Source organism: Schistocerca serialis, chromosome 5, assembly GCF_023864345.2.
Source record: "Schistocerca serialis cubense isolate TAMUIC-IGC-003099 chromosome 5, iqSchSeri2.2, whole genome shotgun sequence".
Classification (NCBI taxonomy): Eukaryota; Metazoa; Arthropoda; class Insecta; order Orthoptera; family Acrididae; genus Schistocerca; species Schistocerca serialis.
The window spans coordinates 358,016,648-359,170,080 of NC_064642.1; the positions used below are offsets into that span (position 1 = coordinate 358,016,648).

Below are 1,153,433 nucleotides of genomic sequence, written 5' to 3' on the forward strand. Positions count from 1 at the left end.
TAACGGCCTTCAGTCTAAGTCCTTAAAAAATGTGTAACCAGAATACATGGAGGATATTCCTTTGGTAACACGACGTCGTATGTACTTTCAGCACGACTTAGTTCATTCACATTCTTCACTGAAACGCATCGTGGGTAGTGGATCGGCCACCGTGGAGTCATTTCTTGGCCACAGAGATCACCCGATCTTACTCCATTATACTATTGCTTGTGCGGTTGGCGTAACTACGAAGTCTAGGGGCGTAGAGTGGACAGAAAGGAGAAACTCGTCGCACGTATTTTGCATAGTTGTGCTGTAGTAGAAGACCGTACGAATGAGCTCAGATCAGCGACACAGCAGCTGGTTACTAGAGCTGCAAAATGCATTACAGTTGCCAGTGCACTTTTACTACAACTTTTGTGAGGAAATTTATACAATTAAACAAAACCTTATAGCACAATGTTTCATTTACTATCACCTGAATTTGTCCTGTTAGCTATTGTTTTCTTAGTTTCCTCGGAAATTTTTAAGAACAGGACATACGTTTATATGAATTTTGTTCAGAATCACTAATACTATCACCCCTCACAGCGTGAAACTTTCCTTCAGACTCACCTGCTTCTATGTGTGGAGGTTCGGAAAAGAATGAAAGTTGCCACATTACATTCGTCGTATTCGTACGGGCGCAGCACCTGGCTTGATGACATGAGGAGTCACTGGGTACACAAGAGGGTCACATCTGGCTCGCATAACTGGCAATTTATACAGCAGGTGTTAAAGTGCTCACGTTTAAAGCCTGGTTGTTGTGTTCTACCGTGGAGGTGACCGTGACGTTATCTTTCGAAGGTAATGCAAGACGACATGTTTTGCGTGCTATCCTGACCTACCTCCACAAGCTGTTGCTGTTGCTGCATATTCTTCATATCTCCGACACACTGAAAACACCTTATCGTAGGTTGTCGAGAGTTTGACGCACCACCACTCGCCAGCCAGTACGACTGATGGACTATGCGTTTAGTTTAACCAGCATGGAACATAGAACCCATATGTGTTATCCAAGCACATTTCTGTTCAGTGACTAGTAGGGTTATAGCTACTGGTGCGGCCAGAGGTGGCATGTCTGCGTACGAAATTACGTCCACTATATAGTCCAAAATAATATCCAATGTAATCATGTATTGTATTTGTTATAGTGTACACCCACAATGCGAGCGGCGTAAATAAGTAGTGTAACACTTTTCTTTTTAAGCAGGTTGGTTTTATTCAGGATTCCAATACACCAAATTATTCCCCTCTTCTTTGGATGAAAATTCCTATTTTGCAACATAATCTCTGTTCACTGCGACGACCTTACCATATCTCACTGAAAGGGTCTTGGTCCCCAGGTGCTACCATTCTACTGTCGACATCTGAGCGCCGGCCGCTGTGGACGAGCGGTTCTAGGCGCTTCAGTCTGGAATCGCGCGACCGCTACGCAGGTTCGAATCCTGCCTCGGGCATGGATGTGCGTGATGTCCTTAGGTTAGTTAGGTTTAAGTAATTCTAAGTTCTAAGTGACTGATGACCTCATATGTTAAGTCCCGTAGTGCTCAGAGCCATTTGGATCATTTTTGGACATCGGAGCCAACATGTTGCTGATTAAATAAGTTCCCTGTCATCCACGTGTTGCTTCCCCCTGAATGTATCCTTCGTTTGTCAAAACAGACGGAAGTCAGTAGGTGCGAGATCCAGACTGCAGGACGGTTGAGGAAGACGCGTCCGATGAAATTTTGTGAGAGGATGCACAGACTTGGGCGGGGCCAAGCGTTGTCATGGACAAAGAGAAGCTCGTTTGCATTTTTGTGGCAACGAATACGATGAAGTCGTCCGCCTGCTTAGCTGGGTGATAACATGCTCGTCTCCCATGCAAGCGGGCCCGGGTTCGATTCCCGGCCGAGTTGGAGATTTTCTCCACTCGGGAACTGAGTGTTCTGTTGTCCTCCTCATCATTTCATCCTCATCTCTGGCGTCGACTGAAATAAGACTTGCACTTGGCGGCCGAACTTCCCCGGATGGGGACTCCCCTCCAACGATGCCATACGCTCATTTCATTTCACGCTGAAGTCATTTCTTCAGTTTCCTGAAGGAAGCACAATACACTTCTGAGGTAAACGTCGCACTGTGAAGTGGGACATCAAACAAACTGTCACCATGACTTTACTGGCTGATGGTGCGGCTTTCTTCAGTTCAATTCACGTATGGAATGTGGGAAGAAGAAGGGCTTAAACGCCTCCACATGCGATGTAATTACTCTTATCTTGTCCTCTTGAGGGAAAGCGCGATACGTAAGAGCTTGTAGTATACTCCTAGATTCATTAATTACACTTGGTTTTTAAAATTTAGCAAATAGTCTTTCACGAGATATTTATATTTCTTGACAAATCACAGTCTGAAATTTTGAAGTTTTTGCCTGAAATTCAACTTAAGTGTAATAGGTATAGATGTACTGTGTAAAGTGATACACGAAAATTTGTGCCGGACTGGGACTCGAACCCAGATTCCCCGCTTATCGCGACCGGTCGCCTTACTATTTAGCTTATCCGAGCACGTTCACCAAACTGACACAAACTTCCATAAGTTGCACACTCATATATTTATTCTCCTAGATTATTAATTCATGGACGAGAGTGCGTAAATTAATTAACAATCTATGAGAAGGAATAAGTATGTGTGTGACATGTGGAAGTTTTTGTCGGTTTGGGGAAAATGCTCAGATAGCCTAAGTGGTGAGCCGACTAGTTGCGATGAACGAGAAATCCGGTTCTAATCCCAGTACAGCAAAACTTTTCACGTGTAGCTTTAGGTAGGACACGTATACCTGCTACAGTTAAGCTGAGTTTCAGGAATAAAATTGACGATATATTTTGTGTCGATCTTTGAGCGGCGGGCAGTTCAAGTCTATCAGCCTCTTCACAACTCATTGCCGTGAGTCAAGCAAACCTGTGTCTTTTCGTGCTGGCCTACTTCGTATGCGTTCAGCACCTCCTGTTAGTCCTATATAGTATGGGTTCCACACATTTGAACAGTGTTCTAGGATGGGTCACGAAAGTGATTTGTAAGCAATCTCTTTTGTTGATTGCATTTCCGTAGTACTCTACCAATAAACGGAAATCTCCCAGGTGCTTTAACTATGTGATCGTTTCAACTCAACAGCAACAGCAACTTCAATAAAATGCACACACATACTGATGTTTGCCATCTTATGCGAGTTAAAAACTTGGAGAGACGCTCCCTCCACACGTCTCTGGTTTTACAGCCCTCCTGTTCCGTGCCCTCTTGTGATGTGATTACAGAGGAGTGCGACATTGACATGTGTGTGAATAAAATGGAAAAGGTTCTTCTAAGACAGTGCAGTTTATTAACACACTTCGTGTCGCCTGTACACTTTTATTGACCATTTTAAAAATGTACTTGTACAGAGACAACCTGTGACATATTCCTAGGCGTCTGGAGGCAGGCAACCCTTTCGGCACCTCTCTGATTCTGCATACCTGCCAGCAGGTGATAATGCAGCAGCGTAGAGTCACTGACTTGAAAGGTGTGAACCTGCCGGAGGTTCGAATCCTGCCTCGGGCATGGGTGTGTGTGTTGTTCTTAGCATAGGTTAGTTTACGTTAGTTTAAGTAGTGTGTAAGTCTAGGGACCTATGACCTTTGCAGTTTGATCCCTTAGGAACTCACACACATTTGAACATTTTTTTGTTCGCTGCCTGCAGGCACCTGGGAATTGATCAAGTGTTGTCTCTGTATAGGAACAGCTTTGATGTGCTTAGCAAAGATGAGCAGATTAGAGCTGGGAGGATCTCTGACGGACCCTTTGTCGGATTATTAATGCATATGTCAATGTCGCAGTTCTCTGTGATCACGACACACGAGGGCATGAAACTGGAGGTCTCAAAAAGCATAAAAACTCTTTGCTATTCCAGTTCCCGTTCAGATTTCGTCCAATGGTTTTGAAAGGTCCCTAGTGGTTCATAGCTGTAAAACAGAGCAAAGGTTGTGATAGTGCTACACTCCAAAGAGTTGTAATCGCATACAAAGGGACTACAGAGCCACGGTGTCCTTAGAGAAGCCTTGAATCGTCCATTGGGTTTCGCAGTGTCAAAGGTCGTCAAAAATGTCATCCTGTTGTTCATTATACTGCGCACTGAGTGGGAATCAACGCCCCAAAGGAAAGGGTCTTATTGGCGCCCTTTATGCCACGCCTCTGCGGTCTTTTCTTATCGATTCTGAGCGGCGGCCTGTCTGAAATAATTTCCTCTGTTACTCGTAAGAAAAAAGCGTGATCTCAATGCTGGGTATTACGGTTCTGACCTTTGTGATGGAAGCGGAAAAGAAGGGGCGAAATGTGAGTAAGTGGGGAAGTGGGGGGGGGGGGGGAGGGGGGGAAGAGAGGTGTAACGGCTTTCCCATCCAATGTGATATCATTAATCCATCTTACACCTCACGTGGAACTTATAGGCTCTGGCCTTTTTTCTCATGAGTTGACATATTGCTATTTGAAGAGTTGCCGAGCCTGAGGATGGCATATCAGCGCGCCACGTTTTTGCGCCATTACAGGGAAATGTTCCAGGCACCTTGGAGCCAAATTTCAAACTTCTCCGCCGCAATGGAAGACAATTACGGAGTTGCGAAAAAGTGACCCATTAACTGTGTTGCACACTGTAGGGAAGTGCATCATTTACGAAAAGTCTTAGTTGATTCTTAACATTGTCTGCCAGGTCACTCATATTCAACATGGATAGTTGGGGTCCTAATACATTTCCGTGGAACCCACCCAAAGTTACTTCTACATCTGTCGATGATTTCCCACCCAATATACGAGGGTTATATGGAAAGTAAGGTCAGATAGATTGCGAAACGGAAAAGAAAGTGAAAATCCGACGAAGCTTTGTACAAATGTGTTGGGAAGTGTCTCTAGTATAGCTGTCGATCGCCTTACGCCGCTCTTTTCAGTTCTGAGCACACAGTGAGCACGTAAAGATGCCTAGAACAATAGTCTCTCGCCAAGTATGGGCACCCACTGTAACGTTTCGCCTGATTTCAAGCAACCCTACATAACGTACCTGTCAAGCATTTCCTTCTTCATGAGAATTCTCTGCCACACAACCGCAGAGACAATGAGAACGCCCCTATAGCGTTTTAGATGGGAACTATTTCATTACCCACCATACAACTCGGATTTGGCTCCCTCTCATGTCCATCCCTGCTCACTTGAACCGCTGGATATGAAGACGCCACTTTCTGACAGACAACGAACTGCAGATCAGCGTAGAGAAGTGGTGGAAAACACAGGCGGATGCTTTCTATGAGAGAGCATTGAAAAGTTGGTACAACGCTAAATGTGTTGCATCACCGTGGTTCTAGGAGCTCCTGACCTTTTACGAGGGTCGGAACTTAAATAATGGCTACTATTTATTCACAACCCATACAAAAGAGTTACACGTTTGCACCTGTTACTGTTCTTCAGAGTAGTCACCAGCGTTGTGTAGAACTCGTCGCCAGCGATGTGGAAGGCATAGTATACCGTTAGCAGAGCCAGTTATGTTGATGGTGCGAATGTAGGTGTCTATTGCCTGTCGAATCTCTGGAACAGTTTTGAAGCGAATGCCACGAAGTGGTTCCTTCATCTTCGGAATCAAATCAAACTATGGTGGATGGTATGCTACTTCCAGTTCTATCGACTGAACAGAGCAGCCACAGCTTGCGCTGTATGCGCCCGCGCATTGTCGTGCAAAATGATGGATGGGTTGCGCAGAAAGTGCCGCCGCTTCTTTCGCAAAGCTGGTCACAGTTGATGCTCCAAAAACAAACAGTAATACTGTGCATTGACGGCCTGCCGTGGAGGAACGTAATGCGTTAGGATAACACCATCACAGTCGTATACGAGAATCACCATAACTTTAGACCGCGCCATTCGCACCCTCAACAGAACAAACTCTGCTAACGGTGTACTACGCCTTCCACACTGCTGGCAACAGGTTCTACACAACGCTGGTGACTACTTTAAGAACAGTAACAGGTGCAAACATGTGACTCTCTTGTATCGGTTGTGAATAAATAGTTACCACTATTTAAGTTCCAACCCTCGTACCAAAAAGTGAAATAGAGATATATAAAAACATTTAAGCTCTTCTTATTGCTCTTGAAAACAAAAAATCGCATGTTGTACAATAATAATCTAGATTACCTGAATTTGTGTTCCAAATGGTTGAAATGGCTCTGAGAACTATGGGACTTAACATCTGAGGTCATAAGTCCCTTAGAACTTAGAACTACTTAAACCTAACTAACCTAAGGACATCACACACATCCATGCCCGAGGCAGGATTCGAACCTGCGACCGTAGCGGTCGCCCGGTTCCAGACTGTAGCGCCTAGAACCGCTCGGCCACAACGGCCGGCCAATTTGTGTTCTAGATTGCAGCTTACACCAATATCTCTAATACCTAGCAACACCTCCTCTTTCACTGATGCGTCCCTGTATTCGTCGTGGCATACTGTCCACTACATCATCAAGGCACTGTTGGTCCAGATTGCCTCACTCCTAAACGGCGACTTGGAGTAGATCTCTGATTGGTTGGTGGGTCATCTCGTTCATAAACAGCCCTTTTCAGTGTATCCCAGGCATGTTCGATTGGGTTCATGTGTGGAGACGTGCTGGTTATTCTAACCATGCGATTTTGTTTTCATGGAGGAACCCATTCACAAGCTGTGCACCATGAGTGCTAGAATTATCGGTCATTAAGACGAATCCCTCTCTGAAATGCTGCCGATATGCTTGCTTGCACTATATGCGGGAGCATGCCATCCCTGTATTGTATAGCTGTTTGATTGACTTCAATGACCGCCAGTGCCGTACGTTAGCCCCAAATAATACCACCCCAAAACCTGAGGGAACTACCACCACGCTGCACTCGCTAGACAGTGTGCTTAAGAGGTTCTGCGTGACCAGACTGCCTCCAAAAACGTCTCTGTCTATTGTTTGGTTGAAGGAATATGCGAGTCTAATCTGGGAACAGAACTTGATGCCAGTTCTGACGGCCGGCCGGGGTGGCCGAGCGGTTCTAGACGCTACAGTCTTGAACCGCGCGACGGCTACGGTCGCAAGTTCTAATCCTGCCTCGGGCATGGATGTGTGTGATGTCTTTAAGTTAGTTAGGTCCAAGTAGTGCTACGTTCTAGGGGACTGATGATCTCAGAAGTTAAGTCCCATAGTGCTCAGAGCCATTTTGAACCAGTTCTGACGAGTACATTCAGCATGTTGTTGGGTCCATCTGTGCCGCGCTGCATGATGTCTAGGTGTCAAAGATGGACCTCGGCATGGACGTCGGGAGTGAAGTTGCACATCACGCAGCCAATTTCGTACAGTTTGCGCCGAAATCATTGTTCAGCATGGTGGCACTCCTCTCAGGGTTCCTCCGAGCTGAAATCCGTAAGTAGCGGTTATCATCTGCAGTAGTAGACCTTTGGACGGCCTGATGGAGGCAATTCATCGAGAGCTCTTTTATCTCTGCACCTCCTCCATATACGATCGACATTGCGTCGGATCACTTTGAGACGTCTGGACACTTCCCATGATGATAACCGTTCCGGACACAACGTAACAACGCGTGTACGATCAGACTTTGGAAATGAACTTCTAAGCATGGCGGAACTACAGACATCACGAGTGTTATGACTGGGACCGATTCGCTGCCTTACCCACTTCGTGGGAAAGGCAATGCGCATCCATGGTTGTTTACATCTTTGTGCGGGTTGACAGACATATGTGAACCATCTAAGAGACTGTGTTACCGATGTAATATACACATTGAACTCTCTTTCAGATTCTAAAAGTGGTAGGGTAAAACACAGGGAGCGAAAGGCTATTTACAATTTGTACAGAAACCAGAGGAAAGTTATAAGAGTCGAGGTGCATGAAAGGAAAGCAGTGGTTGGGAAAGGAGTGAGACAGGGTTGTAGCCTCTCCCCGATGTTATTCAATCTGTATATTGAGCAAGCAGTAAAGGAAACAAAAGAAAAAGTCGGAGTAGGTATTAAAATCCATGGAGAAGAAATAAAAACTTTGAGGTTCGCCGATGACATTGTAATTCTGTCAGAGACAGCAAAGGACTAGGAAGAGCAGTTGAACGGAATGGACAGTGTCATGAAAGGAGGGTATAAGATGAACATCAGCAAAAGCAAAACGAGGATAATGGAATGTAGTCGAATTAAGTCGGGTGATGCTGAGGGAATTAGATTAGGAAATGAGGCACTTAAAGTAGTAAAGGAGTTTTGCTATTTGGGGAGCAAAATAACTGATGACGGTCGAAGCAGAGAAGATATAAAATGTAGACTGACGATGGCAAGGAAAGCGTTTCTGAGGAAGAGAAATTTGTTAACATCGAGTATAGATTTAAGTGTCACGAAGTCGTTTCTGAAAGTATTTGCATGGAGTGTGGCCGTGTATGGAAGTGGAATGTGGACGATAAATAGTTGGACAAGAAGAGAATAGAAGCTTTCGAAATGTGGTGCTACAGAAAAATGCAGAAGATTAGATGGGTAGATCACATAACTAATCAGGAGGTATTAAATAGAATTGGGTAGAAGAGGAGTTTGTGGCACAGCTTGACTAAAAGAAGGGACTGGTTGGTAGGACATGTTCTGAGGCATCAAGGGATCACAAATTTAGCATTGGAGGGCAGCGTGGAGGGTAAAAATCGTAGAGGGACACCAAGAGATGAATACACTAAGCAGATTCAGAAGGATGTAGGCTGCAGTAAGTACTGGGAGATGAAGAAGCTTGCACAGGATAGAGTAGCATGGAGAGCTGCATCAAACCAGTCTCAGGACTGAAGACCATAACAACAACAACAACATACACAATCAAAGTCAATGATCGGGAGTGCTTGGAACCGTGGCGATGCAACACTTTTTTTGTTGTGTGTAAGTAGCCGGAAGATGTAACGAACTACTGTAGATAGAACATTTTGATTTTCACTGTGGTTTCCGTTTCGTGACCTATCGGGCCTCATTGTCCGTATAGCCCTCGCAGCATTCTGTGTCCTACCTACCGAGGGATCCTCAAGCAAGTCACGTGGTGAGGGAGTCCCTCCACGGAGTGGCATTGAGAGTGCATCCTCTGGACGGGGACGCCCGCCGGCGTGCGCGGCGCGGTGCGCAGGCGCCGCCTAGACCGGCGGAGTGTCGGCCCGAGCTGGCGCGGCCCGCCGCCGGAGTGGGCTCAGTCGCGATGCGGCAGCCACGCGCTTCGCACGCCACCGGCGCGGTCCGGCCGCTGCCGCTGCTGCTGCTCTTCCTGGCGGCGCTACTGGCCGCTGTCGGCGCCACGGCGCACGCGCTCCAGGACCCCGCCGGTGAGTCCCACTACCACTCTCACCTCTGCCGCGCGGCGCCTTATGATTCCAGCTCACCTGTTCACTCCTTAAATGCGGGACCCTCTGCAGTCCCACCTGTGCCTTCAGATATTATAGCAAAACTGTCATAAACAAGGCACCAACGTCATCTGTCGCCAAGCCATAGTACAGGTGATACACGAAAAACCGGGCCCGAGTACAGACCGCTCTCCAATTACGCACGAGCTGATACAACAACAAATAGATAAACACGTGATAATTAGGTAGTAAAGAAATAACAGATGAGCTAATGCAAGCAACAAATGACAATTGACTGGCAACAATAAGCAGTCTAGTAGTCGGGGCTGGTTTTCCTTGCGCCACCTTGGATGGAAATTGGTATAAAGGCACTCAGTGCCCTGTTGTATTACTGTTCTGCTAGTACTTTGTCCAACCTCTGTCATACCTAATTATCTCACAATTAATTAGCTCACAATTGGTTCACCTCTTACTTTAGCAACAGGCAGCAAAAGGTCATTATTCACAATGTTGATAACGGCTGTGATGTGGGATCTGAGTGGGGTCCTGTCAAGTAGGGGGTGCCCCAGGGATCAGTGTTGGGGCCACTCCCGTTCCTTATTTATATAAATGATATGCCCTTCAGTGATGCGGGTAACTCTAAAATATTTCTGTTTGCTGATGACACTAGCTTGATAGTAAAGGATGTTGTGTGCAACATTGGCTCGGTTTCAAATAGTGCAATACATGACATAAGTTCATGGATTGTAGAAAATAAACTAACGTTGAATCACAGTAAGACTGAGTTTTTACAGTTTCTAACGCACAACTGACCAAAACCTGACGTTTTAATTTCACAGAACAGGCATATGATTAGTGAAACTGAACAGTTCAAACTTCTAGGTGTTCAGATAGATAGTAAGCTGTAGCGGAAAGCCCACGTTCAGGATCTTCTTTAAATACTTAATACTGCCATTTTTACTATTCGAACGGTATCAGAAGTGGGTGATACTTGGTCTACTTTGCTTATTTTCATTCGCTTATGTCGTATGCTATTATATTTTGGGTAGCTCGTCCCAAACTACAAGGATATTTTTGGCTCAGAAACGGGCGGTTCGGGCAATAAGTGGCGTGAGCTCACGAACCTCTTGTCGACCTCTGTTCACGAGTCTGGGTATTTTGACATTGGCCTTTCAATATGTATATTCCTTATTGTCTTTTCTTGTTACCAATATTGGTTTATTTCCAAGAATAAGCAGCTTTCATTCGGTTAATTCTCGGCAGAAATCAAACCTGCATTTGGGTCGGACTTCCTTAACGCTAGTGCAAAAAGGTATGCAGTATACTGCTGCATCCATTTTCAATAAGCTGCCACTCGAATTCAAAAATCTTAGCAGTAATCCACGCGCTTTCAAATCGAAACTGAAGAGTTTCCCCATGGGTCACTCCTCCTATTCTGTCGAGGAGTTCCTTGAAAGTTTAACCTGATTCTTATTGTATTGCTGATAGTGTTTACTTAAACTTATGTACTGACTTTTTTCAGGTTCATGAACATTTATTTTTACCTGCTATTACTTTTGTGTTGTAATTTCATGTACTGACACGTTCCATGACCTTGAACATTTGCTCCTCAATTTGGTCCTACGGAACCTGACGTGTAAATAAAAAATAAATAAATAAAAAATCTCAAAAATTCTCTTAGGCATTGATTTTGTTGAGGCTTTTATTTCTTGCAGTAAATTTGTCGCCGACCCGTCTCACATCGCTCTTTTCAGCCCACATACGACCTCAAATTGCCTTTCATTGCGATGCTCACGCCTTGCAAGTATTCCCCTAAAGGTTTTCCGTGGGGTTCAAATCCAGGCTACGTGCCGTCCAGGGCGAGACATCGATATCTTTACCTTCAAACCACTTTTTGGTCGTACCAGAAAAATGAACAGATGCATCATCTTGTTGAAACATTACACTTTAGTCCCCTAGACAGTCATACGTTCTGATCAGTTCTGTCGCTAGCATTCTAGTTCAGCCAAGAAATGTGTGATATACCTTCAGTGCAGGAGGCTGCCCAAATGGTAACACTTCCACCACCAAAATTTCTGCCCATTCTTGCCTGCTACTCAGACCATGCCAGTAATACTGAAACGCATCCGGTGCATCTAAATTAAACTTATTCTCATGACTGAAGATCACTTTATCCCATTCTGAACTCAATGACATGTATTTTTCAGCATACTCAGCCCTAGCCTGTTATGTTCGGGTGCTAGAGCACTTTCCTGCAGTCGTTACTTGAGTGCAAGATGTTTGTCATTTGACAAAATTTGTTGTACACATCTGGCAGTAAATCAACAACAAGTTGAGAAGAACAACGGTTTGTCCCTCTTGCTTTACGCAAAAGTAACCGTTTAGATGTCTCATATAATTTTCTACTTTGCCCGTATTTTCCGTTCTGTCCATATCGTCCTCCCAATCTAACGAAACTATCGATCACTGTACTGGAACGGTTCAACTTCTTGGCAATTTCATGATCAGTGTGTCCCATTGCCTTGTACGAGCCGATTTTTGCTTTTTCATCACATGATAACTGTTTCCCGCGTGGTGTTGTCACAATAGTGGCATATGTATACAACACGAACTGTCATTAATAGTGTCTGTTTCCTACCCTTCATTAAACGCGCCCTAATCATACACTAACATTACACAGAGCCGTCTGTCTTTATGCCAAGTTCCACCCTCTACCATCTGAATCCGTGATGTTTTGTTATATGGTGTACCACTGACATCAAATGCGATACTGTTTGACTGTATTTGTCGGTATCTCATACAATTCCATATAAACTGTGCACAACTATTCCAACCGAAAATGTTAATTTTTCTGCAAATATCAATGCCTTTATAATGATGTCACTACATCAGTTCGGAGATTACGATGCACCAGTTGTCCAAATGTTTTACTTAATTTAAAAACACAAGATGTTCTGGAAAACGTGATGCTATTATCAAGATATTAAAACTTTCATGCCACTAGGCACAGTCAACAATAACCAAGCATAACAAGATACTATAATTTTTGGTAGGTAAATGGTAGGTCACTTCCTTAGTTATCAGAGCTCTGTGAGAGTTTTAATGCTAAGAGTAATTACGAACGATATACTATGATACGTAAATGGGGAATCTAATACAGGGTGTGCGGAATTTCCCATTACAAACTTCTAGGACTTATAGAGGGCAGTGGGTAAATAATACTTTCAACAGGAACTCATGTCCTGAAGCGTACCGCGTCCGTTCTACGGCAGTTTCAATTTAGATATTTAACTCATCCAATTCTGCTTAAAAAATTGTGTTAGAAGAGAGGTAGTACAATTATTAAATAACTGTTCAAAATGAAACAAAACGAAACGTTCTCTTATCACTTGAGCACACTTGTTTGTATAAACACTTAAGCGTTACGTTCTGTATGTACACTACGCTGGGTTGTTTTTTTTATTAATGTGAACACGTAACGTTTAAGCGTTAATATAAACGGATGTTCTTAAGTGATAAGTGGTCGTTTCGCTATGTTTCCTTTCGAATTATTACCCAATAACTGGACTGCGTCACGCCTAATTCAATTCCTCGAGCAGAAGTGAATAAGTTAAACATCTCAATTGAAACTGTACTAGAAAGGAAACGGTACGTTTTCGGAAATGTGTTCCTACCCAAAATATTATGCACTCACTCCCCTCTATAAATTCTAGAAGTTTGTAATAGGAATTTCGGAACACCGTGTATATTTGATAATGCATGTATACTGTGCATAATGGCAGAATAATCATGTCTTCCCGAAAAATGTTGCATTTTTAAATTAAATAAACCACACATTTGGACAACTGGTCCACCACATTCTCCTAACTGACAAGACACCTGTGTGTGACAAGGATTTTTCCATAGGGTGTTATGTCGAAAATCTTGATTGATACCTGACTGACAGGTTGTATTTATCATGCAGACAAGAATTTATTTTTAGCAGATGGAAGTGTAATGTAAAAAGAGTAGTGGTAAATTTCATGTCGCCACGCTAGACGTGCGCGTACTTCCCGTATCTTTAGAAAAAGTAAATAAAAGTCGGCTGATGATGACACGACTGTAATGAAACATCTTTGTGGTAGAACAAGCAAACAGTCTCTCCTTTTATGAATACAGATACTTTGTACTCGATGGATATTAGAAAGATAACGTCCAGCTTTATGAAACTGCAAATATTTGTCTCATTGTCAACATTTGCAGCAGTCCTTCCTCAGTTCTTCTTCAATTACGTTCAACGTGTAAATAAGAACAAATATCATCCATCGTTTGCAACTGAATGTTTATTTGGGTTTCTACATGCTAGACCAGCAGGGAAGACTATGTCCAATTAGATGCCTAATTGTGACATCCGACCAATCGGAAACTTATATCATGTTCACTGATAGTCTACTAAACAACGCCTTCCGTTACTGATATTTCCTTTTCTATACCCTGTGAGCACATCTACAGATGTATCTAGAGAGATACTTCAGTTTTCTTGCTCTGGAGCTATATGATGCTTCAGAGTAGTGCGCTCCAAATAATATTAATAGAACAATCGTAGGTATTATGTTTTTATGTAACACCGATAATTGTGTTACACACATCAGTTCGCTCCAGTCGCAAATGTTTGTTTATAGATAACATCCAGGAATACACTACTCAACTTAGAAATAACGCACTATTCTGAAGCAGCATCTCCCTCAAGAAGAGCAAAACAAGCGTAGCTATCTAGACACACCTGAAAATAAGCCCACAGGGCTTGAAATGCTAAGAGTAGGGTAAAAAAACAAAAATATTAGTGATTGAAGGCGGTATTTAATAGTTTATTCAGTACAATCACGTCCGCAGCCGCTAAACATGCCAATGGTCACGCGAAGATGGTGATGATGTTTGGTTTGGGGGGCGCTCAACTGCGCGGTTATCAGCGCCCGTACAAATTCCCAACCTTTTCTCACTCCAATCTCGCCACTTTCATGAATGTTGATGATATTATGAGAACAACGCAAACACCCAGTCGTCTCGAGGCAGGTGAAAATCCCTGACCCCGCCGGGAATCGGACCCAGGACCCCGTGCTCGGGAAGCGAGAATGCGACCGCGAGACCACGAGCTGCGAACGGCACACGAAGAAAATAGGAAAAATAAAAGTATGGGGTTATCGAAATTCAGGTGTACCCTTTATACAAACAACCATTCTTCTTAATGCCCATACATGTTTCAGCTCCTTTGCGCTATGATCATCGGGTACTTTTATTTATATCTGTAAAATGCAAACGTATTTCAAGTAATAATTATTTTGAAAAAATTTGGTCAAAATAAATTTTATGTTTTGTGATCATTATCATGTTTTCCACAATGTTGGGTTCTGCAGGAATTTCTTTACGGTATTATGTAGCTTGCCATCTACAACGAAATGATGGTAGTGCAGGTTTGATTGACAAGTTAACACGTCGCTTTATGTGTCGCACATGTATATTTCCACAACATGTAAACATAGAGACGAGAGCAGATATTACAGAAAGAATTCACAAAATATAGCCGCAAAATATTTTCGTGCAAAAAAATTAAGTTTATGAATAAAGTGATTTTTTAACCCACTAACCAAACATTTTAGAGAACTTAATGATGATGTCATGAGGAGCTGAAATATTTTTGGCCATTAAGAACAGTTGTTTGTATAACAGGCATTGTGAATATCCACAACACTTACTTTTGTGTGTCCCATTATTTTGGTGTACCCTGGCCATTGGTATTACGTAGGCACTCGCTGAACACGATGAATGTTTCCAGTTAACTGTGAGTCATAATCAGGCATTTCACTACACATGATCTCGCTTGCTATACTAATACAAACAACTGAAACATGTCTGGTTGAAAATAAAATATCCATTTAGTTGCTAACGACGAATAATATTTATTCAAAAAACTCGATAAATTGACTTAAGCAGCAAATCAGGAAGAGTCTTTGCAAACATTATCAATATGACTGACAAATATTTGTAATTTCATAAAGCTTTTACGTGATGTCTGTACAGAAGAGGAAGCAAATATTTTGGAGTTATTTTTGTAATATTGCTGAATACAGAACGACTGGCTTCGCTTAAGGACAGATTGTTCGCTTATTCTAGCATCAACATATATCACTGTCGTAGTGGCATCATCAGTTGATGCTACTCTGTTTCTCCTGAGCACACGGGGAGTATGTGAAAGTGTGACCTTTTGGCAAGAAAATTACTATTACTTTCCACATTACACGTACGTCAGTAAAATATCACCTTACTTTACATGTTGTATAAACAGGGACTGTCTAGTTTTGTCAATTTCAGGGCAGTTATACACGGAGCATGCCATCCACAAAGGTAATAACATTGGGTTTAAAACTTGTTTCGGCGACCGTTTCCTATCTTCACATACATCCATAGGCAGTAGCGTATTCTGGGTGCAGCACTGGATACAGTTTTCAACCACGAAAGGCTCGACTGCAAAATGAGCTATTTACTGGGAACATCACTTGAAAAATTAGGTTCGTAACTGATACCTGAGATACCAAATATTTTTCGAAACCAGCTGCAATCCAAGTTCCAATAGTGATTTCGACTGATTCATAATAGCATTTGTTTGCAATATCATCGGTCGGATTGAGTTTATGCTCCGTATTTCAAAAACTGAAACTAGAAACTGCTGAGTGTCATGCTTCGCTAAATACACTGTGGCACTAGCGGAGAAAAGAGTTATTCACAGATGCAATGCTGAACACAGTTGACAGTACTGAAATATAGACAAATATAGCAGTTTGGTTCAAATGGCTCTGAGCACTATGGGACTTAACTTCTGAGGTCATCAGTCCCCTAGAACTGAGAACTACTTAAACCTAACTAACCTAAGGACATCACACACATCCATGCCCGAGGCAGGATTCGAACCTGCGACCGTAGCGGTCGCGCGGTTCCAGACTGTAGCGCCTAGAACCGCTCGGCCAACCCGGCCAGCTATAGCAGTTTTCCACATATGAGTGAATAAGTTTATTGACATGATCATGCTGGAAATTTTTCTAATGACTCAATTTAAAATGCCCATTTACATGGCTACAATACTCGCTTTCTCTATTACGTTTAGTCTAGGGTGTGTTAAATTGCGTGCCTGTTAATAAGTAATTATACTCACATCATGTCATATTAGCTGTGACTTTAGTCAAAGATACAGAAGCGCACTTTTGTAACATTCATAAAACCTTTGAGCTCCTGAACACTCGCGTTGCAGCTACGAGCATGACTTGGTGTTCTCTGAGATTATACTCGATGTTAATGCCAATGTACTGAGGTTCCTTGCGGAACTTCCGCCACGTAGTTAATCAGCTACTTCCACGTACAGTTCTATGCTACAGATGTGCAACTGTACTGTATAGTTCCTCTTCTTGAGTTATCATAACTACGATAAGTTAATAGAATCTTTTTCCTCGTTTGACTTCATTCACTAAACAGTTTAGCTTGGCGGTGAAATAGTGAAATACTTGACGTGGAAAAAGGCTGGAGACCCGGTCTTTCTTAGCACAGTTATATCGTTCTACGAAATATCGAATATGACCTAATTGCACAGGCCATATACTTTGTTATACCCGACCACGAGGATTCTCTACCTCGATAAATAAAAGATCGAAGTATTCAGTTCATTCGTGAAATTGTTTTCAAAGCTCTGATTGATAAGCAAAAACATTTAAAGTAAAATTGACACTTGCGTGACTCGTATTTACTGTGTAACGACTTTCCAACTGTGAGATCCCTCAGCAGGTACCTCTGGGATCTTGCCAATAGTCACTTCAGCTACCAGGAAAGGAATTGATCTATGCTGTCAGTCCTTCTACGGTTAGCAACCCAGTCGGAGTATGCTCGAATACGGCAACGATTTCAAACCACCGGAATGTCTTCATAATTCTTAGGCAAAATATTAAGCAAAAAATCACGTCAGTTGCCAAATACAGCCACATGTACACCATCACACAATAATTTCACACTCTTACTAAGAATTTCGAACGCTGTACCACTTTCAAAAGACACTGAGGCATAAGGACATAATCCACATCGCTCTCGAGCTCATATTTAAGTGAATATCAGAGAAACTGGTGAGGTAGCTTTTCGTGAATGTTCATATCTACAATGTAGTACTAGAGTACAAATAAACCTGACTCACCATAGGATTAACAGATGTCACAAGCATGAATAAATGTTACAGTCACAATCGACGATGATGTACCATAGGTCCTTATGGTTCTCTGCGACTCATATTTAGTACATGGGTGCATTTTATGCATCCTCAGCAACCGTAGTTGTATATAATGAAGTAGTACCGTTCTTCAGAAGAAATTAAATTTCTTTTATGCAACTGGTTGCTTATTATTTCGTTATATACCTGGAGTGATGCAAGCAGTTGTATCCGTACGATCTTGTGCTACGCGGAAAGTCTGGTGAATTACAGATTCTTAAAAGCAGCCAACGGCACCTCCATAGAAGTGACAACTAAGTAAGCACTTGATACGGATGTCAGAATGTATTGATCGTCTACCAGGGTCCAGTGTAGTAAAACGTGTAATGTCGGCCCAGTGGAAGCACTGACGGTAACTCAGGCAGTAAAAAGACGTCTTGGAGTCCATAACATTGGTATGTTATTATGATGCCCCTCAACCTTTGCCGGCCGCAGTGGCCGTGCGGTTCTAGGCGCTGCAGTCTGGAACCGCGAGACCGCTACGGTCGCAGGTTCGAATCCTGCCTCGGGCATGGATGTGTGTGATGTCCTTAGATTAGTTAGGTTTAACTAGTTCTAAGTTCTAGGGAACTAATGACTTTAGAAGTTGAGTCCCATAGTGCTCAGAGCCATTTGAACCATTTTGAACCTCAGCCTTCATGATATAAATTATACCGACTGTAGAGCATCCCAAACTGAATACTTTGAGCGTAGAAACTAATGACCGGACATGAATTCTTGGTATTTTTAATTTTTTTATGAACATTACCTATAGTCGCGCACAGCAACTCTGACGACCGTCATTGTCTACGTATGCATTAGAGTGGGGAGCTCGTCTACTGTCCAAGCGCTCACGAAGATTGATATCAAAAGTGGACGGTGCACTGTCGTGTTGAAACTACATCCTGTCGTGGACTGTAAACAGGTAGTTTCTGTGGTAGCAAAAAATGTTCAAATGTGTATGAAAGCTTATTGGACTTAACTGCTAAGGTCATCAGTCTCTAAGCTTACACACTTTTAACCTAAATTATCCTAAGGACAAACACACACACCCATGCCCGAGGGAGGACTCGAACCTCCGCCGGGACCAGCCGCACAGTACATGACTGCAGCGCCCTAGACCGCTCGACTAATCCCGCGAGGCTCTGTGGTAGCATCTAGAAAGAACATCCAGTTCTTTCAGACGGGGTTGCACCAGGCAATGTTCCTTTAGTTGATTTTGCTCAAATCCAGTCCACAATTTGATAGAGATCCGTCACTGGTAGTCTGAGACAAGCGTGGCGAAGACGTTTTCCTCATTTGAGTCACACTTTTGTAGCAGATGAAAAAATCACGTTTGAACATCCGCGACCAGTACAAACTGAAGGAAATTTGTCACTGTAGATCTGCAATGGGCAACTCACTGATAGGACTGAACTGTTGGCTCCAAATCGATTGGTTCCATTGCTTGCACATGTTGTTTGTGTAAGGTGTAATTGTCGCTCCACCATTACTCTCCGCCGGCCGGAGTGGGCGAGCGGTTCTAGGCGCTACAGTCTGGAGCTGCGCGACCGCTTCGGTCGCAGGTTCGAATCCTGCCTCGGGCATGGACGTGTGTGATGTCCATACGTTAGTTAGGTTTAAGTAGTTCTACGTTCTAGGGGACTGATGACCTAAGAATTTAAGTCCCATAATGATCAGAGAGCCTGAGCCAGCCATTACTCTCCACACAGCATTCTCTGATGAGTCTTCTCCTTCATGATCCAACAACGTCTCGTAAAATTGTCCTGTGCAAACAATTCTTCGTCCGGCTTTATGGGCATCACAATCAGGCTGTACCGCACAGTAGAAGCATTTCTGCAAGTTTCTGTAACAAGTACTGCAGCATATCTAACAACCAGTCATCGCAGGGTAACAACCAGTAACAATGTTTGTGTATCGTAATTTTACAACTTTACCGTATTTTCGAGACATTCCGAGCTACTGTGCTCATCTTCGCACATCAAGTCATACAAAATACTCGGCGCCTAATTACGAACCAGCACGTTTCTATGTAGACAGGCATATGAAACTTCCTGGCAAATTAAAACTATGTGCAGGACCGAGACTCGAACTCGGGCCCTTTGCCTTTCGCGGATAAGTGCTCTACCACTGAGCTACCCAAGCATGACTCACGCCCCCTACTCACAGCTCTACTTCCACCAGTACCTCGTCTCCCACTTTCCAAACTTCACAGAAGCTCTCCTGTGAATCTTGCAGAACTAGCACTCCTGGAAGAAAGGATCCTGCGGAGAGCTTCTGTAAAGTTTGGGAAGTAGGAGACGAGGTACTGGCGGAAGTAAAGTTGTGAAGAGGGGGCCTATGTCGTGCTTGGGTAGCTCAGTGGTAGAGCCCGTGCCCGCGAAAGGCAAAGGTCCTGAGTTTGAGTCTCGGTCCGGAGTACAGTTTTAATCTGCCAGGAAGTTTCATATCAGCGCACACTCCGCTGCAGAGTGAAAATCTCATTCTAGACAGGCATATGATTTTAAACTAATTTAAAACATTGCAACTAGACAACAAACTAGGCATAACCAAGTTAAGAGTTTTCGTAATAGCGTTTAAGTATTTTATGTGCCTCCGTACCTGAACATGGGCATCAGTTGTGACGAACCTATAACTCTATTCATTACTTAAATGTCGTGTACTTTGATCGTTTCGTTACGAGTGGCTGGGAATGCTTGCTAAACTGCGTGACCTTGCTACAACCTTGAGTGGCTGTCGCAGCGTCTAACTATGAACTCGCAAAAATTAATAAAATTTACACGTCGAGAACTGTTTTTACATAAACTGAACTCTGTTATTAATGTCAGCCGCGTGTAAACCTTTTGAGTATTGTTAAAATTATAATTATAGTTTTGATAATCAGATTTTCCCATTAAAACACAGTGCCAGTATTGAGAACTGAGCCTGGAACCAGTACAGTTCACCGTGAGTATTTTCCCTCTGAAAATAAATAATTCTGTCTTTAAATTCGGTCGTCAGTCAGGAGGGGACAAATTACTAAAATAATTCTTTTATTGAACTTGAAATAGTTAGTGCATTTATCTTCAAATAAATGTAGCTTTAATTCTAGTGCCAGATTTAAACTGACAATGTATTTAACGTCCGTCTTGTTACATATCAAGTTTAAGGGAACTTTTCAAACAAGGTGACGCAATTGGAATGACAACGGTTCAAATCCGTATCTATCCATCTTCGTCTGACCTTCCCTAAATCACTCAAGGTATGTCCCGGGATAGTTCCTTTAAAAAAGGGCACGGCTGATTCTCTTCCCCATCCTTTCGTAATTCGAGATTAGGTTTCACCTCCCATTACCTGCTGTGGACGGGACGTCATACTCTAATTATCCTTCCTCCCTTTCTTCCTTCTTCCCTTTCCAAATAGAATTTCGGTTATTAATATTAGACTGAATTTAGTTTTACGTGAAATGTACTGCCCTTTCTCGAGTATTGACAACCATCAGCTGTATAGCGGAATGACGACAATGAAACTCTGTGCCTGTCCGGGATTCGAACCCAGGTTGCCCGCTTATCGCAAGCGGTCGTCGTACCATTGGCTATCCGAGCACGACTCGCAGCCAGACCCAAACTTCCATATGTCGTCACCCACGTATTTCATAACGCCTACAATCTCCAAAGTACCTGTTCCTGCATACCGTACTTCCGAACAAAACAGGCACTGTAATATCGATTTACTCCTGTAAAACTAAGCAAATTAATTTAACCAAGTACTGTTACAATACGACCCATAAAATTTCCATTTCTCCACTTCCTTGTGTAAATTAATTACACAAATTTTACGTTAACTGCAGTCCCTTTTCCAGTTAACCAATAATATTTTTATACCGAATTTAAGCAAACGCTACTACAAGGCACTTGCAAAAAGACTGTGACACTTTCGACAGTAAATTATTGCTATATTGTGATTCTTCAGTTTCTCCCGGCGTATTTCTTGCTCGAACAGTCCACGGGTGTACTGCTGGTCCAATAGTGTCCAATGGGCACAATATTTCGGCGATCAGACGTGTCACCATCGTCAGGTGCACTGACGAACTGAGTTCCTGTGGAATAATGTAGATAGAGAGGTACAAATTGACACACATGCTTGGAATGACATGGGATATTATTAGAACCAAAAAAATACAAAAGTTCAATAAATGTTCAACAGATGGCGCTTCATCCGATCAGAATAGCAATAATTAGTATAACAAAGTAAGACAAAGCAAAGATGATGTTCTTTACAGGAAATGTTCAATATCTCCACCATCATTCCTCAACAATAGCTGTAGTCGAGGAATAATGTTGTGAACAACACTGTAAAGCATGTTCGGAGTTATGGTGAGGCATTGGCGTCGGATGTTGTCTTTCAGCATCCCTAGAGATGTCGGTCGATCACGATACACTCTCGACTTGAAGTCGAGAAAAGCCAATAATAGCACGGACTGAGGCCTGGGGACCTGGGAGGCCAAGCATGACGAAAGTGGCGGCTGAGCACACGATCATCACCAAATGACGCGCGCAAGAGATCTGTCTGACATTTTGTGAACTTTTGTTTTTGGTTCTAATAAAACCCCATGTCATTCCAAGCATATGCGTCAATTTTTACTTCTCTATCTACATTATTCCGTGGTTTATTAAGTTTTCCAATTTATACTGACTAATTGATTACCCGGTATTCTGCATACCAACGTCAAGTCAATGGTCCTTTCGTTATGACGTCCCACAATGATTTTAGAAATTCCGATGGAATGTTATCTATCCCTTCTGCCTTGTTTGATCTTACGGGACTGAAGCGCCTAGAACCGCTCGGCCACAACGGCCGGCACATTTCAAGCACATATGTATTTTCAACAATCATAATTTTGAGTGTCTGTTGTTTTCAAGAAACAACTTATTGTAAAGAAAATGGTGACATTCAACTATCGGACCAGGGAAGCCATTATGCCTTTTAACTGTTGCTACCCTGTCGTTTGCGTTTGTGGAACGCCTCTTCTTTGGCAGAAATGTGAAGCTAACAGTGTCGTTGTATATTTGGGCGGCGGCCTTGTCTTTTCCATTTCTCGACGGTCCTTTTCTTTGACAGAAGTGGGCGGCAGACTGACTGCAGTGGAGGGAGTACCCAGGGAGCAGTGGTTGGGTAAGGTTCACGTTACAGTGCGCTCTGCGAGATTTTACTACTTTGTGCTGATAATGGTGCAGTTCATAGAAAAAGTCGATAATCAGCATTTCTTGCAGTAAGAGGTCGTCCCATGTAAATTGCAAGTGTGGATGAAAGATATTTCAGGCATAATACGGTGCTGCAAGAATTTCACCATTAGCACATCAAGCATGGTTTCAAAACATACAGAATAAGTAGTGTTTACTAACTGAATAACATTTGCACCATGTTCTCAACTCCTCTGCATCTGAAAAAGCAAGCTACTAACCATTTATTTCGAACTTAGTATTGTCACAGCAGAGACAGACCTTTTTTGAAAGTAAGGTTGGTGCTTGTTTGTTTGGGAGCAATATAGTAATACAGTCCACGGGTGTGCTGCCGGTCCATATTGTCCAACGCGCACAATATTTCGGCGATCAGACATGTCACCATCGTCAGGTGCACTGACGAACTGAGCTCCTGGGGGGGACATAAAAAGCAGGCTAGCATTGGCAAAAAGGACATTCCTGCCCAACAGAAGTCTATTGGTATTAAATATAGGCCTTAATTTAAAGAAGAAATTTCTGAGAGAGTACGTATGGAGCACAGCATTGGATGGTAGTGAAACATGATCTGTGTTAAAACCGGAACAGGAGAGAATTGAAGCATTAGAGATGTGGTGCTACAGAAGAATGTTGAAAATTAGGTGGTCTGGTAATGCAGGGACTGAGGAGGTTCTCCGCAGATTTGGCGAAGAAAGGAATATATGGAAAACACTGACAATAAGAAGGAACAGGATGATAGGCCACTGTTGAGACATTAGGGAATAATTTCCATGATACTAAAGTGAGCTGTAGAGCGTAAAAACTGTAGACGCAGACAGAGACTGGAATACATCCAACAAATTAAGAACGCAGGTTGAAAGTGCTACTCTGAGATGAAACGGTTGGCACAGGAGAGGAATTCGTTATGGGCCTTATCAAACCAGTTAGAAGACTGATGACAAAAAACTGTCTGATGTCCGTGAAAAAGTATGTCACTATGCATGGCGTCCACAAAAATGGTTGGCTGATGGGGCGACACGGAATGTAGCGACCTCCGCACAGCGTATAACTCACAACCAGGCCATGTCCGCGACAACTGCAAATGAATCTTTTTGTTCTATATTCATGGAAATGGCGGACTGTCATTTTCGGTACCAAATGATATTTATCAAGCAGGCATTATGACTGGTTCACATCTAACTGACGAACAAGTTCCAAACTATTCCCAGTGCGTGCCTTTTTCTCTCCGTCGCCAGTTCTGACAGCTGCGCTATACTTTGTATTTCATGCAAGAGGAAAGACTGCACCATGAAAACTTGATTCGTCAGTGCTTTATATTTACACGGGAACGCCAGCACGCGCATTTAGCGAAGGCTGGATAATAATACTTTTTCTTTCGTTTACTTCGATATGTTCACCAAATCATGCGCTATTCGGGACCTGATCGATCAGTTTACATACGCTCTTCTTCGTTTTTAAAACATTTGCAATGAAAGGAGACGTTTTCTATTTCTTAATATTGATGCTAACTTCGAGCGCGATCTGTGCTGGTTAGTTTTCACGCGGCGGTACTCTGCCATCTCACAGGAAAAACGGCAGAGATGTTTGTTTACAGATGCAGCGATGGAAGAGCTAGTTGTGATGACCTCTGCTGACCAGTCAAGCTCGTTATTCGCAGAAACGTAGCGTAGATTCCTTCCTTTTCTCCACGCATTATAGTTTAGTGAGAGCAAATGAAGGATTTCAGCTTTTCCAGAAAATGAAAGGAGAGACTATGCTTCACGAACGTCGATATATTTTGTTTGTTGATGCGCTGAGAGTCCCAAGAAGTGCTTACAACACTGTATTCTACGCCTTACATGGTTTTATGCGCACTTTTAAACGTGATAGAAGCTTATCTTTAACACTTACATTTTGTTTCAGCGTCGATTTCCTTCACTTTGAAAAGAGTCCTTAGAGACGTCACTGTAGTTTGCGTCACAGTGCGTAAAAATTAGTTACTAATGCGAATTACTTGCTAATACTGTTTCCGTGTTTGTTCTTGTGGCCTCCTTCTGCCTGTCATACACACGGATGAAGCTGAATGCCGGTAAACGTAGGGCCAGCAGCGACGCATATTCCTTGAATATGACTTTCACAAAGGAGAACACGACGTATGACATCAAATAACATAGCTTCCCTAAATATCTGCCACGTACTTTCCTGTATGGCTGATAAAACAGAGTAAAAGATATAAAATTAAAACACCATCATCCACCGATATAGGAAATGATGAAATGTTTACGCGAAGAGCCGTAACGTAGAAGCTACTCTATTGGACAACTAGTATTTACTATTGTAGTGGTCGTTTACGTAGGGGGAACACTTTTTGTGAAAATGGGACAGAGGAAGCAGTTTATTTCTAACAGTCCAATAAAAGGGCTTGTATCTCTGTATGTACAGTCGTACTATTATTTTCTAGCCACCCAACCTTGCTGACGTTTCTTAGTTGTTCACGCAAATGTAACTAACGTGCGGCCACTTGTTCTATAATATTAGGTAAGTGAACTGGAAGTGTACATTTTCGTCAAATGAAATTTTGTTTTTATTCTTTGAGCTTGGTATTGGTATACACAACACGTCAACATTTCCATCATTTTTATTTACTTCCCGGTAGCGACACGAACATTAACAGAAAATTAAAAATACACACCCACGCCAGAGGCGGGGCCGAACCCATGACACTTGCTGTTGAAGGCTGTGACTCCACCTCAACGCCATGAAGAAAGGCTTCATATCGCGGAAGTCGAAATCTAAATTAGTAAACATATTCTTCTTCTTCTTCTCGTTCTTTTTCTGCGATTCTACAACTCATAATGACTCTTGGCCTCTTCAGCTGTCTCCTCTTTATCTTGGCCCGTTGCTAGCATTTTTCTGTTCCTGTAGCCCAACTTCCGAAGGTCTTCTATGACTCCGTCCTCACATATAGTTTTCGGTCGAGCATATTCTCTCTGTCCACCTGGCTTTCCTTGCAAAATCTTTTCTGGTATTTCTGTATCATTCATCTGTGCCACGTGTCCAGTCCACCTTAGCCTTGATGACTTCACAATTCTTCTAACAGGATGGGCTTTGTAGAAGGCGTACAACTCATGCTTGTAGGTCCTCCTCCATACTTCCCTTTCCCAGAATGGGCCGATGGTTCTCCTGAGTAATCTTCTCTCGGATGGATCCAGCGATTCATCATTCTTTGCTGTCAGAGCCCAGGTTTCAGAGGCGTAAGTAAGCGCTGGTCTGATCAGTGTTTTATAAATGGTTATTTTGTGGTCCTGGACAGGAGCTTTGAAGATAGAAGCTTTGTTAAGCTGAAATAAGCTTTATTGGCTGCAATTAGTCTCTGCTTATTTCGTATGAGGTATCACTTAGGCTGGATACAATCGAACCCAAGTACTTGAAATGATATTCTCTTTAAAAAGTATAACTAACCATCGTTATTTCGACTGGCATGTTCTCCCTGTGCGCTTCCCCAGCAGCTAGATATTTAGTTTTCTGCTTTTTGATATTTAGTTCTTTATTCCTGCCGACCTGCTCAAGTTCAGTGAATGTCTCTTCCATTGCCGTCAGAGTTCTTGTTGCTATGTCTATGTCGTCCTCATAAGCCAGTATCTGCACAGATTTATGAAAAATAGTTCCCCTATTCAATATATCTGCTTCTCTCATCGCCTTCTCCAAGGCGGCATTGGATAGTAGGCATGCCAGAGCATCACCATGCCGCACTCCATTTTTAATTTCCAAAGTATTGGACAACATTCCTCCAGTTTTTACGCTACCTTGCGTTCCTCGCATTGCCATCCTTAGTACTGTTATCAGTTTTTTTGGAATACCCAACTCATCTAGAGCTTTATATAGCTGCTGTCTGTCTATACTATGACTCCACCTCAGCGCCATGATGAACGGCTTGATATCGTGGAAGGCGAGATCGAGAATAGTAAACACATCACTCTGCACAATATATATCTTCTTGATGGAATGAACGTAGCGTCTCGTCGATTCGTCTACATCGTGATCATTAGATTCGGAGCACTATTCGAGTTGAACAAGCATGAAGGTGTGCCTTGGCGGAACCTTCCTGCTATTCATCTGAAGCTATTAAGGATACTGACTGATAACCTATATCGGGATGGACTGCGGCTCTCACATATACAGGTATAATGTATCAACAATTTCACATGATGAATGGCTCTGAGCACTATGGGACTTAACATCTGAGGTTATCAGTCTCCTAGAACTTAGAACTACTTAAACCTAACTAACCTAAGGACATCACACACATCCATCCCCGAGGCAGGATTCGAACCTGCGACCGTAGCGGTCGCGCGGTTCCAGAACGGCTCGGCCACGACGGCCGGCTTCACATGAACTTAACCTTCTTCTTTCTTATAATTGTAGAATCTTTACACAATTATCAGTTGTTTGCACGGGCTTACGACGTTCCTGAAGCAACATTGATATCTTATGGGCTGAAGTAATCCTGTATTCCTGATTTGTCAAAATGGATCGAATTAACCAAATCCACCACGTTAACAAATTTTAATTATGCACAGGGCGGAAAAAACTACGTATGCATATTTTGATAGTGTTCAGAGGAGATAAAAGGAGAAACTTTTTTACATAACGAAAATGTCGTAAGTAGGCCGTTTCCCAGACAGTAATCCATGAAGGTTCTGATGCTATTGATGTTCATAGACGGTGTTGAAACTAGTATGCGATGAATATTGTTTTAGAGATGTTGCTGAAAATATCGCCTGTTTACATTAAAACACAACTGATATTTGCGCTTTAATGATTGTTTAATACGCTCAAAAGAACCATGTGTGTCCCAGATAATGACTGCAGCTTCAGCCAAACAGTAAACCAACTCTTCTGGAGTGTTATCGGTGTCTCGTGTCTCGTGCAACAAATGCTTCGCATGCCCCACAAAAATAATTCCTTAGGAATTAGGTGGGTCTAACACGATGGCTATGGTACTGGGACACCCCTTCCTATCGAATAAGAGTGGAAAACGTTGTTTACATGTCGTTCGATATCAACGGCGAAGTGACCCCGTCATGTTGGAACCATAATCGTAGCCTGACTACTAGCGAGAGATTCTCCAACATTTTCGGTAGCTTTGGATTGGTGCATAAGTTCGTTGCATTTTTCCATAAGTAGCACAACGAATACACGAAACAGATACTTCATTCATCGATAATATATTCTCCTTCACTATTTTCAACAGTCAATAGTCTGCCAACGAAGTGTTAACTTTCCGATTCCGTCACTGTAGAAATCACATGATTTTGAGGTGAAGAACTCGTCCAAAAACGTTCGGAGCGCATTTTCATCCGGAAAGGGAGTTCCTTGAAGGTTGTTCGATAGATAGAGGAAAAGGTGAAAATCTGAGGGCGCAAGATCAAGTGAATAAGTTGGGTGTGGAATGACTTCCTGAGACAACCCCTATATAGTGTTCCTCGTCAGTCTAGCAGAATTCGGACAGGCGTCAAGGTGGAGTAGCATCACTTCACCCGGCCTTCCTAGTCGTTGTTCCTGGATTGCGTCTGCAAACTGTTGACAGTAAATATCAGTACTGACGGTTACTTCTCGGGTAAGCAATTCGTAATATACCACACCGTCGCTGTTCCACCAGATGCTTAACCTTCTTTTTTGTGGATTTGCGCAGGTCTTTCTACGGGGAGTTGCAACTTTTCTTGGGTTCAACCATTCCTTTTTTCCCTTATGTTAGCATGAAGACACCATTTCTCGTCACCAGTTACGATACAGGACAGGAATGGTCTGTGTTGTTCGCGAACCAACTGATAATGAGCAAGCAGAGACAACCCCTATAAAGATGCACACACGACCACCTGCTGTTCTTGTGATTTTGGCTTATATCATTCGGTGCCCAAACATCGGTTTTTTGAACCTTCCCCACTGCATACAAATGTCGGACGATGGTGGTATGATCGCATTTCATCACATCTGCGTTATCGAGAAAACTGACATGAACCATTGTCACTTAATGCGTTTAAACGATCTTCATCAGATCCCGAAAGTCTTTCAGAACGTAGAGAGTCACTAATGTCAAAACAATCCTCCGTGTTCTGTCCAATGGCGCTATCCACGTACACGGCGCAAATGTTTGTGGCTTCCTCCACTGCTTTCAGCCCTCTAATGAACTCAACGTGAGAAACAAAAACGCTGCCAACTTGTGCTCCAACTTATTACTTCAATGAGAAAGATACGATAATTTCCTCGACTGAGCCTGTTAGGCAAAATGTACATCCCAAATGGCCAGAAGGATATTATCCCTGACATGTACTATAACTGTATGTTGAGAGTGTAACACACGAGCTGCCTTAGTATTTTCGAGAGCACAAATGGTTATTGTGGCTGAACGTTAGCCTCACGTAAGTCCAGCGCCGAATCCTTAAAAAAATTCCTAGCGCTGAAACGATGCAACTGTAGCATTTTTGTCACATAAAAATGTGCTTTTTTTTATCTCTTCTAAACAAGCTAAAATTTTGTATACGTAATTATTTGCACCCTGTATGTTGTGTGTGCTCCAAATGAAATAAGCTGCCACCCCCTCTTTCGCCTGAATGAATATGGAAATCCATCTAAACACCGTAATCGTGCTGTACGGTATACCAGAGCAACGTTCGTTAATCCACGACTCGGATTGGAACCATGTGGAGTTCACTCTGACGCGCCGATTGCTAGCGCTCAAAGCCCGGCAATACGCGAGCAGGTGATGCCATTTCATTCTGAGTGACAAATCCTCGCTTCGGCCCAACACACCTTGATCCGTTATCAGCGGATGGTCGCAAAGCGGCAGGCAGGCGTCAATTTTTTACCGCGGGCCACGACGGCGCGTGAATTGCCGCGACCTTGCGCCGTCATTGCGAGTGCTCGCGGGCTGCGGCTGCAGCGGCGCACGTGTTTGACACAGAAGCGGCGGGCGTCGCGATGCGCCCGTGACAGTGCGAAGTTATTTTGGCCGCCCTCATGTTTGCCAGGGGAGTCGCCCCCGTTGGCAGAGGTGGCTCCCCGCTAGCTGTCCGCCGCCTCACATTCAGAAATCTCTACGTTACGACGTGGAGCAGCACTAAAGGTCCTAAATTTGAAAAAAATACTGAAGCGCCAAAGAAACTGGTATAGGCATGCGTATTCAAATACAGAGACATGCAAACAGTCAGAATACGACGCTGCAGTCGGCAACACCCATATACTACAACAAAGGTCTGGTGCAGTTGTCAGTTCGCTTACTGCTCCTACAATGGCAGGTTATCAAGATTTAAGAGAATTTGAACGTGATGTTACAGTCGGCACACGAGCGATGGGAGACAGCATCTCCGATGTAGCGGTGAAGTGGGGCTTTTCCCGTACGTCCATTTCGCGACTGTACCGTGAATATCAGGAATCCGGTGAAACATCATATCTCCGACATCGCTCGGGCAGAAAAATGATTCTGCAAGAACGGGACCAACGACGACTGAAGAGAATCGTTCAACGTGAGAGAAGTGAAACCCTTCCACAAATTTCTGCAGTTCTATGCTGGACCAACGACAAGTGTCAGCGTGCGAACCATTGAACGAAACACCATCGATATGGGCGTTCGGAGCCGAAGGCCCACTCGTGTACCATTGATGACTGCACAAGTCTTTGCGCCACGCCTGGGCCCGTCAACACAGACATTGGACTGTTGATGATTGGAAACATGTTGCTTGGTCGGACGAGTCTCATTTAAAATTGTATCGAGCGGATGGACGTGTACAGGTATGGAGACAACCTCATGAATCCATGGATCCTGCATGTCAGCAGGGGACTGTTCAAGTTGGTGGAGGCTCCTTATAAGTATAGATAAATGTAAGATAATAGCTATAAAAAAATCACAAACCATCCTATTACAATATTAGTAGTGAACATCTTGAAGACGTTACATGGTATAAGTTGAAAGTTACCACTCCTTCTTGAACTAACCACAAATGTTCATACAGGAATATGACCACTTTTCATTCCCTGACATACACCATCATCATCGTGGGCCGTTGTGCCACTTCAGTGCGGGGTCGGCCCTATTACTATGGATTTGGTTGGCAATGTTAGTGTCAGAGTGTGGCCGGATGCCCTTCCAGTCTCCCCCCGTACCCCCCCCCCCCCCCTCCCCCTTCTCGCGTGGGACAGAAGTAGTGTACCCCAGCTGTCTGTGTCTAGTGTAAGCCTGTAAGCCACGAAATAGTGCGAACGTTTTCAAATGTCTGCGAGTCGTGTAAATGAGGCTGAACATTGGGACCAGAACGGTATTCACAACCTGACTGGCTGGCAGACCGGCCCTCGTCGTTATCCGCCAGGCGGATTCTATCTGGGGATTCCCTGACATATACCCTCGAACAGAAAACATGACTTATAACGCGATCCGAGTTTAGACTGGTAATATGAAGATGGTAAAGATCCCGCAACGTGTAACAGCCGCGGAAAGTTACTCGGTCGTAATACCATTTGAATTACAAATTTGTAGTGCGAACTGTAAACTCCACGCTATACAAGCTCAAAACATAGTAAGGTGCACGTTGTATGTCCAACTAGCTCCAGTAATGTACCTTACTAGCACTCATATATTGCACCTAATAAACTGAGTGTATAATTCCTACTGAAGAAAGTTATTAATTGCAAATTTGTCTTCTCCACCGTCCGATGACTTCGGAATCTTGCATCAGCATCAATCTTACCTTATATACTGAAAGCCACTCGCAAAAAACAAATCTAAGAGAACACACCTGTGCAGTGTAGCGCTTAAGCAACATGCAGCGTGTAATCTATAGGTACGTTGTCCCACGAGGCCAAGTACTCAAATTCCAACATGAATGTGGTTACACGTCGTAGAATCGGTAAATCAGGAAAAATGGTGTCAGACAAGAATTTCCATAGACAAATTAAACTGAAATTCCGCATAATTGACAGAGAAGTTAAATTTATAATTCATCCTTAGTGGCTGTGAACACACATTCGAAATGGACTATACTTAAATCCCTTCAGTGCCGTAGCTTAGAACCACACCATATAATTAACATTCCCTAGTCTGTAAAACGTAATTTCAAGTTGAACGATGAACTGACATTAGAGCGTAGGATATATGTAAAGGTACATGAAAGTAAGTGACAGCTTCCGTCAGAACAGAAGGTTATTACAAGAAATAGCAACACAGTAAAAAATAGCAGTATATGAAGCCTTAATGGCTGTGCCTACGTTCAATGGAAGTTAGTGTAATTCTTCATACAATGTCGCTCTCACCGTTGAGGAAACTGGGTAGAAAATCTACAAGGTTCAACACACCACAGCAATGCGTGCCAAACGTACTGTATAGAACTCACGTTGGGATACCGAGCTGGCCATTACACACGTTGCATCGGCTGCCGTTCGCGACTGTCTTTCTCATCATGTGGCTGAGCGTTGTCGTCTTGTGGATGATTTTATTTTGTACTGACACCGACTTAAGGTAATGTACCAATGATATTATTTCTAGAGACTTTCACAATAAAAGCCTGACGGCCTACACTGTCAGATCAAAAGTATCCAACCATGTCAGCAGCGATGCTGCTGACATGGTTGCTAAGAATTTCAAACCTCTTGAAGAATGGAAAGGTCGGTGGGAAGCAGTGACAGATGTGCACCTGCATAACATCTTCTCAGGTGCTAAACTTCCAAGTGGATTCGACTTACCACGCAAGACCTGGTCTACTCTCAACAGAATCCGTACCGGCCATGGGCGATGGAGCGATGCTCTCTTTAAGTGGAAGAAGCTGCCTGATCCAGCTTGTGACTGCGGGGCTCGATACCAGACTGTTCACCACATTGTCAGTGAATGCAGGATTCGAGCCTATCACGGCGCCAAAGAGGACTTCCTGGTAGCAACTCCAGATCCAGCGATCTGGATTGAAGGACTGGTTATTCAGTTGTAAAGACAAACTTAAGTTTCTTGTGTGTCAATATGTACATATGTATAGGTAATTTAATTTCATGATATGTCTGTATTAGCCATACGCTAAATAAATACTGCGGAATTCACCGTTAGATGAAGGAAACGGTGAGTATTGTGTTGTCAATAGAGTAGTAATAACAGCAGAACGGGTCTGTCAGGAGAGCTTACTGATTCCGGACGTGGACTAGTCGTTGGATGTCATCTGAGTAACATCCATCAGGGACCGTGCTGACTGTGACTGAGAAACGGAAAACTGAAGGAACAACCTCAGCTAAACCAAACCCAGGACAGGACAGGTACCGTCGAGAATCGCAGAGGATGACAGTAAAAAATTGCATAAAATCATCTGGAGGAATCACTTGCTAGTTTCGAGGTACTGGTAGCAATCCAGATATCACAACGACTCTAGAATTTTATCTGTTCATATTCCACACTTTTCAGTCTCTTAAAGGAATTTTTGACAATTCAGGTAATCAATAATCTGCTTCTTGTTTCACTTCCTAAAAGGATATTTTTTTTTACCCATTCGAATACTCCTTTTAACAAATATTCATAGAAAAATATATCATTTTTGAAAGTAGTACGACAACTGGTATTGAGAAAGGGAGAGAGGAAGGCACGGGCAACGAACTTAAGTCCAACTCTAGAGTCCAGCGCCCGACATCACTACCTTCTCTGATTCGGCTCTTTGGAGGATAATGGGCGTCATTCCTCCACAGAAATTCAGACACCTCGCTGGAAGCATCCCCAGAAGAGTTCAAGTCTTCATGAAGGCGAAAGGTGGACACATCCCATATTAATATCCAGTAATAAGTGTCCGATCAGACAGCTTAGCACCACGCACCTACGGACACCATGACGTCCGGCTGCATCCCTTTTATGTCTGTTTGACGGATGGTAACGGCTTCCAGCACGTTGTCAGATCATAATAATCGTGTTTTCACTTTCGAAAGTGAGTCTCATCTATGAAGAGAACGCTTTTCCATTGAGCTGCAATCCTCTGAACGGGTTTACGTGCCCACAACTCACGTTCATATTTGACAGTCAGTGGGCGGTACACACAAGGCTCATACACACCGCCTTCAGAGAGCTATCTGCACACAATACTGGGTGATATCACCCTTCCGCTGGCTGCAGCAAGAGGAGTCAGTGCTCTTCCTTCTCGTAAGTAACAGCTAATGTCGGTCAGTGGCATGTGACGTAGATACTGTTTGTGTTTCCCTTGCGCTTCCAGGTGCTCTGAAGAGCAAATCTTTAGTCACGTGACCACCTGAGTCTACGTTAGATGTGCCTGCAGGCAGTTCATCAGGTACGTGATGCCTCCAAGTTCATTGTAGGCATATATACTATAAAGCTACACCCATACTCGTCTATCAGCCCGACAGAGACATCAGTTATCACAAAGTGGCGTAAACATCGCTGTTCCATTTAAAGCGTCATTACCACTAACAGCTACGTATAGTTGCGTTTTGTGGCTATGCATCAAGAGATGATACACTTTTAGATGGCGTTGAGCACAATTAGGGCTAAGCATGGCACATGATTTTTGTACAACAAAACGAGGGAGATGTTCCCACACCCGTTATTGATGGATTTGAAAATGGACCATGTCCGAAACCATCGGCGCTGGAAATTTTGGAAATTTGTGGTAAGTTCTATGGGACCAAACTGCTAAGCTCATCGGTCCCTAGGCTTACACACTACCGAATCTAACTTAAACTAACTTACGCTAAGGGCAACACACACACCCATGCCCTAGGTAGGACTCGAACCTCCGACAGGGGGAGCCGCGCGGACCGCGGCAATGCGCCCTAGACCACGCGGCTACCCCGCGTGGCCATCGATGCTGTATAAAGTTAGTTTTTAAAATACAGCCCTTTGGAATAATGTATTTCCTCAAAGGTTTAAAATACTTTGGACGCCATTTCAGCAGAGCAGAGAAGCAGTGTCCAAACACTCTTGCTACCGGTCGTTGCGCTGCAGATAACGTTCTGCCACGGACGCAGGCAATACGACTTCGTCACGGTGTTTCCTTCTATTCGTTTGCCAAGTCATTCTGCATTTATAGTGGTTTTATCAAAATATTAACTATCGCACTGATGACTGCTCAGTTAAACTGACGTATGAACCGTCCCTTGTTTCATCAAAATAAACTATCCGCTAGACGTGTGGGCAGTAAAAGAATTCGTTGACATTTTTTTTAAATTTTCGTCATTTGTGCGGTTATAGCGTCCGTAGTTGCTGTGAAAATATTTGAAGTATTTCAAATTCGTCTTTCCATTTACCATTTAGGGCGGTTATAATAAGACGTTATCAAATATTAAGACAGGAAACCGTTACCATGTTACGATGGAACTGGAAATGCACTGAGGCGACAAAAGTCATGGGATACATCCTAATACAGTGCCGGAACTCCTTTTACCCGGCGTGGTGCAGCGAGTAGACGTGGTATGAACTTAACGAATCGTTGGAAGTCACAAGCAGAAATGTTGAGCCATGTTGTCTCTGTAGCCGTCCATAACTGCTAAAGCATTGCCAGTGCAGGATTGTTTGCGCGAACTTTCCTCTCGATTATGTCCCATAAATGTTCGATGGAAATCATGTCGCCCGATCTGGAAGGCAAATCATTCACTCGAGTTATCAAGAATGTTCTCCAAATCAACCGAGAACAATTGTGGCCTCATGACATAGAGCATTATCATCCACAACGCGAAGTCGATGACTAGCTGCAACGGGTCTCCAAGTACCCGAACATAACAATTTAGAGTCAATGATCGTTGTGTTGGACCAGGGGACCCAGTCCGTTCCTTGTTAACACGGCCCACACCATTTTGGAACCACCACCAGCATGCACAGTGTCTTGTAGATAACTTGGGTCCATGGCTCCGTGGCACAGGAGAGGCTTCCGCGTCGGTCATCTGTTGCCATACCCCATTAACACCACATTTCGCCGCACTGTCTTAACGGATACGTTCGTCATACCTCCCACATGCATTCTGCTGTTATTTCACGCGGTGTTGCATGTCTGTTAGCAGTGACAACTCTAAGCAAACGCCGCTGCTCTCGGTCGTTAAGTGAAGGCCGTCGACCACTGAGTTGTCCAAGCAAATGCCTGAAATTTGGCCTTCTCGGCACACTCTTGACACTGTGGATCTTAGAATACTGAATTCCCTCAAGATGTCCGAAACAGAAAGTCCCATACGTCTAGCTCCAGTTACCATTCCGCGTTCAAATTCTGTTATTCCCGTAGTGCAGCCATAAACACGTTGGAAACCTTATCACATCCATCACCTGAGTGCAAATGACACGTCCACCAATGCAATGACCTTTTATGCCTTGTGTGTGCGATACTACTGTCATCTGTATTTCATGCATACGGCTGACCCAAGACTTTTGTCACCTGAGTATACTTTGAAGTAACCAAGCGTTGTCTTGCAAACCATTAGCACAAAAAGGTCTAAAAATTTTGTGAAGTGTATTCCAAAGACAGAGCATTGCAAAGGACCTTAATTGCCAGAAAATGTTACGTAATATTATGCTGATATTTAGAGAATTCACCTAGACGCGAATAGTATGAAGAGTAAATCTACTTCGTTCCTTGCGTGTGCACTGGTCACCGTTTTTTTTCTTTCCTTTCGTTTCCCGAGACATTTTGCATTCATGGCAGTTTGATCTAAACATAACGTGTGACGCTGAAAACTGCTCAGGCAATATGACCCAGTTTCATAAGAATAAATCAAATGCCGGGATGGTTCCTTTCAAAGAGCACGGCCGACTTCCTTCCCCATCCTTCCCTAATCCGATGAGACCGTTGACCTAGCTGTCTGGTCTCCTTCCCCCAAAAAAACGACATAACAATAAATTATCTGTCAGACGAGTGGGTAGTGAAAAAATTCAACTGACCATATTTTTAATTTTAGCCATTTGTGTGGCCACAGCGTCCTTAGTTACTACAAGATTATTTAAGGTCTTTTAATTCCTTCTTTCCACCTACCATATAAGGCAATTACAAAGGTTGGAACTTTAATAGTGGCAACTATTTATTTACAGCTCGTACAAAATAGATACGTGTTTCAAAGTTTTACTGACCTTCAAAGTAGTCACCAGCATTGTGTAAAACCCGTTGCCAGCGATGTAAAAGTCGTAGGATACTCTTAGCAGTGCCAGTTGTGTTGGCAGTTCGAGCAGCGCGGTCTATTGTTCGACGAATTTGTAACAGTTTTGAAACGAATGTCGTGAAGTGTTTCCTTCGGTTTAGAAATCGAGTTGAGCTCACGAGGGCTTAAGTCAGGGGTGTGCAGTAGGTGGTATAGCTCTTAGCAGCCCCATCAGTCAAACAAATCAGTAACAGCTTGCACTGTACGTGTTTGAGCATTGTCCTGTATAATGATGATCAGGTCCTGCAGAAAGTATAATAACATGTCTCTAAGCTCGTGGTAGGTTGTGTTCCAAAAATAAACAGCATAGAGACAGAAGTGATGACACTTCCTGCAGGACCTGACCGTCATTTTGCAGGACAATGCTCAAGCACGTACAGTGCGATCTGTTACTGATTTGTTTGAGCCGCCGGTGTGGCCGAGCGGTTCCAGGCACTTCAGTCTGGAACCGCTCGGCCGCTACGGTCGCAGGTTCGAATCCTTCCTCGGGCATGGATGTGTGTGATGTCCTTAGGTTAGTTAGGTTTAAGTAGTTCTAAGTTCTAGGGGATTGATGACCTCAGATGTTAGGTCCCATAGTGCTCAGAGCCATTTGAACTATTTTTTGATTTGTTTGACTGATGGGACTGCTAAATGCTATACCACCTACTACAGTCCCCTGACTTAAGCCCTCGTAAGTGCAATTCGATTTCTAAACTGAAGCAAACACTTCACGGCATTCGCTTCAGAACTGCTACAAATTCGTCGGGCAATAGACCGCGCCGCTCGAACTGCCAACACAACTGGCATTGCTAAGAATATCCGACGACTTCCTCATCGCTGGCAACGGGTTATATACAAAGCTGGTGACTACCTTGAAGGTCAGTAAAACTTTGAAACACGTATCTATTTTGTACGAGCTGTAAATAAATCGTTGCCACTATTAAAGTTCCAACCCTCGTATACGACGCTATCAAAAATAAAAACCTGCACCGTGTTATGTTGCAATATAACGAAGAACTTTATTACACTAGGTGTTATAAAAGCGCGTTACTATGGTGTCACAATTTTTAACGAATTTATAAACAATTCGGAGAGCTCTTAGCATCCTGCAACAAATAGCGATCAAATAACTTTCAAAATCAGCTTTAGGACATCACACCGTCAACTTTCCTGCTTCAAAACCAGGTTTCGTCCAACTAATCTTCCGGTTAGTGGAGCGAGTGGCAGCGGCGTCGTGTTGTAAACGGAATTATGGGTCACGGGGTAACGCACTGCAATGTGGCCGGCTATTGTATGCAGACGGTTCGCTGCCCGCCAGCATTCTCGTGGCCATTCAGGAGCTCTTACTGTTCTCCGGCGCTCTCCCACGCTTGTCCTCCGAGCCTCGCCGCTACGCCGCTCGCGCCGGCCTTTTGACGGTTTGACGGCATTCAGTTTCTCCGCGTGGCGCCCGTAACAATAGACGCGACGTCGACCCAGAGAGTAAATTGTGCAGCGGCCGTCTTCAGTGTTTACGACTTCACAGTGATTGTAAACAAGGAGACTATCACGTCCACTCGGTGGCGTCCCCAGCTAGGATCGCAGATATGCGAGAATGAGGGCTCGGGAACTGAACTGTCCGTTTAGGAATGCCATGCATCAAACAGAACACCTCTTTAAGATGTCAGGCGCTATAGGAAGACGTTTCGTAACCGTGAATTACAATGTGACTATTACAGGTAATTTGCCCGCGAGAATATTTTTACATAGAGGAATAATTGGAGGGTGCCCTGAGTTTATAACCTGACATATATGTATGAAGATCGTATCTGTTCTTTCGGACATGACCGAAAGAACAGATACCATCTTCATATATATGTAGTTAAGGCTCACCGGCCATTTGACCATATTCTTCTGTGCGAATGCACGAACAGTGCCCGAACTCTTACGGGAACCGGCGGTAAAGCCGCGAGTAATGGGTGTAACGGGCAGGGGCACTATGAATATAGTGCGGGACAGTAAGTTGTGCATGTGGGTCCCACGGGAGACGTTCCAGTCCCTGCAGTCGCGCTATCCTCTGTGTCCTCGGTGGCTCAGATGGGGCCGGCACGGTAACTCAGCGTGTTCGGTCAGAGGGTTAGCTGCCCTCTGTAATAAATAAATAAATAAACAGTTAATGGATCAACGACGAACTGAGACGGGTGTCTTGCGACGTCCGCCCCGAGCAGATACAACGAACAAAAACGAACAAAATGAGATTAATGAAAAAAAAATGGATAGAGCGTCTGCCATGTAAGCAGCAGATCACGGGTTCGAGTTCCGATAGGGGCACACATTTTCAACTCTCCCCGTTGACTTACTTCAACGCTTGTATGCAGCTAGGGGTACTCATTTCATTGTAATTTAGAAACTGATTTTCTTGTCCCACCAAAACACAGCTAAGCAATAAGCCTCCACTGTCCTTAAATGATAACGGCGTGCTCACCGAACTTCACCTAAGATGTCATTGAACAGTAGTATTGATGCGCCACGTGGCCGACACACATTTTTCCCTGCCGTTAACGACAGCTTTCGAAACTGGAGCCGCTTCTGTTTTTTCAGGTAGCTGTTCAGTAGTTCTTCTTACGCTAAGGGAACCTCATTTCACTACTCTAATCAAATCGTAATATCTCTCTTTTTTTTTTTTTTTTTTTGAAACCAGGACCTACGTATGGCGCTCATGTAAGCTGACCACTCCGGTACGGAGGCCAATGCTTGTGATATTGGTGCAACGTTAGCGGGTTTCGTACAAACTGAGAACGATTTTATGTTGTCGTTGTGGCCTCCGTTCTGAAGACTAGTTGGGCGCAACCCACCTTGCTAGCCACACAGTAGAGTTTCACGTCCTCATTAATGTGGCCGTCTGTCAAAAACCTGAATTACCATCTTTTGCAGTGCAGACCTGCAGGAAGAATCTCAGTGAGGTTCTGGAAGTTACCGACATAGCTCCCATGCTACTCAAGTGCCGTGGCCAGGAACGCTAGGTTGAGGATTCAGGCGCGAACAGCCCGATCGATGTGGTCCCACAGATTCTCGATTCGGTTTAAATGAGGAATGTGGCGGCTAGGTTAGTACGGTAAATTCATCCTGGTGCTCTTCGAACAAGTGCACTGCGAGTTGTGTGATACGTTGCGTTATCCTGCTGGTAAGTGCTCATGTCCTTAGGTTGGTTAGGTTTAAGTAGTTCTAAGTTCTAGGGGACTGATGACCTCAGAAGTTAAGTCCCATTGTGTTCAGCCATTTGAACCATTTTGAGGAAAAATCAAATTGCATGTAGGGGTCGACATTGTCCCCAAGGATAGACGCATACTTGTGTTGATCCTTGAGCCTTCCAGAATGACGTGATCACCCAGTGAATGCCGCGAAACATTCCCCAAACCATAGTGTTCCTTCCTTAGGCTTGGACTCTCCAGACGATTGTTGTATGTTGTTTGCTTTCAGTCCGGTGAAGCATAGAACGTGATTCATCCGAAAAAATCTACATGTCCCACACTCGGTATACGTCAAGTCGCTGTATTGACATGCAAATTCCCGCCTTCAACGGCGATGAACAGCAGTCAACATGGGTACATGAACCAGTTGCCTGCTATCGAGGCCTATACGCAGCGTGGTTCGCTGAACAGTCGTTCGGGAGATATTGTTGGCAGCCCCTTTGTTCATCTGAGTGACTAGTAGCTCAACAGTTGCACGTCTACTTCTCTGCAGCCATCGTTCACCCTTGTTATCTGTGGCCTCTTTCTGCACCACACCCGGCCACTGTGACCGAGCAGTTCTAGGCGCTCTAGTCCAGAACCGCGCTGCTGCTACGGCCGCAGGTTCGAATCCTGCCTCGGGCGCGTGTGTATGATGTCCTTAGGTTAGTTAGGTTTAAGTAGTTCTAATGTAGGGGACTGATTACCTCAGATGCTAAGTGGGTAGGACGTCAAACGGGCCGACTTGGAGCAGGAGAGGCACCACAGGACATTTTAATTTCCACTGTCTATACTTTTACAAATAAATTCATAAAACTTTAACAGCATGACCAGCAAGGATTCAGGATTCATACTCATAGCAGTGGAAGCTCAAAAAGTAACAAAACACATTTTTTTACATGTGAAATTTCATCTTTTTTTCACTTACTACCGGCTGCATTTGTTGCTATAGGTACACTTTTCTTCCTAAGTAAGAGAGATTCTTCAATGACTTTTGCACAGCATACAAACCATACTTACAGATATATGAAACACTAGAAGTTATTTAATTTATGAAAAAATGATTGAACTGTTACATTTTAAACTTCATGTTTAGAAAAAATTCAAGTTTTATATTTAATTATCTCAATTTTTTCCACAGGTTTTTAATAGATTTGGAAAATTCTAGAGTTTCATACACCTGCAACTACTGTTTGTATGCTATGAAAAATTCATCGAAGAATCTCTCTCACTTAGGAAGAAAAGTGTACCTATAGCAACAAATGCAGCCAGTAGTAAGTGAAAAAAATGATGAAATTTCACATGTAAAAAAAAGTTTTGTTACTTTTTGAGCTTACACTGCTATGAGTATGAATCCTGAACCCTTTCTGGTCATTCTGTTAAAGTTTTATGAATTTATTTGTAAAAGTATAGACAGTGGAAATTAAAATGTCCCGTGGTGCCTCTCCTGCTCCAAGTCGGCCCGTTTGACATCCTACCCCCCATGAGGGAACCTCCCCATCGCACCCCCCTCAGATTTAGTTATAAGTTGGCACAGTGGATAGGCCTTGAAAAACTGAACACAGATCAATCGAAAAAACAGGAAGAAGTTGTGTGCAACTACGAAAAAAATAAGCAAAATATACAAACTGAGTACTCCATGCGCAAGATAGGCAACAACAAGGATACTGTGAACTCTGGAGCGCCGTGGTTCCGTGGTTAGCGTGAGCAGCTGCGGAGCGAGAGGTCCTTGGTTGAAGTCTTTCCCCGAGTGAAAAGTTTACTTTCTTTATTTTCGCAAAGTTATGATCTGTCCGTTCGTTCATTGACGTCTCTGTTCACTGTAATAAGTTTAGTGTCTGTGTTTTGCGACCGCACCGCAAACTTACAGTTCGGAAAATATTCGTTGACCTTGTTATTGAAGTCGCGAGCTATATTTGCTGGATTCATATTGCTCACGGAATAAATCTCGCGTATTTAATGCACTCTCGTCCAAAGTAGCGAACAGTCAGCTGCCAGCCAGGGAGCCTCGTTAGCAGGAATACTCTCTCTTCCGTGCGCTGTAGTTGACTGACGTCGTGTGTTTCGATGTTTGTTTAGGTGTAGCTTCCCCATACTACGGTGCAGTTACCTCGCATCGGACGGCCGGCCGGACAGATAATAATTGTCTGACAATAAAAAATCAAACTTTTCACTCGAGGGAAGACTCGAACCAAGGACCTCTCGTTCCGCAGCTGCCCACGCTAACCACGGGACCACAGCGTTCCTGAGCTCACACCTTCCTTGATGTTGACTATCTTGCGCATAGACTACTCAGTTTGTATATTTTGCTTATTTTTTTCATAGTTCCACACAACTTCTTCCTGTTTTCTCGGTTGATCTATGTTCAGTTTTTCAAGGCCTATCCACTGTGCCAACTTATAACTAATTCTGAAGGGGGTGCGATGGGGAGGTTCCCTTGTTAGAGCCATTTTGTGCACCGCAGCTGTCTCGGCGCCAGTTTTGCGCAGTGCCGTTTAACCATGGCGGAACCCGAAAAGCTTAAAATTCAGCCGTTTCGAAAATGCTTCTACCCTTAGCCCGAAAGCCAATGGTCACGCCCTTCTGGAGACATCAGATGAATCGCCCCATTTCCACGTTATGACAGCGACTGCATTGTGTTCCGCCCACTCTTCCCCATCCCCACCCGACATGCTTTATATGCCCTCCATTGCTAGTGCTGCCATCTGCCCCCTCTGAGTGGTTATTGCACTTTGATGTGAAACGTAGGTCGCGATGACATTAATATGACGGTACTCGTGTAATAGCTGTAGTTTCCCTTTACCTACGGCTGTGCTTTAGTACCATCATAGCAAACCCATGTTGGATAATGCTAAGAGGACCAAAATTGTATCGTTTTATTCTGTGAAAGTATCAGTGATAAGATTGTTCTAAATTAATTATTCAGCAAACCTGCATCTGACTGCGTCTGTGAACTTGTTTCTTGCACTCCTCCATTTTGCCAGAAATGCAACATGTATTTGACTCAGCAATCAAGTTTAAGAGAATAATGTCGTTTGTGCATATATATATATATATATATATATATATATATATATATATATTGTTAAAATTGTAAGTCATACACAAAACCTACCATTTATAACATTTTCATAGAAGGAATCACTCTTATCAAAAATTTTACAAAACGCTTACTGCGTCAAACCTAGGACATACAAATCCTAACTCTGAACATTATCTAACAAAAACCAATTTGAAATGATTATATATCTTCTCTAAAGTTTGGTGAGGGGCAGCGACCTACCTTAACGCTGTCACCACACGTCTGCTTCCTCCGGGCACCTAGCTGCGACTCTTACCTTAAAGCTGTCTGCACACGCCGCCGGTATTTTTTTTTTTTTTTTTTTTTTTTCTGTGCACGCCCGGCTCTCTTAACCATCAAAGATCCTCCTACTCAAAGATATTATACTCGTTCCACCTTGCGGTTGGCAACTACCGACTATTTTCTGGAGCTACCCTGATCAGACCTTAGTACATACCGTTCATAACCCCCTGGTCCACTGGACCAGAATTTTGTGGGGGGATCTGTGCAGTTAGCACAGATTTACCCACGAAATTCGTAAAAAAATACAGTGTAAGATACAATGCAAAGCATACACAGTATTCTAATTAAAAGAGTATTACACAGCAATAAAATTCACCAATAGAAACATAGAATGTGAAGTAAAATGCATGATATCATTAGATTGTCAAATTGCAGTGAATCAAAGAACATAAAAATGTACAAAACAGAAACACATAAATTTAGGGCAAAGACATCAGACGTTATGTTATTGATAGAAGTGTATCAAATACCATCAAAATTTACAAAACAGAGGAAAACAATGTGAGGTAAAATCGATAAGGTATTTAGATTTTCAATTGCCTCAAATAACATCAAAAGTTATAATACAAAAATGTAGAATATGGGGTAAAATGCAGAATATACTTAAATTTCGAAAGAGAAGTGTATCAAATAGTATTAAAAGTTACAAAATAGTATAAAAGATATAAAGACTCTATATAGAAGTATAGTAATGTGGGGTAAAATACCTCAAATAACATCAACTTTATCAAACAGAAATGTAGAACGTGAGGTAAAATATATAAAATAGTTGTACAGCCGCTAGAGGACGTATTAAAACTCTTATTCAGACATGACCTTCAAACGTTCGCCAGTTTTTACACCGACGCTTTATGAATCGAAATGCTTTCTGAAATTTCAGATCACAGAGAATAAATAGGTTAAAAGCGAGGCTAGATCCTGAACTATGAGGAGGTTGTAAAAAGTTTTGTAGTTCATTTTAAGCCGACTACTGTATGAAAATGGTCGAGAATTAATGGTAAGCATCATTGTGAAGTGGCCGATAGTCACACAGACACAGATCTCAGCGTTTTACGTGAATATTTTCAGCGAGGAGTACCAAAAGATGGTGCAATTATGGTCTGGAAAATGATGTTCGTGAAGGAATTTCATTTTGATAAGCCTTTCCAGGGTAATCAAAGAAACCGATCGAGATGGCACAACGGATAAGCTGCAAGAGCTAAATATCCTCATAAGACATCCAGAATCGTCTCTTAAAGGATCACTGCCGCTTCCTCTCCCTATTCTGATCAATTGCTCCTGCACTGCAACGAATTCGACATCGACGAGATTTTATTTCTAAGCTTTCTTCCTTCATTTTACAGCAATAGAAATGAGCATAACGATCATCTTGGAACTTCTTTGGTTCCGACATGAGCCGTGGTATTTAAATACCGCGCTTGCGTATTGGCTTGGGATGGTAATGGTGCTACCCGCTTTCATCATCGTAATTATGAAACTAACACAGGAATTCGCAACTACTTTCATCTACATCTACATACATACTCCGCAACCCACCGTACGGTGCGTGGTGGAGGGTACCCTGTACCACAACTAGTCGTTTCATTTCCTGTTCCACTCGCAGATAGAGCGAGGGTAAAACGCCTGTGTATATGTCTCCGTAGGAACCCTAATTTATCTTATCTTCGTGGCCCCTACACGAAATGTATGTTGGCGACAGTACGATCGTTCTGCAGTCAGCTTCAAACGCCGGTTCCCTAAACTTTCTCAGTAGTGTTCTTCGAAATGAATTTCTTCTTCCCTCCAGGAATTCCCATTAGATTCCCGAAGCATATCCGTAACACCTTTATTCTGATCGAACTGACCTGTAACATATCTAGCAGCTCGCCTCTGAATTACTTCGATTTATTCTTGCAATCTGACCTGGTGCGAATCGAGAACATTCGAGCAGTACTCAAGAATAGGTTGCACAAGCATACTATAATTGGTCTCCTTTACTCTTTCCTAAAACTCTCCCAATAAACTGAAGCCGACCATTCGCCTTCCCTACCACAATCCTCACATGTTCGATCCACTTCATGTCGCAACGTTACGCCCAGATATTTAAACGACGTGAGTGTGTCAATCAGGATACAACTAATGCCGTACCCGAACACTGCGGGTTTGTTTTTCCTACCCATCCGCATTAACTTACATTATTCTACGTTAATATCCTGCAGCCATTCATTACACCAACTAGAAATTTTATTTAGGTTACCTTATATAAATCTACAGTCACTTACCTTCGACACCTTCCTGTACTCCACAGCATCATCGGTGAACAACCACAAATTTCTGCCCACCCTGTCTGCCAGATCATTTATTTATTTGGAAAAAAGCAATGGTCCTATCACACTTTTCTGGGGCTCTCTTGATGTTACCCTATCTCCGATGAACACCCACCGTCGAGGACAACATACTTTGTTCTATTACTTAAGAAGTCTTCGAGCCAGTCACATGTCGAGGAGCCTGTTCTGTATGCAAGTACCTTCGATAACAATCTGCAGTGAGGTACCGTGTCGAATGCTTTTCCGAAAACTAGAAATATAGAATCTGCCTGTTGTCCTCCATTCATAGTTCGCAGTACATCACGCAATAAAACAGCAACCTGGGTTTCGCACGAGCGATGCTTTCTAAAGTCGTGCTGATTCGTGGACATGAGCTTTTCTGTCTCTAGGAAATTTATTATGTTCGAACTCAGAATATGCTCTAGAGTTCTGCGAAATACCAATTTTAAGGATATTGGCTTGTAATTTTGAAGGTCCGTTCTTTAACCCTACTTATATACAGGAGTCACCTGCGCTTTTTTTCGAGTCCCTCCCCACTTTGCGCTGGTTGAGAGATTCATGATAAGTGCAAACTAAGTAAGGGGCTAATGAAGTAGAGTATTCTTTGTAAAACCTAATTGGGATCCCATCCGGACCTGGTGACTTATTTGTTTCCAACTCTTTCAGTTGTTTCTCTACGCAGGGGTGCTTATTACTATGTCATTAATACGAGTCTCAGTGCGATGGTCAAACGACGGTACGATTCTCCTGCGTGTTTTGCTGTCCTCTACTGTCAAACCAGACTGGTCAACGAGTGACTGGATGGAAGCCTTAGACCCGCTTAGTGATTTCACACAGGACCTGAATTTTTTCGCGTTGCCGGCCGGGGTGGCCGAGCGGTTCTCGGCGCTACAGTCTGGAACCACGCGACCGCTACGGTCGCAGGTTCGAATCCTGCCTCGGGCATGGATGTGTGTGATGTCCTTAGGTTAGTTAGGTTTAAGTTAGGTCTAAGTTCTAGGCGACTGATGACCTCAGAAGTTAAGTCTCATAGTGCTCAGAGCCACTTGACCATTTTTTTCGGGTTCTGCGCCACATCTTTAGCCAAGGTAAGACGTTTGTAGCTGTTGTATGCTTTGCGCATAGATATTTTCAGACTCACAAATCTCTACTAATCCATGCCTGTCGTCCATTTACGCAGCCTCTGTTGAACCGAGGGTGCAACAGCCTTTGCTTCCTCAGCATTCTCCAAATTTCGTTATTAAACCGGGGTGGGTCTTCTCCGTCCTTAATCCATTTACAAGGCACATACTTATCCGGAGCACGATTCACAATCTGTTTAAACTTTGGTCATAATTCCTCTAGTTCCATCATTCTGAAACTAAAAAATGATTGCAGTTCGTTGTCTAAGTGATATGCTAATGACTGCTTATCTGCTCTTTCTAGTAGAAACACTCTCCTAGCCCTGTTGACAGATTCATTAACTTCCGTAACCACAGTCGCTATGATGACATCGTCATCACTAATCCCAGTCTCCATACTGACACCATCTATAAGGTTCGGCCTGTTTGTAGCTACGAGGTCCGAGATATTTCCGTTGCGTGTGGATTGCCGAACTAGCTGCTCAAGACAGGTTTTTGAGTTGGCAATTCTCATAAATAACGTACGAGGACATATCTCGTGTGTAAGCGAATATGAAAAGAGAGGACTCTACATCCACGAGGAGCGTTTATCTCTGCCGGTGTATTTAGCCTTCTTCATTGAGAACCACCTTCACTAACTGCAACTATACTGCTCATGATCTAGAATGCGACATTGGTCGTAGTAGTTGGTACAGGTTATTCACTTCACATCATCCCTACTCCAATATTTGGTGTTTTCGTGATGACTTTCTACAGAAGGAAGCAAAATTTCCAAGCCATTAAGTAACTCTACTTTTTACTGTTTACTTGTCATACTTAGCGCCAATGTTTATAGTCAAGTGCATCTCTCTCTCATCATTATATTGACATAATTATGTGGCACTCCCTCAGAAAAGAAAGAAAAATGATCTCGCTCTTTGTTCACTTGTCCTCGCACCTAACAATATTCTGCTCGTATCACGATGGCAATAGAGGCATCAAATATCATTGTTTATTCACTCTTCACTGTATGTAATTAAAGATCATACATTATACACCAATATTATAACTTACAGAAGCCATCAAATGAAGAGGCTCTGTGGATAATATAGTGGACTGGCACCCGGAAGGCCCTCAAAATTTTGACTTTCCGTGGTTCACAAAAGTCGCCTGAAATGAATTCTGGGATTTTTCCTTCGCCCCGTACGAGACTGGTCTCCATCTGTAATAGTCTTGTCGTTGACTGTAATCTGTCTCTCCCTCAATCAGAATTCCTCAGCTTGCGTGGTATCCCTCCACATATGTCCATATTCTATTCTAAAGATTTGTTAAGAGGGTCAGCCTCGCTCATCGAGCCTCGGATATGCTTTCCTTTTTTATCTGTTTATTATTATTGTGATGTGTGCAATAAGGCAAAGTGTCATACGCGCAGCACTTCGGTATCCAATCCAGAAGATCACAACATACTCACCAGCAAAAATTTGGCTCAAGCTCACTGCGCAGGTTGACAGTGAAACACTTTCGAAGGTACAAGCGTACAATAGCAGGAGTGAGAGACCTAGTACAAAAATAACATGCTGTGTTGAAGGTGAAGAAACCGTCGTTACTTGGCGAGGCGCTGTCGATTGCGTACTAGTGGACTCAAGGTTTTGTGTACGTTGACTTTATGGCTCGATGCACATGAGCGAGTAACAGCCGCACGTGAATCGCAGCGTCAGAAATCGTATCAGTGCACACACAGCGGCATCGCAGCAATAATCGCGCAGCGTACTAGACTGGGAGGCAACCAGTATGGACTTTGCCAGAAGAAAGCAAGTACTGTGGCTGCTATACAATAAAGCAGCGATGACATTGAATCGAAGTAAATAACAGAACATGTTTTAATTTCTTACTATTGATTGAAGACTTGTACGTTTAGATGAAAAGGTTTTCGCTAGAAAGCAAAGTATTTGCTCGTTAGAGCTATTTTAAGTCCCGAATAACTACATTCGATCAAAAACGCCATCATTAGAACATAAACAAAAATAGTTTAACTGTGTTACTTGCCCATACTGCTACTGATCCGGTTTCGCAGAAAACCCTCACAGGTCCCGGTGTAAAGAGTGTTTTGCACAACAGTCACCTGACGATGGCTGAATGGTTGTCAGCCGAAATATCGTGGCAAGAAGTCGACGTTATCCGGCTGAAATCCCGAAACTTCACGGAATACTGTCAAAGTACTTTTTATCATGAATCCCACAAGTGAGTAAAAGTACGCAGATGTCATAATTCAAATTCCGAATCTCTGAACGACGCCCAACACGAAAGTCGCGAAGTGACACTGCAGATCGTTCTTAATCCTTTTCTGGGATAGGAATAGTCTTTAGCAATGCAAGAAGAAAGTACCGGACGAGCTACGAGGGAGGGTCGCGGGTCGTACGTGGATAGTTCACTCAGTAAGAGCAGTGCCCGTTGGAAGCAAGTGCCGGCTTCGAGTCCCAGTCCAGCTATCTCAGATCTCACAGAAAGCGCAAAACAGTACACATTGAAATGTGGAGGGCGAGAAGTTCATTACGGAAAGTAAACAAAGCCTTGGGCTTGCTGCTTAAGATCCTTAAAGTAATTCTTTCAAGAGAACGTAAAATGTTAGACTTTGTAGATGATTTAATCATCTTACGATAACAAATGCTGGTTTCGCGGAAATTCTTTGAAAGAAACTATAAGCATTTTTTTAAAATGAAACTAGTGACCTGCCCTGGATTCTCACAGGTAGCAGTTAGTGTCTACGGCTGGATGACTTGCGTGACGTAGCGGTATTAAATTCTACGTGTTAACCTTCCTCGCGAATAAGTTTATCTATTACTGAAAATCGTATCAAGCAGACTAAAACAGATCTTGAGATTAGCCCTCATACGCAAACGTAAAAAAGTGTTGGGTAAATTAATATATAATATGTACAGGTGCTGTATGTATAGATATGAATGGATTCTGGTCAGGCCGGCCGAAGTGGCCGTGCGGTTAAAGGCGCTGAAGTCTGGAACCGCAAGACCGCTACGGTCGCAGGTTCGAATCCTGCCTCGGGCATGGATGTTTGTGATGTTCTTAGGTTAGTTAGGTTTAACTAGTTCTAATTTCTAGGGGACTAATGATCTCAGCAGTTGAGTCCCATAGTGCTCAGAGCCATTTGAACTATTTTTTGATTCTGGTCAAGCTTCATCGCTCTCCGTATTTGCGGTGCTGATTACATTACGGCTTTTCCCGCCAGGTACCGTCTCCTCTTGTAACGTCTCCTTGTTTGTCTTTGGCTTTTTTTTGATGTTGTCTTCTCTATGACGGCGCACTTACCTATGACATTCTCATTAGATTCAATGACGTCCAGAGAGATGAACTAGGCCGTGTTGAAAATTTTTATGTCTACGCGGGCCTAAGTTCGTCTCTCATACAAAATTAGTAAAAAGTTTCACTTGTTTGAGTAAAAAAAATTAAACAGCTTGTGGCATGTAAAGCTCTCTTGTAGCGCTATTTAAAATAAAAAAAGTAAGTTTGATTTACAGCTGTCGTTGTGATTTAATTAATATCGAAAGTCAGTATTCAATTTTGTAAGAACTTTTACCTTCTGTTTCCAAGGATCAGCAGCATTACTTCCCAACCGCAGATGAGATCACGAACAAACAGATATTTGAAAGATTTTTTTAGGCCTTCTACATCAACAGACGGCTGAGGAGGTGGTACCCTGAAGCTGGCCATATAATTGCTTCCGCGTTGCCACGAGATGTCATTCCAAACGCCAATTAAATGTATACACTCATCATTGTACACTCTTTAGAAAGATAAAAAAAATAGAGAGAGAGAGAGAGAGGAGAAAAAGCTTCACAATTTGTACAAGTTAATAAAGCGTTAGTCCACCTCTGGCCCTTATGCAATCAGTTATTCGGCTAAGCATTGATTGACATAATTGCTGGATGTCCTCCTCAGGGGTGACGTGCCTCCGGCCGCTGTGGCCGAGCGGTTCTAGGCGCTTCAGTCCGGAACCACGCTGCTACTACGGTCGTAGGTTCAAATCTGCCTCGGGCATGGATATGTGCAAAAAGGAAAAGTGTCATATGTCCTTAGGTTAGTTAGGTTTAAGTACAGGGTGATCAAAAAGTCAGTATAAATTTGAAAACTGAATAAATCAGAGAATAATGTAGATAGATGGGTACAAATTGACACACATGCTTGAATGACATGGGGTTTTATTACAACCAAAATAATATAAAAGCTCAAAAAACGTCCGACAGATGGCGCTTCATCTGATCAGAATAGCAATAATTAGCATAACAAAGTAAGACAAAGCAAAGATGATGTTCTTTACAGGAAATGCTCAATATGTCCACCATCATTCCTCAACAATAGCTGTAGTCGAGGAATAATGTTGTGAAAAGCACTGTAAAGCTTGTCCGGAGGCAATGGCGTCGGATGTTGTCTTTCAGCATCCCTAGAGATGTCGGTCGATCACGATACACTTACGACTTCAGGTAACCCCAAAGCCAATAATCGCGCGGACTGAGGTCTGGGGACCTGGGAGGCCACGCGTGACGAAAGTGGCGGTTGAGCACACGATCATCACCAAACGACGCGCGCAAGAGATCTTTCACGCGTCTAGCAATATGGGGTGGAGCGCCATCCTGCATAAACATCGTACGTTCCAGCAGGTGTTTGTCAGGCAGGCTGGGGATGATGCGATTCTGTAACATATCGGCGTACTCTCACCCGTCACGATAGCAGTTTTGCTGTCCAGCGCCATCCGTCGGACATTTTGTGAACTTCAATTTTTTTTTGTGCTACTGAAACCCCATGTCATTCCAAGCATGTGTGTCAATTTTTACCTCTCTATCTACATTATTCCATGGTTTATTAAATTTTCAAATTTATGCTGACTTTTTGATCACCCGGTAGTTCTAAGTCTAGGGGACTGATGACCTAGGATGTTAAGTCCCGTAGTGCTTAGAGCCATTTGGTGACGTGGACATATTTTCATGCTGGGTACTTAGAGTGTAAAATGCTCCAGTTGGGAAGAGGGAGAGATTCGGCGACCTTGCTAGCCAATGTAAGGTTTGACAAGCATGAAGGCTATCCGTAGGAACTAAGATTGTTGATAAAACAACGATGTATCGATATATCGATATTATTTCCATAAAATATCGGTTCATATCGGCGATAATTTTCCCACCGATATATAGATAACGAAATGTCAGTATCAGGTGTTAATATTTTTTTTATTTTACGTTATATTTCTTTCGTATTTTTCGTTAAATGTTTTAAATAATTGTTTAGATACTGTAGTACAACAGAGTTTTACCTTTACTGTGTGAAGGAGTCTTACTATTTTTGAGCTTTCGTCACGTCCAGTCTATGTGATGAAGTATAGGTGGCACAGAAAAGAAGTTACATTACACTGGAGGCTGGCGGAGTGAACAAAATAACAAGATTCCCAATGTGAAGAAATAGCACACTAGTTGCTTTAAAAAACAATTTTTAGCGCAACTAGCGTGCTATTTCTTCACGTCGGCAGTCTTCACAAACAGCTGTTGAAAAAAATGAACAAAAATCTAAATGACAAGCTCGGTCTTTCTGTGGGCGGAGACGTGTGAGGGGAAATTCTGACGTAATCGGCGTTCGGCGCTACCAACAGGAACTGCAGCATTTAACTTCACCACGCATTTTTGACACTAGGGAAGTCGACATGAATTGTTCCGGACAAATCCGATACGTGACGAAACCGAAAGACGGACCCATCGGACACGTTTTATTGTTCCACTTATATGCTGTTACCATCGCTGGCAAAGTGGTAGTCACCAAGCGTGAAGGTTTTTTTTTTCCTTGAGTGGGGAGGGGGGGGGGGAGAGGAGAGAGGGTTTTTAGGGCGCAAAATATCTAAGATCATAAGCGCCCAGTATAGAACCATAGAATGCTAGGACCACGAGGGTAAGAAACCGTTTCGAGGTCCAATACAGAAGAAAAAACAAATCTAAAACGTCAAAACGTTACGGAAGAGTATCTAAAAGATGTCTATAAGACACCGGAGTGACCAGGTAGAAATCAAATCTCTTTTGTCATATTACTGATTTTTAGAAAAACTTAAAACGCGGGCCTCAGCTCGCATTTCATCCACTAATATGTCCGGCAAAGCTGGCGGCAGCCCGACCCTGAGACGTAAGTGGCTAAAATAGGGGCACAGGATCATGAAATGTCTGTTAATGACTGGCTACAGAAAGGACAGCTGGGTGCAGGGTAGCCACTCAACAAGTGGCGGTGACTAAAGCGGCAGTGCACTATTCGCAAACGAGCTAACATTACTTTCTCAGGGCGAGACGGCCAGGAGGAAGTCGACCAGGCTGTTGGGAGAGTTTGACTCGTCTGAGTTTTTCCTATGATGGAAGCACCAATTGTCATGCCAAAGTGACATGATACGCCGAGAGAGAGAAAATTACCAATATCTTGCGAGGGAACAGAGTAAGGGGCGGGCCGACCGAGATGGGCTGTGGCCTTGGCTGCAGCAGCAGCAGCGTCATCCCCAGGCACACCAACATGGCCAGGAACCCACACGAACAGCACTTGGACTCCCCCATCCGAAAACAATTGGAGGCAGTCCTGGATCCGTCGAACGATGGGGTGGACTGGATTGGGATCATCCAGACTGGCACTGAGGGAGTCAGAACAAATCGCGCAGAGAGTGGGCTGGTGCCTCCGGACGTAGTAAACAGCCTGATAGAGGGCAAAAAGCTCCGCGGTAAAAATTGTGCACTGGTCGAGAAGCCGGTATTGAAACTTATCATTCCCGACAACAAAAGCACAGCCAATACCGTGGGCGGACTGGGAACCATCAGTGTATAAAAGTATGCTATCGGCAAGTTGTGAGCGAAGTTCGATAAATTTGCAGCGATAGGTCAGCTCGGGAGTTGAATTCTTCGGGAACAAACTGAGGTCAAAATTAAAACAAACCTGTGCCTGAAAGGTTGAACGTGCATTGTTTTACTTTCAGTTCTTGCCCTAAGGGGGATAAGAAGACTGCCAGCTTGTTGATGTACGGAATATCTAATAATAAATCGGCACTTAAATATACAGCTCTAAAACTGTCAGTATATTTACAATGTGCAGCTGAGTTATTGTAGGCTCGTAAGTCGATACCTTTTCCGTCGATATATCGTGAGCCGACAGTGATATTTTTCAAATAACTATGTATTTGACTCCCGTTATTTTTAAAAATATCAACAGTCCTAGTAGGATTTCTTCCGGTGTGCGGGCCGACATTATCTTGCTGAAAAGTAAGCGCAAGATGACTTGCGACGTTACGATCGTAGATTTCCACTGTGCTGTAAGGGTGTCACTTATGATAATACAGGAGTTCTGCTATAAAAATAAATGGCACCCCGCACCATCGCTCGTGGTAGTCGTGCCGTATGGCGGGCGAAAGTGATGTTGGTATCCCACTGCCGTCCAGGGCGCCTCCCTGCAATAGTTTCTGAGATTAGCCTTCATATAGGGACAGGAAACTTCAAGTTAGTAATGTGCTTCGATCCAGCCTCATGATTCGTTTCTTTTCTGGGTGGGTAACACTATTTCCTTCTTTCATCGAAGTATTACAGAGTACGTAGTTAAGGTACGATGAACGATCTGAAGTACAACATACAGCCGACATTTTTCCTTCGTACTCGCAGTGAGAGGTATCACTGCAGGTCGATCAGAACAGCACTGAAACAGTAGCCTCCGGTATGCTATTAGCAGTAATGCGTGGAGTACAGTTGAAGGCAAAAAGCTCCTGATCATATTTTTTTGCGACGTAAACAATGCAGAGTATTAAATCTCGTGGTGGGGACGGGTTATCGGTGAGCGCCGCGCAATGGGTGTCCGCCCAACTGTGGCGACAGCTAATTGACTCCGGCCCGCTCTCTGTTTATCGCTGGGACCGGCGCGCTCTTGTTCTTTTTGCACGTGAACTGCACCCCGGCCATCACGGCTGCAAATAGCTCACGCGGCCCAGCACTGCCGCCGCTGCTAGACGACTTTGATTAATGGCGAGCCAGCGCGGCTCTAGGCTGCGAACTCGCGTGTTCCCCGCTGAGGCTGTCTCAGCTTGGGGTAGGAACTCGGCTGCATTCGACAACGCTGGCCACCTCGAGTGCACGTCAAGGACAGCGTCATTATTCCTCCACACACCTCTCCCTCCCTTCCTCCTCCGAACAACATTCCTGTACGAATTCTTTCCACGCAATCCCATTAAAGTGCTTAGAGATAATCGGACAACCGAGTTAGCCCGCACTGCGGAAAGGCCAGTTAGCAGTTTGTACATATTTGGATATTCTACGAGAACCGGTCAGACAACGGTTCCGTGAGCTTCAAGTAGATCTCTCTGCCTCTGATTACGCAGTTGTCGACTGGGTGTTAAGAGTATCGTATCGTTTCGTATGTTAACCGGGGGCCCAGAAACGACGGAGTGGCTCCGTCCCCGCAGCAGCCGCAGTGGTCCACAACCCCACGACAACTACTGCAGTCCACTTCACTCCTCCGCCGCCCCAAACCGGACCCACGGTTATTGTGCGGTTCGGCCCCCTGTGGACCCCCAGTGAACGTCTCACACCAGACGAGTGTAACCCCTATGTTTGTGTGGTAGGGTAATGGTGGTGTACGCGTACGTGGAGAACTTGTTTGCGCAGCAATCGCCGACATGGTGTAACTGAGGCGGAATAAGGGGAACCAGCCCGCATTCGCCGAGGCAGATGGAAAACCGCCTAAAAACCATCCACAGACTGGCCGGTTCACCGGGGGTGTTAGTAATCTGACACATTCCTCTCTGTCCTACTCCTTTTCTTCATGTAAGGGTCCCGCGGTCTCTCCAGTGATTCGTTACAGGATAATAATGTCATTATGATCTAATCGTTTTGTTACCCAGTCACCTTTGTCTACGTGAAAATACCCTGCAACAGAGAAAAAACTAATATGAAAACACGAAAACGTGAAATACAAATACTGAGTAACGCGACATTACTGTGATGTTTACTTGCAGGGCGACAGCTATTGAACAATATGAAATAAAATCGCCATAACTTCTGAATTGTTTGCGTTAGGACGTTCAAATTGCGCGGTTGGCCGCGGGACATGATGAGAATTAATATGTGCTGTATGGCTGGGCTTAGCGGCCAAGCCCACTTTAATTTGGATACGTTCGACAATAAACAAAATTGGCGCTTTTGGGAAACTGGGAACCCGCTTTTCGCGATCGAGAAGTCTCTTCACCCTCAACGGGTGACTGGACTCGCATTCGGGAGGACGACGGTTCAATCTCGCGTCCGGCCATCCTGATTTAGGTTTTCCGTGATTTCCCTAAATCGCTGCAGGCAAATGCCGAGATGGTTCCTTTGAAAGGGCACGGCCGAGTTCCTTCCCCGTCCTTCCCTAATCCGATGGGACCGATGACCTCGCTGTTTGGTCCCCGCCCTCAAACAACCCAACCCCTCAACGGGTGACTGTATGGTATGCAATATCCTGTCAGGCATTAGCCGGTGCGATGTTCCTCGATGGCACGGTGACTACCGAATGGTAAGTGAAGGTTTGGAAAATTATTTCCTCCCCATTATCCAAAGCGACCCTGATTCCGACAAGATGTGGTTCACGTAAGACAGAGCTTGACCCCATCGAAGCAGGACAGTGTTTGATGTCCCGGAGGAGCAGTCTGGGGACCGCATTCTGGCTCTGCGGTAACCAGAGGCCACTGGCATGGGCCTCGATAGGCCACCATTTTCTCCGGATCTGAGCACATCCAACTCCTTTTTGTGGAGCTGTTAAGAAGACAATGGATACAGCAATAACACCAAAACCATTGCTGAGCTGAAAACAGGCATTCAGGAAGTCATCGACAGCATCTGTGTTCTGCATTCCAGCGGGTCATGCAGAATATTCGTCTGCGCCACATCACCGCCAATATGGCAAGCATGTCGAACCTTTCATAACCTAAATCGGAGTTGAATAAATTTACGTTTTTTTCTTATAGCTCAGTTTTTTTCCTGTATAATGTTATTGTATAGTGTGAGTTATGGAAATACGCTTTATACAATAACATTGTGTGTTTTACATGTCTGGACGGATTAAAGGTAGTTAGCTAGCCGTTAGTTTCATGTTCCGTAGATCCCGTTAACGATTCTTTTTATCTAAATGATGAGGAACATGTCAGTTTACAGGATGTGTATACATTATTAGTTTTAACATTAATAAAAACATTACCATTTTTAGTCCTACTCACGTAACTGCGAATAACCCTTTTTTTTCATTGGCTGCCAGTATTTAAGTGGAAACTCGTCGACAGAATAAAAGGAGTTGCCCGGGTGGAATGATTTTACATTAGATTTAAGAAACTCTGCTTCGTTACCTGTCAGAGTTTTATGTTAAATGGCAAATGATCAACAATTTTTGTTGCTGCATATTGAACTCCTTTCTGAGTCACTGACAGCTTTAACAATGCGTAATAAAGGTATTTTTCCCCCTAGTGTTGTTGGGACGGACAGCAGTGTCCTTCTCAAAATGCGATGGATTATTTATGACGAATTTCGTTAGCGAATATATGTATTGTGACGACGCAATTAAAATGTCTAGCTTCTTTAATAGGTACCTACACGACGTTCGTCGATGAATACCATACAGTATTCTGACTGTTCGCTTTTGTGCAAGCAAAACTTTCTTCCTAAGTGATGTGTTACCCCCCACCCCCATGGGATTTATTGTAACACTAGTATCATCTGCAAAAAGCACCAATTTTGCTTGCTGAGTGTTAAATGTGAGGTCGTTCACAGATGCTTACAGTTGGACCCACAATTGAACTCTCTTTGTGATTATGTTTTGTCCGAATTATCAAAGTTTTCTACTTTTTAGGCGTTGCCTAACTTATAATTATTACATGCCTCGAAGGATTAAAACGACGATCATATCGAATGTCCATCTATGGCGCTTATCACATAGTGTGTGTGTGTGTGTGTGTGTGTGTGTGTGTGTGTGTGTGTGCGAGAGAGAGAGAGAGAGAGAGAGAGAGAGAGCATTACGAGATGTGGACAAGTGTAAGGTATGGATGTTTGGGTTGGCCCTGGAGGTGTCCTCGCATAGCCAAAGTTCTTGAAGTGACCCCTCACTTTAAGCGGTAAATTCGGGTCCGAGTTCCAGTTAGCGCAAATTTTCGGACGTCTCCGATAAATAGTACAGCTGAAATCTATTCTGATTTGTAATTTGCAAATCAAATTTCGTAATGTGTACTGTAATGTGGCTGCCATCGCTGTGGGGTTGACTTGGCAAAGCGTCGTTGTGAACTCATACGCGCGGTACAAATCGACCAACTTATCGATAACTGACCTATTCACACTGCTGCGTATCAGTGTTAACGTAGAAATAAGACTGCCGGGAAAACAAATCCGGGACAGAACGAGCACTAATGAATGCAAAGTGGGCATAACTGCTGTCAAGAGCGTTACCGTGACTGAATGGAACAAGTTTTTTTTCCAAATAAGACAAGCGCAAACAGCCGATATTGCATTCTTGTGCAGATATTTTCAGATGCAAAGAAAGACTGGGGTAGGAAAGCAAAGCAAATGCACTTACTCTGTAATGGGCCTCCGGTGACCACGGATTTCTTGTCTCAGAGCACTCAGAAAATACATACTTGAACAATCTCCGAAATGTTGTCTGAGGAACTCCGAATCACCTTGTACTGCACAATGAGAACGAATTATATGTGCACTGGTGACTGAACTTACCACCTACACATTAGCAGTAGCTGTCTACTTCTTAGAGGAACGAAACTTCAAACACGTAGTGTTACTGGCGGCATAAGACCGATTTCACCATCAAGATTGTCATTAAATTAAAGAAATGCTGAGCGAATAATGTAAAGGCCCATTTCCGCTAGGGTTTCATGAATTTTCAGCAGCTTGTAGAGGAGAGTAGCTGCTAACTAATCAAGCTTAATTAGATGGCTCGTACCGGTCTTGTTTAAATTATTGAAATGTAGTAAATCTTCTGTTCTTTATTTATGAGGTTCTCCGATTAAGTGTCAGACTTCCTACTCTCTGACTGTGGCTGAAAACATAAAAAGACCTCGGCTGTTAATAACGGTTAACGAAAAGCTGGAGATTCGAGAAACTACACAGTAAACATCTAATAAAATATCATAAATTATACACTTCAGTTATATGCAATGTGATTTTTAGGGTTCCATACCTTAGTCGATAAAAATAGAATCCTTATAGGGTCATTTTGCATGTCCGTCTGTCTGTCTGCTGTCTGTCTGACTGTTAAAACACATTTTCCTCCGGAAACGGTATCTCAAACATTGAGGTACGGCGTCTTGTCACTGTCAAACATTTAAACTGCTAAGTCTATGCAAACAAAAGATACGGCCGTTCATGTCACATATTTTGATACTCGCAAACTCACTCATCAAAACCTACAGCCTACTACATGTTGACCCGGCATCATGAAATGTTTCGAGAATCAAGGTTTTACGCTGCAACTAAAGGAAAAATATCCTAAAATTGTCAAATTGTAATTGCATCACATAAAAAATGTCTTTTTACCATTGTAACTTACATTGCCATCATCATTCGTCGAAAGATTAATAGAAAAATATTGCTGCATGTAGACACAAAATTTAAGTTGCACTCATGTTTTAGTAAGTATGTAAAAATATTTGGTTAAATATTTTCTCTCTACATGTGTAAACTGAAGTTCCCTGCTTGCTTCTTTCTGTATGTCCGGGCTTGTCTCAGGAACTACCGTGGAGATTTCGATACGATATTGGAATTTCTGTGATCGATGTCATGCCAATATTGATATCGACAACAGGCAAAAGTCATAGAGATTCTCGATTTCTGGGATGGATGAATTACATTTGTACATAATTCAAACTTCCTGGCAGATTAAAACTGTGTGCCGGACCGAGACTTGCCTTTCGCGGGCAAGTGCTCTACCATCTGAGCTACCCAAGCATGACTCACGCCCCGTCCCCACAGCTTTAATTCCGCCAATTACCTCGTCTCCTACCTTCTAAACTTCACAGGAGCTCACCTGCGAACCTTGCAGAACTAGCACTCCTGGAAGAAAGGATATTGCGGAGACATGGCTTTGCTACAGCCATGGGGTTGTTTCTAGAATGAAATTTTCACTCTACAGCGGAGTGTGCGCTGATATGAAACTTCCTGGCAGGTTATAACTGTGTGCCGGACCGAGACTCGAACTCGGGACCCGAGTAGAGTGAAAATTTCATTCTGTACATAATTCAGTTTGTACCAAACCCTGACCGCACGAGTCCTACCTGCTGTTGGCCAATTCTTTTTTATGTATATTAGTCACTGTTTTCAAATATACCTGCAGTAGCGACATATCCTTAAAATGGTAACTTCTACCAAAACAATTATTCTTAAAAATACGTCAACGGATTTTATTGCCCACTGAGTGTACTTAACATGGTACGAATTGATTTACCACTGTTTACCTGCTTTGTGAATTAACGAAATATTACTGCGAAATTCTCAAACCAGAAATTTAAAATATCTAAATTGTTTCAGTTCTTTATACTAACACCTGTATTAACAACTTTTGCAATTATAGTGCGCCACAACCTCACAACTCACTCTGAGACTTAGCACAATATAAAATTAATTTTAGCGAACGCTTTCCTACAGCAAGTAAACAGACTTAAAGAGGCCCTTAACATTTACGCCATCACTTCGTCAAGTAAATTGACCTAAACTATTATAAGAGACACGATTAACTTTGCTGACTTGTTTAAATAAATATTCAAATGTACCTAAAAAGAACATCTTTTGAAGCGCATTCGCGTTCAGGGACATATTCACGACCTTTACCAGAGTCGTAATTATCCCCGCCATCCTCAGATTCGTACAAATCGTCCCTGGAAAGCATTCTCCTGACACAAACACCACACGCATTACTACTAGTGGCCGCCACGTTTTTGGCACTTAAACGCTGTTTATACGCTCACATCCTGAGAGAGCTTCCATTAGCAAGAATCTGAAATTAGAGTTAGTGCTACCATTTCTCGGTTTATCGTGGAACTACCAACAGAAATCAACAAAAGAACATCATGTAACATGTTTTAGTGCAATAACTCTGTTTCTCATTGACTTCCCCTTACTGTTGCTTATAGATGATGTCTTTAACTGTGGAAGTTCCCCTTGAATTGATATATTTTATATTTTAAGAGTGGTATCCATTCTGATAATACATCCTTAAATATTAGTTTAGTATCCTCGTCAAACACAATACTTCGGGTCAAGACTATGAAGCGGCGTATGTAAATGCCAATATTACATATTGGTATTCAATGTACATTAAATACAATCCTCAGCCAATTATTCCTGACTGAACAAAACTAGATAACGCAAATTGAACACGAGGTACAAATAATGTATTACTTTCAAGACACGAGAACTATAATTCGGCAGTACTACATAAAAGAACTGTGACATACTTGTGGAATCATCTGTAGAGGAATCATTCACCATACTATGCAACGATTGTCGAAATTACACCATAGGGGAGTACAGACGCAAATTTCTGCAGATTTCAATGCTGGGCCACAAACAAGTGTCAGCGTGCGAACCATTCAACGAAACATCGTCGAATTGGGGTTTCGGAGCCAAAGGTCCACTCGTGTAGTATTGGTGACTGCACGACATATAGCTTTACGTATCGCCTGGGCCCGTCAACACCGACATTAGGCTGATGATGACTCGGAACGTATTGCTGGTCGGATGACTCTGGTTTCAAATTGTATCAAGCGGGTGGACGTGTACGGCTATGGAGACAACCTCATGAATCCATCATGCAAAATTAATTGTTGGTAAGGTGGGTGCCAGGTTGAGATTCATTGGGAAAGTCCTTAGAAAATGCAGTCCATCAACAAAGGAGGTGGCTTACAAAACACTCGTTCGACCTATACTTGAGTATTGCTTATCAGTGTGGGATCCGTACCAGGTCGGGTTGACAGAGGAGATAGAGAGGATCCAAAGAAGAGCGGCGCGTTTCGTCACAGGGTTATTTGGTAAGCGTGATAGCGTTACGGAGATGTTTACCAAACTCAAGTGGCAGACTCTGCAAGAGAGGCGCTCTGCATCGCGGTGTAGCTTGCTGTCCAGGTTTCGAGAGGGTGCGTTTCTGGATGAAGTATCGAATATATTACTTCCCCCTGCTTATACCTCCCGAGGAGATCACGAATGTAAAATTAGAGAGATTCGAGCGCGCGCGGAGGCTTTCCGGCAGTCGTTCTTCCCGCGAACCATACGCGACTGGAACAGGAAAGGGAGGTAATGACAGTGGCACGTAAAGTGCCCTCCACCACACACCGCTGGGTGGCTTGCGGAGTATAAATGTAGATGTAGATGTAGACCCTGCATGTCAACAGAGAACTGTTCAAGCTGTTGCAGCTCTGTAATGGACAGGGGGAGGAAGGATGTGAAATTGGGTAGTACAGGTGTGGCACCCATGATACGTCTAGATGCAACTCTGACAGGTGACACGTACGTAAGCATCCTGTCTCATTACCTACATACATTCATGTCCATTGTGCATCCCGACGGACTTGGGCAATTACAGCAGGACAATGCGACACCTTACACGTCCAGAATTGCTACGGAACAGTCTTCTCAGTTTCAACACTTCCTCTGGCCACCAAACTCCGTAGACATGAACATTATTGAGCATATCTGGGATGCCTTGGATCGTGCTGTTCACAAGATATCTCCCCCCTCGTACTCTTACAGATTGGTCGACATCCCTGCTAGATTCACGGTCTCAGTTCCTTCCAGCACTACTTCAGACATCAGCCGAGTCCATGCCACATTGCGTTGCAGCACTTCTGCGTAGTCACGGAGTCCTACACGATATTAGGCAGGTGTAGCCTACCAGTTTCTTTGGCTCTTCAATGTACTGATAGTGCATATTCCAGTCCGTTGCCAAAGAGTCGTTCTGGGGGCTAGATTATACTTTTTACACCGTATTACATCCGGGGCTCAGTCTGCAAGATAAATCGACGCTCGTGGTGAACGCCCGCAGATGTTCGCTGTGCACGCCACTAACGCCGATGGCGCATCGGTGCGGCCTTATGGGTAGCCGGGGTCGAGGCGACCGCGGTAGGGTGCCATCTATTATGCAGCAGGGTCACCGGCCACCGGATACGGCGCCAAATGGCCAATTAATCCTGGCCGGCGCTCGGTTTTGCACGATAATCAGCGGCGCCGCCGCGGGCAGTTCGGGGGCGCCGGCTGCGAATTTACTGCGACACACCGCCGCAATTGATTCGGCTCGCCTACTTGCTTCCGACGACTACCGCGGTCTGCCCAGGGGGAACGCAGGCCGTCCACTCATAAATATCCACATAACCGATGCACCATTGCAAACGAGAAAATACACTACCCAACAAAAAAGTAAAACCGGCAGAAGACGTGGTCGAATGTCAAGAGTGACTGCGTACATGTTCACACCACCGGCGGCTATGTAAGTGCTTACGGTTTCAATTATCTATGATAAGTAGAACGGTCACCAGAGTGGGATTAGTGTTCTGCATGTTTAATGTAATTACCCGGCCTGGTAGGATACATAAGGGGCTCGAAATGAATCAAACACTGAGGCGACAAAAGCCGTGGGACACCTCCTAATATCGTGTCGGACCTTCGTTTTCTGGGCGTAGTGCAGCATCTCAACGTGGCATGGACTCAACAAGTCGTTGGATGTCCCCTGCAGAAATATTCAGCCATCCTGCCTCTATAGGCATTCGTAACTGCGAAACTGCTTTCGTTGCAGGATTCTGTGCACGAACTGGCCTCTCGATTGCGTCCCATAAATGTGATTCATGGTGGCCAAATCATTCGCTCGAACTGTCAAGAATGTTCTTCAAACCAGTCGCGAACAATAGTGGCCTGGTGACATGGCGTATTATCATCCATACGAATTTCATCGTTCTTTGGGAACACGAATCCATGAATGGTTGCAAATGATCTCCAAGTAGCAGAACATAACCGTTTCCAGTCAATGATCGGTTCAGTTGGACCAGAGGTCTCAGTACATTCAATGTAAACACAGCTTGCACAGTGCCTTGTTGATAGCCTGGGCCCATGGCTTCGTTGGGTCTGAGCTACACTCGAATCCTACATTCAGCTCTTACCAACTGAAATCGATACTCATCTGACCAGCTCCGGCTTTTCCAGTAGTCGCGATATGGTCACTAGATATGGTCACAAGACCAAGAGATGTCGTTACAAGACCAAGAGATTCGTTGCAGGCGATGGCGTGCTGTTAGCAAAAGCACTCGCTTCAGTGGTCTGCTGCCGTAACCCATTAACACCAGATTGTGCTGCACTGTCCTAGCTGATACGTTGGTCGTCATAGGTCTCACATTAATTTCTGCAGTTACTTCTCGCAGTGCTGCTTGCCTATGAGCATTGACAACTATACCCAATCGCCGCTGCTCTCGCTCGTTAAGAGAAGACCGTCGGCCACTGTGTTGTCTGTGGTGAGAGCTAATGCCTGAAACTTGGTATTCTCGGCTCATTCTTGAAACTGTGGATTTCGGTATACTGAATTCCCTAACGATTTCCAATAGGGAAGGTCCCTTGCTTCTAGCTCCAACGGTCATTCCAGATTCATAGTCTGTTAATTCCTGTCTCGCGGCCATAATGACGTCGCAAACCATTTCACACGAATCACCTGAGTACGAACGACAACTCCGCTAATGCACTGCACTTTATACCTTGTGTAGGCGATACTATCGCCATCTGTAGTACCCCATGACTTCTGGCAACTCGGTGTCTGTTGACTGTTCATTGTAAAGGACGCAGGGATGGGGATAATCGTGTGAGATAGAGTTATCAACACCAGCAGAGTATAGAAGACCTTTTATTGTGGGTCTTCTTTTGTCCAACTAATCGATCGTGTAATATCCAAATTTGTGAGGCTTTCGGATTTGACGGTGGCCCGATGTGGGACTACAAGGCAACTTGAGGGCAGGTATGCTTGTTGCTAAGGTCCCCGTCAACAATGTCTAAACACGACAGGTGACGTTCGCCGTATTGTGCACCAAGCAATAGTAAGCCCCTCACATCTGCGCTTGCCATCCCACGACCAGTATGGATTCCCTACAACAGTTTGTGTCACCCCGCACCATTGGTCAGAGACTAGCAGCTCCTCGGAGTAGCGAATTACTGTCTCATGAGTAGTGTGCTGTTAACACCACGATACAAACGGCTGCGTCTGGAGTTGTGCCGTGACCGGGAAGCAAGAACTGCTGATGAATGACGTCATATCGCGTAAGCAGATAAATCACTGTTCTGCGCTTCGCTGGATGACCGTCATCGGCGAGTATTACCCTTGGTATCACGGTGTGTGGGACTATCAGAAAAGACTTCAGGTTTTGTTTGGCAGTAATTGAGGGAACTTTGACCGTACAACAGGACATCATAGACTCGGCGTCACCCTTATGTTTTATTACCCATGTGACAGTATCTTGTTGTCATTTTTCAATAGGATAATGGTAGTCCACGCATAGCACGTGTGTCTATGAATTGCCTGTGTATGATGCTGAGGTACTCCCGTTCCTGGCAAGATCCTTAGATATGTCGCGATAGAACATGAATAGAGCCAAATCGGACGTTGAGTATATTCAAGTGCCAGTGTCCAGGATATCAAGTGTCAGTCACAACACTTGAGGGTCAGCTTGCCTCAGGAGAGTGTACAGCGGCTATGGCAGCCTTCCCAGCCGAATCGGCGCGTGCATCTTGGCCAGAAGGCCAGAAGGGACACAACATTATACTGATGGGAGGGTTTGTACTGCTAAGTTCTTTGTAAATTTGACTCGAATTTCTAATCACTGAAACAATGTCACATACTCTTTCTACCCATGAAGTTTTATTACGTTTCCTTCAATCCTTCGGGTTGATTTACTTTTCATTTCGGGCAATGTGTTGATGTTAACCCATTCCTCTCAATAGCCGAGATCGCTAACGCACGCCTGTGCGTTGTTGCTCGAATTGGTGTTAATTGGTTTGAATCCTAGGGGCGGAAGAGATTTTTATCCCCAGTATTTGCCCGTCCCGGGAGCGTGTGGAGGGTGGTAAAGTTGATGACTGTCAGGCTTTCGGCAAACTTTCTGGATTGCTCTCCAAAAATGTTCAAATATGTGTGAATTCCTAAGGGACCAAACTGCTTAGGTCATCGGTCCCTAGACTTACACACTACTTAAACTAACTTATGCTAAGAACAACACACACACCCATGCCCGAGGGAGGACTCGAACCTCCGGCGGGAGGGGCCATGCAGTCAATGACTTGACGCATCAAACCGCGCGGTCACTCCGCACGGCGCTCTCCAAACTCTCCACTGTTTATCTTGGAGTGAAAACATGTGACACGTTGACGATGATCCACCGGTCGTAAGGCGCAGTTAAGATCTATGGCCCTCTTTGTGTTAATTGAGAAAATAAGGTTTTGTTTCAACACTGAATTTCAGCGTTTCCCTTTTCTCGTCATCACACAACATAAACGTCTCACCACACTATATACTCATCCATATGTACAGTAACCTAAACGTAAAAGATGTATTTAATACATATATTTCATATACAGCGAAAAAAGGGGTCATTTTCCGCCGAGGGTGAAAAACCTTACATCTTGCTTCATTTACATAACTAGATTTCTTGTGGGACAATGCTACTAATTACTTTCCCCACACATACATCGTGACATTACCAAATGCTGGGCATCATCATCATCATCAGTTATCTGCTGTATTAGCAGGTCCTTTGCCTCTCCATTTTCTGCGATCCATCGATCCATTGCTTCCTTCTTAAGGCTGCTGTATGTTGTACCGTCCATCATGTCATCCAGTATCTGGAATCTCTTCCTTCCTCGCTTCCTTTTCCCTTCTACATAACCTTCTAAAACTGTTTTTATCAGTCCGTCATTCTTTCTTAATATATGCCCAATCCAATTTCTTTTTCTTCTCTTTATTACATCTAGTAACTGCCTTTTCTCTCCCACTCTTCTCAGTACCTCTTCATTTTTTACTCTGTCCATCCAACTTATTCCTTCCATCTTCCGCCATGTCCAGATCACAAAAGCCTCCAGCCTTTCTCTGTCTTTTTTCCTCATAGTCCATGTTTCAGCGCCATATAGAAGAACACTCCATACAAGACATTTTATGAGTCTCTTTCTGAGTTCCCTGTCCATACCGCTGCAGAAGATTCTCCTTTTCTTATAAAACGCCTCTTTTGCCATTGCTATCCTTGTTTTAATTTCTGTGGTGCACTTCCAGTCGGTGTCTATCCTGCTTCCAAGATACTTAAAATTTTGCACCTGTTCTAGTGTTTCTCCATTCAGCACAATTTTTATTTCCTTATTTCCTCCTATTGCCAATACTTTTGTTTTATTTGTGTTAATTTTCATTCCATATTTTTTTCCGTTAGTTGCAATGGTGTCCACCAAATCCTGTAATTCTTTTCCCCCTGTGGCTAGAAGGGCCATGTCATCAGCAAATCTCAAGCACCCTACTCTTCTTCCTCCAATTTCTACTCCTTTGTCATCTAATGAGCATTGGTCAATCATATTTTCCAAGTACAGGTTGAAAAGAGTAGGTGATAAACAGCATCCTTGTCTTACTCCTTTCCCTAGTCTGATCCAGTTTGTACTTTCTCCTCTCACTTTAACTGAAACTTTTTGATTAAGGTACAATGAGTTTATAAGTCTTCTGGTTTTCCAGTCCACTCTCTTTTCCCTCATAATAGTCGCCAGCTTGTCCCAAACCACATTGTCAAATGCCTTTTCTAAATCGATGAAGCACATATATAGGTCTCTTCCTTTTTCAATAAACCTTTCTCCCAAGATTCGTGGGAGCCCTATTGCATCTCTGGTGCCCGTATTCCGTCTAAAGCCAAACTGCTCCTCGCCGAGATTCTCCTCTATTACTTTTCCAAGTCTTTTATTAATTATTCTTAACATCACTTTGGCTGCATGTGAAATGAGGCTGATTGTCCTGTGCTCGCTGCATTTCTTGGTTCCTTGTTTTTTCGGCAATGGAATCATTACTGTTGTCAAAAAGTCCTCAGGCCATTCACCACTGTCATATATTTTATTACATAACCTCAATATTTCTCTTTTTCCATTGTGGTTCAAGCATTTTAGTATTTCTCCCGGTATTGTATCTGTACCAACTGCTTTGCCATTTTTCATTGCAGCAATGGCAGACTTTACTTCTTCCATTATGATGGTCGGTCCTTTCTCTTCATCACTTACACTGTTGTGTGATTCAAGTTCCAGAGTTTCTGGTTTGCTATTTGTGTCATATAGCTCTTTTATATATTCTTCCCATCTCTGGAGGACATCGTCACGATCTTTATACACTACCTCTTCGTCTTTACTCAAAATTTCCATAGTAGCACTTCCTGCTCTGTTTTGTTCCTATGTCATAGTCTTCACTCTGTTGTATAGTAAGTCGTATCTTCCTTTCCTGTCCAGTTCTTCAATTTCATCACATTCCTCTTTTAGCCATTTTTTCCTAGCCTGCTCTGTTTCTCTTCGCAGTTCGTTATTTAACCTTCGGTATATCTTTCTTGCATCTTCAGTGTTCTTGTTTTTCAATTGTCTTCTCTCCTCCATCTTGAAAATCATTTCTTGTGTGACCCATGGTTTTTTTGACCTTTTCCCTTTTACATATCCTATATTTTGCTGTCCTGCTTTAATGATTCCTTCTTTCAGCATATTCCAGTACTCGTTGGCATTATCAGGTTCTTCTTTGTCTCGTAATGTGTTTAGAAAGTCCCGAGACAGCATTTCTGTAATTTGTTCTTTGTTGGACCTTATCTTCTCTAGATCCCATTTCTTCACCATTGTCGCCTTTTTCAGTTTTTTCATTCTTATTTCTATTTCTGCCATAAGTAAGTTGTGGTCACTATTAATATCTGCACCTGGTAATGTGTGCACCTTCTTGATTCCATTCCTGTATCTTTCTTCTACCAGTATAAAATCGATTTGGTTTCTATATTTATCCCCTGGTGATTTCCAAGTGTAGAGCCTCCTCTTATGGTTCTTGAACCATGTGTTTGCCACTATCAGCTGCGTTTCCCTGCAGAAGTCAATTAACCATTCACCTCTGTCATTTCTCTTTCCAAGACCATGACTGCCTACTATGTTTCCCTCTTTCCCTCCTCCAACAATGGCGTTCCAGTCTCCCATTACTATTTTGCAGCATTTTTTATTTTCGTCCATTATTCTCTCTATTACATTGTACGTTTCCTCTACAATTTGGTCATCATGTTCTGAAGTTGGCATATACACCTGGACAATCAGTAAATCTTTTTGTGCTCCTTTCAGCCTTACACCAATAACCCGGTCATTTGCATAGTCTACATATTCCACACATTTAGCCAATTCCTTTGTCATAATCATTCCTACTCCATTAATTCCTTTTACTTCTCCTCCTGAGTAGTAGAATACATATTCATCTGACTGCAACTCTCCATGTCCATTCCATCTTACTTCAGCAACTCCTACGAGGTCCATATGATTCTTATCCATCTCTCTTTTAAGGTTTTCTAGTTTTCCTGCTTGTAGCAGAGTTCTGACATTCCAGGTACCAATTCTCGTTTTGATTTTTTGCCTCCTTTCAAGTTGTCCCCCCCGGAGATCCGAATGGGGGACTATTTTACCTCCGGGCACTGATTTAACATGAGAGGAAGCCATTTTTTTGTGCATAAAATGGAGACTGCATTATGCAGGGAAGATAATTTGCGGTGGTATTCCGTTGCCTTCCGCAGTTCTGGAGGCCGCCCCTAACATGGGATACAGACGCCTTTTGCAGCCGCCCGCTCCGGGTCAGACGCTGCATGAGAAGTATAGGTTGGAAAATGAAAGACCCCTAGCCCTCGAAACCTAATAGCGTCAGGGTCGGAAAAGAACAAGAGCTAGCCGAGGGTGGCCAGATAGGAAAGATAAGAGTGAGGAGCCTGGCATAAGTAAGTGGAAGCAATGCCAGGACTCAGCTCGGGGCCCCGTGGTCGGCAGCCACGTATCACTAGGTGTGACTCCCTGAGGTTAATGCTGGGCATAGAGGACTCAAAAGAGTTGGAACATTGTATAGTATTACAGCCCCCAGCGCTTATGACTTAGTTAAATCTTAGGATGCATGAAAATTTTCTGGCGTCAAAGGTCTTTTTACTTCATGTTTAGCTGTAATAGCGTGATGCTCTAGAAACAGAAACAGAAGTAAGTGAAGCTCCTTATTCATATCTACCATGTTGCTTATAGAACGCGTGCGCCAGCACAGTTCGTACCAGTGAAGTTTACTGCAGTCACATTCTCACGCAAATTCTTTAAGGGATGACCCAGTTTTGGCTGATAAGTCGTCTTCAGTAGTCCATAGAAACATCTCGGCCGATGCCTACGTCTGAACACGGGGGGATTCAATATTTACGTCAAGTTCCATCTAGGGGAGTCCCTACTGCTGTTTTCCAGACGTCCAGAATTCACCATAGGCTAAAAGAAATTTTCTTCTTCAATTCAAAACCCGTCGTTTATGTTTCATCTGTCTTTGACTCAACTGATCAGATTAAGCTGTGTACGCTGTCTTTGCCAGTGCTATGATTTCAAACCCAGTACTTTCTAACCGAAGCGCATTGTGTAGTTGGAACTGTCTACATGGTAGTACATTTCTTAAACATTTCGGGGGCAGAATGTATCAAGTTCAGAAGTGCTTGTAGGTAAGATGGGGAAGAGCACGTTCCTCATTATTGTAACAGAATCCCTTGTTTCTAATTGTTTTTGGGGTTTCAGCACTGGAAATATGAATAATAATATAGTTATATTAATTTCACTGCTAAAGAGCTCGATATAGCTCACTGATTTCTATACGATTCCAGATTCCAGATAAGTTGCTAGTTTTGACGTTGTGTTTTCTCTGACCACATACAGACGTCAATATATAGTATACCTCGCTGTAAATACAATGACTTTACAAAACGTTCGTACGATCCATCGTTAATGTTACTGAAATGTATATATACATAATATATATTTGAGACTTGTGAAGGTCGAACGATATAGTTCCACTTGTTTTAAAAATAAAAAAAGTTTTTCAGAGACAGTCACAAAATTTGCTTACACTCTTAAATTACTTAATGTAGCGACATGACCGAGCGAGGTAAAGGCAGTTCTTAGCACACTGGACTCGCATTCGTGAAGTCTATAGTTGAAATTCGCGTCCAGTCATCCAGATTTAGGTTTTCTGTGAGTTACCTAAATCGCTGCAGGTAATTGCCGAGATGGTCCCTTTGGACGGGCACGGTCGATTTCCTTCTTCATCCTTGAAACAATCAGAGCTTGTGATCCGTCCCTAAAGTCCTCGATGTCAGCGGGACGTTAAACCCTAACCATACTTTCCTTCTTTCTTCCATAGCAACATGTTTCCAGATATAAACAGCATCTTCAGGCTACAGTGGCAATGAAAGGCCATTTAACAAAAGTACACATAGTTGTTAAATTTGTTCTGTTAGTCTTCGCATATGTTGTGGTAATCTTTTTTCATATTGCCACTGTAGTCTGAAGATGAAGTTTATACCTCGAAACGTGTCGCTTCGTGGAGTAATTTAAATAAGTAAAGTAATTTTGTAACTGGTAGCGGTCTCTAAAAAACTTTTTCATATCCCGCAAAAGCCTATTTACCAAGGTGAGCTGCTTTACGTGACGAACCTTGGAACACACTGCAAACCCCAATGTACAGTTGTGAAGACAATACTAGACGAATTACAGCGCGCAGAGAGGCGTTTGAGCAAAATTTTTGTTCGTTTTGTGCTATTACGAAATAGGCATGTGAGTGTCACTGATATGACACGCGAGTTGGGGAGACAATAATTATAATAAAGGCGTTTTCGTATCAGCATGATTTTTTTCGCGAAATTTTTATCACCAATATTTTCCTCCAAACGAGAAAATAATTTTCTGGCGCTCACCTACATGTGTTGAAATGATCACTGTAATAAAATTTGAGACATTAGAGCTAAGGGAAATGGGAAAAACCCTAGTAAGTGTTCATATGGGAAGTACCACCTGCCATGCCCTTCACAGTGTTTTGTAGAGCATAGTTGTGAATGTAGATGTACACTGCTCCCGAACAAGTACGAGAGCCTTCTGAAAACTACTGCCTCAGGATGTATATGAAAACCCTTAAAGCTTCTCAAATAAAACAAACGTTATTGATATTTACACCTCTATTCTTTGTGCCTACGTGTCTGAAGTTATCCGCTGCCAGAAGGCATCGAATTGTCGAATTGTAGCGTATAACACGGCGGCGTGTAACGAACTACGTCGGTGCGTGAGCAACAGCTTACCGTTATAGTGTTTCGAATTCGAAAAGTTCGTCCATACATGGAGCTCCCTCTCCTTCAGCACCACAATGCAAGACGACACGCGACTACTGTGACTTCTGGAATAATCTGACTCTTTGGGTTCACTGTCTTCGATCGTCCTCCATACAGTCTCGACTTAGCTCCATCCGATTCTAATCTGTTTACAAAACTTAAAAACCACCTTTAGGACTTCAGCTTGAGACTGGTGAAGCTGTGCAAGCAGGGGTGAGATTGTAGCTCCGACAACGAAGTCAAACATTCTACAGTGACGGTATCAAAAAAGCCGATCTCTCATTGGGATTAATTTGTTTCTCGACAGGGGGCTTGTGTTGAGAAATAAACATGTAGACATAAATAATAAAGATGTAGAAAGTTGATAGCGTATGTTTTATTTAAAAGGCTGGAACAGTATACACATAAATATTCGGAGGTATTACTTTCCAAGAAGCTCTCGCATAAGACTGCTAAGCTGCAGTGGTTACATGCAGGACTTGTGATTGGAAGAGTGTGTTTTCATTCACTATCTAGCTTACTGAACTGTACAAATACGAAGTAGTGGTGTCTGTATTATTAAGAAGTATGAAGCACAATTTTCCTTGGGACATGCACGCACGTATTTATTCGCCAATATCAGGCCCTCGACTCTCAATAAATATAGCCTTCCAGGACTGGAATGTACGTACTGTACAGGATGTGAGACATAGACGATGACACACTGAAGTTTAGGTCTGGCCGTGATTCGTGCACTGATAGCCGAAGCGCATAAGGCGGCCGCTCGCGTAAAGCGGCAAATCTGGGCTCAAGTCACGCTCTGGCACAAATTTTCACTGTCGTCATTCCAGTATACAGCCGAAGGCGTTTCATATTCGCAATTAAAAAAGTATTTTCTTTACTGAACTATGCTCCAGTTATTTCTGTAACGCTTCGTTTAATATGTTATAATACGGGTGGTTAGAAACCATGTCACCCCTATTTCTAACGTTGAAACGCAATGGGCTAATGTAATTTAGGACACTACATCGCTCCGCAAGGCAGTGGAGAAGACAAGGGATCTCGACAGAATGGGGACGGGTGCACGAGGCGTTAGGAGAGAGAAGGGCGAGGTATGCATGTGGTGGTTGTGCCGGAGGTCGTCATATTGCGGGCCGTGAAGCGGCACTGGCGATCTCAGGCCCTGACGTAATGTTGGGCAGCGCTCTCTCGTTTGCACTCCGACGGTCCGCAAACACTTGTGACCGGCGGCCCTGGTCAGAGCGCAGTCTGCAAACAAATGAGCGGCGCCTGGCGGCCTTGCGCCTCCCACGTAGCACGTACGTCCGGCTGGCGATCGTCTTACGCGCACACGCTTGCACGCGGGCCAAGCGCGAAAGCGCAAGGCCCCGCAAACAAACACGCGGCCGTTTACAAAGGTGGCGTCTTACACACACCGTGGCGCCACCAGGCGCAGCGGACGGGCTATAACTGTCCGTCTGACAGACCGGTATGGGAAATTCTGACCTAGAAAACGGTTGCGTTCGCAGCACATTCTGGAGCGTGTATCTCTACCCAACATGAGAAGCACCCCAGGTGGGTGCCTGTAACAAATCATAAGTGGAAACGTTTTAGCAAAATCCGGCTACCGTCTTTTACAGCATTTTTATTATGCCTTGGTGCATTTGCCATTCACAGCGTGACCACCAGGACTTCACGTTTCATGTGATGACCCTGACTGTGAGGTAAAGACTTAACTGCAGTCTGAGAAATTGTGCTGGAATATACACTGCCTGATAAAAAAGTAATGGATCCAGAGGATGTGGTTGGCTGTCAGTGTAGTTTCTTACACACACACACACACACACACACACACACACACACACACACACACACACATCGCCGGCGAGTATCTAAATGATTACAGTTGCAGTTCCTGTGACAGGTGACAGGTAGAACGGCCATCAGGCTGTGTCTTGTAACCGGGCCTATATGGGTATATGAGGGACGTGACCAGCGTCATATATTATCTCTGAGAAGTACAATGAGATACCACATAGTCGTGTGAGACAACGTCCGGCAATCGACAGACTTTGAAGGGAGTCTCATTGTGTACTTGCTGATGAGTTCAAATGGTTCAAATGGCTCTGAGCACTATGGGACTTAACATCGGATGTCATCAGTCCCCTAGAACTTAGAACTGCTTAAACCTAACTAACTTAAGGACATCACACACATCCATGCCCGAGGCAGGATTAGAACCTGCGACCGGAGAGGTCGCGCGGATCCAGACTGTAGCGCCTAGAACCGCACGGTCACTACAGCCGCCTGCTGATGAGTATTCCGGGCTGTATGGCCGTGGACGAAGAAACTTTTCGGTTCCTGACGTTTCGTGCAGAGCTGCGCTGGACATCTCCGGAGGTGCTCCTGGTGACGCTGAGTCTTGCGGACTGACGAGTCGGACGTGGGTGAGCGAAATATGTACTGTGTAAAGTGGGCGTGGTCGAGTTTACTTTTGATCAGCAGATAAGTTTTATCTCTGACAAAGATTAATTATCCTTGCCGATGACGTGTAAACGTGATCACGCCACCTTTACATAGTACTTACACTGAAGAGCCAAAGAAATTGGTACATCTGCTTAGTATCGTGTATTGCTCCCGCAAGTACGCAGAAGTGCTGCAACGCGACGTGGAATGGCTCGACTAATGTCTGATGTAGTACTGGAGGGAACTGACACCATTAATCCTGCGGGCTGTCCATAAATCCGTAAGAGTACAACGGGGTGGAGATCTCTTCTTAACACGACGTTCAAGGCATCCCAGATATGGTCAATAATGTTCGTGTATGGGGAGTGTGGTGGGCAGCGGAAGTGTTTAAACTCAGAAGAGTGTTCCTGGAGCCACTCTGTAGCAATTTGGGACGTGTGGGCTGTCCCAATGTCCTGCTGGAACTGCTCAACTCTGGCGGAATGCACAATGGACCTGAATGCATACAGGTGATGAGACAGCATGCTTACATACGTGTCAACTGTCACAGTCGTGTCTAGACGTATCCGAGGGCCCATACCACTCCAACTGCACGCGCACCACACCATTACAGAGCCTCCACCAGTCCCCTGCTGCAACGCGGGGTCCATGGACTCATGATGTTGCCTCCATACCTGTACACGTCCATCCGTTCGATACAATCTGAAACGAGACTCGTCTGACCAGGCAACTTGTTTTCACTCCTTAACACTCCAATGTCGGTGTTGACGGGCCCAGGCGAGGTGTAAAGCTTTGTGTCGTGCAGCCATCAAGGGTACACGACTGCGCCTTCGGCTCCGAAAGCCCATATCGATGATGTTTCGTTGAATGATTCGCACGCTGACACTCGTTGATGGCCCAGCATTGAAATCTGCAGCAATTTGCGGAAGGGTTGCACTTCCGTCACTTTTAACGATTCTCTTCAGTCGTCGTTGGTCCCTTTCTTGCAGGATCTTTTTTCAGCCCCAGCGATGTCGGAGATTTGATGTTTTACCGGATCGTGATATTCACGGTTCACTTGTGAAATGGTTGTACGGGAAAATTCCCATTTCATCGCTACCTCAGAGATGCTATGTCCCGTCGCTCGTGCGCCGACTGCAACACCACGTTCAAACTCAGTTAAGTTTTGATAACCTGTTATTGTAGCAGCAGTAACCGTTCTAACAACTGCGCCAGACACCTGTTTTATATGTGCGTTGCCGACAGCAGCGCCGTATTCTGTTTACATGTATCTGCATTTGAATACGCATGCCTATACCAGTTTCTGTGGCGCTTCCGTGTATTTCGCTCTCCGATATCCGACTCTTCAGTCGACAAGATTCAGAGTCACCGGGAGAGTCTCCGAAGATGTCCAGAGCAGCAAATATGACATCCAGTCGTGAAAGTTTTCATTGTATGAGTCTTATTGTAGGTCTTCATTTGGCTGGCTGGTCGAATCGTATAATATTCAGATTTGTGAGGCATTCGAATGTGACAGTGGTCCGATGTGCCGGCCGAGCTGACCGAGCGGTTCTAGGCGCTACAGTCTGGACCCGCGCGACCGCTACGGTCGCAGGTTCGAATCCTGCCTCGGGCATAGATGTGTGTGATGTCCTTAGGTTAGTTAGGTTTAAGTACTTCTAAGATCTAGGGGATTGATGACCTTAGAAGTTAAGTCCCATAGTGCTCAGAGCCATTTGAACCATTTTGAACCAAGTGGTCCGATGGCAGACTGCATGGAAGCGTGAGGAAGAAATACTTGTCGTCAAATCTTTGATTACGACTGACCACCACAAGGGTGGAACGCCGTATTGTGTATCACGAACACACTAAGTCAGTAACATCTGCACCTGCCATCCGTGAACAAATAATATTTTCACCACAACATTCTGCATCTTCCCAAACCTCTGTTCGGAGAATAGCAGCCGCTGGGATATGGAATAACCATCCCATGCGAAGATTGTCGTTGAAACCACAAGACGAACAGCTGCGTCTGGAATGGTGCCGTGACCGGGAAACAGGCCGTTGATGAACGGCGTCGCACAGTCTTCAGCGATGACTCACGCTTCTCCACTATCATCAATGACCATCGTCGACTATTATGATGGTGATCTGGGAAGAGATTCCTTTCTCCCAATGTTTTGGTGGGACACAGCAGAGGGATAGAGCTGCGATCCACCAGGTACAACTACAGAAAATGGGTAACAGTATCTGTGGAACCTCTGACGACACAGCGCTACGTCACAGACATGTTGCGCCCTTGTGTGTTACCTATCACGCGATAGTATAGCGGTGCACGATTTTTACAGGACACTGTTCGTCCACACATGCCATGTGCCTGTGCGAAGGTGTATGCGTGATGTTGAGAAACTGTTGTGGGCAGCAAGATCCTCACATCTGTCCACAATAGAACATAATATGTGTGGAATCAGCTCGGCAGTCAATTACGTCCCAGTGTCAGTATCAGAGGCCGTTACAACAGTTTTGGGCCATCTTGTCTCAGGAAAGGATAAAACAGCTTTATGACACCTTTTCCACTCGAATGAGTGCTTTCATCCAGGCCATAAATGTTGCAAGTCATACTAATAAGTGGTAAATCTAGTCTTCCTTCCTTCTAATAAGTGGGCTAATACTGCCAAGTTCTTTACAAATTTGACTCAATATAGTAATCAATGAAATAACATAGCATACCCTTTCAACCAGAGAAGTTTTAATTTGTTTCCTCCTCCCTTTCTGGGTACTTCACTTTTTCTGTCAGGCAGTGCAGGCTGACTTACACATAAGGTAGATTTTTTTATTTATGGTATACTTGCAAACTTTATTTATTTATTTTGTATAAAACATTACAATGAAGTAATGCCTCATGTTCCACAAATTCAGTCTTCAATGATGACACCACAAGTTTCAAATATATGACGAACTGTCTGGACCTTATAGTACTAAAAAGATATAAATAAGTTAGATAAATGTAAATGTCGTGTGACTATGGCCTCCCGTCGGGTAGACAGTTCGCCGGGTGCAAGTCTTTCGAGATGACGCCACTTCGGGGACTTGCGCGTCGATGGGGATGAATTGATGATGATTAGGACGACACAACACCCAGTCCCTGAGCGGAGAAAATTTCGGATCCAGCCGGAAATCGAACCCGGGCCCTTAGGATTGACATTCTGTCGCTCTGACCTCTAAGCTACCGGGGGGCGGAAAATATGTTAGATGTAATATACTCAATGTTTAATCAATTTATTTACTTACATAGTCTTGAGAACTTGACAAGAAAATTATACCGTCGATTTCTGTCAATGTTTGTAATTAAACAGGAACATCTGTATTATGAGTTTAAAAAAAGATAAGTAAGTCGATTAACAAAGTGTGGCTGAATACTAGTATATGTAAGAATTTAATATCGAATATCATATGCAATTATTGTTACATAATACAAAAGATTGGACGAGTTTATTAATAGTGAAGTTATAGTGTAACCAGACTGGGTGCTTTGAGAGGGAGTGTGTGGTCGATTTTCGGGTTCGAATCTATAGACTGGAGATGGACGTGTCGCCCAGTATGCCATCGAGCCATTATAATATACAGACCGACGTTGCGCGAGTGTAATCCAGCAATTGTTTCCGAACAACAATAACGCGCATCCACTATCATCGGTAAGAACAACTGTTTGAAATAGGACTTCAGGGGAGTTTTATAAGATAACGCGTCACCGTGGAAGCCCTCGCACTTGTATCAGTACCCAATGTCTTAACACTCTTTTGTTTCCAAGTGTATTTTCAACACAGCGGAAACTGTTCCCGTTTTGTTATTTCATGGCTTATTCCTCGATATAGTTATTTGCTAGGACTATCGTTAGTAGTATGTTATTCAATCTGTATATTGAGCAAGCAGTAAAGGAAACAAAAGGAAAATTCGGAGTAGGAATTAAAATCCATGGAGGAGAAATTAAAACTTTGAGGTTCGCCGATGACATTGTAATTCTGTCAGAGACAGCACAGAACCTGGGAAGACAGCTGAACGGAATGGACAGTGTCTTGAAAGGAGGATATAAGATGAACATCAACAAAAGCAAAACGGTGATAATGGAATGTTGTCGAATTAAATCGAGTGATGCTGAGGATATTAGATTAGGAACTGAGACGCTTAAAATAGTAAATGAGTATTGCTATTTGGGGAGAAAAATAACTGAGGATGGTCGGAGTAGAGGAGGTATAAAATGTAGACTGGCAGTGGCAAGGAAAGCGTTTCGGAAGAAGAGAAATTTGTTAACATCGAGTACAGTTTTAAGTGTCAGGAAGTCATTTCTGAAAGTATTTGTATGGAGTGTAGCCATGTATGGAAGTGAAACGTGGACGATAAATAAGTTTAGACAAAAAGAGAATAGAAGCTTTCGAAATGTGGTGCTACAGAGGGATGCTAAAGATTAAAGGGGTAGATCGCATAACTAATGAGGAGGTATTGAATGGAATTAGGGAGAAGAGAAATTTGTGGCACAACTTGACTAGAAGAAGGGCTCGGTTGGTAGGACATGCTCTGAGGCATCAAGGGATCACCAATTTAGTATTGGAGGGCAGCGCGGATGGTAAAAATCGTAGAGGGAGACCAAGAGATGAATACACTAAACAGATTCAGAAGTATGTAGGTTGCAGTAGGTACTGGGAGATGAAGAAACTTGCACAGGATAGAGTAGCATGGAGAGCTGCATCAGCCGGCCGGAGTGGCCGTGCGGTTCTAGGCGCTATAGTCTGGAGCCGAGCGACCGCTACGGTCACATGTTCAAATCCTGCCTCGGGCATGGATGTGTGTGATGTCCTTAGGTTAGTTAGGTTTAATTAGTTCTAAGTTCTAGGCGACTGATGACCTCAGAAGTTAAGTCGCATAGTGCTCAGAGTCATTTGAACTTTTAGAGCTGCATCAAAACAGTCTCTGGACTGAAGACATCAACAACAACAACAACAACATCGTTAGTAGTATCTTGTATCTCTATATCTCTCTGGCAACGAGTCCCTTAGAGTCTCACGGCAATGAGTGGACACGGATCGAAACAGACCACTGATTTTCCCTCGCGAATTTGAAAATATTTTTTTACTCACTCCACTATTTACTCTGGTCAGATTGTGCTCTTTCTGCCATCAGACTAGACTCCTTACAGTTTACATTGTAGACATATTTATTTTTACGCGACAAGGACAACCACTTGCAGAAGTTGTGAGTTTGGTTGCTATCTTGAAGTGCATGAAATTATCTTCCGGACCAGTTTTGTTTTGACCACCCTGTACATCATAGTACGTAAATTATTTGAAATATAGCTATCTTACTGATTACAGTAACTGCAGTGCAGTCTGAACCCTAAAGACAAAAGGAACAACAAAGAGAACAAAAGAAAGGGGATGTGCTGAAAGAAGGCAAGAACTTAACATATGTTTAAGACCTGGTTAATTTAAGGTAACTGTGCCATTGGACACAGTGTGAAGTACAAGGAGAGCAACCCTTAATCCAAGATATCAGTCACTATATTTTTGAAATTAGCAAAGTTTGCACTTGTTCTGAATTTAAGGGGCAGATCACAACATAATCGAGTGCCCACAAGATAGAAAGACGTGTCTGAAAGCAGTTATGTCAGAAAGGAAAACATCAAGTTTAGTAGAATTCAAAGTTTGTGTGTATCGCGATTGTTGTTGAAGTAAGAATAGCACATTTGAGGACAGATATTTAGAGTCGTGGTCGTGAAGGACACAGTGAAGTAATCAGTTTCTTAAACGGCAATGAGACAGAAGTAAGTTGCCTGGCTGTGACATTTTTCACATCTCTTCACAGTAATCGATGAAGGGCAAGATTACCCCTTTATCACTTCTCTTTTGATATCTCTGAAAAAAAATCCCTTTATATATTTTGTGAAACATGAAGTGACAATTTTCATTAAGAGAAAGATGATTTAGTTTCATCCTGGCCACCATTAGTAAGGCTCTACTGCTTGCGGCTCAGAAAAGGAACTGTCGTGGGAGTGTTTATGTCGCTCTTCTTTTACGCGCGACCTCAGACAAGCCGAGGGGCCAGGTGGCCAGGTCATTTTTCGGGACGCCGAGACAGATAAACTGCCGCTACTTAGAAACATTTTCTACCCGTGTTCCAAAGGCGATGTCATAAGCGCTCCTCGCGGGTGTGGAACTATTCAAAGCTTTGCTCATGCGGTTGCCCTTTAATCTATCGACTTATGAAAAAAGCGGCAGCATAAAGTGACGTGACTCAACCACTAGGAACTTTATATGGTACTGAAGCTATGTAACGTGTTGTTTATTGCGAATGAACGTCCGATTAGTTTTCTTATTGATCATAAGTGTGGTACGATTACCGGAAGAACTGTTTTTGAAAAAACAAAAATAGTAAAATGTATTATAAAATTATTCTTCTAAAAACAAGAAACAAAATAGATTAGACAACCATATGATGTGCCTTCGAATGAAATCATGTGTAGCAAATGAGGATTTTATTTCTTACTTTTAGAAAAATAATTTGTTTTTCTTTATTTTCAACTTTTGTCCAGAAAGCATGAAATATAATATATTTAAATATCAGTGGTTGTTCTAAAATTTTTACGACTATGTAAGTCTATTGGAAGCAGAAAAGTTTCAGTTTATGCTGTAATTTAATATTTATTTTATATCTTTAATATGAAAGAACGAAATACACAATTACTATTCCAATGTAACTTTTTAGACGCAAAATAGCCCTTGAAGAGATGAAATTTTTGACATTTCATTTACATAGCTAGCAGCAGGTATTCATCATGCCGGCCATGGGAGTTCCTCATGCAGACAGTTCGTAGAGATACCTGTCACGCGTGGACGAGCGATGTCCTGTTGAAATATGGCACAATGAGAGGATAGTACATAAGGACACAGAATGTCTGTGGCGTGCTGATGTTCCATTAGAGTTCCGTCAGTCACTATCAGCCATGACGTCAAGTGCTACCAGGTGGCTAACCCACATCATGCCACCAGGAGCAACACCACTTTGCCTCTGCAAAACTGGAAGAGTAGGACCTCACTCCACGTCGCTGCAGTACACACTGACGATGATCGTCTAGGTAGTACAGAACCTCGATTCATCGCTGAACACAGTGCGACACCATTCGTCAGCTGTCCTTGCTTCGCGGTCACGACACCACTCCAAACGTGGCCTCTTGTGTTACGGTGTAAGTGAAGTACACTAAACCTGCATTCTCACCACAGTCTGGTAGAGTGCGCTCTGTCTCCGATCGTAGATGCAACAGCGTGACTTGTGTAGACTGTACGGAGGCACTTCAAGCTTAAACTGTGTGTACATTATCACTTCACTGTGAGGATTGTCAGCAAGGTAAGTTGTCCTCTGAACTGGCGTACGCTACAGCTACGTCATTCGAACATTCAGCCGCTATCATGAGACACAGATCATTAATGAACTGCTTCATAGTGGTCGTACGTTGTCAACAACGAAGAAAAAATCTCTGAGTCATCAGCTACTAGCTGAAAACCGCCACCTAACAATTATGGTTCGCAGGTAAACCAAGGACAACGCAACAGAACTGCACTCTTTCATTTTGGAGGCAACTGGTAGGGCTGTGTCAACGGTGACAGTCCACAAACCATCTCCATACGACCAATTTGGCCTCTAGGAGTCCATTACGAACAACAGAATAAATTGCCCTGCAACGAAGTGTGTCAAGAAGGTGGAATGGAACCAGGATCAGTGCCGTCGGGTGCCCGCAATCGACGAGGGCCAGGTTTCTCTGACGCCTGGTGACCGTCGTAAAAGAGGATGGAGGCGGCCAAGTACCAATTCTGGCCTCAGCACGTAATCTCACAGTTTCAGCGTGGTGGTGGATCAGTCACGTTTTTGGGCCGATATCAAGTAAGGATATCAGATACATATCATCGCTACTGAGGGTAATTTAAAAGTTGTGCAGTATTAGAATAGAACTACAGTCAAAGTTTCAAAGATGCATTTTTCTTTAAAACACGACAATATAGGACACCGTGTCCAATTCGTGAACACCTCCTTCCAGGAGGATGAATCCACCAAATGAAAATGTCTACGGTATTTGCTGTCATGAAACTGAATGAACATTACTACGACCTGTTTAGTTTTGCAGTGCATCGTCACAGAGAACCGCTTCACAAACTGAATAACCTCAAAAGAGCCGCCATCTAAGAGAGGCACAAGCTACTCCAGCATTGTGTGTACACCTTGCGTGGAACATCCCAAGGAGGATCCCAGGCTCGTGGTGGAGTAGTACCGTGCTGAAGAGCTACCCAGCAGCAGATTTTGGTTTCACGTATGTCCGAAGGAACTGCCTTTATTTTGTTCTTTTAGTTTTTGTGTCAGGATAATTATTTTTTATTGCATTGTGCCTATTGCCTTATTCGCTGCTCCACTGGAATGTTTTACCACACATGTTCACAGTTTTGCACGTGGTGAAAATCTTTTTGGAAGACTTTGTGATAAACTGTCCGTCTTCATAACCGACTGGTCAGCGCATCTAACTCTCATGTGGAAGACCCGGTTTCAACTCCCCGTGCTAACATGGAGTTTTTGTTGGTGTCAGGACTCAGTCTTGTGATGACAACGAAAGAGCTACTTGAACGAGAAGTAGCGGCTCCAAGGTCTGGGAAACTGTCAACGGCCGGGAGAGCGGTTTCATGGAGCATCTAGATAGCACCTAACATTCGCACTAAGCCCAATATTTCACGCGATGGCGACCGACTGCTGTATTATTGTTCGCCAGTGGCGTAGACCCTGTGGCTTGGCTCTCCCGGTCGTTGCTGTAGGCTTTTTCGAACTCCAGCCAGGACTTCTTCTTCAAGTAAATTCTCAGTTGACTTTACGAAGCTCACTCAACACGTTTAAGTCCTTCTAAGCAAGACAAAAGCGGTGGTAGGCCTGGGAATTGAACTAGTATTCAGGCACGCTGATCTGACTGTTGCCAAGGCGGGCAGTTCGGTTGCTCCTTAATTTAAATTAGGAGGAAAGAAATCACAAAAAATTAACAGCTTAAGAAAATACAGAGCAGTTTTGGAAAATCGAGTATATTGTGATGAAAAACGAAGGTTCATTGTTTGAGGAGCCTTCTGCTAGGATCCGATATAGCATTTAGTCCATTTGTGGTAGCAATTTATTGAGCTCACTGGCGTAAAAAGGACTGCAAGTGATTGGAAAAAAGCGTATTCATTTTCAAAAAGACTATACTATTTTTTCTAAACTCTTGGCCATCTGAAGCTCCCACTTCCGTCACTTTTATTTTTTGTTCAGCCCTGCTTAGACCATAAATTTGGTGTGTGTGTGTGTGTGTGTGTGTGTGTGTGTGTGTGTGTGTGTGTGTGTGTGTGTGTGTGTGTACTGAACAACAATTCATCAGTCTCTACTTCACTTTCATTTACAGACTAATAATTACAGCCATTACGAGTAGTATGTTATGGTTAGTACATCCAAGTACGCAAGGCACACGTATTACGTTAGTGTTTATTTTCTCCTGGGCATCACGTGAGGTATTGAGGTCTTAACACGTGGACGCAGAATGAGTAGTCCAAAGTGAAAGGTGTAGTCCTCTTCGTGGCGCACTTCCGACAGTGCACAAAGCATCAGGCAGTAAATTGTGACATTTTTGAGAGAAGACTGTTAGACACAAAAAAAAACAACTAACAGACTAAACTGGGGTGGGCTGATGTATAATTATGGAAAGATTTTTATGCTGGCGCGTTATGACCTTCTTGGAGAACGTAAATCTCCTTTACAGGAATCAACATGAGTTCTCTGCTATATAGTGAAACTCACAACGCTCTGTTAGTCCATGAGGTCTTGAGGCATAAGCTGATGCCGTCTTCTTTGACCTTCAGAACATATTCGATACAGTTCTGTACTGTCACTAACTAAACAAAATAGTTTATTGAATATCAGAGCAGCTTTGTGACTAGAGATAACTCCTACCAGAGCTACCTAGTAGATAGAGCTCGACGAGGCAAAATCGTCAGGTATACAAGATTCACTTTGAAAGTACCTGATGGGAGTATTAACGGGTGGTTAATATAGAGGATGTTACAAAACGATGCCGACAAACTTCAAGGGTTTCTAGAGGCTGTCTTGAGGAACACGTTGAGGATAGAAAGCCGCAACCGGAAACATCATCCAATGACGCCTCATAGCATAAAAGTCATAGTCGCCGGCACCTGGCGTTAGACCATCCCCCCCAGCAACAGACGTGAGTTTGTACAGTGTCGGGCCGCAGGCAGAATGTCTCTCAATGTTTTTTGTTATTCAGTGATCGCGACAGGTGGCACGGACCCTAGTGGAGAAGACGGAGCTAGCTTCGGAGTAGACACAACTCGTGTTCTACGAATAGGATTCTCTGTTGCCTCAGTGGATAATGTTTCCGGACACATGTTCCTATACTAAATTTGTTCTTCACGACACACTCTGAAACCTCTCGACGTTTGCAGCATCCTGTATACGATTTGATGGATAACGTGGGAAGCTCCACTACGAAATCCACATATGATACTTTTGTACGTAGGAAAGTTGCAACCTGAGAAAATCGTAGTCCGCAGCTCGTGGAAGTGCGGTAGCGTTCTCGCTTCCCGCGCCCGGGTTCCCAGGTTCGATTCCTGGCGGGGTGAGGGATTTTCTCTGCCTCGTGATGACTGGGTGTAGTGTGATGTCCTTAGGTTAGTTAGGTTTAAGTAGTTCTAAGTTCTAGGGGACTGATGACCATAGATGTTAAGTCCCATAGTGCTCAGAGCCATTTGAACCATCAGAAAATCGTAGACAAGTGCAGGAAGACCTGCCGAGAATCGACGTTCGGTGCAGGGGCTGGTAATGGACCATCTACGTTAACAACTGTAACTTCATGAGCGTAAATAAACAGAAATACCTTTCGCTGCACTATTACTCAATTGGGAAATTCCAAATAATTCTAGGAGCCTCAACCCAGAGCGACTAAATGTGGAGCGACCAGGTAAAACTAGTTGGAGGAAAAGTAGACCGCAGGCTGAGATTAAGCAGGGTGAGATTAACTGGAAGAATATTAAGGAAATAAAATTTATTTAGGAAAGTAGTGCATCACCTGATCAAAGGATTCCAGACACCACCTTGTAATGCAGAGCTGACTAGAAACGAGTGATCTGAAATGATGGAACACGGTACACCGTGTGGCAGGTTTTAGGTTTGGAAGGTTTTAGGTTTGGCGAATGTCTGGAGAACGTCACTTGCCATCACACGTAGCGCTAACAGTGAGGTACGGAGGAAGTGGTGTTACGGTATGGAGTGACTCTCTCTTCGGGTTAGGGAGTGGTCCCGTTATTGTTCTTAAGATAACTCTAAATGCGGAAAGATATGAACACATTTTATAGTATTCTGTAGAGGAATATTTTGCAGATGATGACAGATCCGATCAGCAGGGCTGTCATAAAGCGGGGAAATACATAAGCTTCCGATTCCATCCGTCTGCTTTGACCCATGACGTCAAAAATATGGCGGAAACGACCATACACTACGACTCCAATATGGCGCCTATGACGTCATTACGCAAACATGACCACAAACACGAAAATACATTGAAAAACCAACACACACACGTTCCACAAAAGACCTAATGAAACTAACGGGACAAGCGTGGGAAATTGGGGGTTTTTGGGTGGGGTCAAAGTAAATATAAACAAATTTAGACACACACCACCACACCAAAACACACAAAACGAGGAAAAAAACCAACAACACAAAACTCCCCAAATTCCACTAAACACAATATCCTCTAGAATCAGACACTTCCATTGACCTACATAGCTCAACAGCAGCTCCCGATCCCACAAATTGGACTCGAACACTTTCCTTGACCTATATAGCTCAACAGCAACTCCGGATACCGGAACACCCACAGCCACAACTACACATTGGAATCGAACGCTTCCCTTGACCTATATAGGTCAACAGAAACTACCAGTACTAAATCATAAAACCCAAAACTACAACCACGTCCAGAATCATCACTACCTCAAAAAACACAACAAACCAACAAAATTGGAATAGAACACTTCCCTTGACCTGTTATTCTTACGACATCTCCACATACGCCGTCCCTGGTCCGAGACGCCGGAATTTTAGTAAGCCTCATTTCTTCACGACACACTGAACACTTCACGACTTCATCCAAAAATCCGAATCGTTGAAGAAATTTTATTAGAGACAACGCACTGTCCCCCATCATCGCCGACAACCGAAAACTGTTGACCTAGTCAGTCATATCCATACCTACCAAAGACATTAAAAAAAACGCAGTTTACCAAAATTCACACACGACGAACAGAACAAACTACAATAACGTCGAAATAACAAAACTAAAATCGTTAACTCACTGAAAAATATTCCGCTGAAAGCACAGTCCCGATACCACACACGTGCAATGCCATCAGGCAAATGAATCCCATAACCACCGACCGCGACAATACGCCACCTATAAACATACCACACACGCAAACTAAACCAGAAACATCACATAACGCACCACCGATCACATCAAAACGACACCTACAAACACGCCACTCGCACAAACTAAATTCCACGCCGTCGTGACGTCACACACCACAACAGCCTTACGTCTCGGGTCAAAGCCGACGGGTGGGATCGGACGCTTCGGTCGACCCTAAAGCAGCATCTTGAGGCCATGGTTTGTAGGCAGTGATATTCCTGAAATGGTTTGGCCTGTCCAGAGTCCCGACGTGAACCCAACTGAACACCTTTGGGATGAGTTATGTCGTTGGCTTCGCTCCAGATCGCAGCGTCCAACATCACAGCCTTCTCTGGTTTCAGCTCTTGAGAAAAAATGGCTACTAATCCTCCGCAGACATTCAGAAGCCTCATTGAAAATGTCCCCAGCAGAACTCCAGCGGTCATAAAGGAGAAGGATGGACATGTCACAATATCAATATCCATTAATAGCTGTGCAGATCCTTCTGAGCTTACGATGTTGGTTACAAAATCCTCGTGTGACTGATCCTTGTGTACTGCTCAACAGTTGGGATTCAAACTAAGTAGTATTAACATGATGTAGAGGAAGTCGAAGGAAGAGCGTCAAGATGGTACTCAGCCAACTCCAGTTGCAGACGACTTGTACAGGGTGTCCGAAGAGTCTTTCCCTGATTACATAAATTGATAACTCAGGCTAGAAGTAAGATACAAATATGAAACTGGTGCCTAATTGTTTACAAACTAACAAAGTTTTTTTCACACATCAGTAAACTTCCACATGAGCACCCTTGGTAGCACGTCCAAAGGTGAATGTTTGGTGCGCGCTATTGCACGATCGAATTATGGGGCCATTCTTCTTCGCTGAGGCTACCATCACATCTGCAGTGTCACCCCGATGTCTTGTTTCAGTAAGACGGTGCACCGCCTCATTGGGGTTTGGACGTCCGTGCCTATCTCGATATGACCTTTCCTGGGCGATGGATTGGTCGTGATGGGCCAACGGTTTGGCCTCAACGCTCTCCTGTCATAACCCCATTAGACTTCTTTTTATGGGGTTATGTCAACACGTGTACCAGATCTTGAAACCCTGCGGCAACGGATAACCACAGTCGTTGAATCGGTCCCTCCAGTGATGTTGGCTAATGTGTGGACGGAAATTGAATATCGGCTAGTTTGTTAACAATTACACATCAGTTTCATATTTGTATCTTACTTCTAGCCTGAGTTATCAGTTTATGTAATCAGGGAAAGACTTTTCGGACACCCTGTATTTCGTTGATGTAAAGTAATTAGGACTGAGGAATGGTACTTATTTTTACCGTTTCATAATACCGCCGACTGCGATTAAAACTGCAAAATTTGGTTGCGGTAAATATGACTACTAACTCTGTCTCGCTCAGTGGACTGTAGTTCCAAAAAGTCGGTCACCCGTGCTGTCAACTACCCGTGTTCTCCGAAGAACAGCTGCCATTGTATTCATAACCTGGTGCGAGACACGCCACTGGCGTGCGTTAAGAAAGAGACAAACGAGTGTCGCACGAGTCAGCCTCACTGGCGGCGCCTTTGTTGTCGGAGCCGAGTGGGTGAGGCAACGCGGCGGAACCGGCCGGAGGCGCGCAGACAAAAGCGGCGCCAGGTTCCGCCTGTACAGTTAGTGCAGACAAATCTCCTCCGGTGTCACAAGCGCGGCGGCCGGGGGTCCGACTGGTCGGTGGCCGCGCGAGGCGTTCGCGGATTTTCGAGGCCCTGCGTCGCGCTGCGCTCCGCAGCGTCGTATTTATAGGCCGGGCGACGTCGGGGGACGCGGTCGCCAAGAATGCGGTCGAGCCGTCGCGGAGCAGCAGACTGGGACCTGCCGGCTGGCGGCGCGGGTCTTGCCCTGCCCTCAATGGCCACCGGCTCCCATTCACTCATACGACGCGTCCGTCCCAGACCGTTATCCCACCTCTCCACCTCCACATTTCGCTCTGCGCCTCAAATACTCAAGAAACCGACGTTTTCGGAATTCAAAATGCTACGAATTAATTATCAGGGCTAAGGGTCGCTACGATATATTGGAAATATCGATGTTTAGTAGGAATAATATCGATATACATACAACGATATTACACTATAAAATTATCGGTAGTATCAATACATTTTCTTAATACATCCAGTGTTGTGTACGACTTCGTAGACAACAATAAGGAGAAGTGGACTACAGAGTGGTGCAGCAACTGTCGTTGTGGGAAGCTGGACAGGAGCCGAAGTAATTAGCGAACAAGATAGTACAACAAACAGAAAATTTACTTAATTTGTACGTCTCCAAGTGCACAAAGACTCATTAGAAATAATACAGCAAGTAACAGAGTCCATCTGTCAATGTTAACAAGGAAGAGGCTATTCTACTAAACACTAACAGTGGTGTGGTGGCAAAGAGGCGACAAGTGCAAGTGAGATGAGTGTTTTTTTTTCTTTATTGTAATTTCATTCCCCTGCCCCATATGGGCAGGAGAGGCCTGACAGCGGCACGATCCGCCGCTCTCCAGCCGAGTGACATGACAAATAAAACAAGAATAAAATGTTACATATATAAGGCGATAAAAAAGGGGAACGTAATACAGAGTAAGGAGAGCAAATGGAGGTAAAACACTGACATGAAGATGTTCATGGGGGACAATTAAAAAAGCCACCAGAAAGTTAAAAAACACAGTTGGCGATTCATAGAACACAAAGAAGACACCGAATGCACATGCATAGGTTAAAAGCCAGCCACAGTATTAAAAACACTCCAGAACAACACACTTAAAACCCATTTGGAGCACACACAATGGAGAATAAAACTGCCAGGTGAGACCTACCGAAGGAAAGGTCAGAGAGGTGAAAAAGGAGGGGAGAGCAAGGGGCAGCAGGGGAGGCGGCAGGATGTAGAGAGTAGGGGCGTTAGCAGGTACATGAAGAGGCAGGAGACTGGTGGGGCAGGAGATGAAGAGGGAAGACAAGGCAGGAGGGAGTGCAGAGACACTGAAAGGGAGCACAAGAGAGGGAGGGAGAGTAGGAACGGGAAGCTGCTCAGGAGAAGGGAGGGGGAGGAGAGGGGGCCCTGAGGAGGAGGCAGGAAGATGGGGTTAGTGTTGGTAGGAAGGTTAGATGTCAGGGCGAAGCTCATCATCCGGGAGGGGTAGATGGTGGAAGTTGTGTTCGGAAAGGAGATGGAGGGTGTGGAGATGGAGAGAGGGTGGGACACAACGGTAAAGGCGCGGCAACGGGTTGGGGATGGAGAGGAAGGGAGACACCAGGGGGTGAGGGGGATCAAGGCAGCGGACAATATATAATGTGCGGATGTGTTCAAGGAAAAGGAGAAGGTGGGGGAAGGGGATGAGGTCGTAGAGGATGCACGTGGGAGACGGAAGGTGGACGCGGAAGGCAAGGTAGAGCGCGTGGCGTTGGGTTGAGTGGCTACCACCGCCCGTCTTATATCGTGACGGAAGAGAGCGCTTATGGAATGGATACACTGGGGGTGTGGACCAGCAGGCATGCACCATTGGGTCCACCAGATCCCTCACGACAGCTATCGCCGTCAGATGGAACCTTGCAATTCCACTGGCAACTTGAAGACTTCGGTAGAGTGGTATCAATACGTGATACCACATTGGGTTTTCATAATATTAATTTCTGTAGCATTTATCATTATTAACACCGAAAACTGACAAGGGTAAATGGTTACCATAACACACTATCTGACAAAAAAAGAGGCTCAGAATGGGAGCAGGAAACGAAACTTGACAAGATAAGAGGGTACATCACGTTATTTCAGAGATTACATCATCGTGTCAAATTTACAAAGACTTGACCATGATCCCACTTACCAGAATGACGTTGTGTCCCATTTGTCGAGGATGCATCCACAAATTCGTTAGGAAAGGGTGTGACAAATCAACTGTAACCTCTTCTGAGGCAAGATGGCCCACAGCCTTGATCTGGGTACCGACACTGGGACGAAGCTGAGTCTAAAATGGGCCGTAGGTGTCCCATCGGAGACAGATCTGGGAATCTTGATGGCCATGGAAGTACTTCAACATCACGTATACAGTTCATAGAGACACCTGCCATGTGCGGGCTAGGCTTGTCCTATTGAAATATGGCACCACAGTACTATCGCACGACAGATGACACATGAGGATGGAGGATGTCCATGACGTGCCTAGTAAGTTCACTCAGCCACTATTTGCTACCCACAACATAATGTTGCGATGTCAGAGTTCTCTTAATTACTAACAGCGACGACCTGAAGTCATACGCAATTGCTCACCACACCTCGGCATGAGGAGCAACACCGCCTTGCCTCTGCAAACCATTGGAAGAATGGGACTTCTCCCCAGGTCGCCTCCGTGCTCAGCAACGATTCTCATCCGTGGTTGTGCAGAACTGCGATCCATTGCCGAACACAGGGAGACGTGTTCATCTGCAGTCCATCCTTTCCGCTCACGGCAGCACTCCAAATGCAGCCGTTTGTGTTGTATTCTTAATGCCAGCTTACGTATCGGACAGAAATTCCCCAGGTCGAATGCCTCTAGTCTTCGACAAACGGTGCAGCTTGGCACAGAATGTTGCAAGGAGTCCATTATTCTTTCCCGGATACGCACAGATGTGAAGGGGTTGCGATGTGTTTGGTTCGCAGTACGGTGATCGTCTCTTATGGGGTCAGACGCGTTTACCGGGAAACCTGACGATAAGTATGCAGTCCAACATCGTACCACTGTCACACCCGAATGTCGCACAAATCTGGATACTGCACGATTCATCCAGCCGTCCAAATGGATGCCCACATTCAAGCCCATTTCAAACCCTGTCGGGTGCTAGAACTGCCGTCTCACACAAAAGGAATGGCTGTAGTCGTCGGCGCACGGACCGTGCATCCGAACGTTAAGCGTTCAGCGTGCCGAGTTTCTGACGTCATAGCGTGAAATAGCACGTTGGGGTCTCTTTCCCAATGTGCAGAACAATATCTAGCATGTCAGATACTCTGGACGTGCGTTTGAACGTTGATCAATGAGATGGCAGAACGCCACCTACATCATGTCCCTTCAGTTGTGAGGCGCCATATTGGCTCCAGTTGAAGCCCGTATGTTTATATGCCATTTCTGAGCACTAGCAAACTGGGGAGCTCTCAAAAACCCGCCGTTAATTGTATGATTCGTTGTAATATAGTGACGAGAAACGTCATTTTCGTGGTAAAAGAATTATTGTAACTAGCGTATTATGATAGAACGCCATTTGGAAGCAACGGCATGTTGAGGATACATTAAAACGCAATGTTATACTTACAGTTTGTTAAAATTAAATTTCAATTAGTAATATAGCTGAAATTAAAGCTTTTGGGACATTTTAACAAGCTACACATGGTAGTATAATATTTGCGGTCGTTGTAACGCAATGAGTGCCGGTGCGGTAGCTCAGCGTGTTCGGTCAGAAGGCCGATTGTCCTCTGTAATAAAAAAAAAGAAACTGAGTAAAACAATCAACGCTCAACATGAACGGATGTCATGTGACGTCCGCCCAGACCAAACGAACCTAACAATACTGAACAAAATTTTAAAAAAGCAAAATAAAATGAGAAGTGTCTTAGATAGCCAGAACAAATTTGACGTGTTGATGGTTCACGTACCAATGCATCCTAACCTTCGTGTTTTTAATAGGTACTGATACTTTAATGTAAGTATATGCTATAATATTCGATGTTATGTAAATATAAGATGGCTCGTTTTGAGGAGTGTCTGTTCAATTGGCAAAATCTACAGGAAAGCTTACGCTAATCGCAGTAAGATATTTTGCGCTTTAAGTTTTGTCATTAATATGTAGGGATTCTGCTACTGTGTAGCAACAGTGATCAAATAAGAATGATCTAAGGGTTTTACTAAAAAGTGAGAACGATGCAACAATTTTTATCTTATGTGTAGAACTGTTGTAGATTTGTATCGCAGTATTTGTAATGGAACGTTTATAAGCTGATGTCCTTACTGACTGGACATGGTGCTTTCCTTTCTGTCTTATAATATTTTCGCGGATAACGAACTTTTCATTTATGCGTACTGAAGACAGAGCATATCAACAAGGGAGAAAAGTTCGCTTTAATAGACATAGTATAGGAGTCTTACGCCCATCCAATTCGTAAACAGTGTGATTTACAAGCCAGATACACCCGACAACTGCCGCTTGAGCGCGTTGCGATCGCTTATACTACGTTGGGGCTCACGTACCCTATGCACATTTCGCATCGTTTCTGAGCGTTTAGCAGCACGTTGAAGTCAGCACGCTCAATGTTGACGTTCAACAGCACAGTCGCTGTGCCGACGGCTTTACGGAACTCTTATTCGACCGATCCTTGGGCATTGCTCTGGAGGCCCTACCAGTTTGGATTAATAAGAGAGACAGAGAAGGTACAATGAAGAGCAGCTCATGTCGGCACAAGTGTGAGGGCAACTCCTAAAAATACGTCGGTCGAATTCTGGATCACCCGGAACATACCCATACACCGTAAGAGACCTTGGTGGATGGTACTTTTGGAAGCACTGTCATTTCCCAGGTTCCTTGTTCCATCCGTAAATGATACGCGGGAAGACTGATTGTCTCCAAAACTTCGTATGAGGTTTACTTACACTGATTTTCTTGCAGTGATAATTTCGCGAGACATTTTTGGGAGGAAGTAATGATGATGAATTCTTCTTCTAACGGGAGCTAGCGGAATTTCAACAGTAGCCTCTCTATTATATACTAGGTCACTGAATGCAAGTTTGAGGGCAACGAGATAGGGAGGCTATTACTGTTGTGAAGAGCAAGCACTCTGAAACAGTAAAACCAGGACACATCGCGCGTGCCGTGGACGATTGCACTGTTGTAGGCCATTTTCAGTGAAATACAGATAAAAAGCTAACTGGGGAAATAAACCAAACGCAGTGCAAAAACTCTGTGACGAGCCACCGGAGACCGTGTCTCCCTCATACAAAAACACTTAGACGGTAACCCTGGACAACCTCTGAAAGTTTGTCGGTGAAGTACTGGTTCACTCTGAATATGAAGGTAAGCTTCAGTTTGTCTGTTTTCCCCGTCATAAATAAAACGCGGGATGTATGTCGAAGATACGCTGTCGGAAGGAAGATTTCGATTTAACGTCTATGAACCAAAAGTCGTTAGAAACGGACAATAACTTCGGATTGACTAAGGATGCATAAGGAAATCGGCCGTGTCATTTTCAAAGGAATTACCCCGGAATTTGTCCCACGAGACCTACGAAAACCACGCAAAATCTAAATTAGGGTATATGAAATGTATTCGCAGTTGCGAATACGAGCAGCCATCAGCTGTATAAAGGAATAACGACCATGAAAAGTCCCTTCTTAACAACACAGGGACTGCAGTGCCGTAGTTATCGGCGTGTGCCAGCTAGTGACTTTCAATTGAAATGTCCTCCCCTACACCGGTATCACATAATGTGTGCACGAGTACAGGTCGTGAGGCAGGAACGACGATATATGGGATTTTGGGTCTGGCTGTGAGTCATGCATGGATAGCCAAAGCGGTTAAGGCGGCCGCTCGCCTAAAGTGGTAATTGTGGGTTCGAGTCCCGGTCCGACACAAATTTTTACTGTCGTCGTTCCCTTGTACAGCTGATGGTCGTTCGTATTCGCGACTTCGAATATATTTCATTTATCAAACCGGGATCATTGGGCGGGCTTTGAACCATCGTTCGTCCAAAATCCAGTCCCGTATCTTAACACTGCGTCACCACGCCTTTTCTTCTGAGGGTGAGTGATTCCAAAACAAAGAAGTGATCAGTAATAACACTAGCAGTCAACTGAAATGTCTCCGAGCAGACACTTTTCGAATCCAATAATGCGTCAGACTGAGATTTCATTGCAACAAATTAAATTAAACATGTTTTCCAAGAAACTTGTTGAACTTCTTCCGTTCCTAGATACGTCACTAACCGCTACTTCATTTGAATCACCGGTCGAGGTGACGCATTGAAGACCGTACTCGTAGTCTTTGACGGTATGCATCAGATTGTCGTCCAGCCACCCTAATTTAGCCTTAAAATATTCAAGAGAGCATTTGCCTCATTCTCGTAGGATGTTGACCGAGGCGGTGACGCCGCTACACCAGGAACTTGAGAGTGAGTAAGCGAGCTGTTCTGCCGGAGGCTGGGCAGACTGATGGAGTCGTCAGGTGAGTACAGGAGACAGTGTGGGAGAATGGTAAACAAACGGCTGTAGGTTTTCGTGAAATACGGTCTCCCATGTTCGTTCATTAATGATGCTCCCACACCTGCTTTCGGAATGCCGTCGTCGGCTTTCGACGAGGAGAACGGTGTCTGTCCAGAACGGCTGCCCCTCTATTGCTGGATTAACTGGTCTAACAGGAAGCAATATAATATTTGTACACAGCACGTTTCTGTGCAGCGCTTGACAGAGGACGCCGTATCATTAGTACTAGCACCATTTTATGCTACATTCTCGAATTGATTGAGGGGAAAATGATATGCTCCTCCCCTTAATTTTTCTTGTGCAAAAGGCAGACAAATCGGTATACGTGCATCAGAAATACCTATAAGTTTGGCTACCATATATGATGGACTGTAAGACACACTTTTTTCTTCGAAAAATTGTCTCGAAATTCACGTGCATCTACACTAGAAATAAATACAAAAATACCCAGTGTTTGCTTTAAAATTCCAACGTCTTAAAAACCGCCATATGTTCGATGCTGAGGGAAATCTATCTCCGTCTGGCAACATTGGGTTCAACTGGCAGCAACAGTACACTGATGTGACGAACATGAGTTGTGCGTATTCAAAAACTTGATAACATTGTCTCTCTCTCCGCTCTGCCATCACAAACCCAGAACACTGTCTAGCCTATGATGCATCATTGCAGTCTATGGTGCCAGTGAACTTGAATTGACAGTGATTTATGTTACCGGGAGTACCTAGTAGTACCTAGTTTCGTAATGGAAAAAGATAAAAGGCATTCATATGATCCGGGCTATAAATTGAATGTAATAGCATATGCATAACATGGAAACAGAGTAGCTGAGTGGCATTTCGACCTTCCACCAACAGAAAATACCATTCGCGATTGGCGGACTAGTAAACAAGAACTGATCAAAATAAGGAAGACTAAATAGGCAAACAGAGGACTGAATGCAAAATGGCCAAAACTAGAAGATGACGCCGCGCGGGATTAGCCGAGCGGTCTCAGGCGTTGCAGTCAAGGACTGTGCGGCCGGTCCCGGCGGAGGTTCGAGTCCTCAAAAATGGTTCAAATGGCTCTGAGTACTATGGGACTTAACATCTATGGTCATTAGTCCCCTAGAACTTAGAACTACTTAAACCTAACTAACCTAAGGACAGCACACAACACCCAGCCATCACGAGGCAGAGAAAATCCCTGACCCCGCCGGGAATCGAACCCGGGAACCCGGGCGTGGGAAGCGAGAACGCTACCGCACGACCACGAGATGCGGGCTTCGAGTCCTCCCTCGGGCATGGGTGTGCGTGTTTGTCGTTAGGATAATTTAGTTTAAGTAGTGTGTAAGCTTAGGGACTGATGACCTTAGCAGTTAAGTCCCATAAGATTTCACACACATTTGAACATTTTTTTAGAAGATGACGTATTGAAATGGATTCAAGGACACCGTCAAACTGGCATTGGAATTAATGCAAAAATGTTTCAAATACACGCTCGTAAGCTAGCGCTGTAATGGAACTTCACAGACTTTAAGGATGGAGTTGATTGGTGCTACAGGTGAATGAAGCATCATGGACTTAGTATGCGAACCAGAACAAAAAATGTCAGAAAATGCCACAAGAATGTGAAGAGAAAATATTGTCTGTATATCGTTTTACTACTCAACATTGAAAGAAAATCCGTGTGGAACTAAGCCAAATAGCGAATATGGACGAAACTTCTCTGACATTTGATGTGCCGAGTAACAGAACTGTTTCCATGAAAGATACTACATCAGTAACTACAAAAACAAGTGCACATGAAAATACGTACTACATTATTGTCGTTTCATGTTGTGCTGACGGAACTAAGCTTAATCCAATGGCAAAACCTTCTGAAATACTGTCAGGCGTTGTTGTTCGCGTGCACAATAAGCGTGGAATGTACGAGGCTGGCATGACATTATGCATTAACAGAGTTTAAGAGAGAAGGAAAGGTGCTTTACTGAAGAAGAATTGTCTTCTTCTGCTAGATCAATTTAGTAGACATTTGAAGAGATTGTTAGGACAAGGAAATACAGAGCTTGCTGTTATTCCGGAGGATGTCTCGATAAATAAACCATCATTTAAAGAGTATAAGAGAGAGGAATGGAACAAATGTGTGATGGATGAAGCCTAACATGGATTCATGCTGAAGGGAACTTTAAAACGACCTGCAATGAAACAAGAGTGTCAGTGAATAAAACAGTCGTGGTCTAGAGTGAGAGAAGACATTATTGTTAAATGCCGGCCGGAGTGGCCGTGCGGTTCTATGCGCTACAGTCTGGAGCCGAGCGACTGCTACGGTCGCAGGTTCGAATCCTGCCTCGGGCATGGATGTGTGTGATGTCCTTAGGTTAGTTAGGTTTAATTAGTTCTAAGTTCTAGGCGACTGATGACCTCAGCAGTTAAGTCGCATAGTGCTCAGAGCCATTTGAACCATTTTTATTGTTAAATCCTGCAAGATGTGCGGCATAAGTAACTCTTTCGATGGCAGTGAAGACGATCTTATGCATGAAAAGCACAACGATGACGACGAAGAAGACGACGACGACGACGAAGAAGAAAAAGAAGAACATAATTCAGATGAGGGGATTTTAAAGGTCAGTTCGATTTTATAAAATAAGAGTACTTTTAGCTTAGATTTGCAATCTAACAATAAAAATAAAAAAATGATACTTTTTCAAAAAACTACTCAAAAACTAAGGTGTATCTTGTAGTCCGTGGTGTTTTATAATCCGCAAAATATGGCAAATGGTTCTGCGACAGCACATTCCAGTTACAGGTTCCTCAGTATTTCTCAACACTTACGCAAAGACTGAACCGTGTTGTTGCAGCCCAAACACCATGCCTCTACCTGGCTTGATTGTGATTTCAAAACTTTCTAATACTTCCTCAAGATACATAATCCATATTACTGAACTCCTGTGCCAATCGGTAATTCTGAAATCCAACGCTACTAAAGCTTTCTCCTGCCTACGCGCACTTCATTAACATTTATTGACCTTCAAGATAAGTTTTCATTAATCACCAAAGAGGAAATTTTCTCTAACAAGGGGAACTTACTGAATAAGCTTTCAGATTTTCTTCATACTTATAAAAAGTTTAGTGGCCATACATCACATCCTAAAGCAATACAGCTCAGTTCTCAAATAAACTCAAAAAATCCTCTTTGAAAAATAAGTTTCCGAATGCAGTTAAGTATAAAATATTTGTAGTTTGTTAAGGAATTCGTCGGTAGCTAGAAAACGCATAGCGTGCTGGGAGCGTAATAATAGAGTTCCTTAACTGCTTGTCATATTAAAGTAAATTAAAACTGGTACAGTGTGATATAATGAAGCTTAACAGGCATTTTCCACCTTCCGATACTGATGAATCTCGATATCTTCATTTATACATGACGAAGTTCATGTAAAACTTACGTTTTCTAAAATGCATTAATTCGTGCTAGACTGTTTACATTTTATGTGATTAAGATAAATTTGAAGTTTTAACTTGAATGTACATGCATTTAATTTCAATAAGTTCTCTTAAATGTATCAGTTGATTTAAATAAGATCTTTACCAGAGATGTAGATAATCAAGGTCTTTGCATCTTTAAGTAGTCTTTGCTCTCTCTCTCTCTCTCTCTCTCTCTCTCTCTCTCTCTCTCTCTCTCTCTCGCACTTGTGGCGGGAACAGTAGCTGTGAAAGAGTGTAGAGAATGGACAGCAGAAGCAGTCGGGCAGGTTTTGTGCAAACGTAACAAAAAGAACTTTGTAGCTCATATACAAATTGTATCATAATTAATGGCGTAAACGCATACAGTTTAAAGTACACTACAGTAGAAGCAAAAATGTCTAGTAAACGTGGGCTCTAAAATGCATACCTTAAAAGCTATAAGCAATTCTTCACTAGAAGAGATGTGTTTCACAATAGCGAAGATAAACAGCTGCTCATAGCTCTTGAGGGAAAGTTGTATGGAAAACATGAGCTCTAAAAGCATACCTTGTTTTATCCATTAGCTTCTTCCAGGATATGGAAAGCAAAGAGACTGCAGTACAAGAGTTACTTTTCACAGATTGAAGGTGAAGAAGTGCTCATACCTCTTGTGGTACCGAGCGAGGTGGCGCAGTGGTTAGACACTGGACTCGCATTCGGGAGGACGACGGTTCAATCCCGCGTCCGGCCATCCTGATTTAGGTTTTCCGTGATTTCCCTAAATCGCTCCAGGCAAATGCCGTGATGGTTCCTTTCAAAGGGCACGGCCGACTTCCTTCTCCGTCCTTCCCTAACACGATGAGACCGATGACCTCGCTGTCTGGTCTCCTTCCCCAAACCAACCAACCAACCAACCTCTTGTGGTACGGTATGCATTTTAGAGCACACTTTTACTACGCTTTTGTGCTTCTAGTATCGAGTACTTTCAGCTGTATGCGTTTGGAACAGTAATTATGTTACACCCTTTATTTTGTGGATCAATAAATTTCACAATTAAGAATACAGGAGATATAATGAAGAAACGGTTTTTTGCGTAGTTACTGAATTCTCTAACTTTTTCAAACCTGGAAATAGTATGATTTCTTCGTACAAGCAAGACCTGTAGATATTTTCATAACCCTGATAAGAGGCAACTGATACAACACAGAGACAATCAGCTAAGGAGAAATCTATTGGTGTAATAATGTATGCACGTCTTACCACTGTGAATTCAAAATAATTAACATCCGTACCGTGAAAAAGTTATTGTACGAATATTATTGAAAGAGACGTGTTATAACAGTCACACAAAATGCTATTATATTAAATTAAAACATGTTGGTATTAATAACACTGTTCAATCTCCACAAATAACAAAAGTATTTCATTTTCTATTTGATGTTTCGCATCCTTGTACCAAATTTTACTTTGTTGTGTGTACTTGCGTTTTCGTGTTATTTTTCAATAACATGATACCATATTTGATAATTTAGTTTTTCATATGTTAAAAATATGGAACTGAAAAAGTAAAAAATGTTGTTGGCAGCGCTCGGAAATATTCTTATCTTAAAGATAGTTTTATCGAATTTCTTTGAGAAATGCGTCGTACTGTTTAAGAAATTGATGCCCAGACAATGAATTACAGATCCCATAAGTTTGGAAAAACTCGAATTATTTCACTCCGTAAGATTCCCTAGTAAGCCATAAAAATTGAAGCTATTTCTTTCTGTCTGTCGTGGCTGAGGACAGCATGCGTCTTTCTTTAATTATTACTATTAGCCCGAATAAATAAAGCTAAGGTTAGTAATTGAGCTCCCTTTAATGTAATGATAAGCAAAGGATAACTCTTCTGGACCTATGTCTAATGAGAACAAGCAGACTAGAGGAGGGAGCGAATTTCTTTCTTTTTCCCATTACTAATTATTTGATTTTGCTATTGAATTTGATTGTTGTTAATTACTTTTGGATTCACTTAAGGGGAGCCGGAGGTGGTCAAATCCAAAAAAATACGATTTTTTTTTTTGCTACCGAAAATTAATTGGAACATTCCTCTTTAATGTAAACTTTGAATTATTGTTCTACTCGCCCTAGAAGTGGAGTTATTACCATTTTCCCCCACGCCTGCCGAGGAAATGGGCGGCCGCTGAATGCATCTAACACCCTCTCGTGACTTCCTGGCGAACTGCTTGGGATTTTCTCGGCCTGTTACGCATACAGCGCCTTACGTTACGCATACAGCGAGTGTGCAAGGGTTGGCTACAGTGTTTTCTGTGACAAATGAAGCGCTAAGAGCGCGGAATATCGTCTCTTTGCTGTTTACCGTTTCGAACCAGTTCAGTGTTGCGCCTGTTGTTGGTAGTATTATACTTATTGTGTAAAGCGTTGTTCTGGTTACGATGCCACGTTTTAGTAACTGTGTATATAAGAAGAGGAAGAACGTAGGGAAAAGAAAATTAACACTAATACCAAGTTGCGATACTACAATTACTGAAACAGTGCGTTCTTCTGCTAAGCAACACATGGCAGGCTATAGCCCTGTGACATCTTCTAGCAAGAAGCTGACTGGTAGAAGTGACAGATTTCGTGAATATGTTAGTGACAGTGATGATATTAGCAAGTACTGAATATTGGATTATTATCTTCTGTGCTGAAAGAAAGTGTTCTGTGCAAAATGTGTTCAAGTGTAGGAGTGGGACTAGAGATAACAAAGCACTTTGGTTTAGCCTGTGAGATGAAGATAATCTGTGCATGTTGCAAGTATCAAGTGACTTTCTACAATTCACATGCCAGTCTCTTTGGTGAAAATGGACGATCTAGAGTGTTTGATGTGAATGTTCGACTTGTGTATGGTCTTCGATCCATTGGAAAAGGGTCTGCTGCTGGTAAATTCTTTTGTGGTATTATGAACTTGCCATCCCCTCCAAGCAAATTTGGGTACTACTGTGAGCTGGTAGGATCCTCTGTTGAAGATGTGGCTTTGAAAAACCTTAAAGGAAGCAGTGGAGGAATCTGTAGAAATGAACGGTGGTTCTAGGGATTTGGTAGTGGCTTTAGATGGTTCCTGGCAAAAGAGGGGTCATAAATACCTGAATGGGGTTGTAACTGCTACTTGTGGTGATAGTGCAAAAGTGATAGATGTTGCAATATTATCAAAACATTGTAGGTGCAAAAATAAAATGAAAGGAGAGCACAGTGGAACCTGTGAGGCAAATTCTAGTGGATCAAGTAAAGCAATGGAAGTGGATGGAGTGAAACAAATTTTTGAACATTCAATTCCCAGATACAACGTTAGGTACAAATACTACCTTGGGGATGGTGACTCCAAAGGTTCAAGACTATAGAGGAACTGAAACCATATGAAAATGAATTTGTAGTTGAAAAGCTGGAACGCATTGGGCATGTGCAAAAGCGTATGGGTGCACGGCTTCGAAGGCTCAAACAAACTTTGGGTTCAAGTAAGTTCAGTGATGGAAAGACAATAGGAGGGAGAGGCAGGCTTACTGATGAGGTGATTGAACGTCTACAGAGATACTATGGGTATGCTACAAGGCAAAATACTAGTAATGTTAGTGACATGCGAAAAGCAGTGTAGGCATTGTTCCTTCATACTGCCTCTTCCAATGAATACCCTCAACACAGCCTGTGCCCAAAAGATTCCTGGTGCAAATATAATGCAAAAAAGGACTATGATCACAAACATGGTTTGCCAGCAGCTGTGATAAATGCAATAAAACCAATTTTTCATGACTTAGCACAGCCAGAAATGTTACACAAATGTCTACACGGAAAGACGCAGAATCCTAATGAGAGCGTAAACAATTTGATTTGGAAAGTGATTCCTAAAAGGGTGTTTGTAAGCATAAAAACACTGCACTTTGGCATTTATGATACAATAGCAACCTACAACCAAGGGAACAGTGTGAAGTGTGAAGTTCTGAAGGCATTAGGATTTACGGCTGGGGTGAACACTGTACGAGCACTATGAAATATTGACAGAGAAAGGATAAGAGGAGCAGAAAGAAGAGAAAGGCATACGAAGTATGATGGAACAACAGGCCAGAAAAGAAGACAGAAGAGGAAGCTTTTGGAGGATGAAGAAGAAGACCCTGATAATCCATCCTATAGTGCAGGAATGTATTGAGAAACTTTGATAGCCATTTCCCGTAAATTAGAATTTTTCGAATATAAGGAACATTTTCTCAAAATACACTCAAGCTAGAGAGATGAAATTTTTATACAGCACTCCTAGTGGTCAAACTTACATTGTAACACAGCCATTTGGCAATATGTTCAGTAGTTTCATTTCAGTTTAATTATAAAGCAATTATTTGTAAAAAAATTTGGGTCATTAATAAAAAAAAAAATTGGAAGGAAACTAGAAAAGGTACTCCAAAATCCCTCTGTCATAACTGCAATACTAAACCACTCTATATCTAAAAAAAATTCAAATTTTTCTATTTCGTAGTTTATTCATAAATGTTCCTCAAACTTAGTTATTTTAACATGGGCAGCATAGGCACCTCCGGCTCCCCTTAAGAGGAGATGGCGGGAGGCTATTGTCATCTCGAGAGCATTAGTGGAAATCATACAAGAAAACCATTTTTTTTTCAGTATAAAATTTAATTATCAGTCACAAATAAATTTAATTATGCTTTACCGATTCCAACAAATTAATTTGTCATCTTCAGAAACCTAGAAAATTAGGGATATCATAAATCCTTAGACCTTGGCTCCATGTGAAGTGTAAAAAGTATATTAATGTAACTTACTTAGTATTAGTTTAGCAGATGTCAGTATCTCCTCCATAGAAGTAAAATGGCATGGTATGTATGTCCAGAAATGTACGTATTGTATATGATTACTTTAAACACCTATTGACAATTTACAGTAACTGAATCACATCTACGTATCTGTTGTACTGGCAGCAAGAAACATACACACATATAAAAAAATTGGAAATTTGGAATAGAGATTCGGTCGGAGGATGGCATTCACGTATCGTACAGTCGCTACGCCGCCTTCCATGACCACCCGTGGCGTACGTCGGTCCCAAATAATGCTACCCCAAAACAGCAGGGAACCTCCACCTTGCTGCACTCGTTAGACAGTGTGTCTAAGGCGTTTAGCCTGACCGGGTTGCCTCCAAACACGTCTCCAACAATTGCTTGGTTGAGGGCATATGCGACACTCATCGGTGAAGAGAACGCGATGCCAATCCCGAGCGGTCCATTCGGCATGTTGTTGGGGCCATCTCTACCACGCTGCATTGTGTCGTGGATGCAAAGATGGACCTCGCCAAAGACGTCGGGAGTGAAGCTGCCATCATGCAACCTACTGCGCACAGTTTGAGTCGTGACACGACGTCCTGTGGCTGCACGAAAAGCATTATTCGACATGGTGGCGTTGCTCTCAGGGTTTTTCCAAGCCATAATCCGTAGGTAGCGGTCATTCACTGCAGTAGTAGTATGGCATTTATTTACGTTAAAACTGCTGATTTTAGCATTTATTTACGTTAAAACGTCTGATGACAGCTTTTATTTACGTTACTACAAATTTTGTTTCCTTCTGGGGAGTTTATGTGCTCTCCTACAACTACTGTAAGTGTGTCACACTGTTAGAAAATGGAGAAGGGTTTTAAAAAAATTGAATAGTGCTCGTTTCACTCAGCACTCATTAGCATGGAAAACACTCTTGACATTAACCACTATGATCTAAATATAAAGTTAGTGGCAGGATAGCCAACCAAGACCAGGAGATTGCCGTTCTGTTTGGTAGGTATTCTCACTACGTATCACCGGAGGGGCCTCTGTGAGGGCAGGAATTCATTCAAATTATTTTAATAAGGAGTTGAGTACTGTTTGATTTTATTGATTGTCACCGAAGGTGGAGATTACCGCAAAAATAGCCATTCGGCCACTCTCGTAATTCTTCAACAAAACCCACTAATTGGACTAACTGAAGTTATAAGCAAAATATTCTTCTTTCTTATCATCTCTACCATGATGTGCTATGACATGTATCTAACACAAAAATTAACGAGATCTACCTTGAGCTAGATAATTACCAAATCAGATCAATGTATGCAAACACTCAGAATTTAGCCACAGTATAATACCCAGTAGTAATCACATACCTAAGATCACGATTCTACTATTCACCATAAAACTGTCAATTCCTAAGCTTTTGTAGCGCGCACAAGGCATGCATAGCCACATGTGAGTGTGTTACCACTACTACTCACAAAGAACATATACAAAATAGTCATGATGAAACAAATCATTTTCACTAGCCTACTATTACCTGTCGCAACCGTTGTATGTCGATAAAGAAATGCGTTAATGATCAAGACCACTGTGAGGACTGGCTCTCGCACTTTGAACCGAAACACGCATCCCCACTACATACAAAGGAAACATGTCCCGAATTCAACAATTAATTCCAGAGAATGACCCCAGGTTAATTTAAAATCCGTTAAATAATTGAAGCAGTAGAGATTCTTGCTGGATCCCACCAACTTCAGAAGCTTAATGTTCGTTACCAGCAAGTGGTACGAACCGTTATGGAAGCTCAAGTTACAAGGAAAAACCCTTGAGATATCAAGACTGATCCCGTTAAGCTATTCAGATTATCTTTCCCACACATACACACGGGGCGATTACGGATCCAAAACATTGAGATTCAACATCTTAAGCCACGTAAAGAGTTTGGCGCCAAGTGTGTTCAACACTACCATACAAAGAAAGGTTCGTCAATTCCAACAAAAACTTCGTAACGCCGTACATGAAAACACACTATGTGATCAAAAGTATCCGGACACTCCCAGAAACAGACATTTTTCATATTAGGTGCATTATGCTGCCACCTATTGCCAGGTACTCCATATTAGCGACCTCAGTAGTCATTAGACGTCATGAGACAGCAGAATGGGGCGCTCCGCGGAGCTCACAGAGTTCAAAGGTGGTCAGGTGATTGGATGTCAATTGTGTCATACGTCTATACGCGAGGTTTCCACCTTCCAAAACATCCCTAGGTCCACTGTTTCCGATGCGATAGTGAAGTGGAAACGTGAAGTGACACGTACACCACAAAAGCCTACATAGCGACTTCGTCTGTTGACTGACAGAAACCGCCGACAGTTGAAGAGGGTCGTAATGTGCATTAGGCAGATATCTATCCAGATCACACCGGAATTCCAAACTGCATCAGGATCCACTGCAAGTACTATGACAGTTAGGCGGGAGGTGAGAAAACTCACGCCGGTAAATGCCAAACGACGCCTCACTTGGTGTAAGGAGCGTAAACATTGGACGATTGAACAGTGGAAAAAAGTTGTGGAGAGTGACGAATCACGGTACCACAACGTGGCGGTCCTATGGGAGGGTGTGGGTATGGCGAATGCCCGGTGAACATCTGCCAGCGTGTGTAGTGCCAACAGTAAAATTCGGAGGCGGTGGTGTTATGGTGTGGTCGTGTTTTTCTGGAGGGAGCTTGCACCCCTTGTTGTTTTGCTTGGCACTATCACATCACAGGCCTACATTGATGTTCTAAGCACCATCTTGTTTCCCACTGTTGAAGAGCAATTCGGGGATGGCGATTGCATCTTTCAACACAGTAGAACACCTGTTCATAATGCACGGTCTGTGGTGGAGTGTTTACACGACAATAACATCCCTGTAATGGACTGGCCTCCAGAGAGTCCTGACCTGAATGCTAGAGAACACCTTTGGGATGTTTTGGAACGCAGACTTCGTGCCAGACCTCACCGACCGACATCGATACCTCTACTTAGTGCAGCACTCCGTGAAGAATGGGCTGCCATTCCCCAAGAAACCTTCCAGCACCTGATTGAACGTATACCTGCGAGAGTGGAGGCTAAGGGTGGGCCAACACCATATAGAATTCCAGCATTACCGATGGAGAGCTCCACGAACTTGTAAGTCTTTTCAGCCAGGTGTCCGGATACTTTTGATCACATAGTGTAATTCATTTTGCGCGGTCTTCTTACTGAGAAACATTTAAATGAAGATTTCCTTAACGGAAAGGTGCCAGGCTGAAGGCCAGTATCAGTTTTAGTTGTACGCTTACTATGAGCTAATCAGTCAGAAGGGCAAAAACACTACATTATCAAGCGTTTCGCTGTCAAAGGTAACTTTAACTAGCAGGTTATGAACCTGATTAACGATGACGAATAAGTAGTTAATTTTGCTACCCAATTTTCTTACCAGTTGAAGACCTGACGTGAAGACATGTGCACCCTGGGCCCTCCGCCTGCACAGGGGCGCCCATGTCGAATCCCCGTACCAACGTCTCTTCGATTTGAATCACCGCGAAGAAGACGACTTCCATTGGATGAGCGAGCTCCCTCTCCCTGTACTATCGATACTTGGGGGAAGACCTTGCTACTCTGTTTCGTCAGCCTTTTCCACTGATCTTTCTTTGCAAACCACCACCTTCCAGATTGGTTAGTTTTTTGCTTTCTGCTGTCTTCACAAAGACAGTTTCAACCATTCATACATTTGAGAGGAATGGATAAAAGAAGTGTGAGTGGAAGAAAAAAACGCGGTTAATTAGCATTTCCATATCCCAGTGGCCATGGTGACGAGATTTTAACTTGTATCTTCTCATTCTTCCACCTTAATCTACTATAATCAGTACTATAATGACCCTCAAAGGCACAAATGGAGCGCATTATCAGAAACGCTTCATTGTTACTGTGTATTTAGAAACTTTTTAGTCTAACAGTATCCTCTGTTTGTAATTACTCTCTGCCAGAGCCTTATCGCATTTAAAATTCTGTTTGTTAAACGATTGCAAAGGCTTTGATGGTGAGTTATTCGACACCAGTAGCAGACACGTGGATGCGTTCTTTTCCGCTGAAGTCCTAGAATTGCTCGTGTAGGCGTAGCGGTATTCCAAGAAGTTGTGCGCTCGACTTTACAAGCCTGCCAAGAGACTCTTCCTGGCTCATAGCTTCTCTCTATGAGCAGCTCAAAGAGTTGCGTAGGCTCTACAGGAAATCTGTGCTGCAACGTTAAAAAATGTAACAACGCTGCTGAAAGGAAGTACGTATGCCTTACGTTTACTGGGAAATACTAGCTCCCTTTCACTTTACCAGCTACTCCTAGCTACACGTGTAAGAAACGTTGTTGCTAATGTTAGCTCTTCAGCCGTCTGACTCTCCGAAGCAATGCCTTAAATATCGCAGATTGTTGCATTTGTGTTGAAAACAATACCTGCTAATTAACTGCTGTCCATCATTGTACTAGAAGTACCTTTTCTGCCTTATTTCCCCTTAACTAAGTCTGAGAATAACAACATTCAATTTTGTGGATATCAGCAAATATCAGAAACATTTATCGTAGACACACAACTTTGGATGTGCTGCGTTACGAGCTACACGCATTTCATGACACCATTATAAATTTGTTGCGCATTAAATACCGAATTTCGTATGGCACTTCAGTTAAGAGTAGCTCGAGGACAAGAAATATCTGTTATCCAAACGGAAATGTTTCTCCTATCCACTGACAACGAAGTCTGTGAAGAATCTAGGATTTTTCTTAGATAACAAGATCAGGAATTGGATTCATTATTAACTGTGAGATCAAATGAGAATTTCTCTGAATAAATAAGGAGCTATACTGATATTCATGCAACTGAAAAGGGGCCAAGCGGATGGACTTGTTTGAGAAGGAGGGTAACATGTCTTATTTAAACCAATAAATGCCACCAATTTTTCACAATAAAACTACTATTACAACTGTAAAAGTTGTGACATACAAGAAGAAATTCATAAAAGTTATTTTTGGCAAGTGATTCTTTATTTTCTCCATTATCCTCTAAAAATAAAGGGTAATTTGAAGCAGTCTGTTGCTAAGATATCATAAGATATTATATACGTGGAAATGTATAGTGCAAAGGTTGCTCTGGTATTACCGCTCAAGGTCATGAACATTTAAATTACTATAAATAAAACTTTGTAGCTTAGTTTATCGTTTATTTCGTACAGAATTGCTGTAGTACTTCGCAGCGTATATTATTTCTTTAATTTACCAGGACAGATAGAAACTGACTGGTAATGTAACTTGATAGAAAGTTAGGAGAAATCTCTTATCGCAGCAGCTAATTAGAGCTATAATTCAGCTGCAAAGGCACTAGCATCCAGTGGTTTATGAAAATCCTGTTCTATCTAAATCTAGGCACCAAATAGTAATGTGAACCCTGGCTGTGGCGAATGAAAGCTGCGCCACATCACTCTACCATTTCAGGCACATCGCCAAACTGTGAACACGATCGTTGACGAGAGAAACCTGCCCAGATAGCGCATCGCATTAGACGCTTACTTTGGAGTCGTGGAGGCGAGCCAGAAATGCGAAGTATAGCCACCCTTCAGTCTGCACCACGCTTTTAGGTCGTTCACATACGCATTTCGTCGAAAACTACTTTCGTCACAAGGTCGACATTTTATCATGAACGTCTACAGACGACAGCTTAATCAACACAAACACAGATCGGGAAACGTGCCATATGAAGAGCATTCTGTCGTAAATGTCATCGCTAATTGCGTGATAAGTAAATATATATCAGAAACGTGACTAGCGAAAAAAAAGAACGAAGGGTACGGAGAGACGAAGCAATGAGAAGCAATACTTTTCCAAAGATAACAAAGCTTTGAGCCATGTTGTAGAGTCGTGTGCGTTGAATCAGTAGACAAATATCTGCTGCCTGGGGGATGTTTCCAGAATGAGATTTTCACTCTGCAGCGGAGTGTGCGCTGATATGAAACTTCCTGGCAGATTAAAACTGTGTGCCCGACCGAGACTCGAACTCGGGACCTATCTGCTCACGGCTGACTGAAAGATGTTACAGAAGACTTCGCAATCAATAACCACTAAACTCATTGAGAACTATTTCCGGTAGTAAGTGCAAACATTACTCCTACATCCACATATGTGCTATGCAGTGCACCACAGAAGATATTACCGCTTTTACATGCGTAGGAGTACTTTACGATCCTTTCACAGTAGCTCAGTCGCTGTTTTGATGAATCTCATTTCTTAGATTTGAGCTAATTTTGTCATCTAGGTCCTAGCATCACTCGTTCGTACGGCACAACAAGCTATTTCATGATTCATCACACCACGTCTGTTCCTCGTATTTTAAAAATAATTGTTGATGAAGACGTGGAGATGTTTCTTTGAGCTTTTGCCAGTTCAGGCTCACGTGGTCTGTCATACTACTGCAAAGACTAGAAAAGATCATAACGTTCAAATTTACATTTCTCTCTAAATTTTAGATATCCTGTTGTTATAATTTTGTTATTTCAAATAGGTAGACAAGATCTTCACTGATTGATTCAGTCAATACTAAATCGACCAGTTAGCTTTTTGACGATGACATGCTCTTTGACCATCCTGTATTGATAATTGTATCTTCCTTTACTTCTCAAAAAAAGTAAAACTCATCTGAAAATATTTTCTGAAAAAATAATGCCTTGGAGCAACAGTATCTCTAAATGAAATTTTGCGCATCTCCCAAAAATGTCACTAAAGTGCACTGGAATTTTATGTACTTCAAAGCAGCGCTTTAAAGCCCACGTCTCATTATTATTTGCACAAAATATCACGGATAGCTCCAAACACATTCAGACGCGAAGGCTGCATCCGAAATGTCCTTCATATGTGTAAAATGCACAAAATACGAACACAATTTTCGAATTACAGAAAATGGCCGTAAGAATAATAACCAAAAATAATAATCAGCCTCATTATAAAAATCTGTTCAAAAAATTCGAATTTTAACTATGCTATATGAGCACATTCAACAATCAATTACGCACATTAAAAAGAACCTTGTCAATTACTGTGCAAACAGCTCTGTCGCTGACTATGGAACAAAATTTCCACAGATCTGACATTTCCCCAGAAAAAATGAACATAAAATAGATTGCTAAAACAAACTTATTTAAAACGGTAGTTAAAGGGTACCTCTTCAGCAATTCGTTGTATGCAGTCAAGAATTACTTAGATGAGGGAGAAGAGAGGTCCAGTAAAAAATGTAGCGCAAGTTGATAATAATGAGGCAAATCTGTCATTTTACAACACATTCGGGATATAATTTTTTTTTCCTGGAAAACTTACATCAAACATTTGCAATAGACGATATTATCCTCTTATTCCATTTTTGAACACAACACTTCATTTATTATGGAGGGATAATGACTCATTTTTCATGCAGTCCAATGGGAAGTGGCGACATGCAAAATGGAAACAAAGAAATAGTCTCTAACGTTGTGACGTCAGATGATAGTGTGTGTAGTGTTCTTATGAAATTATGTTTGTATAGCATAAGCAGTATGTATACTGACCGGCACTGGGAAATGAATGAGAAATATAACATTAGCTTTTTACGTTGATAAGTAAGTCCGTTATGAGAACGTATAACACTTGTGATAAAACGAATAGGATTGTGCTGTTTTACTGACACTGTCCTTGTTTTGTGGAGGATGAATGCGGCATTCTTCGAGCGACGATCCTGAACTATGTTTCTCAATGTTTCCCCAAATTACGGCAGATAAATGTCGAGATGATTTACACTATAAAAATACAGCCACAGCTTACAACTTCACCAACTGTTTTTCAAAATAGACGTGTAAGTATGTAAATGTCTACATGTATGAATTATTATGGTTTTGTTCCTAAACGGTAATACCACATGTCAGTGATCCATGGAAAGGGGTTATCAGAATTTTAACAACTGTGCAAGTAAAAAATACATACATTTTTACAGCTCTAGGTAGCCAAGGGATTGAAACGGTGGCAGTCAGTGTACCTGAGACCACAGGCGGTTTTTAACGTAGTAAGACATGTCTGTGACTCCACCGCACAGTAGTTTCATGTAACTTGCACTGATGCACTGGCGCTACCCTGCAGACGCCAGCGGGGGCAGGTGTTACAATAATAGCTAGAAAGGTGACAACTGAGGGGAGGTAAACGTTTTGTGAAACAAAGCTCTGAACTAAAGGAAAAAAAGTTGAAGCACGGACCAGTTTTCTTTATTTCAACTAACGAAGTCACCACTACAATACTTTAGAAGATAATTAATTATACTAATTTGTATTTGTTAGATGTGTTTATCAGAAACAATTTACATGACGAATATTAGTTTTGAAAATGTGTGCGAACAGCCTAATATCCTACAGCTACTCAATGAAACGGCTTCTACACATGCATTCAGTATTGCGTAGAGTTCGAACAATCATATTATAAGAAATGACAATTTTAGATAGCTAACAAACTGAGAAATGTAATATAAGTTCGTAAGCTTCCTCGGCCAGAGTAACATTTCATAAACTACTTCAGGATTCTAGGCGTTATTTTTATGAAACTCTAAAACAGCTACACAACCCCTTTCCGACCTTCTTTGCAACCGTTCCTCCCGGAGTGTGAAACTGCCCTGAAAAGTATAGCTGCGAAGACGGTTATGTAGTTGTTTTAGTGTTTCATAATGACACGGCCTCACACCCAAATCAAACATGTAGCTTTCTTTATTCACGACGTGGCACCTGTGACAGATTGGGAATCCCTGCAGGGACGGCGATGTTCTTTCCGAAGAACGCTATTGAGAAAATTTAAGGAACCGCCATTTGAAGCTGACTGCAGAACGATCCTGCTGCCGCCAACATACATTTCCCGTACGGACCACGAAGACAACATACGAGAAATCAGGGCTCATGCAGAGGCATATAGATAGTCGTTTTTCCCTCGCTCTATCTGCGAGTGGAACAGGACGGGAAACGACTAATGTTGGTACAGGGTACCTTCCATCACGCACTGTACGGTGTCTTGCGGAGTATTTATGTACATGTAGATGTCGAGATAGACTGTATATCGACATGCATTGCAATACCAGCAGCTTCGATGAATATACGAAGGGCGTTCAGTAAGTAATGGAACATATTTTTCTTATAACAGGTGTGTTTTATTCACGATACCAGTACGCCAGATTACGCCCCACTCTTTTAGATACAAAACCCTAGTTTTCAATATAATCTCCGTTCAGTGTGATGGCCGACTTTACTGGGAGGGCCTGTAGTCCAGCGTGGTACCACTCTGCTTGTCGATGTCGAAACCAACGTCTTGCTGCTCCCCATCATCCACGTACTGCTTACCTGCGGAGTACAATTTTCATTGGGACAAACAGATGGAAGTCTGAAGGCGTAAAATCCAGGCTGAAGGGTGGACGAGGAAGAAGAGTTCAGAGAAGGTTTGTGAGCTCCCCTTCCGATGTGCTCACTTGTGTGAGGCCTTGCGTTTTCGTGGAGAAGGAGAAGTTCATTTGCATGTGTTGTCGAGACGAACACATTAAAGTCATTTCTTCAGTTTCCTGAGAGTAGCACAGTAGACTTCAGAGTTGATCGTTCTACCTTGAGGGAGGACGTCAAACAGAATAACCGCTTCAGAGTCCCAGGAGGCCGTCGCCATGACTCTACCTGCTGAGAGTGCGACACTGGACTTTTTTTCGGAGACGAGCTGTGTGGCGTCTCGCCTGTGGCGATGGTCAACAAAAAATTTTCATGATTACCCTCATAACACCCAAGCCGTTCAGAACAGACGGTCCTCCGTTGGTCTTTATGGTCTTCTGTAGGCAGCGAGGAACACATCGGTCACACATCTATGAGTAACCAACAGATGGACGAGTGTGTCAGCACTACCAACAGAGACGTACAGTTGAGCAGCGAGGTGTTTGATCGTGATCCGTCGATCACCTCGAACAAGGGTGTCCGGAAGTGCCAACATTGCAGGAGTCACAGCTTTGTGCTGCCAGACAGCACACGGGAGATCGAACAGCTTTGTCCGCCCTTGTTCTGATGATGACAGACTCCTCGCCCAACGACTCCCCGTGCTTTTGTTCCCTGCCAGGTCTCCGCAGACATTCTGAAAGTGCCTATGTATATCTACGATGGTCTGCTTTTCCGCCAAAAGAAACTCTGTAATAGCTTTCTGCTTGGAACGCAGCTGCGTTAGCGACGCCATTTTGAAGGCATATAGACAGCCACCTCTCGAAACTTCATGAAAGAATAGGGACTGATGCGGGAATGTTCTACGATGTCTCACAACAAATTCTGCTTTTTTTCAACCGAAATTGGCCGACAAAATATGCGTTACATTATTTATTGAACATCCCTCGCATGATTCTTGTTGAGACTTGATCATCTGACGAAGTCCTTCATAAAATATAAAAGATATATCTCCTACGGCGTTAACTGGATCCAAAGCTTTTCCTTGTTGACGGTGCCTGCTACAAAATCAAAAAGAATACTGCAGTCATGGTGATCGCAAGTAGTGTGCGAATTTGCTTTGAGGAGGATTTAGATAATTTAAAGCAAAAGATCGACATTCAAATTTAACGACAGTGAATGTGATCTTGAATTAACATAATGTTAAGGGGAGATGCTTTTATTTACTGTTTTCTTCGCAAATGAATAACAGCCAGCCAGGCAGCAGCGACCGCCCACGCAGGGAAGTAACCGATTTTATGACTATTACGAATTCGCAGCCAGGAGCGGCTTGTGTTATTTCATCTGTGTGCTTTGATAGTTTGGTTTCTTGAGTTTCTCCGTGTTTATTTAATATCTAATAGCCTCTTCGTTTGCACTGCAAAGTAAACCGATTTTGTGACATACTACAAGTTCCTAACCAGGGGCGAATTATTTAATTTCACCTCAGTGCTTCGGTAGTTAGGTTTTTGAATTTTTGCATATTAATCTAATTTATCAGAGACAGTTCCTGCATTTCGTCACGGTCTACAATAGAGTTCCACAGCACATGACGACAGTCCGTTTATCTCAGTAGTTCAGTTTTCCTCGGTCTTTAGTATGGATAGGGCCTGCGATTGTTGTGTGCGGATGCGAGCCGAGTTGGTTACACTTTGCTCTCAGCTCCAGACTGTGATGGCTTCAGTTACACAGCTTGAAGTTGCAGTGGACGGGCACGACTTCTATAGGCCGACTGTGGGGATCCAACGGACGTCCAGCACGTCAGAGTCCTCCGATCGGTCCTTATCGGTGTCCGGCCCAGTTACAGCTCGCACTCAGATTGACCCCTCACCTATGGTCGAGTGGGAGATGGCCCAGGGGCGTGCCAGGCGGTGAAAGACTTCTCAGGGGTTCAAATGGTTCAAATGGCTCTGAGCACTATGGGACTTAACATCTATGGTCATCAATCCCCTAGAACTTAGAACTACTTAAACCTAACTAACCTAAGGACATCACACAACACCCAGTCATCTCGAGGCAGAGAAAATCCCTGACCCCGCCGGGAATCGAACCCGGGAACCCGGGCGTGGGAAGCGAGAACGCTACCGCACGACCACGAGCTGCGGACACTTCGCAGGGGGCCGCATGTAAGGCCTCCCTGGTTAGCCTGACAAACAGGTTCCAGGTACTGTCTGTGGCTGATACTGTCGCTCAGCCAGATGCAGTCACCTGTCCTGTTTCAGAAGAAACCTCTCAGCCTGCAAGATCCGGGCAATCACACAGGGTGGGATTATCGATGGTTGGGAGCTCCATCGTTAGGCGCGTTTTTGGTCCCATTAAGGACATGGCTGCCGAGAAGGCGAAGTCATTCCAGACGTGGAACAGGTCCTTCCAGATACCATGAAGAGCACAGGGTGCAGTTAACTCCAGGTGGTGGCTCATTTAGGTACAAAATTCGAGTATCACTTTGGATCTGAATAAATTGTCTCTGCTTTCGAGCGGCTAACAGAAGTGGTACAGGCCTTGCTTGCAAGATGAAAGCAGAGCTGACCATTTGCAGCATAGTCGACAGGACCGATTGTAGACCTCTGCTACAGAGCCGAGTGGAGGGTCTGAATCAGAGGCTCAGACGGTTCTGCGGCCGTGTAGGTTGTAGATTCCTCGACTTGTGCCATAGGGTGGTTGGGTTTCGGGTTCTGCTCATTAGCTCAGGAGTCCACTACACGCCGGAGGCGGCTACACGGGTATCAGAGCTGTGTGGCGTGGACTGCGCTGTTGTTTAGGCTAGAGGGTCTCGGGAAAACGCAAAAGGGGCTTCAGTCACAAAAATGGTTCAAATGGCTCTGTGCACTATGGGACTTAACATCTGAGGTCATCAGTCCCCTAGAACTTAGAACTACTTAAACCTAATTAACCTAAAGACATCACACACATCCATGCCCGAGGCAGGATTCGAACCTGCGACCGTAGCGGTCGCGCGGTTCCAGACTGTAGCGTCTAGAACCGCTCGGCCACATCGGCCGGCTCGGTCACAAAAGTTGCAGCCGGAACACAGGAAGAATGTAGGCACCGAAAGCTGGCTAAAGCCGGATATAAGTTCGGCCGCAATTTTTGCGAAGAACCCAACGGTATTCCGAAAGGATAGGCTAAATACGGTTCGCAGTGGCGTGTTTGTTGCTGTCAGAAGCAGTTTATCTTGTCTCGAAATTGAAGTACATAGTTCCTATGAGTTAATATTGGCAGAGGTCATTCTTGGCAACCGGAGTAAGATAATAACTGGATCCTTCTACCGTCCCCCTAATTCAGATGATGCAGTTGCTGAAAGGTTCAAAGAAAACTTGAGTTTGATTTCGAACACGTACCCAGCTCCCATAATTGTAGTTGGTGGTGACTTTAATTTACCTTCGATGTGTTGGCGAAAATACATGTTTAATTTCGGAGGTACCTATAAAACACCATTCGAAATTGTCCTAGACGCATTTTAGTTCATGAGCCCACGCGAATAGTAACCGGTTGTGACAACACACTTGGCTCCTTAGCAAAAATAATCCTAAGTTAATAAGGAGCATCAAAATGGATACAGGCATTAGTGAAGATAGGGTTGTCGTAGTGAAACTGAACATTGTAACCCCCCAAATCCTCCAAAAATAAACGAATAATATGCCTATTCAAAAAACCAGATTAAAAACTCACTTGACGCCTTCCTGAGAGACAATCTCCACTCCTTCCAAATTAACAATGTAAGTGTAGACCATGTGGCTTGAATTCAAAAAAATAGTATCGGCAGCAATTGAGAGATTTATACCAAATAAATTAACGAACGACGGAGTTGATGCCCCTTGGTACACAAAACGGGTCAGAACACTGTTGCAGAAACAACGAAAAACATGCCAAATTTAAACAGGCGCAAAATTCCCAAGATTGACGATCTTTTGCAGAAGCTCGAAATTTAGTACGGACTTAAATGTGAAATTTTCCTAATAGTTTCCACAACAAAACTTTGTCTAGAAACCTGGCAGAAAATCCAAAGAGATTCTGGTAGTATCTGAAGTATGCTAGCGGCGAGACACAATCAATGCCTTTTCTGCACGATAGCAATGGAGATACTATCAAAGACAGTGCTGCCAAAGCAGGGTTACTAAACACAGCCTTCCGAAATTCCTTCCCGAAAGAAGACGTAGTAAATTTTCTAGAATTCGAATCAAGAACAGCTACCAAACATGAGTAATATAGAAGTAGATAACTTCAGAGTAGTGAAGCAACTTAAATTACTTAATAAAAGCAAGTCTTCTGGTCCAGACTGTATACCAGTTAGGTTTCTTTCTGAGTATGCTGATAAAATAGCTCCATACTTAACAATCGTATGCAACCGCTCACTCGACGAAAGATCCGTACCCAAAGTCTGGAAAGTTGCGCAGGTCACACCAAGATTCAAGAAGGGTAGTAGGAGTAATCCACTAAATTACAGGCCCATATCATAATCGCCGATAGGTATCAGGATTTTGGAACATGGGTTTCCGGAAGACTTTTGACACTGTACCAACAAGCGGCTTGTAGTGAAATTACGTGTTTATAGAATATCGTCTCAGTTATGTGACCGGGTTCATGATTTCCTGTCAGAGAGGTCACAGTTTGTGGTAATTGATGGATAGTCGTCGAGTAAAACAGAAGTGATTTCTGGCGTTCCCCATGTATGTGTTATAGACCCTTTTGTGTCCCTTATCGATATAAACGATTTGGGAGACAATCTGAGCAGCCGCCTTAGGTTGTTTGCAGATGATGCTGTTGTTTATCGACCAGTAGAGTCATCGGAAGATCAAGACAAATTGCAAAACAATTTAGAAAAAATATCTGAATGGTGCGATGATTGGCAATTGACCCTAAACGAAAAGTGTGAGGTCATCCATAAGAGTGCTATAACGAAAACGTTAAATTTCGGTTACACGTTGAATCAGTCAAATCCAAAGGCCGTAAATTCAGCTTAATAACTAAGAATTACAATTACGAACAACTTAAATTGGAAGGAACACATAGAAAATGTTGAGGTGAAGACTAATCATAGACTGTGTTTTATTATTGGGAGGATTCTTAGAAAATGTAGCGGATCTACTAAAGAGTCTGCCTACACTACACTTGCCAGTCCTCTTTTAGAATACTGATGCGCGGTGTGGGATCCTTACCAGATAGGATTTACGGAATACATCGAAAAAGTTCAAAGAAGGGCAGCATGTTTTGTATTATCGCGAAATAGAGGAGAGAGAGTCACTGAAATGATAGAGAATTGGGATGGACATCATTAGAACAGGGGCGCTTTTCGTTGCGGAGGAATCTCCTCACGAAATTCCAGTCACCAACTTTCTCCCCCGAATTCGAAAATATTTCGTTGACTCAGACCTACATAGGGAGAAACGATCACAATAATATATCACCATAATATATAATATAAGGGAAATCGGAGCTCGCACGGAAAGATATAGATGTTCGTTCTTCCGCGCTATACGAGATTAGAATAATAGAGAATTGTGAAGGTGGTTCTATGATCCCTCTGCCAGGAACTTAAATGTGATTTGCTGAGTATCCATGTAGATGCAGATGTGGATGTAGGATGCTATAAGTAGCTGCTCAGACTATCTCAGGTCTTCCTTACATAGCTTTGTGCATTTCGTCGAGCTCCCACGTAAAATGACAATCTAACTGTTTGTCCTGTGAATTCAAAATAAACTTGGAAATACCAGCAGACAGAAAAAAGGAATAGAGCTATTTCAGTTGACTAGTTTGACACTCTGTTAGTAAAAATAATTGTCACCAACGGTCTGATACTTCCGTCTGTGTTCAATTGAAAATGATACTATTACGTTTTAAAGGGAAAAAATATATCGTTAACTCTGTAGTATTTACATAAGACAAGGTCTAAAGAAGCATTTTATCTTGAATGTGATCTGTCCATAAGCTGTGTGTTAGACCATGTACTGTGGTAATACCTGTGAATGGACACCAGGTTTGGTAGCATATTACGTTCTTATGGTAAAAATAATTTGAGAGTCAGTGGAACGACTCACTCTCCTTGAGATACTACACGACGAGCAGAACTAAAAATGCGCTGAAGGCAAGCTCAGAAACTAGTTCTTTATGTCGAAGCCTGTTGTTACGCAGTCAAGGTCTTTGGCAGGAGTTTCAGAATGATGAATTTGATCCATGAGTGAAGCAAGCATAACATTCCGTTTTAAAAGTCGTTATCGGATCAGATGACGTCTGCCACATTGCGAAGCGGCTGCTACGGTTTACTCAAAAAAGACTGATAATTTTTCCACAAACTGGTGCAGCTTTGTTTTCGTTTTACTCCAAGCGATTGCTTGTGCAGCTCCGGTCAGAGCAAGCTAACACAAAATGAACGTTCTATTTGGAACGCCACCTTGTACTCCTTAGTTTGAAAAGATGCACGTCGCCACCAGCTGCAGTTAGATCCTCAGACACACAAACAAGCAGGGGATTTGTAACAAGCAGCAAGGACGTTTAAATGCGCAGTTACATCTCTGAGAGGGCATCTGTGTCTCGAGGTTTGCTGCTTTGTAGCGGACTGTTTAGTGATCTTCGGCAATAAACCAAAGGAGTGTGCTATTGTAATAATCTGCCTATAAATATTATCTTCTATGAGTTTCTAGCCCCGAAAATGTTATGACCATTAGCTGCAGTAAATTTACGATTCATCGATATTTTGAAGAATTTCGTTCGTTTTCTGTCAGAGGCTTTTATTTTATTTTCCTTTTTTTTCGCCTCACAGTAGCGTCAAAATCAACACACGTTTTTAGTCTGACAGATTAAGAACCTGTGCGTGTCCCTGATTTTCCAGTTCGTCAGCTTCTTCCCAGTTACTATATCCACCAGTTGTGTGCTGTAAGAGCTGTAACGGTTCGTATTCTACGTTAAACTGTAGCCCCCCCCCCCTCCCCCCTGCAACTACCAGGCTGAGCCAATTCTAGAACAGGTGAAATTCTAAGATACAGCATCAGCAACACACCATAGTTGACGATACACCGTGGTATCCAAACAAATCGTCAGCCTGATTGTAATTGGACTACAATTCGAAGAGGAGATTGTTTAGAGACGGGGCACAAGCTCGGATTACGGAAGGATGGAGAAGGAAATCGGCTGAGTTCTTTCAAAGGAACCATCCTAGCATTTTCCTTAAGCGGTTTAGGGAAGTCAAGAAAAATGTAAATCGGAATGCCTGGTCGCGAGTTTGAAGCTTCATCCCCCCCGAACGCGAATCCAGTGTTCTAGCCACTGCGGTACCTCGCTCGGCGCTGCCGTTGGAGAATAGCCCATTGAACAAGAAGTCGCTGTTACATCGACAAGTATGCTCATAAATGAAACAAATGAGTACTTATTAAAGTTTTATTTATTTATTTGTAGTTTTCAGTTCATTCCCCAAAGAGCCAAGTGGGCTGTTTGAAATCGGGTGTCTTAAGGAGTCGCTGTTCTCTTCAACTAAAATTCCAGCCTGCTGCGATTAAGGGAAGAGTGAATCCCAGCTGTAAATATTAGAGAGGCGAATACAGCTCCGACATTCACCTGATAATCAAGGGGACCCTCTCGGAAACCTTGGGTGGAACTGGGGATTGGTATTATGTTCATTTACTAATGGGACACTGTTACCAATTGTCTCAGAAAAATTTAAATTGAGTGTAGCTGACTGTGTGTGCGTGAGCGCGTGTGCGTGTATGTATGTGTAGGTGTACGTGTACGTGTACGTGTGTGTGTGTGTGTGTGTGTGTGTGTGTGTGTGTGTGTGTGTGTGTGTGCCAGTAATGCGAAAAAACATGTGCCTGCAGGATGGCTACCTAAATTGTCTGTTATTTGATTGTGATTGAACAGTCAACTTTTGCTTCTGGAAGCGACAGAACTACACCAACGTATTTCAGTGACAGAGAAGCAGGTTAGGAAAAATGGCCAGATCATTTTCTCAAACTGCAACGATGAGAGCCTACACTTTGTAAGGTTCCTGCAAGGTTTTAAAATATGGATTAACGTGAAAGTACATCAGAATATGCTCTCATCACCGGCCGCAGTGGCCCCGCGGTTCTAGGCGCTTCAGTCCGGAACCGCTCTGCTGCTACGGTCGCAGGTTCGAATCCTGCCTCGGGCATGGATGTGTGTGATGTCCTTAGGTTAGTTAGGTTTAAGTCTACGTTCTAGGGGACTGATGACCTCAGAAGTTAAGTCCCATAATTCTCAGAGCCATTTTATGCTCTCATCTGAAAAATATACCCTTTCATATGCAAACTATTCAGTCATGAATCAAATTCAGCAAAGCGATATGACTACAAGATTTTCAAGGAAATTACCTACGTAGTGAACACTTACTCTTTATAGCGTAACGATTTACAATTGGCCTCCGACACAAAGCACGTCTTCCTCCAACACGACAGAATAAAAGAGTGCGTGTTCAAATTTATGACCCAACGGTCTCCTCAAACGAGCCGTTACCTGGTTGGTCGGCTCTCCCGGAACCTCCTCGATGTCTTCCGGAACCTCCTCAATGTCTCAGACATTAACTTCAAAGACAATTAAGTTGTCTGTAGTCGAAATTTGACTCATACAAACTCGCAACTTTGGAGTAACTCAGTGACAAGTAGTAAGCGAAAATGATTGAATTGTAAAGTAAGAAATTAAATACTGGAAGTTGTAATTTAACAGCGTTTGGCAAGGTACCCCACTGAAGAGTGACGAAAGTACGAGCACACGGAATAGGTGACCAGATATCTGAGTGGTTCGAAGATTTCTTAAGTAATAGAACTCAGTACGTTGTCTTCGATGTCGAATGTTGTAGAATTATGGAACATGTTTTATGCTCAAGAATTATGACGTTCTTGGAACATGGACAGCTCCTCTATAAAAATCAACAGGGATTTTGCAAACAGAGATCCTGCGAAAGTCAGCTCGCTCTGTTCCTCCATGAGATCCACAGCGCAGTGGACAACGGCGCTCAGTCTGATGCCGTGATCCTTGACTTCAGTAAGGCATTCGACACCGTCCCGCAATCGGAGGAGACCTGCGATTGGATTCAAGACTTTCTTGCAGGTAGAACCCAACACGTCGCTCTTGACGGAACTAAATCGACAGATGTAAAGGTAATATTCGGAGTACCACAGGGAAGTGTGATAAGACCGTTGGTGTTCACAATATATATAAATGATCTAGTAGAAAGCGTCGGATGCTCTTTACGGCTATTCGCAGATGATGCAGTCGTTTATACCAATGTAGCAACGCCAGAAGATAGTAAAAATTTGCAGAACGAAACGCAGAGAATTGATGAATGGTGCAGACTCTGACAGTTGACCCTGAACGTAAGAAATGTAACATATTGCGCATACATAGGAAAAGAAATCCACTACTGTACAGCTACATTATTGATGACAAACAGCTGGAGACAGTGTCTGCCGTAAAATATCTAGGCGTAACTGCCCAGAGCGACCTTAACTGGAATGAGCATGTAAAACAAATAGTGTGAAAAGCAGACACAAACCTCAGAGTCATCAGAAGAATCTTAACGAAATGTAACCCATCCACGAAAGAGTGGCTAATAAGGCGCTTGTTCGCCCGATTCTTGAGTACTGTTCATCTATCTGGGATCCCTATCAAGTAAGACTGATAGAGGGATAGAGAAGACCCAACGAAGAGCGGCGCGTTTCGTCATGGGATCGTTTAGTTGGCGAGAGAGCGTTACGGAGATCCTAAACAAACTCCACTGGCAGACGTTACAAGAGAGACGCTGTGCATCACGGAGAGATTTACTACTGAAATTTCAGTACAGCACTTTTCAGGAGGAGTCAGAGAACATATTACTTCCCCTCACATACATCTCGCATATTGACCGGGAGGAGAAAATTGGAGAAATTAGAGCCAATAGAGGCTTACCGACAATCATTCTTCCCAGCTACTATTCGCGAGTGGAACAGGGTTGGGTGGATCAGATAGTGGTACCGTAAGTACCCTCCACCACACACCAATAAGTGACTTGCGGAGTATAATGTAGGTATAAATGTTCAACAGAGTGTAGGGTATCGCCAAAAGTGGCACATGGGAGTGTGATAGGGAAAAAAATGGCGCAGCACGAAGAAATTATATGAAACGGGCGTAAATCGGTAGATGTGACATACATGTACTGACAAATAAATGATTACAGTTTAAGAAAAATTGGACGATTTGTTCAAGGAAAAGAGCTTCACAAACTGAGCAAGTCGATAACGCCTTGGTCCACCTCTGGCACTTATGCAAGCAGTTATTCTGCTTGCAATTTATTGATATAGCTATCCGATGTCCACCTGAGGGATACCGTGCCAAATTCTGTCGAATTGAAGCGTCACATTGACAAAATTCCGGATAGGTTAGAGGGCTCTGCCAATAATGCTCCAAACTTTCTCAATTGGTGAGAGATCCAGCGATCTTGTTGGACAAGGTAGAGTTTGTCAAGCACGAAGACAAGCAATAGAAATTCTCACTGGCATGATATCGCTGCAATGTAAGCCCAGGATGGCTTGCCATGAAGGGCAACAAAACGGGGGGTAGAATATGATCAACGTACTGCTTTGCTACAAGGGTGCCGCGGTGGGCAACCAAAGAGGCGCTGTTATGAAAAGAAACGGCATCACATTGACTGGAGTAGAATTGTCTTCAGTGATGAGACTCGCCTCTAACTAAGCCGCGATGATCAGCAAAGAGGTCTGGGGTGCTGGTTTTTTTTTTTTTTTTTCATAGCAGGGCCCATTTCTTTGTCATCCGTGGCACTCTTACAGCATATCAGAACGTCAATGATATGCGATTTGCTGCCCTTCATGACAAGCCTTCCCGGGCCTACATTTCGGCAAGATAATGCCTACCCTCACAAAGCGAAAGTTGGGCTGCTTGACAGCTACGTCGGTTAAATATCTGAGCGTAATACTGGAAAGTTTTATGGAATGGGCTGGCCGGTGAGGCCGAGCGGTTCTAGGCGCTTCAGTCTGGAACCGCGCGACCGCTCCAGTCGCAGTATCGAATCCTGCCTCGGGCATAGATGTGTGTGATGTCCTTAGGTTAGTTAGGTTTAAGTAGTTCTAAGTTCTACGGGACTGATGACCTCAGATGTTAAGTCCCATAGTGCTCAGAGCCATTTGAAGCATTTTCTTATGGAATGGAACGACCATGTAAGTATTTTGGTAAGGAAGGCGAACGCTCGACTTCGGTTTATTAATAGAATTTTAGGAAAGTGCGGTTCATCTGTAAAAGAAACGCGTATAGAACACGAGTACGAGCCATCCTTGAGTACTGCTCGAGAGTTCGTGATCCCCACCAGGTCAGCTTATAGGAAAGCATGGGAGCGGTTCAAATACAGCCGCTAGATTCGTTGCCGGTAGATTCGATCAACATGCAAGTATTAAGGAGATGCTTTGTGAGTTCAAATGGGAATCACTGTAGGGAAGGCGATGTTCTTCTGGAGTAACACTGTTGAGGAAATATACAGAACCGGCATTTGAAGCCGACTGCAGAACCATTCTACTGCCGCCAACGCGCATTTAGCGTAAGGACCACGAAGATACGATTAGAGAAATTAGGTCTCGTACGGAGGCATACGAACAGTTTTTTCCTCTCGCTCTCTTTCCGAGTGGAACAAGAAAGGGAATGGCTGGGAGTGGTACATGGACCCTCCGCCACGCTCTATACTGTGGTTTGCGGAGTATGTATGTAGATGAGTATATAGACGTAGATCAGCCAACTTACAGTCTTTTCTGCTTTGTATCTACATCTAAATCTACATCGATACTCCGCAAGCCACCTGACGATGTGTGACGGAGGGTATCTTGAGTACCTCTATCGGTTCTCCCTTCTATTCCAGTCTCGTATTGTTCGTGGAAAGAAAGGTTGTCGGTATTCCTCTGTGTGGGGTCTAATCTCTCTGATTCTACAAAAAAAAAAAAAAAAAAAAAAAAATGGCTCTGAGAACTAAGGGACTTAACTTCTGAGGTCATCAGTCCCCTAGAACTTAGAACTACTTAAACCTAACTAACCTAAGGACATTACACACAACCATGCCCGAGGCAGGATTCGAACCTGCGACCGTAGCGGTCGCGCGGTTCCAGACTGTAGCGCCTAGAACCGCTCGGCCACCTCGGCCGGCTCTGATTTTATCCTCATGGTGTCTCCGCGAGACATACGTAGGAGGGAGCAATATACTGTTTGACTCCTCGGTGAAGGTATGTTCTCGAAACTTTAACAAAAGCCCGTACCAAAACTTTAACAAAAGCCCGTACCGAGCTACTGAGCGTCTCTCCTGCAGAATCTTCCACTGGAGTTTATCTATCATCTCCGTAACGCTTTCGCGATTACTAAATGATCCTGTAACGAAACGCGCTGCTCTCTAATGGGGCTTCTCTATCTCTTCTATCAACCCTATCTGGTACGGGTCCCACACTGGTAAGCAATATTCAAGCAGTGGGCGAACAAGTGTACTGTAACCAACTACCTTTGTTTTCGGATTGCATTTCCTTAGGATTCTTCCAATGAATCTCAATCTGGTAACTGATTTACCGACTATCAACTTTATACGTATGATCATTCAATTTTAAATCACTCCTAATGCCTACTCCCAGATAATTTATGGAATTAAATGCTTCCAGTTGCTGAACTGCTATTTTGTAGCTAAATGATAAGGGATCTTTCTTTCTATGTATTCGCAGCACATTACACTTGTCTACATTGAGATTCAATTGCCATTTCCTGCACCATGCGTCAATTTGCTGCAGATCCTTCTGCATTTCAGTACAATTTTCCATTGTTACAACCTCTAGATATACCACAGCATCATCCGCAAAAAGCCTCAGTGAACTTCCGATGTCATCCACAAGGTCATTTATGTATATTGTGAATAGCAACGGTCCTATGACACTCCCCTGCGGCACACCTGACATCACTCTTACTTCGGAAGACTTCTCTCCATTGAGAATGACATGCTGCGTTCTGTTATTTAGGAACTCTTCAATCCAATCACACAATTGGTCTGATAGTCCATATGCTCTTAGTTTGTTGATTAAACGACTGTGGGGAACAGTATCGAACGCCTTGCGGAAGTGAAGAAACATGGCATCTACCTGAGAACCCGTGTCTATGGCCCTCTGAGTCCATACTGATTCTTACAGAGTAGATTTGTAGTCTCCAGAAAAGTCATTATACTCGAACATAATACGTGTTCCAAAATTCTACAATGGTTAACACAGCTTGGCAGTAAGAAGTTACACAGATGGTTAGAGGAGGTAGCTCGGCGGTAGGTTAATCTATCCTCAGCCCAAGATTGTTAAATATTTCATATTTCAGTGCTTTACTAGACGTATTCCTATTGGAAGCAACTTATCATTGCCTTCCTCTGACTTTTGAACGGACTTGCCCGGCCAGTTATGGGGGAACTACAGTTACTATGGACTCCGAACCACGGCGCAATTTTGGCATTTGTAACACCCACAAATAACTTCCAGAAATGAAAGAGATGGTAAGTCAGTGAGAAATTACTAGGACCACCTGAGGGCTGAAAGCCGGGCCTTTACTCACTTAGTCACCGAGTCAAACTCGAATTTGAGTTTTCTTACAAGAACACATTAACTTCGGTCGCGTTATAAGACATTTTTTCTATTTCTTTGGCATTTCAATGACCACGCTAACACAGTGATCATCAACCGTATGCCTCTGTGTCATACAACTTCATTGTAACTATACGAACGCTGGCTTCATACGATGATGAATCGGGATCGAATATAACACTGACGCATTTGCTTGCAGTGATGTCAGTAGACATATATGTGGAATGTAGTTGATTTATTATCAAATATTTTGATTCCTGTTTACGATCAAACAGTTACCAAAGAGAGGTAAGCGACTGGTAAACTAGCTTACGACTTCACAGCGGCGTTTACCTCTTGTACTGGCGTAATGGTAAGGAAGCTGCTGTCTGCGTTCTTGATCATGATCTCCGAGCCACAGGCAGTGCAGTGTAATGGAGGATGTATTTTAAACCCAAGAGCTGTATCTGCGTGCTAGGCGCTCAAGAACCAGTTCTCCGCAAGATAGCACTCACCTGCAGTGGCCTACAGTTCATTCCACTTGTTTGTAGCGGCTAACTATACATACAGAAGTTACGGTCGCAACATGTCTCCGTCTTTGCCACTGATAAGTAGCTCTGATGCGTTGCACGACCTTCTGTGGTAGCTAATCGCCCTCAGTTTGTGAATGGATCGGCCCTTGCCGTGCCCTGCATGATTGTACGATGACCGTACGTGTACCTGGAAAACTAGGATTACAGAATCATTCTGTTGTTTCCCTTAAATTATTTAAAGGAGGATTGTGAACCCTATTCGCAACTGGTCGTCCATATCAATATGTGACACTACATTTTAAGGGGCACTCGAACGAAAACGAGAAAGGTCCAAAAAAGTAAGTAAACTGTATTATTTCAAAAGTATTCGCTGTAACTGTTGATACGTTTATTATACTGTGGGACATGACGGTCTATGTCTTCATGCGAAAATGTTTACGGTTGCATACGGATCCATGATTGTATACAGGAGTGTACATCTTCGACCGAAGCAAATCGACGACCACGAATATCTTCCTTCTGGGCTCCAAAAATATGGAACTCACATAGGAGAGATCGGGACTGTATGGAGGATGTGTAAGGGGTCCCCATTTATACTTCTACAGCATAGTCGAAACGGCATCATAATACCTGCCCAAACGTTGCCAGAGTCGTTTCAACTACCCCGTAGATCCCAACCTAGCAGACCTGGAGAGTTCCCTCGGAACGTGTTGGTAAGACAGACAGCTTTTGTAGAAAAGGTAGTTTAGACTGGCAATAGAAAATACTGCCTACACTGGTAGTCTGCTGTTCTTTTGCTGGCACCGAGGTTTTAGACAAAACTTAGCTGGGTCACCCAGCCTCCCTATCGCCGATGTCCATGAGCAGTCAACACGTGGCGCCATTGTCCATCATGCAGGACATCGTGGAAGTCCGCTAGCCACCGTCAGAACAACATAAAGAGATCTGACGGCCTACAACTTAGGAAACACGTCATCGTGCCTCACTGTCGTTGCTCCACTATAGATGCCCCACTGTCGTTCTCTCTCGCTCATTTCAACTTATACAGGCCTCATTGATTACAGTTATGGAACTGTATTTCTGTTGATGCTTGATCGGATGTTAAATTGATACTGAATACTAGTGCACTCTTTCCACCCGATTTCAGTGCTTAGTATTCGTTTTCCGTTGCTCCGTAAAGCTTGAATGCAAAATATATAGGTATCAACGAGTCGAATTTTGGCTTTCCCCTGTGCTTTGATTGTCAGATCTTCGTTCCTATTCACCAACATTGTCATGAATAGCTTCGATTAATCAATGTTGAAAGTGACCGTTTGATTCATATCTACAACTAGAATCGAGTCAGATACTCCATAGGCCACACGGTATGACGTCACCTTCATCGGGTTCCATTTGTTAACGGAAGAGGTGTCTCATATGGTAGGACAAAGACAACATTTAGCACTCTAGAGCAGAAGACTTTGGCTTTCACAATAATGGAGAAGAGAGCTACTGAAATAGTGGGAATGAAATTCTCTGGAATGGCTGGCTGCACCCTTAGAAACGAAATAAGAAAACGGAAACAATAGATAGGAATTAAGAGATATTTAACAAGACCGAAAAAGAACAAAAAAATTGTAATTGTTATGACAACCGTTTTACAAAAGGAAGACGAAAGGCCTCCGGAAAAGGTTTTGCTCTACAGAGCAACTGATTAGAGAGATGTTGGAAAGACGTAAGAGGATGGTCTTCAACTATCTTATGAACGGAACCGTGAAGATGCGGATGTTAAGCAGGATAAAGTATTTTCACGACTGTATTGGTATTCTGATGGAAAGACAGCATCAAGGAGAGGTGAACAAATTTCAGTCGGTCCATTGGCCAGCCGCCAGTAGGAACAGTAGCAACTGTAAGCACGCAGAAGGGTCAAATGAAAGAGGCCCACAAAAGGCTCATCAAACACCACTCCTAACATTATGCTACAGCTCTTCAACGTACTGATTAGAATTTTTTGCTGCAGAATTGTGCGTGTTCTGTGAGTTCACAAATCCTGAACAAATGAAAGACGGAGGAAGAAAGTACACCGAAACCTTTTCACATGGAAATCACCGGTAGCAATGAATTCGTGCATCTTTAAAACACGCATAACCAAAAAGTGTATGCATAATGAGGCAGATACCTTTCGATAATAATCTGACTCGTCGGTATTTTTAAACTTCTTGGCCAGATAATCGGCGTTATGACTTTGTAGAAGTTAACTGCAATTTCAGCAGTGTTTCAAAAATGGTTCAAATGGCTCTGAGCAATATGGGACTTAACAGCTATGGTCATCAGTCCCCTAGAACTTAGAACCACTTAAACCTAACTAACCTAAGGACATCACACACATCCATGCCTTAGGCAGGTTCTAACCTGCGACAGTAGCAGTCGCAAGGTTCTGGACGGAAGCGCCTAGAACCGCTCGGCCACAGAGGCCGGCTAGCAGTGTTTCCTGGTGGTTCAAAAATAGTGGGATAATTTTCTAATGATCTTGTTAGAGCGTTGTGCAAGTAATGTGGCGGGTTCAAGATTAGTTCAGCACAAAGAATGCATTATGTGATTAAAAGAATCCCGTCTTTATGACGGCTTGAACTCTGATTGCAACACTTTCAAAGAGGTGTCTGAATGTCTATCGAGGAATAACAGCCCAATCTTCCTCAAGAGCCGAAACTGGAGGAGGGAGTGATGTTGGATGCTGGAGTCTGGAACGAAGAGGCCCTCTAACTCATTCCAAAGGTGCTTCATCGGTTTCAGTATGCTGAAACTTTTTTGATGTTTAGTTGTAGTGCAGTTGTTGCAACATAATTTACACAACTACTGAAGTTCTACTCTTAGTTTCATGAATTATACTGCGTAACTGCGACCCACTTAATCACAATATGAAGACAAGACATTAAGTGAAAGTCAACAGAAAATCGCACCACTCCATGTTCTGAAGAAATCTTAAGGCTTACCAGTGTATCTGATTAACGACGTTATATTGCCTCCAGCAAAACACACACACACACACACACACACACACACACACACACACACACACACACACACTTGAAAGCGATACACTATGATCTCGTCTCTTGTTGAGACAGCTTGATTTCTGTACGCGGCCGTAGTCGGCAAAGGATAACATGTTTGCTGTGGCCGAGAGTTTGCTGCCTATTATGGCATCTCAATTCGCGAATGAGTAATACGCATTGTGCCCATTCCGTATAGTTTACAGAGCAGCAACTTCAAGAGATTAGCGTACCAGTTATAGGTTAGCGTCCTCGGAATTCAGATTTTTAGTGGGCTAAACATTTTTGAATGTGGGACACATTCGTAAAATGAGAAACGCATTGTCACTGTTTTGCAAATGTTTTCCAATAATGGTCTAGCGTTTCCCAGGAAACGTCAACCAAGCTTTACGCTTTTGTAATCGGGGACGGATGCTGTGATGACGGAGAAGTGTGTGCTGTCTCCCTACTGGGCGCCGTTGCAAGTCGTTGGCCACTTCGACATCAGTAGCAGGTGGGTACCTATATACTTTATAATACCGAGTGTACTGGTGTAGGTCGATGGCAAATTTGCTATATTGATTTCAGCTCAAAGTTGCGTTTTAATTAGTTTTTTTCCGAATAGTTAAGCCGTTACAGCAATGAACATGGAACGTAAAGGCTTCGAAATCAGAGACGACCATTCAGTGTTGATGTATTTGTGAGGTGTATATTTCAGATATAATGTTAGCCGTATTTCGCGTTGAAAGTACTCCCAACTCAAGAAATTAGTGACGCATTTATATTTTAAGCAAGTGTTTTCTAATATTTCTGATTTGTTCTGGAAATGGTCAAAATATTCGTCTTCTGTAACGACGACTTGGCACGAAATTTGTGTTTAAGTTCACTCCTCCTACCACAGTTTGTCTCTAGTTAGTATTCGTGGCAATGTTCTAGTTGACTAAAGATGCATTTCAATTTGTATTTGATGTATTCTTTTAAATTTCCAATGCTCTCTGCGTGCACGTTAATAGCTTCGCCATTATGGTCATCAACCAACAGAGATCTATTGTTGGATTTAGTGTTCTATAAAATTTGAAAGCCATCATCCCATAACGCAACTGGCTTTAGCTGTAATTTCAGAACATACACATGAACAGTAATTTAGCGTCAGTTCTTTCTTGAGCAAATGCTTAAGTAGGCCACAAAGAGAACGCTGCCCTGCAGTTGTGTACCAGCATGTCTGAACGTTGTATGTACGCTGATGAGCCAAGACATTATGACCACCTGCTTAATAGCTTGTTTGTCAGTCTCTGGAACGAAATACATCACTGATTCGGTGTATCTGTGGCCCGACAGTTTGTTGGTAGTTTTGTGGACGTATGTGGCATTAGATGTCGACGCACAGGTCATATAATTCGCTTAAATAGCGGGCCGCTGATTTGCGTACGCGCGATAGCGACCCTAATGGATTCCGTAGGAATCTGGTCGCCGAAACATCGACATCAGTTCACTATATTCCTCCTCAAACCACTGTAGCTCGGTTCTGGCTACGAGACACGGACAATACTACTGCTGAAAGATGACATCGCCATCGGAGAAGATACCAAGCATGAGGGGATGCAGGTGGTTCGCAGCTATCAGCGTGCCTTCGATTACTACCAAAGGTGGCATGCAAGCGCGGTAGAATGTCTCCCATGGCATACTACTGCTCCCACCAGCCTGCGTCCGTGGCGCGTTGTACGTTTCGAGCCAAAGTTCGCCACGATGACGGCGTCTGCGGAGACTGTCATCGATCTAGTCTAGCAAAAATGTGATTCACCCGAAGAATCGACAAGTAGCCATTGATCGTCAGTCGAATCCCGATGGTCCCGTGCCCGCTGCAATCGTAACTTACGACGTCTTTGAGTCAGCGTGTGAACACGTTTGGATGGTCTGCTGCGAAGCTCCATGTTCAACAATGTACAATAAACGGTGTGATAAGACAATAACGAAGTTTGACTATCAAAACAACGAAGACCTAAGCTATAAGTACTGTAGTCCTTCCGAAACTTCTAACTAAATTGTGGAGAATTAAATGTTACTGAATCCGTCTCTTGTCTCTTTCGGATTAATTATACTGACAATGCTATTGTTGTATTTGTTTAGCATAGAAAACACAGAAAATTAGTGCTAACATTCAGCTAAGCGTTTCGGGAGCCACGCTTTCGTCATCTCACTGTCTGTGTGTAAATTGCCAACCAGCAGTACTTCAATTTTTCGACTCAACTTTCATGATATGAATTTAACTCAATAAAAAGTCTTCATCTTTTTCCAAAATTTCCATCTTCCGTTCGCTCCCATCACACTATCACTCGTTGACCAGTGCACTACCATTTTTTTTTTTTAAGCGGTTTCCAATCGTGCTCACTTGTCACAACAGCTGATTTCTGCAACGTGCGATGGCACCATATAGTGGAACGGAAACTGGGAACCTTAAGAGAACTCGTTTCATCTAAATAACTTTATTGTATGAGAGCGAGTTTTAAAAATGCAAGTACTTCTGACTGATGACTTAAAACACGAACCGCAAAATGATTAGAGCGTGGCCGGCCGGTGTGGCCGAGCGGTTCTAGGCGCTTCAGTCTGGAACCGCGCGGCCGCTACGGTCGCAGGTTCGAATCCTGCCTCGGGCATGGATGTGTGTGATGTCCTTAGGTTAGTTAGGTTTAAGTAGTTCTAAGTTCTAGGGGCTCATGAGTTCAGATGGTAAGTCCCATAGTACTCAGAGCCATTTGAACCATTTTGATTAGAGCGGAAGTCTCGAATCACGTAGCTATACATCAACATTGTTTTACAATGTGTTGTGCGTTGAACAATAATAACAACTGATTTGACAAATTCTACATCAGTAAATTCCATAAGACGGATATTTTTAAAAATAAAGGAGTTCCATTTGGAAAAAAAACGAAGTTGATATCGATGTCTTTCAGCTTATTGTTATGAGGAGAGACTCTGGCTTGGCATGATTACATAATGGTGTTACGAGGGGACACTATGACTCGATATTCTTAGTTAATGTTGTCATGAGGGGAGCCTATGGCTTGGTATGACTGATATTCTTACGGTTCACATGGGTCAAAACAGAATTACGATATGTTAAATGCTTCCAGCAATAGCTTAGATTAGAGACCTTGTCTGTTATCCCTCAATACACACACAGACAGACACACACACACACACACACACACACACACACACACACACACACACACACACACACACACACAGAGAGAGAGAGAGAGAGAGAGAGCGAGAGAGAGAAAGGGGGGGGGGGGGGGGGGCAGGCATGAACAGCGATCTCTAATCAGGCTAGAATCGAACAATTTCATTGAGCAGCGTTCTCTTTCAGTTAACGGTCATTCTTGTCAGATATCGTCTTTTAAATTAAGTTTTGTTTAGCCGACAGAATAGTAAATTTCTCAAAACAGTACTATCTGTACTTTTTAGTGTTTCTTAGCTTTAATCGTTGCCTCATTTTTCGTTACAGTTTTCGTTAGTGACCAGTTCTCAAGCTACAAACTGTCATTACTGAAACTGACTCTCTAGCAGTGCCATTTGCCACACATTTTTCCATCACTATTAGGAGTGCTTACCTCTTTAGTCACCACACGTGAAGATAACTCTCATGTTTTAAGTTTTAAGTGAGTAAGATGCTAAAGTTTCAAAATAGCAGCAGTTTTAAAGTCATTTATATTGATTTTGATCTGATAATTCCAGTTAATTACTTCTTAACTTCCAAGCCAATTTTCACTTGTAACTCTTTGCACTTGACAAATAATACACCCACAATGGAGTAACACAGAATAAGTGAGGACAAACAGGGAAATCAAGCACGACAACAAAAATGTCAGTGAATATGAACACGAATTTAAAATTGATTAATATTGACGTAACTTTCTCGTCCCTTCATGGGATCCCACTCCATCGTCCCTTACTTCTAGTTTCAAAAAGCGTTTGGCGCCTGTGATAGGCGCTCTAAGCACGGCGTCACTTGCCTCCACGTAAATACGGTCGTGTTGCAGGAGTACCAACTGTCACTAGTACAACGTTTACAGGGTCGTATTAGCATTTACGCGCAGAGCATCAGAGTACAAGCGTGCAGTACCAGACACTTGTAGATGCCAGCGCCGTGTGGTGGTGGTGGACCTGGGCGGGTCGCCGCAGTTACAGCGCCGCCGTGTCCGCGTTGCCGCCGGCACTAGATTACGGCGGCACCACGCCGTGTAATCCCTCCTAAACCCGGTTTGCTTCGCCTGAGACGCGCCTCCTGCCTGCTGCTCTGATTAACGGCCTCTTTCTTACGCCGTCGCGGACCTGAGTCTGCAAACAGCCCCCTAATCCTGTACACGCCTCGCAAACCGCCGTGTGTCGTATTACGCTGCCGCCCAGCGACGGAGAAGTGAGGTACGCAAGGAGGTGTGGATTTGCGCTGCTGAAGGCTGTGTTTATTTCACCTATTTCATCCAAAGTGTATGTGACTTGACATCTATAGGCCGAAGCGGGTTCTTGCTGACATTTACCATTTAATTCTCAAAACACACAAAAACAGATTGACTCTTACACGTTCCAACTCAAATGACTAGTAGTTCAGACATCTTCATACACACCCACATGTAAGCTATCTGGTCAAAGTATCCGGACATCCTTTATCTATCCGATCAAAATATCCGGACACCTAGCGGTTCTAGGCGCTCAGTCCGGAGCCGCGCGACTGCTACGGTCGCAGGTTCGAATCCTGCCTCGGGCATGGATGTGTGCGATGTCCTTAGGTCAGTTAGGTTTAAGTAGTTCTAAGTTCTAGGGGACTGATGACCATAGATGTTAAGTCCCATAGTGCTCAGAGCCATTATCAGGACACCACTATATAATGCGGAATTGAACATTAGATCTCACGAGAGGCGAACCAGTCAGTATAAAAGTACACTGAAGAGCCAAAAAAACTGGTACGACTGTCTAATATCGTGTAGAGCCCACGCGAGCACGCAGCAGTGCCTCAACACGACGTGGCAAGGACTCGACTAATGTCTGTGATGTAGAAAATTGACACCATAAATCCTGCAGGGCTGTCCATAAATACGTAAGAGCACGAGGGCGTGGAGATCTCTTCTGAATAGCACGTTGCAAGGCATCCCAGATATGCAAAATGGTGTTCGTGTCTCGGGAGTCTGGTGGCAGGGGAAGTGTAGCAATTCTGGACGTGTTGGATGTCTCATTGTCCTGCTGGAATTTCCCAAGCGCGTCGGAATGCACAATGGACTTGAATGGATGGAGGAGATCAAAATAATTGCTGTAAGCACTATGGGACTTAACATCTGAGGTTATCAGTCCCCTGGACTTAGAACTACTTAAACCTAACTAACCTAAGGATATCATACACATCCATGTCCGAGGCAGGATCCGAACCTGCGACCGTAGCAGCAGCACGGTTCCGGACTGAAGCGTCTAGAACCGCTCGGCCACAACGCAGGTGATCAAACATGATGCTTACGTACATTTCTCCTATCAGAGTCGCATCTAGACGTATCAGGGGTCGCATATACTCCAACTGCACACGCCCTACACTATTACAGAGCCTCCACCAGCTCGAACGCCGGCCGGAGTGGTCGAGCGGTTCTAGGCGCTAATCGATGTGTGTGATGTCCTTAGGTTAGTTAGGTTTAAGTAGTACTAGATTCTAGGGAACTGATGACCTTATAAGTTGAGTCCCATAGTGCTCAGAGCCATTTTGAACCAGCTCGAACAATCCTCTGCTGACATGCAGTGTCCATGGATTCATGAGATTGTCTCCATACCCGTACACCTCCATCAGCTCGATACAATTTGAAACGAGATTCGTCCGACCTGGCAACATGTTTCCAATCATCAACAGTCAAATGTTGGTGTTGACGGGCCTAGCTTTGTGTCGTGCAGTCAGCAAAGTCACACGGGTGGGCCTTCGGCTCCGAAAGCCCATATCGATAATATTTCGTTAAATGTTTCGCACTCTGACACTTGTTAACGTTCCAGCATTGAAATGTGTAGCAATTTGCGGAAGGGTTGCACTTCCGTCACATTGAACGATTCTCTTGAGTCGTCGTTGGTCCCGTTCTTACAGAATCTTTTTCTGGCCGCAGCGATGTCGGAGATTTAATGTTTTACCGCATTCCTGATATTCACGGCACACTCCTATGGGAAAATCCCCACTTCATCGCTACCTCGGAGATGCTGTGTCCCATCGCTCGTGAGCCGACTGTAACAGCACGTTCAAACTCACTTAAATCTTAATAACCCGCCATTGTAGCAGCAGTAACCGATCTAACAACTGCGCCTGGCACTTGTCTTATGTAGACGTTGCCGACCGTAGCGCCGTACTCTGCCTGTTTACAGATTCTGTATTTGAATACGCATGCCTATACCAGTTTCTTTGGTTCTTCAGTATAGGTGGGGGTATTTTACTGCCAGTAGAGAACCAGTAACAGCAGGAGAGCTCAGGAACTACGAACGTGGAGTAGTGACTGGATGTCACCTGAGTAACAAATCCAGCACAGACATTTCAGTCCCTCTAAAGCTGCTCAATTTGGCTGTTGGTGCTGTGGCTGTGAAATGGAGATGCAAACGTACAACGACAGCTAAACCGAGCCCAGACAGATCTCATGTTTTAATCGACAGCGACCGTCCAGCACAACGAGAGGTTCTTGTAAAAAAATAGCTTGAAATCAGCAGAAGGAATCACTCGTGAGTTTCAAAGTGCTGCCACAGGACAGCTAGCACACTGACTGTGCCAGAGCGTTAAAAAGACTGTGATACAATAGTCTAGTGGATTGTCATAAGCTAAACGCATCTGTAGCCAGTGCTAAGCGACGCGCGTGGTGGTATAAACCGCTACACCATTGGACAGTGGATGACTGGATGGGTTTGGCGAAGGGTGGACACACCACATGTGAATGTCCAGTGACAGGAGTCCGAATAATTTTGATTAGATAGTTTATATCAACGTACATTTCTTCCACAGCTGTCAGTGAAGTAAGTTGCTGTTCCATTTGTTGCAACTTAACATAATCTTCGTTGCACTAGTATTAGGAAACCTAAATTTTGTGCCTTGCGAGAAGCCTTATCTTCACTCACTACAAATATTTATTGAATGGCGAAAATCCTGTCTTCAAACAAGGCTTACTTTCATTCACTATATATTGATTAAAAATAGGCCTCAATATTTCTCCTTTGCAAGTAATCTAGTTTCGTTAACCCATGCTTTCCCAGCTCAGTATATTCTGCATTCAGTCGGCTGTTAATTTATTTTTCTACCAGAAATGTCTTCATACGATAACGGTTCTTTAAACTGTCTATAAAAGTTAGCCCTTATATTATTTCTGGTAAGTCATAGGCAACGTCTGTACTTTTTACATAACTATGAAACGTTTATTAGTGTTACGAGAGCTATACAGTGTTACTCATATACTTTAAAATTTATAAAATTTAGGCATAGAGAACGAGATAAGTAGAAAGAAAAAAGTATAGTTATTTAACACGTAACTAGCTACTGTTCTGTGTGAGAATCATCAACAGTATAAATTCTTAACATTCATAATTAATGATGTGTAAAAAAGTGAAATAAAAAAGTAAAGCTGCCTCATACACAATGTTCTACGAGACACGGTCCGTTTGGAAGAGGTATGCCCTTGTCTCCGTTTAATCTTTGAACTGTTGTAAGAGGGCCTACAGTTTAACGCCGATTCTAAACCACGGTGAAACTAGCTGTGACCTAAGTTTGTTAAGAGAGATGAATTTTAGCTCTTTTGCGAGTGAGTCCATGGGATTTCGCAAGTCCCATATAAGGTGTTAAATTTTGAGGATGTTGGTGCAGTGCTACGCACGAATTTATTCTAGAAAAAGAAAAAAAAAAGAGACTTCCAATTCGAGCTGTACTTGCGGTCACTGATCACGGAATTACTGCTTATCGATTTCACATTTTTTGCACTCAGGTTCCTCTGGAAATGACTGCCAGCCTTAATGCGGTCGTAAAAATGTACTGCATGTAATATGGCGATGAGTGAAATTCGATTCGCCGTCCGTCGCAGTAATTTCACTTATACACGCTCCACGTCGCTCTGTAATTGACAGACGAAACGACGACAGACCACGAGTTTCAGAACTAGTTTTGCAAGCCCTTCGCCTGAAACTGAATCAGAAATAGCGCAATACGACGCGCTTTTTTATTTGTATTTGCAGTGCTATATTTTACGTTTTACCTTAAAGTGCAATAGTTCAGCATACTGCGCCGTACACTCACTTGTTAGCCTCCAGCTAGTTCTCTCCGCTCGCTAGATTGGTAGGGAGCCCTGCGGGTCACGCATAGGGTATCCGCATTGACCTTCAGAGCATCTTCATTGAACAGAAATTTTAATCATCGGTTACCCAAAATCGAATTCATCGCTGTCAACGCTAACGTAAATTACAAGTGCAAACACACTTCATTTTACCCTCTCTCCCTTATTAGGTTCAGTTCTACGCTGTGACAGCAGTACTAAACTACAAAAATCCTCTATTGACGCATGTGGCTAGTAGCACTGTAACTTAATGTCAGGGAATCATGTAACTAAATGGCTCTGAGCACTATGGGACTAAACATCTGAGGTGATGAGTCCCCTAGAACTTAGAACTACTTAAACCTAACTAACCTAAGGACATCACACACATCCATGCCCGAGGCAGGATTCGAACCTGCGACCGTAGCGGTCGCACCGCTCCAGACTGAAGCGCCTAGAACTGCTCGGCCACTCCGGCCAGACAATCGTGTAACTAGGGGTGGGACTTGGGTACCAGTCCAGTATTCACCTGGTGAGATGTAGGAAACCACATAAAATCACATCAAGGCTGGCCGGCATACCGACCCTTTTCGTTAATCCGCCGGGGGTTTCGATCCGGGTCGGCGAATATCCCCGTTCCGGAAGCCGCGTTTCATTGCGCACAGCTATCCGGACGGGCGTCGGTGTAATCATTATGACGCCACACAAGTAAGAGTTTTCCATAATTTAATGTACATGAGGCTGTTCGCTAAGCAAGCTCTCTCCCATCCTGCATTCTTGATGTGTGCGCAAAATTTAGTTCCGGGTAGGTCTATGGTGATAAATTGCTTATGGAGGAGAAATTATGTGGCATCCGCTGATGATAATTGCGTGTTCAAACAATGCAAAGTCCTATCAGCCGCTTCGAACTAACAAAGAGAGACATATGAAGAGCGGCTCTGAGCACTATGGGACTTAACATCCATGGTCATCAGTCCCCTAGAACTTAGAACTACTTAAACCTAACTAACCTAAGGACATCACACAACACCCAGTCATCACATATGAGGAGCGCAATAATTTTGATATCGCACGGGAAACTCCGCTAAAGAGCTTGTTACTTGCGACTGCACTACGATCAATCCAATCTGGACAAGGTCGCCAGGGGCGACCGAATGTTCAGAATTCTTAGTTAGCGCACTATAATTCTGTCTTACTCAGTACCTGAACGTTTTCGTAACGTAGCGCTAGCTATTTGCATTTAGGCATTGTCGCCGGATTTGGCCTGTTGCCAATACAAACAGGCGCCAATAAGTCATTCGTAATCTGGGCCTTGTGAAGCCCCTACCCCCTTCTTTTTTATCTATTTTTTTTTAATAATAATGTTCATTCAAGTTTTCACCTGTCGGGCAAGTGAACGAGGTCCCTTATATGAGATACGCAGGTGGCTGTAGATTTGAACGATGTGCCTAAACTAAACTGTTCACTGCATCCTACACTATAAATAACATTGTTCTAAAGACATAAGTCATTCAGTTTAAGCACAGTTTTCCTTCACACAGAGCAGCTTTATGTTCACTGATTAGCCTCTCTCAGGTCAACATCACACATCCTTCTTAGCCACATAAATCAGTTTGTTTCATTTATTTCCTGTCAAGAATATTTCAGTTTTTCAGTTACTTCACGGGAAATTCTGTAACATTTTATGAGGCAGTTACATTGCCATGTGCTACTAATGGCAACCGCACATGTCTAACTCCGCTGTCTTTAAACTGCTCATAATTCACTGTTCTTCAAGATTAGCTTCACTAGTTTCAATTTCTACCACGACTCAGATAATTCTTATTATCACATTCAGATTATTTATTCTTCAAAATTAATGTCTCGTCCGTACTTCTGGGTCGACGTCCCGAAAGCGCTCGCCGTCTGACCGAAAATGTCTGGACAGCTATTAATGGACACCAGTATGCGGTGTGTCCACTCTCCGCCTTTATCAACACTTGAAATCTGCTGGGGACATTTTTGCTGGGATATATGAACGTCTCTGGAGAAATGGCAGCCCAGTCTTCCTGAAGATCCGAAACCAGATAAGTTAGCGATCTTGGACGCTTCGCTCTAGAGCGAAATCGATATTCTGACTCCACCTAAAGGTGTTCCATTGCGTGCAATCTGAAACTCTGGGCAGGCCAGTCCGTTTCAGGAATATTTTTGTACACAAACGCCGTTGTGGCCGAGTGGTTCTAGGCGCTTCAGTCTGGAAACGCGCGACCGCTACGGTCGCAGGTTCGAATCCTGCCTCGGGCATGGATGTCTGTGATGTCCTTAGGTTAGTTAGGTTTATTTAGTTCTAAGTTTTAGGGGACTGATGACCTCAGATGAGAAGTCCCATAGTGCTCAGAGCCATTTGAACCGTTTTGTACACAAACCATGGCCCCACAGATGTTGTTTTATGGCAGTGTGCATTTTCATGCTGATACAATCATCACCTCGGAGCTGTTACCCTATAGTACGCAGTACACAATGCTATAATAAGTGTTCATATCCTTCCGTGTTTAGCGATTGCTTAAGCACCATAAGGGAACCACAATCTAACCATGAAAAGCACCACCATACCGTTACTTCACCTCCGCTGTCCTTCACTGTTCGCACTACTCATGATGGCAGATATTGACAAACTGCCTATTGACTTCTGTCTCGGGTTCTTCGGCCGACGTTCATCTAATGATTTTTCTGACGTTTCGCCAGCACGAGTGGCTGGCATTTTCAAAGCTTCACCCTCCATTGCCGGTGGTGAACTGGAGGCGAGCTCGCGGCCGCAGACTATATGTACCTGGCGCGACAACGTCCGAGGGCTTCTCCGCGGTCATTTCCGGTGCGGTTCTCCTCTTGCTACCTGCGACGGTCGTTCGCTGCAGTACGGGAAGCCAGGATCCGTTTACCTTAAGGCTTTCCTCTTTCTTGTTGAAACTGTTCGCGTGTGTTTGGATTTCTACAGCTTCTCTGAACAAGCGCGTGTGATAGTGCTTCTCTACAGCCAGAACTTCCGTGTCGGCGAATTTTATTACGTGGTCGGTCTCATTCAGTGCGTGCTCTGCCACGGCCGATTTCTCCACCTGCCCCAACCTGCAATGTCGCTTATGCTCTTTGATCCTGGTGTTAATGGATCGTCCAGTCATTCCGACATAAACTTTTCCGCATGTGCAAGGTATACGGTATATTCCCGACATTGCAAGTGGGTCTCTTTTCTCCTTCGCCGATCTAAGACACTCTTTGATCTTCCTCGTCGGTTTGAAAATCGTCTTTACGCCATGTTTGCGCGCTATACGTCCGATTCTGTCCGTCACTCTTGGAATGTATGGCAGAAAGGCCTACCCGACATTTCTTTTTCTGGTTCCTTACTTCGCCGAGTGTTTGGCTCTGTTACACTTCTAATGTACACTCCTGGAAATGGAAAAAAGAACACATTGACACCGGTGTGTCAGACCCACCATACTTGCTCCGGACACTGCGAGTGGGCTGTACAAGCAATGATCACACGCACGGCACAGCGGACACACCAGGAACCGCGGTGTTAGCCGTCGAATGGCGCTAGCTGCGCAGCATTTGTGCACCGCCGCCGTCAGTGTCAGCCAGTTTGCCGTGGCATACGGAGCTCCATCGCAGTCTTTAACACTGGTAGCATGCCGCGACAGCGTGGACGTGAACCGTATGTGCAGTTGACGGACTTTGAGCGAGGGCGTATAGTGGGCATGCGGGAGGCCGGGTGGACGTACCGCCGAATTGCTCAACACGTGGGGCGTGAGGTCTCCACAGTACATCGATGTTGTCGCCAGTGGTCGGCGGAAGGTGCACGTGCCCGTCGACCTGGGACCGGACCGCAGCGACGCACGGATGCACGCCAAGACCGTAGGATCCTACGCAGTGCCGTAGGGGACCGCACCGCCACTTCCCAGCAAATTACATCGTGCAGCCCGCCTCCAGTGGTGTCGCGACAGGCGTGAATGGAGGGACGAATGGAGACGTGTCGTCTTCAGCGATGAGAGTGGCTTCTGCCTTGGTGCCAATGATGGTCGTATGCGTGTTTGGCGCCGTGCAGGTGAGCGCCACAATCAGGACTGCATACGACCGAGGCACACAGGGCCAACACCCGGCATCATGGTGTGGGGAGCGATCTCCTACACTGGCCGTACACCACTGGTGATCGTCGAGGGGACACTGAATAGTGCACGGTACATCCAAACCGTCATCGAACCCATCGTTCTACCATTCCTAGACCGGCAAGGGAACTTGCTGTTCCAACAGGACAATGCACGTCCGCATGTATCCCGTGCCACCCAACGTGCTCTAGAAGGTGTAAGCCAACTACCCTGGCCAGCAAGATCTCCGGATCTGTCCCCCATTGAGCATGTTTGGGACTGGATGAAGCGTCGTCTCACGCGGTCTGCACGTCCAGCACGAACGCTGGTCCAACTGAGGCGCCAGGTGGAAATGGCATGGCAAGCCGTTCCACAGGACTACATCCAGCATCTCTACGATCGTCTCCATGGGAGAATAGCAGCCTGCATTGCTGCCAAAGGTGGATATACACTGTACTAGTGCCGACATTGTGTATGCTCTGTTGCCTGTGTCTATGTGCCTGTGGTTCTGTCAGTGTGATCATGTGATGTATCTGACCCCAGGAATGTGTCAATAAAGTTTCCCCTTCCTGGGACAATGAATTCACGGTGTTCTTATTTCAATTTCCAGGAGTGTAATTTGTGGAGTACCCATTGCTCCTCAGAACAGTTTCCAGGTGTTGCATTTCTCGTTTGAGGTGTTGAGGCTCACATATTCGTCCTGCTCTCGTTACGAGCGTACTAATCGTGCCTCTTTTCTGGCTCGGGTGGTGGTTTGACAGTTTGTGCAGGTATCGGTCCGCGTGTGTCGGTTTTCGATACACGCTGTGTCCCAGGTTTTCGCCGTCCCTTGTGACCAGCACATCTAGAAATGGCAGTTTCTTGTCCTTTTCTACTTCCATGGTAAATGTTATGTTGGCATGTAGGCTGTTCAAGTGTCTCAGGAATTCACCGAGCTGTTCTTCACCATGGCTCCACACCACGAAAGTATCATCGACGTACCTGTACCACACCTTAGGTTTGCAAGTCGCCGAGTCCAGTGCCTGTGCTTCGAATTGTTCCATGAAGAAGTTGGCCACCACTGGACTGAGAGGTCTATCCGTGGCGACGCCTTCCAGCTGTTCGTAGAAATCGCCATTCCACGTGAAATAACTCGTGGTTAGACATGCATGGAAGAGCTTTTTGATGTCTTGCGGGAACATGGAACCGATATGCTCCAGAGCCTCGCTGAGTGGCACTTTCGTAAATAACGAAACAACATCAAAACTGACCAGGATGTCGTTTGGCGCAAGTTTCAGTTTCTTCAGCTTCTCAATGAAATGTCCTGAGTCCTTAATGTATGTGTCGGTCTTTGCCACGTGTGGCTGGAGCAGAGAGGCCAAGTGTTTCGCCAGTTTATACGTTGGTGAGCCAGGAGCGCTAACGATCGGTCTCAGTGGAACGTTGTTCTTATGGATCTTGGGTAATCCATACAGCCGAGGTGGTAGGGCTTCTGTGTCGCGCAGGTTTCTCTGTATGTCCGCCGGCAGAGAAGACGCCTTGATTAATCGATTCGTATTCCGAGTGATACGCTGCGTCGGATCTGCGCTTAGTTTTCGGTACGTCATCGGATCTAATAGGTCATGGATCTTTTGCTCATAATCTTCGGTCTTCATTACGACGGTCGCATTCCCCTTATCGGCAGGCAGTACCAATATACTCTTGTCGGCGTTGAGATTCTTAATGGCTTGTACCTCTTCTTTCTTCAGGTTGCAAGCTGGTGGTTTTGCTCGGCGCAGTATCCTGGCTGTTTCAGTGCGTATTTCCTCTGCCCTTTCACAAGGAAGGGTCCGAATGGCTGCTTCGGAGTTGGCAATGATGTCCTCCATAGGTATAGTTCTCGGGATGATAGCAAAATTCCCTCCTTTTTGAAGAACAGACACTTCCTCTTCGGTCAATTGTCGTTCAGTGAGGTTGACCACTGTGTGTGACATCTCGAGAATCGCCTTGTCGGTCTGCTTCCGGCATCTTTCAAACTTTTTCTTTTGCCGCTCGGTGCAGCGCTCGAGTTCGTTCTGCATGCTCCTGTGAGTGATGCTGCCGATCTTGTCACAGTCGTCTCGATGCATTCTGCTACTTAGTTGATAGAAAATGTCCAGAAGCTCCTGATCCGTTCTTGTCAAGTCTCTCCGTGTTGTATGAATTCGCTCACGAAGAAAAGCTCGTTCCATTCTGTCGTAAATACGATGTACTTGGGCGGTGGTGAATAGCCGCTTGCATCTCAAGAACTTCGGTGCAGCGCATTCATCTCGGCACCGTGACAGAAAGGCGAGAGAGGACATCAGTAGCGCTTTCTTCTTCCGTCGTTGGTCAAGGCGTCGGTACAATCTGCAAATCTCCTCCCCGTAGAGGCGTAATACAAAATTGTTAAGGCTTTCGTGGCCACTTGTTGACAAACAGTCTATTGGCTTCTGTCTCGGGTTCTTCGGCCGACGTTCATCTAATGATTTTTCTGACGTTTCGCCAGCACGAGTGGCTGGCATTTTCAAAGCTTCACCCACCATTGCCGGTGGTGAACTGGAGGCGAGCTCGCGGCCACAGACTATATGTACCTGGCGCGGCAACGTCCGAGGGCTTTTCCGCGGTCATTTCCGGTGCGGTTCTCCTCTTGCTACCTGCGACGGTCGTTCGGTGCAGTACGGGAAGCCAGGATCCGTTTACCTTAAGGTTTTCCTCTTTCTTGTTGAAACTGTTCGCGTGTTTTTGGATTTCTACAGCTTCTCTGAACAAGCACGTGTGATAGTGCTTCTCTACAGCCAGAACTTCCGTGTCGGCGAATTTTATTACGTGGTCGGTCTCATTCAGTGCGTGCTCTGCCACGGCCGATTTCTCCACCTGCCCCAACCTGCAATGTCGCTTATGCTGGAAAGCGTCGCCATGGGTAGTCCTCTCAGTCCAGTGGTGGCCAACTTCTTCATGGAACAATTCGAAGCACAGGCACTGGACTCGGCGACTTGCAAACCTAAGGTGTGGTACAGGTACATCGATGATACTTTCGTGGTGTGGAGCCATGGTGAAGAACAGCTCGGTGAATTCCTGAAACACTTGAACAGCCTACATGCCAACATAACATTTACCATGGAAGTAGAAAAGGACAAGAAACTGCCATTTCTAGATGTGCTGGTCACAAGGGACGGTGAAAACCTGGGACACAGCGTGTATCGAAAACCGACACACGCCGACCGATACCTGCACAAACTGTCAAACCACCACCCGAGCCAGAAAAGAGGCACGATTAGTACGCTCGTAACGAGAGCAGGGCGAATATGTGAGCCTCAACACCTCAAACGAGAAATGCAACACCTGGAAACTGTTCTGAGGAGCAATGGGTACTCCACAAATTACATTAGAAGTGTAACAGAGCCAAACACTCGGCGAAGTAAGGAACCAAAAAAAGAAATGTCGGGTACGGCCTTTCCGCCATACATTCCCAGAGTGACGGATAGAATCGGCCGTATATTGCGCAAACATGGCGTAAAGACGATTTTCAAACCGACAAGGAAGATCAAAGAGTATCTTAGATCGGCGAAGGAGAAAAGAGACCCACTTGCAATGTCGGGAATATACCATATACCTTGCACATGCGGAAAAGTTTATGTCGGAATGACTGGACGATCCATTAACACCAGGATCAAAGAGCATAAGCGACATTGCAGGTTGGGGCAGGTGGAGAAATCGGCCGTGGCAGAGCACGCACTGAATGAGACCGACCACGTAATAAAATTCGCCGACACGGAAGTTCTGGCTGTAGAGAAGCACTATCACACGCGCTTGTTCAGAGAAGCTGTAGAAATACAAAAACACGCGAACAGTTTGAACAAGAAAGAGGAAAGCCTTAAGGTAAACGGATCCTGGCTTCCCGTACTGCAGCGAACGACCGTCGCAGGTAGCAAGAGGAGAACCGCACCGGAAATGACCGCGGAGAAGCCCTCCGACGTTGCCGCGCCAGGTACATATAGTCTGCGGCCGCGAGCTCGCCTCCAGTTCACCACCGGCAATGGAGGGTGAAGCTTTGAAAATGCCAGCCACTCGTGCTGGCGAAACGTCAGAAAAATCATTAGATGAACGTCGGCCGAAGAACCCGAGACAGAAGCCAATAGGCAGTTTGTCAACAAGTGGCCACGAAAGCCTTAACAATTTTGTATTGCAGATATTGTTGCTCAGGCACACCAAACCTAAACACTTCCATTGGATTGCCACACGGTATATCGTGGTTCATTACTCGTTTCCAGCCGTCCATTATCCGGCGCCACCTTTTACATCACCTCGAGTGTTGATAACACTGATTACGGAAATGTGCGGCTTATAATGAGCTGCTTGACCACTGTACCGCATTGTAACACTTTTTTTTCATACAGTAATTTTACCTGCTGGAATGCTGTTAGCTGGAACTCACGAGTTATTTCTTACGCTGATTTTATGCAATTTTTACAACCACCCTCCGTAACATCCAGCGGTCCCTGTTCTTCGGAACATGAGGTCTGCCTGGTCTTGGTTTAGCTGAGGTTGTTCCTTCTTGGTTCCACTTCACAACCAAATCGCCAACAGTTGATATGGGCAGCTTTAGAAGGGTTGAAATGCCCCTGATGGATTTGTTACTCGGGTGACACCCAACGACTAATTTGCGTTCGAAGTCACTGAGCTCTTCTGACCCACCCATTCCGCTGTAACTGCTTCACTCCTGACGACACAGTGTTCCGTCCGCAGCTCGTGCTCTAGTGGCTAACTTTGCTGCCTCTGGATCACGGGCCCCGGGTTCGAATCCCGGCCCGTTTGTGTGGATTTTCTGTGCCCAGGGACTGGGTGTTTGTGTTGCACTCATCATTTCATCGTCATCATTCGTGACAGTGGCTAGATTGGATTGTGAAAGAATTGGAATGTGTAAAAATTGGGACTTTGTACAGGCGCTGATGACCGCTCAGTTGAACGCCCCACAAACCAAACAGCATCAACACAGTGCTCCCTGCCTCCTTTTGTACTGGAGGGACAGCCTCTCGTGACGTATTAAAGTAGTCAATCCTGCGTTCGAGAGATGTGTTCTGATACTTTTGATCAGAAAGTTTAGATGGGATTTACCGACCGTAGGCGTAAAACGGTAACTTCCAGAACCTTCCAGCACATCAGTGACATCGCAGCCACCAGAAATGCGCTGCCAACAGTGATCTATCGTTAACAGCATCCACACGGCGTGGAGAGAAGTAAAAAGCGATGTGCGTAATGTCGCTACGTTTCTGCTAAATATTATTACTTTTGTGCTATGCGAATTGAATGCTATGAGAAGTGTGTTGGATCTATCGAGAATCTTTATGGCACACGTAACAGTTTTAATGGGGGACTGTTTTATTGTTACCAGATTAATCTGTGACTTCGGTCTAGAAACGTGTTAACTGACAACCGCAAGCAGTACTTGTAAACAGTGTTTTGGTACTAGATCGTTAAATATTCGACGTCAACTTCTACGGTAACACGAATTAGTAATACGATCTGACTATAATCGTGAGCCTGAACGTCTAAGGGAACTGTTATCATTTTCACATCTTCAGTGCAGTTCGTAAATTTCATTGAAGGTCTGTCAACACGAAGTCGATTGCATTTCTAAACTACTTACTTTATTTTACCTTCCGTGTCCGGGCGGGAAGCTGTAAACTGTCTTCCTCCAAACCCCTGCAGCTTTAATGGACTTGACCGAGCGAGGTGGCGCAGTGGTTAGACACTGAACTCGCATTCGGGAGGACGACGGTTCAATCCCGCGTCCGGCCATCCTGATTTAGGTTTTCCGTGATTTCCCTAAATCACTCCAGGCAAATGCCGGGATGGTTCCTCTGAAAGGGCACGGCCGACTTCCTTCCCAATCCTTCCCTAATCCGATGAGACCGATGACTACGCTGTCTGGTCTCCTTCCCCAAACCAACCAACCAACCAACCTTTAATGGACTTGTCATTGTCCAAAAGTTCATCTTCCGCTGTGCAAATAAACTCCATCCGTAGGTGGTCTATGTTTCTCCACATTTGCACTGGTCATCTCCAGAACAGTTGGTTTGTTGGTTGGGGGAAGAGACCAAACAGCGAGGTTATCGGTCTCTCCAGAGCAGTCCCACTTAACCGTGTTTAATGGTGCTTAGCATTCTGGGTTCAAATGGTTAAAAAATGGCTCAGATGGCTCTGAGCACTATGGGACTTAACATCTGTGGTCATCAGTCCCCTAGAAGTTAGAACTACTTAAACCTAACTAACCTAAGGACATCACACACATCCATGCCCGAGGCAGGATTCGAACCTGCATTCTGGGACTCCTGTTCTTAATCTATTCAGTTCTCTTCACGTACTGTACTGTAGTTGATGCTCTTGTCTGATTTCTGATTTGGGGTGCACGTTTGTATTTTGGAGAGAGTCCAAACATGAAGATAGGCGGCAGGTTTCAGGTTCGTCTTCTAACGGTACTGTCCGTTGGATAGAGCTCTTCCTTGATTTACGACGAGGTGAAGGTGTTTGTTGTTTATACATTAAGTGCCGAGGGTCGGTTTGTCATCTTCTTCCTCTATAGGATGAACATTAATAAAACCGACAAACTGCAGGGACACATTGTGACTAGAATCGGAGGAAAAAAAGGTGCTATGAACATGGACACAGTGCGTTCAACGACAACATGTTTTTCCGGAATATAGTACAGTGCGTCACAACAAAGTGGCCTCCACGGGATGCAATGCACTCGTTCACTCATCGCATCATGGACCGCTGTACTCTTTTGCACGTTACACTGTGTTGGCGAGATACTTGCCTGGAGCTTGTACGAAGGTTCGTCTCAATATTCTGTCGAACCCGGTCCTCCAAATCTGCTGCTCGCACAGTCTTCCGCCTCCCTGCACGTTAGTCTGTCTGAAAGAACCCATGGTCAGACAAACGCCTAAAAAGAGCTTGAAATGTTGTGTGATGTGGTTGGTGTCTGTGAGGGTACTTGTTTTGGAATGCCGGGCTGCCTCTCGACCGTTTCCATCTGCTTGGCAGTACACAGACACCATCTCGGCTTGTTCCCAACGTGAAGACCGGCCCATTCTGCTGCGTCGATCGCACAAGGAACACACTGCACGGGAGTCAGAGGAACTGGTATTTGTCAACGCCATCTACCCTGGCAGCGATGCATTTCCGGACACATGTTCATAGAACCTTATTAAGTTCACCCTGTATATTTCACCGACTGTCTGATATCTGGTATTGCTACGGCCGCAACTTCTTAGACAGATGTAGGCGTCAGACATCCGATGACAATCCTAATAGTCATCTAAGGCTACGTCTGCTTGTTTGGAATGACGAAGCGTCTCCAGTATTGACGCCGCTTATTTTAGTGCTGCAAAAAATGGCTCTGAGCACTATGGGACTCAACTGCTGAGGTCATTAGTCCCCTAGAACTTAGAACTAGTTAAACCTAACTAACCTAAGGACATCACAAACATCCATGCCCGAGGCAGGATTCGAACCTGCGACCGTAGCGGTCTTGCGGTTCCAGACTGCAGCGCCTTTAACCGCACGGCCACTTCGGCCGGCTTACTGCTGCAAAACAGATCTCATTGCTGATGATTGAAGGACTTCACGTTGCGCTACCCTTGCTGAACCACTCTCGTTTCTTGTAATACCGTTTCTTACACATGTTTTCCATTTTAGATCAGTGCGGTGCTTCTTAAATGACAGTGTAGGATCTAGGCTGACTCCCAAGTAGTTTGAGTTGCTGCAGTGTTGTATTCTAACCCCTCTCCATTCTGTTTCTGAACTTGTGGTACCTTATTCGATGGTCCCTACATTACCTGTGTGGTTAGCACATCCATCTGTGATTTGTTGTAGTGCTCACAGCAGCGTAGAAAAATGAGTGACTGATACAAACTGCGCCGGATTACGCTAAGGCAGTAACGTAGAAACATCCCATATAACTTTCAGTTCGTTCTGCGCCGTATGCAGGTATTAGCAACACGGTTGAATATTCTATCAGAGCAGCACCATCCCAACACGAAAGGCGCTTACAGATTTGCGAGCAGCACACTACCAGCAACTGCAGCCAAGCGCTTCGTCAGCCTTGGAATAACAATCCACTCGTAAAAACCCAAAGTACGGCAGTGTCGTTGTAGTTAGACAGTATACGGCGCGCGACTAAAGGTTTCATAAACGGTGAACTGGCTGTGGCGCAGTGCACAGCGGGCAGAGTCTGTGCACGTTGATAACGTACATGGTGGTCGCCTCTGACAGTACGAGGCTCAAGTTTAGAAGACTAGTTGACCAGGCACTGCACTGATAATACTGATAAGCCAGAACATCATGACCACAACGCAAAGCGTGGTGTGGTAAGAAAAGTGTATGAGCGAAGCAGTGACGAAACGGAATCATTCCAGCGAGGATACTGGCTGCAATGCGGAAATCCACTGGCAGAGGGGACTTTCGCAAACGACAGATGGTTATGGTGCGATTCCTGGAATCGACCAGCTCGGAAACGGTCAAACTAATCAGCTGTTCGCGTGGTACTGTCACGAACATCCATGGAAAGTGGTTGACGGACGGTGAAACCACAAGTACGCGAGTGTTCAGTTAACCAGGAACACCAAAATATCCTGAGGACGATCCCAGCAGAGGGGTCGAAACATCATATGTGTAAGAAGAAACTGAAGAGCAGCATGAAACCTAGAACATTTTACCTTCAATGACGACGGCAACGGAAGCCTGCAGACTTACAAAGACTACAATGTACTGAACTTCCACGCCTCTGTAAAGTGGTATAGACGGCGAGCTGTGGCATATCTGGTGCTGGCACAAGTGTTTCGTGTTTCGGAGCATACTGTTGAGAGCACATTTTGACCATCATGCCCTATGTCTCTCCCGACAGTGATAGTATTCTTCAGTGAGATAAGTGTCCGTGTCACAAGGCCAGAAGTGCTACGGTGAATTGAGGAGCATGACTGCAATTTCGCGTTAATGTCTCAGACATCAAATTCTTCTTATCTAAACCTGATGGACCACATCTGTGATGCTATGGGACTCACGCTCCACGCCCACAAAACACCGCCCCGTAATTCACGGAAGTTGTGTGAGCTGTCCGTAGGCATTGGCTGCCGCACACGTGTGAAAACCTACCAAGGATTTATCGATCCATTACACTCAGAATCGCTGCTGTATTGCGGTCCAACACGTTGTGAAGAAGGCTGTTGTAATGCTTCGGCTCATCAGTGTATGAACCCAGTAGAACAGTTCATGATAGGAGGGATGCTACGTGGTGCAATATATTCTCACTAAACAAAACTACAAAGTAACAGCGATTACTTCACAATAGGTGTTAAACAAAGCATAGGGCTATAGATGAGGAGATACTAAATGTGACGCGGTTGTCTGTCAGATGGGCAGTGGGAGAGACTTCAACACGTAATCTAGCAGCATCGTGTCAAAACACCTCTTACAAACCCCAAAGATATTCTTGTCATACTCAAAGAATGTCGTTGGCATCAAAGGTGCTGTCTAGACACTCTTGCATGACAGAGAAACTGAAATTGAAGGTAACGAAGCAAAAGCAGAAATCTTAAACCAAACTTTAAAATGTTCGTTTACAAAGCAAAATCCAGAACTGCTGCCCCAGATTAATTCTCTCGCCATTTCAAAACGCATAATACAGGTATTAGTGTCAGAGGCGTTGGCAAACGGTTTAAATCCCTAAAGCTGAACGTAAATCCAGCACCTAATGGGATCCCCATCAGATTCACTTCAGAATTTGCATCTAAGTAAATTCTTCTTTTAATCCCAACATGCTGTAGATTCCTCAAACAAGAAACTCTACACGGAAGTTGGCAGAAGCCACAGATCACAAACGTCTACAAGAAGGGTACCAGAAATGATCAGCAAAAAATTTTTTATTACGATCTCTTTTACATCCATCATCTGTTTTAAAATGATAGAATATATTCTGAACACAAACGAAATGTCGTATCTCTAATACAGTGACTCCTGCATGCTCGCTAGCACGCATTCCGAAAACATAGGTCATACGAAAGATATACCGGTTTCTCTCACATGACATCCTGGAAGCCGTGGATCTCGACAGTCAGTTGAGTATAGGAACATTCGATTTCAAAGCTCAATAGCTTCCAAACTCTCATATGTGCAAACATGATTAATAGAACCACAAACTCATCAAGTTTATATTTTGCACTGTATACATTTTCTATGAGTGCCTCTCTGGTCACACGACACACGTCCAAGCGACAGTCAAACTCGTTCCATACCTTACGTGGCAACATCCTGTAAATGGTCATGAAAGCAGCATTGATGCGTTATCTGAGCTGTGGGAGGATGCACATGCAGTCCTTAATGTACCCCCAAAGGAAAAACGAACAGAGTCGCACCATCTTCATCACTACGCCCAATCCAGCGCCTGGCATACTTGATCGTCCGGTACCTTTTGTTTAGAGAAACGATCAATGTCCCTAAACTGTCGATACCAACACCCAATGTTCTGTATATACGGCGGTTGTTTCCCACAATTTCTTCTGAACGCAAGCTGACTGCAACAAATAACCATCTCCCATGTTCCAACACATCAAACATCTTCCCTTGCTTCTTCGCCATTTTGTCAAGGCACTGCACTTGAAACGCCAACTGTCGAGCACAATGCAAACTGTACAGGTATTACTTTTGAAAATATATAACTCTGAAAACGAATGAATCATTTACAGTTACTCTCTTTTTACTGACTTCCAGAAAGCATTTGAATCAATACCACACCAGTGCCTGTTCAGAAAAGTTTGATGTTGCAGTTATGTATGATGAAGTACTGTCTGAACAAAATCTGCGCAAATATTCACTCAGATCTTGATAATATTTCGAAATAGTGTAAAGACTGGCAATTTGCTGTGGACATTCCAAAATGCAAAACTCTGCACTTCACAAAATGCAACAACCTAATACGAGGAGGTTCGTAAAAAAATCTAAATTATTTTCTAAAAGCTGTATATTTTGAAAATGATTATACACTGAAGAGCCAAAAAAACTGGCACGCCTGCCTAATATCATGTAGGACCCCCGCGAGCACGCAAAAGTGCCGCAACACGACGAAACATGGCCTCGACTAATGTCTGAAATGGTGCTGGAGGGAATTGACGCCATCGATCCTGCAAGGGCTGTCCATAAATCCCTAAGAGTACGAGAGGGTGGAGATCTCTTCTGAACAGCACGTTGCAAGGCATCCCCGATATGCTCAATAATGTTCATGTCTGGAGAGCTTGGTGGCCAGCGGAAGTGTTGAAGCTCAGGAGTGTTCCTGGAACCAACATGTAGCAATTCTGGACGTGTGGGGTGTCACATTGTCCTACTGGAATCACCCAAGTCCGTCGGAACGCGCAATGGACATTAATGCATGCAGGTGACCAGACAGGACGCTTACGTAAGTGTCACATGTCAGAGGCGTAATTAGACGTATCAGGGGTCCCATATCACTCCAACTTCACGCACTCCACACCATTGCAGAGCCTTTACCAGCTTGAACAGTCCCCTGTTGATATGGAGGGTCCATGGATACATGAGGCTGTCTCCATACCCGTACACGTCTACCCGCTTGATACAATTTGGAACGAGACTCGTCCGACCGGGCAACATGTTTCCAGTCATCAACAGTCCAATGTCGGTGTTGACAGGCCCAAGCCACGCGTAAAGCTTCTGTCGTGCAGCCATCAAGGGTACACGAATGGGTCTTCGGCTCCGAAAGCTCATATCAATGATGATGTTTCGTTGAATGGTTTGCACGCTGACACTTGATGGCTCAACACTGAAATAGGCAGCAATTTGCGGAAGGTTGCACTTCTATCACGTTGAACGATTCTCTTCAGTCGTCGTTGATCACATACTTGCAAGATCTTTTTCCGGCCACAGTGATGTCGGAGATCTGAGGTTTTATCGGATTCTCACTTTACCGCTATCTCGGAGATGCTGTGTCACATCGTTCATGCACCGACTATGACGCCACATTCAAACTCACTTAATTCTTGATAACCTGCCACTGTAGCAGCAGTAACCGATCTAAAAACTGCGCTAGACGTTTGTTGTTTTATATAGGCGTTGCAGTCCGCAGCACCGATTTGTGGCTGTTTACATCTCTCTGTATTTGAATATGCATGCGTATACCAGTTTCTTTGGCGCCTCAGCGTGGAACAACCTTATTCCCTTTAAAACACTCTCACTTGTCCCAACGGTGCTTCCATCATTCGAAACATTTTTTTAGTCATCTTTAGATATGGCTGACAGCTCCTACCTCGTTTTTTCTTGATTTCTTCAGTGTTTCAAATCTGTGTCCTCTAATGCCACTTTTTCAGTCACAAAAATAAAAAAAAAGTCGCACGGAGGCAAATCAGGTGAGTAAGGTGCGTGGAGCAGCAGAATCATGCTATTTTTGGCGAAAAACTGTCTAATAGAGATGGCTGTGTGTGCAGGTGGGTAGTGGTGGAAGAAGCAGTCTCCCTTCTACCACAAATCGGGTCTTCTTTGGCTGAACCGAGCTCCAAGATAACCCACTAATCCCTGACAGTTGATTACTTGTTTGTCGTCGGTCTGTGAGCAAAAGCTTTCGAATTTTTTCAATATTTTCGTTGATTCGGGTAGTTGATGGACGTCCAGATCACGGTATGTCACCAATCGACATGTAACCATTTTTAAATCGAACAAACCACTCGTAGGCCTACAAATGTGTTCTTCGCATTTTTTATTTTTTTTATATTTTTTTATTTTTATTTTTTTTATTTTTTGCGGGTGGTGGGGGGCCTCTCATATTGACTTGATTATCAATGAGTCACAATTTAGACGTAAGAGTAACCTTGCTTCATCCCTTCGTTCTTTTTTCACGCGTTGCATACTCATCTTCTCGTTGCACTATGGAAGCAATCTGGACTACGTAACGTTTGTTATGTCGTCGTTGCATACTCATCTTCTCGTTGCACTATGGAAGCAATGTCGACTACGTAAAGTTTGTTATGACGTCGTTGTTTTGTTGCCCGTCACTATTTTGATTGTATATTCACTAGTCTTGTGATCGTCGTACGGTCGTCATAAATTGTGCAATTCTTTAATTCCTCAGAACTTCTAACAATTAGATAGCAATCTTACGTAAGTATCAATGCGTGCTTTCTCATTTAGGAAGAACATGCAATTGCAAAAAATCGCAAAGTCCGTTGCCGAAGCACGATTACAACAATAGTCCTATCTGTGAATAGTTTAATTTTTCGTAGGTCTCATTCGGTTTCGTATCAAGTGGGATGGCAATTTGAAACTTTTAAATTGTTCAAATTCAATAGAAAACCACTATGGAATTGGAATGCATTTGAGACGCCAGATCTTTAATGCGTTGTGTACAAGATGTGGAGTATCGTCATATGTATTACCAGGAACATTTCTAAATTGAGAAAGAAAGTGAACAAAATTCGCTCTAGCTCCTTACAAGCTGAGTTTCAGGAACGATAAACTGTTTAACAAAAGTTAGAAGTTAGAATAACGTCAAAAGTCCTGAAAAAACGGCGGCTAATGTGAAAGCAGAAACAATAAATTACTTTGGCTGATGCTGATATATTTCTCCTGCCGACCGAATATGAAATCGAATCGTGCGTTCTAATACAGTTTCTTACGTCGCCGTTATATCTAGATGAATGCTTCCATTTATTACAATTGACTTGACATGGAGGTCATGAATCACAGGTGGAATGAAACTTTCTCACAATCCGCTTCAAGTTCTTTAATGATGCAGTGGGAGCGTTCGACTTCAACGCCGACCCACAGGGGAATTAATCATTACTATTTTTATTGCAGTTGAGTATACTGCCTTCCATTTCGCATCCGGTAAGAGGCATCCAGACAATGTAAATACAGTTCTGCTTCGCTAATAATTTACGAGTAATCACTCAGACCTATTACTGGCAACGTAAGCCAGTAACAATAACGCTCATACAGAGAAGTCGATTGCACAGTCCTAATAATGAGCGCTACATGACGTACATGACATATTTGACATTACTCGCGATTCTCATACAAGCGCTACGCTTACTGAGACACTGCAAGTGCCTAACTGTGGTGTTGTATGTATAAAGTTAACCACATACACTTATGGGAAACAATATATGCACATTGAATGGGGGACCGTTCTAGGACCGCGAATGCGGAAATTCACTGATGTAACCATCTTTGACAAAGGGCAGATTGCTAAGGAAGGAGCCTTGGAACGAGCATCACGGAATCGGACGTTCCAGCCTCGCCATAGAAAGTAGAGGTCGGAGACTCGCCTGTTCTATTAAGCATGACAGATGGTGATCTGTGGCGAATCTAAGGACAGAGTACGGTGCAGGTTTGGGCACAGTGTTGCGGAGTACACCCTTCAGCCAAGGTTATCGAACATAGGATTCCGCAGCAGACAGTCAGTCCGTGTTCTGATTTTGACCCAACATCGTAAAGTACGGCTGCAGTGGGCTCGAGATTATCGATATCGGATGGATCAATGGAAGCGTGTCGCCTGGCAGGATGAATCACGTTTCTTGTTACACCAGGTCTATAGCCGTGTCCCGATTCACCGTCATCCAGGTGAATGGATGCTCGAAACACGCAGCAAACCAAGGTCGCAAGTCGGTGGGGGCAGTACTGTTATGGAGAACATGCACCTAGTCTTCAATGGTGCCTGTCGTGTTAATCGAAGTCTCCGTGACAGCTAAGGGCTACGTGAACATTTCTGTGAACCATCTGCACCCTTTCACGGTTGAAGTCCTCCCTAACGCCATGGTATCTTTTAGCAGGATAACTATCCCTGCCACAAGAGCAGAACCGTTATACAGGGTTTAGAGAAGCAAGTAGTGAACTCACGTTGATATCTTGACCATCGACTTTGCTTGATCTGAATCCAATGGAACACATCACGCCTACTGGGCACCAGGTCCGCACCCACAGTCCAATGGTCCGTAACTTACGGGAATTTTGAGACATGTGTGCAGATTTATCTGGTGCATCATCCTTCCAGAAACCTATGAACGACTTGTCGAATCTACATCTACATCTACATCATACTCCGCAAGCCACCTGACGGTGTGTGGCGGAGACTACCTAGAGTACCTCTATCGGTTCTCCCTTCTATTCCAGTCTCGTATTGTTCGTGAAAAGAAAGATTGTCGGTATGCCTCTGTATGGGCTCTAATCTCTTTGATTTTATCCTCATGGTCTCTTCACGAGATATGCGTAGGAGGAACAATATACTCCTTGACTCCTCGGTGAAGATACGTTCTCGAAACTTCAACAAAAGCCCGTACCGAGCTACTGAGCGTCTCTTGCAGAGTCTTCCACTGGAGTTTATCTATCATCTCCGTAACGCTTTCGCGATTACTAAATGATGCTGTAACGAAGCGCGCTGCTCTCCGTTGGATCTTCTTTATCTCTTCTATCAACGCTATCTGGTACGTATCCCACACCGGTGAGCAGTATTCAAACAGTGGGCGAACAAGTGTACTGTAACCTACTTTCTTTGTTTTCGGATTGCATTTCCATAGGATTCTTCCAATGAATCTCAGTCTGGCATCTGCTTTACCGACGATCAACTTTATATGATCATTCCATTTTAAATCTCTCCTAATGCCTACTCCCAGATAATTTATGGAATTAACTGCTTCCAGTTGCTGACCAGCTATATTGTAGCTAAATGATAAAGAATCTTTCTTTCTATGTATTCACAGCACATTACACATGTCTACATTGAGATTCAGTTGCCATTCCCTGCACCATGCGTCAATTCGTTGCATATCCTCCTGCATTTCAGTACAATTTTACATTGTTACAAGCTCTTGATGTACTACAGCATCATCCGCAAAAAGCCTCAGTGAACTTCCAATGTTATCCATAAGCTCATATATATATTTTGTGAATAGCAACGGTCCTACGACACTCCCCTGCGGCACAGCTGAAATCACTCTTACTTCGGAAGACTTCTCTCTATTGAGAATGACATGCTGCGTTCTGCTATCTAGGAACTCTTCAATCCAATCACACAATTCGTCTGATAGTCGATTTGCTCTTACTTTCTTCATTAAACTACTGTGGGGAACTGTATCAAATGCCTTGCGGAAGTCAAGAAACACGTCATCTACCTGGGATCCGTGTCTATGCCCCCCTGAGTCTCTTGGACGAATAGCACGAGCTGGGTTTCACACGATCGTCTTTTTCGAAACCCATGCTGATTCCTACAGAGCATATCCATGTCACTTAAAGTCTTTTGCTTTGTTGTGTTCTAAAGTGGATCAACACGCTAAGCAGGTGGTCATAATTTTTTGGCTCATCGTTGTTAAGTCATCCAGCAGCTGATTGCTCTCAGTGGTTTGATTGTGCTCACTATTGTCGCCTTGAGCTGCGGTATCGCTATACAGCAACTTATTCCGAACCGAAGATAAACCTAAGTAAAAACTATACATATTAGATATTTACCATACTAACATGCACAATGGTGTTAGTCAAATATGGGCGCTGAGTGGAGTAGCGAAGGTGCATACCAAGCGACTGTACTTAATAGTCGTCCAAGTGCGGAAGTCATTATTCGTTTCCATTGTGTTATTGCAGAACCCGCAACCGACACAGGCAGTCGTTACACTTACGCGGAGATACAAAAGTGTTTTTTAATTACTGAGGTGGTGAAAGTCATAGGAAACATACTAACATCCAGTCGGACATTACTTTGTCCTGCGTACTGTAGCAACTCGACGTGTCTTGGGTTCAACAAATCGATGGAGATCCCCTGCAGAAATATGAAGCCATATTGCCTCTATAGCAATCCATAATTGCGAAACTGTTGCCGGTGCAGGATGTGCACGAACTGACCCCTCGTTTACGTCTCATAAATGTTGGACGGGATTCATGTCGACGCAAACAGTTATGGCCTGATGACATGATATTAGCATTTGGGATTATGAAGTCCACGAATGACTGCAAATGGTCTCCTTGTAGCCGAACATGAGCATTTCCGGTCAGTGATGGTCTCAATTGAACCAGTGGAACCAGCCCACTCCACGAAAACACAACCCACACCATTATGGAGCCACGACCAGCTTGTACAGTGCCCTGTTGACAACTTGGGTACGTGGCTTCGTGGGGTCTGCGCCATACTCGAACCCCACAATCAGCTCTTACCAATTTAAATCGGGACTCGTCTAATTAGGCCACGGTTGCAGTCGTCTAGGGTCCAACCAATATGGTCACGAACCCAGTAGAGGTGCTGCAGGCCATGCCGTGCTGGTAGCAATGGCACTCGCGTCGGTCGTCTGCTGCCAAAGTACGTTAACGAAAATTTCGCCGCACTGTCCTAAGGGATACGTTCATCGTATGTCCCGTATTGATTACTGCGGTTATTTCACACAGTCTTCGTTGTCTGTTAGCACTGACAATTTCACGCATACGCCGCTGCTCTCGTTCGTTAAGTGAAGGTCATCAGCTACTGCCTCGCCCGTTGTGAGCCGTAATGCCTGTAATTTGGTATTCTCGGCACATCTTTGACGCTACGGATCTCGGAATCTTTAATTCTCTATTTCCGAAGTAAAATGTCCCATCTGTCTAACTCCAACTACCCTTTTATACCATGTGTACGCAATACTACCGCAGTTTGTATATGTGCATATCGGTACCCCATGACTTTTGTCATCTCTGTATACATTGATAATGATTAACAGTCGTTTGAAATTATATCGACCTGAATTCGGTGAATGCGAGTAACTTGGCGTCAACTGTACTAGAGACAGATGTTCTGCCTGTTGGTGACACATAAAAATTCTTGCCGGGCCGCGATTCGAACCTGGATTTCCCGCTTATTGCGAGCGGTCGTCTTATCATTAGACCGTCCGTGCACATATCCCGGACCGATCTAAACTTCTCAGTACTCTGGGAATACAGAATTAAGCTGCGAACATGCAGTAATGAAAGTAAGGGACGATTGTATAGGGACGTAGTTTGCGTAGGATGGAAGTTTGGGTCGGTGAGCGAGGTGTGCACGGATGGCTTAATGGCAATGCAACCGCTCGCGATAAGTGTGAAATCAAGGTTCGAGTCCTATCTAGTAAAAATCATCATATATCACCAGCAGGTCGATCATCTGTACCTAGTACAACTGACCAACAGATGCCAAGTTATTCACATTCGGGAATTCATTTCGATTCAAGAACTGAATTGAAAATCTAAACAGGGAACCAAGATGAAGCGAAATTTGTCTCGAGCCGACGTCTGTAATGCCAGTTTCTAAGGCCGTGAACGTTAACAGAGCTCCGTGACGTTGTTCAGGTATGATGATGCCACGTTAGTGGGGGCTTCGTCAGTACACTGCAGGGCTTGCCGGCGTGCCGCCCCCAGGTATTTATCGCCTGTGTGTCGGACATCGGCTCTGACCGATCGAGGTGGCGTAATGGCAAGACACTGGACTCTTATTCGAGAGATTTATGTTTAACTTGTTTCCCTGAATCGCCTAAGGCGAATGCCCGACTGGTTCCTTCGAGATGGCAGGGCCGATTTGCCTTCCCATTTTGAGCTTGTGTCCCACCTCTAACGTCCTTTCTTCTTCTTTCATACTCGATACCGCTAATGTCTCTGCCATATCATCACAGTCCACTCTAGAGTTGCACGATACGAAACACAACGGCAGCGATTGCACTCGCGTTGCCTCAGCAATCCCATTTGATGTGATATGACACCCTACGCTCTCATTCTTGCATGTTTTTTATGCTGAGACGATTTTTTCACCTTTATATGAGACTGCTTCAAGTGCTACATGACTGCTACGCACAGCGCGTAAACGAAAATTCAGGGAAGTTTCAGCTTCTTGTGTATAAGTAGGATCATCTCACTATAAGGCAAAGGAAAATCAGATGTTTAAATTATCTTTTGTACACTCTTCTTCGGTTTCTCGTTACTCACAGGCCTGCTTATTCCCAGCACTGTGCATCCACACTCTTGGCCGAAGTCGCCAATGCACTCTCATTTGATCCACTATAAATGGTTCTGAAAGCCTGCGACTGTGAAAAAAATAGGTCTGTTTATAAATAATTCTTCTGCAACCAGTCACGATTTTCTTTATTTTGCTTTCAACACGACGCGTTTCGGGAAATGATTCCCATTTTCAAGTGCGTTTTTTTAATGTTTATTATGCCTTTTCTGTGTGATGTTGTCGATGTGTGAGAGTCTGCTTCATTTCGTTGACTTCACTGCAATACATAAGAAGCACGCGATTTTTAGTTGGTTGTCGATCTTTTTATGAAGTTAGTGGCGAAATTTAAAAGAATTTGTACTTACAGTTGACTTACGGTCCATTTGTGCAGTGTACAGCAAGTTGTGTGTGATGTTTAGTGTGTGTGAGACTGCACAAATGGACTATAAGAATACTGTAAGTACAAATTCTTCTAAATTTCGCCATTAACTTCACAAAAAGATCGACAACCAACTAAAAATCGCGTGTTTCTTATATATTGCAGTAAAGTCAACGAAATGAAGCATCACATAGGAAAGGCATAACAAACACACAAAAAAACGCGCTTGAAAATGGGAATCATTTCCCGAAACGCGTCGTGTGAAAAGTAAAATAAAGAAAATCGTGACTGGTAGCAGAAGAATTATTTATAAACAAACCTATCGCTAATGGACGCTAATCCAGTGACACTTACTCCAGAATTAGTCCATTCTGATCCTACTGATCTGGAGGTCACTTTTGCCATGTAATAGATCACTTTAAAATAATGAATAACACTATACCAGACACAATGTTCTTGGCAGGAGACCAAGTGTTGTCAGTTTCCATAGAAGATGTCCTTCAGTGTGGGCTGCACCTGACTGTGAAACACGAAATTGCGTATGGTTCATATTACCACATAAAAAAATAAAAAGTAAACAACATTGCATAAATTATACGTATAAAAATCAAAATAAAATAAAATGAGTAGAAACACAAAGCAAAATGAATCACACGCCCTTAAAATAAAACGACAATGAAGTACAAGTCTATCACGTGCTCGTCAGTTTCTATCATAAACAGTATTTGGTCAGGGAGGGGTAACATGTATTGACTGAATCAGTATTAGAATGCACCACCTCAATTTTCAGCAGAAGTCACAACAATCATCGGGATATTCCATCAAGAGTATATACCACGTGTTCCTTTGTAATATTCGCTTTGCACAAAGATTAATTAATACTTACGTTGGACTCCAGTACGAAATGCTCGTAGTACCTTAAATCAGCTTTTAAATCAGGCGAAATACTTCAAGCGTGTCAACCGTCAACGACAGCTGACAAGGAATCGCGTTCCACATTTTATGTGTATGGCAGAGGGGCTATTCTCGTTGTGACAGTGGTCGGAAAGATTCGTTTACATGTTTTTATGTTGCTGCGGTGGCTGTATTTTCATTATAATTGATTTCCGCTACACTATCGTAACGTCCAAAATAAACGTGAGGCTCATTTGTTTCGAGGCTTTGTTTATTCATTCCCGACGTGTAGTTTCAGCGGTCGTTGGCTGTGCCTGGACTTCAAGGAATAGCGCTGTCGTTCTCTCTCTCTCTCTCTCTCTCTCTCTCTCACTCTCTCTCTCTCTGCTCGCGAGTGTGTGTGTGTGTGTGTGTGTGTGTGTGTGTGTGTGTGTGTGTGTGGTGTGTGTAGGGGACGGCACAGAATCCGATAGACAACGCAAGAAATATCTCTAATTAAACGAAGTCTCCTTTAGTTGTGTGTGTGTGTGTGTGTGTGTGTGTGTGTGTGTGCGTCATTATTTCAACAGGGACCCGAACAGGAACAAGCTGTAGTATACTATGTTTTCCATCTTATTCCCCTTTTACTGCACGGTGTGATACAACTTAAATGCTCTGATCCTCTGGAATGACAATGCTCTAATGTGCTATGTTGTCTAGGCACTACACAAGACTCACGCTCACCGTTAAAATTAGCCCACGGAAACCATGTATCCGGGTTTGAGTCTCAGTTCAGTACAGAGTTTTAACCTATCGCCCTACTGTTTTCAATACAAGCTGATAGAGCAGTGAGACGATGCACCAAACCATTCATCAGTTTCATCTTTCATATACTACTATGAACTGCCCAGAGACAGCTAAAGGAAAGAAAGTAGCAAGATTCCACATGTAACACGCCTCCGGCTCTTTTCTTCTATATTGTTAGTGAACGAACACTGCTTATACAAAAAAAATGGCTCTGAGCACTATGGGACTTAACTTCTAAGGTCATCAGTCCCCTAGAACTTAGAACTACTTAAACATAACTAACCTAAGGACATCACACACATCCATGCCCGAGGCAGGATTCGAACCTGCGACCGTAGCGGTCACGCGGTTCTAGACTGTAGCGCCTAGAACCGCTCGGCCAACCCGGCCGGCACACTGCTTACACACTGAGGCGTTAAAAATCACGCTACGGTCGCAGGTTCGAATCCTGCCTCGGGCATGAACGTGTGTGATGTCCTTAGGTTAGTTAGGTTTAAGTAGTTCAAATGGTTCAAATGGCTCTGAGCACTATGGGACTCAACTGCTGAGGTCATTAGTCCCCTAGAACTTAGAACTAGTTAAACCTAACTAACCTAAGGACATCACAAACATCCATGCCCGAGGCAGGATTCGATCCTGTGACCGTAGAGGTCTTGCGGTTCCAGACTGCAGCGCCTTTAACCGCACGGCGGTTTAAGTAGTTCTAAGTTCTAGGGGACTGATAACCTCAGCTGTTAAGTCCCATAGTCCTCAGAGCCATTTGAACCATTTTTTTTTATTTTTGATAAAAATCATGGGATACCGATATGCACATGTATAGATGGCGGTAATATTGCGTACACAAGATATAAAGGGGCAGTGCATTGGCCCAGCTGTCATTTGTGCTCAGGTGATTCATGTGAAAAACTTTCCGAAGTGGTTATGGCCGCAGACAAGAATTGACAGACTTTGAACGCGGAATGGTAGTTGGAGCTAGACGCATGGGGACGTTTGCCTAAAGCTGTCAGTGCTAACAGACAAGTACCATTGCTTGGAATAACAGCAGAAATCCATATGGGACGTACGACGAACGTATCCTTTAGGACAGTGCAGTGAATTTTGGCGTTAATGGGATATGTTAGCAGACGACCGACGCGAATGGCTTTGCTAACAGCACAACGTCACCTGTAGCGCCTCTCATGGACTCGTGACCATATCGGTTGGACCCTAGACGACTGGAAAACCGCGCCAGATCAGATGACTTCTGATTTCAGTTGGTAAGGGCTGATGGTAGGTTTAGAGTGTGGCACAGACCCCACAAAACTATGAATTCAAGCTGTCAAGAATTCGCTTTGCAAGTTGACGGTGGCTTTACAATGGTGTGGGCTGTGTTTATATGGAATGGACTGGATCCTCTGGTCCAATTGAACCGATCAGTAACTGGAAATGGTTACGTTCGGTTACCTGGCGACAATTTGCGTCCATTCATGAGCTTCATGTCCTCAACCATTTATGGAAGTTTTATGGATCACAATGCGCCACGTCACCGGGCCACAGTTGTTTTCAATTTGTTTGAAGAACAATTCAAGCCAATCATTTGGCCACCCAGATCGCCCGACATGAATCCCATCGAGCATTTATGGAACATAATCGAGAGGTCAGTTCTTGCACAACACTTCTGCACGTTCGCTGTTATGGGCGGCAATAGAGACACCATGGCTCAGTATTGAATGGTGGGCTCCATGTAGTTCCCAAGTAAGGGAGTCCCAACGACTTCTTGAGATAATTCCTCGTCGAGTTGCTGCACGACGCCGGGCAAAAGGAGGTCCAACACGATGTAAGTGTAAACTTGAAGCTATTCCATATCACACAGACGACACATAATCGAACGGTATGAATAATGTAATATTCTGACAGTGAACAAGAGATGTATTACTAGGAAAATTAAGCAAAGATGCAAAAGAAAATTCGATGTTTATGGGTAAGGCCAATATCCGCAATGGATGTTTTGGGGTAGTCGTTCAGTTGCAAATGTCCATTATAGATCGAACATTGTTACTGGAAAGTTCTTGATATTTAACATGGGTGTACATGAGGATATAAAAAGATTCCTTTCAGCGCTACTTTTGCAACAAGTGAGTGGCTGCGTTAGAGACTAGAATAAAGATTACGTTGGTACAGGAAATGAAATTCGCGCACGAATGAGTAATTTCATTGGTAAGTGTGTGACAGTGGCGATTCTATGAGAAGTAAACAAGAGAAGATAAAGAAGAGCTTGGCGACCAGCGGAAATGTTTGAAAACAGAAGAGTGTTCCTGGAGCCACTCTGTAGCAATTCTGGACGTGTGGGGTGTCACATAGTCCTGCTGGAATTTATCAAGTCCATCGGAATGAACAATGGACATGATTGGATGCAAGTGATCAGACAGGATGCTTACGTACGTGTCACCTGTCAGAGTCGTATCTAGACGTATCAGGGGTCTCATTTCGTTCCAACTGCACACGCTCCACAGCATTACAGATCCTCCACCAGCTTGAACAGACCCTTGCTGACATGCAGAGTCCATGGATACATGACATTGTCTCCATACCCGTACACGTCTATCCGCTCGATATAATTTGAAACAAGACTCACCCGACCAGGCAACGTGTTTCTAGTCATCAACAGTCCAATGTCGGTGTTGACGGACCCACGCGAGGCGTAAAGCTTTGTGTCGTGCAGTCATCAATGGTACACGAGTTGGCCTTCGGCTCCGAAAGCCCACATCGATGATGCTTCGTTGAATGTTTCGCACACTTTCACTTGTTTATGGCCCAGCTTTGAAATGTGCAGAAATTTGCTGAAGGGTTGCACTTATTTCACGTTTAACGATTCTCTTCAGTCGTTGATGTCCCGTTCTTGCAGCATCTTTTCCCGGCCGCGACGATGTCGGAGATTTGATGTTTTACCGGATTCCTGATATTCACGATACACTCGTGAAATGGTCGTACGCTAAAATCTCCTACTTCATTGCTCCCTCGGAGATGCTGTGGCCCATCGCTAGTGCGCCGTCTATAATACCACGTTCAAACTCACTTAAATCTTGGTAACCTGCCATTGTAGCAGCAGTAACCGAGCCAACAACTGCACCAGAAACTTTTTGCCTTATATAGGCGTTGAAGACCTCGGCGGCGTCCTCTGCCTGCCTACAAATCCCCATATTTGAATAAGCATGCCTATACCCGTTTCTCCCTTTCTCTCTAAGCCTGATCTTTCGTGGGAATCCGAAATGGCGAGTAAGGGATTGATAACGCTATGCCAGTAGTCTGTGACAGGCTGGGAATTTTGGTCGGATGGGAAGCGTGCTCGGATGGCCGAAGCGGTTAAGGCGGCTGCTTTCATTGAGCGGGCGATCCGAGTTCGGGTCACGGCCCGGCAAAAATTTTCACCTATATCCATTGATACATTTTAGTGCTTGAATGCGGAGAATGTTTTTGAAAAATGTGAATAAGGAGGCCCAAAACGTGATACGAAAGAGACCCCCAAAATGTAACGCAACCTTCGCCGACATCAACTACACCCTCCACGCGCTGCAGGTTAAACGCCTCATACGGCAGTCAGTGCTCTCGCCGCTCAGCGTAGCTTGAAAAGAGGTGAAGCAGCGGCTCTTCAGACCACTCTCCACACCTCCAATATGCTACTGTCTCCTTGAAGATGTGAAGCCTGCTGTGCCGCTTTGAGCAATAGCCTTTTGTGTGATACCGGGCCGCAAATATCCATTGTATGCAACTACGTTATCAATATTTGTTCGAAAGCTTTTTGAGACGGTCCTGCATTCATTACTATCATCCCCAACCCATGTCGGTTAGCATCTTTTTTACTAGCACTGTCTTCACGTTGTGTTAATGAGCTATGACTGGTACACCAATCTTTGTGGACACGTTGCATAGAACACGTTTATACCACGTGAAATCTGTCAACTTCATGGATAGTGTGGTCATAGACACGTCCAAACACGATATCTACTCTCTGCCATTCCACCACGTCTACATCTACATCTATAAATCACTTTACGGTGCTTGGCGAAGGATGCTTCGTGTACCGTTGTCGCTTGCTCCTTTCCTGTTCGAGCCGCGACTGGTTCGCGGCAAGAATAATTGCTGGTAACCCTCCGCATGAGCTCGAATATCTCTAATTTTACCCTCGTGGACTTTTCGACTTATCGCGAGATATACGTAGGATGAAGCAATACATTGGTTGACTCTTTCAGGAAAGTACGCTCTAGAAAGTTTAACAGTAAACCACACCGTTATGCAGTTCACCTTTATTGCAGTGTACGCCACTGCAGTCGGCTGAGCACTTCGTGACACTATCGCGCTTACTAAATGAACCCGTGACGAAATGCGCTCCTCTGCTTTGTATCTTCTCTTTTTCCTCTCTCGATCGATGTGGTACGGATCCCAGACTGACGAGCAATATTCATGTATTGATCGAACGTGGGTTTTTTAAGCTACCTTCCTATTTGGTGGACCACTTTCCATGATGATTCTTCCAATTATTGTCAGTCTGGGATCTCATTTATCTGCGATTACTCTTATACGGTTGTTCCACTTTAAGTCGCTCCGTACCCGTACTCAAAGATATTTAATGGATGTGAATTCTTCTAATGATTGTTCTGCAATAGTGCAATCATACAGTAATGGGTTTTCCTGCCAACTCATGCGCAATAAGACACTTGTTTATGCTGATGATCAACAACCGTTGCCACAAACGTCGATTCTCTGCAGGTCTTTATGCATTTTGCTAGAATTTTCTTGTGTTGCAACTGGTCTATATACATCATCACCGTGCGTGAAAAGCCTCATGGAACTTCATAATTACGCAACAGGTTCCTTTATATACTGGACGTTAGGCGTATAAATGCAGATATCGTTATCGCTGATATTTTAATACGTCCCCATTTCAGTATGTTAGTGGTTTTTTTCTCTAACAGTCTTCCCTCGGACACGTCACATAATTTACTACCTGATGTTTTCTGCACGGTCGTAACTGCACCACTGAGTGGATTATGTCTGTCAGTATAGACTAACTATTTTGCGTCCACACTTCAGCACCTGACCTACTGCCCAGGGCAAAATAAGCCTGGCTGGCTGTTGCCACATTACTTGGAGGTACTAACCAAAATAAATATATACTACTCCTAATAGCTTATTAGTAGTCTGAAAATGAAGTAAATACTTACGTAATATTGTCCAGGACACTGTCCTCAGTCGCCAATAAAGGTATCTGCACTTAAACTCTAATACCCTGCGTACAGTAAAAGTAGTTCCCTTTGGGCATGGCTGCAGTTACTTTTTTCTTCATTGAGAACGACAACCTCTGTTCTCTTTGCTATGAACTCTTCAGTCCAGTCACACAGCTTCTTTAATTTTCCGTACGCTCGCAGTTTCTGGGTTTGGCGGCATTACGGAACCGCTTTGTATACATTCCGGAAGTCGAGGAATACGGCATCAACGTGGGCGTTGGTATCTACTGCTCTCTGGGTCTCACATTCGAACAGAGCGAGCTGGCTTTCAGACGATCGTCGTTTACGGAAGCCATACTAATTCCTAGAGAGGAAATTTTCGGTCTTCAGAAATATCACAAAACGCGAGCAGAAGCCATGTTCCAAAATTCTACAACACACTGGCGTCAGAGATATAGGCCTGTAATTTTAGGCGTCTGTTTTACGTCCCTTCTTGATATCGGCAATGACCTTCGCTTTCTTGTTCTTTTTTCAGTTGTCAGGAACGCTTCGCTCCTCCAGCGACTAGTAGTACAGTGCTACTGCTCTATGTTGAATCGCGTTGCTACACCGTTAGGGTCAGTTGCTTTTCATCTGTTGAGCGTTCTCAGTTGCTTTTCTATCTCGGCTCCGGTCAAAGAAAACCATCATAACGACAGGGAGAGCGGTGTGCTGACCACACGACCCTCCTATCCACATCCTCACCTGGGGATGACACGGCGATCGGATGGTCCCGATGGGCCACATGTGGCCTCAAGACGGAGTGCTCCTGTCATTCTGACGTTCGAGCGACGATCTGAAGACGATATACACAGTGATCGTCGTCAGTGAAATTTTTTGGAAAAAGACATATAGAATCTCGGCTTCTCTGTGTCATCGCCCTTTCTGATGCCATTATTGTTACACAGTGCCTGGACAAATGACTTCCATATACTGATTTAACGTAAGACATGTCTACACATCAAAGCATCTTACTGGGCTGATTCCATACAACCGACTGTACACACAATTCCATTACCACGACATACGTGAACGGTCGAGGGTCAACTGACAGCCACCGTCTACAGCGCTCCAGAGTTACCACTGTGCTCTGTTAGGGAGCTTACTGATACACTGCACAACAGAATTAAAGGACCATTTTTTGAGCTCCAAAGTTTTCTCCTATTTCGACGCATAATTTTGAAATTTGGCTCAAATATGTCAACAACGCCCTTCTGTAATGGTGCAAAAGCACGGCGTCCTCCGACGCTGGTGCTCTAACGCTTGAAGGCATGCAGCCACTTCGACACCCCTCGGATAGGGGAGACCCAGTGAGCTGAGTGGGAGTCGTAGTCTCTGTACAGTTACATTTTCTAAGTGATCAGCAAAGGTACGTATGTGGCACGGAAGGTGTTGCAAAATTGCAGCGATCACATTCAGTTATGAATGTGTCAATATAGCACCCCTTCCCCCTCCCCCCCCCCCCCAACCCCTACATGTGATCACGCCACATGAGAGCGCGAAGCTGGAGGGCTAAAAAAGCATAAACGTTCTACGCTGCTTGGATCACGTTGGAATTTCGTCGAGTGGTTCTGAACGATCCCTATTGGTTGCACCCCGTGCAACAGACTCCAAAGTAGTCAGGTCGCGATCATTGGTGTAGCAGCCCCAAGATGTACTTGGTGCAGGTTTTAATCGTCCGCGGGGGTGTCAGCAGTGGCGAAGATTCTCGAGAACGTCGTCCTGTTACTCATCGCATTGCCAACTGTCGTTTTCGACCGCCACTAGTGCGGGAAGAGAAGGGATGGTTTACTCGACGCACTTTATGCAACCCCTTGAGGCCTCGTCGCAATGATTATGGTTCCTCGGCCACTCATAAGCCAACCGCGGGACGTGGTGGCTGGTGAGGCGCGCGCGCTGCAGGTGCCGCGCTGGTCCAGGGCGGTCTCCGGTCGGGTTGCCGCAGCTGCAGCCGTTGGCCGTGACGCTGCTGGGCTGGCTGTGGCTCGCGTGCGACCTTGGGCGGCGCCCGCAATCAGCGCTCCGGCGCTGCGCTGGACAGCCGTCGGCGCCGCTGTAGCCGGGAAAACACTTGCCGTCATTAGCAGGTCTGGGCGCTCCTTGCGGCCACTTTGGGTTCGCCGGCCAGAAAAACGACCGCCTCCCCCTCACCCTCCCTCCCCAGACTCGGGTACTCCGCTCCGATTATAGCCCTAACAGCGGCGCTTGTTCTGCTCGTACGCCATCTCATCGTTCCCTCATTATTATCGTCCATATTTTGCCTGCTAAATACTCGTTAGCAAACCGCATCGTTCTTTTGTTCGCCCTCTAGTGTCAGACGACCGGCTGTACCCCTGCATATTCTTTTTAATGTTGCGTTTTTAGAGTACCGGTTCTGCCAGAGCGATCAGTAATATTTGCATCTCTTCAGCATTTGCCTAAACGAGCGTGGAAAAAGGTCTAAAAACCGCACTCTAGTTGTCTGGTGTCTCAGACCAGCGGCCGTGAATCCGCCGTGCGAATTCGGTTAGCATCTCCTCCCTGTCTCGACAACTACAGCGTCGCGCGTTGCGCTTCTGTTTAGTACAGACCACATAAGGGCAACGACACCAGCTATAGTGTTTGACCGCGCGGTCTGGGGCGCCTTAGCGCGGTTCGTGCGGTCCCCCCGTCGGAGGTTCGAGTCCTCCCTCGGACGTGGGTGTGTGTGTTGTCCTTAGCGTAAGTTAGTTCATTTAGATTACCTAGTGTGTAATCCTAGGGACCGATGACCTCAACAGTTTGGTCCCACAGGAACTTACCACAAATTTCAAAATTTTATTGTGCTAGGAATGTTGTTTTACATTCTGCCATTAGTTGCGCATTCTCTGGCTGAATTCTTCCTGTCTGTGCTTTGTCCAGAGGGCACTTATCGAATTTCTTGGTGGTTTGTCCTGTAACCTCACTTGTTTAAGCATTTTCCTGGGAGATATTAGGTGTTTTCTGTCTTTTTCCTTACCACCCAGTTCCAGCAAATCTTTTATCACTTCCATCAATCAGGATGACTTGGTCTCTCTCTTTCGCCGTAAGCGAGAAACTGATTGGTCAACCTGCTGAGAAGGATCCTGTAGACAAATCCATCCTGTAGACGTCCCTTCCTAGCCACATCCGCAATTTTTTCATAGTATTTGTAGAGCTCCTCGTTTGTCGTTTTTCATATTCGTTGCCTTCCTTGACAGTTCCCAGTACATTCCTCATTATATTTCTCTCTTGAATTTCAAATTTGTCTGTGAGATCCTCCTACTGAGTACCTAATACTCTGAAGGATGTAGGGTTTCACGGTGGATATTTGTCCTTATAATGGTTCACTTTTGTGCTCCAGGATGGACATGGTTTGTTATACGTGCCTCGGTCACTTGCTGTGCCAGTTCCAGCTTCGTTGTTCAAGACAATAATGCTATTCTTGAGGAAAGACTGGGCTCCAGTCTTTCTCCAAGGCATTAAAACCTGTTCCTTTTATTGATTTCTCCTTCTTCCAAGTGCAGTGTGCGAAGAGAGTCTCTGATGTTCGTGACGTACTGAGCTTTTTCACGTGTCACATTTATCCCTACCTTCGCTGCTTACTGCCTGAGAAGACTGAGCTGATTCACTGAAGTTTTTATTGAATTAGACAGATGTCATCGATACATGCCAGGAAATCAACAGTGAGTCCAATGAGCTTGTCTTCCAGAAAGATACCGTTTGGAATTCCCTGTCTAGCTAACATCTTTCTCATCTCTCTTTATCACCTTTTGCAGTGCGCAATTAAAGAGGAGAGGAGACAGACTATCACCCTGGATTACTCCTTGTCTTGATTTCAGAACTTCCTGAAAGCCTTCCTATGAACTTTACTCGTGATGTAGAGTTGTTTAAGGCATGCTGGATAAAATTATGTGTCTTCTGATCCAGTCCTAGTTCCTACAGGATCTTCATGAGAGTAGGTCGGTCAATTGAGAAACACGCCTCTTAAAATCAACAAAGACAACATATTTTTCACCAGACACTTTCACTAACTGTCGCACTCACTTTAGGTTCGGTATCTGTTCAGTACAGTTCTGAATCCCCCCTGGTGTTTTCCTTGTTGTGTGTCTAGTTGCGATCTGTGTCTGTTTAATATGACCCTGGAGAAAATCTTGCATGTATGAGATATCAGTGAAATCCGTCGATAATTGCTAATGTCACTCAAATCTCTTTCCTTACGCAACAAATGAATGAAAGCAGAAATCCAATCAGTAGGCGATGTTTCAATCTCCCAACTGTTTGTAGTACATCCGTCAACTTACTTACAGTCCTGTCTCCTGTTAAACAACGACTATTTCATTCAAAACGCCCTTCTTGTCTATTTTTCTCGGTTAGGTACCTGACCAGGAACCATTTTGGCACTTGGAGCGTTGCAGGATAGGACAATTGAAGAACAACGTGTCATTCTTGTAGATACAACAACTTCCCCAGGCAGAATGTCTTTTGGTACCCCTCAGCAGGTTGGCAACGAACCGTAGAGCTCTTTCCGCGTCGAGATCTCGCCCACGTCTTTTTAAGTGCTGGACCTCAGCGCTCCAGCCACACCAGTGCCAGATATTTAGAAGAAGCAACATGTCAACAAGATTCGTCCGTGCCGAACGGATCGCATAGTAAGGCGACTGAACGATGCGAGGCACCGTCTGAATAGGACCACTAACGCTACACCCAACATGCCACAGTCAACAAGTCAGGTAGTCACGCTGCACCATGCATTTCTCTCCACATGAGCAAGTCGTCACTCGCTTTCTCTGTCATTAAGTGACTCCAGTTACTTTTGATGTCAGTGTGTCTGTTTTCATAGTATGATCATCACATCGTAGAATTTATTTAGTTTTTAATGAACGTTTTTGATATCGTTTTTGGGATGTTGCAAATTAGCACCATTTCCTACTTGCCGCTGCTTGTCATGTTCTCGTGCTGTGCATGATAATCCAAACAATACTCATCACGACCACCAGTTTAATAGCGTTTTAATCCACCTTTGGAAAGCAATGCAGCTAGGATTCTACGTTTCACGGATTCGACAAGTCTTGGTATGTTGCCGGTGGTATGCAGCATCGGATGTCTACGCAAAGGTTACGAAATTGGCGGCTGAAAGATGTCATCACCGTCGAGGAACACATCAAGATGAATAGATGCAAGTGGTGCGCAATAATGTTAACGTAGTTCACAGCTGTCATTGTAACTTACATTCCTACCACAGATACAGCTGAAGCCCAGGTGAATGTCCCCCCATGTATAATACTGCCCACATTGGCCTGCATCCGTGGCGCGGTTCATGTTCCGAACAGCAGTTCAGTTGGGTAACACCGTATCCGTACACGACCATCAAACTGAAAACAAAAAAAAGTTATTTGCCCAACCAGACGACGCTCTTCCGTTGGTGAACAGTCCAGACTGGATAATCCAATGCTCACCAGGATAGTAACTGATGATGTTGTTGGGTAATCATGGGAACAGTGATGGGTTGTCGGCTGCGGAGCACCGTGCCAACAATGTGTGTTCAACGGTGTGCTCTGAAACGTTTGCGTCGACATCAGCATTGTACTCTATCGCTAATGTACTAGGGTCGCCGCCCATAGTGCTTTAGAGAGCAGGCAAGTCTCCGACCTCTAGGTTCAGTCACACCCAGCACCTTGTCGCCTACTCGTTGTTTCGCCGTCCTTCAACCCATAGTTGCTCACGACGGTAGCGTGCAAACAATCGATGCTCGTGCCCGGGCGTAGGACAATAACAGTTTACCGTTCGACAAAATCACTTATGTCAGCGGATTTCTCCATTTGGGACCCATATCGTCGCTAAAGAGTATCTCCAATCTTCTCTGCTCCTCTCATATAGTTTCCGAGAAGTGACGCCACCTGGAGGCATTCAGTCCTGCGATTGTCAGTGGGCATATTTTCTTATGAACCTGAGAACGAGTCTTTATAGCTTTACTTGGTTTATTTGTAATGTTGCTGACCTTTCCTGCCCGTAATAACACCTACTAATAGGAAATGTATTGTAATGCATTATCTGTTAAAAATCCACAGCCTCTTTGCAACTTGCAGACGTTTATTTCGGTCTGAACGTTGTATTTAAGAGTCACAGGCCAGCAATTCCTTGGACATTAAAACTAGTTCCAGACAGTCAGGCTAAAAATAGACAAGACTCAATGATTGAGTTACGACTTTGCAAAAGATTGTAACCTTTTCCACGATTCTAAAGTGTGTGTGTGTGTGTGTGTGTGTGTGTGTGTGTGTGTGTGTGTGTGTGTGTGTGTGTGTGTATGGCTTCGTGCTTTAAAACTGGTTCTTGAAATTTAATAATATATCCATAACAGTCCTCCTCCTTAGCGGAACGGCCATCGTACAGAATGTCACACAAAGCATACGGGCTTAACCCATGTTAGCGTACAGGAGGTTTGCTGGATCGGAGCACGAGAATGGGTTCCCCCCATTTTGCTGAAGACAACTGAAGGTCTGCAAAAAGGAGAAAAGTACTGGCTCTGGCTCAGAAGCTAGAAGACTGGGTTGCTATCCATTCGCTCATCCAGTACTGAATCTTCGGTTAGTCGCTATTGCTGCATCCTCTGGTCCTGATCGTCGAGTGAGAGTTCAGATTTTCTTCGTCTCCAGAAGTCGAAGGGAGTAGTCATCAGACTTCTGGCTGTTTTGATGCTGGGCTTCACGTCATCTTCTCTTGTCCCAAACGCCTTCATTTGATAGAACCGCTTACACCCATCGTCTCTCAGTCACTACTAGTTGGTCTTCCGCTACAGTCTCTGTTATCTGCTTCAGGTAGTGGTACCATACAAGACAGTCCCTCTGTTCTTGACATAATACATGTCATATCACCCTGTCCGTTCTTATATCAGTAGTTTCCATACAACTTTCCTCGCCAATTCTGAGAAGAACCTCCTCATTTAGTATCTTATCACTCTACCTGATTTCAACATACTTCCATTACACCACATCCCTAACGCTTCGAATCTCTTTTTTCGGTTTTTCGATAGTAGAAAACTCACTTCTGCATATAACATCCGACGTCATTTAGGAGTCACGGCGACCTCAAATTACGTTTTTAACAAATTAACATTCCTGACTGCAAGAAATTACTTGTTTTTAATTTCGGTAAGCGGTTTCGGTTTACATGACCATCTTCAGACCAGAAGCTCAGATGACGTTAGGAGCCGACTGCAGTTGGTCATAAACACCAGTTGGTACGCACAGCAGCTCCTTGTACCGGTATCTCAAGTCATCTGCGCCTCTCGTCAAAAGACTGTCATATAGACCGAGACCGCATATCAGACTTAAAAATAACTGATTTATTGCGATGTCTACTGTTTGTGTGTGTGTGTGTGTGTGTGTGTGTGTGTGTGTGTGTGTGTGTTATCACTTCCATATAAAACGGTAGTCGAGGCGTAGATGCTCAGCTGATTCTTCCCCAAATTTAGACCTATATTTGAAGCGACAAGACATTTTTAGGCGATGAATGTTCTCTTCGGCTGTCCTATTCATCTTCTTACATTCTCATTGCTCCGTCCGTTATCCGTTGTTTTGCTTTCAGAGTAGCAGAATTCCTTCACCTCTTCTACGATTTTTAACCCTGATTTTGGCGCTAAATTTGACGTTAGTCTCATATGCTGTTCCTCAGTGCCTTCGTCTTTCTGTAGCTTACTCATAACTCATTTTATGTTTTCAGTAGACTGTTCATTCACTTCAACAAGTCCTGCATTTCTTCCACACTTTGAATGAGAATAGCAACATTTTCTCTCGGGTGCAGCAATTGCGGCACAAACAGTGCCTTACTCCTTCGCATTGTTTCATCACGTCTTGTCAGTTCAGAATAAAGCCGTCACCATATGGTCTATAGTTATCTGTGTACTGGTATTATGGTTATTCTCACAGTCCATGTTACTCCGGATACTCCTCCTCCTGGGATACACTACAGTCACAGAAAGGACGTGTAAATACCTTTACCCGCATCGGTTGTTAGTTCAATGATACTGACTCTACAATATTTACAATTTTTTAACTTGCGAGTAAAAGTAAAATATTGTGGGTGCAGGTAAGAAGTACATCCATACGCCGTTTTCTTTGTTAATGAACGGGAGAGCCATGCGCTCAAGGTGTTCCTTTGCAATACAGTTAAAATCACATTAAAAACACTAGAAATTGTAATGTAGTGATTGCCGACTGTTGAAATCAACGGACGATTGCACCATAGGGCAAAGCCGCATAAATCAATGAGTATGTCAAAACGTGTGTCAAACTAGAGCAAAGTTTCAGCATTCGAGATTCTCATTGACGGAATTCATCACATAAGGAATTCATCACATAAGATAGATTATGCTTTGTATATTGACTATTGCGGTAGCTTTGTATATGTACGAATGGTTCGTTGCTCTTTTTAAATTACATAAGCCAGGTGCTGCAGATGGACTGTAAGTAAAACAGATGATGTCAGTCTTTGCCCAGCAGCAGACGACACTGCCGCATTAGCAGCGAGCTTGCTATCTGTGTCACGTTTGCTGAGTTTAAAGCTCTCGGCAAAAACTACATCGCTGTCTGACTCACATGAACGGTATCCTCTGCTGCGTTTGCCTTTGTTTCTTACACTCACGTATGTCACGATGACGCAATAAACATCGCTGTTAGTCACAGGACTGATGAGAGGACGCGTTATCTGCTCTGATGAAGCCTTCTTCACTCACTGTTAGCACGGTTTTCAAAAGCATAGCCCGTGCAAAACACAGCTTGCACTTTTCTCACATAATACACTGCGAACTATGTATGAAGGGCAACCGGCGGATTCCGTATTCCTAGATTTCCGTAAAGCATTTGACACAGTATCACATCGCCCACTGTTAACGTAGGTGCAAGCCTGCGGATTAGTTTCCCAGATATGTGAGTGACTGGAACACTTCTTAAGTAACGGACTCAGTATGCTGTCCTCGACGGCGAGTGTTCATCTGAGACAAGAATATCGTTAGGAGAGCACCAGGAAAGTGTGATAGGGCACCTGTTGTTTTCTATATGCAGAAATGATCTAGCTGACAGGATCAGCAGCAGTCTGCGGGTGGTTTCTGATGATGTTGTGGTGTACCGTAAGGTGTCGCCGTTCAGTGACTGTAGGAGGATACAAGATGACTTAGACGAAATTTCTAGTTACTGAGTTGAATGGCAGCAAGCTCTAAATGTAGAAAAAAATATAACTTAATGTTGTTGAGTAGGAAAAACGAGCCCATAATGATAGAGTAAAACATGAGTACTGTGCTGCTTGACACAGTCACATGCATTACATACCTAGGCGTAGCGTTGCAAATGGAATGAGTATGTAAGGAATGTCGTAAAAAGCCGAATGGTCGACATCTGTTTGTTGGGAGAATTTTAGGAAAGTGTGGTTCATCTCTGAAGGAGATCGCATACACACTACTGGCCATTAAAATTGCTACACCACGAAGATGACGTGCTACAGACGCGAAATATAGCCGACAGAAAGAAGATGCTGTAATATGCAAATGATTAGATTTTCAGAGCATTCACACAAGGTTGGCGCCAGTGGCGACACCTACAACCTGCTGACATGAGGAAAGTTTCCAACCGATTTCTCATACACAAACAGAAGTGGACCGGCGTTGCCTGGTGAATCGTTGTTGTGATGCCTCGTGTAAGGAGGAGAAATGCGTACCACCACGTTTCCGACTTTGATAAAGGTCGCATTGTAGCCTGTCGCCATTACGGTTTATCGTATCGCGACATTGCTGCTCTCATTGGTCGAGATCCAATGACTGTTAGCAGAATATGGAATCGGTGGGTTCAGGAGCGTCATACGGAACGTCGTGCTGGATCCCGACGGCCTCGTATCACTAGCAGGCAAGATGACAGGCATTTTATCCGCATGGCTGTTACAGATCGTGCAGCCACGTCTCTAACCCTGAGTCAACAGATGGGGACGTTTGCAAGACAACAACCATCTGCACGAACAGTTCGACGAAGTTTGCAGCAGCATGGACTATCAGCTCGGAGACCATGGCTGCGGTTAGCCTTGACGCTGCATCACAGAGAGGAGCGCCTGCGATGGTGTACTCAACGATGAACCTGGGTTCACGAATGGCAAAATGTCATTTTTTCGGATGAATCCAGGTTCTATTTACAGCATTATGATGGTCGCATACGTGTTCGGCAACATCACGGTGAACGCACATTGGAAGCGTGTATTCGTCATCGCCATACTGGCGTATCACCCGGCCTGATGGTATGGGGTGCCATTGGTTACCTCTTGTTCGCACTGACGGCACTTTGAACAGTGGACGTCACATTTCACATGTGTTACGACCCGTGGCTCTACCTTTCATTCGATCCCTTCGAAACCTTACATTTCAGTAGGATAATGCACGACCGCATGTTGCAGGTCGTGGACGGGTCTTTCTGGATACGGAAAATGTTCGACCGCTGCCCTGGCCAGCACATTCTCCAGATCTCTCACCAATTGAGAACGTCTTGTCAATGGTGGCCGAGCAATTTGCTCTTCACAATACGCCAGTCACTACTCTTGATGAACTGTGGTATCGTGTTGAAGCTGCATGGGCAGCTGTACCTGTACACGCCATCCAAACTGTCCCATAGTATTCAGAGCCAGCCATTGTCCGCGAAACACAAGATACCGAGTTCGAATCCTGATCTGATACACAGGTTTAATCCATCAGTAAGTTGCATTGCAACAATTTTATTAACTACTTAAAAAATTACTTGTTATTATTGACAACGAACAAAGTAAGCTAACTGGGGTGTAGAAGACATACCCCCGAAGTATTCTTACTACGAGATGAATGACACTCTCTGCCAATTCGTAAAGGGTATTAAATGAAGCATTTCCCGGAAACTAATTCCAGGCAATACGCATGAAGCTCATCATTCTGCGGAAAAAATTCTGGACGTCTATTGCTACAAGATATGAAGGTGCCGGCCGCGTAATTCTCTTTATGATCTCCTTCAACTGTGATTAGTGTGTAATCCTTGGCAGAAACTTACAGTAAGTTCTCTCACACTGAAAGCGTGATTTATTTCAATTACCTATTAAGCAAGATGAACACTCCAGAGCGAATTTCCACTCTGGAGTGGAATGTGCGCTGATTTGAAACTGTGGGGACTCTGAGCAGAATAGTCCATTTCAGGATCGTTATTGTCCACAGACCACTGCCTTACAGGGTACATTGTTACGCTGATACAGCCAATCATCGTCCCCAAAAACTCTGTACGATGTGTTGATATCGGTCCGCATTTTGTGTTAGCACACCCGAATTCCGAGAAAGGCCCCCATACCAGAACACCACCTTCTCCGTAATTACTGTTGACAATGCACGTGAAGGTATGCAACGTTCTCTAGGCATTCACCCAACCTAAATCCTTTCATCGGCCTACCACAGGCCATAGTGTTATTAGTCACCACCATATCACTCGTGGCGTCGGTCTTTAGACTACATCAAGCGTCGCTTGGGATTGACTACAGAAACGTGGGCTTGAGAGAAGCTGGTCGACCACTGTACCCAATTCTTTTTACGTGCCGCCGCATATTAATTGAGATAGTTGGACTGCTGGTAGCACATTCGAACTCAGGAATGATTCATTCCGCTGATTTCAGGCTACTTTTAACAACCACCCTCTGCAATGCTCCATGATCTCTCTACGTGAGTAGATGAGGTCCGCTTGCTCTTTGTTTACCTGTGTTTGCTCATTCACGTTTACACTGCACAGTCATATCAACAACAGTCGATGGGCAGCTTTAGGTCTGAAATTTCCCTGATGACTTTGTTGTTCCCGTGACGTGTACGTTCCAAGTCCTGAACTTTCCTAGCTGACCCATTTTGGTATTACTGTTCCTCTGCTGACAGTACGATACTTCCCGCCTCATTTTATACTGGAGGGTTCGCCTCTCGTAAAACCAGTTCCACTTTTGATAGGGTCGCTCGGGTATTTTTGATTAGATAGTGTATGCCGTATTTCCGCCCTGCGATCGTTAATGGACACCAAAATCCAGGTGGCCATTGAGTCCGTCGTAGGGCAGCCTCATCACATTAGGATTCGAAGCACTGCGGCGCCCTCCTCTACTACGGGCGTCGCCCACGGCAGGGGAGGTGGAGGCCCCGCTACGGGTGCCAATTAGCGGCTGTCAGGTGCCGCGAACTTGTGGAGAGCCGGTCAGTCCAGTGGCGGCACCAGTGTAGTGGAGAGGCCTGCCTACCTACCTGCTCCGGAACGCACGTCGAGGGGCACCTCCTGGCAGCCAGCTGGCCGGTACGGTTTGCCGTCTCCGCAACTACCCGTATAGGCGCTGGTAGAAAATTTGGAAAAAATAAACAAAGACAGCTAAGTGATTAATGAAGGAAGCCAACACTTTGTCACTTAACCGGCCCTCTCTCGCTCAGTATTGCTGGCACAATAATATTGCGTCAACGCATTGCCTAAAAGTTCGGAGTCAAGAGCCGTACAACATTATCGCCGATTACTTAAGTGCGGAATGCGTCAGCTAAAACTTTGCCTTCATAGCAAACAAGTCGGTGGTCGACAATGTACACTACTGGCCATTAAAATTGCTACACCACGAAGATGGCGTGCTACAGACGAGAACTTTAACCGACAGGAAGAAGATGCTGTGATGTGCATTGATTAGCTTTTCAGAGCATTCACACAAGGTTGGCGCCGGTGGCGACACCTACAACGTGCTGACATGAGGAAAGTTTCCTACCGATTTCTCATACACAAACAGCAGTTGACCGGCGTTTCTTGGTGAAACGTTGTCGTGATGCCTCGTGTAAGGAGGAGAAATGCGTACCATCACGTTTCCGACTTTGATAAAGGTCGGGTTGTAGCCGATCGCGATTGCGGTTTATCGAATAGTGACATTGCTGCTCGCGTTGGTCGAGATCCAATGACTGTTAGCAGAATATGGAATCGGTGGGTTCAGGAGGGTAATACGGAACGCCGTGCTGGATCCCAAAAGCCACGTATCACTAGCAGTCAAGATGACAGGCATCTTGTCCGCATGGCTGTAACGGATCGTGCAGCCACGTCTCGATCCCTGAGTCAACAGATGGGGACGTTGGCAAGACAAAAACCATCTGCACGAACAGTTCGACGACGTTTTGCAGCAGCATGGACTATCAGCTCGGAGACCATGGCTGCGGGTACCCTTGACGCTGCATCACAGACAGGAGCACCTGCGATGGTGTACTCAACGACGAACCTGGGTGCACGAATGGCAAAACGACATTTTATCGGATGAATCCAGGTTCTGTTTACAGCATCATGATGGTCGCATCCGTGTTTGGCGACAAGACGGTGAATACACATTGGAAGCATGTATTCGTCATCGCCATACTGGCGTATCACCCGGTGTGATGGTATGGGGTGCCATTGGTTACACGTCTCAGTCACCTCTTGTTCGCATTGACGACACTTTGGACAGTGGACGCTACATTTCAGATGTGTTACGATCCGTGTCTCTACCCTTCATTCGATCCCTGCGAAACCCTACATTTCAGCAGGATAATGCACGACGCCATGTTGCAGGTCCTGTACGGGCCTTTCTGGATACAGAAAATGTTCGCCTGCTGCCCTGGCCAGCGGATTCTCCAGATCTCTCACCAATTTGAAAACGTCTGGTCAGTGGTGGCCGAGCAACCGGCTCGTCACAATACGCCAGTCACTACTCTTGATGAACTGTGGTATCGTGTTGAAGCTGCATGGGCAGCTGTACCTGTACATGCCATCCAGGCTCTGTTTGACTCAATGACCAGGCGTATCAAGCCGTTATTACGGCCAGAGGTGGTTGTTATGGGTGCTGGTTTCTCAGGATGTATGCACCCAAACTGCTTGAAAATGTAATCACATGTCAGTTCTAGTATAATATATTCGTCCAATGAATACCCGTTTATCATCTGCATTTCTTTTTGGTGTAGCAATTTTAATGCCCAGTAGTGTAGATGTACAGTGCGACTGAGAAGGGGACCGCACCTGTTCGTCATCACCGATTTCCTCTAAATCACGGTAGATGCAGGACTTGGCCAGAAATGAAAGGGACAAAAGTGGAAGCTGCAGATGGTAAAGAGTTTAGAGAGAATAGCGTTTCTGATGCGGGTCAGGCGAGACTGCAGCAATTTATGTCAGCGTAGTTTTCAGACAGCCATTGGAGCAGCGGAAAGAGTACACGACCATAATACGATGATCGCAATTTCAGACTGCAAATAAACCTCCAAGAACGAATTGTAAGGCGGACACGAGATTTACCTCGTGAGGGGATGAGTTTGGTTGTTTGGGGAAGGAGACCAGACAGCGGTGTCATCGGTCTCATCGGATTAGGGAAGGATGGGGAAGGAATTCGGCCGTGCCCTTTCAGAGGAACCATCCCGGCAAGTGCCTGGAGTGATTTACGGAAATCACGTAAAACTTAAATCAGGATGGCCGGACGCGGGATTGAACCGTCGTCCTCCCGAATGCGAGTCCAGTGTCTAACCACTGCACCACCTCGCTCGGTGCGCACTCGAGAACTTAGGACATAAAATTAAATACTTTTATTATTTTATAGTTAATGGTTTACAAATCATACTATACAAAGATGAAGCCATGATTGTCTCGGCATCATGTACACGTTATAAAACTCACTATTTGACAAATTCGTGATTGTTTTAACGTTTTTTTAGAAAACCAAACTTGAGTCACATTCATGAAAGGTTCTCTCTCATCGGACAGTTCAACATCAAAACACGCGATGACACATAGTGTCGCTAAATATTGGCGACGATAGCTATGATGTCCAATGGAACGTATTTTGATGCAGTCCTCTAGGAATGTGATGTCCTTTTCTCTCTCGATGCGATAAGAGCAGTTTTGAAGCTTTTCTTTCAATTTCTGTACCTGACGACTAAAATAGACATCGTCGGCTTGCACTAGCGGAGTACATTTGGAGAGAATCACTTTAATACTGCACCAATCCTTATTCACCTTAAAAGACCTTGTCGTATAATTGTTGATTTCTCTCTTTGTTGCCACCCTCCACCCCCCCCCCCCCCCCCCCGCCCTCCACCACCACCACTACCTAAGGAGTCAATAAACAGAAGACATTTGTTCTGGTGCACATAGGGTTTTATTTGCAATATAAGTAACCAAAAATTGAAAATAAATAAAAAGGTTCCCGATATTCAACCCAGTGACCCTCGGATTACTGTTCTGCACTGTTTCAGCTACGCCAGCTGTTGCCTGGAAACTACGCTAATATACGTGTTCATGTCTCATGCCTCATTCAGCCCGTGCCAAAGATGCTATTTTTACCTAAACGCTTGTCCATCTGTGGCTCCAGTTTCTTTCACTTTCATTTCTGGTCAAGTCTTGCATACACCGTAAATTCAGACGAAAGCGGTGATGACGAATAGGAGCCGTCTCCTTATGAGTTGTTTTCACTGCAAAACACAGGCACTATATAGTAACTACTCTATTAAAGGTCACTTTGTGGCTGAGTTGTTCTACGGCTAGAATCATGTTTGCTACCTATGGGTCTTCATTTCGGTAATTTTGTACTTATCTACACGCTGGAACATCGAATTCAATACATCCTGAGGATGATTTCACTTAACGAAGTCCAATTACAATCCAACGTTATTGTACTTGATAATGGCTTAAGGCTGAAATCACGATAGGATGAAAAATAAAGAAGGCTGTGCAGTCAATGGTAGAAATATTATTCAAACACTATTGCACGACTGTGGCCCCAAAATATGAATAGATTATCAACAGCTTGATCTTATTTGTCAGTTCTCTGAACTGCTACAAGTAAAAACATCTTTTAATAAAAATCGCTTCTTAATAGACCATGTTTTTAATCTGACTAAAAAGCTTACATTAATTTCTCCTAGCCTCACACAGATTCCGAACCCTACACAGAATTCCCGAAAATTTGTTTTTGTGGATTTTTAACAGCTTTGAAAATACTAATAAGTTTTAAAACGAAAACCTGCGGCGCATACCATAGCTAACAGTAAGGGACTGAACTATTCATGCATCGTTCATGTATTGCATGCACCCCACGTTTTCCGTTTTAAATCGTACAAATATTTTCACAGCTATTACTCACAATCACAAATTGTCAAGACTGTCTGCGTGGGGCTGGAAATCTGTATGCGGCTAGAACGAATTATTTTATACTTCTTAGACCGATTATAAAACGTGATACATTAAAAAATGATTTAATCTAAATAATTATTTTCTGTTTTTTAATGTTGCGTGTCTGAAATTTTTCAATCGTTTTCAAATATTTTGATGGAGTTACAACAGAAACATGTGGACAGTTTCAGGTTTATTTCAGTCACTCTTCAGCTGAGTCAACGAATATATTGTTTCCGCCTACGTACATCTTCTGAAAAGATCATGAAGGTAAAAATTATGAAGGTCCGACATCACGCGGAGAATTCCCAGCAATCGCCGTTGCCGCTAATTATTCACGAGTCGAACAGGAAAAGGGACGAACAGCAGTGGTACACAAAGTACTATCCGCCACACAGCAGACGAGAAAGCACGTTAATATTGCATGTAATACAGTTCTGAGCTATACTGAAAGTTCAAGTCTCTAGCCCATCGAGAAATAACATTATGCGAGGGTGGAAGATTATAGTTTGTTTCAGACTTGTCATAGTCAAAAGTAATATTTATTTTTACCGCGAGTGAAACGAAAACATATCATCGTTATGTCATTTCTACGGAAATCAATTGTTCCGATATCTTAACTCCATTCTGCTACTCGTAACAGGTGTTAGCAACATGTACGTCGACGTAAGAGCGTGGACGGCTCGTCGTTGCTGTTGCGATTTTCACAGATGTTAGTGTAGTTTACACTTAAAGATGTAGTTAGTTCTCAAAATACCTGTGATTTGTATATGAGTGCGTGTAGCCTATTCTGCCGACTCTACTACCGATTCCATTTTCTCCCGATTGTCTTACGTTCTGATCAGTAGTGTTCCATAGCTTTTTACGCATCCACACGAGCAACTCACTACAGTTGAGAACACGAAACAAAAGCATTTCATAGGTGTTGACAACCCGCAAGCCACTTGCTTTCTCTCGGCTTCCCGAACGGCTGCTACCGGTCTTTTTGCCGTGCTTCCCGAGCAACTGGTTGTAGATATGAAGAACTGACAGGCGCTAATTGGTGTTTCGTGACGGAACCTCTATCATATGGTGCTCAATCAGCGACGGACAAATAAATTCGATATACATTATGATTTCAACACGGCCACTCCGTTTATTAAAGGACTATGCATATTCAGTCCCCTCGGATCATCTTAATTCACAGAAATAATTCAAAGTGACGTCTCGCTATTACCCCAATACGTGGTCTAGTGACATGCAAATTAGTTACGGAATTAACTACCTTAATTTCGAAAACGGTTGGTCGTCTTAGATAAAACTTCCATGAATATGTCTCTTCCTCCTCCTTTTTAAAATATACGTACCGTATTTTCTCTAATCTCGGCCACATCAGTACATTGTCGTTGCGTCATCTTGACATCAGAACGTTAATCTGAATATCCAAATATGGAATTAGTTTTACAAGTTTTGGGTTTGTAGAAGAATTGCTTTTATCTTTACACGATGTCTCGACAACTTCCCCAATTGTCTTCCTCAGGTGATGCTCTCTGTTTATGCTGGGTGGTTGGAGTCCGAAAGGCTTGCATCACACAAGGAGACAACGAGGAGGTGGTCGGAATATCGTGTAAGGAATATTATAACTCCGCTGCAGCCTCACAAACTTTGTGACCACCACTTCCACAGAAAAAACCTAAGACATCACACTTTGGGATCCCATCTGCGTGAACTACATCAAAATATCAGCTCACAGGTTCTCAGTCGTTATAGAGTTTGAAGAGTTTGACAAATATCTTACATATGCTCAGTTACCGTCAAGAATACGGTAGCACTGGAGAGCATCTAAAGGGCAGCTGTTCAGCCTTTCTGTACGGCGAATGTGGACCGCTCAGTGTCTATTGATCTCGTGGAATCCAGTTAATTCCGGATGTTCTGCTCATTCCGTATGCTCGCGTTTGTGTCTGGAGCTGGTAGCTGAAATCGCCAGCTGAAGATTTCATACTTCAACGTGCGGATGGTATTCTCAATGCCGAATGAGATAAGATATTATCTCCATAGGGTGGATCATATAACGTTACCCTATATGCACATAACATGCTCATTAAATCTCGATCCGATATCAGTAACACTTCCTGTAGATTAACCTCTTCGATTGATTTTCAAAGGCATCTAGATAAACACCTACGAAATTACGGCTCGATTGTCTACTTGCTTTTACGAGGACAGCAAATGACTTTTCTGACATAGCTGTTCTCACACTTTAGTGTCGAACCAAATCTTTTCCTAACATTCCTTTTTTCTAAGATTGCTCTTTTTTTCATTAAAATGTGGGGTCCCATGAGTTTGTTTGCTGTGATAAAACAGTGCGTTACTAATCTCCTGTACCTTTTTCTGGTTACAACGAAACTCTTCCATTCCTGGCAGAATGCAGCCTTGTGCGATCAGTCTATGAAGAGAAGTCACATAGATCAGATTTCGTGGCATAATAGTGTCTTGAGAAGATCCACTGCCTCACAGGTCGATAAAGTGAAAGTGTTCAGACGATGAAATTGTCTTTGCAAGACAGAAGAAACAAGAAATTGTGGAAACAATAAAAAGTCTGAATGAATTTCAAGCGTTACACGAAGATAAATATTCGTAGCCAACTTAGAAGCCCAGCATTGTCCGGATGTTTCTTTATAGTTGTGCCCGAGACTTCGTAATTGTGGAATTTATTCTCGATTTTATAAAGCTTCTTTGTATATAAATTTGGAAGCACTGTGACAGGAGACGTGAAAGAAGAGCTTTTTTGCGTCACCAACACGGGAGAAAGCCAGGTAGAGCTGGTTGTCCGAAAATCAACTGAAGATCTACGAACGTAACATGCAGGTGTCTGGCCTTGGGCTGTGTCGGTCATGGCATAACCGGGAGTTGAAAACGCTTAGAGCGAAGTGATAAATTGTTGGGAATAAGTGGGATTCGGGGTACAAAAACTAGCTGCCTTCTGCACTTTCCGTCAAAATTTCCACTTCTATGATGTTACATTGGACAGAAGTAGCTTTAAGCCTCGCTTCGCCACAAAATTACGGTCGGCTTAAATTTTGTCTTTGTTGCGCTAGGCCATGATGATTCTGTCACTGAGGTCCATCCGAAATACTAAGCTGAGCAGATGATTTTAAATATAATTTTAAATTAAGATTTTTTTCTTCTTCCGATTTTGATGAAATAAAATCTATACGCTGCCACAAACTATGCTGAAGAAATTCGTGTATTAGTTTTAGACATTAACCTGTTCAGACAGACAGGAGAAAAAACTTAAAATTACGATATCCTTTTTTCCGTGATATGATTTTGATTAAATAAAGCCTATATATAGTCCCAAGTTACTTGTGAGAACTCCATGAAAATTCTTCTAGCGGCTTCAAAAAAGCATGTTCAAACAGACAACCAGACGGACGTGAAAGTTTTATAGATTTATTCATAGTGTTGATGGACGAAGGTGTTTTAATAGTCAAGGTTCGTCTCCATAAGCGGGAGATGGTAAAGTTATCGTCTCAAATGTCAACTATAGCGAAGACGTTAGACAAATTAGGAGTAACGACTTTTTCAAAACCATCGCGACATTCGCCTGGCGTGGTTCAGGGCAACTTCGAGAAATCTTAATCTGGATGGCCGAAGGAGGATTTGAAAACCTGATCCTACAGAATACGAATTTATCGTGTTAATAATTCCCCCTTTTACTGTCGCTAATATACAGAGATAACTAGCTTAAACTGAAACGGCTGAAATTATGCCAAAATAGAAGCGAAAACGTTCCAGTAAACTTAGATCCGAATGTGCTTACCAGCCACGAATGACATGGGTATGTAATATTGTACAAATGTATTTTATATGTAAACATTTGGATTAAGTCCCTATCAAATTGCGCTCATGCGCTCTAAGGATCGTCAACATATCGAGCTGGTTTGAAGACCCTGCCCACAATGCTCCAATCATTCTCCGTGGGGAACGGATCAGGCGACCATGCCGGCCAAGACAGAATTTGGCAAACACGGAGACAAGCAGTAGATACTCTCGAGGTGTGCAGGTGGAAATTGTCTTGCTGAAATGTAAGGCCAGGATGGTCTGCCATGAACGGCAACAAAACGGGTCGTCGAATATCTTCGATGTACCGCTGTGCTGTAAGGGTGGCGCGGATGACAACTAAAGGGGTTTTACTGAGAAAAGAAATGGCACCACTCACCATCACTCCTGTTTGTTGGTCCGTATGAAGTATCCCACCGTTGTCCAGACACGTCTTCACTGCTCATAGTAGCTCAATTCGAAGCGGGACTCATCTACTCCAGTCAGTGAAATTCCAGGCCGAAGACGTGTCTGGAGATGCCCCGGGCAGTGGTGGTATACCAACCTGACTGTCACTCTCCGTAGTGATGACCTAGGGTGCTGCTGCTTTTCACACTAGGATCCCTTTGTTGTCATCCGCGGCACCCTTGCAGCACTGCGACAATATTCGACTCACCGTTTTGTTGCCCATTATAACAAGCCATCCTGCGCTTATATTTCAGCAAGATAATACACTCCTGTCTTCGTGCTTGCCAAGTCCTACCTTGGCGGACAATGTCCTGGATGTCTCCGCAACTTACAATGTTCGGAGCATTAAGAGTAGAGCCCTCCAACCATCTAAGGATGTTGACAGTCTAATGCCCCAGTAAGACAGAATTTGGCACGATATCCCTCAGGACGCGATCCAACAACTCTTGTCAACGAAACCCAAGCCGAATAACTGCTTGTACAAGAGCCAGAGGGAGACAGCGCGTTATTGTCTTGTTCAATTTGTGAAGCTCTTTCTCTTGAATACATCATACAATTTTCCTGAAACTGGAATTATTTGTTTACCCGTACATATACATCACATCTACCAATTTCCGTCCCAAACGGATAATACCATCATGGCGCGTTGTTTTCCGTTTTTCGTCTTTAAGTGTATTTCAGCAGTCTGCGTTAACCAGAAATACAATGTAGCTTCAGAGTGTTACATGTGCCGCTGTACCGTACATTCATACCTGTTTACAGTACATATCCCACGTATCTCTTCGCATTTGGTTGTAATACTGCACTCGTCTCAGCACTCAGTTACGAATTCATTCAAACATTCCCTAATCTCCTCGTATATCTCCTACCCCAGGTTTTCACCCTTTACATTGGGAGTGTTGTACACTTCACTTTTGAGGTGATATCCGGCAGAAAAAGCCGGAGGATTGTCATCCGCCGATCCTGGAGGGCCGGCTGGGGTGGCCGAGCGGTTCTAGGCGCTACAGTCCGGAACCTGGCGACCGCTACGGTCGCAGGTTTCAATACAGCCTCGGGAATGGATGTGTGTGATGTCCTTAGGTTAGTTAGGTTTAAGTAGTTCCAAGTTCTAAGGGACTGATGACCTCAGAAGTTAAGTCCCATAGCGCTCAGAGTCATTTGAACCATTTTTTGATCCTGGAGGCCTATCCATCATGGACCATATTGGCACGTTAGATATCGTCTTACATGACCAGCAAAATGTGCTGGTGTACCATTATACATGTACCACATTCACCAACCGTGGTCAATGGGCGAATTATAAGGAAATTCTATAGGGACGTTATGGAAAAGTTTACCTTTCTAATACTTTTGGACTTCGCAATTTTCTCGAAACCAGTTAGTTTGTGGATGTATAATTATTTGAATTTTTTATTTTTATTTTTTTTATTAATGTATACTTTTACCAATGTGTGTTTCCGCTGTTCATCATGACACACACTGCTGAATCCTAACGGAGCGAGTCTGTCACGCCTTCTGTCCTTCGTCAGACTTGCATTTCGTTTCGTGACTGTCACAGGCCGAGAGTGCGTTTAAATTATATTTTTTGTCCGGTATTGTTGAGATCATCGCCGTAATCTTACTCTGCAAGCCGGTTTGCAGTATTTATTCAACTGCGACGTATCACGTTAATTAATTCCCCTGACTTTTTTTATTTGTGACATGAATTATGCTCGCGCTTGACCTTTCGCTCGACCATCGCCACTATTTTTCTGAGGTCACTATGCTACAAAGTCGTGCCCCAGGCATTCAGTACCTATCTTTAAATTTCTGTGCTCACGTGACCTTTCACTCTGGTTGGCTCCAGCAATGCTAGAGAGCGAAGATTAGAGTCAGAAGCGGACAAATGCCACACCCGTTTAGTATGCGAGCTGGCTGCCCGTGTTTCTCCCGTGCCCAGAAGTATAAACGGCACGTTTTAGTCGGGGTGAAATAGTATCGCTATGCTAGCGACCATTTCATATATTTTCTTTGGATAAAAGCACCAAATTTGAAAAGAGAATATACAATTTGAGTGTTGATTTGTGACTAGCAGGTTAACGCAGTGCAGAATATTTTCACCTGTCGTGGATTAGCGACCACCCGAGTGAACAGTGTGGCAGTTCTCACGCGTGCGATACAGTCTTTTATATCGACACACAGGCGAGAAATGTATCACTTAACAGCCCGTCTCATTGCAGGAAGTTCACTCTCCCTCGTCCCCCCTCCCCTCCTCCCCCCCCCCCCCCCACCACCACCACACAGACCTCTCACTATATACGTAGATGTCGACGTGAGACGAGTTCTAACCTTCCTTCTACGGCGCCCACTCAAAACCGTAAAACAGGAAAGATGCGTATAGGACCCTTTAAAGATGCTGAATCGCCACACACTAGCGCTGGAAGCACTCCTGCATAAAATGTGTCCAATTACTGGTCCATTTTCGTCTTAAAACAAAGAAAGAATGCATCGTTACCAAGTGTACTCATACTGCAAGGAGACCTAGAAACCAGAACCACTTGGTCTTCACGTCTAGGAATCAGAATTCCGATTTCTTGCCACGTAGGCCACCCACTTGACCCGAGTTCTGGACTCTGTACGCGAGGAGTACAAAACTCACGGCAGTGTCACCAAATATCATTAGAATTTGGCTAGAAAACTGATTTTTCAGAACAATGTATGTTATACATAACACATGGTGCGCAGTTTATCCAAGAAAGTAGTTTCTGTTAATGTCAATCGCCTGAGGTCTGATTTGTTCAGCGACTGTTTGCTTCATTGCTGTAGTTTGAGCACACTAAATTTTTAATTTATTTTCTCTTTAAGTGGACGGAAATAGTTACACATTTACGGGAAAGAATACAACCATTGGTATCTGCTTGACAATTAAGGCTATCCATCGCTTCGTTTCCCTCCTCAATTGCTCCACCTTTTCTTGTCCAGTATAGTTCCACAGGCCATTGTCCCTCGAAGATTGCTTACAAGAAAACACTTAGTTCTTCTCAATAAACATTTAGTTCATATTCTGTGGGGACGTTGATAACCATGCTGTTGAGTCCCCTGAAACGAATGTCATCATCATAGTCACCGCCGTCGTTTGTCACCCACTTAGCTGAGATCCTGTGAGATCCCCAGCATTCGCAGCCGTTTGCGAGATCGAAGCACCACAATGCAGTGTGTAAATCACCATCTGTAACTTTTGTCTCACGCCAGTGACTATCATATAAGCTGTGGCGTTCTGTAATAAATCATTTGTCTGGTCGTGATGCCGAGACACAACAGAGTTAACACATGGCGAGACATCAGTTTTAAGTAGTCGCTTTCTGTATACGCGACCACTGAGTAAATAAACTGATTTTCACTAGACATCACGTTAAAGGAAAAATGTGTAGAGCAACTTCTACTGTTTTTCGCTACGTCATTCAGCTCTTTGGTCAATGCCGTCGGAGATAATGTGCAATTAGAGTTAAATTTTTCATCACTATTCGAAAACAATGCACACGTTATTTTTTCAAAGCAATAACCGGGATGATTCGGGATATCAGTGGTCAGAAGAGGTTTGCTTGGATTCAACGTAACATATGAATCGTGGTTGTGAACAACGATAAATATGAAAATCTTCCAAATTTCTTGATACTGTCAGTTTAAAAAATAACGAATAAATTTTTCCTAAATTATTGTTTGTTATTGATACACAAACATTATTCTATAACCTTATTTATCGACTTATGGAACAACCTGTTGAGCACAGTTGAAGCCATATTGGGAAAGGAATGTACGTTCACAGGTCAGTATCCCCGGGAGAGAGAGAGGGGGAGAGAGGGAGAAAGGGAGAGAGAATATGTACACAAATTCACAAATCCTAGTAATCTGACTGAGGGCAGGATTCATGTTCGTCTCTTTTGCAAGAATTACTTCTTTGTGACTACGTTGTCGTAACGTCACACAACTTGCGAAGTTGTGTGTTTCAGTTTCTCCGTCGTCCTACTTAAAATTTCATATTACTTTTCTTAATAACAGAAATAAATTGCCGAGATGGCCTCTTCGACACTCCACGTCTGATTTCCCGCATAAAACCGATACGCCACATGTACTGGTTCATCATCTCTAGTCGAATTGCTTGGAAGTGGCAACACTGCCTGGAAAGTTGGCTACACTGTATTTTATCGGAAAGTTGAGTGCAGCTCTGTGTTCATGCATCAGTTGTTGTAAGAAGTTCGTGTTGTTGAGTTGTTGCCGGCCGCAGTGGCCGAGCGGTTCTAGGCGCTTCAGTCCGGAACCGCGCGACTGCTACGGTCGCAGGTTCGAATCCTGCCTCGGGCATGGATGTGTGTGATGTCCTTAGGTTAGTTAGGTTTAAGTAGTTCTAAGAAATAGGGGACTGATGACCGCAGATGTTAAGTCCCATAGTGCTCAGAGCCATTTGAACCATTTGTTGAGTTGTTACAGAAATAGGGAAGCTTGCATTAGAACAGCGAATTGGTGTTGTGGATTGTTATGTAAAGACAGACTCCATCAAGGAACGCAAAGAAATGTTTCAAGCGAAGTACGGTGGTAGGAAACTCCGCACGACCAGCAATATTCAAGATCTGAACATGAAATGGAGGGCTGTGGGATCCGTTCAGAATGTGCAGAGGAATAGGCGACTTACAGTGAGGACCTCTGAAACTACAGACAGAAATCGCATGGACATTCCAAGAAGTCACCGCAAGTCGGTAAAGAGATTAATTCAGCATTTTGATGTACCGTATCTCGTACATCGTGTCGTCGTGTACTAAAAGATATGAAATTAAAAGCCTATCGTGTGGGTGTGGTGGAAGAGTTGAAATCTGAGGATCAGGAAAAAAGAGTTCCTTATTGTAACTGGCTGTTAAGATCAACTGCTAACGGTTACATGGACCACTTGCTTTACTTTGTCAGATGAGTCCTGGTTTCATTTGGCAAGCTATGTAAACTCCCAGAATTTTCGATAATGGTCGCAGGACAACCCACGTATTCTGCGTGAAGAACCTCTCCAGTAAGAGAAGATATATGTTTGGTGTGTGTTATCCGGCGTGTGCTTTATTGACCTCATATTTTTCAGTTACACATTAACAGTGCCATGTATCTAGGCGTCTCTGAGTCTTTCCAGGCACAGTTAACAGATGCAGAGAAGCTGTACACAGTTTTCCAGCACTATGGAGCAACCTCTCACACATCCTACCAAAATATGGCCCACAACACCAATTTCTTCTCTGAAGAGAGACTTGCCAGTAGAGGTCTCAGGCCTCGGACTTAATATCGTGTGATTTTTGTTTGTGGGGCACCCTAAAAACCAAAGTGTATACTGACAATCCACGCACAACAGACGATTTTAAACGGAAAATTACTAGATAAATTAACAACATCACGCATGCAGAACTACAACGTGTTGCTGAAAACGTCATCACACGAAGTAAGCAGTGCTTGGATGCCCATGGCCCCGCTTCCAAAATCTCTTATAAACAGGTAACTACATGCTTTTAACGTTACTATTACCTGTTCTTTTTTAGTTACCTCATTGCTACTTGAATCTCGGGTGTGAGGCGTACCGGTTTTGTATGGGACACCCTGTCTTTTCCCACTCTCGTCGCACTGAGCCAGTGCATCGTCTCGAATGAGATCGACGGCGCTTTGCACCATACGAGTTTTGAAAACGTATTATACACAGCAGAACAGAAAACTCCCGAGGCCCACCGCACGGCGTCCATGGAGACGAGGCGCACGCCGGAGCTTAAGTCAAGTCTTGGTGTTGACTTAGTACTTATGAATCGCATTTTTAAAATGTGACTACGCCTATTCAGACTGTTTTGGTTTTACTTCTAGACCATGCCCTCTTAGACAAACTATAGATTCAGGTATATCTTCTGAAGAAGGATCAATTATTTGGGCAGAAACCTAGGTAAATGTTGGTTTCATTACCGCAGTCGAGGCTGATAGTTTCTTATATATTAGATTATCACGATTACTGACTGTGCTGCAATGCTGAACGTACAAAAATTATGTTTTTGTTCGTTTGTGGAATTTGTCTACAGTTTTGGGACACCTCAGTACCATAGCGCGGCGCTAGTGTAGCCAAAACAATATGGTGTTGCCGATCTCCACTTTATTAACGGTCTGCGCCATTTTGCTCTGGCTACATGAGCGTGGCTCTGCGGAACTGTAGCGCTGATATTTCAATGTGAAACATAGATATAGATATGTATCTGCAAACAAACTACAAAGTAATTACACAAAATTTAGGTTTTAGGTGTTCTAACTCAAACGTTATGACAACCTCTCGCCGGGCGTGGTGGCCGAGTGGTTCTAGGCGCTTCAGTCCTGAACCGCGCTACTGCTACGGTTGGAATCCTGCCTCTGGCATGGATGTGTGTGATGTCCTTATGTTAGGTTTAAGTAGTTCTTAGTTCTAGGGGACTGATGACCTCAGATGTTAAGTCCCATAGTGCTCAGAGCCATTTGAACCATTTTTGACAACCCCTCGTACACTGATGGTTTTCTAGGACTGTCCCTACGCAGTCAGGATACAAAGCAATGTTGACCTCCACACGAGAAATAAAAGTTAAATGTCTCTCAACGTAATGTCCTTCGTACAAAACATCGGAGTATGAGTGTGCTATGACATCATATCTAACGGTGTAGTTAATGCAGTTTTGCATCGCGTGAACTTTTCTACGTTACATAACGATATGAAATCTAAACAAATGAATCTCCTACCAGTCGACAGCTCCTCGTGTGCCTGATGTTGGATGAAAGTTCACACTCTCGTCATCTTTCTCACAGGAACTCATCTGCTCTAAACAGGAAACCACATAGATAAATAATACCAAATTTTTCAATCTTCCGTGCCTTACTTGTTGCGTGTCCATTGGCTTTCCGTTGAAACAACTTCTTTTAAATAATATGAATTAAATGCAAAGAAGTGTACCGATACCAGACACTATTTATTTCCATTACATTTCGAGGTTTAAACCACCAACATTTAATGGATTTATATGGATTAAAATGAGATCTGTACTGTTACGGTTTTGGAGTAACCCGTGGCAATGTCTTCAGTACTCACAGGATCCTTTTTCATTGTTGCTACATCACACACACAATTGTTAAACACTAACAAATAAAATAATAACAATGGCCAGGTGCGAGTAGGACTAGCGCACTGAGGGTTCCGCACAAACTTAATTATGTTTATAGACAGTTCATCCATTCCAGGAAGTGAGAATCTTGACCATTTTTGCCTGTCATCGACATTAATAATGGCTTGATATCGGGTCCAGAGATACCGAAATTTTCGAGAATGTTTTACTTTCAATAATATAACATAAGTCATGCAGAAGGCAGGTGACTATTATTATAATAATCAGCCATTCTCCAGTCGGGCTGACTCGGTCGCAATGGCAAAAGTCAGACATCAGGCAAGGAATGACTTCATTGCTTATATGACGCGTTTTGGAATTTATTCGTCATCAGATATCCAGTAACGATAACTGCATGTAGGTACGGCGATCCAAGTTGTATGTGAAACACCATATCTACGTGCAGCAATAAAAAAATGGCTCTGAGCACTATGGGACTCAACATCTGTGGTCATAAGTCCCCTAGAACTTAGAACTACTTAAACCTAACTAACCTAAGAACATCACACACATCCATGCCAGAGGCAGGATTCGAACCTGCGACCGTAGCGGGCGCGCGGTTCCGGATTGAGGGCCTAGAACCGCTAGACCACCGCGGCCGGCTCGTGCAGCAATAGCTCCTGGGTATCAAATGATGGATAAATTCCGAAGCGCGTCACATGAACACGCTTAAAGAGATTTAAATGCACTGGAATAAAATGAATTAGCTGATGGGGATGAAATCAATGAAGAAGCAACGACATGGAATGATATCTGTGCTAGTTGGTGAAAACTTTGGTAAGCCTTACTCAAACTCTCGTTGCCACAGATTTTCCGAATTATGATTTCCGAATACCACTGCCAGAGGTTCATCCATGACAGAACCTTCGTTGGGAACGTCGTTGATAATGAAAGTTTGAGTGAGGCTGAGGTAGCCTAATGGTTAAAGCGATAAGCAGAAAAGTGGTTTTGAGTGTTCCTCTGCATCTGCACACATACTACGGAACCCATCATACGGTGCGTGGTGGAGGGTACATTGCCCCACTACTAGTCAATCTCTTTCCTGGTCCACTCGTAAATGGATCGAGAGAGAAACGGCTGCATGTATGCATCCACATGAACCCTCATTTCTCTTATCTTGTTTTCGCATGAGTTACGCTAAATGTACGTTGCCGGCAGTAGAATCGTTCTGCAGTCAGCTGCAAGAGCCAGTCCTCTAAATTTTCTCAAAAGTGTTTCGCGAAATGAATGTAGTCTTCCCTTTAGGAATTCCCATTCGAGTTCACGTATAATTTCCGTAATATTCGCGTGTAGCAGCACTTCTCTGAATCGTTTCGATGTCCTCCTTTAATGCGACCTGATAGGGATCCCAAACACACGAGCAGTACTCAAGAACAGTTCACAAAATGGTTCAAATGGCTCTGAGTATTGTGGGACTTAACATCTGTCATCAGTCCCCTAGAACTTAAAACTACTTAAACCTAACTAACCTAAGGACAGCACACACATCCATGCCAGAGGCAGGATTCGAACCTGCGACCGTAGCAGTAGCGCGGTTCCAGACTGAAGCGCCTAGAACCGCTAGGCTACAACGGTCGGCAACACTTCACGGTTGTTCTATATGCGGTCTCCTTTGTAGATGACCTACACTTTCCTAAAACTCTCTCTATAAAAATAAGTCGACTATTCGCCTTCCCTAGCAACGACCTTATGTGTTCGTTGCATTTCTTGTCGATTTGCGACGTTACGCCTAGATATTTAATAGACATACCTGTGTCAAGCAACATACCGTTAATACCGTGTTCGAACATTACAGTCTTGTTTTTCCTACTCATGTGCATTCACTTACATTTTTCTCCATTTAGAGCAGGCTGCCATTCATCACACTAAACATAAATTCCGACTATCATTCTGTACCCTCCTATAGTTACTCAACGATGCCACTTTCCCGTACACTACAGCATCCCTCTAAATGGAATCGATTTCCCAGAGACATACAGCTACGGTGAATAGACAAGGATCATGAATATGCAATATTGAAAGAACTATCGTTAATTTTATTATTGTTATTGATGTGCCAAGGGTCAAATAATTTGCAGTTTAAAATATTGAGTTAATTATGTTAGTTCATAAGACGATGATAAAAGTTCGTTGAAAAAACCCGACGGATCGTTTATTTATATAGACAACAAGAGCGGTCCCATCGCAGTTCCATCAGGCGCTCTTGACGAAACCCTGGTCTCTGATAAACACTTCCCGCACTACTGGGTCCTATTACTTAAGAAGTTTCCTAGCCATTCACATACCTGAGAATGTATTCCTCGTGCTCGGACGTTCGTTAATAGCCTGCAGTAGAACACTGCGTCAAACGCTTTCCGGAAGTCGAGGAATATGGAATTTGCTTGTCGCTCTTCATCCGAGCTTCGTAGAACATTGTTCGAGAAATGGGCAAGCTGAGTTTGCCAATAGTAACGCTTTCTAAATTCGTACTGATTCGTAAACAGAAGCTTTTCTATCTGGCAGAAATTTTCAACTGTCACACCATGTTCGCAAATGGTTTTAAGATGAAACGATGCAGGTAAATAAGTGATAATTTTTTCTTTAATGTTAAATGACCTTGTAAAGATTCACTAGATTATACAATGTAAATATGAACACAATTTTCAAACACCAGAAAAGAGCCATAAGAATAATAAGCAAAAATACTAGTCGAGCTCATTGTAAAGATCAGTTCAAAACATTGGGGATTTTAACTGCTCCGTGTGAATACATTTACCAGTCAGTTGTACACACCAAAAATAACATTGGCAATTACTGCAGAAACAGCTCTGTCCATGGACATGCAACAAGAGATAGACTCAACTTATATTTACCAAGAAAAAATAACCATAAAACTCAAAACAGCATTTTCTACCAAGGAATAAAACTGTACAACAAATTACCAAAAGAGATTAAAGAAATTGCAAAAATAGACTTATTTAACAATTACTTGTTATGTAATACATTTTATACATTGAAGGATTACTTAGATACACATAGCAGGGGTTTGATAAAAAATGTTATACAAATTAATAATAATAATAATGACTATAAAACATCCAACATTCCACATAACACCTTCATTTTATGTTTTTTCCTTCTTCTTTTCCTTTCTAGAAATACTTACCAGCAAGTTATGCATAGCACAATACTAACACCACTTCCTCTTTCTGAGCTCAACATCTCACTCATTATGAAGGGATGCTAATTCAGTTTTTCAGGATAGCAAATGGGAAGCTGCGGTAGAGGAAGTTGCGGTACAGAAAATGGCCCAGAGATCACCAGTGTGTGTGTGTGTGTGTGTGTGTGTGTGTGTGTGTGTGTGTGTGTACTGAGTCAAGTGTTATGAAACAATGTGTGTATAGTGTGTGCAGTGACTGATAGTGAGATATGAGTGAACAGTGCAGCATTACATTATTTAATAAGTTATTTGTAAAAGATATTGTATACCAGGAGTAAATCTAATGATTGTCTCTAACTAGAAGTCTGTAAATATATGTGTATACTAAGTAGCTTATTTTAAATTGATCTAAACTTGTAAATACTTTGGCATATCCTATATCCTTGTAAAAAGAGATCTATGGATGTATAAAGCTACTACTACAACTGATACTACTACTAGCCTTCGCCACTACAGGCTCCATGATACACGTCGGGCGCGCGGGTAACACTCGTTTCACACTACTTCCCGCATTTTTGTGTGTGGTGTGTGAAATGAGTGTTAGCTGTCGACACGACATCACTATTGTAGGCGGCGGTCCGTGACGTTATGATACGACCGTTGCGTAGATACGTAAAAAAAGATCGGCTTGCTGAGTTTGTTTGGACTTGAAACTGCTGTCTTACGGTTTCTACGCATAAGAAGACGAACGTTAGGCCCAGAAATAAACGTTGGACAACATCCTAATGCCCACAGAACAAAATTCTTCAAGGACGCTTTAATACGTTCGCAGTTTTGTTGTTGTTTGATTCTAAAAATAAATTACACAAACTTACAATAGGTGCCTCTGCTTCACACACATTTTTATTCAGTTGACCATATTTTCATCCTTGCTGGAGCGTTGGTTTAAGTCAGAGCGCTTAGTGGTAAACGAGTAGTTAGCGCCGAATTATTATGTAAGAAGCCGTCGTTCCTATGAAATACAACTAACACGATTATACGGGAAGTGATCTTGTTGCCCACAGTGAATGCTGGGGCTCTCGAACGACGTGAGGACTTTTTTCTTTTTTTTTTTTAAAAAAAAAAAAAGAAGATTTTAGCGAGGAGTGACCTGATAAATTTGCAAAGCGGTATGTAACTTACGCATTTTACGAGGAGTTGCCAACGCGCTCATTAAAACCGGATTGCGCTCAACATTTGGGTCGTGAGCTGTGTCTGTGACGAGGATTACTCTGTAATGATGGTGAGGCAGCTACTTAACAGCTTTCAAAGAGTGAAGGTAACTTTGTTAATGCATATATGTTTGCTGTTCGGACGGCTTTTCTAGAGTTTATGCACCGAGATTGACAACAGTTTGGCTTACACTGTGGCCAGAGATAGCAATGAAAATCTGTTGCGCACAAACTTTGTTAAGTACCTCTACCTGAACTCGAATACCAACAAGAAACACGAGGTAAAATACGACAAAATGTTATTTAAAAATCCTTTCTGAGGTCTTTTATGTCTGGCCTGGCGTTGTAGTGGAATATGATTTAGGTAGAAAGAAATGTTAGTTTCATTTTCACGTGGTCCCTTCAGTGAACAAACTTTATACATTCTGACAAACACATAATATATCTGTTTTGTTCTTGCTCTTACTCGTTGTTATATTAATGCTTCGCTGCGCCCTTCGAGTCAAAATTGAACACCACGAGGCATCATTCTGTTTCGGTTAACAGGGAAAGTGGTTGAAGGAGCTTTTAAATCCAGCTGTATTTGTCCCGAAGTGCATTTTGTTTCTCCGATACGCACAATGAATCGTACATTATCATTCTTCGAAAAATCTTTTGTTAATAATGATGAGTTATACGAGTACTTATCATAAAACCATGCAAAATACACCTTTTTCATATTGAACACAATGAGATATGATGTCATACGCTACATGACTAAAAACCTTTTTGCCATACTATAAGAACCATACCCATTCAGGAAAGTGTTTTTCTCTGCTTTAAACAGTGACGTCTAGTAGGTATTCAACACATCTACGTCTAGAAAAGTAACTCAACGTGGAAGAATATCCTCTAGCCAAAGTTTTCTCCTTCCTGTATCATACATCCATATTTCATAAGCCATCCAATATTCATTGCAATTCAACCAAAAAATAAGAATCTCACTTAATTCCTCTAACCTAGAAATTCTTCTAGTTCGTGGAGGGATGATACAGCAACCACTGACAAATGTTTTGAAGAGATAAACAGTCTTAGCCGCGAAACAAGATTTATTATTTCATATTTTTCGATAACGGGTTGAGTCTTGTTTAAGGCATCTTCAAACTGTCTTACAAAGAAAACAAAAACTTTTCTTAAAAGTGGCATGAGCGCGATTTAGTAAAACAAGGTAATCTGTTGTCTCGTTATTTTGCAGTACGGGGCTTAGGGGCATAAGCAGATTACCCTCCTTAAATGCCGTTTTGGATATCTTTAGGTTCTTTTTATATGAATAGGGAACTGCGCCAAGTCGCGTAGAGCCCGACAAGGGCGACTAACTACTGAGTTCTTTTTTGTATATCACAAAGTTTTTAAGAAAATTTTCTGTTGTGTGTATTGGTGTCTTTAATGGACAAGATCGGTTACTGGATTCTGAGTACTTTCGGCTATTATATCCCATCTACTCTTGTTTTAAAACGGAACAACACAATGTTGTTAAAATATTGACAATGGCGTTTTCCTGTTAAGACATTTGCATGGACGACAGACTACGTACTTAACAAGACTACGTACTTAACACCTGTTGTGCCAGTAACTTGGTTTCAATATTTTCCTTGGTAGTCAAAAGTTCTACTAAATCGGGGTGATGCCAATTTTAAGAAAAGTTTGAATTTCATTTGTGGGTCAGTCTGAAGATGCCTTAAACAAGCCGAAACGCTTATTGGCAAAATATAAACTAATAAAGCCTGTTTTGCAGCCAAGATTCTTTATCTCTCCGAAAATTTTTCTAACCTGTCATTAACCTAGTGGTCGGTAAGACCGAACTCTGACTGAGTTAAGCTCGTACTGCTTAAGAGAATGTGCCACCATCGGAGCCGTCGCCACATTCCGATCAAGTGAGTTAAGGACAGTCGGCTGGTGTGACCGAGTGGTTCTAGGCGTTCCAGTCTGGAACCACGCGACCGCTACGCTCGCAGGTTCCAATCCTGCATCGGACATGGATGAGTGTGATGTCTTTGGGTTAGTTAGGTTTAAGTAGTTCTAAGTCTAGGGGACTAATGACCTCAGATGTTAAGTCCCATAGTGCTCAGAGCCATTTGAACCATTTGAGTTAGGGACATCATCACTACTGAAGGACGGTGATTTGAACTACTCTCTTTCAAAAGGCGAAGACGGAAGGAAGATTAGAGTTTAACGTGTCTTCAACAACGAGGTCATTAGAAATGGAGCTCTAACTCTGTTTGGACACAAATAGAGAAGGAAATCAGCCGTGTCCTTTTTCAAAGAAAAGGGCTATGCCTCAGGCGATTTAGAGGGAACTGTGAAAAACTCTGTCCCAACTGCAAATCCATATTCTTAAGCTCTGTGCCGTCTTAACCAATATGCCAGAAGCAGTGTATCAGGTCTTAAGACTTCGGTTCCTGTCAAGAGTTGAACCTACAATTTTGAGGGGTCACATAACAGTAGTGATGGGTCTTGTGGGTCCCAGTCCTATTCTTGATGTGGAAGAAATTTCGATACCCTTATGCGGTCTGTACAAGGAAAATAAATGATACTGTCTTATTCTTGGTCATCAGACTGAACGTCAACGTCCTTCGCTATAAACTATAGCTGTTGTGCAAGACTTCATACACAAGGCAACGGAGAGGTAGGATACAGTCATCATAGGAAAGTTGGACAGGAGTAAAAATGATTAGTGAGCAAATAAACAGATGACTTGCTTAACTTGTACTTCTCCAAGCATACGGAGACTCATTACAAATAATGGAACAAGAAATATAATCCAGCTCATACAACAGCAAAAAGGATGAGCCTCTCTGAACTAAATCGCAAATGATGATGTCAGAGCTACAACTAGGTGGCGTCTGCATAGCATCACGTGGCGAAGTGGCTGTGAGTGCGAGTGGGTTGTTAGACTGCCGCCAGCCGTCCTATAATGCGGCAGCAGAGGGCATTCGTAGTCCAGAGCCTCTTGGAGGTGTGGCTTAGCGCACCACTGGGTCTGCCGGGTCCCGCACGAGCGCTGTCGCTGTGTCACGGAAACTTGCATTTCTGTCGCCAACTTGAAGACATATGTGGGATGGCACCGATACGTGATACCACAATAGCTGTCCAGTATTACTAACAAAGTACACTTGCATCCCTATGTAAGATCCACCGCTACTGATTAGTGCATGATGAAGGGTACATAACACCAGTGTTATGCATTTTCTATCATATTCCATTTGCGTATTGAGAGAGAGAAAAAGGACTGTCTCTGCGCCTCTGTATTCACATTAAACTCTTTTATCTTATTCTCATTATGCCTCCGGGAGGTACACGGTAGTACCAACAGTATGGCCACACAGTCTCCCTCACGTACAACTGTTCAAGTTCTCTGAATTTACTCAACAGATTTTTATGAGAACTATGCCACCTCTCTTTCAAGGATACCCATTTAAGTTCCCCCAGAATCTTTGTTATACCTTCGCGTGGGTTAGACCGACATGTCATGGTGCAAGCAGTGTGACCTTGAATTCGATTAGTTCGATGTCTGTTGTCATGCTTACTAGATGAGGGCTCCAAACGCCAAACGCTGAAACATACTCCAAGATTGACCCCCCCCCCCCCCCCCCCCCTTCGAGGTCCTTTATGCAGTTTTCTTTACAGACGCCGTGTACTTTCGAAGATTCCTTCAAACGAAACCAAGGCACCCATTCACAGTCCCTAACACTGATTCTAAGTGTACACCCCATTACATGTCGCTTCGCCGGCCGTTGTGACCGAGCGGTTCTAGGCGCTTCAGTCTGGAACCGCGCGACCGCTACGGTCGCAGGTTCGAATCCTGCCTCGGGCATGGATGTGTGTGATGTCCTTATGTTAGTTAGGTTTTAGTAGTTCTACGTCTAGGGGACTGATGACCTCAGATGCTAAGTCCAAAAGTGCTCAGAGCCATTTGAACTAATTTGAACATGTCGCTTCTTAGTACTACACCAAAACACTCCCAAAAAGGTCCTACCCTGTGCTCAGTGCCTTAAATGCTAATCCAGTAATTGTATACTAGCAAGTTCTTTTTCTTTGTTACAAGCATTACGTGAATTTTGCCCAAGTATTTCTGTATCTCCTTACATTACTCCAGTGGCGAATCGCCCTGTAGACAATAGTATCATCAGTGAACAGTCAAAGTACGTGCATGAGTTACTATTAAGGGCGTTGTTAACCGCGCAGTTAAGGTCCACTTACACACACACACACACACACACACACACACACACACACACACACACACACTTCTGGTGGCAACTGTAGTGCTGTTCGAGAGATCTAAAGGGGTTGGACACAAATGTGGAAACATCACAAACTCAAGACATTACCGTGCCCAAAATGGTGTACGAAAACCATGGCCTTTCAAAACAGTTTCCAGTCGTCTGAAAATGGATAAATACATGTTCTGTATGGTTTTCAAGGAAATCTTATACCACTCTTCCTGCAAATTAGTGGCAACTTGAGATAACCATGGTGGAGGTGGATAACGGTGACGCACCTTTCTCTCCAAAGCAGATTACAAATACTCGGTAATATTGAGATCTGGTGACTGTCGTGCCCAGGAGAGATGCGACAATTTAATCTCGTGCTCACAAAACAAGTCCTGGATGAAGCGAGCTGTGTGAAAAGTGACCCTTTCGTATTGGAACACATAACCAACGTTAGGAAACAAACATTGCACCATGGGGTGCACCTGATCCGGCAAAATGATCACATAATCCTTGGCAGTGATGAGACTTTGCAGAGTAACCGTGGGGTCAGTGGAATACCAAGACATGGCTACCCAAATCATTACCGAAACTCTGCCATGTTTCACTCTTGGGATGCAAACTCGGCCAGAAGTTGGAAACAGTGTGCAACAAGACTCATTCGATCAAGCGACTCTCTTCCATTGCTCCATACTCAACGTTTTAAGGCTTCGGCACCACGTTCTCCTGTTATGGGCATTTTCATCACGGATGAGTGATTTTTCAATTCCCGCTCGCCCTAAATTTCCAGTTTATAGACAGGGTGAGCAAAATAAAACTCCCAGAATATATTACATGCACCTTGAGGTAGGCAATGCAACTTATATCATCTGCCCCAGATGCGGACAATGTAATTTGGGTTACCTATCTTAAGATGCACGGAATATTTTACGGACCAGTTGTATTTTGCCCACCCTATACACTGAGGTGATAAAAGTCACGGGTTACCACCCAATATCGTATCGGACTTCAGTTTTGCCAGCGTAGTGCAGCAAAACGGCGTGGCATGGACGCCACAAGTCGTTGGAAGTCCCCTGCAGAAATAGTGAACTATGCTGCCTCTAAAACCGTCCACAATCGTGAATTGTTGCCTGTACAGGATGTTACGCACGAACTGACCTCTCTTTTATGTCCCATGAATGTTAGATGGGATTCATGTCTGGCGAATTCACTCATTCGCTCGAACTCCCCAGAATGTTCTTCAAACCAGTCGTGAACAATGGTGGTCCATTGACGTGACATCGTTGTTTGGGATTATGTTGTACATGAAAGGCTGCATATGGTCTCCACGTAGCCGAACATGAGCATATCCAGTCAATGACCGGTTCAGTTGGACTAGAGAACCCAGTCCATTCCATGGAAACACAGCCCACACCATCATGGAGCCACCAATAGCTTGCACACTGCCTTGTTGACGGCCTGTGTACATAGCTTCGTGAGTTCTGGCCCACACTTCAACCTTTTCATTAGCGCTTACCAATAGAAATTGAGACTCATCTGACCACGCCCCGGTTTTCCAGTTATTTAGGGTCCGCCCTATATGGTCAGCCACTCAGTAGAGGCGCTTCAGACGATGTCGTGCTGTTAGCAGAGTCACTCGAATTGGTTGTCTGCATCTACATCTACATGGATACTCTGCGAATCACATTTAAGTACCTGGAAGAGGGTTCAAAATGGTTCAAATGGCTCTGAGCACTACGGGACTTAAGATCTATGGTCATCAGTCCCCTAGAACTTAGAACTACTTAAACCTGACTAACCTAAGGACATTACACAACCCCCAGTCATCACGAGTCACAGAAAATCCCTGGCCCCACCGGGAATCGAACCCGGGAACCCGGGCGCGGGAAGCGAGAACGCTACCGTACGACCACGAGCTGCGGACGAAGGGGGTTCATCGAACCACCTTCACAATTCTCCATTATTCCAATCTCGTATAGCGCGCGGAAAGAACGAACCTATATCTTCCCGTATGAGCTCTGATTTCCTTTATTTTACCCTGGTGATCATTTCTCCCTATGTAGGTAGGTGTCAATGAAATATTTTCGCATTCGGAGGAGAAAGTTGGTGATAGTAATTTCGTGAGAAGATTCCGTCGCAACGAAAAACGCCTTTCATTTAATGATGTCCAGCCCAAATCCTGTATCATTTCTGTAACACTCTCTCCCATATTTCACTATAATACAAAACGTGTTGCCCTTCTTTGAACTTTTTCGATGTACTCCGTCAGTACTATCTGGTAAGGATCCCACACCGCCCATCTGTATTCTAAAAGAGGACGGACAAGCGTAGTGTAGGCAGTCTCCTTAGTAGATCTGTTACGTTTTCTAAGTTTCCTGCCAATAAATCGCAGGCTTTGGTTAGCCTTCCCCACAACATTTTCTGTGTGTTCCTTCCAATGTAAGTTGTTCGTTATTGTAATACCTAGGCATTTAGTTGAATTTAAGGCTTTTAGATTAGAATGATTTACCGTTTAACCGAAGTTTAACGAATTCCTTTTCGCACTCATGTGGATGACCTCACGTTTTTCGTTATTTAGGGTGAACTGCCAATTTTCGCACCAATCAGATATCTATCGTTTTGCGGCTTGTTTTGATCTTATGATGACTTTATTAGTCGATAAACGACAGCGTCATCTGCAAACAACCGAAGACGGCCGCTCAGATTGTCTCCCAAATCGTTTATATAGGTCAGGAACAGCAATGGGCCTGTAACACTACCTTGGGGAATGCCAGAAACCACTTCTGTTTTACTCGATGACTTTCCATCAATTACTACGAACTGTGACCTCTCTGACAGGAAATCACAAATCCAGTCACATAACTGAGACGATATTCCATACGCACGCAATTTCACTACAACCCTCTTGTGTGGTATAGTGCTACCGTAGCCCATAAATGACCGATTTCACGAATTGTCCTAATGGATACGTTCGTCGTACGTCTCACGTTGATTTCTGCGGTTATTTCACCCAGTGTTGCTTGTCTGTTTCGATTCACAACGCTACGCAAACACCGCTGCTCTCGATCGTAAGTGAAGGCCGTCGGCCACTGCATTGTCTGCCGTGTGAGATAATGCCTGAAATTTGGTATTCTCGGCACACTTTCGACACAGTGTATCTCGGAATGTTGAAATCACTAACGATTTCCGACATGGAATGTCCCGAGCGTCTAGCTCCAACTATCATTCCGTGATCGGAGACTGTTATTTCCCTTCGTGCGGTCACAAACACGTCGGAAACCTTTTCACATGAATCACCTAAGTGCAAATGACTGCTGCGCCAGTGAACTGCCCTTTTATACTTTGTGTACGCGATACTACCATCATCTGTATCTGTGCATGTCACTGCCCAACGACTTTTGTTACCGCAGTGTTTATAGGGTATGTGTTGTGCCATTCATTACATACACTACTGGCCATTAAAATTGGTACATCACGAAGATGACGTGCTACAGACGCGAAATTTAACCGACACGAAGAAGATGCTGCGATATGCAAATAATTAGCTTTTCAGAGCATTCACACAATGTTGGCGCCGGTGGCGACACCTACAACGTGCTGACATGAGCAAAGTTTCCAACTGATTTCTCATACACAAATAGCAGTTGACCGGCGTTGCCTGGTGAAACGTTGTTTTGATGCCTCGTGTAAGGAGGAGAAATGCGTACTATCACGTTTCCGACTTTGATAAAGGTCGGATTGTAGCCTATCGCGATTGCGGTTTATCGTATCGCGACATTGCTGCTCGCTCAAATGACTGTTAGCAGAATATGGAATCGGTGGGTTCAGGAGGGTAATACGGAACGCCGTGCTCGATCCCAACGGCCTCGTATCATTAGCAGTCGAGATGACAGGCATCTTATCCGCATGGCTGTAACGGATCGTGCAGCCACGTCTCGATCCCTGAGTCAACAGATGGGGACGTTGGCAAGACAAAAACAATCTGCACGAACAGATGGACGACGTTTGCAGCAGCATTGACCATCATCTCGGAGACCATGGCTGCGGTTACCCTTGACGCTGCATCACAGACAGGAGCGCCTGTGATGGTGTACTCAACGACGAACCCGGGTGCACGGATGGCAAAACGTCCTTTTTCTAATGAATCCGGGTTCTGTTTACAGCATCATAATGGTCGCATCCGTGTTTGGCGACATTGCGGTGAACGCACATTGAATGCGTGTATTCGTCATCGCCATACTGGCGTACGACCTGGTGTGATGGTATGGAGTGCCATTGGTTACACGTCTCGGTCACCTCTTGTTCGCACTGACGGCACTTTGAACTGTGGACGTTACATTTCACATGTGTTACGATCCGTGGCTCTACCCTTCATTCAATCCCTGCGAAACCCTACATTTCAGCAGAATAATGCACGACCGCTTGTTGCATGTCCTGTACGGGCCTTTCTGGATACAGAAAATGTTCGACTGCTGCCCTGGCCAGCACATTCTCCAGATCTCTCACCAAGTTAAAACGTCTGGTCAATGGTGGCCGAGCAACTGGCTCGTCACAATACACCAGTCACTACTCTTGATGAACTGTGGTATCGTGTTGAAGCTGCATGGGAAGCTATACCTGTACACACCATCCAAGCTCTGTTTGATTCAATGCCCAGGCGTATCAAGGCCGTTATTACGGCCAGAGGTGGTTGTTCTGGGTACTGATTTCTCAGGATGTATGCACCCAAACTGCGTGAGAATGTAGTGTCACGCCAGTTCTAGTGTAATATATATGTCCAATGAATACCCGTTTATGATCTGCATTTCTTCTTGGCGTAGCAATTTTAATGGCCAGTAGTGTATTCGCCCAAGCATTACTGTCAAACAAGTGACACTGTGAGTTCACGCGCTACGCAGAGGTCGTCTTTTAGAGGGACGTGGCTGGGAGAGGACGGGTGACTGACATCGTTACTAATTTTATGTTCGTCCTTTTTCAACCTGCCTCTTCAGTTCCACGCAAGTCTCGACGGCTCCTTTCGCCTCGATTGTGTAAAGGGCTAACGGCAGGGTGAGCACTCGCGCCTGCGTGAGACGGTGGGTGATATGCGGCGGTCCACCGCGGACACTTGCCTGCCAGCGCTGGCGAAGTTGGGCGAGGAGAGCTGCGGAAGACGCATGCCTGGCACACGGGCCGCACCTTCAAAAGCGCCCGCCGAGACGTATGGCCGCGGCGTGCCAGAGACGCACACGCCTGCTCTCAAAATACCGCCCCGCCTCGCTGCCGTCTCACCTTCGCCAATTCCAGCTGGCTGGGTATTTGCACGGAGCGTCAACATGGAACAGCTGGATTTGCCGCACACTCCTTTGTCTCACGTCGAGCACAAGAAGATGAGCGAGTACCGAGATGCTGTGTTCCAAACAGACACGATGGTTCCCAACTTTGCCTGCACTAGTACGTCGCGAATCTGATTTCCAAATCAGTCGATTAAATTCGCTTACAGATCATAGCAAAAGAAACGAAGGGACAGGAACGAAAGTTAAGATTCGTTGTTTCGTCAACAGTGTGCGTCGAGACGGGGTAGCATCTCAGTTACAGAAACGGAACGATGACAAATCAATGCCGGCCGGAGTGGCCGTGCGGTTCTAGGCGCTACAGTCTGGATTCGAGCGACCACTACGGTCGCAGGTTCGAATCCTTCCTCGGGCATGGATGTGTGTAAAGTCCTTAGGTTAGTTAGGTTTAATTAGTTCTAAGTTCTAGGCGACTGATGACCTCAGAAGTTAAGTCGCATAGTGCTGAGAGCTACTTGAACCATTTGACAAATCAATAGAAAGTTACCTGCACCTATGCCGCCCGGTTGGCCGTGCGGTCTAACGCACGGCTTTCCGGGCGGAAAAGAGCGCCTGGTCCCCGGCACGAATCCGCCCTGGTGAACCGGCTAGTCTGTGGATGGTTTTTAGGCGGTTTTCCATCTGCCTCGGAGAATGCGGGCTGATTCCCCTTATTCCGCCTCAGTTACACTATGTCGGCGATTGCTGCTCGTACACCACCATTGCTCTACCGCGTAAACATAGGGGTTACACTCGTCTGGTGTGAGACGTTCCCTGGGGGGTTCCACCGGTGCCGAACCGCACAATAACCCTGGGTTCGGTGTGGGGCTGTGGAGGGGCGAAGTGGGCTGCGGTAGTCGTCTGCGGCGGGGACGGAGCCTCTCCGTCGTTCCTAGGTCCCCGGTTAAAATACGATACAATACAATACTTAGAAAGTTTCACTCAATAATCATTACGGCATCTTTCTATATTAATAATAAAACTGTAAAACTGTCCTGTTTGCCTGTTTGAACACGGTTAACTATAAAACTACTACACAATTTTCACGTGGTTCTCACAGGCAAATTGGGCTATCTTTGGGTAGCATATAGGCTTTCTTTCAGCAAAATCGGAACTCGGAAGAAAAGATCGTAATTTAAAGTTTTTATCTAAAATCGTCTGCTCTGCTTAGTAATTCTGGTGATTAATCGTCATGCCATAGTACATCAAAGAAGCGATAGATGGCGCTGTTGTTCTAGTAGCATACCAAAGAGCCAATAATGGAACTTTACCTTTTTTAACTCAGTGACAGAAGTATTTTCGGAAGTTTGCGTCAGTGACATAATTACGCGCCTCAATCTTATCTTTATTAATAAACTAACAGCGAATTTGCTTGGTTAGGATATACGGATTTATTGATTTCGTTATGTGTATTAAACACTTAACGACATTGCTTTGTTCTTTCGATAGCTTTTGTTTATATTTCACTTCTTTCGTAGCAATTTTTTTAACCACAATAAGATTGTGTCAGTCAAGAGCCTACCTTTAGGAATACGAACAGACATTGAATTTACTTGGCTAGGATATACGAACTTACTGATTTCTCTTTGTGTATTAAAAACTTGACTAAGCTGCTTCCTTTTTAGATAGGTTTTGTTCATATACGTCGCTAGGAAAAACGAATTTGTTAAGTGTGCTTTGTGATTTGGGTGACTACTCATTACATTTTGATTTCGTAATGTTTGTGATTAAAATACTTAGAAAACGATCGAGGCTTTCAGAATACACGAGAATGGCGAAAAAACGGAGGAATACGCAATGTCAATAATCCAATTAAGCAATTAAGACCTAAGGCGAGACTTTCTGCAGCTCAAAAACTTTAGACTTTAACTAGCTTTTTGGGAACTCCTTCCTAACGTGAGACATGACGTAAGTCTCAGAGCATCATGCATTATCTCGCTCCTCACAACCCTCCACGAGCAGAGGCTTAAAATTACTTCCCTACAACGTAACATCACAATGCCAGAACCTTCGAAAGGAAATGGAGTAGGTGAGAGGCTATTTTATGCCCATAGTCCCACTTACTCCTAACAATTTACCACTTCGTCTTTAAAAGTGCACAATTCCCGGTAAGCTTACGTTACATCAAGACCGTAAACAATGCACAAGGACAGTCGTAGAACGTTTGGATCTTAGTGTCAGTTCATTTTTGCGCAGCCAGCTCTACGTGAAGCTATTGAAGCAAACAAGCTCTTTGTTAATGTCTCCAATCACGCTGCTTCAAGCTTTGTAAACAAAGAAGCTTTGTAAGTCCAAAATAAATTGCACACGTAGGAAGTCGCGTGCCCAGCTATAATGAATACCTGGTCAACGCCAAGTTTCTGATCTAGTAATAACATAAATCCATACTTTCATGTAAGGACACAGGTAGTGTTTGCTCTAGGACTCCAAATGCAGTATAAGTGGAGTATGTTTATATTTTCATTTGGGACAGGAACGCATACGTTTGCGGTACTTCTTCTCCTGATGACGGCACAGTGGTTAGCGAAGCAGTTATCTTTTTGCTATTTGATCACGTTCCAAACATGTTATGACGTTAACGTTTTCTTCCTAGGCTCTCTACAAATCCACAGAAAAAATAAGCAGTTTCATTAAAAACAGTTGATGTAGTAAATCGGCAAGTACAAATGTTAATTACTTGTGTACGCCTGGGACTTGCGAGTTACCATTGAGGACGCAGAATCTCAGTTCTGGACACGACCGACTTACTCACCGCCACTTGCGCGAATCGTGCTGACGCTCCACCATGAATGACAACGCCGTCGACAAGGCAGTGAACACTAATCTTCCTTCCTTGATTTGAGCCATGACATAGTCAAAATGGCGGAGTTAGGCCATTTATCGAAATGCAACACGCTTAAGATAAGCACCATTACGAGAATTATTCTGATTCTCATGACGTCACATTCGTTGTCTCCGCCAATGACGGCAGTCTTCCGCTCTTAGAGTGTGTGTAATTAGTATACACTGTCGTCGTTACTGACTATGACGTAAGCCAGTCATCAGACAGAGTACGCTTGCGGTTCCCTTGTCTCCGTTACCACAAATTTTACGTAGCTGTCTCCATCTGTATCGGGTACCTGGACGAATAAATCATTAACCGTTCTTGTTACTCACAAGTATAATCCTTCTACACTAATGTACATGATAGAAAGTATTGTTAGTATTCCACAATTTAAATTACACTTCCTGTACTCAATTTCTCTCTGCGTTGCTTGCAGAGGAGCGATTTTGAAAGTGCACTGACAGCCTGTCTACTTTATTAGTGGGCCCCTACATAACGATTATAATGAATAACACGAACCGCTTGACACACGAAGTGATTCTGCTCTATCTCGATACTCAGATATTCTCCAAAAATTGATACTAAAATAAAATTTTGACTATTAGATAATAGTTTAGTCTTAAGAGATTCTCTTCTACTATTGTAAACAAAATCTGATTTATACTTTATTAATAAGTAGTTAATGAGAGTACGAGCTTTGGCACACTGGCCCAAGGGTAATCCTTCAGTCTTCTACCACAGCAGCCTGTCAGACGAGACTATTCACTTGGAGCAATTTCTGAAGATAGGTGTGCTCGTAGTACCATGTGTTGTTCGCACCTCACTCCACCGTATGACGTCATGTGACAGCTACTGTTCTTCGCCCAGCTGAGGCATGGAGTTCATGGGAATAAACCGTATGGCTCCCAGAGCCAAAAATTCATAAACAAACTGTCACCTTCCAAGCTAACTTAGATATTTGACTTGGCTACAGGTGAGAGTATCGCCACAATAATCACGCCAAAAAACTTAAACAGAAATATAATAAATATCAAAAATGGCTCTGAGCACTATGGGACTTAATATCTGGGATCATCAGTCCCCTAAATTTAGACCTACTTAAACCTAACTAACCTAAGGGCATCACACACATCCATGCCCGAGGCATGATTCGAACCTGCGACAGTAGCAGTCGCGCGGTTCCGGACTGAAGCGCCTAGAACCGCACGGCCACCACGGCCGGCTAATAAATATCGTCAGCGTTCCGTTTTAGCTCAGTTTGCGCAAGTATGATGTCACATACTTCAACATTCTTTCGTCACGAGTTAAACCTGAGGTCCTGTATCGGAGGTTCAACAGACCCAATTTCATCACTTCATTTGCTGTAGTGATAACTTCGTCACAGTTTGCGCATAAATCTTAATCACTATTATATCGTCATCAGCAGCAAAAATTGTTGTTATTTAATACCCACTGTTGGATGATTTCCTCCTCCAGAATTTTCCAAGTCTCATGGACCGTACTAGCAACGCCACATTTCTTCCCTATTCTGGTATAATCTTTTCATGCTGGTAATGACGTTGGTGTCCATTAGCTTAATGATGACGGTATTTTCAATATGTTCTTCCTTTATCAGAACAGTGTTTTGGAAGTCAGTTCTGCAGGCGGAGCACCGAAGAGACCCAGAATGCCAATAGATAACAAGTCAGCTAGCTGGTCCGGCGCCAAGATGGCGAGTAGAGCAAGAGAAATGAACCTGTCCCGTCGTCTCTCGCTAGGGAAGGCAGCAGCGAAATATGTCAGCAACATAATGTGACAAGACGTCTGGAACACGGAGCGGAAATAAATTGCCGCATCCATCGACCATCTGTCTTCGCTGCGTTGTACATTCTCGTAATTGAGTGGCACTGCCACACACATAGCTCTAAGGGCAGTGCTCAGTTTGAAATTTCTTAACCGTAATCAGGTACAGCTATACGAAAGATATTTGCGATTATTCAGATTTTTCGAGACTCATTTTCTCATTTAAAGCCACCCAGTTCAGTCAGCTCAGTTACATAGGGAAGTGTCTAATAGTAAACAATATTTTCATAGCTATCGGTAGATTCTGACCACGTGATGATAAAACAAAACTGAAAAATTAAGTGATTTGCGTAAGCAAGTGTCTTACAGCTTTATTACACGTTCAGTGATTTTACTCGTTACCGTATTGCGGAATAATTGTGTTGTAGAAGTCAAAATAAATATTCTGCTTCTGTCTTTTGCACAAGAAACTCAAAATTGCCGAATACGCTCGACAGATAAGCATCATTACTTTTGATTGGGAGTGCAGTTACATGACTTGATGTAAAATTCAAATCGTCTCTCAAATCATCATGCTACCTCTAAAGACTGCAAGTTGTAGTTGCACAGACGAATTTAAAGTACTTTCAATAACGATAAAACAGCAATAGCCACTACAGCCACACAAATGAAAAGTCGTAGTAAAAGCAGTTCTTTATTAAAATAATAATAACCGTCCTCTGCCTTCAGTCACGCTGCTTAAATGTCTACGAAAAACGTTGCAGATAGAAACACAGCACAACGAAAACCGAAAATTGCTTACATTGAACATGAGTGAAAGGCTTCATTTTGTAGAGAGAATTTTTAGAAAGTTTAACCATCTGCGAAAAAGGCAGATGTCGGAGGAATTCGGAGACTTACTGTTAATATTTCCATACATCAATTTACTCCCTAGACAGAGCGAGGGAGATAATCAAAAAACGTGAGTGCCGGAAGGGCAAAACAAAAGTCAACTTATCATAGTATGAAGGCTTTCACGACCGGATGAAATATCTTCTGGTAAACCTTGCGGGATGTAAGGTCGTGGTCCATGAAACTCTTCAGCTCCTGACGTTTCGTCCAGTGCTTCGCTGGACATCTTCAGAGGGGTGTTTCTCCTCCGGTGAGTCTTGCCGACTGACGGGTCGGACGTCTGAGAGCGACTTATGTATCGTAGAAGGTGGGCGTGACCAGAGTTACACGTGATATGCAGAGATAACCTTTGTCAGAGATAAAACTTAACTATCGATCGTAACCTTGTCACGGATAAAACTGTCTAGCAATTCTGTAGTGCTACTGTCCAAATATCACTAAGTTTCATGGTCTCTTCTTTCCGATTAAAATTATCCCTATGTTTATATATTTCAATTGCTTCTCTACAAAGCCGTGGGTAATAGTTCGTCGTCGTAGATAAAATTTTTTGTTTCGGAAAACTTCACTTGATGATTTCCTGGCTGAAAAGCGTGTTCTGCTACAGCCGATTTATCTGTTTTTCCTAATCGGCAAAGACTTCTGTGTTCTTTTAACCGTGTATTTACGCTTCTTTTTGTTGTTCCAACATAAACTTTACCACATGTGCACGGAATTTTATATACGCCACTGGCTGATAGAGGAGCGCGTTTATCTTTTACAGACCGAAGAACATGACAAATTTTCTTCGTTGGTCTAAAAACAGGTCTAATATCATGTTTACTTAAAATCTTTCCAATCTGATCCGTTACTTTCTTTATAAAAGGGAGAGAGACTGTATTCTTCCATCGTTTTTCGGACTTGTCCTTAAGCTTTTTGTTGTTTGGGTGCAGAATTCTGCTTACTTCTTTCTTTGAGTAGCCATTTTTCTCAAAAGCGTGCTTCAGATGTTTTAATTCGTCGTCTAGATACTCCGGCGTGCAAATCCGTCTGGCTCTGTCAACGAGACTTGTAATCACACCTCTTTTTTGTTTTGGATGGTGGTTAGAGTTTTTATGTAAGTATCTGTCTGTGTGCGTTATTTTTTCTAAAAATCTGTTGTTTCAAGCTTCCATCCGTCTGTCTCATAACTAAAACATCCAAAAACGGTATTTTGTTATCATTTTCTCTCTCCATGGTAAACTGGATTCTTGGATTTATATTATTAAGGTAATCAAAAAATTCGCCTAAGGCATCTCTACCATGTGGCCAGACCACAAATGTATCGTCTACATACCGATACCAGCGGGATGGTTTCTTATCTGCTTTTTCCAAGGCTGACTGTTCGAATTTCTCCATGTAGAAATTAGCTACTGCAGGACCCAATGGGTTACCCATTGCTACGCCATTAAGTTGTTCGTAAAACTCATTATTCCACTGGAAATGACTGGAAGTAAGACAGTGTCTGAAAAGAGCAGTCAGATCTTCTGGAAAAATATCCGTTATAAAATCCATAACTTCATTAACTGGAATCATAGTAAATAAAGATACTACATCGAAACTTACTAAAATATCTTCAGGAGTCAGAATTAAACCTTCAATTTTCTCTATAAAATGACGTGAGTCCATTATATATGAATCCGTTTTTCCTAAATATGGTTGTAAGCGAGTTGTTAGATATTTTGCTATTTCGTACGTTCGAATTTAAAAAAATTGCAGGGGAGGAAGGAGGCTGGATATTGCACGATACTTTTTGGATCACTTCTGAGACCCTTATGTACACGGATGTGATCTCTTTTAAGTACCGAGAACGGTCTTTTGTTCGAGGAATCGACGGATTCCATCGGGCCCTCACGCTTTGTTCAGTTTTATCGTCTTCGGCATTTTCTCAATGCCACCGACAATAATACCTATACAACTCATTAAATTGGTGTTAAACGAACGTTTGAAAAAGGAGTTAAGCGTTTCTGTTTTAGTTTTGCTACACTCATATTTAATTCCTCTCTCGCCCGCAAGTGACTGGACCCTACCTTTGTTAACATTAATAGCCAGAACTTCGTTGGGTTTTGTAGGGATCCTTCTACACTGTTCCTCTGCGGTAGCCGTTAAAGGCTTCAAGCATTGTCCTCTTGACAACCACACACGTTTCTTTTAGCATCTTTCTATCTGTATTATACAGTAGTCTTTGTTTCTTAAAAGTTTCTGCACATTTACTGTATACCATTGGAAGGTCCCTCCCACCATGATCTGTTTACTAGTATAGGTAAATGTCTATCTACGCTTCTAAATCTAAGCCGCAGATCTGCTGCATGCTCCTTTCCAGAGCCAAATGTTTCGAATTCCTCAATGAGATATGAAGATACGATACCACAACTTTTTTATCGAGTTGCAGGACACATGTATCCTTCTAGTTCTCGCTTCATGGTCACTGATATCAGCTACCAGTGATACCAGCTACCAGCCACCAGTCTTGTGTCCTCCACATAGCCACTGAGATGTGTAACATCTTTTTCATTGTTGTTTACAAATATTGTACCTGCTTTGACGACAACAGTCAACTTAAGTCTGATGATAGCCTTGAAAGTCGAAAACCGGGTAACAAAGTGAATTAACATACGCGATATTGTGCTTTTAATTTACAGGGTTGTTCTGCCAAATAACGGCGAAAGAGTGAGTTAACATGAGTAAATTATATCGACAAAACGTGATTCTGGTAGATTAACGGCTATCAGACATTCTTTGTTGGATTACAAAGTTTTTCCAAACTAATTTCTGCAGATGTGGAAACAGTTCGAAGTCAGAGTATGGCAAATCTGATGATGTGGGCAGTGATCCCAATAAAAAGTATTTCAAATACCTAACTTCTACCATTGCCAAAGCACCTAATGGGAAAAATTCATTATTAGTAAGGAAGCTGTTTCTTCCATGTGCGATGCTGATATCATCTCAGATGTTTCCTGATCCAGTTGACTCTATTCACAAGTTATTGATTATATTCTTGATTGGGACACGACATCTGGGGCTTTAGCGCTCTTACTAAAGTCTTACATGGGAAGCGTGTGATTAAAAGAAAAGCGTAAAACCGTGCACACGAAAGAAATAATTCCAGTTTCCTAAAAAGAAAGATTACTGTCTCTCCCCCCCCCCCCCTCTCTCTCTCTCTCTCTCTCTCTCTCTCTCTACACACACGCACTTTAAAATCAGTTCATCTGTCAGCTCTACAACTTTAGATTAAAATAAAAATAACGCAACGAAATATATCAAAACTAGTACAGTAGATACGCTAAGAAACTTCCTCAGATAGATCAGGACTGTTCCAAAAAGAAATCAGCAATTGTTATGCACCGGTTTCTTACTGTGAATTAAATGTGGATGCACTACCTGACGTCGTAAACGGAAGAGCCATCATATCAAAAACTATAATACAGTCTCTCTGAACATACTAAAACCTGTAACCTAACACCATAGACAGGAGTCCGGATAATCGACCAAACTGAGATAGAGGGCATGTCTCCACTATATTGCTGTTCTCTCATCAGAACATAACATGCACATGCACTTCATCGGAAATATGTACGTCACAGGCATTGAAAACAGGTGGATGCACCCGTCGGAAGAAAATGTCTATTGTAAGGCCACTCTGTCCAATACAAAATAGGTAAGTGAGACTTCACCTCACTTATGTGACAGAAGGAGGAACTCCAAGGACCGGTAATTGGTTTCACGTCCGACAACGTGTCACGCTTCACCTCAGCCACTCTTCCTGCCATTTATGGATGACCTTCTGGCTCATAAGCTATTTCCTAGCCTTATAGGGCGACGGCATGGTTTTAACTCTAGCACGTTTACAGGCCTCCTTGACTGCTACGTCAGCTTTCTCGATTCTGTTGATTCCCTCATGCTCAGGCATCCGGCAGAGCACCATTACCTCACCAGACGGGCGGACCAAAAGCAGAGCAGCTTGAATATTCAGCAGAATTTTTTCTATGGGGTACATATGGTACAGAGATGAGAAACGCCTCCCCTTGATCTCCTTTATTCTTCTCCAGTTTATTTAAATTTATTTCTTTTTCTATTTATTTACGATATACTCCATTACAATTTTTGTAATACTACATATACCTATTGTGTGTATTTATTGGCGATACGTCTGGTGATCAGGAACTGTACACTACCACCTCTGCTTCCCTTTCTGGCGAAATCTTGGCAGTGAAAATTTTTTCCACCACCAGCATTCGATCTTCTTACCCCCGGGTTGAGCACCACCGCACTGGCGTGCCTTAGCAACTTTTTCTTTTGCACCGCCACTTTCGCTCTACCATAAAAAAATCAATAAACTATATATATTCTTTCTTCTGATATGATTCACACACCTCGATCCACAGATCGTCTGTTACCACACTGTGCACATTTTCGATGTTTTTGTTTGAAATCACGGTGACCATCGTCAGCAGACAATGAGCGAGTTTGATTTCAGGTTGCTTTTTATCACGTGCTGTAGAGGGAGGAGCTGATATCCTGAACATTTTTACCGACTTTAAATGCATTTCCTTTAGTGATAAACCATCCACAATAAAGGATTCTACCACGGGGCAATATCTCAATCTTATCAGTATGAATGAGACACGTCCGACTATTTTAGAATGTTTCACAAACATACCCCCATCAGTCCAAAATGTTTCGTGACTGAATTAATAAAAGATAAAGAAGAGTTAAGAAGGTGGTTTTAATGGTTCAGTTGTTCTGCATAGTCTCCCCTTGAGTACCAACCGTGTGAAACAACCAGAGAAATCCTTTTCTGAAATGTTGTTCAACTTGCGCGCCACATTGCTTGAGTGTCGGTTATGTCGTCAAAGCGTTGATCCTCCACGTGAATTTCTGCACTGTGTTCTTTTGTGATAGGCTCGTACTGATCAACATTAAGTATCGTCACCCATGATTGTCCACATTTCTTATTTGAATCAAGTCGCTGGAGACATCCACACGTTGTTGCTGTTGTTCGGGAGTCAAGGAGTAAGAGACAGACTTCGTACAAACTTTTTCTTTCATCAAAACATTTACGAGAATATCATTCTGGAGAATGTATTGACACTTGATTGAGAAGCGCTGCTAAGCGCGATTTGTGTCATAACAACGCTGACACACTACGGTTGAAATGGCTCTAAGCAATATGGGACTTAAAATCTGAGATCATCAGTCCCCTGGACTTAGAACAACTTAAACTAACTAACCTAAGGACATCACAAACATCCATACCCGAGGCAGAATTTGGACCTGCGACCGTAGCAGCAGCGCGGTTCCTGACTGAAGCGCCTAGAACCTCTCGTCCACAGCGGCCGGCCGAAACACTACGGCCGTACATCCACTGCTTAACACTGACTCATCACAACTGGATTGTCGAATGCATATCTCTTACTTAAATATTGTTAGTTCAAGGTGCTACCGTAGTTATTGCGCTGACGCCTCTTGTACGCCAGGAAAGAAGTCAGACTCGGAACATCTTGGACGGACGGTGTAGATATTCTGCCCACCAGTCTGACATTTTACGTACGCTGTTGCACATTAGTACCAACATAACAAAAACAATCTTGTTATCGCATCTTCGTAGTTATTGTGCAAGTCATACAAATTTTCACGTTGCTTTCGTCTGTTTACATATACTATTCAAAAATGGTTCAAGTGGCTCTGAGCACTATGGGACTTAACATGTGAGGTCATAAGTCCCCTAGAACTTAAAACTACTTAAACCTAACTGATCTAAGGACATCACACACATCCATGCTCGAGGTAGGATTCGAGCCTGCGACCGTAGCCGTCGCGCGGTTCCAGACTGAAGCGCCTAGAGCCGCTCGGCCACAGCGGCCGGCTATACTGTTCCAAGATGCATTATATCTAGACGGTCACTGATTCATTCACTCATTCAGTCATTCATTCATTGATCCATTCCTTCACACGCGACATTGTGTAAACCCCATGATGAAGGAGTGCCTTCAGAAATATGAAACGAACAAGGTACACATTAATTGGACGCTTCTTTCAGGCTTCGTCTGTAAGGTGTACTAACAACAAATTATAATGGCCAGTCAAAAGTAAACGAGACACGGGGAAAAAGTAAGTAAACAGTTCATTACTTCAAAAGTACTTCCATATCAGTTAATTCATCACCCCACTGCGAAACAAGACGGTCAGTGCCTTCATGGAAAAATGTTTGCTGTTGCCTAGGTAACCATGATTGCACGCAGGCGTGCACATCTTCGTCCGAAGCAAATCAACAGAGTCGAAAGTCTTCCTTCAGGGCACCAAAAATATGGAAATCGCACGGGGAGAGATCGAGACTGTGCGGAGGACGTGTAAGGGCTTCCCAGCAAAATTTCTGCACCGTAGTGGAAACAACCTTGGCAACATGTTGTTTAAATTCTAGAAAGAGTGTCTTATGAGGTACCCATTTATGTTGTTTTTTAATAACTGGTGGTTTCCAGTTTCCTGTATTACGTCAGGCGGTAAACTATTATACATTTTTGCACCATAACATAAAACTCAGTTCTGAATTTTAGACAGGGACGCATAATCTACGAGAATACTCGTCCCCACCCAAAAAAGTAGATCGATTGGGAGAGGTGTAACTGTGTTCTTTTACTATTGGAATGTTTATGTCAGAATACGTGTTTCATTAGATGGACATGAGCGCCAAAAACGACGCCTCCTCAATACTGACATACTAATATCTCTTCTTTATAAAATTATTAAACATTTACCGTTGGATTAACAAGAATTCGCCATCCCCCCCTCTCTCTCTGTCTTCCCCGTAATTATTTGTTCAAATGGTTCAAATGGCTCTGAGCACTATGGGACTTAACATCTGAGGTCATCAGTCACCTACACTTAGAACTACTTAAACCTAACTAACCTAAGGACATCACACACATCTATGCCCGAGGCAGGATTCGAACTTGCGACAGTAGCAGCAGCGCGGTTCCTGACTAAAGCACGTAGAACTGCTCGGCCACAGTGGCCGGCAATTATTTGTCGCTGGCTAGTTTTTCCAAGTGGTTGTCATGTTATTTCATAGTTCTGGTTTAGCATTAGCAGCGAAGCTGAGGAACTAAATCTTTCTACCTTCTGCCCACGTGTTTTTTAACAACTCCCTCGCCTTTTGTTGAATTAATAAAAGCGCGAAGCGACGCTGTACCTAGTTGGTTGCCAGAATGGTGATTTGCCTTTCTTCGTTTCCAGTATGCGTTTTATTCTGTCTTACATTTATTTATATTCTTATGTCTTCGTAAAACCTTCCGAGACAGCGTTCCAAATTAGTGTAACGTAGACATTGTGTCTCAATCTGTGACTCGGGGATTAGGACCGACAGTCTGTCAAAGGGGCAGCTTAAAACTAGTTCTGTGTTTGATCGTCTGCAATTCCATAAACAAGCTTTCAGCCTTGTCACCAAAATTACTGTCAACGATGTCAGAGCAGAACGTGTTAATTAAGGGGCTGGGTGCCAAACATGTGCCATCTAAAGGTGTTCTGCTAGCCATGTTTTCGAAACCCTGGACGCTATCTTCTGTCACTGACATCTTATTGACGGGCTACAAGCGTGAAAAAACAATCCGTTTCGAAATAGACGCCATATTTTCCCTCACATGTTAACCCGTCTTACTGAGCTAGGTGAGAGAGAAATGTGGTATAATCTACCGATGTTTACCTAATAGAGTCGAAAAAACTTGTGTGACAGTTCTGAAAATAATAATTGTCTAAAATCAACGAAACTTATTAGAAGTTGAGCATGGATAGATTGTTAGTAGTTAACAAATAAAGTGAAGTGTGCCTTAGAATAGAATACCGTTGTTACTGTTGAGGTCTCCAATTAAGAGACTAGTTTTATGCTGCTCTCCCTGCTAGCCTATCCTGCGCAAGCTCCTTCGTCCTTCCATAACTATTAAATCCTACATTAACCCTCGTAATGCCAAGGGAGGGGCGGGGTGTACTTTATGACTACCTTATGAAAATATTGTTCTAGTCACTTACTTCAAATTTTTAAAATTTGAAGAAAAGATTCATTGGTTTGAATGAATTCCCCTACCAGGTTCTATGTATGTTTTTAATTTTTCAGTTAAACTTAAACCAAGAATTTAAGTCTCAGTAGCTGATATCACTTTCCTCTATGAATGTCATATTCAGAGCTTTCAGGCAAGCCCATACTTTAACAACGTATCTCTTTAAAGGTATGTTGAAAGTAAAGTCAACAAAAGTGAACGAAATGCGCATTTTTCAAACCTTCTGTGGTGACGATGAAGTCGATAGTACACGATACTGAACGTGCGTTAGTATTGTTAAGACTGTGCCAAAGTTATTTTTCAGGTTTTGGACCCTACTTACACATTAGTAATTCTTTAAAAACTATGGTATTAATATAATTTAACAACAAAGAAGGAATTCCCTTTTTTAATTTTTTTTCTTATCTGCTAAAGTACTTTGGTATTGTTATGGTTCATTTGAACCTGCTTATTGTATTCGTCTATTGGTCTCTCTCTATGAAGTTTATCCCTAGCACTTCCCTCCATTATCGAACCGAAGATCCTTGATCCCTCAGGATGTGTCCGTCAACGGATCCCTTCTTTCAGTCAAGTTGTGCCACAAATTTCGTCTTCCCCCGTTTCGTTCAGTACCTCCTCATCACTTGTTCGATCTAACTATCTAGTGTCCACGATTCTTCCATAGCACCACATTTCTGAAGCTTTTATAATCATCTTGTCTGAACTGCACATCATCTGCGTGGCACTTCCGTATACGGCTATACTCCAGACAAATACCTTCAGAAAAGAATTCTTAACACTTAAATCTATGTTCGACGTTAATAAATTCTTTATCTTTGTACCTGATGATAGTGTAAGAGCCGAAAACCGGTTTGTGAAATAAATAATAAATTTTGTAGAATATTACACCAGTGTTGTGCGTGTTTTCATTCCTAATGTATAAAATAACCTACCAAGAACGGACGGAAACGTCATCAATGTAATAAATTCTCATTTTTCAGAAATACTTTTCAAGCTATACCCAGTTTGCTTTTTATTTTCTTTCTAACTCGGTTATTATCAGTTTTTTGCTACCCAAATAGCAAAACCCATCTGCTACTTTTAGTGTCTCATTTTCTAATCCAATTCCCTTGGCTTCACTTGATTTATGGGGATTTAGAACGGGAAATTTTTTCACATTTTCGGATTTTCATCTCATTATAAAATTTGCAAATTTCCGAATAAAATTATATCACTTATAAACTCGCATGGGAACTATTTTATTTTATTTTTTAAAATATGATCTACACCGGTTGAAAATGTTAAAATTTTTATGTGCATTTGTTCAAGATCTAATAAAATCCGTAAATTGTTATATAGAAGCCTGTGGAGTGCTGTGTTATAAAGGTTAAGAGTGTTGGTCATGTCCAGAAGAGGATGGGCACCAGGAAGTTGAAACAAAGTTTGAGAGACAAGAAAATTTCTGATGGTAAAACCATAAGAGGCAGGCGGACAGACAAAATGGTTGATGACCTACAGCAGTATTATGGGATGGCCACTATAAATATTACTGAGGATTTGTTGAAAATGAAGCAGGCAGTATGGGCTACCTTCTTCCACAGACTGTCAACTGATGAAAAACCAGTACGCCATCTTTGCCCTCCTGGACCTGAGTCATGGTGAAATTACCGCAATGGCCAGTACTCAAACAGTTCACACAGCCATAAACATTCCATCCCAGCAGCAGTCATGGATATCGTAAAACCTATTTACAGAGACCTGGCAAATCCTGAATTACTGAAGAAGTGTTTGCATGGTCAGATTCAAAATCTCAATGAATCGTTCAACAATCTTATATGGACTCGCTTACCAAAAAATGTTTTTGCTGGAATGAAAATACGAGAGTGGGGGGTCAGTGATGCTGTTATTGCTTTTAATGATGGCAACATTGGTAGGGTGAAAGTGCTACAGCATATGGGAATCAATCCTGGAGCAAACTGCATCAGAGAACTTGAACGGATGGACAAGGTTCGCATTGATAAAGCAGAGTATACAGCACAGTTGGCCACTAAGGAATCCAGAAAGAAGAAAAAACTTGGAAAAAGATCAAGAGGATGATATGTAGTGTGGTGCAGGTTGCTTCTGAGTGACTAAAAAGTAAAAAATAAAACATATATTGAATGAGTTACAGTCCTTCTCCCTAAATTTCAGAAACCACTTCGAGTAGAGTATTAAAATTTTCAGGGAGTAATAACATACATATCCTGAGTCTACTGAACTAAAATAAGAATAATTAAAATTATTTAGGATAACGTACAAAAAAGTACACAAAATTTTAACCGTGAAATTAAAAAATTGTATTTTCGAAAGCAGTGGCTACAATTCAATTATTGTAATTCGGTAGACTCAGAACGTCCTGTAAAAGTTTCATGTCAATGGTTACAGTGGTTCCTGAAATACAGGGAAGCCAAGTTACTAAATTTAACATTGTCGGGATAGGGCGTCCCAACTCCCCTTAATCTACCTTCCATTACTCTTGTTTTATTTTCGTTGATGCTCATCTTATAACTTCTTTGCAGGATACCACTACTCTACCAATCTTATGTTATCTCTCTCAGGACTACTATGTCGACGGCAAACTTGCTGCTTTTCAGTTGCTCTATTCCCATCCCACAGTTCTTGACCACTGCTTCCCTTCGTGTCCTTCGATTCTTGTTTGTCAATCTGTTTTCTGTATACATTCTAAATAGCCTTTCATTCCCTGCATACTATCTCTACCACCTTCATAATTTCAGAGAGTGTATGCCAGTCAACACGGCCAAACCTTTCTGTAATTCTACAAATGCTGTAAACACAGATATGCCTTTCTCTAATCTTCAAAGAGAAGTCGCAGGCTGAGTACTGTTTTTCATGTTCCTAAATTTCTCCGGAACCCAAACTGATCTTCCATAAGGTCATCTTCTACAGGTGCTAAATTCTCAGTCCAGATTTTAGATTGCTCTTTCGTAAGCAGGTCTTATTACTTCTAGTATGCTTGAACAGGAATACGTCTAACACAGATGGAATACGTATAATACGATGCAAGCGCTGTGTGTGTGGCGTTGTGCGGGACCCAATACGTGTGAAACAGGCTATGATCGCCGCATATGCTCTGATCCGTTGCTCGGACTATGGGTGTCGTAAACATCGCTTTTTGCTGAATGCGCAATGAGCGATCTTGGAAAGAACTCCGAGGAAGTCATTGCGCCCAGTAGCGCTTCAGACCTTCGTGTCCGTAGCGTCGGCTGATTACTGACTCAAACTGAAACCTTACAAGGTAACGGTACTGCATCAAATAATCATTTCAGATGCTATTGTTCGAAATGAAACGCACCGTAAATGAGAGTGATGTGTTTCGGCAGATTTCCGCGGCTGAAATCTTCTACTGTTTTCGGGTTAGTAAGAACAGAGTTTTAACATCTTCAGGTGAAGTGACGAATAGAATAGGAAGCGAAACTTTGCTTCGAGAACACAATGTTACTTGGCTAATAACTCGAGAAGATTTCATCGGTATAACACTCGTTCCACTTTTGGTGATGTGGTGGTACGAACTTCAATAACCACAAAATTTCTACCACTGTAAAAATCTTTGGTTGGTTGCACGCAACTGTTGTCAGTTGCTCGCATCCTCTGTAAACAGAAATAAAGCGCGGTGATCGTGTGAGGGCATCATAGGATTATTTCTTTGAAACAGCGTACATTAATGCAGCCCACGTGAAATCGGCATAGCCACTACCAACATGGACATAAAAACAAGTAACTTGTTGTAGTCATCACAGTTTTATAGTGTGCACGAAATCTTGACTGTGATCTGATATCGTCAGCAACAGAAAAAATTTGTATGTGGAAAATGATCAACTTACTAGCAGTATATACCAGAAGGGGACTTTGCAGTGGAATTAAAGCAGTGCAATTTATTTTTACTATACTTTTTCATGGACAATGTTGTTGGATTTAAATCTTTCCATGCTGGTCGTAGAGAGCTTGTCATTAACTTTAAGTTGACAACTGACTGAAGGTTTCCACAGGTGGCTCAAATGCAAGCATACTACTCATAAAGCGAAAGCTTATTTACGACCTGGCATTAAATTTACATCTTAGATCTTATCGAATACTGAATGCTAATTATTTTCTGCTAATGGTAAGAGGAATTGTATCTTACAATTATGATGCTGCCTTAGATAATATGCCCCAGTATCTTGGGCCAAATCCAAATCTTTCTGCACTGTCTTACTGAGGGTGCGTCTTAATGGTAATCCACTCTTTGGATGGCGTCTTTAATCTCACCGCCTTACAGGTACCCTCTGCTCCGTTCATTTCCGTACTCACATACAAGATTATACTCTGCAAGTATTCACCTCATACAGATACCTGGGTGAAACAGTCTTTAAGGATATGAAATGGAATGATCACATAGATTCAGTCGTAGGCAAAGCAGATGGCAGACTTTGGATCATTGGTGGAATACGGGGGAAATGCAATCAGTCTGCAAATGAGATCGTTTAAAAAGCGAGAGATCACTACGAAGACGCTCGACGAACCCCATTCCCAGAGGCTGCACGAGTTTCGTTGTTCAACAAGAAGAGTTTTGTACTTAAATTCCGAGAGCATAAGTTCCAAGAAAAATCGAGCACCATAGTAATTCCTCCTACATTAGCATCGCGAAATGATTATGACGAGAAAATCAGAGAAATTAGAACTGATACGTAGGCTCACCAATAGCAGGTAAATGGAGAAAAGACAGAGATGGTTATCAGAAGTACAGACTACCAAATACCAAGAGGTGACATGCGGAGTATAAATATAGATAGTTCATGAGATTTCTCTTTTTTTGTTACCAGTAGCAAACAGTTGCAATGAAAAACTGTGAAACGTTTGGGCATCTTCGTCGCCCACGGGTAATAAAGATGCTTTCCAGCGCTTCCAAGTGTAGCTTCTCTTACGGGGGTTCTTACTGTACCGTACGCTAACTGAAGTCAACAGCTCTCCTTCACAAGGGATGGATCATCCACATTCCTGAGCTAAAATACTTGTCGCCAGAGAATTTTTTGAAATTGATTTCAGCCAGTTTCGTATAATGGTGAGAGTAAGCCACCTCACTAGCGACTTCTCAGAGAGCGTGTTCTATAAGCCTCGAAACGTCTCGGAGTTGCTATGTTACATAGTCTTGTAGAGTGATTTTTCTGTGACCAGCAGAGTGCTTTGGGGTTGGAAGTCTACTCTGATTCCTCACGCCCCAAACTCTCCGCGGATCCAGACAAACCGAACCAAAGCTTTAACATTGTTTTGATCGTGCGATTTCTCTTGTGTTTCTAGGTAAGTGCAGCCATCTTAATCCACCTCCGAGATGATAAAACTCTACTGGCTAACAAATTACATGTTTGGGCGGTGTTTATTCAAGTATTACGTAAGTACAAGTGTTTCAATATATTTGTAGTGATACTAATATCTCTGGGTTGAAGAAGTAGTCCTAGGAGTGACCCAGGAAAGTCCGTTGGGACCCTTGCAGCTCCTGTTGTATCTTAATGACCTAACAGACACTATTAATAATAACCTCATGCTTTTTCTAAGTGATGCCTACTCTATCAACGCAGAACTTACTTTCAGTATTCAGGAATGTAAAATTATGTGCTTCATAAAATGCAAAAAGGAGTATCGTAAGACTAAGATATCAACGGGTCTCAAATGGAATCAGTCAACTCGTACATTTACTTGGATGTAACACACATATGACCCACCCTAAAATATTACTCAAAAGTGTGGGACCAGTACCATATAGACCTAACAAGGGATAGCGCAGCAGCACAAATGGTGACAGGTTTGTTTGACCGACGCCAAAGTGTTACGAAGATGCTGAAGAAAATAAACTGACAGAACTTGAAGGTATACGCAAACTGTTTCTAGAAAATCTACTTCCAAAGTTTCAAGAACCAGCTGTAAGTGATGATTCTAGGAATATATTACAAACACTACGGATCTCTCCTATAAGGATCACGAGGACAAGAACCGACCAATTACAGAGAACACAGAGGTGTTTACGCAATCATTCTTTCCGCGCACCGTACGTGGATGGGAAGGGCAGAAGCCCTAGCAGCTGGTATGGCGGGAAGCAACCTGCGCTACGCACTTCACAGTGATTTTCAGAGTGTAGATTCATCCCAGTCTTCATCATGCACAGTCCTCATTGTGTAACACGGTGACGGTATCCCGATCAAGTATCTTTCGAGGGGAGAAACTTCCGCTACTAACGTCCTTGTGAAAAATTATATCCGTATATTTAATGAGGTAATATGTACGAGAGCACTGTGATATGTTATTTAATGTTAAAAACGCAGCGCAAAGTGAAACTGGACTAAAAAGCATGTAAGAGAGTGCTACAAAACGGGGTTACATGCTTGACCATCGCAGCAGCCAGTTACCCTACATCAACATTTATTTTCGCAAGCAATCTTATGGTGTGTGGCGGAGAGTACATTGTGTAATTGCCGGCCGAAGTGGCCGTGCGGTTAAAGGCGCTGCAGTCTGGAACCGCAAGACCGCTACGGTCGCAGGTTCGAATCCTTCCTCGGGCATGGATGTTTGTGATGTCCTTAGGTTAGTTAGGTTTAACTAGTTCTAAGTTCTAGGGGACTAATGACCTCAGCAGTTGAGTCCCATAGTGCTCAGAGCCATTTGAACCATTTGAACATTGTGTAATTCCCCCCTTTAATGTTACCTTTTACAGTTGCGAACTGTCCGCGGGAAGAACGATTGTTGCTACGCCTCTGTGTGATCTCGAATCTCTTTCTTTTATCTTCATGATCTTCCAGCTAGGTAAGCGTAGGAGGGACCAATATACTAGCTGACCCTTCCAGGAAAATACACTCTCCTAAATTTATAGTAAACTGCACCGTGATGCCGAACTCCTCTCTTGCAGTGTCTGTCACTGAAGCTGGATGAGCATCACCGTGACGTTTTCACGCTTACTAAATCAACCTGAAACGAAACGCGCTGCTCTTCTTTGGATCTTCCTTATTTACTCTAAAATCCCTGTCTGGTACGGATCCCAGACTGAGGAATGGTATCCAACTATTGATTCACGAGGGGTCTTAAGTTACCTCCTTTGTGGATGGACTGTATTTTCTGGGAATTCCACCAATAAATCTCGTCTTAGCTTCTGCCTTACCTGCAATTACTCTTTTTGTGGACTTCACAATTTAAATCATTCCCTATACACAGTCTCAGATATATAATGAATGTGACTGCTTCCAGTGAGTGTTCTGCAAACACGTAATTATACAACAAGTCTTTCTGCCTGTTTGTGCGCAATGCGTTACATATGTTTACGTTGAGAGTCAGTTGTCACTCACTGCACCAAGAGTCCATCCTCTGCAGAATTTGCTGTATTTCTCTCCTGTTTTTTGCATTGCAACATCGCTGTATACAACAGCATCATCTGCGGAAAGCCTCATCGAACAACCGACTTTGCTTACCGGCTCAATACGTGTAGTATTGTGAAAAATAATCACTCATAACATTCTCTTGAATTACGTCCGAAGTTATTTTTACATCTGAAGATTTCGCTCTGTTAAGAATTACATGCTGTGATCGATTTACCAGAACTCTTCCGTCCAGTCACATAACTGGTATGATGTTCCGTAAGTTGTATGGTGGAATTGTATCGAACGCCTTGTGGAGGTCAAAGAACACTGCATCTACCTGGACTCAGTTCGGGCCCTCGTGAACGAACAGAGCAAGATGGGTTTCACACCGTTGTTGCTTTCGGAATCCATGTTAAGAGATTTTCGGTCTCTAGAGATGTCATATGAGAGATCGAATATATGACACATACGCAGTAAGTCGCTAGCATAAAAACGTCGACAAACATTTACGTATAAACATATGTTTTTGGCACGAAATATGCTGACTTTTTCCGTTTCCTTGTAAGGATTTAATCTATCAGCGAATATCAGTAAGAAAAATTAGTTGCTGGAAGCAGTTACTCGAACATATAGAGTAATCATTGAGTTACTTCCCACTGTGTTAATCGCTGTATTTGTGATACTTATCACACTGGGTGACCTGATTTTGTTTTCCTGTGTTACATAACTTTACCGCTACGGACTGGAGTCAGTATGTGGCCACCGTCCGCATACCTTCATTACTTTGAGAGTGGTCAACGGGTATATTCTGTTTCAGGGGATTTGGTAGAAGCAAGATTGGTAGTATATGTTGGATGCTCAGACACCTCACAGCGCAATGGCTACAGCAAATATGTAGCACTCGTTCGCATGTGGGCAATCATCGTTGTGGGTAATCACGTCTTCACTGAGCATCCCACGCTTATTGTTCTGAGTAATCCGTTGCAATTCCAACGATTATAGTATATGTGGGAAAGTATAAACCGTAATCTGAAAACAGTAGCTCTCCATAATACAAATCACTACTGTCTCTGCTCCACAGGGTCATCATTGGTGAGAGAGAATTGCCAACGGACACTAAGGAAAGAAAGAAATACAGATTGGGATATTATTTCTCATTAACGGCTGGGTCAATAGAGGCTGAACATAAGCACGCATTGGGGAAGTATGAGCAGGGAAATCGAGCGTGTGCATTTCAAAGTAACCTACTCGGAATTCGTCTTATGTAGGGAAACCACGAAAAATCTAAACCTTATTGCCTAGACGAGGATTTGAACTTTGTCCTGTAAAATTCCTGTACAGTAGTTTAATTGCTATGCCACTTTGCACGGCGTTCGCCATGGAACTGCACCAACAGTACAAAATATGACACATTGCCTGTTGGCTTCTGTCTCGAGTTCTTCGGCCGACGTTCGTTTGACGATTTTTCTGACGTTCTGCCGGCTTGAGTGGCTGGCATTGTCAAAGCTTCAAGCTGTCGTGCCGGAAAAACATTAGAAAAATTGCGAAACAAACGTCGGTCGAAGAACCCGAGACAGAAGCCGACAAGTAATATGTCGCTGAAGAGCCTGAGACAGAAGGAAGAAGCCAACAGGCAGTGTGTCAATCAGTGACCAAGAAAGCTTCCATAATCTTGTAACGCAACGTCTACGCCCATGACGGTCTATTGATCTAGGTGGCGAGGTGGCGTAATAGTTAAGGCACATTAGAAAGTCATCAGTTCAGATGTTACATTGTTGATACAGTTCAATGGCGAATACAGTGCGTTAACTATTACGCCAGCTCGATCAATAGAACGACATGGGAACAAATGTTGCACTGCTTGTGCAGTTCCATGGCGAAGACCGTGCGAAGGGACTTAGCCGCTGAGCTACTTTTCTCGATATCTAGAGGGGGGGGGGGGTGGGGGGCAGAATTCAAATCCTAGTCCAGCCAGTAAAGTTTAGATATTTAGTGGTGATCCTACATCGGCAAAGGCAAACGCTAGGACGGTACATTTGAAAAGCGCACACCCGAATTATTTCCTCATTTTTGTCCAGCCTACACTTGTGCCCTCTCACTAACAAAGTCGTCGTCAACGAAATATTAAAGCCTAATTGTCTGTATTTACTTCTTTCTCCGTCCCGTTATAGGGTCTCGGTTCTTTACGGCCAGTCAGCCAAATGACGATGAGTTTCTTATCGGGTGGAATCGACGTTACTTCTCATCTCCTACGACCCACGGTATCGGTCGACAGCGAATACCTTGATGAGCGTGCGGGCCTGCGTCATTTACTAAACGGATCCCGTATTCGTAACTGCGTGATTTTCAGTACACTTTCAATACCCTCTGATTAGGTGTTAAATCTTTGCTAATATCTGCTATCAGCGAATTAGTATCTGAGTCAGGAAAAACTAGCCCTCAAAGAGACGGAACCTCCAACGACCGACCGCCTGGCGAACACCGGCGGTCTGCGTATGACAGCCCATTGCGAAGAGGGGGAGGGACTGGGGCCAGGCACCTCTGCCAAGTAACACTGAACATCTGCATCGATGTAATTATGCACAGTTATCTGTACAGTAAGTATCACTTCGAACTGGGGCCCATACAAGGCTACAGAACGTAGTTGACCAAACTTGCCCACTATCGAACCTAGGTTCACTCTGGCTCACGAGGACTCAGGTCCTTTATACGCAAGTTCCCTCGAGACCTTACTCATCGTACCCATGAGTACATTTCTACTCGTTTTGGTGTAACTTCTCTCAGCACGCTCAACGAGTAATCGTAGAAGACAAATTACCTCAATCACAGTGAAGTCTCATAAGATTTCACACACACACACACACACACACACACCTCTATAACTCTTCTTACACAACCTGAGAATTACTCCTAAGCAGCAGGGATAGATAGTTCCAGACAGTTTCAAAGGTAGTCACCATGCAGCGTGACAAGGAGTTGCATCGTATCCGAAAGGGAACTGGGAAACTAGCGACTACCACGCGTGCCCCGAAATGTTAGACGACTTCCCCAACAACCATGTATTTCCCTGCCGTAGTATGTATTCGTATCGGCAAGATTCCTTTCACCACATCTGACGAGTCACTGTCGAGTTTGCTGTCGCGTTGCCTCTGCCTGACATCTAGTTTTACCGGAGAAAACCCGTTGCCTTAGTTCTTGGAGCTGTCGTTTCCGCAAGTTTTGCGTGTCAACACCTGCCGTTTGCCGAGGGACTTAGACGAAAAGCTTTCGCCCATCTAAACGTGTACGGGCGGGCCTTACATTCTTTTAGAGAGACAGTTACTGAGTTTTCCAGCCCGCCGCTACCGATGCCTATACAAGGCAACGAATCGTGACTCAGGGGCTCTTCGTAAGAAAATGGGAGAGAAAATTACGCTTCGCAAATCGTTAGAGAAGATTTGCGGCATGACGCGGTTAGAATACCGAGAAGCTGTTGTTTCATCGACTTGTCGCAAAAACTTGCCAGTAATATACAGTCATTTTTTTATTTAGATCAGACAGTAAAGGGTCTTTTTAAGATTCCATTCTCTAATGTATTTCTCTTGACTCCACTGATGGAAAATACTTATTTCGCGTTGCATGGTGACTTGCTGTGTGTGTAAGTTGTGTGTGTGTAAGTAAGGCTGACGTTAAAATCTAATTATTAAGGCTGCATAGATTTTGAGTACTGCTCCTCAGGCTCGGCCTCTTACCAGCCTGGATTAATAGAACCGAGAGAGAATGTCCAACGAAGAGCGGTGCATGTTCCGTGACGGGGTGGTTTAGAAAGCACGAGACCGTTGCGAAGATGCTGGAAAACCTCCAATGGCAGACGCTACAAGAGAGGCGTTGTACATCACGGAGAGGCTTACGGCTAAAATTCCGAAGGCGAACGTTCCAGGAAGAGTCAGGCAACACATCATTTCCTCCCCCACGTGTATAGCCAAATGACCACGACAAGAAAATCACAGAAATTAGACCACATACTGAGTAGCTTTATAGACAATTGTACTTCCCATATGCCTTTCACGAATGGAACAGGCAGTAGGGGACGGGATGGGGTCTAAGTGATAGTGGTATCAGAAGTAGCATGCACCAAAAGCCGGAAGTTGGCTTGTGGTGTATAGATGTACGTGTGGATAGGTTAAGTGACAATGGTCCGTTGAGAAAAGATGATAGAATTTTACAAAGAAAACGGCACTAGTACGCTTAAATAGTAAAGTTGATCTCTTAAGCAAACTTGAGATCTTAATAGGGATTTTGTGTGGCGCCAACTGTATTCCAGAAATATTGAAAATAAAAGTAGCAAAAATTACATGGTTTATTATACGTTATGTTCGTTCTTGGAACACATTGTAACGTGTAATAAAAGCATAATGGTCAATAATTGTCTCCAAAAAGTACGAAAGTTTTGTATTTAGAGCTATACTGCTCGTAGGATACTTCTAGTATATATATGTATGTATAATGAAGAGTCAAAGAAGCAGGTGCGCCAGCCTAATATCGTTCGGGTCCCCGCGAGTACGCTGAAGTGCCACAATACGACGTAGCATGCACTCGATTAAAGTCCGAAGTAGTGATGGAGGGAACTGACACTATGAAGCCTCCAGGACTGTAAGAGTGCGACGCGGTGGAGATCTCTTCTGAACAGCACATCACAAGGCATCTCCAGATATGCTGAATAATGTTAATGAGAGTCTGGTGGCCATCGGAAGTGTTTAAACTCGGAAGAATGTTCCTGGAGCTACTCTGTGGCAATTCTGGACGTGTGCGGTGTCGCGTAGTCCTGCTGGAATTGGTCAAATCCGTCGGGATGCACAATGGAAATGAATAGATGCAGGTGATCAGACAGAAATGTTTACGTACGTTTCACCTGCCAGAGTCGTATCTAGACTTATAAGGGGTCCAATGTCGTTCCAAAACCACACGCCCCACACCATTACAGAGCCTGACATGCAGGGTCCATGGATTCGTGAGGTTGTCTCCATACCCGTTCACGTCCATCCGCTCGATACAATTTTAAACGAAACTCGTCCGACCAGGCAACATGTTTCCAGTCATGAACAGTCCAATGACGGTGTAGACGGGCCCAGGTGAGTCGCAAAGCTTTGTGCCGTGCAGTCATCAAGGGTACACGAGTGGGCGTCCGGCTCCGAAAGCCCATATCGATGATGTTTCGTTGTATGGTTCTCACGCTGACACTTTTTGATGGCCCAGCATTGAAATCTGCAGGAATTTGCGGAGGGGTTGCACATCTATAACGTTGAACGATTATCTTCAGTCGTCGTTGGTCCCGTTCTTGCAGGATCTTTTTCCGACCGCAGCGATGTCGAAGATTAGATGTTTTACAGGATTCCTGATATTCACGGTACACTTGTGAAATGGTCGTACCGGAAAATCTCCACTTCATCGCTACCTCGGAGATGCTGTGTCCCATCGCTCGTGCGGCGACTATAAAACCACTTTCAAACTCACTTAAATCTTGATGACCTGCCATTGTAGCAGCAATAACCGATCTAACAACTGAGCCAGATACTTGTTGTCTTATATAGGCTTGCCGAGCGTAGTGCCATATTCTGCCTGTTTACATATTTCTGTGTTTGAATACGCATGCCAACAGCCGGCCGCGGTGGTCTAGCGGTTCTAGGTGCTCAGTCCGGAACCGCGCGACCGCTACGGTCGCAGGTTCGAATCCTGCCTCGGGCATGGATGTGTGTGATGTCCTTAGGTTAGTTAGGTTTTAGTAGTTCTAAGTTCTAAGGAACTTATGACCACAGATGTTGAGTCCCATAGTGCTCAGAGCCATTTGAACTACGCATGCCAACAACAGTTTCTTTGGCGCTTCAGTATATCTCCCCTATGCTGATGTCGTACCAGTGCACCAAGCATCTCTCTGCCCTCTCTCCCCAGAGCATCATGACACATTTGTCACGTGTGTTTGTACAACAGCTCCCACCATGCTTTCAGATGTTGCTCACAGTGCTTTGCTACACACAGAAATATCGGTATGTGTTCCACCCTTCTATCTACCGACGTTGATAACATCTCCCGTTGCAGTCCTTTCCCCATGCTGTGTTTTTCATTCCGCTGTTTTAACAATAGCAGCGTTCACGTGTTGCTGCAACCTTATATGATAGAAAGACATGTCAGCACACTCAAAATCCTGATCTTTCAGCTTCCCTCGATGGATATTGTGTAGCGAGGAAGGCACTTGTAACTCCAGCCTGAATTATTGTTCTTTATAAGGCATCTTTTCCCTAAAATATGATAATTGTTTAGGTTGCCGCTCTATCTAGCACCAGGCTAATCGTGATACCCACTGGGTACCTTCGGCGTTGAAAATGGAGGCTCTGGGTCATTTAACGCCAAAGCACTAAAATATAACTGTTCTTTAATCTGCTTCTTGTCATTTTCCCAGTCCATGATCATCATCAATGCCCTTGCATTCTTGATCACCAGACCACGCGTTTCCTGTCTTTTCTCCGCCGCCCAACGTCGTCTTAACGTGCATCGCAGTTATGATGAGAATATCATTTGCATATCTTATTGCTCTCCCTCCAGAGTTGCTGCCTACCTTCCAGTCTTCATGCATGTCAGAAAGTAAGCTTTCTAATACATTATTGAAACGGTAGTCTGAAAGTCGTTAACGGATGCCTGAAAACTAAATCCTATATAACATCGATTAGAAAACATTCATCGTGACTTTTTGACAAATGAACGCTCTCCCCTGCAGTGAACAGAAAACTCAAAACTGATTCACGTTAGCCTTTATTAAGACTTCGTAGCTCTCATCTTTCTCAACCAAATACGCTGCACCGCCCCGTAGTCTGGAAAGGCCTCCCGCATCCCATTTCCAACGCGCCCTATTCGTGACGCAAATCAGTAATGGTTCAAATGGTTCAAATGGCTCTGAGCACTATGGGACGTAACTGCTGTGGTCATCAGTCCTCTAGAACTTGGAACTACTTAAACCTAACTAACCTAAGAACGTCACACACGTCCATGCCCGAGGCAGGATTCGAACCTGCGACCGTAGCGGTCGCGCGGTTCCAGACTGTACCGCCTAGAGCCGCTCGGCCACCCCGGCCGGCGGTAAATCAGTAAATTCGATCTCGTCTTCTAGAAATAAATCTAAAATTTATCGCATCAAAAGAGTAAACAAATTTACCATAATTATTCCAAATCTTCATCTCAGAAGCCGAAAGAGTTGTTGATAACATGTTCGTTGTTCTATCGACTCTATGATCACGAGAGATGGAGTAGCTTCCAGGATGTGATAAATGGGCGGCAAGCAATCTGCAATAGCTTTGTTAAATGGTGATGACGATGACGACGGTGATGATGTCGTGCGGGCGCGCGGTAACAAGGTATTGCGAAAACTTAATGAAAGTAGTATGGAGGAAGATGGTAAAATAATTAATATGGTAACTGCGAATAAAAACGTAAAGAGTTATTAAAACATTATCAGTTCTAAAACACGCTAAAAAGGGGAAAAGGGGAAAACCAGAGGAAAAATTAAAAGGAGATCAGTGGCTCATCGTTTTGTCAGAGGAACAATTTTGGTTTCTGATGACAAATTCTGTTGAAACAAGCGAAGTTAGTATGCTGAAAACCTACTTATCAAAAACAATGTCATTTCTATGAGCAGTTGTCACTCTACTTCGTGTTAAAACGTAAGTGATGATATACTTATTTGGCTTTCACAACACGATTTACAGTCGTGCTATTGTACACAGACGTAAACGCTATTGATGGGATACTGTTTTTATTCTCGATATAACATAATGGATAACTTGTACACACATCGATGCGTTTTCTCAGTGTGATTCTACACAGTCCACCCAGACGTAACGGTATCAACGGATGGGCGGAACCTGCTCCTTGTCCTTAGCAGCATTCCAGAATATATTGTGCCAAAGATTCCTGAAACAACTTTCTCGTTCAGCCACAAGTAAACACAGCACGCCGCAGATGGAACTTAATTTTATTTCAATTCTTTACTTTGCCTGATACAAAAATTTTTGTTTTTCGCTCTTGGCCTCCTTAGCTGGTGTAGAGTCTTTTACGTCCCGTGATTATATCTAAACGTATCTGGGATACAAACGATCCCACTTGAAAAATGTAAATGGGAGATTCTACCCATTCAACTTCTGCCTCAGAAATCATAAATTCGATTAGAGCTCTGTGTTCTGATAAAAATTTAATTTTGTCCACTTACCACGAATTCACGTGAGAATGAAAAAAAGGTCTATTACATACCTCTATGTAGAATGACACTATGGATTTTTGTCGCTAATGTTGGTACTACAATGTCTTCTTTTTTATATGGTTCCACTGTGCCGCATAGATTTACATATAGGTGGGCTGTATTTTCTGAAAACATTAAAAACTCTTTCTTGGTATTAATTAATAAAACTGGCGACTGCACACAGGCAAACTCGCTTACTATTGCCGTATACTACAAGCTGACTCTTACTGCCACTAATTGACCCATACTACAGGATGGTTACGTATCTCAACGAAGTTATTATTTTTGAAATGTTAATTGCTTTCAGGGAGAAGAAATTAAAATTTCGTTGTTTTCTGATGACATTGCTATCCTGTCAGAGACGGCAAGGGATTTGGCGGCCAGATGAAAGGAATGGGTAATGTTTTGAAAAGAAGTTGTAAGATCAGTACCAAAAATACTAAACCGAGCGTAATTTGGCGTAGTCGGATTAAATCAGGCGCTCCAGCGGGAATTAAATTTGGAAATGAGACACTAAAAGTAGTGGATAAATTTTGCTATTTGGGCAGAAAACTGATGATGTACGAAGTGGAGAGATATATTAGCTTCGTACATAAGTTCATAGAGTTTTTGTTTTGCAATATTGGTATTCCGGAGACTACGGGTTTATTTATTGATTGTCATTTTTTTATTTGTAGTCACTGTTGCTATTTGAGTTTCCATAATGTCGTTTTGTCACTTGGAGATGATGAGTAGAGCTGTGGACGCTAGAAAATTGAGTGGCAATTGGAGAAACAGGAAAGTTTCCTACATGTTCTTCTGAGTTCAGTAGAAGGGTAGCAGCGGCGGAGGCAGCTAGAAACATTTGCGACCTGTATGGGGGTAACGCCATTGGACAGAGCTCGACAAGAAAATGGTTTCCTTGTTTTGCGGAGGATCGTTTTGACATTAGTGACCCCCCAGGTTCGGGGAGACATTCGAGATTTGATGAAGATCATTTAAAAGCATTCATCCACTATGATCCACGTCAGTGTATTCGAGAACTGCCAGTTGCGGTGAACTGTGATCATTCAACAGTCTTGCGACATTTACGTGCAATGGGTAAGGCTCAAATATCGATGGTATGGTTAACATATGCTCTAAGCCAAAATCACAAAAATCTGCGACTGGCCATATGTTCATCTCTGCTTTCTCGTCATCAACTGGCTCGTGAACAACACCGACTATTCCTATCCTGTATCGTTACTGGCGACAAAAAAAGGAAATGAGTGGTTGAGCCCAAACTAAGCAGCAGTTCCCAGTACAAAGAACTGCATGGGCCGACAAAAAGATAATGTTATGCATGTGGTCGAACAACGACGGTTTGGTCTACTACGAATCGCTTCCCCGAGGTGTAACCGCCACTGCTGACATTTATTGACAATAACTGGGACGTCTTGCAGACGCAGTCCAAGAACAAATACCAGGAAAACTCCACGTTAATGCCCGCCCACATTCCGAAAAATTGGCGAAAAACACAGTACAGGAATTGGGTTGGGGAGTCATTCCACACTCGCCCAACTTACCTGATCTTGCGCCCTCAGATTTTCACCTTTTCCGCTCTCTATCGAACAGGTTTCAAGGAACTGCCTTGCCGTATGAGAATGCTCTACGAAGATTGCTCGACGAGTTCTTCTCCCAAAATCAAGTAATTTCTAAAGTCACGGAATCGAAAAGTTATCCCCGCGTTGGGAAACTGTTGTAAATAGAGAAGGAGAATACGTTATTGACGACGAAAGTCTCTCTTATTTGTATCTGTTCTCTTTATTAAAGCTGTGGAAAAACGTTACGAACTTATGCAACAACTCAATAAAATGCAGACTAACAACATCTGGGAAAGAATTTCTGAAAGGGACTTGTTAATATCTACTCTAAAATTTAATGTTATGAAGTCTTTTCTGGAGGTACTTGTATTGACTGTAGTTCTGTATGGAAGTGAAAGGCGGGCGATAAGCAGATCTGACAAGAAGACAGCAGAAGGTTTTGAAATGTGATGCTAAGGAAGGGTACTGGAGACTAGATTGGTAGATCGAATAACTAATGAGGAAGTACTGAATCGAATTGGAGAAAAAATTGACTAAGAGAAGGGATCCTGAAGTATCAAGGAATCGTACAAGTAATCATCAATACAGTAATAGTGCGGAGCTTGAGGGGTAAAAGTTATAGAGGTAGATCCAGGGATGAATACAGTAAGCAGGGTCAAATGGTTGTGTGTTGCAGTAGTTGTTCGAGATGAAGGGGCTGGAAAAGAGACTAGGTTGGACAGCCGCCTCAAATCACTCTTCGCAAGAACACAACAACAACATGTGTTTCACGTAACATCACTTTCAATCGATAACAAATGATTTTCTGTTCAATTAGTATTTTGGCAATAAGTCGCACCCATTCATTTTCATAGAATGTTATTTTGATCGTACACGACGATATGTACGTAACTTTTACAACTTACAATTTCTATTTCATACACCGAAATATCGAAGTTTATAGATTTGTGTTACGAATTAAACTAAAACGTTGTAATTTACATGAAAACACAAGAACCAACAATATTTCATTCACTGTTCGGAATCTGTATAACTCCACGACAAACAAATTAGTAATAAAGCTGTCTTTTCTTTCATTGGATATAATTTCAATATTTTTAATTAACCCCTTAAGTCTGATGATCGCTCCATAATCTATCAGCGTATTAAAAAGCTTCCTTCCTCCAGTTTCACAAAAAAGTCTGCGGTTTTAACTTATTGGCTTGGAGTGGGCGCTTTTGTCGAAGGCGACCATTGCTATCTGTCAAATGGATGCCACAAAGACAGAGCGACGATGTCATATGCACAGAAACGTGAACTTGAAAGAAGACCCCTGCTGCAGGTACTTAACCGTATTCTCGTCTGTTGGTGTCATGTTTTAAAACATGGCAAAGCCGAACCTTTCTTCCCATTCCCTGAAGCCCCTGCTTTCTCAGTCTCTTTGCAATTATATTCGTGTTAGTATTAAGGCAATTTGTCAAATGTGAAGAAATACTTCAAAAAATGGCTCTGAGCACTATGGGACTTAACATCTGAGGTCATCAGTCCCCTGGAACTTCCTAAGGACATCACACACATCCATGCCCGAGGCAGGATTCGAAACTGCGACCGCAGCAGTCGCGCGGTTCCGGACTGAAGCGCCTAGAACCGCTTGGTCACCGCGGCCGGCGAAGAAATACTCTTGGAATAGAAAAGTAATAAACTATATTAACTTTTTAAATAACTTCACTCCAACAATGAAACAGTTTATGTAGCGTCAGTCACATAGAGCATTTTATCATCTTCGCGATTCTTTCAGATAAAGAGAACTGATGTGCCTCAGATTAACGTAGTATTAGGATATGTAACGTGATTAAGAACCAAGGGAATATCTGGAAAGCCCTATCGAAAGAAGTTAGTCCGTGATAAACTTTCCGGAGCCAGCTCCTCTGGCAGTAGAGCAATTTCTAAAGTTCTGATAATCGAACGCGATGGAGCAATCAGACGTCTACAAGAACGTGAACTTCTGTTGAGTGAAGGAAAGGGAATCTTATTAACTCTAGTTCAGCGAAAATTTACGCATAGGAATTGCGAGAGGAGATGTTAGTTTCTTAGTTTTCAAGTTGCACAAAAAAGTAAATGCAAAGAAGTTATAAAGTTCGGCGGGTCATAACTTTGAGTTTAAAAAACTGTTATTATTGATGCTGGCAGACGGAGCCTGAAACTATCAGGTTTTACCCTAAAATAACGTAATACCCCTAGATAACAGTAATTAATAGGCACTGTTGAGTTATTAGTTGCTAAAATATCACTGAATCACAATAGTGACATGAAGAAACTACAAAATGATTAAGCGTATCATTGATGAATACAACTTTGGAAAATTAGACTTTTCAATTTACTTCGTTTGTGTGCATAACTTTTGAGAAACAAGAAATGTAATTGTACTTTCTCCTGTGCTTTGACAGTAAATAAATTTGTATTTTCTTTCAAGAGCTTTAGTACTTTGCTCTTAGCCCTTATTCTCTCCCTCTCTCTCTCTCTCTCTCTCTCTCTCTCTCTCTCTCTCTCTGTGTGTGTGTGTGTGTGTGTGTGTGTGTGTGTGTGTGTGTGTGTGGTGTATGTTTGTCAACATCTGAATCTGTCTGATACCATAAATTACAACGTACTTCGTCATAATATCTTGAAATAAACAAGTGTAAATATCAAGCGTTCTAACGTTTCCAGTGCTATTGTTTTCTCGGTATTCTGGTCCATGCCCCTAGTCTTGTTCCAGGTGCGACATCAGTGAGATAACGTTTCAGACATTAAATAGCAGTGATGCATTGTCTTTATGCCAAGTAGTGCTTCTCTCTGGAATTCCAAGTGACTTGCGTTGAAGTCTTTGTTCCATAAGACTGACAAAAAATTGACTGAGTCAGGTAAAGGAATTCCAATGCTGATTTCTGTGATTTTTAAAGAATCTACTGGAACATTGCTGTCAAAGAAGGCGTGTAAGATCTCCAGATGCAGTATGATCAAAGTGTTTTATACACATCCATCTCAAAAAGCTATCAAAAATTCCTAGATTGAAACAGAAGAATAGAACACTGTAGAGGCAACAGCATGGGTGATGTATGCCGTACGCTACTTCATCTGAAAGACCAGTCATGTTTATGAGTTGCCAAACAGAAAGTCCTGTTGGTGATGTTGCCATTTGTTCTTCAACATCACGTGGAACTCTACAGAAAACGTTGCAAAATCTTATCCCCAGGGATGAGACCATGTAAGAAATAGAGTTTAATACTGAGATATTTTGTCTTGAATTTATGTTTGTTATTGTCTTCTAAGATTTTAAAGGGAAATGAAAAATGTTTTCCGTTTACTACAATTCTAATAGATGAATTATTACTGCTGTATTTCTGTAATTGTACTATCACAAATAAAATATGGCGCTTAAAAGGAAAATTTTCTTGTTGATACTTTGGACCACTCAGTTTCCTGGTATGGCAGCTAGAACGTTCTTAATGTTTCCGTCCTAATTTGTTTCATTATTTTTAGCATTGATGAAGTGAGAAGCATAATTCTGTGTTATCAGAACACCTTCTCAGTCTTTTGATAGAAATAAGCTATGTACAAAAAGGGATGCAATGTTTTCTGATTCGCCTGACTTAGTACGTCTGATGTTTCCACTATTCAATTATTGCACGGGCTAATCCGATCCGTAAACAAGCGATTTTACTCCTGCCTAGCCCTTTCTTCTAGACGGTGTCAGGTGTTCACCCTTATTACGTTAGCGACTTCTTGACGGTAGAGCCGCAGTGGTGTGCAAGAAACTGATTGAAACAGGAAACCACCCAGGCTTATACAGTCACAAGACGATCTTGTATGACGTCTTCCCTGCCTACCTGCAGACGGAACCCTTCACCGAACTACCGTGATGGTTAACATACATACGCGATTCATTTTAGGCGCAGAAGAGTTCAGATGACGGCGTGCTGCTCCTGACCTTTCATTCCGCGTGGCTTCCGTAAACCATTTCATATGACTGTCAAAACAGTGGTTACAGTAAGCCATCGATCGATGTCTTCTCTTTCTGATACAATGAAGTTAATCCTTCAATTAAAGATGTGTGAACCAAAATTATTCGATCAGTGTCCAACAACCGACAGAATGGCTTGCGAATTCGTAAATAAACTGTCAAGCTCAAGAATATATAAACTGATCAGCCATAACTTCATGACCAACGACCTACTATCGATATAAACCCGTCAGGCTACAGCAGGGTCACCCGACGAGGAATGACTGCTATTCGGACACACCGTGAATGTAGTATCAGTGAGCTTTCTGTTCGTGTGTAGAATGGGGAAGTAACGCGATCTATCTGCGTTTGATCGTGGGCGGATTGTGGTGACCCGGAGGCTCGGCACGAGCATTTCGGAAACTGCATAACTTGTCGGGTGATCGAGGAGTGCTGTGGTGAGTACCTTCACCACATGGCGAAACCAAAGCAAAACCAAGTCCAGTCATCGTGCGATTGGGCGGCCACCCCTCATCACAAATGTTGGAGGTCATAGGCTGCGCAGGCTGGTAAAACAAGACAGTCGGATAGCTGTGGCGGAACTAACATCAGACTTTAATGCTGGGTAGAGTACAAGTGTGTCCGAACACACAGTGCACAGAACATTCCTAACGATGGGCCTCCGGCAGCCGACGACCCGTGGATGTGCACATGTCAACACAACGACGTTCGCAACTACGACTGAAATGAGCATTTGACCATAGGCACTGGACGTTGGCGCAATGACAGGGCGGTGCATGGTCTGATGAACCCCGATACGTTATTTATCAAGCTGATGCGAGGGTGCGGTACTGTCGTCTTCCAGGGGACCAGTCCATGACACCTGTACTGCGGGGCGGAGACAAGCTGGCGGCGGTACCATTATTCTCTGGGAAACATTCACGTGGGCATACATACGTCCAGTGGACTTCGTGCAAGCACCATGACGGTCAAGGAGTATCGTAGACTGCTTGCAGACCACGTACATCTCTTCACGACGATCATGTTTCCCGACGGCAGTAATGTCTTTCGACAAAATAATGTGGCCTGTCGCGAAGCCAGGATTGTGATGAAGTGGTTCGGGGAACACAGTGGCGAGTTGCAGTTGATCTGGCCGAACCCATCTGGGAGGTGACTGAAAGTGACGTCAGAGCTCATCGTCGCCCTCTCCGGAGTTTACGGGGATTAGGTGACTTGTATGTGCATATGTGGTGCCATCTCCCACCAGCGACCTACCAAGGCCTCATTGCCTCCATCTACGACTCGTCGCCGCTGTTATTCGTACCATAGGTGAATATACGGGCTCTTGGGTAGGTGGCCATAATGTTCTAGCTGATGAGTGTGCACCTATCGGTTTCTTTATTAGTTGTAGCTCCTCTAATAGATGTATCATGAATAATGGCTCAGAACGTATTATACAGTTGGTTGAAAAATTATGCGTTCATTAGTATTTTATGAACCGTACTGTTCGTAACCATTCAATATTCGTTGTTGGATAAAGATCTCCTCTGCATATTGTCCATGCGTGCCTTGTAACGTCATCTACCGATCTTCCTCCAGGTGGTCCTTTCGGTATATTCGTTTCTTTTGAAATACAGCAATGAACTTTACTGTTATATTTATAAGCCATTCACCTGGATACGTATTCCGTCCTCCTACATTCATTTCATTTTCATAACAGGTCGTAATTAATGACTTTCTCTCCAATATGTTCCGTTCTCCAATTGTTCACTATCCTGATTTAAGTGTATTTAAGGTTGAAACTGATCATTTCCTTATCATCAATGTAGGGAAAGAAAGACCCTTATTCTCTTTTGCACACATTCCTCTGCAGTCGACATTTTACAATATAGATCCAATAAAACTGAACGGACTGTTCAGGAGGAGAAAGAGTGTCCATGTAGTCAGTGACTTTATATGTCAAACATGCACATTACGAGGTCATTCAGTACCTCTCCTGCAGTCCTTTGACGGGTGTCTCTGTACGTTCTGTATCAGTACTGTTTAAGAGCAACGTCTCGTCGAAGAGGAGGTGCCTAGAAATGGAACTAATAAGAAGTGGACATGTGAATGCCATATCTATCGTCCTGAACTACTACATACGGTGTTTTCGCACAATTGTCAGTTCGATTTCTCCTAAAGCGCTGTGTGCACGTGTATTAGACGCTCTCGTGGTGACGCTAATCTAGCAGCCCGCATTGTCATGCAACATAACGAACACACGGCTGGTATGAAACATTGAGCCCCAACTAGGCAAACCGAGTGACCTCAGCCTCCTCGTGTTGAGGACAGTCTGAACAGCTGCCGACGCATCAGGGAACTGTCAGACCTCAATGCACTGCTCCTCCTTGAGGCAATCTCACACACCACGTTGCAGCAGAAACAAGTCTGGCAGCACGTGGCGAGGTATGTGCTAGGCTTCATCAAAGAACGTCTGCCACTTCTTTGGCGTGTATGTCCAAATGACACGTCGCTCATGAGCATATGTCTTGTACACCCATGGTCGACAGTTTGTTAGTCACGATCCTCCAGGAAATGCTGTCGATGCTTTATAGACTGTGGCATGGCTTGAAGAAGATAGTCTCCCTATAAACGATTCAATCCTTCTTTCTTCCCATACCATTAATTTTCTGTGGCCTAATTAGAGCATATGAGAGATCCAAACCATACTGAATTCCAAAACTTAGACATCAGTTCATTTCTTTTTTATCTTAACAATTTGTGTGCTGTCGTGAACCTAACTTGTAATATAAGGTTCATTATCTTGTGATGTGTTCTTCTTGGTGCTCGGAACGTTAGTTTATAATTGCAGATATTAATTAGGCTTCCCGGTCCACCACCCCCCACCCAATTATTTCCTGCCTAGTATTATTCCTAAACAGCAAAATCTTTCCTTGAAACCCCACTCACTGCCTTCACTAAACTAGTAAATCATTCTACGGTTGTTTGCCTCTTTCCATATCACATACAAATTACATTAGGGTCATTCTAAACCCCTGAGACAACGACTATCAACCTACTAAATTTCGTTAGGTCATCTAAATACTTCAGTCTTCAAGATCTGCGACTTGTTCGTTACCTCGCAGAAATATGGGGAGATTACCATCAAACAACTTCATACTCAATAAAATGAACTGACACTCATGAGGATGTACCAAGTACAATGAAGGGAAAGGATGAACAGAAATAAAACTACAAAATAATGTTTACTTACATGAACGCCATGGTTCTGTGTTCGCCACACTTACGTACACCACCCCAAACATGGAAACGTACTTTAGTGGGAGCACATCCGTCCCAGTCTGCAATCGAATACTCTGCTGTTCTAATTCCAATGTGCCCCTCAGTGCTATAAAGCATCCGTGTTTTCCATTAAATGTCACACATCTGCTGCAGAGGAAATGTATTTTACCTTTTTACCAGTCGGAAGGCTGCTTGCTGCCCGTTCCTGCTCTTGTCCCCTACTTCTCCAGCACCTTCGTTCACTCGCCATCCGTCTCTGCACTTAACAACTGACACTTTTCATCTCTAGTCCAAGTCCCTTCTCTCTTCTCCCAATACTTCCTACCCCCCCTCCCTTCCCCCTTCTTACCAAAGTATATCGTAAAACCAACCGATTGGTTACATCAAGGTAGTTATTAATAATCTTCTTATCCTGGAATCCAAATTCCCATTCTCTGAAAATCTTTGCAAGATGCAGTCCTTGGATTATGCCCTGCCAGTTCCACTATCTGAGTTTTGCCGACCGTGGAAAATTCATAAGCTATTGTAAGCATGTTTTACTGACTCCCTTTCATCAAGAACTCCCAGAACTCACTAATATTATAGACTAAGCCGGTTGGAACAACCTCAACTCCTTTTGCTCAGCTTATCTGTCAATTCCTATTGAGACTCTTCCTATCATTGTCACCGTCAGGAAAGGCGCACGCTGTTTTTTTTTTCCCCCTTTTAGGGTCGATCGCTTCTTTCCGAATTAACGGGGCAATACGTGCTTCAACCCATACATGCTGGAGAAAACTAACATGACAGTGTCGGAATAGTGTAGGTGACGTCGAATAGAACAACATTTGCCTAGCTTTCACTGTTCCGCTCGAGGCATTGTTGGGTTGATAGACTGAGCAATTGAGAAGAGTGGGAGAGCAAGGAAAATTACTGAATGTAATAAAATGAAAGAAAATAAGCTGGTTTGGACAAATATTGAGAACGAAGGCCGGCCTGTGGAAGGAAAGATCATGCGAGCGCGGAACACATTTCGGAACTTGGATGATTTGATGGATGACAGCACATACAGCAACATTAAGAAGGAAGAACTGGATCGCAGGAAATAGTGCCACAAGGAATCTGCTAGTATAGCGGAAAGTGATGGTGACCTGTAAGTAAACAAAAGTTAATTACGTAACTGCATTTTTTTTGAGGTGATAATTAAAACTTTCTGACTACCCCCTAGAATTATAAACAGGACTGTAGATGGTACACAAACAGCCAGTAGGGAGGATAGAAATCCTGTTGCGAATATAACACGACAAAGTAAGCTGAGCTATTCCCATCTTCGAGCTAAAGTAAGAGAACAAGAGAGAGAGAGAGAGAGAGAGAGAGAGAGAGAGAGAGGAGGAATAGGCACAGTGGCGCACCTCGCGACGACGCCGAGAACCGAGTTCTCTGTGCCACGCTATTCCCGACCGCGACGCGACGTCACCGCCTCCAGGGCTCCAGTGTCGAATGTTTGCACGGCAGGCGCAGGGCGCAACGTGGAAAGGTTTAATTGGCAGAAGTAATCAGGGCTTGACATTTGGGCGTCGTTGTGCCGCCGGCGACGGAGAAATTAATCATGCTCTCGGGTCGGCGTGCGCGGCGCGGTGCGGCGCAGGGCTGCCAACTTCCGCTATTGAACAGCGCGCTCTCCGGGGAACCCCCGCTCCGCACTCCGGAATATTAAACGGCTGCTGTTTCGCTTGCAGCGGCGGCGCGGGAGGGCGGGGCCAGTTTCCTCATTATTCACGGCAGCAGGCTGCAGGGCGACCCGCCTGTTTCCGTTTGCTGGCGGCGACTCTGTCACGCTCTCTTGTTTTCTTTCGCCTTCTCCTTACTGCGGTGTGCGTCCTTTGTGCGCGTCAGAACGTAGTTGCATGGCAGTTGTGGCAAAGGGATAACGCTTTGCGTCAGCCTCAGAGCAGTTTGCACCATCTGCGTATTCCGGCACTTTCCACGTTCAGATAACATCTGACAAATTGTTGCTCCGTACCCGGTAATTGTGCCTCATGTTCGGAGGTGTTTCTGATGTTACTGTCTGCTGTGGTCTGATGACTAGTTTTATGCAGCTCTCCATGCTACTCTGTACGGTGCAAGCCACTTCATCTCCGAATAACTATTGCAACCTACATCCTTCTGAATCCGCTTACAGTATTCATCTCTCGGTCTCCTGTACGAGTTTTACCCCCCTCCTGCCCCCCCCCCCTCTCCCACCACGCGCACACACACTTCTCTCCAGTACTGGACTGGTGATCCCTTGATGTCTCAGAACGTGTCCTATCAACCGATCCCTTTCTCTAGTCACGTTGTGCCACAAATTTCTTGTCACCCCCGTTCTGCTCAGTGCGCTCTCACTGCTTACATGATCTACCCATCTAATGTTATCATTCTTCTGCAGCATCACATTCCAAAAACCTCTATTCTCCTTCTTGTGTAAACTATTTATCCTCCATATTTCCCTTCCATGGCTACACTCCGCACAAATACTTTCAGCAAAGACTTCCCAACACCTGACTCTACATTCGATGTTAACAAATTTCTCCTCTCTACCTCGGCCATCATCAGTTATTTTACTGCTCAAATAGCAAAACTCGCCTACTACTTTAAGTGTCAAATTTCCTAATCTGATTCCTCAGTATCTCTTGATTTATCTCTGGGATTGCTCCATGTGACATCAGAAGAGAGGTCGCCGCTAACATCGAGAGACACAAATCAAATACAGTGACCTCGCATCCACGCTTTGTACATCAACCTGCCAAACCAAGACTGAAGTCCAGGAAGAGTTTCCTAACAACCTCACAGCCCTTACAAGGATCATCTGCGGCTACCCGACTCACCAAGTGGAAAGAAAGATGCCAACATCGGTCAAACTGGGTGACACCACAAGAATCCCTGCCGCCTGGACACATGGAGAAGTGGGTTATCTGGAAGTCCTTGAACAGACTACGGACCGAAGTCGCAAGTTCGAGGGACAATCTCCTCAAATGGAACTTCCAACTGCCGACTGCCAACACAACACTGTGCGAATGCGGTGAATTGCAGACAATCCGGCATCTCTTCAATTGTAACTCATGCCCAACCAGCTGTAGAGGAATCACTTACCGTCTGCAGCACTCAGTGCTATCAAAGTTGCCCAATTCTGGTGAATATTTTATAGTTTTCTTTGTATGTATTGTATATGTGTTCATTTTAGTGTATCTCTGACACGAATAAAGAAAGACCAGATTTAATTCGATTGCGTTCTGTTACCCTTGTTTTGCTTTCCTTGATGTTCATCTTACACCCTGCTTTCGAGAAATACAAAAATGGTTCAAATGGCCCTGAGCACTACGGGACTATGGTCATCAGTCCCCTAGAACTCAGAACTACTTAAACCTAACTAACCTAAGGACATCACACAACACCCAGTCATCACGACGAGAAATACAGACTGAAATACAGTGTCATAGTCCCTCCTGTTTTCCTAGAATAGTGTATACACGTTTTAGGAGGATGAGGATGATTAGCGCTAGAGCATTATAATGTTGTTTGTAGTATTACATGAAGTGCTGAGGCATAGTATTAAGAAGCTGATGGTTTAATGATGATAAAGATAAAAATATAGAGTTTGAACTATTGTGTAAAGTAAAAGTAGGGAAATTGTGAAATCAAATCCTGGTATATAACCTGTACATCTCAAATAGCATGAAGTAGGCAACGAACGTAACTCCCATATGAGCGGACTTGAAAAGGTCGTATCATAATAACTAGCTTTCCAGACACCGGACTGCCGTTGAGGTAGCCTCATATTATGAAAAACAAAGAAATATATGGTGTTTCAAAGTCTTTGCATCAAACGTCTAGGAGTGATAGTTCACATCCTTGGCAACAACTTTAGTTAGAGGCAAAATGTTTGCTGACGCTTCCCGACTACGTTGGGCGCCATACGTCCCTGGAACGCGGCAGGGTATAGGTAGACTGCAGCGTCCGTATGCAATGTGGCAGTGCGTGTTGCCTATAATCCAGAAATCTGCTCTGCGTCAAAGAGAGTAGGACGAGCTTCTGTCTCCGTTTAGAGACACTCAGTGTTACGGTTTTCTCGTTGCAAATCACTCTATCAGTTTACTGGGGTAGGTAATATGTAGACGTCGCACAAACGCTTACTAAACTCTGCTGTTTCGGTGAAATGTCATCCCACTGCCAGAGAATTGAATAAAATGACGGCCAGTGTCACCAGGAAGCGCCAGCGAATATTTTCCCTCTGACAAAAGTTGTTCCTCATGAGATGGCCTGTCGCATACAGCGTGATTCAGCTACCCCTACCGCTGGGTTTATGCAACCCACAACGCCTTCAAATACCACCCGCAAAATTCTCTCACTTGCTACGCCGAAACTATTAGTCCCACAAAAAAATTAACAAGACCAGTTTTAGGAAACATAAAGCACTTAAATTTTGTTGTTGGATACGTTTTTACTAGAGTCCATACTTTTCAAATTAAAAAAAAATGGCTGTGAGTACTATGGGACTTATGGTCATCAGTCCCCTAGAACTTAAAACTACTTAAACCTAACTAACCTAGGGACATCACACAACACCCAGTCATCACGAGGCAGAACTTTTCAAATTATTCGAGAAAAACATACAGAAGTGACTGTCAACTCGTTTTTCTTGAATGACTCGAAAACAATGGCCTCAAGCGAAAACATAGCCTAGTACAAGATTTAACTCCATTACATTTCTTAAGAAAATGTCCGATTCATTTTTCTCTGTAGAAGTAATACTTTGCATGTAGTGGGCGAAAGAATATGAAACTCTTGTGGATGGTTTTTGAAGGCATTGCAGGTTGATTAAATCAATATCTGAGGCAACTGAATCTCACTGCCTCTGTGGGCCTGGTACATGGGACGACGTCGTGAAGTTCTGGAATATGACTTACGTAACTTCGTTAATTCCAGAGGGAAATACTTCTCCCTTTTCGTTCTACCATTTGTCCTGGTTGTGAAGAGGTGTAACTGTTTCTCGAAACGAACAGCAGTATTTCTCAAACAGCGTGGTTGGTGCACTGTTCGTCTACTGTATTGTAGAAACAATGTTTTCAGTAGCCACACATTAAAACAAGGAATGAATCATTGAATCGCTATGGATAAGAAAGTTGTTTTTCAGGTAAGATCAGTGAACCCAGAAGGATTTGGGGCTTCCGAGACGACAATATTTCTGCATTGCACCTACGTTAGTGGAAGTGCTATGCAAACCGAAGCCTTTTGTCTATAAATAGAAACACATCTACAAACAAAGAAAAGAATCAAGTTGTTTACCACTTTTTGTAAATGCCCAATGAGGGATGTGTCAATGGATAGTAATTTATCAATGAAAACAACAACACAGAGCTAGTTTCGTTGTCGTATCTGCCTCTAGCACTGGGTGCAGCAACAAAATCACTTCGACGAAAAACCGCGTGTTTACCATTAAGCAGGTGTTGTTACCACTTATACTGGCTTAGTTACGTTCAAAAAATGCTAAAGAAAATTGTAAATAAATTCATTGATACAACTGACATGTTTAAAAAACCTCAGTTCATAATTACTACCATCCCAAATGTGAACTGTCGTAACAAAAAATAAAAACACGTACAGCCGTCCTTATGATTTTATTTTATTTTGTCGCTACCAGTTTCGACGCTTCATTGCGTCATCTTCAGGCTATTTGGATACGGTACAGGTTGATACGATACCCCATGCATAACCCATCAGTTGCGAGCACTACTTGATTCCCAGATAATGTGTCAGCACTCGAACCATCAACTGTCAAACTGGTAGCGAGAAAATAAAATAAAATCATAAGGACGGCTGTAGGCGTTTTTATTTTTTGTCACGGTAGTAAACGGCCGTCGTCCCAGAGACGTCTTGCTAAAAGAATAGACATACAAAAGCAAATGTGAACTGTCTGAGCGGTGAATTTTCAGCCGATGTTTACATGTTAGTGTGCAAAAGGACAATGCATTTGCTGTAATCAGAAGAAGGTACTATCGTGTTTCAAGTCGTATTTCTGTCTACGACATCCATCCGAATCAGCGAGTGTGATGTGACCTAAATATGATAATTCCATTGTGACGCCTCATGCGATAAGAATTTATTCGGTACCTAAATGATGGACAGGCTCGAGTGTAGCTGTTGTGCCAGACCTAAAAGTAGCACTAAGCCAGTTGGCTGCAGGGGTTCGCTCCTCTATTTTTCTTTTCAGATCCTTAAGCCCGGAGAACGAGAACAAGCACGTTTTGACGGATGGCGTGGCCCAAGAGGGCACAGTGCCCCTTTAAGCTCTCATAGCGAGAATGAATGACACTCGGTTACCGAGAAGCAAGCCATCAGCCACAGAAATAGCCTTACGTCAGTAGTGTGACGCCGGTAACATGCCATTCACGGTGTCACGGAATTGCGAGACAGTCTGACGTTCGAACAATTAGGTTGAGAGTCACATGTAATCACAGAGAAAATACTGCACTATGGATGGTCGCTCCTGTTCCGCGCTAGTGGGTATATTTAATGAGTTGTCAGTTCAGCGAGCGCTTTCCACGGTAACTGGAACTGACATAACTCATAAACTCCTGCTGTAAGTGCTGGTAATAGGGAAGTCCAAAATTCTGTCAGATTAGAATACTGGACCAGTATTCCTGAAATATTCACCAGATTGATATCTCCGCCACCCACCCCCCTCCTTGTAGCCCCACAATGCAGTGAACTACTGAATGGCGATACCTGTCATGTTGCAGTGACGTTGCAGAGGATGGAAAGGAAAGGAATAGTGGCAGATTAGGATTTAGTATTTGATTGACGAGGAAGTCATCTGAAACAGGGTACAGGATCCAGCTGGAATTTTAAGATAACATTTACCTCCAGTAATTTCATAATCTTATTCGGAGAACGTGTAAATGATCCACCTTATAGGTAAATCATGTTCAGTGACCATTATGGCCCCGCCTGATGACTTAACGCCTTTCTATAGCTAACATGAAACATAAGGACGCGCAATAACCACGTCGAACATAATCTGATGGGCAACAAGCAGCCCCGTAGCATCCGCACCGTCACTTAACCTTCCAAACTGTAATGTATGCGAAGAGTAGCAAAAGGTTTTTGCTCACTGCAGTTCTGGAAAAAGCTTTTGCTGAATGCAGTTTTGTCTCTCACGGGCTAATGCACCTGCTGAACACAGAGTATGAATGGTCATTCGTAACTGAAACTTAGGTGAGCGAGGGGCATTCAATAGATAATGCAACACTTTGTTTTTTTTTAAAAATCACGTTGGTTTTATTCAGGTTTCCAATACACCATATTATACCCCACTCTTTTGGCTACAAAACTCTGTTTTTCAGCGTAATCTCCGCTCAATGCCTTACTGGTAAGACCTCGTATTCCCGCATTGTACCACTCTAGTGGTCCACGTCGGAGCCAACGTCTTACTGCATCAATACTCTCGTCATCACCCACGTACTGCTTCCCTTAGAGCGCGTTTTTCATTGAACCAAGCAGATGGAAGTCAGGAGGTGCGAATCTGGGGTGTAGGGTGGATGAGGAAGAACACACCAATGAAGTATTGTGAGCTCCTCTCGGTTTCACGAACTTGTGTGAGACCTTGCATTGTCAAGGAAAAGGGAGAAGCTCGTTTCCATTTTGGTGGTGACGGATACGCTGAAGCCGTTTCTTCAATTTTCTGATGGTAGCACAATAAAATTCAGAGCTGATCGTTGCACCACGAAGGAAGACATCAAACAGAATAACGCCTTCAGAGTCCCAGAAGAGCGTCTCCATGACTTTATCGGTCGAGGGTGCAGCTTTGAACTTTTTCCTCGCAGGAGAGATGGTGTGCCGCCACTCCATGTGTTGTCGTTTTGCTTCAGGTTCGAAGTGACGAACCAATGTTTCATCACCTATGATGAAGTTCGACAAAAAGTTGTCACGACCAGCCTCGTAACGGGCAAGCAATTCCACACATATGGTCCTTCGTTAGTCTTTGTTTTTTCTGTTAGGTGGCGAGGATTCCAGCGGGAATACACCTTTGAGTACTCCAAGTGATGGACGAGTATTCGGCACTACCACGAGAGATGTCCACTTGAACAGCGAGGTATTTGGTTGTGATCCATCGATCACTTCGAACGAGAGGGTCCGCACGTTCCAAAACTGCAGGCGCAACAGCTGTGTGTGGCCGGCCGACATGCGGGACATCGGACAGGTTTGCGTAACCATGTTTCGGTGACAGGTGCCTCGCCCAACAATTCACTGTGGTTTTGTTCACTGCTATGTCTCTGTAGATATTCCGTAAGCTCCTACGAATATCTTTCTTTCTTCTTTTGCTGGTGCCTTGTCCCGCAGTTTCGGCACGGATTTGGCAAGGTTAGTTAGAAGGGGTGGCCGGATGGCCTTCCTGCCGCCACCCCGTACCCCCCAGGGAAATCCACGGAAGAGTGCGAACGTGTCCAGATGTCTGTGCGTCGTGTAACTGAGGTGGGACGTGGGGACCAGCCCGGCATTCACCTATCAGGATGTGGAAAACTGCCTAAAAACCACATCCAGGCTGGCCGACACACCGGCCGGCGTCGGTGATCCGCCGGGCGGATTCGATCCAGGGCCGGCGCGCCTACCCGAGTCCAGGAAGCAGCGCGTTAACGCTCTCGGCTAACCTGGCGGGTAAGCTCCTACGAATATCTGCGGTGCTATTTCACCAAACAAAATTGAATGACATCTCTCTGCTTGGAACGTACCTCCGTTACAGACGCCATTTTGAACGCTATGTATTGCCGCCACCAATTGAAACTTCACGAAACTGTTGGGTTTAAATAGGGAATATTCCACGATGTTGCACAACAAATTCTGAATTTTTTCAACCAAAATTGACCGAGAAATAAATGTGTTGCACTACTTACTGATTGCCCCTCGTAGATTGGAAAATATACACAAAATCACACACATAGCTTGAGCTTTGTATGTGAATTTCATAGTGGTAAGGTAATGTAAATAAACTGTAGAACCTTCAATTAAATATGACTATTACCACTCAATCACCAATCATAGAAACAAGAAATAGTTCAGTTGCCCATGCGTGTAGCATGTGGCATACAGAGCTACCACGTTAGAAAGAACTGAACAAAGGAAAGTTATAAATACATTAGAAAGTCCTGGACATATTTACATGAACTTCAGTGTGATGTAGTTAACATACCTACTTAGCAGGGGAAATAATGAAAACCCGATACTGTATCACGTGTATAGAAAACTAGAACCCCTCACTGAACAACGGACATTAGATTTGAACATAAGTAAAGGCAGAGTAAATATTTGAAACTGCTGCAAGCAAATATTACGCAAAGCTGCAAAACGTAAGGTGCAACCTCGCCATACTTTTTCTGGCTTGTTGCCTGAGAATAGCCATCACAAAGCAAGCCCAATGTCATCTGTCACTCGCACATGCCGGCCATAAACGTGGACATGAATAGATTAGACAGTTGTGCCCGTTCACGAGGGTTTCATATTGTCCAGCCTTCTCATTGGTCTCTACCCTACAAAGTATCTCCTGTTAGGCATGGCACTACTCAACTAGTCAAGCACTGTGATACCTTTAAGTACATTTGTGATTCAGAACTGTGGAAGAAAGAATGATTTTTAAAGCTGACATTATGAAAAACAACTTCCAACCTTTTCGAAGGATTGATCTCACTGTTCCATTAATCAGTTTAAACTCGGATACGCCGATTTAAGCTTCTTCTGTTTTTTTTTTTTTTTTTTTTTTTTTTTTTTTTTTTTTTTTTTTTCAGAAGAAGCTTAAATCGGCGTATCCGAGCTTAAATTTGTACCTTGGCCCCTTTAATGCGAGACGAGTGTTTAACCACAGCGTGAGCCCGTTCAGTCAGAGGATGGTTCCGGTCAAGTCCCTGGATCAAGATGGGAACAACATAATGCTCGGCATGCACAGGCCTTTTCGCAGTTCACATAGACGCGTTTGCTCCCTGACCTCTCGATCTGCCAGAAATGCATTTAGTTGAACGATCATAGGATGTCATTCGTCAACAGGATAATGGTTGTCCCTCATCTTAAAGGTGAAATAAGAACTACTATCCAAATACCCTGGAAAACTACTGTACAAATTCATCAATATTTCAGAGGCCTCTTTTATTCCCTGTCGTGATGTGAAGAAGTTCTTTTTAAGGTTCCGTACCTCTGTCGGCAATAAGGGAACCCTTATAGCATCACTTTGTTGTCCTTCTGCTTGCCTGCCTGTCTGTCTGTTCGTCTATTTAGACCCCTTTTTCTCAAGAACTGGTATAGGTATCACGTCTAAATTTATGTCACTTACTGCAGTCTGCAGACCCTTGGTGGTGCAAAAAATTTAAATTTCTTAGTGGATACAATAAAAGATGTGGCCTTTTTTGATACTTGCAAACTCGCTCATCATATTCTGTGGGAGACTTCTCATTGACCTAGAACCGTTAAGTTTGGCAAGAAGCAAGGCATTAGAGTACAATTAAAGGAAAAAATCCAAAAATTGTTAATTTGTAATTATAACCTAAAAATATTTTTTTTCCGACTGCAAAATTATATTTCATTCCTAATCTGTCAGAAACCTCAGAAAATTCTGTAGAGATTTTCATGTGGTTTTCAGTAATAGGTAGAGTGTTTCACGAGGGAGGTTTATGAATTTAATTTTATGCTAACATGGTGAGCTACGATGAAGTGAAGTCCCCGACTATGTGCTAAACGATTCGTTTGCTGTCTAACAGTGACAGGCGTAAGGTCGACAGAACAGACACCACATATCTATACAGCTATCGACTCGGTCGAACAAGAAACGCTATCATCCTGCTAGATCATTCGTTTCCACTGATTTACGGACCACTCTCGATAATCCCGTGGTCAATATGGAATCACATACAGGGAGGGGTCGTCTGCAGCAGCGGAGCAGCATGTTCACCCGTTTGCGCTGAACGATGTGCTTCGATACATTTGTGCCTGCACCAGCACTGTAGTCTGTCGTCAGATCTGCCACAAACCACCCCCTATCCCGCTTTACAGTGAGGGCAGGCCTCGGACCTCCAAGTACCGTGATGAGCCGTGGGCGTCCAACACCTTGTCGCCTACTTGTGGTTTCAGCGATTTTCAACAACTTTTCATAGATGTGCACGACTGTAGCACGGCAAACAGCACCACTGTGTGTTTCGTTTCCAGGTGCCAGGCCATAACAACCTGTCCTTTGTCAAAGTTTCATATATTTTTGAATTTCCCCCTTTGCAGGCAGTATCATCGCCAGAATAATTTCCCTTCCGTTTCTGCTCTGATTGTAAGAGGCGCGTTCAAGAAGTAATACAACACTTTTTTTCTTTGTCGGTCAACAGCGGTTAAAAAAATGCGAAATGTTGTGGGACGTGGTGAAATATTCACGCTTTAGCCCTATAGCTTCATGAAATGCAGATAAATGGCGACTTTATACGTAGCCTCCACAATGGCGTCTGCAACGGAGGTGCATTCCAAGCAGAGAACTGTCATTGAGTTTCTCTTAGCGGAAAACCAGAGCATCACAGACATTCATAGGCGTTTGCAGAATGTCTACGGAGACATGGCAGTGAGCAAAAGCACGGCTGTCGAGTATCCCGTGTGCTGGCCGGCTACTCACAGGTGTGACTCCAGGCATGATGGAACGTGCGGATACTCTCATTCGAGGTGATTGATGGATCACAATCAAACACCTCGCTGCTTAGCTGGACATCCCTGTCGATAGTGCAGACACACTCGTCCACTAGTTGAGGTACGCAAATGTGAGTGCCCGCTGAGTTTCTCACCGCCTAACAAGAGAATACAAAGAGCAACGAAGGACCATCTGTGGGGAATTTCTTGCACATTGCGAGGTTGAACGTGACAATTTTTTGTAGTACGTGGTCACAGGCGATGAAACACGCGTTCATCACTTCGAACCGGAAACAAAACGGCAACTTATGGAGTGGCGCCTCACCATCTGTCCTCCGAAGATAATGTTCAAGGTGCACCATCGACTGGTGAAGTCATGAGGAAGCTCTTGTAGGACTCTGAAGGCGTTATTCTGTTTGATGGCCTCCCTCATGGTACAAATGTCGACTCTGAAGTGTGTTGTGTTACCCTCAGGAAATTGAAGAAACGACATTAGCATGTTTGTCTCCACAAAAATGCAAATGAACCTCTCCTCCTCCATCACAAAGCAAGGCCTCATACAAGTTTACGCTACGGAGAGGAGGACGCAGAACTTCTTCGGACTGTTCTTCTTCATCCACTGTACAGCCCGGATTCGCAGCTTCTGACTTCTATCTCGTGGGCTACAGATGCAGCAAAACGTTGGCTCTGATGTCGACCAGTAGAGTGGTACAATGCGGGCATACAGACCCTCCCGTAAGGTGGCGTAAGGTGATAATGAACAGAGATTATATCGAAAATTAGGGTTTGTAGCCAAAACAGTGGGGAATCATTGGTGTATTGGAATAGTGAATCAAATCAACCTGCTTTCAGATAAAGTGTTGCATTACTTACTGAACGCCCGTCGTACAGGTATCTTATGGTGTCTCATGCCCGAAAAGGCACCAGGAGGTATTTATTCTCTCGGTGGGCAATGTAACGCATATGCAACCAATATGTCGTACCTAAAACTAATATGCGTGTGTTCGTCAGTGAAAATGGACTAGATAAACAACCTAAGCTATCAGTAATCGAAAGCTAACCTGCATAACACTGTGTGCGTCTTGTATGAGTGTCAGTTTCACTGTCATTTAAGCCCTCAACAGATTGTTACATAAAAAACTTAAAACTAACATTTGGATAAGCTATCTGGCTGCGTATTTGAATATGTAAAACTACAGAAACAAATGAATCTGTTACAATTAATACCTAAGTTACCTGTATGCGTTCTTGAACAAGTATTTACAAGTGATACAGAATCTGCCTTGTGCAACGGAGTTTACTGGATTAGAGTACATGACATGCGGTGTTTCAGTGTCTCTGTTTTGGCCCTAAGTTTTGCATTCACCTCTTTAGATGACTGCCTTTTTCCATGTGGTCTACAGCAATACACAACGGCATGCAGCAGCAGCAGCAGCGCCTAAAGCTCATTGTTACTAAGAATGAATTTAATAAAAAGGAATTTGCTTGGGTTCTATTAACCACTAAATAACTTGTGAGAAGGGATTTAATAAATTAAATCTATTTAAAACCTCATAAATTATCATGACAATGACATACGTGTCAATAATGACTAAGTGCCAGATTAACAAATTATTTCAATTTCGAAGTTACATTAACATTTAATAACTACAGCATTTATTTATTAATTAATGTGGAGAATAATTATTATTACGTGGAGGATAAGGAGGCTTCTTTAACTGATAAGAAAACCATAGGATTATTGCAAACTCGGACTAATAATCACGAGCCTAACCCTGCAATTGCTTTTGCGCTATGCTTGCGAATATTACCTTGCATTCCATCTTCAAGCGTAGTTAAGCCATTTAAATCTCCCCTGGCTATATAAATGAAATCACCGACGTGAGGGCAGCGTGACAAGTCTTTCTCTCCGAGCTCTTGACCGACACTACCACTTCCGCTCTCGCAGACAGACCTCGTCTCACAACAATGCTTACAAGGGAACCTCCCCGTCCCACCCCCCTCAGATTTAGTTATAAGTTGGCACAGTGGATAGGCCTTGAAAAACTGAACACAGACCAATTGAGAAAACAGGAAGAAGTTATGTGGAACTATGAAAAAATAAGTAAAATGTACAATTTCAGTAGTCCATACGCAAGATAGGCAACATCAAGGAGGGCGCGATCTCAGGAGCGCAGTGGTCCCGTGGTTAGCGTGAGCAGCTGCGGCATGAGAGGTCCTTGGTTCAAGTCCTGCCTTCAGTGAAAAGTTTACTATTTTATTTTCAGTTTATGTGACAAACTCTTATGTTTTCGTCACTTTTTTGGGATTGATTATCACATCCATAAGAAAACCTAAATCGGGCAAGGTAGAAGAATCTTTTTACCCATTCGCCAAGTGTACAAGTTAGGTGGGTCAATAACATATTCCTGTCATGTGACGCACATGCCTTCACCAGTGTCGTATAGAATATATCAGACGTGTTTTCCTGTGGAGGAATCGGTTGAGCTATGACCTGGCGATCAAATGTTTTCGGTTCCCATTGGAGACGCACGTCCTTTCGTCTACTAATCGCACGGTTTTGCGGTGCGGTCGCAAAACACAGAAACTAAACTTATTACAGTGAACAGAGATTTCAATGAACGAACGGACAGATCATAACTTTGCGAAAGTAAGAAATTAAAATTTTAACTTGAGGGCGGACTTGAACCGTTGACCTTTCGTTCCGCCGCTGCTCACGCTAACTACGGGACCACGGCGCTCTTGAACTCAGTCTACCCTAGATGTTGCCTATCTTGCGCATAGACAACTCAGTTTGTATATTTTGCTTATTTTTTCATAGTTCCATACAACTTCTTCCTGTTTTCTCGATTGATTTGTGTTCAGTCTTTCAAGGCCAATCAACTGTGCCAACTTATAACTAAATCTGAGGGGGGTGCGATGGGGAGGTTCCCTTGTTAGAATCGCGCTCCCATGTTTGTTACTATCGGTATCTGAGTGCTTACGCAATGCAAAGAATAGCGTTAAGTTGACTACACTACTGGCCATTAAAATTGCTACACCACGAAGATGACGTGCTACAGACGTGAAATTTAACCAACATAAAGAAGATGCTGTGATATACAAATGACTAGCTTTTGAGAGCATTCACACAAGGCTGGCGCTGATGGCGACACCTACAACGTGCTGACGTGAAGAAAGTTTCCAACCGATTTCTCATACATAAATAGCAGTTGACCGGCGTTGCCTGGTGAAAAGTTGTTGTGATGCCTCGTGTAAGGAGGAAAAATGCGTACCATCATGTTTCCGACTTTGATAAAGGTCGGATTGTAGCCTATCGCGATTGCGGTTTGTCGTATCGCGGCATTGCTGCTCGCGTTGGTCGAGATCCACTGACTGTTAGCAGAATATGGAATCGGTGGGTTCAGGAGGAAATTACGGAACGCCGTGCTGGATTCCAACGGCCTCGTATCACTAGCAGTCGAGATGACAGGCATCTTATCCGCTTGGCTGTAACGGAGCGTGCAGCCACGTCTCGATCCCTGAGTCAACAGATGGGGACGTTTGCAAGGCAACAACCATCTGCACGAATAGTTCGACGACGCTTGCATCAGCATGGACTATCAGATGGGAGACCATGGCTGCGGTTACCCTTGACGCTGCATCACAGACAGGAGCGCCTGCGATGGTGTACCCAGCGATGAACCGGGTGCACGAAGGGCAAAACGTCATTTTTTCGGATGAATCCCGGTTCTGTTTACAGCATCATGATGGTCGCATCCATGCTTGGCGACATCGCGGTGAACGCACATTGGAAGCATGTATTCGTGATCGCCATACTGGCGTATCACCCGGCGTGATGGTATCGGGTGCCATTGGTTACAGGTCTCGGTCACCTCTTGTTCGCATTGACAGCACTTTGAACTGTGGACATTACATTTCAGATGTGTTACGACCCGTGGCGCTACCCTTCATTCGATCCCTGCGAAACCCTACATTTCAGCAGGATAATGCACGACCGCATGTTGCAGGTCCCGTACGGGCCTTTCTGGATACAGAAAATGTTCGACTGCTGCCCTAGCCAGCACATTCTCCAGATCTCTCTCCAACTGAAAATGTCTGGTCAATGGTGGTCGAGCAACTGGCTCGTTACAATACGCCAGTCATTACTCTTGAGGAACTGTGGTATCGTGTTGAAGCTGCATGGGCAGCTGTATCTGTACGCGCCATCCGAGCTCTGTTTGACTCAATGCCCTCATTACTCTTGAGGAACTGTGGTATCGTGTTGAAGCTGCATGGGCAGCTGTATCTGTACACGCCATCCGAGCTCTGTTTGACTCAATGCCCATGCGTATCAAGGCCGTTATTACGGCGAGATGTGGTTGTTCTGGGTACTGATTTCTCAGGATCTATGCACCCAAATTTCGTGAAAATGTAATCACATGTCAGTTCTAGTATAAGGTATTTGTCCAATGAATACCCGTTTATCATCCGCATGTCTTCTTGGTGTAGCAATTTTAATGGCCAGTAGTGTATATTGTTCTCAATGTAATGGAGGTTTCTGACACACTCCTTACAGCAGTCGACATAATGTTTTACTTCGTCATATATGTTCGTATATCGATATGGAGGACCACGACTCACTTGAGGTACGTACAGACTTGGGTCCTGAGACGCCAAGCTACAACCTCAGACTGCTCAGCTGAGGGAAGCAGTAGGCTAGCTACGGTGACGTAGAGCCACTGCCACTGCCCCGCCCACTCGGAAGGCCGGCTGCTTCGCGGAAGAGAAGGGGGAAACTGGAGGACGCGGGGGAGGCCCTGTAGCAGTGGCGCCGCACCGCGGAAGCCGGCAGGCGGCGCGTGGCGGCTGCGAGGTGCACGCGCGCGCCTTGCCAAGGTCAGCGCGGTTTACTCGGCACATGAGTGCAGGCAGCGGGCAACCAGGAAAATATCGAATCTCCTCCTTACACGCACTCGCAATAAGTTATGGCTAACCACTCGACTCCTTCCATCTGGCAATTCTCTTAGCTGAACAGGGCGTTCATAAATTATATTTACAATGTTAGACTTCAATAGCTTTAAAACTACACTAGTGCATGGAGTTGTGGGGGGAAGAACGGCTGGCGCTGACGGCCAATAAAGTGCGGTTGGTGAAGTCAACAACTCGGCCGTGGCGTGCCTCCTGCCGGGTGCTCAGGCGGGAAGAAGTGACCCTCACACGTCTTCGGATTGGGCGCTGTCCTCTCACACACAGTTTTCTATTACGGCGGGAGGATCCGCCTATTTGTGATCCTTGTGGTGTGCAAATCTTTGTCCGGCACATTTTAACAGACTGCATTTTATACCGTGATGCAAGGGCAGAAGCACTAGTTGATGGGGATCTGCACTGTGTTTTAGCTAATGATGAGACGTGTGTGTCTAGGGTTTTAAAGTTTTGTGATGCGTCTGGACTCTGGCCTAAACTTCTAGGCTGGAGGTTTTAGTGTATTGCAAAGTAACTGGCTCCTCCCTTTTTCCTTGCGGTCAGCCAGCCACTACCATCTGCTATATTGTTTTAGCTCCCTCTACCACTTTCTTCCTGGATTGTCCATGTTTTACTGCTGGCGGCATGCTTCGTCCCACGCTTCGGTGTGGGTAGGCACATATTTTTCCAAGCTAGTTTCCTGTGTCTTACGTTCTGTTTTATCTTATTGTTCTGAGTCTTTTTTTGGCACCCATCTCGATCTGTTACTGAGCGGGCGCTGAAGACCTTGCCGTCGTGCACCCTTAAAACCCTCTCCATCCATCCATCCAATAGCAACTACACTAGCCAGCACCAAAAAGGCAACACTTCAATTTCTTAAAAACTTTTTTATTTAAATTCGATGTACTTTTACGTCATTAATCTACTATTGCATGACAGAACTAACCGATTGCCCGGCGTTGCCTGTGTATGTATGTATGTACTCCGTTTTTCTATTAGTCCATCTCCTCCTTTCCCGACACTCTGTCCTTTTCGTCCTGCCCCTCTCTTTGTCCATCTCCCCCTCCCACCCTCTCTCACTGCCCATCGCCTCCTCCCCCCTCTCTCTGTTTGGTCCTTCCCTCTTATTTATCTCCACCTCCCCCCTCTAATTTCATCACCTCCTTCCCCTCTGTTTGTCAGTCCCCTTCTCTCCCATCTCTTCCTTCCTCTTGTCAATGTCCCTCCCCTCCTCTTTCTCTTTCTCTCTCTCTCTTTCTCTCTCTCTCTCTCTCTCTCTCTCTCTCTCTCTCTCTATCTCTCTCTCTCTGTACATTTCCCCTCCCCTCTCCATCTTCTTCTCCTTTTGTCTCTGGCTGTCTCCTCCTTCTCCCTCGTTCTCTGTCTGTCTCCACGACCTCCCTTCTCTCCCCATGTTACCACACTCACCCCATAGGAGGGTGGTGGTTCTTACCCCTACAACATATCTTTCCAGATTGTAAGTAATGTGTGTACCAAATTTGTCTGAAATCGTTCCACGGATTTAGGTTGAGATTTTTAACCATGGACTTGTCCGCATACTTGTCAATGTATTTAACAAATTTCACGCGTATTTGTAATATTTCACTCGTATCTCCTGAAATATGTGCTGTACAATGGTATAATTTTGCAGGTACATCCAATGGCAAACATACCTACTACCTGCGAAATGTATTGTGAATAGAGTTAGTACTAAAGAAATTATAAATTAAAACTTCATGCATGATGCATCTCAGTGTTTATTGCGTCATATATCCTGAACTAAGCGTCTTACAGTGATGTTATTTTCCTGGTACATTCCAATGTTTATGTACCAGAGGTTGAGTTACCTTGAAAAATCTTGGATGCTAACGATTCTTAAAATTACTATTGAACATGTTGATTCACCACTGAACCCGAGGTGATCTGATGCACTCTGCCATTGAGAACTTTGCTGTAGCGGGGGTAGCACCATTTCGAACGCTCTGTACAGTTTTATTGGCAGCAGTGCAATAATCAGGAAGGCAATGTTTCTCCAATACCACCGCAGCCTATCTGGGCACTGTCCGAACGTCGTTAAGGAATAATATGTCAAGCTGGGGTGGGAACGTCGATTCTGGGTTGAGGGCATAGTATAGCTTTATAAGTCACTCCCAGCTTGTCATCCTGACGCCGTGAGTGCACATGCACCATATTATACGTCTGTCCAGAAAACCACCGTGTTTTGCCGCGTTATCAGTGAGTGTGAGGCCACTCTTCACATTTCTGGGAATAGACCTTCACGCAGTGTCACACTGCGACAAATTTCGTTACATATATGCACTTCGGTGATAGAAAAAATTCCCGTAAATTGCGCACACCACCTATCTTAACGTTATATGAGAACTTATAAAAGTACACGTAAGGATTTTTCTGGTGCACAATGGCGCGTGTTCTGTGAGTTTGTGTATCGAGACAGACTGAACTAGGCTTATCTGAAAAGAAAATATATATCTGAGTACGTAAGACCTGATGCAACTTCATCAAAGAAATGGTTCAAATGGCTCTGAGCACTATGGGACTCAACTGCTGGGGTCATAAGTCCCCTAGAACTTAAAACTACTTAAACCTAACTAACCTAAGGACAACACACACATCCATGCCCGAGGCAGGATTCGAACCTGCGACCGTAGCGGTCGCGCGGTTCCAGACTGAAACGCCAGAACCGCGCGGCCACCAGCGGCCGGCGCAACTTCATCCAGAAACCACTAGCAGAACTGAACACGCGCAGGTTCGTCTGAAAACTTTCAATCATGGACAACAGAAAATTTGTAACGATAAAGATACAGGTTCTCTATGATAATCCACTGATACGACGATTCTTTCATTCCCACTTGCATAGCTAACAAGCGTTGCCATTTCAACTTACTCATTTGCGGGCTATTTTGCACGTGAGCCATCTTTTCTCGTGTTCGGGCGCAGTTCAGGTAATTTTGTAACGACCTCTTTGGAGATTAGGTTATGTTCTTCGGGACAGTTTCACTTTTTCCACCCTTCACTGAACGACGAGTATCCATCTGAGGGAGCCGGCCGCGGTCGTCTAGCGGTTCTAGGCGCTCAGTCCGGAACCGCGCGACTACTACGGTCGCAGGTTCGAATCCTGCCTCGGGCATGGATGTGTGTGATGTCCTTAGGTTAGTTAGGTTTAATTAGTTCTAAGTTCTAGGGCACTGATGACCACAGATGTTAAGTCCCATAGTGCTCAGAGCCATTTGAACCATCTGAGGGAACTGAACAGGATGTGTGTTTCAGGCAAACATACTTCAGACTCATAGTTTCCTCAAAATGTGATGGATCATATAAAAAGTAAGTACTGTTGTTAATGCTTGTTATACTGCTGCCGAGTTCGTATTTTGTACATGTGTCTTACAAAGTGTTCTTGTTTCCGACAGGCACATGTGACCTTCATATTTAGTTGTGAACTATGAAATTCATGCAACACTATGGGAAAATGACAGGAGCAGATATTCACAGCCAAATTAGCGGAGTGTATAGAGACGAGGCGCCTAGTCAAATATTCATTTCAGATGGAAGTATGTTGACAATTAGAGGCGAGGTGGGTGCGACAAAAGTGACAGAGTAACCGTATGAACAAGATGTGCTCTGAACCTCAAAACGCTTATTGTTAAAAGTCACTGCCGCGGCGGTGACGAAGTTAAATAAACTGTCACTAACCGATGACAGCTACAAGATGCAAATTTTTACGATAGGGATGCACAAAATCTGTTATCAAACTACGGCAAACTGTTTTGGATTTTGGAGAGAAGTGTACTTGTGTGTCATTTGTTCGGCGGGTCATACAGAATTTCGCTATACGTCGACGCCACATCATCACCAATGGTACAGACATACCGAACATGTAATAACCTAAATTCGAATATCTGTAGTGATCTTAACATCTTGAATAAAGTGTGTGCACGCTGTAGTCTGTAGCTAATTTAGTTTTTTTTCGTATAGTTCTATAATAGTCACCATGCAGTTGTTCGCGAAAATTCAAAAAACCATATTCATAGTATGTTTTCAAATTCATCTAAATGATGGAACCATTTGAACCACCGTAGGATGTCAATTTTATTTCTTGACTGAGCCATGCACATAAATTACATTAGTGTCCGGTTTCCCCTTAGACTATAATCAAATGCCCTCAAATAACTTTCCGAGACATACTGGAGTAATGTTTGTCTACCTCACAATGACGGTACTGCGATCATATCAATGTATAGCACGTTGAAGGTGTGGCGGTGGAATTTGAAGTCCCGTAACACCCTCCGACGGTGTAAGCTCAACTGACACAACTATAGAGGTAGTTAGAGAGATGGTCACACTAAGGGTTGCACAGAATGAATGGCCGTACCAGGGTTATCGTCAGCTATGCTCCGAATTCGAGTCCTCTAGGATGGCAAGAAGATCAGTGTGGCGCTATCAGTGCCGGGGAGGCGTAATGCCAAAGTGTTGCAATCCATTTACCATGTTGTGCAGGGCGTCCATTTCATCATACAAGCGCCTTGCATTCTCTCGACTTCAGAGGGCCTATATTGGTCTCATCGCAAAAGTCGAATTTTACAGTTATAGTCTTGCAGTTACCAACCAGCTTTCAAGAACATCTTTCACAATACGTCATATAGGCAAAAACCTTAATAACAGGTAGCGTACTAGCCCCTGCAGCCGGCCGGGGTGGCCGAGCGGTTCTAGGCTCTACAGTCTTGAACCGCACGACCGCTACGATCGCAGGTTCGAATCCTGCCTCGGGCACGGATGTTTGTGATGTTCTTAGGTTAGTTAGGTTTAAGTAGTTCTAAGTTCTATGGGACTGATGACCTCAGAAGTTAAGTCCCATAGTGGTCAGAGCCATTTGAACCATTTTTAGCCCCTGCACATACCTTTAGCAGCATACCATGCACATTTCCGCACTCATTCGTACACGTAACTGTTATAAATCGCGATAAACATGCAGCAACCAAAAAGCATACTAAAAACTGTTATTTTGCTGACACAAAGCGGTCGCCACAGGGAGCTGCCTGCCGTCATGTGGTCACAGTCTAGCGTATATGTTGTTACTTCTCATTTAATATCTTTCATGATGAACTCCGACAATACTTATAATCATTATAGGCGTAATTAAACTTCCGATATTGCTACAATGATTCTACGTGGTCTTATTACATTTTTTCTAAAAACGGCCTAGTTTTGTACGCCATTTCTGAAAATAATATGTCTTACCTTTTTACTGACCTGGTATTACCTGCACGCATTTGATAATAGCCCAAGGCTGAAACTAACAGTTCCATCGTTTGGACGAGCTACTGACGCTGTGGACTCATGCATAAAGAAATTATTTTCATTTCAGTTAGGTGAGATAACATTTTGCAGCAGGGCAAGATGAGGATGCCTTGGGAAGAGTATTCCACGTCCTCATCTTGGAAAAGAAAGCCTTTGAAAGGTATGAATTGCGTTTAAAAAAGCAAGAAAGAAGTAGTGGCCATAAACATTTTATGAAACATTACTTTACAGTGATTTGTGCTGCCATAGTACCTGTGTACAAAAAGATTATTTATTAATGTTCCATGTTCGCACATGTAAAAGCGCTTAATTTGTTATAAAATTCATTTTGTGTCGTTCAACAAAAACTTATTTAGTAATTGTAAATCTAGCGTTTCTATCACAACTTACTTTAGGATGCGTTTTCAGCTAGTACCCCCACCCGTTAAAGTCTTTGCGTCTGATTATGTTCCCCAATCCTCATTTCCAGCAGTAGACATGCACGTTTTTGAATATTGGGCTAATTAAATTCGCGTGAGGTCGTTGTTTTGCACGACATACACGATTTTCAGCTACAGGAAGCTTTTTTGTTCTACGAAACTGAAAATGTGTCGTAATAAAATATGTTTCACTGGCTATACAGAGAGTCGAAAGTCACGATTTTGAAACTGTAGTAAATCATTAAAAGCTTGAGAACAAAACTTGTAGCCGGCCGCGGTGGCCGAGCGGGTTCTAGGCGCTTCAGTCCGGAACCGTGCGACTGATACGGTCGCAGGTTCGAATCCTGGCTGGGGCATGCATGTGTGTGATGTCCATAGGTTAGTTAGGTTTAAGTAGTTCTAAGTTCTAGGACACTGATGACCTCAGGTGTTAAGTCCTATAGTGCTCAGAGCCATTTAAACCATTTGAATAAAACTTGTAAGTTATATTAATGCGTGGTGTCTGTTCGTTCGGACATGTCATTTGTACCGGCTCTGAGCACTATGGGACTTAACATCTGCGGTCATCAGTCCCCTAGAACTTAGAACTACTTAAACCTAACTAACCTAAGGACAGTACACACATCCATGCCCGAGGGAGGATTCGAACCTGCGGCCGTAGCGGTCGCGCGGTTCCAGACTGAAGAGCATATAACCGCTCGGCCACACCGGCCGGCCTGTCACTTGTACTCAGGTGATTCATATGAACAGGTTTCCAACGTAATTAAGGCCGCACGACGGGAATCAACAGACTTTGAACGCAGAATGGTAGCTGGAGGTAGACGTATGGGACATTCCATTTCAGAAATCGCTATGGATGTCAGTATTCCGAGATCCACAGTGTCAAGACATGCCCGAAAGAATAGAAACCACAGATAACACTTGCGATCTTACAAGTATGTAAGTTGAAGTTGATCAGTGCTGTCACCTACAGAGGTACACTACGCGGAATCAGCGGCAACGAGTGGAACTGGGTGCCAGACCGAGATTCGAACCCGGGATCTGATGGTTACTAGGCAGGTGCGTTAATCACTGCGCCATCCGGCACACAGCTTTATCGCGACTGCGTGGACTACCTCGGCCCGCGTCGCTGCCGATCCATATTCTCGTTGAGCCCCACCTGTCCGCTTTCCCTGTCCACAGACTCCGTGTTCGCTACTCTGAGAGTCCCACAGGAGATCGGACGAATTTGTGCATCCGCACTTGAAGAAGGTGGATCCATTGCCCAGCTAGGCGTATCAGTTATATGAATGCGTGGTGTCTGTGCTTTCGGACAGTTTCGCTCTTCGCAGCTCATTCCGCGTAATGTCCCGCTGTACGTGACTGCAGTGATCGCCTTCAATTTACATACTTGCAACCATTACGAAGTGCCTTGTTCATTCTATTTTGCTTGGATCTCAGATTTATATCAAACAGCTGCTGACAACAAAACTGAAAGAAATTGTTGAAAACGAGTTATTGACGAACAAAAGTGTGAAATTACGGAACACAGCGGCACATATTGCTGTAGCATCTGTGTGCTGGCAGTTCAATTCCATCCAGTTTCAGCAATAATGATATTTCAACGAGTACATTCCTTGGTGGAGACAAGAAGTCTCCTAACGAAGCAAAACTGAATTCGGATGGAGTCAGACATTCACGGTCTGTCATTCGGCTTGACAAGAAGTTGCGTTAAACAGCCAAAGAGCCCAGCGGGCGACTCCGCGATGCGGATGTGGAGACAGAGCCGCCCGATACAAAGGGAGGATGGGAAACCGGCCTGCGAATGATTTGTGACGCTTCTTTGTCCCGCGACAGCACAAAACAGCTTCCTGCAGCACGGCTGCAGACACCGGTGGCAGCCGCCAAGGACGGGCCGCTTCTTGAGAGCAAGTTCTCGTGAAAATTGCTGCAGTGTGTTTAATTGAAATTCACTCAGTCGTGAGTTTTTTCACAGAATTTTTCAGAGTATACGGTTTGCCAACGCTGACGTAACTTACGCTGAGACGATAAACATCGTGGTATAGCGATATGCACATATACGGATGACGGTAGTATCACGTACACGAAGTACAGGGTGTTTATTCATGAATATCGGGGTTTTAACGCTTTATAATATCATTATATTAAACTTACAGTTATAAATATGATATCAAATGAAAGAGCAACTCAAACAGTTTTACCAAGAACCTTATAAACGTTCAATGCGGCACGATTTGTCATACGGCACACATCAAGCCTATAGCCGAGTTGCTCCCAAACGTTGATAAGTGTGTCTTCAGTGATTGTAGCAACAGCTGCTTCAACTCAGTTTCTTAATTCAAGGGGGTCTACTGGTAGCGGAGGCACGTACACACGATCCTTCATGAAGCCCCAAAGGAAAAAAATCGCATGGCGTTAGGTCGGGTGAACGTGGAGGCTATACAAAGCAAGCCCTGTCATTGGGCCCCTTGCTGCCTATCCAGCGCTTGGGTACATTGTTTTTCAACCAGTCGCGTACTTCGCTATGCCAGTGCTCACATTGAACATTTACAATGTTGAAACTTGCTGGCAGATTAAAACTGTGTGCCGGACCGAGATTCGAACTTGGGAGCTTTGCCTTTCGCGGGCAAGTGCTCTACCAACTGAGCTACCCAAGCATGACTCACGCCCGGTACTCACAGCTTTACTTCTGCCAGTACCTCGTCTCCTACCTTCCAAACTCTAGAGAAGCTCTCCTGCGAACCTTGCAGAACTAGCACTCCTGAAAGAAAGGATATTGCGGAGACACGGCTTAGCCACAGCCTGGGGGATGTTTCCAGAATGAGATCTAATTCTGGGTTTATAACGTTCTTGGTAGAACTGTTTTGAGTTGCTCTTTCGTTTGGCGTATCATTTCTAACTGTAATTTTAATGTAATAAATATTATAAAGCGTTAAAACCCCGACATTCATTCATAACCACACTGTACAAAAGAAAGTACATTGGCGGAGCCGTCATTTGCACTTAGGTGATTCATATGAGAAGGTATCCGACGTGATTATGGCCACACGATAGAATTAACAGATTCTGAACGCCGAATGGTATTTGAAGCCACGCGTCATGACATTCTATTTCGGAAATCATTATCGAACTAAATGTTCCGAGATCCACAGTGTCAACAGTGTGCTAAGAATACCAAATTTCAGGCATTACCTCTCACCACGAGCAACCCAGTGGCCAACAGCCTTCACTTAACAACCGAGAGTAGCGCCATTTCCGTAGCATAGTCACCGCTAACAGACTGCGTGAAATGGCGGCAGAAAACAATATGGGACTTACGAAGGACGTATTCGTTAGGACAGTGTGCCGATATCTGGCGGTATGGGCTTTGGCAGCACCACCGCGAATGCCTTTACTAACAGCACGACATCGCCTGCAGCGCCTCTCCGGAGCTCGCGACCGTATTAGTTGAACCCGACGACTGGAAAATCGTGGTCTGGTCAGACGGGTCTCGATTTTAGTTGGTAAGAGCTAATCGTAGGACTCGAGCTTGGTGCAAACCGCACGAAGCTGTGGACCCAAGTTGTTAACGAGGCACAGGTGGTGGCTCCATAACGGTGTCGGCTGTGTTTAAAGGGAAGTAACTGGGTCCTGTGGTCCAACTCAACCGATCGTTGAGTGGAAACGGCTATTTTCGGCTACTTGGAGATGATTTGCAGTCATTCATGTACATCATGTTCCCAAACAATGATAAAATTTTTGCGAATGACAATGCACCGTATCACTGCGCCACAGATGTTCGCGATTGGTTTGAGGAACATTCTGGACATTTACAGCGAATGATTTGGCCACCCAGACCACCCGACGTGAATCCAATCGAAGAACATTTATGAGACATAACTAAGAGGTCAGTGTGTGCACAAATCCTGCACCGGCAACACTTTCGTAAATATGGACAGCTACAGAGACAGCATGGCGCAATATTTCTGCAGGTGATTTCCAAAGTCTTGTTGAGTCCATGCCACGGCGAGTTGCCGCACTACTTCGATCAAAAGGAGATCCGACGCGATATTAGGAGGTATCTATGATTTTTGCCATCTCAGGGTAAATTTCTCCACGAGCTGGAACATTTATTCAGTTTGGCCGAGGACACGGGAGATAATCACTTTAAATTAAAGTTCGAGATAATTACAGAATGGCTTTTCAGTAACTGCTGCTTGTTGCAGACCGGTGGAATGTGCTAGCGGCAGGCAGCTATTTTCAATTTAGTTAAAAGGGTTTTTATTTAATTTTTCTAAAACGGTGTGGCAAATTATACCTTCGGAGAACTTTCGTTGCTAAATGAGGTGATGGGTGCACTACGATCACTTGACGTAGCAAATCTTATTTTTCTCTGCAAGTAAACAATGTTAGTAAGGAGACGCGGTAACGGGCTTTCAGATAAGATTCGCCCTCGTTCATATGTAGTATTTCTTCTCCACTTCTTCAAATTATTTTAATATTTTGCAGCTTTTAATCCTCGCTTGACAGCAGAAAATGTTCCTATTCACATGGTGGACTTTAGCATAGGATTCTGTTGCAGGTACTGTATCTAATATCCAACATAATGGACCGACTTTACTTTCAGTTTAAGCAGTCTACCATAAAATTAATTATGTTCGTTAATCGTGCTGTGATGATGTGCTCCATCATATTAATGCAATCTTCAGTCGCAGCTTGATAGAACAGTTTCATATATGCGAATGAAAATCATGAACCGTGGAATCAACAGTATCTGCTCAACCTGTCGACAGCTGGCCCTCCGCAGCGCAAAGTTTTAGGTCATAGTCTTTATTAAGCGTGAGGGTAATTTTTATGTGAGTTGAAAGTGCACTCTGTTCGACATTACTTTCAACGTCAGACAGCAAGTGGCTTTTGGTGTACGTCGTAAGGGCACCTACAGAAATTAAAACTGCAGCCAGCATGTCAAATAAAGACGGTGCCTCATGGCTGAGCATGGTGTGGTACCTAGTCATCGCGAGTTTTGCAGCCAGCACAAGAAGACATTAGACCTGTATATTATTGCCTGCGAATATTAAAATAGGCCACACCTCACGGTTCAAGAAGACGTTCTAGAATTTCGTCTTGGTACGAGGCAAATTCAGGAACTGAATATTCCTTCTCGTTTATTCCCAGTTGGAAACCTCATATCCCTACACCATACTCAGTGGGATTTGGCTAAAAAACAGCAATTATCTGCTCTGCTCAGTAAGATTGGAAATGAAAAAGAAAAAGAGAATGAATAAAGGGAACAGCAGTTGACTATAGTTGTGGAACAGTCGCTTGAAAGACTGGACTCGCATTTGGGAGAACCGAGATTCAAATCCTTGTAAAGGTTTTCCGAGCATTCCGAAGTCGTATAGGACAAATGTCTGACTCTTTTCTTTGCAAAATATAAGTCCGAATTCTTTACTTACATTTTCCCTGTCCGTGTCATTACTCTGCCCCTAATGACCTCGTTATCAACGGGACTTGATGTGAAGTAAACTCTAGAATTTTATTGCAGAAGGACTATGCATTCGTAAACAATTCATGTATTTTGTTTGGTTCTTGTTGAAAGTTTTCCAGTAAGTGAAACCGACATCAGAAAAGAACTGATGATGACGTAATACTTAACCGACATCAGAAAAGAACTGATGATGACGTAATACTTTACCTGAGGACAAGTACTAGTGGCTCGGAAGACGTCGCAAGTAAACGTACCCGATGAACACATATAATCTTTGTTAGAGATCGTGAAAAAGTTTAGTTTAGTTTGTGTGTGTGTGTGTGTGTGTGTGTGTGTGTGTGTGTGTGTGTGTGTGTATGTGTGTGTGCGTTTGTGTGTGTGTGTGTGTGTGTCCGCGCGCGCGCGCGCGCACGCGTGTGTGTGTGGTGTGTTTGTTTGTTCTGTGGATCTTATTCACTACACCTCACCATGTTGTGGAACGTGTCAATAAGTCTATAAAGATACATTTTCTCTGTGAAAACTTGCTTGCCGTTGAATAACAGCATTTTTTTAAATCTTAATCTACAATAAGTCTGATAAATTTAACCTGAGCCATTCATAACCCATTCAAAATTCATCTCTGGAATACATGGATTTATTAAGTCAAATGATTTCAGTTTGTTTTTAAGATTTTCATATCTGTCACCACCTTTAATTCAGAAGGGAGAGCCGGCCGCTGAGACCGAGCGGTTCTAGGCACTTCAGTCCGGAACTTCGATCCTGCTACGGTCGCAGGCTCCGTTCCTGCCTCGGACATAGATGTGTGTGATGTCCTTGGTTAGTTAGGTTTAAGTAGTTCTAAGTCTAGGGGACTGATGACCTCAGATGTTAAGTCCCATAGTGCTTGGAGCCATTTTTTTTTTTTCAGAAGGGAGGAAGACAAACTTTTTTATGGCTGCTTGCTTTGCTCCTTCCTGTGCAAGTGCAGAGGAAACGGAGGCTATTTTTGTCCTTAGTGTTGTACACGTGCTTGATACAAAGTAGTGATAACATTGCTGTAACGTCAAACCGGTGAGTCGAAGAGCTACAATCTGTGTTGACACAACGAAGGCACATGAGACGAGGTTGTACAGAGGGCGGGGGCAGTTCTCAGTCAATCTACTGCAGTGTGTAAACCGTTAAACGTCATAGCAATAGCGCAACTACCCTAACACCATGTTTACGAAGACAGAGCAACTTTCTTGGTTCAAAACTGAAGTAGCACGAGGTTGGAGTACGCAAGAATATTTCCAGGGACTTTGTCAAGCATGCGGGGACCCAACGTTGCCATACAGCACGGTTCACGACGGGTTAAAAGCATTCAGATAAGGCAGAGATGCTGCGAAGGATCACCCCGTACAGGACGACCTCGAGTGGAGGACAATACAGTTCAACTCCTCGATTTCTTGTTGGACGTTGATCGTCGCTTGACTGCACGTTAGTTAGTAGCAGAATCGGAGTATGTCACAAAACCGCGCTCCACATTCTGACGACATTTGGGGTACCGCAAAGTTGCAGCACGTTGGATACCCCATGAAGTGTCGGAGCTGCAATAGTAGCACCGCTATGCCGTCGCACAGGATTTAATGGGCTGGTACCAAAGGGAAGGTAACGACTTTCTTCGACGCATCAGCACTATCGACGAAACCTGGGCGTGCTCGTACGAACCAAACCTGAAACACCAATCCAAAGAATGGAGGTATCCCTGTTCTCCTCATCCTCAGAAAGTGCGCGCGACACCAAGTGCTGTGAAGGTGATGTTTATTGCGGCGATGACACAGCATCACGCTGTACCACTAAGGGTGACGGTAGACACTAGCGACGATATATCACAGAAAAGCACCCCATCATTTTGCATGACAATGCACGATGCCACAGCACTGCTGCTGTCCGGGACCTCTTGCGCCGCTGGCAATGGGAGAGTCTGCAACACCCACCATAGGCACCCGACTTGAATCCCTGCGATAATGATCTATTTGTCAAAGTGAGAGAACTCTTGGGAGGGATCAGGTACAACACCAGAGATGACATTATCCATGCCATAGGGCGGCCAGTACAGGACATCAACAGAAATAGACGTGCAGATGGTATTCTGCTCCTTTCGGACACTTGGAAAAAGGTCATAAAAATGGGGGCGATTATACTGAAAGTGTGTAACTATGAGTACCTCTGTCAGTAAAGTCATTTCAGAGAAAACTAATAGTTCTAATTACTTTTTATCCAGCTCTTGTATCTACGAATGCCACTTTTTTTTTTTTACTTTATTGAGTTTCGATTCACCTCGAAGGGCGGGTGGGGGCTGACAGCAGCTCTTCAGCCTACAGAATTTGTTTTAAAAAGATGAATATAATAAATAATAAAATCGGGCGATAAAATTGGTGACTTAAATGGTAAAATCGCGGAAAATTATGGAAGTTAAAACATAAACAAAGGTTTGATGATGTTAATAAAATACACGGGAAGGAGACAGGTAAAATAATAGACAGACAATTAAAAAACACGGCGACAGTCTGGTTTCTGTTCGCAACAGACATAAAAGGCCCGTACAGAACCTGCAACATGCGGTCGTGCATTATCCTGCTGAAATGTAGGGTTTTGCAGAGATCGAATGAAGGGTAGAGCCACGGGTCGTAACACATCTGAAATGTAACGTCCACTGTTCAAAGTGCCGTCAATGCGAACAGGAGGTGACCGAGACGTGTAACCAGTGGCACCCCATACCATCACGCCGGATGATACGCCAGTATGGCGATGACAAATTCACGATCACAATGTGCGTTCGCCGGGATGTCGCCAAACACGGATACGACCATCATCATGCTGTAAACAGAACCTGGATTCATCCGAAATAATGACGTTTTACCATTCGTGCACCCAGGTTCGTCGTCGAGTACACCATCGCAGGCGCTCCTGTCTGTGATGCAGCGTCAAGGGTCACCGCAGCCACGTCTCCGAGCTGATCGTCCATGCTGCTGCAAACGTCGTCGAACTGTTCGTGCAGATGGTTGTTGTCTTGCAAACGTCCCCATCTGTTAACTCAGGGATAGTGACGTGGCTGCACGATCCGTTACAGCCATGCGGATAAGATGCCTGTCATCTCGACTGCTAGTGATAGGAGGCCGTTGGCATCCAGTACGGCGTTGCGTATTACCCTCCTGAACCCATCGATTCCATATTCTGCTAACAGTCATTGGATCTCGCCCAACGCGAGCAGCAATGTCGCGATACGATAAACCGCAACCGCGATAGGCTACACCAAAGTCGGAAACGTGATGGTACGCTTTTCTCCTCCTTACATGTGGCATAACAGCAACATTTCACCAGGCAACGCCGGTCAACTGCTGTTTGTGTACGATAAATCGGTTGGAAACTCTCCTCATGTCAGCACGTTGTAGGTGTCACCACCGGCACCAACCTTGTGTGAATGCTCTGAAAAGCTAATCATTTGCATATCAAAGCATCTTCTCAATGTCGGTTAAATTCCGCATCTGTAGCACGTCGTCTTCGTGGTGTAACAATTTTAATTGCCAGTAGTGTAGATGGAACTACGAAAATAACTTGCGAATACGACTATTTAAAAAATCTTCGTTTAGATTCCCTAATACCTCAATGGGCCAGTAAAGCACCATTCGCTACGATCGCGGATTAATAGTGACACTAAACAGCCCATTTAACTTTTAGCTTTATCCTTACCTTTCCAGTTGACAAGAAAATCCGGGGAGGTATTCTAGGCAACCGAGTCCCCGAAACGGAAAGATTGTATCAACGAAGACTGAGAGCAGTTTGTCAGAAGGAATGAGGGGAGATTAGAGAGCAGGCAGTCTGGTTTTGCAGCGAGATACAGTAGGCTGGGGGCGTGATGGATTTTCGGGTGTCGCGTCGCGCCGGCCAGGTCGCAGTGCGCGGTGGGGGGACGTGGCGCGTAATCTCCAGCAGGAGGCCACTGGCGGCAGCGGGATTAAGCGGCTGCCTGGCCCTGTCCGGGGCTGAGGTTTTTGCGAGTGTCCGCCGGCTCCATCCATCACGGCCGCGCAGCGCTCAGCTCGCTCATCCCCACCACCGCCTCCGCTCCCCCCTCCACTGGGCCCTCACGCTCTTGAGAAAGGTATTCCGAGTGCCGCCAGCGGCGCGGCGCGGCGTGCCTGCTCAGCTTCGCTTGGCAGAGACAACGCGGTCACTGACACCTTGACAGCTGCTGGCCGTCGAACTCGCAGCAAATTGGCAGCCTGTGATCTCAGAAGCTCCTGGACGCGCCGTAGGACTTTTCCTACTAATGGGGTGTCTGCGTAATTAGCTCTGCTGAGTGACAGTAATGATGTTATTATATTTAATAATGGAATTGGAGTCGTCTGTTCCGGTGCTCATTACTCCGGGGAAGATTAATGTGGTACCTAGCTGGCTGCAGCGGATGAAGTCGGCTCACGAAAAGTGTAGATGCTAAGCTACTGACGTCTTCCCAGGAACAGGTATATTCAGCATATCTGAGGACACGTCACAGCTGTCATCAAACTGGAGCTTGAAGGTAACATCTTCCAGGTTGCTAGGCCATATTACGTTATTCTTCAGTTTCTTTTACACGACCTACGTTTCGACTCCTTCACTGGGATCTTCTTTACGGTCTTGTGATGTTCGCGGTTAGTTTAACTCAAATATCAAAGATCAGTGACAACATTCACTTATAAACGGGAGTTTCCCGCGCTTGTTCTGAAGAAGTGAGATGATTGGTCAAAATGCCTCTGGCCAGTACTGGTGGTCCATCATCATTGGATAGAAGCTGAAAGACATGAAATGTATACGCAATTGCCAATGCGGACCAACCATCAGCTACAGAATGGAATGACGACAATGAAAATTTGTGCCAGACAGTGATTCGAACGCAGATTTTCCGCTTACCTCGAGCGGTCGCCCTATGATTAGGCTACCTGATCACTAGTAACGGCCAGACCCCAACTTCCGTATGTCGTCAGCCATGGGTCTGACTGCGAGATGTGCTCGGACAGTCTAATAGTAAGGCAACCAATCGCAATAAGCGGGAAATTCAGGCTCAAGTCCGAGTCCGACACAAATTTCCTTGGTCGTCATTTCATTGTACATCTGACGGTTGTCCATATGCATGCCTCTCCGAAGGAACATTGTATCGCAATTTTGAACAACACAGGCACTACAGTATCGAAAGTGGAACAGGTTTATATTGAATAAGTGGGGTTATGGTATAAAATTCTTCCGGCTATTATTAATGAGCTATCGTCACTGGATGTAAAGAGAGTCTTTCTACGCTTGTTTCGAAGAAGAGTTATTAATTAACATGTTCACACCGGCGCTGAGAGTTGTGTTTCTCACTGTAGGGAGGTGCTGGTACTCACGCTTTCCATCGACAGGCGACACGGCTTTTTTGTTTCTCGCCGTGGGGCGGCGGTCGTTTTCAAACGCCCTAGGCTACTCTTTTAATATCTCGACCTTTTATTTTCATAGTCGTGTAGCCCATTCTTCAGAAGAGAAAAGAGAGACCACATAAAATAATTTTACATTACTTTAATCACAAATTACATGATATATCATTTGTTCCGAAAGCTCTCACACAAATTGTATACAAAGCTGTTCGTTGCGCCTGACTGATAGGCAATACATCACAAATTACTGTATCGCTGGTAGCATATATGGTAGAGTCGAGCGTGCGCCACTGGTGGTACACAGCGAGTTTAAATTCTTCTGGCTTCTACTGGTGACCATTGTCATTGGACAGTAACAAAACGGGCAGAGCAAGAGAGGGGGAATGTTTACCAAAAATAATATTGCCCGCAGAAGTGGCATACTGGTTATCGTCCGTATTCTTAGCGCACTGCGGCCGCGCAATCGCTTCCTTGACGGAGGAAAGCCACGGAGCCGGAAGGCTATGGCAATGTTCTCTATTGATGTTAGATTCGTTCTTAGGAATCTCATTCGCTTCTCAGACTTCAATAAATGTTGGTTTCCTTGCCCAGTACACGTACGTTTTTGAAATCAGTGTCTTGGCCTCAATTCTCCTGATCTTCCTGTACCGCAGATTTCACATTTTATTTTAACTTCATGCAGCTTTGGTGTTCCTTAATACACTCTTTTACGGTCCTTCCCTTTTCGCCTACATGCATGCTGCTAGAGCCACACGACGTGTACGTCCGTTTTCGGTCAGAAAAGTCTTTTATTTTCCTCTGATTGTAAAATGTCATCAGCACTCCATTTTTCCGCAGAGTTTCGCTGAAGCTAACAGTCACTCCAGAAACTATACATAACGTAAGAAAGTGAGAAGGTACTTCCTCGTCCTTGCTATTAGCGTAATTAATGTTTCATTCGAAAGCCCGGTCTATGGACATACCATCGTAGCTGTTGACCTCTATTGCTTTCTTTAAGAAATCTAACTCCGCTGTTATTGTCACTGATATAGAATGCATATGAAGACAAAGTGTTGAGCATCGCTTGCTTCTGAACTGGGTGTTGGTGCGAAGTGGTGTCTAAATACCTATTTGTATTATACTGCGTTGTGCAGTCTAGGATCTACCTCCAACGAGAAGTTGATTTTTGTGGTAAATCTCATTTAAGAAATTGTGGAATTTGTGAAACTGTTTATTGTTGTGTGGCCTTATAACAAATGTGTCATCCACATAGGGGGGTCAACAAGAGGACTTCAATGGCGCGTTCGAAATGTTCAAAATGTTCCATAAAAATGTCAGCTGCTACTGTGACCCCACAGAAAAACCGTCAGATTTTTCATAAAATTCCCATTTATTTTTAAAACTCCTTGATCGTAGGCATAATTGGTTCCGGTCAAACGCATGTGACTCGAATATTTTCTGTTGATTTATTAATTCTTCTCGGGTTATCAGCCAAGTGGTGGCCTCGCCTTGTCGCAACGTTTCAATGAGTTTCGTACCCATCATCTTCTATGGTCTCCATAATATCTGTTACCAGGATGTTAGTAGAGAAAGATTTCAAGTCGAAGTTAGAACAATGTCACACACGAATATCTTCAGCGTATTGGAGGTTGCTTGAAACACTGCAATGCCTTACTAAGCATTGTCCCATTAGAGGAGGTATGCCGCTGCATTTGCAAAAAAAGGGTGACGCGTTAACATCGTGTGAGGGGTAACAAAACTATACTGACACAGTTCGCGAGGTCTATTGGGTGCCTTGAGGAACAAATTGAAAATAGAAACCGATGCTGAACGAAACGTTATCCAGCGACGCCATAGAGCATCGAAGCTATGGAGGCCGACGTCTGGTACTCGGCCCCCGTCTTCAGCAGCAAACGAAAGTTTGCACAAAAATATTGAGGCTTGCTTGAGCATTTTCTGACAAACTGCCTGTTGGCTTCTATCTTGGGCTCTTTAACCGACGTTTGTTCGATGAGTTTTCTGTCGTTTCGGCAGCACGACTGTTCCAGGCATCAAAGAGAGAAACACAGTTGAATGACCACGGAAAAGCCCTCTGGCGTTGGCGCGACAGGTGCACATAAAATGCGGCTGCAAGCTCGACTTTAGTCTGACAGCAACAATGGACGGTGAATCTCTGACCGTGCCAACCGTTCCTGCTGGTGGAAGTCAGAAAAATCATCAAACAAATGACGGCCGAGGAATCCTAAACGGAAGCCAACAGGCAGTTTGGCAAACATTTGTAGGCTGTCGGGCCGCCAAGCAGAACTTCGTCAAAACCTCATAATGAGTCTCTGTAGGCAATGGTGCATAAGTTGATCACGCATCCACACATCCTTCAACTCTTCTTCGAGGTGAATCAGGACCGCTTTCAAACACACCAGGCTTCATTTGGATAGCAACACATGCATTGGTCTCACGCTTCTGTAATGTGGACGGGTTGGGTGTACAGCAGTCTTTAAATGTGTCCATAGCCGGTGATCCAACGTATTCAGACCCGATGAACGAACAGACTGTGATACCGGACCTCCTCGACCAATCCATCGTCCACGAAACGTTGCGGTGAGGTGCTGGCGCACGGTCGGCAGAAACAGCAGTTCTGCAGTGGTAACGTTCTCCAATAGCGCCGGTAATTCATACACACCATCGTTTATTCTATATGCTAAAGTACATGCCTGTATGAGACTGCTACAGAAAATTCTTGCCCATATGAAGATACTGAAGCGATTCCGAGACCTCACCCCCATCAGTCCTCGAGAATTTGCTATTGTCCATAAGTGAGTATTGGGGTAATTTACTATGACATCTCTTTTGAATCCTGCCTTGCCTCATTTCTAAATAAAATTCAGGCTGTAATCTGCAGTCAAAATCTCTATATATTCTGGTTTATATTTGTGGGAACTTTTCTTCTAGTTTGGCCGTTACCACCTTCTGTATGAATAGCTGACTCTTTCTAACACTCTGTATATTAATGATATATGAAAAATTAACACGCAAAATACTTGCGGCATGATCAAAAGCATGGTACTCATTTACAGACAGGGGAATGCAATAGAACTAAGATAAATTAGCTGCTGACGTGACGAATCGCAAAAATTAATTGACCACGAATACATGGGAGGAGCGCGTGTGACATTGTGACGGAGAATTTTTTCGTACTTCCACTCTTATTGCTTGATTTACCAGTATCGAAGAGTCATTGTCTGCCGCGTCAAATCATATGGCAGATTACTTGACGCCCGAATCCCAAGCATGTAGGAAACAAACGTACGCTGACAGCATATATCTGCAGCAGAGAAAATGTGTAATTATCCTCATCTGGATCGTCAAGCGCTAGAAAAAAAATTCACCATCAAGTACCATTGCTTGTGTGTGAACTAACTGATAAATGTGCCTAACCTGGGTTCGACAGTGGATACTTTGTGTGACACGGACTTGGGACTATACTCACTGCATGGATGTTTCCTTGGTATCTATTCAGCGTTGGTATTACTCGTCAGATTTTACTGCTCTTTGGTGACTAAAGATGCAATAGTTGGGACTGTCTAACACTTTACCAGGGTGATTTTTCTAGACTGTTTACTGAGGCTGGATGGGAAGGTTAGGAAACTCAGAATTGACCGGCGTCAAACTGGTTGACTGTTTACTGGCGAAAGACTCTTTTAGAACTACGGGCTGTTTAGCATTCAGGTAAAGTCCAGGGTGCACAGAGGTTCTATCAAAAATGAAAACTGAAAATTTAAAATTCCTAATAATCTACCGCTCAGTGAATATAATCTGCGAGATCAGTCCCCTATTGTTTCTAGTCTGATTTTCGGGCTTCATCGAAGCAAACACATTTGGAATAGGAACTTTTGGTTCCTGAGGTCAGTTTGTGATGCTGGAGAACATTTAGAAAAGTGTTGTAGAAGATCGTGTAATATCACATGAACGGTAGTCATGTTAACAGGATATGCGACAGTAATTTTCTACTTATTATGTACAACATCAGAGCCCTGACTGCCGCGCACGTTTTAGCTTCATTGGATTGACCTGAAGGAACCATTAGGAACAAAGAGATCTTTTCTTCTCAGCTGACATTTCATACACTAGCTTTTGACATGTCCTGAGAACAAGATGCTTAAACGTCAGACGTCAGTTAATCTCAGTGAACATGCTACAGGATTGCCTTGGTAATTTCATAGGTTCCATATCGTTCCATATTGTGATCTCACAGTACGTCGACAATGAAATGCACCGAGAATAAATGACAACAGAAATAAAAGACTGAAAACCGCGTTTTTAATGGAAATTACTTCAACAATAGAGTAGTCAGCTCTATTGAAGAAGCAAAGCAATTCTTATTGCGTTATTTGGCGGTTATAATGAAAACAAAACATAATTGATAAAGCAAAAGAGCAATTTGCACCTTCCAATGAACATTGTTATATTGTTTGTATGAACATATTTCACCGAGCTAATAAATGTGGACATTTTGAAATGTTTGTACGACAATTTTCGCATTCTTTCAGTTCTCATTAGTATGTAGATTTCAACTTAGGATCCATGTCAGGAATAATCATTATGATTTTGGCTATGCCATCTGATAAATTCTCCTACCATTGTTCGTTCATTATTGCTGAGCTGTAATGTGAAGTTGTATCCAACGGTCCTTCATAACGTTGCTTGCACGTTCAGTAACGGACTGTGCGACGTGACGTGTAGATAATGTTACTACCACATTTTCCATTCCGCGGTGTGAAGTTCCTTGACGAGTAATTCGAATCATCCTTTGCGGTCATTTTTCTTTCGAAGTCATTCCATTTAAGACCACTAGAGCCGCCAGATACCTTAGGATAGTTGTGCGTATGCTTGTTTCAGTGCTCCGTAATGTGTTCAACAAACATCTACCTTCGTAACATCGTCATCTGAGCCCCATGATCAGTTCGTTCACTATAGTAATGACAGAAGTTGGGCCCATCGCTAACAGCGGTCTAGGATGGCTCGTTTTATGAGAACGCCGATGAAGTTGCAATTCTCCTATAGCCGGCAGTCGACCATGAACGAATATTTCTCTCGGTGGGAATCCAACGGAACGTTACAGGGGTCTGCAATGACAGGTAGCGCTTTCAGCGTCTAATTGCAAAAAGAAATAGAACAAAAGAGAAAGCACGCAATCTATCCCACGCGTTTCTTTAATGAACGTAGGTCTTAGGACGCTGCCTTGATACAATGGTACAACGAAAGCGACTTACGGCTTAAAGTCACGTCACCGATGGAAAAGGAAATGAACTTCCAGCTGTGAGAGGTTTCCATGTTGTACATTTTCGCGGTTATATTTCACGTTAGCACAACACTAAAGGTGTTACTACCCGCAGTTCAAGGAGATGGCCCTGTCATTATGTCGTGGCGATCGACGAGAGAGCCTACAGCGTTTATCGGGTCCCTTACATCAATCGGAGGTAACGCGGGAAATGTACCTGCTGGCGTTTAACCTTCCAAGTCGGCGAATGCAAATTGCAAAATGGAGTTGGCGCGCTACAAAGCGGTGACCGGTAAGCCTGAATCTAATTTATCGACGTCGGCTCACAGCACCTGTCAGTGCGCCGTGTTCGCCCGCCGGCCGAGATAGCGCCACCGCGGGCCGCTCCTTGCGGTTATGCAAATGTCCATTGTGGCAACTAGGGCCAGCGCCGCTGCGCGTTCATCCCGCGGAGTGCTGACAAAGAGGGCGCCACAAAAGGCCCAGCCAGCCCTGAGAGACTGCGGGGGCGTAGCAACGCGCTGCGGCCAGACGTTAGGCAGCCCGCCGCTCTGCCGCCTTCTGCAGATCGCGTCGCGATAGACAACGGCCCGGAAGGAGCCACTGGTGCACGAACGCGCTACCCTGCATCTCTCCGCTCCTTTTGTACGTTCCTTTTGTCTGGCTACACCGCTAGAGACCACGGCAGTCAAGCATCCGTGCTGACTGCTCTCGTTTTCCGCCTTTATTTTGATTTTCTTCCAGCTGCCCTCCACTACAATTCCCGGATCACACACTTTTCAGCGATAAAAGCTATAAGCACCAGAAAGAGGTAACCCGCAAGAGACATAACGCTAATACCGTGTTATATCGTCTCCATTCTTGATGTTGTTGTTGTTGTGGTCTTCAGTTCTGAGACTGGTTTGATGCAGCTCTCCATGCTACTCTATCCAGTGCAAGTTTCTTCGTCTCCCAGTACCTACTGCAACCTACATCCTTCTGAATCTGCTTAGTGTATTCATCTCTTGGTCTCCCTCTATGATCTTTACCCTCCACGCTGCCCTCCAATACTAAACTGGTGATCCCTCGATGCATCAGAACACGTCCTACCAACCGAACCCTTCTTCTAGTCAAATTGTGCCACAAGCTCCTCCTCTCCCCAGTTCTATTCAATACCTCCTCATTAGTTATGTGATCTACCCATTTTTGATAATGACCACAATTTGGCGCCTAACCCTGTCCAAACGTTTATCGAGCTATTCGACCTCCATGTGAGGCCAATCATTGATAATTTGATCCCGTACAGCAATGGCCCCCAACTTGGAGGTAATTCCTCCTGAGGGGTAAAATCAAATTTTATGAGCCGATAAAAGACAGGAAGGTCTGATTTCAGTCAAGTATCTAAATTATTATTACACTACTGGCCATTAAAATTGCTACACCACGAAGATGTGCTACACACGCGAAATTTAACCAACAGGAAAAAGATGCTGTGATATGCAAATAATTAGCTTCTCAGAGCATTCACACAAGGTCGCCGCTGGTGGGGACACCTACAACGAGCTGACATGAGGAAAGTTTCCAACCGGTTCAAATGGCTCTGAGCACTATGGGACCCAACTTCTGAGGTCATCAGTCCCCTATAACCTAGAACTACTTAAACCTAACTAACCTAAGGACATCACACACATCCATGCCCGAGGCAGGATTCGAACCTGCGACTGTAGCGGTCGCGCGGTTCCAGGCTGTAGCGCCTAGAACCGCTCGGCTACTCCGCCGGTTTTCCAACCGGTTTCTCATACACAAACAGCAGTTGACCGGCGTTGCATGGTGAAACGTTGTTGTGATGCCTCGTGTAAGGAGGAGAAATGCGTACCATCACGTTTCCGACTTTGGTAAAGGTCGGATTGTAGCCTATCGCTATTGCAATTTATCGTATCGCGACATTGCTGCTAGCGTTGATCGAGATCCAATGACTGTTAGCAGTATATTGAATCGGTGGGTTCAGGAGGGTAATACGGAACGCCGTGCTGGATCCCAATTGCCTCGTATCACAAGCAGTCGAGATGACAGGCATCTTATCCGCATGGCTGTAACGGATCGTGCAGCCACGTCTCAATCATTGAGTCAACAGATGGGGACGTTTGCAAGACAACAACCATCTGCACGAACACTTCGACGACGTTTGCAGCAGCATGGACTATCAGCTCGGAGACCGTGGCTGCGGTTACCCTTGACGCTGCATCACAGGCAGGAGCGCCTGCGATGGTGTACTCAACGACGAACCTGGGTGCACAAATGGCAAAACGTCATTTTTCGGATGAATCCAGGTTCTGTTTACAGCAACCTGATGGTCGCATCCGTGTATGGCGACATCGCGGTGAACGCACAATTGAAGTGTGTATTCATCATCGCCATACTGACGTATCACCCGGCGTGATGGTATGGGATGCCACTGGTTGCACGTCTCGGTCACCTCTTGTTCGCATTGACGGCACTTTGAACAGTGGACGTTACATTTGAGATGTGTTACGACCCGTGGCTCTGCCCTACATTTCAGCAGGATAATGCACGACCGCATGTTGCAGGTCCCGTACGGGCCTTTCTGGATACAGAAAATGTTCGACTGCTGCCTGGCCAGCACATTCTCCAGATCTCTCACCAACTCAAAACGTCTGGTCAATGGTGGCCGAGCAACTGGCTCGTCACAATACGCCAGTCATTACTCTTGATGAACTGTGGTATCGTGTTGAAGCTGCATGGGCAGCTGTACCTGTACACGCCATCCGAGCTCTGTTTGACTCAATGCCCAGGCGTATCAAGGCCGTTATTACGGCCAGAGGTGGTTGTTCTGGGTACTGATTTCTCAGGTTCTATGCACCCAAATTGCGTGAAAATGTAATCACATGTCAGTTCTAGTATAATATATTTGTCCAATGAATACCCGTTTATCATCTGCATTCCTTCTTGGTGTTGCAATTTTAATGGCCAGTAGTGTAAAAGTTTGTTACCATTATCACAAGTTGGTAGGACTCTAATACTGATTATATAAGTTATTATTCATATCTTTTTCTCAATTGCTAGGATTAATGCTTGACACTATGTAATGGAGGTTACAGGTTCTTCACATAGGCCACCCGCTACCCACAAAAATGAAATGAAATGATCATATGACGTCGATGGCCGGGAGTCCCCACCTGGGGAAGCTCGGCCGCCTAGTTGTAAGTCTTTTTATTTGATGCCACATTGGACGACTTGCGTCTCGCTGATGGTGAAATGATGATAGGGGCAACATAACACCCAGTCCCTGGGCGGAGATAAATCTATGAGCTGGGCTGAAATCGAACCCGTGTCCACTGCATGGGAGGCAGACAGGTTGACCTTTCTTTAATTCCACAAAACAGTAACAAAATGACTAAATTACAGTGAATTGACATTAAGTGCAGTCATAAATTACAGCATTCACAAAAGAGGATTGATATTTAGTCTTCAGCAGCAGCACACATTTGGCATCTTCACTGTCACCTTCAACTAGTGGAAGTTCAGCATGCACAGTTTCTTCTTCTGCAGCCTCAGGTTCCTCTTCATCACTTCCCAGGCTCAACTTATTCGGTAAACCCATGATGTATGATCCTATGTCTTCTGTAGCTAAATTATGGGGATAGAGAGCAGACCCGACTAACAACGTCGCAAAGTGCTTCATTGCCTTGTTATTTTTGTCTGTTTCAGCGTGCTAACCGCACCCTTAAGGAGTTCAAGAGCTTCCTTTATAACAGATACCAGATGTTTGCCGTCATATTCTCGTATCTGCCGCTCTACTGATCTATTTTTTGTGTTTGACTTGGGGGCGGACTCTAGACATACACTTCATGCTTCGTACTATAAGAGGTGCACTTGTCTTCTGAAAATTAATTGGGAGCTACATGACCTCTGTCGTAGCTATAATAGAATCGTGTAGGAGTGCGCCTAGCGAGCTATAACAGAATCATGTAGGAGTGCGCCTAGCATACATAGTATTAAAAAGGAATTAGGCAAGTGGGACGTGTGACAGAGACCATCCGCACTTCGTAAACCGGGGAGAAAACGTCAATTACATTCACTCTACCGCACTATCAGTGGACAATATTCTTCCCCTCATCGAGACTAAATTTTTATTCACAAAACTTGCGTAAAGAAATAGCGTCTTCGTTAATTCCGGCGAGGAGTTTACTCAAGGAAACGAGAATCACCTAAGACTTATCCAGGGTTACATGTTATTACTTGTGGGGTTGATCCACTCGATGATTAGGGAGTAAATTTTCTGAATTGAAAAGGAAGAGATATGAACATCACTAAAAAATTTATTATTCGGATACTGGAATAAGAAAAAATGTACGAAGAGGAGCTAACAGCTTAATGCTCGGAAAATAGAGTCTTCCTTTACACACGACAGCACAGAGTTCTCGTGCAGTACCGTACCGAATTCGTTAAGATGATCTGCAAGATTGTACTACATACCATCTATGAAAGGGAGAGCTAAGATGAAGGGGGAGACAAGACAATAAGGAATAGCAGCGTCTTCCGTCTCAAGTACAGCACACACGTTAAGTAATATCATCATATGCTCTGTCATTACGGTATACGGAGTATCATACGAACAACCCGGAAGAGGGAAAGCCGGCCGAAGTGGCCGTGCGGTTAAAGGCGCTGCAGTCTGGAACCGCAAGACCGCTACGGTCGCAGGTTCGAATCCTGCCTCGGGCATGGATGTTTGTGATGTCCTTAGGTTGGTTAGGTTTAACTAGTTCTAAGTTCTAGGGGACTAATGACCTCAGCAGTTGAAACCATAGTGCTCAGAGCCATTTGAACCATTTTGAAGAGGGAAAGTGATTAATGGCTTGATGGACAGTCGAACAGCACATGTGGGGTAATCGGTTTAAGCAAGGGTAAAAAAATGGGTATAATGATTCACTCGAAAAAATTTGGAAGAGAAATGTAATAAATATAACTGATAAGTTGAAAGCAAGGAAGGTGCTACATCTGAGCACTGAGATTAACACTGATACCTGCCAATAGCACTGAGGCTGCAGTATGGTTCAACGAACAATTCCGCGACTTACAAACTGCATCATTTGGATTCGCATTAAAATTTGACAGGAGAAATTAACATAGCACCATTAATTGCAAAAAGGAGCAGCTAAAGGTGTTGATATCACCAACATAAAACTTATCCTCAGCTCAAACCACATCGAGAAAGGCTTAAACTAGTGGTGCTCTCAGCACATGATACTCACCCACTGAAGACTGGAGTAACAGTGTCTTCAAATTTCCAGTTCTCTGTCTCTCTTCCTCCTGCGCTGCGCGGTGATCAGCTGACAAGAAGAACGCCCCATCGTACCCCCGTCAGATTAAGTGGTAAGGTGACCCAGTAGATAGCCCGTCAAAAAACTGAACACGGATCAAGCATGAAAACAGAAAGAATCTGTATTGAACTGCGAAAAAAGAAGCGAAACAGAAACAGTGTGCGAACCAAGCTCACGATGTGCAACATCGAGCGGACTTCAACAGCCATGGCGTCGTAGTTGTGTGGTCGCGATGTTGGACCGCAAAGCAAGAGATTTATTATTTTTATTAGAATGCTCAGATACAAAGCACTAAGGGCCCCTTCTGACGTAACCACTTAGCAACGCTTCTTAACAGCGCTGATGATGGCGAATGCTGCAGTATGGTTCAACGAACAATTCCGCGACTTACAAACTGCATCATTGGTATTCGCATTAAAATTTGACAGGAAAAATTAATATAGGACCACAGTCATGGCACAGTGACGTTGCTGGCCTTCTCGGTGGTCTGCTTTGATGCGAGGGGTAACCACAAAAAATGACTCCGTTAGGGACTATACAAAGCATTTGATGGCGGCTTTCAGACTGCACCACAGCCACACCACCGTCTCAAACAAGCGAGCGCAGCGTTGCTAACACACTGGGCGTGGGCCGCTTTGTCCCTAGCGCAGTAGCTGCTGTGAAGCAGAAGAGGCTGATTGTGCACTGTCGTAGACATTGGATCTGGATACGGGTATACACTGACCAGACTTCGATACATAAGACTGCCCCTGATACTGAAAAGTGGATTGCTATATGGGATCTAAAACACGACGATTACGGCAACGAGATCGCGAAGAAGAATGTGTACTAGTACATCATACCGAAATCCGAAACAAATTTCACTGCCGTGTCCACAACATAGCAGAACTTAATCGATAAGAAAAATAATGTTCATTTTCACCAGATTTCAGTAATACAGCAAATACTTTGCAAATTCGGAACATACAAAGATATATTTCAAGAAAACATTTCAGCGGCCTGCTAATACTGATTTCAAATTTGATGTACATTTAAGCCACATCCACATCCCCTCATTCATGAAACAATCAACAAATGCTGTTCGGATGCATTTAGTAGCATTTCCAGGTAGTGAGTTGTCTTCTGCCATCTCGTTCTCGAGTTCAGCAATACAAAGTGTATCCTCACAGCTATACCCATGTCTTTCTCCGCCGAAGTTACGCAGAAGGTAGCAAGTTTCTGTTGTAATTTTTGCCAAATGTTGCTGAACGATCAATGAAATAGCCTCCAGTTGTTGCTCAGTATTTTACACAAGGTGAGGAGAGCCTGCAGCGACACTGACGTGCCTCTGGAGCCCCACTAACGCGCGTTTGGAGCTTCCGAACAAGAACCACTGAGCAGCGCTGCAAAGTAGCCCCGTGTGAAGCCGGCCTAAGAGCCTTAAGTTTTCAAACTTCTGCCACTTCAGGATTAAGGAGTCCGGCAAGCAAGTAATTTACAAGCAGTAAGTACAGTGCACACATTTCGACGAGGTTGGTTTTAAATGAGGTTGAAGGGTGCAGGAGAAGCAAGTCCCACCTCGGAGAAGAAGTGTTTTCTAAGAAGTGTCTACCCCAATGTAGACTGTTAACTTTCTGATCTTATGATATCCTGTAGAACAGCTCAAATACACTGACGGAAGAAAATCGCTAAACCAAAAATAATCAATGTAGAGTAAAGAAATTTAGGGAATACACCTGTCCAGGTAACATATGTAAGTCATTAACATCGTGAGATCACAGGTTAATGTAAGCGCGAGATAAGCCATTCCAAATGTGGAATACTAGTACGATAATAATCTTTATAACAGCCAGAATGTTGAATGCAAGCATACAAAGGTACATGAATTGTGTTATACAGGTGCGGATTACAGTTTGTGGAATGGAGTGCCATGCCTGTTGTGCTTGGTCGGTCAATACAGGAACGGTTAATGTCGTTTTGTGGATGACGCTGAAGTTGTCATCCGATGATGTCCAATTTGTGTTCGACTGGAGACATACCTGGTGATTGAACAGGCCAATGCAACATATCGGCGCTCTGTAGAGCATGTTGTGTTACAACAGCGGCATGAGGGCGAGCGTTATCCTGTGGGAAAACACCACCTGGACTGCTTATGAATGGCAGCACAACAGGTCGAATCACCAGACTGATGTACAAATTTGCAGTCAGATTGCGGCTACCAACTTTCGTTTATGCCGCACAACTCCTTCTTGGTGTTGTGAATATTTTTCCGTCAGTGTATAAAAAAATATAGTTAGACATAAGCAGTGCCAACTGTCTCATTGATTCATTAGTTCGTGGCTTAGTGAAACACCAACAACAACACCTAAATATTATTCTCATTTCAAAAATGAAAGTACTGCAAGAAAATTCTTTTTGCATTATGAGGTTTAGTTTGGTGCTAAAATCTAAAGTTGATGGTTGGAACGAGGAAGGAGGGGGGTGTACTGGCTAATCGGTTATTGCAGTGAGGGATAATGGTCTAAGAAAGATTGTCAACCTCTGCTGTAGAAGTTACAAACTGAGGGGACATTGAATGTTACGAGTACATTTCACAGTCCAGAATCATTCTATGCTAATGATGATATTTTTCGTCTGGGACATCATTATGTGTATTCATTCATTATTACGAATTACGAAGACGCTTGTCTTGTTCCGCACGTGGAATCTGAAACCGTAGTTGACACGAGAGTACTGTTTCTTTAAAAGAAACGATTATACGTTTACGCACTTCATAATGACTTGTCGCTTTATGGCATAGTACACTGAAATTGGGATCGTGAATAAATACTCTTACCGCAGAAAGTGGGCGCTAGCTCTTCAGAATTCATGGGAATAGTTCAATAGAAAAATAACCACCAATGAAAAATAGCGTCAGTCCCTAAAGCAAGCAATGTATTTAGACCGACAACCATCTTATCTCACCATAGCGTATCTCTGACATGAATAACAGTTGAACATACTAGCATTTGTAATTCAAAACGAACGTGATATTTAAAAGTGGTTACAAAGAGCAAGGGTAGGGTTAGCGAGGATGGGGATTACCCTGGTGACTGACTTCCTACCATCAGTTCGTTACCTGGTGTCGTTGCAAAGTGTGGAGCGTAGGCGGTAGCGGCTTCGGCAGTGGTGCATGGCTAAAAAAATAATGACGTGGCTGTTATAACTAATTCTCCGTGACTTAATGAGCAGAAGAACCCGTGATTTTCTATGCTGGCCGACACTTACTAGATACGCGCATTTGTCGGCATCACAAAACAGACTCAGATGGGTGCCCTAGCCTAGCGGCTGCTCTACTAACTGTCCATAATCTTCGTCCTAGTCAGGACGATGGGAGTCCACCGAAGTTTTTCCAGAAGGGGGTAACACTCAAAACTCGCCAGATTTGTGTAACCGATTTGCTTGACAGGAAGTACACAAAATTTATTGTATGTCAAAAGACAGATAGCGACGTATTTTTTTTAATGTAGATTTCTGATTCGCTTGACAAGAAGTACACAAAACATATTGTATGTCAAAAGCCAGATAGATTACTTTAGTACCTAAACAGTAAGCATATTTCAATAGTACATATAAAGTTAATCTTTTATGCTACTAATATGAATATTAGTGCCAGCTATATCAGTCAACGGCCTGAAATTACGTCCTCATATCATTAAATTGAGAATATCCAACGAGTTATGAAACAATGCTAGAAAACATTCATAAAATAATTTATTCACGCTCTCATAAAGTTAGACTGAAACTAAAAATTAAAAATCTGAAACAGGAAAGAAAGTGAGACTGACTGAGAAAGTGCTGTTGGTTACCAATAAAAATGCCACATTAACTCACCTCCAAATGAAGAAACAGGTTATAAAGGCTTATTTAATTCTGATGTCATCTGTAACTCTTTTTTTGCTTGTAGAAATTCACGTCTGTTCACACTGGTTGACTTTTTGCGTTACTTTCAAGACATGTTTTTTAGTGTCGCCTGGCATAACAGAAGTTAAACAACGTGTGTTTGAAAGGCACATTTTTTAGGTTGGTTAGGCCAATATCCTACTAGATCAATGTGGGAAACCTCCCAAAACCATCGTAACTCTGACCAGTATAATCAACTTTTAGCAGCCTAAGACTGAAGAAAGGTATCCTCGTCTTCCATTTTGTCGCATTATTGTGCAGCACGCCAACTGGAATGCAGTCCTGTGATTGTATGTGTCTCTCTCTAGTACCCATAAACTCTCAGAAGGTCACAGTCTAGGAGAGCATTTTTTTTCCTACCGTGACGTTTCAAACGTTTTTCCCTCTTTCTTAGAGCAGAAGATGATCTTTTCTTTTTTCCGACTGATGTGTTTAGGATTAAGTACAGACGTAAACACCTAAAATAAAGGTTAGCCGTGTTCTTAACAGTACACTACAATAATTCTTTCTTGTAAAACTTAATGCAAAATCATCAAGCCATTATGGATTTTTTCCCACGACTATTTTTGTGATTTCGTTGTGCGTCAAGGGACGGGGCATCCTTGTGGGAACTGGCGATGAATGAATGGCGCGCATATTGCTTGCTGTTTATTGAGTTGAGAATCGGCGACGGACCCGAGCGCCAGGCTGTCTGACCGCCTCCTTTCTGCAGCTCGGCAAGGGCTGAACGAGGAAGCGACAGAAAAAGATTGAAGATATTATTTCGGCACAGTTTGTAGCCATATTGACTGCAGACCATTGCTGGAACCACAGCCGCACGATGGAATCGGCGTAATTTCTCGTTAACGGAATGGCAACCAAGAAAACTCAGGATATAGAATGACTGCTAAACTTGCGGGATTTCTTGTCGTGGTCGGCAATGTTACTTCTGCAGTTTGGTGGAGGTGCAGACAATGACTACTAGAAATTCTAGAGAATTATGTAATGAATAAAAAGCGTGTACCCAGATTCCTGTAGGGGACAAGCGACACTCTTGCCCCCCTCCACCCCACCCCCTATCCCTCCTAGCGCACGACTGTGAGCAGGACAACTAGTCTCAATCAAGAGTTCATTGGAACGAAGCACACGCGCAGAATGAGGTCGAGGCGAGGTGCACTCGCCGTATTACAGCTCAGTTTGAAGTCTGGACGCAACCAACTCGCTAGTACAGATGGCGCCAGTGTCTAGTCACTCACCGGACCGGGGAGGGACCGCTGTAACTGCATCCTGCTGACACCGACTCTGCGTGGACGATGGATGCCTCAACGAGGTACCCACGTTCAAACGACCAACAGCTGCTTCTCATTAGCAGCTGTCTCGTGGATTTAACGAATAATCTGTAAAATTGAAACTAGGTACAGGCGACTCCTCTGCCTGGGCATGTTTCTGGCCGTTTTCCTTGTTCAATCCAACGAGATTAAACATACAGGATCCCATAATTTAAGGACGAAAGTAATTTTCGTATGTTGTGACACTCCAAGTAACATAATTCGATGAATAATGGATCTAACTGCTATTGCAGAGTACAGAAGGTAACCGAAAGAAATACGCTGAGACGAATATGAAGAAGACTTCTATTCAAAGACAATAATCACACTGATGTCACCGTGATTTGTGATGATCCCATGGACATTAGAAAAGGCGAAATATGGTCCTTAATAAGATGTGAGATCACCACGGACGGCAACGCACGCTCTGCAAAGTGTTCCCATGGTGGCCTGAAGTTTGGTAATGATTTATTGTGATAGTGTACTTCCTTTCTTCCACCAGAGAGATTGACAACTGCTGCATGGTCGTTGGTGCATGAGGGTGTGTTGTAATATGTCTCACCACAACATCCCTTACGTGCGAGATAAGATGTAAGTCGCGGAAACGGGCAGGCCAGTCTATTCGCCAAATAACCTGGTATTCCAAGCGCTCCTCTACTTATGCTATTCCATGCGATCGCGAACTGCTACGCACAAAAATTAAGACAAGACCGAACGCACCCCTAAAAACACGCAGATGGAGAAGAGGTATAGAGTCACAGTAACATTGACCAGTGAGTATACTGTATTCAAATATTTGGAAATCAGTATTCCCATGCAGCAGGAAGTACCCTCATTTGGTGAGAGGTGGAAACGAAACACGTAATGCTCGCAGAAAGGCTGACGAACATCATTCTTTTCGTGGTCCAAATGTTATACAGTGGGGAGACATAAGGTTGCTTCAGCGTACTGACCTCAAAATTTATAATCACGATACAGTCACGATCAGCATTATTGTAACTATGTACTCCTTTCCCATGTGCGTCTTTTCAGATGTACTTTCGGCCCCAACTTCATTTTTATGGAAGACAGTGCGTGACCGCATCGAACTGCACGGGTGGAAGAGCTCTGTGAATGACAGGACATTCGGTGAATAGACAGACCTGCCCCTTCCTCGATCTAAATTCCACCGAGAACGTGTGGGACGTGTTGGAGAGGCGTACTGTATCACTTGCACATGCGCCAAGGCAAATCTACATCAGCAACTAGATACATACTGCACAAGCCACCTTAAGGTGCGTGGCGAAGGGTATCTTGTACCACTAACAGTCATTTCCTTTCCAGTCCCACTCGCTGACAGAGCGAAGGAAAAACGAATGTCAATATGTCTCCTTATGAGCAATAATTTCTCTTATCTTATCCTAGAGTTCCTTACGCGCAGTGTATGTTGGGGGCAATAGAATCGTACTGCAGTCAGCGTCAGAGTTGCGGTTTTCCAGATTTTCTCAATAGTGTTCCTTGAAAAGAACCCCGATTTGTCTCAGTGATTCCCATCAGAGTTCCCAAAAGATCTCCGTAACACTTGCACGTTAATCGAACCTACCGGTAACAAACCCAGCAGTCCGCTCTCTGAATTGCTTCGATGTCTTTCTTTAATCCGTACTGACTGGGATCCAAAGCACTCGAACACTACTCAAGAATGGGTCGCAATAATGTTCTATAAGTCATCTTCCTTACAGGTGGCCCACACTTTCCTAAAATTCTCCAAATAAAACGACGTCGACCATTCGCCTCTTCTACTATAATCTATACATGCCCGTTCTACTTCATATCGCACTAACTTACATTTTTCTACATTTAGAGCTAGCTGCTATTCAATCTATCTCAATTCGCGAAGAACAGTGATATTCATACGTACAATACTAGAAGGAAAAATGACCTTTCCTATCCGTTATTGAAGCTGTCAATTGCTCAAAAAGGAGTACATTATTCAACAACAAAAATCTTTGACATTTGCCCAAAAACATAAAGTGTCTGGCCGATAGCAGACCAAGTTTTAAGTCTAGCTTAAAATCATTTCTTTTGGACAACTCCTTCTATTCTATGGACTAGTTTCTGTTTCAGAACTGGTATATATATATATATATATATATATATATATATATATATATATATATATATATAATATTGTACTCTGACTTGTTCCACATCATATCGGTAAAATAATTGTAATAATGATCTACGGAACATGACATGACTAAACTAGACTCTCATCGACTAGAAATTTTGTCAATGTTATCTTGTATCGTCCTACAGTCACTCAACGACAACACCCTCCCATACACCACAGCGTCATCAGTAAACTGCATCAGATTATTGCTCACCCTGTCCGTCAGATTATTTACGTTTATCGAGATTAATAGCGATTCTGTCACACTTCCCTAGAGCACTCCTGAAGTGTCTCTCAACAGCCGGCCGGTGTGGCCGAGCGGACCTAGGCGCTACGGTTGCAGGTTCGAATCCTGCCTTGGGCATGGATGTGTGTGATGTCCTTAGATAAGTTAGGTTTTAGTAGTTCTAAGTTCTAGGGGCTGTTGACCTCAGTTGTTAAGTCCCATAAAGCTCATAGCCGTTTGAACCATTTTGTCTCTCAACACTCGCCGTCGTGGACAATGTACTATGTTTTATTATTTAAGAAGTGTTCGAGCCACTCACATACCTGGAACCGATTCCATATGCTCCTGCCTTCGTTAACAGTCTGCACTGCGGCACTCGGTCAAACGCTCTTCGAAAATCTACCAATATAAAAACTGAGTGTTGCCCTTCCTCCAACAATTGTGAATCACGCTGGTGGAGGAACAGAACACCCTACCAATCTTGTGGTCAGTATGGGAGCACGTTGAAGAGCATGCACTGCCGTTCGTGGTGATCGCACACCCTATTAAGAGCCACGTCCCGCCTTTTGTAATATCAGGGGAACCACCATAAATCGCGGTGACTCGAGAATAATTATTTTCTATGAATAAAAGTATCACTTATATCCTCCTCATAGTGTATTTCTAAAGGATCTTTCTATGTGTGGTCCAAGTTTCATCGATCTATGTTACATGGTAGTGGCTTATCATGCAGAAGTGACTTTTTTCCTTAAGTTTTGAACACCAATGAATGAAAAAGTCGGCCGTAAATTGTCACTGAAACTGAACTAATAACATTATTATACACTGAGGTAGCATTATTATAACTGAGTCTTGGGATACCTCCTCAGAATCGTATTGCGCGTCCTTTTGCACGGCGTAGTACAGTAACTCGACGTGACGTGGGCTCAACAAGTCTTTGGGAAGTTCTCTGTAGAAATTCTGAGCCATGTTACTGCTGCAGCCGTCGATAGTGTTGCCGGTGCGGGATTTTGTACACGAATTGACCTCTCAATTACGTCTCACAAATATTCGATGTGATTTATGTCGGGCGATTGTGTTGCCAAACAATTCGCTCGAGTTGCCCACAATGTTCATCAAACCAATCGCGATCAATTGTGGACCAGTAACAGGGCGGACTGTCATCCATAAAAATTTCATCGTTGTCTAGGAACACGAATGGCTTCAAACGGTCTCCATGTGGCCGAACGTAGCCTTTTGCGGTCAATGATCGCTTCAGTTGGACCACAAGACCGAGTCGATTATCCGTAAAAACAGACCACACATTATGGAGCTTGCACAGTGCTTTGTTGACAACTTGAGTTCATAGCTTCACAGGCTCTGCGCTACATTCGAACCCTACCTTCAGCTCATACCAACTGTATCGGGACTCATCTGACCACGCTACGGTTTTTCAGGATCTCCCAGGGGACAAAGCACGTGAGAAACGAGCATAGCAGCCAGACGGCGGCGCCAGAGCGTGGGTGGGAACGCGCCATCCTCCGCAGGGACGGCTAATCTGCGGCATTTAATAAAGGGGAAGGCGCCGCAGAGCGGGCCGGAACACACGGGCCGCTCTCCGCCTAACGAGTGGCGTCGGAGCGTCTAATCTCCCGGCAGCCTCCAGGCCAACGAAAACAAAAAGCGCCTCGGAGACGTATCACGTATTTACGTCCCACACGTCATTCCACAGAGTGCGATGAATTATTTATCAGATTCTCGCCGGGATGTTACACACGGGTTCCGCACCTAAAGAGGCCGACCTGCTTCCCATTTAGTGTCGCTTCCGTCTCACGGTCTCAAAACATACACGCCACCTCAGTGCACACACGCACAAGCCGACGACCACCGATCCGATCCAGTTTCAAGCAGTCCCTCCGCCGTCTGTCTCAGGCCATAGCGTATCGCCTGGGCGAACGCGAACGCAGAAGGGTTTCTACACGAACGTCTGCAGTCAACTCAGACCAGTCTGCTTCCCGTCGTATCCATATATTCTTCTCCTCTGGCTGAAATGAAAGTACTAAAAAGCGAGTTAACGATAGACGAGCAGGCGCTTAATGATATGATAATTTAGCGAAACTCCCTGCTGTGTATAAGACAAAAAAAAGGACTCACCACGAAGGAACTATCCGACCTCGTCTAAACTGGTAGATGTGATGTACATGTACAGACAAAGAAATGAGTCCAGTTTCAGAAACTGGATGATTTGTTCAAGAGAAAGAGCTTCACAAACTGGGCAAGCCAGTAATGCGTCCAGCTCTGGCTCTTACGCAAGCAATTATTCGACTTGGTGTTGATAGACATATTTTTTGGAATTATAATTATATTAATACCTTCAGCTGCTGACGGGTGTTGATATACATCGACGGGGTCGGGTGAAAATGTGTGCCCCGACTGGGACTCGAACCCGGGACCTCCTTACATGGCAGACGCTCTATCCAGCTGAGCCACCGAGGGCACAGTGGATAGTGCGACTGCAGGGACTATCTCACGCACGCTTGCCGCGAGACCCACATTGTCACCTTGTATGTCCACATACTACATTCGCAGTGTCCCACCCCAACACACTCATTACTGGTGGAAGACATTCTTACCAAATCCCGAAAGAGGTGAGAAAGTGGGTCCCGCGGGAAGCGTGAGCGAGATAGTCCCTGCAGTCGCAGTATCCTCTGTGCCCTCGGTGGCTCAGATGGATAGAGCGTCTGCCACGTAAGCGGGAGGTCCCGGTTTCGAGTCCCGGTCGGGGCACACATTCTCACCTGTCCCCGTTGATACATATCAACGCCCGTCAGCAGCTGAAGGTATTAATATAATTCTAATTTCGTTCTAGACGGCTGCAGGTCATCAATGGTGTCATATCCATATAAGATTTTTTGGATGTCTCCCTGGGAGATATAGTGGAAATTCTGTCCAATTAGCGCGTTAAATCGTCAAAATCTCTGCTCCAGTTCCTTTTGTGACAGCGACAAAGTTGGCATTCAGTTCACTATCGGCAGGGGTCAAAATGTAAAAAAAAAATGTAAAAATAATGTAAAAAAAGGAACTGGAGCAGCGATTTCGACAAATGGCAGATTCTTACGAACGAGCATCTCCGAATCGGGAAGCTGATTGTCTGTTCGTATGGTACTAACTTGAGCGTAACTGGTTGGAGAGCCCTACCTATAATGCTCTAAACGTCCTCCGTTGGGGAGAGTTTCGGCGACTTTACTAGCCAAGCCAGGGTTCGACATGCATGAAGACACACAGCGGAAACTCTCGCCGTTTGCGGCAGGGTATTATCTCTCCGAAATGGAGCCCAAGATGGCATGCCATAAATGACAACTAAACGGGACGTAGAATACCGTCCACGTACCGCTGTGCTGTAAAGGTGCCGCGGATGACAAAACAAATGATTCCTGCTATGAAATGAGATGAAACCCCAGACCGTTATTCCCACCTGTAAGACGGTCTGACTGGCGACACCGCGTCTGTGTCGCCTCCAGACGCGTCTTCGGCCTGGAATGTCGTTGACTGGTGTAGAATTGTCTTGGAGATGAGTTCCGCTTCGAAATGAGCCCGACGACCAGCAAAGAGTACGCAAAGATGAGCCAAAACGTTATGACCCCTGCCGACAGTGAATTGAATACTGACTGTTGGCGTTGGGGTCACTTGGCGCTGTAAAAAAAAATAACTGGAGAAGAGACGAATGAGTAACCATTCTAGCGACATTACCGGCCACAAATGGTAAAAATCAATGACGTAAGCGATTTCGATAAATTCTTATGGACGGCACCTACGAACGAGCATCTCCGTATCGGGAAGCTGATTGTTCGTATGGTACTAACCTGAGCGTCTACGGAAACTGGTTAAAGGGCAGGGAAACCACGAACAGGTGACAAGACATTGCACGTCCAAGCCTCATCACAGAACGTTGAGATCGGAAGCTTGCCTACTCTGTAATACGTGACAGGCTGTGGCAGGTCTTACGACAGAGCACATTGCCGGTGCAGTAACAAGTGTTTCGGAGCGAACAGTTCAGCGCACGTTGTTGAACATGCGGTTCTGCAGCTGACGACCCTTAAGTGTCTTCCTGTTGACCAAAAGATGTCGTCAGTTATGAATGGAGTGGGCACGGGATCATCGACACTAGACGCTAAATCGAAGGAAATGTGTCGCCTGGTCGGACGAAAAATGTTTCCTGTTACACCAGGAGAATTGCTGTTCGAAACATGCACGGTGCCACACATGCAAGCTGGTGTGGATAGCATTCACCTGGACTTCAGTGGGACCTGTGGTGCTGCTGTAAGGCATCATTGCCGTTGTGGACTACGCGTAAATTGTTACGCACAAACCTACATCCCTTCGAGCTTGACGTCTCCCTCTACGACGATGGCATCTTCCGGCAGGACAAGAGTCCGTGGCACAGCCACAATCATGCTACAGTGATTAGAGGAACTCACGCTGGTGTCTTGGCCACCAAATTCGTCGTATCTGAAAGCGATGAAAGTCATCTCGGACACAATCGGACTGTGCAGCATGAGCTCACTTATCTGTATAACATTGCAGCACCCCCACCCCCGCCGCCCCCATCCCCTCCTCGCTGGTCTGAATGCATGCGCTGATTCGGTCGCGAAGGTTATCATAAAGCCATTGCATCCCCTCCTGAGGAAATCTGACTCACAACCGTTCTAACCAGTTCTTGATACCACTGGGACGGGTTTGACGTCCGAGCTGGCCCCACACGTGTTCTATCGAGGATCGACCTGGGTACCTTGCTGTCCACAGGAGTTCTTCAGAACCACGAGATGATTTATAGACATTCGTGCCATGTGTGGACGAGCAAAAATGGCACAACGATAGTGTCGGATCATAGGTAACACATAGGACGCAGGATGTACATGATGTACTGTTGTGCCATCAGAGTTCCCTCAGTCACTACCAGCATTGTCCTAAAGTCATACCCGATGGCTCCCCATACCATGACGCCAACAGTAATACCGCTGTACCTCCCCAAAACTTTGGAAGAATAGGACGTCTCCTCAGGTCACCGCCATATTCGCCGACGAGGGTCGTTTGGCTTGGTGTAGAACCGCAGTTCATCTCTGAACAGAATGTGATGTCATTCATCAGCAGATCATGCTTCCCAGTCACCGTGCTACTCAAGACGCGGTGCTAACTGTAGGTCATGCAATGGCCGGCAGTCCCCTAGTACGGTTGCTGCTAGTCTACGATCAATATTGCGGGATGACACACAATACTCCAGGCAGTCCATTACCTGATCTCGGATGGCAGGCGTAAATGTGAAGGATTTACAATCCTCCCAATGGGTGATGAGTCATGGTCGACTGAACCATGACGCTAAGTCGAGTGACATTATACTGAATGCACTATCCGAAAATTACCTCGAGCAATTAAACAGAGAACCGACTCCTGGAGATAACATCTTGGACCTACTGATAACAAACAGACCCGAACTTTTCGACTCTGTATGTACAGAACAGGGAATCAGTGATCATAAGGCCGTTGCAGCATCCCTGAATATGGAAGTTAATAGGAATATAAAAAAAGGGAGGAAGGTTTATCTGTTTAGCAAGAGTAATAGAAGGCAGATTTCAGACTACATAACAGATCAAAACGAAAATTTCTGTTCCGACACTGACAATGTTGAGTGTTTATGGAAAAAGTTCAAGGCAATCGTAAAATGCGTTTTAGACAGGTATGTGCCGAGTAAAACTGTGAGGGACGGGAAAAACCCACCGTGGTACAACAACAAAGTTAGGAAACTACTGCGAAAGCAAAGAGAGCTTCACTCTAAGTTTAAACGCAGCCAAAACCTCTCAGACAAACAGAAGCTCAACGATGTCAAAGTTAGCGTAAGGAGGGCTATGCGTGAAGCGTTCAGTGAATTCGAAAGTAAAATTCTATGTACCGACTTGACAGAAAATCCTAGGAAGTTCTGGTCTTACTTTAAATCAGTAAGTGGCTCGAAACAGCATATCCAGACACTACGGGATGATGATGGCATTGAAACAGAGGATGACACGCGTAAAGCTGAAATACTAAACACCTTTTTCCAAAGCTGTTTCACAGAGGAAGACCGCACTGCAGTTCCTTCTCTAAATCCTCGCACAAACGAAAAAATGGCTGACATCGAAATAAGTGTCCAACGAATAGAAAAGCAACTGGAATCACTCAATAGAGTAAAGTCCACTGGACCTGACGGGATACCAATTCGATTCTACACAGAGTACGCGAAAGAACTTGTCCCCCTTCTAACAGCCGTGTACCGCAAGTCTCTAGAGGAAAGGAGGGTTCCAAATGATTGGAAAAGAGCACAGATAGTCCCAGTCTTCAAGAAGGGTCGTCGAGCAGATGCGCAAAACTATAGACCTATATCTCTGACGTCGATCTGTTGTAGAATTTTAGAACATGTTTTTAGCTCGAGTATCATGTCGTTTATGGAAACCCAGAATCTACTATGTAGGAATCAACATGGATTCCGGAAACAGCGATCGTGTGAGACCCAACTCGCTTTATTTGTTCATGAGACCCAGAAAATATTAGATACAGGCTCCCAGGTAGATGCAATTTCCTTGACTTCCGGAAGGCGTTCGATACAGTTCCGCACTGTCGCCTGATAAACAAAGTAAGAGCCTACGGAATATCAGACCAGCTGTGTGGCTGGATTGAAGAGTTTTTAGCAAACAGAACACAGCATGTTGTTCTCAATGGAGAGACGTCTACAGACGTTAAAGTAACCTCTGGCGTGCCACAGGGGAGTGTTATGGGACCATTGCTTTTCACAATATATATAAATGACCTAGTAGATAGTGTCGGAAGTTCCATGCGGCTTTTCGCGGATGATGCTGTAGTATACAGAGAAGTTGCAGCATTAGAAAATTGTAGCGAAATGCAGGAAGATCTGCAGCGGATAGGCACTTGGTGCAGGGAGTGGCAACTGACCCTTAACATAGACAAATGTAATGTATTGCGAATACATAGAAAGAAGGATCCTTTATTGTATGATTATATGATAGCGGAACAAACACTGCTAGCAGTTAATTCTGTAAAATATCTGGGAGTATGCGTGCGGAACGATTTGAAGTGGAATGATCATATAAAATTAATTGTTGGTAAGGCGGGTACCAGGTTGAGATTCATTGGGAGAGTGCTTAGAAAATGTAGTCCATCAACAAAGGAGGTGGCTTACAAAACACTCGTTCGACCTATACTTGAATATTGCTCATCAGTGTGGGATCCGTACCAGATCGGTCTGACGGAGGAGATAGAGAAGATCCAAAGAAGAGCGGCGCGTTTCGTCACAGCGTTATTTGGTAACCGTGATAGCGTGACGGAGATGTTTAATAAACTCAAGTGGCAGACTCTGCAAGAGAGGCGCTCTGCATCGCGGTGTAGCTTGCTCGCCAGGTTTCGAGAGGGTGCGTTTCTGGATGAGGTATCGAATATATTGCTTCCCCTACTTATACCTCCCGAGGAAATCACGAATGTAAAATTAGAGAGATTAGAGCGCGCACGGAGGCTTTCAGACAGTCGTTCTTCCCGCGAACCATACGCGACTGGAATAGGAAAGGGAGGCAATGACAGTGGCACGTAAAGTGCCCTCCGCCACACACCGTTGGGTGGCTTGCGGAGTATAAATGTAGATGTAGATGTAGATGTAGATGTAGACGACGAGTGTGTTTGGGCTCACGTACCCATGCAGTCCAGTTGTCACATCCGAATGCTGCACGTATCTGAATATTGCACCATTCAACCAGCCTATCAATTCGAGACCCACAATGAGGGCCCTTCCAAATTTGTCAGTTTCTGCTAACGCTGTCTCACATGAGTACGCGGCATCCTTGTGGCCTTCACTGTGATCAGTCAACATCTGATGCCGTTCATTCATCTTATAATATACCGAGTGAGGTGGCGCAGTGGTTAGACACTGGACTCGCATTCGGGAGGACGACGGTTCAATCCCGCGTCCGGCCATCCTGATTTAGGTTTTCCGTGATTTCCCTAAATCGCTCCAGGCAAATGCCGGGATGGTTCCTTTCAAAGGGCACGGCCGACTTCCTTCCTCGTCCTTCCCTAATCCGATGAGACCGATGACCTCGCTGTCTGGTCTCCTTCCCCGAAACAACCAACCAACCATCATCTTATAATATTTCCTACAAGGTCTAGAAACAAAACTACACGCGAACGATGCTAATGCACTCTGGTGGCCTTCCCATCAGTCATAGCAGCTCTAATTATTCACATACCCGCTGATGGTGTGTACGTGGGCGAAGTTACATTGACATCCGACCATATCTTCTGGGTGATCACGTTTTTCTGTCAGGCAGTGTAATGTACGCAAAGATTAAAGAAATAATAACAAAAGCAGTGACAGTGGGGGGCGCAGCCGCTCTGGGACTGGCTGGCACTTCTTAAGTGACATCTGGCTAGAACTGTGTCTCACTTTCCTGGGAGGCGTGGTTTACTTCTAGCGATGACGTGGTGGCTTTGACTTGGCGGCTGAAGAAGGTGGAGTAGTATGCCGCGTTGGTCGTTGGCGGCAGCTTTGAAATTTGTTTCTGCCTGCAAAACTTACGATATTTACGTTTATTACACTTGTGTATGATTTTTATGAATACAGTTACGATGGGTCATGTGTTAAAACCAGTAGCGTATTAGGCTTATTCACGTTTGTAATGCTACGCTGATCCGTTTCTAATCGTATTACTAATGTTAATATAATACACTTAAGTGTATTTAATCTCGTGGTTCATTGGGCTGTTCACCGTTCTGGAGACCCGGTCATAATACCAATTTTGATGCAATTTCTATGTTTTCAGCTGTCTTCCTCTGGTTCCATATCGACTGTTCAGCACGGGAGCCAACCTAGGTATTAGTAGACGTTCTAAGGCTTTTCACACCCAAACCACGTTAGCTTATAGCGTATGGTCACTGATGAGACGCCACTAGCGCTCTAAATTGACACAGTGTCAACAGACGCATAAGTGATCAACAAAAGTCACTGATTGCAACCTGTTTTGTAGTGATATTCCGCATTTTCCTAATAAAAAAATCCCCATGACTGGACATATTTAACTTTTGGAAATTGTTCTCATAACTTGCTTCAGCCTTGAGATGACATCCGTTTCAGCCCATGTTAGGCAATCATGAACAATGAGATTTACATTTTCGTTCCGTTTTCTCCTTATCTGTCAATTAATAATATCCCTAATCTTTGCAAGCTCAGAAAACTGGATTCGCAGTGACCTTGGACTTGTTTGCAAGCGTGACGGCCCCTTAATCGCAGTTCTTGGCTCAATTAATATCAGTGTTCCATTTCAACGCCCCTCAACGAAGTGTTCTGAGACACTGTCTGCAATTAGCGATAGCGATCTGCGCTCCGCTGTAAAATAACGTTTCTACGGATCCGCCTTCCACTCATGGACTGGAATACGCCTAGCACTTTGGTTAATTTGAAAGACTGCCCCGACTGCTTCAGACGGTATAATTATGGTAATCGCTTAGGAGGTACGCTGTGGTGCCATCACACTGGCGCCTGAACTGACATTAATATTTTTCGTGCAACAGACGAGTCCGCTCTGTGTTCATTCAGTATATAACAAGCTATAAATATTCATACTCCAGCTCTGTAAATATCAGTGTTACATTAATGGAAAAGTCACCCGACAATTTTCAAACATATTCATAATTGTGAATGAAGCAAACTTATTTTGATTCAACAGGGAGGCAGCACGGCAGAGTTTTTGCTACACTTCATTCGAAAGCTGATGACGTGTGTTACAATTATTTTAAATTTCCATATAGATGGTTATTTGGGCAAATAAAGTAATAGATGGCGGTATAATAGAGATGCTGCTGCTCATTGTGTGGTCGACGAAGTCCGAAGCTATAATGAGAACAGATGAACGAGGTAATCGGGTGCTGAATAACTATATGATGTTGCGGACGGAGACAACGAATAAGCTGTGATGGATCTGACAAGACTGGGAATAATGGAGAGGAGGAGAGATTCGAGAAGTTCCACGTATGATAGGGCAGAATATTGTGACGTTTCAGTGCTACAGTCAACGGCCTTGCCGCAGTGGTAACACCGGCTTCCGTCAGATCACCGAAGTTAAGCGCTTTCGGGCTGGGCAAGCACTTGGATGGGTGACCATCCGATGTGTCCAGCACTGTTGGCAAGCTGGGTGCAGTCACCCCTTGTGAGGCAAGCTGGGGAGGTACCTGATTGAAAAGTAGCTGGTCCGGTCTCGGAAACTGACATACGACCGGGAGAACGGCGTGCTGACCACATGCGCTTCCATATCAGCATCAGGTGACGCCTGTGGGCTGAGAATGACACGGCGGCCGGTCGGTACCGTTGGGCCTTCATGGCTTGTTCGTGCGGAGTTTCAGTGCTATAAGCGACAGCCAAATGAAAACGAGACAGAGGGAAAAAAGTAAGTCATCTGTTTATTATTTGAAAATACGTCTATCCTATTGTGAGACAAAACGGTCAATGCCTGCGTGGAAAAATAGTTGCGGTTGCTTGTGAAACCACGATTGTATCCAGGTGTGCACTTCGTGCGAAGCAAATCGACGGCCACCAATGTCTTTCTTTAGGATTCCAAAAACACGGAAATCGCATGAGGAGAGACCGGGATGTAATGGAAGGTTTGTAAGGTCTTCCCAGCGAAATGTCTGCAGCACAATTGAAACAACGTTGGCAACGCGTGTCTGGGCATTACCCTGCAACAGACTAATGCCGTCTGTCATCATTCCTTGGCGTCTGAACAGTGCTATGCGTTAATTGTGGAGCCGTGGTCCAGAAAGTCAATGAGCAGCGTGACATTGGAGCCAAAGAAAAAGATCATCACCACTTTCCCACAACTGGCATGCACAGCTATGGGCTGTTTTGGTGGGGGTGACGCCATGTGCTTCCATTGCTGGCTCTCACGCTTACTCTCCGGCTCAAAATGATGGCACCATAATGATGCCTTCCGCGACAATACGGGGAGAGATTGCGACTGTATGAACTATGTGTGTAGGGGTTTCCCAGCAAAACTTCTGCAGCCTACTTGGAACAACGTTGGCAACATGTAGCATCGGTACCTGTCATCGTGTGTAGCGCCACCAGTGAAGTACAGTGGAGGCAATGTTACAGTATGGATGTGTTGTTCGTTGTTCGGTGTAGTCCCCTTATTGCGCTTAAGAAAACGCTAAATCTGGAAATATGTAAACATGTTTTACAGCATAATGTACTGTGTGCAGTAGAGGAACAGTTCATTTTCGGTTGTTGTACACGTCACGGGGAAGGGTTTAATTAAATCTTTATATGGTATCCAAGTTACTAAATACTAAAATTATGATTTCCATGTATAAATTAACAACTGACATTTATTGGTTTTTATTTCTGGTCTTCAGTAAACACAAGGAAAATGCAATCCTTATATGCCACTAAATTTAAATGAAATAATTACTGATACCACAGCATTCAACATTTTACTTTGTCGACATCAAAGGGTCTAAAGATCGCTTACTATGCAGAGTGAGAGCTCACGTTGGTCATACGACCTTCTGCGCCAATTGGATCTTGCAGGTTCACTGTGGTTCCGGTTATATTATTACAACGGGCCCACAACAGTGCCCAAGTTTTAAACTATTATGTCAATGTGGAGTCAACTGGACCTCGCAATACGAGTATGGTGATACAGAATAGGGGTGAGAAAGCCGAGCAATTTACTGGAACTGCTGATTAATATGGGACACATCGGACGATGATGGTGTGTTTCACAGGTAATGAAAACGTGTCAGACATTCTCCACGAAGGAGAGAAATTTAGTTGTGGCACTCAATCTGTAGAAAAAGCAGCACCTGTTTAACACTTAACGGTCACAAGGGGCCAGTTGAGGCGTCAAGCTGAAATGAGCGTTAGAGACTCGCCTAGAGCAAAATACAGGGTGACATTTATTGAACTATATAAAATAAAATCGTCTTAACATCGGAACGGTTTGCGTTAGGACGTGCAAACCGCACGGTTGAGCGCGGCACATGATGGGAATTGGTATGTGCTGTATGGTTTTGATTTAGCGACGGAGCCCACTTTCATTTGGATGGGTTAGTCAATAAGCAAATTTGGCGAATTTGAGGGACTGAGATTCCACATTTCGTGATCGAGAAGTCTCTTCACTCTCAAAGGGTGACTGTGTGGTGTGCAATGTCCAGTCACGGAATGATCGGTGCGATATTCCGTGATGGCACGGTTGCTACCGAACGATACGTGAAGGTTTTGGAAGATGATTTCATCCCCATTATTCAAAGTGATCCTGATTTCGACAAGATGTCGTTCATGCAAGACGGAGCTCGACCCCGTCGAAGCAGGAGAGTGTTTGCTCTCCTGGAGGAGCACTCTGCGGACCGCATTCTGGCTCTGGGGTACTCAAAGGTCGCTGGCATGGGCCTCGATCGGTCGCCACATTCTCCGGATCTGAACCACGCGTCTCCTTTTTATGGGGCTATATTAAAGACAAGGTGTACAGCAATAACCCCAAAACCATTGATGAGCTGGAAACAGCCATTCACGAGGTCATCGACAGCATCGACGTTCCGACGCTTCAGAGAGTCTGCAGAATTTCGCTATTCGTCTGCACCACATCATCGCCAATAACGGTATGCATAACGAACATGTCCTAACCTAAATCCGAATATCTGTAGTGACGTTTACATGTTGAATAAAGTGTGTGCACGCCGTAGTTTGTAACTAATTTGCGTTTATTTTCATATATATTTTCATATAGTTCAATAAAAAAGAAGTAGCTGTCTAAGCATTTATGAAATTTTAGATGCTCTGAAATTCACGCTTAATTTGTGTAAATCTGTATAGAGTGAATGAGGTATTTGATGGGAATGTGGTAGAAGTTCAGAGGTGACTAGTCATGCTTTTAGGGATTTCGAGTACACTGAATAGAGATTGCAGTTTATTTTTACATCTACAAATAATGTTCCCAGTGTAGGCTAGAAGACCGCGTTAGTGTACTCTGGTTGACAACTACTAAGCATTAATCATATTGTGTGTTACGATTTAATACTGCAACATCAAAATACCACATAAACATATATACCGATTTCAGTTTCGCAATACGAAATAGTGACGAGCACACGAATATGCAATCAGTACAATACTGCCCCTCCTCCACAACAGTCTGTGGCCCATGGCAAACACTAGTGCAGGATCGTGGAACTACTCCACGAGGTTGCTCAAAAGTCCTACACGGATGTTGCCACGTGCTTCTTCCAAAGTGATTTCCTGGAGCCGAATTCTCAGATCTGCGTAGAATGCCGTCCCAGAGAATAGGCAGACCGCTCCATTTTCGCAGTGTGCTCTATCAGCCGTTTCTCAGCGAAGCTGGCCGTTCAGCGCAGACGGGCACTGTTGCTCAGACGAAAGGTACCACGGTCTGCAAACTCTACTGAAATGCCGAACGTACCGCTCCACTGACTCAATGCACTACCGTTCATTTCTGCTATGAAGGTACTCAGTATTACTTCTGTGACGGTCTTAACGCCCATTGAGGCAAAGACCTCGCAACCATTGTATCTGTCAAGTTCTACCATACAAGGTGTAACAAGGAGTACGTCTAAGCTTGGATGACACATTCCTCACACACAGTAAAAGGAAATATGTCGTGCAGACACCGATAAGGAAATGATTTCTTTCCGTTTTAGAAAACACTTTCTGCTATTCTTCATAGTACATTGATCATGGTAAACATGAAAGTACTTGTATAAAAAGTGAGATTCATTCTTACATGAAATGTTCAAGTGTCCTCTTCGATATGTCGGACATTATTGATGCCTCATTGTGTTCCACCTGGCTAAACAGAACAACAGACAACGTTTACTGTACCTGATAGATAAGTCCTCACATCGAAAACTAATATACACACTCTTAAGACCACGAAAGAATTATCCAAATTGGACCGAATCAGTAGATTTGATGCACATGTGCAGACAAAAAGAAAATCAGAAAAACTGGATAATTTATCAAGAGAATGAACTGCACAGTCAATAACGCTTTGGTTCACCTCTAACAATTGTTTTATTTGTTTACTGCTTTATTTTGGCTTTGGGTTACGAGGACCATACAGACAACAACGGATATGAAGTGCCACAGAAACGTAATTGAGAAAAAGCAGAATAGAACAAAATTACGAAGTTGGCATACAAACACACTCTTAAAGTAAAATAAAAGCGCAGGTATACAAATACCAGACAGCCGGCGGCAGTGATAACAATGACATTGGAGCAGAATTAAATAGCACTATAGAACAACATGACAAACTTTCCTATGCTCTTAAAGCAAAAAGCAAAACAAGGAAGGGCAAACACCGTACATCATACAATAAGTAAACACAATAGCTGAAGAACGAAACTGCAAATAACATCGGCCGGCCGAAGTAGCCGAGCGGTTCTAGGCGCTACAAAAAATGGTGCAAATGGCTCTGAGCACTATGGGACTTAACATCTGAGTTCATCAGTCCCCTAGAACTTAAGACTACTTAAACCTAAGTAACCTAAGGACATTACACACACATCCATGCCCAAGGCAGGATTCGAACCTGCGACCGTGGCGGTCGCGCGGTTCCGAACTGAAGTGCCTAGAACCGCTCGGCCACACTGTCCGGCTAGGCGCTACAGCTTGGAACCGCGCGAACGCTACGGTCGTAGGTTCGAATCCTGCCTCGGGCATGGACCTGTGTGACGTCCTTAGGTTAGTTAGGTTTAAGTAGTTCTAAGTTCTAGGGGACTGATGACTTGACTTCAGAAGTTAAGTCCCAAGTCCCGTAGTGCTCAGAGCCTTTCTTTTTTTTTTTCTTTTTTTTTTTTTTTTTTTTTTGCAAATAACGTCGTCTAACAATATCAGAAACGTAGCATTTAAACAGACGTACTTGAAACAAAAGAAAAAAGAAAAACCCAAAATGACAAACACAATAATATCAACGGTATGTACAACAGTGCCAGTAGAACAGTGACATAAAATGCACAAGACATCAATATTGAAAACTTAATATACAAATTGTTTGTGCGCGTTAAAACACAAAATTACGGACCCGGGTATGAACCGGGCTGATGCCATGTGCCTCCTACAATTATACAAGCTATTGTTTGGCTTAACATCGATTGACAGAGTTGTTGGTTGTCCTCCTGAGGAAAATCGTGACTAATTCTGTCCAATTGGCGCATTAGATGGTCAAGACTCCAAGATAGTTGGAGGGCCCTGACTATAACGCTCCAAACCTTCTCGACTGGGGAGAGAACCGGCGATCTTGCTGGCCGAGATAGGGTTTGTTAAGCTTGAAGACAAGCAGTGGAAACTCTCGTCGTGAGCGGCCGGGCATTATCTTGATGAAATGTAAGCACAAAATGGCTTGCCATAAAGACAAACAAAACATGGCGTCGAATATCGTCCGCGTAGCGCTGGACTGTAAGGGTGTCGCCGACGATAACGAAGAGGTCCTGCTATGAAAAGAGACGGTACCCCAGACTATCATTGCTGGTTGTCGGGGTGTATGGCGGGCGACAGTCAGGTTGGTATCCCGCCACAGTTCAGGGCATCTCTAGACACGTCTTCGCTAGTAATCGGGGCGAAGTTCGAAGAGGGATTCATCACTAAAGACAATTCTGCTCCAGTCAATGAGATACCAGGCCGAATGTCCACGCAGCAAACGGACTTGGTAGGCAATGGGCAGTGGTGGCTGCGCAAGTGGCGCACCCCCTTTCCGCGAGCTGCCTGTTAAGGGGCTCCGGAACGCCCTATACTTGCAATGTTAAAATAACGCTTATAAATTACATCTTTCCTCACAAAGTATTTGAGGTAGGAAGTTGAACTTTTTACAGATTATTTATTGGAATATGGGCTACAACTTAACACAGGGATTTTACAAAATTTTAGTTCAGTTATTAAAGATGATTTTTTTCAATTGTAATGAAAATTCACAACATTTTTTTGCAATTTTTTATTTATATATTCAAAAATATACAGTTTTTTTGAAAAAGGCTGTGTTAAATTATGCAGAAGGTACTGTGTAACATTTACTGAAAGTTTGAAACAAATATGTTTGGAGGATCCTTAGAAAACATGTAATTAGTATGAGAAAATAAAAGTTTTGGGAATAGAGCGACAAAGATTGGATTAACTTTTTAGTGCATTCCAGGTCCATAGGATGGATTATCTTCATCCTCTGCAAACTCCTCCTCCAGCTTCCTCTTGTTCCTCCTCCTGTTTACTCTTGCTTGTATTTCTAGACTCTTTACAGCCCTGTCTGCAGCCCGAAGGCGTCCCTTGTCTAAAGCAAGCATCGCTCGTTGTTGTGTTCGTAGATTTTGCTACCATTCAGTTGCAGTTACTGCAACACTGTTCCAAAAGGTGGTCATGTATGAACACTTATCACATTTCAGTTGTATTTCACTAGCAAGTCCTACGTGCTTTATTATGGAGAGTTCCAGACCAACTTCACTACAATGAATACATCTTACACAGTTTGAAAAAATTCCTTTGAGAACCGACGTATCAAATATTTCATTCACATCCGATTCGCCCATAAAACATTCATAGTTTTCACTCATTGAACCAAGCTTCTTCTGTGAAGTATTTTCTTTCCCACTTTGACTGCTATGGGCAGGTGTACTTGAGAGGTTAGGTTAACTCACTTGGTTATCGTCTTTATTGTTTACAGTAATAACACATACCTTTGGCTTTCCAACATTTCTCCTTTTCTTAAAAGCCTTCAGAGGATTTCTAATAACTTTACTTTTACTCATTATTATACTTCAACAAAACAGAGACTCAAGAAACAGAATTAATTACGAATATTTTCGAGATAACGATAGAGTAAATAAACATGAAACAATCGACAATCACACCAGCGATATATATTGAACCATCACAGGTTAGCCACAACACATACTTTATCTCACATCACTAAAATGTACCTGATGAACACGGACGTTAATAATAGCACCATTTGACAGCAGTTTAACAGCGCCACAGTGGGTCACGCCCATGTAGAACACATTTCAAAAAAAAATTTAAAAATAGTTGTAGTCTTCGGAATTGAATAAATTAAATATCTATTAAAAGGTAACAGTCTGCAGATTCAGAAAACGCAAAAAAGTAAAAATTGAACTTTTCATGATTTTGAGCCTTTCCGGAGCCCCTTAATGGTCCTTGTGGTCACTGAAGCACCAGTTGCATCTCGGATCGATGATGATGATGATGAATCTTGGACTCTGAGTGATGACGATTGCTGTGTCCTAACGATATGTCGTCTCACTATGTCGATCGCTTCATTATTGACGCTGTGTTCGGCCATGGTTCACCCATTCCAGCCAATAGCATCGAATTGTGGCATCGCTCCTATTCAGATGTCGCGCGATTAGCCGATTACTCCAGCCGGCTTCTTTGAGCCCCATTAGTTTCCTCGCCAGCTGCGCAGTGAAACTGCGCAGCAGCGTCATGCATTGATCCATCGGTCGTCAGCGTTTGCAGTTTTTCATTTTCCATCGACAGCGATTTCAGTATCAATCACACCGATTTGCAGAATTCCTTCGTGGTGCGTCGTTTTTCTTTGTCTTTCATAGACTGTATTTGTGTGTGTGTAATATGTATTTTATTTTATTTTACAACGTCACACACACACACACACTTATAACATACGCTCAAAAAGGCTGCTGTTTACTAACGGATGCAGGAACTCGTTTTACCATGTTTAAGGCCCCTTTGCGGAACACTTTAACACTCATGTTGTTAATCCTCGGTGTTATGTTAGGCTTCAGTTCCACCTGCGTGTGCGGCCTGATTTTATAGACCATTCCTTAAAGGTAGCCCCGCTGGTAGAAGTCGACGGACGTTAAATCAGAAACCATAATTCCTTACAAATGATCCGATCACCAAAAACTTTGCTAAAGAAAACAATAACATTCATCTGACTGGAGAAGCGTATTAAACTGTAATTATGTCTGGGTACACAATAACGTCGACAGTGGTTTCAATGAAAATTCAACAACACAGTACAGAAAACCACATTTCAATCTTGTGATGTTGCAAGGTGTTTTCGTTCCTCCAGATCCTTGTGTTTGGACTATTCACAAAATCACTAAAGTGAAACCACGCCTTATCAGTGTAGAAAATACCAGTTCGGTTATCTCAACAAATGACCAAACCATGTACGTAGCGAATACGTTTTTCTTTATCTGGCGCCTTCAGTTCCTGCGCACTACAAACACAATATGCACGAATATTTAACTTTGGCAACGGCTTCCAAGCACCTCCTTACGAAAGTCTCAAACTTTCTATGGACGAACGGAAGCATTACATTCCTCACGTCAGCCAGTTAGCGTCCGTCAAAATGTCCCGTCTCCCGATTCTCTTGTTGTTTACAACTTACCCACATTCCTGGAAACGGGTGCTTCATCTCGATATTGAACAGTCTGGCAGTACGACATCTCGATCTTGCCCATAAAACTTATCTACAACACGTGCATATGAACGACTTGTAAAATACTCTCCAAGAATGCAAACTCTTTGCTCTCGGCTAAACGGCATGCTTACAAAGTAGTGAGCTGCTCAGTACTCAGTGTTGACAACTCACTGCTCAATACTCAGTGTTTCCAACTCTGAAGCATAATTTCCTCCTATATCGGTACTCAGATTCCCCTAAGTCGGCCCAAAATCCTATAAATAGTTTATCGAACTAAATGGCTATACTACTAAACTTATAATTTTTCTTTGGGGGCGGGGGAGGAGGGGAAGTGGAAATTAGGAACCATTTAAATAACTTGTAACACTTTAGTGGACCAGCTGTGATTTGCAGTTATTTCATAAATGGCACAATATACTTCATTGTTTAAATCATTAAAAAGAACTTGCAGTTGTATGAAGTTCTTGCAAGAAATTTTATGGTGATCGTAAGCATATTCCTCTGTGTTTGTTATGCATTTTAGATGAACTCCATATAGAATAAAAAAACATTCCACACTCAAACTTTGAAGTTTCCAGTTTTTAATCAAGATGATTTTTCTGCAGGAAGTATGGAATTTAACGCTTTTGACTAAGACAAACGCTTATCACTAGCTGTCTAAGATTTTGAATATGTTGGAGCAGCAAGAAGTGGTACCATGATAATGACATCAGTAACGCGAGAATTTCAGCAAAGGATTATAATATTTGGACTGTTATGAACATCTAAAGAGAATTGCATGGTTGCATTCTTTCTGAGAGATCGTTTGTCACTATTCCGAGCATGAATTACTCATACAACAATGATTTTAGACTACTTGCAAAGCATTTTATGTTAACATAATTCACAAAGGGAGATGGTAGTCTCTAGAAGACTCGAAGGTCATCCAGAACTACTGCCTCTTTGTTTAAATCTGTTCGTGGTCGTAGGTGGATTTGTTCAACTTCAGCTTTTTAGAGGATGGCTCAAAGCGAGTAGGATTTATATTATCCCTTTTTAAATAATATCTGGTAGTTACTTTATGTTACCATTTTTAAATAATATCTGGTAGTTGCAAAGCATTTAGTAATTCTATAGAAAACTATTCGTAGGTTTATTTTTTATGCAACAAATAACGAATATTCACGCTCAACTGCAGCATTTGAAATTGACGGTGTTAGTAACCAAGCTGCAAAACTGGCTGTATTCCAGAATCGGAGATTACTAACTGCATCTCTGTCTTACAAAATCTCTGTCCAGAAAACTACAGTATCTGAAACTTTTTCCACTGTTTATTTGACAGGGCGTTCCATTCTAAGATATCATCTATTTTACCAGTTACCTGTGTACTTCTAAAGCTGGAGACAAGTGGAAGAATATATAGTCTCCGCTGGCAAGTTGCAATGGAAAGGTGAAGTATAGTCATCTTTTACAAAACTGCTATATTTTCTGGTAGTCGCTTTTGAAATTCCTTTCAAAATTCTACTTGAAATATCTTGAATCTGATATATGCGTTAAATAATTTTCAAGATGAAAATTTGCTAGTTAGTCATCTTTTAGTTTTGCTGATTAGAGATCAGAAGAACAAAAGGACGTCTTGCAAGACTTTCTTAACCTCAGTAATCTTACTTTGAAAAAGTAAGTTATTTCAGCTTATGGATTTTAATTCATTCCTGAGAAACATCAATGGGATTTTGTGTGTTGAACAGCACACTGTCTTGTAAAGTTGTTATTCCATGCACTATTTGTCACCGCTTTTAGATTGAAATTATTGTTCATAGTTTTATACAACTGTTTCTATTGGCCCAGTCTCTTAGCACTGTAAGAAAACCAATTGTGTGTTTCTCTCAGAGGGAATTACAAGTTGCGTGGGAGGAATGCCTCATGTTTTTCCGCATGAGGTTAAACAGAATGACAAGAGCGCCTAACAGTCAGGAATTATTTCTTTCAGAAGAGCAGTTACGCAGCTATGGTCTCCTACTATTACACTTCCACTATCCACCCCAATTCCTAGCATACGTTTTACTTTAAAACCATCGTTTTTACAATTCAGGACATTGTAAATGGAGTGAAAAATGACAGGCAGTTAACTGAAGAACGCAATAAAATGTAGTTACAGTACATTTCTTCAAAACAGGAAACTAACGAAGAAAAATACAAAGCTACTTTTCATTCATTACATCTGTACTTTTGTAAATAATTAAAGAATACAGAGCATATCCTATTTCTAGGATTAAATGCTCGTACATACTAGCACTGATTATATTTATAATGATTATAGTACCATTCGTGCAATGTATTTTCAGACACTGCAAAAAAGTTGAAGGTCCTGATATTGCCAGCAGTTCTCCTGGGCGATTTACACGACTACTCCAAGAGTGTTGAACAAGATGAACAACAACTTTCGGTTACGATCCTTTAACATGGTGCTTTATTTTTGGCATAATTTTACTATTTTTTTCATTTTAGTATTTCTTCGTGGTTTTTGATTTTTGCGTGCACTCATTTTTATGAGCTTCAAGCGTAGAATGACAATTCTTGAAAAAAGCTCTTCGTTCTTGACCAGACGGGTTAGGGGCCACAAAATCTGAAAACGTACGAGGGAGGGCAGAGGGTTACTAATTAATAGTAATTCCTTTATAACAAATATTAAACACACAGAGAGCAGTGAGTAGCAAGTATTTTCACCTATAAAACCTCCATTAAAACTCTGGATGTCGAATGGTGTATTCATGCATTCATTCCAAAAGTCATTGCGGAAAAATACTGATTTTTTTAATATTCTACTCTTTAGTGTTTGCTAAAAAGAAGCAGTAGTTTCTGCATGACATACTAAGATGTACAATGTAGCATATAGGCTACAGGGCAATCTATGCAAACATTGTCACTGACAGCTATACACGTAAAATCAAACTAACTGGAGATAAACGTATCTTTCAGCAAGGGTCCTGATTCCCATGTCTTTGGGTATCTCTGGAAGTATTTTGTCTCTGGATGTCACACCACAAGTTTTGCTTGCCATTCCTTTTTACTGATAGACTGCTACTAACTCATTTGATCCATACTCTCCCTCAGGGGTTCCCAGTTAACTGTAATAGAGGTAATGCCCAATTCAAGAACAGTTTAAGTCGTGGAAGCAGTCGTAAAGGAGAGCTGCCAACCAAAAAGGAAGATCGAAATATTTAGCTAGGGCTACATAATTTTTAATTGCTACGCTTTATTCATAATCGAGAAGCGCAAAAAATTTCTCACGAAGCACACTCCCCCTACATTTCCCTCCGAAGCACTTATCCTTCTAAATTCCCCCTAAATCACCTGATTCCCCTTATATAAAGCGGAAAACCCCCAAAACTCATTTGATCCATACTCTCCCTCAGGGGTTCCCAGTTAACTGTAATAGAGGTAATGCCCAATTCAAGAACAGTTTAAGTCGTGGAAGCAGTCGTAAAGGAGAGCTGCCAACCAAAAAGGAAGATCGAAATATTTAGCTAGGGCTACATAATTTTTAATTGCTACGCTTTATTCATAATCGAGAAGCGCAAAAAATTTCTCACGAAGCACACTCCCCCTACATTTCCCTCCGAAGCACTTATCCTTCTAAATTCCCCCTAAATCACCTGATTCCCCTTATATAAAGCGGAAAACCCCCAAGTTGGCAATACTACATAAGTCATATGACTTCTACACGTTATAATGGCGTCTTCGCTTGTTGTCGGTAACATGAGACAATTATTTTCTTGTGCACGACTTTTCGATCGCACTGTACATAATGTTCCTCAATCAGTGCGATGAAACATGTACTTTATGAACTATTGAACTCCTCCTTATTTCAGTGCTAACGTCATCTATATCCGCATAAGAAATTCCAAGACAGATGAATGGAAAGATACGGGATCAGCTCCCTACACTCGACGTTCTCAGTATATAAGCGCACTAGACTTTTATTTCTGGGAGATTTTAAAGGGATTTGTGTACAAAAGTCCTGTGCAAAATGTACACAGTCTTCGATCGCGTATGGCGGAAAGGCAGTGAAACGATGCGCAGTACGCCAAGAATAAAGTCAGGGCTAGGAAGTGAATGCGACCGCGAATTGATGTGAGTGTGTCGATCTGAAAGAAGAGCATTTTGACTGTTCTGCGTAGGAATGATTAGGGTTCGGTATTGTGCGTACAAGAAAATCTTTACTGAAGGTGTACAAGTTCGAATTGGTGAAAGACAGGAAAGAAGACCGCAAGTTCCCTTTCAAAGAAACCGTACCGACATCTGTATTCAGTGATTTAGGTAAATCTCGGATAACCTAGATCTGGATGGCCTGACGGGGATTTGAAGTATTGATACGAAGCGCAAATCTAGCGTTCGTTTCAAATTTTTACCACAGGTAATTTTTAAGAATTTTGGCCCGGCTAAAAGTCATATTGCAGCCCAAGCACAGTTTCTTCAAGTGTCGAGGGAATCAAAACATTTTCGTACATATTGGTGTGCGCACGTTCAAGAAAACCTTTGCCAGGAACCGTACAGCGACTGAAGTATTTTACGGAGTACAGAATTCGTATGAAGACACGTCCCCACCCACCGTGGAAGTCTCTGAAATCAGTCGTAATGACCCAAGCATCTTTAGAAAGCTCGACTCCCGCAATTGTTCTAATCGTCCTGAAAATTCGTTGCGGTCACAACCCAAAGAGACATTAATATATACTTCGTGACAGGCAGCTATTTCATCTCATAAGCATGCAAAGCGTAATAACCCATAAATATTCAGATATTACCTCTGTAAACATCAGCGATCGCTACTCAAATATATCATTATTGATTATTAAACCTATTCATAATTACGACAGGATACTTATTAAATGTTTTCCTTGGCGTTATTAACCCTACTAACGTTTTGTTGGCTAATTTGAATCCGTCAGCGTCAGAAATAGTGCTAGTGTCCTCAGAAAGCAGGCACAGTCCACGATCTGGGACATCAGCACACGGAACCAATGAAAACCGTCTTCAGAATCTGAGTTAAGTGAACTTTCAAAACAATTTCAGTATAGTGTCAGTGGCATACTCATTACGAGTAACGAGTAAAGCTTCGGCTAGAGATGGAAGACATACATCATGTATATCGATGTTTTTTGGGAATTATATTGATACATATACATTGACCTCATACATCGATATCTTTCACCAATATATCGGGTATTAATTATTGTAAAATCAGTGTACTCTTTCTGTGTGTTGGATGTAAGGAATCCTGTTTTTCATGCGTACTGTCAAACATATTCAGCAAAACGAGGAGCCATTAAGTATTTCTAGTATCAAATTGATATGTGAACTATCACATCTATATGGGAAATACTTCATTATTTTTCAATGACTTCATTTTGACCTGTAGTAACTCTAGATATTTCATATCATTCGCAACTTTCAAGTCTACACAAACGGTGAAAACATCGTTTCATTCCGAATATATTTCAAACTCCCTACTCAGTGAATTTCCCTGTCTGTATCGAGTCGGGAATTCCCCTTTTTTTGTGGTAAGTTCTGTGGGATCAAACTGCTGAGGTCATCGGTCCCTAGGCTTACACACTACTTAATCTAACTTAAACTAACTTACGCTAAGGACAACACAAACACCCATGCCCAAGGGAGGACTCGAACCTCCGATGGAGGCAGCCGCGCGAACTATGTCAAGGCGCCTTAGACCGCACGTCCCCTTGTTTATGAAGACGTTTGAGGTAGTCATGCATCTCCATCTGTTCAGTTCGGCTGTTCTATTTAGTGAGCTTCCTTTATGATTTCTTGCTTTACCCTCCGTAAATTGATATATTGTGTTTTTCGATTAGTTTTTACTGAGTGTTGCGTAGGTCGCTAAGCTAGTTCAGTGAGACGTGGGCCCTGAAACTGTGGTGCGGTGAAAATTTACTTAAAAAAACTTATTGTAGCATTTGTGACAACATTTCGAAAAATCCTGGAAATTATTTTTATGGAACCACAGTTGAAACTTCGGAAAATAAAAGACAAAGTTGCGGGTATGAGATATAAATTCAGAGCCACCAACCAAAAGTGACGGATATCTGTAAACTAGTGACTATTCTATTCTTGAATTGATAATTTTAGAGTATCACTGTTTTTCAGTTGCACGCCCTTGAGCCAACATTGAACTTTTAAAAATGTTTATGATGCTTATTTCCAAATACTGTTTCCTTTTTAAAAGAATTATTTACTTTCTCAAACCTGTATTAATATATAAATTTTATTAAAGGAAGCAATTTTCCTTCATAGACTGTTGTTTTGCTTTAAAATAAACACTTTATTTCATAATTCAGCAAGTAGCTAATTTCTCCACCTTGGAGAAAATTTTTCACACAACCATAGTAGGTATGGGCACAATTGTCCCGGATAATATGAAGCCAGTATGTAAAATGGAAAAAGCGTTACCTTTCATGGGTTTTGTGACTGAGCCAACAATCAACACTTTAAATTTCATTGAAAACATTTTATAATAAACGAATCTATGGCCAAAATTTGTGTCTGAATAAACAATGACAAGCCTTTCATACAAAATATATAGATAATAATACTTTTCTGTTTCAAACCAAATAACTACTTTCTAATGACGACCGTCGATTTTCAACAAATGGAAATTTCGATGTATCGAAAGACCCTATGAGATACCTGTGATGAATCGAAAGCTCAGATGATTTGTCGCAAAGTCCATACGTCGATATTTCAGGTAATTTCGCCGTCCCTAACTGTGGCTTGCGACACAGAGAGATGCGCCGCACCCGTATAGAATTTGTGCGTACTATTAACACGACCAGTGGTCTAATTTAGTGGGAACCTGGGTATGGAGGTGGTAGGTGCGCGTTCCGCCATAGTCATGAATGTTGGTTTGAAATCCATCCTTATTGTACGAACACTCTCATAGATGCAGAAGTTAAAAAAGAAACAGATAAAATTCTTCAAAAATCACTGTCTGTAAGTTTCAATACAGGCAGTGGCTCTCGGAATCAGGAAAAAGGAAGCTTGTTTGATCGCAGAACTGATTTACTAGGTATTTTCTGTCGTTCCTAATATGGCCTCAGATTGATTCGAGTAGTGGTGTGGCGGAACCTATAACTTGAACCGAAGTGCTAATTGAGGATCAAATTAACACTTTTCACATACACACAGTCTTTCTCGCAATAATTATAAAAATTCTCGAAAGCGAATTCGGTAGTAACGATTTGACTGATCTGCATAATATTCCGATTAATGTTAGGGTCGTTTAGGAAGCTAAAAAATTGTGTGTTCAGTTTGCGAATTTTTTTCTGTGCACAGTAACCGAAAGTAACACTCTTAGATCAATAGAATGAAAGTGCCGCAGTTAAAAGTTGTGCAGCCGGTAATCAGAATGCAGGCGGGAGTGTTCTATTGCGGGTCTTCCAAGAAAGCAGGCCACGATTGCTGTGGGAGCGAAATTACGGATGCAGAACGGAGCAGGTCACGAGAGGAGAATGCTTCTTATCTCATCAGGAATGTGCGCTCAGCCTCCGGGGCAGCGAGATAAACAGCCTGTCGGCAATACCGTGCCTAAAATCTTCATGAGTGCCTGCGAGATTGAGGCCCGGAATAGATCACATATTAATGAAATCGTGAATGCTGCCTGGCACACCAACAGGGAGTACACAAATGAGATGAGAAATTCGCTTCGTACCGAACAAAGCTGGCTTTCAATTAGCCATAAAAAGTAGATGCTTAACTGTAGTAGGAGTTAAAAAATATTGCCTGCCTAACCCTGAAATGATGATCAGTTCTGGTGAGTGCAATGGAGCAATACTGAAGACAGTAGATTCCTGTGCGAGAGAAGCTTCATTTTACTATCATGAGACGAATCTTTTTGAGTGATTGTTATACACCACCTGACGCGATTACAGCAAGGGTTTCTGAAACAAGCCCTCAGTTGCTCCATTTACAGTGGCAGTCATCTGTCATGACGACGGTACTCGTCATAACTCAGCTTCTACTAAATGACGTAGAGAAGGAGATGAATATGTAAAGCACAAAAAACGTATAGTGATGAACCGAAACATTTTGACCAGTCCCAACGTGAAACTGAAGGCCTCGCGAGCACGTGACGCGGTAAGGAAAGTTCGTAAGCGGATATAACGAGCCTACATCTGTGCAATTCTGGAGTATAGTAGATGGCGATACGGCTGTAACTAATTGTATAACACGATACGACTTTCGTTCAGATAATATTTTGTAACGCTGGTAAATCACATCTTCTCAACGTGAGTTTATTGGTTTATTTCCATATTTGGGGGTCCATATTTCTTATGTCATTTATTTAACTTCCCTTTAATCTCAAAACTGATGTCTTTGTATTTTCTAGTTTCTTCTGAGAATATTAATTTATAATATTCAGCTAATTATATACTCACTTATCAGTCTTCAGCAGAGAATTTTGATCTTAACAAAACTTTTAGGGGCACGTTATTGTTTCCAAAACTCTTTGCTTATTCAAATTTAACAAAAATGCAGTTATTATTTGATGTAAACTGTTCTATTTAAATGTCATCTGTGAACAATCATCGATATGAATCAAATTCTTAAGTTATAGATGTAAAACGTTTGTATCTTTGGTTTTATGTTAGTCTTTTCTGCGAAGAGTTGGTTGACGTCTGTAGCGGAAAAAGGTCATTTTGTAACCGTGTGCGTCATATAACTTGGGGAGGGAAGAGTGTAACTTGTCTCCATTACACCCATGTGAAATGTATTGTCGATGCATGAAAAAATGAAAAATTGTGTTCTCTGCTTAGTCAAGAGAGAGAATATATTCAATGGTGTCTTCAACTAATGTTTCATTTGAAGGAATTTATATGTATACCTGGTTACATTATTTTGAGAATACGACAGAAGTGCATTATTGACGATTTTATTTGATAATTTACGACTGAACATTGAGATCAAGAAGAAGATTAACATATTGTTCTTAATCAGTTTCAAGATCCAGGCATCCTCTCGGCGAAATCATTCTGTTTATTTTCAGGACAACAAGCAACAATAGCTACAGCGAGAATCAAGAGTATTATTTTCAACCAATGACTTCTCAAAATTTTATTACGTCAGTTATTCAACAATATTTCAAGTACACTCAGACCAGGGTCTCGTTAGGCGGAGCAGAGGCGAATGGGAACCATTCTAGCAACGATACGCTCCACTAGTGGGGAAATTCACTGAGATACGCGATTTTGACAGAAGTCTGATTTTTATGGCTCGGAGCCTGGGAACGAACATTTGGGAAACGGCGAAATTCTTTGCCTATCTACGGAAAGCGGTTGAAGGTCGGTGGGACCACGAGTAGGCAGCAAGGTGCTGGGCGTCCGCGCCCCATCACAGAACATGAAGGTCAGAGACGTACCCGCTTTGTAAAGCAGGATGGGTGGCAGTCAGTGGCACGAAAGAGTGCGAGCACAACGCTGGTGGAGGCACATGCTGCGAAGCACACCGTTTAGCACATGTAGTTGAACTTGTGACTTCATAGTAGACGAGCACTAGGTGATTCCATATTGACCATCAACGATATAGTTAGTTACGACTGCAGTGAGCAGAGAATCATAGAGACTGGACCGTGGATCACCATGTCGATGGTCGTGTCCGGATATGTTAGATTCCAGGCGAAGAGCTTTGCGAAACGTTCCCCGCAGCACGAACGCAGGCCGGTCGGGGTAGCATTGTGCTACGGCGAGACACTGAACTTAGGCCACATGGAACTTGGTATAATAACGCAAGGCACCATGACAGATATGGACTTCGTGAAACTTTAGTGTAGACTCCATCCATCACTTCGTGCTTGAAGGCTTTCCTGACAGTGACGGCATCTTCGAGTAAGATAACTGCCCGTATCACAAACTCAGAATCCTGCCATAGCGGTTTGAGGAGCGTGGTACCGAACTCACCTTCGTGTCTTCGAAATTTGCCTGATCTGAACCCGGTGGATCACATTAATAACGACGTCAGGCGCCAGACCTGCGACCACAAACTGCCGTTCTGTAATTAGCGGCAGTTATGTGACTTTTACTTGGACGTCTGTTTCCAGTAGCTCTGGAAACATAGGACGACTTGTCCAATCCATGTCACGCAGTATCTTTGCTGTATTGCGCTCCAGAGGTGCACCAACGCCTTACTAAGCAAGTGGACATAACATTTTGCCTCATTAGTGTATCTATATCTACGTCTGTAATCGATAAGTCTCTCTACAGTATATATTTTATACTGTAGCTGCTTTCTGAATTGACTGGAGTTGATGCAAGGGGCACAGCAGCATCTTCACAGTCCAGGTGACTCCAGAGGCTGTCCTTGGTGTGTTTCTCTTTGAAGAATAGAACTGTGTTTTATATTGCGACTTACCTGAAACAAATTAACAAATCCTGTGTAAATCAAGGAACATTGTAAAACAGACACCTACTGCAGGGGCAATGCAGCTGTTGAGATACTGACTTCATCCTCGAGAGCAAGTAGTTGCTTTGTCCCACTATCCTGATTTGGGTTTTTCGTGATTTTCCTAAATCACTCAAGGCGAATGCCGGAATGGTTCCTTCGAAATGGCACTCCCGCTTTCCATCCCCATCCTTCTCTAATCCGAGCTTGACTCCGTCTCTAGTTACCTTGTTATCGACGGGGCGTTAAACGTTAATCTGCTCCTCCTCCTCCTAAATTACTAAGGCAAATGCCAGAATGGTTCTTTAATCAAGGCCACGGTATTCTGCGTGTTGTATGTTTTCAGCTATTGATTTGTATTGTATTACCTTGACAATTCCTATATCATTGTGAGATGATCTTTACATGAATGAATTAAATAGTATTAATAATGATAATAATAATAATAGTGACAATAATAACAATAATAATAATAATCATTATTTTGGCCCTTCCTGGTATATGGGCCAGAGTGTATTTAATTGCTGTAGCGTAATGGTCACTACAAGAACAGTCTGTTGGAGGAAGTTTTTTCTGTTTTCTGTATCACTTTAGAACGTGATTTTGTGAGTCAGGCTATCCGCGCCGCACGTGTCACCGTCTCATTTGTAAAATCTCCCACTACAGTTATTTGAAAATTATTGTGATATTACCACGGTGACGAAGCAGCCGCTGGACAGATAATGAAGTTCTTTGAATATTTCCTGTCATCATCATCATCGTCAAATATCCAATTTTGGTTTAGGCGCCCTTGCCTATTCCAGTTTAAATAGACTGCAACAGATCTTTCCATCTCTTTTAGGGCGCCCTATATTTCTTCTCCTTTGAGGTGTGTAGTTGTGTATTATCTTAGGTGATCTTTCGTCTGGCATCCTTTGAATGCGTTCATGCCATTTATTTCTGCACTCCTCTGTTTTATTAAGTATGTGTTTTCACGCTCATTTTCTGTCCATTTCTCTACTTGATTTTTGTGAGTAATGTTATGATCCTCCATTACAGGATGCTGACCTGTAGCCAGGTAGCTAAATAGTGGCGCTGTCACCTTTAGGTATCCCAGCACACCTGTTTTTTTCGGGGGGGTGAGGGGGAGAGGGGAGTTTCCCCCCTCTTAGATGGTTACCTTCACTACAACCATTGATCCAACTTTATAGGATGTCCTTCCCTGCTATTTTTCAGGTGGGCTGCTCTAGGATTGTCGGCTTCCCTACGCTTAAGAGCCCCCGCCTGACCCTCTGTAGTGTGTTGTCCTCTTAGTGTGACACTCCTGTCCAAGAGACCTATCTAATTAGGGTTGCCTTTCCAGCAGTTTAAGCTCCTGGATTATAGCAGAGTGCAGAAACCTCCTCGCCGCAGTAAATTGACAGTCCTCGAAGAAGTCATTTCTGTCTCTTCCATGAATTCAACTTGATTATCGACACCTCGACTCGATGCGCATTTGGTAATAAAGGAGGGAGCGAGAGGGCTAGCTCACCAGAGCGAGCCAACTGGCAACCAAATGAACCAGCAACAGATGCCATGGTAAACGCTTAGTTTCGATACACGAGTTACAAACCACGCTAAATTTCTATTTTTATTTGTGTAGAACATGCAGGGTAATTTTGCTAAATGGTGGCAAACAGCAGAAAACGCTACCTGAGAGGACAAGGAAGGAAAGATCTCATGTGGATATATTTCACTGAAAATTAGGTCCAAGGGCAGCAGACACACTGAAACTTCCCCTTTGAACAATTATACAAGACTGTGCTTAAACTGACACACAATGTTTTTAGCGCAACGCAATCTGACTTTCAAAATTCCCTACTAAAGAATGGCCCTGACTAACATTAAACTATACCTTTCACAAATCACTTACCTCACAAAAATCTTCGCTGCTCAAGCTACTGCAATACAGCGAGCGCCACTACTGCCAGCTAAATAAAAGATTCAAACTATGGAAGGCACTAACTACTGACAGGGATAGTTAGCAAATAAAAGATATTAATAGAGAACAAACAATGTATTTACCTTGATATCATCATATATAAATATAGCAGTTCATGACAAATTTCAAAACTCCGTCATCTCTCTCCCCACATCCACCACTGCTGGCGGCTCACCTCCAACTGCGCAACGCTACGTGCTGTTCACAGCCAGCTGCCTAACACTACAATGGCGAGTATTACAACAATGCAAAGCAGCCACAGACTGCACACAGCACAGCCAGTGATTTTCATATTGAGCGCTACGTAATGTTGCCAATAAGAAAACATAAACAGCCTACTTACATAGAGAAAACATAAACAGCCTACTTACATAGCCCCCATGCTCCCAACAAAAAATTTTTCAAATTGGTTTGGGCAGTGGCCAATACAGATTTGAAAAAATTTTTCATAATTACAATAACAAAGAAATCAAATGCACACACTTATTGATACAATGTTGGTCAAAAGCTCAAATTTTCTCACAGTCCATAAAGACAGTCCTGATCGTTCATCACAGTAAAATAGCAGTGTTTTTCTCAAAGTCTGAGCAGTAAAAGAAAATGCACACAGAAGTAGTGGATTTCCATGCAGTCTTGAAGAAGTAGTGTTGTCCTTCCAACGGAAAGACAGTGCTGACTCTTGACATGTTGACAGATAATGGGCCACAACAGAGCAAACCCACAGCAGAGTCATTCGACGGTCTGAAGAAGATTGGTAGGTAGGTCATCACAGAGCAGACCCACTGTAGTCCTGGTAGAGATTTCGGTATTGGTGGGCCACCAGAGGTGCAGACACACTGTAGTCCTTGTAGAGATAATGGTAATGGTGGGCCATCAAAGATGCAGACCCACTGCAGTCCTTGTAGAGATAATGGTAATGGTGGGCCATCAAAGATGCAGACCCACTGCCGTCCTTGTAGAGACGCCAGCAGCCATCTGTTGCGACTGTGCAGGTGCACAATCACCATCGAAGAGTCTTGCGGACAATATAGCAAGTCCATAAACCACCACTTGTGCACTCACAAAGTTTTTGAAATTGTCCTTAGAACCAGCAATGCTTTTATCCAGTCCCTTGCTGAATTATTAACACACGTGCAAACACTAACAGTCCCAACTTCTCACATACTGTGCATATATTATGGCCAACAGAAACGTGTGCAGTGAAACGATACTTAATTTGAAGAACTGGTAACAATTACAATTTGATAACATAAAAATACAATAACAAAGGTACAAAATATATCATTAAAGAACATAACAATACAGAGAACATTTGTAGTACAAGCTTTACAAAAGAATCGAAATAACATATACGTCAGTGTTCCAGGAATTATGACATGAGTACATACATAAAAGATCAGAATAACTTTCGAAACACCAACTTCACACATGAACATTAAGACAGAACAGAATAAATAATGTATAAACATCTTTACAAAGAAAATAACATGGTATTTGAAAAATTCTACAACATAAATCTTATTAGCTAAACACATAAAGACAGGAAAAAGACAAATACACAAGGGTACATAAACATATAGCGGAATAATACAAAAGGAAAGGACAGGGTTTGTTGTACTGCAGTATTTTGCAAACAAAACTTTCTTTATTTCTCGGAGATCTCCCTTCATTCGTCATTATTCCCAAAAAGTCCTATCTATACCTGCTTTCTGTATTCCGTTCATATTTCTTTCAAAATAATTATTTCTGATTGTACAATACTCATTTTGGCCCAAAGCTATTTCATATAACTTCGCAACGCATTCTTTACCTATTCTCCATAGTCAGTTTCTTATATAGTCTACCCCCTCTTAAGCTAACTTAAATCTACTGAGCTCAGATGCTAAACTAAGGAACGAGGCAATGCAGCAGCACAAAATAAGTAACACAAACAGCAATGACCAAAAAAATGGAAAATTGCAAAGCAAGCTACAGTAAATCTAAATTACCAAGCAATGCAACATTACAACTAATATGAGCCAATGTGCAGCAACAAGAAAAATAAATGAGTAGTAAAATTGGCTTAGCAGAGTAACACAAAGTCAAATTCAGTAACACTACGCCTGGCAAACAGCAGTAACTTATACCTAAACATGACATAGCTCAAGCAGAAAAAATATTACAGTAAAAACAACAATGCAGATAAGGGAAATGTATATTCACATCTTAATGTCTATGTAATTAAAGTGGTGCACCACAACAACTTATTGTAAAAAAAATATTACCATGTACTTGAAAAGAAAATTATGTATGCAGTTACTGTTACTAGCCCCTTCTTATTGTTCTTTCCTTTCCAAGTGCTCCTTTTTTGAAGAATGTGGATCACAAAATTATTATTTAATAGATCTGTTGACAGAAAGTGTTCACATTAGCAAATGCATTTAATTTTATTTTATGAAACCAATGCTGCAACACAGCTGGAAAACAGATGTCAAATGAAATAAGCAATTACGCAAACCAAAGCATAAAAATATCATTCAATAGTCATGTGACATTTCATAAGTTAGTAGCTCTCAACTCTCGTAGAAAGACACTTGTCATTATCAGGTTTGCAGATGTAAGAATATTTCTGAGGATAATGGCCTCCCCTTTTTTTTTTCTACCTGTGCCGCTGAAAGGCTAATGGCTTTTTTTTCGGGTGGCTGTCGCCCAGGTGGGTGCCCACGACGCATTACGTGCAGGTGGTCACTTAACTTTCTTACAGAAATATTTACGACAGCAGTTTCCGCTACAGTGACAGTCTCATATACAAAATTTCACGGGTCGAGAATTTGCATTGCAAATGTGTAGAAACAAAACCCTATAAATATAACAGTGTCCAAAAAATTTTCGCCAGCATTGTGATACATTCACGCATATACACACATTTCATAACTCTTAAAGTACGATTCTTGGTTTCCAACAACCTTTTTCACAAATCAGAGTCCCTAATCACTACCCATTATTCCATATTTCATCATAAGAAATACGTAGCATAATCAAACTCCTCATATACGGTATCATCATCTTATTAATCATAAACATACCTCAACAGTATAATACACATCGTCGTCGTAATAATATCATAACACCTCAGTCAACTCTCAAAAACGTCGTAGCTTTCTGCAATAATTTCAAAACCTAAAAAAAATTCTCTGCTCATTTCAATAGTGTCATCTACCTCAAACGTACTTTAAAATCATGCTCCCTTACCAAATACATCATTCAAAGCTCTCATAGTATCACAATGATTCCGAAAAAATATGAACAGTTTACAAAGTACAGACAAAATACAATTTCGTAAGTGTGAAGTTATCCAGCTGTGTAATTACGTAAACATCTGTCACTGATATAGTAAAATAAATGTTTGTCTCTCTGTCAAATAATCAGATAGCTGTGTAATTTATGTGTTAGAGAAATATGGTACTGATGTGTAAAGTTGTATAAGCAAATACCATATTAGCTAGGGTTCCTTGTGCTTGCCAAACACATGGTACACAAAGTAAGCATGTACCCCCCTGAGGATTAATGTAATTATGCCCTCAGGTGTTACAGATTACAGCAATGGAATGAAATGTATCACGGAAAACTTTCTTTGTAATTCAAAAATCTTTAAAAATAAATGTTTTAAGTACAAAATTAATCACTCAAATATGTGTACTGTAGCGCTAAATGTGCGTCTTGTTGCAACATAAAATCTGTGTGGAAGTGTCGTAGTTATTGTCCTCCGCAAGCTAAGTTCTGCAGAAGTCAATGTACTTACCTCATAATACACAAAAGTGAAATGCTTTGCGTATAAATGTCTTAGTTATTACGCTTATTGCCGTGATGAGGAAAGTACTGTACAGTAACGTATTGTTGTGCTACGGAAAAGGCAGTCTCATTGTAGCTATACCACAAAAGTTACTACTAAAACCTGTTTTACTTTCCAGAATAAAACAGAAAACTGTGCAGATATAAAACAGAAACACTGCAAAAGCAACATTGTAAATTGTCACTCATTAGTAGCGTCGTGATAACATCGTGTAGCTGTCACATAAACTAACCACTGTGCCATCTGGTATCTCACTGAAAGTACTTTAAATCCAGAATATATTTTCAAGTAAACCAAAATGTTGCATTAAAATCTCATTAGCAGTACTGGTAAATGTTCTAAGTATGTAAGCCTTATAGTCGTTCCATAATCGTGCAACTAACAAGCAAGAATGTACACACACAATAACACTGTGACGTCTGTTCACTATAACAATGCATTCGTCATTTCTGTTTCAATAAGTTCTCTTGGTTCTTGACTGTATATTTAACTTCAAACATTGTTGCATGTTAACAGATTCTAAGTCTGACAAGCATACTAGTAATGTAAAGTGAAAAGTTTTATGGCAATGACAAAGTTAAAAAGCAGATTATCTTTCAATAAACGGTTTTACATGTGAAATGTGGTGTAAACCTTTACTCTTCCTGGTACGCAGACTTTCAACTGCAAAGCAATTGTCATGTTTTACACGTCGGTAAGGAATGCTAAATCTTTTCTCAAGGTTCGCGTCTTTGTTAATTTTCTCTGAGCCAGCCGGCGCACGCGGCTGCCTGCGGTGCGAGTCATTGTCTGTCTCTTTGTTGGCGCGCGTCGTTATTGGGATTAGGAGACCTAACTTCTACAAATTCGCCTTGCCGAGAGGGCCCAGCCGTGTTAGAATCCCGCCAGTTCTGATGAAATTGACGTCTGTCGTTATGATCATATCGTCTGTCGTCATGTCGGTAGATTCCGTAGTTTCTTCCTTGTCGGTCACGTGGTGGAGAATTTCTCCCTGAATCGTAACTCCGCGCTGAACTGTTGCGTCTGAAGTTATTCTGTCTCCCCTGGTAATAATTGTTTTGGTTCCCATATTGTCTGTTTCTGTGGTTATCTCTGTCATATTCATTACTACGAAAATGCGATCTTTCTCTGTAACTATTATTACTCTGCCAGTGGTTGTCATATGGGTGGTGTCTGTTTTGGTCACGATTTGCGTTGTAAGAATAGCCTTGTCGTGTCCAGTTATTGTTTCTGTCGTCACGGAATTGCGACGGATGTGACCTGTAGTGATTGTTTTCCTGTTTTCGCATCCGGCGACTGTCTGTGTCAATTTCTAATTCTTGTAACAGTCCCTGAAAAGCTTCAATGTCGTCTTTGCAACGTCCTGCCAAAATAATGTGTCGTAAATGTTCAGGCAATTTGATTAAGCAAATGCGGATGAGTTCTGAGGGGCTGTATGGGTTTGAAAGATACTGATTCTTATGCAACATGTCTTCAAAATATTTCATAAGACTGGAAAATTCAGATTGTTCGAAACGTTTCATCATTATGATGCTATGTTTTACTCGGTCTTGTGTGGCTTGAGACCAATATGCTGAGAGGAAGGCATGGTAAAACTCTCCTTCACTGTGGCAATCGTGAATTACCGATCGCATTCTTACAGCTGGTTCATTCTCCAAGTAGCCACACATAAATTCTAATCTGTGTTCTAACGACCAGTTGGGAGGAAAACAATGCGAGAATTGATGGAGCCATGCTTGTGGATGAATGTCGTTGCCAGAATTCTTAAATGTTTTGAATTTACGTGTAGTAATGAACAGCTTATAGTCAAAATCATCATGTCGGCGAGTCACATATCGGTCATTGTTAGGTCGTGTCGGCCGTTCCATATCAAAATTCGGTGCACATTGCCAATTTCTTTCATAACTTCCGAAATGCCCTGTGTTATTATTTTGGGGCTGTTCCGTATTTCTGTGTCCCTCTTCCCGTATTGGGGCGCGAGTGTCCTCTGAAATACGTAATTCTTGTATTACCTGCGTCAACTGATCTTGTACTTCCCGGATTTCTCTTTTGTACTGTGTATTGATTTGATTTTGATTTTGTTTGAATTTTCTTATTTGTTCATACTCTTCTGTGTCAGTGAAGGCTACGGGTCTTGTGTCATTCAGATCATCATCTACCTTTGTAGATAAGTTAGTGACCTGATCCGAAAGTTCGGCTACTTTCTCCGATAGTGTACTTATTTCCTCCATGTGTCTTTCTGAACCAATTTTCAGGGTATCTACTGTGTCCTTTAAGTTTTCCTGAGTTCTTGCAAGTTGCGTAACCGAATCGGTAGATGCAACTGAGTCAATTTTAGCTTGCAAGGTCTCATGATTTTCATGAACAATAGTTTGCAGTTCTTTTATGGCTGCTTCGTGATTCTGTAATACATTTTCATGACGCGAAAAAATAGGTTGGAAATGCTCACAAATTTGTGTTTTTACGTCATTACAGACTTTTTGACATTTCGATTCAATGTTATGTAACTCAGTAGTTAAATCTTCACGTGTTTGTTCAAGTGTGGTGTCTAACTTTTTAAGATTTTGTTCCACTGTGTCTAACTTTTTAAGATTTTGTTCCATTGTGTCTAACTTTTGAAGCTTTTGCTGTGTTTGTCCCATTTGCTGCATTAATTGTAATAACAATGCACTGGTGTCTGGAACATGTTCCTCAATGCTTTTCGGCAGTGAATTTGCACCGGAAACATTCACATTTTGACAAGCAGAAAATGTGTCTTGATTTATTTGAGAAAACGGTGAGGATCCAAAACCTGAATCTACAGTATTTGCGAGATTGTTTCCTGTCATTTCGGATTCCTGAGGCGAGCTGTTGCCGACCGATCGATCGATAATGCTTCCCTGTTCTCTAATTGTTTCACTGTCTACACCATTGTTTGCCGCCCGCTCCATTTCCCTTTGCACAATTACCAAATTACTACTTTGAACATTAGTTAATTCATTACTCTGCGGCGCTAACACACTGCTTTCGTCTTCACTGTCATTTCTCAATTTACTTTGGAGCCTAGTATTACGTTTTTCACACGCCATTATTGTCACAATATTTCACGATAACACAGAAAAGCACAATTTGAAGAGCAAAAATAAGAGAACACATTAACATAGCACTGAAAAAATATCTAGTTAATTGCAGCTGCGAAATACTTGGTGCAAATTTACATGCATGCCACAACTGTTTTACTGTACAACAATGAAAGACTGCAACTACAAAGGAGATTTTCTCTACAATTACGCGCTAGCAATAAACAAAATCTACACTAATTACACAAACTACAAGAAAAAAAAAATCAGAAGATTCCAGTGAGGTATCCTCGTCTAAGGGTCGACATATGAAACTTCCCCTTTGAACAATTATACAAGACTGTGCTTAAACTGACACACAATGTTTTTAGCGCAACGCAATCTGACTTTCAAAATTCCCTACTAAAGAATGGCCCTGACTAACATTAAACTATACCTTTCACAAATCACTTACCTCACAAAAATCTTCGCTGCTCAAGCTACTGCAATACAGCGAGCGCCACTACTGCTGGCTAAATAAAAGATTCAAACTATGGAAGGCACTAACTACTGACAGGGATAGTTAACAAATAAAAGATATTAATAGAGAACAAACAATGTATTTACCTTGATATCATCATATATAAATATAGCAGTTCATGACAAATTTCAAAACTCCGCCATCTCTCTCCCCACATCCACCACTGCTGGCGGCTCACCTCCAACTGCGCAACGCTACGTGCTGTTCACAGCCAGCTGCCTAACACTACAATGGCGAGTATTACAACAATGCAAAGCAGCCACAGACTGCACACAGCACAGCCAGTGATTTTCATATTGAGCGCTACGTAATGTTGCCAATAAGAAAACATAAACAGCCTACTTACATAGAGAAAACATAAACAGCCTACTTACAACACTTGAAGATGAAGACAAAGCTAAAAGATCTTAGACAGTGATTCCGGTATCAGACCAGGCAGATGCTGTGTTTTCTGTCATCCATACTGTTCACAGATGGGGCTACATTTACGAGGGGCCATATCGTCAACCTACATCAATCTCCCAAGAATCCCAAGGGTACGGTGGCAACAAACCATTAGCACCAGTTCGCCCTCAGTGTGTGGGTGGGGATTAATAGCAACAGCCAAGTGGGACCAGCAATTCTCCCACAACGCTTCACAGGTATGACCTGCACTTCCTTTGAGTAACCTTGCCTCCCATGATGGAAGCCATGCGTTTGGTGGTGCGAAGGGTAATGTGGCTACTACGGAATGGTGCTCCAGCCCACTGTCCCTCTTGAATATGGCGCTGAAATGCTAGTACAGGCACAAAATTCCCACTTGCCTGACGTGTTCTCTTGTGTTCTGTCAGTCATTGGAACCTAAACTGTCAAAAGTCTTCTGACTTCACGTTCAAGTGCCTCTATCTCCCTAGGAATGTATTTCCGACCATATGTCTAAACTCTGTTTGTAGCTTGTAACCTCCCCGCATGTAATTTGAAAAGTCCCCGCAAGAAATTAGAAAGTCAATGATTATAAAAATGTGTGCCAAATGTTATCTTCCCACAAAAGTGAATAATAAAAATGCGTCAAGCGTAACCTCCCTGCAAAATTAAAGAATAATAATGGCCCAAATGTAAACTCCCCACAAAATTAATGTTAAGATGATTGATCATTAAACCCACAATAATATTAATTAAATAATGATCTATGAACTGAATGTAACATCTCAACAGCAATAATTAAACCTGATAAATTTTATAAGGGCAGCAGCGCTGACCTTCGGCCCTGTGAAATAATTAACCCTGAACATAAAAACCAAAATTCTTACCTCAGTAAACTGCATCTATATCTGCTCTTATTTTTCGGCACAGCTCCGTGCAATGCTGGCGTATATTTAATTTTGATTCTTGGAGGAAATGCATAGGAAATATTCTTTAAATTGAAATGAAAGTTTTTTCTTCAAATGGGTGGAAAAATTCTTTAAATTGAAATGATTACTTTTCTTTAAAATATTTACTTTATAAAAATTATTATTGGGGCATTTCTTGAACAAATTAATTACAATTACCATACATTATTAGCTGAGCGCAATGCTGCTTCATTACCTTCTACAATAATACACATCGTCCACCACAATCCTGACCAGATTCCGAAGAACAGCACGCCGTCGACGCATGCCGACTCCAGCAGACTAGCACCGACTGCTACTACTATCCGACTGACTACTCTCTCTGTCCACTCGCCACACACTACTGCCGACTGACTACTACTGCAGACAGAGTGCTACTCGCAACTGAATACTCGCGTGGTCAAGCGCAGACTAGCAACGATAAATAACTCTCTGGTCAGAGATTCTGTCATGCCTCGCCATCGCTGGTAATGAATACATACGTGTTTCATAACCCTCCACTGGGGGGGGGGGGGGGGGGGACAAAAATTTGGCAGCGATGGTGAGTCATTTAGACTTGCCATGAGCAACAAATTTTTTCTTAGCTAACTTTACAATCACAGAATATACAAATATATAGGTGTAGAACATGAAGTAAATATAGTACACATGCACTGAGTACAGAACATATCAGGTAATGACAAAATATATATATAATGAGTACAGAACATATTCACAAATTGCAAAAGTGCATATGCACTGTAGTTGATAGCAAATCACAAAAATGTATATGCAATGAGTAGAAATCATGTTTACAAATGACAAAAGTGCACATGCACTGTAGTTCAGAACATATTTGCAAATCACAAAAAAAAAATGTATAGGCCATAAATACAAATCATGATAACAAAATGATGTTTTTTTACTATGTCACAAGAATTAGGATAGGAAAGGGAAGGATTGCGTCATGGTTGTAGCACTTTAGGTTGCACGCAGCTGCACTGAAAGTCCATATCTTTCTACAGGAGCACAACACCAAGTGAGGCAATCTAAAGTTCTTTTCCCAGAAGTATTAATCAGCGTATCCAAGACACTGAAATGCCGTAGTAATATTCCATGTTATCCTTTTGGTAGTACATTAGGTACACCAAACAGTGGGACCGTAATAGCATCTTCATCGCTCATAGTGGTGGACAGCATGTATTGTCAACACCACGTTCTTGTCTGTTACAACAACGTAGAATTAGTGCAAAAACCAAATATAGTGCTCCATGATCATGAGGATATACAGGACAAACGGATATTGCAGTAATTCCAGGTAATTAGGTTAGAAGGTGAAGGACATTAAGTTACATACTAGTCTTCATTGAGAATTACACTAGTAATGGGTGGCACTCATTGCCCAGTTATTGAACATTTCTGTACCATGTATGTAGTATTACAGAATAATGTTCATGATTAACTTTACAGAGAACATTGGCACTCATTGCCTAATTACAAACCATCAGAAGTCATCTACAGAGAAAATTGGCACTCATTGTCTAATTACAAACCATCAGAAGTCATCATAGTATTACAGAATAATGTTTACATAATAATATTCATGAATTGTTTTTACAGAGAACATAGGCACTCATTGCTTAATTACAAACCATCAGAAGTCATCTACAGAGAACATTAGCGCTCATTGCCTCATTACAAACCATCAGAAGTCATCATAGTATTACAGAATAATGTTTACATAATAATATTCATGAATTGTTTTTACAGAGAACATTGGCACTCATTGCCTAATTGCAAACCATCAGAAGTCATCATAGTATTACAGAATAATGTTTACATAATAATATTCATGAATTGTTTTTACAGAGAACATTGGCACTCATTGGCTAATTGGAAACCATAAGAAGTCATCTACAGAGAACATTAGCGCTCATTGCCTAATTACAAACCATCAGAAGTCATCATAGTATTACAGAATAATGTTTACGTAATAATATTCATGAACTGTTTTTACAGAGAATATTGGCATTCATTGCCTAATTACAAACCATTGGAAGTCATTTACAGAGAACATTAGCACTCATTGTCTAATTACAAATCATCAGAAGTCATCATAGTATTACAGAATAATGTTTACATAATAATATTCATGAATTGTTTTTACAGAGAACATTGGCACTCATTGCCTAATTGCAAACCATCAGAAGTTTTCACAGTATTACAGAATAATGCACATAATTAATCTAATTAAAGTAATCATTGCCATTTTTTTTTTTTTGCTAGCAATGCATTGCGTTAGGTAATTACTGGGGAATGAAAATATTTGCTTTTAAATTATTGCTGCAAATGAAGATGTGTAACGTCATTCGTATTGAGTCAGCTGTATCAAGATTATGAAACAAGTAGAGTATATGTAATCACATTCATAAATGACATGGGTTTAATGAACAACTGCTTATAGCACATTAATTTCATAAATAATTTCTCCTGCAAAATATACAAAAATGGATTATTAAACTGAAAGAAGAAACGCATTTTATGCTGAAAAGTAGTGAACTTCGATTTAACAGGTAGTGAAATGTGTACAAAAATATGTGTGTTCCCTAGCTGTCCTTTCCAAAACCTTCAGTCATCCCACAATGCAATATAACACATACTGTCAAAACGAACTATAACAAATACTTAAATAACTACATAGCATAAATACATAAACTTCAACATCATCCTCATCTGTAAAGAAAAAACTTCATTATCCATCACTTCATTATCCATATTGTCATAACTCCATTATTATCATCACCTGTAAAGAAAAACTTCATTTTTCATAGTAGCATATTCTTCATCATTATTCATCATCATTCATTATCATCTGCAAAAAAGTCACTTCATTATTCATTATACAATTATTCCTTATTTCTATCATATTTCATCACTAAAACTAAGATGTGAAGTTCTGTCTGATAGCCTGCATCAATCGCTTCGTATTCTGAAAGAAAAAATTAGTTAAGACTGCTATTTTACGATGTGTATAGTATATTCTTGTTAATGCTTGTTAATCCTGATCCATTTACTCTTCCTCATATGGTTTTTGCATTTTCTTTCGTTTATTCTGTAGGTGAAATTCCATTTCTGTTTAATTTATTTCCCTTACACGTTATTTCTTTCTGAAAATGATGAACAAAGATTAATGTCTTGCATTTAAATCATATACCCATTAAATAAAAACTGGTTTATAGTAACGTAATTGAGAATACAGCATAGCATGACAGAAAACGTAATATGTCAAAAATATAGATAGTGTTCAGAGGCAAAAATGTACACAGAATATCACAAAGTAGCAGCAAAAAAAAATGTAAAAATAGTCATGATGTTGAGATATCATAAGGCAAAAAATGTGAAAGTCAACTGGTGTTTGCTATATCTTAACTATTTCATAATGCATACAAACAAAACATGAATACAATCGTACATACATAAAAAAATGATGACAAGAAATGTGACTTTCTTTGTGTTTAGCTTGTATGTTGTGTAGTTAATAGAGGCAAGAATTAAAGACTTTAATGGAGAGAGAATTTAATAAAATTAATATGTCATTAGATAAAATTGCATAATTATTCATAAGATACGTAAGTTTATCTGAAAAAATGTGCACGGTCTCATGTGTAACGACAAGAAAAGCGACCTGCTAACCTTACCTTGCCGGGCACTTGCCAAGAAAAAATACAACAATCATCAGTAAGTAGTCACATAAATATAATTGCATAAGTGGTCATAAAAATGTGTAAGTTCATCTGAAAAAATGCACGGTCTGATGTGTAACGACAAGAAAAGCGACCTGCTAACCTTACCTTGCCGGGCACTTGCCAAGAAAAATACGACAATCATCAGTAAGTATTCATGTGAATATAATTGCATAAGTGGTCATAAAAATTAGCAAATGGCACTACAGCATGTTAAATCATAAAGTATCTTCATTCAATAAAAGGCTTAATATTCGATATGTGGTGGTTTCCTTTGGATTTTCTGGTTCTCAAAGTTTCGACGTGTACAACATTGGGGTGAGGAATGCTGCGAGTTCGATATGGACCTGCGTATAGAAGTTCAAATTTACTGCACCTACCTTTTATTTTGTTGGATAAATAGTGTGTACGTATTAATACCTTCTGTCCAACGTGAAAGTCACGGCGTATACAAACCTGTTTTTGTTGTCTTCTCCGGCGCTCTGCGGCACGTTTGATGTTGTTCAGCGCAATGTCAATTATTTCATGGTGTCGTAGTCGACGAGATGTAGGAAAGGTTACTAATTCTTTAATTTTGTTAGGTGGTTCAACATTTTTCAGTATAACAGACGGAGATAGCATAGTGGATTCATTTGGTATGGAATTAATTACATCCTGGAATGAGTGTATGTGTGTGTCCCAATCAATATGTCTTTTATGGCAGTATATTCTACACAGTTTACCAATTTCTTTCATTAATCGTTAACAAGGGTTCGAAGAAGCATGGTACCTGGATATAGAGATCGGAGAAATGTTTCTAGCTCGTAACATACGTGTCCATATAGCAGATCGAAACTGTGATCCATTGTCAGAAGTTACTTTCAACACATGCCCTACATGAAATAGAAAATGTTTTACAAATGCTTTCGAAACAGTTTTAGCAGTAGCTTTGCGTAACGGGGTGAAGGTAATAAATTTTGAAGTGAGTTCAACAGCGACAAAGATGTAGCAAAAACCTCTATTAGTTCTGGGAATCGGACCAAAAATGTATACAGCGGCCATATGTCTTAATTTAAGAGGTATAATGTGATGTAATGGAGGAATATGAGAAGTTGTGTCTGACTTAGCTTTCTGGCAGATTTTACATGCTAAAAATCGTCGTATACGTTTCTCCATGTTGGTAAAATAACAGTCTCAGTATAAGAAAACATTTTCTAGCTCCGTAATGTGCGTAACTTAAATGAGTATACCAGATTAATTTGTTCACAAGCTCGTCAGGAATGCATAATAACCAATTGTTGCTGTCAGGATGAGAGCGGCGAAACAGAATGTCATTGCGTACAGTGTAATGGTTTCTAATGGTAACATTATTCCTATCTTGCCAGAGGTGTTTAATCGCTTTCCACACGTTGTCTTTATTCTGCTCTTGTGCTATGTCCTGTAATGACGACGAAATGAAATTCTCAAATGCAACTTGTTGAATGTACATGACGCTGAAATTTGCTTTGCAGAAGTTGGTTGCGATGTCTTGCTGATTGTTGCCGACAGAACGAGATAGTGCGTCTGCTACAACATTTTGTGTGCCGGGAATGTGAACTATAGCAAAATTAAATTCCTGTAGATAAAGTTTCCATCTGCTTAATCAATCGTGTGTAAATTTAGCCGAAAGTAAAAATTGTATCGCTCTGTGGTCTGTGTAAACGGTGGTATGTCTTCCATGAAGAAAATGCCGGAATCTCGTAAAAGCCCAAACAACACATAATGTTTCCAGTTCTGTAACAGAATAATTTCGTTCAGCAGGTGACAGAATGCGACTTGCAAATGCGATGTTTTTAATTACTGTTGAGCCATCTTCTTCAATTTCCTGAAAAATATGTACGCCTAAAGCTATGTTAGAACTGTCGGTGGCAATGGAAAAATTTCTAGTAAGATGTGGGTGCGATAAAAGTGGTGCATTCAACAAAGCATGTTTCAAATAACATTCTCGTGAACAAGATTCTGCGTGTCAAAATTATTGCTTGCGTTACTGGAATATGCAACCTGTACTGTATTGAATCAAATTCTATCTGACGTGTTATTATTTTCGGGAGGATGCTGTGGCATTTCGACTATTTGAACTGTTCTGTTATTTCTTCCTGACGTATTACGTTCGAGATGATATCTACTGTCTGGTTCATTCATGATAATATGTTGTCGCTGATGTTCTCGCTGCTGATAAGATCGACTGTTATTAAACATACGCTGAAAATTGTGCTCATTATTTTTACGTCTGTCATGATAGTCATTCCTATACGGCGCATTGCGATAGGGATTGAAATAGTGTGTTTTCTGTACGTAGTTATTTCTTTGTTGCTTTGCGTTACTATTTGTTGGAGCTGAGACTACACGTGCACGCGGCGAAACATTAAAGCTTGATTGACCTTGTAGACAGCATTGTTGTTTAGGTATGCTAACCGGCTTGTTTTGTAGCTATTGCGGTGAAAAACCTCTATTATTACCAAAATGTGGTTCCTGTTGCTGATAATTTTAAACAAACTGATGATTAAAAATTTTTTGATATTAAAATTACGCTGGTAGTTGTCATTTCGGGAGTGTCTAAAGAGAACTGTCACTTTCGGTAAAATTTGTCATATCGGGTTTTCTTGACTCATTCTTAATACTAGATAGAGCAATAGTTAAAGAGCTGTTTTGATAGATATAAAGGATAGTAGAAGAGAAGGCAGCAGTGCAGAAAACTAAAGATGAAACAGCACTACTACAGCTCGGGGCCCTGTGCACGCTACGGCACATACTCATTAAAGCGTAATGAATCCCCTGAGGTCAATTACGCGCTACAAATAAATTTCAGCTTTTGCGTTACAGGCAATGGTGGTAAAAATTCACAAACAAATTGCTGTATCCATGCGAATTGTAGTTTCTGTATTACAGGTAATGGCGGTGAAAGTACAAAAATATATCGTCGTATCCAATTCAAAGCGAGTACCTGTACTCTGTCATTTTTAAATACTTTATATTTTCTCACGGATAAAAATTGCTCGTAATCAACGTTATCGTCACTGAGTGTGTGAACAGGTTCAGAATCGCTTAAGAATCTGTTTGTCTGTGTCTTTTCGGATTTTAAATCACGTAGTTTCTGTAAATTACTTAAGTTATACTGGCTGTACGAGTGTGAGAAATGTTTGGAATGTGCCATATGCTGTGACGTGTTATTAACTGAAATATTTTTTTTCTCTGTCACTTCCTGCTGTAAACTTGACAATTTTCTACGTAATGTATTATTAGACGAATCTATCACACTAATTGTCTGCTGTCGATTTTGGAATTCAGGTGTTTGGCTAAACGAGATCGGTGCAGTATCGTCTGATTTGCTGTCATTATTATTTTCCATAATGTCAATACGACTGGCCAATTCATCATATTTTTCAGTCAGTATTTTTACCTGATCATCGTTTTTAGTGTCAGAAGTATTAATCTGTTTTTGTAATTTACGTGTGGTTTCGTTCAATTTTTTAACGTCAGCTTTGATGACATCGGAATCCTGTGTTAGTTCTAATTGTTCGAGTCTGTCTGTCACTGCTGTGTGTGTGTCTGTTTTCGATTTAATATCGGAAATTTCATCACGTAATTCTGTGTTCAACTGCTTGATGGTATTAATTTCGTCGGACACTGTAGCAATATTGTTGTCTACGTATGTTTTTGCTTTCGCGAACAATTTACGTTTGTCTTCTTGTCTCTGTGCTGTGATTGTTTCCATGACTTGTCGTTTTACTTTATTCTGTTCCTGTATAAATTTACGGAAACGCGTATCACTGTTTTGTAGGTGATGATTAAAACGTTCGTCAATTTGAGTGTTCTGTTGTTCAAATTTCGCGATTATCTTTGCATCCATTGTGCGCGAAAGTTCTGCTGTCATTAACTTAAACTCGTCGCGTAATTGTGTTGCCTTCTCAGAGCATTGTTTACCGACTGCACTAATTTCGTCTCTAAGTGATTTTGTGGCAGCTGTTTTCATATCCCTTAATTCTTGAGCAACAGATCTAATTTCCTCACTACTTTTCCTATCACAAGTCTCAATTTCTTCACGTAATTGTTCCTTAGTATCATGACACTGCGCGGCAACGGCTCTAATCTGTTCACTAAGCTGTCTCGAATTGTTGTCTAATTTTTCATTTAACTGTCTGGAATTGTTATCTAATTTTTCATTAAGGTGTTTGTTCTGTTCACTAAGTTGTTTGAAATTGTCGTCTTGTCTTTCATTCTGTTGATTGGAATTTTCATTAAGTTGTTGTTTAAAATCTTCTTTAAGGTCGTCTTGTTTTTCATTAAGTTTTTGTGTGAAATTTTCACTAAGTTGCACCAATAATGCCATAACCTGATCCATGCTAATATTAGCCGCTGTATTCTTTGTACTGTGTAATGGTGTACCTGCAATTATCACTTTTTGTGTAACAATTTCGTCATTCTGTGATTCTCGAAAAGGTTTCCCAATCGGATGTGTACTGTTAGTTACTACACCGGAATTACATAAATCTGTCGTACTTTGAGTACACTGTTCATTTTCATTAAAAAATTTATCTGTTTGTCATGTAAATCTTGCAAACCGGTTGTGTTAAGCTGGGCAGCGCTCATTGCAACAGAACGCCCCGCGTCATCAATCGTCGTCATATTAACAGAGGACACAATTGAGTTCGTCTGTTCATCACTAGGATCAAAATCAACATTAGTGGTCGGTACACACTGATTGTCCGTAAATGGAGGATTGTCATCATTACACTGCGTGTCGCAAGTACTATCGGTCAAGTTGTTTAAGTCGGTTATTTCACTCATTATACCTCGCGATGTACTATTAACAGTTTTTCGCGGCATTTTAACACAAATCACAATTATTCAATAATGAAACAAAGACAATACAAAATGCAACAAACACAAATACAACAAAGAGCAACGAATTGCCGATGATCTGTGAAAGAAAGTGACAAAATTAGTAAGAGCGTTGCGCCAAATACTAATTATATTTAAGTAAATAAGAGCAGATATATGACTACTTCTCAGAAGATTCACAAAGAAATACGATCCTGGCCCGGATGTCGCCAAGTGTAACCTCCCCGCATGTAATTTGAAAAGTCCCCGCAAGAAATTAGAAAGTCGATGATTATAAAAATGTGTGCCAAATGTTATCTTCCCACAAAAGTGAATAATAAAAATGCGTCAAGCGTAACCTCCCTGCAAAATTAAAGAATAATAATGGCCCAAATGTAAACTCCCCACAAAATTAACGTTAAGATGATTGATCATTAAACCCACAATAATATTAATTAAATAATGATCTATGAACTGAATGTAACATCTCAACAGCAATAATTAAACCTGATAAATTTTATAAGGGCAGCAGCGCTGACCTTCGGCCCTGTGAAATAATTAACCCTGAACATAAAAACCAAAATTCTTACCTCAGTAAACTGCATCTATATCTGCTCTTATTTTTCGGCACAGCTCCGTGCAATGCTGGCGTATATTTAATTTTGATTCTTGGAGGAAATGCATAGGAAATATTCTTTAAATTGAAATGAATGCTTTTTCTTCAAATGGGTGGAAAAATTCTTTAAATTGAAATGATTACTTTTCTTTAAAATATTTACTTTATAAAAATTATTATTGGGGCATTTCTTGAACAAATTAATTACAATTACCATACATTATTAGCTGAGCGCAATGCTGCTTCATTACCTTCTACAATAATACACATCGTCCACCACAATCCCGACCAGATTCGGAAGAACAGCACGCCGTTGACGCATGCCGACTCCCGCAGACTAGCACCGACTGCTACTACTATCCGACTGACTACTCTCTCTGTCCACTCGCCACACACTACTGCCGACTGACTACTACTGCAGACAGAGTGCTACTCGCAACTGAATACTCGCGTGGTCAAGCGCAGACTAGCAACGATAAATAACTCTCTGGTCAGAGATTCTGTCATGCCTCGCCATCGCTGGTAATGAATACATACGTGTTTCAAGCTCCTTTCCTCTCAGGGATAATTTCCTGTAGTTTGTCCCCATTTAGCAAATTTACCTCGTTTAGGCTTGTAAAGTCTTCCTCCTTAGCAGAGTGTCAGAGCGGTCGGCAGGCATGTGGGAGACTGGGGTTCGATTCCCAGTACCGTCAGGGAGGACTGGAATGACGTGCACTGCGTTTGGTGACACTTCAACACTGCCCTTGCGTTAGCAAGACCGGTCACGGAGCCTATTGGTGGTAGATCGTCTGAACTCGACGAGATTGCATTTAGAGATACACACGTCCGTCGTATCTTGCTGTAGGTACCTGAAATACACTGACCTGCGTCTTTCAGTTTGATGATGTCCCCTGTGCGCAGAGAACGGCTGGTCGTGGATTTGCGAGACTCAGGATCTGCATGAGTAGCCGTAACAGTAATGAATCATGTGAAGTCTGACGGGACTTACTGGTCGAATAACAGCGCGCCGTTTTTAATCCTATATATTCCTTTTTTGTTTTACAAAACATGTCTCCACAATCACTTTTCATCTATCTCGGCCGTATGCAAATAAAACGGTCTTAGAGTCAGTCACGTATCGCTCTAAAACAATTACAGTTACGTTTAATAAACTCTAGACAGTGCCACAGTTTAACTGATAAGTCATGTTCTACGGTGATCAGTCGTATCTATGACCAACATGCAACTGCTCACCTCCGCCATCCCTTCCCGACTGCCTATTGTTACCTCGCCATAGGGTTGGAAAGTGCTTCCTTGGGTTTTGGGCCAACCAGATCTCTCGGTTTTGTTGCCTATATATCTGTTGCCTTCTGGAGTTGACCAATGGCCGTCTTCTTATGTGATTGATGTAATGCTATGTCACCAGGGCCACTGTGCAAGACGTTCTCAGTCTCCCAGTTTATTTACCCTCTCTCTCACACAATCCAGTGACAACATAAGATGGTCTCTCCGAAAGAAATGCACACAACTTTTTTTTTAATCCATCTTTTATTCTACATGTTTGAAAGTTTTACAGTGTGTGGATACATCTTGTAGGAACAATACTTTCATTTCTCCGCATAATTTCCATCCCTCTCAACTGCCTTACGCCATCTTGGAATCAGCGCATGAATATCAGCACGGTAAAATTCAGGACCAACTTGTTGGAGCCACTGTTTGGCAGCGTGCACAAGGGAGTCATTATCTCCAAACTTTGTTCCACGAAGAGAGTTTTTCAGTTTCCCAAAGAGATGATAGCCACATGGAGCCAGGTCAGGACTGTAAAGCGGGTGTTTCAGTGTTGTCCATTCTTTGTGAGCCATTGTCAACATCCTGGGAACGCACCTGGCACAAACCTTTTTTAATGCTAACACTTTCAGTATTCTGCAAACACTTCCTTCTCCTATCCCAACTTAGCATGACAATTCGTTCACTGTGATGCGTCTGTCAGCAGTCACCAATTCGTTAACTCTCTGCACACAGTGTGGAGGGTGTGCAGTACGAGGCCTGTCGCTGCGAGGACAATCCTCAATATTGCCGTGCCCGCTTTCATCACGTAACCTGGTTGCCCACCGACTAACTGTACTGCGATCGCCGGTCGGAGTGGCCGAGCGGTTCTAGGCACTACAGTCTGGAACCGCGCGACCGCTACGGTCGCAGGTTCGAATCCTGCCTCGGGCATGGAGGTGTGTGACGTCCTTAGGTTAGGTTTAAGTAGTTCTAAGTTCTTGGGAACTGATGATCTCAGAAGTTAAGTTCCATAGTGCTCAGAGCCATTTGAACCATTTTTGTACTGCGATCGACAGCAGCATCTTCATACACCTTTTCCAACCTCTTGTGGATGTTTCCCACTGTCTCATTTTCACAGCACAGGAATTCTATGACAGCACGTTGCTTCTGACGAACATCAAGTGTAGCAGCCATCTTGAAGACATACTGTGACGGCGCCACTCACGGGAACAGGTTGAACTAAGTTTGAAAACAAGCGAGAAGGATGTATCTACACACTGTAAAACTTTCACACATGCAGAATAAAAACTGTATTTTTGCAAAAATAGTGTGCATTTCTTTTGGAGTGACCCTCGTATTACCCAACGTTGCATTATGTTAGGTAACACCACTGAGTACCCCTATTAACATTATTATTATAACGCCAATAGAGGAGCTACTTGACTGATCAGTACCGGTTCCAAGGTCTAGAAACCCGACAACGGCCGGTAGAGTGGCCCTTCCAGCCGCATCCGATTACACCACTGGCAGAGGATGACACGGCGGCGGCTCGGGCACTATCGGTTCGTCTAGGGCCAGAACGCCGCTGGAGTGCGTTACGATCGCGTATACCACTTGGGGCCCACGTACCGTACGCACAAGTAGCATTCTTCCTGAGCGTTCAGCAGCACGTTGAACTTGGAACGCTCAACGTTAACGTTCGACAGCACGGTCCGTGTGCCGACGGCTTTAGGAGGCGCCGCGTCCCCTTACGAGTCACGCACGGAGCCCCAATTACGGCGGGGAACGCGAGGCGGTTGGCCGCCGGCCGTCGTAATTACGGCAGCCGCGGCGGCTGGCGTTGACAGGCCCGTTGTGTGCCCCGGCCGGCAGGTAGCATTACGGCGGCGTGGACACCGCATTACTCGCCACGTCCGGCCCATCAATAATTGGTAATCGCCGCCACGGCGCGGGCGCCGCCGGCTGCTGGTGCGAGGGCGGGCCTCGCTCCGGCGTACGTCTTGCGTAACGACCGGCGCCAGCACCGCCGCCGCCGCCGCCGCCGCTACTGCCGCTGGCACCTCCCTCCCCTCACCTCACCTTGCACGGCCACGGCGGCGCCGCCTCCGCTGTCCGCACTACACTGTGAGAACATGCAGCCACTAGCTCTAGATCGGTTTTCATCATCTGGGTGGCGGAGTAATCATACACCGCCGGGCCATTTAAACTGCAACATCCGGAAGAGTAGAGTATAATGAAATTTTATCTATCGTGCGTATGCTTTACAGGAGGAGGAACGCATCACTAAATTTTTATGTGATTTGGGGGTGTAACGGGTGCCAAATTTAGTATACAGGGCTGCCTCTTCTAACACCAACGATGGCTCTAACCTGCTTGCGCATAGAGTTTAACTGATGTTAGCTGGCAGATATGGGCCCGTCATCCCCTGATTCTATGGCAGAGCTCAGCAATCGTAGTGTCTGACCACCCAACGACAATATGTTTTCATTAGGTGAGATATTTGGAGAATCTGCTGAATAGGACAACAGCCGATCACCCTCTGTATCGAACAAGATGAGGACAGCACATGCCGGCCGCTGTGGCTGAGCAGTTCTAGGCACTTCAGTGTAGAACCGCGCGACCGCTACGGTCGCAGGTTCGAATCCTGCCTCGGACATGGATGTGTGTGATATTCCTTAGGTTAGTTAGGTTTAAGTAGTTCTAAGTTCAAGGGGACTGATGACCTCAGATGTTAAGTCCCAAAGTGCTCAGAGCCATTTGAACCAGGACAGCACAGACAATATGGATTGGATTGGATTGGCTGGGGGAAGAGACGAAACAGCGAGGTCATCAGTCTCATCGGATTAGGGAAGGACGGGGAACGAAGTCGGCCGTGCGCTTTCAAAGGAAGCATTCTGGCATTTTCCTGAAACTATTTAGGGAAATCACGGAAAACCTAAATCCGGACGGCCGGACGCGGGATTGAACCGTCGTCCTCCCGAATGCGAGTCCAGTGTGCTAACCTCTGCGCCACCTCGCTCGGTCACGGACAATATGCTGCCTTGCGTTACCTTATTGAAAGACACCGTCTCAGTGGGAACCCCTTCTGTGCGAAGTCGCGAAAGGCCAATGATGTTTACAGCCCTCGACGCTCCAAATGTCTACGATGCAACCACAATATTGGCTGCTAATGGCAGCAGGGGGCAGGACTGCTAGTATCCATTGGTGAGCACAGCATTGGCCTACGAAACGTAGTTGAACTACTTAGTCGACGAGTAAGTCACAACAGTACTAATAGTGTTGATACCAATCAGAGCAATGACAACGCCGCGCGGAGTGGCCGCGCGGTTTGAGGCGCCATGTCACGGACTCCACGTCCCCTCCCACCAGAGGTTCGAGTCCTCCTTCGGGTATGGGTGTCTGTGTTGTTCTTGACATAAGTTAGATTAAGTAATGTGTAAGTCTAGGCACTGATGACCTCAGCAGTTTGGTCCCTTAGGAACTCACACACATTTGAACATTTAAGCAATGACAACGATAAACAAAACAAAACATTGTATCTACAACAACAGTTGCGAAAGTTGACATGTCGACAGGAAGGAACCCAAAGAATTTTGCAGAATAAGAAAGAAGTGGCAAATGAAATATTACCTTTTCTACAAGATGAGTTGGTGGTATGTGTGGTGTCGTATAGGCTCGATTGTGCGGGCAATGGACATGAGGAGTGCAATGATGACGGTACGTGTTGAACAAGTGAAAGTGATACTGAAACGTGTTTCGAGCAATGTACTTCATCATCCATGCTGAACAGGGGGCCACAAATCTCGTCTGCAGTGGAAAGTAGTAAAGGACAATCTCTGTCCAAGGAGCACGTACTAAACATAATTAGGTACTTGGAAGATCATCCGCAACACAGTAAGAAAACGATTATGAACAGATTTCAAATAAGTCCTCAGCAATATGACCGGATAGGCCATAAGAAAAACTATGGATATTTAATGGAGGATGAGATACACTTGCTACAAGAACTGGTGTTTGCGCGTTTCAAGGACGGTCGATACAATTTACAGGGTGCCCATGATAGTGACCTACTAGGTTATGCACATCAGACCGCGTGCGACAGACATTACGGTGATTTCAAGGTAAGCAGGGGATGGTTGCATTACTTCAAACAGTGCTACATAATTGCAAGTAGTAAGATGACGAATTTCCAAACGAAGCATCAATTTTATGACGCGCAGTAAACTACAAAATCGTCAGAATATTTGTAGATGAGATAAACAAACAGATTACATCCTTCGATAAAGAATTTGTTTTCAACTTCGACCAACCGTCATTTGACGAGAAAACGCATATGAAAGGAACCCCGGAAATTAGAGGTACCAAGAGAGTTGTACAAAGATCAACAAATATCAGTGTCTTGATGCATTCGTATACAGCTATACCCACTGTTAATCTAGATGGTAATTGGCTGGAAAGTTAATCATTGTGCTGCGAAAAGTTGGAAGTGCTCTGCGTCCTATGATTCTTTCTCGTATGCCTGATCTTGCAACGACAATAGGGAATATTTACGTCACAGCAAGCAGTAGTGGGAAACCTGGCATAAGAGAACTACAGCGCTGAGCATTGCTTTTGGTCAATAGCTCGTCAAAATAACATGCTTTCGCCTGATTCCTGGTCTGCGTACATCAGTCATCCTCCTTTAGAGCAGCTAACCCTTCTAAAAATAGTGTTACATTGCAGTTCATACCATTTGGAACCACTGGACAAATTCAGCCGCTGGATCTTTGTTTTTCCGTGCCTATAAAAAGAATTGCCAACAGCCTTGTCACAGTGTTAATACCTGTTCCCGTCAGATCACCGAAGTTAAGCGCTGTCGGGCTTGGCTGGCACTTGGGTGGGTGACCGTCCTGTTCTGCTGAGCGCTGATGGCAAGCAGGGTGCAGCTCTTGTGGGGTCACTAGAGGAACTACATGACTGAAAACTGACAACGGCATGCGAGTGGTGTGCTGACCACATGGCCCACAATATCCGCATCCAGTGACGCCTCTCGTATGCCGATGACACAGCGGTCGGTCGGTACCGTTGGGACTTCCGAGGCCTTTCGGACGAAGTTAACGTATTATTGCTCTTATCGCACTATCTGCAGCTACACCTTAAACGATATCCAGTTTCACGATAAACTCCATGAGAAGCTGTTACGCATTCGGTTGCATGCCATCACATTCCATCAGTTCTCATCACCCCGTTACAGCAACATGATTATATACGCATTTTTGAGAGGGGATACCTAGCTGAACGTATTGCACGGTTTGTTACTCCAAAGGAGTTCGCCTTCGTTCTTGATGGTGCGAATCTTTGTATCACTGTGACGCACCATTTTTCATTCGGTGTTCCGCTGAACGTTAATGTTTTGTTTTGAACATTTCTTGAATGTCGACAATGTCCATGTGAAGTGTAATGCATACATCCCATAGAATGTTGATCTCTGCACATTCCGGACATTTATTTTCTGGCACCCTCCTGATGCACATTGTGAGTCATTAGCAGATAATATTTTTATGTCATAATTGTTAATACAACACTTCAAATGAGCCACACTAGCAATTGAATTTGCGACCTCGCACTCAAGGGGCTCCTTGTCAGAGACTTCCAAGGCACAGAGAAACAACTGAAATAGTTGAAAACAAATGAATTACGAAATTCATTACCATCTCCTCTTTAATTTCGTTGTTTTTTCATCCTCTCTCTCTGTGCTCTTTCGCCAAGAATTTCAGTATTTTGAAATAGTTATAGAGTATTCACAACTATCGCCTCTGAAAGGTGTATTATTCTTCAGCATATGATATCGTTTGTGGAGAGTGACTAATTTTTATTTAAAACATTATTTGTGTAAGTCGACCAATTCGAGTTGCAAAATTGATAGGATGCATGAAACCGCTCATTATGGACGTTACCCCCAACCAACAAATACCGTCAGCCGTCACGCAGATTACAGTATCGAAAATTGTTATATGTGTCATGTCGATTCAAGGATGTGAACGAGATGTTTCTATGTCCATTAATCGTAAAGTTAAGAAAAAACAGTAAAATTAACCTCAACTCGGAAGCTGATTTCTACTCCAGAGCGTTTTGATAGGCATGTTGGTATTGTAGTTTAGCCTCACTTCGACGCGTGTGTAGGCTCAACCGGTCACTTATACCTATAGCTGAATACGGAATGCCACCACCACTCATTTCGTTTTCTTTGATATAATTTCCTAATAGGCACAACGGGCAAAACCCTAAAGTCTGGTACTTACAAGCACAGTCATCAATTCGAAGTCTTTCGAATGTTCTTCTCTTTCTAATCCTCCAGTTTCCAAATGATACAATTTTCTACTTTGAAGACATGCTCATGTCAAAATGAGCAACGATGGTGGGAGATGTAGCACACATGTAGAAAGAATGGGATGGCTGGTGCTTAATGTTTTAACATATCGTCGACGACGAGGTCATTAGAGACAGAGCGCGCGAAATCACATAAAAGAATTAAATTGGACGGCCGAGCAGGGGGTTTGAACTACTGCACCATCTTGCTCGGTACGTTTAGGAAGAAACAATTATGTGTGGACATCTAAAAATAATGGGACAAACATCGGATCTTTTAAAAAGACGGAACTGCAAGTAAATAAGAATGACAGTAAGATATGAATGCTGGTAACGGTGAAATCTGTAAATCGCCCACTAAAATAAGTCATATTTTCTCACTTTTTGATGAGTCAACTATATATTACGTTAAATATAATGACATATATTATTGGAAAGATCATGTGCGACTCAACAGTTACAGAATTACATCTTTACTATAACACTTAAAAAATTCAAAAGAATGCTAGACATATTTTATACTCTAGTGTTCAGTGCTAAAACCAAATGATCTAGAGAATAGTATGGCTCTTATTCAAATATTTCTTGTTTCTCACTTTCTGCAAATTTCTTTCGGTGTTTTTTTAGCATTATTTGTAAAACAGAAGTACCCTGTAATTTTCTCACTGTTGTTATCTAGTATAAAGGGTTAACATTAATAAAACCGACAAACTGCAGAGACGGATTCCTGGCTGGAAATGGAAGAAAAAAGGTCCTATGAACATGTATTCGGAAATGCATCGTTGCCACGGTAGATAGCGCTGACGAATGAAAGGTCCTCTGACCACGGGCCGTGTGTTCTCCGTGTGTTGCAGACCGTGTGACTGACGCAGCGTACTGTAAGCAGCAGAATGATCCGGTATTAATGTTGGTAACAAGCCGAGATGGTGTTTGTGTGTAGTCAAGCAGATGGAATTTGTCGAGACGCAACACGGCTGTACCCTCATAGACACCTACCACATCGCATAGCATTTCAAGCTCTTTTCGGGAGTTTGTGTGACCATGACGAACTTTCAGGGAGGCGTCGGGCTGTGCTTACACCAGATTTGGAGGACTGGGTTCTACAGACTATTGAGACGAACCCTTGTACAAGCTCCAGGCAAGTAACCCGTCAACACGGTGTAAGCCAAAGTACGATCATGTGCATCCTGCATAACAACCACTACTAACCTTATCACCTGCAACGACTACAAGGAGTATCAACAGCAGATTTCCCTCTACGAGAAGGATTTTGTCGATGATTTTTGCACCAGATCATCACAATTATGGGATTTCTGCCATCTGTTCTCTTTACCGACGAAGCCACTTTTACTAGAACTTGCATCATCAGTATAAGTCTGCATATTCGTCATCTGTGGGCAACAGACACGGCCCTTGGTCAAAAGAACTTCCATCACTCAGTGCCATCTACCGGGGTGACGATGCATCTCCGGACACATGTTCATTGGATCTCTATTTTCCCCCATGTCGTGGCCGGAAATCCGTCCCTGCACTATATCCTTATAGTCCAAACATCTATTTTAATCGTATGTCCCATTTATCAAGACAGAAACAAAATCACCGGATCTGCCGTCGTTTGCAAAAGTACGAGTACTGCGACAAGCATACCACGTACCACATAACTGGAGGGACTCATGCTACCCATAACATCCCCATAGGCGACATTAGGACTGTGGAACACGTTGCGCTGGCTATTCCCTCGGAGACCGAGACGGGAATAAACCACTGTTCCTCTGCCCTCTTGAGTAACTCTTAAAAGTGTACGTAATTTCCGGGAGGACGTGGCCGAGCAAATGTACAAGATATCCCGCTGGCGGCGCCGTTTGTCTCGGAAAATTATTGAGGCACTCGGCGACCGCTATCCCACTCCCAGCCGAGCAACGGCATGAAGACTAAGCGCGTCTGCTAATTTGTAGCCTCAAAAGATTCCTTTGATGACGCACGACCCCGGAGCGTGTTACAGATTTCGTGTGCAGCATTTACTGGACGGAAAAGCGTCATCGTTCCGAGATATCCCTTACTTATGTCTTTTAGGAATTCGTCTTTACTTAATTTTGCGTATTTTCCATGTGATGTGCGAAATTAACAGAAGTTAGCTTCCCCAAATCTCACAGTGGCGTCTCGCAGTTATCTATGTGAATATAACACTATGCCGGCCGATGTGGCGGAGCGGTTCCAGGCGCTTCAGTCTGGAACCGCGCGACCGCTACAGTCGCAGGTTCGAATCCTGCCTCGGGCATGGATGTGTGTGATGTCCTTAGGTTAGTTAGGTTTAAGTAGTTCTAGGGGACTGATGCCCTCAGCTGTTAAATCCCATAGTGCTCAGACCCATTTATAACACTATGTAGTGAATTATTGAAGGAACTTGGTTAAATGACAATTGCGAATGCAGCGCAACTTCAGGAAACTGTAAATTTTGGCACATCGCAATAACGTATAGACAATAAAAATGTAAATGTTGTAACAATAGGTAATGTAAAATGAATTAAGACTGTCAGCCTGTAGTGACAACAAGGTAGTCGGTGTGTTCGTTCGCACAGAGATCCGGGAACACGTACGTAGTTACAATAAGTCCCTCCAAGAGGAGTATTGGTTTTATTTCTATCTAATTCCCATGGTTAAAACAATCACAACGCCTGCCAAATCCATCAAGTGTAATAATGCTTCGATGGACCGTCATATGATTAGCAAGACACGCATCTCAAGTTCGGTTGTAGTGGAACAAAAGAACGATCTCTCTCACCCCATATAGCTTAATGAATAATTGAAGTGTAATGGCTATGAAAAAGCACAATCACAAAAAAAATTTTACATAGTAGTATTAGAATGCCATAAATTGATTTCTGGAGAAATTACCATCGTATTCACACCGTCACCAGTCACAAGCCAGTGTGATGATTTCATTAGTCGGCATATATTCACTTTCCTAGATTACTAACCCATAGTCACTGCGCACAAAATAAATATTATAACTTATCCCTTTCACTACCAATACTTTTCGGAGTGAAAGACATTAATTCATGGTTATTTTAATTAATTTCAGAGTGAGAAGTAAAATGAAAAAAAAAAATATTTCTCAGCGTTTCGTTTCCCAACACGTAGGGTAGGGACGTATACGGCTATTCATAGATACATCCGGAATTTCAGAAGACGACAGCACAAAAACAAGTTGCACAGAAAACAGACTTACATCAGTGAATAGAGCATCTCTACAACTTCGTAATTCACGTTACAAGTGCTCGGCATGGACAACGTTTGGTGATGTGGCAAACGTCAGTTCGAGTGTGAAATTCATTGACACGAATCTTCCCTTCATCAGTGGGACATTGATACATGGCAATAAGATGCAGTAAAGTTCCACTGGTTCCCTGATAACCTATCGTGGGATACATATGCCCTCAATGATAGTGAAAGTTCGATGCAGAGTTCTTCCTGACGTAATTAGCATTAATGATTAAGAAGCGCCAAGTAAGTGTGATTTCTTTTGTTTTCTACTGTAAACTTTTATGATAGCGTAATCATAAAGATTACGTAAATTACGCTGCATTGAGTTTTCTTTGAATTATTACAGATGATTTAGGCACAATGTACTAGGTAATAGGTCTGTCACAGTAATAGCCAGAGAAAAAAAAATACTATACGTAGAAGTGGACATATCACAACCGATCATTTGTCAGTCACGTAAGTAAACATAGAACAAAGGAAAGAGGAAGCAAGATTAATTTTCGATGTTCAACTGACGAAGGGCTATTAGTGTCGGTGTATAAGCTCTGACAGGGGACAGACCGAGACTTAGATCGGACGCGTTCTTTTCAAACGAACCGTTCTGGTATTATCCTTAACCGTGTGAGGCAAACCACTTTAAATCCAAACCTGGATGGCCGGAAGGAAATTTGAACTGGCATGCTCCCAAATGTGAGACCGTTGTGCTAACCACTATTGATACACTATACTTCACTTAGAATTTACATAGTCCAAAAAACTTTTGATTGAGGTACCATAAAATTTGTACGGGGCATAGAATAAACATTTGTAAGTATTGTGAAGAATATATGCATCAGTTCTACGCCTCCATTAGACTATAAGAATATTGGTTGATGCAGAATTTAATGAGTCAGGCAAGGAGATTCTGTGTTACTAAAGTATTCTCAGTGGCCTCATCAACAGTGTTTTCATCAAAGACAGAGAAGAAGCCCAGTAGGAGAAGCGTGGGGAAGGAAATTGGTCGAGGTCTGGATGAAGGATCCATCCCATCATTCACCGGTGGTGATTCACAGATATGCGAAAAGAGCCTCTGCTGGTCAATTTCTTCTGTACCACATTAAGGAGTTTATAATGTTGTAATTTTAAGGTTCTTGGGTAACATGTGATGTGTTGTTGTTGTTGTCTTTAGTCCAAAGACTGGTTTAATGCAGTTCTCCATGCTACTCTGTCCTGTACAAGCCTCTTCATCTCCGCGCAACTACTGCAACATACATCCCTCTGACTCTTGGTCTACGATTTTTACCATCCACGCTTTCCTCCAGTACTAAATTGGCGATCCCTTGATGCCTCAGAATGTGTCCTATCAACCGATCCATTTTTTTGGTCAAGCTGTACCACAAATATTTCTTCTCCCCAATTCTCTTCAGTACCTCCTCATCAATTACCTGTTCTACTCATCTAATCTTCAGCATTCTCCACATGAATACTTTCAGAAAGGGCTTCCTGACACTTAGACATATACTCGATGTTTACAAATTTCTCTTCTTCAGAAATACTTTTCTTGCCATTGCCAGTCTACATTTTATATCCTCTGTACTTCGTCCACCATCAGTTATTTTGCTTCCCAAATAGCAAAACTCATTTACTACTTTAAGTGTCTCATTTCCTAATCTAATTCTCTCAGCATCACCTGATTGAATTCGAGAAAATTTCATTATCCTCTGCTTTTGTTGATTTTCATCGTATCTCCTCCTTTCAAGATACCGTCCATTCAGTTCAAGTGCTCTTCCAAGTCCTTTGCTGTTTCCGACAGTACATATAATACTATAAACAAATTTTAACCATTTAGTACTTAATCTAGCACATTGTGACATGACTGTCGCATATCGCTCTGCGATTTTGTTTCAGCTCTCTCACGGTTACACTATAATTAATTGTGTAAGCTTGGTGAATATTGCAGGGAGTGTCAACATTTCTATTTCTCGCCAGAAGGGAGTGGGTCCGTAGGGCTCGGCATTCCCGTAAGGTCGGCGGAAGGCTACTCACGGTGTCTGAATACCAGAGAGCGAGTGCCATCTGGATGCCCGGCAGTTTTTACAGAAATGGTCACGTCTCCCAAAATGCTCATTGTGGACAGCTCCTGGTACTAATCCGTTTGATACAGGCACGGATGCCGCAAGTCGCCATAGCTTTCCCGTGAGAGTGGTGCGTGTTATTTGGTTTTGTCCGCACATCAGGGCGGAGACATGTACTGACTTCCTGCTGTGAGAAAGTTTGCTTCCGTCCAAAATTACGGGCTGTTCAATCCAAAGTAAAGCTCTGTCACCAGATACTGTGCGGTCGATGCTGATCAATGGAAAGAGACTGTTAGAAATCAGTACCAACGTTATGAATAGTAATGACGCTTTTTGCAAGGTTTGAATGGGAATTTTATGTTGTTTTCTTCTGTTTTTATGTAAAAAAAAGATAACATATTCATTCGTCAACTTAGCAAGCAGCATTCAATCTCCTCTCCAAGTGGGGAAATTGCAGAAGATTTAGGAGAGAACTTGGGTTTTAAAAAATATTGGCTTCTCAGCTCTCGTCTGGTGCTGAGTGGCTCCCCCTCGCTTTACCTGAAGAATGTAAGTTTCGATCAGGTAGTAGTTTAATCCATTTTATGAGCAGCTTGACTTCCGGAACGCGTTTGACTCGGTGCCCCACTGCAGACTCCTAACTAAGGTACTAGCATATGGGATCGGTTCCCAAGTATGTGAGTGGCTCGAAGACTTCTTAAGCAAGAGAACCCAGTACGTTGTCCTCGATGGTGAGTGTTCATCGGAGGTGAGGGTATCATCTGGAGTGCCCAAGGGAAGTGTGGTAGGTCCGCTGTTGTTTTCGATCTACATAAAAGATCTTTTGGATAGGGTGGATAGCAAGGTGCGGCTGTTTGCTGATGATGCTGTGGTGTACGGGAAGGTGTCGTCGTTGAGTGACTGTAGGAGGATGCAAGATGACTTGGACAGGATTTGTGATTGGTGTAAAGAATGGCAGCTAACTCTAAATGTTGATAAATGTAAATTAATGCAGATGAATAGGAAAAAGAATCCTGTAATGTTTGAATACTCCAGTAGTAGTTTAGCGCTTGACACAGTCACGTCAATTAAATATTTGGGCGTAACATTTCAGAGCGATATGAAGTGGGACAAGCATGTAATGGCAGTTGTGGAGAAGGCGGATAGTCTTCGGTTCATTGGTAGAATTTTGGGAAGATGTGGTTCATCGGTAAAGGAGACCGCTTATAAAACACTAATACGACCTATTCTTGAGTACTGCTCGAGCGTTTGGGATCCCTATCAGGTCGGATTGAGGAAGGACATAGAAGCAATTCAGAAGCAGGCTGCTAGATTTGTTACTAGTAGGTTTGTTCACACGCGAGTGTTACGGAAATGCTTCAGGAACTCGGGTAGGAGTCTCTATAGGAAAGAAGGCGTTCTGTTCATGAATCGCTACTGAGAAAATTTAGAGATCCAGCATTTGAGGCTGACTGCAGTACAATTTTACTGCCGCCAACTTACATATCGCGGAAAGACCACAAAGATAAGATAAGAGAGATTAGGGCTCGTACAGAAGCATATAGGCAGTCATTTTTCCCTCGTTCTGTTTGGGAGTGGAACAGGGAGAGAAGATTCTAGTTGTGGTACGAGGTACCCTCCGCCACGTACCGTATAGTGGATTGCGGAGTATGTATGTAGATGTAGATGTAGATGTAGAGCTCGTTGACCCATTTGGTTGGGCGTCTTGAATGCTCAATAATCCGTATCGCATAATTTTCTCATTTATTTTGCTTTTGCAAGGTGCCCAGGTGTGCAAGTTTCTGTAGTCTTCCGATTAAACTTGGGTCATGCAGAGTTTAGAGAAATTTCATTTCAATTTGCAGCTGTTTTCAAGACATTGCTCTGTATTACCCTTTCCCATTTGTTCACTTGATTAGATTAATGAAATTTTTTGCATTCTCCATATGACTTTCGTTTTGAGAAATCTAATGTCGCACAACTTCCTTATGGTTAACCGACCCTTAAATAATAAATGTAACCAGTGACATTTCTAGAATATTTGCTGAACTGTGACTAGTTTTCGTTGTGTAAATTGGCCAAGCAGTACTTTTAAACATATAAGACACGCATAAGTATTAACAGGTGTCAAGCGCTCAGAGGTTTTTACAGCAAGAGTAGTTGGTGCACAAATTACTAAGCCTTCTTTCGATCTCTTACAGGTCTGTGAACTGCGCAGTTATTCATGTCAACTGTGTCATGCGTCCCCTACAGTAATATTTTGCATATTTTGCATTTAATTTCATCAGACACTATACCAGATTATTGCACATCAGCTTCTTTACGACGAGCAGCTAATTTTCAGCATATACTAGAGAGTGGCAGTTGCGATTAAACATGCTAACAGGATAATGTACGATAGAGACAGGAATGGAATACAGATGAGTAATTTTCTTTAATTGTTTCCTTTACGCCACAGGCTGACAGCTAAATTCCGCAGTGATTACTTTCTTCACTTCACTGCAATTCCTGACAAACTATGTTCATAGCGTTTAATAATTTGCAAATTTTTCATACAGAGTTGGTATTTAAGCCAATTGTTGCCAATTTTAAATATGATTTCAGGGTCCTTTTCCTACGTATGGAACAATTACTACTGCAACGCAAACTTTAAACAATAGAGTGTAAATTTCTATTTTTGTGCACTGGGTCAGTAGAGGATTTTGTGGCAGAGAATTTTTCCAATGTAGCAGACGCAAGACTTAAACACAGCAGTCGATTTATGAGGTTATATCAGGAGACTGCTAGACTGTGTCAGAAAATTCTAGGCAAATTCTGAGACAGAAACGCCGGCCGCGGTGGTCTCGCGGTTCTAGGCGCGCAGTCCGGAACCGTGCGACTGCTACGGTTGCGGGTTCGAATCCTTCCTCGGGCATGGATGTGTGTGATGTCCTTAGGTTAGTTAGGTTTAAGTAGTTCTAAGTTCTAGGGGACTGATGATTACAGCTGTTAAGTCCCATTGTGCTCAGAGCCATTTGGACCATTTGAGACAGAAACCGTCAATTTAGGTCCAAACACGGAAGAAATCAATATGTGTCTCAGATTCCTATATTTGCTGTAACAAATCTTATTCAGGGTATGACTTGTATTCAATTGGTCAGTTTGTGTTTTCAATCACGTAAACCAAATTATTTATTAAAAGCAACCGTCACGTTAGGCGACACCATCTACCCACGGCATATAAACCATTCTCCTCTCAACATGTCTCAGTAGCACAAATTCATTTCGCCAAGATTATCACAGCTCGACATGGGCGCAAGGTTATAAATTTTAAAGCCTTCTTTTAAACTACTAGAATTGCTCTGCCAGACACACTTATGGCCATTCGAAAGGGCACTGGTTTGCATCTCTGATGAAACTCCTCTGCTTGCTTAGGTCTTCTGATCTCTCCGTAAGTGGATACGTAACAAACAGGAATTCAGGATGTAATAGCTTTATGTCACTTACGTTTTAAGCTGCAAGCAAGTCCTTTTTCGTTTCTCATCTTAGATGTACAAAAGTGTAATCGCGGTTTCCAAATTGAAGATATCACTCCAGAGTTCACCTTATGCTATGAGGGGCAGTTAAATGAGAACTGAACAGACCTCACAACGGAACAGTGGAATGGTTCCATTCAAAGTAATCACCACACGTGTTAACACATTTATCCCACTAGGAGACGAGACGGTGAATTTCTGTTTCATAAAAAGCAGTCGGCCGTTGACGAGTCCACAACAGCACCCGCTATTGTACTTACTCGTGCATCTGAAATCAACGTCCAAGCATATCTTTCTTCCGGTTATCAAAGATGTGAAAATCTGTTCGACAGCCCAAGGGCAAATGACACAACCAGCAGTTGAGACATCGCACATCTCCTTCGCCATAGAAATCCAGAGCTGTTCACACAAGTTCCGGTAAGGTCAAGATGGCTTTTTTCTTCGACTGTAGTGGATATCTGCTCGTCAAGTTCCTCGAGTGTGGAGACACAAGCAACGCGAGGTGTTAACGCCCAGGAATACTGTTGGATGGAATTACCCTGTTGCACCATAATGCCCATCACCACACCGCCAATCGGACGAAGCTACGCTTCAACGATTTGATTGGGAAACACTACAGTGTCCTCCGTACAACCTGGATATTTTACCATGTGATTTTTACATCTTTTGCGATCTGAAGAAAGTTATGTGTGGACATCGACTTCAGTCGGACGACGAACTGCAAGAGCGGGTGCGGCTGAAGATCTGCCAGCGGCCGACCACGTTCTACAAAAATGGATTACATAGTCTCCTCTCCCAATAGTAAATATCTTAATGTGTGTGGTGCTTACTTTTGAATGGAACCATTAAATGGTCCCGTTGGGACGGGTGTTCGGTTTTCATTTGACCACTCCTTATATTTGGTAGAGGAAAGGAGAAAAGCGCGATTAGATTGGGCTAGAAAGGGAGACAGAAAACGAGAGGAGTTCTTGAACTTGAGAAGGGAAGTTGGTCGTCGCCTACAGGCAAAGAAGAGGGATTATTTGAACAATCAAATTACAAAAATGGAAACAAACAGTAAAACAAAAAACATTAGGGAACTTTACCTAGACATAAATGGGTATAGGAAGGGCTTCAAGACTAGGACAAATCCACTTCGAGGGGATGCTGGGGGAATACTGACAGACCCTAGTGCTATATTAAGTAAATGGAGGGCGTATTTTGAGCATCTATTAAATGTACACCAGGAAGCAGGAAATGAGCAGGCGTACGAAATACATACAGCAGAACCCCAGATACCTGAGCCAACGTTAAAGGAAGTAAGAGATGCAATCAACAAATTGAAAAACCATAAAGCACCAGGATCAGATTGCATAACTGCAGAATTAGTTAAAAATGGGGGACAGAAATTGGTGGAAGTAGTTCACAAAGTGATAACTAAAGTATGGAACTCAGAGATGATACTTGAAGAGTGGCAGGAGTCGATTCTGATCCCAATTTTTAAGAAAGGTGACAAAATGGATTGTAGTAATTATAGAGGGATATCGCTATTACCAGTATGTTCCAAAATTTTCTCGAATATTCTGCTAAGCAGGCTTACACCATATGCAGATGAAATTGTGGGGGATTACCAAGCCGGCTTTCGGAGGAACAGATCAACTAAAGACCAAATATTCACCCTGCGTCAAATTTTGGAAAAGAAATGGGAATACAATAAACCAGTTCATAATCTTTCCATAGATTTTACAAGAGCATATGATTCAGTATTGCAGTCAAAATTGTACAGAACTCTTTTGGAGCTTGGAATATCAAAGAAGTATGTTAGACTTATAGAAGCGAGTTTGAAAAACACAAAAGGTAGAGCACGCGTGGGGAAACTGGAGTCAGAAGAATTTTTAATAAAGAACGGACTTAAGCAGGGAGATGCCCTGTTTCCGCTACTTTTTAATTTAGTCCTAGAATATATTGTACGAATGACAGCAGATAATTGAGAGGGTGTGGAGTTAAATGGAAATATTAAGATATTAGAGTATGCAGATGATCTAAACATCATTAGCGATAGGAAAGAATCTGTAACAGCAAATGCGATTGCGTTAATCAAGGCTAGTCAAGATGTAGGTCTAAGGATAAGTGAAGACAAAACTAAATGCCTGGTTACTACTAGAATGCCAACAGCAGTAGATCAGAAAATGTTAAGAATTGGAGACATGCAGTTTGAAAAAGTGAACACATTTAGGTATCTAGGCGGGGACATCACTTCGAGAAATGAGATTGAATCCGAACTGTAGAAGATATTACGGGCGGGAAATGCGTGCTACTTCTCACTGAATAGATTACTTTTATCGCGGATATTGTCTAGGAATTTAAAGATTAGAATATACAAAACTATTATTCTACCAGCTATGCTGTATGGGTGTGAGATTTGGTCTCTCACTGTACAAAATGACAAGCCGTTTCGAGTATTTGAAAACAAAATTTTGAGGAAAATTTTCGGAAAAAAAGGGATGACATTAGCAGAGAGTGGCGAAAACTGCACAACGGAGAGGTTCACGAACTCTACTCAAGCCCTGACATAATCAGTATTATTAAATCACGCAGGCTGCGATGGGCCGGTCACGTAGCTCGAATGGATGAGGGCAGGGCAGCGCGCAGAGTACTGGTAGGGCACTTAGAGGGAAAACGTCCTGTGGGGAGACCGAGGCGTAGATGGGAGGACAATGTGAGGGCTGATCTGAGGAGCCTAGGTATTGAAGGTGAATGGAGGGAAATAGCCCAAGACAGGGACAGATGTCGAAAATACGTTGCTGCGGTAATGGACTCTCGAGTCCGGTATGACCAGTGAGTAAGTAAGTAAGTAAGTTATATTTAGTGAGCTCATAGTGGGAGTAAATTTGGGTATGCAGATGGGTATGCTGCTCTGCTGCTCTCGTATACCCGTGAAATACCTTTGGATACAGTTAGAAATATTCAATTCATCTCATGTACCTCAAAAGAAGATGAAGCATAGCTACATCCGTCTTTAGAGTTAGGTTTTTAACAAAACTTTTAATTTTCGCGTAAAAATTTGAAAAGGATGTTTTGGGATACGCATGTTCTCTGCTACGCAATCTTTCTCGTTCGATTCTGAGGAAAATATTCAATGAAAAAAATGCATCTTTAGTCAGATAAAAGAGCTTGGTAGTGAACTGGTTTCCTTTTCGCTATTGCACAGTTTTTTGCGATACATCCAAATTACGTAAAACACAGCCGATATTTTGAAAAGCTTGCAGTGAAAAAGGTAGTCACTGGCCAGTTCGTGTTACGTGCATTTATGGGTCACACATCGCTGCGCACCAAATGTAGCTAACATATCTAAAGTGTTTTTAACGCTGGAAGAACAGCTACACCTCTTTCCCCAAGTAAATATGTGACATGTTTGGAAGTTGTCCACGACGAGTCTGGCAGTCACACACAACTAACTATTGCTGCCTTCCGTGTCTTGTTGATCGTCGTATCACTCCTGTGGGAACGAGAATGGCATCAAGGAGATGCTGACCCTAGCCCCATTGCTCATCAGTGTGGGATCCGTACCAGGTCGGGTTGACAGAGGAGATAGAGAAGATCCAAAGAAGAGCTGCGCGTTTCGTCACAGGGCTATTTGGCAAACGTGATAGCGTTACGGAGAAGTTTAGCAAACTCAAGTGGCAGACTATGCAAGAGAGGCGTTCTGCATCGCGGCGTAGCTTGCTGTCCAGGTTTCGAGAGGGTGCGTTTCTGGATGAGGTATGGAATGTATTGCTTCCCCCTACTTATACCTCCCGAGTAGATCACAAATGTAAAATTAGAGACATTCGAGCGCGCACGGAGGCTTTCCGGCAGTCGTTCTTCCCGCGAACCATACGCGACTGGAACAGGAAAGGGATGTAATGACAGTGGCACGTAAAGTGGCCTCCGCCACGCACCGTTGGGTGGCTTGCAGAGTATAAGTGTAGATGTAAATGTAGAATGGAAAGATCGGGCAGCGTCTCTCCTCCAGGAAGACAGAGTTCAGCGCTCCCTGTCAACACTGACTTAACCAGCCGTCCATAGCTGGTCGGGCACAATTCGGTCGCATACTTCGAGAGCATCAGTAGTAATAGGAAGACGATACTTAGCCTGCGTTCTGCGAGTAGTAATAGTGTGTAAAAGTAATTGCACGTATGAGGCACAGGAAGCGCATCAAGCCACCTCATAACGAGAAATGAAGTTATGTTTCTTTCCGTTTTGGAAATAAAGTGTTCCGTTAATCTGCAAGTTTATGTATTCTGGATTCCTGCCACCGGCCATCGCAACTTCTCTCCTTCCTTGTTTGTGTCGGTGCGGACTCGCTCAGTAGCCGACATAACAGTAACAACTGTGTCAGACCAATCCAAATCACCTCTTTAACTGCCTAATCACAGTGTTCAAGTGCCGGATCTGTCGCTACAGCCGGGAGACAAAGGATCAAAACAAGTAGTGAAAACATGTGGATTCGGCACTGTCCAAAATTGAGAACAACCAACCATCATGAGGCAAGATGCTGATGAGCGTTTTTAGGAACTCCGGTGTGTGGTGCTAACAAATTATGCTCATACGCAGTAACCGTCACAAGAGCATACTACCGAAATCTTCTGACGAGTTTACGGGAGGCTGTGAAGACGAAGCGTCACGGGATATTGTCCAAAGGGATGTTTTCACTCCCCGACAACGCCCACCTCATTGCGTACGGGACATAGTCAGACATGCTGCATCTTTGGGATGTCAAATTTAGTCTCAACCCCGTATTTTCATGACATGGCTCCCAGTGACGTCTTCCGCTTTGCGCAGCAGACTCTTCCAGAATGACGAAGACGTAATTTTCGAGGCACAGCCAAAACCTCTACAACCCAAGTTTCCGCCAAATCGTTCTCCAGGGAAAAAAACGTGTCGCACTGAAGAGCGAACATTTAGACGACACTACACTAACATTAAACTAAAACCATCACCACGTTTCGTGGTCACAGCTGCATTGTTCGAGGTGATAATCCCAGAACTACGTGTAAAGAACATATAAGAGACTGGAAGAATGGAAATAGTCATTCTACCTTTGCTGAACACCTGAAATAACCCAGAAATGAACCAACCAACATGAAACAAATTAGGGTAAACAACTGTAACAAAAAACACCTGACATTACAGGAAAGCTTTCATATACAAAGAGCCCTACTAATGAAAAAGAAAGTAATTAATGATCAAATGAACATAAGCAGTAACTCACTGATCATGTTAGCCACTAAAACAATAGCAAACAGAAATGTGAAACATAACCGGAACAAATAACTAATAAATCTTCCTCCTCCTCCTCCTCCTCTTCCCTTCTCTTCGCTCCCCCCTTCTCTCTCTCTCTCTCTCTTTACACACACACACACACACACACAAACACACAAACACACACACACACTCATGCGAACGCAACTCACACACATATGACCACAGTCTCTGGGGGCCTTGACTACCAGTGGCTGTGGTCATGTGTGTGCGAGTTGCGTTTGCGTGAGTGTGTGTGTCTGTGTTCTCTATTCTGTTGAAGACCTGTTTGGCCGAAAGCCCTGGTTGAATGTCTTTTTGTTGTGATTATCTGCAAATCAGCATCTCCGCTATATTGTGAGTAGCAACTACCCTTTTTACAATTTGATAGTGAAATATTTCACACTCTAATTCATTCGTAATGTAATAAAACGTCTTAAGCTGTTTTATACGTAGGAGTTCTGTTCTTTAAGGATACGGGGTTTACTGGTAAACACTAAGGCAATATTCTGACGAAGTAAAAGTCACCAAGAATAGTAACAATAATTATCAAGAGAAAAGTGGGCATTTAAATCCTTATGCTGCATAGTTCATCCATCACACGCTTGATGTCAACAAAAAAGCTACAGACCACTTTATGGAAACGCATATTATTGTGTCACATTTTTCATAGCTGCCGCAGTTTACGAATGTCCTCCACATGTTAGCTGCTGCTATCGCAACAGCATTTGCAGTGTGACAGGTTTCTGCTTATACACGGCTTGCAATTTCTAGATCGCCAGACGTGTTCAGCCTTGAGATATTCCTAGAACTGTAAACAGACCAATGTTCTCATTTAGTTGTAAATACCAGCAAGGAGTTTTCTACTGACGCTGTATCTTGATACTGAAGATCAGTCATGCTAAACATGTAGCATTACTTCACATAGTATATCGAGCGCGCAGGGTCGCCTTCTAGTGCGGATCAAATTGTTTCCGTTCATGAATACTTGATCCAGGGTACACGTACAATATACAGCTTAAACTATTTTAATTACCCAAATATGCAGTTAACACTTGCAAGAACTAACTTCCGTTATCTTTCAGTTAATTATAACACACACACTTAAAACTTCACCTGGAGTAGCTTACTAATTTCTCAGTCAGACCAGAAAGGAACTTCTAGATATGTGTACAGGCAGACTAGCACTAAATTAAAATGCGTAGTTCACTGAAATTTTCAAAGTCTACAACATCCACGTTGTAAAAAAACACTATAAAGTAAACGGCAGAGGTACTTTTTTTTTGCTTCATTCACAGAAAAAGCGCGGAAAAGTAATTCGTGTCTTCCTCTGTGCGAACTGTTACTACTATAATTCTTATTTTCAGGGTTTTCCTAGTAGGAGTCTCCAGTAACTGAAAATGATTAGTACATTCTACTCAAACTTGAGATTTTTCAGCATTTTTGTTACACTTCCCGTGATCGCTCAAGCTCATGACAACTCACACCACACTTTGTTTTGGATTTTATGGACTTCAAGTTCTGTGCCACATCTTCCCATACACCCGAGCAGAGCAGCATCCAATATAAGCTACACAGAAGTTTTTTAATCTGTCTCATTGGGTCAAAGACGCTGGATGATACACAGTTTGTTCTGTGTAGACATAAATCTTTCACAAGTAAATGAAATGCTGTGTAGGATCGACCAAAGAAAACTGAGATTCATGTTACACTCATCAAATGTTGACAAGATTGACTGGTTAAATATTTACACTAATAAAACTACATTACTGTACGAAAGTGCGTGTTATTCTCAAGGTACATTTGCCACAATCACCGCTTATAAGCCTCAAGTATACACGGTAATTCGGTGCGTGTAGCCAGTCCAGAATATCAACATACATATTCCGCATATCACTGCAATGTGCACGATTAAGTAATTCGTTACAGTATTAAAGACCTTCTGTTCTGCTGCATTCGCATACTGATCGAGGTAGAAATGTGTCTACATGCTTCGCTATAAGCCCCAATCGTTCTTAGCTTTTTCTCGTCATAACTACTTCAGATGTACAGAACCGTCGCACCATCATCCTCCAGCATCAGTTCCATAAATTGGTGCAGTACGGTTTCGCGAGAATAACGTCGCTTTTCTTCGAAAGATTTACATTTATGTTCCTGAGAATCTCCGTTATACTTTGGTATCTGTTTTATCGACATGTTACGATCCTAGTTTCATTCGGTGTTTGCTGTCATTTCCAGTCGATAAGGGCTCCAAACAAATTTGTTTTTGGGTTAGTTCGGCCGTGAGCAAACGCAATTTATTTCTTCTTTTTTGCCCAGATATATTTCGCTAATGGTTACAGTATCTTTAGTGCGTATTTTATTTGCTTTCTCTCAAATATCAGAAAAAAAACAATTTTTTACTGTCTGTGCATATAGATTTTCAGTTTTTAAATAAAGTTTTCACGAAATTAAAAAGATTTTTTTATGTCTTCTTGATACATGCTGTAGTTTCTGTAGTTCCCTGAACTGTGCAGTTAGCAGCTACTTCTTGAGAGTTTGTCATCTGCAACCGTAGTGAAGTTATTATAGAAAATGTTTTAACATTGAAAATTACGCCTAAAATTTTAAACTGTTATACTTTACATTATCTTACGTTATGTGAGACATTTTGTGTGTGTGTGTGAATGTAATATTTTTACACTTTTACAAATATTCACATGGTCCCCTCTGTGAAAGTGCACTTGTAACTTACACTGTCTCGCTGTTTACAAGATACGAAACAAAGAAGGCGAACAGTTGAATCTATTCTGGGCCGGAGTGCTGAATCTTCTTTTGACCTTAGACTTTGAGAGGTCTCACTTTCTCTCTCTTTCGTGTGTTTGTCTGCCTGTGTTTGTGTGTCTGTGCGAGCGCGCGCTTGTGTGTGTGTGTGTGTGTGTGTGTGTGTGTGTGTGTGTGTGTGTTTGAGTAAGAATGCCTCACGGAGACCCCCTCTCAAAGCCTACAGATGCACTCGTCTTTCCCAGACACTTTTTACACTGCTTTATTTACACCTAGATTTGTTTCCTCCCATCTTCAGGTGGCGTAATACACACATTTTGAACGCAGCACCTGCCTTTAATTCTGTGTTTTGTAGCTCCTTTTTTCGCGTTTATATAGATAGAAGAAACACTTTTAATTTCACTGATACTATGATGGAATGCTGCATTTTCCACGTGGCGCACTTAGGCCCTAAGGCTTTCTCACAGCTTTTACATAGAACTGGCAAAATAAAATTAGCTTGGAAAATATTTCACGTACCTTGAGATAGGCAACCCGAATTACATCATCTGCACCCGGAGTGGACCATGTAAGTTGGGTTGCCTATCTCAAAGTGCGTGAAATATTTTCCGAGCAAGTTTTATTTTCTCACCCCGTATTAGGGACCATACTTTATCAGTCAATCATCTTTTATCATCGTTTTAAGACGGCGATGATGTACTCAATATGGATGACCAAGTGTGATAGGGCAGATGACTGTGAATGGAAATGAGAGTACGAGTTTGGTTTTAGTTGTGCCCATAATATGTTAAGTTTAAACATATAAACTACGTCAACTTCTGGCAATTTTAGCAAGGGCACCTATAACCCGGCTGTAATACGGTTCAGTTCAAAAGACAACACCAATAAAAAACGTCCGCCCTGTAAGTGAGTACTCAGTGTAGACGCCTGTCGTCTGTAGAAGACGGGTTCAGTTAGCGGTACTGCCAGAGATGTTCGCCTGGTGGGAGGCCTGGATTGTGGTCAGTTTAGCCTCGTGATCTCAATTGAGAGCAGCCACTTCAATGAGAAGCTTGCGGCTCCAAAATCTCCAAAGCCGACAACGGTCGGAAGGGCGGTGTGCTGAGCCCACGCCCTTTCATACCACATCCAGATTATCCCACTGGCTGAGGATCACAGGCATTCATATGTGGTCACAGAGGCGGAGGTTTGGCTTTGGACTGCTCAAAATTGCGTATTTCTTGACGTAACCATAAACAGCTGTAACTCGCTCTTTGCACCAAGAGAACTTACTTTTTAAAGGCAATGTAGTTTTGTTTCAATTGCCAGTTTGCTCGTACTGACTACTTCATGACATTCGTATGTCAGGTTCCATCATGAATTAAAAGTTACAATTTTTTTTTTTTTTTTTTCTGTGGACTTGTAGTCCGGGGTGATATGTTACAATACAGCGTCACCGGTCTATTGCGGTCTAACTGTGTTGGTGAGGCAGTAAATATCCACAATTCGCTTGGGAGGTGTGGCGGTGGGACTTGTAGTCCCGTACCACCCTCTGACGATGATGGTTACAAGCAAGAAACGAATTATAAACAAAAAATTCTCAACTATCCGACTGTGAGTTATACAAATAATACTCTATCGTCTCTTAATGCTCCTGTACGCAACAGACAACTTAATCTCGTCTTGGCGCTGCAACTGCGTGATCAGCAATAAGCTAAAATATATCAAAAGCAATACTGCGATCCATGCAGAGTGCAATGCATTGACCAGCCGCAGCAATTACTGCTATATTTTTATACATAGAAATTGAAGATCAGGAGGGGTTATGGCAACTAGCCTTAAACAATGTAAAACAAAATGAAAGAAATCAATAAAGTCTATATTACTTCAGCAATATATTATATAAACACTGACAAACCTTACACAGACTTTTACATATTCCACAATGTATATGAACACGTTTGAAGCCACAACAAAAATACGATTACTCTCAATGTATATACACACAGATCTGACAAAATGCCTACAGTGCTGAAGCAACCAACAACTACGTGCAGCAAAAAGGCAAATTAGCAAAAATCCTCAATTAACAACAAAGCCTCCTCCGGCGCTACTAGGGCGGTCACGGCAGGCTGCGACCTCTCATGTCGCGCGGCTTCTCTCCACCGCACGCTGCGTCCGACCACCTTCAACCCCCCTCCACAACTGCTCGCGATAATAATATCTTTACTCAAGAGTTCGTGTATGCACACAGCAGTAACACAGACGTCCAACTTTCAACGTCCTGTCGGCGACGAACTCATTAGAACAGACGAGAAGCTCTGATTTGGAACGGATGGCGGAGGAAATCGGCCTTGTCTTTTCAAAGGAACCATCCCGGCATTTGCCTATGGAATATGGACGCCACGCTTTCGTTCCATTGGCTGTCATCAAAGATTACGGTTGCTACGATTTCAGTTAGCGCTAGTTAAAAGTCTTACTTGAGGGTAGATTGAGAAGAAAATACACTACTGGCCATTAAAATTGCTACACCAAGAAGAAATGCAGATGATAAACGGGTATTCATTGGACAAATATATTATACTAGAGCAGACATGTGATTACCTTTTCACGCAATTTGGGTGCATAGATCCTGAGAAATAATTACCCAGAACAACCACCTCTGGCCGTAATAACGGCCTTGATACGCCTGGGCATTGAGTCAAGCAGAGCTTGGGATGGCGTGCACAGGTACAGCTGCCCATGCAGCTTCAACACGATACCACAGTTCATGAAGAGTAGTGACTGGCGTATTGTGACGAGCCAGTTGCTCGGCCACCATTGACCAGATGTTTTCAATTGCTGAGAGATCTGGAGAATGTGCTGGCCAAGGCAGCAGTCGAACATTTTCTGTATCCAGAAAGGCGCGAACAGGACCTGCAACATGCGGTCGTGCATTATCCTGCTGAAATGTAGGGTTTCGCCGGGATGGAATGAAGGGTAGAGCCACGGGTCGTAACACATCTGAAATGTAACGTCCACTGTTCAAAGTGCCGTCATTGTGAACAAGAGGTTACAGAGACGTGTAACCAATGGTACCGCATACCTTCACGCCAGTATGGCGATGACGAATACACGCTTCCAATGTGCGTTCACCGCGACGTCGCCAAACGCGGGTGCGACCATCATGATGCTGTAAACAGAACTTGGATTCATCCAAAAAAAAAAATGACGTTTTGCTATTCGTGCACCGAGGTTCGTCGTTGTGTACACCATCGCAGGCGCTCCTGTCTGTGATGCAGCGTCAAGGGCAACCGCAGCCATGGTCTCCGAGCTGACAGTCCATGCTGCTGCAGACGTCGTCGAACTGTTCGTGCAGATAGTTGTTGTCTTGCAAACGTCCCCATCTGTTGACTCAGGGATCGAGATGTGGCTGCACGATCCGTTACAGCCATGCGGATAAAATGCCTGTCATCTCGACTGCTAGTGATACGAGGCCGTTGGGATCCAGCACGGCGTTTCGTATTACCCTCCTGAAACCACCGAGACCATATTCTGCTAACAGTCATTGATCTCGACCAACGCGAGCAGCAATGTCGCGATACGATGAACCGCAATCGCGATAGGCTACAATCCGACTTTTATCAAAGTCGGAAACGTGATTTCTCCTCCTTACACGAGGCATCACAACAACGTTTCACCAGGCAACGCCGGTCAACTGCTGTTTGTGTATGAGAAATCGGTTGAAAACTTTCCTCATGTCAGCACGTTGTAGGTGTCGCCACCGGCGCCAACCTTGTGTGAATGGTCTGAAAAGCTAATCATTTGCATATCACAGCATCTTCTTCCTGTCGGTTAAATTTCGCGTCTATAGCACGTGGTGTAACAATTTTAATGGCCAGTAGTGTACATACTCCTCTTTTCTTTGATTTCTGGTGTTACACTGCAGCTAGGCAATGTAGCAGGGAAGTCCTCTATTCAGAGCTGCGCGTTTGGGAGGTAGTTAATCTACTGGTTACTCTATGGTTCGACAACTAGTCTGTCAGTATCCCTGGCAGTAACTGTCAATGAACTGCGGTCTTTGATCGTAGCAGCCGTAGGAACACTCCAAATGCAGCTCGGATCGTATGTGTTGACGCGAAGCAGCTTTGATTTCAGCTCATGGTAGCTTCAAGAAACACAGATCATATGTCGGTCAATACGTTTATTGGCCTGAACCATTAACAACTTAGTTATACCACAGTTACTCACTTGTCGTACGCTTTTCCCTACGAACAATGATTCACAGAGGGCACTACAACATTTTTAACTTGGCAGTGCAGAACTGATTCTCAAAAAAGGATGGTGACTTTCAGCACGACTATGTTATCTCCCTCTCGTTGCAGCAGTTCGCTATAAACCCACTTTCGTGACCCGTGCTGCACCGCCGTGAACTTGCTCGTGTCGTCGTGTCGCAGCGCTGAGCAGCTGCCAGTGCTGGGTGTTTATGAGCGGCCGCCTTCCGCGTTACAGAAACGCTTTCACTTATTCTCAGCTTGTCCCTTTCTTTATGGTCCCCACTGCACACTACGCTGCGCTGCAACTACGCGCGGCTGCTCCACGTTCGCTTATTTCTCGTCTTGTTAACTTTCTCCTTGCTAACTGAGAGTGGAATCTGGTAGGTAATGCCACTTCCGTCCATGTGATGTGAAAACATGACACACGCTTGGACACCGAACCTAATTTCTCCTGCTACGTCACTTATCAGAATTAGAAATACTCTCTGATCGTACTGCGTTTCGAGTTATCGTTAATGATTCATTTCAAACGAGCACACTGCGCGGCAAAAACACTGTAACAGAAGAGAGGAACCGGCGAAAAAGGTCTCTTTCTGCAATACAATTATCCACGTTTCAAACTCTGTAACAAAGAATCCCGTAATAGTCTCTTGGATTATGTTGGAATGTGTTCAGGGTGTCCAGAAAAGGACTCCCTGATTTCAAAATTAAATATCTCGAAAATAAAGATCGATACAGGAATGCAGTAAACGGTATGTTTATTGTGAAAGCTGTAAGAAGTTTATACAGCAGTTTGAAATAATAGTTACAAAAGCTGCTATCACATGGCGCTGTAATCGCCAAACGTAATGCCTAGTATAAATAGTGATCCGAAGAAGCCCAGAGCGATCAGTTCCACTATTGAAACGTGAAAGGAGGTTAGCGTACCGAAGGAAGAGATTAAAACCATGTACTCCATTGAACAACGGATTTTTCTGGTGCTAGAGTACCACAGGTTAGAAGAGAGTCCTACGGCAACAAGGCGAAGTTTTCAAGCACGATTTAATGTTCCAAAAGGACCCGATGCTAAAACCATTGGTACGCTCTTCGCAAAATTTCAACGAACAGGCGGCGTAACTGATGATCTAGTGGGGCATATTTGCCGCAAGCAAACCGCAGTTACGCCTGAAAATATCGCCACAGTTTCTGGAATTATTCAGCGAAATCCAATGTCATCCGTCCGTAGAATTGCATCTGAGACTGGTTTGAAGCGTTCCAGCACGCAGAAAATACTGAGAAAGAGCCTACACACGTTTCCATTCAAAATTCAAACGCACCAGGCCATACCCGTACGTGCTGTGCAACAAAGGGTTGCCTTTGCTAATCAAATGCTCACTGTGGTGTCACCGCTAGACACCACACTTGCTAGATGGTAGCCTTTAAATCGGCCGCGGTCCGTTAGTATACGTCGGACCCGCGTCTCGCCACTATCAGTGATTGCAGACCGAGCGCCGCCACATGGCAGGTCTAGAGAGACTTCCTAGCACTCGCCTCAGTGGTACAACCGACTTTGCTAGCGATGGTTCACTGACAAACTACGCTCTCATTTGCCGAGACGATAGTTAGCATAGCCTTCAGCTACGTCATTTGCCACGACCTAGCAAGGCGCCATTATCAGTTGCTATTGATCTTGTAAATCATGTACCGTCAGACCGACGTTCACCATTAATGGATTAAAGTTAAGTATTACACCAGCTACGTCCGTTTTTCTAAAGTCTAATTTCCCTGTCCTGTTCCAGACCTCACGCCAGCCTGCGTGAGCTAAAACGCGTGCCTTTCGGCTTCCTCTAGTATTCCTAGGTTGGCTCTCCTGCCAATCCACAACACTCACAATGATTGATAGTGATGGATTTGATGCTGGCTGCATCTGGTTTACAGATGAAGCACACTTCCATCTGAATGGATACGTGAATAAGCAGAACTGGTGATTTTGGGGTTCCTAAAAGCCATATTGGTGTGAAGCGAAACCCCTGTATTCTCCTAAAGTTACTGTGTGGGCTGCAGTATGCAGCAGAGGCATTGTTGGTCCTTTTTTCATTCGAGAAACGGTCACTGGTGCACGTTACGTTGCAATTTTGGAACAATTTGTCGCCACACAGCAAGCGTTACAGGATCGACCAGGTACTGAATGGTTTATGCAAGATGGAGCCCGACCGCATCGGACCGAACATGTGTTTCGCTGTCTTGAGGAATACTTCGGGAATCGAGTCATTGCTTTGGAATATCCCAAATTTACTGGTGCAGGCATGGATTGGCCTCCATATTCGCCGGATTTGACTCCCTGTGACTTTTTTTGTGGGGCACAGTGAAAGACATGGTCTACCCGAAGCATCCCGCCACGCTGGACGAGCTTGAATCGGCGATCTCTGTGGCATGTGAATCCATTTCGGTTGAGACACTACGAAATGTGATGGCGAATTTCATTCTTCGTTTGCGCCACCTCTGTAGCGCCAATGGTGAACATTTTGAAAACATTGTGAAGTGATTGTTTACAAAGATTGTTTTCATACGATTATTTCACTTATGTATGCTGATATGAGCTGTACAGCGTACAGCGCCATCTGTTAGCAGCTTTTGTGACTATTATTTCAAACTGCTGTATAAACTTCTTACAGCTTTCACAATAAACATACCGTTTACTGCATTCCTCTATCGATCTTTGTTTTCGAGATATTTAATTTTGAAATCAGGGAGTCCTTTTCTGGACACCCTCTATAAACACTGCTGGAAATTGATCATACGACCATACGAGGTGCGGCTGTAAAGTAGTAATACTGATGTGAAAAAAATGTTGCTTACCGCTTTAGTCAAATTTAGTGTTGTCTCCTTCAAAGTAATTCCCTTCTGATTGCACACACTATTTCCAGCGCTTCTGCCATTGATGGTAACATTTCTGGAACTCATCTTCTGTAATATCAACCAAGACCCTCGTCACAGCTTTTTGGCCATCTTGTGTTGTTTGAAAATGGTGTCCCTTGACCGCCGTTTTGACGCTTTAAATATAAAAAAGTCGCACGGATCGATATCTGCTGAATAAGGTGGCTGTGGCAGTACTGAAATTTGTTTTGAGATTAAAAGTTGCTGTACCGACAGAGTAGTATGGGATGGCGCATTATCGTGTTGCAGAATCCAATTATCAGCAATGTTGGCACGGACACGAAGAACTCTTTTACGAAGTCTTTCTAAAATTTCTTTGTAGTAATACTGGTTAACTGTTTGTCCAGGAGGACTTACTCTTTATGAACAATTCCCTTGGAATCAATGAAGTACACAAGCATGCATTTCACTTTTGACTTTGACATGCGAGCTTTTCTGGTCTGGGTGATCCCTTTGAGCACCATTGCGAACTTTGGCGTTTTGTCTCTGGATGGTACTGAAAAAAAACAACTTTCATCACCAGCGATAACACGGATCAACAATTCTGGATTGATTTCCGTTTGCTCTAACAGATCGGCTGCCACATTTTTCCGTGTTTCTCGCTGCTGTGGTGTGAGATTTTTGGGGACCATTTTTGCACAAATCTTTCTCATACCAAGATCTTCAGATATTATTAGACGAACCGTTTCTCGATTGATGTTCAGTTCTTCTGCAATCATTTTCACGGATAATCTTCGATCAGATCGTACGAATTCACGCACCCTGGCCAAGTTGACATCCGTCCGTGAGGTTGATGGTCGTCCACTGCGGCCTTCATCTTCAACATTCGTTCTGCCTTCACTAAACATTTTATGCCAACGAAAAACTTAAGATCTTGACGTAACCTCCTCTCCAAAAGCCTTCTGAAGCTTACCATAAGTTGTCGTCGCGTTTTCACCGAATTAAACGCAAAAAGAAATAGCATACCGTTGCATAGTATTATGTGGTTCCATTTCTGTGACGAGACACACAAACAGGTGTTAACTTATTACAGCACAACTCAGGGCTGAGCAGTTGCATCGATGTACCGCTTGGACTAGAAGCAGCTTATAGACCAAGGTGAAAGATATTGTGCCTACGCAAGCCTGCAGGGTTGCCACATCGTACAAAGAAAATCGGTCTCATTACTTTATTGTCGCACCTCGTATAAAGTGCCCCGCCCCCTGGTTGACAAGTTCTTCACGTCGAAATTTTCGCACAGAACGCTATATGATGATTAGATTAGGAGTTTATGGTTATCGTTAGGGCTTTAAACACTTACGTGCGTTCCTTACATAGAGATCGTACCAGTCCGACAGAAAAGAAAGAAAACTCTTCACATTACTAATGAGCTACAGTGCTGGAAAAAAATTAGTATGTCTGGAAACACAACGTCAATTTGGTTCTATAACGGCATATGCCGCCTGGAGGATATTGATGTAATGACCATGGTTTCAACGTCGTCCCCCAAACAGATATCGTAGTGGCATAGCTACCGGAGTGCAGTTTGTGTCTACACTTTAACAGTGAAGACTTGCAGCGAAAAGGCTCAGTGTGGTGCAAATGTGTGAAGCAAGCAGACAACCATGCCCATAAAGAAGCACTCGTGCTTCCTACGGCCAAATGAGCGAGTTTGAAGGGCATCAAATCGTGGCCACCCGAGTGACGGGTGGCCCTTTCAGAGCATTGTCACACAAGATGAACATCCGCATCAGTTGTGGAATGATGCTGTAACAGTGGTCATGTGAACATTCACGCCTGTAGATGAGATTCTGAACGTCCACGTAGCATAGACGCCAGCCAGGGTCGTCGTATGGTAAGGGCAGCAGTGGCAAATCGCACAACTAACTCAGCACAGATAAGAGGGCTTGTGAGCCCAGATGTGTCAACGCGAACTGTTGCGAATCGGTTATTAGCTGTGGGATTACGGGCACGCACACTTCCAGCCAGTCTTCCACTCACGCCAAACCAACGACGTGCACAGGTCGACTGGTGCCGTCATAAAATCATTTGGAAGAGAGAATGGTGGTCTTCACGACTGAAAGCAGATGATGCCTGCACGCAAGTGACGGTCGTTTGTGCATACGACGTAGATCCAGCGAGCGCTGTCTCGTAGAGTGCATTCATCCAAGATACACCGGCCCCACCTCAGGCCTTATGGTGTGGAGCGCGATATGCTACAACTCTCGTACACATTTGGTATTTCTGGAGGGGGCACTAACCGGCGCTGGGTACGCGCAGAATGTTGTTAGACCCGCTTCTCTGCCGTTCTTACAACAGGAAGGTGATCTGTTGTTCCAACAGGGTACTGCTCGGCCACACACTGCCCGTGAAACTCACCGTGCTCTGCAAGACCTGCAGCGACTTCCCTGGCCAGCACAGTCTTCGGACTTGTCTACAACCGAGCACGTGTGGGATATGATGATACTAGAAGTGACTCGTGCCGTTCGTCAACAACTTTTACAGAACTACGTGAAAAGGTCAAGCAGGCGTGGCTTGACGTATCCCAGGACAGTATTCGCCATCTGTACGATTGACTGGATGCCAGATTCAGTGACTGCAATGTCGCCCGTGACGGCTACACCACGTACTAATATGGGTGTTGCAGCATGGGTCGATACCTGTTACCTGATAACCGCTTCTGCTATTGATATGTAAATGTAATTATTTCATGTACTTCGATTGCACTGTTGCAACACTAAATCTTGAATCAAATGGAAACCTTTAAAACTTTTTTCTGTCAGTGTATTTGTGGAGAAACATTACCGTATAACGTAGGGTCATATATTTTTTAAGCACCACAAAATGCACTGAAAGACATTTTGTTGTTTTTGTATACCTGTAAACTAGAGGTTACGAGATGGATAGTGTAAGGTTGCTCAAGTCGTAACCCTTAAGGAAGAATTATTGTAATTCATAAGATAATTTGAATAACTTAGTTTTTGTACGGTGAATCCTTATTTTTTAAGCTATCAGCCAGCTTCCTCACAAATACAAAAAATCTTCTCAAAATGAGTTTTCAGCCTTTTTTAAATCTGGACTTTCGGTAGGGTTAATGTGCCAGGATTCGTAACCCATACCCTCTATAGCCTAAGTCGTACTTAGGATACAAAGTCAGCGACACATAATAAATCTATGGAATAATATAACAAAACGTCACAAAAACAAATTACAAACTATAAGCGTGACGTTACTTCTAAAGTTACACGTAATGAAATTACATGTAGGAAGCAACATACAAATTCCAAATAAATTAATTTACTTAAATTGGCATATCGAAAATTAGTTAGTTAGAACATAGATATCGTAGAAATATTTCTTAATTTTACTTTACACTCCAGCGCATAGATTATGTACCCAACCTCTATATTTCATACACTGATTTATGTTTGCTTCTCGATCTTACTTGCTCGGTTGACATAACCAGTTCATTCTGTCCTTTACGTTTTTATTCTTGTTCATGTTTTCGTACATGAGTCTCAGTTTTATAGGTTTGTACACACGTTTCTTCTTTTTATTCGCCTTTTCTTTCGCTTCTGTGTCCTTTCTGTAAGGGTTTGATTTTAATTCCATTGTTTGTTTCCAACTACAGAACGCTTTTCTAACACATATTTTGCACCATTTACAAAACAATAGGATAGAGTTTCAGCATCTAACTGTTCTAGCTACAACGCGCTTTTCTAAAATATAGTTTACGCCGTTTACAAAAGAGTAGGATAGATGGTACTTGTCCTTATCAGTTTATGAGGGCCTTCGATAAATAATGTCCCAGTTTCATTTTACTGACGAAAAAAAATCGTACACCAATAATAGTTGTGCGACGTAAACGAAGTTTGGTAGACGTGTTTCTAGATCTGAAACATGATGTCTATTCAAATTTCGTGCCAGTCGCATAAGTGTGGCGATAGCAGCGCCACAATGAGAACGCAAATCAAGTTTGTTCTAAATACACAATGTAACGATCGTGAGCGCTAGTTACCTTCGAGACTGGACGTGATGGGCTGATGTTAGTCAAGAATGCTTTTGAGACAAGTTGTCATTGTCAGAACCTCACTGTGTTTGAACGAGGTCGTGAAATAGGGCTACGAAAAGCTGGACGTTCCTTCCGCGACAATGCAGAAAGACTTGGGAGGAATGTAGTCACTTTACATGATCGCTGACAGCGGTTGTCACTGGAATGAACAGTCGTAAGAAGACCGGGCTCCGGATGGCCACGGGGCACTACCGAGAGGTAAGACCATCGTGTTCGGCGTGGAGCTCTGAGGCATCGTACTGCACCTGCAGCAATCAGAGCAACAGTTGACAACGCAGTGACACAACTAACTGTTACAAATAGATTACTTGAAGGACAGCTCCGTGCCAGACGCCTTGTTATGTGCATTCCTCTGACACCAAACCATCACCATTTGCGACTTCAGTGAGGTCAAGTGAGAGCTCATTGTAGGGCACGGTGGAGTTCTGTCTTGTTTTCTGATGAAAGCTGGTTCTACCTCGGTTCCACTGGTGGCCGTGTGTTGGTCAGGATGAGGCCTGCTGAGAGCCAGCAACTAACCTGTCTGCGTCCTAGACACACTTGACCTACACTTGGAGTTGTGTTCTGGGGTGCGGTTTCGTATGACAGAGGGAGACTATCGTGGTTATCCCACGCACTCTCGCTGCAAACTTGTACGTCAGTCTGGTGATTCGACCTGTTGTCCAACCGTTCATGTACAGCATTCCAGGGGATGTTTTCCAACAGAATAATGGTCGCCCACATACTGCTGTTGTAGCCCAAAATGCTCTACAGAGCGTCGACACGTTGGCTTGGCATGTTCGATCACTATATCCGTCTTCAATCTAGAACATCGAATGACAACTCTAGCATCATTCACAAACAGCATTAACCATCTGTGTGTTGGCCGATTAAGTGCAACAAGCATGGAACTCTGATTCACAAGCTGACACCCGGCACCTGTACAACACAGTGCATGCACGTTTGCATGTCTGCATTCAACATTTTGGCCGTTACACCGGTTTTTACTGTGTCAGCATTTCACACTTGCAAGCGTTATCGCGCACTTGCATTAAACTGTGATCTTGCAATGTTAATCACTTAAATAAAAGTAGACAAATTTAGGCCTATTCCCGAAATTTCATTACTCTACATTGATTTTTTTTTTTTGGAGATGCGAATTTTCCATTAGTGTACACATGTAAGAAAACGTCGTTTTGGGTACTTCAAATCTGATGATTGATCTGCAAGTGTCCGCTATTTCCTACAATTCTGCCAAAAGGCAGAGCAAAAGTGAACTATCAGTATGGCTTATACGCATGACGATTCTTACAAACAACGTGCTGTAACTGAAATTTTGGTTGCGTAAAAAGAAACCTTTTTGGACATCCATAAATGTTTATTTGCAGCCTATAGTAATGATGAAGTTGATAGGAGTACTTTTGGGCGATGGGAAAAGAATTGAAGAAGCTTTGGAAGCGCGGAAACTGAGCATCATGATCGGTCACATTTCAGACGTCCTGTGACAACCACTGCCCCCGACATGGTGAGCCGCGCGGAAGCTATTATTCATGCAGACAGGCACACCACAACTCGACAATTGGCTCCACAGCTATCGGTGAGCACTGGCAGTACGAGTGTATTGACAGATTCTTGGTTATTCAAAGCTGTGCTCGAGGTGGATCCTACGAAAGCTCACAATACATACAAGATTCAGAGAAAAGTCACATCATCGAAACTGTTGGAGCAGTTTGAAGCCAATGGAAAGACCTTTCTGCCGCTGATCGAAACCTGGGTACACAATTTTGGTGCGGAAACAAAACGGCAGACGCTAGAGTCGCACCATTTGCAATCAAGGAAACAGAACAAATTCTATGCAGTTCCTTCTGCTGCCACTCATGGTGACAGTCTTCTGATATAGTGATGGTGTCAGCACACGGATGTGTTGCCGTAAAAGTCAACCATTCTTTCAGACTTATACGAAGTCTCTCAGCAAACTCGAGAAACCTTTCTTCTGCCCGCATCTCGTGGTCGTGCGGTAGCATTCTCGCTTCCCACGCCCGGGTTCCCGGGTTCGATTCCCGGCGGGGTCAGGGATTTTCTCTGCCTCGTGATGGCTGGGTGTTGTGTGCTGTCCTTAGGTTAGTTAGGTTTAAGTAGTTCTAAGTTCTAGGGGACTGATGACCATAGATGTTAAGTCCCATAGTGCTCAGAGCCATTTGAACCATTTTTTAGAAACCTTTCTGACGTATCCGGTCTGATAAGAGTCCAAAAGAAATCTTGCTCCAACAAGACAATATACACCGACACACAAGTCTCAGAAACTGGGAAAACATCGCTAAATTGGATATAACATCATTGCCTCATCGAACTGTAGCTTGTTCCTGCGCCATGAGCCTTATTTGTTCGAGCCACTTACGGATTCCCTACGTGGGCACACTTTTAAGACGACGAGAGCGTAATTCATGCCGTGAAAACATCGCTACGAGCACAGAGCAAGAGCTTTTATCAACAGGTAGTACATGCTCTTACACAACTCTGGCTTAAGGTTATAGAACTCAGTAGAGACAATGTAGAAAAGTAGTACATGTAAATGAAATGTTGATTTATATTATGAGGAAATTGTAATTCTTAATTATAAATAGATTCGGACATTATACATGTAACGAAGCTCGTACAATTGTTGAAAAATCAATCACCAACCCAGAGTTATTCATTAAATGGTTGCAACCAAAAACTCTCACTAAGGCTAATCGTACGTCAGTTTTCACTACCTGCAGTTAAACAACGATTTCCCCATCCTTTTCTAAGATCCATAATCTCTAAGTAAAAATATTTCATGCTAGATAAATGACAACACTGTTCTCGACGCACCTTTGCAGTAAGTAAAAACAGGAACAGAACCAGGATAAGTTGAACTGTATAAATCCACAGGCAATGAAATTCGAGTCAGCACTTTCACATTCCAGTCACACTTAGCACGAAAATATCCTCTGAACAGAACTTACAATGAGGTGACAAAAGTCATGGGATGCCTCTTGTCTGGGTTCCTTTTACCCGGCGTATTTCAGCAACTCGACGTGGCATGGACTTCACAAGTCGCTGGAAGTGCCCTGCAGAAACACAGAGCCATGTTGCCTCCATAGCCGTCCATAACTGCGAAAGTGTTCCCAGGGCTTAATTTTGTGTGCGAACTGACTTCTCGATTATGACCCACAAAGTTTCGACGGGATTGTTCAAATCAAATGTGTGTGAAATCGTATGGGATTTAACTGCTAAGGTCATCAGTCCCTAAGCTTACACAGTACTTAACCTAAATTATCCTAAGGACAAACACACACACCCATGCCCGAGGGAGGACTCGAACCTCCGTCGAGACCAGCCGCACAGTCCCTGACTGCAGCACCCTAGACCACTTGGGTAATCCCGCGCGGCTCGACGGGATTGATGTCGGACGATCTGAGTGGCCAAAGCATTCGCTCGAATTGTCCAGAATATTCTACAAACTAATCGCGAACAAGTGTGGCCCTGTAATATGACACTTGTTTGGGAACATGAAGTCCATGGATGGCTGCAGATGTTCTCCAAGTAACTGAACATTACCATTTCCAGTCAGTGATCAGTTCAGTTAGACCAGACGGTCCAGTTCATTCCATGTAAACGAAGCTCACAACATTGTGGAACTATCACCAGCTTGCACATTTCCTTATTGACAACATGGATCCATGACTTCGTGAGGTCTGCACCACACTCGAACCTATCGTCAGCTCTTACCAATTGAAATAGGATCACATCTGACTAGCCCACGGTCTTCAGTCGACTAGAATCCAACCGATATGGTCACGAGCCCAGGAGATGCGCTCCAGGCGATGTCGTACTGTTATCAAAGGCACTCTCCTCGGTCGTCTGCTGACATAGTCCATTAACGATTTCGCTGCACTGTCCTAACGAATATGTTGGTCATATATCCTACGTTGATTACTGCGGATATCTCACGCAGTGTTGCTTGTCTGTTACCACTGACAACTCTACGCGCACGCCGCTGCTCTCTGCCGTTAAGTGAAGGCTGTCGGTCACTGCCTTGTTCGTGGTGAGAGGTAATGCCTGAAATTTGGTATCTCGGCACGCTCTTGACACTTGTGAGTCTTTCAAATTTGAATTCTCTAACAGTTTCCGAAATGGAACGATCCTAGTGATAGCTCCAACTACCATTCCGCTTTCAGAGTCTGTTAACACCCGTCGTGTGGCCGTAATCACGTGGAAAACCTTTTCAAATGAGTAACCTGAATATAAACGATAGCTCCGCCAATGCATTGCCTTTTTATACCTTGATGTGCGATACTACCGTCATCTGCATGTGTGCATATTGCTATTCCAAGACTTTTGTCACCTCACTGTACATGTTACAGTACGATTCACCAGCACACAGAGTTGCAACATTCACTACACTCGAAAGTCAGCCTAACTACGCTGCAGTTGTGCTGTGCAGGAAGTTAATTAAAAAGCAGTCAAGTAAAGATACTACTGGCTGTTCCAAAGCTTTTACACTCCTGGAAATTGAAATAAGAACACCGTGAATTCATTGTCCCAGGAAGGGGAAACTTTATTGACACATTCCTGGGGTCAGATACATCACATGATCACACTGACAGAACCACAGGCACATAGACACAGGCAACAGAGCATGCACAATGTCGGCACTAGTACAGTGTATATCCACCTTTCGCAGCAATGCAGGCTGCTATTCTCCCATGGAGACGATCGTAGAGATGCTGGATGTAGTCCTGTGGAACGGCTTGCCATGCCATTTCCACCTGGCGCCTCAGTTGGACCAGCGTTCGTGCTGGACGTGCAGACCGCGTGAGACGACGCTTCATCCAGTCCCAAACATGCTCAATGGGGGACAGATCCGGAGATCTTGCTGGCCAGGGTAGTTGACTTACACCTTCTAGAGCACGTTGGTGGCACGGGATACATGCGGACGTGCATTGTCCTGTTGGAACAGCAAGTTCCCTTGCCGGTCTAGGAATGGTAGAACGATGGGTTCGATGACGGTTTGGATGTACCGTGCACTATTCAGTGTCCCCTCGACGATCACCAGTGGTGTACGGCCAGTGTAGGAGATCGCTCCCCACACCATGATGGCGGGTGTTGGCCCTGTGTGCCTCGGTCGTATGCAGTCCTGATTGTGGCGCTCACCTACACGGCGCCAAACACGCATACGACCATCATTGGCACCAAGGCAGAAGCGACTCTCATCGCTGAAGACGACACGTCTCCATTCGTCCCTCCATTCACGCCTGTCGCGACACCACTGGAGGCGGGCTGCACGATGTTGGGGCGTGAGCGGAAGACGGCCTAACGGTGTGCGGGACCGTAGCCCAGATTCATGGAGACGTTGCGAATGGTTCTCGCCGATACCCCAGGAGCAACAGTGTCCCTAATTTGCTGGGAAGTGGCGGTGCGGTCCCCTACGGCACTGCGTAGGATCCTACGGTCTTGGCGTGCATCCGTGCGTCGCTGCGGTCCGGTCCCAGGTAGACGGGCACGTGCACCTTCCGCCGACCACTGGCGACAACAACGATGTACTGTGGAGACCTCACGCCCCACGTGTTGAGCAATTCGGCGGTACGTCCACCCGGCCTCCCGCATGCCCACTATACGCCCTCGCTCAAAGTCCGTCAACTGCACATACGGTTCACGTCCACGCTGTCGCGGCATGCTACCAGTGTTAAAGACTGCGATGGAGCTCCGTATGCCACGGCAAACTGGCTGACACTGACGGCGGCGGTGCACAAATGCTGCGCAGCAAGCGCCATTCGACGGCCAACACCGCGGTTCCTGGTGTGTCCGCTGTGCCGTGCGTGTGATCATTGCTTGTACAGCTCTCTCGCAGTGTCCGGAGCAAGTATGGTGGGTCTGACACACCGGTGTCAATGTGTTCTTTTTTCCATTTCCAGGAGTGTATTTTTCTGGGATCACTTTCATATGGAAATGAGCATCTGGAATGGAATAATGAATCGAGACAAGTTACATACGTCACGAAAAATGAATTTATACTTGAAAGAAGTAATTACTGAGAAAACGTCACCTTAAATGCAAATAGCGCTGTGCCAGAAGCTGGCAGAATTGTCGTGATTTCATTATCTTGCAATCTTCACGTGGCCGATAGGTTCTCCGCTTAGAACGGATATCCTGTCGTTCATTATTCGTCCACCATCACCTGTATTCGATTATGGCGTCAACCAGTTAAAAGCAAGAGTACTCGATGATTTACTGATTGGTAACCCAATGTTTGCGCTGTTACTTCAATGTACAATTTTTGACTAGCAAGGCCAGCTAGCATGCGCTGCAGTGACCGATACTTAACTCTGTTTCATATTTTATCACAGATAACTTATTTACATACAGGGTGTTTCAAAAATGACCGGTATATTTGAAACGGCAATAAAAACTAAACGAGCAGCGATAGAAATACACCGTTTGTTGCAATATGCTTGGGACAACAGTACATTTTCAGGCGGACAAACTTTCGAAATTACAGTAGTTACAATTTTCAACAACAGATGGCGCTGCAAGTGATGTGAAAGATATAGAAGACAACGCAGTCTGTGGGTGCGCCATTCTGTACGTCGTCTTTCTGCTGTAAGCGTGTGCTGTTCACAACGTGCAAGTGTGCTGTAGACAACATGGTTTATTCCTTAGAACAGAGGATTTTTCTGGTGTTGGAATTCCACCGCCTAGAACACAGTGTTGTTGCAACAAGACGAAGTTTTCAACGGAGGTTTAATGTAACCAAAGGACCGAAAAGCGATACAATAAAGGATCTGTTTGAAAAATTTCAACGGACTGGGAACGTGACGGATGAACGTGCTGGAAAGGTAGGGCGACCACGTACGGAAACCACAGAGGACAGCGCGCAGCTAGTGCAGCAGGTGATCCAACAGCGGCCTCGGGTTTCCGCTCGCCGTGTTGCAGCTGCGGTCCAAATGACGCCAACGTCCACGTATCGTCTCATGCGGCAGAGTTTACACCTCTATCCATACAAAATTCAAATGCGGCAACCCCTCAGCGCCACTACCATTGCTGCATGAGAGACATTCGCTAACGATATAGTGCACAGGATTGATGACGGCGATATGCATGTGGGCAGCATTTGGTTTACTGACGAAGCTTATTTTTACCTGGACGGCTTCGTCAATAAACGGAACTGGCGCATATGGGGAACCGAAAAGCCCCATGTTGCAGTCCCATCGTCCCTGCATCCTCAAAAAGTACTGGTCTGGACCGCCATTTCTTCCAAAGGAATCATTGGCCCATTTTTCAGATCCGAAACGATTACTGCATCACGCTATCTCGACATTCTTCGTGAATTTGTAGCGGTACAAACTGGCTTAGACGACACTGCGAACACCTCGTGGTTTATGCAAGATGGTACCCGGCCACATCGCAAGGCCGACGTCTTTAATTTCCTGAATGAATATTTCGATGATCGTGTGATTGCTTTGGGCTATCCGAAACATACAGGAGGCGGCGTGGATTGGCCTCCCTATTCGCCAGACATGAACCCCTGTGACTTCTTTCTGTGGGGACACTTGAAAGACCAGGTGTACCGCCAGAATCCAGAAACAATTGAACAGCTGAAGCAGTACATCTCATCTTCATGTGAAGCCATTCCGCCAGACGCGTTGTCAAGGGTTTCGGGTAATTTCATTCAGAGACTACGCCATATTATTGCTACGCATGGTGGATATGTGGAAAATATCGTACTATAGAGTTTCCCAGACCGCAGCGCCATCTGTTGTTGAAAATTGTAACTACTGTAATTTTGAAAGTTTGTCTGCCTGAAAATGTACTGTTGTCCCAAGCATATTGCAACAAACGGTGTATTTCTATCGCTGCTCGTTTAGTTTTTATTGCCGTTTCAAATATACCGGTCATTTTTGAAACACCCTGTAGATACATAGACTGCTTAAAATATTATACAGAGGAATTAGTGGTCACATTTAAAGTACAAGTTTTACCATTTAATATTTTTATGCTGCGTCACAACCGAAGTTACATGGCGCATATGAGCCTCACTGTATTTGTGCTTCGACCCTCAGCCACAGCTTTCTACGTTACGGATGCTAGGGCAAAAATTTTCTATTTGACAAACATAGCAGTGGTGCAATAAATCAATAAATGATAGCTGAAACGTATTGGCTGGAGAGGGCACATATAGAAAAGTGTGTATATGCGTGTGAAAAAGAGAAAAAAGTATATCGTGTGGGGAACAGGATGAGAGTGAGATGGAGATGAGGGTGTGAGAGAAGGGAGTGGGACGCCAAGAGAAAGACTAGCTGCATGCTTGGATGCCAGACAGAGGTGAGAGAGAAGTCAGAAAGATGAGAAGGACTAGAGAGGTGAGATAGGTGAGACACAACATATGTGACAGATGAGACAGCGATGGCAAGAGGCGAGAGGATATGGAAGAGGTGAGAGAAGGGTGAGAGTGTCGAGTGTGGTGAACGTGAGTGGGCCAAAGAATTGTAGCAGATTCCTAAAATACACTTGTGCAATGTCTGTTAGAAGAGTTGATGACTTACCGCGATCTGAAAGCAAACAAAATAGCAAATGAGTTGAAAAAGATAAAAAATGGTTCAAATGGCTCTGAGCACTATGGGACTCAACTGCTGAGGTCATAAGTCCCCTAGAACTTAGAACTAGTTAAACCTAACTAACCTAAGGACAACACACACATCCATGCCCGAGGCAGGATTCGAACCTGCGACCGTAGCAGTCGCGCGGTTCCAGACTGTAGCGCCAGAACCGCTCGGCCACCAGCGGCCGGCCTGAAAAAGATACTTCGGTATTTTAAGTCTTACGAAAGAACCCATTTTCACTGAAATGAGTTCCGATGTAGTACCCATTTACTGCATCATGTGATATCTATTGAAAACGGTTTGTCCTTCCTATTGTCCCTTTCGAAAGCGAGTATTTCTCAAGACTAACAAATATACCATATTAATTTTGCATGTTTGGTGATAAACAAGATCGAATACTTAATATTTAGTGAGTAATGGATATCTTTAGCAAAATGCTGACAAAGCGTTGACAATGCTGAAGCTGGACACGCAACGTGAGTAGATCTGAGGTCTTTGAGAGGTGTTCGAGTTTCTGTCTCGTACTTGTGGTGGACGGCAGGATATTATCTGCGTGAGCTGTCTTACGTCATCATGTTGACACTATTCTGGGTGCTGATCAATACCGCCACGTGGTACTGACAGTATGAAAGTGCATATCTACTAGATGTGATTCAGATTTCCTATGTACCCGTCGGCACATTTGCTCTGCTCTTGAGGGTAAGGTAAAACGTGTCGGAGCCACAGATGTAGCAACGTTCCAACAGAGCAGACACCTGTGATTGCTCCCTCTTTTATTTGGTAAGCGTGCCATTTCATAGTAGCATGATGCTGGGGAGGCTTGTAGTGTCGTTATGTTTAGTCTTTCTATTTAGGTGTATATTTTTGTTGTAATTTCCTTTCTTTATCTATTATCATTACGAACATTGCGGAATGTATATGGTCGTTTGGCCGCTTTATGTAAATGTTCTGTTTTAAGGTGCAGAAAGGCCATGAGATGGCGCAATGAATGCGATTGGATGGCAGTATTTTACGACGTGGAAACGGACTACGATCGTAAAGCTGCATTCATCGATACCATAAGCTTCTGTAATGACACAATTACCTGGAATTAAAAACCAATCCTGACAAAGCGCATAGAGGTCGTATCAGAAGCCGTAAATTTCAACGGTTAACGACAAAGCAAGAGTCATAACGAAACTCTTTTTCCATGTTTCATTTTCACTACGATTCATTTACATTTCGTATAAAGTAGTAGACTAGATCGACGAGTGGCGCGTGATTCTCTCGCGCAAGCAGAACAGTAAAATTACAGAATAATTTAAACCTCTTTTAATGGCTCTTACATACGCTAAAGCCATAAGATCGGATGGGAAAAACGAAGTTAGCACTGTGGAACATAAACATTGTTGTAATACTAACTTCGATACAGGGCATTACCATCTTGTTGCTTAATTCGCTTGCTTACTACGCGAGGTACATGCTCCATAGATAATCTAAATGAATATTGAATCAGAGTAGAGGGGCAGCTTAGGTGCCTGTAATGATACACCGAATAGTTGTAGAACTGTAAGTAGGCTTTTAGGTTTTTATGTTGGTAACACCACGTAGCGCTCTGTATGAAAATCACTGACTGTGCTGTGTGCAGTCTGTGGCTGGTTGACATTGTTGGAATATTAGCTATTGTAGTATTGGGCAGTTGGATGTGAACAGCATGTAGCGTTGCGCAGTTGGAGGTGAGCCGCCAGCATTGGTGGATGTGGGAAGAGGAATGGCAGAATTTTAAGAGCGGACGATCTGGAAGTGTGTCCGCCAGAAAGAGTAAATTTGTAATACTGGATATCATGAACTGATATATATATATATATATATATATATATATATATATATATATATATATATATATTATGACTTTTGAACACTATTAAGGTAAATACATTGTTTGCTCTGTATCAAAATCTTTCATTTGCTAACTATGCCTATCAGTGCCTTCAGTAGTTAGAATCTTTTATTCAGCTGGCAATATTGGCACACGCTGTATTACAGTAGTTTGAGTAACGAAGATTTTTGTGAGGTAAGTGATTCATGAAAGGTATAGGTTATTGTTAGTCAGGGCCATTCTTTCGTAGGGATTGTTGAAAGTAAGATTGCGTTGCGCTAATAATTTTATGTGTCAGTTTAAGCACAGTCATTTATAATTTTCCTAAGGGGACGTTTCAGAGCATATGTTTAAACATTACCCATCTCAAATATCCTCTACTAATTTGTTTGTCTGTAATGTATTGTTCTTTAATAGGTAGAATTTATGTGTAATATTTTTGGCAGTTAATTAGAGATACAAATATTTTAGAATAGTAAATGCCTAGTCTTCATTATCGAATATTTCAACAATATCATCTGTTTACGATAAGTCAACACTTAATGTTCTTAATGGTGAAATAATAAAAATTTATTCACGGAACAGCTCATGTGTGTTCCGTCGGTTCATAACGCCCAGCGGGCGCAATATATCGGCGATCACATTATCGCAATTGTTAGGAAAACTGAAACTTCTTCACTTTGCACACGGGAAAGAATATATGACCTTTAACAGATTTGAAAATAAGAACTGTAAACACATTCCTAAGCAACTAGTGAATACTGGTGTTGAACAGTTTATAGCTTTAGGTCAGAAGTCCGTGGAGAAACCGAGAACGGTAGAATATAATATAGGTGTCGGTGACATCGATATCATCGAAGACAGTGTCAACCTGTTGCCCAAATATGAAGAACGAAATCAGTTGTGGTTTAGCCAAAGAAAACACTGCGATATTTACCTGAAAGGAAAACAACCGAGCTTCTTAATATTACTGGGAATTTGAACCCCACTGCTACTGAATGCACTATACAACGAAACACTGTAGAATTTAAGATATGCATTTATTACATAGAGTATTGACCAAATAATGGCAAATAGTATTAAATGTTTGAATATAATACGCGGAGCGTTCCATACGTAATCGAATACTTTTAACTGAAAGCAGGTTGGTTTCATTCAGGATTTTTTATATAAAATATTACTCCCCACTCTTTTTACTAGGAAACCCTATTTTTCAACATAATCTCCGTTCAATGCGACGGCCTTACGCCACGGTACTGGGAGGGCCAGCATGCCCGCATGGTACCACTCTACCAATCGACATAGGGCCAATGTCCTGCTGGATCAGTAATGTCTTGCTGGATCAGTAACCTTCCATCATCCACGTACTGATTCCAGCGGAGTGCATCAAATGGTTCAAGTGGCTCTAAGCACTGTGGGACTTAACAGCTGAGGTCATCAGTCCCCTTGACTTAGAACTACTTAAACCTAACTAACCTAAGGATATCACACACACCCACGCCCGAGGCAGGATTCGGGAGTGCATCCATCGTTGGTCCAAACAAATAGATGTCGGAAGGTGCGAGACCCAGGCCGTAGGGTGAATGAGGAAGAACAGTCCAATGAAGTCTTGTGAGCTCCTCTCGGGTGCACAAACTTGTGAGAGTCCAGTTGTGCACCGAGGTGTTTTATTGTGATCCGCTTCGGGAAACTAAATATATTCCCGAATCAGAGCCCTGTCATCATTCGGTATGGCATGTGCCCTACAGAATTGTTTTCCTCCACCAGTTTACGTTGGAGAGACTATATTTGTTGCTGGGTGATGCAGAATATGCCAAGCAATGCTTTTTGATACACTTCTTTTGAATGGGTAATCATCTTGAGGTTGAAGCTCTTTTGCCTGTTTGCTTTAACAATAATGTATGTTTTAGGTTGGCATCTGCCTTTAGCAAAACACAGTTTTGTTTTTTGTCCCAGATATGTTTAACTACAGTTTCAGAATCATCAGTGGTTTTTTTATTAATATGGCTGTGAAATATAAGGAATGTTCTTTACTTTTTAATTATATGTAAATATTAGATGTTAGACCGTAATTACAGACCTTTGAAGAGCACACAAACTTATGTCGTCATACCTTCTTACCACATTATGTGGTTTTCCTGATGTATTACGTTTTTACAGTGTCTCTTTTTTTACTGAGTTGTATCTTGTTTTCACACCTTCAACTGTTCCCCTGTCCGCCATCTTGTTTTTACAGCTGGTAAACAGTGACAGTGGCAACTCAATACACAGAACTTGCCAGTGAAGAAGATGACGAAAAAAGAAAATGGAAGTGAAACATAATGTAAATAGACACACACACACACACACACACACACACACACACACACACACACACAACCTTTCACGTAAACTGTTACTTTCAGGTATAGCCACAACAGTTTAGAAATCGTAATTTTTGGGTAAATATTTTGTCTACATTAAGTTGTACATAAAAAACACTGTTAAAACGTAATACAGGAGGAAAACCACACCATGTGGTAAGAAGGTATGAACACATAATTTTATGTGTTGTTATTGTGGTCTTCAGTCCTGAGACTGGTTTGATGCAGCTCTCCATGCTAGTCTATCCTGTGCAAGCTTCTTCATCTCCCAGTACCTACTGCAACCTACATCCTTCTGAATTTGCTTAGTGTATTCATCTCTTGGTCTCCCTCTACGATTTTTACCCTTCACACTGCCCTCCAATACTAAATTGGTGATCCCTTTATGCCTCAGAACACGTCCTACCAACCGGTCCCTTCTTCTTGTCAAGTTGTGCCACAAACTCCTCTTCTCCCCAATTCTATTCAATACCTCCTCATTATTTATGTGATCCACCCATCTAATCTTCAGCATTCTTCTGTAACACCACATTTCAAAAGCTTCTATTCTCTTCTTGTCCAAACTATTTATCGTCCATGTTTCACTTCCATACATGGCTACACTCCATACAAATACTTTCAGAAACGACTTCCTGACACTTAAATCTACACTCGATGTTAACAAATTCCTCTTCTTCAGAAACGCTTTTCTTGCCATTGCCAGTCTACATATTATATCCTCTCTACTTCGACCATCATCAGTTATTTTGCTCCCCAAATAGCAAAATTCCTTTACTACTTTAAGTGTCTCATTTCCTAATCTAATTCCCTCAGCATCACCTGACTAAATTTGACTACATTCCATTATCCTCGTTTTGCTTTTGCTGATGTTCATCTTATACCCTCCTTTGAAGACCCTATCCATTCAACTGCTCTTCCAAGTCCTTTGCTGTCTCTGACAGAATTAAAATGTCATCGGCGAACCTCAAAGCTTTTATTTCTTCTCCATGGATTTTAATACCTACTCTGAATTTTTCTTTTGTTTCCTTCACTGCTTGCTCAATATACAGATTGAATAACATCGGAGAGAGACTACAACCCTGTCTCACTCCCTTTCCAACCACTGCTTCCCTTTCATGTCCCTCTACTCTTATAACTGCCATCTGGTTTCTGCACAAATTGTAAATAGCCTTTCGCTCCCTGTATTTTACCCCTGCCACCTTCAGAATTTGAAAGAGAGTATTCCAGTCAACATTGTCATAAGCTTTCTCCAAGTCTACAAATGCTAGAAACGTAGGTTTGCCTTTTCTTAATCTAGCTTCTAAGATAACTCGTAGGGCCAGTATTGCCTCACGTGTTCCAACATTTCTGCGGAATCCAAACTGATCTTCCCCGAGGTCGGCTTCTGCTAGTTTTTCCATTCGTCTGTAAAGAATCCGCATTAGTATTTTGCAGCCGTGACTTATTAAACTGATAGTTCGGTAATTTTCACATTTGTCAACACCTGCTTTCTTTGGGATTGGAATTATTATATTCTTCTTGAAGTCTGAGGGTATTTCGCCTGTTTCATACATCTTGCTCACCAGATGGTAGAGTTTCGTCAGGACTGGCTCTCCCAAGGCTGTCAGTAGTTCTAATGGTATGCTGTCTACTCCTGGGGCCTTGTTTCGACTCAGGTCTTTCAGTGCTCTGTCAAACTCTTCACGCAGTATTATGTCTCCCATTTCATCTTCATCTACGTTCTCTTCTGTTTCCATAATATTGTCCTCAAGTACATCGCCCTTGTATAGACCCTCTATATACTCCTTCCACCTTTCTGCTTTCCCTTCTTTGCTTAGAACTGGGTTTCCATCTGAGCTTTTGATATTCATACAAGTGGTTCTCTTTTCTCCAAAGGTCTCTTTAATTTTCCTGTAGGCAGTATCTATCTTACCCCTAGTGAGATAAGCCTCTACATCCTTACATTTGTCGTCTAGCCATACCTGCTTAGCCATTTTGCACGTCCTGTCGATCTCATTTTTGAGACGTTTGTATTCCTTTTTGCCTGCTTCATTTACTGCATTTTTATATTTTCTCCTTTCATCAATTAAATACAATACTTCTTCTGTTACCCAAGGATTTCTACTAGCCCTCGTCTTTTTACCTACTTGATCCTCTGCTGCCTTCACTACTTCATCCCTCAGAGTTACACATTCTTCTTCTACTGTACTTCTTTCCCCCACTGCTGTCAATTGTTCCCTTATGATCTCCCTGAAACTCTGTACATTCTCTGGTTCTTTCAGTTTATCCAGGTCCCATATCCTTAAATTCCCACCTTTTTGCAGTTTCTTCAATTTTAATCTACAGGTCATAACCAATAGATTGTGGTCAGAGTCCACATCTGCCCCTGGAAATGTCTTACAATTTAAAACCTGGTTCCTAAACCTCTGTCTAACCATTATATAATCTATCTGAAACCTGTCAGTATCTTCAGGCTTCTTTCGTGTATTCAACCTTTTTTCATGATTCTTGAACCAAGTGTTAGCTATGAATAAGTTGTGCTCTGTGCAAAATTCTACCAGTCGGCTTCCTCTTTCATTTCTTACCCCCAATCCATATTCACCTACTACGTTTCCTTCTCTCCCTTTTCCTATTGCCGAATTCCAGTCACCCATGACTATTAAATTTTCGTCTCCCTTCACAATCTGAATAATTTCTTTTATTTCATCATACATTTCTTGAATTTCTTCGTCATCTGCAGAGCTAGTTGGCATATAAACTTGTACTACTGTAGTAGGTGTGGGCTTTGTATCTATCTTGGCCACAATTATGCGTTCACTCTGCTGTTTGTAGTAGCGTACCCGCATTCATATTTTCCCATTCATTATTAAACCTACTCCTGCATTACCCCTATTTGATTTTGTGATTACAGCCCTGTAGTCACCTGACCAGAAGTCTTGTTCCTCCCTCCACCGAACTTCACTAATTCCCACTATATCTAACTTTAACCTATCCATTTCGCTTTTTAAATTTTCTAACCTAACTGCCCGATTAATGGATCTGACATTCCACGCTCCGATCCGTAGAACGCCAGTTTTCTTTCTCCTGATAACGACATCCTCTTGAGTAGTCCCCGCCCGGACATCCGAATGGGGGACTATTTTACCTCTGGAATATTTTACCCAAGAGGACGCCATCATCATTTAACCATACAGTAAAGCTGCACGCCCTCGGGAAAAATTACGGCTGTAGTTTCCCCTTGCTTTCAGCCGTTCGCAGTACCAGCACAGCAAGGCCGTTTTGGTTAGTGTTACAAGGCCAGATCAGTCAATCATCCAGACTGTTGCCCTTGCAACTACTGAAATGGCTGCTACCCCTCTTCAGAAACCACACGTTTGTGTGGCCACTCAACAGATACCCCTCCGTTGTGGTTGCACCTACGGTACGGCTATCTGTATAATTTTATGTACTCTTCAAAAATCTGTAATTACGACTTAAAAACTAATATTTACATATAATGAAACATTAAAGAACATTCCTTATGTTTAACAGCCATAATAATAAAAAAAACCATTGATGATGCTGCAACTGCAGTGAAACATATCTGCGACAAAAAACAAAATTGTGTTTTGCTAAAGGCAGATCCCACCCAGAAACATATGTTATTGTTGAAGCAAACCGAGCAACATATACAGACTTTTCAACGTAAACTAAAAGCTGGAATGACCACTCCTAACGACCGGGGAGGAAAACATTTCAGTAGGGCACATGCCATACCGAATGATGGCAGGACTCTGATTCGGGAACATATTTAGAATTTTCAGAAGCAAAATGTCTCTGAGCACTATGCGACTTAACTTCTGAGGTCATCAGTCGCCTAGAACTTAGAACTAATTAAACCGAACTAACCTAAGGACATCACACACATCCATACCCGAGGCAGGATTCGAACCTGCGACCGTGGCGGTCGCTCTATCAGAAGCAGATGAGCCATTACAACAAGAATAAATCGTCAAAACAATGTCTGTACCTGCTCTGCAGAATATATCGATTGCTTATGATCGCAGCTTCAGACCAAATAGAAATGCACAACATCGAACTTGAGAGTCAGTTGCGTCATGCGAAAGGAGACCAAGCATACAAAGCGCTAGAAAACCATTCGGAAATGGCTAAAAGGAACAACAAAATACAGGTCGTCGTAACCATATGACGTGCTAACCAGATTAAAACTCTCACCAATAGTGTACCTTTCAGTGAGATGTGAAGATATTCTTCTAATGGTGATGTTTACATGGGATTAAATGGGGTGCTTGACAATTCTGCCGTCACCTTTTACTGACGAATGACGCCACACCGTACACCCGATTAAATGGATCCGTTTATCCATTTGCAGTATCCCACTGGGTACCTGTACATTCAGCAAGACAACGTGTCCAACTCATCCCTCGCGAACTGAGTCAGAATAGTTCCAGGAATACTACTCGTATGTGATTGTACTGTCGGCTGCTCTCAGTTATACTGAGGCGTGGGTTGAGCTTACGGATACTGGGCGTCCTCTTTTGATCGGCGATGTAATGATGATGCGGCCAGTGACATCACATGCTCGCGATTTAGGAAAATCGTGGAAAATGTAGATCTATATGGTGGAATTTGGACTGGTATTCGGAACGGCGTCGGTTCAGATCCCCGTCAGGCTATCCATATGCATGGTTTCTGTGATTTTCCTAATTCGCGTAAGGCGTACATCTGGATGTTTTCTTTCCCCACCCTCCCTCAACCCGAACTCTTGCGCCATCTCTAATAGCGTCGACGTTCCATCAAACCCAAAATCTTCCTTTCCTTCAATATGTGACCAGACAGAGACAGTACGAAGAACTGACAATATTTATTTTGCTTCTGTACTATTTGAAACGAAGGTTGCGGTGACTGACTGGTCTGTAGCGTAGCTCGAGATCCAGGTTAAGCTGAAAGGTGACAGTTTCGTTGTGAGCTAATGAAGGAAACAAATGTGGTATCACATGAATAGGTACCATTTTTGCTATGGCACGTATTTTACGCGTATTGGATTTCGATTCGATGAGCGGTTTATGTCAGTCATTTTGATGGCATCATGGGTCAAAGCAGACAGATGGTATGGGCGGATGCCATGGATGGAGATAAGCCTGCCTTGGACTTAGCTCCGACAATGTATATGAATTGTGTTGACGCCTTAGCGATAGGAGTAATGTACCTGGATGGATCCCCATTGTTTTCGATGTCTCGTGGTGTCCACGTTGCCGTCATTAGAGCTGATGTGGTTATTACAAGCTAGTAGGTAGTGCTTTACAATTGATTGTCTCTAAATGTATTTTGCCTGGTCAGACCATGTGTCAGTTACTTTATTTCCGAAAAACGTTTTTCGGGTCCAGACTATAGCCTTAAGGTGCGTAGGACGTCAAACGGGCCGACTTGGAGCAGGAGAGGCACTACACGACATTTCAATTTCCACTGTATATACTTTTACAAATAAATTTATAAGACTTTGTCAGCATGACAAGGAAGGATTCAGAATTCACACTCTTAGCAGTGGAAGTTGTAAAACATAACGAAATAATTTTTTACATGTGAAATTTCATCATTTTTTCACTTCCTAATGGCAGCATTTGTTGCTATAGGTACACTTTTGTTCATAAGTAAGAGAGATTCTTCGATGAATTTCGCACAGCATACAAACCATACTTAAAGGTGTATGCAACTCTAGAATTTTCCAAATATATTAAAAACTGTGGTAAAAATTGAGGTAATTAACTAAACAATTTGTGTATCTTCAAAACATGAAGTTTAAAATACAACAGCTCATTCGTTTTTTCATAAATTAAATAAATTCTAGAGTTTCATACACCTGTAAGTATGGTATGTGTGCTGTGCAAACTTCATTGAAGAATCTCTCTAACTTATGAAGAAAAGTGTACCTATAGCAACAAATGCTGCCATTAGTAAGTGAAAAAATGATGAAATTTCACAAGGAAAAAAAATTAGTTCGTTATGTTTTCGAACTTCCACTGCAATGAGTGTGAATCATAAATCCTTCCTGGTCATGCTGACAAAGTTTTATGAATTTATTTCTAAAAGTATAGACACTGGAAATTAAAATGTCCTGTGATGCCTCTCCTGCTCCAAGTCGGCCCGTTTGACGTCTTACCCCCCTTAAATTGGCATCCAAGCCATAGTGTTACAAGATGCATTTCAGGAAGTTAAAATCGAATCGACTGGTTTTGGACTGAGAATAAATAGTCGGTTGTTGGAGATGTAGAAACTGTCGTGTGCATATTGCCGAGAAATTTCTGTGACTTACGCAACGTCGTCTCAGACTTACTAGCGTTTCTATCGTCGTTTGGAATCCTTTTGACACAGATGACCGCAAAAGGTATAATTACGGCAATGAGGTCTCGTAACATTAACATGAAATCGTATAACGCGAGATTTCATTCCGATACAACCACTGGAATGTTCCCAGTTCAGACGTGTTTTATGGATACAGCTGCTGCGCTGTAACATGCGAGCGCGTCCATCCGACTTATATGGCGTACCGTCCAGAGTTCGGATGACATAAGGGGAGACCTGGAAGACGAGTGACACAGCGGCGGACTGCCAGCCACTCAGTGAACGCCCGAGGTGCGGGAGGTCCGCTGTGGCAACCGGTCCGCGTACGAGGAAGGCATCCCTTTTTTTCTCCTCGCGCGGCAACAGTGAGCGCGAATGGCGCAGCGAATATGGACATAATTGCCTTGTACCGGTCAATGGGCGTCACATACGTCGCCGCACGCGTAAAATTGCTCCGAAAATAATCGGCGGCGGCCCCGAAAAGGCGGGCCACCTCCACGCACGCCTCCATTACCGAGTTGGGTTTCCGCATTGGAAGGCCGCAGCGTCCACACGGGAAATATGCGGCCATCTGTTGTTACGACCCCCAGTCGCTGCGGACGTGCTTCACGGAAACGTTGCGAATGGGTGCGGTTACTGCCCACTGTCTGGGGCCGCCCACTTCCAGCGGAACGTGACCTGTTGCCCAATTAAAAGCGCCCATTGCGAGGGTTTTCCAGGTAGCGGTGGTGGATGGCTTACCGCTTCTGAATGGGACGACAACCTCTCGTGGCGTCGTTGACGGTCAGTTATCTCTGCCCACCAAACTGTGCCCGTTATTTCCATTTTTGTGCGCAATGAGGCTACCTGACTGTGTTTTCAAAACAATCGAGTGCCAAATTTTTGCTGTAACTGCCTTTACTGACAGCAGCACGAGAGCAGGCAAAACTAAAGCTTACCTCGACCGGAAGCTTGCTTGGAATACCACAGCTGATTATCAGGCTTGGTCGTATTGGAGATTGCGTGCCCCCGCCTATTTCCGACCTCCAAACTAACTTACCCACCAAGTTATAGAGGGAGCTACAGATTAACACAAATTACGAGGCACGGTGCAAACTGACGTTTTTCATATTAACAAATCATTGCAGGAAGGGAAGGAAGCGATGAGAGATACAAATCCTAAGACTTTAAATTAAGTTTTTTTTAATTTTTTTAAAGCTATACATTAACTGATGACTGGAAATGAAAATTCATTATATTGTATTTGTAATCTGGCTCATATTCACTAAGCCACCAAGCACACAGTCGGCCGGAATGGCTATGCTTAGCGTAATTTTAAAAAGCACAACCAAATATTTTCAACTGTTTGTATGCACAAACAATACATAATTGCGCCGGCCGAGGTGGCCGAGCTGTTCTAGGCGCTACAGTCTGGAACCACGCGACCGCTACGGTCGCAGGTTCGAATCCTGACTCGGGCATGGATGTGTGTGATGTCCTTAGGTTAGTTAGCTTTAAGTAGTTCTAAGTTCTAGGGGACTGATCACCTCAGAAGTTAAGTCCCATAGTGCTCAGAGCCATTTGAACCATTTTTGAACCAAGCACACAAATACTGCGACATGATGAAAAAGTAACGCTGATCACAATCTGAAGCTTGGCTTGAACAGCAAGATCGTCTTGGAGGTGGCTTCGTGACGAACGCCCCCGTGATGTCGATTGGCTGTGTCATCATTGAAATTTTCTGTAATATGAAACGGCATTTAGTTACCAAACTGCTCTTACGGCCATTACTAGAGATTTTTCTTCTTACTATTCTTCTTTTCCAAGTAGTTATTGAAACGTCTAGGCAGTTTAATAACTTACGGTTGCAAAATGCTGACACGAATTATTTACAGAAGAATAGAAAATTGATAAAAGCCAACTTCGGATCCCAGAAAAATGTAGGAAAACGCGAGGCATTATTGACCCTACGGTTATCTTAGAAGATAGGTTGCAGGAAGGCAGACCTACGTTTATAGCATTTATAGATTTTGGAAAAGCTTCTCCTATTGTGGACTGGATTACACTTTTCAAAACTTTTAAGGTGGGGAGAGTAAAATATAGAGAGCGGAAGGTTATTTAAAATTTGTACAGGGACCAGACTGCAGTTTAAAAGTCGAAGGAGATGAAAGGGAAGCAGTGGCTCAGAAGGGAGTAAGACAAGGTTGTCGCCTATCCCCAATGATATGCAAACTGTACATTCACCAAGCAGTAAAGAAAACCAGAGAAAAATTTGGAGAAGGAATTTAAGTTCAGGGACAAGAAATAAAAACTTTCAGCTTTGCCAGAGACATTATAATTCTATCAAAGACAGCAAAAGACTTGCAAGAGCGGTTGCATCGGATGGACAGTATCTTGAAAGGAGGAAATAACATGAACTCTAACAAAAGCAAAACAATGACAATGGAATTAAGCCGAATTAAATCAGGTGATGTTGAGATAATTAAATTGGGAAATGAAACCCTAACAATAGGAGAACCGTTTAGTTTTTTGGGCAGAAATATAATTGTCGATGGCTGAAGTAGAGAGGATACAAAACACGGACTGGCAATAACAAGAAAAGTATTTATGAGAAAGAGGAATTTATTGGCATCTAATATAAATTTAAGTGTTAGCAAGTCGTTCTGAAAATATTTTGTATGGAGGGTGGCCTTGTACGGAACGGGAACATGGACGATACGCAGTTCTGACAAGAATGTGGTGCTACAGAGGAATGCTGAACATGGGTTAGAGTGAACAACGAATAGAGGTACTGACTCAAACTGATCAAGGAGGTGTTAACTTGGTAATAGAGAGAAATGTGTGTGTGTGTGTGTGTGTGTGTGTGTGTGTGTGTGTGTGTGTTTGGAGGGGTGGAGGAGTATTGTAGAGAGAGACCAAGGACAGTAAGCAGGTTGACAGGCCAGAGTAACGTGGGCAGATGTATCAAACCAGTCTTCGGTCTGCAAATCACAACAAGAACAGCTACTGAATTGTCCTCGAGAGGCTAATCACACTTCACTCCAGGCCTTCCACCATGGAAAGTTCACTGACGACAATGGCATTGTTTCGAACCTTTCTCGTATCGGTCAGATACGCTCAACATTTGGTTAATTAGGCATTTAAATGAAAATACTTCCTGTTGCATACTGCCTTCTCTCAGACGAGCGTTCTAATGCTGTCGCCAAGTATTTTCGATCTGCTTTATCTCTTGCGGGCAATAAGTCGACAACAAGTCCTCAATAAACTTCATACAACACCCGACTGTGCAGCTCCTTACGATCAATATGAACCAAAATAAACGAGAAGGGTGGCAAAAGTGTCTCCAATCAGTCAAACGTAAGTCGGTGTCATACGACGGTCATTCGCTGTGCTTTTGTAATTTGTTTTATTGTCTTACGTCAGGGTGGTGATTGCATATAAAAAATAAGACGTACAAAAGTGTAGTACGGAAAGAGAGAGGAGGAAACTGTACTAGATACGATAGTCCTAAACCAGTTTCAAAATGTTCTTGATCATACATTCGCAAGATTCACAGTAAAAATGTAACCAGAGCAGGAAAGAGACTGATCAGGCAGAAAGTCAGAAGTGTAGATTTTCAGAATTCATGTAAGAATGCGGAAGTACACCAGATTAAATTAAGCAACAAATTCAGCATCTTAGAAAATGAAGGTTATGCAGACATCGACGAAAGAGGTAGTTATTTATCGAAGCTACTTATACAAATATCAAACGATGTTGCAGGTACGTGACATTGTTAATTCCAGAGAATTATTGTAAAATAATAATGTAATAGCTGATACGTATTGTTTGTGCATACAAACAGTTAAAAATACTTGGTTGTGCTTTCTAAAATTGCGCTAAGCATAGCTTTTTAAAAATAACTGAGTATTAAAATGGAAAAACTCTGTATAGCAACGAATATACAGCAATGGTCCAAATAAACTGTTCTCTGCTGCAATGGTAAGGGTGCCTAGAATCCAGAATTTGTAAGTAAGGAAATTATAACAAGATATAAATTAATATTTATTGCAAACTGATTACTTTGGTTTTAAAAAGTTAACAGAATATGAGTTTGCTATCAAATTGAGACACAAATGTGGTTCATTAAAATCAGTTGTCACACTGCATGATTTCATAAAAATACCTGTATTTTGGCTTCATGTATTTCTTCATGTCCAATAGATCGCTTTTCTTCCCGTTATGAAGTTTCAGTGCCGTACCGTCGAGCAACCGAAAACCAGAAGGCTACGGACACATGTTTACTTCATGTTCACAATCACGTTTCACAATCCACTGTCTTTCCCATGGACGAAGCACGTTTTGATTATGAGATTACGGCACACGCTTATGCCTCGAGGATCGTTACTACATAGCTTCAACCAGAGGACACCAGTAACTTTCGAAGCAGGTGGTGTTTTGAAAACCAACTTAATGGACCCTATGCCCTTGAAGTCTTCCATCGTCGTCTCCTAGACGGTCAGTTTTGAAGGACTGACAAAGGCCTAAGCAATGACATGCTTCCATTCTAAAGGAACCATAACTTTTGACACTTTCTTTCTTTTCTCAACGATAGCGAAGTTCCTGTCACGAAGTAGGAAACTATGACCCGAACATCAAAACTTTTTTCAATAAAGTTTTTATGGGTTTGTGACCGCATTGTCAATATATAAAACTACCGACGTTTCGGTCCCTGTTGCAAACATCCTGAAGAAGGTCACTTGCAACAGGGACCGAAACGTTGGTAGTTTTATATATTGACAAAGCGGTCACAAACCGAGAAAATTTTTATTGGATGTGACAATGGCCCCGGAAGCCTACGTTTATATAAAAATTTTTGACGTATTTCTGTAAAGTACTTGCAGCTGACCACATAGAATGAAGCGCCAAAGCTCTCCAGTTACTGTTCCGCCAGACACAGCGACCAGACCATACAATCAGTTTGTGTTACATATTTTCTTCAAGCGTCACAAACTTAAGCAGATAGGAAACTAATTTGGCTGATTCTCGCCTTGCGGCAGATTCATCTCACAAATTTCCAGTACCAACGTCATGAACCGTAAAATTATACGACGGCATCTGTCTCTGCCAGAACACCGTGGAACGCGTCGATGTAGAACAAAGTAAAACCTGTTGTTAGATCAACTCATATAACATGTATCCTGTACACGTACATGTACTCTCCTTCGGCCGCCGTACATCATGAACCACGTGACCAGCAGAACTTTTTCGTCCGTTCGCCCATGATAATTTCTGTGCTATGTAACATGCTCCGAACCAACGTAGACTCTACACGTGTGGAGTTGTGCATCCTGTATCCTCTACGGAGTGAAAGGTTCTTTGTGGTGTACTTTCTCACCATTAACTGTTGTCCAGCACTGAATTAGTCACCTATGATCTGGCCGCTATCGAAAGCACTGAATTGGTGTGTCCACACCTCAATTGTTACACGGACGGCCAGTCGACAGTCTGCTGCTCTTCGCACTCCCGGTAAAAATGTGTACATGTAACAAATGCTAAGGTGCACCGTCGTCTGCAGACTACGATACATTGTAGTACTCCTTGAAAATGATATGTGCATATGGCTAACTGGCGGGGAGCCCCTTCCAAGGAGTTCGGCAGCCTGGTGCAATTTTTTGTATTTGGCACCCCTTCGGCGACTTGCGCGTCGATGGTCATGAAATGGTGCTGACAACGCACACACACACGGCCGGGGGTCAAACCCAGGGCCCTGTTATCGACAGTCAGCAATACTAAACACATGACCATGAACTGGTGACGTAGGTCTCTTTAGAACTGATGTAGTAATCCACATCAGTGGTGGGACAAGGCCATGGTCACACCACCCCCCGTAACACACGGTCTTCAAACCAACCTTCATGACAGTTTAACCTTGCCATCCCCCATGGCCAGCGGTGCTGAAAGGCTTCAGTGCTGTAGCTACTCACCAAGTGATAGTCTGTTCAACTCTTTCCCTTAGAAGATTTTATGTTAACTGGGGGCGTAAAACAGTAGCCAGTCTATCGCATGGGAACGTTAGGCTCGACAGATCCTTCGGTGCTATTCAAGATGAGTAGGTTATGTTCAGATAGAGGGTTTCACCGTACCTTTTCTCTGTATCCATCGTTAACATCTATTTATTTACACTGCATCATAGCTTATTACCTAATATCGTAAAACAGGCAGTATTTACTGTCTACAGTTTTGTTTCTACGCCCACTTCACACTTAAAATAAAATAATTACAATTCTGTGGCCAAAGACAAATTGTAAGAGAAAGAAAGAAAAATCGACGCACCACAAACGACTTCTCCGAATGGGGCGGAAATCGATAGATGTGGTGTACATGTACAGACAAGAAAATTATTACAGATTCTGAAAAATTGGGTGATTTATTCAAGAGAAAGATCTATACAAACTGAACAAGTCAATGATGAGTTGGCCCACCTCTGGGCCTAACGCAAGCAGTTATTCGGCTTGGTGTTCATTGATAAAGAGTTGTTGGACGTCCTCAAGAGGGACATCGTGCAAATTCTGTCTAGCTGGCGCGTTAGATCTCAGTTGGAGAGAAATGGCTCTGAACACTATGGGACTTAACATCTGAGCTCATCAGTCCCCTACAACTTAGAACTACTTAAACCTAACCAACCTAAGGACGTCACACACATCCATGCTCGAGGCAGGATTCGAACCTGCGACCGTAGCGGTCGCGCGGTTCCAGACTGAAGCTCCTAGAATTGGACAGAAATACGGCGGCTTTGCTGGCCAAGAAAAGTTTTGACAAGTACAAAGACAAGCAGTAGAAACTCTCGCCGTATGGAGGTGGGCATTCTCTTGCTGAAATGTAATCCCAGAATGGATTGCCTTGGAAAAAAAAAAACTAGAATATCATTGACATTCAAGCTCTGCTGTAACGCTGCCACGGATGACCACCGGACGGGGCCCGTTATGAAAAGAAATGGCAGTCCAGACCATCACTCCTGGCTGTCCGGCCATGTGGAGGACAAGAGTGAGCATGGTATCCCATCTCTGCACAGAGCACCTTCAAACACGTCTTTGCTGGCCATCAGGGCTCAGTTCGAATTGAGACCCATTCGAGGCTACTGGTAATAAATCTAGGACCCCGCCTCTGACCTGCTTCGATGTCTTCCTTCAACCCGACCTGGTATGGATCGCAAACACATGAGCCGTAATCAAGAATAGGTCGCAGCAGCGTCCTATATGCGGTCTCCTTTACAGAGAAACCAATCTTTCCTAAAATTCTCCCAATAAACCAAAGTCGACCATTCGCCTTCCGTACCACAGTTGTCACGTACTCGTTCCATTTCATATCGCTTTGCAACGTTACGCCCAGATATTTAAACATCACTGTGCCAAGCAGAACGCTACAAATTCTGTATCCGAACATTACAGGTTTGTTCTTCCCACTCATCCTCATTAACTTTCATTTTTCCAGATTTCTTCCATGTGTTTGGCGAAATGAAGAAAGCAGGACGCGGGAAGTACGTGATGTTTGACGATGTTTGGTTTGTAGGGCGATTAACTGCGCGGTTATCAGCACCCGTACAAATTCCCAGTATTTACTAAGTCCAATCTCGCCACTTTCATGAATGATGACGAAATGACGAGAACAACACAAACACTCAGCCCCTGAACGGGGAAAATCACCAACCCGGTCGGAACTCGAACAGGGGACACGTGATCCAGAGGCATCAACGGCGCCCACTAGACCACGAGCTTCTGACGGAGAAGTACGTCGATAATAGGGAGGTTACTGATACAGCAAGACGTTGGGTCCGACGTCGACCAGCAAAGGGTATCATGCGGGCATACGGGTCCGCCCAGTAAGCTGACGTAAGGCCGTTATGTCTAAAAATAAGGTTCTACAGTCAAAAGAGTGAGTAATAATATGATGTATTGGGATCCTAAATAACACCAACTTGCTTTCAGGAAAGAAATGGCTTACATTACTTATTGCATGCCCCTTGTAATTTGGCAGCCGAATGAAACGAAGAGCGTCCCTACTGGCAATGTCATACAGACTTATCTTCCTTTTAGAATGTTCAAAAATGTTCAGATGTGTGTGAAATCTTACGGGACTTAACTGCTAAGGTCATCAGGACTCAGTTCGAAGGGAGACCCATTCGAACCTACCGGTAATAAATCAATCACCCCGCCTCTGAACTGCTTCGATGTCTTCCTTCAATCCGACCTGGTGTGGATCCCAAACACTCGAGCCGTACTCAAGAAAAGGTCGCACCAGCTTATACACTACTTAACCTAATTATCCTGAGGACAAACACACACACCCATGCCCGAGGGAGGACTCGAACCTCCGCCGGGACCAGCCTCACAGTCCATGACCGCAGCGCCTTATACAGTCTCGGTCGCAGGTTCGAATCCTGCCTCGGGCATGGATGTGTGTGATGTATTTAGGTTAGTTATGTTTAGTTAGTTCTAAGTTCTAGGCGACTGATGACCTCAGAAGTTAAGTCGCATAGTGCTCAGAGCCATTTGAACTTTTTTTTTGCAGCGCCGTAGACCGCTCGGCTAATCCCGCGCGGCTTTTAGAATGTAAGCAAAAGGAACGAAGAAGAGATGTCGACCATAAATTACGATAAAAATGGGTAAATCAAACGAGAACATAAAAAATTCTTATCCCCTACTATTATGAGAGTACTACTCGTTATACAAAATGAATACGCTGCAGAAAAGGCACTTAAAATTGCGCTTTTAACGCATTAGAGCTTCATATTATATATCTCCGTTTATAATACATGCAAATCTTCAGACCATCAAAATTCACTGAATGTAAATACTTGTACAACAGGCAAGGGGCTTGTAGTTTCGAACAACATAACGAAAAAAAAAAGGTGGCCTCAGTTGGCCGATTAAGTCTCACATAAAAGTATGGCCGATGTTACTGGAATCAAATTTACATTTGCATTTACATTTCGATTCGAGCAGATTGAAGCAATCAGTTGGATTCAGTTGATGTGGCGACCGGATCGCCTCTTGTTGTGGGGAGCGAAGAAGGCTAGCTAATGAATAGCAGCCAATCGGCAGATCAGCTCGCGCCAGAGCGGCCATTACAGGCGCGCTCCCACCTACAAGTTGACCCGTAATGAGCTTCATTACCGTAATCACGGCTATAATTGCGCCCTATTTGCACCGGACTAACTGCCTTTCGTAATTGCGCAAATTGGCGATCGTGTTCTGAATGCGGACGCCACGCGGTGGACAATCAAGTGGAGCAGGTAGGCGGTAACACTGGCAAATTTGTTGGGCAGGGCCCACCCTGAAGCCAGCAGCGAACGTGAAGCATGCAGTAAGAGCGCGGCTGACCAAGAGAGTTCGATCTGAACTGTAAGACGCGAATTACTCGTCGAGTTTGGCGTCATTTAAATTGCGCGGTAAACGCACCTATTTGTTTCAGGCGAGATCCCATGAGTCTCGATCATGGATAGTCATGTTTTAAAAAATTACACGGATTAATCTCTATAACGAGACAGCAAGTCATGTTCCAGAACTGCAAATGGTTCAAATGGCTCTGAGCACTATGGGACTTAGCATCTGAGGTCATCAGTCTCCTAGACTTAGAACTACTTAAACCTAACTAACCTAAGGACATCACATATACCCATGTCTGAGGCAGGATTCGAACTTGCGACCGTAGCAGCAGCGTGGTTCCGGATTGAAACGCCTAGAACCGCTCGGCCACAATGGCCGGCTTCAGAACTGCAACTTAGATTTCTATACAGTTACCTTTAATTAATATGGAAGTAACATTTCTCTGGAGCTGAACTTAACGAGATGTCTGAGACACATCCGGCGGTAGTGCGACAAAACAAGCAATTAGATTCATCCAATGAGCAGGTAGACAAGAAAAAGCTATCAGTTCATATTGGAAGAAGCCATTTAGACTAGACAGAACACGCAACTTCAGTCTGTAAGAAGATGTCAGCGTCACTACACTCACTACAGAAATATAAAAAAGTATTTCCTTTCGAGCTCAAAAAGACACTCGTAGAGATACTAATACTCCCCATACTTGACTGTTGATGCCGTTCTACAAGGATTTTCGTACGAAATCTCATGCTTGCTGAAACTGACGATGAATGCTTTATGTACGATACGTTTGTGACGTACGCTTTTTCAACCATATCACATCTACCTACGAACAATTATTGTGACTATGTGCCGATAAGCGTAGAGACTATCATACTATATGTTTGCTCTTTCGTCTTCTCAGTCATTTCACTGCCTCTTATTTGTTCTCAATTATTACTGTACCAGCTAAACAGCATAGCAGAAATACTCCAACAAAGCAAAGTTATCTCTGTACCATCACAGAACACTGCCATGTCTTCTAAATCATTTTCTGTATCAGGAGCTCGACCCTGAAACAATCTTCCTCAAAATATCAGACAAATTAAATTCCACTCAAATTTCAAAAGACAGCTGATGGTCCACCTTCTATCACAATGGTCATCTCTCCTACATTCTGTTCAGCTCATTCTCGCCAGTCTCCCGCCCCCCAGAGCTTGTCCCTACAGTGCTGGCCTAGCCGCCGCCGTGTGCGAAGCTCGCAGCGAGTGGGGCACATCGTCGGCCGGCTATCGCTGTAGCTTGTGAGTACAAGATAACCATCCAGCTATGAAAGCTCAGATTCGGAAGTCTACGTTGAAATTTTCGTTCCCTTTTGGGTAGGACAGGCCGGAAGTTTATGAATTTGACGATTCGTTGTTAGAACAGATAGGTTTACAAGATAATGATTTTCACGGTTTGTCATACGATTTCCTTGGTAATACAGTGTATGCTAAAGTGCGAGGCGTTGTAACATGTACCCAGATTATGAAAAAAACAGGCGGTTTGGGGAACTTCCTTCATTCCAATGGTAAATCTAGTTCAATTGCGATCAGCTACGCTGGTTTAGGGTTTCGATCTGTGCGCATATTCAACCTCCCATTTGCACTGAAGTTCGATCTTCTAACATTCTGCGTGGTGTCTGTTCTAAGTCGTGTCTCCCTACCACTATCGCGCAACGACGCTCTGAGCGTGTTTTTAGGGAATTGACTAGTTTGAACCTGGGACCTGTTGCTGGTAAGGAGACGCCAGACCACACATGACATGTAGAGTTCAGAAGAGTTCAGTGAGACTAGCGACGATATAATCAAATACTTCATGATTTCAGCGTCAGCTCCACTGCACTCCTTGTAAAAGACTCTTAATACTAACTAAATTTAGTGGAAGGGGTTCAAGGCTTTCCTATTTTTAGTTAGCTGGTAAAATAATGTCGAAAAAGCAGTTACGTTTACCATTGGAAATTTTATTCTACTCACAAAACATTGTTTATAAATTGCACTATTGATAAAAGGAAATATTTTAATACAGGATGATAAAAACCAACTGCGTTCAACAAAAATGTGAACGAATATTCCCTGAATGGGTTTCCAAGTTCTACAATGGTTCGAAGGATGACCTATGTCATATCACATCTATAATCTAGATTTAAGTTAAGTTTCATAAAAGAGAAAACTATCAAAATGATCTACAGTGACCCTCAATTATCTTTAATTACTTATCTAACTTGTCGTAAATTACAGTGGCTGATGTGGTTTCTCAATAATTGTATAACAGAAAAATCATCGTGTTTCAGATTTTTACTTCAAGTAGCAAATGTCAACACCAGGAGATTTAATTGACGATCGACACTAGTATTACGTAAAAAGGGGATGTAACAGATGAGACTTCTGCAGTTCTGAGTGAAGCTTTATGCGCTGTTATGCTGCATCGCGTGCGTTCATTACCTTGTCGTTGGTTAGGCAGCGTCAGGAGGCGGCGGGTGGCACAGCTCCACGCATCTCGCCGTCTCGGAGGCAACTCTCTCCTAACTTCTCCTTACTACAATTTACCGAAGTTGGTTTAAAAAAAGCTATCTGCCTGTGTTTTCAACTGACCAATCAGGATCTCAATGTTAACCTTAAGCTCCGCCTACAAAAATTCTGTCTGTCCAATGAGAAATGTTACTTTTCGTGGTGGGGCAATGTTTTTAATGTTTGCTACGTCACAGAGACGCGAAAAAGTCTCACGCTAAAACTTGCAGCTGGTGTGGTCCTTTTAGTGTTATCTTAAGATCTATACTGTTCTTCTGGAGGGCCCTATCTTTTAACATGGGCTGGGGGTGGTCCTGGTGGTCGGCAGGCGATTTGGGTGTCCGTCCCTTATCGTAGGGCCTTCTAGCTTAACAGGGTTCTGCTCTCGGCTTCTGTTCTCGTTTCTCCCCTCGGAACTGCGTCTGTTTCACGGTGGGAAGGTATGACATGCATTTAGGCGTTCTTGTGTTGGTCTGTGGTATTCCATTTGCTCACTCGTTGATCGTATTACTTTGGCTAATTTAATGTCAGGATTTATTTGGAGCTATGTGACATACTGCCGGATTTGCTATCATGTCAGGGTTTTCATGGAAGGTGTTGGATTTGCCTGACACCTTACAATCTCATCAAACAAGCGTTGACACCTCATGGAACGGTTTTGCAGGTTACTGGTGAGAAATGGACAGGCAACAAACATTTCAATGTTGACAATGGTGTACGAAATGTTAGAATTGATCTTCATAAGCATATCCCGTCGTACATTATGGCTCAAGGCGTCAGAGTCTTAGTTGTTTATGATGGCCAACCAGGACCTCCGTAGTATGCGGATCCGCGGATCATCTTAAGGCGACCTGTCCCCGTGTCAAATCTTTATGAAGAGAAAACCAGGCACTCACCTCCGCGGGCGATGGGCGACATCAACAAAAACTGTCGTACGCGGAGACCTTGTCATCCCCATTACAGGAAACCGGGAATGGGCAGGGCCCTGACATATCACGTCAGGGAGAAAATGAAGGAAATCAGGATTCAACTGCACGTAGCGTATTGACAAATGAACAGAGTTCGACGGTTATCCCGCCAACATTTTCGAATCAGGCCTCTCCAGGAGAGACTAATCCCCAGACCTTAGATGGTGGCAAGACACCTGGAAAAGAAATTACTGTCTGTTAAACATCCCGAGGTACCACTAGGTTGCAACCCCGATGATGTTCCAATGTCATCAGTAGGTAGTGACATGCTAATTGACGAGGACACAAAACCAAACAACCCAACATTTTGCGACCGGTGTGATCAACCAGTATCAAGTAAAGACAATTCAAAAAAGTAGTCTAAACAAACGAAACGGCCTCCTAGAATACAAAGTCAGGAAGAGACACAGAAATTTGAAAGGAAAAGAACACACATAAGAGAAATCCTTAAGAAATCTCAGACAAGGATAACGGTGGTGGTTAGTGAATTAAGGGTAATGGCTCCCATTCGGAATGAGGTCGTTCAGATGCAGTTAGAAAATCACATGACTACAGCCTTGACAGCATCTTCCGGGACTCTTCCGGTTCCGAGCACGCTTTGGTCGGAAGATACGGAGCAGTGGTAAACAGTTATATGCAGACTTACAAGCTGGCTACAGTTAATGTCTCTCGAATAAGTTCGGCGGCAAAGCTACAATGTTTGAAAGATTATCTTTATGCTGCTGACATAGATGTTACCATGTTACAAGAGGTTGCAACAACTAAAGTAGCGGACATAACAGGTTATGAAGCAATCATCAACATCAGAAATGAAGGAGGAACAGCGGTTTTATTCAAAGAGGGTATCGTGTGTCGAGCTCAAGCTCTTTTAGAGACTGGTCGTGGTATAACTGTCCAACTTCATGAACTCATTTTAATTAAAGTATATGCGCCATCTGGGACTAATGAAAGAGGGAACAGAAGTAACTTTTATCGGAATGGGATAGTTGAACTGTTAAAGAACGTTGGGGCCGCCGCCACGCTTGCCGGAGATTTTAACTGTGTGTTGCGCTGTGAAGATCAGACGCCCTATTTTAACACTTGTCAAGAGCTACAAACATTACTGACTCAATTAGAGCTGCAAGACATCTGGACTTACTTGAATCCCCACCATATCGGATATACACTCCTGGAAATGGAAAAAAGAACACATTGACACCGGTGTGTCGGACCCACCATACTTGCTCCGGACACTGCGAGAGGGCTGTACAAGCAATGATCACACGCACGGCACAGCGGACACACCAGGAACCGCGGTGTTGGCCGTCGAATGGCGCTAGCTGCGCAGCATTTGTGCACCGCCGCCGTCAGTGTCAGCCAGTTTGCCGTGGCATACGGAGCTCCATCGCAGTCTTTAACACTGGTAGCATGCCGCGACAGCGTGGACGTGAACCGTATGTGCAGTTGACGGACTTTGAGCGAGGGCGTATTGTGGGCATGCGGGAGGCCGGGTGGACGTACCGCCGAATTGCTCAACACGTGGGGCGTGAGGTCTCCACAGTACATCGATGTTGTCGCCAGTGGTCGGCGGAAGGTGCACGTGCCCGTCGACCTGGGACCGGACCGCAGCGACGCACGGATGCACGCCAAGACCGTAGGATCCTACGCAGTGCCGTAAGGGACCGCACCGCCACTTCCCAGCAAATTAGGGACACTGTTGCTCCTGGGGTATCGGCGAGGACCATTCGCAACCGTCTCCATGAAGCTGGGCTACGGTCCCGCACACCGTTAGGCCGTCTTCCGCTCACGCCCCAACATCGTGCAGCCCGCCTCCAGTGGTGTCGCGACACGCGTGAATGGAGGGACGAATGGAGACGTGTCGTCTTCAGCGATGAGAGTCGCTTCTGCCTTGGCGCCAATGACGGTCGTATGCGTGTTTGGCGCCGTGCAGGTGAGCGCCACAATCAGGACTGCATACGACCGAGGTACACAGGGCCAACACCCGGCATCATGGTGTGGGGAGCGATCTCCTACACTGGCCGTACACCACTGGTGATCGTCGAGGGGAACTTGCTGTTCCAACAGGACAATGCACGTCCGCATGTATCCCGTGCCACCCAACGTGCTCTAGAAGGTGTAAGTCAACTACCCTGGCCAGCAAGATCTCCGGATCTGTCCCCCATTGAGCATGTTTGGGACTGGATGAAGCGTCGTCTCACGCGGTCTGCACGTCCAGCACGAACGCTGGTCCAACTGAGGCGCCAGGTGGAAATGGCATGGCAAGCCGTTCCACAGGACTACATCCAGCATCTCTACGATCGTCTCCATGGGAGAACAGCAGCCTGCATTGCTGCGAAAGGTGGATATACACTGTACTAGTGCCGACATTGTGCATGCTCTGTTGCCTGTGTCTCTGTGCCTGTGGTTCTGTCAGTGTGATCATGTGATGTATCTGACCCCAGGAATGTGTCAATAAAGTTTCCCCTTCCTGGGACAATGAATTCACGGTGTTCTTATTTCAATTTCCATGAGTGTACTTACGTCAGTAGCAAGTCAGCAAGCAAGTTAGATAGAATCTATGTTACTAAAGAATTCATGTGCAATGTTGATGACTGTGAGATATGACCTATAAACTTCTCCGACCATTGTGCATACCATATTTCATTCAGGTATATCCGATAAAAAACTTTTCGTGGCCGTGGGGTATGGCAATTTAACGTCTCACTATTTCAGGATGTTTAACTTAAGCAACAGATTAAACTGACTTGGCATAAATGCTTACGCTCCCAAACGAATACGCAAAACCCGTACTTCGTAAATGCGTTATACGCTATGCAAAGGCCCAAGCATATTGGTGCAGACAAACTGCGGAATATTACTTCTCTTGCTTGCGAGACCTTTATCAACAACCAGATGGCCTTTGGGCTAACATCATCATACTGAAACGCTTTAAGTCGAAAATAACGGCCCTAGCCCGGCAGTGCTTGGACGGGGTGCATATGCGGGCGCGAGGCTTGGACGATCTTATACAGGAATGTACGTCGTTATACCACGTAATAAGGGAGACACGTAAAGGGAAACTGAGAATAATAACCGCGCTAGCCGACGATTACGGAGGAAAGTATACTACTCAGACCGGAGTATACTACTCAGACCGGAGTACACTACTCATACCGCCATAAAACAATATATGGCGGAATATTATAGGGATCTATAAGATGGAACGGAAGTAGAGAGACTGTACGATGAATAACTTTTAGCAAACGTTACGACGGGAATACATGAGAAGGATATGCCTGTGTAATCGAACATATAACTCAGGACGAAATAAAACGATAATTAACGACGCTCCGAGGAACAAGTCAGCTGGTCGCAATGGGCTCCCGAGCGAATTGTACGTACACATGTGGGACATAATAGGGAATGAGGTCACCGATATGTTCAATGAGTTATTAACTAACCAGGCGTTCCCTCCTGTATTTGTGGAGGGAATGATTGTACTCATTCCGAAAAAAACAAGCAGCGAGAGGATTCACGATTTACGACCACTTAACCTTACTCAACGCTGACTTTAAAATTCTCACTCGCACCCTGAAGAGAAGGATGAAGCCACTCCTGCAAAATGTCATAGGTCCTTACCAAACGAGTGCAATAAATGGAAGAGCAGTGCTAGACGCCTTATATGAGTATAGGGACGTCATAAATCTCACTTGGATAAGTGACAATAGTCTTTATTTATTGTTTTTAGATTTGGATAAAGCCTTTGGTAGGATCAGCCATGGCTTCTTATTCAGCACCATGCAGAAAATGGGTTTCAACGACCACTTTATGACTGTCATACGTAAATGTATCAGTGGTTTTTTTTTCATGAATTAAAATCAATGGACAACTGACTGAAACGTTTCCAGCTCAACAATCAGTACATCAAGCATGTCCACTGTCTATGACATTATATACGACCGCGGTGTTACCTTTGCTTTCGACAATGCACCAGAAATGGAGAGGAATACAGATCCTCAATATTAAGACAGTTTGTCACGGTTATTGTAAATACAAATAGTGAGGTCGATGAAGTGCGGCGTTTGGTACACCAGTACTCACGGTCGTTTGGCGCAAAACTGAATCTTCAAAAATCCAGAATAATGCATCTCGGTTCTTACAATAGTGCAATAGGTGCGCACTGGTTTGATGTAACTGAAGAGAGACTCCAGCTCGGATTATGGTTAAGGACGAATCCCAAGCTCATGGATACGAACAATTGGGAGCGAAAACTTAATGTCATCAGAACCTAGCTGAAGGACCATAGCTATCTGCACATGTGTCTACAAGGAGGCAGTGCAGACACACAGCAGCACCAAACACGATGGCTTAAACAGACTGAATAATTCAATGCAACGCCATCTGACGTGTCTCACTGTTCAATGTCTTCACCAACAAAACACCCTTAAACACGATGCTTTACACACATTAAATATGCACTACGACGCCGACTAACACGTCCCATGATTTCTCAGAACATTGCTCCAATAAGATAATCTTACCAATTTGATACTCCAGGCAGACGCTGATTAGTCGGATATCGGATTCTCGCTATCGAAATACAAAACTGTCTACTAACTACCTCCCCGACGTGTGCGAAAATGGAAATGAAATGAGCGTATGGCATCGTTGGCCGGGAGGCCCCATTCGGGGAAGTTCGGCCGCCAAGTGTAAGTAAGGGAACTGACACCATGAATCGTGTGTGGCTATCCATACTTCCGTAAGAATACGAGGGGGTGGAGATCTCTTCTGAACACCTCGTTGTAAGGCATCCCAGACATGTTCAATAATGATCATGTCAGGGGAGTTTGGTGATCAGTGGAAGTGTTTAAACTGAGAAGAGACACACTGTAGCAATTCTGGACGTGTGGGGTGTCGCATTGTCCTGCTGAAACTGGCCAAGTCCGTCGTAATGCACAACGTTTGTTCGTGTTTACGAATGGATGCAGGTGATCAGACAGGATTCTTACGTAACTAGACGTATCAGGGGTTCCACATCACTCCAACTGCACACGTCCCGCACCATTACAAAGCCTCCACCAGCTCGAACCATCCTCTGCTGACATGCAGGGTCTATGGATTGATTACATTGTCTACATACCCGTACAAGTCCATCCGCTCGATACAACTTGAAACGATGCCCGTCTGGCCAGACAACATGCTTCCTGTCATCAACAGTCCAATTGGCTGGCCCGAGCGAGACGTAAAGCTTTGTGTCGTGCAGTCATCAAGGGCAAAACAGTGGGCCTTAGGCCCGAAAGTCCATATCGATGATGTTTTGTTGAATGGTTCGCACGCTGACAATTGTTGATGGCCCAGCACTGACATCTGCAGCAATTTGCGGAAGGTTTGCACTTCTGTCACGCTGAACGGTCATCTTCAGGCGACGTTGGTCTCGTTCTTGCAGAATCTTTTTTCGGCCGCAGACTTGATGTCGGAGAGTTGATGTTTTGCTGGATTCCTGATATACACGGTACATTCGTGAAATGGCTGCACGAGAAAATCCCCACTTCATCGCTACCTCGGAGATACCGTGTCCCATCGCACGTGCGGCGACTATAACACCGCGTTCAAACTCACTCAAATTTTGAATGGCTCAAATGGCTCTGAGCACTATGGGACTTAACTTCTGTGGTCATCAGTCCCCTATAACTTAGAACTACTTAAACCTAACTAACCTAAGGACATCACACACATCCATGCCCGAGGCAGGATTCGAACCTGCGACCGTAGCAGTCGCGCGGTTCCGGACTGTGCGCCTTAACCGCGAGACCACCGCGGCCGGCCAAATTTTGATAACGTGCCATTGTAGGAGTAGTAACTGATCTAACAACTGCACCAGACACTTGTTGTCGTATATAGGCGTTACCGATCGCCGCGCCGTATTCCGCCTGTTTACATATCTCTGTATTTAAATACGGACGCCTTCTACAGTCTGGAACCGCGAGACCGCTACGGTCGCAGGTTCGAATCCTGCCTCGGGCATGTATGTGTGTGACGTTCTTAGGTTAGTTAGGTTTAAGTAGTTCTAAGTTATAGAGGACTGATGACCTCAGAAGTTAAGTCCCATAGTGCTCAGAGCCATTTGAACCATTTTTGAATACAGACGCCTTCACTGTATTTGTTGCGTTCGTAGAGGAGATTGCAGCTGGTGAAAACATGCTAATAAAACGGTTCTTCCGTTTGGAACAGATGCACATTAATGAAAATGATTCTTCATGCTGTTGAAGGTCATTCCATTCAACCCCTTGAATCAATGATGATGTAAGTCAATCGACAGTAAAATCATCAGGCTTGATGACGTTCAAACACACATCCATTGTGAGACACTTGCACGTAAAAGGCATTAGCACAAGTGTGACGCATGGGAAGTGAGCGGCAGCCAAATAAATCGTCACGTAATCGGTTTTGCAGTCCTTTCTGCTCTTCTTGAGTTACCTTGTGAGTGATATCGACGCACCCAAGATTGCTGCTGGTGACGCCATCTAAAAACGTTTCCATCTAGTGGAAAAAATATTGCTCTTCAGCCGGAGCTGCTGATGTTTACTGCTAACAACTCAGACATCCTGCCGTCTCAACAGAGAAGGATGGCCCGGGGAAACTGAATAATGTGCTGCTGCAACACTATATTGCACGCCCACATTTCGTCACGCAAAGAAAGCAGTTTTTCGTGAGCATGGCCGAAAGATGACACTGCATCATCCATATTACTCTAACATTGCGCCCTTACACCTCTATCTTTTCTAAGATCTCAGTGACGAAGATTCTTTTCATACTTCGCTTAACCACCGTCAATAAAATTCTCTTGGGCTGTTAATCGCATTATCAATATATAAAATTGTCCGACGTTGTTTCGGCCGCTATAGCCAGTGGTTCTCCTCAGGGCTAGCGCTGAGCTGTCAGCTGAATGAGAGACTTTAGATCTTATGTACTAGCGGAGGAAGCTGTTTAAGTAATTTGATAGGGTACCTGAGGACAGGAGGAGGGGTGTTAAGCGTTCTTTATTGGTCTTTATTCTCTGAAGAGCTAACATGTTCCCAGTCGTGAACAGTCCTCTGTCGGTATTGGCGGACCCAGGCGAGGCCTAAAGCTTTGTGTCGTGCAGTCATCAAGGGTACAAGAGTGGGCCTTAGACTCCGAAAGTCTATATCGATGATGTTTTGTTGAATGGTTCGTACGCTGACACTTGTTGATAGCCCAGCACTGAAATCTGCAGCAATTTGCGGAAGTATTGCACTTCTGTCACGCTGAGCGATTCTCTTCAGTCGTCGTTGGTCCCGTTCTTGCAGGATCTTTTTTCGGCCTCAGATTTAATGTCGGAGATTTGATGTTTTGCTGGATTCCTGATGTACACGGTACATTCTTGAAATGGTTGTACGAGAAAATCCCCACTTCATCGCTAGCAAAAAAATTTCAAATGTGTGTGAAATCTTATGGGACTTAACTGCTAAGGTCATCAGTCCCTAAGCTTAAACACTACTTAACCTAAATTATCCTAAGGACAAACACACACACCCATGCCCGAGGGAGGACTCGAACCTCGCCGGCCGCGGTGGTCTCTCGGTTCTAGGCGCGCAGTCCGGAACCGTGCGACTGCTACGGTCGCAGGTTCGAATCCTGCCTCGGGCATGGATGTGTGTGATGTCCTTAGGTTGGCTAGGTTTAAGTAGTTCTACGTTCTAGGGGACTGATGACCTAAGATGTTAAGTCCCATAGTGCTCAGAGCCATTTGAACCAAAATTCTCCCCCGATCCGGCATCAGTCCAAACTTTCGAAGCAATATCAAAATAAAAGATATTCTAGGCTCAACGAAAGATGCGGAAGACAAGATAAACACCGCAGGAGTCAACGAAATCGGTTGCGAGTGTGGATTGGTGTATGTAGGCAAGACAGGGGTGGTCAATCAGCAGACGGATCGCAGAGCATGAAAGATATACCCCTCTGGCCCAAAGCACTAGTCAGTGATTGCGGAACACCAGGGTGAGTGCGATAAAGAGATGATATTCCGTGAAGCCTGCGCACTGACGAAACAGCCATTTACATTAAGATGGAAGATTAGAGAGGCGATGGAAATAGCCAGGCCCCCCGCCAACATGAATTGAGAGGACGGGTATAGGCTTCCGGTGTACTGGCTGCCAACAGTGACAACGCTATGGAAGGACAGCGCGCTCATAGCAGCTCACACAAGGGCGCGGGAGACCGCAGTGGTCGTACGTACACAGAGCGCTGGCACGCCGCAGCCCGCACCTGGTAACAAGTAAACAGCGCTAAGTCACAGCTACCGCCCGTTTCCTCCTCGCCTGTTTCCACCAATGGCAAGAAATAATGCAAACATCAGCCAAGCACGTCTTTATCCAGCAATGGCAAAGAATAGTATAAAGACCAATAATATAACGCCTAACACCCCTCCTTCTATCCGCAACTACCCTATCAATGATATGAAAGATATACCTTCCTCCACTACTATATAAAATCTAAAGTCTCTCTCAGTCAACAATCAGCTCAGCACTAGCCCCGAGGAAGGCGACTCGCAATAGTGGCCGAAAAGTTGGACAATTTTATATATCGACAATGCGGTCAGTAGCCCAGAAAATTTTTATTGGCACTGACAGTGACAACGACCGCAGAAGCCTATGCTTACAAATTCACTTGATTACTTCTTCAGCTCCACCAGGGCTCTGAAACATCCCATTTCTTTCTTTATCGTACAAATCGTTAGAACTTCATAGACCGCTACGTGCCCACTGTCATTTCCCTCTCCACCATGTTAGTCCTGAGCAATTCCACAATGATAACGCTAACCAAAGAATCGCTTCTCCAGTAGCAACCACATCAGTAGCACTACTATTATCATGGTTGAGATTAGCACCAGCAAATCAATACCAAGTATCTTCAAGTTGTTATTAATTTTCAGTTACATATGATTATTGCATTGTAACTAACTACTCTTTAGAAAGTTTTATATAACGGACATAGAAAATCAATAAATTCCTGGTAGAGGAATGAAAAGCAATGTTAACTGCCTTCCGTGTAGGAACCGTTATGGATGTACGTACATGAAATAACGAGTTAGTTTTCTCGGAAGTAATCACCTCTGAGTACAAAAGGAAAGACACTTTTAATGTGCGATCACTATCTACTGTAATCATCAGCCATAAAGTCTCCATTTAGCTGATTGTTAAATCGATATCGTATTGGAAGTTCAGTCAGACGTCATTACCTGACTCCTTTATTGCAGAAAATAGTATGCAGTAATTCCATTCCGGATGACCAGGTAGAAGTGTTTCATTTCCATTCTGCGAAAAAGAAGTCGTGGTAACTGCCGAACAAAGAAAACTTATTACACGTGAACCAATAACCAGCTGATCCAGCTACTTCCACGTACAGTGGCTAAGACAGTTAATGACGATTCATTAACAAATCAGAGTAATTTCATTATTCTTACTAAAATTACTTTGACCATGAGCGAGTAATGTGGGACCGACCTGTTATATGGCGGTGAGTAGGGGGATTTGTAGCCAATCTTACAGAAAATATTTTCACTTGGGGGGGGGGGGGGGGAGGGGGAGAGAATCTAATGGGCAGAACATCGGGTAAACTGCAAAGGCCTCTTCTGGAACTGCTGAGTATGCAGCAAGAACATTTTGATAAAGGAGCAGGAAGAGGCGATCTGTGTACTTCAGGTACAGTTGGAGGACGCAAGGAAGGAACTCATCAGGATCAAGGGAGGCAGAGGGTGGGAGGGTGTTTGGTGACTGGCAGGGAGAACGAGATTGCAATCTGATAGTTTCATTGAATTTATTTAGTTATTCAATCTGATCTCGTAAGGGTCATTAGGCCCTCTCTGACATCGGACCGGGTTTTCAGACATGCAGTACCTTTCTTCACGTCATACTTACCTAAGAACAGTTTTAATATGACGTCTAGTATTGAAATGATTTGAGTGTCTGAAGTGGCAGTGTGAGTAAATTATACTGACTATGAACTACTGAAGTTAATACTGGTAGTACTTGTACTACTTTCGTCCGCAGCTCGTGGTCGTGCGGTAGAGTTCTCGCTTCCCACGCCCGGGTTCCCGGGTTTGATTCCCGGCGGGGCCAGGGATTTTCTCTGCCTCGTGATGACTGGGTGTTGTGTGCTGTCCTTAGGTTAGTTAGGTTTAAGTAGTTCTAAGTTCTAGGGGACTGATGACCATAGAGCCACTTGTACTACTTCAGTTGCTGCCACGGATAATAATAACAATAATGATAATAATAACGATAATGATATTGGCAGTTATAAAAAGAAATTAAAGGTGTGCAAGATAGATGTTTTCTGATATAACGAGTCCTGGGGAAAAGGAAATTTATGGAGACTGCATCGGCTAAGAATACTGTGAAATGAGGAAGGTTAGGTTGAAAAGAGGATGTAAAAGGGTAGTGAATGCTACAGATATAATGGTTATCCTTATTTTTGCTTTAGTAGATACGCCATCAACTGTGCATCTTCATGTTTTCGTGGCGCAAAGACTGTTCCATAATATTTCGGGCGTGCAGCCGCATAAATTCAGCTTCTTCTTCTAATTTTTCGGCTGAACACCGTCCAGCCATCTCCAGAGTGAGCCGAGGTGACTAGCGCTCCAACACTTGCTGCGTCCTTTTAAACCCGAGGACCGAACCACTGCGTATGCGGCCAAAGATACACAAGGCGCCAGAGACGTTGATAGGCGGCAAAGAGGCGTAATTTCTGTAATTAAATCACAAAGACGTCGCGATGGTGCAGCTTTCCGTGACACGTCGATATCACCGTGTGGATCGACTGCGTAGCCATAGATTTAATTTCCATGCATATGTTACACCTCTTTGCCGCCTAATAGCGCCTCTAGCGCCTTGTGTATCTTTGGCCACATACGCAGTCGTTCGGTCCTCGGGTTTAAAAGGACGGAGCAAGTGTTGGAGCGTTAGTCACCTCGGCTCACTCTGGAGATGGCTGGACGGTATTCAGCCGAAAAATTAGAAGAAGAAGCTGAATTTATGCAGCTGCACACCCGAAATTTTATGGAACATGTCATCAACTGTCTTCTGAAGCTGGAGATATTATTCAGTTCTCTAATATAATGTTTGAGTTTATTCCAGAGTAGGGTTCCTGTCTCTGAGAAGACTTCGGGAGAATGGCTGAGTGATGGAGAGGGGCAGAAAGGATTTTGCTCTGATAGGAGCACGTGTTTGTTCCATGTTTTTTTTTTTTTTTTTTTTTTTTTAAGACAAGAGCGTTAATGTTGAGGAGAGATAAGAAGGGCACAGTGCTCCTTGACAAGACAGTAGAGTAGACAGAAGGTGTGTAAATTTCTGTGTTTGTCTGCACGCAGGCAGAATAGCTGTACATGAACCCTAAGAACAGGTTTCAAGGGGAAGTACTAAGTGGAGAAGATCCTCTGGTAGGGACTAGGAATAGGAAATGCGTAGCACATTTCGACGGAAATCAGGAAGCTTAGGATTGTGTCAAGTGCTACGAAGAAGAAAGTGCTGCTGCTACGTAGTAGCCGTGGGCCACGTGTAGGTCCTCATATAGTAGAATTTAAGGGCATCGTTCAGTCACCAGCATATTGCAACCAAATGCAGCACAAAGTCAAATGATAGAGGACATAGGATCTTTATGCAAAAATTTTAAAAGAGAGCCACGTAGTTCCAGTGGTGGAGTGGAGAACAGTTTGGGTACGGACAAGTTTCATACAACATAGGTGGTGACCTGGGCAGGACAGCTTCCTTGACTCGTGGCACCAATGCACTCTTTGTCGAACTATTTCGGCATCATAATCTTCCCCACCTTAATGAAACAGTGGGGTGGTTAATGTGCGATTAGAAATGTCGCTGATAACAGCTGACTTCACGCAAGTTGCTCTAGTACCATTCGGGACCATGGATAGATGGGGTTCCACTAGTCATGGCTTACATCTAACTAGGGAATAGAAGGGAAATTTGATGTAGCTGATTCATGGAAGTATAGAAAATAGATCTCGGACCATACATGTTCATATATCTGTTGGAGTGGGTATAAGAAGTAGGTTGCTTTGGACAAATCCAGACCACTGATTCCCCCGCCTAGAGCGTAACTCCATCATTTCAAAAAAACCTACAACAATCACCCACAAGGTACATTCTGACACACCATATGGCACTGTCACTACATGTCACAAAAAAGAAACCATTGTAAAAAGTAACATGCGCCTTTTCACAGACATAAGAATACTTCATCAAAACATGCGATCAATAAAAAATAAAATACCGATATTTGGAGTTAAGCTTCAATCTTTGAACTGCACAGTAGTTTGTACGACTGAGTACTGGTATATAGACACATAAATCCAGTCTGTAGTATCATCGTACGCCAGGACAGAATCTTGCTGTAGGACTACTTCAAAGGATGAAGGATCAAGAATCTACATCATAAAAGGAACACAGGTACAGTAAGTGAAGACAGACACTTTAAAACATGTATAAGCTACTGAATTAACAGGGATCGACGTCAACAAGAACTGTATAGAAATCAAATGTATTTTACATTTCCATAATATTAAGCTTCCGTTCAGTACTGTGAGCCTGAGTCGAAGTGAGAAGAGTTTAATTTGTGGCTCAACGGAGCTGTCTGAGGTTGTTGGGTCTTCTGGACACACATGTTTAAGTCACGCGTTAGAAACGTTAGTAGTTGTATTCGCTGTACTTTACACTAAAAGATGTAAACAAAAATGCTATTAATGTACTTTCTTTGCCCTGGTGGAATGATGTTGTGACGCAACTGAGTGAAGAAAAAAATTTCTTACACTAAAACCTTCAGAAGAATTCATACATACTTTAATCAGCTTTGAATGATTTTTTAAATATTCTCGAGGGATAAAAAACATCGCATTCCGTTGTCGAATACAAAAAGTTAGCTATAGGAGTCATTCAGTTATTCGTATTTCTTGGAAGAGGTTGAGTGAGAAATGATCTCCCCCTTGCAAGGAGTCAGAGAATGATTATACAAGATACAGTTTTAGTTTCTACATATCGAACTGACAAAAGTGAGATTCTAACTTAACGCTTTTCTTCTATTGCAGATCCCTCTAAGTCTACGTACTGGGGATCCGACAATCGGTAAGTACTGAACCACTTCACTTGTTTATTTCGAAAGTTATTATATGTACTTCACATTAAAATACTTCACGTAACAGTTTAGATGACACTCAGCTAAATTCATTTGATAATATCCATTTTTCAGATAGAAAGTAATTGTCAAAAAGTTATTGAAATATCCCCCTCCCCACCATTAATCTCCCAGTATATTAAAAAACACTTCAGTGTATTCTGTAACCAAATCAAAGAATTCTACGGTAAATAAAGTGACACACTAAAACCGTATATCTGCCCTCTAAGGGTGCTCCACTTGAAGAGCACTTTCTAACAAGGCAGGCAACCAAGTTCATGTCTCGGTCGAGCACAAGGTTTCAATTCGTCACAGGTGCCCATTGCAGCTTAAAGTAGATTGGGACACTTCTCTTGAATTTGCATTATATCCGGTAACGCAACAATACTCATTTACCACCGCTTTTTTTTTCAAATGGGCAGTAAAAAGTTATTTAATAAATATAAAGTACCATACCGATAAGGACAAGCATCGCGTATTTATCCTACGGCTGTTCACTCATTAGCGGTGCTAATTGTAATACCAGGAGAGGAGTGAACTATTAGTCATCTGCCATAAATTCAATATATGCGTCATACACTAAAACTCAATTAAAAAAGCGATCATATTTCTCTTTCCGTTTTGGGCTTGTTGTGAGTACCTTCCTGCCTTACCCATTCAGTTTCTGTGTTAAATGTGGTATCTCAGCTTCTTATGAAAAACAAAAACTATTTATTCTCTCATTAATTTATATTCAATCAACTCAGTTTGTGCAGTTCCAACACTATGGAAGCAACAAGTCGTTTCTGGATGATTAAAATTCTTCTGGGTGTTGTACGGTGACATTGTATACAATACCCAGTAGAATTTTAATCATCATGACACTGCCCGCGGAAGCCTAGATAGTTACGTGAGTGGTATCTTATATTTCTCCAAAAATTCATACAGAGAATGACGTAACTGAGGGGCATTAATAATCATTTAACCGCTAACCACGCTTGTAATCTTCATGTCTCCGTATTTTATATGAGTAGCACATCAGTATTTTTAACAGTTATTAATAAAATTGGTTTATTTTGCTTATTCTGATCTACCTGAAATGAGAAAACAGACTTATTCGTTTATACACTCAGCAGCTACTCAATGAGACATCTTCTTTGCAGCGTCTGCCGCCCCCATTCGTCCTGATGACGGCAGCGACGTGTCTTGGTGTAGGATCATTGAGCCTTCTAACGCCTTTTGGAACTTTCCTACACGACAGCACAGTAGCGGCCCGCAGCTCACACAAATTGCGTCCTAGGCGCGTGCGTCTCTATCTGTCTCATCCCAGATGAGTTTGTTGTGTACGTAGTTCCGCATAGTCAGCGCGTACACAACTTTCCCACTAGAGCGCGCCCCGCTAAGCACAACAGCGCAGGCGCAGCGCTCGTCCGTCTCCACACTGCGAGATGGCGCTGGCGTAGAGACAGACCAAATTCTGCTTCCGCGATCCGCGTATTAATATGTAATGCAGCCAATGAGATTGCTGCTAACGTAGAACCTTTTCTCCTCGCGGATCACACTCTCGCAGTGATACATGAACGCGCGAGGTATTGTAACGAGTGTACAGACCTCCGAGTAGCCAGTCTGCATTTATCTGCACCGGTCTGTACGAGTTCTACATTTGTCTGTACCACTCTATAGCCAAGTTTCAGTCTGCGCCTAATAAGATTACCATGTTCCTGTACAAAATAGCCACGAAGATAAGTGTGTAGACACTTTTGTCAAGTATCAGAGATATATGTGAGAATAAGATTAACGTACCAATACCAAAGGAACTTCAGATTGTCAGTTGTAAATAGCATCCAGAACCAAGTTAAGTCATTTTTATGCTTGTTATTATTTTAATAAATGTGTGTGAAAATTAATCAAGTTCTGTTTAAAGTTGGTCACCGTCAATCTGCTACTCTAAGCGTGCAAGTGCCACTTCTGTCGTCCGACCTAACGGCAGAAGACAAACACGCGACGATAAGACCACGAGACATATTGCTGACACTCGCCTACTTCGTTTGAGCGACAAGTCAAATAATCTAATGGTGTGTGTACCGAAGGTCTTACAGTACGCACACCACAGAGTTCAACAATCAGGAGACCTGTAATGGGAGGGCTCACAAGCATTTTCAAAAATGGCTCTGAGCACTATGCGACTTAACTGCTGAGGTCATCAGTCGCCTAGAACTTAGAACTACTTAAACCTAACTAACCTAAGGACATCACACACATCAATGCCCGAGGCAGGATTCGAACCTGCGACCGTAGCGGTCGCTCGGTTCCAGACTGTAGCGCCTAGAACCGCACGGCCACTCGGGCCGGCAAAAGCATTTTCATTACTGCGGATTGTTCCTCAAACAGTTATGTCTCAACTCAGGCACAATGGGGTGATCCACTGTCTTGCTGAGGGTATAGCTCGCTTATGGAAAGCTGGAGACGAACAGACGGATCTGCACGATGGAACAGTAAGGTTTTTTTTTTTTTTTTTTTTTTTTGACACACAATGGCAGACAAATCACGGGCTCCATTTCATTCTGCATAAACATCCTCTGCACTACATGCATCCATTATCTTCCTGGACGATGCTCTGTTGAGAAGTGCGACGCTTCGCCTCCATAGTATCCGACGTACTCAACCTCCTCCCATCAACGAGCGTCAAAGAGTGCCCCGGTTATTTAATCCATGGGACCTTCTAGCGGCACTCCTACGCCAGGGCCTCTGCTAATTTCTGCGGCTTATGAGGCGTTGTCAGCAGACGCACGTGTGTGGGGGTCGTGGCTTCTGCACCCCATGCCCAGAGGATAGTCATGGATGGTGTGTCTTCTCACCAGGCTTTGATGTCTCTGTTGAACTGACGAGTGCTTTGCAACAATGTGGGCTAATTGTCCGTGGTTATTATCCTTTACTTACAGGACTTTTAAGACGGAAGTGATATCTGGCTTTCCGCAAGGGAGTGTCATGGGCCCTCTGCTGTTCCTGTTTTACAGAAATGATCTAGGTCATAATGTGAGCAGTCCCCTTAGATTGTTTGCAGATGACGCTGTAATTTACCGTCCAGTAAAATCATCAGACGATCAATCCCAATTACAAAATGATCTACAGAGAATTTCTGTATGGTGCGAAAAGTGGCAATTGGCACTAAACAAAGAAAAGTGCGAGGTCATCCACATGGGTACTAAAAGAAATCCGATAAATTTTGGGTATACGATAAATCACACAAATCTAAGGGCTGTCAATTCGAGTAAATACCTAGCAATTACAATTACCAGCAACTAAAATTGGAAAGACCACATAGACAATATTGTGGGAAAGGCGAAACAAAGACTGCGCTTTGTTGGCAGAACACTTAGAAGGTGCTACAAACCCACTAAAGAGACAGCCTACATTACACTTGTCCGTCCTCTGCTGAAATATTGCTGCGTGGTATGGGATGCTTACCAGGTGGGATTCACGGAGGACATCGAAAAAGTGGAAAGAAGGACAGCTCGTTTCGTGTTATCGTGCAATAGAGGTGAGAGTTATAACACTGCAGCAGCATTTACGTAGCTTGTACTATGAAATACCAAATTTGGTTTATTACATAGTATGTCCCAACAGAACAAATAGTCCTGTCACGGAAAAGCCACGTATAACACTACCATCTGCTACTGCTGTACCATAACCTTAAAGCTGGAAACAGGTTGTGAAATAAAACTGTTTTGTTAAAGCAATTATGGTATAAAGCAACAGAGCAGTGCTACCCTCTGAGAGGAATTTTGTTATCTTGTCCGTATTGCACCTAACGGAGGTGGCTTATCGGAAAAGAAAGTCAGAATTACGTAAATATTTGAACAGTAACAAACAAAATTTTGCCTATCTGCGCTGTTTAACGGATAAAGAAAACGGTCGCCATCCTAACTAGGCAAGAGAATGATTAACATTCTCGTTCAAGAAAATAGTTATTAGTAACTTTAATGGATAAACACAACCTATACTTTGTCACACGCGAGTGCAGTGAACTCTGACACATACATATGTTTATGGTAAGATTGAGACTAATAGTTAGAGCAGCACCAACTATTTGCAAAATTATAACAGATACTGAAACACGCTATTACTTTCAGGGCTTACACAAACTGAGTGGTCTTTATAACATTACCATTAACATTCCATCCAGGATCATAAATTGGACATAGGTTAAGTCTCTCTCAGTTAAATACTTTACTATTTAAAATGAAAGTTAGTTGAAATTCACTGACAGGTTACTTATCACTGTCTTTCTAATAAATAGATTATGGTTTTCATAAATAGAGATCTTTCCGTTACTTGTTACCTAGCATTAGCACAATAGACAGACTATGTATCTTGTTATACTATTAATATGCACTTCCAATACACAAGAGAGACAAACACTTAGCAATCATGAACATATAATTTTCTACTATTGCAATTTCCCACTTTTACTACAGTGAAACACAAAATTAACATATACGTAAGATACTGACTCACCTTCTGCGATTTACAACAGGCAGTAATGTGATCATTCACTAAGCAAAACTTTATAAGCCTCAATCTTAATAACTTTTAATTTTGAAGTAGGCAACAACACATTAATAAGCAGTTTTACTAGGAAAATTATTTTCAGCAAGCATCATTAACTTTAACCCACTCTCTTGCCACATTAACTGTAACTTTCTTTTTACTATGTTCAAGAGGCATTAATTAGAAAACTGGCTTTTAATGTACTTTCAGTAAGGGCACTCGGTAATCACTTTAGTTCAAACAGAGAGGACCCTGAGAGGTGTTATGATGAGGAGAAAACTCAAGGTAGGTACATAAATTCAGATATAAATTACCTTATATTTCAGCACATTATCACATCCATTAAGCTGATCCTTCACTGTACATCATTATAGTATTACGTTGCAATGATTGCGCAATGTGGTGGTAACTGCATGTTGGTAGGTGGAATTGCAGGCAGAATTGCTTGGACTCGGTCATTTCTTGGTGGCGATGATAGATACAAATTCCAGAATATTTCCAGCTATTTATCCATCCATCCGAGGCTTTGGAAAGAAGCAGGAAAAGCCTCTCTCGAAATCAGCACAATATGCATCTTTTACATGGCAGTGCACGGACTGGTGGCTCGTCCCCGACTCGTAGCTCGTCTCAGACTGACTATTAGTTCCACCTTTTCTACCTAGGCCAACCACAATTTGCGCGCGCTACACAGTTCCGTTCCCGAGGGGAACCACTACACTTTTTACATGCAAACTAACTAAGAACCCTAAGTGAGGATCAGCAGTTTACATAACAGCAAACAATCATTTTAAACAAAACAGAACATTTGCACATACAGACATTTCTACAAAAAATTATTCACACAGAAATTACAATTATATATAGTAAGTTTTGTTCCCTCCAAATGGGACAAAGAATATAAATGACAGATATGCTACACAGCATACAATCAAATCATGACATCAAAGTTTTAACAAAGAAAGGAGTATATAGTTTTGTGTTATCTATTCAAACAAACACATTTACAGAAGCACAGCAATGTAACATTAAATGAAACAAAAGCAAAATAAATCAGCACAGCATTAGAGCTATGGTGTTACAGAGTGTCACTGCTATGATACACGAGTTGGCGTGGCAGTCACTGAAACAAAAGAGGTTTTCTTTGCGGCGAGATCTATGTACGAAATTGCAATCACCAACTTTCTCTTCCTAATACGAAAATATTTTGTTGACGCCCACCTACGTAGGGAGAAATGATCATCATAATAAAATAAGAAAAATCAGAGCTCGAACGGAAAGATTTAGGTGTTCCTTTTTCCCACGCGCCATTCGAGAGTGGAATGGTAGAGAAGTAGTATGAAAATGGTTCGATGAACCCTCTGCCAGGCACTTGAGTGTGAATTGCAGAGTAACCACGTAGACGTAGATTTAGATGTATATGTTACTGTGAAACGCCTTTTTTCTGCCTAAAAGTGTTAAGTCGATGTTTTGCCACTATCAATGACTCTTTTTATTTTCTGTAAGGTAAAAGGGGACTTGATGTCGGTTGCAGTTTGTATAAACTAACTTACATACCTTACGTTTGTAACTAAATGATGAAAATACCTTTTTTCTATATGTGAGTGGTTTTCGTTTTTCGTGTGACGTAGGTGCTATATTTAACCATACAGTACGACAGGAATATTTATTACTTTCGTAAAAGCACTAAATTGTGTAAGTTAGGTTTATATTTCTAAATATATTGGTTAAATTGCAAAATATCGAAATATATGTTCAGTTTCTCAAAGAAAACCAAATGACAAAAATTTTCACGCCCCCAAAACGTAGCAGCTCCGATTCGCTGTGACACGGTTCCCCAAGGTATTTAGTACAGAACATGAGACATCAGTGTCCTCCTTTTCCCGTCACGACCATTCGCGCAGGTGGGCCAGGCTACTTAGGTGTCGTCCCTGGCCTTTAGTGCAATCTCTTAGCACATTCGAGAGACATCCAGCGGGGTTAAAGACTGGACACCTTTCGGAACAATCAAAATGAATGAATCCATCTTGATGCTCCTTATTCCACTCAGTCGCAGTTTCTCCTGTCGGACGCTGAAAATCTATTCTTGGAGAATGGAACCAACAATACACCGGTCCTCTACAGGTTAATTAAGTAAGAGCTAAACCTTTTTGATTGGCTCCTTGAAGAAGCAGTTATGATTCAAGCCACTCTTCACATCGCGCAGGGGGATCCAATTCTAAATAACTGAAACGTCTACAGAACATCGAACAGTTTCATCCACCTTGTACAACTGTTGGCTAGATATTTCAGAAAGTAAATTACACATTTCCCGGACTAAGACTATGGGCAACAAGAGTAGCGCATTGTCAGAAGAGAGTACATGTTCTGGATTTCATGCAGGCACAGTTCTCCTGCTGTGCGGATAACATGTGCATCACAGTGTGCGATTCAAACGGCGCGGCGGCTGGAAACATACTCCAAAGCTGAATTATGCGGGACAGTAATATTTTTATGGGAAAAACGTCTGAACTGCATACAGATTCACCGTGAAATTCTGGCGGTGTGTAGACCAAAAGAAATGTCGCATCCAACCGTAGTGAAAATAGACCGAGCTTGCACAGACGTGCATGATGCTGATACGGAAGGAAGGCCATCGACATCTAACATAGACGACAACGTCCAGGGAATCGAGGAACTGATTTGTAGCAATTGCAGAGTAACTCTCACGGATATTGCCCAGAATCTCGATAGAAGTTGCTCATTCCATCGTCCGAGATTGTCTGCAGTATTGTGCTCACAGTGTGTCCCGGAATCACTGTGACCTGCTGACAAAGGCGCAAGGTTTATGGCGTCTCTGAACTTCCTTGAACTCAACTTCGTGAAAGTCAACGATTTTTTAAGCCACATCCTTACAGGCTATGAGACACGGATGAGACATCTCACACCCGCAGGAATCCACCATATGGCCAAGATTTCGCATTATGGGACCCCATCTTTTCAGCGCACTGAAAGAACGTCTAGGCTTGAGAGATTTTCTAACAATGACAACGTTCATACAACAGTTCTCGAACGTGACCAAGGAACGGATTTCAGTAGCTGAAGAATTGAACAGCTGGTAGAACGTTACGACCATTGTTTATAGAGAGTTGGTGACTATACTGAAACATATAGTGTCATGTATACATATCACTTTGAAGTATACTGCAGCATTCAATAACAATTACTTGGTCTGACGCTGGTAACTTGCTTTTTGAGGTCCCAACAGACGGATGCCTTGCTGAAGTATCCAGTCACCCAGAGCCCTCTGACGATGAGCTTCACCCACTACAAAATGGTTCAAATGGCTCTGAGCACTATGGGACTCAACTGCTGAGGTCATTAGTCCCCTAGAACTCAGAACTAGTTAAACCTAACTAACCTAAGGACATCACAAACATCCATGCCCGAGGCAGGATTCGAGCCTGCGACCGTAGCGGTCTTGCGGTTCCAGACTGCAGCGCCTTTAACCGCACGGCCACTTCGGCCGGCCACCCACTACAACTGGACACCTTCGAGGAGGAAAGCGAGTCTTCTGTCTGGTCGTAAGTGAGCAAGAGTCTTTTGCGAGAAACTTCCCTTCAAATGTCCATACCACATCATTCTCCCCGAAATATAAAGTTGGTAACTGGTCTCGAATAATCAGCGTTGACATACAACAGTACTTTTTACATGGTACAGAAAGGTCTTCAAGCGTGACATACGCTGACGCATGCAACCCATCACGCTCCTGACGTGCTTTCCTTGTAGACCGTGACTTTAGCCACTGCCAGTAGAGCAGAAACTCTGTACGAGGTGATACACGTGCAGAGTCCACCATTTACTTCCCTGGACGACCTTGTGTGCATCGAAGCCAATCACCCTCATTTTCCGCTCCGTCACACCGGCATTGCTTCCCACGCTACATACCACGAGCGAGACAATAATTCTGTCGCACCGCCCCGCCTCCGTGGATTCTCCCAGCCGCTGCTACTCTCCCAATGTTGTTATACTCGATAGAAACGTGCCCCAAGCTACTGTTAGATCAGCCAACCTAGGCAGCTAATATTTTTGTCCAGTCAGATTATATTACTGGCTCCCGCTATATTTATTATTAATACCTTTCGTTCTATATGTCAAAGGATACAGCGAACAATTTGAGAAACGGCCCATTGTGGAGCCTTGGATCTTTTCAGTCAATGAGCAGGCAATTTGGTAGCGGGGCAGAGAGGTCCAAAAGTGAGAGAATTTTAAGTGTGCTATTCATTCCCTGTTTCCAGTGTTAGAGCGTTGTTAAGTCAGAATCCTTCAGCCAAATACCAGTAGAGCTGCTAGTTGGCCGATGGTGTCTCAGTTGGGAGGATTTTGGAGAGAATTCCGATTACGGCATTTATCTTTCAACCAAGGAAAACCCCCGGATAACCATGTTCTGAATCGAGAGGCGAGAAGTGTATTTAAACTAATTTTGCAACAATATGTCTCAGAAAAAAACAGTATAAGCATATTTGTCTATCTATGTGTATACAGAATCATTTGCTTGTTCAACATGTGTTCGCTGGCAATCGCCGGCGATGTGATCGGCGGCGTTTACTTGCTATTAAAAACTAAACTCCGTCCGAAAAGGCCTTGGAAGGCCCAACGATACCGACAGGCTGCCGTGTCATTTTCATCCCACAGTCGTCACTGGATGCGGATATGGAGGGGCATGTGGTCAGCACACTGCTCTCCCGGCCAAATGTCAGTTTACGCGACCGTTACTTGCTATTCGGTTTTATAAATATCAACGGCAGAGAAGTTCTGCACAGGACGGCTAGCCAGTCTAGGAATATTTCGGAGTTCGTAACCAAGTTTTGTTCTGAAATTTTTCTCTTGTGTCTTTCGACACAGCCACCAGCAGCGTTAGTCTCTGCAGTGCCTACAAGCCTGTGAGAACCGTAGCATAACCATCACGATACATTCGTGGTATTATACTGAATAAGCCAACTTTACCCCAGCACTGTGCTCAATCAGACAACCCCAGGTCACTGTAGAGGGAGTCGTGAGAAAAGAGTCAAGTGGTTGTTGCTGGTCGAGTCTTGGGCAGCAGAACGGAGATCTGTCTGTATCTTGGCCTCCCTCCTTCAGACAGAGCAGACGGTTTCCTGCCGACTGCCTCTCCCGCCCTTGTCTTCTATCTTTTCTGCAGAATAAGACGGCTTAGACAATCTGCCCTGGCTCAGTTCGTCAGGACCGGCCACTGGGTAATTGTGACATGAACCGCCTCCTTTTACGCATCCTATTTCCTTTGTTTCTTTCGACCTTCTACACTGGCAGTCGTCCTCTACTTCCGTTCTAGGTGAGCCTTTCTGTATAACGTAATTTCAGAGTATGTCTAAAGGTTCAGCGTATTGCTCCCTTTCATTTCGAAACAACTCCACTCCGACGCCCATCCTCGTCCATCCTAACCGTCTAAGTACTTACGGCTGTTCAGTAAGCAGGACAGTTAATTATTTTAATTATTTCCCAGGTTTGTAATCTGGGTGTACTTTTGAATAATTTTTTTAATTCCAAAACAGATCAAACCGTTGTTGCTGCAGTTTTTCTGTGTTATGCGATTAAAAACTGTAATTATATAGTTAAACGGGAATTTTACAGTGTAAACGTTATTTCAAAATGCACAGCAAGCAGTGAAATTTATTTAATGCAAAAATACAATTTACACTGTCAGGCAACATTTATTCTGCATCTGAGTCGTTCTTCATGCATATATAAGCAAAACTAGGTGAGTAACTCCCATCTGTTAGTTGTTTCGCCAAGAGACGGTGGCGTGCTTTCATTGTTTTTATATTCGGAATTCTGTCAGTTCGCACGTATGTTGAAAAAAAAAAAACAAAAAAAAAAAAAAAAGAAAGAGGTAGATTGTTCGCGTAACATTTCAGTATTAAAAATAAAAATGAACTCTAGCTTGGTGAATAAGGAATCTAAAACTGACCCTAAAAAATAGCAATGTACCAACTTTACGCTACGTACAGAAACAAATAATTCCGTTGACTTTTAAGTGTACAAGAATAAATTAGCCGAGGGTTAAATATAATATTTTTAATGCCTCTTGAGAAGTCAGGTTTTTATAAAGCGATAGTCTCACACATCATAGGTGCCAATCACACACAGACAGCTTCCAGATGTCTGTTACGAGGCACAACTGAAAGTAACACACGAGGGAGGAACTGCCGTACTATCCACATCGAGGTAAACTTTTGCTGTTAGTACATATATACGCTACTCCCGCAATACAGCACGGTCCCGCCAGTAGCGCGAAACAGGACAGAGGGAGAAAGAAACCATGTGACGATGTACATCAACAGAACAACACGACACTCTACTCAGAAATGTTACTACAAACACATGGACATTAATCATCGAATCAGAACATTCCTAAGTATAAATTGATGGAGCTTCAGATTTTTTCATTATTCCTTTCCATAATTCATTTTTGGTTCCTTAAATTCTTAATTACATTTTCATGTTATCTTTCAGTATTTCAAAATTATTTCAAATTACTTACTTCGCATTATTGAGACATATTACTTTTAATTTCTGTTTATCCTGTTTCGCATCATTACGTCATGCAGAAGAGGAGGAGAGTCTGGTTTTGTAAAAATGTCCACCACAGCTCTACTTGTAAGCAAAACGTCACTGTATACAAGAGTATTCTACTCGTAGTTTTGACGTTTCTTTCAGTTCACCGTCGGTACAAGTTTTGGCAGTCGGAAATTCTATAATGTGGTACTTGGGCAAGTCTAGAAACTACTTCGCAGCGCGAGACAGGTGTTTTTGTGAAAAATAAAAATTAAAAAAAATTAAAATAAACAAAAAATATGCAGTGGGAAAGAAAGCTTGAAGAAGTCACGATTCGTCCGGTATAAACCTTTGTTTATGTAATGGTGCTGGAGAGAATCGAGTGGGTTGAGGCGTACATGACCAAGGCAGACAAAAATTCTTTATTGTTAACCATAAACAGACATAGTGCAGCGTGCCTTCGTTAAGCAGACGACCCTGCACCCAAGCATGCCGGTGCAGATGGCCTACCGTAGGCGCTTTTCAAAGTGCAACCCAATAGCGAGCGGCCTCTGCTACCGGTGCATTCGGAGCAGCTTACTGTTGCTGAGATATCATCCTGGGTCAGGTGGTAAGACAGGGGCAGACCAGTGGCCAGGCTAGCGGGAGACAGCAGTCTGGGTGACGAACATTGGACCAATGGCTGCTGAGCCACTGCGTCTAGCGACATCCGACACATCAGAGTGGACCGCGGATCAAGAAGTGGCAGTAGGACTCCTGGCTGGTGTCTCATAGAGATGGTGCCAGAGTGAAGGCCTCATGTGGCTAGGCCCTCTGGGAATGGTCGTTAGTTCGCAATCTGGGTGTGTGGATGGTAGCTGCTTCAGAAGAGTATCGGCAACCCAAAATTAGAGGCCAGCACGTTATTGGCATCGCCGCATAGCCCAACCGTGGCGATCAACTGCACGGCTGGCCCAAAGATACATATACGGCCACAAGGGTGCTTCTTAATGCGAAGACAAGTGCGCCACATACTTCAGCGCCACCGAAACTTCCTCGTGACTGGTCATTACCAGAGAACTGGGCCGCTACTGAGGGAGCTGTAGGTACGGCGAATTGCTGCGTCGGCTGGGTGCAAATCGCGCCCTGAATGCAGCAGTGGGCTCCTTTTTGGGCCCGGTTCATTACATGTGGAATCAGTCTGTCTCTAATTTTTCGTGAGCCGTTATTGGAAGCTACAAAACTATACAGAATGTGTAATCAAGGCAAAGACTACAGGGATACATCTTGACAACCAGTATGTCCATACCATACAGACCTTAAAACACAGAACAAGCTATAGAGAAGTAAAAGTCATTCTTTGCTCTCTAACATGAAACTGTAAGTTCATATATGGCAGAAAGTAAAAGACCAAGTGCCGCATTTCTTAGACTGATGTCCTGGCTATCACAATCTTGTTAGTAAACTAGTAAGCAGTCTGTGTTCCTCCATTATCTCTCTGCGAGTATGTGGAGGTACTTACCTGATTTATCGCCACATCAAAGCCACAATCGTGGTGCTGGGAGGGAAAAAACTCAACAGGCCAATCTTCTCATGTACACTCTCGTTAGGAGAGCAACAACTGAGCGAAAACTTCGCGTTTGATTTTTAACGAACGTAATTACAATAATGGGTTATACATTTTTACAAGCATATGTTGTACACACATAACTAAGAACTGCAGTGATGACAACTTGAATGAGAGTAACACTGCAGTGAACACTAATTTATATCCTGCTCTTAGGTAATTAGTTGTATGATATCATTAATAACTAAGTCGTAATTACAGTTATATGGTAGAGCATCTCCTTAACGGAGGATGGTACCTTACACTGAAGCAGATTTTGTTGTCGATATACAACAGAACGGAGACCCCTATAGATCTCATAACTAGTGGTACACTGCCTAAATTAACCAATCTCTTGTACTGGCTCTGCCTTTCTCCACTAGATGATTTTGGAGCAAATGTACCTCTGAATCGAACACAGTAAACACCTTTTTATTCCCCGTGAGAATGATATGTACTATTTCCTCCCAGAGCATATTTGTTCCCTCCTGAAATACCCTTTTATTTGTGAAAACAGTGTTATCCAAACCAATTAAGCAGAAAGCTCTCAATTTCATGTTCAGTATGTTCTGTGTTCCAACTATAACGACGTTAACACAGAGAAAAACGTATACAAACAGTATTAAACTAATTTTTCCTGTATGATGAAAAATTGATGCAAATTTTGATAAAACTTTCAGGCTGGATTACAATATAAAGAAAGGGAACTGGTACTATGTGAAGCGATTTTTCCGATTTTAACTTCATTCTGTTCGGTATATTATTCAGTTTTAATAATAATGGGGTGGAGTGGGGTAGAGTGGGATTGGGGGGGGGGGGGAGGGGAGCGTGGGTTTGAGTGGGGTGGGTGGGTAAAGGTGGTGGACAGGTGGGTGGGTAGCGTCAGTTTTGGTAAGAATTCCGAGAAAATCCTCGCGGCAGTCAGCATTTACGACTGGTGTGACAGTTGCAGCCCTTCGCATATATGTACACAAATTCAAACCTTACAAGGTAATGATGGTGACCGACGGACGAATTCGGACACTGAGTATCGACGTCAGCTCTACAACTGCTTATTGCTGTCTGTGCATGTTGGAATGTTGTTGCTCCAAAAATACTTTTATTTTTGATCCAGTGTGGCTACATTTACCGGGCTACGTGAACTCATAGAACAGCCCAACGTACACAAAGACTGTGGAAGGTGGCTACACTGAGCCACAGCGCCAGAGATTGCGCCAAAGAGTATTATTCAGCCGCCTCCACTGGAAGTTCTTATCGAGAAGTCGTAGTGGAGTGTGCTTGTTGAGATGTAGCAGTGGTGAGTCGTTGTTGAGAAGTTCCCATGGAGAGTGCTTGTTCAGATGTTGTCATATTGTTTTGATGGGCTAGACTCCAGAGATTGTTGGATTGGGGATGCTGTAATGATCAGAGTGTGCCTTTCGTCAATATATATGAAGATAAAAAATTCCTTTTTTTTATTATTTCAATGTCTCAAACAATAATGCCTCTTGGTCACAGGTTCAGTCAACAAAGCATCTGGCTCGTGTTCTTGTATTAGACTGTATTTCTGGTTTCTATGTGCAATTATAGTATTACTGGTTTTATTTAATTAATTCAGTGTAAATGGTATTTAAAATACCTTGTCTTATTGAGGAAGAACCGTGCCATATGTGTACGTTGAATCACACTTCCACACACAGAACAGTTACATTTGTGTTTTTGTTTCGTAGCTTTATAGTTGCTGCGGACTTAATTAATTATTTGTGTTAACGGAAATTTGTTTCATTCTTTGTTGTTGTTCTATGCAGTCAGATTGCGTACAAATACCAGTCAGGGCCTACCGTTTACGAGACTTCGTAATCGGACATACAGCTACTAAAAATTTAAAATATATTTGCATCATTAAAATTTAATTAAACCCCCATGCAACTGCTATAGCCAACTGTAGAGATGACCTAGATGATTTGATCGATGCACTATCGTTGCTTTAAAAGGCTTCAGTTTGTGCTTTTGCCCAACGCTGTAGGAATGCTGGTGACCCATAAACATGAAGTACAAAAGAGCGTAAAATTTTCCTAGGACGACTTCTTTGTAAGACTGTGCCCGCATCTCGTGGTCGTGCGGTAGCGTTCTCGCTTCCCACGCCCGGGTTCCCGGGTTCGATTCCCGGCGGGGTCAGGGATTTTCTCTGCCTCGTGATGGCTGGGTGTTGTGTGATGTCCTTAGGTTAGTTAGGTTTAAGTAGTTCTAAGTTCTAGGGGACTGATGACCATAGATGTTAAGTCCCATAGTGCTCAGAGCCTGTTCCAGCTACGGGCAGTGGTGTTATGTGGTGATCTAAGTCTGCCTCATCACTACTCAGCTTTATTAGTAGGCATCATTACTGTTATCAGAAAGTCCTGTGGCCATTCACGTCTGACATATATTTTGCTACATAATCTCAGTATTTCTGTTACTTCTTCTTCGTTCAAACATTTTAATATTTCTCTTGGCACCGTATCTGGCTGCCTAATGAGGAACCGATTCCGGTGCCACACCAGAGACTGCGCTTGTGTCGTGTGTGAGACAACTTGTTTTTAGCGAAGTATGCGCTGTGTATTACATTTCTGAGACCTTAAAACCTTATACCGAATCAGAACTCGGAATTGGGAACGTGACAGTTACTGACTGTGCCCTTCAGGGGCAAGAAATAAATATTTCCAGGTTTCCAAAAGACAATGAAATTATGGCAAAGTCGAAAAAAGGCTAGGAGGATCAGCTATATTTCAGGATCAATTTTAACACAGTTTTAGTCCAAATTGTTTGCGCTCGCGGCGTTTACACAGGCTTATCCACAAGTACCTCAGGGTTTCAGAAGACGACAGTCAGAAACTACAAGGCATACAGAAATTAGACACGTACAGAATATCTCTAAGTTTTTAGCTCACATGACAGTTGCTCAGTACAGACACCGTCAGTGAATGTGATGGACATCAATTTGTGCATGCAGTTCACTGACCCGGCTGCTGCTGCAAGCGGGAAGACTTAGTGATAGCAGCCTGCTTTGGAAATCTGTTCATTATATTGCCTGTCTGCAGGTGCGACCTAATTCGATGCGACAGTACGGAGCAGATGATTCGTCTAGACGGCAGATGGCAGCACCATTAGGGGGCGGGGGGGGGGCGTATTTAAAGCGTGTCAGAGGACGTGGAAAACAGAGCAAGCGTTGTCATAATACAGAAACAGAGCGATTTATCTGATGTCCAAGAAGGTATAATCCTTGGCTTTTAGGCCGAGCATGGAAGCATTTCCGAAATGATTAAGTTTGTAAAGTGTTAGCATGTCACCGTGGTTAAAGTATATCATGCATGTCAAAATGGCGCTATCTAGAAACGGCGCCGAGGCAACTGTTGTGCAACACGGGCCGTACATGACAGCTGCGAAGATGTGCACGGGCGAATAAACGTGCAGTTGTTGAGCAACCGGCTGTCCAGATGAACCAAAGGGCTACCAACAGTGGTCTCCTCAACGACCGTATAGCGGACATTACTGAATATGGACCTTCACAGCGGGAGCGTGGTTCATGCACCCATCCTGACTGCTGTCCGTCGGCTACGTAGGCTGGAATTTGATCGCCAATACCGCAACAGAAGTCCACTGATTGCCGACAGGTGGTGTTTCAGATGAATGACGTTTTATGCTCCATCAGGCAGATGCAGAGGATGGAGCGTTATGGTCTGGGGAATTCCCTGGGTGATCTCGTCATTCTGGAATGCACAGGTATGCATCCAGCCCTGCATGCAGTTTTATTTTTCCTCGTAACGATGCAATGTAACAGCAAGACAACGCAACGCGCCACACAGCTTGCAGTGTACGTGCGTGGTTCGCGGAGCACCAGAGTGAGTTCACCGTACACCGCAGGCCAGCAAAATCCCCAGATTTAAACCCAACAGGGAGTCTATGGGACCACCTCTTATCAGTTGATCTTCAACCGAGAAACCTAGCGCATCTGGCCACGCCATTGGTCTCGGGATGGCTCCACATCCCTGTCGTTACCTTTCAGGACCTCATTGACTCATTGTTCTGCAGAACACCTAAGAGAAAATGACCACAAACCAACCACTAGAGAAGATGACATGAAAATAATTATAATTAACAATAAAAAAACACCTTCTAACCATGCAAGAAAATTACCAAATACAAAAAACCAAAGCAAAGGGGAAAATCCTGTAGTATGACCAAGTACACATGCCAAGCAATTCATTATTTAGACTAATATACAAAATAATAGAAAAACGTTCGCAAAAAGTATTAATATAATAATAGTGTCCAATATAATAATAATAGAACCCAACACCTTTACACTCACTCATCCATGAACCCCTTCACACAACATTGAAACAAAGTCAAATCAGCTGTCACCAAAGTTTTCAACCACTCACTAACATCTAGTACACCCGTCCCCTCATCCCCACGCCCACAAAAAAAAAAAAAAAAAAAAAAAAAAAACCACTCGTCGGCTCTATCCCCCTCTCTCTCTCTCACTCATACACACACACGGTATAAACATCATAAATAGAGGTTAGTCTCGAACATATACTTAGTTAGGTTGGCAATACCAAAGAAGATGAAACACGTAATGGAGTCGCAATATTTACATTGTGAAAAATAGTGTACGACGAAATAGTTGTGTCGAGTGACAAAAGAACAATAGTCCACCACAAAAAAGAGTGAGAAACATGGTGAACAGTGTGTGGAAGGCGACAACATTAAGATGTGGCTATATGCTGCTGTTTCTTATTTATGTAAATGATATGCCTTCTAGTATTACAGGTGATTCAAAAATATTTCTGTTTGCTGATGACACCACCTTGGTAGTGAAGGATTTTGTGTGTAATATTGAAACATTATCAAATAATGTAGTTCATGATATAAGTTCGTGGCTTATGGAAAATAATTTGATGCTAAATCACAGTAAGACTCAGTTTTTACAGTTTCTAACCCACAATTCAACAAGAACTGACATTTTAATCAGACAGAATGGGCATGTTATAAGCGAGACGGAACAGTTCAAGTTCCTAGGTGTACGGATAGATAGTAAGCTGTTGTGGAAAGCCCATGTTCAGGATCTTGTTCAGAAACTAAATGCCGCTTTATTTACCATTAGAACAGTATCTGAAATAAGTGACATTTCAACACGAAAAGTAGTATACTTCGCATATTTTCATACGCTTATGTCATATGGTATTATTTTTTGGGGTAATTCTTCTGATTCAAAAAGGGTATTTTTGGCTCAAAAACGGGCTATTCGAGCTATGTATGGTGTAAGTTCGAAAACCTCTTGTCGACCCCTATTCAATAGTCTGGGAATTTTGACATTGCCTTCACAGTATGTATTTTCTTTAATGTCGTTTGTTGTTAGCAATATTAGCTTATTCCCAAGAGTTAGCAGCTTTCACTCAGTTAATACTAGGCAGAAATCAAATCTGCATGTGGAATGCACTTCCTTGACTCTTGTGCAGAAAGGAGTGCAGTATTCTGCTGCATCAATTTTCAATATGCTACCACAAGAACTCAAAAATCTTAGCAGTAGCCCAAACACTTTTAAGTCTAAACTGAAGAGTTTCCTCATGGCTCACTCCTTCTATTCTGTCGAGGAGCTCCTGGAAGAGCTAAAAAATTAAGCAAATTCCAGTGTTACATTCTTGATTTTCTTTATTTAAACTAACGACTTGTCACCTGAATATGTTTCTTATATTTCATTTTATCTGTTTCTACAATCGTGTTATAATTTCATGTATTGACTCGTTCCATGACCATGGAGACTTCTCCTAAATGTGGTCCCACGGAACAATAAATAAATAAATAAATAAAAAAAATATGGCAGTGATAAGAGTTGTAGTGCGACCTCCAGACCAGATGTGAGGAAACACAGATCAGCAAATCGTAATTATTTTTTTACAAAAAAATCTCGATGTGAACTGTTTAATAATCTAAAACTAACAAAACTGTATCGTTATAGATTCCAGTGACGATGCCTTAGAACAGGTGAAGGCGAAACGCGTATGGGATAAATAAAATAACTAGCAGCAGGAAAAGGCAGTTTTATTTACAAAACAAATCTTTATGGTTGTACCACATCTTGGTACTAAACATCAATTGTATAGCACATGCAGAATGCTGGCTTGTTTCTGGTAGCACTCATTGAGAACAAAATAATGAAAACAAAGAGTTACTGATAGGGAATAGTGCTTAAGTCTGCGGTCAAATGGCTACGGCGGTGGAAACTGCCAGTTGAATAATAATATCAACTGCGTCCATTCTCCAGCTGTAAGTAAATAATTTCAACTCCCAACACAGCTTCCCAAGTAACTACCATACAAGGCGGTACGTTAAAGTGATTCCTATCTTCTTGTCACTGTGAAACAACTTCTAATGCCCAGCATTTTGTTGTATGAATCTGTAAACTTCTGTATGTGTCATCTGAAAATGAGACTGAAAACGCTGCAAACGAGTTCATGAAAATGGAAAAAATTTATCAAACCGACTGGCCGTATCTACCCGAAGTTACAATTTATGTTTTACGTAATGTAGTCTTTGCAGCGGAAATAATCGCGCCATTCATTTTATTTCAGCGACTAGCGTTTGTGGTTTTCAATTTCAAATGTTGTTCATTGTAGAGTGAACATTTCTTTATTTTCACTTTTTTGGACGTTACCAGTATCCTCTGCTAATGTTACAGAAGTAAAATTTCATCATCCTTTATTACAGTGCTCACAAGACCAGACTAGAGTTTTCTAGCAAAAATTGTTTTAGTATACATTTCACATTGCAAACAGTTTACTTTTTATATTTGAGTTAATAAATCATTCGGGGTATAAAACATCCACCTCAGCACGTGTTTTAGCTACAAGCAACACAAATTCACTCTGCGCATTTCGAGTATGAAATTCAGAATGTTTAGCATTCCTATGCCGTCCAAAAATGTCCCAGCGGAAATTGACACCCAAACACTTACACGTGTCCTGTGCGGATAACATAGGAAATTAAGCATATTCGCACAAAATCCCTTTCACAACTACAGGAAGGATCGCTTTTTCGTTGCAGGTAATCGCGGGAGGGAAACTCTCATGCCGAAACAATTTCATATTTTACGGCTTCCATGGAACACATCATTTACTCTCGGATAACAGGAACGCAATGCTTTCGTGACGGGCCTTTCATTTATTACAAGCGCTAAATAGAGTTATCTCTCACCAGTAATGAGCCGAATGCGCATAAAATTATTATACTGTACTCCGAAAATCAGAACAATAGGTCCTGAAATTCCAACCGTGCGCGGCCGTTGCAACACTGAATATTATTATCAGCGTTACCAAATTTCCACTGCGGACTACAAATTAAATGCCAAAATTAATTAACGTGGCACAATATCTATTCAAAAGTTTAAAGAAGTAATCGCTATTCCAATTACGGGAGTTCATTGCTTCAGTCCAACAAAATCGTGCAGCCTCATTTTTTTTTTCATTCATGCAGTAGGCATAAGTTGCGGTTCGCCGGTTTTTTTAGCAGCTCTGTAAAAGCAGTATCTGTCTTTTCTAAAGAACGTGGGAGGAATTTTTTCGTGTACTTTTGATATATACGAAACATATGTGATCATGTCCATCAAACTCACTCCATATTTCCATTGATTTCCATGCTCATACGACATTTACTGGAAATTTCCAGTCATATTTTGAACAGACAAAAAAGGAAAATGGAAACGCAAAGCGAGAAATATTTCTTTCATTTTACGCATTATGATAGATACAGAAATTTTTAACGGTTTTTCCCACGGCACACGTTTTGTAGCAGACACGAAGCACTTTATTTCTGTATGTAGGAAAGCTTGCTGTGCTGTGTGTGGATGTAGTTCCATGCATTAGCCCAGTTAGTAACAGAGTGAATATGTCGAACAGATTTTATTAGGCAGGCTATGAATGAAATGACAGGTGCGAGTAGGATTCGCGCACTGAGTAATGTAATTATGTATGTAGACAGTTTATCCATTCCAGGAATCGAGGATATTGACGAGTTTTTCCTGCTATCGACACTGATACTGGCAAGGTATCTGTCCCACAGATTCCAAGACTTTCGAGAATGCATTAATTTCTAGTTTCAAGTCGGATAACAAATAGAAAAAGAAAAATTTTTTGTGTTATATATCTGAAAATCAACAATTTAGGATTTGTCCCTTTGCTTGTACTGTGAAATCTCGCTTCTTGGCAAATTTCGTGATTTCACGTCGACGGGAGGTTTTGATGAGTGACTTTTCCAATATCAAAATATGTGACATAAATGGCCGTATCATTTGATTAAACTAACTTGGTATCATTTGATTAAATTGACTTGGAAGCTTAAATGTTTCACACCGCCAAGGGATCTTAGATATTAGTATGCGAAAAAAATTTGAACTTGAGATGCCAGCCTGTTCCAGAGAAAAAGGGTCTTAACTGTCGGACAGACAAACAGACAGTAGATAAAAATGACAAAAAAATATTTTTTTGTGTTACATAATCAGAAATTAACAATTTTTTGGAGAGAGCGGAGGTGAGAGGACAAAATCTGTAGACGAATGTCTCGCTCAGTGTTGGGTTGTCGGCTTAGTATCTGAGACTGCATATTCGAAACACGCATACACATCAGCACTTAGAAGGAAATATAGACATACACGCATTTGTTACTATCTACACAATATTTCAGCCGAACTGCTCGTCAGGAAACAGGCCCTCTTGACTGACGTAACTCTCCAGCCGTTTGGCGTACATCCTCTCGAAGGCTTTCGAGAGTGCAGGCAGGAGGCTTAACGGGCAATAGTTGTGCGCCAGCCTGGGGTCCTTTCCGGCCTTCGGGATGGCGACCACCTCGGCGTTTTTTTTTTTTTTTTTTTTTTTTCACGCAGTGGGATAGACGCCAGTACGAAGGATGGCGTTGAAGACCGCTGTGACGATGCGGACTGCTTCCGGCGGCAGCTTCTTCAGCAGTGCGTTGTCCATCTTGTCACATCCCTCTGCCTTCTTGAGCTGTAGGAACGTGAAGTGGCGCGGAACTTCTTCCTCACTGGTGGCTTCGATGACGTCGTCTTCACCCTGTCGATTCATATACAGCTGGAGACGCTCACTCGCTTCCTGGACCATGTTGCCGTCGACGTAAAGTTTTCAGAGAAGGTATCTGCGAGCACGCTGGCCTTGATGACCGGCTCTGCAGCGACGTCAAGACCAACTTACAGCGACCAGAGAGGACCATTGGAGCCGCGCCTGGTGGGTGCGGACCTCGGACGGAACACTCGACGCGGCGCGGACCGGTTACGTAGCGCCATCACCGTCCAGGCATAAATGCAGGACTAGATGCATCCAAGGAGCGTTATTGGGTAGCACCAGAGGAAGACAGCGAGTCACGCTGTCGAAATATCGTGCGAGAACGACACGAACGTGCGGCAGAAACCCCGATTATTCAATATGTCAACAGATCGCCGAGAAAGCCTGAAGAATTACATCTTTAGGATGAGTAACAACTATGACTTCGCTCCAAACCCAAAGCCCAACATCACTACTTTTCCTGGTGTCGGGTCGTGAGGAAGAACGGGCTGTCATTCCTCTAGCGACATTCAGACACTTCATTGAAAATGTCCGCAGCAGAGCTCAAGCCGTCACACAAGCGAATGGTGAACGCACTCCACATTAACGTCCAGAGATAGGCGCCCCAAGTACGACTGATCAGCTAGTGCATATGAACAATATACTGCAACCTTTGTCGAGAGCACTAGTGATTAACGAAATGTCCTGTGAGTATTTCATAGAGGACAGTGCAAGAGCATGCACCGCTGCTGGATCTGTAACAGCGTTATGAGGATAGCGGCTATTATCATAAGTATCTCTTACAAGGAAATACTTGTCGAAGCAGTACCGTTTGTAAGGTCTGAGCTCTGTGGTGAGATGCTACCACATTAGTCTGATGTGCTGAAGGTGAAATGATTTTCTCAGAGTTCCTTGCTAGGCCACTGCTAACTCATCTACTTCATCTAAAACCAATACGACACCTACTGTAGTCAGAAGAATGGGTCGGGGCGTTTGTGGCGTCCCCCCCCCCCCTCCCCCCACCCCACCCCCGTCACACGGTGGACACGGGAAGTGCGACGTAGGTAAAACATCGTAAGTAATCTGAGATATATCAAAATTTGTAGTAGATATATGACAACTACCAGTCTTGAGTCAAAACAGTTTAAATTTTTGTGATTGCAGTTTAATAACACGATATCATTTCCAAATATTTCGCTTTTTTTCATTTTTGTTCTTTTCTGATGGGTTAATCACATAACGAGCCACAGGAATGAAATTTTAAAGTCCATCGTCTCCGAGTCGACAAGAAAGGAAATTAAAAAGAGAACTTCGCTATAAGCGAGAGTGTCACAAATCAAGTCGACTGTAAATGTAGCGTTCAACAGCCACCCATTCTCCTTTAGTAAAAATAGATTCTCCGCAGCTAGTCGTATTACGACACGTCCGTTAAGGCTGAGACAGCCGGCCCGCTCCTCAAGAGACTAGAAGCCTTTATCCGCTGGCGGACCACCCCGGGCAATTTGGCAGCAAAGTTGCAACACGCGGAGAATTCCAATTAAAATGATATACCGCCCATCGTCGGCCGCGATTAATTAATCCGGAGCGATCCGCTAGATTAAAAGTATCAGCCCTCTCAAGTGAACTCCTTCTTGTGCGTTGCGCCGCGGTCGCAGAGCAGATAATATTCCCCGGCGCGTGCCGTTACTCAGTTTCCGCTGCGCGTCTGTCTCCGGCGTTATGCAGATTTACGGCAGTGCGTGGCAGTGCCGGCTCGCCTATATTTAGCAGTGCAGGTCTGCGCGGCACATTAAGGGGATTAAACCACCGCGGAACTGTGTCGCCGCGGCCGTTTCGTCAGCGCGTGACGCAACGCGACTTTTGTGCGCATGCGTTCGCGCCGCACCTCTCACACGGGTTGTCGCCTCAATGTGGGGGCAGAGATCCGGTCACGTTGCGCAATTATTTCATCCGGCCTTCCTTCGTCCAAACTATTCCTAGTTGTAATCCATTTTTATAGCGCCGGCTAATGATTAACTCGCCTTAAAACTAGCAAAATGAGGTTAGATATCGCCGAGAGACATGTCAATCCGTAATTTATAGGTCTCCCGTTTCGCTTCATCGTTCTTATTTACTAATAAAAGCCTAGTTAATTAGTTACACTACTGACCATTAAAATTGCTACACCACGAAATTGACCTGCTACAGACGCGAAATTTAACCGACAGGAAGAAGATGCTGTGATATACAAATGATTAGATTTTCAGAGCATTCACACAGGTTGGCGCTGGTGGCGACACCTACAACGTGCTGACATGAGGAAAGTTTCCAACCGATTTCTCATACACAAACAGCAGTTGACCGGTGTTGCCTGGTGAAACGTTATTGTGATGCCTCGTGTAAGGAGGAGAAATGCGTACCATCACGTTTCCGACTTTGATAAAGGTCGGATTGTAGCCTATCGCGATTGCGGTTTATCGTATCGCGAAATTGCTGCTCGCGTAGGTCGAGATCCAATAACTGTTAGCAGAATATGGAATCAGTGGGTTCAGAAGGGTAATACGGAACGCCGTGCTGGATCCCAACGGCCTCGTATCACTAGCAGTCGAGATGACAGGCATCTTATCCACATGGCTGTAACGGATCGTGCAGCCACGTCTCGATCCCTGAGTCAACAGATGGGGACGTTTGCAAGACAACAACCATCTGCACGAACAGTTCGACGACGTTTGCAGCAGCATGGACTATCAGCTCGGAGACCATGGCTGCGGTTACCCTTGACGCTGCATCACAGACAGGAGCGCCTACGATGGTGTACTCAACGACAAACCTGGGTGCACGAATGGCGAAACGTCATTTTTTCGGATGAATCCAGGTCCTGTTTACAGCATCATGATGGTCGCATCCGTGTTTGACGACATCGCGGTGAACGCACATTGGAAGCGTGTATTCGTCATCGCCATACTGGCGTATCATCCGGCGTGTTGGTATGGGGTACCACTGGTTACACGTCTCGGTTACCTCTTGTTCGCATTGATGGCACTTTGAACAGTGGACGTTACATTTCAGATGTGTTACGACCCGTGGCTCTACCCTTCATTCGATCCCTGCGAAACGCTACATTTCAGCAGGATAATGCACGACCGCATGTTGCAGGTCCTGTACGGGCCTCTCTGGATACAGGAATGTTCGACTGCTGCCCTGGCCAGCACATTCTCCAGATCTCTCACCAATTGAAAACGTCTGGTCAATGGTGGCCGAGCAACTGGCTCGTCACAATACGCCAGTCACTACTCTTGATGAACTGCGGTATCGTGTTGAAACTGCATGGGCAGCTGTACCTGTACACGCCATCCAAGCTCTGTTTGACTCAATGCCCAGGCTTATCAAGGCCGCTATTACGGCCAGAGGTGGTTGTTCTGAGTACTGATTTCTCAGGATCTATGCACCCAAATTGCATGAAAACGTAATCACATGTCAGTTCTAGTATGATATATTTGTGTAATGAATACCCGTTTATCATCTGCATTTCTTGTTGGTCTAGCAATTTTAATGGCCAGTTGTGTATATTTCGTTACACAGTGAGGATATACAGGCTATTAAATAGAAAACTGGCTTAAGGTTAATAACTATGAACATATTATTACTTAAGACTACTCATAAGAGATGGAGTTTAGAAAACAAATGTCATTTAAACCGCTTGTACTCGGCGACGAGTGGGGGTACTGACGTAGAGCGACCGTTGGCAGACAGCTTTCATAACGCACTTTCAGTCGCTATGGAGCGTTGGAGTGTAGAGCATTGTGTCTTTGCGGTCGAGTAGTTCTTTAGAAACAATGATTCTTTGATCACCGTTCAACGTCTTTTCCGTCGAAAGTTTGATGTCTAACATTGAGACGCAGTCCCAGATCAAACACTATACTCCGATGGGTTGCAGTGTTTAAAAGTAGTGGATCAGTGATGAAAGAGAACCCACCAGATCTTCCCCATTCAGTTCGAACTCAATAAAACGAAAACTGAGAGCGAACGGCAGTTCTTGTTAGTCCAAAACGATCAGCTACGGGACAAGCTCTACCATTATCTCCAAGACAGGGACTGTTGGACCTTCCTGTTGTGAAGAAGAAGAAACCACAGTTACTGTGAAATCAGTGCACAACGTCGAAAAGTTGAACCGCTTTCTTTGTCCAGAAGTTGAAAGGCCTAGATCGAACATGAGGGAAATGTAGTTCCAACAGGATGGCGCACAGCTCACTTAGCGAAAGCAATTATGGAAGTGGTTTGACACATGGTGATGTTCATTGGTCCCCACATTCACCCGATCTGTCGATCTGTGATTTATTTTTGTGGGGCTACTTAAAATCAAGAGTGTAGGTCTACGTGAATAAGCTCTGCACCATCGATGAGCTCAAGATCTCCATTCATGAGGAAACTGAAGCTGAGCCCAATGAAATGTTGGAGAGAGCCTTGTGTAACTTTCAGGGCATATCCAAATTAAAATCCGGCAAGAAAGAAGTCATCTCAACGACAATATTTTCCAAACCTAAGGTACGTACATCTAAAAAAATGCAATAAATGTACTGTTACTGAATGCAAGACATTTTTTAATAAAACCAGGTTTCAGTCATTCAATAGTAAAAAACCATGTGTTTCCTCTGTTCCATCCCGTAATTAGTTAAAAAAGTTAAAGTAGTCCTAAACTGGAGGTTGGTCTGAACACTGTAGTGCTTCACTGTCATGATCTCGTTGGAGAAGTAACATTTTTTTAAATCTGCTTCTGATACGAATGCATTAGGGTAAACAAAGCCAACTTCGTCACGAATAGAATGCTGAATGTAATCCAACAACCATAACAAGAGATTCCAAGTACAATGCAGGGCCGAAATCCAATAAACAGAATGGACTGCACTAGAGAGAATAACAGCTGACTGTCTGGCCTCATTGCTGCAAGCAGCTTGGCCCATGTGACGTGCTGTGGACACCCCTTGTGGCAATCGCCCACCATAACCTGTAGTACCTTGAGCTGCAATCGATATCGGCCATTGATGGGGATGTTAAAAGTATATTCGTACAATTCCCCAACATCTGGACTGACTTATCCAGCCAGTTATAGGAGAGTGGTGGGGCATAGTTTAACATGGACTCTGAACCACAGAGCACTTCGCTGTTTTCCACATTAACAAACATTGGCAGAGGAGACAAAAGTCATAAGTGATAGGTAAAAATCGTAGAACTTTAAATTTAGTTTTTTAAGCACATACGCTACCAGATTTTATTAAATATTCATCTGTGATATAAGTTTTCCATAAGAAAAAAAAATTAAGCTACATTAAAAATTAGATTTGCTGTCTCTCAGATATTCTGTGTTTTTGGGAACGGGTGAAAGACATTTATGGCTGCATATCGAATTCCTTTCTGAACAACTGACAGCTTTAGCAATGAACAATACAGGTCATTATTTATTCTAGTGTTGCAACTGTGGATATCACTATTTTTCGCAAATATAATATATTATTTAGGACGAACTCCATAAAACAGTGTTGTGAAGGAAAGGTTAAAATGTCTAACTGTTTGAGGATGTGCCTCCACAATGCTCGCTTTCTTGCAATAAATACTTTCTTTGTAAGTGGAGCGTGGCCCCAGAAAATTGTTCCATAAAACATTATGGGTATAAAATAGACAATTATTATGGCAGTTATTAAGAAGATGAGGCATGTCAATACATTTTGCATGGATTATTCAGAAGATCGGTAATAATGCACGAATACAAATAATTGAGGATGGTGAGAAAAGAACAGAGAACATTAACTTACTGGCTCAAAAACATTGCAGCCTTTCCCCATTGCCTTTCAGCATAATCAATGACAAAATGGAAAATGAAGCCAGAGAATTACGGGAAATTATGTAATGACAATGCTATTTGCAGATGGTCAGTTTTTAGTCTTGAACGGTAAAGATGTACTATAGAGAGCTGTCTGTGTACTACAAAAAATATGTCAGATGTACAACATATCAACATCAATAGAAAAATCAAAAGCCATGGTTTTCTATGGGAATGAAAAACAAGGTCATAGAGCACATATATAGATCTATATTTCTAGGGACCATGCTAACATACAGGAGACCTAGACCGAAAAGACAAAACTGAGAAATATAGTTACTAAAAACAGTACCATTACAATATCTCTTAAAAATAAAATAAGAACAGAAACTTATCTCAAAATTTACAAATTTATGTTAGTATGAACTTTCCTATATTGATGCGAGACATGGGTCACAAAAAAATAAAGGTAAAATAACATTACAGGCCGATGAAATGAAATTCCTCAGGAATGTAGCAGGATACATTGTTAGTTTGTTAAAGAAATATATATGTTCAGAAAGAACTGAAAATATTTGATGTGGTGAAGAGAAGGAAGAAAATAGGCAAAAAGGGATATCCCATCTGTTGCTGATAGACATGTCAAGACTATCATGGCATTTTTGAGAATAACTGTCAATAATTCATGTTTTTAAATAATAGATGACATGATTTCTTTGGATTTGCAGTACACATGTTTCTGATTTTCTGATGATACTTTTCTGTAGTTTCAGTATGTGCAATATGTTAGTTGAATTTCTCCAAGAAACAACAATGTACCTTGTTGGAAGCAGATACACTACGCAATTTCTCTTGTGGATGTCAGTTGCAATAGCTAAATTTGCACTGCTAATTCAAAGCTACGTAATTTGTTTAATAGAGACTCAACAAGTTTGGCCTAATTTAAATTCTAACATAGGTTTGACCTTACAAAATTTCACAGGCCCCACTCAATCTATATGTTGATTTTTTAGACTTACTTTAATTTCCTGAGATTTTGACTGTTTATTCTAAGCTATATCATATGTTTTTTGGGACGCTCAGCGTTAATCCACTGAGCTGAAACCACACTATTGGATTACTGTATTGATGAAGCAGACATGGATGTTTTCTGACTCATGGTCTCCAAATAGTACAGATACATCACCTACAAATAAAATAGACAGGGCACTTACGTTTATGGGAAATCATTAATATAGAACATAAGAAAATAGGCCCTAGACTATAGCCTTGAGGGGCACCATTTGTTACCGTTTTCCACTTGGAAATTGCCTTGAAAAGCTACCTCTCATGTCATTCGCGCAACGAAAATGACTGACAATGACAATGTGTTAAGCTGTCGAAATATTTACAGTTGTCGAGGACATTACCCCACTTCATACCCATAAATTATATGAATGGATGAAGTGGTAGTTTCACTTCTACCTGTTTCTCATACAATCCATTTCGCTGGCTATCAGCTTTGACCGTCGAATTCCTAATTTTTTAGTGCAACTGAAAAAGCAAGTTTTACCAAAATGCAAATTACTGTGGCACAGGAGCAGAAATTTCCAAACCTTATTGTTATAAGTTTTTCAAGGAAAATGACTGAAGTCCGTGACTGTCTCACGATCTTTGCAAAACTTCACACGTTCTCTGCTTTAGTCAATTTTTATTTTCTACTATAGCCAGCAAAAAGCGTTTCGGCACCATCTCATCTTTTGGTGCCTATATATTGTTAAAACAACATACGTCATTATTACACGAGAAGTACATTATTTAACGTAGTGTACACTCACCTCAGCTGCGAAGTTTCAGTTAGTTATGCCAATAGGGTTGAAGGTGACACATCAATTTCAGACGTATGTATACCTCACCAGAGATTATAATAATAACATATGGGTACATGTAGGTAACAATATGCTGTTCCGATATGTTATGTAACGCTATTATAGAAAACAAAATGACTGAAACATGAAATGTGTAAGATGTTTTAAACCACGTCTAACTGTGATGACCATTTCTTCCCTGCAAGCCAAGTTTAAAAGTTAGCAAACGAGAAGAAATCACTTTGGAATAGAACAAGTGAATAAGGTTGGACGAAGGATCATCTCGAATTCCAAAAGGTGAACGTTCGGTAGATTATTACTGTTCTGTGGGATGGAGAACGACACTTTATGTGTACAACGTCTTGTTTTACACTCAAATTCTATACAAAACGATCCAGAGTACTAAAGCACCTTGTTCTATCTTTAATCACCTGGTCTTTTGATAGTATATCTTTTAATCGACATCAAAAAGTGGCTCTTAATTTTTACAGTTGACGAAACGGTCTTTGTCTGCTTTGGTCTATTCTCAACAGCCTTTGCATATTTCTCTGCTTTTTGTAAATTAAACGGGATTACTGCTGTCAGCTGCAGTGGGACATTACGTGTATCAGCAGCGGTAAGTGAAAATGTGTACGCGACCGGGATTCGAACACGGCAACTCCTGCTGACGAAGCATGTGTGTTAACCACTGCACCACCCGGGACAAAGCATTATCGCAACTGCGCGGACTATCTCGGCCGTTCCACATTCCCACCGAACGCCACCTATCCGCAGTCCCTGTCCATTGACTCCATGTTCGCTCCCAGAGACGCCGGCCGCTGTGGTCGAGCGGTTCTAGGAGCTTCAGTCTGGAACCGCGCTGCTGCTAAAGTCGCAGGTTCGAATCCTGCCTCGGGCATGGATGTGTGTGATGTCCTTAGGTTAGTTAGGTATAAGTAGTTCTAAGTCTAGGGGACTGATGACCTCAGATGTTGAGTCCCATAGTGTGTAGAGCCATTTGAACCATTTGAGCTACTTAGAGATTCCCACAGGTGATCGGACGTATTTGTGCATCCGCACTGAAAAAGGTGGATCCATTGCCCAGCTAGGCATATCAATTACATGATTGTGAGTTGTCTGTTCTTCCGGACATGTCCGAAGAAACAGACACCACGCAGTCATGCCGTCCTGCTACTTACTTGTACTCTAAGTGAAGTCTCCAGTCATTAATCTACACAAAAAGTGCCGTGAATTGCGCCTGAACGCTGCCAGTTTTTGACGTGAATTTTTGGTTTCTTGTCAAACCTGTAGAGCTTCGACTCACAGAATACAGTCGCCGTGTTTAAATGTCCAGTTTTTGTGATGTCCTCGTACACTTGTGATACATTATGATTCTCTGTCGTTACGTGAACTCCCGTTGCCATAACATGGTGTTATTTAATATTTTACTAAGTCATAATCTCACCTGTCGTCAGGGGCAGGAGGAGGTGGCGTCGGGTTGGGGGTGGGGGTGGAAGGTGGGGGGTGGGGGGGGGGGGAAGCGGTCCACAATGCTACGCATGCTCATTAATAATGAATGGGACTGCACGGTTGCAAATCATGGTAGCACGTTGTCACGCATGAAATCCCGGATTTCATTGCGTGTTACTTACGTTTTTTAAATACGAGCAGATGTTTGCAGAGTACTTGGAGGTGAACAATAAATAAGCTGATCTGCTTTATCAAGCTTCTGTGACCACATATAAATTTATTCACACAGATATTAGCAGGTTTGTTACCTAATACCGGTAGGGAATCCACGTAATTTTCATCCCATTTGATTTTTATCTCCTCAGCTGTCCAGTTCTTCACATCAAAATATTTAGTAACATCAGAAAATTGTTGAACAAATCGACAAGGCAGCAGCACACAAGGTCCCTTTTGGTTGATATTCTGTAATTCCATCCTTGCTCATTCCAAGACATCGTTTCGACCAATCTTTTCTCATCTCAAAATACTCGGTTCAGGGTATTCTACGGTTAGTATAATTTTGAAGGTAAAGGTTTTGAACACTGCTATATGACCACCGATTACAAATGTTTGGAATAGCTGACGCAATATAAACATCGAACTAAGACATGAAATAAGTATGAGAATGCTTTACTCAGGACGTGACCCTAATTTGTAGAGTCTGACCGAAAGAGAATGCGAAAACCATGTCATCAGGCATGTTGGGGCCGTTTTAAAAATATTTCAGTAGAACTGAATTCTTACAAACAGTAAAAACAGTTATCAGTGGCTGATTTTGCTTTCTGTAAGAATTAACCTGTAGTACCGTTACACTGTCACGATCGCACTATGTTAATATTCGACCATAAACCTTACTCCAAAACGTGCTATGTACTGATTTATTACCGTGAATGCCACAACGTTCCACCACTTCACTGCAGAGATAAAACAGCAATCAAAGCTGCGGCTGTAATCCTGTGACACTAAACAAGATGTCAGACACAGGAGAGGCTACAGCCATAGTACAGGGTGATTCAAAAAGAATACCACAACTTTAAAAATGTGTATTTAATGAAAGAAACATGATATAACCTTCTGTTATACATCATTACAAAGAGTATTTAAAAAGGTTTTTTTCACTCAAAAACAAGTTCAGAGATGTTCAATATGGCCCCCTCCAGACACACGAGCAATATCAACCCGATACTCCAACTCGTTCCACACTCTCTGTAGCATATCAAGCGTAACAGTTTGGATAGCTGCTGTTATTTCTCGTTTCAAATCATCAATGGTGGCTGGGAGAGGTGGCCGAAACACCATATCCTTAACATACCCCCATAAGAAAAAATCGCAGGGGGTAAGATAGGGCTTCTTGGAGGCCAGTGATGATGTGCTCTGTCACGGGCTGCCTGGCGGCCGATCCATCGCCTCGGGTAGTTGACGTTCAGGTTTCATAACTAACCTTTTTCGTAGGACTCTCCATACAGTTGATTGTGGAATTTGCAGCTCTCTGCTAGCTCTGCGAGTCGATTTTCCTGGGCTGTGAACAAATGCTTGCAGGATGCGTGCTACATTTTCACCACTCGTTCTCGGCCGTCCAGAACTTTTCCCTTTGCACAAACACACATTCTCTGTAAACTGTTTATACCAACGATTAATACACCACCTATCAGGAGGTTTAACACCATACTTCGTTCGAAATGCACGCTGAACAACTGTCGTCGATTCACTTCTGCCGTACTCAATAACACAAAAAGCTTTCTGTTGAGCGGTCGCCATCTTAGCATCAACTGACGCTGACGCCTAGTCAACAGCGCCTCAAGCGAACAAATGTACAACTAAATGAAACTTTATAGCTCCCTTAATTCGCCGACAGATAGTGCTTAGCTCTGCCTTTTGTCGTTGCAGAGTTTTAAATTCCTAAAGTTGTGGTATTCTTTTTGAATCACCCTGTATAATGGGATGCAAGAGCAATTAACCTTATTCATGAATGATTACCCTGTAAAATGCAAATCAGTCACTAGGAAATACTGCACACATATTATGAACTTAATTCATTAAAAAATGTTTGAGTTGCAAAACCAAAATTTCCTTTTTATGGGAAAAAAAGCACTTGCCATAAAATAGTGAAAAATATAAAGTACAGAGTGTTGGAACATCTAATTTGTCCATCAGGATTGTCATCTTCCTCTTTCCAAATCCAAAGAAATCGATGGCACGAAAATGTGTCAAGTCTAACGAAGTGATGTCAGTTGTACATGAGTATTTGTAAACCTTCCTGAATCTTATTGTTGTGATGCAGTCTATTCGCCGGATGGCTGTTAGATGAAGTGTTTTTGCCTACAGGCCACTATGTCAAAAAACACATGCATTTCTTGTTCTAAAAAATATCCCACATACCTAACCGATGTTCATTATGCTTTTTAAAGTAGGTAACACCTGCATAGTAGGGACTAAGTTTCCGTATCGTAAATATACCCATTGACAAAAAGTCAAACTTAAAAACAGGAAGGTTGAAGAAGGGCCGAGTGCAGTACACTTTTGGTTTCCATCTCACTGCGCTTCACATACGGCGCAGTCAGCTGTGTCCTTTAAGAAAACCTCAAACACTGTATCTGCAAACTTTGCTGCCCTGTGGGTTCCTCCGTGAGTTTTAAGTAAACCATTTGTTTACAGCTTCAGCAACAAGTCTTTGATTCCCTTCAACACATCATACCTTCAGGTTGACTGGCGAGCGCTGCACCCACTTAAAAATAATCGTTAGCTCTCCGATAAAACTTTTTTTTCAACGTGCCACTATTCTCAGGACCCTAGGTGTCAGCATTCGACTCAAAACATTCATCCAAGATACACACATACCCACAAGTAATGTAAACATTATAAAATATAAACACATATGAGAAACGGGTTACATACTATTATGTCTACGGATGACATCTACTTATATCTAGTTTGCTGTCTTGTTAAAATTAACAGTAATGACCAGTTCTCTTACTATGAACGTTTATAGAAATGTGGATAAGACAGATATTAATAGCACTGCGAAACTGTATAACTTCCATTCAAATTTTGGTATTGTTTATCGCCAAACATTACATGAGTATAATCAATGGTGACGTTCGTAAATATCGACATGATATTACACGTTCATTGAAAGTAGAGACAGCTGTGAGACTGCCTACGAAATATTAGCTCTGACTCAAACAGGAAGAATAATTATTTTCTTAGTTCATAAATTCTGTGCTAATTAACTTTTGCCACTGTTTCACTAATGTATTTTTAATAATTAATTTATTTTGTGCCCGCGACGCAAGTTTTAATCACGCACAACTGAATTCTGTGAGTTGCCTTCTGTTCCAAAGCAGCTCTCCCTCACTTCGTTTTGACCAAGTTGACGTGTCTATATCTATAAAGGGAGCATTCATAAGACTGTGATTCAGATGTTCAGAACAGACTGCCTGCAAAGTCATGTAACTATGGTACTATGTCGTCCTGCAGACTTCGATTTCATTATATTGGTAGTACAGACAGTTCCTCTTCAAAACTATCGTTGATTTTCTACACATGGTTCATAGCCATCTTAATAATTAACATTCTATATGTAGAATTAACTTGGCTTAAGCTTTATAAAGAGAAACGCAAGGGCATTTCGCTAGTTTGCGTCAGCTGTAGAAGCACAGAAATTGCCATTTCTCCAGTATAATAGAAGAGTCGTAGCCAACACTATTTTTGGGTTACGTACAACACTTTTCCGAATTTTTGAGGCAGTTTGAATAAATTATGTTGCATCGGAATTGTGAAATGGCTTCCCAAAAACTTTGATTTTGGAGCAATGACATGTAGCAAATTAGCGACTTGAAATATTTTTCAGGGGCGAAATTCTTCCGCTTTCACATAATCATTCACCACTTTATAGGTACTAATAGTATGATCACCAATTTTTACGTAGTTGCTTGGTGATATGCGTAATCAAGAGTAAGTAACTCAGACTGTCATGACAAATTTTTTTCTGCGTGTTAAAATTTCTAGAAATAAGTTATACATTAACGAACTGACTGGCTGCAGCGAATTTGCCCAACACTTGTCTCTTAAATATATGACGATACAGTCACATAAACTAGCCGTACGGTATTAATTCGTTATTACACTGTTCTCGATATTTTTCAACACATAAATCGCCCCTCACTAGTATGATAAACATATCTTTGCGGTACTTACTTGTAAATAGTAGTTTTCTTGCTTCGTTGTATTCCGCAGCAACACAAAAGTATTCATCATTTCTGTTACAAGTAAATAAATGTGTAAACACAGCGCAAATATGTGTAATAATAAAGCTTCGCTCACAGCACAAAACAATAACGAACAGCCCTATACGAAAGTCACGCAACAATTCCAGTTCGCATTGGTGAGATGCGCAGTACACTATACAAATTCCACAGATATTATTACACTATGGGGACAGCTTCTGTTATCTCTTTGCTTCCTTTTTCTGATTTTGCGAAGATAAAGCGGCGGGTTCTTTGGTTTTACGTGAATTCGCACCAAAATTATGACTGACGCTCTTAGGTGTGAAGTGGGCTTGAATTAAACAGCTTGTCTGAGAAGCAAAAACACATCCAGAGCAATATATGTAGGAATATTGGGGCAGGATTAAAATTTTCCGCTTTACTCATAACCGCAGATTTTCAGTCACATTTGGTCGTAACGCCCGATATATAATTGTACGTACCAGTATCGTTCATTAAATAAAAAATACACAAACAAATCAGTATGATATGTATACAAAACTTTTTTCTGACGCCTGTTAACTTAAAAGGAGCCAACACGAAGCACTTTCCTCCTCCACCTGTAACTCATACGGCGGCGCCTCTGCGTTTAGAGGTTGTTACTAAGCCCTTAAACATATTTTCACTATTTAAAATCAAACAGCGTGTCCTCCGCACGTATACATCGTTATCACTAACTGTTATCTCTCTGGTCATTCAAATCCACATTTTCATCCATTCAGTGTTTAGTCCTACCACCTTGGAAGACAATCTCTTGCCAACTCAGTTCATCCCTTCCTTCATCTGACCTACTCCCCAGATATCTCTCTTACACAAATTTAACATTAATACTGCAAGTTGGGCCCTGTTCTTGATCAGAATCGAAGGGAGTAATCGTAATGCTAGTTATAAAACAAATCTTTGATCCTACAAGACGAGCCAGTACAACTGAACGTTGAGTTAGACACTGTGTCACAGTGAGAACAATAAGCTTAGGTGTGCACCAGGCTATACTTATTATTAGTGGCTCGCCTACCATGGGAAAGTTAAGGTCGATGTAAAGTATCTTGGTATCTAAGTCATCCTGAGATTAACAGATATTTATTTGCTATAATGACAGACAAAAATAATTAACAGATATCAGATTTCCCTGTAAATCAAATTACAAAATGACGCTAACACTGTGGGAAGGTACGAAAAACTGTGGAAGACTGCACGGAGAAAGCGCAACAAGATCTGCACATCTGCGAAGTTCGCAAAACCAAAGTTAACAATGCTACAAGATTGTGTAAATTATATCCAAATTCAGCAATACTTGTTGCATGATAAGGTAAGCAGTTAGCTAGTTGCTCAGAAAGTCTATCACACGACCACAATTGTGACACATTTCCCCAGAATCAGCAGATTACACACCCATCAGCACCAAACGACAACTGAGATACGAGTGACCGTCATATAAGGTGGCGATCAAATGGCCATAAAACATCGATCCCCCTACACAACTCTCTACTACCAAGAAAATCTGTATATGGAGGGTATAATTCAATGCTATGCTAAGGCGATGGATGAGAACATCAGTTATTTCATTCCCAAAAACCGGGAACGCTGAAGAAACTTCCTACTCTTGCTGTACAAAACGCATCTTAATAAATAAGAGGTTGGTACTAGGATGGAGCAGTGTCCCAGCGGTTGGTCGGCTTCTTTATGTCAAGCTCGGTGACAGCAGCTCAGTACGACTGGGTGCACCAAATTTTGGGGCACAAGCAGTGGACCTTCCCACATTGGTCGTGCAGCATCTCAGTGTGTCGTCCTTGGATGCCCGAACATATACCAACTCTGCCAACAAAGGCACGAAGCAGGTCGCAATCTTACTTCCCCAAAAACTATCCCACTTCGAGGGGACCTTCGCACTTCCTAATGAGATTCACAGATATTCTCCTGCTGATAAAGAGAATCCACAAACCACACTGGGAGAACATTTTGCCTCTGAGAAGAACACAGCGCTTTCCTCCTATCAAATGTACCCAGTATACTGTAGATAAAATTAAACATGAAACAGTAGCAAAAATGAATCAGTATCGCGTAGTGATATATGACAGTAATGTCACCGTATATTATTTTCTTTGAGCACACCATTCGATAATAAATATTACATACACTAGATCATACAGATATACGCATATACATCTAATTACAAGGTTTTATGTTATGCAAAGCGAAGTTCAACCCATGTTGCGGCTCAGATGTGATAGTAGGGACCAACTGACCACTGTGTCATCCTCTACCAATGGCTTCTTTCGGATGCAGTATGGAAGGCCCGGGGAACAGACTGTTGTCGGCTTTCTTCACCTAGAAGCCGTTACTTCTCTCTCGGCTTCTTAATTAGATCACCAGGTTGGGAAAAACCATGTACCTGTCCTCTCAAATAGGAAAAATCCATGGCAGTACCACGAATCGAACCTGGGTCCTCTGTACGGCAGCCAAACACGCTGATCGATGGGTTATGGAGACGCACTTAACATTATATAGTTTGGACAAAATAAAACTGTCCCCGAGAATAATTCGCGCAGCTTAATATTGGCGACTTAAGTTACGCCGTCCGCTCCTTAGGGCAGATGCAGATAATGTACACTGATGTGACAGAAGTCACGGGACAGCGACATGCACATATGTAGACGACGGTAGAATAGCGTACACAAGATATAAAAGAACACTGCATTTGTGGGGCTGTCATTTGTACTCAGGTGATTCACGCGAAACGATTTCCGACGTGGTTATGGCCGACCACGTGAATTAACAGACTTTGAACGTGGAATGGTAGTTGGTTCTAGACGCATGGGACATTCCATTTCGGAGATCGTTAGGTAATTCAATATTCCGAGACCCACAACGTCAATAACGTGCCGATAATACCAAATTTCAGGCATTATCTCTCACTGCGGATAACGCAGTGGTCGACGGCCTCCACTTAAAGGCCGAGAGCGGCGGCGTTCATGCATAGTTGTCACTGCTAATAGACAAGCAACACTACGTGAAATAACCAGAGAAATCAGTGTGAGACGTACGACGAGGTACTAACGGGCTATGGCAGCAGACGACCGACTGGAATGCTTTTGCTAACGGCACTTTTGCTAACAGCATTTGACCCTAGACGACTGGAAAACCATGACCTGGTCAGCTGAGACCCGATTTCATTCGGCAGGAGCTGATGGCAGTGCTGGGGTGCGGCGCAGATCCCACGAAGCCAAGGACACAAGTTGTCAACAAGACACTGTGAAAGCTGGTGGTGGCTCCATGATTGTCTGGGCTGTGTTTACATGGAATGGATTAGGTCCTCTCGTCCAGTAGAATCGATCATTGACTGGAAGTGGTTATGTTCGGCTACTTGGAGACCATTTGCAGCCATTCATGTGCATCATATTCCCAAACAATAATGGTATTTTTACAGATGATAATGCGCCATGACACCGGGCCACAGTTGTTCGCAATTGGTTGATTGGTTTGTAGGATTAAAGGGACCAGACTGCGACGTTCATCGGTCCCTTTTTCCAAAACTTAAAAACACCCACACAGAATAAAAACGAACAATGGAAAAGACGACAGACGACACAGGACAAGAAAGACTTAGACAGAGACCAGACAAAAGGAATTAAAATCACACAGAGTGTGACAGTGGTTGGCCGACCATAGAGACAAAAAAGGAAAAGCAAACCACCGAGAAACACACTAAAAACTCAGACTAAAATCGTAAGCCAAAGGCCAGAATCAATACAAAAAAGACAAACACTTAGACTAAGTAATAAAAGCCCCCTGTCCGAATAAAACGCAAAACTAAGCCTGCCATAGCAGTGTCATCTTTTAAAAGGGCAGGGAGCGTATCAGGCAGCGCAAACGTCTGCCTGAGCACAGTTAAAAGGGGACAGGTCAACAAAATGTGGACCACTGTGAAAGCCGACCCGCAGCGACATAGAGGCGACATGGCGCAGTAAATGGCTGTGTGTCAAGCAGGTGTGGCCAATGCGGAGCCGACGAAGGACTACTGAGTCCCTGAGGCTGGCTCGCATGGATGACCGCCACACAGTCGTCGTCTCCTTGATAGGACGGAGTTTGTTTGGTGTGGTCAGGTTGTGCCATTCAGTGTCCCAAAGTTCTAAAACTTTGCGGCGTAAGATCGCTCGCAAATCAGTCTCCGGGAGGCCAATGTACAGAGATGGTTTACTGGTGGCCTGTTTGGCCAGGCGGTCAACATGTTCATTGCCGGGTATCCCAACATGGCCTGGGGTCCACACAAAGACCACAGAGCGGCCGCAACGAGCAAGAGTATGGAGGGACTCCTGGATAGCCATCAACAGACGAGAGCGAGGGAAACACTGGTCTATAGCTCGTAAACCGCTCAGGGAGTCGCTACAGATAACGAAGGACTCACCTGAGCAGGAGCAGATATACTTTAGTGCACGAGAGATGGCGACCAGCTCAGCACTGAAAACGCTGCAGCCATCCGGCAATGAATATTGTTCGTAATGGTCCCCTAGAGTCAGAGCATAACCGACACGACCAGCAACCATCGAACCGTCAGTGTAAACAACGCCAGAGCCCTGATACGTGGCAAGAATGGAAAGAAAGCGGCGGCAGAAGGGCTCCGGAGGAACTGAGTCCTTCGGGCCCTGTGCCAATTCGAGCTGAAGGCAAGGGCAGGGCATGCACCATGGGGGTGTACGCAGAGGTGCCCGGAAAGGAGGTGGACCAGGCCCTCAAGCCCTGAGAGAAGCTCTCTGACGCGGACCGCGATCGTACAACCCGACTGGCGCCGACGTTCTGGGAGATGGACGACTGACCGAGGGAACAGGAGACGATAATTAGGAGGCCCGGGCAAGCTACAAACATGTGCAGCATAAGCGGCCAGAAACGTTGGCGCCGTAACTGCAATGGAGGGACACCTGCCTCCACAAGTTAGCTGTTCACAGGGCTGGTGCGGAAAGCACCAGTGGCAAGTCGGATCCCGCTGTGAAGGATTGGGTCCAGCACCCGCAACGCAGAAGGGGATGCTGAACCATAAGCCAGGCTCCCATAATCCAGACGGGACTGGATTAACGCCTGGTAGAGCCGTAAGAGGGTAGATCGGTCGGCGCCCCAGCTGGTGTGGCTCAAGCATCGCAGAGCATTAAGATGCCGCCAACACATCTGTTTAAGCTGCCGAACATGTGGAAGCCAAGTCAACCAGGCATCAAGAACCACACCCAAAAACCGATGTGTCTCCACCATAGCAAGAAGTTCGCCAGCAAGATAAAGCCGCGGCTCAGGGTGAACTGTTCGTCGCCGGCAGAAATGCATAACGCATGTCTTGGCAGCCGAAAACTGGAAGCCATGCGCTACAGCCCAAGACTGCGCCTTGCTGATAGCGCCCTGTAGCTGACGTTCAGCAGCTGCAATCCCAATGGAGGTATAGTAGAGGCAGAAGTCGTCAGCATACAAGGAATCTGAGACAGACGTTCCCACCGCCGCAGCGAGACCGTTAATTGCAATTAAAAACAGGCAGACACTTAGGACAGATCCCCGTGGTACCCCGTTCTCCTGAACTAGGGAGGTACTATGGGAGGCCGCGACTTGCACGCGGAAGGTACGATGCGACAGAAAATTACGTTGAAAATCGGCAGTGGACCCCGAAGACCCCAACCATGAAGCGTAGAGGGGATGTGATGGCGCCATGTCGTATCGTACGCCTTCCGCATGTCGAAAAAGACAGCGACAAGGCCGTACGGATGGCTGACTCCAGGCTCACCAGATTGTCGCCGGCAGAGCGACCTTTACGGAACCCTGTTCGCAATTGGTTTGAAGAACATTCAGGATAATTCGAGCAAATATTCAGCTACCCAGATTGCCAATTAAACCCATTGAATGTATCTGGGACATAATCGAGAGGTCGGATCGTGGAGTTGTGGACGGCCACAGAGGCAGCATGGCTCAATATTTCCGCAGGTCTAAAGAATCGGCAAGCATTCGTTCACACTGACACGCCAAATATTCGCCGATAATCGCTACTCAGCAACAGTGTAATGAGTCCTGTTCGATAGGTTGAGAGATAGCAGGGCACTCTCACTTATGATTCGGTGCTATGCCGCTTCATGTTCTTAGGGAATATGATCTTTATTGCCATTTGACTTCATACATCATGATGAAATGGCGGGCAGCAGCTAATGCTCTTGCTTGTGTGCTCTAGGGAAGGAATAACGGTGAGCTTTACCTGCGTTCAAAGAAATAGGGTGCCGATTTAAACGACTGCAGTAAAAGCACAGCGACAATAGGCCGAGCGAAGGGCGTTTTTTGTGCGGAACCTGGGTGGAAACATTTCCAGACTGCCGAGTTCTGCGGTCTTATTGTGCAGACACGTTGGTTGGCGCCAGTCGGTTGGCATTCACGTCCAGGTAGACTGACTAGCGGCGAGAAGTCGCCGCTTCAATGGCCAGCTCATTGTAGTCCGGTAATAAAGAAGAGGATGGGGCCTTGTTAGGCAGGAAGCCAACGGGAGATATGTGTGCGTTCTGCGAATCTCTGTGGGACAGGTCACTGGCGGCCAGATGTCCAGACTCTGTTACACAACATATTTGTGAAAGCACGAGGCTTTTAGCGAGTTTATGGCCGTTCTTTGGAAACTTCGAAATCGACGCAACAGGAGAGATAACAACTCTTTTATGGAGGGCGGTAGCCCCATCCTGGTCATGTTTTTAGCAAAAGACATGGCGTAAACGAATGGGAAATAGGTTGCGAAGATGAATCTTTTTTCCTTTCCTCCCAATTATCTTTAAAGCCTCTGACTGGTCAAATCGGTGTATGCAGAGCGAAGGGCGCTCTCCCAGCTTCGAATTCCGTGCTCCTGCTCATCATTGGCTTGTGCAAAAGTGGAGGAAATAAATGTGCTTTGCTACCGAGCTGAGAAGGAAGCGGATAGAAAGAGATCACTCTTGTACTGGCGCTTCACTAGTAAAGAGCTGCAGGTCTCTACTTAAACGGTGAGACTTATGTGCTGGCCACTGTGGCCGAGCGCTTGAGTCCGGAACTGCGCTGCTGCTGCAGTCGCAGGTTCGAATCCTGCCTCGGGCATGGGTGTGTGTGACGTCCTTAGATTAGTTAGCGTAAGTATTTTAAGTATAGGGAACTGATGACTTCAGATGTTAAGTCCCATAGTGCTTAGAGCCATTTTTTTTAGACTTGTGTCCTTTGCTAGTGTGCCACTTAGAGCCTGTGCCAGTCATCTTCTGAACCGTCAGAGGTATTGCTTCTAGCATCATGCACACAATGAGTAATGCGTGGGTGTACTTATTTGTCTTGAGTCAGCCGTCTAAGCATTTGATATATTCCGTCACACATAGTCAAATTGGTTTGGCAGACCAGCAAACGGGTCCACCTGCACACTGGAATCCACCGGGGTTTCAGAGGCTCATAGGGAACTACCTGCATTGCGAATTAACCGAACGCGACACCTCGTACTTGCATTTTTTGGGCGCGCACCATTGATAACAGATTGCGGCCGTCCATGACTTCAGTCGCCTAAGGCATCACGGTGTGACGCTCTGTCCAGCAGAAGGGTAAAATATTCGCTGCAATGGCGAAGGGCTCCAATATATGTTTCTCAGCACCCTGTTCTTTTGGACCATATTTTTCTTTTTTTGTAATAGTGCAGTATAGATGCTTGATGGTGGCGTAGTTTTTGTGCGATAACCAGGATTCATGCGTATGAAGTCAGATAAAGCGATTAGTGTTCTGGTAAGTGCCGTGCGTCGATCCCCAGATGATCACTTTGTCCACAATAGACACCATGATCGTGAAAGCGTTTGTTAAATGAAAATGTTTGTGTGGAGGTTCTTTAGTAATATTTTTGTCTTATAATGTTAGGGATGAATAAATCTATTGCCACTTAGATCACAACTTCTTCCTGCGGTCTGATTAACATTACCTTTTCCATTTTTATTAAACTCCAGATGCTAAAAGAGGGTAGCAAACTTGCATCGTATGCAGTATTCCAGTAGGAAGAGTGATGACGGAAGAAATTTTCCTTTCCAGTATTCAGCTGCTAATGAAAGTGATTAGAGAGACAGAGTCATTAAGATCATGATCACCAGATTATTCGGAAGTGTACTGGGGCAAGTCGCGAGAGTGCTGAGGGGGGTCCGTTACGTGCAGGATGAGTTTTCAGTCTCTTCTTTTGCACAAGCAACGAAAAAACCTAACTTCGCCCTTGAGTCGTAGACATTATCATCATCCACAGCAAACACAAGCACTTAAAAGAGTACACTCACCCATACCAGCCGCTACGTGTCTGCTTCCGACCCATAAGAAATACGTTGTAAATCTGTAGATGAACTACCCTCGGAATCTTGCAGTCAAATTGCCACACGAGTCATAATCTTAATAAGTGTGAATTAGTCTACACCTACACTGCGTAAGTCACCTTACGGTGTTTAGTGGTGTGTACCACTGTCACTCCCCCATTTCTACTCCAGTCGCGAATGGTTCGTGGGAAGAACGATCGTTGGTAAGCCTCTCTGATTTTATGTTCATAGTCTTTTCGCGAAATAGACGTAACAGGAAGCAATGTATTGGTTACTCTTCTACGAACGTACGCTCTCAAGACTTTCACATTAACCACACCGTGATGCAGAAAGTCTCTCTGGTAGCCTTTCTATCACTGTAGTTGGCTGAGCATCTCCGAGACTGTTTCGTGCTTGCTAAATGAACCTGAAGGCAAGGGCTTTACCGCAGTGAATACACCGGTTCCCGTCAGAAGTTACGGGATGTCGGGCTTGGGGAGAACTTGGATGGGTGACCATCTGCGCCGCCACACGCCGTTGCCATTTTTCCGGGGTGCACTCGGCCTCGTGATGCCAGTTGAGGAGCTACTCGACCGAACAGTAGCGCCTCTGGTCAAAGACAACCATCATAACGACCGGGAGAGCGGTGTGCTGACCACACGCCCCTCCTATCCGCATCCTCAGCTGAGGATGACACGGCGGGCGGATGGTCCCGATGGGCCACTTGTGGCCTGAAGACGGAGTGAGTAAATGAACCTGTAACGAATCGTGCTGCACTTCTCTGGAGCTCCTCTGTCTCCTTTATCATTCCTATTTGGTACGGATCCCATACTGAGGAGCAGTATTCAAGTATTGGTCGAGCGAGGGTTTCGCAGGCTACCTCCTTTGTGGGGTGCACTACGCTTTCTGATAATTATTCCGATGACTCTCAGTCTGGGATCTGGCTTATCTACGATTAGTTTTATCTGGTCGTTCCACTTTAAATCGCTCCGTAAGCATACTCCCAGCTATTTAATGGATTCCAGTGATTGTTCTGCAACCGTGCAATCTTACACTAATGGATAATTCTGCTTTTTATGCACAATACGTTACAAATTTTTAGGTTTAGGGGGCAAAGGAGACGAGTAATAGACACCTTACTAGAGCAGTATCGAATATTTCTCTCCTCGAGAATGTGCTGACATCCTCTTTCCCAGTCAATGAGCTTATTTAAATAATTTCAAATTTCCTACACGACGTTCAGCGAAGATAATAGTAGTAGTAGTAGTGCCAGCAGTAGTAACAGTCGCAGTGGTAGCAATAACAGCATCAGTAGTTTCATTAATCCGTGAATCACGTTTGCAAGCGTATTGAACATTTGATCGTGTTTCTGTTTCAGAATAAAAAAAATAATTTATATATATGGAAAATATGGATCTATTTTGACAGGGATGAGACAAGTAACAACTATTGTGGCTTTTGCTTGTAGATATGACGCAACTCAAATGGGAATCCTTGGAAAAATCACGATGTAGCTCTCGCGAAACCTGGAGGGTAGGAATGACGAGAAGAAGGCAACTGCGATTAGGACACCCACAGAAGCATATAGCAACCATCTTTCCCTCGCTCAACGCACTAGTGTTATAGTACGGAAAACTGATGATACTGGTACGATGCACGTACCGCCCTGCACTGTACAGTGGTTTGCGAAGTACCGACGTAGATGGCGTTTAAAACCCAATTCAGGAAGGCGGTATGGTGATTACAGCTTCCGTCTCCCCAAATACAAGGTCAGCCTGTTGAAGACAGCGCCATCTCATACATTCTTGTTCATATATACTCTAATGGCCATTAAAATAGCTACACCACGAAGATGACGTGCTAAAGACGCGAAATTAAACGACAAGAAGAAAATGCTGTGATATGCAAATGATTAGCTTTTCAGAGCATTCACACAAGGTTGACGCCGGTGGCGACACCTACAACGTGCTGACATGAGGAAAGTTTCCAACCGATTTCTCATACACAAACAGCAGTTTATCGCCGTTGCCTGGTGCAACGTTCTTGAGATGCCTCGTGTAAGGAGGAGAAATGCGTACCATCACGTTTCCGACTTTGATAAAGGTCGGATTGTAGCCTATCGCGATTGCAGTTTATCGTATCGCGACATTGCTGCTCGCGTTCGTCGAGATCCAATGACTGTTAGCAGAATATGGAATCGGTGGGTTCAGAAGGGTAATACGGAACGCCGTGCTGGATCCCAACGGCGTCGTATCACTAGCAGTCGAGATGACAGGCATCTTATCCCCATGGCTGTAACGGATCGTGCAGCCACGTCTTGATCCCTGAGTCAGCAGATGGGGACGTTTGCAAGACAACAACCATCTGCACGAACAGTTCGGGGACGTTTGCAGCAGCATGGACTATCAGCTCGGAGTCCATGGCTGCGGTTACCCTTGACACTTCATCACAGACAGGAGCGCCTGCGATGGTGTACTCAGCGACGAACCTGGGTGCACGAATGGCAAAACGTCATTTTTTCGGATGAATCCAGGTTCTGTTTACAGCATTATGATGGTCGCATAGGTGTTTGGCGACATCATGGTGAACGCACGTTGGAAGCGTGTATTCGTCATCGCCATACTGGCGTATCACCCGGCGTGATGGTATGGGGTGCCATGGGTTATACCTTTCGGTCACCTCTTGTTCCCATTGACGGCACTTTGAACAGTGGACGTTACGTTTCAGATGTGTTACGACCCGTGGCTCTACCCTTCATTCGATCCCTGCGAAACCCTACATTTCAGCAGGATAATGCACGGCCGCCTATTGCAGGTCCTGTACGGGCCTTCCTGGATACAGAAAATGTTCGACTGCTGCCCTGGCCAGCACATTCTCCAGATCTCTCACCAATTGAAAACCTCTGGTCAATGGTGGCCGAGAAACAGGCTCGTCAGAATACGCCAGTCACTACTCTTGATGAACAGTGGTATCGTGCTGAAGCTGCATGGGCAGCTGTACCTGTACTCGCCATGCAAGCTCTGTTTGACTCAATGCCCAGGTGTATCAAGGCCGTTATTACGGCCAGAGGTGGTTGTTCTGGATATTCATTTCTCAGGATCTGTGCACCCAAATTGCGTGAAAATGTAATCACATGTCAGTTCTAGTATAATATATTTGTCCAATGAATATCCGTTTATCATCGGCATTTCTTCTTGGTGTAGCAATTTTAATGGCCAGTAGTGTAGTAGCAAAGAAGTTATTTCATCCGTTTGCCAAAACCAGTCACTGCACACACTTTACACACATTATCTCGTAATGGAAAAAGCTGCTGCTAAACTATTCAGCACGGCAACAAGTTGAGCTAAGCAACGTACTGCCTACCACTTTCTCTGTGCGGGGCTTTTTCCCCGACATAATGTTATTTTCGGGGCGATGCCACCGAGAAATGGTGTATCATGTATGACGTCCGTACATGTGTCTCAGTCTTGTAAGTTTACACTTTTGGATTAAGTATTCTCGAAGTTGATTTTTATTCTTTTATGTGATGAAGATTAGATCCCGTAACACAAAAAATAAAACTCGTCGAGTGGAGCAGTACGAGGTCCTCTGGCCACTGGTAGGCAGCTGCGTGTCTGGAGACTCCCCATTAAACAAGCCGCACTTCATTACAGTGTGTTAATCGAATAAGGAACGAGGCTACTTGCGGTTGGGAGGAGGTGAGGCGGCCGGCCGGCCCCGCGTCACTTATTTATTTTGTCTGGCGGAACCGGCCGGACCGCACACGAGCGGGACAGCGCACCTACCGGCTGAGCAGCGGCCTGCCTTGAACCGCGGAGGTCGGCCCGTACGAATTAGCAACGGATGCGGACGGCGCTCATGCACTCCCCCCAGTCTCGGCCCGCCAGCAAGCAGAGGGCGGTCCGTGACGGCGCAGGCCGCAGTTGCGCGGGTAGCGGCGCCGGGACGGCTCTCCCGCTTGGACGCAGTCCGCAGCTACAGCCCGTTCAGAGGCATTTCAGGGGGACAGACAGGGTGAAGAACGAAAATATTGTTCAAATTCTGGATTTTTTTCTCCGTACTGGAATGCAATAGACAAATGGGCTTTCCCACAATAAATAAAGCATATATTGAAGCGTTTATTGGTGATTTTTAATGAAAAATACACTCAAGAGCCAAAGAAATTGTTACACCTGCCTTATATCGTGTAGGGCCACCGTGAGCATGCAGAAGTGCCGCAACACGACATAGCATGGACTCGACTAATGTCTGAAGTAGTGCTGGAGGGAATTGACACCAATGAATCATGCAGACCTGTCCACAAATCCGTAAGAGTACGAGGAGGGGGAGATCTCCTCTGAACAGGACATTGCAAGGCATCCACAGATATGCTCAACAATGTTCATGCCTGGGAAGTTGGTGGCCAGCGGGAGAGTTTAAACTGAGAAGAGTGTTCCTGGAGACACTCTGTAGCAATACTGGACGTCTGGGGTGTAGCATTGTCCTGCTGGAATTGCCCAAGTCCGTCGGAATGCATAATGGACATGAATGGATGCAGGTGATCAGACAGGATGCTTACGTACGTGCCACCTGTCAGAGTCGTATGTGGACTAGTCAGGGGTCCCATATCACTCCGACTGCACACGCTCTACATCATTACAGAGCCTCCATCAGCTTGAACACTTTCTTGCTAACATGCAGGGTCCATGGATTCTTGAGGTTGTCTCCATATCCATACACATCCATCAGCTCCATACAATATGAAATGAGACTCGTCCGACCAGGCAACATGTTTCCAGTCATCAACAGTCCAATGTCAGTTTGACGCGCCCAGCGAGGCCACAGACGTGTGGCCACAGACGTGTCATACTCTGGCAACGGCGTCACTGGGCGTTTCGGGTTAGTAGAACTGACGCCGATACTCCTCGGTCAAGTAACTTCTCAGCTGTCATCACGAAGCTTAGCTCTCCCCCTTTCAATCCTCTCCCCAAGAAAAAAACTCTGGCAGTACCAGGTATCAAACCCACATCCCCGGCATGGCAGTCAGCTATGGAGGCGGACGGAATTAGCTCCTTTCCTATCTCATATTTATCGAGGATCCGTCGTCCAGCGGTTAGTGCCGCGCGACTGGGAATTCTTCTTTATAAAGAGAGTTTAGGAATCTGATACGATCGTGAAAGGTCAGCAGAGATATGGCAACAATTTTACTGCCTCATTCATGTACGGATAAACAGAATAAGAACAATTAGGGAGTCTATCAAAGCATACACATTATGTGATCTAAAATGCACAGACTCCCTTATGTAATGCGGAACTGACGTCACAAGAGGCGGATCCGCAGGTATTAAAGGAGGTGGGGAGAATTGTGTTGACAATAGAGAAGCAGTGATAGCAGAATGGGTCTGTTAGGAAAACTTAGTGACTTAAGCCGTTGACTAGTCATTCGATGTCACCTAGTCACATATCCATCAGGGACTTTCAATCATCCTAAAACTGCTCAAGTCGACTGGTGGTGATGCGATTGTGAAGTGGAAACAGAAAGTTACAACCATAACTAAACCAAGGGCAAATAGATTTCACGCACTAACGAAAATGGAACCATCGAACCTTGCAAATGGTTCAAATGGCTCTAAGCACTATGGGACTTAACATCTGAGGTCATCAGCCCCCTAGACCTAGAACTACTTAAACCTACCTAACCCAAGGACATCTCACACATCCGTGCCCGAGGCAGGATTCAAACCTGCGACCGTAGCAGCAGCGCGGTTCCGGACTGAAGCGCCTAGAACCGCTTGGCCACAGTGGCCGGCTCGAACCTTGCAGAGTGGGGTGTTGTAAGACATAGCATAAAATCAGCAGAAGGAATCACTCGTGAGTTCCAATGCGCTCCCAGCAGTCGAGTTAGCACAATAACTGTGCGTAGGGAGTTAAAAAGAATCCCGTACAGTGGTCGAGCAGCTTCTCATAAACCACACATTTCTGTAGTCAAAAATGGTTCAAATGGCTCTGAGCACTATGGGACTCAACTGCTGAGGTTATTAGTCCCCTAGAACTTAGAACTAGTTAAACCTAACTAACCTAAGGACATCACAAACATCCATGCCCGAGGCAGGATTCGAACCTGCGACCGTAGCGGTCTCGCGGTTCCAGACTGCAGCGCCTTTAACCGCACGGCCAATTCGGCCGGCTTTCTGTAGTCACTGCTAAGCGACGGTTGGGGTGGTGCAAAGAGTGTGGACACTGGACAGTGAATGACTGGAAACGAGTGACTCAGAGTGATAAATCACGCCTGTGGCAATCCGACTGAACGGTTTTGGTCTGGCGAATGCCTGAAGAACGTTGCCTGACACCGTTTGTAGTCCCAACAGGGAAGTACGGACGGAGTGATGTTAACGGTATGGGCGTGTTTATTGTGGTTAGGGTGTGGTCCCCTTACTGCGATAACGAAAACTCTGAATGCAGAGGGATATTAACACATTTTAGAACTTTGTGTACGGGCAGAAAGTTGAGGAACAGTTCGAAGACGATGAATCAGAATGTCAGCTTCGCTCCAGATTCCAGCGTGCAACATCAGTACCTTTTCTGGTTTCGGCTCTTGAGGCGAATGGGCTGCCACTACTCCACAGACATACAGACGCCTCACTGAGAGTCTCCACCAGAGTTCGAGCCGCTATAAAGGCGAACGGGGGACCCACACTATATTAATGATCACTAATAGGTGGCCAGAGACTTTTGATCCGGTAGTGTTACAATTTTTATGCCTCGTTCCATACGGGATTGGAATAGGACAAAATGTAACCAATATCGTCTTCCATGGACTGTACAATGAATTGCAAAGTGTATATGTAGATATGGAGGTGCAAATTTCTACGATCGATGTGTCCTACTAACAAGGGAAACTCCCCATCGCACACCCCTCAGATTTAGGGATAAGCTGGCCCATTGGATACCCCGTCAAAAAGTGAGCAGAGACCAACCATGAAAACGAAGATTTACTGAACTGTAAAAAAAGGAGAAAAAAAGAAACAGGGAACGGTCCAAATTTAATATGTGCAATATCGAGCAACGGTAAAAACTGTCGTGTCGTAGTTGTTTGGCCACGCTGATAAACTGCGAAGGGGGAGGTCCGGGTTCAATTCTTCTTGTGTCCAATTTTCTTTTTTTCCACAAAATTACGAACTTTCTGTCTGGTCATTTAGCACAGAATATGAGTGATGTGGTAAGAATATATTACCGTCGCAAGTAAATGTGATGAACCGTGAGAGCACGCGAGATGCCGCATAGACCTCTCACAAAAATGAAAACAACAAATAAACACTTATGAACTATGTTACAACAAAGGGATTCAAGAGTCAAAACTTCCAAAACGGAACGCAGGAGGCATAACATGTGGTACCTGTGTAGAACAAATAAGAGGTGCGGACATCTGGAGGTCTGTTCGATACGCGTCGCTGTTGCAAACTGAAATTACACCACCACACATACAGAAATTTGAATACAGCGAACAGACACGTCAATGACAGGACGGGAAGCTCGTAATTTTGTGAAAAAAAAATAGTTTACCGAGCGAGATTTGAACCCGAACCGTCCTCTTCGCTGCCCAACATCGTCCCCACACAATCACGATACGACCACGGCTTATGTTGGTCAGTAGTGCAAAAATTAAATCTGAACAGTTTGCTGATTCTATTTTTCTTCATTTTTCACAGTTGAGTACACCTTCTTCCTGTTCTCACGCTTGATCGGTGTTCAATTTTTGATGGGCTATCCAATGGGGCAATTTACCACTAAACCTGAGGGGGCTGCGACGGGGAGTTTCGCCCGTAAGAACTGTGCCTCACACTTAGCTGTTTCTGTATAAACGTCCCTTCTCCCTTTATACTATGAGGTTATTTTCAGGAACGTCACTTTCTCAGCGTAGCGCCGGTGTTTGGTAAATCGGCGCTAGCGGATATGACATCGCAGATACATGATATAAATCGTCATCTGTCGCATAAATCAGACGACGTCTAGCAGTGGCTGCACCTGACAGCTTTATCGTGTTTAGAGGCTGTTACACAGCTCGTAAAAAAGTTGACACTTCAAGAACTAAAACACGTGCCTCCATCTGTGGAGCAGGCAAGCAACACACATTTCGTCGTCAACGTTGCTCAACTCATGTTTGAAGTTGACATTGGCGTTCATTATGCGTCTAGTGCCAATTCGTTAAGCTGCTCTTGCGGCGTAAAAACATTTTGTCCGCAAACGTACACTCGGAGAGAAAACAGGGGCCACGTTCGAGCACCCTCGGCGCGAGCTACACAGCAAACTTCGTACTAGGGCGCGGCCCGTTTGCTGACACAACCGTGAACTCTCACGAAACGTTTCGGAATTTGTCGAAACGTAGGCGTGGCGCGAATAGCAGCAGCGCCTCTGTCCGTGCTCGATAAAGGGATAGGTGGGACGAACAACGGTATAGTCTCTGTTATTCTTAAGCCTGGCTTACACGGGAACGAACACAGGCTAACGAGCATCAGTGAGCAAGCATTCTTTCTCGTTAGGCCACAAAAATTAGACTTCTGCCTACAAAAATTGTTGGAGTTCTGAAAACTGTTTTTATCACTTAATCATGACCCCTTTACAATAAAATCTTTGTATATCTGTCCTTGTAATACACTACTGCCCATTAAAATTGCTACACCACTAAGATGACGTGCTACAGAAGCGAAATTTAAACGACAGGAAGAAGATACTGTGATCTGCAAATTATTACCTTTTCAGAGCATTCACACAAGGTTGGCGTCGGTGGCGACACCTACAACTTGCTGACATGAGGAAAGTTTCCAACCGCTTTCTCATACACAAACAGCGGTTGACCGACGTTGCCTGGTGAAACGTTGTTGTGATGCCTCGTGTAAGGGGGAGAAATGCTTACCATTACATTTCCGACTTTGATAAAGGTCGGATTGTAGCCTATCGCGATTGCGGTTTATCGTATCGCGACATTGCTGCTCGCGTTGGTCGAGATCAATGACTGTTAGCAGAATATGGTCTCGGTGGTTTCAGGAGGGTAATACGAAACGCCGTGCTGGATCCCAACGGCCTCGAATCACTAGCAGTCGAGATGACAGGCATCTTATCCCCATGGCTGTAACGGATCGTGCAGCCACGTCTTGGTCCCTGAATCAACAGATGGGGACGTTTGCACGACAACAACCATCTGCACGAACAGTTCGACGACGTTTGCAGCAGCATGGACTATCAGCCCGGAGACCATGGCTGCGGTTACCCTTGACACTGCATCACAGACAGGAGCGCCTGCGATGGTGTACTCAACGACTAACCTGGGTGCACGAATGGCAGAACGTCATTTTTTCGGATGAATCCAGGTTCTGTTTACAACATCATGATGGTCGCATCCGTGTTTGGTGACATCGCGGTGGACGCACATTGGAAGCGTGTATTCGTCGTCGCCATGCTGGCGTATCACCCTGCGTGATGGTATTGGGGTGCCATTGGTTACACGTCTCGGTCACGTCTTGTTAGCACTGACGGCACTTTGAACAGTGGATGTTACATTTCAGATGTGTTACGACCCGTGGCTCTACCCTTCATTCGATCCCTGCGAAACGCTACATTTTAGCAGGATAATGCACGACCGCATGTTGCAGGTCCTGTATGGGCCTTTCTGGATACAGAAAATGCTCGACTGCTGCCCTGGCCAGCACTTGCTCTAGATCTCTCACCAGTTGAAAACGTCTGGTCAATGGTGGCCGAGCAACTGGCTCGTCACAATATGCCAGTCACTACTCTTGATGAACTGTGGTGTCGTGTTGAAGCTGCATGGGCAGCTGCACCTGTACGCCCCATCCAAGCTCTGTTTGACTCAATGCCCAGGCGTATCGAGGCCGTTATTACGGTCAGAGGTGGTCGTTCTGTGTACTGATTTCTCAGGAACTATGCACCCAAATTGCGTGAAAATGTAATCACATGTCAGTTCTAGTATAATATACTTGTCCAATGAATACCCGTGTATCATATGCATTTCTTCTTGATGTAGCAATTTTAATGGCCAGTAGTGCAGATGGTTGCAAGGACATCAGCTTTTCAATTCGAAATGAAATTTAGAACACCTACAGACGTGTCCTGCATTTAATTTATTTACTTAGCCAGTTTCGGTGTCCCATTACACTATCTTCAGGCCACTTGACCAACGTAAATTGGCAGGAAAACTGTCGATAGTCATCGGTTGATGAACTAGGGGACAGTAGCGTGTATACCAGGGATCTAAGTACACCGATTATTTAATATTGGCTCCTACTATGTCGGCACACGATATTGAGTTTCTTCCAATTTAAGTTGGTATAGGGGTGTGAAGATGACGTAAGGGGACACCGAAACTCATTTCGTAGATAAATAAATGCAAAATTGACGGCTGTAGGTGTTTTAATATATATTTCCTTTACAATTAATCTAAGTTTGCTCCTATTTCCGAATACAGGTTTCGCCGCCATTTTGAAGAATCTCTTCGCACATGAAATATAGAGGATCAAATTTTAATTTGATGAAGTAGTAAAATGTTGTGGGAAAACTGTCAAAAAAGGTAATCTTTCCAACTTTTATCCAAAACTCAAACTTGCCTGCGCAATACGTATAATATTAAAGAAATGACCACATTTCGAGCAAAATCTTCTGGATCGATGATTAGAGACGTCAGTTTTGTATTCCAGGAAGTTTAAGGATAATAATAAACAAGGAACCTCTATCCCCGACAAAGAAGATTGAGAAATTGAGGCAAAACTGCATAATGCGAAAATTTCGAGCTGTTTCAAGACGTCTGCGGAATCTTTACGCGAAAGTCTGAGCAAAATCAGATTAATAATAAGGGAGGCATTATTTAGTATTTAAGTCTATAGAACTCTATCATTCTTTCGAAGAATGCATCTAATTTTAATGGCTCAGGTGAGAAAGTTAGGTGAGTGCGAGCGAAAAGCATTCCGTCCTGTTCGGGCCACATTCGCAAGTGCTCTCGTTTCTCACTGGTTTTCGATCTTCAAATTATGAAGAAATATAGTTGTTCATTTCCTGAAGTTACACAAATCATAATTCGTATGTAAATAGGCAACTGAACAGTTATAAAACCGGAATAAAAATACTTGTAGAACAGCAGTCGTGGAATTTGCCGCTGGATGCGTCTTTCAAATAATGGAGGCGAAACGTGAATGACACGAAAAATTCGTTTCATTCAATGATAATCAGACTATTAACATAATAAAACTTTTAGACATATTTTCGCTAGTCTGCATCTTTTCGATCCATACAGCCGTTGTCTAATGTTGCGATGGTTTATTCCTTTGTAAACTTTTAAACTTATTGCATAGAAAACTTCTGATTTTCTGCATATAATACCCTGATAAGCCTACTAATTAACCACTGCTCACAGCGAGACTGAATGCCGCAGGGTGGCCTTGTGGCCAGGTGAGGCAGTAAGGAACGTATGTAAGCGGATCTGGGACGAGTTGGGAATCGTTCCAGGGAACGAGAATCACGAAAACGGCGTATCTGTACGGCTGTTCTCGTGTTGCTGTCGAGGGCATCTATGAAAAGTGGTTGGGAACGGTGAAACCACGAGTAGGCGACACGGTGTTGAACCTCGATGTATCGTTACGGAACGTGGAGGTCTAATGCCTGCCCTGTTTGTAGAACAGGGTATGCGACAATCCGTGACATATCTGGCGTACAAGGGCACCTGATCATCGAGACTGGACCGTGAATCAATAGAAACGTGTCACCTGGTCGAATGAAGGGCGTTTCTTGTGTCACCAAGTCGATGATCGTGCCCGGATGCTCAGTCATCCAGGCGAACGGTTGGTCATAACATGCGCCGCGCTGTGGACCCAGGTTGATGGGGTGGTATTACACTGAGGGGACAAAACTCATGGGGTACCTTCTAATATCGTGTCGGATCTCCTTTTGCCCGGCGTAGTGCAGCAGCTCGCCGTGAAATGGACTCAACAAGTCTTTGAAAGTCTGCTACAGATATACTGAGCTATGCTGCGTCTATAGCCGTCCATAATTGCGCAAGTCTTGCCGCTGCAGGATTTTGTGCACGAACTGACCTCTCGATTAAGTCTCATAAATGTTCGATGGGATTCATGTCGAGCGATCTGAGTGGCCGAATCATTCGCTCGAATTGTTCAAAATATTCTTCAAACCAATCGTGTGACATGGCGTATTGTCATCCATAAAAATTTCATTGTTTTTCGAGAACATGAAGTCAATTAATGGCTGCAAATGGTCGATTATAGATTCAGTTGGACCGGAGAACCCAGTCCATTCCATGTAAACACAGCCTTCACCATTGTCGAGCGACCACCAGCTTGCACAGTGCCTCGTTGACGACTTGGGTCCATGACTACGTGCTGTCTGCTCCATACTCAGATCCTATCATCAGCTCTTACCAACTTAAATCGGGACTCATCTGAACAGGCCACCGTTTTCCATTCGTCTAGTGTCGAACCGATATGGTCACGACCCAGGAGGCGCGCTGCTGGGGATATCGTGCTGTTAGCAAAGGCACTCAAGTTGGTCGTCTGCTACCACAGTCTATTAACGTCAAATTTCGCCACTCTGTCGTAACTGATACGTTCGTCATACGCCCCAAGTTGAAGTCTGCCGTTGTTTCACGCAGTGTTCCTTGTCTGTTACCACTGGCAACTCTACGGAAACGCCACTGCTCTCGGTCATTAAGCGAAGGCTGCCAAACAGTGCGTTGTCTGTGCTGAGGAGTAATGCCTGAAATTTGGTGTTCTCGGCATGCTCTTGACACTTTGGATCTCGGAATACAGAATTGCCTGACTGCTTCTAAAACGCAATGTCCTATGGCCCTTGGTCCAGTTACCATTCCGCGTTCACCATCTGTTCATTCCGGTCGTGCAGCCATAATCACGTGCGAAACCTTTCCAGACGAATCACTTGAGTGCAAATGACAGCTCCTCCAACGCATTGCCCTATTATTCCGTGTATAAGCGATATTGTCGCCATCTGTATATTTGCAGCCGCGCGGGATTAGCCGAGCGGTCTTAAGGCGTTGCAGTCATGGACTGTGCGACTGGTCCCGGCGGACGTTCGAGTCCTCCCTCGGGCATGAGTGTGTGTGTTTGTCCTTAGGATAATTTAGGTTAAGTAGTGTGTAAGATTAGGGACTGATGACCTCAGCAGTTAAGTCCCATAAGATTTCACACACATTTGAACATATATTTGCATATCACCGTCCCACGACTTGTCACCTCAGTGTATGTTGTGGAGGATGTGGCATGGGCTTCCATGAGGCCTGTGATACATCTACATCCACATGGATACTTTACAAATCACATTTAAGTGCCTGGTAGAGGTTTCACCGAATCACCTTCACAATTTTCTATTATTCCAATCTCGTATAGCACGCGGAAAGAATGAACACCTATATCTTTCCGTACCAGCTCTGATTTCCCTTATTTTATCGTGGTGATCGTTCCTCCCTATGTAGGTCGGTGTCAACAAAATATTTTCGCATTATGAGGAGAAAGATGACGATTAGAATTTCGTGTGAAGATTCCGTCGCAACGAAAAACGCCTTTCTTTTAATGGTGTCCAGCCCAATTCCTGTACCATTTCTGTGACACTCTCTCCCATATTTAGCGATAATACAAAACGTGCTGCCTTTCTTTGAACTTTCTCCATGTACTCCGTCAGTCCTATCTGATAAGGATTCCACACCGCGTAGCAGTATTCTAAAAGAGGACGGACAAGCGTAGTGTAGGCAGTCTCCTTAGTAGGTCTGTTACATTTTCTAAGTGTCCTGCCAATAAAACGTAGTCTCTGGTTAACCTTCCCCACGACATTTTCTGTGTGTTCCTTCCAATTTAAGTTGTTCGACATTGTAATACCTAGGTATTTAGTTGAATTTACGGCTTTTAGATGAGACTGATTTATCGTGATAGTAGTATCTGTGGAATACGTGAACGTTATTGTTGACCACCAGTATTCTTTTATGACTCATAACTTCTCCAACGGCGATGGCGTCTTCCGGCAAGATAATTGTCGGTTTGAAAACATCAGAGTCGCGTTACAGTCGTTTGAGGGGCATGATACTGGACTCGAGTTAATATCCACCAAATTCGCTTGATCTGATCCCAATCGAACACGTCTGGGACGATATCGGGCCCCATCTCTGCGGCCATAAACCACCATCCCGTAATTTATGGGAATTACGTGATCTGTGCATAGACATCTAGTATCAGATAGCTCCGAAAGCCGACCAAGGACTTGTCGAATACATACCACATAAAACAGTTGCTGTATTGTGTTATAAAGATGACCAACAATCTATTAAGCAGATGATCGTAATGTTTTGACTCATCAGTGTACATTGAGTGATAATCCTAGCGAACATCATGAAAGTCCCTTGCTTATTTCCCTTGTTGTCATGCCAGTTATCTACAGCGAAATGACACAAACATCAGTACATTTGAATTTCTGTATCGTGCTAGGTCAGTTCATCACAGCGTTAACAATAAAGGAAAATCTTTGGCAGTATATTTTTAATGATGGACTACAATAAAATGGATCTCATGAGATGATGACGTACGCTAGTGAATGTGCTCTTTTCTTCCACCATATAACCAAAAAAATTACTTCTACTAGTACATGCAAACTGAGTAATGATTCATCTTTTGGATCTGCAGCGCTTGTCTTTCCTTCAGTGTTTGCTGTTAAACGATAGGATACAGCTTCCGTCTTTTTTTTTTTTTTTCAAAAATATATTTTTTTTCTTTTTACCCAAACATGTTTCAGCAGCTCTGTGCCGCCTTCATCGGGGTTTCGTTTAGTGAAAACAGTAAAAAATGAACATATTTTAGGTTGCAACTGGTCTAACGAAGTGGGGCCTAAAAAAAGTTTCTGTTCGTTTTCCTTCTTACAGTGATTTTACAGTTCATGGTTTTGCGGGATCATCTATATGGTGTCCTACATTGATAGCTTGTGATCTGCAGACCAAACGATGTAAATTTGAATTTCATCAGCGAGTTAACATATCCCTTGATTATTAAAAAACATGCTTTTGGCGTGTCAAAATTTTAGGCGTATATATTTGTTACTACTCACGTTTTGTTGTGACTGATACTTCTTCTTTTGCATTCTGAGAATAATACACACGCGAATTAATGTACTTTGCGTAATTTCGTTTTTTATAAACACCTTTTTACTTCGCAAAACGCGGTGAGTACTATGTTGTTGTGTTAAGCAAAGAGGCGGAACCTATATCCTATAGTGAGTAATGATATTGTCGACCTCTAATCGACGCTGCCACGAACCTAGTCTGCTGCACCTCTGGCCCTGCTGGAGAAATGAAAAACGTGTTTGGCATTTACTGCGGTGTCAGCTTGCGGGCACCTGCTGTGTACCTGTTTGAACTTCGTTCTCGTTTTATCACCGTTCCGTACTCGACCAAACATGTTTACGTTTTGTGTCCCCACTGTGGAACTGAAACTGGGTTGCCAGTGGCTGTTCTCTTTTGAAAATCATAAGCGTATCACCATAATCAATAAAAATTGCTCTTCGTAATGAATTAAAACGTCAGCACCGTATCGTTTATTTATGAACTTCGATTCCATGTATTCAGTACGTGGCGCGTGCGATATATCAGTAGGACAGTGAAATAAATTAAAAGTTCTAGCGCCGCGTGGCTTATTTATGAGTTTTGGTGTTTCGCGATGGAAGTGGGATCGCACGATAAATTAGTACGAATACATTTACGTCCTAACCACATTAACCCTTTTAATCTCTTATTGCACAACTATTGCACTTTTCTACCGTTAGTTATGGTGATAGCTTGCAAAAATATGTGAGGATGGAACTTTGATCTTAAGGGCACCATATATTGTATTAAGCTTCAGCAGTTCCGCTTAAGGCGTCACGTTCGTTAGACTCCTAAATTTTTAAGTTAATTTCATAGACATTGCGACAGTTGACGTTCAGAATGGTGAGAGATTTTTATTTAAAATCGGAGTCGACTTCTATACCAGAGGGCAATAGTATTCAAGGGACTGAAAATTTCTTAGACCATCACAAATAATCAAAACATTTTACTTTAACAATTGGATAGTAATAAGAAAAATGGATGTTTTTAGACTGGCTAATAAGCCTCTGTCAGCGGTGAGAGGGAGACAACGCATTCATCATTCATTTCAGGAATGTCCACTCTTTCAGAAATGTCAGCCTTTGATTTGATTCAAATAAAATTTATTTTCTTAAAAATGAGCGTACTACCGTTCATGTGAAAAACGCGTATTTCCGTATTACCCCTACATCAAACAGTATTAATATAAAAGATGAATTATTAGCAAATAGATTAAGATTCATATTAAAATTTTCAAAACATCTGAAAAAATTAAATTAAAGCTACAGTACGGTTTTAATTTTTGTTTTTGTCTGATTATGGAAGACTCAGAAAAGTATGGATCATTTTTAAAGTTGGGAACAATTTTCATTCAAATTCAAACAAATAAATAATTGTCCGTCGGTGCTTAGCAGAACATAATAACAATATTAAACAGGAAACGCTTCCTAATGCTCTGCAAACGTACATTTATTTGGTGAGTAATCCGTTTTCGGCGTGTTAGACAAGGTAACTCCTACATCGCTCATTTCTCCATTTAGTTGACAAGACATAAAAATTCATTCTCAGTGTGCTCACACCGAGCTGAGCGCACGAGATTTTTTCAATGATTTGTTGAGACATCAAACAAAAATGTATTTCGTCCGCCGACGAAGACAGAGCGCATCTTGGCTCGGAGGATAACCTATGATTGGGGAAGCTTGGCGTTTACAATATGCCTTGGCTTTGTGGGAAAACATACGGCGGCCAAATAATTCGCGCCATTCGCGGCATATGGTCCGCAAGCTCGTGTTCGTGCGGTAGCGTTCTCGCTTCGCACGCCCGGGTTCCCGGGTTCGATTCCCGGTAGGGTCAGGGATTTTCTCTGCCTCGTGATGACTGGGTGTTGTGTGCTGTCCTTAGGTTAGTTAGGTTTAAGTAGTTCTAAGTTCTAGGGGACTGATGGCCATAGATGTTAAGTCCCATAGTGCTCAGAGCCATTTGAACCATTCGCGACAGTTGTACTGACCACCACCGCCACGCACGACTATTGCAGCCTGAGAAATCTGCAATGGCGGAGCACTCACTGTCTTACAGAGAGCACATAGAATGTTGTATGATGATACACAAACAGTTGCTCCTGCGTCTCTCTACTGGTACTGTGTTTTAAAAGAATCACTTGGCAGTTAGCAGACAACACTATAAATAGAGACGATAATTACCCATTAAGTAATGTTTGGAACCCTGTTTTATCTGACAGTAAAAATAAAACGGTCGATGATTCGGCCGGCAGATGCATTGGCAATGGTACGTTTTTGCCAGCTTTCACCACCTGGGCGATGAAAGTTCACTTGCGTTAGGGGGCAGCGGCAACAATATCTGGCTCATGCGATGTTAGTTTTTCGTGGCGTATAAAAGAGCCGCCGTTCACTGTATGAATTCCCTCCTTTGACACTATTAACAAGACCAATGCTCGTATCTTCCAGCCCATTGCTGGAGTGCCCCAAGGCACCATTCTCTCTCCCCCCCTTTATATGCTCTACACTGCTGGTACGCCAAGACTACGCTCACCAGTCCACCTCCTTCAGCATGCTTTCCTCGTTCTCTACCTTACTCTCCGGAAACCCCAATGATCTTTCCAAATCCACCCGAATCAGTTTACCTTCTTGTGTAGCTTATGGTTTCTCAAGATCAACCCATCCAAAACAAAAGCAATAAATTATAGGACAAACCACCCACACCTTGTGTCTCCATGACTTCTATCTTAGCATTTACGATCGTCCTATCCGGTTTCCTAACACACTAAAAATCTTGTACTAACTCTGAGCAGCAACTAGTGTGGAAACCTCACCTACTAACCATCTAACAGGAAGCCCACAGTAGACTAAAATACTAAGACAAACTCCTCGCCCACATCGAACACCTCCACTAACTAGATTCCAATAACCCCATTGTCTCCCCTCTAATTATCAAGCCTGGTATGCTGCCGCAGTTTCACAAACACATCCCTCTATCACCTACACTCTCTCCATATTCCATCCCAAAGCAACTTCAGCCACCTTCCCCTCCCAGACAATGAGATCCACTCCAATATTTTTCCCTCCTACCAACTTTAACTCTTCCCCACCTATACCATTCTACATCACGGCCCCTGTCTCTTTTTCCTTCTCCATCCAACGCTATGTGTTTCCACTATAACCACTACCCTGCCCACACACCACACACCATCTCACCCTCTATCTTTCTCACTTACTGTATTCCCACTATCAATCTCTCATTCTACCGATCATCTCCATAGTTTCCCTACCTAACAGCCCTGTCGCTTTAGCCACACCTCTCGGCCCTATAGAACATATTCCTTGCTTACAAAATACTTCTCACACAGTGCACGTCCTTCAGATTTTAAGTGAATGCGCTGTGCTCCAGTGCTTTTTCATACAAAAATATTGCCACATTGCAATTATGCTTTTTAAATTGTATATATTTTTAGTTCTTTTAGCTCTTCATCACTTAAATTTTTAATTTAAAACGAAAACAGTTCTCATATTCTTTATTCTCTCACCTCTGTTGCATTTTTAAGAATGCTCTTGGCTGAAGAGCTGAGTATTGTACTGCTGATAGCTCATCCTCCTCCCACCCATACAGTGCGAGGGGTGTGAAATAACAATAAAGAAAGAAGGGTATGAATCAGTTCCGACGATGTTTTCACCTGAAGATGGCGGCCAGGTGCACCCCGGAAACATTTTATCTAGATGATGGCATAAGCCGGCTGCATACCCGACAAGAATGTCATCAGTTAATACGCCGGGGAAGTCTATGTAGTCGCTTCATTCCCCCCATGGTTTGTAGTTCCTACAAACTCAAGTGTAGTAACCTGCGCAAGACGTGAATCTGGTGGGCGGGAGTCCAGCGAGAGTGGCTGCAGGTAGCTGAGCAGCTGGCGGCCCTCGACCACCGTCCAAACTCTGGCAGCTGCGGCTGCGGCTGCGCCCGGTCCAGCAATAAAAAGCCAGCGGGGAGCGAGTTCCAGGCTGCGTGCAGGCCCATATATTACCGGCTGCGCGTACACCTGTACACCTGGCCCGCAGTTCGCAAACTCATAGCCTCTCCCTCTGGAGTGGAAGCTGGGCCTTCATTCACCCGACTGGTACAGAAAATACAGCGCTGCTGTCTTGATGACGTGTTAAGGCGTGGCCTTCTTCGTTGCTAATTTCGCCAGCTTAATTTAGACCCTCCGAAGCACCTTGAACTTTTCTTCTCGAGACCACTTCTTTTGATAGATAAAGCAGTTACACATTTATGAGACGAGCAGGAAGAGCGTGAGGATTAGAATTTAATGCCTCATCAACTTCAAGGACTCTGGAAGTAGAGCATTAGTCCTATTGGATAAGTACTGGTGAGTAATTAGGCCATGTTGGAAGTCACCAGAAGTGACTTTCGCGGACGCGCGCAAGAGGGTGTTCTAGCTGACACGCCGGTAAGGTAGGCTCAGTATGGCGATATATACAGGGTAAACATTAGTAAAACCGACAAAATGCAGGGGCGGATTCCTGACTGGAAATGAAGGAAAATAGGTTCTATGAACAGGTGTCCGGAAATGCATCGTTGCTACGGTAGATGGCGATAGTAGATGTGCGGTAGATCTACAGCCAGGCAGATGGAGACGGTCGAGAGGCAGCATGGCTATACCGGAACAAGTACCCTCACAGACACCAACTACATCACACTAGATTTCAAGCCCTTTTCAGGTGTTTGTGTGATCATGGGTCCTTCCAGACAGACGAACGTGCAGCGAGGCAGCGGACTATGCGGACACCTGATTTTTAGGTCTAGGTTCTACTGGATACTGAGACGAACCATAGTACAAGCTCCAGCTAAATGTCCCGCCAAAATATTGTAAGCCAAACTACGACCATGGTTATCCTACATGACAACCGCTACTTTGAACATCAGTTGTGACCTGGCAGCTCTGAACTGTGTTCTGGGACGATATGCTATCCATTTCGGGACACATATTCATAGGATCTTCTTTCCCCCATTACCAGTCAGGGATCCATCCCTGTAGTTTGACGGTTTTACTAATATTCAACCTGTATGCTGAGTCGACCTCACTGGCGTGCCAGCCATAACACTCTCAGCCATGCGTCCGTAAAGGTCACTTGCGATGACGTTTTCGAAAATGAAAATTCTGAGTACGCTATCTGGTAGCATTTGTGATGATTATTAGACAATACGAAACTTATGGTGACTGTGGTTCATTTATCATTTATTACCGCTTTTTCAAGTTAGGAGATTAAGCGACTAATTTCAAACTTCTACCATTACTATTATGACAGAAAACTTTAACTTTTGTGACATAATCTCAGCGCCAGATTTTGACTTTCGTCATATAATTTCAATGATGAATCAACGTCATATATGATCATTCTACCTTGCGGTGGTTACTGATCAGTAGCGTCAGCCACTAATCAGTCGGAAGTACTCTGAGAACCGGGGAGTACAGGTATGCAACAGTATTGTTTGCCTTGAATCACCTCTACGACCTAGTGATACAGGATTGGAGAGTTTATCACCAGGTGATTAGGACATTTATGATCACCCCATCTGAATTTATGACGTGTAGTGATATATCTGGTAATTTCTTTATTGGCAAACCCTTCTGTGTAACGACCCAGCGTTTGCGTAAATGGTGTAAGGATGATACTGTTTCTACATTTATTAATGGATGTGAAATTAACAGGAAATTTAATCTTTTTGATGATGTAACTTTGTATAATAGTATTTAGTTTGCTTACTCCACGAACCTCTAGAAGTAAGAGATGTACTGAGTTCATCAAACCGGAATATTAGTCGAGAGGAGGGGGGGGGTGGGAGGTTAACGATTGGTTCAAGGGAACTTTCATTTCTAAGTGTTCCTTAAATTGGTGTAATGTTGTGCGGGAGTGACTGGACGGTGCACTGCCTTGATGGTGATACAGGTTGCCGCAGGGCACTGCATGCAAGAAAGAGGATGTACGTGCCTAGACAGTGCTTCCCGGTATCGTTCGCCGAAATGGGAAATGAATCATCGGCCATATTTCTTCCTAAGTGATTATCTCCCACACCTGCCCCTGATAACAAATAGAATGCATCGCCTAATTTGTACTAATGTTTAACGCAACTCACCACAGTGGCGTTTTTCCATCCTTTGAGCGTCCAATTTCCTGTAACAGTTATACTCTCTGTGCGTCATAAGGAAGAGGTTATAATGGGTGGTACAGACATATCCCACCGGTTGTTGTTGTCTGGTACCGATTTGGGCCGGCCGGAGTGGCCGTGCGGTTCTAGGCGCTGCAGTCTGGAGCCGAACTACCGCTACAGTCGCAGGTTAGAATCCCGTCTCGGACATGGATGTGTGTGATGTCCTTAGGTTAGTTAGGTTTAATTAGTTCTAAGTTCTAGGCGACTGATGACCTCAGAAGTTAAGTCGCATAGTGCTCAGAGCCATTTGAACCATTTTACTGATTTGGCGGCTCATTTGATGCCCATCACCCGTCAGTTTTCTATTACAATTCGCTCCAGCCGACGCCGACCTCGCTTGCCCAAGAACTTAACACTGGCGCGCCAACTTCCCCCAAATCGAGATACTCACAGTATACCATCAACGCGGTATTACGACATCCGACACTATCCGAGCAAGTTACATCTACATGATTACTCAGCAGTTCACGATTAAGTGCCCGGCAGAGGGTTCACCTTCAAGCTACTTCTCCATCATTCCACTCTCTAATAGCGTGCAGGAAAAACGAACAATTAAATACTTCCGTGCGAGCTCTGATTTCTCTTGTTTTATTATGATGATCGTTTCTCCCTATGTAGGTGGGCGCCAACAAAATATTTTCGCTCCAGAGAAAAAGATGGTGACTGAAGTTTTATGAAAGGTTCCTGCCCCAGTGAAAACCGCCTTTCTTTTAATGACTGCCACCCCTTTAATGACTGCCACCCCAATTCGTGTATCGTATTCGTGGCACACTCTCCCCTATTTCGCGATAATACGAAACGAGCGGCCCTTCTTTGAACTTCTTCGATGTCCTTGGTCAGTCCTCTCTGATGCGGATCCCACACCGCACGTCAATACTCCGCAAGAGGTCCGAAAAGCGTAGTTTAAGCAGTCTCTTTAGTAGATCTGTTACATATTCTAAGTGTTCTCCCCGTATATCGCAGTCTTTGGTTTGCTTTCCCCAAAATATTATCCATGCGATTGCTCCAGTTTAAGTTAGTCGTAATTGTAATCCATAATCAATTAGTTTGGTTTACAGCCTTCAGATTTGTGTGATTTATCGCGTTACTGTAATAACGATCTAGCCTTAATCAAATTCACACGTTTAGCCCATCCTACGCTCAGCAGTCACGCTGGTTTGCCAATAACCTTGACTGGTTATAAAGCTTACATGCAGGGTAGCTATCTCACACTTTAATATTTGGGACTGTGTATACATATGTGACAGACAGCTCAAACTACGCTATGCAGATATGTTGGACTGGTGTGTAACTTCGTAGCGTTTTTTCATATGTTTTATAAACACAAGAGATACACATAATAGAGACTTCAGTCGTCAATAACATATTCTCCTTACTGAGCGAGGTGCCACAGTGGCTAGCACACTGGACTTGCTTTCGGGAGGACGACGGTTCAAACCCGCGTCCGGCCATCCTGATTTAGGTTTTCCGTAATTTCTCATAATCGCTTCAGGTAAATGACAAAATGATTCCTGTGAAAGGGCACGGCCGATTTCCTTCCCCATCCTTCCCTGATCCGACGGGATCGATGGCCTCGCTGTTTGGTCCCCTCCACCGAATCGACCAACGAACCATATTCTGCTTCATTATTTACAACAGTCTGCCAACGCTGGGGTAACTTTTCGATTCCGCAACTGTAGAATTCACGCGCTTTTGAGGTGAAGAAGCCGTCGTACCATGTTCGGAGCTGATTTTCATCGGAAAATGATGTTCTTTGCAGGTTGTTCGATACAGAGTGGTAAAGGAGAAGACCTGAGAGTAAAAGGTCAGGTGAATGAGATGAGCGAGGCATGACTTCCCAACCCAGCTCTTGTATACTGTTTTTAAGTCAGGCTAGCGTAATGGGGGCGCGCATTATAGTGGAGTAGCATCACTTCACGCTGTCTTCCTGCTCGTTGACCTTGGACTGCACCTACAAGACGTCTCAGTTATTGACAATAAATGTTAGCAGTGATGGTTACACCTCGGGGAAGCAATTCGTAGTACACCATACCATAGCTGTTCTACCAGATGCATAACGTTATCTTTTGTGAATGCGTGCAGGGCTTTGTACGGGGAGCTGCTGCTTTGTTTGGGCTCAGCCATTGCCTTCTTTTCCTTATGTTAGCACAAAGGCAGCATTTCTCGTCACCAGTAACGATACAGGTTAGGAATGGGCAGTGTTGTTCATTTGCCAATTGATGATGAGCAAGCATAGATGCACATATGGCCAACTGCTGATTTTTGTGATTCTGGCTTTCAGCATGCGGTACCCATACCCCCGATTTTTTAACATTCCCCATTGCATGCAAATGTTGTACGATGGTATAATGATTACAGTTCATCAAATTTGGCAGTTCTCGAGTACACCGACGTAGATCATTGTTGGTTAATGCGTTTAAACTATCTCCATCAAACCCCGAACGTCTTCTTGATCGTGGAGAGTCACTAATGTCAAAACTATCCTCCATAAAACGAGAAAGCCGTTTTTTTGCCGTACAGTTGCATTAACCGCATACATGGCGCTAATGTTTCTGGCTGCCTCACCTGCTATCACCCTTCTATTGAACTCAGACAGAAGAATATGTCGGAAATGTTTCGATTTCTCCACTCAGCACTCCATTTTCTAGTGTCACTATCTCAAAATGACACAATGACAATATGTAAGCTCAGATAGCAATAGTGAACTGCAAATAAAATATGACAATCGATAGATAAATCGATAGGAATTGGAATACCAAGATCCAAAATAAGAACCCTAGCAACTTATGCACCATCCTAATTCATCCACCGAAAAAAAATATTAGTTACCGCTGACGTTCGTCACGACAGTGAAGTGTTGTGTATGCGGCAGTCGGATGTATACAATCAGCGTCATAAGACGGGTTCACGTAGTGACATGACACAGTAGCACAAAGGAGTTACCATGTGTGGGTGTGCCCATAACCACACAATGGATGAAGTCGTTCGATTTGTTGGTGTATCAGATCAGGCCGTCCAACTTGTCTACAAGGAATAGTAATGGTGTGCCACACGCAGCCGCGTAACTTGGCGTAAGAATACTGGCTTGAAAACATCCTAAACGACAAGGACAGAGCAGCAGTGTTATGCCTTGCCAACGACGATACCTTTCATATCCTACAGGAATTGCTGCTGTCAGTGACAGCAGGAACATCTCAACCAGTTTCCGAACGAACGATGCGAATGTAACTGCATGCAGTGGCCATCTGGAGTCGGGTATTTCGGGAAAAAGCAGATTTCGCACAGCGGCACATGACGTTGCACGCGTTCAATGGACCAAACAACAGTCACTGGACAGGAGTTGACTGGAACTGTGTGGTGTGGTCCCTCTATGTCACAAAATAGCAAGAGATAAAAATGACATAAATTTTATCAAAGCTCATTCACATTGTCCCAGGCAAACGTAAGTCATGCCACAGATAGAGGTAGAAGGAGGAAGCGGGTCAGTATATTGCAAATGGTTTAGGTCGTCAACACTCTATTACAGCGTCTACCGACTGAAGATACGCATTCAGGAGTAAGGAGACTGTGACAGATAACCAAACAAACCGAGACAAGCATATTCGTTAGCTTGTAAGACATGTTGCATATCTTTTTCGTAAGAGCATATAGTAAGGAACGGACATAGCAGTTACAAGCCTGTCAAGAGAATATAGCAGAATATGGAGGGCACATGCGGTCATTACGAACCGAGCCTTGCGTCATAGCCTCACGCTAGCTCCATTTAAATACCCCAGCTCTCCAACTCTCCTCATGAGTTGATCTTTGGGATTTATTTATTTATCGGGTCAAAAGTACAGAAATAACTGTGTGTGTTTGCGTGTGTGTGTGTGTGTGTGTGTGTGTGTGTGTGTGTGTGTGTGTGTTGACACACTTTCACAATTTTACACAAAAGAAGGCCAAAAATTGGACACTTCAAGTGCATTTGGTGCAGCTCTCATAAGGTCTTGCATGGTGCAGGTGGTTGGTGATGAGGAACACTGAAGGAAATGGCTGTTAATCTGCTCAACGCCACACTGGAAAAGAAATGAGTCCACAGAGAAACTCCAAGTCCGCAGATTGGTCTTGCATCTCGTTGTGTTTGATCGTAACCTATTGAGAGACCTCCATTTGACCACTTCTCCGAATGTCCAGGGGAAAGTTCTTTCTTTGGAGCCATTCGTTCTCCCAAATACGACATTTCTTCCGCCATATCGAGATCCTTGCCACATGTGGATTCTCGATGAGAGCCTCAGTAGTTGTCAAGAAGCTCTTTCTTGATTTCAGCCTATGATGTGCGGGCTGACGACCATATAGTGTATGGGCTTTCTTCGTTGTGGACTTACTTTTCTCGTATCTCGCAGCTACCTCACGTCTGATTTCAAGAGGAGCTATGCCAGCGAGGCAATGGAGTTTGTCCACAGGAGTAGGTCTTAAGCAACCCGTGATAATCCGGCAAGACTCATTTAGAGCCACATCTACGTTCCTGGCATAATTGTGCTTGTACCATACCGAATATGCATATTCAGCGGTGGAACAACATAGAGCAAGCGCGCTTGAGCGCACAGTGCATGAATTAGCACCCCATGATGTACCTGTCAATTTTCGCACTATGTTATTTCTGACTGCTACTTTCTGTTTGGTGTTTAGGCAATGCTTTTTATAAGTTAGCGATCTTTGGGACCGATGCCATTCACAATAATAGCACTCGATTCCATGGTTACGATACTGTGATGAATCTATATCCTAGATGCTCGAGCACAGTCTATGAATTACCTGAAGATGCATTCGGCTGATAAACTTCATGCTGTTTGTTGCCTACCTTTTACTGATGGACGAACTGACTGTCGTCCGACAACATTACATGCAAGGTGTTGCCAGCACTGAACTTCAACGCGGAAGCCAGCAACAGAAGTTCCTGGGGACAATGTTCCTCAGCACATAGGCGCCTCATGGTGCCGATATCTACCAGGGGTGGAGAGGAGACGACCGACTACATGACTACAACATCGCGTTGCGGATGGGTCATCGGGGGGCTTCACAGAATTCAGAGTGGGACCGAGGACACTCCAGTAGTCAACCTGAGACCGGTTTTCGTTGGGCAAGGCCGCGCCTGCTCGCCGGAAAACCGTGGCGGCAGTGGTGTTGCTAAACCTCGCCTGGGCGTGCAGTTGACGTCAGCTGGAATCCAACACGCAGCACAATGGACAGCACCTAAGGCCAGTGCGAAAAGACGACGACTTCTAAGCGTTGATAATAAATTATTCAACTGCAGTATGTTTTGCTAGCTTCGTTGTCGCTTTAAAGGTCCCAGTAGCTATCCTGGCTTCATGCTCGGCCCTCTATAGTCTGATGACGCGATTTTTCCTCTTTTCAAATGATACAAGGTGCCAACTGCACCGATAGCCCTAGGAGGCCTTTAGCTAGCAGCATGTGGAGGTTATAGTTGAGGCCGGAAGTTGTTCTGTAATATTTCAGGGTGTGTTTCCTACCACGAATTTCGCCCACACATTCAAGGTGTTTATTTGAACAAAGTGTTGTCCTACCTCTACATCTTCTTAACAAGTATTCTGTCAACACACCCGACTTTCAAAATGAATGCAGTCTTCTTCGCAGAGTTGCTCGCATGCGTTCCTGGTCTGACAAACACTCGGACCCCTTATCACACGCCACTGGACCAGCTAAATCACCCCACGTTCATCTAACAGAAAGTGTCAGGGACTATCCGGAGAAACGTAGCAGCCAACATCCTCGCAATTTAGTCTAATGATTACTAAGTGACTTCAGTTGTATATGCAGAGCGGAAGATATTTGTGGACACTCTTCCTGGCCAAATTAAGGCCACTAATTTCTACATCTGCATCTAGATACATATACTGTAAACAACCATACGTTGCATCGTGGAGGTCACATTGTACTGCTGCTAGTCATTCCCTTTCCTGTTCTACTATCAAATGGCCGGCCGCGGTGGTCTTGCGGTTCTAGGCGCTTCAGTCCGGAACCGCGCGACTGCTACGGTCGCAGGTTGGAATCCTGCCTCTGGCATGGATGTGTGTGATGTCCTTAGGTTAGTTAGGTTTAAGTAGTTCTAAGTTCTAGGGGACTGATGACCTTAGATGTTAAGTCCATAGTGCTCAGAGCCACTATCAAATGGAGTGAGAGGAAAACGACTGTCTTAAGTGTTTCCGTACGATACCCGATACTCATACCTAGTCTTCGCAGTCCTTACTTGAAGCTTACGTTGCTGGCAGTAGAATCGTTCTGCTGTCTGTAGCAAATACATATTCTTTAAACTTTCTCACTGGTTTTCGCTAGTTGTGTCCACAGCTTTCAGAAATCGTAGAAATTACATATTGAAAAGTGTGAAGCTGTTGAAGAACTTACTTTAATGGTGTATTGTGCATGTATTACTACAATTTTCAAATATCATTTTTGGCATGAAACTTATCGTATATCCATAATAATGTGCAGCAGGTACCGGAAGATGGTCTCTGAAATCGGTCAGCACAATTAAAAACGTTACTCAGCAATTTCACATCTTGCAATATGAGACTTATGTTCTGTATTCAGTCTCCTTTATAGGCTAAGCTTTCCTAGAATTATCTCAATAAACTGGAGTCGACCATTCACATTACCTACAACTGACTTAACATGCTCGTTCCAGTCCATGTCGCTTTGCAACACGACGCCTTTATAGTTAATTCGTGCGACTGTGTCAAGCAGCGCATCATTAATACTGTATTCGAACAATACAACATTGTTTCCCTACTAATCTGCAGTAATTTACATTTTTTCACATCTAGAGCAAGCTGCCATCCAGCACACCGAATAGAAATTCAGTCCAGATCATCTTATATCCTCCTACAGTCGCTTGAAGACGACACTGACCCGTACACTGCAGCGTCATCCGCAAATAGTAGCGGACTGCTGCTCATCCTACCCGTCAGACCGTTGGTGTATATAAAGAGCAAGAGCAATCCTGCCACACTTCCCTGGGGCGCTCCTGTTGATAACGGACATTGATAACTAAAATGCAGCTACTCACGGAGATCCATTGTGAGCTGTAATTACCGTATGGCGCTGAAACTTGGTATGTATCCTAATGCGTTATTGAGGAACCGATTCACGCTGGAAAAAAATTAGTTTCAATTTTGGCCACCAGGTGCAAATCTGGCGCTGCGCAGCATGTCGCCGACGTCTCCGGCTGTCGTATTGAAAAACTACGTAAGTGGCGGTTAATAGTAAAATCAACATTATACCTTTCTCGTTTGTTTCACCTTTTCTGCCCACGTCTCGCTCCAAATCCAATGGAAACATTTCTATGCTTCTATATGTCTTTTTGCATTCACAGCATCACGTTTAGAAATGGTGGCCAAAATTGGAACTAATTTAGTCCAGATTAAAAAGGTCCCGCATTAACGGATTAGAATACCTACCAAGTTTCGCTGGCGTACGATAATAGGACCCAAACTGAATCTCAGAGAGTAGCTGCACTTTCACTTTATTTAGAACCATCCGGTACCTTTGTCTCCTACGGACACTCGCCGTATAAGTTAGAAGGGAGTGTTACATGGTATTACCGTGATGTCTCATGGAGAAGCCTCATGTTTTGTTTGTGCTTATGTATTTTGTGAAACATTTTCCACAACTGGCGTTCGATAAACTACAGCGGGCAACCGACTTTTTTTTTTTTTTTTCAAACTCAGTCGCTGCCGCTTTGTTAGTTTTATGTCCTCTGTTTTCTTATTTTCTTTTTTTCCTTAATTTAAGGTGCAGAAAGAGCTTGTCACGGCTTTATAAATTAGTTGACTGCTGAGACGAAGGGCCAAATATAACTGCGGTGTTGGTGATACGTCGCTGAGCTCCTGGTATATTTTGTGTTTACTTGACTTCATGAGAGTTCCAGTTCATACTTTCTAAAGCATTCGTCTGTGGAATTTTGCACCTTGTAACCTTTCTGTCTCTACTTCCTCCATACATTCATTTTTACGTACGGTGAGGCACTTTCTTCTATGGCACGATAAAAAAATATGAAATACGTCACTTTGCCTTAAGAGTAAATTTGTTTTCTATATGCCATCCATTTGTTTATCTTGCTCTGGTGGAGTCGAAATTATCCTAGAAAGACCAATGAAAGACACAATGTTCATTTGAACATACTTGTATTTCTCTCACTTGTCTTACATACGCCGTAGTGGGATCTTGAATAGGGTGCCATTGGTATAGTCATCGAGGTGCCCATCCAGTTCTATTTTCTAGTATTTTTCCTAAACTAGAAGACTATTGTAATTATTATTATTATTATTATTAGTAGTAGTAGTAGTAGTAGTAGTAGTAGTAGTAGTTATTAAAATTAATCGTACATTCGACGACTTTACTACATTTTACTTTGTCAGTGACGGATTTACCGCTGCCAGAGCCAATATCTGTTATAAATATCTGTATTACACATTACTGACGCATTTGTTTAATAATACAAGTATTTATTAAGAATACAAATGGATTTTAGATGTCTGTTAGACAGCAGCATTTTCACCATATTTCACACAGGGGTATTTTCCTAAATGTGCGCTTCCGAGCATACAGACTAACCTGATTCAGTCGCCGCGAAGTGGTTCTGGCAAAGGTACGTGTACTGTTAGCGGAAGCAAGGTCAGCAGCGATCTATCTGGGAGTGAGATATTTGTTCCTTTTCGCCATAGGACTACTATCGACCCTCTTTCAGTGTGGTGGTCCGTCTACTACCACAGACTTGCTTTGTATACCATTATCACCTTCAGCGGCCTTTTTAATCGCGAGATCACACTTTCAGACACACCCGTTATTGTGGCTGTAGCAGTGACACTTTGACTGGCTGCGAGCCATCGAACTGCCTGTCCACGATCGTGGCCACTCAGATGACGTCTTGCAGACATGTTGCCGTACCACACGAGATGTCGCACTAATCGGTTCCACAACAACCTCCGTCAAACGTCGAACTGCATAAACTCTCGAATGCATACAGAGCGTTCCTGCATAGGCTTCGTTGCAATAGCACGTCCCGTCCCTCACATTTAGCTTTATTATCCATGGTCGGGTTTTCCTTAGTAATTGTCGGTTACTGCGTAGTAACTGGTAGTTGTTCCTTATCAAATGCCAGTTGTTCCTTGTCGCTTGTCAAGCAATGTAACTACACTGACAGAAAAACTAACGCAAAATCAAAAATAATTAATATTCAGTAATGAATTTCGAAAATACATTTGCGTAGGTAACATATGGAATTGTGAGATTCTGATACATAATAACCGGTGTAACAGCCAGAATGTTGAATCCAAGCATGCAGACGTGCATGCATTCTCTAGTCAGATGCCGGACGTCAGTACACAGGATGGAGTTCCATGCTTGTTGCAGCCGTTCGGTAAATACAGGGACAGCTAATGATGTTTGTGGAAAAGGCAGGAGTTAGCGTCCAATGACGTCCTATATGTGCTCGCTCGAAGACAGATAAGGTGATCAAGCAGACCAAGGCAACAAGTCGACACTTTGTAGAGCATGTTGGGTTACAACAGCGGTACGTGGGCGAGCGTTATCCTTTTGGAAAATACCCCATGGAGTGCTGTTCATGAATGGCAGCATAACAGATCGAATCACGAGACTGACGTACAGTTTTACAGTCAGGGTACGTGGGATAGCGACGAGAGTACTCCTGCTGTCATACGATATTGCTTCATAGATCGTAACTCCAGGCATAGGTCTATTCTGTCTAGGAAACAGACAAGTTGGTTGCAGGCCCTCAGCTGAGCTCAACATACCTAACCAACTCACAGCCATCACTGGCACCGAGGCAGGACCGGCTTTTATCAGAAAACACAACAGACCTCCACCCTGGCCTCCAATGATCACTCGCTTGACATGACTGATGTCGCAAATGGCGGTGGTTTGGATCAGTGGAATGCACGCTACAGGACGTCTGGCTCGAGGCTGACCCTGAAGTAACCAATTTTTTACAGACTGTTGAGTCACTGTGGTGCCAATTGCGGCTCATATTGCTGCCGCAGATGCAGTACGACGTGCCAGAGCCATAAGCCGAACACGTTGGTCTTCCCTCTTGGTAGTACCACTAGCCCGCCCGGAGCCCGGTCTTCTCGCGATCGTACATTCTCGTGACCACAGCTGCCAGCAATCATATACAGTGGGTACATTCCTGCCAGTTCTTTCTGCAATATCGCAGAAGGAACATCCAGCTTCACGTAGCCCAGTTACATGGCTTCGTTCAAACTCAGAGAGGTGTTGATAATGGCGTCTTTGTCTCCTTACAGGCATTCTTGACAAACGTCAGCTCACCACATCCAATGGCAAAGGTAGCTCACGCTCACGGACGTTACAGCGTGTATTTAAAGCAAATCTGATTTGCATACTTATAGTGGCGATAGTACCGTTACTCCTGCGCGACTGTCGCGAAATTGGAACATATATCATCTTACATATGTAGAAGCACGCCTACCAGTTTTCATTTATGTCGCAAACCCCTTCTTGATACTGCGATTTTTCCGTCACTGTAGATGTAGATGTTTGATAACAAATCCGTTTACAGTTTCTGTGAGAATCCCCACAGCTTACTGTCGCATATTGATAACTGAAACAAAATCCGTTGATCGTATGGAACAGAAGGAAAAAAGACGGAACGCCCAGTATTCCGTTGAAAAAAAATCACCCAAGGTCACACAAAGTAGACTATAGAAAGACACTGAGGTGACAACAGTCATGGGATACCTCCTAATATCTTATCAGACCTCCTCTTGCCCGGTGTAGTGCAGTAATTCGACTTGGCATGGATTCAACAAGTCAATGAAAGTCCTCTGCAGAAATAGTGAGCCACGCTGCCTCTATAGCCGTCCATAATTTCAAACTATTGCACGAAATGACTTTTCGATTTTATTCCACAAATATTTAGTGGGGTTCGTGTCGGGCGATCTGGGTGGCCAAATCATTCGCTCGAATTGTCCAGAATGTTCTTCAAATCAATCGCGAACACATGCGGCCCGGTAACATTGTGCACTGTGATCCATAAAACTCCACCATTGTTCAGGAATATGAAATCCATGAATGGTTGCAAATGGTCTCCACGTCGTCGGACATAAGCTTTTTCACTATCAGCCGCGCGGGATTAGCCGAGCGGTCTCGGGCGCTGCAGTCATGGACTGTGGGGCTGGTCCCGGCGGCGCCCGCATCTCGTGGTCGTGCGGTAGCGTTCTCGCTTCCCACGCCCGGGTTCCCGGGTTCGATTCCCGGCGGGGTCAGGGATTTTCTCTACCTCGTGATGGCTGGGTGTTGTGTGCTGTCCTTAGGTTAGTTAGGTTTAAGTAGTTCTAAGTTCTAGGGGACTTATGACCACAGCAGTTGAGTCCCATAGTGCTCAGAGCCATTTGAACCATTTTTGCTGGTCCCGGCGGAGGTTAGAGTCCTCCCTTGGGCGTGGGTGTGTGTGTTTGTCCTTAGGATAATTTAGGTTAAGTAGTGTGTAAGCTTAGGGACTGATGACCTTAGCAGTTAAGTCCCATAAGATTTCACACACATTGGAACTTTTTTTTTCCACTATCCAACCCCATTATCAGGTTTTACCAACTGAAATAGGGAGTCACCTGCCCAGACCATCGTTTTCCTGTCCTCTGTTTTCCAATCGATATGGTCACGAGCCCAGGAGAGGCGTTTCAGCCCATGTCATGGTGTTAGCAAAGGCACTCGCGTCGGTCGTCTGCTGTCATAGCCTATTATAGCCAGATTTCGCCGAACTGTCCTAAATGACACTTTAGTCGTACGTCCGACATTGATTTCTGCGGTTATTTCACGCAGTGTTGCTTGTCTGCTAGCACAGACAACTCGACGCAAACGCCGTTGCTCTCGGTCGTTAAGAGAAATCCGTCGGTCACTGCGTAGTCGGTGGTGAGACGTAATGGCTGGAATTTGTTATTCTCAGTACACTCTTCACATTGTTGATCTCGGAAAACTGAATTCCCTAACAATTTCCAAAATGACGTGTCCCACGCGTCTAGCTTCAACTAACATCCCGCATTCGAAGTCTGTTAATTCCCGCCGTGCTGCCATAATCACATCGGACGACTCTTGCACATGACTCACCTGTGTACAGGTGACAACTCCGCCAATCCACTGTACTTTTACACCTTGCTTAAGAGATACTACCGCTAGCTGTGTATGTGCATATCTTTACCCCATGATTGTTCTAAAAAAATGGCTCTGAGCACTAAGGGACTTAACATCTATGGTCATCAGTCCCCTAGAACTTAGAACTACACTCCTGGAAATGGAAAAAAGAACACATTGACACCGGTGTGTCAGACCCTCCATACTTGCTCCGGACACTGCGAGAGGGCTGTACAAGCAATGATCACACGCACGGCACAGCGGACACACCAGGAACCGCGGTGTTGGCCGTCGAACGGCGCTAGCTGCGCAGCATTTGTGCACCGCCGCCGTCAGTGTCAGCCAGTTTGCCGTGGCACACGGAGCTCCATCGCAGTCTTTAACACTGGTAGCATGCCGCGACAGCGTGGACGTGAACCGTATGTGCAGTTGACGGACTTTGAGCGAGGGCGTATAGTGGGCATGCGGGAGGCCGGGTGGACGTACCGCCGAATTGCTCAACACGTGGGGCGTGAGGTCTCCACAGTACATCCATGTTGTCGCCAGTGGTCGGCGGAAGGTGCACGTGCCCGTCGACCTGGGACCGGACCGCAGCGACGCACGGATGCACGCCAAGACCGTAGGATCCTACGCAGTGCCGTAGGGGACCGCACAGCGCCACTTCCCAGCAAATTAGGGACACTGTTGCTCCTGGGGTATCGGCGAGGACCATTCGCAACCGTCTCCATGAAGCTGGACTACGGTCCCGCACACCGTTAGGCCGTCTTCCGCTCACGCCCCAACATCGTGCAGCCCGCCTCCAGTGGTGTCGCGACAGGCGTGAATGGAGGGACGAATGGAGACGTGTCGTCTTCAGCGATGAGAGTCGCTTCTGCCTTGGTGCCAATGATGGTCGTATGCGTGTTTGGCGCCGTGCAGGTGAGCGCCACAATCAGGACTGCATACGACCGAGGCACACAGGGCCAACACCCGGCATCATGGTGTGGGGAGCGATCTCCTACACTTGCCGTACACCACTGGTGATCGTCGAGGGGACACTGAATAGTGCACGGTACATCCAAACCGTCATCGAACCCATCGTTCTACCATTCCTAGACCGGCAAGGGAACTTGCTGTTCCAACAGGACAATGCACGTCCGCATGTATCCCGTGCCACCCAACGTGCTCTAGAAGGTGTAAGTCAACTACCCTGGCCAGCAAGATCTCCGGATCTGTCCCCCATTGAGCATGTTTGGGACTGGATGAAGCGTCGTCTCACGCGGTCTGCACGTCCAGCACGAACGCTGGTCCAACTGAGGCGCCAGGTGGAAATGGCATGGCAAGCCGTTCCACAGGACTACATCCAGCATCTCTACGATCGTCTCCATGGGAGAATAGCAGCCTGCATTGCTGCGAAAGGTGGATATACACTGTACTAGTGCCGACATTGTGCATGCTCTGTTGCCTGTGTCTATGTGCCTGTGCTTCTGTCAGTGTGATCATGTGATGTATCTGACCCCAGGAATGTGTCAATAAAGTTTCCCCTTCCTGGGACAATGAATTCACGGTGTTCTTATTTCAATTTCCAGGAGTGTACTTAAACCTAACTAACCTAAGGACATCACACGCATCCATGCCCGAGGCAGGATTCGAACCTGCGACCGTAGCAGTCGCGCGGGATTGTTGTCACCCCAGTGTACAGTACAAGAGAAGCTGTCATAGAAACTGTAAACCAGTACAGCTAAAACAATGGATAGATTTCTGGATCTACGTTTTCATTAATTTAGGAATTCTGATGGAAGTGGCAGCATTCGCAAATTCAATGCAGCGCGCATCTCGTGGTCGTGCGGTAGCGTTCTCGCTTCCCACGCCCGGGTTCCCGGGTTCGATTCCCGGCGGGGTCAGGGATTTTCTCTGCCTCGTGATGGCTGGGTGTTGTGTGATGTCCTTAGGTTAGTTAGGTTTAAGTAGTTCTAAGTTCTAGGGGACTGATGACCATAGATGTTAAGTCCCATAGTGCTCAGAGGCTTTTGAACCAATTCAATGCATCAAATGGAAGAGTTGTGACACGTAAAGAAAGCACGGACGCCATTAGGTAAGGAAAGAAATTGTAGCTTCTACAGAAAGGCAAAGAGTTGGAAGGAGCTTCTGAAACATTACACAATGAACACGCCGTAATTTCGAAACAGGTTGGAAAAAGAATGAAAGCAAAGTATTGGGAAGTCAGAAGCTCAGTTGCTGCTTAGAGAATGTGGCGACAATTAATATTAATTACTTAAAATGGCGTCGGCCTTAGATTACCGTTCTAGTTCACATTCAGGTCAACAATAAGCGGGTGAACGCAATGGGAGTGGAACCCTTGGCGTCGTCTTCACTATATTTGTTCGTAGAGGTCACTATTTAGAGCAATTTTTTGAGTGTCCTTTCTTCGAAGCTGCAATTGTGATCCATTCTGACAGTTAATTTTTACTTGAATTCTGTTTATCTTCCCCTCTCTTCCTATCTAGAGTCCCTAATATGACTTTCGACTTCAGATTTTAGGTCAATGTTATTATCTTTAAATTCTCTTACAGACTTATCAATTTTAATTATCTTTTTAGCATTAGCCCTATCAAACTTAGTTTCAGTTTTTTCGAATAAGCTTTCCATGGTGCTGAGCCCCATGATAAAATCTTCTCGGGTTGGTAGCCGAGTCAATGCGTTGTTCTCCGGCAGCGTTTCAGCAAGTTACTTATTTGCCATCTTCAGGACTGAAAACGTTGCCGGAGAATAAAGGATTGACTCGGCTATCAACCCGAGAAGATTTTATCATCAAGATTCTCCTAGAAAGCCCGCATTCTCATATCTGCTGAGCCACAAGCATACACCATCATATATTTCCTGTGCACAATCTAGATTCGGCTTTCACGCCATTATCGAGTACAGTGCTAAACGTAAGGCTATGCAAACAGTAAGACAAAAAGTATAAAACTGATAAAATTAAAAAATATTAGACGTAAGCTAGTATAAATTATGAGATATGCACTTACATCAATAGGCCAAAAAGTAAAAAATATTAGATGTAAGCTGATATACAGTTACGAGAAATGCACTTACTTCTTAGATAATTAACATAATTTTGCTGTGTAATGTGCAGAACGACATATACACAGTTCAACACATTCGTTTAACATGATACAAATGGTACAAAATTAACGTTTTGCAGGAATGCAGCACGTTACCGTACAAGCACATCATATCTGGAAAAAATCAGGCTAGAGCCGGTAGATACAAGACTAGAACATTCCGTTACCACGTAACTGCGAAAGTGATGTCAAAAAATGTAGACTCTAGAAGACTGGACACATTAAAATATAGAAGTATCGCAGATATAAGCTTGCTAGTGTTAGGTGTCATCGAACCGTACGTGATTACCACTGTAAGTGCCATTGTGAATCACCATCTTTGCATTTATATGTAAACATCAGATCGTTAATGATATGAAGTGAACATGTCATGTAGCATAAAGTCTGTAAGGAACGGATGGAATAAAATACAAAAGCCAATGAATCACACGTAACGGTATAATAAGCGATTGTAATAATATAAAAAATACTAAATATAGCAATAGGAGTGAAAAAACTGGGGAGGGGGAGGGTGAAGAACAGGAGAAGTTATTGTTACGCGAAGGTCGTATAAGGCCAACGGCCTTGCCGCAGTGGTAACACCGATTTCCGTCAGATCACCGAAGTTAGGCACTGTCGGGCTGGGCTAGCTCTTGGATGGGTGACCACCCAGTCTGCCGAGCGCTGTTGGCAAGCGGGGTGCACTCAGCCCTTATGAGGCAAACTGGGGAGTTACTTGATTAAGAAGCACCGGCTCCGGTCTCAGAAACTGACATACGGCCGGGAGAGCGGTGTGCTGGCCACATACCCTTCCATATCCGCATCTAGTGACGCCTGTGGGCTGAGGATGACACGGCGGCCGGTCGGTGCAGTTGGGCTTTCATGGCCTGTTCTGGAGGAGTTTTAGTTTAGATGGTCGTATAATAGAAAGAAAAAGATGAAGAGTGCGATTAAAAGGTGAGAGGGAGGGAGGGGGCCTTGGAAGGCCCAAGGGTGAGTGACAGTTAGTGAGATGGATAATTAGGAAATGTGGTGTTAGATGTAGGTGGATGCGGGGTACAGAGTGATAGGAGGGGAGTGATTTTGGAGGGGGTGGGGGGGAAGCAACAAAAGAAACATGGATGGATATTTCATTGAGTGTTGAAACTGGGTAGATTAGAATAGGGTGAGGGGGGTTGGAGAAGGCTTGGGAGGAAGGGGGAGGGCGAGAAACTATGACGGACAGAACGCTAAACAAGAAGTTAAAGAAGGGACTTTGGGGGGGGGGGGGGAAGAGTAATCCATTGGGCTGGATTAGTATAGTAACTAGGTGTTTAAGTTAGTCAACATTAATGCCATTTCGGGCAGTGTGATAGGTTCCTTCTCTTCTTCCATCACTATTGACAACAAATGGTTTAAATGGCTCTGAGCACTATGGGACTTAACATCTATGGCCACCAGTCCCCTAGAACTTAGAACTACTTAAACGTAACTAACCTAAGGACATCACACAACACCCAGTCATCACGAGGCAGAGAAAATCCCTGACCCCGCCGGGAATCGAACACGGGAACCCGGGCGCTGGAAGCGAGAACGCTACCGCACGACCACGAGCTGCGGACTATTGACAACAACACTATGATCTTTACTCTCAGATGACTTACTCTTTCCCCTTCCTTTTGCAGTATCAGCTCCTTCGCTCGTAGTTACTTAAACCAGTAGGTAACTTTCCTCTTTTATCAGATCTGGCTCCGTACTTGACACATTAATTTCCCACCCCATAAATTTTACACGTCAGAATTAATTTCAGTTTTGTGGTGTCACCGCCAGACACCACACTTGCTAGGTGGTAGCCTTTAAATCGGCCGCAGTACGGTAGTATACGTCGGACCCGCGTGTCGCTACTGATTGCAGACCGAGCGCCGCCACACGGCAGATCTAGAGAGACTTCCTAGCACCCGCCCCAGTTGTACAGCCGACTTTGCTAGCGATGGTTCACTGACAAATTACGCTCTCATTTGCCGAGACGATAGTTAGCATAGCCTTCAGCTACGTCATTTGCTACGACCTTGCAAGGCGCCATTATCAATTGCTATTTATCTTGTGATGCATGTACCGTCAGACCGATGTTCACCAATTATGGATTAAAGTTAAGTATTCCAGAACCTACGTACTATTTTTGCTACTATAAAGACCTTGTCCTGTACCAGACCTCACGCCATCCTGCGTGAGCTTAAACGCGTGCCTTTCGGCTACCTGTCATAGTGGATTGGCTGTCTTGCCAGTCCACAACAAGTTTACACTAACTTCACCTTCTCTAGACTGACACTAGCGTTGTTGAAGTCTCAGCAGACCTTGTACGGTTTTGTCAACTCTCGGCGTCCAACAGGACTCGCTTAACATGTTGACTGGCTCGGGAGACGGCCCGGTGGTCTTATTCAACAGGCACTCACAGCGGTATTTGTGACTGAAGAGGCTCAATGACCCACAGAAGGCATACATTACTGCTAGTAGCACAGCTCTGACAACTGCACCTGGACAAGGAAGTGCGCGTGGCATCCAGCTCCTGGATGTCAACTTACTACTCTCCACTGTTGGCTCCTTCGAAAACCACCCGTCATTGTCTCGGCTGCCAGAACGTCGTCATACTGTCTTGTGTGCCATCAGGTCCCAGCGCAATGTGGCAGCAATAAGGGGGTGAATGCGAAGGAAGCTGATGCAGACACTCGTCGTCATGTTCACTACGATGGTTCGGAATGGCCACTGTTCAGAGATATTTTCCGTTGCCTTTCTTCATAGTTATACACTCAGGTGACAAAATTCGTGGGATAGCGATACACACATATACAGTTGGCGATAGTACCGCATACACAAGGTATAAAAGGGCAGTGCATTGGCGGACCTATCATTTCTACATAGGTGATCCATGTGAAAAGGTTTCCGACGGGATTATGGCCACACGACTGAAATTAACAGGCTCTTGAACCCTGAATGGTAGATGGAACTAGACGCATCGGAATTCAGTATTCGGAGATCCACTCTGTCAGGGATATGCCGAGATTACCAAATATCAGGCATTACCTCTCACCATGGGCAACGCAGTGGCCGACGGCCTTCACTTAAAACCGAGAAGAGTGGCGTTTGCGTAGGGTTGTCAGTGCTAACAGACAAGAAACACTGCGTGAAATAACCACAGAAATCAATGTGGGGCATACGTCGAACGTATCCGTTAGGACAGTACGGCGAAATTAGGTATTGATGGGCTATGGGAGCAGACGACCGACGCAAGTGCCTCTGCTAATAGCATGATGTCGCTTGCAGCGCCTCTTTTGAGCTCGTGACCAATAGGTTGGACCCTAGTGTACTGGAAAACCATATCCTGATTAGATGTGTCCCGATTTCAGTTGGTAAGAGCTGATGGTAGGTTTCGAGAGTGGCGCAGATCCCACGAATCCGTGGACCCAAGTTGTCAACAAGGCACTGTGCAAGCTGGTGGTGACGCCTTAACGGTGTGGGCTGTTTTCACACGGAGTAGGCTGTGTCCTCTGGTCCATCTGAACTACTTGGAAACCATTAGCAGACATCCATGGTGTTCGTCTTCCCAAACAACGATGGAAGAAATACTAAATGTCTTTTTCCAAGGTTGTTTCACAGAGGAAGATTGCACTGTAGTTCCTTCTCTAGATTGTCGCACAGATGACAAAATGGTAGATATCGAAATAGACGACAGAGGGATAGAGAAACAATTAAAATCGCTCAAAAGAGGAAAGGCCTCTGGACCTGATGGGATACCAGTTCAATTTTACACAGAGTACGCGAAGAAACTTGCCCCCCTTCTTGCAGCGGTGCACCGTAGGTCTGAAGAAGAGTGTAGCGTTCCAAAGGATTGGAAAAGGGCACAGGTCATCCCCGTTTTCAAGAAGGGACGTCGAGCAGATGTGCAGAACTATAGACCTATATCTCTAACGTCGATCAGTTGTAGAATTTTGGAACACGTATTGTCTTCGAGTATAATGACTTTTCTGGAGACAAGAAATCTACTCTGTAGGAATCAGCATGGGTTTCGAAAAAGACGGTCATGTGAAACCCAGCTCGCGCTATTCGTCCACGAGACTCAGAGGACCATAGACACGGGTTCACAGGTAGATGCCGTGTTTCTTGACTTCCGCAAGGCGTTCGATACAGTTCCCCACAGTCGTTTAATGAACAAAGTAAGAGCATATGGACTATCAGACCAATTGTGTGATTGGATTGAGGAGTTCCTAGGTAACAGGACGCAGCATGTCATTCTCAATGGAGAGAAGTCTTCCGAAGTAAGAGTGATTTCAGGTGTGCCGCAGGGGAGTGTCATAGGACCGTTGCTATTCACAGTATACATAAATGACCTTGTGGATGACATCGGAAGTTCACTGAGGCTTTTTGCGGATGATGCTGTGGTGTATCGAGAGGTTGTAACAATGGAAAATTGTACTGAAATGCAGGAGGATCTGCAGCGGATTGACGCATGGTGCAGGGAATGGCAATTGAATCTCAATGTAGACAAGTGTAATGTGCTGCGAATACACAGAAAGATAGATCCTTTATCATTTAGCTACAAAATAGCAGGTCAGCAACTGGAAGCAGTTAATACCATAAATTATCTGGGAGTAGGCATTAGGAGTGATTTAAAATGGAATGATCATATAATGTTGATCGTCGGTAAAGCAGATGCCAGACTGAGATTCATTGGAAGAATCCTAAGGAAATGCAATCCGAAAACAAAGGAAGTAGGTTACAGTACGCTTGTTCGCCCACTGCTTGAATACTGCTCAGCAGTGTGGGATCCGTACCAGATAGGGTTGATAGAAGATATAGAGAAGATCCAACGGAGAGCAGCGCGCTTCGTCCAGGATCATTTAGTAATCGCGAAAGCGTTACGGAGATGATAGATAAACTCCAGTGGAAGACTCTGCAGGAGAGACGCTCAGTAGCTCGGTACGGGCTTCTGTCAAAGTTTCGAGAACATACCTTCACCGAAGAGTCAAGCAGTATATTGCTCCCTCCTACGTATATCTCGCGAAGAGACCATGAGGATAAAATCAGAGAGATTAGAGCCCGCACAGAGGCATACCGACAATCCTTCTTTCCACGAACAATACGAGACTGGAATAGAAGGGAGAGCCGATAGAGGTACTCAAGGTACCCTCCGCCACACACCGTCAGGTGGCTTGCGGAGTATGGATGTAGATGTAGATGTAGAATTTGTATAGATGACAATGCGCCACGTCACTGAGCCACAGTTCTTCGCGATTTGTATGGAGAACATTCTGGACAACTCCAGCGAATGATCTGGCCACCCAGATCGCCCGACATAAATTTCATTGAAGATTTATGGAATGTAATCGAGAGGTCAGTTCGTGCACAAAAAATCCTGCACGGGCAGTTATGGAAGCCTATAGAGGCAGCATGGCTCAATATTTCTGCAGGGTTCCAACGAGTTGATGAGTTCATGCCACGTCGAGTTGCTGCACAGTGACATGCAAAAAGAGGTCTGACACGATATTAGGAGGTATCCCATGACTATTGTCACTTCAGTGTATGTGTGAAATATTTCCTTCACCCATCTTCACGGATGCTTCTTAGGTTGTCGTAGAATTAAACCACTGGGAAGAAGACTGTGCTGTCGTTGAAAATTTTATTTTCATTGTGGCGTTTCTTTGGAAATGTGGAAAAGAGCAGTGATTCACACTGTTTCGAAGGGATTGCATACATCATATCTTCCTCCATCCGACGTGTCATTACTGAATTTTGATTTATACGAATTTTTCTGCTTATGTAAGAAATCGCCTGTAGCTTCGTAAAAATAAATAGGTACTGATGTCTATCTCGGACTATCCACTCCCCATCCTTGGCTAAAATTACTTTAATTGCTGCAAAATTTCTCCATTAGTCATGTAATTTTACGTAAAATCAGTGAGCAAGAAGTGTTCGTTAATAGTCTTCAAGCCGGCCGGAGTGGCCGTGTGGTTCTAGGCGATACAGTCTGGAGCCGAGCGACCTCTTCGGTCGCAGGTTCGAATCCTGCCTCGAGCATGGGTGTGTGTGATGTCCTTAGGTTAGTCAGGTTTAATTAGTTCTAAGTTCCAGGCGACTGATGACCTCAGAAGTTAAGTCGCATAGTGCTCAGAGCCAATAGTCTTCAAACTTTCTTCTGGTAAATATCTAAACATTCAAACACTTCTTTCACTCGTCGTATACAGGGTGTCTGTACCAAGAGTCGTCAGGCGCAATTCCTCTAGCGTTTCATCAGATGTTTGAAATTTCATTTTTGCATTGTGTAGCTGGAGTCAACCCAAACAAACAGAGCTCACCACGTCTTTCACGCAACGTCCAGTGCCGACCAAAAGCGTCGGTTTGTTTTTCGTTACAAATAAAATTACATTTAAAGCGGAATTTTACGTGTCTAAAAAAAATGGTTCAAATGGCCCTGAGCACTATGGGACTTAGCAGCTGAAGTCATCAGTCCCCTAGAACTTAGAATTACTTAAACCTAACTAACCTAAGCACATCACACACATCCGTGCCCGAGGCAGGATTCGAACCTGCGACCGTAGAGGTCACGCGGATCCAGACTGATGAGCCTAGAACCGCACGGCCACACAGGCCGGCTTTACGTGTCTATTGGAGAGACCAATCCCTCAGAAGTCTACTGTGAGATAATCTTTTTATCGATATGTACTAACAGGGACAGTGAAACTCGAAGAATAACTAGTACTCCAGTAGAGACAGCACTGCACTGGCACGCGCTGGCTGCTACCGCCAAGCTTCTTGCACTACTGAGTCGCTGTTGGACTGCTGTTTATTCTTCGTGTTTTACTGTCCCTGTTGATACATATCGATAAAACAGATACTGGAGTAGACTAATTTGGGAGAGCTCTATCGAATAATTGCTGAAAATCCCAATTTAAAAGTAATTTTGTTTGTAATGGGAAGCGAACCGACGCTTTCTGTTGATAGTGGGCGTCCTATAAAAGACGTGGCAAGCAGTAATGGTCTTAGCTGACTGTACCTATACAGTCAAAAAACTAAACTGCAAATAACTGCCGAAAGATCAGAGAAAAAGTGCGTGACGCCTCTTTGGAGAGACAACCGGTATTGTGAAGTTCTTGTGACTCGACTTTATACTCATCAAAAGTAATCATATACAAAATTCAAGAACTTTGTGGCTTAAAGACCCTTTCAATGAAATTAGTAGTTCGCCAGATAAAGATAGACTTCAGAGTTCTGCAGAGGAATACAGATTAACTGATGAGCAATAACTCATAACAATTCCTACATATAATACGGCTCACAGACAATAGGTTTGGTATGGCGTGAGGTGCACCGGCGACCCCTCGCCTTTTAGGAAGGTGCGGGTTAGCTTTTTAAAGATGCGTAAAGAGCTCGCCGCGTCACGATCACCTCTCTGACCCCCCCCTCCCCACACACACACCACAACACGGAGCCTGTGCCCACGCACGTCGAGTCACGAAGTGGCCAGGCTGGCGTATCGGCTATACATTGCTAAGGCGCTCCCACGGACACTTTCCCCAAGGGTCGTGGGTTGACACCCAGAGGTGCGCGACAACCGTATCTTCCTCACACCCCGCACGACTTCACATCTTACCATTCCACACCCACCTACCTCTAATAAACATTGTTGACGTTAATGTCGCCTAAACATCATGTCATCTGTATTTGAGTGAACTTATATACAGGGTGCTGCAAAAAACATTATTACGATTTCGCAAGAAAATTCTGCTACGTGAATGGAATGGAATCTTTGGGTATATTTTAACTTGTGCAGTAAAATGTTCATGTGGTTGCCGGTAGCGGCATCCCTGGTGTAGATAGCTCGCCCGTTTGCTCATTACCCAGTGTCCACCGAGTCACGATGTCGATGACGCAGCAACAAAGTATGTTTTGCGTTCTCTATTTGCACAAGTGCAATCCAGCTGCAACTGTGGGGTGTGGTTTTCGTCGAGAATACGTTACTGCACCTCTCGATTATGTCCTATACATGTTCGATGGGATTCATGTAGCACGATCTGGATGGCCAAACCATTCGCTCGAATTTTCCAGGATGTTCTTCAAACCACTCGCGAATAGCTATTGCCCGGTGACATGGCGGATTGTCATGGAACATGAAGTCCATGAATGGCTGTGAATGGTCTCCAAGTAGCCGAATATAACCATTTCCAGTCAGTGATCGGTACAGTTGGACCAGAGGACCCCGTACGCTCCACGTAAACACAGCCCACATTGTTATGGAGCCACCATCATATTGCACAGTAGCTTGTTGACAATTTCACTCCACGGCTTCGTGTGGTCTGCGCCACACTCGACCCCTACCATCAGCTCTTTTGGTTGTTGTGGTCTTCAGTCCTGAGACTGGTTTGATGCAGCTCTCCATGCTACTCTATCCTGTGCAAGCTTCTTCATCTCCCAGTACCTACTGCAACCTACATCCTTCTGAATCTGCTTAGTGTATTCATCTCTTGGTCTCCCTCTGCGATTTTTACCCTCCACGCTGCCCTCCTATACTAATTTGGTGATTCCTCGATGTCTCAGAACATGTCCTACCAGACGATCCCTTCTTCTAGTGAAGTTGTGCCACAAGCTCCTCTTCTCCCCAATTCTATTCAATACTACCTCATTAGTTATGTGATCTACCCATATAATCTTCAGCATTCTTCTGTAGCACCACATTTCGAAAGCTTCTATTCTCTTCTTGTCTAAACTATTTATCGTCCACGTTTCACTTCCATATATGGCTACGCTCCATACAAATACTTTCAGAAACGACTTCCTGGCACTTAAATCTATACCCGATGTTAACAAATTTTTCTTCTTCAGAAACGCTTTCCTTGCCATTGGTAGTCTACATTTTATAGCCCCTCTACTTCGACCATCATCGGTTATTTTGCTCCCAAAATAACAAAACTCCTTTACTACTTTAAGTGTCTCATTTCCTAATCCAATTCCCTCAGCATCACCCGACTTAATTCGACTACATTCCATTATCCTCATTTTGCTTTTGTCGATGTTCATCTCATACCCTCCTTTCAAGACACTGTCCATTCCGTTCAACTGCTCTTCCAAGTCCTTTTCTGTCTCTGACAGAATTACAATGTCATCGGCGAACCTCAAAGTTTTTATTTCTTCTCCGTGGATTTTAATACCTACTACGAACTTTTCTTTTGTTTCCTTTACTGCTTGCTCAATATACAGATTGAATAGCATCGGGGAGAGCCTACAACCCCGTCTCACTCCCTTCCAAACCACTGCTTCCCTTTCATGTCCCTCGACTCTTATAACTGCCATCTGGTTTCTGTACAAATCGTAAATAGCCTTTCGATCCCTGTATTTTACCTCTGCCACCTTCAGCTCTTACCAACTTAAATTGGGACTCATCTGATAACGTCACGGTTTTCCAGTCGTCTACGATACAACCAATATGGTCTTGAGCCCAGGAGAGGCACTCAGAGGATGCAGTGCTGTTAGCAAAGGTACTCGAGTCGGTAGGTTGCTGTCATAACCCGATAACGCCAGATTTCGCCGCACTGTCCTGACGGATACGTTAGTCGTACTTCCCACATTGATTTCTATGGTTATTTCGCGAAGTGTTGTTTGGCTGTTAGCATTGACAACTCCAGGGAAACGCCGCTGCTCTCGGGCGCTAAGTGAAGCCCGTCGGCCACTGCGTTGTCTCCCGTCTTGGCACTTTGGCTCTCGCAATGCTGAATTCCCATGCGTCTTACGCCAACTGCCATTCCGTGTTCAAAGTCTTGATTCCCGAACTGCGGCCTCACCTCGGGAACATTTTCAGCTGAATCACCTGAGTACAAATGACAGCTCCACCAACGCACTGCCCTTTTACACCTTGTGTACGCTGCACTAATCCCATCACTATATGTGCATATCGCTGACACATGACTTCTATCACATCGGTGTACACGAACATCTCGCAGTGCACCTTTGTGCCTCTGCTTACATAAGCTTTGTATCAACAGAGACGCTGAACAGCAACGGTAGTGAAGTCAATAACTCCATACAATCTTTCCGAAGTATGCGACGAGTGTGACTATAGTCTACAGGGTGTTGCAAAAAGGTACGGCCAAACTTTCAGGAAACATTCCTCAAACACAAAGAAAGAAAATATGTTATGTGGACATGTGTCCGGAAACGCTTACTTTCCATGTTAGAGCTCATTTTATTACTTCTCTTCAAATCACATTAATCATGCAATGAAAACACACAGCAACAGAACGTACCAGCGTGACTTCAAACACTTTGTTACAGAAAATGTTCAATATGTCCTCCGTTAGCGAGGATACATGCATCCACCCTCCGTCGCATGGAATCCCTGATGCGCTGATGCAGCCCTGGAGAATGGCGTATTGTATCACAGCCGTCCACAATACGAGCACGAAGAGTCTCTACATTTGGTACCGGAGTTGCGTAGACAAGAGCTTTCAAATGCCCCCATAAATGAAAGTCAAGAGGGTTGAGGTCAGGAGAGTGTGGAGGCCATGGAATTGGTCCGCCTCTACCAATCCATCGGTCACCGAATCTGTTCTTGAGAAGCGTACGCACACTTCGACTGAAATGTACACGACCTCCATCGTGCATGAACCATATCTTGTGTCGTACTTGTAAAGGCGGGTAGCAGCACAGGTAGAGTATCCCTTATGAAACTGTGATAACGTGCTCCATTGAGCGTAGGTAGAAAAACATGGGGCCTAATCAAGACATCATCAACAATCCCTTCCCAAACGTTCACAGAAAATCTGTGTTGATGACGTGATTGCACAATTGCGTGCGGATTCTCGTCAGCCCGCACATGTTGATTGTGAAAATTTACAATTTGATCACGTTGGAATGAAGCCTCATCCGTAAAGAGAACATTTGCACTGAAATGAGGATTGGCACATTGTTGGATGAACCATTCGCTGAAGTGTACCCGTGGAGGCCAATCAGCTGCTGATAGTGCCGGCACACGCTGTACATGGTACGGAAACAACTAGTTCTCCCGTAGCACTCTCCATACAGTGACGTGGTCAACATTACCTTGTACAGCAGCAACTTCTCTGACGCTGACATTAGGGTTATCGTCAACTGCACGAAGAATTGCCTCGTCCATTGCAGGTGTCCTCGTAGTTCTACGTCTTCCCCAGTCGCGAGTCATAGGCTGGAATGTTCCGTGCTCCCTAAGACGCCGATCAATTCCTTCGAACGTCTTCCTGTCGGGACACCTTCGTTCTGGAAATCTGTCTCGATACAAACGCACCGCGCCACGGCTATTGCCCCGTGCTAATCCATACATCAAGTGGGCATCTTCCAACTCCGCATTTGTAAACATTGCACTGACTGCAAAACCACGTTCGTGATGAACACTAACCTATGGATGCTACTTACTGATGTGCTTGATGCTAGTACTGTAGAGCAATGAGTCGTATGTCAACACAAGCACCGAAGTCAACATTACCTTCCTTCAATTGGGCCAACTGGCGGCGAATCGAGGAAGTACATTACATACTGATGAAACTAAGATGAGCTCTAACATGGAAATTAAGCGTTTCCGGACACATGTCCACATAACACCTTTTCTTTATTTGTGTGTGAGGAATGTTTCCTGAAAGTTTGGCCGTACCTTTTCGTAACACCCTGTATATGTTTGTCGTGCGTTCAGTGGAGGGATCATTGAACACTTGTGAAACGTAAATGAAGACTCCGATCCTAAATGCAATTGTAAAACGTACCCCAAGGTTCTAGGTTCTTGCATGTAAAAGATATTGTAAACCCGAGAGGCCCATCGGTACCTATCGACCGCCATGTAATCTTCTGCCAGTGGCGTCATTGGACGCAATATGAAAGGACAGTGCTCCGCTCACCGTGCCGTTGTCAGTTTTCGTGACCTGGAACGGCTACTACTCGGTACACTAGCTCCTCAGTTGGCATCTAGAGGAAGAGTGCACCCCATTCCCACTAAGGAAAAATTTCTGGCTGCTCTCACAGTGGAACCCGGGTCCTCCGTATGACTGTAAGTCGCGCATATCAATCAGCAACTGAGGCGGCCATTTAAAAGATTTGTGAAATCGATTGGTTCTTTCCAAAATAAAAGTTTGGTTGCCTCTGCGTAAGTTAAAATTACTTTAAGTATATATAGGGTGATGAGAAGCTTGCATAGAATAGAGTAGCATGGAGAGCTGCATCAAACCAGTCTCAGGACTGAAGACCACAAGAACAACAACAAAACCGGCCGGTGTGGCCGTGTGGTTCTAGGCGCTTCAGTTTGGAACCGCGTGACCACTACGGTTGCAGGTTCGAATCCTGCCTCGGGCATGGATGTGTGTGATGTCCTTAGGTTAGTTAGGTTTAAGTAGTTCTAAGTTCTAGGGAACAGATGACCACAGCTGTTAAGTCCCGCCGGCCGAAGTGGCCGCGCGGTTAAAGGCGCTGCAGTCTGGAACCGCAAGACCGCTACGGTCGCAGGTTCGAATCCTGCCTCGGGCATGGATGTTTGTGATGTCCTTAGGTTAGTTAAGTTTAACTAGTTCTAAGTTCTAGGGGACTAATGACCTCAGCAGTTGAGTCCCATAGTGCTCAGAGCCATTTGAACCATTTGTTAAGTCCCATAGTGCTCAGAGCCATTTTTTTTTTAACAACAACAAATATATAGGGTGCATAAAAGTTTCGTTGCCTCTGCATAAGTTAAAATTACTTGAAGTATATATAGAGTGTAACAAACGTAATGGCCTGATGTTTTCTGCATGGTCGTACTTCACCGTTAAGTGGACTACGCCTGTCGGTGTAAAATAACTCATATCTGTCCACACTTCAAAACCTGACCTGCTGCCCAGAGAAAAATGGACATTAATGGCTTGTTCTTGCCACATATACTTGGAAGTACTAACCACCTTAAACATACGACTTGTAATGGCTATAATTATTAGTCTGAAAATGACGTAAATACTGATGTAATGTTGTTCAGCACATCATCCTCATTCACCGGTAGAAGTGTAGGCGCCCCGGTGGTCCCGGTCGCCTACGGTGGACTGGATGGTCGAACGGTGACCTCTCCAGATGTCAGGATGCTAGGAAATGGCTGTAGAAGCGTCAGAAACGCCAAAGAAACATTCTTAATTCATAACACCTTTATTCCTGCCGAGTACAATGTGGCTTGGTGATATCAACGACCTTCCCCGAGTCCTCGCTGACTCGTAGTGATTACACCAGATCCGGGCCGCACCAGTCTTGCTAGTACAGCGCCGCGTGCTGTGACGTAGCGGAGGATTGCCCCTACTTCGTCCGCGCGTGGATGGCGACGTCCGGCTGGCCGCCCGGATCGGCGGCGGACAGCAAGAGGCTCCGGGTTGGAGTCCTGGCGCTGTCGGCACGAGAAGCATTCTCGTAGTGCGGAGTGTACTCTATCCCACCCTGTCTTCTTCCCTGCTCCTCCTGGTGGCTCGTCCGCGGTGGACGGGCGGAACGGGCTGCAATCCCCCAGCGTCGTCAGCTCACCCGGTTGTGACAGCAGATGCACAGAGCCTAGGCCCCGCACGATCTCGACGATAGCTCACTGATGTGACCAGCATTGGCGGCGAGCGAGTCTGCCGCGATGCCTGCCAATCCTGGGTTGATGATTGACAGCGGCAGCAGAGAGGACCAGAGCTGGTACCGTCCCCTCACGTCTTCTGCTGGATGGGCCGCCCTTACTGCAACATCTCCTTAATAAAGATTAACATGTCGATCACCGAGCTGAGCACTACGCAGCGACCCAGTACACATCTAACTGCAAGTCTAACTGCGAGTGCCTTGTTGCTATCAAAGCTGGCGTATTTAAAGGAAGCACGAGCGACGTCCTGACGTCATGCTCGTTTGTAATGAACGCATTCGTTCCACTTATACTGCTGATTCATCTGTCGTACTCGCCCCTTAGGTGTTCTTGCGACAGTTACGTGTTGTTACGGCAGACTTACGCTGATGCTACACCTCTGTCTTGCACTCTACGAAAGTGTCGGTCTAACACAAACCCGCGTGCTAAGCAATTCTCTCTCTCCTGTTGTGTGTAACCAGGCCATTGCCCCTGCGTGACGACACATTCCGATACATGTGCAATCCTCCTACCTCTTGGCTAACATACTGCCTCTGGCTCTCGGCATAGGCAACGAAACTTTGACAATATTCCACGTTTGCAAATCTTTAATATTCTGTGCCACTACAGAAGTATCAGCTCTTATTCAAGTTACTCCCTGTGTCTTCATTCATGTAGAACGCAGTCTGATCAGCCATAACATATGACCACCTACCTAATAGCCGGTATGCCACCTCTGGCACGGATAACAACGGCGACGCGTATTGACATGGAAGCAATGAGGCCTTGGTAGGTCGCTGGAGGGAGCTTCACCACGTCTGCACACACACACACACAGGTCACCTCATCCCCATAAATTCCGGGGAACGGGCAATGAGCTCTGACGCCGCGTACAGTCACATCCCAGATGTATGAGGTCCGGTTCAGATCTGGTGAGTTGAGGGACCAGCACACCGACTGGAACTCGCCACTGTGTTCCTCGAACCACATCAACACACTCCTGGCCTTGCGACATGTTGTATTATCTCTATGAGAAATGCCACTGCCGTCGGGAAACACGATCGTCATGAAATGGTGTACGTGGTCTGCAACCAGTTTCCCTGGCCGTCACGGTGCCTTTCAAGAGCTCCACTGGACCCATGGATGCCCACGTGAATGTTCCTCAGAGCATAAAGGAGCCGCCACCAGCTTGTCTCCGTCCCACAGTGCAGGTGACAAGTGGCTGTTCCCCTGGAAGACAATGGATTCGCGCCCTCCCATAGGCTTGATGAAGAAGGTATCGGGATTCATCAAACTATGTAACGCTCTGCCACTGCGTCAACGTCCAGTGCCGATGGTCACATGCCCATTTTAGTCGTAGCGGCCGATGTCGAGTTGTCAACATTTGCACATGCACAGCTTGTCGGTTACGGACGCCCGTCATTAGGAGTATTCGGTGCACTGTGTGTTCAGACACAGTTGTATTCTGCCCACATTGGTTGCGCCACAGTTCACCGCCTGTCCTACTTTACCAGTCAGCCCAGCCTGCGACGTCCGACATCTGTAACGAGAGGTTGCCGCCCAACCCCATGACTTCTGGACGCGATTTCAACCTGGTTTCGCCAACTGTTGAAGACACTCACCACAGCACTCCTCGAACACCCGACAAGTCGTGCAGTTTCCGAAATACTCGTGCCGAGGCTTCGGTCCATCACAATCTGCCCTCGCTCGAATTCAGATAGATCGCACGCATTCCCCATTCTGCACACGGGCAGCACTCTCACTGATACTACATGTATCGTGCGTGTGTGTAACTAGCAGTCATTCCTTGCTATGTGACGCTGCTATCTCAGTCCCCTAGAACTTAGAACTACTTAAACCTAACTAACCTAAGGACATCACACACATCCATGGCCGAGGCAGGATTCGAACCTGCGACCGTAGCGGTCGCGCGGTTCCAGACTGTAGCGCCTAGAACCGCTCGGCCACACTGGCCGGCTAATTACTTTCAGATGGACATCTGATTCGAATAGCGAACTACTTGTTCTCTATTCGAATGCGACGCACACAGTTTTCTTACCCATTTCTAATTTATCTCACTCAGTCAGTTTTTCCCACTGCTTGAGCCTCTACATTGCCTATGGTAGGGTCCGCTAATCACGGAAAATCAGCCATTGACAGTTCGACAATAGCTTTCTTTATTGTTATTTGTTCATTTTTCCGTACTGTTGGCACAACAGTCACCTTCGAGCGAGGTGGCCCAGTGGTAAAACAGTGGACAAGGAATCAGGATCACTGGAGTTGAAATCCCAGTCTGGCCATACAGATCAAGGTTTTCCTCAGTTTACCTAAATAAGGTAATGCAAATACCGCGACGGTTACCCTGGGAAAGAAAATAGCCTATATCGTTCCCTACCCTTCACCGATACGAGCTTGCGCTTCGCATTAAATGACGTTGTCATCTACGCGATTTTAAACTCAAGCCTTCATCCTTGACTTACGCTACTGAAAGAAACTCATATAAGCTCCTATCTGTGTATTGTCACAGCTTTGTTCTATATTTTCACTGGTTTTTTTTCCTGTTTGTTTTCCGGAAGAAGGTATAGCGGACCAGTCCGCCATTTGCCAAGACAAAATTGTCATCCACGATCAGGTTGGCCGGTTACCAGACCGACAATCTTCAATTAGTCTCGCGGATTCGATGCAGATCTCCATAACCTCCCTACCTCGTTGCGCTTTACATTTACACAGGGGGACTCATGTGAGACTTTCGCACTTTTATAGTTTTAAGTAATGACAGTATTTGGAATAATTTGAGGGCAGTTGTGAGAATGAAGAGAAAAAATGTTTTAAAATCAGCCGAACGACGTGAAACAATAAACAGAAATTTATCATATATCCTTGTATATACATTCCCATGTCTTCAAAAATGTATTTTGGATTCGGAATGTTTGTCCCGGCTTGTACGACGGGCAGAGGTCAGGGTCTGACAGTAAGGCCACATAACCTATAACTTTAACTTGACAAACGTGTTCAGTTACAATAAGCCTGTTAGGTCGTTGTAGTGTTAGATAAATTACAATTCAAGGTGACAATGACAAATACGTTTGTCGTTTCGGAAAGTATATTCGTTTAGAAAACTCTCCTTCTACGACGGTCAAAGATAACGGTCTACCGCAGTTTTCAAGGTTGTTATCTATGACAATGCTGTATATAATTTATCATGTTAATAAGTACTTTAAAGCAAGTAAATAGTTCAAATGGTTCTGAGCACTATGGGACTCAACATCTTAGGTCATAAGTCCCCTAGAACTTAGAAGTACTTAAACCTAACTAACCTAAGGACATCACACACACCCATGCCCGAGGCAGGATTCGAACCTGCGACCGTAGCAGTCCCGCGGTTCCTGACTGCAGCGCCAGAACCGCACGGCCACCGCGACTGGCAAGTAAATAGTATTTGTACAAAGTTAATATGAAAAGGGAGTTTTTTATTCGTGGTTAATAATTTAGCTTCGTAAAATGTAGGTACGCAGCTGGGTATCCATGATGCCCTTTTGCCTATCATAGTTTAAAGTCTCTTTTATGTTAATATCTAGCGCAAATAGTAAGCTGTAGCGCAAAATTGCTATGCAATGTCAGAAGACGGTTAAGAAACCTTTCTAACGACATCTCATTCATCCCTATACGATTAGCATGTTTTGAGAAAAAGGTATGTTGACTTGAGAAACAACATACATGATCTAAATCTGCACTCTACGAACCACTGTTAAGTGCATGACAGAAGGTACATTCCATTATACCTGTGACTAGAATGACAGTTTAAATGTCTCTTTGCCTGATGTAATCAAGCTAATCTTGTCCTGGTGATCACCACGGAAGCGATATGTGGGGATTGTATTGTATTCTTAGACTTACCCTTTAAAGCAGGTTCTTGGAACTTGGTAAGTAGGCTCTTTCGGGATAGTTTACGTCTACCTTCAAGAGTCCGCCAGTTCAGTTCTTTCAACATCAATCTGACACTCATAGGCGAGCCAAACAACCCCTTACGTTCGTGCTGCCCTTCTCTGGATACGTCCAATATCCCCTGCCAGTCCTGCTTGGTATGGGTCCCACACACTGGAGCAATGTACTAGAATGTTTCACACCAGTGATACGTAACCAATCTCTTTCGTAGACTGATTCCATCTACTTGGTATTCTACGAATAAACCGAAACCTGTCACCTGCTTTACCCGTGACTGAGCGTATATGACCGTTCCATTCCTTACCCCTGCAAAGTATTACACCCAAGTATTTGTATGAATTTGCCGATTCCATCTGTAACTTGCTGCTGATGTAGTCATAGTATACTACGTTTCTTAGTTTTGTGATGTGCACTATTTTACATTTACGAACATTTAAAGCAAGCTGCCAATCTACGGGCACCTTTAATCACATAACGAAGATTACTCAATTCCTGCAGTTCAACTTCGCACCTACAACGTAATTGATATTCACTTTATTCTGATGAAAGCATGTTGACACTGGGCGTTACTTTGCTAAACGGTTATGTTTAGATACTTGTTACTCACTTTCATTAAATTGCTGGACGAAAAAATAAATGAAAAGTCGGTACTGGATTAAGCTGACATACCACATACAGTGTGTAATGCAACGAACTAACATACCACGCAAAGTGGTCATCCTTAATATTTGATTAATGATCTAGATCCATTTTTATTGATCTTGAAAGTGATTGCTAAAATTAATCAGTAGGTTTTCGGGTACTATAAGTCACAATTTTAAGGAGATGTCGAAAATTTGGACTTGTTGTAGCTGAAAACACTTTTCATTACTTCATAAACGGTTTACGATGTCGAAAGAAGTTTTTCTACAAAGGATACTATGGAGAAGAATATTTAGGCGTAAAGATCCTATTCTATGTATTAATATACAGAGTGCGTCACGAGGTTTTCCCCCGGTTTCTGGAGGGCATGCCTTAGGTTATTTGGAACAAAAAATATAGATAAAGTAATGGGATCAGATGCATAATTAAGGACATACAGCAATTGAAAAACTCAGGAAAATGGCAGTAACAACTTTTATTGTAGGATTTCGCTATCAAAAATGCACATAATAATTAATTTAAACAATTTTGTAGTAGTCTCTTACATTCAGGGTGGATTTAAAGCAAGTTGTCAAAATTTCCTCCCTGCATTTGAAGGCAAAGATTCGCACGGGAGTGAACTGCGCTAGTAGCATTTCGTAATTTCACAGGCTCGTTCCTTATTGACGTTGCGGCATCGAAAATATGTTGTATCAGTTCTTCTCGTGTTTCCATCTTAAATTCGTTCACGATGTCTTTCATCCACTCCCAGATGAAGTAATCTAGGGGTGTTAAATCTGGGGATCTGGCAGGCCAGTCGATAGGGCCCCCGCGACCTATCCATCGATGTGGAAATCGCTGATAAAGTTAAGCTGTTACCACATGGTGGAAGTGTGCAGGTGTCCCATCATATTGGATGTACATGTGGCGTCTTGTTTCCAGAGGAACATTTTCAAGAAGCTGCGGTAAGTCTTCTCGTAAGAAGTTACCGTACATCTGACCATTCAAATTTCGGGGGAGGTTAAACGGCCCCAGTAACTGGTCACACATAACACCACACCACACCAGACACTGACACTGAATCTGCGTTGAAATTGAGATACTACCGTGGCATGGGGATTTTCGTCTGCCCAGAGATGCATGTTATGCATGTTGTTGATGCTATCTCTTGTAAAGGTTGCCTCATCACTGAACATTGTGAAGCGATAGAGCTCCCAATTTCCATTTTACCAGTTACAAAAGTGCAAACGGTTGGCACAATCATGTGGCTCTAAATGGTGAACTTTCTGCACATGAAAAGGATACAGTCCATTCTCATGAAGAATCCTACATACGTTCAATCGGGTAGCTAGGTGTCTTGTACGTGAATGAGGACTTCGCTCTTCTAAATTAAAAATGTTTTCCTCTTCTTGAATGTCACGATGTCTTTCGGAATGAACACGAATACTGGGAAGAGTACCAGTTTCCAGCAATGTTCGCTATGTTCCACTAAATGTTTTGGCACTCGGAATCCTATGATTAGGATACCGACGGTGATATTCGTCAACAGCAGCTTTCGCACCACCATCACAGAAGCCCAAAATGTACACCATCTCTCCATACTCCTGCGATGAAAACCTGTACGGCAGAGCAAAGTGTACTGTACACAGGGGACAATAACAGTAAACAGTGACTGCAGTATCAGAAACGTGGCTGTAATGCAAACGTACCACGCGCTGCACTTGTCCACCTAAGACTCATCGTGTGTCCTGTGAACACAAGTGTAGCTCTCCATACACCGTGGCATGTTTCGGAACTCTGTTGTAGCTCCTTAATTATGGATCTGATCACATTACTGTATTTACATTTTTGTTCCAAATTACCTAAGGAATAACCTCCAGCAACTGGGGGAAAACCTCTTGACTCACCTTGTATAGAAGTATATGTAAGTTTTGAACAAATCAGTGTGCCCTCTTAGTTGAATTCTACCGTTCTTTGGGAGAGAAACATAGCAACGCATTTACTTTTGTCCCGTATTTACATAAAAACAGATGTGCAACTGCACTAGGCTGGTTTTCTTATCCCTTACGTATTGCTCGATCCCTCTGTTCTTGCGAAAAATGTCGCTGCAATCTCCCGCAGTCTTTAAAAAGCGTCATACCATCAGACCCTCTTCTGAAGTGCCACAAGAAGAACATCGAGCCATTAAAACCCAACATGATTCTTCAGTATCTCGGTACAGTTGTCAGCGCTGACCACAACTACGATATTCTCCGTCCCTTCTCTCTTTACTATAACTTGTCGACAACATCGTTTAGATATCTTGAACTACTTATCGAACATTACGAGTTTCCACGTTATGTGTAACATCTTGCTTGCGATTAATTTGGAAATAAGTACACTATCACAGTTACAGAATAATAAACTGTCAAATATACGTGATTTATGTCGCTACGATGTTTGATATTTTCCTTTTTCGAAAGAAGTAGAGCACAGCGAAATAGAGCAATTCTCAAGACACTGGACTCGTTTTCGAAGCAGTGCAAGACGAAATCCATGTCAGGCAATTTTCCTTCATTTCCGGAGATCTCTTTAAATCAAAGCTTCACTGGTTCCTTCAAACTGAACAAGCCAATTGGAATTATATGTAAATGATTTGGTGGCTCCGAACTAAATTAAAACGCACACATATTTCGGCGGCAGGTAGCACACATTGACAGCAATGCTAATTGCATCATCACCTTCGCCATCGTTGGCAATGCTGTATTTATGCACTGTGGGACTATTCTGAAGCATGCAGTTGATTTTTATTCATTTGTACTCGTGCACAATAAATACACATAGTCAAAACAGGTGTGTTTCATTTCAACCTTTACTGTGACCTGTACTGTAACCCTATGTTATGTTGACATTCAGATACACACTCTGTACCGGTCCAATGCACGTCGTGGAGTTCTCATGTTGTCGTATTATCACGAGATATACCGTAGTTGCCATGACTTATGGGATGATCCTCGGAGAAATGTTAAGTTGGCGGCTTTAGTGCTTCAGGTGTTCTACATAGTCTCTCCTCACTTGAGAACAACGCACAGAACGATCATACAAAAACATGAAACTGTCAGAAGAGGCCGGCCGAAGTGGCCGTGCGGTTAAAGGCGCTGCAGTCTGGAACCGCAAGACCGCTACGGTCGCAGGTTCGAATCCTGCCTCGGGCATGGATGTTTGTGATGTCCTTAGGTTAGTTAGGTTTAACTAGTTCTAAGTTCTAGGGGACTAATGACCTCTGCAGTTGAGTCCCATAGTGCTCAGAGCCATTTGAACCATTGTTTTGTCAGAAGAGTCCTTTGGCTTTTTGTTCAACTCCCGCGTCGCATTGGCCTTCAATCTTGGTCATGTCGTCAAAAGGTTGACTCTTCATGTGAATTTCTAGCCTGTGTCATTACGTGGTAGGTTCGTATTGGTAGCACCAAATCTTCACAAAACTGATGGTTTTTACTGGAAAAGAATAGTCCATGTTTTGCATATCAAGCAAATCGCAGCAGGCATCCATACGTCGTTGCTTTTGTTCTGGAGTCAAGATGTGCGGAACAAACTTTACACACACTTTTCTCGTCCCAAAAATTTCCAGTGAATGTCTTAGGAACACTTTATTTAGAAATGTTCCGGCATTGCGATTTCTGATAACAGTTTTGACATACTATGGTCACAGGTCCACTATTCTGTCTGCTCACAACTGGCTGCTCGAAGGCAGGTCTGTTGTTTACAGTTGTTAATTCAGGCTGCCACCGTAGTTATTGCGCTGAACGTCACTTACACACTAAGAATAAAATCATTCTCGGAAGTTTTTGGACGGACGATGTTTGTAAACGTGTAGCTAATTCTCGACGTTTGGCTACCTCTCAACATTCCAACTAAATATTTTTGTGTTTTTGTTTACGAAGAACTAAAGTACACACTTATGCCTTCGTGCCATCCTAGAATGTATGACTCTGGTCGTTGTAAGAGCGTGGTTCTAAGTAATAAGTAGTTTTTAAGAGACTCTGATGGCACATATTTTTCATCAAGCGTGTTTTCTTTTAGCTTGGTGCCAGAAAACGGCCACGTCGTAATGTAGTTTGGCCCATCGCCATAGAATCATAGTTTTCAAACAGAAGTACCACTAAAGCGATCTAAATGAATAAATGCCTCATGCTGGTGGCAGCGCACGATACTAACATGTTCGCAAAGACACACCTTCATCGTAAGAGCTTACCGGCAAAAACATTGTCCGGGAAGTAAGTCTCCACAAGGGCAAAACATGACCCCAGATTATTTTTTCCTTTCTCGACTACGAGGATACAACGTTGATAATGTTTTAGAGCACAGCTAATGTAGTGCTTATATATACTAAGGTTCACGTGTATCTTGTGTATTGATCGGATGTTATTACCAAACAGATGGTGCGTTTGTAGGGCGGAAAATGTTTCAAGATTCATTAAAATGTTCACGATAAAGAGCGCAGTGGACAGAAATCATTTATGGCCATCTCCTAAAGAAGGTGCGGTGGGCACATGCACTTTCAGCTAAGATGTCATTTGCGTGGGTTCTTATTGTGCAGCTGGCTGCAATAAGATCCAGTCTCGGTCAGACATTTAAAGGTTTACACATGGTTCCAGCTCGTCGCAAGTCAAGTCAATAGCTCTCCACAAGGGATGGACCATCAATAGTCTCGAACTAAAATACAGGGTGTATCAAAAAGAACCATCCGATATGGCACTTCTATATTTCTGAAACTAATAAACATATCCAATGAATTTTGTTTTTTGATGAATGGGAAACTCAAAAAGCTTTTTTTTCATACCTTTTCATAGGTGTTCCATATGCCCGCTTGAGAGGCATGGCATATGTCAATGCGGTGTTTAAATTGTGTCCATACTGCAGGGAGAATGTCTTGAGTTACAGCTTTCACAGTTTCTGTTATACCATGTCTCAGTTCACTCATTGTTGCTGGTGACAGAGGTATAAAAACAAGAGTCTTTCATAAACCAGCCAGCCAGCAGCCAGCGAGACGCGGCCCCTAGTATTACTAGGGCCGCGTCGGGCAAAAATCAAGTTTTATCAGCGGAAGTGACGTAGCGATAAGACGCTGGTGAATGGAGCGCTCGGCGCGCTTCCTGTTTCTGCATCAGTCGACTGCAGGCAGCAGCACGCAGCACACAGCCATGCCGTACCGTCGTAGGAGATATACTAGGAGGAGCAGAATGCCAGTTTATAAAACTGTTTTCAGTTTTGATGAGACACCAAGTCCTGTGTCTCAACAGGAGATACTTTCTGGTCCAATAACATTTGTTGGATGTAAAATTACGTTTTCTTGTACCACAAATGAAGTTGTTCCAGGTAATTCATGGATGACACTTGCTTTGGTGAGAGGAAGTGAGAAGCCTTTACAAGGATTGGAGGCCAGTAACGTAAGGCTGGATCATTTGGTCCAGTGCGACCGAGCCATCGTTCAGTAATCCTTTGATTTAAAAATTCCCGCTCTTCCATATGCCAGTGCGGCGGTGCCCCATTCTGTTGATTAAAGAAGTCGATCGAACCAGTCTCCAACTGTGGGAAAAGGAAGTTCTCATGCATATCGAGATGTGCTTCCTGTAAAAGTGTTCTCGGCAAGTAAAAATTGACCATACATCTTTTCCTGTGAAACTGCACAAAACACATTAAACTTTGGAGAGCCCCTCTCGTGTTGTACAACTTCATGTGGTTGTTCCGTACCCCATATTCTCACATTATGGTGGTTCACCTTCACATTTAAATGGAATGTTGCCTCGTCACTAAAAACTAAGCGTGAAAGGAAACTGTCATCCTCCATCTTGCAAAGTACGATATTACAGAACTCCACGCGTTGTCGTCTGTCACCTTCACGAATAGTTTGCAGTAGCTGAATTTTGTATGGTATCACGTGTAAACGTCGGCGCAACACACGCCAGACGCACATCGGGGACATGTTGAGCTGTCGAGCTGCACGGCGAACGGACTTCTGAGGACGCCTTGTGAAACTATGGCAGAGGCGTTCGATATCTGTGGCAGATATTTGGCCAAGCGATTTGCCTTTACAAAAACAACCTTTTTCTCGGAATTGTTCATGCCATCGTCTAATGCTCTGTGCTGTAGGAGGATCCACACCATACCTTGTACGAAAGTCACGCTGAACTGTTATTACTGACCTGCACTGCGCAAAACGTAGAACACAAAACGCTTTCTGTTGTCCCGACACCATTTTTACTAGAACTGAAGTGAGCGCACACTGTTGCTATCTAGAGGGAACCATGTAAAACTCGAGAGTTCGCTCTTTCCAACAGTACATAGTTCACGCACATATCTCAAATGACGTAATAGTTACGATTTTGTTAAAATCAGATGATTCTTTTTGATACCCCCTGTAGTTCCAACTTTGATTTCATACACTGGCTGTGATAAGTCGTTTCAGTGGGCCTTTCTCTGAGAGCGCGCTGTGAAAACCTTGAAATCATGGCTTTGTATATATTATTTTGTCTTGTAGAGTGAGTTTTGTGTAACTAGAAGAAATGCTTTGGGGTTCGCTGTCTATTCTGATTCCTCAAACCACAAGTATTTTTCCAGTCCACGGACACCATAACACACCTTTAAAATTATTGTGACTGTGCAATCTCTCCTATGTTTCTAGGTAAGTGCAGCCATCCTCATGGACCTCTGAGAGGGTAAAAGACGACGCCTACCATGTTACATGACTGGACGAGATTCACTCAGGCATTACGTAAGTACTAGTGTTTCAGTAGTAATTGAACTGATTCTGTTTTCTACTTGGTGAAGACTTAGCTTCAGGCGCGCCCCAGTGAAATGTGTTGGGATCATTGCTGTCTACGTTGCTTATTAATAATCAGATGGACAATATACGTAGTAACCTTAGACTTTTCGCAAATGGTACCAGTTACCTACACTGTTTGACAAGTGGTAATGAACAACTGCCAGTTGCTCCGGGACAACCGACTACTGCTTAAGAAACCCGACCAAGGAAAAGACGGAACATGTTAAATGCAGCGAATCCTGTGCACGAAGGCTCTTTATGCATTCGACCGTTCATGCAGTACGATGTTTTGACGAAGGTTGTTGTAGAGCCGATTAGTGCGAGAATCCTGGTGTTACAGCACCATGCCTGCAACAGATCATTTGAGTGAAACTTCCTGGCAGATTAAAACTGTGTGCCGTACCGAGACTCGAACTCGGGACCTTTGCCTTTGTTGGTAGAGCACTTGCCCGCGAAAGGAAAAGGTCCCGAGTTCGAGTCTCGGTCCGGCACACAGTTTCAATCTGCCAGGAAGTTTCATATCAGCGCACACTCCGCTGCAGAGTGAAAATCTCATTCTGGAAACATCCCGAAGGCTGTGGCTAATCCATGTCTCCGCAATATCCTTTCTTTCAGGAGTGCTAGTTCTGCAAGGATCGCAGGAGAGCTTCTGTAAAGTTTGGAATGTAGGAGACGAAGTACTGGCAGAAGTAAAGCTGTGAGGACGAGGCGTGAGTCGTGATTGGGTAGCTCAGTTGGTAGAGCACATGCCTGCGAAAGGCAAAGGTCCCGAGTTCGAGTCTCGGTCCGGCACGCAGTTGTAATCTGCCAGGAAGTTTCATATCAGCGCACACTCCGCTGCAGAGTGAAAATCTCATTCTAGATCATTTGAGTGCTTACGATCGTGGACGAGCAGATGGAAGGGTCGCAGCCGGTTAAAGTGTCATTACGGTGACCACAATAATGGGTATTCCCAAAACCGTGGTGTCGCAATTGAAAGAGGCCGTTGAAGCGGAAAATGCTATACGAAAGGATGCTGGTCATCGCAGAGGGATCACCACATTGTATGAGAAAGGATACGTAGCTCAACTGGTGAAAAGGAGCAGAAAGCCTGAAATAAGTTCTGCAGAAATTTTTACGAAGTCTCAGACGGTGTTCAGGAAAGATAGATTAGGCAGAATTGGTGGTGGAGTGTTTGTGTCTGTCAGTAGTGGTTTATCTCGTAGTGAAGTCGAAGTAGATACTCCGTGCGAATTGGTATGGGTGGAGGTTATACTTAACAGCCGAACTAAGTTAATAATTGGCTCCTTCTACCGACCCCCAGACTCTGATGATATAGTTGCTGAACAGTTCAGAGAAAATTTGAGTCTCGTAACAAATAAATACCCCACTCATAGGGTTATAGTTGGTGGGGACTTCAACCTTCCCTCGATATGTTGGCAAAAATACTTGTTCAAAACCGGTGGTAGGCAGAAAACATCTTCCGAGATTGTCCTAAATGCTTTCTCCGAAAATTATTTCGAGCAGTTAGTCCACGAACCCATGCGAATTGTAAATGGTTGCGAAAACACACTTGACCTCTTAGCCACAAACAGTCCAGAGCTAATAGAGAGCATCATGACTGATACAGGGATTAGTGATCACAAGATCGTTGTAGCTAGGCTCAATACCGTTTCTTCCAAATCCACCAGAAACAAACGCAAAATCATTTTATTTAAAAAAGCGGATAAAGTTTCACTAGAAGCCTTCCTAAGAGACAATCTCCATTCCTTCCGAACTGACTATGCAAATGTAGACGAGATGTGGCTCAAATTCAAAGATATAGTAGCAACAGCAGTTGAGAGATTCATACCTCATAAATTGGTAAGAGATGGAACTGATCCCCCATGGTACACAAAACAGGTCCGAACGCTGTTGCAGAGGCAACGGAAAAAGCATGCGAAGTTCAGAAGAACGCGAAATCCCGAAGATTGGCTAAAATTTACAGACGCGCGAAATTTGGGACGGACTTCAATGCGAGATGCCTTTAATAGGTTCCACAACGAAACATTGTCTCGAAATTTGGTAGAAAATCCGAAGAAATTCTGGTTGTATGTGAAGTACACAAGCGGCAAGACGCAGTCAATACCTTCGCTGCGCAGTGCCGATGGTACTGTTACCGACGTTATTGAACGCAGTTTTCCGAAATTCCGTCACCAGGGAAGACGAATGGAATATTCCAGAATTTGAAACACGAACAGCTGCTAGCATGAGTTTCTTAGAAGTAGATACCTTAGGGATTGCGAAGCAACTCAAATCGCTTGATACGGGCAAGTCTTTAGGTCCAGATTGTATACCGATTAGGTTCCTTCAGATTACGCTGATACAATAGCTCCATACTTAGCAATCATATACAACCGCTCGCTCACCGATAGATCTGTATCTACAGATTGGAAAATTGCGCAGGTCGCACCAGTGTTTAAGAAGGGTAATAGGAGTAATCCATCGAACTGCCGACCTATATCATTGACGTCGGTTTGCAGTAGGGTTTTGTAGCATATACTGTATTCAAACATTATGAATCACCTCGAAGGGAACGATCTATTGATGCGTAATAAGCATGGTTTCAGAAAACATCGTTCTTGTGCAACGGAGCTAACTCTTTATTCGCACGAAGTAATGGCCGCTATCGACAGGGGATCTCAAGTTAATTCCGTATTTCTAGATTTCCAGAAAGCTTTTGACACCGTTCCTCATAAGCGACTTCTAATCAAGCTGCAGGCTTATGGGGTATCGTCTCAGTTGTGCGACTGGATTCGTGATTTCCTGTCAGGAAGGTCGCAGTTCGTAGTAATAGACGGCAAATCATTGAGTAAAACTGAAGTGATATCAGGTTTTCCCCAGGGAAGCGTCCTGGGACCTCTGCTGTTCCTGATCTATATAAATGACCTGGGTGACAATCTGAGCAGTTCTCTTAGGTTGTTCGCAAATGATGCTGTAATTTACCGTCTAGTACGGTCATCCGGAGACCAGTATCAGTTGCAAAGCGATTTAAAAAAGATTGCTGTATGGTGTGGCAGGTCGCAGTTGACGCTAAATAACGAAATGTGTGAGGTGATCCACATGAGTTCCAAAAGAAATCCGTTGGAATTCGATTACTCGACAAATAGTACAATTCTCAAGGCTGTCAATTCAGCTAAGTATTTGGGTGTTAAAATTACGAACAACTTCAGTTGGAAAGACCACTTAGATAATATTGTGGGGAAGGCGAGCCAAAGGTTGCGTTTCATTGGCAGGACACTTAGAAGATGCAACAAGTCCACTAAAGAGACAGCTTACACTGCACTCGTTCGTCCTCTGTTAGAATATTGCTGCGCGGCGTGGGATCCTTACCAGGTGGGATTGACGGAGGACATCGAAAGGGTGCAAAAAAGGGCAGCTCGTTTTGTATTATCACGTAATAGGGGAGAGAGTGTGACAGATATGATACGCGAGTTGGGATGGAAGTCATTAAAGCAAAGACTTTTTCGCCGCGGCGAGATCTATTTACGAAATTTCAGTCACCAACTTTCTCTTCCGAATGCGAAAATATTTTGTTGAGCCCAACCTACATAGGTAGGAATGATCATCAAAATAAAATATGAGAAATCAGAGCTCGAACAGAAAGGTTTAGGTGTTCGTTTTACCCGCGCGCTGTTCGGGAGTGGAATGGTACGGAGATAGTATGATTGTGGTTCGATGAACCCTCTGCCAAGCACTTAAATGTGAATTGCAGAGTAATCATGTAGATGTAGATGTAGACATCTCACTCCTAGATACATCGCTGCATACATTGCATCCGCGATCCATAGAGTACACTTGTCACTGCCAGAGCCACGTCGTGACGATTAAATCAGGCTGGTTTGAATGTTCGGAAGCCTGTTAAATGCATCCCACTTCAACCACGCCATCATCGAAAACAAGAGTTCTTTGTTGTGGGGAGCACTTTTGTTGGGGTCAGTAACAGTGGTCTAGAATGACGCTCTCCAACGAATTCTACTTCACTGTGGAAGTGATTCTAGCCACCAGTTGGTCTGCAGAGAGAATGGAACAGGTTACATACCGCAGAATATTCATGAACGTCGTCTGTATGGCTTAGGCATTACAGTGTGGGCAGACATTATGCACAATGGCGGAACACCGCTATATTTCTTTGCGCAAGTTACCGTTCAGGTCAGCGGTATTTCTGGGTCATGTCCATCTGTTTAGGAGTACGGTAGATCCCGATTTTCTGTTTATGGACGACAATGCCTGCCCACACAGGACCGCTGAGTTGTCAGACACACTGGAAAATGGAATGGCCCGCGTACTCCCCGGACCTAAACATTAAACCTGGGATGCTCTTCACACACGTGTTTCTTAGCGATCATCCCCTCCCCGAGCAGTGCAAGAACTGCAAACTGCCTTGAAAGAGAAGTGCGACAATATCCCACAAGGACTCTTCAATAGTTTGGTAACCAGCATGAATAAAAGGTGCAAAATGTGCATTAGCGCCTGCGGAGGGCAAACTGCTTACTGAGAGTCCGATATAGAACTATTGTTGGGAGTCTGACTTCTGTCAGCCATAAACGTTATTTATGTCTGTTATCCTGCTTTCCCTTGTGGTGGAATCTGTCATTGTTCGTTATAAAAATACTACCGCACCTCTGTAACATATGAGCTGTGTTTCATTCTCCATCATTGCCTGGGATTAGTCTTGTCGCAAAATGTCCCCGTTCCTTAGAAATTGTGAATCTGTCTACAGTGAAGTACTATGTGAAAAGAGCTGTACAAACATCTAGTCAGATCTTTCGGTTTGAAAGTGGTGCAGAGATTGTCAGCCTGCTTTAAATACTCATAAATCTAAAATTGTGCGTTTCAAAAAACCAAAACCGTAGTATCCCATAATCACAATATCAATTACCTACAATAGGAATCAGTAAACTCATACAAACACCTAGGTGTAACAGTGTGTGGGGACGTGGAAGAGATTTATCAGACAGCCTCAACCGTAGCATACTGGTAAAATATAGTCGGTCTGCAAAGGAGACTGCTTGCAAAACACTCCTGCGACCCAACTAGAACTTTGCTCAAGTATGCGAGGCCTGTACCAAATAAGACTCAAGGGGATTATTAACGGTCAAATCATACAAATATCCGTTTGCATGAATATTATGAGACTCCTGTATCCTCCCACATCATTATGCTTGTTGCATTTTGTGACATGTTTTGTTAGTTTATTGATTAGCGTTACCGCCAAGTATGGATTATATATTACTGCAGTTACGAACGAGTTTAAATTTCGTAGAGTGGCTAACATGCGAGCTACAGCGCTCATTGCGGCAACCAACGATAACTCGGCCGCCATATTGACGGTGGTCAAAATATTGAGAGGAGCGTCTCTATCGTTTCTCTGTGTGGAAAGTGAACTGCTTTATTTGGTGATCGTTTAAGTTTTCTTTGCAATTTGTTTATCGAAACATAAATTAAACATGCCTAAAGTGGGTTTAGCATGCAATTGCACGAATCGAAGCGACAGGAGCTAACGTAGATGGGCAACAAATACGAAACGGCACAAATTGTTTCCAACAACAACGAGCTACATCTGCTCAAATCACTTTGAAGAGAAATATTTATACGACACAAATGATCAGAGGCGCCTTTTGTCCAGAAAACCCCAACTGTATTTAATTTACCACGACATGTATAAAAAAAGATGAAATAAGCACAACCAGGGTCCAGAAAGCGAACTGGCGACAATTTGATCAGTAATACCCTTAATGAGATATCAACAGTACATAGTAAATGTCTAATTTAATAAATATACGGTTTTACGCATTTTCATACAAACAAAAATACCGTTTCTGTTAGCTAGCCACAATGCTTTTTGAAGTATATTCCATAATCTTAAGGGGCTACCTTTTCATTTTGCATTGATTTACATTCAGTTTGCGAGTAACGAGAAGTTATATTGGGTGGAAGAAAAGTTTTGGGTCGTCTTGCAGTTCTATCCACATCGAAAAGTTTATCGATATTTCTACTAAAACTTTATTTCCTTGTTGCTGCCAGTTTACACAGAAATCACCGCTGTTTTTTGAGGAAAAATAAAATTTTCATGAGCTATTTGAAGTTAGTTGAAGTCAGTTTCAAGTGGGGTGACACAGCAGACGACGCCCTAGACTACAGATGAAATGGCAGAAGGGTATTCAGTTGGCTTGAAACATGGCGGACGTATAGCTACTCCATGGAAGTCAAAGTCAGTGGCTATGAAGGAGGTTAAAATAAACCTCCTTGGTAGCTACCGCTGGTTTAGCCGTGTCCTGCATTTAACAGTAATCTTTTCCCGCTGACAGAGTATTTTGAGAATGTGATTGGTGACTCCTGTGAGTGCTTGGTGTAGCGCTACCAGTTTTGCCAAATCGGCTTTTTTAGATCTAAGTCTGATTTCTTTGTAATATCATTTCGCTGTCAAGTGATTGATTTAGGTAGGGTCTGGAAGTATGGTTTTTTCGCAAGTATTTAGCTTTTCTTATCCGTGGTGATTAAAGGAAAATTATTTGCATTGAACTGCGATTTCAAAACACACTTCAATATACCGTGAATATGTGTTATTAGATTGAATTAAAAACCACAACGAAGTCAACTAAAGCTTTGTTGGTGGGCGTTCCGGGCTCGTCAGCTTACTCGTAAACAAAAACAAAAACATGACTACGATATACAAGAAGAAACAGCTGAGAGCGTTAGTGGAAAAGCTGTTGCAGCATAGCTGACATCAGCAAAGTATTACAACCTCACAATAATGAAGGAAGCTGTTCTAAGCAAATCAGACGGATTTATGCAGGATGAATTAGAAGTCGTACGTTTCACAGTTACAATAAACAATGTGCCTGCGACAGAACTGAGGAGAGGAACGATGAACTTCTCTTGAGTGCAGTAGATTGCTAAGATGTCAGCCTCACTCACTACAATGTGCAGATGATTTGGACGAAGCAATACTAAATATAAGTTTCATGATTACAAGTTAATGTTTAAATTAACCTGTATAGAGATGCGTATCATCTGTTTCGAACTTTAAAAATGCAGGTGTGTTCTTTCCGTATCGTCTAGGATATGAAACTCAAATAATGTTTTTCATTCACGGTAATTGTCTGTTTCCCTGAAATGTCCAGCAAATTCCAAATCAGGAAAATAAATATAATTACATGCTCGTCTGTTAAGGAGTATAATTACTACAAAAATAAAACTGCACATAATACACCTTACTTTAATTCAGATATTTTCTGGCTTCTTTTTGTAGACGCATCAGCTTGTTTCGATTTCGAGAGTTGTCTACACTGATCACTATTGGAGCGACTAGAGAGTGGGGCAGGGTGGGGGGGGGGGGGGACAATTGCCAATTGCAGTAGTTATTCGCCACTAGTGGGCCGCAATCGATAATGTATTTGTGCCAATTATTCGCACCGCGTTCTTAAGGTCTTAAAGTTTCAGTGTGGCGTTATTAATGTTGTATTGTGGCATATGGGATGTTGCTAAAACTGAATGTAACTGAGCAGGTTTTAAACGAATAATAACTTCGGTAATTAATCATACAGTCGGTGATCCGCTAATTACTGTTATCAGTCGAACCTTTCAGCAAATCCTGGCAGTGAAGAGAAGTGAGGCGGCAACTACCGATACAGCACACCAGCTGGTCGTGTAATAATATGAAACAGAATCGCTATACAGTCATATATGAAGTACCTGGTGAACTTTATTTCATTGGCACGATACTGGGAAATTGTTGGAAAGCTACAAAGGGTACTTCTTATAAAACAGATGCGCGTCCCATCGTAGAACGTTAATGCGCCTTAGACCAAAGAAAAAAGACGCACAACGATGGAGTTATTCGAATGGGACGGAAGTCGATAGACGTGATGTTCATATACAGACAAACAAATGACTACAGTTTCAGAAGAACTGTATGATTTATTTAAGAGAAAGAGTTTCACAAATTGAGCAACTCAACTGGCCCTTTTGCAAGCAGTTATATTGATTGGCATTGATTAATAGAGTTGGTGGATGTCCTTCTGAGGCATTCTGTCCAACTAACGCGTTAGATAACTAGCTGGTTCAAGAGTCCTGCCCATAATGCTCCAGACATTCTCAACTGGGAAGACTTCCGGCGACCTTTCGGGCCAAGGTAAGGTTTGGCAAGCGTGAGGACAAGTAGCAGAAACTCTCGAGGTGTGCGAGCAGGCATTATATTGCAGAAATATTACCCCAGGACGGCTTCCCAAGGAGGGAAATAAAACGAGAGATAGAATATCATCAACGTACCGCTGTGATATGAGGGAGTCACGGATGATAACCAAACGGGTCTTGAGTCGTGCTTGGGTAGCTCAGTTAGTAGCCGGCACGGTAGCTCAGCGTGTTCGGTCAGACGGTTAGCTGCCCTCTGTAATAAAAAAAACTGAGTTAATCAATCAACAACGAACTTAAACGGATGTCTTACGACGTCCGCCCCGAGCAGATACAACGAACAATAGTGAACAAAATGAGGTTTAAAAAAAAAAAAAGTTGGTAGAGTACTTGCCCACGAAAGGCAAAGGTCCCGAGTTCGAGTCTCGGTCCGGCACACAGTTTTAATCTGCCAGGAAGTTTCTTAGCTGGAGATTGTGAACATTTTGAAATAAAATAACACAAATGATCAAGGTTTGTGAGAGTTCATGGAAATGCTGGAAATCTGAATTGACAGTTTCGAAAACCAGTATTAAGTGAAGAATCTAGAAGTATACTATTAGTTGACCGCAACATAATTGCACCAGTGTGTGATTGCACTTCGGTGGGCTTAACGCGATTTTTTATCGTGACATATCACGAGGACATGATGAACCACTTTATAGTATATGCAAAACTGTCTTGAAATCATTCACCGTGCGATGTGCTTTTCTTAGTCCCCAATGTACTTCTATTCTGTAACGTATTATTACTTAAACATCGATTAACTATCGATTAACCGATAGTGTCTGCACTGTCGACACTATTTGTAATCTTCTTTAACTGTCGTGTCATATCGCTTATAATATGATGCCTCTTAAACTGTGGAGCAAAAAGTTTTCCGATCCCATTACCTCCATGGTGTGCGGATAGCAGAGGGAAAGTAAATAGCAAGGAGGTATTTAATCAACATCAAGTATGGCAACGCCTTACCCAGTCTATGTTCTTTATATGTGTTGTTAGTAGATTGGCTGCAGTGAAGGCGACATGAGAAAGGACATTTTCTTGTTTGTCTTCTAGTGCAGACAACTCACATACCGATCAGCTACCATGGTAAAGTTCACACACACGTAAATAACGCATTCGTGGATGCGCATAATATAGACAGTCATCTTTAAATGTGTGACTCTACTTATTTGTAGCAAGGGATACGAATGTAAATAAGGCTGTTGTGATACAAGGCAGTTAATAGAGGAAAAGATGAAATTTTAAAGATATGTTAAAAGTTTGTGATTGTGTCGTGTAATGCATTTTGAAATAAATACGGTTATGATGATTATTAATTAAGCACACCCAACACTGTACTCGTCTTCTTCTTTCCCCGAACTACAAAGAAGCTGAAGGTCAACTTAATATCGACAAGTAATGTGTTGGCACAATTGTTGTGAGAATTATTATTTCCTGGTTACAAAAGTAGCTTTTAAGATTACAAGACACTGAAAAAAAATATTTTTTAAAATATAATACAAAATTTCGGGCAGCTTAGTAGCTGATATTAACATTACATCTCTTTGCAGGTCATCAATCAAGTCTTAATGCAACACAATACCTGTTATAAGAAAGTAGTTGTAGTTATAGACAACGCTGTAGTTTTGAAAAAAGAAAACTGCTGGAATCTAAAATATTCGACATTTAATCCGTTTTGCTCTCTGCATCAACATAACAGTACAAGAGTGTTTCAAAGTATAATCATTTACCGAAATATTATTGAAAGCAATAGCTATTGTGGCTTGCTTTCAGAGTTATACATTAGCCAGTGACAAGCCGCACACTTCTAAGAAAAGATTACACAGAAAAGAACGAACTGATACACAAGAGTTGTCGACTCGTTGGAGCAGCTCACACTACATGCTCAAAAGAATTTTGGAAGTTCGAAGTGAGCTGGCAATTGCGATCGATGAAAGTTTAAACGCACCCCACTCCCTCATAGCAGAATATTACTTAGTTATACAAGAGATAATAGGTCTTCTTTCGAAGTAGCAGTAACAAGAATCTCAGGGCAGCTATTCGTCACTGCTTCCATCTTACATGTGGTATTTTGTAAAGAAGACAGACTTAGAAAGGATCTTAACATTTTTAATAAATCTCGAAGGTTCTGGATCCCTTGATTAAACCAGTCAATGAAAGACTGAAACCATTTCACATATGAACATATATGATGAAATAACTATGAACTATTTATACATTAGCGTTTAGCTAGTTTTAATTTTAAAGGAGAAGTTTTTTGTGCACAAGTTACTCTAGGTGTTCAAAAGTTTTCGTTCCTTTACGGTCGTTTTCACATATATGTACAGCGATGGAATTGTGTTTGGCCGTGCAGAAATCGGTGATAGATAATTTGCCCGGTAAATTTTATAGGCTTAAGAACCTGTCACCCACAATTTCTACGCACGTATTCGTATTAAAGTGTACGTGATATCTTGCTTCATGTACAGATGCAAACGAAACCAATAAGAAAAGAGCAAAGAGCTTTAACGGGAAGACAGTGTACAGGTACTTATAAGGACGCTATCGCCTTATTTCTTATGCTCAAACACAGTGCTCTCATTACTTCCTTATCTGCAAGAGTTCTGTCGCGTCTGTGAAGCAGCGCGTCCTTGCTACAGCTTTCTGTCTTCTGTAGCATCTGATTTCGTGCTCGCCAATCAAACCAACAATGTCAACGCTTTGAACTCTATGTTAAATTACCGTGTACCCTTTGACTGATATTTGACCACACGTTTAACTGACTAAATCTTAATCTGGCTATCTATCTTCTTCTGAAGCCTTTAGTAGACAAATTTCTGAGTCGTTGTGTATAGCAATAAAGTATTCACAGCACTTCACCACTTACCTTTATTTATCCTTTTGATAATTTACATTTTCCTCTAAACATAGTGACTACATTCACTACTAGAACAGAAACTTTGATAGCTTGATCCCGAAAATTAACTCTACTATTTGCTATTTTCGGACGACACGTTCTGATGGAATGAATTTTGAAAAGCAAGCAGTTGAATCAACTTGGAACAGTTATTTAAGTTGTGATTTAATAAGTTAAAACTTGCTTTTTAGAAGTAGAACGAAACTGACAAAATAATTTTTCGGTTTCCTTTCGTTAGTTTAAGGCTTTTCAGAGAACAATTAAAATGAGTAGTTGTCATTTGACTGAGAATAATTTAGGCCACTTCTCAAGGGACTAAGAAAATTCTTGTATGCAAACGAATTTCACTCACCCACTGCAACAATTCAACCCATCAAATGTGTGTAATGCTTTGCTCATTAAATTGAAGTGTAACACTGCAATTGTTTTTGCTGCTGTTAGAACCATCAACCCATCAAATGTGTGTAATGCTTTGCTCATTAAATTGAAGTGTAACACTGCAATTGTTTTTGCTGCTGTTACAACTATCGAGAATATTTTTATTATAGAATTTAAGTAAATGCAGATAGGTACTTGTAATTAAACAGCAACAAGTTTTAGACATAAATGTCACTTTATTGACCAAAAACTCACTTGATTACAGTAGGTGTTAAATTAAATATGACTCTCTTTTTACAAGAATACCAAATAAATAGTCTGTACCTTGCCTTGTCAAACGCAGTGCAGTTGAGGATGAGGTGCCAAAAACACTTCTGTAAATTTTTGACGTACTGGATTAAAACGATAACCCAAAGGCGTCGTAGTGTTTGCCATTGCTAAGTCTGCTTGAAACAAAGTGGTGCAATCGACGTAACATCATAATTTAAGCACAAAGGAATTAAGAACATTAACTGCCAGTGGGCACTGATTTAGATCAATGGGGCAAGTGCTGTGAATACTTTATTGCTGTATACAATGACTCAGGAGTTTTTACTAAACGCTTCAGAAGAAGTTCGATAGCCAAATTAAGATTTAGTCAGTTTAACGCGTGCTTAAATATTAGTCAAATGGTACACGATAATTTTAAAAAGTTTTCGAATCGTTAATATTATTGCTTCGATTCGCGAGCCCGAAATCAGATGCTACGAAATACAGAAAGTCGTAGCAAGGACGCGCCGCTTCACATACGCGACAGAATTTGAGCTTGGTGCGCACCTGTACTGAAGGGATCATTGGCCGTCATTGCCTGACTTATACACATGGTGTCTCTTGTTTCGGACATGTGTCCTGTCCATGGAAAAATTAATTTTGATTTCCTTTCCAACCTTGGGTGTATAAAGCGATCTAGTTCACCGCTACTTTCTGGGGGTTCTGAATTGATTAGTTGGGACTGAGGAGATGGACATGGGTTATAATTCGGAAAGAAAAAGGTTGTCATTAAAATATTCATTTATTAGAATCGAGACATTTCACATTGTCGTGAACAGCCTTCACAAATTCACGGTTGGAGCCAAGAATTCACTGCAGACATCTGCAATTAAAACCCTGAACTTAAAGGTATACAGGTATAGTTAACAATCTAGTAAACAGGTAATGATCACGGAATGACGGACAGTGGGGTGGCTAAGGGGTCAGGAGGTTACGGTGTCTTCTTACAACATTGAGAAGTCTTCTTACAAAATTTCTAAGTCTTCTTACAACATGGCGAGGTCAAGTATTGCTTGCAGCATATAGAACACTACTACAACGTCCCTGCCCCCCGCACATTTGCTCGTGCCGCGTTAAAACGGTGGAGCCTCTTTTAAGGATAATCAACGGCAAATTTCTAATGAGATTCTAGGCGGCAAATGTCAGGGACCGAATGCAATAGCCCTTGTCGTCTTCCGAGCGTATCATCTGCCTGTAACTGCTGATGTGCAAAGGAGAAGAATGGGCTTGAGACGGTCGTATTCCGCAGTTTCATGACTTCAGATTGTTCGCTCTCGAGTAAGCATCAAAAGACAAAAAACAGGTCTCATGTCGCTGCTAAGAAAGTACATATTCTGTCTTCTGGAGTATAGAAAACGAACAATGCTTTCGTTCCTCACAGATTTCCCATCCTGCCTTAGCGCTAACTGACGCAAGGGAGGACATTTTCTGTATCAAGGCGGCTCTTTGAAGAAGAAGGAGCCATTGAGAATTTCAACGGATGTCGCCATTTTGGAGAAACTGCTAAGTTATGTCATGATGATCACGATCACGTCAAAGATAAGATTCGGGTTGCTATTCTGTAGTATGTAAGGGATCTGGGTGTGAATGTGTTCTTAGCCACCGATTTTTCTTTGAGGGGAAAATCTGTATTTAGTGTTACACAGGCATCAAAATAAAATTAATGTTGCAAAAACTAGACACCAGAGTGTTAGTTGCAAAGAGGATATCAGTATTTAGTAGGAAGTTAAATCTGACTTTATTTACTTCGGACCTCATTCTTCGTTATTTGGCTTCACATGAGCGCTCATTTGCGATTCTCGGTACCTGTAAAGGCAGACTTGAGTTGTAATGTCACAGGACCAGAGTTGTAAAACTACCGTAGGCCACGGCAGACCATCGTAAGTAAATATGTACTAAGATAGCTGTCCTGGTAACCTTTGTGAGTTAAGATCGTGACTGCGTTACGAGTATGTTATGTGTGTTGCACAACTATCTTGTGTTACCTCATTTCGATCGGTCTACATGCGTATGCGATTAGTGTCTTACTAGATGCCCTAGAAACCGGAAGCGGTGAACCGTCTGAAACTGGGAGAGAATACATGAAGAGCTGCGTAACCTATGTAACATTCTTACCCTACACAGATATCATCTCTATTACTTAAAAAATAAGTAGTTCAAATGGTTCAAATGGCTCTGAGCACTATGGGACTTAACTTCTGAGGTCATCAGTCGCCTAGAACTTAGAACTAATTAAACCTAACTAACCTAAGGACATCACACACATGCATGTCCGAGGGAGAATTCGAACCTGCGACCGTAGCGGTCGCTCGGTTCCCGACTGTAGCGCCTAGAACCGCACGGCCACAACGGCCGGCAAAAATAAATAGTATTTGCAGCACAACTGAAATTGTCAGTGTTTAATGCAGGTTTGCAAAAAATGGTTCAAATGGCTCTTCAAATGGCTCTGAGCACTATGGGACTTAACATCTGAGGTCATCAGTGCCTAGAACTTATAACTACTTAAACCTAACTAACCTAAGGACATCACATACATCCACGCCCGAGGCAGGATTCGAACCTGCGACCGTAGGAGTCGCGCAGTTCCGGACTAAGCGCCTAGAACCGCTCGGCCACCGCGGCCGGCTTCAGGTTTACAATAGGTGATTTGTAACGTGAAGCATAGGGATTTTGTAGAAAAACTTTAAAAAAACTGTCAAGATTTATCATGTATCGCTATAAAACGCAATTACCTCAAGAAAGGTAAAATTTAAAAAAAAAAAAACGTGAAAATAAAAACATTATCAAACATCGCTTCAATACTTCGTCGAGCTGATGTTTTCCGTTATCCTTAGATGACTTTCGCACTTATCAATAACAGGAAACTCTTGCCTTTAATCATGATGAAGAACATTCCATGGAGTACAAAATAACAAAAATAATTATAGAGATATTTTTGTTTATGCGTGTCAAGTGTACTTAATTGGTTTGGTCACATACAAGCGCAGAAGTTAGACATCAGCCAGTTTTGCTTATAAAATGCAGTTTGTATTTTGCAAGGATATAAAATAAACAATGGACAAACACTGAATGATGGGTGGTTCTAATTATGTACGAAACAAAACAAAAAGAAGAGAAACACAAACAGAAGTAGTCGCTTGTCAGTATCTCTCTCATGCAATCATTTATGTCTTTTCTCTACCATTGTTACTGCTAATACCGGTAATCCTATCATTTACTACGACATTTATGTACTGTACGAAAACTACAAAAAAATGTTCAAATGCGTGTGAAATCTTATGGGACTTAAATGCTAAGGTCATCAGTCCCTAAGCTTACACGCTACTGAAGCTAAATTATCCTAAGGACAAACACACACAACCATGCCCGAGGGAGGACTCGAACCTCCGCCGGGACCAGCTGCACAGTCCATGACTGCAGCGCCTGAGACCGCTCGGCTAATCCCGCATGGCCCAAAACTACAAATCGATTGTTTTGGTAGAGCTTAACTCTACACAGGACACATCCTGAGACGTCAGGGAATGCTCAGATTAGTCTTTAGACTGAAGACCACAATAGTAGTCAGACGATATTATCTGAATTAGGTAGCAATGTTATATCGTGTTACATGTCCGATAAAACAGTCTAACGTCACCAAGGGACGTGGCGCAGTGGTTAGCGCACTGGATTCGCTTTCGGGAAGACGACGGTTCGATCTCGCGTCCTGGGATCCCGATTTCGGTTTTCCGTGATTCCCTATCGCTTCAGGCAAATGCCGGGATGGTTCCTTTGAAAGGGAACGACGACTTCCTCTCCCATCCTTCCCTGATCCGATGGGACCGATGACCTCGTTGTTTGGTCTACTCCCCCAAATTAACCAACCAACCAGCTTTAACGTCTGTGCGGTATTGATCTTAATAACACGTGTAGTTGAAACAGCAGCGTTATCGGAAGTGTCACCTGCATTACAGAGTAATAAATACGGGGCGAGGAGAGAAATCTGTGGCGGCAGCTGCAGGCAACGTGCTCGTCGCGTCCTGCGTTGGCGTAGGACAGGCCCAAGGCGCGGCTGTGCTGTCGCGACAGAACAATGGCCTCGGCAGGCGGGCGAAGCACTGCGCACGCGACAGCGACCCCGCAGTAGGTGCGCGCTTAGCTGCGTGCTCAGGTCGGTACCATCCAGTCCCCGGTAACTGGACGCTCGAAAGCTGAACAAGAACTGCACTATTACAAGGCGCGACACCAGGCAGCTCTACCAAGACGTAACCAGCTGAACTCTCTGCGAAAAATTAGTACAACGTGCTTAACGCTACCTATACAAAGAGCACAGAGGTACCATTACATGGGGATTGCTCGAGGAACGATTCAGGTGTTACGCCTGAAGTTACTACGTTAAGTGTTTTTTCTTTATTCAGTTTTAGGCTTCCGTACATGAATCGGTAAAAAATGGTTCAAATGGCTCTGAGCACTATGGGACTTCACATCTGAGGTCATCAGTCGCCTAGAATTTAGAACTACTTAAACCTAACTAACCTAAGGACATCACACACATCCATGCCTGATGCAGGATTCGAACCTGCTACCGTAGCGGTCGCGCGGTTCCAGACTGAAGGGCCTAGAACCGCTCGGTCACTCCGGCCGGCTCAGTCGGTAAAAACGAACCCCTTATAGGATCACTTTTCTGTGCGACTATCTATCTATTGGGAAAGACGGGTAACATACAATATGTATAAGAACCAAGAGGAAGTAATAAGAGTGGACGGCCAAGAATGAAATGCTCGGATTAAAAGGGTGGAAGGCAGAGTTCAAATGGTTCAAATGGCTCTGAGCACTATGGGACTTAACATCTGAGGTCATCAGTCCCCTACAACTTAGAACTACTTAAACCTAACTAACCTAAGGACATCACACACATCCATGCCCGAGGCAGGATTCGAACCTGCGACCGTAGCAGTCACGCGGTTCCGGACTGAAGCGCCTAGAACCGCTTGGCCACCGCGGTCGGCTTAGAAGGCAGGGATGTAGAGTTTCGCCTCTACCGTTCAATCTGTGCGTCGAAGAAGCAACGATGGAAATAAAAGAAATGTTCAGGAGTCGAGTTAAATTTCAAGGTGAAAGGGTATTAATGATACTATTCGCTGATGCCATTGCTATCCTGAGTGAAAGTGACAAGATATTATATCACCTGCTGAATGGAATGGACAGTCGAATGAGTTCAGAATATGAATTGAGAGTAAATCGATGAAATACGAAAGTAATGAGAAGTAGCAGAAACGAGAACAGAGGGAAATTTAACATAAAGACTGATCGTCACGAAGTAGATGAAATTACGGAATTCCTCTGCCTAGGTAGCAAAATAACCAATGACGGACGGAGCAAGGAGGACATCAAAAGCCGACTACCACTGGCAAAAAGGGCATTCCTGGCCAAGAGAAGTCTACTAGTATAAAACATACGCCTTAATTTGAGGAAGAAATTTCTGAGAATATGCGTTTGGAGCACAGCATTGTAAGGTAGTGAAACATGGACTGTGAGAAAAGCGGAACAGAAGAGAATCGAAGCATTTGCGATGTGGTGCTAGAAACGAATGTTGAAAATTAGGTGGACCGAAAAGGTAAGGAATGAGAAGGTTCTGCGCAGAATCGGAGAGGAAAGGAATACGTGGAAAACATTGACAAGGAGAAGGGAGACCAGCCTGCTTCGCCGAGAGCGCTAATGCTAGGCGCGCTGGCCCCGGATCGAATCCGCCCGGCGGGTTATCAATGAGAGCCGGTGTGCCGGCCAACCTGGGTGTGGTTTTTAGGCGGTTTTCCAAATCTCGCTGGGTGAATACCGGTCTTGTCCCCACGTTCCGCCTCAGTTACACGACTCGCAGACATTTGAAACACGTTCGCACTCTTTCGAGATTTACACTCGACGCAGACAGCTGGGGTACACTGACTCTGTCCCAAAGGATTCGGGGTGGCGGCAGCAGGCACATCCGGCCACCCCTTCGAACTAACCATGCCAAATCCGATTGTAACAGGGCCGACCCTGCGCAAACTGCGGGACAAAAGCTCAAGGGATAGACAGACTGACAAAGAGAAGGGACAGGATGATAGGACATCTGTTAAGACGTCAGGCATTGACTTCCATGGTACTAGAGGGAATACAGTCAGCAGATAATTGAGGAAGTAGGTTGCAAGTGCTACTCTGAGATGAAGAGGTTGCCACACGAGAGAAATTCGTGGTGGGCCACGTCAAACCAATCAGAAGACTGATGACTCAAAGAAGAGCTGTCCGACATGCATTAAGTTGAAATTTATGACAAATGCTAAGGCTTATGGACCGTTAGCGTCGTAAAAAATTTACGCTCCTAAGTCAACGCAGTCAGATGATACGGCCATTTACGTTGCATATTTTGATGCTCGCAAACTTACTCATAAAAGCGTGTAGATGAACTACCTGTATAGATAATTAAGTTTGTACGGAACCCTCAGAGAGCCAGCCTACCCATACTTTTTATTTATTGTTCTACTTGATCCACGTCCGTAGCCGAGTGGTGCCGGCACGGTAGCTCAGCGTATTCGGTCAGAGGGCTAACTACCCTCTGAAATTAAAAAAAAAAAGAACAATACCTGAGTGAAGTATTCAGCGATGTACTTGAAGGGCGTCCTGTGACGTCCGTCCAGAACAAATGAGGTGAACAGTGACGAACAAAATATAAAAAATTGTGGTCATTCCGTCCGACTGCCAAGCGGAGGATCCAGCTTCAATTCCCGGTACTTCATCTACATCTACATCTACGTGATTACTCTGCTATTCACAAGAACGTGCCTCGCAGAGGGTTCAATGAACCACCTTCAAGCTGTCTCTCTACCGTTCCACTCTCGAACGGCGCGCGGGAAAAAGGAGCACTTAAATTTTTCTGTGCGAGCCCTAATTTCTGTTATATAATCGTGATGATCATTTCTCCCTATGTAGGTGGGTGCCAACAGAATGTTTTCGCAATCGGAGGAGAAAACTGTTGATTGAAATTTCATGAGAAGATCCTGTCGCACCGGAAAACGCCTTTGTTTTAATAACTGCCACTCCAATTCACGTAGCATGTCTGTGGCACTATCTCCCGTACTTAGCGATCATACAAAACGAGCTGCCCTTCTTTGTACTTTTTCGATGTCATCCGTCAGTACCATCTGATGCAGATTTTTGCCTGGTAGGAGGACTGGAACGCTGTGCACTCAGCTTTGTGACGCCAATTAAGAAACTGTAATGACTGGAAAGTTGACAACGGCCCGAAGAACGGTGTGGTGATATATCGCTCCATAGCGCGTCCGGATGATACGGTTGTCTCTTAGGATCGCCTGTTTATCCGGGTCTGATCATGAAGCTATTGTACTACTGAATATTTTTAACCAAATTTCTCGACTTCTATGGTTCAGTTATGTGTAAACTGAAATACTATTGTGAGGTTAGTTATAATTACCGATGCAAATAATAGGTCTTTAATAACAACAATAACAGTGTTAATAATAATAAGAAGAAGAAGAAGAGTACCAGACAATCGGTATTTTGATACTAATTATCAGTTTAGTATTTTTTGAGCTATGTTTAATTGAAACAAGAGGGATAATAACAGAGCAGATCACTGGAATGACAGTGGTGATAAATGAGAAAAAGGGGGTGGCGGGCGGTTGGAGGAGGGAGGCTGGGCTGTTAGACTGGAATGTGAAGGAGATAGATATTACGTTAGAAAGTGGACTGTCAACTCTCTTCTGAATCTGGAAAGATAGTTCCACAGTTCCGTTCCTGATACAGAAAATCGTATTGAGGAGATGACTGCCTTACGAAGTGATATAGAGAAGGTTTTTGGTTCTCGAGAACGAGTATTTATGCTCTGCTTTTCATATCGAAGTGTTAGAGTTGAAGACAAATAAGGGACAGTCCAATGACTGAGTACAGGGTACACACAAAAAGAGTGTCTGCACGTAGCCATGATAAATGGTCGTAGGTTCGTATGGTCGAACAAACGAACGTTACAGGTGTAAATAAGCCATGTTATCATCGCCAGTGCCTTCCAACATGAGCTGTCATATAAGAAGTACTGACGAATAGCATCCTCATAATCGATAGTTGGGAGTACTAGTGATTTCATAAGTTTCACTAGTTCTCATCACCTACACTCTCAACCAATTTGGAAATTCTTCTAACGACACCAGCTGGGTATTCCCCTAGTGATGAAACTTTGGAACCAGAAACGCTACAGTTTTCTTTCAATTGATTGCAATGATGCTCCTGTCACCTACAGAGAGATATTTAAAAATGTCTGTCAGTGTGCAGTGTGAAATATCCTTCCGCAGTTTTTCAGGAACTGAATATCTTAACTTCTTTGTATTTGAGCTACATTTTCAGAAGAGTGGGTACCGTGGAATACCTCAGTGAATATTCTCTCAAGCTGCAAGCTAAACACTAGACAGGAGAAGGAGGTGGCACAGAGGTTAAGACACTGAATTTTCATTCGGGAGTGGGGGATTCCATACCCAATCTAGTCAACGTAACTTACGTGTTTAGTTATCGCCTCAGGATTAGGACACGGAGGGCTCCTTTAAAAGGACAATAGACTTAATACAACTAATTACCGAGCGAAGTGGTGCAGTGTTGAAAACACCGTGGCCGATTTTACCTAGAGGACACCATGTCTGTATCAGTGATTCAAACGCGAAACAATACCGAAGGAAACGACAGTGGCTTAGGTTGATCAGTCAGAACATTATGACAACGTACTTAATCGCCGGTATGTCCAGCTTTGGCACGTATAACAGCGGCGACGCGTCCTGGCATGGAAGTAATGAGGCCTTTGTAGGTCGCTGGAGGCAGTTGGCACCATTTCTTTCCGGGGAAGGGGCCATGAGCTCTGACGACACATTCAATCACATCCCAAATATGTTCGATCAGATTCAGATCTGGGGAGTTTGGGGGCAGGTGGACACAGCACATCAACTGGAACTCGCCACAGTGTTCTGTTCATGGTCTGTAACCAGTGCACGATACTCCTCGGCCGTCATGGTGTCTTGCACGAGCTCCACTGGCGCCACGGATACTCAGGGGAATGTTCCTCAGAGTATAATGGAGCCGCCGCCAGCTTGTTTCTATCCCATCAAGGAGTTGTGCCCCTGGAAGATGACGGAATCGCGCCCTCCCATCGGCATGCTGAAGAAAGTATCAGGAGTCAACAGACCGTGCAACGCTCTGCCACTACGTGAACATTCAGTGCCGATGGTCACGTGTCCATTTCAATAGTACTTACCGATATCGTGGTGTTAACATCGGCTCATGCGTGGGTCGTCGGCTGCGGAGGCCCATCGTTAGGTGTGGTCGGTGCACTGTGTGTTTATTGGCTGCCTATCCTGTTTTACCAGTCTGCCCAGACTACGACGTCCGACATCTGCAACGAGGGGGTTGCCGCCCAACCCCACGACATGTGGACGTGGTTTCAGCCTGGTTTCGCCACAAGTTGAAGACACTCACCACAGCACTCTTCGATCCACCGACAAGTTGTACCGTTTCCGAAATGCTAATGCCGAGGCTCGGGACCATCACAATCTGCCTCGGTGAAACTCAGATAGATCACGCACCTTTGCCATTCTGCACACGTACAGCACGCTCACTGATACTACGGGCAGCGTGCGTGTGTCTGGCCAGCAGTCATACCTCGCCACATGAGGCTGCTATCGCTGGACGGGTTTATGTCGATAATAGGTTAGTAGTCATATGTTCTAGCTAATCTGTGTATATTTATAAGCCAAAATGCATCGCGTGGGCCGTGACATCGCAAAAAACCTATTGCTCTACATAAAGCAACTAAAGTAATATGAGTAGGTTGACTTACATCAAATGACCGACAAATCGAAACACTTTCACAGAAAGATAATGGAGAAGCTTACTTCGTCAACGTCACTGACAACACTAACGGTGTTGATTACACCTAGTCTGGCCACTTCTCGGTAAGAAGCAGCACTGCTGAAGACGTCAAATAAGCAGTGGCCACTTTTCCCAACCTGGCCCCTTTACTCTTCTTTTTCCTACAAGTAAAAACACAGCATATTAATTTATTAGAATCTTTCGCGTTGATGCGAGGTAAAATGCATAGAAAATCATCATTATATCCCATCAGTCGAAAAAGTTTACACATTGAATTCATAAAAATAGAGGAAACTTTGGATGGAAGTTTGAATGCTTCACATGTTCCACTTAGTTTCTCCCCACTCGCGTACAACGTATGCAATATTCATACAACCATGTGAAACTGTCCAAAAAAATCTTTTTTTGGAATGTTGCTCAATATGCGCGTCATATTGGCTTCAATGTCGGCTATGCCGTCAAAGCGTTGACTTTTCATGTGAATTTCTGCAGTTTGTCGTTTTGTGATAGGTTCGTTTTGATTACAGTATCTTCCGTCACCCGTGATGATTTTTTTCAGAAAATAATCGTCGGCGTTTTGCAGTCCAGTGAAGTCTCCACGTGGCGTTGTTTTTGTTCGGGAGTCAAGGTCTACGGGATAAACTTTGCACTCACTGTTCTCTTCTTCAAAACAATCTGGAGAATGTCTTGAACACTTGATGTAGAGATGTTGCTCCATTGCGATTTGTAACACAATTACTTTGACACATACGATCGCACCATTACTTAACACAGCCTGCTCGCACCTGACTGGTCGAAAGCACTTCTGTTGTTTGCAGTTGTAAGTTCAAACTGCCGCCGTAGTTACTAGGCTGCTGTCGCTTATACGACATGAATTAATCAGTATCGGAAGTTTTTGGACGGATGATCCACGTTTCAAAGAAAAGACTTTAGTCTTAGTAAGATTTTTATAATGATTTCAGACCTCTCGCACACGTAATAGAAGAAGAGAAATCATTTTAGTACTTTGTCTAGTCTGTTACACGTAGCCTTTCGATGCGAAGGTTCATCTGAAGTATGTCCGCGAAAATGAAATTACCTCATATCCTCACGTGGTAGTAGATTCCATGACGCAGTAGATTCCATGATGCAGTAGATTCCATGATGCAGTCTATCAAATGTTTTTCTGTTGTACTGCTCCGCCATGAAATATATGCAGTTACGTATAATCGCAGGAACGAACATGTTTGATGTGATATACGTCCTTAAACTATGTTTGACAAGGGATCATACACTAATTCCCTGATTTTCCTTATCTTTCCCACAATTTTAGTACACATTTAGATATACCGGCAAGAGGCGACAGACTACAAGCCTACCCGTTCTGCGTTCGAGTTTCGACTACCCATTTTCTTCTAATTCTCCACCAAACTCTTGCATCGTTATGACGAACCATGTTTTTTTCGGAAAGGAACAATGACGATAATGATAATAATGATATTGGTGACCAGTTTTCATCAAGGTATAGTAAGGAATGAACATTTCTTTATCGACACGGTCATGCACATATCGCATCGGTCCTACCGAGATGTACCAGCTTCGAATAATGTACTGCCGACGACGTAGGTTTATATATCACACTGGCACATATGGAACGCTGCAGGTAGTGTGGACTAGTTTTAAGTATTTGTACAATATAGTACAGAATTAGAAAACAGACAACAGCGTATTAATCCAGTAGATAGCTCATTAGTAAAAGTAACACCTAGAATGAATAATGATAGCATAAGTAAGAGATGCTGATAGTGGAATAATAACATAACAAAGTACATAACCTGTACTAAAACAACGTAGCTGCAGTAACTGTAACGTATGTGTAGAATTAAGACCTGTGGTGTCACAGCCAGACACCACACATGCTAGGTGGTAGCCTTTAAATCGGCCGCGGTCCGTTAGTATACGTCGGACCCGCGTGTCGCCACTGTCAGTGATTGCAGACCGAGCGCCGCCACACGGCAGGTCTAGAGACACTTCCTAGCACTCGCCCCAGTTGTACAGCCGACTTTGCTAGCGATGGTTCACTGACAAATTACGCTCTCATTTGCCGAGACGATAGTTAGCATAGCCTTCAGCTACGTCATTTGCTACGACCTAGCAAGGCGCCATTATCATTTGCTAGTTATCTTGTGATGCATGTACCGTCAGACCGATGTTCACCAATTATGGATTAAAGTTAAGTATTCCAACAGCTACGTACTTTATTTGCTAGACTCAAATCCTTTAACTGTTCCAGACCTCACGCCAGCCTGCGTGAGCTTAAACGCGTGCCTTTCGGCTTCCTCTCCTAGTGGCTTGGCTGTCTTGCCAAGTCACAACAAGACCCACTAATGAAAAAAGCACACAACCTGTAGTAAAACAATGTAGCTGCAGTAACTATAATGTATATGTAGAATTAGGACCCACTAATGAGTAAGGTAGTGGGTTGTTTATGTATCAAACTTTTTTTTTTTTTAATAAGCGTTTCTTGTGTTTCAGTAATACGAAGCCTGTTCAGAAAGTAAGCTCCGATTGATTGCCAAATTGAAACCACAGTGAACATCAGAAATGTTTTACTTGTAACAATTAGCTACACCTTTCAGCTACTTCTCTACGTAGTCGCCGTTCTGACTTAGACTTTTGTCATAGCGTTGTACCAACTTTTCAATAGCCTCATCATAGAAGGCAGCCGCCAGTGCTTTCCGCCAATTCTCCACGCTGGCCTACACCTCGTTGTCTGTGTCAAAATGTTGTCTTCAAAGACAGCGGTTCATGTGACCAGAGATGAAACTCAGGGGGAGACAATTGCGGACTGTATTGCGGGTAATCTAACATTTCCATCTGAAAACGATGCAGGAGCATCTTCATTGCCCCTGCAGAATGCGGCTGAGAATTGTCGTGAAGACGAAACAGCATGACAGTTATGTAATGTTAGCTTCATAGCTTCAGGCGAAATTTCTCACCAGGCCCTCGTACTTGGTGGCAGACACTATTTTCTAGACATCTTTACGCACTCACTGCGAGCTCAGAAATGAGAAGAGCGACGTGATGCTAACTGGGGTTATACTAGAGACACTACCCAACACATCTGTGCAAAGCTTTATCGGATTTTCATAGTCGTTTCCATTTCGCGACCGATCGGAGCTTACTTTCTGAACGCCCCTCGTAGAACTGTTACCAGGACCTTCAACGGCGATTGAAGAATCATCATACGAGTATTTGGTGGAAGAACAGATAAACGCCGAACAAATGCTAGTAGGATTAGCTCTCTGATGCTTTCGTACAAACTTAATTATATAGGTTTTGCTGAGTGAGTTTGCGAGCATCAAAACATGTGACATAAATGGCCGTATCTTTTGACTGCATTGACTTGGAAGCTTAAATCTTTTACACCTCCAACGGACCGTAGACCTTAGCATTTGATACACATTTCAGCTTGATAACCCGAGAAAAAGGGCCTTAACAGATGGATAGACAAGCCAACAACAAAGCGATCCTCAAAGGGTTGCGTTTTTACTGAATGAGGTACGGAACGCTAAAAATGACGAGACTCCAAAGCACTGGTTTGGCACTCTCGTAAGGTAGTCAACAGGCTCGTAAAAGTTCGAATCTAGATTTCTCGAAAACGCTAGAGAACCACACCATTCCAAAATAGCAATTGTTAAATCTACAGTGCCTGTCAAAAAAGTGAAGGACTCTGAAGCCATGGTCGAATGTCGAAGCAACTTCGTACACGTAAACACCGTTGGCTGATATGTAATTGATTGTAGTGACAGGTAGAATGGTTTCCTGAGTGTATTAGTGTCGTTGGAGATTAGTGTCGTTAACATGCCTGGTAGGGTATGTAAGAAACATTTTGGTGACTAATCACTGAAGGAAACGAAGACTACATGTAGTCGTGTGAGAAAGCGTTATCAGCACCTGACGGAGTTTCAAATACTCTCATTGTAGATTTCCGTTTGGCCAGCTGATAATAACAAAATCTGTGAGGCACTCGGATGTGACAGTTGAGATTTATGGGACTGCATGGGAATCTGACGGCAGGCATACTCTGCACAGGGTTCCGATCTATCACGTCTGGCCACCACAAGGGAGGCTCGGCGTATTGTGCATCGAGCACATCGTAGCACCCTTTCATCTGCGCCGTTCGTCCGAGAACAAGTACTGGACTCCCTGCCACATAGAGTGTCATCAAGCACCTTTGGTCGGAGGCAATCAGCAGCCGTACTAGGGAATTACATTCTAGTGTGTAGACTGTCGTTAACACCATAACACAAACTGCAGCGTTTGGAGTGATACCTTGACCGTGAACTATGGACTGCTGATGAATGACATCGCGTTGTGTTCAGCAATGAACTGCAGTTCTTGGGGCGACCATCTTTGGTGAATATGGTATGTAGAGATCCCATTCTTCCAATCTTTTGGGGAGAAACAGCGGTGTTACTCCAGGCATCATGATGTGGGGAGTCACCGGGTATGGTTTCAGATGACGTCTGGTAGTGACTGGGGGAACTCTGACGCCACAACGGTATGTCACGAACATGAGGTGGCGCTATGTGTTACCTCTCATGCGAGAGTACCATGGTGCCATTTTTCAACAGGACAGTGCTCGTCTACTCTTGGCATGTTTCTCTGCATGGTTTGTGTAATGTCGAGATATTACCATGGTCAGGAAGATCCCCAGATCTGTCCCCGGACCGGCCGGAGTGGCCGAGCGCTTCTAGGCGCTACAGTCTGGAACCGCGCGACCGCGACGGTCGCAGGTTCGAATCCTGCCTCGGGCATGGATGTGTGTGATGTCCTTAGGTTAGTTAGGTTGAAGTAGTTCTAAGTTCTAGGGGACTGATGACCTCAGAAGTTAAGTTCCATAGTGCTCAGAGCCATTTGAACCATTTGAATCTGTCCCCGGCAAAACATGCGTGGGACCAGATCGGACGTCAATTCAAAATGGCTCTGTGCACTATGGGACTTAACATATGAGGTCATCAGTCCCATAGAACTTAGAACTACTTAAACCTAACTAACCTAAGGACAACACACATCCATGCCCGAGGCAGGATTCGAACCTGCGACCGTAGCGGTCGCGCGGTTCCAGACTGTAGCGCCTAGAACCGCTCGGCCATTCTGGCCGGCCGTACGTCAAATCCATCTCACTGCGAGTGTCAAGGAGACCAAGGGCGTGCTACAACATATGTGTGCCAGCTTACATCAGGAGAAGACACAAGGGCTTCAAGACACCCTGACAACTGGGCTCATACTGCCAGAGTCTTTGTAAATTTGACTCGGTTTTGTAATCAGTGAGATAACACTACATATCCTCTGAACCAGTGAAGAAGTTTCATTTCGTTTTTTGGGTGCTTAACTATTTTTGCCAGGTAGTGTAAGTACAATTGTGCGAATGACGAGCGAATTCGGTGATCCTTTGGGGTGTGCGCTTGCTTCGTGAAACGCACTCGAAGAGAATAGCTGCTCACAAGTTATACTGTGTATTTTAGAACTAAGTACCTTTTACTGCGTTGATGGTGTTACATACAGACCGATTTAGAAACAAAGTAGTACCTTCTGATATACGCAAGCGATTGCTGCCTCTGTCAAATCACTTGCTTTTAACGCAGTTTAGCAGCGGCCTATTCTGAAAAGATGGGGTAATTTCCTCACATCAGACTAGGTTTATGATCCTATCTCGAACAACATTTACAGTCCCTAATGAAACGGCTCAAGTTATGGGGGCGCTGAGTTCGGACAAGCTTCATTAAGCAAACTCGAGACGCTGCGTGTCTAGTACTGCTAATAAAAAAGAATACTCGGCTCCATTAGCAGTTGTAGCGGTACGGCCGACTACAGAAACGGGCTAATTTCGCGAGGCAGGCGCTCGGCGCCAAGTAATGAATGATGTTGGCGTACTCAAGGCCGCAGGAGGCCGTTTCCGGCCGCGGAACCCGTTTGCCGCGGAGCAAACAGCCAGCTAGGCAGGCGAGTTGCGCGTGACTGCCCGACCACTTGTCGGGCCCGTGCTTAGGACGCTGCGGCGGGGCACACCAGCGGACATCACGCCACGCCCTCGTAACGTTCACATCGCATGCCGAGCTCGCTTACCGGCTGCACCGCTCATCTCCCCAGTTTTGCGCAAATTGCCCGACCTACGAACTGACTATCAGCAGCGGTTTCACGACATAATTATAACCAAAGCGAAAGATGACAGAGAGGAGGCCGAAATATTCAATCCGGCCTTCCGAAACTGTTTTTGCAAGAGGTAGACTGTTTGAGGGGCAGGAGTAGATATGGTTTTAGCTCGTCAGAAGCGACTGTGTAGTGTTTTCTCCTGACCCATCGCGGTGGTGAAATGTTATTCTTCCCTCCGGCTTTTTGTTGAAACCGCCGTAATGTAAACGAGATAGCATCGCTCTGGGACTTTGAAAATTTAAACTATTTGGCGCCTTCCACAAGGGTGTCATACGACAGTTTCTTCACGGAAGTTCGTAACACGGTCCCTCATTTCAGACATCGGAAGAATCCCTACATGACTGACACTGAGCAGAAACTAAAAGGAAATACAATCGCTTAATAGGGGACAGGCATCTGGACGAGCTGAGATGTCTGTTACATTCTACAGAGATTATGCGCAAGAACTTGTTCCCCTCCCAGCATCAGTTTGTCGTAGGTCGCTGGCGCAACGTAGGGTACCTAGCGACTGGGAGAAAAACGCAGGTCATTCCTGTTTTCAAGAAAGATCGTAGGACAGATGCACGTAATTACAGGCCTATATCGCTGACGTCAATCTGTTGTACAGTTAGGGAGTATGTTTTATGCTCACGTATTCTGACGTTTATGGGGAACGAAAATCTGCTCTGTCAAAATCAATATGGATTGCGCAAAAAAATATCTAGTGAAACTCAGCTCGCATACCGTGTTCCTTGACTTCTGGGAGGCATTTAAAACAGTGCTGTACCTTTGTTTAATAGAAAAGCACGAGCTTACGAATACCAGGCCAGATTTACTGGATTCAAGACTTCCCTGCCGACTGAACTCAACATATCGCTCTCAATGCAACAAGATATTAAAACGTTAAATTCATTTTAGGAGTACGCAAAAAAATTACGGTAGGACCGTTACTATTTACAGCACTTGTTAAAGATCTAGTGGTTCAAATGGTTCAAATGGCTCTGAGTACGATGGGACTTAACATCAGAGGTCGTCAGTCCCCTAGAACTTAGAACTACTTAAACCTATCTAACCTAAGGACATCACACACATCTATGCCAGAGGCAGGATTCGAACCTGCGACCGTAGCGGTCGCGCGGTTCCAGACTGAAGCGCCTAGAACCAAAGATCTAGTGGATAACGCTGAAAGCTCCATAAGGTTGTTTATAGGTGGTGCAATTTTCTGTAATATGGTAGCAATGTCAGAAGACTGTAGCAAACGTCATGAAGACCTGCAGAGGATTGAGGGAAAATTAAGGAACTATCAGTTGTTTCTGAACGTTAATAAATGCAACACTCTGCATACATAGGAGAAGAAATCAATTACTTTATGACAATCCTATTAGTGACAAATTTCTGGACGCAGTAACTAATGTAAAATACTCAGGAATATCCAACCAGAGCGACCTTAAGTAGTATGACCACATAAAGTAAATAGCAGAAGAAGCAGATGTCAGAGTGAGAATGATAGGAAATAGGAAATGTAATTCATCCACAAAGGAAATGGCTTACAAAACTGTCGCAGCACAGAAAAGCTTGAGGTAAAAATTGGAAAATACTCATTAAAACTCATTAGCACTGCCACAGACAAACTCAAGTTATACCAGAAACAGAAGTGAAAGCAGGAATCGAGACAATATGTCACAATGGGTTAGGTCATCAACAAATTGTGACGCTGTCTGTTGAGTGAGGGCACACATTTAGCAGAAGGGAGACTGGGATGGTAACCAAAGGAAGGAACACAATTACATTTGTTAAAACATAAGAAATGTTGCAAGAAACTCTATCTCCTTCACGAGAGCCCGTAGCAAGAAAATAACTAAGCATTTAACACCCTGTAAAGTGAATATAGCAGGATAAGGAGGACATATGTGATCATTACAAACTGAGCCTTGTGTCGTAGCCTCATGCTAGGTCTCTTTAAATACCCCAGCTCTCCAGCTCTAGTCATGAGTTGATCACTCTGATCGATGGCATTCACAATAATAGCACTCGATTCCATGGTTAATGAACTATAGTGAATCTTTGTCCTAGATGCTCTAGCACAGTCTATGAACTAGACAAAGATGTACTGAGATGTTGGCCTTCATCTGATGAACTTCGTGCTACTTGCCACTTACCGTCTATGGACGGAGGAATTGACTACCTTCTGACAACACCACATCCCAGCGTGGTACCAGCACTGAGCATCAATGCAGAAGCCAGCAACAGGGGCTCTTGGGGTCCATACTCCTATTCAACACACAGGTGCCTCTGGGTGATGAAATCTAGCAGGGGTATGGAAAAGATCAACGGACCACACGATTACCAAAACGCGGTTGGTTCATCATCAGTCATCGTAGAATTCGAAGTGGGACCAAGGACACTCCAGCAGTCAGCCTGAGTCCACTTCCCTCTTAGCAATGGCCATACCTATCGCTGGCACCCATCGCTGCAGCAAGGTCGCTAAACCTTGCCTGGGCGTGCAGTCGTGGAGTTGACTGGAAAGAGATTAGCTAGAATTCAACACGCAGCTAAATGAGCAACAGGTACAGAAGGACGACAACTTTTAAACATTGAGGATAAATGCTTCAACTTTGATAACGTTTTACTAGCGTCGTTGACGCGTCACAGGTTCACAACAGCCACCCTGACTTCACGTAAGGTATTTCAACTCGGCACGTCTGTTAAGCACTTGCTGGACCGATTTTTGAGTATTACTCATCAGTATGGGACCCTTATTAGGTAGGATTAATAGAAGAGCGTCGCATTTTGTAATGGGATTTTTTAAACGCACAAGAGCGTTACGAAGATTCTCAACAAACTCCAGTGGCAGGCTCTACAAGAGAAGTGTTGTGAAGATTTACTTCGAAATTCCCAGAGAGTTTGATGCAGAAAGACTCGTGAAATGACCACTATGAGAAATATCAAGAAATTAATACTGAGATTTACTGACAATCATTATTGCCACACTCCATTCGCGAATGGAACAGGGATTGGCAGATCAGATAGTGGTACCAGAAGTACCTTCCGCCACGCACCACCAGGTGGCTTGCGAAGCGTAGATATAAATGTAGCATAGCTCAATGTCCATACATGATGTACTGATCTTAATCCGTGTGATTTCTGGCTGCGCAGTTATCTGAAAGATATTGTCAATTACGAAGGTAGCTGAACTGAAGGCACACTCTGCGCAACGCATTCTAAAGGTGACCCCCAGATACTGCGATCTGTTGAGGAATGTGCTGTTTCCCGTTTTCCACTTGTGGTGGAAATCAATGGACAGCATGCTGAATATGTCCTGCGCCAGTCTCACAAAAATTAGAAACCGATGTCATTCTGCTTTATGTGCAGTTCTTGACTCCTCGATAATTAAAAACCGATGCCCTTTTACATTTTATGCGGCTTTTGGCCCCGAGAAAATTAAAAACCGATTTTTCCCATCCGATGTAGTACGGGGGGGGGGGGGGGGTGGGCACCGGGGGCAGAACCGCACAATAACCCCGAAAAAGTGGTGTGGGGCGGTGGAGAGGTTAAGTGGACTGCAGTAGTCGTCTTGGGGTTAACATACGACAGTATATAATATAATACAATACTGGGCTTTGAGAGGGGGAATGAGTACATAACATTTTGAAAAGGAACCCATATTTTGAATAGGAACTCATCCACTACTGGTTGAGAAATTGAATTAGGTGTGACGCGGTACAATTGTTAGATAACAATTCGAAAGGAAGCATAACGAATCGTCTATTTATCACTTAAGCACATTTGTTTGCATTAACAATTAAACATTACGTGTTTACATTATTCCAAAACAAAAAAGAACACAGCATACTCCACGTACAGCATAGTACTGACGCATTACAACAGCGGTTCGATGTGGCGACGATCAGCGTTGTTAGAGACATGGTACCTATGAAGCATGTTCTGGTACACACTCTCCGCCCCACCTGGTGTCTCTTCAGTTTCTAATGGAGCGGCCAGAAATCGTCCCAGCATATCTTCCTCTGTGTCTACAGGAGCCTCGTAAATTAAACTTTGCATACGACATCACAAGAAGTAGTACGTCTACCGTACTGCATATCAGGACAAGCAACTCGGAGACTTTCCTCTTTCCCTCAGCAGACATGGACCCGTTACACATGCGACATGAAACTGTTGTAGAACGAAAACGGTATGTTTCTCGACATGGGTTCCTATTCAAAATATTGTGTACTTACTCGTCTCTAAAAGTCCTGCAAGTTCGTAACGGGATTTTCCGAACGCCCTGTGTAGGTTCTCCAGTGGTCATAATACACTGAAGCGACAAAGAAACTGGTATACGCATGCGTATTCAAATATAGAGATTTGTAAACATGCAGAATACGGCGCTGCGACCGACAACGCCTAAATAAGACAAAAAGTGTCTGGCGCTGTTGTTAGATCGGTTACTACTGATACAATGGCAGGTTATCAAGATTTAAATGACTTCGAACATGGTGCTGTAGTCGGCGCACGAGCGATGGGACATCGCATCTCCGAGGTAGCGATAAAGTGGGGATATTTCCATACTACGATTTCATGAGTATACCGTGAATATCAGGAATCCAGTAAAACATCAAGTCTCCGACATCGCTGCGGCTGGAAACAGATCCTGCAAGAACGTGACAGACGACGACTGAAGAGAATCGTTCAACGTGACAAAAGTGCAATCCTTCCTTGCAGCAGATTTCAATGCTGGGGCATCAACAAGTGTCGGCGTACGAAACATTCAACGAAATATCATCTATGTCGGCTTTCGTAGCCGAAGGCCCACTCGTGTACCTTTGATGACAGCACGACACAAAGCTTTATGCCTTGCATGGCCCCATCAGCACCGATATTGGACTGTTGATGACTGGAAACATGTTGCCTGGTCGAACGAGTCTCGTTTCAAATTGTATCGAGCCTACGGGCATGTACTGGTATGGGGACAGCCTCATGAATCCTTTCGCCCTGCATGTCAGCAGGGGACTCTTCAGACTCGTGGATGGTCTGTAATAGTGTGGCGCTTGTATAGTTGGAGTGATATGGGCCCCTGATACGTCTAGATACGACTCTGACAGGTGACACGTACGTAAGCATCCTGCCTGATCGCATGCATCCATTCATATCCACTGTGCATTCCGAAGGACTTGGGCAATTCCAGCAGGACAATGCTACAACCCAAGCGTCCAGAATTGCTGCAGAGTGGCTCCAGGAACACTCTTCTGAGTTTAGACAATACCGATGGCCACCAGACTCTCCAGACATAATTATTATTGAGCATATCTGGGATGTCTTGCAACGAGCTGCTCAAAAGAGGTTCCCACCCCCTCGTACTCTCACGGATTTGTGGATAGCCCTGCAGGATTCGTGGTGCCAATTCCCTACAGTACTACTTCAGACATTATTCGAGTCCATGCCGCGTCGTACTGCGACACTTCTGCGTGGTCGTGGGGGCCCTACACTATATTAGGCAGAGGTACCAGTTTCTTTGGCTCTTCAGTGTACTATCACTTGATACGGAATGTGTCAGTATTAGAGGATCATAGGATCATTCGACCTGTGTTATTAACAATCTTGTATCAGAAAATGTCGGATCGCGCTCGTAACTTCTACAAACAGTCTCCTTCCACACTGTGGCGAACAAGAGTAAAGAGAGCGGAAAAGATAACAGGGAGCTGGTAAAGAAGTATCAGTTGAGAGTTATACATTTACCGTTTTCAAATTGCGTGTAATGAATGGTGCCCGCGTGTCTGTATTACGGGTGTTGGTTGCCACACGACTGCACGTCCGCAGCAGCTCTGTAATCTGCCGCCAGTTCTCAGATGGCGGTCGTCTGCACGCTGCGTGCTGGCGTGAGTCGCCGTTATTTATCCAGCCCAGAGGCTGGAAGCGCTCGTAAATTACCATTGGCTGTGACGTTCCCGGCGGAGCCAATAAGAGGCGACGACGGCGGCGAATCCATTTGTAAACACGACGCGCCGCCCGCGACGGCCACTAAATCCGACGGCCTGTTTCGTTCCCTCTCTTCCATCTCGTCTGGACGTCTCCCAAGTCTTTATTACGCCCGCATAACGTTGTGTTGCCATCTGGGATATCAATAGAAAATGTGGCATCAATCACGATTCCAGACGTAATTATATCCGGCAGCGATGCTTTCGAAATAATAGTTATTGTTGGAGTGTGTCACGAAGAGCTGTTCTCAGCTCTGTAAGTTCAATAAACTGTGTCGCAGCGTATGCAATTTATCCGTGCGCTCGTTTTATAGCCGGAACTTCCACCGCGCCAGAGCCAGATGTTTGCCTGGACATATGGTTCCCTAGATTCATCAGGAGAAGCTGTTAGCAAAGCTCCATTTATAACTCTTCTCAAGATTTATTTTTTCAATTGATGACAGTATGCCCTAAAGCTAATCTCTCGTAGTTGCCAAACATATCGTTTCTTGCACTGAAATTGTCAGTTCTATGCAGAATATGTCACCTAACTCGTGTACTTCCAATAATTCATAAAAAGATTTACAACTTCAGTTTTTTGTCGAACGAAACGTAATTTATATTGGCGTATGACGGCTCAGTTAGAGACCAAGCATCTCTTCTGTGCAAAACAACATGGAGACCGCAATCATCGATCGTCGGAATCAGTTTCATATTACTTCGCTCTGCTCGTCCAAGAGCTCCAGTAGTTCGGGTCCCGAAACGACACACAGTTGTAATCCACCATGATGTTTCATATCAGCGCAAATTTCGCTGCAGAATAAAGAATTATTTCTGAATATATCTTCTAGGCTACGGCTAAGCCATACCTCCGCAATATTCGTTCTTTCAGAAGCGCTAGCGCCGCAAGTTTTGCAGGAGATCTTCTGTGAAGCTTGGAAGGTTGGAGGTGAAGTACTGGCGGAAGCAAAACTGAGTCGTGCTTGGGTAGCTCCAGAGGTGTACAAATAAATCTTCCAGCCTGCCTGTCCGTATCTCCACCGCAACCATTGAACCTACCCAACCTGCCGTAACGAGACACAAGAGTACATGAATACTAAAGCACAGTGGCTAAAGCAGGCCATCTTGGGTTTCGGCTAGCCTGGCAAACTTCACGAGCCCCGTTCAGACCGCTGTACCTGACAACAGGCTTGCGCTATCAATCCAACGTGACTAGCCAGGTATATATTTCCTAGGGAGTTTCACTGCAGTTTAGCTATCTTAACGGTGAGAGCAGCAAAATGAACAAACCAAACTTAAAGAAGACTGAGGCAAAATTGAGAATTGGGGGTTGTATTACGTCACGAAACAAAGCCAAAGTCCGGCAGATGAGAAGTTGTCATATGTTTATCACGAAGCTTCAGATAAAACAGTAGATATCTCACAATGCAAACTGTGTAAAAATTTGTTACACACTCATTCGGGAACTAGAGTATGCTACGACATATTTGTAAATCTGCCCAGCAGTTTCCTCACTCCATAAAATTTTTTTGAGGAGGACAAAATCTTAGTGGCTGCCAAATGTTTTGAAATGTGCGCTAAGTACTTGAACCCATTTAGCAATGTATTAGATTTCTAAATTTAGAACGAACATTGATTGAAACAGGAAAAAACTATGGCTCAGTAGTTATCAAAAACCGCAATCAGGCGTTAAGCAACGTAGCGCGAAGAAAGCTTATAATGAAAGAAAGTTGCTTCTTTCAGACGTGGACTTTTTAGGATAGCATAACATGAAAAGCGAATTCCGTTTTTGATAAAATGCGTGTCGTGTATTTAGAATGAACTGTTTTGGCCACTTATAATGAATTCAGTGGACCCACAATTCGCACCCGGGAAAAAGAAATTACACTACTGGCCATTAAAATTGCCACACCAAGAAGAAATGCAGATGATAAACGGGTATTCATTGGACAAATATATTATACTAGAACTGACATGTGATTACATTTTCACGCAATTTGGATGCATAGATCCTAAGAAATCAGTACCCAGAACAACCACCTCTGGCCGCAATAACGGCTTTGATACGCCTAGGCATTGAGTCAAACAGAGCTTGGATGGCGTGTACAGGTACAGCTGCCCATGCAGCTTCAACACGATACCACAGTTCATCAACAGTAGTGACTGGCGTATTATGACGAGCCAGTTGCTCGGCCGCCATTGACCAGACGTTTTCAGTTGATGAGAGATCTGGAGAATGCGCTGGTCTAGGCAGCAGTCGAACATTCTCTGTATCCAGAAAGGCCCGTACAGGACTGCAACATGCGGTCGTGCATTATCCTGCTGAAATGTAAGGTTTCGCAGGGATCGAATGAAGTGTAGAGCCACGGGTCGTAACACATCTTAAATGTAACGTCCACTGTTCAAAGTGCCGTCATTGCGAACAAGAGGTGACCGAGACGTGTAACCAATGGCACCCCATACCATCACACAGTGTGATACGCCAGTATGGCGATGAAGAATACACGCTTCCAATGTGCGTTCATCGCGATGTCGCCAAACACGGATGCGACCATCATGATGCTGTAAACAGAACCTGAGTTCATCCGAAAAAAATACGTTTTGCCATTCGTGCACCCAGGTTCGTCGTTGAGTACACCATCGCAGGCACTCCTGTCTGTGATGCAGCGTCAAGGGTAACCGCAGCCATGGCCTCCGAGCTGACAGTCCATGCTGCTGCAAACGTCGTCGAACTTTTGGTGCATGCGGATAAGTTGCCTGTCATCTCGACTGCTAGTGATACGAGGCCGTTGAGATCCAGCACGGCGTTCCATATTACCCTCCTGAACCCACCGATTCCATATTCTGCTAACAGTCATTGGATCTCGACCAACACGAGCAGCAGTGTCGCGATGCGATAAACTGCAATCGCGATAGGCTACAACCGGACCTTTATCAAAGTCGGAACCGTGATGGTACGTGTTTCTCCTCCTTACACGAGGCATCACAACAACGTTTCACCAGACAACGCCGATCAACTGCTGTTTGTGTATGAGAAATCGGTTGGAAACTTTCCTCATGTCAGCACCTTACTTTAGTTTGTGTTGAAATATAATGAACATCTTCACATTCTTAGTGGCAAAGGATCTCGACTTAAAAAGGTGATTCTCATTACTACAGAAAACATGTATTACAGGTGATCTGATGATGGCTCGAATTAAGAACAGGCAGTATTAGTTGAAAGTGTATGAAGCTGCAGAGAAACCATACTAAATCTATAAGCCAGAAATACGAAGAAAATGAAAATGAGGATAAATGAAATTCACCATTTTCTGGTCTGCTCAAAATGGTTCAAATGGTTCTAAGCACTATGGGACTTAACATCTGAGGTCATCAGTCCCCTAGACTTACATCTACTTAAACCTAACTAATCTAAGGACATCACACACATCCTTGCCCGTACCCACACAACAGTCTACAAAACCATAGAAAACATTGAACTTACAACAACATCAGGAGATAAGAAGAATCGCATTCCAGTGAAGAGTGTTGCAGCCCACGCACTCGTCGATGGACCTTGTGTATTTCTGGGATGTTCTCTTAACTTTAGCTTGGATATATTTCCATGTGAAAAAGTGTCGTTTATATCCAAGTTAAAGTTAAGAGAATATCCAAGAAATGCACAAGGTCCATCGACGAGTGCGTTGGCTGCAACACTCTTCACTGGAATGCGATTGTTATTATCTCCTGATGTTGTTGCAAGTTCAATGTTTTCTATGGTTTTGTAGACTGTTGTGCGAGTACGGCGATTCCTCTCGTACGGCATGTACAAGGATTCGAACCTGCGACCGTAGCAGCAGCGCGGTTCCGGACTGAAGTGCCTAGAACCGTTCGGCCACAGCGGCCGGCTTTCTGATCTGCAACGAACCAAAATGAATATATATTTCATTGAGCCTCTACTTGTGAAACTCGGCTGCTTTCATTAACTTCCGATCCCCAGTCATAACACTACAGTGAAAATGTACAGATTAAACTGCTACGTCGCGCAACACAGTGGTAAGATGAGCAGGCAAGCAAGACTCCGTTACAGTGCTTGGACTGGGGCTAGTTCGTCTTGAATGGGATTAAAGTAGTGTGCCCATTCTGCTGATATCTAGCGGTAGTTTGCCTACCTGGCTAACAAGCAACCTAGGACAGGTAAAAAGCGGAATGTTTACACATCTGGGTAGCTAAGATGATAGAGCACTCGTGTGCAAAAGTCAAAGGATCAGAATTCGACTCTCGGCCCGACACACAGTTTTAATCTGCCAAAAAGTCTCAAATCAGTGGAAACTCAGCTGCATAGTGGGAAATTCATTCTGAATACTTATGTATTCTGGTGGCCGTTCTACCTGTCACATACAATTGCAAATTTAATTATTCACCTTTTGATGTCACGCAGTGTATATTTGTCACTGCATTACTAGTGAAATAAACATATTACTTTCTCCAACTTATATCTCACGCAACAACAAAAATCGGGTGTATACAGAGAGCAGTACCAGCAATGTCTCGTCCAACACACCATTCACGAATGTAGCAGGTAGGGAATGGGAAATGATTTTGAATTACGGTGTCTTCTCCGACACCATACGGTGGCTTTCGGAGTATAGAAGTCCATTCAGCAAATGGAGATTATGGTGAGAAAAGGAGTAGCAACAGGCTATTACTCAAAAAGGTGAGGCTCGCAGCCAGTACTCGTAACTTTCATACCTGTCACGCTTTCGAAGCAATTATTATGCTTTAAAGAGAACGATGTGGTTCATTTAATGGGATTCGAAGACTCTTGAGATAGTAGAAATTCTTTGATAATTTCAATGTTCACGGCAAAGAACCCACCATCATGATAAACCTGAGACCAGGCTCTGCCGGAGCAGCGAAAATTATGAGTGAGGATCCTGCGTTCCTCTCTTGTCACCAGTGCCACCTGTTACATTAAAATTCTTCTTCGCTGTCCCTCCTCCCTTTCTCCCGTTCCTTCACTCCCTTCCCTCTCTTACTACTTTGTGTGTGTGTGGGCGCGCGCGTTTTGCAGCTGCCATAGTGCAACTGGAACAATCAGAAAGACTATAGCCAGAGGAACAATGCTTATTACAAGAGATGTTCGTTTTTTTTTCGATGCGGTGCGAAATTTGTCGTTCATAAAGTTAGTGTTGGATACACACAGACGACCGACGTGATTCTTTGAAAGATAATTCTATGTCTGGCATTTCTGATGCAACAGATGCCTTTTGTTGCACTGGGCCATGCTGTCTTTCCCATCAATCCTCACATACTATGAAAAATGGGAGGATGCGAAGCTCTAGACGGCGAAGTTCTCGAAAGTAGTTGAGAGACATTCGTGCTGTAAGAGGACGAAACATATTCTGCAGACGTGTTATGTTATGTAAAGGTTTAAATGATTCAGGTCCGCCTCCGAGGCTGAGTGGTCGAAATGGTTAGCAGGGCACAATTTGTTGACAAACTGCTCAGCATATATCTACTAGACTTGAGACAAGTCGAAGACGGGCCGTTGTCATATGACAGTATTCCGCAATTCCGTTGACACCACAAACTGTGTGTGTCAGTCCTTAATTTTAGTAGGAATTATGCTGAAGCCGGATTTAATATTAATGTTAGAATGTTATTCGTTGTCGTCTTGAGTAACAGACATTTCCTGATTTCCATATAGAACTTAACATACTATACGTGTTTTGCAAAACAGTAAAGGACGTGAGGAAAAAAATGGTTTTTGGGTAGGGCATTGACAGAAATTGTTGTATACACTGATTAAAAGTGACGTGCGTGGACGAAGTAAGACAGCGCCCATTAATACGATTCTCGCTCTAGCTGACACGCTTTCCCAGACGTTGCCGGCTGCCCTGACCGGTACGATCACCGGGCCTCTCCCCTTAGCACACATGTGAAATATGATCGCTCAGATGTTAACACTCACGCTGCAAATTAATGGCCGTCGTTTCGCACCGGTCCTGCTTACATCTGTTCTAAATACGGCACACTGACTTTAACAGCGGTAACGCCATTAGACAGGTACGCGATCCATTAGTTATGTGTAAAGCGCCTATTTCACACACCTGTGCATTGCGTGTCGTGATCAACGTACTGTATCTCTCCTTCTCTAGTGTTCATACAGTCCACTAGCACACGTAACTGACTACTTGATATTGGGTGCGGTTCACTTGTACGATGACCACCGTAGAGTCGTGACCACGAATCTATGCTCGGAACCATCAGATATCGGCAGTCTATCAGACACTATTGACGCCGGCAATGCGACAGCTTTTCTGTTATTCTCAAGAGTAGAATTGTGTTGCACTGACTGAATAATTATTTGGACATCACAAATCCGTTATTTCAATCGTTTCAGTGTCACTAGTAATATTCATAATTAAATCTCAGGCAACAGTTCGTAAGGTAACCGACTTTTTTCAAACCTTTGAGCCTACTGAGGTCCACGTGAAATATCTTGCCTTGTGGAACGTGAGCTTCTACCGGCGTATACAATGTCCAAATAACTTACGGGAATACAACCGGGTGACGTCTTCAACCCCGCCCATATTTCGACATGTGTACACTCTGCCATTTGCTCCTGTTAAAAGCATGTTAAACAGGTGTGGCGCTTATGAGCAGTACACCGGCTTTTGCTTAAATTCCACGTGGGATCCTGCTCCTTTCCTTGTCGAAAAACAGATACAGAGTTAATACTACCCCGTCCGTTGGCTATTAATGTTCACTATCGATAACTTCTGATGCCGGTCATCTTTGATTGTGTAATGTCGATATCGCTTATATTGTGTGTATATGCATGTATCTTTCGGGGTATGCTGTGCATACCGAGGTTTTAAATTCCCTCGCACACCGCATCCTGGCTGCATATGTTTGAAAATTACAGGGTGCGCACCTATCGAAATATCGGCTGTTGTCGAAGTCGTCACCCGGCATCATTCACGTAAGTTATTTGAATGAATGTCTTCTATCAATTTCTCCTGTCTTTCTTTCCAGAAATTTTTCTCTCTTTTTCGATGTTGCTCTCTTCTTTCAACTGTCCATATTGCACTTGTCTTACTCTTTGGTTTCTCCTGGAAGCCTTTCGAATTCAGTACTTTTGCTCTGAACTTTTCTCTTATTTACTATTTCTTCCTCCGTTCTTTACATTTTCCTCAGATCATCTTTAACTTCTTTGACCCACGTTATTGACATTTTCGGGTTTCTATAAAACAAATTAAAAATAATTTTTGTTATTCTTTCCTCATTTAGACTTTTTAGGTGTCCACAGCATATACTGTTCTCTTCCTCATTGTGCTTAATATTCTATTGTTTCATAAACATCTTTATTACTTCTTAATTTTCATTTCCCAACGCCATATTTTGCTCCCAAGATTTTCCTAACTAATTTCATTTTCTTCTGTTCTGTTTCACGAAACTGTTTGGTTGTATTTAACGAAAGGCATTTTGAAACATAAAAGTACTGTTGTCGAATGACAATGCTTTCACAAATGTGGAAAATAGAGTGTGAATGGTAGATAATAATTGTTACGAGTGATTGAGGAATGGATGCGTAACAGATCACTAGTATTAAAATTTTCAGTGATTGTTAACTAAAAATTCATATAAACTGTTAGCCTAATTTCGCTTAAATATTGTAGATTTAGAATTCGAAAGCCAAATCATTATGACCATGAGAAAATAGAGAACAATCTTCCCTGTTTATGAGTAGTTACCACTCCACATCAGTTATTTAAGAAATTAACTAACATGGCTGGCAACTGATTTCAAAAGACACAACAGTGCAACAGTGCATGCCTGAAAAGACCGTAGCGCGGAGATGATTTCCTAATGGTTTCCTTTTTTAAAAAATGTTGTGAGGTCCCCTAACGAATACGCCACCGCAGCTGCCTTGTCTGTTTTTTGCGTCTACAAAAGCAGGCAGACCCCTGCTGTCCTTACAGAAAGAAGCAAGTGTGCCTTCTCTTACGGCTCGGTAGTTCTTTTGGCATAGGGACACGATGGAGGAGATGAATTCTTACTTCACTCCTCTAGGACTGGAGTATTAAAGAGATGTATCTGATATGATTCTCGTTTCCTTCCCCCCCTCCCTCCCTCCCCCCCTCCCTCCCTCCCTCCCACCCTCTGTCTCTCTCTCTCTCTCTCTCTCTCTGTCTGGCTCATTTACTTCAGTTCACTCATTTCGTTCATTTCACTTATCTTCTCATTAGTCTCCCGCGGCGCCAATCACATTCGTTCTCCGGAATTGATTTCATATTATCATGTTTTGGACGACAGCACTTGGTGTTCCGAAATGGTAAGAATAGTCATAAGCGATCGTCGAATTGGAATGGCTTCCGATTTATTGCATACGTGCAACGCTGCGCTGTGCTTCCGAGGGTTCACACCGGCCTTTGGTCACTGCATCCGCAACCCTACCGACGCAGTCCTCACCAGGTAATATTGCCGCCCTTGACGAGCTTCCCTTTTTTCTCGTAATTCTGTCTGCGAAATCTTCAGGCAACAAAGTTTCCCGTTGTGACCAGTCGTTTGTTTTTCCCAACACTCGTTTCAGTTGCTCAGCGTGCGGACTTTTGTACCAAATCCAATCTCAATTCAGTAATAATCAAGTTGGGTTAATGAAAGAGATAGAAGGAAAAGGAAAGGAAGATTATGGTTTAGTGTCTTGCCAACTGCTGGTGCTCTTGCGGAGAGAAAATAAGTACAGGACATACATGAGAAACGAAAGCTTCTGTTTCTTCTTCTTTTTCTTCTTTGGCACTACAGCTCTTGATGGACCTCGGTATATTCAACAATCTGCCTCCATACATCTCTGTTCTCTTCTTTTCGTTTCCATCCTCGGATCTCCATCTTGGTTAGGACAGCGAACATATTATCCAGCCATCTAGCTCTTGGATATCACTTCCTTCTGGTGAAATAAAATCAGCCTTTTTATTATTCACTTGGGCATCCTGTTATCTGTCATTCTCTTCATATGTCCTCACCAGCGTATTCTTTGAGATTTAATATATTTTGCACAATCTGTTGTATTTCATGGTTGTACCTTACAATCCGTCCATCTGCCTCTCTCACAGGCCCAAAAAAATGTTCCCAGAATTTTTCTTTCAAATGCCCGTAAGTTGTTCATATCCGCTTCTGTCTTCAGTCCCATTTCTGAGCCGTATATAACGATTGGTGGTGCAATTGGTAATTAGAGAATTCTTAAATACGGGTTAGTTCGCATGATATGCTTGTATCCTTTCCGTAATACACTGTCTCATATAACTGCCGCTGGTTAAAAGACGCCCACATAATGGAAGCAGCTGTTTCAATAGGAACCTATGACCTCAGCAGTTTGGTCCCTTAGCAATTCACACACATCTGAAAATTTTACTGCTTCAAAAAAATTATTAGAGCCCTTAAGGTCATTTGTGTTCTTATAGCCTTAGAATTGGACGTTATTACATATTTTGGTCTGTTTTCGTTAACGTATAGTCCAATATTTGCTCCTTGTGCATCCATTAGTTCGTACATTTCTTTTAGATCAATTGCAATATCATCTGTATATGGACATTATTGTATCCCTCTTGTCCATTTCTTTTTGTCTCGCACTGTGCTGCAGAGAGAAAACCACCCTGTTTCACTTCATTTGTAAAGTTAGAGTTCTTGGTCGTTTTGTTGTTCACATTTACTTCCGCCTTTATGTCTTTCATTATTAACTTAACTTACCCTCTTAGCTCGTTAGAGGTGCCTAATTCTTTTAGTGGTTTAAAAAACACTGGATGGCCTGTTAATGCTATGAAAGCCTTGCTTAAATTCAATAAAAAGGAAGTGGATATCCATATCACATTAATAAAATTTTTCCATTATTTGTGTAATAACAATCATCTGGTCAGAAGTGCCTCTGCTTGGCAGGAAACCACATTGGTATTCTCTGAAGATTTCTTCCAATCACTTTTATATGCTTTCGTTCAGCACCCCTGAAAATACAAGTTGTATATTGCAGGATACATTGAATAAAGTTACGCCACTATGATTTTCACGGGCTAATTTCTCTCCTTTCTTGTATACAGGGACGTTATTCAAGTTTTCCAGTCCTCTGGCATGCTTTCATTTTTCCATATGTTATTTATGAGTGCATGTATTTCACGTTTTAGATGCTGACCACCAAATTTTATAAGTCCTGAAATTATCCCATCGCCACCAGGTGCACGTTTTTTTCATTTCAGCAGCCATTTCCTTTTCTCATATGAACCATCCCAGCATTCGCTTAATCCATGTAGTGAAATTACTTAAAATCTAATTACGGATAGTGGCATATAGATGTTAACTGCGCTCCTCTCAGTACGGCCATCAGTGAGCCATCTCGCTTCTCCAGTCAGACAGAAACTATTCAAAGAATAACTGTGCATTTCGTAACGGTTTAGTTTAGTAAACACGGTATCGTCTGAGAAATGCCCCGTAAACTCCAGTGGGAGACGCTGCCAGAAAGTACGAGGGCCCTTCGGAAAGTAAGATCCGATGGGGTGCGAAATGAAAACCACTGTGAAAAATCCGATCACGCTTTGCATGGATGTGCTGGGCAGTGCCTCTAGTATGCCCGTGGACATCTTTACGTCGGTCTTCTCATTTCTGAGCGCACCGTGACACTTAAAGACGCCTATATAAATAGTGTCTCCTGACAGGTATGTGAGCCTAGTGCGAGATTCCACCTGAAGCTATGCAGTCCACATAACACAACTGTCACGCGTTTCCTTCTTCATGACAATTCTAGGCTGCACTCTGCAAGGACAGTGAAGACGCTCCTGCAGCGTTTTCTATGGGAAGTGTTGGATGGCTCACAATACAACCCATAATTTGCTCTCACTGATTTTCATCTCTGCTCACATGAACCGCTGGCTATGAAGACAATGTTCTGGCACAGACAACGAGCTGTAGACCAGTGTACAGAATTGACAGAAGGCGCAGGTGGCGTCCTTCTATGACGAGGGTACTGAAAAGTTGGTACAACGCTACAACAAATGTCTAAATAGGAGCGGCGACTACGTGGAGAAGTATCTGGAAGGTGCAGTTAACTGTTGCAAATAAGATATTTTTGATTTCCAGTGGTTTCCATTTCACGACCGATCGGATCTTACTTTCCGAATAGCCCTCGTAGTCGTGCGTCGTGGAAACACTTACTTCTAAAATTACAAGACTCTGTACATTCCAAGACGAACTAAAAGAAATTCGTTAGTTCCTCCTATATGCACCTAGCGTAATAGGAGTGAAGGTGAAATTAATGAAATTTGTCTTTTATGCATCTTGTTTCCTCAGTCACAGTTATATAAGTAATATAGGTTATATACCGACTTTTAAGATTGCAATAAAAATCTCATTTAGACCACAAGCATTTCAGTTTGTTTCAGAGCATCTTCAGTGGTCACTGCAAAAATCTGTTTGTCAAGATCGTAACCAATTTTGATGTTTTATATTACCGTTATTACTTTTTGCTTCCCACATCTTTCCTAACGGTCACCCACACGTTTCTGTTCTCTGTGTTTGTGATACACACACAAACACAAACACGAGTGCATGCACACACAGACGCACGCTTGCACACAGAGAGAGAGAAAGAGAGAGAGAGAGAGAGAGAGAGAGAACAGCAGACGCTTCTACAGCCACGGAAAACAAAACAAAAGACGATCGTTCCTTACAACATCAAAACGAAATACAGGAAGTGTAACAGCGTCTGCACAACATGAAAACAAAAATAAACGGGGTATTCAGAAAAAGCTTACAATCTGACATAGGACATACAGCAAAGATCAATAATCAGTAGGAACCGGTGGTCGGAAAGGTCATCCGGGACCACTAGATGGCGTTGCAGTTATTTGGACACCCACTCCAGGAGACCCTCAAAGTGTTCTCCAGATGCATCGAGACACGGCTGACATCGACGCTGCATTGAACGACGCGACCTTTCAAAGATTCTTCGTGTATCTCGAAGACTCCTGCTGCAGCAACAATCCTGCCCACTAGGTCCTCCGGCGATTAACGAGTGTTTCGTACTCAAGGCCCTTCATATATCGCCACAGGAAAAAATCGATTGAGGATACATCGGGTGATCGTGCTGACGATGTGACTGGCCCAGTGAGACCAATCCAGCGGCCAGGAAAAGTTGCCTGAGATGTACCTTTCCCTGCCTGTCGAAATGCACAGGTGCTCCGTCTCCCTGGAATCGAATATAGCGACGAACAGACATAGTAACATCATTCAGCGTGTCCGACAGAACCACTCGCAGGAATACGAGATACATGCGACCATGGAATTGGTCCGAAAGAACGAACGGCCCAATTATACTTTCTCTGACGATACCAGCCCATACGTTACGGCTAAATTTGCGTTGTGCGACATGCGTATTTGAAGCATGCGGGTTCACATCTACCCACGTAGGCAAGTTTGAACATTCATCCCACCCTCGAGTGATAACACAGCGTCGTCGGTAAAAAGGACACTCGCAATGAAGCTTCGGCCTCCTGATCATAGCGCCCTCTCTTGGCATTTCCGACCATCGGTTCCTACGTTATTACTGACCCTTGTTGTATACCCGATGTGCCATGTCAGTTTGTAAACTTTTTTTTAAATCACACTGTATCCAGTCTCAGTGGACTGCAGTGTTCTAAAAATGGAGCACCTATATGTGAATGAATGGATGAACGTTAGGAATGTAGAGGGAGCAAAAAACGTGAGTCATATACTGAAGAGCCAAAGAAATTGGTACACCTGCCTAATATCGTGTATGGTCCTCGCGAGGACGCAGAAGTGCGGCAACACGACGTGCTATGGACTCGACTAATGTGTGAAGTTGTGCTGGAAGGAACTGACACCATGAATCCTCCAAGACTGTCCCTAAATACGTAAGAGTACGAGGGGGTGGAGATCTCTTCTGACTAGAACGTTGCAAGGCATCCCAGATATGCTGAATAATGTTGATGTCTGGGGAGTCTGGTGGTTAGCGGAAGTGTTTAAACTCAGAACAGTGATCCTGGAGCCAATCTGTAGCAATTCTGGACGTGTGGGGTGTCGCATTGTACTGATGGAATTACTCAAGTCCGTCGGAATGCATAATGATCGTGAATGGATGCAGGTGATCACACAGGACGCTTACGTACGTTTCATCTGTCAGAGTCGTATCTAGGTGTATCAGGGGTCCCATATCACTCCAACTGTACACGACCTACACCATTACAGAGCCTCCACGGTCCTCTGCTGACATGCAGGATCCATGGATTCATGAGGTTACCTCCATATCCGTACACGTCCAGCCCCTTGATACAATTTGAAACGAGAATCGTCCTACCATGCAAAATATTTCCAGTCATCAACACTCCAGTGCCGGTGTTGACGGGCCCAGACGAGGCGTAAATCTTTGTTCCGCGCAGTCATCAAGGGTACAAAAATGGGGCTTAGGCTCTGAAAGCCCTTATGGATGATGTTTCGTTGAATGATTAGCGCGCTGACACTTTTTGATGGCCTAGTATTGAAATCTGCAGCAATTTGCAGAAGGGTTGCACTCCTGTCACGTTGAACGATTCTCTTCAGTCGTCGTTGGCCCCATTCTTGCATGATCTGTTTTCGGCCGCAGCGATGTCGGAGGTTTGATGTTTTACCGGATTCCTGATATTCACGGTACACTCGTGATTTGATTGTACTTGAAAATCCCCACTTCATCGCTACCTTGGAGATGCTGTGTCCCATCGTTCGTGCGCCGACTATATCACCACGTTCAAGCTCACTTAAATGTTGATGATCTGCCATTGCAGCAGCAGTAATTGACCTAACAACTGCGCCAGAGACTTGTTTTATATAGGCGTTGCCGACCGCAGCGCCGTATTTTGCCTGTTTACATATTTTTGTATTTGAATACGCATGCCTATACCACTTCCTTTGGCACTTACGTGTGGTTGTAATTTAATACTGTTTAACAGTGGTAACGTAAACCGTGAAAACTGCTTATGATCTCGACAAGCAGAATTGTACGAAAACTAGATTTTTACAGTGGCCACTGAAGACACTTTGAAATAATGCGGAATTCGTGAGGTCTAAATAAGACTGTTGTTACAGTCAAAAAAGACGGTATATAACCAGTATTATTTGTAGCGAAATTCGACCTTTAACAGAGGACTGATGATAGTTTATCTAGCCGCTCACCATCCACAGGGCGTAGTGATACTGGTACATACGTGGCATCCACTACTCACGGTGTGGTGGGTTTTGGAGAGCCGGCGTGAATGCAGACGTGACTTGAAGCGCGCCGCTGGGAAGCCGCCAGTCAGGCGTCAGCTTAATGGAAATCTCGCCCACGTGGCAGCGGTCAGCGCCTTTTTACTCGCTTTAAGCCTGACGCGATAGAATCGTCCGCCGCTTGACACCGTCTGACACGGACAGCCGGCGTGAAAATCGCGTTCCGCGAAGCTAATTTCGTTTCCAGGTCCTGTAAAATGTGATCACCGCTATTTCAGAGCGAAGCTTCGCAGTTAACTCTGATTTTAATTCGGGGAAGTGGTGTCGGCCATTTGGAGCGTTAGCCCGCCTCGCCGACTGCGTGCCCCCGGGCTGACGGGGGCGTCGCCAGTTTCCTAATTTCGAGCTGACGGCCCCCATTGCCACGGCCGCTGAATACAGTTCGAGTGTCTCAGTCCTTATGAAAACTGCGCCCTCTCGTCATAGCGGCCATTGGCTTCGTTAAGAATCTGGACGCCCCCTCGTTAAACTCGTAAGCGTCGACAGAAATGGAGAATCCGAGGCTGCTTCTTTCATTTTATGAGAACCTACGAAATGTATACAGCGTATAAAGATTCGCGCACGAGCTTTTCATTATGCAATGCAGCAGTGAATTTTAAAATTAAAAAACTCTTTTCCCAATATTTCATCTAAATCTCCCCCCTCCTTCCTTCTTCCATCTACTGTCCACATTAAACAATGCCCAGTCAAAGCAATTAATAAGCAAAGTCTTTTATGAAGATTTGAGAGGAGCGAAGATTACAATAACCTTTGAAGTTTACTTAGCTTGTCATATTGAGATGGCTCCAGTTCTTCTTGTCTGGGGATCTGACTCCTGAAGCTGAAAATCTAACATTAGGTCCCACGGCTGGTTTGAACTAAATAAACTGGAAGATTGTTGTTGCAGAATCTTTTACGTAAATATATTTTAAACTGATTTTCTCACATTTTAGTATATCTTACAATATTTCGATTTTTCACATTAACAAAGCCGAAATTGCATTGTTCGCACCTATTATACAAAAATACGTCCGATCACATCAGAGGCAAGCCTACGACTCTCACACTTTGTGGAAACAACAGTATTCCAAAGGATTTACAATTTTTCTTAAAAAATGAATTCCTGTTAGTTTTCGTTACATTATTCATATGGATTATTATTTCATAAATGAATCTAGAAATAAACATAGTAAACAATACAGGATTGCGTAATTAATAATAGAACTTTTAAGTGTGCAAATAATTCGTAATTTCAAATGTTTTGATTTGATTTGATTTTAACAGGGAAACTAAAACAGCTCAGGTCTAACCCGCCACTGCCCGCACCGAAACTAGGTTTATTGTGCAGTATCGCTCCCTGTATATCTAGTAAAGCCAACCAGTGCTCTTAAATAGTGCAACAAGTCCCTCTGTCAGTTTTTTATTAGACACCATTTCTTCAGTTCTAGTTGTCCCGAAGATTCTGTATCTTGAACTCTCCAGTGTCATGCATTCGAAGATTAGGTGTGATAGAGTTTCTTCGCCCTCATCACAGATCCTACATTTAGGATCCTCTTCCCTTATACCCATTGTGTGCTGGTGTTTTTTTTTAAATTCCATGGCCGGCCATCAGTCCAGTCATGAGTTTGAGCTCTTTCCTGTTCAATCCCAGGATTACAGAAATTCTTTTAAAACATGCCTTTGGCATCATTACCTTACCATGTTTATGTTTATGGACCTTGGTCCAATATCCTACTTGCTGTTTTCTAAGCCAGTTCCGTAGTTCAATTTCAAATGTTTGTTAAATAAATAATTTTCACTGTACATTCAGAAGTAGTAATTATCGATTATAACATCGAAACTACAACATTTTATAAAGGAATTCCGTTTCATAAATTTTAGCTTGAATTATAACATACTGTGTATAAAATTATATGAAAGTTTTCAAAAAAGCAACTGAGATAATATTGACCTACCCAAACCACGAAAAATTATATTGATATCGACAACTAGTGTTGTGGAAAAGTAATGCTAGACGAGAATGTCCCGTTGCAACATGCACATAGAGTGGCCAGAAGCAGTCTGAAAAGCTTGTACGGGTCTTGCAAGGTAGGTTGTGCTGAAAAATAATTGTTAAAAAATTTAAACAGTTTTCCCAATTTCAGAGTTAATTCGCATTGAAGTTGTGTCAGTTGTTCTCATAGCGTAGATGTCAGCACACGAGACAGCTCAGTCTTCGACTCGGATTCGATTCTTACTACCGTCCCATGTCCAATTTTTGTGTCACTCTCCTGTTCGGTTTCCGAGAACCAAATAATAACACGTTTGGATACTTTCTCACTGGCGGGTCGCTTGAATCTGTGTGCGCAACGGCACGATTGGAAAACTTCTATGATAATTAACTCGGAAACGCCACAATGCATCTAATTTCTTTCTTAACAGTTGTTCCTCAGCACAACCTACTCTGCCACACCATTACAAGCTTTTCACACCATTTCTGATCACCCTGTATAATTTTTAGTTCCTCGTCCCGTTTTTATGGTTGTATATGAAGGCTAATCTTAGGAGCTACTTCACAGATTTTGACACGATTTTCATTGAAACGTAAGACTGATTAACGAGCAAGGTTCGTGCATATTATTTATTACCGCGACGCCAGAAAAGTCATCCGGCGGTAGGTACTTTCTGCTACCCGCGCGAAGCCGGTGGGTCGCTAGTACCTGATAATTCACTTAGGTTATTCAAAAACACAGCTTTAGAACTACCAACAACCTAAGTATATGTCTTAATCACAATATAATACCGACAGGTGCAGATCTTGACACAACTGGCATTTACAAAATTACCTGAAACCAATACAATAAATACTATATCGGACAAACTGTCAAAAATTTCAGAACTCACTCTAAAGATTATATGGCCTGCTGCAGACTAGAGAATTGTAACAAATCAGCAGTAGCAACACATATTAAAGACAGAGGCTACTCTTTGAAAATCGAGGAGAACCTGGAAATTTTTCGCGAAATCAGAAAAAATGAATTTTTGTTATATATATACGAGGGTGAGTCAAATGACAACCTTAAATTTGTGATAACAAATCGAAATTTCGCGTCGTTATCCTGTAAGTTGGTAAGCGTGCTACAAACAGCGTGCAGAATGGCCTGTAGGTGGCAGCATAATGCAGATGCACACATACCATTGCAGTATCAGTATAAAAATGGCCGCCCCACTTGCGACTTGCACCAGGGAAGAAAAGCGTTCTGTTATTCGGTTTTGCGTAGTGAAGGTGTGAAACCTTCATCGACGAATGAAGGTTCAGTACGGTGGTGCATGTTTGTCACAGCAGCAAGTCTACGAATGGAGTAGAAAGTTCACAAATGGTATGACTTCAGTGGAAAATGCTCCTAGTCCAGGTGAGGCACAACGAGTTGCGACTACACAGAACATTGCAGCAGTTGAAGCCATGGTGAAGGAAAACCGCCGAGTGACACTGAATGACATTGCAGCACGTTTACAGATTAGCCATGGGTCAGCACACCACATTGTGCATGATGTGCTCCAGTTTCACAAAGTGTCTGCAAGATGGGTGCCACGGCAGCTGACTCCTGAAATGAGAGAACGACGTGTTGATGCTTGTGAAGAACTTCTTCGGCGCTTTGAACGAGAAGGTGATGGCTTCCTTGCAAGAATCGTTATTGGAGACGAAACCCGGGCTCACTTCCACCAACCGTAAACGAAGAGAGCGAGCAAGGAATGGCGCCATTTCTTATCACCAAAACCAAAGAAGTTTCGAACAGAACCATCAGCAGGGAAGGCTATGCTGACTCTCTTTTGGGACGAAAAAGGCGTCATTTTGGAGCATTGCATGCCTAGAGGGACCACTGTCACGAGTGCATCATACACTGATCTCCTAAAAAATCATCTGAGGTCTGCAATCAAATCAAAGCGACGTGGGTTGCTGTCAGCAGGTGTCCCTTTGCAACATGACAATGCAAGGTCCCACACTGACCGTACATCAGTTGCAACAATCACAAACCTGCATCTTGAGTGTCTTCCTCATCCACCATAGTAACCAGACCTCGACCCAAGTGATTTCCATATGTTTCGACCACTCAGAGACACAATGGGAGGAAAAAGGTTCCGTTATGATGAAGAGGTACGCCACGCAGTGCGTGAGTGGTTGCGCGGACTACCAAAAGAATTTTTCTGTAAAGGAATTTATGCACTTTGTAAGCGCTGATGGACTTGCATTGAGCGTGGGGGAGATTATGTTGAAAAGTGATACAGTTTTGTACCACTTCTGCACAATAAATAATATTTAAAAAAATATTTAAGGTTTTCATTTGACTCACCCTCGTGTGTGTGTGTGTGTGTGTGTGTGTGTGTGTGTGTGTGTAATATATAAAGGAGAAACGTTGTTACCAAAAATGTCGAATGGATCTTGACAGATTTACTTCAAATTTTTACGCGATACTCTACTGAACATTCAGACAGAAATGTGGGAGGAGAAGGAGACGGACAAAAAATGGTTCAAATGGCTCTGAGCACTATGGGACTTAACATCTGAGGTCATCAGTCCCCTAGAACTTAGAACTACTTAAACCTAACTAACCTAAGGACATCACACACATCCATGCCCGAGGCAGGATTCGAACCTGCGACCGTAGCAGTCCAGCGGTTCCGAAGGAGACGGACAAAGAGAGGTGGGAGAAAGTTACGCGCGGAGAGAAGGATGAGAAGGTTATGCAGAGAGAGTTGGGGTAGGAGGAGCTGTACGCAAAAAGAGGGGGGATGAGAAGATGGGCAGAGAGAGAGGACAAGGAATTTAGGACGTATATCCAATTCTCATTCATGTTTGGAACTTGAGAAGAATTGCCGGGTTCGCTAGTAGACAATACAATACGCCACAGCGACATCAGATCTGTTCCCCCCTCCCCCACAATTTCTTCAGCTGTGTGGAAAGTAGTTTTTGTCCAGCAGAGTGTACTCGTGGCCCTTTTACGGTCGAGCGCTGAAGTAGCCACCGGACGGGGCGGGAGGGCGCGACCCGCGGCGGCCGGGTGCACATGTAGAGGAGGCGGTGCGCAGCTGCCCTGCTGACTGCTGACCGCCAACAGCTGCGTTGGGACCTCGCAGCCGCTGACAGGCCGTGTCGCGTCGCAATGCGTCCCCGCGGAACACACACTCTGCACAACGCCCCCACACCCTGCGCCATTGTCGCCAGCTCTCCCCTTTACTGGCGCCAATTCCCTCCTCCGTTATGGCTCCCTCCAGTATAGACGTAATGCCGTGTAGACAGAAATAGCGCCGCACGGTTCGTCTCGGAATAGGGCTTCTCTCCTTCACAAACAAATGTGCCCCACCTCCGCAGTTTGCAAATAACCGAGTGAAGCGTACGAAGGGCCGTTAAAAAGTCAAAGATTTTTAAATATTTTGAAATATCTTCGTTTCTTAGGTAGTGTTGTAGGCCCTTTGCTTTTCCTTATCTATATAAACGATTTGGGAGACAATCTGAGCAGCCGTCTTCGGTTGTTTGCAGATGACGCTGTCGTTTATCGACTAATAAAGTCATCAGAAGATCAAAACAAACTGCAAAACGATTTATAAAAAATATCTGAATGGTACGGAAAGTGACAGTTGACCCAAAATAACGAAAATTGTGAGGTCATCCACATGAGTGCTAAAAGGAACTCGTTTAACTTCGGTTACACGATACATCAGTCCATTCTAAAAGCCGTAAATTCAACTAAATACCTAGGTATTATAATTACAAACAACTTAAATTGGAAGGAACACATAGAAAACGTTGTGGAGAAGGCTTACCAAAGACTGCGTTTTATTGGCAGGACACTTAGAAAATGTAGCAGACCTACTAAGGAGACTGCCTACACTACGCTTGTCCGTTCTCTTTTAGAATATTGCTGCGCGGCGTGGGATCCTTACCAGATAGGACTGACGTAGTACATCGAAAAAGTTCAAAGAAAGGCAGCACGTTTTGTATTATCGCGAAATATGGGAGAGAGTGTCACAGATATGATACAAGAATTGGGCTGGACATCATTAAAAGAAAGGCGTTTTTCGTTGCGACGGAATCTTCTCACGCAATTCCAATCACCAACTTTCTCCTCCGAATGCGAAAATATTTTGTTGAAACCGACTTACATAGGGAGGAACGATCACCAAGATCAAATAAGGGAAATCAGAGGTCGTACGGAAAGATATAGGTGTTCATTCTTTCCGCGCGCTATACGAGATTAGAATAATACAGAATTGTGAAGGTGGTTGGATGAACCCTCTGCCAGGCACTTAAATGTGATTTTCAGAGTATCCATGTAGATGTAGATGTTTAACCTAATTCTCTCAGTTGCTGTGGTACAATAAAGGAGCGAGGTGGCACAGTTGTTAACGCCCTGGGCCGTCCAGCCATTGAGACATAGATTTCTCGTAGTTTCCCTGTACTGGTTTGCTGGAATGCTTCCTTTGAAAAAGTGGCGTTATATATCCTTTCCCATCTTTGTACATTTCGAGCTTGCGCTCTATTTCTACTGACTTCGTCGTCGACGTGACATAAAAATCTAATTTTCTCTCATTCCCTATAATGACAGCTCAGACGGTATGCGGGTTTAATTATCTCCTAAATGCGGCAAACCACTGTTCCTGTACTGCAGGGTTCGATATTGGACCAGCTGCTGTTACGATATATACAAATTGCGACGTATACTCTGCTCGTAAAGCAAACGTATGAAATCGCATGTGAATATTTCTCAAGAATTGTCGATTGGGTTTCTATAAACGGTCTACATCCAAATAAGAAAAAGGTAACAAAAATCTCGGATTAGATAAATGGTAACGCTGTCAATGGAAATAACTTATTAGAAATCTACTCAAATAATGTGATCGCTCTAAGTTTGTTGATACCAGTGCCTACCAAATTTAATTGTATATTACAGCACTGAGGATGGTTGATTTCTGCACTAAAAAAATCTTAAAATCTGTTTACCTCGGGTGCTGACAAACACTGACGTCAAATAAAATAAAATCTTGATGCAATTCCGCACACAAAGGAGTCATTGTGTAAAAGCGTGTCCTGAAAATAATACGTGGTCTACATAATCGAAACTTATGTGGGGGATTGTTTAAAAGATACTAGGTATATTAATAAAGTGCTTATAATACATGTACTGTCTTATGAAATTCGTTGCTGAGACACGGACACTGTTTTGAAAATAATAGCAAAAAAAATGACTTCTAAACAATAGAAATATTTAGTCATTTCTGTTTTGCATTTGAAACACAAATACGCAATGACAACAGTTTTAAAAAGAAATGGAATTTCTTTTTATTCGACAACTTCTTCTACTTCGTGGTCCAGTTTCTGAATATATGTAGTTATTAAATATAAATGTAGATTAATGTTAAAGTACTCGCCAATTTTGAGAATGTTTACTGAGAAATTTTGTGTTATTTTATCCATTCTACATTTTATAACTACATAGCTGTTACTCAGTTCTAAATAAATTGAGGACCATTATATTTGTACATCTATTTACTAGTTCCCTAAGTCATAGCAAGATGTCACAAATACGATCCATCAAACATGCAAATAACCAGTTTAAAGTGAAACTGAGTAATGAAGCGAAGAAAACAGTGTTCCTGTAAATATATGCGTTTCATACTTCCACTTCATTCTACCAAAGTACGATCAGTCAGGTTTAAATACAGATTTATCTTACAACTCTTTGCATAATTCTGTACGTCTAGACTAGAAGTAATTTGTGGCCGGATACATAGTTATTTTGTTGCTTTTGGTGGTGCCCTTTAAGTTTTATTCGTGTACCCTTTACGTTCTAGTGCCTGTTCTAATTTTTCTTCGGGAAGCGACTATCCTGTGGTCGCTAAGTTCATCAACCGCCATTCATAGCTCGTCTGACAGATCTTTACCGGTGGTCACAGTGCGACCTAACTGAAGAAACTGGAGTATGAACGGAGTTATTTCAGTCAGTTTGTTTTGAAAGAAGCTGTACCGGCAGTCCTTACTCTCTCAAGGGTAATGTAACTTCTGTAACTAAAAACACCGTCACAATCGCCTTTCATCGGCAAGGATTCATCAGACTGATTATGTCGTCCTTATTTCATTGTATACAGTCATCTGAATTGTTGTTTCTTTCGAATTCAAGAGTGTCTTCTGTCTTAGTCGTGTTCCATGCTGGTTTATTTCTCATGTATGTGTCTGAGTAAAAGGAGCACCATGTGGCGTATATTATCCGGATGTTGTTGCGTTGTGATCGCCTACTGATACTTGATTTTTCAATTTTATTATGCAATTAAGTTTTGAATGTCTATGTGAAGGTTGACTCAGGAATATAAGGGAGACTAAGAAAATGTGAATCTTAAATATAAGTGAAAAGAAAGATGTATAGGTCTACGAAGTGTGTCTACAAGAATTCATTTACTAAATTAATTGGAGTTAAATATAGGATAACTATCCCACTGGTCATATTTCAATGCAACAAGAAAATAAATCCGATGGATACACAAAAAAAAGTTAATTATTCGCTTGCTGACAGTTTAAAAGATTGGCGATTTATTTGTATTGAAACATTCATCACTTTCCTGTTAGTTCAATACACTGTACCCTAATTTGATTTGCATTTAAAACTTCCAAGAAATATGATTTCTAAAATTCTGTGAAACAGAAGTTTGTTCTTGACATTATTTCCCCAATAGACCTGAATTTTTGTCTGCCGAGTCATTTTTAAGGGAAGAAAAATTGCGAATGCACGGTTTTGGCCACGTCTGAGGAGGATGTGCAACCACTGAATGATTTAGTATTTGTTGAAAAATTATTATGATCGTGTTACACGTACTTGCACATATTTTAAATCTCATTGTTTCAACAGTGTATTAAATACCTGCTCAGTTAGGCTGTTTATAGTTTCACGGACATGAATTTGAAACTCGCCCAACACAGATTCGTGGAGTTTGTTAAGCACGCCTTCTAGTGCGTTCTTCTCTGGACGTTCCGGATGGTTGTTATCACGTGTGGACCGTGGAAAGTATATAAGTTCTCTCACAGTCCCTAACTGCTAAAGTGACTTTTTATACACAGTCTGGGAAAAATTTGCAATGAAACTGGTACATATCTGCTTTTCAACAGCGGTATTGTTATTGACAGACGAGTTAGCTCCTATATTTCAGTAGGTGGACCAAAATACATAATTCACCCATTACTTTGTCAATATTCGTTGAGTTTTCAGATTAAATTGACACCAGGATGTGGCAACTTTCGCTTGCCTTTGTCCTCCTCCAGACAGTTGCTTTGTTTAAACGAAAGCCTGAAGTAAAGTGCTAACCGTATCTACTGTTCTGAATGTCCAACCACTTTACTCACCGACTGTAAGTGCTCCACATATATTGCAAGCCAGTGTGAATATGCTACGAACTGCTCTCTTCTGCGACGAGCAATGACAACTGAATGTCCCGATAGCATCTGACGAAACAACAAAGTTTATATCGTGAAATGTTGTGTTCATTTAGTAACAGTAGACGATTAGAAACTCCGAAAAAGATAGACAATTACTACACTTGGAAAATTTTATGGCTTACGCCTTTTTAATGAATATTTCATAGCCTCTCCACTTTTCGCCATCCATTTTTTGCCAGAAGGAAATAAAAAAAAATGGTTCAAATGGCTCTGGGCACTATGAGACTTAACTTCTGAGGTCATCAGCCCCTAGAACTTAGAACTAATTAAACCTAACTAACCTAAGGACATCACTTACTTCCATGCTCGAGGCAGGATTCAAACCTGCGACCGTAGTGGTCGAGCGGTTCCAGACTGTAGCGCCTAGAACCGCTGGGCCACTCAGGCCGGCAGAAGGAAATCATTCAGATGAGCAGTAGTCCAAATGATTTATCAGACATATCTTTTCACATGATGAATCTGGTTGGAGGAGTGTAGCTCCTCTCGCTTGTCTGGCAGAAGGTTTTATCCCTCGCCGTAAAACGCAATTGCTGTACCCTAGATATCAAAAGCTGTATTTTAATTGTTTGTAAAAGTTACGTTTTCTCATTTCAGTTTCTCTAGCAACACTGGTTGTAGTTAAGAATTAATTACATATGATTCTACTTATTTAATTATTTTGCTAATTACTGGTATATTTAAAATTTATGAATACAGTTCAAGAAACAGTATAACACAGGGTGACTTACCGAAAACGGAGGTTTTTAACTTGGCTAGTACATCGTTGCCAGTGGTGGAAAGGAGACGGTGACGGTGCCTATAACGTTCCCTTCGTGACTTTCCACCATTTTATTAGTAATACAAGATGTAGAGAATTGCGTGTTCACGTATGATACCTTCGTCCTTAACGTTGAGTCTCTCATCGCAATTCAACGATATTTGGTCGTCATTTTTATGGCACAGCTCCTAGTTGCAATATCATCCAGCATTGTGGTACACCTTTCAGAATAATAGGAAACCTTCTTAATCAGAAGCCACCAAGACCTGATAAAAAAGTGACAACGCCTGGAAACATCGTCATTAGAAAATTGTTACTTTTCATTTAAAATCCCATCCGTATGAAATCCTGTTGGTTCAGCAGATCAAATACAGAGACTTCCAGCAATGACACGAGTTGGCTGTGAATAAGCTAGTGATTTTTAAAGACGATCCAAACGCAGTAGTGTTTATGAGCGATGAGATGCATTTTTACTTAAGTGGGGCATTTAACGCACAGAACTATCGTTTTTGGGCCCGTGAACAACCTGGCGTAGCTCATGAAAGCTCTCTTCACTCCCCACGTTTGACTGTATATTGTCACCTAGCTGCTACTGATGTAATCGGGCCTTACTTTTTTGAAGATTACAGAGTTACGTACACATGCAAAACACGTTCTTTCAATCAACTGAAGACATAAAGTCTCTAAACGAGTCCAAGACTACCTTTAGCACCATATTCAAAAACGCAGTCTTGATCGCACGCAACAACGTAATTCCCAATGACCGGTTTCGGCTTACTGTTACAATCAGATTATTATAAGGTAATTTTATAATCAAGTATGAACATCAAATAATTCTTATTCATGTTCAGATGAACGACTACAGCACATGTACATTAAGATGTTCTGCAGAAATTATTAGCATTTCAGGCACCTCTGTTCCGCATGTGTCATGTTGCCTAGTAAGTACTTGTTCCATACGTGATGGCATTGACGCGTACAAGGCGCGAATGGCGTCGTGTGGTATAACCATCAATGCTGCATTCAGCTGGTTCCAGAGTTCATCTTTGGTTGCTGGCACTGGGTCACAGGGCTGCACTTGGCGTTTCACCTTATCCCACACATTTTCGATTGATGGTAATTCTGGTGATCTGTCGGGCCAGAGCAAAAGGCTGACATCCTGTGACACCAAGAAGGCACGTGTTCGTGCAGCAACATGTGGTCGTGTACTGTCTTGCTGAAAAATGGCGTCCGGGATTTGTGTAGAAAGGGTATGGCTATGGATCGCAGGATGTCATTCAGGTGGGGTCACACTGTTCACAGTGCACTGAACACGCACCAACTGTGATTTGTGGTTGTACCCAATAGCACCCCACACCATAAGGCCTGGAGTTTGCGCTGTATGTCTTGTGCAAATGCGGTCACTGTTGTGCCGCTACCCCTGTCTGGCGCGAACCAAAATGCGGCCGTCATTTTCAAACAAACAGAATCACAATTCGTGCGAAAACACTATCTGATGCCACTTCTGTCCCCAGTGACGTCTTTCCACACTCCATTGCCGTCTAGAATGTTTCTGCACATTCGTCAGTGGTGGACGGAGAAGCAGACGAGGTGCACGTAACCTATGCCGTAATAAACGGCGAGGGACTCTCACCCTTTATAGCGTACAATGTGTTACACTGTTGCCCCAGAGCCGAGGAGGGCACAGATCTGTCCTGCAAAATCGATTCGGATGAGGTGTCGATCTTTTCGGAGGGGGGGTTGGGGGGGGGGTCTGGGTTTTGAGACCTGACCCATCTCGCCGTATTCTACGGCCTATCATGAAAGATCCTGCACACATCCGTTGCACTGCCGAAACACTTCGTCCCACATGAGCAGCAGTTTCCCAGATGGATGCGTCACATTCTCTCATGCCAATAATTCGCGCATACGTCTGCGGGGCATACTGCACGTCTGAGCAAGTCACACTGATCCATTATCTTCGGTTTATAGCAACAACGAGAGCCGAAGGCATATTTTACCGGTAGGTGATGCTGCGCCGCGATATCTATGTTGACCCTGAACCCGCTGGCCGACTTCGTTCAAATGCTAACCATTTCTGCAGAACGTTCTAATACATGTCCTGTGAATATGAACGTCCTATTTCTAGCCGTTCAAGGTGTTCTATTTTCACTACACGTGAGTGTATGTACGATCAAAACGGATATTTATCAATAACGTTCTTTTTGCCTGAATTGCGGAGACAACCGATAAACACTACGAATGTTCATTTTCAGCAAGATGGAGAAACATCGTACGCTGCTAAAACATCCATGGCGGTTGTGAGAAACATTTTCCCTGGAAGCCTCATTACTTATCTTGTGGAATTATTTGAAGGAGCGTGCCTATGTTAACAAACCTCAGGGTTTAATGGAATTGAAATCTTTCGTTAATGAAGAGATAAGTTTGATTGCCCAACGACTCTCGACCAAAGTTATTAGTAACTTCCGACACAGAGTCGAAAACTGTATTCGAGAGAATGGCCACCAGCTGTACAACACAGTTTTTCGTAAGTGATCATCCATATGAAATAGAAGATGCTAGCTTTTGATTCCATACAAATAAAAGTTTTTCTTAGCCATCAACATACAACTGTTTCTCTGAAAATCACCCATTTCCCGCGGATCATTTCTTAGATTGTAAGAATCTCTGGCAGCGGAAATCATCTTTTTAAAGTTGCCACGTATTCATCACAAGGTGTTTACGAGAGCACTAACACTGACGTTTTGTGTATATAGTACAGTAAACACGAGGACGTTCCTATATCTTAAGGGAAGCAGAAACAGTCAGTCCATTCACCCTTCCGCCCACACGTCCCTCTGGAGACATGACCACTTGGGACAGGCGTGTCAGCGACGGCCATGTGTTTGCCTTGCGCCAGACAAGAGGGCATTCTTCAGACGTGTTGTGTCTACCGGTGGCGCCTAGCGGGAACACACACCAAACTGAGAGAATAAGATTGGGTTACGTTTACCGTCCTCCGACAGCTTAAGCCTTCCGGCATCATCTGACGACGGCTCTTTTTGTTTTCCCCTGTCAAGCATGAGAACTACACTACTGGCCATTAAAATTGCGACACCACGAAGATGACGTGCTACAGACGCGAAATTTAACCGACAGGAAGAAAATGCTGTGATATGCAAATGATTACCTTTTTAGAGCATTCACACAAGGTTGGCGCCGGTGGTGACACCTACACCGTGCTGACATGACGAAAGTTTCCAACCGATTTCTCATACACAAACAGCAGTTGACAGGCGTTACCTGGTGAAACGTTGTTGTGGGGCCTCGTGTAAGGAGGAGAAATGCGTACCATCACGTTTCCGACTTTGATAAAAGTCGGATTGTAGCCTATCGCGATTGCGGTTTATCGTATCGCGACATTGCTGCTCTCGTTGGTCGAGATCCAATGACTGTTAGCAGAATATGGAATCGGTGGGTTCAGGAGGGTAATACGGAACGCCGTGCTGGATCCCAACGACCTCGTATCACAAGCAGTCGAGATAACAGGCATCTTATTCGCACGGCTGTAACGGATCGTGCAGCCACGTCTCGATCCCTGAGTCAACAGATGGGGACGTTTTCAAGACAACAACCATTTGCACGAACAGTTCGACGACGTTTCCAGCAGCATGGACTATCAGCTCGGAGACCATAGCTGCGGTTACCCTTGACGCTGCATCACAGACAGGAGCGCCTGCGGTGGTGTACTGAACGACGAACCTGAGTGCACGAATGGCAAAACGTCATTTTTTCGGATGAATCCAGATTCTGTTTACAGCATCATGTTTGTCGCATCCGTTTTTGGCGACATCGCGGTGAACGCACCTTAGAAGCGTATATTCGTCATCGCCATACTGGCGTATCACCCGGCGTGATGGTATGGGGTGCCATTGGTTACACGTCTCGGTCACCTCTTGTTCGCAATGACGGCACTATGAACAGTGGACGTTACATTTAAGATGTGTTACGACCCGTGGCTCTACCCTTCATTCGATCCCTGCTAAACCCTACATTTCAGCAGGATAATGCACGACCGCATGTTGCAGGTCCTGCACGGGCCTTTCTGGATACAGAAAATGTTCGACTGCTGCCTTGGCCAGCACATTCTCCAGATCTCTCACCAACTGGAAACGTCTGGTCAATGGTGGCCGAGCAACTGGCTCGTCACAATACGCCAGTCACTACTCTTGATGAACTGTGGTATCGTGTTGAACCTGCATGGGCAGCTGTACCTGTACACGCCATCCAAGATCTGTTTGACTCAATGCCCAGGCGTATCAAGGGCGTTATTACGGCAGGGGTGGTTGTTCTGGGTACTGATTTCTCAAGAACTATGCACCCAAATTGCGTGAAAATGTAATCACATGTCAGTTCTAGTAAAATATATTTGTCGAATGAATACCCGTTTATCATCTGCATTTCTTCTTGGTGTAGCAATTTTAATGGCCAGTAGTGTATTAATTGCCGCCAAGAATGCTTATGTTAAAGGTGGTGCATAAGTCCATAGCGTTTTTCATAAGTTTAATAGTCGCAACAGATACACATGACTGAAACTTAAGTCATCCCCTTCACTATTAACAACAATCTGTCAACGCTGGGGTAACTTTTCGATTCCATAACTATAGAAATCACTCGCTTTGAAGCGTGGAACTCGTCGAGTCATGTTTGGAGTGCAATTCATCCGGAAAGGAAGTTCCTTGAAGGTTGTTCGATAGAGAGCGGAAAAGTTGAAAGTCTGAGGGCGCAAGACCAGGTAAATAAGACTGGGCACGGAATGACTTCCCAAACCAACTTCTGTATATTGTTTTTTGTCAGTCCAGCAGAATGTCGGCCGCAATTATCGTGGAGTAGTATCGCTTCACGCAGTCTTCCTGACAGTTTTTCTTGGATTGCGTCGGCAAGACGTCTCAGTTGTTGACGATTAATGTCAGCAACGATGGTTAAACCTGGGAAGCAGTTCACACAGTACACTGCACCGTCACTGTTCCTCACGACATTATCTCGCAGGTCGTTATACGGGGAGTGGCTGCTTTGTTTGGACACAATCATTCCTTTCTTTTCGTTATGTTAACATAAATACACCAGTTCTCGTCATCAGTAGCGATACAAGATAGGAATGGTCAGGGTTGTTCATTTGCCAATTGATCACGAGCAACCAGAGACGCACATGTAGCCACCTGCTGATTTTTGTGATTCTGGCGCTCGATTATGCGGTACCTATACACCCGATTTTTGAACCTTCCCCATTGCATGCAAATGTCGCACGATGGCGGAATGATCAGATTTCACCACATTTCCACTTCTCGAGTACACTAACGTGGATCATTGTGGATTAATTCGTTTAAACTATCTTCATCAAACCCTGTAATAGTTCTTGAACGTGAAGAGCCACTAATATGAAAACGATCCTCTATAAAAGAAAAAAAAACCATCTGCTTGCCGTGCTCTGTCCAATGGCATTATCCCCAAACGGGGCGCAAATGTTTCTGGAAGCCTCTGCTGCTATTACCTCTCTGTTGAACTCAAACAGAAGAATAAATCTAAAATATTGCAATTTCTCCACTCTTCACTCCGTTTTCTAGCGTCCACGGCTCCACTCACTATCTCAAAGTGACAAAATGGCAATAAAATACACTCAAATAGCACAGCGGACTACCAATAAAAAATGACAATCCATAAACAAATCCGTGGCAACCGGAATACCAACATGCAACACAAAAACGCTACTAACTTATGCCCCAACGTAATAAATACACTCTAAATTTTTATTACTGCTGACGTATGACTCAAGTGACAGCCATTCACCTGACCACGGTCGAAGTCCGTGAGTTCCGCGGAGCGCCCCAATCTGCTCTCTCACGATGTCTAATGACTACTGAGGTCGCTGATGTAGTGTACCTGGCAGTAGGTGACAGCACAACGCACCTAATATGAAAAAGTATGTTTACGGGGTGTCCGGATGCTTTTGATCACACTGTGTAATTCACTCACAACCACAAAGAATACTCTTCTGACCACGACTGACGCTTGCGATGTATGAGGGTATTGCACAGGCGCCAGCCGAGCCTGCAAGCTTGGCTAACATCTACATTTACGTTCAAACATGAATTTCTCGTGGTGTTTCCATATTTTTGTCGACCCCCTTTATGTACATACATACATAGTCACCACATGGATCGACATAGTTGTTGTTAGTATTCTCTGCTAAAATGTCTCTTGTCTGTTTGTCGAGCCATGTCGTTAGCCTTGCTCGCGCTGATCGACTTAAGAATACTTTTCACCCCGTACGTACACATAACGATATAAAGCCGTGTTCCAAAGTGAAGTGTTGGCAGAAGAGCCAACACTGTGTTGCTAGAGGAGGCCGAAATGCACGCGTTTAATTACACGCTGACTGGCGCGAGGTCTGGAACAGTTAAGGGAATTAATAGTAGCAAATAAAGTACGTAGTTGATATAATACTTAACTTTAATCCACAATTGGTGTACATCGCTCTTGACAGTACATGTTATAATCTCAATATCAAATGCTATGGCGCCTTCCTAGGTCGTAGCAAATGACGTAGCAGAAGGCTATGCTAACTATCGTCTCGGCAAATGAGAGCGTAGTTGTCAGTGATCCATCTCTGGCTAGGTCGGCTGTACAACTGTGCGAGTGCTAGTAAGTCTCTCTAGACCTGCCGTGTGGCGGCGCTCGGTCTGCAATCACTGACAGTGGCGACACGCGGGTCCGACGTATACTAATGGACCGCGGCCGATTTAAAGGCTACCACCTAGCAAGTGTGGTGTCTGGCTGTGACACCACATTCCTCCCACGCAAATCGGCGTACGGTTGTGTTATAAGGCTTCCGCCCGCCGTGGGGAGGACCCCATGTTGACGTATGCGACGAGGTGGGGAGCCTAACAACAGGCGAGGAAGTGCCACCCGCACCCGGCCATTCGGTCCGAGGGGAGCTAGGAAACGCCTGAAAACCTAGTCCAGGGTGCACGCCAACATGCGGTTTATGCGCCCTTAAAGAGACAGGAGGAGCCGAAGATTCGACCTCCATCGGGGCGGGGCAGCCGACGGGCGAAGACGACATCTGGTCCGGAGCCGGCAAGAGTTCCAAGTCGGAGGACAGCTGGCCACGGGAAGCGATCGGCGGCGCGTGACCCAGGGAGGCGCCTGGCGGCTGCAGCGAAGCGTCCACTGCGGGTGGCGCCGGCGGGAGAACAGGCGGCGGCGGCGGCGGCGGCGGCGGTGGCGGCGCGTCGCCACGGGGCAAAATGGAAGGCAGCGTCGGTAACACCTGGGGCTGAGGCGAGCCAGTAGATGGGTCCCCAGGGCGCTGACCGGACGGCACCGTCGCTGGAAGCAGACGGGGAGCGGCAGAACCCGTGCGACGACAGAGGCGCAGCTGACTGAGATGCCGACGCACCTCACCAGTGGCCCCCAAAACCAGATACATAGCGCGGCCGAGGCAGCGAAGAATGCGCCCTGCGAGCCAACGCCGTGAACCTCGATAGTTGCGATAGTATACAACGTCACCTGGAGCAAAAGCAGGTGGCTGCCACTGCACAGGAACCTGATGCGGCGGATGTAGCAAAGACATTAAGGTTCGATGAGGACGACCGTGGAGCAACTCAGCCGGCGAGCGACCATCTCGGGGCTGAGAGCGATACGAAGACAAAAAGAGCAATAACGCGTCCTCCCGAGAATGCGACTCTTTCAACTTCAACATCTGTGACTTGAAAGTCCGGACCAAACGTTCAGCAGCACCGTTTGACTGAGGCGAAAACGGCGCGGATGTCAGATGTTGAATACCATTGGCCTTGCAGAATGACTGAAATTCTGCGGACATGAATTGCGGGCCATTGTCGGAAACAATAGTCTGTGGAAGACCTTCTATGCAAAAGATAGCGGATAACGCTTGGATGGTGGCAGATGACGTCGTGGAAGACATCCGGACAACAAAAGGAAAATCACTGAATGAATCGACGACAACCAACCATCGAGCATTCCAGAATGGACCAACAAAATCTATGTGTAAGCGTTGCCAAGGGGAAGTGGCTTGTGGCCATGCAAAGAATTTCCGCGGTGGTGCTGATTGTTGTTCGGCACACGCCATGCAAGAAGAGCACATATTCGTAATCGCAGCATAGATTCCAAACCAAGTACAGTGCTGACGAGCAAGTTGTTTCGTTCGCACTATACCCCAATGTCCTTGGTGGAGAAGCCGTAAGACAGAGGACTGTAACGAACGTGGGACCACGACCCTGGACTGATCATTATCAGAACGCAACAGCAAAACACCACGTCGAACAAAAAGTCTCTCCTTGTGAGCAAAAAATAGGCGAACCAACGGATCCTCGATCCGTGACTTTGACAAGGGCCATTGCGTAGCAACAAAACGCAAAACTGTAGCAAGGACAGGGTCAGCAGCTGTGGCTGTAGCTACACGATGAAAATCAATCGGAAACGATTCGACCACGTCATCGGTTTCCGCATCAATGAACATGCAAGCAAGTTCGGAAGAATCGAATGCTCTATCCTCAGCAACAGGCAAACGGGACAACGCATCGGCGTTTCCGTGCTTAGCAGTGGACCGATACAAGATATCGTAGCGGTACTGCGAGAGGAAAATAGACCAGCGAATAAATTTCTGCGCTGTACGTGGAGGTACAGGCTTGTTCGGATGAAAAAGCGATGTCAAAGGTTTGTGGTCTGTGATGATGGTAAAGTGACGACCATACAAGAAATCATTAAACTTAGTAACACCAAATACGAGAGCCAAGGCGCAATGCATGGGGAACATTGCGCGCTCTGAAAAATTTCGGTTGCGCATTTACTTTCAGTTCAAAATGTGCTTTATAGTCTTAGCGTAACCAAGGCCCGGTGCAAAAATGTCTGCAAATTCGTCACATAGACGAGAAACACTGTCCGAAGGCACAGTCTGGTTCACTGAGAGGACCTTATTGACTATAGACAAGTTAAACAACTGAAATAAATCTAAACCAAACAAGTTCACTGCAGAAGAAGAACGAAGGACGTAAAATGACACAAGTTTTGTTTGTCCCTTGTATGTTGCAAGAAGGCTACACTGTCCTAACACAGGGATATTCTGACCTGAATATGTAGTTAGCTTAACATTTGCGGCACGCAAGGGAGGTGTGCCCAGTTGTTTGTACGTGTCTTTATTTATCAATGAAACTGTAGCTCCTGTATCGAGCTGGCATGGGACCACGTTGCCATTAATGGCCAAGTCTACAAAAAGTTTATGGTCCTGCTGACGACAAGAGCGACTGTCTCGTACAACGTGAACAGACACTGGTACAGAAGCACTTGCGACTTGACGGGATTTCCATCGACGGCGACGCACACTATTTGTGGGACGAACACAGTCACTGTTAGAGAGAGTGGCACTGGGCGGAGTGGAATGAACTACATGAATGACCATGGGCGAAGGTTCACGAGCCTGAGTATTCGTGGTTCGATTCCGATTCTGGCGCGAAGCAAAGGGCCTGGAATGGTTGCTAGTGTCCGATCGGAGCTTTTTCTGGCAAACACTTTGAACATGTCCTTTTTTATTACAGAAAAAGCAAATAGCTTGGCGTGACGGGCAATTCTCACGCGAATGTCTAGTTGCACACCGCGGACATGATTTCAGCACTGCATTTGCGTGCTTACGCGGCACACGTTTGGGAGAGCTTGGCAGCAGCTGCACGGACGGGCGCGAGGGCTGTTTACTGTTCCGTGCAGCGCGCCCGGCGGGCCGGTTAACGTGACACACGGCTGGCGAAGTTGCAAATGATTCCTGAGCAAAGTCAAGTGTGTCTTGCCTATCCAATATGTCCATCACTTGTTGAAGGGAGGGATTGACTAGTTTCAAAATCTGTTCCCTTATACGAACATCAGAAACGTTCTGTGCAATTGCATCACGCATTATAGTATCTAAATAAGGGAGTCCACATTCACACTCAAAAGCACAATCCCTAGTAAGGCCTTGCAAAGGTGCAACCCACTCCCGATTAGTTCGACCGGCCGTATGTTTTGTATGAAAGAAAGTATACCTCTTTGCAACGACATTGACTGATTCCTTGTAATATGCATCTAATGCCGACAAAATTTCGTCGTAGGACAGAGTTGCTACGTCGTGTCAGGGAAACAATTTCACTATCACACGGTATGTCTGGACGCCGACACACGATAATAAGTGAGGCTGCCACTCATTACCTTGAATTCTGTAGGCGGCGAGATGGAATCCAAATTGGCGTGACCACTCCGTCCAGCTTTCCAGTGCCGCATCAAAATGATGAAGAGGTGGTACAACTGCATGTTGTGGCTGCGGTAGTGGTGGAGCGGCGGCTGCCACATCGTTTTGCATTGCACGTTGACCCTGGACGAGCTGTCCAAGGGCATCCAATAACACCTGCGTCTGCTGATTCTGCAAGTGATAAAATTCGGACAGTACATCTCGAGATTGTGGCGAAGCCATGACACAAGTAAATTAAGCAAGTAGAAAGAAAAAGACCCTTTTGATACTCGTCGCCATATGAAGTGTTGGCAGAAGAGCTAACACTGTGTTGCTAGAGGAGGCCGAAATGCACGCGTTTAATTACACGCTGACTGGCGCGAGGTCTGGAACAGTTAAGGGAATTAATAGTAGCAAATAAAATACGTAGTTGATATAATACTTAACTTTAATCCACAATTGGTGTACATCACTGTTGACGGTACATGTTATAATCTCAATATCAAATGCTATGGCGCCTTCCTAGGTCGTAGCAAATGACGTAGCAGAAGGCTATGCTAACTATCCTCTCGGCAAATGAGAGCGTAGTTGTCAGTGATCCATCTCTGGCTAGGTCAGCTGTACAACTTTGCGAGTGCTAGTAAGTCTCTCTAGACCTGCCGTGTGGCGGCGCTCGATCTGCAATCACTGACAGTGGCGACACGCGGGTCCGACGTATACTAATGGACCGCGGCCGATTTAAAGGCTACCACCTAGAAAGTGTGGTGTCTGGCTGTGACACCACACAAAGTTTACTGTAAGAGGTGAACTTCGTCGAAACTCCAGTAAATCAGTTTTCTGTTTCGTAAATCAAATGAATAACTACAGAAAATAAGAACTACTCATTCCATTGATATTTTTCTTCCACTGTACCACAGTTTATTAACTTCCTTTTTCCAGATAACTCCTATCACCAGCAGAATAATTTCAGTGTACACAGACGAATATCAACTTTTTCTCCACATCATGCAACAATTTTATTTCATTTAATTTATATTATTCAGTACATACAATATCCTAAATACAAAGATTTATTTGTCGTCGCTCAGTTGGAAAAGATATCAGTGTCACCGGCAGTAATTTGTGACACTACAACTTCCGATTCTAAAATTGCATCATTGGATAAATATTCACCGAAAAATGGTGTGAAGGCGAAAGGAACATTTGGAGGTTACTTCGAACAAGACTGAGGGTACGCAAAGTCTCATTTCTCCTGTTGAGAATACGACGACCCGTGTTGTTATGAAAGAACAGCACTCCTTTCGTAAACAGTCATTGTCGGTACGTTGAACGGCCTTATAATGTCTTCTGTGTAAGATTCAGTGTGTATTTACAAGTGACAGTTATTCCGTATAGCGTATGTTGTGCATCATCATGGCAGTGGTGAAAATTCTGAAATGGCAGGCGGAATATGTGGTGATAATTGAAAACTTGTGTCACAATGATTTCCAAATCATAGGTGGAAGCACCATTTGTAATTTGTGTCTATATCATTATTTGAAGACTAATCAGTCATGCAAAATAGCGTAGAACATGGCTTCTAAGCAGCCAACAGCAGTGACTACAGTCCCCATCAAGTCGTTTTAAATATGCAACTTACTGCACATTTGCCTCTATTTTCCGTTGACCGCTTACTTCCCTGTTCCTGCTCTGTGATTGTCCTAGACTGAAAGCACTTTTGCATCGAACTGGTAACAGTTTGATGTAACCATCACGTCCCACTGGAAATAACAAGCGCCTCTTCACGAATGTTCTTTAATTCCATAGCTTTTGTCGACCAAACTCGTAGAAAGGAGGACTCTAAACTCTTAACTCCGTCCGAACTGGCCTTGGAAGGCCTAACGGTAGCGACCGCCGTGTCATCCTCAACAGATAGGCGCCACTGGATGTGGATATGGAGGGGCGTGTGGTCAGCATACCACTCTCCCGGCCGTTGTCAGTTTTCATGACCAGAGCCGCTACTTCTGAATCAAGTAGCTCCTCAACTGGCTTCACAAGGGCTGAGTGCACCCCGATCGCCAACAGCGCTCGGAATAAGCGGATGGGCACCTGTCTAAGTGCTAGCCAAGCCCGACAGCGCTTAACTTCGATGATCTGACGGGAACTGGTGTTACCACTGCGGTACAACGGAGCACTGTTCCTGGACTTTTCATTCATTTACACAAGTTATCATCTTGCCGTCTCTGTTTCGTTTTCGTAAACAAACGTTATCTCAGCGAGTGAGGTGGCTGTTTAGTCAAGGCCGGCCGGTGTGGCCGAGTGGTTCTAGGCGCTTCAGTCCGGAACCGTGCAGCTGCTCCGGTCGCAGGTTCGAATCCTGCCTCGGGCATGGATGTGTGTGATATAGTTAGGTTTAACTAGTTCTAAGTCTAGGGGACTGATGACCTCAGATTTTAGGTCTCATAGTGCTTAGAGCCATTTGAACCATTTTTTTGTTTGGTCAAGTCACTGCAACCGCGTTCTTACGGAGAGATCTTAGATCTCGTCCCTGTCATCCAAATTCGCAAGTTTTTCGCCATTTCCTAAACTCACTTAAGGTGAGTGCCGGGATAGATGCTTTGAAAATATAGTGACCAGTTTCTATCTTTTCCTCGTCAATCATGAGTTTCTCATGCCATTTCGAAGGGAAGGGCAAAACTCAATCTCCCATGCTTATACAACTCTTCTGGGTTGTAGTCAACGTCTTAATGTAAAATGCTGAACTAAAGATTCGCAGATCATTGAAAATGCTCTTGATCAGCATATGTAATTTTTATTGCTACTTGGTAGGCTAAATATTACAACTGGCTATAGCTCTCGAGATGTTGGTTCAACAGATTACAATATAGCTGGGTCTATAACACTAAAGAAGTTAATGAAATTTGTGGTAATTGATACCGGTCGTGAAAACCTACAAACATGCATCACTGAAATTTCTCATAATGAGAAATAAGTAGGAGTACTTCAAAGAGATTTTTTTACAGCGAAGATTGACTTCAAAACTGTTTTTATCGACCAGTTCAACGGGTAAGACTCTCATCTTCAGATCTTTAAAAACATTTTTGATTGTACGTCATGTTCCATTGTGCGTTTATTACCCATGCCTTCTAACATTTTAGTGGATAGTATAACACTCATTCCACACAGTCTTGTCAAAAATATAATTACAGATAAGTTGGTCACAAGTTGCACTATGTATTTCTAATGACAAGGTTCCAAGGTGTGCTTCACTCGTCATACAAATGTAAACATTGGCATAAATGTGCACTTTCACCGTATGGTTCAAATGGCTCTGAGCACTATGGGACTTAACTTCTGAGGTCATCAGTCCCCTACTACTTAAACCTAACTAACCTAAGGACATCACACACACCCATGCCCGAGGCAGGATTTGAACCTGCGACCGTAGCGGTCACCCGGTTCCAGACTGTAGCGCCTAGAACCGCTCGATCACTCCGGCCGGCTTTCATCTTATATTGTGGACTTGTAGAAATAACAAGCACCAAAGGAGTGGTGCGTACAGAATGTTTCACAGTTCTTCTTACAAACTTATAGAGCTTAGGTAGAAGGGACTTAGTGAGTCAAGTTTTACATAGGAAACTACGTCAGAAACTTCATCCAACAACGCCACAGAGCGTCAGAATTATAAGGCGCAGGCGCCTGCAAATGTATGTACCGCTACATACAGGGTGATTCTACTTTCAAGCATGATGGAGAATGATAAATGTATCGATTTGAGATAAGGGTCCCTGTACCGGAAACGAATGAGTCGAAATTACATGTGAAAACGGTTCTGATACCTCTGACAGTGGAATATATGTACTGGTATTATTGTTGATAAGATTTTAAGGTAGGCAACTTTCAGAGGTGCTAGTATGGACCGAAACAAGGGAAAATGGCCAGTAAACATCGGCTGTAAAATGCATGCCTGAGAAGCTACAAGCACTTGCTCGATAGATGAGGTGTGTTTCGCACTAACGAAGTTGAACAAGTTCAAATGTTCAAATGTGTGTGAATTCCTAAGGGACCAAACTGCTGAGGTCATCGGTCCCTAGACTTACACAGTACTTAAACTAACTTATGCTAAGAACAACACACACACCCATACCCGAGGAAGGACTCGAACCTCCGACGGGAGGGGAAGCGTAGTCCGTGACATGACCCCCTAAACCGCGCGGCCACTCCGCGCGGCGATGAGCAAGTGCTCATAGCTCCTCACGTATGCATTTTAGAGCCTATGTTTACTGGACACTTTTTCCCTATTCTGGTCCACTTCTGAAAGTTGCCAATCTTAATCAATAACAGTACCAGTACATATTTCCCCACTGTCAGAGACATCAGAACGGTTTTCACTTTTAACTTTATACTCGTTCGTTTCCGGCACAGGGACGCTTACCTCAAATCGATACACATACCCTTTTCCATCATCATAGAAATTTTTTAACATCTTCATGGATTCACCCTGTATAGACCAACATTTACAGGCGCCGGCACCTGTAACTTTGACGCTGTGTAGTATCGTTGGATGACGTTTCCGGACATAGGTTCCTGTGTAAAGGTTGATGTAATAAGTCCCCTCTGCAAGCTCTAAAAGTGTGTAAGATTAATTGTGAAGCACCGCGAATGTAGGCACGCTAAGTTCCTCAAGCTGCATTTTAGCTACTTATATTTTCACTTGTGACAAAGCTGACTGTACACCAAGCTTCCATCCTTTCTTTTCGACTGACCCGTGTAAAACGATATTAATAACCAGTAAGACAACACAGGTATCTTGTAGCGATAGCTTCATGTGCTCCATTCAGGCATGTCGTACTGCATATCAATTTGAGACAATCGTAAACGACCCAGCTTCGTAATTCACGACGTTTGTACGGCTGATATTAGTGACAGTGCTATTGTATTTTTTTCGCCATTAGCCGTCTTAAGCGCTGGCCCGCCGCCAAGAAGACCGGCGAACGCACGCCGCCTGCTCTCGTTGCGGAGTTACTGAGAGAGATATCTGATACGACACGCCGCCGTCTCCTTGAAGCGGCCGGTAGCAGCGGCGGCGATAGAATTGCAGATACCGGCTGCCCGCCTCTGTGATCAGATAGCGCTCCAGCGGCTGCGACAAGTTGCAATTCTCCGCAATTTTCTGCACCCTTCCTCCCTGCCCCCCCCCCTCCCCCAACCACATACCCTCGCACATTCCACCACAATCCCCAGGAAAGCCGCGTGCCTAGACTACAGATCCACTTTATGGACGACGACTTGACGCATCGTATTGGAAATCAGAAGATGTCTGACGCTGATTTGTGAGAGAGCCCCCTTCTCGATTTATGTATCTGTGCTACAATACTACTTTTTTGTAGACTGCAGAGGCAAGCAGCATCGGGGCTTTGAAGACTGTTATTCAGTGTCCCATCGATAGCCTCACAATCGGAAACGTAGGACTCTCTTCGTTTCCAAAAAATAAGACGATAACATCTCACATACATTTGATGCATCGAACATCCTGCGTCCACATTACAGTAATTTACGAACCATTACAAAACTTAGGTCTGGATGACGAAAGAAATTTCAGACACTTAGCTACAGTGGGGCTCTGGGCGAATACAGTGGGGACAGAAAACAAAACAAAACAAAAAAATAAAACAAAAACTTGTGCCGGACCGGGAGTCGAATCTGGATTTCCCGCTTTAATCGCCTCGGCCGAGCACGTCCGAGACATCCCCGTCCGATCCAAATCTCCAACTGCCGCAGCTAAGAGAGCATCACCTATCCATTACGCCACTTGCTCTCTGTCTAATTGTATTCCCTCAAGGGTTCCCATACTGGTGTGCATTTGCATTTTCATCCATCGCCGTTGTGTTCAAAAATGGTTCAAATGGCTCTGAGCACTATGGGACTCAACTGCTGTGGTCATAAGTCCCCTAGAACTTAGAACTACTTAAACCTAACTAACCTAAGGACACCACACACATCCATGCCCGAGGCAGGATTCGAACCTGCGACCGTAGCGGTCGTGCGGTTCCAGACTGTAGCGCCTTTAACCGCTCGGCCACTCCGGCCGGCCCGTTGTGTTCGTTCAGTGCCCCACTCCAGCTAAATGTCTGAAATTTCTTTCGTCATTATTGACTATAGCTGTTGATCCAATCAATGGTGTCTATTCTTTCGAACAAGCATGTCCGGAAGGACAGACACCATTCATATACAGTAAATCTGGATAGCCGAAACAGGCTAATTGTTGTCGTCAATCCGGTCTTGCTTCGCTCCCGAGATTATGAAGAATATTTTCTTTAGTTTTACTGGTAATCGAACTTCTAACATTCAGAAAGAAGAGAAGAGAGGCCTCAGCATAAAGTCGTAAAAGTGATCTCTGGATCACTAGTCTCTATCGAGGAACCGCAAATGTGCCATTCGTGACTTAAGAAGAGATTCGCACTCAGTCTACAACTATCTTGAATGTTCCTGCATCCCGCAGTAATAATCTATTCACGAGAAACAATATTTTTTAAAAAATTGCTTCGGCAGATCATTGCCTGTGACCATTCTTCTGGTGTCATTTTCTTTGAGGAGTGCGATGTTTTAATCTTTTGGTTAGAGCTTTTGTTGGACTTTTTCTCCTCTCTCTTTTCCTTCCACTGTTGAAATTTTTTATCGTCCCATTTCCAAGGCACACAGTTACTTACTACGAATATTCGTACAGTTGCGGATAGCCAGAAAAGTGCACAGCAACAAAAGAACTATTTTTTATATCCTTCTGATTCGTTAGATGGCGGCTGCCACTGTGGTGTGCCAATCTCTTCATCTCAGAGTAGCATCTACCTCCAACACTCTCAGTTACTTGTTGCATAATTTCTTGCCTTCTACAGCCTTCTACAATACCATGGAACTTATTTCCTGAAGTCTTAATAAATGTAGTATCATCATGTCATTTGTTCTCGTCTGTATTTTCCACTTATTCCTTTCCTCCACGTTTAGGCGAGGAACCTCCTCATTTCTTATCTTATCAGTACACTTAATTTTCAGCAACCTTCATTAGCACCACATCTCAGACGCATCGATTCTCTTTCTTTCCCGGTGTCCCTCACTCCATGATTCACTACTATACATTGCTTTGATCCAGACATACATTCTCAGAAATTTCTTCCTCAAATAAATCCCGCAAATTAAATACATTTGAACTACATCCTCTCTTGTGACTCTTCAAGCTTTCCTGACGGATATCTTGTAAAAAGTCTTCACGGGTTACCGCCGGATGACGTGCAAATTCCACAATATTTGCCCGCATCTCGTGGTCGTGCGGTAGCGTTCTCGCTTCCCACGCCCGGGTTCCCGGGTTCGATTCCCGGCGGGGTCAGGGATTTTCTCTGCCTCGTGATGGCTGGGTGTTGTGTGCTGTCCTTAGGTTAGTTAGGTTTAAGTAGTTCTAAGTTCTAGGGGACTTATGACCACAGCAGTTGAGTCCCATAGTGCTCAGAGCCATTTTTTTCCACAATATTTCCTCGGAGCAACTGTCCATCTTCAGGTTGTTCAACCTTGCTGGTGACTAGATAAGGCTGACGGTATCCGCACGTCAACGCCCTGTATATACGAGGATTGGAACTTTGATAGTGGCAAGTATTTATTTACAGCTCGTAAAAAATTAATACGTGTTTCAAAGTTTTACTGACCTTCAAAGTAGTCACCAGCATTGTGTATAACCCGTTGCCAGCGATGTGGAAGTCGTAGGATACTCTTAGCAGCGCCAGTTGTGTTGACAGTCCGAGTAGCACGGTCTATTGCCTGACGGATTAGCAGCAGTTCTGAAGCGAATGCCGTGAAGTGTTTCCTTCAGTTCAGAAATCGAGTTGAACTCACGAGGGCTTAATTCAGGGGAAGCAGTAGTAGTGTCTCTAAGCTGGTCGTAGGTTGTGTTCCAAAAATGAACAGCATAGAGACAGAAGTGATGACACTTTCTGTTGTGGTTGGCAGGAGAGCCAACACCGGGTTACTAGAGGAGGCCGAAAGGCACACGTTTTAGCTCACGCAGGCTGGCGTGAGGTCTGGAACAGGACAAGGAAATTAGAATTCAGAAAAACGGACGTAGCTGGTGGGATACTTAACTTTAATCCATTAATGGTGAACGTAGGTATTGCCGGTACATTATTCACAATATCAATAGTAACTGATAATGGTGCCTTGCTAGGTCGTAGCAAATGACGTAGCTGAAGGCTATGCTAACTATCGTCTCGGCAAATGAGAGCGTATTTTGTCAGTGAACCATCACTAGCAAAGTCGGTTGTACAACTGGGCGAGTGCTAGGATGTCTCTCTAGACCTGCTGTGTGGCGGCGCTCGGTCTGCAATCACTGATAGTGGCGACACGCGGGTGGGACGTATACTAACGGACCGCGGCCGATTTAAAGGCTACCACCTAGCAAGTGTGGTGTCTGACGGTGACACCACACTTTCTGCATGACCTGACCATCATTTTGCAGGACAATGCTCAAGCACGCACAGTGCAAGTTGTTACTGATTTGTTTGACTAAGGGACTGCTAAGTGCTAAGCCACCTTCTGCAGTCTCCTGACTTAAGCCCTCGTGAGTTCAACTAAATTTCTAAACTGAAGGAAACACTTCACGGCATTCGCTTCAAAACTGCTACAAATCCGTCGGGCAGTAGACCGCGCCGCTCCAACTGTCAACACAACTGGCACCACTAAGAGTATCCTGCGACTTCCACATCGCTGGCAACGGATTATATACAATGCAGGTGACTACTTTGAAGGTCAGTAAAACTTTGAAACACATATCTCTTTTGTAGAAGCTGTAAATAAATAGTTGCCACTATTAAAGTTCCAACCCTCGTAGAACACGCGTGCGAAAAATGCGCAGGCGCGGAAATCACGAATGCGCAATGATTTACAGATAGATGGAACTATGTGTTTTTCGACCACCTGCAAAAACTGAGGAACCTGTTGGATTCGGTTAAAGACGATATTGGCTCGAGGAAACATGATGTGTACAAGATTCTTTGTAAATGTGGGGCAGCATATATAGGCCAGACATGTCGAACAATACAAGAACGCTGTGATGGCCATCAGCGTAGTACACATCTACGTCAACAGGAAAAGTCGGTAATTGCAGAACACTGTCTGAATGCAGGACATCGCTTGACTTATGAAAAGATGGAAGTTTTATCCCCGGCATAATCTTTCTGGGATTGCGTCATTAGGAAGCAATACATATCCGTACATCCGATAATCTCATCAACAAGGAGGCGCGATTTCAACTGAGCACAGCCTGTAGCCCTGCACTGGCTGCTGTTAAATCACGACGAGAAAATTAAGATTTTTTCGATAGCAGACCCGTCAAACACTGGTGTACTACAGTTTTTAGTGAGTGACATCTGGGCGCACTGTTAGTAAACATAACGTGCAGCGCACGCGCAGGAGGGCCGCTATACGATTTTCGGCAGAAGGCGTTTTAGTATTGCGCCATCTATCTTCAAATCATTGAGCATCCGTGATTTCCGCACCTGCGCATTTTTCGCGCCCGTGTTCTATATACAGGGCGTCGACGTGCGAATACCGTCAGTCGTACCTAGCCACCAGCAAGGCTGAACCACCTGAAGATGTCAGACAGTTGTTCCGAGGAAATATTGTGGAATTTCCACAACGTCATACGGCGGCAAAACCAAAAAGACTATTTACGACTTCGTCTCTTTTTTTTAATAAGGCTTTAGTACACTGTAGCGGCGCAATCGTTGTGATTATATTGTGCCTCTTTCAACTACTTTTTCGGGTTCTCTACCTCAATCGGTAAATACGGAACCTTCATAGGATCACTTTGTTGTCTGTCTGTCTGTCTGTGTGTTCGGCCGTTAAGACCACCTTCTCTCAGGAAAGTGCTGAGGTATCAAACTGAAATTTGTGTCGCATACTACGGTCTACGGTCCTTTGTCAATGTGAAATATTTCAGCTACAAAGTCAGTGCAATCAAAAGATACGGCTATCTACGAGGGTCACTCCAAAAGAAATGCACACTATTTTTTTTTAAAAAATCCATCTTTTCTTCTACATGCTTGAAAGTTTTACAGTGTGTAGATACATCCTTTAGGAACAATATTTTCATTTCTCCACATAATTTCCATCCTTCTCAACTGCCTTACGCCATCTTGGAACCAGCGCCTGTATACACGCACGGTAAAATTCTGGACCAACCTGTTGGAGCCACTGTTTGGCAGCGTGCACGAGGGAGTCATCTTCTTCAAACCTTGTTCCACGAAGAGAGTCTTTCAGTTTCCCAAAGAGATGATAGCCAGATGGAGCCAGGTCAGGACTGTAAGACGGGTGTTTCAGTGTTGTCCACCCATGTTTTGTGATCGCTTCCATGGTTTTTTGACTGACATGTGGCCGTGCATTGTCGTGGTACAGCAAAACATCCTGCTTTTGCCAATGTGGTCGAACACGACTCAGTCGAGCTTGAAGTTTCTTCAGTGTCGTCACATATGCATTAGAATTTATGGTGGTTCCACTTGGCAGCCGGCCGCGGTGGCCGTGCGGTTCTAGGCGCTGCAGTCCGGAACCGCGGGACTGCTGCGGTCGCAGGTTCGAATCCTGCCTCGGGCATGAATGTGTGTGATGACCGTAGGTTAGTTAGGTTTAAAAAGTTCTAAGTTCTAGGGGACTGATGACCTGAGATGTTAAGTCCCATAGTGCTCAGAGCCATTTGAACCATTTTTTTCCACTTGGTATGATGTCCACAAGCAAGAGTCCTCCGGAACCGAAAAACACCGTAGCCGTAACCTTTCCAGCAGAAGTTGTGGTTATGAACTTTTTTTTCTTGGGTGAATTTTCATGATGCCACTTCATTGATTGCCTCTACGTCTCTGGTGAAAAATGATGGAGCCATGTTTCCTCACATGTCACAATTCTTCCAAGAAATTCATCTCCACCATTCTCGTACTGTTCCAAAAGTTCGCTGCATACCGTTTTTCTTGTTTCCTGGCACAAACCTGTTTTAACGCCAACACTTTCAGTATTCTGCATACACTTCCTTCCCATATCCCAACGTAGCGTGACAGTTCGTTCACTGTGATGCGCCTGTCAGCAGTCACCAATTCGTTAACTTTCTGCACATTGTCTGGAGTGTGTGCAGTACGAGGCCTGCTGCTGCGAGGACAATCCTCAATATTGCCGTGCCCGCTTTCATCACGTAACCTGCTTGCCCACCGACTGACTGTACTGCGACTGACAGCAGCGTCTCCATACACGTTTTTCAACCTCTTGTGGATGTTTCCCACTGTCTCGTTTTCACAGCACAGGAATTCTATTACATCACGTTGCTTCTGACGAACGTCAAGTGTAGCAGCCACCTTGAAGACATGCTGTGACGGAGCCACTCACAGGTTGAACTAAGTTTGTAAACAAGCTGGAAGGATGTATCTATACACGGTAAAACTTTCACACATGCAGAATGAAAACTGTATTTTTACAAAAATAGTGTGCATTTCTTTTGGAGTGACCCTCGTATGTCACATATTTCCATGCTCGTAAACTCACTCATCAAAACTCTTAGAGCACTTCTCGTGAACTTGGAATCACATAACGTGTCAAGACGCAAGGATTCACAGTAAAAGGAAAGGAAAAAGTCTAAAATTGTTAATTTGTTAATATATATCATAATTTTTTTTATTTTTGAGTTTTGTTGCCCGTCTCTTTGATAGTCAGTTAAGACCATTTTTTTCTCAGGAAGGGGTAGAGGTATCAAGTTGAAATTTGTGACAAACACCACGTTTTACAGTCCATTGTTGCTGTAAAAAATTTAAACTTCTAAGTCAATGCAATCAAAAAGTATGCCATACATTTCACATATTTTGGTACTAGCAAAGTTCCTCATGAAAACCTGTAAACTATCTGTATACCTGTCGAGCCTGGTGATCTAGCGACAAAGCGCGTTTTTGAAAGCAAGAGGCAGCGGGAACGGATACCTGTCGAACCACACATTTTTCACTTTTCGTTTTACCCTAGTCTTCAGTTCTCAGCGATATGAAGAGTCGTTAGAAGGACCACTTTGGTCAGATTCCACGTAAAACTGTAGGTCCCCTCTCCCCAGTTGGATAACAGAGGTAGTTTAGGGACACGCAGGTCGCCGAAGTGGCGTCCAATTGAAAGGCTTGCACCATGCCACTGAGCACACAAAATTATTATTATTGTTGTTATGTTTATACATGACAAAGTTTGTACAGAACCATCAGACACTGAGTCCTAATGAACTTGTAAGGCTTTTTTTTCAGATCAAGATGGATGTCAGCTGCTATAAGGCCTTAAGAATAAAAATTGTCTTATCGCTGAGATTTCACATCTGCCGGGGATTTCATTTGCAGAATCCATTCTGAATCATAAATACAGATGAGCAAGCGGCAGCACAATCTCCCCAGTAGCACAGATGAATGAGCTGTGAACTGCTTGGCAGGAATGCTTTTAGCTTCCCCCATTACTTCTCGCCATATGTGGAAACGGCGGCTAGTTTTCGGGTAGCCTTGGTGCATTTGATACGTTTAGCAATGGGAAAAACAACTATATTAATGGTAGCACAGCAACAGCTAATTATATAATTTGGAAGTTATATAATTTATGCTGTAGGAAGGAATTAGGGTCGGCCGCTGTGGCCGAGCGTTTCTAGGCGCTTCAGTCCGGAACCACGCGGCTGCTACGGTCGCAGGTTCGAATCCTGCCTCGGACATGGATGTGTGTGATGTCCTTAGGTTAGTTAGGTTTACGTATTTCTAAGTCTATGGGACTGATGACCTCAGATGTTAAGTCTAACAGTGCTTAGAGCCATGTGAAGGAATTAGATATTATTATGTGCAGTGCTACCGGAACTGTACTATAGTGAGGGTTGTATTCGGTATTTTTATGGTTTCGATCCACCATTTGTTACCTAGATACTAACTTCCTCTTAACACGTTGTGTGGCAATGAGATGCCTTAACACACTGGTGACAGTTAATCTTAGGTTTTTTTACTTCAGTGAGATATAACCTGTTTATCTTATTTGAATGGACAGTCTTTTGAGTATTGGAATATTTAATAACTAGGGAAATGTGTACTTATGAACTTTTATTTATTTATTTCTATGAAATAATTGAGTCTACTTCTGTTTTATTAGCTACTAAAATACTGACTGATATAAATGGTCTATTAAAAAATCTTTGATTATCCTTATCTCAAAGAATACATTTCTGTAACAGGTTCAAAAGTATTGTCAGTGACGATGTACATCGAGAATGCATTCATGTTAATAATCTAAATATTTCACACAAATGTAAGTGACTAAATTTATATTCTAATTGAGTCTTTCTTGTTTGCCTAATACTTGGTTCTATATTTTTGTGGTTATATGTCTGAATATAGAAGATACTTTCTGAAACACGTAGTATGAGCAACGACTCATCTCAGTGGTTATAACTATGAAGTAATTTTTATGCCTTTTTAATTCTTTGTACAGTGTTCTTGAACCAAAAGAGTCAAGCTATAACTTACAGCAATGTACAGAAGAACAGAAAAACAACAGTTCGTGCAATAAAGGCAGACTTAAATGACCTGAAGTTCTGCAAAAAAATCAGAAAAAAAGTAATGCCTTGAGCAAGGAAGTAAAATCCAATGAAAAACAATCCCAAGCGAATGTTACACACACGTACGAGGACATAGAAAAACCGATGCCTGACCGTCAGCAATCCTACAGAGTGCGTACATTGTTATTGCATGCTTTCAGTGAAGATAATGGTGTAAAAGCACACCACGTAAAATCGAATGGCGTTCTCGTGACATGTTGCAGAGCTCGCTAGTAGCACAGATTATGATATCGAATGGGATGGAGTGCGCCGCTATCAGATCCTCACACAGCATTGGAAGATACTGCTTCCGCGCAGCAAACGTAATTCAGTGCTAAAGCTGTTAGGCGTAAAACCATAGCGAATGATATTTCTTCGTCTGCATCCGTTGTCTGGATTTTCCCCTTTACGTTCCACTTACGGCCTCTAGAATGTAACGGAGCGAAGTCTGTGTAAAATTCTCTATACTCCCACACCCATCTGTAGCGCGTCCGTGACGTATTGGTAAACACACTGATACAACGCCCACGTCGCCAACAGAGATTCCTCTTCGCCTCTTGGAAGCCATTCGTCTTCCTGCTAATGCATTTTACGAGGCGGCCATACGTCTCCAACTTTCTACATCAGCTATTCATTTTTCTAAAGTGGTTTGCGACGTATCAGTGAGGTTAATAAATGGAATACAGAAACACTGTGCTATTTGTTAGCGTGAGAAGTGATCTCTCATTTGTCTGTATGCTCATATAAGCAAAGATAGCCGTTGAAACCTGTCCGCCTTAGAGGATCTAAAGTGACGTGTTCCGATAAGGCGAAGAACAAATGGGCTGAAAGACTGTGCCAGCTGCTGCTATTATTCATTCAATACGCTTCCAATAAATAAACTAGGAAAAATTGCCATAAGTATTGGTTCAACTCCTCTTTTAACTTTTGGCTCGTTGGAACTGAAAACGTTTGATTTTGCAGGCACATATTTTTCCGATCTCATTATGAACTCGTGCAAGGATGGCTCTTACATGTCTCCTGCACTGTATCTGCCTCGTTTCACGCCTCCGTCTACATCTACCCTTCACACACAGGGCGTGGAGGAGGAGTCGTCGATTTTCTGTTCTATTCCAGTGGCAGGTCGACCGAGATAAAAAAAAAGTGCCTGTACACCCCTGCACGCGCTCCAATTTCTCTTGTCTTATTCTCGTGATTCCCACGCGAGATCGAAGTAGGAGACAGAAAAAAGTCCTAGTTGTCGGTCAAAAGGATCTTTCGTGATCGTATTTTAATTATGAATTTATCGTGTGTTGTCCCGTCTTCACCACAGCTACTTCTGATATTTAATTCTCTCGTGCTGTATACGGCACTATCCTGACTACAGCAGATGTTGGAAGTGACCACCATTCATCTCTTGGTACTTTTCGGCCCTCGTCAGCATATTGCTGAAGGCGAATCGAAGCTGGACTGCTGGAATTTCTGCAGTCTCATCTGAAATGTGCTACTAGAGTTTTTGATACACCTTAGACTTGAGGGTTCCCCACATAAGGTAATCGCACACTGAAGATCGGGTGACCTGGGTGGCCAGCTAGGGCCGCGACCAGACTTGACCTCTGCTAACAACTCTGTGAGGCGTGAAGATCCAGTAAATGTGCTACAAGGTTTGGCCGGCTGTATGAGCAGCTGCTCCATCCTGTTAGAAGTTGTCGTTGGTGTGGTTATATGCATACATTCGTGTCCAGTCGTATCCACTCGTCCGGGCTACTTTTATTTGCCCCACCCTGTACATTCAGTATCATCATCAGCAGATACTAAAGGCAACGCGTCGTCGATGTAGTCATCATTCTCTGTCCCTCGCCCTCTTACCATTTGGTCGTAGTTGCTGCATCGGCGTATCACGCCTAAGAATTATTGTCTGCACCCGGGACGTTGACTGATGCGTATTGTCAGCGGCACTAGTCTAATTCCTCTTAGCGCTTTCGAGATTGTCGGATAATATGTTAAAATCTTTCATAACGAGATTTTTTATTTGGGAGGATGGTGCTTCAACTGTCCCTCCATCCAATCACATTTATGTTTCCCGTAACCTCCTACATCACTTAATGTGGATCCTAGGAAAGTTGCTCTGACACGGCCGATATCCTCCCACATCCTTCCTATGCTGGCAATTAAGTAATGGCGCAGTATGGAGGTGCGGATAATGTGGATATTTCGAGGTGTGTGGGTGGCGGATATTTTCACCAGCAGCGATTCACGAGTCTAAGTTCGCACCTTCACAGTCTAAAAATGGCTCTGAGCACTATGGGACTCAACTGCTGTGGTCATCAGTCCCCTAGAACTTAGAACTACTTAAACCTAACTAACCTAAGGGCATCACACACACCCATGCCCGAAGCAGGATTCGAACCTGCGACCGTAGAAGCAGCGCGGCTCCGGACTGGAGCGCCTAGAACCGCACAGCCACCGTGGCCGGCCCTTCACAGTCTCTCGCTACTATTACCGCTGTAACAGTCTAAATTGATTGATATATTAACTCTGCTTTGAACAGAGTGTTACCTCCTCTTTCGTATAAAAAAGAAGCACCGTCCATCTCGATGATGAAGAATGCAGCATAAACCATTATAATTAACGTCACCGTTTTATGCGAAGATTGCAGGCTACGATGTATCCAGGTCTCATTTTCAGGATGAGCAATGTAGAAATGAAAAAAAACTGATTTCCTTTCTAGAAGATATATTGTAAAAACTTTTACACAAAAATATATATATATCGTACGTGAATGTAGGCTTTCCCGGTGTATACTGCTGATGAAATCTTCTCGGGCTTCCATCCGGGTAGCTTCGTCGAAAACCCGCGACGTTTCGATGAGTGTCATTCGCCAGAAGATGACACTCGTCGAAACGTCGCGGATTTTCGACGCAGCTACCCGGATGGAAGCCCGAGAAGATTTCATCAACTTTATATCGGCTTAAGGAAACATTTGAATACCGATATACGTCCATCTTTATTTTCGTATATATCTCTTTTTTGGCGTGGGCATGTTTATATTGCATCTTTGTCCCGCACAGTGTTCCAATAACTGTTTAATGACATATACTTCATGCCTAAACGAAAATAAGATCTGTCACATTCCCCAATCCTAGCTCCTCCGTCTTCAATGAACTCATGGTGGACGGGACGTTCCTTCCTTTTTTTGTTGAGATTCCTATCTTTTGGATGAAGCCTCTCGACGCTACTTTGTAACACGGTGTATTTTTCACTGATGTCGTAAAAAGCTTCCTTCGCTAGAGTGTCAGTTATTCCACTGCCTGGTATGTGGATGTGCGGTGTTATGAAGCAGATTACGATTTGATGTCCTCTCCTAGTCAGCCGACAGATAGTGCTCACCATCGTTTTTATGCAAGAAAATGCCTAATTTTTAATCAGGTTCGATGACGATGAGCTTCTTTGTTAATCATACGACAAACTTTGCAGCTTTCACGACGACCGTAAGCTTTGCTGTCACGATGGTGGCATCGTTGTTCAAATTGCGCATGGCATCATACTGTGCAAGTTAGTTTTCTCTATTTCCTGTTCAGAGATTACGCACAACACTTTTTTCTGATATTATGTCACTAGCTATATGCGTCTCTCAAAGCTCTACTTTCTCGTGGAGGTATGTACCGCATATGCAACTAAATGAAGGCAGTTCTTCCTGTTACCATATTCGTTTCGCTTCTTTTATTTGGGAAACATCATCAGTGGCTTGAAATACATGTTTCCTTTTATATATATATACGATAAACGTACGTATTATGTGGTGGATATAATATGCTGCAATATTACATTTTGTCTTGTTTTTCTCTTGTTTTTTTAGGTTAGAAGCAACTTTTGTAGCACAAGTTCCGTATTTTGAATGTATCGTTCGGTGTTACTTACGATTTCCAGCGCTCTTAAGACATGTGTGTGATACTGGAGATGTATTTGCTAGTTTTCATACTCCAGCTGGCCGATTTCTGGCGTTCTTTCATCCACATTTGTCACGTCGCATTTTTCACTTTCACTTTTCATTTGGTGATCAACATATTTGTGTTTCTGGTGTGTAGTGTTACCAACCGTTGTGTGTTTGTCTGTCATTTGTTGTGTGTGTGTGTATGTGTGTGTGTGTGTGTGTGTGTGTGTGTGTGCGCGCGCGCGCGCTGTGCTTTTTTATTTTGAGTTTGTGTGTGTGTGTGTGTGTGTGTGTGTGTGTGTGTGTTTAATTTGCTATGTGTAAATGTTTTTTTAATATATATGAGTTCGTGTGTGTGTGGGATTATATATATATATATATATATATATATATATATATATATATATAGAGAGAGAGAGAGAGAGAGAGAGAGAGAGAGAGACGAGGGGAAGGAGATTCAGTAATTATTTACCCTGGTTCGTTGAGTACCTTCTTTTCGATTGCAAAGGCTCTTTGTATGTGAAAGTTTTCTTGCAATGTCAGGAGCTTTTTGTTGTGGTTATTCACTCTGATAACTGTGATCTCACATTCCATGTTCGATGGTTCATGTCCATGTTTTATCACGTGTTCGGCGAAGGTAGAATGACTATTTTCATCTTTCCAACTTCTTATATGTTCTTTATATCTAGTTTTAAAATTCCTCCTTGTCATCCCCAGATATACTGATATACATTCTTGGCACTCTAGCTGGTGTATGCCTGCTCCTTGATATTTATCTGATTTGTCTGTTTTTTTAATGTGATTTGAGTGTGTTTCTTGTTCTTTAAGTTATTTGTAATCCCTGTTTCTTTCATATATTTGCTGTCTTGTGTGTTGCTTTGTGTTTGTATGTAACAGTGTACTATTTTGTTCTGTTATTCATGTCATGAGTGTTATTGTTTTGTGTTTCCTCGTTTGCTGTAGTGTCTGTGGAGTTTGTACTCTCTGTTTGTTTTGATTTTTCTTTAGTTGTGTTTTTATTTTTTGGTTGAGTTTTTGTACTATATCTAATCATTGTTTTTGGCTATGAGTTGTACTGTTTGTAATTCTATTTCATAGTTTTCTTTGCTGAGTGGGATGTTATCTAGTCCGTGTAACATGTGTCGTACGGCCGCTAATTTTTGATCTTGTGGGTGGCTGGATGAAGCACATATAATTATGTCTGTGGCTGTTGGCTTTCTGAAGATGTCAAATGTATGTTTATTGTTCTCTATCTTTATTGTTATATCTAAGAAACGTATTTGCTTTTGTGTTTCTTTTTCCATGGTAAATTGAATATTTATGTATGTTGTTTGTATCTGTATGAAGTTTATCAATTTTCTCTGTTGGTTCATCTATCATACAGATTATGTAGTCCACATATCTGTACCAGTAAACAATTTTTTATCCTTTCTTTGTGATCACTGTATCAAAGATTGTGTTTTCTATGTGGTTGATGGATATGTCTGCCAGTGTTCCTGAGATTGGGGATCCCATTGAAAGCCCATCTTCTTGTAAAAAAAATTCCTTTCAAATTGGAAGTAGTTTTGGGATGTGGTTGATCTGAAGGTTTTAGAAATTTCATTAATATTGTCTGCAGGTAGTTTGCTGTATGTCAGTAAGTTTCCTTCAATTAGTTTTATTGTGTCTGCAGTGACTATTGAGGTGTACATGTTCTCTATGTCAAAAGAGGTGAGTGATGCTGTTTGTGGGATGTGTAAGTCTTTTACTTGTGTTATGAGTTCATTTGTATTTCTCACTGTTCTGCTGTTTTTCATTTCGTAATGTTGCATTATGATTTTGATCATGTGTCTTGCCACATAGTATGAAGGTACGTTAATGAAATAAATAACAGTCCTCAATGGAATGTGCTGTATGTGGACCTGACCTTGGGTTCGCTTCTGAGTGTTGGAGCTTTTGGGTTCTTCTGATGTCTTTGAGGTTGTTTTCTATGTATGTCGGCAAGTTTGCTGCTGGATAAGATTTTAGTTTTGTGATATTGTTAGAAGAGATGAAATCTTTAGTTTTTTTATATACATTGTTCTTTATTTATCAGTGCTGTACTGTTCCCTTTATCAGCTCTTGTGACTATGATGTTGTTAGCTTGTAGTTTTTTTTTATTTTACAGTTTACTATTTTGCTCTGAAATATAAGTAGGACAAATAATTAATGAATGTCCTTGCCTTCTTCTCTCCTCCCCCCCCCCTCCACACACACACACACACACACACACAGACACATGAACTCAAATCTATTAAAAACACATTTACACACAGCAAAATATACACAAACACAAACCCACATTTATTATTAAAGCGAGTAGATTTACAGACAGAAAATGACACACACACATAGACACAAACTGATATATACAGCAAATCACACACACACACACACGCACGCACACACACACACACACACACAAGCTAAAAAAACGGAGAGGAGAGAGAGAGAGAGAGAGAGAGAGAGAGAGAGAGAGTTATAGAGTTGGGTGTGTCGTTTCATGTTTGTAAAATCAAACTGCAGACTGAAATCCTCTTACGGAGAGGTATATACAGGGTGTTTCAGAAGTGATGGTCAATAATTCACACATGTAAAGTACAGGCCAAAAGTAGCTAAAAAGCTCCAATAAACATGGGTCTACAAATCAACCGTTGTCGATATACAACATATTTTCTGTTGTGGTTCATCAGCGTCTAGGAATACGTGGCATCTCTAAACGTTAAAGTAAGTGTTTGAAATGTTGCCCATGCGTCTGAATGCAACATTGAACTCGTCTCTGAAATGAGTTGCGAATCCTCTCAAGCAGCTCTGGGGAAATTCCTGGCAGATTAAAACCGTGTGCCCGACCGAGACTCGAACTCGGGACCTTTGCCTTTCGCGGGCAAGTGCTCTACCATCTGAGCTACCGAAGCACGACTCACGCCCGGTCCTCACAGCTTTACTTCTGCCAGTATCTCGTCTCCTACCTTCCAAACTTTACAGAAGCTCTCCTGCGAACCTTGCAGAACTAGCACTCCTGAAAGAAAGGATACTGCGGAGACATGGCGTAGCCACAGCTTGGGGGATGTTTCCAGAATGAGATTTTCACTCTGCAGCGGAGTGTGCGCTGATATGAAACTTCCTGGCAGATTAAAACCGTGTGCCCGACCGAGACTCGATCTCGGGACCTTTGCCTTTCGCGGGCAAGTGCTTCGGCAGCTCAGATGCTAGAGCACTTGCCCGCGAAAGGCAAAGGTCCCAAGATCGAGTCTCGGTCGGGCACACGGTTTTAATCTGCCAGGAAGTTTCATATCAGCGCACACTCCGCTGCAGAGTGAAAATCTCATTCTGGAGTCCTGGGGAATTCTGTAAATGCTGGAAGGCTGCTTCAATCCGCAAGTGTGATTCCTCAAGGAAGTTGACCTCGGTAGCGTAAACTAGGCTTTTGACATGACCTCACAGACAGAAATCCATGGGTTCTAAACGCGAAGACTTTGGAGGCCATGGCACAAGCCCTTCTCTACCTAACCAATGTTGACAATACGTACGAATTTGAAGCCAGTTCACTCCTAAATGAAAATGTGCTGGAGCACCGTCATGTATGAACCACATGTTCAGGGGCTGGTTCAATGGGACAGTCCACAGAAACCGTATGTACTACTGTCCGGTTAGTCTCTGTGGTAGGAAGTGCCATCCAACAATGTGGTCTCCGAACAGTCCCACCCAAACGTTCAACGAATATCGCTGCTGATATCATGATACGTGTATTGCATTAGGATTGACATCGGCCCAAATGTGACAATTATGGTAGTTAACAATACCGTCATGAGTAAATCCAGCCTCATCCGTGAAAATAATACTGCTTACAAACAGGGCATTCAGGGTACGCTGTTGTTGGTTGCATCCCTTGGCAGAAATTCTCCATAGGAGGGAGCTATGCATTGTTGAGGGCTTGCACTCGCTAGAGATGATATGGCTATAGTACTTACCGTTGAAAATTCGCGATACACTGCTATGGCACAGGACAAGTTCTTAGGTAGGAAACTCTTTGTTGAAGTATTCGGATATTCGTGTACAATGTGGATGTTATGGATATGGGTCGACCTTCTCGTACATGGTGTGCGATCTCCCGTTTTCTCTAAGGAAGATAAAAGAATGTTTAAGATCGGCAAAAAATATACGACACTGGCTGTACATAAAATTCACTGTAGTTGTGGGCTAGTTTACATTGGTACCACAAAAAGAAGTGTTACCACCAATTTGGTTGAGCACAAGAGTAATTGCCTCGTGGGGTATATGGATAAATCAGCCGTAGAGGAACATCTTTACCAAGAGGGTGATCATGAAATAAAATTAACTGAGACTAGTGTCACAGTGAAAACTTCACATTATCATGCAATTATGCGTAAAGAGGCTATTCGGATTTATAAGCACCATAAAATTTTAACAGAAAAGCGGAAGATGTTAAATTTGATAAAATTTGGATGTCAACATTGCAATGTGAGAATGACCATCGATTATTTTCAATCGAGAATGTTGGAATTACCAGAAATAATCTCGTAGCCGACGTACCGTGATGGACTGTGAAGACGTGATAACAACTCTTCGAATGCAACGATTGAATTCACGATATCCAGAGATTTATGGCGCTATACGACAAGTTCGTTTATTTGGATAGATGCGTATGGGGCCTGAAGATGGCATAATGAAATTCCGAAACTGGTATCCATCGCAATACAAAAAAAAAATAATATCTTAAAGTACACGGATTGTAGTTAATTTTGTTGACATTGGCAATTACTTAACCAGTCGATGTCCTCTGGCCACGATCGACCAACAGACATCCAAATGAAGGTGGGCTTCGTCGCTAAACCAAACCATACAGCGTATACTAATTCCCATCATGCCTCGCGGTCAACCGTGCGGTTTGAACGTCCTAACGCAAACCGTTCGAAAGTTACGACGATTTTATTTCATGTAGTTCAGTAAAGGTTAGCCTATTTTATGCCTTTTATATTTCAAATGTCATCGTAATACATTATGTTAGTGAACTGTGAGCGAGGAAACGAACTATGTACGTACATATACTTACAAATCGTAATGCCTTTAATTATAAAAATGGCTTCAGATCAGAGCAGTGTTTCGTCCACCACGTACGATCTGCACAGCGCCTTGCAAAAAGATGTTGAGCTGCTGCTGCAACTGCCAGCTGTGCCTGGGTGTGGCTGACAGTCAGCGCTGTGTGCGGAATGCGCCGCGAGTGGCGACCGTGACAGGAGTGTCACAGGCGCAGCCACCAGCCTCCGCCTACGCGCGGCCCGCACATCTGCCGGGCGCCGCCCGTCGCCGCGATCCTTGATGTAGGCTTCGCTTTCGCAGATTTCTTTTCTCGTCGCTTGCGTCATACACACACACACACACACACACACACCGCCAGTCACCTTTGACTGCAGTGTGCCTTAGCAATGCAAACTTGAAAAACCAGTCGCCCTCAAATCCTGGTGTCAGCGTCCTACCCAGACCTCTAGTACCTGCTCTGTTAGCGCATTTACTTCCATATACCTTGGCTCTTATTGCATCACAAATACTAAGTACCCATTGCGACGGTGCTCCATAATAACATTTATTGTTCAATATAATCTTCGCTCACACGCATAACCTACCGTTACTGTTACAACGTAAGTTATTTTGCACTATTCTTGAATCGCTTGCGGAAATGCCACATGTAACACACGTCATGAGTAAAGCAAGGCAGCTCAGGGACAGGAGAGCGTAAAGACGCTTGAGAAGGCTCTAAGGTAAAGATGAAGAATAATTTTGATGGAGTTCGGATCTCCTAGCATGTCTTTGACTTTTCAGGATACAGTTTGTTGCAGATAGATATTGAATTTTTAGTTGATACAAGCAGAATACACACGAACGATGCAAATGTTTCAAGTGTTTAGCAAACAGATAGATATACAAGGTGTTTCAGAACTGATGATCAATAATTCACACATGGAAAGTACGGGCCAAAAGTAGCTGTCGTTGTTGTTGTTTTTTTTGGGGGGGGGGGGGAAGGAGACCAGACAGCGAGGTCATCGGTCTCATCGGATCAGGGAAGGACGGGGAAGGAAGTCGGCCGTGCCCTTTGAAAGGAACCATCCCGGCATTTGCCTGGAGCGATTTAGGGAAATCACGGAAAACCTAAATCAGGATGGCCGGACGCGGGATTGAACCGTCGTCCTCCCGAATACGAGTCCAGTATGTAACCACTGCGCCACCTCGCTCGGTCCAAAAGCAGCTAAAAACCTCCAATAAACATGGGTCTGCAAATCAACCTTTGCGGAGGTATCGCACTAATTCTAGTTGCGAATGAAATGTAAACGTCCCTGGACACCGCGGTAGTTACATTGGTATTTCAAGGTTTGGGATCGACCATCTGTTTGTTTACGCATGTGCAACTACTTCCCTTTCTTTCTCCGTACACTATGCCGTACTGGCCTCACAATTAGTTGCGAACGTGAAGGCACCATGGACAGAAGTTATATCAATGAAGAGTACGCTGATATGCACTTCATGTATGACAAAGCGAATGGCAATGTCCTAGAGACTACACCATTGTATGAAGAAGCTTTTCCTCTCCACACGCAGCCCGACAGGGGTGCATTTATCCGGTTACAGGACGTCGCCTCTTATATTAAAGGCTATTGTTAATTAGAGAAGATATGATAAAACGTGCTTCATCCGAAAAGACACATAGGAAAATGTTTTTGGACCCTTTACATGGGAAACGACATATAAGAGGCGATATTTCTCTTTTGTAGCACGTAAAGAAATTGACCTCTGTCGGTCGACAGAGTATAAGTGCGATGAAAGGGCGTTGTACGTCCGTTCACGCAATTACCGTATTTTTTACACGTAAACATAATTTGACTTATGCTGCTCAATTGCTATGACATGGCGATGGAGTGGCGTTGTTCGTTCACTCACGCGTTATTTTTAGTAATACAATAAAAATTAATCTTGATAATATTCTTCATTCAGTGCGTGTCAGCAATAAGAAGTTTATCTACATCAACTGATAAAAGCACCTACTCGACCATCTGTGTACAGGTCATCCGAAATTATTGCATTTTGGCGTTTACATACTACACTTTCGCTGTTTTATGTCATTTTCATTAATAACGATGGTTGCGTTATGCAGCATTCGTTGTGAAAGGGCCAATATGTTCTAATAATGTAAGTCGGGGTAGTATGTTCGCACTCATATAAATCCATACATAGTTTGTTACATTTTAGACAACACCTGGTACAGAGGCTTTATGTTGCAGAGTTTCAGCCATTTTATAAGTTATTTGTTTTAAGATGTAACTGCGGTGGTCTTTCATCTTTGACAGTCATGGTCTCAGACATGCGCAATGTTCCCCGCCATGTTGATGTGCAGCGCTTCATCTAGGTCTACTAAGCATCACGTGAGCTCCCGAGGCCCACCGCGCGACGTCCATGAAGACGAGGCGCTCGCCGCAGCTTAAGTCAAGTCTTGGTGGTGACTTAGTACCTATGTACCGCATTTTTAAAATGTGACTACGCCTATTCAGGCTGTTTTAGTTTTATTTCTAGACCATGCCTCGTAGACAAATTATAGAATTAGGTTTATCTTCTGAAGAAGGCTCAGTTAAATGGCTCTGAGTACTATGGGACTTAACATCTGTGGTCATCAGTCCCCTAGAACTTAGAACTACTTAAACCTAGCTAACCTAAGGACATCACACACAACCAGGATTCGAACCTGCGACCGTAGCGATCGAGCGGTTCCAGACTGAAGCGCCTAGAACCGCACGGGCACACCGGCCGGCAAGGCTCAATTACTTGGGCTGAAACCTAGGTAAAGATTGGTTTCATTACCGCAATCGAGGCTGATAGTTTGTTGAATATTAGATTATCACGACTGCTGATTGGGCTGCAATGTTAAAAGTACTAAAATAGTTTTGCAAATCTTGATATTCGAAACCTGGCGTTTTAAAAAGCTGACCACCCAACAACATTTCGTTTATGATCATTTACTGCTCGCACGCGCGTTTGGGTCATCCCGACAGAGGCTGATTGCGTCAGCGGCTCACGTGCTTCCATCAGCATAAGCGACCCAGCTGGTGCAGCAAGAATGCCAAGTGGAAGCATGACGACTGTGAACATTCTGTATGTACGTTACTCCGCATTTAGGTGTGTACGAGTTGAGAATTTGATGTACAAGGCTAAACCGAGTGAGGGAGCGCAGTGGCTAGCACGCTCAACTCGCATTCGGGAGGACGACGGTTCAGATCTCCTTGCGGTCATCCAGGTTTTCCGTGATTTCCCAAAAATCACATCAGGGAAATGATGGGATGGTTCCTTTGAAAGGGCACTGTACGGAAACGAATTGTATTATGTGCGCACGTCTTCGCCCATAGCAAATCAACGGGCACGATGTAGATAGAGACTCTACGGAGGATGTGTAAGGGCTTCCCAGTGAAACTTCTGCAGCGTACCTGAAACAACCCTGGCAGCGTGTGGCAACATGCAATGCACCACCCAGGTACCAATAACCCTTTGTTCAAATGTGTTTTAGAACGTATCAAATAAGCTTCTTCTTCAGCTCTTGCAACACAGTCATAAAATAAACGGCACTGGGATACAGCTCTTGCTACACAGTCAGAAAATAAACGGCACTGGGATACATGGTGACAACAAGTTGTTAATCGTGACTTCACAGCGTGATAGAAACTGAAGTAACAACAATGTTTGATCTTGACGTTGAAATTTGTGCTTCCAAAAGCAAATTTATCAGGAAATGCCATATCAAATGATACATGCATAGTATCCATTGTAAGTGGGCTGTTTCTGTGTTGGCTGCGCTGTGTAGTGCTTTGCATTGGATCTCTGACTGCGAGTTCTTTCTAAGAGACTCTGTGGCTGGTTGGACTCGTTGTTGGAAGTTAATCAAATGGTTCAAATGGCTCTGAGCACTATGGGACTTAACATCTTAGGTCATCAGTCCCCTAGAACTTAGAACTACTTAAACCTACCTAACCTAAGGACATCACACGCATCCATGCCCGAGGCAGGATTCGAACCTGCGACCGTAGCGGTCGCGCGGTTCCAGACTGAAGCGCCTAGAACCGCACGGCCACACCGGCCGGCGGAAGTTAATCGCCAGTAGTATTGGGCAGTTGGAAGTTAGTCGCCAGCAGTGATGGAAGTACTGTTGGGCAGTTGGAGGTGAACAGCCAGCAGTGATGGACGTTAGATGTGAGGGCCAGCAGGAGTGGCCGTGCGGTTCTAGGCGCTACAGTCTGGAACCGCGTGACCGCTACGGTCGCAGGTTCGAATCCTGCCTCGGGCATGGATGTGTGTGATGTCCTTATGTTAGTTAGGTTTAAGTAGTTCTTAGTTCTGGGGGACTGATGAGCTCAGCAGTTAAGTCCCTTAGGGCTCAGAAATGCAGATGATAAACGGGTATTCATTGGACACATATATTATACTGGAATTGACATGTGATTACATTTTCACGCAATCTGGGTGCACAGATCCTGCGAAATCAGCACCCAGAACAACCACCTCTGCCGTAATATCGGCCTTGATACGCCTGGGCATTGAGTCAAACAGAGCTTGGATGGCGTGTACAGGTACGGCTGCCCATGCAGCTTCAACACGATACCACAGTTCATCAAGAATAGTGACTGGCGTATTGTGACGAGCCAGTTGGTCGGCCACCATTTTCAATTGGTGAGAGATCTGCAGAATGTACTGGCCAGGGCAGCAGTCGAACCCTTTCTGTATCCAGAAAGACCCGTACACGACCTGCAACATGCGGTCGTGCATTATCCTGCTGAAATGTAGGTTTTCGCAGGGATCGAATGAAGGGAAGAGCCACATCTGAAATGGTACGTCCACTGTTCAAAGTGCCGTCAATGCGAACAAGAAGTGACCGAGACGCGTAACCAATGGCACCCCATACCATCACGTCGAGTGATACGCCAATATGGCGATGACGAATACACGCTTCCAATGTGCGTTCACCGTGATGTCGCCAAACAAAGATGCGACCATCCTGAAGCTGTAAACAGAACCTGGATTCATCCGAAAAAATGACGTTTTGCCATTCGTGCATCCAGGTTCCTCGTTGAGTGCTCCATCGCAGACGCTCCTGTCTATGATGCAGCATCGAGGGTAACCGCAGCTATGGTCTCCGAGCTGATAGTCCATGCTGCTGCAAACGCCGTCGAACTGTTCGTGAGGATGGTTGTTGTCTTGCAAACGTCCCCATCTGTTGACTCAGGGATCGAGACGTGGCTGCACGATCCGTTACAGCCATGCGGATAAGATACCTGCTATCTAGACTGCTAGTGATACGAGGCCGTTGGGATCCAGCCCGGCGTTCCGTATTACCCTCCTGAACCCACCGATTCCATATTCTGCTAACAGTCATTGGATCTCGATCAACGCGAGCAGCAATGTCGCGATACTAGAAACCGCAATCGCGATAGGCTACAATCCCACCTTTATGAAAGTCCTCCTCACACGAGGCATCACAACAACGTTTCACCAGGCAACGTCGGTCAGCTGCTGTTTGTGTATGAGAAATCGGTTGGAAACGTTCCGCATGTCAGCATGTTGAAGGTGTCGCCACCGGCGCCAACCTTGTGTGAATGCTCTGAAAAGCTAATCATTTGCATATCACAGCATCTTCTTCCTGTTGGATTAAGTTTCGCGTTTGTAGCACATCATCTTCGTGGTGTATCAATTTTAATGACCAGTAGTGTACATAGACTATCATCGACGACAGTGAAGCCAAAGCAGGTGTCGCAACGCTCGTTTGTGGTCTGGCATTGTCATGCTGAAGGAGAGGGTGCTACATGTGTGGACGAGCTGTTAGAATCCGAAACTCGATTGCTGCGCGCGTCGGAGGTGTGTTCCCGCTGGGTTCCTCGCCGACTAGCGGAAGACCATAAAGAACAACGAATGACCGTCTGCCCGGAATTACTTGCACCTTACGTGACTGATCGTGACAATTTTTTGTCGAACATCGTCATAGGCGATGAAAAATGGGTTCATCACTTCGAACCGGAAACGATACGGCAATCCAAGGAGTGGCGCTACACCGTCTCTTCTCCGAAGAAAAAGTTCAGAGCCGCACACTCAGACGGTAAAGTCATGGCGACTGCCTTCTGGGACCCTGGGGGGCGGGATTCTGTTTGATAAATTTCCTTCAATTTACGTCTATGGTCACAAACTTTTTGTTAACAGATTACCGGTTTCGGTCTTTAATGACCATCATCAGATCTGTTGCACAAAAACAAAATCCTAATGTACTGCAGCCATAGTGAAAAGATCTGATGATGGTCATTAAAGACCGAAACCGGTATCTGTTAACAAAAAGTTTGTGACCATAGACGTAAATAAAGGAAATTTATTACATATACGGGTCACTGTTTTTTCGCGACGATGTCGCAGCTTGATGATTCTGTTTGATGTCCACCCTCACGGCGCAACGATCAACTAGGAAGTGTACTGCGCCACCCTCAGAAAATCGGAGAAAGGACTTCAGCATCTACGTCGCCACAAAAATGCAAACGAATTTCTCCCTCTACATGACAACGCAAGGCCTCACACAAGTTAACGCACCCTAATGGAGCTCACAAAACTTCAGAGGAACGTTCTTCCTCACCCTATAGCCCGGATCTCGCACCTTCTAACTTCCATGAGTTTGGCGCAATGAAGGAAGCGCTCCGTGGGAAGGAGTATCTGGACAATGGGGAGGTTATTGATGCAGCAAGACGTTGTCGCCGACGTCGACCAGTTGAGCGGTACCATGACGGCATAAAGTCCCTCCCAGTAAGGTGACGTAAGGACGTCGCAAAGAACGGGGATTACTTTGAAAAATAGGATTTTGTAGCCAGAATAGTGGGGGAATAATAATAATGAGCGTATGGCATTGGTGGTCGAGAGACCCCTCACGGTGCAGTTCGGCCACTGCTCCACAACTTCACTTGCGAGTGAATGAGGATGAAATGATGATGAAAGACACACAACATCCACTCATCTAGAGGCAGAGAAAATCCCTGATCCCGCCGGGGATCGAACCCGGGACCCCGTGCGCGGGAAACGAGAACGCTACCGCAATACCACGAGCCGGGGACAGTGGTGGGTAATAATATGGTGTGTTGGAATCCTGAATAAAACTAACCTGCTTTCAGAAAAAAAAGAATGTGAACGTCCCTCGTCAATGAAAGCTTAAAAACTTTTTTGTTGTTTCTAGAAAAACAGCTAGAAATTCACTTAAAATGATACATGTGTAGTAATGTGTTTCACCTAATTTGCGATGATCACCTAAGGACAGTAGAACCCTGAAAAGGTTATCTCTCTTGAATCTACATTATACATTTTGAAATCCGTGTATGCAAAAAAAGATGAATGTGATTCATGCTGCCAGAAACAACATGTGAAGTTTCTGAATATGATGCGCTGTCGGAATATGAGGCAGAAAACTTATTAAGCGTATTTTGCCTGGATATTTTAATCTCCTCAGCAAAGCACTAGAAAAGTCAACCACATCACGAGTAAAGCCGATCAACGCCGGCACATGAGGAGCAAGTCTATCTAGGAGGAGACTTCAGAGTAAGTTACATGTTATTATGGTAGACCAAGAAACTTTTCATCACTTAACATTTCCGGGCTGAGATGTCGTGGTCCATACATAAAACTCTCCCCTGACGTTTCGCCTTCGACTGCGGAAGGCATCCTCCGAGGACAATGGGCGAACTGCAACGAGAGCGCTAGGGAGCGCCGTATATATGACATCCAGAGGGCGCCGCTGTCAGTCACGTGACGTCGGCTGTGCTGTGATCTCAGATATTGCCAACTTTCTCAGTTGAAATTAATCGATTGTCACGCTGTTGCTGAAATTTTGACATACGTATCTTATCCAGCTTAATGCTTTCATCGTTTCTATTAAAATTATTGCAGTGTTTGGCAATCTCAATGGCCTCTCTGTACATTCGTACATAATAATGCGATGTCTTTGCTATGACGGTCATCTCACTAAACTTTATTTCATGATCACCTTCCTGAAACACATGTTCCGCTACAGCCGATTTATCAATATGTCCGAGGCGGCAGTTCCTTTTATGTTCACCCAGACAGGTGTTGACGCTTCTTTTTGTTGTGCCTATATAGACCTTTCCACAACTGCATGGAATTTTATAGACACCTGGTGTTGCTAGAGGATGTCATTTATCTTCAGCGGATCTTAAAGGTTCTTTTATTTTCGTGGTGGGTCTGAAAACAGTTTCCACATCGTACTTGCTTAAAAATTTTCCAATGCGATCAGTGACCTTACTGATGAATGGTAAGAACACTTTCCTCTTGAGTTGGTTTCGATCCTCGTTCGTCCTGGTTGCCAGTCTAGGGCATAGTGCACGATCTATCTCTCTGTTGGAAAACCCATTCTTATTGAAAGTCGTTCTAAGATGTTCAATCCAATCATCTAAGTTAGCTGGTTCACATATTTTGTGCACCCTGTCTATTAATGTTTTAATCACCCTTCTTTTATGTCTTGGGTGGTGGTTAGAATCTTTCTGCAGGTAACGATCAGTGTGTGTGTCTTTTCTGAAAACCTTATGACCCAATGATCCGTCCTCTCGTTTGATTACAGTCACATCTAAGAAGTTCAGGTGACCATCGATTTCCTTTTCCATAGTGAACTGAATTCTTGGATTAATACCATTCAGATGTAACAGGAAGGCATCCAGTTCCTCTTCCCCATGGGCCCATATAACAAATGTATCGTATACATAACGATACCATCTGGCTGGTCTTTTTCTAGCTATTTGCAGCTCCCGTTGTTCAAAGTTCTACACGAACAAGTTAGCCACAGCTGGACTAAGAGGACTTCCCATAGCCACCCCGTCAATCTGTTCATAAAAAACATTATTATATAGATAATAAGTTGTTGCAAGGCAATGTCTGAATAATGCCAAAATATCACTAGGAACAATGTCCGCTATACATGTGATCACTTCATTCACCGGAATCATGGTAAACAATGACACCACATCAAAACTGACCAGGATATCATTAGGGCCCGCACTAATTTCCTTAATAATATCGATGAAGTGATTTGAATTTTTAACATGACTGTAAGTTCCACCAACATGAGGTTTCAGCAGTGAGGCTGGGTTTCCAGCTAATTCATGGGTGAGAGACCCTATTGCGCTGACTATAGGTCTCAAAGGTACCAGCGGTTTATGGACCTCTGCCGTGGAAGCCATCAGTCTATGGTCAAGTAACTTTTATTAAATGCTGTACTAATCTTTACAGTGACACAGATACCACGACACTATTTTTGGACACGGTCATGAAGTCTCTTTAAACAACGGTTGGAATGTGCTACCCATTGTTTATTCTTCGGAGATAGAAATCTTCACCTTTATCACGGAGCTTGGAGAACCGCTATGTGAACGTACTCATTGCTGAAAAATCTCTTTCGCTCCACATGTTCTTTCAATTTGCCGAAAAGACGGAAATCGCATGGTGCAAGAACTGGAGTTTCCTATCACGTCACCCACGTCTGTGCAACCTTGGTCAAACCGTTGGCAACATTTCGCTCCGGCTGGACGCCACATTGCATTTGCTCCATAGACCGCCAGAATTTGACCGTGAATCTGTGTGCGATTTAGACGTTTTACCCATAGGAATCGTAATGTACGCTGCTACATGGATACTCCGAAAATCACATTTAACTTCTGGCAGAGGATTCATCGAACTATTTGGTATAAATCTCACAATTGCTGTCGATACTATTTCTTGAATTCAAGCCACATCTAATCTACACTTACATTGCTAATTTGGAAGGAGTGGAGATTGTCTCCGTTTTTTTAATAGGTATCTTTTTCGTTTACTTCTGGAGAATTTGGGAAGCTAAAATATTCAATCTCGTTACGACAAGCCTGTGCTCATTAATCCCTGCATCCGTTTTGATGCTAGTTATTGCTAAGATATCAAGTGTGTTTTTACAACCGTTTACTATTCGCGTGGGATCATGAACAAACTGCTCGAAACATCTTCCAGACAATGCATTAAACACAATTTCGGATGATGCTTTATATGTACCTCCGGATATAAACACGTATTTTCGCCAACACATTGAGGGTGCATTAAATTCGCCATCAACTATAATTGTATGAGTCGGGTACGTGTTTGAAATTTAATTCAAGTTTTCTTTGAACCTTTCAGCAATTGTATAATCTGAAATGGGAGGTAGGTAAACCGATCCAATTAGTATTTTATTCCGGTTGCCAGCAATGTCTTCTGCCCGTACTAACTTTGGAATAAGATTCCAGTTGTTGTCCCGTTTCAACGGTGCAACGTGTTGCACTTGTTATCTATTCCGCAGTAAAAAATATATCTTCAGAAGATCTGGAACGCACACTCTGTTCTCACATTGTGCCATTCTTGTTGCGCGATGGTCTTAGTGGGGGCGACATGTGTAACTTACTTTCTGAAGGCCCTATGAATAAAGAAATAAATGTCAATCAGTAAACAGTAACTGGTTAATTTAGATAGGGCTGTATAGTAACAACTCGATTCCACATAGTCTGCCCGTGGACTGAAATTCCATTGGCGATGCATTGACGAAGCAGAATAAATTTTCACAGTTTTTGGAATTAATCGTTAAGGGCGATGGATTTGGCCACGTACGGCAATGATGGATGAAGAAGATGGTGGTCGTAATGAGGTGAAACTCTACTCACAGAGGCAAATCGAGGACTGGCACAATAAAAGTGCTGCTGTTTTGTACGAAACGGTAGTTTAGAAATTTATTTTCGCGTACGAAAAACAAATTTCGTTCAGCTGCGTTTTGTGTATCGTGAACAAAATATTGATGGATGGACAGTAATCAATGATTTAGTGGGCCGTGGGTAACCGACTATGGATCTGTACTCTTGCACAAAGTCTGAAATAGCAAATATTTTTTATAAAATATTGGTTAATCCTTAAACGTAAATAAAACAGCAATCAACCATAGCTGATAGAGCTGTGTATTAAAAACAAACGGCGCCGTTACCGGTTTCAGCACGGCTGGTCCATTCTCAGACGTCTGTCCACATTTAAAAATACGTTATGCTCTACATGTGGTATTCGCTGGTTGTGGCGAAAGGTACCTGCGACGGCGATGTACTACTCCAAAAGAACAATGTAAGAAAAAAAATTAATACGAAACTAAGTTGGTTGTAATCTTACGAAGTTGTTTACGTCATTATAATACACTGTCAGGTTCGTTTATTATAAAACAGTCCCTTTTACTTACTTTTTTTTTTTAAGGGAACCATCACTCCCCAAGAAAGATTCTCCACAATCAGCGAACATATAAGAGCAGCGTAATGTAATTTTATATTGAACAGCCTTTTGAAGATGTGAAAGGATCTGGAACAATCCCTCATATCTGGTACAATGTGACGTACCGTCTGCACAGTGGTGTGCAGAGTATGAATGTAGATGTAGATGACGAACCAGTAGGTTCGAAATCGGTAATGGCGCTATTTGTTCCTGTAAATGACATCGTTAAGAGTGGTTGGTTGCTGTTTTTGCTTCATTTTCAGAATTAAGCCACCGTCTCACTATCTCACTTTGCGATAAAACAACGTAAATTATATAAAAAATTCAATAATGTAACGTTTAAACTTCCTGGCATATTAAAACTGTATGCCGGACCGGGACTCAAACCTGGGACATTTGCCGGGAAGTGCTCTACCGTGTGAGCTATCCAAGCAATATTCACGAGCCGCCATCATAGCTTTACTGTCATCGGCTGCTTAATGGAATTTTCAAATCAGAACACGCTCCACTGCAGCGTGAAAATTCGTTATGTTCTACATCTACATACATTATCAGCAAGCCACCGTATGATGCGTGGTTGAGGGTAGACTGTACCACTACAATTTCAAACGGAGCGACGGTAAAACGACTATCTATATGCCCCCGTGCGAGACCTAATCTCTCTCTAATTATGTTGGTTGTCCTTACGCGAAATGTACGTCCGCGGCAATAGCATCGTTCGGCAGTCAGCCTCAAATTCCGATTCCATAGATTTTCTCAACACTGACCCTCGAAATGAACATCACCCTCCCTTCAGTGATTCCTTCCCATTTCAGTTCCCGAAGCTTGTCCGTAACACTTGCGTGTTGTTCGACCCTACCGGTAACAAATCCAGAACCTCTGAATGTCTTCCTTCAATCCGATCTAATGCAGATCCCAAACAGCCTACCAGTACTCAACAATGGATCGCACTAGTGTCCTATATGCGGCCTCCTTTAAAGATAAGCACTCTTTCCGAAAATTCTCCCGCTAAACCGAAGTCGACCATACGCCTTGCCTATTACCATTCTTACGAGCTCATTCTATTACATATTGCTTTGCAGCTTTACGACTAAATATTTAATTGACATGACTGTGTCAAGTAGCACCCTATTATGGCTGTACTCGAACATAATGGGTTTGCTTTTCCTACTCACCTGCATTAACTTACACTATGTGGTCAAAAGTATCCGGACACCTGGCTGAAAAAGACTTAAAAGTTCGTGGCGCGCTCCATCGGTAATGCTGGAATTCAATATGGTGTTGGACCACACTTAGCCTCAATAACAGCTTCCACTCTCGAAGGTACACTTTCAATCAGGTGCTGGAAGGTTTCTTGGGGAATGGCAGCCCATTCTTCACGGAGTGCTGCACTGAAGAGAGGTATCGATGTCGGTCGGTGAGGCCTGGCTCGAAGTCGGCGTTCCGAAACATCCCAAAGGTGTCCTGTAGGATTCAGGTCAGGGCTCTATGCAGACGAGTCCATTACAGGGATGTTATATTCGCGTAACCACTCTGTCACAGGCCGTTCATTATGAAGAGGTGCTCGATCGTGTTGAAAGATGCAATCGCCATCACCGAATTGCTCTTCGACAGTGGGGGGCAAGAAGGTGCTAAAAACATCAATTTAGGCCTGTGGTGTGATGGTGCCACACAAAACAACAAGGAGTGCAAGCCCCTCCATGAAATACACGACGACACCATAACGCCACCGCCTCCGAATTTTGCTGTTAGAACTACACACGCTGGCAGATGACGTTCACCGGGCGGGCATTCGCCATACCCACACCCTGCTATCGGATCGCCACATTGTGTACCATGATTCGTCACTCCACACAACGTTTTTCCACTGTTCAGTCGCCCAATGTGTACGCTCCTTACACCAAGCGAGGCGTCGTTTGGCATTTACCGGCGTTATGTATGGCTTATGAGCAGCCGCTCGACCAAGAAATCCAGTTTTCTCACCTCCCGCATAACTGTCATAGTACTTGCAGTGGATCCTGATGCAGTTTGGAATTCCTGTGTGATGGTCTCAATAGATGTCTGCCTATTACACATAACGACCGTCTTCAACTGTTGGCGGTCTCTGTCAGTCAACAGACGAGGTCGGCCTGTACGCTTTTGTGCTGTACGTGTCCCTTCACGTTTCACCTCCACTATCACATCGGAAACAGTGGAAACAGGGATGTTTAGGAGTGTGGAAATCTCGCGTACAGACGTATGACACAAGTGACTCCCAATCACCTGACCACCTTTCCAAGTCCGTGAGTTCCGCGGAGCGGCCCAATCTGCTCTCTCACGATGTCTAATGACTACTGAGGTCGCTGGTATGGAGTGCTTGGCAGTAGGTGGTAGCACAATGCATCTAATATGAAATACCTATGTTTTTTGGGCTGTCCGGACACTTTTGATCACATAGTGTAAATTTTTCGAGATTTAGAGCTGTCTAACATTGATCACGCTTACTAGAAATTCACTCTTGTTTTAGTCCAACTGCAATGGTAAATTTGAAGATGACGAGTTGAGGAGGTGCATTGAATCAGACAACGGACTCGCATTCAGGATGTTGGCGGTTGCAAACCACGTTTGGAAGCCATCAAGATGTACATTTTCCACGATTTCATTAAATCGCTTAACGTAAATGCCAAGATTTCTCCTCTAAAGAGATCGCTGTCGCTTTCCTATCCCGATCAGAGCTTGTGCTCCATCTCTGAAGACCTTTTAGTCATCGAGGCGTTAAACACAAATCTTCATTTTTTTTAAATATGGTAACGAACAAAGCCTTAGTGTAGATCATACTCTATAACCATTTTTTTCAAGACTGTATCTTGGTGTCCATCAGCCCCATTAGATCGCAGGTCTTGTGATCACGAGTGCTATTTTAACAGAGCAACTCCCATATCAACGTTGACGCTATACGCCGCATTGCAGCGCATCGTGTTTCATAAAACCACCAACCAGATACCGACATCTCTTTATAGCTCTACCACGACAGACAGCCGCAGAGCGAAAAGCGATGAGCGGACGTGCACAGCATTAGACACAGGTAATAATTCAGTCTTAACACATTAACTCGATGACGTCATACGAGTATTGGCATACCTGCCGCCTGCCGTGGTCGACGGTAGACCGCTGCGCTAACGAGCCGACCTAACAGCACCAGTCCGCCTCATGAAACGGACCGCCGACCTCTCTATGCCCCAGCGTGTGCCCACGCTACAACACAAACATGTAAATGAATACATACCGTATTACCCTTGCCTCCTGCGGAAAATAGTCTCCAGAACAGACAACTACGTTATTATACATATTTATAGACTACATGTATCATAATTTCAATAAATTGTTTCTCACTATTCCATGCTTCATTTGCTACTTCTTTTTCTTCTTTTCATATTAATTATCTAACATCATATTACAACACTTCGATGCGTTGTCTTCCTTTGTTGTTTTCAATGACTTTAATACTCTTTCTGAATGTTTTCGTTCCTTTATTTTTATATTTCTTCGACACAATCGGATTAGTATCTCAGGATGCTGTAACCTATTTCGACCAGACAGTGGTCATCTTCAGGCTATAAACAGATAAAATCTGTAAAATATGACCAAGTAATTACGTATGTGATGATAAAAAGGATTAACATCATACGTAAAGCGACATTCTGCAAACGTTTACTCTGTCTTGCCAACAAATGAACTCAACATTGGGCAGACGTCGAGGTTTTGAAGGCGAAGTGAAATTCTCTGTTTGTAAACTGAGAAATTCCTACATTTACGTAAGAAATATCTACTTCGTCCGATTTCATACTTACTTGCTTTAGAATAATTCAATATTATTTCTAACCAACTTTCAAAAACTACAAAAAAATTTGAATAACACTGTTTAAATTTCAGCATTTAACAAGAGGAGAAGTGTTGGGGCGAAGGGTGTGGTTCGCAGGTGCATGATGATGTGGATACATTAAAAAAGGAATTTATTATAAAAGAGTAATATAAGGGGTAGTCAAATAAAAACAAGACAGACGGAAAAAGTAAACAAACTGTTTATTATTTCAAAAGTAATCTCTATAACTGTTAACACATTTATCCCTCTGTGAGACAATACGGTCACTGCCTTCATGGAAAAGTTTTTGCGGTTGCCCAGGGGACCACAGCTGTACCACTGGGGGCACCTCTTAGTCCGAAGCAAAACGACGGCGACGAATGCGTCTTCGGAGTTTCATAAATACGGAAATCGCATGGTGAGGATGTGTAAGGGCTAACGCCGGCCGGAGTGGCCGAGCGGCTCTAGGCGCTACAGTCTGGAGACGCGGAACCGCTACGGTCGCAGGTTCGAATCCTGCCTCGGGCATGGATGCGTGTGATGTCTTCAGGTTAGTTAAGTTTAAGTATTTCTAAGTTCTAGGGGACTTATGACCTCATAAATTGAGTCCCATAGTTCTCAGAGCCATTTGAACCATTTGTAAGGGCTAACATGCGAAATTTCTGTAGCGTAGTTGAAACAACCTCGGCATTATCCTGCAGCAAAATGATGCCGTCCGTCAACATTCAAAAATTCTGTGTTTTACGGACATCAGACTATATTCGATGGCTTCTTTTGCAGTGCCAGCTGACAGTACTCCTGTGAGCATTAATTTTCTGTCTTATTTTTGCTTCTGATTCGCGAAAAGATAGTTTTAAAACGTTTATCGACGTTCTTTCTTCAATTGAGGCAGGGTTGGCAAATGAAGCAGCGTGGAATAAGTGTTTTCAGCGAATATTGGATATTGACACTGGAATAAAAATTTTTGGCCACCAGGCTGTGTGATGAAGCATGTAAGCATGTGAGCTCTGAGTCACAAGTGATGCTATTGTTGGCTGACTAAAAAAAAAAAAAAAAAGAAAAAAAGTCTCCCTTAACTTGTGCGAGAATTCTCATTATGTGCAGCATCTTGCTGAGTCACGGTAGCTGAATGAATTCATTACGTCGCCTGTCGCTCAGTACGTGAGCCGTTAATGGCACAATAGAATGCAATTTCTGTATAAAGGAGAAACGTGCAAGCCTGAAGGACAATATACAGCATTTAATATTTTCATAGAAGTGCGTGAAAGGATAATGTTTACACTGTCGATTAACTTGTTGCCTCACATACGTGTTACCCATGGCAACCACAAAAAGGATGTGACAGTGACCTAATGACATGGAGTTCGGCCATACATAAATATCAATCGTTTTAAAGATTTTTGGTCTGGTACCGCAGCTAGCCAATGTGTGACTACGCACAATCGCTTGAAACGCGAGTACATGCAGAGAAATCTTGATACAAGCCACAGATATCACACACGACTTTATTCCCATGGAGAACCGATATAGAGAAATAAATGCTACTTATAATATCGTTGATGATTAGCTGAGGCCTCAGAACGCTATTATTTTTAGGGCTATGCCATTTGTTTCTGCTAGTGTACCGTTTACGTTACTGCTGAAGATTTCAGAGCGCCAGATACCGATTACGTGATACATCATATGTTTATGGAAATATAATATGTCTCGTCACACAGTTGCACTTCTTTTGTCATTCCATTCAAAATATGTTAACACCGTTAAACACAACTGCTGTTATTCGGTTATGTGGCGATAGTTTACATATTATAATTTTATGCACTTTTTGAAAGATAAATTTTGTTCCAATGTGATCTACTCATTGTAGCTGGTACAACATGTATGATTATGAATGACAGTCTAGAACCATGAGCTGCAAAAATAAAAGTGAAAATGATTTCATGATGCTGCTATTTTCACCAAATAAAAATGAAAACAGTCGACAACGGTGGTTAGTAGCGAGAACGAAATGGAAATCTGCCTTGTATGAACCTGCAAATAACTTCTTTCTGTACAAACTAGTAACGACCAATACATACATTGAGATGAAAAAGGTCATGGGATATCTTCTAATATTGTGTCGGACCTCCTTTGTTCGGCTTAATGCGCAATTCGACGTAGCATGAACTCAGCAAGTCTTTGGAAGTCCCCTGCACAAATATTGAGACATGCTGCCTGTATAGCCGTCCATAACTGCGAAAGTCTTGCCGGAGTAGGATTTTATGCACGAACTGACCTCTCGATTACATCCCATAAGTCTCGATTATATCCCATAAGTGTTAGATCTGAGTGACGAAATCATTCGCTCGAATTGTCCACAATGTTCTTCAAAAAAATCGAAAACAGTTGTGGCCTGGTGACATGGTGCATTATCATCCATATAAATTCCATCGTTGATTGGGAATATGCAGTTCACGAATGGCTGCATATGGTCTCCAGTTATCCGAACGTAACAAGAGGACTCAGTCCACTCCATGTAAACACAGCCTACACCATTATGGCGCCACCGCCAGCTTGCACATTGCCTCTTGACAACTTGCATCCATGGCTTCGTGGGGTTTTCGCCACACTCGAACCCTACCATCAGCTCTTATCGGAACTAATCTGGCCAGGCACGGTTTTCGTGTCGTCTAGGACGCCACCGATATGGGCACAAGTCCAGGAGAGGCGCAACTGGTGGTGACGTGGTATTAGCAAAGACCTTCGCGTCGGTCGTCTGCTGCCATAACCCATTAATGCCATATTTCGCTGCTGTCTCCGTTAGGACGTCGTACCTCCCACATTGATTTATGCGGTTATTTCACGCATTGTTCCTTGTCTGTCAGCACTGACTACTCTAAGCAAACGCCTCTGCTCTCGGTCGTTAAGCGAATGCCGTCGGCCACTGCGTTGTCCGTGGTAAGAGGTAATGCCTGAAATTTGATATTCTCGGCACGCTCTAAACACTTTGAATCTCGGAATTTTGAATTCCGGAATATTGAATTCTGGAATATTGAATTCCCCAACGATTTCCGAAGTGGAATGTCCCATACGTCTAGCTCCAACTACCACCCCCCTCTCAAAGTCTGTTAATTCTCGTCGTGCAGCCATAATCACGCCGGAAACCTTTTCACGCGAATTACCTGAGTGCAAATGACAGCTCCGAAGATGAAGTGCCCTTTTATAGCTTCTGTACGTGATAGTACCGGCATATGTATATGTGTATATCGCTATCCCATGATTTTTGTCATGTCAGTGTAATGATAGCCAAAAAATTATGAGCACTACCCGTCGGATGCAGAAATTCCTCCTGGTGGCGTTGTGATGACGTGACGCGGTAATAAAAGAATTTAAACGCAGCAGAGATGAATAGGGAATGAGTGTAGCGGGACACAAACTGGAAAATCCACTGGCATAAGCTACTTTGATAGAGGACGGATTACTATGGTGCTGCTGCGCCTGGGAACGAGTATCTAGGAAACGTCGAACCTAGTTCGCCGTGCGCTCGCAACTGTCATGAGTATCTATGGAAAGTGGCCTGAACACCGTGACACTACGAACAGGCGACAAGATGCTGGACGTCCACGCCGCATCATGGAACATGGATGTCAGAGGCTTTTCCTGCCCTGTAAAGCGGGATTGGTAGGGATCTGTGGCAGATCCGGGGACGGAGTACAATGCTGTTCGAGACACAAGCGTTTCGAGCATGGCGTTCAGCACACATTGTTGAACATGGGACTCCACATCAGACGACCAGTACGTGTTCCCACGTTGGCTCAAATGGTTCAAATGGCTCTGAGCACTATGCGACTTAACTGCTGAGGTCATCAGTCCCCTAGACTTAGAACTACTTAAACCTAACTAACCTAAGGACATCACACACATCCATGCCCGAGGCAGGATTCGAACCTGCGACTGTAGCGGTCCCGCGGTTCCAGACTGTAACGCCTAGAACCGCTCGGCCACTCCGAACGGCCCCCACGATGGTCCAATGACATTTTCGATTTCAGTGGGAACGGGATCAATGTGATTAGACCCTCAGTCAGTGGAAACGTCTTGTCTGTTCTGATGAATCACGTTTCTTTTTATATGAGGTCGATGGCCGTGTCAGGATACTCCGTCATCCAGACGAACGGCTGGTCGAAACGTGGGCCGCACCATGGGCGCAGGATAGTAGGGGCAATATTATGGTATGAGAACATTCACCTGGAGTACCAAGGGATCTATGGCAGTAATCGAAGCCACGTTGACAACTACGGACTCCTGCGAACTACCTGCATCTCTTCATTCTTGATGTCGTCTTCCAGCAGGATAACTGACCTTTCACATGCCCAGAATCGTGCTGTAGTGGTTTGAGGAGCATGATAGTGACCTCATTAGGCTTTCTCGGCCACCAAACTCTCCCTATCTGAACGCTATGTAACATGTCAGGGACACAACCGAGAGCCAGCTCCGTTCCCACGAACTACCGCCCCGTAATTTATGGGAATTACTTGGCCTCTACGTGGTCAGCTGTTGACACATACATCCGCAAACCTACGAAAATCTTGCAAAACCCATGCCATGCAGAATATGTGCTGTATTATGCTCAAACGATGGACGACCCACTGTGAAGCACGTGGTCATAATGTTTTGGCTCACCAGTGTACATATTTCGTAGTACTTGTTGTTAAAGAGCACGTTAGTGTACACATGTATAATTTAAGTGTTGCTAAAAGAATAACAAAAATTCCATACTTTTAACACCAAAGTGTCGTCTTACTGTAATCTTAGCAGGACGCAGATAATTAACGCTTTGTTCCAAAACAATGGGTTATCGAAAGTACTAGCAAACGTCTTCTGGAGTCTCAAAAATGGTTCAAATGGCTCTGAGTACTATGGGACTTAACTTCTGAGGTCATCAGTCCCCCAGAACTTAGAACTACTTAAACCTAACTAACCTAAGGACATCACACACATCAATGCCCGAGGCAGGATTCGAACCTGCGACCGTAGCGGTCGCGCGGTTCTGGTTACGCCTAGAACCGCCACTCCGACCGGCTCTAGAGTCTCCTACTACGGCAAAACAAATGATTATAGTCACTATGTTACATCTAACATACACCCTTTCAGTGATACGTCACTGCTAACAACGCATACCCAAGTAAGGAAAACTGCAATAGCTTCAGTCTGTCTGAAATGAGACGATGGAAACTTTGCTTGCTTTTTACCATACCGGGTACTGTTGTTGTCATTTCCAAAATATCGAATGTATAATAAATGTTTCACTAATGCGACTGTTTATCCAGTACAATCTCTGTTTCACGACAAACTGTTTCTCCCGCACTCACATACATGGTGATTCACATTAACGTTTAAAAACCCCTGAAGCGACGAAGATAACTCTGAGACAACTAATATAAGACACATTTGGCCGCAAATGTCCGGAAATACCTCAAAATTGGGTGCCAAATGTAGAACATGTGACGTTACCAGATGACGTACCACACAGCACGAGCAGCGGTTGGGCTTGTCGATCCTACCATTGCCGGTAGTGGGCAGTGCTATACATAACCCCGCTTGGGTACTCTATATTCGTTCATGTATTATACAACGTCATAGCGCAGTGCTCGCGGCAGTGGTAGTACAAGACTATGATGAATCGGTTTACATTTACGAAAACAGAGTAGCCTAGCTGAGCGATGTGTAGCACTGTCCCCTGCCAGCGAGAGTAGGACGGACAAGCACAACCGCTGCACGCGAGGAGAGCTACGTCATCTGGTGACGTCACATGTTCAACATGTGTCATCCGCTTTCGGGGTATTTCCCGACATCTGCGGCGCCATGCGTCTTATATTAAATTATTTTTCTCAGCATCATCTATGTCGCTTCTGGGATTTTTTAACGTTAGTAAGAATCATCTCAAATATGGCCTTATGTGAAAGATGTGTGATTCGATCTTTTATCAAATAATATTGCTGCTTCGGTGTCACTTATCAAATCCATTCCTTGGTAAATCAGGTAAGTGACTGCTCTTCACGTTGTACATTCCGTCCCCAGTCTCGTTGCTACCAGACAGTTTGATACTTTTTGGCTATGTAGGCTCGCTATATTCCCTTAGCGTAACTGACAATCAGAACGACAGTGTGGGCATCAGACGAAGCGGTCAGATAATGTTTTCGGATACTCAGTTTCAAATTCCTGTTTGGCCATCTTGCACTTCAGGTGAATGGCAGTAGACCACGTCTGATTTCTTCCCTATCATTATATAACTGTAAGCCGAAATAGTGCTGCGTCTCTAATGGTCTCAATGTCAGTGGGACTTACTACCCTTCCTTTTTCAGTGAATGCACTATGCCACTAATAAGACTGCGCAAAGACAAGCATTGCCCTGTTAAGCTTTCTTTAGCTCGTCTCAAGCATATACCAACGATCCTCCGTACCTGGAACACAACGTCACACACGCGTCACAATCCTCATACTCACCCACTCACAAAACAGCCGCTCCGCTGAGGATTTACTCTTAACAATTGGAATAACGTTTCCTCGTCATAGTTCTTAATGCACTCACACCTAGAGCCTGGATAATGCTGGGAATCATACTCGCTCGCATTTCATCAGCTTGTCTTCCAATGCTTCGTGCTACTGTCGTAGAATGTGGCAAAGTGTTGTAGATGTCTCCATGTCCCAATTCTGAACCATAAAGCGCGAAATTCTACACCTAAAGTCAATATAAATGGACGATGATCTCTGGCACACCTTTAAACTCGCCTTTTTTTATTACAGCAGCTTTCACTGAAACTGGTTATGCATCAGAGCTTACGCTTTGTCGTGTTCTGTAGACATAATGTCTTCAGAAGTCTGGTTGCGGAAGACAGTAGAGCAGAGCATTTGTCGCACTACATGTGACCGATATAATGAAAATCTCTCCAAATAATTGTTATGACCACCATATTTCGCAATCGGGATATATTTTTTCGAATAAATTTTCGCTTTCGCACTCTCCTCCATCTCGCCTTCACGTGCATAATTCAGCTGTGGGCGACTAACAGGGGATCATTCCCAGATATAAATAAACGATCTTGATTAAACTTACCGGGTATATAGAGGGGTTAAAATAACGCTGTATAATAAGTATTTTTTGTTTTTGTACAGTTTTGCTTTTAAGGGGTAAAACATGCCGCGAAGGGTAATTTGGCATATTAGGTTTAGAGGTATTTCCGAAATAACGATTTACAAAAAATATGTTTCGTATAAAAGTTCAAACGTAATTAGCGTTCTTGAAAACTGTTTAATCAGTTTTCGTAATAATTTGAAATTTTGGAAAATATCCCACCAAAATTAATTAACTTTAATTTTTCAAAACTTTTTTGGAACACAAATTAAAGAAACTTTCAATCCATATTAATCCATGTGTAATAAAGCTGGTTTCTGAAATACCATTTTTCGAAAATAAGCTGTACAGCGTACACAATGCGCTGTCGGAGTACTTTCAACACCCCTAATTAAAATATACAACAGCTGTACCTGACCTGTCAAGCCTTTTGGGTTCGCCATATGAACAGTTTCTTTTTTCTCAGTTATAATATACATGGACAGGAGTGGTACGAAAGCTTGTTCAGTTTATTTCGCAAGAATAGTTTTAATTTTTCAAAATTAACTTATGGCGGTGGGGTATTTCTTAAAATTTCAAAATATTTCCAAAGTTAACTACACAGCTTTCAAGGATATTAACTACATTTCAACTTTTACATAAAGCATCATTATGTACCATTGCTTCGAAGATATGCGACCTAAACCTAACATGCCAAATTAATTTTCGGTGTGTGATTTACCCCTTAAAAATAAAACTGCGCAAAAACAAAACAAAAAATACGTATTCCACTATTTCCACTCCTCTGCATTCCTGCCAAACTTTCATAGATATCGTTTATTTTCACGTGGGATTGTTCACTTGTGAGTGTCGCTCAGGTAACTACAGTAGGCAGCCGGGCAATTCGAGCATGCAATGCTTGAAAGAGCGTCGTGGAAGTTAAGTGCAGTTGCTCCCAATGGCCAAAGCACCTGTATTGTCATCTGCCGGACTTATGCGGAACTACATGCCCTGAGCAATTCGAGCTACCATAAACTTCAGATGCAGACCTCTAGTTAGCGTAACGTTCAGGACCGTTCTTACTAAATTCTTAGGTAACAGAAAGTTACGATATCGTACATTGCATGACAAAAACGCAAAGATATTATCTGATGTCAATGTAGCTTCGTACACATACGTACAATCGATAAGTTTGTAAATGACTGGAGTTGTGTGACAGGTGAAATGGTCACCGGAGTTCTTGAGTGTTTTTTACATTTAGTATTGTTACCAGCCCTGATAAGCTATTTAAGAGGTATGGAAGCGTTAGATGTTGTATAACCGCTGTGAAGGACACGGAAGTGACACGTACTTGTATGACAGAGTTTAAAAGATGGCTAACTGTGGATCTCATTTGGCTGGCTGGTCGAATCGCGGAGTAACCACTTTCGTGGAACATTCAGATGTGACAAAGGCCCCATGGTGGGTGGCTAACTGTGGGTCTCATTTGGCTGGCTGGTCGGATCGCGCAGTAACCACTTTTGTGGAACATTCAGATATGACAAAGGCCCCATGTTGGACTGCATGGAAATATGAGGGCAGGCATATTCGGAATCAATGCTGCGGTCGGTCACGTCTGATAACCAGAAGATAGAATCCCTGTATGGCATACCAAGCACGTCATGACCCCTCCATATTTGGACCTGCCATTCAAGAACAAGTAATTGAGTCCCTCCATCATCTGTGTCATCCTGCACCATTGGTCTGAAACTAGGGAATTACTGTTCTATTCGAAGGCTGCTGTTAATACCACAACACAGACGACTGTATTTGGAGTGATGTCGTGACCAGGAAGAACGGACTGCTGATGAATGATGTCGCACTGTGTTCAGCGATGAATCGCAGTTTCGCACTTCCACAGATGACCACTATCAGCGAGTGAGGTTCTGACGTGGGCTGAGATCCCGAACTTACATTGTTTTGGAGAGGCACAGTGGTGTTACTCCTATCATAATGTTATGGGGAACCATTCGGCTAGAACTGCAGGTCACAGCTGGTAGTGACTGAGGGAACTCTGATAGCACAACACAACGTCACAGACATCCCGCGTCCTCATGAGTTACCCCTCATGCAGCAATATCGTGGTCCATTTTTCAACAGAATAGTACTAGTCCTCACATGGCACGTGTCTCTATAAATTTTCTGCGTGATACTAACGTACCTGGGGGACTGATGACCTTCGCTGTTTAGTCCCCCTTAAACATACCAACAACCACCACCACCACTAACGTACCTCTGTGCCCAACAAGATCCTCAAATATGTCTGCGATAGTACATGTGTGAAACCTACTCGGACGTCAATTCCGTCGCAGTGTCAGTATCCAGGATATCAAGGGGCAATTACAACAGTTTCCCACCGTCTTGCCCAGGGGAGGATCCAAGGATTTGATGACACCCTTCCCAACCCAATCAGTGTGTGCTTACAGGTCAGAGCGGGTGCAACGTCATACTGATAAACTAGGCCCACGGCCGGCCGGTGTGCCCGAGCGGTTTTAGGCGCTTCAGTCTGGAACCGCGCGACCACTACGGTCGCAGGTTCGAATCCTGCCTGGGACATGGATGTGTGTGATGTCCTTAGGTTAGTTAGGTTTAAGTAGTTCTAAGGGACCAATGACCTCTGATGTTAAGTCCCATAGTACTCAGAGCCATTTGAACTAGGTCCACTCTCAACTTCTTTGGACACTTGAATAGTTTCTGTAATCACTACAATAACACCACATACCCTCCTAACCCGTGAGCTTTCATAGCATATCTTCCTCACCTTCGAGATGCTTTACTCTTCTTATCAGGCAATAGACTTCGCTTCTAGCCAATACGTTAGAAAAGTTCAAGTTAACATAGTTCATATACCTCAGATTTACTTTTTGAACATTCACTTTGATATTTGCTCTAAATATACGTTTGATGTTACTGAAGAACAAGGCGAGAGATTACATCAAGTCTTAAAGTGATGGAAACACCGTATCATGGTAGTTGGATTACCAACATGTTGCTAGCCTGTTATTGGTCCCTACGTTGAGACGTGCAGTAGGCAGATAATCGGAAAACAAGTTATAGTATTAGATACTTTAAGGAGAAGAGAGAAAGGATACACTCTAAGAGAAAAAAGACGCACCGCGAAAGAATAATCCGAATGGGGTGCAGATCGGTAGATGTAACAAAGAACTGATTACAGATTCGGGAAAATCGGTTGATTTATTGAAGAACAAGACCTTGCGTGGTGCCAGGGCTAGCAGTGTATTTAACACTAAATTCTTCTCGACTCTTCATATGGAAATGATGCTCTAAGCCCCCCCTTTTCTAAATCTGACTTTTGCTGTTGCACATGGATTAAGAAGAAACGCGAACTGACCGTAATCGACCCTGCAAGTGGAATAGAAAAGAGTTTGGCACCTACAATAATTTAATTTAATAGAAATTAATTAAATAAAGGAAAGTTTCATTAACGTAGTGAGAAATGAAAGGGTTGCTCTACCGATTAACAGAATGAAAGTTCTGTCCAAAATAACAATTTGATTTATTATGACTAAACTCAAAATAATAAACAAAACACATGAAACATTTACAATACATCAAATTGGATACTCAAATAAATGCTGTGAAGGTGAGGTTGTCCATAAACTAGATTGTGACATTTATGATGAAGTGGTATGTGGAGCCAATTCCTTGCAACTCAAATCTTAAGAGAAACACCCAGCCAACCCAACATTAATTGCTGCTACAGTAGCGATAACTCAGGCAATGAACACCCAAGATAGAACAAAGTTCGAAAAGACGAACAGGCGCGCTCTGCTGAGCTCTGATTATCACCTAGCAAAATTCCCTGATTTGCCGGTGCTGTGGACGTACATTACCAAGCTGTCTTCTTAACTGCAAGGACACGATCTGGTATACCGGAGGCGATGGCTGGTTGCTTCGATGTCTCGTTGTGGTGATGATAATGACATGAGTATAGCCCGAAACAAATTCTCCTGGTCTGGTTGTTCCAGACTAAAGACTTCCTAGCAACACAAGAACGCCTCTGAGGGAGATGAAGAAGGCTCGTTACACAATCATGGACGGTACAGTGAGTGATTTTAACAAGAGAAGTCACACAGTAACTCCTGTACAGGCAACTTTAGCCAAAACTGCTCAAGACGGACAACATAGGCCGCTCGTACGCACAACACGCAAATGCCAACTGTACTCGGAAACTTCATCAAACAGTTACAATTAAATGAAAGTATACTAGACAGCCAACGGAAGGCAGGCTGTCTAGAGCAGTGAGAGCTCAGTCTTGTAACCTACTCTGACCCAAAGGCGAGAGCCGACCCCCTCAAGAGCGCCCATACAAACCGAACACCGAACATTCCCGCCCCCACGACAGTGGCCATGGTTAAACGTTCTAATCAGCAACTCGAAAACCGGCGGAAAATTCCACTCTATTGCCGAAGCACTACCATTCCACCAATGGAGATTCTTGGCGCCAATTTCTGCACCGATTTTGCTACGTTATGGAGCTATGCCCTGAGCAACCCAATCACAGTTACGCGCGGGAATTTGCCCGCCAAGACTGCCTGGGAACATAAGTCATTCCCACGCCTCGTTGGTAGCCCGCCAGAAAGTGTTTTCACTATGTTTCTGCGAAGTAACGGAATCTCTAGCCCAGCCGCTCCTTCAGGCCCCTGTGGGCGTGTCGCTCCCGCTCTTATGACAATGTCGGCATCTGGAAAGTATCCACTCGACTCCCTCACACCCGTCGGCTTAACCCTTTCAAGATCAGAAGTACCCGCCTGTCACCGGACCACCCGGGTGACGAGAGACGCTGCGTGGGAAGTCCGCGTGTGACGGAATAGCAACTTAGAGAGGAAAATGGAATTACTCAGAGTAAGATAGAAATATGAGAGGGGGCTCATGCCACCTCTCGAGCTTCACAAATTTTGGAAATTGTGGTAAGGTCTTATGGGACCCTAAGGCTACACATGACTTAATCGAACTTAAACTAACTTACACTATGGACAATACACACACCCATACCCGAGGGAGGACTTGAACCTCTGATGGAGGGAGCCGCATGGACCATGACAAGGCGCCTTAGACAACGAGAGTTTGACAAATCGGGCAAGTAAGTATCGCGTTGGTCTACCTCTGGCCCTTACATGAGCAGTTATTTCACGTGGCATTCACTGACAGAGTTGTTAGATGTCCTCCTGAGGGATATTGTGCCAAATTCTGGCCAACTGGTGCGTTAGATCGCCAAAATCTCGAGCTGGCTGGAGGGCGCTGACCTTATTGCTCCAAACGTTCTCAATTGGAGAGTAATCTGGCGACCATGCTGGTCAACCTAAGATTTGCGAACCACGAAGGCAAGCGGCAGAAACTCTCGCTCTGTGCGAGTGGGATTTCTTTTACTGAAATGCTACCCCAAGATGACTTGCCATGAAGGGAAATAAAACAGCACGTATAATGTAGTCAATTTACCACTGTGCTGTAAGCGTACTGTAGATGACAACCAAAAGTGTCCTGCTACGCAAAGAAATGTCACCCCAGAACACCACTCGTTGTTGTCGAGCTGTATGGCGAGCGACAGTCAGTTTGGTATCCCACCGCTGTCTGGTGCGTCCCCAGGTACTTCTTTGACTCGAAATCTCATTGACTGGAGTACAATTGTCTTCAGTGATTAATCCAGCTTCGAATTTAGCTCCAGTGATCAGTGAAGACGTATCTGGACACGCCCTGGATAGTCGTGGGATACCAACCAGACTGTCGTTCGCCTTATAGGTCGACAGCCACAAGTGGATGGTCTGGAGTGCCATTTCTTTTCGTTGCAGGACACTTCTGGTTGGCATCCACGGCACCTTTATAGTACAGCGGTACACTGAATATACTCTGCGTTTTGTTGCCCTTCTTGGCAAGCCATCCTCGGCTTACATCTCAGCAAGAGAATGCCCACACATGGCGATAATTTCTATTGCTCGTGTTCGTGCTCGCCAAACCCAATCGAGAACGTCTGCAGTATTATGGGATAGGCGCTCCAACCAGTTTGGAATTTTCACGATGTAACGCGCCTAATTTCGCACGTGATCCCCCTAGAAGACATCCAACAAATTTATCAATCAATGCCAACCCAAATAACTGCTTGCATAAGAACCAGAGGTGGACCAATACATCACTGACTTTTTTAATTTTTGAAAATTTGTTTCTCTGCAAATGTACATCACATCTATCGATTTCCGTCCCATCTGGTGGTGCTCTTTTTTTAAATATCTATGTGATAAAGAGGTGTTTTCATATGTATGCGCCAATAAAACCTTTGTCTGTACTGAAAATTTAACTTGCTCTCCATTCCAATTACAAGGGTTGTGCGAATTGTTCAGTTTCTAACGGAGTCGCATTACGACAAAACTAAAGGAAAAACCATGACCTGAGATACAAGCTGGCCGATGTGGCCGAGCGATTCTAGGCGCTTCAGTCTGGAACCGCGCGACCGCTACGGTCGCAGATTCAAATCCTGCCTCGGGTATGGATGTGTGTGATGTCGTTAGGTTAGTTAGGTTTAAGTAGTTCTAAGTTCTAGGGGAGTGATGACCTCAGATGTTAAATCCCATAGTGTTCAGAGCCATTTGAACCTTTTTTTTTTGTGATACGGATTCGGTGCCAAGAATACGTTGAAATTAAGCTGTTACCTATCAAAAAGTAAACACAAATATTTTATTCATTGGCCTTCGTTCGTGTTACTGTTCTTTTTCCAGCCCCTCCTTTTTTAAGATCACATTTCATAGCAAAGGCTTTGAAGCAATTTGCCTATTTTTCTACGTTGTAACTAAGTCACATGTAACGATACAGGCACCAGAGAACAGAGCGAGTAATCTGCAACGCTGATATGCGCGGATCCTCCGAACAAAGAGGCGCTCTGGCCACCACAGAGGTGCCCGCGCCACGGCCACGCATGCGCGCGCCCGCCGCCGCCAACATTGTGCTCACCGACTGCCGGCCGCTGCCTTTGCCGAGATTTACTGGCGTCGTAAACGCCGGCTGGCGAGTCGCCAGGGCGCGCCGCTCGCGCCGGCATTTAATTCGCGACGAGAGAAAGCCGAGCCGCCGATGCGGCCGCGCTCACGCGGAAATATTCCTAATTGGCAAAACGCTCGCTCGCACCGCGGCAGGTTGAACGAGGCGCCTCTGCCGGGCCGCTTTTGAAGCTGCCGCCGGCGGATGCGGATGATGGGTATCTGCGGCGCCCGTAAAACCGACGCCGCCGCCGCGACGTCAGCAGCACAAAGCGCCTGCCTGCACCTTCCCGCTTTGACGGCCGCGTCTGCTGGTCGCTCTGTGCGCGCTGGTACTGGAGACCACAAAGTGGAGTAAGGCGTCCGAATTCCAGAAGAGAATTGCGACCGACTGCAGACACAGACGTGTACATTTACCGAGCTGAGTGGTTAGCACTAGAGATCAGAAGCGGAACGAGTACGAGTCTAATGTTGCGGGTTGCATTCTTTACAAATCAAGGCACTGCTCTTACGTGAGTGTTATACCGCTCGAGGCCCAAGGGAAAGACAAGCCCCGGCGCTTACGTCACAGCACGTGACACTGCAGGTCTTACGAGTGCCAGCAGCCGTCTCCGGCGGGGAGCGACTAATATTTCAGACGACTTCAGTAAACATTGACTGCGTATTTAAAGACATGCAAGTTTTCTATATTACGAGACAAAATTAAGACGTTTATTCGGTACCTTTTCAATTAAATATTGATTTCCCATGGGCCCTGTACGGAGCCGAGAGTTCCCAATGTGTGACGGACAAACTTACTAGTGCGAAGTCACAAGTTCTTTGCAGGGCCCTTGACTCCCCCGGGGCCACGAGAAATATCGGCTTCGCAAGAAACTTGTGACGTCACACTAGTCGTCTTGCCTGTCATACTTCGTTAACGCTTGGCTCCGTGCAGAGCCCATACAAAATCTCTATTGCAATGAAAAGGTTCCCATTAAAGGTCTTACCTTTGTCGTGCACTATTGAGAGCTTCCATGCGTTTGAGCGCGTGGTTAAAAATTATTGAAATTGTCTAAAATAGTTGCTCGCTCCCGCCGGAGACGGCTGCTGGCACTCGTAAGACCTGCAGTGTCACGTGCTGTGATGTAAGCACAGCCGCCTGCCTTTCTTGTGGGTCTCAATACCGTCTTCCTTCCTTCCACCGTAGTTCCACAAGTATGATAAATCTGAGAATGGTTACGGTGCAGTCGCTTTGTACTCGTCGACTCCTCATGTCCTATTGAGGCTTGCAGGAGCGTATGACCAATCGTGACTCACAAGTAGTACAGAAGTTGAGTACATCATATTCCTCCTGTACAGTAACACTGACAAGCCGAAATGATCTACTGTCAGGATCAGATGCCCTTTAACGGATCTGTGTTTTGAGAGACTGTGGGTGGTGTAAAATGACGAGAGTGGTCAGAAAGAGTAGGTGTAACTTATAAAAATCGAACTTCCCGTTCCCGAGTGCTCACTTTCTATTCAGGTTGCAAACGATAACTGTTTACAACGTACCACAGTGGTGTAGGTCAAGTCGAGACGAACAAATTCATATGGGACACTTGTGGTCTGTCAGTCCGAGAAACAGCCTCACATTGCACTTATTAAAAATATTCCGGTCTACTGTGCCGTGGTCGCAGGAATTTCTTGGTGATGTACAGCGTTTCGCCCCCGTCTATGGAGGACCTGTTCAAGGGGACTCATCCGACCACGGCATAATAGCCCCCAATATTTCAATAAGTGTTTCATTTTCGGGCGAGAAACTCTGTGTTATGCAATAATAAGTCTAACATTGGCATAAAAAAGCCATCTCAGCTGCAGCACATGCGTGCTGCTCGACATTTTGACTAAAATCGTTCTTGGTTTCACACTGTCCACTCACAGTAATGAAAAACTCCTTTTGCAGGGTGTACCGCTGCGAGACGTGCAAGAAGAGAGTCAGTAACGTTCTGGAAGCTACCGACAGGGATGTGGAGCCATGCCGACTTCAGTGCCTTGGCCAGCAGCACTATGTTTCTCGGTTTGTGGTCCATGGCGTGAACAGCCCGATCGAGATGGTCCCACAGATTTTCGATTGGGTTTAAACCAGGGGAGCTTGGTACCAAGAGGAGTACGGTAATCTTGATCTCTTTGAGCCAAGCACATAAACTGCAAGCTGTGGGACACGTTTAACTGCAATGCTGGTAGATACCATTGTGCCGAAGAAAAAACAAACAGCTTGTGTGATGACATGTTCCGCAAGGAAAGATACATACTTCCGTTGATCCATTGTGCCTTCCAGAACGTCGAGACCACCCAGAGCATACCCTCCAGTCTGGACCCTTCTGCAGGGCGTTTTCTTTCAGACGTTTCACGCCATACGCGCCAGCCACCACCTGCTCGATGGAGCATAACACGTGATTCATCTGAAAAGGTCTCCAGTCGCCACTCTGTGCACCTCCAGTTGTGATATTGGCGTGAAAATTCCAGCCGTCGTCGCTGATGAACGGTAGTCAGCATGGGTGCACGAACCATGCACCTGCTGCAGTGGCGCATAAGCAGCCATGTTCGATGAATTCTCTTTGGGTAGACACTATTGGTAGTCCCTGTTTCATCTGGGCACTCAGTTGTGCAACAGTTGCACGTCTATTCGCCATACACATTTCCGCGGTCGTTGATTCAAAAAATGGTTCAAATGGCTCTGAGCACAATGGGACTTAACATCTGTTGTCATCAGTCCCCTAGAACTTAGAACTACTTAAACCTAACTAACCTAAGGACACCACACACAGCCATGCCCCAGGCAGGATTCGAACCTGCTACCGTAGCGGTCGCGTGGCTCCAGACTGTAGCGCCTAGAACGGCTCGGCCACCTCGTCTGGCGCCGTCGGTTCACCCCTGTCATTTATTGCCCGTGATGCACCACACTTGCCTCGGTGCCAGTTTTGGATACTGCTTTTTGACATGCACAGTATACTTTAACCATGACAAGAGGACAACAGTTTACAACACCCTTTTGGACGTCAGATAAATCGCTCCATTTCCGCATTACAACAACGACTGCTCTGGTGTCCATTCCCCCCCCCCCCCCCCCCAACTTTATGTACCCTCCACTGCTAGCGCAACCACCTGCCGTCTGTGAGTGGTTACTGCACGTAGACGTCGAACGCAGACGGCGGTCATATTAACGTGACTGGACCGTGTAATAACTTCGTGTTGCTGCACTCAAAAAATGTAAAACTGAGGTTTGTGTAAATTTTACCTTAAAATAATGCGAATTTTAAGAGTATAAAACTAATAAGACGGTTTCTTTGTCTGCATTTCTTACTACAGAACTACTTGTGCTTGTAACGGTTAACTTTAGAAAGAACAGTAAACTTCGTTTTTGTGTGACATGTTTAACTCCCACTCCCAGATGATGCCCTCTCTCCCTCCATTTATCCCTCTCATCAACTCCGATCCTCACCTTCCCCTGCCTCCCTCTGTCCTTTTCCCGGGCTCCCTCTCCCCCCCCCCCCTTCCATCCTGTTCTTCCCCACCTACCCTCTCTTTGACTCCCTTCTCTCCCCCCGAGTCCTTTTGCTTTCCCCTCCACTGCCTTCTCGCCCCCCTTTTTCTATGTCCTCTTCCTCTATCGGCTCCTCCCCCTTTCCCCCTCTTTTCTTTTCCACTCCTATCCCCCTTTTCCCCCCCTCATCTGCCGCTGTGTCGCCTATAGTGCTGTTTTCAGTGAATGTTTAGTCTTGTGCATCCCTTTCAGTGTTGTGAACAGCCACCATACTGTCGCTAGTTGTGTCTTTTATCTCGTGCGAACAGAAACCAGACTGTCGCCGTGTTTTTTTAATAGTGCCTGTCTCCTTACTGTTTGTCTTCAACGCCGTGTTTTTATAATTTTAAATTCCACAGCTTTCCGCCATTTTACAGTTTTTTACAATGTAACCGTATTATCACCTGTTTTTCTTATTTGTTTATGGTTTTTAACTTTTCTGTAGGCTGTAGTGCAACATATTATGCAGCTGCCAGCCCCCCCCCCCCCAGGGGGGAGGGGGAAATCGAAATGCAATAAAGAACAGAAGAAAAAGGGTATAAAAGGCTTTTTTGTTTCATTATCCTCGTGGGTAAGTTTCAATTAATAATGTGAACGTAATGGCTGACTAATACCACAGCTTAAGAGAGCCAGATGATACTGAAAACCTCGCTCAGCGTACATGCGCTGTGTGTTGAGTGGGTTTTGTATGCCAGTTTAAGGTTCTATCCTATCTTGGTATACTGGAAGTGTCATACCACTTTCTTCATCTTGACTTCCCCAATACCAATATGGTCCGTTGTAAATATTTATCGAGTACACCAGGGGTAACAACCTTTTTTACATACCGCCCATCTTTTTATCTCTGTTAATAGTAAAATTTTATAACTGCCCACCAGTTCGACAGTAGCTATGAATTATAAAGTAGGGAAGTAACTTTATGAAATTTATAAAGTAGGGTTATAGCAAGTGCGTCTACATCTACATCATTACTCTGCAATTCACAATTTGTTCATCGAGCGTATAATAATAACAATTATTTATCAAATACTTCAGGTCAAAATTTTATGAAGACTAACGTTACTATTTTTAAAACCCCTACCACCTACCGCTCACCATGAAAGGAGGAAAGCCCACTAGTGGACGGTAGGGACCACGTTGACTACCACTAGTTTACATCCTGCATGACACTAGTACTTCTATTCTGACTGGGTAAACCATCTATGAATATGAGCCTACCTCAAAAATTCCAATTATAGTAACGGCTTCAGAATATAAAGTCTTACTGTGGCCCTAATTTTGTATTTGACTACCACACCTCACGAAAATCTATAATAAAGTTTGCTGCTCCTGTGGTATAACAATTTCAAGAACCAATCCAGCACATGCAAAAGATAACTATTCCCCCCCCCCCCCCCACATGAAACTTTTTTACAGTCATTTACGGGTTTGCAGCCGCATCCTATCAACATTCTGCCACGATATTTCGGTTCAGAGACGTTCGGCCATCCTCAGGTGAGCAGACGAAGTACTGAAGAGACCTGTTTTTTTTTTTTTTTTTTTTTTCCTTTATTGAATTTCGATTCCCCCCGAAGGGGACGGGCTGGCAGCAGCTTATTGCGCTGCTCTGCAGCCTACAGACTTTTTAAAACGTAAGAAGAAGATAAGAAACAATAAAAGCAGGTGATAAAACGGTGACTTAAATTGTAAAACGGCGGAAAATTGTGGAAAGTTAAAACATAATGCAAAGGGATGGCAATGCTAATAAAATACACAGGAAGCAGACAGGTAATATAGGAGACAGACAATAAAAAAAAAACACCCAGTGACAGTATGATGTCCGTTCGCAACACTTCGGAAAAGACACACAACACACTAAACACTCACTGTAAACACTGCACTAAAATGGCAGCACAAAAATGACACACCATAGCCAAGGGCAGATGGGGGGGGGGGACCTGGACAGATGAGGGGGAAAACAGGGAGGGAGGAGAGGAAAAACGAAAGGGGGGGAACCAAAGGAGGGAGAGGACTCATAAGGGGGGGAAGGGGCAGGGCAGGCGCTAGAGGGAATGGGAAAAGGCAGAGGAGGGAAATGCAAAAGGACTTGGGGGAGAGAAGGGGGGCAGAGAGAGGGTAGGTGGGGAAAAAAGAGGATGGAAGGGGGGAGAGGGAGCCCAGGAAAAGGATGGAGGAAAGGAGGGGGATGAGGATCAGACTCGATAGGAGGAATAAATGGAGGGAGAGAGGGCATCATCTGGGAGGGGGAGTTGATGGAAGCCACCTTGGGAAAGGAGATGAAGGGTGTAGAGATGGAGGGTAGGGGGACACAATAGTGAAGACGTGGCAGGGGGTGGGGATGGGAGAGGAGAGGAGCAACCAGGGGGTGAGGGGGATCAAGGCGGCAGGAGGTGTAGAGTATGTAGATATGTTCAAGGAATAGGAGAAGATGGGGGAAATGAATGAGGTCATAGATGATCCGTGTGGGGGATGAGAGGTGTATATGGAAGGCGAGGCGGATTGCATGATGCTCAAGGGTCTGGAGGGACTTACAGAATTTGGGGGGGGGGGGGCAGATATCCAGGCGGGACTGGCATAACAGAGGATGGGATGGATTAAGGATTTGTAGGTGTGGAGGATTGTAGAGGGGTGCAACCCCCATGTCCAGCCAGAGAGGAGTTTGAGGAGTCGGAGGCAGTTGTGGGCTTTGGATTGGATGGAGCGGAGATGAGGGATCCAGGTGAGGTCACGGTCAATGGTGAGGCCAAGGTAGGTGAGGGTGGGGGTGAGGCGGACAGGACGGGCGCAGACAGTAAGGCAGAAATCCAGGAGCCGGAAGGAGCGAGTGGTACGACCTACGATGGTTGCCTGGGTCTTGGAACGATTAATTTTCAGGAGCCACTGGTTATACCATGCGGCAAAAAGGTCAAAGTGATTCTGGAGAAGGCGTTGGGACCGTTGGAGGGTAGGAGCGAGGGCCAGGAATGCGGTGTCATCGGCATATTGCAAGAGGTGTACTGGAGGGGGGCGGGAGGGGCGGGGTTGGGGTATATCCGCCGTGTACAGAAGGTAGAGTAATGAAAATACATGATGCAGTCATGGCATTTACAGCGAATTCCACGTATGCGAATCGTACTGGCGGTTTACGGCGCATGCGTTAGGAGGTGACATGCGCGAGGCAGCCAAGTTGTGTGTGCTGCCCTCAGTGGTGAAGTAAGAACAATCTAATCGCTGAGAATCCACTGAGCATGTCGATTTCAGTGTGACCGTATAATTTTAATAATGGGACTCCAATTTTTATCCAGCTGAAAGCCGTTATCACGATTCATTAAATCATCAGCAAGACGTATTTCCACGGAATCTTTAATTACAGAGTCCCAGAAGCTATAAATCCGTGTATCTTTTTTTAGTAAACTGAAAAGCAATTATTTTCCTTAGCAAAAAGCTAACAAGCTTTGTGGATTTGTTAAGTACATAATTATTTAGTGAGCATAAGATTTGAAATACTCCATGTAGTTTTCATGAATGTACAGTTAAAGTATACTGTTCAAAGATTCTTTTAATTGAAATAGTAGTGTTTGCATTTTCATGTGTTATGTAGTGTTTCCCATTTTCTATATTAAAAAACTAAAAACCCGCCTCGATTGCGAAAAAAGCACCTAGTGGTAAATGTTAACCCAGGTTTCGGCATAGATAACTACACCTTCTTCAGAACAACAATAAAACCCACAAGTGCCTAAGAAGACCTTTGTCAATGATTAAAAGAACACCACAGCTATACATTTATAAACGAAAAAGAAAAGGTAAACACAAACAGTACATATGTACAAAGTCAAAAACACTACTTAACTTAATGGTGTACGCTCCACCTCACACTGGCCTATGTTCAATGGGCCATGACCCGCCAAAAACTGCAGCTACAAACGGTCGCTCTCTTACAAGTCTGACCCGCTATCTATGCACATGCGCAAGACAAGGGAAGTTACTTGAATGCGCATGCGCATACGAATACGAGAAAGTTTATACATGGGTCCGGGCTAAATAGCCCAAATATTCCCAACCATGGGTCAACGTATGTCAAAAAATGAAAGGATAGAACAAGAGACGAGCTAAATAGGAAATGAAACCTAAAAATAACCGCACACGGTTGCTTATGCTAGTAAAGAAACTTATATATGAAGCTACCTATGACAAAAGGAAGAACTCTTAAAAACTATACCTAAAGCCATTAGTTAGCCTGGGGGGGGGGGGGGGGGAGGGGGGCTGAGGGTACGTAATCTAAAGACTTCGTGTAATAAAGATATAGGGATAAAACGTGAGGTGTTCAACGGGCTAAAATCACCTTCATCGTAAAAGGAAAATGAGGATAAAAAGAAAGAAGATGAGTAGCTTGACCAACCGCGGTCGCCAATCAGCGCGCGCATGTGATAATCCCCAGATCATCAGATTTACAAGTATGAAGAACAAAGTAAAGGCGCGAAACCTTCAAAAAATTTTCTATTTCTAGTAGGAGTTGGTCATTGAGGATATTGTCTTTAACATGTTGCACATGCTTAAAGATCTGCATTTCTTTGCAATCGAGGCGGGTTTTTAGTTTTTTAATACATTAACCAACGATTGCTGACGCTCTGCGATGTTGAAGGTTCTTTTCCATTTTCTCTTGTGACTAAAGTGTTCTGCCACGATCTGAATCTACCGATAATTTAGTTGCTGGGTCACCATGCTAATTGTTGAGCCAAATTTAAATGTCATATTACAATAATAACAACCAAAATTAAGCAACTGGCTACAATTATTCAAACTCTACTAGATCCAGGTGCCACGTATTTCATTTGAGCTCAAATATATAAGGTAGTGAATATTCCTTGAGAATTCAAATTATTATCAGTACTACAGATACTATTACTTCGTAACTATTTAAATAATAGTAATTTCCTATAGTTAAACTGACAAAAAAGCCTCTTGTCCTTGTCAATAGTGCTCCATCATGGGTAATCAGTTACGTATAATTATCATCATTGTCTGCTGTAATGAACAGATAGTAAGTGTTATTGAGAGGCAGTAGATGACTAAACACATTAATACTTCTCCAGTGTAGTTGAAGTCAATTCAGTTGAACATTACTTGCTAAAATGTGCTACTGTCCTGTATCTTATCAACAAAACTAAAGTTCAGCATCAAGCAAAGTCAACCCATATAGTTAACTTTCTTTATGAACCATGCTAATACTGGGGTACAACTTTGCCTAATTGGGCTTGCGACTGTTTCTTTTTAAGTAATTAGAGTTTGCTTGATAACTAATAGAACTTGGTTCGATTCTCGTTTGTTTTCTATTGCTTCCTCTCAATAACAATCTTTCCAGAGTCGAAAAACAGTCCGATGCCTTTCCACTGCACACAGTCACGGTCACAAAAATGTTTTCCACATAAATATCATCGGTATACAGCAAATTTAGTAGTAGCCGGTAGTGCTGTAAGCGCCACAGTCATTTTCCTTCGTTATGCTTGTCGATACCGATCTGGTGCTCCACTACTTGAATTTAAGCCCGGTAATTAAAAATAAATTAAACTCTGTCGTGTCTTCTTTGTTTTCTGACCTAACTGCTTTTATTGAGGCTAAGACCACTAGTTACTGGCTCATTTGTGCCGTCATACGATGTTAGATGATTTCGGATTAACGCAGTCTTAGAAATGTGTTCTCCATTTACGTGTTTATGCAAGTTCCACTTTTTTCTTTAATTCTAATCTCCTCTCGATACAAGAAATAAAGTGGGGTAGAGCGCCACCAAAACGCTTTCTAACACCCTTCATGTTTCAAACACGTACCCGGCCTCTAACACACAGAGTAATTCTCTCCAAAGTTGATGATGAAAACTCTAGGTCAGTATACACTGTGGTTGTAGCCTTTACTAAAAATATATGAAAAATATATGATCCGTAAGTGGCAGTCAAATGAAAACGAGACACACAAAAAAGTAGATAAACTATTGATTATTTCAAATGTAATCGTCATAGCTGTTAATACATTTATCCCACTGTGAGACAAGACGTCAATGCGTTCATGGAAAAATGTTTGAGATTACCTACGGAACAATTATTCTACCCAAGCGAGGAGCTTTACGAATCAAGCATATCGGCGGCCACGGTTGTCTTTCTTCAGGGTCCAAATATATGGAACTCGTATGTGTAGAGAGAGAGAGAGAGAGAGAGCGGGGGGGGGGGGGTGGTATAGAGGATGTATGGGTTTGCTGGGTTTGCCCACGTGTTGTCCTGGTTATTACGCTGCAAGAGTTTCGCCGGGAAGCCCTTTCACATCCTCCATTTAGTCCCAATCTCTCCCCTTAGGCGACTTCCATATTATTGAAGCCTTGAAGAAAAATATTTGTCGCCGTCGATTTGTTTCGACCGCAGAGATGCACGTCTGTGTACTATCATAGATTCGTAGGCAACCGCAAACAGTTTTCCATGAAGGCATTGACCGTCTTGTCTCACAGAAGGATAAATGAATTAACAGTTATTTCGATTACTTATGGAATAATAAACAATTTAGGTACTTTTTTCCTCGTCTGCCTCGATTCCATTTGACGCTCTTATAGTTTCACTCTCTCCTTGTTCTCTTATCATACAACAGAAGGATGATACCACGTTTTACGCACACCCTTTCCACTTAACTGTGACAAGATTCGTGCATTGCGACAAAAGACGTCATTGCGCGTGCAGGAAGCAAAAGCCTTTTCGATTAGTCAGCTCAGCCTACCCCTCAAGCATCCATGCCAACAATGCCTCATGACTGTCTTTCTTTATCCCAGTATTGATGTTGTTAGTTGTTGCTAAACCAAAGAAGTTGTCGTGCGAGTAGAACATAATTCTTCTTTTATTTCCAACGCCCCATATAAACATGTGCGAAGGAATAGAAATCAGGCATTCCGCTCTATGGGCAATGAATCCACAACCTTTACTGCAGATGTACCATTACGTTCGACCTCCAGCGGAAATCTAAAATTACCGAGCATGGAAAACATGGACGGGGACTTCAGATAGGTTGCTCTAGGTGGGAATGTGAATCAGACGGATAACGTGCCGAGATAGTCCTCGTATTTGCGATGGACGCGGTGTCCGGGTGGTGCAGTGTTTAACGGAACCGCCCCGGTCTGGCACACATTTCACTCGTTGCCGCTGTTTCCTCAAAGAGTCCCGATACAGTTGACATCATTAGTTTCTTCCTTTCCTTTCTCCCCTCTCTTCTTCCAGTTTACATAAAACCATACATGATTCTTAAAGAATAATGTTGAAAAACTGTAGACAGTTTTAACATAAATAATGTTTCAATACGTCGGCTGTTACCGATCTGTGTGCCTTCTTGTAGTTCGTCCAAATCATACACCGATTTATAGTGGAAATTTCTCCGCTTGTTGAAGTATTAGTAACATCAAATTATAAAACCATAAGCTTATTCGTGGGAATTCGGATCCTCCTATTATAGCAATAAGTCCTTAAAATGAATTTGTCTGAATTTTGGGTGGAAACTTGGCTGCTGCTCCGACTTCAAAGCCAACTATGATTATGACCTTCAAGGACTGAGCTGTTTGTAATCAATCGCTCACCGCTAGCAAAATGAAAGCTAGAACTAAAGTTGAAGGCAAACAATCGGCACGAGCAACTCGAGAGAAGGCGTTCGCAGAAATACGAGTTCTTGTCAGTCGTCACCTTGAGCAACCAGACTTCCATTCATTAGCGGCGCACGCTTCACTCGGCGTCCAGTCACTGCCTGGTGCAAACAGGAAATAAACACTGCACCTATGGGTGCAAGGCGGGCGCACTGCGGGAATCTACAGGTAGACAACTTTGTGAATAATCATATTCGAAAGTCCACTCTCACTGAGTACCCTGTTAGGCATACAACAGTATAAGATTTTACTCCGTATTCTGTGTCACAGGGAATTCAGTTACATTTCGATACTGCTCGCCACTGTACATTAACGTTTATACTTAAACTGATTAGCGAAAACATCATGACCATCTGTTTAACAGCGTGTTGGCACACCTTTGTGAAACAATACAGCAGGGATTAAGTGTGGCGTGGATTAAACAAGTCCTGAGCAAGTTTCCGGAGATATGTGGCATCTGCACACAGGTCCCGCAGTTCCGTAAATTACGGCCCAGTGGTCAATAAGCGCGGATTTTCGGGCGAAGATGGGCCCATTAGCGCCCCAGATGTGATCCAATGTGTTCGGATCAGGTGAATTTAGTGGGCAAGACATGAACGTGAGTTCAGTATCTTGTATGTCAAGCCACTGTAGCACAATTCTGCTGTTTGTGACATAGACAGTTATGCTCCTGGAAGATGCTGTTGTATTCGAGGAAGAATCAAGCATGAAGACATGCAGCTAGTCTGCAATAACATTCATTTAAACAATGAAGGTTTTCAATGACCTGATGTCACAGTAGCTTATGACTCTTCCAGGCTGTATGACCGTGGTCGAAGAAACTTTTCGGTTCCTGACGTGTCGTTCAGAGCTGCGCGCGACATCTTCGGAGGTGCTCCTGGCGACGTTGAGTCTTGTCGACTGACGAGTCGGACGTCGGAGAGCGACGTAAGTACTGTGTAAAGTGGGCGTGGTCGTGTGATGGGCCTATCCGGGTATGCCAAGGGGGCCATTTACTTGGAATTTTGTTGAAATTGTGGTAGTAACCCAGTGCACAATTTCTGCTATGGACAGAATGAACATTGCTGATCAGTCTTCCAGACACTATGGCCGTGGTCGAAGAAGCTTTACGGTTCCTGACGTGTTGTCCAGAGCTGCGCTGGACATCTTCGGAGGTGCTCCTGGCGACGCTGAGTCTTGCCAACTGACTTTGGAAAGAGATAGAAATATTGATAAGTGGGCGTGGTTGAGATAAAACTTAACTATCGATTGTCGCCTGTAAGGATAAAAACTTAGCTATCGATTCATCAGAGCCACTGTCCACACTTCACTGCGTTTTATGCCTTCTTCTTTTCCGTTGAAATTACCACCGTGTTATATGATATTTCGATAGCTTCTCTATGTAGTCACGAATGAAATGGAATGTCATGTGGCGAGGGCCTCCCGGCGGGTAGACCCGACCGCCCGGTGCAAGTCTTTTGAGGTGACGCTAATTCGGCGACTTGCGAGTCGATGAGGATGAAATGATGATGATGAAGACGAATCAACACCCCCGGCCTGACAAGATGCCCCCCTGTTCACTCAGCTACGGTGGCGGACTAGTCACAGATAATAGTCTATCACAGTAGATAAAATTTTTGTTTCGGAAAACTTCACTCCATGAATTCCTGACGGAACAGTATACTCTGCTACAGCTTATTTTTCTACTTTTCCTAGTCGGCAACGACTTTTATGGTCTTAGTCTTGTATTCACGCTTCCTTTGACAGTTTCAGTAGAGACCTTCCGACAAGTACACAGAATTTTATATACACCACTTGCTAACAAGGGGAAATCGTTTATATTTCACAGATCTGAGTGCTAGACCTATTTTTCTAAATTGGATAAAACACAACTATGAAAGAACACGATTTATCTCCATTTTATCAAAAAATAACTGGTCAGGTAACCAAGGTTTTACAGAAACATGACATCAGGTCGGTTTGTAGGCCAACTTAGAAAATATGTCAAGCACTCTGATCTGTAAAGGACAAACGCTCTCGTCTGTCATCAAGTGGAGTATATAAGATTCCCTGTACTTCTTGGAAAGGTCTGCAGCGGAACTTCCAAGACAAGTATGAACACAAGACTGAAAGAACATAAAAGTCTTTACCGACTAATGAAAACAGAAAAATTAGCTGTAGGAGAGCATGCTTTTCAATTGAAATGCATAAAACTGCAACCAATCACTTTTATGAAATATTTATTTATTCCACGAATCGATTTTCGAACCTTCTCAGGCACGTTTTGAGTAGGCGTGCAGGAAGTTACATAGCTATTTCAAAGCATGATGCTGGATGCTGGGTAGCGTCAGTATGGGCGGTTTTTGTTGTTGAAATCCATCTGTCTGCTTCCATTGTGGTGGCCGGTTGGTACCACATAACTCACTTTTACAGTATATGTATACGTATACACTGCGATAACTGAACTTCGCCAGCTTCCAGTATGTGCTATACAACTGTTCAACACCAAAAGCCTCCCATAAACTCGCAAATCAGCACCCACCATTATGCTTTGTAACAGCAATGTAACTTCGTGTGCGCCTTCTGAAGAAGAGCCTGAAAAGGTTCGAAAACCGGTTCACATGAAATAAATAACTATTTCAAAAAAGTTATGGTTGTAGTTTTCCGTATTTACGTTGAATAAACAGTCACGGGCTCCTAACCATCCGTAATGGATAAGCTTAATCTGCGTGCTTGTCGGTCAGGACATCATGAAATTAAGTTTTGCGATAGCAAAATCTTATCTATTATAAGAAACTATTATCCATTACTATACAGAGAAGCAATAGAAATATTAGGTAAGCATAGGGATAGTTTTAACACAAAAGAAGAAGCCATGAAACTCAATGATACATGGTTTGGATAAAAAGTAGTGGCAACGCGGTTATAATTCATAGCAGACGTTACCTGCAGACATCCACTGTATTAAATGCCCTCAATATAATAGTCCTGGATCTCTATTACCTTCCCCCACATAGATGGTTCAAATGGCTCTGAGCACTATGGGACTTAACATCTGAGGTCATCAGTCCCCTAGAACTTAGAACTACTTAAACCTAACTAACCTAAGGACATCACACACATCCATGCCCAAGGCAGGATTCGGACCTGCGACCGTAGCAGTTGCGCGGTTCCAAACTGAAGCGCCTAGAACCGCTCGGCCGCCGTGGCCGGCCCACATAGATGGAGGACGTCGTACACCGTCAGCGTATCCATCTCTGCCGATGTCTTGGATCCACCCCCACTCGCACAAATGAGGTCTTCACTTGTGTTATAGCACGAACGACGAAGAAACATTTTGGCGAACTGGTCGAAACCGCACGGACTGATGACTTGTGAATACGGTTAATATTCCAGTATCTGCAACCCCAATGAACGCAGCAGCTCATGCACAGGGTTCGCCGTGTGGCATCGTGCATTGTCATGAAGGACGATGGGTGCAAATGCCAGAAGGAAACACTGTCGTGCTCTCCGACCAGTGCCACTTGAATATTGATCCACGCACGTTGTTCATGTTTCCTAAATATACCGTAAGGATGTTAGGGTGTTCGAACTGGTTTTTCACACTTTCACACAGTACGCACAGCAGTTTACTGAAACACAGCTGTCGCCGCTCACTGCACTGCTTCAACTGACCTTCTGCTATTACAGGCGGCGGGAATGTCATGTGGCGGATATTCATCAGGTTGCGGAGGTGATGCCGTTACTTTGCATCCAATCTATGTAAATAGACAGTGTCTCTGCATAATCGATAGATAGGTTTTATCCTTGACAGGCGAGAGTCGATAGTTAAGTTTTATCTCTGACAAAGATTATCTGTGCTGATAGCAGGTAAACTCTACCACACCCACTTATTCAGTATTTCTGTCGCTTTTTGAGGTCAGATTCAGGATAGCCAGGAGGACCTCCGAAGATGTCCATCGCAGCTCTGGAAGAAACGTCAGGAACCGAAAAGTCTCTCCAACAGCCTGGAAAACTCATCAGCAACGTTTATTTTGTCCACAGCCGATGTGAATGACCCCCATAGCCCTCTCGGATCGGCTTGCGTCCGTGGTGTGGCATGCGTTTCGACCAGACATTCGTATGGATGGCGGTATATCCGAAGACTATCTTCCACGTAGTGTAACGTGATTCACCCGGCCTGGGGACACATTTCCAGTGATATCGGTCGTAATCTCGCTGATACCGTGCCCATAGCACAATGTCGCTTGGTCTACATGGGAAGACGATGTGACCATCTGCTGCGGAGCTCCATGCTCGACAACGCTTACTGAACAATGTGCTCCGAAACAATTGTACCTGCACCAGTAAGATATTCTGTCATCAGATCTGCCACAGATTTAAAAATTTTCTATAAATGCTCAAGACAGTAGCAAGCGATCAGCTTTGCCGTTTCCGAAATGTTCGTTCCCTGGGGTTCGGCCATAAAATATGTTCTTTTTCAAAGTAGTTATATCAGTGGATTTCCCCATTGGCGACCATTATCGTCCTTAGAATGATTCACCATTCGTCTTTGCTCTGCTTCTATACTTTTCTTACGGCGCCGCGTGCCCACAAGACCACCAGGCATAGGGCAATGGTCGCAATGTTTTGGTTCACCAGTGTAAATATTCTATAGTAAATACATACAGCTGCGTAACAGTGAACGTGAGGCACATCAAGGGCGAAGAGTAATTTACGAAGTAGAGTCGACACGTATGAGGTATTTCTCGTAACTAATGGTTCAAATGGCTCTGAGCACTATGGGACTCAACTGCTGTGGTCATAAGTCCCATAGAACTTAGAACTACTTAAACCTAACTAACCTAAGGACAGCACACAACACCCAGCCATCACGAGGTAGAGAAAATCCCTGACCCCGCCGGGAATCGAACCCGGGAACCCGGGCGTGGGAAGCGAGAACGCTACCGCACGACCACGAGATGCGGGCTTTATCGTAACTAATTCATTGTTGTTGTTGTGGTCTTCAGTCCTGAGACTGGTTTGATGCAGCTCTCCATGCTACTCTATCCTGTGCAAGCTTTTTCATCTCCCAGTACCTATTGCAACCTACATCCTTCTGAATCTGCTTAGTGTATTCATCTCTTGGTCTCCCTCTACGATTTTTACCCTCCACGCTGCCCTCCAATAATAAATTGGTGATCCCTTGATGCCTCAGAACATGTCCTACCAACCGATCCCTTCTTCTGGTCAAGTTGTGCCACAAACTTCTCTTCTGCCCAATCCTATTCAATACTTCCTCATTAGTTATGTGATCTACCCATCTAATCTTCAGCATTCTTCTGTAGCACCACATTTCGAAAGCTTCTATTCTCTTCTTGTCCAAACTAGTTATCGTCCATGTTTCACTTCCATACATGGCTACACTCCATACAAATACTTTCAGAAATGACTTCCTGACACTTAAATCTATACTCGATGTTAACAAATTTCTCTTCTTCAGAAACGCTTTCCTTGCCATTGCCAGTCTACATTTTATATCCTCTCTACTTCGACCATCATCAGTTATTTTGCTCCCCAAATAGCAAAACTCCTTTACTACTTTAAGTGTCTCATTTCCTAATCTAATTCCCTCAGCATCACCCGACTTAATTCGACTACATTCCATTATCCTTGTTTTGCTTTTGTTGATGTTCATCTTATATCCTCCTTTCAAGACACTGTCCATTCCATTCAACTGCTCTTCCAAGTCCTTTTCTGTCTCTGACAGAATTACAATGTCATCGGCGAACCTCAAAGTTTTTATTTCTTCTCCATGAATTTTAATACCTACTCCGAATTTTTCTTTTGTTTCCTTTACTGCTTGCTCAATATACAGATTGAACAACATCGGGGAGAGGCTACAACCCTGTCTTACTCCCTCCCCAACCACTGCTTCCCTTTCATGTCCCTCGACTCTTATAACTGCCATCTGGTTTCTGTACAAATTGTAAATAGCCTTTCGCTCCCTGTATTTTACCCCTGCCACCTTTATAATTTGAAAGAGAGTATTCCAGTCAACATTGTCAAAAGCTTTCTCTAAGTCTACAAATGCTAGAAACGTAGGTTTGCCTTTCCTTAATCTAGCTTCCAAGATAAGTCGTAAGGTCAGTATTGCTTCACGTGTTCCAGTGTTTCTACGGAATCCAAACTGATCTTCCCCGAGGTTGGCTTCTACTAGTTTTTCCATTCGTCTGTAAAGAATTCGTGTTAGTATTTTGCAGCTGTGACTTATTAAACTGATAGTTCGGTACTTTTCACATCTGTCAACACCTGCTTTCTTTGGGATTGAAATTATTATATTCTTCTTGAAGTCTGAGGGTATTTCGCCTGTTTCATACATCTTGCTCACCAGATGGTAGAGTTTTGTCAGGACTGGCTCTCCCAAGGCCGTCAGTAGTTCCAATGGAATGTTGTCTACTCCGGCGGTCTTGTTTCGACTCAGGTCTTTCAGTGCTCTGTCAAACTCTTCACGCAGTATCATATCTCCCATTTCGTCTTCATCTACATCCTCTTCCATTTCCATAATATTGTCCTCGATTACATCGCCCTTGTATAGACCCTCTATATACTCCTTCCACCTTTCTGCTTTCCCTTCTTTGCTTAGAACTGGGATTCCATCTGAGCTCTTGACATTCATACAAGTCGTTCTCTTATCTCCAAAGGTCTCTTTAATTTTCCTGTAGGCAGTATCTATCTTACCCCTAGTGAGATAGGCCGCTACATCCTTACATTTGTCCTCTAGCCATGCCTGCTTAGCCATTTTGCACTTCCTGTCGATCTCATTTTTGAGACGTTTGTATTCCTTTTTGCCTGCTTCGTTTACTGCATTTTTATATTTTCTCCTTTCATCAATTAAATTCAGTATTACTTCTGTCATCAAAGGATTTCTACTAGCCCTCTTCTTTTTACCTACTTGATCCTCTGCTGCCTTCGCTACTTCATCCCTCAAAGCTACCCATTCTTCTTCTACTGTATTTCTTTCCCCCATTCCTGCCAATTGTTCCCTTATGCTCTCCCTGAAACTCTGTACAACCTCTGGTTCTTTCAGTTTATCCACGTCCCATCTCCTTAAATTCCCACCTTTTTGCAGTTTCTTCAGTTTTAATCTACAGGTCATAACCAATAGATTGTGGTCAGAGTCCACATCTGCCACTGGAAATGTCTTACAATTTAAAACCTGGTTCCTAAATCTCTGTCTTACCATTATAAAATCTATCTGATACCTTTTAGTATCTCCAGGGTTCTTCCATGTATACAACCTTCTTTCATGATTCTTAAACCAAGTGTTAGCTATGATTATGTTGTGCTCTGTGCAAAATTCTACCAGACGGCTTCCTCTTTCATTTCTTTCCCCCAATCCATATTCACCTACTATGTTTCCTTCTCTCCCTTTTCCTACACTCGAATTCCAGTCATCCATGACTATTAAATTTTCGTCTCCCTTCACAATCTGAATAATTTCTTTCATTTCATCACACATTTCTTCAATTTCTTCGTCATCTGCAGAGCTAGTTGGCATATAAACTTGTACTACTGTAGTAGGTGTGGGCTTCGTATCTATCTTGGCCACAATAATGCGTTCACTATGCTGTTTGTAGTAGCTTACCCGCAATCCTATTTTCCTATTCATTATTAAACCTACTCCTGCATTACCCCTATTTGATTTTGTGTTTATAACCCTGTAGTCACCTGACCAGAAGTCTTGTTCCTCCTGCCACCGAACTTCACTAATCCCCACTATATCTAACTTCAACCTATCCATTTCCCTTTTTAAATTTTCTAACCTACCTACCCGATTAAGGGATCTGACATACCACGCTCCGATCCGTAGAACGCCAGTTTTCTTTCTCCTGATAACGACATCCTCTTGAGTAGTCCCCGCCCGGAGATCCGAATGGGGGACTATTTTACCTCCGGAATATTTTACCCAAGAGGACGCCATCATCATTTAATCATACAGTAAAGCTGCATGCCCTCGGGAAAAATTACGGCTGTAGTTTCCCCTTGCTTTCAGCCGTTCGCAGTACCAGCACAGCAAGGCCGTTTTGGTTATTGTTACAAGGCCAGATCAGTCAATCATCCAGACTGTTGCCCCTGCAATTACTGAAAAGGCTGCTGCCCCTCTTCAGGAACCACACGTTTGTCTGGCCTCTCAACCTGTCCGTTCTTCAATTTCTTCGTCATCTGCAGAGCTAGTTGGCATATAAACAACCTGTCCGTTGTGGTTGCACCTACGGTAGGGCTATCTGTATCGCTGAGGCACGCAAGCCTCCCCACCAACGGCAAGGTCCATGGTTCATGGGCGGGGGGGGAACTAATTCATATTTGCCATATTATTTTGATTTCCGTAACTTAGGAAACGATCTTGAAATAGTTAACTCTGAAAACATAGAGCACCGACAAAAATCTTCAGCATTTTTTTATAAGAGAGCACTTTTACTTCACTATCACATGCAAATTAACGGTCCTGCTGTTCCTTTTGTACAATATGCGTGTTGCTTACACATGCCATGTCTAACTATAGGACTGCCGCGCGGGTTAGTCGCGCTGCATGAAGCGTCTTGTCGCGGTCCCGTCGGAGGTTCGAGTCCTCCCTCGGGCATGGGTGTATGAGTCGTTCTTCGCGTAAGTTAGTTTAAGTTAGATTAAATAGTGTGTAAGCTTAGGGACCGATGACCACAGCAGTTTGGTCCCATAAGACCATACCATAAATTTTCTAAATGTAGGATGCCATCGAGGAATAGCGTCGTTGCTGGAGGGACTAAGGTGGAGGGCGTTTGGCACTCTGAAGGCAGGCTGGAAGGCGTACGTTTATCGGACTACATCTTTCATTATCGCATATCCTGTCAACTAGGTACTGTATTTTCTCATTCTTATTTGCCATTTTTATCATATTCAACGCGAACCAATGCCTATAGGAAGTGATCTGTGGGGTATATGTTTTATTTTATGCTAATTTTCCCGTTATGATCAACACCCTCTGCTTGTGAACACTCCAATCCATTCTGTTAGTTTGCCTGTGGGCTATGGTAAATTTTCTGCTCTGTACCAGCCTATAAACGGAGAGCTGAACCCTTGGGATGCCCAGGATAACAGCAGAAGTGAGGATCAAAGAACAAGGTGAGAAATGGTGGCAGAGGACCCCAGCCCTCTCTGTCTTGGCTTACGTGACTTGGAGTAGGTGGAACGAGCTTTCGCACCGGATTCGTGGGCGAGTGTTTCCATTGGTTTCTGGTAGTTCGAGGTAGAAACTATAAGACTTTGATAGACAATCTGTCTGTTAAAACAGGCGAACTAGGTGTCCGTAGGGAGTGCTTTTGACGTGGGCCGATAGGACCGTTGTGTTGTTCCCGGAATAGGCCTGCGATTTCCCGGAACGTGCTGCAACAAGGTGCGTCCTCTCGGGGATTGTTAAGGAACGAACGGTGGGCGGCTGAAGACAGGACGAGCTACAGTATGAACGTCTTGGAGATTCTGTTGGCTGGTGGGGATACGCTGTGCAGCTGTACCACGAGGCAGTGACGGTGAGAGGCAATGCAGCTGCTTGCTGGCGTATTGCTAACTAGGTTGCGATCAGAGCTTATTAGTAGTCGCAATTTCTGAAATCTTCGCCACGAATTTCGTAAGCTAGATTCTCTACAGCGCCCTGTTTTAGGTTGGCCAATGTGTTCGTCCTCTTCCTTCAATAACTGTAACCAGCTTCAATTTCTCTCTCGCTCACTCTCTCTCTTTCTGTTCTTATACTGTGTAAATCAGTTAACGAAAGTGTAAGTTTTTCAGTACCGCGAATTGTAGTGAACAAGTAATAGCAACTTTGTCTCTTGTTGTTGGCCCTCAGCAACGCTTATCTCTGTTGAAGCATGTTGGATCACGTACAAGCTTATAAAATCTTTTCCCTTGTTCTCATAGAGGCAACCCCCATGCTGATCACTTTGTCTGCTAAGTCACTATCAAGATTTCATTTCGTAAAGGACAGTAGCACTTAAGAATATTTGTTGATTTGCAGTTCAAATTTCCTCTACGTAAAAATAACTGTTAATAAATCCGAAGGGTTGAATTTAGTCTTTCACTTCAAGCATCCCAGGTCATTTTCAGATGCATTACGCAATAGATTGAGAAATATATGGGGTACGGCTAAAAGTTATGTTTGTCTCCATAAAGCAATATCGTGTTCCTTGTGTCCATTGCGTTGGGTTAAAGAAACTGTTTTACTTGTTTTCAAGGAAGAAATTCATCCTACTTTAATTATCCACAGTATGGCCATTGCACTTATGGCAACACCGTCATCAGAGTACGTGTTTAAAAGACCATAGGAATTAGTGATTAAGTGTACTACTGTCACATGTTTCCCTATTTTCAACCAAAAATACAAACCAAGATGACTAGTTTACCATCAGACAACTCCATGCTACTAGATTTAAAATCAGAGCTGGAACCTTATAAGGTTAATTTCTGATGTCAAGGTGATTAAAGTGTATGCTTATTGTGTACACAGACTATACAACGGTTTCTCTCGACAATTTCGGCATAGAACGAAGAAGAAGAGATAAGATATATTACGACGTTGATGTTACACATTCGGAATAGGATTGTGGACTCCATCTAAATCAGTGTCATCGACATGGTCCCTACCGCCCACTAGAGAGCGTTCCAGCTTTCATGGTAGGTGATAAGGGTTTTAAGAACATTTTCGTTAGTTTTCATAAATTTTTGACAAAGTATTTGGTAACTAATTTTTACTATTATATGCTCTAACTTTCTATACTTCTATAAAATTTATGAGGCAAAATTAAGTTACTTCCCAACTTTGTAAATCGCCATTAACGTGGAACCAGTGTGCGGTTAGGAAATTTTACTACTAATTGAAATACAGGAGAGGACGGTAGGTAAAAAATGTTAACTACCCCTGATATGAACTATTAACCACTCTTGAGGTATTCACCTGATTTAGACTGCTTGTGTACAACCAACGCGATCAGCCAAACAAATACGGTTCGCCGTTCGCCAACGTGGGGAGCGCTTGGAGCGTACACTCCAAAATGCAGTGTAAGCTGGATTGTAGCTCAATGTGGGACAGAGACATTCCCCCGTTTAGACTGCGATGTAACAGAGGTAGCATTTTAATTCACCAAGCATCCAGTATCAACTATCAGACAGCTGTCGCAGTGTTGACTTCGGGAAGTGGGGGATGTCTGCAAGGCTCTAAGAGAAAAAAAAATCGGAATATTACTTTAATTCTTTTTACCAAACAACGTTTTCACCTTCAACGTACTCTCCACTGTACCTAATAAGTCTGTCCAGTCGATGAATCCATCGTTGAAAGAAATTTTAATGTTCTTCTGCATTGACGACTGACAATCCCTCCCTCCTTTACCCTAGATCGCTTCTACGGAATCAGATAGTGATATCATGCGTGGAAAGAAGAAGAAACTACGCGGCGCTAAGTCAGGTGTGTGAGGTTTGTTGTGGTAAGGGAGTCATGCCGTTTTTGGCCAGAAACTACCTCACTAATTTTTTTGTGGGTAGGAGCATTATCATACCGAAAAAACACTCCGTCTGCCACATATATGGTCTTTCTTTCATACACACTGTTACGTACTCTTCTCAGAAACTTCTTACAGAAAATACGATTATTGTCTGGAGGCAAACTCTGAATACTCTATCACCTTCACGAATGAGCATCGTCATTATGTTTGACTTAATTTGAAGAGACTTGTTTCCTGGGTTTGGAAGGGGAGCAAGAGATCGCCTTTGGCTTGACTGTTATTTGGTATTGCGGTCATAACCGTGACACGTCACCAGTAATGATCTTGGTGATCTTCTCTTTGAGCAAAGTGACACAGACATCATAAAATTGGCTTAACTATTGTTTTATATTGGGATCAGAACCTCAGCAATTCTACATTTGTCGACATACATTTCTACTACTTCACTCATACGAGGGTGTTCACATTCGTTTCCAGAATAGCTCTACTCTGGATGGAGCTTGCATTTTTTTCCTTGGGGATGCGTCCTGCCGTTCAATGCGAGTACAGTACCTCCTAAGGCGTCGCCCAGAATGGTTTTGTCTGTCCGTAGCGATCTTTTCGCCACAACTGCTATACTCTATCCCCGTTTCTTGTCACGATGCGTGCAAGTGAAGAACGCGCGAGTGTATATTTTGCTTCCTGCTGTGGGTTAAATGCCACAGAAACTGTTGTGATGTTGAAAACATTTCCCGAAGAGGACACTCGGGAAAAAACAATGTACGAGCGGTTATCTCGTTTCAAGAACGGCGACATATCGATAGATAACGAACCCTGTTCTTGACGCCCCTGATTTGGCCGAACAGCCGAAAATGTCGAGAAAATCTTTCAAATTATCTTTGAAGACCGATGACAGACCACTAAACATACGGTGCATTTAAACTGATTGTCTTGGAACTGGATTAAGCTAATTTAACATAAGGTACGAGACTGAAAAGTTTTCTGCCATATTTGTACCCTGGTTCTGACTGATCAGCAAAAAGAGCTTCGAGTGCGTGCTGCACTTTGGAAGAACAGCTCAAAACTGACCCAAAAATTTTAATTTTTTTTGAGTCATGGTGCTGTTGCGATCCAGGAACAAAAAAACAGTCACTGGAAGACGTTATTGTTACCTCTAAAGAATATCGTCAACTGAAATCAGATACCAAGGTTAAGGCTGTTTTTTCCGAGGGAGATTGATTGATTTTGAGATTTATCAAATTTTCTTTTTAGAGATTCTGAGAAGATTTGCAACACAGTGTGCTTTAAAACAATGATCTGGTCTGTGACAGACAGGTCATTAGCTTTTCCACTACGATCATGTACCTACTCACGCAAACCTCTCGGTGCGTCGATTTTAGCAAAAAAACAATATGACTCCACTTGTCCCACACACTTTGCTAACGTGATCTAGCTCTTCTCGTTTACACACATGAACAGATGCTTGGAAGAACAATTGATATGACTTCCAGCTAATATAAATTTTGCAATACAGTCTGCTTTTGCACACTTTGTTTTCAGTTAATTTTTACTATACAAGTTTGTCACTTGAATTTGCCTACAACAGAGTTTCATATAGTTAAGATGCATATTGATTTGATCTGTCAGCATTTGAAAAACTCTTTATTCAATATTTACGACAGGAGGCTTATTTTAATGTGGAAACATGTACGTCTCCTACTTTTCACATGACACGTATGACTGCCACAACGGGAAGCATTTCTGATGTCGCGTAGTTTGCTATTCCGATTTTAATATGCACACTGGCACAAACAGAACTGTTTGTGATCATGTTTCCAAGTTACTGCTATGTTAGTGACAATTTGTGAATAGTGACCAGGAGAGGCACGGAAATGGAGGCACCCCATCTCATCACTACGAGACTGCCACGCCAGAAGAAAAAAGATGACCACAGCATTTACGAAGACTACGTAACATCAATATAGCCTTATTTTAAAGTGTTTTTTGTAATGCCATTTAGCCTGAAGATGAGGTTTACCTCGAAACATGTTGTCCGCCGCTCGTGGTCTCGCGGTAGCGTTCTCGCTTCCCGAGCACGGGGTCCCGGGTTCGATTCCCGGCGGGGTCAGGGATTTTCACCTGCCTCGAGATGACTGGGTATTTGTGTTGTCCTCATCATTTCATCATCATCCAGGAAAGTGTCGAAATTGGACTGAGCAAAGATTGGATAATTGTACGCGCGCTGATAACCACGCAGTTGAGCGCCCCACAACCCAAACATCATCATCATCGAAACATGTCGCTAAATAAATTAGTAATACAATAGTTGACAAAGTTTGTGACTGGTAGCGGTAATTTTGAAAAAAAAACCTTTACATGGAAAAAAACTTAACAAAGCACTCAGGAAAGAAACAGACAAAACGAAGGGAAATTACACAGAAGAAATGTACAAAGAAATAGAGGAATTGCGAAGAAGAGGAAGATACGACCTCATGTATCAGAAAACGAAGGAGCTGGGAGTGAGCGAAGACAACTTGGTAAGTAACTTTGGAATGGAAGACTCTACAGGAGAACTGAGCAACCTGAGGTGCTAAAAATATAGGGAGAATACATAAAAGAACTCTGCGATAAGAAACATTCTTGGCAAATCATCGAAATAGAGACAGAGATGGCTACTGACGAAGATGAAAAAGGGCTCAGCATATTGACAACGCAAGTACAGAAGGCGATTAAGGACATGAAGAAGAGGTAAGCTATAGGAGACGACGACATACCCGTAGATTTGCTGAAAGAAATCGGAAACCGAGGTGAGAGCGCTGACACAACTCGTGAACATAATTTACGAAACTGGAGAATGACCTAAGGACTTTTTGAACGTCACAATGGTTTCTCTTAAGAAGAACAAACAAGCCTACAAATGTAGTGCTTACAGAACAATTAGTCTGATGTCATACATGGTGAAGATCAACGCAAGAATACTCAACAGACGGTTGGAACACAAAATTGAAGAAGAAAAGGGAGAAGGCCAGTTTAGATTTAGGAAAGGAAAAGAAACAAGGGACGTCGTTGGCGTGGTGAGGATTTCGTCGGAGAGAGTTTTGGCTGTTAGCGAAGAAGTTTGTGCTATTTTTATAAACTGGCAGATGACTTTCGACAGAATCAACTGCACAAAATTGATGAACATCCTCAAGGAGATAGGGATCAACTGGAGAGACCGGAGACTAACTCTCAACTTGTACTTGGGATAAAGAGTAAAGGTCGACTGAAATACGGCGAAACGAACAGTATGGAAATAGGAAGAGGCGTCACACAAAGATGTTGTCCACCGCCGAGTCTCTTCAGCCTGGGAGGAGAATGGCTGGCGAGAGAAGCTTTGAAAGGATGCGCAAACTTCAGGACGGGAGGAAAACTCATCAACATCGTCAAGTATGCAGATGACGTGGCAGTGCTCGCAAAAAATCAGAGACAACTGCAACACAAGAGGAACCGGTTGGTGGAAACTGGAAGGAAACATGACTCGGAAATCAACATCGAGAAATCAAAAGTGATGCGAATATCGAAACGGGAGAAACCTTTGAGGATAACTGCCGACAATCGAGAACTGGAGAATGTGTTGCAGTTCAAGTACTTGCGAAGCTTGGTGAAATGCCCACTGCACAAACGAAACTCGAGAAAGATTCGCCATTCAACAAGAAGTGGACTCTGCTGACCAGCAAGTTGAGCTTGGAACTAAGAAAGAAACTGGTAAAATACTGCATCTGGAGCATTGCGCTGTGCGGAGCAGACACATGGACCGTGAGGACATTGGGGAGAAAAGTACCTGGAAAGTTTTGAAATGTGGTGCTGGAGAAGAATAGAGAAGATCAAGTGGATAGATCGGGTGACTAACGACGATGTGCTGAAAAGAGCAGGAGGGAAGAAAGCTTTTCTCAACACAATTCTTCAGAGAAAGGCCAACCGGATCGTTACATACTTAGATACGAGGGGCTAATGCACGACGTCATCGAAAGGAATATCAAAGGAACTACAGGACAAGGAACAATAATAATTCTACATCTGGATGACGTGAATAATGGAAGGAGGTACAGGAGACTGAAGGAAGAAGCTGAAGACAGGGAACATTGGCGTCAGAAGTCCTCTGTATGAAGACACGGACCTGCCACTAGGCAGAATTCTACATACTACTACTACTACTACTACTAATAATAATAATAATAATAATAATAATAATGGTGAGAGCCTAATAATAATAATAATAATAATAATAATGGTGAGAGACGGAGAGCTGCCGCAGCTGTACAAGATTGATGAAGAATCTTACGAGAGAAACTTCGCCCTCATACACCTGAAGTGCTGTGGGGGACCATGGAAAACCCAAAGCCTCTCTAACAAGTGTCCTGTGCTTAAACCATTGTTTCACCTTTCACAGCAAATGAGAAGTCGTGGGATCGAAATCGGATCGGATAGCGGACATTTTCAGTCCGCCTTTAATCTAGCCTTCACTCTCAGCGAAGTGTGCAGTCGCCAGGAACAACGTGTGGCTCGGATTCCATGTTAAACAGTAGGTACCCTTACCCCAGTTAAATAACTGGTGTCGGTTACGGACACACAAATTGCCGAAGTGATAATTGAAAAACTTCAATCTGACTATAGAGATAAACACGCCTTTCTCGGTTCATTCAGTTAGCCAAAGTTAGGTATGAAAGGCTTTCTTTTAAGAGCCGCAGCGATAGCACAATGCTTCATCCTCTTTGAAGCGAGCCGTCAGTATGTCTATTTTCCCCTAATTTTTCCATGGGCCATGTCTGGGTTCACTCTGCTACTCTGTTGTCAGATTCGTCTTAAATTATTCATATTTTCTCAAATTTTACAAATCTCAAAATTCATAATGCACACCCTAATCTTTCCTTCAGGAGAGATCAGTATTGTGCTGAGTAACTCAGAATTGGAAGGGGGGAGGAGGGGGGCTCTACCCACAATGAAGTCAACGTAAGTTTATTACACTCAAAGTACTGTACCTCACCTTGAAATTGCGTAGCATTTCCGGAAAGCTATAAATCTTCTAGTTCACTGTTTCTAAGTAATTATTTCGTGCAGAAGACATTTTCTTTAACGGACATTATGCTAAAACTTTTCGGTAATAACAAGGACGCTTCGAATTCACTCTGTCTCTCTAGATAATCGAAACTCTCGCATTCGAATACAGAGGCCATTCCGAAGCAATATAAATCTCTTCAAGTAATCTCACAAACGAAGAAATAAAACTCTGATCGACAGGAAAGAAACGAAAAAATCGCAACGCTAGTCTCCTATCACGAAGATGTAATGCATGCGAACTTTCCCATAACTGTTAAGATTCTTAATCGACAAGATAAGCTTTCTTTGCCGCTCACGACTGTAACAACATCGTCCCTTCAATGGCGTAGTTAGTATTAATGGCCCCTCTCATTCACGCTTCAGCCGACACACAACACGAATCGCCGCCTGAATACTACTTCTCTTTATCCTTTAGGAGGCACCTTTCTCGTTTCTCAACGCGTAACAGTTAAATCTGGCGATTAGTGACTGCTTCAACCTTGTAAGTTACGTACTCACAAGTTTAAATGCTGAGAGAATCTTAAAGAGACGATGTTGGCCTTCATTGCGTATTACTTTACCATCAATAACAGAAAAACGAAGAAAACGGTGTGATGAACATACTTTTCCTCCATCACTATTTGTCTCTGTCACCTCTCTTTTCCTCCTCCTTTCACCGCTCCCCATCTTGCCCCAGCACCAGATCAGGAAGAAACTTCTCCTAGAATTCTGATAGGAGAAATGATCTGGAAACGTATTTGGTTTCTACAATTTGATCTCAGTAATTAACTTTCCGATGCACATACATAAGGACATTATGACCTTAACTAATAATATTACAATGAAATGAACACCCTTAGCTGCTTACAGGAGTTGACATACATCAACGGGGGCAGATGAAAATGTGTGCCCCGACCGGGACTCGAACCCGGGATCTCCTGCTTACATGGCAGACGCTCTATCCATCCGAGCCACCGAGGACACAGAGCATAGCGCGACTGCAAGGATTTATCTCTGGCACGCCTCCCGCGAAATCCACATTCTCAACGTATTCTAACGAGCTGCATGGTCACCGATGGTATCTGTTCTTTCGGACATGTCCGAAAGAACAGATCCATCTTAGTATATACATAGTTAAGGCTCACCGGCCACTTGACCATCTTCTTCTTCTGTGCGAATGCACAAACAGTGCCCGAACTCTTACGGGAATCGGCAACGTACCGCGAGTAATGAATATAATGGGTGGGGGCACTACGAACGTAGTGCGGGACAATACGTTGTGAATGTGGGTTTCGCGGGTGGCGTGCCAGAGATAAATCCCTGCAGTCGCGCTATCCTGAAACTGAAAGACATATTTTGGAACTCTTAAAACATCTTATTTCAGCGACATCTGCACTCATAATCATTGCAAATCCTAGGGAGAGAGACATCATTAAGTCTACTTATTTTGCATATTTCATTCAGTAAAGTCACGTGAAATAATGTTCTGGGGTAGCTCATCTTTAAGAAAGAAATTCTTAATTGTTCAAAAAAGTGCTGTAAGAATAATATGTGATGTTCACCCACGACATCTTGATGATATCTATTTACGGAGCGAGGCTTTCGATTACTGTTTCACAGCATATTTATTCCCTCATGAATTTTCTGTAAATAATCTACTGTGACTCAAAAGGAACAATGATGTATACAATTACAAAAAAATGACGTTCTGTACTCAACATTAAGGTTGTCTTTAGCACAAAAAGGGGTGCACAATGCCGCAACCAACATCCTTAATCCTTTAGCCAGTGGTACAAAACGTCTGATAAACAACAGAGTTAAATTTAAAAGAAACTGAAAAGGTTTCTTCTTGATAATTCCTTCTGTTCCGTAGAAGAATTTCTATTATTATTATATGCGCACAGTATGTCCTAGTTCTGTTTGGACTGTGGCTATGAAAAATAAAAGTCATGGGTTATGTTCACAAAACCACTGTATTTATTGGAAATATTCTCCCCCTGAGGCAACACGTAGCTAAAATCGTTTTAAAAGTGTTTTGAAATAGTCACTGTAGTCCTTTTTTGGAGGTGCATTTAATACTGCAGTAAAATTTTCTTGGACGTCTTTAACTGCGTCGTAACGGTGTCCTTTCGTTGGATAGCTTCAATTTGGGGAACAACCAGAAGTCGGCTGGGGCCAAATTCGGTGAATACGGCAGGTGATCCAAGACTGTGATCCATTTGCTGGCCAAAAACTCGTCCACAGTTTTGGCTTTGTGGTCTGGGATGTCATGACTGAGGAGCAACCAGAAACTTGCCTCTGTATTCGGGTGGAATTCAAAGAATTGTAGCCCAGAAATGATGGAGGACTCTAAACGCTTTGTGTTGCCTCACTGCTCCACTGCCATTTTCCGAACAGTGTCAGATACGTACTGTTACATTCGTGGCCAGGATCCCTACTGCAGCAGTGATAACGCTTTGATTTCTACACAGCTGATTTTGAAACTTCAAGGATCGCGACATCGCAGTTCACCAGTCTGGAATTTCGCACTAGCAGACCTAACGGAACTAGGACACATCATGAAAACGTGGTGGGTAGAAATTGCTAACTCACATCTATATATTTTAAAACAAATACAGCATAAATCCATATATACAAATTAATTTGTTATCTCAATGTAAGATGACTCGTTACGCATCATTACGATTTATCGCGCAAATGATCCATGGAACATGAGACTGACTAACTAACTAACTAACGAGCTGCGAGATATGCTTTCGGGAAAGCTCCTCCCAACTTGTTTTTACTTCGCAATTCCTACAGCAACAGGAGTACAATGCCGTAGCCGTCAATAATAACGTATTATTGCTGCCAGCGAGTACTATAACTGATCCTATACGTGCTCATCTTCGTTTCTGATTTTCAGCATTTTCGCCTTGAAGGGATCTGTCTGGCTACAATTAAGAAACAACAGTAATTTCGTTTCCTTTGTGAAAATGTTGTTTAGGTTACCATACACTAACGGAAATGAAAGGTGTGCACAATGAAACATCACTCCGATATTTATCAAATTTCGTGAAGATGTTCACGGTTTAACAGCTGTTACTTGGTTAAATGTTAAGAAGTACTTTTTTAAATTATTTTTTGGGAGTGTAGACTTAGACGGATGACTACAGACGGGAAAAGGATAGGAGATTTAGGAATATGGTGCTAAAAATTGCTGGAAATTTGATGGATAGATGAAGTAATGAAGAGGTACTGAACCGCAATGGGGAGAAATGAACTTTATGGCAGGACTTGACTAACAGATGAGATAGACTAATAAAGCGCATCCTGAGTCATCATGGAATAGTTAAAATGATAACGGAGGGAAGCGTGTGAGGTAATAATTATAGAGGGACACACAGACTTGAAGGCAGTATGCGCGTTCACATGAGTGTAGGGTGCGATAGTATGCACATATGAAAACATTTGCTGGAAATAGAACAGCGTGGGAGCTGCATCAAAGCAGTCTTCAGACTGATGACTACTACTGCAAGTACAATGACGCATTGTCTTCGATTCTTCACTGCGTAAGTATACGCTGAGGTGACAAAAGTCGTGAGATATCCCCTAATATCGTGTCGGACCTCCTTTTACCCAGTGTATTGCAGCCATTCGACGTGGCATGGACTCAGCAAGTCGTTGGAAGTCCCCTGCAGAAATACTGAGCGATGTTCCCTTTATAGGAGTCCATAATTGTGAAAGTTTTGCCAGTGCAGGGTTTTATGCACGAACTGACCTCTCGATTAGGTCCCAAAAATGTCCGATGGGATTCGTGTCGGGCGATCTGGAAGGCCAAACGATTCGCCCGGATTGTCCAGAATGTTCTTCAAACGAATCACGAGCAAGTATTGGCAGGTGACACGGCGCGTTGTCATCAATAAAATTCCATCGTTGTTTGGGAACATTAAGTCCATGAATGGCTGAAAATGGTCTCCAAGTAGCCGAACATGCAGACCACCCAGTCCGTTTCATGTAAACACGACCAACATCATTATTGAGCCAACACCAGATTGCATAGAGCCTTGTTGACAACTTGGTAGCACGACTTCGTGGGGACTGCGCCACACTCTAAATCTGCAATCAGCTCTTACCAACTGAAATCGGGACTCATCTTACCAAGCCAGGGTTTTCTAATCTCAAGGGTTCCAACCGAAAACGTCACGATCCCATGTGAGGCACTGCGGGCGATGTCCGTCTCTCATTGTTTTCTGAAGTAGTGTTGCTTGTCTCTTAGCACTGCTGCTCTCGGTCGTTATGTGAAGGTCGCCGGCCACTGCGTTGTCTGCGGAGAAAGGAAATGCCTGAAATTTGGTATTCTCGGCACAGTCTTGACACTGCGGGTCTTCTCATATTGAATTCCCTAACGATTTCCGAAATAGAATGAACCATCCGTCTACCTCCAACTACACTACTGGCCATTAAAATTGCTACACCAGGAAGAAATGCAGATGATAAACGGGTATTCATTGGACAAATATATTATAGTAGAACTGACATATGATTACATTTTCACGCAATTTGGGTGCATAGATCCTGAGAAATCAGTACCCAGAGCAACCACCTCTGGCCGTAATATTGGCCTTGATACGCCTGGGCATTGCGTCAAACAGAGCTTGGATGGCGTGTACAGGTACAGCTTACCTATGTAGCTTCAACACGATACCAGAGTTCATCAAGAGTAGTGATTGGCGTATTGTGACGAGCCAATTGCTCGCCCACCATTGACCAGACGTTTTCAATTGGTGAGAGATCTGGAGAATGTGCTGGCCAGGGCAGCATTCAAATGGTTCCAACGGCTCTGAGCACTATGGGACTTAACATCTATGGTCATCAGTCCCCTAGAACTTAGAACTACTTAAACCTAACTAACCTAAGCACAGCACACAACACCCAGTCATCACGAGGCAGAGAAAGGGCAGCAGTCGAACATTTTCTCTGTCCAGAAAGGCCCGTACAGGACCTGCAACGTGCGGTCGTCCATTATCTTGCTGAAATGTAGGGTTTCGCAGGGATCGAATGAAGGGTAGAGCCACGGGTCGTAACACATCTGAAATGTAACGTCCACTGTTCAAAGGGCCGTGAATGCGAACAAGAGGTGACCGAGACGTGTAACCAATGGCACCCCATACCATCACGCCGGGTGATACGCCAGTATGGCGATGACGAATATACGCATCCAATGTGCGTTCACCGCAATGTCGTCAAACACGGATGCGACCATCATGATGTTGTAAACAGAACCTGGATTCATCCGAAAAAAATGAGGTTTTGCCATTCGTGCACCCAAGTCCGGCGTTGCGTGCACCATCGCAGGCGCTCCTGTCTGTGATGGAGCGTCAAGGGTAACCGCAGCCATGGTCTCCAAGCTGTGATAGTGCATGCTGCTGCAAACGTCGTCGAACTGTTCGTGCAGATGGTTGTTTTCTTGCAAACGTCCCCATCTGTTTGCTCACGTTTCGAGACGTGGCTGCAAGATCCGTTACAGCCATGCGGATAAGATGCCTGTCATCTCGACTGCTAGTGACGCGAGGCCGTTGGGATCCAGCACGGTGTTCCGTATTACCCTCCCGAACCCACCGATTCCATATTCTGCTAAGTCATTGGATATCGACCACCGCGAGTAGCAATGCCGCGATAGGGTACTATCCGACTTTTATCAAAGTCGGAAACGTGATGGTACGCTTTTCTCCTCCTTACACGAGGCACCACAACAACGTTTCACCAGCCAACGCCGGTCAACTGCTGTTTGTGTATGAGAAATCGGTTGGAAACTTTCCTCATGTCAGCACGTTGTAGGTGTCGCCACCGGCGCCAACCTTGTGTGAATGCTCTGAAAATCATTTGCATATCACAGCTTATTCTTCCCGTCGGTTAAATTTCGCTTCTGTAGCACGTCTTCTTCGTGGTGTAGCAATTTTAATGGCCAGTAGTGTACTAGGCCGTATTCAAAGTCTGTCAGTTCCCGTCGTGTGGTCATAATCACGTCGGAAACCTTTTCAGAGGAATGACCCTAGCGCAAACGATTGTTACGCCAATGCACTGCCCCTTTACACCTTGTGTGCCAGTACGCAATACTACCGCTATCTGTATGTGTGCATTTCGCTATCCCGTGACTTTTGTCACATAGGTGTAGCATTTGGATAGCAAGCTTAAGTTCTGGTGCGTTACTGTTGCGTCTGTAAAAAATGACTCTGAGCAGTATGGGACTTAACATCTGTCATCAGTCCCTAGAACTTAGAACTACTTAAACCTAACTAACCTAAGGACATCGCAGACATTCATGCCCGAAGCAGGATTCGAACCTGCGACCGTAGCAGACGCGCGGTTCCGGACTGAAGCGCCTAGAACCGCGCGGCCACCGCGGCCGGTTGATGCGTCTGTAGTAATCGTCGTTCTGTACACGTGACTCAAGCGTCTCCCATTCTTCACAATTCACACTGTTACAGTTCCGATTAAGGTCACCAATAAACACTCTACTAACGCGTTACACAAAAAGCTTTGTATGGAGTCCATGAGACGACGGAGCTTAAAGGCTGAGCGGCGGGCGGCGCTCGTCCGCGGCAGGTGTTGCGCGCTGAGCCCGCCGGCGGCGCAGACAGGTGTAGTGGCGCCAGGCGGCCTTCAGACGTGGACGTAGACGTAACGCACTCCGGCAGAGTGGCCGGCGCCGCCGGTAAACACGCCGCCCTACTCCCGGATACCCGCGTCGTCGCTGGCCTTTACCTGGCTCCTCACGTCGACAGCTGCCGGCACAGGCCGCGCATACGCGTCTGCTCGGCCGATGCGCTCCTATTGGCACCATTCACACGTCGGTATTGCGCGCGTCGCTGCAGCCGTACGATTAAACTTGTAGTCGTCCCTCGCTTTTACGCCGACACCGTAGCTGCGCTAGTACATACCAGTAGCCAACGATTACCTCTCCAGTTGGAAATACCGGGTGATCAAAAAGTCAGTATAAATTTGAAAACGTTATAAACCACGGAATAATGTAGACAGAGAGGTAAAAATTGACACACATTCTTCGAATGACATGGGGTTTTATTAGAACAAAATGTCCTACAGATGGCGCTGGACAGCAAAACGTCAGTATCTGCTACCGTGACTGGTGAGAGGTACGCCGACATGTTACAGAATCGCGTCACCCCCAGCCTGGCTGATAAACACCTGCTGGAACGTACGATGATTATGGAGGATGGAGCTCCACCCCATATTGCTAGAAACATCTCTTGCGCGCGTCATTTGATGATGATCGTGCGCTCAGCCGCCACTTTCGTCATGCTTGGCCTCCCAGGTCCCCAGACCTCAGTCCGTGCGATTATAGGCTTTGGGGATACCTGAAGTCGCAAGTGTATGGTGATCGACCGAGATCTCTAGGGTTGCCGAAAGACAACATCCGACGCCAATGCCTCACCATAACTCCGGACATGCTTTACAGTGCTGTTCACAACATTATTCCTACAGCTATTGTTGAGGAATGATGGTGGACATTTTGAGCATTTCCTGTAAAGAACATCATCTTTGCTTTGTCTTACTTTGTTATGCTAAATATTGCTATTCAGATGAGATGAAGGTTATTTTTGAACGTTTGTATTTTTTTGGTTCTAATAAAACCGCGTGTCATTCCAAGCATGTGTGTCAATTTGTACCTCTCTATCCACATTATTCCGTGGTTTATTCAGTTTTCAAATTTATACTGTCTTTTTGATCACCCGGTAGAATAAACTGGGTTGGAAAACTTCTGAATTTCTGAGGTAGAGCTGATTGAAAAGTCCTTTTTATGGAAGAAACACTTATTCGCCACTAAGTTAACTAAATATATGTTTTTGAGACTTGGGTTTCCGATTATTAGCCGACTGTCTAGCATTACTGAGAAATATATAGTTGTACACGGTGGAACATACACAAATAGTAAGGAATTTATGACCACGAAAGAAATTAATTATGCAAAATAATTCAGTCACAAACTAAAACAAATAAATAATTGGTACAACGATTTATGTGAGAAAAATTAGGTAACTCCAAATATTGCTGAAAAATACGAACAAACGACACAAGAACAAAGAATTTAGCGTGATTACAGGAGGAACATCCATTAACTTTCTAGACATTAATACTGACATCGCTGCAGGAAGCCATCAGTTTCAGATATCCAGAAAATACACATACATAGCCTCCTACATTGTAGCTTCACCAGTGGACGCTACCTCTCATAAAATCATTTTATGACTCACCATGTGGTGTCAGTTCCAGTGCCCACTCGTACTGAACAAGAACTGCGTACATTCGAAACAATGGGTAAAACAATGGCTACCAGACCTCGTTTGTGACAGTTTCATTTTAATTTTTTTTTTCAATAACAATGTTTCATGAAGTACCTATGCTGAAAGCAATATAATTTCTTTTATGTAATGAAATTAGAAATTTGACGAAAAGGCTTACGAGCAAAGTAAAAGACGTAGCAAGACGTACGTAGCTGAAGCAAGCCTTGTGTTTCATGGCGAAATTTATCGTGAACGAAATTTCGGTCAGACGGGAAACTGTCATCCTAGTGATATCGGAAAACGTAGTCCAGACGAGTCGTCACAGCTGTGACTGAAGTGTATCCTTTACAGTAACATGAAAAGTCGAATTTGGCTTGAAATGTAAGACATATTATTAGGTTTCGATATTATTGTCATAGATCGATTGTGCAATTACTAGCATTTATTATAAAAAAAAAGAAATTTGAAAAAATTTTGAAAAAATCGGTCAAATGTTTAATGAAATGTCTAACAGCAAGAAATAAAACATTTCATAGAAACATTTGATGCATCCTTCAATAATGCTCGAAATCATGTACAGTAAATGAGGCGCTTCGAATGTTTCCCTAATCTAGGCAAATCATTTCCCAAAACATTTGCCCGTTATTTTGTTTTTCAAAATTTGCCTATATTTTCAAGTTTTGTTCAGAAAGCATGCAATACAATATATTTAAACATCGACCTGTATTCCACTATTATTAAGAGTATATAGATCAATAGAAATATCAAAAGTTGCAGTTTATTCTATTTTTCGACATGAAAGAAATAATTCCACATTTTTACACCAATGTAACTTTTAAGCGCAAAAGAACTAGGCCCTGAGGAGGTGAACTTTTTTGACAATTACTTTACATTGCTAGCAGCAGCTCTTCGTAAAATATTTCAATTTCCCCTCAAATCAATAATTCAGTTTTTCTAAATTATCTTTATTACTTATAAGCAATTAAATCTTTCTTTAAAAATCTACTACTCACGCTCGTCAGTGTGATATCCACCTGTACATTTTCGACTCTTAGTTTGGCTATCCGGTGCGTAATTCATATGGAGTCTTGGTTTTTCTCCTCTCAAACATTTGACCAAATAGGCTTTTCTGATAAGCAAAAGTTCCTACAATAACTTTTGTAACATCGTCCAGTAGCCTAAAAAGGTATTTACGTTCAACACATCAACAAGAGACGTAGAAAAGCTTCACTACGAAGCCTACACTTAATCATTGCGTATTACATTTTGCAGCCGTACGACAGAATCGGGTACGGATACGGAATACCGAATAAAGCTAATCCATTAAAGTGGAAATTGAGTGCTAAGTCGACGCATATCTTCTTCATTTTGTAAAGTATTATCAACATTGTTTTAATCAGCATGACAACGAAGACTTTGCCTACCAAGATTTCCAAGATTCTACGTCCTTGGGCGCAATTAGATTCTGCAATGTTTTTGAGTTATCGAGTTGGCAAACATTACCGCCACCATAGTCGTAAAATGTTGATGACGAACTACCGAAGAATGCGCTGTTTGATTGTGTACGCTAGCTCTGCTCGGTATAATGGCAATAAGTCTCTGGGTGATCCGAAATAATCGTCCATTGTTTTAGGTTTAGCATACCGTAAAGCACTAGGAGAATGGCATGTTAATTACTATGGCAAGCGAAGACATAATAATTTATTACTACATTCGTATCTGCTTTGGTACTGTATTGGTCCACACGAAAACAGCATATCATTCGAATAACGTAAGTAACTTCTGTTGCCAATCGGTACTCAGTCTCTAGGTCATGTCTTTCTAAGAGATTACGAAAGAGGGTATCTGTTACATTTATAAATGTGTCAACATCTTATATTTCTCTAGTGTTAGCATTATATTACGGACACAGGACAATGTCATGACAAATCACAAAGCATCCGAGTTTAATTTGTTCAACTAGTTTTATGACAGTAATATCAAATCAATATCTTAGACGCTATTTTTGTATCCACAAACATTCCAAAGTTGTTATATTGTTGTATCTTTGTCGAGAGTTTCTTACTATAGCACACTATTCCTAAACGCACTGTTGTGTATTTCAGCTATGTCAATATTTTGTGTAAAGAGAAGCTCCACGCAACATACGTTCATAGAGGTCAAGTTAAGCAGTTGTTTCGTACACTTTACTTAGATTTGGACATACGCACACACACACACACACACACACACACACTAATACACAAAGCTAAGTGCTCGGAAGTTGGGATGGAAATGAAACTAGAAGTTTGTATCACGTGACTTCATTACTATTTACAGAAAACCACATGCATCAATTCCCATTTTTTCTCCCTCACACACATGCACAAAGGTAAGCACCCTGAAAGCGAGGCGGATATGAAATTTTAACACTTGTGTGTGGCGGTCACGTGGCTTTAATGCGATAACTTGAAAGTCAGAAGAAATGGGCAATGGTGTCGCCAATACAAGATTACAGGTGGGAATAGGAAGTACTGTTCTTTGGTCTTGGATACATTCTTCGACACAGTTCAGAAAGCAGTTCTGAAGTCAATGAGTCACACGTCCCCTAGCTGCAGCTACTTTCCCTCACGCCTCCTCTGTATCGTGGAGACTGGAACTAGGTAACAGGTTATCAGGAGACCGTGCTGGCCACGGGAAATAACCCATTCCGGCCCAGTTACTCCATCGACATGTCTGCTGTTCGCGAGCGAATCCTAACTTACTGAAATATTTGACGGGATAGACTCCCTGGTGAGAGGGAGGCACTTTAGAACGTGGCTTGTTTATGACTTATCACTTAGAACCGAATCTCCCGACTTACTACCACACCAGAGGTGACGTGGATTTGTGCATGATAGATGCAGGCACTATTGTGTCTAGGGATCCTACGTACTCGGTTCGTTAGACAAACAATCAAACAACTCGTATTAATGAGTTTATTTGAACAAGGTAAGTACAAATACTTAACTTTGATACACTACTGGCCATTGAAATTGCTACACTATGAAGAAATGCAGATGATGAACGGGTAATCGTTGGACAAATATATTATACTTGAACTGACATGTGATTACATTTTCACGCAATTTGGGCACATGGATCCTGAGAAATCAGTAGCCAGAACAGCCACCTCTGGCCGTAATAACGGCCTTGATACGCCTCGGCATTGAGTCAAACAGAGCTTGGATGGCGTGTACAGGTACAGCTGCCCATGCAGCTTCAACACGATACCACAGTTCAACAAGAGTTGTGACTGGCGTATTGTGACCAGCCAGTTGCTCGGCCACCATTGACCAGACGCTTTCAATTGGTAAGGGATCTGGAGAATTTGCTGGACAGGGCAGGAGTCGCACATTTTCTGTATCCAGAAAGGCCCGTACAGGACCTGCAACATGCGGTCGTGCATTATCCTGCTAAAATGTAGGGTTTAGCAGGGATCGAAGGAAGGGTAGAGCCACGGGTCGTAGCTCATCTGAAATGTAACGTCCACTGTTCAAAGTGCTGTGAATGCGAACAAGAGGTGACCGAGACGTGTAACCAATGGCACCCCATACCATCACGCCGGGTGATACGCCAGTATGGCGATGACGAATACACGCTTCTAATGTGCGTTCACCGCGATGTCGCCAAACACGGATGCGACCATCATGGTGCTGTAAACAGATCCTGGATTCATCCGAAAAAATGACGTTTTGCCATTCGTGCACCCAGATTCGTCGTTGAGTACACCATCGCAGGCGCTCCTGTCTGTGATGCAGTGTCAAGGGTAACCGCAGCCATGGTCTCCGAGCTGATAGTCCACTTTGCTGAAAACGTCGTCGAACTGTTCGTGCAGATGGTTGTTGTCTTGCAAAGGTCCCCATCTGTTGACTCAGGGATCGAGACGTGGCTGCACGATCCGTTACAGCCATGCCTTTCATCTCGACTGCTAGTGATACGAGGCCGTTGGGATTCGGCGCTGCGTTCTGTATTACTCTCCTGAACCCACCGATTCCATATTCTGCTAACAGTCATTGGATCTCGACCAACGAGAGCAGCAGTGTCGCGATACGATAAACCGCAATCGCGATAGGCTACAATCCGACCTTTATCACAGTCGGAAACGTGATGGTACGCATTTCTCCTTCTTACAGGAGGCATCAAAACAACGTTTCACCAGGCAACGCCGGTCAACTGCTGTTTGTGTATGAGAAATCGGTTGGAAACTTTCCTCATGTCAGCACGTTGTAGGTGTCGCCACCGGCGCCAACCTTGTGTGAATGCTCTGAAGAGCTAATCATTTTGCATATCACAGCATCTTCTTGCTGTGGGTTAAATGTCGCGTCTGTAGCACGTGATCTTAGTGGTGTAGCAATTTTAATGGCCAGTAGTGTAGATGTGCCGCAAGCAAAGGGCGACATGCAAAATAGTCAGCCTTCTTCAGAATAGACAAACACAAGTCTGTGCTACGTAGAGATGGCTAATGATAGAGGCTACGATGCGGCGGCTAACGAAGTGGCTAACGTTGAAGCTGCTGTCGAAGTGGGCTGCCACCGGTCGGGCACTGCGCGTATGTCCCCTTCACGTAGGGGTCGCTGCTGTCGCGTTGTCGTCCTGGAGGGAGGTCAGTCAGCGTGCGATTGGCTGATCTCTTCTCATAGCCTTCTCTTCCTTGTCGTTCCCTACTGGCGTGCCAGCGCTGACTTAAGGCCATAACACACCCTGATGCCAGAAATAACGCCGTTGTGTCTCTCTCCATGAAACATAATACGGCCTAATCTTCTCCCTACGCCATCACCAAAACTCTGTATGCAACCAAAAATTGACAGATCCACATACGAATTCAGTAAGCAACAAACTCCAGTAGAGCTCTCACATACGAGTGCCTACAGTACGATTTTTGGTGTGTTAGCTGTTTAAAGCACTACTGACACTACATTTTAGTCATTTCTGAACAATTTTTTTCATGTCGTTCTGTCTCTCCTGGTATTCTTAATTGTCATTGATATGTATGATAATCTTTCACTAATTTCTCATCCAGATTTAGTTGTTTCATTATGCCGTTTCCTATGTCAGTGTCTTGATTTCGCGCTTTTCCTTAGTCTCGTTTTGTATGTATCTTACTGTTGCGGGTGTGGAACGTTATGTTTTTCCTAACATGTCATGACAATTGCAGAATTGCTCGTGTACTATTCAAAGTTATAACTATAAGACATCATATTCATTAATGGTTTCTTTTAATATAAAACGCAAATAATATATTGCGGCCAGCAGTTTCCTGCATGGTGATTTGATTTTTGTGTGGTTTATGTAACGTACTACCCAATGACCATTATTTCAGCAAATTTAAACAGGATTAGAGACTAATAGTAATGTCGTGTGACGAGGGCCTCCCGTCAGGTAGACCGCTCGCCTGGTGCAAGTCATTCGATTTGACGCCACTTGGGCGACTTGCGCTTCGATGGGGATGAAATGATGATGATCAGGACAACACAACACCCAGTCCCTGAGCGGAGAAAATCTCCGAGCGAGCCGGGAATCGAACCCAGGCCCTTAGGATTGACAGTCTGTTGCGCTGACCACTCAGCTACCGGGGGCGCACGATTAGAGACTGATTCCTGATATTAATCGTACATCATAATTTTAATGCAACGCTGCGCTGGCTCGTACAAACATTAAAATAACGCCAAAAGAGCACGTTAGAAGTTAGAAAGACAAAAACCATCGTTTCACTATTATTGAACACTTAAAACACCACAACCATCACTGCATGAATATAAAATAAGACACGAAAATGTTGAGAACAATCACAGAAAAATACTTCATCCCACTGCAAGAAACCCACCATATCTACAAAGACATAGCCCAAAGCAAGAAAGAGCTAAGTGGTCAAGCACGTATGAAGATAACTATTGTAGAACTGAACTACATGCAAAAAAAAAAAGCAGAGGAACCCTAAAATCTTTGACCGTGGGCATCACGCAATAGCATTCAACAGTTGGTGACACCATAACCCCAGAACATACTGACATCAGATTGCGCTTACAGAGTAGAAAATTCTAATTGCAATGTGTGTTCTGTGCTGGCAGGTGTACGCATAATATTTCTTATCACAACAAAAAACGAAAATTACCCAATCGCTTAGACCGCCAAGATACTGAGTGATAATTAGGAAATTCGCTTAATTTGACAACTGTGTAAGGAAAACCTTTTAAAAATATGCAGGGTGAACCAGAACACCACCGACAAAATTTCAGAAGATGTTCAGAGCATTTTGATGTCAGAAACCCGTGGCCTCCGGTCCCTCGTTACATAGCGATTACATTTCGTTGACTGCTTAGCCCCTGTATCGGTATCGCATTGGAAACATCTACAGAACAGTAGAAATGTCGACGGTATGTGCTGCATGTTTTGTTTGTAAACAAAATTGTTCCATTCGTTCATGATACTTACTGTTGACAACATTAGGTCTACTTCGCTCTTGGACGTCAAGTGAGCATTGCATTCAGAACTGCTCTGTCCGGTCTCGGGTTTGTTTTTCCGGCGGTATTAGTTGTACGTTAACAGTGAGACACAGTAATATGGATGTGTCCTGCCCACCCAAGCTCTCTGACGTTTTATTCTAGGGCAACCTACCACGCTAATTTCAACGTGTTAGTTCGGGACGTCTTTGTGACAGTAAACTAGCCCTCTGAATCCACAGATGTCCATGGTGTGTCGTGAGTGAAGTAGTGCGAGGGGCTGAGAATGTATCAGAGAGAAACACCGGTTAACTGTGTTTGTACACGCGCTAGCCGAAATGCTACACATTTACACTAACGGCTGCTGTCGAAGAATACTGTGGGTAGTTTTCCACAAGTCGAATTCCTGATCGCAGGGTGTTCACTAGAAAAGGAAATGAAATGAGAGTATGGCATCGTTGGCGAGGAGGCCCCATTCGGGGAAGTTCGGCATGCAAGTGCAAGTCTTATTTCATTCGACGCCATACTGGGCAACTTGCGCGCCGATGATGAGGATGAAAAGATGATGAGGACAGCCGGCCGGAGTGGCCGAGCGGTTCTAAGCGCTACAGACTGGAACCGCGCGACCGCTACGGTCGCAGGTTCGAATCTTGCCTCGGGCATGGATATGTGTGATGTCCTTAGGTTAGTTAGGTTTAAGTAGTTCTACGTTCTAGGGGACTGATGACCTCATATGTTAAGTCTCATAGTGCTCAGATCCATTTGAACCATTTTTTTGATGAGGACAACACAACACACAGTCCACGAACGGAGTAAATCTCCAACGCGGCCAGGAACAGAACCGGGGCCTGCTTGCACGGTAGCCAACCACGTTACCATCCAGCTAAGCAGGCGGACTGTTTACCAGAGTTTTCAGCAAGTTGCGTGAACCAGATATTCTTTCAAGTTCTCATTTTTCTCCTGAACGGGTAGTTCAACAGTGTGCAGGAAAAGCAACGCATTGTTGAAATGGTGCAGTGTAGTCCTACCAGCAGAACCCGACTACTTTCTGCATGTATCAATGTTCAAATGGTTCAAATGGCTCTGAGCACTGTGGGACTGAACATCTGAGGTCATCAGTCCCTTAGACTTCGAACTGCTTAAACCTAACTAACCTAAGGACATCACACACATCCATGCCCGAAGCAGGATTCGAACCTGCGCCCGTAGCGGTCGCGCGGTTCCGGACTGAAGAGCCTAGAACCGCTCGGCCACAGCAGCCGGCCGTATCAATGTCCCACGTACACACGTATGGGAACATTACATCCGGAAAACTTGTACCCATTTCACATACAGCGTGTCCATAATCTTCACATTGGCGACAATGTCAAACGACTTGAATTTTGTTACTGGTGTAGTGACAATCATCATTCGCCTCCATTAATAATATTCACTGATGAAGCCATGTTTACACTGAATGGAGACACCAGCACATGTAATAATTTCCATCAATGTTTGGTGGGGCGTTGTCTGTAACACGTTGATAGGCTCAGTCATTCCAGATCAGTGAATGATGGGACAGAATTACTTGCATTTTTTGGGGAATTCGTTTGTTTAATACCTTGAGAACACTCATTTGGCCACGCGGACTGCAATATTCTTCCAGAGTGATGGAGCCTCTCCACATTCTACCGAACGCGTCAGGGAACATCTCAGCCACACCTACTCTAATCACGCGTCGAGGTCAGGTGTGCCGGCCAGCCTGGGGATGGTTGTTAAGGCGGTTTTCCATCTACCTCGGCGAATCTGGGCCGGTTCCCCTTATTCCGCCTCCGTTACACTGTGTCGACGATTGCTGCGCAAACACTGTTTCCACGTACGCGTACACCATAATTATTCTACCGTTCAAATATTTGGGTATGAGACGTCCACGGGGGGTCCACTGGGGGGCCGAACCGCACAATAACCCTGGATGCGGTATGGGTCGGCGGTGGGGTGGGTGAACTGCTGTGGCCTGTTGTGGGGTTGTGAACCACGGAAGGTTCCGGCGGGACGAAGCCTCTCCGTCGTTTCTGGGTCCCCGGTTTAATACATACATACATAAATACCCTAATCGCTGGAATGAAACGAGATGAACTGCGTGGTCCCATCATGGACGCTGCTGGCTTCATTAGGCAGCGTGCAGGCTCACAACATGTACTCCCTAAGGGTGCACAACTGCACTGAAACTGACGGTGAGGTATTCGAACATTTATTGTGAACTATATAACAGCTGTAATGTGGCGTGCAGGGTAATGCTTAAAGGTGAATATATTAAAGGTACCTGTTTTTCAATTGATACTTCGTAAAGCGCTTGTTGTAATGTGCAAACCTGACTATGTATTGAATAATACAGAAAAAAATAACAATGTACATTAAATGTGTTCTATCTCGGAAACCACTTGGAATAGGGCATATGTCCATATTTTTGCTGCAAATGATCGTTCGTGTCATATCCCTGACTATTGACCATGAGGACATCCTGTATCTGATCGAGGAAATGATACAGGACAATCATGTTTTTGTTGGGCATCTCTTCAACACTTGCCTCTCACATAATAGAAAACGTACTTTAATTTGCCGTGGATAAGAGACAGGCAGAAAAATGAGCACCGGAGAATGAATAATACGAAAACAGCAGTTGCGACGCAGAGTAGCAATATCAAGCGGAAACATTGACAGTGACGGATTTGTGTAAATACAAAATACAGTTTCCTCGTCACGGAAATGTTTACCATGTGTTTCCTAGTGATTAACGCCATGTACGAAACTGCCTAGCAAATACTGGGGAGACAAAAAAATAAACACAAAACGCAGGAGTAAATACAAAATAAAGCAAAAAAGTAAAACTGATATGTTTTGTTCATTCTGCAGATTGTAGGTTCCAATCACCCGATTGTTCCAAGTAAAAATTTTAAATTTGAACGCTCATTCTTAAACAGATGCTTTTGCGCGAATTGCATTTTCGTCACTACTAGGATCATTTGCCGTGTGGAGACTATCTTCATGAAAACACATCCAAGTTGTGACACAAATCTTTAGCTGACAATTAGAGCCGAATTTTATTTAAAAACAATAAAAAATTGAAGTTTCACTCATTCCTTTTCAGAAATAAATAGTAAAATAGCAATTAATGCAGTAATTTATAATTAGCATCTCGGAGGGATGTATGATCTCTTTTTTGGCAGGTATAGAATTACTTTTAGCTACGGAAGTCAAGCACGCAGATTACATCTAACGGTAACACGGCGCAAACAAGAAAAGATGTGTACGTAAACTGCGTTAAATAAAAAAAAATGGTTCAAATGGTTCTGAGCACTATGGGACTTAACAGCGGAGGTCATCAGTCCCCTAGAACTTAGAACTACTTAAACCTAACTAACCTAAGGACATCACACACATCTATGCCCGAGGCAGGATTCGAACCTGCCACCGTAGCGGTCGCGCGGTTCCAGACTGAAGCGTCTAGAACCTCTCAGCCACTCCGGCCGGCCGTTAAATGAAATACGTTTATACCGCTCAGGTTTCCAACAGACATAATTCTCAATAATAATGTACTCAATAATAATATACTTAATAGTGTCTTCTGTCTCCAGTACTGAATCGAACCAACCATCCATTACTGTAGATATAAAAATTCATTCTCTCTATCTTGAAACTACAGATTTAGCATTTTTTTCGAGCTGTTAGCAGTTTCGGAGAGCAAGTAACGATCTTGTAATTACCGTACATTGAAAAACGCCTTCACTGGGGAGAAAAGATTAAATCCACATTGCCTATAAATTAATTAGTCTCAGACAGGAGTTATTCTAAATACGCACAACGCACTTCTTTCCCCGAGTGCGAAATTACTGCAGGTCGTCATGCTGGCATGGTAACAAGAACGCAAGTCTAGACTAAAGAAAGCTCGCGCGGTTATATTAATTGAATGGGCCACCTGAAAATAGAACGCAGTGACCTTTAAACACCAAGGCCAAAGAGATGTTGAGAAAAATTTGGCGTCAGCAGAGTGCTCCCATTGAAACTAGTCTGGCAACTAAATATGAAGTGCTAGGGAGAGCAGAACATCATTAAAAACTACGGGTGCGCATTATGCCTTTTACAGCAGTTGCGCACTATTATATGAAAAATTACGAGTAAAAGAAAAGAGTATCCCCGTACACTGACAGAAAAAGTTCTACGTAATGTGTAAGTCTTCATGCTATTATCATCTTTGGTAAACTATATTTAATTTAAAAAGAAACGGAGGTAGCTGCTCGTCTCGGAAATTCTGGTGAAATAAAAACATGACTGAAAGTTGGGTTATTCAGCTTCATTCGTTTGTCATAATCTGTTGATTGCAGGAAAGTATCGTCATTGGACGATTGTAAGGACATACAGATAGAATTTGATGAAATTTCCAGTCAGTGTAATGAATGAGAGCTTTCTTTAAATGTGGTTAAATATAAGATAACGCTTTCAACAAAGAAGGAGAACGTTATAACATCTGATTACGAGATTAGTGGTGAACTTCTTGAGCTGCTCGTCACAACTTAAATATAAATGGTTCTGAGCACTATGGGACTTAACATTTGAGGTCATCAGTCCCCTAGAACTTAGAACTACTTAAACCTAAGTAACCTAAGGACATCACACACATTCACGCCCGAGGCAGGATTCGAACCTGCGACCGTAGACGTCGCGCGGTTCCAGACTGAAACGCCTAGAACCGCTCGGTCACACAGGCCGGCCTCGTAAATATATTTAAGAGTAGCACTAAGAAGCGATTCGAAATCATTGTTAAGGAAGAAGAATGGAAGACTTGGATTTGCTAGAAGGGTTCTAGGAAAATACAAAAAAGTGAATACTGAATAAATTTTCACCTGCCGAGAGCGTTAAAATCATTTATTCATATAGATAAACGGTTTTGGGAATTTTCTGTTGCCGTCTTCGGATCTGTAAAAGATATGACCGAAAATGCTAGGACACAGTAACTAACATTACAGCACACATAATTGTATCCAAGATCTGCAATGCCTGGAATAACAGCATACTATGTTTACATCATCACACAATCTTTTCCTTCAGTGCAGCAAATAGTGGTATATACAATGTATATCCACGTTGCTATCGTCAACTATAGTACAAGTCGGCATGTCAGTTTTAACATAACAGCCATGTACACACATGTTACTGCGCTGATTACAAGTGATCACACTTAATAGATAATATCGGTTCGTACTACCACTGCACCATCTGATGATCCACTGCATCACTAAGGATGCTTACGTTGGAATCTGTGAGTGTGAAGAGGTGATGAATGTGGGCACTTGTAATCGGCACAATAACATGTGTGTGCATAGCTGTTATTTTAAAACTGACATGCCGACTTCTAGAATAGCTCTCGATACCAACATGGATATACATTGTATAGCACCACTTACTGTGCTGAAGGAGAAGATTGTGTAATGATGTGAACGTAAGTATGTTGTTATCCTATGTATTGCAAATCTTAGATATAATTATGTGTGCTGTCATGTTAGATGCTGTGTCCCAGCATTTTCTGTCCTATCTTTTGCAGATACGAACATGACAACAGAGAACTGTCGAAATCGGTTATCTATATGAATGGTTCAAATGGTTCTAAGCACCATGGGACAGTCCCCTAGACTTAGAACTATTTAAACCTAACTAACCTAAGGACATCACACACACATCCATGCCCGAGGCAGGATTCGAACCTGCGACCGTAGCGGCAGCGCGGTTCCAGACTGAAGCGTCTAGAACCGCTCGGTCACAGCGGCTGGCTATCTATATGAATAAATGAACTTAGCGATCTAGCAGGTGCAGATTTATTCAGTGTTCATAATACTACATTTCGCTCTCACACTAACGATGTCAGAAGTGTGTAGGCATCTGTAAGGCAGATCACCTACAAGACGCAAGTATCGGCAAATCTATAGTAGCCTTCCAGTGTTTGGAGTCCCCATCATGTAAACCTGACAACAGACACCGAAAGAGTTCACAGACATGCTGCTAGAGTCGTGACAGGTCGTTACGGGACACATGGAAGCGTAACAGTAATGCCCCAAGAATATTTCTTGGAAGACTGATGATGCAGTTCTCGAGAAAGTCTGTTGGGTAAATCCCATATGTTCGAAGAAGACTGTGTGACCGCCTTGCTACCACCACATTATATATCGCATAGAGATCGTGAGAAAAAAGGCTAAAGATATTAGGGCTCACGGAGGCGTATAGATAGTCATTTGCCCCACGCTCAGTATGCGAATGAACTAGGACAGAATGTCGCCAATATTTTTACAATATACCTTCGGCTACGCACTGCACTGAGACTTGCGGAGTAGTATATCGATAAGGATCTTCTTAAGAAGTGGACTGTGGTAACAGTAGAAAGACATTACGGTTAGTCTGGGTTCCTTGGGAACGTTATACGGTCCAATTACATTAATGTGACCACCGCCTATGTTCGACGTCAACGTACAGTAACCACTCACAGACCGCAGATGGCAGCACTAGCAGTGGAGGGGACATAAAGCGTGTCGGGCGATGCACAAAAAATGACAGTAGTTGTCGTAATGTGAAAATGGAGAGATTTACCTGACTTTTAAAAGGCCATTATCAGGACAGAGGTAACTGTGGGTGCACCACGGCCCATAGATAACAGAGGTGAACGGCAGCTGCGGAGATGGGTACTGGCGAACAGACGTGCAACTGTTGCTCGCCTGACGGCCAGATGAACCACTGGGCTAGCAACAGGGTCCATGAACGACTTTTAGGCGAATGTTACTGCGTACGGGCCTCCGTAGCAGGCGCCCGGTTCAAGCACCCAAGCACCCCTGCCTAGGCTGAAAGTCGGCAGTTTTCAGTGAGTTAGACCATTTACTTGCACAATGACAGAATCAGCAGCTTCAGATGATTCGATACCAAGAAAGAGTATAGTAGCAACGCTGACGACGACAACATATTGACGTGGAGCAATATTTGTTTTATTTTCTTCTGAATAATAGAAACAAAAATTACCCAAAGTTATTGTTTATAATTTACAAATTTATGATCACATCAAACATTACATGAAACCATAGACCAGCAGTCTTGGACAAATCAGTGCCCACAAGGTAAGTATCTCCACGAAATTGTACATCTGAGAATATGCTGGGATGCGGCTCGCTTTTCATGCCAAAACAATGCACTCGATAGGGTTTCAAACGCTATTTAATTTTAACCATCTACGCTGACACCTGATATCTAAGCTGACAGCCGCGCGAGGTTGCCGCGTGGTCTCGGGCTTCTTGCTGCGGTTCGCGCGGCTCTCCCCGTCTGAGGTTCGAGTCCTCCCTTGAGCATGGGTGTGTGTGTGTGTTGTCCTTAAAGTAAGTTAATTTAAGTTAGATTAAGTATTGTGTAAGTCTAGGGACCGACAACCTCATCAGTTTGGTCCCATAGTAACTCACCACAAATTCCTACAGTGACACCTGGAGCATTTGTTCTGTGTAATGTTCCGCCCTACATCTGACATATTAAACCAGAATATACCCTTGACAGTTTTAGTAATCTTATGTATCAGTGTACTAACGCACTGCCGTTTGTGTTCCAGGCTTATCCGAGGCTATACGGACAGCAAGGGGCGCCATTACCCACGGCTGCCCTACTATCCAATTGGTGAGTTGTTGTTGTTAATTTACTTATACAGTCGGATAAGATGTGAACTGGTAAATGTTCTATGAAAATTGAAGGTGGAGGGGTGGGGGGTAAGGAAAAGAAAGAGTAGGAAATGTTGATGTCAGTTGCATCGGGAATTTGTGTGGAGTCAGCGGCGACCAGCGAAAATGTGTGCCAGACCGGGATTCGAAACCGAGATCTCCTGCTTATTACGCAGCTGTGTTAGCCACAGCGCCATCCCGACACAGAGTCTATCGCAACTGCGAGGATTATCTCGGCACACATTCCGGCCAACGCACATTCTCACTTAGCCCCTCTTATCTGCAGTCCCTGTCCATGTCCTGCTTGCTCACTACCTTGAGATTCCCGCAAGACGTCGAAAGTAATTGTGCATCTGCACTGAAGGTGGTGCATGCGTTGTCCATCGAGGCAACTCAATTATATGAACGCGTGGTATCTGTTCCTTCGGACGGCATTTACAAATAACATGAGGATTTCTGCTGTCTTTCGCGACTGTATAATGTACTATTCACACCAAACGCTCTTCGCTTTGGTTCAAATGGCTCTGAGCACTATGGGACTTAACAGCTGTGGTCATCAGTCCCCTAGAACTTAGAACTACTTAAACCTAACTAACCTAAGGACATCACACACATCCATGCCCGAGGCAGGATTCGAACCTGCGACCGTAGCAGTCGCGCGGTTGAAGACTGCGCGCCTAGAACCGCGAGACCGTCGCGGCGGCGCTCTTCGCTTTATTTAAGAACATTGTCACTGATGATTGTAACAATTGTAATTTTATTTAAGTGTCAGTTTAACGAGATTACAAACACACTAGTGCCACAATAAAAAGATTTAGCAAAGTAATAATCAGAACAGACATACACACAGGCTAGGACACTTCGCCTTCCCCTCCCTCTTCCCCCCCTCCTCCCTTCCCTCCTATCCCATTCTCCGTCACATGTGTAAAAAACTGTACATAAATACGTACACACAAAGGCACACACACGCTCACAGACTCGCACACACAAGTTACAACATGTCACTACCTCTTCCCCCTCTCCTTTTCACATTATCGGAACGAAATTCAAATTACACAAAACCAATAGGTGATGGTGAGCATATAAGCCAAAACACTCAAACAAGAAAATATTGTGGCTAGTGTAACGCAGTGCATTTAAAACCGGACACCTGCGTATAGTACGACACATTCGAATGATGTAAGCCAAAAAAAAATGTGATTTTCAACACGATAGATGTTTGTCATCTCTTTACATCTACATGTAAACAGAACAACAAAGATCACTGATCTACCTGTTACATAAAGTGAAACTCGTTTGCTATAAATGAGACTTTATACAGTCGGTAATGACGATATAAGTCCCACATTAGATCTAAAAACTGCGACTTGAGAAGAGAGGTCACAAGGGCAATATGTATACGCTCAAAAGGCATATGATACCAACGTAATATAGTGCAAAATGTCCTTTTGTCCGTCTAAGTAAAAAACGGAAAAGGTAAGAACTGTACAACCATCGGCATTCCGCGGAAATTTTTTTATTTACCTCGTCTCAGTCATCATCAGCATCATCACTACCAGCAACAACAGCAGCCATTGGTCTTGCATATCAGAATAAATACTTCTTCCAAACGTCCCGATGCATCAAATTCTTCAGCCATAGCGTCCACATTGTTTCTATATATTTCAATGTCATCTACCCAACTCCTATCATCGTCTCAGTTTCCTCTTATTTCTCAGAACCCAGCAAAAAACTTTGTAAGTACCCTCCTTGGTTTGTTCGCTGTCCGTTCGCATGGCTATATGTCCTGTCCTTCGCCACCTCATTTTCCTCCCAGACGAATTTGTGTCGTCCAGTTCTTTTCTCTGCTATATTTGTTTATTTCCCGGCCTCTCCTGATAGTTGTTCCCAAATTCATCTCTTCATCTCTTCACGTACTGAATATGTCCTGGTTTTTTCATGATTTTTGTACTAAAAATCCATGTCAGACTAGCAATACAAGCTTATCGCAAACTCTCAGAAACATTGGAAGCTTAGTTTTCGCTTCATTGTATAAGAACTTAGAATCTGTCAGAACATTCTAAAAGTGGCATCCTTGGAAGTGGAGTACCGAATTAAAAATATATGGTATTATTCAAGAATATGATGCTTCTGTTCTTATAGTCATAACAAACAAAGTTACAAGTAAATCAATCATAATTGTTAATGTACAACCTGAGAATTTAAAAAATTTGCTTGCCTCTGAAAAATGTTTGTGGCCGAGCGGTTCCAGGCGCTTCAATCCGGAACCGCGCTGCTGCTACGGTCGCAGGTTCGAATCTTTCCTCGGCATGGATGTATGTCATGTTCTAAGTCTAGGGAACTGGTGACCTCAAATGTTAAGTCCCATAGTGCTTAGAGCCATTTGAACTATTTGAAAAAAGTTATTTGTGGGCGTCAAGTTAAGTACGACAACCTCTATATTTCACGCGTCTGTTTTTTTCTTTTTTTTTCAAATCACAGTTTTATCTTGCTGCTAATGTACTGTTCTCTCACCTTTGGTGACTTTGTTTGATATTTCTTCATTGATGCTGTGCTTGTTGCAAACAGACGTGACTCTCAACCCGAAAAAATAAAAAGCAGTTTTTCAGCATACGCCTCCGACCACACAGCACTTTTCACAAAACTATCACATTTTCGCACTACACGTAATTGCAGGCTTCTCATCTTGCCAGGAGTAGATAGTTTATCTGTACTGTCTTTCCCTTTCTGCTCACCTAAAACACTGAGGTGACAAAAGTCATGGAACAGCGATATGCACATATACAGATGGTGGTAATATCGTATACACAACGTATAAAAGGGCAGTGTATTGGCGGAGCTGCCATTTGTACTTAGGTGATTCGTATGAAAAAGTTACCGACGTGATTGTAACCGCACAACTTAAATTAACCGACCTTGAATGGGGAGTGATAGTTGCAGCTGGACGCAGAGGACATTCCATTCGGTAATCCTGAGAGAATTCAATATTCTGAGATCTACAATGTCAAGTGTGTGCCGAGAATACCACATGTCAGGCATTACCTCTCACCACTAACAACGGAGTGGGCGATGGCCTTCACTTAACGATCAAGAGCAGTGGCGTTTGCGTAGAGTTGTCAGTGCTAACAGACAAGCAATAATGCGGGAAATAACAGCAGAAATCGGCGTGACATGTACCACGAATGTATCCGTTAGAACAGGGTGGTGAAATTGGACGTTAATGGGTTATGGCAGCAGACGCCGACGCAAGTGCATTTACTGACACCACGACATTGCCTGCAGCGCCTCCCCTGGGCTCCTGACCGTATCGGTGGAAAACTGTGGCCTGATCAGATGAGCCCAGATTTCAGTTGGTAAGAGCTGATGGTAGGTCTACAGCGTGGCGCAGACTCCACGAGGCCGTGGATCCAAGTTGTCAACAAAGCATTGTACAAGCTGGTGGCAGGTCCGTAATGGTGTGGGTTGTATTTACTCGGTCCTCTGGTCCAAATGAACCGATTATTGACTGGAAAACGTTTTGTTCGACTACTTGGAGATCATTCTCAGCCATGTGTCCAAACAACGATGGAATTTTTATGGATGACAATGCGCCATGTCACCGGGCCACAGTTGTTCTCACCTGGTTTGATAAACATTCTGGACAATTTGAGTGAATTGTTTGGCCATCCAGATCGCCCAACATGAATCCCATCGAGCATTTATGGGACATAATCGAGAATTCATTTCGTGCTCAAAATCCTGCACCGGCAAACTTTCGCAGTTATGGACGGCTACAAAGGCAACATGGCTCAGTATTTCTACATGAGACATCCAACGGCTTGTAGAGTCCATTCCACGTCGAGTTGCTGCGCTACGCCGGGAAAAAGGAGGTCCGACACGATATTAGGAGGTACCCCATGACTTTTGTCACCTCAGTTTACACGCAACACAGATGCTCCGGTAAACTCAGATATTATTTCTGAAATCTATCGTGTCTGTAACGATGGATTTTTTTAGTTTCTCGAAGACATTAAGCACAGGATACTTCTTGCTGCGCTACTTTTTAACGGTTTTCCTCGTCTGAGTTTTAGTACAGAACAAGAAGCAACTTTCACACGTATTCACAGCGTATACTAGCAAGACGCATGAGCACAAGTGGTGAGACAGAAAAAATGAGTGAAAGAACCACATGTATTAAAGATGTAACACGCTAATTTGTAAAAAGAGTGAGATTTCAGTTCTTTCGCGTGCCTCATTATGTAGCGCTTGTCTGAACAATGGAATAACTAATACATAAGTGGGGCCTATTTCCATGTCACCAGAAGATGGGGCGTAGGTGCGCTGAGCCCACAATCAATCACTAGTAGTGCTGCACCAGCTCTTGTTTACTTTAAGGTTAAACATACGATGAACACCGTACAGTTTAGAAACGCAGCAGATATTCGCCTCTTGTGGAAAATATATGCTCTAAATGGCATTTTTATGATATTATTTCGTAAAAAAAAAAGACAGTAAAATTGATTTACAGTTAGGCATTATGCGATGTATGGCGCATGAGATTTTGAGAAAGCTGTAACGATTTCAGAAGTGGCGATTAGGTGAGATATAAGAGCAGAGTCTACTTTTTTTTCAAACGTTCCATTCTACCATTATAGATCATCGTGCGTGCAAGGATAAGTCCCTGCAGTCGCGCTGTTTTCTGTGCCCTCGGTGGCTCAGATGGATAGAGCGTCTGCGATGTAAGCAGGAGATCCCAGGTTCGGGTCCTCGTCGGGGCACCCATTTTCAGCTGTCCCTATTGAAGTATATCAGCAACACCTGTTGGCAGCTGAGGGTTTCGATTAATTATCACTTCTTTCTAGAGAAGCTACATGGTCATCATTGGTATCTGTTCTTTCGGAACAGTTACTATCTTTATATAGTTAAAGGCTACCCGGCCATTGATCTTCTTCTGTGCGAAGGCGCACTCTTTGCCCGAACTCTTACGGGAATCGTCACCTTAGTTGGCGCGAGTAATGAGTGAATTGGCAAATATCCTTCAAGAACATCACGAATGTAGGTTGTGGACAGGTGGGAATGTGGGTCTCACGGGAAGCGTGCAAGGGATACGTCCCTGCAGCCGCCCTATCCTCTGTCCCCTCGGTGGCTCAGTTGGATAGAGCGTCTGCCATGTAAGCAAGAGATACCGGGTTCGAGTTCCGGTCGGGGCACACATTTTTCAGCTGTCTCCCTTGCAGTATATCAACAACACCTGTTGGCAGCTGAGGTTGTCAAATGGTTCAAATGGCTCCGAGCACTATGGGACTTAACTTCTGAGGTCATCAATCCCCTAGAACTTAGAACTACTTAAACCTAACTAACCTAAGGACATCACACACATCCATGCCCGAGGCAGGATTCGAACCTGCAACCGTAGCGGTCGCGCGTTTCCAGACTGTAGCGCCTAGAGCCGCTCGGCCACTTCGGCCGGCCTGAGGTTGTCGATTAATTATCATTCCTTTCTAGAGAAGCTGCATGGTCATCATTGGTATCTGTTCTTTCGGAACAGTTACTACCTTCATATATTTATATGTATTTTGTGTTGGCGGTGTTAGACAGCTTTTAAGGATATTAGGAACTGCATTATACAACATAGCTGTGCTAGTTGTTTTGTTAACGACTATCGATTTCAGTCGACTTGAGACCATCCACTGGTGTGAACCCCAATTCAACTGTGTATTCCACAATTGTAATGGTGTAACAGAACTTCTCAGACTGGGTAAGAATTACAGTTGTGGAATTCATTGTTGAATAGGTTTAATGACCCGTGGATGGTCTTAAATAACTAAAATAAACAGTCGATAATAAAATAACGAATACAGCTGCATATTGCATAATGCATTTTTTAGTATTTACATTTCATTGTGCCGCCATGTACCTTCCCACAGGTAACCTCACGATGATGCTTATCGAACGAAAGTCTGTCACTCGTTCCGGCATCTTATGTAGTCAGTCACCATCTCTGGTTGCCAAAGCTATTTCGCAACTGGGAAATTGTTCATTAAAGAAATATATTATTTTCATTGTGTGATAAGCTTCATTTTATGATTTGTAGCAGTAGATACACATCTTTCACACATTTCAGTAATACATAATGTTGTTTGTAACATATTTCCATGTTTTTTACTCGGTTTCGGACGTCTGCGAAAGTTTTATCCAACAATGAATACTCCAAGCCTAATATTTATTCGTAAGGACTATAATTTTAAATTTAATTATTTTGGCCGTATATTGCGGAGTGAGAGCTTCCCAACCATCTAAAATTTTAAATGTAATGGCTCACTTAGTTGTGGTTGAAGAACATCGAATTCCCACGTCGATGATCCCTATACAGCCACCACGTAGCGTGCTCATTATGTTCATTTCAATCACCACTGATATTCATCAACTGTACAGGTTTATCTTGATCGCGGTAAACCGAAAGTTAATACATCTGTTGTTTTCTCCGAGCAGAAGGTAGTAGTAGTCGTGTGAACAGTTATTATGGCAAGACACTGACAGCTCACATCGCACTCGCTACCCATAATACGCCAAACGTTCCACAATATTACTATTTCGGTACCGCGACACTCAAATTATCATTTTAAAATAGAAACACATTTAAGTGTTTCAAAATGAATTCTCCTCCATTTACGTCACATGAGAGCAATCTCACATATATTGTGACAAGCGATTACTGTTATTCATTCTTTCACAAACATTTTGCTTTTACTCAAACTAAAATTGATAGTTACAATGTTCTCACTCTCTTTCGCAAAGTAAATCTAGCACGCAAATATTTAACACAATTTAAGTTAAAGGAACATTTTGTAATAGAGACACAAGCCAATTTTAAAAATTATGTACATAAAACAAAAAAATTTTGCTCAGGAAAGAGCAAAGTATTTGACAACCATAAAGACACAGAAACAAAAAATCTGTTACAACTCTGACTTAGGCTATTGGTGTTATCTTCACAAAGTTTAGATTTACATAAAAGTAATTCGTAGACGACGAGCAGTACGGGTAAGCTTAAGAAATGCAGTTTGCCACAGCACTGCTGAAAATACGAGTAGATGGGTAGTTGGAGAATCTAAAGATGAGGCATAAAATAAAGAATAGATTGGGAAGACAGATCTTGTGGGAACAAGGAATAGTTAATTTGGTAATAGAGAATAGCGTGAGATACTAAAAATTGTAGAGGAATAACAAGGGATTACCGCAGTATGCAGGTTCAAACTGATGCAGATCCTAAAACATATGTGACGGTGAAGAGGCCTGTACATGACGGATTAGCGTGGAGAATTACAGAAAACCAGTCCTCAGGCTGAAGACCGCTGAAACATCAACTTTAACGTAGTACAATAGTTATTGTGAGTTCATCGTACTGCCTTAGACATAAAAATACGATTTTATTGTTGCGTTTTTCAACTTTATAACCTCATAAAAAATACTAGACATAACTAAATAATGATACTTTGTTGTATGACATGTGAAACACATGTTCATCGGCAGGATAGGTTGGAAAGTATTCATGAGGGTACGTCAAGTATAATTCCCAAAAGATTCAAATTATTACCCTCGAATAATCCACAGTGGACTCCTGAGTACACCTCAATCCACGGAAAAGATGTGCCAGAATTAACCAACACGGAGGATTTCAGTAAATAACATCCACACTCACTATCCGTAGCATAAATGGAGGCAACTTGCACACCTGTCCTCTTGGTTTCTTCTCCAGTGGCCGCAGGCACTAAAGTGCATGCAGTAAACAGTGCATAATGAAGTGGCAAATGGGGAAGAATTCGGTGCTATTAAAACTGAAATTGCAGAGTATTGGGATGCCACTGGATTTTATTTCTATTTATAGCAACAACAAAAAAATCTGAGAGCTAGTCTGTCGTTAATATTCATAACAAGATTCTCTACCGTTAATCATTTGTTGCCGAGCACCTCAAAACGCAAAAATACTTCACATGATCCTAGAATCAACATGAGATCGCACAAATATGTTTTGCGAAGCAAAATTAACAAGTAATTCCGTGTTTACGCGGAGTTGCACTTCACATCCTAGTTCGTGTGTTGCCACATCGAAAACTAGTCGTAGGCTGACTAGTAAGCTATCTTAACAGTTTGGCACCAGCCCTTTCAGGGTCCACTATTTTCGTCAAAAAGCACTGACAGTAACTAAAATTTGTAACTAGCATTTCCCGATGAACTGAGTGATACTGAAATTATTATTAACAAGTTCTCAGTGCAAGTAGCGGTATCAGCACGGTTGGAGCTTTATATTAATATTTAAACAGTAAATATAAACAATAAAAGATTCCCTTCTTGGCGGCTAGTGTGGTAGGTAAATCTTCTCTCACTCTCTCTCTTTCTCTTTCTCTCTCTCTCTCTCTATCTATCTATCTATCTATGTCTGTTCGCCCGGTCTTTCTCATGGTATGAGACCATCTGGCACGTCGTTCGATAAGTCTGATTTGCGATCTTACCTACTCGCTAGTCTCCTATAACAAAAGTTTCTTAATAGTGTGCATTAAAATATAGCAACTAAAAATTTAATGAACGTGATAAGTGACATGGCATAAACGGCATAGCGTAATTGTCAGGTAAAGACTGTATACGTTCAAATACAACTGAACGTATAAGTTGCGTTACTAAAACATAAATATTATTTCTTAGGACGTTGACAAAGGAGGCATGCCAGGTAGGTCAAGTGCACACCAGAAACAAAACGTCGGAAGCGAGGCTAAGTTTCTGCAAACTAGAAGTCCGCTGCTGACCTCGCTAACATGCCAGAGGGCTGACTCTCCCGTATGTGCGAAGTTATCTGCGCCAAATGAAATACGCACAGCGCGTTGAGATAAGTCACGAACCCTGTCCCTGGTGGCGTCTTATCAGACTGCACTACTTCGCAGTGCAGCTACAGATCCCTGCAGTAGCGGGCAGAATAGCGGTAGTGTTCCAAAAGATAGCACAGCCTCTTCTAAACGTACTTTAGCGGTCAGAGCGAAGTATGCAATGCTGCTCCTCTAATATTGCCTTTAGCCAACTTCCCTAGTAAGATTACAACAGAATCGTAACACGTTAGAAGGAACGATAACGTAACAAGCTATGAGGCGTGGTTAAAGTGGTGCACTGTCTTGCTATAACGCCACAAATTGCTCGTCATTGAATCAATGCAGTTTACGATAGTGATCTTTGACCTTCACGTCGGAACTCGTTTCTCGGCAAGTTACAGCTTTCCGTGATCCGTAAAGGAGTTCCTCAGCGACTTAAGAGTCGAGCAGAATTTTATCGAAAATCTTTCGAGCGTGAACAAAATTGTCCGATTAAAAACTTTGCGAATACGATCGGTAACAACTGGTACTGATACACGCGATTTATATCACGATGAAAAGAAATGATTAGCTACAGAACTACCGTTCGTGATCTATTCTGGTGGTATAGATATATGAGTGTAACAAATAATTACAATACTGACATATTTCTTCTTCGCAACGTACAATTTTCTGGACTTACCACAGATGCATAAAAGGTTTTCCTCTTCTCGTCAACAGTCCTGCGCTTCACTATCGGGAGCTCTCAACGGAGTACGGTCTATTAACCTGTTAGCACGTAAATTTCCTGCATCACTTGTTGGCAGCTATCTAACATGCGCGCTCTATATCTCTCTGTTCATCGTTTCTTCTCCATTGTTGCTGCCAAAAAGGCGTGCGGTAAGCCCGTTGCTCAAAATGAATCCCAGGCTCTTCTTCTAAAGACAGTCCGCAGTTCAGATGGTTGTTGTGGCGGTACCTAACCTGCCTACCAGTTCCTCTAATAAACTGAACCCTCAGAAAAAGATCCCGTTCGATGTACCATCGGGAGCACGGTACTCCATCATACTTGCAGACATGAATTCAACAATAAATCGACACATTGATCAATCCAGGTTAATTATGAGGATGTAGTTAAGAAGAGGCGTATCACAGTTATAACACCAGTAAAAGCCCAAATTTGAATCGATTATGAAATATGTCGTGCACCAAAGATTTAGGGCTACTTAAACAAACAAATAGTTTGCAGAATGAACTTTTCACTCTGCAGCTGAGTGTCCGCTGGCAGATTAAAACTGTGTGCCGGACCGAGACTCGAATTTGGGACCTTTGTCTTTCACGGCCTTGTGCTCTATCAACTGAGCTACCCATCAACGACTCACGATCCATCTTCATAGCCTTACTTGCACCTCTGCCTCGTCTCATACCTCGCAAATGTCACAGAAGTTGTCCTGCGAAAGTTGCGAGCTTAGCACTCCTGTAAGAAAGGATATTCTGGAGATATGGCTTAACCAAAGGTCCCGAGTTTGACTATCTGTCCGGCACACAGTTTAAATCTGCCAGAAAGTTTTTTATTTAAGCTATATCTCCGCAGTATAATTTCTTTCAGGAGTGCTAGACTCGCAAATTTCGCAAGAGAACTTCCGTGAAGTTTGGAAGGTTGGCGGGATGTGGTAATGGCGGAAGTAAAGCGGCAAGTAGGGGTTGCGAGTAGTGCTTGGATAAATCGATTGGTAGAGCACATGCCCGCGAAAGACAAGGTCTCAAATTCAAGTCTCGGTCCGGCACATAGCTTAATGATCCAGGAAGTTTCAAATAGTTCGCACTCAGTTCATATGAATTAGGGCACTAGCACTGATCATCAAATATCAGGTTTTTATCAAAGACATCGACTATAAAAAAAGAAACAAACAGATTATTTTTTGGTATCGGGGAAATTACTGCGGGGTTGAAATGAAATGAAAATGATCGTGTGGCATTTTTGGCCGGGAGGCCCCCTGCGGGGAAGTTCGGCCGCCGTATTGCAAGTCCTTTTTAGTTGACGCCACTTCGGCGACTTGCGAGTCAATGATGATAAAGGACACACAACACCCAGTCAGCACGATGTAGAGAAAATCCCTGACTCCGCCGGGAATCGAACCCGGGACCCCGTGTGTGGGAAGCGAGAACGCTACTGCAAGACCACGAGCTGCGCACTTTATTATATGCGACTGACCGAACACCGTAGAAATTTCTCAGCTTCATCAGTACGTAGATCAGTATTTCAAGTTGTGGAAGACCCGGCTCAGAAAATATAAAGCAGTTTTGTTATGAGTGCAGTTCCCCCGAGGTTACTGATCATGAAATAGAAAAGGTTAAAATTTGAGATCACGAGATGGGGAAACTATCGGAACTGTGAGATTATCCTGCACCTAATACGCTGGGCAGCTGCTTCTTTCGTTTCGCGATAAGCGGGAACGCACTGTCGTATTGCACCAGCATTTGTTGGAATCTTCTGTTTGTTTTCTGCATTTGCGGTAGTGAGGTGTCTAGAGTTCTGGGTAAAAGATGTGAGCAGAGTTTATGACAGCTCCTTTTTCCACTTACCAGCCTTAGATCATCTTCTGTGAATCCGCAGAGACTTTTGTGCGGAGCCCTGTTTATTTGTTAGGTTCACAGTAATTTCTTTGTTTCTTCGTGATGATGTCAGACACCTTTTCTCGATACCAATGAACATTCTTTAACAGGAATGGGCGATCATGTTCACGTGATAAGTGATAACGAACCGCTAATTATCAGGTTAACTGTCAGCATGGTTTAAAATGTTCATAGAACTCCTACAGTCCTCTCGAAGTTGGCGAATCATTCACTTCAAAGTGACCTTGTCTAATGCGACAGAACATTTATTTTTTTGCGTTACTTTCTTCATTGGCACCCTCCCCGTGAATAGGACAAATATGTGTAGGCACCTCAACTCGTTGTGCCTCTTTATTCCTCTCAAAGAGGAAACACATGGTAGAGGTATTTGTTTTTTTTTTTTCTTTTCTTTTCATTTAAACGTTCCAGAAAACAAAATCTCTGACATGTTGCCTGTTGACTTCCGTCCCTGGTTCTTCGGCCGTTGGTTTTTCTGACGTTTCGCCAATACGAGTGGTTGGCATTCTCAAAGCTTCACGCTTCAGTGATGGTCTGCCATAAGCAATCGAGAGTGAAGCTTTGACAATGCCAGCCACTCGTGCTGGCGAAACGTCAGAAAAATCGGCAAACAAACTTTTGAAACAGAACGCGGCCTGGTAGTCAATAGGCAATTGTCAGCTAGTGCCCACGAAAGCCTCAGCAATTTCGTAGCAAAAGCTTTCTTAAAGGCTGCAAAACACAAGGAGAAAATACAAAAATAGCACATCAAATGATGAGTGACGGACGAGACATGGTTCTGAAGGTCCTAGAAAGATGTACCAGTGGTAATAAAAATTTAAACATACAAATAATACATTCTAATTGTCAGTCAGTACGTGAACGTTTAAAATCACTTTTTTTTTTTTTTGCATTTGAGATCTCCCTACACTACCTACAGATCTGCTTCCTGAAGACTGTCGTTCCGCTTTGTCCTTTTAGAGTGGGCCAGATCTTCTCAAGGCGCTAAGTTTACCGTTTCTCTTCTCTGTCCTCCATCTTTGACCATGCAAATATAACACTGTGATTCGCACTCCCTCGCCTACTGTGAATGCGTATCAGCAGCTTTCCGCAGTGGACTCGTAATGATAGCGTCAGTGACAGAAAAGCTCACCTATTCGGCACCTTCTCGTGGGGATCTTACAGCTGGAAACGCTATTCGTTCTTTTCTTCTTCAGTCTGAAATGTTAAGCGTCTTCCATTGCTAACTACTCCATACTATCACTGGATGTCAAGTATATTCTGAAGACTGTGCTTCAAAACAGGTGACAGTTACTCCTGCTGGTCAATAGCATACGAAGAAAACCTTGGGTGGCGACAGTCCATGGTATGGACCCAGGTCAGAACGAGCATTTAGAGAATTCGTTCTATTGAGCCATTCCTGTCGTTTCCACAACAGCGGCAACTTTCTAAGACCATTCTCTGGGAGAATATTACTTCTTCGTATGATTAATAGCGTTTACTGGTAGTTTACACTGTAGGCTTACGGTTTCTGGTTCCTTCAAAAATGACCTATGAATTTGTGACGCTACCATGTACAATGAGGTGACAAAAATCAAAGTCACGGATTACCTCCTAATACCGTGTCGAACCTCCTTGCCGGCCGAAGTGGCCGTGCGGCTAAAGGCGCTGCAGTCTGGAACCGCAAGACCGCTACGGTCGCAGGTTCGAATCCTGCCTCGGGCATGGATGTTTGTGATGTCCTTAGGTTAGTTAGGTTTAACTAGTTCTAATTTCTAGGGGACTAATGACCTCAGCAGTTGAGTCCCATAGTGCTCAGAGCCATTTGAACCATTTTCGAACCTCCTTATGCCCGGCGTATTGCAGCAGATACATGTGGCATGGACACAAAGAGTTGTTGGAAGTCTCCCGCAGAAATATTGAGCCAGCAATTGTGGCCCAGTGGCATGCTACATCGCTGTTTGGTAACATGACATCCATGAATGGCTGCAAATGTATCCAAGCAGCCGAACATAACCATTTCCAGTCAATGATTGGTTCAGTTGGACCAGAGGACCCAGTTTATTTCATGTAAACACAGTCTGTGCCGTCGTGGAATCACCACCAGCTTCCACAGTGTCGTGTTAACAATTTGGGTCCATGGCTTCGTGGGGCCTGAGCCACACTCGAATCCTACCGTCAGCTCTTACCAGGTGAAGCCGGGACTCATATGACCAGACTACTGTTTCCTAGTCGTCTAGGAACCAACCAATATGGTCACAAGTCCAGGAGAGGCGCTGCAGGTGATGTCGTGCTATTAGCAAAGGCACTAGCGTCGGTCGCCTGCTGCCATGTTCCACTGACGCCAAATTTCGCTGCACTGTACTAATGGGTATGTTGATTTCTGCTGTTATTTCATGGAATATTGCTTGTCTGTTAGCACTGAGAACTCTACGCAAACGGTGCTGCCTTCGGTCGTTAAGTGAAGGCCGCTGGCCACTGCGTTGTCTGTGATGAGAGGTAATGCCTGAAATGTGGTATTATCGGCACACTGTTGTTGCTTTGGGTCTCACAGTATTCAATGCCTTAACGATTTCCGAAATGGAATGTCCCATGCGACTAGATCCAACTATCGTTCCGTGTTCAAAGTCTGTTAACTCCCGTCGTGCGGCCATAATCACATCGGAAACCTTTTTACATGAATCACCTGAGTATAAATGGCAGCTTCGCCAAAGCACTCCCCTTTTACACGTTGTGTACGCGATATTGCCGTCATGTGTTTACGTACATAAATATACAGAGTGGTCAGAAAAAGTCTGAAAAGCGTGTAAGGGTGCTGCTGGGGAGTTTGTACTTGGAATTAATTGTTCGATACTCTTCGTCGTTTCCAAGTTATTTAACACTGAAATTGGGAAATCAGGCGCCGCGCGCGCGGTTTCAGGCAGCCTGCCAGGCAGTGTCGCCAAACGTGTCCTTCGTTTGGTTTCCTCACACCGAACAGAGGTAGCTTTTACTCACCTACCTTAAATTTATCACTTCCGAAAAAGGCATATTTTAATTGGCAATGAGCATTTTGAGAAGTGGTAACTCACGGACCCACAGACGTCTGTGCATTTTAGTGCGTGCAGGTACTTGAATTTCCGCGTGCAATGCCATGATTGGGTAACTTCAATGCAAAATGACTCGGAAATGGCGCAACTTTCCAAATTTTGTCTTAACAATTATTCCTCAACACAACCTTCCCTGCAACACTCCTAAAAACTATTAAGACTGTGTCTCACCACCCGGTATTTCATTTTTTTTTTCGAAGTGAATACAGAATGAAACTTTATTACAAAGCTTCCTTATGTTAAATGTTTGAGACAAGAGCTAGTCATGTGATGGGGTTAACTGACGAGTAAGACGGCGTTTCTGGTTGGTCAGTTCCCTTGGATTATATTCGGTACTACCGTAGGATTTCAGAGGCCAGCCAGAGTAAATAGAGTACTCGCTTATCTGTCCGAAGTAGAGATGGACGACTAGGGCGCTCTAAATAAGTATTTCTGGCACTGTCAGGTGAGGGAGGCTATGAAGAGACAGAGTCGCTATTCCTATGTCTAAAGAAGGCAAAGGAAAGTTCGTTCCATATACATCGTGTGCCACATTTTGATGAATTTTCTGAGATACTATGTTTCAAATGAGAACGTAATATATTTCTTACTTATTTTATTTGTTAACATCTGGCTTTGCACAGTAATCAGTAAGTATCTATGGTCAGGCGGGTAATCTGGCGTAGCAGTAATTTTGTTTACGAGACATTATGGTGAAAATACAAGGAACATTAGGTAACAAAATATCATAACAATTGTATAACTTCACCGAACTAATCAGTACGCACGAGGAAAGTTCTCAAGAGGCACAAATGTTATCAGCTCCATATTTTACTGGCACTTGAGTGACATCTCTTGGCAGTGATGGAACCTGCAAGCTTCTACGCTGCCCAGTCCACCCCATAACAATGCCAGTGAGACGCGAGCTACGGCCGCCCGTCCCCAGCGCCAGTCCAGCACGAACAAAATTTTCGATGTGACCGTCACACTCCTTAAACATCAATTGCATACCAAAAAAATCTGTTATTATCAGTTTAACACCTGATATGTCCTGCCTCGCAGGTCGTTTAGTAAGTTGCTGGTAGCTCATGCCGCCGTCTAGGTAGTGGCAGCTTCCACCAGCCTGGTTCTGCAGTTTGGCGGGGGTAATACGTATGAATGTTCCAACAAGTTCTGCCATTCACCACTGGATGCAGTAACATCATTTTCACAGCGATGGCAGACTTTAATTCTTCATGGTTCAGTCAATTAACATGAAAATTTTATTAATTATATTCACAAACTTTCCTCGTGAATTAGTCTATCTGTTAGTGGGAAATTGTACCAGAATCCCTGCAGCAGTTCCTGAGATTAGCCTGAACATACAGACACACAGAGCGAGGGGGCGCAGTGGTTAGCACACTGTACTCTCATTCGGGAGGACGACGGTTCAATCCCGCGTCCGGCCATCCTGATTTAGGTTTACCGTGATTTCCCTAAATTTCTTCAGGAAAATGCCGGGATGGTTCCTTTGAAAAGGGCCCGGTCACCTTCCTTCCCCATCCTTCCCTAATCTGATGAGACCGATGACCTCGCTGTTTGGTCTCCTCCCCCAAAACAACCCAACCAACCCCAACAGACACAAACCTTAGTAATTCATATAAGCATAGATAGGAGATGGACAGAATAGACGGAGACAGAAGATACGCTGACTTAATCTAATCAGATAAAGACAGTCACGCCCTCTCTGGCATGGGACGAGAGTTTTACGCATAGAGTTCTTTTTGCATCCAACAAAGGTACTTAAGAAATAGCAATGACTGTAGTATGATGAACAGTACTAAAATGGTTGATGAAATCCTTTCAGGATATCAGCGCAGTGGCAGCACCGTTTTGTAGCAACGTTTCAACGAGCTTCCTACCCATTATCTTCAAGTGAAGTCTTCAGCAGAGGCTGCTGACGAGCAGGAAATTCATTCAAAAGTTTCTACAAGACGACGCTGCCAGTCGGCTGATTTTTCGAGAAGATTACATTGCTGACATTCGCCGAGAAAGCCTACAACCCCTTATAGTCGTGTGACTAGGGCCTCCCGTCGGGTAGACCGTTCGCCGGGTGCACGTCTTTCGATTTGACGCCACTTCGGCGACTTGCCCGTCGATGGGGATGAAATGATGATGATGAGGACAACACAACACCCAGTCCCCGAGCGGAGAAAATCTTCGATCCAGCCGGGAATCGAACCCGAGTTCTTAGGATTCACGATATTAACTGAATTAAAATGTTTTTAAAATCTGATTTTATGTATCTAATGACAGCATTAGTAACAATAGTAACTAAGAACTAGTATCGTTACCACCAGTGGTACTAGTACTACGGCTGCTGCAGAAAAGAATAATAATAATAACAACAACAATAGTGACAGTGATAATATCAGATATAAAATTTGTATGTTGGTGTGCAAAGGTGATATTTTCTGATATAGGGAGTTCTAAGGAAAAGGAACAGAGGTAGTGTGCATCAACTTAGCCCACTGGGAAATGACGATGGACTTGTTCGAAAGAAGGGTACTTAGTTGATTTGTAGTAAGGGGTGCGTACAGAAACAAGGGCAGATGTTATTGTTGTTTAAGTAGATGTGTCATTGTCTTTTGAAGCTGGAGATGTTATTTAATTGTTTGATTAGTAAGGGAGAGGATTCTACAGCTCGGTTACTGCTACTGAAAATGGTTGAGTGATGGAGTAGTACAGAAGGGACTTTGCACTGATGGGATCCAGTGTTTCTGCAAGTTTTTCAGACAAGAGTTTTAAGACCGAAGAGAGATAAGAGGGACTGTATATTCTGATAAGACGGTAGAGGAGACAGAGTATATGGAAATCTCTGCACTTGTCCTGTGCATAGCATGATGTAATATGATAATAAAAGTCGAACGTCACGGACACATCGAACACATACTTCATCACCAACTCCAAACGCCGTGAGCTTTCCTGAGTTATGTTAAGTAAAGATCAGATGAGTGTTACTTATTTTAAACTTAGTATCGAGTTACTTATTTTTTTAAGTATTTACTTTTTCGATATAAATGTCGATTATTTATGTGTTTCATCGATTTTAAACACATAAAATTTCTTTTTTAACGCAATTTCTGAGAGGCTTTTTTCTAACAGAGATAAATAAGCATCTCGTTTGGTTAATCTGTTTGTTTTGCTGCCTGTCATTGGAATATTTTTCCTGCTCTGCATACCAAAACGAGCAATATTTCTGTGACTCTTCACGACGTGATCTGGTGCAAAGATATATAGTTAACAATATTCGTGTTGATTTAAATTCACTTGCAATCAACAGATATTTCCACGCCTTTCCGGCAATTTAATAGACAGAGATAACAAAATCTACTGTCTTACTAAGCACCAAGCCCCATTCGTGCAGAATTCACTATCATGAGCATGAATGTTCCATTCGCTTGTGACCAAAAAAAGATAGATTTTAAAAATATTTCTTCTTCTCAATGTTTATAATCCTTCTGAACAAATAGCCACGAAACTTTCAGACTGTTACATCAAAATATATCAAAAATGTCTGCCACGGAAGGCAGTGTGCTTGGTTCGCCCATTGGACTTTTCCACGTTTCCTGTTCAATTGGAGAAGATTGGAGGCTCCGAATAATTTTATCCCTGCCTGACAGCAACTTAGGCTCCACCCCATACATCGATACCGATACAGTGCAATCGCTCGCATGCACTCCGTCTCGCCCTAGGACGCCCTAGCAGAGCACCACAACCCGCGCCAGCAGGTCCTCATACAACACTCACACATAGCGCTAGGAGGACATTGCAGACAACTCTGGGTACTGCTCACAGGAAACAGTGGCCTGCGCTACGAGATGGTCGCAGGATACCTTGGCCCACTATAGGAAGCGTATGGCCCACACCAGGAGATGCTATGGCCCATACTAGGAGGTGCCTGCAGGTAATCGCGCTCACTGCAGAGAGGAGTGACATCGTGGCTTGCGCTAGCAGGCAGTCACAGAACACCGAGGCCTGTGCTGAGTCGTACCTGCAGGACACTGCGGCCTGCAGTAGCAGGTGTATGCTGATACTAGAAGGCACCTGCGTAATGCCGTGTCCTGGAATAGGAGGCTCTCGCTGTGGCCCGTGCTAGGAGGCACTTGCATAGCATCTCTCGCAACGCATCAAATGGTGCCCTCAGCTATGAACTGTGACCACAATTTAGGGGCCAGCAACTCAACTTTGGATCATCAAGCATCCTGAACTGTTTGACGAAACCACCCGTTGCCTGGGGATTTAGATACGTACCGGACTATTACATCGGTGGAGTTTGTGACTGTGTACAGAGACTTGACCTGGGTCCTTGGACATTTTGGTTAAACTGTCTTCTTGTGTTTTGGGCTCTAGTGGGCTTTAGCTCGTCTTGGACAGGTTACGAACTATTTCATTTGTACTGTACCTGTACTGAATAAATCACAGTATTCGTCAATTACAGCGTGGGATAGTTCAATCCACTTCCCACCCGCGCTACCAGACACAATCTATTTAGAAAGAGATAGCTAATACAACCTATTTATTCACTCTACAACAGTTACAAGGACAGCGTTGCGATGAACATTTAGAAATCATCTACCCGCTTATGTAGGAACCCAAGTATCATACACTGCAGCCAATCATCTTGGTGGTCCCTCATTTGCGAGTAATTAACGAAAAATTTTTCGCTATTCTGCGTGACACTCAATAACATTAAAAAAGGCGGCTCACATGCTCTGGTTGTGTGGTGTAGTCACTAAGATAATAGCTTAACATGTAAGAGGTTGTCGATTCGAATTTCGCCAGGTCCAGTGTAGTTCTTTTTGTTTTTCACACTTCATCGAAATAACCATAATTTTTATTCATTTAATTGATTTAAATATAGTTTTTTATATCCATTCCTTTGTCACATCATTTTAATCATAATATCAACTTCTTCATTTGCTCTCATTTTTCTTCCTATTTTCTTTTTCCACTTGAAATCTTTTTAGTGAGTTTTTAATTAATTTTATATATATTTATTTAGATTTAATTTCTTTTGTTTTATCACCCTGTTTTTTCATCCACATTATTGCGTTCATTATATCTACTTCTTATTTTGTTTGAATTTAATTACACTTACAAACCCCTCTGTCATTTAAATCTTCATCTGCATTATTTTTTCCATAGTACGATAGGTATTTAGGTTATGATTTAAATGTTCATATGACGATTACCATTAAAAAAATGCACATCTGGTAACGAAAAATACATTATTCACACCGTTGCACCGTCAGTATAAATAGATTATTTGGTCATTTGTTTTTTAACTGATAGAGTGGAATTTTCAAATAATAGATAAATATAATTAAACTCATATTCACAAAAATTCCAATGGGAAAGAGAATGGTATAAAGAAAAAATGAAACAAATGAAAAAAGTTCGTATGGTGATTAAAATAACGTGTCAAAAGAAAAGAAATAGAAAATAGGTTGAAACCAATGAACTGAATAAAAATAATAATCAAAGTCAAATCGATAAAGCTTTAAAAACAAAAAAAAGTTACTGCAGATAACGAGATTCTAACCCACAACCTCTTGCATATGTAGCTATTAACCTATGGATAACACCACACAGTCAGAGTTTTTGACCCAACAGCGCGTCACACAAATTCCGAAATTTTTTTTCGTCAATTACTCGCAAGCGACGGCCCACCAGGGAGAATTGCTGCAGGGTGTGATACCTTGCATATCACCGTACATTTGGTTTCAAAAAGACGATCGCACCGCTGGGGACCTGTCCTTGGTAATAGAGGAAGGAACGGAATTCGGCCTGTAAACATATACAGCTTTGCTATATACTAGAAAAACATTTGGCAATCTAAACAGAAAGAAAATTTGCAAAATAATCTAAAATAAAAGATGGTCTTTCATAACGAGAAAGTACTGTAAAAACAATGTAGCAGAACTATGGGATTAAAAAATTCGAATAAAAAAGAAGAAATTTTAATAAATGAGGAAGTAGGAGAAAGGTGTCCAGCATTGTCCTTTCCTTTAAATACACTGTCTGATGAAAAGTATTTGGATACCCGTACGTATCGGAGAACTGACCACTACATATCATGAAAGGTGCGCCCAGCAGTATAAAAGGAGACGGGGTTGCCAGTAAAGAAGCAGTAACAGCAGGGTGGGTCGCACAGGAGAGCTCAGTGACTTGTAACGTGATCTAGTCGCTGAAAGTCACCTGAATAACGTATCTATCAGGGTCACTCCAATTCTTCTAAAGCTGCTCAATTCCACTGCTGGTGACGTGATTGTGAAGTGTAAACGCGAAGAATCAACCGCATCTAAACCAAGACCAGACAGCCCTCATGTACTCACGGACTGGGGAGCGTCGAGCATTGTGGAGCGTGGTTGTAAAAAATTTGCATGGAATCAGCGGAAGTAATCGCTCGTAAGTGTGAAAGTACTACCAGCAGTCCAGCTAGCACAATGACTGTGCAAACGAATGGAAAAGCGTGGGTGAGTAGCTCCTCCAAGCCAAATATTTCAGTAGTCGATGCTAAGCGATGCACGAGGTGGTGTAAAGAGTGACATCACTGTACAGAGGACCTAGAGTGATGAACCCTGTGGCAATCCGATGAAAGGGTTTGCTCCTGGCGAGTGCCCGCAGAAAGCTGCCTGCCCTCATATGTAGCGCCAACAGTGATGCAAGGTGGAGACGTTGTTAGGGAAATGGGACGTTTTTCGTCGTTAGTATGTGGTCTCCTAAGTGTGGTTAAGAAAACTCTAGATGTGGGAGGATAAGAACGCATTTTACTGCTTTGCGTACTGCGTACGGTAGAGGAACATTTCGGAGACGATAGTTGCTTGTGTTAGTATGATAATGCAAGCTGGTATGAAGCAGCATCTGTGAGGCAATGCTTTGTAGACAACAACATTCCTGTCCAGAGTCCCAAGCTGAACACAATGGAACACCTATAGAACGAGTTATAACGTGGACTACGCGCAAAACACCTACAACATAACTACCTTATCTGCTTTCACTTCTTGAGGATAAATGGTCTGCCATACCCCACAGACATTCAGACAGCGCATAAAAAGTTTCCCCAGCACAATTCAAGCCGTCGTAATGACGAAGTCTGGACGCACCTCATACTGATGTCCACTATTAGGTGTCCGTTCATTTTTGATCAAATAGTCTAGCCATATTAACGACAACTATCCAAAATACAACGAATGTGTACACAGAAGATGTCGATCATCAACACAGACCCTATGAAGTCATTGCTTTATTACTTAAAATAAAAATTAAAAAATAACATATAGAAGAAAAATAAATATGTGTCAGTGACGCCTGGCTCATGGAGGATTCACATCGCCGACACGGACGATATCATACATGGATGGCCTTAGAGGTTGGAGCCTGCGACATGCGGGGGTTGTGCTTTTGCTGCACTCAAAACAGACACTGCAAATCGCGATTTTGAAGGTTTTTTTAAATTTGAAATTCGGGAGCACTGAATAGATTTAAAAGCCTATTGAATAATTAGTGAGAGTATTATTCTGCTCTTCATCTCTATTAACAGACCGATGCTATACAATTTTCCTATAAATTACACATTTTGTTTGAAGCCAGTTTATCTTTATCAGTCGTTTCAACGTAGTCTTTCCCATATAATCTCTCAAAGAGTAAAATTCCCGTGATTTATTATTTATGCTCTGTTACCGTATGTAATAAAAATGAGTTCTTCGAACGCAGCGACTCTCTGTCATTAATTATTCAGCCAGGTAACTTACCTCCGTTTCTTCGGAATTCGCATCCTCTCGACAATTTGATAATTAACAGGAGCGCTCTTGTGCATTCCGGGCACATATTCGCATCCACATTTCCACAGCACTTCTCAATTCAAACGGGAACAAGAGGATTAAATGGACGAGTTTCGTTAATAGATACGCTTGATATGTTGTTTGAGCTTTTAATTGAAAATTCAGCGTTATTTGGTTTTATGCATGAGGAAGTCATTCTAAAGAGCTGAAGTTTGTGACCTGACGAGGTGTACCAGTCCACAACATTTGAAAATAGGTGCACTGCTATCTGTTGATGTTACAAGTAAATGTCTTAGTTTTCTACATCTCAATCGCAAATATTCATAGATGCTATTTCCGTGGACGAATACTGATGAAATCAAACCTATACGTTACTTGATGTTCCACAGGATACATAAAAAAAAACGCCATCGTATTCGATACAATATTGAATCGCCTTTGTTGTTAAGAAGAACAATGCAATTTTCCTTCGGAGATGCATGCTTGTTCGAAGCAACAGGCGCTGAGGCGACTACGGCCGTTATGAAATACATGACATGTACACTGATCAGCCAGAACATTGTGACCACAGACCTACTATCGATATAAACCTGGCGAGGCATGACTGCTAGTCAGACACAAGCAGGTGCATGTAGTATCTGTGAGGGTGCTGTCCGCGCGTAGAATCGGAAAGGTGCGCTATCTATCTGAGTTTGACAGAGGGCTAATTGTGATGGCCCCGAGCCTCGACACGAGCTCTTCGGAAGCTGCACGACTTCTCGAGTGTTTGAGGAGTGCTGTGAAGTCTCCAACACGTGGAGAAATTAGGGTGAAACCCGTCCAGACGTCGTGGGGTTGGGCGGCCAACCCTCATTACAGATATCGAACGTCGAAGGCCGGGCAGACGGGTAAAACAGGATAGGGGGCCAGCTGTGCGGAACTAACATCTGACTTTAATTCTTGGCAGAGTACAAGTGTGTCTGAACACACAGTGCATCGAACACTCCTAATGATGGGCCTCCGCAGCCGACGACCCATCCATGGCCCAATGTTACCCCCACGACATAGGCAGCAATGACTGAAATAGGCACGTGACCATCGGCACCAAACTTTGGCATAGTGGTAGAGCATTGCATGGTCTGACGAATGCCAATGTCTTCTCCATCATGGCGATGACGGGGCGTGAATCCATCGTCTTCCAGGGGAACAGCTCCTTGGCACCTGTACTGCGGGGCAGAGACATCCTGGCGGCGGCTCCCTTATGCTCTGAGAAACATTCAGGTGGGCATCCGTGAGTCCAGTGGAGCTCGTGCAAGATATCATGACGGCCGAGGAGTATCGTACACTGCTTGCATACCCCTTCATGACGATCCTGTTTCCCGACGGCAGTAGCATTTTTCGACAAGATAATGCAGAGTGTCACAATGCCAGGAGTGTGATGGAGTGGTTCGACGAACACAGTGGCGAGTTCCAATTCTTCTGCTTGTCCCCCAATTCGCCAGATCTGAACCCGATCGAACACATGTGGGATGTGATTGAACGTGGCGTCAAAGCTCATCGCCCCCCTCCCAGAATTTACGGGAATTCGGTGACTTGTGTGTGCAGGTGTGGTGCCAACTCCCTCCAGCGACCCACCAAGGCCTCACTGCTTCCATATCATGACGCGTCTCCGCTGTTATCACCGCCAAAGGTGGACAAACCACCTCTTAGGTAGGTGGTCATAATGTTCTGGCTGATCAGCGCATTCGGAGCTGCGAATACGAACAACCACCAACTGTATAAGTGAATGAAAACAAGGAAAATTTATTCCGCACCAAGATTTCCCGCTTTAAGCGAGCGGTAGCCTTAACCGCTTTGGGTATCCATGCATGACTCACGGCCAAACCCAAACTTCCATATGTCGTCGTTCCTGCGTCACGACCTTTACTCGTACACACATTGTGTAATTCCCTTACAGGGAAGGCAATTTTAATTTAAAGTTGCTGCTTGGTATCGGTGGATAGATACGATAATGCAGTTCCTGTGTAGTTAAGAAAGATCGCCGCAGTGCCTGTTCCTTCAGAATTACATAACGTGTGTACGAGTAAAGGTTGTGACGCAGGAACGACGATATATGGAAGTTAGGGCCTGCCCGCGAATGGTGCGTGGATAGCCAAAGCACTTAAAGACACCGCTCACGTCAAGCGGGGAATCCGGGCTGGAGACCCGATTCCGCAAAAATTTTCATAGTGGTCATTCCCTTACGCAGCTGATTGTTGTCCATATTCGCAACGGCGATTATTTTTCATTTATACCATCGTATTCCTTATAAGACCCGTACGTTAACTGATAAACATATACAGTCATTTCAGAAGATGAGCTAATAACAGTGCTATCAAGTTCCGTAACAGTATACTCAATATATTGCGGTTCCTGACTGCAGCTCTCTCCAAAGGCAACCACTAACACGTTGAACAATATCCCTCTATCGGTCACCCAGTATGGCTTTCGCTTCAAATTCCCTGCAGATGATCAAGTTCTTCGCCTACTTCACCTCCTAACTTCAACAGTGTTGCTCACTCTTCCTTTCACTAAATACTGAAAAAAACTAAGAAAGTATGCAACATTCCGGTCTCCTGTACAAATTCCGCTTGTACCGTATGTACTTTGATTGACCTAACTGTATCTTTCTGAATTACCGTCCGTTCTGTGTAACAATAAACAGCACCCATCCCCGAATCTTCCAAACAACTGTCGATATGCCACAAAGATCTGTACTGTCGCCACTAGATGATTTTCTATACACTCCCTCCCTCCCACAATCTACCAGAATATGCTGACGACGGAAACGTCCTCGCCACACACGGACCCTCTATTCATCCCAACATCCGCTGTTGCTACATCTCCGTAACAACATCTCGTTGTATAAACAGTGTTACCTATCCACGAAAACCACAAAAAAACAGACAACATTTATAGAGAAAACCACTGGAGTCTTCCGTCGTCGAGACTAGTCCAATAAATTAAAGCACTACAGAACTTTGATCTAAAACTCACTCAAACACTAAGCTTGAGCACGTCACGTCGTGCAAGTAATGCGAGGTGACAGTAAGAGGTGATATGAAATGGGACGATGACGTCGATTCAGTGATAGGAAAGGCGAATGGAGGACTTACGTTGTTGAAAGGGTGTTGGATAAATATGGGGTGCGTTCGATAAGTAATGAAACATATTTTTTTCTCGGACAATTTCGGTTGAAAAAATGCGAAATTTGTTGTGGGACATCGTGGAAAATTTCCGCTTGAGCCCATATAGCGGATGAAGTTCCGATTGGTGGCGGCGCTATTCATAGCCTTCAAAATGGCGTCTGCAACGGAGGTGCGTTCCAAGCAGAGAGCTGTCATTAAGTTTTTTTTTTTTTTTTGTTGGAAACGAGAGCACCGCAGATATCCATACGCGCTTGAAATATGTCTGCGGAGACCTAGAAGTGAAGAAAAGACTGGTGAATCGTTGGGCGAGGAGTCTTCCATCGTCGCAACAAAATCCCGCTAACCTGTCCGACCTTCCGCGTGCCGGCCGGCGGCACACAGCCATGACTCCAGCAATGTTGGAGAGTGCGGACACTCTCATTCGAGGTGATGGACGGATCACAATCAAACACCCCGCTCCACAACTGGACATCTCTGTTGGTAGTGCCGACCCAATCGTCCACCGGTTGGATTATTCAAAGGTGTAAGCCAGCTGGGTTCCTCGCTGCCTTACAGAAGAACATAAACAGCAACGAAATACCATGTGTTCAGAATTTATAACGTGTTACAAGGGAGGTTATTGATCCAGTAAGACCTTCGCTCCGACGTCGACCAGTAGAGTGACATCATGCTGGCATACAGAGCCTCTCAGTAAGGCGGCGTAAGGCCAATGCATTGAACGGAGATTATGTTCAAAAATAGCGTTTTGTAGCCAAGAGACCGGGGAATGATATGGTGTATTGAATCCTGAATAAAGCCAACCAACTTTCAGAAAAAAAATGCCATGCATTACTTACTGAACGCCCTTCATACAATTCATTTGTAGAGCAAATCGCATATAAGATCAAGTGCCAACAATTCCGGAGTATTGTTTCAGTGCTTGGAGTCCTTCGACTCATCCTCACGTCCACCAGGGTTGCAAGGACCTCCACTCTTCCCAAGTATTACCGTTCGGTCCCAAATCTGGAAGTGGCATGCACTTTACCTTGCTTGCGATATGAGAATACGTACCTAGCCATAAAATTCCCACGCCTCTTGAAACACTTTGAACATCTTCGTCTGTCTTACATTTCCCGTGAATTCGAGTTCCAGCATCCTATTTTACGTCTCATCCACAACAAGCTACACCTGCTGGTGCACCTCTGTGAATACGTCCCACTTTCTCTTTATCTTCCCTCCTTTCCAAACGTAACATAAATCGCCTCTTCCCACCCCCCACCCACCCCTCCCAGTTTATGGTATCATCCACGAGATTTACACTTTCTATAAAACTCCTCTCACTCCCAAATAACGGCTTCAGTCCTTCTTTTCCCTTACCAAGTAGGCATGATAACGGACATCATGTGAATCCAAAAGTGAATTGCTAGGATTGTATGAGGTAGGTATAGGACATCAAAAGGGAGATCAGCAACGCTCGGAAAACATAAACAGGAATCCTTGGAAAAGATAGGTCCTGTCAGGTAAATTTAGGGAATCTGTCTTCGAAGAAGACTCTGCGTCCATTGTGAGAAGATAAATTAGGGCGTATGCAGAGACATATAGAGAGCCATTTTACCCTAGCTCAATACGCGAACGGAGTAGGAAAGAAAGTAGATAATACTGGTACGATGTATCGTCCGCCAAGCTCTGTTCACTGGCTTGTGGAGCGTAAATGTAGATGTAGATGTAATAGGCAGGAGAGCAGTATGCTAAGCCCTAGGTCCTCCTTTCTGATGTCCAGCAAAATGTATGAGATAGCCTTCGCTCGGCATATGGTGACCGTCTGCATCTGATCGCTGTCTTCTGTTTTTGTTACATCAGACAACAAAGGGAGGTGGTTGGAAGGGCATATGAATGGAGAATATGTGGAAGGTTGAGATAAGACAAAGAAGAGCTAGAAGATAAATGCAATTAAATATTCAGTAGATTTTATGTCCTTCAAAGTTAACATCCTGGTGAATGCCGGTGACAGAGAGATGATAATGCCAGTTGGCTCTGAGTAGTTTCGACAGGAGAAATAAGTCATGCTGCTCCATCATTACGTTGTACCAGTACATTCTCCGTCACAAATGACTTAGAACGCAATGCTTATCTGGGCGAATTCTTTTGTATACATATTCTTGATTATAATACTTGCGAATTCTGTCTTAATGGACCCTCAGAATACTTCATGACAGTTACGTAATTGCTAGTAGACTACCATTCAGATAAGTAAGAAAATAGAGATTCGTATGACTTGTATTTGGTTGGTGCATAAGTTCCAAACGTTTTTGTTTTGCATGTTGATACTCCGGTTTATATGGGTTTAATTACGGATTGTCAATTTTTATTTGTAGTTCACTGTTGCTATTTGAGTTTAAACATTGTCACTTCACCATTTGTAGAAAATGAGTGCAAGTGGAGAATTCGGAACATTTCCGACGTATTCTTCTGTTTGAGTTCAGTAGGGGGTGACAGCAGCGGAGGCAGTCAGAAACATTTGGGCTGCGTGTGGACATAACGCCACAGGACAGAGCACCGTAAGAAAATGGTTTTCTCGTTTTAAGGGCATCGTTCTGACATTAGTGACTCTACACGTTCGGGAAGACTTTCAGGGTTTGATGACGATCGTTTAAACGCATTAATCCGCAATGATCCAAGCTAGTGTACTCAAGAACTGCCAAATGCGATGAACTGCGATCATTCCACAACTGTGTAATATTTGCATGCAATAGGGAGGGTTCAGAAATCGTGTGTACGCTCCAAACCAAAATCAGGGGGTGGCCATATATGCATCTCTGCTTGATCATCTTCATTTGGTATGTGAACAACACCGACCATTCCTATCCTGTATCGTTACTGGTGACGACAAATGGCGTCTTTATTGTAACATAAGGAAAAGAAAGGACTGATTGAGCCCAAACAAGGCAGCATCTCCTCGTACAATGACCTGGGAGCATCCACAACATATAATGTTACGCGTCTGGTTGAACAGCGGCAGTGTGCTGTACAACGAAGTGCGTCCTCGAGGTGTAACCATCACTGCTGACATCTATTCTCCACAACTAGGGAGACTGCGCGAAGTGATGCTACTCCACAATAACGCGTGCCCGCATTCTGCTAAACTGACAAAAAAAACACTATACAGCCCGCATCTCGCGGTCGTGCGGTAGCGTTCTCGCTTCCCACGCCCGGGTTCCCGGGTTCGATTCCCGGCGGGGTGAGGGATTTTCTCTGCCTCGTGATGGCTGGGTGTTGTGTGATGTCCTTAGGTTAGTTATGTTTAAGTAGTTCTAAGTTCTAGGGGACTGATGACCATAGATGTTAAGTCCCATAGTGCTCAGAGCCATTTGAACCAACACTATACAGTAACTGGGTTGGGAAGTCACTTCGCACCAACCTTGCTCACCTGACCTTGCGACCGCAGATTTTCACCTTTATCGCTCTCCATCGAACAGGGTTCAAGAAACTCCTCGGATAAAAATGCGCTCCAAAATGTGATCTCTACATTCACGGAATGGAAATTTACCCGAGCGGTGGCAGACTATTGTAAATTATGGAGGGGAATACATTACTGACCATCAATATTCTCTTAAGTGTACATCTTGTGTATGTTAAACTTACGCACGCTACGAACTTATGCGCCAAACTAACATTTGTATGATCCTGAAAATTCGAATAGGATGTATGTGATATCGCTTACTTCTTTCATTTTTTATGCAAAATGTTGCCATTTCTCCCACTGATACACCATTACAAGTGTGATTTGAAAAGTTCTTTGACTTTTGAAGAAGTATGGCCATTTTGATGGACTATACTCACGCATGCTTTCGAAAATGGTTTCACAGTCTAAACTGTTCAATAATGGAAACAAATTAAAATGAGGTATGATAAATTGTTACCATTCGAATAGTTTATGGTGGATCTGGATGCAGTTATAACCAAAATATGCAAGTCTTTATCTTAGTAGAAAGTACTTGTCTGTTGTCATGTAGGTACGCCAATCCGTAGAAGCTGATTTTCACAGGTGAGAGGAACAGCGTAACGCATAGCGCACAGAGCGTTCGCTCATGGGATGTGGAGGTGAGCCACAACCGGATCTACTTCGAGCGCTAGCTTAAGCAGTATTGGTTCGGTATAAGGGTCATCCTTAATGTGGTTTCTAGGCGTGTTTCCTGACTTGTCTTAACTAATACAGGACACGTTCGCTACTGCCGTCTCAGGAAGAAAATACATGAACCACCAGGAATGAAGCGTGTATTGTAAGCAGGCAGATGGCACAACCGTCTCCCTTAAATTAAATAAAGTCAGAGGTATTCGACCACAAAATTAATATAAAAATAAAGGCGAATACGTGCCTGAGTGATTTTTGTTCATTAATAGAATCTGAAGGAAAAAAGATAATTTACGTCATTTCTGAATTTTGCAGCGTGACGTACCCAAATAACAATTAAAGCTAACGAACGAATAACACGCTTCATATCGCCGTATCATGATGTTACCCGCCCCGTAACCAACAGCAATCACTCGTATTTGTGTTAACAACGCGTTAAATCTCTTGAATCTCGTTTGAATGCTGTTATAATGTGTGTATATTTGTCTTTCAAAGACTTCAAAGAAGTCGTGTGAAATGAATGAATCTGTCCGCCTTCCAAAGATGGCAAGGCGAGCGGGAATGTCAATGGCAAGACGCTCGGCACGTGCATCACGCAGATGGCTCTGCTTGGCTGTGACATCAGCTGCTTGCGCTTCCATCCACGTATAGCCGCACAGCAGAGTGAAGGCGCATCGCCCATAAAGTATACGAGACGTACCCGTGTGGCCCACGCGATGGATGCGTGCAGTCTAGCGAGAGCCATAAAGCCGTCTTATGCACACCCCATAGCCGGCCGAAGTGGCCGTGCGGTTAAAGGCGCTGCAGTCTGGAACCGCAAGACCGCTACGGTCGCGGGTTCGAATCCTGCCACGGGCATGGATGTTTGTGATGTCCTTAGGTTAGTTAGGTTTAACTAGTTCTAAGTTCTAGGGGACTAATGACCTCAGCAGTTGAGTCCCATAGTGCTCTGAGCCATTTTTTTTGCACAGCCCATAAAAAAAAGAAAAATAAATTGAGCGGCTCGACGGCGGTACGTCTTTAAAATCCTCACCCTGTACTAATCTACATCTAAATGTTCATAGATACTACACAAGCTACCGTACGGTGGGTGGCGAAGGGTGCCCAGTACCACTAATAGTCAATTCCTTTCCTGTTCCACTCGCAAATAGAGCGAGGAAAATCAACTGTTTATACGCCTCCGTGTGAGTCCTCATTTCTCGTATCTTCGTGGTTCTTACGCACAGTGTACGTTGGAGATAATAGAGCTGTTCCAGTATTGTTTCTCTAAAAGAAGGTCGCCTCCCGTTCAGGAATTCTCGTTTGAGTTCGCAGCATGCGTCCATCATCAGGTGCCTACCTGCTGCTTATAAATCAAGTATTAATTCCCAGTGCATGTGAAGAGATGAGAACATTTGTTGCTAGGTGTACCAGTGAGGTTATGTTCTGAATGTTACTGTCCCTGTCCAGGAAAATTATTTTAATGTGCAATATATGTACAAGGTCTGAAATGTTCTGTCAATGATATCAAGACTTACAAACAAAATACTTTTGCTGGCCTCAACGTAATCACCGGAAGTTTTCAACACATTTCTGATATCGTTTGTAAAGCTGTCGAAAACTGTCAGGAAGCGTTTTTTGTGGAATCTCTCGATGCACAGTGGTCACGAGTCACTGGATATCCGCATCAGTATAGAAAATGAGTCGTGGTGCTTCCAATAGGATCCGGAGACCAAGCGATAGTCAATGGAATGGTGTATATCGTCTTATCCGCCTGCCAGAGGAAGCTGGCTCACAAAATCCAAGATTAAGATGATGTTGATCGCCATTTTCGACAGCAAGGGCTTGATCCATCACGAATTTCTGTCGGAGGGAGGTGGAGAGGACGAGAAAAACAATGCTATTGACTGTCGCTTGGTCTTCTGGTTGTATTGGTAGCGCCAGGTTTTATTTCCTGTAAAGATACAGATATCTAACAATGCCTGATAATGGTGCTTCGAGTGTTTTCATGAGAAGCGTTTGCTAATAGTATCCAACAGCTTTACAACCGATGTAAGAAGTGTCTTGTAGCTGAAGGTGATTACTGCGAAGGCAAGCAGAGGTATTTCGTGTGTAATTTATATCTCGTATATTTTCTGATACCATTCACCGAAATTTCCAGGCACACATTATGCATGTACACTGCGCAATACAATTAAAGGATCACTTTTCGAAACCCCGTAACTGTCTCCCATTGCTACACAGAAGTTTGAAATTTGGATCAAAGGTGCCTACCACATTCCTCTGTATTGCTGCAAATGCCTTGTGCCATGTGACGTCACCGTTTGGTTCAGCTTCAAACGACAAGGTACATGCGAAAAAAAGACCACATCTCAAAAGTTCATGTGAGGTGTAAGGTGAGTTAATGATGTCACATTAGCAAAGGACGTGAAACTGGAGAACTGAAAAAGCATAAAAATCATTTGCTGCTTGAGATCACGCTCAAATTTCGTCGAATGGTTTTGAAAGGTCCCTAGGTGGTTGTACCGTGTATACCAGAGCAACAGTCCAAAGGAATGCGACCCCGTTCATTGGGGTTCTACATATACATCTACATGGTTACTCTGCAATTCACACTTAAGTGCCTGGCAGAGGGTTCATCGAACCATTTTCATACTACTTCTCTACCATTCCACTCTCGAATGGCGCGTGGGAAAAAGGAACACCTAAATCTTTCTGTTCGAGCTCTGATTTCTCTTATTTTATTATGATGATCATTTCTTCCTACGTTGGTGGGTGTCAAAAAAATATTTTATCATTCGGAAGAGAAAGCTGGTGGTTGAAATTTCGTAAACAGGTCTCGCCGCAAAGAAGACCGCCTTTGTTTGAGTGACTGCCACCCCAACTCGTGTATCATATCAGTGACACTCCCACCCCTATTGCGCGATAACACGAAACGAGCGCCCTTCTTTGCACTTTTTCGATGTCCTCCGTCAATCCCCCCTGGTAAGGATCCCATACCGCGCAACAGTATTCCAGCAGAGGACGGACAAGTGTAATGTAGGCTGTCTCTTTAGCAGGTTTGTCGCACCTTCTAAGTGTTCTGCCAACAAAGCACAGTCTTTGTTTCGCCTTCCCCACAATATTATCTATGTGGTCTTTCCAATTTAAATTGCTCGTAATTGTAATTCCTAGGTATTTAGTCGAATTGACAGCCCTTAGATTTGTGCGATTTATCGCATACCCAAAACTTATCGGATTTCTTTTAGTACCCATGCGGATGACCTCGCACTTTTCTTTGTTTAGTGCCAATTGCCACTTTTCACGCCATTCAGAAATTCTCTCCAGTTCATTTTGTTATTGGAACTGATCGTCTGATGATTTTACTAGACGATAAATTACAGCGTCATCTGCAAACAATCTAAGGGGGCTGCTCAGTTTATCACCCAGATCATTTATGTAAATCAGGAACACCAGACACTACCTTGCGGAATTTCGAATATCACTTATGTTCTACTCGATGATTTACCGTCTATCACTACGAACTGTGACCTCTCTGAGAGGAAATCAGGAATCCAGTCACATAACTGAGACGATACTCCATACGCACGCAATTTGATTAATAGTCGCTTGTGAGGTACGGTAACAAAACCCTTCTGGAAATCTAGGAATATGGAATCGATCTGAGATCCTTAGTCGACAGCACTCATTACTTCATGGCAATAAAGAGCTAGCTGCGTTGCACAAGAACGATATTTTCTGAATCCGTGTTGGTTATGTATCAATAAGTCATTCGGGTTGCAGGCCCACGATGTGCTTAGAGAAGGGTTGAATCGACTGGGATGTGTCAGGAGTGTCCGAGGTTGTCCAGACCGTATCCTGTTACTCGGCACAGTGCAAAGTGTCGTTTTCGATCGCGAAATGTTTCGATACGAATGCCGCAAGGATGGGATGGTTTCATTGACGTCCCTTATGCCACACCCTCATGCTTTTTAGTATAGTTCCTGAGCGACAGTGTGTCTGAAATGTTTTCCTCGGTCATCCATAAGAAAACTGCCCGATTTCAACGCCGGGTACCGCAAATCTGTCTTCCATCGAAGAGACGTGAAGAGAAGAGGTGAAACGTCGGTCAGAGGGCGTGTAAGACCATTCCTTCATGTGACAGGTGCACAGTGGCATTGGCCAGAATTGTGGTGAAATTTGGAGCTAATGTGACATCATTAACTCACCTTACACCTCACTAGAACTTCTGAGCTCTGGCGTTGTTTCCGCATGTGTCGACACCTTGCTGTCTGAAGCGTCGCCAAGCCCCAGGGTGACGTCACAGGGGGGCACGCTTTTTCAGCATTACAGAGGAAGATTGTAGGCACCTTATAACCAAATTTAAAATTTCTGGGTAGACTATTACGGAGTTCCGATAAAGTGAGTCTTTGGGTTGCGCGGTGTAAATTTAGATACTGTTGACATTATATTGACTTATGCCTTGTGGGAATATATCATTATCTGGTACACGAACCCCAGGAAGAAACACAACACCATCACCTCTCGCAGTTGTTTACATGCCACGTATTCACCAATGCTGAGATATTATATACTCTTAACTGCAATGAGAATGTGTACGCTAAGAATATAGGCATTATTTGTACAAGCGCATTTGCATGTGGGATTACTGGGTGTCCTCTGCCTAATGAATATTGCATAAGATTTCCTTAATTTTCAAAGATCGGGATTCAAATTTCAATTGTTTCTTTTTTATATGTTGCAGACGACGACGACAATATGGACAACCGCATATCACCGCCGTCTGCGTCGCTCTACGAGAGGTGAGTGCGCAGCCACGCAAAATGAACCGCAACAACAACCAAACAAGTTGTTGAAAGTCTCTTCGGGTTTGCTACCGGATCCTAAAATCAACTCGATTCAATATTTCCGCGACCCAACTGTTCGCTGTCTTCGGGAGAGTGCTGCTTCGCTGGTAAGTCCCGCTGAGAACTAACGCCAGGCTGCAAATCCACGTCCTATACAGGCATCCGTACCGTGCACAGCACATGCGCCCCCCATCACAGTTGCTGCCCTCCAGGACTTAGCAGGTGGCACCGCCCTAAGTAGAACACCGGCGGCAGCGATATATCGCACTCAGAGACGATTTTCAAACACTCGGACTGCCCGTACCGTTCCGTTTTGATGCGGGATAGTACATGATTCCGCGTCTTGCTAAGAGGAAACCCATCGTCTCTATTAATTAAATTATCTTCCAACCTAATTTCAATTGCCTCTTTATAGACACTGTTCCAAAAACAGAAAATGTTGGCAACTATCACAGTCCCTCACTTAAGCAGTGTTCTACTACTGCCCATTTTTCCGGCTGTTGTAACCTCGTATGACGGCCATGTCCCACACACCTGTTATGAACTGTGCGAGTCGAACGGCCTATATAAACCTTCCCACAATGACACGGAATTTTGTATACACCGGGTTTCTTAAGTCCCAAATCATTTTTCACAGAACCGAGTAGTGTCCTAATCTTGGAAGGTGAACGGAACACACTCTTATTGTTAAAATTCCTTAAAATACTTCCAATCTTAAAAGATATGCCCCCAGAATAAAGAATAAAGACAACCGATCTATGTTCCTCTTTATGCACCTCCGGTGATGGTGCAAACTCTATAATCTTGGAGGACAGCAACCGTGGTGGGCGGCGCATGCGCCGTGTACGGTACAGATGCCTATCTAGTACATCCATTTGCATCCTAGCGTCAGTTCTCAGAGGAACTCATCAGCGAAGCAGCACTCTCCTGAAGATGGCGAACAGTTGGATCGCTGAAATACTGAATCGCGTCTATTTTAGGATCCGGCAGCAAACTCGAAAAGACTTTCAAGACTTATTACGCCGGGAAAGCCTACGTAGACACAACAAAAGAAGTTGTTTCCATTGTTCGTAAATGGTGAATGTGGCAGCTGTCGGACGCAATTGCTTAAGCATTGTACTATATTCAGGTATAACAGGATTCAAATCCCCTTTCGGCTACCCTGATTGAGACTATTCGTGACTTTCCCAGTCGGATTGTAGCCTATCGCGATTGCGGTTTATCGTATCGCGACATTTCTGCTCGTGTTGGTCGAGATCCAATGATTGTTAGCAGAATATGGAATCGGTGGGTTCAAGAGGGTAATACGAAATGCCGAGCTGGATCCCAACGGCCTCGTATCACTAGCAGTCGAGATGACAGGCATCTGATCGGCATGGCTGTAACGGATCGTGCAGCCACGTCTCGATCCCTGAGTCAACAGATGGGGACGTTTTCAAGACAACAACCATCTACACGAACAGTTCGACGACGTTTGCAGCAGCATGGATTATCAGTTCGGAGACCATGGCTGCGATTGCCCTTGACGCAGCATCACAGACAGGAGCGCCTGCGATGGTGTACTCAACGACCAACCTGGGTGCACGAATGGCAAAACGTCATTTTTTCGGATGAATCCAGGTTCTGTTTACAGCATCATGATGGTCGCATCCGTGTTTGGCGACATCGCGGTGAACGCACATTGGGAGCGTGTATCCGTCATCGCCATACTGGCGTATCACCCTGCGTGATGGTATGGGGTGCCATTGGTTACACGTCTCGGTCACCCCTTGTTCGCATTGACGGCACTTTGAACAGTGGACGTTACATTTCAGATGTGTTACGACCCGTGGCTCTACCCTTCATTCGATCTCTGCGAAACCCTACATTTCAACAGGATAATGCACGACCGCATGTTGCAGTCCTGTACGGGCCTTTCTGGATACAGAAAGTGCTCGACTGCTGCCCTGGCCAGCACATTCTCCAGATCTCTCACCAATTGAAAACGTCTGGTCAATCGTGGCCGAGCAACTGACTCGTCACAATACGCCAGTCACTACTCTTGATGTACTGTGGTATCATGTTGAAGATGCATGGGCAGCTGTACCTGTACACGCCATCCAAGCTCTGTTTGACTCAATGCCCAGGCGTTTTAAGGCCGTTATTACGACCAGAGGTGGTTGTTATGGGTACTGATTTCTCAGGATCTATACACCCAAATTGCGTGAAAATCTAATCACATGTCAGCTGTAGTATAATATATTTGTCCAATGAATACCCGTTTATTATCTGTATTTCTTCTTGGTGCAGCAATTTTAATGGCCAGTAGTGCATAACATTTATTATACCACTAAACGTTCCTACGGGTCACACCATGATCTCAGATGGAGAATTACGCTGTGATGTGAAAATCTGTTTCATTTGCGTTTAATTATCAAATGCAATCCTCATAACGCGGTCATTTATGGAGGAAATAATTACAAGGGCCTCCCGCCACCCGTCGCCTATACTGTACAAAAAGTGAAACAGTCACGAGTTGTTTATCATTACAGATATTTCAGTCTTGTGTTAGGACCGGATAAAAATTCTCCTCACTTGGGTTGTTCTGAAAATCAGCCTTATGCAAACACCATTTGTTTATTTTTTATTTTATATATTTACCCAGACTTGTTTCGACACTTATTTGTAATCATCTGTGGGTCAAATTTTTTATTTCTGTAAAGTATAACATCAGATTTATAATAATTTATCTATTTTAGGTAGAATTACAATATGTGGATTTTGCTTTTTTTAGACGCCTACCTTAAAATTAAATCGCTAAATGAACTGCATTACATTACATCTGTTTTTGTGAGTTTTATCATCGTTTTTTTGACAGCATGTCATCTGCAATCTAGCCATGCAGGAAATTATTGTGTATTTGTGAAGAATTGTTTCGTGGGTAGAGCTTACCTCTACCCACGGAACAGTTCTACACAAATACGAAACAATTTTCTTCATGGCTAGTTTGCAGGTGACATGCTGGCATAAAAAAGCTACCAGAAAGGGCACAAAAACCGATGTATAAAAATTCAGTTCATTTAGAGTAAGCCTACAGTCGATAAATTATTATAAATCTGATATTGTACTTTACACAAATAAAAAAAAATGACCCACAGAAGATGACACATACGTGTCGAAACATGTCTGAGTGAAAAAATATATAAAGTAATTGTGTTTACATAAGGCTGATTTTCAAAACAACCCAATTAGTCGTAAACATGGAAGAAACCTTAGTAAAACGAGTCTACTCCTCACTTAAAACTGACTTTTATTTTGATCGCATTTCATTATGTAAATCAAATGAGTTAACTGCGATTTTAAAAATCATCCAGGATCACTAAAAACTTTAGGTGCTGTATAATACAAACTGTAGAGGACCCAGAATTAACTATTTTAATGTAACGAACGAATGACCGGTAATTAAATCTCCAGACAGTAGGGAATCTTGAATGAACAACGTGTGCCACGTATTTGTTTGTAAACTGCTTATATTTCGTAAGAAACATCAGTCTCCGCATCGACATTGGTGGCACTACATAAAAAAAAAAAAAAAAAAAAATTGTCCGGGTGCGAATAGGACTCGCGCTCTGATACTCCCGTAAAATTAATTATGTCTATAAACAGTTCATCCATCCCGAGATCGAGAATCTCCACGATTTTTGCTTTTTATCGATACTGAAACTGGCAAGATCTCGGTCCCGGTAATTCCAAGACTTTCGAAAATGTTTAATTTTAATTTTGAAGTCGAATAACAAATGACAAAAGAAATAGTTTTTCGCCTGATGTAATTAAAAATTAACAATTTTCTGATTTTTTTCCTTTGTTTGTACTGTGAAAGCTTGCTTCTTGACAAATTCCATGGTCCTAGGTCCACAGGAAATACCCTATCGGTTTTTATGAGTGAGTTTTCGAGTATCAGTATATGTAACATAAATGACCGTATCTTTTGATCTCATTGACTTAGAAGCTTGATTTTTTTACACCGCCAAGGAACTATATCCCTTAACATTCTACTCTGTACGTCTACTAGTTTCTGAGAAAAAGCGGTCTTAACATACGGACGGACAGATGGGCAGTTCGATTAACAATGACAATTTTTTTCGTGCGATATAATGACAAATAAACAGTTTTCGGATTTTTTTTCTTTAGTTGTACCCTGAAACCTTGCTTGTTGCCAAATTTCATGATTCTAGGCCAACGGGAAGTAGGCTATAGGTTTTGACGAGTGAGTTTGCGGGTATCCAAATATGTGACGTAAATGGCCGTATCTTTTAATTCCATTGATTTAGAAGCTTCCATTTTTATACGACCAAGACACCGTAGATCTTAGTATGTGACATAAATTTCTACTTCGTGAGTCTATCTATTCCTCAGAAAATGGGTCTTTTACAGTCGAACAGACAGACAACTGTGTGTTGTTGTATGACTGAGGTAAGGAACCTCTACAATACACAGTAGTTTGTGACGGGCTCACGATGACGTCCACTATTCCTTACAGTTTATGGGTGAATGTAGATTGTGAAGTATTACTCATAAAAAGAATTTGAAGACGTACTTGTAACGTACGGCGTAGCATTTAGCAGACTGAAGGTCCGAAAAACCAAACGAGTGTACCGACAAATGTTCAGCTGCAGGCGTCTTCCTAAGGGGGAGGAATGTATCGTCATCGATAGAAACTTACGAAAAACTTGGTGGTCAAAGCTGCAGAGAGGTGGCCAAAGTTCTCGACAAATAATGGTTCGCACAGCAGTATTTTTAGAAGATCATATTGTGTCATTAGGGAGAAAGTCCATCAGCAAGCCTTATTGCGGAGAGTATGGAGCAACAAGAACACAAGCAATGTGGGCATGCAGTGGGGTCAAACCAGGGTTCAGTTTGGTCAATAGATTACCACATAATGCACATGTTGAGAATACTGTTCGTCACTTCAAACATTTGCCATGAGCTTAAGTTGTAGCATTACGGCGAAAGTTGTTTACGTTACAAAGAAACAACTAAATATTCATTTCTCACCATCAGTCCCTTGTGATAAAGTACTCAGTTTAGGGCCGTCTACAATCTAAATAATTTTGAATCTATAGGTATTGTTGACAGTGGATTTTACGGGACATTTAAAAGCACATTAAGATGATAATGATGATGAAATTCGTGAGGACATTGAGGGTGAAGTTGATGGTGGAGTTGATGGTTGAGTTGATGGTGGAGTTGACGACGATACTGCTACGATATGAAGGCGATGCTGGTGAGGGATGCAAACAATCACGTTCATAATGCAGGCAAACAGATGTTTTCCACAATGTGTACCCTAAAAATACATAAAGTGGCATTTAATAGTGATTGAGAAATGGGAAATGAGGAGGAGAAAGGAGGAAAGAAAGGATAAGAAGAGGCTAGGGTGTAATGTTGTTGGTTATTGTTGATAGAAAATCAGTATATCAGGATAGATTGGGAGACACCTGGAGCTCTGTCGGACAAAGTGGATAAAGTATGGACGTTCATGGAAAGTGGGATATGTCTGTAGTGTACCAGCAGGGTACTTGAGTTGGAGGATATTGGATGCGGAGTATATTCACAAGTCGCCAAATATGATTAGTCGATCACGCAGCAGTCTTAATGTATCGTTCACCATTCACATACATTGCACCAGCAATCTTCTACCCATCGGCAGGATATCAAGGACGTTTTCAGAAACAGATTATGTTTTATGAGCATCCTTTACTAGCACCCATTAACACCTCAATGGTGGCTGTGTATTTAGTTGATATGCCGTTGTGAGCAGTCACCGCGATCGTCATCGGAATGACGTTGTCTGTTGCCCCTAAAGGAAATAAGTGTCATCTCAACATAATGACAGAGATACATTGTATGAGGACGTCATCACAAAAATCAAAACTTTGTTGTTGAGTGTAGCACTGCAAGAACGTAAGTAGTCCTGGTGTGAGATAATAGATTTCCGATCTCAAATGCTGGCTATCCACAAACGAAGTTTATTCATAGGATCCATGCAACTGAATGTCCTCCGTCCTTAAGTAGGTCAAAATTTTTGTCAATTTCAAACGAATGAATTCCGGTCCCAAATAAAACTGGTGCCTCTCGACTGCTTTCAAAACGAGAACATGTTGATTTGACCTGCAAGTTCTCCAGGCCCGTACTCATTGGGCGTCTTGAGGAGTATATAGGCCGATAGTTTCTAGAAACAACCAATTTGTCGAGTCTAAAGTACTAGCAGCAACATTTATACAATGATCATCGTCCACTCGTCTCTTGAATCTTTGTCCATTCTTACCTCCTCATCTCATTGTGCAGGAGCTAATTTAATACACCAGCCCGATAGATCACTGTTAGCAGTATTACATGCCATGACTTCCGCAGACACCACCGCGCGGTTTGGAACTTAGCGCATGCTACTAGTGCCACTTCTGGTGATCAGAAAGTGCTCGGCAGCAACGCCCCTTTCGTTTCGTTCTTTGCTGACTTCTGAGGATGAAGATTTTTCCACCACTTTGATTCCGAGCAGATATTTCCAAGCTGAGTGTCACCGTATTAGTGTGCGTTAGCGGTCCCAGCCACGACAAGTGGTGGCTCAAACCACGTGCGTCATTATAAAAGGGAACTGCTGGTTGGGACAAATAAAAGTGTCCTAAAGAACAGAGTTTCGGAGTACACAGAAACACAGCAGAGGTAAGGAAATACAGTACCAACCTGACTATAGCAGATGCTGATGTGATCACCATTCATTTCTTGGCACTTTTAGATCAGTAAGTGGCTGAAGGCGGATGGAACCTGGGCTGCTGGAATTTTTGCAGCCGTATCCGAAATGCTCTGTTGCAGTTCTTGAAGACTATGAGGGTTGTTGCGATACACCTTGGACTTGAGGGCTCCCCACACAAAGTAATCGCACACTAACAGATCGGGCGACCTGGGTGGCTAGCTAGGCTCTGATAACACCTCTGTCAGACGTGAAGATTCTGTAAATATACTCCAAAGTGAGGCCGGCTGTATAGGCAGCTGCTCCATCCTGTTGGAAGTAACTGTAGGTTTTTCCTCCTCCGTTAATTCTGCCACAAGTGTTTCCAAAATGTTGGAAATGTAACGCGCCGAAGTCAGCGTCTAATGAAAGAATGTGGGACCAATAATACGGCGTGCAGGCACTGTACAGCAAACCCCAACCTTCTGATCATGCAGAGGTGTTTCGTGGAAATTATGCGGAGTCTCCACTGCCAAGAACCTGTGACTCTCTGAGTTGACGTAACCAACGTAACAACTCAGGTGAAACTAGGCTTCATCAGCCATAAAAAGCAGATCCATGTCCAAGCCATTTAGTGTTATCTTAGTGATCAGCCACTCATAAAACTGGAGGCGCTAAAGAGCAGTTACTGGTTTTCATGCATGAACAACAGATACTCGGTAGGAATGCACGTGCAGGTCCACACATGGGCAGGTGGAGTATTCGTCCGTATGATTTGTGACAGGCGTTGGTTTGATTTAGTAGGACTCTGTAGCATCCTTGGCGATCTGCAGCCACATTTTCTGGTATTTTCTGGTGTGCGGGCACGTTTCCAAATGTTTTTTGAGTTGATTAAAACAGATCCTATCTGACGCCATTTTCGGACTAAGCGTCGCATGGAATTCTTTGCTAGCACTTTGACACCACTAAACTTCTCAGCAAGCAACTGACCATACTCTTTTCATGACTTTGTTGTCACGTAACTTTCCACAATGAACACCTGCTGTTCCAGCTGATACCGCCATCCCCTTTACACTGCTCCACTCACTCTGACACAGTCTGCACTATGCTTTGAACCGATGTATATCACGTGGCGGGCGTACAAATGGTGAGCTCGTCATAGGGTGTGGTTGTATGCATACATTCACGTACAATCGTATCCACTCGTCCGAATCACTTTTATTTGCTCCCACGCTGCACTTAACCGAGGATAACAGAATGTGAAGACCCTTCTATCCTATCCTAAGCAAATCTTTCCATTTTTGCTGTAGAGCACTTAAAATCGTAGTTCACCCCTAATGAACGAATCATCGGTATACTTTGCCTTCTATAAAATTAATAAGCATCGTTATGCATCCTCCAAAATGTACAAGCGTCGTAAGCGTGACATGTTCATAAGTGGAGTTATGAAGGTAGATATCACAGTATGCTCGAGAACTAAGACTTAAAACTACTAAACTTATATCGTTAATTTGTGATTGCTTGTGCATTCATACACACCAAAGCTTCTTTACACTTGAACATGTGTTAAAAGTGAACGTTCAGGACGAGTTTTACATGCCTGATAAATGTCGATATTATGTCCAATAAGTAATGGAGAAAGAGCGATCATTTTCCGTAGTTGAGTCTCAAACCTATAGGGTCTTGATTGCAGTAAACATTTTAATGAGCGATTCAGGCTTCTAACTTGACATCTTCAAATACACTCTACAAACTGCAGCTGTAACGTGTCATTCAGTATCTGCTAATTGGCGTCATATAGCATGCCCTGTGGGAGCATGACGACTCTAATTAGGCGGTATGAATTGACACTTCATAGGTATAACGAAGTGAAGACAGCTAATTAGCCATGAAAGGTAATTATTGTGATCATGACAGTAAATAAATTTCGTATTTATATATATATCTGGATAGGTTTTATGGACAAAGACGCTCTCCATAAAAAGCTGCTTTGACCTAATACTAATTTCACATTCAAGCGGCTCAATCGAAGAAGGCTCTTTACCCTTTGTCAAAGCCCAGAAAATTAGTCCAGGAAGTCAAATTAATATTTAAGGAACTCCCATCCCCCCCCCCCCCCCCAGGGTGAGTACGAGTTTCTGAAGACAGCAGAATCAACAATACTGAAAGGCCCAAGGGTATGGAAACCACTACAGTTACATCCGCAGGAGTTTCTTTCTGCTCATTTGTATTATCTGTTTGATTCCAGAAAAAGTTTCTGAGCGTAAACAAGCTCACAATCTCTAGATTGGAACTGAGCAAGGAAATCACAAAGTTAAGAATTAAGAAAAGAGAGAGAACGAGAGAGAGAGCATATTGATCGGACGCTTATTAAGTAACAGTTCCTTAAAGTATGATGTAACATAAACAAGCAAAGCGAAGGACTGGAAGATTTAACACAACCTGAGCTATTGCTAACAGTTTACTGACGAACTTTATTTCGCTGAACTGAAACTGAAAAATCTGGTAACATATTGTTGTGCATGCGACCAGTCGTTCTCGCGATTGATGGTTAATTCTCAAGAAGAATCTTTCTGACCATTACGCTTTCATTCATTACGAAACATTATTAACGGCCTGCTATATAAGGAATGAAGAACAGTTTATAGCACCCGTGGACAATGAGTTCGTCAAGGAGGATGCAAAAACTCGAATAAGGTAAGGATAAGAAGTAGCAGCTGCGACATTAACAAGAACTACGACTCAGAGGCTTTCTGAACCGGTTCCTAATGTCATCTGGAACATCTGATTTGAAGATGCTCTTATAGACTGAACCGGTTACCCAAATCAAAAATAAGCACTTTATTGTGATTTTGACTGATCTTTAGGGTTCCGTGCCACACTCTTTAAAAACGGAAACCTTATAGGATCGCTTTTTTGTCCATCTGTCTACCTGTTTCTGGAATGAAATTTTCACTCTACAGCGGAGTGTGCTCTGATTTGTCTACCTGTTTGTCTGTCCCACTGTTGAGAACACTTTTGTATCAAGTTCAAATTTATGTCACGTATTAAGAGTTATGGTGCCTTAGTTGTGTAAAAGTTTTAAGCTTCTACGTCAATGCAATCAAAAGATACGGCCATTTATGTTACAAATTTTGATACTAGAAAACGCATTCTTCGATCCTGATAGGGTGATTCCAGTTAACCAGTTGAGCTAGATAATGAAATTTGGCAACGAGCAACGTTTCAGAGTAAAACTAAAGCAAAAATCCGAAGATGGTTAATTTTTAATTGTTTAACACAAAAAATATTTTTGGTCATTTTTTATCGGTCTGCCTGTCTGTCTGTTAAGATCCTTTTTCTCTATGTACATACTAAGGTCTATGGTCCCCTAGCGGTGAAAAACTTTAGCCTTCTGAGTCAATTCAGTCAAACGATATGGCCATTTGTATCATATACAATGAAGCGCCAAAGAAATTGGAATATGCATGCATATTCAAATACAGAGATATGTAAACAGGCAGGATACGCCGCTGCGGTCGGCAATGCCTGAAGCATTTGTTAGATTGGTTACTGCTGCCACAATGACAGGTTATCAAGATTTGAGTGAGTTTGAACGTGGTATTACACTCGGCGCACGAGCGGTGGGACACAGCACGTCCAAGGTAACGATGGATGATTATCCCGTACGAACGTTTCATGAGTGTACCGTGAACATCAGGAATCCGGTAAAACATCAAATCTCCGACATCACTGCGGCCGGAAAAAGACCCTGCAAGAACGGGACAAACGACGATTGAAGAGAATCGTTCAACGTGACAGAAGTGCAACCTTTCAGCAGATTGCTACTGATTTCAGTGCTGGGACATCAACAAGTGTCAGTGTGCGAACCATTCAACGAAACATCTTCGATATGGGCTTTCGGAGCCGACGGCTCACTCGTGCGCCCTTGATGGCTGCATGGCACAAAGCTTTACGCATCGCCTGGGCCCGTCAACACCAACATTGGAGTGTTGATAATTGGAAACATGTGACAAAAGTGCAACCCTTCCGCAAATTGCAGCAAATTTCAAAAATGGTTCAAATGGCTCTAAGCACTATGGGACTTAACATCTGAGGTCATCAGTCTCCTACATTTAGAACCACTTAAACCTAACTAACCTATGGACATCAAACACATCCATGCCTGAGGCAGGATTCGAACCCCTGCGACCACAGCAGAAGCGCGGTTCTGGACTGTAGCGCCTAGAACCACTCAGCCACAGCGGTCGGCGCTGCAGATTTCAGTGGTGGGCCATGAACAAGTGTCAGCGTGTGAACCATTCAACGAAACATTACCTGTGTGGGCCCTTGGAACCGCTCGTGTACCCTTCATGACTGTACGACACGAAGCTTTACGCCTCGCCTGAGCTCGTCAACATCGACATTGGACTGTTGATGATTGGTAACATGTTGCCTGGTCGGACGAGTCTCATTTCAAATTGTATCGAGCGGATGGACGTGTACTGGTATGGAGACAATCTCATAAATCCATGGGCCCTGCATATCAGCAGGGGACTGTTCGAGTTGGTGGTTGCTCTGCATGGTGTGGGGCGTGTGTAGTTGGAGTGATATGGGTCCCCTGATGCGTCTAGATACGGTTCTGACAGGTGGCACATGTGTAAGCATCCCGTCTGATCACCTTCATCGATTCATGTCCATTGTGCGTTCCGACGGACTTTGGAAATTTCAGCAGAACAATGCGACATCCCAAACGTCCAGAATTGCTAGAGAGTGGCTCCAGAAACACTCTTCTGAGTTTAAACACCTCCGCTGGCCAACAAACTCCCCAGACATGAACATTATTGAGCATATCTGGGATGCCTTGCAAAGTGCTGTTCTAAAGAGATTTCCAGCCCCTCATACTCTTACGGATTGATGGACAGCCCTTTAGGGTTAGATCTGCTTGACGATAGGACTGGTTACAACAGCAATGTTTGCGAAGTCGTGGCAGGAAATCGAGTATTACGTAGAAATAGGCTTACTGGTAACGGTGCTCACGTGGAAGTCTAGTAAAGTTCTCGGAGTAAATACAATGAAATAAACGCAATAGTTTCGAAGATATGTACGTTTGTTTTTCGTCACATCATTCCCGGCTACCCTGTACTTTAAATGGTAGTTGCTGCTGATGGGAAGAGTTCAGTTCTTTAGCGAACACTCTGTAGTTTATAGGTAGCTAGTGTCATCAGCTTGTAAGCAGTGTGCTGGTGAGCAGTTCAGAGAGCCGGTGGTGTGACGTGTCCGCAGGCTGCCATCGCCGCCCCCGCAGCGCCGCCCACAGCAGGCACGCAGACGGATGAGGCCGGCCGGCTCTCGAGAGGGCGTCTTCCGCACCTCCGGCCACGGCAGCGTGCGCATCCCTTACCCGGGGGCCCACGTCCACGTCAACAACGACGACCCTTCGCGCAAGGTAAGCACGCCAAAATGCCGCATCAAATGTGTGACCAACCGATACCGACTCTGTCCTAAGCGTCTCCAGAAACTAAGACTACCATCTTTGTGTTTGCACTAACCATTTTACAGGGCACTTTGCCAAATGGAACGAAACTGGAGAAATGGTCCATAAGACCTTAAGGTGAAATAAAAGGTCAATATGGACGCACATTGAGCGATAGCGATATCTACATGTACAGATGACGGTAGTACCGCGTACTTAAGGGTAAAAGGGTAGTGCATTTACTGAGCTGTCATTTGTACTCGTGTGATTCATGTGAAAAGTTTTCCGACGTGATTATGGGCGCACAGCAGGAATAAACAGACTTTGCACGGGGTATGGTAGTTAGAGCTGGACGCATGGGATATTACATTTCGTAAATCGTTAGGGAAATCTACACTCCTGGAAATGGAAATAAGAACACCGTGAATTCATTGTCCCAGGAAGGGAAAACTTTATTGACACATTCCTGGGGTCAGATACATCACATGATCACACTGACAGAACCACAGGCACATAGACACAGGCAACAGAGCATGCACAATGTCGGCACTAGTACAGTGTATATCCACCTTTCGCAGCAATGCAGGCTGCTATTCTCCCATGGAGACGATCGTAGAGATGCTGGATGTAGTCCTGTGGAACGGCTTGCCACGCCATTTCCACCTGGCGCCTCAGTTGGACCAGCGTTCGTGCTGGACGTGCAGACCGCGTGAGACGACGCTTCATCCAGTTCCAAACATGCTCAATGGGGGACAGATCCGGAGATCTTGCTGGCCAGGGTAGTTGACTTACACCTTCTAGAGCACGTTGGGTGGCACGGGATACATGCGGACGTGCATTGTCCTGTTGGAACAGCAAGTTCCCTTGCCGGTCTAGGAATGGTAGAACGATGGGTTCGATGACGGTTTGGATGTACCGTGCACTATTCAGTGTCCCCTCGACGATCACCAGTGGTGTACGGCCAGTGTAGGAGATCGCTCCCCACACCATGATGCCGGGTGTTGGCCCTGTGTGCCTCGGTCGTATGCAGTCGTGAATGTGGCGCTCACCTGCACGGCGCCAAACACGCATACGACCATCATTGGCACCAAGGCAGAAGCGACTCTCATCGCTGAAGACGATACGTCTCCATTCGTCCCTCCATTCACGCCTGTCGCGACACCACTGGAGGGGGGCTGCACGATGTTGGGGCGTGAGCGGAAGACGGCCTAACGGTGTGCGGGACCGTAGCCCAGCTTCATGGAGACGGTTGCGAATGGTCCTCGCCGATACCCCAGGAGCAACAGTGTCCCTAATTTGCTGGGAAGTGGCGGTGCGGTCCCCTACGGCACTGCGTAGGATCCTACGGTCTTGGCGTGCATCCGTGCGTCGCTGCGGTCCGGTCCCAGGTCGACGGGCACGTGCACCTTCCGCCGACCACTGGCGACAACATCGATGTACTGTGGAGACCTCACGCCCCACGTGTTGAGCAATTCGGCGGTACGTCCACCCGGCCTCCCGCATGCCCACTATACGCCCTCGCTCAAAGTCCGTCAACTGCACATACGGTTCACGTCCACGCTGTCGCGGCATGCTACCAGTGTTAAAGACTGCGATGGAGCTCCGTATGCCACGGCAAACTGGCTGACACTGACGGCGGCGGTGCACAAATGCTGCGCAGCTAGCGCCATTCGACGGCCAACACCGCGGTTCCTGGTGTGTCCGCTGTGCCGTGCGTGTGATCATTGCTTGTACAGCCCTCTCGCAGTGTCCGGAGCAAGTATGGTGGGTCTGACACACCGGTGTCAATGTGTTCTTTTTTCCATTTCCAGGAGTGTATATTCCGACATCCACAGTGTCAAGAGTGTGCTGAGAATACCAAATTTCAGGTTACTATCCCTCATCACTGGCAATGCAGTGGCCGACGCCCTTCACTTAACGACCGAGAGCAGCAGCATTTGCGTAGAGTTGTCAGTGTTAACAGACAAGCAGCACTGCGTGAAATAACCACACGAATCAGTGTGGGACGTACGCCGAACGTATCCGTTAGGATAGTGCCGAGAAATTTGTCGTTAACGGACTATGGTAGCAGACGACCGACACAAATTCCTTTGCTAACAACACGACACCGCCTGCAGTGCCTCTGTTGGGCTTGTGATCACATCGGTCAGACCCTAGACGGCTGGAAAACTGTGGCTGGTAAGATGAGTCCCGAATACAGTGGGTACGAGCTGACGGCACGGTTCGAATGTGGTGCAGACCTCACGAACCGATGGACCCAAGTTGTCAATAAGACAATGTGGAAATTGGTGGTGGCTCCATAACGGTGTGGGCTGTGTTTACATGGAATGGACTATATCCTCTTGTCCAGTTGAACCGATCATGGACTGGAAATGGTTATGTTCGGCTACTTAGAGACTATTTACAGCCAGACAACTATGAAATTTTTATGGATAACAGTGCGCCATGTCACCGGGACACAGTTGTTCGTGATTGGTTTGAATAACATTCTGGACAATTCGAACGAATCATTTGGCCACCTAGAACGCTCGACATGAATCTTTTCGAACATTTATGGGTCATAGTCGAGAGGTCAGTTCACAAAATCCTGCACCGGCAACAGTTTTGCAATTATGGGCGGCTATAGATGCAGCATGGCTCAGTATTTCTGCACGGGTTGTTTAGGCAAAAGGAGGTCACACACGATATTAGGAGGAATCTCATGACTTTTCTCCCCTCAGTGTACGGCCAGAAATGCATTCCAAGTTACGTACACACTCAGGGTGAGCAGATATCTGCGACTGTTTGCTGACGACGCTGCAGTATATGGGATGGCATCGGCACTGAGTAGCTGCAAGAGGATGCAAGACGACACTAAATTTCTACTTGGTGCGATGGATGCAGATTGCTCTGAATGTGAAAAAAAAGTAAGCTGATGCGGGACATTAGTAAAAACAATTCCATAACGTTCGAATACAGCATTAGTAGTGTGTTGCTTGACAGGGTAACTTCGATTAAACATCTAACCACTACTTTGTAAAGCAATATGAAATAGAACGAGCACTTAAGATTGGTAGCAGGGAAGGCGAAAGGTCGACTTCGTTTCACTGGGAAAATTTTAGAAAAATATAGTTCGTCTGTACACAACACCACATGCACAACACTGGTATGACCCATTCGTGACTAATCCTCGAGTGTTTGGGATATGTTGTGCCCGACGAAATAACACTCGTCGGCACCGTGGAGGAGGCCGAGTTAATACTACAAGGGGAGTTCAGTAAGTAATGCAGCACATTTTTTTCTCGCCCAGTTTCGGCTGAAAAAATACTGAATATGTCATGGGAAATCCTTGAATACTCCCGCTTCAGCCGCTACAATTTCTTGAAGTTCTGGTCTGTGGCGGCACTACACATAGCTTTCAAAAGGACGTATGTTATGGAGGTGCATTCCAGGCAGAGAGCTGTCACTGAGTTTCTTTGATAAACCCGCCGATCTCCCGTGTACTGGCTGCCCGTACACTGTTGTGGAAAATTGGAACGTGCGGACACTCTCATTCGAGGTGACCGACGGAGCACAGTCAAACACCTTGCTGCTCAGCTCGACGTCTGACAAGTCTGCGCACCCGAGAAGAGCTTACAGAGCGTCATTGGACTGTTTTTCCTTGTCACCCGGCAGTCCGGGTCTCACACATTCCGACTTCCAACTGTTTGGTCGAATGAAGCACCCACTCCGCAGGAAACAGTACATGGATAAAAGGGTCGGACGCCGACTAGTAGAGTGGTACTATGCGGGAATACAGGCCCTTCCAGTAAGTTGTCATAAGGTCGTCGCATTGATCGGAGATTATTTTGAAAAATAGGGTTTTGTAGCCAAAAGAGTGAGAATAATAAGATGTATTGGAGTCCTGAATAACACCAACCTCCTTTCAGAAAAAAACCGTTGCATTAGTTATTGAACGCCCCTCGTACAACACAGAAAATATTACATCACTTTATTACAAGTTGAACAAGATGAAATACTTAATATCGAAACTGTCAATGTCTACAGGAATGTCTTTAGTATTTATTACTGTCTATCTATTGCTTGCGCCTTTGTCCCGCATTGTGTGCGGGGTTGGCGTGGTTACATCGGATTTGGCATGTTAATTTGAAGGGGTGGCCGGATGCCCTTCCTGCCGCCATCACGTACCCCCCCGAGGCGGAATCAGAGTACCCCATCTGTCTGCGTCTAGTGTAAATCATGGAAAAGTGTGGATGTGTGTCAGATGTTTGAGTGTCGTGTGACTGAGGCGGGACATGGGGACCCGCCCGGTATTCACCTAGAGGTATGTGGAAAACCGCCTAAAAACCACATCCAGGCTGGCTGGCACAACGGCCCTCGTCATTAATACGGCGGGCGGATTCAATCCGGGGCCGGCTCGCCTACCCGAGTCCAGGAAGCAGCGCATTAGCGCTCTCGGCTAACCTGGTGGGTAGTATTTATTACTGTCTCTGAACAATTATGTATTACTTGATACCGGACAAGATCCAAGTCACTTCTCACAGAATACAGTTAACGATAAACAGTTTTGCAGTGTTCTGTCTACTAGAGCTATCGCACTGCTGGCTAGGTAGGGAGACCACGCTGTCTTCTTTGGCAATTAGGGCAGACTGGGCTGAGCAGCACTGCGCTGAGACGTAGATAAGCGTGCTGATGCTGTGGCGTATGAAAACTCTTCTGAGCCTGCCTACTCCGACGCCGTTCGTTGGTGACTGCGACTGGTATCGACTATGTTTACTTCTGGTTCCGCCGCGAGGTACCAACTTTGTCTTGGTAGCTCGCTCTTCGGACTACATCACATGATCCATGTGTCCCCCCCGCCCCGCTCAAGTCGGACTGAAGGATGACATCGAAGCAATTCAGGGGCGTGCTATTAGATCTGTTACTAGTAGATTCGATCCCCACTCGAGTGTTACAGAGATCATTCGCGAACTCAAATGCGTATCCCTGGAGGGAAGACGACGTTCTTTTCGCGGACTGTTACTGAGAACACTTAGAGATCTGGCATTTGAAGATGACTGCAGAACAATTCTACTGCCACCATACGTATACTGCCGGAGGCATATAAAACAAATACAGTCCGAACAGGGCATGAAGTGCCAACGGTACCGACCGGAGGCCGTGTTATCCTCAGCCCTTAGGCGTCACCAGATGCGCATACGGAGAGGCATGAGGTTAGCACATTGCTCTCTCAGCCGTTGTCAGTTTTCGTGACCGGTACCTCTACTTCCCAATCAAGTAGCTCCTTAACTGACCACGCAAGGGCTGAGTGCACCTCGCTTACCTACAGCACTCGGCAATTCCGGACTGTGACCCAAGTGCTAGCCAAGCCCGGCAGCACGTCGGTGATCTGACGGGAACCGGTGTTACCACTGCGGCAAGATTGTTGGCATACGGAGGCATACAGACTGTCATTTTTCCCTCGTTCTGTTTGCAAGTAAAATAGGAAGGGAAACGACTGGCGATGATACATGGTACCGTCCGCCATGTTCCCATACGATGGCTTGCGGAGTGTGGTGGACATAAAAGATCTTTGACAGCGATCCCGCTATCAGCACCAGGTAGCTGGCCCGCCAGCATGGGGTATGCCAGATTACCGTATTGGACATTCTCCTCATCTGTCACTATCCGTATCGCTTACAGCTCGTCCAGGAGTTGTTCCCTACGATTTTGTCTCTGTGGCGAAGGTTTTGTCGCTGGTTCATCGTACAGGCCACCGCCGTGTGGGTTTCTATCATTGAGCCCATTAACGGATGAGACTACCTTTACGAGGGGTAATTTCATCAACTTTTACAGCTCCCAGCTGTGGACAATGGAGATTCTCCATGGTAAGGTGGCAGCGAACCACCAGTATCAATTGAGTCTGAACATGTGGACGGCGATTATTGGCGACTGCCTCGTGGTGTCAGTAATCCATCCACAACGCCTCACAGGCGAGGCATATCTGCACTCCCTGGGGCTGACCAAATCTCCCCTGCTGGAAGAGTGCCTTTGGTGGTACTAAGGGTGGTGTGAGCACTACATGGTTGAGTTCCACCCCACTGCCCTCCTGAGTGTGGAACTGAAACACTAGTGCACACAGGACATTAACCACTTGCCTGGTTTGTCCTCATATCTGCTTTCAATCATGGAAACCTACACTGACGAAGATCTTTTATATCCACCTTAAAGTGGGTGTACCTCCCTTGGATCGCAATTCCGGCCTTATGCCCATATGACCTTGTTGTTCCTTGTTCTGATAAGAAACATTTCCTGCATTTTGTTTCCATGTAGCAAAATCAGCCTGTATAAACATAAACCTTTCACTGTCGCTTTTCTGGGTATATTGTTAGTCGAGGGCAAAAAAAACATTGACAGGAGGAGTATTACGGTTGTACTTAGTTTCATGTCTTTACAAGACGTCAGTTGACGGTGTGGCTATCCATGAGGGACTGCTAGCATTCTCTCAGTAGACGAATTGCGATGTTTGACTTGCAGCTGTGGTGAGAGCTTGACCTGAATTGGCAGCGACCAACTATGGTCCTCATGGTCATTGCATTTGGAATAAAAGTACTGAGCAACTTCGGAGCTCTAGTAAAGTCCCTCCATTATAACGATCTCACATTTACCGTTCTGCAAAAGTTTTGAGTGTATCTGATTGAGAATCTAGGTTTTTCTTCTAACAAATATAAATATTTAGCATCACCTTTTGTAACTGCTCCATAACGGCCTCTTTTCCCTACCAAAAATATAATTTACCCTCACCAACAGAGTTCTACTCTTAAGCATTTCATAATCGTAATTTTATTTTTGCTGTTACTTGCAAACTCCGTTTCTGGTGTCAGTTTGTCATCTTTGAGAAATGCCTTTCTTCGTAGAAATTTTTGCGCCACAGCGGCCTACAAAACAAGTACTGGGATGTACAGCTCCGAGGTGTGTGAGAAAAGTAATGAGACTGATTTTTTTCCTACCAAAGTTTTTACTTCTTTCAGAAAACAAAGTAGTTCATTTCGGTAGCTGTACAACGGCGGAGTCCTTGTTCCCAGTCTTGGTAGCAGCGCCGAAAGGCTTAGACCGGCAGGGCCTTTAACATGTCAGTCACATTCTTTTCAGTGCCCTCCAGAGTCCCAAACCTACGCCCTTTTAAGATATTTTTCAATTCCGGGAAAAGAAAAAAAGTTACAAAGGCTCAGATCAAGTCAATTTGGGGGGGGGGGGGGGGGGAGAGTGCTGTGGAACAACAAGAACGCCTTTTGAGGTAAAAAATTCCATGATGGAAGTGGCTGTCTGACATAGGGCGTTGGCATGATGCAGCATCTACTTGTCTGCAATGTCCGCTCTCACTCGATTTACCATTTTTCTAAGCCTTTGAAGCACGTCTTTGTAGAACTCTTGGCTGACAGCTTTCCTAGAGGAACAATCTCACAAGAAAACGCGAATGTTCGACATGTTCGTCGTGTTTTGAAGTTGAATGTCTCCCTCAGCGAGGTTCATCTGCAGAATGTTCTCGCTCTTCCAAAAACGATTTTTGCCAACGAAAACCTTTTGCTCTTGATACGAATTTTCCCCATCGCTCTGTTTCGACTTTTTAAAAGTCACACTCGCGGATTCCCGAAGTTTAACACAAAACTTGATGGCATAACGGTGCTCTAAATTCCGCTGTTCCATTTCGTAACACACAACAAAAACACAAACTTCACAAATGGTGTTCTCAGAAATCACGTGACAGCTGTACAAAGCTGAAACTGAGCATCTTGAAGGGGTTAACACACCAGTCTACACAAGTAGAACAACACAGCGTTGGCAGATAGTTCGCAGCGTTGTTAGTCTCATTATGTTTCTCACGTTGCCACACAATAGTGCTTGTCTGCTCCATGCTCCAGACGCTCCCTGTTCGCTACTGCACATCGTTTCTGGTGTCGCCTGGGGTTCGTTGCACAAACTCCAGACGGATATCCGTTTATGGCTCAGAACGGCTATGCTTCCTCTCTGGTTCCCTGCTTGGCACGCCATCTGACCGATATACACTGCCTCACAAGAAAAAGAGAAGCAGCCAGAAGACATGGTCGGATGTCAAGGTAACTTTGTACACGATTACATCATCGGCGGAAATGTAAATGATTAGAGATGGAACCATCTGCGGCAGATAGAATGGCCACCACCGTGGATTAGTGTTGTTCATGTCTAGTATTGATACTAAGCATGGTAGGGCGCATAAGGTGCCTGAACAGCGTCAGATGTCGAGTGATCGTTGTGAATGACACAGAGTTGCTTCGTACTCGTGTGAGACAGTGTTATCGGCACATATCAGAGTTTGAAAGGGGCGTCATTGTGACCCTCCATTTGCCCAGCAAAATGAATTGTGCAATATCCAGATTTGTGTGCATCCGAGTGTGACAATGGCGCGATGTTAGACTGCATGACAACGTGAGGACAGGAACACTCGTCATTAAGGTTTTGCTCGGCCATGTCTGACGACAACAAGATAGGAATGCCGTATTGTGCCTCAAGCGCATTGTAAGGCCTCATCTGTACCTGTCATCCGAGAACAAGTACTAGGGATCCATGCATCATACTGTGTCATTCTGCGCCATTGGACGGGCCGCTGTGGCCGAACGGTTTTAGGAGCTTCAGTCCGGAACCGCGCTGCTGCTACGGTCGCAGGTTCGAATCCTACCTCGGGCATGGATGTATGTGATGACCTTAGGTTCGTTACGTTTAAGTAGTTTCTAAGTCTAGGCGACTGATGACCTCAGATGTTAAGTCCCATAGTGCTTAGAGCCATTGGTCCGAGACCAGCAGCCGTCGAACTGTCCCACGAGTAGGTTGCCTCTAACACCACGGCACAAACTGCTACGTTTGGAATGGTGCAGTGATCGGGAAGCATGAACTGCTGATGAATGGCATCTCATTGTGTTCAGCGATGAATCGTGGACGTGCACTACCACGGACGACCATCATAGAGTAAAGCAGCCACCTGAGGAGAGGTGCCATATTTCCAGTGTTTTAGAGACGCACAGCGGTGTTATACCGGGCGTCATTTTGTTGGAAACTATCGGCTATGATTTTAGGTTACTGCTGATAGTGATCGACGGTTCTCTGACCGCACAACAGTACGTCACGGCGTCTTCATCTGTTACGTCTGACGCGACAGTGTCGTGATGGCATTCTTCGACAGGACAGTGTTCGTCCACACAGGGCACGTGTCTCTATGAACAATCTGCGTGATGCTAAGGTGTTCCTGAGGCAACAAGACTGTCCCCGACAGAACGTTTGAGCAACCAGTACGGATGTCAACTCCATTCCGGAACTACTGTCCAGGATATGAAGGACGAGTTACAACTGTGGGCCAGCTTGCCTCAGGACAGGATACAAAGGCTTTGTGACAAAGTTACCAACGGAATCAGCGCTTGTACTCAGTCCAATGGTGGTAACCTCGTCGTATTTATGAGTGGGTTCATTTTTATAAGTACCGAGAAAATTAGACTCGATTTTTTAAGGACTGAAATAACATCGCATACCCTGTCAACCCGTGAAGTTTCACTTCGTTTCCTCCTCTCCTTCTACCTGCTCCACTTTTTTTGTCAGGCAGTGTATTACAACCATATTATTAAAACCGTATACAAAAAAATCTGGCGGAGTGGATACAGACACAGACAATACTAGCGGAAAAATGCTACTATAGAAGCACAAAAAGGGCGAGTATGCTCCTGTTTATTTAAAAGAACCTGACTGAAAAGTGGAGTACCAGCTGCCTCATTCTACCTTCCGTGGCTCCTTTAAAAATTCTTTGAAAAATTTTGGCACACGAACACACTCGTTCTTTTTTTAACATGCAACTCACCTCCGACTCCCACAAGCTCCGCACTCACACCCACTAATCAATCGCTCTAAGTCGCTCATAGCCATACACTTCGAGTTGCCCTTACTCACTCGCTCATTTATCCCAACTACTTGTCATTACCTCTCTCTATCACTGTCTCCTGTGTGACAGCCACAGACCCCATCGTTCTGTCCTACTACTACAGTCCCCTCTCACTGTCACCGTCTCCCTCTTGTTCTTTCTTACTGCTAATACCTCATTCCTTCCTTCCTACTGATGTTTTTTCTTCTCACTTTCACTGTCTTTCTCTTTCTCGCTGTCACTGTCATATAATCTGTCTCTCATTATCACTAGTTTTCACCCACTTCCACTTTTCTCTTTCTCTTTATCCCCCCCCCCCTTCCGGCAATATCTCCTTCACTTGTTTCCTAGCAGTGTTCTGTCACTGTCAACTATGTTCCACTGCCACTGTGTCCCTCTCTTTCTCTCACACTGCCATTCTTTCCTTTGCTCTTTCTATAACACAACAACTGTCTACAATTTTCCAGTATTTATTACTTTACCGTTTCTTTGCCACTACCACTGTCTTCTTCTCCCTCAGCACAAAAAAGCGCGAATAGGTTCAAATTCCAAATTTTTTGAGAAAATTTTTAATGTCCTGAGAAATATAGCATGAGTTAGCTGGTACCCCATTTCTTAGTCAGTCTCTTAAATAAACAGGATCATACCCGCATTTTTAAAGTTCCGACAGGAGCATTTTCCCGCTATTTCCCTTCTTTTCCCTGCTGCAGTAGGGCATGTAACTCATATGAAAAGAAATGTATTGGTCAGTAAAATGTAGACAGTTTATTTATGTGAAAATGAAGTAACGCAAAACTAGTTTTACATCTCTGAACAAATCTTACGTGCAAAAAAAATTTTGCATGTACTTCGCAACTAAAACATAGAGTTCCGAAATGATAACGGAGGCACTTCTCCGTGCTGCGTCACTTCATAAACTACGTATTAGAAAACATCACATTTTACGTGCGTATTTCACTTGTACAAGTATGGTAACTTTGAACCTCTGTATCTTGGAAACGAATAAGGGTACCAAGAAAGTTTTCAAGGGTTTTAAAGATCTGGATCTTAGAAAAATATCGTAAACATTTCAGTCATTTGTTGTGCATGCCGTCTTGGAATCCTCGGCTGTGTTTAGGTCCGCTGAAGACGGCGAAAATTTAACAAAAAATTTTTTTGAGGATTCCGACGGTGCCTCTGTAAGTCCCATCAAGCCCACTGTAAACCACATCAATCGCAAAAAGAACCACCCGATTTGCTCCGTTTGCCTAAGCAGGAATAAGTGTATAATATTTGTACTTTGACCCTGTGCTGTAAGATAGTGACACTAGGACCTAAGACGCTTCTTCTACTGGATATTGAAATGGTCCGTAGCCCAAGGGCTATCCAAAATACTTGTCCCTACCTTTTTACTACCAGTAGAGACCGAGGTATGAACACCGGGAAACCCAGTTTTTATGCGCGGCGTTTTTGAACGTATTAGGTCGCCATGATGTCGCATGCTTACCGATACGCCAAGAGCAGTCATCATAGATTAAAAGGAAACGAGGGGTCCCAAGGAAAACTAGCAGTCTGGGGCATAAGTTCCAAATACAAGAACCACATCCGAACAACAGTTCAAGTACAAAAAGTCTATGACTATGATCCAAAATACTAGCGTACTGACAAAGTAATGATGACACCCACCTTCAGCACGGCATTGATCGCAGGCTGCAGGACCGCCCGAATTATTTTCTAGCCACCGTCAGAGAATCTGCCACAACACGCGATTTGAGCGACACATACAGCGGCGTGTGGAGTTGATATTCAGCCACGAGAACATGGAGCATGTATAAAACTAATTTCAATGCCAATTACGATAAAAGCTTACATTTTGGCATGTAATTTTTAATATTGTCTTTCATTCTTGCGACCTGAAACATACAGATAGACCAACGTACGAGGGCTATTCCCAGAGTGAGGTCCGATTGGTCGGGCTTATGAGCAGCCGCTCGACCATGAAATCCAAGTTTTCTCACCACCCGCCTAACTGTCATAGTACTTGCAGTGGATCCAGATGCAGTTTGGAATTCCTTGTGATCGAGTGGATAGATGTCTGCCTATTACACATTACGACCCTCTTCAACTGTCGGCGGTCTGTGTCAGTCAACAAACGAGGTCGGCCTGTGCGCTTTTGTGCTCTACGTGTCCCTTCACGTTTCCACTTCCCTATCACATCGTAAACAGTGGAACTAAGGATGTTTAGGAGTGTGGAAATTTCGCGTACAGACGTATGACACAAGTAACACCCAATCACCTGACCACTTTCGAAGTCCGTGAGTTCCGCGGAGCGTCCCATTCTGCTCTCTCACGATGTCTAATGACTACCGATGTCGCTAATATGGCAGCATAATGCAAGTAATATGAAAAACGTATGTTTTTGGGGGTGTCCGGATACTTTTGATCACATAGTGTAGTTGATTGAGAAGTAAGGGCTCCGGTCTCGTAAACTGACATACGGTCGGAGGGCGGTATGCTGACCACATGCCCCTCCATATCCGCATCCGGTGACGCCTGTGGGCTGAGGATGACACGGCAGTCGGTCGGTACCGTTGGGCCTTCCACGGCCTGTTCGGACAGAGAGAGAGAGTTTTTAAGTTCAGGGAGAAGAAAGAAAAACGTTGAGGTTTGCCAATGATAGTGCAATTCTGTCAGAGACAGCAAAAGTCTTGGAAGAGCAGTTGAGTGGAATGGACAGTATCTTGAAAGGAGGATATAAGATGAATATAAACAAAAGCAAAACAAGGATAATGGAATGTAGTCGAATTAAATCAGGTGATGATAAGGTAATCAGATTAGGAAACGAGACATTTAAAGTAGTAGATGAGTTTTGCTCTTTGGGCAACAAAATAACTGAAATTTCCTAGCAGATTAATCTTCCAGGAAGTTTCATATCAGCGTACACTCCGCTGTAGAGTGCAAATCTCATTCTGGAAACAAAATAACTGATGATGGCCAAAGTAGAGAGTATATACAATGTAGACTGGCAATGACAAGAAAAGCGTTTCTGAAGAAGGGAAATTTGTTAACATGAAATATAGGTTTATATGTTAGGAACTCTTTTCTGAAAGTATTTGTCTGGGGTGTAGCTATGTATAGAAGTGAAACGTGGACCCAAAACAGGATTGAAAAAAATAGAATAGAAGCATTCGAAATATGCTGTTACAGAAGAATGCTGAAGATCAGATGGTTCAGTCACGTAATTAATGAGAAATTACTGATTATAATTAGGGAAACAAGAAATTTGTGGCACAACTTGATCAAAAAGAGCGATCGGTTGATAGGACACATTCTGAGAGATCAAGGGATCACCAATTTAGTACTGGAGAGAATTATGGGGGGGGGGGGGGGAGAAAATCGTACAGGGAGACCAAAACATGAATACAGCAAGCAGACTCAAAAAGATGTAGCACTTCTCATATTTATGTAACATGAATCTTAATTAGAGATTTGCTGTTTGAAATAAAAATACATTAAGCGATCTTGACGCATTATTCACAGAAATTCAGAAATATCGCTGACGCTTTCAAACGGTTTATTGCCTTCATTAATTATTCCACCGCAGTTCTCACTGAAGGATTAGGAGGCGGATAATGTGAGAATACACAATGCGCCGTAACTATTTTTCGATCACGTTTTTTAACACTTAATCATCTACATAACGTAATATCTTTGACACTTCACGCCGACGTTATTTCAGTAGTGGCAGCCTTTTAAGTACGTGGGATGACTGTATGTTTACGTGATTCGAGGAATTCGCTGGACCTTCGATTGGCAGCAAGTTAACACGATGCCCCGTAAATAATGGCGACCGCAGTCATGTCGCAGCAAGTGGCGCCGCCCAAATGTCTCCTCGTGACTCCAGCTCAGAGGTCGAACATGGCCAAACAAACAGGCGCTCATTCTGGACGTGACGCTATCGTCCAGTTTATACGCCGTGCAGATCGCGACACCACAACAATAAACTAAGTTACGTTCTCTGAATCTCCGCACCATGATGTCAGCCTTACATTTTTGATCTTATTAATAACGCATTAGTCATCGAAATGGAAACATACATAGAACGACAAGCTCATATCCGACAACAAACTGCTGGCACTACCAGTCTGTAAGTCACTTTACGACTATTCTCCACCACACTGGTTTTCAACCTTTCTGACTCCATTACCCCCGAACGAGATTAAACAATATCCAATACCCGAGAAAAGTTAGCCACCTAGCAAAGCTTTAGATTGAAAAAAATTAGTGCTATTTCTTAAGTCATTAATAATAAATATTACTCAGGTCACGTACAAACAAATCAAACTCAAGTGTTTTTGCAGATTGCTTGCAAAGCCAAGAAATAATAAATGGAAGGGATGGTTGCTTCTATTTGTTTCTAATCTTTATATACATGGTTTGATGTCGGTTAACGCGAATTGTACGCTGTTGACCAATACAATTGCGTTATAGTGTAGGTGACGTGAAACAAACGTCAGATTGGAATGATGTGTACCACATCCTTGGAAATGCAAATGATCAGCGTGAATGCACATTGTGACGGCAGGAACCAAACGACATTATTTTTGTTACAGAATTAGAAAATGAGATCCTTTCTTGGCTATTTGGCTATCATCTTGTGACTCACTTCCCTCTAACTATCGAAATCCTTCAAAATGCTGCACCAAGAGATGTGGCGCAGTGGTTAGCACACTGGACTCGCATTCGGGAGGACGACGGTTCAATCCCACGTCCGGCCATCCTGATTTAGGTTTTCCGTGATTTCCCTAAATCGCTCCAGGCAAATGCCGGGATGGCTCAAATGGCTCTGAGCACTATGGGACTCAACATCTACGGTCATCAGTCCCCTAGAACTTAGAACTACTTAAACCTAACTAACCTAAGGACAGCACACAACACCCAGCCATCACGAGGCAGAGAAAATTCCTGACCCCGCCGGGAATCGAACCCGGGAACCCGGGCGTGGGAAGCGAGAACGAAATGCCGGGATGGTTTCTTTAAAAGGGCACGGCCCTTCCCTAATCCGATGAGACCGATAACGTCGCTGTTTGGTCTCCTCTCCCAAACAACCCAGCCCAACGCAAAATGCTGCGTATTGGGTATTCTTCATTGACTTAACTTAAATATTCTGCAGATTTATTTCTCGAAAAGTAATCGAAATATTTACAATAAATTATCACATATAACCCTCAGTTCAAAACTGTAGATATCGAGTTCGTTATGGATTTCAGCGTAAATGAGTGGTGCTTGTTTAGAGATTCCAGCAAAATTAGTCTGAAAACAGTACTTCTCCACAGAGGGGAAAATTTCATTCTTTTCTGATTACTTATAAAGTTAATCTGAGGCAGATACTTGACAACTCTGAAGTGGTACTCTTGTATGAGTAGAGTTTGCTCCATGAAAACTATGGATCGGTAGCTTTGGTGCAATACATAGATGACAGTAAATGGCAGGATTACCGGTAGTATTGGTAGCTTTGGTAAGGAAAGAAACGTGATTGAATATGAGAGAGGAAGACTGAGAGTCGACGACTTTTCTTTGTCTTTTGTTTGTTTGTTTGTACATAATAAGAACTGCGCATCGCTTACTGGCAGTCCACTGTGTGCTTTATATCCCTATAAAATATTAATTGCATTTTATGAGTATTTAAAATTTGTTGACCGAGTAACGTCTGGGCATTTATGTAACCAAAGCAATTACTTCTGAAGCAAGTACAGTTTACATGTACAAATATTTAAAAACTCTGTACAATTATTGTTGTTGTTCTGTATTCAATAGAACGTTCTTCAGAATGATCAAAGGCAATAGTCTCCTGTTATTATTGATAGCAGTGAAGGTAGTTTACTAACAACAGAAACATGTTCTATACATGCTGGATGAAGTATTGAAGCGAAGTTTGATTTACGTTTTTTTTTTTTTTTTATTTAATTTAACCTTTACTCAGGAAATTGCGTTTTATAGCGCTATATGATTAAGAGGAGTATTTTTCTTATTTTTACAACATCTCTCTGTTTCACTTCATCAATCAACTATTTTTGAATGAAATCTGGATTAAACGTTGACAATTTCAACTTTGCTGTACATACTGTTTATTTTTAACTAACAGTCTGGTTCATAATTAGGTAGAATAAAAATGTTCCATATATCACGCTGGCCCTTATATATCCTTGTTTAATTTTTAGACGGTTTTCTCTTACGGTTTTTAGTTGAATCTAGTAAGACACTGATGGCATAGAGAAACAAGAAGACCGAAATCAGGTAACGGTATGCAACACACTTAACATACATGTAACGTGATTGTGATAGTAACAGACCAATGCTACTAGGAAAACTGCCGTAATTTACGCTTACCTACACTGAAGAATCAAAACATTGAGACCACCTGCTTAATATCTTGTTTGTCCGTCTTGAAACGAAGTACATCAGTGATTCTGCGTATCAGGAATCTGACAGATTGTTAGTAGGTTTGTGGAGATGTGTGGGATTAGATGTCTACGCACTGGTCATGTAATTCGCGTAAATAACGGACCGCTGATTTGCGTACGCAGTGATAGCGCCCGATAGCGATCCAGCTGGGTTCCATAGGATTTACATCAGGCGAATTTGGTCGCCGGGACATTGACGTGAGTTCACTATAATGCTCCACAAACTGCTGTAGCACGGTTCTGGCTCCGAAACACGGACAATTATAGTGCTAAAAGATGACATTGTCATCGGGAAAGATATCAAGCATGAAGGGATGCAGGTGGTTCGCAGCTATCAGCGTGTCTTCGATTACTGCCACAGGTCCCATGCAAGCGCAGGAGAACGTCTCCCATAGCATAATACTGCTCCCACCAGCCTGCGTCCGTGGCCCGCTGGACGTTTCGAGCCGCCGTTCACATCGATGACGGCGTTTGTGGAGACGAGCATCAACCTAGTGTAGCGAAAATGTGGTTCGCCCGAAGAGCCGACACGTTTCCATTGATCGGCGGTCGAATCTCGATGGTCCCGTGCCCACTGCAATCGTAATTAACGATGTCGTTGGGTCAACATGTGAACACTGCTGCGGAGCTCCATGTTCAACAATGTGCTCTGAACGGTGTGCTCCGAAACCGGCGTGCGTGCAACCAGCATTGCGCTCTTTCGGCAGAGATGCCACCGATCACTATCTATCGTATTTACAGAACAGACAAGCCTCCGAACCACACGTTCTGTGAAGAGTAGTGGACGTCCAGTCTTTTAGCGCGGAGTGGTAGTTTCGCTGCTTCCTCCTCTTGCGTAGATGCTCACGACAGTAGCACGTGAACATTCGACCATCTTCGCTCTTTTCGAGGTACTCGTTCACACACTCTGCGTAATAATAATCTGCCCTTTGTCAAAGCCGCTTACCTCAATTGATTTCCCCATTTGCAGGCGATATCTTCGCTAGGGCGATCCTCCGTCCGTGTCTGCTCCGCTTATATACTTTTGTTACCACGTCACTTGCCCGCAACGCCACCAAGCAGCACCCAACGTAAGGGTGGGTAGTAGTCGCAATCTTTTGGCTTATCAATGTACGATAGTGTTCGGTAGCCTGTGGTAGTTTCACAGCTCTATGCATGAGCAATACAAATGGCACATATGTGGAGATATCAAGGTAACTGCAATTTTTCCCGGGGTGCAGATCAGGTGCATAGACTATTTCCGTTTTCTATACGAGTGTGATAGCGCAGGCAGAAAAAAAAACACTATTACGGGAAACAATGGCCTGGTCAGTATGAGCTACTCCCCGGACAGAAGTACGTGATGAACACTGTTGTTGACCCTAAAATCTTGTACCTACTTTCGATGAACATTCAATCGCCTTGTCAAAAATATTGTGAAAGTAATGGGTAAAACCTCACGTGGATTAATGCACTTGCGAGAGAAGATTCCAGAGATCAGTGAACAAAAAATAAAGGAAGATATACACTCCTGGAAATGGAAAAAAGAACACATTGACACCGGTGTGTCAGACCCACCATACTTGCTCCGGACACTGCGAGAGGGCTGTACAAGCAATGATCACACGCACGGCACAGCGGACACACCAGGAACCGCGGTGTTCGCCGTCGAATGGCGCTAGCTGCGCAGCATTTGTGCACCGCCGCCGTCAGTGTCAGCCAGTTTGCCGTGGCATACGGAGCTCCATCGCAGTCTTTAACACTGGTAGCATGCCGCGACAGCGTGGACGTGAACCGTATGTGCAGTTGACGGACTTTGAGCGAGGGCGTATAGTGGGCATGCGGGAGGCCGGGTGGACGTACCGCCGAATTGCTCAACACGTGGGGCGTGAGGTCTCCACAGTACATCGATGTTGTCGCCAGTGGTCGGCGGAAGGTGCACGTGCCCGTCGACCTGGGACCGGACCGCAGCGACGCACGGATGCACGCCAAGACCGTAGGATCCTACGCAGTGCCGTAGGGGACCGCACCGCCACTTCCCAGCAAATTAGGGACACTGTTGCTCCTGGGGTATCGGCGAGGACCATTCGCAACCGTCTCCATGAAGCTGGGCTACGGTCCCGCACACCGTTAGGCCGTCTTCCGCTCACGCCCCAACATCGTGCAGCCCGCCTCCAGTGGTGTCGCGACAGGCGTGAATGGAGGGACGAATGGAGACGTGTCGTCTTCAGCGATGAGAGTCGCTTCTGCCTTGGTGCCAATGATGGTCGTATGCGTGTTTGGCGCCGTGCAGGTGAGCGCCACAATCAGGACTGCATACGACCGAGGCACACAGGGCCAACACCCGGCATCATGGTGTGGGGAGCGATCTCCTAGACTGGCCGTACACCACTGGTGATCGTCGAAGGGACACTGAATAGTGCACGGTACATCCAAACCGTCATCGAACCCATCGTTCTACCATTCCTAGACCGGCAAGGGAACTTGCTGTTCCAACAGGACAATGCACGTCCGCATGTATCCCGTGCCACCCAACGTGCTCTAGAAGGTGTAAGTCAACTACCCTGGCCAGCAAGATCTCCGGATCTGTCCCCCATTGAGCATGTTTGGGACTGGATGAAGCGTCGTCTCACGCTGTCTGCACGTCCAGCACGAACGCTGGTCCAACTGAGGCGCCAGGTGGAAATGGCATGGCAAGCCGTTCCACAGGACTACATCCAGCATCTCTACGATCGTCTCCATGGGAGAATAGCAGCCTGCATTGCTGCGAAAGGTGGATATACACTGTACTAGTGCCGACATTGTGCATGCTCTGTTGCCTGTGTCTATCTACCTGTGGTTCTGTCAGTGTGATCATGTGATGTATCTGACCCCAGGAATGTGTCAATAAAGTTTCCCCTTCCTGGGACAATGAATTCACGGTGTTCTTATTTCAATTTCCAGGAGTGTATTTGTAGAACCAGAAATTAGGAAACTGATGACTGATAAGCTTTCCTATAATTCATCGAGTGATGTTAAAAGAAGACACGACTTTATTTCACAATTGTTTGCAAGAACTTTTTAGGCAATCATGGGGCATAGAACTAGCACAATATCGTACGACTGAGATCATACTACCTTATTAGATATAATACGTCACTTAAACCACATTTCCTGAATGATCATTTGCACGTCTTCCCGTACAATCTTCGCGCCACTGGTGAAGAACATGGAGATAGGTTCCACCTGGACATTTCTGAAATGAAAACAGCGTTTCCAAATCAAATTGAGTACCACAATGTTGACTGATTACTGCTGGTTCCTACAGAGCGACGTTGCTGAGACAAAGTATCCAGGAAATCGGGACAGAAATACTTTTAGTTGTGATTTCTTATTTTTCTCTACTCTTATATTACTGCTTCTCGTTCCTTCGATTCTTTTGTGTGTTGACAGATATTTGCTTTCTGTTTCGATTAGCAAATCTTGTTGTGAGGGCAAATCATTTTACCAGACACATATATAATAGATGGAGGTAACAAAAGTCCTGGAATAACTCATAATATAGTGCCGGAACTCCATTTTTCCAGCGTAGTGCAGCAGGTGGATGTGGTATGGACCTAACTAGTCGTCGGAGGTCCCTTGCAGAAATATTGAGCCATGCTGCCTCTATAGCCGTCCATAATTGCAAAATCGTTACCAGTGCAAGATTTTGTGCACGAACTGACCTCTCGATTATGACCCATAAATGTAGATGGGATTCATGGTGGGCGATCTGGGTGGCCAAATCATTCACTCGAAATGTCCAGAATGTTCTTCAAACCAATAGCGAACAATCGTGGCCCGGTGACATGAGGCATTGTCATTCATAAACATTCCTTCGTTGCTTGCGATCATGAAGCCCACGAATGCCTGAAAATTGTCTCCAAGTAGCCGAACGTAACCATTTCCAGTCAGTTATCGGTTCAGTTGAACTAGAGGACCCAGCCCGTTCCATGTGAACACAGCCCACACCATTAAGGAGCCACCACCAGTTTCTACAGTGCCTTGTTGACAACTTGGACCCATTGCTTCGTGTGTCCTGCACCACACTCGAACCCTATCGTCAGCTGAGGTGTCCGCCTGCTTACCTGGGTGGTAACATGCTTGCCTGCCATGCAAGCGGGCCTGTGCTCGATTCTCGGCTGGACTGAAGATTTTCTCCGCTGGTGGACTGGGTTTTGTGTTGTCCTCATCATCATTTCATCCTCATCACAGGCACGCAAGTCGCCCAGTGTGGCGTCGAATGAAATAAGACTTGCACTTGGCGGCCGAACTTCCCGACCAACGATGCCATATGCCCATATCATTTCATTTTACCAACTGAAGTTGGGACTCATCCGACGAGGCCACGGTTTTCCAGTCATCTAACACTGACAACTCTACGCAAACTCTGCTGCTCTCGGTCGTTAAGTGAAGGCCAGCGGCCAAAGCGTTGCCCGTAATTGAGAGGTAATGCTCGAAATTTGGTACTCTCGGCACATTCTTGACACTGTGAATCTCGGACTATTGAATTCACTAACAATTGCCGAAATGGAATGTCCCATGCGTGTAGCCCCACCGACCATTCTGGTTCAAAATCCGTTAATTCCCGTCGTGCGGCCAGAATCACGTCGGAAACCTCTTCACATAAATCATCTGAGTACAAATTACAGTTCCTCACTGCACTTTTAATATCTTGTGAACGCGGTTACTACTGCCATCTGCATATATTCATATCACTATCCCATGCCTTCTATCACGTCAATATTCACTGATGAGTCAAAATATTACGACCACTGCCCACAGCGATACAGAACGCCGCCTGGTGGTGATTCAGTCACGTGAAGTGACAAGGAAAAAATATAAGTGGAGCAGAGGCGAATAGGAAATCATTTTAGTGACGATGCAATGTGCAAATGAGAAATCCATGAATATAAGCGACTTTGACAAAGGCCGTAACCCGACGCCTGGCAGCGAAGAAGGTCGACTGTTCGCGTGCTATTGTGTTCAGCACCTACGGGAAGTGGCTGCAGGACGGTGAAATCACGAGAGGGCGGCGAGGAACTGGACGTCTGCACCTCATCACAAAAAGAGGAGATTGGAGGCTTCCCCACTGTGTAGAGCAGTATAGACGGCGATAGGTGCCAGATCTGACGACAGAGTACAACCATGGGGCAGGCACAAGTATTTTGGTGCACAGCGTTCAGCACACATTGTTGAATGTGTGTCTCCGCAACAGACAACCCATATTAACTCAATAACATCGTCAGTTACGATGAAGTAGGCACGAGATCATCGAGACTGGACCGTTGATCAATCGAAACATATCGCCTGGTCGTATGGATCACGATTCTTGTATGTACGAATCACGATTCTTGTTGCGCAAGGTCAGTGGTGGTGACCGGACGGACACGCGTCATACAGGCGAGAGGCTGATCGTAACGTACGCAGGCCGGTGGGGACTGAACCCATGGAAAATATCTGGGACGCTGTCGGGCAGCAGCCCACAAACAACCCGTCCATACTATACGGGATTGCTTGGAATACAGGGAGACACTTGGTGCCACGTACCTCCAGAGACTTAACAATGACCTTCCCAATGCAATCGACGCCGAGTTGCTGTTTTATTAACTTCCAAAATTGAACAAATACGCTATTAAGCAGGTGGTGATATTGTTTCTATTCGTCTGTGTTACTGCTGATAACTGGAGATGAAATTCATCACCGAAATGTCATAACGTGCTTTCAGTCTCCCAAGTGCCTATTTTGAAAAATTAACTCGCTTGCATTTTATAATCACTTCAGGAAATATTAACACTCGTCAGAGGAAAAGTGAGTATGCATCATTTGTTACACAAAGTTGTACATCATGACATAGTGACGAAACACACAAATTAATTTACTGAATAAACTATTGTAGATTAAAACGTTATTGTACATTCTCTTTCCTCTCAATGAAATTTATACTACCGGCCATTAAAATTGCTACACGACGAAGATTACGTGCTACAGACGCGAAATTTAACCGACGGGAAGAAAATGCTGTGATATGCAAATGATTAGATTTTCAGAACATTCACACAAGGTTGGCGCCGGTGGTGACACCTACAACTTGCTGACATGAGGAAAGTTTCCAACCGATTTCTCATGCAAAAACGGCAGTTGACCGGCGTTGCCTGGTGAAACTTTGTTGTGATGCCTCGTGTAAGGAGCAGAAATTCGTACCATCACGTTTCCGATTTTGATAAATGTCGGATTGTAGCCTATCGCGATTGCGGTTTATCGTATCGCGACATTGCTGTTCGCGTTAGCCCAGATCCAATAACTGTTTGCAGAATATGGAATCGGTGGGTTCAAGAGGGTAATACGGAACGCCGTGCTGGATCCCAATGGCCTCGTATCACTAGCAGTCGAGATGACAGGCATCTTATCCGCATGGCTGTAACGGATCGTGCAAACACGTCTCGATCCCTGAGTCAACACATGGGGACGTTTGTAAGACAACAACCATCTGCACGAACAGTTCGACGACGTTTGCAGCAGCATGGACTATCAGCTCGGAGACCATGGCTGCGGGTACCCTTGACGCTGCATCACGGACAGGAGCGTCTGCGATGGTGTACTCAACGATGAACCTGGGTGCACGAATGGCAAAACGTCATTTCTTCGGATGAATCCAGGTTCTGTTTACAGCATAATGATGGCGACATCGCGGTGAACCTCTTGTTCGCATTGACGGCACTTTGAACAGTGGACGTTATATTTCAGATGTGTTACGACCCATGGCTCTACCCTTCATTTGATCCCTGCGAAACCCTACATTTCAGCAGAATAATGTACGACCGCATGTTGCAGGTCCTGACCGGGGCTTTCTGTATACAAAAAATGTTCGACTGCTGCCCTGGCCAGCACATTCTCCAGATCTCTCACCAATTGAAAACGTCTGGTCAATGGTGGCCGAGCAACTGACTCGTCACAATACGCCAGTCACTACTCTTGATGAACTATGGTATCGTGTTGAAGCTGCATGGGCAGCTGTACCTGTACACACCATCCAAGCTCTGTTTGACTCAATGCCCAGGCGTATCAATGCCGTTATTACGGCCAGAGGTGGTTGTTCTGCGTACTGATTTCTCAGGATCTATGTACCCAAATTGCGTGAAAATGTAATCACATGTCAGTTCTAGTATAATATATTTGTCCAATGAATACCCATTTATCATCTGCATTTCTTCTTGGTGTAGCAATTTTAATGGCCTGTGGTGTAACTGGAAGCAGAAGCATCTGAATGGTACGAACAGTTACGAATATAAAAAGTTAATACTGTTTTGTAATCAAATGTCGGTGGGAAAGGTCTACCCTGGAAACACTCTACGTTCGCAGTGACCCACACTTTTTTTTTTTTTTTTGTAGACTTCGAAAGTAAGGGTCCTGTTGGAGATTGTCCTTATAAGTAAGTAACATTTCTCAGTACTTTGTTTTCCAACGCAGGAATACTGTGATCAAGTCAGTCCCTAATATAATCCTGGGCTGCATACGCGGAATTGATGTAGATACACCGGAAGGTCTCGGACAGATTATATAGTCCGTAAAACAAAAATTTCGGTATCAGATTTTAAACTGAAAAACATTTTCTGGGGTATAAGTGCACTCTGACCACAGGTTACTGATTATGAACTGCAGATTAAATGTGAAGATGTTACTGAAAGATAGGAAAAGTGGCTTGGATAAATTGAAGGAATAGGGGAAAGGAATACAATGGAACACGAATGGGGAGCTTTGAGAGACGGAATGGTGAAGGCTGGAGGGGATAAAATAGAAAAAAAACAAATCCCAGAGGAAATCCTCGGATAACACACGGGATACTGAATTAAATAATGAAATGAAAAAATACAAAATTTTAGCAAATGAGACAAGCAAAAGGGATTACGAAAGTCTATAAAATGAGATGGACATAAAGCGCAAAATATCAAAGCGGGAATTGTTGTAGAAGCAAGCGTTACTAGGGGACACTTAGGTGCCGCCTATAGAAAAGTTAGAGAGATCTTCGGTGAAAAGAGAAACAGCTTCACAAATATCAAGACCTCAGATGACAAGCCAATACGAAGCAAAGTAGGAAGGCTGAGAAGGAAAATAGAGCGCCACTGTACAAGGACACTAAATTCTAGAAAGAGAAGAACTAGATTAAAATGAGATAGAATATAAGAATTGACCGCTACGGTTGCAGGTTCGAATCCTACCTCGGGCATGGATGTGTGTGATGTCCTTAGTTTAGTTAGGTTCAAGTAGTTCTAAGTTCTAGGGGACCGATGATCTCAGATGTTAAGTCCCATAGTCCTCAGAGCCATTTGAACATAAGAATTTGCAAGAAAAATTAGAGCGCTGAAAGACCTAAGCTAAAATAGGGCTCCAGGAGTATACGACATTTTCTTAGAATTAGTAAGACTTTTGGGAGAGCCAGGAATGGCCAAACTATAGCAACTGTTGTGCAAGGTACGTGAGACAGCCGATATACTCTCACAATTCAAGAACAATGTAATAATTCCCATACTAAACAGTGTAGGTGCTGTAAAGCGTGAATATTAGAGAACCATCAGTTTAATTAGCCGTAGTTGCAAAATACTGGCTTCAGTTATTTAGGGAAGAATGAAAATACTGCTAAAACTGTACCTCGGAAATGATCAGTTCGGATTCCGGAGAAATATAGGAACACACGAGGTAATGCTGACACTACTCTTATCTTAGGAGATAAACTGAAGTAAGGCGGACCATCGGTTATAGCATTTGGTGGTTTAGCGAATACTTTTCGACAAAGTTGACTGGAGTACACTTTCTAAAAATTTGGAGGTAGCGGGGATAAAATACAGAGTGTGAAAGATTATTTACAATTTATACAGAAGCCATTCTGCTAATGTACGAGTCAAAAGACATGAAAGAGCATCAATAGTTGAGAAAAGAGTGAGACAAGGTCGTAGTAGACTATCCCCGACGTTGTTCAATATGTACACCGAGTAAACAGTAAAAGAAACAAGGAAAAGTTTGGAAAGAGAGTAACCGTTTCGGTAGAAGAAATTAAATCTTTGAATTTTTCCGATGGCATCATAATTTTGTCAGAGACGTCAGAGGACTTGGAAGAGCAGTTGAACGAAATGGGTGGTCTCTCGAAGAGAGATTATAAGATGAACGTCGACAAAAATGTAAAAAAACACACTGAAATGTAGTCGAATTAAATCAAGTGATACTGAAGAAATTAGATTAGAAAATGAGACATTAAAGGTAGTCGACGAGTTTTGTTATTTCGACAGCAAAATAACTGGTGATGGCCGAACTAGAGAAGATAAGAATGCAGGGTGTCAATCGCAAGAAGAGTTTTTTTAATAAGAAAGTTGTTACCATCGAATAAAAATTTAGTTGATAGGAATTCATTTCTAAAGGTATTTGCCTGGGTTGTGGCCTTGTACAGAGGTGAAACACGAACGACAAACATTTCAGACAAGAAGAGAACAGAAGCGTTCGGAATGAGATGCAACAGCATAATGCTCGAGATTAGATGGGTAGATCGAATAACAAATAAGGAGGTACTGCATCGAATTTGGGAAAAAGAAATGTTTTATCCTTGTATCATATGCACTGTATTCCGCATGTTTGCATTTGAATCTTGGTGTAATTGTCGGCCAGCTTTGTACTCATCTAAGAAGAGATTTAAAATATGTACTCCACTACGAAATTAATAGTCATAAACGTGTAGTTGCTGATTGGTTACATTGTAAGTTAAATTAGGATATATGAAGGTAGTATCTGTTCGCGAAAGAACAGTTACCGTTGATGACCATGCAGCTTCGCTAGATTGAAATGATAATTAAAGGGACACCGTAACTGCAAACAGGCGTTGATATATATCATTGGGGACATGTTGAAAATGTGTGCTCCGACCGGGACTCGAATCCGGGACTCCTGCTTACATGGCAGACGCTCTATCCATCTAAGCCACCGAGATGTTTGCCCATCATCCTCTTTACTCGTCCTATCAAATATGGCTTCCCGGCCATTGACCTTCTTGTGTAAACGCACACGCTGTGCCCGAACTCGTACTGGACTAGGTAGATTAATCTGCCACGAGTAATGAGTATGATGGGCAAACATCTATTAGGCGCACTACGTATGTAGTGGTGTGGACATGTTGGGAAGGTAGCTCTCACTGGGAGCGTGCAAGGGATAAGTCCCTGCAGGCGCACTATTCTCTGTGCCCTCGGTGGCTCAGATGGATAGAGTGTCTGCCATGTTAGCAGGAGATCCCGCGTTCGAATCCTGGTCGGAGCACATAGTTTCAACATGTCCCCAATGATGTATATCAACGCCTGTTTGCAGCTAGGGCGTCCCTTTATTTATCATTAAATTAGGATTCTCAAGGAAGAAACAGTTTGTATTTTCCAGCGTTTATCCCGTCGTAAGGAATCCGATGTTTTCATGATTAGCAAATTTATTTCATTTTAACTACACGGCTGCATGCCTTTGCTGTCGGCATAGCCATCAGTTACCTTACGGAACAGAATTCATATGCGCTGGCTGTTGGTGAACTGAGCAAATTTTATTCTGTGTATTTCCGTATTTTAACTGTTTATGTACAGTATTTTCTGTGGCAGAGATTGAGTATCAGCCCAGCGTTTACCTAAGGAGCGTCGAAAACCGCCTACAAACCACACTCTGGCTGTAACCCACCAAGTGGTTTCGATCCTTGTCTGTCACGTCTTGATAAGATTTCAAAGTGGTGCAAAGATTGGCAGCTTGCTTTACGTATTTCGAAATGTAAAACTGGCACTTAACAAAACGAAAAACCTAGTATCCGATGACCACAGCATCGATGATTCACAGTAGGTATCAGTCGACTCATACGAATTCTGGGTGTAAGACTTTGTAGGGATATGAAATGGAATAATAACATAGATCCAGTTTTGAGTAAAGCAGGTGGTAGACTTCGATTTGCCGCTCGGCCTTTCCCGCTGGAGGTTCGAGTCCTCCCTCGGGCATGAGTGTATGTGTTGTTCTTAGCATAAGTTAATTTAAGTAGTGTGTAAGACTAGGGACCGATAACCTCAGCAGTTTGGTTCCTTAGGAATTCACACACATTTGAACATTTCTGTTGAAACTTCGATTTATTGATAGAATACTGGGGAAGCGCAAATCACTCGTGCGACCGGATCTAGAATATTGTATAAGTGTGTGAGACCCGTACCAAATAGGACTAACAGGAGATATTGAACATATACACAGAAGGGTAGCACGAATGGTCAGAGGTTTGTTTGATCAGTGTCAGAGTTTCACGTAGATACTGAAGAAACTGAACTGGAAGACTCTTGAAGGTAGACATAAACTATCCCGAGAATGTCTATTAACAAATTTTCAAGAACTGGCTTTAAATGATGACTCCAGGAATATACTACAAACCCCTGCGTACGGCTCACATAGGGATCCTGCGGATAAGATCAGAATAATTACTGCACGCACAGAGGGATTCAGACACTCGTTCCACGCTCACTCTATACGTGAGCGAAACGGGGAGAAACCTTAATAACTGGTACAATGAAACGTACCCTCTGCCGTGCACCTTACGGTTATTTGCAGAGTGTAAATGTAAATGTCTGATATCCCTGTCTAGCAAGTTAGCAGGCTTGGTTTTAAGTTAAATGAGCGCATCACCCGACGATGAAACAGTATTACGCAGTATCATAAAACCGTTAAATACATCAGCAACGAAGCGATATTGCAAAAAAGGCTGGGATTGTAGTGAACACAATTAATAATCAATTCTGCTCTGTCAGCCTATAATGGCGTCAATGTCTGCGAGTAAGGAAATATTTCGAGGCGTAAATAATTGTTTCTGTGTCACTTAATTTCAATCACATTTACTTCCAAACTTACGAATGTAATATCGGAGGAAATGATAGTTTATCTTTTCTTTAGCAGTGCAGTAACTTCTATAAAATTCTCTAGACTTCATTGCATTTTAAGATACAGCTACGAGCTCTTTAAAAGTACGATTATATAAGATTCTGCGGAATTCGCACCCCGAGGTTTCAAAGAGACCGACTGAAAATTCATTGTATTGGTTTATCATTTCCTTTGATACACAAACACAAATAGCATGTACTTTGAGTGAAAGGGCTTAACTTTTACTGACGAATTTTAACTGTAGGGCACTACAAAAACATACAGTTACGTAAAATACATCATATTTCTTCCAGTAAGTTTCACGTTTCATATCATTCATACGAAGTCAGCTGCTGAACTACTAGTAAGAATCGTTGGCGATATTTTTTTTTGCTTTTGCATTCACGCGAATAATTAATTTCTATTTTCATGAGTATTCCAAAAGCAGCCCCATTAACTCGAGTTACCCCATTTATTTCTCCTTCTTTCTCTGTAGGGGATCGTTACTCCGGAAATACTTTGCCTTACAACAGAAATTAAATATTTACGAGCAATAAAACAATACGACCCCTCATTTCTTCTTTTCCTGTCCATAAAATTTCTCCGTTAACATAAAACTTGGACGACTGGGGAGGGAGCGGGGGGCGGCGAGGAAATAGGCAAAGCAATATTGCGCCTCGGTTGAGACATTGGACTCGTAGCACCAGAGACGGTATTCAGACACACGTTCAGGTGTCCTGATACAAGTCTTACATTTTCCCTGCAAATGACAACAGTAATGACGACAAGCTTCTTTGCTAAAGTCCGTAACTAATCTCTCTTCCTAATTTGATCAATTGAGGTAACGCTCCGTCTCTTAAAAACATCTACGCCGGTGTTACGTTGAACTGTTGTCGTCGTCCTGGTTTCCTTGTTCATATTAGAGTGTTATCTCTCTTAATCAGTTCTAATAAAAATTAAATCCAAATCTTTTTTCCCGTGGACTTCTCTGTCAAATTTACGAAAAAGTCGTTTTGTAATAGTCTCATCAGCACTTCATTGTTGAGTATAAACTAAACCCTGCGATCAGTGTCAGAAGGCCGCCCGAATGACGATTGACCTCTGTGACGTCTTCCACTCCCAGGACATCACAGAGGAGTCACATACGGTTAACGCACCACTCATTCGGATAATAATATCGGCTTTGTCAATTCAGAGCCAACAATTTCTTTTCAGACAGGCGCTCATAATCCTCCCGAATCTAAGTTGATCCTCCTCCAGCCCCACCATCAAGGAAAACGCCTTGCCAGTGCTGCGAATCAAACCAGGCCCTCTGCAAGGCAAGACATGGCAACTGCTGTGCTACGAAATCAGTTAATTTTTTAATTGTTTGCCAGGTGCCACATACGACCCTTTAACCTCAGCTATTGGTCTCACCTACAGGCTCAACTTTAATTGCATCTTACTGCAAGTAAATAGTATGTTGCAATGTTTAAGAAATATTTGAGAACAGCAAGCTCAAGATTTATTTACTTATTATTTGTTCGGAGTGGTCTCCACGAAAGTTCATTGTTGACAGATGATTTTTAGTTTCAGTTATAATCGCGGAATTATGTCGAATTTTTTAATACTGTAAGGGGAACCTGTAATATTTTGTTATTTATAAATTAATTTTTGTTGTTTTCGTCACACACATTATTTAATTTGCTTTTAAGTATAAAATGTTGCTTTTTGCCACAGATTTAAATTTTCCAATTGATTCAGACTAATTCTGGGCTTGAACTGTAAATAATTTACCACACATCTCCTCACCAGAGATGGTGTACTAATCAGCTATGTTTACATTATTCAAAGATGCACAGAGGTTGTTTAAAAGAAATTAATCTTCTTTAATAAAATGAGCTACAACTTTAACTTTTGTATATTAATATATGAATATGTGTTTATATATAAAAACAAAACTGAAGTAACTTTTTCAGACATTGTAATTTTACACTGAAGTGACAAAAGTCATGGGACACATCTTCAGCAACTCGACGTGGTATGGACTCAACAACTCGTTGGAAATCCACTGCAGAAATATTGACCCATGCTGCTTCTATAACCGCCCATAATTGCAAAAGAGTTGCCTGTCCAAGATTTTATGCACGAACTGACCTCTCGATCATATCCCATAAATGTTCAACTGGATTCACGTCAGGGGATCTGGGGGGCCAAATCAGTCACTCTAATTGTCCAGACTGTTCTTCTAACCAATCGCGAACACTCGTGGCCCAATGACATAGTGCATTTTCGTCCATCATCATTTGTGAGCATGAAGTCCATGAATGGCTGAAAATCGTCTCCAAGCGCTGAACATAACCGTTTCCAGTCAATGGTCGGTTCAGTTGGACCAGAGCTCCCAGTTCATTCCAGGTAAACGCATTACGGAGCAACCATCAGCTTGCGCAGTGGCTTGGTACGACATGGATCCATGGCTTCGTGCGGTCTGCATCGCACTCGAACCCTACTATCAGCTCTTACCAATTGAAATCGGGACTTATATGACCAGGCTACTATTTTCCATTCGTCTAGGGTCCATAGGGTCCAACCGATATGGACACGAGCCCAGGAGAGGCGCTGCAGGCGATGATGTGCTGTTAGCAGAGGAGCTCGGTTCGGTTATCTGCTGCCATAGTCCATTAACGCCCAATTTCGCCGCTCTGTCCTAACGGATACGTTCGCCGTACGTCCCTCACTGGTTTCTGCTGTTATTTCAGGAAGTGTTGCCATTCTGCTAACACTGACAACTCTACGCAAACACAACAGGTATCTGTCGTTAAGTGAAGGCCGTCGGCCACAGCGTTGTCCGTGGTGAGAGGTAATATCTGATATTTGGTGTTCTCGTCACAGTCTTGACTCTGTGGATCTCGGCATTTTGAATTCCCTAATGACTTCCGAAATGGAATGTCCCATGGCACTCTCTTTGTGGATCTCGGAATTTTAAATTCCCTAATGACTTCCGAAAACGAATGTCCCATACGTCTCTCTCCAACTACCATTTTTCGTTCAAAGTCTGTTAATTCCCGTAGTGCGGCCAGAATCACGTCGGAAACCTTTTCACGTGAATCACCTGAGTACAAATGACAGCTCCGCCAATGCACTGTCCTTTTGTACCCTGTGTACGCTATACTATATCCGTCTGTATATGTCTATATCTCTATCCTATGACTTTTGTCACCTAAGAGTATGTTCTGTTAAAAAAAGTATTGATAAATAGTTTTTGATGTGGCGCAAAACACCCGCAAGCGGTATTACACAACTATTACTTCAAAAAGAAACATGTAATAATAAAATTAAACCCCACGTTACGAAAACAACAAAAGGAATTGATAGATACCACGTTAGGACAACTAATGAAGAGACCGATACCCCATGGAATCGCAGTATGTACCTCCAAAACCCATTATAAGCTGCACTTTGAGAAGCTATTTCAAGTCATAGACTGTACAAATAACAGGCAGAGGTGTGTGTTGTTAACTACTGCTCCAGCTACCGCCTAATGCGAGAATTCTTCCAAGCCATCTCTCGTAGATCAGTCTGGAGTAGAAACTGAAGTTAACAGACAAAAATTTGAAAAATCGAATTTCGTATTTAAAAATTCATTCCCGCTTGAGGGTGCTACCATACCCGTTATAGGACACCGTACACACTCAACTGTGAGGAACGTTGAAATAAGCTTATAAGACATGGAAAAATAGTTGAACTACCCAAAATGAAAAAGAGACAAGGCCCTAATGGCGGTCGACTTAGATTTATCGCATGCACAGAATTACAGACCAATGTCTCTGACGTTGATCTGTTGCAGGAGCATAGAGAATATTACTAGCTCAAATATTAAAATATTTATAAAGGAAAATTAGATTCTTACAGAGCAGAGGATCACTTCAGCGAACATTTCATCTGGAAACACAGCTTGCTTTTTCGGCACATGATATCTTGCAATAACGATGCAACTGACCAGATAATTCCCGTCTTCCTAGATTTATGAATAGTATAGGATACTATGTGACATTATACATTAATAACTAAGATACAATCATGGGGAATTTATTATCAAATATTTTATTATCCCGAAAAAATTTTGATTAACCATTTAAGTGAAAAACTTTTTATCTACGATGCCGACAAAATACATGCCAGTATGTAATCTATGGGAACAGTAATCAATAAAACAAATCAATTTATTATGTATTTCTAAGTCTAATTTAAGTTATGGGGTGGTAAGTATTCATACCAATGAATTAAGATGGATTCAGATTTATAAGGGACAGTCAATTTAAAACGAGAGAGACGAAAAAATTAAGAAAACTGTTTATTACTTCAAAATTAAACACCTAACCGTTATACATTTATCCCACTGTGAGACATGACGGTCATTGCCTTCAGGGAGAAATGTTTGCGGCTGCCTACAGAAGCATAATTGTACCCAGACGAGATGCTCTTCGTCCGAAGGAAATTGATGGCGACGAAAGTCTTTCTTCCGGGCTCCAGAAACACGTAAATTGAACGGGGAGAGATCGGGACTGTATGGAGGATGTGTAAGGGCTTCTCAGCGAAACTACGGCATCGTGGTCCAAACGTCCAGGTATGTTGATGGACGACATCATCCCTTTCCACATGGCTACGTCTGGCCACATGGATAATGTCTGGCCGCATGGATAATGTCTGGTCACATGGATAATGTCTGCCCCCATGGATAATGTCTGCCCACATGTCACCAAGGTTGTTCGAGTACATTGCAGAAGTTTCGCTAGAAAGCCCTTACACATCCTCTACACAGATCCGATCTCTCCATATGCTATTTCCATATTTTTCTAACCATGAAGAAACATATTCGTGGCGGTAGATTTGGTTAGGACGAAGAGGTTCACGCCTCGATACAATTATTGATCTGTAGGGAACCGCAAACATTTTTCCATGAAGGCACTGACTATCTTGTCGCACAGAGGGATAAATGTGTAACGTTTTCTTATTTTTTTCCTTTTACCTCGTTTTCATTTGACTACCCCTTATAGTTGTGAAGTAATGCGAAACAACACTCTTGGACCATGTGACTATGTGGTTTACATAGTTGCAGGGGAAAGTACCTAGAATTAAAGAAGCAGGGACAGATCAGTCAAATCTGAAGACCGTAAATTCAACTAAATACCTAGGAATTACAATTACGAACACTCTAAAATGGAAGCAACACATAGAAAATATTGTGGGGAAGCCTAACCAAACACAGCGTTTAATTGGCAGGCAATTTAGAAAATGTAACACACCTACTAAAGAGACTGCCACCACTACGCTTGTCCGTCCTCTTTTACGATACTGATGGGCGATGTGGGGTCCTTACCAGATAGGATTGACGGAGTACATCGAAAAAGTTCAAAGAAGGGCAGCACGTTTTTTATTATTGCGAAATATGGGAGAGAGTGTCACTGAAATAATACAGGATTTGGGATGGACATCATTGAAACAAAGGCATTTTTCGTTGCGGCGGAATCTTCTCACGAAATTTCTATCACCAACTTTTCCTCTGTGTGTGAAAATATTTTTTTGATGCCGATCTACATAGGGAGAGACGATCGCGACGATAAAATAAGGGAAATCAGAGCTCGCACGGAAAGATATAGGTGTTCGTTTCTTCCGCACTCTATACGAGGTTGGTATATTAGAGAATTGTGAAGGTGGTTCGATGAACCCTCTGCCACGCACTTAAATATGATTTGCAGAGTATCCATGTAAATGTAAATAAAGGGAGAAGGAACAAATCGATTTTTTTTTCTGTTGTGAAGGAAAGGGTATAACTGAAGAAAAGGGAAGCCATTCTGACAGTCGACCGGAAAGCATGAAGGAGTGTAGCGCGTCGGAGGGAATAGAGTAAACATATAAAGGTGAAACAAGTCTTGAAGCCGGACGTAGTGGCCGTGCGGTTCTAGGCGCTTCAGTCTGGAACCGCGTGACCGCTGCGGTCGCAGGTTCGAATCCTGCCTCGGGCATGGATGTGTGTGATGTCCTTAGGTTAGTTAGGTTTAAGTAGTTCTAAGTTCTAGGGGACTGATGACCAAAGATGTTAAGTCCCATAGTGCTCAGAGCCATTTGAACCAAGTCTTGAAAAGTGGAATAATAAAAACGATTGTACTCTCATTTCCATATTAGTGTTAAATAATTGCACGTCTTTTGTATATGAGACCACATGCAATTCCTGTCAAACTATTAAGAAGACAGATTTCATATCACGTAGTCTACAGTCAGAGAATTAAATAATAATTACACCTAGAACTGGAGTCGAAACCTCGAACCTGAATATTCAAGCGCAAAACTCTACCCACAACATTGACTGAGCAGCACAGGTACAGAGTGTTGAATGATACATTTGAATACGTTTACGAACATTGATCACAAAGGGATTCAGAGGATTTTTGGTCGCTGGAGGTTTTTTCAACTTTTGCAGTATAATTCACTTCAAAGCTATGTTTGATTTAAGTGCCCTCTTGTACGAGGGGTACTCATAAACCTTAAGCTATCATCTCGAAGTAATAAAGTTACGTAATAGTTTATCTGCAGGTGGATGTCCCAATCCTGGTACACATAGAAATTCCCTCGGTACAGTACCGTAACATGTCGCTAGAGGACTCAAAATAAAATGACGCAAACAAAACATATGAACTCCTGGTGTACGTGTAAATGTATTTATATGCATACAGAGTAAAGTCGGTGACTTGCTCGACAAGTGCAGTTTGCTTCACGTATGTCGCCACTGATCGCATGTTATGTTGAATCACATGGAACGAATAAACTAAGTACTGTTCAGTTGCGAGTCTCACTTGAGAGAGTCAGAACTGACACTGAATTACATCACGAAGGCGCCAGACGAACATATTGCGGTAGTTCTTAATGACTGTTCCTGTATGTGGGACGTAGCGATAACTGCCAACGTTTCGGCAGTAGAAAAAGCGACCAGTAACTGGCTTTGGTTTTGCTTCGCACATATAGTGGCCGTCTGGCCTTGAATATTCTGAATAACGCCACTGTAAAGTCCATACGTTTGCTTCTGAGTCGGGTTGGCGCACTTACTTTTTATCCACCGTTATCGCCCTCTGGAAGAACTCCGAATAGTCATTGACAGTCTCTCGTACGTCAGGCGTGACCTGAAATAGCGGTTTTTCTGTGATCGTGTTAGGACCTCGAGCATAATTTGTGCTGAACTCTGCCACCACCACCCTCAATTGGCGTAGAGCTTCGAAAAATCTAACGACTGAGTCAGGAAACGATAACAGTGTGCTCACACTCTCCACAATGTCGCTGAACTACGTTGACATGCTTTCAGGATTACTTCTCTGCCCTTTTTTATACCTGACCATGTTCTGAATACGTTGTACTTCTCTCTTAAAGGTGGAAGTTTCAGAACATGGTCACCGAATAACTTTCGAATCAGACAAAATGTTTCAGACTAAATAGTCGCGCACTTCCTGAATTGTGTACTGCTGTAATGTAATGATACAGCATGATCCCCACGTATGTTCTTCCATGTCGGAGCAATTACTGAGTTCAACAATTAAGGCGCACATTGTTCCTATAACAATCGGTTAACTTACTTGAAATCCTGACGGTCCTGCAGGAAGTGTATGAATATCATCAGAAAACAAAACATAACCAAACACAAAAAAATTTTATAGAACAATGTATTCTTGTATTACGTAAATAATATTTATCATACAGCTGTAGTTACTTTCTGTTTAATCACCATTATTTTCCATATTTTTTGTGACACCTGATGTGAGCTTTTCCTTTCCAATTTCGCAAAAGTAATCAGTCTGCGCTTCATTCGCTTCATATCGCCACTTCATAAAAACTCAGAGCCATCTGTCATGTAGCGTGATCTGTTACAGCTTCCTACCATTTTTGTTGGATTAGAGCCTTATCTTTCCGAATGATGTTCTGGTGGTGAACAATGATTACTACTACTTTCGGGAAATTTGACGTAGTTAAATTTACGATCACGCGATGTTCCTGTATTGTACAACACTTTCTAATACGTCTAGGTCGCTACAGTTGTTACGAGGCTGTCGGTTTTAACCGCTATACGTACTCCGCTTTAGCCCATACAGTGGTTACCTAGTAACTCGTCATAGTTGTCTAATCATAAATTGTGTGGCTTGAGATGACCGCCTATAATGGTCGAAATTTGTATTAACTGCAGCGATCTAGATTGATTAGAAAATTGTATATGTACTATTACTACCAATACGTTCTGAATATTAGCCAACATCGTCACTCAAACACGGAGGTCATACTGTGTTCGGATACTCATACTATATATTATTCCATATCGAATATTGCTTTACAAATGCTATTTATGTTATGCCATTACCAACACTATCCTAACAAATAAACTATCGAACTATCACCAATACCAGCAGCACTATTAAGCTTTTTAGGTTTTAATCAGTCATGGTACACCGTGAAACACCCCATTGTACGCGTTGATCGTTTGGACGCTTTGCGAGTTGTTTTGGTGATTGAGGAACACGGTGGATACACTTTAGGAAGTAGGGCTCCTTTCATTTCTGTGGAATCAGGACATAAGTTAACGTCGTTGTCAATGCGATCGCAAGATATTTTGAAAACATTCTAGGCAATAGCACTCTTACAACAATGTAACTATAATTTGGAATCGGACCTTTTATGTATCTGCTGCTGCCCCAAAACAATCATAACCAGAAGAAAATAACATGGACTTGTTAGATTCATCTGCTCGAGACTGCAATTTGAAACGTCAGTGTATCTTTGGAATGAACTATAAAACATCGGTTGCGTACCAGATCAGTTCCGCCAAACACACGAAAATAACTATCCACTGCGCCACTAGGAAAATACGAACAAATTTCACTTCAAAAGCATAAGGAGCTGTTGCGAAGCCTTCACCTAAGATTAAACACTGAAACAAATATACTTAGGAGGTTTATAGCTTACATCAGCAAATGTGACCATAATCAATTTCGTATGCAGTAATCTGTTTTCAGACGCTTCTATAGGCTTTTTTGCTGCACCTCTAATGGTATGCACCTGAGATGTACAAAATATTTTTGTTTTGAATTGAGTAATTAAGTGGAATTGCGTTTCAAATTGAATGATTACAATAACAATGAATCAGTTCACACAATTACTGCATAGTTGAACCAGCAATTTACATGGAGTTTCTTCCTGATCAAGATAGTCCTCAGGTATTCTGAAAGTTGCTTTCGAGATAGTACTGTTACAAGTGCATTAGATACGTGTCTGTGCAGTTCCCCTATTAATGTAGTAATACGAGCTGTTCTACTTTCTAGGGTGTCAAATGCTATCATGAGACTCATAACACGTGCACTAATTTCACCTGAGAAATAAAAACAGTAATTACGAAGACGCTGATGTACGGAAGACATTAGCTTACAGAAGACGTGAATGTAATAAGTGAATAATAAAATGTCGTTGTTAGGACGGTGCAGATTCTAAATTGTGGAAGTCAGTCAGATTTTATATTTATCAGCTCAGTTTTACAAAAAAACGAGCACCTACTGCATTTTGCATTGTTCAAGTTGTTGCTGTAGCGCGTTATTAGAGGAGAAACTCTTTGCAATACTCCTACTTTTGCCAGGTTCGTAATTTTCTGTGAAAATGGGCCAATATATGCAGTGACTGCATATTTTTGCTGTTCTGTGTGTGTCTTATACTGCTTCGCAACATGGTGTTTGTTGACGAGACTTACTGTTTGTGATTTTTGTTGTCGTTCGCTTGGAAAGGTTATCAGTTATTACAAATTCATACCAATTATTAGGAGTAACTGATCTCATTATCATGATTTCTTTTATTTGTTTTATGTAGCTGAGTGTGATCTGATGCATGTGACAAGATTTCTCACTGATTTTTACATCTATTGTTCTCCGTTATACCAAAGTGATGTTGTTTTATTGGATACTATGTGACAAACCCGAAATTGGCAGGCACAGTATTCATTTTGAAAATTTTCTATTAGAAACGGACGAAAATGGACTGCATTTGTAGTGTAATATCGAAAAAATTCTCGTCTCCATGTATTCATGAAAACATCTTTGAAATTATGAAACAGTCGTCCAAATAAATGTGCATAATATACGAACGTATACGTACAACTTCTTTGCGTGCCTAGAATGCGATATTGTAAACGTCGCTATGGCAACGCCTCTCGTAGATCTATTGACGGCTATTGTAGGAGTGTCTTAGTAGTAAAGCATAAATGTACTGTATTAATACTTCATGCATGAGGTGGCAGTTTTTCACGCATCTCAGTGTGTCGTACAATGATGTATTTATGTAGGTAGATTCAGCGGCATATATGGATACTGTCAGCGATGATGCGACAGTTTTCTATACATCTCAGGACGTCATATCTCCTGAACTATGTGTGGTACCATAATATAAATTTGTAGGTGCATTTAGCGGCATATGTGAATACTGTCTTCGAATGTTGCGAGTAGAGTTAATAGAAGAAATGAATTTAAGCATCATGAATGTAGGTAGAAAATCAATGTCGTTATTGAGTTCATGCTTCAGTTGTGTGATCCTGATTTGTATGGCATTCCTTAGGTCGGAAATTATGACATAGATTTTACTGCTGATGCCATCAAATAGTATAATTGAGTCAACAATATATCGTCTGCTGTAATTGATTTTCTCATTTATTTGACTACTGGTCAACAAAAATTTTTGTGGAGGTGTTTCGCGTAAATTTCAACAAAAAATACATTCAAACTAATTCCCACAGTATGGCCATCACTTTGCTTAATCAAATCTGTAGTTGAAGGCGAAACAATTATGAGGAAGTGCAAACGTGAGTAGAAATTAGCAAGCTGACCCTTTTATGTTTTGAGGTTTTTTAATTATATTGGTACAGCGATTTACCACATTTAGAGATGGAAATCTGTCTGTTGCTTGTATGTCGATATCTTCATATGATTTCTCAGATTTTCTCGGCGTGATTGATTGATTAATGTCGTGTTTCCGGGTGTTCTGCCCAGTTGTTGTTTCCATCTTATCCACAATATTTCTGCGAATGATCCAGTCGTCTTCCTCAGATGCTGTGGGTTGTGCTGTAACTTATACTCGCTGCGTCGAATCAAATCAGACTTAAATACTGTTGGACTCGCGGTGCTATTTATAGCTGAGTTCGACTCCAGACGCGCGCTATACCCTTCGATGTTCTATTGTCTCTCAGAGCCCGCACTAATATTTCGTGAAACGCACATTATGCCTGCGTTTTCCAGCTCAATAGGATGTAATGTCCAGCGAGATATTGATAAATTGAGTGCCCAAACCCAAGCCTAGTTGAAACTGTATCCTCCGTCCCTGTTTATAAGGTTTTTCCGACTTCTTTATTTCGACAGACTACTTAATTACGCTGTCCCAGAAACTTGGCGCTTGGACGATGATGTTGACCTCATCCTATTTCATTTCATGATTACATTCGAGACAGTGCACGGCGACAGCTGATTTGCCTGGATGTTTTACACGGGAGTGTCGGTGGTGTTCCTTGCATCTCTTCTCGACTATTAGAACAGTCGCAGAACCGGTGTAATGGGCGTCGGAATTGAAGTCACTCATAAGCAGGGGTGCGAGAGCAACGACGTTTCGCGGTCTGGTTGGAGTCCTGCCAGAGAGTATACATAACAGCAAAATGTGTAGCACCTGAAGAAGATGACTGAGTCGACCGTCGATACGTTGTGCATAAAATGGAAAAGGCAATTCGGCTGAAGACCCTGAAGCTCACCATTGATGCCTTAAGATATTCTGTTCATACGGCTGTCATTCAAACAGTGTAACTGCTTTCAATATATAACCCTCTGCCGCTACAGGGCTCTGAATTGTAGCGTGTAGTGTGGTGGTATTTAACGTAATTACGTCGGTGAGTGAGAGCATGACAGAAAACTGAAAGCATAAAAGCTAAGAGTTCGTCCAAATATAAAGCATCCTCTCCTTCAGCATTACAAAGCTAGGCCTCATACGAGCGCTGCTGCAACAATCCGACGCCTTCGGTTCACTGTCAGCGATCACCCTATATATATATATATATATATATATATATATATATATATATATATATATATATATATATATAGTAGAAGGTAGTTCTATACGTTGTTAGTCACATGATGTACATCTCTGAAACTGTCAGCAGTGGATGATGGGAGACTTTCGGCTGAAAAGTGTACTTATTGGTTTTTTATAAACTCTCAAACAACTAATAATTTTTAAAAAAATCAGTGTTGAACAATGGCTTGCATTGCATGAAATACTAGGCCGTACTGAAAATTAATGCCCCCGATTTTTCATTCTTTTCTCAATGTCTGCTGTGGTATTAGACGTCAAGCATTCTACTAGTTCGACTTTCCCACTTCGCATACCTAGTTGTAACCCTCTGCCGCTACAGGGCTCTGAATTGTAGCGTGTAGTGTGGTGGTATTTAACGTAATTACGTCGGTGAGTGAGAGCATGACAGAAAACTGAAAGCATGAAAGCTAAGAGTTCGTCCAAATATAAAGCATCCTCTCCTTCAGCATTACAAAGCTAGGCCTCATACGAGCGCTGCTGCAACAATCCGACGCCTTCGGTTCACTGTCAGCGATCACCCTCCATACTGTCCCGGCTTAGCCCCAGCCGATATTCATCTTTTTCCAGAACTTAAAGAACATCTTCGAGGATTTCACCTTCGTAGTAATGAAGCGATGCAAGCAGAGGCGAAGTTGTGGCTCCGTCAGCAAAGCCAAACACTCTACAGTGACGGTATCAACAAACTTGCCTCTCGTTGCAAGAAATGTGTTCGACGGCACCATGACTATGTTTATGAATATAGCAAATACAGTATGTAGACATTAAGAACAACGATGTCGAGTGTTAATAAAGTTTGTTTTATTTAAATAGCTTTCAGAGTTCTCATATAAAAACTCCGGAGGCATTATGTTTCAGCACACCCTCCTAATAACTTAAGGTAGTTTCATTCCAGTAGGAGTACAGAAGTCTGCGTTGTTTTCCTTTAGGAAACATCACAGCGTTGCCTTTCTGTTGTATTTAGCACATCTACCAGAAGCCAGATTAAATCCCCATCCGTCCATCCTGATTTAGGCTGTTTATGTTTTCTGTTAATCACTTAAGATAAATATTTGGATGGTTTCTTTGAAAAGGGCACGGCCGATTTCCCTCCTCATCTTAGTCAGAGCTGAGGTTTACCTTCGTCTCTAATAGCTTCACCCATGGGTGGTGGCAAAGGGGGGAGCTATGGGGGCTATAGTCACCCCCCACCCCGTCATGGAGTATCATATTACACTGGATAAAATGACTTCAGAAATCAGCGAATATGTTACTCCAACAGATTCAATCTTTTTTTTTATAATTATGTGGCAATATAGTTTGCAATGTATTCCAAACACATTTTAACAAAAGAATAATAGCGGCAAATAGCTTACTACCTAAACCAATAAATATCATTTAACTTAACATAGGCGTCTTATTATTTATTAAAACACATTTTTTTTACCCTGAACTCCAAAACAGTTACCAAGAACTAGTTTAATCAAAGCCAAATTTTAGCAATTTGTCGTAGAGGACCTCAACTCTCCTTTCTTTAAGTCATATTCCATTCCCCCAATACCTCTCCCCCTCCCCCCCCCCCCCCCTTAGTTCACCCCTTGACCGACTTCTAGAATCGCACCTGGCTTCATCGACCACAGGATGCTACACCCTAATCTTTCTTCTTGCAGGGCTTGCCTAAGTCCTTCTGCAGCACTTCACTACTGCACAACCCCAGTTGTCAGTGGCAGCGTGGACCCCTACAAGTCAATAATTTTGATTGCCCTTTCATTTCATTCAGTACCCAGTCGTTCTACCCAGCTACACGTCCCGCTGTGAGCCCACTGAATCGATGAACCATAGTCTACGAGCAACACAGAGTCCGCACTAAGACGCAGCACAGCTCAGCGTTCCTCAAATAACTAATCAGGAAGCGTGGGAGAGAGGCAATGTGACTGCCTCCCTCCTCTGCCTACAGAGACTCATTCCTGAACTATGTTTGTAATGCCATCAGGTCAATAACACAATGAGGAACCTACCGTACCACTGAGCATCAGTATCACCAAATGGATGTAAATAACTTCGAATATAGACACACTCATAAGAAGTTAGTTGTTTCATATTTAAATATTTATATTTATCCGTATTTAAATTAATGTTGGAGCGTTTTATTTGAATTTCGGTAAATTCATGTATATTGCTTCAATGATGTACCAGCCATTATTATCGATAAAGCTGTAAACTCTTTGATTTCATATTACTCCTCTCTTCTTCCTCGTTGTGCACAGTCTTTGCGGGAGAGTAATTGTAAATGGACAGTCTCGTCGGGAATCGTATGTGAAGTGGACAGTCTTTGCAGAAGAGCTATTGTTAATGGATCTAATGTGTTTCTGTAATACTGCTGAAGACAGAATTATCTTTTGTTAGTAGTTCAGTGTGCGCAGATATTAGTGAATATGATTGTCCCAAAGTTCAGAAACTTTATTTCATTGAATAATCATTGTAAGCCACCTGAATAACGCAATTATTTCACGAGTTGATGTTTCTTCGCATCAGAAATAGGATCTGAACCAACATCACATCCCACGCAAGGCAACGAAGGCACCAACGAAATATGAAGATTACTAATATATTTAATTTCATTGAAATAAATGATCAACGTTTGTTTCGAAAACATATCATTGAACTTTAAGCGTTGAAGACTCCGTTACATGCTGTCTTGTGTTCTGGATCTCCTCCTGCCTCTGTTGTGTTTTGGCGCCTCGTACAGGAGAGACTGCTTGACGCCGTCTGCCTCCGCCTCTCTTGCAACATGCGTCTACCCCTCTCTTTCACCCTTCAAATTTCACTGTTCCTTTTCTAAAATCTTTTAATTTTTGGCAACGCACCCCTTTTGCCTATGCGACTGGAGCATGGTGAAGTACACCCGTGCTGGAAGGGCTCTATGTAGACTCTAAATTACAGTAAACGCAGTCCTTTTCTTTCTGTGTATGACTTTAAATCGCCCTGACAACCAAATCTTCCATTCCACCCACATCCCACTCTCGCGTTCGTATACAGCACGCTGATGCTAGCTGGAACTAGTGATGATTACAAAGAGAGAGACATTAGGCGGGCGAGTAATCCAGAAGTAATGATTAAAATTTCCAAGAAGTGCTGCATTATGAACATGCAGTACATTGGCAGTTAGCTGTAACTTTTTCCTAGTTCCGTTGCAAGTGGTGGCCAAACTGTCATCCTTTTACGCACACTTACGATGTAGAGTGTTTCACTGAAGATTAAGGATAGCGCTTCTCTTTTAATCTCACAAACACACTTTCTCAGGACGTCACGTCTGATTTTCTTACACTGGCTGCATCTCCACAGGCCCTGCCCCCCCCCCCCCCCCCCTCTCTTCCCAAATTCTGCTCACAACAAGGCGCTGACTGCGTGGGATTTCTGTGGCTAGCTGCTCGCGACCCTACTACCACTTGAGCCACCCTTCGGCCGTCGCCAAGAGCTCTAATGGAACACTACATCATCCTGGGATTAGCCATTGGTCAAAATGGCCCTATTGCCGATAACGATGCTTCTGGCTCTGGAGAGCTCCCCTTCCTCCGGCTGGCTTAGCAGCCCTCTCTGGTCTAGTAGCGGTGGAGTTCTTGGCCTTTGTGTCTCTTAACTGCCGAATAAATCACACTCCTTGGCAATTTCGTCGTAACTGTAGTATGAAGTAACATTTCGGCTTGTTACCTCTCTCCAGGCCCGAAAAAGGGTCATCAAATGCACAATCTCATTATCGGAGCCAGTGTAGGTCTACTACCATCGCTGTAAATGAATACGTCAGAAATGTAGGTAACCAACTTGGAGTTCATCAGTATTTTTAATTATTCATACAAACAGATCATGTCAGTGTGCCGTTAATTAAAAATTCAGCCGTAAAATTTGATGTTACAGAGCTGCAGTATTTTCAGCTCACACAGATAAGACACGCCAGACGTTGTGATCTGTATGTATTTAGGGGGAGCTCGGAAGTCGAATAATTGTTACAGTACAAGAGAACAAGCCCCAAAGTATGTGCTACACTTATCTCGTTGACGTAGCCATAGACTATACATGATGGGTACGAATCAATAATGCATATACTGATAAGCCAAGCAGCGCGCACGTGACGCGGTAAAAAAGTAAACATGGAGAGCAGGGACAAATGGAGAATCATTCCAACGACGATACGGGCTGCAAACGAGGAATTCCACTGACTTAAGCGACTATGATAAAGGGCAGATTGTTATGGCCTCGCAAACGGCGGGGCTGGCCGGCTGTTCGCCTTCGACCGTCACCAGGCGACGATCCGCCACTGATCTAACGGCAGAGTACAATGCTGGTGTAGGCGTACGTGTTTCGAGGCACACCGTTCAACGCAGGTTGTTTAACATGGGGCTCTGCGGTGTATGACGCTCAAGTGTCCCCATGTTGACCGGAGGACATTATCAGTTACTATTGCAGTGGGTACGGGATATCGAGATTGGACCGAGAATAAATGTGAATACATCGCCTGATCGGATGCCGCACATTTCTTGTTTCACCAGATAGATGGTCGTGTCCGAATAGGTAGTCATTCAGGTTATCGCCTGCACAGCGCGGACGCAGGCTGGTAGGGCAGCGTTATACTATGGGCGACATTCTCCTGTGGTAGTAATCGAAGATCGAAGGCACCAGCTTCCTGTTTTCAAGCTGCATCAGTTCAATTACAAATCTCGATTTTACGACCGCTGTCTGCACAATACTCTTTCTCATCATTAGTGAACGATACCAAAGCCCTCCGAAGATTATAAAAACCTAATTTTCATTAATCATGACACTTCGCTATCCAAAAACTATCTTTATGCAAAGCGTCAAAAAATTGTCGAAGTCTATCACTTCTGCAGAAATAACTTCCATCAACAAACATCCAGACCGATTAACGTTGATAAAATAAATTAAATTTTCACATTTGAAATGTTAATCAGTTATTCACAACTAAGCGCCGAATAGCATTATAATTAATTAACTAGAGACACTTTGCTCAAAGATGGATCACAGCTATAATTGCGTGCAAGTAACGGAGAAGGCGTAGAAGGAAGAGAAGGGGATGTGTGGCCCGGTGTACGTATTGAATGCGAGACCTGTACAACTTTCGTTGATGCGGAAATAGACATAATTCAACGAACAGTGAATACTTACTCTTAAATCTCAGCTTCTCACTATTCTATGACAATTTTCCATTTGCACACGAGCAAATTATATTGCACCAAATTCGGACCAGTGTGGTCGATATCTGTGTTACACTACTTACAAATCGGACGGAAGATATCAGTTACTGTTGGCTTTTCCGTCTTAAGCTTATTGCACGAGTATTTTTCACCAGACGCCTTACGCTTTTGTTTACAAAGCTTCTTCTGAGGTGATTTTGGAAATACGGTATACATAGTAAGTCCCCACAGTACAGTGTTTATAGTTTAAAAGTAAATAAAAGCGAACAGCGTCTGATGAAAAATACTCTTTAACTGCAGTAATCTTAAGACGAAAAAAACCAAGTGTAATTGATAAATAACAGCTCCTGCGGAACACTGCCCGCAAACAAACGTATTACAATGTTAGACTTTGGCAGCATAGCGAGTCCCCTGCAGCATTATGCAACCCACACTACGCGCCAGCAGCGCACTACGGTCGCGACTCGTCGCACAGGCGCAACGGTGGTTCCTCACGAGTCTGGTCGTGTTAATTATTTTCTGTCACTCAATTTAAAACTGTCATATTCCATACCTTATTAAATTTTCAATCTTATGATGAAAATAACAGCCAGTGGAAGTGATATTTTCGTGGTTAACATTATAGACAAACGCAAAAATAAATGTCACTCATGGATTAGTCCAGAGGTCTGTTCCGACTTGCCGGCTGCTGGCTTCAACGCAGTACGAGGAGCAGCTTGTGATCGTGGGATATGTGATCAGCACATCGCCAATTCCTCCTTAAGTTGTTGCCAATACATAAACCCTAGTGATACCGCTGCTTCTTTATCCAAGCAGCTCTTCATTTGCCTCACGAGGCTGATTAGAACACTTCGTTTATATCAAAATCTTTCTATATCTCTCATGTCTCTTTGGAGAGGTAAAATGAAATCGATAAATAGAAGGTAGTTATAATATACTCAACTGGCGTAATGTTTTTTGATATAATAACTGTCACAGAAACTTCAAAGACGATTTCTATAACTCTTTTTTCAGATTCCGTGTTTTTCAAATAAAATTGCGATTTGCGAAATTCTTTTTGAGGTTCGGGGACTGTTTGATTCGCCAATTTGAAATGAGTTAATGTTGTCTTCACTGTTTCTGTATGTTATATAGTTCACTTAGCTTCCGAGTGTACGCATCACAGTATTGGTTTTCGTCTGTGGTTAGAACTCCGAGTCAGGCCAGAGGAGTATTGTGTTTATGAGTGTTGTAATTTGTTTCTGCGCTTCTTACGAGGAGCGCTGATCTCTTCCTGACCTACTTCCAGTTCATTAACTGCCCGCAGCAAGTGAATCTATGTCGCAGCATATCAGCTAGGCCACATTTTGAGGATTCGTTAGTATCGCTTAGTCCAGTCCTATAGAGTTTTTCATTAGTTGCAATTGAATTTTTTTTCACTACTTTATACCATGTTGAAGCCACTTCTAATGAATCAATTTGTAAGCTAATGTTCCCCACATTGTCTTTTTCGTTAATTGTGGGTACTTCTACTTGGCATCTAGGCCGGCCGAAGTGGCCGTGCGGTTAAAGGCGCTGCAGTCTGGAACCGCAAGACCACTACGGTCGCAGGTTCGAATCCTGCCTCGGGCATGGATGTTTGTGATGTCCTTAGGTTAGTTAGGTTTAACTAGTTCTAAGTTCTAGGGGACTAATGACCTCAGCAGTTGAGTCCCATAGTGCTCAGAGCCATTTGAATTTGAACTTGGCATCTGTCTAGTTCCATGCATCAACTAAAGCCTTAGTCATTAAACCAGTCTTTCGTAAAGTGGCAAGTAACCTAAGTAACTCAATTCAAGACAAAACTCACTTATGTGCTTTAGTTTAAAAGTTAACTTGCCTGCTGCTATTGACGGTTGTACATATGCGGGCCGTGCAATGTTGAATAATTTCGAAGTGGTGGTATTTGGCTCCTTGTTAATGATCATGATTGTTCTTTTTATGAATAACACATTGGCCTTCCTACATATGTCCGTTAATTCCTAGCCTCCCTCTGCTTTGACTTTGTGATAATGTTGTTGTTTAAATTGAAAATATTGCCTGTCCACACATACCTGCTGGACAGTTGCATTATCCCTTTGGCTTGGATTTTTGGCACCAGGAATAACTGAGCCGTATAATATGCTTTACATAGTACGTAAGTGTCTAAAACTATTTTTTATGAAATTGGTGGACTCCAGGCGTTTTCTGTTATGGTACCTTGTATGTTGTCCGTTCCGAGTTTCCAATTGTTCGTGTTCATTTTTTATGGGCACCTACGTATTATAATTGCCAAGGTTTTGTGGTCTGCCACCATCACCGTCCACGGTACATTGACAATTCCAATTCCTCCGATGTCTCCCTTGTTTATTTTTGTACCAGTTTTTTTCAACTCCTTCTTCGAGTCCTGTTTGTTTCAGTAATTGTTATAGATAGCGGTGATTAAGACAGCAAAAGTATTACAGAAGCCAACAAAGAGTTTAACGCATTTTATGTTAGTTACTGCAACTAATGACATATTGTCTCCATAGTCTGAGATTTGGGTCGTGCTGAAACGTCTCGCAAGGTAGGAATGATGTTTTATTGTCATATTCTCAAGTAGATGCGTCATTGTGCTATTAACTGCTGTGGCAATCGTTTTATAATAAAAATTCAATAAAGTTATTAGTTGTACGTTATCTATTTTCTTCTGACTTTTACCTTTAGTCCTAAAATATTTTTACCTTCTTTGAAATTTTATTATTTCGTTTAAAATCGCTGTGATAGTTGTTCTGATAATATTCCAGAATCTAAGACAAAATTCCTTTGGAAGGCCGTTTGGCAAGGATGATTTGTTTGATGGTGACTTGTTGATTAACTCTAAAAGTCCGTCTGCATTAAAATCAGATAAACATTCAATATTCTCATCATTCTTAGTCTCTCCGTGAAAATTATGTGCGATTTTATCCGTAGTGGTTTTTTCTGCTTCATCATAGGAGTTCAGTTGTTCGAAATGTTGTTCGATTTGTCGGACAGTTTCGTTCCGGTTTGTAAGCAACCCCCCAGTGTCTGTTTCTAAGCTTCGTTGAATGTGAGTCTGCAGTTTTCCTGGTGTCTTAATAAATGGTACACTGAAGTCAGTCCTTCTTGTAAAAGAGATTTGAGTGTGGATTTTATCTTGAGTCCTTCCTTTGTTTCCGTTTGATACTCAGTAGTTTAGCCTTTTTTCGCGTTATATGCTGAACGCGTGTGTCTGTCACTCTGGATTTATGAATACAGCTCTCTCAGTTCTGTGTGATAGAACTTGTTGAATACTTATTGAGATGCATAACAAATTAAACTTTGCCTATCTTTCCTTATGGCTAAACTGTTCTATTGTAGAGGAATATTTATTTAATGTGTGTAGATCGGTAGTCCACGTCTCCCTGATAAAATCAACGCTTCTCTGTCTTCCAGATGTGAAACGTTGACCTTGCATTGTGATCTATGCACTTTCTTGGGCTGTTGACCATAATGGCCCAGTGGTTATGGGAATAAGCCGGTATCACATAAGCTGCAAGGATTCTTTCAGTTTTTGTTTCGGATGCATACATTACTTAGCCGATTGCATGAAGCTGAGATGAAAAATGTATATTTCACTATGGTGGGAAGCTTTAATTCCCAAGTGTTGTCAGTTTTATGTTGTTAACTTGCTCATGAAGCTCGGGGACTGGTACTTTTTGTTATTATACAGTTAAAATAATATGCTATTAGAAGGCTTTGGAGGCTTCTTCTTAAGAGATAAATAATATCTTCTTCTTAAAAAGTGGATCTTCCTAACCTGTTGCTGTTACCGGAGAGTCCTTATCGGATAATTAAATTAAACTCTCTCCGAAGGCCCAACGTTACCGACCGACCGCAGTGTCATACTCAATTGACAGGCGTCAATGGATGCGGATTCGCAGGGGCATGTGGCCATCACACCACTCTTCCAGCTGTTATCATTTTTCGTGACCAGGGCAGCTACCTCTTAGCCAAGTAGCTCCTCAAATGGCCTCACAAGGGCTGAGTACGCCTCACTTGCCAACAGCGCTCGGCAAACCCGGACAACCACCTACCCACGTGCTAGGCAAGCCCGGCAGTGCCTAATTTTGGTGCTCTAACTGGAATCGGTGTTATACCATTGCGGCAAAGCCGTTGGCATAGGTTAATTGAGGTGACGTCATAAATTGTAAGGCCTATTCCTAGAATTTAATCTAAAATCTCGACATTGGTTACTGAATTCCATCTCTTAATAAGACCGCTGTGACTGTACATTCTTCAGGCGCTACGGTTGGTACTGTTTTAAATCCGGTATCGATAAACTGAAAATCCTCCTGCAAAATAACTACATTTGCTTCTGAGCCGTATATAAAATGTTATAGAGATGCAGTGTTTAACTCGGATTTAATTCTATTTATATTCAAAGAGAGTATTATAAGCTTGAGCCATAGCCACAGAGAAACTCAGTAATGCTGATTAAATCATGGTGATCTCATTCCATCTACATTCGTTTTTCAGGCTGAGATTCTTTGTCTTGAGTAGCAATACTGATGTCTTTAAAGTCATTGTGCTTGGTTTTCTTCCGAACTGAAGGGACATTTTGCTGGATTCTGATTCTACGTCGTCCGCTCGTAATGAACACCTAGGCAGACGGAGGCAACGGTGGGACTTGACAGATATCGAAGTCGATCTATTCCGAAATCGCTTACTGTATCTGCGTCGCAGACATATTTTCCTCAACAGGCAATCTGCCTTGATGTGCTCTTTCGTTTCCTGCTTCTTTTTCGTCACTAAGTCCCTCCTCTTGTTTGCTTTGGGTTTCCGGTTGTCACTCTTCTGTTTGTACACCTGATCTGCTTTCCTTGTTGTACTTATCGAGAGTTCTTGCTATCCGACCACAATATTATTCCACTTGGCCTCCAGTGGCTGTTATCAGAAACACGTGATGACTTTACAATAAAGAAGTACACGGTTGCCAAGGAAACACATCTCACTGCGAATGAGCTCAAGACATCTCTGCATATACTAACAAGTGGTCCAGCGTCTCCTTGTGAAATATCACTATAAAACTCAGCATAAGCCGACCGAAGCGCCTCTGCGCCCAGATGCAGTAACAGTTTCAACCAACTTTTCTGACATCTACAAGTTTTCCAAATGTTTTCGTTGTGAAACGTGTTCGTTTTACGTTGGACCTCACCCCAACTAGTAATGTGGATAAAAATCAGCACATTATAAAAGGTTTGTTATAAGTAAAAAACATAAAGCACCCTGTGCAAACTACGTGCCCATACGTACATCGCTTACAGATGCTTGTTACATCATAAAAACACAGTGCACATTAGCACATCTATTTACACAAACTGGACATAGTGTAAATAGCAAAAATCTACTTTAAACGGCACTTAAGGTACAATTGATTTTATACGCCGTTTAAAGTTGATTTTCGCAGTTTAGCCTATGTCTAACTGCTCCAAAATCTAGAATTCTCCTATTGAGGGCATGGTAAGTAATCACTGTTTGACCTCCTATTCATTTTTTGTTTCAGTGCAGCAAACATTTATTTCCATTGCGCAAATCAAATTCAAACTGTGATGCTCTATTAATCTGATATTGCCAATTTATTTTTATTGTTTCCGTGGTACGACCTTTTATATTAGTTTTATGAGTAACAGTAGTATATGGGTCACTTGGGAACACCCCCTCATATCAAGGTCAAACTAACCATAGAATATTTTCAATTTTATGGTCAATTTGGACCATAAAAATAACACCACATTTTGTGGGAGTACTGGTCAAACTAACCATAATATTTACATTTTTATTATGGTCAAAACAACCATAATAAAAAAACTTTCTTTATTCAGGACACTGTGGTTAGACTAACCTTAACGATAGCACTCGTTGATATTACGGTCAAAACTAGCCATAACATTAAAACATTTTATGGTAAAAATCAACCTTAATTAAAATACTTTCTTTACCTCGAATACTGTGGTCAAAACTAACCGTAACGTTAATACTCATTTTATGGTCTAATTAGACCATAAAAGAAACGTATGTAGTACCGAGAACACACGCAGATTTAATGGTTGAAAGTATTCCTACAATTTCCAACGACGTCTCCAACGTAAATAATGGTCCAAACTAAGGTTACAATCTCCAACGACTTAATGGTCGAAACTATTCCTACATTCACAATCTACTTTTCCCATAAATAATGGTCCAAACTAAGGCTACCCTCCTGAGGGAAGACGTCTATAACGTTTTGGACACTTGGGAACCACACTAATTTTATGGCTAAACTAACCATAACATTTACAAACATTGTATGGTGAAAATCAATAATAAAAATGTTTTCTTTACCGAGAGCACTAGTCAATTTTAATGCTTAAAAGTAGTCCTACATTCTCAAACCCAAATGGTCTGTAGTTACGGTCAAAGACACCATTAATCGAACTATTGTGTCATAGACGTATAAAACTGCGGTTATTCAATGAGTTCAGCTATCAGCTTATCAAATTCTTGTTCTACCTTAGACAAGCTTTCGCCTATTTTGCAGAGATCACGATTGTCTTCCACTAATTCCATAACTGTCAGCTGTAAGTACTGAAGCCTTCTTAGATAGTTAAAAACGATACTTTTTAGGTTTTCTGGCACCTTATTTATATCAAAAGCAAGTACTGCTGGTTTGTCGTCACCTGTCATTATCCTCGTCATGCTACAAGGAGGTACTAGTTGATTACTCATTATTATTTATTTCCTTTATATTTTATTAAAAAATCATTTTTTTACTCGTTTTTTTCTGACCCAACTAAATAAGATTATTTCATCGTGTCCTTGAAACGCAACCTTTTTATCAGAAAAGTATCTCGAAAGACTTGTTTCAGCCTTTGAAATGTATTTTTCATTTATTGGTGACCATTGACATAGTTTTAAATTACTATGATGCAATTGCCCATAATCTCGGATATGCTCCATCAACCTCCGATGAAGAGATTTAGTCATACCATATTTATACAACATTCCAGTTCTATATTCTTTTAATTCAGGGTAATGTTTAAGCATTTTTGACACTCTACCAATGTAAAAGAGATATACGCATGGTACCCGTGTTACACAGGTATCAAAGACTTGTTTAACAAGATTTGCGTTAACTCCCGCTATATCTAAAGCTTGTTCAAATCTTTGTTCTTCAGTACCGAGATGAGCTGTATACACTACTTTAGTAGCCCACTTACGAAATTTGTATCCTGTACCTGAATTTGATCGAAAAATAACCTTTAAAAGACCATTATAAGTTAAAAATGTGCGTTTAACTAGTTTTTTTTTCTTCTGACCCAAAGGTAAACATTTTATACTCTTGGGGCATTAAAAATTTTAAAAAATCACTATCGTAGTAAAAATTAGTATTATCCATTGTTAATATACGAACTAAGTTTTCCATTTCAAACAATTTTTCAATATCAATAGCTTTAAAATATATTTTGTCTTCTTCTCTGACTCCTCTTACTTCAACTTCGAACACATTACCTGTATCATCACGAAATTTCTCACACTCCTTTAGTTCTAAAATAGGCGGAGCTTCTCTTAACACTTTTTCACATACACCAACGCAAGAAAGACTTTTATCAATAAATTTTGTAACATTTGACTTTACCCACTCTGATTTTATAAGTATTTTAGCCCTACAATAACTTGCTGTGCTTTCTTTCCACCCTTCTTTAGCTATCTTTGCGTAAAAGTAATCTTCTGGTAAAATATTCTTTTTAATTAAAACTTCTCTTTTTCGTTTTAAACAACCATAAAAATATGCTTGATCAAATTGAATTAAATCATCCAGATTGTAGACTAGACAATTTTTAAAAATAAAACTTTGCGGTTCTATCATGTTTATGGTTTCTTTTTATTTATTTAAAACAATTAAATTTTTTTTCAATTTTTACCTTTCGATTCCCATGAGATTAAAAAGTTAAATTATGGTTCTAAAAACCTTTATCCTTTTAAAAAGTTGTTGCTACCCACTAGTAACTTTAATGGTTACAAAAACCATTAAAGTTAAAATGTAAAAGTTGGGCAAGGGGGTAATACACGATTGCAATGTAATACACGATTGCAATGCATATTCAAATACATTTCAATCCCGTGAGATTGAAAAAAAGAGCAAATTGAGAGACCTGGGGGGGAATCGAAAGGGTCGAAAAAATATTTTCTATAAAATTTTAAATTATGGTTCTAAAAACCTTTATCCTTTTAAAAAGTTGTTGCTACCCACTAGTAACTTTAATGGTTACAAAAACCATTAAAATTAAAATTTGAAAATTGGTCAAGGGTACCTTTCAGCTTGTACATGGTTGGAATTGTGTTAGTGACTTGACTCACTTGAAATATTTCTGTCGACCAATTAGCAGTATACCCTTTCTCGAATAAACCTTTCAGTTTACTAATCCTTACTTTATCACCTACATGAAACTTTGGTGTGTTTGATTTCCATTCTACATTCTTCACCACCTTCTTTGCATTATTTTTATCTACGTCTACCGGCCTCATTCCTATTGTTCTATGTTTTCTGTTGTTGTAATCATGTATTAGCGCAGGCAGGAGCTCAATCCACTTTTGATTACCTTGCAAAGCAAATTTTTTCCACATTTTTTCTTTTAGCGTCCTATTGAACCTTTCAACGACTGATGCCTTAAGTTCTGTAAAGGTAGAGTAGTGGTTTATGCCTTCAAGCTTCACCAACTCCTTAAAGTGTTTATTGTAGAACTCTTTGCCATTATCAGTTTGTAAATTCTTTGGTTTCCTTTCTTGTAGGATACTTTTAAAAGCAATGGCTACATTCACACCTGTTTTATCTTTAACAGGTATAGCCCAAGCATACTTTGAAAATACATCGATAACTGTTAGTAGATACTTGTATCCTTTATTGATTTTAGATATGCCTTTTAGGTTACCAGAATCCATCTCAACCAGATCAGCTTGCCACAAATCATCAATACCGGTAGTTATAACAGCTCTCCTTGGAAAGTTCTTTCTAAGTGGTTTATGCAGTTCGTTTACAATACCTTCACGTACAGATGACTGTTCCTTAGGAACGTTACCCCCTACATTTTCTGCATCTTTTTTTTTTACAAACTTACTTTTTTTAGTGCTACATTCACCACAAATACCTTCAATCCTGTGACGACCGTTTTTCGTCGCAACAGTGTGAGAGTGAAGTGTGTTGGTAAACCTTTTACACTTTAAACACCAAATACTTATTTCGTCGTTCATTTATTTAATTGAAAATTAAAAATCATATTTTAAATAATTAAAAATCATTTTTTAAAGATCCCAACGATCGTTAAAAAATATACTCTCAATTCTCTAAATCCTCGCCAACAGGTGTCAGTTCACCAAATAAAAATATTTTTACATCTACTGGAACTGTTTTAATTGTTTGATTCATAGATATCAGCATTTTATCCCTCCATTTCATTTCATGTACTTTATCTAGTTGATCAGTATACAGATTTTGTATCTTATCATTAGATCTTTTAATTTTTACTGTAAAGTTAACAGGATACACTTCACCATCTACATTGGCTCCCGATATAAAAATTTTCTTAATTCTTACATCGTACTCAAACTGATGTTCTATTACTTCATCACCAGTCAGAAAAGTAAACTCAATTGTTTGTTTATCGTATATCACGCTCTCAGTTCTCTCCATATACGGCTTTAAATCTGCTTTAGTAAAATAATCTGAAAGAGCTTTTTCAATCTCCTTCTTGTTGTAATAATTACTGAACTGTGTTAAAAGACCAGTGTACAATCCACTACTATCGTCAAGTTTTGTTTGCAGATACCTCTTGGTCACTACATCCATATCATCAACAGGATCATCAACATTAACTAACCTTCTACCTAGAAAATTAATATAACGCTTTGATTTCTTAAGAAGATCTGTGAAATATTTTTGAAATTTGATAAAGTTCTTTTCGACACCTTTGAGCTTTTCTAATTCTTCTTTCGTCACTCCAAACGTTATGTTAGTAGTTACACCTACTTTGTTCCCGAAAATATCCATTTATTTTATCAAGAATTTTACTAAAATTCCACCCATCTGTAAATAGCTTCAGTACCAGTATACACAGGTGACCGCATATGAACTCATTAAAGTTTTGAATTCTTTCTGTGTTGTAATACAAATTATCAGGTCCCAGGTAGTGCACTAAAGTTTGTGGAATAATACCGCCAAATGAATCAAAAACAAATTTTTCATTACCGTTCTTAAAGTAGCATATCCAGTGAGTGCCTACGTGATCAGATGTATCCAAGTTAACTACCCCTGATTCAACTTCATTAGGTTCTAATGGTAATTCGTCAGCCATGAATACGCCCCTAAAGGTTTTGATTTTCAAAGATTTCGCTAACCTCTCGATATCATAGTTACTCAGTGGATGGTTGTAATCCTTAATTATTTTTTCGACTTTTTTTTAAAGATGCCAGAACCCGCTTTCTTTTCCATTTCAAGATTATGCCTCTTTTGTTCAGCCAACTCAGCGTCTTCCTTCTGCTTTTTGTGGACAGCACTTGTTATTGCCGCTGCACCACTAGCTAAAGAACCGATCGCTCCCAACGCAGCAAGTATCAGTGGTAAGAACCCACCTTCGTGCTTACCCAACCCAGAGCCTTTTTTTAAACTCTTTGAGTTAAGGTACTCAAGAATCCTTTTCACGACAGGTATAGATAGTGTTAAAAGTAAGCTACCACCCTTTTTAAGTTTACCTTCTTTCTGTTTCATTTGAGTAGGTGTAAGATAAGCATCAAGAAACCCATGACTTTTCAAATCGTCATTGGATAGTTTTATTTTAATAGATTTTGCTCTGGGGTTCCCACTGGAGGGAACACTGTAGTCAATACTAAATCCTTTCATTTATTAATTAAGTTATTTTAATGCAATTGTTGCATTAAAATTACATTTGTTGCACAATTCACAGTGACCAACCGTTATCATCTAAGCCTAACCCTAGCTTCCTTTTCCCAAACATTATTCCAGCAACAGCTGTTGAAGCCAATCTCTCTCCAAGTGAAGCATCTTTGCTGAACATCCTTTCCTTCGCAGCTTTCTGCAGTTCTTTATCAGCAATGTGTCTACTCTCCAAATCTTTATGGTCCCTGTAGGCGATATCATGCCTTTTGCACGCCTCATCTAGAGGATTAACTCCTGCATCCCCTCTAGCTAATCTTTCTTCTAGTTTGGTGCCTGGGCCGCAGTAATTATATCCAGGTAAATGCATTTCGACAGGGAGATTATTAATTAGCGTGTTCACTAAGCCCTTTCCGTGACTTTCCGATTTCCAGAAGGTATGTGGTAGATTATTTAGAAATCTAATTAGGTAAGGTATCCCCTTTGGATTGTTTACTATGAAGTCATTAAATTTACTCGTAAGCATCTTGGTTATCCCAACCTTCTCGTTGTGGTAGTTGGTGTTCCCAGCATTTTCTTCACCGTGGATCACCATTAATCTATCAATCAAATCTCTGACGTCATTCATCCAGACGTACTCCACAGGATTGTTTGTGTACCGTTTTACGAAACCCATACCGCCCTTTGTGTTTGGTGACATTGTCTGCGAGTTCTTACGTTCTTTCTTGAGTGACTGCCACACAGGTTTAATAATTATGTTGTATTTTTCACTAATGCTTGACTTGGGCTTATTTGCACTCTTATCGTTGTTTTGAAAAACTGCGTTGGTCACCTTAAGCATTGTTGTGTACGCATCAAGGTCATTTGGTGTGTAGTCTTCGGGTGATACACTTTTCTGGGTCAATAGCTTCATCAATCCGTCTGTGGCGTTAAATGTTTTTCCCTTAACAGAAATAGTGTCGTTGTTAAAAGTTACTGAAGAGTCACCCATGTAATGTCTACCCTGGTCGAATCGGAGTCCAAAAATGTATCACTCAGAGCGCCTAAGTATTTTGATACTTTTGGGCCCAAGTAAGTAGTTGAGTAGTCTGTAACTGCCTTCATCTTCTGCCGTTCCTCTTCTTCAATTTGTTCCAGCATAGGTTCCAGTCTCTTACGTGTCTTTGGTGTGATGGGATCATCTACAAATAAGCTTCTCTCAAAAGATGATTCCTTAGGTGTGGGTGGGATTGGGAACATACCATCGTAGTCTCCCTCGTACGGTAGTAGCTGCTTTTCAATCTCACGATTTTTCTCTATAGCATCAGTAACTTCTTTCCCTAAAGCATCTAATTTGTCAATTACTGGTTGGTCTTCTTTCTTATACTTTTCGTATTCAGTTATAGGTTTAGTTTTCCATTCTTTGAACTGAACTTTGAGTTGTTCGAATTTCTTTCTGTTCTTTCTTGCTTGCTTCACAAGCTTTTCATCATACTTTGCAAACATTTATTTATTGTAAAATGCGACAAAATTTCCTCAAACGTTGACGTTGGGACGTTGACGTTGGGACGTTGACGTTGGGACGTTGACTTTGGGACGTTGACGTTGGGACGTTGACGTTGGGACGTTAAAGCTGTATGCCTTTTGGGTTTGTTTAATATCAACTGGTCGCTTTCTCTAGCTGAGTCACAGTATCTTTTAAGCTCTTTACTAGTGCTGAAAATGAAGATGACTTCTTGGGACAGTTTATACCAAATAATGAAAGTTCGAATTTCCCTGCTCTTACTAGTACGTTTGAGAATTCATTGTATTCATAAAATATACCATCTTTGAAGAAGTACAACAAACCATTTATGTATCTGAAAACAGAATCTAAGGCAGAAGGTACCCCTGGGAAACTTTTACTGATCATACCATAAGCCTTTGCTTTAAAGCTACATTCATCTATTTCTGCAAAATATATATGGTCGTAAAAAATGAAGGTTCTACCAGAGTAAGTGTTCACAGCTCCATGGACAACAGAATTTTGTCGCAAACCTATATCAGATACTCTTTTTGGGTAACCAGATTCTAGCGCTAAGCTCGGTATTTGAACCATGTATATCATGTTATTAATAATCATAACGACTTCACCTGATGGTCTCTGATAAACAGCAGATACATTTTTGAATCGCTGAGGCAGGAACGTTAACCAGTCGGCGATTAGTTGTGGCTTTGAACGCTCGTCATTATTATTAAGAGCAGTCATCCAAACCCACTTTCCATAAAATATGTATAGAAACTCATTCACAATCACAGAACTTCCAAACTCCTTCATTCTGCATAAATCAGGTTCCTTTTCGGGTACGGTTTCGGTAGAGGGTGAAGCCGGAGATTTATTAGAGTGATCTTCCGTATCGCTAGAAGCGCGTTTCCCATATAAACTTTGAATACCTCGTATATCATCTTCAGATAGTTTCGCAATAGTGTTATTGTAAAATGCGTACATAATCGATTCAGAGAAATCTGAATGTGCCATACCCAGTGTGTGACCAATCTCGTGAACTAACACGGTAAATAGGTTTGTTTGTGAAGATGGTGTGTTACCGTCCATTTCCATGTACCAATATTCATCCTGATCAACGTGGATTTCAACGGGGTCGTTGTACAAATTAGGGTAATCTGCATGAGCTAATACTGTTCCTCTACCATCAAAACTTCGTTGACAGAACTGTAGGGCAGAATTTTGGCGTCGGTGTGCCCCTCTCTTGGTCGAAATGATAATATCAGGAGTTTGAGTGCTGTTCTCAAAAGTAAGATCCGTGTGTTCTTGCCACATTTTAAATGCTGCCTCCGCTATTTGCAACATTTTTCTAGTAGCGAGGTAGTAATGCCATTTTATATTCTTCTTATTCCACTTGTAGATGTGTGTAGTAAAGCTTAAAACGTTATCTTCCACTCCACACCTTGGTTTGTCCATTAATTGCGAAGTTTCATCAGTCATCTCACCATTAGCCACGAGTTTATATTTCTGTTGGAATAACGTAAGTGCATCTTTGTACATATCTTCACTCAACTGAGAAAGTTGATCTTCTTGACAGTCTATGTACCCAAAGTTGTGCAAATATTTTATTGCTGCTTCATTGTGAGCAGATACCAAGGATAGTATTGATAGTAGAATTATTCTGTTCATTTATTATATACGATTTTAATATTGCAGAAAATTGATTTTTTTGAAAAGAAAATAATATATATAATAAAGAGATATGGAAGAAGAGAAGAAACATAACTATGCAGGTAAACACTGCAACAAGTGTGGTGTGGCCATCAGTTACGCCAACTGGGCCAGACACTTGAAATCAATGAGTCATATTAAGAATGACCCTAATAATGAAGAGAAGAAGAAGAAGGTAGAAGTCAAGCAGGAGGTGACATGTAATGACCTTCGGGGTATGGCTAAAGAGTACAACCTTCGTGGCTACTCTAGATGGAACAAATCACAACTTATTGAGGCTTTAAATAAAGTAAATAATATACTATATAAAAGGGACGATTTGGAAAGATTAACAGTACCGCAACTCAGAGAGTTTGGGAGAAATCAAAACATTAAAGTAACTTACAGGATGAGAAAACCAGAAATTATTGAAACTATTTTAAAGACGCAAGACAATGTCTTCCGTAATAAGGTAGCTCAAGAGCTAAGCTTTCACGAAGACTTGATTGAAAATCCAAAAGAACAAGATCGGAAAGCACCATACACTATCACAGAAACCAAGTCAAGATTTATCAAGAAATTTAACACCACAGAGGTAGATTATACCATTAAGATTGACAAAATTATGGAAGTTGAAAACGCCATCAATGCAATGATTAAACTGGTCAAAGAGAAAGGTAACTACAAAAAAGGAGATAAGTTGACGATAGTAGCAAGCAATCCTAATTTCAACCACGATATTTCAACTGTTGTTCAGTCAGACGTAAACGCTAGATCATTCATGAATCATATCGGAAATATTATATCTTCTAATGAAAACTTAAACATCACACAAACCAGATTTAACATTAAGGTTATAAACATGCCTAGGGGCCAGGGTAGATCAAAAATAATAAATCTAGCAGATGACGTGAGGACCAAGAGATGTATCACACAAATCAAGAACAGAGATAACTTGTGCTGCCCAAGAGCTATAGTAACTGCGTTAACTTACAATACAAGCAACGTACTAAACCGGAAACTAAGTGAAATGGATCTTAAACAGGTCAGAATGGGTAGAAAAATCCAAACGGAGTTGACTGAAGAGTTGTGCAAAAGGCTTGGTACTTACAACGAAGAAGGTTTTACTCTAGAGGATATAAAGAACGTGGAAAAATTACTGAATATTCAAATAAAGGTCGTGTGTGCCGAAAACTTCAATTCAGTTATATACTCGGGTGAAGAGAGGGATACCAAAATTTATTTATACAAAAACGGAAACCATTTTGACGTTATAAACAGTATGAAAGCATTCTTAGGCAGTGTATATTACTGCGACAGGTGCGATACACCTTACAACAACAAGGATAAACATAAGTGTAAGAGGAAGGGGAATGTGTGTATTCTGTGCAAGAAACCAGCACACTCGATCGAAGAGAAAGATAAAGTTTACTGTAGTGAATGCAATAGGTATTGTTATAACCAGGATTGTTTGAGCCATCACTCTGAGGTATGTAAGGTAGCTTACAAGTGCAAAGGCTGCAATAAAATATGCTTAAGGGAATATGAACAAGCTAGCGGTTGCTTTGCTAAATGTAGGAAATGTGAAACTTTTGTAAAATATGAAGTCGTTTTGAACTGCGGAGAATGTAAAAGTGAGTGCAAAAAGGTTCATGAAAACAAGTATTACTACAACTTACGCAGAATTGTTGTATTCATGGAATGTGAGAAATGTGCAAAGAAAGTGAACTGTTTTATAACACTCAAGTGTTTAACATGTAATAGTAAATGTGAAAAAATATACAGGCACAAATGTGGGTACTCCTTCTGCTACAATTGTATGGAACCTTTTAAGATTGGTGAACACCAATGCTACATCCAGCACAAACAACAGAAGGGCGGGAAGTGTGACAACGAGTGTATCTGTAATGCTGACGATAAACGTAAGTTTCTACAACGTTTTATGAATAAAAATAGGTTACAACTGTTTGAAAAACCAAAGATTAAAAACCTCCAGAAACGATTCTTAGCTAGAGAAATTACGGAAGAAAGGTATACATCACTACTTAACAATGTTTTGATTGACATTATCACTCGCGAAAACGGCTGTAGCTACACGGAGAAATACATATGGTTCGATTACGAAGCTGAACAAGAGACCGGGGTGCACATTCCCAATCTTATTGTAGTACATTACATCGACGGGACCAAAGAGTACTTCAACACCAATGAAGAATTTTGTAAATGGTTGATATCAAAGGATCACAAAGGCTACATAGCCATTGCACACAATGCTAAAAGTTATGACTCACAATTCATCTTAAAATATTGTGTTGAGAATACGTTGAAACCATATACTATATACAATGGTACAAAGTTAATGATGCTAGAGGTTAATGGTTTAATTAAAGTTATCGATAGCCACAATTTTGTAGCTTCTCCTTTGAGGGAGTTCCCTAAGACATTTGATCTAAAAGAACTTAAGAAGGGCTACTTCCCACATTTTTTCAATACAAAAGAGAATCAAAATTACGTAGGTCCCATTCCATCTACTAAATACTACGGTGTTGACACAATGAAGGAAAAGGGTAGAAAAGAGTTCCTTGAGTGGTACAATGAGAAGGTTAAAGAGAACTACGTGTTTGACTTTCAAAAGGAATTTATGGACTATTGTAACTCTGATGTTGATATTCTGCGTAGAGGATGCCTAGAGCTTAGAAAACAATTTTTAGATATTGCTAACATTGACCCATTCCAGTACATTACGATCGCGAGTGTATGCATGGGTATATACAGGTCTAAGTATCTCCAAGAAAATACTATGGCTGTTATTAAAACTGAAAAGAAAGAAATGTATAGTGAAGCTTCTATAACCTGGCTCAACACTTTCAGAGGGGTACAACACGCTTTAAATGGAGGTGAAGTCGCGATTTGTGGGGCAAAGGTCGACGGGTTCAACAAAGAGACCAATACTGTGTACCAGTACCATGGCTGTTTTTGGCACGGTTGCCCTGATTGTTATCAAGAAGAGACTATTAACAATGTCAACAATGAGACTATGGGTGATTTGTTTGAGAAAACAAGACGGAGAAGTGTTCAGATTAGAGATGCTGGATACAATTTAGTAGAAATGTGGGAATGTAAATGGCTTAAAAGCAAAGATTACAAGAAGAAGACTAAATTAGTCGTAGAGCCACTGAACCCTAGAGATGCTTTCTATGGAGGAAGGACTAATGCAAGCAAGCTTAAAGTACAGAATAAAAAGCTTAGATACATAGATGTGTGCAGTCTATATCCTACTGTTCAGTATTTTGATTACTACCCAGTCGGCCACCCTAAAAAAATATTCAAGCCGAAAGCATATAACAAAAACTGGTATGGTCTGATTAAGTGCAAAGTATTACCTCCGCGTAAGCTTTACCACCCTGTGTTACCAGTAAAGAAGGATAAACTGATATTTACACTGTGCTCCAAATGTTTTGAGGAGAAATGTAGTACTTGTCAGCACTCTGATGGTGAAAGGGCAATTACTGGAACGTGGACCACTGATGAAGTCAACAAAGCTATCGAAAAGGGTTACAAGATACTCGAAGTTTATGAGGTATGGCACTTTAAAGAAAAGAGTAATGATCTGTTTAAAGGGTATGTGAAGGACTTTATGAAAATAAAGCTAGAAACGAGTGGGTGGAAAGAAGACTTTGATACTATAGAAGAGTACACCACAGCAGTTAAGAAATATCTTGATATAGACCTAAATCCTGAAGAGGTGCTTCCAAACCCTGGTAAGCGTGCTGTTTCTAAGATTTGTTTAAACTCATTGTGGGGTAAATTCGGACAAAGACAAAACTTGACCCAGACTGAATACGTAGTAGATGTTAAAAGATGGTATACCCTACTATTAGATGATAGGTTAAATATAAGCAATATGATTTTTATTAATGATAGTGTAGTACAAGTTACCTATAAATACAAAGACCAATTTGTTGAGGATAGTTTATCTACTAACGTGTTTATAGCCGCATTCACTACTTCAAACGCAAGACTTAGGCTTTACGATATGCTAGATAGACTAGGCGATAAAGTTGTATATTATGATACTGATTCAGTAGTTTACATAGATGATGGAACAAATACCGTACCGACTGGTTGTATGCTTGGGGAATGGACTGACGAACTTGGAAAGGATGATTACATCATATATTGGATCTCTACGGGACCTAAGAGCTACGGTTACTTGACAAGCAAGGAAAAGGAGACAATGAAGGTGAAAGGTTTTACTTTAAACTACGAGAACTCTAAAGCATTGAACACAAAAGCTATGAAAAATATTGTAGATAAAGAGATAGATAAGGTTAGATTAAACTACAAAATGATTACCAGGGATTCTAAATCCAAAACTCTAGTCAATAAGAATGTTAGCAAAGATTTCAAATTCGAATATGATAAAAGACTGATTAAGCCTGAGGCCGGTGGTATTATTGAAACGTATCCTTGGGGATATTAGTTAGGGTAGACCACGGATTAATTCTATTTTCGGATGCTGTTCCAACAGTTCCCTTTGTATTAACAGAATGAAGTTGTGGTCCGATACAGAACGCCAACGGTGGCGGTCAAGGCTGTGTTAGAGATACGCGAATTCCGCAATCTGCAGGAAAGGTCAGTTTCGCGCGCGTGACGTGAACCCTTGCGCAATCGTAATCCCTCCGCGTCAGCCTTTGAGTCACTCAGTAGCCAACAGATGGAGTTACTTACGTTCTGTGTGTGTGTGTGTGTGCTACTAGTACTCTATCTGAGTGCAATTCCTTCGCCGGCGCGGTAGCTCAGCGCGTTCGGTCAGAGGTCTGGCCAGCCTCTGTAATAAATAAACTGATTTTGAGTGACGTCATGAGACGTCCGCACAGATCCGCTCTCCCTCATCAGACAAGATGCATGGGACGAGACGTGGAAATAGAAGAAGAAAAAACCCTGTGGGGCAGAAGATGGACGACGACAACGACGATGCTGATAGATGAAAAGACCCCACAGGGTTCCTCGGCGCCGAGGTTTTGCTGTTTTCAACAATTTTTTAATTAAATTAATAAAGTAAAGTAGCTTACAAAACATTTTTAGTGATTCAAAATCGTACAAACTACGAGTATGGGTCAGAAGAAATATTTTTTTGTGACCCAACTAAATACATCTTATTTAGTTGGGTCAGAAAAAAACGAGTAAAAAAATGATTTTTTAATAAAATATAAAGGAAATAAATAATAATGAGTAATCAACTAGTACCTCCTTGTAGCATGACGAGGATAATGACAGGTGACGACAAACCAGCAGTACTTGCTTTTGATATAAATAAGGTGCCAGAAAACCTAAAAAGTATCGTTTTTAACTATCTAAGAAGGCTTCAGTACTTACAGCTGACAGTTATGGAATTAGTGGAAGACAATCGTGATCTCTGCAAAATAGGCGAAAGCTTGTCTAAGGTAGAACAAGAATTTGATAAGCTGATAGCTGAACTCATTGAATAACCGCAGTTTTATACGTCTATGACACAATAGTTCGATTAATGGTGTCTTTGACCGTAACTACAGGCCATTTGGGTTTGAGAATGTAGGACTACTTTTAAGCATTAAAATCGACTAGTGCTCTCGGTAAAGAAAACATTTTTATTATTGATTTTCACCATACAATGTTTGTAAATGTTATGGTTAGTTTAGCCATAAAATTAGTGTGGTTCCCAAGTGTCCAAAACGTTATAGACGTCTTCCCTCAGGAGGGTAGCCTTAGTTTGGACCATTATTTATGGGGAAAAGTAGATTGAGAATGTAGCATTAGTTTCGACCATTAAGTCGTTGGAGATTGTAGCCTTAGTTTGGACCATTATTTACGTTGGAGACGTCGTTGGAAATTGTAGGAATACTTTCAACCATTAAATCTGCGTGTGTTCTCGGTACTACATACGTTTCTTTTATGGTCTAATTAGACCATAAAATGAGTATTAACGTTACGGTTAGTTTTGACCACAGTATTCGAGGTAAAGAAAGTATTTTAATTAAGGTTGATTTTTACCATAAAATGTTTTAATGTTATGGCTAGTTTTGACCGTAATATCAACGAGTGCTATCGTTAAGGTTAGTCTAACCACAGTGCCCGGAGTAAAGAAAGTTTTTTTATTATGGTTGTTTTGACCATAATAAAAATGTAAATATTATGGTTAGTTTGACCAGTACTCCCACAAAATGTGGTGTTATTTTTATGGTCCAAATTGACCATAAAATTGAAAATATTCTATGGTTAGTTTGACCTTGATATGAGGGGGTGTTCCCAAGTGACCCATATACTACTAGTAACAAATAGTTGAAATAAATTTTGACTGAAATTTCCTAAGTAAGAGCCCAAGAGTTGAAATAAAAATAATGAAAATACTAGAGATTTTTAACCCACTTGCCTCTAGTGTACCCGAAGGCGAATGGTCATTTCTACTTGAAACGTCATGGAGCTCGGACAAAGTACATCTCCGTTCCGCCGTAGCATTTGGAAGTCGTAAATACTGTTTGTTAACTCTGCGTTCTGCCTAAACGTCCGGTGCCTACTAATTGTCGTTCTGTTGTAGCATTTGTGTTTTTCTTTGTTAGTGGTTTCGGCTGCTTTATAGCCGTAATGATATCAGGAATGTTTTCCAAGAAATGCTCACTCTGCGTCGAATTCGACAAGACAACAAGAAACGTTCAGCTAAGTTCGTTAGAAGTGCACGAATGGATCGAGAAAGTTATCGGAATCGAATGAGATCGAGTTCAAACTGCTTGCTATTACACAAAGCTAAAATTGTAAATCCACTTTTGGCTACCACAAACTATCATAAGCAAGCCTAGACTACGGCAGTTTCCCTAGTAGCTTTGGTGAGTTAAGGTCGTGCCCGAGAGTACGTTAGGTGTTTTGAATACCTACCGGGCGTTTCCTCGTAACGACCGCTTTGTTTACGTATGCTATCAGTGTCTTACTAGATTCCCACATAAACTGGAAGCGGTGGACCATCTAGAAAGTGACTGAGGATATGTAAAGGGCTAGAACTGACAGTTGCACCTTGTACACCGTTTGATGTTCCATTGCGTACTGTCTTTTCTTTGTGTTGTACCAAGCATCCGTGTGTGATGCATATATGGACATGTGCTTTGCGCAAGGTGCTTTCTATTTTTTTAGTCATGCAAACCTTTTATAATATGCTGATTTTTATTCACATGACAACATGGCGTGAGGTCCAACGTAAAATGAACACATTCCACAACAAAAACATTTTTAATACCTGAAGATGACAGCAAAGTCTGTCGAAACCGGTTGTCTCGAATAAAGAAATATTCTATGTGATCCAGGCTGTTGAATTCTTTTAGCAAGTGAAAAAGATCGCACTTCCAGTATTCTCAAAATGAGAAAATTCAATCAAACAGTCTGGTCGACTAATATTTGTTGCGCTTCTGCTTGTTTTGATGTAGGGACTTGCTTCGGCGAACGCGACCTTTTATAATGTGCTGATTTTTATCCACATCTCAACTTGGAGCGAGTTCCAACGTAAAATGAACAGGTTTCGCAACAAAAACATTTTTAAGACCTGATTGTCGTCGTTCTGGCGCTGTAAGCACGTTGGCCAGTGTGAGGTCCTGTGCTGCTACTACCACTGCTGCTGTTGCTGTAGTTTTTGAAGCGTTCGTTTCAGCTACCGGTCTGTTCCAACTCGGGTACGTCTTTGTCCGTGCTCCTCCCATCACACATCCGACGCCTGTTGTTGTTTAGCGGCTGCGCATCAGTTCTGAGGGTGGCTTCTCGGTTTCCGGTTTTTAGGGTGATGATAATGATGAGGTCCCATACTCCGAAGAGCGTAGTGATCGATGCGGGAGACCCGCACCGCCGTACTAGGCAAGGTCATATGGACGTGATTTGCCACTGCCTTCCTTCCACCGCAATGGGGATGAATTATGATGATGCAGACGACACAACACCCAGCCATCTCGAGGCAGGAAAAACCCCAGATCCCGCCGGGAATAGAACCCGAGACCCCGTGCGCGAGAAGCGAGAACGCTTCCGCAAGACCACCAACTGTGGACGTTTTTAGGGTAACAGGGAATATACTGCAGCTGGTAATTATGGCTCCTGATGCTATAGTTCGCCAGTGATTGGCCCTTCTGTGTCCATCATTTGGTTCTACGTGACAAGTTCAGCTAACGTCGGTTTCCTGCGCCGCTCTGACGAATTGAGTCAAAATGTCAGTTCGTTCTCTGATGGCCACTTTCGTTACAGATAAAATACGCTCCTATCAGTGCACTGTAAGCAGCATTCACCTTGTGTCCACAAACACTGGGATGGGAGGGAATATTGTGTTTGACACACATTTCAACCGCCCCGACGCTGCTGGAACTTTGCAATTTATGCTGGCTAGACCAATGTTCGTTACGGATTTGTTCCACTTCCCCACACTTGGTCCAAACCTCTTTCAAACAGTAGGTCTCATCCTGAGAAGGCAGATTAAGCAGACGTACATTTTTATACTCCCGTCAGCGTTAGAAATTATCGCAGTAGTCAGTGAGGCGTCACTGTGACGGAATTCAGTATGCCTTCCATGTTTGACCAGAATCCTTCCCTGCAACACAGGGTTTAACCGTTCCACTGGAAAACAGTAGAGCTCTGAGTCCTAGTAAGCAGTGTGAACTTTGATGTGATTCTGATAACTTCCTAAATCCAATCGTCTATCTCTTACGGACAGTCAGTTGAATATTTCTTGTAGCCTTGTCGAACTCGAAATAGAGATTGCATTTCCTGACGTCGTTACTATTATAGAGAGGCCGAGACCACTTAACAAGGAACAATACAAAACACTATAACAGAATGACAATGAGTAAGCACTGGACGCTTACGCAGAACACAGAGTTAACAACTGGTATTTGCGGATTGCAAACGCTACGTCGGAGCGGAGGTTCAATGCGTCCAAGCTCCGTGACGACTCAAATGGAAACGGATACGGCTACACTAAAAACAAGTTACTTAAAAAGTCTAGATTTTTCATTATTTATATTTGAACTTCTGACCTCATACCTAAGAAATTTCTGGCAACAATTTATTTAAATGATTTATTATTATAAAAACAATATAAAAGACCACACCAGGCAAAAAATAAAAATATATTGACAAAATTAAATTAATCGAGCAACACACTTTGATTTTAAATTGAGCAATGGAAATAAATGTTTGCTGTACTTAAATAAAGAATGAATAGGAAGTCAAACAAGAATTACTTACCATGCCCTCGATATAAGAATTCTGGATTTGGGAGCACATGCAGAAGGAGTAATGCGAGTATGAAATGTCGTAATGTTCTACTTTATAAGAAAAAAACAAACGTCATTCTCTTTACCACATGATACTATTACGGCGTTCCTTAGCTCCAAAGATGCACTAAAACTCTACAGGATGAGCGATGAAGTACAGCGAGAAATACTTTGAAGTTGCCTGGAGTGCTCCTAGCACTGCTCTTACAGGCGCCTTGATAATATTAATGGATATACACACATAAAAAAAAGTTTCGCATCACCTCGGTTCCGAGAGTTCCGGAACCTGTACAGAAAATGGGAATAGAGATCAACATAAACATCATTTCCGCACTCTTTATTGCTCATGAAAAACACACATTGCATGTTGTACCACCATACAGCCAGACCCTCAGAGGTAGTGGTCCAGATTGCTGTACACACCAGTACCTCTGATAGCCACTAGCACGTCCTCTTGCATTCATGCATGCCTGTATTCGTCGTGGCATACTATCCACAAGTTCATCAAGGCACTGTTGGTCCAGATTGTCCCACTCCTCAACGGCGATTCGGCGTAGAGCCCTCAGAGTGGCTGGTGAGTCACGTCGTCCATAAACGGCCCTTTTCAATCGATAGGTTTCATGTCTGGAGAACGAAATGGTTCAAATGGCTCTAAGCACTATGGGACTTAACATCTGAGGTCATCAGTCCCCTAGACTTAAGACTACCCCCAAACCTAACTAGACTAAGGACATCACACACATCCATGCCCGAGGCAGGATTCGAACCTGAGACCGTAGCAGTAGCACGGTTCCTGACTGAAGCGCCTAGGACCGCTCGGTCTGAAGAACATGCTGGCCACTCTAGTCGAGCGATGTCGTTATCCTGAAAGAAGTCATTCACAAGATGTGAACGATGATGGCGGGAACTGTCGTCCATGAAGACGAATGCCTCACCAATATGCCGCCGATACGGTTGCACTATCGGTCGGAGAATGGCATTCACGTATCTTACAGCTGTTACGGCGCCTTCCATGACGACCAGCTGCGTACGTCGGCCCCTCTCAATGCCACCCCAAAACAGCAGGGAACCTCCACCTTGCTGCACTCGCTGGACAGTGTGTCTAAGTCGTTCAGCCTGACCGAGTTCAAATGGCTCTTGGCACTATGGGACTTAACATCTGAGGTCATCAGTCCCCTAGAGCTTAGAACTACTTAAACCTAACTAACCTAGGGACATCACACACATTCACGCCCGAGGCAGGATTCCAACCTGTGACCGTAGCGGTCGCGCGGTTCCAGACTGAAGCGCCTAGAACCGCTCGGCCACAATGGCCGGCTACTGACCGAGTTGCCTCCAGACACGTGACCCATCGGTGAAGAGAACGTGATGCCAATCTTGAGCAGTCCATTCGGCATGTTGTTGGGCCCATCCGTACCGCACTGCATGGTGTTGTGGTTGCAAAGATGGACCTCGCCATGGGCGTCGGGAGTGAACTTGCGCATCATGTGGTCTATTGCGCACAGTTTGAGTCGTAACACGGCGTCCTGTGTCTGCACGAAAAGCGTTATTCAACATGGTGGCGATGCTGTCAGGGTTCCTCCTAGCTATAACCCGCAGATAGCGGTCATACACTGCAGTAGCAGCCCTTGGGCGGCCTGAGTAAGGCATGTCATCGGCATTTCCTGTCTCTCTGCATCTCTTTCACGTCCGAACAACATCGCTTTGGTTCACTCCGAGACGCTTGGACATTTCCCTTGTTGAGAGCCCTTCCTGTCACAAACTAACAATGCGGACCCGATAGAACTGCGGTATTGACCGTCTAGGCATGGTCGAACTACAGACAACAGGAGCCATGTACCTCCTTCCTGGTGGAATGATTGGAACTGATCGGCTGTCGGAACCCCTCCGTCTAATAGGCACTGCTCATGCATGGTTGTTTACATCTTTGGGCGGATTTAGTGACATCTCTGAACAGTCAAAGGGAGTGTGTCTGTGATACAATATCCACAGTCAGCGTCTATCTTCAGGAGTTCTGGGAACCGGCGTGATGCAAAACTTTTTTTGACGTTTGTATATAGTACGGAAAAATAGTTCAGTGAACAAAATACGAGCTTACCAAGTATCGGACCAGATTTGTGACTGGATTCAAGACTTCCTTGCAGTCGCTCTTAACAGAAAAAAAATCGATAAAGGTAGTTTCAAGAGCACCCGAAAGAAGTGTGATAGGACCATTACTGTTTACAGTATATATAAATGATCTCAAGGATAACGTCGAAAGCTTCATGATGCTGTTTGCAAATAATGCAATTGTCTGTAAGAAAGCATCAAAATCAGAAGACTGTAGCGAATTACAGAAAGAGCTACTGACGATTGATGAATAAATGTGATGTGTTGTACAGAAACAGACAAAGATAACATTCCTCTACGATTATGCCATTAGTAACGAATTGCTGCAAACAGTAACTACCGTAAAATGCTAAGGGGTAACCTTCTGCAGTGACCTTAAGTGGAATAACCACATATAAAAAAATCATGGGAAAAAGAGTTGCTAGATTAAGTTTCATAGGAAGAGTATTATGGAAATGTACTTCATCGACGAAAAAAGTTGCTTGCAAATTTATTGTTTACCCAAGTCTTGGTCATCAGTCTGGGACTCTTGCCAGGTTGAATTAACAGAGGAGATGGACATAATCTAACGAAGATCGTTTAGTCGGCACGAGGGCGTTGCGGAAACGCTCATAATCTAGAGTGGTAGACGCTACAAGAAGGATTTTGAGCGTAGCGAATAGATTTACTGTTGAAATTCAGAGGGAGTAAGTTCCGGGAAAAGTCGGAGGGCATATTACTTCTTTCCACACACGTAACGAGAAATGAGAAAATGCGAGAAATTTAAGCCAATACGGAAATTTACCGACAGTCATTCTTCCTACGCGCAATTTGCGAGTGGATCAGGGAAGGGGGGATCGGTTACTGGCACATCGTCAGGTGTCTTGCTGATTCCAGATGTAGATGCACATCTAGAACACAGATTTTAAATTGTCTGCCACAGACAATATACAATAATGAAACTGTTTCGCTTTATCGGTTGATATGTACGGTAATTAAAATGGTTTTCGATAAAATACCAGGAGTAGACCCAGGGGCTTACGAACGGCCAGTAGTTGAAGACAGCGCAGAGCGCCATTAATTTTTGTAGAAACTACAACAAATGCAGAAAACACAATAACACACTTAAATGGAGCTCTCTCCCAGCTACATACTGCCATTTTTCCACAAAGTCACCACCATTCGTTGTGCACTTCCTTCCAGTAGTGAACACAAACCTGCATCCCGGACTCGTAAAAATATGAACCAGCTGACGCTACCACTCTGTTGTCAACATATGAGTCTGGAAAATGTTGGTGACGTATTCCACCAGTCATAAACCCAAAGAGAGGGACCCATCTCGCACACAGATTCTGTTGTATAACATTTGTTTAAGGCATTACAGCCAACATTCGGCTGTGGACACACTTCATTATTCACCATCCGCCGATCATCACACATGAATTGATGGAGACGCTATTCGTTATGAGGGAAGGTAACTGAGCAAGGTCGATCGAGGCTTGGCTTGTCGTGTAGATGGTTTTCACCAATACTGAAATTCAATACCCATCGCTTCATATTAGTCGTGTCTAGTTTATCGCCTCCATACACCTTTAGCAAACATCGATGGATTTCAGTTGGCATAATTTATTCAGCAGTGAGCAATTTAGAGACCTATCTCTGTCTTAATCGCACCTCGTTCCATTTTCGAACGTTTCCCTCTTGCTGCTAACAGTTTCAGGACAATGAAACCAGCATTAACAGAGAGATTCAAAAATTAGTACTCCGCCAATATAATATTCCGGAGGTAAAATAGTGCCCCATTCGGAACTCCAGGCATGGACTATTCAGCAAGATGTCATCAGGAGAAACAAGACTGGCGTTCTACGTATTGGAACGTGGAATGTCAGATCCCATAATCGGGCAGGCAGGTTAGAAAATTTAAAAATGGCAATGGATCGATTGAACTTAGATGTAATGGGAATTAGGGAACTTCGTTGGCAGGAGGAATAGGACTTCTGGTCAGGTGAATACAGGGCTATAAATACAAAATCAAGTAGGGGTAATGCAGGAGTAGATTTAATAACGACAAAGGCATTGGGAATGCAGGTAAACTACTATGAACAGCATAGTGAACGCGTTAGCGTAGCCAAGACAGACACGAAGCCCACACCTACTACAGTGGTACGAGTTTATATACCAACTAGCTACGCACATGATGAAGAGATTGAAGAAATGTATTATGAGATAAAAGAAATTATTCAGATAGTTAAGGGAGACGAAAATTTAATCGTGATGGGGACTGTAATTCAATAGTATGAAAAGGATGAGAAGGAAAAGTAGTAGGTGAATACTGACTAGGGAAAAGGAACGAAAGAGAAAGCCACTGATAGAATTTTCCACAGAGAATAATCTAATCGCCAAGATTTGATTTAATAATCATGAAAGAAGGCTGTATAAAAAGAACAGGGGAAAGGAATATGGTAGTAGACGAATGGGTAGTTTTGAGAGATGAAACAGTGACGGTGCACAGGATTATGTAGGTAAAAGGGCAAGGCCTAGTAGAAATCCTTTGATATCATAGGAGTTACTGTATTTAATTGATGAAAGGAAAAAATATAAAAGTGAAGTAAATGAACCAGGCGAATGAGAATACAAACGTCAAAAAAATAAGAGCGAGAGCAAGGGCAAAATGGCTAAATAGGAATGCCTAGAGGACAAATTTAAGGATTTAAAAGCATATACTGTATCACTACAGGAAAGAGGCAGCACCTACATGAAAATCAAAGACACCTTTGGGGAAAGAGAAGCAGCCGTATGAATATCAAGAGCTCAGATGGAAAACCAGTCCTAATCAAAGATGGAAAGTTGAAAGGAGTAAGAAGTATATAGAGGGTCCATACAAAGGAGACGGACTTGAAGGCAGTATTCCACAAATGGAAGAGGACGTAGATGTAGACGAGATGGAAGATGTGATACTGCATGAAGAATTTGATAGAGCACTGAAAGACCTAAGACGAAACAAGGCCTCTGGAGTAGACGACATTCCGTCAGAACTCGTGATAGCGTTGGGAGAGCCAACCATGACAAAACTCTTCCATCTTGTGTACAAGGAGTATGAGACAGGCGAAATACTCTCATAGTTCAAGAAAAATACAGTAATTTCAAACAAAGCAAATTCTGACATGTGTGAATATTACCGAACTATCAGTTTAATAAGTCATAACTGCAAAATGCTAACACGTCTTCTTTGCAGAAAAAAGGAAAAACTGGTAGAAGCCGACCTCGGGGAAAATGTGTTTGGATTCCGGAGGATTGCAAGGCGATACTAACCCTATGACTTTCGTCACAAGATAGGTTAAGAAAAGACAAACTTACGTTTATAGTATTTGTAGACTTAGAGAAAGCTTTTGACAATATTGACTGAAATACTCTCTTTGAAATTCTGAAGGTAGCAGCGGTAAAATATGGGAAGCGGAAGGCCATTTACAACCTGTACGGACAACAGAACGCAGTTATAAGAATCGGGAGGTATGAAAGGGAAGCAGTCATTTAGAAGGGAAAGATACAGGGTTGTAGCCTATTCCCGATGTTATTTAACCTCCACATAAGGCAAGCACTAATGGAAACCAAAGAAAAATTTGGAGTAGGGATTAAAGTCCAGTAAGAAGAAATAAAAACTTTCAGGTTTTTTTTCCGGTGACATTGTAATTCTGTCAAAGTCAGCAAAGGACTGGGAAGAGGGGTTGAACGGAGTGGACAGTTTAAATGTTTTGAAACACTATTCCAGGTACTAGAATGGACAGTGTCTTGAAAGGAGGACATAAATGAACCTCAACAAAAGGAAATCAAGAATAATGGAATGTAGTCGAAATATAGTCGAATTAAATCAGGAGATGGAAAGGAAATTATATTACGATGGCCGAAGAGGAGAGGATATAAAACGTAGACTGGCAATGGAAAGAAAAGTGTTTCTGAAGAAGAGAAATTTGCTAACGTCGAATATAGATTTAAGGGACAAGATGAGAATAGAGACTTTTAAAATGTGGTGCTGGAGAAAAATGCTGAAGATTAGATGGGTAGAGCATGATACTAATGAGTAGGTACCGGATAAAACTGGGGAGAAAAGAAATTTGTGGCACGACCTGACTAGAAGAGATCGGTTGACGGGATACATTCTGAGATATCAAGTGATCACCAGTTTAGTATTGGAGGGAAGTGTGTGTGCGTGTGTGTGAGAGAGAGAGAGAGAGAGAGAGATAGGGAGAGAGAGAGAGAGAGAGAGTGGTGGGAGGGGGGGGGGGGTGGTAGGGTAAAAGTCGTAGAGGGAGACCAAGAAATCAGTACAATAAACAGATTCAGAATAATGTAGGTTGCACTAGTTATTCGGAGATGAAAAGGCTTGCACAGGATAGAATAGCATGGAGAGCTGCATCAAACCAGTATTCGAAATGAAGACCGCAACAACAACAATATTTAGGAACATACTTGGTACATGTGTTCATAGAGTTAGCAGTTACACACTGCTAAAAATTTCTTTTGATTGGTGCAGGGAAACTCCGGTTCACTTTTGTCCTGACGTTTCACTGTGACACAAAACCCATAGGAGAACCAATTTTGTGTGCTATGCTCCACAGAAAACTGGTCATTGTACTGCAACTTCAGTTCCTTCGCCATTTCACCAAATTTACAAAAAGCAAAAACGAACGATGTTCAAGATTGCATTTGTAAGTTTTATAGTTTTCACAAATTCACTGTTCAGGCAAGTGCGGAACTTTGATTTCCCAAGGCAGCGGTATGATAGGTTTTTCGGTACTGCCTTAGCATGAAGCCTCTCAAAACGAAGTTGCTACAACACTAGTTCCTTAAACAGCTTCAGCTCTGACCGATGAACGGATGATGCAAGATTTTCTTTTGCGGTAGTCTTTCTCAAATGAAATGTAAGTTGGCCTTAAAATCTAGAAAACTGAACGTCTTGAATTAACGCTCAACTTAATATAGATTCTTCAGCTGTGTTTTACGTCGCTGATGCTGGTTGTTTGTTAACACACATTCTTTGCGAGAAAAACTGACTAGTGTTATTTAACTTGACTTCCTTGTGTAACAAATGATTACTTTCCTTAAAGAACTCTGTAATTTAGGGACAGTCAGCAAGTGTAGCACCGATTTGATGAAAGTCTCAATAAGCTCAGTGCAAATGTGAAATACATGAATACACTGCAGGTATGAAACTTCAGTCCTCTTCCTGTCATTTTGTCCATAGTAAAAGCTTTATTGTGTCTTCGTCGATAATAATAAAAATTTAAAATTTTCTTTTCTTTTAGAAGACACTGACTATTGTGCTATAAAAATACAAAAGGGCAGTGGTTAGCTAATGAGGATCGTCTCATCTAGTGAAAGAGAAGTCGGTTTGAGCAGATACGAGACCATAGAAAAAGGGTAAACAAATCTTAAGGTGGTAGTATTAGAAGTATTCGCTATGGTAATGATGGTGGCAGCGGTGGTGATGGTGGTAGAGGTGGCGGAAAATTTTGATAATAGTGGTAGTGATAAGAAAGTTTGGAGATGGTGGTGATGAAGTGTAGTGTTGGCGGTGATGGAGGGACACTGTGGTGGTGATGGAGATGGTGGTGGTAGTAATGACAAAGTGTGATGATGATAACAGGCTTTATTTTGAAAAGAAAAAAGGGAATTTAGGAGAACAGAAGTCAACCACATGACTATTTTACTGCAGCACGGTTAGTCTCATAAGGAAATAAAAATTATTTTTTAAGAATCAAGAGGTGCACATAGATTTCTTTTTCATTTTCACAGTTGCACAACCTTGTACTATTATGTAACTCTATTTCCGCTTCATGTTCGTATTGTACGATACCAACAATTAAAAAAGTCGTATCAGTCACGCGGAGTGAGTTCCTTTGAATTGTACTAAAAATGGTATGAAACCTGAGGCAATTTCGGAGACTTTACTAAAGCAATCAGTTTTCTAATCAATGGGAATATTATATACACCGATTTCGTTGAGAAGAGGAAAATCTGTTTAACATCTACTTGAGTTAGTTCTTGTGAATGAATGATTATACAGTATTAATGGCTCACGGCTTTCAGAATTCACCTTCAAAGAAGAGGATTGAACCTAACGGTACCATTTATATTGGATTATATCAGTTATAAATTCAAGTGAACACAAGGTATCAAGTTTCATTACCGTAGTACACATATTTATCAGAGTAGCACACAAAAAAGTTAATATGTTTCCCAACATAAAAGTGTAAGAAAATGCATCCTCTGTGTACATGCCGATGAGTTATTTTCATCAAGATCAGCGTTTAAGGTAGCAGTGAATCGATCTCAGGAAGCAGCTTACCGCTAACGCCACCCGCTAATCTGGCTACTCTCAGGGGTTGCTGGTCTATCACTCGTTTTTCCTTTCTCATTGACGTCACCGTTTGATTGATTCGACGCGAAGTGTTCCAGATAATAGCTCACGGGATATATATTCCCGGTGACGTTGACTAACGACCTCTTACAGAAGGTGTCGAAGATTTGGAGAACAAGATGGTCGTTCTTGCAATCTTACATCCCCCAAGAGTTCAGTCTGAAATTGGTTGTATATAAATTTATGTGATGAAATGACACTGTCTCATTTTCGCTGGTTTCCAAAGGTCTTTTACCAAAATTACAAAACAAGCAGTTTCACAATGTTTTTGTTGCAGAGTTCCTCTGACTGCTTGAAAGAAGTGGTTCCTACATCGGCTGTTAGTGATTGCCATTTTATTTTTACTTTGTGTACTGCAACATTTCAGTTCTCAAGCACTGCATACACATCAGAAAACACGTAATTAGAGTACAACTTACGAAGCAAGTATTGATTACAGTCATATGATTAACAACAAAACAGAAAGAGCACTTAACAATGTTTAACCTATTAAGAGCATATGTTCTCGGTTACAAACATATATATATTTTTTTTTTTGTTGGGAAGTCCATGGTTGACCTGATATACAATAAAGTAAAATAAAATGAAAAACTGTGGCAGTACAGGTAAAAATAGTAAGTAAGTAGCCGCTGAAAACGTCATACAATAGAGTAGTTTCCCACCTTACTGGGTTTGCTAACCATAGCTATGGTATTCGGTTCAGCGTGAACAGTAGCACACAGCCAAGCTATTTACTGTTGTGAGGGAGCACTGAATTGTGTGCAGCGCCACCTCGTGGCAAACAAGTCAAAGATAAACCTGTGACAGGAAAGCTCTATGTGTGGCCTATGTTATCTAAGATATTAACATAAAAATTAGGAAGGGAAGAACAGAAAGATTATTTTCTCTTTTTCTGTGTACATTCTATCGAAATGTAAGTTGTTCCAATGATATCATTTTTAAACAGTTGTTATACACATTTTACTGTAGTAAAATGAATTAAGATAATTACATATTCGTATCTTCCTTCTTAAAAACAGAGACATTAGAAACATGAAGATACAATAATAAACTATATAACTACACGTGACACTATTTTTGTGACATTCTTGTCTTGACGTCGTGTGTAATGCAAATACAAAAAAAATTATAAAAAATCAAAAATATGAAACAACATACCCCCTTAACGACTTGGATATTTTATTTGAACTTACTGAACCAATACGCTTGCCCACATTCACTTTTCTTATCTCTTATTCTACCAATGAGCCCTTGCAATAGAGTGAAATACGGAAATAAATAAATGAATTAAATTAACCAAACTGATTGACCACTACATATTTTTAGCCCACCACTACGATTAAAAAAAAATATCGTCCTACTGTTACCAATGTAACTACCAGCACCACTAAATCTTATGATATGAAGAATTGGGTTGTTCATTGGTGCTACAGTGCGTCATCATTGTCGTCAATCATTAGCCAATACACATCCACTGCTGGATAAAAGTCTCTTCCATAATTCTACGTACATACTTTCTTATTTTACATGCTTTTACGTTTCTCCTTAGTGTTTCCTAATGTCATCTACCCACTTTCCATTAAATCGTCGTCTCGGTCTTTCTTATATACTGTAAATCTACGAATCACATTCTTGGCGCAGTTACTGTTAGTTCACTTGCTGAAAGCTCTGTCAATCTACGAATCATTTCCTTACAGTCGTAACTACGCCTTCCGTTCCAGTTTATTATCTAATTCATTTACTTCTTTTTCTCTCTCTCTCATAGCGATTCCTAACATTCATTTCTCCATTGCGCTGAACAACCCTTTGTTTTTGAATGGATTTCGCAGTAAAAGTCCATTATCACTGCCGTGAGGCGAGACAGACAGAAAACATTGTCTCAGATACGAAGGAAACGGAGGTTTGAAAACTCTTCTTAGGCTACGAAAGGCTTAATAGATCGTTTTCACTCTCTATTTATTCCTTTTGTTAACATTCTAGTCGTTTTCTTCAACTGGTCTAAATAAAAAAAAACTCTTCAACTGGTTCAGTAACATCGGTGTTAATTTGTACTACTTCGTTTTTAATGTGTTGGTTGTACATTATTTTTAGACCAGTGTCTAGATCTACATTCCGAATGCCGCCTTACAGGGGAAGGCGGGGGGGGGGGGGGGGGGGAGGGAGAGGCTACTTGTCGTACAACAATCTTTTCCTCCCTTCCACGTCCCAATCACGAGCAGCGCGTGTGTGGGAACAATGATTGTGTGCAAAACAGCTCCGTGTGATCTCCAATATCTCGTTGTGATCCTTTCGAGAGACATACGTGAGAGGAAGTAACTTGTTTTTCGACTCTTCTTGGAAAGAAAACTCGACAGTAAACATCCTCGTGATGCAAAACGACACTCTTGTGCCTTCTGTCACTGGATTTTGTCGGCCATCGCTGTAAGTAAGCGCATTCGTGACGAAACACGCTGCTCTTCGTTTGATCTTGTTTATCTCTTCCATTAATACAACTTTGTAACAGTCCTAGATTGTTGAACATAGTCAAAAATCGGCCGAACGAGTGCTTCGTAAGCCAATTCTTTTACGGATGAATTACATTTCTGTAAGTTTCTCCCAATGGATCTCGGTCTGGCATCTACTTTTCCTACTATTTGTTTTATTTCGTCACTCCACTTTGGGTCGCTCTGGTTGGTTACTATTAGCTAGTTTACACTAGTTAGTGTTTCCACTGATTTGTCACCAACAGCATACTCGAACAGTAGTGCATCTCTTCCGCTATTTATGCACAACACGTCACATTTACATTCAGAGTTAGCTTCGATTCTCTGCAGAAAAGGTCGATCCTCTGAAGGTCTTCTTGCATTTCGCTGTAGACTTCTGGTGTTGCTACCTTCTCACAGACAACAGCATCGTCCGCGAATAGCCTCACGGAACCTACAACATTATCCACTTGATCATTTGTACACAGTGGTCAGAAGCAATCTGAAAAGCTTGTAAGGATGTTGCAGGATAGGTTGTTCCGAGAAATAACTGTTAAGAAAAAAATTCTATACGTTGCGCCGTTTGCGAGCTAATTAGCATTGAAGTTGGCCAATCAGGCCGTTTGGCGCGCAAATTCAAGCGGCCCGCCAGAGACGGTGTCTTCCAACGTGTTCTTCGTTTGGCTTCCTAAAACCGAACAAGAGAACGATACAAAAATTGGACATGGGACCGCAGTAAGGATCGAACGCGAACCAAAGGCTGAGCAGTCTCGTGTGCTATCGTCTACGCTACGAGAACAACTGGCATTAATTGTATTGACGGGCCCTTGAATTTGCGCGCACAACTACCTGATTGGCTAACTTCAACGTCAGTTAGCTCGGAAACGACGCAATGTATCGAATTTTTTTCTTAACAATTATTTGCCATCACAACTTACCTTGCAACGCCTTCACAAGCTTTTCACACTGTTCCTGACCACCCTGTATATATTGTAAACAGTAATGTCCCTAACACACTTAATTGAGCCACTCCCAAAATTACCTTCACATCTTTGAACTTTTTCTGTAAAGAGTGATGTAACGAGTTCTATCTACAAGGGACTCCTCTATCCAGTCACAAGTCCGGTCCGATACTTGTTAATTTCGTATTTTGTTAACTAAATGACATTGCGGAGCCCGCATCTCGTGGTCGTGCGGTAGCGTTCTCGCTTCCCAATCCCCCGGGCTCCCGGGTTCGATTCCCGGCGGGGTCAGGGATTTCTCTGCCTCGTGATGGCTGGGTGTTGTGTGCTGTCCTTAGGTTAGTTAGGTTTAAGTAGTTCTAAGTTATAGGGGACTTATGACCACAACAGTTGAGTCCCATAGTGCTCAGAGCCATTTGAACCATTTGACATTGCGGAACTGAATCGATTATCTACCTGAGGTCAGGGAACACGTCAACAACCTGAAACCTTTTTCTAGTGTGCTCTGGATCTCATGGACGAACAGAGAGAACTAAGTTTCGCAATACGTACTTTTAAACGTGTTGTATAAATATATTCCGCTCATTGCTGACGTGTATTTGCGTAGGCGGCAATCAGCTTCATGTCAACAGCGAAAGTAGCTAGTTAGTTCCATTAACCCGTATCCCTTCTTCGTTCTATCAGTTTACGGATCTGAACTATTGCTCGGGAGCTGGTGAGAAGACTTTCTGTGATATGCAATTATCTTTCCGAGCTTCTGTATCAGATCTTAATTTCCCACAATCCTGATGGGACCTAATTGAAGCGTAGCTCCGACGTACATATTCTTCGGTATACTAGAATAGGAGTTGCATCAGTATCTGGTTACTTATGTTTGTTAGCGCCGATTTTGTTGTCAGAAGCACTCTCAAAACGTGCGAGTATAAAACCCAGGCATACGTTTTATTCAAACTTATTGCTCCGTTCCACAACTTCGCCTTGGACTTTGGAATGGTGCTATGGGTTTGCGTGTTCCTTTGCCTGATTTTCATGGAAATGGGAACATACAAAGGTGCATAGACTTGCTTTACCGAGATTATTTCTTGAACGGAATAGAGAGAAATAACTATTATCTTCGAAACGCCACACTGTAGTTTGTTGAACATAAATGTCGTCGTAAGTGACATAGATGTCATTGGCCGGTAAGGTTATTTTTGGCTCTTATAGTGATCGTCTTACAGTTTCTATACTGATATCTGGCATGCCTCTTGTTTAAATAAATTTAAGTAGAGGTCATTGGATTGCAATGTTTTCTTCTTTTACAGATGTTCTCGTCCTCATTATTTTGCCACCTGCTTTTCCAACGCAGTGATTCCGTTGAGTAGGGTACCGTCTTTTTGGTTCTACTTGAGTTTCTAGAAACTAAAGTGACCGTGCGCGAGGATTTGCTAGCCAAGCACATTCTCTTCCCTTACTGGGAGCTAATTCTACAAAACGAGGTGCCTACGATAAAATACTCTGATGTGCAATGTTAGATAACTTAATATTTGTCTAAATGTGTTTAATATTACGACAGCTTTTATTCCTTATTATCTCTGCTGATACAACAGCGCTATTACCAGCTCCAACAAAAGTGGGTTCAGGTAAAGGGAAAAAGAGTAAGTCATTGTATCGTTTTCTGAAATTAAGTGTACGCAAGAATAAATAGAGTTTAGACGCGCGTATGAGACAAAACACTGACGCAAACAGTATAAAAAGTAGCTTCAATGGATATTTCTGGGCAATGATTATGTTTTGGATGGATCCGGATTTTGTTTTCGAAAGGCACGGTGCAGGCCGGAAATGAGCAAAGATGGAAGAAGGCTGTTTAACGACGCTTCATGCCGAGGTCAATAGAGACGAAATGTGTATAAAGCCTGATTGAGTAGGAAATAGGTCGTTGTCTTTTCCAAAGGACTAACCCTGTGATTTACGGAAACCATCAGAATCTGTACGGTCAAATGGGAATTTGAACACCGCTCCTGCTGATTACGAGTACATTGGTTCAAGCACTACTCCTCGTAATTCTGTTCGGTAATGCCTGTATGAGGACAAATGGTATGTAGCATTCTCAGGTCACTCATCTTAAATGTAAGGAAGGGACCTCCTGACATACGTACCTTCTATTTGTTCTACTCATGTACCATGTTATGATTCTTGCGTTCCATTTTGGGACTTTTTGCAAACAGACCCCCCCCCCCCCCCAAGACACAGACACAAATTTGAATACAGCGAACAGACACGCCAATGACGGACAGTCCACAATTTCGTGAAAAAAATCAGTATGTGGGGCACGACAGAGATGTGAACACGGATCTCCCTCTTCGCAGTCCAACAGCGTGACCACATAACTAACCACGATGCTACGGTTACTGAACTTCCCTCGATGTTGCACATCTTGAACTTGGAGCGATCACTGCTTCTGTTTAGCTTCTTTTTTCACAGGTCAGTACACCTTTTTCCTGTTTCCGTGCTTGGTCTGTGTTCAGTTTTTGATGGGCTACCCACTGGGCGCCGGCCGAGGTGGCCGATTGGTTCTAGTCGCTACAATTTGGAACCGAGCGACCGCTACGGTCGCAGGTTCGAATCCTGCCTCGGGCATGGATGTGTGTGCTGTCCTTAGGTTAGTTAGGTTTAAGTAGTTCTAAGTTCTAGGGGACTGATGACCTTAGAAGTTAAGTCCCATAGTGCTCAGAGCCATTTGAACCATATCCACTGGGCCATCTTACCACTAAACCTGAGGGGGGCGCGATGGGGTGTTTCCCTTATCAGGTGCAGTTCGTGTGTTTACCTGTCCGCTTGAAGCCAATCAGTTTCTGATGTGCTCTTGTAGCTACCAGAAAATTTGCCCGTAAAACTCTTCCGACTTTCACAGTGTACACGGCACTCGAAAAAGTAGATAAGGCTTTCGTTTATGGTGAATGTCGCCAGGCTGTTAGAACAACGGCGTGGCTGTATGCTGCCGGTATCCTGTTCATGTCAACCCTTTGCACTCTGTCTTTAAAACACAAAATAATCAAGAAACTAAAAATTTGAAGACGTACTTAATCCTTTTTACAAGTCACTTCATTAGCAGCTTCGTGGCAGAATCTGTTACAATAATCCGAAATGTGTCTATGAAAACTGCCAAGTGTCGTGGCGTTATTAGGCAAGATACCACAGGCACTATTGAGGAATGGTGATGTGCGCTCCGTATTGTCTGAGGCTGTAGATATTCCGATGATGAATACCACAGTAGACAGTTCAAGTGAGGAGGAATGGGCACCAATATAAAGGGAAATCACATAAGTTGAACAGACAGGTATGGTACTACATTGTGGTCTCCAGACCTAAAACCGGTTTGACGCAGCGCTCAACGGCAGCCCGTTCTGTGGAAGCCTCTACGCCTCTGCCTGACATATACTCACTTGAACCTAATGACCGTAGTCAAACCTTGGTCTCCCTCTACAAAGTTTATTTCTCCACAAAAATGGTTCAAATGGCTCTGAGCACTATGGGACTTAACTTCTAATGTCATCAGTCCCCTAGAACTTAGAACTACTTAAACCTAACCAACCTAAGGACATCACACACATCCATGCCCGAGACAGGATAGGAACCTGCGACCGTAGCGATCGCGCGGTTCGGGACTGTAGCGCCTAGAGCCGCACGGCCACCCGGCCGGCATTTCTCCTCACTTATACCGATTATTAAGTTAATTTTCTCTTGATGGTTCACTATGTGTCCCATCAACTTATCCCTTCTTTTAGTCCAATTGCACCACAAACCTCTTTTCTTCCCAGTTCGATACAGTACAGACTTCAACCAGTCACTTTTTTGAATTGTTATTTATTATTCCATGAGCCGGTTTTCGAACCTTTTCAGGTGCATCCTCAGATGGTTTTCCAGAAGTTACATATCTATTTCTAACGTAATGCTGAGCGCTGGCTCTGTGACAAAAAGATGGAACATGCTTTAATGTATCGCCATGAGTATTGTTTAACTGTTGATATGGACACAAAATTTTAGTTTTGTACTTAGTGTCCATCTGTCTACTTCCATTCTGATGGTCTCTTATTAGTTGCTGATTCTGCCCATCTAATCTTCAGCATTCTTCTGTAGCACCACGTCTCGAAACCTTCTACTCTCTTCTTGTCTCTGCTTCTTATCGTCCACATTTAACTTCCGTATAAGATTAAAACTTCGGAAAAATACAAACTTTCTAAGATTTTCCAAAAGTAAGCAACTTTCGAACACTTGAATGCGTTTGTTTGTGTGGCCATCCTCTGCAGCAAGCATATAAATGCTTGATTTTGTAAATAAAACTGCCTTTTCATGCAGCTAGTTACTTTATTTATCCCATACGCGTTTCGCCTTCTCCTTTTCTAAGGCATCATCAGTGGGCTCTATAATGATACAGTTTTGTTAGTTATAGATTATCAAACAGTTCACTTTGCGATTTTTTGTAAAAATGTAGTTGTGGTGTCACCGCCGGACACCACAATTGCTAGGTCGTAGCAAATGACGTAGCTGAAGGCTATGCTAACTATCGTCTCGGCAAATGAGAGCGTAATTTGTCAGTGAACCATCGTAGCAAAGTCGGCTGTACAACTGGGGCGAGTGCTAGGACGTCTCTCTAGACCTGCCGTGTGGCGGCGCTCGGTCTGCAATCACTGATAGTGGCGAGACGCGGGTCCGACGTATACTACCGGACCGCGGCCGATTTAAAGGCTACCACCTAGCAAGTGTGGTGTCTGGCGGTGACACCACAGTAGTTACTTACGATTTGCTGATCTGCGTTTCCTAACATCTGGTCTGGAGGTCGCACTACCACTTTTATCACTGTTCTATATTCACATCTTTGTATTTACGCCATCCACACACTGTTCACCATGTTTATCACTCTTTTTTTGTGGTGGACTGTCGTTTTTCTGTCACTTGATACAACTATTTCGTCGTACACTTCTTTTCACAGCGTAAATATTGCGACTCCATTACGAGTTTCATCGTCTTCGGTATGTTTACCTATGTGTTGCCACCCTAACGAAGTATATGTTCGTTACTAACTTCTGTTTACGATGTTTATACCGTGTGTGTGCGCATGAGTGAGAGAGAGAGGGGGGGATAGAGCCGTTTTTGTGTGTGTGTGTGGGGGGGGGGGGGGGAGGGAGGGGGGCGTTGTACTAGCTGTTAGCGAGTGGCTGAAAACTTTGGTGACAGCTGTTTTGACTTTTCGTTTCAATATTCTGGGGAGGGGTCATGGATGAGTGAGTGTAACGATGTTGGGTTCTATTATTATTACATTGAACAGTATTATTATATTTATCCTTTTTGCGAACATTATTCTGTTATTTTATCTATTAGTGTAAATAATGAATTGCTTTGCATGTGTACTTGGTCATTTAACAGGATTTTCCCCTCTGCTTTGGATTTGTGTGTGTAGCAATTTTCTTGCATGGTCAGAAGGTACTTTTTATTGTTGATTCTAATTATTCTCATGTCATCTTCTCTCACTGATACGCACACACAAGGTATAAACATCGTAAAAAGAAGTTAGTAACGAACATATACTTCCTTATGGTGGCAACACATAGGTAAACATACCAAAGACGATGAAACACGCAATGGAGGCGCAATATTTACGCTGCGAAAAGAAGTGTACGACGAAATAGTTGATCAAATGGCAGAAGAACGATATTCTACCACAAAAAAAGAGTGACAAACATGGTGAACAGTGTGTGGATGGTGAAAATACAAAGATGTGAATATAGAACAGTGATAAAAGTGGTAGTTGCGACCTCCAGACCAGATGTGAGGAAACGCAGATCAGCAAATCGTAAGTAATTACATTTTTACAAAAAATCGCGAAGTGAACTGTTTGATAAACTATAACTAACAAAACTGCATCATTATAGATCCACTGATGATGCCTTAGAAAAGGAGAAGGCGAAACGCGTATGGGATTAATAAAATAACTAGCAGCAGGGAAAGGCAGTTTGATTTGCAAAACAAGTACTTGAATTTGTATTGGATTTTAGCAAATTTATCTTTTTCAGAAACGCCTTCCTTGTTAGTCTGAATTGTATGTCGACTTAACTTCGGTCATTATCAGTTATTTTGCGGCCAAAATAGCAAAACGCATATCCTACTAGTAGCGTCTCATTTCCAATCCTCAGATGAGTGTTAGTAAACACTCCTTACTTCGAAATACGTAGGGTTAGTAAGCAAAATCTTGTTTTACGCTGTGAACTTTCTATATGTATATTCCTGCAATCGTCTTCAAATTTATTTACTTCCCTTTTTGAGGTGTCGTTTTGTGTTCCAGATGTACTGGGGCGCCATCAATGCGTCCGTGACGCCACCGGAGCAGGCGCCTCTACGCAGGTACCCGCCTGAGAAGCGCAGTGGGTCAGGTAAGCATCCAGAGCGCGCACGCGATGCTGCACTTCGAGCAAGTGCTACTCATCCGAACGTCTGCATCTCTACTGTCCAGGATGGGAGGGAAAGGGGATGCATGGCTATTACAGAGTTTTCATTAAAAAACTTGTGGAAGATTCCAGTTTTTTTGCAGTATCGAATCAGTTTTTCCTTTGGTCGGAATGATCTCAGTTTCAGACTCTGCTGAATGTGACGGGCAGTACCGTTTGATTTTAGTTCGTTAGTTTCGTATGTCGTAGACCACATATACTACGAACATTATGAAGAGAAATGTATGGTTTACACAGGATTTACACAAATTTAATGAAATATTTTACACTGATACTGCTGGTATCAATCTTTGATGGCTCAGTATTTGACCTATTGATACGTCCCCTTAGAAAAATTAATGAATTACTGTACTAATAAACCTCTTACATTATTTGATTTTCAAAAAGCTGAGCAGAACTGAACGTACTCAGACATTTCGCTCTTTACCTATTCTGATCAACACTTAACTAGCAGCCAATATTTTTAACGCAACGCAATCTGACTTTCAATAATCCCTACAAGAGAATGGCCCTGACTAACATTAACCTATACCTTTCACAAATCACTTACCTCACAAAAATCTTCGTTACTCGAACTACTGCAATACAGCGAGCGCCACTACTGCCAGCTACATAAAAGATTCAAACTACTGAAGGCACTAAAACTACTAATAGGCATAGTTAGCAAATGAAAGATTTTGATAGAGAACAAACAATGTATTTTTGAATATTATTAATATTCAAAAGTCATCATATATATATATATATATAAAAATCAGTCCATGATATCCAATATTACAAATTTACTCTTTCTGATGGACACACGTCCACATCGTCCGCTCTCAAAATTCCGTCATCTCTCTCCCCCCATCCACCACTGCTGGCGGCTCACCTCCAACTGCACAACGCTACGCGCTGTTAACAGCCAACTGCCCAACACTACAATAGCATATACTCCAACGATGCCACCCAGCCACAGACTGCACACAGCACAGCCAGTGATTTTCATGCAGAGCGCTACGTGGCGTTACCAATATAAAAACCTAAACAGCCTACTTACACTATCAACCAATCTTTTTCTTTGTTCAACTTATGGCACAACCCTGTTTTCTCCCCATTTCGATGCAGAAACTCTTTCGCTTGCCCGTCTACCTATCCTACTCCCACATATAATTGTAATTACCTTATTATAAGTAATGAACGCGTTTTGCTAAATCAAGTATCCCAAAAATACTGTATCACAGAATAATAATGTGTAATATGTTTAACTTAGAATCTAAGAGTTTTAAAGATCACTAGAGTATATTTGTCTGGGGATTATGTAGACCGTGCCATCTGCATATTTCTATCGTCTACGCCCTAAGGTGTAAAAAAATTCCAACAATTTTTCAGTCTCATAAATTCTTCAATAAAGAATCCGTCGAATATCAGCAAACAGACAGCGTTTGGCGCAGGAAGTAATGTCTCGCTTACAAGTGCTGTCGACATTGCTCTTGCTCGCCAACTTTTCCAGATAAAAAGAAGAAATTTGGAAGCGCAAATCACCGATCAGTTCCAGTCGAACTACGGATTCTACTCACAGGGAAACATCACCATATTAACTGCATATCTCTGGGCAAAAACAAGCACACTTGTAAAATATCTGCTCTGGCAATCTATCTCGCGCGAAAATTTGAGCCATAATTGCGACAGTATGCAGTTACTACCCTCTGAATGTTTTACTTTTCTACAGTCGCGCGCATCTATTGTTTGTCACTCGTACCATCCCACTGCAGCTGCCTAATGCCCGAGCGCTAAGTACTGTACAGAAGTATGAGAAAGGCGTTCGTGTTCATAATGTCCTCCAACCAACAAGCTATAGTGTTTCGTTCATTGTGTGAAACTGTGCGGTATCTAATCTGTACCTGGTGCCAGAGATCACTTTGCTTTGAACACTTTCACGTTGTGATTCACAAATTCAGTATAAATTAATCAAATACCCCATTTAAAAAGTATGTACCTGGTGCCAGAGATCACTTTGCTTTGAACACTTTCACGTTGTGATTCACAAATGCAGTATAAATTAATCAAATATCCCATTTAAAAATTATGTACCTGGTGCCAGAGATCACTTTGCTTTGAACACTTTTACGTTGTGATTCACAAATGCAGTGTAAATTAATCAAATATCCCATTAAAGAAGTAGCGTTGCGCTGTGTGGGAGTTAAAATCTTTGTTGTACGCTTTTTTCTTTATACTGAAAAGCCGTAACTGTTAAAATGAAGCACATTCCCAGAAGTTGCCCTATTCTTCAACGTGATTGGCATAATTGAATTGTAAATCAAAAAGCAATAATTCCAATACTAGAGAAACAGATGCATTTAGTGAAAGAGGTAGAACATCTCATTGCTGTTGACAGCATTTTTGTTGTTCACAAACGTTTGTCAATAGAAAAAGTTTAATCGAAATTATGTATTCTTTTCACTTAAAACAACGTGTTTTGGAACAAGATTTCAAAACAAATTTGGCAGACGTGACCCCCTCCCCACATAATCTTCCATCACCTTCAACATCTCACAAATAGGAGGACACGAGTGACAAACTACCTTTGCACGTGAATGTTTGAAATATGTACATTCAAGTCTACGTGCCATTAGAATTACGGTCCAAACTACCGCGCGGGATCGATTGCTGAGATAGATCACATTCTTCTGTACTTCTTTCTTTTGAAAATATAAGGTCAAGTTAGCGATGTTTCCTTGTTAATGCTCCTTCTACATCAGTGACGTATAAGCCTTCTAATTGCTGTTTTTATGATTTTAATCATTTAAATAATTCATTTTGCTTATTTATGCCAACCGTAGACTTGCTTCAATGTTCGAATTAAAAACTTTAAGGGTTCGGTTGTTGGATATTGTCACAAGACTTAGTGCTGCTGTGTGACTATGAGATATTTTTTTGATGAGCAGGAATAGATGTGAAAAAGCTTCAACAGTTTTAGAGCCTGAAAAATTTTTCATTAGAGAACCGTACAGATACTAGAGAAATAGATGCATTTGGTGAAAGAGGTAGTACATCTCCTCTCATTGCTGATGACAACATTTTTGTTGTTCATTAACGTTTTTCAATTAAAAAATGTTAATAAAATTGGAATCTACTGTCAGATATCATCTGAAATCTGTTGCCGAATTAGACTCAGTTGTCTCCTTACGTCAATAACATAATTACGAGGATCTCAGCTGTTAAAGTTAATGATTTTCATAGCAATAGCAAACCCGTCGGTAAAATATGTAACCGCTTGTCTTCACATGGCAGTCGTATCACAAGGCAACATAATGGCAAACTGCACGGTCTCTATAATCCAACAGACAAATATCTTCTAGTACTCTTCAAAATTCTAAATTAAACACTGCGCTTTAAATTCTCAATCAGCGGCTCATTTGCTGTACATGATTTCGAGCACCATTCAAAGTCAAGTCAATATTTCTCCATACTGAGGTGACAACAGTCACGGGATACCTCCTAATTACGTATTGGACCTCCTACTGCCCCGCGTAGTGCAGCAGTTCGACGTGGCATACACTCCACAAATCGATGGAAGTTCCCTGCGGAAATGTCGAGCCATTTTGTCTCTATGGCCGTCCATAATTGCGAAAGTGTTGCTGGTGTAGGATTCTGTGCACGAACTGACCTCTCGATTATGTCCCATGAATGATCGATGGGACTCATGTTGGGCGATCTGGGTGGCCAAACCATTCCCTCGAATTGTCCAGAATGTTCTTCAAACCAGTCGCGGACAACTGTGTCCCGGTGACACGACATCGTTTCAAATGGTCTCCAAATAGCCGAATGTAACCATTTCCAGTCAATGATGGGTTCAGGTGGACCAGAGGACCCAATCCATTCCGTGTAAACACACGCCACACCATTATGGAACCAGCACCAGCTGGCCCAGTGCCTTGTTGACAGATTGGTTCCACGGCTTCGTGCGGTCTGCGCCACACTCGAACCCTACCATCAGCTCTTACCAAGTGAAATCACGACTCATCTGAACACGTCGCGGTATTCTAGTCGTCTATGGTGCAACCGATATGGTCACGAGCCCAAGAGATGCCCTGCGAGCAATGTCTTACTGTTAGCAAAGGAACTCACGTCGGTCATCTGCTGCCATAACACATTAACGTCAAATTTCGTCACACTGTCCTAACGGATACGCTTATCGTATTTCACACATTGATTTCTGCATTTATTTCACACAGTGTTGCTTGCCTGTTAGCACTGACAACTCTGCGGAAGCGCCGCTGCTGTCGGTCGTTCAGTGGAGGCCGTCGGCCACTGCGTTGACCGTGGTGAGAGGTAATGTCTGAAGTTTGATATTCTCGGCCCACTCTTTACGTTGTGGATCCCGGAATATTGAATTCCCTAACGATTTCCGAAATGGAATGTCCCATACGTCCAGCTGCAACTACTATTCCTTGTCGTGCATTCATCGTCACGTCAGAAACATTTTCACACGAATCACATGAGCCGGTCGCTGTGAGCGGTTCTATGCGCTTCAGTCCGGAACCGCGCTGCTGCTACGGTCGCAGGTTCGAATCCTGCCTCGGACATAGATGTGTGTGATGTGCTTAGGTCAGTTAGGCTTAAGTAGTTCTAAGTCTAGGGGACCGATGACTTCAGATGTTAGTGCTTAGAGCCATTTTAACCACATGAGTACAAATGACAACTACACCAATGCACTGCACTTTCATACTTTGTGTACGCGATACTGTCTCCAGCTCTATATCTGCATATCGTTATCCCATGACTTCTGTTATCTATTTTATTTCTTACATTTAGACAAATCATTTCCCAAAGCATTTGAATTCTATTTGAGATTTTTTTCATTATCTCGTCTTAAAACTTACGTAGCTTTTTACGCCCTGCATGTGTACTACCAATTGCGTCTGACGTATTCTTCTTAAGCAACATTGTTTTGCCTAGGTCCTTGCATTCATTTTCAGTCAACAAAAATTTGCCTCATTTCTCAGTGATCACAGTCTCACATTTGTTTAGAAGTATTTTTCGGTAGTCCTGCAAGTTCATTTCTAACAAGACCCGCCTCCACTGAGCGTATAAACCCAGAGCCCTCGCTTCTGTGGACCCCGTCTGTGTGCACCAGACTGTTGTTCCTTCGTAGTCGGTCACATCGTCTTGGAAAGGCGGCGGCGCTGCACAGATGCAGGACGACTGTAGAGGGCGGTCTGTCGCGTTGGTTTAACGAGTCGCCTGCCCTGTATATGGCGTATAAAGGCAGTGGCGCGGTGCCTTTATCTCTGCAGGGTCCTCATCAGCAAAGTGGAGGGCGTCTGCAGTGCGGTCTGAGGCGCAGAAGACAGAGAGCGCCTGCACTAGCGACGACGGATGGTGCAGAGGGTAGCCTGGTGTGTGTGTTTTGCAGGTGCGCGGCCGTGCGTGAGGTGCCCGGGCAGCCGTGCAGTCGTGGCCAGCCGCGGGAAGCGGAGAGTGCTCGTCGAGCAACCGGAACTGTCGCCCTGCCCCAACAGGTACTGTACGCCTTCTCCCTGCCTGCAGCTCCTTATCCTCTACATCTGCACTCAGCACTCGCCTCCAGGCGCGGACCCAAAGTGCGTGGGCGAAACGCCAAGTGGAGTCATGCATCTCCTGCCAGTTCGTATATAACTGACAGAACGTCATTGAGTGAGACAGAAGTAATTGCTGGTGTTATAGACCCCCTGGCGTCATAGAAACCAGATGGCAGTTATAAGAGTCGAGGGACATGAAACGGAAGCAGTGGTTGGGAAGGGAGTGAGACAGGGTTGTAGCCTATCCCCGATGTTATTCAATCTTTATATTGAGCAAGCAGTAAAGGAAACAAAAGAAAAGTTCGGACTAGGTATTAAAATCCATGGAGAAGAAATAAAAACTTTGAGGTTCGACGATGACATTGTAATTCTGTCAGAGACAGCAAAGGACTTGGAAGAGCAGTTGAACGGAATGGATAGTGTCTTGAAAGGAGGATATAAGATGAACATCAACAAAAGCAAAACGAGGATAATGGAATGTAGTCGAATTAAGTCGGGTGCTGCTGAGGGAATTAGACTAGGAAATGAGACACTTAAAGTAGTAAAGGAGTTTTGCTATTTGGGGAGCAAAATAACTCACGATGGTCGAAGTAGAGAGAATATAAAATGTAGACTATTTATGGCAAGGAAAGCGTTTCTGAAGGAAATAAATTGTTAAGATCGAGTATAGATTTAAGTGTCAGGAAATCGTTTCTGAAAGTATTTGTATGGAGTGTAGCCATGTATGGAAGTGAAACGTGGACGATAAATAGTTTGGACAGGAAGAGAATAGAAGCTTTCGAAATGTGGTGCTACAGAAGAATGCTGAAAGTTTAGATGGGTAGATCACATAACTAATGAGGAGGTATTGAATAGAATTGAGGAGAAGAGGAGTTTGTGGCACAACTTGACCAGAAGAAAGGATCGGTTGGTTGGACATGTTCTGCGGCATCAAGGGATCACCAATTTAGTATTGCAGGGCAGCGTGGAGGGTAAAAAAGCCTAGAGGGAGACCAAGAGATGAATACACTAAGCAGATTCAGAAGGCTGTAGGCTGCAGTACGTACTGGGAGATGAAGCAGCTTGCACAGGATAGAGTAGCATGGAGAGCTGCATCAAACCAGTCTCAGGACTGAAGACAACAACAACAAGACCCTCTGCTGTTCTTTATTTACATAAAAGATTTAGGAGACTACCTCAGCAGCCATCTTAGGTTGTTTGCAGATGATACTGTCATTTACCGGCTAGCTAAGTCATCAGAGAACCAGAACAAATTACAAAACGAATTAGAAAAGCTATCGTATGGTGCGAAAATTGGTAATTGACCCTCAATAATGAAAAGCGTGAGGTCATCTATGTGAGTGCTAAAAGGAATCCGTGAAACTTCGGTTACACGATAAATCAATCAAATCTAAAGGCTGTAAATTCAGCTAAACACGCAAGAATTACAATTACAAGGGTCATTCAATAATTAAAGAGACAAACTAATCCGGAGAAAAAAGCGTTTATTTTTACAAAACAATACTTTTTCGACTTTTCAACATCATCCCCTTGAACATTTACGCACTTGTTCCAACGGGTTACAAGCTTTTTTATTCCGGCTGCAAAGAACGCTTTATCTTGATGTTTTAACCAATTTTCCACAAACTTTTACACGTCCTCGTTGTCCTGGAACCTCTTCCCACGTAATGCCTCCTTCAGTGCACCAAACAAATGGAAATCACTAGGTGCAAAATCAGGGCTGTAAGGGGATGAAACTGTACTTCCCAGCCGATTTTGATGATGGTTTCACGGATTAACTCAAGTGGCAGACTCTGCAAGAGAGGCGCTCTGCATCGCGGTGTAGCTTGCTCGCCAGGTTTCGAGAGGGTGCGTTTCTGGATGAGGTATCGAATATATTGCTTCCCCCTACTTATAACTCCCGAGGAGATCACGAATGTAAAATTAGAGAGATTAGAGCGCGCACGGAGGCTTTCAGACAGTCGTTCTTCCCGCGAACCATACGCGACTGGAACAGGAAAGGGAGGTAATGACAGTGGCACGTAAAGTGCCCTCCGCCACACACCGTTGGGTGGCTTGCGGAGTATCAATGTAGATGTAGATGTAGATGTAGTTGAGCAATATGAGGACGTGTGTTGTCTGAGGTCCACGACATCTCTCTCTCATGGCTAGCTTCACCTTCTTTAAAACCAAATCTGAGTAGTATTCGCTGCTCTTCGAGATAATCACAAAAACTGGACCTTCAGCATCCCAAAACACCGTTAACATGACTTTTCCTGCCGATGCTTCGGTTTTGAATTTTTCTTGACAGATGAATTGGTGTACTTCCACTCCATACTTTTTCTTTTTGGTTCTGGCTCTTAAGACTGAACCCAAGATTCATCACAAGTCAAAATTTTGTTGAGGAAGTGCTCAGCTTCTCTTTCATAACGTTTCTTTAGCTCTGTGCACGCTCTCAACCTTGTTTCCTTGTGTAGCCACGTAAACGCCTTTGGGACCCATCTTGCGCTTGTTACAGTACTAACTAGAACTTTATCAACTATCATTTCCACAGTCACAGGGCGGTCGGCACGAACAGTGTCATCAATTCTACTTTCAAGTGAGGGAGTTGAAACTAAAACTGGTTGACCAGAACGGTGTTAGTCAGTCACTGAGTCGCGAGAATTTTTGAACTGCTCTACCCACTTGTAAAAATTTGCACGAATCATACAACCTTCACCATAAACTTTAGACATTCTACAGTATATATTCACTGGTTTATCGCCTTCATCAAGCAAAAAACGAGTAACAGAACGTTGTTCAACTAATGTGGACGTTTCAAGCGGACTCACCATCTTTAAATGTATTTTTTGAGCTTATAAACAAAATAATGTCGATACATCAGCTGATCAGTTCTCATTCCAGTGACGCCAACTTAAAGCCATAAAAGTAACAAACTTGTCCTACTAACAGTTTTTTCCCCAGACCAATTTGTCTTTTTAATTAGTGAATGACCCTCGTACCAACAACCTAAATAAAAAAGAACACATATATGAGGTGCATTCAAGTTCTAAGGCCTCCGATTTTTTTTCTCCGGACTGGAAACAGATAGAAACATGCGCATTGTTTTAAAATGAGGCCGCGTTCATTGTCAATACGTCCCAGAGACGGCAGCACCGTACAGCAGATGGAATTTTACCGCCAGTGGCGAGAATGAGAACTGTTTTAAATACTTAAAATGGCGACGTTTTCCTTACTTGAACAGCGTGCAATCATTCGTTTTCTGAATTTGCGTGGCGTGAAACCAATTGAAATTCATCGACAGTTGAAGGAGACATGTGGTGATGGAGTTATGGATGTGTCGAAAGTGCGTTCGTGGGTGCGACAGTTTAATGAAGGCGTGACAACAAACCGAAACAACCTTGGGCTCGCACAAGCCGGTCTGACGACACGATCGAGATAGTGGAGGGAATTGTTTTGGGGGATCGCCGAATGACTGTTGAACAGATCGCCTCCAGAGTTGGCATTTCTGTGAGTTCTGTGTACACAATCCTGCATGACGACCTGAAAATGCGAAAAGTGTCATCCAGGTGGGTGCCACAAATGCTGACGGACGACCACATGGCTGCCCGTGTGGCATGTTGCCAAGCAATGTTGACGCGCAACGACAGCACGAATGGGACTTTCTTTTCGTCGGTTGTGACAGTGGATGAGACGTGGATGCCATTTTTCAATCCAGAAACAAAGCGCCACTCAGCTCAATGGAAGCACACAGATTCACCGCCACCAAAAAAATTTCGGGTAACCGCCAGTGCTGAAAAAATGATGGTGTCCATGTTCTGGGACAGTGAGGGCGTAATCCTTACACATTTTTCCAAATGGCACTACGGTAACAGGTGCATCCTACGAAAATGTTTGGAACAACAAATTCCTTCCTGCACTGCAACAAAAACGTCCGGGAAGGGCTGCGCACGTGCTGTTTCACCAAGACAACTCACCCGCACATCGAACTAACATTACGCAACAGTTTCTTCGTGATAACAACTTTGAAGTGATTCCTCATGCTACCTACTCACCTGACCTGTCTCCTAGTGACTTCTGGCTTTTTCCAACAATGAAAGACACTCTCTGTGGCCGCACATTCACCAGCCGTGCTGCTATTGCCTCAGCGATTTTCCAGTGGTCAAGACAGACTCCTAAAGATGCCTTCGCCGCTGCCATGGAATCATGGCGTCAGCGTTGTGGAAAATGTGTACGTCTGCAAGGCGATTACGTCGAGAAGTAACGCCAGTTTCATCGATTTCGGGTGAGTAGTTAATTAGAAAAAAAATCGGAGGCCTTAGAACTTGAATGCACCTCGTAAAATGTTGTGGGAAGTCAAACCAAAGACTGTGTTTTATTGGCAGAACACTTAAAAAATGTAACTGATCTACTCAAGAGACTGCATTTAAGTATGATTTGCAGAATACCCATGTAGATTGTAATGGTACTTGAATTACGCAACCATTATGGTACCTCACCTGAACCTCTCGATACCAGTAATATTCTACTGTGTTTCTGCAAAGTAGTTAACGTATTTATGAGACAACATTCAGATTTGATTTCATTTTTGATACATCGATATGTTTATATTGCAATGATATTGTTCTTATGTGTATTTTTTTCTTTTGCACTATGATCTTTGACGTACTTGTAACTCTGATTTTTGGGCGCGTAAGCGATTATTAGTTAGTTGTTGAGTTGTTAGAGAGTCGGACCTTGGAAAAGTCAAGTGTTGGACGTCATGTTGGAAAGATGGATAACGCAGTCAGCTTATAAAATGTGAACTTTAACAGTGACTGTGAGGAAGATGTTTTCAAGTAAGTTTTGTATTGTGAAGTGATGTTTTGTGTTTACGTGATATTGCAATTAAAAGGAAGTGTAACTTAAATTCGGAGTGCTCATTATTTTTTTACATCACCATTGTGCTAACTTCGAAAGGTTTAATCTCCAAGAATGGTTTGAGAAGCGCATTTACAAAACTTTTGAATATAGCAGAATAAAACCTAGGCCTCTTTGCATCCGAGCTTGGAATCATAATCACCTTGATTTTCAACGATTGAGCCATGATAATACGAGACCAGCCTGGGAAACACAAAAAGATGAGTGCCTAGTTTTTTCATTATTACATGAAATGACTATTAACTGTGCTCTAATGACACCTGCCACATAATATGACTGATGTTGCCCGAAAATGCAGTATTTAGCAGCGTGAGCAACACCACAATCGTTATTAAAATTTTGACCTTTGTTGTGGTAGGGTTGTTAGAAGATGTAGATGTAGACTTAGTCTGTTCAAAATTAGTTTAGCAATATTAGGAAAAGGTTAGATTGCCACTCACCGTAAAAATGACCCTCTGACAACGGAAGGCCACGACGTTGCGATCACGGGTTTACTTCAGACTTTCTACACCTTTAGAGGGCCATTATTAACACAACACAACGTGCAAGTAGAAAGGTGCACTACTCTGGCAATTCCGAGAAAATCCCACCAAAAGTTTTACACGTCTATTATCTAACTGATGCATCTGTGCGAAGGCACCGGCTGTAAGAAGTCATTGCGGTCAAGTGTTTAACGTTCGCGCTTTGTGAGAGGGTCGTAGACGAGGCTACGGTTCCAACCCCGCTAACACTTACTTTTTAATCTTTCTTTTTCATCACTGGTCACGTGCATTTTCACGAAGTTGTAGCGAATTTCATATGTCATTTGACTATTTACTATTTGTAATTAAATTTTCATAGACGAGTGACAGGTTGCAAAGCCCAAATCAAACCTCGATAAATAATAGTGCAAATGATCAATAATATATTCAGTCACAATGTGCCAGACCACAAGAGTAATGTGCAATTACTCGTCGGATGTGCTCTCGACATCACACGTTGCAGGATGATATTGTTCATACGGACATGGAAAACATAAATTAAAACTTCATGCAAATACACGTGGTTTTTGCACTATATTACCTTTCGAATGTCATATCAATTGAAGAATATGACCAGTGATGAAAAAATAGATTAATAATTAAGTTTGAGCGGCAGTCGAACTGTCGCCTCATAAGTTCGTGTTATGAAGTTCGTACGCTAATTACTTGATCACCATGAACTCTAACGTCCGACGCCTACGCACAGATGAATAAGCCACATAATACTTCTTGTACCATTTGAACATTACGTTGTTTTAATGGTCTGCTAAAGGTGTACAAAGATTGAAGGAAATCTGTAAGTCCAGCGTTGTGGCCTCCCTTGTGAGTTGCTCACTGGGACGACGAAAAGACTGCTACAAAAATGGTTCAAATGGCTCTGAGCACTATGGGACTTAACATCTACGGTCATCAATCCCCTAGAACTTAGAACTACTTAAACCTAACTAACCTAAGGACATCACACAACACCCAATCATCACGAGGCAGAGAAAATCCCTGACCCCGCCGGGAATGACTGTTACATATTATAGCTTTCAGACAAAGCCTTCATCAGCAAATAAAACACACACACATTCACACAAGCACCCACACCTCCTCCACATGTGACCGCTACATCCGGCAGCTCCGACCGGAATGCAGCTGTCACATGAATAGCAATCTGCAGTGGTGTGGTGAAGGGGGAGTGATAGTAGGGTACGTATGGGGAACGGGAGGGGGAGGGGGTGGGAGCAAATGCGCTGCTTGGCAAGGCGTGCAGGGACTAGAGACTGCCACGTGCTGCATCAGGACGTGGGAGAAAAAGATTTGCAACAGAAGGTGATAGGACGAGACCACAAGTTACCTTAGGTTGAGGGCAGGATAATTTTGGGAGTGGAGAATGTGTTTTAAGGATCCACCTGCACAGTTCAGACAAGCTGGTGATGGAGGGGAGGATCCAGATGGGTCGGATTGTGAAGCAGCCATTGAATTTTTTGTTCCCTACACGCCACCTCCCGTCACTGTGCCCTGAAGTATCTACTTCCTGCATGCCCCCATAGACAGCGCTCTTCTCTACCCCCACCTGTAGCCTGCTATCCCTCCCCCTTCCCCACGGCACTCCACATTGCTGTTCATGTGACATTTACAGTCCGATCGTAGCTGTCGGTGATAGCGGTCATGTATACAAGATGAGTGCTTGCTTGTGTGAATGTGTGTGTGTGTTTTCTTTGCTGATGAACGCTTTGGCTGAAAGTTATAATGTGTAACAGTCTTTTCGTTGTGCCTCTCTACAAGTCAATCGGTCATCTTTTCAGCGAGTAGCAATCTATCGTTTTCCTAATATTGTTAATATTCCACCTGGCGTTTCCATTGTTCAAAATTACTTGAGGACCGATAGCTATGACAGAAGTAGTAGGGGGTTGATGGACGGATGGGGGGGGGGGGGGGGGGTAAGCCTAAGGACCATTCCCATGATACCTGTAACCATAGCAAATCCTCAAAGTTGCCAAACCTTCACCACACCATCTCAATACTCCCCGTCCCTCCCTGTGCTTCAGTTTAAGGCAGCCTGTGATATTTGTTGTTTTTACCGTTGCAGGAGTTATTTTATTTGCTATTACTGTTGTTTGCAGTCTGGTACTGAATAATGTCAGTTAGTCATGAATGGAAAAGGTCTAAGTGATTATCTTAATCAGGGGAATACCATACGAGATCAGTCGAGAGAAATAGTTTGATCACTACGTGGCTACTTTGAGCCTGAAAAATTTAACAGTGGCCCACTGCTCTCCTTTAACAATGTAATCGATAGAAATACTGCAGCTCTGAACATAAACAAGAACGCTATTGTGAAGATTGGCAAAGGAATGCTCGAGAGATTAAAGGAAGCTGGAAAAACAGAAGCTTGAAACTTTTGAGGAGAAAACGTTCTGTGGCTGCATGGATTACCTCTACAGATTCATTTATAGAGAAGGCGGTTCATCGTCGTTTTTATGATTATTATCACAGAAAGGAAAAACCAACACAGTTATTGGTCACCCTTAAGGACTCAACTCTTTTTCAAGGCGGTCACAAACAGTTTTTTTTTCTTTTTTCATTTCCTTGACATTTTAATAACAAGGCGTCATCAGCGATCAACTGCAAACGAAGTTCGCCTCAAGAATTCAATCTGTATCACCAAAAGAAGTATTATTGTCTGCAATACTCAAGTAAGTAGCTAAGTCAGAAAAATTGATAACAGATTAATTGTAAACCTAGCAATCAATTTCTCGTAACAGAACTGCATGGGTGACCACTTACAAGGGAAACTCCTCATCACGCCCCCTCAAATTTAGTGGTAAGATGACCCAGTGGATAGCCTGTCGAAATCTGAACCCAGATCAAGCATGGAAACAGGAGGGAGGTGTACTGAACTGTGAAAAAAAAAGAAGAAAAATAGAAACAGTGAACGGCCCAAGCTCAAGATGTGCGACATCGAGCGAACTGCAGGAACCACGGCGTCGTGGTTGTGTGGTCATGGTGTTGGAATGCGAAGGGGGAGATCCATAATGAACTGTCCGTCCGGTCACTGACGTGTCCGTTCGCCGTATTCAAATTTGTGTCTGTGTCGTGGTGTAACGTCCGTTTGCGACAGCGAGGTGTAAGGAAGGAACCTCCAGACGTACGGGCCTCCTATTATTTCTACGCAAGTGTCATATGTTACGACTCTTGAATTCTTTTGTTGTAACATAGATCACACTCTTTTATTTGTTGTTTACATTTCTGTGAGAGGTCTATGCGGTATCCCGTCTGTTGTTACTAGTCACACATTTACTTGCGGCGGTAATAGATTCTTACCAATGACTCATATTCTATAACCAACGAAAAAATGAAATGTCGTGTGACTAGGGCCTCCCGTCGGGTAGACCGTTCGCCGGGTGCAAGTCTTTCGATTTGACGGAACTTCGGCGACTTTTGCGTCGATGAGGATGAAATGATGATGATTAGGACAACACAACACCCAGCCCCTGAGCGGAGAAAATCTCCGACCCAGCCGGGAATCGAACCCCGGCCCTTAGGATTGACAGTCTGTCTCGCTGACTACTCACCTACCGGTGTCAGACTTTCTATAACCAATGTATAGAATGATAATTGCCAGGGCTACAGAAGAAGAACAGTCACTTCAATAACCGGACGAAAAGTTCAAATTTTCTGAAAAAATGGGGCATGATGGAGATTTGAACACGGATTTCCCGATCCAGAGTCGAACACCGTGACCACACAACCACGACATCGTTGTTCTGGCAGTTAGCTTGCTGTCACACGTCTTCAGCTTTTACCGTTCACTGTTTCTATTTTTCTTCTTTTTTCACAGTTCAGAATACCTCCTTCCTGTTTTCATGCTTTATGTGTGTTCAGTTTTTGACGGGTTATCCACAGGGTCATTTTACCACTAAATCTGACAGGGGTCGATGCGGAGTTTCCCTTGTTAGTAGCCTACTTGACGTTCGACCAGTCCAATAGTGTGCCACATTAATTGAAATTATCTCGTGTCAGCAAACTCTGGGAGAGTTTCGGTTTGGAGTAGAGGAAAATGTGATGTATTCTTAAAATTTCACTGGCTTAATGTGTCCACTTATCTTGAATAACAAAAAAGTTTTCCACATGTCTAAAATTCAGTTACGTCGTCACGAAATGCATTTTCGTAGACTATCCGTATAACGTCTCAGAAATTTATTTCTGCAAATAAAACTAAAGTGAAAAATATTGTAGCTCTCCCTGGCCACATCGATGCAAGCTCTAAATTTATAACGCGAACAGTTCGTCTGTATGAGTGAGTTGAACGAGATGGAAGATTACTCACGTGTTCCGTGCGGGACGTGGCAATTCTGCCCCGCGCCTCCATGTACTCATGCCGAACAGTCAATCCTAAAGTAATTTGGAACGAACTATACAGGGAGTTTCCGTAAGAGCGTGCAAAAATGTAACAGGACATAGAGAATACTTCACTAAACAATTTGAGGTAGGGAACCTGGGGTCGGAGAAGCCAGGTTAAGGAGATACGGAAATAAACTTGTCTACCGCTTTGTCTAGGATTACTGTCTTCCAGCCTATTTACAACTAATATGCGGACACATTTACTGGTGTTTTCCTGTTTATTGACATGTATATTCTTTATTTCCTGCGAGGAAATGAGAAGGACGAGCCTGATTACTAGAATGTATTTCCTGGTCCCATCCTTTATTATTTCCTGGTCACCGGATTGGAAGGAAAGGTCCTATTCCATAGCCTGCGACGTCACCTGACCTGAACCCCCTTGATTATTTCCAAAGGTGATGTCTAAAGTCACTTGCGCATGAGACCCCAGTGGATATGGAGAGGGAGTTAGTTGCCAGAATTGTAGCTACCTGTGTTGTGATTTGAAACACACCAGGCATATTCATTAGAGTGGGTCAGAACCTTCTTCCCCCATGTTACGCGTGCATCGAGATTGTTGACCGTCAGTGTCAGCACATGTTATAAGATACACTCCAAATGGCACATTCATTGTGTCAATGACGATATTTGCAGTTTATTGTAACTAATGTAAATAAAAAAGTACACAGGACTGTGATTTTATTCCTGTTATCCCCTTAAGCTGGCTTCTCTGACCTCAGGTTCCTTACCTCAAATTGCTCAGTGGAGCATCGTCTGTCTCCTGTTCAATTTTTGCACGCTCTTATGGAAACACCTGTAGAGGTTAGAATCAGAAGCAGTATGAGGCCAGTGTTGAGGGTTGCGTTCGTCAGAAATCAAGGCGCCGCTATTGACAGCAGTGTTATACTGGCTTCCTTCCTTCCTGCTTTAGTTTCGCGAGTAGACCGAATCTGAGAATGGTGGCACTTCGGTCACATCCTACACGTTGAATCGTTCCTTCTCATTAAGGGGGTAGCCTTGCTTAAACGCGTGACAAACAGGAGATTTTTCGTGACTTTTTTCAAGTAAAATAATAAGTTATGCTAAATTAATGATATACTTGTTTCCTTACACCTTTGTCTTTAAGAAATCACTTTTGTGTCCACATCGGATCCTCTCTGTAGCCACTGCCCCTAGGTGGAAGGACGCCTTGCAGCCGAAACACTGGTCGCTTGCGGGAATTCCCAAAGTCCTCGTATTGGATCTGTATCAAAATAATTTTGTATATGTCATTGTCAATATATTTTCTATCATCATTCATAGGATAATAGAAAAAAAATTAATTTTAACGCAATAGTGACAGGATGATTGAAATTTCATTTTCTCCACCCAAAAAATCGAGACAAAAGTGTGGACCGAAAATAGACCATCGAAGATACAGCACAATGGCTGTGTATGCTGACAGATAATTGAATTGTGAATATCAGCATAAAATTCTGATCAAAATCGTATGTACCTTTGACAAGTTATGTTTCCCATCAATTTGAAAAACACGGTTTTGATAAAAAGCTTAAAGTTTTGGGTTACATTTTTTGTAGTTAAGTTAAACATACCTCCAGCCAGCGATCTTGGACCATACAACAATCCTTCCAGATCCAAAACGAGATCCCCCTCCATCATCTTCGTGGCCATGGTGGTCCTGCGGGCTTCTGTAAACTGCTGCATGCCCGCTCGTTACCCTTTCCGTCCGCTGTAGCGCAGAAATTGTAACAGGCTGATCCGGTCTCAAGTCCAAGCACTTCCATAATATCCATAATGCTTGTTAGGCTGTCGTTGAAATTACATGCTGCCACATTGACCGCGACGTTGAGTATTTTTTTTTCCCGGCGCGAATAGTTTTCGGAGGCACTTTCCACAAATCTCCTTGTAAGTCAATAACGGAGTTCCTGGCGAACTTGGAATGAACTCTACAAGAAAGTAGACATCCCAGAGAACATTTTAGCCAAAAAAATCGATTTTTTGATATTTTAATAGAGGATTGCCGCTTTAAACTGTGCAAGAGTGTAAGCATAAGACGTAGCACATAAACTGAGTGCACGACCTTGTTGTTGTAGTGTAGGACGAAAATGACCGACTTTCGGGATCAGATGGCCTCCACCGCAATTGTGAGGCTGTGGAGGGTGTAAGACGAAAGTTAAGTGATGCAGTGTATACAAAGCAGATTTGCTCATAAGAGGAAGCGTGATGCCTAGAAAAATTTCTATGGTACAGTTCACACTTTGTGGCACTCTGCTGGTAAGAAATCAAACGAAATACAACTACTCTCTAACGAGGCACCAGACACCAGAAGCCCCTTATGGCAAAACACTCAGAAAACATCGTCGAACAACCTCCAAAACTTTGTTTGCAGAGTTCGGATTCACACTGTACGTACAGGGGTTGGACAGAAATATAGAAACACCGTGAATTTGCATGCTTGAACATAAATGCAAATGCTAGCGTAGCCTGCAGGTTGCGCTGTTGTATTTCACCACGAACAGCTCCTGTGCAATGACCTCAATACGTTGCAGATGTCAGTCGTGATTAGAACAATGTCCCGTGTGCGTTACGTCGGAGCTAAGTGTTTTGTTTTGTTTTGTTTTGTTTTGTTTTGTTTTAGGGCGGAAAAAACAATTAGGGCCATACGCGCCCATGTCGAAGTTGTAGAACATCAAGGCAAAGAGAATAATTAAAAACGACTACTCGTCAATCCCAATCGACGGAAGAGGAGACAGCTAAAAACAGGGACGTGGAGAAAGGTCTATAAAATACGCCATAGAGAAACGGAGGTCCAGAACTAAAAATTAAATGGCCTTCGCCGTATTGCTATGACCGATAAAAAGTAAAACGCGGTCGACAGATCGCGCATCGTTCGCTGAAACCGCCGATAACTTAAACGGCAAACACAAACAGGACTGTAAGCGGTTAAAAAAAGGGCATTCCATCAAGAAATGGCAGACAGTCAAAAGTTGGGCGCAATGTGCATAAAGTGGTGGGGGAGACCCACTTAACAAATGGCGGTGGCTAAAACGACAGTGCCCAATACGCAACCTAGGTAAAATGATTTCCTCGCGGCGAGAGGGCCGAGAGGAGGCCGTCCAAGCCACTGGGAGAGTCTTAATAGCCTTCAGCCCATTACCATGAAGGGAGGGTCATACGCGCCCACGTCAAAACTGTAGTCCACCAAGACAAACACGGGAGTTAAAAACCACTACTCGTCAATCCCAAAGTGACACCACCTGTTGACAGATGGCAACACAGAGATCATCGGAGGGAGTGGAGGAACTAGCGGGCTGAGGTACGAGAACTGCAGCCTTGGCAACAGCGTCAGCTCCCTCGCTTCCTGTCAGACCGACGTGACCAGGAATCCACATATACATCACAGTGGCTCCACCAGGCGTAAGCAGGCGACAGCTTTCCTGTACCCGTTTCATTAAGGGATGGACGGTGTGCAGCATACACAGGCTTTGACTTGGGCTAAGAGAATCTGAGCAGATGACGCAATTGAAAAGCCTGTGTCGCCGGATGAACTCTATGGCCTGATACAGTGTGAAGAGCTCTGCTGTAGATACTGAGCAGTGTTCTAGATGCCGATACCGCAAAACGTCGGCTCCAATGACAAAGACACACCCGACACCACTGTCAGTCCGAGAGCCATCAGTGTACACAAATGTACTATCGCGAAATTCCATGCGGAGGTCGTGAAACTGAAGGCGACAGAGCGAGGCTGCAGTAGTGTGCTTAGGAAGCGAATGAAGGCCAAGGTGAACACGGGCCTCCGCACGAAGCCAAGGTGGTGAAGGGTTCACATCCACCCGGTAAAGTTGCAAGTAGCGTGAAGTTAAGCTGCCGGAGCAGCCGAAAGCGAACTCCAGGAGGTAACAAAGAACAGGGACGGGCCCCATACTGGCGATCAAAGGAGTCATCGAAGAAGGAGGCTTAGTGTGGGTGGCCACGCGTGGCAGACAAACGGCATGCATATCTGCTGAGGAGAACGTTACGGCGGTAGGACAGCGGTAGTTCAACAGCTTCTGCATACAGACTCTCCACCGGGTTAGTATAAAAGGCGCCAGTGGCCAAACGGATGCAACGATGGTGGACAGTATTGAGACGGCGTAAGAGGGGCGGACCTGCAGATGCATAAACGAAATACCCATAGTCTAGTTTCGAACGGACAAGGGACCGGTTCAAACGAAGGAAGGTGGTTCGATCTGCACCCCATGAAGTACCACTGAGGACACGTAGGACACTGAGGAACCGCGTACAGTGGGCTGACAGGTAAGACACGTGAGAGGACCAAGAAAGTCTGCTATCGAGCATGAGCTCCAGGAATTTCGTAGTTTCAACGAACGGAAGAGCAATAGGCCCAAGATCTAAAGACGATGGAAGAAACCAATTGCGCCACCAGAAATTGATACAAACGTTTTGTCAGTGGAAAAACGAAAGCCATTGTTGATGCTCCTTGAATAAAGACGACCGAGACATCGCTGAAGACGGCGCTCAATGAGATAAGTCCGTGGAGGACTGCAATAGACGGCAAAATTGTCAGCGAAAAGGGAGCCGGAGATGCCCGGCGGGAGACAGGCCGTTATAGGGTTAACGACGATTACAAAGAGGACGACCCTCAGGGCGGAACCGTGAAGCACCCTAAGTGAATTAACGTGGGAAAATTGTTGGTGCTCGTGTGGTAGGTGCCACCGCAACCAAGGCAGCCGAATGCTGTGCGTTTCAACAGGCACCGTGTCGAAGTTTTATACCCCATACAGGGAAAGCGGCAAAATGTCATCCGCTAAGTCACAACGTGGAAGAAAGTGTGCATTGAGTGATCGTGACAGACGCTCATTGAAGAAGATTGTGACGAAAAGTAAGAGAACGACAGCTCGAAAGTCACTACAGAAATGAATCCCGTCAGCGTCAAAACAACACGAAGGAATCTCCATAGACAGGGAATCAAAGGTCGAGATGCAATTCCAAAGACACGCATCAGCGAAGCCATAAAACCTGGGCTATGGAGCAAACGCTTAAATTTTGTCCATAACTCTCGTTTTTTTGTGAATCTCGGGTTTCAGTCGGTTTTTGTGTCCAGTATTATGTGAGCTTCAAATGGTTCAAATGGCTCTAAACTCTATGGGACTTAACATCTGAGGTCATCAGTCCCCTAGACTTATAAGTACTTAAACCTAACTAACCTAAGGACATCACACATATCCATGCCCGAGGCAGGATTCGAACCTGCGACCGTAGCATCAGCGCGGTTCCGGACTGAAGCGCCTAGAACAGCTCGGCCACAGTGGCCGGCTATGTGAGCTTCATTTCCCTTTAGATACACTTCAAACTCCGACACTTTTTTGCGAATGCTTCTACTGTTAAACATTTAATATTCTCGCTTGTTGGCGGGCAGGTTGGGGGGGTGGGGGGGGGGCATTTCTTCTTTGTATCTTACACTGACACTTCGGTGTCTTCTACAGCTAGCATTATCGGACTGGATAGAGAGTCACCCAATCTAAAGAAAACTTTGTGTACACCCTACACACAGTCAGCTACCTTGATAGCGCACATCTGATCGATATAGAGGACCTTGCAATTTTCACTCCTATGGCAGCTTGTCACAGAACCTTTGCAGTCTCTGGTTCAAGCCTTCCACTCGACTTAGAACCAGAGAGCTGCAGATAGCGAATTTCATTGAAACTCCTTGAGCAAGGCTGGTATTTTCAACCTTCTCTGCCAGTCGCTGGAATGATCCAGATACGACTTCGGAGCCCAGACAGGCATCATTTGACCCAACGTGTACCATAATCTGCAGTTCGTTGCTCCCTGTTCCATCAATGAGTACCGGAATCGTTTCTTCAAAATGTTGCGTAATGGTCAGAGGCACACTCACTGTATGCACCTAGTGGTCTTTCTCATCCGTTGCTGCGATTATTCATCGTACTTGTGAACTGTCGGCGAGTAATAGACAGCAAACTATTGCGTTCACCTCCACTCGATTCGAGACACAACACATTTCCTGACAGTTGAAGTGAGTCTCACTGGGTCATCTGCAGTTTCAGTGAAAGACAGCACTCCGAACTTGTTCGTTATGGGGTGGTTATAACGCTCTGAGTTCTCCCTGGTCCCTACCTCATCTTTAGAAGGTGCGTAGACCTACCACTGACCCACCACTCACAGTCAAATGATCAAGCAGTGATACATCCGATATTTGCTGTAGAAGGGGCCGAATCCACAGAATATTGTCTCTTCTACCTTTGGTATTTCTGATGCCAGTATATGACTCTCGGTAGCTTCCTCAACACACCGATCTGCAGCAACTTCCAGTGTCTGATTGTAGTCAACGAGATTTCCAGCCGCTTACTCCCCCGGTCGGAGGTTCGAGTCCTTTCTCGGGCATGGGCGTGTGTGTTGTCCTTAGGGTCAGTTAGTTTATGTTAGATTAAGTATTGTGTAAGCTTAGGGACCGGTGACCTCAGCAGTTTGGTCCCATAGGACCTTACCACAAATTTCTAAATTTTTCCAACCGCTTACGAACAGCAACGAACACATCTCCTGCCCGAGGACACAATGGAGGGCTACATTGTGTTTGTTGCAGTATTTTATGAAACATTAAGTGAACAACTTTAAATTAATCTTGCTGATACTCTTTCAATTTATGGGTATGATATGGTGCAAGCATTGCCAGTTGCCTTTAAGAACTGAAGCGTTAACAACCAAAACGATATATCTATTATGACAACATAAAACGTGACAGGGCAGACACCGCTGCTAAAATCGTATTAAGCATAAGCACTCGCAAGCGTTGGAAAATTCTCAAAAGTACACTTTTTTCACATAAAGATTCAAATAAATTACGGAACGATCATTTTTGAACGAGGACACTGTTGTCAAAAATATTACGTTTACAATTGGCGACACAGTACGAGCTTTTCGTGCATTTGCAAATGTTCGAAAGTACTCAATATATCATGATGAACATGAGTACTGACACAATCAATGAAAGATTATGTGAAAATGACACTAACAGCAAAATATTAAAAGCTAGAATATCGAATCGGACCTTTGCGGCACACGTGGTCTCAGCCATGAAAAATCCGGTAGTCAGTTTATGTGTGTAGATAAACGTGAGAATCGTATGGATTTCTTTTTACTTACAGTTGGCTGAATTTGTAACACCATTTACTCTAGCGTCCCAAAAATGAACACAGCAGTGTCAGATTATCAGAGTCAAAATTGCAAAAATTGAGTAGCACCAACAAATCACGTCTTGCACTTGGGACAGCAAACAATATACATCACGTTACGATGTATACTATACATATAACAAAAGTAAAAATTCACTCAACGCTTAGAACATGTGCATGTGATGCAAATATAAACTTTTCATTCTTGCATTACTTTGATCTTAATTACGGGACAGGGTGATGACAGTAGCTAAAACATTAACAGGACAGCTTGTGCACATTTACGTTTCTTAAGGCGTACAATAAAGCGCGTGCTAAAGCAAACAGGAAAAGTCGCGTGTTGTTGCACGGGCCACGAAGTGCAAGCGCAGGGAAAAGCTATTATGGTGGCGAGTGCTGATAGGAAATTATCAGATCTCGATTACTGTGCAGAAGCTGCATTGTATGCTGCAGCAGTGGTCAGCGCGACAAGAAGAAAACGGTCATTAGGGGTGAAAAAATGGAAGATCAAACTAGCGGAGAGAGGAAACTTGACATTTGTTTGAAAATAACTTCTTTTTGAGGATGAATAGCGACTTTTGGTCAACTATGCACACTGGCTGTTCCTCACACTGTGGCAAGTGGAGGAGAGGAGAGAGATGTATTACACTGTACAGTGATGAGACAAATCATTATGACCACTGTCCACCGCAAGGTTATCTGCTGCCTCGTGGCGCTGACGGCACGTGAAACCCTAAGAGAAGTATACGAGCAGAGCAGAGACGAAAGAGGGATCATTCTAACGACGATAAATGGCGCAAATGCGCCAACTTAAGTGACTCTGACAGAAGCCAGATTGCTGTGGCCCAGTCCCTGGCAGCGAGCATCTCGGAAACGGCGAAGCTGGTCGGCTAATCGCGTGCTACTGTCGTGAGCACTTGTGGAAAGTGGTTGAGGAATGCTGAAAGCACGAGTAGGCGACAAGAAGTTGAACGTCCCTACCTCATCACAGAACGTAGGGATAGGAGGCTTGCCCGCTCTCTAAAATGGCTTAGGAGGCGATCTGTGGCAGATTTGACGACGGAATACAGCGGCACACGTGTTTTGGAGCACACCGTTCAGCGCTCAATGTTGAACACATAGAACACATAGGACCCCTACGCGTTTCCATGTTGACCCAACAACATCGTCAGTTTTGATTACTGTGGGCGCGGGATCATCGAGATTGGACCACGGATCAATGGAATCGTGACGTCTGGTCGGATGAATCCCATTTATTGTTAAATCAGGACGATGGTCGTGTTCAGATACGCTGTTATCCAGGTAAACGGCTTCTACAAACAAGCAGCCAGCACAAGGACGCAGGCTGGCGGGAGCAGTATTGTGGGCGTCCATGGGATCTGCAGCAGTAATCGAAGGCACCATCACAGCTGCGGACTGCATGGACATTATTAGGGAACCTGTAGCCCTTTATGCATGACGTCCTCCCCAGTAGTGATGACATCTTCCCGCGGGATAACTGTCCGTGTCACAAGGCTGCAACGATTTGAGGAGCATGATAGTGTACTCTCGTTGACGTCTTGGCCATCAAATTCGGCTTATCTGAATCCGATGAAACCCCTCTCGGACGCTATCGGGTGCCAGCTCTGTGCCGACAAACCAACTGTCGTCCGTAAACATTATGGACCTGTGCGTAGGCATTTGGTGCCATATACCTCTGGAAACCTCTCAAGTACTTGTCGAATACATCGTACACAGAATCGCTGCTGAATTGCGCTCTAGAAGTAGACCAACACATTTTTATGTACACTACTAGCCATTAAAATTGCTACACCACGAAGATTACGTGCTACAGACGCGAAATTTAACAGACAGGAAGAAGATACTGTGACATGCAAATGATTAGCTTTTCAGAGCATTCACACAAGGTTGGCACCGGCGGCGAAATCTACAACGTGCTGACATGAGGAAAGCTTCCAACCGATTTCTCATACACAAACAGCAGTTGACATGCGTTGCCTGGTGAAACGTTGTTGTGATGCCTCGTGTAAGGAGCAGAAATGCGTACCATCACGTTTCCGACTTTGATAAAGGTCGGATTGTAGCCTATCGCGATTGCGGTTTATAATATCGCGACAGTGCTGCTCGCGTTGGTCCAGACCCAATGACTGTTAGCAGAATATGGAATCGGTGGGTTCAGGAGGGTAATACGGAACGCCGTGCTACATCTCAACGGCATCATATCACTAGCAGTCGAGATGAAAGGCTTCTTATCCGCATGGCTGTAACGGATCGTGCAGCCACGTCTCGATCCCTGAGTCAACAGATGGGGACGTTTGCAAGACAACAACCATCTGCACGAACAGTTCGACGACGTTTGCAGCAGCATGGACTATCAGCTCGGAGACCGTGGCTGCGGTTACCCTTGATGCTCCATCACAGACAGGAACACCTGCGATGGTGTACTCAACGACCAACCTGGGTGCACGAATGGCAAAACGTCATTTTTTCGGATGAATACAGGTTCTGTTTACAGCTTCATGATGGTTGCATCCGTGTTTGGCAACATCGCGGTGAAAGAACATTGGAAGCGTGTATTTGTCATCGCCATACTGGCGTATCACCCGGCGGGATGATATGGGGTGCCATTGGTTACACGTCTCGGTCACCTCTTGTTCGCATTGACGGCACTTTGAACAGTGGACGTTACATCTGAGATGTGTTACGACCCGTGGCTCTACCCTTATTTCGATCCCTGCGAAACCCTACATTTCAGCAGGATAATGCACGACCGCATGTTGAAGGTCCTGTACGGGCCTTTCTGGATACAGAAAATGTTTGACTGCTGCCCTGGTCAGCACATCCTCCAGATCTCTCACCAGTTGAAAACGTCTGGTCAATGGTGGCCGAGCATCTGGCTCGTCACAATACGCCTGTCACTATTCTTAATGAACTGTCGTATCGTGTTGAAGCGCATGGGCAGCTGTACCTGTGCACGCCATACAAGCTCTGTTTGACTCAATGCCCAGGCGTATCAAGGCCGTTATTACGGCCAGAGGTGGTTGTTCTGGGTACTGATTTCGCAGGATCTATCCACCCAAATTGCGTGAAAATGTAATCACATGTCAGTTCTAGCATAATATGTTTGTCCAATGAATACCTGTTTATCATCTGCATTTCTTCTTGGTGTAGCAATTTTAATGGCCAGTAGTGTAGATGGCCATAATGTAGATGGTCATCAGTGTACATTACATTACATTATAACATTGTGTCCATTGGCAAATCAGGTTTAAACTTATTGTTCTGTATGTGTGCTATAAGATGTCTTTTCAGTACTTTGTGTAATTAACAATATAACATGCTTCTCACACAATCCAAGCTGACAGTCAGTGCGACAGCTCAATGGGGCGACTGTAAATGGCAGAGCCCTTTACGGTCGCTCCCATCAGCCACTGCATCAGTTATCATCTCAGACTTCCCAAATAGAAGATATTTTCTCTGAGACAGCTTAGAAGGTGGTAATCTTGAGTAATTTATTTTGTGAATTCCGATTTCAGCCCAGTGTTCCCACTGACAGAACTCATGCTGGACTGGGTTCATGGACCAAAGCCTGGAACTCTGGCTGAAGAGGGTGATCACACCGTTGTTGTACGCATGTTGTATCGTCGAAGGGTGCTGCAGAAATGCCGTTACCGCTACAGTGTTGTAGGTTAGTCGTAAATTATAAAATGCATTTTACTTCTTATTATATGTATCAAATGAACCAACAAGACACATTCTTCATTATAAAATAGTGAATACTTCAGTTTTTTTCTGTTGTCATCTAATGAACTACCCTCTTTCGAAAAATCGAGTACCTTGAAGTATATGCCCAATGGAAAAAATGTCTAGCAGACATCAAGCTTTGGACAACAGTGACTGGAATACACTCTTTGAAATTCTGAAAGTACCATGATAAAATACAGTGAGTCTCTTCACATAAACTCATTGATGTAGCATTTTAGATTATTTTATAATTGGAAATAGCAAGTAGTCTTTCATAACATCAAGTCCTTTCATTGTATTCCACTTCAATAAAACATATGGTTTGACTACTTTCCGCAACCCAGAGACCGTTCTTCACATAATACATGGAGTATGACTAACGTGCTGTAAAAATGTAATGAGGGCAGTAGGTAGTCGGGGAGTGAGACACCCTTGTAGCCTTTCCCCAATGTTAATCAGTATGTGCACTGAACAGGCAGTAAAGGAAACTAAAGAGAAATTTGGAAAGAGAATTAAAATTCAGGGAGTTGAAATAAAAACTTGGAGGTTTGCCAGTGACATTGTAATTCTGTCAGAGATGGCAAATGAGTGTGAAGATCAGTTGAATGTAATGGGTTGTGCCTTGAAAAGATGTTGTATGATGAACATTAACATGTGTAAAAGAAAAGTAATAGAAATAACTGAACTGAATCAGGTAATGCAGAAGGAAAAATAAGAAAATGAGACTAGCAGTTGCAACAAAAGGTTTTATGAAAAAATAAATATGTTAACATCCAATATAAATTTAAGTGCTAGGGAGTATTTTCTGAAAGTTAGTTTGAAGTGTAAGTAGCCTAAACATGAGAGGTATCAAGAGAACATAACTTTTGAAATGTGGTGCTTCAGAATGAGAAGACTGTATAACATATTAATGAAGCACTGATGAATGGAATCAGGGAGAAAAAGCTTTACAGTAAAATTTGACTATGATAAGTGATTAACTGTTTTGTATACACCTACGATATGTACCCAACATAGAGGTAACAGCAAGCAAACCCCCTGCCGCAGCTGTATGTTATTAAGTGAAAGTAGCCTGCTGACATACTAGACACACAGTCTTCACCAGGCAAAAATCTCAGAGATGAAATCATTACTGACAACACACAAGTACAATAACAATCATATTTTAAAAGAAGATACATTGTAAAATCTATACTCAGCCTTTTTTTATGAGCAGGCGTGGGACTGATGAACCTAATCTAACCTAACACAGTTGATAATTTCTATCAAACTGAAGTTCAGATAGTTCGAGTTCAGTCTCTCACCATGTAAGCAGTATCACTACCATTTGGAATAATGTTACGCACTCAGCATAAACTGTCCACTGACTATACTGGTCGAAACTTACAGATAAATAGTGGGCAACAGCAAAGAATTACAGTGTTGAGTGTTGAGTGATAGCAGAGTGATAAATGTCTGAGAACTGCTGGAACTTGAACTACAATAACTGGAATTGGCTGAGTCTCAGCATGCAGTTGCTTAAATCATGCATCCTGCATATGAATGTCATCCAGTGATCTATTTGGTGGATGAATCAAATAGTTCTGTTAGAAGTACTCCCTATGGTGGCAGACGTAACCATTCAAACAATGGAAAATTCAGGCTGAAATAATGGCAACATCAGTATATTGTCAGATGTAAGTACTGATAGATGAATGGCCCATGTGAATGTCTTTAGTAAAATCACAAAGTAGATCCTCGTACATGTGTCATCTAGGATGAGACTGATGATACTGTATGTGAGGTGCCATACTACTATTGCCTGAACACAGTACCGTGTACGTGTCTTGCACACACAGCAGATTGACAGGACACATCCCAAGGGATCAAAGAAGACCATATTTTATGGACTATAAGATGCACTTTTTTCTTCGAAAAATTGCCTCCAAGTTCAGGTGCATCTTATACTCGAAATTAATATAAAAATTCTGGTGTTTGATTTAAATTCCTGCCAGTCTTAAAAATGGCCATATATTCTATGTCGCGGGAAACCTATCTCTATCTGGCAACAGTGAATTCAACTGCCACCAGCCGTGCACCGGTGCGACGAACGTGAGTTGCGGGGATTCACAAGATTGATAACACTGTCTCTTTCCCACCCAGTCTTCACAAACCCAGAACATTGTTCAGTCTATGGTGCATCATTGCAGTCTATGGTGCCAGTGAACTGAACTGTCAGTGATTTGTGTTGTCAAAAATGATTCAAATACTCGTTCATATGCTGGCTCTACAGTAGAACGTAACAGACTTCGAGGCTTGTGAAGTGTCATGGACTTAGCATGAGAACCAAAACCAAAATATCTCAGAAAATGTCACAAGAGCATGAAGAGAAAATATTATCTTTTGCAACATCGGAAGAAAATCAGTGTGGAACTAAGCCAAATAGCAAATCTGGATGAAACTCATCTGACATTTGATGTGCTGAGTAACAGAGCTGTTGCCACGAATGCTGCTAAAACTGTAACTATAAAAACAAGTTGACATGAAAAAATACACTTCACTATTGTCCTTTCATGCTGTGCTGATGATACTAAATTTATTCTAATGATCATTTTCAAACGTAAAACAATGATAAAAACTTCTGAAATACTGCCAGGAGTTGTTCACGTACATTACAAGGGCTGAATGGACATGGCTGGTATGAAATTAAAGATTAACACAGTATGGGAGACAAGGAAAGGTGCTTCATTCAAGAAGAGTTCTCTTCTTGTGCTCTATCAGTTTAGTAGTCATTTGAAAAATTCTGTGAAAGAGAAACTGAGACAGAAATATAGAACTTGTTGTTATTCTGTCAAGACTTATTTCACAATTGCAACCTCATGATGTCTCGATAAATAAACCATTTAGGAGCTGTTAAACGACCTACAATGAAACAAATGTGTGAGTGGATAAACCAGTCACAATTTAAATCTTTCAAGACATGCATCATAATTAACGCTCCTGATCGCAATGAAAAGGCCAGTTAGGTTTTATAAACTAAGATATTTTTTACTCTGGCTTTGAAATCTAATAATAAAAGTGGTAAAAATTTAATTTTTTTTATAAAAAATTGCTTAAAAATTAATGTTCGTTTTGCAGTACATAGTGATTTGTACTCAATAAAATATCGGCTAATTTGATAAAGGATGAATTGTGGTCGGGTAAAAATTGTAGGAAGAGAACAAGACCTAACTACAGCAAGCACGTTCAAGTAGATATGGGTTGCAGAAGTTAGACAGAGATGAAGAGACTTGCACAGGACAGGCTAGTGTGGAAAGCTGCATCACCATTCTTTGAACTAAAGATTACAAATATAGCAATGAGAACGACGACAGACATCAAAAGCGAAAATTTTTTCTACTTGACTATATATTGTACAGAACAAACCATTTTTCAACATTTTCAGCTATGGGTATATTGTATGGTTGTCAGAGCAGGTGTTGATGATGGATAAGAAGGTGCGAAGAGGGCTGGGAGGGCAGCAGTAAGGTGGGGTATTGGAGGGAGGGGCAAGAAAAGAGAGAAGGGGAAGGGAGGCATGGAATATTTATATGAAACTATGGTATGCAGAAATAACATAGTTTGTGTTTGGATCAATACTAAGCTTCAGCATTTAATGCAGAACTGTGTAGCTTTGATAATAAAGCATCTTTGTACTAGACACATATGCTTGCATCTTTCTTTTTCTCTCTCTAATAGCTTATTGTGTGCACAAGTAGTAAGGATATCATCATTTTCCACCCAATGTAAGTGAGGTATAAATAATGCTTGGTCCAAAGATAACCAATCATTTATAGCTAAGCAAACAACAGACCCGTAAAAATGCTGCTCACCTTTAGGTCAATGTTTGCCTTCATACTTTAAGACAATGTTTGCCGTCACGCCACTGAATCTGGAAAGCTGTGGCAGGTCTGACAGAAAAAATTAAAAAATACAGATCAACTTTATCTTGTCTGTTGTTGCTCATTATTCATTTACTCCATGATGAGTGTCTCCTTAGTAAGGATTTGGATTCATTTCTCTTTAGCTCATGTCTTTCATTTCCCCATTCCTCAGCTTTTTCACAATGAAAGAATTTCAGACGCATGCCAGAAGAACAGTGGATCATGAATAACCTACTAAGAAATTAAGACCCCTTCAATACCTTAAATAAATAATTTTTGTTGTGTGTAACCAGAAATAAGGGGAAGCGGGGGGGGCGGGGGGGGGGGGGGGGGGTAGCTCAAAACTTTGTATATTCTTGTGTTACATGTGACTATGTACCACAGATCAATCATTTACAACTAAGATGTTGCATTTCCTCAGTTTTATTTATTATTTCCACCCTGGAATGCCTACTAGCGTAGCATTTTATTTCTAAAATACACACTGCTATTACTTTACAGTTAGAAGATGTCCTGTGCTATCTCTGCCCAGCACCTTGATAGCAAACTGCTCAATGGATAATGTCTGGGGAAGCACATGTGACTTGAGATGTCCTCATGGCTACTTTTTGAAGGGGCATTCAAGAATCGAATGTGGTGATTCACTAATGTGGTCACATCCAATTCCTCAATGTGAAGGTAAGAGAGATCAGCATGACATAAGATTTACCTTAAAACCTGTCAAAATTTTCTATGCTACCTAAATGCGGAAAATACTTCATTTCCAATTCTTAATTTTTTTTCCATAATACTGGTTGTATTTAACATCGAAACTTATCAGTAGATGTAATAGAAATAAAATATAAGAACAGTAATAATGTGTAAGTCAAACTACGTGTTCCTCTTTACTGTACTCTGAAAGTTGTGAGGTTACTTAAAGCATTATTGTGTAGGCAAGACGAAATTACTTTCAGTTCATGCTTCATATTTTTATTATATAAAGTTTAACTGATACTCTTATGATTAAATAAGTGAATAAATACCAACAAAGTTAATGGAATGTAATCTATTTAAATCAGGCGATGCTGATGGAATGAGATTAGGAAATGAGAAACTAAAAGTAAGAGATGAGTTTCCTATTTGGGCACTAAGTAACTGATAATGGCTGATGTACAGAGGGTATAAAATGCAGACTGGCAATATCTATAAAACATTTCTGAAAAAGAGGATTTTGTTAACATTTAACATTGTTTAAGTCTTAGGAAGTCTTTTCTGAAGGTATTTGTCCAGAGTCCAGCCTTGTACAGAAGTAAAGTATTGACAATAAGCAGTTCAGACAAGGAGAGAATAGAAGCTTTTGAAATGTAGGGCTATAGTAGAATATTGAAGATTATTTCACTATTTTTAATAACAAATAAGGAGGCACTGAATCAGATTGCAGAAAAAATAAACTTTTAAACAGTTTGACCATCAGCTAACAAACCTATGCTGGGACATCAACGAATTGTCAGTTTGATCACGGAAGGAAGTGTGTGTGTGTAGGGGGGGGGGGGGGGGGCCATGTGGTAAAAATTGTAGAGGGAGACAAGGGCTTGAATACAGTAAGCAGATTCAAATGGATGTAGGTTGTGGTACTCATGCAGAGGTGGAGAGGCTTGCACAGGATACTCTAGCACAAAGAGCTGCATCAAAACAGTCTTCAGACTGAAGACCACAGCAACAATAACAACATAAATATAATAAGTAAAACTATATTTAAAGTGTAATTTCAGTTAGAAAGGCAAAAATCTCTATCCAATCATGGAGCAGCAGAAACACTCACAAGCAAAAAACTATGTAAATGCAAAGAATTAAAATCAGTTTCCTTCATCCAGTAAGAGTGAGGAAAGAATGGGGAAGTATAAGACAAATTAGTGATTAAGTGGGAATCCTATTTCATCCAGCAAAATAGGTGTTAAATTGGAGGGAATGAGAATGATCAGAGATTCAGTAGAAACTCTGTTTCTGCCAAATGATGCCATCTCCAATTTTGAAAGATAGTGTTTAAGTGGCTATTCATTTGCACCTGTGTCTGCAATACCAAGAAATATAATTGCCCAAACATATGTCACCAGAGTGAGTGCTCATTTAATTTTCGTAATGTTTCCAGAGATGTCAGCATGTCCAATGCCTATGAGCCCTGAGCATGGTCGTCTCAGCTGTAAGACTCTTGGAAGCAGCCCACCTGGCACACTGCCTGAACATAGTGTTTGTCGTTATGAATGTGATGACCATTATACTATACCAGATGCACAGCACAGCTTGATGGTTATTGAATGCAAAGGAGGGGAATGGAACAGCACAGCTGATCCAAGTTGCCTTGGTATGTAGCAGAGAAATAGTCAGTTACGATATTAACTAGCCCATAAATTTATGAATACAAATTATCACAGAATTTAGGAGAGTGTGTTGTGTATGTCACTCTTATTACATATTGTTGTGTAAGATAAACATTGTATCAAAATGCAGTATTGCTTGAGAATATTATTTGAAATTATATTGCAGAGTAAAAATAGACAACATAGGTTTTGTGTTTTGGTGGTTTTGTCACCAAAATCAGGAAATGACATCCTATGATGGACAGAATATTCCATTAATTGGGCGAGCTCTTGGAGGCAATATTTAAGTCTGAGATGAACACTTCAAGAATAAAGGAATAAATATAAAGCTGCTAGGCATACATATAGTTACTGATATCAGTGCATTTTCTTGGTTGAATATTAGATGAAGCAATTTCTAGTTGTACAATTAATGACATTTATCATATTTATGACAGAAAACCATAAATGTTTGTTTCTCATAGCCATATTTTTAAGCAGGTCTCAGAGGATATCGCTCAAAAAGATTTTGTTATTCAAATGAAGTGTTTCATATTTGATGAGCTGCTAAATTACATATATGTTGGAAAAGATCATTCTGGAATGAAAATTGTAGTTGGCAGATTATGTAATTTTTTAGAGGATGTCAGCTGGAGGATCTGATTATTAATTATTAATATGTTCTCTAGACCCCATCTTTCAGAAAAACATTGCCCTGTCGTTTTGCAAAGATGACCTATGAATAGTGAATAGTGATATATTTGTCTCATAACATACATTTACAAATAATCAGATTACAATGCAGAAGACACACCAAAAATTATTTGGTACATTACAGTGTGACAGAGTACAATGAAAACAGCTTTAAATAACATTTTAATTCTTTACTGTACATGTTATCAACTTTTTGGGAGTTTTTACAAACCTCTACTAGCTGTCTGGGACATTGCTGCTCTTGAACTGACTGCAAGAGTTTTCTCCTTTATGTTCAAGCAGTTATTACAAATTTTATTTTTTATGATTTCATTTATATTTTTGTTACTTCATAATCTCACAAAATAGCAGTCAGACCAATCTGTGCTGTCAGTTCATGAACTGCATGTGTATCATTGTTGCTATTTGAACTCTGCCTAACTTCCATGTTTAGTCGCACATGAGATAAGTGGTTAATAATAAAGATTCCTTCAAAATGGACTGTAACATTCATTCAATGAACACTTGATCTGCACTTGAAAAACTCTTCCTTAACAGTTCTGCAGGAGTGAGGGCACTGTTCTGTGGGTTCATCTGCAATAGACTTGAAGCTGAGCTGAAAAGTTTTAATACAAACAGGTTCTACAGTAGTTTGGATCTTTTCACTGTAATTAATTTAAGTAATATCATAAGAAGTAACTTCTCAGTTATTTATTTCATTTAGTTTTATTTTACCAGTATTCTGTGACTCAAGTAATGACTCATTCTGTTACTGAATAGTTTTGGTTGATATGATCCCAAGGAACCTGAGAAAGACAAATCATTCTTAACTCATCTGGACATGTTCTGTTTAGTTAATTACCAAAGAATGACATTCACTTTTTATTTATTTCCCACCCTTCATAATAATCTGTTTAGAATAACAGAATTATGAAATAACATCCATTAAAAACTTTAACTAATGCTTACAACAAAAGAATAGTAAATGTTACAAATAACTCCTCAGGCTAATTTGTGGAGTTCCCTCTTCTTGCTAAATTAAATTTTCACTTCTTTAAATATGCAATTTTTCCTTTACATTGCATATGGGTCACTTAGCCATTAATATGTGAGTACTTTCTAATGTACCTTCTGGCCAAATGTACACAGCTCCACCACTGTCATTAATTTAAAACAATCGTGTTCAGACATAATGTTTTCACAGCAGAAATATGCAGAAACTTGGGTTCATTCACACAGCAGTCAGAAAATTCCATCATTTGTGCATTCAAGCAAAGGTATCATGATCAATCATCACTGTTTGCTAACTGCCTCTACTGCACATGCGCAGCTTCAAGATCATCTTGATCATCATAATACCATTACATTATCAAAACCCATATTCAGTATGTTTTGCTGTTTGACCACTGGTAGCACTAGTTGACACTTTTATTCTATTTGTCGTTGCTCAAATGTTTCTACTCACAATTTGCGGTTGTCACTGCTTGAAGCAGTCATATAATTCAATGAGCAGCATTGATACAAAATGTTAATTGAAGTAGTTCTGAATTAATCCTGTCACTTACCTCTTTCCTCATTAACATTGCATTATGTTTTACATATTTTGATTATATGCATATTCTGATAAATTTGATAAGATTGTCTCATCAGTTTTAGTAGTGCATAATTTTGATGCTAACTGGTAATAATTATCTGCTGACTGATGTAATTGTTGATAAACTACAATGTAGTAAATGACCAAACATTAGAGATGCTGGAAATTATCTAATTTCAAGAAAAACTGTCACTGGTTGAGGTGGTAGGCAATGGCTGCTGTGTATCCAATGTACAAACATACGGTTAGTGTTATTGTCATTAATTATATTAATGACCTTTGGTGTTCCAGGTTAGAATAAATGAATTAATTTCATATGAAAAAGTTACTTGTATTTAGAAAGCTAGAAACAATTAATGTAACATCAGTTTTAATGGTCAAGACCATACATCAGTATGCTACTGAGAAGTACATTGTCACATGCTTGTCTTTCAAAATTTTATCATTACAATGGCAGGCCTTTTTCAGTGGCAGTGTAATATTATTATAATTCTGAGCAAAACATTAAGCAAGTATTTCATATTTGTGTGCACTTCTGTTGCTTTAAAAATGAGTATTAAATATGCATGTTTGTACATCCATCCATTTTGAGCAGATGATGCTTTGTGTGCTCATTCCCAACAGTGGTTGCAAATCTGGTATGCAGTTTAAGCAAACCAAGTTAATGTGTACATTTAATTATAGCAATAATTGTAGTATGTGAGCCACAACTGTCAGCTCTTGCGATCTGACCATTTTATCGAAGACGGAAAAATTATTCACTTTCCATATCCTAGGATCCATATACATAGTATATTCCTGCTAAAAAAAACCTTTTAAAGCAATAGAAGTGCACTGGGGTGTATTAAATTTTCACAAGGGTGACATGTACTGTCCCTTTAAAAGGCCAATAGGAACTTAGCAGTTGCTTTCTTCAACAAAAATACCACCAGACCGAATAAAAAAATGTTATGCAGATGTGTTGTCTTTTTCTTTGGAATAACATTATTAAATGCTTTGGAAATGTCAGATAAAATTCCTGTGACCAGTCGAGACTAGCCATGACCATCCTTTGGCTGGTACTCAGACAGCTTTCAGATAGTCATGACACACTGGAACTGCAAGAAAGTTTCAACTGAACACATTCACATGATCATGACTGATTGTCATTGTTACTTGAATGAACTTTATGTGTTAGCAAATTGGCTGTATTGTGCATGCATGGTGATGAACAGTTGTCAAGCCACTGGAACTTTTCACACTGCCTGAATGCATATCATATCTCTTTCGTTGCTTGGTCAGCTGTAGTGCCAGTTGTCAATCCAAAATTGATTTTTATGCCATGTTGAATTTCATTCTGTATTTAGCGGTTTTTGTATTACTATTGGCATACAAAGAGAGTGCTATACTTAGATACACTGACACCTCAAAGGTCTATCAGAAGGATGTCATTTTTGAGTAACTTGATGTAATTAAAATCAAGAAATTTGGCATCAATGTATAAACATGTTACCTTCAATCTGTCTCTGATTACAGTTCTCAATCAAGCTACTTTTTTAATCGTATACATCCCATTCTTGCACTTATATAATGGTCATAAAATACCTCCACAAAGCACTTAGAACAAGACCAGTCTTATAGTTGATCAGAACAGTGTTCCCTGCATTGTTATTTCTCTTTTAGTTCTACAAATCTTTTCCAGAGCAGTTATGTACATCCTGATGAACACAATAGGTGTATTATGATATGAGGAATGTTGTGACAGATAACAATGATGTAGTGTCATGAAAATTTGTACATGCATTGTGCCAACAAAAACTGACTCAATTAAATGCAGTGATATAGGCAACAACATATTGTTTCAATTTCATCCTACCCTCTCTCTCTCTCTCTCTCTCTCTCTCTCTAAGGTTTTGTATTATTGCTTACCTCTTTTATTGTTATATTTGTTGGTGTAATATTTATTCACGAGTTTCAATGTATTCACAATAATGTATTCACAATAAGGTTTCACAGCAAACCAGAAAAAAAATTATTTTGTTATAAACACAGTCATGGATCACAAAAATTTTATTAACCAGTTAATTAACTTGTGTCATTGCATATGTAGGTAGTACAGTCACAGTAATGTGGCTGATTAATGTGGGTGATTAATGTGACTGTATCATCTGTATCCATAATGAGACGAATTATATAATGTACTGGATTCACTTGGGTCTAAAGATAAAATGTCTCACAAACAGCAAAGCAAGTTTTGGATCTACCTTAAAATCATTTGTTCTGTATAGATCCTTCTAGTTTATAGACAAATTTCTGTTTAAAAATTGGTAGCCTATAAAGAAATAGGAAAAAAACACACTTGCTTTTAAGAGTGGTTGCTGGAGTAGGACAAAAAAAAATTATTCATTAATATTAATACTAAACATGTATATATATATATATCTTGTCAACTGGCTCATTCCACAAAATTTCAGTAAAAAAATTGTTAAAATTATGTGTGGAAAATGCAGTCAGTTAACTGTGTGAGAACCATGTCTGAGCTAGGTGGAGACAACAATCACAACATGCATTATGATATTAAACCAGTGTCACAAGTCTCATGCTGTGTTATGCACTGACTCACTCTTAATTCATGTTCTTAAATATTAAAGTTCAGGAAAGTTGATCTACATAGTTCCAAGTTGAAATTAATCTGCTGAGTCATTAAGTTTTTGGTATTATGCAGAACAGCAACAGTACCAAAATAACTCCTAGAACTTGTAGTCCAAAATTTTTTGTTCTTTTATTGATATATATTAAGAATACCAAGAGGAAAGTGAGGTGTATAGAGGTATAAAAAGCTGTGCACACACTATATCTGTCATACACATCATCGAAGGAAACTGATAAAACATGGTAGGCCCGTGTTGTCAGTCTATAATTTACCAAAGAATGACATTCATTTACTGATATGTTCAATGCCAAAATTTACAATCCCTAACACCATAAGAAGCTGAACTCAAGCATTTTAGTAGATCATCAATGTGTTTCTTCCAATTCAATCTCTTATTAATACACACACCCAAAAATTTTGAGACAAACATCTGTTCAAAGTCTATATTTATTAATTGTGTTATCTGTATATACTGGAATTATCAAAATTTAATGTGTGTCCATTTGTAGAAAGCTACTTAATAATTTCCTGAACGACATTATTTACAATTTCCACAGCTAATTTTTGTTTATGAGTGTGGTTACCATACTTTCACATAGAGCACAAAGAATTAGCTTTGCAGCTTTGTGAATACAGAGTGGCAAGTGATTAATATATACACTGAAGAAAAAAATATATAACACCAGGAAGGAGTTGAGCGACATAAAAGAAATTTCTAAAGCATGTTTCTACATCTGCACGATTATGTCTATTCAAATTTCACACTGGTCATATATGATTGGCACTAGTAGCGCCACCATGAGGATGCAGATCAGGTTCGCTTTAAATACGCGCTGTAACTCGTGAGCACTAATTACCTTTGAGACTGGTTGTGGTGAATTGATATTAGTCAAGAATGCCTTTAAAGCGACAAAGACATCAATATCAGCACCTCACTGAGTCTGAACAAGGTCGTGTAATAGAGCTAGAAGAATCTGAATATTATTTCTGCAAGATTGCGGAAAGACTTGGCAGCTATGTAGCTGCTGTACATGATTGCTGGCAGTGGTGGTTATGAGAATGTATGGTAACAGAAAGACTGGGCTTCAGAAGGTCACTACTTCCGAGACGGAAGAACATCATTTTCAGCATATGGCTCTGCCGCATTTCACTGCATCTGCAGCAGCAGTTTGAGTAGCAGCTGGCGCCACATCGATACAACAAACAGTTACAAATCAGTTACTTCAAGAACAGCTCTGAGACAGACACCCTATAACGTGCATTCCACCAACACCAAACCACTGTCACTTGCAACTTCAGTGGTGTCAAGCGAGAATCATTGGAGGATGGGTGAAGGTCTATCGTGTTTTCTGATGAAAGTTGGTTCTGCCTCAGTGTAAGCTATGTGGCTGTGTGTTGGGTAGGAGGAGGTCAGTTGAGGGTCTGTAACCAACCTGTTTGTATTCTAAATACACTCTATGTACACCTTGAGATATGGCCTGGAGTGCAATTTTGTATTACAGCAGGAGCATGCCAATGGTTACCTCATGCATCCTGATCACAAATTTTTGCTTCAGTCCAGTGATTCAACCTGTTGTACTCCCATTCAGGAACAGCATTCCAAGCACACTACTATTGTAACCCAACATGCTCTACAGAATGTCGACATGTTGCCTTGGCCTGATCGATCAGCAAATCTGTCTCTAGTCGAGCACATATGGGATGTCATCAGGCGACAACTCTAGTATCACCCACAAACAGTAATAACCGTCCCTGCATTGACCGAAAAGTGTCAGTAGTACAATCTCCAGATAAATCCATGGATAGCTAACCAAGGAATAGGCTAACCACAGATTAACTTGGAGTGCGTGTTGTATGCTGCCATTTTATTCCCTGGTTAGTTATTTCCCAAATACTGTTCCAGTCCTGTTAAGTTGACAACTACTGAAGAGCACTCTGGGTATATTCACATATGTCATTTTATATTTACTTAGTTGTCTGCAGAAATATTGTGTCAGACGTGAATGATAAGCATTCCAGATCACAAAACTATTCACTAGAGGATATTTTGAGTTCAAGAGTGTAATAAAAACACAAAAACTGCTGCAGTCTCATTCAGTGAAAATATTAGTGCAAAACATTTAACTAAATTGTTAGGATAATTGTACATATAACAAAATAATAATGCCTCCACATGGCACCTTTTTTGTATTCAGATTTGCATATGCGTATAAATTTCCAACAGCACAACTATACACATGTATTTGTGCATGCTTAATTTCCTGGAAATGGAGGCTGCGTGCAAAGTGCATTGCTACCCAACTGCAGTGAGAATCTTTGCACTTTTTAGCAGACGATGGGTAGCTGATGCCCATGTCCATTTGATTATGTAATGTTTTGAGGTTATGCTGTGAAGCGAATTTTGTGCAATAATGTCTGCTGACTCAGAAGGAAGTGTACTTGGTTTATAGATGATTACAAAGAAGAAAATCTTGTGAGTGCCCCTTCTGAGTATTTTTTGAATAAAAGTTCAAGATGTGTTGCCATGATTGTTACATATTATGTAAAAGGTTTCCAAATATATTCTTGTAAAGAATGAGATACCGTAAGTTTAGAAGAAAAAAACTGAGAATAATAAGACAAAAATTAACGAAAAGTGCAAGCTTGTATGAAAACTGTGCACGAATATTCATGCTATGGTGACTTAAAAGCATAATAACTGGAGAGCCTGATATTTGAACAAAAAAAGTGATGGGGTATGTTTAACTCTTCAAAAAATTACTAAAAATTGAAACAAAGTACATTGATGATTCAATAAATACAAAATGAAAAATACAATCTGCATTCTCGTTGATTCTGGCATCTATGAAATTCCGAAATTTGTCAAGTGTGACAATGTTGATCTACGTATCATCTTTCATGACTAAAGCTGTGTAAATAAGTAAAATACAGCTGAAGCATTGGAGGTTAATTAACTTACATGTAACGACTAAGAACCTCACTTCGATATTTCTCAGTTTCAGGAATAATCACTGAAATGCTTTGTTTTGAAATGAGAAATGAATAGTTCAAACTGGTATATAAGGTGCCATTTACTAGCTAATGAAATTTTATTGCCAGCCCAACTGCTACAGTTTCCCAAGCAGAAAATCTAAAATATCACTGTGGCCTCCTTTGAAATTTGCAAAAGAAACATTGTCAAAACTTCATATTTCTCACACCTCTGTTATTTAGATAGTTCTTTGCCTACAGTTGCTTTTGTGTTTTCTTTTTCTGTCACCTTTTCATCACAATAAATGCAACAGAAGCTCCCAAGCCAAGAAGGGAATTCATAGCAGACTGTTCGCACCCCGAGGCAATGTGGGAATGCCCATGCGTACATGCGTTCTTTCCAAATTTTTGTGCAAACCCCTTTATCCCAATGCACCTGTGATTGCACGTGACAAGAGAGACATCATGTGGAAATTAGTTAAAGGATCAGGTATTTGTTGTTTGACAAGTAAGAGATCTTGAATTGAGCAACACGTGGTTCTTTGCCACTTTCAAACCTGTCATACTGTTGGCTGGCTTACTGCCATGCCCATGCACTAAGACCAAGCTGTAGACACTGTAGACATGGGTAATGGTAATTAAATACACATAACCATCTGTATTTAGTGAACAACACATTTATCCACAGCAATATATATATACACCAAAAAGTTATAATAATTACACTGGAAATGTCCAAGAGGGTGATCATGTGACCATGATGAATGGCTCAACCACTGATACCATAGGGTATACACTCCTCAGTGATTGAGTACACATTACAGACTCGTTGCCACAGAAGACAATGGATGCATGTCCAGCTTAGTGTGGAAATGTTCTCTCATCTCACGGATGCCATTTAATTCACAGGTGTGGAAAACATAGCAAACAAGTGGTGGCTGTCCAATTTGCATGCGCAATGGTGGGGAGCACGCGTAGTGCTCAACACATGTGGATCATGGCTAGGGAGACCACAGAACGATGCAGCCGCCCATTGAGTAACAGCAGCTGGCTTGCACTGATGTTGCTCTTTGAGTCCTCTGTGCACATCTGCACTGTATCGTTGCTGTGCTTTGGCCTAACTGTAGTCTAGCAGGGGTGTGCGTGCAGACGAATGTTAGCCCATTGACTGTGTCATCTACAATTGCTGTGCTGCTGCCCAAGGCTGCCACATAGATTCTCCCTTGAGGAGCAGAGCTCAGTAGGAGCAACAGGTGAAAATGTTCCATCTGTGGCCAACATACGTTTGTGCTTTGCATGCTTGTGGTGACATCCATACAAGTGCGGTGGCAGCAGTGCGCGACATCAGCGCAAGTGCGAAAAGAGTCATCTGTGACACCACGAGTGGCTGGTGGGATGCATAGCAGTGTGTGTTACTGTGTGGCCTCCTAAAACAACAGTACCCAGAGGCAATGTGCAGGAACTGTCTGTAGCAATGAGTGGCTGCAGATCTAGTGTGCTCGGAGAACACTGATGCACGAACAAACTCTGGTTTACTGCTATGAAGGATAAGAAATGAAGCGATGGTGAGGACGTGCTGTTCATAACACTGAATTCATATGCAAAAATCAAACAATGGAAAATCCAGGATGGAATGTAACAATAGCAGAGATGGAAAGTTGCTACTCACCATATAGCGGAGATGCTGAGTCGCGATAGGCACAACAAAAAGATTCACACAATTATAGCTTTCAGCCATTAAGGCCTTTGTCAGCAGTAGACACACACAACACACACACTCATGCAAACACAACTTGCACACACGTCTGCAGTCTCAGAGAGCTGGTTTCAGCTCTTTGAGACTGTAGACGTGTGTGCAGGTTGCGTTTGTGTGAGTGTGTGTATGCGTGTGTGTATGTGTGTCTACTGCTGACAAAGGCCTTAATGGCCGAAAGCTATAATTGTGTGAATCTTTTTGTTGAGCTTATCACGACTCAGCATCTCCGTTATATGGTGAGTAGCAACTTTCCTTCTCTGGTATTATTGAATTCATATGCAACTAAACAAGGTATCATTAACTGTGAGATAAAAATAAATGTAACATTCACAGAGACATAATGTTCATAAAATGCTTTTGTTTTTGTTTGACTTTGACAAAGTTGGTGCGGAAGCGTGACATGACACTTGATCTGCGGCCAGTGCTCACAGCAGTGGAGACTACGGAAAGTTTAACACATGAGTGTGGTCTCACTAGGGCTCAAATGTGGCTTCCGGAACTGTGGCGGTGTCTGGAGCTCAATGGGGACATGATGAGGGAAACAGCACGGGACTCAGTCCAGCCTCGACACCTGACATGATGGAGGCACAGAGAGGTGATGGTGATTCCAGGAGCTGCAGCAGCCAAACAGCCAATGAGATGAGTAGCAGTGTCTGGAACTTGACTGGTGATTTGTTGTCAGCTGGTGAGGGGCCCATCTGAGACAGGGTCTCAATTCCAGGCAGCAGGCAGTGTGCATGTGGGCTGCTGCCATTATGATGCAGCACGGGAGTTTGAAGCGAACACTGCGGCTGACGCACGTGACATAGTCTGCTGGCCACTGTGTTGGTGCTGGAAGGAGTTCATGTGAATGGCACGGTCTGGGTGACTGTCTGTGTGGGGTGCGGGTAGGCTGGGGCACATGTGGCTGCTTGGTGATAGATGACAGCATGCTTGAGTCACCGACAACAGCTGGGGCAGGCACTGCCTGGCTGGCTGCTTGTGGAGTGTCATCTGTTACTAAGTCCTCCACTGGGTGGAAGAAGTGCACAAAGTGGGCTCTGTGTAGATGTACACTGGTTTGACCCTACTGACCAAAATTTTACCTGGCCTACCCTTACACTCAATCTCCAATGTCTTTTCACTGCGGGTTTTCACAGGGTGCAGTCCTTAGGAGGGCAGTCAAAGTGGAGGCTATACAGTGTATGTTTGCAGCATTGCAAGCATGCAGTGCTGTAAGTATGCGTGGACAAAGCCTTAGCCAGTGCCATGTTGCATTGTTGGGTGTGGTCGGAGGCTAGTCATCTGACTGAACAGACATTCTGCTAGTGGGGAGGCCGAGGTGTCATGTGAGGGCAGTATTTCCTCCATGGATTCTCAGGGGATAGTGAGCGACTGACCATAAACGAGGTCTGTAGGTGAGACACAGACCTCTTCTTTTGGTTTCACTCACAGACCAAGGGTATGAGCAGTAGTGCTTACATCTGGGCAGTGTCTTGGTATGTCAGGGACACCTTCAGCGTCTGATGAAGCTGCCTGACAGAAGCTTGTCAAGTAGTGAAGCTGCATGCCAAACAGTCAGGTGATGTGTCTGAACAGCACGTAGTCGAACTGGCAGCCACAATCCATAGTTACATGGTTGGGGCAGCCGAAGTGTGCCACCCAGGTGTCCACAAGGGCAGTAGCAGCCATCTCAGCAGTGATGTTCACTATGTGTGTTGCCTCTGGCTAGTGGGTGAAGCATTCCACCATTCTAAGGAGGTATTGTTTGCCTTGGGACAGAGGAAGTTGGTCTACTATGTTTGTGTGGACATGACTGAAGCAGCTTGTCTTGTCAGGGTAGGTGCTGATGAGCACGTGGGTGTGTCTCCCGACTTCGGCGCACTGGCGCACACAGTCACATGCCCACTGACAACAGTCCTTCTTGAGCCTGGGCCAAATGAAACATGCCACCATGAGTGACACTGTGGTGTCTGCATTGGTTGCGATAATCCATGAACAGAGTTGAAAGTACTGCGCCAGAATTTTTTTGGAAAAAACAGGTGATGCATGCCTGTTGTAACATCACACCAAATCTTCCATGAGAAGCTGGGGATGGGCACCAGTTGTAGATGTAGGCTGCTGGAGGAATCATGTCCAGTTCTCTGTTGCCCTCCTATTCTTGTGTGATGTCTTTGATATTCACTGGGAAGGAGAGGACTGCATAATCATGGGACAAGCAGTGATGACATTGTCCATCCTGCAGATGTGTCAGATGACAAACGTACTCCAACTGCTGTTCTTGGCTGGTTGAACACTTGGTTTGTTGGTCCAGAAAGTGTGTGTTATAGGTTTATGGTCAATGAAGAAAATGAAGGCGCAAAGTTCTACTGATGAACGTAAGTGTTTCACTGCCTGATACACGGTGAGTGGTTCAGGGTCGTATGTGCTCCAAGAGTGCACCTCTGCTGACAACTTTTGTGAGAAGAAGCCGAGTGGCTGCTGGTTGCCTTCAGTGCATTGTTGAAGTGCTGTGCTGATAGTGGTCTAGCTGGCAACCAGGCTAACGGCTAACTCTGCATTATATATTGGATGAGGATCAGTGCCGCTTCGGTGAGACACTATTTAGTCACAGTAAAACTTTTCTTCATTTTGTGAGTCCAGGTAATGGGAGCCCTTCCTTGCTGCGCAGCAGTCAGGGGTTCGAGCACAAAGCAGCATTATGCACACGGCGCCAGTAGAAGTTGGTGTGTACGTGGTGCCAGTAGAAGTTGGTGTGGCATGTTCAGGATCGCCTGAACTTTGTCCAGCAGAGGTGTGGATCTGGTAGGGGTGATTAGGTGACTGAGAACATCAATCTCACTAACCCAGAATACACATTTCAATGAATTGATCACTGTTCCAGCCTCACTGAGGCCCAGAAAACCGTAGTTAGGTGACTGCTGTGTAGTTTGGACATCTTTGAGAACATGAGGATGCCGTCCAGGTATGCTAAGCAGCATGGTAACCCTCACAATATGCTATCCAGGAAATACTGACAAGTCTGGGCAGCTTTCCTAAGGCCAAACCTCATGAACATTCTCTCAAGGACCCCAAAGGGAATGGTAATCATGATTTTTCTATGTCCTCAGGTGCCACGGGGATTTGTATGTATGCTGTCGTGCAGTCGTTTGTACTAAACACAGTCGCACCTGCCAAGGTATAGTTGAAGTCCAGTTACTGTTACACTCGATTTCTGTCTGGCACTGTGCTTGAATTAAGCATGTGGTAGTCCTCCATGGGCCTGTGAATTGTCCTTTTTGGGCATCAAATGTAAGGCGGAAGACCATGAGCTATCTTCAGACTCATTGTAGCGTCAATCAACTGAGCATTTGCGATATCTGCAAGCAACTGGTAGTGTCTGAGGAAATCTGTACCCAGGATCAGCTCGTTGACATCGGCCTTGGTGAAACTCCATGTGAATGTGCAGTGCGGTCCAAGATCCACATTCTGATGATGAGTGCTGTATGTTTTTATGGTCGAATTGTTTGCTGCAGTGAGGCACAGTGTTTCGGACTTCCCATGATCTTTTCACACAGTTCTGGGAAAAATCAATAAATTCTACTCATTGTCTACCAGGTACCTCATGGCCCCACTTCGTTCTCCCACAAACAGACACTTCAGTATAACACTGCAGCCAATAGCATATAGGTCCAGTCATAGCTGGCAATTGGATACGAGCTAGGAGCGCAGTACTTAGTCACTTCACTGCCGAAACGGATGTGATATCATCAGACCTGTCTGGACTCTGCTCTGATGTCAGTGGGGTACCATTAGAGCAGCTGTTTCTGAGGTGCCAGACGCATGAGCCACGCTGCCCATAGTCTGGTCTGTTGCTGCTGTGATGCCTGCTGCTCTCTTGCCGTGAGCGCGTCAGCCAGTCGACCTGTGTGCTGCCAGCTGGGCGACCAAGTTGTGCATGAGCTGCTGAAGGTCAGTGTCCATTGCTGAGGCTAGGAAATGCATGTGCCACCATGGAGTAAAAGTGGCTGGTGTGTGTAAGGGCATGTAGTTGGCTGCAGATGCTGTGCTTGGAGCCATTGCCTATGGTATCTATCTGCATGTTGCCAAGTAATAGTTCGCGTATAGTTATGCCAGAAGGAACAATAAAACCTATTACCTTGAGGTAACAACTGTGTTTTGAGATGGATCATTTAATAAAATATGTCTCTGGCTGGAGGAGACAGAAAGAGGAGAGTTCTGAAGGTAATTACAAGATAACGATAGACAGGCAAACTTTCACAGAGTTATGTCAAAACTGTCTGTTTTGGAGATATCCTATAGGCGCATGTCATCAGAAACTATTAGTAGCAATGAAAACATGAATTTTTTATTACACGTGTTGCGTATGACTTCACGCATATTTGTTTCGAAATTGCAGTAGAAAATTCTAGGTCCCTGTAGATTCTTCCTTTTGCCAGGAATGTTAACACCACCGTCAGCTCCTTATTTCTTCCGTTTTTTTTCGAGGAGTTATGAGAGTTAAAAAATAATTATGTTTCAAAATACATTACACCAGTCGTCAGGTTCGCCATGCATCTTGCGGAGTAAATTTATGTGCGAAAACTGTCTCTGCTTAAACGGCGACTGTCTAGATCATTTTGACCAGTTTTTCCTTCCTTTTTTGTAATACAAGCTGTAATAATATTTCCTCCTTTGAGAATTTCTGAGTAAATGAGGTTGCGAGATCGTAATCGTTTGCTGCTGATATTATTTTTCCACGCCGACAGATGGCAGGCGAGCAGAACATTGGAATGTTATGTCGTGTGAACGCACATGTGCAACGGTTTCTTTCATGCTCAGACATTTGCGCAGTTATTTGAGCAGAGAGTTCGTTGCGTGTGAAAGGTCTTGCGTTCGTAGACGCAAGTGATTTGGAATATTATTTTAAGATCTTTGAGTGTTTTGATTTAGCGCGAGAAATACAATTTGTATGTGGCGACTTTCTTGTTGATATTTACGTGCGTTAACGAAAATGATATGAAACTGTGAATTCGTTGTATTATGTTGCGAGATGTCTTAACCTCCCAAAGGGAAAATGGCGCCAATAATGTAATTCATAATTCACGGGAGCCTGTCAGTGATGTGTAGTTGATGACAACCGTCGTTAAAACACTCGTAAACAAAATGTCAGGTGTTGAAGAGTTTGTACCATTGTCATATTGCCCTATAATTAAATGTTATGCAGTACTGAAAAGTATTCATTTAGAGGGTACTGGACCAATACCCGATGTTGTTGTATGTACAGACACTGGACAAATCATTGAATTTTTAGAAAAACGTGTTGTTGGAATCTTTGACGCTGAAAATACCAACGTAGAATACATAACGCCTTTTATAAAATACACACCTCCCCGTTTGTATTATATATTGAAATCAGCTGATAGTGTCATCGTAATTTCAAGAACAGGAAGACTTAAGCTATACACAACATTTAAGAATGTTTATAAGATACAAGTGAGTGATTTTAAGGGTACTGGCACTCCGCAGTTGGGCATATGGCAGAAAAGTGAATTAGGAAACAGTGAGCCGTCAGTGGTGACAGACTTTTCGGAAGAGACTGTTGAGCAAGATGCGTCCACATCTAGTGAATTTCATAATTTATGTAGCAGCATGCTTCAGGAATTGGCCATAAAAGTCAAAGAAGCACAAGTAAGGCTTAAGGAAAAGCAGCAGTTCAGAACAAAGTTATATTACATTGCATCGAATACTAATTTTGCTGAGAAGTCTGAAACAGAAACAAGTCTGGTGTGTCTGGTGGGACAGAAATGTGGGTATGCAGACAGCAAAAACCATGAACTGGACAATTTGGTAGTTACAAACACTTGGCATTACGTTCATAATGATAAGTGGATTGTTGGTGCATGTGTCAACAATACCAGTGAAAGACGTATCACTGATATTAATTTGGTTTTGAGTAATAGTTGGAAGCAACCGGTAACATATAGCTCTTTTGTCATGAATTTTGAGATCAGGAAGGTTGAAACCCAACCTGGAAAACTTCTCAAATTAAGCAAGCCAGTGAATCCCATGAATCAGTGGAAAAGGATTTCTGAATTGCCAGCACGTGAACAGGCCTGCATTGCAGGTGTTTTACCACTGCCGAAGTTTGTTGAACATAAGAAATTTGAGATATCTGGAACCATAAAATATTCAGTGAAGGATCGACCATCAGTAGATTATCAAACTACTCTTCCTAATTACCAGTTGAATGTCTTAGATGTTGTTTCTGGTAATCTGGCTCCCTTTTCTTGCAGTACTGGGAAGGATTTGGATACCCTAGCTGTGAGATTAGCCAGTGAACATGTGTCACTTGTCCTCAGTAACTGCTGTGCAGAGGTTAAGAAGACTATAGTGAAAGATCTCTCTTTTGAAGAAAAATCGCATGGTATTCTGTGGAACAGTGGTAAACAGAATGCTGAACTTCATGGAACAATGTTGTTAGTAAGTGGGACAGTTGGTCAGACTACATATCTTCATGTATATGCAAGAGATGTTTCCCAGGTCATCTTACTAGTGCACTGTTTGTATAGTGTGTTAACAGTGCATACAACAATAGAGCTGCTGATACCTAAGGGAACAATAAAACCTATAGCTTTGTGGGAAGCACTGTGTTCTGAGATGGATTATCTTATTAAAAATATATGCAGTTGGGGGAGACAGAAAGAGGATAGTTCTGAAGGAAACTACAAGATTATAATAGACAGACAAGCTTACACAGAGTTTATGTCAAAACTGTCTGTCCTGGAACAATCCACAGATGCATGTCATCAGAAACTTCTGGCAGCAATGAAAACATGAATGTAAATTATGTCTCCATCTTGAGTGGCTGAATAAACCTAAGAATCCTAGAGTGTGATTATTTCATTTGATGTGTGTATGAAGTGGAAAAATAGTATATTTATTATTTTCATGTATACTGTAATAGAATGTGTTTTCTATTGACTTGCGAAATAGTGATTATTTGCTGGAATAGAGTCCAGGGGTCTGATCCCATGTCAGTTCCCAGAATTTTTTTTTCTATTGCTTCATTGTATGCCTCTGGCAGTGTCTATGCAAAATGCTGAGTTGTTAAGGGCAAGGAGTAAAACTGAATCACATAGCTGCGGTATTTGAGATACAGTACAATATAACTGTCACTTTATTCGATGAAAAGTCTGCAGTGGATCATACTATCTGTTAGAGGAAGAGTATATGAAGAAATTCCAGTAAAAACAGGAAATTAAGCTAACAGGAGTCACAATGCATTGAGGGTAGCATTTATGTACAATGTATTAAGGCCTACATAACAACGGTTACAAAGTTGGAATAAATTTATGAAGTGTCAATTTTTAAAGCCTGGATTTTCATTTCATTTAGTTTGTTTCTTTTTTTTGGGGGGGGGGGGGGGGGGGGAGGTGGTGTCACAAATTGGCCTGATACTAAATTCCATAACAGAATTTCAATATTTAAGTCTGTATTAGAAGAATAAATGAACAGGAATGTAATGACTAATATTGTGAACTACCTTTTATGCAGGGCATTCATTTCAAAAAATTTATCGGATCTCATTACAGTGTCAACACCATGTAACTTTGGGATGAGAAACTGTATTGTCATCATAGGTTTTGAAAATAGGAATGATTTGTGGCTTCAGGCTGGCAAATAGCTTCTGCCCATTTTCCCTAACTTACTGCTTTGTTTTATGCATTCCAACTTCAAAAAGTTTTGACAGTGTTTTTGCTCCACAGTAAATGAGACTAATGTAATAGTTGTAAAGGGCATTTTAAAATGAGATTCTATCATGTGTGATTGCTTTCTTGGTCCTTTTTTTAATGTACTCATAATAGTTTCAAATATTTCCAGTCACGGGTGGTCTCTATGTTCTGTGAATTAAAGTCAACAACTGCTTTCCATTCCTTTTCTTTGTTGGCTGTAGTAACTTCATCAGGTCTCTCTCTTCCTATTGTGTCTTTATGACCCAGTACAGTGCCCAGCAATTTAACAGTGTGTTACATGCTAATGTAGTCAGACACCAAACCACCTTCAGTAAATCCACATTCAGTGATATATAATAGGGCAGAGTCCTCAATGGAGTTTAATTTCTGAACTGTGGTCAGAATCAAATTCCATTCAGTGCCATTTACACAATTGGCCCTTGGTGTCAGGATAAGTCCAGTGGTGTATGTCAGCTGAAAAACCAGAATGGGCACATTACTGGAGGGAGCTCACTGGCATGTTCCTCCTCTGGCATTCATGAATTCAAAATTCTCGTTTCACTCTGTGTGCCTTGTTCCTAGCTCCTGAGCAGCACTATTTCCATCCCTTCTGTACATTAGATGCACAGCATTTTTGTAATAAAGGTTCCTATGCTCTGGAGAGCAGTGGCCCCAAGTCAAATAGAGCTGAATGGAAAATCATCATTTACATTATGTGTACCAGTAATTCCTGTCTGGAAGAAAGTGCAGAGCACAAGTTACAGGATTCTTCCAAGCAATGCCATTACAACAGAACCACTGTTGATTGAGTCCTTATAAAATATAGTTCAGGCCTGAAAGACTGTGTTTTTATTACAAGATGTTAACAAACTACCACTTTTTATATTCTGATATATCTGTATGAACATTTTTACAGATTCCTCAGTGCCTAAGTCTTGTCATCATTTATACACACCTTTTCTGCTGCAGATCCCAAATAAGAATTTTACATCTGTTGCATAAACAACTCCCCAGTATGTGTATATTTCAAGTATATTGACCAATTTCTTCATAAACAATAATTGTGGCTGATAAAATATCTTTTCGATAGTGGCCTCATAGTCATTGTCAGTTGATGCCGCTGTCGTAGAGAAAAAAAAGACCTATTTACACAAACACAGTATATGACTATGGCTCTCCCTCTCCCAGACCATAGTGGAGCAACAGATATGCAATTACCTACTGCCTTATCTCTTGTGTTAAACTGAGATTTGCTGATTGCTCAAAATAAAAGCTACTGGAGTGCAAACTGTGCAGCTCACACGAGAGACATACATAGAAGATTTCATCTACACTCGGTGATCTACATCTGGATGAAAATGTTAGACAGAAAGGTACATACTTTTTTTTCTTTATCATCATTTAAGGGTTCATTTTGAATCATTTAACAGTAAACTGGGTATAAGACAAATTTGATAAACTGTTTGCAAACAGTGAAGTGTAATTTCCAAATATAAATATGACAGGCAAATAGAAAACGAATCAAAATTAATGCAGTTTTCCTTGCAGGTGGGATTTGCCATTGCTCTAAATTCACTTTGCAGTTTGAGGATCTAGTGTGCTGGCAGTTCGTGTAGGAAAAGGCAGATGGTGGCTGGGGGTATTTCTTCCTATAATAGAACAATGGGATACTGATTCTCAGTTTCTTAAGTCTTTTAGCATGTTGATAGCTAATCTAAATATCAGTAAAGGGCATAAAAACAGGGCTTTACAAAATGCAATGCAGCTGAAGTAATAGGCTGGCCTGGTGATTGCTGAATGTGCTGGGAAATCGACAGGATGGTGAGGCTCATCAACACAGCTGAATTGGCCTGACGGCTTGCGATCAGTTGCACAGTACATCAACCCAGCCAAGTTGGTTTGTGCTCAATACGGGGTACCGTGAGAAACATGGGGTGATGGTCTGAAACCTGAACTGTACATTACTCTAATGCAGGAACAGCATACACAGTTGTAGGGAAGCAGAGTATTATTGCTGATGTTATAAGCACTGAGGCTTCATACTGTATTTTGTCTCTAAAGGAAGTTGCTCTTGGTATTCACCTTGTTTCCTGTCTTGAGTCAATGCTATCAGTGTTGGAGATCTGTCCAAGGTTACTCCAAAATATTTCAAGTAGAAGATAGGTTGTAGGACCTACTGACTCCCAGATACATTCATTGTTCTATTTGCTTCACAGGTTTGCAGCTGATAGGTGCACACGGAGTCCTTTTATATGTTAAGCTTCAAGATGTTCTTACTGTACTAACTTGACACTCCATCTAGAATGCTTTTTAGTTTCTCTTTGAAGTTCCAGCCTTGTGCAGTTATGACTGTATCATTTGCATAAAGAAACTGACCTACATTCAATTAGTTCACTCATTCACTTGTCTTCTGTAGATCCCATCAAAGAGAACCTTCAAGGATATGGACAGCAACTCATAAGAAACTTGTTCTGTGGGCTGTATAAACAATAAATTATCACTAATTATGCTTATGATAGCTGAATGATACCCAGTAAATTAGATGTAAACTTGCTACATTGAAAAAAGCTGCTGCTTCTTCAGTTGTATCGTTCTGTTAATAAGCTGTTCATTTGCTTAGACATTATGTAAGTCTAGAGTGAGCATAAGAGAGATGGCAATCATTCTGACTGTATCTGTGGAGAAAAATAAAAATTATGAAATAAACTTATTAATCATTTATTGCATTACTGAACATGGCTCACAAGTGTGCAACGGGGGAAATATTGGAATGTCTCATTTAAAGGAAGACTCAATTGAATAAGAATAAAATACAAAAAGAAAAGCTACTAACATGAAAGGAAAGGAAGCACAGGACCAATGAACTCTTTAATGGTGGTTTTAATTATTATTTTTTTATTATTTTGGCTTTGAAATTTATATTTAATTTTACATTATTTTGGGTTTGGCTAATTGACTCTTCATTTAAATCAAGAAAAATTACATACTTGAAAAATCACATAAAAATATTTTTTAAATATTGAAATTTAATTACCACCACATGGTCCATATTTTTTAGCTAGGCTCCTCTACTGGGATTGTCTGTTGGCAAATATAATTTTGGGGTGTATTCACACCTAAAAGGTATTGGACTTCATTTTGTGAAAAGTGAAATTTTTGATACAGGTTCTGTTCTGAAAGCAAACCAAACATATTGCGCTGATTGGTTCTGTTAATACGCGATCATTAACTAACAGACATCCCCACACAAAGTAAGCCACATTTAATTATCAAATTTATGAAAAAAGCTGAGGGAAAAAAGGTATGATTAGTCATAATAACAAACACAATGAAATTAAATATTTATTATTATGCAAAATGAGCACAAATAACAAAATCTCTTCATAACATTGAGCAAGCAATAATTTTTTGACTGTACCAGACAATGGCTGACCAGGAAGAGGGAGAACAAAAGGTTGTGAGTTCTTCTTCGCTTAAAATAACATCAATAATACAATTATAGTGACATTAATTTCATTGTAATCACAGTGTCTATTAAGCAGCGATAAAATCGTCTCAGTGCTACTGCGTGAAATCGCACAGTCACAAAATCTGCTAACATTTGGGGAACATTACAACTCAAGTATGAAGAAATGAAGAAGACAGGAATGCAGATCATACAAATGGACACAGCACAGCAGAACATAAAGTTGTATTATATTTTGGCACATCCCTAGGATCCTGTTATAGATGTATAAAGGAGATACAGTAGGAAGAATAAGGCAACAGCCTGATACTAAGAGAGTCATGAGGTATATTTGATGCAGAAATATTACAGATACTATCTGTTTGTAATTACAGCATCTGTAAAGATTAAATTGCCTTTTGTGGTTACTATTTATTTTTACATTGGTTTTCTTTAATTACTCAACCATGATTCTTCAGTTCTAAAATCAAGACACATCTTTAGTGCAGTGCAAGTTTGAAACATTTGCTAAACAGGCCTACATAATGCATTTAACCTTTGTATTATCTATTTGTCATGAAAATATAATTACTTTCAAATAATTGCAGAGATGGCTGAGAAGAGGCACAGCCCACAAGTTCCTGCAAAAATACGAAGACATCGTAGAAATCGCCGCAGGCATCGAGCACATAGAAGCAGAATTCCATTTCCAAGAGCAACTGCACAGGGGTAAGCAAATGAAGCCAAAAGTGGAACATTCTTTGTGTGAAGGGCATAAAGTCACAGATAATCAACAGAAATACACAGTAATCAAGCAGCTCCTTGTAATAAAAAAAAAGTAGTAATTCACATATATAGACATCGACATACTTACACATCTAGTGTGACAAAGGTGGGACTGGTAGTTGGCCATAACCTTACAGTAGGAACTATTGTGGCATTTGCCTGAAGTAATTTAGGCAAACCACAGCAAACCTACATCAGGATGCCCAGCTGAAGACTGGAGCCTCCTCCCACCCGAATACAAGACCACTCTGTTTAAAACAGTGCTATTACCCCTGGTGTAGAATACTCTATTATAAATAAGTTACTAATGTAAGTGGCTAATGATACACTTCATTCATTTCTCACTCCCAGTCACTGTAAACACTGCACACACACACACACACACACACACACACACACACACACACACACACACACACATTGTTTAATAGCATCACACACTATTAGTTCATGGCAGGACCATTTTGTGCACTGCAACTTCCCATTTGCTAGCATGAAAACTGAGTCATGTCCATCTATAACAAGTGAGATGTTGGGCTCAGGAAGAGGATAAGATGTTGGTATTATACATTTCTTATATTCAGTAATAAGGTGTCCCAGAAAAGAAAGGAAGAGGAGAAGGAAAATCGTAGTCTGAAACTGTTTTGTACAATGATAGGTATTTCTTCCTCCTACTGGGCATAGTTTTTTGTTTGAGGAATCTGTGATAGGTTATAGTTAACAGAGAGGCAAATGCAGCTGTGGATTGGGTATAGAATCTGATAGGGATTCCACTGGGCCCTGGAGTTTTGTACAGTTTTAATGATTTTAGCTGTTTCTCAACACCACTGCACTAATATCTAATTCACTCAGCTTTTCAGTGGTATGCGAATTAAACTGGGACAATACTTCTGTGTTTTCCTTTGTAAAGGAACTTTTGAAAACAGAGTTAAGCATTCCTGCATTTGCTTTGATACCCTCAATTTCAGTTCCCGGCTCATCCATGAGCAACTGAATACTAACTGTGGTGCCACTAACAGCCTTTACATGTGACAAGAATTTCTTTGGTTTTAGGAAAGATCATCTGACAGTATTCTGCTACAATAGTCGTTGCAAGCATCACATATTGCTCTCTTGATGGCCAGAACATGTTTCATTCAGCATCTATCTATCTATAGCTGTATGCTCCGTTTTATACCTATTAACATGTGTTTCTGTTGAACTTTCTCTATAGTGTCTATATACCTTGGAGGATCTCTCCCATTATGAACTATACTACTGGGTACATATCTGTCTGGTACATTGTCAATTATGCTTTTAAAGTGAGCCATAGTTTCTCTACATGCTTGTCTCCTGAGCTAAAAGTTCCAAGTTTCTCTGTCTAGTTTTATGAGCATGTTTTAATTCCATTTGTGTTTTTGTATTCACAGTTGCTATAAGTGCCTCTTGGTCTCTGATACCAGTTTCAATGTGGACTCCCTCAAAGAGATCAGGTCTACTTGTTGCCATTAGGCCTAATATATTTCCATTGTGAGTGGGGATATGAACTATCTGTTTTAGGCAGCTTCAGAGAAGGCATTTAGTAATGTTTCACAGGACGTCTTGTCATGACCACTAACAAAACTGTAATTATCCCAACTGATTGGGATAATTAAAGTTTCCTCCAATGATTGCAATATCATTAGCAAACTTAGGTACAAATACTCTGAGGTTTTTTTTTTTTCTAAAGTTTTCGGTTACATTACGAGAAGAATCTGGTACTCAGTAGAAGCACTCTATTATAAGTTTTTGCTCATCGTTGATGTGGAGTCTAGCTGAAACAAACTCAGTTTCTGCGTTGGTGAATTTGAGTTTCTCATCTACTGTCCACTTCAGGCATTAATCAGCTTTCTGTGCTTAATATTATGCAAGCCCCAGTGCTTTTTAGGAGCACTTCAAACTGCAGCACTTTGTTGCGGAAAAAAAGAAAAAAAAAAACCACCATGTGTGCACCGTTCACACAGCCTGTTACTTAAGTAGCTATCTCTGATGTATAGTGCACACCTGACCTATTTTTGGAGACCCTGCAACTCTCAGCCCTATGGCACAAGTCTAAGAAGTCACAGCCTAGCTTGTTGTAGAACACTTGGGAGTCTCTGGTTCAAGGCTTCCTCTTGACTGAGAATCAGGGAGCAATGGTCTGTTCTGGGGCATTGCTGCAGATTGTGAGCTTTGTTGAAACTCCACAAGCAAGGCTGATATTATTCTTGGTATTATCAGATCAGATTGTGCCACTCTTTGAATGATGACAAGTCCTGTATGAAACCTTACGTTGAAGGTGTAAATGCAGAGATTCACAAGTCACTCGACAGATTGGAGTGATCATCATGAGTGTGAGTGATGCATTGCCCCTCACACAGTTGCACCATCAAATGCTTGGTCTAAATCTGAATGTTTCTGGTAAGAGGTTACTTGCACAACTAGTTTCCAGAAGCATTCATTGTAACTATAACAGTAACTGCCCACTCCTTGTGCTTTCTAACATTTTCTGAAAGACAAAAGTGTAGAATAATTACAGACACAGTTACAAAAATAAATGAGAAAACAGTACAGAAGTTAAAAATCAAAATATATTTGGGCTTTTCCATCAAATAATAAAAAGCTTGTTCAATAAGAAAAATGAGCTTTTCACCTCAATACAAGACAGTGAAAAATCTAAATGTATTTCTTTGGATGTGCTATGCATAACAGAACATCATCTGGAAATCACAGCCATTGAACAGATGCACCTGTATGGACACAACTTCGTATCACATAACTGTAGATGTAAGATGAGAAAAGGGGGAGTGTCCACATGCACAAAAAGTGGAAGAAAGTCCCGGGTAATAGACCTCAGTGAATACTGCATTATACACCTATTTAAGTGCTATACTTCAGTAATAGACTTGGAAACATATAAGATAGCAATTCTGAAAATCTGTAGCTGTGGTTGTCAAATTTTTTTGTTCAAGAAGCTATACTGACATTGCGAGTCAGCAGCTCAGGCTACATATGTACTGATCTTATTATTGATTGGCAAGATACATAAAGTAACATGTTGCGAGCCCCTAATAGGCCACTTATAGTAAGGGCACAATAAGTTGGCTGCCAGCCCTGAAGTACTGATCTTTTAAAGTCAGTACATTTCAGAACACTTTGTGTTAACTGTTCTGTTTCAAATCGCTCCCACCCTCAATGACTGCAAAGTTGTGGCACTGTAACTGCGTGACAAAATGATGTTTTGTTATGTATATGAGTGGATGATTAATTAATTAATTAATGCCAGTAATTGTACTCACATTTAAATGCATTATGTGATATGAGACACAATAACAAATGTCAACTGAATATTTTGAATGCCATTTTTCTTCTACTCATTGCATTGTATTAAAATAGCCTTAATTTAACTTCATATGCCTTGCTACAAATTTGTGCAGCAACTGAAGATGACACGTTTACATGTCCACGTTAACTCGGTGTCAAAATTTATACCATAGCAGCGGATTAGTACATGTTAAGTCGCCATGTCTACCACCAGGTTATCATTCAGGATGAGTGGCAATAGACAGAAGGTGCACACTGGCAACACACAGTATCCTGTTGCATAGCATGCTGTACAACCTGACAGCCGTGACCTCACTTCCTGTTTCACCCCACATGCCATCTGGATTCTACCACCAGACACTAGCTTCTCAGAATTCCAAACATGGGAACTGGCATTACAATATGTCTTTGGTTCTTACTATCCACCTGGTCTTAATTTATGTTAATTTCTTCTCAGTAACTATTCCTTTCTTGACCCTCTTTTAGTTTTATGTATCATTTATTTTCTGTCCTATATTTCTCTGCTCCCCTCCTCTACCATCTTTCTGCTCTTATTAACTCTTGCACAGTGTTCTGTAAGTGACCTCTGTCTTGCTTACTACCCCATTTTCCAGCTCTAAGCTCTCAGGTTTTCAAATCTCATCTGGTGCTGTCTCTCATCCCATCCAGTAAGTCTCCACTGACCTGCAGTTCTTTGCAGCTTTTCCAAGCTCTCCTTGTTTCCTTAACCTTGCCATTCCTCTTTCTTGATCCTTCCTTCCCCTTCAATCCTTCTGCCAGAAGAAGGGGCCACTGGCTATGAAAGCTTGGGAATTCCTTAACCTTTATTTGTGTGTGTCACCACTTGGCATGTAGATTTTTTACCTGTTCAGTTACTCTATATACATATAAATATACATACATACTTATAAAATGAATGGATGTTTATGTATGTGTGGGTGTATAAGTCCCACATCCCCTGCTAAACCCATGGATCGATTAGAACCAAACTTGGTACATGTTACAGTTATTGTCTAGAAAGATATACTGCGGGGATAAGAGGATGAGGAGGAGATGGGCAGACAGAAGGGGGAGTGGGGGTGAGGAGAAGATAGACAGAGAGGGGGGGGGGGATGTGGAGGAAGCAGGTGGAAGAGGGACAGAGTGTGATGAAGCTGGTGGATGTGGGGAGTGAGAAGGTAGATTAGGAAGGGAGATTTTTTTTCCTGAAACCTTATGGATTTAGCTGACTTGGAATACTTTCAAAAAATATGAAGCCCAATTTTTGCTGTTCAGACCATCAACCAGGTCATGAGAATGAGGACTGCAGTGTGCAAATATTCTTACAGGCATGTTTTGAGACCAAAAATCATGCCATACTGCTGAATACCACAGATGAATTTAACATCTTCTCTGAAGTCATATGAGGTAAAATATTACATTTCTGAATTCATACACATGTGTGTGTAATATATGTGGTTCATGCATATGCAGGTGAAGCCACAGGTAGAAAGCCAGTATTATTATAAAATGTGGCTGAGATCCACAGTTCCCACAGCTGCTTGATTTGGGCTACATGTTTCCCACAGGCTGCAGTTTGACAACCACTGATCTGTAGGCTGCCAACAGAAAATATTTTAAAATTCGTTAAGCAAGTAGAGGGATACTAATAACACTCAGTAGAAATAGCTGGAATGTGATTGTATGCAGAGATTTCATCATATATTTCATCTTGGATAGTTTTGAATGAATAATTTTGGCCTATAATTAATTATGTCAAACATTTGGTTGACCCCACAGTAACATTCACAACAAGACTAGAAGGGCATAGTACAATAGCGTCTACACTGAATAAAATCTTCTCGGTTTTCAAGCTGCATCACTTCGAATAAAATTCTCAAGCTTTCCATGGCCATTCCTGCCCTTGTCATCAGGTGTAAATGGTTGACAAATGAACCAAGACTCTCAAGTTTTCAAACAGTATTTTGTGTCCGTTTTCAAAGCAGTGCTCAGCTATGGCCGACTTGTCGAGCTCCCTTTGTTCAGTATGTCGTTTGTGCTCAGTACAACAGTCTGCAACTGTGTGAATTGTCTGACCTGTATAGATGCTGCTGCATTCACATGGGACACAATATACACTGGGCATACTCTTCATGAGCAGTATTATAGAACCAGTCACACGTGTTATTTGTAAGCAATCTCTTGGTTGCACTTACCCAGTATTATACCAATAAACCAAGGTCTACCAACTGCTTTACCCATGATTGAGCCTATGTGATAATTCTGTTTCATATCCCTACGAAGTGTTATACCTGTTGTATAAGCTGGCTGATTCCAATAGTGACTCGTTAATATTATAGTCACAGAATACTAGTGTTTTTCATTTTGTGAAGTGCAAAATTTTACATTTATGAACATAAAAACAAGTTACAAGTCTTTAGATACAGAAAACATCGTCTTGGTGGCACAAGTTACGTTTATTTAATCTTCACATGTGACACATTTCATCTGATCTAGGCACTGTCAGACAATCTGGGGAAGTTGCAAATTGACATAAGTATAAATTGCTATTAAAGATAATAATAAATACAAATTAAAAATAACAGAAAGAAGACATAAATCAATTGGAGTATAGAGCATAGGGCCATATTTGTGTTTCAGGGGGTGGTGAGAGGTATAAATTTCAATTCCTAAAATATTGCACCATTGTTACCGAATAAAAACTCCTGTGACCCTGGTGTCAAATGTAATTGAAAGTCCCATAGAAACGAGAGGTAACAGACAGATAGTCACAGTCAATACTTCATTACATCACCGATAAAATTCTTTCTACTTATATGCAAGGCCTCAAACGTGATTAAAACTTCCAAAGAATTGCGAGGAAACAGCCAGATAGCCACTGTAAATGCTTCTTTATATCACATAGAAGCAACACAAAAAAAAAGGTAATGACAGTAGGAAAAAGGAAGTTACTAAGGCGTACACTGGGTACATAACTTAAACAAATACGTAAAATCAGCGACCAGAAAAACTCACAGGTGCAAAATACTCCTATGTAATGGTTAGGCCAAATACACCTTTTTTGGCAAATGAATGGGCACTAATAATGACAGAAAACCAGCTGAAAAGTTTTTACTGAAATAGGAAGCAATGAAGTCATAAGCGACCAAACTGGAAAACTGACTGTATTGATGATAACTTACTCATGAAGAATCCATCCCATGGACGCAAATATGGTCTGTTTATAAAACTTTGAGTATCTGATGTCATGCCAGCAACTAGACTGCCAAGCAACTGTCAAGGCCCCATGGAGCTTCAGTGAGGAAAGGCTCACTAGGTGGTGTGCCAAACTGTAACTAGCTGATTTCTAAAGCTTAAATAAAATATTCAGTAAGTAATATAGGTGGCAAGCAAAATTTAAAGGGATGAGTCAGCATAGAATCCTGTTTGCTGAACATGTTACTATCTCAAAAGCATGCATTCAGCCAGTAACAGTTGACTTGTTAAACAAAGGCTTAAAGTATCAATTAACGCCACAGTTAGATAACGCAGTGGCTACCACTTTCCCCACTGATGTAATTTTGGCCTTAGGTAAAGCCTCAATTGGAAAAGAAATTTTAATTTGTGTTTATTATTGTCTTTAATAGCAATTTATACTTACGTCAATTTGTAACTTCCCCAGATTATCTGACAATGCCTAGATCAAGTGAAATGTGTCACATGTGAAGATTAAATAAATCTATCCTGTCCAATTTCATTTGGTACCCACATGATCATACATTGGACAATAAGCTTAGGTGTGCTACCAAGTCGAATGCTTTTAGGAAATCAAGAAATACTGCATCTGCCTGACTGCCCAGATCCAAAGCTTTAGTATGTCATGTTGGGGGAAGTGTGAGTTGGGTTTTAGATGTTTGATGTTTTCGGAATTCTTGCTGGTTGGCAGTGAGGAGGTCATTCTTTTCAAGATATCTCATTATGTTTGAGTTCAGAATGTGTTCTAAGATTATAGAACAAACCAGTTCAAGAACATTGGATGGTAGTTTTGTGGCTCACTTCTACTACCCTTCTTGTATACAGGTGTGATCTGTGCTATCTTTCCCAAGAACTGGGCAAAGTTTTTTGTTCAAGGGATCTACGATAGTTTATAGTTAGAAGAGAGACTACCTCAGCCATAAATTCAGCATATATTCTCACAGAGATTCCATTTCATCCTGGAGGTTTGTTCAATTTTAATGATTTCAGCTGCAGTTTTCAGAGATGAAGAGACTTGCACAGGATAGATTAGTGGGGAAGTTGCATCAAGCCAGTCTTTGGACTAAAGACCACAACAGCAACAGGTACAAGAAGTGGAGATCAGTGGGCGTACACCGAATGTCTCCATCTCGAAGTGAAGTTTCTGGGTCTTGAGGTAAACTGGGATGGAACCAGCACATGGATAATTCAATCAAAAAGCTCAATTCTGCAGTCTTTGCATTCAGAAATATCCCACACTGCAGACAAGATTGCTAGAATACCTTCACTCAATAATGCCCTGTGGCATAATCCTCAGGGACATTACAGCTAAGATGAAAAAAATAGTTTATTCTACAGAAGTGTGCTATAAGAATATTCAATAATGTTGATAAGCATACATCTTGCAGAAGCTTCTTCAAAGTCCTGGGGATTCTTACAACTACATGCTAATACTTATACTCCCCAGCTGTATTTGTAGTGAATAACAAGAATGAATTTAGGATGACTCAGCAGTTCACAATCACAGTACTAGAAGCAGAAATATTTCCATATACAGGGTGATTAAAAACAAGTTTGCAAACTGACATGGGACATTCAGCATACAACAAGGATCAGTAATCACACAAGAACCAGGGGTCATAAATGCCACGAGAGGGTGCTACAATCGCAAGAGGGCATAGCTATACAAACACGGATGGAGCGCACAGAGACCATTGCCATTCATGCTGTGGAAGTGTCGGTAGTAATATGGCTACCTGCAGGTACCGTAATATTGCTGAGATGCATTTGATTCATGGCGCGGGCACTGCAATGGACAAGGAGCCATGCATTTGTTTTATGCAAAGTACCGGGTGCGGTTGGGCCACCCTCTCCCCAAGGCCCCCAAGGGGAGTGGCAGGTTCAGCGACGTTCACGGCGCACGAGGTGGAGGGTCAATGTGGAAGCTGGCCATGTGGCATCGCCCGCTCTGCCTGTGAGTGGACATCTGGCCACTCCTTCAGCAAGGTCCGAGCAGGCACACGGGGGGGAGGGGTTTATTAGTTATTCGGAGCTCCAACGTTAGGCGGGTGATGGAGCCCCTTAGGGAGATAGTGGAAAGGTCAGGAAGAAGGCCAGTGTTCACTCTGTCTGCTTGCCGGGGGGGTCTCATCCGAGATGTGGAGGAGGCCCTGCTGGCGGCAATAGAGAGTACTGGGTGCACCCGACTGCAAGTTGTTTCTCATGTCGGCACCAATGACTCATGCCGTCTGGGTTCAGAAGTCATCCTCAGTTCGTACAGGCGGTTGGACGGAGTTGGTGAAGGTGGAAAGCCTCGCTCACGGGGTGGAAATTGAGCTAACTATTTGTAGTATCATTCCCAGAACCAATCGTCGTCCTCTGGTTTGGAGCCGAGTAGAAGGCTTGAACCAGAGGCTCAGATGATTCTGCGGAGATATGGGGTGGTAATTTCTCGACCTCCGCTATCGGGTGGAGAAATGTAGGGTCCCCCTGAATAGGTCAGGCGTGCACTACACGCAGGAAGCGGCTACAAGGGTAGCGGAGTACGTGTGGAGTGCACATGTGGGTTTTTTAGGTTACAGAATTCCCTCCCTAGGCCCGACAAGACGCCTCCTGAGACGCGGCAAGGTAGGAGTAGGGAAAATGCAACAGGGAATAACAATATTAATGTGCTAATAGTAAACTGCAGGAGCGTCTATAGAAAGGTCCCAGAACTGCTCTCATTAATAAACGATCACAATGCCCACATAGTACTAGGGACAGACGTAAACAGTAATGAAATCCTAAACTTAGATTGGAATGTATACCGCAGAGACAGGCTGGACAGTGAAGGGGGAGGCGTGTTTATAGCAATAAGAAGTGCAATTGTATCAAAGGAAATTGGCGGAGATCCAAAATGTGAATATGGATAACATTGGAAGTTCACTGAGGCTTTTTGCGGATGATGCTGTCGTATATCGAGAGGTTGTAACAATGGAAAATTGTACTGAAATGCAGGAGGATCTGCAGCAAATTGACGCATGGTGCAGGGAATGACAATTGAATCTCAATGTAGACAAGCGTAATGTGCTGCGAATACATAGAAAGATAGATCCCTTATCATTTAGCTACAGTATAGTAGGTCAGCAACTGGAAACAGTTAATTCCATAAATTATCTGGGAGTAGGCATTAGGAGTGATTTAAAATGGAATGATCATATAAAGTTGATCGTTGGTAAAGCAGATGCCAGACTGAAATTCATTGGAAGAATCCTAAGGAAATGCAATCCGAAAACAAAGGAAGTAGGTTACAGTACACTTGTTCGCCCACTGCTTGAATACTGCTCAGAAGTGTGGGATCCGCACCAGATAGGGTTGATAGAAGAGAGAGAGAAGATCCAATGGAGAGCAGTGCGTTTCGTTACAGGATCATTTAGTAATTGCAAAAGCGTTACGGAGATGATAGATCAACTCCAGTGGAAGACTCTGCAAGAGAGACGCTCAGTAGCTCAGTACGGGCTTTTGTTAAAGTTTCGAGAACATACCTTCACCGAAGAGTCAAGCTGTATATTGCTCCCTCCTACGTATATCTCACGAAGAGACCATGAGGATAAAATCAGAGAGATTAGAGCCCACACAGAGGCATACCGACAATCCTTCTTCCCATGAACAATATGAGACTGGAATAGAAGGGAGAACTGATAGAGGTACTCAAGGTACCCTCCGCCACACACCGTCAGGGGGCTTGCGGAGTATGGATGTAGATGTAGATTCTGGTGAAAAGGTGCCATGCTACACATTATTCACCACTCTGCTTCATCAACTATGTGAAACCAGCTTGTTCTGTATGCACAAGTTGGATGTTGGTCAACAAATAACATGGACAGTTGCGGCAGAAGAAAGCATTCTCAAAAGGGTGCAGCATATGCCGTCAACAAGTACACGAGGTGTATCTCATGCTGCTAATATCCTTCAACCCTCTGTCTGGCACATTGTACGTGACAAAGGATTGCGTGCGTTTCATTTCCAACATATCCAGGCATTGCAACTGGGAGACTGCAACAAGTGCATGGGATTTGTGTGGTGGTTTCTGCTGGAATCCACTGCAGACCGAAGCTTCATAACGAGTGTCCTCTTCACTGATAGGGCTGCATTCTCACTCAAGGATGTGATGAACATTCACAACCTACACACGTAGGCACATATGAACCCACATGCTACACATATGCTTGCCTCACAACACAAATTTACTCTTAACGTGTGGGCTGGCATCATCAAACATGGTTTAATTGGGCCGTACATTCTTCCAACCAACTTTATGATCACACGTATCTCATATTCCTGTGAGAGGTTTTGCCAGATGTGGTGAATGATGTTACCATGCCTATACATCACCACTTGTTTGAGCCCCCACACCTTTCAGGGCAGATGAGTAAGGGCACATCTGCTGGCAACTTTTCCCAGCCCCTGGATTTGTCGCGGTGGGCCAGTCACATGGCCGCCATGATCGCCTGGTATGTCCCCAATTGGTTTTTGCCTGTGGGGTATCTGAAGGGCCTTGTGTATGAAACATCTGTTACATCATCGGAAGATCTAGTGGCCAGGATTGTTGCAGCAGCAGGATCTCCTGGAGATACACCAGCAGTGCCTTTGAGACGGTGTGCCGTTCAATGCAGTGCCAATATCAGGCATTTATCGATGCATCTGGACAAAATTTGAGCATCTCCAGTAGTGGCTGTCCATTTGTAACATGTGACTAAATAACTGCAGTGCCATTTACTAGCCCCGCAGGGCCTTTGCGAGTCCCAGTTCCCAAGGGATTGCTAATCCGTGTTGTATGCCAGATGTGGCATGTCAGTTTGCAAATAGTTTTTTTTTTTTTTTTAATCACTCTGTAAGTTGTGCATTCCTTTCTATGATTCAGATTGGAGTTTTAAATTCCGAAATGAAAGTCTGTAACAGGGTTCCAGTGGATATCAGACAGGAAATTGAAAATCTCTAAATAGTTAAATACAAAATAAAAGAATACCTAACTAGCCACTTCTTCTACAAACTATCTGAATATTTGGATGTAGAAATGTAAATTCTGCCTCACTCAAATATTTGTGTGAGATAGATCCTGATTTTACCAGTGTATAATTAGCTGTTAGTGGTCTGTGTGGAGATGAAATGTTTTGTTTCAATTATTAAATAATAGCAGCAGCTGAGTAGTGTAGGAGGAGGAGCAGTACATTTATGTAGAAATAATTACCATAATAATCAGTTTGACTGATTAACACAAGTCATAACATACTTAACAGAAGCAACCAGCTGTGGTTATTTCCGCCTTTAAGTTTATAACTTAACTTGTTCCACATCCCTGGGGTTTCTCCTTCGTGATGGAATGTATGAAACATGATATGTGAAGAATGAATGACTGAATTTCAGCTGTTTATATTTGCGTTTATTTCAGGTTGACTGCTGATCCGTGCAGGCCCAACCCCTGTCAGGGAGGGGGCACTTGCTTACAGGGTCCTCCGTACGCACCAGTTATCTGCCTGTGCCCACCTCACAGACAAGGTAAAATTATGAAGCTGTAAGAATACATAGAGGTTCCACAAAAGTAATTAGACTATAATAAGAGAACAGAGATGTGTAGTATGATGCTGGAAAGTTCTGGGTAGAATACAGATAACAGAAGGAGTAAAAGTAACTCATTCGCCATATTCTTGAGGTGCTGAATGGTTAACAGGCACATAAACATAATTGAAAACATTGCTGATGTTTCAGTTTCCTTCTTTGCAGCTAACTCACACACGAGGGAAAAAGTAGGCAAAAACTATACTCTCAAAATTTTGTAGGTTAATTGCCATCTTTAGCAACTGTAATAAAAGCCTTGTTAAGACCAGATGTGTTTCACCTTATTTTAAGGCATCGTCTAGCGGTCACTGTAATGATATGGCCTTTTCTCTTCAAATTTTGTTTGTTATGATCATTAACAGTTCACATGCTTTACTTATTACTTTAAGCAGCTTTTATTCTTTTCATTAATCATGGTTTCAGGTATGATTTCACTTTATGTTTGAATACATGTGACTTTTTTTACGATGATTGTCTTCTTGTGCTTCTCAGCTTCCATAGTTTTCTACCTGGCCAATCTTCTTCCTGAAGACCCCTTGAATTCATCGCATTTTAACATCTGGAAACCATCTTCTAGGTGATCTCCCACATTCTTTGCTCCACTGGTATCCATTCATAGATGCTCCCCCCTGCAGGCCCGGGGGTTAGAATAGGCTCGAGGTAGTTGTGCCTGTCGTAAGATACGACTAGAAGGAGTCTCTCACCTTTCGGCCTTTATGTGACGGTCACCTGTAGGGTCTGACCTCCATTTTTCAAAATTTTCCCAAAGCGTGAGCCAACTGGGGAAGGGCACCTTACATGGTGCATGGTGTCCATCACCCATTGAGATCTTTAGCCTACTTTCTCATCGTGGCATTGCAGCCCTGCTCATCCTCTGTCTCTTGAGCGAGGACACCCTCCTGGATGCATTTTCCTTCGCCCACTATGCAGTGTCATTTTCTGCACCGACAAAGACCTCCATGGTCCTCGTCAGCGCTGAAAACGACACTGCACCTCATATCCAGCACGGTAGCCAGTTCGTTGTGGTGGGGCTGCCTTGTACTCTGTTGGTTGTAGCCCCCTGACAACACAGGGATTGTTCTTCTGATGCCTGCACTGTTAACTCCCTACATATGCCATGGAGTAGATGCCCATCTTCCTGGGGCATCAGGACTCCCAGAAATGGCCATCCTGCCAGGTGGCCCTTGCTGAGGCTGGGTGGTATTTGTGAGGAGTGCCCCCGGTTGGAGTGGATGGCATCAGGGCAGATGACATGCCATGAAGCGTAGTGCATCATCTCTTGCTGGTGGTCCGCCGCCAGCAGTCTCTAAGCGGGCAAAGTCTAACTTCAATGCTAAGGAATATGACCCCCAAATCACTCCCCTCCCTGGCCAGGCCATGGATGACAGTGAAGCTTATTCGCCCCGGTACCTCGTATGTATGAGAGTTGATGTGAAATCTTTCTGCATCTACATCTACATTTATATTCCGCAAGCCACCCAACTGTGTGTGGCGGAGGGGACTTTACATGCCACTGTCATTACCTCCCTTTCCTGTTCCACTTGCGTATGGTTCGCGGGAAGAACGACTGCTGCAAAGCCTCCGTGCACTCTCGAATCTTTCTAATTTTACATTTGTGATCTCCTCGGGAGGTATAAGTAGGGGGAAGCAATATATTCGGTACCTCATCCAGAAACTCACCCTCTTGGAACCTGGACAGCAAGCTACACCGCGATGCAGAGCGCATCTCTTGCAGAGTCTGCCACTTGAGTTTGCTAAACATCTCCGTAACGCTATCATGCTTACCAAATAACCCTGTGACGAAACGCGCCGCTCTTCTGTGGATCTTCTCTATCTCCTCTGTCAACCCAACCTGGTACGGATCCCACACTGATGAGCAATACTCAAGTATAGGTCGAACGAGTGGTTTGTAAGCCACCTCCTCTGTTGATGGACTACATTTTCTAAGGACTCTCCCAATGAATCTCAACCTGGCACCCGCCTAACCAACAATTAATTTTATATGATCATTCCGCTTCAAGTCGTTCCGTACGCATACTCCCAGATATTTTACAGAAGTAACTGCTACCAGTGTTTGTTCCGCTATCATATAATCATACAATAAAGGATCCTTCTTTCTATGTATTCGTAATACATTACATTTGTCTATGTTAAGGGACAGTTGCCACTCCCTGCACCAAGTGCCTATCCGCTGCAGATCTTCCTGCATTTCGCTACAATTTTCTAATGCTGCAACTTCTCTATATACTACAGCATCATCCGCGAAAAGCCGCATGGAACTTTGGACACTATCTACTAGGTCATTTATATATATTGTGAAAAGCAATGGTCCCATAACACTCCCCTGTGGCACGCCAGAGGTTACTTTAACGTCTGTAGACGTCTCTCTATTGAGAACAACATGCTGTGTTCTGTTTGCTAAAAACTCTTCAATCCAGCCACACAGCTGGTCTGATATTCCGTAGGCTCTTACTTTGTTTATCAGGCGACAGTGCGGAACTGTATCGAACGCCTTCCGGAAGTCAAGAAAAATAGCATCTACCTGGGAGCCTGTATCTAATATTTTCTGGGTCTCATGAACAAATAAAGCGAGTTGGGTCTCACACGATTGCTGTTTCCAGAATCCATGTTGGTTCCTACAGAGTAGATTCTGGGTTTCCAGAAATGACATGATACACTAGCAAAAAACACGTTCTAAAATTCTACAACAGATCGATGTCAGAGATATAGGCCTATAGTTTTGCGCATCTGCTCGACGACCCTTCTTGAAAACTGGGACTACCTGTGCTCTTTTCCAATCATTTGGAACCTTCCATTCCTCTAGAGACTTGCGGTACACGGCTGTTAGAAGGGGGCCAAGTTCTTTTGCGTACTCTGTGCAGAATCGAATTGGTATCCCGTCAGGTCCAGTGGACTTTCCTGTGTTGAGTGATTTCAGTTGCTTTTCTATTCCTTGGACACTTATTTTGATGTCAGCCATTTTTTCATTCGTGCTAGGATTTAGGGAAGGAACTGCAGTGCGGTCTTCCTCTGTGAAACAGCTTTGGAAAAAGGTGTTTAGTATTTCAGCTTTACGCGCGTCGTCCTCTGTTTCAAAGCCATCATCATCCCAGAGTGTCTGGATATGCTGTTTCGATCCACTTACTGATTTAACGTAAGACCAGAACTTCCTAGGATTTTCATGTCCATGAAGCCTCAGTTTTTTTGTGGAGCATTCGGAGGACAAGTTTGGGGAGGTGGTGTGCTTCTCCAAAATGCTCTCTGGGTCAGTCTTGATAAAAAGAGCATCCTCTGCCCAGTCATGGGAATTACTCACTTGTGACAAGTTGGGGGGATGTTTCTGTTACCATCACCCCCCCCCCCCCCCCAACCCCCCAACCATCAGTGATATCAGTCCCCACTTCTGAGCCGGAGAAGCGTAAGGCTTCAGCTCCTCTCGCTAGGAAGGGCTCCCTTCCCTGGTTTCAGCTAGTGGGAAAGATGACACCTCCTAGTAGCTGAAGAGCCCAAAAGCAGCTGGTTGTAGGGCTTCACGCTCATCCTAAGTCCTGGAGACTGAATCAGTGAAGTCCTCCCAGCCAGGGAAACCCAAGGAGCAGTGAGAGAAGTCCAAAACGTCCCCAAGACCAAGGGAATTGTGGTGGCACCCACACCACTGCTACCTACAAGCTCTGTGTCGGCAGATGAGGTGGAGATTCTGGCATCCACTGAGGACCTAGATCTCGCCAGATCCTCAGACACAATGGATATAGACTGCTCAGGCAAAAAGTCAGTGTCAGCAGGTGACCCTGAAGTGTAAACTGCCTCATTCCCAGTCTCACGAAGACGGCATCCTCCAGCAGAATTGTGGCGGTTTTCTCCACCACCTGGCTGAGCTACGGCAACTGTTAAGCTTTACCCCTGCCTTCTGCATTGTCCTCCAGGAAACCTGGTTCCCGGCAATGCCGATTCCTGTCCTCCGCGGCTATAAGGGATACTTCAGGAACCATAGTGACTATAAAAGAGTGTCAGGTGGAGTTTGCGTTTATGTCCTAAACTCAGTCTATGGTGAAACTGTGCCCCTTCAAACCACTCTTGAAACTGTGGCTGTCAGAATAAGGACGATGCAGGAAATAACTGTCTGCAATGTATATCTTCTTCCAAATGGTGCAGTATCCCTGAATGTATTAACTGCACTGATTGATTGACTCCCTAAACCTTTCCTACTTTTTGGAGATTTTAACACCCATAACCCCTTGTGGGGTGTCACAGTGCTTACTGGACAAGGTAAAGATGTCGAAACTTTACTGTCTCAGTTCGACCTCTGCCTCTCAACTACTGGGGCCATCACACATTTCAGTGGGGCTCATGGTAGCTACTCGGCGATCGATTTATCAATTTGCAGCCCAGGACTTCCCCCATCTATCCACCAGAGTGCACATGATGACCTGTGTGGTAGTGACCACTTCCCCATCTTCCTGTCACTGCCCCGGCGCAGGCCCGTGGATGCCTGTCCGGATGGGCCTTAAACAAGGCGGACTGGGAAACTTTCACCTCTGCTGTCACCATTGAATCTACCCCACACGGTAACATCAATGTGATGATTGAACAGGTGACTACAACAATCGTTTCTGTGGCAGAAAACACGATCCTTCGTTCTTTAGGGTGCCCCAGTGAGAGGCAGTCCCTTGGTGGTTGCCGGAAAACACTGAAGCAATTAAGGAGCTTTGGCGAGCTCTACAGCATCATCAGCGGCACCCTTCCCCGGAGCACTTCATAGCCTTTAAACGGCTCCGTGCCCACGGAAGCAGGAGTGTTGGGAGAGATATGTATCGACCATTGGGTGCCATATGTCACCTTCCAAAGTCTGGGCAAAGATCAAACGTGTTTTTGGGTACCAGACCCCAACAGGTGTTCCCGTATTAACGTAAATGGCGTCTTATCTATGGACACAAACGCGATTGCCGAGCACATTGTTGAGCACTATACTCGAGCCTCTGCATCGGAGAATTACCCACCAGCCTTTTGCACTCTCAAATGGCTGGAAGGGAAAGTCCTCTCATTTACTACATGCCACTGTGAATCCTATAACGCCCCATTTACAGAGTGGGAGCTCCTCAGTGCTCTTGCACATTGCCCCGACACAGCTCCTGGGCCAGATGAGATCCACAGTCAGATGATTAAACCTCTCTCATCTGACTACAAGTGACACCTTCAACCAGATCTGGTGCGATTGCATCTTTCCACCGCAATGGCGGGAAATCACCATCATTCCAGTGCTCAAATCGAGTAAAAACCTGCTTGATGTGAAAAGCTATTGGCCTCACCAACTTTCTTTGTAAGCTGCTGGAACATATGGTGTGTCAGCGGTTGGGATGGATCCTGGCATCACGTGGCCCACTGGCTCCCTGTCAGGGTGGCTTCCGCCAGGGTCGCTCTACCACTAATAATCTTGTGTCCCTCAAGTCTGCCATCCGAACAGCCTTTGCCAGACACCAACACCTGGTCGCCGCCAATTTTGATTTATGAAAAGCATATGACACCACCTGGCGACATCATATCCTTGGCACATTATACGAGTGGGGTCTCCGAAGCCTGCTCCCAATTTTTATCCAAAATTTGCTGTTGCTTCGTACTTTCTACATCCAAGTTAGTGCCTCCCATAGTTCCCCCCATATCCAGGGGAATGGGGTCCCGCAGGGCTCTGTATTGAGTGTCTCCCTTTTTAGTGGTCATTAATGGTCTAGCAGCAACTGTAGCGCCGTCCTTCTCACCCGCTCCGTATGCAGACGACTTCTGCATTTCATACTGTTCCAACAGTACTCGTGTTGCTGAGCGGCACCTACTGGGAACCATCCACAAGGCGCAGTCATGGGCTCTGGCCCACGGTTTCCAGTTTTTGGCCACAGAGTCGTGTGTTATTCATTTCTGTTGGCATCATACTGTTCATCCAGAACCAGAACTTTACCTTAATGATGATCTACTTACTTTAGTGGAGACATATCTATTCTTAGGACTGGTTTTCACTGCCTGATTGACTTGGCTTCCTCACCTTCATCAGCTAAAGCAGAAGTGCTGGGAGCACCTCAATGCCCTCCGCTGCCCGAGCAACACCAACTGAGATGCAGATCACTCTAGACTCCTGCAGCTCTACAGAGCCCTTGTTCAATTCCGCCTTGACTATGGGAGTGTGGTTTATGGTTCGGTGGCACCTTCAGCGTTGTGTTTACTCGACCCAGTGCACTACGTGGCGTTCGCCTAGTGACAGGAGCTTTTAGGACGAGTCTGGTGACCAGTGTCCTTGTGGAGGCCAGAGTCCCTCCATTGCAGGTTAGGCATGCACAACTGCTGGCCACTTACGTTGCACACATTCATAGTTCTCCTGCACATCCAAATCACCGTCTCCTTTTCCCACCCTTGGCGGTTCATCTCCCGCATCGGCGGCCCAGGTCAGGACTTCCAGTTGCAGTTCGTGTCCGATCCCTTCTTTCCAAACTGGAGTCCTTGCCTGTACCACCTATACTTGAGGTCGATTCACGTTCACCTCCATGGTGTACACCTAGGCCATGGCTTCTCCTGGACCTTTCACATGACACTAAGGACTCAGTAACTCTGCGGCTCTCCGCTACCCCTTCCTCTCAATTCTTGACATCTACCGGGGCCACAAAGTGGTTTACACTGACGGCTCAATCCGTCGGCTTCGCGTATGTCCATGGAGGACATATTGAACAACATTACTTGCCCGATGGCTGCAGTGTTTTCATGGCCAAGTTGGTGGCTCTAACTCGTGCTCTTGAGCACATCCGTTCATGCCCTGGGGAGTTGTTTCTTCTGTGTACTGACTCCTTGAGCAGCCTACAAGCTATCAACCAGTGCTACCCTCTTCATCCTGTGGTAGCGACCATCCAGGAGTCCGTCCATGTCCTGGCATGATCCAGTCATTCAGTGGTGTTTGTCTGGACCCCAGGTCACATCGGAATCCCAGGCAATGAACTTGATGACAAGCTGGCCAAACAGGCTACGAGGAAACCGTTTATGGAGATTGGCTTCTCTGCAACTGACCTGCGTTCAGCACTATGCCGCAAGGTTTTGCGGCTTTGAGAGATGACATGGCATAACATCAGCATGCATAACAAACTGCATGTCATTAAGGAGACTACGAATGTGTGTCAGTCCTCCATGCGGGCCGACTCTGGATTGGCCATGCTTGGGTGACACGGGCAACTGCCCTGCAATGGACTCTTCAGTTACCGGACTTGTTGCCATTAATTTTAGCTGACAACACCTCATTGGCTAATAGAGTCTTACGTTTTATACGTGATGGTGGGTTTTATCATTCTGTATAAGTTTTAGTGCATATCCTTTGTCCCTTTGTGTTCTGCACTCTAATGCTTTTAGGATGGATGTTTTAATGTGTTGCAGAGTGACTGGCTTTTCCTTTTTATTCTCATAGTCGGCCCGCTATGGTCATCTGCTCTCTTGTTTTTACCCCTTCTACCTGTTTCTTGCTTCTCTCTCTGGTTTTCTTTTCCTGTTTTGTCTGTAGTAGTGTTGGTTGCCCTTCTGTCATTCTTCTGGTTCTTCCTTTCTCCTGTTATAGTGCTGTACGCCTCCTTTCTTTTCTTCTTACCCTTATGTAATTATTTTACTGGGAACAAGGGACCAATGATCTCGCAGTTTGGTCCCCCCCTCCCCTCTTATAAACCAACCAACCAATCATAAATGCTTTTTGGCCATTGGTTATCACTCATTCACTGGATGTGACCCTACCAAGTTAATATTTTGCTACCTATGGTATTAAGAATAGTCTTTTCCCCACATCATTTCCTGTATTCTATCATTTCTGATGTGATGTGTTCTAGTCTGGAGATTCAACAACTTCATCACCAAAAATCCATTTGAAGACTTACTCCCGTCCCATCAGCATCCTACATCTGAATCTTCTCGATGATCTTGTTCCACTATAATGTATTCCGTCTATTTAGTGTTTATTGTGAGGCCCTATATTGAGTATCCTTCATGCAGTTTCCTGGACATGTAACAAGAGTCATCCTCGTCTATCACAATCTTCGGTGAACAGCAAAGTATACAGTATTTATTGTTCTCATTTCATGGCAGCTCCTCTTCAAATTTTGCAAAACTTTTTATAAGCATACTATACATAATGAAATGAAATTAAACTTCATTTTAGTTAGTTTCACTGCCCATTAAATCCTTTACGTCACTAGGTAGGTGGTCAAAGATTTTGTGACTGAATACGTCACTCTTATGCCACATTTAGTCTAAGTGATAGTGTAAATCCTTTCTCCTTCTCATACTAAATTTGTGAATAGTATTGTTGTTTTCAAACTGTGATTGACAACTGACAACAAACCTCACAAGGGAACACACATACTATGGAGCTGTTTAAAGAGCTGTCAGCAAGAGGTTCTAGAGTGGACACCACATATTACCCTTATTACTTTTTCTGTAATGACAGGTTACCCCAGAATATGATTCCATAATACATTAGTGAATGAAAATAGGAAAAATAAGTCAGATTTTTGACATTTTCATCTCCAGAATCTGGTACTATCCTTAATACAAAAGTTGCACAGCTAAGGCCATGCGTAATCCTTCATTTATTATGTCAGCTAACACAGTAATAAATTGTGTTGTTCTATGGCCAAGTTAGCGGCAGTAATATAAAATAAACAGCGAGCTAGGTGAGAAAAAATTTACAATCCATGCAAGGAAATGATCCAGATAATGAGCTAGCAGCACAATCCCACAGTGAGGCAGTTGTCTACAAGATAATTAGTAGTTGAATTGGCAGTTGTCTCAGATCTGATGCAACTGTGCTAAACAGCTTTGCATGCGTCAGTACTATGGGGTAACACTTATACACAGTGAAAGAATGATATATTGAAAGTTCATTTCATTATTGTGTAGTTCATATAATGTAAATTTATTTTATCATTGTTTAACTGAACAAAGATTAAACTGTGATTTTGCCCATATATGTTTACCATGGTAACATAAAGACAGCTGTTCCTTACTTATGTACAAAATACACCGTGCGCCGCTCATGTCATGAAAAATGGTGTGCCTGCCCAAGAGTTAAGATATATAACCTGTGGCTTCCAGTTTACGTTCTTATCAATATAAACATCTAAGAATTAGAATATTCTATTTGATGCTTTGGTTAACCCTTGTGCATTATTTCTAATCCAATGGTCAGGATTTTGGCTCTAGTGAATTGCATGTATTGTGTTTTATCTAAATTCAGCGATAGTACATTTGCAGAGAACTAGTTACTAATTTTCAATCTTCTTCTTTTTCTTGTATCTTTGTTCCACATCTATGCAGATTGACATGGTTATTGATTTGGCATGATTAATTTAAGAAGTGGCCAGATGTCCTTCTTGTTGCCACACTGTTACCTCCCACCCTCCCCCCTCCAGGATGGAATATATATATACATGTACCCCAAAAGTCTGCGTGTAGTGTTATTCATGTGAAAGCAAGCAAAGGTGTTTGTGAATTGTGTAACTGAGGCAGGTCTATGGTATCACCCAGTATTCACCTAGTGGCATGTGAGGAACTGCCTAAAAACCACATCCAGGCTGACCAGCACACTGACACATCCACTGGGGAGATTCGATCCAGGGCCAGCGCAGAAGGATATTTTAACATGTGCCACTGTCCATGCAGCTTAGTCATTAACTTGCAAGTATTGAAGTTACTACATTAGGCTTGACTACATGCTTGCATCATCAACAAAGAGAACTATTTTTGTTTCTTGGCTATATTTGAAGAGTGAAAATGGAAAATGTTCTAAGTGCCAAATGTCACGTTTGTCTGAACAATTAACAGACAATGTGTATCAGTACATACCTGATTTGCATCCAGAAAATTGAGAAGGTATTGCAGTATCACAGAATTATGCTGCTCACTGCAAAAATAATGAGCCAAATTAGAAAATAAATACTTTATTAAGAGCAATCTAAGTGTCATATTACACTTTTATTGTTGATTACATCAGTTGTTGACTGGATCTCTCTCTCTCTCTCTCTCTCTCTCTCTCTCTCTCTCTCTCTCTCTCTCTCTCTCTCTCTCTCCCCCTCCCTCTCTCCCCCCCCCTCCCCCCTCTCTCCCCCCCCCCCTCCCCCCTCATTCTCTCACCCTTCCTCCTCCTCACTTGCCTTTCCCCTCTCCTTCTCTCCTCTCCTCCCTTCCTTCTTCTTCTTCCCCCCCCCCCCCCCCCTCTCCTTCCAACCACTAATGTAAACAACAACAAAAATTCATATGACATGAAAAGAGAGACAGATTGTTGGGGATTGCACTGGACGATGTCTGAAAATTGGAGAGCTTAAAGGTTGATGACGGGGTAGTATGCAAGACAGAGATTGCTACTAAAACATCATGCACAAGTTAATAAAAGTGAAAAGCTTAGTGCATTGTACGTAACAGAGGCAAGAGGGAGGATGGTGAAAAATAGACAAATCAGAAAATGAAAGATGCAGGAAACTAAAATGGAGTGAAGAAAGGAGTAGTTACTGTGAATAAATGCTGAGATGGAAGGCATTAACGTAAATTAAACCCAGATGGGTGGCGAGAACCAAGGACATTTTGCAGTGGTAATTCCCACCTTCCGAGTTCTGAGAAACTGGTGTCTAGGGGAAGAATTCACACTAACTACTACTTTATTCTCTCCGTTTTAGTTTCCTACATATTTCATTTTCTGACTTGTCTGTTTTCCACCAGCCCCTCTCTCACCTGTGTTGCATACAATTCACTTAGCGTTTCACTCTTATTAACTCATGTACGATGTTTTAATAGTGATTTCTGTCTTGTGTATTACTCTGTCTTCCACCTTTAAGCTCTCGTGTTTTCAAATCTCTTCCAGTGCAGTCCCCAACAATCAGTCTCTCCTTCTCATCCTGTCCAGTAAATCTCCTCTGACACGCGGTTCTGGGTGACTTTTCCCAACTGTAGCCCTTTACCTAAACCTCTCCAATCCTTTTCCTTCATCCCCCTTCCTTTCACTCCAACGCTTCTGCCAAACGAAGGAGCCACTGGCTCCAAAAGCTTGTAAAAGCTAAACTTTTTATGTCTGCGTTCCCCTGCCACCGCTTGGTGAGTAGATTTTTTACCTATCCGTTTCTATTCTTTTACATATGTTTAATGAAATGATATCACAGTAATCTATTTAGAAATGGTAAACCTGCAGTGTAATGAATATGGCAGGAAAAGTGAAAATTCACCCCATTCTGACACAAATTCTTAATTTGTCACGACATATTCAGTACATAAGATATGTCCAGCTAGCTACATCATGTGTTCTGTCACTATTTCAGAAGGTGATTTTGTGCATTATCTTTGCATCACCCTGTCATTTGTGATCTGGTCTTGGAGAGACAGGCCAAGGATTCTCCTAATGCAACATGTTTAGAAAAGAGTGATTTGTTTAGTTATGTTCAGTGTAGATATCTGGATTTTGTAGCCTTATAAAAATCAGTAATCTTGTTAAGTTTGTAATTGATCAGTGACAGCCTTAGTATCATCATGAGGCAGTATTATGCTGCTACTTTAATTGCAGGGCTTCCTTTACAGCATATTCACGAGACAAGATACTGGCTGATCACACATATAATGATACAGTTTTCAGGAGCATGTTATTTTCAGTATTTTTGCACAAATGAATGTATTTCATTATTTTATCTGCCAGAACTTCATTGTGGGCTCAGGGATTACTACTATGTCATTGGCAATGTTGCTCCTCTAGCCATAATTTCAGTGGAACTTCGCTTTTATGTTCACTGATTTTATGCTTTTTGCCATTCTATGCTGTAAATTTGTAGCCCCTGTGAGAAACCCAAAAAGATCAATGCTAAAAATTCTCCAATTTTACATTTCTTCCTAGTGATTTTTACCTCAATTCTAAGTTCTTACTTGACGTCTTGCTTGACTTCATCCTGTTTTCTTCCTACTGACATTCGATATGACTGAACAAGTTATAAACAATGTAGGAAACAATAAATTGCTAGCAGTAATCTGGAGGGAAAGGGGAAAGGGATAGTAGTGTATGGATGGGAAGAGAGATGAATGCTGTCTGGTGGAGCGTGCAGGTGCAGTGCAGAAGGGTGTGGGACTGGGAGGTGGGAAAAAAAGGAGAGGAGCAAGGAAAGATGGGCGGATGCATTGGCAGAGAGCTGAAAATAAACAGGGAGGGAAATGAGAATGGGAGGGATATGATAGAACTTAGGGGGTGGAAACTGTTAGGTGGAGGGTGCAGGGAGAGTATTTTACCATAGGTTGAGGCCAGGATATTTATGGGAGCGGAAAATATGTCATAAGGATAACTCCCAACTTGTGTGTGTGTGTGTGTGTGTGTGTGTGTGTGTGTGTGTGTGTGTGTGTGTTCACACCATGGGTGGTGCAATTTAGGAAATATTTTTGGCTGTTGTGGAGACAGCAGATGTGAGAGAGGAAATGCTGATGTAATCCATGATCGGAGTTGCCAACACAACTTGCAGCTATGATATAAATACTGATAGGTTGCAGCAGTAATGGAAAAACAAGACAGTTGACAGGAAGTGTTCTGGACTGAGCTAATACGTGATGAAGTGGCCCAGCCAACACCTTTTCTTGTGTCACTTATAACTCCGTCTCATCCTTTTGCATGTCCGATGTACTGTATTCAGCAACAATACCAGTCATCAAACTTTTAAATTCAAACACTGAGTCTTGAAGAATATGCTCTGTCATAATCGAGGAAACAGTGTTCTTTTCCGGCTAGTGAACTCTTATTGGCTAGTGACTTGTTAAGTCACCCAATAGCCTGCACAGCCACCACAACACTCTAACACGTGTAAAATTAATCTCACCTATTGGATGTGTGGTGAGGGGGACTGGCCGTTCAACGATGGGAGTGCAGGTAGGGGTGAAAGCATTTTGTGAAGTGCTGAAAATATACTGTTCATGAAGATGATGTGCTAGACAGAGATGTTGCGTGGAAATGGAAGAAAGGTTTTGCGACAGCACATTTTAAAGACTTTCGTGTTCAAGTCTGACACGATTTTGTTGCAACAACTACTACACTACTCACTTATATACTTTGCACCAAAGATTGGCATCATTGATAGAGGGAATAGAGAAAAACTGTAGCACCTGAGCTTTCGTACATATTTACATCTTACTGTGCACCAAAGATTGGCAGCAGTGATAGAGGGCATGAAATGAAACTGTAGCACCTGAGCTTTCTTACAAATTTACATTTTACACAGTGTACAGAAATTCATTGAGCCGACTTCTAATAAGCTAGTAACGTCAGTTTGGGAAGTGAACTCATTTTTTCGCATCTCTGTTTCTCTTTTCTAGACTAAAATAGCACTTTAACGGTGGTGAGCATATGAAGTGCAGCTTATAAGAAAAGCAGTAAATAATAACAGCAATTGCAACAAAGTTTATCTTTAATCAGATGTCTGCATTTATGCTTATGGTTTAACCACTTAGCTGCTGTGATGTTTTCAGTTTAATTCAATATGTTCATCAATTTTTGCCTTTTTCTGGGTGAGCACAAAGGATTATCTCTCAAAAATGTGTGGTTTGAACATATAATTTGTGGTCATAGCATGTCTGAAAATAGCTTAATTACTTTGTACCCAGATACCATTTTCAATTATTTGATTAGTTTGTACTTGCTGTTACACATCTGTGATTTTTTAAGAACTGGTGAAATCAAATTACCACAAATTATTGTATAACTGTTGTATAGTACATTTAATTTCCTTCAACTAGACAGATTTTATACAAAGTTTTGGAGAGGATTGCAATATTTAATCACATACATTTTGCTTGTATTTTGTGCGGTTCTTAACACTTTCCTCAATTCTGCATTTACTCAGTTTTACTTTTTTTAAAGTCTGGACTACGTGAAAACATGAAATAGGGGTTTCGCTGTAAATATAAAATTTTCTGCACAAGCTCCTCTTCACATGATTGTTTTTGTTGCAAAGCAATATGGTGACGTATGTTTCTGGCAGACAAAAACTATTTGCCATACCAATATTTGAACATCCACTCTTGCCTGGCAATGTTGTGTTTTTACTTTCTAGCTATGCCTCACCACCCATCTCAGAGTTAACAACTGCTTCCATCTTGGACAGCTTTCAGGAAAACTGTGAACTTACGTGCTATGTGTTGAATATAACTTTGTAGATTCAATAAATGAAGATACCTACAAACCTCTTCTATACCTCTCGTTTTGTCTCCAACTTTGGTGCTGCAGCTGATGATATGGAGGTTACAAACTCAGAAACAATTACCAGTTTTTGAAATGAAATCTTTTACTCTCAGTGGAGAATTCACTGTTCTTAAATAATCTTAGTACTTAAATTTACATACCAGAATGTGATTTAAACCATTATACTTGTCTTATTGAGAGGATTTTTCCATGTATAAGGCTGTTATCTAAATTACAGACATAGTTTGACAACCTTCCTTAACTTGTCTTGCCCAGTTTTCACTTTATGTGAAATACATATGTAGTTCACTAATCTCAGCTGCAATGCTTTGACCCAATTTCGGAGTTATATATGCAATGCAATGTCAAAAGGCTTAATGCTATAGAATCACTGCAGATGCCTCAACGGTGAGTCCTAAAGCACAGCTTAATTATGACTAGGTTATTTGTAGGTCAGTAATGTCTTATTTCCAATGTGGGGCCACATTATAGCAATATTTGACCAGTAAATATTTTTCGTAGTGATATTGTAAGGTTACAAGTCCCTATCAAGCAACAGATGTTATAGTTGAAATACCAGTATCAGTCTTTGTTTACTGAGGCACAAACTTATTTCTATTTGTCTGTACTGTTATTTCAAGCAAGCCACCTAAGAACTATATGGCTAGTGCAATTTGATCAAAATAAACATTATACTCCAGCTAAAACTACTTAGTGATCTACATTTCGTTAGTTGAGTGGTAGGAACCAGTCTCCATCCAGTTGTAATTCTTCCTTGAGCACCACTTGCTTACTTTGTTGCCTGTTTTGTAGGTTGCATGCAGCACCGTGTGAAGTGTGCCTGGCTGCCCACTGGAACACTACCCCCACCACTACAGTCTGTCAATCACAATGTAATTTTAATCAAGTATAGGTCAGATATATGTTGTTAAATACTAACTTTGTTAAGCAGGGACAGTCAGCTTTCCCTTGTGATTGTGAAGGTGATAAAGAATTATGGAAGTAGAGCAATCTCTAACTGACTGGCTATATGAAGGCTGTGTGTGTGTGTGTGTGTGTGTGTGTGGGGGGGGGGGGGGGGGGGGGGGAGGGGAGGGGGGCGCACGTGCGCCCAATTGCTTGCAAAACTAAAACCACAATGAAAATCCAAGGAAGCTTTGCGCAAATGTATTTTACAGTGTGTCTAATTGGTTTTTCGATTGCAGCATATCACACTTTTCAGTTCTGAGTATACAGTGAGCACATAAAACTGCCTAGAACAAGTGTGAAGTGCATGCTGTCATTCAGTTTATTCATGCTATGGGATTCTGCCTGACTTGATGCAGCCCACATAACGTAACTGTCATGCGCAACAGTGAAGTGTGGGAATAGTGCAACAACTTTGAAGTTGGACTTACAGATGTTCTTGACACAAACGGTCAGGAAAGGAAGCAGGTGTCAACTGATGATCTTGCTCAGCAAGTAGATCAGGCAGTTCGAGAAAATCGTCCAAGAAGAATGATTCAGAACAAGCGAAGAGGAATGTTTTATCAGGCGGTGTCCTCCTTCATGACAATGCTCAGCCGCAAACTGTAGTGATTTCGAAGGGAAGTGTTTGGTCACTTACCATATGTCACTTTGATTTTCATCTCTGTGATCAGGAACCGCTAGCTATGAAGACAGCATTTTGGCACAGACGAGAAGCTGCAGACCAACACGAATAATTGACAGAAAGCATAGATGGTGAGCATATTGTGAATTTGCTACATTGCTATGACAAATGGCTAAGTAGGAGTTGTGCCTATGTAGATAATTAGCGGGAAGGTCAGGAATGTGGAAAAAGATCGGACCTTGAAGAAGAAAAAAAGAAAGAAAAAAGGTCTTTACATTGGGAGAAATGGAAGACAAAGGATCAGGTCCAGATCCTTGTTTATGCCCAAAGTCACCTAGCTATCCACTCTTTCTCAATGTCAACAGAATTGTGATTATTTTTAAATTTCTAATCTATCCTCCCATATGGCTATTAAAAGTATGACAACTAACAAGCCTTCTGCTCATGTAAAGGGACACTTCCATACTGTAACCAACCACAAACTTAACTAGCCAGTTACTGTACATGTTGCATACACAAACACCAATGACTTCAGCAACTGCGTCAAGGCCTGTGCCATTTGCCATCCCCCTCGCCCCCACTCCCTCTCCTCCCTTCCCAGCAACAAGTCCTTTCAATAGCACAGTGGGGAACTATTACAGCAGAATTTCTTCCATTCTCTCAATGCGCTCGCCTAAGTCTCCACATATCTCAATCCTCAACTGTCTCCTTCCCCCCATCTTGCCCTGACCCTTTTCTCACCTGTTATTCTCCACTCCATTCCTCCCCCATCCCAGCATTATTCTCTATTTGATGTGCATTTCCCTTTCTTCTTTCTTTCCCTCGTGGCTCCGAAATTTGTTCCAAAATTGTTGAATTCAACCAGAAATAACGTCACATAGACATCGCTCAAGAACTGCTGAATGAAATCCTCCAGAACATCTAAAGAAGCTCTTAACAGGTGACAAAACATGGCTACACTGGTATGACATGGGAAATTAGGCTTAGTCTTCTCAGTGGATCCTGCCTGAAGAGACAAGACTGAAAAAAATCACCTGTGAAGGTTTTCTCACTGTTTTCTGCAATTACAATGGGATGCTGCATCATGAGTTCCTGCCTTGCAGTCATACAGTCAATGAGGTTTGCTACCTGGAAAGTATACACCATTTGTATGAAGCAATGTGAAAAAACCGACTGGAATTGTGGCAAAATCACTAATGGCAATTCCATCATGATAATGCTCAAGCTCACACCTTAGTGCTTGTTCATGATTTTTTGGCAAATAAGCTAAACCATTCTGTTGCCTCAGCCACTGTATTTGCCAGATATGTCCCCCTGTGATTTGTTTCTGTTCCTGAAGCAGAAGGGAACCACGAAAGGTCATCATTTTGCCACTGTTGAATTGCTTAAGGAGCTGGACACCATGATGAAAATTGAGTTCCAGAAGTACTTCCAGAATTGGTAAAAGTGCTGGCGCAAGTGTATTATATCTGAAGGGGATTACTTTGAAGGGGACAAAGTTGATTTTGATGAATAAATAAAACTTCTTTAACAAAAATTCCCATTCCTTTTTGGTCACATCTGATATATTATATTCAACAACTGTAAAAACTCACAGATAGTACATTGTTTGGATAAACTTTTAGTGTTGAAAGCACATTTTTATGTATGTGTCACACATAGTTATAGCTGCAAGAATAATTTTTATGATCACAGCAGCTTATTTAGGCAAAATGTATGAGAAACTACACTTTAATGACTGTACATGATATAGAATTATAAGGCAGTTATGATCAATACATTTTGCTGTATGTAGGTAAATTGTATGTGCACATGTTGCTGCCATTTGAAATGCTAATTTTGTACGTATGGAAGCAGTATTTTGCAGTTTTATGTATTGTGTTTGCTGCCTTAAAGGACGCTCTATGTCATCTTATATCTACATGACTAGATAACTAAAAGTAACATATTCCCCATAACTGCTACCTCATGATTAGCAGCTGTATTTCCATGTGGACTTTTGAGCTGAATTTGCAGTTGGAACCCCACCCCACTGTGGCAGCAATTTTATTGCAACTGACATTAAATTTAGTTTCACAATTTTTAAGTTTGGTGGGTGAGTTTTTACTGTTGTTAATTGGTAATGCATATGTAATACTTGCCATTTTTGTGACTTGATTTGACAGGATCTTTTGATGACAGTAGCCAAACCATGTCATGGAATAACATAATAAATAAATAAAACATCAAATGATTGAAAGAATTCAATCCATTATTGACAAAATAGTGTAACTGGATAGATAAAAAAATCTACTCACCAAGCATTGTGGCAGAACACACACATGAAAGAAGGTTATAATTAGGCAAGCTTTAGGAGACATTGGCTCTTTCTTGAGGCTGAAGGGGAAGGAAGAGAGGTGAAGGAAAAGGACTGGAGTGGTCTAGGAAAAGGAAGTAGATCTCGGGAAATTCACCCAGAACCACAGGTCAAGGGAACTTATCAGACAGGATGATACGATCTTAGTTTTTCCTTCTCATCCTGTCTGATAAGTGTCCCTCGACCCATGGTTCTTGGTGAATTTACTGCAATCTACCCCATCTCCTTGACCTTTCAAGTCCTTTTCCATCACCCCTGTTCCTTCCCCTTTAGCTCTTCTGCCTGAAGAAGGAGCCACTGTCTCTGAAAGCTTGATTGATTGTAACCTATTTTGTTGTGTTCTGCCACCACTTGTTAAGTAGATTTTTTTATCTATCCAATTAAGTGATTGAGAGAGTATTATTCACAAATGTTTGTAATAATTCAAAACTCATTCCATCCTTTTATTAATAATTTCTGAGTGGAACTTCTGTTCCTTCAAAACTGCCATAATGTTCAATATGCTCTACAGAAATGACTGTGCACTTTTTCATACAGATTTTATCCAAGGAAATTTCATTTGGAGTGAGGAGTTCCTGAAAATCTTTTATTAGTAGTGGACTGTAGAAATCATTGTTGGCTTCTTGCATAGCTATTGTTACGGAAGCATGAGTTACCATTAAATTTTTCTGTCAGTTTTCTCTGCATTGTTGAGTATATTGTAAGTGTTACTCTTTCAGTTTTCACTGCAGTCTCTAAGTGGTTCTATTAAACTGATGTATGTTTTTGCAGTCCATTATTAATTTATTTAGTACATGTTTAACTAGTATGTGATTTATCATATGTTTGAGTTTCAGCTTCATCTCTTCCCCCTGTTTACGGTAAATGAAGTAAATATTTTCAGTTCGTCTGTAAAACCATGTCATTTCCTAGCTCTTGTTTGTTGAGAATAGCTATGCAGCAAATAGCTCCATGTGACTGGAAAAGTACGTAGTCATTTCTGTTTGCAAACCAGCATCAGTTTTATAAACCACAGATGCTTTCCTAACATTCTTCATAAACTCTTCTGCTTAGGGGACAGTAATAACCCAATTTATAATAAACTAAAAACATAGAAGTAATTGTCATAGTAAATTGTAACACTATTATTTGGCATTCATGTTAGGAGCCAGTACCCAGCATCATGATATACACATAAACATGTTATTTCCATGCACACCATCTGAAGATGAAACTGGAAAAGTTCAGAAATTAATTAATGGGAGAAAAAGAAGAACAAAAGATTGGTTGCCATTTTCTGTTTTATGGGAAAAATATCAAGTTGCACTGTGTTTGGGAATCCACATTAAACTATAGTTCGCCGTATAACTGGTGGTCAATTCATAGTTTGGAGGAAGGCAGCAGTTCTAATAGGACCACACCTAAAAATCACTGTGGTGTTCAAACCAATTTTTGAGTTGGTGACACCTTTACTTACTTACTCTGTAAAGTCCTAGTTTCTAAACATTCCTAGGGGATAAACTTAAACAGATAAATAATAGTTGTAATTGATTGTTGGCATATTTTACTAAAGCTGCCTGCAAAGGCTGCTTCTATCTGTTAATATATAATTTGACTCACTTCACATCTTTGAAGGGATGGGATTTTGAGGCACAGCTCATTTGTTAGAGCTCACAGCTTGTTCTAAGATTCTACAACAAATGGATGTCAAAGATATTGGATGTTAGTATTGTGAGTTACTTCTGCTACCCTTCTTGTAGATGGATGTGACCTGTGCTTTCTTCCAACTTCTGGGCACAGCTTTTTTGTTTATCTCTATTCAGATATTTCAGTATCAAGTTGCAGGGCTTAGCGGTTCTTCAGTGAACTGCTGTGATATGCCTTATCAGAATTATGATTGTGTGCTTGTCTTCTGCCTTGATAGATATGAAATATACGTCAGTTGCGTTCTGTACAAACGTATCAAAATTTGTATCTCAGAGAGTTGTTCATGAGACACCATCTATAAATATATTTTATACACCGCATTATAGTTTAGTTTGTACTTAATATTCTAATAATGAGTTTCATAAAAATTGTAGTATGTTTTTATTTGTTTTTCAAATACTTGTTTCTTGTATTTTCAGGAGATCTATGTGAAAGGGCACAATGTCATAATGATACATGCCAGAATGGAGGAAAGTGTATGGTTATTGCCAATGAAACTGCTTGCTACTGTCCTCCTGGGTATTCTGGATCCCAGTGCCAGTTAAAGGTAATTTCAATCATATTAAAAGTTCCTTTACAGTTGCCAAAACAGGAATCACTGGAGCAAGGGTAATGGACATGCAAATTTATAAATGCAGATGAATCTACATCTACATACTCCGCTAGCCACCAAGTGGAGTGTGACGGAGAGCGCTATTCACACCAAAGTCATATTCCCCCCCTGTTCCACTCGCGGATCCCACGAGGGAAAAACAACTGTCTCGGCGTCTCAGTACAAGCTCTAATTTCCCTTGTCTTTGAATGTTGTTCATTGCGCGATTTGAAAGTCGGTGGTAATAAAGTATGCTCTACATCCTCGGCGAAGATCTGATTTTGGAATTTAGTGAACAGCCCCTTCCGTTTAGCGCGTCGGGTAAATGGCCAAATGTACCAGTCACAAATCTTGCCACTCTTCTTTGGACCTTCTCAATCTCTTGAATCAGACACAACTGGTAAGGGCCCCATACAGATGAACAATACTCTAAGACTGGACGAACTAAAGTATTGTAAGCAATTCCCTTTGTTGAAGGACTGCTTCGCTTCAGGATTCTACCAATAAACCGCAATCTAGAGTTCGCCTTGCCCGTTACTTCTGTAATCTGATCATTCCATATGAGATAATTTCGAATAGTCACACCCAGATACTTGACGAATGTTACCGCTTCCAAAGACTGGGCAGTTATTTTGTCCTCTTACATTAACCAGGATTTTCGCTTTGTTATATGCAGTAGGTTACAGTTACTAATATTGAGAGTTAAAGGCGTCATTACACCACTCATTTATTTTCTGCAAATCCTCATTGAGTTGTTCACAACTTTCGTGTGATACTACTTCCCTGTAGACTACAGCATCATTGGCAAACAGTCTAATGCCGCTGTCAGTACCATCAATGAGATCGTTTATGTAAATCGTAAAAAGCAGCGGACCTATTACGCTGCCTTGGGGCACACCTGATGTTATGCTTGTTTCTGTTGAAGTCTCCTCATTCAGGATGACATACTGTTTCCTGGCTGTTAGAAAACTTTCTATCCAACCGCATATGTCATCAGATAGACTGTAAGCGCGCACTTTTTGGCACAAGCAACAAGTCGAGGAATATGGCATCAACCTGGGAGCCGGTATCTAGAGCCTGTTGTATATCATGCACAAAGAGGGCCAGCTGTGTCTTTCATGACCGCTGTTTCCTAAAACTGTGCTGGTTTCTGCAGACGAGCTTCTCAGAGTCTAGAAAGGTCATTATGTCTGAATACAAAATATGAGGGTCACTCCAAAAGAAATGCACACTATTTTTGTAAAAATACATTTTTCATTCTGCATGTGTGAATGTTTTACAGTGTGTAGATAGATACATCCTTCCCACTTGTTTTCAAACTTAGTTCAACCTGTTCCCGTGAGTGGTGCCATCACAGCATGTCTTCAAGATGGCTGCTACACTTGACGTTTGTCAGAAGCAACGTGCTGTCATAGAATTCCTGTGCTGTGAAAACGAGACAGTTGGAAACATCTGCAAGAGGTCGAAAAAGGTGTATGGACATGCTGCTGTCGATCGTAGTACAGTTAGTCGGTGGCCAAGCAGGTTACGTGATGAAAGCGGGCACGGCAATATTGAGGATTGTCCTCGCAGTGGCAGGCCTTGTAGTGTAACACACTCCAGACAATGTGCAGGGAGTTAACAAATTGGTGACTGCTGACAGACACATCACGGTGAACAAATTGTCACGCTACGTTGGGATAGAGGAAGGAAGTGTTTACAGAATATTGAAAGTGTTGGCGTTAAAAAAGATTTGTGCCAGGTGGGTTCCCAGGATGTTGACAGTGGCTCACAAAGAAACAAGAAAAACAGTATGCAGCGAACTTTTGGAACAGTACGAGAATGGTGGAGATTAATTTCTTGGAAGAATTGAGACAGGTAATGAAACATGGCTCCATCATTTTTCACCAGAGACGAAGAGGCAATCAATGGAGTGGCATCATGCAAATTCACCCGGGGGGGGGGGGGGGGGGGGGGGGGGGAGTTCAAAACCACACCTTCTGCTGGAAAAGTTGTGGGTACAGTGTTTTCCGATTCCGAAGGACTCTTGCTTGTGGACATCGTGCCAAGTGGAACCACCATAAATTCTGGTGCATATGTGACGACACTGAAGAAACTTCAAGCTCGACTGAGTCATGTTCGACCACATCAACAAAAGCAGGATGTTTTGCTGTTGCACGACAAGACACGGCCACATATCAGTCAAAAAGCCATGGAAGCGATCACAAAACTCGGATGGACAACACTGAAGCACCCGCCTTACAGTCCTGACCTGGCTCCATGTGACTATCATCTCTTTGGGAAACTGAAAGACTCTCTTCATGGAACAAGGTTAGAAGATGATGACTCCCTTGTGCACGTTGCCAACAACAAATAATGTGCATTCGATTTTCTACCCTTTTTATAGATTATCATGACCTGGGCCTCCTTCCAGTCATGTGGAATCTTGAACTTATAATTTTTTTAAAAAAACTGTGTGTTTATGATAAAGAAAAATCAAAGGATATGTGTGCAGATAGGGCAAAATCTCTGCAAATCTTACTTTATGAGTAACACAGAGTACAGAGAATGAATGGAATGTAACAAACTCAATTTGCAGACTACCTATATGTGATTAGTAAGTCAAAGGTGAGACCTTAATTGAAAGTGTTGTAAGGCTGCTTCTCCAACAATGCAGATTTTATCAAACACAAAGTATGTACAAATAAATTACAAAAGATAATCGTTCCTCACTCTTCTGGAAACACACAAAACAAATTATTCCCAGAGATGAATACCTCTTGGTCGATACAGTACTTTAGAAGTTTGTTGAATGACTCGCACATTAGTGAAGCAGGACACCGTGTATGTTTGATTGGGAAGCACTCAAATTGAACCATCCTCATGGCATGTCCATATATCGAAAGTACAACAGTCATTTGAACAATGTGCAAAATTAGTTCTGTGTTAGGCAGACACAATTTTGACAATATCAATGATTTCGAATAGTAATGTTCAAATCACAGTCACGGAGAAAACTATGTATCGCAAGGTCATCGTCTACAGGTGCACTGAAGAGCATACTGTAGACATTAACTGGTTAACTAGTGAGACTGTGAAGGTCCACTGCAGTTTTTAAACCTGCCACAGGTGTTTTGCAAGTGACCTGGCTAGCAGGTGTATCCATCCACACTGTGCCTAGTGAGCTTGCTTGATGTATGCCTATTAATATTGACTGATTCATTGATATGTCCAACTGGATTACAAACTCACTCCACCTTTGAATTGGCCTATAGGACCAAAACTGTCTTAGATTGTGTAGGGGAGGGCGAGGTGCGTATGGGCTGTTGCAAAGGCTGGGTTGCAGCTTTGGATGCTGGTGGTGGCAGAAGAGCTGCTCCTTCGTCCAGCTTTGGAGAGACAGGAGGCAATGGCAGTTCACACTCACAGCTTGCTACTTGTTCTGGAAAGGGCTATGGTTCTGATATCAGGCCCAACACATGCTGGAGGGCCACCTGTGTCTCATCTGCATCCAGGTCCACAAGTATGATGCATGATGGTTGGAGAACTGGGAATACCAGATGTCAACTGCCTGGTAAGTTCTCCTTTGGCTGGACCCTTTATCTCTATTGTTGGTCTATGAGGTGGGCAAGACAGATTGCCCTTGCTGCTGTGGCAGATCCAGAAGTGGAGTTTGCACCAGATGGTGCAAACAGAATTGATTCTGATGCTGGTAAACAATGCCTTAAAGTGACCACCAGGATGAGCTACCGGCTTTGCTGGGCAGTGATGGAGCCACATATCCAGGCAGGTGTATGTTCAAACTTGTTTCCCCAGATGGGGATATCCATTTTAAAAGGTGTGGCAGCTTCTTCTTCTTGCACTGATTGTGGCTACAGGTAATAATGAGGGCTTCTGTGCAAGAGTTCTGACAGGGTTTTATCGTGGATTGGTGTCCCTCCAGGGGAAGAGGGGAAAAAAGGAAAGCAATTTAGAATCAATAGACAGGGGTGTCAGTAGTTTTTCCATCTGTGTTTCAAACATTTTGCCATGTCATTAGAGACAATGTGAAATGGAGGGGTGTAAAACTGTTGAAAACCAGTGGATGCAAACTGCAGGCCATTATAGGTGATACAGGATTGTGGGGTCCATTTCAAAAGGGAAAACAGTGGCCAGCATACACATCTATTGCTGTCAACCACATTGTCCCATGCAAGGGACCCACAAAATCTGCTTTCTTCTGTTCCCATGGCTGGGCAAATGTGGGCCATATTGGTTGGCATAATGCAATGCTAGTTGCTACATCTGATAAGCTTGTCAATATTTAGACAAACATGTGGTATACTTGTCAATCTGTGGCCAATACACATGTTGCCGGGCCAGATTCTTCATTCTGGGAATGCCACAGTGGGACTGATGCACGAATCAAAAGATATGTGAGAACAAAACCTCAAGAATCACCACTCAACACTGACGGTCATCTTGATTCAATAATAAATCACCTTTGAAAAGATGAAGGGCATAGGATCACAAATAGAAGGAACAACATTTTGTTGAGACTGCTGAAGGAAGGGTCTGGGCCAGCCAATTTGTACAAACTGGCAACCTGTGTCAAGAGTGGATTCGTACGAGTGGCTGCTGCAGCAGTGATGGAAATCTTTTCCACCAGTTATTCCAATTGTGAATCATTGTGAGAGCAAATAATCTCTTCTTTATCAAAATTCTCATCAGGATCCATAGGGAACTGTGACAGCATGTGTGCATTAGCACACTGGGCAAACGTACAATAATGAACGAAATATTGGTAATTTGATATGTAAAAATCCAGCCTTGTAACCTCTGAGATGTCCATCAGGCATCTTTAATGCAGAGCCAAATATGGACAACAGTGGCATATAGTCTATAACCAAATGAAATTTTGAGCTAAGAAGAAAAATGCAGTACTTCCGGAAACCAAAAATATTTGGCAGTGCCTCTTTCTCTAACTGGGAATAATTTTCTTATGCCACGGTGAGTGTCTTACAGCAAATGTGATGTACCATTCTGAACCATGTGGGTACTCACATGTTAAAACAGCCGATGCTGTGTGGTGACGCATCTGTGGCCAATATGAGAGATAAATGTTGCTGATACAAGGTCAAGCAAAGCATGATTTGGAGACATTGCTTCAGTTCAAGAAATGCTTCGTGACAATCCATGGAGCACTGGAAAGAGACCCCTTTCTTCCGCCATGAATTTAGTGGATGGGCTGCTGTTGTAATTTGGGGAATAAATTGGGAATAATATGTAACCTTGCCCTTGTAACTCTGCAAGTCATTGAATTTTTTGGTTTGGAAATTTGGGAAGTGGTTGCTACATCTCTTACATTAGTCTAAGGCCATCCTGTTTAAGAATATATACTTAATGGGAAACAGAAAGAAGGAGCATTTTGACAAGTTACACTTTAACCCAGCTTGCAAAAGGATAGAAAATACTCACCAGATATTTGTCATATGCTCCTCCTGAGTCAATCCTGTGATTAGCATATCATCTATATAATTGATGCATTGTGGAATATTGCCAATATTTTGTTCTAAAAATTTCTGAAATCCGCTAGATGTCACTACGAGCGCTGAGCTGGGGCGTACAGCCAGTCTCGCGCAATATGGCGTCCGTGCAATAGAAGCCGCATTGTGTTATTGGATTTAGTTGTACTCAATCAGTGATCGCAGTTCAGTGGGTGTATCATATTCGATTTCATGCTAAACCACCATCACCAAAGAACATATGATGGTGGTATAAACAGTTTGAAGAAATAGGGTGCCTCTGTAAAGGCAAAAGTCCTGACCGGTCACGCATTCCTGAACAAACAGCAGAACAAATCTGACGAGCATTTGAGCAGAGTCCCTGCAAGTCTACATGTCGTGCTAGCCGAGGACTTGCGTTACCGCACATGACAGTGTGGCGTGTGTACGGCATCGTTTAGCACTCAAACCATACCAATTACAACTGGTACAAGCTCTTCGAGATACTGACAAAGTGAAGCGAGTGGACTTTAGCATGACATGGAAGATGACACTTTTATGTTACAATTGATATTCAGTGATGAGGCAACTTCCCATATTAGTAGTAAGGTTCACCGTCATAGTGTGCGTATATGGGGGCACGAAAATCCTCATGGAACAATTGAACACAAACGTGTTACACCAAAAGTGAATGTTTTTTGTGTTGTTTTGCAAAGCCAGGTTTATGGACCCTACTTTTTTGAGGAAGAAACCGTAACAGGACAATCATATCTTGCAATGCTATGGAACTGGTTATTCCCATGACTTGACTCTGACAATTTCATCTATCAACAAGATGGAGCACCACCGCACTGGCACAACAACGTGCGCAGTTTCCTCAATGCCAACGTTGTAAGGGGTTCACCACCATGCTGGAGCAAATGTAATTTCGATGTATTGCTCACGTGCTACCTGCGACAGAAAATTACATTTGCTCCAGCAGGGTGATGAATCCCTTACAACGTGCCTCAACATTGGATAGGGCGTACAGGACCACGAGACCAGGCTTTACATGCTTGGCCTCCTAGGTCCCCTGACTTAACACCATGTGATTTCTTCCTGTGGGGACATGTTAAACAATGTGTTTACGTTTACGTTCCTCCCTTACCTTGTGACATTGATAAGCTAAAAACAGAATATCAGCTGCTGTAGCTTCCAGCTTCTGTGACAGAAGACCTTACCCTCAGTTTAGGATGAATTCGGCTATCGGCTAGATGTCGTCTGTGCAGCCAATGGAGGACATATTGAACATGTATGATGGATTTTTATAAACTTCTGTCTTTTATGAGTAATTTAGTATGCATTTTGTTGATGTTAAGCCCTCCTTCCTAATAAATAAATCTATTTAAAATCGGATCATTCATTTTGGGGCACCCTGTATGTTAGGTACATGACCTGTGCTAACTTGACCCTGTATGTGTAAAGTCATCTATGTCATCAGTTACATCTGTATACCAGAGATGTTTTAAGTTACCGTGTACATTGGCCTTCAAGGAGAGCTGTGCTCTTTCCCTGTTCATAAGGCCCTAAGTATGTACTCTCAATTAAAAGGTGGCGGTTCATATAACTGCTCGGATAAAAAAAAAAGAAAGAAACAATTAACTACCACTTTTTTGTTAGATATAGTGTAACATAGCAGTTTCCCATGACAAGCTGCATATGTGTCTCCTAATTTAATCAACAAGGCCTGCAGATGCTCATATCTTTTGTTCCTCCTCAACTACATTAACCCAAAAGCCCTTACAGTGTCAAGCTCCTTGCAATGCTTGTACGTGGTCCAGTTACATTAATGTGACCACCTGTCAAAAGCCTGAATAACCACTCCTTGCAGTGTGGACATGCCGGAAGAGAGTCATTGAGGTGCTGGAAGGTACCAACAGGGATGTAGAGCCATGCCTGCTCCAGTGCTATGGCCAGCTATGCTGCACTTCTCAGTTCAGGATCTACGGCATGAAGAGCCCGATTGGGGTGGTCCCATAGATTCTCAATTGGGTTTAAATCCATGGAGTTTGGTGGCCAGGGGAGTATGGTAAATTCATCCTGGTGTTCTTCAGACCACGCACATACACAGCAAGTTGTATGAGATGGTGCTCTGTCCCGATGGTAGATGCCATTCAGCCGAACGAAAAACAAATTACGTGTAGAGGTACACATGGTCCTCAAGGATATATTCATTCTTGTGTTAATCTGCTGTGTCTTCCAGAATGATGAAATCACTGAGAGAACATCAGACCATAACACTGCCTCCACCAGCCTCAACCTTTCCAACAATCATTCCAGGACCTTACGCATCACCTTCCATCTGTCCAGTGGAGTACAAAACATGAGTCATTCGAAAACACCACCTGTCGCCACTCAGTGGATGTCCAGTTGTGGTACTGGTGTGCAGATTCCAGACTTTGTCACCTATGGACAGCAATCAGTGTGGGCATGTGAACCAGGTGCCTGCTGCGTAGGCCCATAAGTAGCAACATCCACTATTGCTGAACAGTTGCACCATCTGTTTGCTCATACACATCTCCACAGCCATAGCTCACCCCTGTTATGTATGGCCTATGGTGCACAATGGATAGAACCATTTTGCCATACATGGCATACTTTAAGCATGGCAGCACGTGAACAGTTCACAAACTTAACTGTTTCAGAAATACTCCCTGGCCTGAAAGCCAATGATCGTGCCATTTTGGACGTCAGATAAATAATTCCGTTTCTGCATCAGTATGATGACTGCACTGTTTTCTGCATCCCCCCAACAGGCTCTGTTTATCCTTCATTGCTAGTGTTGCCACCTGCTGTCTGTGAGTGGTTATTGCATATTGACATCAAACATAGGCTGTGATCGAATTAATGTATCTGGACAGTGTATAAACAAGTATATCAGATATTGGTGGTGTGACTGCTAGAAGATCCTCCTTAAACAATATTATCAACAATGTAGGAAATGACAGATTGCTACATACCGTAAATAAGACGCATCAAATTGCAGACAGGCACAATTAAAAGACAGATATAGCTCTCAGCTAGACCCTTTGTCAGTAAAAAACACACACACACACACACACACACACACACAAGCAAGCAAGCAAGCGAGCACACATGACCACCAACTGCAGCATCTCAGGCCAGAATGCAACATCATGTGGGATGCAAGCTGCCCACTCATCTGGTATAGGGAGCCTAAAGGATGCTGTGTTCTCGGAATGCCATACAACAATTCAAGCAAAATCACATTAACAGTTTTTATAACAAATAAGAAGAATGACAACACTTAACTTCTAATTTACAATGGTGTCGCAAGCGACGGGTGACATGAAGCATAAATCTGAGTCCTTTGTTATGTACAGTGTTCATGCAAGTTTGACACACAGTTTGTGGATCCCTAATAACTGCTATTGTAGCATTCTCTGCTAGGTCTGCCCGAATTCTGAGCGGCTGAGGCTGGCAGGAGCAGCACTTATATTCTCCTCTTGTAGAGGCTGCTCCTGTCATGGTGCGGTCCTATCACCACCTTTTCTTCTCTTGCGTTCTTCATCTTCGTTCTGGCGCTTGTGGGTGCGCCAAATCATTCTCCCCCCCCCCCCCCCCCCTCCCGCCCCAAAGTGATGGACCATCGTCGTGTAGGAAGTGCGACCACAGCAGGGAGGCAGGAGTGTGGACGCATAGCTGGGCCGGAAGCTGTGGCTGCAGGGGATGTCAAGCTTCCAGCCGTACCCCGCCAACCACCCTGCGCTCTGGCGGAAATGTCCCCCAGAAAATGACCAGAAGTGTATGTGTTCCACCTCCTGCTGCCATGAACCAGATGGAGAAGGCAGTGACTGCAACGGTGTGGGTGGGTCCAGCTCCATCGACAGGACGAGAGGAGGTGAAGGCTCCGTCTCCATGGGATCATCCCGCAGTGTCGTGAGACCACTCTCTGGCAGCTGCTGTGCCCGCACTGTCCTCTGGATTTGTGAATCTGGGGGAAGAGAGAGTGACAGAGGCAAAGTTGATTTTGATGGCAGTGCTGCAAGCCATCTGGATCTGAAAGAAGACATATGCAAGCGCCAAGTTGAGGGATGATCTCACCTCGTGCCCACTGTCTTCTGCCGCTAAAAACCCTGTAAAAGACAATATCATGCAGTGCGAAGCGATACTTGTGGTCTTCCTTCACAACTGGATGCTGAGGAGGGTGAAGCAGGTGGAGCAGTGTCCGATGGCGGCGGCCGTGAAGCAATTCTGCCAGCGATGATCCATCTCATTGGTGTGGCTAGCGTAAGCTGCAGATGTGGAATGGGGCGATCGCAAACAAGGGACTCAACCCGGCAAATAGCTGGCTGCTCAAAAGTGTGAACTGACAAGGCACCGGAATCGTACTGATCTAGTGTTTGCACTACCCGCTGAAACGATAGATCAGACTGTTTCAAAATTTTCTCTGAGTTTGACATCAGGTACATTGTACACAATTGCATCGTCCAACATGTCACGAACCGGCTCTACTGTGCTGGAAAAGTTAACTCCATAAGGACACCGTTACGGTGTGGCTAATGGCTGTAAAGTAATTTAGTAGAGCTGGCCATGATGTCTCCTTTGTTGATGCTGCTGTGTCTGCGTTGTCCTTGTGGCTTCTTGTTGTCTAGGCGATGATTCCTTGGCTGCTTTGGGTCCAAGAAAAAGGTGCGGGTTTTTTAATTATTACTTGACTATCGAAAAATGACGCAGTATTCCACGGTTTCTTTGTATCAAACACATTTATTGCAAGAACTATATGCACAACTACACTCAACCGCGGCCAACACACAAGTGCCGAAAGCCCGTAGTAGACCAAAGATCACGGTCATAAGCTACAAAGAACATACAATTCCAATATCGATTATTGATCGCAACACCTAACTTAGTATTATCTTAAGCAAAAGCTTTTATAACACGACTTTAGTGAATAATAAAATAAAGTGACGTCTATTAGTGTATCATAAAATAAAGTGACGTCTATTCGTCAGTTCCATTACAAACATAACATTAGAATATAAAGCACTACAAGCACATTTGAATTTGCATTTCCTTGTCATATCCTGCAAATTTGTTACTCACTCGCAATAAGTTTGTTGTGACCATTTTTGCAATTAAAGTGTTTATGTCTAGCTGCTACCACATTTACTTGTTGGTCATAATAGTTTGTTAGTGACATTACCACCTCATCATAAGCAAATTCACTCAGAGTGTTCTAGTGAACAGTTTTTGTAGGAGCCTGAACACTGCACTGCCTACTGTTGATAGGAGATAGAGAAGTTTCACAGTACCTGGTACATTGTGGGCGATGACGTAGGCTTCAAATTGTGACAACCACTATAGCCATTCCTTGTCTCGTTCACTCTCAAAAAGGTGGTATAGCAGCTGTAGTAGGCGGTGCTTGTTGCATCGGGTACACAGTGTTGGCCAGTAGCTGCTGCACCGTGTTGAGTAACGTGGAGATTTGTTGAGTCTGGAACTGAAACATCTGCATTACCTGTGTGGCATCTAAAGCAGGGGCAGGACAGGTGGGATGGGCATGTTGCCAAAAAAAAAAAAAAAAAAAAAAAAAAAAAAAAAAAAAAAAAAACACAGGGCAAGCAAGTACAATTAGGACACAAGCAAAGAAAATTTCTGCAACATCCACCTGAAAGCACTGATTAGCAAAAATGACAAGAAACTGTTAAAGCAATAAACACCCCTGCAAAGTAAAGACAGATAGAGAATTGAGGTGCCAGCACAATATAAACAAAAATTCCGTGGCCGTCAGGCACTGGCTTCTGTGGATACTCATCGCCAAATGTGAGGTTCTGCCCTCTCGTCTCATGTAGGGTGCCTAAAGGGTGGTGCATTCTCGAAATTCTGTACAACAATTCAAGCAAAATCACATTAATAGTTTCTATAACAAATAAGAAGAATGAGGATACTTAACTTGGAATTTACTATGGTGTCACAAGTGATGAGTAACATGCAGCATAAATCCGAGTCCTTTGCTATATGCAATGTTCATACAAGTTTGACACACAGTTTGTGGATCACTAATAACTGCTAGTGTAGTGTTCTCTGCAAGGCCTGTCCATATACTGTCTGAATACTGAGCAGCTGAGTGTGGCAGGAGTTGTGCTCATATTCTCCTCTTGTAGAGGCTGCTCCTGTTGAGGTGCGGTCCTAATCAGCGCACCATTGGCTGCCGTCATTTCACCACCTTCTCTTCTCTTGCGTCCTTCATCTTCATTCTGGCACTTGTGGTTACACCAGAACACAAGCAGCAATATGGAAGGGGTGGGTAGGGGGAAGGGAAAGTAGTGTACGGGTGAGGGGGGGTGGGGGGGGAGACAAACACTGTTTGGTCCAGTGGGCAGGGACTAGATTGGCAACAGGTGCAGTGTCAGGGGGGTGTGGTACAAGGAGGTAGGGGGAAAAAAAAGAGCAAAAAAGGAGAGGAGCAGGGAAAAATGGGCAGAGCGCTGCAAATAAACAGGGTGGGAGATGAGAAGGGGGTGGAAACTGTTGGCTGGAGGGTGTGGGGACAGTGTGTTACTGTAGGTTGAGACCAGGATAATTAAAAAATGGAGAATGTGTTGTAAGGATAACTCCCATCTGCACATTTCAGAAAAGCTGGTGGTGGAGGGAAGGATCCAGATGGCTTGGGTAGTGAAGCAGCCATTGAAATCAAGTGTGTTACGTTCAGCTGCATGTTGTACCACAGGGTGGTCCATTTTGCTCTTGTTCACAGTTTGCGGTGGCCATTCATCCTGGTGGACAGCTAGTTGGTAGTCATACCAATATAAAAAGCTGTGCAGTGATTGCAGCAGAGCTGGTAAATGACATGGCTGTTTTCACAGGTGGCCTGGCCCCTGCTGGGGTAGTATTAACCTGTGACAGGACTGGTATAGGAAGTGCAGTGTGGGTGGATTGGGCAGGTTTTGCACCTAGGTCTTCCACAGCCATTTGACAAGGGCTTGGATTTTGGAGTGGCATAGGGCTGGAGATTGGGTACGCAATGGAATACCACTTTAGGAGCTGTGGGAAGTATCTTTGGTAGGATGTCCATCATTTTGGGGCACGATGATAGGTAATCAGAGCCCTGGTTAAAGGGGGTGTTCAGTTGTTCCAGTTCGGAATGGTACTGGGTGATGAAGGGGACACTCCTTTGTGGCAGGTTGTTGGGGGTGGTGGGAGGAATGGGGGTCTGAGGCAAAATGGCACAGGAGATATGGTTACGGACTAGGTCTGGGGGATAGAACCTGTCTGTGAAGGCCTTGGTGAGACCCTCAGCATACTGAGAAAGGGAGTTTTTGTCACTGTAGATATGCTGTCCCTGGATGGCCAGGCTATATGGAAGGGATTTTTTGATGTGAAAAGGATGACAGCAGTCAAAATGCATGCTGTTGGTGGTTGGTGGGTTTAATGTGGACAGAGGTGTGGATGAAGCCATCTGAGAGGAGGGGGTCATCATCTAGGAAGGTGGCATGCTGGGTTGAGGATGACCATGTGAAGTGGATGGTGGAGAAGGTGTTGGTGTTGTTTAGGAATGAAGATATGGTGTCTCAGCCTTGAGTCCAGATCATGTAGGTATCATCAATGAACCTGAACCAGACTATGGGTTTGGTGTTTTGGGATGCTAGGAAGGACTCTGCTAGATTGTCCATAAAAAAGTTGGCATTGGCTGTGCTGCAGGTTTGTTTATATACCTTCCCATCAAATTAGAAGTAGTGGTGGTTTAGAATAAAGTTAGTAATGTGTATGAGGAATGAGGTAGTGGGTTTGGAGTCTGAAGGACACTGGGAAAGGTAGCGTTTAACAGCTTTAAGACATGGGCATGAGTGATGTATGTAAAGGGAGGTAGCGTTAAGAGTGCAAGTAGCGATCCAGGAGTTAAAGGGGTGGGGATGGTTGAGAGTTGGTGAAGGAAGTGGTTGGCATCTTTGACGTGGAAGGCAATTGGTTGGAGATGCTGGTCAATGAGGGCTGAAATTCTTTCAGTGGGGGCACAATAACCAGCCACAATGGGGTGTCCAGGAGTGCTGGGTTTGTGGATTTTGGGGAGCATGTAGAAGGTGGGTGTGCAGGGTGTCATGGTGGGGTGGGGGGGGGGGGGGGGGGGGTTGGATTCAGGGGAGATGTTCTCAGAAGGGCCTAAGGCTTTATGGTAAATCCAATTCCTACGTAAAGCCATAGGCCCTTCCCAGAACATTTCTCAAACCCATAGTCTTACCACTATTGAACACAATCTTTCCCAGTGTCCTTCAGACACTACCTCTTTCCTCATATACATTACTAATGTTATTATAACCCACAACTATTTCTCATTTGAAGGGAAGGTATATAAAAAAAAAGTCTGTGGCACAGCCATTGCCACCCACCAACCTTTTTATGGGCCATTTAGCGGAGACCTTCCTAGCATCCCAAAACACCAAATCCGTAGCCTGGTCCAAGTTCATTGATGATATCTTTATGGTCTGGACTCAGGGCCGAGATACCCTATTTTCATTCCTTTGCAACCTCAACACCTTCTCTACTATCTACTTCATGTGGTTCTCCTCAATCCAGCGTGCTACCTTCCTAGATGTTTACTTTCTCATCTCTGATGGCTTCATCCACACTTCTGTCCACATTAAAACCACCAACAGTACCTGCATTTTGACAGCTGTCATCCCATTCACACCAAAATATCCCTCCCATATAGCCTGGCCACCTGGGGAAAGAGTATCTGCAGTGACAAAAACTCCCTGAGGGTCTCACCAAGACCGTCAGAGACGGGCACTAACCCCCAGACCTAGTCCGCAAACAGATCTGCTGTGCAAATCAGTACAAAAATGTGTTTAAATTTTATGTCAAGTATTTATACCTAAGTTTTTGAAATGAATTTATGTGATGCACATAGTTTTAGTCAAAGACAAAGGAAATGCCATATCCTCTCACACCACCAATCTGCCCACCGTCCCAAAAAACCAGCCACAAAGGATTGTCATCACCCAGTACCACTTAAGACTTGGAACAACTGAACCATATCCTTCGCCAGTGCTTTGATTACCTATCATCGTGCTACAAAATGAGGGACATCCTACCCAAGATACTTCCCATCCCTCCTAAAGTGGTGTTCTGTTGTCATCTCAATCTCCACAACATCCTAGTCCATTCCTATGCCAACTCAAATCCCAACCCCTTGTCACAAGAATCATACCCCTGTGAAAGACCCAGGTGCAAAACCTGGCCAATCCACCCACATTGCACTTACTATTTCTGTCCTGTCACAAGTTTATCCTAGCCCATCAGGGGCCAGATCACCTGTGAAAGCAGCCATCTCATTTACCAGCTCTACTGCAGTCACTGCACAGCTTTTTATATTTGTATGACTACCAACCAGCTGTCTACCAGGAGGAATGACCACTGCCAAACTGTGGCTAAGAGCAAAATGGACCACTCTGTGGCGCAACGTGCAGCTTCTCTACCCAAGCCATCTAGATCCTTCCCTCCACCACCAGCTTTCCTGAACTGCACAGACGGGAGTTACAACATTCTCCACTCTCATAATTATCTCAGCCTCAACCTATGGTAACATACTGTCCCCACACCATCCACCGAACAGTTTCCACCCACTCTGTCCTATCACCTCCTTCCCATTCTCATCTCCCACGCTCTTTATTTGCTGCCCTGCCAACACCTCCGCCCATCTTTCCCCACTCCTTTCCTTTTTTGCTCCTTCCCCCCCCCCCCCCCCCCCCCCCCCCATCTCTCTGATCCACAACCTCCAGATGTTGTGCCATTGGCAGTCTGAACACAGCACACTCCACCAGACAGTGTTCGTCTCTCTCCCCATCCATACACTACTATCCCTTCCTCCTCCAGATTGCTGCTTCTATCCCACGTGATGTTGCATTCCAGCCCGAGATGCTGGAGTTGGCAGTTGTGTATGCTTGAGGTGTTCCTGCTTGTTTGTGTGTGTCTCTTTTACTGATGAAGGCAGTGGCTGAAAACAATACGTGAGTGTCTTTTGATTGTGCCTGTTGGGCAACTTGATGCGTCTTCTTTGCAGTAAGTAGCAATCTATTTTTTCCTAAATTGTTCATATTCCTACTTGAAGTTTCCATTGTTTGATTAAACAATATTCTGAACCATATGATGATTGGAGATTTACTGTTTTGACCTTTTTTGGGTTTTCTAGCGTATATGATGAATGAAAAGTTCTAGGACAAAAGGCTAATACATTGAGACATATCTACATAACATGTTGACAAAATAGTGTGCATGTTTGCCTTGAAGACCCCGCCATTCACCTAAAAACTTTTCATCTAATTACTGTTTTCACAATCTCTGTGTTGTGGAGCAAAAGAAACCAGATAACACATTAAGGTGTAAAAGTAGCTATCCATCCTGCATGTGGTGCTCAGTATTTTGACTCTCATACACCGAGCTAGTGTTGTATGTAGCAATAAGATTACTACAAACAAGATTATGTGTGATTAGTTGCATATAAAGTATGTACACTGACAAAAGCCTTTAGAAAAATAGCAATAAAAAGTGGCAGTCTTCAGAAGAAAGGCAGAGAAAAAAAGGTGAAGACTGAATTTATCTCTTACATATGTGCATCTGTAACTGGATCAAAATCGTTGTCAGCCATAACAAAATATCAGGTGCTGTCTCAACACAGCTAATGATTACCTTAGGGTTCACAGTTGCAGTTCGTTGCACTCCTGAAAATGTGGGCTGAGTTATGATAGCAAGAAGAAACTGAGCACATCCTATTGCTATGTGTAGTACACAGGAAAATTAAGGGTCAGCTACAGAGAGAAAAGTGAGACGTAGCAAAATATTTGTTCACGTGGGGCTATACTTTCGACTTCAGACAAAAAGGAGAAAGGTCACTGATGCAGGAAAAACAACTGGGGTGGGGGGAATACAGGAAAATTCAAGAGAACGCCCTGTATACCAATGAACTGTTAGGATCTGCTGCTGTGTGTACTAGTGGAACAGTGTTACGAGACCTTTTTATCCACAACATGTCACCAATTTATGACTTGATCTCAGATGAAATAAATTAATGCAGCAGACATGGACAATTTAAGTTTCAAGTCTACGAGGGGGGGTAGTCATGAAGCTTTAATTATCACCACAAATATAAAGTAACGTAATTAATTTAAATTTCAAGTCTGCGAGGGGTAGTCATGAAGCTTTTGATAATCACCTCAAAAAAAAAAAAAGTAACACAATTAATTTTTTGTTTGTTTCCAGATACATGTCTGCAGTACTGGTACACAATGAAATCTCTATGCCACACAATTACACCACACCACTAGATGAGTGACAATAAAATGGCTCAGCCCATTGATAAAGTGGAGTATTGCAAGGTAATTCATTTTTGGTACCAACAGAAACATTGCAGACGTGTCAAACCAATCCAGATGGCTGAAGAAGTCATCTCGATTGGCCTACAACTGCTACAACATTTCCACTCCTGCCAAAAACAAATTACCACACATTAGTTCACTTCATCAATGTGCTGTGCCATTTTATTGTTGCTCCTCTGGTGGCTTGCTGTAGTATTGGGGCATGGGATCTCCAGGACTGCAGACATGTATCTGCAAATAAGCAAAAATTTAAATATGTAACTTTATTTTTTGGTGTCATAATTACAACTGTATCACTACACCTCATAACAGTGCTATCACTCGGTCATATTTCAGTCTTGGAATTGGCCCAATAATTTATCAAAAGTTTTGCTTGAGGCATTTCCTTGATTGCTCAAACAATTATTTATCAGGTCTACATATACAGTTATAAATACCGTGTACTGTTTTTAAAATTTCTATCTGGGCTTGAGAGTAATGTGTGGTATTTCAGATAGTAACACCAGCTGATTTTTTATGCTTAAGAGATTACTTCATCACCAACATTGTCTTTATTAATGCCATTACGCCTTTACTCTGTTCAGTTGTACCCAAGTTTATATCCAATAATTATTGTTACTGAAGCTCTTGTTATAACAATGTTGTTACTCAAAAATTTGTATCTGTGTCTCATATGGAATCACGCACTACAGATAACAACCATCTATGTATCTAATTGTCCATAAGAGTTTATACTGTTGTAAATGAAAATGTAATTTTGAGTTAAATATAAAATTTTATGTAAAAGACAATACTTTTTATCCAACAGGATGCCAGGTAGCCGATATAATGTATTAACAAGTCTCGCCTGAAGTACAACCGTTGGCATATGGAAACGTATCAACTGTCTCCTACAGTATCATCTACAGAACCAGTAGTGTTATCAAAGTAAAGAAAAGATTGTGAGAGTGGAAATAAAAGATTCTGAAATCTGTAGGAGCCAGAAACTCACCAATCTAGTCTACTTATATATAAGAATTTTAGCCGTAAGGAGAAATCAGATTTTAGAATAAATGTTAAATAGTGAGATCCTCATGAAACCTAACACCTTCTCAATATGTAGAGCGAAGCTTTTAGTACTTAGAGCACCATAAATAATTATACAAATACAGCTGATTTTTTTGTCCAGTACATAATAAACCTATTTGTGAACTAGGATATAAATAGCGCAAGCATTCTTTCTGTGATTTAGCTTTGAATTACATACATTTTAATAATTCCATATATTATAAGTTATTTTTATTGTTTCTCATTAGTAGAGAAGAAAATACAGCTGCACTGTTATCATGCAGTCTCTTCAGAAAGAGTAGTCTTAATGAGTATTCCATTAATACTCATCATTTACATATTATAAATCCTCCAAAACAATAATTTGAAGTCAAACTCAAGGCAAAGCATCTTTTGACCACTCATTGATACTGAAACAATTTCAATAGGGCTGATAAAAACATGGCGCATTAAGAGACAATAAATCTTGATCTCAGTGAAGCAGTGGCCTCCTTATCAATAAATAAATAGAAGGCAGAGGGAAGAAAAACATTTTTTGTAAGTAGTTTCAGATAACTAAAGGTAGATGTGCCAAACAGAAACTAAGGTAAAAAAAAGACAGATTTGATGACTCATTAGAATCAGGAATTATCGGTTGTCAGTCCTTCTGTCATTGTCTCGATCACCCAGAGAATGTCTAGACAGCCCATAGTTTTTCATGTTATACTATTATTTTTCATTTTTAGCTCTTAACCAGTTGTTCTAGTTTCAATAATTAGTAGATGCTTTTTTGCTGTTTTATTTATTATTTGGTATCCTTCTAGAGAGGACACAGCAGTGTTTTCCTCCTTTTCTCTTTAGAATGTTTTTTATGAATGCCATATTATAACATTGTATTAAAACACAGCAAAATGTGTTCAACAGTAGAAAAATGTGTTCAGCAGTTCCAAGATGCTCTTGAATGGTACTGTGGACCTGCCTACACCAAGTATGTTTAGTTTCCTAATACTGCATTTTATACCCAGCGTTATTTTGTTGCCTCTTGGTAACTGTGATAAGGAAAGAAAATCTATCAAATAATTTTGTAAAAATATTGACTCATATCTTTCATGTGACAAATAAAATGTGTACCTTAAACTCCTCTGTATAAAACTATTCAAATTTTAATAACATTTACCTAATCTTCTTAATTTTAATTGTGTATTAACATGATAGTTGTTATTATTAAAATGTATATGTTTCCTCTAAATGAGGAAAAATAATGTAATAAAACTATATTTCAAAATAATATCGTGTGTTTTCCCCCCTGATGAGTCCCACATCAAGTGAGAGAGAGGCTGTTGTACTTGTGTTCTTGATGTATGAAGGCAATTTAAAATCAAACATTTTTTTTCTTATGAATGTACAGGTGCCAAATAAAATTACAAAAAAACATATATAATTTTTATGTCTAGTTTCCAACAACAGCAATGCATTTTTTTCCACAAGAGTGTCAGCTTTGTGAACTCTGTCACATTCATTACATAGATTCAAAGCCATGTTTTCTGGCATCTGGAGTCTAGTATAAAACATGTTGCTTGTCCTATTAACCATGGGGTAAATATGCACTACCTTTCTTCTACTGTAATATTTTGACATAATGACAGTGGGAGCTAGACATATATACTCGTAGATTGAATAGAGTAAAGTTGTGTGATGCAAGAATATGCAATATCATTGAAGTTCAGGGTATAGACTTTCTTTTATAGGAAGTGCTATTTTTCAGACAGTTCTATGCTTGCAAAATATTTTACAGCTATATTACTTAAAAAGACATTCATTGTGGTTCTTGGACAATCTGCTCTGTCAAATATTAAATCAGAAGTGATCATCAGTCTTGATTGCAGTATAGTTTTTGTATTTTAATGCCATCACACTGATCTTCTTTTGTTGATTACTGTTAATAATTCACCTGATTCTGCCAGTATGCATTTTTGAAAGTTTTTGAGCCCTTCATACTACACACATGGTTTCGATTCTTTTGCAATAAAAATTAACAAAACTGACTGATAGTTCCATATATTTTTTCCTTCTTCTTTGTATAATGTAGCCCTTTAAATGAAAATCTATAGTTTAATGGGACATGTACTATATATGAGGTCAGACACATTTGTTCAATTTTGTACATTTCCTGTAGTCATTTGATATCAGAATTTTATAGTTAGGACCAAATTACAAATACTGTACTTGAACAAATAACCTCAGATCCAACAAAGCTTTTATTTTAATAATTTAGTTCCCATTACTTCTTTGAGTATATCCACACTAGACAAACAATATTATGTATGCCACACTGTGTGACAGCTTTTAATTCAGTGCTCTCATTAAAATTGCAAAAATAAAATCAGTCACTATGATTAGTAGATTGTCTCTTTCACTTTATATCATTGGAACACCTATTAAATAATAAAAATATATTTTTTTCTATTTAGGGCAATCGAAGAAATAAAGAGGAGAGGAAAAAATTCCACAGAATGCCTTTGGTAAATTAAATACAGTTCTGAAAACTAAGTTTCTAGTGTGTCTAAAAAAGGAATGTCACTAGTTTTGACTTACGAGAGTGAGTCACAGGGCTGCTCAGCAAACAGTGGAGGGATGCATTACGGGAATTACTGTAAGGCACAGGAAAACAAATACAATATGGAACAGAACTAAATAGAAAATGTAATTATGACCACAGTGAAAAAGAGATGTAGGAGGTCAGGATGTGTAGCCCAATGAATGGGTAGTAGGTGGATCAAATGAGTTCTCTGCCGGATCTCAAGACATTAAAAAAAGACTACATCATAGCATAATGAAAGGTAGGCAGATGACATTAGGAGGCATACAGGCAGAACACAGATGCATATAGCACAACGTATAGAAAAGTCTTATGGAGACCTTTATCCAACAATAGATACTGAATGCATAAAGATTTGTTTTCTCTAGCTACTGAAAACATATCGCAAGATGTCCATTGAAATGTTGCTTACCAACACTCAATGTCATTCAGAACAAATATACACGCCTTTTAGAATTTCAGGTCTTCCACTGCATCTACACTGCAAAATCACTACCCTCAGCTATGCACAGTCCCAATATGTAAAATAATAGAAAATAAAATCTTCCCTGTACATTCAACACCACTTTTCAACTATCATACAAGAATCAGGCAGTGGCTTGCTTTCCTGTGCTTCTCTCAAAACTACTCTATCATATATGTCTCATAAAACATAGGCTCAAAAGCTAGCACTATTATAAGAAAAGTCTGTGCTGATTGCATTCTATTGCATATGTATCCACCTATATCTGAATGATCAATTTATATCAGGTCATGCAGCTTCATGACTTGAATCATAGTACTTAGAGAAAATTTAATAATGGTGATACAAAGAAGATTGTTTATAAAACACACATGCAACCCTTCTTAGAATATTGCTTAAGTATGTGGGATCTATACCAGATAGTATTATCAGGGCATACTGGACAAACACAAAAAGGGGAGTACTGATGGTCAAAGGTTTCTTTGGCCCATGGGACAGGATCATGGAGATACTGGGAGAATTAAACTGGAAAATGCAGATGCATACTACCCTATGAAAGTCTACTTTGCAAGTTTCAAAAACCAACTTTAAGTGATGAATCAATAGTGCTGCTGGCTTCTACCGTGTATGTCCTAGGTTCAACTACTGATGACCATCTCAGATTCTTCTGTAATATAAACGTGTGGAATGGGATCCACTTAGCCCTGAGAGGTCTAATGAACCACTGACTATAGTCCAGACAATTTTCTTTTTCAGAGAAGTTTATGCGATTTGACTGTAAATCACTATTCACTTATTTTACACAGTCATGATTTCGGCATTATAGCAATTCTCAAGTGCAAGCTGAAATGTCACAAAATCTTAAGCGTAAATGACATGTCATCATTGAAATATTTTATATTTGGTCTTATAAACCATTTGTCATGTTACAGGACATGATTTTTCTGTGGCTCACTGAGAAGACGTAGGTCAAACTTTGCTGCCTCATTGTGATATCCTGTGTATTTTTTAAAAAATGATGAGAACACACTCAACACTTAAGCTCATCACTGATAAGATATCAATGCCTTAAGCCTGGGTCATCCTCCACAAGATTGTGAATGCCAGCACAGTTGTCATTAGTGACACTGGACCACAGACAATATTTGCGAATTTTATTTCAACAGGATGTCAATCATGTGTGAACTGACAGCCAGGTGCGGTATTCAACCTTGCTATGCTGAGACATGCATGAACTAGTGGTGCAAGACTGGGTAATTGGCCAACTCCAAGGGCCGGGCTTAAGAAAGGTGTTGACACCTCAGCAAGGCAACATGTTGGATGACACCTGTGTGGGATGCCTTTTTAAAAGTCATACAACAAAAGAATGAGAGCAATTTCCCTGGATACTAATAAACTGTTCGCAGCTGCTTACGATATTATGGCCTTAGAGCCCATAATAATGCTAATAAAGAAGCCCTTTCTGACGATCACAAACTTTCAGATGAGTCAATATTAAGCTTAATGAATGAGGGTCCGCTGATGGTCTACGCACTATGAGTAGCATGTTATGACTCACAGTATGTGGTGCAACATTCATGTGTTGCCCACCACAGACTTGTGCTGAGGTTGAATGTCATCAGATTGGGCAGGGATACTTCACCAAATTTATGGCCATCTTGTGGAGGATCACTCTGTGCAAATCATGGAACAAGCAATGGTGCCAAGTGTGAGGATGCATTATCCCAATGGAGTGAGCCAGTTCCAGCAGTCGAATCATGCAGCAATGGTTTTGCAACAAGCTGACATTGACCTGGTTGAATGGCCTGTTGAAGTGCCGAACTTGAATTCCACTGAAAATTTGCACAGGCCCCATGCACTCCCGGCCAACTGTGTGTCCTAGTGCTGGAGATGTGGAAGAGTCTTGTGGATGATGAGACACATTTCTAGTGCTGACTTCCACTATGCCTTGTCAGGTGATTGATGCCAATGGTGTGTGGACCTCATACTAACCTCATCCCAGATGTGAAATTTTCCTTATCTCTCATAACTCCACTATATGTTACAATATTCAATATAAATATATGTTCATTAATTGGAAATCTGTGAGATAATTGTACTTTAAACTGTATTTATTGAATTTGTGCTACTTCACACAAAGCACAAATAAGTCATTTTGAATTGAAATAGAAATGGTGTCCTAATTTGAGACTCTCAGAGAAAAACTTATTATTGACCAATGTAAGAACAGAAAAACCATAAATTAATAATATTTTCTTCCTTACTGCCTTCTTTATCTGTTATGCAAAAGAAGTGCAATCTCTTTTTCAACTTAGCATTCTTTGGAAACCCGAAATAGCATTCAATGCACTGTGCCATTTTTCTCTGTTAGCCTTCAGAGAAACGACCACTGCAGGGTATGCATTCAGTGTCTTCTTCTTCAGATTGATCATCTGTAGTATTGTCCCCAATTAAATTTGCACGAGACCCCAAATTAGTGGAAGATTATGCTTCCTCTGTTTTTCTCTCTTTATTTTTCAAGAAAAAAAATTTTCACTTCTATCTTGTTTGATTCACTTACAACTTTGTTATCCCTGAACTGTTTAAAGCATTTTCTGTACGAAAACTGTGTTTGCCACTTAAGAGATTCAAAACATGCTGAATTTGATGGAGCTGGTGGTTCTTGATGTGGCTTGCTGACTGTGGGAGATAGCAGGACCATTCGGGCTCACATTTACTCTCTTGTTAGCATCTTGTATGTCAAACTCCTGGTGTATTGCAAAGTCGTCAATAAGTACATACTTGTTGCATGTGAAAAGTCCCATTTTCCAGAGGCTATTTATGGCATTTTCCATTGTAACTGCTCACAAGTAGGCTGCTCCATAGAATCACATAATCAAAAATGAGGTTACCACATGACTTGTGAATTTGCCAGCAGATTTCTGTTTACTGGGGATAATGTGTTGTAAACAGTCTCATCAATTTCACACAAAGGCTACATTTTATGTGTGGGATGGGGTGATAAACAGATGATGTGGACACCATTTTTTCTTGCTTTGTTAGGGCACAAATGTGATATGATGACCATCAAGTATTAGCACAAGATCATCACTAGATGGCTTCACGCAGTCCTCAGATTTGTCAAACCACTTAGAAAAACTATGAGTCTGAATTCCACAACAAGTATGGCAAGTTGAAGTTTTCGTAATATGAGATTGTGTGTCCCAATATTCAATACAGTCATGTATTAGGATACCTGTCGTATTGCATATTAGGAATAAGCCATCTTACACTAGAAACCTAGCCTCATAGTTCCGCTGCTCTGGTTGAAGAACAGTTTATTACAGTAAATGAAAGAGAACTTTGTCAAGAATAGAATCATATGAATATTGTAGCAACATCTACTGCAATTCTGATATTACAGCTCTACAAATACAAACAATCAAAAAACCTGAAATTCAACACTTTTAAAATCAATCATTCTTGACAATGTCCAGCTCCATAATCTTCTTCTTGTCACTGCTCTATGCCTGAGGCGCTTTGAGAAGTTCTGATACTTCCCAAAACAGCTGAACTGAGCTGTCTTACATAAGCAAACACTGTCCTTGCTTGCCAGCAGCCATAAAAAGCTTAACAACCAATGTGTGTGTGTGTGTGTGTGTGTGTGTGTGTGTGGCATTAATGTGATCCCAGTAAAAGAGTGTTTGTAAAATGATTCTTTCATATAGTGTTCATTTTAAAAAAATATGATCATTCCACTTGGGACAATAGGAAGGTACATTAGCTTATTTGTTTCAGTTGTAAATATTTGTCATGTATTATTGTTTTTCTGACATTTTCTACATCCTGGAGGACCTCCTCACTACAAATCAATTGGAATGAAAGTAAATCTAATCTAATCGGCACCTTTCATCCATATTCAAAAACATTTTCAGTAATGATAGTTTATGATGGGTAAATTAAAAATTGCACCAAAACAGAACATAAATAGTCATTTTCTGAAATTAAATTATAATTGCAGTAAGGCAAAGTGTAGTGCATTCCATCGTATGGCATCTTTAGTGTCACACTCAAACCACTGAAACAATAAGAAACCTCCTGGCAGATTGAAGCTGTGAGGATGGGTCATTGGTTGTGCTTGGGTAGCTCAGATGGTAGAGCACTTGCCTGTGAAAAGCAAAGGCCTTGAGTTCTCGAGTCTCGTTCTGGCACACAGTTTTAATCTGTCAGGAAGTATCATATCAGTGCACAATCCGCTGCAGAGTAAAAATTTCATCTGGGAGCACTGAAACAGTAGTTCTATTTCTCTTAAAAATTAATAATTTTACTTGGGCACCATAGCTTTGAGCTCATTGTAAAAAATTTATTTTCTATTACTCAGTTTCATTTCAGTCATTACCAGTTTCATTCATTCCAAAGAACTGAACAATTATTTGATTAGTTACTCTCTCCTACATTTGAAATATGAACTTCATAATAGGTATAATTATGCTATAAGTCTGACTGATTTAAAATCACTTACTCCTCAAAAAAATAATATTGTCGTACTTCTGTAAAACAAACGCTCATAGAATAACTTGGACAAATTCTCTTAAAAAAATTGTGAGCTTCGTGATACAATTTTTGTTAACTTGTACTACAATAGTTATCTGTAGGGTTACATATATTATGCACTAGTGTTGCACTCATCAAGACAAGGGAAGCTACCACAGAAAGGCAGTTGGCACCTATCATGACAGGGATATAAAAACTATTGCACAGATGCTAGAATCATGTCAAGACAAAGTTCAGTCACAGCTGACTTTTCTGGCTGACCCAGTCTGGTGTGACGTCTGTGCTCAGCACACCTATTCTTAACAGTGCAACACATCTAGCCAATGTATGATTTCCCACACTGGCATGGGATTTTATATATCTCTGGTCTCCTTAGCCCTACGTGTCTTTAATAGACCCCAGCATAGGTTGCACTGGCGCTGGAGGGTGGAAGACACATTTTATTTGATGTTTTTTGAACAAACTACCAATCTTAAAGGACACACCACCAATATACGGGAGAAAAACCATGCTCATGGAGCTCTCTCTTTCTTCTGGATGTTCTTGAGAGCTTTAGTGCTTGCAGGTTTAATTGTATTACAGATCTGTTTATCAGAGTAATCATTTTGTACAAACACAGAGCGAAGATGGCTAAGCTCTGCTGATAGGGTTCCTGTATCTGAGATAATTCTAGCCCTATGAACGACAGTCTGAAACATGCCACTGCATTGAGATAGGTGTGAGTGTGAGTTGATTTGCAAAACACACTGTGACCCAAGGAACCATCTTCTTTTCTGCAGACCAAGGCATCAAGAAACGAGAGGTCTCTGTTTTTCTCCACTTCCATGGCGGAGCAAATGCTGGGATGGAGGGAGTTAAGGTGTTCCAAAAATGTAGGAAGTATTGCTGCTCCATGTGGCCAAAGTACAAAAGTGTTGTTCACATATCTTCAGAAGCATTTAGGTTTAAACACTGCTGAATGAAGTGTTTTTTCCTCAAAGTCTTCCATAAATTATCAGTCTGTTCAAAATATTGTCCATTAAATAAAAAGTAAGTCAAATTAAGCACATGTTTAAAATCGATGTAAGATGTCCTCCTCCAACTTAGTTTCTACAAGTTTTAATGAATCCATCAAAGGCACTCATGTGAACAAACCAAGTCAGTGTATATATTGGCAAGCCATTGCAGCAACATGTCAGTGAGCACCTGAAGATGACAAGCAGCTTCTCATCGAAATATTGCACAGCTTCCACAACATTATCCAACACGACGTCCACCAATGAAGCAGTTGCTACATCGAGAAAGTCTTAAACAGCAGGAGATACCTTATTGTTGAGCTGGTCCAGATGGCGAGTTACCTACTTTGGTTCCGATATAAGCCTAAGTCATGGGTGACTGGAATTCGGTAGTAGGAAAAGGGAGAGAAGGAAACATAGTAGGTGAATATGGATTGGGGGTAAGAAATGAAAGAGGAAGCTGTCTAGTAGAATTTTGCACAGAGCACAACTTAATCATAGCTAACACTTGGTTCAAGAATCATAAAAGAAGGTTGTATACATGGAAGAACCCTGGAGATACTAAAAGGTTTCAGATAGATTATATAATGGTAAGACAGAGATTTAGGAACCAGGTTTTAAACTGTAAGACATTTAACCAGGGGCAGATGTGGATTCTGACCACAATCTATTGGTTATGAACTGTAGATTAAAACTGAAGAAACTGTGAAAAGGTGGGAATTTAAGGAGATGGGACCTGGATAAACTGACTAAACCAGAGGTTGTACAGAGTTTCAGGGAGAGCATAAGGGAACAATTGAGAGGAATGGGGGAAAGAAATACAGTAGAAGAAGAATGGGTAGTTTTGAGGGATGAAGTAGTGAAGGCAGCAGAGGATCAAGTAGGTAAAAAGATGAGGGCTAGTAGAAATCCTTGGGTAACAGAAGAAATATTGAATTTAATTGATGAAAGAAGAAAATACAAAAATGCAGTAAATGAATCAGGCAAAAAGGAATACAAACGTCTCAAAAATGAGATCGACAGGAAGTGCAAAATGGCTAAGCAGGGATGGCTAGAGGACAAATGTAAGGATGTAAGGCTTATCTCACTAGGGGTATGATAGATACTGCCTACAGGAAAATTAAAGAGACCTTTGGAGAAAAGAGAGCCACTTGTATGAATATCATGAGCTCAGATGGAAACCTAGTTCTAAGCAAAGAAAGGAAAGCAGAAAGGTGGAAGGAGTATATAGAGGGTCTATACAAGGGCGATGTATTTGAGGACAATATTATGGAAATGGAAGAGGATGTAGATGAAGATGATACTGCGTGAAGAGTTTGATAGAGCACTGAAAGACCTGAGTCGAAGCAAGGCCCCGGGAGTAGATAACATTCCATTAGAACTACTGACAGCCTTGGGAGAGCCAGTTCTGACAAAACTCTACCATCTGGTGAGCAAGATGTATGAGACAGGCGAAATTCCCTCAGACTTCAAGAAGAATATAATAATTCCAATCCCAAAGAAAGGAGGTGTTGACAGATGTGAAAATTACCAAACTATCAGTTTAATAAGTCATGACTGCAAAATACTAACGCGAATTCTTTACAGATGAATGGAAAAACTAGTAGAAGCCGACCTCGGGGAAGATCAGTTTGGATTCCGTAGAAATATTGGAACACGAGAGGCAATACTGACCCTACGACTTATCTTGGAAGCTAGATTAAGGAAAGGCAAACCTATATTTCTGGCATTTGTAGACTTAGAGCAGGGTTTTGACAATGTTGACTGGAATACTCTCTTTCAGATTCTGAAGGTGGCAGGGGTAAAATACAGGGAGCGAAATGCTATTTACAATTTGTACAGAAACCAGATGGCAGTTATAAGAGTTGAGGGGCATGAAAGGGAAGCAGTGGTTGGGAAGGGAGTGAGACAGGGTTGTAGCCTGTCCCCGACGTTCTTCAATCTGTACATTGAGCAAGCAGTGAAGGAAACAAAAGAAAAATTCAGAGTAGGTATTAAAATCCATGGAGAAGAAATAAAAACTTTGAGGTTCGCCGATGACATTGTAATTCTGTCAGAGACAGCAAAGGACTTGGAAGAGCAGTTGAATGGAATTGATAGTGTCTTGAAAGGAGGATATAAGATGAACATCAACAAAAGCAAAACGAGGATAATGGAATGTAGTCGAGTTAACTCGGGTGATGCTGAGGGAATTAATTAGGGAATGAGACACTTAAAGTAGTAAAAGAGTTTTGCTATTTGGGGAGCAAAATAACTGATGATGGTCGAAGTAGAGAGGATGTAAAATGTAGACTGACAATGGCAAGGAAAGCGTTTCTGAAGAAGAGAAATTTGTTAACATCGAGTACAGATTTCAGTGTCAGGAAGTCGTTTCTGAAAGTATTTGTATGGAGTGTAGCCTTGTATGGAAGTGAAACATGGACTTTAAATAGTTTGGACAAGAAGAGAATAGAAGCTTTCGAAATGTGGTGCTACAGAAGAATGCTGAAGATTAGATGGGTAGATCACATAACTAATGAGGAGGTACTGAATAGGATTGGGGAGAAGAGAAGTTTGTGGCACAACTTGATTAGAAGAAGGGATAGGTTGGTAGGACATGTTCTGAGGCATCAAGGGATCACCAATTTAGTATTGGAGGGCAGCGTGGAGGGTAAAAATCGTAGAGGGAGACCAAGAGATGAATACACTAAGCAGATTCAGAAGGATGTAGGTTGCAGTAGGTACTGGGAGATGAAGAAGCTTGCACAGGATAGAGTAACATGGAGAGCTGCATCAAACCAGTCTCAGGACTGAAGACCACAACAACAACAACAACAACAACAACAACATAAGCCTATTGGTAACTATCATAAATATCTTTATTTGCAATGAATTACGCAGTACCATTGAAATACGCAAGAATTGTTTTAATTATACACTGGAATGTCGAATCTCTGAAATTCACTGTTATTCATTCACTTTCACATCTTGAAACATACCACAAAATTCAAAAACAATTAACACTGCCACTGCATCTTCAGATGATGATTCACATCCTTCTGGATCTCCTTGATGTGGAAAGTTTTCATAAAGTAGTTGCTATTACGATCCTAGTGCAGGAAGCATTGACTTGGAAAGGACAGTGAATCATTGTACTTTTCCTTTGTTATAAGCAGGACAGATGTAAACCAAGAATTGGTGTCTGGCACTGAGACCTTGTTGAATTTTTTTACTGCAGTCCACAGCTCTAGACTCTCTTCAAAGTGTTTTTTCAGTTGCATAATAAATGTATGCTGTTTTGTGAATCCTTTGCCATCCAACTTTCCCATTCACATCTTCCTTCCTATGTACCATGCTGGTTTGCGTGGGTAGGATAAAAGGGTGGATTTGATTGAATGAGTTCAAATTAACATTTGAACACTTACTTATTTATCAACACTTGAGTCAAAGTGCCCTTTTATGTGAACAATAAACTTGTTGTAACGATTGAAATATATAATATAAGGACAGTAATATGTTTTAACATTCTGACTCAATGAAATTCTGCAGCATTTAGCACCACAAGAAGTTGAGCCTAAGCACAAATGACCAAGTAACAAGTACTTTCAGTATCTACTCAATTTAAAGGAAAATATTTACAAAACATTCTAATTACATTCCTTAAATTAACAAAATTTAGAAAAAATTCAATTTAATTGTATTTTAGAAAACTATATGCTTAAATCTTAATTTACGTACAACCATAAAAACAAGTCATAATGATTGGAATCTGACAAGACCAGAAATGACTTGAAAAGCAGTGGAAACAGGCCAACTGGAAGAGGGGGTCACAGCTAGTCACCAGAGAGTAAACGTGGACGACAACTACAGAAAGAGAAACAACGAAGATGCCATGGCAAAATAACAATCCCAGCAAGTAAACAAAGATCAAAACCTAAGACATAGTGAATTCAGAACCAACACAATTATTTGTAGTGAGATCAATACAATAATACAGAGAAATCATGGCTGGCTGTTGAGCTGATAAGCTGGCATTGTGGGCGTGTTTTCATGGCAGCACTTGCAGCAGTGACACCAGTGCCTGCAGATGTGGCATCATCATGGAGTGGCTGTCATCATCAAGTTCCATACCTTCAAACGGGTGTTCAAACTCACCAGGCTGGGATACCAGATCCCTATACCTGAAATGGAGATGCAGGGCTGGACCCACCCCAGACAGTACTTCGAGAGGTGAACTGGTGGCACGGGTGGAGTCCTGGCACAGAATCCTGCTGGTTGGGAGGAAGAAATTGAGGCACCTGGTTGACTGGGATACAGTGGCATAGACAACAGCAGTGTCGGTGACAAGGGCTGAGAGGGCAGAGATTGCACTGAGACTTCCACTTCCATGCCTATGCCCACAGAAGTCGCCCTGGTGCCCTGGAGAGCAAGTTTTTCCTGTGGAGGTATGAAAGTGGTTGGGGAAGGCTTTCCAAGGCTTGACTGAGCCAGATGGCAATGCTAATGCAGTCAATAGGTGTGGACACAGCTGTTTGCTACACCAGCGCTCCAAACCCCTCGGAGTGGTAACTTGCTGCGAGTTGCTGCCCATGTTTGACAACTGCTGTGGATAACATCCACAAGTCTTTGGCCTCATACGAGAGTACTAGAGTACCCATGCAGCAAAGCCTGGGTGGGATTCCAAGGCCTGTGGGGCCAGGAAGTGGAGGAGAGTACATGGCTGCTGCTTCCCATGGAGGAGCTCTGTCAGTCTACAGTCGTGTACAGGGCTGGACCCTGTAGGTGTTCCAATACATCTCGAGTGGAGCTGTGTTGGTGGAAGAGCCCACCACTTTCACTGCTCCACTTGGCCATGGGAGGATGGGTGAAATATTGGACTAAACAGGCAGTGAATCGGGGCCCATTGTCTAACATGATGGTGTAGCGAATCCCTTTGATGGCTGGAATCTGGCTGAGGTCATTGAGGGTGGCATCAGTGATTGCAGACACCATATTGACCACATATGGGTTGTTAGATTAAGAATCCACAACAATGAGCCATGTAGAAAAAAAAAAAAAAGCCAGGAAAGCCCAGGTAAATGTGGTCCGGGGGGGTGGGGGCTGGGGGGGGGGGGGGGGGCAGGATAAAAGAGTAGGGTGAGCAGCCTGGTTCTGGAGACAAGCTGAACATCTATGTGTTCCATGCCTTTGTTCAGTCTAAGCCAGGAGGCACGTCGCCTTGCAAGGGCTTTGGTTAGGTGGTTCATTTGAGGGAGTGGACCAAATAGTGAGGTCATCAGTCCCTGCACGGGCTTTCATCCACGACATACCCCAATGCCCCCAATGGAGTAGCTGAAAAGCCTGGGGTCACAGGGTAGACAATATGATGACATAATGAGTTTTCACTTATGTATGAAGCAGGAGAACATCCGAGGTGACTTGCTCCTGAAAAAATTGCCACTTGTGTAAGTGGCACCCGAACTCTGCATCACGCAACATAGTAAAAAGATTACAAAGTGTGTGTGTGTGTGGGGGGGGGGCTGTTTATATTTGTATAAGCCAAAGGGAGTGTTGAAGACCATAATGTGCTGCATTTCCAAGTCCAGTGGGATCTGCAAATATGTGTCATCAAGATTTATCTTAGAAAAACATTCATCCCAATTATCTTCGTGAGAAGATCCTCTATATGTGGTGTGGGGTAGGCTCCATTTGTGCTTGGGCATTGATTGTCGATTTACGATATCCCCATAGCCAGAGGGAAGCATTGGGTTTCTTGACTACAACCAGGGGTGTGACCCAAGCACTAGTTTCAATTGGTTCAATTACCCTTGCTTTTTGGAGTCAATTGGTTACTTACTCAATGGGTGCCTGTAAGAAGACAGGAATATGATGTCCCCAGCAGTAACAGGGCACTGAGTCTGTAACTTAGAAGATAGGAGCCTGGAAATCTGTGGCACTCACCAGGCCAGGTTCAAATAGAGGTGCAAAAGCAGTAAAGAAGTCATCAAGCTCCTGGAGGGGAATCATGTCTGAGATGACCTGAACCTCATCACTGACAAAGAACCCAAGCTGCGAGATGGCATCTAAACTGAAAATTTTGTTAACTGAGTGACTGTTGACAGCAAATGGAGTTATCAGTAGCACAACCTTTCCATATACCGTGTTGATTGTGATTTGATCCCGGAGGGGAACTGATCTGTCACAGAACATGACCAACATGTGGGAGAGGGTGGGGGCAAGTCAGTGGAACCAAGACAAGCATACATTTGAAGGTTAATCAAAGAAAAGGTAGCTCGTGTGTTCACTTGAAAATAGACCTCCTGTTTTGCAGTTGTGATGTGGAAAACAAATTAGTGATGGAAAGATCACCCTGAGAAACAACTGACTGAAGTCCATTCCAAGACAAATGTAGGGAGTGGCATCTGACTGTCCTGACAGTTGATGACAGACAGTTTAGAGATAACCATCTTTCCCACAATGGGTACAGTGTGGTCAGCAATCCAGACAGTACACTTGTGTGTGTGCCGTAAAGTAGCCAGGCCATGATGGGAGACGCTGCTGCTTATGATCTCAATACCATCGGGTGAAAGGGTTACAAGAATTATGGCCCTAGCACAGAAGTTGGACTACTGATTTTAGGGTCGAGCTATTAGGCACTCCTTTGCCGCATGCGCAATCTCAAAAGAGTGCACCATTTTCAAAATATTATCTAATGAAGGGTTGTCTGTTTTGAGGGGTGCAGTGTGTCCTTCCAGATGCAGAGCCAATTGGACCACTATGTTTTGGATCTAAGAATCTTCACATAAAGCTCTGCAGGCCAGGTACATACAAGTTAAATCACAATGTTGTCTCAATTCAAGCAATCCCATGTGTGGTTCACTGACCAGGTTGCTTGTGGCTTTGGTGGAACTTGAGGCATGATGTGACCACATGGAATAATTGTGAATAAATATTTTACAGCAATGAACATACCTCCTTGAACATGAGTACAACAGGATTATAGAGTGGAGCCAACTTCTTTAGTAAGAAAAACATCTCCAGTGTAGCCCAAGAAAAGAAGAGTGATCACTGGGGAGTGTCGTCCAAAAAGTGGTGAAACACTGTTTCAGTCACTGCAAATAAATGTCCCAATCCTCTTTCATGTAATTAAACAGCAGAAACAAGGGTCTCTCTCCCTGAAGTGACCACAGCCTGGATGGGTTGGAACCCTGAACCTGTAAGCAATCTGACAAAAGTTGCATTTCATGATAGAAGAATTCAACCTGTTGTCAAAACTGCTGTTGGAACAAGTCCAGCATGTAAACCAAGATTGAAACCTAAGATGTAGCAAATTCTGAATCAAGACAATGATGTGTAGTGAGATCAATACAATAGCGCAGAGAAATCACGACAAACTGTGGAGCTAGTGAACTGATGGCTTTAAAGGGCAGACGCAGGTATTGAGAGGCCAGCAAAGCTGGTGGGTCCTCATGGCAGTGCTTACAGTGTGACACCAGTGCCCGCAGATGTAGTGGCACTGTCTACCAATTGTCATTGAATTCCATACCTTCCGGTGGGCCTTCAAACTCATTAGGCCAGGATACCAGAACAATAACTTTCCTGGCATAGACCACTGGGTCACAAGCACTTTTTGTGTCATAACATGTATTTCAGCATATGAAATTAGTCCATTCCAGCTCATACAAATACACAGAAATGTCACAGGCTACCCTGAAAGAACTCAATATTAGCAACAGGAAACCACAGCTTCCTGGCACAGCCAGACAGTGTAGCATTGCCATCTACAAATTTAACAAGCCAATTGTGCATAAATTGTGTGCACTTGTAGGAAGCCTGTTGTTATGAAACAATATTAAAATGCAGTGAAAAGTTGAGCCCATAGAAACAGTATAGAGTATTCAGACAATTTTCCATTACCAGTGTACATTCATACAAAGTCTGTCGTTATACAGAACCACATAAACACAATGTATGGTCAAGTCCATGAACACAGTTTAAATACCATCTACCAATACACAATCTGCGAGAGGTAACTGCAAGATGGCGATAAAATGGTGCTGTGACTATAACAAAGTGCAGTACCTGTTTCAATCAGAAACATGCATGGATCACGACTAGAATTCACTCTGTGTGTCAAATGTGAGTAGACGCACTATACTCATTGCTTTAAGGTCAGGATGCACTGCCTCCAGAATCCACAATACTGCAGGCCCACATTTGCTTAGTGTGTATGGCTGCCCACATAAATAAATCACATTCACAGCTTGTGACAAAGCTCCTCCCGAGTGAGGAAGCAAGCAACTGCCTTTCCTCATGGCTTCATCCACTAACTGAGTGACTCCTTTAGTGTCCCAATTGCCACCGGGTAAACACTTCTGCAACCAAAGAGAGCAGACCACAAGGCAGAAGGAAGTATGGCCAAACTACGATTTATGTCTGATAACGCAAACCTAGGCAACAGTTCCATACACGAAACATACTCTCCCCCTTAATTTGACAACCTTCCAAGAAACCTAGATTTGCCCTGAGAACTGGCTTAATCTCAGACAGACGAGTCCTAACTTCATTGACTGTTTGGAGTCCTTTAACAGAACAATGACTGTGGTCAAAAACGTTTGAAACTCAAACAGATATTTAAATTGTGGCAACAACTTCCTGGTAGTATTTTCAGGGGCTTTTCTGACTCCCTAAAAACTCTTCATAAAGACCTTGTCACCAACTTGGTAATTATTTGGCTGCTGGCTCACATTGCAGCACATGGTCTCCCTCGTAAGAAGGATATTCCTTTTTGTCAGTCTCCATTGTTTGACCATCTGTCTCTTCTCATGCAAGAGGTCATCGATAGATCATAAATTGCACAAGACAGTGCTACCCAATATCTCAGAAGCAAACTTGCAGGTGTGGACTGATGGCCTTCATGGTGTGCAGTGTTAATCACTATTGTTAACAATGTCTGTCTGTCCATATGAATGGCCACCAACAAACTGTGGCAAAGAAACAAGTGCTCTCTGTCCACATGAATGGCCACTGATGAAATGTGGCCAAGAAACAAGTGGACCACCCTGTTGCTGTTCATGCTGCCAAATATGATATCCTTCAGTTCAATAACTGCTTCACAGCTTGTGCCATATGGATCCTTCCCACCAACACCAGCTTTTCTGAATTGCACAGGTGGAACTTTCCCTGCAATACATCCTATGTCCCCGTAACCCTCCTGGCCTCAACCTTCGTTAGTCACTGTCCTCAACCATCCAGCCCCTTCCCTGCTCCCATTCCAGCACTACACTGCCACCATTCCACCACCACACCCAATCTTTTTATTTCACTCCTTTTCCACTACTTCCCCTCTCCCACAACACCTCTCCCCAGCCCTCCATTTAACCTGCAGCACTTCCCTGTCCACCACCCCTACCATACTATCCCTCCCCCTCCCCACCCTAACCTCCTCCTTACCCCCAAGCAGTCGCCACTCCCATCATGCACTGGTGCTGCTGCTCGCAGTGTGGTCTCAGTTGCCTCAGATTGCAGTTGTGTGTGGGAGAAAGTTATAGTTGTGAGAGACTTTTTGTTGTGCCTATCTGGATCTCAGCATCTCCGCTATGTAGCAAGTAGCAACTTTCCTTTTCATAATATTGTTAACAAGGGTAGTTATCAATCCCATCCATTCTGATTATCACTGTGATAGGCTATCAGGGCCAACCTAAGGTTTCTATTGATATACTCTGTGTATAAGGGGTTCAGATAATAAGATAGTGTTGTTATCTGTCGCACTCCCACACCAAGGCACAATTGTTAAATTTCTGATGGTAAATGTGGTTACATTATCTGTCACTATACACTGAAGAGGGCCAGAGGTGCCAAAAATTATCTATAAGTTTTGGATAACTGCTTGAGCTGTCACCACACTGGTGGGTAGCAACCAGTCAAATCAAATAAATGCATCCACACAAACTAAAATAAATGTTTCCTGTACAGTATAGACAGTGGTCTCACAAAGTCAATGTACATTCACTGAGAGGGTGTTCCTACTAACTTGGATGCCAAATATCTGATTTTGCCATTTTGTGCTTATTTATTAACAGCACACAGCCCACAATAACTATTCACTTACAAATCTTGCTATCCACTCCAGACCAAATAAATTGCTATCTCCTCCACACCCCTAAATATTCTTCCACAGGAGATTCAAGGAAGTAGTGGAACAGTAAGGGAACCATTTCCTTGGCACAATTATCTTGAACCCATTACTGCCCATGCTTTATTTAATCAGTTCTGACAGTACCTCTTTTTTCTGAGGTCAAAAATGTAACTTCCCGGGTAGGCCCCGACAGAATTTACACCCTTTTTTGTGTCATTCATTATGGGGAGCTTCCTTCTCTGAAAAGCCACTACTAATTTTCCTGAAGAAACTGACCATCTCAGCAACCTGCTTGACATTCTGTAGTTGCAGGAACTCATCAATGGCTTCCACTCTCTGTGTCAATATAAATTCCTCCTCTGCAAATTATATGTCCTAGGAATTTCATGAAAGAATATGCAAAAACAACCTTCAGAGTACTGATTTTCACTCCTGCCTTTCTTAAATGCTTGAACACCTCACTCAAGTGCTGCATATGTTCCTGAATCTAGCTACTACAGGCCAGAAGATAGCCCAGATAATAGTAAACATACCTAAATTTTATATCAGAAAACACGGCATCCATGAGCTATGAAGGAACTGCTGCCCCTATCACCAATCCCAAACTCAAATAAGCTCCAGTCCATCATGAACCCAGTAACTGACTTTGGAGCTTCATCTAAAGGTATTTTATTATCAGCCTAGTTAAGATCTAATGTAGTAAATACCTGTGCTCCCTTAAACTGCCTGAAACATGAATGCAAATCCAGTAATGGCACTGATCTCAATATCTTAGTTTTGTTTAATACAGGTAGTCCACTTCCAGATGGCACTCACCATTAGATTTAGGAGCAACAACATGGGAGCAGTATACGGGGATTTGATGGTTGAGCTACACCCCTGCCCCCCTCCCCCTCCCAATTCTAGCATTCTTTCCATGTGTTCCCTTAATATCTTCATATATTTTCATACTCAGAGGTGACAATCTATAGAGTGGTTTCTTGAATGGAACCAGATCCCTTAATTCGATCTGCCATGTCATCCTAGTATCTAATGTCAAACCTTTACAACACTACATGTTATGATCTTTTGTGAGTGATGTTTTGTGAGCTATGATATATTAGCAGTGGCAGCTCATGAGTATACATTCTGAGTGTTCACAAATTTTTAGATTCAGATAAATCTGAGAGTGTGAAATTAATAGCATCTTCAGTATAAGAGTTGTGCTTACCAACAAATTTATACAACTACGGCCACTACCAATAATAACAACAATATAAATAATGATAATAACAATAATAATAAGATGTATACTCATCTGACAAAAGGAAGAATCATTTTTGTGGAATTTTGTTGTTTTGCATGTAATTAAGTACAGTTTAGGGCAATAACGAAATAATGTTTAAGCTTTCACAACTCTCCATTTTGCATTTTTGTGTAAGTAGGAGTTTTGTGCTTTTTCCATTTTTTTGGACAAATGTACAAGATCACTAAGAGATGCATTAATACATGAATTTACTTCTGGCCTAAAAATCAGATATTCTTATGCTGCACCCACTCAACAGCTTGTGCTAACTGTATACATCCTTATTAAATGTTTGCCTGTTCATCACTCTCTCAATCAAAGAATCAGTTCTCTGAGGCCCTAGTTCCTTTGTGGCTAACTTCTCCTGCTAATTTATTTTTCTGTTCCCAGAATGAGATTTTCATTCTCAGTGGAGTGTACGCTGATATGAAACTTTCTGGCACATTAAAGCTGTGTGTCGGACTGAGACTTGAAGTCAGGACCTTTGCCTTCCGGGGGCAACTGCTCTACTGACTGAGTTACCCAAGGATGAATCGCTACTCGTACTCACAGCTTTACTTTCCTGTTAACATTCAAGATAGATTCAACATAATTCGTGTTTACACGGCACATGAAAGCCAATTCCTGCACAGTAAACAACCAACTCCACACACAATGTGTCATTTGTGAACATGATTAAACTCAAGTAGTAATGTCTACCAACACTGTCACATGATTAGAATACAAATGAGGCGCTGAAATCCATAAGGGCCTAAAGCACACCGCCACAGATCCCCCCTTTAAGTGAATATCAGAGAAACCAGTGATACAGCTTTTCGTGAATTTTCAAATATGCAATGTAGGCCTACAGCCCAGATAAACCTGACTGACCATAAGATCAACAGATTTCAGAAGTGTGAATAAGTCCCACAAGTTCACAATCAATGGTGATGTGCTTTAGGCCCTCATGATTCTCACAAGGGAAACTCCCTATTGCACCCCCACCCCCTCCCCCTTAGATTTAGTGTGCCAAGATGGTCCAGTGGGTAGTCCATGAACAGACAAACACAGATCAAGCATGAAAAAAGAAATAAGATGTACTGAACTGCAAAAGAAAAAAGAAAAATAGAAACACTGAACGATCCAAGCTCAACAAGTGTAACATTATGCGCACATTCAGAGGTGCAGCATTGTGGTTAAGTGGTCATGGTGTTGTACTGTGAAGCGGACGAGCCATGTTTCAAACTCTCTCATACCAGTTGTTTTTATTTATTTATTTATTTTCACGCCATTATGAACTGTCCATTCGGTCACTGAAATGTTTGTTCTCTTTCTGTACCCTTTGCAGTTGTTATACTATACTCTGTTCATCATAAGAATAAAGCAAACACAAATGTGATGATTGGTCAGAAGCCATGGCACAAGAATTGTACACACAAACAAAGTTGGCACTCGACACAGTGGCTGATGGGAACAACTGCAAAGGCATTTCCCATTTACAGCTGCTCCCATCAGCCAACATGCCAAGTGTCAACTTTGTTTGTGCGTTTAATACACTGGTGATGTTACACACTTGGAAGTATGTCTACTTACGTATACGATATCTTATTACTAAGTTACGTTATATGAGAATTTAAGATATTCTAATGTATTAACAGCCATCAACATCTTTCTTAATCACACTTTAGCTATGTACTTTTTATTTCAAAATTTGTGTACACTCACAGTCTGCACCATTTGCTCTCATTGTCGCGCTGTTAATATACAGTATGAAAACGGATGAAGCTGCTTACTGGTCTGTAGTGAACATGGTTAAAAAGTGTTGAGACATAGGTTGTTCTCAATCTTTTTCATAAATATACAGGAAAAATCGGCTTTCAAGTTTTCGGAGGGACTGGATTATACAGTTGAGATAGAAATACACAATGGATATATAGCAGAATCAGTGGCATTGTGAAAGTGACAATCTCACTGGTTCAAGTCTCGTATTGGTCATCCTTTTTTTCATCCAATTTGAAATACCTGCAAATCATAATTGTAAAATTCATTCATTTTTTATGAATAATGCATGTCTTCTCGTTTTTAATTGCATATTGCACACAAAATTCCTGTTTTCATTTCAAATATAAGTCATTAATAATTGATATTTTATGAAAGATTGTTAATAAAGGTTGTTTAAATTAATAAAACACAACAATTTAATTTTTATGACAAAAATAAAAAACAAATGCTCTTTATTTGGAATACATTGTTCTATACCACAGATGTAATCTCTCATGAACCACAGTGACAAGTGTTGTAGAAACATGAAAAGCAATTATTTTCACAGCATTGAGCACACCACACAAATTCTGCATTTTTATATTTGCCGAAATCAGACAGGGAGGCATATCTCACTCACTTACCAGGCATACAAATTTTTGCATTGGTAAAAGATTCCAATCATATGACACATATACTGTTACTAATGCCACATACGACACACCAGATGTGTTTACCAGTGGAGTATTTGGTCGACTTGTCACCTTGTCATCAAACATCTGCAGTTCTCATTCAAAAGCCACTTCCTTTTGGCTGCTAATAGAGTAGTTGTGAAGAATCAACTGTTATTATAGGTCCCTTTCTTACATCTTGCTTTTGCAATTGGACATTACACCATGACACAGGCACAAATCTGAATACAGCAAACAGCGGGGGAAAAAAAATTGCCCCAATTAGAACACGGCTTGCCTGTATGGTTGTCTGTGACGCCGTCACTCAGCTTGCTCTATATTGCACTTCTTGTCCTTGGACCGTTCACTGTTTCTATTTCGCTTTTTTTTTTTTTTTTGCAGTTCAGTACACCTACTTCTTGTTTTCATGCTTGATCTGTGTTCAGGTTTTGACAGGCTGTCCACTGGGCCCCCTTACCACAAAATCAAGGGGGGTACTATGGGGAGTTTCCCTTGCCAGTCCTCAAATGGATTACTGTATGATAGAATACGTCATATACTATAACTCATTCAGAAATTCACAAAATAGGTTTACTGTCAGTAAAACTTTAACATATACTGAAATCCAATCCAATTTTACTGCAGTATGTAGCAAGCATATCGGAGCAATGAGCTGTCATCTAGGAGTTCTGCCACGCGAATGGGGATAAAAGTATGCCGCAGTGTGCTACCACCTGGTGGCACTGATATAAACTTCTAGTTGAGTGGCAAGGGCTAGCTGTGCACATTGTGAATCGTCCATGTTATTAATCAAGTCCGTATATATTTGGTCCATAAGGCAAATACATCACGCAAGTTGCGCATGCGCAATAGCTACTTAAAATGTGCAGAACAGAAGGTGTATTCTTGACCTTGTCGCCAAGTTTCACGCAGTAAACAGAAAAAATAATTTTAATTTTGTTACAGCTGAAGAAGTGTTAATTATTATGAAAAACAGGAAAAAAGGTGTTAGTCGACCATAGCAATGGGGTCAACAGTGAAAGTTATTAACATGCTTAAGTAACCTTTGACACTTGAGTAGAGAAGAATTTCAACCACCAGCACCGACCTGAGATTTTTTTAGCAGGTTATTGTGTAGTTGCATCAAAACATTGTGGCATGATTTAAGTGCTACACCAGTTTGCACTAAGAAGATGGAAGAATTAACAGCTCTCATGAAGCTTCCAGGAGAGAAATTAAATAAGTTAGATGAGTTGTCTAATAGCATTATAGATTTAAAAATATGAGTTGAAGAATTAAAAACAGAGAAAAGATTAAAAACCCAAGGGGAGGAATTAAACAAGATGGATGGATTGTCGAATAGTATTACAAACCAAGGCAGGTATTAGAGGAGGTAGCTACAAAAGTAGGTAGAATCTGTAATATAGATGAGACCTTACAGGTTGAGATAACAAATAATGCAACGTAGTCAGGAATGAGGTACAAGAATAGTTAAAAGAGTAAGTGATAAGATGCAACAAACGGAGGAATTGTCCAATCAGGAAATAGAAAGTGTACATAGTCAAATCTCAGATATGCAAGGCTGAGTGGAGGTGTTAGAACAAAGTAAAGAATTTGGTGAACTAATTTGTGCCCCAAACACTTTGACTAGTTAGGTGGAATGTCTACAGGAGTTAGCTGACAAATAAGAACAAGAGAAAGTAGAGAGTCTACTCGTGCTACCACCAGTCCTTTGGCAATACTGTAGAACACAAGACGGAATTTCATAAATCATGGGAAGCATTAAAAATACCCCTTGAGAACTTAGCAGGAAAACGACTATCAATAATACTGGGGTATCTAGGGATTTAACAGAAGAACTGCAACTCGGAAATTGCATAAATTTATAGAAAAGTTTCTGAAGTTCAAACCTGATGGGTAGGTACATCCAGTAGCAGATACATATGGGGGGCACCCCTCCCCCCCCCCCTCCCCCGCTGCGAGCCACACATTGCCACCCGTGCCACCTCTGCCAGTCAGCCTGCATGCTATTTGTTCATTTCTTTCATTAGTCAACTCAACTGAACTGAGTTTTCGAGTAGTTGTACTTTCCTATGTAGCACGCGTGTTCACGTCGTCATATTTTATACGTCTCTGTCTGGCACACAGATAGCTAACACACAGCTATGAGAAGAGTCACGGCCATTCTAGTGATCTCGATACAATATTCTGTCTGGCAGTTGTTTGAGAAAAGCTGCGAATATTCTGCTGTTTCATTGTACAGAGAACCTTCTATACATACTGTTATAAATACGGACTATTTGCCAAATAGGAAGCTAGTTGACATTCAGAAGCAGAAATATTACGAGGTGCATTCAAGTTCTAAGGCCTCCGATTTTCTTTCTCCAGACTGGAAAGAGACAGAAACATGCGCATTGTTTTAAAATGAGGCCGCGTTCATTGTCAATACGTCCCAGAGATGGCAGCACCGTACGGCAGATGGAATTTTACCGCCAGCGGCGAGAATGAGAACTGTTTTAAATACTTAAAATGGCGACATTTTCCTTACTTGAACAGCTTGCAGTCATTCGTTTTCTGAATTTGCGTGGTGTGAAACCAATTGAAATTCATTGACAGTTAAAGGAGACATGTGGTAATGGAGTTATGGATGTGTCGAAAGTGCATTCGTGGGTGTGACAGTTTAATGAAGGCAGAACATCGTGTGACAACAAACTGAAACAACCTCGGGCTCGCACAAGCCAGTCTGACGACATGATCGAGAAAGTGGAGAGAATTGTTTTGGGGGATCGCCGAATGACTGTTGAACAGATCGCCTCCAGAGTTGGCACTTCTGTGGGTTCTGTGCACACAATCCTGCATGACGACCTGAAAATGCGAAAAGTGTCATCCAGCTGGGTGCCATGAATGCTGACGGACGACCACATGGCTGCCCTTGTGGCATGTTGCCAAGCAATGTTGACGCGCAACGACAGCATGAATGGGACTTTCTTTTCGTCGGTTGTGACAATGGATGAGACGTGGATGCCATTTTTCATTCCAGAAACAAAGGACAGTCAGCTCAATGGAAGCACACAGATTCACCGCCACCAAAAAAATTTCGGGTAACCGCCAGTGCTGAAAAAATGATGGGTTCCATGTTCTGGGACAGCGAGGGCGTAATCCTTACCCATTGCGTTCCAAAGGGCACTACGGTAACAGGTGCATCCTACGAAAATGTTTTGAAGAACAAATTCCTTCCTGCACTGCAACAAAAACGTCCGGGAATGGCTGCGCGTGTGCTGTTTCACCAAGACAACGCACCAGTACATCAAGCTAACGTTACGCAACAGTTTCTTTGTGATAACAACTTTGAAGTGATTCCTCATGCTCCCTACTCACCTGACCTGGCTCCTAGTGACTTTTGGCTTTTTCCAACAATGAAAGACACTCTCCGTAGCCGCACATTCACCAGCCGTGCTGCTATTGCCTCAGCGATTTTCCAGTGGTCAAAACAGACTCCTAAAGAAGCCTTCGCCGCTGCCATGGAATCATTGTGTCAGCGTTGTGAAAAATGTGTACGTCTGCAGGGCGATTACGTCGAGAAGTAACGCCAGTTTCATCGATTTCGGGTGAGTAGTTAATTAGAAAAAAAATCGGAGGCCTTAGAACTTGAATGCACCTCGTAAGACTGAAGAATGAATAAGTAAAAAGTCCTAGTTGTAGCAAGCGCAAGTGTGAAGATTAGTCGAAGAGTGAGAGTGATTAGGTGATTGTGAAGTATTAATAACAGCAATTCACAGCTATTTCTCAATAAAAATATTGTTACAAGACTTATAACAATATTTTTACTAACTCGTAATATGTCGCAATGACAAAAGCAAAATTGGATTCGATTCTCAAGCTGTATGACGGCGTGAGAGCTAATGCTCGCATTGCTGAAGAGGTGAAGGCACTTATGGAAGAGTTAGAAGTTGAGATGCGTGTTCCTCATCTTACAGGCAGACAAAGACACAGGGAAAACTGCAATCATAATGATGATGCTACGTCATATTGGAAAAGAACTGTTTTTATTCCAACACTGGACCATTTTACGCCCTTAATGATCGTGATTCTGTTATGCAAGTGTTGTCTGTTTGTCCTAGATCTGACTATCCTACTTTGCACATGCTGCACAAAATATTTGCTTGTCTAACTGCATCTATTGCTACAGTAGAAAGAAGTTTTTCAACACTGTGGCATAGAAAGATATGGCTGAGGTCGACAATGAAAGAGGATCAACTTAATGGCTTAGCTCTGTTGAACACACACCCTGACATTGATTGTCCTATTGACAATGTAATTAACCAGTTTGCCAAGAAAAATAGGCGCATAGAAATCATCATTCAAGGAATAGAACTACAAGTGTAACTTTTTTATATCATTAGATGGCATTGTCTTGTATATGTGTGTAATCAGTTTAAATAAAACTTACTTAAACTTTGCATGTAGCTTGATTATTTTTTACTACGGTAAAAGTAAAGGTAGCTCAAGATATCTTTAGTGCTCCCTCCATGAGGTTTTTCTGTATCCACCACTGGGTACACCCAACTTATTTTTTTATTTTGTAGAGGACACACTGGAAAGGGAAACGGCTTGTTCAGACTTTAGATCATGGGACGATTGTCAGGAAAAATTCAGGAGTAAGTACTGGCCGTCCAGTGCCCAAGAAAGGTTGACTATCAGACCCAAAATACTATAATAGCTCTTGTGGAAGTAATAAGAAGTACACTGAATGGCATGGAACTCAATCTAAGTATTTACATTACCCATTAGAAGAATCAAACTTTGTGGACGTACTGGTGCATAGATTACCACACTATTTAAGAAAGGAAATAACTTAGGCAACACTCAGAAGACTAGACAAGGAATAATATACAATCTCAAGTGCATGTGCCAAACACAGTCAATAATGATATGGATAATAAAATACCTATAAATACATTTACATGAAATAACAGAGTAATAAAAATGAAATATCCTGTCATTATAACAGAAAATGTGGAATTTTCTAGGGACAGGGGTCAGTATCCAGGATGTGACAATACGATTGTAAGCTAATACTGTTAAATATGGAATGCCACAAGGATCAGTAATGGGTCCTGTTCTGTTCTTACTCTATGTAAATGACCTAAACTTAAGCAATGACAGCAGTAAAATATTTCAATTTGCTGATGATACGAGAGACCTAATTATAAGAAACTCAGAAGAAACTTTTGAAAAAACATAAAAGGAGCCACTGACAGGCTACCATGTTACTTTGATGACAATGACTTAATAATAAACACCGAAAAAGCTGTAGCTATGGATATACACACAGCACAAACAAAAAATATGATATCACCCAATCTAGAACTATATGGACAGACAATTGCCAAAACAGCCTGTACCAAATTTCCTGGACTTCATCTACAAGACAACTTGAAATGGAAAGCACATATTGAGCAAATGAACAAAGAATTAAGTACTTCTTGGTTTGTGTTGCATACATAAAAAATTGTACCAGCTACAACACCCTTCAGTGTGTATATTATGCAGTTGTACACTTTCACCTTCGGTATGGGATTATGTTCTGGGGAAATTCTGGAGATGCCATCAAAACATTCAAAATTCAAAATAAATAAATAAATAAATTATAAGAATAATGGAAAGAGTAGATAATCGCAAATCATGTAGACCATTGTTTCAAAAAAGGATGATTCTGCCACTTCCTTTCATATATTTGAAAATATAATGTGTTTAAAGCATAACTTACATACAAAAAGACCACTCATCACTCAAAATCACACAACACACAGCTATGATACAAGACAAAAATTGGATGTACATGTTTAAAGCGCCAACACAAAGTTATTTCAAAATGGCCGTATCCATCCTAGTTTCTGACTATACAATGCCTTACCAGTTACCATTAAACACATACAAAACATTGGTCACTTTAAATCTAAACTGAAGTCGTACTTGGTTGATCACTGCTTTTACACAATAAATGAATACCTAAAAAACTAAATTTTTCTGTGTTAACCCAATGTAGTCTCATTCAGAAGAACATTCGTATTTTATCTCTCTGTATGTGGCGTAACAGCATTGATTTAAGTATTCATCATTAATTGATATATTAATGTGTATTATTATGTCCAAAAGTTATATGTAAAACTGTTAATATTAACATAAAAATCCAAATATCTCTTGCACATTGTGCAGCTGTAGATGAAAATGGATCAATAAATCAATCAATTGGTTGTTCGATGAGAATGAGATAGTAGAAGTTAGTCAGACAAAAGCAATAACAAATGGGTAAATATAAGGTTGAAAAGTGGATATTTATATAGATTCTGATTGTGAATTTTCACTGATCACCCAAGATTTATTGCAAACATTGAGAAATAAAGACCTGTGTCCCATATTGTCGGTTACGTTTATATACTGTGCTGATTACAGAAAGTAAAGGAGTGTTAATCAAACATGAAGTAGAGTACCAAACAAGAAGTATAGAAAATTTTCAGTTTATGCGAACTTTACTCGTATTGCACAATGTTCATTTAAGATTATTGTTTGATGTAGATTGGTTATTGAAATATAATGTGAATTAAATTCTGAGGCTCATCTACTATCTTGGAAAATTGGCGGCTATTGGGTGGTATGGTCCGATCCATAAACGATAACGGTTCTGGCAGGTAGAGAAACGGACAGGGATTGCATTGTTGCCGGTTCCAAGCGACAGTTGCGGTACACCCATACACTTGCTTTGCCCTTGATGCAAGGGTGTATCACGCAAATTACGTCTCTCACTTGCTTGTATAGAATTTATCACTCAGCACCAACTTCCGCCATCACAACTCACAACAAATGGAATAAAAAATCACGTTTAACGTTCGCAGTGGATACGACATTCACAGCACAGAGTTTAGAACACTACTGAAAGCTCATTGGCTATCGGACAATGGGCGACATAATATGCAGCAAGATCCTAAACTCGACCATCATCGTTTGTTACTCCAACTATAGTACCTTTTCAAATGAATCCAACAATGCATGAACAAAGTATAGCGGTAAACTGTATATGCTTAGTTGCGAGTGCACAACTGGTGAGCAAAGACGAATCTGTAAGCAATTTAAAGAGCTATAACGGCAAAGTAAGAGTGCGATCAAAAATTAACGGGAGACTTTGTTTTCCTTAGAGAATCTTTACTGATTCATCGTCATTTGCTTTGTCCCCATTAAAATATTCCTGCTCAGATGTAATGCGCTTGTGCCAGTGCTTTATCCGATGTTGGACGCACTTCTGACACTCACTCTTCGTTACGGTGTTCAACTCCTTCAGCGATTCTGTTTCTATCTCATCAGTAGTTAAAAACGACGTCCTCTCATGGTTCTCTTTCCTCCTGTTCTCTTCAGCCTTGGGAATAGAAAGAAGTTACAGGGGGCCATGTCCGGGGAATACGGTGCCTGAGGCAACATACAGATTTTGCTTTTTGCCAAAATATCATGAATGAGCATTGTGGTGTGAGCGGGTGCATTATAGTGTTGTTTCCACGATTTGTTTTGCCATAAACTTGGTGCTTTTTTCGGCTTAATTCACGCAAACGGCGCATTACTTCGGGGTAGTACCGGTATTTCTCATTTATTGTATAACCATAAGCCAGAAACTCATGATGCATTATCCCATAATAATCGACGGAAACAGTGAAAAGAACCTTCACATGTGATCGAACTTGTCAAGTATTTTTCGGTCTTGGCTCTTCAGGCAGTTTCCATTGGGACGATTGGGCTTTGGTTTCAACGTCAGTCATACCCGTAGGCCAAAGTTTCGTCACCTGTTCTAGCCTGCTTTGTAAGTCCTGGATCATTGTCAGATTCATTCAGCAATTCCTGAGCAATGTCTATGCGACGCCATTTTTGGTAGAAATTCAACAATTTCGGAACAAAACATCCTAAAAAAAAATTGGCGTGAGTCAAATGATATGCCGACATCATCGGCATCCTCTCTGGTGGTGATTCGACGATTTTCCAAAAACATTAACTTTATTTCTTCCACACTGTCGTCGCTAACTGATGTGCTAGAACCTCCAGGGCGGTCATCGTCTTCAACGTCCTCTCGAGTCTCGACCCTCTTTGAAAGTTTAAACGTATATACAAGTAAACTCTTGTGTTAGACCGTGATAGACACAGTCCTCTCGAGTCTCGACCCTCTTTGAAAGTTTAAACGTATATACAAATAAACTCTTGTGTTAGACCGTGATAGACACAGTTCGACCATAGGTTCGACTAGGAGATCGACTTGTTGCATTGGGTACCATGCGGTAGCCAATTAGGTGTGTATAGACAAATGACTGTTGCGACACAGAGCCAATAGCAAACAGGCACAGTTTCCTTTTAAATGCATCTGGGTTTAAAACACTTTTCTGTCAGATACATGTGGTGATTGTAGAATAGTAAGTTTCGAAGTATTTGGCGCGTTTTGTAAAAGCTGGTACCGTGTAAGAAGTTGCATGATTTAAATGTACGCAGAGCACTTGTGCTTGTCGAAATAGTTCAGTTTTAAGTGTTAAGTAGGACTTACCGTGAAATGTCAACAACAGTGAAAGAAACGCGTAAGAAAGTTATTAAGATCCTGGACATCAAAACTTCTGAAAAATTACGGAATCCACGAACGTAAATATTTTACTGAAATAATTACTTTCTTTTTCAATACAACTATAGTCATAAGGAGCAATATCAGAGGTACACTTGGTCATGTTTTCAGTGAGAAGCCGGAAAAGGCAGCTGGAACGGCTACTCAGAAGGCGCCTAATGTAGAACTTAAAAAAGAAGAAGGTGCAAAAGATGCGCGGGCCAGCAGGTAATTTTTTTCCCCGCATAACCTCCCATTGTTAACGTAAACAAGTATTTATGTATTTATGTGGGTCGACAGAAGCGTCCGATCCAACGCGTCGGCTTTGACCCGTGACGTAAGGGTGTTGTGTGACGTCATGACGGCGCGGAGTTTGCTTTGAGTGTGGCTGTCTCCAGTTCTGTTTTATCTTATTTTATTTACTTTTCTGATATGTTCGTTCTATCTCGTGACATTTTTTTTTTAAATTTAAAAACACTTATTACTTATTTTAATTATCTGTTTCCTGGAATTTCTGTTTAAGTTTATTACATTTATCTGGAAATACGGAAGCGTCCGATCCCGCCCGTCTGCTTTGACCCATGACGTCACAAATATGGCGGAAACAAAAACAAACACACACACTTTCCACAAGAAGACTAATGACACTAACGGGACAAGCGCGGGGAATGGGGTGTTTTGGGTGGGGGTCAAACGAAATATAAACAAATTTAGACGTCTTGCGTAGCTACAACGTGTAAGTGAAGACAACCATGCATGAACACCCACCCACCTCCCCAGGGGTCGTAACCACTGCAACCCATAGAAGATAAAGAGGCTTCAGTAGTTGATTAGTGTGTCTTTAAAAAAAAAAAAAAATCTCACGGGATAGAACGAACAGATCAGAAAGATAAATATAGTAAACTAAAACAGAAATTGGAGGAAACGGATAATTAAAATAAGTAATAAGTGTTTTTAAATTTTAAAAAATCTCGCGAGATAGAACGAACAGATCAGAAAAGTAAATAAAATAAGATAAAACAGAACTGGAGACAGCCACCCTCAAACCAAACTCCGCGCCGTCATGACGTCACACAACACCCTTACGTCACGGGTCAAAGCCGACGCGTGGGATCGGACGCTTCTGTCGACCCCATTTATCTTTCTGATCTGTTCGTTCTATCCCGTGAGATTTTTTTTTTTTTTTTTTTTTTTTTAAGACAGAAAACACTAATCAGCTACTGAAGCATCTTTATCTTCTATGGGTTTTAGGGGTTACGACCCCTGGGGAGGTGGGTGCGTATTCATGCATGGCTGTCTTCACTTACACGTTGTAGCTACGCAAGGCGTCTAAATTTGTTTATATTTAGTTTGCCCCCCACCCAAAACACCCCATTTCCCGCGCTTGTCACGTTAGTGTCATTAGTCTTCTTGTGGAAAGCGTGTGTGTTTGTTTTTGTTTCCGCCATATTTGTGACGTCATGGGTCAAAGCAGACGGGTGGGATCGGACGCTTCCGTATTTCCATTTATTTAATGAAATCGTGCGTTACGTTTATGCTACATTGTTTGTACACTTGAGAAGAATTTCTTGATTCCTAAATATGATAGTGTTTTTATATTAATTTAGTTAGTGTTAAGGCATATGGATAATGAGAACCCTGTACATTTGTGTATTTTAGATTTTTATTTCACCTTATTTCTGGGACCAGATTCTTTTTTTTTTAAACTTAGTGTTGGGTCATTATTTATGTTCTTAGAGGGGTAGTTACTGGTGCTATAGATAGGTGATAACAACAAATATCGTGGTCATTATAATTACAATGTGTATTATTGCAATTCCTAGACTTGCACCCTGTAGTAGGCCCATATATGCAATCATGAAAGTTTTCTTATATGGAACATGTTAATCATATAATTACACTGTAAAAATTCCTTGTCAAATATCTTTCAGAAAAGATGGTTATAAACTATTTGATGGTACCTATACTGTGGTATTTCTTTATAACCTTCATAAAGTGTTTCTAGCTTTTATTATTAAAAAAAAAAAAAAAAAAAAAAAAAAATTGGTAAAGTACTTTTTCAGTGCAATACGGGTCATATGGTGGCAAAAATAGTATTAATGACCAGTCCCATTTTGAAACTCAGTAATATGGTAATAAAGGGTTGACAGCTACTAAGACATTTTAGGAACATTGACTGTTCAAATGTGACAACTTTCATATTACTTCGACTTTTTGATTCCTTTGTTGACCTTAGCAAATTTCTTTCTCTATATATAAAACTATTAATAGAGTAAATGATAAAATTTATTTCAGCAAGAGCTGGACATTGTCTGATTTTGAAATTGGGAGAGCACTGGGGAAAGGGAAGTTTGGGAAGGTTTACCTCGCTAGAGAAAAAAATTCGAAATATGTAATTGCACTCAAAGTTCTAGTCAAATCCCAGCTGGAAAGTGCGAATGTTCAGCACCAGCTAAGAAGAGAAATTGAAATACAGTCACACTTAAGGTAAGTTGCAATGATTATACTCTGCAGTTGCAGCATAAATACTTACATTCATAATGTTTCTCAAAATTTGCAGGCATCCAAACATTTTGAAAATGTATGGTTATTTCCATGATAAAGCAAGAGTATATCTTATTTTGGAATATGCTCCTAAAGGAGAACTTTTCAAGGAAATAAAATCTCAGCCACAACAAAGGCTAGATGAAGGAAGGTAAAATGCAGATTATTTTGTAAGAACTGAGATTAAATGTGTTGTTCTGCAACTTTTTCTCAAAATACCAAAAATAATTTTCAGAACAGCTACCTACATAGCACAGTTGGCTGATGCTCTTCTGTATTGCCACGGTAAAAGGGTGATTCATAGGGACATCAAACCAGAAAACTTGCTTATTGGTGCTAAAGGTGAACTGAAAATTGCAGACTTTGGCTGGTCAGTCCATTCACCCCATTCAAGGTGTGTATAGAACATGATTCTAGAGTTAATTTTAGCTATCTACCATAATTGAATCATATTTATTTAACAAAGTAATTTACAATCTATAATTTTGTATCAGCAGCTGACAGTTTCGCAATAAGTTTTGTCATCGTGTCTGCTTGCATTTGGTCTATATGCTCCTCCGCAGTGACTTGGGTTGATTTCCCCATTCCCTCCCCCCTCCTAATTGTAAAGTGATGTCAACCCTTGCAGCCATTTGTCCTAGAAAAGTGAGTTGTCATTTTATGTACTATAAGATGCACCACACTTTTTAAGCAACTTTTCTTAAATGGAAAAACATTTTTACCATTTTTATTATTAGATTGCAAAGCCACCTAAAAGCTTTCAGTTTACAAAACCGCACTGACCTTTAAAACCCTTGAAATTTGTTGTCTGAACTTCCATCATCCACCTCTTCATATATAAGGCGGTCTTCATTGCCGTGGAGACTATTACTTAAGATGCACTTCTTGGGGAATTTAACAGGGTCTCTCCTCACTGTAGACCATGACTGTTTTACACACACACACACACACACACACACACACACACACACACACACACACACACACACACACACACACACACACACACTTGACTGTAGGACATTTTAAAGCTCCCTTCAGTGTGAATTCATGTTGGGTTTCATCCATTATCTGCGTGTTCCCCTCCCCTCCATGAACCATGGACCTTGATGCTGGTGCGGGAGGCTTGCATGCCTCACTGATACAGATAGCCGTACAGTAGGTGCAACCACAATGGAGGCATATCTGTTGAGAAGCCAGACAAACATGTGGTTCCCGAAGAGGGGCGGTGGCCTTTCCAGTAGTTGCAGGGACAACAGTCTGGATGATTGGCTGATCAGGCCTTATAGCATTAATCAAAACGGCCTTTCTGTGCTGGTACTTCAAACAGCTGAAAGCAAAGGGAAACTACAGCCCTAATTTTTCCCAAGGACATCCAGCTTTACTGTGTGAAGAAAATCAAGAAAGAAACTGCAGTGTCTTCAAGGCATTTCCTCCCAGTCAGCTTGTGGAGATGAACTTTCGTTTGGAAATACTATGATGAACCTTAGAATGATCTGTGATTTCATTTCCAAAAATACTGTCTGCAGAATATGTGGTGGTGACTGAGGTAACGGCCGAATTGTGGCGCCCCGAAAATATTCTAAATTCAGAGTTCGCATGGGCCGCTCGGCGGGCCGGCCGCGTGGTGCCGGAGTAAGAGTGGTCCAGCACAAGTGCATGGCCGGGAATTCCATGGTGACGCTGTGTAGATGAAAGATACTTGTATGCCAAGAGTGCTAAAGATGGCGGACTTTGTGAAACCATCATGGCACAGTTTGTATAGAAATTAATAGTAGCCAGATGAATCGTGATACCTAAAAAGGAAAAACGTACATTACTATTATTTGCACAATGCTTCTGATGGTGTAATCAGATTTTCAATATCTTTATTAGTTTAAAGTTTAGTGTCTGACGGTAACACCCAGCAACAAATTTTTAAAATCTAAACGGTTCATCAGATTTCGTCGATCGACATGTCTTTAGAAAACTGTTAGTGTAAACCTAAATTAGTATAAATTACAGGCATGTAACTTGAATAGGACATGAGTTGTTGGAGGACAAAGTAGCAGATTACTATCAATCACGTCAGGCCATAAGTACTCCGCAGTCACACAAAAAAATGGTAACAGCATGCTTATAAATATAATTATTCATGTATGTCTTTGTTTATAGCCGGCCGGTGTGGCCGTGCGGTTCTAGGCGCTTCAGTCCGGAACCACGTGACCGCTACAGTCGCAGGTTCGAATCCTGCCTCGGGCATGGAGGTGTGTGCTGTCCTTAGGTCAGTTAGGTTTAATTAGTTCTAAGTTCTAGGCGACTGATGACCTCCGAAGTTAAGTCGCATAGTGCTCAGAGCCATTTGAACCATTTTGTCTTCGTTTATATCAGATACATCTTATTCATAAAGAAATTGATTAAATATTTACTTTGTTGTAGAAAGCAGAGACATTAGACTACTGGCCTACCTTGCTTGCTGTTCCTTTGATAAATGTTTGTTTAATTTGTTTTTGTATGTAATGTGTGTTAGTGTGTTTATGGTCCAGCCGTAGGAATATTCATTTAATTTCAAGTTATTTAAATGTGAATCCAGTGTTTCGAATGTGTTTCATTATGCTTGTGAATGTGCGTTGGCTTGAAGACCTGGTGGGAGCACTCTAGCCAATTACAGCACTCATGATTGGGAAGGCTGGCTGGAAATAAGAGAACAGTACGGGAGAGGTCACAGAGAGTCCGGGACAGTAAGGCACGATGGACGCACGGTCGTGAGAAAGACTTGGAGAATTTGGAGCAGTTTGTGCGTGGTCGTGGCAGATAGAAATAATTCAAGAGTGCCGACTTGTGCACTTGTGAGATTTCCGTGGCTTCTACAGTGAAGACGTGGTGTGTGTTTAGAAGTGAATATCCCGTGAGCTATGTTGTTCATAACTAATTATGTGCCGTAGGAATCTATTGTTTCCCTATTGTTCAACTTATATTTTATTTAATTGCTGGACCATCAACACCAATAAGTGTTTTACTGTAATAAAGGGCATTCTTAAAGGTACTTCTGCTATTGTACCTATCATTTAAAGTTGTTAAAATAGTACCTGAAGAATTTCTTTAATTGCAATCTTTCATTTATAAATTCCTACATTACAATAGCAATTGCTGAGTGATAGGGACCTTTGACCATTCAACTCGTGTGCATTCTTATTATACAGGGTGTTACAAAAAGGTACGGCCAGACTTTCAGGAAACATTCCTCACACACAAAGAAAGAAAATATGTTATGCGGACATGTGTCCGGAAACACTTACTTCCCATGTTAGAGCTCATTTTATTACTTCTCTTCAAATCACATTAATCATGGAATGGAAACACACAGCAACAGAACGTACCAGCGTGACTTCAAACACTTTGTTACAGGAAATGTTCAAAATGTCCTCCGTTAGCGAGGATACATGCATCCACCCTCCGTCGCATGGTATCCCTGATGCAGCCCTGGAGAATGGCGTATTGTATCACAGCCGTCCACAATACGAGCACGAAGAGTCTCTACATTTGGTACCGGGGTTGCGTAGACAAGAGCTTTCAAATGCCCCCATAAATGAAAGTCAAGAGGGTTGAGGTCAGGAGAGCGTGGAGGCCATGGAATTGGTCCGCCTCTACCACTCCATCTGTCACCGAATCTGTTGTTGAGAAGCGTACGAACACTTCGACTGAAATGTGCAGGAGCTCCATCGTGCATGAACCACATGTTGCGTCGTACTTGTAAAGGCTCATGTTCTAGCAGCACAGGTAGAGTATCCCGTATGAAATCATGGCGGTGAATCGAGGAAGTACAGTACATACTGACGAAACTAAAATGAGCTCTAACATAGAAATTAAGCGTTTCCGGACACATTGTCCACATAACATCTTTTTTATTTGTGTGTGAGGAATGTTTCCTGAAAGTTTGGCTGTACCTTTTTGTAACACCCTGTATACTGTAGACTCAGCAATATTTGGCTTGTAATGTGGCAACTATGTGTCCCACCCCTAGACAACGAAACCAGCCAAAACTTTTAATATTTCAACACTGAGTCAAAGGATACGTAGTTGAGGTCCACCACACCATTCCATCATTTTATTTGAAAGCTCACATGATGTATCTTCGGGTGAGAGTTGGTGTCTTTGTAAACAGGATTTTGTCAAACTTGACATTGAGTTGCAAAAAACGTGGTGCAGTTGCTACGATGACATCAAAAATGGCAAATAATAATTTATATGAGAACAACATAAGGCTAGTTTATGGTCTCGGATCTATTGCAACAGAACGTACCAGCGTGCATTACCTGACTTTCCAAATCCTGCAACATTTATGACTTAAAATAATGTTGCTGAAGTTTGTGACGTCTCAATTAAGGAAGCAGCTGAAGAAGCACTCAAGAAAAGTGATGACAGTGAAAGTGGTGATATTTGTGCAAGTTTTGATGGTAGCTGGTGGAAACATGAACAACAGTTCACTAAATGGTGTTGTGACAGCTACATCATTTGATACTGGCAAGGTAATTGCTGTAGATATTCTAAGCAAGTACTGCAAAACCTGTGGCAGTGAACTGAGAAAGAGCATGAACATAACTGTCAGATGAATTATACTGGTCCAAGTGGTGGCATGGAAGTAGCAAGTGTTCTCAGGATTTTTAATCATTCAGTGGCAAACAGAGGTGTCAGATACACAGCATTTAGGGGACGGTGACGGCAAGGCTTATGACCAGTTATGTGCAGAACAACCCTATGGTCCTAATGTCACAATTTCTAAATTAGTGCATTGGGCATGTCCAGAAGAGAATGGGGTCGAGGTTGAGAAGATTCTTGAAAGGTCAAAAATAGTATTCAGAGATGGTAAGAAGATATGCGGTAAAGGTCACCTGACAAATGTTGAAATAGATAGATTACAGAATTATTATGGCTTGGCCATAAGAAGAAATGTAGGGAATTTCGAAAACATGAGTAAAGCTGTATGGGCTATCTTTTCCCATAAGCTTTCCAGAAATGAATATACAGTGCATGGTCTTTGCCCGAATGATCCTGACACTTGGTGCAAGTACAGGAGAAGTGCCAGATATGACCACAAACATTCTTTACCTGCAGCAGTAATGAACGAAATTAAATCTATATTTAAAGACCTTTGTAAAGATACCTTGTTGAAGAAATGTCTTCATGGGAAAACCCAAAATTTAAATGAATGTGTGAATTGTCATTTGGAACCACTTACCAAAAGCTGTATTTGTTCAGCTTCCAACCCTCAAATTTGGTGTTCATTATGGTATTTTATGCTTCAATGATGGTGTAATTAGAAAAACGGAGGTTTTGGAATTATTGGGCATAAAACCTAGTTCAAATACTGCAAAATACTTGGTGCAAATAGAGAGAGAGAGAGAGAGAGAGAGAGAGAGAGAGAGAGAGAGAGAGAGAATCTACAAAGCAGATATTGCTAATTTAAAATGCACAAAAGAAGCCGGAAAGAAAAGAAGAGGGACCAAGAGAAGAAAAATCAGTATGATTCAGATGATGCTCAGTATGGTGCAGGAAGTTGTTAGTGGTAAGTAACTCTCATCAATAACTATAACTATACTAGAATTGCAGTATTAAACTTTAAATGGATTTTTCTCAGAACAACATTTTTTTTTTTTAACTTTCAGGTACTATTATTTGATAAACTAATGGAATTAGAAACATGAAATATGGTCAATTTGTACTGCAGATGGTAATAAGTTATTACAAGTAAATTGAGAACCACCAAACAATCAGAAACTGTTTTATTATAATTAATGGACAAAAAAGTTGAATTTTACTAGTGAGAGAGTATTTTTTTTTTCTTCTAAACTGTCGTAGGTATTAAGTTCATTTTACTTGTAAATTGTATGCAGTAAAAATTTCATTGTCTTATCACTTGCAGTTATTTGGAAAGTGCACCTATTCGAAGTTAGATATGGTGGGAATTAATGAAGTTCAGTGGCAGGAGGAACAAGACTTCTGGTCAGGTGAATACAGGGTCATAAATACAAAATCAAATGGTGGTAATGCAGGAGTAAGTTTAACAATGAATAAAAAAAAAATAGGAACATGAATAAGCTACAATGAGCAGCATAGTTAACGCATTATTGTGGCTAAGATGGACACGAAGCCCAAGCATACCACAGTAATAAAAGTTTATTTGCCAACTAGCTCCACAGATTAGAAAGAGATTGAAGAAATGTTTGATGAGATAAAAGAAATCATTAGGATAGTGAAGGGAGACGAAAATTTAATAGTGATGGGTGACTGGAATTCGGTAGAGGGAGAGAAGGAAATGTAGTCGGTGAATATGGAATGGTGTTAAGGAATGAAAGAGGAAGCCGCCTAGTAGAACTTCGCACAGAGCATAACTTAATCATTGCAGACACTTAGTTTAAAAATCATGAAAGAAGGTTATATACGTGGAAGAGGCCTGGAGACACTGGAAGGTTTCAGATAGATTATATAACGGTAAGATAGATTTAGCAACCAGGTTTTAAATTGTAAGAAATTTCCAGGGGCAGGTGTGGGATTTTAGGGTGCTCAACTACTAAGGTCATTAGTGAGGGGCAGATGTGAGCTCTGACCACAATCTATTGGTTATGAACTGTAGATTAAAACTGAAGAAACTGCAAAAAAGGTGGGGATTGAAGGAGATGGGATTTGGATAAGCTGAAAGAACCAGAGGTTGTAGAGAGTTTCAGAGAGAGCATTAGGGAATGATTGACAAGAACGTGGGAAAGAAATACACTAGAAGAAGAATGGGTAGCTTTGAGAGATGAAATAGTGAAGGCAGCAGAGGATCAAGTAGATAAAAAGAAGAGGGCTAGTAGAAATTCTTGGGTAACAGAAGAGATATTTAACTTAACTGATGAAAAGAGAAAATATAAAAATGCAGTAAATGAAGTAGGCAAAAAGGAATGGAAATGTCTCAAAAATGAGATCGACAGGAGGTGCAAAATGGGTAAGCAGGGATGGCTAGAGGACAAATGTAAGGATTTAGAGGCATATATCACTATACAGAAAAATTAAGACCTTTGGAGGAAACAGAAAGACTTGTATGAAAATCAAGAGCTCAGATGGAAAACCAGTTCTAAGCAAAGAATGGGAAGCAGAAAGGTGGAAGGAGTATATAGAGGGCTATACAAGGGTGATGTACCTAACAGCGATAGTACAGAAATGGAAGAGGACGTAGATGAAGATAAAATGGGAGATAGGATACTGTGTGAAGAATTTGACAGAGCACTGAAAGACCTGAGTCGAAACAAGCTCCCAGGAGTAGACAACATTCCATTAGAACTACTGATAGCCTTGTGAGAGCAAGCTCTGTCAAAACTCTACCATTTGGTGACCAAGATGTATGAGACAGGCAAAATACGCTCAGACTTCACGAAGAATATGATGATTCTAATCCCAAAGAAAGCAGGTGTTGACAGATGTGAAAATTACTGAACTATCAGTTTAATAAGTCACGGCTGCAAAATAGTAACATAAATTGTTTACTGACGAATAGAAAACCTGATAGATGCCGACCTCGAGGAGGATCAGTTTGGATTCTGTAGAAATGTTGGAACACATGAGGCAATACTGACCCTATGACTTACCTTGGTAGATGTATTAGGGAAAGTCAAACCTACATTTCTAGCATTTGTAGACTTAGAGAAGGCTTTTAACAATGTTGACAGGTATACACTCTTTCAAATTCTGAAGGTGCCAGGGGTAAAATAAAGGGAGTGAAAGGCTATTCACAATTTGTACAGAAACCAGATGGCAGTTATGAGTCGAGGGGCATGAAAGGAGAGGCAAGAGGGAGACAGTGTTAGCAAGCTTATGAATCCCCACAACTCATGTTTGTCTCATTGATGCAGTGTTGCTGCCGGTTCAATCCAGTGTTAAATAAGGATAGCTTTCCCAAGGCATCAAATATATGGCTACTTTTAAAACTGGTGGGATTTTTAAATCACACTGGACATTTTATATTAATTTAAAGTAAAAGGAGCACCAGAATTTTGGAGGCAGTTTTTTGAAGAAAGTGTTTTATAGTCTGTAAAATATGGTGGTAATTCGTAGGATTGTTCTTTGTATTTGGAGAAACTTCACTGTTTAATCTTTGAAGTTCCTGGAATGCTGAAGCCAGGACAGTATATTCTGAAAAAGCAGTGGATGAGGCTGCTGTTGGCACAATGCTGCTTCTTGGTTTAAACAGGTGTCTTGTTGTCAATTTCTTGTTCTAAGAGTTCCTGGGCCAGTGTGCATCTGTGACCTATTATGTGGAAGTTCTCAGCTTTAGCTTTATAGTCTACATTTTAAAGATCAGCTAAAGTCCATTTATGGTGTAAGCAGGTGTTCCACTGCGTGCTGCTGATGTCAGTTTTTTTCTATTGATTATAGCCAATGAGCTTTAAAATATAGCAGTCAGTGAAAACTGCTGATTCTAATGACTTGTTGTGGTGGAAGATACAAATTGATTACTTTTGTTTGCAACTTGGATAGCTAGATATTGATGATTGTTGATCTGGCAAATATGGATTATAAGATTGGTTAGTAGTTTTCGTATTTGCTTCAAGAATTGTACATTTCTGAGAATGTGACAGTACTGCCTTGCATATTGTTTCATATTCCATTGTTTCATTGGTTCTGAGTAGAAGTCAATATATGTGAGTGCAAGAAAATTGTGCTGATAGAATGATCTTTCCACAAACTTTGTGGGATATATTCAGAATCTCCAGATTTCTGAAGTGATGTTTAGGTTGGAACCTAAGAGCACAGTTTATATTTTAAGAAATATTCTGTTCTATAAAAACAGCATTCTGCACAAGATGCATCCCATTTCTCTGCCATGTAATTTCATGCAATCATTATGACTTTTGTCTAACACTAGTTCCCATCTAATCATCATTCATAAGTTGTCATGTTCACTTCCCATGATGCATCTTCAAACAGTTATCAACTGCAGCACAGAATGAAAAAGTTGGTCTGTAGATTCCTATTGTTTTTGCCTGCAGCAGTTAGTGCTTCACAGGTAGAAGCTATGAGCTGTCAGGGATTGTCTTACGCCACCTCCACTATAGTCTTAAGAACTACTTACAAAACGATGTTACAATGACCATAGTTAAAAATTGCATTGTTTTTCTTGAAACTAAACATACTGAAATAACACACCCCCCCCCCCTCCCCCGCTCTCTCCCTTGCTGGTCACTTTCCAAACCTACAAGACATTCCAACATAGCTATTGTATTAAGCATTAATGATAACATATGGTGCAATCATGCACAAATGTCATATAAAAACAGAGCAATTTCCTGTTTGTTTGCATGATGTTCTTGGTTTCTATGTATTGGACACCACTTTTGAATTACAGCCAATTTAATTTGTGGCCTGCCTCAAATTGCATAACACTTAATTTGCAGTAGGAATTTCATGTACATGTAAGCACAGAAGCATTTAGGACAAGTTAAAGACATCGGGCAACACTTGCTGACATAATTTGTGGTTGTAGAGTATATTTAGTTCTGTTCGAAATGTTGTTGTTGTTGTGGTCTTCAGTCCTGAGACTGGTTTGATGCAACTCTCCATGCTACTCTATCCTGTGCAAGCTTCTTCATCTCCCAGTACCTACTGCAACCTACATCCTTCTGAATCTGCTTAGTGTATTCATCTCTTGGTCTCCCTCTACGATTTTTACCCTCCACGCTGCCCTCCAATGCTTAATTTGTGATCCCTTGATGCCTCAAAACATGTCCTACCAACCGATCCCTTCTTCTAGTCAAGTTGTGCCACAAACTTCTCTTCTCCCCAATCCTATTCAATACCTCCTCATTAGTTACGTGATCTACCCACCTTATCTTCAGCATTCTTCTGTAGCACCACATTTCGAAAGCTTCTATTCTCTTCTTGTCCAAACTGGTTATCGTCCATGTTTCACTTCCATACATGGCTACACTCCATACAAATACTTTCAGAAACAACTTTCTGACACTTATATCTATACTTGATGTTAACAAATTTCTCTTCTTCAGAAACGATTTCCTTGCCATTGCCAGTCTACATTTTATATCCTCTCTACTTCGACCATCATCAGTTATTTTACTCCCTAAATAGCAAAACCCCTTTACTACTTTAAGAGTCTCATTTCCTAATCTAATCCCCTCAGCATCACCCGAGTTAACTCGACTACATTCCATTATCCTCGTTTTGCTTTTGTTGATGTTCATCTTATATCCTCCTTTCAAGACACTATCAATTCCATTCAACTGCTCTTCCAAGTCCTTTGCTGTCTCTGACAGAATTACAATGTCATCGGCGAACCTCAAAGTTTTTATTTCTTCTCCATGGATTTTAATACCTACTCCGAATTTTTCTTTTGTTTCCTTTACTGCTTGCTCAATATACAGATTGAATAACATCGGGGAGAGGCTACAACCCTGTCTCACTCCTTTCCCAACCACTGCTTCACTTTCATGCCCCTCGACTCTTATAACTGCCATCTGGTTTCTGTACAAATTGTAAATAGCCTTTCGCTCCCTGTATTTTACCCCTGCCACCTTCAGAATTTGAAAGAGAGTATTCGAAATAATTGGTTTTAAACAAAATTGTTGTTGCTCTGGATCAAATTTGAGACAAAATGTGGTAATTTGTGATAATTTGTAGTTCCATTCCATTCTGACTAATTGTTTATGAATGTGACAGCTTCATTATCTAAAGTATTTTTACATAACCTGTTTATGAAAACTGCAGTCAATTAAACTAGTTTCACAACATTCTGTAATGCTACATTGAACTTGGGAATGCGAGACACACACTTTGATATCCTCATTCACTACATTGTTCTAGTGGATTCAGTCTTAGTAATTTTCTATGAAATATCTCCAAGTGATATTCCATAACCACAAAAGGACACCTTGGAAGCTAGCCATGTGTTTGTAGCTGCTGCAAGCACCAGCATCCTTTCAGGGAATTCCAGCCACTGCCTACAGCCACGTGCCTAGGTACTCAGTGCTCTGCTGTGCCCAGGCTTACAAAACTTCACCTCACTGTTGCGCTACATTCCCAGGTAGCCATGCTTATAAATTTAAGAGGCCAGTCTTCATATATTAGATTTAGCTTATCCTAAGCTACTTTAGCTGTAGAGTAAGAGGTATTCTGCAGCTGAATTGCTACCTACAGATAGATGGAGATTATATTTTGGCTCTCACTGTGGACACTTTAATTCCATCGGTTAATTTGTCACAGACACAATCTCACTGTCAGTGTTCCACGTATGATTACACATCAAATCGTCACTTACTGTTCAGTGTCAAAAGATCGTAGCACCAGTTCTCAAACAACATAATGTTCCACAGCATAAGCTGTAAGATTAGGATTTCTGTTAGAGAATGAATGTGTAATATCACTGCTGTACAAGGAAATGACATTAGAGCACCATAAAAACATTTTTTTTCTCTCTCTTCAAAATGATCAGCTAACCAACCAAATTCCCATGTTGTTTACAACACTGTGAAACTGTACTAAAAACCAGGTTAAATTTTACTTTGAATAATGCAGGGATATAAAACACTAGACTTATAGTGTGAGATGTGGAGTCTACTGTCGGTGTTTTACTTGGGGCAGATAAGATTAACTTCAGTATTCTGCTTAATGTTTGTTTGAAACCAGAAGTAAACCAAACATAATTGCCATCTTACTGCTGGAAAAACTCCTAAGCGGCTTATTGGTTGTAGTTTTGCCTGCTGTCTGAATTAAAAGTGGCTCCCAAAACTGTCTGTGGCTGGAAGGATTTGTTTACTTAATTACAGTCACTAGTAGCACGCCTTAAGCGGTACTACTATCAGTAGTGATACGATGTAGTCATTGTAGTTGGTAAATGTGATGATTAAATAAACGTTTGCAATGTATACTTATTGTATTACTTATTTCCCATATTTTTCTATGCTTAGGATTGCTGTTGACATGTTATTAGCTTTTCAGTTAATTAATGTGAGAGAGAAATCTTCTGGTAAAGAAGTGGAGAGGTCCTAGGTGTTAAGTTTCGAATTTCCCGTATCTGTGTCTTCTCTTGTCTTCATTATGATAGTGTTTCCCTCTCAACTTGGCACTTGAATGTACTGTCCTTCAGACCTATCCATCTTTCATGTCTGAGGAAGAAACTAAGTTTTGAAAGCTGGGAATAGCTTTTTCACTTACAAATGTGTCTATCGACTGTATTGAAATTTTCCTCCTGCTCTGATCTGTGTTTCTATTGCTTCTACTGGAAATTCAATCTTCTACAAGTATTAGCCAGTTCCTTAGTGATTTAAAATCTGTTGATACAGTTACTCCCCAAGTGAGTGTTGTGTGACTGCTGATGGATCAAACTTGACACAATCAAGGGGGCCAAAACAGAAAATCCAAAGAGTAAACAAATAAGACAAAGAATAAATCTAAAACATAATGTGAAAGACCAAGGTTTAAAGATGTTTGGAAAAGTGAAGTCTATGGAAATGGTGCCCATTCGGAACCCACAGAGGCAAGCACAACTAGAAATTTTGAGTGCCATCTTGTGACAGATGGAAGATTTTGGTCATAAATGGAATAGAATCATAATGGTATGTTTCTTTAAATTTATATTCATATGTATGTATAGTTTGAATAAACGTACATGTTGTTTGACACTTCAAACCTTGAAACTGAGTTCCTGCAATCTGGTCTCTCAAAACCACACACAAACTTCCATCAATTGATAATGTGCCTGTACAAAATCCCAGTTAACCAGCAATGTTACTGTAATGATCAGCAGCTTACCTGGTATAGTATCACTTACAAAATGGGCTGCCCACAACTGGTTATAGCTGACTCCAGTGTGAAACAGTATTGGCATCTGTACTTGCCTGTCTGAGCTTCCGCTGTAGGACAGTTGGGAGATGTAATCCAACAAGTCATTTTAAATGCAGTATGGTCTGCAAACTTAGCTATTTTACAACTTTGAATACCCTACATTCTGGTTTCTAATATGTGCTGATAAAATCGTGAAAGGCCAAAGCAGTAGGTTCTTCTGGACAACGGAAGAACACCATTTGGTGTTTCAAGGGACACAGTAATATTGAGATAATTAATCATGATTTCATTGTGCCTTTAAGTGTGTTCATATTTGTTAGTTTGCACCTTGTTTGTGGCACATGAATACCTGGCATCTTCACTTTCAGGAGGACTACTTTATGTGGGACGCTGGATTATCTCTCTCCTGAAATGATCAAAGATCATCCTCATGATGAAAATGTTGATCTGTGGAGCCTTGGAGTCCTTTGCTACGAATGTTTAGTTGGCAAGCCGCCATTTGAATCTGCTGTTTATGATGATATGTGTCGCCAAATAAGCAGAGCTAAATATTCATTCCCACCATTTGTTTCAAATGATGCAAGGGATCTTATTGCAAAGGTGACCTTATTTCATAATTATATTAAATAATTCATTATATTAAATAAGAAATGTTGGTATAATAAAGAATACACATTAAGTTGCAGACATGCACAGTACCAGCACCTCAGGCCGGAATGCATTCAGACTCGAGATGCTGGAGGTGGCGGTAATGTATGCATGAGGTGTGTGTGCTTGTGTGTATGAATGGTGTGTGTTTCTCTTTTGCTGATAGACTGTGGCTGAAAGCTTTATGTAAGTGTCTTCTCAGTTGCAGTGTCTTCTTTACGGTAAGTAGCAATTTATCTTTTCCTACATTGTTGATATTCCTACATGAAGTTCTCATTGTTTGAAATGTTACAGAACAGAAAGAAATTCTTCAAATTCTTATGAATTCAAACTTAGCTTCACGACAAATATGAAGCACCAATACCTTTGATCTCACACAGACAGTATTTTATTTGAAACAGTAACATTCCGTACATTCCATAATGAGAGGATGTTTATACAAATTTGAAACTTAAGGTGAAACAAAAATAAAAATTTTAAACTATGAAATCTGCCAATTAGTTGAAGTATTTTAACTTTTGTTGTTTTAACAGTTGTGTTGTCATGTTGTCAGAATATTAGTAGGATTCCCATTGCTGTTTAAGTAATGTTTTTTCCTCTTTTTTTTCCAGTAGTGTGCCACAATTCTGTTTTGTTTGGATAAACAGATATATTTACAGTTGAGCGACTTTTGAATTACTTTAATGAGGGGGAAGCAAAACAGTTGGCAATGATAGCTTTATGAAAGGTGGTTGTACTATTACACGCAAGTAGTATAAAGCACCTGGATTGACAGTTGACGTATTGGTAGAATAGCCATTTGAAACAGTACCTAGGCCAATAATGTGGAGATTACATAAAATTAAGAGCGTGCAACAAACATAAGACAGCTTGAACTTTATTTTGTCAGTTATAACCAATTTGCTTTACCTGCTTAATTGTTCTTGGTAGCTGGAGTCTCTCCTTTTGGTCATTGTGACAGGCTGAAAACTGTTAGTGCAGAAGGATAATACCAGTAATGTAGCCCACACAGTATGTAATGCCGAATATTATCACTCTTAACAACACATTAGAAGTATTAACAATTGATGGCCAGTTGAGATTTCACAGTTCTTCTTTAAATGCTATTAAAGAAATGTTACATACTGCAGTTAGTTACAGTTCTTTCTATCTGATTATAGTGCAGTAGACCTACACTCGACAAAAGAATCAGCAATTGTCTAGCGTGGCAAAATACAGTCAATATGTCACAATATTAGTAACTATGTTGGGTGACCGAATACTTTAACAGGTGTAACACACTATTTTTCATGTTGAGCAAACATCACACTTCAATCAGATTGCACAGTGAACATATCTTTGCACTAAGCAATACTGTCTATTGCTGTACTGAATTGTTGTCTTAGCAGTATACCATCATCAAAGTGAATCAGTCATCAAAGTTGAATGCAAATTTACAGTGTGAAGTAGTTGCAAGATACCGTCATTGAGTTAATAAATGACAGAATTTAATATTTGACTTGAACACATTACATTTTATGAGTTGTTATGACTGCAGTGAACTTTCCTGCATGGACTGACATAGTAATTTCTTCTATGCTTTCTGGCCACTGCCCCCTTTCAAATAGGTGATACCCATTTCATATTTGAAGCTGGTCTGGTGATTTTAGGGTTGGGTGGACTATTTAAAGAATGGCATGCAAATATTTGTTGTGAGGGACTACATAATGTTTCAACAATCGGTTAGGTTAGATTTTTGCTTTTTTGGATGGATTATAGGATTTCAGTTACCAGGTTTATGAAAAATGTTGAAGGCTTGTAAAGTGTAAAAGTAAAGTTGTTATGCTTCTATGTTGGGCATACTGTAACTAGAAGTATGACATCCAGCTTGAAAGTAATTTTACGTTATGATAAATCATGCAAAATTTTTGTTAATGACCTCATCAATTAATAATGGGGTATCATCTGACTTAGAAAAAATATAGTAAGAAAGTACAGTGTCAAAGTACACTGCACAGAGGCAAAATGGGCAACTGAAATTATGAAGGTTTGAACTTTTGGGGTGTGTGTGTGTGTGTGTGTGTGTGGTTTTTTTTAAAGTTCCAGGTAATTAAAGTATACTCGCAGGAAGAGTGAATTGTCAACTTTCAAAGGAATGGTAACACCTTTTAAGATTATGCCTATCATGTCACAATGTTTGTTTTTTGCTATGTTCTGTTTTATAATTGTCAGTTTGTTTTAACTTTTAATTATGTGAACATGTAAAACTAATTGCATCATTGTAATGGGGAAGATCAATACAGTGAACTAGTCAATACATTGAAATAGAACTTTGCCTAAATAACAATTTTACACTTTCATGTACACATTACATATAACATATGCAACTGCACTAAAAATAGAAACAAAATTATGCATGGCAGTAAAACATAACAGATGGAAGAGTTCCAACATTTTACCTATCACAAAGAACTGAGTATAAGCTATAATTAAAGTCGATGAAATGAATATTGTCTTGCAGTAATTTGTGATATGCTATGTGTCAGAAATAACTATTCATTGGGTTATTATATAAATCACCTGATGATTGGCAACCTTCTCTCATTCTGATCAGTCTGACATGTCTTAGTTTGCCTCATGTAAGTTTTTTAAATTTTGATATTTTTAAATTTTATTTCCATTGGAATTGAATGGTTCACTGGCTGTAGGTTAACATCTGAGCTAACAAAGTTCATCTCTTCTTTGCAGCTACTTGTGGTTGTACCACAGAACAGACTACCTCTGCAAGAAGTATTGAAACACCAATGGATTCTTAAAAATGCTGTTACAGAAAAGAATGCAAAATAAGATTTATACTGTTGGTGCAACAAGTGAAAGGCACATGAATCAGTTACTTGTGAACAGTACAGTCCAGATACTGAATGGATCTAGGACACTGAAACTGCACTGAATTACTGTGATTAACAACAAATCCCTTTTTATGTGATTTATTGATTGTTTACTTAATAACTTTGTAATTTTCTGACTTTTGTTTTTATTAATAATATTTGGATGTGATGTTGATCCCAATTTTGTTGTCTGTTTTCCTACAGAGCTACTAGTTTCTTCAGTTCACCAGATTAACTTCCTAATGTCGAAAGATTTTAACTTTCAAGCAGATTTTTTTTTAAATTATGTATACAAATGTAAGATATCAATTAAATGTAAATTTTGTTAAAAGTATTTATTGAATTATTCATTGTGCAGATGTTGGTTTTAAGTTTAATTTGTAATTTATTGAATTCATTGTATTAAAAAAACCTAACATTTTGCTGGAATGATTTAATTCACGAAGTCTTCCCTGCTGCCCCAACTGCTCCTTCCCACTAAACTCTGGAAAGCTTTTCATTTCATTATCTTCCTGTATATCATTTACATGATGTAGGAATTGTCACAACAAAGTTATCATACTAGTAAAAGTACTAAAGACATAATAATGGAATATCACTTTCAAGGCATTTTTTAAAAGTACAAATTTAGACATATAAATTAAAATTTTTGGCAATAAATTTACACACAAAGTACTCATCTACGTCATAGAAAGTTTTGCTTAAAAGGTAATTTTTAAGCTCAGTCTTAAATTTTACTTCATCTATTATTGCCTTCATGTACACTGGCACAGCATTGTAGGGTTTTATTTCAAAATAACTTACATGCTTTGGGTTTGTGTTGTCCTTACCCTTTCTACAACAAATTCTTAAGAGTTCTATTGTTATAATTATGGCAGTCCTCATTTGTACGTAGATTTTTCATATGTGCTCTTGTACACAGAATGCTTTTAAAAACATACAGTGATGGTATTGAGTATTTGCAGTTCTTTGAAAAGGGGCCTCCAGTGAGTTCTTGGAGTTATGTGTTATGATTCGTATAGCTCTTTCCTGAAATTTGAAGATATCTGTTAAGCTTGATTTAGTTTTACCCCAGAACACTATGCCGTAAGACACGATGGACTGAAAGTAAGCAAAATACACTAGTCTAGTACAGTCTGTGCTGCATACTCTAGATAATATCCTCAATGCAAAACATGCCGAATTGAGCCTGTGGGATAAGTACTTGAGATGGTCTTTCCAGCTTAAGTTTTGATCAATGTGCATGCCCAAAAACTTTGTGGATTGTACACTCTCTATCTTCTTACCCATTAGTTTTAACTGAAGGTCCATATCTTGAGTTGCTTTGCCATACTGTATATAATTTGTTTTACTTAGATTAAGTGTTAACTCATTAGCATTAAACCAATGTTGAATATATTTCAGGACTATATCAGTTGTGGTGGTTAATGATTTTTTTTTATCGTCACTTATAATTATGCTAGTGTCATCTGCGAACAACATTTTTTTGGTAGAAATATTAGGATTTTTTTATGTCATTTATATAAAGCAAGAATAATAAGGGACCAAGAACACTGCCCTGTGGGACACCTATTTCCAGTTTCTTTGCATCTGAGACCCACTTGATTATCCAATTTTTATGTTCTGCGATGATTTCTACCACCTGAGCTCTATCTTGAAGGTAAGATTCAAACCACTGCTTCACAACTCCCCTTACACCTATTGCCTCCATCTTGTTTAACAGAATTTTGTGATTTACTGTATCAAAAGCTTTAATAAATCTAAGTTAATTCCCACTACACATTTTTTAGTGTAGAGACTCCTGACAGTCTCTTTGGTATAGGCATGGATAGCTGATTCTGTGCTGTGGCCCGAGTGAAAGCCATGTTGATTGCAGTTTAGAAGTTTGTGAGCATCTAAGTAATTTATGAGTCTGGTTTTCATTAATTTCTCTAGAATTTATGAAAATGATTGGAGAAGGGATATTGCTCTATAATTTTCTACCTTGTATAGATCTCCTTTTTTAAACAGAGGTCTAACCTTAGAGATTTTCATCCTCAGGAAACACACCTTTGCTGAAAGACAAATTGGAAATATGTAATAGGGGATTTATAATTTGTTGGGCAACTTTTTTTTACACTCCTGGAAATGGAAAAAAGAACACATTGACACCGGTGTGTCAGACCCACCATACTTGCTCCGGACACTGCGAGAGGGCTGTACAAGCAATGATCACACGCACGGCACAGCGGACACACCAGGAACCGCGGTGTTGGCCGTCGAATGGCGCTAGCTGCGCAGCATTTGTGCACCGCCGCCGTCAGTGTCAGCCAGTTTGCCGTGGCATACGGAACTCAATCGCAGTCTTTAACACTGGTAGCATGCCGCGACAGCGTGGACGTGAACCGTATGTGCAGTTGACGGACTTTGAGCGAGGGCGTATAGTGGGCATGCGGGAGGCCGGGTGGACATACCGCCGAATTGCTCAACACGTGGGGCGTGATGTCTCCACAGTACATCGATGTTGTCGCCAGTGGTCGGCGGAAGGTGCACATGCCCGTCGACCTGGGACCGGACCGCAGCGACGCACGGATGCACGCCAAGACCGTAGGATCCTACGCAGTGCCGAAGGGGACCGCACCGCCACTTCCCAGCAAATTAGGGACACTGTTGCTCCTGGGGTATCGGCGAGGACCATTCGCAACCGTCTCCATGAAGCTGGGCTACGGTCCCGCACACCGTTAGGCCGTCTTCCGCTCACACCCCAACATCGTGCAGCCCGCCTCCAGTGGTGTCGCGACAGGCGTGAATGGAGGGACGAATGGAGACGTGTCGTCTTCAGCGATGAGAGTCGCTTCTGCCTTGGTGCCAATGATGGTCGTATGCGTGTTTGGCGCCGTGCAGGTGAGCGCCACAATCAGGACTGCATACGACCGAGGCACACAGGGCCAACACCCGGCATCATGGTGTGGGGAGCGATCTCCTACACTGGCTGTACACCACTGGTGATCGTCGAGGGGACACTGAATAGTGCACTGTACATCCAAACCGTCATCGAACCCATCGTTCTACCATTCCTAGACCGGCAAGGGAACTTGCTGTTCCAACAGGACAATGCACGTCCGCATGTATCCCGTGCCACCCAACGTGCTCTAGAAGGTGTAAGTCAACTACCCTGGCCAGCAAGATCTCCGGCTCTGTCCCCCATTGAGCATGTTTGGGACTGGATGAAGCGTCGTCTCACGCGGTCTGCACGTCCAGCACGAACGCTGGTCCAACTGAGGCGCCAGATGGAAATTGCATGGCAAGCCGTTCCACAGGACTACATCCAGCATCTCTACGATCGTCTCCATGGGAGAATAGCAGCCTGCATTGCTGCGAAAGGTGGATATACACTGTACTAGTGCCGACATTGTGCATGCTCTGTTGCCTGTGTCTATATGCCTGTGGTTATGTCAGCGTGATCATGTGATGTATCTGACCCCAGGAATGTGTCAATAAAGTTTCCCCTTCCTGGGACAATGAATTCACGGTGTTCTTATTTCAATTTCCAGGAGTGTATTATTGAAACAGGCACTTCATCCACACCTGCAGACATTTTTGATTTTAGACTGTTTATCACCTTTAATATTTCATTATCATTTGTGGGAGTTAACAACATACTACTGTCTACTTTTGGGGCTGTTAATTTCTCATGTTTAGTAAAGTTTTTACTTAATGACACTGGTACATATGATTGGAAAAGAGCACAGATAGTCCCAGTCTTCAAGAAGGGTCGTCGAGCAGATGCGCAAAACTATAGACCTATATCTCTGACGTCGATCTGTTGTAGAATTTCAGAACATGTTTTTTGCTCGAGTATCATGTCGTTTTTGGAAACCCAGAATCTACTATGTAGGAATCAACATGGATTCCGGAAACAGCGATCGTGTGAGACCCAACTCGCTTTATTTGTTCATGAGACCCAGAAAATATTAGATACAGGCTCCCAGGTAGATGCTATTTTTCTTGACTTCCGGAAGGCGTTCGATACAGTTCTGCACTGTCGCCTGATAAACAAAGTAAGAGCCTACAGAATATCAGACCAGCCGTGTGGCTGGATTGAAGAGTTTTTAGCAAACAGAACACAGCATGTTGTTCTCAATGGAGAGACATCTACAGACGTTAAAGTAACCTCTGGCGTGCCACAGGGGAGTGTTATGGGACCATTGCTTTTCACAATATATATAAATGACCTAGTACATGTGTCGGAAGTTCCATGCGGCTTTTTGCGGATGATGCTGTAGTATACAGAGAAGTTGCAGCATTAGAAAATTGTAGCGAAATGCAGGAAGATCTGCAGCGGATAGGCACTTGGTGCAGGGAGTGGCAACTGACCCTTAACATAGACAAATGTAATGTATTGCGAATACATAGAAAGAAGGATCCTTTATTGTATGATTATATGATAGCGGAACAAACACTGGTAGCAGTTACTTCTGTAAAATATCTGGGAGTATGCGTGCGGAACGATTTGAAGTGGAATGATCATATAAAATTAATTGTTGGTAAGGCGGGTACCAGGTTGAGATTCATTGGGAGAGTGCTTAGAAAATGTAGTCCATCAACAAAGGAGGTGGCTTACAAAACACTCGTTCGACCTATACTTGAGTATTGCTCATCAGTGTGGGTTCCGTACCAGATCGGTTTGACAGAGGAGATAGAGAAGATCCAAAGAAGAGCAGCGCGTTTCGTCACAGGGTTATTTGGTAAACGTAATAGCGTTACGGAGATGTTTAATAAACTCAAGTGGCAGACTCTGCAAGAGAGGCGCTCTGCATCGCGGTGTAGCTTGCTGTCCAGGTTTCGAGAGGGTGCGTTTCTGGATGAGGTATCGAATATATTGCTTCCCCCTACTTATACCTCCCGAGGAGATCACGAATGTAAAATTAGAGAGATTAGAGCACGCACGGAGGCTTTCAGACAGTCGTTCTTCCCGCGAACCATACGCGACTGGAACAGTGCCCTCCGCCACACACCGTTGGGTGGCTTACGGAGTATAAATGTAGATGTAGATGTAGATGTACCCTTAAAAAGTAATTATTAATGTAATTTGCCAGAGTTTCATCTTTTAATTCAATATTTTCACTATTTTTGAGTACTATTTCCTGATCCTTGAGGCCCTTACCTGTTTCCCTTTTCACAATTCCCCAAATAGTTTTTGATTTATTGCCTGATTTTCTTATTAATTTATCATTAGTTAGTAATTTTACTTTTGTAATTACTTTTCTATATATTTTTTTGTAATTTGTTACATATTCTTTAAACTTGGGGTCAGTCCAACTTTTCAGTCTATAGTTAAGCATTTTCATGGTCCTGGAGGAATTTCTAATACCTGTTGTGATCCAGGAGTTAGCATGTGTATGCCCGTATGTGTTTGTTTTGACAAGTTTCTTAGGAAAACACATTTCAAAATTCAACATAAACAGGGAAGAAAAAACATTATATGCACTGTTTGTGCTAGTTTGTAACAGTACTTCTGCCCATGATTGGTTAGTCAGTGTATTTATGAAGTGACTGCAACTATTTATGGAGAAAGTTCTTTTGTACTTTTGGTATGAACTATTTTTGGTCACAGGGGCTATGGGAAATTTAAGGATAAGTGCACTGTGATCAGATATTCCTAGGTCAACATTTATTACATCTATATCTATGGCATCTATATTTGTGAAGATATTAGCTATGAGACTTTTTGAAAAGTTTGTTATTCTTGTAGGGTTAGTTATATGTGGATACAAATTGAAGCTGTGTAAAACATTCAGGAACTGATCTTTGGATGCACCTTCAGTCAATAAGTTGACATTAAAATCTCCACTTATAATTATTGTTGATTTTTTATGATGTAATATTTTGAGCAATGCCTCTAACTTATTTCTAAAAATTTCAGGATCACCACATGGTGATCTGTACACTGGCATTATTATTGCATTAATCTTCAGGAAAGCTGTGAATGTTATGGCGGAAGTAATAGTTTTGTGGTGCAAAGTGAAGTGTCACCTGCCTTTTGTCATAAAGGCATCAGCTGTATGGTGTCAATGTAATTTTACGCTTCAGTCCAATGTTGCAGACACGGTATTTAAATGCATGAGAAAAGGCAAAACTGATAGAATTAGATAAAGGATGATTACTGCACATAATTTTCTTGATAACAGATTGTCAAGTAGACCAAAATAATTGCCCTGGAGTAATGCAGAATTTAAATTCAATTTTCAGCATTATTAAATCCTTCCTCCCAGCCTGCAAATTAGTTTGCACTCATTTAATAATTCTCACTTCAACGTAAATTGGCTGTAAACACCAGCACTTTCTTCTCATTGTATAAAATTAAAATATAATTCTTGACACATTCCACCTTCATCATACTAAGTCACACACCTACTCACGTTCAAATGCAGTCGTGTATTCATATATAAATAGTCTCTGCAAATTTAATCACATCTCCATAGTATGAGAACAGAATCCATACATACTTCATAACTAATCAGCAGATACAAATTTCAATGAATCATTTACGTGGAGAAAATGGGTATGTAGGGATGTAACTCGGTGGAGTTGCCCAGAACTCTTCCCTGTGGTAACTTGACTAACCTCTCTGGGCCTGCAGTTAGTTCGTTCTGATCGATGTTTGTGATACAATGCTTTGTACCTTGTTGGACAATAAAACATTTATATGGAATTGTATGACCTGCTAGTTGTTGCATATAACAACTATGAGTACTGTACTTCCTACAGTGGAGACCCTGAAATTTTAACCATTTAAAATGAAAAATCTCTTGCACCGGTCCATTGCCCTGCAATGTCACAGATACCTCCAGCTCAACCGTTTCCTGCTCCAAGTGACATTGACCTCACCTCTTTGTCAACGCCTGTGAACGCTGAGTGACTGACTGCCTAGCAATTCTGCTAAAACAAAAGTGATTCTGGGCAAACATTGGCTTCCTGTCACCCTATTTATCAGTACACGTAGTGCTCTGAGCTTACAAGTGGGAAGTAATGACGCTTATTCCCATGGACACTTCTTTAGTGCCAGTGAATCTACATGCATTAACATTCCTTGTGTTTTGCAAAACTATAAAGATACTCACCAGATTACTGCAATAGTGGGTCAACAGTGGCCCCGTGAGACTACCCTCAAACCATTTTCAACTATTTACTACCTCCTGGACAAAATTAAGATCTTTCTGGACATAAAAGGAATCTGTCTCACGTGGATTATGTGGTTGTGCAGCATTTGCCCATATCATCATCATTGCGACTGCCATTACGTCACCTTAGTGACTTCACATTTGTGCCACCTGCCCCAAGTTCTCTTGCAGCTGCAACCACTGCGCACAACGCGCACAGACTGCAACTTCTCCATGCGTGTCTAATGCCTGGATTCAACATCTGGCAGCTCCCGTGGACCAGCACGACTTACCACGTACTGCTGGTCATGCCCACCTTCGTGCTCGGCTCATGTCTAAAGCGCTGCACATACCTTCATCACACACCACAGTAGGCATGGAAGCATCGGAATGCAATGCTTCCATGTCTACCGTGCTGTGTTTCTCTTCAATGCTTTACAACGCACTGCTACCCCATGCTTCCATGCGTGCCACACCTACCATACTGCATATCTCTTGGTCGCTTTACAACATACCGTTCCACAACACCTCCACTTGAGTGACGCCTCTGCTTCTGCTGCATCTACTGTACCAGGCAATACTCGCCTAATGATGGTGCCAGCCTCACATAACCATGGCCCTTACCACTCCACATGTCCTTAGCTGAAACTCCCTCTGTAGAACATGAACTGGCCTATGCTACTGTTTACGCTTAGGGAATGCATAATGCAGACCACTGGCATCACTTAGAACAACTACAAATTTGCAGTGCTTCTCAACCACATTGATGATAACGTTGATCTCAATAGCGACTTGCTGTTTGATGTGTGCACTTAAACAAGTATGAAACTGTCAAGACACTTCTGCTTAAATGCCTGTCGCACTCACCAGAGCAACAGCTTCATCTAGTGATAAGTGAAATCTCACTTGGTCACAGCATGCTTTCCGCCCTGTGGCGCAAACTTCACCTGCAAATTGATATGACCTACTCCTGGATTGTGCCCTGTGGACTTTGTGGCTATTAAAACTTCAGAGAGCATTCAACAGTGATGCTTGCACACAAGGCTGCTCCAGTAGATTTCAAACTATGCCTCGTTGACAGAATATTAGAGCTCGCACAGCACTGCTCATTGGTTAATTCTCATCATGACCATGCTACAGCTGACAGCATCCCCACCTACATCGCCAACATCACACAAGCCTAACGCCCCACCTGCACTTTCGGCCACTACTGCACACCTACAGCACAGACGCAGGCCACACGGTGTGTAGCGGAACTCACCAAAATGACGAGCAGCCACCCGCTACTGCTCCATGGGGTCTCCACGGTGACAAAGATATAAACAAACACCTACAGTGCAGACTACAAACGGTGCACCTCTGCCCGATCACTGACCCATGCATGCCAGTCGTAACAATGCGAGTCGGCTGGGCCTACGCCCAGTCACGCACACACCTATGCGGTTCCAAACTCACTTTGGCTCCAATGAGCTATGTTGCAGAAATCCTTGATTATACCCAAACTGACCTTGCAGCCTGAAACCTGCACACCAGGTTGCTTGTCCTCTTCAAGTCGTCGCAATTCGTGATAGCATCCACAGGTCTCATCTACGACTAGATGACTCTCACCTCTTTGTTTGATGCCCATCTAAAGTCTCATCTTCTAGTCGACACCAGAGCCAACATCAGCACAATTCCATCGCCTCTCGCTCCCGCTACACTTTCACCGTCGCCAGTGCAGTGTCGTGCAGCTTATGATTCCGTGATAGCGGTGGTTGACACCGCCTCCACCACTTTCGATTTTCGATCTTGGCAACCACACACACACCTATGCTCTGGATGTTTTTGGTGACTGAAATGTTGGAACCTGTCTTAGCAGCTGACTTTCTCGGGCACTACCGTTTACTACCTGACCCAAATTACACTCTGTTTCTGTACCACTACGGCCAATGGTCAATCAGTGGCAAGATCAGCATCTCCCTTCCTGCCAATGATATGCTGCCATCTCCTACTTCACAGTCAAGACGCCTCTCAATTTTATCTTGAAATGTGAAGTGCTACTGGATGATATCTGGCATGTACTCCAAACTCTAGCGTTCCAACTTGAATATGGAAGGAACCAGCGACATTCCCCACTCAAGTATTGCCAAGATATTTACCAAGATTCATATGGCTCAACAGCAAGTCACCATTCTGCAACATCTGCACCCACTGCCTAACAACGAAGACCTTATGTCAGCCTCAAAATGGGTCAGTCAATTGCCATTGCCAAATTGTACTCACCTGACCACAGCCAGTGTTATTGACTGTTCCTCCATGACCAGTTTCTCTGTTGAAAATGATGTTGCAATAACACATATTGCTGTGCCCTCACCTCCACTTCATGACAGCCCATCCGGTCAAAGACTACTGTGAAACCTCTCTTAGCAACAATAATTCATTCAACAATCTTGCTCACCATGCGAAACACTCATTAAGTGAAACATTTATCCCATATAAAATAATGTAAAATATGATGATGTGTTCCATCCAGGAAAAACTACCAAAAGTTTTCTTATTCATGCCATTTATTCAAAGAAAATTATACATGTAGTACAGGGTGTACATAAAGTTTGGGAACAGTTTCAATTATTTATTGCGCAAGAACCAGACATCATACATACGTCAGTTTGAAGAGAAACCCTGAAGGTTTTTTGTGTGTATACCACCACAGCATAGTTTGGTAATTTGCTGATACTCAGCACTAATTGCAAATGTGGCGGGTACATGTGCGGAGCAAGCTTTCTGTGTGTTGGAGGTCGACATAAACAAGTGTGCTACCGCTGTTCAACAGATGTTTAGAACCAACAAGGAAGGCCATTTACTACTGGCATAAAAAATTTGTTACAACGATTGCTTGTGCCCGACAAAGAGAAGTGGACATCCCAATGTGAGTGAAGTGAATGTGGAGTGCGTACAAGTGACATGCGTAATGAGTCCAAAGAAATCGGTATTTCGTGCATCCTCTGACCTTGAAATGGCTCCAATGACAGTATGGAAAGTTCTGCGACAGAAGCTGTCTATGAAACCATTCAAATTGGAGCTAGTGCAGAAGCTCAATGATGATGACAAAGACAAGCGTTTTGAGTTTTGTTCACAGTTGCAACAATTGGATGAGGATGGGGGTGGCATTGTTGATCGCTTAATTTTTAGCGACGAAGCCACTTTTGACACTAATGAGAAAGTGAACAGGCATAATTGTCAAATGTGGGGTACAACGCAATCACACGAATGCATTGAATTTGAGCACGATTTCCCAAAGGTAAACGTTTTTTGTGTCTTGTCGCATTGAAAACTGTACGGGCCATTCTTCTTTGCCGAGAGTACTGTCACTGGATATTCCTACTTTGACACGCTGCAGCAGTGGCTGATGCCTTAAAGGCAATTGGACTCTCCATTCATCTTTGAACACGATGGGGCCCACCCCATTTTCATCGTGAAGTTTGTGGATACCTGAACATGAAGCTGCTGCACTGATGGATCGGCCGTGCTACAGAAAGGGACAGCTGTTTCATGAGATGGCCTCCCCGATCACCAGATCACACTCCGTGTGACTTTTTTCTGTGGGGACACATTAAAGATGTGATGTATGTACCTCCTCTACCACGTGATGTAACTGAGCTCTGGGAGAGAATATGGGAAGTGACTGCCACAGTTGACGATGCCACGCTGCGACGGGTATGGCAAGAATTAGATTACCGTATTGACGTCTGCCGGGTCACTCATGGTTCACCTATCGAATGATTGTAAATAAAGCTTTCAGAGTTTCTCTTCAAAATGCAATATGTATGACATCTTGTGCAATAAATAATGGAAAGTGTCCCTGGACTTCATGTACACCCTGTATTATGTACTTTATTATTCCCGATAAATTACGAATTCTTTTTTACTAGGAAGCTATCTATAGTCATTTGTTTCTGCTGATGCTTCAACACTTGGCAAAAAAGCAACACAGCATTATCATCAAATAAATAAGTAGTGCATGTAGCGACTGCTTTGTGGGGTTGATAATTTTCAATGTACAATGCAACCGTTTCACATGCTTTCAGCATTTCTCTTATTGCACCAGAAGATTGCTGCTTTACTGTTATCGCCTCCTCCTCCTCCTCCTCCTCCCCCTCCTCCTCCTCCTCCTCCTCCTCTTCTTCTTTTGAAGAAATCTTCTCCACAGCTTCCTGCTGTGAAACACACTGCAACACCTTAAGCTCTTTCGGTGGTCATTACTTGGCTGTGATCTTTGACAAGCTCATCAATATCATTGTTATCCACTTCTCCTAAGCTACTGACTCAAATGCCTTAGACTCACATTCGACAACACATTCTGGCCAAAGTTTCTTCCAAGCAGAAGTGAGAGTTCTCTTGGTAACCCCTTCCCACACCTTTTTGATCATCTTGACGCAGGCAACGATGTTGAATTGATATTTCCAAAACTCTCTGAGAGTGAGATCGGTAGCTTCAGTCAACTCAAAGCAATGCTTGAAGAGTGCTTTAGTGTAGAGCTTCTTAAAGTTAAAAATAATCTGCTGGTCCATAGGCTGGAGTAACAGAGTGGTGTTGGGAGACAGAAATTGAATTTTCATGAATTTAAATTCTTCAAGGAGGTGGTCTTGTAGGCCTGGAGAATGTGCAGGAGCATTGTCCATAATGAGCAAGATATGGAGTGGCTGTTTCGTCTCAAGCAAACATTTTTTCACTGAAGGACCAGACACTTTGTTGATCTAATCACAAAAAAGACCATGTGCACACAAGCCTGTTGTTGGGCTTCCACATCACATTAATCTCCTCTTTGGGACTTTGCACTTCTTGAAGCCCGTGGAGTTTCTGAATGGTAAACAAGGAGCGATTTAAGTTTCAAATCGCCGTGTGCATTGGCACAGAATAGCAGTGTGAGACCGTCTTTCATTGGCTTGTGATTGGGCAATGCATTCTCCTCTGCTGTTATAAAGGAACAGATGGTACCCATCTCATCACAATTTAAAAAAAAAAGAAATGTGGGGCAGATAACCATCAAAATCTATGAGCATCTTGAAGTTGCTGATTAAGTTCTCTGTTGCTTTTGTATCAGAGCTGACTGCTTCACCATTCCTCCAAACGCTGTGGATGCCGGTTCTTCTGTTAAACTTCTTGAACCACCCACTACTTCCCTTAACAGTTCTTTGGCTTCTGATAATCCTGGCATTTTCTTAACGACATTGGCGAAAATTACTCTCACCTTCTCACACAAGATGATACCATTAATAATGTCACCTTGCAATTGCTTTTTGTTTATCCATATAAGGAGCAACCTTTTGACATCACAATATGAAACCATTTTTTAGATACTCTTGTCACTCCCTTTTAAGTATCTACCTCCTTAACCTTGTCGTTGTTCTTGAGGATAGTACAAATAGTTGATGTAGACTGAATGTATGTGGGTGGTAAATCAGCAATGCCCACACCATGTTCTCGTTTTTCAATGATTTTATGTTTCATTTCTAAGGTCATTTTCTTTCTCTTATGGTCATCCTCTTGTGGCTTCATCTTCAGGGGCATTTCTATGGAGGTTATTAAAATTTTGCACTCAAAAAACACAGGGTGAACACAAGTCAAGAAAAATGTGTGATCACAAGCTGCACTAAGATGATAGCAGAAAGTGCACTAAACCCAGACTGCAGTATGTACTAAAGACATTGTCCATATGCCACTGCCGACAATGATTGATGTTGATATTATTGAACGTTCACCCACCGTGCGCGAATAGCTGGTGACATCACATGCAATCGTCGTCACTTGTTATGCAAAACATCATTCCTTAACGGAGTCATTTATTTACAATTTGTTTTGCTCATTATGTGAATTATGCTTTATGGGAGGTGCTCACTAAGTGAGGTTCCATTGTACTTGTACTGTCAGTGATGGGACAGTTCATCGCATCAACGCCAACCCTAGTCTGACATCGCCCCACCTCCTAGCTCTCAATAAATGCAAAACTGCAAAAGCCGCTATGGATGAACTCTTGCGTGCTGGTATTGTACAGCCATCTGACAGTGCCTGGGCTTCTATCAAGCTCGTACTCAAAAGGGATAATACTTGATGATTTTGTGGCGATTATTGGTATCTCAATGCCTGAACTATAATAGACGGCTACCCTCTACTGAACTTCCAAACTACGCACACAAACGTGCTGGTGCCACTACATTCAGTGTCATTGACTGTAAAATGGCATATTTACAGATACCTATGGCTGACAAGGATAAATAAAAATCTCCAATAATCATGCAATTTGATCAGTATGCGTTTTTATGTATGCTGTATGAGTTCAAAAATGCAGCCCAGACCTGGCAGAGGTTTATTTATGGCCCCTTATTTAACATGTTGTTCTGCTCTGATTTCCTAGGTGATGTGATAATTTTCTTGCAGTCTCCCGATGAAAATGAGATTCATTTACACACCTTGATGGACAACTTAGCTGCATACAGCTTCATAATTAATAACGACAATTTCCAATTATGGCAATCATGTGTCATCTTTGTTGGACATTTGCTTGACACTTCAGGGATTCGCCGCACGCCAGAGAAAAGGGAACAAATCCATGTGCTCCCTCCTGCTCCCCACCCCTCGGGCTATCAAGAGCTATGATGTTTCTTTGGAGTGATCAGTTTTTACAGGTGGCATCTTCCATATGCTGCTGAAATGCTCTTGCCTCTTACTGAACCACTGCATGGGAAGAAACTACCTGCAAACAACACCTGATGTGGACACCTGAAAAGCAAATGGCCTTAAACAAGATTAAATCGACCTTGCACAGACTGTCACCCTCACCCTTCTGTCCCTGGACACACACCTTGTGATCGCTGCAGACACCAGCAACCGCATAACTGGCATGTTACCAACAAGAGATGGCCAACGTAACACAGTCGCTGCATTTCTTCTCTCAAAAGTTGACCAATACTACAAAGAAGTGGTCAGATATTGATAGAGAGCTCTTGGGCATCTATGAGGTGGTCCGCTATTTCCAGGTGACATTGGAAGATGCCCTCTAACCATTTATACTGACCACAAGGCTCTTGCAGATGCGATCCCCTGTGAGGGGGGGGAGGGGGGGCACCTCAGTTGGATTGAGTGTGCCATTGGAGACACTGGCAATCATGGGGGATTTTCTAGCAATAATCCAATCATCAACTTCTCACTCCACGTCTAACAAATGTAAATGGAATGAAGCTCCCAATTCAAAGACGCTTCCAGCTATACCATGGTTCCCCGTAGTTTCACATACCGAAGATGGTCAGTCCTTTGCAACGGTAAATCCAATTCTTATTTAGAAAGGTGTTCATGCAATTGGCGGCACTGTAAAATCCTGCTCTCGTTTACACAATGGCACTTTGCTTTTGGAGACTAACACTGATTTTCAAGCACAACTACTGCTTGCCACTGCATTTCTCCATGACTATCCTGTTTGTGTTGAGGCCCATAGGACTTTGAATTCTTCCCGTGGTGTTATTTACACTAGGCTGCTTGACAGTCTGACTGACGCAGAAATTAAAACATACCTCTCTGGTCAGGGTGGCATTGCTGTCCATCAGGCGATGAAAAAGGTAAATGCATCCCTAGTGCCCACATGCACTCTTTTTCTCACCTTTGAGAGAGTGGTGTTTTTGTCCAGTGTCAAAGCAGGCTATGAAGTTATCACAGTCTGACCATACGTTCCGAACCCAATGCACTGCTACCAGTGTCGTCATTTCAACCACACTCGAATGTATTGTCGACACCTGGCCAAACCTGTAACCTGTGGTAGGGATGCACACAAGGACAACTTCCCACCTCCTTCTCCCCACCGTATCAACTGTAATGTGACCATGCTGCCTCCTCTCGAGATTGTCCCATGTATCTCAGTGAGTGGGCTGTCCAGGAGATTTAGGTAAAGGAAAAAGTGCTTTACCCGGTCACTCGAAAGTTGTTGGTGAGTCACAAACCCTGCATTCTACCATCTGGCACCTACAGTACTGTTCTTGCTGCATCTCGCTCCATGAAGGGCATGGCCGTGCAGACACATGCCCTCAGATTCAGCACTGCAAGTGTGATATCGCCCAGTGTCATGGTAGCATCGTCTTCTCCTCGTCGAGCTGTACAACAAGCCACCAAAAATTCGCCTCCCAGGGTGAAGTCACCTAATACACAACCGGCAGGCCAGAAAGGACAGAAAGCGTACTCCCACGAAGACTTCCTATGTCCCTCCAGCCAACAAACATCTGAGTCTTCCTCTGCCAACCGTAAAGACTCCAAGAAGCCAAACAAAGGTAAATGGTCTTCTCTTTTGCCGACTCAGAGATCCTCTTTGACAGTGTCACCTCATAATACCGTTGCCTGGCTGACCTACATGTCGCAGGTGCGCACTGCCCACCGTTTTTCTGCGCTTGACCCTACAGATTGGCAGAGGGAGAATGCCGACACCTCTGTAGATCTCATGGAGCAGGATCCTCCAGCCTCTGTGCCCTGTAGCAGTGAGTCTTCAAAGGCTGACGTTCGGAAGCAACCGAGGTAACACCCCTTTATTTTTTCCCTCCCCCCCTTTCTTTGTTATGACTCTTCTTCAATGGAATGTCTGTGGTCTTCAATCAAACAAAGAGAATTTGTGGCTGCTGTTAGACTCACAGCATCCACTTGTTCTCTACCTCCGGGATACAAAATTGCACCCTTACAACCGCTCTGAGCCCGGTCAGGTTTGGGCACCCCCCCACCCCCATCCCCCGAGGATGGCATCCCATCTCATGGGAGAGTTATGCTGCTCATATGGGATGATTTTCATAGTCAACCCATCTCCCTGATTACCCACTTTCAAGCTGTTAAAGTTCGCCTTTTTCCTTCCTCACTTGGCCTTTTTCCCTTGGTACCCTCCATCAATCGATGTCACCAGGGTAGACCACCTCCAGCTTATTGGGCAGCTACCTCACTCCTTTCCGCTGGTAGGTAACATCAATGTGCACCATCCCCTTTGGGTGTTAAGGCAGAGAAGGTTAAGTTGATTGAGTAGGTCAGCCAAGAGGACACCTCTCGGACAGGTTCCTTTTAGACTCCACGCACACCTATTCCCATTTGGGCCTATCCTTCTGTGCTGCCCATCTTTCCCATCACCTCAAGTGGTCTGTTCTCTCTGACGCATAGTAGAGCGACCATTTCCTGTTTGCTGACTCCTACCTCACCTACGTAAACACCCAAATGGCAGCTTACTAAGGCCAACTGGAGGCTTTACTCCTCCCTGGGAACCTTCAATGAACATTTCCCCAGTTGGAATGACCAGGTAGAATATGTCACAAACATTATCCTTACCACTGCAGAATGTTCCGTTCCTCGTACCTCTTCTTTACCACGCCCTCTCCTAGTCCCTTGCTGGACTGAGGTAGACCGCAACACAATTCGCTCATGGAGACGTGCTCTCCGCATTTTTAACTGTCATGCTATGATGGCATACAGCATTCATTATAAACAGTTACATGCACATTGTCATCATGTACTTCAGGATAGCAAAAAAACTAGCTGGATTTCATTCACTAATTCTTTTCACAGTTCCACTCCCTCTTCAGTCATGTGGACCAACCTCTGATGGCTCTCTGGGACCAAGATCCATTCCCCAGTTTCCAGTCTGACAGTTGCAGACTATGTTGTAGTGGAGACTATTGCTGCCTCCAACACCCTGGGCCGCCATTTTGCAGCGATTTTGAGCTCCTCCCACTATCACCCTGCCTTACTCCATTGGAAATGAGCGGAGGAGGCTAGGGCAATACCCTTCTCTTCTCAGAATCGAGAGTGCTACAATACTGCCTTTACTATGAAGGAGCTAGATCATGCTCTCACTTCATCCCGATCCTCCACACCAGGGCCAGATGCTGTTCACACTGAGATGTTGCAGCGTCTTTCCTTTGCAGGCAAGCACTTTCTCCTTCATACGGGAAACCGCATCTGGGCAGACAGCATGTTTCCCAGAGGCTGGCATGAAGACGCTGTCATATCCCTCCCTAAGCCTGGTAAGGACAAACACTTTCCTAGCTGCCACCCCATTTCTCTCACCAGCGGTGTTTACAACGTGATGGAACATGTGATACATGCCGAGCTGGTATGGTGGCTCGAGTCTCGCAATTTACTAATCACTGCACAGTGGGAATTTTGAGCGCACCATTCTGCAGTCGACCATATTGTCACTTTATCCACCCATGTCATGAATGGTTTTCTGTGGAAATCCCAGACTGTCGCCATGGTTTTTCAATTTGGCGAAAGTCTACGACACCTGCTAGAGGACTGGTATCCTCCATACTCTCTACATGTGGGGCTTCTGTGACCACATGCCCCGTTTCCTTCAAGAATTTTTAAAATACCGTGTTTTCAAGGTACAGGGGGCTTCTGCCTTGTTGGACACCTTTATCCAGGAAAACGGTGTGCCGCAGGGTTCCATCCTGGATGTTGTCCTTTTTGCTGTCGCCATTAATCCTATAATGGCCTCTCTCCTGCCGGGCATCTTTGGCTCCCTTTTTTGTTACCATTTTGCCATCTATTGCAGCTCTCCAAAGATGTGTCTCATTGAGTGGCATCTTCAGCAATGTCTGGATCTTCAACATTCATGAAGCGTCAACAATGGATTTCGTTTTTTCACTGACAAAACCATTTGTATGAATTTCTAGCGGTGCAATTGTTTTTTCCCACTTTCCTTACATCTTGGGCCTGTTGCTCTTCTGTTTATTGAAACTACAAAATTCCTGGGGCGCATGCTCAATACGTAACTTTCTGGTCCTCTCACGTGTCTTATATGGCAGCTTGCTGTATGCGTGTCCTCAGTGGTGCTTTGTTGGAAGCCGATTGAACCACCCTCCTCCATTTGTACCAGTCCCTTGTCTGTTCAAAACTCAACTATGAGTGTTGGATTTATGCATCTGAACATCAGTCCCTCATATGCTGTCTCAATACTATTCATCATCGTGGCATCCAATTGGTCACTGGGGCCTTTTACACTAGCCCAGTGAAGGGTCTGTATGCAGAAGCTGCCAAACTGCTGCTGTCCTATCGCCATGACTTTCTCCTCAGCATATACGTGTACCGTTTGTTTACCATGTATGGGCACCCCTCCTAAGCCTCCTTCGTCAATGACTCCTTTGATCACCAGTGTGGGCCATGTCCCTCTTCTCTTCCAGCTCCTGGAGCTCCCTTCTGGCTCTTGCTCGGGCAGCTTAATTTCACACTACCTGCCACTTTCCTGATGGGTGTGAACCCTTTACCACATTGGCTTCGCATGGCGGCCTGTGTTCACTTTGGCCTTCATTCGCTTCGCAAGGACACTACTCCAGCCTCACTCTATTGCCTTCAGTTCCCCAACCTCCGCACGGGACTTTGTGATAGTACCTTTGTGTACAGTGATGGCTGTCAGACTGAATGCGGTGTCGGGTGTGCCTTCGTCACTGGCACCAATGTTTTTTAGTATTGGCTCCCAGAACACTGCTCAGTATTTACAGCAGAGCTCTTCGTCCTATATCAGGCCACGAAGTACATCCAGCGACAGGCTTTTCAATTGCGTCATCTACTCTGACTCTCTCAGTGTCCTTCAAAGTCCCTGTGTCCTGTATACCGTCCTTCCTTAGTGGAATGGTTCCTGGAAAGCTGTCACTTGCTCACTCTTGATAGATCCACTGTAATATTTATGTGGGTTCCTGGTAACATCAATCTCGGGGACTAGGGGAGGTGTAGCAATTTTCACTGTTAATGAAAGTAATTTTAATGTTGTTGATGTGAGTGCCTTCTGCTTGGAAGGAGTCTCAGAATTTGCTGCAATAAACCTAATATGGGGTAGAGATAGCATAACAGTTATAGGTGTTTACAGGCCACCTGCAGCGGATACAGATATCTTTTTTTTTTTGTAAATCTTTCTGACTTGCTTGTATATATAGAGACAATATTTTCTGGGCCAAATGGTCATGTAAATATTATAGTTACAGGGGATATAAATATAGATTTATGAACTGCTGTTACATCTCCTGTGTGAATTTAACCTGACCCCACTCATTCGGGAACCGGCTAGAGAAATTAGCAATAGTAAAACATGTCTTGATAACATAATAAAAAACATGGCCCACCTATCCCACAGTGCATCTGTTTTAAAACTAGCCATCTCAGATCACCATGCAGTACAGCTCAAATTGGAGCTCCATGAGGCTCCCACTGTCACCACGAAGCAACAATTTGTAACTAAAAGAATAATGTATAATGTTAACATAAATAGACTAAACTGCATGCTAGCACATATAAAACGGTTTGAAAATAACAGATTTTCATATGATAGCTTTGCTGCTGACTTCTATTATTGCTTTGATGCCACATGCCCAGTCGTAACCACAAAAATGAAGCATACAAAAAAATAAACAAAAATATTTGGATAAACAGTAATGTGATTGAAGCTAGGGAAAAATTAAAACTACTCCAAAGAGCAATGCTGAATAATAGATAGATTTCTGAGCTAAAGGAAGCCTTCAAAGTACATCAAGCCCACTATAAGGACTTACTCACACAAACCAGGAGGAACTATGTTGCAAATAAGCTTCAAAACTCACACAACGTAACTGCTGGCATCTGGGCAATCATAAACAGCTTTAGAACCTGCAGTGACAAATTCTGTATGGACTTTACTATTAACCACAATGGCATGCTCATAAAAGACCAACTGGAAATTGTAAATATTTTTAATTAATACTTTTCTTCTGTAGGAAGGAAATGACAAACATAAAAACATGCACTACAGTTTTAAAGGTAATGCATGTGACCATAGTATATATCTAGCCTCACAAACTGTGCAGAAATAATGGACATCATTAGCTCTCTAAAACCCTCCAATTCCGCTGGGCATGATGGCCTAAGCATTAATGTTTTAAAATCCTGTAGCCAAAATGTCTCTGTACCTCTGTCTGTAGCAGTCAACAATATAATAGAATCAGGCACCTTTCCAGATAGACTAAAAATAGCACAGGTAACACCCATTTTTTTAAAAAAGGGGAAAATAACAAAATAGAAAAGTACAGATGAGTCTTGATCCTTCCTGTCTTTTGCAAAATATTTGAGAAGGTTATATACAACAGGATTATAAACTTTCTTAACAAACCCAACCTAATGTTTGAAAATCAAAATGGATTCCTAATAGGTAAATCAACTAGCACTGCAGCTGCTCAACTAATTGAAGAGGTGTAAGGGGGTATCGAAAACAAGGAACATTTGCCGGGTGTATACCTAGACCTGGAAAAAGCCTTTGATTGTGTGAATGTTGACATCCTCTTAGACAAGCTATGGAGCATGGGCATTAGAGACGGTGCTTATGATCTAATAAAGTGTTATAAGAGCAATAGAAAACAGTTTGTTCTGCTTAAAATGGAAAGTGGTGTCTACAAACCAGAGATTACTTACATAAAATATGGCGTGCCCAGGGCACGGTGTTGGGCCCCCTTCTGTTCTTGATCAATGTAAATGATATTAAATATTGTACTATAAATTCCTAAATTGTTCTGCATGCCAATAACACGTCCATTGTGTGTGAAAAGGAATCATGTAATGAACTAGAGGCTGAGTGTAATAATGTGACAAAAGAAATTGTTCAGTTTTTTTAGTGACAGCCATGTGGCGTCGATAGTTTGTATCGACCGTGAAACATAATATCTGTGAACTCTAAGTGCTCTGTCAAGCCTCCATCTTAACTTTACTTTAGTCAGTTCTTTGTTATACTTCATTCTGTACGGACGCAGTGTCAAGTGTAAATATATATGAACTACGACATATATGGGAATTAAGTTTTCTATATCCTGATTACCAATCCCATTCCCATAGCCACTTAAATGTAAGCACCAGTAAAACATGTTTGATGGAGTTTAACAAAAGTAGTTTGAATAATGAAATTACCTTATACATTGGCGACAAATTGGTAAAGAAAGAGTCTAGTGTAAAATTCCTTGGCCTAACAATCCAAAGCAACCTGAAATGGGACACACATATTGACTCACTAGCAACTAAGTTATCAAAATAACATATTTGCAATCAGTACTATTAGAAAGTTCTGTAAAGACACTGTAGTCCTAAAGACTGCATACCATGCTCTTTTCTCCTCTCACTTGCTCTACGGTATTGAAATGTGAGGGACAACAGCCAAAGCTAATCTAAATAAGCTATTCATTCTTCAAAAAAGGGGTGAGAGAATAATCTGTGGAGCAAAATATAAGGAATCTTGTCGCAAATTGTTTCCAGAAACAGGTGTTAACTGTTATAGACACATACATTCTAAAAGCCATATTGCTTGTGAAAAGACTGCATCCAAAGACTTATTCAGTTTTCCACCAGTACAATACTAGAAATAAAGAAATATTTTAAATCGGCAGCCACAGAACAGCACTTTACGAAAAGGGGCCTCAGTACACAGGTATAAAATTAGCTAATGCACTGCCTAGTGCAGTCATGGCTGTTTCTACAATTAAACTAAAACATCAGCTTAATAAATTTTTAGTAAAATACCATTTCTACACATTAGAAGAGCAACATACTTATATGAAGAACAACAAATGCTTTGTGAAATTATGTAAATAGAAATCAGTAAACATCTTATTGTAATTTTGTTGTAAATTAATGACATATTCAGAAGAATGTGTATTGTACAAATAACTGTATCATTACTGTTTCACTGCACATGTTCAGTGTACCATTCGATGTTGGATAATGCTATTATTATTATTATTATTAAATTTACAGTCAGGGCAAGTGGGATAAACACAAGAGTGTTCCTGGTGTCGTATAAAATTGTACCCCGGACCATAACTCCAGGTATAGGTCCAGTGTGTCTAGTAGGTAGATAGGTTGTTTGCAGGTCCTCAACTGGCCTACTTCTAACAAACACATGGGTGTCACTGGCACTGAGGCACAACCAGATTTCATCACAAAACACAACAGACCTCCGTCCTACCCTCCAATGGGCTCTCGCTTGCACACCTGAAGCTGCAAATGGCAGCTGTTAGAGGTCAGTGGGGTGCATACTAGAGGGCGTCTGGCTTGAAGCCGTCCTTGAAGTAATCAGTTTGTAACAACAGTTCACTGTGTCACTGCAGTGCCAACTGCTGCTCAAATTGCTGCCACAAATGCAATATGATGTGCAACACAATGTTCTTCCTTCTCCATAGTGCCACATAGCTGTCTAGAGCTCAATCTTTTGTGACCATACATTCTTGTGACTACCACTGCCAGCAGTCATGTACAGTGGCTACATATCTATCTAGTCTTTCTGCAGTATCACAGAAGGAACATCAGGTTTCTCGTAGCCCTATTACACGACCTTGTTCAAACTCGGTGAGGTGTTGACAAATGGCATGTTTGTCTATGTGTTTATTTATTAGCTGTTCTGCATGTTTACCATGCAATTGGCTTCATCAAAATACATTTTACATATTCATAAAAGTATGGTTTTTACTAATTTTTACATCTTTTTAGTAGTTAGTAATTTTTATATTTTACACTCATCATCATTTTACATATACACATAAATACATAAACTTCTTACTAATCGGAAGATTTCAGTAATAATCATTATATGATTATAGAATGAAGGCTTTCATGGAAGGTGTTGTCATCACTTAACATTTCCGGGTTGAGATGCCATGGTCCATTCATAAAACTCTCCCCTGACGTTTCGCCTTCGACTGCAGAAGGCATCCTCCGAGGACAAATGGCAAACTACATCACAATCGCGAGTGAGTGCCGTATATATAAGCCATCCAGAGGGCACCGCTGTCAATCAGAATCAGGTGATGTCTTCGACCATAGATATCTATGGTCGAAGGGTGATGTCGGCTGTGCTATGATCTCTGATATTGCCAACTTTCTGAATTGAAATTAATCGATTGTCACGCTGTTGCTGCAATGTTGACATCCATATCTTATCCAGCTTAATGCCTTCATCTTTTCTATTAAAATTATTGCCGTGTTTGGCAATCTCAATGGCCTCTCTGTACATTTGAGCATAATAATGCGACGTCTTTGCTATGACGGTCATCTCACTAAACTTTATTTCATGATCACCTTCCTGAAACACATGTTCCGCTACAGCCAATTTATCAATATATCCGAGGCGGCAGTTCCTTTTATGTTCACCCAGACGGGTGTTGACGCTTCTTTTTGTTGCGCCTATATAGACCTTTCCACAACGGCACGCAATTTTATAGGCACCTGGTGTAGCTAGAGGATGTCGTTTATTCTTAGCAAACCTGAAACATTCTTTTATTTCCGTGGTGGGTCTGAAAACAGTTTCCCCATCGTACTTGCTTAAAAATTTTCCAATGCTATCACTGACCTTACTGATAAATGGTGTCGATCCTCGTCCATCCTGGTTGTCAGACTAGGGCGTAATGCACGATCTATCTCACTGTTGGAATACCCATTCTTCTTGAAGGTCGCTCTAAGGTGTTCAATCTCATCACCTAAGTGAGCTGGTTCACATATTTCGTGCGCCCTGCCTATTAATGTTTTAATCACCCTTCTTTTATGTCTTGGGTGGTGGTTATAGTCTTTCTGCAGATAACGATCAGTGTCTGTGTCTTTTCTGAAAACTTTATAACCCAATGATCCGTTCTCTCATTTGATTACAGTCACATCTAAGAAGTTCAGGTGACCATTGATTTCCTTTTCCATAGCGAATTGAATTCTTGGATTAATATGTACCGAAGGCCAATGAACCTAATTGTTGTCCACAGCAACACACTTCGGCAACATGGACTTTGTTTGCCTGCTCTCTGCCACTACGCATGCGCAAACCTCACCCCTCGATGCTTCCATATCCCTCTGCCTCAATCTGCGGAAATGCCATCCTACGTGATGCAGGCTATAAGCAGAGTTCCTCCCTTGAGTTAGTAACATTAAATTATTGTCATATCAAAGCCATTAAATGCTCTCGTTTCCATTCGGAAATTGTCTCAGGTTTTTAGATGTTATCTCTCTCGTAATCTTCTCTGAAACAAGGTTGAATAGTACTGGTCAAAGACAATCACCATGCACTGACCGATTTTGATTTTGAAAACTTCTGCCATTTAAAACTCTGATTCTAGCTGAGGTGTCAGATAAGCACACTTTTATGAGGTTCCAGAACAAGTTTTTTAAACAAACCAAAGTCATCTAGACTTTTGATCCTACTCTCTTGGAGGCTACCAAATGCATTTTTCAAGCCAACAAAGAAAACATGAGGTTTGTGCCTAAATTATAAACTTCAGGATGGATACATAAGAAATATACTAGGAATGTTGAGAATTAACGCAAGCCACCAAAGTTAACGCAACCACATATACTAGTTTGAGAATGAATGTAGCCCCATTGCCTGACAGTCATACAAGAGAAAGACGAAAGACAACGAGAAGTGCGTAAGAGATGCCAGAAATATTATTGAAAGATTGTTAAAAATCATGGAAGGGCTAAAGATTTGAAACAAGTGAAGAGAGTAGTCACACTGTGCACAATGCAACAAATGTATCTGGCCACTTTATTATTCAGGAACGCTCTAATTGGTTGCTATCTTTATCCAAAAGTCCACTCATTAACTCTTAACCTATATGGATGATCCTCATTAAATCATGAGAGTAGTGAAGCTTTAAAACAAGTGAAGGAAGCAGTCACATTCCGCAATGCCAGCAACAAGTGGGTTTGCTTACATCCTTATTCACAAATGCATTAATGGGTTGGTACCTGCAACCATAAACTTACTCATTAACTTTTGTTATCTATAGATAATCTTTTAATTCTTTTCATGTGTAATTTCCTTATTTTCATATTATCTATGCTGCTATTAATTATTGTTGTACAACAGTAATTGTTCAGAACGTGTGTGAAATCTTATGGGACTTAACTGCTAAGGTCATCAGTCCCTAAGCTTACACACTACTTAACCTAAATTATCCTAAGGAGAAACACACACATCCATGCCCGAAGGAGGACTCAAACCTCTGCTGGGACCAGCCGCACAGTCCATGGCTGTAGCGCCTTAGTCCGCTCGGCTAATCCCACACGAGTAATTGCTTGGCTGCATTCTGGCTGAGAAAAAAGAAGAAGAAGAAGAGGGAGGAGGGAAGATACATCCTTCAGATCCTAGCTTGATCACAAAGATATACCTAGAGAAGGAAAATGGCGTCCAGAACTGCCCAGTATACAAAAACCAACCGTCAATACTACATTTATATCAGACAATGGAGCAGATCTAATAGGTATATAGGCGGGAGAGCTTGCAGTCTCTTTACTATCTTGTTTTGAGCAAAAAGTATCAGGTAAGAGACAAGTATTGTCAGCAACAAAAGAAAATGTGATAATTGCAGAACTAGTTGATAGAGCTGGTCAGACAATAGAAGTCCTGACAGTACCTGAAATTCCAACAGACTCATCTGCCATAGAACTCACAGCTTATGTACCAAGTCAATGGAACTAGGAAGAAGACAAGAAGAATCACCAATGAAAGAAAATGTATCAGTAGGCCTAACAGTACTATAACAGATAGTGGAGCTTGTCCGACAACAGCAGAAGTTCCAACATAAAAAATCTGTCTCCAAACCTCCAGTACAATGTCTGCCAGCAGGGAATCTGCCAACAGAGAAAAGAAATTAACCTAGCTCTCCCAGCCTAAGACAGACCAAATGAGAATATTGAGGAGATCATCAGCATCATTTCTCTACTACCGATGTACTAGCAGGGCAGAACAACCACGAATTACAACTCAGAGTTAAATCAAAAGTAAACAAGTGAATTCTGAGTAATCTTCCATTGATTGTATCAATACCTGTTTGTATTCTGATATATTGTGTAATTTCGAACATTCGCGAGTGCCGCGAGAAAACAAGTACTGTTATCGTCAACTAAATTGCTCTTTTTTTTTTTTTAATTTCAGAACAGTAGGCCTATCTTCGTTCAAAACAATCGCTCTCTTATTTCATTGTACGACTACGTGAGAAATAGGTAAGTTTGAGAATTTTCGGTAGCTTACAAAACTACATTACTGTAAGTTACCAGTACGAGTCTTGTGGATGCGCCATTTGTTTTCTAGCTAATTAGCGACTGTGGTTTACAGTTCAGCCAAAGAATACATCACTGGTGAATTTCAGTGTATATCAACGCAAATGAACGTGCTTTTTTCAGAATTTTCAGAAGCTACCTTTGTCCTTTGCATAATCTACGAGCAATCTGTAGCAAATCAAAGTATATGATTTAGTTGTTCTGCAGATTTTCTAAGCAAGATATTGCGTTACATCTAATTTTCCCTTACAGAGGCGTAGACCCATAATATCTGCGTTTATCGTAAATTAGCTCTGTTTTCGAGTTTGTAACAACTATAATTAACCTCACGACGTATTAGGAAACTAGAAATTTTCACCACTGGGTCTTGTGTTGCCTTAATGGAAATCTCGTTTTTGTGGATCTGCTTCTACATCTACATGGGTACTCTGCAAATCACGTTTGAGTGCCTAGCAAAATGGTTCAAATGGCTCTGAGCACTATGGGACTTAACATCTGTGGTCATCAGTCCCCTAGAACTTAGAACCCGAGGCAGGATTCGAACCTGCGACCGTAACAGTCGCGCGGTTCCGGACTGAGCGCCTAGAACCGCTAGACCACCGCGGCCGGCTAAGTGCCTAGCAGAGGGTTCACTGTACCACCTTCACAATTCTCTATTTTTCCAATCTCGTATAGCGCGCGGAAAGAACGAACCTATATCTTTCCGTACGGTCACTGATTTCCCTTGTTTTATCGTGGTGATCGTTTCTCCCTATATAGGTCGGTGTCAACAAGATATTTTCGCATTTGGAGGAGAAAGTTGGTGATTGGAATTTCGTGAGAAGATTCCGTCGCAACGAAAAACGCCTTTCTTTTAATGATGTCCAGCCCAAATCCTGTATAATTTCTGTGACACTCTCTCCCATATTTCGCGATAATACAAAACGTGCTGCCCTTCTTTGAACTTTTTCAATGTACTCCGTTAGTGCTATCTGGTAAGGATCTCGCACTGTGCAGCAGTGTTCTAAAAGAAGATGGTCAAGCGTAGTGTAGGCAGTCTCCTTACTAGATTTGTTATATTTTCCAAGTGTCCTGCCAACAAAACGCAGTCTTTGGTTAGCCTTCCCCACAAAATTTTCTGTGTGTTCCTACAAATTTAAGTTGTTCATAATTGTAATACCTAGGTATTTAGTTGAATTTATGGCTTTTAGATTAGACTGATTTATCAAGTAACCGAAGTTTAACAAATTCCTTTTAGCACTCATGTGGATGACCTCACACTTTTTGTTATTTAGGGTCAACTGCCAATTTTCGCACCATTCAGATATCTTTCCTAAATCGTTTTGCAATTTGTTTTGATCTTCTGATGACTTTATTAGTCTATAGACGACAGTGTCATCTGCAAACAACCGAAGACGGCTGCTCAGATTGTCTCCCAAATCGTTTATATAGATAAGGAACAGCAAAGGGCCTATAACACTACATTGGGGAACGCCAGAAATCACTTCTGTTTTACTCGATGACTTTCTGTCAGTTACTACGAACTGTGACCTCTCTGACAGTAAATCACAAATCCAGTCACATAACTGAGACGATATTCCATAGGCACGTAATTTCACTACAAGCCGCCTGTGTCGTACAGTGTCAAAAGCCTTCCGGAAATCCAGAAATACGGAATCGATCTGAAATCCCTTGTCAATAGCACTCAACACTTCACGTGAATAAAGAGCTAGTTGTGTTTCACAGGAACGATGTTTTCTAAACCCATGTTGACTGTGTGTCAACAGACAGTTTTCTTCGAGGTAATTCATAATGTTTGAACACAATATATGTTCCAAAATCCTGCTGCATATCGACGTTAACGATATGGGCCTGCTTTTTACCGGATTACTCCTACTACCTTCCTTGAATATTAGTGTGACCTGTGCAACTTTTCCGTCTTTGGGTACGGATCTTTCATTGAGCGAACGGTCGTATATGATTGTTAAGTATGGAGCTAATGCATCAACATACCCCGAAAGGAACCTAATTGGTATACAGTATGGACCAGAAGACTTGCTTTTATTAAATGATTTGAGTTTCTTCACTACTCTGAGGATATTTACTTCTACGTTACTCATGGTGGCAGTTGTTCTCAAATTGAATTCTGGAATATTTATTTCGTCTTTTTTGTGAAGACATTTCGGAAGGCTGTGTTTAGTAACTCTGCTTTGGCAGCACTGTCTTCGATAGTATCTCCATTGCTATCGCGCAGGGAAGGCATTGATTGTTTCTTGCCGCTAACACACTTCACATACGACCAGAAACTCTTTGGTTTTTCTGCCAGGTTTCGAGACAAAGTTTCATTGTGGAAACTGTTATAAGCATCTCGCATTGAAGTCCGCGCTGAATTTCGAGCTTCTGTAAAAGTTCGCCAATCTTAGGGTCTTATAGGTAATTAGCAATGTTTTAGCTCAACAGATTAAAAGCTAATCAGTGGACTTAATTTAAAGTTATTTGTTCATTGCCTTGTAATACATTGCACCAGCCAAAATGCTGCCCCACTGTGGATGATGTTCTCAAACACGAGATGAGTTGATTGACGCTCATAAGCAGATGGAAATCGCCCTGGGCACTGGCTGCTCCGAATCAGTGTGCTGGAAGAGCTTCCGAGAATCGTGTACCTGTGATAACTGTACCAGAGACATCTCAAGCACTATCCTCTTCTGTGGATCCTGTCTCCTCTGCAGAAAGTACAGGATCTGTCATTACCCATTCAATTGACTACAAGTGGCATGTCACTAGTAGATCCAGGCGTCCTGTACAGGGTGGATGGGGACTAGGGAGAACTCAGGGTGTTGTACCGACCTCCTAACCAACAAGTTAGAGATGCTCTCTTTCATTAAAACTGAAACTGAGCCATTGGGACTCACTTCATCTGTTTTGGTGAAATCTGTTTTGTCCGGTGTCAGGAGGAGGAAAACACAAAAGGGTAGGGGTCTATTAATCATTGGCAGTTCAAACATATGGCAACTGATAATACCTCTTAGGGAAATGGCAAAAATGAACAGGAAAGGACACCAGGTGCACTTAATGTGTATGCCTGGGGGCCTCATTCAGCACGTTGAAGAAGCTTTTCCAGCAGCCATTGAGAGAATGGGTGCAATCAACTGCAGATTGTGGCACACTTTGGAACAAATGATGCCTGTCGTCTGAAGTCTGAGGTCATTCTTGGGTCATTCCAGCCACTGGCCTCGCACGCGGAGTATCAACGAAGCTTACAATTTGAAGCATTGTCCCCAGAATTGATCATGGCCCTTTGGTTCCGAGTCGAGAGGAAGGATTGAACCAGAGACTTTGAAGGTCTTGTGACAAGCTAGACTGCGATTTTCTGGACTTGCGCCTTAGGGTTGGGAACTGTAGGGTTCCCCTAAAAAGGTCAGGTTTAATACAAGTCAGAGGCTGCTACTCATGTAGCGACTGTGTGTGGGGTGCACACATGGCTTTTTTCTCGATTAGGCGCCTCTCCATCCAACTCAGATAACGATAGCTGTAGGAAACCCAGAAGCATCAGTTTAAGATCGAAAGAAATGTCTCCCACAGGTGAGAGTATTAAAATCCTAATGGTAAACTGCTGAAACTTTCGCAATAAAATGCCAGTTTGAAGTGTTCATGAAAAGCAGTGAATCTCACATAACACTAGGTACGGAAAGCTGGTTGAAACTCGAAATTGATAGCAGTGAGATTTTTGTGAAAAATTGAAGTGTATATTGAAAGGATATGCAAATGGGAAATGGGGGTGGTGTATTTGTCGCAACAGACAAGACACTCAAATTCACTGAGTTAGACATGGAAACATCATGGGAGATTATATGGGCAAGGCTCAGCATAAGAAATGGGCATAAAATCATAATTAGACCCTTCTATCACCAACCAAACTCATCTCCTGATGTAAACAAAAACTTCAGAACAGCTCACTTGTAGATAAGTCCTCTAATCATACTGTAGTCATTGGTGGAGACTTTGGCTGGCTCTGAGCACAATGGGACTTAACATCTACGGTCATCAGTCCCCAAGAACTTAGAACTACTTAAACCTAACTAACCTAAGGACAGCACACAACACCCAGTCATAACGAGGTAGAGAAAATCCCTGACCCCGCCGGGAATCAAGTGGAGACTTTAATCATCCAACAATCAATTGGGAAAATTACAGTTTTGTTAGTGGTGTGAGTGATGAGATACCTTGTGAAACTTTACTAAATGCTTTCTCTGAAAACTTCCTAGAACAGAATGCTAGGACTCCTACTCACAATGGAAATATATTGGGTCTAATGGCAACGAACAGACATGACCTCTTTGAGGATGTCCACATCATTGACCATAATGTAGATGTGGCAACAATGATTGCGAAAGAACAAAGGACAACTAAAAGAAGTAGAAAGATATATATGTTCAGTAAACTAGATAAAAATCAGTAGTGTCATATCTCAATGAGGAACTTGAAACTTCCGGCACAGGTCACGAGCATGTATAGGAACTCTGGCTCAAATTTAAAAGAATAGTTGACCATGTCAATCTGTATGTTGAGCAAGCAGTAAAGGAAACGAAAGAAAAATTTGGAGTAGGTACTAAAATCCATGGAGAAGAAATAAAAACTTTGAGGTTCGCCGATGACATTGTAATTCTGTCAGAGACAGCAAAGGACTTGGAAGAGCAGTTGAACGGAATGGACAGTACCTTGAAAGGAGGGTATAAGATGAACATCAACAAAAGCAAAATGAGGATAATGGAATGTAGTCGAGTTAACTCGGGTGATGCTGAGGGAATTAGATTAGGAAATGAGACACTTAAAGTAGTAAAGGAGTTTTGCTATTTGGGGAGCAAAATAACTGATGATGGTCGAAATAGAGAGGATATAAAATGTAGACTGGCAATGGCAAGGAAAGCGTTTCTGAAGAAGAGAAATTTGTTAACATCGAGTATAGGTTTAAGTGACAGGAAGTCGTTTCTAAAAGTATTTGTATGGAGTGTAGCAATGTATGTATGTGAAACGTGGACGATAAATAGTTTGGACAAGAAGAGAATAGAAACTTTCGAAATGTGGTGTTAGAGAAGAATGCTGAAGATTGGATGGGTAGATCACATAACTAATGAGGAGGTATTGAATAGAATTGGGAAGAAGAGAAGTTTGTGGCACAACTTGACTAGAAGAAGGGATTATTTGGTAGGACATGTCCTGAGGCATCAAGGGATCACCAATTTAGTATTGGAGGGCAGTGTGGAGGGTAAAAATCGTAGAGGGAGACCAAGAGATGAATACACTAAGCAGATTCAGAAGAATGTAGGTTTCAGTAGGTACAGTGAGATGAAGAAGCTTGCATAGGATAGAGTAGCATGGAGAGCTGCATCAAACCAGTCTCAGGACTGAAGAGCACAACTACAACAACAACAACAACAACAACAGGTGACCATGCGCTGGATATACCTGTACCCAGTAGAGCAGTTCATAATAGGATAGAACCTCCATGGTATACAGTCACCACAAAAAACCTCTAAAGAAATGGAGATTATTGCATAATAGGTGTAAAACAAGGTGCAGGGCTATAGTTAGAGAGATGCTCAATGAAAAACGTTTGGCTATCGAGAGAGCAGTGCCTGATGCCTTCGATGACTGCTGCAGGAGAATATTGTCAACCGAAATATTACAAAAACCAAAGAAATTCCGATCGTATGTGAAGACTGTTAGTGGCACCAAAGTTAATGTCCAGTCCAGGAACCGAAATTGAAGCTAGCAAAACAAAAGCTAAAATGCATTAACTTTACAAAGGAAAACCCAGGAGAATTGCCCCATTTAGTCTTTGTATCACTGAAAACATGAATGAAATAAGTATTAGCGTCAATGGTGTTGACAGCTGAAATCGTTAAAACTGAACGAAGTCCAAGCTTTGATGCAATCTGTTGTGTCTAGACAAGACAGCCTAGCCACAATGAGAGGAAGCCGAAATGCACGCTATAAGCTCACGCAGGATGGCGTGAGGTCTGAAACAGGATGCGTAATGAATGCTATAAAGAAAAGTACGTAGCTGCTGGAATACTTAACTTTAATCCATCATTTGTATACATCGTTCTTGATGAGACATGCTTCATACGATAACTATCAATTGCTATGGCGCCTTGCTAGGTCGTAGCCATTGACTTAGCTGAAGGCTATTCTAACTATCTTCTATGCAAATAAGCGAGGCTTCGTCAGTGTTGCATCGCTAGCTAAGTCGTCCGTACAACTGGGGCGAGTGCTAGTAAGTCTCTCGAGACCTGCCGTGTGGTGGCGCTCGGTCTGCGATCACTGACAGTGGCGACACGCGGGTCCGACATGTACTAATGGACCGCGGCCGATTTAAAGCTACCACCTAGCAAGTGTGGTGTCTGGCGGTGACACCACATTCCTCCCCCGCAAATCGGCGAACCGTCGTGTTATAAGGCTTCCGCCCGCCGTGGGGAGGACCCCATGTTGGCGTATGCGATGAGTTGGGAAGCTTAACAACAGGCGAGGCTGTGCCACCCGCACCCTGCCATTCGGTCCGAGGGGAGCTAGGAAACGCCTGAAAACCTAGTCCAGGGTGCACGCCAACATGCGGTGTATGCGCCCGGAGAGAGACAGGAGGGGCCGAAGGGTCGACCACCATCGCGCCGGGGTACCCGACGGGCGAAGACGACATCTGGTCCGGAACGGGCAAGAGTTCCATGTCGGAGGACAGCTGGTCACGGGAAGCGATCGGCGGCGCGTGACCCAGGGAGGCGCCCGGCGGCCGCAGCGACGCGTCCACTGCGGGCGGCGCCGGCGGGAGAACAGGCGGCGGCGGCGGCGGCGCGTCGCCATGGGGCAAAATGGAAGGCAGCGTCGGTAACACCTGGGGATGCGGCGAGCCAGTAGATGGGTCCCCAGGGCGCTGACCGGACGGCACCGTCGCTGAAAGCAGACGGGGAGCGGCAGAACCCAGGCGACGACAGAGGCGCAGCTGATTGAGATGCCGACGCACCTCACTAGAGGCCCCCAAAACCAAATACATCGCGCGGCCGGGGCAGCGAGGAATGCGCCCTGCTAGCCAACGCGGTGAACCGCGATAGTTGCGATAGAATACAACGTCGCCTGGAGCAAAAACAGGAGTCTGCCGCTGCACAGGAACCTGATGCGGCGGATGCAGCAAAGACATCAAGGTTCGATGAGGACGACCGTGGAGCAACTCAGCCGGGCAAACGACCATCTCGGGGCTGAGAGCGATACGATGACAAAAAGAGCAATAACGCGTCCTCCCGAGAATGCGACTCTTTCAACTTCAACATCTGAGACTTGAAAGTCCGGACCAATCGTTCAGCGGCACCGTTGGACTGAGGCGAAAACGGCGCGGATGTCAGATGTTGAATACCATTGGCCTTGCAGAATGACTGAAATTCTGCGGACATGAATTGTGGGCCATTGTCGGAAACAATAGTCTGTGGAAGACCTTCAATGCAAAAGATAGCAGATAACGCTTGGACGGTGGCAGAAGACGTCATGGAAGACATCCGGACAACAAAAGGAAAATTACTAAGGGTGATGCCCAGAGAGAAGCCTGCACACGTTCAATGACACCTTGTGATTCTAAATCGTGTAATGTTCTTGTGACCTCATCACGCAATGCGTGGGGAACATTGCACGCTCTGAAAAATTTCAGTTGCGCGTTGACTTTCAGTTCCAAATGTGTTGTATAGTTCTTAGCGCAACCAACGCCCGGTGCAAAAATGTCTGCAAATTCTTCACATGGACGAGAAACACTGGCTGAAGGCACAGTCTGGTTCACTGATAGGACCTGATTTACTATAGACAAGTTAAACAACTGAAATAAATCTAAACCAAACAAGTTCACTGCAGAAGAAGAACGAAGGACGTAAAAAGACACAAGTTTTGTTTGTCCCTTGTATGTTGCAAAAAGGCTGCACTGTCCTAACACAGGGATATGCTGTCCTGAATATGTAGTTAGCGTAACATTTGCGGCACGCAACGGGGGTGTGCCCAGTTGTTTGTACGTGCCTTTATGGAGCAATGAAACAGCAGCTCCTGTATCGAGCTGGAATGGGATCACGTTGCCAAGAAAGTCTATTAACAAAGTTTCAAGAACCAGCTTTAAATGATTTCTCTAGAAATATACTACAACCTCTTGCATATCACTCACATACGGAATATGAGGATAAGCTTAGAATAATTACTGCACACACAGAGGCATTCAGACAATCATTCTTCCCACACTCCATACATGAATGGAACAGGGAGAAACCCTATTAACTGGTAAAATGGGATATACCCTCTGCCATGCACCTCATGGTGGTTTGCAGAGTATAGGTGTGGATATAGATGTAGCTGTAGATGCAGAGTGCAGCTGTCACATGAACAAAAGTAGCAAACTGGATTGGGGCAGGGAAGGATAGAAGATTTGAGTAGGGGGAGAGAAAAGCACTAACTGGTGGAGTGTGCAGGGGCTAGATGATGGCAAGACAAGGCTGCCAGGTGCAGCATCTGGAAGCTGTGGGGGATGGAACGAGGGAGAAGGGAAATCAGGAGCAGAACAGGACAGAAGCAGAAAAGGGCACACAACTCTCTGCTGCTATAAGAAATTTCCGGACTGCAGCCGGTCGTCGTAAACTTCATTCCACGATATTTCGGCTGGACAACTGCCAGCCATCTTCTGGTAAGCCGAACAAGGAGTGATGGAGGCAGATGCACATAACGGAGGGTTGTACCCTCTGCTGTGGGCCGAAGTCCTAGCGCTACTGAGGTGCTTCTCCTTCTTACATGAAGTTTGGTGTTGAGGTACATGATGGTTTGATGTTTACTTGACTTTTGTGCCGGTTTTTTTTTTTTTTTTTTGTTAGAAAGGTGGAAAGGATAGTTAGAGCGATAGCGGAAGAGGTAGGAAAAACGAATGGCTCAATTGACTGGCCTTTTTTTTTTAGTGATGAGAGGACAGTAGAAGTATGAGGAAAGGGAATGGCCCACTGGCTAGCCGGGAATTACAGCTAAGTGACAGATTAAAGGATAGGAGGAGGAACAGCATGAGTTGAGAGAAAGCAAAAGGTCATTTTCCTGGCCTCTTCTTCTTCGTGGCAGTGTCTTTGATGGTGGTGGCAGACATTCTTGAGGTGGTGGAGTGGGGGGGTGAGGAGAGAAAGAAGTCAGAGGGTGACAGATGTAGAAGTGGAAAAAGAAGAGCCTGTCATGATTAGGCCGGCATTGGGGAGGGTTTGGGGGTGATGGGGTGGCGTGCTGGGAGGGGGGGGGGGGTGGATGGCATGGCGTGGTGGGGAGATGAGCCGATGATGTGAGAGAGAGTAGTCAGCATGAAATGAGGTGGTTAGTGAATGTGGGGTTATGAGGGGCGGAAGAGAGGGTTGGGCCATCGAGTGGTGGCTAGACAATGGACTCGGGTGCCCAGGGAAAGGATTAAAGGATTGGGAGAGTGTCGGGTTAAGGAAGTGGCTGCGGAGTGGATGCGGGTTCGAAGAAGAGGCACCTCGGCCAGGATGTGGAGTTCTTGGGTAGGGAAGTCGAAGGGGAGGTGGAGGGCATGCCAGAGAGCCCGGTTCTGGACAGTTTGGAGTTGGCGGAGGTGGGTGGGGGCAGCATTGCCCCACACCACCACCGCGTCATTAAGGATGGGGCGAACAAGGGAGGTGCACAATCTGACAGCAAGGTGTGTAGAGAGTAAAGAGGTTGGATTGATGAGAGGGTAGAGCAGGCATAGCCGCCTTATTGCCTTACGACGCACATCATCGATATGGGGGCGCCAGGTGAGGCGCTGATCCAGGGTAACGCCCAAGTACTTCGCAGTACGAGTCCAAGGGACTGGGGTACCAAGGACCGTCACCTGTGGGAGCCAAATGGGAATATGGCGTCGGCAGATGATAAGGGCTTGGATTTTGGAGGGATTAAATGCCAGACGCCAGGTCCCAGCCCAATCGGTTAGGGAATCTGTAGCCCCCTGGAGCCACTGTTGGAGACCTGCCGCACTCCGAGAACGAGAGAAGAGCGCAGTGTCATCTGCGTAGAGAGCTAAGTGTACTGTCGGAGCAGAGGGCAGATCAGCTGTGAAGAGGGAGTAGAGTAGTGGTCCAAGTACGCTGCCTTGTGGTACTCCTGCCCTGATGTGTCGTCGCATAGATTTCCCATCAGGGATCCTAACATGGAAGGTGCGACCTTACAGGTATGTGGCTATTAGCCATACATGGGACACTGGAAAGCTGAGTGAGAATAATTTGTATAGCACCCCTTCGTGCCAGACTAAGTCAAACGCCCTGGACATGTCGAGAAGTATGGCCCCAAAGTACTCCCTACGTTCTATGGCGTCCAGTGCCTCTTCTACAAGGCGCAGGAGTTGGTGAGTGGTTGCCCCTGCCTGAAGCCAAACTGCTGACCAGGGAGGACTCGTTCTCAGGCAATGTGGATGAGCAGTCGTTTAAGGTATAGCCTCTACTCCGTCTTATATAGTGCGCTGCTGGTACATCCACACAGGCATTGAAGTCGTGGAGACAGAAGGACCACACTGCCCAGCGACAGCGCCCTCGCTGGTGGAACTGCAAAACTCAGCTGCCATTGGTATTGTCTCTGGCTGCAGCTATCAAAGTCTTCTGCTTTGTTTCGACATGCTTTTTCCTCGACCTATTTTATGTTTAACCAGGAATATTTTGAACAGTCTGGTGGTGTCGCCATGGGCGGTCCTCTGTCTCCTCTGGTGCCTAACTTTTTTATAAAGGATTTTGGGGAAAGAGCACTTGAATCAGCGGTTTATAAACGTCAATGATACTTTCATAGTGTGGCCCCACGGAGAAGAAAAGTTTTTTTCGTCATCTTAACTCCATCCATGAGAATATTCGATTTACTATGGAACTAGAGAAAGATGGTTGCCTTCCATTCCTGGATGTTTTGGTTAAACGGAAGAGTGATGGCTTGGTGGGACACTCTGTTTATCGTAACCCCAATCACACTGATTTGTACTTGCATTCTTCAAGTTGCCATCATCCATCCCAAACCATGAGTGTGCTTAAAACCCTTGTGCACAGGGCACATACGGTGTCGGATGCAGAGAATCTGCCTAAGGAACTTGCACATTTAAGGATGGTGTTCAGAGACAATGGATACTCGACCCAGCAAATTAACAGGGCCTTCTCAACTAAAGCTGGGAACCAGGAAGTGGATAAAGAGGAGAATGTGCCAACCAAGTCCCTAGCTTTTCTTCCCTTCGTTGGAAATATCTCCTTCTTAATAGCGAGGATTCTTAATAATTTTCATGTGAAAGTGGTTTTTCTTCTACCTTCTAAGATTTCTGATCTGCTGGGATCGGTGTAGGATGATTTGTTACTGCAGATGGTGGGAAATTATAAAATACCGTGTCAATGTGGTATGGCCTATATAGGACAAACAACACGTACGGTGGAAGAGCGTTGTACGGAACATCAGCGTGGCACTCGCCTACTTCAACCCAGTAAGTCTGCAGTTGCAGAACATTGTATTTCCAACGGACATTCAATGGAGTATGAGAAAACTTCGATTTTGCCCACAGCAACAACCTTTTGGGAGACCATTATCAAAGAATCCATTGAAATACGCATTGTAGAAAATCTAATGAACCATGACAGTGGGTACCAACTGAATAACGCGTGGAATCCCGTAAACTCCGAAATTTGCTTGAGATGAAGACGCCAGAAGACTTTGATAGCTGCAACCAGCGACAATACCAATGGCAGCTGAGTCTTGCAGTTCCACCAGTGAGGGCGCTGTCAATGGGCAGTGTGGTCCTTCTGCCTCCACGACTTTAATGCATGCATGGCAGTACCATCAGCGCACTATTTAAGATGGAGCAGAGAACGTCTTCATCACTCCTCATTCGGCTCACCTGAAGATGGCTGGCAGTTGTCCAGCCGAAATATCGTGGAATGAAGTTTACGACGACCGACTGGGACCCTGAAATTTCTTTGACCAGTTGATTCGCCAGGAAAATTTTAAATTTTACAGCTCTCTGCCAACTGGTCCTTTCCACTTTTCCTCTCCTCTCCAGTTCCAGCCCTCATTCCCCATTCCCCTTCTATCCCCCACAGCCTCCCAATGCTGTGCCTGAGAGCCTTGTCATGCCACTATCTAGTTCTTGTACATTCCACTAGACAGCACTTTACACCCCCCCACCTGTTCCATCCAATCCTCCCACTTCCCTGTCCCAATCCAGATTCCTGCTTTCATTCAATGCAATAACTGCATTCTGGCAAGAGAGGCTGGACATCATACACTCCTGGAAATGGAAAAAAGAACACATTGACACCGGTGTGTCAGACCCACCATACTTGCTCCGGACACTGCGAGAGGGCTGTACAAGCAATGATCACACGCACGGCACAGCGGACACACCAGGAACCGCGGTGTTGGCCGTCGAATGGCGCTAGCTGCGCAGCATTTGTGCACCGCCGCCGTCAGTGTCAGCCAGTTTGCCGTGGCATACGGAGCTCCATCGCAGTCTTTAACACTGGTAGCATGCCGCGACAGCGTGGACGTGAACCGTATGTGCAGTTGACGGACTTTGAGCGAGGGCGTATAGTGGGCATGCGGGAGGCCGGGTGGACGTACCGCCGAATTGCTCAACGCGTGGGGCGTGAGGTCTCCACAGTACATCGATGTTGTCGCCAGTGGTCGGCGGAAGGTGCACGTGCCCGTCGACCTGGGACCGGACCGCAGCGATGCACCGATGCACGCCAAGACCGTAGGATCCTACGCAGTGCCGTAGGGGACCGCACCGCCACTTCCCAGCAAATTAGGGACACTGTTGCTCCAGGGGTGTCGGCGAGGACCATTCGCAACCGTCTCCATGAAGCTGGGCTACGGTCCCGCACACCGTTAGGCCGTCTTCCGCTCACGCCCCAACATCGTGCAGCCCGCCTCCAGTGGCGATGAGAGTCGCTTCTGCCTTGGTGCCAATGATGGTCGTATGCGTGTTTGGCGCCGTGCAGGTGAGCGCCACAATCAGGACTGCATACGACCGAGGCACACAGGGCCAACACCCGGCATCATGGTGTGGGGAGCGATCTCCTACACTGGCCGTACACCACTGGTGATCGTCGAGGGGACACTGAATAGTGCACGGTACATCCAAACCGTCATCGAACCCATCGTTCTACCATTCCTAGACCGGCAAGGGAACTTGCTGTTCCAACAGGACAATGCACGTCCGCATGTATCCCGTGCCACCCAACGTGCTCTAGAAGGTGTAAGTCAACTACCCTGGCCAGCAAGATCTCCGGATCTGTCCCCCATTGAGCATGTTTGGGACTGGATGAAGCGTCGTCTCAAGCGGTCTGCACGTCCAGCACGAACGCTGGTCCAACTGAGGCGCCAGGTGGAAATGGCATGGCAAGCCGTTCCACAGGACTACATCCAGCATCTCTACGATCGTCTCCATGGGAGAATAGCAGCCTGCATTGCTGCGAAAGGTGGATATACACTGTACTAGTGCCGACATTGTGCATGCTCTGTTGCCTGTGTCTATGTGCCTGTGGTTCTGTCAGTGTGATCATGTGATGTATCTGACCCCAGGAATGTGTCAATAAAGTTTCCCCTTCCTGGGACAATGAATTCACGGTGTTCTTATTTCAATTTCCAGGAGTGTATGTGTGTCAGATGTGCCACTTGTGTGAATAAGTTAGTTTGTGTTTCCTTTCCTTTACTTTTCCGAAGATGGTTTTGGCCAGAAGCTCAATGTTTGTCTCTTCATTCTGCCTGTCTGCAGCTCAGCATTTCATCTTTACAGTGACTCCTTTTAATAATGTTATTGGTATTCAAATCTGAGCTTTCCATTGTTCAAAAGCGATATTTCACATTTGTAAAACTTTAATGTGCTTTCTTTCATTCTTATAGCAAAATTTAGTACAAATTCTCTGATTTTTTTCTTATACAAAATAAATAACTCCTGATAGTGCCAAAACACATGTTACCTTTTTGAAATCTGACAACAGACCAAATATCTGACATGGCTAAAACTGTAGACAGATCAACAAAAAAGTCACATGAGTCAGACTAGTAAAACATGGAAAATTTCAGAATTCCCTTTACTTTTTGAATATACATCATGTTATTACAGTCAGTCACTTTGTACACATTCAGTCATGTTTCACCTCATGTGGTTTACATGTGTGAAATGTGTTTTATAATCTCACAATGTACAGAATTTCAGAATGTAAGTCTGATGAACAAGAGACATGTCAAGATTACAAATCACATATTTGAAATTTTGTCACACTTGCAGTATTACTTACTGAAGAGTTTATACAAGGTTCTTTCTAAAGCTATATCATAATTTACATACTTTGCAACTATCATATATTTTTATTCCATTTTAGTGATCCAGCTCAAAGTAGCATTTTGTCCTTCATAAAATCGTCCACTGATTAGTAGTAGCATCCTTCAATTAGAAAATCAAATATATATGTAGCTTCATATTCAATATGTCACACCGTTCTATTTTAGTGTGAATTTTCATGGCTATATACTGGGGAGTCTGTGAATACAATTTTAAGTGATGTAAGGTGAGCATAAAGTTTTCTTCATATCTAGTGTTGTATGAGTGTTCAAAATAGTTTTTTTTTAATAGATCAGCACTGCTGTGTAGGAAAAGAATCACCTCAAAGATGTGCAAAGAGGGAGCAGTTAATATTTTTAGGTATTTACATAATGGTTGGCATGATGCCACTGGCTGTGCTGTGCACATGTTATGAATGATTCTTTTTTGCAAATTTAAAATTAGTGTAATGTTTCCTGAGTGTCCCCCAAAAATTATGCCATATTGAAGAACTATTTTCCCAGTGTCCATGTGAGTGGCACTGGCTAAAATTTCCACAGAAAATGCATGGAGGTTTAATTTAGCTGCTAGATATTCTATATGTAAATTCCAACACAAATTTCTGTTTAACTTATTCCTAGGAATTTGAATGAGTCAAGTTCTTCCATTTTTTGATTACTTTGCGTAATACAGTCTTCTTTAGTTTTTGACTGTCTGGTTTTAAAAGTCATTCTTTGGGTTTCTGAAATGTTTAGTCTTAAGCCATTTAGATTGTAGATTGAACCATGTTTCCAGGTTACTTAACATATTCATGACACTGTTTGGTACACTGTCACAATTTTCATTTTTAATTAGGGCAGGAGACTCATCTGCAAATAAAATTAGATAACTGTTTGTATTCAGAGGGAAGTGATTTACGTAGAACAGAAATAAAATTGGTCCAAAGATTGAGCCTTGAGGAACATCTTGTGACAGAGTTTTCCACTCTGAGAAGTAATTTGCTCCATTTGATGTGATTATTACCCTTTGTTTCCTTTAGATGAGATATGGTATAAACCATTCCAAAGCAATATCCCTTATTCCATACCTGTTGAGTTTGAAATGCAGCAGGGCATGGTTTGCAGAGTCAAATACTTCTGTAAAATCACAGAATATTACTGCTACTTTAGCTTTCCTATCTAACAATGAAGTAATTTTTTCAATAAACTGATTTATGGCATCTACTGTGCTTTTACCTTATTGGAACATGAAATGATTATTTGAAATGATATCATTACTGTGTGATGAAGCTTTGTATCTGCAAAGCAGCAATTTTTTCTAATATTTTTGATCTGATTGGAGTACAAAAATGGGGCAATAATTTTCCATATCACCTTTTCAGTCTTTTTTAACCAACGGTTTTACTTCTGCAAATTTCAAGAGATCAGGGAAGTAACCTTACTCAAATTATTTGTTTATGTTGTAAACTTTTTTGACTACTTTGGTGGGTATCCCATTCCAACCTCCAGAGTCTTTGTTTTTTAAAGAGAGTATGAGACTTTCAACAAATTTTGTTGAGCCTGTGTTGAATTTTTTAAGACACTCTGTAATTGCCTTTCAACCCAATACTATTTAATTTTTGTTCGTAATTTGCTACATCTAAATCAGGTTTTGCTATATTTACGAAGTATTTGAGCTGGGTTTACATCAGATTTTTCCTTAAGTCTGATTTTTGAAATGTGTTTCTTGTAATTCTGGCACCTAATTCAGACTTAACGACAGACCATGCTGCCATTTGTTTTGGAACATTCACAACGTTTTTAAAAAATACTTTTATAGTTCCTAAGATATTTTACACAGTCAGGATCTTTGTTGTACCCTAGCTGATTATGTCGCTTCCTTTTCCTCTCACTGGAAATTGTTACTCCTGATATGATCCATCTTATCTTACTTGATAGTTTATTAAAATATGATATTGGTGTCAAAGTTTCATTAAAAACTTCGCAAAAACTGTTTAAGAATGTACTTAAAATTTTCATTTGTTGAATCAGCATCTCTGAGAGACCTTAGAACTTTATTTAGTTTCTCATAACATATTTCAATATTCGTTTTATTGAAACTTCTTTTGATATAAGCTTTTCTTGCATTATGTTTATCAGTTTTTTGCAGTGAGACAAACAAAGTTAAGTGATCAGAAAGTCCTATTTCTGTGCAGAATTTAAGTACATTATCAAAGTAGTTATTTGTTACAATGCTATCACTGGATATTTTTGAGCTAACATTTTATTGTTTGGTGAACTCCGAAAATTTTTTTTTGGAACCAGACTCTTTATTGAAACAATAAATATTGTTGGTTCTTTGTCATTTGTAGTGTTTATATTCAAAATCAGTTGCTATTGCGATTTTTTTTCTCCTTTCTTTCCTTAGTTTATCCAGCAAGCACTGGAATTAAATCGTGTTGCTAATGTCCTTTCTGGAATTCTGACTAACAAGTTAAGGTCATTAAGCTCTGTGCAGCAGCTTTCAAATATACAATCTTCATTTAAACAATTAAAATTTGTTTTCACATCATTGTGTATAGAAGAATCTAGGAGTATGCAGTAATCTCCCGACATTTTTTCTCCCTGCAATAGATGTTTGGAATACTGAAATTCTCAACTTCATTTAAAATATTTATTGTATTAGAGCTAAGCCAATGTTCATTTAAACAAATAACTTTTATGTTTTTACATTCTGAGGGAAGAATTTTTAAGCCATCAAGTTTGTAGCCTAGTTAGTTGGAACATTCCTAATTTAAGCAGTTTACATTCCAGTGCATCAAATAAGAATTTTCGCTTGTTTTAATGGTATTAAGCATAAATTTTCGTATACAATGTTTGGCAGTTTTCATCTCAGATAACAGGATTTTTTTTCTTTTACACTCCCTCCAGTAAATATTACATTCCCTTAGTTTTAATCATTTTACAAACATCCACAGGAATAAACATTTTACTGAAGGTCATCTGTGCTAGTCCATTTGGATGCAGTCCGACCATGGCCAGACAGTCGTTGCCTACAAACTTATTTGAGTTTATAAATATAGCACCTAGTCCACAGTCTAACATGTTAGACCGTGACCTAGTCTATCACAACCTTCATGAATTCTGCAGTTGATTCGATCGATATAACTGTCACTCACCGGCATCCTGTTTGTGATTCCGCTAGTCACTGCCCTGGAAGCAGAGTAAATTTTTCTTCCTGATCGGATTATATTTTTTCCTCTTGACTGTATCCTTGTCCGAACATGGATAAAAATGACTATGTAATTTTTGTTCGCTTCTTATTCGAGGTTTTCTCTTTATTTTGTGTTTTTTAAAATGGTTATTGAGCTGATGGGACCTAATTCCTGGGTGGACTTCAATTTCACAGGTTGGCACTATGACATTTTTCACATGGAATCGCCAATTATGCTAAATTCATTTTCAGCTACACTTCTGATACTATGACATCCATCTCTTTTATTCTCGAGTTTTTCACTTGTTCATTTGTACATAGTACTCATGCCTACTGGGTCTGCACTTTGTTTTAATTCACGTGACATGAAACGCTCGTTTCCCAGAGGGCTCGTATTTGTCGGAAGTTCCATGCGGCTTTTCGCGGATGATGCTGTAGTATACAGAGAAGTTGCAGCATTAGAAAATTGTAGCGAAATGCAGGAAGATCTGCAGCGGATAGGCACTTGGTGCAGGGAGTGGCAACTGACCCTTAACATAGACAAATGTAATGTATTACGAATACATAGAAAGAAGGATCCTTTATTGTATGATTATATGATAGCGGAACAAACACTGGTAGCAGTTACTTCTGTAAAATATCTGGGAGTATGCGTGCGGAACGATTTGAAGTGGAATGATCATATAAAATTAATTGTTGGTAAGGCGGGTACCAGGTTGAGATTCATTGGGAGAGTCCTTAGAAAATGTAGTCCTTCAACAAAGGAGGTGGCTTACAAAACACTCGTTCGACCTATACTTGAGTATTGCTCATCAGTGTGGGATCCGTACCAGATCGGTCTGACGGAGGAGATAGAGAAGATCCAAAGAAGAGCGGCGCGTTTCGTCACAGGGTTATTTGGTAACCGTGAAAGCGTTACGGAGATGTTTAATAAACTCAAGTGGCAGACTCTGCAAGAGAGGCGCTCTGCATCGCGGTGTAGATTGCTCGCCAGGTTTCGAGAGGGTGCGTTTCTGGATGAGGTATCGAATATATTGCTTCCCCCTACTTATACCTCCCGAGGAGATCACGAATGTAAAATTAGAGAGATTAGACCGCGCACGGAGGCTTTCAGACGGTCGTTCTTCCCGCGAACCATACGCGACTGGAACAGGAAAGGGAGGTAATGACAGTGGCACGTGAAGTGCCCTCCGCCACACACCGTTGGGTGGCTTTCGGAGTATCAATGTAGATGTAGATGTAGATGTATCCTTCCGCAAATGTCGTACTTCCTTGTTTGTATCGATCATTTTTTGAGATTCGTTTGAGTCATAGTTTTCTAAATTCTACTTACAGAATTACTTAATAGTAAGTAGAATTTAAAATATTACTACATCTTAGCAAAAACCAGCCACCAGAACTGTTTATAACCTATAAGTATATTGCCTCAAAATGTAAACTGAATAGTAAAAATATGTACATATTCCATGCCAAGTTTCAGGAAGTATAGCACAGTTGAACTATGACCCACAAGTAACAAACATGGATGAAGGACGACGAACTGCAGAGAAAACAATGTTCTATCCGTACATATCTTCCTCTTTCTACACTGTTTTCTCTCCATTTTTACATCTGTCAGTTCTTCCTGCAGCCTGTAATGCTGTCAATCATTGCCTATTAATTTTGTGTGTAACGAGTTGTCCCAAAAATACTGCCCTTGTTTAACAGCAGTTGCACAATTTTAGTAAATACAAAGAGTTATTAAGCTTCTGTTTCTACAATTATGTCCAGTTTATTATTTTCCGAATGTTTCATATGTTTTATTCTTTACCTATTTCATAAAAATATTAAACAGTAGCTACTCCACTGGAAAATTAACTGAGAATAAATAATGTGTTTGCTGCTAGCTAATGTTAGTATTCAGATATAACCAGTGGCCTACCAGCTTAGTTGGTTAACAGTGTTCGTGATTGTTGGAGATGAGGGGGGGGGGGGGAGAGACAGAGAGAGAGCTGCTTATCTCTTTCCACTAGAAAAGGGCTCCTTCTTGAAACTCAGCTGATTATTATACTTTTCTACGTGGTAATTAATTATCAAACTTCATTTCACTTACATTCAACCTCAGATTTTCAATCACCACATTTAAGATTGTTGCAATTAATATAAAGAACAATGTGATTTACTACAGCATAATCATATTCACTCAAGTTTTTAGCTTGTTGTAACACACTGCATTTAACAATTTTAAAAAAGTTGTTGTAGATATGGTGCCTACAGAATATGGCTTTTTCATGAAAATACATATTTCTGTGCACCATGAGCTGCATTGAAAAATGTTTAAGTGTCCTGACCACCAGTTTCATTTTGTAATAAAACCCAGAAGTTTGGCTGTTCAGTGTTTGGCAGCTATAACATTTACACACAACAACTTGTGTATCACACAAATCTACATCAATTTTGACATAAAGGTTTCATACTTAATTTGATACAACCTACATGTACACTGTATACTTCACTGATAATGGACTGTGTGTCCGAATACTGGTATGAAAATTAAATATTTTTACATTCAGTTCACAGTGCACAGCAAGATGTCTTTCAACAAATACTAGCTGTGGAGCATCAAACCTAAGAGATTTTCACCAATGTTTCCCTCCCATAGACAGCTCTATTACAGAACGAAAATTCTTAGCAGGAAATAGCTAGTAATTATAAGCACATACTTCACTTAAATTTTAAGTATAAGGCACTAACAAGGATTGTAGAGCTTATTCACAAGAAATAAAAACACAATTTTTAAGAATTATTACACTGGGCAACAAAAAAAGATTTTTTTAAAAAAGTCTAGGGTTTTCCCATGAATTAGACTAATTTTGATGCCCTGAGTCCGAAAATGACCTTGGTTTTGTTCTATCAGGTCAGGATTTTTTGCTACAGAAATTTTTAATAATCGATTTTTCGTAAAAAAACAAATTTCTTTGTATCATCTGCTGAGAAACCCCGGAAGATTTTTTCCGTTTTCCTCAAGAAATAAAAGTCAACGTATGCAAATTCATTAAGTTTTTATTTACTCCATCAAATTAAATAAGCATATTTATCGTAATATTACTATAACAATGAGCGTTATGTGATACAAAAGTTCAGAGTTCACGGCATGAATCGGCGTTTCTTCGGTTCCCGTTTGTGAGCAGCTGCTGGGTTGTCTTTCTTCAGCATCCAGCAGTAGTCCGCCATCATGACTGCGTCCCACCTCCCCTGGTACCTATCCTCCATTTGGCGCATGTCCTGATGGAACCTTTCTCCCTGCTCGTCGCTCATCGCCCCAAGGTTTTCAGGAAACTTCTCCATGTGTGAGTACAGGAAGTGCATCTTTATACTCATCAAACACCCGAGCTTTTGAAAGGCCTCTATCATGCTGCTGATGAGTCTGACGTGGTTTGCTGCCTTCGTGTTCCCCAGGAAGTTGTTCACCACCTGCACAAACGATTTCCACGCGGCGCACTCTAACGTATTCATGGAGTTTTCGAACTCTGTGTCCTTTATGAGCTGCCATATCTGTGGCCCATCGAAAATGCCGGCCTTCAGCTTCTCAATGGTCAGTCGCGGAAAGGCTCGGCACAGGTAGTGGAAGCACCTCCCATCCTTGTCCAGAGCACGCGTGAACTGTTTCATTAACCCAAGCTTCATGCGTAGCGGTGGGATCAATATCTTCTCCCGGTGAACAAGAGGCTCGTTTATGATGTTTCTCGCACCAGGTACTAACTGCTCTCGTGGCGGCCACACTTTCTTTACATAGTGCTGGGTTCTGTCTCGACTGTCCCACATACAAATAAAGCATGGGTATTTCGTGAACCCGGACTGCTGACCAAGTAGAAAGTTCACCATCTTGAAGTCGACGCAGATGATCCATTGGTGCTGCTCATATTGGATTTTGTCGAGCACGTACTTCACTGCTTCATATTTCTCTACGAGAGTTGTGGAGTGAGCAAGAGGGATTGAGGCGAACTCGTTCCCGTTGTGGAGGAGCACACACTTCAAAGAGCGCTTGCAGCTGTCAATAAAGAGTTGCCAATCTCTCGGATCGTATGTAGGAGCCCCGAGTTTAACAAGAAGACCGGCGACATCTCGGCAGTACACTAGGTCTTCCTCCTGGCAGAAGTAGCCCATGTAGTCCTCATGCTTTCTACGAAAGAAAGTGATACGCGCGTCCTCGCCAAGTAGATTTTTCTCTTTGAGTCTGGAGGCCAACAGCTCGGATGAAGTCTTCGACAAGCTGAGATCCCGAACAAGATCATTAAGCTCACATTGTGAAAAGAGCTGCCGACCATCTTGTGCTTCATACTCCTCGTCTGTTATATATCCTCCCTCGTCTGCAGTGGTGGCCTCGTCGTCGATGTTAGGAAGCTCTGTGAACGCTGGTACAGGAATTTCTTCGCAGTGAGCAACTGGACGGCGGGCAGATGGAAGGTCGGGGTACTGGAGGCTGTGCCGATTCTTCCGGTTGATGCCAGTAGTATTGATGGCGCAGAAGTAACAATCCGATGCATGGTCCAAGGGCTCCCTCCAAACCATCGGAATCCCAAACTTCAGTGAAGTTTTCGTGCCCTTCGTCCACCGCCGGAGGTATTCCACGCACTTCTTGCAGACCGTGTGCGGTGCCCAGGGCTTATCTTGGTCACCCAGCTTGACTTGAAAGTAAGCCTGGTAGGCGTTCTTCACAAATCCCGTGATGTTCTTCCTGTCCACTGAAAGCGTGTATTCTCCGCAGATGTAGCAGAAAACGTCTGGATTATTCATGCATGAATGTCGCGCAGAAGCCATATCAATCTGAAATAGTAATAGAAATATGCAGTTGACTGTCAGACAACAAAAATTAGAATAAATTTTATACTATAGTAAGAAAAAAAGGCATCTATTGGAATGATTAACTGTTACAATCTTAAAGGCTTCTTTTGTTTTCATATGTCCTGAACAATCCCCTTAAAACCCCGAATATTAGCATATTGAAGCCTATAAAAAGGCTTACATTTCAGGGAAAAATGGTCATGTAGGCCTATGGCTGTATCTCAAAAAGTTGACCTGATAGAGCAAAATCAATGCGATATTCGGACTCAGAACACCAAAATTAGTCTAAATCAGCTGAGAAACCCATGACGTTTTTTGGTTGTTGCCCAGCGTTATTTATCGTTATGACTGTCAACAATTGAATGCACTGCTTTTACAAAGCAAGGACACAAGCACGTTAAAAAGAGCCATAGTCACGTTAGCTGTATCAGCTTTAAGGATTATCAATACATGCTGTGGGTACAATCTATAACTCGAGTCACAAAAGATGGCGCTCGAGTTTAGGCTTGTTCTACCCATGTACATCACACATTCTCCGACAGCACTTGAGTGTGCAGAACTGTTTGAGCACTCTGTTGTGAATGCCGTAGGTAATGAGAACATTAAACATGATCATAGGAGTTGTTCAGTGAATTTCTATTTCATTTGTTGCTAGGTGTCATAGATAATAGAGGGATAAGTAATAAATTCTGCATAAGAAAGTGAGAAACATAATTTGCAGGATATATGCTTTCTTCAGGCGCAAAGCATGTGCATGTGTGTACCACAACTGTTGCTTGGAGTCGCCAACAGTGCAAACCCGTCTGTGCCTTTACATGTGCAAACCACCATTATTCGTGGACTAGACTATAACAAATAGTAAAAATGTTGGAAAGATGAGGTAATGCACACACAATATTATGCGATAATAAAAAAATAATGATCTGTATACCATCTTCTCATTCATATGTTGAACAATAAATTACCTGAAAGTGCTTTTTATATAGACAGCATATCTTCCAGGTTCCAGCATGGAATTTAAAGAGTAGTTCTGATAATTCACTGAAACCCTCCCCCCTTTTCTCCTTGTCCCAGTAAGCATTAAAAGTATCAACACACTGTCCAGTAACTGTTTTGTAAAGAAAAATCTTGATATCACCTGCTGCATTAAAAGAATCTGCAATTAAAAGATGACAGCATGAGAGAAAAGAATAGCAAATACTGGAGAACTTTGAGGTCTCAGAATGGTCAGATATTTAAATGTCTCCAGGGTAAAAAGGCAATGTGTGAAGTTCGTCATCCTAAACACATACAGTGTTAAGCCGGTATTACACGACGATCCGCCGCGAACGGTACTGGTCTAGAACGACAGCCATCTAGAGGTAGAACGGGCGAAACTACGAAAATTAGCAGACACATTATTTGCGCGCCGGAATAAAGAGCAGTTCTAAACTGCCGTCAATCCGCGCATGCGCACTAGGCAGCGATAACTCGCGCGTGTGCAGAAGGGTAACCGCAGTGTTTTCTTCTTGTTATTTGCTTGGTGGCTAGTAGCTCATTTCAGATTTTAATGTTTGGGATTTTCCGCGTTGTTTTATTCAGTAATTAGGTTTTTATGAATGCAGAGAGAATTTTTTTGTCAGTAGACTTTCTTTTATACTGGATGTTTGAGACAGCATTATTTCTATTGATTACTTCGTATTCTAGAAATGAAGTGGAGCAAAGAGGCATTAAGCATCTTAATTCAGGCATACAGCGAGGAAACGTGTACATGTGATTCGCTGTATCATAATACAACATGTCGGCAATCGTTTCTTTCGAGTAATATGCATATAACGCCACATGATGATTTTCAATTTGTGTCGTAATGCCTTAGCTTACATGTTTGTTTTCATTGCATCTCTTGTTTATTTCAGCATGCCATAAAAGAGAAACTGGCAGTGACTGACGACAAAGTCAGTGCAGTTTCGCCCAGTGCGATAGACGAGGACTGAAAAACACTGCGGAGCACTTTCAACAGTTGTAAAAATAACACTAGTAGATCTTTAAGTATTGGTCCTTTCAAGTGCTGCAAATTGCAGTGCATACATCCACAACAATTCCTGAAATGGTGGGCTGTGCTATTCTGTGGCTAAAAGCCAGACTCTTTAAAGATTCCCCATTCGCCAGGAAACATAATGTTACAACCAGCCTGCAACATAACAGGGCGTTTACCGGTATTTTATCAGTGATCTTGGCTGGTGTGATCACAAAACGTATAAACATATAATTCTTACCTTCGAGAAGGTCAGATAGCTTCCCTCATGACTGTGTCACACTGATTCCATCCTCCTTCATAGACAGCAGCTTCTCGAAACACGCCATGTCCATCCTAACGAAGTTCCATAATTCTTGCGGATTTTTGGGCCTTTCATTAACAGTGAATATATTCCCCTGCCTTTGTCCTTTTCAGCCAGGGTAGAACCCAACAATGTCTGATTTCTTGTTTTTGTCGCCGTTCTGCCCTAATTCGAAGATTTACCGTCACTGCCATGGCAATAGCTCCAAAAACAAGTAGATCATCCATGTGCAATATGCTGTATAAATGTAAATTTCGAAATACATATCCCTGCGTAACCAAGTGTAGTAATATAAAACTGTTGAGTCTGTAATTCAGAACAGTACTAACCTACATAAGAGAAAAGTAATTACTTAATAAATAATGGTAAAAAAACAATTTCTTATTAAATAGGAACCTTGAGCTCACAGAAATAATTTGAACATATGACGTTCCTGTATATCATGCAGTCGCCCTCCACTTGCACGCGGTAGAAAGGACAACTTTACAAGACATCAGACAGTTTTTGCGCGTATCGTATGCAGCTGCACATGCACGCTAGGTATATCCCGCATGGATGGTGTAATAGGTCGGAAGTGAACCAGTCTGTAGTTACAGGTATGCACTTAGGGGCGCTGGTGCATAGGTGTACAGTTTAGGTGCATCGTGTAATACGGGCTTTATAGAGAGACATATAGAAATGAGTAAATCTGAATGTACTTATGACAGAAAACAGGTACTGTTCAGGATCATTATATCACCACTGAGGCACCTTTTGTACCCAGCAGTGGAATGGTGTATAAAGTGTTAAGTGTACACTTTCAGTGTATATATGGTAATAATGTGACTAGAGTCAGCCTCGTTGATGACCGTCCCTTTCCTGACAACCTCAGTAAGGCCAACTGCTTTGCCTCTCACCTATCCATTTTTTTTCCATCCCAGATGATGCCCAATTTCATTATTCCCTCTTCCCTAACATCATTGACTGTACGGATACCTCTGTTCCTCCCCTTGCTCCTAGCTTCCAGTACTTGGACCACACACCACCATCAGAACTTAACACTCCCATCACTACACAGGACATCAGCCTCACACTCCGCACTAAATGCAACACTGCTCCCGGCCACGACCACGTTACCTACTGCCGCCTCAAACACTGCCCTCTCTCATTCCTTGCAGTCCTTGCCACCCTCTACAATGTAATTCTTGCCACAGGCTTCTACCCCAACCTGTGGAAAACCTCCCATATCCTGATGTTCTCCAAACCCAACAAGCCTCCATCTGATGCCTCTTCCTATCGCCCTATATGTATCACCTTGGTGTTCAGCAAGTTCCTGGAAGCCATCCTTACCCAGCGCATCCATCACCACCTCCACCGACACCACCTCCTCCTCAACACCCAATGTGGCTTTCAACCTTCCTTCTCTGCTGATGACTAACTCCTACGCCTCACTCATCTCCTCTCCCTCCATCTTAACTCACGTTACTCTGCCATTTTTGTCTCCCTCGACATAGAAAAGGCCTATGACCATGTCTGGCATCCCGGTCTCCTGTTTAAACACCAGACCTACGCCCTTCCTGTCAACTTGCCCTCGCTCCTACCCTTCAACGGTCCCAATGCCTTCTCCAGAATCACCTTGACCTTTTTGCTGCATAGTGTAACCAGTGGCTCCTAAAGATCAATCCTTTCATGACTCAGGCAATCATCATAGGTCGTACCTCTTGCTCCTTCAGGCTCCTTGATTTCTCCCTTACTCTCTGCACCCATCCTGTTTGCCTCTCCCCACCCTCACGTACTCTGGCCTCACCATTGACCGTCAACTCACCTGGATCTCTCATCTCTGCTCTATCCAATCCAAAGACCATAACCGGCTCTGACCCCTCAAACTCCTCTGTGGTCAGATATGGGGGGTTGAACCCCTCTACCATCCCCCACACCTACAAATCCTTAATCCATCCCATCCTCTGTTATGTCAGTCCCGCCTGGATATCTGCCCCCCCCCACCCCCCAAATTCTATAAGTCCCTCCAGATCCTCGAGCACCACGCATTCCGCCTCACCTTCCGTATACGCCTCACCTTCCATATATGCCTCCCATCCCCCACTTGGATCCTCTACGACCAGATTCCTTTCCCCCATGTGCTCCTATTCCTCGAACATATCTGCGTACTCTACACTTCCCACCGCCTTGATCCTCCTCATCCCCTGTTTGCTCCTCTTCTCTCCAAACCCCGCCCTCTGCCATGCCTTCACCGTTGTCCCCCCCCCCCCCCCCTACCGTCCATCTCTACACCCTTCATCTCCTTTCCCAAGGTGGCTTCCGTCGACTCCACCTCCCGGATGATGCCCTCTCTCCCCCCATTTATCCCTCCTATCATCTCTGATCCTCACCTACCCCTCCCTTCCTCTTTCCTTTTCCCAGGCTCCCTCTCCCCCCCCCCCCCCTTCCATCCTGTTTTTCCCCACCTACCCTTTCTCTGCCTCCCTTCTTTCACCTGAGTCCTTTTGCACCCCCCTCCTCTGCCTTCCCCTACTCCCTCTCGCATCTGCCCTGCCCCCCTTATGAATCCTCTTCCTCCGTTGGTTTGCCCCCCCTCCTCCCCACTTCATTTCTCCTGTCCTCCCTCTTTTTTTCCCCTCATCTGTCCAGGTCCCCCTCCCCTCCTCCCCAATCTGCCCTTGGCTGTGGTGTGTCATCTTCGTGCTGACTTTTTAGTGCAGTGTTTCTAGTGAGTGTTAACTGTTGTGCGTCTTTTCCGAAGTGTTGCGAATGGAAATTATACTCTCGCTGGGTGTGATTTTTATATCTCTTGCGAACAGAAGCCAGACTGTTGCTGTGTTTTTTTAATTGTCTGTCTAGTATTTTACCTGTCTGCTTCCTGTGTATTTTATTAGCATCGCCAACCCTTTGTTTTATGTTTTAACTTTCCACAATTTTCCATCATTTTACAATTTAAGTCACCCTTTTTTTGCCTGCTTTTATTGTTTATTATCTTCTTCTTATGTTTTAAAAATTCTGTAGGCTGAAGCCAGCCTGCCCCCTTCGGGGGGAATTGAAAATCAGTAAAGGAAAAAAAAAAAAAAAAAAAAAAAAAAAACTAGCGTCAGAAAAGAAGTGTGTGTTGACATCCTAATTGTCTCATTGCCTCATGTGTCAGAAGAGAAGTGTGTGTTGACATCCTAATTGTCTCATTGCCTCATGTGTAGTATGTGTGTGCGACTTTAATTAAATAGGTTCAGCTTAGTAAAAGTCTCTGAATGCATTTAAACATTATACACCTCAACAAATATTGCTGATCTTTGAATTGCTTTTAAGACTGTTAAGAGAAGTAATCATTTGTTCAACAATATGCATTGGCACTTCAGCTGGGGCAAAAAAAGTGTACACAAAATACCAAAAAAATTACATACTGCTCAGGAATTAAATCATTAAGACCTATTTTCACCGTAACACTTGTTGTCAAGTGAAACTTTTGTTGATACGTTCACAAAGCCTGGGAAAAGGAAAATTATAACAGGATCCAAGATGGAAAAATGACAATATCATGGAAAAGATAGATTGCTACTCACCATATAGTGGAAATGTTGAGCTGCACACAGGCACAACAAAAAGATTGTTGAACGATTAAACTTTCAGCCGAAAGACCTCCTTTTGAATCAGAAAGTGCATGCGCACACACATATTCACACAAATGCAACTTTCAAGCATACGACCACTGCCTTTGGCTGCCGAGGCCAGACTGCAAGCAGCTGCATATGATGGGAGAAGCAATTTGGTGGTGGAGGCAAGGAGGAGTCTCAGAGGGGGAGAGATACCATGGTAGGGGTGGGGGATGGTGAAATACTGCTTTTGGGGGCATACAGGATGAGGTGGAGAGAGGGTAGAGCAGCTACATGCAGCGAGGAAGTTAAACAGAGAGTGAGGTGGGGGGGGGGGGGGGAGAGCAGAAAAGCAGTGAAGTAAAAAGACTGTGGGTGTGTTTGTAAAAAAGATTCTTGTACAATGCTGGGATGAGAACAGAGAAGGGGATAGGTGGGTAAAGGACAATTATTAATGAAGGTTCAGGCCTCAACCTTCATTAATCATTGTCCTTTACCTGCCTATCCCCTATCCAGTTCCCATTCCATCACTAAATAGCCTCCTATTCCACAAATGCAACCACAGTCTTTTTACTTCCCTCCTTTGCCACTCCCTCTCCCCTCCCTCCCCCCATTCTGCATCTAACCTCCTGACGGTACCTAACTGGCCTACTCTCTCTCCACTTCGTCCCTGCTTGCTTCCGCAAGCAGCAGTTTACCATGCCCCTCCCGTTACCTAGTATCCCTCCCTCTCCCACCCTCCTCATTATCCGGGACATCATCTTTCGCTAATATAACTGTCCATGTCTCAGAGCCAGAACCATTGTAAAATGGTCTGAGGAGTATTATAATGAACTTACGTTGATGTCTCAGTGATCAAATTCACCTATGGAACCAAGCTGGGTTGTTATCAGGTGCCACCACTGCATATGCACATCAGCAGCCCAATGTTTTACTGAGTACACATGTCATTATAAGGCTATATTAAAAAAAAGTTGTAAAGGCAGGTAAATAAATGGCAAACAGTAAGTTCATTGTACAACAAAAAAGTAAAACAAAAACAGTGTGGTCTGTTGTCAAATCAGAGTTATGTGTTAGAGTTAGTACAAATGAAATATCTAGGATTAAAGTAGATGATAGCTTTATTGTAAATGCAGCTCAAATATCAGATTGTTTAAATGAATTCTTAATAAAGGTGGCAAAGTCAGATGTTGATGTAGCAGAGTATCAGAGTAAAGTGAATCCCTTTGGACTCCACCAAGAAGCTGAGTATCTTACAAATTTTAAAAAAGTCAATAAATAATGTGGAAAATTTTATATTCTCATCAAAAAAAAAAAAAAAAAATTTCTGCTGGGTGGAATGGGCAACCCACTAAAGCGATTAAAACAGTGTGTGACATAACAGCACCTCCCCTATCTAGAATATTCAACCAATCATTTGAACAGTGATGTTTTCCTGATGTTCTGAAGTAGGTTGAAGTCAAACTCTGTTCAAGGAAGGGTTAATGGAAGACATGGAAAACTATCACCCTATTTCCATTCTTCCAGTCCTGTAAAAAGTCGTAGAGAAGGTAGCTGCAGACCAGATCAAAAATTGTATTGTTAAAAATGATATTATTATAAGAAACCAGTTTAGATTTCAACCAGGAAAAGACACTCTAGATGCAGTGAATAACTTTACTGAAGAGATATGACAGTTATTGGATCAGAGGAGTCAAGTTGCAGGTATATTCTGCGGTCTACAAAAGCATTTGACTCCATGAACCATGACTTGCTTATCTACAAATTAGGCCAATACGGGATTGAGGACAATGCTGTAAATGCCGGCCAGTGTGGCCGTGCGGTTCTAGGCTCTTCAGTCTGGAACCGCGTGACCGCTACGGTCGCAGGTTCGAATCCTGCCTCGGGCATGGATGTGTGTGATGTCCTTAGGTTAGTTAGGTTTAAGTAGTTCTAAGTTCTAGGGGACTGATGACCACAGATGTTAAGTCCCATAGTGCTCAGAGCCATTGGAACCATTTTTGAATGCTGTAAATTGGCTCACATCATACCAGAGGTGTACAAATTCCCCTTGCAGCCTGCTTGCCCCTAGCACCTCTGCAACCATTCATGCAGGTCAGCCTGCCGCGATGTAAACACAAGAGTGCGCGTGTACTGAGGCATAGTGGGCAATGCGGGCGATACGGGCTCCCGCAAGCCCGGGCTACCTGGGTTCCCGCAAGCCTGCCAAGCTTCACGGGACCCGCTCAGCTTGCTGCGCCTGACAACAGGTTGCGCTGTCAAGCTACCGTGACTAGAGTAGCAAGGTAGTTACCCTGCAGTTCATTTATCGCAACGGTGGAGGCAGCACAATGAATAGGTCGAACTTTAGTGAGATTGAAAAAAAATTGACAACTGGCGAATACATGCTGGTAACGAAACAGAGCACAAGTGCCGCATGGGAAACGTTTTCGTGTGTTTATGAGGCCGCTTCAAATAAATCGGTAGGTGTGTCTCAATGCAAACTATGTAAAAAGCTCTTAAGTACTTATTCGGGAACCTCGAGTATGTTACGACATGTGTGCAAATTTGACAAGCAGGTCCCTCACTCCGTAAATATCTTGAAAGAGGACAAAGATTTAGTGGCCGAAAAGTGCGTCGAAATGTGTGCTAAGGACCTGAGACCATTTAGCAGTATAGAGGGAGAAGGATTTCTTAATTTAGGGCAGACACTGATCGACATAGGTAAAAAATATGGCTCAGTTGATATTAAAAATGTTATGCCTTCCCGAGTGACAGTAGCTAGGAAAGTTCAAACCTTTGCTGATAAAGTGCGCAGCAAAATGCTCCCAGATATAGTGCGTGCGATTCGTTCTGGTATATGTGCCAGTACAATTGATCTATGGACAGACAATTACAAAGGGGTGCATTACATGTCCGTGACAATGCATTACATAAATTCAGACTGGCGTTTGAATAAATATGTACTAATGTGCTCTGCGTTTCCTGACTGCCCAAAAACTGGCTCGAATATTCGAAACGAGTTGGAAGATGGCTTAGAAACTATGGGTGTTTCTCGTGAAGACATTGCCAAAATTACGTTTGTCACAGACCAGGGCAGTAACATTGTCAAAGCTCTCGAAGTATATCAGCGTCTTCCATGCATGGCTCATAGTATAAACACAGTCTTGAAACATGTTCTGAGCGAACAGTTTTTGAAAGAAAATGTTCCAAGTATATTAGCCATTCTTAATACAGTGCGGGCTACGGTTTCGTACTTCAAGAGAAGAGGTCTCTGTATGAGACTGAACTCATCTTTAAAGCAGTGGGTTTCAACTCGTTGGAATAGTTATTTTGACATGCTTGTATCAGTCCATTCTCAGATTGATTCAGTGAAGGCTGTTTTACATAATGAAGGTGCCTCTGATAAGATGCTGGGTTATGACCACCATATAACTGGCCAGCTTATAGAATTTCTTAAGCCGTTTAAAGAAGCCACAGTTGATCTAGAGAGTGACAAGGATCCAACCCTACATTTAGTTCTACCGTGGTTTTACGCCTTAAAAACTCACTGTACCGTACGGGATAACGATGAAGAGGTTTGTAATTTTATTCCATCTGAATATTATAGAACCACTTGTGAAATATGTATGTTGAGAAAATGTATTTTCAGGACATGAAACCTTTGAAACAAGCCGCTGATGCCTTCCTAGAACAGAAAATGTGCGTTAGTATGTTGCATAAAATTGCAACGTTTATGGTGGCTAACTACCGCACATTAAGAAAGTTAACCGAGGATGAAAAAATTGAAGTTTACCAAGCAGCACGACAGATGTGTGCTGAAGGTAAGCTCCTAAGATAATGCATATATTCTTCATCTACATGTACATGGTTACTCTGCAAGACACACGCAAGTGCTTAGTCGAGGGTTCATCGAACCACTTTCAACTTATTTGTCTCCTTTTCTCGAATTTCGCGCGGGATAGAACACCTACAGCTCTCCGTCTGAGCGCTGCTTTTTTGTATTTTATTCTGATGATCATTTCTTCCAATGTATATGGGACTCAACAATATCTCTTCGAATTCGGAGGTGTAAGTTGGTGATCGAAATTTCATATATAGATCGCGCCTACCACCCCAACTCTTGTGTAATTTCCGCGACACTCTTTCCCCTGTTTTACGATAATACCAAACCAGCTGCCCTTATTTAGACTCTTTCGACCTCTTCCGTCAATAGTAAGGCTCTCCAACTTCGTAGCAATGCTCCAAAAGAGTGTTTTGTCATTAAAACGCCTACAGCATTTTCTGTGTGTCCATTCCTATTTAAGTAGGTCGTAATTGTAATCAGAGGTATTAAGTAGAATCTACAGCCTTTAGATTTGACTGGTTGATCTTGTAAACGAAGTTTAACGGACTTAGTTTAGTACACACAGGGATAACCTCGCTCTTGTCATTATTTATTGCCAACTGCTGATTTTCACACCAAAAATATATACCTTATTTAAATCGTCCTGCAGTTAGTTTTGATCTTCTGGTGACTTTACAGGACGATAAATGATAGCATCATCTAAAACCTATTATAATTTCAACTATGTGAAGTACGATCTTCACATTATTCTGCAAATATTAATTGGAACCTGTACAGTTTCAGCACAAGTGCCCAATCACAGCAACCAAGAAACAAATCCAGGGCCGTACAAAATGGCGAAATTTGAGGACTGGGCAGAAGAGCCTCCTCTCCTACATGATGAAGTCAGCAGATACTTGCAAGAACACTGTGTGAACGAGGGAGATATTCTACAGTGGTGGAAAAATAACTCCCAACGACTTCCTCGACTTGCGTGTGTGGCAAGAAAAATATTAAATATACCAGCCACTAGTGCGTCTAGTGAGAGAATTTTTAGTTGCGCTGGAAACCTAATTAGCGAAAAACGATCACGTCTTAATGCAGACAGACTTAACGATCTCGTCATAATTAATTCAAACACTAATCAGCAGACACATTGAAAATACAGTAGAACATTAAACGGGAAACTATGAGTTTGAGCGCAAATTTACTAATTAAGAGTGCAGATTTCTTTCTTGTGCTTTCTGGGCGTCAATTTCTGAGATAGAAATTTTGTAATGCATACAGTTCATTTTTATTTTAGACTAAAATTTTTGATTTCAATCCTTCCAAGTGACATTAATTATTGTTTGTAAACCATTTTCTGTTACTTGGGTTTGCAAAAGTAGCCAAATATTTTTAGGAGTATCTGGTTTGGCCTAAATAATACTTTCAGGGGAACTGAAGGAAAATTTGTAAAGATTTTATGTTGAAAAGTGTTCTGCAAAATAAAATATTCATTTGTGGAGTAAGGCAATACACATTATGAGTTTAAATTACAATTTATTTTGTTGAGTTCCACACACATTGCAAAATGTAATTTTATTCTTGTATTTCTATATTAAGGGGAATCCCACATGCAGACTCAAGATGCTGAAAACCTAGACACTACAAATACTCCTAAAATGAAGAGCGTCGTTTTCCATAAATGTATTGTAGCAGGAATATAATGGAAACTCTGAACCACTCTCCACAGCGTCTATATCTGCGTCATGAGGATTCAGACTCGTCGTTTAGGTCTGTGTTATGAGGGTCTAGAGTCGTCGTTTAGATTTGCATCATGCAAGTAAACACTCGTCGTCTTAGTCTGCATCATTATGGTCCGAAATATGGTCCCTCATGATGCAGACCTAGTCTGTAAGTGTGGACTCTCATGACGCAAACGTAGGAGCCGCGAAAAATGGCTCAGGGTCGCCATTGTATTCCCAGTACTATAGTTTTTAGACGAACTGGATACGAAACAAGTCCTTCGATTTTGTTAAAATGCATTTTGGCAATTTAGAATGATTTTTCCAACTTCGAATGAATTCACAGAACCAGTAAAATACATCCTGGAAACGTAGTTAAATATTTATATAATTGGTGTCATACTTGGCTGAAACATACTAAAGTTAAAGAATCTAGACTTCCAAAATCTTAATTTGGTTCTCATTGCAGTACAGTGGTTAATAGGGGCGTAGATACTTTATTCTTCTGGGGAGGTGACCAATCTTCTTTTTGGGGGGTGGAGGTTCACTTCTTTAGTACAAATATCCATCCGTTTCGGTGTTGAGAAGTGCAGTACAGACTGCATTGCGTTGCCTGGGCATTTATTTATTCCATACTCTCGTAGTCGATCTTCCCTCCCGTATTTTCTCTCTATCCATTTAGTCCTCTCCCACTTATCAACACATTTGGCAATTAATTTTTATTTATATGGATAAGAAGCCCGAAATATACGCGTAAAGGAAGAATATACAAATAAAACCAATATTTTTTTAACCTGACATTAATACATATATATATAATGTTGGGATTTGTCTTTTGGTGCTCAGGTAAAATAAAAACTTTTGATTAACGTTCATAATACGACAATGACGCGCGCAGACTAAACGGCTGCGTAGCGCAGCTCAGCAGTAATATGGGCAGGCAAGCAAGTTTCCCGCAGCCTGCCCGGGTTGGGTTCTGCTTGGCTTGGCTGGGAGTGAAGCAGCCTGCCCGTTCTGTTGACAACGAGCGGCGGTCTGCCCGCCTGGCCAACGGGCAAGCATGGGCGGGTTAAAAGCGGGACATGTACACCTCTACATCATACTTACACAACAGAAAACAAAGGATAATTGTCACACAGATGCAGTAAATTATTATTCTAAACAGAGTACAGTATCACAAGATGTGCCTCAAGGATCCTGTTGCTATTCTGTGTAAATGACTTCCTCATAAATATAAATTCCCCATCAGTTCCATTTGCTGACAATACTTTTGTTTTAATTGAAGATGATGATGCAGAAAAAAATTCCAAGCTCCAACGTAAGCACACAGGATATCTTAGAAAACTGGTTCCAGTTAAATGGTTTGAAACTGAATGTTGCAAAAACCCGTATGGTACATTTCAAAACCAAACATTAAAAATGTGTGGTACTTAAAATACAACATAACAATCAGCTTATGAAAGAAGTTGACACGGTCATGGGACTAAATGTGGACAAAGACTTAAGCTGAAGCACACATAGTGACTTCCTATCAAATAAACTATGCAGTTTTGCATTTGCAATGCAAATACTGGAAAATTCCACTGAGTTGAGTACATGAAAAATTGCTTATCATAGTTGTTTCGAATATTTTGTTAGATATGGGATAACTTTCTGGGGAAGTTCAAGTAGTGTATCTCAAATAATGAAACTGCAAAAGAAAATTGTCAGATATATATGTACTGTGCAGTAGACAGAGTCTTGTCACCTATTATTTCAGAACCTACAAATCCTAACTGTTCCCTCCATATAGATTTATGAAATTATAATCTTCCTACACAGCAGACAAAAATTATTTGAGGAGAACCATTTTAACCACATGTATAACACGAGAAATAAAATAACTATATCTACCCTCATACCAGTTGAAACTCTATGCATGGACTCCAGAGTATATGGGGATGACAGTATATAACAAGTTTATTGGCAAAAACATATTTAATATGAAGCCAGAAATTTTAAAAAAGAAGCTAAAGGATAGTCTATGGGATAAATGCTACTATTCAGTTGAAGAATTCATAGATGTTGAAATAATAATTTGAGCAAGAGGTAATTAAGTGTTAGATTATTTTTATTGTATGTATATATAACAAAATTGTATTATTATTATTATGCTGTTTGTTAACATCAGCTGTTCTATGTTTATGGTGAAATTTTACCGCAATTTTGACGTGTCTCCTGTACCTGAATGAAATGATTTAGATTATGTACATTGTGAGACAAATAACATCTACATCTACATCTACATCTATACTCCGCGAGCCACCTTACGGTGTGTGGCGGAGGGTACTTATTGTACCACTATCTGATCCCCCCTTCCCTGTTCCATTCACGAATTGTTCGTGGGAAGAACGACTGCTTGTAAGTCTCCGTATTTGCTCTAATTTCTCGAATCTTTTCGTTGTGATCATTACGCGAGATATATGTGGGCGGTAGTAATATGTTGCCCATCTCTTCCCGGAATGTGCTCTCTCGTAATTTCGATAATAAACCTCTCCGTATTGCATAACGCCTTTCTTGAAGTGTCCGCCACTGGAGCTTGTTCAGCATCTCCGTAACGCTCTCGCGCTGACTAAATGTCCCCATGACGAATCGCGCTGCTTTTCGCTGGATCATGTCTATCTCTTCTATTAATCCAACCTGGTAAGGGTCCCATACTGATGAGCAATACTCAAGAATCGGACGAACAAGCGTTTTGTAAGCTACTTCTTTCGTCGATGAGTCACATTTTCTTAGAATTCTTCCTATGAATCTCAACCTGGCGCCTGCTTTTCCCTCTATTTGTTTTATGTGATCATTCCACTTCAGATCGCTCCGGATAGTAACTCCTAAGTATTTTACGGTCGTTACCGCTTCCAATGATTTACCACCTATGGCATAATCGTACTGGAATGGATTTCTGCCCCTATGTATGCGCATTATATTACATTTATCTACGTTTACGGAAAGCTGCCAGCTGTCGCACCATGCATTAATCCTCTGCAGGTCCTCCTGGAGTACGTACGAGTCTTCTGATGTTGCTACTTTCTTGTAGACAACCGTGTCATCTGCAAATAGCCTCACGGAGCTATCGATGTTGTCAACTAAGTCATTTATGTATATTGTAAACAATAAAGGTCCTATCACGCTTCCCTGCGGTACTCCCGAAATTACCTCTACATCTGCAGATTTTGAACCGTTAAGAATGACATGTTGTGTTCTTTCTTCTAGGAAATCCTGAATCCAATCACAAACCTGGTCCGATATTCCGTAAGCTCGTATTTTTTTCACTAAACGTAAGTGCGGAACCGTATCAAATGCCTTCCTGAAGTCCAGAAATACGGCATCAATCTGCTCGCCAGTGTCTACGGCACTGTGAATTTCTTGGGCAAATAGGGCGAGCTGAGTTTCACATGATCTCTGTTTGCGGAATCCATGTTGGTTATGATGAAGGAGATTTGTATTATCTAAGAACGTCATAATACGAGAACACAAAACATGTTCCATTATTCTACAACAGATTGACGTAAGCGAAATAGGCCTATAATTATTCGCATCTGATTTATGACCCTTCCTGAAAATGGGAACGACCTGCGCTTTCTTCCAGTCGCTAGGTACTTTACGTTCTTCCAGCGATCTACGATAAATTGCTGATAGAAAGGGGGCAAGTTCTTTAGCATAATCACTGTAGAATCTTAAGGGTATCTCGTCTGGTCCGGATGCTTTTCCGCTACTAAGTGATAGCAGTTGTTTTTCAATTCCGATATCGTTTATTTCAATATTTTCCATTTTGGCGTCCGTGCGACGGCTGAAGTCAGGGACCGTGTTACGATTTTCCGCAGTGAAACAGTTTCGGAACACTGAATTCAGTATTTCTGCCTTTCTTCGGTCGTCCTCTGTTTCGGTGCCATCGTGGTCAACGAGTGACTGAATAGGGGATTTAGATCCGCTTACCGATTTTACATATGACCAAAACTTTTTAGGGTTCTTGTTTAGATTGTTTGCCAATGTTTTATGTTCGAATTCGTTGAATGCTTCTCTCATTGCTCTCTTTACGCTCTTTTTCGCTTCGTTCAGCTTTTCCTTATCAGCTATGATTCGACTACTCTTAAACCTATGATGAAGCTTTCTTTGTTTCCGTAGTACCTTTCGTACATGATTGTTATACTACGGTGGATCTTTCCCCTCGCTTTGGACCTTAGTCGGTACGAACTTATCTAAGGCGTACTGGACGATGTTTCTGAATTTTTTCCATTTTTGTTCCACATCCTCTTCCTCAGAAATGAACGTTTGATGGTGGTCACTCAGATATTCTGCGATTTGTGCCCTATCACTCTTGTTAAGCAAATATATTTTCCTTCCTTTCTTGGCATTTCTTATTACACTTGTAGTCATTGATGCAACCACTGACTTATGATCACTGATACCCTCTTCTACATTCACGGAGTCGAAAATTTCCGGTCTATTTGTTGCTATGAGGTCTAAAACGTTAGCTTCACGAGTTGGTTCTCTAACTATCTGCTCGAAGTAATTCTCGGACAAGGCAGTCAGGATAATGTCACAAGAGTCTCTGTCCCTGGCTCCAGTTCTGATTGTGTGACTATCCCATTCTATACCTGGTAGATTGAAGTCTCCCCCTATTACAATAGTATGATCACGAAACTTCTTCACGACGTTCTGCAGGTTCTCTCTGAGGCGCTCAACTACTACGGTTGCTGATGCAGGTGGTCTATAGAAGCATCCGACTATCATATCTGACCCACCTTTGATACTTAACTTAACCCAGATTATTTCACATTCGCATTCGCTAATAACTTCACTGGATATTATTGAATTCTTTACTGCTATAAATACTCCTCCACCATTGGCGTTTATCCTATCCTTGCGGTATATATTCCATTCTGTGTCTAGGATTTCGTTACTGTTCACTTCCGGTTTTAACCAACTTTCCGTTCCTAATACTATATGCGCACTATTTCCTTCAATAAGAGATACTAATTCAGGAACCTTGCCCTGGATACTCCTGCAGTTTACCAATATTACGTTAACTTTTCCTGTTTTTGGTCTCTGAGGACGGACGTTCTTTATCAATGATGATAATGTCCTCTCTGGTAAGCCGTCAGGTATTTTATCGCTTCGCCCAAGGGGGGGGGGGGGGGGGGGTCCCTCTAACCTAAAAAACCCCCGTGTGCACGCCACACGTACTCTGCTACCCTAGTAGCTGCTTCTGGTGTGTAGTGCACGCCTGACCTGTCTAGGGGGGCCCTACAGTTCTCCACCCAATAACGGAGGTCGATGAATTTGCAACCATTATAGTCGCAGAGTCGTCTGAGCCTCTGGTTTAGACCCTCCACACGGCTCCAAACCAGAGGACCGCAATCGACTCTGGGCACTATGCTGCAGATATTAAGCTCAGCTTGCACTCCGCGTGCGATGCTGGTTGTCTTCACCAAATCAGCCAGCCGCCGGAAGGAACCAAGGATGGCCTCAGAACCCAAGCGGCAGGCGTCATTCGTTCCGACATGTGCTACTATCTGCAGCCGGTCACACCCAGTGCGTTCAATAGCTGCCGGAAGGGCCTCCTCCACATTACGGACGAGACCCCCCGGCAAGCACACCGAGTGCACACTGGCATTCTTCCCCGACCTACCCGCTATTTTCCTGAGGGGCTCCATAACCCGCCTAACGGTGGAGCTCCCTATAACTAATAGGCCCGCCCTCTGTGACTGTCGGGACCTTGCCGGAGAATCGGCCACTGGCCCAACAGGCGAGGCATCCTGTGGTGGCTCGGAAACGATGTCATCACCACTAGGAAGCACCCTGTACCTGTTGGAAAGGGGTAAGGCAGCTGCCACGCGGCCAGATCCCACCTTCGCCTTTCGGCCAGGCACGCGCGAGCCCACCACTGTCCGCCATTCACCCTGGAGTGATGGCTGACCGGTAAGAAGCTCACTGCCGGAAGACGCAGCGACATCAGGGGTTCCATGTGATTCCAAGGCCACCGAAGTAGGCATAGGTCTCACCACAGTTGCCCCAACGCCACTACGAGTCGACGCCTGCGCCTCGAGCTCGATGAGCCTAACAGACAAAGCCTCCACCTGCCCCCGAAGAGTGGCCAATTCGCCTTGCGTCCGCTCACAACAACCACAGTCCCTACACATGACTATGTTTACCCTACTCTATACGGTGACAAATTCCCAAGATAATCTTCTGATGAGCTACTCTGATAATCAAGAAACACTCACTGAAATACGAGACGCGAAAACTACACTAGGTTTTCCCAGAAAAACTATTTAAAAGCTAAGCGCAGCAAATAAGTACAAAAACGCTTTATACAAACAGTACTCGCTGCTGCTGGTGCTCTCGCTCTGGCTGTCACAAGACAACTGTTTCACGAATTACATGACCAATCAATCAATCAAATTTTACTGTCATTCAGCTCATAAAGCAATAGACAACATCAAGATAACTTACATTTTTAACATTAATTTCTAAATACAATTTAGTTTGGATTACATAAGGCCATCCTCTAGATACAGTGTTGAAAGACAGTATTTTCAGTTTCAAAAAATTCGTCTACTGTGTAGAAAGGATTATTTACTAGTATTCTGTACAACTTAGCTTTGAAGATATTGACAGGTAACTCTTTTAAGTCTATACTTAACTTATTGTACAACTTAAGTCCAAGAACTACATATGAATTCTGTGACTTGGATAGTCTTTGATATGGTACATCTAAACATGGTTCGTTCCTGGTGTTATGGCTATGTACATCCCTTCTTAATGATATATTTGAAATATTGTTCCTAACATATAATAGAACATTATAGATGCACAAGTTTATTACCGTCAGGCATTGCGATTTAACAAACAAGGGTTTACAGTGTTCTAACTTATCTGAGTCGGTTATTATTCTTACTAATTTTTTTTTGTAAAAGTAGAATGCCCTTTATGTGACTGCTATTGCCCCACAATAAGATTCTATATGATATGATACTTTGAAAGAAAGCAAGATATGCTGATCTTATACAACTATTAGGGACATGTCTTTTTAAGTTTCTAACTAAATAGATAACTCTTGAGAGTCTGGCAGATAAATGTTTGATGTGTGGTTCCCATGTCAACTTGTAGTCTACTATAACACCTAAAAATTTTATACTTTTTAAGTCATGATTCTCTCTTAAGCTAAAGGAAAGTGCCTGGACCTTACTTTCATTTAGTAGAAAACTGTTCACTCTAAACCATAATAAACTCTGAGCAAGGGTATCTTTAACTATATTTTTAGTGTGTTTAAATCTGAGCTTTTATTTAAAAAGTTGTGTCATCGGCATACCTGTACATTGTTGTGTGAGAGTTTACAAAAGATGGCAGGTCATTAATCATAAGTAAAAACAATAGAGGTCCAAGTACTGAGCCCTGTGGCACGCCAGACCTAACATTAATCAGATCTGACTTCTCCCTGTTAATGCATACAACTTATTGGCGGTTCTCAAGGAAGGATTTAATCATATTGATGCTGCTATTAGCAAAACCATAATAGGATAGCATATTCAGTAAAGTATCATGGTCCACACAGTCAAATGCTCTGCTCAGATCACAAAATGTAGCCTGAGCAAATTCCCTAGCCTCAAACACATCCAGAACAAATTTTACAAGACTTAATGCCACACACCTCCACAAACCTACAAACAAACTGCCAGATCCATGAAATGCAGAATCAGTGACATTTCTTTCCAAAGACAGACAAAAAAGTTGTTAAGGAGGTGGTCATAATGTTTGGCTGATCAGGATAATTCCGATGTCATGTACAATTCGAAGTGACAAGTAGTGCCTCATACTATAAACAATAAAATGTGTTTTCCGGATTTTATTACGATATTTTACACATACTGAAATAATCAAATTTCCCTATACAACCCTGCAAAAATACAAATCTTGTCTTTCACAGCAGTCTTTGTCTGAACTAATGTACACACACTGTTGTACTGCTACAATATTTTCTGTAATGGCTATTAATAGAAGCACTAAAGAGGGTCGTCTATTTTCCAAAGACATATTATAAAAAACGGAATGAAAAGGAAAAAAAGGGTTTAAAATGTATTAGAAACAGTGTGTTAAATTCAAAGAAAAAAGTTGTTTCTCTTAAACTAGATTTGCACAAACCTGAAATCAGTCATGAGTTAAACTGTTGTGTCCATTTATTACAAGTGACTAGTGGATTTATGTACAAAACCCTAAAGCACAGAGGTATTCTGTGGATGTTTCAAATTAGCCTCTTTAAGAACACTTGAGTCTTGAGCCCTGGCTGCTTCAACATGACTTTTGGAATATACTGCACAACAGCCTGAATCCTTTACTAATAGTATTTCTATTGCACATATATTTAATAACTACATTAATGTAAAATTATGATTTGTGATGGTTACAATGAATCTGATCTTAAGTTACATCAATGTGATATAAAGTAAGGCTTATGAGAGCCAGAAAGAAAGGTATTAGTACAGTTCCAGAAAGGAGGAGTGGTTTTCCTATGCACAGTACAAGTAATGATATTTGCAGAGGGAGTATTCCATAGACACAGATGTATAGTAAATGGTAAAACCACAAATATATATTAATTTCTTTGTTCATATAAAAACCATAGCACCTTATACTAAATTTGGAGCTGTCTGAAAATGTACACGGATACATTATCAAATCAAAAAGCATTACTAACAGTTAAAAAAGGAAAATCTGAAAATAATGAAAGCATTGTATCCATAAAGTATCCAGTCAGTCACATCAAAGGCAGGAAAGAACATTATTTTAAAGCCTACTAATTTTAGTCAGTACTTAGGCCTACCATGAAAGAATGTTTGCATATAACAATCTGCTACATTTGCCACAATAAGAGTAACAAATAATTTCCTTCAATATGCCCAACAGCTCAGCCACAGTCTCACTTGTCAACCAGCCAATGTTTACAGCAAGCTCTCCAGTGTATCTGTTTATGATGACCCTGCACTGAGTGTTTTTCTCCTAGACTGTGATTTGGACTTTGTTGTCATCAACAGACGACTTTTGGCTAGAGAATGGATTTGCCTGTCTGCCTAATGCGTGACTGTTTTCTCACACTTTTCATCTATGTCTGTACTCTGCAAACCTCTGTAAAGTGCATGACAGAGGGTACATCCCATTGTATCTGTTATTAGGGCTTTTTCCCATTCCATTAGAGAAGAACAATTGTTTACATGCCTCTGTGCATGCTGCAATTAATCTAATCTTGTACTCAAGATACTTATGGGAGTGATACGCAGGGGGTTGTAGTGTATTCTTTGAGTCATTATTTAAAGCCAGTACTTGAAACTTTGTTAGTATAGACTTTCTTTGACGGTTTCTGTCTGTCTTAAAGAGTCTGCCATTTCAGTTCTTTTGACACCTCTGTAACATTCTCCCATGAGTCAAACATACCTCTGACGTTCATGCTGTCCTTCTCTATACACATTCCCCTGCCAGTACTATAGGGTACAGGTCCCACACATCTGAGCAATACTCTAGGAAGGATCTCATGAGTGATTTGTAAACAGTCTCCTTTGTAGATTGATTGCATTTTCTCAGTATTCTACCAATAAACCTGTTCCAAAATCAAAGTTATCTCTACATTTTGCCATCCACCTCACTCCAGATCTGTACGCTGCACCTGCACACCACGGATGTTCCTCAGTGCACTGACCTAACGCTCCCTAGTCGTGGATACAGGAATCCACAGTAGAGCCTCCACCATTGGCTTCCTCATTGGTTGTTGTGCAAGCTGACCCTCCTGACAGAAGCCGATGAACTGTCTGTCAGTGAAATTTGTTCTTTGTTAAGTGCTCACTGTCAGAGACAGTGTCATGTGATATCTGCTCACCTCGAGTTTCACCAATGCCACAAGGAGCCTACTCATTCTATAGAGCTTGGGCAGTTGAACTCCAGTGATCAAGAGACACAGCATCCAGACTAACCATTATGTTGTTTCAGCCTATTTTCATTTTCTTGAGTGCTTCAACAAATGTCTGCAGGTTTACAACATAGTGTTCACAGTGTCCCAGTTTTGGTGATAATAATCTTGCACGATGTTTTGCCAGTCTGTAGATGGGCAAGCTGATTGCACTACAATGGACCTAAGAGGGACATTTTCCTTAAGTATCTTCGGCAGTCCATAAAGCCTGGAAGGTCTGGCAGCGCAAGGCATCAGTTTCTTCAACATTCCCTCTGGCAGACCAGTGTTGTTTTTACATAGGTGCCAGTACAAGACCCATTGAATCTTTTGGCCTAACAGTTTCTGTCTGGAATTGTCAAGTTGTTCTGTCATGTTCTAATGACAACGTACTTCTTGTACTTTGACAAATATTATGAAATGATGGATGGCACAGCGATGGGCTCACCACTGTCTCCTACAGTCGTGAATTTCTCCATGGAGCACTTTGAGGAGCAGGCTCTGAACTCTGCGGTCTTGTGTCAGTCTTGCTTCCCAAGGTATGTGAATCACACTTTCCTGATATGACCTCATGGTGAAAATACACTGTAACAGTTCGCCGGTCACACGAAAAGTGTCCATCGCAACATTAAATTTACCACAGAGATGGAGAAGGATGGCAAGTTACCGTTCTTGGATGTTTTCGTTGAGTGGAAGGCAGGAGGATGCGTTGGTCATTCAATGTACGGGAAACGAACGTACATTTATCTATACTTGAATGCTGATAGTTTTCACCATTCTGTACACAAGAAAGTTGTCCTGAGCATGTTAATACACAGAGCATAGGCTATTTCTGACAACGACCACCTACAGTCTAAGTTGGAGCACTTGAGACACGTGTTCAGAGAGAAAGGTTATAGCAAGAGAGACACTGCACAAGTGCCTTCAGGTGCCACTGAAGAAGGGTGCCTTGTGAATTGGCAGAAGAAGCCAAGCCGGCAGCTTTCCTGCCATACTGGGGGTAACAAGCAGCAAGTTAGGACATGTACTGCAGAGACATGGATTGAGGCCAGTGTTCCAGCCCACCCCCTAGATATGAGAAATGCTGCACCCAGTTAAAGGCGACAGAGCTCTCGATGTGCCCGGTGTGTATGGTGACCCTTGTAAGTGCAGCAGGTCAGACAATTGGCACATTTGCAGAGCACTGTACTTAGCACAAGAGGTACATTAAACAAAGGGAGTTTGACAAGTCAGCCTTAGTTAAGCTTTGCTTGGAAAACAGCCACAAAATACAGTTTGAGGATAGAAGAATCTTGGCTCACATGTCAATATACTGGCATTCCATTATAAACTAAGGTTACAATGAACAGCAACAATTTTAACAGAGACTAGGGGTACACTCTGAGCAGATTGTGGTGTGGGGACTCTGGATGTTTAAAGTAAGCAACAACAGAGCCTTAACACTTGTAGGGAGGCAGGAGCGGTGGTTTCAAAAGTGGTGCCAGCCCATCCCGCCACCGGGCATCGCTTGGTCCCGTGATGGGCTGGAGCTGGTTTGAGCTGCCCAACTCATCTGTGCATGAGCTATTTCGGCCTTCTCTCTGTCTGTTGCCCTATATAAGTAGATCATCATACCAGCCCCAGCAGGCAGTAGTTTTATTCCTGATGATGATGGCAGTATTAGCCATTGAAAGCTCGAGAATTTTATTCGAATTGATGCGGCTTGACAAGCAAGAAGATTTTATTAAGACAGTCAACTTTCAAGTACATACAGGTGCTGCAACAAGTCTCATCAGTTTTCACACATATTTAAAATTAGGGGCAGCTGTAGTAGCTACAGCAGTTTTAACAGCTGACAATTTATAAAAAGCAATGCAAGGACACAACTTTCTTAGTCATAGACAGTGCTGATACTGAGTATGTTTTCAGTCTGTAAGCATTTACATTTTTTGGATTTTTCCATCAATGACACAGTAAATCTGGTCTCCGAGAATGTTCCTTATCCACAATTGGATGTGCTCTGCACTGAATTCCCTCTCATTGTTTCTTCTGGTAGGGAAAAGTGAAGAATTTCGAAGCTTAAATTTTGCTGCAACCTATGACACAGCCTCAATTTTTTGACGCTCAGCAGTTCTGCTGACACTCTGGGATCAGGCCAGGGATGAATTAGACAGGTTGCAGTGACTGGATGTGATAATACATATATCATCAAGTCAGTGGGCTAGTCCTCTGGTTCTCATTAAGAAACCATACGACAAACTCAGACTTTGCTGGGACATCAAGATCACAGTGAATGCTCAAGCCGATGTGGACATGTACACTGAGGAACTATATGCGAAGCTGGTGGGTGGACATTTCTTCTCCTTAACTGACCTTGGCAAGGGGTACTTGCAGTTCCCATTACACAAATGTTCACAGAAGATATTAGTGATTTATACACCACACGATTTAAAAAATATAACCTGTTGGCCTTTGGTGTCTCCAGTGGCAGTTTCCCAGAGATTCCTGGAACAGCTCCTTCACAAAGTGCTGGGTGGCATTAACTACTTAGATAACATTGTCATCAAGGGAAGATCCACCTAGTAACATTAGAGAACCCAAAGTCACTCTTTTCATTTTTTGGGAGGCAGAATTAAACTCCAGCCTCGGCAAATGTGAATTTTCTCAGCAGTCAGTGGAATATTTAGGCCATATCCTTTCCCACAAAGGTATATTACCAACACAGAAACACATCAAAGCATACCTCATTTGGCAATCCCCAAGCATATTATGGAAAACTGATTCCAGTGGCATCTCTAACAGCTGATCCATTACATGACTTGTGTATGAGGGAAGTGGTTTTCATGTGGTTGGCTGCACATGAAACAGTGTTCCGGGAGCTCAAACACTGTCTACTCTCAGCATCTTGTTTAGCAATGTTCCAACCAGGGAAGCAGATACTCATTGCAACGGACGCATCAGACCATGCTGGGGCCATCCCTGTTCACTAAGATGCTGATGGTTCAGAGCACCCCATTGCTTACGATTAAAAAATCCTCACATTTACACTGTTGAAATATTCTCAAACTGAGAAAGACACACTAGCAATTATATTCGCTTTGAGGAAATTTCATATCTTTCTCTTTGGCCCAAAGTTCCATCTGGTAACAGATCATAAGCCACTGATCTTCGTTGTCCAACTCAACGTACTGCTGTCATAAGCTCCATTGTTGGGCATTGATCCTCTCAAGATATACCTATGGAATCCTTTTCAGACACACATCCCCACACACAAATGCTCTTTTCTGCTTACTCATGGGGTCTGCAAGTTCGACCAAGAGGAAATTCTTTGCTTCTTCTTGGAGGATGAGGAGCAACAAGCTGTGGACAATTTTCCCACTACAGGAAACTGCATCGCCACCACCATGGACATGGACACAGTTCTCAAGCAAGTTCACACTTTCATCTTGAGAGGGTGGCCAGAGCGATTGGCCAGGCAAAAGTCTACTCCTCTTTAGCATTACTATGGGCTTTGACACTGTTTGCTTCTAGTTGATGTTGTGAGCCTTTCAACCCCAGGCCACACTGCATCACATGTTGTGATTCCACCAGCCTTATGTCAACAGATCCTACAGCTGCTGCATCGGGGGCATTGGGGTACTTCCATGACCAAGCTACTCATACAGCACCCAACTTATTGGCTAAGAAATAAAGAGCCTTGTCTGTCGCTGCAACAGAAGTGCAGAACAGCAGGCAGCCCCATGTTGGGTTTTCGCTTTGGCCAACACCCAACAAATCTTGGGAACACATGCAACTTGATTTTACAGGCCTGTTTCTGAATATGATGTGGGTCATTGTCATTGACATTTTTTTCAGGCTCACATGTATTGTTAACTGTTGTACAACCATAACAGAATACATCATGACAGCACTGTCGAAGATTTTTGCCATCATGGGACTGCCACAGACACTAGAGACAGACAACGGTCCACAATTTAGAGTGGAGGTCTTTGAAAATTACTGTACCAAGAATATAGTGAAGCACATCTGTTTCCCTCATTTCCATCCCCAGCTGAACAGAGAAGCTGAGAGGTTCACCTCTCAAACAGCACATGAAGAAGTACATCCAAGGTGCTTCCAAGCAAGACCCTTGACTTTTTTCTTTAAGTTCATATCGAGCAATACTGTTTGGCAGGAAGAGCCTGCTGGAGCTCTTACATGAATGTCAACCACATTCACTCCTGTTTATACATCTGCCTGCACCCAGTCCCCCATTCTTCCATCCTCTCTGAAGTTCCAGCCTGGCATGCAGGTGTGGGCCTGGGAGTTCGGCCAACAAGCAAGGTGGTTCCCAGGCACCTTTCATCAGCAATGGGGGTGATGAGTTTTTACATCTTATACCAGAGACTGGCCCATTGCCTAAGACCAGAACCAGCTCCAGTTATGCAGCACTGCACCCCAGTCTTTCTCCCCAGTCCTTCCACTGCACCTCATTTTCTTCTCCTTCAGCAGAAGATCTCATCCTCAAGCCCGATTCACACATCCTCAAGTTCCTGCCCTCCTCTATTTCAACTGTTAGTTGTTCCAGGCAACCATAGCCACAGGGGTGAGTCTTGTCACATTGCCAGCTTCTCTGCCCTGGAGCAGACCAACTCGTTGCCTTGAGATATTGCAGCTGGGGATGTCACTAGAGGGTGCACCAATGGAGCAGCCACCACTTTGGAGCCCAGGCATGGTCATGATGCTGCCTTCAACGTCCGCCGTCTCATCCTGTTCCCACCACTGCCCACCCACTGTAGCCACCACCAGCCCGGCCACTTTCGACCTTATCTAATTCCATACTCTGTAAGCCACCTGACGGTGTGTAGCTGAGGGTACCTTGAGTACCTCTATTGGTTCTCCCTTCTATTCCAGTCTCGTATTGTTCGTGGAAAGAAAGACTGTCGGTATGCCTCTGTGTGGGCTCTAATCTCTTATTTTACCCTCATGGTCTCTTCGCGAGATATACGTACGAGGGAGCAATATACTGCTTGACTCCTCGGTGAAGGTATGTTCTCGAAACTTCAACAAAAGCCCGTACTGAGCTACTGAGCGTCTCTCCTGCAGAGTCTTCAACTGGAGTTTATCTATCATCTCCGTAATGCTTTCGCGATTACTAAATGATCCTGTAACGAAGCGCGCTGCTCTCTGTTGGATCTTCTCTATCTCTTCTATCAACCCTATCTGGTATGGAGCCCACATCGGTGAGCAGTATTCAAGTAGTGGGCGAACATGTGTACTGTAACCTATTTCCTTTGTTTTCAGACTGCATTTCCTTAGGATTCTTCCAATGAATCTCAGTCTGGCATCTGCTTTACTGATGATGAATTATATAAGATCATTCCACTTTAAATCACTCCTAATCCGTACTCCCAGAATTAACTGCTTCCATTTGCTGACTAGCTATATCGTAGCTAAATGATAAAGGATCTTTCTTTCTATGTATTCGAAGCACATTACACTTGTTTACATTGAGCCTCAATTGCCATTCCCTGCACCATGCATCAATTCGTTGCAGATCCTCCTGCATTTCAGTACAATTTTCCATTGTTACAGCCTCTCGTATACTACAGCATCATCCGCAAAAAGTCTCAGTGAACTTCCAATGTTATCCATAAGGTCATTTATATATATTGTGAACAACAAAGGTCCTATGACACTCCCTGTGGCACACCTGAAATCACTCTTACTTTGGAAGACTTCTCTCCATTGAGAGTGACTTGCTGAGTTCTGTTATCTAGGAACTCTTCAATCCAATCACACAATTGGTCTGATAGTCTATATGCTCTTACTTTGTTCATTAAACAACTGTGGGGAACTGTATCAAACGTCTTGCAGAAGTCAAGAAACACGGCATCTATCTGGAAACCCATGTCTATGGCCCCCTGAGTCTCATGGATGAATAGTGTGAGCTGGGTTATGTCCAAATGCCTGGAGACTGGGGACTCCGGGAGCCTCAGCCAACAGGGCACAGAGTGGGGAAAGGGGGGGGGGGGGGGGGGGTTGGTTGCTGCCGAAGAGAGAGAGATCGCACACATTGTTCTATGTGTGGTGCAGGGCTGCGCCCAGCAATGTCATCAACCTGCCCCATTACAACCCTCCAGGAGGGCAGGTGTGTGATAAAACCACAATTACCACTACCTTTTGCTGTCCACCTCGCTCCAGATCTGTATGCTGTGCTGGCCACATCAGAAACTGACTGTTATTCAATGCACTGAGCTAAGGCTCACTACCCATGGATGTGAGGATCGACACCAGAAGCTCCACCGTCGGCCTCCACAGTAAGTCTACAACACCAGCTGCATGCACAGATTCAAAACTAGCACCACGGACATCAGTGATGTCTACACTTGTCTATATCTAGGCTGATGCAAGCCTCTCAGCCTCAGTCTATGCCATGCTGTCAGCTGTTACTTTATCATTCAGCCCTCAATATGTGGACATTGTTACATTAATACCTTGCATTGCCTTTGAGCAGTTTCGTGCTACTGCATGTTGTGCCATAATGCGTTGTACCAAATAAACAAATTAAAAAAACCAGTGTTCCACAACGAAACTAAAGTTCACTACCTGCTTTCTCCATTGTTATATATCAATATTTGTATGAGTTTACCAGTTCTAACTGTGACTCACTGATATTATATTCATAGGATACTATTGTTGTTTTCATTTTGTAAAGTATACAATTTTACATTTCTGAATATTTACAACAAGTTGCCAATCTTTGCAACGCTTTGAAATCTTATGAAGGTCTGACTAAATATTTGTGCAGCTTCATTCAGATTGTACTTCATTGTAGATAACTGCATCATCTATGAAAAGTCTAAGGTTATAGTAGTATTGTCTGCAAGCTCATTGGTATACGACATGAACAGCAAGCAAGGGATCCAAACTGTTTTCCTGATCAGTGACTCTCCATCTGAGATAACATGCAGCATCCTACGGCCGGTATTACACTATCAAATATCTTTGTCAAACATTTGATCAAAGATGTTATCAAATATTCGTCTAATATATTTGACAAAGATCTTTGATGTAGCACTAAAAGGGGGTATTACACTGTCATCATATTTTTCATCAAAGTTCAAGATGGCTGACAACAACAACTTGTTATTAACCGCAGCAGTTGCGTGTACCACAATTGCACTGTGTGCACATGCAGAAGAGCAGCGGGGGAAAAAAAGGACACGTAACTGCATGAAGCTGTGGGTTTTATGACGACACAATAAAAGCATTCAACAAAACTTGTTACGTGAGCTTATAGTGAAGGACAACAAGTCGTACATCAATTACTTAAGAATGGATGAGCATACATTTCTGTATGTCCTCAGTGAATTGTATCCTAATATCACAAAGCACAATACTCACTCAAGAACTGCTATATCTGCAGCAGACAGGCTCACTGTAACACTCAGATTCCTTGCTATAGGAGAGAGTTGGGTTAGGTTAGGTCAGGTCTCCAATCTTTTTGTATTCAGGGTGCCTCACGTTGTAAAGCGCCTCATAAGCTTCTTACGTCTCAATTTTCTAGTTGTCGATACACACCAATTGTATTTACCGGCAATGTTTATAAAAACACTACAGATGACAGAACGCTGCAGCGATGCTAGCGCTCCATGCGGTAACATGTCACATTCCAGTGAACAGAAGACAAGTGACTTCTTTGATCAAATCTACAGCGAGGCCCTAGATTTGATCAAATATTTGACAACATTTGACAAAGTTCCCCATTAAACTATCAAATTTCTTTGGTAAAGATATTGGACAAAGAAATTTGATAGTGTAATACCGGCTTACCTAACAAGAAATCCTCAGTCCAGTCATGAATTTTGCCTGATACCCCATATGACCGTACTGCTGATAATAAGCATAGGTGTAGTACTGAGTTAAATGATTTTCGGAAATTGAGACATACTGCATCACCTTGATTGCCTTGACCCACAGCTTTCTGAATGTCATGAGAGAAAAGTGCAAATTTGGGTTCACAACACATATGTTTACGAAATCTATGCTGGCTGGCACAAAGAAGCTCATTCTGTTCAAGATACCTCATTACATTTGAGCTTAGAATTTGTTCCATAATTCTATAACAAATTGATGTCAAATTAAAAAATGGATGTCAAATTCGACAGTAGCGTTAATTCACAATAAAAGCAGACAATATACACTCCTATTAAAAGAGAGAACTAATGTGACACGATATGTTATTTATTTACAGTAACTGTACATCACAAACTCTGATTTATTGCACAAAAGATTATGCAAAACACTTGTTATTTATAAAAATCTTTGCAAGCATCCAACACTTCTCAAAAATATACCTTTTTCATGTAAATACATAATGAAATGTGGGAACCATTAGTTGTGGCCAAAGTTGCTGAAAAGCCCAGTTAAGTTTCTCTATGATGATATAATACTATATAATACATAATTCTCTGTAAAGCACAGGTTATGTTTACAACTGATGATTATGTGCTACACAATATATCACAACACCCACACTACTTCTGATAAAATCAGTACAAAGAACGTGTTTAAAATTTATGTCAAGTCTTTATACGTAGGCTTTTGAAATGAATTTATGTGATGCACGTGGTTTTACTTGAAGCCAAAGGAAATGCCATTTCCCTTCACACCCCCAACCTTCCCATCACCTCCAATAACCAGCCACAGAGGAGTGTCCCTTTCATCACCCAGTACCACCCCTGACTGGAACAACTGAACCACATCCTTCACCAGGGCTTTGATTACCTATCATCGTGTCCTGAAATGAGGGACATCCTACACACTATACTTCCCCACCCCTCCTAAAGTGGTGCTCTTTCACCCACTCAACCTCCACAACATCCTAGTCCATCCCTATGCCACTCCCAATCCCAACCCCTTGTCACAAGGATCATGTCCCTGTGGAGGACCCCCAATCTTTGAGAAGCTGTTTATATTGATATAGCTACCAACCAGCTGTCTACCAGGACGAAGAACAGCCACCGCCACACTGTGGCCAAGACCAAAGTAGGCCACTCTGTGGCACAGCATGCAGCTGAACATAAACACTGGATTCAATGGCTGCTTCACTACCTGAGCTATCTGGATCCTTGCCTCCGCCACCAGCTTTTCTGAACTGAGCAGATGGGAGTTATCCTTACAACACTTTCTCTGTTCCCGTAATTATCCAGGCCTCAACCCATGGTAACATACCATCCCCGCAACCTCCACTCACCAGTTTCCATCCCCTCTGTCCTATCACTTCCTCCCCATTCTCATCTCACACCCTGTTTATTTGCAACCCTCTGGCAATGCATCCGCTTGTCTTTCTGCGCTCCTCTCCTTTTTTTCCCCACCTCCCTGCCCCCCCAATCTCCCGATGCTGCGACTGTTACCAGTACAGCCCCTGACACTCCACCAGATAGCGTTCCTCTCTCTACACCTATACACTACTATATCTTTCCTTTCCCCTTCCCCATCTTCTCCAGATTGCTGCTTGCATCCCACGTGAAGTTGCATTCCGGCCCAAGTTGCTGGAGTTGGCCCATCTGTGTGTGTGTGTGTGTGTGTGTGTGTGTGTGTGTGTGTTTGTTTTACTGATGAAGGCTGTGGCTGAAAGCTATGTTTGAGTGTCTCTTAATTGTGTGTGTCTGCAACTTGACGTGTCTTCTTTACGGTAAGTAGCAATCTGTGTTTTCCTACAATGTTGATATTCCTACCTTGAGTTTCCATTGTTTGATTTAAATATTAAATAGGCTACACAGTTAATTCAGTTATCTGATTATTCTGAAGTTTCGAGAGATACATTTAGAAGTACTGTGGAATAATATAAACGATGAAACTTCCTGGCAGATTAAAACTGTGTGCCCGACCGAGACTCGAACTCCGGACCTTTGCCTTTTGCGGGCAAGTGCTCTACCATCTGAGCTACCGAAGCACGACTCACGCCCAGTACTCACAGCTTTACTTCTGCCAGTATCTCGTCTCCTACCTTCCAAACTTTACAGAAGCTCTCCTGCGAACCTTGCAGAACTAGCACTCCTGAAAGAAAGGATATAGCGGAGACATGGCATAGCCACAGCCTGGGGGATGTTTCCAGAATGAGATTTTCACTCTGCAGCGGAGTGTGCGCTGATATGAAACGTCCTGGCAGATTAAAACTGTGTGCCCGACCGAGACTCGAACTCGGGACCTTTGCCTTTCGCGGGCAAGTGCTCTACCATCTGAGCTACCAAAGCACGACTCACGCCCGGTACTCACAGCTTTACTTCTGCCAGTATCTCGTCTCCTACCTTCCAAACTTTACAGAAGCTCTCCTGCGAACCTTGCAGAACTAGCACTCCAGGCTGTGGCTAAGCCATGTCTCCGCTATATCCTTTCTTTCAGGAGTGCTAGTTCTGCAAGGTTCGCAGGAGAGCTTCTGTAAAGTTTGGAAGGTAGGAGACGATATACTGGCAGAAGTAAAGCTGTGAGTACCGGGCGTGAGTCGTGCTTCGGTAGCTCAATTGGTAGAGCACTTGCCCGCGAAAGGCAAAGGTCCCGAGTTCGAGTCTCGGTCGGGCACACAGTTTTAATCTGCCAGGAAGTTTCATATCAGCGCACACTCCGCTGCAGAGTGAAAATCTCATTCTCAATATAAACGATGGTTGCAACATTTAGGCATATGATTAATACAGCCCATGTACTAAAGTTTTATTTAAAACAAGAAAAGTAATTGAATTTATCTTTTTATTTCACTAATTGTGTAACTCATTTGAAGTTACATACTTCCAGTAATTAAAGAAATAAAAAAGTTAAGACCTTTTTTTTTTTTTAAAAAAAAAAAAAACCTTTTACGGAAAATTGATATTTTTCTGCTCAGCTTCATAACAAATTATTTTCCTCGTAGCAATTGATACACTATTAGTTTTTGTTCTATACGTAATTATGGGATATGCAGAATGCCTGGTTAGCAAATATATACTGCAAGCTAATCAATGAGGTCACTGGCAACACATTACACAGGCCAGCGATGGAAAAATGTTTTTGCTGAAAATACCTTGTTCTTATGTTTTTTAGAGTGGGAAATCCAAATATGATACTTAAAAAACTGTATCACCCACCATTTCTTCACATTTTACAGTTAAATTTATTAAATTAAGCAATTTTTTAAAGAATTTAACAGCTTTTATAAGTTAAAATAATTTAAAAAGGAGGTGTAATGAATGTAGATGACATTGGTAGCACCGGTGAAAAACATTTGCTGGCAAAAAAAAGGTCTATTCTATTTTTGTGTTAACAGATGGCGTTTTGTTTACTGTCAACCTAACCTCACTTTCCCATTTCCTGTACAAGTGCTCAGTACAATGTCTAATTGTGGTTGTAAAAACTCTGCTGACAGTTTTTGTTATATTTGTAGTGAATTTGTGATTAAAAAACACCAAAGAAACATTACAGACTTTGTGAAAAAGGTTTATCTATCATACTTTAGATCTAAACTTGGTGATCAAGGTAAATCTTGGGCACCGCGTAAGGTATGTTATGTGTGTGTTGAAGATATGAGAAAATTGTCCAAAAAGGAGAAAAAAAGCCTTTAGATTTGCTGTTCCTATGATATGGAGGGAGCCAAGAAATCATTCCGATGATTGCTAATTTTGCAGTGTTGATACTACTCATAATTCGGAAAACAACAGGGTATTAAGCTACCCTAACCTTCCGTCCGCCAGCCGACTAGTAGGGCATGGTGTAGAGTTGCCAGTTCCTAAATCACCAGATGATTTAAATTCTATTCCAACAGAACTATTTTCTGATGTACAATGTGATTTAGATGAACCAGATGATGATGAATTCCACTGTAATACACAAAGTGTTGAGCTCAAACTGTTTACTCAGTCCGAGCTTAACGATTTGGTTAGGGATCTGGGCTTAACAAAAGAAAAAGCTGAATTTCTTGGCTCTAGATTAAAAGAAAAGAACTTATTGGCAGTTGGAACCAGCATATACATGTATAGAAAGAGAGAGCAGCAATTTTCCAAGTTTTTTCAACAAGAAGGTGATTTGGTGTACTGCTCAGACATTCCCAGTCTGATGAATGAGTTTGGTAGTGAAAACAAAAAGGAAGACTGGAGGCTGTTTATTGATTCATCCAAAACTTGTTTAAAGGCTGTTTTATTACACAATGGTAACATGTATGCATCTATACCTGTTGGACATTCTGTACATATGAAAGAAAGCTATGAAAACTTAGACATAGTGCTCAATAAAATAGGCTATTCTGCTCATGGTTGGATGATATGTGACAATCTAAAAGTAATATGCTTACTCCTTGGTCAGCAAGGTGGCTTTACCAAATTTCCATGTTTCTTGTGTGAATGGGACAGTAGGGCTAGGGATCAACACTGGTGCAGAAAGAACTGGCCGGTGAGGGAGTCTTCAAAACCTTTAGAGACGAACATTCTAAGCAAAAACCTTGTAGATCCAAGAAACGTACTCCTACCACCTCTTCATATAAAGTTAGGCTTAATGAAACAGTTTGTAAAGGGTTTGCCTAAAGATGGACCATGTTTTAAGTATCTCTGCCAAAAGTTTCCACATCTTTCAGAAGCTAAACTAAAAGAAGGTGTCTCTGTTGGATCTGACATTAGAAAATTGATGTTAACTTTGAATTCACAATGACCTTAAATGACAAAGAAGCATGGGTACCATTCAAGCAAGTTGTTACAAAGTTTTTAGGACATGAAAAAGACCCAGACTGTTGGTCACTTCACCGAGAAGTTCAACAAGCGACTCTTCATAGAAAAAGCTACACAAGAAGCTTCAAGAAAAAAGAGAAAGAAAATACAAACCAATTCCAGCTGACAAGTGAAACCTCTATTAACACATACCATTGTTTTAAGTGGCTAACTGTATACATGAAGGTCCATTGATCGTGACTGGGCCAAATATCTCACGAAATAAGCATCAAACGAAAAAACTACAAAGAACGAAACTCGTCTAGTTTGAAGGGGGAAACTAGATGGTGCTATGGTTGGCCCCCTAGATGGCGCTGTCATAGATCAAACGGATATCAACTGCGTGTTTTTATATAGGAACCCCCTTTTTTTTATTACATATTCGTGTAGTACGTAAAGAAATATAATGTTTTAGTTGGACAACTTTTTTCGCTTTGTGATAGATGACGCTGTAATAGTCACAAATGTATAAGTACATGGTATCACGTAACATTCCACCAGTGCGGATGGTATTTGCTTCGTGATACATTACCCATGTTAAAATGGACCGTTTACCAATTGCGGAAAAGGTCAATATTGTGTTAATTTATGGCTATTGTGATCAAAATGCCCGATGGGCGTGTGCTATGTATGCTGCTCGGTATCCTGGGCGACATCATCCAAGTGTTCTGACCATTCACTGAATAGTTATGTTATTTAAGAAACACGGAAATGTTCAGCCACATGTGAAATGTCAACCACGACCTGCAACAAATGACGATACCCAAGTAGGTGTTCTAACTGCTGTTGAGGCTAATCCGCACATCAGTAGCAGACAAATTGCACGAGAATCGGGAATCTCAAAAAAGTCGGTCTTGAGAATGCTACATAAACATTGACTGCACCCGTACTATATTTCTATGCACCAGGAATTGCATGGCAATGACTTTGAACATCGTGTTCAGTTCTGCCACTGGGCACAAGAGTAATTACGGGACAATGACAGATTTTTTTGCATGCGTTCTATTTAGCGACAAAGCGTCATTCACCAACAGTGGTAACGTAAACCGGCATAATATGCACAGTTGGGCAACAGAAAGTCCACGATGGCTGCGACAAGAGGAACATCAGCAACCTTGGTGGGTTAATGTATGGTGCGGCATTATGGGAGGAAGGATAATTGGCCCCCATTTTATCGATGGCAATCTAAATGGTGCAATGTATGCTGATTTCCTACCTAATTTTCTACCGATGTTACTACAAGATATTTCACTGCATGGCAGGATGGCGATGTACTTCCAACATGATGGATGTCCGGCTCATAGCTTGCGTGCGGTTGAAGCAGTATTGAATAGCATATTTCATGACAGGTGGATTGGTCGTCGAAGCACCATACCATGGCTCGCACATTCACCGGATCTGACGTCCCCGGATTTCTTTCTGTGGGGAAAGTTGAAGGATATTTGCTATTGTGATCCATCGACAATGCCTGACAACATGCATCAGCGCTTTGTCAATGCATGTGCGAACATTACGGAAGGCGAACATAGCGCCATCTGGTTTCCCCCTTCAAACTAGACGAGTTTCGTTCTTTGTAGTTTTTTCATTTGATGCTTATTTCATAAGATATTTGGCCTGGTCACTATCAATGGACCACCCTGCATACAAACCACGCTTATGTTGTAACAAAGAATTCCATTAATTTCTCTGTTTACTATACAGCAAAGGATTTTTATACTATATTATAAAAAGCATATTGAGTGATTTAAAAAAAACTAAGGCTAGATTTGGATTCAGCTCATAAAAATCTATAAAGATCAGCCATCAAAGTAAAAAAAGTTTTAAAAAAAAAATATTTTTGTTGGCCTGCTTTTGGGAAAGCACATAACAAATATCTGAAGTCAAAGATCATATTTTACTATTTTCTGCAGAAACAAATGGAATAAATTGAGCTGTATGACAAGGGATTGGTAGAAAAAGGAGGGGTGCCAGGATATAATGAGATTCAATGAAATGAAATTCCTACTAAATTTTAACATTTCATTTTATTTAGTTTCCATTTATGTTTGTTGCTATGGCTCTGAATATTTAAGAGGGAATGTAGCAGACTTGGCTTTAGTGGTGTGCATAGCTTGCTTATGTGTATTGATATTTAATGTTCATAATGAACCACTACAACACATTTCTAAAGAGCGCACAAAATACGTATACATTAATATATTCATCAGTATTATTACAGGCAAGCTAATTAGGTACATGATTGCTGCTTTTGTTATTAAAGCTATCACAAGTTGGCTGGCAAGAAATGTACATGGTCAGAAAGTTTCTGAAGCAAGTCTAATACAAACATCCAATTAATTACAATAATACTTCTACAGTTCAATCTGATCAATGATTTTGATATAACAACACAGTTATTGCATCCTCATTTTCCCTGTAATTCGACAACATAATATACAATTCTATTATTCGACTGCTAAAAATAATTTATCTTGTAGAAGCTAATATAGCTACCTTTGTCACTGTTTAAACAACTGTTTGGTATCAGTTTATGTCAGGTACAGAATAATTATGTAAAACATGCATGGAACTACAGTGATCAAACTGGAATGATTTTTTTCTGCCTTCTTATTTAGCTTCACTAAGAATCAGAAGCACCATCTGAAATCAGGAAGAGGAAAATTTAATTTGACAGAACTATATAGTAGTAATGTAAATAACAATGATGGAACCATATATTAAAGTGTAGGACTTATTACAGTGGTAATATTCCCCCCAAAAGTTTCTTCATTTTTGTTACAGTATTAACCTTTATCCAACAGCCTCCTCTATACATTCTATCCTTCTTATACTAATAAATCATTTTTGTCTTCCAATGATTTTATCAGATGATAAATATTACACCATCCCGCAAGCAGTGTGCCATCCAACACATTGGTACAAAATACTTGCTTTCACTGCATAGGATTATGCTAAATATTTATTTAGTGTATTTTATCCTTGATATTCCCGATACCTTAACAATTTATAAGACATTTTCATAATATTAACAATAATGCAGAGATGGATATGTTAAATTTTATTGGCTGCCCGGCTTTGGACAGCTATAAATCTACATCTGTACTTTGCAAGCCACTGTAGTTATATCCCATCCTATCTCACTTGTGAACAGTGTGTAAGAATAACTGTGTATGCGTCTCTGTATGATAAATATATTCCAATGCGTAATTTTCTCACATACAAGTAATAACTTTTCCCAACAAAGCAATTTGTGTAGAAATGAGAAACAACTGGTTTGTTTCGACAAATACTAAACTCCCTCTCTACAAACAACTCACTGACCAATGAAATTGTTCCTTCAACTTCAGTAGAGGAATATTTTCTCAAAGTTCCTCATTTTGGCAGTATCTTTTATAAGAAAACTAGCTTTTAGTCCACTTGGTTCAACTTTTTACGTGTGAAAATGGAACAAGTACTTTTTGCATTTATAATACAGTAAGTATTTCACTGCATTTCTTCATCTGCACTGTCATTCCTCCCTTTTTTATTTTGTTTATCACAAGAGTTTGGTTCTATCAGTCAACCTCAATATTACTGCATGTGGGAATGAGGGTGCATCAGTTGGTTTATTGTGATTTTTTTATAGTGATATTTCATGAGGATATGCTGAACCACTTGATGGTGCATGCGCAACTGTGTTAAAATCATTCACAGTGTTATGGGGTTTCCTTACTCACACTGTACTTGTTTACTCTAAGGTTGCCGCATATTTCTGATAAAGGCTGAAGAGGACAAGTGCAATAATATCGTGGGCGGGTAATAAATGAAAATTCACGAAGTTCTGAAAGCAATGTTTATCTCAAACTTAATCCAAAAACAAATGAGCTCATTGTGTTTGTAAAATGTTCTTTGAAGGTTCAACCACATCTTTGGTCTACTTCCAATTCCAATTCTTCATCTCTCATGGAGTATATTTCCAAAACTTGGCATTTCATTTGATATAAGGAGAAGGGTGTTCACCCTGTGGCGTATTTGACACTGAACCTCGAACACTGGAAAACTCAATTTGTTCTACAATTTCTCATAATCTTCCTCTGTCTCCCTGGGCAGTAGGGATATATAGGGTGTCTCACTTATACATGGCCCTGTATAAGTGTTATAAAAATCTTAATAAAAGAGAATATGAAACCAAATTTGTAGATGTTATAACTTTATGTTTTACAAATGAAGGAACATTACAAGAGATGCTGGAACTGATCATCTATGCTGCCCGTCCCCTCGCCCCATCCCCTTTATACATAGTTCAACATGGTGCTACAGCTTCATGAATGTTACTATTGGAGAGTTGTATTTCATGGTGGATGTTCTCATGTGACTTGTCAGTGAGGCAGCATCTGTTAAATGTGGCAACAATGAAGTTCCACGAAGCTGACCCGAACTTATCGGAAGAAAGTGTGGCTGAGATAAAGACTTGATTGTTGGTGTCACCCACAAAATCTCTTTGTGGTTTTTCATAGGAATCTGGAACTATCACCTAGAATATGTCACAGTGCTGGTAAGACACCAGGCCTGTATCCCTACATATTTACAGTTGTTTATGAACCCATACAGACTGACCATGATAAATGCCTAACATACTGCCATTCATTTCGCGATTTATCACTGAAAGACCAGGAATACTGCAGTCATCGTGGTATGGTGATTAAGTGTAGTTTCACTTGTCAGGATACTTGAATTCTCAGGGGTAGTGACAACCAGGCATTAAGCTATTGAGGAACACCTTTATTCACAGAAGGTGCCCATGTTCTGTGCATTATCACAGCAACGCAATGTTGGGTCAGTTTTTTTTTACACTACTGTCACCAGTGGAGTATACAAAGTACTGTTTCCTGAATTCGTGGACCAGCTGGATGACGAAAAACTGACACTTGGCTGGCACCAATAAGATGGGACAATACGTCACACATCTAAAGTGAGTAAGGCTTTGGTGGAATCATTTTACGCTGACAGAGTAATTTCCAAAAGTTTATGACTCCCAGGGTCATCTGACATGATATCTGCTGATTTTTTTCTCTGAGGTCACCTTACGAGACAGGCGAAATACCCTCAGAATTCAAGAAGAATGTAATAATTCCAATTCCAAAGAAAGCTATTAGTTTAATAAATCATGGTGGCAAAATACTTAACTGAATTCATTATAGAAGAATGGAATAACTGGTAGAAACACAGAAGAATGGAAAAACTGGTGGAAACTGATCTCTTGGAAGATCAGTTTGAATTTTGAGACATGTAGGAACATGCACGGCAATACTGACTCTGCAACTTACCTTAGAAGATAGGTTAAGGCAAGGCAAACCTATGTTTCTAGCATTTGTAGACCTACAGAAAGCTTTTGACAATGCTGACTCTGTTTGGAATTGTGAAGACAGCAGGAACAAAATATAGGGAATGAAAGGTTATTTACAACTTTTACAGAAACCAGATGGCAGTTGAGGGGCCATGAAATGGAAGCAGTGGCCGAGAAGGGAGTGAGACAGCGTTGTAGCCTATCCCCAATGTTATTCAATCTGTACGCTGAGCAAGCAGTAAAGGTAAAAAAAAGAAAAATTTGGAGTAGGAATTGAAGTTCTGGAAGAAGAAATAAAAACTATGAGGTTTGCCGATGATAATGTCAGAGAAATCAAAGGACATGGAAGAGCAGTTGAATGGAATGGACAGTGTCTTGAAAGAAGGATGTAAGATTCACAGAAAAAAAAAGGATAATGGAATGTAGTCAAATTAAATCAGACAATGCTGAGGAAATTAGATTAAGAAAGGAGACACTGTAAGACTTTAAGTAGTAGATGAGTTTTGCTATTTGGATAGCAAAGTAACTGATAAAGTAGAGAGCATACAATATGTGATCAAAAGGATCTGGACGCCTTGCTGAAAATGACTTACAAGTTCGTGGCGTCCTCCATCAGAAATGATGGAATTCAATATTGTGTTGGCCCACCCTTAATCTTGATGACAGCTTTCACTCTGTTCAGTCAGGTTCTGGAAGATCTGGCATGAAGTCGGCGTTCCAAAACACCCGAAAGGTGTTCTATACGATTCAGGTCAGGAATCTGTGCAGGCCAGTCTATTAAAGGGATGTTATTGTCATGTAACTACTCTGCCACAGGCCGTGCAATATGAACAGGTGCTCAATCGCATTGAAAGTGCAATCGCCATCCCTGAATTGCTCTTCAACAGTGGAAAGCAAGAAGGTGCTTAAAACATCAATATAGGCCTATGGTGTGATAGTGCCACACAAAACAACAAGGGTTGAAAGCCCCCTCCACGAAAAACACAACCACACAACAATAACACTGCCTCTGAATTTTACTGTTGGCACTACAGCCTCTGAATTTTACTGTTGGCACTACACGTGCTGGGAGACGACGTTCTCCGGGGCATTCACCATTCCTACATCATGCCATCGGATTGCCACATTGTGTACTGTGATTCGTCACTCCACACAACGTTTTTCCACTGTTCAATCATCCAATATTTATGCTCCTTACAGCAAGACAGACATGGTTTGGCATTTACCGATGTGATGTGTGGCTTATGAGCAGCCTCTTGAGCATGAAATCCAAGTTTTCTCACCTCCCACTTAACTGTCATAGTACTTGCTGTGGATCCTGATGCAGTTTGGAATTCCTGTGTGATGGTCTGGATATGTCTGCCTATTACACGTTATGACCTCTTTCAACTGTCGGTGGTCTCTGTGAGTCAACAGACAAGGTCAGCCTGTATGCTTATGTGCTGTATGTGTCCCTTCACGTTTCCACTTCACTATATAATTGGAAACAGTGGACTTAGGGATGTTTAGGAGTGTGAAAATCTTGCGTACAGATGTATGACACAAGTGACACCCAATCACCTGACCACGTTTGAAGTACATGAGTTCCTCAGAGCACACCATTCTTCTCTCTCATGATGTCTAATGACTACCGAGGTCGCTGATATGGAGTACCTGGCAGTAGATGGCTGCACAATGCACCTAATATGAAAAACATATGTTTTTGGCGGTGTCGAGATACTTTTGATCATGTAGTGTATAAAATGCAGGGCAATGGCAAGCAAAGCATTTCTGAAGAAGAGAAATTTGTTAACACTGAATATAGACATAAGTGTTAGGAAGGCTTTTCAGAAGGTATTTGCCAGGAGTGTAGCCACGTATGGAAGTGAATCATGGATGGTAAACAATTTAGACAAGAAGAGGATAGAAGCTTTTGAAATGTGGTGCTACAGATGAATGCTGGAGATTAGATGGGTCGATCACATAACTAATGAGGTGGTACTGAATAGAATTGGGGAGATAAAAAAAACTTGTGGCACAACTGGACTGAAAGAAGGGATTGGCTGATAGGACACATCTGAGGCATTGAGGGATCACTGATTTAGTGTTGGAGGGAAGTGTGTGGGGTAAAAATCTGCTTACTGAATACAGTACTCGTATTCAGAAGGATGTAGATTGCAGTAGTTATATGCAGATGAAGAGGCTTGCACAGGATAGGATAGCATAGAGAGCTGCATCAAATCGGTCTTTGGACTGAAGACCACAACAACACTTTTAGAGATAATGTGTACAAGAACAAACCACACACCATCAACGAGTTACATGAGAAAATGCATCATGAAATACAATAGTCTGGTGGTGACAATCACGAACTTGCAGTGCCTGCCATGTTGAACAGTGTATACCGGTGAGGTGAAGCCACTTCAAGCATACCTTATAATGTACCTTCATTTCTCAAAAATAAAGGTACATCATGCACAAATTTGGTTTCATATCTTGTTTTATTAAGATTATTATACAGTTTTCCTGGAACCCCTTATGAATGGGACACCCTATATTACCTCAACAGTATTTTCATACAAATATTTACACAACTAATATCACAAGTGCAACGTGTTAATGAATGTAAGCATATGGTAGCAAAAAATATTTTCATGCCTCTACTCCTGTATAATCAGTTCATAGTGGAGAAGTCTTCTGAAAAGATAAAAGCAGAACTGTGATGAATTTTAACCCATTGACCAATGATTTCATGCTGTTTCAGGCAGGTCGATTTGTTCAGAAAGTTTTATTCTGAATTAACTTGTGTGTGTGTGTGTGTGTGTGTGTGTGTGTGTGTGTGTGTGTGTGTGTGTGCGTGATGTGCATGTACACTTTTTTCATTTCTTTCAATGCACTGATCATTATTTTGTCTGCCAGTTCCTGAAATGTGATGCACCAGTCAGCAGGAATAATGGCATCCACATGATCCAGAATGTCTGGAGCAGTGGTTGTGACAGGACATCCCAAGTGTGGATAATCACAGAGCTCTGTTTCTGCATTTCATGAGGCTGTAACTTTCTTTACCCATCGCTCAACTGTACTCTTATCAACTGCAGCATCGCCATACACTGCACACAAATGTTTGAGGATTTTCACCATGGTTTCATTTTCTGCACACAAGAATTCAATAACTGGATGCTGCCTGTAACGTGAGTCATATGTAGATGCCATTTTGACACTGTACTATGGCCCTGCCAGAGTGGTTCAAAACTTCACTGGCGCACAGAACATACATCAGATGTGAAGCACCAACAAGGATGTTTGTCTATGTATATTAATGACTTTTTTAAAAAAATATGGGGCATTACTTATTGAATGACCCTTGTATTATATTAGGCCCACACTGGGGCAATCCATCTCACAGTGGTTGAGAAGGTTAGTGCTTCAGCATTTTGTGTTGGTAAAGGTAGTGTGTCACAAAAAGCTGTGAATGGGCATGATACGAAGGTCTGATAGCCCGTGCGTGTCACTGTTACATCTTGTTAGAAATAAAGATGGCACATGGAGGTCCTGCACAGTTACCAAGCATTAAATGCCCGTATGAGCACAGACTGCTACCCAGTACCAAATATCGATGACTTCACTAATGTACTGACAGGAATAACTATTTTCAGTGTGATTGACTGCAAAAGGGCATAAAAGTGGATACCATAGCAGAATATGACACACCAAAGACCACAGTAATAACACCATTGCGATTGTTCGAGTATTTACGAATGCTGTCCAGGTTGAAAAATACAGTGTAGACGGGAGGTGGTAGGAGACTGGAAAGATAAGACATGGGAGATTTGTTTTTTGCACAAGGATGGGAGGATAATTACTGTCAGTGAATGCTTCTGTGAGACCCTCGGTATATTTTGAGAAGGACTGCTCGTCACTGCAGATGCGACATCCACGGGTGGCTAGGCTGTACGGAAGGGACTTCTTGGTATGGAATGGGTGGCAGCTGTCGAAGTGGAGGTATTGCTGGTGGTTAGTAGGTTTGATACAGACGGAGGTACTGATGTAGCCATCTCTGAGGTGGAAGTCAACATCTAGGAAGGTGGCTTGTTGGGTTGAATAGGACCAGGAAAGCAAATGGGGGAGAAGTAGTTGAGGTTCTGGAGGAATGTGAATAAGGTGTCCTCACCTTCAGCCCAGATAGCAAAGATGTCATCAATGAACCAGGTGAGGGGTTTAGGATTCTGGGTTTTTAGGAAGGATTCCTCTAGATGGCCCATACATCCCCCTACCACCACTTACTCCAGTCCGGTCACTAACATCACCTATCCCACCAAAGGCAGGGCTACCTGTGAAACCACTCATGTGACTTACAAGCTAAGCTGCAACCACTGTGCTGCATTCTATGTAGGCATGACAACCAACAAGCTGTCTGTCCACATGAATGGCCACCAACAAACTGTGGCCAAAAAACAAGTGGACCACCCTGTTGCTGAACACGCTGCCAAACATGATACCCCTCATCTCAATGACTGCTTCACAGCCTGTGCCATATGGATCCTTCCCACAACACCAGCTTTTCTGAATTGTGCAAGTGGGAACTTTCCCTGCAATACATCCTACGTTCCCGTAACCCTCCTGGCCTCAACCTTCGTTAGCCACTGTCCTCACCCATCCAGCCCCCTCCCTGTTCCCATTCCAGCACTAGACAGCCATCATTTCACCACCACACCCAGTCTTTCAATTTATTTTTATTTCTCTCCTTTCCGCTACTTACCCCCCCCCCCCCCCTTCTCTCCTGCCCTCCGTCTAAATTGCAACACTTCACTCTCTACCACTCCCACCATATTATCCCTCCCCCTCTTCACCCCAGCCTCCTCCTTACACCCACCCAGTCGCCACTCCCATCATGCATTGGTGCTGCTGCTCGCAATGTAGTTTCAGGTCTCTGAGACTGCAGACGTGTGTGCAAGTTGCGTTTGCATAGTGTGTGTGTGTGTGTGTGTGTGTGTTACTGCTAACAAAGGCCTTAATGGCCGAAAGCTATGAGTGTGTGAATCTTTTTATTGTGCCCATCGCGACTCAACATCTCCGCTATATGGTGAGTTGCAACTTTCCTTCACTGGTATTGTTACATTCCATCCTGGATTTTCCATTGTTTGATTCTTGTCCATGAAGAATCATTTTTCGTATCACCACCACCAGTCATCCTTTAAATCTAAACAAAAATGTGTAGCCACACAATACATTAAGATATAACTACTAACCTATGTCTTTACATCTTTGCAGTTCTTTCAATACAAATTCTCGAAGCTCAGAATAGGCCTTCTCCAGTACATCATTGACAATTATAATATCAAAATTGCCTGGCGTTTCACCTGAAAAATATTTTTAAATAAATATTAAATTCAGTCAAGTGCTAACTGCAAAATGTAACTGCACATTGTAACTTAATTAGTGAGTTATGTGAATATACATATATTAGAACAACTTCCGCATTCCATGATTCTTAATGCAGACAAGAATCATCCATAGTGTTCAATCAAAATTACACCAATCAGAACAAAATTAATAATTTCTTAAAATACAATTATCTTGAACTATGAACTAATGTAGCAATAAACTGAACATTCTAAAAGTAGTTTCCAAAAAATGTAAATGTCAAAAACAGCAAAGTTGCAAGACCCAATTTTCAAAATTAATAGTGACTAAATTTGGGTTCCACAAACCCATTTTCAAATCATCCAAACAGATAAAATGATATATCTCATAATACCATGTAAACTATGTTCATATAGAACATACACATACTGGTCAAATTTTTCAATGAACATTGGCTGGAAAAAGGTCTGCCAACTTGGCAGGTAGTACTATTGCATCATGTTCATGTCTTTTTCCGCACATGTGCATGTTTGTCCTGCCAATTTCATTGAAAAATTTGACTTTGATGTAAGTGTATGTACAATCTTAACAAGGTTTGCATGCTATTACGGAATATACCATGTTGTATGCTTTGATTATTTAAAAATAGGTTCTGGGAAACTGAAACTAGTCATCCATTAAATAAATAAAGCTTGCAACTTTGGCTGTTCTCTACATCAAATTGGTTAACACAAGTTGCTGTCCCATTATTAACCCAGCATACTGCAAATCCATGAAGGTGAAAGAGTTATGATTCTGTTTAAATCACACATATGTAGAGGGTGTAAAGAAACAACATGGTTAATTGGTAATATTTTCAGCAGGATGGTAGACTGATCACTTCCGAAGTAGGAATCCAATCTGACACATACTTTCATTGTATTGGTTTTGGTGTCTTAATATGAAGTTATTCAGCCTGTTAGCTACTAGTGTAAAATAACAGGACTTCAACTTTGCTGTGAATGTGCTACAGCCAACAACAGGCTACAGTTCATAATTAAAGGGTTAGTTTGTGTTGTGTATTTGGGCAGTAGTGTTGTTGATAGCATTATGAAATCACCACTATACAGGGATTGGACAAAATCATGGAAAGACTGTAAGAAATGTATGCTTAAACATAAATGCAGTTGCTAGCCAAGCCTGCATGTTCTGCTGTTATATATGACCATGCACAGCAGCTGTACAATGTCTCCAATAAGTTGCAAGAGTCAATCATCGTCAGAAGAGTGTTCTGTGTAGTTGGAGTGCATTATGTTGGAGCTAAGAGGATTCAGATGTGGGCAAATTGTTGGGGCTTGTATGTGGGTGCTCATGTAACTAAGCTAGCCAAAGTGTTTGGTGTTTCAAGAGACACCAATTGACAATTTAAAGAGCATACAGTGGAAAAACATCATCTGTTAAGTCACAATGTGGACAATGTGTGTTGAGTGATCACTGATCGCTGAAGAGGATCGTGATGAAAAATACGGGGATGACAACTGCAAAAATCACTGCATAACTGAATGTTGCACTTACAAACCCTGTCTACATCTAAGCAATACAAAGGGAGATCCAAATGCAGGAAACTGCAGGTGCAGGGCGAGCCGGAATTTCCAAACCACTCATCAGTGACATAAATGCCTGTAATGGGAAAATGTGGTGTGGAAGCCATAAAATTTGGCCTGTGGATCAATGCAGGAATGTCATTTGGTTGGATGAGTCTTGTTTAACACTGTTTCTTACTTCTGGCCAAGATTATGTCCCAAGAGTAAAATATGGTGGGTGTTTGGTGATGATTTGGGCAGCCATATTGTGGAATTCCATAGACCCCATGGTTACTCTGCAAGGTCAAATTACTGCCAAGAATTGTGTGACAGTATTGGCTCATCAGGTCCAACCTATTGTACAAAGTTTATTGCCCAATGGGGATGCTGTATTTCAAGACGATAGTATTCCTGTTCACACAGCCTGCATTGTCCAGGACTGGTTTTGTGTGCACGAGGAAGAATTGTTGCATCTCCCCTGGGCATCAGTCACCAGATCTAAATATTTCTGAGCCTTTTGGTCTACTTTGGAGATAAGGGTACATGATCACTATCCACCACCATCATCATTATCTGAACTTGCCACTATTTTGCAGGAAGAATGGTATAAGATTCCCTTGAAACCATACAGGACCAGTATTTATCCCTTCTCAGACGACTGCCAGCTGTTTTGAATACAAACAGTTTTGCTAAATCTTATTAGGCAATGTAATGTGTCGTGCACGCAGTGTTTCCACATTTTTGTTCACCCCCTCTATAAATACTGAAATGACTGATATGCTGCTTGTATATGGCAAAGTCGATGGCAACAGCTGAGCTGAAATTGCACAACTGTATGGCTTGCCAATAAATGTACTCTGCATTCTTTAGTGTTGCAGCCACAGAGAGAAGACCAAGAAAAACTGAAAAGTCACAACAAGTAAGTTCTGAATTTTCCAGAGCTATATAATATAAGTACCGTAAATATCTTTTTTCTCTCATCTTTCTTCTTCAACTCATGCACTGACAGACATCCTTGGGTTGTTACTTTTCATTTTATACATCATACAAGAAATACTTTCACTGTCTTTACTTTAGGAAAAACAAAACAGTTCAAATTTCAAAACAATAACATCAACAATTATGAATGAGCAATGGACTACTATAGTACCATATTCCAGTTCCGTAGCAGCAATGGTCAAGCGTCTCTGCAAGCTCTCCTCACTTTCAGTCCCTCGACCTCTTAGACGTTCTTCAAGTGTGCTCAAAGAAGGTGGTTTTATGAAGACATATAAAGGTTTTAAACTTGTTTGTTTTATTTGTTTCACACCTTGTATCTCTATATCAAGCACACATATCTTACCACTCTGGCTCACTTTTTCAACAGCTGCTTTGCTGCAAAACGAATAAACATATGTTATCAAATGCAATACGAGGGACAAATATCCATTCTGAATACATTTAAAGTCAACTACACATTAAACAAACATTCACATAAATATAATCAATACAAGGTGTAAAGGCAACCACACCATACAACTGAGGCACATAAACAAGATTGAAAATGTTTCTAAACTTTCAGACAGTTTCCTTTTTCAAATCTAACTAATGCAGAGGAAACACACACACACACACACACACACACACACACACACACACACACACACACACACCAGCACTGCAGCTTGACTCCCCCCCCCCCCCCTCTCTCTCTCTCTCTCTCTCTCTCTCTCTCTCTCTCTCTCTCTCTCTAACTCTCTTGTGTGTGTGTGTGTGTGTGTGTGTGTGTGTGTGTGTGTGTCTGGAGGGGAGGGGGGGCACATGCATGAACACACAGTAAATAGTACAAGTTTCCATCAGCCTCACAAAGCTCTTAATCAGCTTTATAGTTTGCTGGCACTTTATACAATGATGTGACTCAAACTGCTTTCTTTATTGTCAAACTGTGACAGAGTTGCAACTTGCCAGTAACTTCTTTAGTGAGGTAACAAATGATCAATCAACCACTGAAATTCTTTTAAGTTTAATGTCTCTTTATTCAGTAATATTCTCCAACATCTTTTGCACATTTCCAGTGGAGTGTACCACTTAAAATTTTCCAGTTTCATCAAAACTCTCATTTTGGCTGGTCACATTTATGAAGGTATATAAGTCACAGCTTTCATGGTGCATCACATTTAACCATACACTATAACATTCTTGTGACCTCTGAATAATTCTAAGAATCCACCATTCAGCACTACACACAGAAAAATAAGAGAAACATTTACATTTCTGATCACTTCTTTTACAGTAATGGCGGTACAGTGTGGTGCATTCAATGTCTATCAATAAACCATTTCTAAGTGATCTTTCAGTGTTAACAGTTATTCAATGTGTTTAGCATGCCTATTCAAAGGCTGCGAGAAGATTAATGCCATCATTGTTAAGTAACAGAGTCTACAAATAAACATGTGTGCTTCTCAAATCTTGAATCTCGTCAAGAAGTCCTTGCTAGCGCAAACTTTTTTCTTCTTTAAAAAGTAATTATCAATGTCCAAAAACACAAGTTGTCTTTCTTTAAGCATGCAGTGGCTAATCTAAAATTCTTTTCATGTTTATGTGCTTCTTGAATTTACAGTATTTTCTTTTCCTTGAGAAGTAAATCTACTAACTTACAATGTACATCTTGCACATCCAAAACATTTATTTTTCTTGTGTGGACAGGTGGGAGGAAGAGGATTTGTAGGGCCATATCAATTTGAAAAAGTTCAGAGAGTGTGATAAACTAGAAGGACAGAAAATGTAATTTATCTGAGTTAGAATGGCACAATTTTGGCACATGTTTTAAGCAGAAGTGTGTGTATTCAGAAAGGGGAAATTGGTGTCTCTACCGCATTTGGGCAATGAAAGAATTCATTGGCAACAAAAGAAAATTTGTATCAAAGCCAGGATTCAAACCTGGGTCTCCTGCTTACAATGCAGCTTCATTAACCATTTACGCCATCTTTACACAGTGGTTAGACACAACTGCACAAACTAGAGGCATCCCTGTAGCCTCAATCCGAATTCCCATTTGCTGAACACTACCAAAGCCCATTTTTTTCTTTTTGATCATCGTATCATGCGAAGTACCACACTATGTTGGGCGAAGAGTGCTCAGTGGTCCCTTCACAAATGGCCATGTTACCCTTCATGACACATATAGTGGTGTCTGTTCTTTTGGACATGTCCTGAAGATCAGACACCATTTCTGTTTTCGATCCCGTGGTTGTAAATACAGAATCTTTGAAAAGGAGAAGTTCTTACTTCTGCTGCATTTAGGCAATGAAAGAATTCACTGATGGCAAATGACAATTTGTGCCAAGGCCAGGATTCAAACCTGGGTCTCCTGCTAACTAAGCAGGTGTCTTAACCATCCACACCACCTTGACGTCCGCCCCGGTAGCTGAGTGGTCAGCGTGACAGACTGTCAATCCTAAGGGCCCGGGTTCGATTCCCGGCTGGGTTGGAGATTTTCTCTGCTCAGGGACTGGGTGTTGTGTTGTCCAAATCATCATCATTTCATCCTCATCGACGCGCAGGTCGCCGAAGTGGCGTTGAATCGAAAGACCTGCACCAGGCGAACGGTCTACCCGACGGGAGGCCCTAGCCACACGACATTTCCATTTTATACCACCTTGACATTTGTCACCAATGAATTCTTTCATTGCCCAAATGCAGCAGAGATTGGAATTTCTCCTTTCTGAATATATTCTATGTCCAGTCATGGGATCAAATGTAGAAATGGTATCTGCTCTTTCGCACATGCCCGAAAGAACAGGCACCAGTCTTGTAGAAGTACATTTCTTATTTTAAAGAAACAGGAAGAGAGCATGACTGCATATCAGAAGATTTTAACTGTTTCAACTTATTAGAGAATTTCTATACACGGGTCACTGTTTTATTCGCAACAATGTCACAGCTTGTGTTATTAGAGAATAACACAATTTTCTCAACTTGTTCTTCTGATTACCATTTTGTAAATGGCTTTTATAGGCAGACAAAGAAAATTGGAATCTGTTTGTGTGTGTGTTTGTTTTTTTTATTCAGCACAGTTTCATCCTAACAACAATACCTTTCAGATAGTAAAGAATAAAGTGTTGTGATGTTAAAGAAATATCTTAACTTCTTGTTGGTGCAAGAAAGAGAAAACACATCAGACTTATATTAGATTTCAGACTAGATATCCTAATCAGGCTTCACTGATTTGATTTTATTTGTGTACACTAGTAATGTAAGAAATATTGGATGATTGTTGGCTGGCAGAGACAAGACTGCTGAAATATAAAATGCTGTTCAGCATTCAGCACTGAACTATTTATTATTTGTAAAAAAGGAATGTCTTTTAATTTATTTCTTGATTTCTCTAAACATGCTGTACCTTGTTCCATACAGATTATGGTTGTATTCTGCAGACTCAAGAAACTCTCCATTGTTGATTGCAGCTTTCATTGCCTCTTTTGTTGTAAAATTATAGTGTACACCATCCACTTCCCCACTACGAGGACTTCGTGTTGTGTGAGACACAGAAAAACCAAACTTATCTGGAAATTCATCAAATAGCTTCTTCAATAGAGTTGATTTTCCACATCCAGATGGGCCACATATCACCATGGCCTTTGGATTTTCTTTCACCATTGTGTTATAAACTGTAACAAAGAAAGGACATCTTATAATGTCTCAGCATCAGATATACTGTTTTGTATTGTAGACAGAAGACCATAACAATCAAATAAATATTCATGAGAGCAATGGTTTACATACCTAATTGCTTCGTAAATGAGATCTTGTTTTGCAAAAAATTTAAGCATATTTTTGAAAGGTTCACAAATACAACTGACATTCTTGTTTTTTTAAGAAGTGGTGCACTTTAGTTTATTAAAACTTGACCCATACCGATGGTATACCACTAAAAAATTTATGATGAGAATACCAAGGCATCCTCTTCAGTGAGATCCCTTTAATCAAATACATACTTTTCAAAACATATCAAGTAACCAAAACATTCTCATTGATATTCCATATATATAACATTCTGTAATATAAAAAGTATGGACCTGTTTAAAGCATTTGGAAATGGATGATGCAAATGGCAGAGGTAAGTGTTAGTTTAGTTACGTGAACATATCTGAAAGTGCACGAGTGTCATGACAAAAGCAATCATATACAGCCCTGTATACAGCAGAATACTAAATGTGATTTATAAATGATAGCAATTTTAATGAAAAAGATGGGTTAGATAAAAAAAGGGGCACAAAAGGAATTACAGGGGAGGCACAGACAGACATCACCAACAGTAAAAGCAAAGCAAACACCATAAAAACAGTGAGGGGGCAAGGATTAGTAAATTCACAATGTTCTTCAGAATAGTTGATACTGTAATACTTAGTGGGAATTATATACGAAACTCAGTTATATATTTATATAGGAAACTCAAACATGTCAGCTACATAGTCATGTTATGCAGGACATTTAACTTTAGCATCTTGAACATACATAGCTTTTTGCGTGCCAAGAATTAAAATTTTGACCAGTATAAGAGTATCATTCCTGGAATGAAATGAAAAAGATAACTATTATTATAAAGGGCACTCAAAATAAAATGAGATAAATAATAATAATGTCGTGTGGCTAGGGTCTCCCGTCAGGTAGGCGGATCGCCTGGTGCAAGTCTTCCTAGTTGACGCCACTTCAGCCGAGATGAAGGCTACATAAACTATACTACTTTTTATTCTTCTCACACACAGGTTATACCACTGTTAATGGTTTATCAACAGTTGGTTGGTTAATTTGCAACAGACTGCTATATTATTCTTTTCCAGAAGACACCAGGACTATGCCTGTAAAGTAACTGTTTTGACAAAAGAGAGGTAGCTAGATTAAGTCACTTGGCAAGATTATTATTATTATTATCTCTATATAACAAAACGGAAAAATTGGATGTAATCAACAAGAAGAGGAAAACCAAACAACTGCAGGATACCAAGTGTGAGACTGTAGTCCGTACATGGAAACTGAGACCAGTTGTAGATTTGTCTCCACATTTATTTTTTTTTTTTTAATTGTCTGTCTATGTCAGAGAACCCCCCCCATGAACCATGGACCTTGCCGTTGGTGGGGAGGCTTGCGTGCCTCAGCGATACAGATAGCCGTACCGTAGGTGCAACCACAACGGAGGGGTATCTGTTGAGAGGTCAGACAAACGTGTGGTTCCTGAAGAGGGGCAGCAGCCTTTTCAGTAGTTGCAAGGGCAACAGTCTGGATGATTGACTGATCTGGCCTTGTAACACTAACCAAAACGGCCTGTGCTGGTACTGCGAACGGCTGAAAGCAAGGGGAAACTACAGCCGTAATTTTTCCCGAGGGCATGCAGCTTTACTGTATGATTACATGATGATGGCGTCCTCTTGGGTAAAATATTCCGGAGGTAAAATAGTCCCCCATTCGGATCTCCGGGCGGGGACTACTCAAGAGGATGTCGTTATCAGGAGAAAGAAAACTGGCGTTCTACGGATCGGAGCGTGGAATGTCAGATCCCTTAATCGGGCAGGTAGGTTAGAAAATTTAAAAAGGGAAATGGATAGGTTGAAGTTAGATATAGTGGGAATTAGTGAAGTTCGGTGGCAGGAGGAACAAGACTTCTGGTCAGGTGACTACAGGGTTATAAACACAAAATCAAATAGGGGTAATGCAGGAGTAGGTTTAATAATGAATAGGAAAATAGGAATGCGGGTAAGCTACTACAAACAGCATAGTGAACGCATTATTGTGGCCAAGACAGATACGAAGCCCACGCCTACTACAGTAGTACAAGTTTATATGCCAACCAGCTCTGCAGATGACGAAAAAATTGAAGAAATGTATGATGAAATAAAAGAAATTATTCAGATTGTGAAGGGAGACGAAAATTTAATAGTCATGGGTGACTGGAATTCGAGTGTAGGAAAAGGGAGAGAAGGAAACGTAGTAGGTGAATATGGATTGGGGGACAGAAATGAAAGAGGAAGCCGCCTGGTCGAATTTTGCACAGAGCACAACATAATCATAACTAACACTTGGTTTAAAAATCATGAAAGAAGGTTGTATACATGGAAGAACCCTGGAGATACTAAAAGGTATCAGATAGATTATATAATGGTAAGACAGAGATTTAGGAACCAAGTTTTAAATTGTAAGACATTTCCAGGGGCAGATGTGGACTCTGACCACAATCTATTGGTTATGACCTGTAGGTTAAAACTGAAGAAACTGCAAAAAGGTGGGAATTTAAGGAGATGGGACCTGGATAAACTAAAAGAACCAGAGGTTGTACAGAGATTCAGGGAGAGCATAAGGGAGCAATTGACAGGAATGGGGGAAATAAATACAGTAGAAGAAGAATGGGTAGCTTTGAGGGATGAAGTAGTGAAGGCAGCAGAGGATCAAGTAGGTAAAAAGATGAGGGCTAGTAGAAATCCTTGGGTAACAGAAGAAATATTGAATTTAATTGATGAAAGGAGAAAATATAAAAATGCAGTAAGTGAAACAGGCAAAAAGGAATACAAACGTCTCAAAAATGAGATCGACAGGAAGTGCAAAATGGCTAAGCAGGGATGGCTAGAGGACAAATGTAAGGATGTAGAGGCCTATCTCACTAGGGGTAAGATAGATACCGCCTACAGGAAAATTAAAGAGACCTGTGGAGATAAGAGAACGACTTGTATGAATATCAAGAGCTCAGATGGAAACCCAGTTCTAAGCAAAGAAGGGAAAGCAGAAAGGTGGAAGGAGTATATAGAGGGTCTATACAAGGGCGATGTACTTGAGGACAATATTATGGAAATGGAAGAGGATGTAGATGAAGATGAAATGGGAGATATGATACTGCGTGAAGAGTTTGACAGAGCACTGAAAGACCTGAGTCGAAACAAGGCCCCCGGAGTAGACAATATTCCATTGGAACTACTGACGGCCGTGGGAGAGCCAGTCCTTACAAAACTCTACCATCTGGTGAGCAAGATGTATGAAACAGGCGAAATACCCTCAGACTTCAAGAAGAATATAATAATTCCAATCCCAAAGAAAGCAGGTGTTGACAGATGTGAAAATTACCGAACTATCAGCTTAATAAGTCACAGCTGCAAAATACTAACACGAATACTTTACAGACGAATGGAAAAACTAGTAGAAGCCAATCTCGGGGAAGATCAGTTTGGATTCCGTAGAAACACTGGAACACGTGAGGCAATACTGACCTTACGACTTATCTTAGAAGAAAGATTAAGGAAAGGCAAACCTACGTTTCTAGCATTTGTAGACTTAGAGAAAGCTTTTGACAATGTTGACTGGAATACTCTCTTTCAAATTCTAAAGGTGGCAGGGGTAAAATACAGGGAGCGAAAGGCTATTTACAATTTGTACAGAAACCAGATGGCAGTTATAAGAGTCGAGGGACATGAAAGGGAAGCAGTGGTTGGGAAGGGAGTAAGACAGGCTTGTAGCCTCTCCCCGATGTTCTTCAATCTGTATATTGAGCAAGCAGTAAAGGAAACAAAAGAAAAATTCGGAGTAGGTATTAAAATTCATGGAGAAGAAATAAAAACTTTGAGGTTCGCCGATGACATTGTAATTCTGTCAGAGACAGCAAAGGACTTGGAAGAGCAGTTGAATGGAATGGACAGTGTCTTCAAAGGAGGATATAAGATGAACATCAACAAAAGCAAAACAAGGATAATGGAATGTAGTCTAATCAAGTCGGGTGATGCTGAGGGAATTAGATTAGGAAATGAGGCACTTAAAGTAGTAAAGGAGTTTTGCTATTTGGGGAGCAAAATAACTGATGATGGTCGAAGTAGAGAGGATATAAAATGTAGGCTGGCAATGGCAAGGAAAGCGTTTCTGAAGAAGAGAAATTTGTTAACATCTAGTATAGATTTAAGTGTCAGGAAGTCATTTCTGAAAGTATTCGTATGGAGTGTAGCCATGTATGGAAGTGAAACATGGACGATAAATAGTTTGGACAAGAAGAGAATAGAAGCTTTCGAAATGTGGTGCTACAGAAGAATGCTGAAGATTAGATGGGTAGATCACATAACTAATGAGGAAGTATTGAATAGGATTGGGGAGAAGAGAAGTTTGTGGCACAACTTGACCAGAAGAAGGGATCGGTTGGTAGGACATGTTCTGAGGCATCAAGGGATCGCCAATTTAGTATTGGAGGGCAGTGTGGAGGGTAAAAATCGTAGAGGGAGACCAAGAGATGAATACACTAAGCAGATTCAGAAGGATGTAGGTTGCAGTAAGTACTGGGAGATGAAAAAGCTTGCACAGGATAGAGTAGCATGGAGAGCTGCATCAAACCAGTCTCAGGACTGAAGACCACAACAACAACAACATGTCAGAGAAATGTCAAAAGGAAAACAAGCAATGGAAACTCCAGGTTGGAATATCAACAATATAAGGAAAAGGACTAGATGGAGGGAAGACATGATTACAAGGTACAGCATTGGGAGGCTGAGGGGTTGGGAAGTGGGGAAAGGGGGAGGGGGGAGGGAGGAGCCAAAAAGGAGAGGAACAGGGAAATTGAAAGACAGATGGGTGCACTGTCATAGGACGGCACACAATCAGGTTAAGTGATAGCAGAGAGGAGACAGAAACTTTTGGGTGGATGGCGTGTGGACAATAGTTTACTGTATTTCGAGGCCAGGATATTTTCAGAAGTGGAGAATATGTTGAAAGAATAACTCCCGTCTACACAGTTCAGAAAAGCTGGTGGTGGAGGGGAGGGTCCAGATGGCCTGGGTTGTGAAGCAGCCATTGAAATCAAGCATATTATGTCCAGCTGCATGTTGTGCCACACGGTGGTCTACTTTACTCTTGGTCACAGTTTGGCGGTGGCCAGTTATCTTGGTGGACAGATGGTTGGTAGTCATACCAATATAAAAAGCTGTGCAATGAGTTTGCAGCAGAGCTGTTATATGACACAGCTGCTTTCACAGATGGCCTGGCCTCTGATGGGGTAAGGCAAGCCTGTGACAGGATTGGAATAGGAAGTGTTGGGTGGGTGAATTGGGCTGGTCTTGCACCTGGATCTTCCACAGGAATATGATTCCGTGGCAAAGGGTTGGGACTGGGAGTGGCACAAAGATGGACTACAATGTTATGGAGCTTGGGTTGGCAAAGGAACACCACTTTAGGAGAGGTGGGAAGGATCTTGGTTAAGATGTCACTTATTTCAGAGCATGATGATAAGGAATTAAAGCCTTGACAAAGGATGTGCTTCATATGGCCCAGTCTGGAGTGGTATTGGGTAATGAAAGGGACACTCCTTTGCAGCTGTTTCTGGGGGGGGGGGGGCGGTGAGAGGACTGGGGGTTTTGGGGAAAATGGCACGGGAGATCTGTTTGCAGACTAGGTCTGAGGAATAGTGCCTGTTTGTGAAGGCCTTGGTGAGACCTTCAGCATACTGAGCAATGGAGTTCTGTCACTGTAGGGTGCCCAGGCTGCAGGTCAGAGATTTTTGGGTGTGGAAGGGATGACAGCTATCAAAATGCAGGTACTGTTGGTCATTGGTGGGTTTAACATGAGCAGAAATGTGAATGGAACTGTCAGAGGAAAGAAATTCAAAGTCCAGGAAGGTGGCACACTGGGTTAAGAACAACCAAGTGAATCAGGTGAGAGATAAAGTGTGGAGGTTGTGAAGGAACAAGGATAGGATGTCTTGGCCCTGAGCCCATCTAGCCTCTGCACACACTGCTATGCAGCACTCTTCTCTCCCCACAAACAGACCCTGCTATCCCTTTCCCCTTCCCGCCCCCTCCGATTGCTGCTTTCGTTCAATGTGACAGTTGCATTCCGGTCTGAAATGTAAGATATGGCAGTCGTGTGTGTCTGTGTGTGTGTGTGTGTGTGTGTGTGTGTGTGTGTGTGTGAGGTATGCTCGCATGTGAGAATGAATGAATACATGTGTGTGTTTGTTTTCTTTTCTGAAGACGTCTTTGGCAGGAAGTTAATTGTGTAACAGTCTTTTTGTCGCGTCTGTCTGCAGCTCAACATGTCATCTTTATGGCGACTAGCAATCTCCTTATATTGTTGATACAAAAGGAAAACAAGTATTGACAAAGGGAACAAGTACAAAAAGTCAAATAAACTGAGGATATAAGATACTGTCACTGTCGGTTGGAGGAAAGAAGTAGTTTTGCCCCTATACTTCTTAGTGTGTTCTTGAGGACAATATTATGGGAATGGAAGAGGAGGTAGAAGAAGATGAAATGGGAGATATGATACTGCGTAAAGAGTTTGACAGAACACTGAAAGACCTAAGTTGAAACAAGGCCCCTGGAGTAGACGACGTTCCATTAGAACTACTGATAGCCTTGGAAGAGCCAGCTCTGACAAAACTACCATCTGGTGAGCAAGATGTATGAGACAGGCGAAACACCCTCAGACTTCAAGAAGAATATAATAATTCCAATCCCAAAGAAAGCAGGTGCTGACAGATGTGAAAATTACTGAACTATCAGTTTAATAATCCACGGCTGCAAAATACTAACACAAATTCTTTACAGACGAATGGAAAAATTGGTTGCAGCCGAGCTCGGGGAAGATCAGTTTGGATTCTGTAGAAATGTTGGAACACGTGAGGCAATACTGACCCTATGACTTATCTTAGAGAATAGATTAAGGAAAGGCAAGCCTACGTTTCTAGCATTTGTAGATTTAGAGAAAGCTTTTGACAATGTTGATTGGAATACTCTCTTTCATATTCTGAAGGTGGCAGGGGTAAAATATAGGGAGCGAAAGGCTATTTACAATTCATACAGAAACCAGATGGCAGTTATAAGAGTCAAGGGGCATGAAAGGGAAGCAGTGGTTGGGAAGGGAGTAAGACAGGGTTGTAGCCTCTCCCCGATGTTGTTCAATCTGTATATTGAGCAAGCAGTAAAGGAAACAAAAGAAAAGTTCGGAGTAGGAATTAAAATCCACGGAGAAGAAATACAAACTTTGAGGTTCGCCAATGACATTGTAATTCTGTCAGAGACAGCAAAGGACCTGGAAGAGCAGCTGAACGGAATGGACAGTGCCCTGAAAGTAGTAAATGAGTTTTGTTATTTGGGGAGCAAAATAACTCACGATGGTCCAAGTAGAGAGGATATAAAATGTAGACTGTCAGTGGCAAAGAAAGCGTTTCTGAAGAAGAGAAATTTGTTAACATTGAGTATAGATTTCAGTGTCAGGAAGTCGTTTCTGAAAGTATTTGTATGGAGTGTAGCCATGAATGAAAGTGAAATGTGGACGATAAAGAGTTTGGACGAGAAGAAAATAGAAGCTTTCGAAATGTGGTGCTACAGAAGAATGCTAAAGATTAGGTGGGTAGAACACATGACTAATGAGGAAGTACTGAATAGAATTGGGGAGAAGACGAGTTTGTGGCACAACTTGACTAGAAGAAGGGATCGGTTGGTAGGACATATTCTGAGGCATCAAGGGATCACCAATTTAGTATTGGAGGGGAGAGTGGAGGGTAAAAATCATAGAGGGAGACCAAGAGATGAATACACTAAACAGATTCAGAAGGATGTAGGTCACAGTAGGTACTGGGAGATGAAGCTTGCACAGGATAGAGTAGCATGGAGAGCTGCATCAAACCAGTCACTGGACTGGAGACAACAACAACAACAACAACAACAACAACAACAACAACTTCTTAGCAACTAGAGAGAGGTTAAAATATAGTCCACTGCAAATTCAATACCTTTCTGCAAATAGACATACTATTTACACTTTCCAAGAGGAAACTCGGTGCAGTGGCTGACAGAGGATAGCTCAACTGATACAAATTGAAGGTACTTAACCCGCACTTACAGGTTACCCTGGCTCCCAACCTAGCCTCACTGCATTAGCAAACAGCACTGAACTGAGCACAGCACCTGCTTTTGTATAAAAAAGCGTATATGACACACGGAGTTAACGAAAAAGAAAATAAAACTCAGCACAGTGAAGACAAATCTCAACGGTGAAACTACATCACATTGCATTGTATGCCAGATTATGGTTAAGCCTGTATAATTTGTGCAATCAGCTACCACATTTAGCGTCTTTTTGGGGCATGCAAATAGGACATCAGTCACTCTCCACTCTCCCCTCTTTTGGTTTTACAAAGCTAAAGACACCACTGTTCTTCATTTAATTCTATGCACTATTGATGGCATCTGATTCAGCTGGCAAAGGTTAATCTAAGAAATTGACAACAGCTATACATATCTATGCTTTTAGTTGTTTCAACTTTCAATATATGTGTTTTTACAATGTAAATCACTGAAAAACAGATTCCTCAGTTACAACTACCACACTGTGGACTGTGATACTCCTCAGCAGTACTGTAATATTTACCTAAAAATAAAACCTAAGAAAGGTAAATCAAAAGTAACTTTTGTAGTCATTGCCTTACAGTCTGTTCTGCTGAAAAAAGATGTAGAATATAAACTGGAATTTTAACTATTGTTGCACACTTTTCAAGGAGTATGCACTGACCAATCTAGTGAGGTATTTTACAAACAAGTATTGATTGAAAATGAGATTTTCACTCTGCAGCGGAGTGTGTGCTGAAACGAAACTTCCTGGTAGATTAAAACTGTGTGGTGGACCAAGACTCAAACTCGGGTCCTTTGCCTTTTGCGGGCAAGTGCTCTACTGACTGAGTTACCCAAGCACGACTCATGTCCCATCCCCACAGCAAGTTTGGAAGGTAGGAGACGAGGTACTGGTAGAATTGAAGCTGTGAGGACAGGTCGTGAGTCATGCTTGGCTAGCTCAGTCAGTAGAGCACTTGCCTGCAAAAGGCAAAGGTCTCAAGTCTCTGTCCAGCACACAGTTTTGTTGCCAGGAAGCTTCAAGCATTGATTGAGGTTTGACAATACTAAGAAGCTGCTTATAAACCAAACTTGCAAATCTGCCAAGTGAAGCCAAAAGCAAGAAAGTTTATGGGAGAGCACCTCGACATACTTGAAAGTCAAATTATGCCTACACAGGTATCTCATTTCAATGGTGCGATGGTCAAAAACTCTCAGTACTTCAAAAGAGATCAAATGTGGTAGCAGCAAAACAGAGATGAAATTCATTTTTCTTGTTTGAATCCATTTACCAATTTCCTTGCAGTTCCTATGAAGGTTAGAGAGTAGTCTAACTTGTGTTTACTGCTAACAGCATCAGCACTACTGCATGCTGTCTGACTGAAAGATAGACAAAGTGTCTTTTATTTTCAGAAAAGTGTAACAAGACAGACACTTACATCAGAACAACATTCTTCTGTAGATGTTTTGGAACATATTTTATACGTAAATGTGATTATATTGATCTAACAAGCTGCTCTACTGGAATCAGCATGAGTTTCAAAAGCAAAAACTGTGTAAAACTCACTCTGACTACAAACTTGCAAAGGTTATAGAGAAGTGTGATCAGATGGGTGCTGCATTCCTTGACTTTCAAAAGGTTTACTGCACAACTGCATATAATTAATTAAGTACAGGTTTATGTAATATCTAATCCAACATCCATCTGGTACATGAATTTCCTGTCAGGTAAAATTAAATATGCAGTGCTTGTTGAGCAAATACAACATTGACATTAACAATATGCATAAATGACATCGTGAATAGTACCATAAATTGTTTCATATTGTTCATCGATGACAATATTTAATGTGATTTCAGATGGGGCTGGTTGTGACATTCAGAAAGATTTATGAAATATCATGCCTTCCTGTGACAAATTTTAGTTCATGTTAAACAAAACTAAATGTAAAATTATGCATAAACTTAGGTGAAAGCTACTACAATGTCAATAACATTATACCTACACATGTCTGAATAATGTAGATGATATGTATAATTTGTGCTTGATTTTTTTTAATTTTATAAGAGGATTATCCAACAACTCATATAAGATGATGATGATATTGTTGGGGTTGTCGGTTCAAAGGATGGTCTGATGCAGTTTTCTACTGCACAAGCCTTTTCATCTCTGCATAACTACTGAAAGCTACATCCATTTGAACCCATGTGCTTGGTCTCCCTCTAAATTTTTACCACTGCCCACCAACTCTTAATATTCCTTGATGCCACAGGATGTGACTTATCAACCAACCCCTTCTTTTAGTCAAATTGAGATGTCTTTCCTTCCCAATTTGATTCAGTACTTCCTCATTATTTACCTGATCAACCTACCTAATTTTCAGTATTCTTCTGTATCATCAAACTGCTTATCATACAGTTTCACTATTGTAGAAGGCTAAATTCCAGACAACCTCTTCAAAAAAGACTTGCCACCACTTATACCTATTTTTTATGTTAACAAATTTCTCTTTCACAGATATGCATTTATTGTTATTACCAGGCTAAATTTTATATCATCTTGATTTCAGCCATTATTAGTTATTTTGCTACTCAAATAAGATAATTCATTGATTACTTTTAGCACCTCATTACCTACTTTGATCTGCTTCAGCAGTGCCAGATTTGATTTAACAACATTCTATTATCCTTGTTTCACTTTTGTTGATGTTTATCTTATAAACTATTTTCCAAACACTATCCATTCCTTTCAGCTACACTTCCAAGTCCTTTGACATGTCTGCCAGAATGACCTCAAAAGTTTTTATTTCTTCTCCTTAAACTTCAATTCCCTTTTTAAATTTCACGTTGGTTTCCTTCACAGTTTGAATAATCCTGAGGATAGGCTATAATCTTGTCTCACTCCCTAACTACAGCTTTCCATCTGTGTCCTTTGACTCTTATAACTGCAGTCTGGTTTCTCTACAAATTGTGAATAACCTTTCACTCATCATCATCATCATCATCATTTAAGACTGATTATTCCTTTCAGCGTTCAGTCCGGAGCATAGTCCCCCTTATAAAATTCCTCCATGATCTCCTATTCAGTGCTAACTGAAGACCACAACAACAATGTTAGAACAACAGCTATTCCATTTATCAAGTGAATGTTGAGAATGGGAGATAATACCTATTGCAGGGTCGCGGAAGTAACATCACTATAAAAAAAGTTGCCTAGGTGCGAATAGGACTCGCTCTCTGAGAGTTCCGTACAAACTAGATTTTTTATCCGTTCCGGAAATCGAGGGTGGTGACGTTTTTTGTCTGTTATCGACACTGACACTGGAAAGATATCGGTCCCAGGGATTCTAAGACTTTCCAGGGTGTTTAATTTTCAAGTCTGAAGTCTGAGAATGAATGACAAAAGATATATTTTTCTTTGTGTGATATAATTACAAAGTAACGATTTCGGGTTTTTCCTTTTACTTATAAAGTGAAATCTTGCTTCTGTAAAATTTCATGAGTCTAGGTCAACGGGAAGCACTTAACAGATTTTGAATGAATGAGTTTTCGAGCAGCAAAATATGGCGGATAAATGGCCGTATCTTTTAATTTCATTCACCCAGAAGCTTAAAATATTTTCACAGCGAAGGGACCATAGACCTTAATATGTGACATAAATTTGAACTTGGTACAACTGTTCGTTCTTTAAAAAATGGTATTATCAGTCGGATATTAGCAGTCTGACAGAGAGACAGAAAGCCAGACGGACAAGGAAGCGATCCTGCAAGGGTTCCGGTTTTACAGACTGAGGCACGGAAGCCTAAACCGGAACTAGAAACGCCTGTAAAAACTCTTACTAGAGGAACGAAATTGTTTTAGAAAAGGACAATAATGCAGTGAGAATATTGCAGTAGTGCCACATATAACTGAAAAGAACCGAGAATTTAATCTGGAGACTCGAATTGCATTTGTAGATTATGAAAAAGCCTTTGACACAATGGACAGGTATATGCTATGGAATAGAATGGAAAGTCCACCAGGTTATCCTAAACAATTAGTCCAAGTTTGTATTTTAGTAAGACTATAGACCTCAAGGAAATAGAAATATAAAAACACCAAGGAAAAGGTTAAAGCGAATGAATACTCCCAAGTAAATCACTGAGTAAGTGGGAAAAAGGTATTTAAATAGGTATGGGCATGTGATGAGATTAACAGATCAGCGATGACCGAAAGAAGTACAGTATTGGCAACCACCAAACAAGAAAAAAAGAGACCCCGTATGGAATGGAAAAATCAGATGGAACAGGAGATGTAATGAAAAATTTTGAAAGAAGATTTGTACAAGGATCGAGAGGCTTGGGTACGATGTTGCTAAAAACGGCCGAGATGCCATTCTCTAAGAAGACGAGAGAAAACTAGCGAGTGTTATGCAAATTACAACAAAATGATTTTCCTATTCCATCTATAGTGCTTAGTAGCAATGTTCGAAGATATGGAAGAACATCAGGAATAATGAACTGATGCAACTCAAGCAATGGCTTTACGTCATGAGCCACACTCAACTAGTCCTGCCTATATAGAGGATGAAATAGTCCTTAGAAATTGCCAGTAAGGAAAACAAGTCGTCCTTAACACTTTATTCCAATACAAATCAAATATAAAATGAAACTGACTGCGTATATTAGAACAACCAAGCCGAGACTCGTTTCACCAAATTTATTAAGACAAAAATTCGGTGGGTTCTCTCGAAAAGGATGCCTCATTACCCTTGTCTACTCAGAGAACGTGGCCTGTGTCTTATAAGCGAGTCCTCAGTGAGGAATAAAAACTATAGATTGTACACCTTTTTGTCGAAAAATACATAAATAGTATAGGATTTCTTCAGATGTTAAGCCTATTACTTCAAAATCATTCTTAACCGAATCCAGGTACCTTCTCCTTGGTCTACCCCGACTCCTCCTACCCTCTACTGCTGAACCCATGAGTCTCTTGGGTAACCTTGCTTCTCCCATGCGTGTAACATGACCCCACCATCTAAGCCTGTTCGCCCTGACTGCTACATCTATAGAGTTCATTCCCAGTTTTTCTTTGATTCCCTCATTGTGGACACCCTCCTGCCATTGTTCCCATCTACTAGTACCTGCAATCATTCTAGCTACTTTCATATCTGTAACCTCAACCTTATTGATAAGGTAACCTGAATCCACCCAGCTTTCGCTCCCATACAACAAAGTTGGTCGAAAGATTGAATGGTGCACAGATAACTTAAGTCTTGGTACTGACTTCCTTCTTGCAGAAGAGAGTAGATCGTAGCTGAGCGCTCACTGCATTAGCTTTGCTACACCTCGCTTCCAGTTCTTTCACTATGTTGCTATCCTGTGAGAATATGCATCCTAAATACTTGAAACCGCCCGCCTGTTCTAACTTTGTTCCTCCTATCTGGCACTCAATCTGTTTATCTCTCTTTCCCACTGACATTACTTTTGTTTTGGAGATGCTAATCTTCATGCCACAGTCCTTACATTCTGATCTAGCTCTGAAATATTACTTTGCAAACTTTCAATCCAATCTGCCATCACTACTACGTCATCCGCATATGCGAGACTGCTTATTTTGTTTTCACATATTTTAATCTCACCCAGCCAGTCTATTGTTTTCAATATATGATCCATAAATAATATGAACAACAGTAGAGACAGGTTGCAGCCTTGTCTTACCCCTGAAACTACTCTGAACCATGAACTCAATTTACCGTTAACTCTAACTGCTGCCTGTCTGTCATTTAAAGACAGCAAAGCAAAAGTTCGCGTCTTGTTCCATAATCTCGTAGGACAGACAATAACTTCCTCCTAGGAACCCGGTCATATGCCTTTTCTAGATCTATAAAGCATAGATACAATTCCCTGTTCCACTCGTAACACTTCTCCATTATTTGCCATAAGCTAAAGATCTGATCCTGACAACCTCTAAGAGGCCTAAACCCACACTGATTTTCGTCCAATTTGTCCTCAACTAATACTCGCACTTTCCTTTCAACAATACCTGAGAAGGCTACACAGGATAACTGAAATGGCGTGGGAGTCGGGACAGGTTCCATCAGACTGGACGAAAGCAGTAATCACCTTTCACTCCCTATATTTTCTCTCTGTCAGCTTTAATATTCCAAAAAGAGTAGTCAAGTCAACACTGTCAAAAGCTTCCTCTAAATCTATAAATGTAGGTCTGTCTTTCTTCAGCATATTATGTATGTCACAGGGTTACTAATGCCTCTTGTGTTTTCACATTCTCTGGAACACAAAATGGTCTTCTCTTGTGTTGGCTTATACCAGTTTTCTGATTTTTCGGTAAATAATTTGTGTCAGTATTTTGTGACTATGGCTTACTAAACTGATAGTTCAATAGTATTCACACCTGTCAGCATATGCCATCTTTGGAAATTGTATGTATATCAAATTCTCCCGCTTAATCAAGTGTGCTATGTGAAATCCATGATGATGAAATTTGAAGTCTCAGGGCAAGCTCAGAAGTGTAAAGATGTCTCTTTCACTTCAGCAAATTAAAAGACAACCAACAGCAGTATGAGGTACTTGTCATGATACATCATATATAGGAAGACCTTTGGTAAGCTCTCTCTTTAATAGAAACTATCACTCTCTTTTAGAATATGCACATGATCGGCATTAATGGAATTTAAATCTGACATTATTTTCTTTCTGTTATCGGATCCCTTCTGCATATTCACAGAGTTGAAGATTAAAGTGGAGGTTTTGTGCACTATCTGTCTACAAATAGTTTAAATTTTGTTCTGCATGATTTCATGCATTAACTGTTCCTGTGTTGTGTTTATGGGGCAAACATGAGTCCATTTAACACAAGGCATTGTACAGTGCACGACAAATGGTACATTTTATAATTAGTAGTCACGTCTCCCCTATCTCATTCATGTGAATTACAATAGACTGCATCACTATCACTCTAATCTCTCTTGTATTATTTTTGTGATCCATGTGTTAAATATAAGAAAGAAGTAACAGAAATGTTGCACAGTCTTCATCAAATACCTGTACTGTAGTCTTGCTAGCTGGAGTTCTGAGTTAAGCCATATGAGTAACTACAACATAAATATTCTATGAACTGTGGTTAACTGGAACTTAACAAACTTTTGTAATATCAAATCATCTTTTCAGCTTTGCTTAAATTTTTATTAAAAATAAATATTGTAATACCAATGGTCATTACCTTATTTCGCCTCAGCACTAATACTCCCACCAAATGCAGTTAAATGATTTTCACCTGTCAACAAAAATATAACAAAAATATGTACATACAGTATTGCATTCCAACATTTATTGTGTAGCTGCTCTATCCTCACCCACTAAGTAGGTTAAGCATTCAGACCAATACAGGCTATAAAATCATCATCATGAAGTATAGTGTTGTATGAGATCAGAGTACATTTGTTACATATCTTTGCCAATCTGCAAAATATACTTATTTAATCTATTTTCCTTCTCTTAAATAAATCATGTGACTTGGAGCAAACATTTTATATATTGCCTTATTTGTTCAGATTTCTTTAAAACTGATAAATGTGTCTTTAATTTATCATGTAATGTATATGATATTTTAGATTCTAAGATATTTGTAGTCCTTCACTTAAACTGAAATATTTCTCTATTTGAACTTTCTGCTGTAGCTATTCCATCTCATCAAACCAATATCTTAATTTTCGTGTCACTTCTCAATCAGCAGAAGATTCTATAACATTTTTCCTCCTTCAGTCTCCACTTACTTCCTAAATTATGTTTCCTGTATTGAGTATCTTACCGCATTTTATTTGTGTGTTTCAAACATTCAAAGAATTGGAACATGTTGCATGGACTATTATATTGTTGTTACAATCCTCAGACAAACTTTCCTATCTTTATTATTGTCCTTACAATATCAAGGTAAGCAGTTTCTCAAAATATGAGTGAGCCAGTTACCATGGAACATATTAAGTTTCACTACCAATCAAAATATACAGTACGTCCCATTTCAGACTGAGAGCTGTACTCTTCTAAAAACTATAAAGTATATGTCTCTAAAATAATATGAACACTGAAAGTAGCTTACAAAATGCACTATTGTAATAATAATATCAAGAAAACTATTCAGGATCAAAAGGACTATTGGTTAGCCCCATTACTGTAATCAGCTGTATGAAGTATAACACACTCTGTAATGTTACAATGTACACATCTGAAAACGTAGCCTGGTGAGCAGAACTTCATACATTTCAGAAAATACAAACTAAGTCCATCCTCACAATTAAGCAGGTAAAATTAACTCTACAACTCATAACCATATGTTGGACTAGGGGTAAAGTATCTGAAGAGTGGAATCTGCCTAAAATTTTCTCCACATTTAAGAAAGGCAACAGAAGTGACCCAAACAACTATAAAGTAATTTGCCTAGTTAACACAGGCTATAAAAACTATAGTACTATCTTAAGTAATAGACTGTGCCCTGTCTCAGATACTATTTTATTAGAAGAAAAAATGGGTTTTAGAAAAGAACAATCCTATATTGATGCCATTTTTACTATAAAACAGCAGACAGAAAAAGGAAAGAATTTAACTTTGAGATGCACATAGCTTTTGTAGATTAAAAATGCATTTGACAAAGCCAACAGATGACTAGTGTGGTGGATTAAGAAAACAAGAGGTTTCCCAACACATTTAATTAACCCTGTAAACATTCATTACAAAGAGGCAATAATTATAACCAAAGGTAGAGATAACTTGACTTATCAGTTAACAACAACACAGGGAGTTAGGCAGACTCCAACTCTTTCCAGCATCTACATAAAAGGCCTTGTTGGGAACAAGGCATCACCTACTGCATTAGGTTGACAGAGAGAAATATCTTAATATTCTACTGTAGGCAGATGATGAATTAATAATTCAGTAAACAGAAGATAAACTTTACAGATCTTTTTATCATCTCAGTTCACTGGCTTCTAAATATAACATAAACATCTCCACTAACAAAAACAAAGGTTACAGAATTCAATGGAACATCCACTTTTAAGATCAAAATTTGTAATCAATAATGTAATATTGGAACACATAACCCACTTTCACGGTCTCAGCTGTGACACATGATGAAATTCTGACAATGAAGTTGATAGCAAGATCCTAAAATTCAATGCAATCTGGAAAGAATTAGTAATATGGTACAAAAATTCTACAAAAGTGACACAAATGAAGTTTTACGAGGTCATGGATCTCAAACCCGGGTTCCCATGCAAACAGAAATGAGCAGGATCTAGGCTGTGGAAACATTTCTTCACAGTGTTAAAGGGGGAACTAGAGAAGATTGCTTCAGACATGAAGACATTAGGAATAAATTAAAAGTTGATTCAGTGCACAAGAAAATAAATCCTAGCAGTAACAGATGGCAGGGACATGTAGGTACGAAGTGTTAAAATAGACTTCCAAAACAAATTCTTGTCTGCAAACCTACAGGGACAAGACAGAGGGGAAGATCATGGATGAAATGGCTGGACCTTATACATCGGAAAAAGTGAAATCACCTAATCCATGAAGGAAGGGGAGGAGGAGGAGGCTGTTGAATATGAAGGTTGGTTTCAACACCAAAGTGTGAAGTGTTTCAGGTCATCTTGGGCTGTGTGGTAGTTTGTTGTACTTCACCCCATGCACCAAACACTCAAATAAGTTGCCACATGAACACACCTTTTTTATAAAATGAATGTTGCTTATTGAATATTCGGTGTCATTAAGTATTATTAATCACAGTCCAGCTAGTCTGTACCCTGACTCCATGTGCCTTCGTCTCCAAGTTGGCTAAGACTTCGCCTGCTTACAGTCTGTAGATAAAACTACCGATAATTAACTTCTTGTTCTCATTCACTCCACCACATAAATAAAAAGTGAGATTCAATTCACCTTCTTATATTATATTCAAAATTACAATTCAATACATGATAAATGATGACAGCCACCATCTTGTACTTAACAGATCTGATATTCAACTTGATAATTAACAATTAAAGTACATTCATTATGTCTGACATTTTGCGTTCTTAGATTTCATGAGCCTCTTTTCTCTGCACCACCCACTCCATAGGACCCTACCTCCAACTCAGCAGATAGGGTCGTCTGACTGATATCCACTTCCGTACAGTCACTGGATTGTTATCTCTGGTATCAGCACCTACAATTTAAAGCACTTCCCAACAGTGGAATGCTCACCACTTATTGACTACTCTGTCAAAAATGGTTCAAATGGCTCTGAGCACTATGGGACTTAACAACTGAGGTCATCAGTCTCTTAGAACTTAGAACTACTTAAACCTAACTAACCTAAACATAAGGACATCACACACATCCATGCCCAAGGCAGGATTCGAACCTGCGACTGTAGCAGCCGCGCAGTCACTACTCTGTCACAAACATCTTTTCTCTGATATATGTATTTAAGGACATGATACCTCTCATTCAAGGAATAGGATGTATCACTACAAGTATTTTACTAAACACATTCCCATAGGATGTGGTAAGCTCTTGCCTTCATCTGGCCTTTCAACTGACTTACCCAACCAGTTATAGAAGCAACTACATTTTAATGAGGACTCCAAATCATGATGAAAGTCAGCACGTTTCACATTAATAAACATTGCCAGAGATGAAAGAAGTGATAATGACAGGTAAATATACTCTGACTAAGAACTGAATGCCAGGCATTTGGATCCACATATTGTCAATTAACCACAAAACCACCAAGCATAATCAGTGCCTATGCACAGCAAACACACACACACACACACACACAGTGAATGACATTGTATTGAAGGAACATAAACATGTGACGAAGATAGAAATAAATTATCAAGTCAACTTCATGCATAGAAAATTAGAAATGCTGCTGCTTTAAGCTATTTTGACAAATAACAGATTGTGATAGCATATCAGCTGATGATTAGTATCATGGGAACAGTGAGGCTCACTGAAAGAACACATGCTGATGCCAATTATACCTATCGCAATAGCATGAATGCCAATGAATTTATTAGTATATGACAAGGTGATAGGTGTCAAAAAATGTGGAAATCATAGGTTTGTCTGTTACTTTAAGTAGTGTAGAGATGATTTTGTGGCACCACAATGCACAACAAAGTGCTGGGAGAGTCTCGAATGTGTTGTATGTAGCACAATGATCAAGCCAAGGTTTTTCAAACAGAGCTCTGCAGCACACATCCCATGTATATTCCACTACTGAACTAACTTTTTCACCATTAGAATTCTAGTGGGTAGGAGAATATAGTTTCTGAACCATTGAACAATGAAGATGAGTTGTCTGATCACATGAATCTTGTTTCCAGGTCATCATGTAAGGATATGCCATCTCCTGTTCCCAGTTTATCATGCAAGGGTATGCCATCTTCCAGAAGAACATCAGATTCACAGTTACCACAAGCCTATTATTCTTTATCACCTGCATCCTCTCATGGTTGATGATCTTTGTACTGAATGTGGTATTTCCTAAGACACCTGTCAATGGCTTAGGGCAAAAAACATGCTAATTATTTTGTGAATGATGCCAATAAATTCAGTTGATATTCTGGCTCCAGAATTTCCTCACTGTTTTTCTCCCTTTATTTTCCATGTGATCCATTGCATGTCATCTGCACTGACAGGTTCAGTTTCTTTGATCTTATGTTCATTATCATGTGCTTTACCAAATATCGGGCATTTCTGAGTCTTTTCCTCATACTGAATCAAAATTGGTGAAGTACCAAACAGATCAATGTATGACATTCCAATCATGGTTTGGCTGAATCATCAGATGACTACACAGTAAGAGGGATGCCAGGAAGTTTCATATCAGCGCACACTCCGCTGCAGAGTGAAAATCTCATTCAAGAGGGATGTTACTCGAACAAATGTTGAGGAACATCAAGACCTAAATATTCAACATGACTGTTGTAAGTAAATGATAGTCTGTAGCAAATGGTGTGTATTCTCTTCCTGTACATAGGTACCACTTTCTTTGTGGATAACTCTTGTGTATGAGCACATATATAATTTAGACACTGTACTCCATTGACTGATTCAAGGGTGTGGAATGAGTCAAAACTTAACATTATTACACAAATATACCAACAGCGAACTGAATCAGTAGTGTACAGTAATAACTAACTTATCATTAATGAAATAATGCTCAGTAAGTGTGGGTCCAAGGTTTGGCTCTGCGAGAGGGGTTCACAGTTTGTTACTGTCCACTTCCCCAAGTACATGTTGTCATTCCCCCAGTTTTAATGAGTCACTGATTTCAATAACAATATCAACAATAAAATGTTTTAATGTGATAATAAGTAAAGTGCCAATAGGGATTTGGATATGCAGAATCTTAAGCATTTAGATAATATGTATTAGTTGCCAACAGGATGTACTTTAAATAATGAACATGATCTTGATGTCATTTGGAAATATGAGTAAATCAAAACTGATGTAATGATGATGTATTCCACATTCTTCCTTTCACACACTTTAAAACATGTCTCATTTAACGCACACACACTCCACGAAACTCTTTAAATAGCAGTGTAGCACTTATACACACAAATTTTCTGCACATTTGCATATTCTTTGTATAATGGGTTATGACTCAATAATCTTGCAACCTTTATACATTTCACAAGAACTGTGTTGAGTTTTAGACTCAGTTTTCACAACAAAAGTATCATTCCAAAATGGTGTAACCGATTTCAGTGCCTCAAAGGGTGTTCAAGGTCGCTGACAATGAAAATGAAATGGCCTACAACAAAAAATTTTAGTTGCCAGCACTTCACTGATAAGACAACTTATTCCTTTAATTCTGTTACTGAATTCATGTATATTCTACAAATCATGTTTACCATTTCTTCTTATGATGTGGAATGTGTCAACTTGTTCACAAAATACCATTTTATTTGAATTTATAATGTTACATACTGGCTGTTTATTGCGTGTTTCATATGATTTTATATATTAAACATAATTGTAGATTTACATTTATTAGTTAAGAGTGCATAAATATGTAGTATTGTTCAGTTAAGAGTTCCTGTGGCAAAGATGGGGAAGATAAATCAGAAGTAATAATTTATATTTAAAAATAGATTTGTATTCTATTAACAACTTTTAACCATTGGAGAGGGGATGAAAGACCTTTACTACTGCAGTTCTCTCCTCTTCATGATGGAACTATGACGCCATCAGTAGTTTTCATTTTTATCATTATCATTTTCTTACGGTGTACATAAGAGCAACAGACTATGTGAGAAACAACCAGCTGTTTCACCTTTTGGCAACGTGAAACTAGTAATGCACTGACTGAAGGAGAAAGGAGACACAACAGACAGAGCTATTGCTCACAGCAACATTCCACTTTGACAGCATAATCGGTGGAATTTCTGTTAACAGAAATACTTTCTACAAAATTATTCACTGCCGAAAACAGAATACGCCGAGCCGTGTATGGCTGCAAAAAAACAAATGAGTTGATTAGTTGTCCTCATTACTTTGGACAAGAACTTGGAACAGTGAATGTTATATGTGAATAAATCTATGATTTTACATAATCATGTTTACATATTGCTCCATGTATGACAAAGATTTGCTCAGTGTGTAATGACAGAATCTGTACATTGCAACTACATCTGTACTTTGCATATCCTTATAAAGCAAATAGCAGAAGATATTCTTAAATATTCTTTGGGCCATATATTTCTTCCCATTCATTTACAGACAGAATGATTACTTATATACCTCTGAGTGTGCTGCTAGTATTCTAATTTTTACTGCATGTTCTCTACAAGCAGATAAGTAGCAGGATGTAGCATTTTTCCACAATTCCTCCCTTAAGAGAGTTTATTAATATTCTGCAGTGAATGAAATCCCGTGAATCATTTTGTTACAACTTAATCTACATGATTATACCACTTCATTGTTGCTTACTGGTACCCATATGACTTGAGTTTTTCTACGTATAGCCATTAATTGTACCTACATCAACATACATTCTCCAAAAGCCATTATACTGTGTGTGGCAGAGGGTACCAAATACCACTAGTAGGCATTTCCTTTCCAATTATTCACAATTGTGGCAAGGGAAAAACAACTGTCTATATGTGGCAGTATGAGCCCTAATTTCTCTTTTCTTGTCTTCGTGGTCCTTACACAAAATGTATGTAGAATCGTTCTGCAGTTACCTGTAAACAACTGTTCTTTAAACTTTCTTAACAGTGTTTTGTGAAAATGATCCCATCTTCCCTCAAGGAATTCCCATTTGAGATCACAAAGTGTCTCCACAACACTTGGCTGTTGATCAAACCTACTGGTAACAGATCTAGCAGCATGTTTCTGTATTGCTTCAATCTCTTCCTTCAATCCTACCTGCTGGGGATCCCAAACACTTGAGCAATACTCAACAACAGGTTGCACAAGTGTTCTATGTGTGGTCTCCTTTGTAGATGAGCCACACATCCCTAAAACTCTCCCAATAAACCAAAGTTGACCATTTGTTTTTGCTTTTTCTATTACTGTCCTCACATGCTTGTCCCATTTTATATTGCTTTGAACGATTATGCCTGGTTATTTAATCAACTTGACTGTATCAAGCAGACACTATAAATACTATATTCAAACATTATAGGACTGTGTTTCCCTGCATTAACTTACATTTTCTTATGCATTGCAATGTAAAAGGATTACTTCATCTACTTTAAGAGCTAGTACCCAGTCCTTGCAAAAGATAGACATTTTATCCTCAGGTAAGTATATGTTAACAAAATTTATATTTTTTGGCAACTTCTTTATGGATGAATCATTTTTGAAAGCCCAATAGTTGAACTAATACAATGTGCCAAGTAATTTATGTATAACAGGATAAGAATAACCCTATCACACTGCTCTGAGGTACATTTCAATTACTTTTCTGGCAGCAGATCTTAAATGCTTTTGTGTCACTAGACAACTCTCCACTAAGGATAATATGCTATGTTCTGCTTATCAAGAAATAATCAATCCCATTGCAATCCTGTCACGATACTCTATAACATTCAATTTCTTTAGTGTGTGTGTCAGAGCAGTATGCTATTGAATCAAATACTTATTGAAAGTCAAGAAACACAGAAACCACTCTTCTCTGTATTTATGATGATTAAATTATTGTGTATTAAGAGTTTAGGTTGGGATCTATGTGATAAATGTATCTGGAATCAACACTGATTTCCATTGGAAAGGTCATTATGTTCCCAGTAGATTATTATTTTTGAATGAAGAATATAGAGTGCGATTCAAAATGAATGACCCGATTTTAAGACTACATATTTACTGGTAAAAACATGTTTTAGCTATGCTATTACAAATTCTCAATGTGTCAATGAGCAGCAGCATGAAAAACATCTAGACCATAACTAGATTCATCATAAACTTTACACAATATATCTGCTTCTACAGAAGTTATGGTGCCTGTTATTCTGTTCTTCACTTCTTCTGTGCGATAAGGTAAATGGGAGACCAAGAATGCAGGACAGTGTCTTGGGTCCAGTGCACCATGTTCAGCACTGGCCTCCAAGATCACCAGACATGACCCGTGTGATTTTTTCTTGTGGGGATATGTGAAGGAAAGTGTATTCATGCCCCCTTTCCCTCATCACATAGAAGAAGTGAAGAACAGAATAACAGCTGCCATAACTTCTGTAAAAGCAGATACATTGTGTAAAGTTGATGATGAATTTAGCTCTTGTCTAGATGTTGAACGTGCTGCCACTGGTAGACACACAGATCATTTGCAATAGCATAGTAAAACTTTAAGATTTTGTGACTATTTTGCAATTCATCCGATGTTTGTAATTCGTTTTCACAAAAAAAAAAAAAAAAAAAAAAAAAAAAAAAAAAAAATACAGAGTTTTTAAATCAAGTTATTCTTTTTCAAACACCCTGTATTTTAGACTTTTGCTTTAAATGGAGGTGACACACAGAGTGGTAACTCTGTGGACGCAGCCTGCTTCATTTTTGTAACTGGATGTGGCTTGCATTTCATTCTGATTTGTTGACAATGTTCACTGCTAAGTGGTTATACAGTAAATTACGGTGAAGAGTGAAGCTAACCACAACCAAATTCGGCATAAAATCTGTTGAGCTATAGTGATTTCAGTTGCTTTTCACATCACTAGCAATGATTATTATGTCGCCTATCATTATGGGGATATGACAAATAGTGGTAACACTTGTTGATTCTTTGTAAAGGAATATTTGAAGACAAAATTCAACTCTCTCTCTCTCTCTCTGCTCCCCCCCCCCCCTTTTCTTTGGCAACTATGGTTAAGGCACTATGTTAGAAGTGTCCAGATACTTATTTTTGTGTGATAGGTATCCTTCACAAATGGCAAAAAAAAGGTGTCTTGACAGAGCTCTGATGACAGTGGTTTTTTGGTGGTTAGTGGAAGTTTCAAGAACTGTCATTCTGGTAGCTAAGACTGTCTACCCATGTTTTATGCTTTGCTTTGTACCTTTTGTGCAACAGATGCAATTTCTAACAAAATTTCCAATATTGTTTGTGTAACAATGAAGTTATCTATCACTCATAATCATTCTGTTAAACACATTCACTGTAAGATCAAACAAAGCTTTCTCCTGAAACAAGGCAGGAGAAGAAGAAAAAAAAAAGTACAAGCAGTTACAGTGGCGTTTCTTATCAGGAAACTAGGAAGGTTGCACATCATGCAGGAACTGGAAGAAGGACAAGGATTTTGCTACCACATTGTCCGATGGAGATTGCATCTGTCATTAGGTACCACTTAAGTCAGGTGTGCATACCACATAAGTCAGCTGTGGAGCAGGAAATAAATTGCTAAATGTGACTGAAATCCTAGTGCATTCTGCTTGCAATACAGATCTGCCCATTTCTTTCCAAGTTCCACTTGTCTATAAAGGGTAAGATTTAGGGGAACAGTACAAAGGAATCACAAACTGCAATTTGTGATTCACTGGATCCTTCAAACATCAACTGAAATACACTCCTGGAAATGGCAAAAAGAACACATTGACACCGGTGTGTCAGACCCACCATACTTGCTCTGGACACTGCGAGAGGGCTGTACAAGCAATGATCACACGCACGGCACAGCGGACACACCAGGAACCGCGGTGTTGGCCGTCGAATGGCGCTAGCTGCGCAGCATTTGTGCACCGCCGCCGTCAGTGTCAGCCAGTTTGCCGAGGCATACGGAGCTCCATCGCAGTCTTTAACACTGGTAGCATGCCGCGACAGCGTGGACGTGAACCGCATTTGCAGTTGACGGACTTTGAGCGAGGGCGTATAGTGGGCATGCGGGAGGCCGGGTGGACGTACCGCCGAATTGCTCAACACGTGGGCGTGAGGTCTCCACAGTACATCGATGTTGTCGCCAGTGGTCGGCGGAAGGTGCACGTGCCCGTCGACCTGGGACCGGACCGCAGCGACGCATGGATGCACGCCAAGACCGTAGGATCCTACGCAGTGCCGAAGGGGACCGCACCGCCACTTCCCAGCAAATTAGGGACACTGTTGCTCCTGGGGTATCGGCGAGGACCATTCGCAACCGTCTCCATGAAGCTGGGCTATGGTCCCGCACACCGTTAGGCCGTCTTCCGCTCACGCCCCAACATCGTGCAGCCCGCCTCCAGTGGTGTCGCGACAGGCGTGAATGGAGGGACGAATGGAGACGTGTCGTCTTCAGCGATGAGAGTCGCTTCTGCCTTGGTGCCAATGATGGTCGTATGCGTGTTTGGCGCCGTGCAGGTGAGCGCCACAATCAGGACTGCATACGACCGAGGCACACAGGGCCAACACCCGGCATCATGGTGTGGGGAGCGATCTCCTACACTGGCCGTACACCACTGGTGATCGTCGAGGGGACACTGAGTAGTGCACGGTACATCCAAACCGTCATCGAACCCATCGTTCTACCATTCCTAGACCGGCAAGGGAACTTGCTGTTCCAACAGGACAATGCACGTCCGCATGTATCCCGTGCCACCCAACGTGCTCTAGAAGGTGTAAGTCAACTACCCTGGCCAGCAAGATCTCCGGATCTGTCCCCCATTGAGCATTTTTGGGACTGGATGAAGCGTCGTCTCATGCGGTCTGCACGTCCAGCACGAACGCTGGTCCAACTGAGGCGCCAGGTGGAAATGGCATGGCAAGCCGTTCCACAGGACTACATCCAGCATCTCTACGATCGTCTCCATGGGAGAATAGCAGCCTGCATTGCTGCGAAAGGTGGATATACACTGTACTAGTGCCGACATTGTGCATGCTCTGTTGCCTGTGTCTATGTCCCTATGGTTCTGTCAGTGTGATCATGTGATGTATCTGACCCCAGGAATGTGTCAATAAAGTTTCCCCTTCCTGGGACAATGAATTCACGGTGTTCTTATTTCAATTTCCAGGAGTGTAGTATGACAGATTAATTTTCAATGATGCATGTTTTTATTGATTTTCTTGCCTTAGAAAAAAATGTATACTATGGCTATTGGCATAAACTTTATATTTATGAACGTTTTGTTCTTGAATTTTTACAGTTATTAATACAAACCCCATCTGGGGTACCACAGTTACGAATACAAACCCCATCTGGGGTAAACATACTTTGAGATGATTTTAAATGCACCTAGTTGTGGAAAAAGTGCACGTCATGCTTACTGCTTGTTTCTGCATAATGAATAGTTCATGGGTAAACGAATATTTGCTCCAAAATATAACAAAACAGAATATTACTTCATCTGTACTCCACAAACCACCTCACAATGGGTGGAGGAGGGTATTTTTGGCAATATTATCATTTCTACTCTTCCACATTTCATTCACAAATAGTGCTTGGAAAAAATAACTATAGGTAAGCCTACATGAAAATGAACAATTAAGGCTAAATTTTGATACCAGAACTAGGCGCTACACACATAACAAAAACTGATGAACTCATATTACAGAGCTTTTCACAAATCTATGTGATTTCTATCAATCATTCTTATCAGTGTGATTGAAATTTATCCCTGTATACATTGCTTTATTTCCTGTTGCTGTAACATTACTGTGACAGGCAATCTACAGAACAGCATTCAAATTCTCATTTCGACTAATCTCTTCTGATCAGGTGTTTCTGGCAGACTTTATTGTGATTCTTGCATTAAAGCCAAAAATTCAGTATCATTACAAAATACGAGATTTACAAAAGAACAGGCACTGGAGTCAGCCAACAGTTTGACAAGTAAAGAAATTTTCTGCTAGCTGGAAGACACCAGTTCAAATTGACAGTTGTTGAGCATGACTCTTGGTTTTCATTGGTTAAATACAAACTAACCTAATTAGCAACTGTACTGTACATTTCAGATTTACACAACAGAGTGCATCTGACAGTTAATAACTTTTTTATCTTCAAGTTGTTTTACCTGCAGGGAGAATCTTAATGGGTGCTGAATTATTTTTCTATATAGACCACACCGGCAGCATAAGATTGGTATTTCCAGCTAATTCCAAATGCTTGTCTGTTACATGACTACTCCATTTCCTTATATTTCATAACAGAATTTCAGTCCTTGTGAAACACCTCCAATGCTGCCAGGTGTTATTATCTTAAATTAATGTGTGTATTTCCTACAATGCAATACAATGTCAAAACCTAGTGGAATAATGAAGATAATAAACTATGTTTAATATAACACTGCAAATTTCAGAAGAGAAATAACAACAATAATAATTTAAGCTTCAACCCATGTAATAATGAAACAAAGTGTGTGCCTGGAAATAAAGTGTTGGGTTTAAACATCCTGTTGGCCATGAGGTTATAAGTGACAGTGCACTGGTTTTGGTTGAGTAAGGATAAGGAAGGGAACTGGTTATGTCCTTTTAGAAGGAATGGCCACAGGATTTTCCCTAAAATTAATTTACAGACACCATGAAAATCCAAATTGGAACTGTAAGAGGGGTGGGGGGTATGTTTCAGCCCCATCCTTCTGATTCTGAGTCATATGCCTTAACCACTATCATCCATGGTGTCTGATGATGGGGCCATATTGTTATTTGGAGTATAATAGACTAAACAAACAGTGAGACCAATGCAAAGTACAACACTAAATATAACATTTAGATATTTTTGTTTTCTTTTCCAGGTATGGAATTCAAAACATGGGATGAACACATAGAAACTAATGTTTGTATAGAAACTGCATAATAGTCAGGAGTTGAAATGCGGACATTCAATTAGGTATGTGAATTGAGAATAACATACGGGGGAGTGTCTGAATAAGATTCTTGGTTAGTACTTGTTGCTGTGGAGCCAAAAATATATACAAAGTATTAGCTTACAAACACAGCACAAGATAAATAGCACTATCCCAAATGTAATAACAAATATTAGTTTATAACCAAAAACACACTTTTTAGCCCGTTTCTAGAAACTAAGAAATTTAGCACCTATGGTTCATGTAACACGAAATTTGTAATGAAAAAATTTAGAAAAGGGCTCACTATTTGTCTTACGGTATGTAAGTCTACAAACAGTGAATGAAAGTATTGTTATTTACACACGTTTCTGTTTCACAGACTGATTTCCTTTACTTCAACAGAAATTGTAGTATAAATACAGACAGTGTTCTCTATGGGTGGTGACATTTAATAGCAGAAATTAAATCAAGCAAATGAAATACTACAAAAACTGAATTCTCAGTAATTTTCATTTCATTGACAAAGGCTGAATAAAACATGCTCAATTTCCACAAACGCAGCCTTATACATTTTATCTTTATTCAATGTAGCAGTTTTTGTACAACGAACTCCAACATAAGTCAAATCAAACATCAGATAGGGTATGGCAGTGGTAGTTTGGGAGGGAGATACATCAACATAGGCATTCCTGAGAAGAAAAATGTTAGCCGTTATATTACTGAGAAAATTTATTTACAAATATCCTTCCACATTATTGACAGCTGTGCGACATGAACACAAATGAACTAAAATAACGCCTGGTTTTGGTGCCTAAATAAATTTGGAGTAATAACTTACTAACATTTATCGCAATAAAACACAATTCGGTAAAGCACTCTCAAAAACACAACTATTCTTCATAAACGTTGAAAAATACCAAAAATATCTGGTGTTTATTTACACAGGGATAAATTATGTAAACACAGACTGGTAGACTCTCCAAACTTTACTTATTCAAAATTAATTACGAAGGAGACGCCATTACATCGTAAGTGAAAAAAACACACACTAGCAAGCCAGTTCTATAGTTTATAATAAACTCATTAAAATAAACGAAAAATTGTTTGAAACTGATTTAGTCTGAGAACTGTCATCATCTACCGACTAAACAAATATCTACACGATGCGGTTGGCCTATTATCAGCTTTCAAACTAGTAGTATACTATGTCAGCGTCTATGAACTTTTCAGCCCATTACTGTGTGGTGTAATAGTAAAATTAGCCAAGAGTTTCTATGTGATTACGAATAATTCAACTGCAACAGTTCATCAATATCAACCATACTATTCGAAGTATATAAATATGAGAATGTACACTTGCACGAATTCATGTGCTAATGGAGAATTAATGCTTGGCATTCGCTGAAGTGGAGTTACACTAATTCGCCCCACAGTTGAGTGCCATGTTTGTAACTGCTGATTACAAGAACACGTAACAACAGTAACGGGTGTGAAGCAACAGAGACGCGAAAATACATATAAGCAGTAACAAAAAAATTCAGTTCAAAACACTACAAACATACATAATGCTTCTTTCAGATAAGAACGTACTTAATAGAATTCCAGTTCGGTTCCCAGCGTCCCAAGGCTGGTACAGAATTTTACGCTGGAAAGTTAGTAACTATAGTTAATAGGATTGGGGTTATGTGTGGCTCCTACTGGAAACTTGACATCTTACTGTCTACGAACATCGCAAAGATAGCAATATACTTCGAATTGTCAAAAATAAAAAACTGCAGAAGATGCACTATCCCCAATCATTGACAGAAACCGAAGATGAGAATGATATAACGAACGTCTTGCATTAATATGTTAACGTTACGTTGATCGTTGACGAATTGATACTAGTTAAGCGAGAGTAAATTTATGAAAACTGGCATTTTATGTCTCTGCTCCCTAGAATTTGCATGTTCACTGAAGAATGCTGTTTTCATTCCTGGAACCAACAGGTGAGTATTGGCTCCAGCGTCACTTTATATCTACGTTATGTACAGATTATCTCCATAGCGACGACATTTATAACGAACGATTTTCTTTCTGCGTCCGATTGCAAAATAATTTCTGTTGCCCATTTTGGCAAGCGACACGACGTGAAAATCGGAATGTCTCGACCATGAACACAATACCATGCCTATTGCTTGTTTATTGTGGCATCGTTTAGTTATAGTGAGATGGTCATCGAAAATGGGAAAACATGTTGTCGATAGGTACCGAACAAAAGGACTCAGTAAGTATTTTGTAATGTCTTAACAATATTACGGGATACTGCGTAACCCTGAAACAATATTATTTAGCTTGATAGAGTATGTCGAGCTGTGCTTGGAAAATGCAAGTTTTGCAAATATTTTGAGAATTTAATGTTCACAATTATGAAACTAAGAATAGCTAAACATGGCATTCATACAGAACTATGCAGTTAACATCTTCGTCTGAAAAGTATGCTGTATTTACCGAAAATAACTTTCAATGCGATGCCTCCAGAAATAAGAACATAAAACAGGATTCTGTAAGAAAGATCCGAAAAAAATGCTACTATCTGACAAATATCTGTCTAGTGCACTGAAGTATCGGCCTATACGAAGAGTAACGAAAGACTGCCACTTTGTTCGACAATGTGTTTCCTACGTCTGTCGTAAATATTTCTGTTGCTGCTGTTTTGATTGTTTCAGTGCAGATGGATACCCACTACACCTACTGAAGGGCAATAACATTGAGTGTGTCAGCTTTTGTTGATGGAGTGACAGCAGAAGTAAGAAGAAATGTATAATGTAACTTGCCCATATAATTGTACACTTGGCCCACAGTGGCCCACATGATGTAGAACAATGGTCATTTTCGGAGATTCTTACGGTTTTTTGTGCCCATATTACTTTTATTCTCAAAGAATGGGCTCGTATTTGCTCATCAAGTCAAGTTTCTCGAGTCTTCTTGGGTTTCTCTGCTAGGTCAGCTGATGATTATGCGCTGGCAGGTTATGTTATCCCTGCTTCTTCAGGTCCCCTTTAACAAATCCAATCCATTTTATCATTTCAGTTTAAAGGCCCGTCCACACGCAACGATCTGTCTGCGCAAATGTCTGCGCACATCACATCTGCGCAGACAGATCGTTGCGTGTGAACAGAAGATTTGCACCAACCTGAGGTGTGTGCAAACCTGGAAGTTGGAGTTGGAGGTTTGAGCGAAACCTCTCAAATCTGTGGGTTCAAACCACTTCTGCGCCGCATACAAGTTGGAGCGTATGGACAGGAGATCGCCGCAAATCTGGCGCGAAACAGCTGTTTGCTCAGTCTAGTGTTTGTATTTGTGCGCACAGGGCATTAAAATGGCTGATACTCGTCAGTGTTCTCGAGAGTTTGTAAGTGAATTCATTGAAATATATAGAAACCACCAATGTTTGTGGAAGATTAAAAGTAAAGAATATAGTGACCGAGACAAAAAGACAGCAGCATACAATGCTGTAATTGATAAATTGCGGGCAATTGACGCCTCGGCAAACAGAGAAACAGTAATAAAAAAAAATTCGTTGCGAACTGTTTACCGAAAAGAGTTATCCAAAGTTCAGAAATCTAGAAGATCTGGTGTAGGAGTTTTGTATCCTGGAACAAAAGTTTGTAACAGGTTGCTTCTACACAATAGCGAACTGAAAATGCTTACTCAGAAACAAAGTAAACCATAGCTCATTGGCCATGTATGTATATCATCGCCAATAATATAGGCCTACTGTGTTTCAAACATGTCTAAAACACCAAAAAATATTATCTGTAACTTGACAGACTTAATTTACATGACTTGCCTTCATGAACTCATCCTTCAGGACAGCGTAAATAGCTTCACACGTGTTGGGTATTATTTCACTCAACGCTTGTTTCGATATTGCAGTAGAAAATTCCAAATCCGTGTAGCTCCTTCCTGTTGCTAGGAATCTTAGTGTTACCGCCAGCCGTTCCTGAGGAGAAATTTCCCTTCTCATACAAGTATTTTTTCTTATAATATGAGGGGTTACAAGCTTTAAGAGATAATTATAAGTTTCGACATTCATCCGCAAATAATTTCGACAGTCGTTAGGTTCGGCCTGCAACTCTCGCAGTAAATTTACGTGTGAAAACTGCTTTCGCTTTAGCAGCCACTGTCTACTCCATGTTGACTGCTTTCTCTACTTCCTGCAGTTGGTCTGAATGTTTTTTGCAACACAAGTTGCGAACACAGACCACAACAGAACTTCCTCCATTTCTATATTTCAAAATAACTGAATTAAATTTTTGACGTTTACGGGGAGCTTAGTCGCTTGCCACTGATATTTCTTTTCTACACCGACAGATGGCGGGCGAGTAGTAGATTGGGGTTTGTGTCGTGTGAACACACCACATTTGCAGCGATTTTTTGCATGTACAGACATCTGCGCCGATGTCTGCGCAGACAGATCGTTGCGTGTGGACCGAGCTTAAGCTTTACTGAGATTGCTGTAGAATTTCACAACCTATGTAGTTAGTCTGGTTGGTTCTATCCTTTTAATAACCCTACAGAATTATACTCTGTTTTTACTCCATATGTGAGTAAACATTGGTACACTTTCCATTTCTTTATTTGCTCTTAAGGCCCGTCCACACGCAACGATCTGTCTGCGCACATCATATCTGCGCAGACAGATCGTTGCGTGTGAACAGAAGATTTGCACCAACCTGAGGTGTGTGCAAACCTGGAAGTTGGAGTTGGAGGTTTGAGCGAAAGCTCTCAAATCTGTCGGTTCAAACCACATCTGCGCAGACAAGTTGGAGCGTGTGGACAGGAGATCGTCGCAAATCTGGCGCGAAACAGCTGTTTGCTCAGTCTAGTGTTTGTATTTGTGTGCACAGGGCATTAAAATGGCTGATACTCGTCAGTGTTCTCGAGAGTTTGTAAGTGAATTCATTGAAATATACAGTAACCACCCATGTTTGTGGAAGATTAAAAGTAAAGAATATAGTGACCGAGACAAAAAGACAGCAGCATACAATGCTCTAATTGAAAAATTGCGGGCAGTTGGCGCCTCGGCAAACAGAGAAACGGTAATAAAAAAATAATTTCGTTGCGAACTGGCGAAATTATTTGCGGATGGATGTCGAAACTTATAATTATCTCTTAAAGCATGTAACCCCTCATATTATGAGAAAAATACTTGTATGAGAAGGGAAATTTCTCCTCATGAACGCCTGGCAGTAACATTAAGATTCCTAGCAACAGGAAGGAGCTACAATGATTTGGAATTTTCATCTGCAATATCGAAACAAGCATTGAGTGAAATAATACCCAACACATGTGAAGCTATTTACGCTTTCCTGAAAGATGAGTTCATGAAGGCAAGTCAAGTAAATTAGTCTGTCAGCGAACTGTTTACCGAAAAGAGTTATCCAAAGTTCAGAAATCTAGAAGATCTGGTGTAGGAGTAGATCAAGTATACCAGCCAACGTTATGGTATTTTGATCTACTTGGCTTTCTTAGTGATCAAGAAACGCCAAGACCAAGCAGGAGTACAATTGAAGATGAAATTGGAGTGCCAATGTGCGAGGAAATGGAACACGAGGTTATGTAAAACAAAACATGTTCGCCCTGCAACTCTCGCAGTAAATTTACGTGACAAAACTGCTTTCGCTTTAGCAGCCACTGTCTGCATCATTTTGACCGCTTTCTCTGTTTCCTGCGGTTGGTCTGAATGTTTTTTGCAACACAAGTTGCGAACACAGACCACAACAGAACTTCCTCCATTTCTATTTTTCAAAATAACTGAATTAAATTTTGACGTTTTCGGGGAGCGTAGTCGCTTGCCACTGATATTTCTTTTCTACACCGACAGATGGCGGGCGAGTAGTAGATTGGGGTTTGTGTCATGTGAACACACGACATTTGCAGCGATCTTTTGCATGTACAGACATCTGCGCCGATGTCTGCGCAGACAGATCGTTGGGTGTGGACCGGGCTTAGTCTCTGTGTACCTTCCCAAGTAGAATGTGGACCTAAAATTTCCTGGATTACTTTTCATTCTCGCTTTTGGGTTTCATCAGTGTTGCTATTTTTATTTAAACAAGTGTTTCGGTCCTGTAAAGGCACATACTGTATCTAAATGTCTCAGTTTTATGTATTTTGAGATAATAATTATTATCATTCTCATTACAAAACATACAGACTGACTGTATCGAGGCAGTCTTTAATCCTGAAGTGAAATTGAATTTGGACACTCATTTAACTGTTAGTAAGGCCGGTATTACACTATCAAATTTCTTTGTCAAATATCTTTGTCCAATATCTTTGTCAAAGCTGTTTGATGGTGTAATAGGGAACTTTGTCAAATGTCGTCCAATATTTGATCAAATCTAGGGCCTCACTGTAGATTTGATCAAAGAAGTCACTTGTCTTCTGTTCACTGCAATGTGACATGTTACCACATGGAGCGCTAGCATCGCTGCATTCTGTCATCTGTAGTGTTTTTATAAACATCGCTGATAAATACAGTTGGTGTGTGCCGACAACTACAAAATTAATAGAGATGTATGAAGCTGATGAGGCGCTTTACAACGTGAGGCACGCTGAATACAAAAATAGATTATGATTATTGGAGACCTTACCTAACCTAACCCTCTCCTGTAGCAAGGAATCAGAGTGTTACAGTGAGCCTGTCTTCTGCAGATGTAGCAGTTCTTAAGTGAATAATGTGCTTTGTGATATGAGGATACACTTCATCGAGCACGTACAGAAATGTATGCTCATCCATTCTTAAGTAATGGATGTACGACTTGACGTCCTCCACTATAAGCTCACGTAACAAGTTTTTTTGAATGATTTTATCGTGTCGTCGTAAAACCCACGGCTCCACCCAGGTGTGTTTCCTTTTTTTCCCCCGCTTCTCTTCCACATGTGCACACAGTGTAATTGTGGTACATGCAACTGCTGCGGTTAATAGCAAGTTATTGTCAGCCATCTTGAACTTTGACCAAAAAAAAATGACAGTGTAATACCCCTTCTAGCGCTACATCAAAGATCTTTGTCAAATATATTTGACGGAATATTTGATCACATCTTTGACATTGAAATTTGATTGTGTAACACCGGCCTAAGCATGTGGTAATTTTGTACAAATAAAAGGCTAAAAATATGTAAGCAATGGTGATCTTTCATGGAAAGTGAGTAAGAAGCGTAAAAATGCGATAATACCTATTAAAAGACATCTTATTACTTTCTGTTGTATAATTTCAACAATGAATTAGATGTGACGATATGGAAATCGTTTTGTGGCACATTAGCATACAATGACTTGGATACTTTGTGTAAGGCTGATAAAGAGATAATTAAAGAGAAAAATTCCACTGTTCTTGTTTAGTATAGTGTGGTCATTAGTGCCACCACTCTAATACATCTTGCATCATAGCAGTTCATTTAAAAGCAAGTCAAACATAAACAAAAAGAACTACAGAAAACAAAACATTGATACTCAAAAAGGAAGCTGCAGACAAAGAAGCTCAGAAAATACAAAAAGCTCTAAAATGAGACTTCTGTAATGGAACATGCTAGAACTAACTTCAGAAGCAAATTGTTTGTTTCTGTGGACAGTGATGAGAACAGTGAATCATCTGCTAGATATTTCATGTATGCAGTGTAAACTCTTTCCTGCTCCATCCTGCTTCTGAGCTAAAAAACAATGTATTGATGTAGACACCCTCAGCAGTCTTACAGTTATGATTACACATTGTAATTAGCTGTTATGTTCAGTGTTTAAACTAATGGCATTTGCACACAACATTTGGTGACCCTGCATTTCCGAATCATGCCAGAAGAATCACATTGCATACCAGAGAAATTGTGTCATCTGCTGGCATGATAAAATGCATTGTACATAAGTTTTCATGTCAGCTGTGCTGCAGAAATGACTCATGAACAACTGCATCACATAATTTATGCCTACCATGACAACACTGATATGCTAGTGGCAAATGTGATACCTAGTCCATCTGTAGGGAAATCCCTGCCCTTACAGTACTATTGTTCACTCAACTCAAGAGCCAGTTTGTCTTGTACCACATCACTTTGGACAAAACTAAATACAGCTATATGGTGACTGCACTTAATGAGGAAATGGCTATGGAAATAGAAGAGATACTAGCTTCACCATCAAACACTGAAAGATATCCCTGTATCAAGTATGGACTTGCAGCAAGCTTGTTGCAGTCAGAAGCTAAGCTACTTTAAAAATTGCACCACACTGAAGAAATTTATGACCACACACATGTTGGCAGACAATCCAGTTAACGACGATATTTTGCAGAATATATGGCTGTCACACTTACATACAGATACACAGAAAATACCCACAGTTGACACTGGTGAGCTCAACACACACGCTCAAACTGATGACCAAATAGTTGATATGTATACAGCAAATGGTATCGCAACTGCCTCTGCCAAAAGAGAGATTTCTCTGAAAGCACTGCAAGCATAAGTAGCTGTGATGCCCCACATGTGTTGCGACGGTGACACTCTTCCAGAAGAAACAATTTTTGCCTAACAGTGAGAATATCTGCTGGTACCATAAAAAATATGGAGCTGCAAGTTGGGAGTTCTACCGCTCTCTGAGAGGGGAACATTGCCAGAAATCAGTAGCAATGGTGACTGATTTGAAACCGGTCAGCTGTTGACTGTTTAGAATAGATCACTCTAGTAAGCTGCAGTTTCTCATTCACACAGGCGCTGATCGCTCAAGTTGCTCTCCTTCTCATTTTCCACAGTGGAAATGTGACAGCAGTCACCTACATATTATGGCTACACCAACTTACATCTAAACTACAATCTTCGATGTGAATCCATGTGGAGGTTCATTGGTGATGATGTGCTGTACCCTACTGTTCAAGCAGCTTTGTTGTCTGTTTGTAGTCTCCTTCCACAGCTTTACAATCAGTGGCTGTTTGACTCTGTAACACAGTCGTCTAATCGTGGGTACCTGAGCCAAGCTAACCATACTAGCATCAAAGTGATTGCATACGATGTACAGTAATGACCTACTTTGTCAGTTCCCTGAAATCACCTCTCCATCATCTGCGCCAGCATTGCTGAGACTTTCAACAGTACAGTACATTATCATGTCACCAAGTCAGCCAGTTCACACATGGCCTCATTGTCTGCGTCTAGAAAAACTGAAGATTCTTAGTACAAGGGGTATGTGACCCTTCAAACAGTAGCTGGAGCTCTCCACATCATACATTTCCCAAGAAGAATAACGAGTGGCACCTATGTGGCGAGTATCATCAGTTTAATGCCAGAAACGTACCTGATCATTATTCTGCACCACGTATCAAAGGATTTGTTATGCACATTCATGGTAAGACTGTTTTCTCCATGATTGACCTCATAGATACTTTCTGTCGTGTACCAATCACACCAAAAGATATACCCAAAACTTCACGAATTTGTGTGGATGTAGTTTGGACTGTGAGTGCAGCTCAGACTTTCCAGCACTTCATGGAGGAAGTAACTAGAGACTCAGAGTTCTGTTAGATCTACATTGATGACCTGGTTGTAATGTCACCTAGTGAGGCAGAGCATTGAACATTTCATCAACTATTCTCTTGACTACAAGATCATGTGTTAGTGGTTAACCACAAAGTGTGTCTTTGGAGTGGCAGATGTAAAGTTCCTTGGTGCTTTATCAATGCGTACAGAATTCTGCCACCTAGGGGGAGAATGGAAGCTATTTCTCAGTTGCTCAAGCCCACTACAATATGAGAATTACACCACTGACAAACTTCTACCGACGTTTTCCATGCGGTCATGCACTACTGCCACACCTCAGCGAAATGCTAAAATGTTTGCCTAAACCTGGAGACTCGCTATAGTGGACTGATGAAACAAAATCATTCTTGGTCAGAGTAAAAGCTGCTATTGCAATGGGTTCATTGTTAGCACATCCTCTTCCTTATGCTTCTCTCTGAGTTATGGTAGACACATTCAACTAGAGATGGAGCCGCCCTACAACAATATGTGCAAAACAATTGGCAGCCTCTGCCTTTTTTCAGCAAGGAATTATCACCTTCACAAGCGAATTGATCAGTGCATAACTGAGCTCTATGTGGTATATGCCTCAATTTAAATGTTTAGATGTGTGCTTGAAGGTAAACATTTTACACCTTACACACATCATAAGGCATTTGTGTCCACTTTCTGTCAGAAGTCAGACAAGGCATCTATGTACCAGTCACAGCATGTAGACTTCACTGCGCAATCTACTATGGATATTCAGAATGTTGATGGCGAGCAAAATGTATCAACAGATGCACTATCTCGCATTGATGCCATTGTGAAGGAATTTGACTTTGTAACACTTACCAATGCCCAGGAAGGAGCCAGTGAATTGAGGGCTTGGCTTAAAGCAGCTCTGATTCATTCAACAGTGCTATACCCTGATATATCAGTGTCACAAGCACAACCATTCATTATGGCAGTTTTTTGCAACCAGGCAATATTGTCTCTTCACAGTCTCTTTCATCCAGGAGTAAGGGGTACTGTATGTCTAGTGAAGAAGGCGTTTATTTAGACAAACGTTAGGAAGGTTTCTAAAGCATTTGTTCATCAGTGCAGTGCTTGTCAGCACAACAAAGTAACTTAGCATGTAATGGCTCTGCTTGGTACCTTTGCCCCACTGAGTCAACGTTTTGAACATGTCCACATCAATATCAGTGGACCTTTGGCACTGTTTGGAGGGTACCAACATTGCCTGCTAGCAACTGACTGTTTCTCTAGTTGACCTGAAGCCTCTCCTAGGAAAGACAGAACAATAGCAACTGTAGCAATAAGCTCCTTCCGTGAGTGGAACCTGTAATTCGGCATTTCTCTCCATGTCACTACTAATCAGGGCAAACAAGTTGAGTTATATCTCTTTAAAGCACTCTCAGCATTGTTTGGCATAAGACATATTCGAATCTGAGCTCGCCAACCCACCGCTAATAGTCTTGTGGAATGGCTTCATCACCAGTTAAAGACATCTCTTAGATGCCTTGCCACTGAGCACTGGACTGACAGCCAACCTATTGTTTTATTAGGCCTCTGGACAGCCTTCAAAGAAGATCTCAGTGCAACAATGGCTGAATTAATATATGAGCAGACATATGGATTGCTAAGGTAGTTCTTTATCGACACATTAAACAGTACTACGGGAGCCCCAGATTTTGCACACCATCTTTGCTCATAGATATGCAAGCTTGGTCCTGCAATTTCCAAAGAATGCCCTACTCAGTGACCTTTCTTTTTATGTGATTTAAAGTCATGAAAACAGATTTTAATCCAACACAACGCCATTTGAAAAGCTCTCTGACCACTACAGAGCTGTTCATAAACGATATTATGACGCTACGATAAAATGTTCAATGCTAATATCAATGATTCTTCTGTCCATTATCAATTGACAGACTCAAACCAGCCTTCACCCCAGCTACAACTGGGATGTTTCCTATATATGCAGTTCTATGACAACACCAGTCGTAACTAATCTGCCACTGCCTATGACTCCATATTAACTGAAAGTAACAACTTGTTTTGCACATCATGCACATATGAACAATAAATACCACTGACACATTGGGGAGAGGGGGGGAGGAAGTGTACAGTGATACAAACAATGACTCATCTGCTAAATAACCATGCAGTGTAAACTCTTTGACTGTCTGCACTGCCTCTGAGCTAAAAAACGAAGTGTTCTTAGCAGTCTTGTGATTATGACTGTTCATTGTCATTAACTGTTGTCTCATGTGCTTAAATAAATTGCATTTAGACCATATAGCAAAAAATATATGTATATATGAGGGACTTGACACTTTGTAGTCAGAACCCAAAACAGAAGGTAAGTACCAAACCAAAATCGCCTTTGTTAGAATGCGGTTGTGCATCTTCAAATATGTAACATATTTGTATGTTATTTTTAGTAAAAATGCTGCTCACTAGTAATTCTCTCACTGCAGAAGCAAATTGAGCATAACAACAGGAAACAGGCCTTGTAACAATGATCGTAATGCAGTTCCAACAGCCATGGCCACCCATGCACAAACATTTGTAAAAATAAGCAGGTCATGCACATATATGGTAAAAATGTATAAGGTTGAAGTTTCCACATTTTTCATACTGTATCTACAGTTATTTAATTTTGGAAACAACTACGAAAAATGACATTGGTTCATGGTCAACAAAACAGTTAATCAACAGAAAAAATTGTGGACTGCAGACCTCCCTTTTTTCGCACAGCAGTTTTTTTTATTCCACAAAAACAGCAACAAAATGGCTAGCTTACAATAAAATGACATAAATAAGGTAACAGATAATTGCAGTCATAAATTAGAGCATTCAAAGGATGAGCAGACATTTAGCATCTTAACTGTCACCTTCAACTGGTGGTAGTTCAGCGTGCACATTTTCTTCTTCTGCCCGAGATTCCACATCATCATTTCCTAGACCCTAATTAATCATTCAGTAAATCCTTGATGCGTGTTTGTAACACTCCAGTTTAATCTACTGACTTATCCCGCTCGATCGGGATCTGATAGCAGCCCAAAACAGGTATTAATTAATGTGACCGTGTACCTAATGGGGCTGGCAATCGGATTGGACTGCTACGGAGTTGTTACATTCCATTTTGTCCTTCTCAAATGCTGTAATAATGATATGTCTGGTGCCAAGAAGAACAACAACACAGCTTCATTAATCAACAACCTATATTTATCACCAAAAACACAAAGTAAGGAGACAGCCACTGCCTTCGTCGTACGAAATTAATAACGGCTAATCTCAGCACAGGCCTCTTTGTTATTCATTATCGTCACACGCAAATTTTAATCATTGTAATCCAACACTGCAATCCAACACTGCAATCCAAATAATGCCGGCGCGGTAGACGCGAAAATACAAATATCGGCACTGAAATATCACTGAATCACACTAGTAATTGTACTTGTTCACTTTCCCGTATATTTCTAACACAAAAGGGGTTAAACCGCGGCGATGGCCACCCCCTTTGTCGTTACGGCCTTGCATTACGGCCACCGGCCGCCCCACGGCCCGGCCCGCAGCCTGGGTCCCACTTTACTGTCTCAACACTCGCTCTCGCTCTCGCCACCCGACGCACACTATCGATTGTTTGTCCTGTCGACCTGTGCTGTCGCAAAACTTATAGTAAGGGCCTACGGACCTCTTACATCCCCGCCCTCGAAAACTTCTTTGAAGCCACAGGCGTAAAAGAATCGGCTAGGGAATTAGACATCACTACATATGAACAAAACACACAGTGCAAATAAGTAATGAAATTACAATCACCAAGAAAATCCTTGACTCCGGTAGTGGGCTGCCTCTACAATAATATTCTACAAAAAGTTATTACATCTCAAAAATATGGCATTGTCCAAACAACACACACAATATCAATCCTACTTACTTAACATAGCATGGTAAATATTTTTTATAAACTTATCTTACCAAAAATTTCCAAAAACTTTTCACTTTCAAAGGTTAGTACGAGTCATTAACTACATATCTGTTATAACTTGCTATAGCAAAGACAAGAAAAGAAACTAGTTGAATGCCAGCTACCCCTTTGGTATGCCGTTCTTTCAGCGGGGTTTGTGCCGTCCATACTACTATCACTCTAATTTATAACTCACTTGGCCAACACTTATAAAAGTTAAGGAAGAAGTTCACAACTTTTTGCTACAGCAAAGACAAGAAAACAAACTAGGTGAATGCCAGCTACCCCTTTGGTATGCCGTCCTTTCAGCGGGGTTCGTGCCGTCCATACTACTATCACTCTAATTTATAACTCACTTGGCCAACACTTATAAAAGTTAAGGAAGAAATTCACAACTTATTGCTACAGCAAAGACAAGAACACAAACTAGGTGAATGCCAGCTACCCCTTTGGTATGCCGTCCTTTCAGCAGGGTTCGTGCCGTCCATACTACTACCACACTAACTTATAACTCCCTTCCCAACGCATATAAAAGTTAAGGAAGAAAAAATCACAACTTATTTAAATCTTTAACACAAGCAAATTGAAATTGAGACAAAATATGACATTTATACATTGAATGCCAGCTACCCCTTTGGTATGCCGTCCTTTCAGCGGGGTTTGTGCCGTCCATATTACTATCATTCTAATTTATAACTCACCTTCCCAACACTTATAAAAATTAAGGAAGAAATTCACAACTTGTTCATTACAGATTCCATAAATTTAAATGCTACATTGTACCGCTAAGCATGTCTTACATAATTATTTGCAATCCTACAACTAATGTGGTCACCCAATGAAAAATTTTAAACTACTGATCATTTCATTTTGCCAAACATTACTTCCATATGTGAATTGTCATCAAGAAAGCTTAGATGAGAGGTACAATATCTCCTGTTATATTCACACTAATTTAAATCCACTATATGGATATTTGTCATTCATTACTCAGTGCCAAAATTCTGCTTATAAAGCTTGACCTACGTATAGCCATAATTGACTCTGATAGCTAATTGGATACATGAATTACTAATTATTCATTAGTTACACCTTGTTTTATCAGCATACTTCAGATAAACATGTATACCTACAAATAACTTGCAAACAGATGTTGCTCATGTGCTAAATGACATACTTCAATATTTCAAACATCTCATACTCCATACTCTTCATTACACATAACTTAACACCAACTTCAACTGCAAATACATATATATCTTCAACCTATATCAATCCTCCATATACTTCAACACTTCAAACCTCTCATACTCAATATACATTATTACACATAACTCCCTCAACTTAACAGCAACTTCAACTGCACATATATCTTCAACCTACATCAACTCTCCATATTCGCTGCAATAACCACATAAAAATACTACTTCAGGCTCCTTAGCCTCTCCATTCATCATATTTCACATCATTTATCCGAACAACTATCTCCTTGTGTATTTGTTTCTTTATATGTTCATTTACTTACAAGCTGATACATTACTTCAATTTTCTTACAACAGTTTCACCTTTTCATGCCTCATAAAACAACTCTATAAGATTACCCAAATTCTTGTTTAACCAATTAGCTTACCACGACATTATGTAAGCATTCGCTTTCTGATATGGTTCTTATTTTATTCCTTCTGGCATTATTAATTTTGGTTATTTACTCACAGTAAACTGAGCTTTTTTTTTAAGTTATTGATTCTCTGACATCTCACACTCTGCATCAACAGCAACTACTACAAATTTACTACATGGTTCCTGACTGAATTACTTGGATGACCACTACCAATCCTAACTACTACACTAATTTTCTTAACCTAAGGATAGAGAAAGATGGTAGAGGAGTGACACTTGAAATTAGAAATAAAGTCTCACCCAGCTGGGAGTGTACCAGTCGCCACTTGGTATACCAGCAAAAGAGTTGCTAGCTCCCTACACCTTAACTACTTCTCCATATATGAGTGAACTATAAATTTGCTACAAGATTCCTAACTATCATTTTTACAACCACTACCTGTTCTAACTACTACACACTAACTTTCTTAACCTAAGGATAGAGAAAGATGGTAGAGGAGTGAAACTTGAAATTAGAAGTAAAGTCTCACCCGGCTGGGAGTGTACCAGTCGCCACTTGGTATACCAGCAAAAGAGTTGCTAGCTCCCTACACCTTAACTTTCTTCATCACTTCACATATTAATTTTCACCTACACAGTTTATGTAAAATGTTTTAATAAGATAAATCATACTATTCATAAAATCTATACATATAAAATCCCCCAAAAACAATAAGCATATCTGTATGATTATCATTTAGACAGTGCAGTATGCATAAATAAGTATGTTCAATTTCAGAGTATTTTTCGCAAACTTTTCGGAAATTACTGCAATTGGGCACTTTTCCTAACACGCAATTCAGTTTACAAACGTTTATTTACCGCGAAAACTGCACATTGCAATTTAATGTTATGTCAACCAGTCGTCTCCACTCACCAACCGACGTTACCATGAGTCGGGATGTTTTGACGTTTGAAGTGGGCGTGGCGCTGTACTGCCGCCGGTACCGCGTGAAGTCGCGCTGCTCGCTGTGGCTGGGCATCGTAGTTCTCCGTCGGCCGCTCCGTGGCGCTGCAGGCGGGCATAGTGTGTAGTTCGGCTGCTAGATGTCGGGACGGCGCTCGGTGTAGTGCGTCTGTGCTTGAACTACTCTTTGCACAGGTAGTTGGGATGATGTGTGAAATCACCTCGCCGATCGAAACTCTTTGGCACAACTGCTACATGGGTCTGTGTGACATCACTCAACAATTGCGTCGCCACACGAATTGTCGTCCACATAACAGTTTATGGGTCCGCATGAAGCTGTCTGAATTTCACTATTCAAAAAGCAATTTCAGCCACAATATTACTATTAAACACTTCTGTATAGCTTTCGTGATGAACTCTTAGTTCGTTTTGTTATAGTAATGTTCACACGTGTCTATCTTTGGTGTTCACTTTTCACAGTTTTTCGTGTGGATTTACGCATTTGCACATTATAACACAGTTTATTGACACTATATAGTCAATATATATATATATATAGACTGGGACACTCAGATGTTTAGGACGGGTGGTAGGGACAGAGCATCGAGTGACATTATACTGAGTGCACTATCCGAAAATTACCTCGAGCAATTAAACAGAGAACCGACTCGTGGAGATAACATATTGGACCTACTGATAACAAACAGACCCGAACTTTTCGAATCTGTATGTACAGAACAGGGAATCAGTGATCATAAAGCCGTTGCAGCATCCCTGAATATGGAAGTTAATAGGAATATAAAAAAAGGGAGGAAGGTTTATCTGTTTAGCAAGAGTAATAGAAGGCAGATTTCAGACTACCTAACAGATCAAAACGAAAATTTCTGTTCCGACACTGACAATGTTGAGTGTTTATGGAAAAAGTTCAAGGCAATCGTAAAATGCATTTTAGACAGGTACGTGCCGAGTAAAACTGTGAGGGACGGGAAAAACCCACCGTGGTACAACAACAAAGTTAGGAAACTACTGCGAAAGCAAAGAGAGCTCCACTCCAAGTTTAAACGCAGCCAAAACCTCTCAGACAAACAGAAGCTAAACGATGTCAAAGTTAGCGTAAGGAGGGCTATGCGTGAAGCGTTCATTGAATTCGAAAGTAAAATTCTATGTACCGACTTGACAGAAAATCCTAGGAAGTTCTGGTCTTACGTTAAATCAGTAAGTGGCTCGAAACAGCATATCCAGACACTACGGGATGATGATGGCATTGAAACAGAGGATGACACTCGTAAAGCTGAAATACTAAACACCTTTTTCCAAAGCTGTTTCACAGAGGAAGACCGCACTGCAGTTCCTTCTCTAAATCCTCGCACAAACGAAAAAATGGCTGACATCGAAATAAGTGTCCAAGGAATAGAAAAGCAACTGGAATCACTCAATAGAGGAAAGTCCACTGGACCTGACGGGATACCAATTCGATTCTACACAGAGTACGCGAAAGAACTTGCCCCCCTTCTAACAGCCGTGTACCGCAAGTCTCTAGAGGAACGGAGGGTTCCAAATGATTGGAAAAGAGCACAGATAGTCCCAGTCTTCAAGAAGGGTCGTCGAGCAGATGCGCAAAACTATAGACCTATATCTCTTACGTCGATCTCTTGTAGAATTTTAGAACATGTTTTTTGCTCGCGTATCATGTCATTTCTGGAAACCCAGAATCTACTATGTAGGAATCAACATGGATTCCGGAAACAGCGATCGTGTGAGACCCAACTCGCCTTATTTGTTCATGAGACCCAGAAAATATTAGATACAGGCTCCCAGGTAGATGCTATTTTTCTTGACTTCCGGAAGGCGTTCGATACAGTTCCGCACTGTCGCTTGATAAACAAAGTAAGAGCCTACGGAATATCAGACCAGCTGTGTGGCTGGATTGAAGAGTTTTTAGCAAACAGAACACAGCATGTTGTTATCAATGGAGAGACGTCTACAGACGTTAAAGTAACCTCTGGCGTGCCACAGGGGAGTGTTATGGGACCATTGCTTTTCACAATATATATAAATGACTTAGTGGATGGTGTCGGGAGTTCCATGCGGCTTTTCGCGGATGATGCTGTAGTATACAGAGAAGTTGCTGCATTAGAAAATTGTAGCGAAATACAGGAAGATCTGCAGCGGATAGGCACTTGGTGCAGGGAGTGGCAACTGACCCTTAACATAGACAAATGTAATGTATTGCGAATACATAGAAAGAAGGATCCTTTATTGTATGATTATATGATAGCAGAACAAACACTGGTAGCAGTTACTTCTGTAAAATATCTGGGAGTATGCGTACGGAACGATTTGAAGTGGAATGATCATATAAAACTAATTGTTGGTAAGGCGGGTACCAGGTTGAGATTCATTGGGAGAGTGCTTAGAAAATGTAGTCCATCAACAAAGGAGGTGGCTTACAAAACACTCGTTCGACCTATACTTGAGTATTGCTCATCAGTGTGGGATCCGTACCAGGTCGGGTTGACGGAGGAGATAGAGAAGATCCAAAGAAGAGCGGCGCGTTTCGTCACTGGATTATTTGGTAACCGTGATAGCGTTACGGAGATGTTTAATAAACTCAAGTGGCAGACTCTGCAAGAGAGGCGCTCTGCATCGCGGTGTAGCTTGCTCGCCAGGTTTCGAGAGGGTGCGTTTCTGGATGAGGTATCGAATATATTGCTTCCCCCTACTTATACTTCCCGAGGAGATCACGAATGTAAAATTAGAGAGATTAGAGCGCGCACGGAGGCTTTCAGACAGTCGTTCTTCCCGCGAACCATACGCGACTGGAACAGGAAAGGGAGGTAATGACAGTGGCACGTACAGTGCCCTCCGCCACACACCGTTGGGTGGCTTGCGGAGTATCAATGTAGATGTAGATGTAGATGTAGATATATTCATTTGATATGGCAAGAAAAAGTTTATTCACAATCGTAAGGTGCTATTACTTCGTATTGTTCACAATGCACTGTTTCTTGTCGCGATTATAAAGTTTATGCTCTGTCCCGATCCAACATTGAGAAAAATATTTTCTCACGTTAAGCAAGATAAAATTACCTATTGTTCTTTATGATTCGTCCGAAAATTGCACTTGTCCTTTCACGGTAAGCCAAGGGTGTAACACTCCGATTTAATCTACTGACTTATCCCGCTCGATCGGGATCTGATAGCAGCCCAAAACAGGTATTAATTAATGTGACCATGTACCTAATGGGGCTGGCAATCAGATTGGACTGCTACGGAGTTGTTACATTCCATTTTGTCCTTCTCAAATGCTGTAATAATGATATGTCTGGTGCCAAGAAGAACAACAACACAGCTTCATTAATCAACAACCTATATTTATCACCAAAAACACAAAGTAAGGAGACAGCCACTGCCTTCGTCGTACGAAATTAATAACGGCTAATCTCAGCACAGGCCTCTTTGTTATTCATTATCGTCACACGCAAATTTTAATCATTGTAATCCAACACTGCAATCCAAATAATGCCGGCGCGGTAGACGCGAAAATACAAATATCGGCACTGAAATATCACTGAATCACACTAGTAATTGTACTTGTTCACTTTCCCGTATATTTCTAACACAAAAGGGGTTAAACCGCGGCGATGGCCACCCCCTTTGTCGTTACGGCCTTGCATTACGGCCACCGGCCGCCCCACGGCCCGGCCCGCAGCCTGGGTCCCACTCTACTGTCTCAACACTAGCTCTCGCTCTCGCCACCCGACGCACACTATCGATTGTTTGTCCTGTCGACCTGTGCTGTCGCAAAACTTATAGTAAGGGCCTACGGACCCCTTACATGTTCCTTCCAGGGTAAATTATGTTGACAGAAGAGGAATACCGAACAGCGACATTGCAAAGTCCTTCACTGCTTTGTGATTTTTTGTCAGTTTCAGCCTTCTAAACGCATCCTTAGGGAGTTCAAGATCCTCCTTTATAACGGATTCCAGATGTTTGCTGTCATATTCTTGTATCTGCCGTACTACTGATTTCTTTTTCATGTGTGACGTGCAGGTGAGGTTAGGGTTGGGAACATGACCCAACCCATCCCATCTCCATGAGGAATCTAGTGTTCCTAACTTATACCCATTCTGTTGAAGACAATTCAGAGCATGTTACCATATTTATTATTGTGATTCTGATACTTAAGTGGTTTCTCGAATTCATTTTCCAAATACATCTTGTATTCAATATGTTCATCACTCCCAATATTGTTAAAAATGTAACTTGTATATTTGCCCATTAACCAAACCATTCTGTTATTTTTTGCCTGAGGGTAGTAAATTTCTTCTGGTCTGAATAAAATGGGACATTGTTTGCTGAAGTTCTTGTTCTTTGACAAATTTTCTCCCTGGTCCACCTCCAGTTGATAATTTGATCTCCACATGTGCAATGGTGAGGCACACTATCAACAAAGTTGCATTTGCTGCAGAGGTCAGTTTTACTTAAAGTGATGGCAAAGAGATGCTCGTTAGTGCTGAAGATGTTACTAACTACCTTGTGCCACGCTGTTCCCACGTCAGACGAAAGAACATCACTACTGGTGTTTTTCCAGACCACATTCCATACTATTCCAGCATATTTAGTTTCTATGTTATTTTTCCTTTCATGTATCCGTCTTTCAGCTAAAATCGCCTTTACTGTAACGTTTTTGGAGTTTAAAAGCTTTTTGCTGAGATAGCTTAGTTCAAAGTAATACTCCCTAATATGTTTTAGTTTAAAACTTATTTTTTGTATATTTATCGGTGGCTTTACACTTCCTGGATGACAATCTCGTACAGTTTTGCTGTAATGCACCATGGATCGTTACACATTATGCTCCATGTTCAATTGATATACAATGCCATTGCTTTAGACTTGATGTCGGCTAGTCCCATTCCTCCATGGCCTGGATCCAAAACTGCTGTCTTCACTGGCACTCAAAACAATTCCCCTTTCCACAAAAGCTTTGCTAATGTGGACATGATCGTCTTTGCGACCAGTGATGGAATGGGGAGAACCTATGCTATGTAGTAGGTCTTGGATAAAATATACACATTGATAAACAGTATTCTCTGGAACTGGTCTATGCTACGTTGACAGTTTTCAGTCAAACCTCCCTTGATTTTTCTTGCCATCTCCAATCTGTTGCTATCATTTTTAAAAGGGAAGTTATCAATGCTATTCCAAGAGCTTTGTGTCCACTAACATGGTTCACCCACTCAATGCGCAAGTTGGCAAGCTGCTTTGTATGTAGAAATTTGCTTATGTTTTCTTTTACCCATGCACCTGATGCAGAACAAGTACCATCTCTAGTTGTGTCACATCTGCTTGGTCTCTGATGATTATGCCAACATTGTCCATGTAAGCACCTACCACGATCTCTGTTCTTTGAACTGTAATGCCTGTCAGGCTGTGCTTTAGCTGTCTCAGGAAAGGTTCCAACGATATAACGAACAGGAGCATGGATAAGGGGCTTCCTTGGGTAACACCCCTTTTTATTTCAATTTGTTTTGTCAGTTGACAGTTAATGGAGATTTGTGCAGTAACACCCATTGCCATGTTCTTGATGATGTCGATGGTTTTTGGCAGGAAGTCCATTCGGCGCATTGACTCTATCAGGTGTTTGTGACTAATTTGATCAAATGCCTTATGGAAGTCTATGAAAAGCAGTCCCCATTTTATGTTGCTTGCCTGCACTAGTGTAATGCCATCGCGATACAGAGCTGCAGTTTGTAAAATCGTCCTTCTAAAAGCACAAGTCTGCTGTTGGCCTATGATGTCAGTGGTGCATGGTGTAAAGCGTTTATTAATTACTCGAGCTATAATTTTATAATCCGAATTTAAAAGCGAAATCGGCCATAGGTTGTTTATTTTTTGCAGCCTCTGATCTTCGGGATCAACACGATTTTGCATTGCTTGAACTCTGCAGGCACTGGCTTTCCCTGTAAGACTTCACAGATATTTTTGGTGAACTTTTCTCCTATTAGGGTCCAAAATCGTTTATAGAATTCAATGGGCAGACCGTCAGGTCATGGAGATTTTCTAGCGGGGGAGCTGCACACACTTTCCAATACATCTTCCTTGGTGATGTCTGAAGAAATGTTCTCATCATCATCTCGCGATATTCGTGGAAGATATGTACCAAAGAGCTCATCGTATTCTCCTTCTTTTGTTTCCCCTGACGCATACATACGTTCATAGTACGCTGAGATCTCTTTAATTATTCCCTTCTGGGTGGTGATTATGGTACTGTGGCGACGTCATTTATCCACTGCGCCAAAAACAGCGGGTGAAAGCTGCAGCTGATAGATATTTATCTTTGCCGTAGTCGGCTTGGTTACGAGTTGTTTGTTCTTGTTAGTTTTTGATCTGTGCTTGGAAAATAAAATGTTTTCTCATCTCATGAAAAAGCTGTTACGTCATACAATATAAAGGCTCCCATAGTGGTGACCCCGAAAAATCGTAGCAGAAGCATAAAGAAAATATATATACCGACGAGAATAATGAATTCAGAGACAAAAGCATGGGGCAGTGGAATCAAGATTGAAGACTACAGTCTGTTCGACCAAGGATCGCGGTCCACGCCCTTTGATTCGCCACAAAACGGAACGACAGATGTTAACGCAAAAGATGGGAGTACCTACGCGCGACACGGAAATGTTAAGCTTTCCGCGTTCTGGCCGACGCGCCCCCAGCTTTGGTTTACGCAGGCTGATTGCATATTTCGGCAGCGTGGGGTGTCTAACAACATTGACAAATTTAATATAGTTGTTTCACATCTAAATTTAGAAGTGATAGAGCAAGTAGAAGAAACCTTGTCGCAACAAAATTACTTTGTGCTAAAGGAAGCTCTCATACAGCATTATACGTTGTCACCAGATTTGCGACTACAAAAAATTTTCGCATACGAAGGTTTGGGCGACAAGACTCCGTCACAAGTACTCAAAGCCTTACGTACATTAGCCGGCCCGGAACTCCTACCTGAAGAGTCTTTGCGTCTAATATGGCTTCGTAAACTTCCTGCCAACATCCGTGCCGTCATTGCAGCAGAAACAGACTTACCATTGCAAGTCTTAGCAAAAAAGGCAGACACCATCGCAAACATCTTAACCGAAGTTTCTGCGTGTTCCGAATTCAACTACAGCCAGGATAGAGGCCCAAGAACGTGTAGTGTGATGGAATCTGACGTCAGTGAGCCAGGAACATGCAATAATACGTCCCAATAGCAGTGCTCATCGATCGAACCCACCATACAGCAACTGGCAGCACAAGTGGCAAAACTCAACGTGCAAGTAACTTCACTCCACCATCAGCTACGAAGTCGCAGTTGGAAAAGACGAAGAAATGCTATCCAACAGGATTTGACAGATCAATGGTGCTGGTACCACAGACGCTTCGGTAACACTGCCCGTCAATGTATTCAACCCTGCAGCTACCCAAACTTAAAAGGCGGGCGTTAAAGGGCGCTAACGTTCGTCAACAACAACATAGGCGCCCGAGTCATAGCGTGATTCAAAGAGGTAAAAACGCACGGTATCTGCAGTCAACCAATCACACCGATTGTTCGTGTTGGATCTCTCTTCAGGTGAGAAGTTTCTGATTGACACAGGTTCAGAAGTCAGTGTGTATCCAAGAAAGAGGGGTGATATACTCACGACAACAACGCAACATGTGCTGACTGCGGCAAACAATTCCAGAATATCTACCTATGGTGAGAAACAGTTGGCATTACATCTGAATTCCAACTTCCATCCAAAATGGACTTTTGTGGTTGCTGATGTGCCGAGTCCTATAATTGGAGCGGACTTTTTACGGAACCACCGACTTATGCCCGACCTGGTTAACCGTCGTTTGGTGACAGTTCCCACAGAAGAGATATTGCCTACTGCGTCTTCCGCGTCGGTTCAAGTGCAGTGCGATGTGCCCGTGTCTTTCCGCACGAAGATTTCCGGTTCCTCTACCGCGTCATCCGCGTCGGGATATTGTGATACGATGTCGTACCCGCAACTAAGCGGGGCGCACACGTGTGCGTCACGCAAGAAGACACCCGACAGTCGTAACGATTCGTATACTGTAGGCAATATCAGAGCACTGTCGGAGGAATCACTTTTTCGTAAACTGCTTCAAGACTTTCCAGCACTTACCGAACCCGTCAACGCAACCAGGAAATGCAGACACAATACTCAACACCACATCAGCACGACACAAGGTCAACCTGTTGCCTTCCGACCGCGGCGTCTGCCTCCAGAGAAGCTGCTCGCGGCGCGAGCTGAGTTCGACAGACTTCTAAAAACAGGTATTGTAAGTAGGTCTGATAGTTCGTGGGCATCTCCAGTTCACATGGTCCGTAAAAAAGACAATTCATGGAGAGTATGTGGAGACTACAGGGCGCTCAATGCCCGCACAATTCCCGACCGCTACCCAGTACCCAATGTGACTGATTTTAACAGTACGATTAGCAATGCCAGAATATTTAGTGTGATTGATTGCGTCAAAGCATTTTCCCAGATTCCCATGGCTCCATCTGACATTAAAAAAAACAGCAGTTATCACACCATTCGGTTTGTTTGAGTACAATTTTATGCCATTTGGCCTCAGAAACGCTGCCCAAACATGGCAAAGATTCATGCATGAGGTGCTTCGAGAATTACCATTCGTATTTTGTTATATGGACGACATTTTAGTATTCTCTGGTTCTGTATATCAGCATGTCGAACATCTGCGGCAGCTTTTCCGCCGTCTGACAGAGTATTGCATAATTATTAACGAAACAAAGTGCACGTTTGGAAAACGCGAGGTTAAGTTCCTGGGATATTTGGTTTCAGCAGCAGGCCTGTCACCTTTGCCTGAGCGGGTTGAAGCAGTACAACAGATGCCCCTTCCCACAACTTACAAAGGACTTCGCAGATTTTTAGGCATGCTCAACTATTACAGACGTCACTTACCTAAATTAGCTGCCGCCCAAGAGCCACTCACAACGTTACTTGCAGGTAAAAATACAACAGGAAATCGTAAAATTACATGGAGTCCAGATGCTGAAGCAGCTTTCCACGACTTAAAGAAATGTCTTTCTCGGGCAACATTATTGGGACATCCAAGACTGAGCGCTCCTTAAGCGCTCATGGTTGATGCGAGTCAAACAGCAGTGGGTGCAGCGCTACAGCAAGAAGTTGATGGCAGATGGCAGCCGCTCGCATTTTTCTCTAAAAACCTGACTCGACAGCAGCAAAAATGGAGTGCTATTGACCTTGAGTTGCTTGCTATTTACTTAGCCATAAAGCATTTTCGCACGTCTGTCGAAGGGAGGCACTTTGCAATTTTTACCGATCACAAGCCGTTAGTAGCTATATTTCAACGAGACACAGAGCTCAATTCACCACGTCAGTGCAGGCAAGTCGAGTACATTGCACAGTTCACAACTGACGTGCGTCACATTTCAGGAAAAGACAACCTGGTCGCAGATTGCCTGTCTAGGAATTGTGCCAGTTTAAACTCAATTCGTTGGACCGAGTTAGCGTCTAAACAACGAGAAGATCCTTTCTTGCGCCGTCTAATAGAGGAACAGAGAACTGCGCTGCGGCTCAGACGTGTGTCTGTCCCAAATGTTCCAGACGGAATTTGGTGTGATGTAGCAAAAGGAAAGGAGCGACCTTACATACCAGAACAATATCGTTGGGAGATTTATAGTGCACTACATAACCTATCACATCCAGGAGTACGAGCTACAGCCAAGTTAGTTTCCTCCAAAGTAGTGTGGCCTGGAATACAAAAAGATTGTCGTGCATGGGCGTGTGCATGCCTAACATGCCAGCGTAATAAAATCAGCAGACATGTCTTTGCACCTATTGCTGACTTCCCGACGCCATCTGCAAGATTTTCACGTATACATGTGGACATTGTGGGCCCGCTATCATGCTCTTCAGAACAACGCTATTTGCTCACAATTTACCAGGTGGCCAGAAGTAGTTGTAATACAAGACATTTCTGCGGAGTCGGTTGCAAAAGCACTGTTGCATTCATGGTTCTCCAGGTTTGGCGTTCCGCAAAACATAACAACAGATCGCGGAAGGCAGTTTGAAAGCCAACTTTTCAATGAACTTTTACTACTGTGCGGGTGCAACCACCTACGCATCACAAGCTATCATCCGTCTAGTAATGGAATGGTGGAACCACTACACCGCACGCTCAAAGCTGCATTAATGTGTAGTTCCACTTCATGGCCTGAAGCACTACCGCTGGTCCTACTCGGATTGAGAACGGCCGTGAAGGAGGACTTACAATGCTCTTCCGCAGAATTGGTTTATGGCGAGCAATTGAGGGTTCCTGGAGAATTTATCGTTCCAGCATCTACACAGCCGTTCGCCCCTGAGCTATGCACGCAATTCGCTAGACAACTCAGCGTTAGAATGAGAAACATCAAACCCACTAACCCTGTCAGACATGGAGACCGGAGAGTGTTTGTGCATAAAGACCTGAAAGCAACGTCCCACGTGTGGCTTAGGGATGATACGGTGCGCCCGCCGCTTGTTTCGCCTTACTCTGGACCATACAGGGTAATCACAAGAGGAAGCCACAGCTTCAAAATCGATAAGGATGGTAAAGAAGAGACAGTCTCAATTGAGCAGCTTAAACCTGCTTACACCGAAGATGGTACACTCCTTCCTCGGTCTGCAAAATCACCCTCAAACGTGGAGCGCAAAGAAACAGCAGAGAGTCTCGCCGAGCCCTCGGTTTCAGAAGAGGACAACGAAGCAGCAAGTGCAGAACAGGAGCAGCCATTGCCTGCACCAGATGTTTTCACGAGAGCTGGTAGAAAAATCAAGTGCAAGTTTCCCCACATACCTGGTGCACCCGGTTTCTAAAGGAGGGGGGCTGATGTGGCGACGTCATTTATCCACTGCGCCAAAAACAGCGGGTGAAAGCTGCAGCTGATAGGTATTTATCTTTGCCGTAGTCGGCTTGGTTACAAGTTGTTTATTCTTGTTAGTTTTTGATCTGTGCTTGGAAAATAAAATGTTTTCTCATCTCATGAAAAAGCTGTTACTTCATAAAATATAAAGGCTCCCATAGTACCATCATCGATTTGAAGTTCACCCATGAAACTTCTTCTTCTATTCTTGGCGTGTCTGACAAGGTGGTACAATGCAGCTGTCTCATCTTCAGTGACTGACTTTGCTTTTGATTTTATCTTAACTCCCTCCAGTTCCTTACGTTTCAAACTTATTAACTTTGCTTTTATTTGCTTGATGTCTTTAATTGTAGAGGTCCCTTAGCATGTTGTAGTAGAATTCTACAGTCTGTTTCATTTCTCTGGCCATATCTATCCTAAAAGATACTAAAACTTTCCTTAACTTCGTTTTCGCTCGTTGGGGTCCACCATTTTATCACACTTGGAAAGTTGTTCAGTGACCTCTACAATTAAAGACATCCAGCCCCCATACAATTGATCTTACACACAAGGATGTGAGAGCCAACTATAATCAAAATAACATGAATAATAAGAACGGGTCCCCGCAGCCAGGTCAGCTGCGATACTGGCAACAATTATGGCAGGCCGCAAGGGTGCCTGGGGCACAGTCCATGAAGTCAAGGCCTGTACACACTTAGCTATGACGGTCGGCCTACCGCTCTACATCCACAGAAGAACTTTAAAAAGAAAAAGAAGTTTAACAACATGTGTCGACCTGTGTATCAGGGCAATGGCAACAGTCAGTATTATGCCAACCAAAACTCAAATGGAACAGGCGTAACCAGAACGTGAATAACTTTCCACCCAACAATAGTACAATAGTCCGCAAAACAGTTATATAGTGGGTACGCCAAGTGACTATGTTAACTGGGTTCCACATGCACAACAAGGGCATGCCATAAATATAGTGGAGGTTACAAATGAGCAGCGGCCACCTAATGTACAGTCTGCATCGACAAACGAGAACCGACCACATTAAGCCCTTGAATGCCGGTCATAAAATGGTCTGGGGGTACAGAACAAGTAAAAACAAACCTACTTACATAGATTCAATGATGGTATTGACATCAGGGACGAACTAACAAAGGTGTCACACACATGCCAACGTAAGGTACAAGTGGCAGTGCAGACTAAAATAAAAGAATTGTAGGCAAAATACCTAGCACTATAGTTTTCGATACAGGTGCGATGACAAATTGTGCCTCACAAACGTTTTTCGAAAGAATAAGGGAAGCCACAAAAATCCTATACCCCCAGTAAAAGGTTGCAAAGCTCAGTTGTTATTGGTGCAAAAGCTACATTAGTGAAATAGCAGATACAAGTGAAGATAATAATAGGGAATGGAGTTATATTGTGTCTGGCCCTAGTAATAAGCATCGAATTTTTTTAAAGAAAAGCATGCACTGATTGACTTCTCCAAATGAAAATTCTTTTTGATGTGTGAGGGTAAACAAATAAAAGGTGATTTATTGCACATGCCTGAAAGACAATGTAAGTTTTGTCCGGGGTTAAAGGTACAGTTTCTCAAACACAAAAGTGCGCTGTGTGAATATATTATGACTCAAAATGAGAGTAATGTAAACAATAGGGAACACATTAATACTAAGATCACAGACTCCACTTATTTAAGTGAAACATAACAGCAAATGTGCTGATTAAACATTTACACACATCTGACGAAAAACCAGGCATAATTGATATGTATGTCTATAAAATGAGTGTCAAGCCACATGAAACATATTGTAGGAAATCATATCGCATTCTTTGGACCAAGTGAAAGGCTGTTGATCATAAATTAACAAAATGACTATATGGAAGGTTATAGAATCGTCTTTATCTCGATAATGTAACTTACTAGTGCAGAAAACAAAGCAAATGGACAGGCAAGACTCGTTTTAGATGCAAGTGGCATTAATAAAATTCTTGTACCAGGTCATATTCAACTGGAGACCTTAGAGAAACAATTAAAAATTCTATTGTGTTAAATACCTCACCAGCCTAGATTTGAGGAATTCTTATTGGCAGGTAAAACCTCATGAAGAGGTTTTACACCAGAAGGGGTTACCAATTTTGTGTACTGCTTTTCGGAATAAATGTAAGTGCAGGATTTTTTATTGCAGTGCTTGAAACAATGCTTGGTACTGATCTTTTAGATAAAGTAACTGTATATGTTTATGACATTCTCACTGCTACTGAAACATGGTCAGAACATCTTGAACTACTTGACAGAATTTTACATTGATTTTTGAAAACCGGTGTTACAGCTAACTTACAAAAATCTAAATTTGCTGGAGAAGAAATAAAATTTGTAGCACATAGTGTTTTGTCAGCAGGCAGCAAATCTGATCCCACTAAGTTAGATGCTATAAGAATCTTCCCTCATCCTACAACGAAATGGCTGTTAAAAGTATTTTTGTAATTAACTTCACTTTTTCATCTTTGCGTTTCTGAACAACAATTAACTAGTCTGCCACTTTTGAAGCTCTTGAAAAAGAAAGCCATCAGGTGTTGGACAGGTACCTGTAAAAATTTTTTGAGGCTATAAAGCATACCTTATTAAGTTCAAATATCTCATGCCATTCAAATATGAATTTAGATTTTTGTATAACAGCTGGTGCTTCATTACATGGTCTTGGAGTTTGTCTGTTCCACGTAAACACAATCAACTCAAAAAAAGAGATCACCATAATTCATTTTGTTAGTAGAACTCTTTCAGAGAGTGAACGTTCGTATTTGGCCACTGAATTAGAAGCTTGGCTATTCTATGGACCTTCAAAAAGTTCAACTATTACATTTGGGGTAAACATATATATGCATACTGTGACAACCAGGCTCTAAGTTTTCTACTGCCATGCAAATTACTACATGCGAGAATTGCTAGGGGGACTGTTACCCTTCAAGAGTACTCATTTGAAATCGCCAAGATGTCCCAGAAAAGGACGACATCGTACCGGAGGCACTCTCTAGGTTACTGCAAGGTATCACAGACTTAAATGAATTTCAGAACAGATTACAAATAATAGAACTTTGTTAACGAAAGACACACACTACGGTCAGTATTATTTAGACATGTGCAAATACATGGCTCTACTACAAAATATATATGACAGATGGTAGACTGTAAAAACACAGCTTATTCAGAACACCTTTGAAAATGTAAAAGCACACCGTAAAATTCATAACGATGTATTATTTTATTCAAGAAACGCTAAGTGAAACAACTGGTGTATGTGTATTCCTTATTCTTGTAAACATGCTTTAGTATGGCACACTCATTATTTTTGGGGCGAATATGAAACAGATAAATGACCTAGAAAACCCAACAGGTGATTTTACTTTCCAAATATGTGTAGGAGCATACACAATCAGATAAAAACTTACTTGATTTGTCAGAAGCAGGTGCAGTGACATTGTGTTACATCTAATCACACCAACCAAACCCAGAGAATTACTCTGTGCTGATATCACAGGTCCAGTCAGAGCTGGACATGGCAGCACAAAATACCTAGTAGTGTTTTATGATGTGTTCAGAAAATGTGTTAAGTTTATGCGCTGAAGTCACCGATAGTATCCGTCATAATATGAAGATTCTCACAGCACTATCTGACAATGACATGAAAACCTGACAAAATTCTTACGGAAAATGCTACAAATTTCACAAGTAAAGAAGTGGAAAGATTTTCTAAAGGAACAAGGCATTAAATACATTCTTATCTTAAGAATCCAACCACAAAGTAATTCTGGAGAGAAAATTCTACAAGAATGTAACAGATGTTTATGTACTTATGCTAGTTTATTTGTTTCTTTCATTTATTTTTTATTTATTTATTCCATGAATCCATATAGTGATGAATCACAAGGATGTGGAATGAGTCAGGTTTACATCTTTATAGATATACAAGAAAACGTGCAGTGACAAGAATGTAGCAATCTGGCGATATAAGCTTAAAGGCTGAACTAAAATTAAATACATACTTTTGAAATAAACATGATGTAAATTACTGAAAATAACTTTTGGTACAGAAAAAAGAAAATTCGTACATTGATCATCTTAGGCAACTAAGATGAACACAATATAAACAGAGACTAGAATATAAATAGAAAATACAATAAAAAGGTACAAAGACAGTCACTGATTAGGCCTGCTCTGCAGGTACACACCCAGAGAGTAGAAGGATTGCCCGTATCTCGTGGTCGTGCGGTAGCGTTCTCGCTTCCCACGCCCGGGTTCCCGGGTTCGATTCCCGGCGGGGTCAGGGATTTTCTCTGCCTCGTGAAGGCTGGGTGTTGTGTGCTGTCCTTAGGTTAGTTAGGTTTAAGTAGTTCTAAGTTCTAGGGGACTGATGACCATCGATGTTAAGTCCCATAGTGCTCAGAGCCAGACTTCAGTAGAAGGATTTATCAGTAAGGTATTTTCTTAATTTAAATTTAAATGTAGGTGGGGGATTAATGTGGGTTTGATATCAGGTGGAAGAGAATTGAAGGTTTTTATAGCAGAATAATGAACACCTTTTTTAATGATACTTAGCTGTTATAGATCTCTGTGTAAATAATTTTAGACCTTGTAATGTGATCATGGTACGCATTATTGGATGTAAAAAGAGAATGGTTATTCAAGATAAAAATCATCAAAGAAAATAAGTACTGGCATGTGGTGGTTAGTACTTGGAGCTTATGGGATAGGTTTCTGCAAGAATATCTTGGATGAGCACCACTCATGATTCTAATTGCTCTCTTTTGTGCAGTAAAGAACTTTTTGGCTGAAGGATGATTACCGCAAAAAATTATACCATATGACATGGTGGAGCGAAAATAGCCAAAGTGAGCTGCTTTGATAGCATTCATGTCACCAATAGGGATAATTATATGCAGTGGCATAAGTTGCTACACTTAGTCTCTTATGGAGATCTAGAATATGCTCAGACCAGTTTACTTGTCATCAGTTATAATGCCCAGAAACTTAGATGTGTCACACTGTAATATACAGGGTGGAGAAA

The 1,153,433-nt window shown here is 42.6% G+C and overlaps 4 protein-coding genes across 5 annotated transcripts; 3 read left to right on the forward strand and 1 right to left on the reverse strand.

The window, feature by feature from the left end:
- Positions 1-9,251: 9,251 nt before the first annotated feature.
- LOC126481939 (uncharacterized) lies at positions 9,252-944,871 on the forward strand. The gene is made up of 14 exons (XM_050105898.1): positions 9,252-9,375; positions 429,544-429,580; positions 705,036-705,100; positions 739,469-739,526; positions 751,546-751,708; positions 838,916-839,003; positions 844,477-844,582; positions 865,142-865,293; positions 869,753-869,929; positions 871,380-871,592; positions 892,980-893,100; positions 905,123-905,229; positions 925,548-925,675; positions 943,366-944,871. The coding sequence occupies exons 1-14, from the start codon at positions 9,252-9,254 to the stop codon at positions 943,375-943,377; spliced, it is 1,551 nt and encodes a 516-aa protein (XP_049961855.1). The 3' UTR covers positions 943,378-944,871.
- Positions 886,000-892,712, forward strand: LOC126481323 (uncharacterized). Its single transcript, XM_050104987.1, has 2 exons — positions 886,000-888,032; positions 891,143-892,712. Exon 1 carries the CDS (start codon positions 886,324-886,326, stop codon positions 888,028-888,030), a length of 1,707 nt encoding a protein of 568 aa, XP_049960944.1. The 5' UTR covers positions 886,000-886,323; the 3' UTR covers positions 888,031-888,032; positions 891,143-892,712.
- Positions 944,872-974,309: 29,438 nt separating the features above from the next.
- On the forward strand, positions 974,310-993,732 carry LOC126481324 (aurora kinase C-like). The gene is made up of 7 exons (XM_050104988.1): positions 974,310-974,635; positions 974,727-974,822; positions 976,890-977,081; positions 977,155-977,289; positions 977,374-977,532; positions 990,320-990,551; positions 993,327-993,732. The coding sequence occupies exons 1-7, from the start codon at positions 974,550-974,552 to the stop codon at positions 993,423-993,425; spliced, it is 999 nt and encodes a 332-aa protein (XP_049960945.1). The 5' UTR covers positions 974,310-974,549; the 3' UTR covers positions 993,426-993,732.
- Positions 993,733-1,078,083: 84,351 nt separating this feature from the next.
- LOC126481383 (guanylate kinase) lies at positions 1,078,084-1,123,337 on the reverse strand. 2 transcript variants are annotated; one of them, XM_050105097.1, is made up of 7 exons: positions 1,122,964-1,123,337; positions 1,108,361-1,108,414; positions 1,093,074-1,093,267; positions 1,092,691-1,092,958; positions 1,089,460-1,089,683; positions 1,086,633-1,086,743; positions 1,078,084-1,078,718 (listed from the first exon to the last, which is right to left on the reverse strand). In XM_050105097.1, exons 3-7 carry the CDS (start codon positions 1,093,150-1,093,152, stop codon positions 1,078,699-1,078,701), a joined length of 702 nt encoding a protein of 233 aa, XP_049961054.1. In that variant the 5' UTR covers positions 1,093,153-1,093,267; positions 1,108,361-1,108,414; positions 1,122,964-1,123,337; the 3' UTR covers positions 1,078,084-1,078,698. The 2 variants fall into 2 exon arrangements, with proteins under 2 accessions (XP_049961054.1, XP_049961055.1); XM_050105098.1 differs by lacking the exon at positions 1,093,074-1,093,267 and having other exon boundaries at positions 1,122,964-1,123,307.
- Between the last annotated feature and the right edge of the window lie 30,096 nt (positions 1,123,338-1,153,433).

Excerpts from the sequence above, each read along its gene's own strand:
- LOC126481939 (XM_050105898.1), top strand. The coding sequence starts at position 9,252 with ATGCGGCAGCCACGCGCTTCGCACGCCACCGGCGCGGTCCGGCCGCTG. Across the intron at positions 844,583-865,141 it reads CTGTCGCCCTGCCCCAACAG|CCCAGTGTTCCCACTGACAG; the intron begins GTACTGTACGCC and ends TTCCGATTTCAG. Across the intron at positions 905,230-925,547 it reads GTGCCCACCTCACAGACAAG|GAGATCTATGTGAAAGGGCA; the intron begins GTAAAATTATGA and ends TTGTATTTTCAG.
- LOC126481323 (XM_050104987.1), top strand. The coding sequence starts at position 886,324 with ATGACAACCGTCGTTAAAACACTCGTAAACAAAATGTCAGGTGTTGAA.
- LOC126481324 (XM_050104988.1), top strand. The coding sequence starts at position 974,550 with ATGTCAACAACAGTGAAAGAAACGCGTAAGAAAGTTATTAAGATCCTG. Across the intron at positions 977,533-990,319 it reads GTCCATTCACCCCATTCAAG|GAGGACTACTTTATGTGGGA; the intron begins GTGTGTATAGAA and ends CTTCACTTTCAG. Across the intron at positions 990,552-993,326 it reads CAAGGGATCTTATTGCAAAG|CTACTTGTGGTTGTACCACA; the intron begins GTGACCTTATTT and ends TCTTCTTTGCAG.
- LOC126481383 (XM_050105097.1), bottom strand. The coding sequence starts at position 1,093,152 with ATGTCAGTTGTATTTGTGAACCTTTCAAAAATATGCTTAAATTTTTTG. Across the intron at positions 1,086,744-1,089,459 it reads TGCTACGGAACTGGAATATG|GTGAAACGCCAGGCAATTTT; the intron begins GTACTATAGTAG and ends AATATTTTTCAG. Across the intron at positions 1,078,719-1,086,632 it reads GCAAAGATGTAAAGACATAG|ATGGTGCTTCTGATTCTTAG; the intron begins GTTAGTAGTTAT and ends TCCTGATTTCAG.